General features: G+C 43.7%; 1 protein-coding gene and 2 long non-coding RNA genes across 9 annotated transcripts; 2 read left to right on the forward strand and 1 right to left on the reverse strand.

Annotated features, from left to right (window-relative positions):
• Positions 1-30,279: 30,279 nt before the first annotated feature.
• Positions 30,280-849,413, forward strand: NAALADL2 (N-acetylated alpha-linked acidic dipeptidase like 2). 7 transcript variants are annotated; one of them, XM_079977819.1, is made up of 16 exons: positions 30,280-30,340; positions 53,300-53,363; positions 193,096-193,176; positions 418,943-419,435; positions 491,747-492,017; positions 503,133-503,252; positions 557,783-557,933; positions 631,599-631,742; positions 641,219-641,314; positions 644,153-644,358; positions 649,963-650,091; positions 684,016-684,162; positions 731,073-731,168; positions 805,615-805,708; positions 816,390-816,588; positions 849,000-849,413. In XM_079977819.1, the coding sequence occupies exons 4-16, from the start codon at positions 418,951-418,953 to the stop codon at positions 849,196-849,198; spliced, it is 2,337 nt and encodes a 778-aa protein (XP_079833945.1). In that variant the 5' UTR covers positions 30,280-30,340; positions 53,300-53,363; positions 193,096-193,176; positions 418,943-418,950; the 3' UTR covers positions 849,199-849,413. The 7 variants fall into 7 exon arrangements, with proteins under 7 accessions (XP_079833945.1, XP_079833946.1, XP_079833947.1 ...); XM_079977820.1 differs by lacking the exons at positions 30,280-30,340; positions 53,300-53,363 and adding an exon at positions 165,588-165,606; XM_079977821.1 differs by lacking the exons at positions 30,280-30,340; positions 53,300-53,363; positions 193,096-193,176 and adding an exon at positions 193,185-193,352.
• A 163,686-nt stretch (positions 849,414-1,013,099) lies between these two features.
• Positions 1,013,100-1,022,042, reverse strand: LOC307217272. Its single transcript, XR_013839512.1, has 4 exons — positions 1,021,487-1,022,042; positions 1,019,020-1,019,203; positions 1,017,250-1,017,353; positions 1,013,100-1,013,319 (listed from the first exon to the last, which is right to left on the reverse strand). It is a non-coding gene; the product is annotated as an uncharacterized lncRNA (long non-coding RNA).
• Positions 1,022,043-1,031,977: 9,935 nt separating this feature from the next.
• LOC307217221 lies at positions 1,031,978-1,054,626 on the forward strand. The gene is made up of 3 exons (XR_013839450.1): positions 1,031,978-1,033,139; positions 1,042,640-1,042,723; positions 1,054,157-1,054,626. It is a non-coding gene; the product is annotated as an uncharacterized lncRNA (long non-coding RNA).
• The last annotated feature ends 98,807 nt before the right edge of the window (positions 1,054,627-1,153,433 follow it).

Consider the following 1,153,433-nt stretch of genomic DNA (forward strand, 5'->3'; position numbering starts at 1 on the left):
GCTATAACAAAAAACTATCAGAGTGGTTTGAAACGGTGATATATCTATGTATAATAATAAAAAAATGTACAATTTTTGAATCAGGCACCATTAGCTAAGTATTATAGAATATTGTCTTAATCGCCTGCATAAGCTTGGTGGCATAGAAAAGTTTTCAACGTGAATTTAAATGTCAAAACATAAAACGCCTTCTGAATCTCTCCTGGCAGATTATTCCACAACACTGGGACAATGGCACATAAGGCTTGGTTTCTTGTTGTTGTCAGGTGAGCCTCAGCAACTCAAGGGATGACCAGTGACGCTCCTGCAGATGATCTTAGTGATATAAGATTTCAGGTGGTCCTTAAGGCACCCTAGACCTAAGTTGTTGAGGACTTTGTAAATCAATACAAAGATATCAAACAGAAGTGATAGGATCATATTCCCCATCTCTCTCTCTCTCTCTCTCTCTCTCCTCCTCCTCCTCCTCCTCCTCCTCCTCTTCTTCTTCTTCTTCTTCTTCGAATTTATATAGCACCCTATACCCTGAGGTCTCAGGGTGGTTAACAGAATAAAATCAAGATATAAAACCACAAAATATCTAATAACAATAATAATAAACCCAATAGCCCCTCCCCCAAAAAAACACATTTTAAAAGGGCATAGAATGTAAATCGGATCAGCCAAAGGCCTGGTTAAAGGAATGTTTTTGCCTGGCACCTAAAGGTATATAATGAAGGTGCCAGGCAAACTTCCCTGGGGAAAGCATTCTACAGACAGGGAGCCACTGCAGAGAAGGCCCGTTCTGGTGTTGCCACCTTCCGGACTTCTCGAGGAGGAGGCTCATGAAGAAGGGCCTCAGAAGATGAACTCAGGGTCCGGGTAGGTTCATATGGAAAGAGGCGGTCCTTGAGGTATTGCGGTTCTGAGCCGTTTAAGGCTTTATAGGTCAAAACCAACATTCTCAATTGGGCCTAGAAACTTATTGGTAGCCAGTGCAGTTGGACCAGGATTGGTGTAATAGGCTCAGACCATCATGGTAAAGGTCATCTTGTGCACATTCAGCTTTACATGCTTGGGGGGGAGGGAATATTTTAAAAAATTAAAAGGGGGAGGAAAAGAGGTGAACGTCTGGCAAAAAAGACTTTGTCAATCTCACCCACCACTGAACCCAATGTGTTTTGATTTTACACAATTTTAGCTTCAGGCACGATCCCTGGAACAAAACCCCAATGTTAGTATCAAAAAGGCATCAGAAAATTTCCAGCTACTCTCTGTGTATTTATGACTCCGTGTACTTACGACTTTTTTTCCAAAAGCAATTCACTGCTTGATAAATTGTTGTCTTGTACTGCACACTCTCGCCCATTATATAAATGAATCAAACAATTTAATAAGCTCTTCAGCACACAAAGGCTTCCTGTATGAATTAAGCTACAAACATCTCTTGTTAGAACCAAGAAAGAGTCTTAATGTACAATAGCAACACTCTTCTATTACCCATTCACCTTTGCGGTAGTCTTAGACACAGGAAATAAAATAACACCATAACTAAAATGAATTGAGGATGTTGGAAATTGCTAAAAGACCCTCATTACCAACCAGTATCCGACTTGAAGAAGAGATTAACTCCCTATGGGTTTGTCACAGAACCCTCCTGCTTCTCTGTTTATCTCAGCTCATTTTCAAATTTCATTCCAGCCATCTGGAATCACAGTATGTCTCCAGTTACCAGCCCCAGATCTCATTTAAGACCACCATTTTGAAAGGAAAAGGAAGAGGGAGGATGATGAGATGGAAAAAGGATACCTTAGAACAGATATCATTTCCCCTTCCTAGCTCAGCGCCAGCGTTGCAAACATTTTATTTATTTTGATGGTTATGTAAAATATGTTTTCTGCCAAGGCCAGTGCTAAAGAAATCACATGGGATTCAGATGCTGCCATGCTCATCTAAATAGCAATCACCAAAGTGTGTTTGAAATTATAAGGCTTTAATAATAGCTCAATTGCTTTAGACTGCATTAGGATGAATGAGTCAGACTCGGAAGCGTTCGGGGAAAAGAAAACCCCAACAGATTAAATCGGCTAAGCTGGCTTTTAATTTTGGCTGGGAAAGGGAGGAGTAGGGGAGGGAGCAAATTGAGACCTGACACGAACAGATGCAACTCTAATAAAGTTGACAGAATTGGAGTCACTTCTACCAGGTCGCCCTCCTAGGTCTTTCCAGGAAGTTATTATGCATGCCATCTAAGCGGCGCAAGTGCCAATATTTGTTCCCTGATGCATGCAATATCTCTGGCTGGTGTTTAAAAAGAGAGACTTGAACCAATCAATTTGCCCCAAGGAATTTGTAAATGCTTATGATGCAGTTTGTTTCATGTAAATTACTCTGAATGGAGAGACAGAACAAAATACAAAAACCCGGAACCTGGGAAACTACAGGAGAGAGAGAGACTCATAAAAAACAATCTGTTGTCTTACCAGGAAAATCTAGTCTTGTCCCAGGTTATCGAAAATAGTCCAAGGCAATAGGAGTCTGACTGAAATAAGAGCAGAAGTGATCGCCGAAGAATTGATGCTTTTGAATTATGGTGCTGGAGGAGACTCTTGAGAGTCCCATGGACTGCAAGAAGATCAAACCTATCCATTCTGAAGGAAATCAGCCCTGAGTGCTCACTGGAAGGACAGATCGTGAAGCTGAGACTCCAATACTTTGACCACCTCATGAGAAGAGAAGACTCCCTGGAAAAGACCCTGATATTGGGAAAGATGGAGGGCACAAGGAGAAGGGGACGACAGAGGACGAGATGGTTGGACAGTGTTCTCAAAGCTACCAGCATGAGTTTGGCCAAACTGCAGGAGGCAGTGGAAGACAGGAGTGCCTGGCGTGCTCTGGTCCATGGAGTCACAAAGAGTCGGACACGACTAAACGACTAAACAACAATTCTCACAGTGGCCAACCAAATGCCTATAAGAAGCCAAGAATCATGACCTCACCCTACAGAAAGTAGTATTCAGAGGCATGCTGACCCTGATCAAAGCAGGCACCTTTTCTTTTCCTCTAGTCCTTTCCCCGTGAAAACCTGCTCTTTAAAGCTGGATTGGAGTAAACGGTAATCCGTGGAAAAATCGAATTGATGCGTGCTCCGATTAAGTGCTAAAGAGCAGTTTTTGGCAGGCCAAGCTCAGAACAAAAAACAACAATGCTCCGACATGCAGCCTTAAAGCTTCAAAAAAAGGATGGTGTCAGTGTGTATAAGCACTTACTAATGCAGTTCGAAAGCACCCCCGGGTGCAAGTAGATAAATAGGGACCGCTTACTGGTGGGAAGGTAAACGGCGTTTCCGTGTGCGGCTCTGGCTCGCCAGATGCATCTTTGTCACGCTGGCCACGTGACCCGGAAGTGTCTCCGGACAGCACTGGCCCCCGGCCTCTTGAGTGAGATGGGCGCACCAACCCCAGAGTCTGTCAAGACTGGCCCGTACGGGCAGGGGTACCTTTACCTTTAATGACAAATTTGAAGACAAGCACGTTTCCCAATTATAGCTTGTGGTGGGAGGGGGGCTGCAATTCCAAACAGTTCTAAGTCCTATTGAACTTAGTGGGGCTCACTTCCAAGTAGGTAAGATTAGAACTGCAGTCTAAGGGCATATACACCCTTACCTTTTGCCTGTCTGCTCTGTGCTTTTAAGCTCCATGTCTGAGCACCTTTTTTATTTTTGCTATGGAGCTTTCCCTGCAAAAACCCACTCTTTATCGTTGAATTGGAGCAAATGGCAATTTGGTTTTTCCATGCATTGCTGTTCGCTTTGACTGAGCTTTAAAGAGTGGGTTTTCATGGGAAAGCTCTAGAGCAAAGATAAAATAAAATAAAGGTGCTTAGACATGCAGCTTTAAGGTGTGGACCGTGCCTGGAAATTGCAGAGGAAAGGTAAATGTGAATAAGCCGTAAGCCAAGAGAGCTGGCAAGTTGTCGACTGGCTGGATTTCAATGTCCCTTCTGACTCACATACAAAGTATTGAAACAAGCTGTTTTTTGTTAATAGCTTCTTACATCCATTTTGTACAGCATCATATGAATTGCTTTCTCCTCCCCTCTTCTGGTTGACACAAGAGAAGAATGTAAGCAGAATGGATTAAGTCCACTTAGATGTGATACAAAATCAGTGTCTGAGCCCTTTAATCAGCGAAGAGGATTTTGTTTTACCCAAATAAAATCATAACGGCTACTCATAATACAAAAAGAACTGACACTTGAGGAATGAAGGAGTCCATTTGTGCAATCCAGCTGCAAAACAGTAACTAAATTATTAAATCATTGTTGGGATCCCACATCTAAGTGCACCTTGCAAATGTTACATATGGATGAAACCAGGCACTCAAGTTTTCTTTAAGGCTGCTGTTGAAAGCATGCTTTCTTGGAAGTAAATCCCACTAAAACCAATAGGCCTTTTCTTCCAAGGATGCACTTCTGCTTGTTAGAGTAAGGTGAGCAAAGAATCAATTTATCAGGGAATATGAATAATATATTTTGCAAACTTTAAGAAAAGGTAAAGATAAAGGACCCCTGGATGGTTAAGTACAGTCAAAGGCGACCATGGGGTTGCGGCACTTATCTCACTTTTCAGACTGAGGGAGCCAGTGTTTTTCTACGGACAGCTTTCCAGGTCATGTGGTCAGCATAACTAAACTGCTTCTGGCGCAACAGAACACCGTGATGGAATCCAGAGCGAAAGGAAAAGCTGTTCACCTTCCCACTGCAGTGGTACCTATTTATCTACTTGCACTAGTGCGCTTACAAACTGCTAGGTTGGCAGAAGCTGGGACAGAGCAACAGGAGCTCACCACCGCCGCATGAATTCGAACTACTGGCCTTCCGATTGGCAAGATCAAGAGGCTCTGTGGTTTAGACCATAGCGCCACCCACGTTGCTTAAAGGTTTTCAGTATCCATTGTTAAAGTGTGTGTGTGTGTGTGTGTGTGTGTGTGTGTGTGTAAGGGAGAGAGAGACAGAATAGGGGAAAGGTGTTCCATGATTAGTAACATGAGACTGACATGAAGGTCTTACCTCCCAACAGGAGACAAATATATACAAAATGAGACATACTCAGAAGGGCATCTTTCCATTACACCTGGAATGACATGGAAAGTACTAAAGGCTACATTTTCTGAGATTATGGCTGCACAGTCTACATAGCATAAACTCTTGAAGGACTAGAACATATTTAAGTCATTAGACATCTGCTGCTGCGGCTGCTGCTTCTGTTTGCTCCAGTATGTGTCACTATGTAATATCCAATGACTCTCTCTAGTCTGAGAGCTTCAGTCATAGCATTTTCCTCTTATCCTCTCTTTCCAGCATTCACACTTCCATGTTGTTGTTTAAAATATGGAGGGTTCTCTCCGTTAGATTTTCCCACACATCAAAACTGATTTGGGTCCCTGCCGCCTGTGATATTGCACTTTGAACTTCCGTGCTTGAATGTTGGTAAAGAGAATGTAAGTGTGAAATGACAATACTTTCTACTCCTAGCCGAGGCTGCTAGTGGACCCTACCTTTCTCTCACAGAGTCCAAGACCAGGCTGTCACCACGCAGGTTAAAGGACTGCAGCTTCAGGAGGCCCCATTATAACCCCAAAGCAACAAAAACTGTGCTGCAAAGTTCAGGTTCTGCATTGTCAAGAATATGGGGAGGGGAGGGAGGGAGAGAGAGAGAGAGAGATTTAAAAACAACTATCAAAATTAAGTCTCTTTGTTCCTGAACCTTTCTTGCAAAATCCACATTGTTTTTTCATACCAAAATAACACCACAGGTCATACCAGGACCACTCTCCTCAACTTCATTCCCTGGTGCTAAAACAAGACAGCATTTTTCTTTTTTCAGGGGAACTTGAAAAGGGGTGAAAACATTCACAGGTGGTGTTTCTGTTGCTGAAGCAACTGAACTGAGGTATTCTACTTTGCTAGTACAGTTGCCTTGGCAATAGAGACGTACGCCACACACACTGAATTAAAGCAAGTTCACAAGTTTAGCTAAGGCATTCGTTTGGGTTCACCTGTAGTGGCAATACTATTTTGGCAAAAATCTGGTTGGCCACATAGTTCTGTTACATCTTCACATTCACTATATGATCCCCAATTGGTTGGGAGAAGATAGTGAAGAAGCAAGCCATGGGGATCTGGAAACAGCAGTAGCAGAGAGGGAAGCAAGAGCCATCAATAGCTAAGAGCAGTAGCCAAAACAGGAGGAAGGGGAGAAATATTGTCAAGTGTTTTGAAGTTTTGCAAATATTTAATTGACCAAATTGAATTAAATGATTTAATTTCAGCTACAAGCCAACTGCAAGCGACCAAGAATTACCTTGTGAGCTGCAGGTGTGATGAGTATTTTCAACAAGTTTTGATAGATGCAACCAAGTTTGCAAAAGAATTAGAAATGCAACACAACTTTTGAGACAGATCAAGTTAGAAAAGGAGGGGAGAAGGAACAGCAGTTTGCGTATGAGGCCCAAGAAAAGGCACCACAAGGTCTAAAATAGAAATTCAAAGTCGGTTTCTGTTATGATATTTTAGACATGGTCATACCATCTGTTGAAGAGAAATTTAAACAGCTACAATATAGTTCGTTAGCTTCCTGTATGATATATACAGTATCAACAACAACAAAAAACTACTGAAGATGTACTTAAGGCCTGCAAGAATTTGGAGAAATCATTGGTGCACAATGCAGACAAAATACTGATGCTGAAGATCTGTGCTGTGAACTTATAGTAATAGCTTGAAGACTTCCAAAGTCTATGCCAGGGGTCAGCAAACTTCTTCAGCAGGGGGCCAGTCCACTGTCCCTCAGACCTTGTGGGAGGCCAGACTATATTTTTTTGGGGGGGGAGAAATGAACGAATTCCTATGCCCCACAAATAACCCAGAGATGCATTTTAAATAAAAGCACACATTCTACTCATGTAAAAACACCAGGCAGGCCCCACAAATAACCCAGAGATGCATTTTAAATATAGTTGTCAACTTTCAGATTTGAAAATAAGGGATCAGCAGCCTCACCTGTCCCGGGGACAGTCTACAGGATATCTAACAATCCAGGATAGCAGCAGGTAACTGCACTGGAATAAGGGAATTTCCCGCAAAAAAGGGAAGGTATGATTTTAAATAAAAGGACATATTCTTCTCATGTAAAAAACATGCTGATTCCCGGAGTCCGCAGGTCAGATTTAGAAGGCGATTGGGCCGGATCTGGCCCCTGGGTGTTAGTTTGCCTACCCGTGGCCTATGCTGCCACGAGGAGGGGTGTGCGCAAGTAGTTAGTTTTGCCAATGGCACAAATAGCCTGGCACTGGCACTCTCAGTGTTGCTACCTATATTCATGGTACATCTAGAGACTTAGGAGAAAGGTTTTAGACCACTGATACAAAATGCGTTGGATTCAGACTTAGTGGGACTACTTTAAGTGTGACTGACTTCAGCATGTTGACTCTTAAGTATTACTAAGCCTGGCTCCAACCCAATGCTATTTTTATCACAAATAACTTAAACCCCATTTATTTCAGTGGGTCTGCCCTTAACATTACCAAGTCTGGATCCAACTCAGTGAAACAGGATCAATGTGCCTTGACACTGTGCCAGTTAATCTTGCACTCCTGTGATGTAAATGTCCACAATTATATATGCATGTGTAGATCCAACAATTAGAAAAGACCTTCTAAAAACTCTAAAATTCAGCATGCATCAATAGCAATTAATTAAGTCAGCAACAAGATTGCCCAGCCACCCAAGGCTGTATGGATTATGGTATGCCTTTATGCTATGAAATGTTGCATTTTTATTGCTTAGCCACAACTTCCTTAATGTCAGTATGTAAAATTTGATCTTGAATCCAATGAGCCCCATTATAATACAGTCTACTTGTATGAAAAGGGTTTCCTCAAGGCAGATTAATGACTTAGTTCTACTTGAAAGCATTTTGTCATTCACTCTGTCCTGAGTCTGCAATTCATTCTCCATATAAGCTAGAGTTCAGCAAGCCACAGAAAAGAGAAAGAATTCTCAGTTTAGCTTCCCTTGACTCAAGCGATGGTTAGGACTGTTTACCTTATGAGGACTAGGAAGAGATGTCATAAAACCAACCCGAACTGAGTTTGGAAGCTTCTTCTGCATGTCTCCCTTTCTTCAGCAACACCCCTTCCCCAGTGATTAATAAGGAATCTGTCTCTTGTGCACGTTTTAACAAAGGAAGCCTGGAAATCACTTAACTGAGCAACAGCTGCTGCAGAGGCCTTTGCAGAGTATTGTGCATGCCTTTTCCCTGCTGGTCCTCATTCAATGGTAGAAAGCACATAATTTGCATGCGAAATGTCCCAGGTTCAATCCTGGAGAGCAAGCGCCAATCAGTGTTGATAATACTGAAGTAGATGGGCCAATGCTCTGAAATGGTATGAAGCAACTTCCTATGAACCTGTGTAATTGTCCGATCATTGTTAATTTTGATTTTATGCAATGAGCTGAATCGAGAGAATCAACAGAACTGCTCAGCAGAGACTGGATATAGTCTGACCTCCATGAAAACTTTGTGCAAGCAGCCCATGATAAATGCTCAATAAACAGGTCACCAGGAGGAGCCTGGGAGTTTCAAACAGCTCTGCTTTCCTTACTGGATATGATCTTATTTCCTTGTGCAGTAGGCTGTTGAGAGAGCCCAACTGCTACATCAGGCTACGAGAGAGAACTCAGTTTCCTCTACTTCTTCATATTAAAAAAATATTTAAGGTACCAAAAAAGGAGAAGGAACTAGGGAAGAAGCACTAAAAACCCAACTAGACTGCAAGCGACCAATTGACATCTGGCAGGCTTCATGTTAACAGCTAATAGTGCAGGTAGGGTAGCTTCCATATTAGCATTTGTAGGGTTTTTGTGTGTTTTTTCAAATCTATGTCTATCCTCATTATCAACTGGATGGCTAATTGGTTCCAGATGAGAAAAGAAACGCCGTCTTTCTTGTTGGCATTCAAAGATATTGTAGGGGAGACAAATTGCAACACTTTGCAACTCAACTTAGCGATCCACCAGCTGGTGGATTCTCTCCAGCTGTTTTGGGAACAAGGACAGATAAATATTGTAAAAGCACAAAGGGGAGTTACATAATTGACTTATTTCACCAAGAGGTTGCCAAGACTTACGGAGCCATTTAGGATTCAATGGGAAACAAGGCTTGCTCTGCCACTACAGGTGTTCGGTTAGCATCATGCAGCTAGGAAAACTGTGTTCCCACCAATTCAGAACAGGCATTTTGCTGCCTGAGTCAGAAAAGATTTGTCCTTCCCCATTCTACATGCAGAAGCCAACCAGACTGGCATCCATGCTGGTGATGGAATGTCATCCTCCACCACATCTGAAACAGCAGGCTAGTTTAGAGGGGTCAGGACATGTCATGCACCATGCAGAGTTTTCTCCTCCAACAGTGGGGAACAACTAGGGGGCATTATTGCCCCATGGACAGAGAAATGCTGTTTCTTCAATTCTCACAATACTAGAACGCAGGTTATCAAATGAAGCTGAATTGTGTCACATTCAGGACTTGCAAAAGGAAATAACAGTACAAAGTTCAACTTATGGAACTTGCAAGATGTGGTGGCGCCCAACATCTTAGATGGCTTGAATTGGAGGCTAGGGCAAATAAGATAAAATTATCAATGGCCACTAATCAGGAAGGTTGTAGGCTAACTCCAGTAATAGAGGTTGTATGCTAACTCCAGTAATAGAGGCTGTATGCCTCTGAAAACCAGCTGCTGAGGAAGAACAGCAGCAGGCTGTTGCACTCCTGATTGGCTTGTGAATGTACCACGGACATCTGTTTGGCCATGGTCACTGTGGGAAACACTGGCCCATTGACAGCTATGAGTCAGAGAAAAAAAGCCAAGAATCGCAGCCACACCAGAGGAGCTAACCACATCAAACACGTTTGCTGCCTGGTCTGACCCAGAAGACTTTATAATCCTTCATCCAGAGGATCCAATGGGCAGCCAGGATATACAGAACCCAAGAAACATTTATTTCTAGGACAGGTTCCTCCTGTAACCCCTGCATCCTTACCACAAAGGAGCAGCGTTACAATACTCAGTGGGTTCATGATACAAGACAATGTTCCTTCAATGTTCTTAATTTGGCCTGCTTGGGGACTTGCCTACCCCTGAATTTACAACTTACTGTCTTGGACCTAAAATGGTAATTCTTGTCTCAGTTGGCCACTCCCTGTAGGTGATGTACAGTCATACCAGCAAAGCTGAGATTGCTTGGGAAGATGCACACAAAGAGTTGCTCCCGAACTGGGTATTTTATTTTATTTTTACTTTATTTCAGTTCATCCTGGTGAATGTTTTATTTAAAAGCTTACATAGCTTGCTAAGGAAAAGGCTAGAATGTCCCAATGGCTCCATTCTCTGTGTTAAAAAGACAATAACCTGCAAAGTCTGTAGGTTGTAATTTACTTCAGAGGACAGGTAAGATGCAGTGCTTGTAGCCTGTGATTTTAATGATTGTCTAAGAATGGGTCATTTTGTCAAGTAGCAAACAAACCCAGTTCAACTAAACATTATCCTCTGATGCCCAAAGTCAGGCAGCATTTCATCTGATTATTTCAGAGGCTGCATTTGCCATTTAAGAGGCTGGTGCAATGCTTAAGATGAAAAGGGGCTGAATACCTGTTTTAAGACCAAAGGCGTTTTGAGGGGAAACATGCGCATAAAATGTGGACGACAGATTTATCTGTTGATTCACTCAACTGTTTATGCAGCATATTATTCATTTATCCCAAATACATTCCAAAGATCCAGAGCATTAGAACAGTGAGCATGATCCATATGTGCTTAGCAGGGCAGCTGCTGGTTCACTCTACACATGCACAGGCCTCTTCTAAGTAATGGGTGAACAAGTTGCAGTGTGGTTGGAACATTGTATGCCTGGCCATACAAGTGGCACAAGAGGAAGTGAAAGGACTAAATGGGCCTTCTTTTCCATACATACCTAAAGGTAAAGGTACCCCTGACCATTAGGTCCAGTCACGGACGACTCTGGGGTTGCGGTGCCAAGGGAGCCAGCATTTGTCCGCAGACAGCTTCCAGGTCATGTGGCCAGCATGACTAAGCTGCTTCCGGCGAACCAGAGCAGTGCATGGAAATGCCGTTTACCTTCCTGCTGGAGCGGTACCTATTTATCTACTTGCACTTTGACTTGCTTTTGAACTGCTAGGTTGGCAGGAGCTGGGACCAAGCAACGGGAGCTCACCCCGTCGCGGGGATTCAAACTGCCAACATTCTGATCCACAAGCCCTAGGCTCTGTGGTTTAGACCACAGCACCACCTGCGTCCCATACATGCTGTACAGTGGTACCTCAGGTTTAAGTACTTAATTCATTCCGGAGGTCTGTTCTTAACCTGAAACTGTTCTTAACCTGAAGCACCACTTTAGCTAATGGGGCCTCCTGCTGCCGCCGCGCCGCCGGAGCACAATTTCTGTTCTTATCCTGAAGCAAAGTTCTTAACCTGAGGTAATATTTCTGGGTTAGCGGAGTCTGTAACCTTAAGCGTATATAACCCGAGGTACCACTGTATACCTTTTACCTTATCTTTGCCTGGTGCCAGCACTCCTGTTGCAACCCATCTTGGATCAGGCCGTGACCAGCTGAAGACCAACACACACTAAAGCCTCAAGGACTTTGGGTTTCCTAGAGAAAAGCTCAACAACTTTTGTGTCCCGAATTTTCCTTCTAGAAATATGGGAACTCTAGACTTGGTAGAAGACAGCTTTCTCTATCCCTAGGTGGAAGGCCTTCATTAAGCCTTCCTCTTCTCTGCACCACCACCTGAAGGGGGAAGCAAAGGCCCCCAGCTCAGTGGCCAAAGACCTGCCAATTCTCATCTCCAAAAAGGCTTCCCTGCCTGAAACCCTGAGAAGCTACTGCCAGTCAGTGCAGGGAATACTGGTCTGATTCAGTATAAGGCAGTTCCTAAAGCAGAACCTCTTTTTGGCAGGCACCTGGTTAAGGGCGCAGGAGCAACAGCAACAACAAAAAACTCCTCTTTCTCAGAAAGAAAAGGATTAAAAATGTAATTTCTTTCTGAGAACCTGACATACAGAATACTATTCAAATTACTGTTTGTATCCTTCAGTGGCGTAGCGTGGGTTGTCAGCACCCGGGGCAAGGCAAGTAATTTGCGCCCCCTAACCCATGGATTTTGGGACGCAGGTGGCGCTGTGGGTTAAAGCCTCAGCGCCTAGGACTTGCCGATCGAAAGGTCGGCGGTTCGAATCCCTGCGGCGGGGTGCGCTCCCGCTGCTCGGTCCCAGCGCCTGCCAACCTAGCAGTTCGAAAGCACCTCCGGGTGCAAGTAGATAAATAGGGACCGCTTACCAGCGGGAAGGTAAACGGCGTTTCCGTGTGCGGCTCTGGCTCGCCAGAGCAGCGATGTCACGCTGGCCACGTGACCCGGAAGTGTCTCCGGACAGCGCTGGCCCCTGGCCTCTTGAGTGAGATGGGCGCACAACCCCAGAGTCTGTCAAGACTGGCCCGTATGGGCAGGGGTACCTTTACCTTTAACCCGTGGATTTTAGGTAGGAGCAGAGAGCTGCGAGTGCGAGCGGCCCCCCCAGATGTTGCGCCCGGTGCGGCCGGCCCCCCCTGCACCCCCCACGCTACGCCACTGGTATCCTTTGAACAATTTTGTGTAGTTGACTAATTCTTTTTTGTTTTTTATTATTTATCATGTCTTTTCCTTTTTATAATTTTCCTTTTTTGTATTTTTTTGAGTATTTGGAAGTAACGTTTAATTAATGCTTTCTCTGTAATTTTAAAAAATGCAATAAAGATAATAATAAGAATAAGAATAAACAACTCCTCTGGCTTTTCCCCTTCTTCCACAGCTTACGTTTTCCTCATTCCTTCCCTCTTTTTGCAAACCGGTCCCATTCATTCTTCGCCCTCTGCCCGCCCCCTCTTGGCACCGAGATGTCGCCATCTCGAACCGCTCTCGCTCCCTTCCGCGCCCTCCCTCGCCCTTTGCCGGGCCGCTAATGCCAAACTGGGCACTTGATCCCTTGTAATGAGCGTAAATCAGCTCCCGGGAGGATGGAGGGAGCGAGGGAGGGAGACCGAGCGAAAGCCGCCCGCTGCTCTCTCACGCCGCTTTACGGCTGCTGACCCCCCCCCCCCCGAGAGAGCTCAGCGCCGCCGTACAGCGCCCAGGCTCCCTCCTCTCCCAAGGTAAATGGATCCGCCGCAGAGAGTGGGGGGGGGGGGAGAGGGGCGGGGGAAGGAGGAGCGCAGGCGAGAGCCTGGTGGGCAGAAAAGTTGGCCAAGTCGCGGCGAGGCGAGGCGAGGCAGGCGCGCGGGGTAGCGGCTGGCGAGCTGCAAGGCGCCAACCCGGCAGCGGAGAGCGAGTAGGCGCCGCCGCCGCCGCTCTTCCAGCCCAGCTGCCGTTCTCCAGCACTGAAGCGCTCCCCTCCTTCCTTTTATCCCACACCCCCATCTTGGCCTCGCTTTCTCCCGCCCTGCCCGTAGCCGTAATGAGCTTGACCCGACTGTTCCAAGTCAAACGGGGGTGGAGTGGGGGGGGGGAGGTAGGAAGGAAGGAAGGAAGGAAGGAGGTTGTGGTCAGAGCTCGGGGCAGCTGCTTTGCAGTTGGGAACATAGCTGTCAATGTTTCCCTTTTTTAAAGGGAAATTCCCTTATTCCGAATAGGATCCCTCGCAAAAAAAGGGAAAAGTTGACAGCTATGGTTGGGAAATGGAGAGGCTTTATTATTTGCAAAAAAAAAGGGGGGGAGGCTCTGGCCGGCTTCCTGCAGCTAGAGCGAAGGGGGATCACGATGTAGGCGAAGGAAATGTAAAAGGAGGGGTTCCCCCTCCCCCCAAAAAAACCCTCAGGGTCCCCAAGTTGCTTCTCTTGACACTAGAATAGATGCGTGAAGCGCATTGCAAAATGCCATGCCCGTTTTGCAACGCTGTTGGCAAACGCGCGTGCGGTTGTGTAATAACCCGGAGAAGGCTGCGGACGGCACCGATCGGCTCTGGACAGCGGTTGGTTCAGTTCCCTTTGCAAACAAAAGTCGCCCCCGTAGGCCAGAGCTAGGGAATGATGGCAGGAGGAGGGGGGCGCGCGCGCGCGTGGAGCTTTAGGCGCTGTTAAACCGGCCGGAGCAGCATCCCAACGTGGGATATATCCCAGCAGAAACAGTCTTCGCTTGCGACGATGTTGAAACTTTAGCGTGGAGCGCTTGACTCCCAACCTCAAAAAGCTCAGCGAAACTTCACAGCAGGAAGGGCGGAGACTGGAATGGGATCCATGCGCCCTGTCGGAACCAGCGTGAGGTTAGAATAGCCACTTTGTGCGTCACCAGCAGGGGAGGAAAAAAAGAACACAGACTTTAATGCTCTAGTTTTTATGTTTGGATGAAAAATTGGAGAAACCTCTGCAATGTAAATAGAAATACAGGGTACTTCACCATAGTGGGAAAGGCTGTGTGCCTGCTCAGTCTGCTGTCCAAACCCCTTAATCTTAGATTTTATGCTTTCTTTATCTTGCACTAGGCAGCTCTTAAAATTCTAGACTATCCTCTGTCAACTATGACACATAGCAGTCCTCCTAAGCACGAACATACAAAGAAGTGCTCAGAAGTAAGTCCTGTTACATCCAGTTTACGCCCAGGCAAGCCTGAACAGTGGTACCTCTGGATGCGAGCGGGATCCGTTACGGAGCCCCGTTCGCATCCTGAAGCGCACACAACCCGCATCTGTGCGTGCGCAGGTCGCGATTCATGATTCGCCACACATGCGCGTGACGTCATTTTGAGTGCATGTGCGAGTGGCGAAACCCAGAAGTAACACGCTCCGTTACTTCCGGGTTGCCGCAGAGCGTAACCTGAAAACATTCAACCTGATGCACATTTAACCCGAGGTATGACTGTACAGGATTGCAGCCAAAGTACCAATTAAGAACATAATAAGAGTCTGCTGGATCAGGCCAATGACCCATCTAGTCCAGTATCCTGTTCTCACAGTGGCTGACCTGTGGAAAACCTGCAACCAGGACCTGAGCAGAGGAACACAGGTTCCTCCTCTGGTTTCCAGCAACCAGTATTCAGATGCATACTACCTGTGCCCCTGGGGGCAGAGCACAGCCATCGGTGAACTTCGGAGTAAATTTGCATGGGCTCAGGTAGTAGGGGGTCATGCTAAAAATGCTTATAGCTCCATCCTATGCTATGTGCTCAGAAGTAAGGCTCACTTCCCTAGTAAGTGTACAAAGTAGGTAAAGTTAGGTACAACTTTTGAGTGTACATGTAGAGCTGCTGCCCAAAGGAAAATCGGAGTTGGAATGGAACATGAAGGGTCATCTAGTACAACCGCTATATTGCAGGAACTATATTTCAGCTAAAGCATCCATGACAGGTGGCCATCCAGTCTCTGCTTAAAAACCTCCAAGGAAGGAGGGTCCACAACCTTCTGAGGGAGTCCCAGTCCACCAATGAATAGCTCTTATTGCCAGAAAGTTCTTCCTAATGTTTAGTTGGAATCTCCTTTCTTGTCAGCAAGTAAGTCTGTGTATTTGGAGGAACTAGCAAGTAATTATAAAGCCAGTGGCGTAGCATGGGTTGTCAGCACCCGGGGCAAGGCAAGTAATTTGTGCCCCCTAACCCGTGGATTTGCGCCCCCTAACCAATGGATTTGCGCCCCCTAACCCTAACCCCCAGATGTTGCGCCTGGTGCAGCCAGCCCCCCCTGCACCCCCCACACTACCCCACTGTATAAAGCTACAATCTGAAGCACAGCAACTTGGAAGTAAGTGCCATTGAACTTGGCGAGGTTTGTCTCTGAGCAGATGTTCATAGGATCATGCTCTGGGCATGCTTACATTGGAGTAAAAACCATTGAAATAAAATAGATTGAGTTTGCTTCCTAGGACTGGGGTATATAGAAGAATCTGGGTCTTTCTACAGCACAGGTAACCCATAGAACTCCATTTGTGATGGGGATTGCAGTTATTTCTGTTAACCAGGGGTCAGCAACCTTTTTCAGCCCCTGTCCCTCAGACCATGTGGTGGGCTGGACTATATTTTTTTTGGGGGGGGGGGACGGATTCCTATGCCCCACAAATAACCCAGAGATGCATTTTAAATAAAAGGACACATTCTACTCATGTAAAAACACCAGGCAGGCCCCATAAATAACCCAGAGATGCATTTTAAATAAAAGGACACATTCGACTCATGTAAAAACACACTGATTCCCGGACCGTCTGCAGGCCAGATTGAGAAGGTGATTGGGCCACATCTCGCCCATGGGCTTTGGGTTGCCTACCCCTGCTGTAAACAAAATCCCATTACTTGTCGGTCATGTGCTTATGTGGATTAAGTTCCAGCTGGTCATACATGCTGCCTTTTTGATTGGTTTTATGAGGGCCTTCGAGTGGCATTGACCTTAGAGAAGCTGAACATAGATGGTCAAAAATGATGTTGTAGACAAAGTGAGAGGAATAGCAATATTTCCAATCCTATGCAAGATTACTTGGAAAGTCTCATTGAGTTTCATGGAGTTGTTCCTTAAAAGGTATCCATAAGACTACAGCCTTGGGGGTAATCTTGGGCACAATCCCCTGGAGTGAAGTTTAAGATGCAGTGGGTCTCCAGTTTATCTGGTGTTCCGCCCTTAACACTAGTTTAGCCAAAGATACAACAGCTAGCTGAACCGATGCCCTTGTAAGTCCCCAAAAGGTGTGTTCCGGGGAGGTACAGAGTGGGGGCTTAGGCTGGATTCTAAGGCACTTTCAGCCAAGTGACCTGGCAACCCATCACAGAACACGATTTTAAAAGCTTGTTTTCCCTCTGCCAGGCTTAGGCAGAGCAGCAGCATTGCTGGTGAACAGAATTTGACTCTGTTATATTAAGTTTTATACCAGCTTAATTTACACCTGCTATGCTTCTTGTGCATAGGATTGTTCCCTAAAAAGTGCTTAACTCTGGATCATGCTCATAATTGTTTGAAGCCTCCATATCCGAACCCTATTTACTGCTAAAGTTGTTTGCCAATTACACCAACTCAGCAAACTGCTTGTCTGGTTCTCACTGTTGCGTGCTATATTAGATTCAGATAAAACTGGAAATTAATTGTTGTGACATTTTTATCTGCATAATGTAAATAAATGGTGATTCATCCTACACAAAGGCATATTACTCCCTTTTTAAAAAACTCAGCGTGATTTCCTTATTTTTCACTGGATCTTAAATGCTGTCCTGAATTCATTAAAACGTTGCAACATCACTGGTAATCTACAAATAGTCTCTGCGTTAATATGATTGGTGGGGCTGTCAGTGTGGTTTTTGCTTTATTTTTTATCCTCATTGCCTTCAGTTATTCATCCAGAAAGGTATTTAATTATTTGTTTTCAGCATGTTAGGACTGTAGCTTTTAAATGTATGTGCAATTAACGGTGAATAGATAATGAAGGCTTTTTCAATTGAAGATTTTGTCGTGAATGTGGATAAATTGAACTGTCCAATACCTTTTTTCGGAATTAGATGAATAGCCTGCCTTAACCTAGTGGCACGGGGAATGTAATGAGAGTTCATATTGTAATGCATTAAGGCTTGTTTCTTAAACTGTGGTAATGAATAGCTTGCATATTGCAAGAGAGCAGAGTAGTTGGAATGGTCTAAGCCACAGGGGAACAGAAGAGGCTGTTGCCCAGAGAGGGGACCTAAGAAGGCAGCATGCTAAAGAAAGCAAAGGAAAGAATATCAAAATGTGGGATGGATCGTGGAGGGCTCCAAAGGAATTACAGTGAGGGGAGGATATGTGAGAAGAGATCGAATGATTATAGCTGACTGGTTGAGCATCTGCCTTGTTTTAGTACAGGCATCCCCAACCTTCAGCCCTCCAGATGTTTTGGACTACAGTTTCCATCATCCCTGACCACTGGTCCTGTTAGCTAGGGATCATGGGAGTTGTAGGCCATAACATCTGGAGGGCTGCAGGTTGGGGATGCCTGTTTTAGAAAGTTCTGGTTTCAGTCCTGGGCATGTTCAAGTACTGGCTGGGAAAGACTCCCTTTCTGAAACCCCAGAAAGCTGCAACTCATTATTGTACTAAGCTAAATGGGCTAACGTATACCTATACTACATAATATGCAACAGTAGACATACACAGAGTAGATCTATTGAAATCAGTGGATATTTAAATTACTGCAGTCTATTAATTTCAATGGGTCTACTCTGACCAATGTTGAATATCACCCAATCTTTCATGTATTGAATGATACATTCATACCTCATGTTACGTTTGCTTCATGTTACGTTTCTTTAGGTTGCGTCCTGCGGCGACCCAGAAATACCAGAAAGGGTTACTTTCGAGTTTCACCGCTCACGCATGTGCAGAAGCGCTAAATTGCGCTTTGCGCATGTGCACAAGTGCCAAATCGTGCCGCGCACCTGCGCAGATACGGCACTTTAAGTTGCGGGCTTTTCATGTTGCGAATGGGCCTCTGGAATGGATCCCGTTCGCAACCAGAGGTATCACTGTATTTCAAATCTGCTTATCCATCTTCCAACTTCCTGCTACTATATATAGATTGGAAAGTTGCTTGTTCATCTATTTTCTGTGCACTTGGACATCCCTTAAGATATTGTCACCAGATTTCACATGGTGGTTCCTGAGACTGAGACCTGTTTGGATACGATCAGATGCCATTTTCAATAAAAATATCGGACTGGAAAGAGTTACTTTAGGGCTAGACTAGAGATGAATTTTGCAATCTGCACAGGTGCAGACTGTTGACAGGTGTCTTGTTAATAACATTAGCCAGCTTCATTGTATTTAGCCCTTACATTGCAACTTAACTGAAGCCTGGAGTGAGAGTCACAATTGGCAGATATCTAAACATGCCTGGGCTTTATTCACTCACTGATGTGGGTGATACCAAAATGGTTCAACTGCTTTCATAACAAACAGAAAACTGACATTTGGTACGTGTTTGGATTCTCAAGCAACTCTGAAAAGGGGGTGTTTTATATCTTTTACCCAAGACTTAAAACATGGCTTTTACCACTTTAAACAATTCTCTTTGCTGCTTTATACCATTCCCTTTACCACATTTTAGATTCACGAAAACCTTTTTCATCCCAAGAGACACATATCCTCTGCGGGAGCTTTTTAGGGGCTACATTCCACCACCCCGCATCCAAGCAAGCAATATGAAGACAAAGTCTTAAAGTCCAAAGACACAAAGCACAAAAGAACTTGAGGAAGACATTGAACAGGGCTAGGGAGGGGCGTGGCCCAGGAAGAGAAGGTGTGGCCAGAGCGGGGAGCACATGTAGGTAAGAAGGTGGGCAGGTGAGGGTTGACTCAAGGCAGAGTGAGGTTGGTGGGGTATTCACTCTAAGGGACCAGCTTCCACAATTGGTGATCTGGTGAAACCTATGGTTTGTGAAGGCCCATGAACATAGATGGAACTCCATAACTCCATAACCTCAGCCAGAACTGCATCAGAGACCATATAACAGTTCCCCGCTTCCCAACCAACCTCTTGGACTGGTGAAGATGATGTTATCCAGGACTGTCTTTATGCTTTCAAAATGCAAACTATATGTTGCCAGAGGGGTGGGGACGGAGAGAGAGAATATATACTGTAGTGTGTCAATATTGGGACGCGGGTGGCGCTGTGGGTTAAACCACAGAGCCTAGGACTTGCCGATCAGAAGGTCGGCGGTTCGAATCCCCACGACGGGGTGAGCTCCCGTTGTTCGGTCCCTGCTCCTGCCAACCTAGCAGTTCGAAAGCACGTCAAAGTGCAAGTAGATAAATAGGTACCACTCTGGCGGGAAGGTAAATAGCGTTTCTGTGCGCTGCTCTGGTTCGCCAGAAGCGGCTTAGTCATGATGGCCACGTGACCCGGAAGCTGTATGCCGGCTCCCTCAGCCAGTAAAGCAAGATGAGCGCCAGAACCCCAGAGTTGGTCATGACTGGACCTAATGGTCAGGGGTCCCTTTACCTTTACCTGTGTCAATATCAGTCTGTTGTACGCAGCAGCAAGTGCCTTCCTTGTGGCTAAGATACTTACAGCAGGTTTAGATAAACTTTATCCGCAGCATGAATTTCCAAAGCAATGTTAGTGTTTATTTTTATATATATAATTTAATACATGTAGGCAATCCAGAATTTCTAGGAAATGTCCTCATCACCCTCCCTTCGTAGTCTCATCTACTGGAACAGGCATTTGAAAACACAGCATCTTGAGATGCATCTTGCACCAAGAAGACAGATTATATATATTTTGCCCTTGTAAATGCCTCCCACTTACAGGAAGTCTGGGTGTTCAATTGCGATTTTTGGTACTTTCTACATTAAATTGCATGATGCAACCTCAGGTGTAGTTTTTTGGGGGTTTTTTTAAGGATTAGGGATAGCACTAGCTATCCCACATTTTCAGTGGGATTTACTGTCATTGTGTATACAGAACTGCAGCATTATTCTTGCATTGTGAATAAACACGTTTGCCAGTGTTTAATACCTGACAGAAGAATTTATGTGGGCAGTGAAAGATAATGAATAAGAAGAGAATGTCAAGGTGAAGTCAGCTTGTTATTTAGTTGTTTAGTCGTGTCCGACTCTTTGTGACCCCATGGACCAGAGCACGCCAGGCACTCCTGTCTTCCACTGCTTCCCGCAGTTTGGTCAAACTCATGTTCATAGCTTTGAGAACACTGTCCAACCATCTCATCCTCTGTCACTCCCTTCTCCTTGTGCCCTCAATCTTTCCCAACATCAGGGTCTTTTCCAGGGAGTCTTCTCTTCTCGTGAGGTGGCCAAAGTATTGGAGCCTCAGCTTCAGGATTTGTCCTTCCAATGAGCACTCAGGGCTGATTACCTTCAGAATGGATAGGTTTGGTCTTCTTGCAGTCCATGGGACTCTCAAGAGTCTCCTTCAGCACCATAATTCAAAAGCATCAATTCTTCAGCGATCAGCCTTCTTTATGGTCCAGCTCTCACTTCCAGGTTGTAGATATGTGTAAATAAACCATATATCCTAAAGACACCACAGTCTCCACTGTCCCTCATTCTAAGGAGACTGAACCCTGGGTAAGTGCCTGGAACCCCTGGAACCTCTCACCAATCAGAGATTGGGGTGGCAGGCAACAACACACACACATTATTCTGTGTATAGAGTAAAGCAGTTAAGTGTATGCTTAATTTTAAATATGTTGCTCTGTTGAGGATTATTGCTTATTAAAATTTCACCCCACTGAAAATGGCTATCCGTTGACTGACATGAATTGAGGGAACTGTGAAGGGCACTTTGTAAAATACAGTACTTGCAGGTGCTGATAAAAACCAAATGATTACAGTCGATAAAGGAGGGCCCATGTGTTTTTTGTTTTTTTAAGCCAGCAGGGAGTTGTTTTTCTTATGGAAAAGACATATGGGTCTAGAATATGAAGGAATTAAAACCAGCTTATGTAATTTATATGATTCCCATCAGGCTCTTACAGGAAGAAAGAGCACTGGCAAAGTGTCCAGATGGAACCCAGGAAAGAAGGGTAAAAAAATCCTGAAAGACTCTCAGTGGGAGAAGGAGCTAAGACCCTACACTGAGTTTGATGACTTCATCTAGCCATGGGTGTGTTAAGTATTCTGAATGCGCCAACCAACCTTGTGTAAGGTTGGCAATAAATGGTAAGAGGTTCCACAGCCCCAGTTAGGTGGGTAGGTAGAACAGTCTTTAGATGTACCTTGCAGGTGTTTTTTAAGTTGCAGATGTCGGGAATCAAGCCTTTATCAGGAGAAACTGGCAACTCTCCCAGGCACCCGGCATGATTCCCTGTTGACCTCCCTGGCTGCATTCCCCAGCAAGGTCCAGGCGATCCTTCTCAGCGTGAGAAGAACACCCCCCCTCTTTCCTGCCCCCCCCCCCGGGCAGGGGGAAGAGATAGACAGAAACGTATTTACATGCCTTTATTTCTGTCTTTGCAGCATTACAAAAAACATGACTGCTCTCTTCAAGCTCCAACAGTCTAGAGACAAAAACTTCCTGCACTTCCTGGACAGGAATAAACGGAAGAGCTCACATTACACTCTGAGTTAATTCCGGTGCTTCGCACTGTGAATTGACTGTCCCTTTTTTCCCCACGGGCAGTCCCAACATTCCCATCATGTTTACTTTTCAAGCTAGCACTTTGCAGCTGCATTGCATCCATATTGTAACATCAGATTCATGTGATCCTTTTCATAATGCAAAGTTCTCATGCAGTTGCGTTTGGGTAGGTAAAGTAGGTCCTGTGAAATTAGATATACATGTTTTGCTCATGACTCGGTGTATCTTGGAAAGGCATCATATTGTGAGCTGAGCCAAGATATGTGTGGGGATGTGAACATGGGCTGGTCACTCAAAGCATTCACAAAACCATGCTTAAATCCGCTACCTTATATAATACAATTTAACATAGGAGTGGCAATAGAATATTTGTTAGCTTGTTGGATGCACCTTGATCCAAATTACAGCGCTACTCACTCTTTGCGCTTTGGCTACTGGCATCTTAAGCTTAGTTGCCCGTGCAGTATTCTTTCAAAGACTGGTAAAACAAAGGAAGGCAAGAAGTGGGGAACCACAGTCTATTCTGCTTTATTTCAGAAAGCAGTAAGTTACAAGGCAGAAAAGGAAAACACCGTTTCAAACCAGGGCTTACAACCAGGGCAGGGCAGTTGTGTGTTGAGACCCCGCACCCCCCCCCCCCCGATTGGAAATATCTCACACAAGGACACAGATACTAGGTTTATGTTACTGAGCAAATTTTGGCCACAACTTTATTGAATTACAGAATGTGAGTGGTATTGGCTTAGGCATTGCTTGGACCTGACTATATCTGACTCCTGCCAATTGTGCAGGAAGTCCAGTAAGGGTAAGGCACCGGTAGGGGGAGCCCTGTCGATGCGAATCAACTCAAGCTCCCCCTGGTGTTCCCATCAGGGTCGTGTTAAGGCCCTAGACCCCAGCCGGGCTTCGGACAAGATCAACCCCCCCCCCGGATTCCTTTAACGGAATACCCTTAAGCATGGAGGAGCAGGTGATGGCCACACCTCACCTCCCCCTCACAAGGTCAAACAATGCCTAACCACAACCCTAACAAAGTTGTGACGATTGCTACGAGGTAGGCGAAAACCAAGTGGTCAGTGCCAATTTGCTAAGTGGAAAAATTCCTACCAGGCCCCTCGGACAACCAAGGCGACCAACCAAAGTCTATAGCCAGGCCATTGCCTAACCTGCAAAATTGGGAGGGAGGGCGGGTGATTGAGGAAGTCCTCTGGCTCGCTCCTCAGTTTAAACAGCCCTGGTCACACACCCCCGGCCAGTGGATTGGCTGGCCGGGCTCTGATGTGGCTGGGATCCCCCAGGCAACAGGGGACAAAGTCCCCCACCCCCAGTGGGGAGTGGGTGGCCACACAGTCCATCGCAACTCCTCCCCACTGGGAAGTGGAGTGGATTTTTCAGCTCGATGGGCCTGATTCGTGTTTTCTTCTGAGGTCAAACTGAACCCAGCACTTTCATGCACTGCAGCAAATAAGTTCCTGGAATATACTTTTGTTTTTCTATCCATTTTTATGTGTCCTCGGCAGACTATTTGGGAAATGCAAGCAACATTAGGGAGGAATGAGAGAACTATGAATAAGAATCACGAAACTGCTTCTTGACATATACTTTTGACAAGCAGAGCAGAAATCAAGTTGAAAGGTGAACTCCGATAAGCTGTTAGGGGTCTCGTATGAATTCCTCACCTCCTCTCTGGAGAGGGTTTTTAGCAGCCGTGGTAAAACCGAAGGAGAAGGTTATTGAGATAAATGAAATGTGCTGGGGTCATCCCAGATTGCTAAGTGATGCTGACATTTTTGTGTTCTGAGCTCTTAAGATCACGAGGTGGTGATTGGAGAGGGCTGATTGTACAGGGGCGTTATGCAGAAGACGGCCGAAACGAGCAATGGGAATGACTTTTCAAAATGGGCTTGACGAGGGCTAGTTGGCACGCTGCATTCAATTGAAAAGTGAAAAGGATTCTTGCTGAAAGACTAGAGATGGAACATGCTAAATGGGTTGGGGAAGAATCCTTTGTAAACAGATCAGTTCTGACTCTGGGTTAGGATCACTGTACCTTCAAGACCTGGACACCTGAGCTTCTGCTATTGCTGTCTCCGCTGCTTTGTACGACCTGTTATACACCTGGATGTTTTGTTTCTGTTCTGAAAGTTCAAGTCCTGGGTATTGCTGCACATGCACAGCATAACCAGGGAGCCTGGGAACAGGGGTGGACCTTGGTAATATGCTGCCCTGACCACTGAACTATGGCCACTCCCACAAACATCATGAAAATGTTTAGATTATTGTGAAGACAGTATGGGACAGATGTTATGAGTGACACGACCCCGAAATTTGCCTATCTCTAGCTGGGATGCTGGCATCTGTTATGAAGCAAACTTCAAGCCTGGACTATGAGGTACAAGCAATTCCCATTATCAGTTTCTTGTTACCTCCTTCACCCCGTTTTTCTGGAGAAATTGCTAAAATGTCTCTGATTCAGATTTCTCTAGCAATTGGTATGTCTTGGGTTACCTTATGCCAATCTTTGGGGGGGTTCCCCCCACTGATTGAAAGTCCCTGTGCTATCTTGGGGTGCAATACAATCCCCCATTTTAATGGAGGGGTACACTAATATTTCCTTTTCTAATTTTCTATTACATGAGTGGCTTTTTGTTGTATTTTCCCCCATTTCCAGTTCTCTTGTTCAGCAGGACGTGCCGTGCTAATTTCAGTCCCCTTGCGAGTGAATTGGTGAGACTTCAGCATCTTAATATTATAATACAATGCAATGATATCAGAAGGAGGTAAAATCCTAGCTGTTAGGTTGCAGCTTGCGTCCTCCCCCCACTGCAAAAGGAGCTGTGGAAGGCATCCATTAGAAAGACAAAATTTTAAACCCCCTGCTGAATAGTTAGTGGTTAGGAAGGGATTACTCTGACAAACCTCTAACTAGATATCTACATAATATAATTAGTGAGGAATGGGATTCCCACTTGAAGAAAAACCACATGTGTATTAGTAGTCTTCATGTGGAGTCGAGCATATTTTAGCTGTCTCTTCTCTGTGCTTGCTTAAAGGTGTGCTTGCTTTGCTAAGAACAGTGCAAGAGAAAGTTTATTTCACCATATGTTCCTGTCTTTACCGTATTCACCATGCAAACTGAATCATTTTGTTCCCGTAGCAGCATTTTTGTGTGAGGAGGAGGCTAGGGAAGATATAGAGAGGGGGCGGATATCACACACAATACATTTTAAAAAATGGTCAGAGAGCAAAAGACAACAGATGGTTTTGCAGAGAACGCTTCAGCTGTTTGTGTGTGTGGGTTGGTGAAGTTGTATCATTTTCCTTTCATACGTACCTGCTGAGTTTCTGGTATGAATGGTGTGGAGACTTAGGACATACATACAAAACATTCACACTTCTCTGAATTTTGCATTGAATATATGGAAGCAAAATTTATTTATACTCCCGTTTTTTGCCCTGATGGGACTCAAAGCCGCTTGAAGATAAAAACAGGAGCCACTAAAAAAATAGAAAAATCAAACATTAAAATGCAATTAAGCATTGATTGAATTAAAACTATATAATATATAAGACCTGTTTAAAACATACCAATAAGTACAATACAAACAGCACGGCACCAGCCCTTTAATTAAAAACAGTCCTTTCCCAAAAAACCCTGTTCAAGCAAGTATTTCACATCCCAACCTGGAGATTCTAGGGATTGGACCTGGTGCCTTCTGGATGCAACACAGATGGTTTAGCACTACTTAGCTATAGCCCGACTGTCAAAAGAACAGTCAGCAGAAGGGGACACAGGGTGACTCCCAAGCCACACTGAGATTCCTCTCCAGGAGGACTATTGTTGACTATTGATCTCCATTTTAAAAGGATTCAGAGAGTATTTAGATGTGCATGGACTGTGGTGTGTGCAGAGCCAAGCTGCAAGGGGAAGCACAACCTTTGTCATCCATTTAGTCAGGCCAGCCTGGCTTTGAAACACTTAAAATATTAAGCCTGCCTTTTGCTTCTGGAAAACCAGGCTGATGGATTGACACCCGCAAATTGCAAAACATCACACTAACAACGATTTGCATTGAACCGCTGCCTACATTAAGTTTAATTGGCTTTACAGAGTACTCCCTTCTTTCTGTTTTTTGTTTTTTTGTAATAACAATGCACCAAGAAGTTGAGCTGTAGGGGAGACTTGTTCAGCATAGTTTAGCTTCTTCAGTCATTATGAGTGGAACAAGAAATTAGGCTGGCAAAGGAGGATATCTGGAGGCAGCCAATATGATGGGAGAGGTAAGACTCGCATTTTTCTACATATGATAAGCCTCAGTAATAGGGAAGGATTGTGAGAGGCATTCCATGGACAGAAGCAATCCTCTAAGACCCATTATAAGGGAGCCGCAATAATACAGGACTAGGAATCTAGAGAAAACAGATTTATTTCATATCAGGAAACCAAGAAATAAATTGGCCAGGAATTACTTTGTTTGTTGGTGCAAAGTGTCCTTGTGCCTATTCTATTCATATTAATGGCCCTCTTGAAGAACTTCCAGGTGGGTTGTAGGGCTCTTGTGCACAGGGTGGACATTTGGGCAAAAAAGAGGACACAGATTTGCATGCAAGTTGCAAATGCTAGGCAGTGTGGTACAAAGAATTCTGCTTGCACAATGGGACTTCCCCCTTCTTCTCCTCTGCACCCTATAACCCTCCTTAGTGGAAGAAGAGAAGAAGAGTTTGGATTTGATATCCCACTTTATCACTACCTGAAGGAGTCTCAAAGCGGCTAACATTCTCCTTTCCCTTCCTCCCCCACAACAAACACTCTGTGAGGTGAGTGGGGGTGAGAGACTTCAAAGAAGTGTGACTGGCCCAAGGTCACCCAGCAGCTGCAGGTGGAGGAGCGTAGACGTGAACCCGGTTCCCCAGATTACGAGACTACCGCTCTTAACCACTGCACCACACTGGCTCTCAAGTGGGTTGAAGGAACCTTCAAGAACAGTTTTAGGGGATGCACTTGCTGTATTCAAATTGAGCACCATGTCCGTAAGAGCAAAAAGATCCAGAAAATGGTTCAGGTGCATCTCTCTCCCCACCCCACCCCAGTTGATGGAATATACAATGTACATACATCAGCAACTGCGGTGCTTACTCAGAGAGAAGGTCTTTGCACCTCTTCTTTGCACCACTGTTCAGAATGGAAGGGGGATATCCAGTTATAGGAGCCAATTCCTAGGGGCCAAAGTCCCTTCAGCCCCCCCCCCCCCAATAAAATATTTGAGCTCCCACCCCATAATCGTGTGATATATATATATATATATATATATATATATATATATATATATATATATATATATATATTATTTGTACCCTGCCCATCTGGAATGGTTTCCCCAACCACTCTGGGCAGCTTCCAACAAAATATTTGAAACACGATAAAACATCAGACATTAAAAACTTCCCTAAACAGGGCCACCTTCAGATGTCTTCTAAAAGTCGGATAGTTGTTTATTTCCTTGACATCTGATGGGAGGGTGTTCCACAGGGCAGGAGCCACAACTGAGAAGGCCCTCTGCCTGGCTCCCTGTAACTTGGCTTCTCGCAGTGAGGGAATTGCCAGAAGGCCCTCAGCTCTGGACCTCAGTGTCCGGGCTGAACGATGGGGATGGAGATGCTCCTTCAGGTATACTGGACCGAGGACATTTAGGGCTTTAAAGGTCAGCACCAACACTTTGAATTGTGTTCAGAAATGTACTGGGAGCCAATGCAGGTCTTTCAGGACCAGAGTTATATGGTCTTGGCGGCCACTCCCAGTCACCTGTCTAGCTGCCGCATTCTGAATTAGTTGTAGTTTCTGGGCATTGCCATTCAGATTGTATGTACATGTATGCAGGGTGGGGCTTTGCTGCCTCCCCACTATTTTATTTAAGTTGGCCCCCTGCATCCAGTGAAATGTGGGTGTATATGAATTGTGTTTGGTTTTTTTCCGTGTAGAGCCAGTGCAAACAGGAACCAAATGTGGGGAGCAAACCATGTTTTGTGCAATGTGGATTTTTAAGGGTTTTAAAATAGGGATGCTATACCGGTGCCATAGGAGGAATTGACGGACGGGTGCACGGATGGCCATGCGGGTCACATTAGTACTGCATGTGGACATATTTGTTTACTTTTTGCATTTACAGTGGTACCTTGGGTTACAGACGCTTCAGGTTACAGTCTCCGCTAACCCAGAAATAGTACCTGGGGTTATGAACTTTGCTTCAGGATGAGAACAGAAACTGCGCAGTGGCAGCAGCAGCAGGCCCCATTAGCTAAAGAGGTACCTCAAGTTAAGAACAGTTTCAGGTTAAGAACGGACCTATGGAACGAATTAAGTTCTTAACCCAAGGTACCACTGTATATCCCATCTTTTCTCAAAGGAGCTCAAGGGAGCATACATGGTACCCCCCTCCCACTTCTCATTTAGTCTTCACAACAACCCTGTGGAGTATGTTAGGCTGAGAAGCAGTGACAAGCCGAAGGTCACCCAGTGAGCTTTAGGTCTGAGTGGGGATTTGAACTGGTATCCCAGGTCCTAGCCTAACGCTCTAACTGTAGCACCCTGCTTGTGGTTAACGCTTAGCTGGAATGAAATATTCAATGCAGCAATAGAGAAATTAAAATAATAATTTATTTGTCAGACAAATAAATATGAGGCACAGTGGTATATGGTTACCAAGCTCTGGCCTGGCCTCCTGCCATTCTGGCCAGCACTTATATTTCCTTAATCCAGCCCCCTTGCTCCTCCTGTGGCTGCCTCTGTCCAATCAGCCTGGTTGAAATTCCTATTGGCTGTTTGCTAGAACCAATCACAAAAGATACACCCATTTCCTTCTGTCCTTTTATGGGAAACAAAAAGCTATATATTCTTCTATCTATAAATGACAAATAAGTAGTAATATATCTTACATGTGTCTTAACAAGGAACCTTAATTACCAGCTCACCTCCTGCCCTCCTTGCCCTATTGCCCTCCAAAACAAATGGTTTAATCTTGAATTTTTATCTTAAACATATGTCAAGGATTTTGAGTTCACATCAACATTGAGAGATCTCCTTCATTTGAAGGTTTCTAAACAAAAGGCCTGACAACCATATATCAGGAGTGCTCGATGGCGTCTCCTGTCTGGCAGGAGGCTGGGCTGGTGGCTGACTTAATTTCAGGATAGTTACAACTCTTACAACTATATGAAATAAGAATCTAGCATAAGGATTTAACATTTCTTAGCTTCTAATTCCTTTGCATAATTACATTTAAGCCAATATATATTTAATACATAACACAAATAACCTTTTAAAAGGAAAAGAAATCTTAAAAGGATCTCAGTTTAAGAAAGAAACAACTTTAGAAAAAGACTTCCCAAAATACTCTCTTCCTGCCAGCCAGACCAGTTGCTTTTCAATTTGCTCTTGGCCTTTTTAACCTTAGGAAGAAGATATGGCTCATTTTACTATTTATCAACCCTTAATTTGTAGGGTCAGTGTAACCTTGGCTCTTACCCTGTAATTCCCTTTTTACGACTTTGAGAATTGTTTTCTGCTATAAATCAGGGGCCCCCCTTGTCTAGGAGTAAAAGAAGAAGAAGAAGAAGAAGAGTTTGGATTTGATATCCCGCCTTTCACTCCCTTTAAGGAGTCTCAAAGCGGCTAACATTCTCCTTTCCCTTCCTCCCCCACAACAAACACTCTGTGGGGTGAGTGGGGCTGAGAGACTTCAGAGAAGTGTGACTGGCCCAAGGTCACCCAGCAGCTGCATGTGGAGGAGCGGAGACTCGAACCCGGTTCCCCAGATTACGAGACTACCGCTCTTAACCACTACACCACACTGGCTCACAAAAACATTGCCAAGGTTCTTCTAGGCAGCTGGTCTTCTGCCTGGCATAAAACATTTGAAAATCTTTAAGCTCATTTTAAAATACAAGCCCTGATCAAGCCTCAATAAAAATGCAGGCTTATGATTAGATGCCTCATAACCACTACACCACATGGGCTCCTGTAAGCGAACAAAGAAATGGGCCCCCAAATAATTACGATGTTAGTGGTTTGCCTTTGCAATTGCTAGAGATGAACTGCAGCTTTATTTCAGGAACTATTATTTCGTTCCCCCAGCAAACACACCAAGAATGTTTTCTTTGCTGACATCCCTTCAAGAGTTTCCCTTCCCCTAGAAATCGTGAGAAAGTTGGGTGAGCTTTTCTCTTTGTAAATCATTGTCCTCCTTCTCAAACCATACATTTTTATGAGTAAATGTATTTTAAATGAGTTTCCCTCCTTGTAAATAAATATTGAAGTGCATTCACTACTGTGCTGTAATATCTAGATGCTTATATAACTAAAAAAATGGCAAAAAGTAACCACTTCACTTTGGCCTTGCTTTGTAGTCAGGCATGGAGATTTTGAAAATATAAATTTGTATTAAATTGGGCCATTAGCTTTGAAGTTATGAATATTTAAACTTGGCAATTTTGCACATGCATATTACATGGACTGGTTTTTTTAAAAGACACATTTTCTAATACAGCCTCTTTTACTTCTAATGCTCCTAAGATACATTTAAAGAAAACATTAAATAGAAATGAATGTTGGCTGGAAAAGCTGATATTAATGCTGCAATTAGTCACTGCAAACTAAAATGACAAACAATAATTTCAACAGAAACAGAACCTATATTAGGGAGTTACTGAACCATTTTGGAGAAGTGTATTTTCTCATTTGGTTTTCTTTATTGGAAGGAGCAAACAAACTATTGGGCAAGTGGGTGTATTTGAACATCATTATAAATCATGGTTTATTGTGGCAATAATGTACCCAGGTGAGCCTCAGGGTCACAAACTCCTTGCTCTGTTTTTCAGCTTATCTGACACAGCTGTTCAGAGATGTTCAGAAGCTTTCCCCATTGTTATTAGTATTATTATTATTATTATTATCATCATCATCATCATCATCATCATTATCATTAACTGCCACTTGTCATGTCATCTGTGTTAGAAAAACACTGGGGCCTAATTTGAATATTAGAATGTCTGGCATCTGGTGGGTGGGGCTTTTGTGTTCTGCTCCTGAATCGACCCCTTCCCTTTGGGTGTTCAGTTAAATTCAGTTAGACCAACTGTCATTTTTGCCTCATCATGTGGTTTTAATTTCTCTCAAACAGTATGTTACTGTGTTAGAACTTTCTTTATTATTAAAGCTTTGATTGACATATACTTGAGCAGCTTACTTGGCTGAATGAAAAGAAACTCAACTGAAGAAAGGTGGAATATTTGAAACAGGGTAAATGAGGGGATATATACCAGTCTGACAGGAGGATTGATTTTTTTAATCACCCTACCCTCCACAACAATCTGAACCCAAGAAACTGTGGTCAGTACTAACTGTGGCTGCTTCAAATGGGGGCAGAACCTCTGATGCTGCATTCCTGTTTCCCCACAGAATGGCTCTATAGGTTTGATGCTGCATCATGATGTGGTGTCATTCCCCTGGTGTCATTGCTGAGTAAAAACAGGCTGTGAAGAGCGGACTGATTAACCTAGACATTAATATAATAATATATTGCCCGATACCTGCAGGTCTCAGGGTGGTTCACAAGATAAAATCGGGATACAGTGGAACCTCGGGTTGCGAACGTGATCCGTGCAGGAAGCACGTTCGCAACCCGCAGCGCCATGCCTGCACATGCACAGGTCGCGATTCAGTGTTTCTGCGCATGCGCAAGCGCCAAAACCTGGAAGTAACCCGTTCCTGTACTTCCAGGTTCAGTGCGGTGTGCAACCTGAAAACGCATAACCTGAAGCGTCTGTAACCCAAGGTACCACTGTATAAAACCACAAAGTAAATAATCGGCTTAGGAAAACAACAACCCAATAAACCCCCAACACAGGATAGGGCATAGGTTGTCAATCAAATCAACCAAAGGAACATTTACGCCTGGTGCCTAAAAGTGTGTAGGACTTCCGGCGATGCCGCCATGGTGAACAGCGGACCCCACGATAGCGAGTGCCAGCCGTGCAGTTAATTAAGGATAATCCGGGAGTAATTATCCTCGCAAGCCCCCCGCCCCAGGGTCGGGGGCGGGAGAGCTTTCACTCGCAGATCATCCTATAACTGCCTCTCACTCCGATGGAATGTGGGAGCAGGGATGCAGAGTGCATAGCACTGTATGTATCGGAAACTCCCCAATGTGGTCGCCATGAGTGGAGGTACTTCTGTTTCTTTTAAGACGCATCTGCATTTGGACTTAAGAAACAGGCGTGCTCTAGATAAAGGAGAAAGATGACCTGCTAAATGAATCACCCATTGAGTGTCAAGGTTTTGATCTGGAGAGGACTCTCATTGGAATTGGATTGCCATGAGTGGAGGTACTTCTGTTTCTTTTAAGACGCATCTGTTAGTGGCTAACATTCTCCTTTCCTTTCCTCTTCCACCACAAACACTCTGTGAGGTGAGTGGGGCTGAGAGACTTCAAAGAAGTGTGACTAGCCCAAGGTCACCCAGCAGCTGTATGTGGAGGAGCGGAGACGCGAACCCGGTTCTCCAGATTACGAATCTACCGCTCTTAACCACTACACCACACTGGCTCTGTAAGTGAAGGGGAGCTCCAATAAACAAGAGGGGAAGACTCGAGAACAACAGCAGCAGACCTCCAAGCAGCCTTTGGAAGGCAGAGCCCATAGAATGATTCCTGCTACTCCCCAGAGGAGGAGGAGGAGATGAGTGGTGATGATAGCTGACTCCCTACTGAGGGGAACAGAAGGAGGACTATCTAAACAAGAATGTTTTTATAGCAGGTGCTGAAAAGAGTACAGTGAAGAGTACAGCCTGCTGGATCTCAATAGGCAAGGAGTTCCCAAGTGCTGCTGCTGCCATGCTAAGTGACTGAGTTCTTACCTGTTCATTCCACATAGCTCAGTTGTAGAGCATCTTCTTTCCTTGACAACTCTAGACAGGGCTGAGAGGTACACCTGTCTGAAATCCTGGAGAGCCACTGCCCGTCAAAGTAGACTATATTAGCTAGATGTACTTGATCAAAGGCAGCTTTCTATATACCTAGAAATACTTAAACATTTCCCTTCCATCTCTGTTTAATCAGTATATTTATAAATAATCCCAATTACTCCAAAACCTCTGTAATAATGATGATGATAATAATAATAATAATAATAATAATAATAATAATAATAACAACAACAACCACCATCCAGTGATCTCGGGCCTGAAGAAAACTAGTCTCTTTGTAGTAAGCGCCGCCCCTGGAACTTCTCATTGATTGAAAAAGTGGGAAGCACACAACAATTCTTATTTTTCACAGTGCCAAAGGATGTGCTGAATTTGAGAGACGGGAATTCCCTGCAAATTTCACCAGCTGAGCACACTTTCCCCCTCCCTCCAATTTAAGTCAATCTGACAGGGAGAGTTTTAAAAAATGAATTGGATAAAAATGACAAACTGTCAAGATATGTAGATACTCAGAGCTAAGCTTCCCTGTAATGTATGCATGCACTCAGTTGGAAATAAGGGAGTATTATTCTATGTTAGCGAGTTTTATTTTACTTTATCCCACTAGTTATGAAGGGCGCAGAACTGCTAGTCAATGGCTGCAATAATCTTAGAACTGTAACACTGAAAGACTCCTGTTCTGTATAGTGTTCTTATTTCCTCTATTTTTAGGCTCTTTTTAAAAAGTGATTCCTACTTCCGTGCCTAGTTGAAATATTGTTCTATGTTGTGAGAAGCTTGACATGCAACAATGGAGGATAGAGCCTTTGGGTGCCCCATCTTTGGGATGACCTACTCTTACAAACCTGAGTGGTGCTCACCGTCACGAACCCTGTGGAGACATCTGGGCAGGGCTGGTCAGCAGGGGACGATGATTGGGACAGGACTGTGGAATTAGATTTTGAGGAGGGACCCAGTAGCTTGGGAGATGTTGGTCTAGATCAGGGTCTCCAGTTGTTTTTGGACTACAACTCCCATCAACCCTAGCTAGCAGGACCAGTGGTCAGGGATGATGATAGTTGCAGTCCCAAAACAGCTGAAGACCCAAGTTTGGGAAACTCTGATCTAGATGCTGATGAAGGGCCAAGTTGGTTTTCAAGCAAAAGGCCTGTATCATTGAGTGTCCTGATAGCTGTTTCTGTATCACACCCTGATATCTGTATTAAGATTGAAATATATGCATTAGAATGGCCTTTACCTGTTTGATATTGCCATAGTTTGTAGATGAAAGCATATGAATCAGTTTCAATAGGCCTTTTGGTTGGAGAGGACTTATGGCGTCAGATGTCATGATGCCACAGGCCTTTTGACTAGTAGTGGGTGATGTGGTGTGGTTGCAGCGCAACCAATAGCTGAGTCGCCAGTGTTTACTGGGAAGGGGAGGGATGCAGTGGCAAGGAGGTTGGTACAGTGCAGATGCCAATCCAGTGCTCCTAATGGCGTGATTTCACCATGGTGACCATGCTGATAGTTCTTCCTCATCCATTGAATTGGGACCAGTAAATTAGGGTGGGGAACTTTCTTTTCAGCCCAAGGGCCTCGTTTTCTCATGAGCAACCTGGGGCCCAGTTGCTATTGGTGGGTGGGGCCAGATGCAAAAGTGGGTGGAGCAATGAATGCAACTCTTACCTTTGTACAGCTACACTCCAGCTGTGCAAACAATGAGATGTTTCTACAGCCTTGCCTTGCACATCTCTCTATCCAGGCAAGCAAAGGGCACCATTAAAATTCCAGGATGAATTCCAACCACACAAGAGATCTTGAAGAAGGTGCAGAGGGTTTGCCTGGGGGAGAGGTTCCCTACTCCTGCATTAAGAACATTGAGAAGGTAAAAAGTCCTGTAGAAATTCCCCTTCCCTGATAGACCACAGTTTAGGCTAAGTTACAGAGGCTTTGGATTGCAAGCTGTGTATCTAAATTCAATGCCAGCCATCTTCCCAGGGAGGGTGGCTGTCTGAAGTGAATCCCCTAGGAGAATATGTGATAATTCCATGCATAAATAATAATTTGCAATTAGCTTTTTAAAAACAAAACAAAAACAAAAACGAGGATTCATTGATCTGAACATGGATGCCATAGTTGTAAGCAGGCCCTGGAGGATGCTAACGATTTTATAGCACTCTTCTCATGCTGGGAATATAAAAAAAACACACGAGTCCCCTCTGACACGATCATCTTTTGTTTTGTACTATGAAAGTTGTCTCCTGCGTTCTCGCTTTGGGATTTACTGGCACCAAATAAAAGTTTGGAGATTTGGAGAGCTGGATTTAGGGTTCAGCTGCTGGAAAGGGATAAGACGTAGGACTGTTATCTAGCTAGGCAATGAAATAAACCCCTGAGGGGGTGAAACAATAAATGTCTTTTTCTACAGACACCTGCCTGGAAGCACAGAAACAGCAGGGTGGTTTTTAATATGAGGAATGTAAGGCCCAAAGTCAGGTCCGCTTGGGGATGGAGGAGATAATCTGGTTTGGTTCTCGTCTTGAACCTAGCTAATTCACATTCTTGAAACAATATGCAAAGCGAGAGGCAGCTGTCAGTCAACATTTGCACTAGACTGAATTTTGCTGTGCAGTTCTCCAACCAAATGATGTGTACAGATAACGCATATATTCAGGGGAAGTGTGCATTAACGTGCATACATTGGTAAAAAATAGCATACGGAAATGCTTTATATTAGCGGAAACAGCTTGCAAAAAGTGTGTCTATTCTGAGAAGCACATACTAAAATGCTGATGAAATTTTCTGATGGTCACAGACCGATGCAGAAATGTGGTGAACTGATTGGAATGTGTCCTTGAGCTGTGATAAAGCCTCTTGCTTATCTTGATGGAGTTAGGTGGGGTGTGTGCATGCACACACACACACTTTTCTGAGATTTGTATGGCTGGAATGTATCCTACTGTACAAAGGGTGAAAGAAGAGAGGGCTTGGTAGAATAAAAACTATTGGTGATTAATTTATGTTTATCCTAATGTGATGGAATGAATGACAGTTCGAAATAGACAACAGAAAAACGTGACCGTCACCATCTGTATAATCTACAATCTACAACTTTTTCAAAATCCTATTTGGCTCCGATATTTGTGCTAGCTGCTATGGCTTCCTACAGACCCACACTTGATTTTTTGAATTCCTTCATGAAATACTGGTGATTCCACTCTTGTCACAGTCCATGCCATGAATTGGATGACCTCGTAATAAATTGCCAATCAGATTTGACTGTGCAATTGTAAAAAAAGAATAATAAGACAATGCTGTTGCAAGAACCTGGCTGAGGTAGGGGAAGGGCACAGCCAGGAATATTAATTACAGGTAGTTTACAGCCAGATACTGTGGATGGGACATAGCATTTCCATGCGCTCTGGCTTCCATCATGGTGTCGCGTTGCGCCAGAAGCAGTTTAGTCCTGCTGGCCACATGACCTGGAAAGCTGTCTGTGGACAAACGTCAGCTCTCTTGGCCTGAAAGTGAGATGAGCGCCGCAACCCCATAGTCACCTTTGACTGGACTTAACCATCCAGGGGTCCTTTACCTTTACCTTTTTACTGTGGATGGTTACCAAGAATAAAACTACTTGATACTTTAAATGTGTGATTGCACATAATATGACTGTTGTTTTGTTGTTGCTGTTGTTTAAATAGGAGCTACGCGAATCCCCACGATGGGGTGAGCTCCCATTGCTTGGTCCCTGCTCCTGCCAACCTAGCAGCTCGAAAGCACGTCAAAGTACAAGTAGATAAATAGGTACCACTCCGGCGGGAAGGTAAATGGCGTTTCCGTGTGCTGCTCTGGTTCGCCAGAAGCAGCTTAGTCATGCTGGCCACATGACCCGGAAGCTGTATGCTGGCTCCCTCGGCCAATAAAGAGAGATGAGCACCGCAACCCCAGAGTTGGCCACGACTGGACTTAATTGTCAGAGGTCCCTTTACCTTTACCTTATGGGAAGCATAGCCCCATTTACTCACATGCAAAATTTACATAGAACTGAAGTGGACTAATTGTTCATCCTTAGAACACACAGAGCCTTGTTCCTCTGCAAGTGAATGTTGGCTGGTGGAAGTAATCGGCATTCTTGATTTTTGATGATACTTTGATTTTCACAATTCAGACTCAGCAACGCCCAAGGACAGTTTTAACTTTTCCAGTTGATCCTGATATACCCAGCTGATGAACCATACATTAAAGAGAAACTCTTTTGTATTTTTATCCTGATTTGACAGAATGAAAAGGTGGAAAGATCCCTCGGTAAAAAAATTCACCATCACTATCTCCATAATCTCTACTTCAGTGAGCTTCATCCAAGTGCGAAAATGAAAAATTTTAAGCTGCCAAGCATCAGTGGCAGGCTAAAATGAAAAAATTGCAAGTTAATAATGGCAGTGCGTCCTAAAAAATTGCCAGCCAATTTAGCATTGTTTTGTCCAAGGTCACACTTAGGTGTGGTGTTTGTTTTGTTTTAGGCATGGAGAGCTGAGAGCAAAGAAGTGGCAGCAAAGGTTTAACACTGAAGGTTATCTAATGTCTAAGATAAGTGCTGCTTCTAGGTTTATTTGCTTAAAATTGGGCAGAGGGATCCTTTCCCCAGCAATGAAGTGGAGAGTCTGTGCTATTCTTTATGGTAATGATAAAGTCAATGGAACATAAAATCTGAAAGGGAGGGCAAGGAGGAAAAGAGAAGGGAAAGATCTGAATTATGCCTCCTAAAGCGATATTTCACCTTCACAATGGACATCTGATAATATATAACTGATCACATCATGTAGTAAATGCTGCTCCTTGAGCCAGTGGATAAAGTGATGGCCCACTCAAAAGAACAAAACAGATCCTGGCAGGCTTCTGCTAGCTAAGTGCTTGAGTACCTAACTCTGCCTATCAACAGTGCTCCTGGTGCAATTGAAAATGCTTAGTTTACCCTATAAAACCTCAAGTTGCTTTGATGCTGTGTGCTTTCGGAAATCACCGTTCTCACTGTCTCGTCAGAATCACCAAGATCAGCCTTTTGCAGGGGTGCACACACACACACACACACACACACACACACACACACACACCCCACTCCGAACCATAGATTTTCATTTTAAAGGTTCAGGCCCAGAAAATTTCTCCCATCCAGATATTAGTGAAGCCCATAGCTGCTTAGCTCAGAAATACATTCTATCCCCATCAGAAGAGATGATTGTTGGGTGTCTTCCTTGACCATTTTTTCCTGAAGATGTCTTCCATCATCTGGTCACCTCACCTCATAAATGATGTCGTAGAGCTGGAAAAGGTTAAGAAAGGGGCAACCAAAATACTCAAGGAGGTGGAGAAACTCCTCTTTGAAGAAAGGTTATATCATTTGGAGCTTTTTAGTTTACAGAAAAGCTAACTCGGAAGCAACATGACAGCGGTGTATTCACTTATGCAGCGTTTGGACATAGTGGATAGAAAAATGTCCTGTCCCCCCACCCCCACCCCAATCTCTCATAACACTAGAACTCAGGAATGTTGAATGAAGCTGAATGTTGGAAGATTCAGGGCAGGCACACAGTGCATAGTTGAAGTAGGGAAATTTGCTTGCATGAGAAGTAGTGATGGCCATCAATTTGGATTACTGAGAGGATTGAAGAAATCCATCATTATCAACATCATCACTTTTAATTTGTATACCGCCTTTCTATCTTACAATACTCAAGGCAGTTTACAAGCTGAAGAAACAAAGAATGTACACCTTATAACAATCTAATGCAATACAAAAACGTGATAATAAGACAGCTTTAAAATAAGCAATCTACATCAAATAAACATTCAACAATCATTAGACTAGTATAGAATAATAATATCAGCATATAAAAATTAAACAGAAACCCACTCTTAACAATTACAATAAATAATTTCGAAACTACAAGCAATAAAACAACGGCAAGCCACAGTGCATAAAATAATACAATACAAATTGAGAAGCAGAGACTGGAGGGTGGGGTAAGGCAGGTGGAAGAAGGCCTTGCCTGATGGAGTCTCTCCCCTCACAATTCTTTTCCATGAAGGAAAAGGCTAAGTTCTACCTCCACTTTTGGAGCCAGTGTGCCCAATGCCAGATGCTGAGAGATACAAGTGGGGAGAGCACTGTTGTGCTCTGGTCCTGCTTGTAGGCTTCCCATGAATATCTGGTTATCCACTGTACGAACAGGATGCTGAACTAGGTGGACCACTGGCTTGATGCAATAACTTATGTTCTGTGGGACAAAGAGACTTGTCCTATATCTCTTGAGGGCACCATCTGGGGAAGGCTGCTTTCTATTATGGCACCCTATACATGCAATCTCAACAAGTCTTTGTTTTTGACTAGCTAATTTGAAATGGAGAGCTGTCTCTCTTTCTTCTGCATCACCTGAGACTGTAAACAACTTCCCCACTCCGTTACTAACATGGTTTTGGCTTCTAAGATCCGACGAGATCACAGCTTGAGGGCTTTTAATTTTCCTAGCTGTCATATAATATAGCATATCAAGTCAGTTCAGCAGCCCTAATCTAATGTGCACTGCAATGAAACTTTCAACACATCAATCAATATGTATTAAAGTATATTTAAAACTGGTGTGTGTGTGTGTGTGTGTGAAGCAACCTCCCAGGTAGTAATGGTCTCTTGACAACTTCTGTCCTTTCCTTTCCATGTTATTTTATCTTGGACCAAAACTATTTCTTAAAAGTTTTCCACATTTCTTCAGACTTGCGTAACTTGTCTTCAGTCGTTAGATCATCTGGATGCCAGCAGCTTTCTTCCTTGCCAAGAAAAGTCCTTGCTAGTTCGTTAGGTTAATCGGCTGTGCCCTCGTGGAAGAGTAAAATCATGTCTCCACTGACCCAGCAAGGCACATGGGGAAGTCTGAGCAGACAAGAGAATGAGAGTTCAACCTCCATTCACTTCCTGTCCTGTCCTTTCAGTACCTTTTGATTTCCTCCATGTCCCCATCATTGTTACATAGTGTTAACCCAAACCTCTCCTTCGTGGTTCATCTAATACATAGATCTTCCTGCAGTCTTGTTCACACTTGCCTTACTATGTAGATTTTACATGCTGTAGAACTTGCAAGGTCCCCATTGACTATCAGTTGTATTACTGTGAACAGAGACCCCCTCCACATACACACACACACATTCTGAAATGACTTTGTAAATAATGTTGCACAGCTGAATTATAGAAAAATGTCATGCATTGTCACGATCCTTGTCATGTTGTATTAATACAGATCCTTGTCATGTTGTATTAATACAGAGCCATAAGAATGGGTTGCAGGGCAATTACAAAATATGACATTGGCCTAACTGTGCTGGCTACCAATTAGTTTCTGGGCCCAATTCAAAGTGCTGGTTTTGACCTCAGGTTGATGAGCCCCATCTGTCCCAGGGAAACACCTGCATTTGCTGCTCCCCCTGCCTTTGCCTCTGGCCCCACCCACAGTGACATGAGACCCCCAGAAGGCTTCACCAAAAGGAAGTGTGGCCCATCAGCTGGAAAAGGCCCCGTGCCCCAGTACTACACTCTTTGTTTTCTTGCAGTCTCATTTTCCAAATGGTTCTTCGTGAAGCTTGCAGCCAAACAAAGCCCCCTCTCTACATTCTTTTTAAAGAGGTCTATCAAGCACATCATTTGACGAGCCCTTGACTGCCGCACATTTGAGGCAGAGAGACAGAAAACTGTGTCTACAGAGAGCGAAGAAGAGAGAATTAATAGGAGGGAATATATGGTGTCGAGTGAAAAGGTTAAGCAGATTCATGAATGCAAAACCAGAAGGAGAAAAACGAAAGAAAACACCCCCATGTTCTTCTTAAGCTAAAGCCAGCCATGTAAGTTAAATCGCATACAAGCATGACTTTTTCTCTGAGACAACTCGTGGATGGGCATGCCAGAAATTTAGATGTGTCCTTTGTTAAGATAAATGGTTTCCGTCCTATTCAGAAGCAAAACATTTGACTATGTTGAAGAAGCCTGTATTCTTTCTGTGCGGAGGAGGTTTCAGCAGTGTGTTGTCCTAGGGTCAAACGAGACATCAGATCTGGGAGTTGGCCATGACATAATTACTAGCCCAAGGTGAAAACCTTTCTTAATACCTGACAATGTAGACACTTATAACTTAGGACTGATGTAGTGTAATGGAAACATTTAGAGACTTATGAATTTGGGGAAACAGAGATGGTGTCTGCAGGTATTGGTATGATCAGGCAACTGCTGAAGGGCTGGGTGCTCAGAAGGGCCCAGGGCCAACCACTCTGGGTCCACAATTATTGGGAAACCTGCTGTGCCCCTTTCCTCCCTTCACACATAACAGCCATGACATGGCATTGCATCTGGTTACCACCAGTACCAGTGACTCACTTCCAACCTGGAAATGAGCTGCTGAGCATTCCGCAGACATTGGTCACCATGTTGATACTACTAACACTACAATATTTTATTTTAATATGATGCGGATGCTGCTGGACTATTCAGCATAGACCCACTGAAATTAATGGCCCATGATTTTCAGTGGGCCTACTCTGAGAATGGTTTAATGCAAACCATGATGATGAATATTATGTTTTTTTATTTAGATTTCTTATCCACTCTTCACTATAAGGTCCCAAGGTGGGTTACAACAATGTAAAAACACAATATTCAATTAAGTTAAAATCCATTAAAATTTACAATGAGAAGAATAGGATGGGCCCTAAAATATAGGATGTTAGAGTTGGAATGGATCCCAAGGGTCATCTAGTCCAACTCTGCAATGCTAAAGCATCCATGACAGACGACCACCCAAACTGTGCTTTCAAATCTCCAATGTTAAGTTTGTGGTCTATTAAGACACTTAGATCAGGCTTCCTCAGCCTCAGCCCTCCAGATGTTTTTTGGCCTACAACTCCCATGATCCCTAGCTAGCAGGACCAGTGGTCAGGGATGATGGGAATTGTAGTCTCAAAACATCTGGAGGGCCGAGGATGAGGAAGCCTGACTTAGATCCTTTTCATATATACTGCTAGTAAGCCAGGTGTCCCCTGTCTTATATTTGTGCATCTGGTTCTTCCTGCCTATGTGCAGAATCTTACATTTGTCCATGTTGAAATTTATTTTGTTAGTTTGGGCCCAGTTCTCCAATCTGTTATAGTCATTTGAATCCTGATTCTGTCTTCTGCGGCATTAGCTACCCCTCCCAGTTTGGTGTCTTCTGCAGATTTGATGAGCATCCGCTCAGTTCTTTCACCCAAGTCATCTATAGAGATGTTGAAAAACAAAGGGCCCAGGACAGAAGCCTGGGGCACCCCACTTGTCACTTTCCCCCCTGGATGCTGGAGAACCATTAGTGAGCACTCTTTAGGTTCAGTTAGTGCTGTGGCACTGTGGTCTAAACCACTGAGCCTCTTGGGCTTGCCGATCAAAAGGTCAGCGGTTCGAATCCCCATGACGGGGTGAGCTCCCATTCTTGGGTCCCTGCTCCTGCCAACCTAGCAGTTCGAAAGCACGTCAAAGTGCAAGTAGATAAATAGGTACCGCTCCGGCGGGAAGGTAAACGGCGTTTCCATGGGCTGCTCTGGTTTCACCGGAAGCAGCTTAGTCATGCTGACCACATAACCCGGAAGCTGTACGCCGGCTCCCTCGGCCAATAAAGTGAGATGAGCGCTGCAACCCCAGAGTCATCCGTGGGTCAGGGGTCCCTTTACCTTTACCTTTAGAGAACCAGCTACATATCCACCTAACAGTTACCTCATCCAGCCCATATTTTACCAGTTTCTCTGCAGGAATATCATTTACCTCTGGTTTCAAAGACCAGGGGAAAAAGGGGTGCACCTTCAGCTTAACTCAGGGTACAATGAAGATGCCAAACCTCCTTCTGTGGGGAGAAATTTCCACTGATACCATCTAACATCAGCCCTGGGTAACTTGCTCCCTAAAAAGGCAGAAATCATGCCGTCACAAATCTCTCTTAACACCATTGTGTTCTAAGTGAAGTGCAATACTTACTGTAGCAGCTACAGTAAGTGGAATCAGATCATCTGTCAGTAAAAAAAAGAACTACTTTCCCCCTTTTCAGATGTCTGCTGTTTTATGTCTGTTTTTCTGTGTTTAACATATAATGAGATGTTAGAATACACAACAGTTTTTTATATTAGTTGTTTTCTCATTTTAAGCTGTGGTGAGATAGTGAGGGATGTGTATATAGTTTTTCTTGTGTGTGGAAAGATGCAAATAAATGGGTGAAGGAACTAAAAGCTGCAGCAAATTCTCCCAGTTGAACTTGGAATCAGGAAGAGTGAATCATTCATTTATATAAAAATGGAGGACAAAGTATAGGAATGGAAGCAGGGTAAAGGGCTCATGTCTATGCAGAATTTATCTTTATGACAAATGTTTCCATCCCAGTGCTCTGATGCCGATAGCTTGCAGTGGTGTTTAGTAGATATTTTCTGCTCTCAATGGAATTAAAGTTAGCTATTGTGACCGTCCCAGGAAGAAAACAGGACAGTTGTCTTAAAAGGTTGCTTGGTTAGACTGCATCCTTTTCTATATTTCCACTTTCTTTCCTCTCACTATTAGTCTCATGAAGGGTATTTACACATTACTTTCATAGAATCATAGAATCATAGAATCATAGAGTTGGAAGAGACCACAAGGGCCATCGAGTCCAACCCCCTGCCAAGCAGGAAACACCATCAGAGCACTCCTGACATATGGTTGTCAAGCCTCTGCTTAAAGACCTCCAAAGAAGGAGACTCCACCACACTCCTTGGCAGCAAATTCCACTGTCAAACAGCTCTTACTGTCAGGAAGTTCTTCCTAATGTTTAGGTGGAATCTTCTTTCTTGTAGTTTGGAACCATTGCTCCGTGTCCGCTTCTCTGGAGCAGCAGAAAACAACCTTTCTCTCTCCTCTATGTGACATCCTTTTATATATTTGAACATGGCTATCATATCACCCCTTAACCTCCTCTTCTCCAGGCTAAACATGCCCAGCTCCCTTAGCCGTTCCTCATAAGGCATCGTTTCCAGGCCTTTGACCATTTTGGTTGCCCTCCTCTGGACACATTCCAGTTTGTCAGTGTCCTTCTTGAACTGTGGTGCCCAGAACTGGACACAGTACTCCAGGTGAGGTTTGACCAGAGCAGAATACAGTGGCACTATTACGTCCCTTGATCTAGATGCTATACGCCTATTGATGCAGCCCAGAATTGCATTGGCTTTTTTAGCTGCCGCGTCACACTGTTGGCCAATGTCAAGTTTGTGGTCAACCAAGACTCCTAGATCCCTTTCACATGTACTGCTCTCAAGCCAGGTGTCACCCATCTTGTATTTGTGCCTCTCATTTTTTTTGCCCAAGTGCAATACTTTACATTTCTCCCTCTTAAAATTCATCTTGTTTGTTTGGGCCCAGTTCTCTAATCTGTCAAGGTCGTTTTGAAGTGTGATCCTGTCCTCTGGGGTGTTAGCCACCCCTCCCAGTTTGGTGTCATCTGCAAATTTGATCAGGATGCCCTTGAGTCCATCATCCAAGTCGTACAATTGTACAATCTGTATGTTATTCACATGTAATAATAGAATTGTAGAACTGGGTGGGACTACAAGGGTCAAGAGGTCCAACCCCTGCAATGCATGAATCACTGCTAAAGAATCCCTCCCTGTTATCCAACCTTTAACAGTGGTGACTTCCCCCAAAGACTCCTGGGAATTAGAGTTAAGGGTGCTGGGAAATGCAGCCCTGCCTTAAGAAGCTACGATTCCCTAGATTCTTTGAGGGAAGCCACAAGATTTATCCATTCTGAAGGAAATCAGCCCTGAGTGCTCACTGGAAGGACAGATCGTGAAGCTGAGGCTCCAATACTTTGGCCACCTCATGAGAAGAGAAGACTCCCTAGAAAAGACCCTGATGTTGGGAAAGATGGAGGGCACAAGGAGAAGGGGACGACAGAGGATGAGATGGTTGGACAGTGTTCTCACAGCTACTAACATGAGTCTGACCAAACTGCGGGAGGCAGTGGAAGACAGGAGTGCCTGGCGTGCTCTGGTGCATGGGGTCACGAAGAGTCGGACATGACTAAACGACTAAACAACAACAAGAAGAAGATTTAAAGTGCTTTAAATGTATAATGTTCCACAGGGTGGGCGCCACTACCGAGAAGGCCCTCTGCCTGGTTCCCTGTAGCTTTGCTTCTCGCAATGAGGGAACCGCCAGAAGGCCCTTGGCGCTGGACCTCAGCGTCCGGGCAGAATGATGGGGGAGGCGACGCTCATTCAGGTATACTGGACCAAGGCCGTTTAGGGCTTTAAAGGTCAGTACTAACACTTTGAATTGTGCTCGGAAACGTACTGGGAGCCAATGTAGGTCTTTCAAGACCGGTGTTATATGGTCTCGGCGGCCGCTCCCAGTCACCAGTCTAGCTGCCGCATTCTGGATTAGTTGTAGTTTTCGAGTCACCTTCAAAGGTAGCCCCACGTAGAGTGCATTGCAGTAGTCCAAGCGGGAGATAACCAGAGCATGCACCACTCTGGCGAGACAGTCCGCAGGCAGATAGGGTCTCAGCCTACACACCAGATGGAGCTGGTAAACAGCTGCCCTGGACACAGATTTGACCTGTGCTTCCATGGACAGCTGTGAGTCCAAAATAACTCCCAGGCTGCGCACCTGGTCCTTCAGGGGCACAGTTACCCCATTCAGGACCAGGGAATCCTCCACACCTGCCCGCCTCCTGTCCCCCCAAAACAGTACTTCGGTCTTGTCAGGATTCAACTTCAATCTGTTAGCCACCATCCATCCTCCAACTGCCTCCAGACACTCACACAGGACCTTCACTGCCTTTACTGGTTCTGATTTAAAATAGAGGTAGAGCTGGGTATCATCCGCATACTGATGAACACCCAGCCCAAACCTCCTGATGATCTTTCCCAGCGGCTACATGTAAATGTTGAAAAGCATGGGGGAGAGGACAGAACCCTGAGGCACCCCACAAGTGAGAGCCCAGGGGTCTGAACACTCATCCCCCCCACCAGTTTCTGAACACGGCCCAGGAGGAAGGAGCGGAACCACTGTATGACAGTGCCCCCAGCTCCCAGCCCCTCAAGACGGTCCAGAAGGATGTTATGGTCGATGGTATCAAACGCCGCTGAGAGATCCAGCAGAACTAGGAAACAGCTCTCACCTTTGTCCCTAGCCTGCCGGAGATCATCAACCAGTGCGACCAAGGCAGTTTCAGTCCCGTGATGAGGCTTGAATCCTGACTGGAAGGGATCCAAATGGTCCGCTTCTTCCAGGCGTGCCTGGAGTTGTTCGGCAACCGCTCGCTCAATCACCTTGCCCAAGAATGGAAGATTTGAGACTGGGCGATAGTTGGCCATCGTGGCCGCATCTAAAGATGGTTTTTTAAGAAGCGGTTTAATAACCGCCTCTTTCAGTGGGTCTGGGAAGGCTCCCTCACGGAAGGAAGCATTCACCACCCCACAAAGCCCATCGCCCAGTCCTTCCTGGCTAGCTTTTATAAGCCAAGATGGGCAAGGATCCAGGAGACAGGTGGTGGTATGAAACCACTAGAAGAAATAATCATGGGTGTTCATCAGTATGCGGATGATACCCAGCTCTACCTCTAATTTAATTTGGAGCCAGTGAAGGTGGTGAATGCCCTGTGTGAGTGTCTGGAGGACGGCTAATAGATTGAGATTGAATCTCAACAAGACAGAAGTATTGTTTCTGGGAGACAGTAGGGCTGAGGGACTCCTTGGTCCTGAATGAAGAAACTGTGCCCTTAAGGGACCAGGTGCACTGCCTGGGAGTTATTTTGGACTCACAGCTGTCCATGGAGGCTCAGGTTAATTCTGTGTCCAGAGCAGAGCTCCATCTGCTATGCCAGCTGAGATCCTACCTGCCTGCACACTGCCCTGCCACAGTGGTACATGTTCTGGTTATCTCCTGCTTGGACTACTGCAATGCACCCTACATAGGGCTACCTTTCATGGTGACTTGGAAACTCTAATCCAGAATGCGGCAGCTAGACTGGTGACTGGGAGTGGTCATCAGGGCCATATAACCTGTACTAAAAGACCTACATTGGCTCTGAGTGCATTTCCGAGCACAGTTCAAAGTGTTGGTGCTGACCTTAAAAGCCCTAACTGGCCTCGGTCCTGTATACCTGAAGGAGCATCTCCACCTCCATTGTTCAGCCCAGACACTGAGGTCCTTCTCCGAGGGTCTTCTACTGGTTCCCTCACTGAGAGAAGCGAAGTTACAGGGAACCATGCAGAGGGCCTTATCGGTAGTGGCACCCTCCCTTCAGATGTCAAGGAGATAAAGAACTACACAACTTTTAGAAGACATCTGACAGCATCCGTGTATCAGGCATCTTTTATTGCATAATGTTTTATTATGTTTTTATATACGCTGGAAGCCACCCAGAGTGGCTGGGTCAACCTATCAGAGGGGCTGTAGGGTGAGCTGGAAGTCTCACAGATGAGAGAGGCAGTATCTTTCATATTCCATTGCATCCTGCCCGCTTTGCTTTATGCTGTTTACATTGAAAACAGGTTTGGGGGACAGAGATATGGAATCATCAGATTTCGAGGAAAGGATAATAGAGTTCCTGCTTTCTCTCCCGAGACATGTTTTAAGCAAGCCCTTTACGTTCCACCAGAGCTTTGATGATGGAGCTAGGAGATGGTGTTACATTTGGAAACAAGGACCAAATGGCAACAATAGCATCACGTCATCAAGATTGACTACACTGAACGTGCTGGATGGGGAGAAAACAGATAAAATACTAATCCTATCTCATGGGATTTCGCTCCCTGCTGGAACTAATCTCATTAAGTTAAAACCACCTGAGGCTTAAAAGAGAGACATACAGTGCAGTGAGAAATTATATTTATCCCAACCCAGAGGAGAAGAAGGAGAGAGAAGGGTGCAATTTATACCTTCGTTTTGACATTGCCAGTCTTGAATTATCAGGTCGTTTGTATCCCTTGGGAAAGTTATTGTATCATCAAACTGCACAATTATGTATCTTATCTAAACGTTGGTTACCTGCCTGCTCAATTTCATGGTTTTTCTTTTTCTTCAACCCCCTTTGAATTGATTTCTTAAAGAAAATAAATGATTGGGAACCTAACACAAGCAAATGGCAATTGATGTCTTGGAAATAAACAAGGCCCTTTTTTCAGAGTTAGAGGTAACCTTTCCTCAAGTGCAGACACCAGTAGAGAAATGCTTTCTCACTTGATGGCAAGTCCTTGAGAGAAAAGGGAGGGTGGAGGGAAAGGAAGTACCCTGTAATATGCAATTATAATCGGCTTTTAGACATTTTTTAAAGGAAATGGAAGAGTAACCTGTAGTTTGCATTCATTATTTAACATGTGTTATCATACAATCATAGAACTGTAGATTTGGAAGGGACACCAGTCCAACCCCAGCAATGCAGAAATCTCAACTAGATCATCCATGACAGAGGGCCACCCAACCTCTGCCTAATCTTCAATGAAGTGATCTTCACCCAATCTCCAATGAAGGAAGGTGCGCCCCCCCCCTTGCCAGTGTCATTCCACTGCTGAGCAGCTCTTACTGCCAGAAAGTTTTTCCTGGTGTTTGGTCGGAATCGCCTTTCTTGTAACTTGAAACCATTGGTTTGGGTCCTAGCCTCCAAAGCAGGAGAAAATAAGCTCACTCTATCTTCCATGTGGCAGCCCTTAAGATTTTTGAAAATGGCTATTGTATTCCCCCCCCCCCGTCTCCTCTTTCCCAGGTTAAACAATACCCAATTATGTCAACCGTTCCTCATAAGAGTTGGTTTCCAGACCCTTTATCACCTAGGTTGCCCTCTTGTTGGCCATACTTGTGGGGCTAATGAGAGTTGAGTTGCAGCAATGAATTAAGGTCACCATGTTGGCTTCTCCTGTCCTGTTATAACTAACGGGAAGATAGTTCAGCCTTCCACAACTTGGTGCCATTCAACTAGTTTGGACTAAAACTGCCAACATCCCTGGTGGTCATGGTGAATGGGACTGATGTAAGTTGTGGTTCAAAATGTCAGGTTGTGGAAGGATGGCAAATTGCTTCTATGTCTCATCCACTTTCATTTTCTTTTTTGTTTTTCCAGTGTCTAATTTTAGGGTGTCCCCCATAGGTTTTTTTATGAGAAGACCTGTTAAATTAATGAGCATCTCTTAGGGCACATTCTTAATGCTAGAACTGCAGGGATGAGCATGTTTGGATGTGGTGGATCTTTGGCTGCATCAGCCAGGCTTTGCCAGTGTAAGTCCCTGGCTCAGCTGGAGATATGCTGACCTAAGTCCCTCATCCCAGGCTCACTGGCTGAGCTGATCCAAGCCTGGAAGATGTGAGGCAGCTAAAAGCCCTGAAAAGAGGGCATTCTGGGGGAGTGGTGGGGGGTAGGACCATTGAGGAGACTTAAGCTGGATCCTGTCTGTTCAGCTCGGCAATGTGCCTTGGCAACCCTGTGTTAGTTAAGCAAATGAAAAAAGTGCTGCAACTCTTATTTTCAAGGCTCATTTTTTCCGCTGCCAAGCTTAGGCTCCACTCCTGAATGGAGTTTTGTGCAGTCGTACCTTGGTTCTTAAACAGCTCAGTTGCCGAACAAATCGGCTCCCGAATGCCGCAAATCTGGAAGTGAGTGTTCCGGTTTGCAAACGTTTTTCAGAAGCCGAATGTCTGACACAGCTTCCAATTGAGTGCAGGAAGCTCCTGCAGCCAATCGGAAGCTGCGCCTTGGTTTTCGAATGGTTTTGGGAGTTGAACAGACTCCCGGAACAGATTAAGTTTAAGAACCAAGGTACCAGTGTACTGGCATATTTTACACCAGTTTAACTTAAGCTGGTGTTGCTTCCTCTGCCTTTCCATGTTTAGGATTGCTTCTTAAGTTAGGTCTATTAATTTCAGTGGGTCTATACTAAGTAAAACCTAGCTGAATACCACCCTTTTACTGTTAGCTTGTTTTGTGCTTTGTAAGCACTATGAAGAGTTATGGCACTATAATGAACAATTCTGTGGTACAAACCATAGTTTGCCATTACGTATGAACTGACAAACAATGGTTTGTTCTTGTTCTCCAAACAAGGAACTCCAAGCAGGGTTTATTCAAGTAGTGCCAATTAGTTGGCATTACATATGGACTGAACCATAGCCTTGAATGGAGGGGGAAGAGAGAAAGCATGAAAGATTCATAGTAATGGAACCTCGTTACTGCAAAGTAACTTTTTCAAAGCCAATCCCTTTTAAAACACACTGAGTTAATAGTTGGCCTGTAGGGGCAATAATTAGTCAGGAGCAATTGTAGACCAATTAAAGTAATGATAAATGAGAACTTGAAACCCATCCTTCTTGTCTCAGCTTGATGGCTTGTGAATTTATTGCTGAAAGGGGGGGAATGTTAAGTCAACCCACTGAAGCGTTATTACTGAGTTAGTAGAGTAAAAGGCTGAATAAAGCATAATTTGACTGCTTGGAGAACTAATCTTTCCTTTGATGCCAGAAGAATGTCATCTCGGTATGGTTCAAGCAGTTTGGGATGGGGCACCCGGCATATTTAGCAAATGTTCTGTGATTTAAAGGGCGTAAAATTGCAGTCCTTGGAAGAAGCCTGGAGTCTAAAGGCATTGTAATTAAAAGCCGCTTTGGAAGTCGCCATTGTGCCAGAGCATTTGAACTTCCAAGTACAGTGGCTTGAGAACTTCCCATCTTTTGGGGAGTCCTTTCCTCATCAATGCATCTGCGGAGGAACGCTGACATGCTGCAGAAGGCTCTGTAACACACTCTGCATCCCTGGTAGCTGCCTCTCCCTTTAAATCCCACCCCAGTAGCAATTCACTACTTGAACATTTTGGATTCCCTCAGATCCTCATCCCCGCCCCCCCAATCTTAAGTCCAGTTCTCCATGTTTCCACATTGCTATTAGCATGCCACCAAAGCTGCCTATGGCTGTTAAGGGGATTGTATGTTTCTCTCTATATATATAATGGCATAATATATTTATCTGTGCATTTAACTGTGTTTTAAGTTGCTTGCAGACCTTCAAGTAACAAGCAACTAATAATAAAAACAGTAATAATACATTATTATTATTATTCACAATAAATTGAATTATAGCCTGTGGTGCAATGGTCAGTGTGTCTGGCTGTTAACCAGAATACATACTTTTGAATGGATTAGTTTTTGTTACTATTGACTATTGATTTGCGAGTAGGGACCACTCCCACTATTGAAACTTACATTGGCCAGAGTTCTTGGTGTGCTTTTCTCTTGGCTGGCTGTTAACCAGGGCAGGATTCCTGAATTGCAAGGGGTTGAACTGCATGACTCCAGGGTTCCTTCCAACTCTACAGTTCTATGATTCTATTGACCAAATTATTATTGATTTCATTTAAAAACACTTAATAAAATCCACCAGCATTTCATTGCATTTTCCCCAATATGCTTGTTTTTGTATGCAATATCTCACAATACACACATTTTTTCAAATCATTTCCCCCTAGTATAATCAATTTTGTTTTTTTTTGTTTTTTTTTTTACTAGTTTAATGCATTTAATGCTCTACTCTGGTACTATGGTTAAGAGTGTCAGACTAGGACATTGAAGACCAGAGTTCAAATCCACACTCAGCCATAAAGCTCACCTGGGTGATCTTGGGCTACTCATTGCCTCTCAGCCTAACCTACCTCACATGGTTGTCACGAGAATTCAATGAGATGGAGGGGGGGTAACCATGTATGTCAGCTTGAGCTCCTTGGAGAAAAAGTTGGCATACAAATGCAACAAATAAAAACAAAATAAAATACGGGGGGGGGGCTGCTGTCTGGAAGATGTACTTGAAATGTGATCCTGTCTCTCTCTGGCCTGGGTGGAGAGAGGTATGTGCAGAAACCTCTGACTTTTCCATGGCTGGCATGTAGGTGAGCATTCAAAGGTAAACTCAGCCAGATGGGCAGGGTATAATAATTAAAACCATTAAATGTCACTTTTGCTTCCAGCACTGAACACCAATGGCATGCAATGCCTAGAAGTTCCCCAGTGAGGAAAAGGGTCCATTTCCACAGCTAATAATTGGGATTTGTAAATCAAATATACTTTGCCATTGGAAGCATACCAGACTAGTATTTCAAGGACTGCCACCATATCTCTAGATCAGGCACAGGCAAACTCGGCCCTCCAGATGTTTTGGGACTACAACTCCCATCATCCCTAGCTAGCAGGACCAGTGGTCAGGGATGATGGGAATTGTAGTCCCATCTGGAGGGCCAAGTTTGCCTATGCCTGCTCTAGATGGTACAGAATGTCCACCTGACCACACAGCGACCAGTAATTTCTCTCTATGTGTGACGGAGTCTGAACCACTAGAATCGCAGTACATCGAAGGCTGTTCATGTTGCATGGGTTTGCTCTCAGTAATCACTCATAAAAGCAATTCCAGGTGGAAATATAAGCTCCCCAATAATAAGCAAGAACAATGAAAACCCACAGACTCCATCATAGCCAAATGGTTTTGGCAGGCAGTTTAGGAATCATGATAATACCCAAAGTGGCTAGGGAGAAAGAGGCTCAAACACAGATTATTCTTCAAGGTAGGCTGTCCGTTCCTTGCAAATTCTGAGCAGCAGGTCAGAGATCTCATTTTCTGCGGCAGAATTGTTTGCTGAGTAAGATAACTTGCACCCTAGCAAAATTGGTGGAATTGGGCCAGAAGATAATCAATGTCTTGTACTATTTACATTTTCTTGACATATTGCTTTGTGATTTATTTATTTATTAGGGAAGGAGGAGACGGGCTTAGAAGTAGGACACAATGAACTAGAAATGGAAATTGACAAAAGGGCAAGGTGGGGGTTTTTCCTACATCGAAGGCTTCCTCCCCCTCCCATAAATTAGGGGTATGGGAGACTAAGAGTGAACGAACAGAGGGGGGGGGGGGGAGAAAAAGTGTTAGAGTGATCTTAACGCAGAATCTCATTAAAGCGGCTGTCAAGAGTCCTTCTATTTCGCCATCACCTCCTCCATTCCGTAAGAGGCAACTGTCGTCTTGAGTGAGTGTCCTGCCAAGGAGGCATTTACAAATAAATGAAAAATGTCACAATTGATTTGGCTCCTTTTGGAGTACTTTGTGTCAGCTTTGTCACAAACTGTCTTTGTTACTTTCTCTTTTCAGATTTCTCAGGTGGATGTGGGGAAATAGCGTATGATGGTTCCGGACCTTTCGCATCCGGCCCAGGGTAAGTTCTGTGTGCCTGACCTTTTGCTCCTGTCTGTGTAACCGCTTGGGGACACTGTTCAGGCTTTCTACTGCTTTCCCTCGACTCCTCTGTAAACAACCAGAGAAAAGCAATATTGTCTGTAACGACGTTAGTGCGACATTCCCTGTAGCAGAGTGTGACCAAAAAGGAATGGTGATCATGTTTCATAACATTCCCCGCTCCAATTTTGAAGTGTTACAGGTAATATTTAGGGAACGCTACAAACAGCAGCTGTTTTGTTAAAAGAAATAATAGAACAGGCTTTCATATTCCTGTACGTGTAATTTCCAGATACTCAAATCTGATCCTTGGTAATTCTTTTTATAGTGCATTTTCCTATAGAAAAATGTTCTGTATGTTTAATTCCTTGGAAATAATGCAGAATGCGCAAGCTGCAATTTTCTTTTTTTTCTTTTTTTAAAAAGTTCTTTTGATAAGAAAAAGAAAAGATTATTGCATAATTGGTGAGTTGGCTTTTAACTTCTGTAAGATGCCTTGGGAACTAATCTGTTAGGCTATAAACATAAGAAATAAATAATCAAAAATCCATGATATAATAGCATTGCAATGTAAATGAAATGCCCTCAATATCAAGAGAGAAGAGACATGTGACAGTTCCAATAAAACAGGGTTGGTGAACCTTTTTCAGCCCAGGGCCAAATTGCCTTGTTGTCGATCTTTTGAGGGCCACATACCTAAGTGTGTGGAGTAATGGATGTGACTTTGACTTATACAGTAGACTACATTCCAGCCACATATATCAGAGGTTTCAATACACACAATATACACAAACACCTCTTCATCCAGGCAAGTAAGAAAGACATCATTGCAGTTCAGGGATACATTCCAGACAGGCAAAAGCACCAGGAATAGGCTGATTTCTTTTTGATAACATTGAAGTACGTTGCTCAGACAGATCTCCCTAAGAACAGAACTGTCTAGACTTGTCAAATTTCACAGGATGGTGTGACCTATGGAGACCCTCTACTGGTGACCTCATGGTCTCAGGGAGGGCACTTTTTTGGATATGTAGAGACAGATCATTATTTTAGGTCCTTAAATGTCAAGGATAACACAAATTAGAGCTGTGTGCACATTTCGTGGAAAGGGAGAAGATCAGAAATCGTTGGGGTTTTTGTGGGGGGAGAGAATAAAATCCTTGAGAAATTTTGGCTTGTAGTTCTGCTTTGAATTGAGCTTGGAAATTAATTGCCAATCAGTACAGCTCGCCGATGAGAAATGCATGCCAGCAGCCTGAGCTCCACATTGGGAGACCAAAACCAGTTTCTGAAACACTTTTCACAAGCTGCTTCACCTATGCCCTGAGATCTTCTGGCTCAGATTGGATGGAGAAAACAGGAGTGGTGGCTGCTTTCTTCCTCCCTGGGTGCTGACACCGTTTGAATCACTGTGAAACGCTGACCTGGTGTGGTTGTTGTTGTTTTTTTGGTGGGGTCAGGTTTTCTTTACATTGATAAGAATAAGGCTGTCAATGGCTACTAGCCATGATGGTTGTGTCCTGCCTCCATGGTCAAAGGCAACATTCTTCTGAATACCAGTTTGCTAGAAACGGTAAGAGGGAGAGTGCTTGAGGGTTTCCCACAGGCATCTTGTTGGCTACTGTGAGAACAAAATGCTGGACTAGATATGCCATTAATCTGATCCAACACTTTTTCCTTGTGTTCTAAGGTTCTTATGAGTGCATTGCAATAATTCAATCTGGAGTTTATCACTGCACGACTTCATTGTCAGTAATATGGCATCCAGGCCTTCCTCCTCTCTCTCCCAAAAACAAATTGAGCAATGTCAGAATTCTTAACCATATTGGTCTTGGGGCAGGGAATCTTGGGACCAGTGGCGTGTGGTCAGTGGACTAGCGAGATTAGGCTGGTCCCCTGGCATCTCATTCCCAAAGCCCGGGAAGCTTATGCCCAGCTTAGGGAGGGAGGTGATCTGATGGGTCCAGTAACCCTCCTGCCATCTTCCCTAAGCCCACCCAGCTTTGGGAAGGAGGTAGGAGGACTGCAGCATCCTATCACAGGCCCGATACCTCCTTCTCAAAGCCTGGAAAGTGTCTGTTTGGTTTAGAGAGGGCGGTGCAGTGCTCACACATATGATGTCAGGACGCCAAGATGTCATGTGTGTGATGTCACCCTCCCCACATTGCACTTGTAAGCTGGCACCTCTGGCCAAACTGTTCCTCTATGAAAAATTTCATCGCACACCACTGCTTGGAACGTGAATGGGCAATGCAGAAGGTATTTGTATTTTGAGGAGATAGTGATCTAGCACGGCCATGTCTTCCTGCTTTTGTTTCCTTCCCCTCTCTATCTCTTGTTCTGCTCTTTGATGGCTGAGAACAGCCATTTAATGCCCTAATCTGTGGAAGGAAGTAATATATAAGTTCAAATATATAAAAGGATGTCACATAGAGGAGGGAGAAAGGTTGTTTTCTGCTGCTCCAGAGAAGCGGACACGGAGCAATGGATCCAAAGTACAAGAAAGAAGATTCCACCTAAACATTAGGAAGAACTTCCTGACAGTAAGAGCTGTTCGACAGTGGAATTTGCTGCCAAGGAGTGTGGTGGAGTCTCCTTCTTTGGAGGTCTTTAAGCAGAGGCTTGACAACCATATGTCAGGAGTGCTCTGATGGTGTTTCCTGCTTGGCAGGGGGTTGGACTCGATGGCCCTTGTGGTCTCTTCCAACTCTATGATTCTATGATTCTAGTGCTGGATACCTTCCTTCTTTGAATTGAGACATTGGGAGAGGTGGCTAGCTAATGAAAAACCTATACGTAGTTAGTAGCAGGGGTGAACGAAGGCGTCGTGACACCCAGGGTGGGGCGTCGCTACGTATGACGCATGTGCTGTACATAGCGATGCCACACATGCACTGTACATAGCTCCAGCGCCATACAGACGGTGCCAGGATCCCTTCGTCGCCACTACAGCCGCGAACGGAGGATCCTCCACATGCGGCGGTGGCGCAATGGCTGCTCACATTGCCGAGAGCCCCCACGTGGTGCCTTCTTGTCACCCCCCCCAGACATGGTGCCCGGGGCGCATTGCCCCCCCACCCCCCGTTGCAATGCCACTGGCTAGTAGCATGTAGGCAGTCAGGCAAACCACACAGGTTAGCCGTCTATAAATCGGATGGCTTGAGGGCATAGTTCTGTGAAGTTCGTGCTTGGACTGATCGATTGCAGGGCCATGCAAACTGAGGCTACCTGGGGGTCACTTTGCTACTTCCCAGTGGCAGATCGAAATGCTTGCTTGGTAATGTATGTAATGCTTGCTGTTTAGAATAAAATCTTTAATCTTCTCACTCACTTGTGTTTGTATTGCTTCTGAATCTCATTAAAAGAGCCACCTTGCATTTGGCAAGACAGGACACAACACTTTAATCCGATGCATACTTACTTGGAAATGGATTCCACTCTGTTCAGTGCTACTTGCATCCAAGCATGTATAGGGTTGCAGCTTATGGGGCAGTAAATTTGCTGTGCTAGCCTGGTTGCTCACTGGTAGTGAGACCAACTTGGGATCAAATGAATCCTGGGGTATCTGGATCTCTCCCCCATGACCAGAAACGTGCCTTTCAAGGCTTTTGTTGTTGTTTAGTCGTTTAGTCGTGTCCGACTCTTCGTGACCCCATGGACCAGAGAACGCCAGGCACTCCTGTCCTCCACTGCCCCCCGCAGCTTGGTCAGACTCATGCTGGTAACCTCGAAAACACTATCCAACCATCTCGTCCTCTGTCGCCCCCTTCTCCTTGTGCCCTCCATCTTTCCCAACATCAGGGTCTTCTCCAGGGAGTCTTCTCTTCTCATGAGGTGGCCAAAGTACTGGAGCCTCAGCTTCACAATCTGTCCTTCCAGTGAGCACTCAGGGCTGATTTCCTTCAGAATGGAGAGGTTTGATCTTCTTGCAGTCCATGGGACTCTCAAGAGTCTCCTCCAGCACCATAATTCAAAAGCATCAATTCTTCGGTGATCAGCCTTCTTTATGGTCCAGCTCTCACTTCCATACATCACTACTGGGAAAACCATAGCTTTAACTATACGGACCTTTCTTCTCATTATAGGGGATTGGAATGCTAAAGTAGGGAGTCAAGAGATAAAAGGAACAACTGGCAAGTTTGGCCTTGGAGATCAAAACGAAGCAGGGCAAAGGCTAATAGAGTTCTGTCAAGAGAACAAGCTGGTCATCACAAACACGCCTTTCAAGGCTACCAGTGGGCAAATATCCTTGTAGCAATGGGGATTTGGAGTTTACCCAACAACCCACAACTACCATCACAGTTATAATGAGCAAGCAGACTGCATTCATTTTTCTTTGTGCTTTTTGCAGTCAATTGAAGAGATTCCCCCCCAAAAAAAAACCCTAATAATTCCTACAAGCAACATTTGATTAACTCGTACAGAATCTAGAGGTATTCTCCCCTCCGTCGTAGCAGCTGCTGTGCCTGTAAAGATAATGCTGGATTTAAACTTTAAACAGATGACATTCATTTTCCTTGGGTTTCTTCGCCCTGCCTTCTTAATGCATTTTTCTGATGAAGCGCTGAAACCTTTCACTTGATAACAAATGCACATGTGCAAGCACTAACGGCATTTACATCGGCATTTTCTTAGAGCTTACAAGGTGCTCCACTTATGGCAGTCGCACTCCTAGAGTGGGCAGTTGCATAATGTGAGCAGAAATCAGAAAGAAAAGCCAAGCAGGTCGTGGTCCAAAGGTGCAGCAGCAGCATCAATGCTGATGAACTTAGGCAGTTCTGGCTCTGTTCAGTGTCTGGATGGGAGGCTGCATGGGAATCCCCCTATGGGATACTGGGAAGAAATCAAACTCTGGGAGAGTGTGGGCAATGCTGGAGTCTCTTGTCATTCAGAGATTGCAGTAGTGCAGTGGTTCTCAAAGGGTGTGGCCTGCCACACTGGTGTGGCAGGAGAGGTTGGCAAGTGTGGCAGGAAGATTCAAGGGCAGTCAAAGAAACATTTAAACCATGGGTAGGCAAACTAAAGCCCAGGGACTGGATCCGGCTAAATCGCCTTCTAAATCCAGCCTGCGGACGGTCTGGGAATCAGTGTGTTTTTACATGAGTAGAATGTGTCCTTTTATTTAAAATGCATCTCTGGGTGATTTGTGGGGCATAGGAATTCATTCATTTTTTTCTTCAAAATATAGTCCAACCCCCCACAAGGTCTGAGGGACAGTGGACCAGCCAGTGTGGTGTAGTGGCTAAGAGCGGTAGTCTCGTAATCTGGGGAACCGGGTTCGCGTCTCCGCTCCTCCACATGCAGCTGCTGGGTGACCTTGGGCCAGTCACACTTCTCTGAAGTCTCTCAGCCCCACTCACCTCACAGAGTGTTTGTTGTGGGGGAGGAAGGGAAAGGAGAATGTTAGCCGCTTTGAGACTCCTTAAAGGGAGTGAAAGGCGGGATATCAAATCCAAACTCTTCTTCTTCTTCTTCTTGCTGAAAAAGTTTGCTGACCCCTGATTTAAACATTCAAGTACAGGGGTACCTCGGGTTAAGAACTTAATTCGTTCTGGAGGTCCATTCTGAACCTGAAACTGTCCTTAACCTAAAGCACCACTTTAGCTAATGGGGCCTCCTGCTGCCGCCGTGTCACCACATGATTTCTGTTCTCATCCTCAAGCAAATTTATTAACCCGAGGTACTATTTCTGGGTTAGCAGAGTCTGTAACCTGAGGTATCTGTAACCCAAGGTACCACTGTACAGCATAGTACAGTATCAAAATTAGAAGAGCATTGGCTATTCTTCTACAGTTCTCCATGACATACTATTGTGAACGGGGATTTTCAACTCTGACTAATATGAAAGATAAGAGAAGGAGAAAGGCCTCTTTGTGTTGATGAGGAAATGGGAATTTGTCTCAAGTTGGACCTAATATAAATGAGAATACCTGGCAAAAACAAGCTCATGCCTCTCCTTGAGTTTGTGTACATACTTAAGGTAAATACATAAGAGGCTCTTTTTAAATTATATTTTGGGAATGATTCATGTTCTTATGTAGCTGCATTTTTATTTATTTATTACTCTCTGGATGTTCCATGGTCATATTGCATTGTGTTATAAATCAAGCACTGCTAGGAATTGTTTCTGTTTGTTTTCCAATGTATTTCTTATCTTTAAAAAATTCTCTGTGCGGCAAGCAATTTTTTATTCTGAAAGAGTGGCCCAGATAAAAAAAAGTCTGCGAACCACTGGGGTAGTGGTCCAAATATCTGCCTTATAAGATGTTTCTTAAATAACACCACCTCAGTAGTGAGAGAGTTTAATGTATGAGGAGTCACTACTGAAAAGTCTCTTTGCAGGACCTCCACACGATGTACCACATACTGAGGAACCACCAGGATGGCCTTATCTGCTCATCTTGGAGCATGGGCAGGTTGAAAAGAAATAAGATATTCATTCACATATTTGTGTTCCAAGACAATTAAGGCTTTAAACTTAATAGCAAGCACCTTGAACGAGACCTGGAAAACAATTGGCAGCCAGTATAGCTGGTTGAATGGGATGCAGGTGGTGCTGTGGGTTAAACCCCAGAGCCTTGGGCTTGCCGATCAGAAGGTCAGTGGTTTGAATCCCTGCGACGGGGTGAGCTCCCGTTGTTCAGTCCCTGCTCTTGCCAACCTAGCAGTTTGAAAGCACGTCAAAGTGCAAGTAGATAAATAGGTACCACTCTGGCGGGAAGATAAACAGCGTTTCCGTGTGCTGCTCTGGTTCGCCAGAAGCGGCTTAGTCATGCTGGCCACATGACCCAGAAGCTGTACCCCGGCTCCTTTGGCCAATAAAGCAAGATGAGCGCACAACCCCAGAGTCATCCACGACAGGACCTAATGGTCAGGGGTCCCTTTACCTTTACCTATAGTTGATTTAAGGAGTGCTATGCTTGTAGCCTGCTGCCCCACACCAGCATTCTTGTGGCAACATTTGCACTAGCTGTAATTTTTGGACCATCTTCAAAGGCAGCCCCACATAGAGCGCATAACAGTAGTTCAGTTTGAAGTTTGCCAAAGCATGGGTAATTGGTGCATTACCCAAAGCCAAGCAGCAATGCTCTTGGCTGAAGCCTCAAGTGACTACGGTGGTTCCAGGAATGCCCTCAAACTGTGCACACACTTCTCCAACGGGGAGTGCAATCCCATCAATGGCAGGTAATTTTGCTAACTCCCAGATACTTGCAAATATTACATGTGTTGCCTTGAAAGCTGCTTTGAGCAACTCCTTTGTGGAGGGGGAAAGTGTGATATAATGTTTTAAAATGAAACAGGTATCGCTGTTCCACATGAGAGCCTGGATATTCAATTACCTAATCTGTGTTCTCCCTTTTTTGGATGGGAAAATTTGAAAATTACGGCTGCATTACTATATGTTCATTTACCTGAATTCATTCCATATTCAAAAGCACATTCTGTTTCAGTTGTAAAATGGAGATTGAATCAGCGCATGGTCAGTAGGTTTAATTACACGACGCTTTAAGCAATTAAGATACTGCCTTTCCATAGATAAGTTGAAAATATTCTTATGTATCCAGTCTCAGCATGGAGAATATGTGGAGCGGAAAGACATGGATATTGTGAGCCATACTTTTGAGAATGGGATTTCTATAACTTTAATGTAATCATATGCCTTTTGCGTCAAACCAGATTGTTACAGGAGGTGTGATCTTCATTGTGTAGTTTGTTGTTTCTGCATAAAATGCCTTGTGCAGAAGGGTGGCAAACAAATTAAAAATGAAATGAAATGAATTCCATCAATTTAAATTTTCTGAAGAGCCTAAAATACGCTCCCATTGGTGTTATCAGTGTAGTAGCAGCAGTGTGAGATTTATTTCTGCATGTTGGGTGGATTAACTCATCTGGGAAATAGTGCAAGACTTTATTAAAGACATCCACTTCTGTGAAAACTGGAATCTGGATTTTCTTTACTTTTCCTCTTCCCTCTCCATAAGCTTTTCTCTTTATATCTTGTCTGTTGAATTGCAAGCCTGTGAGCAGGGCCCGTGTTGTCAATGAAAGCTCATGTAAATAATTTTTTAGGGGTTCAGCCACACTTCTGCTTGTCTCGTGCTTAGAAAGTACGTGTCCAAGTAGTTTTCCACTTGAACCACATTTTCTAGGTATGGTTTTGCCTGCTCTTTCATGCTAAATTGGAACAAACTGCAATCCGTGAAAAACCTGCTTACCATTTGTTCCAATTCACCATTAAAGATTGGGTTTCCTTGTACGAAGGTGGCAGGACAAATGGAGGTGTGGAGAAGCCTCTTAGGTGCTGCAAGACTTTCTGGCCCTGCTGGCACAATATGTTTATAACCAGGGGCACTGACTTGGGCCCCGGATTATGGGTGCCCAATGGCACCCACAATGTAACATGACGTCATGGCGCTTCCAAGGCTTTGTGGGGCCTTGGAAGTCATGTCTCAGGTCTTGTGAGACCTCCAATGCAAGTTCGCAGAGCCTTGGACGTCACCTCGGAGGTCATGTCAGAGCTCTGCAGTGTGGGTGCTGAGCACCCACAAAAATACAGTTGGCACCAGTGTTTATAACACTATGATACCAATTTAAACCGCCATAGATTCCTTCGAAGAAACCTGGGAACTGTCATTTGTTAAGTGCGCTGAGAGTTATTAGGAGACCTCTGTGCCCCTCACAGAGCTATAGTTGCCAGGGTGCCCTGGGAAAGAGGGTTTGATTGTTAAACTATTCAAGGAATTGTAGCTCAGTGAGGTTTAAGGTGGTAAGATATTGCTTTAAATTTATAGTGCATATGGGGCCTGTGTTGGTTTTGAAGCAATAGACTAGCACGGCTACCCCTTTAGAAATATTGATGATGATGATGATGATAAATAGTTGTTGTTGTTCAATATTATTAATTCATATAAGCTTTTAGAGACGAGGAGAGAAGAACTTCTGTAGCATGAGCAAGATAATGCAATCCTATATTTGTCCTTGCATGGAAGGAAATTTTATTGAGATAAATTGGGTTTTGCTTTCAAGCCCCTCTGCTTGGGGACTTGCGTATTGGGGTGCAAGCCGTGCCGTGATTGCTGCATTTTTAGATTGCTTATTTGATCTTGTCAATTAATGCTCATTTTAAAATGCTTGTTCAAGTATAATTTTTAATTGCTCATAAAATGCATTTTAAATGCTTTTATGGCAACAATTTGGATTTAACAGTCAATTATTGCCTCCAAATAAAGTGTTAATAGGTTAGAGAGAACTACTGAAATGCTTCTCAGTAGCTTGAAAAAGACTGTTTGGAAGAGGATTCCCTTCGTAGTCAGAGCGCATCTCTTGCAGAGAACGATGCCCTAAGCGGCATGTGCTATAAATCTGTTGTGTCTACTTTCTTATTTTATTTTTTTTGGAAAGGCAGCACTCACAAATTTCAGGGATGAGAGCCACGCCTATCAAATGGAACCTCTTCATTCGTGGTGAGGAGAAGATGACCAGAACAAGGCAAAGGGGCTGGAAAATATTTAGGCATTGTGTAAGCAAAACTGCCCAATTGAAAGTTGGCAGAGCCTCCCTAAATCCCAAAACATGCCCAGGTTGCCAAATGTAAGGAAATCTTATTATCTTCTTAATTCAATTCCTTGTCAGTTCTGACTGCATTTCTGCATCATAATCCGCTGGCACCCCTCTTCACTTTACCCTTCTCAATGAGGGTAAATGTAAATATCTCTAAATTATCCATCTATTATGTTAATTAAAAAATATGTATGTTTATTCAAAACCTGTCTAGGAGTCCAGTTCATTTTGTTGTTTCTTTAAGTACTTTGTAAAAGGTTCCCATTCTTCTTTAAAGTCACAGTTGTCCTTGTCACGTAGTTTATGCGTCAATTTTGCCAATTCTGCATAGTCCATCAATTTTTCTTGCCACTGTTCTTTCGTCGTGGTTTCTTCATTCTTCCCGCATACATAAATATATTCTTCATTTTCCTTGGCAGGTCTTTCCCTTAAACAACAAAGATTAAACAACAAAGATTGTTGTGGATACTTGAGTGTGGAACTGACTTGACTTGAGTGTTGGGTGAACTAACATTCCCCATGCATGGGGGAAACTGTGGTTGTCCAGCTGTTGTTGAACTCCAACCTCCATCAGCCCCAGCCAACATAGTCAATTGTGACCAGTTATGGGAGCGGTAGTCTAACAAAGTCTGAAGGGCTGCAGGTTCTGTACCTCCAGTCTTTGCCAATGACCTAGGTGGAAGCTGGGTATCTGGGTGTGCCAGATGATGCAAGAGCCTAGGCAGCGACTATTATCTGATGAGTGCTGAGTGGATGTATGGGCTGGAGCTGTTTCTGTGAGAGTTGGTTGGTGCCAGAATTAGTGTAGATCATACTGCCTGGAGTTGTAAGACTGCTGGTGCTTGGAGTTGGCATGTGTTCACATACCCAGGAAATGATTATGAGCTGGTCATCAGCTAGGTGACTAGGGGCGGGGGACTGGAAAAGGCTCTGGTCAGAAACTCTGAAAAGTCACTGATGTTGCAAACAGTCCTGAGCTAGATGGTCCAGTTGTCCTTCTCAGTATAAAACAACTTCCTATGTTCCATGATAGAAAACATGAAGATGGAAGACACACAAGGTTATAAAACTACTATTATATCCTGCCTGACTACAAAACTGCCTCGACAAGCTACAGTTGATTTTTTTTAACAGTTATGATTTCATTTTTTATTATTTTTTTAAAAAGTGGCTGCCAAATTTCAAGTTATAAAGATAAGATTTGTTTCTGACGTCGAGTCTTAGAACTTAATGTGGAGCTCAGCATTGGCTATGTAGCACATTTGTTTTCTCTAAAACCAATTTATTTTAAATCTCAAGAGATCGGCGTTTTCCTTGTTGCACATTAACAAGGCATGTCCAAAAAGCTTACCTAAAGACCATTAAGATATGCATTAATCCACTTTATTTAAATGTGGTATATTTGTCAATACTGAATGTTGGTTTTAACTAATGAAGATTTTTTAATGCAAAGTTTATTAGGGTTTTCACATTATTACAAAAACACACACACCCTCCACAGTTCCTTATTCCCCCTTGCCCTCATACATTGTTGTTGTTGTTATAGCATTTTCATTTCTGATCTTAAGTTGTTTGGAATATTATACAGTGTTCAGGCTCATCTGCTCAAATAAGGGTTAGTATAAATGAGTGTCAATGCTCTGCCTGGGTCCCAGAGTAGCAACCATTAATGGAGTTTAATTAATACTGCCAAGTTAGAGATTGTCCCCCGCCCCCCAATGGATACACTGGCAGACCTTGGCACTCAAATATCAGTGGCACTCTGTGCAATGCCAAAATCTGGCACCGCCACCTCTCGCCTTCTATTGGACAAATCGGTCGTGTTCCCCTGCCTTTGCTGGATAGACTCCAGAGGACCATGTCTGAAAGGATGGCAAGGGAAAAATTGTTATCTGGCTCTTTCCAACCATCTAACCCAACTCAGGAGGCTTGGTAGTGGCACCCACCCTGTGGAATGCCCTCCCATCAGATGTCAAAGCAATAAACAACTACCTGACATTCAGAAGACATCTGAAGGCAGCCCTGTTCAGGGAAGTTTTTAATATGTGACATTTTAGTGTATTTTTCATCCTTGTTGGAAGCCGCCCAGAGTGGCTGGGGAAACCCAGCCAGATGGGCGGGGTACAAATAATAAATTATTATTATTATTATTATTATTATTATTATTATTATTATTATGATGATGTTAGAAGTCAAACTAACCATTATCCATTTTTATAAAGTATGGTTCCCCATATATCAACTGATGTCAGGGACTGGTCTGAATAGTAGGAATGGTGGAGAAGAGGGAGACAGTATAGATTTAGAACAGTGGTTTGCAGAAGGTCATAGTTCAGAGGCTGCAGAGGGAAGAAGCTGGGAAATATTGGGGGGTGAACAGGAGCAGGAAGAGGAAGCACCAGGAGAAAGACAGCTGACAGACTCAGTGTCTTTAGACAGCATTCCTGACCCCCCTCCCAGGACATGGCATGTATTGAGAACAGTAGAACAGAAAGCTCAGAGGCAGAAAGCGCAGATTAGCTGGCGCAGGGATGAGGTAGAATAGAAGAGGTGGAGGGGGTGGGACTTTACTTGGAGCAATACCATTATCTAAGAGAGACAGCATTTCTACATCTCTCTCTCTGTGAATATTGAATAAAAGACTGTTAAGAACTCTTCTTGTTTTTCTACTTATTGGCTTCCACTGTGGAAGGGATTGGATTCCCGGAAGCCTTGACTACTATGCAAATAGAAGTGAAGTTAATGTAAGACCTCTATCCACTCATGCTTACTTATAGAGAGGCTATGTCATGGATAGTTGAAGCCTTGGTGATGTATTCAATGATTTAGGTACTTGACAGTGTCCTCACTCAATTTTTATTTTTTTTATTTGTGTGTGACATAAGCATGTAACACTCTATAGGTTTCTTTGCTATCGGTCAATGTTATTTCACTGCAAAATTAATAAAATATTCAAAAAGAAAAAACAGAACAACCATTAATCTGGAGAAATCCCCATTCCCGCATCATGCCTCCCACTTGTTATAGGATAATTGGATATTAGTAATTGTAATTGGATATTACTTGGGTATTAGGTAAAGATAAAGGGACCCCTGATCATTAGGTCCAGTTGTGACTGACTCTGGGGTTGCGGCGCTCATCTCGCTTTATTGGCCAAGGGAGCCGGCGTACAGCTTCTGGGTCATGTGGCCAGCATGACTAAGCCACTTCTGGCAAACCAGAGCAGTGCACAGAAGCGCCATTTACCTTCCCGCTGGAGCAGTACCTATTTATCTACTTGCACTTTGACGTGCTTTCGAACTGCTAGGTTGGCAGGAGCAGGGACCGAGCAACGGGAGCTCACCCTGTCGTGGGGATTCGAATCGCCGACCTTCTGATCGGCAAGTCCTAGGCTCTGTGGTTTAACCCACAGCACCACCCACATCCCTTACTTGGGTATTACTTGATTCCAAAAATGCACTCCAAATCTCTTGGAAGCTTGTCTTTTTATGCAGTTAATAGAGCAGAGTTTGAAGGTTTGAACATGCAGAGCCCCAAATCCTCGAGACAGCTTTCTGTACTGCCTCCCATCACTCAAGGCCGTCCATTTTCTTCCCCATGTCCACTCACGATCTCTGATATCAAGCAACTTCTCAACCCATGGACCATTTTATTTCCAGCACTCAAAAGTACCATATAGTAACAAACTCAAGAACCTGAACACCAAAACAGGAAAACAACCAAGAAGAAGAAGAACAAAAGAACAAAGCCAAACAGAATTAAAAGCTTTGTTATTGACTAGAGTGCTCAGTCTCTAGATAACCTATTTTCCAGTTAGGAATTCAGCTCCCATAAATGTTACTCTGCCATGGGCAGCAGAACATCTGTATCTCTTTTAATTCAGCCACTGTTGCAACATGCCTGTAACCATGCTAGATATTTCTAGAGGTGTTACTTGGGAAAGATAAATTGCTATATCACAGGTTTAACTGATCAACACGTCATCTCATTACTGCCTTTAGTCATCATTGCACATTCAATAATGTCCAAAAACATTATCCATAAAGTAGCAGAGTGTGATGCCACTTATAGTTGCAACAGCAGCAGCAACAACAACAAAAAAGGAGTTAATTTAATAAGGCCAAATTTGTAAAACATGGCTTTAAGTAGTATGCACTGGGTTCAAACAAGCCTCAAGCCTGTTGGCATCCATTTGTCTTGGGAGAAAATGGACGAGTGCACTTTTGAGAGTGAAGTCAAACCATTAGAGAGTTACAGCGCCTGCTGTGTCTGTAGAGACCAATATGTTTTGTTGCATCAGGGGCAGATGAAAGTGTCCGATTGTGCTGCTGCAGATGCACCATGTGCTTCTGCCAGTGCTCATTCCTCATCTGGTCACTGTTGTGGATGCATGACATAACTGTTTTGTCTCTTGGCACTGTGGTTGTCTGCAAGAGATTCCCATGGGGCTGGGTTGATGTTGCCAGCCTTCAGGTCTTGTTTAGAGACATCTCTGGACACAGAGTTGGTCTGCCAATGGGCCTGGTGCTTGAAGCCATCTCCCCATAGAGAATGTCCTAGGGCAGGTATGTCCAACAGGTCAATCCCCGGGAGGTTCTGGTCGATTGCGGTCTCCTTTTCCCTTGCGGTGGCATAAGAGCATCTGGCCCTGCCCCCTCGCCCTGTCCTCCATTTGCGCATGATCGCTAGAACAGAAGATGGAGTTTTTGCTGTGAGGCTGATTGTTTCCTAAGCGATCATTTTTTGAGCGACTTTTCCCCTTGCCCCTATTATAAATTTCGACACTTTCCTCTCTCCAAAAAGCTTTTACCTGAACCCCTCCCCCAAAACAGCACTCCCCCCCCTAAAGAAAGCTCAACAACCTGAATCAGAGGCTCACTATGTCAGGTTCCTATTGGAAGACTGGACCAATGCTAGAACATTAGCAGTGGCAAAGTTTTTATCGGTGGTTGCAAGAACAAATGATCCCCATATTCTGAACAAAATGCTTGTTTAACCTGGAGGTAGGCTGTATGAATTGTGTATTGCTTTGTAATGATTTGTTGGGTCTCTGGACCGTAATAAAGATTAATAAAGATTGATGATGACCTGAACTCCCACTCTAGATCACTGCCAGTTTTTTTATTCTCTGAGTAGATCACAGTCTCTTGGGAGTTGGACGTCCCTGTCCTAGGGGATCTTCTGTGAACATGATCAAGCCAGTGTAGACATCGTTTATTTATATACCGCCCTATATCCGGAGGTCTTGTTGAGACAGGGGTGTGAACATGCTGGGAATGTGGGCTTGGGAGAGAACATCTTTGTTTGAGACTCTGTCCTGCCATGGGATGCCCAAAACCTCCCTGATGCACCACATGTGGAAGGTGTTGAGGTGTCGCTCCAGGTGGTTGTAAGTTACCCATGACTGATTTCCATAAAGTAACATGGAAGGACACGATCATCTTGTGAAGCACAGGCAGGCATTGGATCATTTTGAGTGGTGTGAAGAGTCCTTTTCAGCTGATGAGATCAAAGGCCTTCATCAGGTCTATGAAGGTGATGTACAATGGAGGTCTCTGCTGTTGGCATTTTCCCTGCAGCTGGTGCAGTGAGAAAACCATGTTGACCTCTGAACTCTAAAGCTGCATTGTGACTCAGGATAGACCCTGTCAACAAGTGACTGTAATCTGTGGAGAAGTGCAAGGGCAAAGGCTTTCCTCAGGTATTCAGCAGGGAGATTCCATGGTAGTTGTTTCACCTTTGTCCTTGTAGATGATCACACTGCTGTAGTCATGCATGTCTTGCGGCACAGATCCTTGTTCCCAGCACTGCAAAAGGAGGCCATGGAGGTGTGTCTTGAGGGAGGAATTGAAGCCAGCTTTCAGAACTTCTGTTGGGGCTTTACCACATGGCTGAGAGTGGATGGTGTTCTTCAGTTTGTTAAGGGAGGGAGGGAGGGACACCCGGCTCTTCCATGACAAGCTGTTGATTGCTGTGTCAGAGACTATGTTTCCCCACAAGTATTTGATATTGCTCTTCCTGTATAGCTACACCTGCTTGCTGCAGTCTATGGTGATTCTCCCAACAGGGTTTTCAGCGGGGCAGTTTTTCTGACACCAGGTCCAAAAGCTCTCTTCATGCCTTTGTACATTTTGCAAGTGTTGCAAGTGTCAGCAGCAAGCTCTGACACAGCTTTAGCCAGTAGTCATTGGCCCAACATCTGGCAACCACTGGGCTCCTTGCCTTTCTCGGTGCAGCAAGCATCTTTTCATATGTGTGATGGGATGATGAGCTGCTTGTGCGTAAAGCTTAGTCCCTCAGAGTCTGGCCTGGTTATCAAAGCTCTGTCTATAGCGGAGCCCCCTAAAACATGACTGCCTCAATCGCTGGCAGAATCCGACAGTGGGCGTTTGCGGAAACGCTTCCAGCATAGAAGCTCCTTAACGGAAACACGTCTTCGGGATTCTCGGCGCGACAGTTTCCGGCGAGGGGTGGGTGTCCCTATAGGAGGTCCTGAAACTTCCCCACTGTTTTCGCTGGAAGTCTCTCTGAGCCATCCCTCCGATTCACTTTCCCTCGGAGCTCCTTCTCTCCCCCTGCTGGTTCCCTCCTCTGCTGCCGAGTCTCTCCTAACCTCCGTGAGCCCTTCCACCGCCTGCCCTTCCGATGGCAGTTCCCTGACATCCACCTCCCCTCCAGGGCCCCCTTCACCCCCTCCCGCCCCTTCCTCCACGGGCGGTGAGGGTGCAAAACCCCGGAAAGAACCTCCCTCATCTTCCGAAGACTCGAACACTTCCCTCCACCGGTTGCCGTCCCTTGTCCTCCTCCTCCTCCTCCTCCTCAGAGTCTACTCCTTCTTCCAGCTCCGATTCTGGGAACCCTTCGAACTCTTCTTCCTCGTCGGTGGTGCCAAAGTTTTCCCTCCGGAACCTCGTTACAGGCTGAGGTTTCCTTGGGAACCGTTGATGAAACGTTTCTATTAAAACCTTGTCATTGACTTCCTCTGCAGTTACCCAGGTGTTTTCTGACTCTGGTTCCCCTTCCCAAGCTACCAAATACTCCACCTGATTACCCTTCCACTTGGAGTCAATGATTTCCACCATGTGGCTGTTGCGTTCCCTTTCTTCTATGACTGGTCCCTGTGTGACCTCCCCTTCACGTCCCCCCCCTGTACGGTGACAGTAATGACCTGTGGAATACTGGGTGTAGTTTCATGTGGTTCGGTAACCTGAGTTTGAACGCCACTGGATTGACCTGTTGTATGACCTCAAATGGTCCCAATCTTTTGGGTCTCAATTTCTTACAACCCCCTTTGAACGGCAACCCTTGGGTCGATAGCCACACCTGGTCCCCCACCCTTATGGTTTCACCTTCCCTTCTGTTCCTGTCTGCTTGCTTCTTGTATTCCTCTTTGGCCCTTTCTAGGTTGAGTTGGAGCTGACGATGGATCGCTTCCATTTCTTCTACAAAATGTTCTGCTGCCGGGACGCTCCATCTTTCCCCTCCTTCCCCTGGAAATGCCCTGGGATGACACCCATAGTTGGCCAAAAAGGGACTCATCCCTGTGGACACATTCTCCGCATTATTGTAGGCAAATTCTGCCAGAGCCAACTTTTCTATCATTTTCTCTGTCATTAACATAACACCTCAAGTATTGTTGGAGGATACTGTTTGCTCTTTCCGCCTGCCCGTTGGTTTCTGGGTGTCGGGCAGTCGAAAAATTAACCTCTACGTGCAGTAAGCTCATGAGCTTCCTCCAGAACCTGGACGTAAATTGTTTCCCTCGGTCTGAGACCACCCTCAAGGGGGCGCCATGCAACCTAAAAATGTGCTCTACAAACAACTTGGCTGTCTCTTCTGCCGTGACCGCATGTGAGCATGCTATAAAGTGGCACATTTTGGTTAACAGGTCTACTACAACCATGATGGCTGTTTTTCCCTTGGATTTTGGCAGATCCGTCATAAAATCTATGGATACTGCCTCCCATGGTCGTTCTGGTGTGGGTAGTGGTTCCAATAACCCCGCCGGTGCCCGCCTCTCCCCTTTTGCTCGCTGGCATCGGTCACACCCTCTCACATACTCCCGTACATCTTCCCGCACCTTGGGCCACCAAAACTCCCTGGTAACCAACCACATGGTTTTGTGTTGCCCGAAGTGCCCCGCTGTGGGGCTGTCGTGCAACTGTTTGAGTACCCTCCCCCTCAATTTTCCTTCGGGTATATACAGTGCCCCTTTGTAATACAATGCCCCGTTCCTTTCCTCAAAACCTCCTGAGTTCTCTCCCGCCCTCCGGAGTCCTCTGAGCTTATCAGTTCCCTCTACCAGTTCTCTTTGCCCCACCAATGCCGTCCCACACACCCAGTGGTCCTCAGGGATGATATGTCTCTCTTCTGGCGCTCCCTCCCCCTCCAAATATTCTGGTTTTCGAGAGAGAGCGTCCGCCCTGACGTTTTCCGGGCCTGGCACGTAGCAAATTTCAAAGTGGAATTTGGAGAACTCCTGGGCCCATCTCACTTGTCGTTGGTTAAGTACTCGTGCCGTTCTCCAATACTCTAGGTTCTTGTGGTCAGTGCACACTTGGACTTTGTGTTGTGCACCAATTAATAAGTGCCGCCATCTTCGGAACGCTTCATGAATGGCGAGTAGTTCTCGGTCATACACGGTGTAGTTCCTCTCGGATTCAACTTTCGCGGGAAGAAGGCACACGGTCTCCACTCCGACTCACTCTTCCCCGGCTGCAGAAGCACCGCCCCTACCGCTCGGTCTGATGCATCAGTTTCTACTCTCATCGGTTTTTGTAGATCCACATGCAGGAGCTGTTCTTCAGACGCGAATGCTTTCTTTAACTCTTCAAACGCTCGCTGCGCCTCTACTGTCCAAACAAATTTCTTCTTGCTGCTGAGACAATCAGTGATGGGAGCCGTCAAGTGGGCAAAGTTCTTGATGAACTTCCGATAGAAGTTTCCAAACCCTAGGAACCTTTGCACGTCCTTCTTCGTTTTCGGGGTCTTCCATTCCAGTACCGCCTGAACCATGGCCAATCCCTTGTCTGACAAGCGGTACCCCAGGAGTTCCACCTCCTTGGTATGAAACTGACACTTCTCCAGTTTCACCCACAGCTGGTTTGCTTGCAGCTTGCCCAGTACTTCCCGGACGTCCCGTACATGCTGCTCCTCGTTCTCTGAGTATACCAACACGTCATCTAAGAAGGCCACGCAATTCTTGTAAAGCAAAGGTCCCAGGACGTGGTTCATGAATGATTGAAAACAGGCTGAGCCTGCTTGTAGACCGAAGGGCATAACGAGATACTCAAAGGCCCCCAAGGGGGTGAACATGGTGGTCTTCCATTCATCCCCCTTCCTCATCCATATCAGGTTATACGCCCCCCTCAGGTCCAGTTTGGTAAAAATCTTTCCCTTCCTCACTCGGGTCAAAATGTCATCAATTCTGGGCATGGGGAAAGCCACGGGTTCTGACACGGCATTCAGGGCCCTGTAATCCACTACAAGCCTGAGCTTATCCGTGTTTTTTTTGTCCACAAAAAACACTGGGCTGCCCCCCACCGCTCTTGACTCTCTGATGAAACCTTGTTTCAGGTTTTTGTCAATGAACTCCCTTAACTCCTGCATCTCCCTATCGGACATGGCATACAGCTTGCCCACTGGCAGCTGGGCCCCAGGGAGTAGGTTGATTTGACAGTCAAAGGGTCTATGCAGGGGCAGTTTATCTGCCTCTCTTTCGCTGAAGACGTTTCCCAGGTCGGCGTATTGTCGGGGCACCTTCCCTTTATCTGTTACTTTCATCCCTGCTAGAGTGGCCTTGGCTCCTCCCTGAGCCTTCCCTTCCTTGCAGTGTTCCAGGCAATGTGCTGACCCAAAGGAAACTACCCGCTGGTGCCATCCCACTAGCGGATCATGCAGCGCTAGCCAGCTCATCCCCAAAATAATAGGCGCTCCCCCCAGGGTAGCCACATTAAACGCTATCAGTTCCGTGTGTCTTGCTACCTTCATTATCATTGGGGTAGTCTGTTGGTTAACTTCTCCCCCCAACAGCTCCCTCCCATCAATCGTGGTCACCTGCAAAGGGTTACTTAAAGGGATAGTCTGTATCTGGTGTTCGGCTGCAAACTCCTTACTCATAAAATTACAGGAGCTGCCTGAGTCCAGTAGCGCCTTTATCTTTAGTGGGTGTCCGTTTGGCAGCTCTAGCAACACCTCTACTACAAGCGCTGGTCTTGGGGGTTCCGGCGTGGGCACATTCACTGCTCTTTGGCCTGGCTGCTGTGCCCCAATGCTGGCAGCCAGGCATTGGCTTTTACTTGCTCCTTAACCCCCTCCTCCTCACCCCCAACAGCTCCCGCCATCCCTTGCCATTCCTTCCTTTGCGGGCAGACTCTGGCAAAGTGACCTGGCTGTTGGCAGAGGAAACATTTCTTGGCGCTCTTTCCCTCCTTCTTCCGCCCTTCATTGGGGTTTGAAACTCCCCGCGCGCGCGCTGTTCCAATTTCCATCGGCTCTACTGGCGGGGAATGCTGCGCTGGAATCTCTGGAATGCGGAAATCACTCCAACGTTCCCCTTTCCCTTCCCGCTTCTTCAAAGCCCTTGCCTCCTGGCGTGCACCTATGGCCAGCACGGATTTGGTCAGCTGGTCCATAGACTCTGCCCTGGGCGCCCGGGAAAGTTCGTCCTTCACCGCCGAAGATAGCCCTTCTTCGAACAGCATTTGTATCGGTTCCGCCGACAGGTCCCACCCCAATTTATGGATCAACATGGTGAACTCAGTCCAGTACTCACGGACGGATCGGTTCCCCTGTTTACACGCCATTAACTGTCTGCGCACCACTCCCTGCTCAATCTCGCTGGAAAACATCAGATCCATGGCGCGAAAAAACTTTCTCGAGTCCTTTAAAAGGTAAAGGTAAAGGTACCCCTGCCCATACGGGCCAGTCTTGACAGACTCTGGGGTTGTGCGCCCATCTCACTTAAGAGGCCAGGGGCCAGCGCTGTCCGGAGACACTTCCGGGTCACGTGGCCAGCGTGACATTGCTGCTCTGGCGAGCCAGAGCCGCACACGGAAACGCCGTTTACCTTCCCGCTGGTAAGCGGTCCCTATTTATCTACTTGCACCCGGAGGTGCTTTCGAACTGCTAGGTTGGCAGGCGCTGGGACCGAGCAGCGGGAGCGCACCCCGCCGCAGGGATTCGAACCGCCGACCTTTCGATCGGCAAGTCCTAGGCGCTGAGGCTTTAACCCACAGCGCCACCTGCCTCGAGTCCTTTAGGGCGTCATTATTCACTGCCATCAGGGGCCTCACCCAGTCTTTCGCCCCCCCTTCAAGATGCCCAATCACAAATGCTACTCTCGATTCCTCATCGGGGAAAGTCATCAAATTGCAGATTGAGGGCGTATTGCATCTCTGTCCTAAAGGCTTGATAGTTTCTGGGATCACCCCCAAACTTTTGTACCAATCCTGGCACCTTCCTTGCGAGTGGGGTGGTTTTTCCCTTTTCTGCATCCTGAGCCCGCCTCTCCTCGAGCCTCGCCGTTTGCAGTGCTAGCTGGACTTCCAACACCCTGTACCTTTCTTCCAGGCTTGGACCTGCTCCAGCTCCTCCTGCGTCTCCGGCTCCGGTTGGGTTGCTCATGACGCCTCTCCTTGCACAAGCGGCTTTCAGGGACTGTCGGATTGCTGTGATGGGATGATGAGCTGCTTGTGCGTAAAGCTTAGTCCCTCAGAGTCTGGCCTGGTTATCAAAGCTCTGTCTATAGCGGAGCCCCCTAAAACATGACTGCCTCAATCGCTGGCAGAATCCGACAGTGGGCGTTTGCGGAAACGCTTCCAGCATAGAAGCTCCTTAACGGAAACGCGTCTTCGGGATTCTCGGCGCGACAGTTTCCGGCGAGGGGTGGGTGTCCCTATAGGAGGTCCTGAAACTTCCCCACTGTTTTCGCTGGAAGTCTCTCTGAGCCATCCCTCCGATTCACTTTCCCTCGGAGCTCCTTCTCTCCCCCTGCTGGTTCCCTCCTCTGCTGCCGAGTCTCTCCTAACCTCCGTGAGCCCTTCCACCGCCTGCCCTTCCGATGGCAGTTCCCTGACAATATGGCACACACTTGAAGTTCACAAGAGCCTCATGCCTTTCAGCAATAACAGACTCCATGTCCTTTACGCTGGCCTGAAACCAATCAGGGATCTGTTGCTCATTTTTGCCAAAGGAAGACATAGCTGAGTTGTAGGTTGCCTCTTTGATGCAGTTCCACCTTGCTTTGACACTATCCCCAAGGCAGTCCAGTAGAATCTGCTCAACAGAATGAGAGAAGCACTCACAAAGTTCAGGTGTGACTATTCTGGCAGTGTTGATTCAAGGCTGCACTTTCTGCTTTGTGCATAAATGATGTTTTGGGTGTGGACTAGCTGCAACAGCTCTCTGTAATAATGCCTCCACCTCCTAGCAATCTGCTCTTCTGGGTTTATCACTTCAAAGGAGCACAATCCATCACAGGTAGTTCAAAGCTTCTGTGATAATCTGACAGTTCATTCTTCCCCATCACTAGAATCAATGTGTTGTAGGGCATCCTCCCCCCTGGAGCTGAAAAAAGCACCTGCCTGGTGAGATGTGGTGGTAGTTCACATCTTGCCTTTTGCCTGGACAGAATAACATAGTAAGAAAATAAGAAGAACCATGCTGTGTCAAACTGAAGGCACAGCTAGTTCAACAGTCTCTCTTCACAGTGGCTACCTATATGCCTATGGGGAAGCCCACAAGGAAGACATGAGCACAATAGCACTCTTTCAGTCACGTTCCACTCCTTCTCCTTTCCTCTTATTCTTTCTCCCACCTCTTCAGTGTATCACCCACCCTTCACCATCAGGTTTCTGTCGGGTTACAACAACTTACAGTTCAAAGCTAAAAACACTTCAAATAAATTACAGGCACAGGAATATGCATACAGCGGTACCTCAGGTTAAGTACTTAATTCGTTCCGGAGGTCCGTTCCTAACCTGAAACTGTTCTTAACCTGAAGCATCACTTTAGCTAATGGGGCCTCCCACTGCCGCCGTGCTGCTGGAGCACGATTTCTGTTCTCATCCTGAAGCAAAGTTTTTAACCCAAGGTACTTTTTCTGGGTTAGCAGAGTCTGTAACCTGAAGCGTCTGTAACCCGAAACGTATGTAACCCGAGGTACTACTGTACTGCCTCTGAAACTTGATGCAATACGTTTGAAGCTATCACATGGTCCTCAAAAGTCTCATCCGCTTTTAAAGCTTTCCAAGTTGGTGGTCATCATCATATCTTGTGAGTTTAACTTTCATAGTTTAACTATGAGCTGTTTGAAGAAGTATTTTATTTTGTCTGTCTTGAATCATCCAGCACTCAGCTTCATGGAACGTCCCTGACTTCTAGTGTTATGAGAGGGAGAAAAACAATGCTCTGCCCATTTCCCACATACCAGATATATTCTATCATGTCCCCCTTACTCACCTTTCTTTTAAACTAAAAGCACCACAGGTTATAACCTTTCCCCCAGCCAACTGATCATTTTTGATTGCCCTGTTCTGCATCTAGTGCAAAGTTAGAATGTGTCAGGGACTGGCTGGATGAGGAAGAGTGGTGGGCATCATCCATCCAGGAACCCCTCCAGGGATGGCTTGGAGGAAGAAGAGTTAGACCCAGGAGAGGAGTGGTGGGATACTGGAGACCAGTTGGAGAAGGGAACAAGCTGGGAGGTGGTAGAAGCAGGAAGTGTGAGAGTCAGAGAGTCAGAAGAAGAAAGCTGTTCAAGGACAGGGTATGTGTGCTGAGGGTCTCATTGTGAGCACAGACTCTGAAAGAGAGGAGAGGACAGGGAGGAATCAGACAGTTTCAGTTTCACAACAGCAAGCCAGTCACTCCAGAGTGAGCTCTCCTCCTCCTCTTACACTGAGAACACAAAGAGAATTGCACATTGCTGAGCAATGGACCCCCCTTCATGGATCACTGCCTTGCCGTGGCGAAGGGGCTTGAAGAACTCAGAGAAGCTATGAACTATGCCGAGCAGGGCACCCAAGATGAACAGGTCATAGTGGAGAGTTTTGACCAAACGTGATCCACCTGGAGGAGGAACCGGCAAGCCACTCCAGTATCCCTGCCAAGAAAACTCCATGGACAAAGACAACAGGCATAAGGTGCTACACTCAATATGCCAGCAAGTTTGGAAAACTCAGCAGTGGCCAGAAGATTGGAGAAGATCAGTCTACATCCCAATCCCAAAGAAGGGCAGTGCCAAAGAATGCTCCAACTATCGCACAATTGCACTAATTTCTCACGCTAGCAAGGTTATGCTTAAAATTCTACAAGGAAGGCTCAAGCAGTATGTGGACCGAGAACTCCCAGAAGTGCAAGCTGGATTTAGAAGAGGCAGAGGAACCAGAGACCAAATTGCAAACATGCGCTGGATTATGGAGAAAGCTAGAGAGTTCCAGAAAGACATTTACTTCTGCTTCATTGACTATGCAAAAGCCTTTGACTGTGTCGACCATGGCAAACTATGGCAAGTTCTTAAAGAAATGGGAGTGCCTGATCACCTCATCTGTCTCCTGAGAAATCTCTATGTGGGACAAGAAGCTACAGTTAGAACTGGATATGGAACAACTGACTGGTTCAAAATTGGGAAAGGAGTACGACAAGGCTGCATTTTGTCTCCCTGCTTATTTAACTTATATGCAGAATTCATCATGCGAAAGGCTGGGCTGGATGAATCCCTAGCCGGAATTAAGATTGCCGGAAGAAATATCAACAACCTCAGATATGCAGATGACACAACCTTGATGGCAGAAAGTGAGGAGGAATTAAAGAACCTTTTATTGAGGGTGAAAGAGTAGAGCGCAAAAATATGGTCTGAAGCTCAACATCAAAAAAACGAAGATCATGGCTACTGGTCCCATCACCTCCTGGCAAATAGAAGGGGAAGAAATGGAGGCAGTGAGAGATTTGACTTTCTTGGGCTCCATGATCACTGCAGATGGTGACAGCAGCCACGAAATTAAAAGACGCCTGCTTCTTGGGAGAAGGGCAATGACAGGCCTAGACAGCATCTTGAGAAGTAGAGACATCACCTTGCCAACAAAGGTCCGTATAGTTAAAGCTATGGTTTTCCCAGTAGTGATGTATGGAAGTGAGAGCTGGACCATAAAGAAGGCTGATCGCCGAAGAATTGATGCTTTTGAATTATGGTACTGGAGGAGACTCTTGAGAGTCCCATGGACTGCAAGAAGATCAAACCTCTCCATTCTGAAGGACATCAGCCCTGAGTGCTCACTGGAAGGACAGATTGTGAAGCTGAGGCTCCAGTACTTTGGCCACCTCATGAGAAGAGAAGACTCCCTGGAGAAGACCCTGATGTTGGGAAAGATGGAGGGCACAAGGAGAAGGGGGCGACAGAGGACGAGATGGTTGGATAGTGTTTTCGAGGTTACCAGCATGAGTCTGACCAAGCTGCGGGGGGCAGTGGAGGACAGGAGTGCCTGGCATTCTCTGGTCCATGGGGTCACGAAGAGTCGGACACGACTAAACGACTAAACAACAACAACAAAGAGCAATGGACCAGACAGGCCCAGAAGGGGGTTCTTCCTTCTCGCCATAGCTTACATCTGCTTGGGAGAAGAGGGCTAGGGACACCAGTTCCAGCAATGTCTTCACCTAGGGCAGTTTAGTCTAGCTGAACTCTCTTGTGTTATGCCTTTTCTGTATAAAAAAAGCTGGTTGCACTTTGAGTCTCAAATCTTCCCTTTGACCTGTGGATGAACCTGCCTTTCTGATAGCTCTGACAGAATGAATCACTGCAGAGGCTAGAACTGCCTCAGAGATCACCAGTTTACTGGGGACCACTGGTCTAGAGCCTAATTGTTTGCAGATGTATCAATATAGAAATATTCAACAGTTGCTGTAGAATGCTGAGAACAGAGTTGGACTAGATGGGGCCTTTGGCAGCATGTTCTTATATTCTTAGTGAAACTCAAATGCCATGACGTGTTGTTACTTGAATTAACATTTTCAAAAGTGATACATAGACAGGCTTGCTTAAAAATAAAATTGTGGAAGGCTGCAGTTCAAAAGACACCACAATGCATCATCCTAAAAGGGCCCATAAGGCAACACAATATTTTCCTCAAAAGAGGTAGCTATTTTGCTGTAGAGCATCACAAGTAATTAAAAGGAACCCTAACGTAATCCTTTAGCATTGCATATTAATTCCAAAGAGGGGCGAATTAATCTTCTCTGATTGCATGGTAATTCACAGCTCACCATGGTAATACTAGAAGACTATAAATAAATCTTATACAATAATGTAGGGTCTGCTCACATCCAGCTCCTTTAGATAGCAAATAAATAAAACTCTAAAGGGTGGAATACCATGCATGCTTGTCTAGGAGTAAGAACTATTACACTCTGTGGGGTTTACCTCTGTGTAGACATTTGTAGGACTGCACTGTAAATGTTCTGCACAGTCTTGTGGTGGTGATCCTGGCAGAATCATAGGTGAAGTGACAATATTTATCTGTAATGGTTCTCATAAACAAGCATCCTCGGAACTATAACCCCTTGGAGATACATTTTAGGGTAAAGGCTTAGAGCATCTGGCCATCATGACAGATATGTTCTATATTAAAGTCAACGGGACTCACAGCTACTGGTGATTTAGAAGCATGGTGCTTCCATTCCTGGAGGCAGTTTAGAAACCTTTCCTTGTTATAGGAGTTTCCTCAACTCCATGATCATTTTGTTTCTCCTTTCCAACTACACAATATCCTTTACAACATGTGGTGACCAGAACTGTACATAGAACTTCAAGTGTGGTGTCTGTTTGTTTGTTTCTACCATTGATTTGCATAAAGGCAATACAATAGGCATCACCTACCCTTACCCACAAAATCCCTCCCCTAATGATTCCTAATTTGGAGTTCACTTTTTCCACTGAGCTATTTACTGTAATCTCAAGGCCTTTTTCCTGGTTAGTCACCACCAACTCAGACTCCATTAGTAAATTTAGGGTTTCTCCGACCCTGAATATATATATATATAGAGAGAGAGAGAGAGAGAGATTGGAGATTGGATTGGAGAAGATCAGTCTACATCCCAATCCCAAAGAAGGGCAGTGCCAAAGAATGCTCCAACTACCGCACAATTGCACTCATTTCACACGCTAGCAAGGTTATGCTTAAAATTCTACAAGGCAAGCTTAAACAGTATGTGGACCGAGAACTCCCAGAAGTGCAAGCTGGATTTAGAAGAGGCAGAGGAACCAGAGACCAAATTGCAAACATGCGCTGGATTATGGAGAAAACTAGAGAGTTCCAGAAAGACATCGACTTCTGCTTCATTGACTATGCAAAAGCCTTTGATTGTGTCGACCACAGCAAACTATGGCAAGTTCTTAAAGAAATGGGAGTGCCTGATCACCTCATCTGTCTCCTGAGAAATCTCTATGTGGGACAAGAAGCTGCAGTTAGAACAGGATATGGAACAACTGATTGGTTCAAAATTGGGAAAGGAGTACGGCAAGGCTGTATATTGTCCCCCTGCTTATTTAACTTATATGCAGAATTCATCATGCGAAAGGCTGGGCTGGATGAATCCCAAGCAAGAATTAAGATCGCCGGAAGAAATATCAACAACCTCAGATATGCAGATGACACAACCTTGATGGCAGAACGTGAGGAGGAATTAAATAACCTTTTAATGAGGGTGAAAGAGTAGAGCGCAAAAATGGTTTGAAGCTCAACATCAAAAAAACGAAGATCATGGCCACTGGTCCCATCACCTCCTGGCAAATAGAAGGGGAAGAAATGGAGGCAGTGAGAGATTTTACTTTCTTGGGCTCCATGATCACTGCAGATGGTGACAGCGGTCACGAAATTAAAAGATGCCTGCTCCTTGGGAGAAAGGCGATGCCAAACCTAGACGGCATCTTAAAAAGCAGAGACATCGGCTTACCAACAAAGATCTGTATAGTAAAAGCTATGGTTTTGCCAGTAGTGATGTATGGAAGTGAGAGCTGGACCATAAAGAAGGCTGATCACCGAAGAATTGATGCTTTTGAATTATGGTGCTGGAGGAGACTCTTGAGAGTCCCATGGACTGCAAGAAGATCAAATGTATCCATTCTTAAGGAAATCAGCCATGAGTGCTCATTGGAAGGACAGATCGTGAAGCTGAGGCTCTAATACTTTGGCCACCTCATGAGAAGAGAAGACTCCCTGGAAAAGACCCTGATGCTGGGAAAGATGGAGGGCACAAGGAGAAGGGGACGACAGAGGACGAGATGGTTAGACAGTGTTCTCGAAGCTACAAACATGAGTCTGACCAAACTGCGGGAGGCAGTGGAGTGCCTGGCATGCTCTGGTCCATGGGGTCACGAAGAGTCGGACACGACTAAACAACAACAGAGAGAGAGAGAGAGAGAGAGAGAGAGAGAGAGAGAGAGAGAGAGATTCTACTTCAAATAAATGCCTTCATTTTTAAAATTGTACATTTATTATTATTTTCTACTTACTCTTCTTCAGACAATTACTGATCCATAAAAACCAGATGCAAGGTGGTGATTTAGGGTGTGGAACAAAGTGCCCCATGGACTCCATAGATTACTTGCATAGTCAATTATAACTTTACATCCGGGTTACTGCATATCAGGGATTACCTACCTTCTTTCCTTTGCTGTCAAACAATTTGGAGTCAGAAAAATCTAGTAGTATTACCAGCAACCTTTCAGTTTGCCTTTTAAAAAAAATGAAATCCTTTAATATTTTATCTGATTATTATTATTACCTGAAGATGAACTTCCCGATTGTGTTGAGTTACGGTATATCTAGTGATGTTGTCCTATTAGCACAAAGACCTCTGCCTGCACAATGGGACTCCCTCTACCCACTATGTTGCCCAAAGCTTCTCTGGGTCTTCCCCAACCTCCCGGGGCATATTTGGAGAGCACACAGGAAGAGGAGACAGAGAGGAAGTCCTGTTGTACAGGCAGAAATCCTTGACTAATGGGACAACTTTGATGGATACAATTCTCAGACTTTTGTTTTCTGTGAAATCCAGTTACAGCCTGAGGATATGTGGGCACCATATATTGCTTATTGTATCGAAACTCTTTTCATTTCCTTGCATTAGGACACCTTGCCCCTGAACCACAGTTTCCATAGCAGCTTTTGCTCCATAAATAAATTTCTGTCGTTGAGAATAGGCTTGTGAAACATGGTCTCTTCTGCTGATCTTAAAAAGGCCTGTGCATCTATGAGGCAAAACAAGTTACCTAAGCAGGATTTGATATAAGCTTTTTAAGGCTCTGAAGTGTCTACAGCAGGTTGAAGAGTGATGTAGCTCTAAGGACATTCTACGCATTTCTACCGGCAGGGTGATGCACTGGTACCTCTGGTTTCCAGAGTTATTTTGGGTTGCTCTTGTGGACCCTGCTTAGGAGAAGCAGGATCTTCTGTATAGACCATTGACCATCAGTTGTGGGTCAGGACAAGTGGGTCACACTGCATCCTAAGGTAGGTCTCACCAGTAGCATTATCATGTTGCTGCTGGTGGCAGTGATGGTGGCAGTGGCAATGGTGTTGAATCTTTTAAACAAAAGAAAAGGGGATGGGAAAAGATAGTGGAGGAAAGTTAAGGAGAAAGGTGGATCCCATCTTTGAGTTTGGAGGAAAAGGTGGGTGCCATCTTAAATTCTGCTAGTTGAGATTATGTGTATTTCATTTGCATTCTGCCTTTCCTCCAGTGAACTTAAGGCAGTATACAGTACATGAGAGCATAAGTTAAGCCCACAGACAATGATAGGGAACATGCAACCACCACTATCCATGCACATTGGCCATCAAATGGAGCCGATAGAAGCTGAAGTCCAGAAGAACGTGGGAGGAGCTCACACTGTAAGGGCTCCTTCGTTTACCCAGAGCTTGGCAATAAATACAAATAATAATTACTGTCTGATTAGACAAACCTGGCTAAACAATTGGAAGGCTCGATATTTTCAAACCAAAGGCACCCAGTTAAGGAATTGATGGGGGGAAGAGAGAGAGAGGCTAGCTTTGGTGTTGAATTTGACTCATAAGAATTTCTCAAGAGAAGACATTGGGGGAATGAATGAACGAAGAACTTCTCTTTAAAAAAAAAGAGAGATGCCTGATAAAGTTAGTTGTGTGGAGTAGTGTGTATGCATGTGAGGGATGTGGGAACAGATGTTGGAAAGAAGGCAGATGTACTGGTTGTCTCTTTCCTGTCCTTCTGAAAAAAAGAATATCCCCCCATCTTCTGCTTAAAAATAAAAACCAACCATATGCCACAGTAGGAAGCGAGAGGAAACAGCTGTTAATCCCTGCAGATTTGCCTCTCGCAGCATTGCCCAGAGTCAGGGGGGGTTGTATTCTGGTGTAATGGAAGTCTTCTGTGTAGGAGATAGCTGGCACATGTTAAGAAATGAGAACTGTTAAAAGTAGAAGTTCTTGCCATTTAAAAGTCAAATTATGGATGCTCCAAGTTAGGATTTAAGCACATTAACGGATTGACTTGGAAGAAACCCAGTGATTGTACAGTCTTATCACCTTGATGTGTAACTCATCTTATAACATAGGGGTGTAAAGCAAAATGCCCAGGGAACTCATAGTACTTTCTAGGAGTCTCTATTGTGACTCATATCCCTTCTGCAGCACACAAATTGTTGCTGTTGTTAAAATTTATATATTCCCCTTCGTCCAAATATCACAGGATTGTTTGCACCATAAACCACATTTGGGGCTAGGGTCCAGGTGCCTTGATCAGCCTGCTTCTTCTTTATGGGGGTGGTAGGTAAAGGTAAAGGTAAAGGGACCCCTGACCATTAGGTCCAGTCGTGGCCATCTCTGGAGTTGCGGGGCTCATCTTGCTTTATTGGCCGAGGGAGCGCACAGAAACGCCGTTTACCTTCCCACCGGAGCGGTACCTATTTATCTACTTGCACTTTGATGTGCTTTCGAACTGCTAGGTTGGCAGGAGCTTGACCAAGCAATGGGAGCTCACCCCGTCGCGGGGATTCGAACCGCCGACCTTCTGAACAGCAAGTCCTAGGCTCTGTGGTTTAACCCACAGTGCCACCCGCGTCCCAATGTACTCAGGCACATATGAAGTAGCCTTATATTGAGTCAGGCCAATGGTCCATCTAGCTTGGTATCACGACTGGCAGCAGCTCTCCAGAGATTTAGAGAGGACCCTTTCCCCACCCTACCTGAAGATGCCTGAGGTCTTCCACATGAAATGCATGTGCTCTACCACTGAACTGTGGTAGAGAAGAAGGAATTGAGGTGGAATTGATACCTTTCAGCAAGGGGGCAGAAGGAATGAACGCAACCCTTTGACGTCTGCTTGGAGGATCTGGCTGACCAACCCAGTGCGTATAAGCTAAACAAGTTATAGCTTAGGGCCCCACTCTCTTGGGCCCCCCCAAAAAAAAATTAAAGGGGGAAAAACTGTATTAATTGTATTTCAGTTCAACAATTACTTTGATAAAATACATATTTTGTTATGTGCAAATGGCTTTAGATACCTGTTAGGTCCATAAATTACCATATCGCATATAAAAAGGTAAAGGGACCCCTGACCATTAGGTCCAGTCGTGGCTGATTCTGGGGTTGCAGCACTCATATCGCTTTATTGGCCGAGGGAGCCGGCATACAGCTTCCGGGTCATGTGGCCAGCATGACTAAACCGCTTCTGGCGAACCAGAGCAGCACACAGAAACCCGCCGGAGTGGTACCTATTTATCTACTTGCACTTTGACCATATAGTATATATTCAACACAAAAAAAAGTGATAATTTGTTGTTGACAAAGGAGAGCTGGACATATAAAGGGCCCCATTACTTTCAGTAGCTTAGGGCCTCATCAAATCTAAATCTGGCCCTGGACCAACCCCTTTCATCATACATTTGGTTACAGTTGTTAGGATGGTGGAATCTACTAGTTTCTCTAATTTTCTCATGGAAAATTTTCTTCAGCTGAGTTGCCACATTTCCACATCAGTTCTGCTAAGTCATAAAGGACTGGCATTAGCACAACTGTACCGACAACCTATATGTTTCTAGGCCCAATTCAGGGTGCTAGGTTTAATGTGTGCATTTATTTATTTAAATGTTTATAGTCTGCAGCTCATAAAAGTATATCAGCATGCAAGATACAATAGAAGCAGTAAACACATGCATAAAATAATAATAATTGAAAAGGTCAGTAAAACGTCAGTACATACTGGTTGATTGAAAAGAGAAATTCCGATTGTGAAGGCCTGCCTAAACAATACAGTTTTCAGAAACTGTCAAAAAGAAGGCAGGGATGGTTTCTGCCAAAGCTCTGCTGCCAGGGAATCCAACAGGGCAGGACTCCAACTCCCATCATCCAGCATGACTGAGGATCAAGGATGATGGGCCTTGTAGTCCAGCATCATATGGAGGTCCACAGGTTCCCCAGTCCTCCTCTAGATGGATACTGCTTGTGAACTGGTCTGGTGGTCTAAAAGAACCATAGATACCAGACGACTGAACACTAGCATGTGAAAGGAGGTTGCTCTAGCAAAATTGGGATTCGGTTTTACTGTATTGCTTTAAAAAACAAACAAAAACGAACAAACCATGAGCAAGCTCATTTTGTTGTTAAGCAGTGAGAAAGCAATAAAAGTTTTATAACCATTTTCAAATTGCATTTGAACCCAGCTGGAATTAACCCGAGACCCAGCTGGGAAGTTAAGGTGATGGTCCATTTTTTGCAAAAGCCTAATTAAAAGGCCTTTAGGGGTGTGTAAATGTGTGTTCTGTGTGGAGAGTATGCCATTCCCTCTGTGAATCTCATGAAAAGCCAAGGGTGCCTTGAATATTCCCATTAGAAGATCGTGTTGGGCGCTGCTGCAGTGCTGCTGAAGAAGAGACATTTTATATGAATTAACCGTGAGCAATTTATAGGTGGCATCCGTGCATTAGTTCATTGGAGTGATGTCAGTCCTGGTCTGGAAGGAATAGTTTATGGCAAGCTACTCTGCAGAGCCAGCACAGAATATTGAAACTGTAATTTTTGTGGAGACGTTTCTTCTTCTTCTTCTTCTTCTTCTTCTTCTTCTTCTTCTTCTTCTTCTTCTTCTTCTTCTTCTTCTTCTTCCTTGAGCATTGGGAGAGTGCAGTCTTTGCACACCCACCCACTGCTTTTTAAACCAAAGACTTATGGTGCCTTACTGCAAATCTATTCTGTATCCAATTACAGTTTGAATCAGAACTATAGGGAAGGAAGAGCTAGCAAGCTGCATTGGTTCCCAAACAAAACCTGTGCAGATCTCAGAGCAAAGGGTTAGTTCACACATACATGTCTATCCCTTCATTTCCCCCACCTGATAACTTAGCAGTTGAATGTGTACATTGACTCAATCGAATAACATTTCATTGGAGCCGACACTGGGTGATATAAAAGGATTTGTCTGCAGTGTTAGGTGTGTGATAGTCAAGTCACTACTTGATGGTGGATGTGCATGTCTGAACCCGTCCCGGGTGTCCTCATTAAGCTGCTCCTTCGAGTCACTTCATCGTTGTCACAAATCTAACACCGCAGGCAGACCTTTCATATCACCTGTAGCGCCTTAAACATAAGAGACAGTTCACACATTCAAGTTGCCTGCGCTCAAGGAAAAAAGCAAATATGGTGTGAATCAGCTCCTTAAGCTTCACCATCCAACTCAGCCAGTATAGTCAGTTAACCAAAGGTGAGGAATTGTTTTGTTTTTGCCATGTGGATGCCCACAGCTAATTTAGTTCATCGATAAAACTAAGCGTTAGACAGCGCAACGAGTCATTAATAATAGTATAAATTCATTATTGGCCTGGGCCAGAATGAACTGACTCAACAAAAAGCTTTTAAATCCAATTATCAGCCATCCAAATGCTCTATTCCCTTGTGGTACAGTCATTTTTTAGTCAATTCGTGGGAATTCTGGTTAAAAGTGATAGAGCTGAATGGTTAATGAGTCCTTTTAAATGTCACGCCATCAATTTCTTTCCCAAAAGGGTAAACTGAAAATTCCGAACTACCACAGAACCACAGTGTAATTTGGTGTCCGTGAATATCTCACTTCTACTGTGAAATTTACGTAACCCAAAGTACTTTAAAAAATGTGCGGGACGTTTTAGATGTCAGACCAGATTACATCTGAAGGAGCAGGAAAAGGGGAAGAAAGACTGCTTTTAAAAGTAAGTGAAGTAATAACTCTTCAAATTGTCACAAAATGGATAATGACTGCACACCAAGGCTTTTGCATGTCTAATTTATGGGAACGAATCTACCAGAGTCAATTTAAGGAGTCTCATGGCAAATACACAACTAAGTAGAGAATTTATTACTGAGAAGAAGAAAAAAGCCTTCATAAATGTTGCAGGTTGGTTCAGGAAGGGTACAAGGAATCACAGGCCAGAGCCAAATGGTAACACTGAGTTGGCTGAATTTCATCCCACCATTATAATGAGAAATCAGAGAGAGTGGTATCTGTGTTTGATAGTTAGAAAATGCCCTAAATGATGCTTTTGTAAATGGTGCAGCCCTTAACAGGTGATCAACATTTTGGAACTTGGGTGAAAATAATACACATTAAACTGAAAGTTTTTGGTTTATTGAACAGAGTCAAGGTAGCTATAGAGATTTCCATATTGCAAACTAGGATGCTGCTGTTGTGGAAAGGGCTATTGCCTTCAGTGGCATTATGTAGTTTGTGCCTCCTTATTTCCCCCCTGTCCTTACTTCGTTGAAAGAATCTGTAATCAGTTTTCAAGTCATGGAAATGTGTGACAAATGATGCTCCAGCACATCATCCTTCATGATGAACCTGAGACCCCTCTTGATGTTGTTTGACTTTGGCTCCTATCAACATCAGCCAGCATGACCAATGGTCAAGGAATAATAATAATAATAATAATAATAAATTTATTATATATACCCCGCCCATCTGGCTGAGTTTCCCCAGCAACTCTGGGCAGCTCCCAATCACGTGCTAAAAACAATACAGCATTATGGGATGGGCTAATGGTTCTTGCATGTCAGAATAGGGGATAGAAAGGGATGTGCAAGCATGTACAGAAGGTTGCCTACTGAAAAAGTTAAAACGGATATTCAATGTTCTGCCCACTTTTGCTTCTGACCATGCCCACCACTGATTCTGAAGCCCTTGGGTTGTTCCCCAGAAGAGAATGTGGCCCCTTGGTCTGTACAAAAGATTCCCCACCCCTGCCTGAAGACAATGTTGCAGAAATGTAGGAAAAAGTACCTTGCAAGCCCTCCTGCTTCTTGGCAGCAGCGCGAAGTGTAGAAAAAGCCTCTCTAAGTGACACAACAGATGACATACATTCTTCAGATAAAAAAATGCCACTGGTGTCTCGCTGCTTGGGTTTTTATTCTGCTGTTTTTTTATGAGTAGGGTATGAAGAAGAAAGTGTAATGAACGTTTGTGCCTGTGTGGAGGAAAGGGTATCATCTGGCAGCTTAAAAATTCACACTTAAAGGAAAATAAAAATAAATAGATCAACTGGACCTTAGTTTTTGCTTCCTGCTGTTGTTCCCACAGGGAAGAGGTGCTGTTGTCACATAAGACAACCATGAAGGCATTTTGTGTGTGTGTCTGGGGAGGGGGAACCATTCTCCTAAAGTGTTGTGCTATTTGAAAGTTTATTTGGCATGGTTGCTTGAAAAGTGTTCTTTTCATTCTTCTGCACTTTTGCCAAAGTCTGTTTCCCAGCTGGTGATCACAGGTGGATGCATTGCTTTGTGGGCAAAGAAACCCCAGAGGTATTTTGCCATTTGGAAAGTGAAAATATGTGTTTCTTCCACTGCTGTCTTATGATTTATAATCCACACCATCATGTAGGAACATATCAAACTGACTGATACTGAGACGGATCATTGGTCCAGTCTGTTTTCCATACCCGAGCTCAGCAAACTGTCCCGTCGCGCAGAAATCCACCCCTGATTTTTGATGCAAGCTCATGTGAGCAGTCCAGTTTAGGAGAGGGGAGGTAGCCTTCCTGTAAAGTAAAGGGACCCCTGACCATTAGGTCTAGTCATGACTGACTCTGGGGTTGCGGCGCTCATCTCGCTTATTGGCCGAGGGAGCCGGCGTACAGCTGTACAGCGTACAGCATGACTAAGCCACTTCTGGCAGTGGCATAGCGTGGGTTGTCAGCACCCGGGGCAAGGCAAGTAATTTGCGCCCCCTAACCCGTGGATTTGCACCCCCTAACCCTAACCCCCAAATGTTGCGCCCGGTGCGGCCGGCCCCCCCTGCACCCCCCACGCTACGCCACTGACTTCTGGCGAACCAGAGCAGCGCACGGAAATGCCGTTTACCTTCCTACCAGAGCGGTACCTATTTATCTACTTGCACTTTGATGTGCTTTCGAGCTGCTAGGTGGGCAGGAGCAGGGACCAAGCAATGGGAGCTCACCCCATTGCAGGAATTCGAACTGCTGACCTCCTGATCGGCAAGTCCTAGGCTCTGTGGTTTAACCCACAGCGCCACCTGCGTCCCCAGCCTTCCCAGCCTTCCTGAGGATGATGTTAAACATTTTGGAGTCGGAATTCTTGCCGATCTACTACAAGTTACTCAGAGATCGACTAGCAAATCCTGACTTACATTATACACCTCACACCCCTATTTTAAGGTAATTTGTCTCCAGGAAAGAGAGCTGCTGGTTGCAACCAAAGTCTGAAATAAAAACAGACCACTGGCTGGGTTGAACTATGGGCCACTTCATTAAATTCAAACATAAACAGAGCCTGAAGATGGGAAGCTATTGATGCGGGAGCTAAATAACTGAATATCAGGGAAATGTCTGAAGCTGCCAGCGCCTGCCTAGATAGGGGAGGCAATTTCTCTTGCCCTCCCAACCTCAGCCTATTTCTGAAGGTTAGTGGAGATGCCTTGCTGTATCACCAAACCAAGAGCCCTCAAATTCCAAGTGGATGAGGCAAGCTCACGAAGGTGACCATTATGCTGCTCCCAGGCCTTAAAACCCTGAGCTGCAGGCCTTGGAAGCTACCCTTCACGCCTAAAGGTGACTAATGGGGTCAACAAACAGGCCAGTTTTGCTTCTCACACCTACCAGCCAAAGCGAGCAGTTAAAACGTTCCTTCCCATGCAGTCTGGAGTAGGTGAGGAGAGGAAAGGGGAAGTTGGAATGCACAAGCAGAAGTCTATTGCACAGGTGGAACAGCAGCACTGAAGACATCACAATATTTATTTGCACTGGTTGAGAGAAGATGATATTGGTTGGTTTTCCTTTGCGCTCAGAATTCTGTTGGCTTCAAAGTAGATTTTCTGTGTGTATAAAGTAGTTCATGTTCTATATTGTTCACGGCTGGCCTAAATCTGCTTCATTGTCACAATTTACTTTTTTGTTTCTTTTACATTGCCACAAAACACTTCGATTGCCACTCTGGTGGCACCAAAGACTGTGGCATGCAATTTATTTATTTTTTGCAGGAATAGTGATTGCCTTGCAAACATCATACGCTTTGATACATGGTTGTCGGACTTATCTGGAGATTTTGTTAAGGCATAAGCCTTAACATTTTTTTACAAGTTAATGGCAAAACTCCCATGGATTTCATTGGGACTATGATTTGCTCCGCTGAGATTAAAAAAAAAGTAAACACTTATTGGTGCTTAAAGCAAAATTGTCGTTCCATCCTACTATGAGCATTTTAATTGCTTTACTTCTCCATGCATCAAGAAAGGAAAGCTCATCTCCAGTGAAGCAAATATTTTGCACCTGCTTTTATTTTCTCAAAGTTAATTGGACTGGTACCAACTTATTCTTAAGGGGGGGAAATCATAAACAAGAAACATTGACCCAATATATTTCTAATTATTAACTATATATCTATATTAACCGTGCTGTACAGTTAGCAAATAATTGAGATTTAAGAGTACAATTTGCATTAAAGGAGATCTGTTAAAACCTGGAAAGAAATATAATAAAGACTGACTCTATTATTGCTGTAGATGGAACAACATAAAATATAAAAAATAGCCCAATCAGCTGCACATTTACTAATCTTAATACAGAGTAGGTTTTGGTCTATCTGAATGCGCACTTGTAATTCAGCCTTGTATCCCACCCATCCTCCAATAATTTATGGTGAGACATTTCATCTCCATCCACTGTTATCCTCAGAGTAATACTGTGACAAAGGCTATGCTGGATTCAAGTGACTAACTCATTGTCACTTGGTTTCTTCCTCTGCTTAAAGGTAAAGGGACCCCTGACTGTTAGGTCCAGTTGCAGACGACTCTGGGGTTGCGGCGCACATCTCACTTTACTGGCCGAGGGAGCCGGCGTACAGCTTCTGGGTCATGTGGCTAGCATGACTAAGCTGCATCTGGTGAATTGGAGCAGTGCACGAAAACGCCATTTACCTTCCCACCGGAGTGGTACCTATTTATCTACTTGCACTTTGACGTGCTTTCGAACTGCTAGGTGGGCAGGAGCTGGGATCGAACAATGGGAGCTCACCCCATCACAGGGATTCAAACCGCCGACCTTCTGATCTGCAAGCCCTAGGCTCTGTGGTTTAGACCACTGTGCCACCCGTGTCTGCTTACCCCCACCCAAATCTATTCTTTACCTTTGACATGTCCCTCTCTAGAATGTTCACATTACATATATATTGTGCATTCAGTAGAGAAAGCAACAGAAGGAGGATTTTACAAAAAAAAAAGTGGGGGGAGGAAAATGTAATGGTATAATTACATGAAGAAATAAAATGAATGCAAGAAAGGGAAATTGTTCTCTTAATAGCTTGGGTTACACAGTTACATAATGGCTCACTTGCTTTTAAAAGGATGGAAGGAGAAGAGTGCCTTCTTGATAATAAGAGTGCTCATTTTGCAACTTGACAAAATGCCCCCAATGATACTGTTCTGTTCTGGAATGAAATAAATAGAGCCTATTCCAAGCAGCTTGAAATGTAATCAGCAATCCACCAAATAAAATGTGTTGTGCTTGTGTGAAAGTGAAAGAAACAGAGAGGGAGGGAGGCATACTGACAACATTCCAGCTGACTGTTCCTTTCAAGGAACTAATGAGGAAAACTAAATGTGGGTCTACCACCACTGCAGGGATGGAGGAGAAATTAGTTTCCGTTAACATCTGAGTGCACACTTATCTGATTCACATTTCCAGAAAGAATATGCAGATTGCAATGCAAGCTATCCTTCAAAGTTAGCCTGCATCTAAATTTTGTGATGCAGCTCTCCAACAAAAACGCGTGTACAAAAATAAATATATTAGGGGAAAGAATGGATAAAAGTTCATGTAAAAGTGAGTGTAACAAACAAAAAAACGCATGTTTGGGGAAATGGGTTGCAAAAAAAATGTGTATATTAGGCAAAATTGCATACAAAAACGTGCATATTAGAGGCACACTAAAATGCTGTCAAAGTTGCAAGAGGACATATTTTGATATCCTGATTTATTACTACCCCAAGGAGTCTCAAAGCGGCTAACAATCTCCTTTCCCTTCCTCCCCTACAACAAACACTCTGTGAGGTGAGTGGGGCTGAGAGACTTCAAAGAAGTGTGACTGGCCCAAGGTCACCCAGCAGCTGCATGTGGAGGATCAGGGAAGCAACCCCAGTTCACCAGATTACGAGTCACCACACTGGCTCTCATTATGATAGAAGGATCACAGTAATGTGAAATTCAATTTTTCCACTACCTAGGCCCCCCTCCATGACACATGCTCTTGTGCCCTCGGAGATGTTGACTGTGACATTTCTTTCTGTGGAAAAGGAAGCATAATATGCATAATTTTGACCTCAGTAATGAGAGTTGAAAAGATGTATAGAGGTGCTGTTTGAAAAAATAAGATGTAAAGAGGTCTGTTTGAAAAAAGCAGCCAGCTGGAAGAATAGTTTAACAGCAAGTGAAGGGTGTCAACTGGACTCTAAATAAGAAATGATGCAGCTATGCGAGGAAATGATGATGATCATAAAAGCTGATTTTAAGAAATTGTATTAGTTTAATTTGGTTTGATTTGTAATAATTTGGAAAATTAAATTATTATTTTTTTAAAAAAAAACCTATAGGAAAATAGGAAATATACTTAAAATGAGTCACACCACCCAGCTCAGCCATTGAAAACTGACTGGCAGCTGTTCGCCAGGGTTTCAGACAGGAAATGTTTCCCAGTCCTATATGGGCTTGTTGGCGATTGAACCTGAGACCTCCTGCAATACATAGCAGATACCCTAACCACTCAGCTGTGGCCCTTCCAAGAAAGTGACTTTACTTTAGGCATACTCAAATTTTATGTCACTTGAAGCCTGACACTTGTAAGAACCTTAACATTTTATTCCCAGGCCATTGATACTGGGGAAATATAATCTATCCCCTCCTTTTGCAGTAAGAAATATCTTTTCAAACATTTCTATTGCTTCTTTTATGAGAGGCAAATTTTCAGATGCCTGCTGCAGAATAAATAAAGCTGTCCTCCTAAATTAAAGGCACTATTTAAACAAGGAAGAAGAAGAAACTTTGCTGCAGTGGAGATGATGATTGGCTGTCATAGCCAAGGAGATGGCATCCCATTGAAATGAAACAATAATCATTTCTACCTTTCTTGGGACTTGGAAACTATTACTTAAACCTCTCCACAGATGTATTATCACTAACAAGGTCTCCTGAGAGAGATGGCAAAACTGCTAAGCTATCAACTCAAGAGCTGAATGGCTACGGTCCCAAAGGCTTGCTTTCCTTTGAAATTAGATGGGGAAGAGTTGAAGAAATATAACGCAATCTGGAGAAGGAACTGCAACATAATTCCAGTGGTCTTGGGAGCAGTCACATGTAAGTAGAAAAAGACAGGACATTAACCCAGAGCGTTGGTCAAATCATAAAACACTTGCACCCAAGTTCACTGGCTTTATGTTTTCACTACATATATCTTGCTCCAGAGTCTGCCTTGTCCTGACCGGTTTATTGCACTCCTCAACTGCAAAGTAGGCTTCTGAACAATGGCAGTGTTCTCCTTGCAATGTGGCGGCGGCAGCAAGAGATCCAAGCTCCCTGATCTGTATGTTTGGATTACCACAGATAATGTATGAAGCACGGTTGAAATGTGGGGTTATATTTACACAAGCAGTTTTTTATTATGCATTTCTCTCTCTCTCTCTCTCTCTCTCTGTGTGTGTGTGTGTGTGTGTGTGTGTGTGTGGAGAGAGAGAGAGAGAGAGAGAGAGAGAGAGAGAGAGAGAGACTGGTGCCACCATTACGAGTTGAAAACAAAGCCAGGGATAATTACAGAACTGGAGGGTTTTTTAAAACATATAACACCGGTCCTGAAAGACCTGCATTGTCTCCCAGTCCATTTCCGAACACAATTCAAAGTGTTGGTGCTGACCTTTAAAGCCCTAAACGGCCTCGGCCCAATATACCTGAAGGAGCGCCTCTACCCCCATCATCCAGCCCAGACATTGAGGTCCGGCTCTGAGGGCCTTCTGGCAGTTCCCTTGCTGCAAGAAGTGAGGTTACAGGGAACCAGGCAGAGGGCCTTCTCGGTAGTGGTGCCTGCCCTGTGTAACACCCTCCCATCAGATGTCAAGGCAACTATTTTACTTTTAAAATACAACTGAAGGTGGCCCTGTTTAGGGAAGTTTTTAATGTCTGATGCTCTATTGTTTTTAATATTCAGTTGGAAGCCGCCCAGAGTAGCTGGGGAAACCCAGCAGATGGGTGGGGTATAAATAATACATTATATTATTATTATTAATTATTATTATTTCCAAACCATCGCCATGGCTGTAAAGAACATTGAGCTTCCGAGGGCAATGGTCCCATCCATCAAATGTATGAAGTGTACTGAGCCGATTAGGAGGTGCAACAGACTTTGGGCTCTCAAATTGCAGCAGCACACTGTGTGATGCTAAAATTTGGCACTCCCTCCACCTCTCATGCTTCGTTCTACAACATTGTTGTGGCGCCTCCTGCAGGGCAGCATCAGTGTGGTAAAACTGGGTCGTGCTAGTCTAAAACCGCCTCAGCAACAAAAGATAACCCAAGTTAACATGCTGGATTCCAGGAGCCCAGCGCCTGAATGGAAGATGTCCTACACGCTACATCCCTTAGGATCCCTTCTCCTTTGTCAACTACATCACAAGTAGGTTCAAAGTGGAGGTGTGCTACATGGTGACAATAGGTTGCTCCGACCCTAGTGGCTGCACTGGTACAGGGCTGCAGTACCTTTAAGGGCAGCCCCACCTAGAATTCATTACACTACTCCAGTCATGAGGTTGCCTTTGACTGGAACACTGTTTTTCAGTCCAGCTGGGGTTTGTTCCTATCATGTAACATCCACCTTGTTAACTCAGTTTCTCCTCTGTGTTATAGTTCAACTCACACTTAACTAGCCCTGATGAAATGGGTTCTTGCCTCAGAAGCTCATGAGTTAGGTTCTGCGGAATGAAAGCAATTCTTTTTTTTTTACCACCAACCCCTGCCTCAGTAATATCCGACGGGTCCTCTCAAAGATGACAAAGCTTGGCAAATGATTGTACCTTTCAGTACCTATAGAAATTAGCTACTTAATGCCATTAACCTTGGTTTTCATTCCCAGTTCTAACAACTATCTCTCTACACACATGAGGCTGCAATTTAATCTAAGGTTACTAGATTTTTTTCAATGAATCCGGGGACACTTTTCAACTTCAATGGAATTTGTATGGGGGCTGATATGTAAATCCAGGAAACGGGGGTGTCTGGTAACCTCGTTTAATCAATGTGCCTTAAAAAAGGCAATGGACTCCTCTCTTCTTGGCAGCTGTGGCTTTGATGACTGCTGTAGGAATAATGGAGGACGACAGGGGTTTGGATGCAGGTGAGCTGTGAAGAAGCACACTGGCAAGCATGCTCCAGGACAAGCTGCCGGCTAGCTCTGTAGAGGCTCCTTTTATTAGCACAATATGCAAAACCAGACAAAGTTATTTTGGCACCTGTTTCCACTGCGTCATTTTCCCCATGAACAATGTATGATGAAGGAGACAAAGGTCACAGACAGGGCACAACAGACCACTAAGAGAGCAAAGGTTAGATAATGGCATGATGTTCAGACAGCTGTGGCTTTATCTGTGGTGGAAGGTGTGCTCCACACCCAAAGGTCACGCGTTCAGACAGCTGAGGCCGTCTGCAGGTGGAAGTGTGCTCCACACCCGGCGATCATTCCTTCACTTGGCTGTCAGAATCTTTCAAGATGGATTAGACAAATTTACGGAAGATAAGGCTGACACGTTTAGTCGTGTCCGACTCTTCGTGACCCCTTGGACCAGAGCACATCAGGCACTCCTGTCTTCCACTGCCTCCCACAGTTTAGTCAAATTCATGCTTGTAGCTTCGAGAACACTATCCAACAGTCTCGTCCTCTGTTGTCCCCTTCTCCTTGTGCCCTCCATCTTTCCCAACATCAGGGTCTTTTCCAGGGAGTCTTCTCTTCTCATAAGGTGGCCAAAGTATTGGAGCCTCAGCTTCAGGATCTGTCTTTCCAGTGAGCACTCAGGGCTGAGTTCCTTCAGAATGGAGAGGTTTGATCTTCTTGCAGTCCATGGGACTCTCAAGAGTCTCCTCCAGCCACTGGCTACTAATCATGAATACCAGCTGTTGTAAATTGCAGGAGGAGCAGGGGCTCCTGTGCTCAAGTCCTGCTTCTTAGTTTCCCATAGGCATCTGTGAGAAGAGAATGCTGGACTTGATGGGCCATTGGTCTGATCCAGCAGGCACCATTTTCATTTCCTTTACAGGAGCAATGGGCTAAATCATGGTGTTTCTACTGAGGCTGTGGTAGTTTGCCAATGCTGTTGTTTGGGCAAACAACATTTAACAATACTCAAATGACCTGTCAAGTTGCTCAAGTTAGGCCAAAATCAAAAATTAGTTTTCAGTCAAACATCCACAAAGCTTGTTATGGTACACTGGTGAATGAAAGACTCAGTTCCAGTCCTTCCCCCAATGTATGCCTGAGCTGGTTAGTAGACCACTTGGGTGTAATCTGTTATTACTCTAATAGTGTGCCCACAGACAACAGGAGACTTGCTGCTATTAGCAAGCCACTGCATTTTCTTTTTATGTCAAGGCCTGTGTTTATGGACCTGAAGAAACTGAATTTCCCTAGGTATATGGCTGTGTGGGTGATTTATGCAGTCGTTGGGCCTGCTATTGGCATCTCACTGAATTTGGCTTGCAGCAGCCACCCAACCTGATGAGAGCTCCTCGTTCCCTGCCCTCCAACACCCAGCACAGGGAAATAAATAACATGTGTTTTATGCTGGGCATGCAACACTATGCTAAACCAGTTCTATGAAAATGGTGGTGGTCTTCAGGAACACTATCTGAAATTCAGTAAAAAGTTTTCTTTTTTGCTGGGGAGGGGGGCAGAGAAGCAGTTTCTCAGCAAGGTTTCAAAAGCCCATTTTGAGATGTCTTTGATATTAAATTTCAAAGACCACTGCATTTTAAAGAATGCCCATTGCAGTTTCTCAAAGCAACTCTAGCCTGGTTCTAGATTCAGGTAGGTAGCTGTGTTGGTCTGACGCAGTCGATATAAAAATAAAAAAAATAATAAAAAATTGTCCAGTAGCACCTTAGAGACCAACTACGTTTGTTCTGGGTATAAGCTTTTATGTGCATGCACACTTTTTCAGATACACTGAAACAAAAGTCACCAGACCCTTGTACAGTGGTACCTCTGGTTAAGAACAGAATTCGTTCTGGAGGTCCATTCTTAACCTGAAACTGTTCTAACCTGAGGTACCACTCCTGCTGCCGCTATGCAGCCACCGTGCAATTTCTGTTCTCATCCTGAAGCAAAGTTCTTAACCCAAGGTACTATTTCTGGGTTAGTGGAGTCTGTAACCTGAAGCATCTGTAACCCAAGGTACCACTGTATATAGTGGGAGGGTGGGCTGGGGGTTCTCTCAGAAGAGTGGTAGGAGATGGGTGATTGACTCAATGGGTATGGTGAACCTGCTGATGACTGTTAACGACTGCAATTAGTCCTACAGGAAAAAGCAAGGGAATGTATGTGGATGACCAAAAATAGCTTTAGCATATGTAATGAAAGCTATTTTTGGTCATCTGCATACATTCCCTTGCTTTTTCCTGTAGGACTAATTGCAGTCGTTAACAGTTGCCAATAGGTTTACCATACCTGTTGAGTCAATCACCCATCTCCTACCACCCTTCTGAGAAGAACCCCACCCCACCTTCCCACTATATATAAGGGTCTGGTGACTTCTGTTTCAGTGTATCTGAAGAAGTGTGCATGCACACAAAAGCTTATACCCTTTGCATTTTGGCAAAGCGCCCGACATTCTGATAGGTTGTCTTTTCACACAGAACCTTCCAGTAGCAAAAGAGATGCTGATTAAAATACTGAAAAGTGGAAGGTTAAGGCTTGTTGTGAGTTCTTAGAGCACGTCTGTACTCTGTGCATCCTTCCTGGGTGCCTGCGTTGCAATTAAAGTCCAAAGGAAGGTGTCATAATGTATCTCCTCCCACATGGCTTTTTCAAATCAGGAAGCATGCTCAGTGTTGTGGAAATTGCTTCCTGGAAAGAAAAGGGAAGAAACACACCACCCACAACCCTCTTACTACAATAAGGCAAGCTCAAGATAGGAACCCACAAAAATTCTAAAGAAATTCTCACACCCCCTGAGGAATGAGAGAAAAATGAAAGCTTCTTTCACATAGGAAAATAATTTTTAAAAAACAACAACAACAACAACAACAACAACAACAACCTGGAGGGTAGATTTTTGGCACAGAACCAGCTTGCAGCTTTGTAGGGTTCAAGCGCAGTGGTACTCAACATGCTTTTGTACACAAAATGTTCTACTAAACTATTTGCTCTTGAACCACTAATGAAATTATTATGTGCACATGCGCACATCACAATCCTTTGAACTGTATGGATCCCCCTCACCTATTCTCTACTTTTCTTTTCCTCTTTTGTTCCTGGAGTTCTATTGTTCAAGATCTCTTTTATTTCTCACAATCAACACATTCATTTTTATTTTTTTTGCCCGACTCTTTCATGTCCCTTGTGTTTTTAATTAACATTTCAAAATCTCAGCTTCTTTCACTTATTTTGAATAATCCAAACTCATCTGCATTTCAATAGCACACCTCTAAAATTGTGCAGGTTTCATATTAAACACCAATTAACATTTTTCTTTCTGTGCCTGGAAATGGCTTAGTCTCCCTGAAAAAGTTTAATCACAGCTCTTACATTCATATGACACTTAAAATATTTAAACAAAGGGTATTATAGGTGGAAGAAATTAAAGCCAAATAGCTAGTCTGTGCAAGGAGTAATAAATGTATTATGTTAAGCATAGCTGTATTATTTATAATGACACAGTCCAACTATAGTACATTCTTTAGACAGATATACTGTGATTCTCTGTATTTTTTCTAAGCGTATCTAATATCTTAAAAATATAAACTTTGGGATGAATCATCTTAAGCTAATTAAGAGATGAATTTTAATTTGGGAAGAAGGAAAGAAAGAAATATAATGTACACCTTCAAGCCTATTTCATTTGAACTACCTTGTAGGTGGTAGTCTTAACTATTCTATTCTTGGCAAATGAAGAATCATGGGCTAAGAGAATAGCTTTAAAATATTGCCTTTTGTGTCTATTTTCAGTGGTTGGAATGAGCGGATGCTGGACAAACATGTAAGATGAGGGAGGAAGGAGAGAGAGGAAGGTGACATCCCAAACATTGCCTTCTCTATCCTGTAACCCTTAGTTTATGACTTTGATGCAGTTACCTGCAGCATCATTCGGTAGCAGGATGATGGGACTCCACAGGATACTTGGGATACTTGCACAGCACCACGTAAATCTCTTAGTTCCCATTCAAAGCACTGTGGTCAGAATGGGAGGAGGCAATAAAACTAGGCAGTCCTAAACACCAGGTTGCAGCCTCCCCTCTCCATCTTGCACCATCAGTTCCAGAGAACAAGGAACACACAGATCAAGGGACAAGCTTACTGTCAGGAATTGCTGACCGCTGCCCCATGTGGCAAAGCATATAACTACAGTTTTGTGCTGGTTCTGCCTGGCCAGTCACTCCTCCTGGACAGGAAAGAGTATTACATGGCTTCCTGTCTCTGGTGCTTTGCTCAAGCAGCAAGGTCTGTTGATCGGAGTCTTCTGTTTCTAGTCTTGTTCTTTGTCCTAGATTGTTCTCTGGCCCTGCCTTGTGCTTTGTGCTCCGAAGACCGACTGGAGAGATGGTTGGCTGGAGCTCTCTCAACCTGGCTCTGGCTCCGCCCCCAGCCAGCAGTCGATTGGCTAGCTCAGGAAAGGGTGGAGCAATGGCCAGCAAGCAAAAAGGGGTGTCGCCCGGGCTAGAGAAGCCTGCGCCATTTCGCCAACCCTGCCCACCGCTTTAATGAGTGAGTGGTAATTCTGATCCTAAATTGTTATTTGGTACTGACTCCTAGTTCCTGGTTTGCTGTGGGCAGCTAACCACAGCCCAGCCTTGAGACTTTTCAAGAATACAGAATTCTTCTTCAAACTTAGATGTTCTGGGCAAAGCAAATGAATAATAAATGTTGTATAGCTAGTGTGATGTTAAAGAAACAGGGTACTGGTAGGGCAGAAATTGCCAGGCACTATATTGCAAGTTTGTGAATGTATAGTCTTATCACAAAAAAAGAAGAAAAAAGAAAATGCAAAGCTCACCCCAAACTTCAGGATCAGGTGGGCACATGGAGTCTTCAGCAGACAGAAGAGGAACAGGCAGTCTGTTGCATTAGCAGAAGCCCATTTGGCTGTTGGGCTTACATCGTTGGATGCCCCCCGGGGTATGTGGGTGGCACTACATATTGAATTGCTGGCATCTGTCTCTCTCAGGAGACAATGGAGGTTGCATATTTAGGGGTGAAGTCAAACTTCTGTGACGGTAGAGATCGATATGGGAGAGACATGTTTTGTTGCAGCTGGGGCAGATGAAGGTGTCTGGTAGGGCTGGACAGTACCTGGTTTTCAAGATCACGATATATCACCAGCTAAACATCACGATAGCTTGATATCTTGATATATATCTGCAGTGGCAGAGGCTCCCACCGTACCTCCCTGCAGCAGGGGAGGGTGTACTGTGCTCCCCTGCAGTGCAGAGGATCTTGTCACATTCATCACAGCAGAGTGCCTTGCCGCTCCTCCCCATAGTGGCAGAGGGTCCCGCCATATCTTCCCACAGTGATGTAGGGTGAATCATGCTTCCCTGCAGCAGCAGAGTGCTTTGACAAGGCTCCCTACGGTGGTGGAAGGCCTTAAAATGTAAGGAAGTAGTAGATTTAATAAAAAAAATAAACTTCCATTTAATATATTTAATATATTTTCAACTAATTTAAGAGTAGTTTAAGTGATTTACTAGTCAAGTTTCACCTTCTTCCCCACTCTAAGTGGAATTTATGCATGCATAAGTCCCACTGAGTTCAACCAAAGTTACTTCTACTTTCCTGGGGGTAAGCCTCATTGAATTCAGTAGAGCTTGCTTGTGAGTAGACACACATTTGCTTGCACTGACAAACACCCTCCCCATCATTCTCACACAGTACCCAAGCTCCCATTTCAGCATAAGGCAGCCAGATAAATATTCTCCCCTCTCCCTGCCCCCACCACAGAAGGGCCCCCCCAAAGCCAATCTCTCCCTTTTTTATCAAAGGGAGGGAGAGAGGACAAGAGAAACATGAAACTGCTTCCTTTGTTTCTAGATGTACACCCAGAAAATTGTTTCTGTTCGATTCAGTGCACTCCTCATTCTGCACTTCTGACACCATGTTTGGAGGCAAGAACTGTGTCTGAACATTTGAGAATCATGAAATCCAATGGATAATGCACTTCCGATCCCCCTTTGGCTTGAGAGGAGCAGAACTGAAAAGTTGGTGTCACAATTCACAAACAAATCAAATTCCTCCAACATACCTGCTCCCCAGCAAGTGTGTACTGGATTGCAGCCTGAGCAGTCTTACTGGTTTAGGGAATTCATAAAAAAAGAAGAAGCCTGCAGTAAGCAAAGCCTAAAACAGTGCGTATTGCACTATGCATTAAGAGTCTGCTTCCAGTTAATTATAGATAATGCTTAAGGCCCTTGATAAGTGATGGTTTTGTTGTCGTTGTTTTGCTTCTTTTGCATATGTACATCTGTCTTTCCGTATACCATCTATGCAGCAGCAGAGAACAGCAGGCATCACTGTTTCATTAAGAAATAGGGAACAACGAAAGCAAAACTCTTTGCCTTCTGCTGATTTCCATTCCTCAAGGCCTTAGCAAGATGAATCGGAGTTCCAGGTTGCAAATCACAGGGGTGGGCCAGGCTGAAAAAGAAAGCTGTAAATAATCGTCCACTCTTAACAGGCCTGATTAAAATGGTGTCACCTTTCTACCCTGACCTGCTCCTGTCCTAAATCACTGTGATTGTTCTCTGTTTGTGTGTGTTTGCTTCTTTATTTCTTTTTTTTTAAAGACCCAAACTAAAGCAACATCCTCATGCTTGCAGCAAATGCCTAAGCTGGAGGGGAACCACACCAGCTAGTTCCATCTCAGACGTGTGGCATCTTCATCCCTGCAGACATTTGCATTGTAGGTGTGCATATCAGAGCGATTTGACCTAGGCCTTCTCCCTGCTCATTCATTGATTTGACACAGAAACTACTCTTCCTTTTTTGTGAACCTCTCTGGCAGTGCCATAACCATGAATTCCAGCAATGACCAGGGCCAACGGCTGCAGAGCAGGGCCTGTATTTCTGCTTTCAGCCTTGTATTTGTGATCAGGGGCCACTGAACCTGAGGCTGACTGGCAGGAGGCTGTTGAATTGCATCCCAGAACTCTAGGGCCTTCAGAACCAGCAATGGATACCCTCCCCTGGACCCTAGGAACCAAGCATTTTGCAAACTACCAAGCCAGTCCAGTGGTGAAGGGAGCGCACCTGGTAGGAGGTAAGGGAGAAAAAGAGAAGTATCTATCTTTATGACACTGAATTATCCAACAAAGGGAGTATAGTGTGGGAGAAGTGAACTGGAAGTCAAGACTGGAAAGGTTTCAGTTCACCTCCAGCCCCATCACAGCAAGTTACTCACTTGGAGCTCTCCATGGTGCTGGAACAAGCAAGCTGTATTTCCTATGCTATTTCCTCTGCCTAATGGACTCCTTTCTAGCTTCTTCCCACACCAGAACAGAAAATTCAGTGTTGAAAAATGACTCTGTATTCTGGTGGTTTTTTGGTACTCAATAATAATAAGAATAATAAATCCTTTGATTGGATAAGTAGCATTATGAAGTTGCTTCAACAAAGCCTGGGCCAAAAGTCTGAACTTGCAAAGTTCTGGCTGAATGTTTTGTATGTCTTGGGCAAGACAAAGGGAGGAATATTTCACCTGACCTTTGCAACTGCAATGGTAATAGCAAGGCTACTTCAGAAGGTGTTGAATTCTCCTTCATTAGAAGTTTTTAAACAGAGGTTTGATGGTCATCTGTCAAGGATTCTATACTTGTGATTCCTACAGTATAGGAGATTGAACTAGATGACCCTTGGGGACCCGTCCAACTTTACAATTCTATAAAAATTCTAAAAGTTTCTGCTGACCCAAAATGTTTGGTGACACTTCACATAATGGGCAGTATAATATGCAGTTTTAAAATTTGGGGAGTTGGACTTTAGCGAACCCTATAACACTCAAATTGAAATCTGAGCTGCATACAGCTTTAGACAATAATTTGTGCTGCGATTTAATGGTCATTGCTACCGAAGAAAAAACATGTAAATCTCACTCTGAAGCATTTGATGAAAAGATGCTCACAAGGAAACACCAACTACTATTGTTTCCCCTCATTCTTTGAAATATGCATAGTTATTAGAAAAGAAATTCTAATAGATTTCAAGAACTGGGGTAAAGAGAGACTGGTGGAAGTATATAATTATGCCAGATAGTTAAACTGAATGGTTTTGTGATGCTGATGAACAAATTGCTTGCTCTGTAGACATGCTTAAGGACAACTGATTATCCTGGATTCATTAATATTCTTGTCAAACTTGCTGAGATGTATAATATTGATAATCTCATCACATGCCTGCATTTTGTATCAATTCCTTGAAGACAATGCATCATGCATGTGATGAAGTGGACTTTAATTCAAGAAAACTTATGCCATAATAAATGTTAGCCTTTAATGCACCAGAGTACTCTGAGTTGCTTTTCTTCCAAGGCAGAAGTTACACTTTAAACCTGAAGCTCGCCTGGTGCCCTCATTCCATATCTTTAGGCATCAGGCAAAAAACATCCCTCTTCTCCCAAGCCTTTGGCTAATTTAAAAAAATCTATGGCCTTTTAAACTGTGTGGGGAGTATTGTTTCTGTTTGCAATGATATATTTTTGTGTTTTTATGTTGTAAACTGCCCTGTGAACTTCAGATGAAGGACAGTGTAGAAATTTAATAAAGCAAGCAAGCTAATGACCTTTTTTGTGATCTCTGAGTTCAGCGGAGGAGGAAATGAATCAATAAAAAAACACAGGGTGGGATCCAGTGGCGACTGTCTACTGATGAAAAGGAATCCACCAGTGGAATGGGGAAAAGAGGCCACTTCCAGAAAGCCCCAGACTGAGACCTCGCTGTGGGCTTGAGTCCTGCTGAGAGTGAGATTAAAAGCATGCTAAATAAATAATAGCTGTGTCACTTGCAAGCTCAGAAGCCCTGCTAAAGTAGAATGCAACTATGTAGATATTCTGCTTTAAGAAATCCATATATGTTCTGCTTTGTTGAACTCTAAAAGGAAGAGTTTCTTTCTTTTTCTGCTTTTTATTTTTGTACTTTTGATAATGGGCTACCCCCCATGTCACCAAATCAGTATGTGATAAAAGGTCTTTGATTTATTTTACTTTATTGCACATGAACATATGACACTTTTCAAAGCAGCCATGAGCCTCATATGGCCCAGTACCGCTTCTTTTAACTGACAACGTTTCTCAATATCTCAGACAGAATGTAGAGGGTGAACCTGGGACCTCCTGTTTGCAAAGCATGTGTTCTGTGTCTGAGTTATGGCTCCTTCGCTTGGTGAAGCATATATTGTTTTCAGTGCTAAGGTGAATGTTGAGAGGTTTCTCTGCCTGCCCCCCCCCCCCCCGGTTTTAATTTTGGCATGGTTATTAAGGGATTTAATGTTCCTGGTGTGTTGCTGTTTTTTTGTAGTTGCCATGGTAGTGCATTTTATCAGTCTCTTTCTTCATGTGACTGTCTGTTTGTGTACATGCATGCACATGCCTGAAGGACACTTACTAGAGCTCAAGCTTAGGTAACTGGCTGATCTACTGTCCCTTCTGGACTGCTTGTATTCTGCACATGCTCAGAGGTACTGCTTTCTCTGCTGAAAAGCACAGGGTAGAATCTAGATCTGTGACAAAATTCATAGATGTATCTTTACCTCCCTACATCCATAGTACACACACAATACAGGGAAAAGAGAGTATTAAGAAAGAAGAAGAAAAAGAAAATGCACCGCACATATTTTGCATATACTCCAGCTGGCCTGGAATAGCTGCCCTGGTGAGTTATACACCAACAACAATGGGGTCATGCATTCAAGATATGTGTGGCAACAGCCTACTGATATCACCTGTCATGGGCTTATATTCACTAAAGAGCTCTCTGAGGGCCAATGATTGCACACAGTGATCAGTTGCACATAGCTTGTCCCTGATTTTCCTTTCCTTTCCCAGAATAATGCAGCCTAAGGCAGAAGTCTTCTACCCTTATTATGCCTCCATCCCGCCCCGCCCCTCATTCTTATTTCCCACTGCTTCCATTTGACCTCTTTTGCTCCATCTCCTATGCACCCAATTACATGCGCAGAGCATCCCCTGATACAGTCATGAATGGAGATGCAAAGATCTACTGAAGCTGTCTACAGACTTATTTAGGTTTTGCAAAAGTGCTCCGTATACAGTTGTATCAAGGAACCTGTGACCCTGCAGACGTTGCTGCACTCAAACTCACGTCATCCCTGACAAATTGGCCAAGCTGTGCTGAGGCTCATGGGAGTTGAAGTCCAGCATCCTCTGGAGGGGGAACAGGCTCTCCACCCCTGGTATACAGAATGCACCTGCCTAGTTCTTCTGCAGATAATTGAGCTAAGGAGGCTGAACTTTGTGTGGAACTGAAACTGGATTGCTCAGAGTCCACTGTATTATACTGGTCCTTCTGGAAGGCTACTCAGAGAAACAGAACTGAACAACTTGAAGGCTTCACTTAAATTTGCATGATTCCTCAGCAGACTGCTATGTAATCACCGAACTCTGCTATGTAATCTTGGAGAGGTGTCCTAATCTTAATCACTGACTTTCTCTGCCTGTTTTGGAAGAATTAGGCTGTGTGTGATAGGGAGGCGAGGAGAAAGAGAAGAAACGAGCGAAGCACAAGTGAATTGGGTTTAAGCATTGGCGACCTTTTCTGACTGGCATATCAGATTCATTTCTCTCTCCTGGTTTCTGCATTGTGCTACATTTAATTTCACATTGCATATTCTTTCTTCATTATATAGCCCTGGTAATAATGCAAAATTACATTTTTAATTCCCAGTGATACCTTAATCTAACATTGCATTTACCTCTCTCCTTAACTAATCTTCTGCCCTCCTGAGCAGACTTGATTAAAATTGTTGCATTTATTAAAAAAGAAATGGCCCAAAATAGATCAACTTGAATATTGCTATGCATAGGACCAAGCCGCCCTTATTAAGGTTTGCTCAGCATGCAGAAGGGTCTATAAGCACATCATCCTGCATTACCTGCCTGCAGAGAGCACCAATTCGCACATAATTTGTGTGTGCGCGCTTTTATGTACTTAATGGATGATTTACAAGGATCCTGTTACAGCCAGACTGCACAATCACAGGGACTGCCTGAATGCTTAAACTTGCCAATTCAAACATACATTGACTGTGGGGGTCCAGATGAAAACTAGAAGCAGCATGGTTTGAAACTACATGATGAGCCCATGAGCCACAATGCAGGTGGTCCTGTAGAAAAATATCCAGCCATTGTTCATTTTTTTTATGGTTACTGCTTCCTATGTATGGAAACAAGTGCATAATTTTAGGGCAGAACCACACCATATATTTAAAGCACATCCAATGCACATTTAATAATAATAATAATAATAATAATAATAATAATAATAATATGCCACCATCTGACTGGTTTGCTCCTCTGGGCGGCTCCCAACAAAATATTAAAAACACAATAAAACATCAACCATTAAAAACCTCCCTGAACAGGAATGCCTTCAGATGTCTTCTAAATGTCAAATAGTTGTTTATCTGTTTGACATCTGATAGGAGGGCGTCCACTACCGAGAAGACCCTCTGCCTGTTCCCTGTGGCTTCATGTTTCTCAGTGGGGGAAGAAGGCCCTTGGAGCAGGACATGAGTTCCCTCAAAGAATCCTTGGAAATGCAGCTTGCTAAGGGTGCTGAGAATTGGAGCTCTGTGAGGGGTAAATTACAGTTCTCAGGTTACTTTGGGGAAAGTCATATGCTTTAGGTGGGAAATGTATGTGCTTTAAATGTATAGGGTGGATCTGGCCATCACTATGTTCAATATTAGTAGTAAACACTCTAGGTTAGTGCAGCCTTCCTCAACCCAGTTCACTCCAGGACCACAAATCCTGTTATCCCAGATGATGAGAACCAGAGTACAAAACACCTGGAGCACACCAGCATGTGAAAAACTGGACCAGTGTTTCCAAGTCCTTTGATATCTGGAGCCCAATTTTCTTTTGAGGGGGGATTGAAATTTGAGATCCATTTCACTCCGACACTTCATAAACAAACAAAATGTATAGTCTGAGTCAATCCCCACATTATGTGCAGAGTCCTTCTTGCCAAAATGGAATAACCCAGTTGAAAATGTCTCACAATGCCCTCCTTTCACCTTTGCTAAATCAGTCAGGGCTCAGAGATAGGTCTGTATGTTATGGACAGTGCTGATTCTTGTGGAATTCCCCTGCAGCCTATCACATGGACTTTGCTCCATACTTCAATATGGTTTTAATGCCCTCCTGTTAGAAGTAAGGATGTGGGTGGCACTGTGGGTTAAACCACAAAGCCTAGTACTTGCCGATCAGAAGGTCAGCGGTTCAAATCCCTGCGACGGGGTGAGCTCACATTGCTCAGTCGTAGCTCCTGCCAACCTAGCAGTTCGAAAGCACGTCAAAGTGCAAGTAGATAAATAGGTACCACTCCGGTGGGAAGGTAAACAGCATTTCCATGCACTGCTCTGGTTCGCCAGAAGCAGCTTAGTCATGCTGGCCACATGACCCGGAAGCTGTACACCGGCTCCCTGGGCCAATAAAGCGAGATGAGCGCCACAACCCCAGAGTCAGCCACGACTAGACCTAATGGTCAGCGGTCCCTTTACCTTTATTAGCAGAAAGATAAATGCTGTCTAGATCCTCTCTGCTCTGAGGGTCATAGAATACTGGATGCATCCAACATTGTGACTTAGGCTCAATGGCAGGTGGGACTGGATTGAGTGAAAATGTTGATGAGTTCACTTCTACTGGATTAGCAAACCTCCTGCATGCTGCTGAATATATGGGAAGATGGAAGATCCACTGGTGGTATCCCTGCTAGTGGGAACTGTCAGAAAGCCCCAAAACAGGGAATGTGAGGACAGAGCTGAACCAGCCTGGGTTCCTCTGATTTCTGAGTTGGGCTTGTAGAGGGTGCCCTATTGCTGCCCCAGCCTAAAGCTGATGCAGGAATCAGGCCCAATCTGCCTGCCCCCACCTTCCATCATTGTGGCAGCAGCAGAGAATTTAGACTGCTCTGTTAATTAACCAAGGCACACTTGAGCCTCTCTCACATTTGTGAATTACTCCTATAGATAACAGGTTTAGGCCATCATGATAGGGGGGCGGGGGCGGGGAAATGAGCAGTAACAAGCAGCTTTCAAATTGGCAAGATCAAGTAAGTTAAGTAAAATCCTCGTGCAAACTCTCATTTATATTGATGTAGAAAATGGTGCCAAGTTTAATTTGTACTGTTTTGCCCTGCAGTTGGAGTTCTGCTTCCTATCTTTCTTAAAAAATAAAAAGGTCTAAAAATGTGCTTAAACATTTAAGTGGATCATCAAAATAGCAGCAGGAGCAGGTGTTTATGGACTTGCACATTCGGAGCAGTGCAACAGGGTGCCAGTTTCAGAGGTCTAGTATACTGGAGGTGATGGAGTTTGGTTTGGGGTTGCAGCCAATAAATCCTGCAGACCATTGTAACCATGGATATTGCATGTAAAGTGCATTGAGTTTCAAGTTAATTTTTAGCCAGATTTCCAGCCTTCCTGATTCTAAAATAATAGAGAGAATTTGCGTGTGGAATAGCCTCCAGAGATAGGCTCAGCAAAGCCTGCAGTTACCAAGGTTAATGTTGAATATTTGCAATTTCCAGTCCTTGTTTGAAAACCTGCATGGCAAAAGCATAGAAGAAGCTTCCTCAAATGCAGCCCTCCATATGTTTTTGGCCTACAATTCCCATGATCCCTAGCTAGCAGGACCAGTGGTCAGGGATGATGGGAATTGTAGTCTCAAAACATCTGGAGGGCCGAGTTTGAGGAAGCCTGGCATAGAACATTCCGAAAAAGCTTGAGACTCCCAGAATGGCAGGGGTCAATGCAGCCAGCAACTGAGACAAGGGAAATGGCTTCAGGACTTTGGATAGCTCCAAGGCTCGTAGCTGAAGGCAAACCCTGGTTGTGCTCTTATCAGATGGGATAGAATCATAGAATCATAGAATCATAGAATCATAGAGTTGGAAGAGACCACAAGGGCCATCGAGTCCAACCCCCTGCCAAGCAGGAAACACCATCAGAGCACTCCTGACATATGGTTGTCAAGCCTCTGCTTAAAGACCTCTAAAGAAGGAGACTCCACCACACACCTTGGCAGCAAATTCCACTGTCGAACAGCTCTTACTGTGAGGAAGTTCTTCCTAATGTTTAGGTGGAATCTTTTTTCTTGTAGTTTGGAACCATTGTTCCGTGTCCACTTCTCTGGAGCAGCAGAAAACAACCTTTCTCCCTCCTCTATGTGACATCCTTTTATATATTTGAACATGGCTATCATATCACCCCTTAACCTCCTCTTCTCCAGGCTAAACATGCCCAGCTCCCTTAGCCGTTCTTCATAAGGCATCGTTTCCAGGCCTTTGACCATTTTGGTTGCCCTCCTCTGGACACGTTCCAGTTTGTCAGTGTCCTTCTTGAACTGTGGTGCCCAGAACTGGACACAGTACTCCAGGTGAGGTCTGACCAGAGCAGAATACAGTGGCACTATTACTTCCCTTGATCTAGATGCTATACGCCTATTGATGCAGCCCAGAATTGCATTGGCTTTTTTAGCTGCCGCGTCACACTGTTGGCTCATGTCAAGTTTGTGGTCAACCAAGACTCCTAGATCCTTTTCACATATACTGCTCTCAAGCCAGGTGTCACCCATCTTGTATTTGTGCCTCTCATTTTTTTTGCCCAAGTGCAATACTTTACATTTCTCCCTATTAAAATTCATCTTGTTTGTTTTGGCCCAGTTCTCTAATCTGTCAAGGTCGTTTTGAAGTGTGTTCCTGTCCTCTGGGGTGTTAGCCACCCCTCCCAGTTTGGTGTCATCTGCAAATTTGATCAGGATGCCCTTGAGTCCATCATCCAAGTCGTTGATAAAGATGTTGAATAAGACCGGGCCCAAGACAGAACCCTGTGGCACCCCACTAGTCACTCTTCTCCAGGATGAAGAGGAACCATTGATGAGCACCTTTGGATTCGGTCAGTCAGCCAGTTACAAATCCACTGAGTGGTAGCATAGTCAAGATCGCATTTTACCAGCTTCTTTACAAGAATATCATGGGGCACCTTGTCAAATGCCTTGCTGAAATCAAGGTAGGCTACATCCACTGCGTTCCCTTCATCTACCAGGCTTGTAATTCTGTCAAAAAACGAGATCAGGTTAGTCTGACACGACTTATTTTTCAGAAATCCATGCTGACTATTGGTGATCACAGTATTCCTTTCTGGGAGCTCACAAACTGTTTGCTTAATGATCTGCTCCAGAATCTTCCCTGGTATTGATGTCAGACTGACTGGGCGGTAATTATTTGGGTCCTCCCTTTTCCCCTTTTTGAAAATAGGGACAACATTTGCCCTCCTCCAGTCTGCCGGGACTTCGCCTGTTCTCCAGGAATTCTCAAAGATGACTGCCAGTGGTTCTGAGATCACATCTGCCAGTTCTTTTAATACTCTTGGATGCAGTTCATCTGGCCCTGGAGACTTGAATACATCTAAACTAGCCAAGTATTCTTGTACTATCTCCTTAGTTATTCTGGGCTGTGTTTCCTCTGCTGAATCATTTGCTCCAAATTCTTCAGGTCGGGCATTGTTTTCTTTATCGGAGAAGACTGAGGCAAAGAAGGCATTGAGGAGTTCAGCCCTTTCTGTGTCCCCTGTTTGCATTTCACCATCTTCTCCTCTGAGTGACCCCACTGTTTCTTTGTTCTTCCTTTTGCTACGAACATACCCATAAAAGCCTTTTTTGTTGCTTTTAACCTCTCTAGCAAGCCTGAGTTCATTCTGTGCTTTAGCTTTTCTGACTTTGTGTCTACACGTGCTGGCTATTTGTTTGAATTCCTCTTTGGTGGTTTCCCCCCTTTTCCATTTTTTGTACACATCCTTTTTTAATCTTAACTCAGTTAAAAATTCTTTAGATAGCCACCCTGGCTTCTTTAGGCACCTTCCATGTTTCCGTCTCATTGGTATTGCCTGAAGTTGTGCTTTTACTATCTTCCTCTTAACAAATTCCCAGCCATCATGAACTCCCTTTCCTTTTAGTATTACTTTCCATGGGATCTCACCCAGCACTTCCCTAAGTTTTATGAAGTCGGCTTTCTTAAAGTCAAGAAATTGAGTCCTAGTATGCTTGGCTGCTCCTTTCCGCTGTATAGTAAACTTCAGAATAGCATGATCACTCGCGCCTAATGATCCTTCCACTTCTACCCCATGATCCTTGACTTTGGAAATCCCCACAGTGGACCATTGTTAGGAGAGAGGCTGAGTGACCTGTGTGTGGCCCCACTGTGATCACTTGATCCAAACTATATCATTGCGTCAGTTCCAGACTGGTGCAGCAATTTGCCTGCCCTCGCTTCCCACCTTGAGCAACGTGGCTGCTGGTGCGGTGGCAGTTCTGCAGATCCACCATGCTCTGTCAATTCCCAGCTGGGGTTTGAATCGTCCTGACAGAGGTATACAGTCATAACTCATTCTCTCCTAGTGTGTGTGTGTGTGCATGCCAACTGGGCGCTGGTTATTTCCCATTCCCCACATTGTTCAAAGAGGCCTGCTCCCTAGTAATTGTGTTTGGGATTGCTGCCCTGGGCCTCGACCTCCACGGTTGTTGCCTTGGCAGGTAATATTCCAGCTCCATCTTACCTCAGCCCACCGTACAGCTGTACCTTGCACACGATTTCACATTTCTCAGCCTATAGTATTGCTACTGTCACCCTTAATCCTTTTCCTTTTTAAGGAGAAATGATATCAAAAGAGAATGTGTAAATAGAGCTCATGAACACATGGCAGGTTAGGTATTTACTGCCTGCACTGCCTTGTCTGCCCCCATAAGCCCATTTAGAGACACAACAGCCTGCCTTTCCCATAGTCTGCACACACACTGCTCGCCCCAAGTATCCACAATGTAATAACTCAGCCTAATAACAGATTCCGTCTCTAGCATTGGTGGGTCTTCCCCCATCAACATGCAACAGCATACAGGCCTTCCTGTCCTCAGGCACCTTGCACTGCCAGGAAGTTAATGTTTATGAGTCTTCGATTACTTCATAGTAGTTCAGGAAGTGGCCTGGCATGGAGTGGGGGCATCATGGCAACTCAGCCAGTGCCTGGAATGGGTAGTGGATCTCAAGATCCTCTACATTGTTGAATTCTTGTTGGCTTTGAACTGTTTGTTTTTATTACATTTACATCCTGCTTTTCATCTAAGAAGCGTAAGTTGGAAAACACCTGCTCCCCATTTTGTCTTCACAACAAGCTTGTGCTAGGATGAGAGAGAGTGGCAGAAGTATTTGTACCATTACCAAATGAGTATAATGGCCGAGTGGGGATTCGAATCATGGTCTCCCAGGTGCCAGTCCAACACTCTAGCCTAGAGGTCACTGGCATGGCACATGTGGTTCCCACAGAATCGCCACCCTACCCCCTCTGAACTTAGGCTTCAAACAAGTGTTCTATTGTAGCTAATAGGTTGTGTCATGTTATTGGGTGTGTGTGAGAGAGAGAGAGAGAGAGCAAATATGCTTACAAGCCTAGAAAGGTTGGGTCTAGCCACTGCACTGCTCCAGCCACAAGAGCACACTGACTGTTGCTCAGCTCAGCGCTGCAACCTAACAACAACAACAATTTTATTATTTATACCCTGCCCATCTGGCTGGGTTTTCCCAACTACTCTGGGCAGTTTACAGCAGGGGTCAGCAAACTTCTTCAGCAGGGGGCCGGCCCACTGTCCCTCAGACCTTGTGGCGGGCCGGACTATATTTTGAAAAATAAAAATAAAAATGAACAAATTCCTATGCCCCACAAATAATTCAGAGATGCATTTTAAATAAAATGACACATTCTACTCATGTAAAAACACACTGATTCCCTGCGGGCCGGATTTAGAAGGCGATTGGGCTGGATCTGGCCCCCGGGCCTTAGTTTGCCTACCCATGGTTTACAACATATATAAAAACATGATAAAATATCCATTCCCGATACAGGGCTGCCTTCAGATGTCTTCTAAAAGTTGTGTAGTTCTTTGTCTCCTTGACATCTGAAGTGAGGGCATTCCACAAGGAGGGCGCCACTACCGAGAAGGCCCTCTACCTGGTTGCCTGTAACTTTGCGTCTTGCGGTGAAGGAACCAGCAGAAGACGCTCAGAGGAGGACCTCAGTGTCCAGGTCGAGTGATGGGGGTGGATATTCTCCTTCATAAGTATTTTTGACAAATACTTACGGCCCCTCCTTTAATTCATTCCTCCTGTTCATGAAAGCCACACAAGGAACTCAAGGAACTGCTTGACTAAAGGCCAGTGCCTTAAAGGAGTTGCATGGCTTGTCTGCTGTATTTAAATAGTTGTTGTTGTTAACATAAAAAATGTGGATTTTGTTATACAAATTGCTGTGGGTTTATTTTGCTCTGAATGTAAACTCTGGATTATTTTGCTAAGTGAGGGAGAAGGAAAACCCAAACACTTACATCTCTTCACAATTTAATTAGGAAACACACTGCTCATTTCAAACCATTTAGTACATTTAGTACAATTACCAGAATTAATTCTGGGACAAAGCCTAACAAACAGATAAACAACATAAAAAGGAAACAAAAGAAGAAAAGAGTGTGGAATTAATGAGATCAGCACTAAAGATAGTTTGCATTTTGTCTTAGGCTTTTTTCTTCTTTGTCTTCCCTCTGTCTCTCTCAGTTTGGGTGACAGAATGAAAAGGTACTCCTTAGAATCTAATCCACGGAAGTTAATGCATATGAGCAGAATCTAAACTTTAACTATATCCATTAATTTTCCTGCATTTTTAGGGTCTTGGTCAATGGAAATCTATTTTGCTCCATGGATTTTGATGTGGGGTTCTTGTGGAATTTAGTGTAATGGAAACCCACTCTGGCTTTGGGCTTCCTATAGGTAACATCAATAAAGCTTGAATCACCCAACTGACCTATCAGAATATGCAAACTTCTGATGAAAACGGGGCTCCCAAAATCTAGCCCCAAGAGTCCAAGGATATCTGGAGGACCACAGGTCCCCTACCCCTGGAGGAGAGACATGAAGCAGTATACGTAGGTGGTATGGCTCTGTTGCAGCAATTGATGCTGTTACCCCACACTAAATAAACATTTCGTTTTCCTGGTAGCTTAGCAATCACTTGTGCAATGCTTGAACTTCATTTTACAGTCCAGGACCATCTCAAGTCTAAATAATCAGGAGAGAGATATAGGACCCTGGATTCTGGGAATTCATGACATTTTGTTATCTTCCCTTCTAAGCTAAGGTTATCAGATTTTTTTCAAAGAATCTGGGGACCCTTTTTTTTTAAAAGAGGGGGGAGTTATTAAAAAAAATTATTATTATTATTTTTAAAAGAAATCTCTTCTGTGGTCTCCTCTGTCACGTGGCTTTCCTCTAGGCCCTGGCGTGCTCTCTTGGAGCGCTAGCTGCCATGGAGTAGGCTTGGGTCAGGCCTGGGCTTGGCTAAATGTCCTTGCCCTCCCTTGTTCTCCTACCTCTCTTCCTCAGCGGCGGCAGCGGCGTGGCAAGGTTGGGGTTCCCCTCTTTTTTCTCCTTCCTCTTTCTCTCTCTTCCTTCTCCTTCTCCCTGCATCAGATTCAGGGTTTTCCTGGCCCCGGAATGCCACTGGGCAGTCAGCCAGGTAGCTGGGCTCTCTCGCTCCTGGCTCAGTTTGGGTCAGGGGGGCAGCGGTTCCCCCAGTTGATGTGATCGGCGTCCCCAGTTCCCCCTCAGCAGTGGCGGTGGCAGCGGCAGTCTCAGCAGCCCAGAGCCAGCCTGTTAACACAGTTGGCTCTGGCTGGCTTCAGGAGCTGCTCGCTGCTCGTCCGCCATTTTGCCTTGCCGGAAGTCCCCATATGATGTGTCTTGTGCCGTTGAACCAATCACACAACGTTCATTCCCAACTAATAAATCTACAACACTTAAAATATAAATCCGGGGGACATTGAATGAAATCCGGGGACATTCCGGGGACAGATTTTGTTCGGGGACAGATTTGTAAATCTGGGGACTGTCCCCGGGAAACGGGGATGTCTGGTAACCATATTCTAAGCCAGAGGTGGGGAAACGTTTGCGCTCCACAGGCCACTCAAAGGTGGTTGGGGCGGGGTCTGTCAACTCATCAACCACCTAATAGCACAATGACATTCAGTGACTGGGCACTTTGAAGTTCTTGTGTTGAGATTTCAAAGCACCACACAAAGCTAATCTAACTTCCTTAGGGCCCAGGACCTCTAGGGTGTTGCTATTTATGGACCTTATTAATGTGTTTACCAACCGCCTCCCCCTCAGCTGCTCTAAAGCTGAGGGGGAGGTGGCGGGTGGACTCCCTGCACGTTCAGTGCTGCTTGAGCAGAGTGCGGCTTGGGCACTGGGATTCTGGCACTGGGATTTCAGCGCACCCTGCCCTGCAGTGCCTTGTCCCATCCCCACAGGTGCCCAAGTGGCTAGCTATGCCACTGTAAGTCAGCTAGTCACTGTTCTTTTGTGTCTTAAGCATTTGCACTCTTTCCCCACCCCCACCCCCCGCATTCAACCATTTTCTTTTTTCCTGCTTTTTATCAAGCAAACAATAATTTGACACATTACCATGATGGTCAGGTAATCAGAGGCTGCTACGTGAGTCGTTTGTCAGACGGCAATCAGAGCAATGTTTAGTTTAAATATTCAGGAAGTAGCAATCAAACATAAAATAGGCAAGGATAAAAGAGAATATGCATCAAGCAATTTCCAGCTAAACTTTCAGGTAGCAAAATGGGATTTCTCAATAACTGCAGCAATCTGGAAACAAAGTTTTCAATTGTAAGGTAACTCAGTGATGTTATGAAGTAGAAGACGCTCCCTGACATGTCATACATTTATTTCATGTTGTTTAGTTGGGAGTAATAGGGGATCAGCATAAAGGGAACCTTTATGCAGGTTGATTCTTTTCTCCATAATTCCATCACTCTGTCTCATCTGAAGATTTGAGAAGGGGTAGGTAATTGCCTTCTGCATCCCAAAGTGTAGAGGGAAAGCATATCCTTGGGGAAGAGTGGTGTGTATCTTTCAAAAAAAAGGAGGAGTATGGTGAGAAGTAGGGATGTTTGAGAAATATAGTTCTGTGAGTTCAGATATAAAATGGACCTGACTTACACCTCCTGAATTAACATAAGGATTGGAATGTAACTCTGATTTCGATTTTGCACATCTCAGAATTTTGCAGTAAGGTTCTCAGCTCAGGAAAAGTACCATGAAGGCATTTTGATCACAAAGTATACTATTTAAATGTATGTATTTTATCTCAATACATATTTAGATAGTATACTGTGTGATAAAACTACGCATATAAATATGATTTTTAGTGCACATTTGCAATAAAATAAAATAAAATTACATGTTATAGCAGGAAAGAATAGATGTGTGAATAATCACGTGCAAGATTTACCCTGACCAGAAAAAGACCAATCTGTCCATTCCTAGGTGAGAGGAAGCACAAGGTCCTAATGTGTCCAATCTGTGTAACATCTGAAGCCACTCAGAGTGAGTTGTTGTCTTGGGGATGGGTTCTAGCATCATGATGATGACGACGACAACAACAACAACAACAACAACAACAACAATAATAATAATTTTATTATTTATATGCCACCCACCTGTCTGGGTTGTAATGACCTTTCCTGCTACAGTGACACTGGGACACTAAGGGTTGTCCCATCAGTGCAAGGATTTCTCATTCTGCAATGGAACATTATTCCCCTCTCCTCTCTCCGTGTGTCTCCTAAATTTGTTCCGTGGGATTCCCCCAACCTTCTGGAGCAGAAGTTCTGGCAGCATAGGGTGCACCTGGGGGAGTGAAGAGGAGGAACGTTCCATTGTGCTAACAGTAATCCTTACATGAGCAGAATTATTTAGTTGACTTAGTCCCAAGTGGGTCATAAAATGCAAAACCAATGTTTTCCATAAAGGTTGCCGTGCTAATTGCATTAAGGGTTCATCAGGTCTCAGCAGCAAGAATGACTCAGATAACAAAAAAGAAACTCTTAACCCTGTCATTACATTAAACTAAGCTGAGGATTAATTTGCAAAACACACAAAGTGGAGAATCAATTCAAACATATTAGCTAGAAGTGGGAATATTAGGTTTCAGCAAGGTCATCATCGTACATTCCACCTATCATAATTGTTTCAGGGTTGGATGACACCCGCCCTTCTATAAAATCCCCATTTGGATGGAAAACGTAGTGTCTTTAAAAGACTTGTCATGTCACAGTCTTAAACAGCACTGTGTAGGTGTAGGTATCAAGAGTAGGTCTTTAAGTGTGGGTCATGCTGGCAATTATCTAGGCTTAGCAACCGACAGAGTGTTTGTTTGAGGAACAAAGGGGAAAACAAACCAAATTTACTGTAAACTGGAGTCTGGAAGGAATGCAATTAGAAATGGCAGTCTCCTAAGCACACTCTCACCTAGCTCATCCCCTCTACTCTCCATGCTCTTCCTTCTCCTTTCTCCAATTGGCAGAATGACCCCTGTTCCCCACTGCCATTTATTGATTTTATGAATTGCTTCCTAGGAATCATCTCAGTTATTTAACACTAAAAGCACATATAAAGCCATTTCTGTTAGGATATTTCCGTTCCACCTTAAAAGGGAGCAGGCTTTGTGAGTCACAGAGTCTGCGTATTTCCTGTTCACAGGAGGTATATGTTTTGTCTATTGCTTTTGTTCTCTTTGTTGCAGATTAAGCTACATCGTGCAAGAGAGTGTATTCAGAAAGGACTCATTCAGGTGTCCTACATGGCAGGAAATGAAATTCCTGCTGATCTGTTGTCTAAGGTTGTTAACAGAGAACAACTTAAGGTTTATGCACAGAGGTTGCAATTGGGTTGAACCACAGGTACTACAGGTTACACGGAAAGGGGGAGGATGTTAGGATATTTCCGTTCCACCTTAAAAGGGAGCAGGCTTTGTGAGTCACAGAGTCTGCGTATTTCCTGTTCACAGGAAGTATATGTTTTGTCTATTGCTTTTGTTCTCTCTGTGTGTCTGAGACACTGAAGCAGGCAGTCATGTTTTTTTCTTTGTTCTGACCAACGCTGAATAAGCTTGTAAATATGCTCTCCTGAGTGCACCTTTCGCTGTACGTATCTGCTGACAGAGTGTGCACGAGCTCTGGAATGTGGCAAGCTATTTCTGGGGCTCCTGTCGCTAATTGACTGATACTGTGTCTCTACGAGAGATCAATGGATTGTCCGGAGATGGCGTGGGGGCTTCATGGCACATGTCCCCCTGGCAGTATCCCAACAATTTCATGTGTGATAACAATTTCACGTCCAACACAGATACAGGTTAAGATAAAAAAACAAACAAACCTTCACTTAAGAAATAAGAGCCTGGTGGATCAAGTCAATGGTCCAGCCACTTCAGCATCCTGTTATCACAGTGGCTACCCAGATGCCTATAGTAAACCCACAAGTGGGACCTCTCTTCTCCCGTGCTTTCCAGCAACATTTTCAGAAGCATGCTGCCTCTGATAGAACACTGTCATCATGTCTAGTAGCCTCTGTTAGCCCGATCTTGCATAAATTTGCCCAGTTCTATTTTAAAGCCATCTAAGTTAAAGGCCACCAATAAGTTGGTGGCCAACACTGCATCCTGAAGGAGCGAATTCCATTGACTATGCACTGCTTGCAAAAATATTTCCTTTTACCTGTCCCAAGAAGCAGTGTTGGCCACCAATTCGGATGGCTTCAAAAGAGTATTAGAAAAACCTGTGGAGGATAAGACTGTCAGCAGCTACTAGCAATGATGGCTATGTTCTGTTGAAGTAAGTGTAGTGAAATCACAGCTAAGAAGCTTAAATCACACACACACACACACACACACACAGTGGTACCTCAGGTTAAGAATCTACCATATTTTTCGCCCTATAGGATGCACTTTTCCCCTTCCAAAAATGTAGGGGAAATGTGTGTGCGCCCTATGGGGCGAATGCAGGCTTTTGCTGAAGCCTGGAGAGCGAGAGGCGTTGGTGCGCACCGACCCCTCTCGCTCTCCAGGCTTCAGGAAGCTATCCGCAAGCCTTGGGAGCCCGGCGGGAGTGCCCGGCGGGCTCCCAAGGCTTGTGGGCAGCAGCCTGCAGCCCGAAGCACAGGGAGCGCTGCGGAGCACGCCCCGTGCCTCGGGCAGATGTCCGCAAGCCTTGCACGCCCAGCGTGAGGTCCCACCGGGCTCGCAAGGCTTGTGGGCGGCAGCCTGTTCTGGGGGCTGGGGTCGGGGGAAGCTCGGGCTTCCCCCGCCCCAGCCCCACAGCTGGTGGGGAGGAAAATATTTATTTATTTATTTCCCCCCAAAAAAACTAGGTGCGTCCTATGAGCCAGTGAGCCCTATAGGACAGAAAATACGGTAATTCGTTCCAGAGGTCCGTACTTAACCTGAAACTGTTCTTAACCTGAAGCACTATTTCTGGGTTAGCGGAGTCTGTAACCTGAAGCGTAACCTGAAGCATATGTAACCTGAGGTACCACTGTATATATATATATATATATATATATATATATATATATATATGACTGACACTCTTCTTTGGGAATTAAACCAATGTCCAGCCTTCAACATTCAAAAACTTTACTTGTAGAAACTTGTAGTTATAGATGAATTAAAACATAATATTTACAGCCACATCCTCATCCAAGCAGGGGCTTACAGCCTCTTCTCCTAACCTCCAAACAACTGTATTTTCTTCTCTTTCCAGAGCTAAGCACTCAGCCTTCTGTATCTCAATTAGGCCATGTTTTGCAGCTCCAATGAGAGATTTCCACCTTTACCTTCTCCTGCAGCTTTGCTGTCTTTCTTTTGAGCAAAGAAGATGCACTCCAGCACTCTATTCAACTTTCCAGTGTTCACAGTGGATTCTGAAACACAGCCATCTTGTTTCACATAAAATAGAGTCTCTCCTTAGAAACTCCCAGTGTGATCAATGATAACCAATCACATGAGAACTACTAGACAACTCTCTAGAATTCAGTTACCAACCAATCAAATTTAAGCACGTAGTAATGCATACAAGCATTTACAATTTCAGTGAATTAAATTAGTATACTTAACATGTTCCACCTCCACTGTCGAAGACAGTATGCCTCTGGATACCAGTTGCTGGGAATCAAAAATAGGGAGAATGCTGCTGTATTCAGGTCCTGCTTGCAGTCTTCCCATAGACATTGGGCTGATCACAGTGAGAACAGTAGTCTGAACATCTACAATGAATTAAAGAAAATACTTAAATACACCTTTGTTAAAAAGCCCGAAGCCTTCCTTCTGGGAATGATTGGAGAGGAGATCAGGAAAGAGGACCACATAATGTTTCAATATGCAATTGTAGCTGCCAGGATTCTGTTAGCACAAAATTGGAAAACCCCAAATATCCCGACAGTTAAAGACTGGCAAAGTAAATTGTTTGAGTACATGGATTCGGCAAAAATGACGCAGAACATCAGACAGAAAAAAGGCATAAAGTTTATTGATCATTGGTCTAAATTCATAACATATATGGAAACAAACTGTAGAAATATAAAAATCACAGTAGGCTTAGTATAACTCTTGCGATGTGTGGAGGCTATAAAATGAAAAACTGCAGAATGATCTTAATATTCACAGAACCCAAAACCGAGATGGAGGGAAGTCAATCGTTATCTGTTGTTATTTAATGTCTGTTTTTTGGTTGGTGTAGGTGTATTGCTTTGGGTGATGTTTGTCTTTTTTTTTTTTTTGTATGTGTGGGTTATCTTTTATGTTTATTCTTCTTTTTGTTGTTGTTTGATTATAGAAAATGAATAAAAATTAATTTAAAAAGAGAACAGTAGTCTGAACAAGATGGGCTATTGGCCTGATCCAGTAGACTGCTATCATGATTTTATCTCGAAAGATTTAGGGACATGTTATAATTAAAAAGAGAGGTGCATGGCAAAAAGTACTCCTGCAAAACACCTTTCCCTGTCTTGGCAACTGCTTTTGCTGCTGACTATAAAAATTTACCATTGTCCTTTCATGAAGCGAGGCAAAGGAATAGCAAAAGAAATGAAAGCAAATGATGGAAGGTATCAGCAGACTTTTTTTCTTCTTAAGGGAGGGGGTAATGCCATAAAATCTGACACTTGTTAATTACCTAGTTGAAGAGTGTTTAACAAATGGGTAGCCAACATTCTTAATGGGTGCTTGACAAAGGATTCTGAAATGCCATTGCAGGCAGTACAAAATCCCATAAGAATGAGTTTCCAGGAATAGGTCTAATAGCCAAGGAACAGTAACAGACACTTTCAGTTCAATTAATCATCTAAACAACGGGAAGGAGGATGGGATGGGGGAAGAGAAGATAAAGTAGAAGTTAATGTTTCAGCAGAAAACTGCCTGCATAGAGCTACAACCCTGGAAGAAAGCCATTGTGAAATCTGCCAGCCACTGAGGCGAAGGTTTCCCCCCCCCTCAAGAAAAGCAGCCAATTGGTGAATCATGTGACATCATACTTCTCAGCAAATATCATTAACTAAATTGACCCACAACAATAACAGAAGAGAGAGAGGAGTAAGTGGCAGACTCCAAATTACATCCAAACCCAAGCAGGCAATGACAACAAAGATAAAAACTTGGGCAACCCACTCATTTGGGCTGAGCATTTGTAAACCTCGACAATTATGTAAACCTAATGTCAGATGATGGGGCAGCAATTCTTTACAGGGAGCCAGAAATGCATTAAAATAATTCAAAAAATGGATTGCTGAGAAATGCCATTCTTCATGTGAGGTTATCCAACGAAGCTGAACAATGGAAGTTCCAGGACAGACAAAACGAATAACTTCTTTTCTGAAGTGTATAGCTGAACAATGGCATTTGCTTCCTCCCACAAGACGTGATGACTACTGAGTTGGATGCCTTCAAAAGAGGATTAGGAAAAAATCATGGTGGAGAAGGCTGTTGATGATGGCTTCTAGCTACAATGGCTCTATTCTACTTCTACTGTCAGCAGCAATATGCCTCTGGATAGCAATTGCTGGGAATTATGTGGGGAGAAAGCTCTTGCACTCAGATCCCGCTTTGAGGCGTCCTGTAGGCATGTGTTTGACCACTGAGAGAATAGGGTGCTGGATTATCATTCTTAGTATTACAATTGATTACCCGCCTTTCACCCTAAGATCCCAAGGTATGTTGCAACAATTAACTAGGCGGGCCTTTGGTCTGATCCAAACATTATATTGTATGTTCTCCAGATGGTTCTTTTAAAGCCAAATTTTACTTGTGAAGTGTAAAGTGTTGGGGAGAGCTTGCTGAAGTCCCATGAGCTTCCCACCTTAAGCTCATGTCTTTGTTAGAATTCCTGCTCCATGATTGCAGTCATGGGATTGTTGTTTTTCACATGACAGTATATGTTCTGACTCCACAGAGTGGGAAGTGACTGAGACAGGATGTTTTTGTTACTGTGTTCCGTGAAGTAGGACTATTGTCCTTTGTTTTGTTTTTTCTCTTTGCTGTCTGATGCTAGAGAAAGAGGGAGCCATTGCAGTGCTCTATGTGTGTTTATATGTAAATAAAGTAGATTAGCCAAAATGCTGAGCTGCTGAGGTCTGTTACGCAAGCTGTGAGGACTCTGTGGGTCCCTAAGTGTGCCAATGTCTGTTGGCATCAGTCACTGCGATGTTTGGGCTGAAGAAAGGTTTTGAAGCTCCCAAATGATTGACCAGGAGATAGAGAACATGCCAGTCGGGCATGTGTCTCTTCCAGGGTCCTACTCAAGTGTAGGATGAGCTCCTGACAGTCTTATCCACCATCATAACATGTGCCTCAGGTGCATCATGCTAGTGTTTGCAATAAGAATAAATGCAGCCATTGACTTAGATGGGAAGAATGTAAAGGAATGCATTCAGGGACATTATTTGGGCACAGGGATAATTCTCTTCCTTGGCTCTTGTGACCTCAGTTGTTAATAATCCAGCCTGCTCCTGATTCTGCAGAGTCTCATCTTTACATAATCTACTTTAGCTTATTAAATTCACTGACCACAACCAGCAGAAATCCGGGAATGCTTTATAGAACAAGAAGTGAAATAGAATAAAGAAAATACAACTCTTGGTTCAGTTTCTTCAGGGGAAAAAAAGATTAAACTGTTGAGAGCTGACGTCTGCTTCAACCACAGCCCCAGTCACCCCCCACTGCTGTGATTGCTACAGAGCAAACTGCTCACTTCTCCAGGATCATCTCAGCTTCCAGGCCCATCCCAGGTGACAATTATTTCAGGAAAGAAAGTTGGGGCTTTTCAAGGCAGAGAAGGGCTTTATTCCCTATGTCTGATCTAAGTAACACACAGGGTCATTTTACAACATTGTGAATGTTGCTCCCAGAAATTAAACTCAGTCAAAGGATTGGCTATTTAATTTCACACAGTTAATAGCATCATGTGCATTTTGGACATGGAAGGTTTCCTCCCCTGAAAGGAAGGGTGCCTGTACTTGTGTTCTTTAGTATGTGGGTATCTGGAGACCTTGGACTCATTACAGTGAAGACACAATGCTCCATCATTCTTCCGTTGGGTCTACTAGAAAGCATAATATCACAGCCCTTTGCTACCTAGGGAAAAGAAAGGCACTTGAGAATTCTGCCTTTGTTTCTTACAAGACCCGTTTACAACCGAAGGTGCCTCATTTTATATCAGCTGTAACCAGTATACTTTCTTTTTATATATATATATAAAACAACCACCAAACAATGCAGGAATAAAATCTTGAGGCTGAAGTCTGTCTCGTCGAAAAACTGGTGGTGGATGTTGTAGCAGAAGCATCTGATACACCCAGCTGAATCTCATACTTGCTTGAAAGGGAACGTGAAGGACAAAGAAACAAGGAAAACATTACAAAGCTACTTCGCTTCTTTAGTTTCACACTCATGTTATTCTCCAGTCTGCAAAACAAAATCAAAAGGAAGGAAAGTGTCTTGTTTAGAATGCAGCAGTGAAGGGTGAATCATTTATTTTTTACTTAGCGGGAAACCTGTAGATCAGTGGTAGGGCTTCTGTTTGCATGCAGGCTCGATCCCCAATATCTCAAGGTGGATAGAGGTCCCCATCTGAAACCCTGGAGAGTTTCTGTGAGTTAGCATGGACAATTCTGAGCTAGATGGCCCAATGGTCTGACTCAGCTTCCTATGAATGCTATAAGGCAGCTTACCATTGACAGAAAAAGGGAAAAAGATGGGGCAAAGGAGAGCAATTTGGCAGCAAAGGGGAGGTGGGTGGGGAAATGTTAAAATTTATGTTAAAAACCATTGTAAACAGTTGTAGTTTAATGGTGAATTTAGGATACAATGGATATGTAAAAGATTTGGATTATTATAAAAGATGCAGGAGGAAGGGATTAACAATAGGACCCGCAAAGGGGAGGAGGGAAGTCCAGGAGATTCTCTGGAATCTTGTTTTTATGTTGGCTATGTAATTGTAAAATTCAAATTTGGAAAACCAAATAAATAAATTTATTAGGAAAGGAGAGGTGGAGCTCTTGGTGAAAGAATAGCTTGTTTCTCAATGAACACTAGTTCGCAATACTTGTTGGGCTGTGTCCTTCTCTTTCATAAGAACACAGTGACACCTCGCAGCAATACCTCTCACGTAAGGAAGAGAGGATGTTCCCCATCTTGTTCCTTGACCATTCCATGGCTTTGAATTCCATTCTGGTCCAAACTGGAGAAACTTGCAGGCTTCACGTAGGGTCCATGTGAGAAGAGGATGCTGAGCTAGATGAAGCCCTGGGCTTGATCCAGCAGGGCCCTTCTCACTGTCCTGATGTAAGAAATAATTCTAGAATCAGAGCAAGTACAGGTTGCTATGGATTTTGGTCCATCTTCATCTCTCTCACGTCCTTCACCTTAGATGAACATGTAAACATTGACTGATGTGATCATACAGATGATTGCATCAGGATTATTTTCATACAGTGTTTTATTGACAGGCGCATCTGCTCCTTCACATTAGGAAAACAACAGAACAGTGAATCATGATACAGAGCATCTCTCTATCTCTATCTCTATCTCTATCTCTATCTCTATCTCTATCTCTATCTCTATCTCTATCTCTATCTCTATCTCTATCTCTATCTATTATCATCTCTCTACGCAAACACCAGCATGACATTTGATTATTATTTCTTGTATGTTATTTTAGCACTGCATACAACAATACAAGCACTGCTCTAAAACACTACTGAAAAAGAATTTTGGTCCACTTTTGCCTTCAATCAAATCAAGATGGTTTGCTTTTTTCCTCCCTGAGTGGGGGAAAATATACACACCAAAAAATGGTTCTCTTCTTTAGTTTCCCAGTTTTATTCCTCTGTCTGCAAAATGAAATCAAAAGGAGGTAAGCTAGTAATACAGAGGGCAGAAAAGTTATGAAATAAATGAAAGAATGGAAAGCAGCAGCAGACTTCACATGCACAGTTATTTGTAAAAGATGAAGAAGTACAAAGGTGCATTCCTCATGGATCATCAATTCCACTTCAGAAACAAGACCATTTTTTGGGGGGGACTCCAAAACCTGGAGAGATATTCCAATGAATAGAATTTCAGGAGCTAATTTAGACCATCCTTTTGCTTCAGTGCTCTAACTAAATCTGCAGCAAAAAGCCACCAACACCTCTCCATTTGCAGATTTAATAGAGGGCTTATCTACATTTACTTTTCCTCCAGGTTTTTCAGGCACAGTCCATGCTTTAATGTGTGTCTGAGTGCCCCCACTTCTTCTTTTTTTTGCTCTGAAGCTTTTCCCTCAAACACCCACTCTTTAAATTGAATTGAGGCAAACAGCAATCTTCAGGAAAATTAAATTGCCATTTGCTCCGATTCAGCTTTAAAGAGCAGGTTTTCACAGTGATACCCTGGAGCAAAAAACACCAGTGTGCTTGAAGACAGAACTTTAAACCACAGGCCTATGCCTGGAAAAAGTGGGGTAAAAGATAAGTGTGGATGAGCCCAGAAAAACAAATAACAGAGTGGCTATTGCATTTCATGTATTAACAAAGTACCTTGCTATTCATTCCCTCCTACCCAAGGACATTTTCAGTATTTCAATGCAAGAAATAAATAACAGCAAAGACTCAGCTCAGAGAAGGCACAAAAGCCGGTCTCTTTAAAACAACTGAGAGGAACAGATTTATTTATTTTTTACCTTGTTGAGAGATGAATACTGTTTTCTCCTGCCTGCCCCCCTTTTACCTCTTTGAATGTTTTATCAATAAAACCCACCCTGAGGAAACAAAGGTAAAATTGAATTACCTTGGATTAAATGGATTAATTTCTCAAGCAGAGTAAAGGACGCATGGGAGGGTGGTAACAATGAATATTTGTCCTCCAGGGAATTGGATTTAGTACTCTGCATCACTGCAAATACATAGAGAGTGACTCCATAATAAAGTCCCTTAATGGTGAACAGTTATGCTTTTGAAAGTTCAAGTTCCATGTGCATTTCTTTGGTTGAGCAGCAAGGTGGTTGCCTATATCAGCCTCCTCCAACCTGGTGCCTCCTAGTAGTTTTGGACTACAACTCCCATCAACCCCAGCCAGCACGGTCTAGGATGATATGACATAGTCCAGCAACATCTGGGGCACAGAGTTGAAGAATGCGTAGGTAGAGAACCGACAATGAAACATCCTGAGTTAATTTGAAGGTTGCATATTCGGTACGTGTTAAAACAGGATGGGTTTTATTGTGGATGGCTGTTTTTCTTATGTGAAAATGTTGCAGTGTTCTACCATGTTTAACCTTATGGTTGTGAATAAGTCAAAATAGAAGCTGCCCCCCAATATAGGCCATGGCCCACACCCCTCAAATTAGGTCTATTAGAAAGATGGGTGGAATACCATAGATCTGCCATGCATGACTTCTAAACTTATCTCATTTCATTGCAACTAGGGCCACCACTGAGAAGGGCAGATGATCTTTTCACAAAATCTACCCAAGTATAATGAAGTTCCACATGGTTCCAGAGGTCTCCCAAGCTCAGGTTTTGTACAAGCCAGCTCTTTGTAGGGGGTGTTATGTGGCCGATACTGGTATTCAGACCAATATGGTATCATTACATTTCAGTCCATACATGGGTTCTTTATGTGGGGGACACATAGCTACTTACCTTTCTTCAGGTGTGCACTTAAAACATTTTCTTACATAAGGCTCCACACATATAGGCATGTGCATAAAGGGTCAGTTTGGTCCATTTCCATCACCTCATTTTCCAGGGGAAATAGATATGCAAATCAGGGCTTTGTGCACATGGCTAAACATGTAGAACCATTGTAGATGTGCAGCATGGTGGAGGCGGACTTTATTTATGTATTTATTCAATGGAATCTGTATACCACTTAAATGTAAAAAAACCAAACCCACTTGGAGGTTTTCATGTGATATGCTTTAAAACCAGCGATACAAGTCGGAGTTAAAAATAAAGTCACCAGTTTGGAGAAGAGTGGCTAAAATCCTCAAGCTCTTGTGACACTGCCACTCAGAATTCAAAATTCCTGCAAATTGTGGGTGGTCCCAAGCGTTGATCTGTTGCCACCAGACACCAAGTAGTGGCTGAGCCTGTCTTCTCTCCTGGTGAGGGCCTGGTCAGTAACTCATAAAACCCCAATAAGATCCCTGTTGAATCAAACCAAAGGCCAATGCTTTAACAAGGGGTGGGTGGGTAAACTAAACTTAGCATCCATGTTTCAGTGTGTGCTAGTATTCTATTTCCAACATTGTACAATGTACATGCCACCGTCAGTTGGCATTTGGAAACATATGGCTGCAACACCATGCACTATGCTACAAGTTTCTTATCTAGTGTTGTGTGACAAATAATTCTGCACAGCTTGTCAACGATGACAGTTGAAGTTTGGGGGGGGGGTTGTTTTTTTTGCTTAGATGCCTTGACAGTGCTTGTATTAAACAGCCAGAGCCCTACACTCCATTAAGTTTTTGTAAAATGAACTGCCTGTAACTTGTGGTTTCCCTGATAGTGGCAGCAGTGGCGGCGGTTGCAGGCTAATCCTCCGCAGTTGGTTGGTTTGGTTTAGTGAGAGCCTTCAGTCGTACGACAGGTAGCAGATCTTTCTCAACAGCTAGCGCAGGGACTTCAGGGCTAAAAATTAACTGATATAAGCAAGAAGTAATTTTCCTAGAACAGGGTTGTTGGTTTTTCAGAACAGCAGTGAACTCTATACTAGTTTATTAAATAGAAAGGCCACAGTGGGCTTTGTTTATTTTTTGCAAACAGCCTGGGTAATAGATCTTCCCCAGTGGAGTCCATCATATATACCAACAGCAAACTCATCCACTGACTGAGGATCCTCATGTAGCCAAAAGAGCACCATCAATGCTCAAGAAGTAGGAATCAGCAGGCCTGAAGGAACTCCAAGTTTGTCAGAAGCACCTGGAGGGTGCAGTGTGGTGGGGAAAGATACAGAATCACCCTCCTGACACCAGCATCTGAACGGGTCAGGACAGGGTAGCACTGATGTAGTGGCAGCACAGATTTATCAGTGGAGCCAATGCAGTACAGCTGCCCATCTATCTGCACAAGCCTGACCTTGCCATCAGCTCACCCTGACCCATCCCCATCAGTGGAAACATTAGGGGCAGCCAACATTGGCTGATTGCCGAAGAATCTATGCTTTTGGATTATGGTGCTGGAGGAGACTCTTGAGAGTCCCAGGGACTGCAAGAAGATCAAACCAATCCATTCTGAAGGAAATCAGCCCCAAGTGCTCACTGGAAGGACAGATCCTGAAGCTGAGGCTCCAATACTTTGGCCACCTCATGAGAAGAAAAGACTCCCTGGAAAAGACCCTGGTGTTGGGAAAGATGGAGGGCACAAGGAGAAGGGGACGACAGAGGACGAGATGGTTGGACAGTGTTCTTGAACATGAGTTTGACCAAACTGTGGTAGGCAGTGGAAAACAGGAGTGCCTGGCATGCTCTGGTCCATGGGGTCACGAAGAGTCAGACACAACTAAATGACTAAACAACAACAACATTGGCTTCCAAGTTCATTTCTGGGCCAAATTCAGGGTGCTCACATTAAAGCCCTAAATGACTTAAGCACCAAATATCTGAAAGATTGCCTCCTTCACTACAGAGCTTCCCAGGACAACCAGAGTCAGCCTTCTTGGTAGTTCCACCTCACTACGAATTTTGAGATGGTGGCAGCCCAGCAGAGAGCATTCTCTGAGGCAGAACCCAAGTTGTGGAATCCCCTCCCTGCAGAGGTGTGTTTGGCTTCTTAACCCTGCAGCTTTTGGCAAATGCTGAAGACATAGCTCTTTATCCTGGCCTTTGACACCCGAGATGTGATTTTTCAGAGCCCACTCTATTCCTGTGATGGTGATCTGTTTTAATTGTATTTAAATTGGAATTTTAAATTGTTGTAATCTGCCCTAGGGTCTGAGTTCTGGTGGGTTCTGGCTGGAAAAAAAACTCTGGAAATAACTGCAGCAATTTATATAATATGCAGCAGGATAAGGGGAAACAAGGAAACTGTGGAGGGGTGGATGGGAAGTTTACATTGGTTAAAAATATTGGGGGGAACCATATATGTAATTAACTTTTGAAAATCAAAATAAAATTGTAAAAAAAAGGGAAACTGTAGCAATTTACTTGAGTGTAGTTTGTTCTACAAATGGTGCATTATAAATGTAGAATGAGAGTAACCTATCATGGATTGCCCCATGGTTTCCCCCAGGACTACAGCTCCCTTCATCCCTGACTACCCATTCTTCCTGGGGCTGATGGGAGTTGGAGTCCAACAACAGCTGGGGAAAACCAAGTTGACTACAGCTGAACACCTCATAGCCTACTTTGTGTCCACCTTCTACTTTTCTTCTCCGTAGAGAATTCTGACAAGACATTCATAGCCTAGGAAATACGAAATAACAATAACATGGAGAGTATATTTTACTCATTGGTATGTTTATTATACCATATTTTACAAACTTCAAAGAGTTTCTTCCTTCAGGATGTCAGGTCTTCTGTTGCTGCCCAGTTTCCATGGAAACATGAAAGTGGTAGCTGTGCCCACAGCTGAAGCAGAACTTTGTTTTCTAAAAATATTCTAGGCAAATCTGTAGATTCTGTTTAAAATATTAAGTACTGAACATTAAATTCCTAGCATATTTTTTTTAAATGCAAAAAATCTCTGAGCTGAGATGTAAAGACTGTTAGTCTGTTGCAACAACAACAAGAAGAAATCTGCTAGCAGTTCAAAGACCTACAAATTAATTACACTTTCCCTCCCTAAAGATGTATATTTCATTTCTTTTGTCTCCAAAGTAGGTGGCCGAGGCTGTGCTTTCCTACAAGAGGCCAAGATGGTCACCACCTCAGGTGACTTTAAAAGAGGATTAGACAAATTCTTGAAGGAGAGGGCTATTATAGGCTACTAACCAGAATGGCTACATTCTACTTCCACTGTTGGAAGCTTCTCAGTACTAGTTGCTGGGAATCGCAGGTGGGCAGAGTGCTGTTGCACTCAGGTCCTGCTTGCTGTCTTCCCATAGGCACCTGGTTGACCACTGTGAGAACAGGATGCTCTACTAAATGGACCACTGGACTGATCCATCAGGACATCCTTATGTGTTTCACTTGGTGTTACTGTTGTTGGACGAGATGGTTGGACAGTGTTCTCGAAGCTACCAGCATGAGTCTGAACAAACTACGGGAGGCAGTGGAAGACAGGAGTGCCTGGCGTGCTCTGGTCCATGGGGTCACGCAGAGTCGGATACGACTAAATGACTAAACCACAACAACAACAAGCATCACTGCAGTGACTGGGAGAGGCTCTCTTGGTTTTCAGACATAGGGCATTCCTAGTCCTACTTGGAGATGCCAGAGATTGAACCTAGGAATTCTGCATGCAAGACACAGTTTCTGAACCACTGAGCTACAAGCCTTCCTGTGACTTTCTACTATCTATTAGGCTTGTAGAAAGATAGCATTAAAAAATGAAGAAGAGCCCACTACCCTGTGAAGTAGAGAAGGCATGTGCAAGAGTGACCTGAGAATTGGGCTCTTGCGGATCCTAAATTACTTAGGTGCTCTTGATATTTTTACATGAAGTCTCATAAATTAACTCATTAATCAAGCATTAATGGCCTAGTCAAGGCAGATGTTGAATCCAGCTGCTAAACATGGTTTTAATGGGCTTTCTCTCTCTTTTTTACAGAGCCAATTAATTCCAGTATGATGTTATACTCTTAAGGGGGGAGAAATGTATAGTGTTTGTTACCAACTTACTCTGTGGAATTCACACTCATTCCTAAACATTCACTGTAAGCTGTTTAACATATTCTCAAGTAGTCATGAGGCTTACTGCCTTGAGCATGTAGTGTAACAATTCATACTGAAATGCAGTTGTTGACAGCATGGTGGGGCGGTGCTACTCACCTGGTATCCTGACAGCAGAGTCAAAGCTGCTTACTGGAAGATAGAGGGGAGAGGTGTTGGGGAGGTTGGCATGGTGCAAACACACCAGCAGGAACACTGAATTGGCTGTGCTGGTGTGTTTGAGCCACATCAACCTCACCACTGCCTCACCCCTTCTCCCCTCTCTCCTGATTAGCAGAAGCAGCAATTCAGATGTTGGGAGGTTAGGGAAGTTCTGATCCCCCACTGTGTTGTTCGCTGTTGATGAAATGCATTTACTTTCCCTCAGGCTTCTTACATATGCTTTGTCTAGTCTGGAGAACTCTGTTCAGAAATCAATAGGCCTTATAAGGACTAGAGAATATGGTGAAGAACTTATGGTGAGTAAATGACTTTCAGTAACTTTGTATTTCCAAATATGCCACAAAGGCATATAACATTTGGCTCAAATAACACGGTGCAGAGCAAACATTGTTTCATAGCTTAGTTGACCGCTCCATGTTAGGATTCTGTTACTTGATGAACCAGTGTTGCTGTTGTTGCTGCTGCTGTTTTAAAAACTAAACCAATGGTTTTATTTGCAAGTGTTGTTAAAAATAATAAAAGGTAAAGGTAAAGGGACCCCTGACCATTAGATCCAGTCGTGACTGACTGGGGTTGCGGCGCTCATCTCGCTTTATTGGCCGAGGGAGCTGGCGTACAGCTTTCGGGTCATGTGGCCAGCATGACTAAGCTGCTTCTGGTGAACCAGAGCAGCGCACGGAAACGCCGTTTACCTTCCTGCAGGAGTGGTACCTATTTATCTACTTGCACTTTGACGTGCTTTTGAACTGCTAGGTTGGCAGGAGCAGGGTCTGCGCAACAGGAGCTCACCCCATCATGGGGATTCGAACCACCGACCTTCTGATCGGCAAGTCCTAGGCTCTGTGGTTTAACCCACAGCACCACCCGTATCCCTTGTTAAAAATAATAATTAACAGCAAAATGCTTGTTTCCTCCTCCCTTCTGGCATAGCTAAATATGCAATATGGTGCCCACATCCACATTTTGTGTGTGCTGTGAAGTGTTAGGGAAGAATTACAGTTCAGTGGTAAGGGACATGCTTTGAATGTAAAAGTTCTAAGTTGAATGCCTGGCATCTCCAGATAGGGCTAGGAAAAAAACCAAAACATATGCCTGAAACCCTGTAGAACTTGCTGCCAATCCTGACTTGTTTGCAAGGTTTTTATACACCATCCAATTAATCCCACATTTTTTCCAGTGCGTTTCCCTAGCACTTTGCTAACCACAAAAGATATGGTTTGGTTGTTGTGGTTGTTTTTAAAAAGTGGTGTGTTGCGCTAGGGCAGTAGTTCTCAACGGGTGTGGCATACCACACTGATGTGGCAGGAGAAGATGGCAAGTGTGGCAGGAATATTCAAGACCAATCAATATTATATTTTGGGAATCATTCATGTCTTTATATACCTGCATTGTTTAATAGTTTCCGGATGTCCCATGATCATATTATAAAGTAGTTGTGTTCTGTTAGCAGTTTGTTTTTGTTTTCCAATGTATTTCTCATCCATAAAAAAGTTCAGTGTGGCGTGATCAAAATTTTTATTCTGAAAGTGTGACCCAGAGAAATAAGTTTGAGAACCTCCGTTGTAGGGTAACTATGCCCTTTGATTCACATTGTTATTATTTATCTACCCTTCACCCACAAAGTCCTGAGGTGTGTTGTACCAATTTAAAATGCAGCATTAAAACAGCTAAAGCAAATTACAATCACAAGCATATGTTGAGTGTTAAAAATATACATCTCCACTGCCAAAGGCCAGGGTAAAGAGGTACATCTTTAGCGTATGACAAAAATTGCATAGTTACATACTCTCCAACATTTATCCAATTAAAATAGGGGTGTCCTCAATAATAATAATAATACCCCCCCCCTCATTTGATTGGGTTGCCCTAGTCACTTTGGGTGGTTTCCAGCATATATAAAAACATAATAAACATTAAACATTTTTTTTTAAAAAAATGTCTTCAGATGTCTTCAGAAGGTTGTATAGTTACTTATCTCTTTGGCTCAGGGGTTGCACAACTCCATAACCTTTGACGAAAATAGAGACGTCCTTCCATACCCTCCAAAATTTCTCCAATGAAAATAGGGGTGTCCTAAGGAAAAGCAGGATCAAATCAGAAACTGGGGTGACTTCTGTAAATTCTGGACTATCACTGGAAAGGAGGGACACTTGGGAGGTCCGTAGCTATGCTGCCAGATGCTCCTCTGTGGTGTGGAGGGTGTTCCACAGAGACTGCCCTTTCTTGCATACCACTGTCTAACCTTCTGAGGGCGATAGAATTACCAGGAGAGTCCCCTGTACTGATATCAATACCCAAGTTCTGTAGTGAAGAAGGTGGTCTTTCAGATATTGGAGGCCTACCTTGTTTTACTGTGCAAACCACCGGCATGAGCTTTGATCCGTCCTGCAGAATAGTGAGTGCCGAAGGCAACCATAGTAAACAGATGACAGCAACAGATAGCAAGCAGAGAAAGTTGAATGGGATTGAGGCCTTTTACTTATGCAAGCTTGACAATTTTGTGAGGACAGAACTCATTCAGCAGCCTGTGGGACTTGGGACAATTTCCTTTGGGCCCAGGTGGACAGAGCAACTTAATTAGGTATTCATATTAGGGCAACAATGGATGAAAATAAAATGGAAAGAATTACACTTTTCTCCCTATGGAGCAGTCTAGTAAAACCGTTGAATTGTATAGGTCTTTGATTAGCCTTAATGGCCCATTACTGGCTCGGGAAGGGAGGCATAATCGCAAATACGCTGAACTGAACAGGTCTGATCAAAGGGCAAGAACACAGCAAAAGATTGTTAAATGAATCTGCATTTACATTTCTGATGCGGAAGATCAAAGGCAAAGGCAAAGATTACGGGAACCTGTCAGGCTTGCAGGCTTTCGGGCTGAAATAAGCCAAACAGAGCAGGCCAAAAGCTCTGCTACAGCTCCACAGAGCTGAGCTGCAGACATTAATAGTTGCCTAATTATAAGTCCATTTTCACCACATGGGCATATTCAAACGAAATGTGCTTGCTGTATGAAATGGGCTTGGACCAAGTTGCCTGATGGTGGCTCTCTCCTTTGGCTTCTGATGTGAGAATCAGGCCTGTTGTGCATTTCAGAAGGCATGGAGTAGAAGATTCTTGGGGTCCCGTCAAACCTTACACTTCAAAGTGAGAGGAATGGCATGTGAATGGCTTGTGGGTGTCAGTGTGTCACTGTGGCGTTTGCCCTCCTCCGTGTATGACATCACACTGGGTTCATAAGGAAAGGGTTAACTAATTGTAAAATGACTAACCTATAGGAACCCAAGGGGAGGAGTAAGAGTTAGAGTCAGAGTTGTTAAGAAGTCAGTCTGGAGTTAGAGAAGAGAGAGGGAGGATAAGTCTGTGGGTTGGGCTAGTCTGATGTGAGAGAGTGAGAGAATCTGTTAAGAGGAGTCAGTCAAACAGTTGAGATCATCAGTCAGAAGGTATTAGGAAGGTATAGGCCAGTAAAGAAACTAAGGTTAAGAAACTGACAAGAAAATTATCTGAGAAACCATAAACTTGTTAATGCTTATAAAATAAACTTGTTTATTTGGTTTAATTTTAACAACTGTCTGGGCTCAGTGTGTACCCGAGAGCAACAGGTTGGTGGCAGCGGGGAAGAGAGCACAGTGGTGGCACAGGGATCAATAGACCGTCAAACGTCCGGGGACCCTGTCACCTATGGAAGATGTTAGTAAGTACATCTTCAAAAATCCACAACACATGAGGGATTGTTTGATCTTCCTGTTCACTTGCTATTTTCACTAGCCTAACCACTCCTAGAGTGTGTTGGCATGCAGCCAAGGAAACGGGGGCAATTGGCAGGCCCCCAGCTGGCTCCAGCCCACTGGCCGGTGTGCCGGGTGATCTCCAGTCCTTGATGCAGCGTCTGCGACCCAAGCTTCAGAAGCTAGGGCATGCTACTCAGCAGAGTAAACGCTATGCAACAGAAGTGGCAGGAGAAGTTGTGTGAGCATATTTACAAGCAGTTTATTCAGCATACACCAGGACAAAAGGGAAACATGTCTGATCTCCTTCGTGTCCAAAGCAAGACGGCAAAAGCAAAAGCTATCCACAAACGGAAGATCCCAGCAAGCTGTGCTGGAGTGTAAACAGGCATGTGACACACAACAATCATGCCTGTTCCTTAAGGTGGAACAGAATATCCCAACAGAGTGAACATCCCCTCCTCTTCAACATACTCACATCCCCCCCCCTTTGCTCTCAGGATTGGAGAAGGGCAGGGGCGGAGCAAGGGGGTGCAGTAGGGGCGGGCCCCAGGTGACAAAATGCCGGGTGGCACTCACCGCGGGGCCTGCAGCACTCAAGCCACGTGCCTCTCCTGGGAGTGACACAGTGGCTTGGGCGCATGCAGTCTCCGCGCTGCCACAAACGGTCCACCCCCTGCCTCCCCCTCAGCTGTAGGGCGGCTGAGTGGAAGGAGGCAGGCAGACTCCTTAGAGACCCTGTGGAGCGTCCTGCCCCGGCTTGCTCTACCCCGCCCCTGGACTGTGGCTCGATCGGCTTGCTCTGCCACTGGAGAATGGAACTCCAAAAATTGGAGAGGGGTGTCACTACTGAAGAATCCCTGTCTCATGTGCCCACAAGTTTAATAATTGGCCCATAAGCAGGGCCTCTGAAGCTGATTACAAGGTCTGGGCACTTTGTATTGGTGCGAGTCAACTTTCAAGTACGGTGGTACCTCGGGTTACATACGCTTCAGGTTACATATGCTTCAGGTTACAGACTCCGCTAACCCAGAAATAGTGCTTCAGGTTAAGAACTTTGCTTCAGGATGAGAACAGAAATCGTGCAGTAGTGGTGCGGCAGCAGCAGGAGGCCCCATTAGCTAAAGTGGTGCTTCAGGTTAAGAACAGTTTCAGGTTAAGAACGGACCTCCGGAACGAATTAAGTACTTAACCCGAGGTACCACTGTAAGTTGGTCCCAACTCATCAAGGGCTTTAAAAGTCATAACCAATAGTGCATGAGAATGAACTGGCAAGCAGTGCGACTGATACAATATTGGAGCAACGTGCTCCGAGTGCCTCTCTGCAACTTCCGCATGAGCAGCCGCATTTTTCAAGAGCTGGAGTTTCCAAACCATCTTCAAAGGCATTCTCGCCCCAAACACATTGCCATAGTCTCTTTAGGTTGTCACTAGCGCCTGGGTAGCTGATCAAAGATCCAGTGCAGCAAGACTGGGCCGCAGCTGTGTGTCGGCGGAAGCTTTTAAAAGGCACTGCAGCTGCATTTTAGCAGCTGCATCATGCTTAATTGAAATCTACAGCAGCACCGCCCTTTCCCTGGCAGTGTAATGATGACTTTAGGGGTTGCCCACCTAGTTGGTTTCAAACAGTTTTACTTTTCAAGCAGTAGGGGAAAAAAAGGAGAGGTGATCATTCAATGCTAAGAGGATTTTGTTGAGTAGAAAAAAAGACTGTTAATGCACATGTTGCTTTCAAAGAAAAAAGAAAAGAAGGAATCGATGTCAAAGTGAGGCTAGATCATTTACTGCAAGATTAAAGTGGTTACCATAGGACCTGCTCCTATTATATGTCAGGGTTCAGGCATACTCGCCTCTGTCGCTTTTGACTACACTCCTCACAATAAGACGTGGGAGGTCAGAGTGTGTTCGCCATCCTTTGAATCAGAATGTTTCATTACTCTGGCCCATTCTGTGCCAAAGTGTGGAAATGGGTTTACCTTAATGCTAAGCACGCCAGGGGTGCAATTCATCTTTCAGCCGATGTCAGCAGCAAGAACCCTGTCGGTCCGAGAGCTGGCTCTCATGTTCGACTCTTAATGTATAGGTCTCTGGTTCAAGTAGCTACTGTAGAGGTGCACTGCTCAAGCTGCAGGCTTCCTCTTCAGAGTGCTGCTGCCCACTCACCACCATCACGGCAACCTCTTCTTTTCTTCATAGATGGAACAGGAATGTTGCGATTTCCTTGACTGTTTGCTTTCCTTGCTCTTTCTAGCTTCAGACACCCTTGCCTGTAGTTGCAAAATGTGTGAGGGAAAGCAGGAACAAGCAGCTGGTATCTTAGCCATCTTCTCTTAAAAAATAAATAAAAAATTATTAGGAATTTAAACAAAACATATTATCTTAAAACATAGGTAAATGATAAAGGGACCCCTGACCATTAGGTCCAGTCATGGCCAACTCTGGGGTTGCGGCACTCATCTCGCTTTATTGGCCGAGGGAGCCGGTATACAGCTTCCGGGTCATGTGGCCAGCATGACTAAACCACTTCTGGCGAACCAGAGCAGCGCACAGAAATGCCGTTACCTTCCTGCTGGAGCGGTACCTATTTATCTACTTGCACTTTGACGTGCTTTCAAACTGCTAGGTTGGCAGGAGCAGGGACCAAGCAATGGGAGCTAACTCCGTCGCGGGGATTCGAACCACCGACCTTCTGATCAGCAAGTCCTAGGCTCTGTGGTTTAACCCACAGTGCCACCTTAATTCCCCCCTCTCCCCTCCCATAAAACAACCCACCCTCCCCTCCCCCCCCGACTTCCCTCAGTTCCAATTTCTAGTTTCTCTATACAGTAGTACCTCGGGTTACATACGATTCAGGTTACATGCGCTTCAACTTACAGACTCCGCTAACCCAGAAATAGTACCTTAAGTTTAGAACTTTGCTTCAGGATGCGAACAGAAATCATGCTCTGGCGGCGCAGCAGCAGCAGGAGGCCCCGTTAGCTAAAGTGGTGCTTCAGGTTAAGAACAGTTTTAGGTTAAGAACAGACCTCTGGAATGAATTAAGTACTTAACCCGAGGTACCACTGTAAATGCTATTCTCTGCATGTTACAAAATTGTATAAATCCTTAATTTATCTAACTGGTTATTATCAATATAAAGTTTGTGAGTGTTTATTCAAAGCCTGCCAAGGAGTCCAGTTCACTTTGTTCCATCTTTAAATGCTTTGTAAAGGGTTCCCATTCATCTTTAAAATCACAGTTATCCTTGTCCCGTAGTTTATGTGTCGATTTTGCCAATTCTGCATAGTCCATCAGTTTCTCCTGCCATAGTTCTTTAGTCGGTATTTCCTCACTCTTCCACCTTAGCCATCATTCTCAACAGTTGTTGTTGTTGTTGTTGTTGTTGTTCATGGAATCAGAGAATTGTAGAGTGGAAGGGAGCCAAGGGCCATCTAGTCCAACCCATGCAATGCATGACAGATGGCCAGCCAACTTCTGCTTAAAAACCTCCAAGGAAGGAAAGTCCACAAACTCCCGAGGGAGTCCATTCCACTGTCAAGCAGTTCATACTGTCAGAAAGTTTGTCTGTATGTTTAGTCGGAATCTCCTTTCTTGTAAGTTGAAGCCATTGGTTCGAGTCCTACCTTCCAGAGCAGGAGAAAACAAGCTTGTTCTCTCTTCCATATGACCGTCCTTAATATATTTGAAGATGTTGTTGCTGTTGCTATAATTTATATCCCGCATTGTCCCTAGAATGGGACTCGAGGCGGCTTGCGCAAATGGAAGCAAACCAGATAAAATGCAAAAAGCTAAAAGCATGTAAAAAGTAACAGCTAAAAATTGATTATTGGAATTAAAGCCATATGAATAGAACAATATAATAGAATTAAAATGATATAAATATAAATCTATTAAAATACAGACAGTAAAACAGCAGAGTGATATTAAAAACCCTTTTCTTGAAAAACAGTCAGTTCCCAAAGACCTGTCTGAATACAGCAGTCTTCACCTGCCAGCGAAAGGACAACAAAGAAGGAGTCAGTTGAGCTTCTCTAGGGAGGGAGTTCTAAAGTGCAGGAGCAGCCACTGAGAAGGCCCTCTCTGGCATCTCCATCAAGCATTCCTGTGAGGGTGGCAGGACTGAGAGAAGGGCCTCTCCCAAAGCTCGGGGATATTTGTATGGGAGAATGCAGTACTCAGAAATCCCCTAAATTCATCCATATTGGGAAGAGTTGGGTGGTGGGAGTTTGTGGCAAGGAGTTCAGAATGCCAGTTCACTGTAGTCTTATTCAATTCATATTCTATCAAAATGTGAGAAGGGAGCAGGGCTGTGTTGATTTGCCCCATCATGCACTTGCTAGCCCCCACCTCCCCCTAACCTGGGCATAAAAAAGGTAAAGGGACCCCTGACTGTAAGGTCCAGTCACAGACGACTCTGGGGTTGCGGTGCTCATCTCACTTTATTGGCCGAGGGAGCCAGCGTACAGCTTCTGGGTCATGTGGCCAGCATGACTAACCAGAGCAGCATAGGATGTGGTTATTTTCAGGTATGGAGTCTCCAACCCTAGCAATAATGTTGGTCATGTGAATTGGCCCTGAGGTCATTAACATAAGGAGAATATTAGAATCATAGGATTGCAGAGTTGGAAGGGACCACGAGGGTCATCTATTCCAAACCCATGCAGTGCAGGAAACTTTTGCCCGACTTGGGGCTCAAACCCACAACCTTGGGATTAAGAGTGTCATGTTCTTACCAACTGAGCTATCCAAGCAAATATCTGCATAGGTACATTGTAAAGCAGGGGTGGAGAACCTCAGGCCCAGAGTATTTATTTGGCCCTCAGAACTCTCCATAGGCCACACCTACTCTCCACAGGCCACATCCCTCTCTGGCCATGTCTCAAAAATATTTTTTGCCTGGCTGGAATGTGTCATTGAACTCTGATATTCTCTCTTGCTAGTCAAGAAGGAAGGTGGAGAGGTGTGCATGTGCATGTATACAGGGCTGTCTTACCCATAGGTGCTAGGGGTGCGGGGCACCCGGGCGCCGGTCTCTCAGGGGTGCCAGGCCGAGAGTCCGGGACCCAAGAGATGAGTCTGGGGAAGAGCCCATCCATCAGTCGGAGCACCGTGGCAGGCTCTTTTGCTGCGGGTGGCTCTGTGCTGCGAGTTCGGGGGTGACTGAGCCAGTGAGATGCTGAGGTGGCCAGCTGGCTCCACCCTCCTGCGCCCCTAGGACTGGCCAACCTGGGGGTGGGCGGATCTTTGCACCCCGGTGCCATATATGCTTAAGACAGCCCTGCATGTATAGAAACTAGTCTTCTGTACACCCATTGCTCCATCCATGTCTGCCTTTTGCTTTTCCCACTTAACATGTGGCCCTCAGAATGCTGCCCAGATGGAAATGTGGTCCTTAGGCTGAGGGGCGAAACCCCCCAGCCCATTATAGAGTATTTGCATAGTTAAGGTTGTGCCAGAGATGAGTATATTCAGTGGCTGTTTGTGGATTCTCTCCTAAATTGGTGTGGGGAGGCATGATTTCACATATTTGGCAATCATTGCATTATAATGGTACAGATTGTCTCATAGCAAACACCGACCAGCTGTCAGAAGCATAGTTTGAGGAATAACTTTGTTCTGCCGCTGACAAGTTTCAGATGAGGAAAGCGCACTATTACTGTAATGTGCCTCTCCTGATGTGTGTCAGCAGTGAGTCAAAACAGCTTTGCAGATCATGTTGTTAACATGATGAGAGGGGTCTTGAGTCACCATGTGACCAGCGTTTGCTTTGCCAGAAGCAGCACAAGTTGCTTTGATGCGGGTTGCCGGTGGGATATGTAAAACACATATAGGGCACTTCAGATTCTCTGTAAGAAGGTTTCTCTTCTTGGACAGCTGGCTTTTGCTCTGACACAGGGCAGACGCACTTAAACAGCTTTCTTGGGAGGTGGAAATGGAGATACAAAAATGGCTTGTCGCAGAGAGGAGCCGCTGAGAGTGTGAAGCGCAGAAGAGATAAATAGGGTGAGTTGGAGGAAGAAGTATTTTGGATGTAAAAGCAGCAGCAGAAGGAAAGTCTTTTAAGAGGGCAGGATAACTGCATAACCCCTAATGGATTGATTTTTGCAGAGCCAGAGAAGGCTGTATTGCCATCTCTTGGTAGAAGCAGAGAACTGCTGGATTTGGCTGGGATTAGTGATTTGCACATGGCCCCAGGAGTCTGTCTGCATGTTGGGATTGCCATAGGTAAAAAGGTAAAGGACCACTGGACGGTTAAGTCCAGTCAAAGGCGACTATGGGGTTGCGGTGCTCATCTCACTTTCAGGCCGAGGGAGCCGGAGTTTGTCCACAGACAGCTTTATAGGCCATGACTAAACCACTTCTGGAGCAATGGGACACCGTGATGGAAGCCAGAGTGCATGGATACACCATTTACCTTCCCGCCACAGCGGTACCTATTTATCTACCGGTACTTGCACTGGCGTGCTTTTGAACTGCTAGGTTAGCAGGAGCTGGGACAGAGCAACGGGAGTTCACCCCATCACATGGATTTGAACTGCTGACCTTCTGATCAGCAAGCCCAAGAGGCTCAGTGGTTTGGACCACAGCGCCACCCATTCCTGTGATTGCCACAGCAGTCGAAGGACAGCCTACTACAGTCTGCCTGAACTGTCAAGCAACAGAAGGAATCCTTGATATGGGTTCATGTTGGTCTAAGAAAACATGGCTGATCGCCTAACTCATTCAGGCTACAATCCTGAACTGGCGTCTGCCCAGATTTTACTGAACTCCCAACTCATCTTGCAGCCCCACAATGACTTTTGATGCTAAAAGCGGGTCTGCTCAAATATAACGCCTGAAGCCTGTTGATTGCTGTTGGCTGCACCATAAATAGATATAAAAATGCATCCACCTTGAATCAGAACTGGAATTATTTCTTTATATGGTAGAAGATGAACTTTAACCAACATTTTGTACCCTCTAATGGTTTAATAACCCACTGAACTTCAAAAGAAATGCAAGTAAGTAAAATAGTTTTGCTGGTGGACTCATTTCCTGAAACAACTTGCAGCCTACAGCACATTTTGAGTCGCTTAGTTATAAACCTCAAGAGACACTGATCCAGTCTTAACTACTCAGTACAAACTGTGCCACGCTCTAATAAGTGCAAAGGTATGCTGTAGTACACTGTTTCCATTTGCTACTCCTTTTGCAGCTTTCTCAGTTGGTAGCAACTTTTTCTTTCTGTGCCTTCCCAGTCCCGGGAAAACAACTATGGAAAAAGAAGGAACTGCTAGGATGCTAATTATTATCCAGATTTGAAAACTGGCCTTGTAGGGTCACGCAAAAGCATTGTTCATGTTGACTTTCATTAGTTGCACACTAATCTCTTTCGGTGATTGGGGTGGCGGGGGGAAGTAAAACACTGTCTTTGAATTTGTGCATGTGAAATGATATAATTATAGTTTTATAATTATAGTGATTATAGAGCCAAGGGGGGAGAAATGATTTTTGTCTACTGCATTTTTTTCTTAATGATCTCTGAGTACAACAATAATAAAAAGAGAGCGTGATTTCTTGGGGAACATGAGAAGTGATGCATTTTCGCCCATTTCAAATATTTATCAGTCTTTCCTAGACATGTTGTATATAAAAGTAATGAATAAAACACAACGGGAACAGCAAAAGAACCATGTTTTAATGCATTACACATGAACGCTCACAGTTGCAGGAAGAAATAACTGGCCCTTGCATTATTTAAGGAGATCCCCCCCCCCTTTCCCAGGGATGGATCGCGTTGGATTTACTCCATTTATGAGTCAACTTCCTGTGGCCGGGAGCTATTTTGCAACTGCTTTAAGATGAGATTCTCTTTGGCTTTGGAGTAGAAAGCTGTATTTTTAATAGCCAATGAGAAAGCAGGTTTATATTCAAAACAAGATGCAGCCAGGTAAAGCTGAGTGCTAGAATTGAGGTCAGCTAGAATTATACTGTATAGACACTCTGGTGATAAACATGTAGCACAGGGCCTTAGGCTCAGCAATATAGCACACACAAGCCTACAGCCCCAGGTCCCATTCCTCACATATCCAGTTAAAAGGATCAGGTAGATGATGGGAAAGACTGTTGCCCAAGATCCTTATTACCTGCAAGTCAGTCAGCTGCCAAGAAGGCCCATTCTATGCATAGCCCTTACTTACCTTCAGTGTCTTAGTGTTCTAATGGGAGCCCTTCTTTGTAGTTTCAAGAACCCGGGTAAAGGTTTACCATTTCAGTGAGAGCTAGACCTGGGGCCTAATGCTACCATTCTAGACCTGAGACTTTAATGCTCATCCCTCTCTCTACAGTGGATAATGGAATAGGTTTGATGGGAGAACATGCTGGCACTCATATGGAACATAATAGATTCTCAGATTATTATTATTATTAAAGATTTTCTTGTTTTACAGAAGTATGTGTAATGTCTCTCGTATTTTTTCCATGTAACATTTTTACAAATACGTTTCATTTGTTGAGACATTAGGGGGAGAAAAAAGGGGTGGAGATGGGTGGGGGTGGGGTCGGGTGGCAATGTTTCTATTTTGCTTAATGTATGTAGGGTTTGGTGTCAGCGTTGCTTGTGCTGTTCACTTGTGTTCCTTTGGTGGTGAGAGAGGTTGGGGTTGGCCTAGGATGTGGCTGTTCATTTGTGATTGGCTGTGGTGATCTTTGTTTTCGTGTGTGAGTGGGGTGGGTGGGTGTTTTGGATCAGGTTAGCCATATTGATTTATATGCTGTTGGTGGATTATTGTCATTGTCTTGTTGGGCTGTGTACATGATAAAGGGGAGCCATACTGGGGTAAAGGCGTCTTCTTCTGTTTGTCCCCATGTCAGTTTCAGTTTATTGGTTAATTTTTCTAGTAGGGCTGTTTCCCATACTATTTGGTACCATTGGTCCATGCTTACTCCTGACAGGTCTCTCCAGTGTCTGGTTATGGTGTTTCTGGCTGCTGAAAGTAGGTGGGTTATGAGTTCTTTGTGGTGTAAATGGGCATTGTTGTCTTGGAAGATGTTTAGTAGGGCCAATTCTGGAGTGATGTCTAATACTTGCTTAGTTATTTTACATATTTCTCGTGTGGCTGTCAGTTTAGCTGACTACTGGGCATGCAACACCTCTTGATCTGCATTTGGTCCCTTACCTTTCTCGCCCTGATCTGGCCACAGTGATCCATGTGACGGTCACCACCAGGCTTGATTATTGTAACTCGCTCTACACGGGGCTGCCCTTCAAGCTGACCCAGAAACTCCAGCGGGTGCAGAATGCCGCGGCGAGGCTCCTTATGGGGTCCTTGACACGGGATCACATTCATCCAGTTCTTTACCAACTGCACTGGCTCCCGGTGGAGAACAGGGTCAGGTTTAAGGTGCTGGCTTTGACCTTTAAAGCCCTATGTGGCCTAGGACCCACGTACCTACGGGACCACTTCTCCTGGTATGCCCCGCGGAGGACCTTAAGGTCCACAAATGACAACACATTGGAGGTCCCAAGTCACAAGGTGGCTAGATTGGTTTCAACTAGGGCCAGGGCCTTTTCAGTACTGGCCCCGACTTGGTGGAACCCTCTGTCACAAGAGACTAGGGCCCTACGGGACTTGCCATCTTTTGGCAGGGCCTGCAAGACAGAGCTGTTCCACCTGGCCTTTGGTTTGGACTCAGTCTGACCCTTATGTTTCCCTCCCCTTATGGTTTTGATCTATGGGCTACTTTTAAAATGAGGCTACATTTTAAATTATATTTTAACCTGTATTTTAAATTGGTCCCCCCCCCCCATTATGTTTTTATTGTAATTTTACTGGTGTTAGCCGCCCTGAGCCTGCGAAGGGCAGGGTATAAATATATTTTTTTTAATTATTATTATTTTATTGGGTTAAGCTGCCATACTCTGGTGGGGGGCAAAGTGATTGACAAGACATTATGGGCTGTAAGTGTAATACTTTTGCAAAGTGCTTCTCCTTCTTTCTTTTTCTGTCACCACGCCAGTGGATGCAACACAGGTTTCCGCTTCCTGTCCTCCCTACTGCATCTTCCTGAACCACCCCCAATCTGATCCAGAAGGAAGAAAGACAAAGTCCCATGTGTGCAACTGGGAGTCTGTTGTCCAAGGGGGATGTTGATATGCAATATCACCCTTGGCGCTTTGCAGTGATGGTGTTAATACTCTCATTCCTTCATGTAGCTGTTTGCAAATAGTGGTCGAGTTTTGCAGGATGGCTGGAACCTTTTGGTTCCTCTCGGTATTTATGGACAACTTCTCTCTGGGCAGAAATAAAAGATTAGTCACTGTCGGTGCTTATCAGCCATTCTACAAGCTTATCTACAATTCTGCCAGTTAGACTTGGAAGAATTCTCTGTTTCTCTCTCCTTCCTGTAACATTTGAGAAGACCCTATTTTGTGTACTTCTTCCATTTCCATCATGTAAGAATCTAAATTTAGTGAAGATTTACGGTAAAGAAAAGAAAAAGAAGGAATTTCAGCTTCTGAATCCCAGAACAGGCTTCTGCCATTATATCAGCGATTATTTACATTATGTCGCAGTAAAAGAAAGTTGTTATGCACTCTCCCCCAGCTCAATTTTCGCTATTACAGCTTTTCTCTTTCCGTACGCAAATGCAAATATAATGATCCCACACTAGCAATTAAGCTTACCACTTCAACCAAGTACACATCTTCTCCGTAAAGTGGAAACTGGGTTTACATATTCACTGCTACCAAAGAAAAAGGAGAGATACAAAACTTTCACCCTGGTTGGCATGCATATTTATGGTACGACAAGGCAAAGGTGTATAAAGGCTTCAAAAACCATATTGTAAGGAAAGCATTGTATAATGTTTGGATTAGATACAAAGATTTATTGGAAAATAAAACCCCTAGGTGGGTGTCACCAATGGAAGCTAGAGAAGTAAAAAAGCTTAATATGGACTCTAAATGGCCAAATATTATGAAATTTTAGAATATGATGGTGAAAGGGTGAAACTTCAGAGTTATGAGAAACTAAAGCCCAAGGTTCGAGATTGGTTGCATTATCATCAGATAAATGAGACATTTAAACAGGACAGGAAAATAGGATTTCAGAAAGAGAGGTCAAAACTAGAAACAGAATTGTTGGAACCCAATACTAAGAACTTATCAAAAATGTATAACTTGCTGTTGAAATGGAATACACAGGATGAAACGGTGAAATCAGCAATGATTAAATGGGCACAAGATATTGGTCATGATATTATGTTTGCTGACTGGGAACAGTTATGGACCACCGGTATTAAATTTACTGCATGTAATGCTTTAAAAGAAAATATTATGAAAATGATTTATCGGTGGTACATGACCCCAGTCAAGCTTGCGAAAATTTACCACTTGCCTAATAATAAGTGCTGGAAATGTAAGGAGACTGAAGGCACCTTCTACCACCTTTGGTGGACCTGCCCAAGGGTTAAAGCTTTCTGGGAAATGATCTATAATGAAATTAAGAAGGTCCTTAGGTGGACTTTTCCTAAGAAACCAGAGGCTTTTCTCTTGGGCATGGTTGGCCAATTGGTGTTAAAGAAGGATAGGATTTTCTTTATGTATGCCACCACAGCAGCAAGAATTCTACTGGCAAAGTATTGGAAGATGCAAGAACTACCTACTCTGGAAGAATGGCAAACAAAGGTGATGGACTTTATGGGACTGGCTGAGATGACGGGCAGAATCCGTGACCAGGGGAAAGAGACAGTGGAAGAGGACTGGAAGAAATTTAAAATATATCTTAAAAACAATTGTAAAATTGAGGAATGTTAAGATGTCAGGGGGTAAGAGGTAAAGAATTGCAGCAGTAACCAAAAAACTAAAGGAAACTTTATGAAAGGGAATTAAGAAAATGGACTTAAGGGTTGCTAAAGAATCATTAAACAAGGATGCAGGGATGGGGAGGTATGGGGAAGTCAAAAGAAAGAAGAGTATGAAATGATGAATTTGAAGTTATATGGGTTTAATTGTCTTGTGTGCCTTGTTTGTTTTTTGTTTTTCTTTTGTTTGTTTTGTTGTGTTTTTACTATTTGTCTGAAAAACGAATAAAAATTAATTTAAAAAAAAATACAAAACTTTCACCCAACCATCTTAAATAACTTTTTTTTAAAAAAAGTGTGTGAATCTGTATCTACCGCAAGTTCATATATTATGTATAGCAGCTGTGCTTTGATCATGATGAAGGGAGGGCTATAAAAACTCTGAAACAGGAAAATAAATGCTTTGGTGGTATTTGAATCTTCCTCCAATTATTTGGCAGTATTATCTTCTACATGGTATACAAATGGTACCCATGTATGTTTTCCTGATTTTTGTGTCCTTCCACCAATTTTATTTTAGATGTCGGGTGGCGCTGTAGGTTAAACCACAGAGCCTAGGGCTTGCCGATCAGAAGGTCGGCGGTTCGAATCCCCGTGACGGGGTGAGCTCCCATTGCTCGGTCCCTGCTCCTGCCAACCTAGCAGTTCGAAAGCATGTCAAAGTGCAAGTAGATAAATAGGTACCACTCCGGCGGGAAGATAAACGGTGTTTCCGTGCGCTGCTCTGGTTCGCCAGAAGCGGCTTAGTCATGCTGGCCACATGACCCAGAAGCTGCACACCAGCTTCCTCTGCCAATAAAGTGAGATGAGCACTGCAACCCCAGAGTCGTCCACGACTGGACCTAATGGTCAGGGGTCAGTTTACCTTTACCTTACTGCCAGAGACAGCAGGCTTCTGAATGCTGTTTGCTGGGAACTGAGTGGGGAAAAGATTGCTACACTCAGGTCCTGCTTGTGAACTTTTCAGGGGCATCTGGTCAGCTGCTGTATGAACAGGATGCTGAATGCTGAATTAATAATGCTGGATTTGATTAGAGTTTATCCATATTTACCTTTCCTCCTGTCTTTCCAGGCATGGCCTGTGCTTTAAAGCTCTGTGTCTGAACACCTTTTTCTTTTGTTTTGTTCCAGAGCTCTCCCCATGAAAACCTGCTCCTTAAAGCTCAATCGGAGCAAACAGCAATCCGTGTAAAACCTGAATTTACATTTGCCCCGACTGAGTGCTAAAGAGCAGGAATTCCACTCTTATTTCCATACAATAATAATCTGGTGGTCATGCTGCTAAATACTTTGACATCCCGCCACGCACACCGGAGCTAAGTGAGGAAGCATCACAGTTGTGACCTACAGCAGTATGGATTTGGATGTTTTCTGTCTTAATAATGTTGCATTATTATTATTTATTAACAACCGAACTTAGCCAACTGTATCTTTTTAAAAAAGCAACAGTTTAAACATTCTTTATTCTGTAAGCAAAAAAAAAAAAAAGCCACATTTTCTTTGGATAATTTTAAATTGGGCATTTAGTAAACAGCTCAGTCATCTGGTTGAGCCTCTCACAATACCTTGTTTGTTTCTTTCCCTTTCAGAACTGTAGGTCTTTGGTTCTTTCATAAGAGCTGTTTGCCAAGTGGCCTGAAGCCATGGAGAAATTACTTTTCTGTGAAAGCTGCACCTTTGCAAATAGCATGTGAAATTACTAAGATGTATTTAGTTAAAACAAGAGCAGCAACAGCAAAAAGTGACGGGAATAAATGACAAGGGAAAGAGAAAAAAACATAGGCTCTTTAACTCTCCCTTTCATTTCCTATAGGATAAGAGCAGGAAATGCTTCCAAACATTCTTCTTCCTTTCTGCATTTTTCCATTAAAATGATGTTTGAATGTTTGGCCAGGTTTGCCATCCAATTTTTACCCTTTACTCTTGCTTTTAGCCTTCATCTCTTCAACTCTTTGGGAATCAATTGCACAGCATGTAAAATAGGACTTGATGGGGCAGAGAAATAGGTCCATACTCTCCATAATACCAATTAAAGGGGATTTCATCATAACCTGCATTTCATCTTGTTTCTAAATTCCATTTTAAGGCTTTGAGGCCAATGCCGGTCACTGCAGAAATGTTTCATCTGCTTAACAAGACACCCCCTCCCCCCGCCCTTGATATTTTAGCAATTTGACCTTGGAACATTACATGGAAATGTGCTTCCGTCTTTGATTCTGTCAAAGGAAATGCAGAATTGGAGGGGGGAGGGGGCAACTGGATGGAATGGGAAATCATTTTAAAAATAGTTGTGCTTAAAAGAAATGAAGTGGCTCAGGAATCAGATTAGCCCCTTTTTGGTCAAACTCATGCTGGTAGCTTCGAGAACACTATCCAACCATCTCGTCTTCTGTCATCCCCTTCTCCTTGTGCCCTCCATCTTTCCCAACATCAGGGTCTTTTCCAGGGTGTCTTCTCTTCTCATGAGGTGGCCGAAGTATTGGAGCCTCAGCTTCAGGATCTGTCCTTCCAGTGAGCACCCAGGGCTGACTTCCTTCAGAATGGATAGGTTTGATTTTCTTGCAGTCCATGGGACTCTCAAGAGTCTCCTCCAGCACCTTAATTCAAAAGCATCAATTCTTCGGCGATCAGCCTTCTTTATGGTCCAGCTCTCACTTCCATACATTGCTACTGGGAAAACCATAGCTAGTAAATAAAAATATTTTATTATGCTAGTAAGCTAGCACATTGGACGCGGGTGGCGCTGTGGGTAAAACCTCAGCGACTAGGACTTGCCGATCGTATGGTCGGCGGTTCGAATCCCCACGGCGGGGTGAGCTCCCGTCTTTCGGTCCCAGCTCCTGCCCACCTAGCAGTTTGAAAGCATGTCAAAGTGCAAGTAGATAAATAGGTACCGCTTTATAGCGGGAAGGTAAACGGCGTTTCCATGTGCTGCGCTGGTGCCGGCTCACCAGAGCAGCTTCGTCACGCTGGCCACGTGACCCGGAAGTGTCTCTGGACAGCGCTGGCCCCTGGCCTCTTAAGTGAGATGGGCGCACAACCCTAGAGTCGCACACGACTGGCCCGTACGGGCAGGGGTACCTTTACCTTTACCTTTAAGCTAGCACATTAATACTTCTTATTCTATTGAAAGAGACCCTCAAATATGGGAGTGCTAGAGATTTGGCTCTTGAAAATAGTACCGAACATTCACTTTGTTTCCCCTTCAAGATTTCACATCTTCCCTTCAAGATTTCACATTGAAAGATTTTGCGTCCAGTCTCCCAGCTTAATCCTTTCCTTCTGTTGTTTCCTTATGATAATAGATACTGATGTAGCTCTTCAAATGAACATGAGTCTCATATGTTCTATCAATAATATGAGCTCTGGTGCTTGAAATCCAGATATTAATTGATAACTTTTTTTCAGTGGTAGATTCCCTACGTATTTGTCAGATTGTATTAGCTAAGGTATATGGAATGAAAGAACTGTATTCTGAGATACCACCCCAAATTCTGCCCTGCAATCTTTCCCCCCAGGTTAACAGGGTTGCAAATTGATTTATTTTCCCTGGAAACAATTATTACAGAAATGAGTACTAAACCTCCACTGGATTCTGCTAGATTTCCAGAACTGCATTCTCCATCATGTGAAATGTTGCATAAAATGCAAACACACACACACAATCAGGTAAGGAAGCATCAGGAAAATGGCAACCATCTCAGGAAGGAGAAGAGAAATGAGACTTTTCTCCACTTCTCCTTGGTGGGGAGAAAGCTTAAGTTTGAAAATAACTTGGGGTCTAGCACTCTTGTCTCCTTCAAAGAACATCCTGTTAAAAGAGAGCCTTACATCTGTGAGAGCAACTGTATAAAACGTTGAGATGTTTCTTTCTTGTGTGTGGTAAAATCAAGTGAAGAAGCTGGTTACTTTCTTTTCTTTTCTTTTTATCAGTGTAAAAGGATTTTTTGTTTTGCTTTTATTTAAAGGCCCCTCCCCCCTCCCTTTCTTCCCTTGCTGTTTCAAAACATTTCAGACAGGCACTGTTTGTTCTTTGCATCACTTAGAACAATGTGTCTTAGGCATCACTTTGTGTATTTGTGAAGAAGTCTTTATTATACAGTGCTGTGCTAAGTAGACAGTCCATTAAGAAATGTGCGTCCAATTCAAGCATATAGCTGATGAAATAACAGAACGGTGGAACTTGCTCAAGGACACCCATCACAAAGACAAATGCAAGGGTGCAGAGTGAAGTAAACTGTCGTAGTAAAAATACTGCAGGAAATGATGTACTTCATATATCTATTTTCCGCCTCACCACCCACTGAGCAGAGAGAGCTCTGAAAACAGAACTTAATGGAACCAGTGAGTTCCAGTCAGTTCTATGGGAGATGAGATGGGACTTGCCATCAGGAGATGTCTTGAGAAGGCTATGAATGGTTCTGTGTCTATAAGGAGTTGTTTGAATGTGTGTGAGAGATCTGAGTGGAGACTGAAGCAACATGCATATAATTTGTTTTTGGATGTGAATGTGGACAGGCACGAATAGAGAAGGAACCACAAGCAAAAAAATGTCTGTGAAGGAATGAAGCACTTTTCAATGTGTTCTTGTGCAATGTTTGCTTTCTGTTGAGACATTGGGTTATTTAGAGCAGCAATTCCCAACCTTTTGGGGCCCAAGGCCACATGTGGAAATCAGAGGAACTGCCATGGGCACCACCACAAAATGGCTGCCATGGGTGCCCAGCATACTCTTAAAATGGCTGCACTTTAAACTTGCCTAATGATGGGATTTTTAAATGTGCCATGGGTGCCAGCACAAAATGGCTGCAATAAGACCCCCCTCAAAAAAAGAGGTAACGGTATTGTGTACCATTGACTACCATCACACACCAAAATGACTAGGAAGCAACAGCTTTCTATATTCTGTGAAGCTGATGAATACGTATTTGTGATATTATAGATTTGTACAATGTACATGTGAATCTTTAGAAGGAATAACATGGAAAGGGGACAAGGTAAAATGAGAAATCTCTGCCTAGATGTGGAAACGAATGCAATGCCTGGCTCTGTTGTGTTCAGATATTGCACAAACTATTAGAGGAACTGATAGAACTATCATACTGATGAATGGCTGCATTCAGTGGCACTAAAGAAAATTTATGTTAGAGCAACTGTCACTAAAAACATTCATTTATCAAAGGAACTTACTTACTGGTCTCTAATTTCTATTAGTGAGCTATCAATACCACATTAGCTAATCCATGTGCATAATGGCAATCACGATGTTCCCCCAAACCCAGTAAACTTTCAAATATATCATCTTCTTATGACTCGTCTTGGATTTTGATGGCATTCCTACAAAATGGTATTTATCAGCCCTGATCAGTTTATACCTGTAACTGTCTAATGTGATGTTCTATGCTGAGCCCAAGTCTAATTGTGCAGGTCAAAAATCTCTCATCTTCTCAAAGCTCTGATTCTTCAAGTGAGTTTCCCCTCTTGTCTGGATCAGTAAGCTACCCGCAGATTCACCCTTCCTCACAGTTTGAAAATCTGAGTTTAACAAGTCAGTCTGTTTAGAATTTTGATAGGACACTTTGGTGTGATTTGTTCAAGGCTGGAAGGATTGTCACTGACCTTTGAGAAGTTGGTGGGGTGGAGGAAACAGCTGATCATGTTGTATGTGATTGTTTGAGAGACTGGGATGAAAAAGAACCTCTCCTTCACAAACATAAGAACTTGGACATTACAAATTTGTATTTGGGGGCTGTCATTTGTGTGGGAATGTTAAGGATAGTAGGAAAGGATATGTTGAATAAGTATTATCCTTCCTTCACTCACGCTGGTGAGTGATGTAGCAGAGCAAATTCCCCTCAATATAGCTGGAAGCTAGTTTGCAAATTTGTTTGAATCTCTTAGTTAAGATTACTTTCTGTTATCTCCTTTAATCCCTCTTAAAAAAAATAAAGGCAAGAGAGTCTTTCTGAGTAAAGTAAGAAGAAGTTTACTCACATTTCAGTTCATAATTTAATCCCTGAAAGGCAGGCTTTTCTTAGCAGTTACATAAACAAACAGTGTGAGTTGATCTCATATGGAGACTGAACTCATGCTCCTAGCCAGCAGAAAGCAAAATTACATTAGGACAAAATGGCTGCAGAAGAGCCACATGGCAGCAAAAGAGTGACTGAGAAAATGGCTGCACGATTCTCTCTTTTATGCATTCCCACGGGCAAATGCCCCTGCTTTGTTTCCCGAGGCTACCAGACAGATGTCAGGAAAAGGTATTTTCTGCATACCCTCCACCATTTCTCTGATGAAAATAGGGATGTCCTATTCCATCATCATAATACTAAAATATTATTTATACCCTGCCCATCTGACCGAGTTGCCCCAGCCACCCTGGGTGGCTTCCAACATATATGAAAACATAAGCATTAAACATTTAAAAAAACTCTCCCATACAAAGCTGCATTCAGATGTCTTCTAAACGTTGTACAGTGGTTTGTTGTTGTTTAGTCATTTAGTCATGTCCGACTCTTTGTGACCCCATGGACCAGAGCACGCCAGGCACTTCTGTCTTCCACTGCCTCCCGCAGTTTGGTCAAATTCACAGTGGTATGTAACCTGCGTATGTAACCCGAGGTACCACTGTACAGCATGCAAGCAACCACAGGGGTAAATGCTTCAGGTAATGTAAGGAAACCAGAGGCAAATGTTAAATTGAACTCAGTGTGAGAAAGGTGCCATCACATTAATGCTGCACAGTAAGTGTAATAACAGATCACAACACACACCAATTCCTTAAAAAGCGGCGGCGGCGGCAGCAGCAACGTTTCATTATTAAACTAAACAAATATATTGATGTCCATCCCTGTCCCAGGAACAAGCAGTTCATGTAACCATCTGTCGGGTTAAAAAAATGTGTTGTTGACCTGGAGACCCCCTAAAGAAGGGTGATCATTGCAATTGTGTTATCTTAAGGAAGATACACGAAGCCTGACCCCAAGAGTGCCTTGGAGGTTATTAATATGACAGCATTATTTAGGACTGTCTGAAAAATCAATATTGAAATGCTATTACATTGGACAGTGGCATCATCAGTAGAACTGATGGGAGGTAATGAAAGGAAATCAACAGCACGTTTGCTGAGGGAGGAATCTGGTACAGCAGGGAATATGTCAATATAGTTTGCATTTGCAGTTTACCACTAGTATACGGCTGGCACAAGCAATGAAGTGACCCATCACTGCATTGGTCCTTCACCACCAGATGTTCATTGTCAAAGCTTATTTCATTATCCCTATAAGATCCAACCATACAGGACAGGTGCCATTCACCAAGGGAGAGTGAAGCTGATTGATAAATTGCATGTTTATGATGGGTGCAGCTTTAGAGTGAGTTGCCCCCACAGCCTTTTATATTTTAGAAAAAGATGTCCAAGGCAGCTTGCAACACCATAATTAAAAGCACAGCAGAAGACAGCTAGATGCTAAAACACTAACAATAAAAGCAGTTAAAAGCGATAAAAGTCATACTTAGGGGGTAGTGGAATGACATCAGAGCTCAGACATATCATAACAGGCCTGACAAAACAATATTATAGCTTTGTATTGAAATGCTATGGGGATGAAAGAAGCCAAGTGGGTCTCTTGAGGTATGGAGTTCTCTAGCTGGGACTCCACTAAAGAAACAGACCAAGTTTCCCTATTTTCTAGGGACAGTCCCAGATTTACTGAAGTCGTCCTGGTTTCTGAATTGATCCCAGAATGCCCTGCTTTTCCTTAGGATTTTCCTGTTTTCATTGGGCAAATGTTGGAGGGTATGGAGTTATGCGACCCCCAAGCCAAGGACATAAGTAACTATACAGTGGTACCTCAGGTTACATAGGCTTCAGGTTACATAGGCTTCAGGTTACAGACTCCGCTAACCCAGAAATAGTGCTTCAGGTTAAGAACTTTGCTTCAGGATGAGAACAGAAATCGTGCTCCGGCGGCGCGGCGGCAGCAGAAGGCCCCATTACCTAAAGTGGTGCTTCAGGTTAAGAACAGTTTCAGGTTAAGTACGGACCTCTGGAACAAATTAAGTACTTAACCCAAGGTACCACTGTATCTGGTTGTGATTTGGGTAGAGAATGTCAGGAGCTGCTCATGAGGTGGTGTGGCGCTTCAGAACAACCCTCCTGACATGGGCATCTCTGCCGATTGCCTCGATGGGACAGGGCAAGGTGGCAGCAATGGCAGATTGGCTCCACCAGCGCAACTGTGTAGCCACTGTGGGATGCAATTCATTGGAACAGTCAAGTGGAACATTCCTTATTTCCCTAGAGTGGGCACAGGCAGGGGGACATCCAGTCAGTGTAACTTCCTGTTCCACTGGTCTGGAGCTTCCTCCCCCTGCATGTGACCTGGGAGATGGGCATGGCCCTGGCTGACTCCATAAAAGAGCCCAGTCACACAGCCATTTCTCTCTCTCTCTCTCTCTGCTCTCTTGCTTGCTGCTCTCTTGCTGTCATGCTGCTCTCCAGCAGCCATTTTGTTCTCTTAATGTAATTTTGCGCAGGAGCTCAATCTCAATATGTGATTCACTCACAATCTGTTATGTAACTACAGTGGTACCTCTGGTTGCGAATGGGATCCTTTCCGGAGGCCTGTTTGCAACATGAAAAGCCCACAACCTGAAGCACTGTATCTGCGCAAGTGTATGGCACGATTTGGTGCTTGTGCGCAAGCGGCGAAACCTGGAAGTAACCCTTTCCAGTACTTCCGGGTCACCGCAGGACGCAGCCTGAAAAAACGTATCATGAAGCAAATGTAACATGAGGTGTGACTGTACTAAGTAAAGTCTGCCTTTCAGGGATCAAATCGTGAACTGAAATGTGAGTAAATTTCTTGTTACTTTTAAGGAAAGACTCTTGCGTCTTTGTTTTTTAAAGAGGGATAAAAGGGGACACCAGGAATAATCCATCTGGGCAAGCCAGATTGGATTACTTATTCAATATATCCTTTCCTGCTACCTTTAATACTTATTCAATATATCCTTTCCTGCTACCTTTAACATTCCCACAGCCTCAACCTTGCTGCCATTCTCCCTAACCTCAGCCTCATCCAGGTAAGAGGGAACAAGGCCAGAGGGTGCCTCCACAGCTCTGCCCCACCATGTAGGCCACTACTGAATAGGGTGCCTATCAGTCTCTCAGTTTGTGATTTTCAGGTTGTGAGGTTTGTTGCTTATATAGCCAAAAGAGAATCACGCACATATATGAGGGAGGTATCAGCAGGATTGGGTGAACTTTGAGGTTTAGAGAAGTACAATTGAAGCAAAAAAAAACAACAACAAAAAACCACCTAAGGGCAGAACTGCCTACAACATAGGACTCAGTGAGTGGCCCTGTTTTATGTATTATGCCATCTAGATGCCTACTACTGTGCCAAAGATACATAGCCTCATTCTTTTAAAAAACACAATAGAACTCAAGATAAAACAAAACCAACACTGCAAAAACAAAGCAGAACAGCAACAAAAGAAACAGAACTATAAAAGAAAACCAAGGCAATGAAGGAGAAGAATCTTTTCTACATTCAGATAGATCCCAGTCACTCTCTAAAACTAGCACTTGTTGGAAGGCTAACGGTGAAGGGATAGAATGAACCTTGGAGGAGCTCAAAACAAACGTTCTTGGACTTCAACTCCCATCAGCCCCAACTGGCATGACTAACGATCAAAGATGGTGGGAGTTGAGGTCTGGTGAGCATTAGATAGGCCACCTTTGTTTTATAGCATAAGTGCCGCTGGAGAAACAGCTAATTTCACATGGAAAGGAGATACGAAGCAGGGTTTCTGAAGAAGATCTCCCATGTGGGAGAAAGCAATTCTTTTAATGCAGGGTTTGGGAACCTCAGGCTCAGGGGCAAATGGAGTCCTCCAGGCCTCTCTGTCTGGTCCTTGGTACTCTCCTCGCACCCCATCTCCCCAGGCACAACCACTCTCCCAGGCCCCACCTCTCACTGGCCATGGTCTGTATCCTCCTGGAGCAGTGTTTCTCAACCTGTGGGTCCCCAGATGTTGTTGGACTACAACTCCCATCATTCCTAGGCAGCATGACCAGTGGTCAGGGATGATGGGAGTTGTAGTCCAACAACATCTGGGGACCCACAGGTTGAGAACCGCTGTACCTGGAGTGTGGACTTGAGTGCAGACAATGACTCTTGCTTGCCTGGAAGGAGAATAGAGATGAGAAGTGTGTGTACAACTGGTGACATTTGCGGTCATGTTCCACTCACTTTTGGTTCTTCATTGCAACTGTCATGGGCATGTGACCTCCACAGGGTTGCCAAGAAGGAAACGTAGCCCTCAGGCTGAAAAAAAAAAGGTCCCATTTAGATTTAGTATTTCTGACTCTGATTCCTAATATACAGATGAAACTCGGCAAATTAGAATATCGTGGAAAAGTTCATTTATTTCAGTAATTCAACTTAAAAGGTGAAACTAATATTTGAGATAGACTCATGACATGCAAAGCGAGATATGTCTTTATTTGTTATAATTGTGATGATCATGGTGTACAGCTGATGAAAACCCCAAATTAACAATCTCAGAAAATCAACATAGACTGTGGAAACTTCACAATGGACTTCAAGCATTGTGTGCCTCCCAATTCTTCCTCCAGACTTTGGGTCGTTGGCTTCTGAATGAGATGCAAAAGCTGCTCTCATCAGAAAAGAGATTTGGGGAGCCATGTCATCAGTAAGTGTTGGTCCACTGTGCTTCATTAAGTCCAGGGTCAACGCAGCCGTCTACCAGGAGATTTTGGAGCACTTCATGCTTCCTTCCGCAGACGAGCTTTATGGGGATGCTAACTTCATTTTCCAGCAGGACTTTGTTACTTGCCCACACTGCCAAAAGTACCAAAACCTGGTTCAGTGCCCATGTGATTACTGTGCTTGATTGGCCAGCAAACTCGCCTGACCTGAACCCCATAGAGAATCTATGGGTCATTGCCAAGAGAAAGATGAGAGACATGAGACTGAGCAATGCAGAAGAGCTGAAGGCTGCTATTGAAGCATCCTGGTCTTCTATACCACCTCAGCAGTGCCACAGGCTGATAGCATCCATGCCATGCTGCATTGAGGCAGTAATTGATGCAAAAGGCACCCAAACCAAGTACTGAGTACATATGCATGCTTCTACTTGTCAGAGGTCCAATATCGCTCTATTTGCGGTCCTTGTTTTGCTGATTTCATTTAATATTCTAATTTTCTGAGATTGTTAATTTGAGGTTTTCATCAGCTGTACGCCATCATCACAATTATAACAAATAAAGACTTGACATATCTCGCTTTGCATGCCATGAGTCTATCTCATATATTAGTTTCATCTTTTAAGTTGAATTATTGAAATAAATGAAATTTTCCACGATATTCTAATTTTCCGAGTTTCACCTGTACTTACCCCACAATTGCAGATTTGGCCTTTTGCTTTTCTCTTAATAAATGCTTATTTTGCTCAATGTGTCTTGCACCTGCATAACTCCTGATGGTATACAATTCCTTCACTGTCTTTGCAACATCACTGCCATGCTTCTTCCAAGTGGTTCGCTCCGTAGCAGTGTGTGAACTGGCTAATGTGTTCTCCAAGCACATTTTATCATTTGCACGATGCTCCCACAAGTTCCACTAAGCCAGCAAGAATGCCTTACGCCAATGGATCATTGCATTTCCCCCCTACAGCCTTATAAAACACTGCATTTTAAGTGCTCAGAAAATGTGAGGTTGGGAACGGCACCTTCATGGGGAAAAGTTGCAGGCTGCATGCAACCAATGGGGGCAAAGGTGATCTTGATCTGCAAATGGGTATCAACTCTGGAAACATATCCCAAAAATGTAAGAGTTTCCTTTAATCACAAATGCTTGATAATCATCAGAGGTTTAAAAAAAAAAAAAGGTGTTATCTCAGTTGCTTTAATTATTTTCACGCCCACAAAGAAACTTAACGACAGTTTAATTAGAAATATTAGTCGACTGAGCTGCATCTACAGCAGACATTGTGTCTGTTCAGGGAGAAATAAAGAAGGCTGAGGTTAGAGATCTGAGCAAATCACTGCAAATAAGTTATTTGTGCATGCATTATAAACTTGTAGGGCCATTTGCAGGGTGTAATAAAAATGCAACAATCACCCTCCACAAAAAATGTCTATAAAAAAGAGGCAAAGCCTAAAAGAAAAGATAACAGCATTAAAACTGCTTGAAATGACAATGGTTTGTTTGCTGACCATTTCATCTGTCAATTTTGTTTTCTTTGCACTTTTCCCTATGAATTTTGTTTTTTAAAAAATTGGCCTAATCCAGCAGGCTATTATTGTGTTCTTATGTTCTTGATCATTTCTCTCCTAAAATATTCTGCTAGTATGGTGAATCTTCATCGGAATTCTTCTTATGCTGTAAGGACATAAAAATGAGCGCAGGGCATATTTGTGCTTCCCTGAAAAACAACAGCATTTCACCTGGAAGGGTTGCTGATCCCCACACTAAGCAAATAGCTCGGTTTTGGCAGGAACATGACTCACATCGGTAATTGTCCTCATAATAAATATTGAGCTTTGGGGAACATGTTGCTGGGGAAAAAAAATAACTTTGTGCCAGCCAACCACGGCAGCTTGCTTTGTTGTTCCCAGCAAATTGATGGGCTCAACCCTGTCCTCTTGATGTTTATGCATTTCCACCCACTGCTACTGGTGCCAGCCACAGTTCTGCACCAGAATACCTCCCACCTCCCTTGAGATTCTTGGAAATGCAACCTCTTCACAGTTCTTCCTCCCCCTCCACCCACAGCATGAATATTTGTAGATGTGAAATAGAGGTGTTGAAACTGATGGGCATTTTCACTTGCCAGGTTTGTCTGAGGCTAAGTGCCAGGGCCTCCACAAGACATTTTGGCACTTGGGGTGGACCCTACAAATGGTGCTTCCCTCCCTGCCAGGAAAGAGGGGTGAGGGAAGATCAAGGAACAAGGGAGGAAGAAAGATTGACATTGGGATCTGCTGCTTTGGAGGATCCTGCCGCCTGAGGCAGGTGCTTCACCTGGCCTCAGGGGTGGGCCAACTCTGCTAAGAACTCTATGCAGAGCTTAATATGGACATTTGGAGGGCCGGGAGGCCAGCTGATAAGCCCCAGCTGTGCCATCTCCATCCATCAGCCTGTGCTCCGAGGTAACTCAGTGACCCGGACTTCAAAATCTTAATGGGCTGGTTTTATTGCTACATCATGGTGTGTTTTTTAAAGATGGGAAATCTAAAAATGTTCCAAATAAATAAATTAAAGTTTCAGATTAGTTTTACAGCATGTGAGGTGTGCTTAATTCTTTCTTTGCGCTTCTCCAAAATACAGTGTGTTGCCAGTCTCAAAGCTGGAGGTGATGGGATGAATCGGTGTCCAAATGGGGTCACGTAGGCAAACTGTTGCAGAAGTGCTGACATCTATAGCATGCATTGGGCTGAGACTTTTCAAACTCCACATTTATCTGTCAATAAGTACATTGCATAACTTGGCTTGGGAGCTTTTTCATACAGATGAATGTCCCACATGGTTTGGTTTATGTGATAATTCTACTTAGTTCGGTGTCTTGGTTTCATTTATAGACATCTGCTTGGTTGGCTGGAAACTCTGGTTCAATTAGGGTGCATATCCTCTACTTTTTCCCGTTTTTACAGCAGTAAGACTTCTGGGGATAGTTACCAGCATATTCTATTAACAGTACATACTCTAGGCCATGGATAGGAAACTAAGGCCTGGGGGCCGGATCCGGCCCAATTGCCTTCTAAATCTGGCCCGTGGACAGTCTAGGAATCAGCGTGTTTTTACATGAGTAGAATGTATCCTTCTATTTAAAATGCATCTCTGGCTTATTTGTGGGGTCTGCCTGTTGTGTTTACATGAGTAGAATGTGTGCTTTTATTTAAAATGCATCTCTGGGTTATTTGTGGGGCATAAGAATTCGCTCATATATATTTTTTTTAAAAAAACCACAAACCTGTATTTTTCGCTCTATAAGACGCACCAGACCACAAGACGCACCTAGTTTTTGGAGGAGGAAAACAAGAAAAAAAATATTCTGAATCTCAGAAGCCAGAACAGCAAGAGGGATCGCTGCGCAGTGAAAGCAGCAATCGCTCTTGCTGTTCTGGCTTCTGGGATAGCTGCGCAGCCTGCATTCACTCCACAAGATGCGCACACATTTCCCCTTACTTTTTAGGAGGGAAAAAGTGAGTCTTATAAAGCAAAAAATACGGTATATATAGTCTAGACCCCCACAAGGTCTGAGGAACAGTGGACAGGCCCCCAGCTGAAAAAAGTTTGCTGACCCCTGCTTTGGCTCTGAGTTTCCACTCAACAGTAAACAGGAGAGAGAGAGAAATGATTTCAATACAAAGTCCTGACCTCCATGATGCATTCAACCAGTTTAGCATTAGAAAGGTTTGATTAAATTGAGATGGAAATAAATGAGAGGTGGGCCAGCAACACTGAACAATTAATACTGGGAGTGTGGGTGGACTGAAAAGAGGAGGGAAGGAGTGTGGAGACCCAATTCATATAAAATTCCCTCCTCAACCTTTTGAAATTATGGGCAGTCCAGCCATGCACTCTGTTAGTGTGACAAATAAGGGCCTCAAGGGGTTTATTGGAATCACATAGTCACATTGTTTTAATTAATTTCATTTTTAGGGGGGAATCCTATGGAAAGAGCCACTGGGGTTAGTAGTTTAGTCCCCAAACCTAGCTCAGCCAAAGATACACGGGCATAGCTTGATTATTTCGGCTCAGCTGGGACACAGCTGGCTGAGTTGAGTCTGGTTTAAGTCCTCTAAAAGGAGCATTCAGGGGAAGTGCCAAGGGTGAGACCAGGGAGGGGGACTTGAGCTGGATTCTAAGCCCATTCAGCTCAGTCACATGACTCGGGAACCTGGTGCTGAACCCTATTTTAAAGGCTTGTTTTCCTTTTGCCAGGCTTAGGCAGAGCAGTAGCAGCAGCCCCACTATGGAACAGGGTTTGGATCTGGAATACTTTTACACTGGCTTAACTTACAGTGGCTTGCTTTACACCAATGTCTTGTGCGCAGGATTGCTGCCTTAATTATAAAGTTGAGAGGCAGCTTACACATCCCATTGTAGTCGCTTACAGAAGTCATTCTTCCTCTCCAAGCAGGCAATTGTGAAATCTAAGGCAGGACTGAAATTTACGGAGATACACAAATTTGCCTTCACTGAAAGCATGTAACAACTTTGTCCACAATACATTTCCTACTTTTTGTGAATGGTGAATATGTGGAATCCACAAAGCTTCAGCAGTGGCGATATAGTGGTACCTCGGGTTACATACGCTTCAGGTTACAGACTCCGCTAACAGAAATATTACCTCGGGTTAAGAACTTTGCTTCAGGATGAGAACAGAAATTGTGTTGCCGCGGCGCGGCAGCAGCGGGAGGCCCCATTAGCTAAAGTGGTGCTTCAGGTTAAGAACAGTTTCAGGTTAAGAATGGACCTCTGGAATGAATTAAGTACGTAACCCGAGGTACCACTGTAATAGATTCACATGCCACTGTGAAAGTAGCCACGTTCAGGTATAGTCAAATTACTACTGGGGCAGGGGTGCAAGGCTGAGATCACTAAACTGGTGTTGACTTAAATGTATGTTTTTTTCTGCTGAGAGATAGAGAGACTTTTAGGGTCCAACCTTCTTAAGACAGGTTCCAACAACATGTCAAATTTATATAATTGATAATAAACATAAAACACAGTAACAATAGAATTGGAAGAGAGAGAAAACCCAACAGTAACCAGAAATAACCTCAAAGCATCAGTAGTCAGTTGGAATGTTTGGACCCTTGGAATGTTTTGGACTACAACTCCATCGTCCCTGACCATGTCCCATACTGACTAGGGTTGTTGAGAGTAATCCAAAACATTGCAGGACACCATATTGTCTGTCCCTGCCTTAAAGCAATATCCCTTGTCCAGTAAAGCTACAAAGGTGCGTAAGCATCAACTGACAATAATGACAGCAACATTTCAATGAGATCTGGAAAAAAGAGACGATACTATATTTGTTACACTGACAATATCCTCAAGGAAAAACATTGAGCTTCTTAGCATAAGACAATACCCACCTTAATTTAGAATAATTGCTTTGGTTATTATTGAGTCTGTGAAATGGACTAAGCAGGCAAATCCAGTCTGCTTTCTTTATACAGCAAATGTGGATTAATTAAGCATTAGATCTTGGCCTCTTTATGGCATTCCAAAGTGTTGGAAGGAGGGATAGATCAATCACCATGCTAAATACATGATAGAGTAGGGCCTGAGCCAAACTAGACTATAAATACAATAATTATCTGGGAGCATTCCTGTGCAGAGTACAGTTCTGCCCTGGGATCCTTTAAAATTATTCTCAGCTGAAGATATGGGAGCTTTTCCACCATTGCCTGAGAGGAGAATATTTCCTTCTATTTCTAGTGGCAAAGAAGCTTGTGCTAGCTCGCTTGACTATGACAATCAATGTTGCAATCCTCTATAGAAAATGATGAAGATTTGTCCATTATAGTTGTCTTTGGTAAGGTGGCCTTGGGGGCATTCTTCTGTTCTCTTGATTATACTTATATTTTGCTTTTCTCTCACAATCCAGCATGGTATAATGGCTAGTGTATTTATTGCATTGTGACCTGGGAGACCTGGGTTTGAAGCTCACAGCCATGATGCTCACTGAGTTGCTTTGGGTGAATTATTGTCTCTCAGCCTAACCTACCTCACAGGGTTGTCGTGAAGAGCAGAGAACCATGAAGAACACCTTGAGTTCCTCAGAAGAAACAGTGATGTGTAAATGTAATAAATGCAGTGGCCCCTCGGAAGTTGTATGGAATCCATTCCGGAAGTCCATTTGACTTCCAAAACGTTCAGAAACCAAGGTGCAGCTTCCGATTTCTCTAGAGTTTTCTTTCCTTTGAAGGAAGCTTCCGCTTTTCTTCCCCATATGTAGGACATCTTAGAACAGGCTTCCTCAACCTCGGCCCTCCAGATGTTTTTGGCCTACAACTCCCATGATCCCTAGCTAGCAGGACAAGTGGTGGGAATTGTAGTCTCAAAACATTTGGAGGGCCAAGGTTGAGGCAGCCTGCCTTAGAATGTCTCTATGATTTCCATGAATTTAAGGAATGAATATATCTTATTTCTGCAAGGAGTGTGTGTGTGAGAGAGTTATATCCTTAAATGTTTGTCCACTTTTCTGCAGCACGCATTTCCTGATCCAATAAAGCCCTGTGAAAGAAGTTAAAGCATGAAATTTTCCTCTGGGCCTTAACTGAAAGAAGGGGAAGCTTGGGAGGGTGATTCCCCGGTGCCGGAAGAAGCTGCTCTCACTCATTTTGCTTTTAAAGGAAGATCTTCATTTTATTTACTTTTCAAGAAAATCTGTCTGCATTGATTTCTTGAAAAGCAAAGAATACTTCATTTTCAAAATCACTAACTGCACAAATGTCAGGTGCATGGAATGCAACCTCCCTGCATTACCATGCTTGCAAAAAAAGCTCAGCTGGGGCGTGATTGCGTTTTCAGGAAGTACAGGCACCTGGGAAGTCAGCAGAAGGCAGACACCATTGAGAAGAAAGAAAGAAAGAAAGAAAGAGTCATTCACAAAGTTATTAGCCACCTCAGAAGTGAGGTAAGTGCAACCATCGCCACCACGTTCCACATGAGAATTTCACCCAAATTTTCCTTTCCTAATTTTAACGTGCAATTTATTTTCTCATTTACTGACGGTTTGGTGGTAGGCGATGGTGGTGCAGATTTTTTTAGACACAGCAATAAGTCTAGTTGCATGCCTAGACCAGGGCAGGAATATACTTCCAGACAGGACTTCCGGTCGGCGCCAGCGCTTAATGGCGGTCCGAGCCTCGAGCTCCGAGGCAGGACTGCTTCGTTAGTTCGGGTCTTACCCGCTACGGCAAGCGGGGGACCCCTAAAATCACAGGCGCGGAGCCTGTGAACAAAGGAGATTCGGTGGGCACCTTTCGCGCCCCCCGGCACTGTGAAGGAGCCTTTTTAAAGGCTTCTGAGCGGCATCGGGGTAAGCGCGGTGCTGAGAGTCGTCACCCAGCTAACGGAGTGAAGCCGCGTCGCCATGAGCGGAGAGCGCCGATTCCTTCCTGCAATTGGAATTTGACCACAGCACCCGTGAGTAAGATCGAAAAAGTAACGGGACATTAAATAAGAAATTCGGCTGAAAACGGGAAAGGCATAAATTAAGGAAGTCTGCCTCCCCGGAACTGCAGGAGAGACAAAGCAACGAAAATCAAGCTGCATTTGAAGGGAACCTTTCTATTTTTTTAAGCTGTCAAACTGACATCGGACTTAAAATTTCCCCCCAGATTGGCAGGAGAAGGGGGGAAAGGATTGGGACGTTGCCAACCTGCTGGAAAATTATTGGAAAATTAAGATCTTCCATTGCCAAATCCCCCTGGGTCGGGCTGCCCAAATAAGACACCGGGACGTGGACTGTCAAACTTTGCGAAGTGGGGGTTTGTTTGTAACAAAGTTACCGGACCTTAGATTTACCCTGTTGCATTTTGGCCACATAGAAGATAGAGACATTACAGTTTGGATATTGGAAACTTTTGGCTACTGTTATACTTCCCTGCTTCTTTGCTTTTCTTTATCTTTGCCATTTGGATACAATTGAATGCTCCCTCTAGAGGGCTTTAAGTGAAACTGTTGCACTTGGAAAAGTAACAGTGGGATTTTCCACTTGGAAATCAACTCTGTGAAAACGACCTTGAGGATATGAGTGCCCCTACAGAAGAGATAGTAACAAGGCAGAAAGCAAAACAATCTCAGAAGAAAAGGGGCTCTATATCAGGAACTGTTCCAGCTGCACAGGAAAAAACACCAGCTTCTATGGATCCTATGACTCAGGCACTACTTAAAATAAATCAATCCCTGGAAGCATTGACAAAGCTATCGACAGAGAATTCTAAAAAATTAACAGAGTTGACAACAAGATTGGATGTGAATACAGCTAGTGTTAAATCTAACACAGATTCTATAAATAGATTAATCCAGGAAAATTCAGAAACACGAAAGATTGCAGAAAGTGCAAAAACAACGGCTGAAGAGACAAGGGAAAAGTTTGGGCCTATTATTAAAAAAGTGAATGAGCATGATGCAGCCCTCTCCTTACTGGAACTTCAACGTAAAGAGAAGAACTTAAAACTTAGATTGGTGCCTGAAGGGGAAGGGGACAACCTTGTGCAATTTCTCACAGAGAACATTATAGCTTTTTGGCAGGAGGAATGGGAGGAAGAGGATGAATTTGAGATAACATCAGCCTTTCGATTGGGTAGAAAGCAGGATAAAAAACCAAGGGATTGTCTAATTACATTGAGATCAAAAGAAGAAAGAGATAAAATATTGAATCTACATTATCAAAAGGCATTGGTGATACAAAATTGTCAGATACAGATTTTTAAGGACATTCCCAAATACATTTTAGAGGTGAGAACATATTACAAAAGCCTAGCAGATCTGCTGAAGAAAAACACCATACCATTCAGATGGGAGTTTCCACAAGGATTGTCCTTTAACTTTAAAGGAAGGAAGATTAAAATAAAAACAATTCAGGACAAAGAACAATTTCTGGAGAGATACCTGGAGGATTTGCAGAAAGGAACTGTGGAGGAGAGGGAACCACCTGATATAGCAAATTTGTCATTTGGACTTTTACCACCACCATCGGAGGAAGAGCAGAAGCTTGGAGCAGTTGGAGGAACAGCTACTTAAATACAAAATGTCTCTGCAACTCCTTAGTTGGAACTGTAACGGTTTGAACCTTCCTCGGAAAAGACGACAGGTTTTTCACATTTTGAAGAAAGAACAATTAGATATAATATGTTTGCAAGAAACCCATATTGCCAGGATACATAGGAAATTACTGATAAATAAGAGACTTGGTCAAGAATTTATCTCATCAGACAAAGTAAAGAAAAGAGGTGTGGTGATCTATGCAAAGGAAAAATTAGCTCCAAAATTGATATTTAAAGATGAACAAGGAAGATACCTGGCAATTGAAGTACAAATTCAAGGAGAAAAGATACTAATTGTGGGAGTTTATGCCCCAAATGAAGGGAAGGCCGAATTCTTTAGGAAGTTGCATGAGACATTAGTTGACTTTTTAGACTATAAAATCCTAATGATGGGAGACATGAATGGAGTTGTCTCAACAAACATGGATAAAGCACAGAGACAAGTGATTTCAAAAGAAGGGAGACTACCAAAGATCTTTTTCGAAATGACTGAAACAATGGACTTGATTGATATTTGGAGAACAAAGAATCCTCTAGAGAGAGAGGGAACTTTTTTCTCTGAAGCAAAAATGACATGGACAAGAATAGACCAAATTTGGATTTCTAGCAGTCTGGCGTCAAGAACAAAAAAAGTAGAAATATGTCCAAAAACGTGCTCCGACCATAATGCGGTGAAGATGGAGATGAAACTAACAACAACTGGATCCTTTAGATGGAGAATGAATGACACCCTATTCAAGGATGAAGAGATCCACAAGAAGGCCCTTAAAACATTAAAAGATTACTTTGAGATCAACAGGAAAACAGATGTGGAAAAAAGAATAATCTGGGACGCAAGTAAAGCCGTGATGCGAGGTTTCCTAATTCAACAAAATTCTATAAAGAGGAAGCAACAAAATGAGAAGAAGGAAAAATTTTTAGAAAAAATAAAAGAAGGAGAGAAGAAGTTGAGGTCCAAACCAAAGTCCCATGAGATTTTGAGAGAAATAAAGTTTTATCAGATGCAGTACATGGAGCTCATGAACCAACAAATAGAATGGAAGATAAAGCAAATGAGACAAAGAACTTTTGAATCAGCGGATAAATGTGGGAAACTTCTGTCATGGCAATTGAAAAAAAGGCAGAAAATGAATACTGTAACAAGTCTAGAAATGGATGGAAAAATTATCCACAAACCCAATGAGATAAACAATTGTTTTCAAAGTTTTTTTAAGAAATTATACGCACAAGGGCCAATCAACGAACAAGAAATAGAAGAATTCATCAGAAAATACGGTTTACCAAAAATTCCAGAACAAAGTAAAAGGATCTTAAATGAGGAAATAACAGAACAAGAAATAGAGGGTGCCATTCAAAATATGAAATTGGGAAAATCACCAGGACCAGACGGCCTGACGGCCAAATACTACAAAATGTTGAAAGAACGGCTGATACAACCATTGAAGGAAGTTTGCAATGAAATTTTGAAGGGGAAAAAGGCACCTGAATCGTGGAAAGAGGCTTTCATCTCACTTATACCGAAAACAGAGACTGAGAAGAACCAGGTCAAAAACTACCGCCCTATATCTTTACTCAATGTGGATTACAAAATTTTTGCAGACATTTTGGCAAAAAGATTGAAAAGAGTGTTGGCAGAAGAGATTCATAAGGACCAAACAGGCTTTCTCCCAGGTAGACATATGTCAGACAATGTGAGGAACATTATAGACATTCTGGAGCTGCTGGACGTTGACATTAACAGGAAAGCAGTTTTGATTTTTGTGGATGCGGAGAAAGCCTTTGACAACATTTGTTGGACTTTTATGAAAAAGAATCTCCAAGGGATGGGGGTAGGCCAAGGTTTTGAAAACGGTATAGGTGCAATATATTCTCAACAAAAGGCCAAATTAATTGTAAATAACGTGGTAACAGAAGAAATACCTATAGAAAAAGGTACACGACAGGGTTGCCCAATATCCCCTTTGCTTTTTATATCAGTCCTGGAGGTTTTGTTAAATATGATCAGAAAGGACCAGTTGGTTAAAGGAGTTCAGGTCGGAGTTAGACATTATAAATTAAGAGCATTTGCAGATGATCTAGTATTGACCTTGCAACAGCCAGACACTAGTACTAAAAGAGTATTAGAACTAATTGAAATATTTGGTCGAGTAGCAGGTTTTAAATTGAATAGACAAAAAACGAAAGTGTTGGAAAAAAAATTAACAATGGAAGAAAGAGAGAGTTTTCAGAATGAAACAGGCTTGGAAATAACAAAAAGGGTAAAATACCTGGGGGTAAACTTAACATCCAAGAATGTGAACTTATTTAAGGATAATTATGAAAAATGTTGGTCAGAAGTTAAAAAGGATCTGGAAATATGGTCAAGGTTGAAACTTTCCTTGTTAGGCCGAATCGCTACTATTAAGATGAATGTATTGCCTAGAATGTTGTTCTTATTCCAGACGTTGCAGATTGTGGACAAGATGGACTGTTTCAAGAGGTGGCAGAAAGACATATCAAAATTTGTCTGGCAGGGCAAAAAGCCCAGAATTAAATTTAAGATTTTAACTGATGCAAAGGATAGAGGGGGGTTTGCCCTGCCGGACTTAAGACTTTATTATGAATCAGCAGCTTTCTGCTGGTTGAAACACTGGCTACTTCTTGAGAACACTGACATTTTGGATCTGGAAGGGTACGACAATAGTTTTGGTTGGCATGCATACTTATGGTACGACAAGGTAAAGGTGTATAAAAGCTTTAAAAACCATATTGTAAGGAAAGCATTGTATAACGTTTGGATTAGATACAAAGATTTGTTGGAAAGTAAAACCCCTAGGTGGGTGTCACCAATGGAAGCTAGGGAAGTAAAAAAGCTTAATATGGATTCTAAATGGCCAAAATATCATGAGATTTTAGAATACGATGGCGAAAGGGTGAAACTTCAGAGTTATGAGAAATTAAAGCCTAAGGTTCGAGACTGGTTGCATTACCATCAGATAAATGAGACGTTTAAACAGGACAGGAAAATAGGATTTCAGAAAGAGAAGTCAAAACTAGAAACAGAATTGTTGGAACCCAATACTAAGAACTTATCAAAAATGTATAACTTGCTGTTAAAATGGAATACACAGGATGAAATGGTGAAATCAGCTATGATTAAATGGGCACAAGATATCGGTCATGATATTATGTTTGCTGACTGGGAACAGTTATGGACCACCGGTATTAAATTTACTGCATGTAATGCCTTAAAAGAAAACATTATGAAAATGATCTACCGGTGGTACATGACCCCAGTCAAGCTTGCAAAAATATATCATTTGCCTAATAATAAGTGTTGGAAATGTAATGAGACTGAAGGCACTTTCTACCACCTTTGGTGGACCTGCCCAAAGGTTAAAGCTTTCTGGGAAATGATCTATAATGAAATTAAGAAGGTCCTTAAGTGGACTTTTCCTAAGAAACCAGAGGCTTTCCTCTTGGGCATGGTGGGCCAAGTGGTGTCAAGGAAGGACAGGATTTTCTTTATGTATGCCACTACAGCAGCAAGAATTCTACTGGCAAAGTATTGGAAGACGCAAGAACTACCTACTCTGGAAGAATGGCAAACAAAGGTGATTGACTTTATGGGACTGGCCGAGATGACGGGCAGAATCCGGGACCAGGGGAAAGAGACAATGGAAGAGGACTGGAAGAAATTCAAAATATATCTTAAAAATAATTGTAAAATTGAGGAGTGTTAAGATGTCAGGGGGTAAGAAGTAAAGAATTGCAGCAGTAAACAAAAAAATTAAGAATTTCTTTTTATGAAAGGGAATTAGGACAATGGACCTAAGGGTTGCTAAAGAACCATTAAACAAGGATGCAGGGATGGGGAGGTATGGGGAAGTCAAAGAAAGAAGGGTATGAACTGATGAGTTTGAAGTTGTACTGCTTTATATTGTGCTTTATTATTTGTGTGGAAAATTAATAAAAATTATTATAAAAAAAAAAAAAGGAATATACTTCCAGACAGACCTAGAGAAGGTGCGCAGGACATTAGTGTGTCACATCGAAGGGGTACTGCCATACCATAATGGGGGCCTCTAGAGAAGTAGCTCATCTTGCCCAACATGCAAGTTTAAATCTTGCCGAACATGCAAGTTTAAATCTCATGTTCCCTCCTAGATGTGGTGTGCAGTTCTTTCAAAGCCTAGACATGAGGCATCTTCTATGATGCTTCACCCCCACCCAACCCAACCCAACCCAACCCAGTCCCTTTAATTGCCGCCTTCTCCTGAGAGCTCCATGATCCAACACTCTTTTCTTGCCTCTTAGGATAGCATTTGCAGACCTACATATTTGTAGGCTGCAAGGACTTTGGCTCAGGACACTATTACTTACTTATTTGCTTACAACCTTCATATTTGTTGTTGTTTAGTCGTTTAGTCGTGTCCGACTCTTCGTGACCCCATGGACCAGAGAACGCCAGGCACTCCTGTCCTCCACTGCCCCCCGCAGCTTGGTCAGACTCATGCTGGTAACCTCGAAAACACTATCCAACCATCTCGTCCTCTGTCGCCCCCTTCTCCTTGTGCCCTCCATCTTTCCCAACATCAGGGTCTTCTCCAGGGAGTCTTCTCTTCTCATGAGGTGGCCAAAGTACTGGAGCCTCAGCTTCACAATCTGTCCTTCCAGTGAGCACTCAGGGCTGATATCCTTCAGAATGGAGAGGTTTGATCTTCTTGCAGTCCATGGGACTCTCAAGAGTCTCCTCCAGCACCATAATTCAAAAGCATCAATTCTTCGGCGATCAGCCTTCTTTATGGTCCAGCTCTCACTTCCATACATCACTACTGGGAAAACCATAGCTTTAACTATACGGACCTTTGTTGGCAAGGTGATGTCTCTACTTCTCAAGATGCTGTCTAGGCCTGTCATTGCCCTTCTCCCAAGAAGCAGGCGTCTTTTAATTTCGTGGCTGCTGTCACCATCTGCAGTGATCATGGAGCCCAAGAAAGTAAAATCTCTCACTGCCTCCATTTCTTCCCCTTCTATTTGCCAGGAGGTGATGGGACCAGTAGCCATGATCTTCGTTTTTTTGATGTTGAGCTTCAACTAATTCTAAAATTGCCCTTGCCACCAGTCTCAAGATCCGTTAAAAAAGACCACAAAAAACCACAAACACAAACAAAAACGGGGTGGGAGAGAGGAGGGCATGTGTGGTCTCCAAATACCTGCAGTACTTCATGGATGTGAAAGAACCTCTTATCTTTGTAGCCAATGAGTTATCAGTTACAAGCTTTGGGAGCAAACTCTTGGAAGGAAACTCTTCCTCCCAAAAAGAAAAAAGAAAGACAGCTCTAACTGATGAGTGATACTGGTTGTAGCACATCTATTTTGCATATCAGCTCTGCAAATGCTGCAATTTGCATTGAGTACCTGAGGGATGAAGTCTTATTTTTATCCTGCTGTTTCCCAAAGAGGTCAAGGAAACACAGTGGGAAGAGCTGCATTTGCAAACGGAAGATCTAGCTCTGTTGTCGATGAGGCCAGACCCTGGTGGTCTGGGGGCTGTTCTGATTTGGGGAATAGGGAAGATGGAACACTTGTGATCTCATGCCTGAATGTTCCAAGTTGGCAATATGTTATGATCAGTGGCAGAGCATCTTGAACAGCCTTCCCCAATCTGTTGCCCTCCAGATGTTTTGGACTTCCACTCCCATCTTGCATGGTTGACTGTCTGCAGATGATGGGAGTTGTGGTCTCACAAATATCTGGTGGGCAATAGGTTGAAGTGGGCTAGTCTAGAACATGGCTGATATTTTGGAAAGCAGTTAATATGTGACACAAATCACTATCAAATTAATTTGAGAGTGCCAGCACTGAAAGTTTCTAGATATTGATCACTAGCAGCACATTCATGAGAGCAGAGTATATCAGAAGGTCCAGACACTTTTTGGTGTCTCAAAGCAGCAGAGGTGAGGAAGTTCAGAATTCGAGAAGACTCTTGGTTGGAGTTGAAAATCCATTGATGTGATGTTTCCTCCCAGAAAACCCAAATCCCTAAAGTGTATTAAATGCAATCCCCCTTCCAAAAAAACCACACACAATTTTCTGAATGCCAAGGAGATGCCATTAAAGAGACAGCCTGTGCATAACGAGCAGGGCTTAAAACAAAAAGGGGAGCGGAAAGCCGATTGCCAAACATTAATGGGTCAGTAAGAACAGCACGTAGAAGTCTTGCTCCTTAAAACTAGCCAAGAAGTTATAGTCAGTTGGCAATGGGTTTGCAGATACTAAAATAATTGCTGAGTTAATTGTCTAGGACTAGGGCAGCAGGGAGGGCAACCCTTTGAAATTCCATTTTGAAACTCTGGATTATGTGAAAATATGAAAGTGCCTCAAAGTGAGATGAGGTAGAGATTGGGCGAACCACTTGGAGTATCGGCTCTTTCCAAAAGACCTTACTTACGTAAGTTGGAATTAAATTATTATTTGCAGAGGCAAAGTCTCCTGACTTGAAATCTGTCAATGCACAGATGTTCAGAGCTAAGATAATAATATCATAGACATGCCCTCCTCTCCCTTCCTCCCTCCCTCCCCCAAAAGCTATTTCAAATAAGTTGCAATTGCCTTATTAGTTGCAGACCAGAGCTCTTGAACAACATTGTACATGATGTTCTTGAACATATACAAATGACTTCCTGAAGATATACTAGATTTTATATAGTATATAAAATATAGTATTTTTATAAGATATACAGTGATCCATGCGACGATCACCTCCAGGCTTGACTACTGTAATTCGCTCTATGTGGGGCTGCCCTTGAAGCTGTCCCAGAAACCCCAGCGGGTGCAGAATGCTGCAGTGAGGCTCCTCACGGGGTCTTTGCCATGGGAGCATATTCACCCAGTGCTTTTCCAGCTGCACTGGCTCCCAGTGGAGTACAGGGTCAGATTTAAGGTGCTGGTTTTGACTTTTAAAGCCCTTCACGGCCTAGGACCCTCGTACCTATGGGACCGCCTCTCCCGGTATGCCCCACAGAGAGCCTCAAGGTCCATAAATAGCAACACCCCAGTGGTCCCGGGCCCTAAGGAAGTTAGATTAGCTTCAACCAGAGCCAGGGTCTTTTCAACTCTGGCTCCGGCCGGGTGGAACGCTCTGCCTCATGAGACCAGGGCCCTGCGGGATCTGATTTCTTTCTGCAGGGCCTGTAAGACAGAGTTGTTCCGCCTGGCCTTTGGCTTGGAGCCAATTTGATTCCCTCCCCCTCCTTCTTTTTTCTTTTCCTTTCTCCTCCTGCGATGAGGCTACATTTTAATATTTTAATGTTTCAGTATTTTAATGTTGTATTTTAAATTTGTTTTTAAGTTGTAATCATTCAACTTGTTTTTATTATTGCTTGTTAGCTGCCCTGAGCCCGGCCTTGGCTGGGGAGGGTGGGGTATAAATAAAAATTATTATTATTATTAGATTTTGGTCAGGTTGTTGAAAATAAGTGAATTAGCAGGGCTAACTTGAATAAATAGCCCAAATATGATGTTTGCATTTATTTTCACAGCACTTTTAAGCACTGTTCAAACTGCTAAAGTTAGTCATAGAATTAGAGAGCTGGAGGTGACCTCAAGGGTCCCTCTGCAATACAAGAATCTCAGCTAAATAATCCCTCTCAAATGACTATCCAACCTCTGCTTAAAAACCTCCAGCGAAGGAGAGTCCACCACAGTCTGAGGGTGTCCATTCCACTGTCAAGTAGCTCTTACCACCAGAAATTTCTTCCTAATATTTAGTCAGAATCTCCTTCCTTGTGACTTGAATTCATTGGTTCATATCCTACCCTCTGAAGCTACACCGATTCTGTGAGTTTCACTGGGTTTTTTGTTTTTTTCTTCCATACAGTAATAGCCCTTTGGGATAGGTCTGTTTTTCCACAGCAGAGAAGAGGGCATACTGGGAGGAATAATGGCTTACCAGGACTTGGCCTGTTGCATTTCCATGCATGCTTTGTTAAATTTGGCTTTGTGTGTTTGAGGTTCCTCCACCCCCCCTCCAACCGCAGGATGACTTTCCCATAAAGATAGATCACAGCTGACAGTTTTCTGGCAGAATTATCGCTTACGGTATGTGGTAAGATCAAATGGCCACCACTGGGCCCTTAAATTAAGTTGTGCCCCATCCCAGAAAACAATAAAGATGTTTGTTTGTTTAGGGCAAGTTGCCGACTTGTAAAGAATAATTCTGAAAATTCTGGTTTTCAGCCTTGTTTATCCCTTTGTCACATTGATCCACTTCAGTCTAATATGAAAAGACAGCTTTGGTGAGCCCTGCTGTTGAAAAACATGGTGCAGTGCTTGTGAGTAATCAGGAATGCCAAACACCCACCGCCCCACACAAAGAAAAGAAGTCAATAATGGAAAGAGCAATGCTTCTCTTGAATTGCTTTGCACCCAAGGGTGAAACAACAGGCTCCAATCAATAAGAGACCGGTTGCAACATCTCTTGAATGCTCTCTTCCTCTGAACACAAACCATTGCTCAGCGCTATCCGCTTATGCCCGCTGAGGGGATTGAAGAAGTCTGACTTGCGCTTTAATGAGAGAGGTCCTCCTGACTTCCCCTCTGTCTTGCAAGCATTCAAAGTGCAGATCCATCTGTGCACACAACCTCTCTCCAGCTGTGCTTTGCAAGGAGGGTGGCACCAGCTTTGATGTCGCCTTCCATCCAACTGGCATAGGTTAGCACTGCTATGGGGCTGTTAGCCAGGCTCCTCATTTCTCGCATTGGACCCCTCTTTGAAACCTTGCAATTTGCGCGTACAGAATATAAGAAGATCTGAGGGTGCCACAAATGCCGTCCCAACTCAGTACATTCGAATTGCTTGTATATATATATATATATATATATATATATATATATATATATATAATATCCATAGTAGCCATGCTCATATTTCATTTTAGGATAATAAAAATGAACTTGGCGCAGGGCATTTCCTGGGGATTAATGGCTGGCTGAGGTTAATGGGCCTTGGCTATGCTCTGGGCCATCAACTCCTCCCAGCTGGTCATTAATCCGCAGGAAATACCCAGCACCAAGATGATTATATACCTTTATGTGGGTTCTTCTTTCTGAGCAGAATTCAGGAGCCCTTGGCGCCTGCTGCTTTTAGCCACAGTTAGAGCTTACAGCACTTACAGGCTTCAAATGTTTGCTGGCATTTCCGCATAGTGGCAGCCCAAGAGTGCTGTGCTTCAGAGCTTTTTCAAAGAGCACCTACAGAACGGGTAGAGAACGAGCCCTCAGCTGCCGGGCTGCTAGGTGACCTGCTGATTGAGGTAGCTTTACCAGCATGGACAACGTCTGGGTAGGATAGCCTGTGGACCGGATTTCTGCTTCCTCTTCACGGCATGCAGACGAAAGCCACACAAGCAAGCTCAAAAAAGCACAGTGAGATACGTTTTCATTTGCAAGGAGAGAGTGAGCAGTCCAGGTTTTTAGATCTTTGGGAGACTTCTGAATGTTATGATGATCTGACGGGAGCAGGGAGGAAAGGAAAAAATGGAAGAACAAAGTGTATCTAAGATATACAAAGTCCAACTGATGGATTTATAATTTTTTATTCATCACATTTATATCCCACCTTCACTCCAAGGTGGCACACATGGTTTTCTTCCTATTTTACCCTTGCAAGAACCCTGTGAGGTAGGGTAGGCTGAGAGACTGTGACTGGCTCAAGGTTACCCAGTGAGGACTCGCCCACACGTCCCTTGGTCTGGCAATTTCTTCAGTTTGCCCCATGATTTCTAGGCACGGGTCCGGGAGGTGTGTTATTTGACCCACCTCCTTCCCATAGCTGTCAACTTTTCCCTTTTCTTGCGAGGAATCCTATTCAGAATAAGGGAATTTCCCTTTAAAAAAGGGAAACATTGACAGCTATGCTCCTTCCCCGGAAAAGCCCACTGTTTACTGTTGAATCGGAACAAAACATCAATCTGCAGAAACCCCAATTGATATTTGTTCTGATTCAGCCTTAAACTGTGGCTTTTCCTGGGGAAAAGTAGAGGGACAAAGAAAAAACTTTGAACTCTGGTCTCTCAGGCACCAGTCCAACACTCTAAACACTACACAATGTTGACTCTCACGCCATACTGATATAAATCCCATTAATTTCACTGAGTCCTACTCTAACTAAAGTTGGATGCAACTCTGTGTCCAAAGCAAAAAGAGCAATTTCTGAGGGGGGGGGGGACACTCTCCCTGCATCAATACAATATTCAGGACTTATGTCAAGCCACTTCCACACCTTACATTTCAAGGACTGTTATACTTTAATATAATAATACATAATAAATAAATATTCAAATGTCTTAATCATCTGCTCAAGAATTTTCCAGGGCAACTTACAGAAATGTCAAACATACAGAGTTTAAAACTGCACAATAAAACAATTAATCCATAGACATTAAAAACACACCCCAGAAAATTATAATCAATATGGGCAATTAACAAAAAACAAATCAAGAACAAATCAAGAATGTTCAGTAGAAACAACCCATTGCATGTCATGGAATGTCTGAGAGCAGAGTTGAGTTTTAACTTGAGACTGAACATATAGTAAAATTGGTGCCAGATGAGTCTTGCTGGAGAAAGCAAACCATAGATGAAGGGCCACAACCAAAATGGCCCTCCTCCTTATTGCCAGTCCTTGAATCTTGAAACAAATGTTTATGTGCACTGGTGAGACTGGTAATTCTGGACCCCGGTTTCCCATTACCAGAACATGCCGCAGTTAGCCTCAGCCTTGCACCCTTCCCTTCCCTCTCTGAAAGGAGACAATCAATTTCCAGGCATCTTTTGCAAAAAGCAAAAGTTTCCCATGTTGATGGAACACAGAAAAGTGGTCCATGCAAGCCACAGTTGCCTGTTTTCGGGTGGGAAACTTCAGCTCTGTAGACAAATGATGGAGATGGGGTGGATGAGCCAGAGGGGAGTCCTTTGACTTCACCCCTTCAGACACATCGCAGCTACTACATGTTGCAGAGACTACTTGAGAGGCAGGGATCTTGCCATCCTCAGAGCTGCTCCCTGCACAGTCAGGGCTGTGGTACAATGGTTGCTGCAGGACAAGTGAGATCATCCCCACTCTCTCCACCCAAGCAATTTCCATAGCATGCTTTTAAATGCCTGAACAGAGCTTATGGATTTGTTACAAATTGTGGCCGGAAGCCTCAGATTTCCTCCACTTACATGCAAAGTGAGAGAGGAGCATGCAAGCCTGAGGCTTGCCATGACACAGTCATACAATACTAAATCATGGTTTTGGGTTCTGTCTGAATTTAAACCCCACACACATCTTTAAAACCAACAAATCTGAATAAATCCTGAATTCTTGTGTAGAAGCACAGAAATGGAATAATGCTTTTTTTTAATCCAATTTTTTACACCAAGGTTTAGCAACTCTTTTCTATTAATGCTTTTACTGCTGCACACTTTCAGTCAGTAGCATGGTGTGTGTGTGTGTGTGTGTGTGTGTGTGTGTTTGCTTTGGACGGGCAACCTGAAAAGGAAAAAGTTGCTTTTATTTTTACCTCTCTGATGATCAAGCATTACTCTATTAAGAGATAATATTTGTAAACGAGTGGATGAATGCACAGCCTCAGAAACGGTAGGCTTTTGCCTCAGCTACAGACGTTTCTGGTGATGTGATAAAATGATCCAATGTCATCTCTAGGCTAAGCAAGCAGGACAGAAGAAGGGCAATGCCTTACTTCTATAAATGCTTGTGTTCACCAATGTCATGGTCCTCACTATGAAATCAAGGCCTTACAAAAACATCTACCCAAACAAGGTTGATTTAACTTGGGTCCCATCATGCCACTTTTAACAGTCATGGATTCCCTTCAAGAATCCTAGGGAGCATAGTTTGCTATGAGTGTTGAAAGTTGTTAGAAAACCCATATTCCCCTCACAGACCTCCTATTCCCAGAGTTCCCGGAGAGAAGGAATTGATAGCTGCCCATTTTGAGAAACAGATGCTGAACTCGATGGACCTTTAGTTCTTTTAGCAGGACTCTTCTTAAGTTGTTTTGGACCTCCCAGTGTAAAAATTACAGACACAGAAGAATGGAAGCCTTTTTCAGACTATTTAAAGAAACATTATAGTATGATGAATTCGTGAGCAGGGTACGAACTATGAGCAACAGACGGAATTAGAGATTACTGTATCATTGTCATGATATAAAAGATATAAGATAGGGTGCAGCAAAGGGGAGAAATAAAAAAACATCATTGAAAATGGGATGGGAAGTTGAACCCCCAAAGAGAAAACTCTATTATGTATTGGAATGTATATGTGATTTTTAATTTTTTTTTTAATAAAATATAATGGGGAGGGGGATGCAGACACAACAGTGATGCAATCCATTTAATGGCAGGATTTTTTAAAAAAAGCATTGTTATTGTTTTGTTTTAAAGCATAGAAAATTAAAAAATGTTTAATCTTGCCTTAGATCACCTATCTTGACTAGCGTTGAGGAAGAAAAACCCATAAGTGAATTAGCTGGTTCAAGGAAGGAAGATGGGTGAATGACTTGCCATCTCTAAAAGGAGAATTATAAACAGAACCTGAGGCTAGAAAGGTCTTGTTTTCCTCAAGTTATCTATAATTTAGGATCCTCCTCCAATTCCCACCAGGTCCCTCGGAACATATTTATTTAGCTACGCCAAGCTTGGCTGGTAGGTAATAAACACTGCAGTTCAAGTTTGTGAACTGTGGATGTCAGAGGCTCAGATCTCCGAATAAAGAACACTTCCTCTTGTAATTAAATTTCAGATGGGTCAGTTTACCTTCCTGGCCTTGTAAGCAGTGCAACTTGACTTCTGTCACACTCCACATCTTTCTAAAGAATGACCTTTTGTTCTTCCTGGCGTTTAATGAACTGTTAAAATAAGACCTGGCATAAAGGGGGCAGTTGTATAACATTGTGCATCCGGGCAGCATTTAATAACAGCCTCAACGAGAAAAATAAATAAATACAGAAGCCATCACCTGCCTTGTTTTCACACAGGTTCACAACATATAAGAAACAATCACTTTTCACATCTGTTTAGGCCGTTTAGGCATCTATGGCTCACATGGTTGTAGTCACGCTAGAGTGTGCCTCTTTTCTGTAAAAAATATTCCGTTATGAAATGACTAACCCACATCAAAAAATGACAGACTCATATTTACTTGTTTGCCATATTAAAGAAATGATCACTAAATATTTCAGTTGTCAAATATGATTCATAATGAATATGTGTGGGAAAGGGGTGCCAAATTTCTAATATCGAGAAACATTCACACAGTCACTCCAAGAATAAGTTCAATTCAAGGCTCAGCCATCTTGGACCTGGGAAAATGGGCAAGTATATTGAGCCACACTACTGGCCGCTCACAATTGGCCTCAGGGGTGAGGAACATCAGGCCTGGGGCTCAAATGCATCTCTAGATCATTCTTGGGACTCTCCAGGCTGCACACCTTCTAAAGCCACTACCACGACCCCTCGGTGGTCCTGTTTTGCACCACCCTTGAGGTTTCTTTGCCCGGCTAGGATGTATTCTTGAACTCTCACAATACATATTGCTATTCAGGAAGGAAGGCAGATAGGCTTCTGTGTTGCTGTAGAAACTAACCTACTGTACAAACGTAAATTTTACGGTTGTTGATCCACCCAATTTTTGTCTCTGGCTCCGCCTATTGCTGACATGCTGCCCACAAGGAAACGTAGCTGCGCCATAGCCCGGGGCATCTCACTTTACCCTGTAGCATAACACAAGAAGGGAAGCTGGTTTTAGCATTCTGGCACAGCTTTCCACCCCCCCTCTCCTCTCCGTCAAATCCAATCCAAATGTTTTCCCTTTGCTTATACTCTTGAGCTCTTTATATCTGTCATTCATGGCTGTGCCGGTTTCTCTGTTTAGCAGCAACATGCTGTGGGCCTTCCTTGGGTCAATAAGAAAGCCTCTGATCTTTGAAGTGCCACTGAGCGTAAGATCTGAATGCGGGAACCAGCACAGCAGAAGCTGGCAGGTCTGGGGAGACCCTGTTATAGGTGTGTGTGTGTGTGTGTGTGTGTGTGTGTGTGTGAGAGAGAGAGAGAGAGAGAGAGAAGGCATGTATGGTTTTTTCCCACCTCCATGTGCATAAGGAACAATCCATAAACTCAGAGGCATAGCCACAGTCTGGTACTGCTGGCAGGGATTTGAAACACTAACTCAAGCACAGAAAGCAACATCTCATTGCCTTGCTATAGTTTATAGGTATAGGTAAAGGTAAAGGACCCCTGGACTGTTAAGTACGGTCAAAGGCAACTATGGGGTTGCAGCGTTCATCTTACTTTCAGGCTGAGGGAGCCAGCATTTGTCTACAGACAGCCTTCCAGGTCATGTGGCCAGCAGGACTAAACTGCTTCTGGTGCAACGGGACACCGTGACGGAAGCCAGAGCGCAAGGAAACACCCTTTACCTTCCTGCCACAGTGGTACCTATTTATCTACTTTCACTGGCGTGCTTTCGAACTGCTGGGTTGGCAGGAGCTGGGACAGAGCAACGGGAGCTTACCCCGTCATGTGGATTCAAACTTCCAACCTTCTGATCAACAAGCCCAAGAGGCTCAGTGGTTTAAACCATTCCAGAGGGTGTGGGGAGATTAGGAGAGGCTGTTCTGTTTGATGGCCCCACAAGGCTAGAGAAGGCTGGAGACCATAGAGCTGATCAGTCCCCACAATGCAGGGAAGCAGTATTTCCATGTGAGGAGGATGCTTTTTCAACCCAAGGAGTGCATTTCCCCATGGAGAACCTTCCAAAGGCCACACAATGTGCAGAGAGATGCTGCTCACAAAAGTCAGAGGCGTGTGTATATGTTTGTGTGTTTAAGGATATATTCCAGCCACTCAAAAGCATTGACTCCCAGTCAAAACCTGGCAGTAGGTGCACTTACTTGTAAGTAAATAAGCCTGGGAAAGAGGAGATTGAGAGGAGATATGATAGCTGCTGCATGGAAGATGGAGCAAGCTTGTTTTCTCCTGCACTGGAGGGTACGACTTGAACCAATGGCTTCAATTTATGAGAAAGGAGATTCTGACTCAACATATGGAGAAACTTTCTGGCAGTAAGAGTTGTTTGATAGTGGAAGGGTCTCCCTCGGGAGGTTTTGGACTCTCCTTCCTTGGAGGTTTTTAAGCAGAGGTTGGATGGCCATCTGTCCTGGATGCTTTAGCTGAGATTCTCACTGAGATCAAGGGAAGTAATAGTGCCACTGTATTCTGCTCTGGTCAGACCTCACCTGGAGTACTGTGTCCAGTTCTGGGCACCACAGTTCAAGAAGGACACTGACAAACTGGAACGTGTCCAGAGGAGGGCAACCAAAATGGTCAAAGGCCTGGAAACGATGCCTTATGAGGAACGGCTAAGGGAGCTGGGCATGTTTAGCCTGGAGAAGAGGAGGTTAAGGGGTGATAGGATAGCCATGTTCAAATATATAAAAGGATGTCACATAGAGGAGGGAGAAAGGTTGTTTTCTGCTGCTCCAGAGAAGCGGACACGGAGCAATGGCTCCAAACTACAAGAAAGAAGATTCCACCTAAACATTAGGAAGAACTTCCTGGCAGTAAGAGCTGTTTGACAGTGGAATTTGCTGCCAAGGAGTGTGGTGGAGTCTCCTTCTTTGGAGGTCTTTAAGCAGAGGCTTGACAACCATATGTCAGGAGTGCTCTGATGGTGTTTCCTGCTTGGCAGGGGGTTGGACTCGATGGCCCTTGTGGTCTCTTCCAACTCTATGATTCTATGATTCCTACATTGCAGGGGGTTGCACTTGAAAGATGACCCTTGATTCTATGATTCTACATTTATCAAAGCAGGTTAATGGTACAGACTCAACAGCAGGTCAATACAGCCCAGGAGCAATTACAAGGTGGAGAGTTGACGTGGATGAACCCAGCCTAGGAGCAAGGCCAAAGTTCACAAGGCCAACATTGGTAACAAGGAATTCAAGACTGTCCAGGAGCAGTAGAGCTGTCCCAACCAGTTTCCCTGCCCACCTGCCAAGCTTTTAAGCAGATGTGGGGAGCGTCCACCTACTCACAAGAACCTCTATTCCTATGTGTAAATTGACTTTAATTAATATAACTCCCTTCCTGAATTCCACCGTAACTATCTTCCTCCACCCATTCATGCTCAGAGCAAGGCCACTGACCCATCCATTTTATGAGTACACAAGAATGCATCACAACTAGCTCTGAAACAAAGCTAGAACTTCAAAAATACAGGGTTTTTTATTTAAAAAAGTGATTTGGTTTCAAAAAAGAGGATTCCAAGTGAAACTTCCTGGTTCTTGCTAATGTTGTTTGCTTTGCTTTGCTTCATTTCCCCCACCCACCCCTTTTTGTTTTAATGTTTAAGCTGCCAGTTCCCAAAGAGCCTCATTAAAAGGTTGGAGCCTTGGAAGAACAAATTAATTCAGAAAGGTGATATTCTAGTTTTGGTGTCTGTCTTTGAGTGCGCGATGGCATGGCAGCAATAACAGGAGAGCGGGAGAGGGAGGGAAAGAGGAGACAGGGGAAAGACCCTTCATAGAAACCCCAAGAGATGCACAAAGAGAGGGCAGAGGCATGCATTCCTCAGTGAGAAGCCAGAGCCTAATTAGCAGCCATGAAATGAGCAAAGATGAAGTGAATAATCTGCCAGGGAAGTACAGTATAAGTCCATTCTGTAAACATAGGCTGGTGATTCTCAACGTAGGTGGCAACCTACATTAGGGCAGCGAAGCGGGGACTTCTTCCTGGAAATTCCCATTCATTTGTTGATTGGAACAATAAGTAGAAGGAACATTAACTCATCTCCATACAAGTGCAGTAGATGACACTGTGTGTTCCATCCTTCACTTGATTCCCAGTGTATGGAGTCATTGTCTGATTTCCCTAAGGGTTTCCTAAGTATACAACTTGGATCAAAGTGTACTCTTACACCAAACAAAATAATGTACTAAAACTGCAGGAAGCTGTATCAAAAGCTGCATATCTATATCTATATGTACGGTATATCTATATGTATATCTATATGTCTATCTGTATCTGTATCTCTATCTATCATCTATCTATCTATTTATCGTGAAATCAGTCACATGTTTATTAAGCAAATGTTACGATTTGCAAATTCGCTATCAGGGCAATGCTGGTTCTTGTGATACTGAACTGATATTAAAAGCAGGCAGCCAATCTTGTTCAGTCCCGCAATAGTGCTATTTTATGCCAACCACACCGGTTACTCCTCACATCCCGATGCAGAGCAAATGTGTGAACATACACAACAGCACAGTGCTTTTGCATCATTTACAGCACAATCCTATACATATATAATACTATTCTCAGTTTAAGTGTGTAAAACCAAAAGCTGCAGCCCCAGTCTCATCTTCTCAGAAGTCTCATTGAATAATCCCAGGTCAGTGGGGTTGGGATCTCAGCCTAAGACTACCAAACCTATGATGCAGTGCATAGCTAAGCAGAAACATGCACACAATACTTAAATTCAAGATCACAATGGGGGGGGGGGACAGTGAAAATACCCCCCCCCCAAAAAAAATAGGCAATAGACAAATAAAATTGGAAATGGATTTTTCTTTCTAATGCTGGCAGACAAATCTTTGGCCTTACTGGGGTGGTGGGTGGGTGACAAAGTACAACGGCATTGTCTCTGCATACCTGAACACCTGCGAAACCCACACAAATTTTGTGGGTTTCGCTGCCCTAATGTAGGTTGCCACCTACGTTGAGAATCACCAGCCTATGTTTACAGAATGGACTTATACTGTACTTCCCTGGCAGATTATTCACTTCATCTTTGCTCATTTCATGGCTGCTAATTAGGCTCTGGCTTCTCACTGAGGAATGCATGCCTGCTGCTGCTGCTGCTGCTGCTGCTGCTGCTTGCGTGAGTGTTGGGAGGACCGCTCCCTCTCCTGCCAACTCCATCCGGCCTAGGGGGCGGGGCCTGCACTCGCACCCACAGCATAAGAGGCCTGAGAGAGGCCTCCGGGACACGACTGCTGCTGCTGCTGCTGCTGCTGCTGCTTGCGTGAGTGTTGGGAGGACCGCTCCCTCGCCTGCCAACTCCATCCGGCCTAGGGGGCGGGGCCTGCACTCACTGCCACAGCATAAGAGGCCTGAGTAGCTACCGGCAGCAATGGACAAAATGGTTTTAAATGTTTTAATCGCTTTTAATTTGCAGCACTTTAAATGGTGGTTGTTGTTTTTTATAATATTATATTATTTCGTTATTTTATTTTTGCTTGGGGTGGGATAAGCACTGAGTCAGCACAATTGTTCCTTGTTTTGCTTTGTTTTGTTTTGTTTTGTTCTGTTTTGTTTTATTATTATTATTATTCTGTTAAATTATTATTTAGTTTGTATTTTGCCTTTTAAGGGGGAGGGTCATGGCTGCCTGGGAGTGGGCCTCAGCCAATAGATTGGGTGGGGCAGGTTCCACAGGGGGAGATGTATTGGGACACCCGATCTCAGTGATCACGGGCAGGAGGAGGAGTTATGCTAAGACCAGACCATGTCATTACCGAGGAGGCAGGTTTAGTCGTTGTTTGAGGACTATCCCTGCCTCCAGGTCTGGTCCTGACCGGAAGGATACAGTAATCAGCAAGGGAAACCCACATGACCTGAAAGTGTTGCTGTGCAATGCCAGGTCAATGATGAATAAAACCACTGCCATCCACGACCTGATTGTGGATGGAGGATTTGACCTGGCATGTGTGACAGAGACCTGGTTGGATGAGGCAGATGGGCCTGTCCTTGCCGCTGCTTGCCCACCAGGTTTCTCTTACGCACAGCAACCCAGGTCATGTGGGCGGGGAGGGGGGGTTGCAGCGATTTTTAGGAAGTCATTAGTCTGCACCAGGCGTCCTATTGGGAAGACCCAGTTTTCTGAGTGCATGTTCTGGAAGTTGGGCAATAGGGGCAGTACAGGATTCCTACTGGTGTACCGACCTCCCCGCTGCACCAAGGATTCCCTGCCCGAGCTGCTTCAGGTCGTGGCGGATATACTCCTGGAGACACCTAGCTTGGTTGTCCTGGGGGATTTTAACATCCATGCCGACACGACCTTACAAGGGGCAGCTCGGGACTTCGTGGAAAGCATGGCCTCCATGGGGCTGTCCCTGAATAAGTCTGGCCCAACTCATAGCCACGGACATGCCTTAGACTTGGTGTTTACCTCTACGGATGTTGGTGATCTGACATTAACTAAAAGCGAAATAAAAGAAGTGCCATGGTCAGATCACTTCCTGGTGCAACTGGACTTCTCCGCAACCCTTCCCCTCCGCAGGGAGGTGGGACCGATTCGGATGGTCCGCCCCCGCCACTTAATGGATCCAATTGGCTTCCAGAGAGTGGTAGGGGATGCTTTATCCCAAGTTGATGGCCTTTCAGCTGATTCCCTGGTGGCACGCTGGAATGCGGAGTTAACCAGGGCTATTGACTGTCTGGCTCCGAAGCGCCCTCTCCGATTGCATGGAGCCCGGACAGCCCCGTGGTTCTCCCCGGAGCTGAGGGTGATGAAACAATCGTTGAGACGGCTAGAGCGCCGGTGGCGGAAAACTCATTCTGAATCAGACCAGACACGGGTTAGAGCTCAACGTCGAGCCTACCAAGTGGCAATGGCGACGGCGAAGAGGGCCTTCTTCGCCGCCTCCATTGCATCTGCAGAAAACAGCAGCAGGAGACTTTTTCAGGTGGTTCGCAGTTTATCGGAACCACCTGTACCACCGGGGCCTGGTAGGGACCCCAAGATCTCCTGCAATGCTTTTGCAAAGTTTTTTGCAGATAAAATCGCTCAGATTCAGAAGGAAGTAGACTCCACAGTGGGAGCAGGGCCAGGGCGGGAGAGTGCCAGAGTTCTGTCTGGTCCTGTTATATGGGATCAATTCCAATCTGTTACCTCCGAGGATGTGGACAGGCTGCTTGGACGAGTGAAACCGACCACCTGTCTCCTTGATCCTTGCCCATCCTGGCTGATAAAAGCGAGCCGGGAAGGGCTGGGCGATGGGCTTTGCGGGGTGGTGAATGCTTCCCTCTGTGAGGGAGCCTTCCCAGACCCGCTGAAAGAGGCGGTCATTAAACCGCTTCTTAAAAAAACATCTTTAGACCCGGCCAATTTGGCCAACTATCGCCCAGTCTCAAATCTGCCATTCTTGGCCAAGGTGATTGAGCGGGTGGTTGCTGAACAACTCCAAGCACGCCTGGAGGAAACGGACCATTTGGATCCCTTCCAATCGGGATTCAGGCCTCACCATGGGACTGAAACTGCCTTGGTCGCGCTGGTTGATGGTCTCCGGCGGGCTAGGGACAAAGGTGAGAGCTGCTTCCTAGTTCTGCTGGATCTCTCAGCGGCCTTTGACACCATCGACCATAACATCCTTCTGGACCGTCTAGAGGGGCTGGGAGCTGGGGGCACTGTTATACAGTGGTTCCGCTCCTTCCTCCTGGGCCGTGTTCAGAAAGTGGTGGTGGGGGATGAGTGTTCAGACCCTTGGGCCCTCACTTGTGGGGTACCTCAGGGTTCCGTCCTCTCCCCCATGCTTTTTAACATCTATATGAAGCCGCTGGGAGAGATCATCAGGGGGTTTGGACTGGGTGTTCATCAGTATGCAGATGACACCCAGCTCTACCTCTCCTTTAAATCAGAACCAGTGAAGGCGGTGAAGGTCCTGTGTGAGTGCCTGGAGGCGGTTGGAGGTTGGATGGCGGCTAACAGATTGAGGTTGAATCCTGACAAGACAGAAGTACTGTTTTTGGGGGACAGGAGGCGGGCAGGTGTGGAGGATTCCCTGGTCCTGAATGGGGTAACTGTGCCCCTGAAGGACCAGGTGCGCAGCCTGGGAGTCATTTTGGACTCACAGCTGTCCATGGAGGCGCAGGTTAACTCTGTGTCCAGGGCAGCTGTCTACCAGCTCCACCTGGTACGCAGGCTAAGACCCTACCTTCCCGCGGACTGTCTCGCCAGAGTGGTGCATGCTCTGGTTATCTCACGCTTGGACTACTGCAACGCGCTCTACGTGGGGCTACCTTTGAAGGTGACCCGGAAACTGCAATTAATCCAGAATGCGGCAGCTAGACTGGTGACTGGGAGTGGCCGCCGGGACCACATAACACCGGTTCTGAGAGATCTGCACTGGCTCCCAGTACGTTTCCGAGCACGATTCAAAGTGTTGGTGCTGACCTTTAAAGCCCTAAACGGCCTCGGTCCTGTATACCTGAAGGAGCATCTCCACCCCCATCGTTCAGCCCAGACACTGAGATCCAGCGCCGAGGGCCTTCTGGCGGTTCCCTCATTGCGAGAAGTGAGGCTACAGGGAACCAGGCAGAGGGCCTTCTCGGTAGTGGCGCCCGACCTGTGGAACGCCCTCCCATCAGATGTCAAAGAGATAAAGAATTACCTGACATTCAGAAGACATCTTAAGGCAGCCCTGTTCAGGGAAGTTTTTAATATGTAATGCTGTATTGTTTTTAACACTGATTGGGAGCCGCCCAGAGTGGCTGGGGAAACTCAGCCAGATGGGCGGGGTATAAATAATAAATTATTATTATTATTATTATTACAAATACACCAAAGTGCCAAGATTTTTATCTTTTCAGCAGCAGGTGAAATCCTCATTCTTTGCCCACGCTTTTCAGCTTTTCTTAGTTTGCGTTCTCATCCTCCCCGCCTCTTGCATTTTTAGAAGTACGTGTGGTTTTAATGTTTAACGCAGGTATAAATAGTAGGAAGAAAAGGAAAGGCAGACAGGCAGGCACATTTTGAGGCCCGATCTGTGTGCATAACTAGCAATCTCCATGTAATTTGAAGAAAATAAGCTTAAATCATAGACGAGTTTGAGTAAGTTATTGATATTGCCAGAGAAAGAGAAGTGGAGAAGAGGCTGTGATTCGCCGACACTTTCCCACTTGGTGGGCTCCTTTTTTTGTAAGATATTTTCTATGTGTCTGAATCCCACTGTTGGGGAATCACACGTGCTGCATGATTTGTATGCATGGTTCCCCATTAGGGATGCACACACAGAAGTCTCTTTACATGTGCATATGGCCCAAAGGTGCATCCTGGGAGAGATGCTTTTGGTTTCCATTCATTTTGGAAAGCACAGAGTCCAATAAATGAATCTCTTGGTGGTGGTGGTTGATTTTTTGTATGTATGTGTCTGCGCAAGTCCCACAATATGAAGAGATCTTGGTTTGAGAGTTGGGGGTGGGAATCGAGAATGGACGGAGAAAAATGGTCACAAGCAAGATACGTATTAATGAAAAATATTTGTCCTCCTGCAAGCAGGAGCATTGGGATGCAAATGAGACAGCTGCGTTCTTTAATTGCAGCTGGATTAATAAAATGTAATTTTTACAACCCATTTGCAACAGACCGCTGGGGAATACATTTTATTACCACTCTGGGTGTCTTCTAGTTAATAAATTCGTGTCTTCTGAGCATAAGCGTTTGGCTTCAAATCCCAGATACAAGTTTATTAAAATTGTAATAGTTCTTGGAGACTATAAAATGAAATGAAGTGCACAAAATGTACATTTCCAGCACATGGCTCTCAAGCCATTTTTTACATGACTAATTTCCATGTTTCTGGCCTTGGCAGTGTGGTGTGGTTGAATTTAAATAATAAATATTTAACCAGCCACAGATATTGGTCTACGTACATTTCAAATGTAGGCTGTTTTAGCCCCCTTTGCAATCTTATTTAAGGTTTACATTTCATAGAATCAGAGAATTGTAGAGTTGAGGGTGGGAATCGAGAATGGACGGAGAAAAATGGTCACAAGCAAGATACGTATTAATGAAAAATATTTGTCCTCCTGCAAGCAGGAGCATTGGGATGCAAATTTGGAAGAAATTTGAGGGTCATCTAGTCCAAACCCCTGCAATGCAGGAATCTTAGGATGTGGTGGTTCTCTGGTTCAGCCAGCGTAAATCCCCAAGCCCTGACTCAACCAGAGATATGCTGCCCCAAATCCTTCATCCTGGCTTAGCTGAAACTCAGGGAGCTGAGTTGTGCCCTGGAAAAGGAGTGTTCTAGGGGAGTGGTTGAGCCAGGACCAGAGGAGGGAAACTTAAGTTGGTTGGATACTGTGTGCATTCAATTTGGTCATGTTGGTATACGTTAAGCTGGCAATGTTTGGGAAGCTGAAGAAGCTTGATCTTCACTCAGTAGAACAACGTTGGCAAAGTGTTTCCTAAGTTTTATTGACAGAAGTCTGATAGAGAGTCATGTTGAACACATGGAAATGTTCACCGCCTTCTGCCCTGGTAGGTTTCTGCAGTGCACATGCACAGTATCTGTCATAAAGATGAGCATTTCCTTAATAATGGATATGTTCTTGTTCGATATTTGCAGAGCTTTAGACCCTAAAGTACATCTTGGTGTATAAACATAATTAGTGCCTTCCTACTGTCAGAGGAAGGAGATAGCTATACTTTGCTAATTTCTTCAAGATGAGCCAGTCAATAGTTTCTTCATATTGATTGACACACATCTCCTCTAACCTTTACTCAGGAGCTCACTTCAATTAATTATAGCATCTTGGTGCTATTTTGTCCTTTGCAATATTCTTGCCAATGATTCTTTTGCATTCAACCCTTGATCCTGATGTTTACTGGTATGCATTTCCTGGTATTTGAACATAAATGGTTCATAGTCCAGTTCCCGGCATTGCCTGCTGGTCTGGGGAAAACTCCTGCCTAAAACTCTGAAACCTTGCCAATCAGTGTGGGCAGTACTAAGCTAGGTGGGTGGTCTGACTTTATAGAAGATATCTTCTTGTAGTGGTCTTTTGTGTTCCAACCAAACGGATATTGGACAGTGTTGGTATGTGCAGGTGAATTTAATACCCCACTTAGAAGGTACCACTATGCGTTGATGTGAGGAGAAGGTGCGTGGACTTTCCTCCTGTGACTGTGTCTTGCCAAATGCAAGGTGGTTCTTTTGTTAATGAGATTCAGAGGCACTGCAAACACAAGTGAGTGAGACAACTAAAGATTTTATTCTAAACATCAAACATTACATACATTATCAAGCAAGCACTTCAATCTGCCACTTGGAAGCCCTCAATAAGTCGTGAAGTGACCCCCCCCCCAGGTAGCCTTAGTTTGCACATAAATGATCGATCAGTCCGTGCGTGAGCTTCTCAAAAACTATGCCCAACACCATCCGATTTATAGATAGCTAACCTGTGTGGTTTGCCTGGCTGCCTACATGCTACTAGCTACATACAGATTAGCCACCTCTCCCAATGCTTCACTTTCTTCAAACAATGTCCAACATCAAAAGAAGGTACCTAACAATATCCCTTCCAGCAGATTAGAGGCATTAAAGGCTGCTCTTCAGCCATCAAAGTGCTTAACAAGAGATAGAGATGGGGAAGCAAACAGAGGCAGGAAAGCCAGGAAACCATGTTAGATCACCATCTCCTTGAAATACAAATATCTTCTGGCTAAATTGCCCATACAGTCTAGAAGGCACTGCTTGACGCAACGAGGATGACACAGTGAAGGGCTTCATGCACCATACTTGGAGAGGACCTACCAATGCCTCACAGTAGCTTATCATGTCCATTGGCTTGTAAAGGTAAAAGTAAAGGACCCCTGACAGTTAAGTCCAGTCGCAAACAGCTCTGGGGTTGCGGCGCTCGTCTTGCTTTACGGGCCGAGGGAGCCGGCGTTTGCTTTCGCAAACAGTTTTTTCTGGGTCATGTGGCCAGCATGACTAAGCTGCTTCTGGCGAAACCAGAGCAGCACATGGAAACGGCATTTACCTTCCCATCGGAGCAGTACCTATTTATCTACTTGCACTTTTTTGGCGCGCTTTCGGACTGCTAGGTTGGCAGGAGCAGGGACAGAGCAACAGGAGCTCACCTCGTTGTGGGGATTTTTGGATTTCCCAGGAGAGACGCGTGGCTCGGGCGCGCTGCAGGCCCCGCGGTGAGTGTTGCCCAGTACTTTGTCACCCCCTCAATGGTGACACCTGGGGCGACCCGCACCCACCGCACCCCCCTTCCTCCACCCCTAGCAAGAGCATGTCCCTGCTGCTGGCAGGTTGATCCTTCCCAGGTGCACTACATATGCAAAAACAGTTAAAACATTTGCATATATAAAAGCAGTTTTTTAAAAGACTACATGCTTTTAAAAAAATAAATGATTGTATGTATAAAAGAATTGCAAATAAATCCATGTAAGAACGTCCACTTAGGGATTAAAAAAAAAAAATCTCTTTTGAAGGCTTATTGAAAGAGCAAAGGTCAAATTCCTCAAGAAGTCAGCACAACACTCACTTCCCCTCTCATCTCGTTCACAGACAATGCTGCTTATCCTTGAGATACTTGGAAGACATGGATTGGCCTGAACTAGTGCTTTGCAGAAGAGGCCTCTAAGGAAGGTAATGATGGAGCTAAGGCTTATTTTATAAGTGGTATGTTGGGGCTATGTGTTCCTACTTGAATCCTGTGCTATCCAACTTGAAAGCCCCAGATCCTATTACGTGAACCATGAACATGCGCCATGCTTGATGCGGAACACTCTCGCATAATGAGGCACCCCCATTAACCTCTTTAGGTAAGAACTGATCTCTTCTCCCAGGCATTCATGTTTATTTGCTTTGCTGGTATTTGATGCAACTTATGTGCACTTAACTCGTTTGCATTCAGCTTTATGTGCTTGGGGAGGGGGGAGTAAAGGCGGATGGAAAGGGGGCTGGCATTCAGGAAAAAAGACATTGGCTATGCTACCCACCACTGAACTGAATGTGTTTTGACTATATACAATTTTGGCTTCATGCACTATCCCCAGATGTAGCCTTCGTGTAAGCTGAGAGTGGCCTATTTGACTGAGTTTGTTTTATATGTCATTGTATGGCTTTTATTGTACTGTGCTGTTCTTTTTTCTGATTTTATGTCATGCTTTATACTTTTAAAATTTTGTCAGTCACTTGGAGAGTTGTTGCTTGAATTATTATTATTATTATTATTATTGACAATGAATTCTTAGAGACATTTATTACTTCTCATATTGTGGGGTGGAAACTTATAAGGCAGGAAGCTAAGCTCTGGTGATATTTGGTGATCCTTGGTTCAAAAGTTCTGAATCTATGCTCTTCAATACACCCCACACAGATGTTTATGGAGCCTCTTTAGTGAGGTAAATGCACTCCCTGTATGCTCAGAGGCATTGTGTTCTACAACTAGCTTGTGGAGAGACCCCACCACCACCAAAATGACCCCAAGAAACCCCTGATATAAGAATGAGCCCAGGCTGATGGGAAACTGCTTTTGAAGAAGACATTAGTTTATACACTGGTCTCAGATTGGAAGATTTATTTGCAATTGGTACCAAGTGCATGTTAAACCATGTGGCATAACCATATGATTTCAAGATACAACAGATTGTGGAGGGAAACTTTGGGGCAATTGTGGTTGTCTTAGACACATGGGAAACCACAAGTCTCTCTGATAATGCAAGACAACCCTTCTCTGTGTGCAGCATGCTGCAAACTTTCAGACTGGCGGATGTAGCTTGGCTTTTGGTCCATCTCAGCCTGTCATTGGACTTGTCCTTTCCAAGAGAACAGATGCTCCTTGTTGCTTGCATTGCTCTGAAGCACTTTGTACTGCATGTCAGTGGACGACAAATGTCAGTGGTGACAGTAATGGTTTCCATGTATCCTGAACGCAGATTTTCCTTAGAGTCTAAGGCAGTTTGCAAGCTGCTCCTCTACATCCTGCTATAGCAGAGCTTGTACATTGCCCTATCCCATGGGTAGGCAATCAAAAGCCCAGGGGCCAGATCCGGCCAAATCGCCTTCTAAATCCGGCCTGCAGACGGTCTGGGAATCAGCATGTTTTCACATGAGTAGAATGTGCCCTTTAAAAAAAAAAAAAAAAAATGCCTCTCTGGGTTATTTGTGGGGCTTGCCTGGTGTTTTTACTCGAGTAGAATGTGTGCTTTTATTTAAAATGCATCTCTGGGTTATTTGTGGGGCATAGGAATTTGTTCATTCCCCCCCCCCCTCAAAATATAGTCTGGCCTCCCACAAGGTCTGAGGGACAGTGGACCGGCCCCCTGCTGAAAAAGTTTGCTGACCCCTGCCTAACCCATGTTGTGGAACTCCCAGTATATGGAAGTTCACCAGATTACCCCTTCCCTGCCTTTTAGGGTGCTCATTTTTGGGGGATAGGCTAGGTTCTGGGATCAGAGATCTGAACACACTTTCTTCCCAGTTTCTCAGTTGCATGTTTCAACTGGATGGTTTCAAGGTCTTTGGACAGCATGTTTGGATGGAATAGTTTGAACAGGTTTGATGAATTGATTGCATTTAATTATTTTTGTCAATGTGGTTGAAATCCAGTGAGAAGGTAGGTACTTTCCTTTGCAATTTTCAGAGTGATAGCACCATATCAGTGCTGCATCTTTGGGGATGTTTAGAACCAGGTCTATGCAGAGCTTGTCTGATGCCCAGGGTGGGAGTCTTGTTAGAATAAAGTTATAAACTAAAACAACAAAAGTCTGCCAGGCCCATGGCAGCCCCCCCCCCCGACTTAGCCCTTCAAGGCCCGGGGTAAGTATACCCAGCTCCCCCCACCCTCTCTGCACAGGCCTGGTTAGAATACTGTTGTTTCAAGTTAGTTGCCACTCACGACAGCCTTGATCAGCAATACAAACCCAGTGCAGATTTGGGTTTTAGCCAGAACAGCTCCACACCAGCAAATTGCACCATTGAAAGTTCTGGTTGGCTTTCAGTGCATTACTGAGCTGAGTTCAAGGAGCAATCCTGTTCCCCTAGAAGTCAGCATGAAGCAAGCTGGTATGAATTAAGCCAGCATAATGTTACACCAGACCCAAACCCTGTTCAGCAAGGGGACAGCTGCTGCTACTGCATTGCCCAAGCCTGGCAGGGGAAAAACAAGCCTTTAAAATAGTGTTCTGTGCCAGGTTTCCAGGTCACATGACTGAGCTGAATGAGCTTAGGATGCTTCTATCCCCAAAATGCCTTTTCTTGGGTTGGGGGACTTACAGCAGCCTTGGCTCAGCTAACTGAGCCCTGGCTTACCTGGAATGACCAGGTTATGCTGGACCAAGGCTAGGGACTTAACACTGGCTGAGCCTCGCTGAGCTGGGAATCGATTGGCTGAGCCAGAGATCCACAACATCTAAACTGCTCATTCCAGTAGATTGTGCCATAGGAATTCTCCCTTAGTCAATAAAGCCCTAAACAGCTGGAGACCAGGTTACCTATAGGACCAACATGCCCCTTATATACCAGCCAGATCATTCCAACTATCTGGTGAAGCCCACCTGGCTTTCCGACAGTTGTTTCAGATTTGTTTAGCGTCTATGCAGACCAAGGTCTTTAGTGTCGTGGCAACAGTACAGCAATAGGACACTGTTCCTATTGAAATCAGGCACCCATAACTCTGATATTTTGCCACCTGTTGAAAACATTTCTGCCTCGCCAAAGCAGTTTTAAAGCATTGGTGTGGTTTTGCATCTATCATTTGTTTTGTATTTTATGATTTCACAATATAAATCCATTTTAATGTTTGTGTTTCACATCACCATGCTATATATTTTTTTGCATGAGCAAATACTCCTATGAATAAAAATAAAACCAAATCATCTGGGCCAAGGTCATAACGCCAATTCCCGTCACCAGATAAGTAAGTGTCAAAAACAAACTAGGTTCGGCACTGAGCTGTGAAGATGACATAGAGTTAATTCTGGAGTGAGTCTGCAGAAAATTTACTCAAGTCCCATTATCAGCATGCTTAAGGATGCTTAAGGGATTCAATATTTGCTACTTTTGATAGGAAGTGATCTGCACCTTAGCCGCAAAATCTATGTGTGCATCAGATTTTATAATTTTCCATTGGTTCCAACACAACTCTTGCTGGAGGTGGAATCTCAGCATGCATTCAAAAAATACAGATTTTGAGTTAGAACACTTTGGGAGAAAATATACTCAAAAGTTTAATTATGAATCTTGATTGTGTGTGTGTGTGTGTGTAGGTAGGTAGATCAGCAAGAAAACAGGATAGAAATGAGCTATGAGCAGGCATGCAAAAATTACCTAGTCAGAAAATAGAATGCTTAGACCACTCTACCTATCAGTTTTGTTCATCGTATGGCTTGGCTGTAGGAGATTTGCTTCAATAGGGAAGAAAGATTCCTGTATGCAATGTTTTTTTCATGTATTTTGCAGTAGCTGTTAAATTCAATGAAAGGAGATAAAACTCAGGAGACCATTTGGTTATAGCCACATTAAGAGGAAAAACACACACAACTATATTAAATCCAATTTGATTCTTGCTTTAAAACACATGTAAAGAAATGACAATCTTTGTGGAAGCTTAAATTACTGCTAACTAATCAACACCACTTAGTGACTTGCTAACACTGTGTGTGATTTCTAATTACTTCTGTAGTTTGTCATTGTTTAACACAATCAAAGCTAATTGACCAGAAACTTTTTTTTTAGGTGATATTGTTGTAGGCTGCAGTGATGTTTTTAGTGTTATTGTTCCACTTTCTTTTAAGCACCCCAACCTTCTCTGCATCATTAAATCTTAAATTGGACTTTGAAAAGAAGTGTATTTTATTACAATTATCAAATGGAAAGGAATGTTCATTCCATGGTTAAAAAAAATATATACCAGAAGGGTGTTTATTGCCATTCTTTGCAGGTCAACGGTTTTTAAAAAGGGAAATTTGATTCAAAATGACATATTCTCATTTATACTACAGTAGTTATACAAGTCAAAGGCAAGAGCAGGAGCTAGTGTTAAGTGGGCATTGCTGCTTTTCCCTTTCAGTGGAAAATCTTAACGTCTAAGAGTAAAATTAATGATAATGTAGAACTATTAGTGGATTGTGCAAATATGTCTTTGGTGAGTAATCTGTAGTCATTTTATCTTGTCCTACATATTATGAAATATGAAATCTATTTTTTTCCCACATTTACCTATTTTTACAAATTTTCTTTCTCTTCCTTTCCCTTCTTCCTATGTGGAAAGAGAGTTCTTTGGAGCTGGGGTATAGATGGACACAGGGCCAGATTTAGGTTTGATAAGGCCCTAAGCTACTGGAGGTAATGGGGCCCTTTATATGTCTAGCTGTCCTTTGTCAACAACAAATTGTCACTGTTTTTGTGTGTGTGGAATATATGCTATATGGTAATTTATGGACCTAATAGGTATCTAAAGCCATTTGCGCATAACAAATAGGAGCCTACACAACACAAAACACTGTTGCTGTATGTAGGTTTTATTTGATTTGTTTTTTATCTTGTATTTTGGAAATGTACATCCAGGTTTTTTTCCTTTAAATTTTTTTTGGGGGCCCAAGAGAGTGGGGCCGTAAGCTATAGGTTCTTCAGCTTATACGTAAATCCAGCACTGGGTGGAAATGTGATATCTGGAATGGAGGGAACGACCACAGCACAGTGGTAGAGCATATGCACTCCATGCAGAAAATCCCAGCTTCATGCCCATTTGAAAAGACGAGAAAGATCCTGGAGATTCTGTGCCAGCCAGAGTTAACCCTGCTGAGTTAGATGGACAAATAGTCTGACCTGGCAAAAGGCAGTTTCATGCCCTGGATCAATTGTTCTTCAAGCACAGAGCCATTGAGCTTAGTGGCAGGCAGAAGGTGCACTCTATTGACCGGTGAAAAGCAGCAGATGTTGGCAAAGCAGAGTGGTGTGCTGTGGTTCATCTGGTTTCCCGTTGTGGATAGCATTGCCGATAACCAAGATGGAGTGGGGTGTGGGAATATGGTTGGGTTTACCTATAGGGAAAATGGGCGCATGGGTGGAAATGTACTGCAGCCTGACCTTTTGGTAGGGCAGGCTGTGTTAAGCATGATCAGCGCATGGACACCTTATGCTGGCCTGTGATTGGCTTATACAGCATACCCTGATAGTGGAGTGATTTTCCTTTATATGGTATTGTCTTTTACTGTTGAGTTGATACAATGTTCTGTGAAATAATAAAATGCTAGGCCGCAGCAGTTTGAGCATGTGCAGGCCTGATCAGTTCTGTTCAGCTCAGTTCAGCTCAGTTGTTGCTGGCTAGGCCTATTCAATACATTTTTGGTGTGAGACTGATTTATTTCTTATGGCGAGCAGGCCCTTGTCAGTGGCGTGAAAAGCCAGGGAGGTCAGTGTGGCGAGGGTTCAGTGGCAGAGCTAATCCAATATCCCTTCCGCTGCAGCCACACAGCACTGACCTCCCCGCTGTTTTTACTCTTCTAGTCAGTTGCTGGCAGTGACCTCTGCACTGGGATGCCAGGTGAGCAACGCCGTACCACCCTTACCTGCCTGCTGTCCATTACCGGTCAAGAGTTAACGTACCTTATGAACCTTGATGGCTGGGATAGCTCAGTCGGTAGAGCATGAGATGCTGAATCTTAGAGTCATGGGCTTAAGCTCCATGTTGGGCAAAAGATTCCTGCAGGGGGTTGGATTAGATGACCCTCACAGTCCCTTCAAACTCTACAATTCTATGGTTCTATTATTCTATGACTACCTAACTCTGTTTTTTGTTTTTTTTTATAATAATTTTTATTCGTTTTTCAAACAGATAACAAAAGTACCACAAAACAACATAATTTCCAACTGATCGTTTCATACCCTTCTTTCTTTTGACTTCCCCATACCTCCCCATCCCTGCATCCTTGTTTAGTGATTCTTTAGCAACCCTTAGGTCCATTATCTTAATTCCCTTTCATAAAAGTTCCTTTAGTTTTTTTGATTACTGCTGCAATTTCTTTACCTCTTACCCCCTGACATCTTAACATTCGTCAATATGACTACCTAACTCTGTATGCACGATGCTAAGTCACTGATGGGGCACATTTGGGATTTCCCCATGCCCCTGAAGTTTGGTTTGTTTTCACTAGGGACCAATATTTTAGTCTGGAACTCCCCACTGGAAGAAATCTGACAGGAACCACCCTTGCCTCCTTGTAGGCATCTTCTGAAAACTGCATTGTTTATTTTCTTTCTTTTTTAAAAAAAATATTTTTATTAGTAATTTCAACATAACATTTTATCAAAAAGCATATCATCCTTAAATCCCCCCTATTTTCCCCTCCCTCCTCCCCAAAATATAGCCCCCCTCCACTCCCCCCCCCGACTTCCCTCGGCTCCTCTCTCTGGTTTATCAACATATGTTATTTTCTGCATGTTACAAAACTGTACAGATCCTTAATTTATCTATCTAGATGTTATCAATAAGAAGTTTGTGAATGTTTATTCAAAACCTGCCAAGGAGTCCAGTTCGTTTTGTTGTTTCTTTAGATACTTTGTATAGGGTTCCCATTCATCTTTAAAATCACAGTTATCCTTATCATGTACCTTATCATGTACATGTGAAAAGGATCTAGGAGTCTTGGTTGACCACAAACTTGACATGAGCCAAAAGTGTGATGCAGCAGCTAAAAAAGCCAATGCAATTCTGGGCTGCATCAACAGGAGTATAGCATCTAGATCAAGGGAAGTAATGCCTGCGGACTGTCTTGCCAGAGTGGTGCATGCTCTGGTTATCTCCCGCTTGGACTACTGCAATGCACTCTACGTGGGGCTACCTTTGAAGGTGACTCGGAAACTACAACTAATCCAGAATGCGGCAGCTAGACTGGTGACTGGGAGCGGCCGCCAAGACCATATAACACCAGTCTTGAAAGACCTACATTGGCTCCCAGTATGTTTCCGAGCACAATTCAAAGTGTTGGTGCTGACCTTTAAAGCCCTAAACGGCCTTGGTCCAGTATACCTGAAGGAGCATCTCCACCCCCATCATTCTGCCCGGACGCTGAGGTCCAGCGCCGAGGGCCTTCTGGCGGTTCCCTCATTGCGAGAAGCAAAGCTACAGGGAACCAGGCAGAGGGCCTTCTAGGTAGTGGCGCCCGCCCTGTGGAACACCCTTCCAGCAGATGTCAAAGTGATAAACAACTACCTGACATTCAGAAGACATCTGAAGGCAGCCCTGTTCAGGGAAGTTTTTAACGTGTGATATTTTATTGTATTTTTGGTTTTTATGTAAGCCGCCCAGAGTGGCTGGGGAGGCCCAGCCAGATGGGCGGGGTATAAATAATAAATTATTATTATTATTATTATTATTATTATTATTATTATTATTATTATAGTGCCACTGTATTCTGCTCTGGTCAGACCTCACCTGGAGTACTGTGTCCAGCTCTGGGCACCACAGTTCAAGAAGGACACTGACAAACTGGAACGTGTCCAGAGGAGGGCAACCAAAATGGTCAAAGGCCTGGAAACGATGCCTTATGAGGAACGGCTAAGGGAGCTGAGCATGTTTAGCCTGGAGAAGAGGAGGTTAAGGGGTGATATGATAGTCATGTTCAAATATATAAAAGGATGTCACATAGAGGAGGGAGAAAGGTTGTTTTCTGCTGCTCCAGAGAAGCGGACACGGAGCAATGGATCCAAACTACAAGAAAGAAGATTCCACCTAAACATTAGGAAGAACTTCCTGACAGTAAGAGCTGTTCGACAGTGGAATTTGTTGCGAAGGAGTGTGGTGGAGTCTCCTTCTTTGGAGGTCTTTAAGCAGAGGCTTGACAACCATATGTCAGGAGTGCTCTGATGGTGTTTCCTGCTTGGCAGGGGGTTGGATTCAATGGCCCTTGTGGTCTCTTCCAACTCTATGATTCTATGATTCTATGTAGTTTGTGTGTCAGTTTTGCCAATTCTGCATAGTCCATCAATTGCTCTTGCCACAGTTCTTTGCTTCGGATTTTCTCGTTCTTCCATCCTTGTTGGAAGAAGACTCTTGCCGCCGTTGACGCATGCATAAAGATATTTTTGAAAACTGCATTGTTTAAATAGACCTTTGTAATATGAATTTCTCTTTTTTAAAAAACAACAACCAATGTTTATTGATTTTTTAAACGGTCTTTTTATGGATCCTTTTGCTGATTTTATATTAACGCTGTATGTTGCCTTGATATGTTTCTAGGAAAAGTGCAGATTATAAGGACTTCAGAAACCAGGCTCCTAGTATTTGGTCTAAGCCAGGCCAAGCCAAGCCAAAAGTTTCATACTCTCTGCCAAGACAAGAGCTGATGCAACATGCTTTTCCTTTAGTGCCTTAAGATGGCTCTGGGGCCTGAGTGCATGCTGTTTATGATAGGTTGAGGTCCCAACTTCCGACCATGAAGTCAGTGGTGCAATCCCTGGCAGGACTGGACAACAAATACATATTATATTCTGGATTAGGGATAGGTTCAGAATATTTAATGCCAGTATATTTTGCATGTACTTGTCTCTGGAAGTTCTATGGGATAAGGAAACACATAGAGAGGAATTTGATGAACAGCTTTGACAATTGTTGCACCAATGGAAGTATTTTGGCTTGCCAGATGGAACGATCCTCTGTACACTATTCTGGGAGTTATCCATATGCTCTCAGAGCTAGAATTTTTAGGGGGTTCACAAGGGGAGGAGAGGGATGAAAGTGCTGTTGAACTAGCAGAAGATATTGCATGAGTTTCTGCTACCAGGACTCAGATGCTGGCTTATAGGGCCCCTTTACTGAAAGTGACTCCTCTTGAAAGTTGGTGGTCTAATGCATTCCATCCATTCATCTCTCAACAGGCACAATTATCTTACATGTGATTCAATAGGAGCATATTCTCTTTTGGTCAGCTGAATTCTGGCAAATAGCCTGCCTCAGGGTTGTGGTTTTGAGCCCTGTGTTGGGCAACAGATCCCTGAATCGCAGGGAGTTGGACTAGATGACCCTCATGGTCTCTTCCAACTCTACAATTCTATGATCAGCAGAGCATAGTGCTATTATGCCCATAAGGGGAGCCTGCAACAAAATCTGATTTGGTATTGTTTTTATGCAAGTGTTCCTACATGTGCAATGGTTTTAACTGTTTTGCATAGGTGGTTGTTGTTGTTGTTAAGTCGTTTAGTCGTATCTGACTCTTCGTGACCCCATGGACCAGAGCACACCAGGCACTCCTGTCTTCCACTGCCTCCCGCAGTTTGGTCAAACTCATGCTGGTAGCTTCAAGAACACTATCCAACCATCTTGTCCTCTGTCGTCCCCTTCTCCTTGTGCCCTCCAACTTTCCCAGCATCAGGGTCTTTTCCAGGAAGTCTTCTCTTCTCATGAGGTGGCCAAAGTATTGGAGCCTCAGCTTCAGGATCTGTCCTTCCAGTGAGCACTCAGGGCTGATTTCCTTAAGAATGGATACGTTTGATCTTCTTGCAGTCCATGGGACTCTCAAGAGTCTCCTCCAGCACCATAATTCAAAAGCATCAATTGTTCGGCGATCAGCCTTCTTTATGGTCCAGCTCTCACTTCCATACATCACTACTGGGAAAACCATGGCTTTAAATATACAGACCTTTGTTGTCAAGGTGATGTCTCTGCTTTTTAAGTTGCTGTCTAGGTTTGTCATTGCTTTTCTCCCAAGAATCAGGTGTCTTTTAATTTCGTGGCTGCTGTCACCGTCTGCAGTGATCATGGAGCCAAAGAAAGTAAAATCTCTCACTGCCTCCATTTCTTCCCCTTCTATTTGCCAGGAGGTTATGGGACCAGTGGCCATGATCTTCGTTCTTTTGATGTTGAGCTTCAGACCATATTTTGCGCTCTCCTCTTTCACCCTCATTAAAAGGTTCTTTAATTCCTCCTCATTTTCTGCCATCAAGGTTGTGTCAGCTGCATATCTGAGGTTGTTGATATTTCTTCCAGCAATCTTAATTCCGGCTAGGGATTCATCCAGACCAGCCTTTCGCATGCATAGGTTATTATACTGTAAATCTCTTCAAGATGCTTTATGGGAAGCAATTAATAAATAATAAAATAGGGTTCTTTCTCATTAAACTCAACATAGACCCAATAGCGCTTCATATAGATGACTGTCTGCTGACAGCTCTTCAGATAGAACAGTGCCTTATGTAAAGCAAGATACATAGGGACCGTATACTGTAGATGAGAACCTTAAGGCTGGAAGAAAGTAGATTTCTTGATATCCCATTGCGAATTTATAGCAGAGGCAAGATTTGGACTGGGATGTTAGCTACTACACCACCATGCAGAATCTCTTGTTTTGCACCAATTTTATTTAGGAACCCCAGAGAACAGGCAGAAACTGCCCATATTTTTCACAGCCGCAGCACTCTTGAATTATTAGAACATTCAAAAATACAAGGCCAAAGTCTTGACTGGTGTAAATTGTCGCTGCTCGACTGGAATCAATTTTACATCTGCAGAGAATCTGGTGAAAAGCCCTTTAAGGTTACTTGATTAATACTTTAGCAGAGCTGGAAAATTATTAGAACATTCAGGGGCCTCTTCTGTCATTCCATGAAGCCCTTGACATTTATTGTAATTAAAAATCAAAATGCCTACAAAACATTTCTCTTGTTTAAATGGTAAAGAAGTGGTGCTCTTGTCACTTGAAAACACCCATTCATCTTGACCCTGAGTGTGGGAGTTTAATTCATCTAAGAAGGGAGTCGGGGGATTTAGTGATGAACTAGGCATGAAGTGAATGTTACATTCCTCACCTTCTTCCTCTCCAGTATTTTGTTCAGGGTCATACACCCATTTTTGTTGTATTTTGTCATCATCTAATTAAACTGTGGGTACGTACTGAGAATACGCAACTGAGAGATAAACTAGCTTTAGGGTGTAAGCCAAACTCCACCGCTTCTAACTGCCAGGCTGGAAGGTGGGGTGGCAAGGAAATTCTGGGTTTAGCTAGGACTGATTCCACACCTTGCCAGTAGCTGGACATGTTGAAGATCCAAAGAATGCTTGGCTGATCCAGCTCTGCCCCCTACTCATCTTGACCCTACCATCAAAATGCTCAATTTTTTATGGTATGTAAGTGCCAGCAGTTGTGAAGGTACCACTGACAGTAGCTTCACCTGCTCACGATTTAGGTGGGTGCAGTCAAGAGCTCTGCAGTTTCCATTGGTGGAGCCCACCCACCCAGGCAGGTAGGGATGGGCAGTAGAAAACCCCTGCTTCACCCATACTTTTTCCAGCATAGTAGATCAGGGGGTTGGATTGCCCTGGCCAGCAGCAATCTGGGAGTTGTTGCCATCCATTTGTCTTGAGGGACAATGGAAGAATATGCCATCAGGGGTAAAGTCAAACCATTGGAGAGTTGCAGCACCTGCTATGGCTGTAGAGACCGATATGGGAAAGACATGTTTTATTGCAGCTGGGGCAGATGAATGTGTCTGGTTTTGCTGGTGTTTCTTCTCTCAGTGCTCCTTCCAGTGGTCATTCCTCCTCTGCTCACTACTGTGGATACACAACCTGACTGCCTGAGAGCAAGTCTCATTGAAGTCTATGGGGCTTACATCTGAGCATATACACATAGAAACTGTGCCAAGTTTCCAGAACAGGCATAGGCAAACTCAGCCCCCCAGATGTTTTGAGATTACAATTCCCATCATCCTTGACCACTGGTCCTGTTACCTAGGGATGATGGGAGTTGTGGTCCCAAAACATCTGGAGGGCTGTGTTTGCCTATGCCTGTTCCAGAACATTTTCCTAAAGCAAAATGGCATCCAGATTGGAGCCTTCCCCCTCAAACACATCTAAGAAATTGTAAGTTGAGTGCTTTGTAAGACTGATGAAAGTATCTCTTGAACATTTTGAACATCCTTAGCTACTGCTTCATTAGTTTTGTTGTAACCCACCCTGGGACCTGGGCAGGTAATAAATTATAATATTGACATACAAGCTACGGGACAAGGATAACTGTGACTTTAAAGATGAATGGGAACCCTTTACAAAGTATTTGAAGACGCAACAAAGTGACCTGGACTCCTTGGCTGCTTTTGAATAAACATTCACAAACTTTTCATTGATAATAATCAGCTAAATAGTTTGAGGATCTATACAACTGTGTAACATGCAGAAAACAGCATTTTTAGAGAAATCAAAGACTGGAACTGAGGGAAGTCGGGGGTGGGGGTGGGTGAGTTCTGTGGGGGGAGGGAGGAAGAATGGGGTGGAATAAGGATGATATGTTTCTGGATAATATGTTTTGTTTTGATTTTGAATAAAAAAGTTATTAAAAAATAAATTATAATATTAAGAATAAAAAAAATCTGTCTTACTTCATGCCAGTTGCTTGTGCATAGGATTACTCCTTTAGTGTTAGAACTGGGGCTCAGAAGATATTCTCAGTGTTTATAAAAATAACATGTGAATCTGCCCCCTGATAACAAACTATTAGAGCACAGCGCATTTAGAGCCAACCTCTGATGTTCTGACTTCACACATCTGCAGGGGCAAATCCCCTGTGCTGCAGAAAGGATGCAATCTTGTAAGGAAAGTTTGTTACTTTTCTTTTAACAAATCTTCTCTCTCTCTCTCTCTCTCCCCCCCCCCCCCATTGAATCTCTGTCCACTCGATCAGGAAATGCATTCATGCCACACACAGCACTGCTTCTTCGCCTTCGTGATTGTGAGAATACTCTCGGGCAATTAATCTAGAACAATAGACACAGTATTTATGAAGGCAATATAAATGTTAATAGCAACGCGAATTTTGTGAGCTTAAGACAAAAAGGTCAGGTCCCCCCCCCCCATCATCGCTTGGGACAGTTTGATAATGAACGTTTAATAATGTCAAAATCGTATAGCTTATTCAGCAGAGATGAGATATCATATCATGGAAGTCTATCACCGATGATGAAATCATTACCTGAGCTGAATGGGAAGAAAGCCAGTCAGTCATCTGGGAGGATTTATTTAGATAGCTTCTAACACAAGGAGGACCTTGATTTAAATCACTTCGTAATTCCTTTTTGTCTCTGCCTCTTCATCCCCCTTTACTTTCCGAGCTTTACAAACAGAGTAGGTCTGAATGACAATCAAGGAAATTTTCTTGGTTTCCTATTTTACGCTGTTTCACCCCGAGTGCTCAAGAGAGGCACTAATCCTTTGAAAAAGAGGGCAGCCTTCTAACAAATTAACATTAAATGCATTCCCTATGAGCCACCAGAAGGCAAGGCAAATTAGGATTATCTTTTCTTTAAAAAATTAAAGTCTTAAGAAGAACACAGGAAGCTGCCTTATACTGAGTTAATCAATTGGTCTGTTGGATTCAATATTGTCTACACTGACTGGCAGCATCCATCAAGCATTTTGAGCAGGCTTCTTTATCTGCCCTACCTGGAGAGATCAGGAATTGAACCCGCAACCTTCTGTATACAAAGCATGTGGCATGTATTCGGCCCTTTTCCAACGTTCAGCTTCCAAGTAGATTTTCTAGGAGAGGGGTAGCCAACATAGGACCTACCCCCACGTACCTCTACTCCCAATTTCCAGGCACAGCCTGTGCTTTCAAGCTTCATGTTTGATCACCATTGAATCAGAGCAACAGCAAGCCTCAGAAAGCCCAAATTATCATTTGTTGTGCTTCAGCCTTATAGAGCAAGTTTTCACAGAGAAAGCTCTAGGGCGAAAGAAAGAGCACTCAGAGATTGAGCTTTTCATTGCAGACCTGTGACTAGAAACCACACGGCAAAATGTAAGTGGCTAATAATTTAGAGATAATTTTATTATTTATACCTTGCCCCAGCCCCAAGTTCATTATTTTCAGTGGGTCCACGTAGTTCATTGCCACTCAGTGTTTTCAATACTGATGGGGACCGAGTCTCCAGGATTTCAGGCAAGCATCTCTCCACCCTTACCTGAAGATGCTGAAGACTGAACCTGGGACATCATCATCATATTTCCCCAGCCACTCTGGGCGGTTTTCAACAGAACATTAAAAACAGAATAAAACTTCAAACATTAAAAACTTCCCTGAACAGGGCTGCCTTCAGATGTCTTCTGAAAGTTGGATAGTTGTTTATTTCCTTAACATCTGATGGGAGGGCATTCCACAGGGTGGGCGTCACTACTGAGAAGGCCCTCTGCCTGGTTCCCTGTAACCTCACTTCTCGCACTGAGGGAACCACCAGAAGGCCTTTGGACACATGCTACAACCCTTCCCTTTCAGGACAGATCAAACTTTGGGGGGGCTTCCTTTATGAGTACACCCTACGCCCGGGCTGTCTAAAGGACTGTATTCTCCCATACAATCTTCAAGCTCCAAGATCTTCATCTCTCATTTTTGCCACCCTCACAGGTGGTAGGGACTCAGGAGAGAGCCATTTTGGTGGCTGCTTCCAGACGTCCCTTCCTGGTGAGGCTAGACTAGCTCCCTCCTCGCTGTCTCTCCTTTGGCAGGTGAAGGCTGTTTTATTCCAGCAGGCTTTGGTGAACCAAAGGAAAGGGCTTTTAATGGAGTTGTGCTGTGTGATCTGCATTTTAACACACAGTGGTGCCTCGCAAGATGAAAAGAATCCGTTCTGCGAGTCTCTTCGTCTTGCGGTTTTTTTGTCTTGCGAAGCAACCCTATTAGCGGCTTAGCGGATTAGCGCTATTAGCGGCTTAGCGGCTAAGCGACTATTAGCGGCTTAGCGGCTTAGAAAAGGGGGGGAAGCAAGCCTATAGGGAAATTTGAAGCGCCTCAAAACGGAAAACCCTTTCGTCTAGCGGGTTTTTCGTCTTGCAAGGCATTCGTCTTGCGGGGCACCACTGTATTTGTTTTGACATTGTTTTAAATTCCATTATAGCTTAATTCCTTTTTAACTATTATCTTTTATGTCTTTTTAGCTATCTGTGTTTCGCCCCGTCCTTCTTTTAATTTTTATGAGGTGCCTTGAGTCCCAGTTCTAAGGGATAGGCAGGACTTAAATGAATAAAGCCAGTGTGGTGTAGTGGTTAAGAGCGGTGGACTCATAATCTGGTGAACTGTGTTCGCTTCCCTGCTCCTCCACATGCAGCTGCTGGGTGACCTTGGGCTAGTCACACTTCTCTGAAGTCTCTCAGCCCCACTCACCTCACAGAGTGTTTGTTGTGGGGGAGGAAGGGAAAGGAGATTGTGAGCTGCTTTGAGACTCCTTAAGGGGAGTGAAAGGTAGGATATCAATTCCAAACTCCAACTCCTCCTCCTCCTCCTCTTCTCAATGTTCTCAAAATTCCTACCTAGTGATGCTGGGAATTAAACATGGGACCTTCTGCATTATGGACCTGCTTTCTGAAAACTCATCAAGACCCCCAAGGTCTTGCTCAGTGGCAGAGCGTGTGCCAGTCATGCAGAAGGTCCCAAGAGGCGATGGAGGTGGGTCTAATGAACAGTTTTATGGACCTGCTTTGTAGGAATAATGTGGATGACAGGAGGTTGGATGCAATGAGCTGTGCAGGAGCAAACTGGCAAGCAAGCTCCAAAACAAGCTGCCGACTAGCTCTGCAGAGGCTCCTTTTATTAGCAGAAGTCAACAATTGGAAACAGTAGTGAAACCACCCTGAACATGACGTATTTCCATCTAAGCACATTTCCAGCGTTAGCAAATACACGTGTCAGCAGGTGTTTCCCTCAAATGTTTTCCCCGATACTTGATTACGTCTGCGTCCCCTGTCATGCTCCAGCCAAGCTTTATGTCTAGTAACCAAATCTGTGAGAGGACAAACGGTCAGGGGAAAAACCCTGTTTTCTAGCCAAGAAGGCAAAAGATCAGGGAGCATGGGCGCAACACTCCTTGGAACACTGTTGCATGCCTAGTGCAAGGTTTGCCTCAGCGCAAGCGGAGCGTCACCTCCACACTCCCCCCCCCCAAGGCCCTCAAGGTATTGCAAGCGCTCAAAGGGGATGCTAGGGAGAAAGTTTGCCCATCTCTTTGTCAAATATAGCTTAGGTGATGATGTGCTATAGTGAGGAGAAAAGGATGCAAAGCCGATTTTGCTTGGCATTCTTTTACAGGCAGGCAATAATGGTTCATCTAATGGCTGCCATGAGAAGTTGCATATCACCTGCCAAATTTGCATTTGCAAACACAGGGATATTTTTTATTCAATTCTGCATATGAACAATGCCAAGTGGATGTCATTGCTCCCCCTCCGCTCTCCCAGATACATTAATACATTTTCATAACTAATTACATAACTTCCCATAGCATTCCAGATCAGCAGTGCATGATAATTTGCTCTTTTTCAGTGACTGATGTTGAGCAGCAATGATTTCAATGTGTTTTTAATATTTTAAGTAAATTGAAGTGTGTGTGTGTGTGTGTGTGTGTGGTTGGTTAAAACTGTGTTTCCTTCTGTAGTAGATTATTTAATGACTGAAATGATAGATTGTTTTACTTTAATGACGAATTGTTTCCTAACTAGAGTTATCATTTATCTGTAGCTGTCAGAAATCATTCAAAATTCTCGGTGTTTCCCCCTCTTTATAATGGAGAGAGATGCTTTCTTGCCTCGCAACTTTTTTGCTCAGTAAAAAGGGAAATGACCGTCAAATTCCACACAAACCTCTAGGCGCCCTCCTTTTTGTAAGTGACCAACCCACCTACAAATTTAGAATTTAATCAAAGCCCGTCTAAAGTTAAGTGCATCTAAAATCTGTTTGTTCAAGTGGAAAAAAAGTTTAAGGCATGTAGTTAATTCTCCAGTTGAAATCAATCGGAAATTAAGAGTCCTTAACTGGGTAGATTGTGCCTATAGGTTTCCCTCCCCCTTCCAAAATAAATTAGTCTCAAATTAATTGTTCATATATTTTCACTTTGCTTATTCTCCAGCTGACTTAGTTTCTGATATGAAAATTCATCCTTATGTAGTTTGAGACCAATCGTATACCCAAGCAGCTACCATAAAGCAAGCCATTGTAAGGTGAGCTGGCGCAAAGTTATACCACTTCCAAACCACTGGGGCAACTCCTTCTGCTCTGCCTAAACCTGGCAGAGGGGGGAAAACATTGTCTTTAAAATAGTGGGTTGCCAGGTCACATGACTGAACTTAACAGGTTTAGGATCCAACCTAAGTTCCTTCTGCCTGGCTCCACCCCCCCCCCCACCACAGCCCTGGAATGCCCTTGGCCAACTTACTTCAGCTCAGCCAGTTTGGCTCAGCTGGGGTGAACGAATTATGTCGGCATATCTTCACCTAAACCAGGGTTACGTACCTTGGCATCTCAATTTTCAGTGCAACACCCAGGGGCGTCTTGCCCATAGAGGCAAGTGGTGCTGGGCGCAAGGGCGCCAAGTTCTGGAGGGTGCCAGGCAAGAGGCGGAGACTGGGCGTGGCACCTCCTGGCATCAGCTCACTGCCCTCACCTGCCTCGCTGAAGCAGTGTCACGCCCGGAGCCCCTGCCTCTTCCCTGCCGGAGGAGCCGCCCTCCAGCTGCTGCCCACCTCGTCTAGCCCTGCAAAGCTGCCAGCAGCACTGTAAAAAAGTCTGCAACTCTGGGAAACGAGGGTGGGGGTGCTGAAGGGATCATTGCAGCACGGCAAGGGATATGCTTAAGACGGCCCTGGCAACACCAAAATCCAGCATTCTCCCATCTCTCGCCTTCCACTGGATGCCACTGTTGTGACACCTGCTATGGCACTCCAGAAGCGCTGCGCCTAGTGCGACCAAACCGGTTACTCTACACACTAGATTCAACTTGGTTAACACTGGCTGGACTTGGCTGAGTTGGGAATCAGCCAGCTGAACTGGAGATCGGCTGCATCTTAGGCAGATCTTGCCCATAGGTTTGACCCCTTAGTTGTATTTTCATGATTGATCTTACACCGGACTGCAGTTCCACTGTAACATTGATCACACCTTGAATCATCTTTTTAATGGAGCCTTGAGTGCAGAAGGCACCAGGTTCAAAACTTTCTCATCTCCAGGTAAAGGATGGAATGTCCTCTGTCTGGAATCTGAAGAGCCATTGCCACTCAGAGTAGACAACTGTGAGCTAGATGGATCAAGGATCTGAGTCATAAAGTTGCTCAAAAGATTATGAGGTTCAGTCCATAGGGGCTCATGTGGAAAACACATGTGGCACTTCCAGAAAACACAGAAATTGTCTAGCCATTAAACCGCAATTCATCTGAATCAGCGGGTACTTGTCCATTCTATGGATGATGCTGAAATCTCATCAGTAGAAGTTGTATAAACACTGAACATTAGTAATGATCTCTTACTTTCCCCCTACAAATCAAGTGTCAGGGAGGGTATTGGGAGTGCAGGTCAGCAAGAACTCACAAGGTGTCAGTGAAGCTAAGGCAATCTCATAGGTAAACTGGTCCTAAGTTGTTTTGGGGTTTGTAGGCTAATAGTAACACTTTGAACATGGCTCAGTAGCATATCGTCAACCAGTGCAGATCTCTGAGCACAGGTGTTATATGCTGACAAGGCCTCACTCCTGTTGGCATCCATGCTGCAGCATTCTGCACTAACTGCAGGTTCTGAATCAAATGCAAGGGTAGCCAATGTCCCTATTTTCCAGGGACAGTCCCGGATTTACAGAAGCCGTCCCAGTTTCTGATTTAATCCTGGAATGTCCCGCTTTTCCTTGTTGTTGCTGTTTAGTCGTTCAGTCTTGTCCGACTCTTCGTGACCCCATGGACCAGAGCACGCCAGGCACTCCTGTCTTCCACTGCCTCCCACAGTTTGGTCAGACTCGTGCTGGTAGCTGCAAGAACACTATCCAACCATCTCGTCCTCTGTCGTCCCCTTCTCCTTGTGCCCTCCAACTTTCCCAACATCGGGGTCTTTTCAAGGGAGTCTTCTCTTCTTATGAGGTGGCCAAAGTATTGGAGCCTCAGCTTCACGATCTGTCCTTCCAGTGAGCACTCAGGGCTGATTTCCTTCAGAATGGATAGGTTTGATCTTCTTGCAGTCCATGGGACTCTCAAGAGTCTCCTCCAGCACCAGAATTCAAAAGCATCAATTCTTTAGTGATCAGCCTTCTTTATGGTCCAGCTTTCACTTTCATACATCACTACTGGGAAAACCATAGCTTTTACTATATGGACCTTTGTTGGCTAGGATGTCCCTATTTTCACTGAAGAAATGTTGGAGATCATGGCACTGCAGTTATCCCGTCTTGAAGCAACCAGCACATGAACTATTGTGCAATGTTTTCCCAGTCCAGAAATGTCATAGCTGTTGGTAAAACACACAGAGCTGAATCCAGAAGCTGCAAAACAGCTCCTTCAACAGGAGGGCAATCCCATCCAGGAAAGGCAAGTGTCCAATTTCTTGGACATGGGAATTGCTCACCCACAGTGCCTGTATGTTGCCAGAATTCAAGCTCAGCTTCAGTTCTACCCTAACAAACTCACACACCTACCTTCTCATATATGCCAACTTTATATCATTTTTAAAAATAATAATATGTGGCTGCCTTTAATGCTTCGTCACAGTTTTGGTGAAGTAGTGTAAATAGGAGCAAATCCACTTGCATTTACACCACTCCTGACAGTGGCTTGACCCTACAAGTTGGTGCCTGTGTTGCTACATATGCAGGGCTTATTAGCAAGACACCCACAGACTTCTGTATTGATCAGCTGCATAACAAATTGCACACCAGGCAATCACAGTTTGTGAAAGGATCAGGGAAAGAAAGGGGGGGGGAGAGAGAACCACACACACACATTATTATCAGCAGGAGCCCAGAGTCATTATGCAGTTAGCGTCTGGCTTTGATCTGAAATCTCGTTTCTACCAAATTTACGCCAGTGACTTTAAGGAAAATTGTCCTTTAATTAGGCTGGTGTAAATGAAAGGTGGAAGCGGACCCTTTTGCCTATACTTCACTCTGCAAAATGATTATAACTCACTCTTCCGTAGCCTTTTAACAAGTCAAATTACATTCTGTGTCTAGTTAAATACAAGTGTTTCTGCACAGAATTGGGTTGGATGGAAGGCGCCTAAGGATGTTTGTGTATCCAAGTAACGTTGTTAAACATTACACATTGCTCGTTCTTAGTCCTGTATGCCTGTTATGTGGAGTTTATTCTCTCTGCCACCCACCCTGCTTTTTATGTGGTATGCTGTTTTGATGTCATGTCTGCTCCACCTACTGGAATATTGATTCTTAACCCGCCCCCCTCCCCTGGGGCTTACTCTTAAAAAAAAAAAAAAATCAATATGATTTATATTGGCACTTGCTGGTGACATTATAATTTCGAAGTCTGCCAGCAGCTGGTTTCTAGCAAACCTCAAAATAATGCTAATGCATTGATGGAAGCTCATGAATTAGAACTAAAGCTATGGATGGCTAAAATAGTCATGTGAGTCTCTCTCTCTCTGTCTGTCTGTCTGACCTACTTTTTGAGGTTGTTGTAAAGATAAAATGAGTGAGACGGTCAAAGCTCAGGCTCAGCTGGCAGCTAGGATTCAGAGGCAGTGGATGAGGAAAGGCTATTGAATCAGGGTTGCCCCAATCCCTGGCAAACCAGCAAGTCCTGGACCTTGATACTGAGCCCAACTCTGGCAAGCCTGAAGCACCCTGAACCAGGACTATCAGATGCAACTCCTCCTAAGTTGGACTCCCCCAAGGGGCTGATCCCCCTACACCAAACACCTCACTGATACATGAGATGTACCAGTTGGAATTAAGTCACAGAGAGAAAATGGAGGGCTCAGCTCCATAGATCTCTATTCCCCAAGCCATATGGTAAGCTCAGAGGGATAAGTTGGAGTCATTTGCTGATGCCCAATGAGCTGTCCATGGTTCTGCAGGCCTTGCAGTTAACCACCCTTATATTCTCTAGGTCGTTGTTGTTTAGTCGTGTCCGACTCTTCGTGACCCCATGGACCAAAGCACGCCAGGCACTCCTGTCTTCCACTGCCTCCCACAGTTTGGTCAAACTCATGTTGATAGCTTTGAGAACACTGTCCAACCATCTCGTCCTCTGTCATCCCCTTCTCCTTGTGCCCTCAATCTTTCCCAGCATCAGGGTCCTTTCCAGGGAGTCTTCTCATGATGTGGCCAATATATTGGAGCCTCAGCTTCAGGATCTGTCCTTCCAGTGAGCACTCAGGGCTGATTTCCCTCAGAATGGACAGGGTTTCCTAAATGTGGGTGTCCAGCTGTTTTTGGACGACAGTTCCCATCATCCCTGACCATGGATCCTGCTAGTTAGGGATGGTGGGAGTTGTAGTCCAAAAACAGCTGGAGACTCAAGTTTGGGAAACCCTGCTCTAGATCTCTGTCAAGTGTCTACAGTGTGTGTGTGTGTGTGTGTGTGTGTGTGTGTGTTTTGAAGCTATCTGCTACCCTTGTCCTTGTCGTTGTGACTACCACATTGAACTTCCACGTTGGTGATCTCAGATCTCTCTACCACTCCAGTCTACTGACTGGTCATGCCACCCTTTGAACATGGGTTCTGCCTCTGCTGAGATCAAATGGTAGAGCGAACAACATTGCAGCACTCTGAATGCCTTGGATAAAGGGATATGAATGAATGAATGAATGAATGAATGAATGCAGCTTTTAATTGTGCTAATAAAAATTAGGGAGAGCAGATTCCTTTGGGATGTCAACCTTGCCCATTCCAGAAAGCTACAGGCTGGCATTGCTACATTAAAATCCCGTATAAAATAACCAATTGAAATAATTGAAATAGATAAAACATAACAAGCTTAAACCCACCCCCATTTATTCTGGATTTCTTCTAGGCCATCCACCCCCAAGGAAACAATAAAAATGCGAAGAGCACAATAAAATGACCAATTAGCAAAACCCAATAAATGTGTGCAATTACAAATCATGCGAAATAAAACATGCTAAGCAAGTGATGTCCTGCTAAAAACTCTTCTTGCAAAAAGCCAGATCATTGTATCCACCACACAAGAAGAGCTAGCTACACGAGGGGGCACAGGGCACACACAGCTCTGTCTTCTGGGACCCCACCGCCAACCTCAGCATTGGCTCCTTAAGGAGGCTGCTTCACTCTGGCCAATTCTATATCATACATTTAAGGTACTCTTATACCACTTTAAAAATCATGGCTTCCCCCAAAGAATTCTGGGAACTGTTAAGGGTGCTGAGAGCTGTTAGGAGACCCCTGTTCCTCCCATAGAAACTCGCATTCCCAGAGTAATTTAACAACCAATCCCTTTTCCCAGGGAATTGAAAATCTTAGTGCCTGCACCCAACCAAAACCTGAAACGGTCCCCCTGTTGAGAACACCCGCCTTTCATGTGTTCACCTTGCCCGATTGCTCTTGCCACTTTCCGACTTAAAGTAGCTTATTCTCAGGTTGCATTGCTCTAAACCTCCAAATCCTTTCTTTTCTACCTTTGAATCAAAGGCTAGATTGTGACAAGAAACAGCCTGAGATTGTCGCTGGCCTTTTGAAACCAACAAGAAAGAAACCTTATGGGGTTCTATTAGGCACGGAAATGATCAGTAATAAAGTTTCTTTCGTGTCTGTTTTTCTTTTTTTCCTCCTGCGGAACAATATTATTCAACTTCTTGACACTAGGCACCCATTTTTTATTTTATTTTTTCTATCCAAGGAGCTAATAATGTTATTTTTGTCCTTGCGTTATCGAGGCGAGACAGAGATATTTGTCCTTTTGATGCATTAGATATCACATTATCCATTCCCCCACCCCATTACGATTTGGCAGGTGCTATCTCAAAGACCAAAGGGACAGTGTAAACATAGGTTCAAGTTGTCTTCTAGCACAAGGCCCGTTTGTGCATTCAGTAAGATCAAGTAGTGGAACTGTCCCTGGACTCTGCCACTTTGGAAAGATGGGAAGAGTCACAATTTTTAAATGTTCCTCTTGTAGCCTTATTGGAGTTCACCAATTGGGTCTGTAATAATAATAATAATAATAATTTATTATTTGTACCCCGCCCATCTGGCTGGGTACAAATGACACCGAGGGTTGGTTCAGAGAAAGAGTTCTTTATTTCTGCTCTCCGGAGCAGCAGAAAGGCACTTGCGTGGTCAGTCCACAGCAAGTCCAAAGAAAGAGAGATTTCATGTAGTATATATATCCTCCAGGCACCCTCTTCCCCCCTTCCCCAGGAATCCAGGCATGTCAGCTTATACACGCAGGTTGACATCACAGATGTTCCTGCATCATAAAAGGGCTTTCCTTCCTGTATTCCTGACCATAAAAGGGTATTCCTGTTCCTATATTCTTAACTTGGAACAAGAGGTCACCAATTCCAAGAACATACTCTGGTGCTGTTCCCGGACTAGGTCTGTGCGTCAGAGTGTGGTCAGGACATAAGATAAGACGTAGACATGTCATCCCTACTCTACTGGAACAGCCAAGGTCATCCATTGCCGTGACTGATAAAGGAGAGAGCTTTGTTTATACAGCTGTGTTCTTGTTATGCATTTGCTCAACAGCTCAAGTTTATGCATTTTAGAAATGCTAAGAAGAAAAGGGGGGTTGGGTCCTGTTTCAAACTGACTGCACAGAAACCCATTCCTTCACTCTGTGGTGGAAGGGAAAGCCTGTCTGCCCTGGATGGGGGAGACATTTGGTTCAATTCACATTTGAAGACAAACTTATGTAATTCAAACTTCCTGAAACACCACGCAAACCAGAATGCCCCTGTCCTTCAAAATTCACACTTCTCTGGATTCGGTAGTGCAGATTTCCTACCACGTATCTTAGGGGGAAGCATTTATGAAAATGATTACAGTGGTACCTCGGGTTACATACGCTTCAGGTTACATATGCTTCAGGTTACAGACTCCACTAACCCAGAAATAGTGCTTCAGGTTAAGAACTTTGCTTCAGGATGAGAACAGAAATCCTGCTCCGGCGGCACAACAGCAGCGGGAGGCCCCATTAGCTAAAGTGGTGCTTCAGGTTAAGAACAGTTTCAGGTTAAGTACAGACCGCCGGAACGAATTAAGTGCTTAACCCGAGGTACCACTGTATATTAATGAAAATGGCATCCAAAATATATTATATTAGGAGAATTGTAGAGTTGGAAAGTACATCTAGTCCAACCCTGTGCAAGGCAGGAATCACACACACACACACACACACACACACACACACACAAATGCACACACTGTGTATGTTAGGAGAAATGCATATTAAAATGCTTTCATGCTGAATTTCAAAAATAAGAAATTGAGGTGTGAAGTAACAGCATTGTTCATATCAACATATCTGCAGATGGAACACTAGCATGACAAGGGCAAGCCTGACCCCTTCTCCCTGACATGCTATGCTTCTGTGTGCAGGAATTTTCATTTGTAAGAATACAAAAGCTCATATATGCCAGATCAAATTGCTTGTCTGTCTGGCACAATATGCACAAGGAACACATTTCAATACTCAGAAGAGGCATCAGTTAAAAGGATCACCTAACAGATGATGGAAAGTATCTGGAGAGTCCTTTTTGCATGCAGGATTTTTTTGTTTGTAAGAGTACACAAACTCCTATAGACCAGATCAGTTTGCTTGTCCATCCAGCACAGTATGATCCTTTAAACTTATGCCTCTCTGATTTTCAAGAGACTCTGTGAAAAATAGAGGAATATTGTTAAAAAGAGAATAAGATGAGGGAAGGAGATGTTTAAAGGCAATACTAAGTTAAGAAATGTGTTAATAATATAGATGTAAATGAAAGATCGGCAGAGGAACTGAGGGAAGTCAAAAAAGATGAATGTGTGATAAAATGCGAATTGATTGTATAATTTTTTTTTGGGGGGGGAATGAATAAAAATATTATTAAAAAAACAACAACTTATGCCTCTTCTGAGTATTAAAATGAGTTCCTTGTGCTTACACACTATGTGTTCCACCACTGAGCCATGCTCCCTTCCCAACAGGAGACCATTCATTCATACACCCAAGACCCAGAAAGGTCAAATGCAGGTCAAAATGGTGAAATCCAGAATAAGGCTTTGCCTCTTCAGATGGGTTCTTCAAGTGGCTTTCAAACAGTGTTATGGGGAAACCTGGGGTGTCTTGGAAGTTTATCTAGCGTTCTTAAAAGAGAAGATTGGAAATGTCTAACAAGTTTCCCAGAGAGAAAGCTTTTCCATTCATTTTCCTCTATATAGGTGCCTAGGGCACATTTTCAGTTCATGCAGGAGAACAGTGGAGCCTTTTAGACTTAGACAACCCCTGAAGTGGGAAACCTCAAGCCCAGAGGCCAAATGTGGTGCAGTGAATGGCCCTATCCCAGGGCCTGACCCTGCTTCCTTGTCAGCTTTTTAAACAGCATGTCTTTAAAGCTTCCTCTGATGGCATTTCCATTTTCTTCCTGTGCAATTTCCCTCCTCCACACAAACTTTCATTTGCTAAGCCATGACTCTCTGAATGTTATTCTGTCCATGCCTGAGATAATAACGCATCAAAGTCAGAAAACGGAATTCAGCAGACAAAATAAAAAAGGAGGCGTTTTCATGTGAAGGTTCATAGGGCTGAAGCTACAGTATACTTCCCTTTCTAATAACAGTGGAGCTTATTAGGACTCTAGGACTCAAAAACCTATTTACATTTCCCCCCTCTATTTTTAGCTTCTTTCAAGCATTACTTCAGAAAGAAATGCAGACTAATCAGGTTCGCTTCGGTTCAGTCGTTCCTCCATTCTCTCCTCACTGTCTTGCTGTGGGGAAAATTTGTTTTGTTGGTTTTGGATATTTTACGTGGACACAGAAGAGACCATGCTGGAGACCGTTTCTCTGTCCCCAAAGCAATTTTTATGTCCAAATTTAATCTGACCATGTCCCTTTAGAAAGCAAATTTTGTCATGAACTGTTGAAAATCCATTGTCAGATGGTCACAGCCATGGCTGTTATTTTCGTCCACTCTTAAGCCCTGCATTAGGTCATATCAGCAAGAGTGTAAAGCACTTAGATAAGCTGCCAAGCCGTTCAATCTTTTATCCCTCCCCCAAACCAGATCACTTATTTTATTTTTATTCTCTCTCTCTTCTTTGCTAGCTATCTAAGCCTTGCACTTTCACACATGTAGCCTAGTTGAAAGAATTGTTAACTTCAGGGACCTTTTCTCAGAGGTGGCAAAGTACATGCTTAGCATGTCTATATGGTCCCAAGTTATATCCCAAGAAGAAGAAGAAGAAGAAGAAGAAGAAGAAGAAGCAGCAGCCACCCATCTGATTGCCCCAGCAACTCAGGGCAGCTCCCAATAGAATATTTAAAACACAATAAAACACCAAACTTCCCGATACAGGGCTACCTTCAGATGTTTTCTAAAGGTTGTGAGCCAGTGTGGTGTGGTGGTTAAGAGTGGTAGACTCGTAATCTGGTGAACCAGGCTCACATCTCTGCTCCTCCACATGCAGATGTTCGGTGACCTTGGACTAGTCACACTTCTCTGAAGTCTCTCAGCTCCACTCACCTCACAGAGTGTTTCTTGTGGGGGAGGAAGGGAAAGGAGAATGTTAGCTGCTTCGAGACTCCTTCGGGTAGTGATAAAGCGGGATATCAAATCCAAACTCTTCTTCTTACTCATCTCTTTGAAATCTGATGGGAGGGCATTCCACAGGGCAGGTGCCACTACCAAGAAGGCCCTCTGTAGCATCACTTCTCATGGTGGGGGAATCATCAGAAGGCCCTCAGAGCTGGACCAGGCTGGACGATGGGGCTGGAGACGCTCCTTCAGGCATACAGGGCTGAGGTCAGTACCTACACTTTGAATCGTGCTTGGAAATGTACTGTGAGCCAATGTAGATCCTTTAGGACCAATGTCATATGGTCCCAGTGGCCAGTGTGATTCAAGAATCTAGTGGAATTAAAGCAATTTTTGGACACAACCTTAGGAGCTGCAGGAAGGTAAAAGGAACTGAGGGAAAAGGCCAGCCCAAGACATTTTGCTGCCAGAAGCAAATGCCAAGTTGGCCGTGTCTCCTTATTTCACATAATAAGATGACTAGGCTTGGCTGTTGAATCTTACCTCAACACTGGTGATGGGACGTTGTCTTCCACAACATCCGGAGTTAGGATTTTGATATTTATTTTGGGTGGTGGTGAGATACCCTGTGTGACATACACAGCTCTGTCCTTCAACAGAGGCCTTAGGACAAGATGGGGAACCTGTGGCTGAGGCCCTTCAACTCGCAACTAAACTCCAACCGGACTACAAATCCCATCATTCCTGACTATTGCCCATACTGGCTGGGGCTGGTGGGAGTTGGTTCACCCACCAGCATTCAGCATCCGAGGCAGCTGTTTCCTCTTGTCTCATGATAGGGCTGGCCCTGGTGTTGAATTTAAAGGGAAACTGATGCATTTAAAATAAGCTGTGAACTTTCTTGGGCAGGGGGTTCCACACACTCGTCCCTGAGATTTTTATTTCTGTTGTACATCAGCCTCAGTTGCAGACATCCATACAAAAAAGAAACTTTGCTTATACTCCCAGTTACATAATTTGCAGCTGTGTGGGCTTCCACCCAGTCTCCTGTGGTGGAGGAATAAGTGTCACTTGATTACATTTCTATTGCTGTTCTCAAACCTGTAATCTTTAGGCTCTGGCAATGTTTTAATGCATATGAGAAGGTGAGCTTGTGTTTGCGGCTCTGAATAAGCTGAATAGAAAAGGGGCCAATATTTGTCAAGGAGAATTCCTCATGTGACTCAAGAGGAAGAATACAACAGCAAGCCACAAAAGGGTTTAACTTCTCTTGTGAATACATATTGATTCAAATGGAGTGAAAGGGATGTCAATTAGTGTTCGGAGGTGTTTTGTATGGTCTATAATTAAGAAAGAAAACCCTTTGTTATTTATATCGGTTCTGGAGGTGCTCTTGAATATGATCAGAGGGGACCGGTTGGTGGAAGGGATTCAGTTCGGAGCGAAACAATATAAACTTAAAGCTTTTGCAGATGACCTGGTTTTGACCCTGCAGGAGCCAGAATCTAGTACAATAAGAGTATTACAATTGATTCAAGATTTTGGTCGGGTGGCGGGATTTAAACTAAATAAACAGAAAACTAAGGTGCTGGGAAAAAAATTGACAGATACAGAGTCGGAACGGTTTCAGAGAGAAACAGAACTAACTGTGGTTAAAAAAGTAAAATACCTAGGGGTAAATATAACAGCAAAGAATCTGAGTCTATTTAAGGATAACTATGAAAAATGCTGGTCTGAAATTAAGAGAGACTTGGATAGTTGGACAAAATTGAAGCTTTCCTTGTTAGGCCGTATTGCTGCTGTTAAGATGAATGTATTGCCAAGAATGTTGTTTTTGTTCCAAACATTGCAGATTGTGGACAAGACGGAGTGTTTCCGGAAGTGGCAGAGAGATATTTCTAAATTTGTCTGGCAGGGCAAAAAGCCCAGAATTAAGTTTAAGATACTAACTGACGCAAAAGAAAGAGGGGGCTTCGCCCTGCCAGACTTAAAGCTGTCCTATGAAGCCGCAGCTTTCTGCTGGCTAAAAGACTGGCTACTTCTCGAAGACACTGATGTACTGGATCTGGAAGGTTTTAACAACGCTTTTGGTTGGCATGCATACTTATGGTATGACAAGGTTAAGATCAATAAGGTCTTTAAGAACCATATTGTCAGGAAAGCAGTATTTAATGTCTGGACAAAATACAAAGACTTATTGGAAAACAAAACTCCGAGGTGGCTTTCACCTCTGGAAGCCAAGGCCCGAAAAAGACCCAATATGGAGGCCAAATGGCCAAAATATTGGGAAATATTAGAAAAAGATGGAGATAATTGGAAATTGCAGAGTTTGGAGAAAATGAAGGATAAAGTGCGAGACTGGTTACATTACGCTCAGATTAAAGAAGTTTTTAAAAATGATAAAAAGGTAGGATTCCAGGTGGAGAAATCGAAGTTGGAAACAGAATTGTTAGAACCAAAGACTAAGGTATTATCAAGAATGTATAACTTGCTGTTAAAATGGAATACACAAGACGAAATGGTTAAATCGGTTATGATAAAATGGACTCAGGATATTGGGCATAATATTATGTTTGAGGACTGGGAAAGGTTGTGGACCACTGGGCTGAACTTCACTGCATGTAATGCTTTGAAGGAAAATGTAATGAAAATGATATATAGATGGTACATGACCCCAGTTAAACTCGCCAAAATATACCATTTGTCTGATAATAAATGTTGGAAATGTAAAGAACATGAAGGTACATTCTTTCACCTCTGGTGGACTTGCCCTAAAGTGAAGGCCTTCTGGGAAATGATATATAATGAGTTGAAAAAGGTATTTAAGTATACCTTCACTAAGAAACCAGAGGCCTTCCTTCTGGGTATTGTCGGCCAGAAGGTGTTAAAGAAGGACCGAACATTTTTTATGTACGCAACAACGGCAGCAAGGATACTTATCGCTAAGAGCTGGAAAACCCAAGATCTACCCACGCTGGAAGATTGGCAGATGCAGCTGATGGACTATATGCAACTGGCCGAGATGACTGGCAGAATCCAAGACCTGGGAGAGGAGAGGTTTGAGGAGGACTGGAGGAAATTTAAGATTTATTTACAAAAATATTGTAATTTGGTTGAATGTTAAGAAGGATGCTAGATCATAAATAATGGCCCACCACTGAATTAGATTTGATTCTGACGATAAGCGAGATTAAGGAAAATATAAATTTATTGGAGAATTGTTAGATTTTATTTAAATGAGCGGAGATAAGATTGTAAACAAGTGGGTAATTTGCTTAGAAAAATTTTTCTTTTCTGTAACGATGTAAGTGCGAGCGGGAGACGTGGGGGAGTCCAAAGAAGTGATGAAACTATGTTATAATATAAGTAATGTTGTTTATTTATGCATTTTTATTCAAAAACTTTAATAAATATGTATTTAAAAAAAAGAAAGAAAGAAAGAAAAGGGGGGAGGGTGTTTTGCATCACCAAGTACTGAAATAAAACGTCTGCTACATTAAAACCACTTGCCAGAATTCCATCGCACACTGTTTGCAGGGCTTGGAATGAATTAGTTCAGGGATACAGAGTTCACTGAACTGGTTGAAAAGTTTCTGAGCTACATCTGAAAGTAGTTCCCATAATTGCCGGGTAAACTAAAGATGAATTGGGTTAATTTTGGGATAGACGTTTGAATGGCTTCTTGTTCATTTTCACATTTATTCCCTCTCCTTGCCCCAAGCAGACAATAACACACACAAACACACCAACCCCGATAATGCTGGTTGCAATCTCACATCAGCTCCAACAAGTAGGGTCCACAGTCAGAGGTGATGGGTGTTACAGTCTTGAAACAGCTGGAGGTCCACAGCTTTGCCACCGCTGCCACAAAGTGAGGGTATGGTAGAGTGGCCATAGCATGTGCTGCCCTCCAGATGCACAACTCCCTTCATCCCAGACCCATTGGCCTTTATGTGGACAAACACAAACCCCTGTGTTGCAAAATATAACAAGCAACACAAATGCAAATGCAACACGCTGGCTAATAACTGGTAAAGGGGACCCCTGACCATTAGGTACAGTCGTAACCGACTGGTAGTGGATATATAATTAATCACAATGTCATTCAAAATATACTAATACTCCACTTCAAAAGAATGTATATATCATACAGTACATCTCACAAAATATACAAGTGACTGTAAGTTGTTGTATATATAAGAGTCAAATGAGTCAAACAAGTCAATGAATGGTGAGGAACGCCAAACTGTCTCTCAAAGGAAGATGTCCTATAAAAGTCTGGAAGGAAGGTGTCTCTCAGAAATCTTAAAAGGAAATCTCAAGAGGACAGTGTGTCCGGAATAGTTCACTGTTTCGGAATAAAGTCTTCATTGGCTGAAAATGGAATAAAAGGCATTGCTAGCATTGAATGAGCAACCTGCATGTATGTTATACAGTAAACCAAAATATATAAAGAGGTACATGCGTTTGCATTTGTGTCCATTGGCCTTTAATGGCTGGTGCTGATGAGAGTCGGTTCAGCTACATCCGGACAGCACTGTGTTGACTATCCCTGCTCCTTTATATTGTCACTGCAGTCAGAGGCATGACATAGTAGCATTTAACATATTTGTTATAGCAACCATTATTTCTGTTATTTCTTTATATATATAGTTGGTGTTATTTACTTGTTCTCCTGTTACTGCTTTTCTGATTCAATTGTGATTGTTGATTTTGTGTTGTGTTGTGTTCATGGCTACAAGCAAGTTTCTGGGATCATTTCTTATTTGTTATTTTGTCGAGAAGGGTGTAGTAAAGGCTGCATGCAAATCAATTGGCAGTGGGTGTGGGTGTGGGGAACTAAAATACTGTAGCTGCCAGAATTCTCTGCAAAATCTTGCCCTATGGCTTGTTGCCAAGCTGTATGTTCAACCCATTCCTCCAGAGACCTGCTCCTTCACACAATCTGAATGCCTCCCATTACAAATCACTAAACTAATCTGTGTCCTGTCATCCTTGAAATGCGCTACTCCGTAAACTGCATATTCATAACCAGAGACGCTGTTGTGATGGATTGTTAGTGACAGGTGATCCGAGCTGTCATCCATTCCATTCTCTCCCTTCTGCCTTCTTGAGTACCCACCAGTGGATTGACATTTACACACCTGTTGTCTTGATGGTACAGAGGTCACTAAGTTAGAGCACCAAAATCAGTGGAGATATTATTTCTTCGGAGCCCGTAGGCAGAGTAAAGACACACAGAAACCAACCTTTAGTCTACGCTTGCAATAAAGTGTTTCCCTTAGTTCAAGGAAGGTGCTAAGAAAAAGCTGAACAAAGAAACATTGAAGTTATTTTATACTGAATATGCCCATGGGTCCCTCTATTCTGACTGGCAGAAGTTCTCCAGGGTTCCAGGCAGAGTGCTAGATGAGAACCTTTCTAGGAGGAGAAGCTGGGGATTGAACTAGGAACCTTCTGCATGAAGGGTTGTGTTGATGAGAGGCAGATTTCAGACCAGGGTATGGCTCCATCTCCTCTTCAGAGGTGCAGTTGCCAGAGAACCCTTGTCTCCAACGAGCCTGGGACCATGACAGACCTCTGTGTGAAAATGCCATACCTAATCTTGCAAACGGGGCTGCCCATTTCCTTGCTGAGACAGAGCAGCCAAAAGAGCCCTGATAGTTCTTAATAATAATATACCCCGCCCTCCCCAGCCAGAGCCGGGCTCAGGGCAGCTAACAACAGTAAAAATTACAGTAAAAACATAATAGGGGAAGGGAAAAAAACCAATTTAAAATACAGGTTAAAATGCAATTTAAAATGCAGCCTCATTTTAAAAGTAGTCCATAGATCAAAACCATAAGGGGAGGGAAACATAAGGGTCAGACTGAGTCCAAACCAAAGGCCAGGCGGAATAGCTCTGTCTTGCAGGCCCTGCGGAAAGATGTCAAGTCCCACAGGCCCCTAGTCTCTTGTGGCAGAGCGTTCCACCAAGTGGGGCCAGTACTGAAAAGGCCCTGGTCCTAGTTGAGACCAATCTAACCACCTTGCGACATGGGACCTCCAAAATGTTGTCATTTGTGGACCTTAAGGGCCTCCGCGGGGCATACTAGGAGAGGCGGTCCCGTAGGTACGTGGGTCCTAGGCTGCATAGGGCTTCAGTCATTAATCTGAGGGTTGTGTGTTTGAGCCCCACATTGGGCAAAGAGATTCCTGCATTGCAGTTGGACTGGATGATACTCGTGGTCCCTTCCAACTCTGCAATTCTGTGATTCAGTGTCAGGGGTCAGCAAACTTTTTTATGAGGGGGTCGGTTCACCGCCCCTCAGACCTTGTGGCAGGCCGGACTGTGCGGCGGAGGGGTGTTTCTCTCTCTCCCCCTCTCTCCCCCAGTCCCTCCCCTCCCCCTGCTTTCCTACCTCCTCTGCTGCTCTGCCTGTGGTTGGAAGCCAGCGGTGGTGGCAGCGCCTCTCCTTTCTGGGTCAGCTTTCCCAGGTGCCAGGTGCGGGGCCAGCAGGTATGCCAAGCTCTTGCTGAAGCCCCACGCTGCGCCCGTCACAATGTCCATAGCACCGCCATGGATGGAGAGGCCGGCAGGCGGGCGGGTGGTGAGTCTGGGCCAGGCCTCAGCGTGCAGGTGGCAAGGCTTCAGATTGGCTGGCACCAATCAAAGCCTAGCTCCCTTCCTCCACAGGGCAGGGAGAAGCCAGGAGGAGGGAGGAGGCGCCGCCATGGTGTGTGTGAGGGGTGGTGGTGGAAATGGCACCCAAAAAAAGAAATTGCAAAAAAAAAGTCACAGCCCAAATGATCATACTGATCCAAGCGGCAAATCCAGGACCATCTGCAGGCCGGATTCAGAGGGCAACTGGGCCTGATCCAGCCCACGGGCCTTAGTCTGTCACCCCGTGTTCTACGCTGCCCCATTCTAAGGTGCGTACCCAAGGCTAGCTAAATTATTATGGTCCTTAGAATTCCACACATGCCTCTTCCTGGAAAGTAAAAATACAGCAACAATACATTAAATGACTAACAATTTACTGCCCTTTCATGACCCCCCAAATCAACTGTTTGAACCAGCTGCCTCACTCTGCCTAATGGTAGGGCCAGCTCTTTGCACAGCACAAAGGATTCTAGGTTCAGTCCCTATCATCACCACTTAATGACTTTCAGGTAGCCTGTTACGTGTTCATATATCATCTCACTTGGAAACTTTTTCTTCCTTCCTTTTTACAAGCAGTCTAGGAGAATGTGAAGAGCAGAATAATCAGGATGTTTAGACCAAAGCCATATAAAGGAGGAGTATACCCCAGGGGAGCAAACAAGGTTGCTGAAGGAAAGTCGCAGAGGGCTTTTAACTGGAGACTCTTAACTAATTTAATTGATTAAAACATTCCTACTGAAAAGCGACGTTCAGTATTGGCCATCAGTGCATCTCCCCATCACTACCTCTTCTTTTTTTAAAAAAGTGCTGGAGCTCAGTCCCAGCTGTGGCTAATTAGTTTGCACACTGAGCTAGTTCCAGATGAGCAGATTCATCTGATAGGGTGTCCTGCGGCTGTAAGAGATGACCAGCTGCAGAACAGCAGAAAAATAGCCTGAGGTCTGATTGTGATGCAGAAATAGAACACTGTGGAGAGGGATGGTTGGGGGTAGAACCAGGTGCCGCACGAGAAATTTGAGCCAGGGTTCCTACTCCTCTCCCACCCACCCCAAAAGGCCATTTCCCTGACACTGAGATGCTGTAGAGACCTGTGCAAGTCCCCAAACAATTTCACTGTTCCAGTTTGTTCAAAACCCCTTTTGTTTGTTTGTTTCCCTTGCCATTCATTAGACGATTAACCCAAATTTTGTTCAACACAACACTTTTTGGGTGTTTCCCCCACCCCTACCCCCAGCAATTTTGAATCATGAGGATTTTCCCACCTTCACTCAAAACTTGTTTGACATTTTGCAGAGGCTGGTAAAATCACTGTTTTTTCAGGAAGGAATTAAAAACATTTTAAACGATGTATAGAAAATTGCATATATTAGGGGAAAGTATCCATAAAAGTGCATATATTAATGTTTGCACTATATTAGTAGAAAATTACTTACCCAAATGTGCATGTTAGGCAGAATTGCAAAATACAGTGGAACCTTGGGTTACATATGCTTCAGGTTACATACGCTTCAGGTTACAGACTCCACTAACCCACAAATATTCCTCAGGTTAAGAACTTTGCTTCAGGATGAGAACAGAAATCGTGCTCCAGTGGCGCGGCAGCAGCGGGAGGCCCCATTAGCTAAAGTGGTGCTTCAGGTTAAGAACAGTTTCAGGTTAAGAACGGACCTCCGGAACAAATTAAGTACTTAACCTGAGGTACCACTGTACACATTTGAAATGCATTTTGATTCATTTGTTTTGGATCCAACATCCATGCCAGAACATTCAGGGAGTGTGAAAGTGATGGATAACTGATGGGTAACTGAGATCTGATCTGTGCATTCATTCAGGAAAGACCGATTAGGTCGGTTTGCACTGGAATCCACAATGAACAAGTTCCTCAGTAGGCCCTACCTTGAAGCGCATAGAAATTGTGTCCCTACTTTTTTCTGTCTTTTGGAGCCACACACTTACATGGAACTTCAGCGCTTGCATTTTCTTGATAGCATATCTGAATCTGGATTGTGTCGGCCCTGCTGTGGTCCACTATTTCATGCAGCTAGATTGCCAGATTCCTCCCCACCCTCTCCAGCTCAGGAATACACCGATTTCCATCTCTGAAACGTTGAAGGGTCCAGAACGGTAGTTTAGCTCTTAAGATTAATCTTCCTGGGAGTTAAAAAGCACACAACAACAAAAGCATTCTCCACAGCTGTTCCTGCTGAGGATTTGCTTATGCTGCAATGTGGAAACTTCTGTTGGTGTTGGATCAAGGTGTTTTTAGAAGATGCCTTCTTTCAAATTCATATCACTCCAGATGCACTGGAAGAAGAATCAATATGATGCGTTCCTCCTTCCCAAGTGGGGAAGCTGCAGTATACCAGTGACAAAGCGGTTTGCTCTATTCAAGCTGGTAAAAGATCAGACTCAAAAGCAAACTGAAGTGGCAAACAGGCAATACACAGAATAACAAATGGCCCTGACTGGGTACAAGGTTACTCATGCATATATCAAGAGGAGATACTCCTGAATACCTGTTTTCAAAAACTGAAGGACTTTCCAAGAGAGTCTGAGAAATGTCCTCCTCCGCAAAAACACAAAAACACACACTTTGTAAACTGGGACATGTAAACTGTTGGCATTCCATATGGAATATAGAATGCTGGCCTGGGAGGAAATAAAATGTCTTTTACTTGGCTCTCATTTCACAAATCATCACCATCATCTTGCTATTACCTGTAATGGGATAAGGGGTTGCTTGTGCGTAAGCGCAGAACCGCTCCAAGCTGAGTAGTTGGCTAAAAACTTTCCCTAACCGGATGGCCCTTACTTCGTGGCTGTCTTAATCACTGGCAGAATCCGTCAGTGGGCGTTTTCTGAATTTCTTCCAACATAAAAGCTCCTTGACAGTGAGTCTCCGCCTAGATTCCCTGCGCGAAAGCTTTCTGCGCAGAGTGGGCGTCCCAAGGGGAGGTCCTGAGCTCTCTCCACTGGTCTCGCTGGAAGCGTCCCTGAGCCTTCCCTCTGATCCCCCCTCCTCCTCTCCTTCCTCAGCAGAAGCTCTCCCTCTCTCCCTGCTGGTTCCCTCTCCAGGGTCTGGGAGCCTTGCCACCACCCTAGGCTCCGATGGCAGTTCCCTGACATTACCATAATTATTTATTGCAGTTATTGACGGCTTACTACGGAAATGTATACAAAGGTCTTACAATTATAAAAGCATACATGTTCCAAAATTAAAAATGCATCAGAAGGATAAAAGAACATTAATTGGCTAAAAGTGTTCATCCTGCAATTCCATAGAAAGGACATATCCTACCAGACCCTGATGAACACCAATACAGGCTTGCATATCATTGAACTCTATGTCACCTCTTAGGATCCAAAAGGAATACAGCCAGACCTCTTCTTACGTCTGCCTCTGTTTGCATCCATTTCACCCAATGTCTGTGGCAAACCTGGAAGTAACTGGTGGGTTTGCTCCTGTGCATGCGTAGGAGAGGCAATCGCCGTTCACACATGCGCAGAAGCGGCACCTCTCCCAGCAACCCGTTTCAACCTCCGGACGGACCTCTGGAATGGATTATGGTCACAGGTAGAGGTTCCATTGTGTTTTTGCCCAGAATCCCAAAGTTGATAGGGGGAGTGTATGAACCAGCCAGGAGGCGAGGTTTTACAGCTGGAAGTGGAGGAGCCAGAGGGGCTGACCGCCAACCTGTCACCAATAATTTGCTACTATCTCAGTGATTGAAAACAGTTCCAGACCTTTCTAAGATCCTTCTTTCTAAGAAGTGTGTGCCTCCAAGTACACCAGTTCCAAAAGTCTACAGGAGGGGCATAACCATTTTTTGAAACATCTTCACACCATTTGTCTTGTCTCAGACTCTTGATGCCATTTTTAAACTCTTAAACTAGTCATGCCTCTGTACTTGTAGCCTTACCTTGTTAATTATGATTGCTTAATGGACACTGAAATGGGAATGCCTGTATATTGCTTAAAGGTTTAACATAGGGAAATTCCCCTGGAGTATGCTAAGTGGTCTCTGAACTCCTTGATGGGTTGATAAATTCACTATCAGTGTTTTCTGCTAGGTAACACGTGTTTTAACCTTAAATCAGGTGACAAAGGTATTTGGTTGCAAATCTCCATTTTGAAAGGGAGTTGTCTTTAGTCTTTGGTCTCAGGCTCTGTGGGAGGGAGAAGACCTACACAAAATATTGTATGGAATTATTTGGATATATCTTTGATATCTTTGTTCTGCTTTGAAGAAAGCTCTGCAAGTAAAGTTTTGGATAATATCGAATGCATCTGGACAATGCTTCCTTTCAAAAACAGTCGGTTTTTATGCATCCAGTTGCTTTCAATATTAATATATGCAATAGACCTGTCCCATTTTAAGCATCACACAAAGCTTTATTTCTTACTTACACAAAAGAGCCTGTCATAGCATTCGGGATGGGAGCCCCAACAGTACGTTTGCTGTAGATGATACAGCTTTGGTTGTTTATCTGTTCTCTCCCCCCCCCCCTTTGTTTTTCGTTTCCTGGAAGCGGATGAGCTCAAGAGAATCATTTAGAAATCAGTAGCTGTTTTTAATAGTCTCACAGTATCAAATAGTTATACCAAAGATGAGCATTGCAAGTGGAAAGCATGCTTGCTTAACGATTATGTGTCCCTCGGTAGACACGTTGAAACCCTTGTTGTGTTAGTGGCTTCCCAGTCCGCCAGCCTCCAGGCTCCTAATATCCGCCACGAATGTCCAATACCAAGTTCTTGGGGGAGCCATATTCTGAATATTTCACAAGTGCTTAGCAGGAAGGCAGTGTTAATCAGATCCTTCATCTTTTGCAGCTGGGGGGGGAGGGGGAAGCAGAAAAACTGTTCAAAAGTGCAACTTTAATCTTCGTTATAGTGAGCAATGAAAACGACTGACAGCTCAAAGAAAGGACTGTATGTGTTGTAACCCCACCTCCCATTTAGTTGCCAACAACTGGCTTGCAAGAAAGCAAAGAACACTAATGAGATGTGTGTTCCTACAAACATTACCATTTCAAAGTCCTCCTATTTTTAAGGAGAAAAAAATAATAATAAAAGGAAAGCAAAATGTACAGGAGCTTGTTTGTGACTGTCATGGAATTTTCCTTTTGCCAAATGAAACGTACCTCCGCCTTCAGCATTTTAAAGTCCTTTTGCTTTGATTTTTATTGTCACCTTAATTGTCTTCCTGTCGTAAGGGGCCCTGTGCTTTGAAGGGCAAAATAAAATTTAGCTATTGCTTTGCCTTGCGCTTTCACTTTTCGAGAACACTGCCGTATTTTATATTACAGGTTGCCTTGCTTGGCTGATCTCCCCTCTAATGAAAGTACCTGATGACTGAGCAGTGCTTCAGTCTGCTACCATACTGGCTACTTCATTTTCCCATGCTTTAGGGTTGCTTTTGAACTATGTATTGAGGGGAGGAAGGGGGGAAAAAACCTCCCTGTGTCTGATAGAAGGGACTGCAGCTGATGACTAGGTTAAACTCTCCTACAAACATGCCTTATAGTTAGAGCTGGGGAGGATTCAAGTTCATTCCACGAACCCCCATTTTACCTCCCTTGTACCCTTACACATATCCTCAGATTAAGTAGTATAATCAGTGAACCTTGGTAGCGTTGTAGCACCCTGCTTGTGGTTAACGCTTAGCTGGAATGAAATATTCAACGCAGCAATAGAGAAATTAAAATAGTAATTTATTTGTCAGACAAATAAATATGAGGCACAGTGGTATATGGTTACCAAGCTCTGGCCTGGCCTCCTGCCATTCTGGCCAGCACTTATATTTCCTTAATCCAGCCCCCTTGCTCCTCCTGTGGCTGCCTCTGTCCAATCAGCCTGGTTGAAATTCCTATTGGCTGTTTGCTAGAACCAATCACAAAAGATACACCCATTTCCTTCTTGCCCTTTTATGGAAATCAAAAAGCTATATATTCTTCTATCTATAAATGACAAATAAGTAGTAATATATCTTACATGTGTCTCAACAAGGAATCTTAATTACCAGCTCACCTCTTGCCCTCCTTGCCCTATTGCCTTCCAAAACAGATAATTAATCTTGAATTTTTATCTTATGCATATGTCAAGGATTGAGTTCACATCAACATTGAGAGATCTCCTTCATTTGAAGGTTTCTAAACAAAAGGCCTGACAACCATATATCAGGAGCGCTCGATTGGCGTCTTCTGTCTGGCAAGGGGCTTGGCTGGTGCCTGACTTAATTTCAGGATAGTTACAACTCTTACAACTATATGAAATAAGAATCTAGCATTTCTTAAATCCTTTGCATAATTATATTTAAACTAATATATTTAATACATAAACAACCTTTTAAAAGGAAAAGAAATCTTAAAAGGATCTTAGTTTAAGAAAGAAACAGCTTTAGAAAAAGTCTTCCCAGAAAATGTTCTCTTTCTACCAGCTAGATGCTTTTTCACTGCTCTTGACCTTCTTAACCTTAGGAAGAAGATATGGCTCATTTTACTATTTATCCACCCTTAATTTGTAGGGTCAGTGTAACCTTGGCTGTCAGCCTGTAATTCCCTTTTTACGACTTTGAGAATTGTTTTCTGCTATAAATCAGGGGGGGCCCTTGTCTAGGAGAAAAACATTGCCAAGGTTCTTCTAGGCAGCTGCTCTTCTAAGACTGGTCTTTTAAGATACAGGCCCTGATTAAACATATAAGCTTTAATAAAAATGCAGGCTTATGATTAGATGCCTCATTCCCCCCTTTCAAGCTCAAGGACCTTCATCCCAAGTGTCCTTGATAGCTTGACCTTCATCATATTCCTGAGGTAAAGCTCTGTATAGGGCCATGATATGAGGTAGAGTTTCATTTGAAATCATCTTGCTAATTGTACTTCTAAAACATGAAATGATACATGGCACCATACATAAAACCATTATTACTACTGTCAAGAAAAACAAGCAAGACAATAGTATCCCTTTGAGTCCTGCGACATTAGGTAACCAATTGGTGAGCCATCCCATATCCCATCCTTCCCATGTTTGTACTGGGACATGTGCTATATTCTCCATCTTTGTGGCCAACACACGGATTGCCTCACCATTATCAGAAATGTTGAAGCAACAGGCATTCCCTGTCAAGTTCAAGACTCCACATAGGCCTCCCTGCCTGGCAAGTACATAATCCATTCCCATTTTCAGCTGCAAAATGGCGGCTCTACTTTCATCCAACTGTTGTGCAATAAGTCTCAAACTCTGGGCCGTTGCATTGGTTACAAGTTCCACTACTGCTTGCAATCGAATTATTCTGTTTAGATTATAAATAGGATCCCGTGCCCCTTGTATGAGCTCACCAGGATTCCAGGAGGCAGGATCATAATAGGCTATAATGCGCTCTGGTGGCCAATCATCAGTACCGCTCCAACTTTGGGTACTTCCTCCTGCTATATGAGAAATGTCAGCATTTCTTCGTGTACGCTTGGCCGAACTAGTGGGCATAATCCACATTGGTGGTAATACCCATCCCAAGAAACAAGTCCCACTCCATTTGGAAGGGAGTTTCTTGTATGCCCATTCTCCACATATCCACCACAACCATCGGGTCTGAGGTTTTTGGTACGTGGAGTGCAGAAGGCGAAATATCAAAAGGGGTAGAGAGTTCACAGTGCAGTATGTTAGATTGCCTTCTTCTGTCACAGTTATGTTCCATACCATTTTCCATGCATGAATAAAAGGAGGTGCACAGGGCAAGGTATTCCGAGTTCGATACGTAGTACCGTTTGCCCAGGTTTGACTATTCTTAATATAATCCCAAGTATAGTGGCAATGAGAAGAGCCTATCATGGTTGGATCAGCTGCATCTGATGATTTATGCACACAGAATTCCCCTTGCACAGGTATAACTCGTATTGGTTTAGTTGAGTTCCATCCGGGGAAATTCTGTACTTCTGTTTGGTGTGGCATTTCGCTTACCATACCAATGGCATTTAATGGTATCGGTAATAAGGGCATACCTCCCTCTGAATCATCTGGCCCAAGAGAGCAAACAAGGCAATTAGTCCTATTTGCAACATTGGCTACCATCTCAGCTAAGCCTACCCACATATTGTGGTCATGGCGGAATCCATATTTAGCAAATTTGGTCAGATTCAAGGACCCTTCCCCTTCCCAAGGGATCAGGATTAATAATAAAATCATGTTGATGTCTAGCATATGCATTCCTTCCACAAAAGATTACCTTATTGTGATAGCAAATAAATATTAGTCCCAATATAATTCCCCCAGTGACAAAAATGGGGAACCACCAAGACCAAAACATATATCCCGAGGATCCCCAATGAGTAATATCCCTTATAATTGTTCCACAAGGGGGCAGTCAATCAATTGTATAAGAGAATCTTCCCGTCCACAGTCACTGGTTCAGACGCTCCTCAAGCTTCAGGCGTGCGCAGGTCAGCCAGCTTCCAGGTTGTGGCTGCAGCAGGCCGGTCGTCTAATGTTGCCCGTGACCTAGCCCGTTCCCGGTAGGGCTAGATACAGGGGTTTTTGGAGAGAGTCAGTTTTAAAGGATTAGAGGGGTCACCTTTGCACGTCCAACTGCCTTCAGACTTCTTCAAACGAGAGTGATGAATCCAGGGGGTCACCTCAGCTACCTTCACCGCTGTTGGAGTAGAGAGCAAGACGGTGTAAGGTCCACGCCACTTAGGTGCAAGTGGATCGCGTTTCCACTCTTTCACCCATACGCTATCGCCAGCCTGGAACTGATGAATCGGCTCGGCAATGCTTCATGGCATGTGCTTGAGGGCCCACCTGTTAAGATAAACAAAAACAACACAGGAGAGAGATTGCACTTGTCCCTGTGTCACACGGTCTCCTATTTGTTTAAGGTCAGCTGGAATATCCTGAACAAAGGAGGGCGGCCTCCCATACAGGAGCTCAAAAGGTGACAACTTAAGTCTTTTTGTGGGTGCACACCGAACACGAAACAGTGTTATGGGTAACACATCTACCCTTCTGAGACATCTTCCATTAAAAATATGGTTGCCACTATAGGAACATGGGGGCAGCCGTCTATTTCTCCATGCAATTCCCCAGGAAGGGATTGCAGGTTGTGACATACAGGTGTTTCTGGGGAGCATTTTAAGAGAGTTGTTTGTTTGGTAGTTTGTTTTAAACTGTGTAGCTGCAGAATACCTCTAAGCAGCTCCGTAGGTTAAAGGCTTCAGAAAACCACATAAGTATCCTTTTGTTGTTGAAAAAAGTATATGGATTTTGTTTAGGGGAATGGGATTAAACAGAATGAAACAGGGCTGGTTTTAATAGTATCATAGAATTGTAGAGCTGGAAAGCATCCCGAGGGTCATCTAGTGCTCTGCAATGCAGGAATCACTTTTTTATTGTTTCTAAAAAAGAAAATCTAGCATAAGACTCAAATACCATGATCCACCCACCCATACTCCCAAACCAAGGGTACACATAGATTTTCCCCTTTCAAAAGAAATCTGTTAATTGTCATAGGAGAGTCCTAATAAACATGTAGGCTTCCATCCACCACTCCATACCTACTTCGCCTCAGTGTGCCCACATATGGTTCTGTGGTCTAAACTACCGAGCCTCTTGGGCTTGTTGATCATAAGGCTGGCAGTTCGAATCCCCACAACTGGGTGAATTCCCATTGCTCTTTCTCATCTTCTGCCAACCTAGCAGTTCGAAAACATACCAGCGTGAGTAGATAAATAGGTACCACTGGGGCAGGAAGGTAAATGGCGTTTCCATGCGCTCTGGCACTCGTCACGGTGTTCTGTTGCACCAGAAGTGGTTTAGTCCTGCTGGCCACATGACCTGGAAAAGCTGTCTGTGGACAAATGTCGGCTCCCTCAGCCTGAAGCGAGATGAGCTCCACACCCCTTAGTCGAATTCGACTGGACTTAACTGTCCGGGGATCCTTTACCTATACTGAAGTGAAGAAGCATTCAAGCTAGTAAGGTTTGTTTTGAATGGTTGGTAATGTGTTGTAGGATAATCATGTTCCACTCTGAATATCTTTAGCCAAAGTGGGGGCGGGAAAGAGAAAATAGCCTCTTTGCTCTTAAATCTGTGCAGAGCAGGCCACTGCAAACAAAATAAGCTGGTAGAGAGATGCCTTTAACATTATGCAATGAGAAAAGAAATTGCTTTTGAAAATGGTCAAAGAGGAGAGGAAATTTATATGAAATTCTCATAGGTGGGGTATAGGTTTTTGTTTGTTTCAATTACCTTACTTCTAAGGTGCCTGAGGGGTGATTGCGAGTTCATTCGACAAATCAACTCACCAGTGGTCTGCACTCTGCAGCTTTCCTAGGTGCCCATACTTTTGTTAAAGATATTGTGTAGGAACTGCACCGTTTTTTTTCATATCAAGATGCCTAGGCAGCCAGAGACGCTGCAGAGTGCTGGTGGGCTGTTTACGGGGGGGGGGGGGGGGAGAGACACATACACACCACCGCTGACCACCTTGCAATGAGAAAGTCAGCTCAAAACCCTGAGCCCACCAAAGTTCTAAAGTGTCCTGAGAGTGAGATCGAGAAATGGGAGATTTCGTAGCAGGGGAATAAAATGTTTTGGGGATGGAGAATCGGAGGACTGATATAAGCACAGCACAGTACCAGGTACAGCATAAGAGTGCTGTACAGTGCATCTGTGAAATATGAAACATTGACCAAATATTTACCTAAAAAAGACCTTTTGTTTCTCTCTTGCAATGCCATGCTTTGTGTGGAAAACAAGAACGAGTAATGCTCTTCTAATTTACATAAGGTATTAAGAAAGAGTGGGGAGATGTCATCAGGATTGTTGACGTCTACATGAGCATGGAAATCTGCCCTTGTTCCAGCAATTGTGGGGGATGTTTTAGACAGATGGCAGCTGAAAATGCAAATTTAATTAAAATATGATGTGTGGAATATTAGAGGAAGTTATTAGTGTACTTAACTAGCTGTTGATCTCTAATGTCATGTGAGTTGCCAGCATGCTGAAGTGTAGAACAAATTGTTTCTGAAGAAAAAGCCCTGTCCTCACTTTTATTTTTAAGTCATTATAAGAAGGAGTGTTTCATGTCATGAGGCTGGAGAACACAGTACGTTTTAAAATTGCTCCACTCTCACTCTGTCTACACACCCACCCTATCTCTGATTCCACCAGACTTTCAGGCAGGAGTGCAACATATGAAAGGAGCCTACATGATCACAATACAACACCTGCAAGCTCAGACAGCACAATCAAATAGGGCTGGAGTCCAGTTTCATTTAGTGGGTTGCCCAAATCAAAGGGATTTCCTCCATGGACATATTAAATTTGTCATGTAAGGAGACAATTGCTTGTACAAGCAGATAAGCCTTCCAAACACTTGGAAGGAATGGATCTGGAATCCATTTTTAGAATTTGTTGGCAAAACACTTGGCTGCTGAATTCCCTTCTCAGCCAACAAGGGACTTTTCCATTCCTATGAGTTATCCTTTCCCCATTTGTGTGTGTATAAATATATCCCTCCTTGTCACCTACCCTCCCTCCCTCCCTCCCTCCCTCCCTCCCTCCCTCTCTGTCTCATATGTATCCTTTAAAAAAAAGTGTGGGTGATGAAAATGAACACATTGGACATATGGATACTGTTGTGACCTTTTGTAATAGAGAGGAAGGAGTTGCCATATAAAGAATTCTGTCTTTGCTTAATAATAATAATAATAATAATAATAATAATTTATTATTTATATCCCGCCCATCTGGCTGGGCCTTCCCAGCCACTCTGGGCGGCTTCCATAAAAACCAAAAATACAGTAAAATCATACGTTAAAAACTTCCCTGAACAGGGCTGCCTTAAGATGTCTTCTGAATGTCAGGTAGTTGTTTATCGCTTTGACATCTGCTGGAAGGGCGTTCCACAGGGTGGGCGCCACTACCGAGAAGGCCCTCTGCCTGGTTCCCTGTAGCTTTGCTTCTCGCAATGAGGGAACCGCCAGAAGGCCCTCGGCGCTGGACCTCAGCGTCCGGGCAGAATGATGGGGGTGGAGACGCTCCTTCAGGTATACTGGACCGAGGCCGTTTAGGGCTTTAAAGGTCAGCACCAACACTTTGAATTGTGCTCGGAAACATACTGGGAGCCAATGTAGGTCTTTCAAGACCGGTGTTATATGGTCTCGGCGGCCGCTCCCAGTCACCAGTCTAGCTGCCGCATTCTGGATTAGTTGTAGTTTCCGAGTCACCTTCAAAGGTAGCCCCACGTAGAGTGCATTGCAGTAGTCCAAGCGGGAGATAACCAATGTGTATTTCCTATGTAGCAATCATGGGGAGAAAATCACTCCCTATGGTCACTGTTATCAGGCAGCAAGCCATTGGTGGTTTGCTAAATAGCTTGCCACCCAGGTAGGGCAATCTTGAAGACCTGGATGAAATAATCCAAATGCTATTGTGTACTGTCTGACAGTGGTCCAGTTTGGACATCATGCTAAACCATGGCTTGGCATGACAAGAATGAGCAGCAGCAAGTCTCATGATTCCACTCACCCTCATCTCATGCCTGAGAGAAGTTCAGAAGCTTTTGCTTCCAGTTTAGATTAATAACAGTTTATGGCACTGTTCAAGCCCAACAAACTGTGGCTAATGTAAACTATAGTAGTTTTTATTTTTTAAAATCAACTTCACACCGTAGGTTTTGAGATGGCCTTGTTTAGACAAAACATAGGTAACACTAACTGCAGTTTAGGGGTCAGGCAACACTGTATACCTTGATTTACAGGAATCAGAAGCAAACACTTCCAAAATCCTCCTCGCAGTGAGACAAGGAGAGGGGAGCACATGAAATCAGAGCTGACTGTCTCCTTTTCTCATCACACTGAACTCTGGTTTTGTGGGATCATAGAATTGTAGAGTTGGAAGGGACCCCAAGGGTTATCTAGTCAAACCCCCTGCAATGCAGGAAACTCAGCTAAACCATCCATGACAGATGGCCATCCACCATGCTTAAAAACCTCCAAGGAAGGAGAGTCTACCACCTTCCGAGGGAGACCGTTCCACTGTCAAACAGCTCTTACTGTCACAGTCTTTCCTGATGTTTAGTGAGGATCTACTTGGCGCTGTGGGTTAAAGCCTCAGCGCCTAGGGCTTGCCGATCGAAAGGTCGGCGGTTCGAATCCCTGCTCGGTCCCAGCGCCTGCCAACCTAGCAGTTCGAAAACACCTCCGGGTGCAAGTAGATAAATAGGGACCGCTTACCAGCGGGAAGGTAAACGGCGTTTCCGTGTGCGGCTCTGGCTCGCCAGAGCAGCGATGTCACGCTGACCACGTGACCCGGAAGTGTCTCCGGACAGCGCTGGCCCCTGGCCTCTTAAGTGAGATGGGCGCACAACCCCAGAGTCTGTCAAGACTGGCCCGTACGGGCAGGGGTACCTTTACCTTTACCTTTACTTTCTTGTAACTTGAAGCCATTGGTTTGGTCCTGCCCTCCAGAGCAGGAGAAAACAAGCTTGCTCCATCTTCCATGAGGCAGCCCTTGAGATATTTGAAGATGGCTACCATATCTCCTCTCAGTCTCCTCTTTTCTAAGGTAAACATACCCAGATCCTTCAACCATTCCCCATAAGGCTTGGCTTTTAGACTCTTGATCATCTTGGTTGCCCTCCTCTGCACACGTTCCAGCTTGTTAACATCCTTCTTAAATTTTGATGCCCAGAATTGGACACAGTATTCCAGGTATGGTTGGACAAAGGAACAATAGATTGGTACTATTACTTCCCTTCATCTGGACCCTATACTTCTTTTGATGCAGCCTAGAATAGATTTCACTCATTGAATGCACCCATTATCAGTATAGTATGTGACAAGAGCTGCAATGTAGACAATGAGAAGGAATGTCAGAATTGCTCTACCGATCCAGCTAGGGATTTCGGTTACATACAATCAGATATTCCTTTGCAAACAGATTCGTGCAATCTTCCTGCTCAATCCAGCAGCTGGAGCTGCAAATATCTAACCCAATGAATAAAGCTGAAGTCCTGCCAAATTCAGTCTCATTCCCCATCTGTGGAATAGGTAAAATAGGTGTCACAGTGACCCTTGACAGCTGACACGTTGTAAAGATTATGGCAACATCCAGCGCCCTGTGAGCAGATTCCTACCTGAAAGATGTGATTTCCCCTCCCCCGGAAAGCCTCCTAGATCAGCTCCAAAGGCTCCCTGAAACACACAGGGCGATTTTGGGGGCATGCAAGGAGCTTCAAGTTGAAATCCATTCCACCAACAGTGGCTGTTTCACTGTCCAATGGACATGGTTGGCTTTCACCCTCTACCAATAAGCAGGGCTTTTTTCCAAGCCGGAACTCACCAGAACTCAGTTCTGGCACCTCTCAGGTTGGTGCCGCTGCCATTCTAAGAGAATGAGGGAGGCGTTCATGGTGAGTTTCAGCACCTCTCTTTCTAGAAAAAATAGCACTGCCAATAAGCATAAGGTAACGTGGTTTTCCTTAACAATAGTTTCCCAAACATGAAAAAGTTTTGGATATTCCTAGTGCAATTTTCCAAGCAGCTTAATGCAATTCCAATAGTCAAAGTTAATAACAGAGCCTTTCAGAAATATCTCATGGATTTCTGTTAGGAAGACTTTAATTTTTTTCCCACCCCTTTATTTTTGTTGTAGCTTCTCAAAAAGAAATTGCAACTTGTAATCTCGCTGTATCCTCCCCTACACAGCAATTACATGAGTTGTGTGGGCTGCCTGAGAAACTTTGGCCATTAATTTTTTTTTAAGGGAAAGAGAGGGAAAAAACACACCTTGATATTACTTTTGATCAGAATGGAAATCATCTTGTTTCCCACTGTGGCTGCTTATATATAACCCAGGGAAATAAACCTTGATGGCTGTTAATGTCTAACGCGTAGGCCTAACAATGCAGTCACTGTTGCCTGGCAACGAGAGAAGATATACTGAAGTCCCAGAAGAATAAATAGAAGATTCAGCAACCGTGGGGTCATCTTCAGAGCAGATGATAAAGAAATGCTTCTGCATGGTTTTAAGTAACATTTTAATAGCCTAATGGCAGATGCGTTAATTTTATATCTTGCACGTTTTCTAGTTTTGGAGAAAAGCGAGACGTATGGCAGCAAATCCAGTGATATTTTGAGTTGGGGTAGGGAAAGAACTCTTGGCTTGCATCTCCAGACTGAAAGCTTCTGACATAGAGAAAACACACACACTGCTTTTCATAAGAATAGCCCTGCTGAATCAGGCCAGCGGCACATTAGTCCAGCTTCCTGTTCTCTGTAGATGCTTATGGGAAGCCCATAGGCAGGATCTGAGTTTAACAGCGCTCTCAAAGATCATTTGTCCATCCTTCTGCTGATGCAGAAAACAGGACAGCACACCTCTACAGGAAGGGAATTTCACAGCTGAGGGGCTGTCTCAGAGAAAGTCCCACCACTTCCCAAACTCCCAAGGGCAGTGTAACTACTGCTAATCTGTTGAGGTCTTTGAGGAAGTCACTGTTAATAGTCCAGCATGGCTCGGATGCATACCTTATAACCACCATGAGCTGTCCGTACAGTATTGGTGGGCAATTCCCTTGCAGTCAAGGTCAGACAGTCCCACTTCCTGCTGAAATTCCAGCTCTTGCTGAAGACTTCTTCTTCTTCTTCTTCTTCTTCTTCTTCTTCTTCTTCTTCTTCTTCTTCTTCTTCTTCTTCTGCCTTTTAAACTGAATTCTGATTTTATAGTTTTAACTCCTGTTGTATTCAGTCTCTTGTACACTTCTTAGAGGCTACTGCAGTTAAGAGGCATACAAATGGTTGAAATAAATAAAATATAGGGGAAAATAAAGTAAATCTTAACACCTAAGAGGGTCTGCAGGGAACCCATTCATCTGAACCCATTTGTGTGTGTTCTACCTTCTTGGATCAACAAAAAATAACCCCACCCAATTTCTATGTGGTAGGCATTCATGTATAGCAATCTTGATCATCTCTCCTCTAGGCTAAGCATACCAACTCCTTCCTTGGAATATTCTCACCGTGGAATATTCTCATGTGACCTCATTAGTCAGGGTCTTCCTTATGAGGGTCGTGCATCAAATGCTTATGTGAACAAAACTAAAAAGTGAAGGTACATCCATAGTCCTAAAAAGATCTCTATGGAAGATTTAAGTTTGTTCATGGGTCAGACTGAATACAGGTGCAAACTGTCTCTACACATATGCAAAAGAGTGTACAGTTGCTAATTTGTACAGCTCAAGTGACCCATCACTGAATACCACTTGCTGGGAATTGCAAGTGAGTGGAGTTCTGTTGTGCCCATGTCTATCTTGCAGGCATCTGGTTGGCCACTGTGAGAACAGAATGCTGGACTAGATAGGCAATTCACATGATCTATCCAAGTCATTTTATGTTCTTGTGTACACAGATCATACACTCATTGAACGTGATGTGTGAACACCCCTGCTCCTGATATGCATTGACTTGGTACTCTGAAGAGTGTCCCTGCATTTTGAATAGGAAATGCAGATGTTTCCTTCTGCATCATCAGAAAAACCCTTTAAAAAGCAGGATTCCCAATCATAGATGGTGATGATCTCATTAGGTGTTCAAATGAGCATGTGTAGGTCAGGATCAGACTCTGTTTCTGTCATCTAGCTCCCATTTGCATGTTCATTCATACACCTGAAAGGGATTTGCGTGTCCCTCCAGGTGGAAGCAGTCTTGGAGACAGATTAGGTTTTAAAAGGGGGAAAAAGTTAGATCGAATCATATTGCCTAATTGTCTGCAGAAGTAAAACTACAGAAAAACCAAACAAACTTAGATCACTTCTCTTCAGAAACAATTGATTTGCTGTTTATAAAGGAAAACAAAAGGAAGACTTTATAAGACCCATAAACAACACCATGGAAAATTCAAATGCGGCATCATTTATCAATTTCCATGGAGCACTATACAGCCATATACTTCAGATCAATAGGCAGAGCAGCTATTAAAAGAGCTGATCGTGTTTCTGTTTGCCATAATGAAATTTAAGTTTAATGTAAAATATCTACAAAACAGTTCCCCGGTAAGGTATAGAATAGGCAATTACCACAAGCTGGCGCAGAAATATAGAAGAGGGGCTCAGTGTCGGTGCTAAAATACCTTTTTATTGGCATCTTTTATCATATTCATTGCCTAAAGAATGTTAACAAAAATAAGTGTATAAAATAGCCATGAAACACAATGAAGTTCAGTGTAAACAAACTTATACCTTGGTTCAATGAGCAAAACAAGCTTCTAAGTCCCCAATTCTGTTATGGCCAGGAGCATTTGTCCAAGGTTGTTTATTTATTTGACACCAAAAAAGGGGTAGTCTTGTTGGACTCCACTACTCATCAATCTCAGCCAGCGTGTCCAATGGTAAGGGACTAAAAGCGTTGCAGTCCAGAGCATATAGAGTGGACTATATTGACTACCCTGCCCTAGAACATAAGATGAGTGCTTCTGGATCAGACCAGGGGTTCATTTAATCCCAACACTGTTTTTCTACAATGGCTGACCAGATGCCCTATTGAAGTTTACAGGTAGGGTGTTCTCGTTTTCCACTTCTGTGTGCCCCCAAAAACTGGCATCAGAATTTCCAACTCATTGAAATTTTATCAGTTTGATCACTGAAGCACATTCTGCTTCACCAACTATGGAAAGTCATCTCTGTGTTCCCCCATCTTGGTGCTCTAGAGTTAAACTGGTCATCTAGTACCCTGTGACCATAATGTTGTGAGTGGGGGCTTCTTACTGAGAAAGTGTAGGATGGGTAGAACCCAATAATCACGAGGAGAACTCTAACTAGGTTAGTAAAGATATGGGTTGTTATTTCATTCAAAAGAGGCATTCAACTTGGCTGGAGTAACCTGAGTCCACAAGGTAGCAGGGTTAAGAAAAGGAGAGAGCAGAGTGAATGTCACTTTGAGCATTTTGACATTTTTTCAGTGCAATCCTTAACACATTTACTGGGCCAGGGGTGTGAAGCTCAATCTGGAGAACAGGTCAGATCCTGAACTCCTCCAACTCTCCCCCTGCTAGTGAGGCTCACTGACCTCCCAGAAAAGCAAAAATTTGACCTTTTCCTTTTAGGCAAAGATCAGAAGACGACCCAGATGGTTGCCAGATTCTGTGTACAGACCTGTAGGCGCAGACCATCTCCCAACTCAAACTAGTTCGTTAAGAAAATCCCCAAACTCGGTTCTATGGGTGACTCTGGTCAGCTCCTTGCAGTAGTTTATTGCTGTATATTGTTTTTAAATTTATTGTTGTACATTGTTTTAATTGTTTGTTTTCCTTCTGTGACTGTACCCCCAAGTGTGTTTTATAAGCTGGTCTCTGACCGTAATAAATTATCTATCTACCTAACTCTCATGGGCCACTTTGACATGGGGGCTGGACCACCTACTTGTCAATCACCTGACACCACCATCAAGCCAAGTGATAGAACTTCAAAGGAGAGAATCAGAAGAGCACTCAAATATTCCCCCTCCCTTTGGTTTCAAAGGAGCACTTTGACACACCACTCTGTCCTCCTGAAAGGAGGAAAAGGCATTGCCAGAGTGAAGAGAGACAATTGGGTCAGGCAAAAACATTAAAGGAGAGTGTGAAGGAGGGCAGGTGGTGCATGTGGCCTGGGGAGAGGCTGGGTAGGCGGTGTGAAGGAGGTCCTGGGGACCAGATAGAGAGTCTTTCAGGGCTGCATTGGGTTTCTGGGGCTGAGGTTCCCCAGCCCTGATCTGGCCAGTCTGTTACATAGAAACATCCACCTGTGCAAATGGGAGGACCCTTTTGAGCATGGGTAGGCAAACTAAGGCTCGGGGCCCCGATCCGGCCCAATCGCCTTCTCAATTCAGCCTGTGGACGGTCCGGGTATCAGCGTGTTTTTACATGAGTAGAATGTGTCCTTTTATTTACAATGCATCTCTGGGTTATTTGTGGGGCATAGGAATTCGTTCATTTTTTGCCCTTCAAAATATAGTCCGGCCCCCCACAAGGTCTGAGGGACAGTGGACTGGCCCCCTGCTGAAAATGTTTGCTGACCCCTGCTTTTGAGTCTTCACAAATAGCTTCCCAAATAAAGGATGAGCAGGGGTGGGGGGGGGGGACATAGCATGAAGCATATCAAAACACAATATTGCTTAGATTGCCTAGGCTTGGCTGGGACATAATTACCAGGCAGAGCTCAAAATGTGCAGGTTCTGCAATACTTTATTCAAGAGAACTATTCAAAGAGTACAAAGCAGTGCTAACTGCCTGGTTCCCAGGCTAGCCTGACCTGGAACAACTTCAGTCAAGCTGTGTTTCTTAATGTAGGCATCAGATTGCACCCCGAGAGGGGAGAAAGAGCGCTGTCAGTCTTGCCACTTCCTAAAATCTAAAAAACATTGCAATCAGAGAAAGAGCAGCTATCCACCCATTGTGATGGAGTCTGACTAGCACCTGAGTCTGACCAACATGTCAGGTACTGCAGGAGTTGAGAAAAAAGCAACTATCTAGACCACTAGTTCCCAATTAGCTAACTACTGAAGGCCTCCTTTTTTCAAAAGTCAAGCCACGGACCCCCTACTTTTGAAAATTTTGATAACTCTATGGTAGTTACCTGTGCAAAGATATTTTTTTGAATAAAATGTGGGGTGGTCCCTAATAAGCAAAGGATTTTAAGTATACTAAAAAAACACCAGACCATACAATTGGTGATATTATCACAAATTGCCTATACCCAGATAGTAGGAAAAACCTGTCTCCATTGCTCCACTACAACTGGTTTAAAAAACTGATTGCGTCCCTAACTTGCAAGTATTCTATATGCAGAAGGCTATTTATATGAGAGAGTATTCAAACATGCCATTCCTTCCTTCTAATCTGAGATGGTACACCTTAGCAAAACTTTGCAGCATATGGTTCAGCTAGCTGAGGGATCTTCCACCTTCAAGACATAGGTGAAGTCTTGGTCAGGACTTGATAAAGTATTGGTAAAGACTGAGTAGAAAACAGCAGGAAACCTGATTTTAAGAAATTGTATTAAATTAAAGTAATTTGGTTTGCTTTGTAATAATTTGGAAAATTAATAAAAATAATTTTGGGGGGAAAAGAATTGGAAAAACCCCTAGCTCATTCACAATACAGGTGCTTAAAGCTGTATTGGAAACCTTGTTGTTGTTGTTATTGTTAAGAGTAGTCAACAAGGATAAAGAGGGAGAACTGGTCTCTCTCTAAATCAGTGGTTCTTGAAGTCCACACACACGCACCCTTGGACTTATTGAAAATTGCTGATGGACTTGGTAGACTCCTTAATTATTTTCTGCCTGTTGCAGGAATTGTAAAGGGCATTGCTGGATGCCATGTGATTTTTTAAAAAAATCATATTTCTGTGCTTCTTTTATATGGCATTTTACTGTATTAAAATTAGAATTCCCCAGAAGTCACACTACAAGACAATACGGGAAAAAATAAAAGAAGCAATAAATATACAATAAAAAATAAATATGAAAATCTAATGTGGAATGCCACGGACCACCCAAATGAAGCTCATGCACAACTGATGGTCAGTGGAGCACATTGTGGGCCTTCTCTATGCTATACTATTATTAATATTCATTTAATGTGTTAATATACCACTTTTGTCACAAATCACAGAACACAAGATAACAGTAAAATATAAGCAACATCAATAATAAAACCACACTATATAAACTGTAATATACCAGCAATATCAATAATAAGGCCACTGTCGGTACTATAAGACAGGAAAAACTGCTTGCAGGGTACTTAGGGAGGAGGCAACATGTGACCATTTTGATATTGCACAGTTCCTTTTTATAAGTTTTAGTATTAAAATAGTGCAGAATGTAGACTCGCAGCAATGCATGTTTCCCAATGGAGAAGGCAATTGGTCTCTCTGTGATTCCCTTCATTTCCAAGTATATTAGGCACTTGCGCTTTGGACTTCTGCACAGAGATAATCTTTTAGCAATATGCCTAGCCAAATGATATCTCTTTCATTGGCATTGTTTCAATTGAAATAAATGCTCCACATAATTGTTGCGATTTGTTTCCCATGTCAATTAATTTTGTTTAAATGCTGCCTTTTTCGAAAAGCCAATATACATATTCTAAAAAACAACAATTTAACCAAGGCCACCAAAAGCTAGAAAAACCAAGTCAACTTTCAGAAAGTTCTTCCTGATGCTTTATCGGAATCTCCTTTCTTGTAACATGAAGTAATTGATTCGGGTCCTAGCCTCCAGAGCAGGAGAAAACAAGCTAGTTCCATTTTCCATGTGACAGCCCTTGGAATATTTGAAGATGGCTATCAAATATCTCCTCTTTTCCAGGCTGGGGAGGTGGGAGAAGAAGCAATAGAACAGTCTCAGTTGCAGTCAGCTGAGACTTTTCCAGACAGCAGACAAATAGAAGTGGTTTGTTGTTGTTGTTGTTTAGTCGTGTCCAACTCTTCGTGACCCCATGGACCAGAGCACGCCAGGCATTCCTGTCTTCTACTGCCTCCTGCAGTTTGGTCAAACACATGCTGGTAGCTTCGAGAACACTATCCAACCCTCTCGTCCTCTGTCGTCCCCTTCTCCTTGTGCCCTCCATCTTTCCCAACATCGGGGTCTTTTCCAGGGAGTCTTCTCTTCTCATGAGGTGGCCAAAGTATTGGAGCCTCAGCTTCACGATCTGTCCTTCCAGTGAGCACTCAGGTCTGATTTCCTTCAGAATGGAGAGGTTTGATCTTTTTGCTGTCCATGGGAGTCTCCTCCAGCACCATAATTCAAAAGCATTGATTCTTTGGTGATCAGCCTTCTTTATGGTCCAGCTCTCACTTCCATACATCACTACTGGGAATATTAGGACTGGTGAATTGTACCAACTTCCATAGCAGAGTTTGGGCACTTTAAAATGTCAGGATTCTTATCGGATGGGCCAGAATCAATACTAAGATACATGTGAAATGATTTCAGATTTTCAGCTCCGCAATTCTATGAAACACATGACTGCTGGTTTGGACACCCATTTGGATTCACATTCAGCAATCTGTCCATATCCAGTTTCTTATTCTTCTGCAAATTTAGATATGGATCACTGACCTATGTTCAAACTGTCTTTTAAATCAGCCAGAGCTGATTGTGAAAAAGAAAGAAAAGGAATCAAAAGCGAAGCAGCTTACGAGAGAGTATCAGCACGAATGTCCAGAGGATAATAACCTATTTTGCAGACATTCAATTACTAATTATGTTTTTATACCTTTTTAGCAAACTGGATCCCCCCCCCTTTTAAGTACAAGAAAAGTATATAGCAACTATAATGGGGCTCTGTGGTAATTGAACAATCAGCTGTCTGTCATAACAGCATTCCTTAATCTTGAATTTGTGGCATAAAATAAAAGTGTTGCTCTTGCAACAGAAAGACATTTATGTAATATGTCCAGTCCAATAATGTATTATGTGGAGCTTGCATTGTATCCCAGTGGGACTGTGTTCTGCTCTGCTCTAGGTAAAAAGGTAAAGGTAAAGGTACCCCTGCCCGTACGGGCCAGTCTTGACAGACTCTGGGGTTGTGCGCCCATCTCACTTAAGAGGCCAGGGGCCAGCGCTGTCCGGAGACACTTCCGGGTCACGTGGCAAGCGTGACATCGCTGCTCTGGCCAGAGCCAGAGCCAGAGCCAGAGCCGCACACGGAAACGCCGTTTACCTTCCCGCTGGTAAGCGGTCCCTATTTATCTACTTGCACCCGGAGGTGCTTTCGAACTGCTAGGTTGGCAGGCGCTGGGACCGAGCAGCGGGAGCGCACCCCGCCGCAGGGATTCAAACCGCCGACCTTTCGATCGGCAAGCCCTAGGCGCTGAGGCTTTAACCCACAGTGCCACCTGCGTCCCTGCTCTAGGTAATTATATTCAATAAACCCACGAGACGTAACCAGCTGTGTTCTTTGATAAATAAGGTATACTATTCACTGTATCAAATTGTAAATTTCAAAAGAAGTAACTCATAAAGTTCAACAAACGAACAAAGCAGAAGACACAGTGGATCAGATCATTCTCTAGTCAGTTCATGTAATGGTGTCTATTCCACCTGTCTGTTCATAAAGTCCAAACCATCCACATGAAAGGTTGTTACAGTTCCACAAAATCTATGAAATTTACAATTTGATACAATGAATAGTATACCTTACTTATCTAAGAACACAGCCGGTTACATCTCGTGTGTTTATTGAGTATGCTTTACGTGACCATATGTTGGTTTGTTGTTGTTTTGCTCTGTAAATGTACAGCATTGTTTCTCTACTCTCAATACATTTTCCTAGCCCTATCAATATCCCACCCTCAAAATCCTTCAGATAGAGATTTCAAGGACTTTGTGGGTGATCTGAATCCCCTTGCAAATAAGTAAGCAGATCTCTCTTGGCTTTCCTCACATTTTTGCATCAGTAGAGGACCCTGAGGTGTTTTGGTGAGATGGTGGTGGCAACTCTACTCCGCAGTGGGCAAGATCCTTTTCTCTAAGAAAGCTCATAACAAATGAGTCAATTCCAAATCATGCCAAGTGTGATTTTCTCATCACTACTTAGGTTCAGGCATGTGGATTCCAGTGAATCCTATCATTCGTTAGCTCAGGAGTGGGGTCTTGGGTTTTAAAAATAAAATTGTTTGGCTTATAGTTTGTAGCAGTTAAAAACTTGGGAGCTGGGTTTACCCAGTCCCTCCACCTGCAGTTCTGTCTCATTCACACATCACTAGCATTGTTTTCAAAGTGAAACACAAAGAGGCTCCATTGGTGAAGGGCTGGGGTGATGGTTATTTTTTTAATTAAAAAAATTACCCGAAGAATGATGAACTTGCCCTTGGTAACAACAGGACAAGTGGCTAATAAAATGTCCTTTTAGTGGCCAGTTCTTGATGATCTCCCGCTCTCCGTAACAATATCAGAAATATGGAGAATATCCTTGTGCGTTCTTCCCACATTTCCTCACATCCTGTATTCCAGTTTATCAGCTGCTAAGACAGTGTATTGACTAAGGCATAAAAAGCAAGAAAAGAAAAATGTGACAGAGCATATGTATTTTGTGTCTCATTTTCTCTGTGTTAGCTTTACATCTGAAAAACACACACACACCAAATCTATAGGAAGCTATTTAAGCAACAGTGTGCATCTATGCTAGAAATACACATGGCAAACATCTGTGCTGTGCCAAAATATAAAATACTTGAAAATGGGATGAGTGAGACGTTTTCCTGCAGATTGGCCGGGTGTGTGTGTGTCAGATGGAATGGCAGGTCTATGGCTATCTAAAGTTAAGTCCCATCCCCCCCCATCCTGTCTAGTTGCAAGGCAGTAAACTTTAACTCTTTTGAAATTATATATTGATTCGTCCTCAGGGAGATTGCACACTCTTCTGTAATCCTTTAAGAGATACAATGGAGAAAAGAGAATATTAATCCATACCTTTAGTGGTAGTCATATTCGTTTAAGAAGCTTGATTGCCATCTAGGGATTTTTTTTAAGGGGATGTGGGGGGAGGCTCCCTTTTTATCTCAGACCTTTTGAAGAACAAATTTTTTTTGGCAGATACTTCAATTTGGAATTAAATCAGTCTGTGGCCATAAATGAAACACTGGTGATTAGGGCCAGTTTTGCCCAGTCAGTCTATACTTGTGGTTGTAGCCACTGGTAGTTTTGTACTAGTGGGAAGTACTTCTATTTAAGGACTTCTATTTGGGACGCTGGTGGTGCTGTGGTCTAAACCACTGAGCCTCTTGGGCTTGCCGATCGGAAGGTTGGCGGTTTGAATCCCTGTAATGGGGTGAGCTCCTGATGGTCTATTCCAGCTCCTGCCAACCTAGCAGTTCGAAAACATGCCAGTGCAAGTAAATAAATAGGTACTGCTGCGGCGGGAAGGTAAACAGTGTTCCCTTGCACTCTGGTTTCTGTCACAGTGTCCCGTTGTACCAGAAGCAGTTTAGTGATGCTGGCCACATGACCTGGAAAGCTGTCTGCGGACAAACACTGACTCCCTCGGCCTGAAGCGAGATGAGCGCCGTAACCCCATAGTGGCCTTTTACCTTTTCCTTTTTTTACCTACTTCTATTTGACACGGGTGGTGCTTTGGGTTAAACCACTGAGCCTATGACTTGCCGATTGGAAGGTCAGCGGTTCAAATCCCCGCGACGGGGTGAGCTCCCATTGTTCGGTCCCTACTCCTGCTAACCTAGCAGTTCAAAAGCACGTCAAAGTGCAAGTAGATAAATAGGTACCACTCCGGCGGGAAGGTAAACGGTGTTTCCGTGTGCTGCTCTCGTTTGCCAGAAGCTGCTTAGTCATGCTGGCCACATGACCTGGAAGCTGTACACTGGCTCCCTCGGCCAATAAAGCAAGATGAGCGCCGCAACCCCAGAGTCAGTCACGACTGGACCTAATAGTCAGGGTCCCTTTACCTTTACCTATTAGCATGAGACTAATTGTCATGGAACCACCTTATGCGCTGCAGGAACCCCCTAAAAAGCTGGCATTGCCCCACCCCCAAAAGCTGGCATTGCCCACTTTTGGAGGCCAGTGCACTCATTAGTGCTACGGGTGCCAGCCAGAAAATGGGTGCCATGGGAAATGTGGCATAACTCAAAATGGGTGGCATAACTACAAATGGGTATGCGCAGTTGGAAAAGCGCAAGTTGTGCATGGCCCTGTCAGCACCTGATGCTCATTCACCCCTTCTGCTGCTGTGAGACACTTTTCTTGGCACTTTTTTTTTTTGTGGAGAGTGACAGGCCTGCCCGAAGGTGCCACTTCTGTAAGGGATATGTTTCTTAGAGACCTTCCTGGCTTTGCTGTCCACTTCATCTGTACCTCCAGCTCTCTGGACAGGCGGGTAAAGTTAATTTCTGATGTTGCAGGGCAAACGTGGCTAGCCAGCTCTTTAGCTCTGCATTTACTGACTTCTGCTATCGCCAGCTGATGAACAGTGAGCTCCAAAAAGCTTAAGGGCTCTGCTTTGCAGCTCTCATTTCGATCTATCATAAAATGAGCCTCAAACTCCAGGTCCCCCCCCCCGAGATGTTCCAGTTTTAGGACCAAACTACATGTTATAATAAAAGCAAGGCCAAGATCTTAGAAGCTCTTTTTGTGCCAGGTCTACTCGGGTTACCTGATGCCAAAATAGCTTTTAAGCTCCATGCCTTGCTTGGGACTTGACTTATGCAGTTTCAACCAGACTGCCTTTCAACAGTTGAAATTGCTCAAGTTAAATGTACATAAGATTAAGTCAAATTAAAGGTCCAACCAGACTGTGGTCCAACCAGTAGTAACTGCAGGAATGTTTTCTGAGGCTCATAAAACATACTCAGTGAAAGGAGTAGAGATTTTCAGACCACTGTCCTTACTGAAACTCCTTATCGTTTTGTCATGCTTTGCTTCCCTTGAAACTGGTATTTTGTAGAAGCTGGTGTTTCCAAATTTATCTTGGAATTTTGCATGAGGTTTGATGTGTTATTAGCTGGGTACAACAGTGCAAATGCTTTAAAAGTCCTTTAACCTTAACAGCTTTATGGGGGTGGTTGTTTTCCCCCCTTTGCTCTATTCTGCATTTATTTTGGGTGAGAAATCTTCATTCAGTTTGCTTTCCATTACTTTAACAACTTGTGCATAAGTCCAGACTTACTTCTCATGAGCCCATGAACCTCCTTGTAGAAGGATTTGGAAAAATCCAAGAAAGTGGGAGTGACATAGCAATATCTGAGTAAATCTTTCTGACTTAGATGGGACAGCAGTTTGCTTAAAAGAGGGGCGGGGGACATTTTTGAAGACTGCATGCTAGTTGTGGGCAGGGCTACAGCAACAGATGAGAGCTTCACCATTGTACAGTAGGGTACTTTCCATACACCTTCACAATTTCCAGACACGCACGAGTCCTTATCTGAGTTCAAGGACTCATTTCACCCACCCAAGAACCCTCAAGGAGCAACCAAACTGCTTACAGGAGCAGATTGCTGGCAGCAGGCCACTCCTCTGCTGATTTGCGACTGGGCCAGGTTCTTGTGTTAATTCACAAAGCCCTAAACAACTTGGGCCCAAAATATTTTAAGGGCTGCCTGATCCCTTATACACCACCTCAATCACTGAGCTCCTCTGATGAGGCCCATCTGGTACTTCCCTCAAGTCTTTAGTGGGGCAGGCGCTGCCCTGTGGAACACCTGCCCGCAGATGTTCAGCAAGAACTGTGGCCTTTGGAATGGAGTCCAACACACTTCCTCTGCGCCTCACTGGACTCCCACGGAAGCTCTCCGTCAGCTTCCTTCAGCAGAGTTCAACACAGCGGCAGAAGCCTGTTGCAATGCGTGTGTGTGTAATAAATCAGGCGTTCTTGCTTATCTTTAACAGTCTTTAATCGTGTAGAAAACGTCATAAATCAACCCGGCGAGAGAGCGCACATCATGCTGCCTCGCCACACAAGCGAAGAAAAAAAAAACAGACAGAGAAGAACACTCCCCTCTGGAAAATGGTCACGCCTCAGAATGAGAGACGTCACTCAGAACTATTTAACCCTGTAAGTTCTGATTCTCTTCACAAGAACCACCCCTGCTTTCTTTCAGATGTCTTCTGAAAAATATATACTTTAGACAGCCCTCAGCAATGTGAATTTTCTCTTTTTAACCAATCAATTTCTATTGATGCTTCGGTGATGTTTTCCGTAAAGCTTTGATGACTGCTTTTTGCTTATCTTATCTTTATATGCTGTATACTGTCTTGTTGCGTTTTTTTTAAAACGATTATATATACCAGTATACATATATGCACACACGCGCGCACACAGGTATACAGAAGGAGCTTAACAGGTAGGATGGAGCCACTATGCTAGCTTCCTGGCAGGTGAGCTACTGTTGATGCAGGATCATAAATGGGTTTATGAAAGTAAACTCCCTGCTTTTGGATGCTGATTTTGCCACTCTGTTAAATGTCAGAGAGACATGCAAAATTCCCATAATGCTGTTTCTGGATAGCTTGGTGAAAATGTCAGCCAAGGATGCAGCATGTGTGGGAAAACATGGTTCCCATGGTAGGGTGAATAATGCTGATGTGCAGATCTATGGTGTGACTGCAGTTGGAATACTGGGTGGAGTTCTGGTCACATAACTTCCAGGAGGCTATTGGAGAGCTGGACAGGATTCAGAAAAGGGCAGACAAAATGATTGCAGGAATAGGGAAACTCGGCCTTCCAGATGTTTTGGGACTACAACTCCCATGATCCCTAGCTAATAGGACCAGTGGTCAAGGATGGTGGGAACTGTAGTCCCAAAACATCTGGAAGGCTGAGTTTGCATATGCCTGGATTAAGGGAATGGAGCAATTCATGGCAAGAATGTTACTTGCTCCAAAATGAAAAGAAGCAGAAGTTCCAGCAAAGGAAGGCTGGATACAAAAACTTATGGAATATGCAGAAATGGAGAAGCTTACCGGAAGAATAAGAAATCAAGATAACAATTTTATATATATAAATGGAAATGGTTTATTGAATATTTACAGATAAATTGTAAGCAGATAGAAACATTAGCAGGATTACTGTAATGGCCTGCAGTTTCATAAGAGTATATATTTAAAGAAGATGAATAAATGAGCAAATGAGGTTAATTTGGATATGCAGAAGATACTGAAAATAAATTTAAGGAACCATGGAAAGAGGGGGAAGGAAGTCAAGTTTTGAAATGTCAGAATGATTGTAAAATTAGTGAAATGTATACAATTAGTGCAAAGCAGAGACATCACCTTGCCAACATCCAAAACAACAGCAACAACAACATACAATTAGGGAAATGTATAAACTTGAAAAGTGTAAATGTGTGTGTGTGTGTGTTTGTGTGTGTGTGTGTGTGTGTGTATGGATGGAACAACTCTCCTGGGAGAAAAGGCTACAACATTGTAATGTAGCACCCTGCTTGTGGTTAACGCTTAGCTGGAATGAAATATTCAACGCAGCAATAGAGAAATTAAAATAGTAATTTATTTGTCAGACAAATAAATATGAGGCACAGTGGTATATGGTTACCAAGCTCTGGCCTGGCCTCTTGCCATTCTGGCCAGCACTTATATTTCCTTAATCCAGCCCCCTTGCTCCTCCTGTGGCTGCCTCTGTCCAATCAGCCTGGTTGAAATTCCTATTGGCTGTTTGCTAGAACCAATCACAAAAGATACACCCATTTCCTCTTGCCCTTTTTATGGAAATCAAAAAGCTATATATTCTTCTATCTATAAATGACAAATAAGTAGTAATATATCTTACATGTGTCTCAACAAGGAATCTTAATTACCAGCTCACCTCTTGCCCTCCTTGCCCTATTGCCTTCCAAAACAGATGATTAATCTTGAATTTTTATCTTAAGCATATGTCAAGGATTTTGAGTTCACATCAACATTGAGAGATCTCCTTCATTTGAAGGTTTCTAAACAAAAGGCCTGACAACCATATATCAGGAGTGCTCGATGGCGTCTTCTGTCTGACAAGGGGGGCTGGTGGCTGATGGCCCCTGTGATCTCTTCCAACTATATGAAATAAGAATCTAGCATTTCTTAAATCCTTTGCATAATTATATTTAAACTAATATATTTAATACATAAATAACCTTTTAAAAGGAAAAGAAATCTTAAAAGGATCTTAGTTTAAGAAAGAAACAGCTTTAGAAAAGACTTCCCAAAAATGCTCTGTTTCTGCCAGCCAGACCAGTTGTCCTTTTCACTGCTCTTGACCTTCTTAACCTTAGGAAGAAGATATGGCTCATTTTACTATTTATCCACCCTTAATTTGTAGGGTCAGTGTAACCTTGGCTCTCAGCCTGTAATTCCCTTTTTACGACTTTGAGAATTGTTTTCTGCTATAAATCAGGGGGGGCCCTTGTCTAGGAGTAAAAATATCTTGCCAAGGTTTTTAGGCAACTGGTCTTCTGCCTGGCATAAAATATTTGAAAATCATTAAGCTTTTTAAGATACAGGCCCTGATCAAACATATAAGCTTTAATAAAAATGCAGGCTTATGATTAGATGCCTCAGTGGTATTTCTAGTATAAAGAAAAGGCGAGTGAGAGGAGACAAGATGTTGTTGTTGTTGTTTAGTCGTTTAGTCGTGTCTGACTCTTCGTGACCCCATGGACCAGAGCATGCCAGGCACTTCTGTCTTCCACTGTCAGAGGCAATGTTTCTGAATGCCAGTTACTGGACATCTTGTGTGTTATTGCATTCAGGCTTCCCATAGGCACCTGGTACACCACTGTGAGAATGGGATGCTGGAATTGACAGATCACTGGCCATTGTTCTTATCTGTGTGATGCATGTTAGGTTAATAGTCACCAGTGCCCTACGCAGCCCTATGGAGAATTTCTGGATGTAAGTGGAAGTCTTAAAGAAGTGTTCGAGGAGGTAATAAAAGCAGTGCCATGACAGGCCAAAACTTGCTAGAGCCACGGTCTGGATGAATTGCAGGTGTTACGTTCAAATTGTCAAACTCTGTGTGCATGCTGGTCTGCTCTGCAGAAGCTCACAAAGTTCCAGGAACGGATAGTGCGAGTTGCAATGTATCAAAAGCAATTTTGTTCCCACGACAATCTGGTGTTTCTGCTTCTTTCCAGCAGCTTGGCGGGTGAAATATAGCACAGAAATCCCACACGGAACATCGCTTGTGCAATTTGCTAAAGCAATATCCTGCGCCGTCTTATCTGCAATACGTCCTAACATGTTCCACTCGCGATTTATAGGCTCACCCTTTTGATACGCACCATGCCCTCCACCTGCTTGCCTTGGCAGAAATCGGAATTTATGGGTGAACATCTAGATGAAGACTAGACTTTCTCTGAAGTTGACTGAACACTGGCTAGTGCGCATAATTGCGCCTACTATGTCTCAGTGCAGGTGACAATGAAGATGCCAGCCTCAGCCTGTGTTGCATCCTGAAGCAACCAACTGATGGAGCTCTTTTTGGTGGTCGAGAAACGACTGGCTCCCTTGTGTGGGAAGGTCCCCTGGAGCCCCCTGAGACCTATTCTGACCAACTGGCTGCACATTTTGAGGATAAAGTTGCTTGGTTCCATGGGGGCATTGATTATGCAGTACAGTGAACGCTCGGCTTGCAAACGTGATCCGTGCAGTTTGGCTGGCATAACAGCTGTGACCATTCCTAGACTATGATAGATTGACCCCAGTAGCCCAGTAGCCCACTTCATGTGGGGCTTCCCTGGCAGTTGATCAAGAAGTTGCAATTCATGCAGAATGCTGAAAACTGAGGCATATGGTGTTGTTATGTATATTACTCTTTTTACTTGCATTAGAGTAACATTTATTCTATGTGCACTTCTTAACAGTCTGCTGGTGTATCTATGCTTTATTGATACTTTTGAATCAATGATGCCTTATTGGTAATTTTATAATAACCACTGCTTAGACTGCAGGCATGGCCAAACTTGGCCCTCCAGCTGTTTTGGGATTACAACTTCCATCATCTCTAGCTAACAGGACCAGTGGTCAGAGATGATGTGAGTTGTAGTCTCAAAACAGCTGGAGGGCCAAGTTTGGCCATGCCTGGCTTAGGGGATTACTGTTTTTGATTTTTTGATTAAGCGGTCTCTCATATATCTATCTATATCTATCATCTATCATCTATCTATCTATCTATCTATCATCTATCTATCTATCTATCTATCTATCTATCTATCTATCCATCTATCATCTATCATCTATCATCTATCATCTATCATCTATCATCTATCATCTATCTATCTATCTATCATCATCTCTATCTATCTATCATCTATCTATCTGTCTGTCTGAAGGAGCTTCTCCACCCTCATCATCCAGCCCGGACACTGAGATCCAGAGCTGAGGGCCTTCTGGCGGTTGCCTCGCTGTGAGAAGTGAGGTTACAGGGAACCAGGCAGAGGGACCAGTTTACCTATGAGATCGCCTTACCCAACTCTGAGGGCCTTCTGCCGGTTCCCTCACTGTGAGAAGGGAAGCTACAGGGAACCAGGCAAAGGGCCTTCTTGATGGTGGCGCCTGCCCTGTGGAACGCCCTCCCAGCAGATGTCAAGGCAATAAACAACTATTTTACTTTTAAAAGACAACTGAAGGCGGCCCTGTATAGGGAAGTTTTTAATGTCTGATGCTAGATTGTTTTTAGTATTCGATTGGAATTCGTCCAGAGTGGCTGGGGAAACCCAGGCAGATGGGTGGGGTATAAATAATAATTTATTTTTATTATTATTATTATTATTATTATTATTATTATTATTATTACTATTATTACTACTACTACTACTACTATTATTATTATTACTATTATTATTATTAACATTTTCCTACTCATATTGAAATACTGCCCCTCAATGAGGCCAAACTTAGATTCACAAAATGTTTAGGGGTATGCATAGCTCTGCTTCTCCCCCAGGGAAAAAAGCACTGACTATTACTATTATTGCAGGGGGGCTGGACTAGATGACCCTTGGGTCCCTTCCAGCTCTAAGATTCTATTGTTCTTATATTTATTACCCACTCTTCATCCGAAGTTCCCAGATTTGGTAAGGACATTAAAGACAACATTTAAAACCATTCAAAACAACTTTCAATTCTAAACAAACAAACATCTTCCTTGGTAAACTGAACCACATTCACTTCCCTTTTCCTTCCTTTCTTTCTAGTAACTTCTTCACTGCTATTCATTTTTCTTTCTATCGATGGACCTAATTAAAATGTTCCATATGAGAGAGTTTCCTTACAACCTTAAGTCTTGTTAAATATATTTGAGTTATCCCTATCTTCTTCTTTAAAAAAGAAAGAAAGAAAGAAAGAAAGAAATAATTGAATCAGCCCCAGAGTGGCATTTCTCTCCCAGAGGGTGTGAAAAAATGTGTTGCAATTGAGTTGCATATATTAAGAGAACAACATAGTGCTCTTTAATACAGCCACATAGTATGTATATTGTGAGTGAGCTGTCATGGAGCTGGAACCTCACAGGCCGTTTTCAGTGTGTATAGATAATTGCTGGGGGAAATGTATTGCAAATGCCAGTTTATACGTGAGCGCATGAAACTTTAATGCCTTTCAACGCAGCATGTGATACCAAAGCAAAACCTAGACATTTCTTATTGCCCTTGTACCTCTCAGCTCAGGCTGAGGCTCGTACACAAAAGTGTTGTTGTTGTAGGATCTATGGTGGGCCCACTGGATTTCAAAATGAAACGGGGAGGGCAGGGAAAAATAAAAAAATATTGGCAGTCTGCTCTGTGGAAAGGAAAGTTACGCATTAAATAACTTTACCAAAACCACTCTGCAATTGAATTGTGAAAGTCACAGCAGGTGCCAAATTGCCTGTCATTCATCCTTTTTTCTACGCATACCTTCTCTGGAGCATCGAAAACTCAGAACCCATGTACATCTTTACTGAGCAATTGGATAGAGAACTAGGAACTACATACATTTTCCTTACATTTCTATGAATAAGATTCTATGTTGAGGATTCCCCATCCTCCTTCTGAGGAGGGGAGGTGCAGGTATTTGGGGTTCATTCTTGGTTTTTTTGTGTGAGAATATAAATGTGTGTAATTTTTTTCTGCCATTTGTGAACTTGGGCTGGGAGAACCCAGATTGGAAGGGTTTGTAGGTTAATTTGGGGAGGATGATCATTTTGATCATGGCTATTTTGTCTGAGAAAGTGAAGTTGGTGTTGTTCCATCTCTTCAGGTCTTTGTTGATTTTGTCACCACAAGGGGTTGTAGTTGTGAGGGATAATGCTGATTCAGGTGGTGCTGTGGTCTAAACCACTGAGCCTCTTGGGCTTGCCGATCAAAAAGTCGGCAGTTTGAACTCCCGCAACAGGGTGAGCTCCTGTTGCTCAGTCCCAACTCCTGCAAACCTAGCAGTTTGAAAGCACGCCAAAAAAGTGCAAGTAGATAAATAGGTACCACTCTGGCGGGAAGGTAAATGGCGTTTCCGTGCACTGCTCTAGTTTCACCAGAAGCAGCTTAGTCATGCTGGCTCAGAAAAACTGTCTGTGGACAAACGCCGGCTCCCTAGGCCTGTAAAGCGAGATAAGCACCGCAACCGCAGAGCTGTTTGAGCAGGATTCGATGGTTATCAAATCCAGCCACTAAAGCACTTCTGTTCACTTCTCTTCACTGACTTCTGTCAGGTGTCGTGAGGGTAAAGACATACAGTGGTACCTCGGGTTAAGAACTTAATTCATTCTGGAGGTCGGTTCTTAACCTGAAACTGTTCTTAACCTGAGGTGCCACTTTAGCTAATGGGGCCTCCCGCTGCCACTGTGCCACCGTGCGATTTCTGTTCTCATCCTGAAGCAAAGTTCTTAACCCGAGGTACTATTTCTGGGTTAGCAGAGTCTGTAACCTGAAGCATCTGTAACCCGAGGTACCAATCTATTTTGAAATACATTTAAAATACATAAAACATTTTTTAAAAGGCTTCTGATGTGGGGTGAATTTCCGTGGTGAGTGTGCCACAGTCAGAGCACCTCTTTTCGCTCCTTCCCAACTGGCAGCTGCTGCATTTATTTCTCCAGGTGTATTCCAGAATCCCAACATCTGGCAATCTGCTTTGCTGATGGTGACTCAAACAGTGAGAATATATATATATATATATATATATATATATATATATATTCAATGAGCTGTTTAACACCCTTCTTTTTCATTTCTTTTTCTCTTCCCTACCTCTCATTGACTGTGAGATAGTATTTTTTAATCTGTTCAGGTTTTGCATTTTAAAACTCTGATATTAATAGAGTTACATTGCGAGCAGCCCCAAAGATCAGCACCTAAACTGATCAGATTGGTGAGGTTTGCCTGAAGAGACATATTCTCATGGCCTGTTGAAGCAGCACATTTTCAATTACCGGTACTTGATTTTAGTATTATATTACTGCCACCAGGGAGCGCCATTTGGGTTTTGTTTCAGGAGTTCCTTGAGTTGGCTCTGTAAGGTCATTACCCATTGAGACCCACTTTTTAAAAGCAGAAACATAAAAATAAGGCAAACTTTGAAGTTACCACCTCCACATCCCACCCCCTCCAAAAAAAATATTGGTTTATAACACTTCTTTTGCTGAGGGACCAGATGCAGTGTAGAGTCAATGGATTTCTGAGAGCGAGAGGTCTTCTGGAATGTAGAACAGGATCCATAATTAAATATAGTGTTTTTACATGAGTAGAATGTGTCCTTTTATTTAAAATGCATCTCTGGGTTATTTGTGGGGCATAGGAATTCGTTCATCCCCCCCCCCAAAAAAAAAAAAATAGTCTGAGGGACAGTAGACCAGGTCTGAGGGACAGTGGACCAACCCCCTGCTGAAAAAGTTTGCTGACCCCTGCTCTAACCCACTAGTGTCTCCAGACATGGATGTAGCAGCTGCATAACCTCTCCTGATTCAGATGATGTGGAGACAAAAAGCATACTGACATAGCTTTGAGGATTACTGAACAGTTGACTTCAATATTTGAAGGGTTCAAATGTGTGTGTGTGTTTTTTGGGGGGTGAGCACTTTGGTACCCGTCCGACATGAGATATAACTGTTATAAGTCCAGTGCAGGGAAAACAGGAGGTTTAGGAAGAGGAAACACCATATTTAGTGTTTATATTGATGCATTAATTTAAAAAAGGATATGATGGCAGATTATATTTTAAATGCAAAAAATGGAGAACACTTTTTAAGCATAAAAGATTAGTGGTAGTGGGAGATTATCCAACTAAAGATTTCTACTTGCTCCAGGACACTAAACTCCACATTGGAACTTCCCAGCCCTCTCCTCCCTCTGTGTGACTCCCTAAATGTGTTCCAGGCAGTCCCTCAACCACCCAGGACAGATTTACAAGACATGCAGAGAGAGGAGAGGGTGAGGAAGTTTCACTGCAGCGCTAAATGTCATTGTGTGCTAGTGAAACTGTTTAGTTGGACACCAGCCTAAACTGTTTTTTCTTTAAAAAGCACTATATTACTAAGCAAAGAGCATTTGTTGCAGCTGCGTTATTTGTGTCATAATAACCAAAGGCACAGGTGTGCAGATGAAGAATAAGCACATGCAATCTAAAACGCAGGTGAGGCTTGGCTGCTGTTCTCCCCACTGCCAGCCTCCTAAAGTGGTATCCCTGGTTATTGTCAGGTAAGTGTTCCAAAATACTTCTGCTCCACAAAAACCAGGCCTGGGTGGTGAGAGGTTGTTGTTGTTTAGTCTTTTAGTCATGTCTGACTCTTCGTGACCCCATGAACCAGAGCACGCCAGGCACTCCTGTCTTCCACTGCCTCCCGCAGTTTGGTCAAACTCATGCTGGTAGCTTCGAGAACACTGTCCAACCATCTCATCCTCTGCCGTCTCCTTCTCCTTGTGCCCTCCATCTTTCCCAACATCAGGGTTTTTTCCAGGGAGTCTTCTCTTCTCATGAGGTGGCCAAAGTATTGGAGTCTCAGCTTGAGGATCTGTCCTTCCAGTGAGCACTCAGGGCTGATTTCCTTCAGAATGGATAGGTTTGATCTTCTTGCAGTCCATGGGACTCTCAAGATCCTTTCTAAGGGCGGCGGCGGCCTTCCTTTCAAAACCAGAGAATCAGCAAAGTCTCCTGGCCTTGATTCAGTGAGAGACTTCTTGCCCTGATTGTTGGTACAGCCATCATGGGTTTCAAAATGTCTGTGTGCATCATGCTAATATGCACCTCCTCACACAAAGTAACAGGAATTACCTTGGGGACGAGTGGCATATGTAAATGCAGGATGGTGGGGAGAGAGAGCGAAAGTAAAGTGAAGCCGTCTTGTCTCAAAACCAAAGTCCTAAATTACTCCTTTAATGGGGTTTTTATTGCAAGCAATATAACTAGTTGTTAGCACCTCCAGAGTACAGCTCGGAAGCAGTGCATTTTAATTGTTCTACGTGTTACTTGGATGTTTCTACCGATCCTCAACCCAGCTTCCATCTATTACAAGTGCTACAGCAGTGAATTATCCAGGGCCCAAACAGCTCTGATAATGACACACAAGGCGTCTGCATCGCTTGTTCAGATGCAGTCAAGATTAAGAGTGAAACAGATTGCTTATACAGTAAACCTCTTCTCTGAAGTGTCAATAATGAGTGGGGGGAGTGAGGGGTGGGAAGGAATAATTGACAGACAGACCATCACCTATGTGAGAATGGAAAGCACTATAGTGGCACCTCGGGTTAAGAACTTAATTCGTTCTCTAGGTCTGTTCTTAACATGAAACCGTTCTTAACCTGAGGTGCCACTTTAGCTAATGGGGCCTCCCGCTGCTGCCGCATCGCCAGAGCACGATTTCTGTTCTCATCCTGAAGCAAAGTTCTTAACCCGAGGTACTATTTCTGGGTTAGCGGAGTCTGTAACCTGAAGTGTCTGTAACCTGAAGCGTCTGTAACCCGAGGTACCACTGTATTTTGAAATACGTTTAAAATACATAAAACATTTTTTTTAAGGCTTCTGACGTAAACTAATAGTTGTCTCTATGGTACCAATGAGAAGATCACCGTTTTAATATCCGAATCACTTTTCACATGTCTCAGTGTGTCATACAGCAGGTATAAAAGAACAGAAAAAAATCTAATAGATCATTGTTATTTCCTCACTTTTTCATAAAAGTGATTGAAAGTGACTTTCAGCATAAAATGGGCATTAAAACCAAGCAGAAGAAGAAAAAAAGGTGGAAAAAAGGTTTGTAGCAATGAAAATAAACACCAAGGCAGAGACCTAGCACATTTGTTTAATGGCATGTGATCATGGGCATGTAGTCCCTGCCCATTTTTCAGGCTCCATAGCCTTCACAAGCAGCTGTGACTCAGACTGAAGGTTGGCCCTACCATTAGACAACGTGAGGTGGCTGCCTCAGGTAGCAGCTGCTGGTGGATGGGGAACATCCATTAAGTTAGTCTGTGTCCCTTAGGTCTGTTGGGGGACAATGCCCCCCCTACTTATGGAGGAAATAAAACTGTGGACTGGCCAGTGAGAGAAAGACTTCAGCATGTCCGTAGGGGCAAGGCGTTAGATGGTTACATGACAGAGTTGAACCCTTCTCCACATCTTGCTGCTGTCCAAACTTGGTGGAGAAACCAAGACGTTGCTCCTTGGTGGCTGGAGAGCTGAGTTGGGAACAAATGTGTGCAGAGGAATCTTTCATTTCCTCAAATGACGCTGAAACTATCAGGATGCTCAACGATTTGATGAAATAAAGATGGCCACTGTTCAGATGCAATTTTATTTTATTTTTTATTATAAATATGCATATGCCACTTATTGTAAAAAAAGCATTTTTTGTAAAAAAAGAAAAAAGAAATAAAGTAAAAAAATGAAACAATGAGATTACTGGGACATCAGAGAAAAGCAATTATTTGAAACAATCGAAAATAATTAAAATCAACAGTAAGCTAGGTAAAGGTAAAGGGACCCCTGACCATTAGGTCCAGTTGTGGCTGACTCTGGGGTTGCGGCGCTCATCTCACTTTATTGGCCGAGGGAGCCGGCATACAGCTTCTGGGTCATGTGGCCAGCATGACTAAGCCGCTTCTGGCGAACCAGAGCAGCGCACGGAAACGCCGTTTACCTTCCTGCTGGAGCGGTATCTATTTATCTACTTGCGCTTTGACGTGCTTTTGAACTGCTAGGTTGGCAGGAGCAGGGACCAAGCAATGGGAGCTCGCCCCGTCATGGGGATTCGAACCGCCGACCTTCTGATCGGCAAGTCCTAGGCTCTGTGGTGTAATCCACAGCGCCACCCGTGTCCCATCCAACAGTAAGCTAGGAAGCAGATTTAAACTATATATCTGGATAGGCTTGCCTAAACAAGAATGTTTTTTAGAAAGCACTGAAAATAGGATAGGGAAGGCACCTGCCTGATGTCCGTGCTGCCACACTAAAATTTAAGTGGGGATGCTAGCCGAGGGGACCTAGAAGATTCCATCAGGCAGAAATGTTTCACCATCTGAGGTCTGTACAACGATGACTATTCTGTGCTTGATGGGTTTTGGATTGCACCAGCGGAGTCATGCAGAGTATGAAAACAAAGCATTTCTGTCTTGTCAACCCTGCTGGAAGAGATCTTAAGGTGCTGGAAGCGACACTCCTCTTCTGGGTGAGAATATCAGCTCTTCTCAGCCGAGTTGCCATCCTGGCTCGCTGTCAGCGAGGCAGAGCTTGCCAAAGGACAGGATTCAATTCCAAAGTTCTGGGAGGTCAGCCCAAATGTTGAGACCCCTTCACAAATCACACTTCGCAGCTCATGCATATTACAACACAATTTCGTGGGGCGGCTAGCGCGAGCCAGCCTTCCTGTCGCTGGAGAGCAAGTCCCTCAAATCAGACCTTTCCCACCTCCCATCCAAATTAAGGGTCCTCATGCCAGGAATTAGTTGCTTACTTTGCATTCATACTTGTAATATCGTGGTTTTCTTGAGTCTCGCCTGCCAAAGAAAAAAAACCTTGCTGTTTTAAAGAACATAAAGCAGGTATATAAAAACTTGCCAAGCGTGAAAGTTTTTTAAATACATAGACGTCCATCAGGCACAATGCACAGCAAAAATTAGCTCTGGCACTGCAAAATTGGAACCAGCAGGTGGGCACATGTGGGGAATCATATCATCATCATCATCGTCATCATCATCTTCATCATCTTCTTCATCATCATCGTCATCTTTTTTTCTAAAAAAAAGTTTAGAGGTATTTTTATTTTCCTACTTATATTGAAATACTGCCTCTCAATGAGGCCAAACTTAGATTTACAAAATGTTTAGGGGTATGTGTACCCCTGCATCCCCCCAGAAAAAAGCACTGATAATAATAATTTATTTATACCCCACCCAGCCCCTCGGGACGGCTCCCAACAGAATATTAAAAACATGATAAAACATCAAACATTAAAAACTTCCCTAAACAGGGTTTCCTTCAGATGTCTTCTAAAAGCCAGGTAGTTGTTTATTTCCTTGACATCTGCTGGGAGGGCCTTCCACAGGGCAGGTGCCACTACCAAGAAGGCCCTCTGCCTGGTTCCCTGTAGCTTCCTTTCTCATAGTGAGGGAACTGGCAGAAGGCCCTTGAAGCTGGGTACTGCGATCTCCTGGATAAACTGGTCCTAAGGATTGAGCCACTCTTCCCTGATGCTGCTTTCAGCTGACAAGGCACATTTAGGGCCAATATATCCACAATCTTGTTAGGTCAGTTTCCAGGACAATAAGAGAGCCCTCCTGGATCAGCTCATCTAAGTCCAGCATCCTGACCTCACAGTGGCCAACTAGATGGCTGTGGGAAGCTTGCAGGCAGGACCCCAGGCACAACAGCACTCTCCCCACTTGCAATTCACAGGAACTATTATGCCTCAATCGATGTTGCATTCGTAGCCCTGGAAGTGTGCTCCACACCCAATGATGCATGGAACCTGTTGAAACTCCTGTGCGTTTGGGCGAATGCAGCCTTGAGAAATAAAACTGTCCTTTTTTGGCATGAAAGATGTGCTCCACTTATTTTTCCATACTCAGTTTATTAACAGCTTTTTAATTTAGTGGGAGCATAAGTATTATCACATTTAGCTCCCATAAAGACCACTTTTTAATAACTCAGTTCTACAGACTCTGGATGCAAACATCTGTTCAAAATGTCATGTATGTACATGTTAAAAGGTAAAGGGACCCCTGACCATTAGGTCCAGTCGTGGCTGACTCTGGGGTTGCGGTGCTCATCTCGCTTTATTGGCCAAGGGAGCCGGCGTATAGCTTCCAGGTCATGTGGCCGGCATGACTAAGCCGCTTCTGGTGAACCAGAGCAGCGCAAGGAAACGCCGTTTACCTTCCCGCTGGAGTGGTATCTATTTATCTACTTGCACTTTGACGTGCTTTCAAACTGCTAGGTTGGCAGGAGCTGGGACCGAGCAATGGGAGCTCACCCCGTCGCGGGCATTCGAACCGCCAACCTTCTGATCGGCAAGTCCTAGGCTCTGTGGTTTAACCCACAGCGCCACCCGCGTCCTAATATACATGTTACCTGTTAGCATTTTTCAATGTGGCCTAGTTCAGGAATGGGGAACCTTTGGTCTTTCCTCCAGATGCTGTACGACTACAAATCTATTCAGCCTCAGCCAGCTTGGCCAATGGTCAGGGATGACGAGAGTTGACATCCTTGTTCCCTGTAACCGAGATTTACTGTTTCAGACTGTAGATGCCATTCATGGGACTGAATATTCCTCTCTGTGAGAACCTTTCTATTCACATAGGGAAACTAGGCTCATGTCTAACCACTAGACTCTAACCTAGTGGCATAGATTTTGGGGGCAGTTAGTCTGGATGATGGTCATGAATCCCCAAGAAACCTGTGACCTTGCATTTGTGATGTTATAATCTATGAGTGGAAACCTGCTGAAATGGTAAGTCAGGTTTCTTTGTAAGATAATGACCTTAGCTGACCAGTTACGTACTGCCATTTACATGTCTAGAGAAGCTGCCATAGATACAAATGGGTGTTCACAGGCACAAAGTAATCATGCTCAATGTATTGGGCATGGACGCATCTCAAATTCAAAGATAATTACATTATCTGGAAGGAGTTGATGTGCAGGGCCAGCACCACAGGGAAGTCTCCACCAGGGCTGGCTCAAGACATTTTGGCACCTGAGGCAAACCACAAAATGGCGTCTCCCTCTGTGCCCAGGAAGAAGAGGTGAGTGAAGATCTGAATCAGGAACAAGCAGGGAATGTAGATCTTCATTGGGATCTGCTGCCTTTGTGGATCCTGCCACCTGAGGCGGTCACCTCACCTTGCCTCGTGGATGGGCTGACCCTGAGTTCCCCCATCCCCTGACTGTTTTCTTGCTCCTGAAATGGCATTTCTCCCATTTTGGAAAGGCCTTCCCCACTCCACCACAAAATTAGGCAAATCCTGAAATGCAAGGGTAAACATTAGCCATAATTCAATGTGTTTTCCCCACTTAAAAAAGAATAATAGTAAAATATAGAGGTATTTTCCATCATGTGAACCCAAGTGTAGAAGGGAAATACACTACAGATGGAACAGGGTCTGATAACTTCTCACATATCAATTGATTCCCTTACACATATATTTTTTTTCTGTGTCACTTCTGGTGTTCCCCTTTCAGACTTCCACCAAGTGCATGGCCAGCTCACACTTGGTTGAGATGCACTTTGGCATGTGTTGGGTGTGCTTAGTAGGCAAAATCTCCTTCACACCTTCAGTAAACGTGTGTGTGTTTGTGTGTGTGTTGCCTCTGGACATCCCTATTGTGTGGAGACTGCTTCCAGTGGCATCTACCTAGCACCTGCAAAATGTGTCAAACTATTAGAAAAGGAGAGAGGGCAGCTGATGGGGGTGGGAGACTTGTGGGTGTGAAAAAGCTTTCAGTCTCACACTTTCACCATAGGTTTTCCCAAGTAGTAGCAGAAGAAGACTTAAGTTCCAGCACAGCACAGCACATCAGCAGCCCTTTAAAAGCCCTCAAACACAAGTGAATATAAATAAAATAAGTCAACAGAAGGTAATGTGGTGAAGTTTTGGAGAGTTAAAAAGCCACAGAGCACATTAGTAGGTGCTAAAAGCTTCGAGTTCAAGATGCAGTTTAATATGGAAAGTCAGCATTCAACAGCTGCACATTTATGTTCCCCATTGTTGCTGGAGACAATTTTTTTGTACTGCCTGGGGGAAAACAGCAACAACCAAACAACCATCCCCTCTTTTCTTATTTTGCACACACACACACACATATATATCTGTTGCAGGTTGTTAGAAGGAAAGCATGAAACACTCCTCCTCAACTGGCATTCCAAAACCATGTTGGAAAGTAGAATTAAAATCTTTTAGCTTGATAGGGGTTTTTTGTTGTTGTTGTTTTTTTAAAAAAATATTATTATGGGAGGCAGGTGCACGATTCTCTCCTGTCACATGCATGCACAAGTTAATTGCAAAACAGTTCATGCATGCTCTGCAATGGGAAAATTAATTTGGATCCAAGAGTTAATTGTTTTTCAGTGATACTATCTTTAACACCAATCAAGTATTAATTGTGAAGCAAGCCATGTACAATTTTGTTGTCAGATGCAACTCCTTAGCTTATTAAGTCCTTCTCTGTGCAAAGGCAGAATGTGGTTAGATGTTGCGTTATATAGTCCACACCCCAAAAAATGACCTTAAGGTAACTGTCTTGCCTACAGCAAGAAGAAGAGAAGGAGACAGTGGAGGAATAATTGACTACAGTTAGGAATGTATGGAACATGTTTATGGAACGACATGACTTTGATCCTTTTTTCCTTGGAACATGCTGGATTAATTTAGTTGGCAAATCATTTCTCCCCTCCACTAGTGGGCATTTTGGTGCAAAATCTCACCTTGGCATTACTATAAATACACCATGATACTTCTCTTCTGCCTTGACACCGCCTTTGTATATTTATCTTTGTAGAGTTTCTGAAACTGGTGCTTCTGTGGGCATTTGTGGCCTGCAAGGAACCAGCACAAGACCACAAAACCGATTTTTGATCCATGATAATATCTTTGTAAGAGCAGAGACATGCTGCCACTGAATCTGGAAATAATGTATAGCAATTATGCCCAGTAGCCATGAGGTTAAAAAAAGGGGGAAGGACCCCTGGATGGTTAAGTCCAGTCAAAGGCGACTATGGGGTTCTGGCACTCATCTCACTTTCAGGCCAAGAGAGCTCGCGTTTGTCCACAGACAGATTGCCAGGACATGTGGCCAGCATGACTAAAATGCTTCTGGCGCAGCAGAACACCCTGATGGAAACCAGAGCACACGGAAATATCGTTTACCTTCCCACTGCGTTGTTACCTATTTTATCCACTTGCACTGGCGTGCTTTCGAACTGCTAAGTTGGCAGGAAATGGGACTGAGCAACGGGAGCTCACCCTATCGCGGGGATTTGAACCGCTGAGCTTCTGATCGGCAAGCCCAAGAGGCTCAGTGGTTTAAACCACAGCGCCACCCGCATCCCTATAACCATGAATATGAGAACAGGTAAATTTAAACTATGGAAACTAAAGGACATTTCAGTTGTAAAGTGTAGGACCAAAAGAAACAAAGGGTTGTATCCAAGCACAGAGTTCCATATGTGCAGTGCCATCTCCCCCTTCCTCTCCTCAAAATCTCCTCCAGAGGGTCCTCTGATCCTCTGGAACAGACGTTGAGGGTGTGCAGGGGGCTGCAGAGGAAAAGAGGAGAAAGTTCTGTTACATTAGCAGGTATCTGTTGCGCTAGTGGAACAGCAGCGTTGGCTACGACCCAAAGGATTGTTTGCTTATCAGTTACATTTCCAGCACATCCTTCCTCTAAGCTGCAGTGCAAAATGGGATTTTTCTATTTGATCTTCACGCATACACATCCCTGTGTTGTGCATATTAAGCGATGAGACACTGTCAAGCGTGAGGAGCACAGGAGACCGTGAGCTGCTGTTGTGGTGGGGCCTTTGAGTCATACTTGTACCACTGGCATCAGTGTCGTTTACCTCGATGGGATTTTGAGGTGGGGGCAGTAGGATGGCACTGAGGTCAGGGCTGTGAGGGCACACTGGCATGGGTGATGAATTACAGAAGGACAAAAGAGGACCCTCTGGATCACGTCAATGACCCATCTAGACCACCACCCTGGAGAGAACTTTCTGATAGAGCTGCTTGATAGTGGAACAGACTCCCTCGGAAGGTGGTGGACTCTCCTCCCTTGGAGGTTTATACGCAGAGGTTGGCTGGTCCCTTCCAACTCTATAATTCTATTATATTCATGCCCCGCATGGCTGCCAATGCATAGTCTGGCAACACAAGGAAATGGTTCCCACTGTAATAAGGTGTTGTGGGTGGGTGTTTTCTAGAGGTCTGCTGTGTTAGATTTGGGTGTGAGGGGTCTAGAATCAACATCCTACTCATCCCAAAGCTAACTGGGACATTTGGGGCTAGTTAAATCTTTCTCAGCCTCTTCCATATATCACTGGGATAAACGGGATCAGGCCCATAAACCGCTTTGTGCATAGGGCAGTGTGAACAGTAGTTGAGGAACATCGACTTTATGATTCTGTGGTTCTCACAGTGGCCCATCAGATGCTTGTGGGAAGCCTGCAAGCCGGGCACAAGCTCAATAACACTGTGTCCACTGGCAATTCCCAGCAACTGGTATTCTAAGGCCTAGGTTAAAAAAAAAGGGTAAAGGACCCCTGGACAGTTAATTCCAGTCAAAGGCAACTATGGGGTGCAACACTCATTTTGCTTTCAGGCTGAGGAAGCCGGCATTTGCGTGGTCAGACCTAGAAACCCTTAAAGACCCAGACCCTTAAATAAATTCACACTTGACTCAAATTTTAATTTTGGTTTTTGGCAGAATTTAGGCCACAACTTCAGTGCTTACAGAAAGTGACTGGTTGCATAGGCTCTGGTTCGACTAGTTCCCTGCCATGCAGGTAGCACTGACCCAGGGGCACCAGCCTAGGTCAGCTAACAGTGAACACCTGGATATGCGTAAAGCCGGGAACGGGCTATCTCCGCCACCCAAATGTCCCCCTGGACTCAGGCATGGGCACAGCCCCCTCTCAGGGGTTGATCAAACCATTGAGTCCCTGGATTCCTTTAATGGAATACCCTTCACATAGGGATGGCGAGAGAGTTCTGCCATCCCTATCACCTGAACCAGAGCCTATCCGCAACCTTACAAGTTGTGATGATTTGCTACGTGGCAGGCGAAACCCAAATGGCAACAGCCAATCAGCCAAGTGGGGGAAATTCCTGCCGTGCCCCTGTCCCAATGACAGACAACACATGATGGCATAGCAAGGTCAAGCGCAACAAGCCCTAAAAGCAGGGAGAGGTGGGCGGGTGTTCCAAATGCACGCACCGAAAGAGGAAGCTCTGGGTCACATGGGCATAAATAGGTCCCTTGAACCGTTTGGACTGCGTCCCATTGGCCAGATTGCACCCAGCTTCGAGGGAGCTACCAATCGGGTATTGTGGCTGACCAGTCGTACCCACCCACAACACAGGGTGTCAGTTGTCCAGGTCTCACTGCAATACGTGCCCTCTTTAAGGGAGGACCCAATTTGTCCACAGACAGCTTTCTGGGTCATGCATCCAGCATGACTAAACCACTTCTGGCGCAACGGGTCACTGTGACGGAAACCAATGGCACAGGGAAATGCCATTTACCTTCCCGCCACAGCAGTACCTATTTATCTGCTTGCACTGACATGCTTTCAAACTGCTAGGTTGGCAGGAGCTGGGACCGAGCAAAAGGAGCTCACCCCGTCACAGGGACTCAAACCGCCGACCTTCTGATCAGTAAGCCCAAGAGGCTCAGTGGTTTAGACCACAGCACCACCCGCTTTTACTGCCTCTGACAGAAGGTGGAACATAGATTGTCTCTATCAGTGCACTCGCACAACCCTGACATCACCATCACTCTGCCCTGTTCAGGGAAGCAGATGCACTGCTTGTGTCTGGAGGGCTATCCTGTACTTCTACATAGGAAGCTCAGTCCACCTAGCTCAAAATTGTTTGCAGGGACCGGCAGTGGTTCTGCAGAGTTTCAGAGCCCTATGCAGAGATTCATGGTTGAGTGGGGATCCCCGTCCCAAGTTTGGCTCTGTACCATCAGAACTAGTCTGACTCCCAGAGCAGAATAATAACTGAGGCACCTTGCTGTACTGTAGAGCAGCCGTATGAGTCCCGGCTTCTCCCCATTATTCACAGTAAACCAATATGACAGAAAAGAGTTACTATTCTCTCTTGTTCGAACCTGCTCAGGTGTGGTCTGTACTGGCTGTGTCAGATGAAAGATTAAATTCTATCTTGAAATCAGATCCCGACGCAAAGAATTTGTCTCTCGGAACTATGAAGTGGCTGCTATGTAGAAAAGAAGAAGAAGAAGTAAAAAGGCTGCTACCTAGACTGTGGGAAACACGCGAGGGAGATTGAAGGTGCATTTCCCACAGTGGGTTCACCTGTGAAGGGGGCGAAATGGCCATGGAAATATCTGCGGCAAATGGATACCAGGTTTAATCGCCCCGCCCCGCCCCAAATAAGCAGCGTGTGAAATCCAGCCAAAATCCAGCACTTCCAAGTTCTATTGCAGTTAGTTTTCAAGGCAAAGGGATTTCAGCATCCGCTTAACTCTCACGCTGATTTTTTGGGGGGACATTAAAAAAAATTCTTTCCCCCCCCCCAGGTAAGCCACCACCTGACTCTTTGCTTCACTGTGAAATATTTCAATTACTTAACAAAATTAAGAAAAGTTTAGCAAGGGGGGGGGAGTTTATGTGATTGTTGTTGTTGTCTGCCTTGTCTGTAAATCACATTGGGATTTTGAGTTTTGTGGGAAACAATGTATAAATTGAATGGACCTAACCTAAACCTTAGGGACAGGGGTGGCACTGTGGTCTAAACCACAGAGCCTAGGACTTGCCGATCAGAAGGTCGGCGGTTTGAATCCCCGTGATGGGGTGAGCTCCCGTTGCTCGGTCCCTGCTCCTGCCAACCTAGCAGTTCGAAAGCACGTCAAAGTGCAAGTAAATAAATAGGTACCAGTCTGGCAGGAAGGTAAATGGCATTTCTGTGTGCTGCTCTGGTTTGCCAGAAGCGGCTTAGTCATGTTGGCCACATGACCCGGAAGTTGTACGCCAGCTCCCTCAGCCAATAAAGCAAGATGAGTGCCGCAACCCCAGAGTCAGTCACAACCGGACCTAATGGTCAGGGTCCCTTTACCTTTACCCTAAACCTTGTTTATGGTAATTAGCTGCGCTTCTCTAGGGAATGCTTATCTGTTGGATTTACAGCTTTATCTGGTTGTTGGACATGATTGGGTCCGTCTGTCCCCAGAGATGCTTTGATTCGGGTGAGGGACCTGGTGTGGCATAGTTGGTATAATGCCATGGTGAGGGGGACAGGCTGAGGTTCCATGCTCCTCTCAGCTTCAAAGGTTGCTGGGTAACAACATTTATTGCCCGTCAGTCTAATCTACTAGTTACAGAATAGCAGTCAGAGTAAAAGAGAGAGGGGAGGAATGTGAATGTCACCTTGAGAGCCTTCAGTAAAGGTGGGAAATAGTGTACTAAACAAACAAACAAAATTCCCTTTTCTGCAGTGGGCTTAAAATGATATAAATGTGTTTGTGCATGTGCATGCATGAAAAATGGGAATGTCACTGCATCGAGAATGTCTGTGTATGGTCTTCATTGTTAAGCAAAGTGACCTCCTAGACTAATACAGAGATGGGGTCCTAATTACTTTTTAGGTTCTGGGCTTCTCTAAATTCCAGTTATTTGCATATATATATATATATATATATATATATATATATAGTGGTACCTCGGGTTACATACGCTTCAGGTTACATATGCTTCAGGTTACAGACTCTGCTAACCCAGAAATAGTGCTTCAGGTTAAGAACTTTGCTTCAGGATAAGAACGGAAATCGTGCTCCGGCGGCACGGCAGCAGCAGGAGGCCCCATTAGCTAAAGTGGTGCTTCAGGTTAAGAACAGTTTCAGGTTAAGAACGGACCTCCGGAACGAATTAAGTACTTAACCCGAGGTACCACTGTATGTATGTATGTATGTGTGTATATATATATATGTGTGTGTGTGTGTGTGTGTGTGTGTATATATATATAATATAATTAAAATCCATGCTTTGGGATAAAATACATTTAGAAATGCATACATTTCAACAACAAAAACACTTACTGAAATACTTATTTTGGGATTAATTTGAAAATAAATTTTCATATTAATGCAGATTAGTTAATTATTGATTAATGCAGAAGATGGGAACACTTTTAAAAAATTGATTTGTGAATGAGTGCATGCAAAATTGACCCGAATTGTCAATAGGTGGATCCATGTCTCCTGTAGACAACTCAGGAAACCATTCTGCAAATAAAAACAAACAAACCCTAGAATAGTCTTGCTTCTTCCTTCACAGCATATAAGGGCATGATAACGCTCAGCCTTCTTAATTAGATGACATTTTACAGAGTGCTCTAAATGGGAACAAATGACTATTGGCACACAATGCCGTGTTGTATTTTACTATGTGTATTAGTTTAATATGCAGGGTATTTGCACAATAAGGTTGTAACTCTGTTTGCATTGCTCCAGTTGATAGCTCTGTAAACGCCAGAATAAAATAAATCGTAAGGTTTCATTTCTTCCTATTTTTTTGTTGTTGTTGAAAAAAATATATCCAATTGTTCATTACCAATTTACTGCAGAATTACATTTCAACATGCTTGCTATTCCTTCAATGTATGTGGGGAGGGAGAAAGTAAATATTTCCTCAGACAACAAACTCGTGGCTCAGATAAGATTATCTTTGCAATTCTGCCCTTGGGCTGAAAGGAGAAGGGTAGAAGAACATTTCCCCCCATTCTTTGTTCAGTTTTGCAATCCTTGCTTTCCTCTACAGTCATACCTTGGGTTGAATGTGCTTCAGGTTGAGTGCGTTCGAGTTGCGCTCCACAGCAACCCGGAAGTAACGGAGCGCGTTACTTCCGGTTTCGCCCCTCGTGCATGTGCAGACGCTCAAAATGACGTCATACGCATGCGCGGAAGCGGCAAAACGCGACCTGCGCATGCACAAATGCGCTGTCGCATCTTACGTTGGGTTCAGGATGCGAACAGGGCTCCGGATGGATCCCATTTGCATCCCGAAGTACCACTGTGCAGTGGTACCTCAGGTTAAGTACTGGTTAAGTATGTTCTGGAGGTCCGTTCTTAACCTGAAACTGTTCTTAACCTGAAGCACCACTTTAGTTAATTGGGCCTCCTGCTGCTGCCGTGCTGCCAGAGCACGATTTCTGTTCTCATCCTGAAGCAAAGTTCTTAACCCGAGGTACTATTTCTGGGTTAGCGGAGTCTGTAACCTGAAGCTAATGTAACCTGAAGCATATGTAACCCGAGGTACCACTGTAATACTAAGAGTCAAAACAATCTCCTAACCAGTGCTGACCCTACCTTTAAGCAGTTTGTGGTAACCACCTCAGGTGGCAGATGCTGGCAAGCGGGCAGCACTTGAAGGCCACTGCTGTGTGTACCACATGAGCTGCCCTGCATCTCCCCAGTGGGGCAGCAGTAAACTACTAGGACATTTGAAAAAGCTAAGCAGGGTCTGGTATGGTTTCAAATTGGATGGGGGACTGTGTATTGAGATTACTCTCAGGGTCCCTTCCAACTCACAGTTGCCTCATCTTAAAATCTCATCGCAGGAGGCATTATATATATGGCCCTGCTTGCAACAGAAGTACAGAACTTACAGTGCAATCCTTAACAATGTCTTCTCAGAAGTAAAGCTTATTGAATTCACTGGGGCTATGGCTTGTTTAGCTTATATGTAAATCCAACACTGACTGTAGTTATGCTGCACAAACCAAGTTCTGCTTGCGCAACAGGGCTTGTTTGGTATTATTCTCATAAAAGAATGGTTTCAGTTGCAATCCTAAGCCCACTTATCTGGGAGTAAGCTTAGGGCCCCACTCTCTTGGGGGCCCCCCAAAAAATTAAAGGAAAACAACAACAACAACTGGATGTAGATTTCCAAAATATAAGATAAAAAACAAATAAAACATACAGCAACAGTGTTTTGTGTTGTGTAGGCTCCTATGACGTAAGTAATGGGCCCTGCCTGCTAGCCTGCTCCCTAAAATATCACTGGTTTGCTCATTTCTATATATAGGATGCCTACATTCTGCATGTGCAAATGGCTTTAGGTCCATACTTAGGTCCATAAATTAGGTCTATTAGGTCCATAAATTACCATATAGCATATATTCAACACAAAAAACAGTGACAATTTGTTGTTTACAAAGGATAGCAGGACATATAAAGGGCCCCATTACCTTCAGTAGCCTAGGGACTCATCAAACCCAAATCCGGCCCTGGCTACAACCCCTTCATTCTGTTTTATGTCGTTCTGTGTGCTCCGTGTTTCCTTAGCATTCACACATGGGCTTTTACACCCATGTACATCTAGAGACAAGATAAATCTGCCCCGTGAGAGGTTTTGCTTTTAGAGACTAAGAGGAGGGGTCTGAAACCAGAAGCATGACAAGTTGCAAAAAATCAGCTGAAAAAAGCATGCCACAAATTTTTACTGATTTATCAGGGAGAGTTGCCAGAAAAAGTTGGCCTTTTCCTTGCAGACAGAGACAGCTGGAGGTGTGCTTTTAAAGCACGATCATATCATGCAGTTCAGGTTGAAATGTGGTTAAGGTTGGGCCTTTTTAAACTTTCCTAAGAACCTTTCCCTATTTCTATGGAATTTTTTTGGCCCTCCCAGTGAACCCAGATATTAGCTAACTGACATTACTTGCTGCTCTCCCCAAATCCCCACCTGCAATCAGGTGCACAAAAAAGAAACAGACACTAGGAATCCCAAGCCTTCGGTGTTGTGACTGGTCACATTAGCTGCTAACAATGTACATAGCACAAGCAGCGTTCTGTTCTGCCTAGAAGTGAAAGTAACAGAGGAGTGATTAAAAAGAGAGAGTGAATAAGAGAGTCCCAAGTTAGACAGCTGCCGTGTTGTCCGAAGCACATGGTAATTCAGCAGAGGAGATCAAAGGATGTGATGTCACTGTATAGAGAACAGAGAAACAGGTCAGGCGAGCCCAGGTAACTCGGGAAGGCAGGTTGCTAATTATTCCCAGAAGAAAGTAAGGTGTACGGTTACATTGCTACAGTAGGAAGTCAGGAGGTCAAACTTTCCCAGTCACCGACTCAGCTGGGCACTGCCTGGTTTCTCCGCAAAGATCCTGCTGTTTTCTTCCCCACATCCCACAATCCTTAGGACATGGGAGAGAAGGAAAAGAGCTTGGCAAATCCCCCCTTGCAAGGTAAGAGCGTGCAAGCGGTGAGATCACCTTTGTTGTCTGCGAGGAACAGGGATTAGGTTTGAGGCGGTTAATGTTTAGCTCTCGGAAGCTACAGGCAGCAGCTGTCTGTCATCCCTGGTGGAGCTTTGCGCCTGCACGTGGATGTGTTCTCTGGGAAAGAGGGGAAAACCCGGTCCCTTCCTGCGATCCTTTTATGTTCTCTTTTTCTTGGAAATGCCTCCTCGATTCCGAGGAGTTGTGCTGAGTTGGACTGTGTTTTTAAAAGGACTGGGAAACATGCCATTCTTGGATGAAAGTCAGCATTTAGCTTCCGGTTCCTTGTGGTTGTTGCAGGTTATATTTTGCGGTTTGCAGTTTCCTTGAGTTGGAGGACTGTCTTCAGTTTGCAATGAGGAAAAAGTTAACTTGAGGACATGGCGTATCAAAATCCAGGAAAATATACGCACTTGCAAACTTACTGGTGCTCCTATCAGCGGAAGAACTAATTTGACTTGTAACAGTTATTTTGCAGAGCCAGCTAGACCAGTCCTAAACATGTTTACTTAGTTGCAGTCCCTGTTAAAATTCAATAGGACCTGCTTACCGGCAAATAGGCTTTTGCATGTTGCTGTACAACTTATGTTTATCAAACTTGGTGGTGACATATGAAACAATGGCTTATCTTCATGACAGATGATTCTGGATAGGTGTGTACATAGCCAACTGTATGGTAATCCCTGGTGAATACAAATTCTTCCTTGGCAACCAGGCAAACTTTGCACACATTGCTGTACTTCTATCCGCCCCCCCCCCCATTCCTCTTTTTGGCCCCCAAATAACTAAGATCCATACCTGTGGGCAGGTAAGCAAATGTGCCAGTAATGTGTCTGGGGAAGCTGTTTCATAACAAAGCTTTGCTGAATGCCCTCTGAATGGGCCGGGGTGGTAGTGGTGGAAGTGGAAGTGGGGAAATTCCCTAGCCCCGTTTTATTATTGTTGCGTTTTTTAAAAAAATCAAAGAGCACAAATTTCGTTTTAAAAATGCTTCTCACTCAGGTGTGACTACACCTGCAGATCAGAGCAATGAAGCCGGTTAGGTGACATGACTGCCAATATGGTTCCCTCTTTTTAGTGGCTCCTTTAGGAAGACCCAGCCACTTCAGGATGATGAATGGAGGCACAGCTAAGGAAGCTGTGGGGTACATTAAGTAAAAAGAATGCCTCAGAATTCCTTAAACAAGGAAAGTTGAGATAGCATACAAAATTTGTTCAGGGCAAAACAAACAGGCAAGGTTTGTGACTTGGCTAGGCGAAGGGTCAGGTAAGAGCCAATATGGCAGCTCTAGCAGATTGCTCCAGATGATGATGATGATGATAATTTATTTCCACCCTGCCCATCTGGCTGGGTTTCCCCAGCAACTTTGGGTGGCTTTCACCTAACATTAAAAACAGAATAAAACTTCAAACATTAAAAACTGCTCTAAAGAGGGCTGCCTTCAGATGTCTTCTAAAAGTCGGATAGTTGTTTATTTTCTTGGCATCTGATGGGAGGGTGTTCCACAGGGCAGGCACCACTACTGAGAAGAGAGACCTACTAAACCTCTTGGTGTGAAGATTAGCAGAGGGGGCCTGCTTGGTAGTTCTACCATCCATCTTCATAAATTTTTTGGGGGGGCTGGGGGCTGAGAGAAGTTATCATCTGTGGTGCTCCCTAAGCTGTGGAACTATCTCTTACAGAGGTGCACCTGGGACTCTCATTGCATAGTATATGCCTTTGACACCTGATATATATTGTGGGACGCAGGTGGTGCTGTGGTCTAAACTACAGAGCCTAGGGCTTGCCGATTGGAAGGTTGGTGGTTCAAATCCCCGTGATGGGGTGAGCTCCTGTTTTTCAGTCCCTGCTCCTGCCAACCTAGCAGTTCGAACGCACATCAAACTGCACATAGATAAATAGGTACCGCTCTGGTGGAAAGTTAAATGGCATTCCTGTGTGCTGCTCTGGTTTTGCCAGAAGCGGCTTAGTCATGCTGGCCACATGACTCGGAAAAACTGTCTGCGGAAAAACGTCAGCTTCCTCAGCCAGTAAAGTGAGATGAGTGCCGCAACCCCAGAGTCATTCACGGCTGGACTTAACTGTCAGGGGTCCTTTGCCTTTTTAATATATATATATTGGAACTTACCCTATCCTCTTGATTGTAATCTGTATTTTCAAATTGTTGTAACCTGCCCTGGGACCTTATGGTGAAAGGTGGATAAGAAATAAATAATGAAATAATATTTGCATGCAAAATTATTAAAGAAAAAAAGTGGATAGAGGGAGGGAAGGAGAGGAAAAAACAAGAAGAAGAGAACAACCAGCTCACAGCAACACTCTAAACATCAGTTCAGTATTACTGTTTTGCGCATACTGATGGATGCATGCCATCCAAATGCTTGACTAGGTATCCAAGTGATGCTGGTGTTTATAAAAAGTGCATTCAAATGTAGCAAGAGTGTTAAGATCTGCACACCATTTCAAAATAGATGGTAGGTATTTATCCTTCCAGGTTCAAAGTATTTTATCAGCCTTAAGGGCTCACAAAATCTTTTTGTTGTTGTTGTTGCTGTGTTGTTAATTCTCACACCATGGGAATGTGATTTAAAAGCGCGCAACACACAGACATCTGTGAATATCAAAGATTTCACCAGTGCAAAATGGAAATGGACAAGAAGTTGAGAACAACATAAAACATCCCTGGATGCACCTCCAGCATCTATCTGAATTAAATAATGTCTTCCTAAGGAGATGTTGTGTTGAGTCCATTCTACTCAGGTTATCAATATTTGAAACTTCAATCTCTGTTTTAAATCTGATGATGATGATAATAATAATTATAAAAGCATTTTTGCAAAGCACTTTCCCTAATATAATGCATTTTTTACACATTACTTTCACACACACACACACACACACATATTTGTGACACTTTGCCTTAATACACTCATTTTTTAATGCATTTTTGAGTTGGCGTACTGCATCACACATTTCAGAGAGGTGTGAATCTTAAAAGACAGCCGCACATCACTTTGCATATTGGTTTGGGAAATGGGAATTGAACCACCCCCCTCCCCTTGTGTTCACTCGCTGCAGATGTGTTTATCCAGGGAGCTGGTAATGTAACTTTAGAGGGAGACTTTTGCCTTTTTGGTTTTTTGCTCTCCTTATCTCTCTACCACCTTGAGCAAGCATTTCAGATTGTGATGGTGAAATATGCAGATGCTCATTTTCATGTGGATTAACGTGAAGCCTAAAGCAAGCAGGGTGTGGTTTTTGGAACAGGTAGAAAGTAAACACCAAATAATAGGCCTTTTGATGGCTGCTTGTTTCAAATTGGCACATAATTCAAAGACTTTATGTATCTGAGGAAGTTTGAGGTAATTTCTTGTATTTATAGCCTGTCTTTCTCCCATCATGAAGTCTAAAGGCACTGGTAAGGCACATTTAGACATTGTGGAAACTCAGACCTGTTTAGCTTCCAACAGCTTCCTAATCCTTCAGATCACACCCCAGGACTTAATATACATATTAGGGTGTGGAACCAGATTTCCACACATATTCATTGTCTCTATTTTCCTGGGATGTGGTTGTTGTTGTTGTAAATAAATAAATTAATTTTAAAAACCTGGTAGTTAAAAGCCATTCAGAAATACAATAGAATTAAGAATGTGTAGAGCACATATGGCATTCTTCACCTGATTATTTGACAGCACGTTGCGATGCACAGAGGGGCTGTGGGACCCCACCACAATATTGGTCCTAACTCCAGCATCAAACACTTCTTTGATGACTCAGTGGTCAGTGTGACATTCGAAAGGAAAGCCATTGGGTTGTATTTTGCCATTCTGCTTTTGCTTGTGCAACAGAACACCCGTCTCATCTCTCCCATGCAATCCCTGCCCCCCCCCCCCGAAAATCTGCATCTAGGGTTGGTCTTCCCAATGGGCAGAATGAGGTGGCATTCTCAGGTGCCAGATAGATGCCTGAGAAGAAAGCTGTGTGTGCCACACGGGCTGCTGTGCACCCTTAAGCGAGTGTGCTGCCATCAGTGGAGGACACCTTCCCATTGCCACTGTTAATTGAGATTCAAATGCTAGTCTGTTGGCTATCATGCATAGAAAGTGATGCACAGCGGCGTAGCGTGGGTTGTCAGCACCCAGGGCAAGGCAAGTAATTTGCGCCCCCGGGGCAAGGCAAGTAATTTGCGCCCCTAACCCCTAAGCTGCCGCCGCTGCCAGCTTCTTCTTGCTGCTGCCTGGGCTGGGGCGGCGGGTCCGTGTCAGGTGATCTGAGGCGAGTTGCCGCTGGCGCTGCTGCCCAAACGACGACGCTTGGCCGGAGGAGGAGGAGGGCAGAGAGGCGAGGAAAATGCAACATGGCCCAGCAGCTGCAGCAGCAGTGGCGGGGCTGTGAGGAGGGGCTGCCTGGCGCGCCCTCCGTGGCCCTGACGCGCGGGGACCGCGGCGAGTGCTGAGAGCCGCTGCCTGTCAGACGCCTTCAGCCCGGACGTGCGCACAGCTCGTCGGTTCTGCGAGACATGGGGCTCTGCTACAGCCTGCGCCCGAGGCTCTTCGGCGACTCTGGAGGCGGCAAGCGCACCCCCCCAGATGTTGCGCCCGGTGCGGCCGGCCCCCCCTGCACCCCCCACGCTACGCCACTGGTGATGCATGTCTGGGGATGGAAGGCTAGCCTGTCAACTTCAGTTTCTCATTTATCCAGTCTTGAATTCATTTCACCCCATTTCTGCAGCAGTTGAAATTGTGAAAATTCACCAGCCTTTTAGTGCAAACGTCTCCTAATGAAAACGTTTTTGTATGCAGTTTTGTATGCATATCCCCCCCCCTTGCTACTTTAATGTTTTCTTATGCAACTTTGTGAGGATAACCTGAGCTTACAGGGTTAAAACAGCTCAGAGTGTACGCACTGCCCACTGTTGGGAGGGGGGAGATTCTACGTCATGTCCGAGAGTCTCCAGTCTTTGTTCTTTTTCTCTACTTTCGCTTTTGAGGAGAGAGGACGTGTTTTCACGATGCTGTTCGCTGTGATAGATAATGGATAGTCTGCTGTAAATAAACTGCTTCTAGCTGCTAATATCCTGAGTGGACTTTATTTTAGCACACTGAAGAAAGCTCTGAAGAAGTTTTTGCAGCTTTCTCTTGCTGCTGCGTAAACTCTGCGTTTTTTTTGCTCAGAGCCTTTGGAATGTGGCCTTTGAAGTCCAGCAGAGCTGCGCAGCCGAAGTGGGCTGGACAGCAGGGCTTATCTGAGCAATAAATCATCACTGGTATATTGATTTTTATGCATATTCCCCATAATACACACTTTTTAAAAAAAAAAAAGGAAAAAAGGCTTGGAGAACTGCATCACAAAATGAGTAGATTTCAGTTCTCATATTATTTCAGAATGTGTGAATTTGAGAGGTTTGCTTTTATAAATGCAAACAGAATTGAATCCCCCCCCCTACCACAGTGTTGGCAGTGAGGCAATGCCATGTCCATCAACTCGGGCCGCACCAAAGCCGGCTTGAAGACACCCCTGCCCATCTAGTGCCAACCGTATGTTTCATGCCCTTCAGAAATAGATGGCAAGAGTTTTCTCATCCGCTTCAGAGCAGCTGTAAAGCCTCTGCTTAGCATATGCATTTGCATTGTCGAAAACTTTTTAATTGGATGCAACGACAGATGCACAAAGCGCTCAGCGAAGAGGGGTGGCATGTCACCGTGGTGCCGCTACGACTGAAACAAACACAGCCTAATTGACAAATCATACTGCAACCTGCAAATATTGATTTTACGGTGCGTGGGGTGGGGGGAGAGCTAAAGTACAGCAAGGTTAACTGTTTTGCCCAGAGTGGTATACCGTGTCAGCTGTGAAGCACTAGAAATAGAACCGAGAGCTCCAGCTTTCCGTCCCTGTGCTCCTGTGCTCACTTGGTTTTAGGAGCCTTTCCAATATTCACAGGTGTGCCGGCCTGATTGTCTCTTAGCATAGCATGCCTGCTAATGCAGTGTGAGTGGAAGGTAACACCATCCCAGTGCAATGAGAAGCGGAAGGGAAAGAGTGAAATGAATGGTTTTGGGGGTCTAGTTGAAAAACAAACCCAACGAATTTAGGGTGCAAACTTAATCATTGTGGGGAGGTGTATAGCTTAGGGCAGGCATGGCCAAACTTGGCCCTCCAGATGTTTTGGGACTACAGTTCCCATCATCCCTGACCACTGGTCTTGTTAGCTAGGGATGATGGGAGTTGTAGTCACAAAACATCTGGATGGCCAAGTTTGGCTATGCCTGGCTTAGAGGGAGAACATCTGCATTGCAAGCAGAAGGTCCTAGGTTTAATCTTCAGCATCTCCAGGTAGGGATAGGAGAGATTCTTGTCTGAACCCCTGGAGAGCCACTGCCTGTCAGTGTAGACAGTACTGAACTTCTTCTTCTTCTTCTTCTTCTTCTTCTTCTTCTTATTATTATTATTTATACCCCACCCATCTGGTTGGGTTTCCCCAGTTACTCTGGGCGGCTCCCAACAGAACATTAAAAACATGGTAAAAGATCAAACATTAATAATAATAATAATAATAATAATAATAATAATTTTTTATTTATACCCCGCCCGCCCTCCCCAGCCAAGGCCGGGCTCAGAGCGGCTTACAAGCAATAATAAAAACAAGATGAATGATTACAAACTTAAAAACAAAAATAAAATACAACATTAAAATAATGGAACATTAAAATATTAAAATGTAGCCTCATCGCAGGAAGAGAAGGAAAAGAAAAAAGAAAAAAAAAAGAGGGAGGGAGGGAGGGAATCAAATTGGCTCCAAGCCAAAGGCCAGGCGGAACAACTCTTGTCTTACAGGCCCTGCGGAAAGAAATCAGATCCTGCAGGGCCCTGGTCTCATGAGGCAGAGCGTTCCACCAGGCCGGAGCCAGAGTTGAAAAGGCCCTGGCTCTGGTTGAAGCCAATCTAACTTCCTTAGGGCCCGGGACCACTAGGGTGTTGTTATTTATGGACCTTGAGGCTCTCTGTGGGGCATACTGGGAGAGGCGGTCCCATAGGTACGAGGGTCCTAGGCCGTGAAGGGCTTTAAAGGTCAAAAGCAGCACCATAAATCTGACCCTGTACTCCACCGGGAGCCAGTGCAGCTGGAAAAGCACTGGCTGAATATGCTCCCATGGCAGAGACCCCGTGAGGAGCCTCGCTGCAGCATTCTGCACCCGCTGGAGTTTCTGGGACAGCTTCAAGGGCAGCCCCGTGTAGAGCGAATTACAGTAGTCAAGCCTGGAGATGACCGTCACATGAATCACTGTGGCCAAGTCAGGGCGGGAAAGGTAAGGGACCAACTGCTTGATGCGGCGAAGGTGGAAAAATGTCGCCTTGGCTATTGCTGTAACCTGCGCCTCCATGGAAAGGGAGGCGTCAAGGATTACACCCAAACTCTTAACGGAAGGCAATGGCTTAAAAACTTCGCTCAACAGGGCTGCCTTCAGATGTCTTCTGAAAGTTGGGTAGTTGTTTATTTCCTTGACATGATGAGAGGGCATTCCACAAGGCGGGCGACACTACCAAGAAGGCCCTCTGCTTGGTTCCCTGTAACCTCACTTCTCACAGCGAGGTAACCGCCAGAAGGCCCTTGGAGCTGGACCTCAGTGGACTGGACGATGGGGGTGGAGATGCTCCTTCAGGTATACTGGGCCAAGGCCATTTAGGGCTTTAAAGATCAGCACCAACACTTTGAATTGTCCTCGGAAACATACTGGAAACATACTCGGAAACATGTCGGTCTTTCAGGACCAGTGTTATATGGTCTCGGCGGCCGCTCCCAGTCACCAGTCTAGCTGCCATATTCTGGATTAGTTGTAGTTTCCGGGTCACCTTCAATGCTAGCCCCACGTAGAGTGCATTGCACTAGTCCAAGCGGGAGATAACCAGAGCATGCACCACTGTGGTAAGACAGTAGGGTCTTAACCGGCATACCAGATGGAGCTGATAAACAGCTGCCCTGGACACAGAATTGACCTGCACCTCCATGGACGGCATTGAGTCCAAAATGACTCCCAGGCTGCACACCTGGTCCTTCAGGGACACAGTTACCCCATTCAGGATGAGGGAGTCCTCTACACCTGCCCGCCCCCTATTCCCCCAAAACAGTACTTCTGTCTTGTCAAGATTCAACCTCAATCTGTTAGCCGCCATCCATCCTCCAACCGCCTAGATGGACCAATGGTCCAACTGGAAAGAAGGAAGATTCCTATGTTCCTATGTCTACTCAGAAGTAAGAATTGGTGTCCTATGCTGAAACACAGGACCGGGAATTCTGCACCAGTTGAAGTTTCCAAACTGTTTTCAGAGGCAGCCCTAATGCATTGCAGTGATCTAACTCAGATATTACCTGAGTATAGACCACAAAGGTGATGCTATCCCTGTCCAGATAGGGGCACAGCTGGGCCACCAGCAGAAGTTGATAGAAGGCAGTCCATGCCATTGAGGCCACCTGGCAGTGATGGATCGTGAAGTACCCCCAAACTGTGTACCTGTTCCTTCAAGAGCAGGCAACCTCCCATCCCAAGAATCCCAGGTTGTCTAGGAAACCACCCACGAACAGTACTTCAGTATTATCTGGATCTAATAATAATAATAATAATAATAATAATAATAATAATAATAAAAATTTTTATTTATATCCCGCCCTCCCCAGCCGAAGCCGGGCTCAGGGCGGCTAACAATAATCAAATAATCAAACAATCAAATAATCACACATTCTAAAAATATTTCATTATAAAAATTAATTAAAATCACATTAATGGCAACCGATTAAGCAAAATTCTGTGCAGGTTGCCAGAGGAGGGAGTCAGGCTGCACCCTGACCAAAGGCCTGGTGGAACAACTCTGTCTTGCAGGCCCTGCGGAAAGATGTCAGGTCCCGCAGGGCCCTAGTCTCTTGTGACAGAGCGTTCCACCAGATTGGAGCCGCAGCCGAGAAGGCCCTGGCTCTATTTGAGGCCAGCCTAACCTCTAAGTTAGGGAGCAAGCCTTAACGCTGGCACAAAGTACAATAGATTCAAATCCAGGAGGGAGGCTACTGTTGGTGAAACCAACCCAAGCCTGGTACACTTGGAATTGGATTTATTCCAAGTTTAATTATGATAAAAGCATGTATTGGCAATAAGTAATATGAAATTGAAATATGGAATAGACGGGAGGTCGGGTCTTTAGTCTTAAGACCAATATATGTTTTATTGTTTGCTAAGAAAATTATGTGTCTATGGTTATTCTTGTGTTTAATTTAGTACTTGTATTTTTTTTCTTTTTTCTTGTTGTATCAATAAAAATCTTTTTAATTTTTTTTTAAAGGAATTGGATTTATTCCACCCTTTTTCCTGGTGTAAGTTCTGCCAGGTTGCCAGGTCATGTGATGGAGCATCCAGTGTAAGTTTCTCCCTCTGCTCAGTCCCTCCCATGCCACACTCCCAGAATGCCCCTTTTGGGGAACTTATACCAGCTTCAGCTGAACCAGTAAGGGATGATGGGGGTTACTCCTGTATAGTCCCAGATGAGTCAGAGATCCATCATTCGCTCATCTGCGTGGATCTTGTACTTGGATTGTCCCCTTGGTTATGTCCATTAACTTCAATGAGTCTACTCAGAGTAAGACTAGCATTGAGTACCACCCCAGATTTATGGGTGCTGCCTTACACCAGGGATAGCTAAGGAATTTGATCTTTGCTAAGTCTAATACAAACTAACCTGATCTACACCTCCTGTTCAGATCAGAACATAGTTATCCTTTGGAGTTTATAATTCTCCAAATTGTGAGGGCAATTCTCTCCTTAAAAAAAAAAAATGTATCAAATGAGTGTTAAAATATGTTTTGAAATGTGTTGTTTTATGAAAAAATGCATTCAAAATGTGCATTTAAATGCTATTTAGGTGTACATTTCCATGCAGTTTTTTTTAATGCAGGTTGATTCCAACACGGGGGAGGGGGTGTTCTGCATGTAAAGCATATTCTTTGCTAGTGAGCTATCGTCTGTCTACACCTGTGTTATGCTTATTCCCAGCTGTGCTGCCTGAAATCCTTTTTAAACTGGGAGATACCTTTCAGCTATGGACCCTCCAGGAGTTTAAATGGATTAACTCTCTACACTCCCCAGCCTCGGATATAGTGCTACTAATACCTGATTAAACAAGCCATCATCCTCTCCCCTGCATTGCAATGGGGAAAGCTCCCATTGGTGCATAGGTGTTGACGTTTCCCTTTTTTAAAGGGAAATTCCCTTATTCCGAATAGGATTCCTCGCAAGAAAAGGGAAAAGCTGACAGCTATGCATTGGTGTAAATAGTAACTCTCCCCTTCCCCACAAGGTTAAGTACAAACATGAATGAGATGTTCCTCACACCAAATAATAATAATAATAATAATAATAATAATAATAATAATAATAATATAATGATATAATTAATAATTTATTACTTATACCCCGCCCATCTGGCTGGGTTTCCCCATCCTCTCTGGGCAGCTCCCAGATTAAAAACAGAATAAAACATCAAACATTAAAAACTTCCCTTAACAGGGCTGCTTTCAGATGTCTTCTAAAAGTCAGATGTTTGTTTATTTCCTTGACATCTGATGGGAGGGCGTTCCACAGGGCAGGCGCCACTACTGAAAAGGCCATCTGCACACACAGTTGCTAATGAAACTTTTAGCATATGCCTAATTGTTTTTTTTAAAACAAGTGCATTATTTCCTTTTCATAAAAGTGTACTGGCCAATGGCCCACCTAGTCCAGCACCCTGTCCTCACAGACCCCTAGCAAACACGCATGCGCGTGCGCGCGTGCACACACACACACACACACACACACACACACCAGTGAAACCATGATCTTTAATACTGGTCACTGCTGGCTGGATTGTGCTGTGATGGAATGGCTAAACAGACCAGTTTCTTAGCTATAGTTTGTTAGTGACATTCTCAATAAAGTTGGCTAGACACTCCCTCCCCAAATGCAAACAAACATAGCCTAGGGGGAAATGGTGGTTACTGCCCAAGTGGCTCATGTTCTATCAGTTTTCAGGAGTCTGTTGATATCTGCAACTTGCATTTAATACAGACAACCTGCCACATCAGGGTTTGTGCTTTGCCTGGAGCGAATGGCGTGAATTTCCTTTGCATGTTGGGTTCAATTACATGGAACCGATCACTGACCTATGATGGAGACGAAGGACCTGGGGCCCACCAGATGATGTTGGACTACAACTCCCATCATCATTGACCATGCTGGCTGGGGTTTATGAGAGATATAGTCCAGAAGTATCTGGTGGACCATAGATTCCTCTCCCTTGGCCTAGATGGGGTGGTCCACAGAAATCATAAAACATTATTTCCAAGTAATGTGGATTCATGGGAAGATGCCAAGGAGTCAGACCATTGGTCCATTTCTGAGTGGAAGGGTCTCTCCAAGCTGGTGCTGTTGATTGAACCAGGGATTTCTTGCATGCAAACTGCATGCTGTATCACTGAGGCATATTCTAGCTTGAAATTGGTATTTGCTGCATCACTTACTGAACTAGGTAAAGGTAAAGGGGTCCCTGACCATTAGGTCCAGTCGCAGACGACTCTGAGGTTGCAGCGCTCATCTCACTTTATTGGCCGAGGGAGCCGGCGTACAGCTTCCTGGTCATGTGGCCAGCATGACTAAGACGCTTCTGACGAACCAGAGCAGCGCACGGAAATGCCGTTTATCTTCCCACCGGAGCGGTACCTATTTATTTACTTGTACTTTGATGTGCTTTTGAACTGCTAGGTTGGCAGGAGCAGCAACCGAGCAACGGGAGCTCACCCCGTTGTGGGGATTCGAACCGCGACCTTCTGATTGGCAAGCCCTAGGCTCTGTGGTTTAGCTCCACCCGTGTCCCAGTTACTGAACTAGCTGGTGTCTATACCCATATTTGAAGGGGGGGTACTATAGTCCTGCAGTTAGCACACATGTGGCTTAGGCCTGCTCGAATAGTCCCACAGCTAGCTAAACTTCTTCAAATTGCTGTTGCTACCTGACTTGACTAGCGGGTATCTCCAAAGCTTTACTCAATATCCGTGCAGCTAGCTAAAGCTATCCATTAGTTTCAACCTCTCCTTTTGAAGATTGACGCATAACCACTTTTTTTCCCAGTTGGGGAGGTTCCAGTTTCAGTGGGCTGTATACCATTAAAATTTTACAAGAATGCATTTGGTTGTGAGCACGTGGTGTTCCTTGCTTTATTTTATGTAGGGTGTTTTTTTCCCCATTTCACTGCTTCAAAGCATAAGGGTACATTGTAAACTTTTATTCCAGACTTTTTAATAATTCAGCCGGTGGCCCCAAGCCAAAGCATTGCCAGATTTTGCCGCCACCGCTCCCCAACCCTTCTCAATAATACGTGAAGATGTCCTATGGCAAGTTTCTGATCTGCCCACATTTTTTACCACATAAAAGTTGTGTAGGGTTTATGAGCTTGGCACTGCTGCTTTTGCACGCCCCCTGGATGGCTTATGATCCCACTCAATCCCTATGGGCTCCATCCTGTCCACTGTGGATGCAGGGTCCACGTGTTGGAGAGATACCCAGAAGGCCTGCCCCATTCCTTCCTTCATCCAAGTACAACAGAGCCCTGCATTTAGACACCCAGCACCAGGCTTTGGCCAGGAATGGGAGGCAGCATCAAGAGATCTAGATTATTACAGTGATACCTTGGTTCCCAAACACCAAAAACCCTGAAGTAAGTGTTCTGGTTTTCCGGTTTTTGGTAGCCGAACATCTGATGCGAATGTCAGCTATTGTTTCTGGGGTTCCTGCACCAATCGGAAGCTGTGCCTTGATTTTTCAATATTTTGGAAGTCAAACGGACTTCCGGAACGGATTAAGTTTGGTACTTTTGTTTTTGCTATTTATTTTGTGTTTTTGAGGCTTTTCCGGTTGATTTGTTTTTGGGACTGTGTGGATGAGAATTTTTATTATCTACAATACTATCTTGTTTATTTTATTGTACAATACATTTATTATTGCTTTCATTTATTGGATCAGTGGTCTCATTATATAGTACAATCCATGTTAAATTACTGTTTTAGGGGTTGTTTTTAAAAGTCTGGAACAAATTAATCAATTTTACATTACTTTCTATGAGAAAGCGTGCCTTGGTTTTGGAACACTTTGGTTTTGGAAGGAACTTCCAGAACGGAATAAGTTTGAGAACCAGGATACCACTGTGCCTTGTTTGTGGGCATCTCAGAGACATTCAATTGGGCAGTTGTGTGTGTGTGGGGGGGAGATTCTGGATTATATGAACTTTTGTTATGATCCATTAACAGTTAAAAAAACCACAACATATTGTGGTAAGTCTTCTTGGAAGAGCCCGTGCTGTTATACAGAAATGCCAAGGACTGACTCTGCAGCCTTAGGACCCTACACATTATATAGACCTTTTATGAACTTCATAAGCAAACACAGCACAAAAGGAGCTGGGAGGGCAACATTGTAAGGCTACATCATCCTGGGCATTGCTGAGATTCGACCCCAAATTTTGTCACATGGTGGTGGTGGCACGTTCATAAAAACCCAGGGAAACTCCCCAAGTTGAAACAACATGGAAATGAGTGCTAAACTTCCCCTAGATTCCACTAGATTTCCAAAAGTAGTTTTCAGGTTGTGTGAAAGATCGCATAAAATGTGAAACCGAGCAAGAAAACATCAGGGAAATGGAATAAAGTGCCATCTAAATGCAGCAGTTGAGGCACATTAAAATAATTGTTCTGTCCCCTTAAGTACAATTCAGCTTCCACCACCCCCTAATTGCTTTCCGTTGCTTCAAACCAGTAAAGTTCCCATTCTCTCTCTTCTGTAGTCTAGGCTCGATACATAACACGCGAGAGACGGTTTCTGAATAGCTGACTTTTATATATTGAAAGGGCAAGCAGCCATTGTAGCTTTATTCTGGCATTCCTGGGAGTATGCCATTGTGCTCTAATGCACGGGCACAAACAAACCCTGAACAGTTCGCAAAGAGTTTCCTGAATCACTGTCATCAGTCTGCAACATAACGCAGATAGGTCCCCCACCCTACCATTCCCCTATAGCAACTGCTTTCCTCCTGCCTTTCTCCTTTTGTTATTTTTTGTTTAAATCAAACCCGAAGGGGAGCTCTGTGAAGCTTGAAAGCCAGCTCACTAGTACTCTGTGCTTTTATTTGCTCATAATTAGGTGCAAACCTTTCTGCCCATCTCAGATCAATGTCAGTGAGCAGCAACTGCTTCTTGGAAGCAGTACAGAAGACTGAGTAACAGTGTGCATGTTTTGCTTTGTGCAAAACCCAAGGCATGCATTCCTAGATCACCTTCTCGCGTTCCTCTGGGCTAGTTTTGATTTGAAATTTCAAGCTACCAGGCTGAGGTCTTTGAGTGCCTGTCAAATGTCTGAAATCAGAGATGAGATCCAGGTACACCTGGAGAAGATCAGTGAGGAGTTTTTCATGTTCTACCAGCTTTTGGCAGAAGCCAGGGATTAAGCTCCAAGGGCTCTCTCTTGTTGCCGTCGTTTAGTCGTTTAGTCGTGTCTGACTCTTCTGACCCCATGGACCAGAGCACGCCAGGCACTCCTGTCTTCCACTGTCTCCCACAGTTTGGTCAAACGCATGCTGGTAGCTTCAAGAACACTGTCCAACCATCTCGTTCTCTGTTATCCCCTTCTCCTTGTGCCCTCCATCTTTCCCAACATCAGGGTCTTTTCCAGGGAGTCTTCTCTTCTCATGAGGTGGCCAAAGTATTGGAGCCTCAGCTTCACGATCTGTCCTTCCAGTGAGCACTCAGGGCTGATTTCCCTCAGAATGGAGAGGTTTGATCTTCTTGCAGTCCATGGGCCTCTCAAGAGTCTCCTCCAGCACCATAATTCAAAAGCATCAATTCTTCAGCGATCAGCCTTCTTTATGGTCCAGCTTTCACTTCAATACATCACTACTGGCTCTCTCTAAATCCCAGCTATTCCCTTTATGCTAATTGTCTTCTCTGCCATTGGGGCTGACATTTGCCAAAGAATTCACTTGCTGCCATTTCATGGGCGAGTCAGAATTTGGTGCTCTGCTACTTCACACACTATGCACATGGTGTGGCCAGGAAATGGTGTCTATGCGTCCTGGATGCTACTGGGCTTGCCTGACTGTGGATGGGCTGCAGTCGTAAGATAAGGTCTACAGCTCTGCAGCAGAGAATATATGCATTTGCAAAGACCCAGGTGTCATCCTTGGCATCTTTCGTTGAAGAACCTCTAGTCAACCAGCTGAGCTGGGGGAAGCTTCCACCTGAAACCCTGGAGAACTGGTGGGCAAGCAGTGGCTAGAAAAGTCTCAGTGGGCACTATGGTGTGTAAGCACATAACAGCCTCTTCTACCCTCTCATAATCGGGTCCCCTTTTAGTCTCTTGAGGTTGCTTTCATGATGTTCTCACAATATCTTTGTCAATATCTTTATTAAATTGTGGCACCCAGAACTGAACACAGTACTCTAGGTGGGGTCTGACCAAGGCAGAATAGAGCAATGCTGTTACTTCCCTTGATTGGGACGCTATACTTCTTCCGCCTAGAATAGCATTCAGTTCCTCCCCTGCTGCATCACACTGTTGACTCATGTTAAGCTTGTGGTCTACTAAGATTGTTTTAACATGTACTGCTGACAAGCCTAGCCTATATTTGTGCAACTGATTCTTCCTGCCTAAGTGTGGAGCCTTACAGTTGTCCCTATTGAAATTCATTTTGCTAGTTTTGTCCCGTTCTCCAAGCTGTTAAGGTCATCTTGAATCCTCTCTTGAAACCCCTCCCAGTTTTGTGCCATCTGCAAATTGAATGAGAATACCCTCGATTCATTCATCCAAGTCATTTATAAAGATGTTGAACAACAACGAACCCAGAACAGAAACCTGCGGCACCTCACTTGCCACCTTTACGGCTCCCCCCCCCCCCCAGTATGCAGCCAGGAGCAGCGAGGAATGGAGCAGCTTATATTTGGGTCTTTTTTCTTTTTTTTCCTCCCCCCTCAAATTTTTAATATGCAGCTTATATTCGGGTGCGGCTTATATTCGGGCCAATACGGTACTTCACCCAGCCCAGATTTTACCAGCTTCTCTGCAAGATTATCATGGGGGGCTTTTTCAAAAGCCTTACAGAAATCAAGATACACTTCAGCCACAGCAGTCCACTAAAGCTTGTAACTGTCAAAAAAAGAAATGGGTGTGTGTGTTTTTCTGGTGGTATTGTGTGGGTGGTTCACTAGGGAAGAACTGGGCAACCCAAATCTATCCTATTTCAGTTTGACTGGTACTCAGTGATATGTCTGCCCCATTCTATGACAGTTTTTAAAAAGTGTACCTGAAAAAATGTATTCTAGTTTGTACACAAATTTTGTTTAAAATATGAATTTTCAATGCATTCATCATCTGTAAAATACGTGTTTTATATTATTTTAATGTGAAAATGTTCATTTCTGTGCAATGAAAGTGCTTTTCAAAATCTGGCATAGTGCACAATTTGACTAGGGATTGTGTTTCAATCCACAAGGAAGTTCAGAGCATTGAGTCTGACCCAACTAATTTCTCCCACAGCCCTTCTGTTGTACATGAAAAAACTCTTTGAGAAGACTTGGGCCTTTTATTGATGATGCGTGTTGAATGGCATTGCCAGGCAGTGAGAGGGGCCAAGGTGGTGGATCAGATATCCTAAAGCAAATGCACTGATATGCGCCACTCTTGAGCACTGGTAATTATTTATGATTTGACATCAGTAAATGGGGCGGGGGGAATCTGCAGGACTAGAACAGAAAAGCAATCTTTTCGGCTCATGCTCTGGGTAATTTGATCTGAAAGTCACTGAGGTACAAAAACACAAAATAACTCAATTGTGCTTCCACAGTGCACATTGTAGAGCTGAATCAATTTTTCCCCCTGTCTGTTCTCTTCAAGCTACCAATTTCTGCATCTTTTCCTCTATTGCTGAGCTTTCATTTTCCCCGTTTTGTTTTCCTTTTCCATTTTGGACCTCTGCCCACCTCCCCATCTCCTCACCCGTTAAGATGCAATGGTATTTTGCAGTTTTGCACTTAAAACAGAGGTATCATTGGAGCAGCTTGGTTCTGCTGTTTAGACTGTTGAAAAACTTTGTATCTCCCCACCTTAATGACTCTGCAGTAAGCTGTGGAGCTCAAATCAAGCCCTGCTGCTACATGGTTAAATCATAAGCACATCATTCTCCAGCAAGTCTTAAGAAAATAAGGTGACACTTGCTGAATTCAACTGTCCATCATCCAGCAGCCCATTTCTATCAGCAGCCAATAAGGATGTGGGGGGGGGGGGATTTGATTCCATTGGCATTTAAAGGTGAACCTATGTACCTAATTCACACTTTATGTGAGAATCAATGCACAGCCATTCTTGAAAGTCCGCATCTCTATGAATTTTGTGGTGCAGTTCTCAAACCAACCACTGTTTTAAAAAACACTTTTATTGGGGAAATGTGTGCTTAGAAATGAATATATTAATGAAAAGAACATAGAAAAATGCATTATATTAGGGGAACCGCTTGGGGAAAAAGTGTACATTAGTAAAAAAAAAGGGGGGGATTTACTTTGAGCAGGTCACACTAAAATGCTGACAAATTTTCATGAGGATTTGAAATAAGAGCTGTAAAAATGTAAAGAACGTAACTGAATATTGGGGGGGGGGGGGGATGAGAAACTGGGAGAGTCAACAGTGACAGATCTGACCGCTCTTGCTCACCACTGTTGCTTACCTATATTTAGTATTCAGTAGCATGGTGCGTTTTTTGAGTACTGATTTCATTTGTCCATTGCTGCATAGAATCTGGACAACATTGTGCCAGTGGAAAGCATGGCTTTCAGATGGTCACATTGTACTGCTTATGGGGAGTTAAGGAGGAGAGGCAAGGTGCACCAGACCAGGCAAGGTGCCGTCCCCGACTGCCAGGACAGACCATCCCTTAAGGTGGAAAAGAAAAACCCATCTCCGAATGCTCATGCGATGACTATCTGCAAGATGTCACATGACCAAAGGGGCATCTTCTGATGACCATCAGTGGACAGGAAGGAAGTGTTCTTATTAGACACATGCACACTCTGGCACATACACACATCAGAATGCAGAACCTCCCTTCTGCTGATACAGCGGCTTATTCCCCTGGTTGTTCCTCAGCTTACGAAATTACATGTAAAAGCCATAAACTCTTTTTGTATCATTCATAAACATAATAAAAAAACAACATTATATCACATAACTTTGACTTGTCAATAATTCTCTCCTTAGCCTGAAGGGTTGGGGAAGAAAATTATTCCTGTTCCACATTTTAATTATGCCATAAACTTTGGGAAATGACTATTGATCTTCTACATATGGCATAAAAAGATTGCTTTCTTCTTGTCATATAAAGACATTCTGAAACATATTAGAGAGATTGAAGCACATGCACTGAACACTCGGATCATTTTCTTCTGTTAAAAAAATGTGATTTTTTTCAAAAATATGCAAGCAAATACTTTTATCTCGGGGGGATGCATTTTAACTAGTTATCTGCAGCAAACAATTTGGCTGGTCAGTTAATACCAATAAATAGCAATTATTTCTTTGTTTATGTACTGATTTTCTTTTTTTAAAAAAATAATATTTATTAAAGTTTCCAGAATAAAAAAATAGAAAAAAGAATAGAAAAAAGAAAAGAATAAAGTTTACACTTAATTTACACACTCTGGGTGGCTTCCAACCGAATATTAAAAACAATACAGTGTCAGACATTAAAAACTTCCCTTAAGTTGTATTTTAAAAGAGTTGTTTATTGCCTTGACATCTGCTGGGAGGGCATTCCACAGGGCAGGTGCCACTACTGAGAAGGCCCTCTGCCTGGTTCCCTGTAATCTCAACTTCTCACAGTGAGGGAACCACCAGAAGGCTCTCAGAGCTGGACCTCAGTGTCTGGGCTGAATAATGGGGGTGGAGACGCTCTTTCAGGTATATAGGACCGAGGCCATTTAGGCCTTTAAAGGTCAGCACCATCACTTTGAATTGTGCTCGGAAACGTACTGGGAGCCAATGAAGATCTTTCAGGACCGGTGTTATGTGGTCTCGGCAGCCACTCCCAGTCACCAGTCTAGCTGCCGCATTCTGGATTAATTGCAGTTTCTGAATGACCTTCAAAGGTAACCCCGCGTAGAGCACATTGCAGTAGTCCAAGCGGGAGATAACTAGAGCATGTTGCCACCATCTAAACTTCCTGTGGAGGGGGTGCACAGGGAAGGGTTTCCCAACAGTCCCAAATTGACATTATGATCAAACACCTCCCTGGCATTCGTTCTCCACCTTTCCCCTTCCACATAGTCTAAAACTGGGCACAGTCAATGCATGGGGGTGGGTGCAGGATCACACCTTCTGTCCCCAGCCGCCTAACCTTCGTGCGTTCATGTTTATTTTATTTATTAAATTTGTATGCCAACTTTTATCACAAGATTGTGGGGCTGTTTAGAAACATAAAAGCACAAAACACATAGTGTAACACCACCACCTCCGTGTTCACAGAGCTTAGGGGGCATTGAAGACAAAGACACCACAATTCTCCCATTCTCATCGCCACCCACAAGCCTTTTGGAACTGTGGAGTTTCCCTGCAGGTTTTTGAAGCCCAGCAAATCAGGATTCTAAGATGCTGGTGGAGCCTCACAAGCACAGAGGCTACCCATGTCACTCTCCAAATTGTGGATAGTAATGGGAATGGCATGGTGGTTGTTGAGCTATTGCAGTTGTGGCCATTGTCACACTTGTGTATGTTGAAGGAGGCATTTGTGAACCTGGTGTTTTTATCCTATTTTTTATATATTAAAAAATGGATTTGTATATTGCTTTTCACATGCAGTGCCAAAGCGTGTCACAGGATTAAAGCAATATGACACGGGAACAAATCAACATATACAGGGGAAACAAACAGTGGAAAATAAAATGTAAGCATTCCTAGTCTTGTATGAAGATCCTTTCAAATTTTTCAAACTTTGCCCTAGAAGAAGCTATACCTTTTGGTGAAATTTTGGTGGCAAATCTACACTCTGCTACAGGTGGTAATAATAATAATAATAATAATAATAATAATAATAATAATAATAACAATAACAACAACAACAACAACAACAACAACAATTGTTGTTGTTGTTGTTGTTGTTGTTGTTATTTATGTATACCCCACCCATCTGACTGGGTTTCCCCAGCCATTCTGGGCGGCTCCCAACAGAATATTAAAAACACGATAAAACATCAAACGTTTAAAACCTTCCCTAAACAGGTTGGCTACTGTTTAGAGAGCCAGTGTGGTGTAGTGGTTAAGAGCGGTAGTCTCGTAATCTGGTGAACCGGGTTCGCTTCCCCGCTCCTCCACATGCAGCTGCTGGGTGACCTTGGGCTAGTCACACTTCTCTGAAGTCTCTCAGCCCCACTCACCTCACAGAGTGTTTGTTGTGGGGGAGAAAGGGAAAGGAGATTGTAAGCCGCTTTGAGACTCCTTAGGGTAGTGATAAAGTGGGATATCAAATCCAAACTCCACCTCCTCCTCCTCTTCTTCTTCTTCTTTTTCCTACTGGCTCTTGGACCCTGTGTATAGTTAAAAAGGAAGTGAATCTGGCCTTTCTTCAACTAGAACAATTGGAGCATTTGTGAAAAGTCTGTGGTATTGCAGCCGCTTTGGCCATGGTGAGGCAGAACCAGGCTCACAAAGTCACATGATTATACCATGTTTATGAAATGGGTGTGTGTATGTATTGCATTACTTTAAAAATCTTAAGGGGGGGGGAACTACTGAGCTATAGTTGCTGGGAAATAAAGACTAATAATGCAAAAATGTAACTGTGAATAGAAGGACAATTGGACATCTCAGATTTGAGCTTTTTCGTATGTTCTGAAACATGCATTTGCTACACCTGCATTATAGCAAATGGCTGCCTCTGAAGAATGTTTGTATTTTGCTTCTTGCGACATTCTGTATTGGCCACTTGGTAAGACATGTTTTATTGGTGAAAAATATGCAGGTAATTATGGCTACGGTTGCAATTTAATGAAATTAAATGGTCAGATGCCTGCCAAGAATTCCGGGACTCAAAGAAAAGCAAGAAGAAACCAGTTCATGCCTTTCTTCTCGAAACTGGGCTTCTAGACAAAAAATGAATAATGATGCACTGAGCAGAAACATCAAGATCCTTTGATTCAGTCTAATTCTCCCATGCACTCTGCTGCTTTCCACTGTGAAGGCAGCAATGAGGGAGTGTGGTTGAAAGCCACAGAGATCTCACAGATGAATCTCACTTACTGTTGAAGTGCCCACCTGGATCCATCATGGCTGACGATGCTTGACTTCACCTTTAATTCAGTACTCCACTTTCAACTGTGAAGGTGGCATTGGTAGAATGGTGGCTAGTGGCTATGGTGGCTCCACTAGTTGCCTTGCCTTGTGCTAGTGAGGTGCCCACTGAGCCAATTGTGATTGTCCATGCTTGGAAGTGATCGCACAAGGTGCCTAGTCTGATTGTGGACCAACCCAGAAGTGGAAGGTGAGGCCAGTAAGCCTTGGTGCAGTGATGGGGCTGTGAAGGGCAACACCAGAACAGGCCTTGGCCAAGGAACCACTCATAAGCTCATAGGGCTTGTGAGAAGAAGCACACACACACCTCATGGCTTCCTTCCACATGCTGGGGCAAGGTGAGAAGGGAACTGGAAATACTTGGGGGCTGAGACAGAACCTGAAGGGGGACAGAGACCTTGTTGTGTTTTCTTCTTCCAAGTCATAGGCAGCCTACCTGCTAAGAAGAGATAAGTGGTAGGCAGGCAAGCAAGGAGAAAGAATCAAACCAACTGGTAATATTTTCTGGTAATATTCTCAAGAGAATGCAGCCTATGGCATGGATCTTCCACCTTCTCTAACCAATATCAAAAGTTGAATATAGTTTTTTTCAGCCTGAGGGTTGAATTATTTCATGGGCAACCTTCCATGGTCCACAGCCCACTGGTGCACGTGGCCAGAAACAAAATGGATGGGGCAATGGAGGTCACTCATACTTTTGTACCATAAGCTATATTCCAGCTGAGCAAAGGTCAGAGGTTTCTACATGCACACACACACACACACAGTCACAATCTCTATCCTCAGGACAGCAAAAGGCATAGTGCAATGATGTCTCCCCTCCATTGCCGCAGCCAGGCAGCAGAACTTGAGGGGAGGACAGAATAGGCCGAGCAAGAGGCATGGTCTGGAGAGAGTCCTGAGGACCAGACAGAGAGAGCTAGAGGACCATATTTGGTCATAGGCTAGAGGTTCTCTGTGGTTTTCATATATAACTGCCAATATGTGATTTCTTTTGCTCTTCAGATGGTCAGTGGGTGGAACCAGTTGAAAGTTGGAGCTATAATTGTGTGTGTTTTCTGAAGAGCATGTGGTAATGACCAGCAGTGATGGGCATTTTTAAACCCTGAGTTTTGAACTTCCATAGCTTGTGTTGTAATAGGTTCTTTTGTGCTTTGGTGTGATAGGGGGGACTTAATTTGGTGACGCTAATGGTGGGCGAGGTGGAGGCCGAATTCACACAAGTCTGTTAATATTTCTAGCACTGAGCAGCATGTGAAAAAGTCACTCAGCTCTTCTATAGGAAGCCCCCCCCCCACTCACCTGCTTTTCTCCTTTCCACTGTGCCAGGTAAGGCTTGAAGTATAAATCCTGGCAATGAGAATTTCCTTTTCCCTTTGAATGAGGAGAAGGCAGCTGAACTCTCACGAGTGTCTGAGGTTGCCAAGACCTGTAGGCTGCATTCCAGCAGGTACACAATGAACCAATTAGAAACATGCAGGGTGACAAAATGTGCCGTACGGGGGCAGTCAGTCAATTTGGATGAAGTTCCACGTCGAACAATGCCTTTGGAATTCTACCTCATGTAAGCAGCGGAATGCCAAGAACACACACACATTTAGAAAGGAAGAAAGTTAGAAGAAAGTGGAATTAATTCTGATGGCAGCATGAAAAAGAGAACACACTGGGGAGAAATGATTCCAATTTACTTTTTCTTGTAGTTATTGGGAAATACACACACACACACACACATACACACAGCCCTCCTGGATCAAACCAAAGGCCTATCTATTCCAGCATCCTGTTCTCGCAGTAGCCAGCCAGATGCCAACCTAGCAGTCTGAAAGCACGCGAGTGCAAGTAGATAAATAGGTACCACTGCAGTGGGAAGGTAAACTGTGTTTCCATGCGCTTTGGTTTCCGCCATAGTGTTCTGTTGCACCAGAAGCATTTTAGTCATGCTGACCACATGACCCAGAAAGCTGTCTGTGGACAAACGGCAGCTCTCTTTGACCTGAAGTGAGATGAGTGCTGCATCCCATAGTTGCCTTTGACTGGACTTAAACGCCCAGGGATCCTTTGCCTTTTTCTTCTTCTTATGTTTATGGGAAGCTTAGAGGGACAATACTTTCCCCACTTCTTATTCCCAGAAGACAGAGGCATATGGACAGCAGAAGTTGCACTTTTTATGGTTGTCAGTTGCTTTAAATAGTTTTAATATTATGAGAGGGTAAATAATAATAATCATAAAAAGGGTAAAGGGACCCCTGACCATTAGGTCCAGTCGTGGCCGACTCTGGGGTTGTGGCGCTCATCTCGCTTTATTGGCCAAGGGAGCCAGCGTACAGCTTCCGGGTCATGTTGCCAGCATGACTAAGCCGCTTCAGGTGAAACAGAGTAGGGCACGGAAACGCCGTTTACCTTCCCACCGGAGCGGTACCTATTTATCTACTTGCACTTTGATGTGCTTTCGAACTGCTAGGTTGGCAGGCGCTGGGACCAAGCAATGGGAGCTCACCCCGTCGTGGGGATTCGAACCGCAAACCTTCTGATCGGCAAGCCCTAGGCTCTGTGGTTTAACCCACAGCACCACCCACGTCCCAAATAATAATAATGATGATGATGATGATGATGCATGGCGATCATGGCTCATAGCCATCAATTGACATCCTCCTGTCAGATGTCAGGGGATAAACAACTGTTCGATGTTCGATGTTTTACTACGTTTTCCTATTTAGTTGAAAGCAGCCCAGAGGGGCTGGGGTAACCCAGTCACACAGGTGGGGTGCGAATAATAAAATTATCACCATCATCATTGGTCTGACCTTCTCTTAAAGCTACCCAAATTAGTGACCATCTCTGCATTTTGTGGAAGTGAACTCCATAGTTTAGCTAGTGGAGAAGTATTTTTCCATTGTCTGTACTGAATCTTCCATTGCTCACTTTCATTAGAATTCATGACTTCTAGTATTATAAAAGTGAGGGGACTTCTCCCCATCCACTTTCTCCACTCTATGCATAAGTTTATATGCTTCAGTTCAACCTTAACACACACACGTAATATATAGCAGGAAAAATTCAATATATTGAATTACTTGAGTCTGAAGGCAACTTCACTCTGTTTAAGTGTTCACATGAGGATGTGAGCCTTTCAAGTGAGACTAAAAGTGGCCTTTGGACATGCACTTACAATGTAAAATGTCTGTAGTATTTGGGATTCGTAATTCATATTCTGCCCAATGTTCCTACAAGTGCATCCTCAGGCTGCCTCGCAGTGGTACAAAACGTCTTCAGCGCGCTTTAAATATGGTTGCGTGCATGGAGGAATGCACTCGGCATTTTTAAAAAAGTGAAATCAGAAGTGGACTCAATGCACAATGCCTCCAATAAATGCATCAGAGCCGCTTCATTATGATACGTTAGTGCTGCGGTCTCCTAGCAGTTGCTCCAGGAATGCCGGGTTTCTTTTGGAAGTGAGTGAAACTGTTTAGTCTGAAAACAGGAGGCCTTGGGCTATCGGGCTCTTCCCATTCAAGTAATGAGAAAAATCCTTGGCAGCTACATTTCGCTTTATTAACTACTTTTGTGATGGGGTTTCTGAGCTTACTCTGAGTCCATCCAACTCCAGCTTTGATCAGCTTTGGCTTCACATCTATTGGCAATCTGGACTTCCCGCTGGAGGCGATGGGTGCAGATGGAGCAAGGCATGCATTACCTCCTGCTGTTCAGATCAGATCGCTATGTTCTTAGAGGATCAAGAGAGAAGAATCAAGGAGTTCTAATGGCAGCATCTATGGCGTCCCTCGGATGGCGCTGTGGTCTAAAACACTGAGCCTCTTGGGCTTGCAGATTGGAAGGTCGGTGGTTCAAATCCCCGCAACGGGGTGAGCTCCCGTTGCTTGGTCCCAGCTCCTGCTAACCTAGCAGTTCAAAAGCACACCCAAAAGTGCAAGTAGATAAATAGGTACTGCTTTGGTGAGAAGGTAAGCGGCGTTTCCGTGCGCTGCTCTGGTTTCGCCAGAGGCGGCTTAGTCATGCTGGCCACATGACCCAGGAAACTGTCTGCGGACAAATGCCAGCTCCTTCGGGCCTGCAAAGAGAGATGAGCGCTGCAACCCCAGAATCGTCTGCGACTGGACTTAACTGTCAGGGGTCCTTTACCTTTACCTATGGCGTCCCCACCTAAGATTACCACAATCTTCGGCAAAAGTCTTTTTCACCACGTCTGACCTGATCTTTTAACTGAAGATGCCAGAGACTTCACTTGGGATGCAAAAATACATCCCAGTACTGAGCTATATCCCCCGCCCACAATGGAAATCCTTAGAACAGGGGTCAGCAAACTTTTTTAGGAGGGGGCCAGTTTACTGCCCCTCAGGCCTTGTGACGGGCCGGACGGGCCGGATTCCAAACCCCTTTGTTCTCTTCCCGTGGACATCCATGAAATTTGTTCCCAGCTTCATGTGTTCCCCATGCTTTTTGAGCTAGCGTTTGAATTGGGTCACTCCTGGATATCTGACACCACACATGTGACCATATCAATGTTCCTGTAAAACATCCCTGATACATTGTAACGTGGAAGGTTTTGCTGCTGTCTAGATCACATTTCCTGCATAGTAGCTTTTCCATTCACGGGCTGCGGACTTTGTCTAATTTCTTTCTAATTTAAATGTTAATGATCCCTCTTTTGAGATGAAAGAGGGATATTTCTATTTGTTTAACATTCAGTCACTTTGAGAAAATGAAGATTTATTTTATCCCCCCCCCCAAAAAAAATGATCACAGTAGCTATAATGTCTCAAGGATTCTCATTGAATAATTTAGTCCTCGCTGTGTGAGAGAACTATTTGCTTAGAACAGCCAACTTTATAAGTGTGTCTCCTACATTGCCTTGCCCTTCACAAGCAATGCATTCTGCTATATTACTGCTTTGACATTTTTTATTACGGCCTTTTGATTGCCTCTTTTAAAATTAAAATTGTGGTGATTGTATATACTTGTGTGTGTGTCTCTCTCTCTCTCTCTCTCTCTGTGTGTGTGTGTGTCTTTGTGTTATTCAGAAAAACAAATCTAAATGCTCATAGCTTTTCTTGTTTTGCATTTTTTGGGTGGTGGTAGCAATTTTAATTGCAAATTTATAAATGGGGAAATGTTAGCTGTCATGTTTTATCTGAGGACAGGCATCAAGCAATCCTAGTTCAGCATTCAGCATGGACTGTTTGCAAGAAACAGTTTGAGGGTTACAGCTGTGGGGAACAGGGAAGGCACACAGTCATTATGAAACGGATGTAACTCCTTCATACATGCCCTGATTGTGACAATTATGTGATCATTCTGGACTCACACACGTTTAATTTACGTTCACAAAGTGCCTGCAATTTACTAAGACTGAAATCTTATATCCAGTTACTTCAAAGTAAGCCCTATTGAACTTAATAAGTCTTACTTCTGACTAGAAAGAACAGGATTGCACTGTTAGCGCTTAGGGATGCAAAAAGGCACATTTTTCCTGTTCTGTCCTGTAACCGTTGCATGCATCACTGTTTCTGTCCCACTGCATTTCATCTTCCACCAAAAAAGACATGGTTCAACCTGCTGTCCACTACATCAAAACTATGCTACTTACATAATTATGTAATTTACATACATTGCCATTACATCATTCCACTCCATTAATTGCAGTAATGAGGAAACACAATGCAAACAGGGGAAACATAGTTAACTGTGTATCATTTGCAGACAGTAACAGTGAATACTGATTGTATTTATTGGATTGGTTTCCATTCTGGGTTTTGTATGAATAAGCAAACATTGGCAATTTCTATTTCTGTTTCAGTTTTTGATAGAATCCAGCTCCCTGCCCTCAGGCTTCTACTCAGAAGGACTCAGCATAAAATAATATTTGAAAATGGAGGGGGACGAATAAACAAATTTAGATACCATTTATTTAAAGTTAGGTCCCCAGCCCTTACTCAGCCAAAGATACACCAGTGTAACCTGCTCATTGAAATTGAAATACTTTATTGTAACTTGTACAACTTGTATACAGTGAGATTACACGAACATCCCCCCCCACACTCAGCTCTCTTAGTCTTAATTCCCCTCGTTTATTGATGCATACCCACCAAACCCAAAAGTCAGTTGCCCTGTTGTTATTTTTTCATTCAGCAGCCTAACAGCCCACGGATAGTAGCTGTTCTTTACCCTGTTGGTGCGACTAATCATGCTCCTATATCTTCTGCCTGAGGGCAGGAGATCAAGAAAGTGCCGGCCAGGGTGTGAATCATCCCTGAGAATTTTCCTCACTCTCCTGAGGCAAAGTTCTTCTGCTATTTCATCCAGTGGATTCACGGGACAGCCCACGGTATCTTGTGCTGTATTCACCACCCTCTGTAGGCACTTCCTATCAGATGATGTCAAACCAGCATACCACACCATGATGCAGTATGAAAGGACACTTTCTTTTGTTGACTGGTAGAAGGAGATCATCAAATGTTGATTGACATCGTTCTTCCGCAATACTCTGAGGAGATGGAGTCTCTGTCGGGCTTTCTTAACCACCTGGGTTGTTTTTATTTTCCAAGTAAGGTCTTCACTGAGATAAACTCCTAGGAATTCAAAGGAAGAGACTCTGTTCACACAGCCCTCCCCGATGTACAGCGGGGCTAGTTCTTCTCATGCTCATCCCAGTTTAGCTGGAACTTAGCCACCTAAGCCTATGCTGGCTGAGCCAAGTCCCAAAGAAGGATGGGATGGAGCCAGAGACAGTAGACTTAAGCTGGATCTTAAGCCCATTCAGTTCAGCCATGTGACCTAGCAACTGAGGGCAGGACACTGTTGTTGCCCCTCTTGTGGACTTAGGTACCATAGCAGCTGCAACAACCCCACTGCTGAATAACCTTTGGATCTAGCATAACTTTACACTGGCTTAATTTACACTGGCTTGCTTTATGCTGGCTTCTTGTGGATAGGATTGGTCCCTCTGTTAAACTTATTCACCCTGCTGGCCCCTGCTTTAGTATGTTGTTGGACTCCAGTGCCCATCAGACAAAGTGAATGGTCAGGGGGTGATGGGAGTTGGAGTCCAACAACCTCTGAAAGGGCCTTGGGCTCCTTGCCTGACATCAAGAATCCTAGGACACATTTGTTACTGTTTTGGTAATCTCTGCTGAGCTTCTTCTCACGACTAGGCATTTATTTAGTTTATCAACTAAATTTACACCCCATCCCTCATTCAAAACAAAGCACAGAGAAGCTTACCATTTGGATCCCTTCCAGTCGGGATTCTGGCCTCATCATGGGACTAAAACTGCCTTGGTCGCACTGGTTGATGATCTCCGGCGGGCTAGGGACAAAGGTGAGAGCTGTTTCCTAGTTCTGCTGGATCTCTCAGCAGCGTTTGATACCATCGACCATAACATCCTTCTGGACCGTCTTGAGGGGCTGGGAGCTGGGGGCACTGTCATACAGTGGTTCCGCTCCTTCCTCCTGGGCTGTGTTCAGAAAGTGGTGGGGGGGGATGAGTGTTCAGACCCCTGGGCTCTCACTTGGGGGGTGCCTCAGGGTTCTGTCCTCTCCCCCATGCTTTTCAACATTTACATGCAGCCACTGGGGGAGATCATCAGGAGGTTTGGGCTGGGTGTTCATCAGTATGCGGATGATACCCAGCTCTACCTCTCTTTTAAATCAGAACCAGTGAAGGCGGTGAAGATCCTGTGTGAGTGTCTGGAAGCGGTTGGAGGATGGATGGCGAGCTAACAGATTGAGGTTGAATCCTGACAAGACAGAAGTACTGTTTTTGGGGGACAGGAGGCGGGCAGGTGTGGAGGATTCCCTGGTCCTGAATAGGGTAACTGTGCCCCTGAAGGACTAGGTGCGCAGCCTGGGAGTCATTTTGGACTCAGAGCTGTCCATGGAGGCACAGGTCAAATCTGTATCCAGGGCAGCTGTTTACCAGCTCCATCTGGTACGTAGGCTGAGACCCTATCTGCCTGCAGACTGTCTCGCCAGAGTGGTACATGCTCTGGTTATCTCCCGCTTGGACTACTGCAATGCGCTCTACGTGGGGCTACCTTTGAAGGTGACCCAGAAACTACAACTAATCCAGAATGCGGCAGCTAGACTGGTGACTGGGAGCGACCGCCGAGACCATATAACACCGGTCTTGAAAGACCTACATTGGCTCTCAGTACGTTTCCGAGCACAATTCAAAGTGTTGGTGCTGACCTTTAAAGCCCTAAACGGCCTCGGTCCAGTATATCTGAAGGAGCGTCTCCTCCCCCGTCGTTCTGCCCGGACACTGAGGTCCAGCTCCAAGGGCCTTCTGGCGGTTCCCTCACTGCGAGAGGCCAAGTTACAGGGAACCAGTCAGAGGGCCTTCTCGGTAGTGGCGCCCGCCCTGTGGAACGCCCTCCCATCAGATGTCAAAGTGATAAACATCTACCTGACATTCAGACATCTGAAGGCAGCCCTGTTCAGGGAAGTTTTTAATATGTGACATTTTAGTGTATCTTTCATCTTTGTTGGAAGCCGCTTAGAGTGGCTAGGGAAACCCAGCCAGATGGGCGGGGTACAAATAATAAATTATTATTATTATATTATTATTATTATTATTATTATTATTATTATTATTATTACAGCCAGGAAAATATCATATCATAATCATAAGAAAGCAAAACCAACAAAATGCAATACAATGAACGGCAGTGAAAAAACTCTCCGCCAAGACCAGACCACAAATAATGCTACAGAATCTAAATGCCCAGATTAATAAAAATGTCTTCAACTGTTTCTTAAATATTCCACTGGGGAAGACGGACTATCATTTGGGTGATATGGTAGTCAACCATCATATTCTCCCTTTCAAAGGAGAATAATTAAGCACATAACAGGACTGATGGTATTTAAGAGTGTTTAACTTTGGCTGAATCATGCCCATCACTGCAGCATACATACATTTCTTTGGGTGGCGGCAGGCTGGTGCGGGGGGAGGACATGGGAGAGAAGGATCTCCTAATTCTGCATTAAATAAGAACGGGCTAATAATCTTATATATGGTGCCATAAAATGGCATCCCATAAACTACAGTAATGGCTTTTATTCTGAAAATGCTCCTAGCATCCTAAGTGAAGAAGCATAAATGTGACTTCCCTTTCAAATGGAGAAGCTGATGCTTCTGTTTATGGCAACAGCTGGAGCTGCCGTTATATTTTATTTTGTCATCCCCGCCCTCTTTATGGCTCCAGGTAATGAAGCAGTCCATTTATGTGAAATAGTTGCATCACTAGTTTTTGCACCTCTTATCATTCTACTTCGTTTTGTTTTAGAGGGTTTTAATTGCTATTCATCTCCATACTGGGTTATGCTGGGCTAAGCACTTCTTGTCTGTTGTTGCTGCAAGATTCACTATTAGGCAGGGAGAGTCAAAATTATTCAATTCAATCCTTATATTAAAAAGTGTGACTGGAGTGTTGGACTATCTCAAGTCCCTTTGCAGCCATGAAGCTCACTAGGTGACCTTGGACCAACTGCAACCACTCAGGATCATCCTGTTTCTGTCCCATGGCAGTTTCACATGCATTCAACGTTAGGTACACAACTCATCCCATTTTCTGCAGATTTTGCTAAAAACACACTGTATTTGAATTGTATACATTTTTGTATGCTCTTCTCTTCTCTTTGGCGATCGCTCATAGCCGAGTAAGATTGTCTTCCATAAACACGGTTTTAACAGTGAGTCCATAAGTGACTGTGGAGGCCAATTATCGATCCACACGTCCTTCCACAGTGGGAACATGGGTTTTTGGGCGGGAGTTGATCACGGTGTGGACTTGCCAAGCATACCTTCCTCTTAGCACGTTTCTCCTTTGCGTCCTGAGTTCATGCTTCTTCAAAGTCCATGACACCTTCGGTAAAAGCTGTTCTGCAATTGGAGTGCTCGCAGGCCAGTGTTTCCTAGTTGTTGGTGTTTATTCTACATTTTTTCATATTTGCCTTGAGAGAGTCTTTAAACCTCTTTTGTTGACCACCAGCATTACGCTTTCCTTTTTTAAGTTCAGGATAGAGTAGTTGCTTTAGAAGCCGACAATCAGGCATCCGAACAACATGACCAGACCAACGAAGCTGATGTTGAAGAATCATGGCTTCAACACTGGTGATTTTGGTATGCTTCACTCCTCCAAATACGGATTTTGTTTGAATTTCCCTCCTTAAACTGCATTTCTCTACTTTTCTATGCAATTCTGCCTAAAAAAGACAGGCACATTTCCCCATGAAATAAAGAGGTTTTTAAGGAACTTTTTGAGCTGAAACCGCACCACAGAAATTTCGAAGAAATTGCATAACAGGAACATAGGAAACTGCTTTATACTGAGCAAGACCATGTAGCTCAGTATTGTCCACACTGATTGGAAGAGGATCTCCCAGGTTTCAGAGAGGGGGCATTCTCAACCTTACCTATAGATGCCAGGGATTGAACTTGAGATCTTCTATCCAAAACTAATGCTGTACCATTGATCAAACCCCCTTCCCAAATGAACTGTGTTCTATCCTACTATCTACATATTAGGTCAGTTTGCTTTGTAACATAGATTGAATGAAATTGTCCTCCAGCCCTACCTCCTAGCCTGAATTGAGGAGTGGGGAGGAGGGAGAGAGACAAAACAGGTAGGAAACCTTGAGCTCCTTGGAGGAAAGATGAAATATAATTGCTGCTGCATAGCCATCGCGGCAACTGGCACATCCTAGATCAGGCTTCCTCAACCTTGGCCCTCCAGATGTTTTGAGACTACAGTTCCCATCCTCCCTGACCACTGGTCCTGCTAGCTAGGGATCATGGGAGTTGTAGGTGAAAAACATCTGGAGGGCCGAGGTTCAGGAAGCCTGTCCTAGATGCAACAGAGAGAACTTGTGAGTTTCTGAATGTGCTTGAGTACAACCCTCATCATCCCTGGCCTTGGCCACGCTGGCTTAGACTTACTCCACCCCTGTCTTATACATTGACAGCTAGTTCATTCTCCAACCCTGGATCCTTTCCTGTAGCCAAAACAGCATACCTTTGTCACAAGGGGGAGGTATTCGGCAGGTTCAGAAAACTCCCAAGGCTGCAGATCTAACAAAAATATTGAGAGGAGATCCCTCTCCCACAAAAATATATAGCCAATGTGAACTGAGCATGATCAGTAGCCATGATTATTCCAGGGGGACAGAAACTGGGTGTGTATGTGGAATGGAGTATCCTGGAAATGGGTGTGGTTTTGCTGGCTGGAATTGGATCTCTCCATATTGCAGAATTTTGTTAAAGGTCCCTCTTGTAGGTAATGATAAGGCAATTATATCCACTGAACTGGATATAACACCGAATGCAAGCAAAGACAGCATTTATGCTTAACGATGAGAGAAGCAAGGAAGTGTTGGCGATGCATGCCAGGAAGCATTAATCTTGTGCCTTTCCTTTAAAGGCTGTGATCAAAACTGGATTGTTGTGAGGGAGGCAGTAGAAAAATAGGCCCTTCAAGGCAGAAAGGTCAGAGTTCCCTGTCTCTTAAGAATGCCAGAATTCCTTTTTTTTTTAAAAAAAAAAAAAAAAAAAAGGCTGGTTCAGCCATCAGTCAAGAATAAACGATGCCTCAAATAATCGGGAGGCTTGACTAAAAATGGCCTAGTAGCTGAACTGTGGAGGTAATTATCGCTGGCCTTCTTTGGTGGTTTCCTCTGGCAGAATGAAAGAGAGAGAGGTTCAAAGGAATGGATGACTTAGGTGCTCTTTGAGGAAGAGAGGGAAAGGCATCTCGGAGGATAAGAGAGCCTCGAAAGGCAACTAACTGTGCTGTTTTTGTCAGGTTCAATAAATCCTCCCCAAACCTGCATAAGTCAGATTGGCCCTGCACAACTTAGGGCTGGCCAAGATGAAGACCTACGGGCCACCAGCCATGTCTTAGGCCCACCGCTTGCTTCTCAACTTCCCTGTTTTCAGAGTCCCAGACAGTCAGCAAAAACACAAAGCTTATTGAGCTTTGGTGGACAAGTTTGCATGTTGCTGGGCTGTGTTTGGCATTTGTAGGTCACTTGTGAGACTTTCATAGAGACCCTCACCAAAAAGAATAAGATACATGCATTAACTGTTGTAATTTTATTGATTGATTGATGGTAAGGCTCAGAGTATAAGGAAATGTTCATATGTTGATAGTGGCAAGGCCTATCTACTGCAAGGTTTGGGAAAGATTTACTAGGAATAGTATTCTACTAGAATAGCACTTGCTAGAATACTGTTATTATATGGTATGGGATACAAGTTTATTTTAAAAATGGATGTATAAACTGAGGCTTATAAGAGGTCAAAGCAAGTTAGATTGCAGTTTAATTTAATTTTGTAGACTACATCAATAGAAAAGAACATAGGCAAGCCTTGCGACCAGCAGACAAATGAAGTTGGTTGCAGTATTAAACTTATTTCATCCAATATGGTAACTCGGGTTTTGATGAGCCCTGTGTCTTTTCCCGTCCTTGTGAAAAAGCATTGTATTGATTGGAGTATGTTTTGTTGTGTACACCTTTAACATTGCTGATTCTAAATATTGTTGGAATTCTTCAAGATTTTTCCTAGCTAATTTTACTTTATTTTATTTTTCTGATATATCTAATTTTGCTTTAAAATGAACTATTGTTTATTTTATTTCGCTTAGTTTATGTTTAAGACAAAAAGAAATTATTGTGCTATATGTTAAAGCCTAATTTCTTTATTAAAATAATTAAGATAATCCATTAAAATGCTTTAAAGACTAATAATAATAATAATAATAATAATAATAGTTGTTGTAATTACAGCACATATTGGAATGGCCATCTGGAATTCTGGCGGCCATGCTTAATCCTTTGATGGATCTACTAGACCAAGTGTCCCTATTTTCCGGAGACAGCCCGAGATTTACAGAAGCCATCCCGGTTTCTGATTTGATCCCAGAATGTCCCACTTTTCTTTAGGATGTTCCTATTCTCATTGGAGAAATGTTGGAGGGTATGAAGTTATGTTACCTCTGAGCCAAGGAGATAAGTAACTACACAACCTTTATATTGTCATCATTGAATTCACACTTGGATTTTTACATAATGAATAGAAATGTATAATATAGCAAAAGCTAGTAGTGCTCAACCCATCCAATTTATGAACAAAATATCATTAACATGGCTTAACAACCAACATCAATTTTATTTTTTTAAGAAAAATAGTTAGTAGATTTATTCAGTTTGTGCTAGCTTTGGGTCTCTTTCCATGCTTATTCTCTTCAATGCCTCAGAAGTAGTATTTGACACAAATAATACATGTAATATTAACATGTACATGAGGAGAGATTTTTCTTTTAGGAAAGAGGGAGAAAAAAAGCTCTGCAGCTCAGAGATAAAATGCAATATGGCTATTGCTAAGGGAGCTACATTTATTTCTTTGAATAGCAAAACAAATTATGTGAGCAAGACAGCTGTGCATCGTCAATACATAAGTTAGTGTTACCTTTGGGCTGCAGAAGTTAACTTGCTGTTTGCCAGATTTCTGATTGTTGAAGCCCCTTTTTGTTTCCAACAGAAATTGTTGGCACAATTCAGGCTGACAGTGAAACGCGAGCATTTTAGAGTGTAAAAGTGGAACAAACTATCTGGTGTGAAAATTCTTCTGGGCCAGATTTGAAAAGGTTCAGGGTATGGCACAGTATCTCATTGATTTCCAAGTCTCTGTGATGCTCAGCAGGTGATCTGTGAGGTTTTCAGACATTTTGTAGGCTCGGGAGAATATCAGGCAACTCACCAGAATGAAAATGCACCCATCAATGCCAAGATGCCAGCACATCTGTAAGTATGTTGCAGATAGATAGATAAATAAGACAGACAGACAGACAGACAGACAGACAGACAGACAGACAATTTCGGGTTAGCTTCTTCATAGCTGCTGCTAACCACTCTGAAAAAAGCAATATACCATCACAGTAATATATCTTTTTATTGTGAAGGGTTTTTTGTTTGTTTGTTTGTTTGTTTGTTTTACTTTACACTTTTAATATGTGGAGATTAAGGCTACCTCACATTTCAGTTTTTATATTGTTCCAGGAAGTGCGAACTAGGTAAGGTAAAGGTAAAGGGACCCCTGACCATTAAGTCCAGTCATGACCGACTCTCGCTTTATTAGCCGAGGGAGCCGGCGTACAGCTTCCGGGTCATGTGGCCAGCATGACTAAGCCACTTCTGGCGAAACCAGAGCAGTGCATGGAAATGCTGTTTACCTTCCCGGCGGAACGGTACCTATTTATCTACTTGCACTTTGACATGCTTTCAAACTGCTAGGTTGGCAGGAGCTGGGACCGAACAACGGGAGCTCACCCTTTCACGGAGATTCGAACCGCTGACCTTCGGATCGGCAAGTCGTAGGCTCTGTGGTTTAACCCACAGCATCTCCCGCGTCCCTGTGAACTAGGTAGATTTGAACTAGGTAGATTTGAATTAAAAAGTGAAGCCAGCAGAATTTCTCACCCATCCCTAGGTCCCGGTCCCAATGGTCAAAGAGTGTAGCATTCCCTTGGCAATGGAGCAACTCCCAGCGCCATCGTGCCTGCTTTCTTTCCCACGACTCTAATGGTGGGCCCACTTTCTGCTTTCTCATTGTGTAGAGAATTTTGTGCTATCTTGCTGTGGTGGTGGTTGTGACTCTTATTATTACCCTCACATTTGTGCTAGGCCTCAAAAGTGATCACAGTACTTCTGAATCTCAGCATGGTCCCATAAACGTGATTCTGCCATTTACCTTTCGGGGAAGCATAGGGCCACTTTCTAACACAAATTTTGGCTGACTACCAAGGCTGGCCAAAATTTACAAACTGTAATGATGTAATGATGGGGCTCTTGCTTTGGAAGTAAAAGGTTCCCAGCTTATTTTCCAGGTCGAGCTGTGAAAGTCACTTGTTGGAAACCCCGAAGGCCCAGGGCTGGTCAGTGTTGTGTAGGAAATGCTAAGCTAGGTAGACTAATGGCCTGACACAATATTAGAGAGCATGCTATATATTAGTGAGCTGAAGTCTCTCTGTGTGTTCATAGATATATTTTTTAGTTTGACACTTGAAAATAACATCAAAAATGATGCATTTTCTCCACAAGGCCATTGTTTTTTACTGATGCTGTGTAGAAAAAACAAATGACATAATGATCCATTCAGGAAAAATGGAATGATAGTGTCAGTGCATCCGATCTACATTTCAAAGTAGTCCAGAGTATGAAATTCTCATAGACTTTATTTGCTGCAAGCATTGAAATTAAATTTGAGACATTGTGTTGACAGGCACACATTTATCACCACGTGTGTGTGTGTGTTCAGACTACCAAGTTGTATATGATGGCAGCCTTCAAAGCCTTGATTATGTCTGGCTAGACTTCATTTCTCTGGAACTTATCAAGTAACCAAGGAGTTTACACCAAGGCACAATAAGGGGCCATGAATCTGATCACTACCAATATCCTGTTTATCGTCATGGCTTTGTGATTGGTATTGCGCATGCATAGAATGCATAAAAACTAATGTGATGTGTGTGGTGGTGGTGGGGAGAGAATATATAGATATAAATGAAGTCCAACACTGCTATGGTGTTACATTGAGAGGGATCCACACCCATGACATGCATCTGATTTTATATAGTCATATTTCCAGCCGTATGAGGCATACTGAGGTAGTTTCCCAGCACCAAACCCACAAGATGTCATTATCATCATTACTGCCCTACCTTTTTTTCCACCCCTATCCAATGAGACAATATGAAATCATTGCAATTGGTACTGGGAGCCACTAATCTGCAGTAATAGTGTTTCCTCTCTTCCTCCCTTATATGCTGTACTCATTCTGCCACTGAAACACCTTACAATGCTTAGCATCTTATCTTAAGGGATGAAATGGTTTCCCAGCATCTGTGCTCACTTATAAAGAGGTGAGGATGAGAATTGATTGAATTGCATGAAACCCCACATGAAGAAGAAGAAGAAGAGGAAGAAAAGCTACACACACAGACACGGTGGGCATTTGTTAAATGGACTGGAATCTTGGTCTGAAAAGCAATTTTGATCACTGACTGGCTTTTGGTGAAGCCAGAGGGTGGGGGTAGGAAAGGGAAAAGGAAGGTGGTGAATTAGATGAGCTAGGAAAATTGAGGGGCGGGTAGAGCGATTGCTCTATCTGTGTAATTTTTTGCTATTTCCAAAGCCTTTAAGGGTCTAGCTGTAGGCTTCAATTCCAGACACAGCTGGTTGCATCTAAGAATGTCACCAAGGCCTGATTGTAGTAACCACCACGCAAAACTTATGGGGGAACCAGAGGAGAATCCTCAATTGTCACCACTTGCAAAACACAATGAAAGGGGAGTCTTGTGTTGTGTTATAGTCTTGATGTATTGTTTTTCTGACTCTCCTGTACCAGATACTCATAGAAGCAATACAGGTGGGTGGTTGCAGCACCATGGATAGTTCTGAGAGATTACCGTTCTCTGGAAAAGGCCTGAGACATACCCTCCAAGTGTCCTGATTTTCCAGGGACAGTCCCAGAATTCCAGAAGCCATCCCCGTTTCTGGAATATATCTGTTTTCATTTTTCCTCACCTCTGCCTCTCAAAGAATTAAAAGTGGTGGAGATCAGCCCCCAGCCTTCCTGTCATTTTTGGAAACAGGAGGAAACATTTTTGCTCTGTGTGTGTGGGTGTGCATGTGCGTGCGTGTGCACACACATGCACACACACACACACACAAATGGAGTCCTGTTCATGCTGAAAATAAAATACCTGCACCAAATGAAGGAAATTTAAGGAAACATGTGGAGTGTTTATTCCTTTATTGCAAATGGAGCCTTATGTTGCAAGCCTTTACATGTCTACTCAGAGGTAAGGTCCACTGTATTCAGTGGAGCTTGCTCCCACGTAACTGGGCAAAGATTATGGAGCCATACACTGCAATCCTTAGCATTTTTACTCAGAAGTAAGTCCCACTTAGTTCAATAATAATAATAATAATAATAATTTATTATTTATACCCCGCCCATCTGGCTGAGTTTCCCCAGCCACTCTGGGCGGCTCCCAATCAGTGTTAAAAACAGTACAGCATTACATATTAAAAACTTCCCTGAACAGGGCTGCCTTAAGATGTCTTCTGAATGTCAGGTAATTCTTTATCTCTTTGACATCTGATGGGAGGGCGTTCCACAGGGCGGGCGCCACTACTGAGAAGGCCCTCTGTCTGGTTCCCTGTAGCCTCACTTCTCGCAATGAGGGAACCGCCAGAAGGCCCTCGGCGCTGGATCTCAGTGTCCGGGCTGAATGATGGGGGTGGAGATGCTCCTTCAGGTATACAGGACCGAGGCCGTTTAGGGCTTTAAAGGTCAGCACCAACACTTTGAATCGTGCTCGGAAACGTACTGGGAGCCAGTGCAGATCTCTCAGAACCGGTGTTATGTGGTCCCGGCGGCCACTCCCAGTCACCAGTCTAGCTGCCGCATTCTGGATTAATTGCAGTTTCCGGGTCACCTTCAAAGGTAGCCCCACGTAGAGCGCGTTGCAGTAGTCCAAGCGTGAGATAACCAGAGCATGCACCACTCTGGCGAGACAGTCCGCGGGGAGGTAGGGTCTTAGCCTGCGTACCAGGTGGAGCTGGTAGACAGCTGCCCTGGACACAGAGTTAACCTGCGCCTCCATGGACAGCTGTGAGTCCAAAATGACTCCCAGGCTGCGCACCTGGTCCTTCAGGGGCACAGTTACCCCATTCAGGACCAGGGAATCCTCCACACCTGCCCGCCTCCTGTCCCCGAAAAACAGTACTTCTGTCTTGTCAGGATTCAACCTCAATCTGTTAGCCGCCATCCAACCTCCAACCGCCTCCAGGCACTCACACAGGACCTTCACCGCCTTCACTGGTTCTGATTTAAAGGAGAGGTAGAGCTGGGTGTCATCTGCATACTGATGAACACCCAGTCCAAACCCCCAGATTTACTCTCTGGCATGTTCCTGATCATTCTCAGTTTCGTTGTTGTTGTTGTATATCCCACCTTTTCCCTTGACAAGGACTCAAGGCAGCTTACAGCTAAAATTCCATTCCATTCCGTTTATCTGTTGAAGTTGTAGTCCATGATGCCTTCCCTCACACAATGTTTCTCTGCAACAATCATGTGAGGTAGGTTAGGCTGAGAGGTTGTAATTGGCTCAAAGTGACTGACGTAGATGTGCATATGATGTTTATGTGTGCAGGAGACCAAACACGGGAGAAGCTTCCTGATGTAGAATAGAATGTCCCTATTTTCATCTGAGCAGGATGTGGGTGGCGCTGTGGTCTAAACCACTGAACCTTGGGCTTGCCAATCAGAAGGTCGGCGGTTCGAATCCCCACGACAGGGATAGCTCCCATTGCTCTGTCCCAGCTCCTGCCAACCTAGCAGTTTGAAAGCACGTCAAAGTGCAAGTAGATAAATAGGTACCGCTCTGGCAGGAAGGTAAACGGCATTTCCGTGTGCTGCTCAGCTCCCTCAGCCAGTAAAGCGAGATGAGTGCAGCAACCCCAGAGTCGTTCGTGACTGGACTTAACTGTCAGGGGTCCTTTACCTTTACTTTTTATTTTCATCTGAGTAATTTGGAGGATATGCAGAGGTGAATGGAGACCTTGTAAGTCTCTTCCTCCAGCCGAACCTTCCCAGGCTTCACCCCCATCACCTAAAAACTGGGTCCTTTAGAAGGCTAAAACTCTGGCTTGCAGACAAGCATTCCTTTGCATTTCTGTAGCCTCCCACCTTGCATGCTCTGTTGGACAGGTGCTGCAACACAGGAGGCCACTTCAGTGCTCTGAGGAGTCAGGCTCAGTTCTCCTGTTGTTTTGGCATCTTTCCCAAACAATAGGAGAACTGAGAGACAGCCATTGCTCGAAATTTCTCCGAATTATGCAACATGGGGCTCCAGTCAAGTGCTGCGTACAAAAATGCACCTGCTAGGTTAGTGTGTGCGTGAAGAGCACATATTGGTGAAAATAACATGCAAAAAATGCCTCATTTTAGGGGAAATTGCTTTGGGGGGAAATATGTATATGATAGCCAAAATTGCATACACAGAGATGTTTAATAGTAGAAATGCTCACTTAAAAATACTGTTGCATTTTCAGGATAACTTTTTTATAGTCAAAAAAATTGCAAACTGATATGGAAACGTAGATAAGTCAATTTAAGATTGGAGGAATGGGAAGGAGACAAAATTGACAGATTCACACTGTCCTTCCCAAAAAACTGTATAATGCCTTCACTCTCCCACCCCTCTGTCTCTTTGCTATCTGTTCTAGCAAAAATTGCTTTGGAGCACAAGATGGACAGAGGTGAAGGACATTATTATACAAGATTAGAGGACAGAGTCCTGGCATTGCAAAAGGGTTGGGGGCTAAGACCTGTCAAGGTCTAGTTGGCTCGAATGAAGCCCATGTCAGAATCATGACAATTTTCAGTCCCTCGAGCCTTTCTGTGAGTTTCTACTCTATTATGGTGGTTAGCATTAGCTGCTGTCACTTGAGTAAAAAAGAAAGGGGGGGGGAGAAGCTAGCTCAGCAGAATGTGAAACAGATAAAAAGAGAAATTACAGAGGCCAGAAGACGGTGGGAATCAAAACAGTACTGCTTAGAAGGCTTAGGTGTTTCAAAATGACAAGGTCATTGAACTCCTACACGACTTAGAGATGTGCTTTTATGCTGCTAGCAGCTTGCTTCATTCGGAGCAGTCTGGATATTATCCACTCTCTTCCACATGGAGAGATCATGTTGCAAACAGGGTCTGCATACAAATGCACTGTGAGCCTCCAATGCCATTTCCATCCCACTTTGAATGCACCACTACAAGCCACAAGTATGTTCTGCTTCCTTCCATGGTCGGAGGCAGCCTGCCTCTGAGCACCAGTTACCGAAAACTGCAAATGAAGAGAGCTCTTGTTAGTGGCCTTCCCACAGGCAATCCCACAGCTGCCTATTCCTGTATTACAGGAGACTGGAAATAATAATAATAATAATAATAATAATAATAATAATAATTTATACCCCGCCCATTTGGCTGAGTTTCCCCAGCTACTCTGGGTGGCTCCCAATCAAGTGTTAAAAACAATACAGCATTTTATCAATACAGATGACCCTCATGGTTCCTTCCAACTCTACAATTCTTTGATTCTGTTATCCTATCTGGTGGGCCACTGTGAGAACAAGATAAAGGTAAAGGGACCCCTGACCATTAGGCCCAGTTGTGACCAACTCTGGGGTTGCGGCGCTCATCTCGCTTTATTGGCCGAGGGAGCCAGCATACAACTTCCGGGTCATGTGGCCAGCATGACTAAGCTGCTTCTGGCAAACCAGGAAACGCCATTTACCTTCCCGCCGGAGCGGTACCTATTTATCTACTTGCACTTTGACGTGCTTTCAAACTGCTAGGTTGGCAGGAGCAGGGACCGAAAAACAGGAGCTCACCCCGTTGCGGGGATTCGAACTGCCGACCTTCTGATCGGCAAGTCCTGGGCTCTGTGGTTTAATCCACAGCGCCACCCGCGTCCCCGAGAACAAGATACTGGAGTAGTATTGTTAAATGTTCAGAAAAAGTCAGAAGCCCAAGGTAGTAGAAGTTCCTCAACTACATTTATTCAACATTTGTCCGTGACAACAACTCACTCATAGGAAAACAAGAACCGAACTGACTGGACAACACAATAATAATGCCAAGCATGAACTGACCGTTGACAGTTGAAAGTGCATGCGCTTACTTGCCATTAGAACGTTCATCTACCAACGCTTATACAATTGGTTAGAACGCGCCTTGTAACATAAAATGTGTTAAACCCAATACATAACAAGTATCCAGCAGGTTATGTTCTTGTAACAGCCATCTTCAAATATCTGAAGGGCTGCCCCATGGAAGATGGAGCATAGCTTGTTTTCTCCTGCTTCAGAGGGAAGGACCTGACCAATGGTTTCAAGTTACAAGAAAGGAGATTCCGACTAAACATCAGAAAGAACTTTCTGTTGGTAAGAGCTGTCTGACAGTGGAACGGACTTCCTCAGGAGGTGGTGGGCGCTCCTTTATTGGAAGTTTTAAAGCAGAGGTTAGATGACCATCTGTCACTATCAGAGCTGCCTCCAGGTCCCAGCTCACAGAGGACCAACGCTAGGCTGTAGTTATGTACAAAAGTCTTTATTGAGGTTCAGTTTCCATTTTAAAGCCGCAGCGCGCAGCTCTACGTCTCGACCTTAGACCGGCGAAGTCCCGTCTGAGTCTCCGCCCCTTCCACACCAGTTTAAGACTCTCGCCTTGCTCCACCTCTTCCTAAGTTCCTTTCTCCTCTGGGCCCTCCTGCCCGCTAGGGTTTCATCCTTCCTGGACTCCTCTGACGCTGACCCTGATGATTCCTCCCCCTTCCTCCGGCGGGCTTTAGGACCTGGTTCCCTATCCGGGCTACCTTCTGTGCCGCTCGCCTGTACATTTGAACTTGGCGCGCGCGCCCAACCTGCAACTTTCCTCTTGACCGTTCCCTCACTCTCCGATGGAGGCGTGGCCACCCTGACTCCTCTTCTCTCGCTGGTGGTGAATATGTGGGCTCTGATACCTGGGACTCCTCCCCCCCACTACGCTCTGGTGGGGAAGCTGGTCCTGATTTCCAACTGCTGCTCTGGGAGTCCCCGCTGGCCCCTTGTTTCTGGGGTGTCCCCCTTGGGTCCCCCCTTGCCCTGCCCATCGGCGCCCCCTTCTGTGAATCTTCCGATTCGCTGGAGAGGCTCACGGAATCTATTGGGCTGCTGTCATCCTCTCCTACGCTGCCCTCGGATTGCTCCCCCTCGCTCTCCATCTCCTCTCCTCCCTGCGCTCCCGCTGAGTCCCTGACAGTCACGGTCATACTTCAGTTGAGATTCCTGCATTACAGGGGATTGGACTCAATGACTCTCAGGATCCTTTCCAACAATTCTACAATTCTAGGATTTTATTCTATGATTATTTACCACTGAGCTGAGCTGATGCCAATATGCTCAAATCGTTCTGCTCCACCCCAATCATTCTGCCCAGACGCTGAGGTCCAGCACCAAGGGCCTTCTGGCGGTTCCGTCACTGCGAGAAGCCAAGTTACAGGGAACCAGGCACAGGGCCTTCTCGGTAGTGGCACCCACCCTGTGGAACGCCCTCCCACCAGATGTCAAAGAGAAAAACAACTACCAGACTTTTAGAAGACATCTGAAGGCAGCCCTGTTTAGGGAAGCTTTTAATGTTTAATAGACTATTGTATTTTAATATTCTGTTGGAAGCCGCCCAGAGTGGCTGGGGAAACCCATCCAGATGGGCGGGGTATAAATAATAAATTATTATTATATTGATGGTATGCGGAGAGCCATCCTTACCTCCTAGTTGCCCTCAAGGGTTTTAATTGTCCATGAATGGTTGGTTGGTTGGTTGGGGGGGGGGGCAAGTGCCACTGCTGTGCCCTAAGTCCTGAAGCAAGAATGAGTTGCCAGTCTGCACCCTGTTATCAACATATGGATGGGCTGCAGTGTACTCTTGATAATGGGGAAGAATCTAGTATTCCTGGTTGGGGGATACTCTATGAAAAATTTGCATTTCCTTCCCTGTAAGTATCAACAGATGTTAAATGGTCTGAGCTGAGCAATCATAGTTTGCGATTAACTAGAAGCACATATGTGTGGTTTGAAGTGGGTTTTCAACCTACAGTCTGTACTAACAATCATTTGGCCTGATCCTTGGCAGACCTGTGTTGGCAGACCTTCATTAGAGCCATTGTTGTACGGGAAGGGGTCAGTGCACCTGGTATTGTTACGAGGAGATGGGATGGGGAAAACAGTTAAGCAGCTCTAAGCCATCGTCTGCCTAATTGTTTGAAAGTTCAAACTATAGTTAGGTTCCAAACAATGGTTAACACAAGCAGGGGCTTGTAGTGATGTCTAAATTGAGCTTATAATTGTAACAGTAATGTGGAACTACAGACCCTCTTTTATTATACTTTTCTTAGATGTGTTTGTTTATTACGCAGGGTGATCTATCTATCTCCTCCTCCTTGCTCTTCTTTGAGAGAACCAAAGGCAGCATATTCCAGATTCCCTCCTATGTGCTCTCTCCCTGCTGAGGATGAGTCAAAATTGAATCACTGAGGTGGTAGCCATAAAAATGGGTGGTAGAGAATAGGCATGCAAGAAGGCATCATTTTCTGTTCCACCTTGCATTTGTCTCCGCCAAAACCTGCGCTATTCGTCACAGTTTCCGCTGTGGTGAAATTATGCAACTTGTGCAATTTGCATAATTAAGTAGTTAATTAGTTGAGCAAATTGCATCATTTGAATTGCCGTTACATGCTTCCATCCTATTCATATCAGTGTAAAGAAAACACTATGCAAATGTGAGGGGGACACGAGTAATTTTGTATTCATTGCAGACTGAAAGCAACAGCAGCAAATACCAATTGAATTTGCTGGATTGATTTCTGTTACAGACAAGGAACAAATAAGTGAACGTCAGCAATTTCCATTCCTGTTTCTGTTTCCATTGGAGTTCTCTGTCATCCCTAGAGAGGCACCATGGTCTTCCAGTTTGCTTCAGGCTCTTCTGTATCTAGAAGCTGGGACCTAACCTGATGAACTTTATCTCTGAAACTGCATGTGCTCAGTCAAATCCCAGTTAGACCCACCAGGGATCAAGAGACCCTCGTATATATCTGAATGTGCACCACAGGGCTATTGTGGGAATATGAAAGGATAAGGATATATTGCTGCTGAGCCCTTCGCATTTGGTGAAGGACAAATCTAGAGAAATAACAAGTGAAACTGATTTAAGGCACAATCCGAACTCTGGTTGCTGCCTGGTTTAACAGAGACATGGGATCACCACCACATCTGCAGCCCAGCCAAACATACTTGCCAGGTTAGAAGAGGGGGCAGTTAAATCGCTTTGCCAGCCTGGATATATCAGAATCCAATGGATCCTCAGCTGTCTCAGTCCCTCCCAATCATGGAACAATCCATTTCAGAGATTTTCATTGGCTGCCACCAGTGGGGATCCCATCAACAGCACCTCTGCCCACCCACCCATTCATATAATGGGGAGCTCCACACTGGCAGAGTGGCACTAGTTTCACTCTACAGGCAGAGGCTGGCATGAAAGAGCACCTTTCCCCAATCCAACTCGCTCCCCAGCCCAGTGAAAAGACAACGAAAGGGCATAGGCCAATCTAGCCCACCTCCTGGTTCAAGCAGATGTTCCATCCAGTCCTGCTATAAAATAGCCTTTCAAAGATCCCAAGAATTGAACTAGGAACCTTGGAAATCCATTCAAGCCAAGTACATGCCCTCCTTTCATAAGATAAATGAACATAAATCATTTAATGGGGAAAAAATACATTTGCTGATGATCTGTTGTTTTAATTAGGTCTGGGAGGACTTGTAACCCTCCTGATACTGTTGACCTACAACTCCCACCATCCTTGACCATTAACCATGCTGGTAGGCCCTCATGGGGGAGGGGGCAGCACATGTTTCTCAACTCTGATTTTCAGAATGACTTCTCATTCTGCAGTTGGACATTGACATTGGCTCCATAGGTCCTGGCAAGTCTTGTCGCTTCATGAACTTCCCATTTTCTTTCTCCCGAACTTTCTCTCGCCTTCAGTTGTCTTCTAGAAATACCCTTAATTATAATCCTGTGCACCTTTAGTCATTAAACAATACCAACAGAGCTTCAGAGGGAGATAAATCCTGTCAGTTCATGGCAAATGCTGACACCTGCCTAATTTCCATTCCCTTTTAAGAAGGATGACTAATTTTCAAAGAATCATCTTGGAGCCTTCCTGGAAATGTGTTCATGTCATTGGACTCAAATAGGAAGATGTAGCTTACAAATAGCTGTCAATCTAAAATAAGTACCTCTGGAGCTTTTCCAGCTTAGGTGGGTTTTTACCTTATTAAACGGAATATATGATTGCGTTATGAAAGGAATTTCCATCACAGATTGCAAAGTTTTGTCAGGCGAGGCAAAACTCCACAATGACTTTACAAATTCACTTCTAGCTGTTGGCATGTGGATAAATGGTAGGTCTGTGGACGAACCGTACTGCAGATAGTCAGGTCATAATAACTTCTTACTGCTGAGGAATGAATTGTCTCAGTAAAGCTTTGTTATGGAAGTACTTTCCTCTCTCATTTACCTGAAAAGCAGTGTTGGAAACATGGGGAAAGCACTACTGAGAATGAAAAGGGAGAATTGACACCATATATGTCATTCCTGGTATTCCTAGCTTTAAGCTAACTTCTAATTTTAAAAGCAAAAAACCAAAACCCTGTGATTGATAAAATAGTTTTATTCAATATATTGCATCCTCGTGCAGGGGTACCCAATTGTTTTGTTTCTATGTTACAATAATATTCATAATAAAAACAACAACCCAGTGGAATACTTTTCCTCGGAATATTTTTTGCTGTACTAGCAGTCCTACCTAGAAGATGCCATTTCCAGTGTTTCTATATGCAGTAAATAACGCAATAAAAACACAGCTGTGATAGAAGTTGTACAAAATGAATGGTGTTGATTTGCAGTTAAGCAAAATCCACATCTGGCCACAACTCATTTTACAGAGAGAAAATGTTTTGTGTTTTGGAATAAGTTTTGGACTACACTAGATCACCCGAGAAAATCACTTGGTTACATTTAGTGGAACAGTTTCTCATTTATATATAGGTTTCAGAGGTCATAATAAGACCTGTGCTATTAAAAGGCACATCCGTATCAGTTAACATTTTACTTCCCTTGACAGTCACTATTTGGTGCAGACCACAACACAACAGTGTAGAAACTTGTATCAAGAAAAACACTCCTTTTCTTCTTTATGGAGTTCCATTGGATCACACCATCCTCCACACAAAAAACAATTTCCAGAGTGGCAGCCTTGTTAGGAAGAATTCTGTTCCCATTTAAAGACAAATAGTAAGTTGAGATACGTTCTTGCTCTGCATCCAATGTACTCCCACTGCTCGTTTTTTGAAGTCATATTCACATGGTACTATAATGATCCTGTAGCTTCTTGACAAACACTGCTATTCACTTCAAAATGGTCTGTGCACCTGAGACAGCCATCACCCCACAGGGAGAAATAACCTTGCTGTGTTTTAAGCCACTAATGTGACCATACCCTAAGAAACATCACCATCTTTCATGGACCAGAAAGTCAGTCTTGGGTCTGATGAAGTGGGCTCCCTAGTCTGTGAAAGCTTTTACCATTCTATAATATTGGTTAACCCTTGCTTTTTCAACAAGCCTTTTAAGTGGAGATTATACTTCTCCCAGTCTCTGCCTGTATTGGATTTGAGACTGATTTAGATATGTCTGCACTGTTCATTGCTTATGGATGTTTCATCCACACACAAATAATAATAGTAGTAACAGTGGTGGGGAAAATGTGGTTTTCCACATACTGATTAGGAATTCCCATCAGTCCCAGGCAGCATGTTCAGGGATGATGGGAACTGTAGTACATCCACATTTGAAGGACCACAGTTTCTCCACCCCTTGCCTATCAGTGCCACAAAACACTCTCGGTTGTTTTTCAATCCATTCATATAATGGGATTCCCCCATCACTGCCCCCACAATCCGTGTTTGAAAAACGCTTACTAAACAATTCCTGAACAAAATAAAATGTCTTTGTGGGTGGTAAAAGGAAGAACCATTCATGGTAAACGTCTCCCTCTGGACAGGAAGGTTTGCTAATGTGATTAGTAACATCTACAACTCATCAATTTTCCTAATCACGCACTCTTTGCTTTGTTGTCAGCATTATCACTCACCTCAAATCCTCACCTCTGACAGATACCCTGTAATCTTTGGTTGATCTATGGTGCCCCTTAAGGGACATAATTGGTTGATGTAGAGCCTGGTGGGTATTGAAACCCTTACAGCGAAGTGCACATCACAAGGGGGGTCAACAAGCAAATTATCCTTGTGTCAGGGATTATTTTGCTCTTTCTGTTGTCATTTGTCTGGGCCAGACACAGGTTAAAGTCAGCATCCCAAACCATTATTGGCTCTTGTGACAACATGTGGCCTATCTGCTGGCTTCCAAATATCTCCTCCAATGCAAAGCGCAATCAAATGTTGGTCAGATGAAATCAGCCCCAAGAAGGGGCTGTGGTAGGAGGATTTACAAGGTTTAGTAGCAAACCAAGGTCTCAGATTGCTGTTTTATAGTTTTTCTCGTGTAAAATTTATAGGAGTAATCTGAATATGACCTTCCTCTAAGAATAGCAGTTCCTCCTTTAAATGCTTATCAAGGTAAGGGACAAGCAATGTTTGAGTACAGATTCTTTCTCTCTCTTAATTCCCCATTCTGTTTGTACAATTTCAAGGACACTTCAAAGACAGAATCTGGCGCTTCTCATTCAATATCCTTTTTCGCTGTCAAAGTTCTAATGAAAATGAACTACGGTAGTAATTGCCAATGCTTGGTTTCCTTTCATTTTTCACTTGGCTTGGTGGGTTTCCAACAAACATTTCTTTTCAGCACACTGCGGATTTCTGTAGAGCTGCCATTAATCCTAACCTGGCTACGTACGGCCTGTGTCAATGTAAACCCCTGGAAAATCACATCCCTGCTTATCTGTGCCTTAGATTTAAAGTTCAATGTAACTGCAAGAGCCCTGACAAATGTTTTGTGCCAGTGCAACCACACTTTGGTGAGGATTACAAAGAGAGCAATATGGCCTAATAGGCCCATGCACCTTTCGCAATAGGGACTCTGATCCGACCACAAAAGCCAGTGTTCTCCAGTGCTTAGCAGAGCCAGCCCTACAAATAGGGGTGGCCATCGGAGGTGGCAGGTGTTGGGGCAACAATAATAGCCCCCAGTTGTTCTGAAGTTGAGCCCCCATCAGTCATTCTGCTCTGTTGTCACATGACCTGTCCTAGGGCCCCTATTCTGTCTTGTTGCTTCAGGTGCAGTATGCCAGTATGACAGACCACTTGAAAATTGCTGTGGGTTTTGGTGATCACTTAATTACTATTTTTTCTTTCCGGTGTAAATATAATAATGCACTGTGCTAGGGGCTGTATGATTTTGTGCTGGATTTTTATTGCTTCATTTATTTCTTATGTATTGCCTTTTACGGTATTGTTCCACAGAATTTAAATTGTAATACAAATAAGATACAAAATATAAAAGAAACAATAACAATACAACAAAAAATCAGTATGAATAGTTAACGCAATGGGTCTTCAACCACAAATTCACAGACATGCTGCAGACCACCTGAGGGAAGCTTGTGGACTAATGGTGGTCCACAGGTCACAGTTTGAGCAGCCCTACAGTGCAGAATACAGTGGTACCTCGGGTTAAGAACTTAATTCGTTCTGGAGGTCCGTTCTTAACCTGAAACTGTTCTTAACCTGAGGTACCACTTTAGCTAATGGGGCCTCCCACTGCCGCTGCGCGATTTCTGTTCTCATCCTGAAGCAAAGTTCTTAACCCAAGGTACTATTTCTGGGTTAGTGGAGTCTGTAACCTGAAGTGTCTGTGACCTGAAGTGCCTGTAACCCGAGGCACGACTGTACTATCCCATCTCTACAGTTGAAGTAATATTCAACTTCAACTATAAGACTGAAGCTGATTCAGGACTGCCCTAATGGTGAGCATGGTGGACTTAAACTAGGGAGACCCAGGTTTTTGTCTATGCTTAGGGGGTTGCCTTAGTTTGCTATTAGAGGTCTGTGGCCTTTTGTATTGCTACTCCCAGGGGTTGCTAACCATTCCATAAAGCAATTAGAATAATAAAGGAATAAAGGTCTGCACTTGAAACATCAGGGCAGGTTAAAGCATGCAATCAAAACAGCAGAATTAAACATGGGATATTTGCCAAAGTTTAAAAGCACTGGCATTTAAAAAAACAAAAAAACCCATTTGCCTGATGCCAACAAGACATAAGAATATAAGCCAGGGACTTATATCTGATCTTAGTGCTAAGTTAAGGAAAATGTTACCTTCTCCTTGACTAGCTTGGACTTATCTCCAATCTTAGTGCTGTGGTGCTTAGTGTTAATATTAGCAGTTAATATTAGCTGTTCATGCTTTGTATGGAAATTACAGGTCACTGTGCCTAATGTCATATGATGCCAAGTGGGCGTGTTTTGCCCAAAAGGACTTCATGGGCCAAATTCAAAGGCCAGGTGGGCATAATTAAGCCTGAAGGTTGGAGGTTCCACACCTCTGGCATACAGGGAGATTTTTGTGGTGAAAAGCACTCCTTCAGTGGATGTGCTGCAGGCCATTGAGATAAATTCATTGACTCCGCAGTGTGTGCACACGCCTGATTCCCATCAATGACCATTCAGTAAGATCAAGAGGGGTGTTTCCAAAACAATCGATTTCCTGTGTTTGCTGGAAAGTGGACATTGACAGACTCCCATCACTTTTCTCACAGCAGCTGCTGTTATCCTCTCCTCTGAATCTTTTTTCTCTTTCCTCTGAAGAGTCATTTCAGTCTACAGCCACTTTAAATGATGGCTTGTGCTATTAATAATCCTAGTAATTACGGGCCCTTGCTGCAACTCTGCCTTATTGGGAAGAGGCTATTTTTACAAAGTGCCAGCTTGAGAGGCCCATGCCCTTTGATCAAATCCTAAGCTTTCCAGTGCATGCTTCCAGCAGAGATGATAAATTAACAATGAGGGCACACCTACCCTATGGACTTCACACTGGTCTAACATTATTTCCCTCAATTTAGAAAAGCCTGGCCATTGTACTTCTGGGTGGTTTGTTTTCTCAGTCCTTCACCAAGTTCTCAGTTTCTCCCAAAACTTCAATTCCCAGAATCATTTGGCAGGGGGGAGCCAATGGTATACAACTGCTTGGAGTTTGTAATGTATGTGCCAGACTTTCATGAAGAAGAAGAAGAAGAAGAAGAAGAGGAGGAGGAGGAGGAGGAGGAGGAGGAGGGGGAGTAGTTTGGACTCGATATCCCACCTTTCACTCCCCTTAAGGAGTCTCAAAGCGGCTAACAATCTCCCTTCCCTTCCTCCCCCACAACAAACTGTGAGGTGAGGGAGGCTGAGAGACTTCAGAGAAGTGTGACTAGCCCAAGGTCACCCAGCAGCTGCATGTGGAGGAGCGGGGAAGTGAACCCGGTTCACCAGATTACAAGTCTACCGCTCTTTAACCATTACACCGTACTGGCTCTCCATGCTGGATCAATCATATCATTCATTGCCACCCTAGGTGCCTTTGGGAGGAAGGGCAGGCTAGATATTTAAATAAATGTTGCAAACTTATCAACTGTTTCCTTTAATACACACTTCACCTTAAAGCTGTTCTCTGCAGACCAGTGCAAAGGACCGCATTGCTTTCTTTCTCCATCATTAGTCAGAGCTGATGAATATATTTGTCAACCGTTCGACTGAGTGGTTTATATTAAGGCCATCTCCCTGATGAAGTGGATCCTTGAACTTGTGACTTCTCATTCATAGACGCCATCTCCAGCTCCTTTTCACCAGATATCTCTTCTGTAAGCTATATAATTGTCAGTTTCAGTCTGGCTCGCTGGGCTGTTTTCCCCAAACCATGCCCCACCTGCTGTACCCCTGATGTCACAGAGGGGCAGGTGGTGATGCAGCTGTCAATGTACAATTTGGAGCTTTAAAGTGTGCTCCAGATTGTGCACTGGCAAGGGAGGCTTGCTGCCATCACCAGTCAGCAAAGAGAGCAAGCTACTTGGGATTGGCTGTGCTAAAGGATTGCCTATGGAGAAGTTTGTGATGCAGCATATCCCAGTAGAAAGCAGAGCTTAAAGTCACCAGCTAATAGGTGCTAACTTCAAGTCATGTGGAATCAACTGGGTTATGAAGTTCCCCATAGGGGGACCTGATCCATGAAGGGCCCCTTCTTGCAAGGAGACCGACTCACACTTTGAAGTGTCAGCTTCAAAGCACAAGCCATAAGCAAAGAGCCATACACAGTGTTTGGAGGCACCCACAATCTGCTGGTCAAAGCACTGCGCACAGATCTCTGGAAGCCCTGCATGGTGCTTTGAAGTCCTGACAATTGTGAAGACTTGTGCCATCACTGGATGCCACTGTGAAGTCAGGTGATTGACAGGTGTGTGTCTAAGCCTACACCTCAAATTTCATCTGTGAGGGTTAGGGGAGATATGCATCTGGCCTACTGGCTGCATCAAGCTCCACATCCTTCATGTCTAAGGGGGAGTAGCAGTCAGGGGTATTGCTAGGGATGGACTTCCAGAGCCCCACGAGGGGCATAACCATCCCCATTTCTTTTGGAAGAGTGAAATAAAATGGGACCCATTCTGCCAAATCTTTCTTGGAAGTAAGGAGGGTGAAGGGATGGGGGAATGGGCCCATTTTCCTTTTACTAACCAGATTAAAAGGAACTCATCCCACTACCTGGTTGCTACCTAGACGTTAAGGAGCATCACTGATAGCAGACTCCTCCTAGTTCCTAAGATGTGGTTTCCTAACCCCGTAAGTTACGCATCCGTGTACACAGCTTACTGTGGCTCCTTTACTTGCACCATACTTTCCTCCCTTTTCTAAAATCTGAATAACTTGTTCATTGGCACATGGGTATTTAAGAAAGAAGCTGCAGAGAAAAAGCCTTTCATCTAAATATAGATAGATGATAGATAGATAGATAGAGAGGCCAAATGTTTCCAACAAACCAGCTTGCTTGATTAAGAGAGAAACACCTTTGGCCATGCTCATTCATGATTTTCCAAGTTTTCTTTGGGCTATCTTCAGAAAAGTGGTAATCTGAGATTTCCTGCACGCAACTCCCTGGGCTTTTGATGGCTGCTGACGGTCCTTTTCCTTAATAGGAATGGCTTTGTGCCAAACCTGGCTAGATGCTTGGTGTCTTTTACTCCCAACATATCAGTGGCGTAGCGTGGGTTATCAGCACCCAGGGCAAAGGCAAGTAATTTGCGCCCCCTAACCCATGGATTTGCGCCCCCTAACCCGTGGATTTCCCTAACCCCCAGATGTTGCGCCCGGTGCGGCCGGCCCCCCCTGCACCCCCCACGCTACGCCACTGCAACATATATCCCCGGGATATTATTCCACGTGACCTTTCCTGCAGCTTTCCGCTGAACCTAGTCAATTTGAGTGCATTTATAAGCTTCCTGCCGTCTCTATCTTTTGCCTTTGTGATGTGGGTTATCGTTTTTATGCAGATGATAACCAGACTTATGTATCTCTCTTGGCCAGCTTTCCCTAGTACACTCTGTTATCAGTCTGCCTCACTGATGATGGGGAGGAACTTTAAATCCAGCTTACTACTTGGAGCTTGCCTTATCGGTTTCCCAAGTATGTTAGCATGCGTATTACAAATAGTGTGTGCATGTGTGCATGAGCATGCAAGGATATTTAATCATCTTGAAAATATAGTTTAAGTCTTCACAAGCAGAAGTGGGATATTATTATTATTATTATTATTATTATTATTATTATTATTATTCCAGGCTCTTAACCCACTGTCACCATACTGTATTAAGATGGCTGTTCTAATCTGATTTAGGATTCAAACATTGCCTAAGCAGTTTGCTACTGTACAAACACTTGGAGTATTCAGATGAAACAGCGGCAGCTGCAGCATGTCTGATAAACTAAACTTAAATGTCCACAGTGTATTCTAACACTACTCCAACAGTGCCAACAGTTTTTGTACAGGCTTTATTCCAAGGAGCCTGATCCAATAAAAGTTTCTCTGCTTATAGTAGAGAACTCTACTGACTTCTTAACTCAGGTTCCAAGTTTGTCTCCCGTTTTTACCAAAATAGGGATGGTCCAACCATTAGGCAGGTGTCTCTGGCCACTGATTTTGGGTGTCCCAAAAGGGCAGCAGGTAGTTATTTAGTTATTTGTGAATATTTTTTTTATTGCCTGAGAGGGAAGATCAGCTTATGGAGTCTTCTGCCTCAGGTATCAAAAAAAAAAAAAAAAAAAAAAGTTGACCATTCTTTGTGTTTTGCACTTTGGCCAGAAGGAATGGGAGACACTTTCTGCCTGCCTCTGGAAGTAAAATGTATTTGGAGCGGGCACTTTGAGAAAGTTCAAGACTCTTCTTCTCATCACAGCATTGTGTTTGTCTATCGCTTTCTAGTTACTGGGCCCCTCACTATTCTTTCTTGTATCTAAGGAATTAAGTTTACTCTTCTTTTCAAAGAAATATCCCACTTACCTTATAATCGCTTCCCTCCTGAAGTTTAATTTATGGGTCTGATATGCTACAACATCCTCCTACCTTCTGCCTTCAAAGTCCATTGCTCTCCATCATGCTTTCAGCCTGGGTCTCTCCCAGTCGTACCTTCCCTTTATAACTTGGCAAAGCAGCTCCCCGAGGCACTTGCCTCACTCTGCCTAATGTTAGGGACAGCCCAGGCTGCCATTGCTTTGGAATTAACCCCCTAGAGTAATAGGCCTGCAAGAATATTCCATCATCAAGTTTACTAGGAAAGGACAGAAGAATGAGATTTTATGAGACTCTAGGAACATCAAGTCTGTACTCAGGATAGCAGAGTTAGTCTGCAAATGGAAAGCTTCCTTCACATCAGTATGCAGGTCATAAGGAATGGTGAATACTTAATGTGCATTCTTCAGAGCTCTTGGTTTTTCCCCCCTATATCCTGAGCCAATATATCTTGCTTATTCTCCAATAGTTCCTTTACAAGCCCACGTTTCACTCTTCCTATATGACACTACTTCCTGGCCTAATGATCATAGCTTATGCAGTGCCATTTCTGCCTTGGGGAAATTATGAATTGATTATTGTGTCTGGAGGATGGCAGAACACTTAGCTGTTGTTTTATAAACTGTCCTCCTTCAGAGCAACCAGTTTTGCCTACCACTTTTTGTTAGAAATGTGATCAGGTCCTAGGAGCTTGAAACAAGCATCTCAGCTAACTGAACTGAATGAGATGGCCAGGCCTTCAAAGTTCTGAAGAATGTGTGGATTCGACATGATGACAGAAGTGCAGTTTTGCTTGCTGGTGGTTCCTTGCTGCGGGCAAAGCTCATTATGGGACATACCCAGAACCTTGATTATTTACAGGAGCCCAAGGCGAGGGGAGAGGGGCAGACTACAAGATCAAGGAGACCATTGTTGTCAGGAGTGCATGCAGGAGCCGGGCCCTGTGACCAGTAGGACTTTGCAGGACTGGAACCTTCCTAAGTTTGTTCTGAAGAGGCAAGGCGCAGCTGCACAGGTGAGGCCAGTTGGTAACTCACAGCACCTACAGAAGGCTCAGGGGTCGGCTAACTCCATACCCTCCAACATTTCTCCAATTATTTTTTTAAAATAATTTTTATTAACAGGCCAATCACATCACATTATTCAAATCACATTCGTTCTGAATTATACAGCCAAATTTTAAATTTTTGGAGGTACCCATATATCAAGCTCCGCACGAGTCCAAAATTCCGGATAAGTCCAGACATCACTCATTTTACTGCATTATTTAATCAGTTCTATCCAGTTCAATCCGGATAGTCCTTTATTACTTTCTTTCTCATCTTGTTGTAGTCGAATATTCCTTTCTTTGCGATCTCTGAAACATTTCTCCAATTAAAAAGGGATGTCCTAAGGAAAAGCAGGACATTCCAGGATCAGATCAGGAACCAGAATGGCTTCTGTAAATTTGGGACTGTCCCTGAAAAATAGGGGCACTTGGAGGGTCTGCTAACACAGGTTCGGAAGCAGAGAACATTGATCCTGAAATGGCATCTATTTTAAATGCAAGCAGGACTTAAGGCTCGCATGTGTTTCTTTCATATCCTAGTTCTCCACACGTGGTTGTTTCCTTCTGCCTTCAGTGCTGCATAAGCACTGGGACAGAAAAAGGTTCAGATTGGCTCCCACCCCTTCTTGGTGCTCTGTAGAAACCCGCAAGGTTTTCTACATTTTGAGCAAGGTGATTATGCAAGTTTGTCAACAGGCCTTCCAGGATTTTATCACTCAACAGCAGCGAGGGTGCTCTGGCTGCAATCAGTGGAGGAGACCTGCAGAGGGTTTTGAGATCACAGAGTGGAGAAAACTTCCCTATTGATAGGAAGAAATGAAACCCAGCATGAATTGATCTATGTCTTCTGTCAAAAAAACAAGCCCAGTTCTTGTAGCTTTCGAATCTCCAGTAATTGTAGTCAAAGGAGTAAAAAGAGAAATAAAACAGCAGATAAGTGCTTTTATCTCTCCCCTCTCTCTTTTCCTTTCGGTCAGCTGTCCTGAAATGACATTTTTATCTCTGTCTCATGGTTGTGCCATGGCGAATTCAGAAGTGCAGGGTCAGTTAAAAACATAGCTGTCAACTTTTTCCTTTTCTTGCGAGGAATCCTATTCAGAATAAGGGAATTTCCCTTTAAAAAAGGGGAACGTTGACAGCTATGGTTCAAAACAGTCATAGCCAGATGCCTTCACAACCACACACCCTACTAAGATTATACAGTTTTGAATGGATTTACTTCCTCCAATGTATAATTGCTTTTTAATTATGTTTTTAGTGGTTCCCATTTTTATATGTAAGGCACTTTGAGTCCCATCAAGGGAAAAGGTCAGGTAAAAATAAATATATAACAACAACAACAACCTAGCCTTCTAGTTAAGTCCAGTCATGAACGACTCTGGGGTTGCAGCGCTGATCTCGCTTTACAAGCCGAGGGAGCTGGCGTTTGTCCGCAGACAGTTTTTCCGGGTCATGTGGCCAGCATGACTAAGCCGCTTCTGGTGCAATGCATCACCGAAACCAGACCAGAACACAGAAACGCCATTTACCTTCCCACCAGAGCGGTACCTATTTATCTACTTGCACTTTTTGGTGTGCTTTCTAACTTTTAGGTTGGCAGGAGCAGGGACCGAGCAACGGGAGCTCACCCTGTTGCGGGGATTTGAACCGCTGACCTTCAGATTGGCAAGCCCAAGAGGCTCAGTGGTTTAGACCCTTAGCTCCACCCTTAGAATCATCTTATAAAATCATTATAATTAGGGATACATTGCACAATGGCTAAAAAGTTCCCCTTTCATGCTGATTCATGAAAGGAATCCTTCAAGCATCCTGTTGCAGAAATAGTAAGGTATCTTTGACCATGGACCGCTACATCTCTGTTACCTCTTAATACCTGAGATTACCAAATGAAGCCACTGACAAATGGAACTACTTCACCCAATGTGTAACTAATGCTTCCATAATTCACTGCCACCGGATGTGTTTACTACACTATTTTAAGGCACAATCCTCTCTGCTGCTGGGGCTTTAAGAATTTCTGTGGCTTTGCTGCTTATTATGGTCACAGTGGGAGGTGTGTGAGTGGGTGCAGGATGATCAGACCTGATTCAGTTCCACCACCACCACGTGATCACCGGGAGACCATTGGGATCAAATGGATACAGTGAGATGACTTGGCCCTGCCCTCCTACCCACAGAATGCCCCAGGTGGGGTGGGGGTGGGGTTCACTGGCTCCTTCCAGAGAGGCTCTCGTTAGCAGGACATCCATTCATCCAGCAGTCAGTGGGAGCAGTTAGACCAGTGATGGCCAAACTTAGCCCTCCAGCTGTTTTTGGACTACAACTCCCATCATCCCTCGCTAACAGGACCAATGGTCAGGGATGATGGGAATTGTAGTCCTAAAACAGCTGGAGGGCCAAGTTTGGCCATCACTGAGTTAGATGGAACAGCTGGGTGGAGTGACGGCTCCATTCACACACACACTCAGCCCCACATACGGCTGGGGGACATAGGTTGCTCTGCCCAATGACCTCAAAAAGGATTAAACCATTTAAAAAGTACTCTGACTGTGCAATAGAACATGTTTGTCAATTGAACAAATGCCTAAAGGATAGGTCTATTTCAATAATTATTTGCAGAGCTCAGTCAAAGATTTCAGATCAGCTGTTTTTTCTCTGAAAGAAAGGGGTAGGGTGATGGGGAGGAGGGAGGAGGGAGAAAAGACTAATGTGGGGGTGATCATAGGAGAAAATTGCTGCTCCGTTAAAGTCCAGAGTTAATAAATGCTAAATAAGTGTGTATATCTGCATTATGTATGGTGGAAATCCGAGGACTAACTTAGCTTGCACTTATATGATCCATTATGCATGCCAGTTGTTGCATGGAAATTCCCCTGTATGGAAGCTACTGTGAAGACAATATAGAGAAAGCCACTACTGCTTTTATTTTTCTGTAGGCACCTCTTATGGGTTTGCCTAGAAAGCACTGGGGTTGGTCCTCTCTTGTAGACATTGCAAGCTTTATCCAAACTGTTGCCTCTTCCCTTATTCAGCTACTAGCAGACCTAAATCCATTGTGACAGCAGAGAAGGTGCTAAGCAGATTGAAGGAAAATAAATAGTTTATACATAATATATGTTACCCGACACAAATGTGTTTTATAGTCCTGTGACACAGGAAGCCTTGGGAAATCTTACACTCACAGGTGAATCTGCCATTACATTTTTCTTACGTGGAGCCACTCTTCAACCCAGCCACTATTTTTAAACACAAAACCTCCAGGGCATCATATACTAAGATCTTCTTTACCTATTTAATCCATCCTTAAAATATGCACACATCACAACAGCTTGGGGCGTCGCGGTGCCATTTCGAGTGAGAAAAGCTGGGTGGGAAAAAATGTCCCAGCGGGGCTGAATCCCAGCTTGCATCCTTGTAGTTTCACAGCAGAGGTCAAAGAACATTCATTATATATATATATATATATATATATATATATATATATATATATATGTAATAATAGCAATGTGTATTTATAGTGACTTTTCAGGTCTATTCCCTGCAGTGCTACTGGAAAGTCGGTACCCGGTTCAAAAAAAATTTTGTCACCCCCCCCCCCAACATAGCAATTTTTGGGAACGTTGCCCAGAGTTGTTCAACTTTTTTTAGGGAAGGTTGCCCAGAGTTGTTGAGTTTTTTTAAAGGAAGGGGTGGCCGCAGAACAGATATGCCCACAGATTGCACAAATCTGACTGACAATCACATTAAACTATAATAATAATAATAATAATAATAATAATAATAATAATAATAATTTTATTATTTATACCCCACCCATCTGGCTGGGCTTCCCTAGCCACTCTGTATCAGCGCCGCACACTGGAGTTTTTGTCACCCCCCTATGCATGACACCCGGGGCAGTCCGCACCCCCCTTGTGATACCCCTGACTTCAGTAGGGCCATAAGACTGCAGATCTCCCTCTCCACATGCATGGAATGACAGTAGCTCCTAGGATTTTACTGAAAGATTTCCCTAGGGCTGCTCCCCTCATGATCCTTTTAGCTAGCATTCCCAAGGACTGAACCTGGGATCTTGTGGGGGGTATTATCTGCCAGTGATCTATGGGAACTTCCCCTCCAGGATGGGCCAATGAGAGCAGGCAAACTCTAAAGTATGTTGAGCATTAGCTTCTAAATGTTACAGTCATTCCAGTAAACAGAAGGCCAATTTGCATAGATCTAAAAGTGGAGGCGCACCTTGATTCTGAATAGCCAGCCTTCAGATAATAGGATTCTTTTGCACTATTCATTAACCTCAAAGAACTCCGAGACATATTCATAAGCCTCCAAGTCCAGTGCAGAAGATAATGTGATTACCATTGTAATTAATTGGAAATAATACTCAAACTTTAATTCCCTTTGCCATATGCTTCCCTGCATGCTAGAGTGCGAGGTGCTCAGAATCTATTTATGCTCCAGCTAGCGAATGGCGCATGCTGCATTGTTAAGCTAACCGTACTGCTGATGTTTAATGTCATTTAGAATATAATTAACGTCAGATAAGTACCTAGCTGGACAAAGCATAATCTGGTCAAATCTCCATTCATAGATGGCTATGGAAAAACAGGGTGTAATAAGGCAACGTGGGCTGTTCGAGGTTACATTATATGGAAAAAAAAGGGTGTTGCATGCAAAAGTTCTCAGCTTCAATCTCCAGCACTGCCAGATAGGGCTGGGGAGAAACCTCTACCTGAAACCTTGGAGAGCCACTGCCAGTCCATGATAAACACGTATCTTCAATCTTTTCAGACTCAGGATCCACCTCTAACCCAAACCTGCATTTATGGACTCATTTATTAACATTTTAAAGGTAAAGGTAAAGGGACCCCTGACCATTAAGTCCAGTCGTGACCAACTCTGGGGTTGCGGCGCTCATCTTGCTTTATTGGCTGAGGGAGCCGGTGTACATCTTCTGGGTCAGGTCAGCATGACTAAGCCGCTTCTGGAGAACCAGAGCAGTGCACGGAAACACCATTTATCTTCCCGCTGGAGCAGTACTTATTTATTTACTTGCACTTTGACGTGCTTTCGAACTGCTAGGTTGGCAGGAGCAGGGACTGAGCAATGGGAGCTCACCCCATCGCAGGGATTCGAACCACCAACCTTCTGATCAGAAAGTCCTAGGCTCTGTGGTTTAACCCACAGCGCCACCCACGTCCCTTATTAACATTTTACTACATGCAATGCTCCTGTTGAGATCTACCTTGGACCAGCCAGCAACACACTAGTGGGTCTTAACCCACCCGTTGAAGATCAGTGATGTAGACAATATTGAGCTAGATGGACCAGTGATCTGGTTCAATATAAGGCAGCTTCCTAATGTCCCTGGAAGACTAAAGATCTCATTTAGCAACAGAAAGGAAGGAGGAAAATCTCTTTTACTCTGTTTCAGTGACTTAAAGTTGTTAATCTGGTCCAAGATGATCAACTTCTCATTAATCATAATAATTAGAGACAGATTTACTGAGCATTAGTGCAATTTTCAATCATGCTAATAGTTGTGCAATCCACTGTTCATTAATATAAATGAGGTAAATTAGGACCATGACATTATAAAGAAGAGGAAGGAGCTGCTGGAACTTTCACTGATCCTCCCCAAACTCCATCAGTTTAATTGTGATATGTTGTTGCTCAGTAGCTTTTTCTTTCTCCCTCTGTAACTACCATCTGGGTGGTTTTTTTTGTTTTTTAAGCATAGATGGTTCCACAGTAATTGATGGGAGCCATTGAAAGGGTTGGATTTTAACTGTAGTCAAAGATCTGCAGTAATTGATGGGAGCCACTGAAAGGATTGGAGTTAAACTGCAGTGTGTGATCTTAACAGCTGTCTGCACCAAAGGGTGGTCCACTGGTGTGTTCTCCAGAGACTGATCCAAGGGTTAGCGTTGCATTTTATACACAGCAAGGCAGTCTGGCCATCACCTTGCATTGTCCTCAGTTCCCCAGACCTAGCATTGTTCCAGGGCAGTGGGTGGTAGATTAATAGTGGGTGCAAATATTATTATTAATAATAATAATAATGGTGAAGAGGATTCGGAGACAATTCTGCAATGTGGCTTTCTTTTTCTAGGAGGGCAAGAAAAAGAATCTTAGCATTCCGCTGCCCCAGGAAAATGTCTTCTGATTATTTTTGGCTGAACTCTTACACCTCTAACCCCAACCCTAACCTTCTCCTCCCTCCTTTTTCTTAACAAGTGTAAACTTCTTTTTTAAAAAAAATGCACCATGAATAAAGTTTGGTAAAGTCATGCAAGCTAAGTAAGACAGCTGTATCTGAAGAAGTGTGCATGCACACGAAAGCTCATACCAAGAACTAACTTAGTTGGTCTTTAAGGTGCTACTGGAAGGAATTTTTTTATTTTGTTTTGACTACGGCAGACCAACACGGCTACCTATCTGTAACTAAGACAGCTGTGTTTAGGGAGGACTTTCAGACTGACAGATCAACCTTTGCTTATCTCAAAAGTCTACTGATCCAGCTGTCAAGTGAGGCAGGATTCTGAAGGCATATTGTTCTTATCAATGGGCTCCAAAACATTTTACACAACACTGAAAACCACCTGTTTTCTAATTAGTATTTTTAAACAAATTCTATAACTTTTTTAAAAAAAACACACACAGTATTTTAGCAGAATTAATATTCTGGCACATAGACCGAATCTATCAGGCATTAGCTTTTGACAACCACACATTCCACTTTAGGAGTTGTAATTTGATGTAGTAATTTTTGCCTCTCTTTCTTTTTTTGCCCAGATCATGTTTTCGAATAACGTTTTATTTGTGAAATGATTCCCTTGCCTCTCTGCACTAATAATCTATGCTTGCGTTGGTTTCAAAAAGCATTGCTTTGCCCTTGGCTACTGCGGGGAAACAGCTGCGATTTGAGATGTCAACTTTGCCATTAACATCAAGTGCTGTGAATCACTTTTCATGAATGTGTTTTGACTAGCACCACAGTATTGTTGGGTGTGGATAGATGAATATCTGGGAGACTGACTGCCATGTCAACTTGAGCAAAAACATTTGCTTTCTTTCCCCTCCGATCAAGATTTTCCCTTGTTGATTACAAAGACACCACCACCCCTCCATATTTAATTAAACTTTGAATGGATTGCTATCAGAAGTGGCTCACCAGGTGGGGGCAGATCTGCCAAGCTAGCTTCCTGACAGCTGGGTCGCTGTTGCTCATTGGACGGAGAGGGGCAAGGTGGTGTGGTAGCCAATGAGTTGTAAATACACCCGCAGAACCTTGTTAGAACGTATCCTTGAACTCTGATAAGATCTGGATGGAGGGCTGAGAGGTATGTGTGTAGAAAATAGCATGCTGTAGAAAACTACAGTGGTGCCCCGCAAGACGAATGCCTCGCAAGATGAAAAACCTGCTAGACGAAAGGGTTTTCCGTTTTTCGAGGCGCTTCGCAAGACGAATTTCCCTATGGGCTTGCTTCACAAGACGAAAACGTCTTGTGAGTTTTTTCCCTTCCCCCCCTTTTTCTAAGCCGCTAAGCAGCTAATAGCCGCTTAGCCGCTAAGCCGCTAAGCCGCTAATAGCGCTAATCTGCTAAACGAAGGGATGCTTCGCAAGACGAAAAAACCGCTAGACGAAGAGACTCGCGGAACGGATTATTTTCGTCTTGCGAGGCACCACTGTACATCCTACATTCTGTATTAAAAAGCAGAGACATCACCTTGCCAACAAAGGTCCGTATAGTTAAAGCTATGGTTTTCCTAGTAGTGATGTATGGAAGTGAGAGCTGGACCATAAAGAAGGCTGATCGCCGAATAATTGATGCTTTTGAATTATGGTGCTAGAGGAGGACACTCTTGAGAGTCCCATGGACTGCAAGAAGATCAAACCTATCCATTCTGAAGGAAATCAGCCCTGAGTGCTCTCTGAAAGGACAGATCCTGAAGCTGAGGCTCCAATACTTTGACCACCTCATGAGAAGAGAAAACTCCCTGGAAAAGACCCTGATGTTGGGAAAGATGGAGGGCACAAGGAGAAGGGGATGACAGAGGATGAGATGGTTGGATAGTGTTCTCGAAGCTACCAGCATGAGTTTGACCAAACTGCGGGAGGCAGTGGAAGACAGGAGTGCCTGGCGTGCTCTGGTCCATGGGGTCACGAAGAGTCGGACACGACTAAACGACTAAACAACAACAACATTCTGTATTGTACCCACCTTTGCTTTTAGCCCTGCCTACCACTGTCCCCTGTATTATAAGAAAAAACTTCTCCCTTTATCCCTTATGGCAGTGTTTCCCAACCTTGGGCCTCCAGCTGTTTTTGGACTACAACTCCCATCATCCCTAGCTAGCAAGACCAGTGGTCAGGGATGATGGGAATTGTAGTTCAAAAACAGCTGGAGGCCCAAGGTTGGGAAACACTGCCTTATGGGGTATCCAAGAGCCCATATAGAGTCCTTATGTAGCTTTTCTATTGGTAGGAGAAAATAACAGAGGCCAACCAGAGAATATTGAGCAGCAAAGCAGCTAGTAAGCCTGATCTTTATTAACCTGTTGCAACAGGGTCCCCCACTCACCCCACACAGGGAGGAACCCAGAACATTGGTGTGCAAGCTCCCATACATATAGACTTTTGAAATTGTCTACCCTTTAGCTCAAGACCACCCCACAAAACATCATACATACATCACAGAAAGTGGTGGTCCCCAGCAGAAATGTGAGTGTGTTGCTTCTCTCCTGTCCGCCAGGATACCTGATAATGCCTTATCTGATTGCCTTTTCTGGGTAGCCTGGCCATTCCTTTGAGATGGTAAATACTTAGTTCCTGAATCCCTTACACATATTTATAGTGTGCTCAACTTAACAGATATTTGCCAGACTGTATTTACAGGGAGGTGTACGCCCTTACTGCCCAAAGACAAGTGGAAAGCTTTTCCCATTTCCTTCCTCCTTGCAGATAAATATTTGAGGTCAATTTGGGAGAGTCAAAATGGCTTCAGGATTGTTCTCCTGTACTATTTCAGACACATGGTTTATATACTTATGTATGTGTTTACCCTGTACATTTGTGAACATTTGTTTTTTTTATATATAAGACCTTAGAATTCCTATAACACCTGGAAGGTTACCCAGAATGGAATGTGACCCTGTTTAAAAAAGGTTCTCCATCATAGGGGTGGACTGTCAAATTCCAGCAGTGCCCTGTGTGTTGCCAAAATTAGGCACCCCCCTCACCTTCCATTCTGCTCAATTCACTATGCCATAGTTGTGATGCCCTGCAGTATCCCCCAGACTTGGCTCCCCCAGTGCAGCATAACCAGTCATGCTGCCCTAAATCCACCTCTGTCCACTACTGCCTTAAATCTTTGCACAATCAGGTGGTAGCATGCAAAGGGAAAGGGAAGGAGGGTATTTTTCTCCTCCCTTGCCCATCACACTGGCTTCTGGCTTGCTAACAGCAAATGTTGCAGTACTAAGATACAAATAAATTAGAAGGAGAAAGCCACATTCCACGGAGGAAGAGTTGATGTCTCAGTAGATGTGCATCAGACTGTACTGTAGGTCATGGAAATAGTGTTGCTGTTTTAAAAGTATATTACGACTGGTGGCGCTGTGGGTTAAACCACAGAGCCTAGGGCTTGACGATCAGATGGTTGGTGGTTCGAATCCCCACGACGGGGTGAGCTCCCATTGCTCGGTCCCAGCTCCTGCCAACCTAGCAGTTTGAAAGCAAGCCAGCGCAATAGATAAATAGGTACTACTGTGGTGGGAAGGTAAATGGCATTTCCGTGCACTCTGGCACTCGTCATGGTCCTCCGTGCACCAGTAGCAGTTTAGTCATGCGGGCCACATCACCTGGAAAGTGCAAGTAGATAAATAGGTACTGCTCTGGCGGGAAGGTAAATGGCGTTTCCGTGTGCTGCTCTGGTTCGCCAGAAGCAGCTTAGTCATGCTGGTCACATGACCTGAAAGCTGTACACTGGCTCCCTCGGCCAGTAAAGCGAGATGAGCACCACAACCCCAGAGTCATCCACGACTGGACCTAACGGTCAGGGGTCCCTTTACCTTTTACCACTGGCCTTATGGTGAAACACAGCAGTTAAAATAGCTGCTAGATGAGCGGTTAATAAGGATCTGGGGAAGAAAAGGAAACCAAAGAAGATGTTGTATGAGACGTTGCAAAGGGGGCATATTTGCCTAGTCTAATCCTTGCACAAATGCCAGCCAGGAAGCACTTTGATGATACACTATAGAAGCACTTGAAAGCTGGTGAGAACGTTAAGGGGGAAGTACGATAAGCAGCAGTAAGCAAGTCAGCACTTTGATTGGAACCACGATAAGCAACGTTTCAACACAATGCCTGATTGAAAGCCAGCTTTGAACAGGAATGATGACTCCGTAAGAGGGAACTGGCCAACTGGAAAATCCCATGCATGCTAAAATTACACCATGGCTTGTGTGAAAACATTTCTTGAACATGCGATGCCACCTTCATATGAAGTGGCCACATCTGAGGAAATGCAGAGGAGGAAAATAGCAAGGCTGTGCTGCCCTTTCCACACACAAAAACCACACACATCTGATTTATTCCATTATAGTTCTTAAATATTTCTCCTGGAGTCTGCAGCCTTCCCAGCTCCTCAAGCTTCCCAAGGAGTGGAAAGGGCTATCAATGGTCACTAACCGTTATGGCTGTGCATAAATGGTTGGAGGCATAAGTACTTCTGAATAGCAGTTGCAGGAAGCCACAGGGATGGTGAGGAGAGTGCTCTTGTGGTCAGGTCCTGGTTGCAGGATTCCCAGTTGCATCTGGTTGGCCACTGTGAGAACAGGATGCTAGGTTAGATAGGCCACTGGCCTGACCCAGGCACCTCTTACATTCCCTTCCTGTCCTCTCTAGCCAGTCTCAGTCTCTCTTCTTCACCCTCCTTCTCCCTTATTGGCTTCCGCTCATCTGCACTCTCTCTGCTGCTGCCTCTTAAACTCCCACTTCCTTTCCTGTACATCCATCTGCCTGTTGCCATTCCCCATTCCCATTTTCCTCACCTTTTGTGGCACTGCATCCTCAGTGTGCTTTGCAAATTCCAGTCCGACAGGCTCAGCTTACAGCATGACTGCCAATGCCTCAGTGTGCCAGAGAGAAATCCTTGCTCATCCCCCCTCACATCTCTCTTTTGGTAACTTGTGGGTGCCATTTCTTTTTCTCGTTAGCTGATGGGTTGTGGTTAGGAGACAGAGAAAACACCAGAACAATTTTTTGGGCACAGCATTATAAAATGCCGAACATTTTTCACCTCCCTGGTTGAAAGAGATATTCATCAATAGCTCACGTCCAAGTCACATGACGCTATACATAAGCCAACTGAGTGTGTGCAATGATGTGAAAAACAGTCCCGCAAAAGCAGCTCCCCGTCTAGTTTCTTATTGTCTCACGAGCCCCCTCATGTCCATCATTTAATAATGACAGGCTCGGAATTCAGTTGAGACAATCTGTAATTAATGCATAATAGAGTGCCTCATGATTTTCTGAACAAGCTCCTGTTTGGATAGTCAGAAGGGTGTCAGTGCAGTTGCTTAACAGAATATCATGATCTATGAAGTTGAATATATATATATATAGTCTTGTCACTCCATCTTTCAGTATGGCCCTTGATAGATCATTGCCAACATTTAATTATATTGTCATGGTTGAAATACTCAAGCAAAAGAAGTCAGGCCAACATTCACAGCCAACGCTTGCTTTTGGATGTAATTGCACATAACAAACAGATCCCACGGTTGTTGCTGTTTGTGAACAGAGGCTGCTTGGAAGCAAACAGGTGCTGTGTGTTGGTGGTGCCCAAAACATTTTAATAAATGGAGCAAAAGTGTAAATTAGGGAGACCAGAAATGTCCAAAAACTTCATTTCTGGCAGTAAACCTGTCCGCAGTTGTAGATAAACACTCTGGATAAAGTAAAAGGTTCCCAAAAAGTCACTGTGGATCATTGGGAAAAAGGTCATGATTTTGTCCCCCACCAGCTGTCACAAAATATTAATCCTGTTTCCATACCCTCCTACATTTCTCCAATGAAAATAGGGACATCCTATTCTCCATCAGAAAGCTTCTCCCCAATTGGATATCGCTGCACACATAGACGTCATATACATCAACATTGGTCATCTTGGGCCAATCACAATGTCTCTGCCGAACCTACCCTGCAGGGTTTAAAATATCCCAGCCATAAAAAAATATGAGCAACCTGCATAATTTTAAAACTGATACTTTCTGAATGGAACAAATAGATAAGGTGATACTTGGATGATTGCGAACTTCAAGGACAGCCTGCATTTTCAGAAGTCTTCTGTATTGCACATTCAATTCCCTATAAAGATATTTTGACCCCGGTACACAAAGCCTATAAAAAAATTAACTGTCTTCACTACAGTCTTTCAGCAAGGCCACATTATTCCATTATTCTCCTATCAGAAAATGAAGGTGAAGAACTTATGTTTGATTGCAAATTTCCTGAATATAAATGGCAGTTGAGATGCTAATAAACATTTACAGTATATCCCAGAACAAATTGTGAACATCACCATAAATCTCTAGGAAAGATACCTCGGCCTATTAAAATACCTGATAAATCATATTTACAAGGATGTGCTTGAGAAAACACTGTCTTTCGTTAACAAGCTTCCTTTAACAAAATTATGAACTCAGGAGTGTCAGAACCTGCAGAACTCCAAAGAAGACTCCAAAGAATCTGGAATTCTACTTTGAAAGTTACCTTGGCATTCACCTAGCATGGCTGAAATGTATGTATTCCCAAGGTCATCAATTAACTGCATGTTGGTATGGTTGCTCAGACTATCAGACTGTAGTCTGCTCTCATTGCTGTGGACATCTGTGGCTGGTAAAGTCAGACCCACCCATGCCCACATGCCTTTTCCGCCACCCCAGAGCTGGAGTCTCTGATGTTTTTTGCTAGAGTGTTTGAGCCTCCATCTAGAAGGAATGCACCCAGAAGACTCTGCCCTTATAGCCAGGCAAAGACAGGAGATAAAAGCCTTTGTATTCATGTTTTGAATTGATGCTTTTGAATTATGGTGTTGGAGGAGACTCATGAGAGTCCCATGGTCTGCAAGAAGATCAAACCTCTCTATTCTTAAGGAAATCAGCCCTGAGTGCTCACTGGAAGGACAGATCCTGAAGCTGAGGCTCCAATACTTTGGCCATCTCATGAGAAGAGAAGAGTCCCTGGAAAAGACCCTGATGTTGGGAAGGATTGAGGGCACAAGGAGAAGGGGACAATAGAGGATGAGATGGTTGGACAGTGTTCCCGAAGATACTAACATGAGTTTGACCAAACTGCGGGAGGCAGTGGAAGACAGGAGTACCTGGCGTGCTCTGGTCTATGGGGTCACGAAGAGTCGGACACGACTAAATGACTAAACAACAAATTCATGTTTAGTAGGGCAAAGCTTGCAGCTTTATACTGCCTGCCAGTCACAAAGTGCAATGCTGTTTGTTTACAAATGTGCCTGAAGAGAGATCAGATGCTGTATTCCTAGTCAATGACTAGGCTAGATTCTAGCTTCCTCACATGGAATTCAAGTTCATGCCCTGGTAGAAAAGACTTGGTGGGCTAATTCTGGCCTCATTTCTATTGTAAGTGAACAAGTCCTAGTCTTCATCACCAACTTTTCAGCAGTGACAGCTTATAAGTGCAGAACACACACACGGCAAGAAGCTACACTGAAAAAGCAGTGACAAAATTCCCATAGGATAAGCATTGTCCATATATTTGCAAATGATATTTTGGGTTCTTTGGGCAAAAGGGAAGCCTTTGACTGGAAAGATGCCTTAGACTCTGCATTGGTGTAATTGTGCCATTGTATCAGCTCATGCCCATCTAAGTAAATACTAATTAAGTATTATTTTTCAGTGGCGATAAGTCAGTTTCCATTGGAAAGCTCAAAAGCAAGGCATGGAAGATGATAGCCTTCATTGTTTATTTGTCCCCAGAATCTGTTGTAATAGAGATATACTGCCCCTTTATAAAGAGGTGCCATGCACCTTCAGGCCACAGCATTTCATCCCATTCACTTTGATAATTTTCATAGAATCATGGAACTGAAGAGTTAGAAGGGACCCTGAGGATCATCTAGACCAACCCCTTGCAAAGCAGGAATTTGCAGCTGTCCCATACAGGAATTAAACCTGCAGCCATGGCATCATCAGCACCATGCTCTAACCAACTGAGCTATCCAGGCTGTTCCCCAATGAACTGACTGGTTGGCCATCTTAGGGACATAGGAAGGTGTCTTCTACTTAATCAGACCACTGGTCCATCTAGCTGAGTTTTGCCTGCACTGACTGGCAGTGGCTCTCCAGAGTTCTAGATAGGGGGCATTCCCAGCCCGACCTGTAAATGCCATAGATTGAACTTAGGATCTCTGTATATGCTGTACCATAAGTTCTTTCTAAGGGTTCTTCTTTCTCCCCTCCTCCTCCAGTTGATATTTGAGTGATGAAAACATTGTGAGGCTTCTAATTCTCCTGAAAACTTTCATGGCTAAAACAAACTATTTCCACCCTATCTAAGTAAAGCGAGTGTGTCATCTGAGTTAATACCAATTTTGTAGTTCTGGAACAACAATTCCCTTGGTACGCTGGTATTTTTCAGAGCCGTGTAATGAAATGACAAGGAATACATTGTGGGCTAAAAGTAGGCAGAGGTGGAGGCTGTTTCTCGATTTCAGGGTGATTCAGAACAAAGAACACTTGAATGTTTCTCTTCACCTTATAAAACAAGTAATAGCAAGTATGTCCATCTCAGAGGAAGATAAAGGTAAAGGGACCCCTGACCATTAGGTCCAGTTGCAGACGACTCTGGGGTTGCGGTGCTCATCTCGCTTTATTGGCCGAGGGAGCCGGTGTACAGCTTCCAGGTCATGTGGCCAGCATGAGTAAGCCGCTTCTGGCGAACCAGAGCAGGGCACGGAAATGCTGTTTACCTTCTCGCCAGAGTGGTACCTATTTATCTACTTGCACTTTGATGTGCTTTCAAACTGCTAGGTTGGCAGGAGCAGGGACCGAGCAACAGGAGCTCACCCTGTTGTGGGGATTCAAACCGCCAACCTTCTGATCGGCAAGCCCAAGCGGCTCAGTGGTTTAGACCACAGCGCTCAGATCTCAGAGGAAGATAGGACTCTTTAATATATACCAAAATGTACAGACGAGAGATAAGGTTGATTATTTGGAATCTTGTTATTTGGAATTCCATAAGTTGATTCTCAGATAATGGACATTTGCAGTCTAGCTGATGGATAGAGGAGCTGGGATGCACAGATCAGTCCTATTCCTAGCTCTTGACATGTTTGCATCCCCACATGCCGCTTCAGCTCCCTGATATAGAGGATTTGTTGTTGTAGTTGTTTAGTCGTTAAGTCGTGTCCGACTCTTCGTGACCCCATGGACCAGAGCACGCCAGGCACTTCTGTCTTCCACTGCCTCCCACAGTTTGGCCAAACTCATGCTGGTAGCTTCGTGAACACTATCCAACCATCTTGTCCTCTGTCGTCCCCGTCTCCTTGTGCCCTCCATCTTTCCCAACATCAGGGTCTTTTCCAGGGAGTCTTCTCTTCTCATGAGGTGGCCAAAGTATTGGAGCCTCAGCTTCAGGATCTGTCCTTCCAGGGAGCACTCAGGGCTGATTTCCTTAAGAATGGAGAGGTTTGATCTTCTTGCAGTCCATGGGGCTCTCAAGAGTCTCCTCCAGCACCATAATTCAAAAGCATCAATTCTTCAGCGATCAGCCTTCTTTATGGTCCAGGTTTCACTTCCAGACATCACTACTGGGAAAACCATAGCTTTTACTATACAGACCTTTGTTGGCAAGGTGATGTCTCTACTTTTTAAGATGCTATCTAGGTTGATATAGAGGATAGACTACAAATATTATGAATAGTAATAGTAAGTTGGGCGATGAGCCCAACCTCAGCGTTTTCAGATATATGCAATGGAAGTTCTTTTAGGGTTCTTAGAGCTCATCCTGGAGATTCTCCGCCATTCAGGAAAAGGCTAATATGTGTTGAACCTTTTGCACATGGCCTGGGATTTAGCTGCATCTGTTGGAGGCAGGGGGAGAGGGCTGCTTGTTTGGCAATTAAATGTCTCTGTGAACTGAGAACTATGCATTGATTGATTGATTGATTGATTGATTGATTGACTGGCTCATGTTCAACCAAGTAATGGAAAACTTGCCTGCATTTCCCTTTTGCCTTAATGCATTTCATGACCATAGTAGCCCTTTCTCCCATTTTCCTAACTTATATCACTTTTAGCAACACTTGTTGCTTTCAGTTGACACACCAGCAGGTCATATAAGTTTAATGGCCCCATCAGCATTTTCATGTTTGTGTGAGTAAATGCCTCTGGGGAGGACTTGCCAGGTTTTAATGAATGTAGATTTTCTAACGCTGAACCTAAAATTGTGACAACTTCCATAATATTACATGTGAAGGGATGGGTGGATCAGGGTGGGGTGGGGGACAATGTAATTTACCCTGTTATTCCATCCTTCCCCCTTTACAGTGGTACCTCAGGTTAAGAACTTAATTCGTTCCGGAGGTCCGTTCTTAACCTGAAACTGTTCTTAACCTGAGATACCACTTTAGCTAATGGGGCCTCCCGCTGCCGCTGTGCCGCCGCTGCTCAATTTCTGTTCTCATCCTGAAGCAAAGTTCTTAACCCAAGGTACTATTTCTGGGTTAGTGGAGTCTGTAACCTGAAGCATCTGTAACCCAAGGTACCACTGTATATGCTGCCAGTATTTAGGCTTTACACCAGGGTCAGCCAACATGGTTCTTGCCTGTTGTTGGATTCCAAGCACATCAGCCCCAACCAGCAAAGCCAGTCTTCAGGAATGATGAGACTTATAATCTTTAATAACCCCTGAAGCACCACAGTTGAGATATTGCTGTCTTGGGCTATAGGGTTTTCATTTTGCTTAGAATTATCATCATTATTCTTGATTCTGACAAGGTAGATATGGGCCTAAGATCTAAGAAGTCTTTAACAGGTCACCCAAAGTATCAGTCCTATGCTCTGGTGATTTTTAAATAGTTATTCCTTGCATTTAAATCCCATCTTCTTCTTTTCTCAAAGGAGCTCAAGTTAGCACATTTATTCTCATTTATTCCCCACATTTATTCCCCAGAACAACATCATGCTGTGAGCTTCATGGCCAAGTGGTGTTTTTGAACCCTGGTCTCCAAGATCCTGGCCTGGTACTCTAACCACTACACCACACTGGCTCCCTAGTGGGAGATTAATATCAAATATAACAATATAGCACAGTTGCCTTGTTACTTTTATAACTTATCTAATGGCTTCCTTTGTGATTTCCTGCTGGCTAGTTCAACAGTTTTAAAGCTGTGGGCATCTTGTTAAGGTCTGCCTTTGTGAATGTGTTCTGAGCAAAAACAGAATAAGGTTGTATAGATTATTGCATGGTCAGTGACAATGGTTAGTCACCAGGGTGTTCTGAGAACTTAGGAGGTGGCCTGAGCAATCTGGAAGGGTTTAACTGCTCTGTCTATGGAATTATATATCTTTTACCTAATGGAAATAAAATCTGTCTTCTGCTTTTTGCCCTCTAGCTATGGTTCGCCCATTCACATAAGGAGGACAATGCCCTTTATTTCATGTTTCTAAAAGCTTAAGTGCTTTCAGGTCTGGGAAATGAAAGTAAAGGTTATTTGAGAAATAGACACTTGTAAGTTCCACTTCAACCATTTTGGAGGGTTTTTATACACATGCCTCACTTAAAGGGCATGGCTCCATCAATCAGATTTATTTGAAAGGTAGTAGATTTTTGTGTACTTGGTATACTGAGTTACAGCTTATCCCTAGCAATGATTAGTCATAAATCCTGCAATTATTCAAAGAATAGCCTCTTGATTAGTGGCATTGACTGTGTTATCCTCCGATATTACAACGGTATGGTAGCATTTTCATAATAGCAAGGGATTTAATTGCTGTGAAGATTTATTTGCCGAATACTAAACACTGTTGTAAGCAAGGTGTTTGAATTGTACCTTACAAGAGCCCAGAGTATTATCAGCTAATTAGGTACTGAAAGTGCATATGTAATGTTATCCAAGAGTGCTCAACCTTCTGACACAAGCTTTTTTTAAAAAAGGAAAAAAAATAAAATTATTACAGCAACTGTGATACATTTGGCATCATTCTGTTGCCAGACTGAATCATCTCTTGGAAGTGAATTGCATGTGGGATTTCAAATTGTGACTGAAAGTTGTTGTTATTTATTTATTTGGAGCATTTGCACCCCAAAAAGCTCCCAGAGCAGTTTACACACAATCAAGGCAAGACAATCTCTAACTGCAAGCTTACCATTTAAAAAGAAAAAGAAAAAAAGACCCACAAAGGAAAGGGGGAAAGGAGAGAAGAGGAAAATGAAATTACTATTTGTTCAAGGGGCAATTTCTCTAAATACCCTAGGAACAGCAGTAAGGAAAACTCTCTCAATGCACAGTTAGGGACAATTATGACATCAATAGCCAATAAACCAATCCTTCTGCTTGTCTGAAAACTCTAAGCTAGGTCATGCTTAAGGGTGGGAAAACATTGCAATTTAGTTCCCATTGAAAGGCAAAGCAATCTAGTTTGCAGTTCCCAAAACAAGATGTGAACCAAAACACAATCACCCATCAAAATTTGCACTTGTAATGCAGTTTCCTAGCCAAATAAGGTGTACAAAAATGCAAATACTAGAGTCAGGATTAATTAAAAAAATAAAATATTTGGGGAGTTCCTTGTAAAATCATGTATATTATGCAAAATATGTATATTAACAGAAATACACACTAAAATTTCATGAAAACATTTTTAAACTAAAAATCAGAAACTTAAGACCGAAAAAAAAAATGAGAAGCTGAGAGAAAAGGAAATTGGCAGATTTCCCCACCTGTACATATGTTGTGTGTTCTATAACAGTGCAGTTATTTCCTGGACAGAGAAAATGAATGGTGCTGTATATTTGAGAGAGTCAGAATCCCATTCACTAGCCTTGCAGGTAACAGCAATGCCACTATGCTCTATGTACAGACCAAGAGACTGTAAGCTCACTTTTCATGACACTGTTTGGTGGGCATGCTGGTAAGATCTAAATTTTAAAATTGATAAATAATTATGAAAAAAATATTGCCTGTACTATCACAGGTAGCCACATCAATGTCTAGAACTCTCACCTGCTGCCAAATAGTTCATATATAATCCACTTCAAGGCAGCCCAAGAAAAGAATATGGAAGAGGTAACCTCAAATAGATGGAGCTGATAGCTTTTTCTGTATCAAGAGTGGGAGGACCCAATTTGTTATGGCAGCTGGTCTTGAGCCAAGCTCATATGTCACTCTCAACCCCCTAACCATGATCTTCAAAGTGTTGCTTATGATCCTTAAACCTCAACTGTACTTCTCCAGAATAAGTGGTTCTGGGACAGCAGCCGAAGCCTTTCAGAATAACTTGCCAATCATCACTTTTAAAAAAGGAAAGAAAAATACAAAGGTTGAATAAGGCAGCATTCTTCTATGTGTGTCATATCCCCAGAGTCCTCTAGCTTTCACTCCTCTTAAAACCTTTCATCCAGCTTCCCTCCAGCTCATGCCTTTTATTTAATTTCACATGGGAGATGCCAGCATAGAGACAATCAAAACGTCTGTAGATCTGACCATCTGAACAACAAAAGACAGAGGGCCATGATCAGAATGTAGTTTCTTTCTTCCCGCCCACCCTCTGCTGAAAGGTGAAGTTTCTTCTTCTGTTAGGAAGAGTACCATTCTTTTGCATTTGTCACGTGATAGATTATGCCTCCTTTGGTCATCAATGCTGCACAATAATCATCGACAAAATAGAGCCGGCTGACACAGTTTCACGGACCCATCACAAATAGCTATTTTCCAGAAGGGTGCCTCAAGTTGGTGCTCACACACCGCATCCCCATGTGAAGAATGTCACAAGTGACAGCAGCATGTGCATCTATGCACACATAGCGCTTTGTTGCTTGGGATGATGTACCTGTTGGATCATCTGCAACCACTCCAGCCCACCCATCACCTTAAAGGGGCTTCTTTGGGTGCCTTCACTATCTGGTCCTGGTGAGGATGAGCCCATAGAGGAAGCAGGCCAGCGGGAAGTTTGGAGCAGATAGCCATAGCAGGGAACTGACGCAAAAGATGCTTGTATCAGAAGGCAGAAGTGAGAGAGAAAGTTCCTTCAGTACCATGGACAGGTCCTAAGGAAGAGACAAGTTGTTCTGGCAAGAGCCCTAACCAGTAGGGCTCTTGTGATGGAAGTATGTGTGATCCCTTTCAGGTTAAGCAAATCAGGATGTTTAAAAGATGTAAAAGGCTTTCAGAAAGAGTAGCATTTTTTTTTTAAGGAGATCCCCTACAATCACCTACCTTAGCATCTTTAATTGAGACATCAAGACGAGAAGAAATTTGAGCGAGATTGGATTAAATTTATAGATTATGTTAAAGAATACTGTAAATATGTTAAAACATTAGCAGGATTGGTGTAGCATTTATGAAGTAAGTTGATATTTTAGTAAAAAATGAAGAAGTGAAAATTAATTGGAAAACTAATAATATGTAAGGGGATTATTATTATTATTATTATTATTATTATTAAAAAGGAAACCGGGGAGGAAGGGGGGAAGTCAAACAAGATGAATATGGTGTTAGGATGAATGGAAAATTGTTATTTCAAAAGTCTTGGAAAATAAAATATTTTTTAAAAGAGAATATTGTATATAATTTCAGTGAGATATTTTTGGGTTGTTGTTTTTTAAAACAACAAGCCTTTATTTATGCCCAGATCTGATATATCATTTGCTGGGATGGCAAAATGTTATAGAGTGTATCCAGCACTGAAAGTTCACAGGAGATGCGTGTCTGAGACCTCATTTCTTTGCTCACTAAGGCTCTGCTGCTGCCCTCCAAGAAGAAGGTGATGTGCAACACAGATTGGGGATTTATTTGTATTTGGAGGAAATGCTTGGCAAGCCATGAATCTTTAGCTGGCTTTCCTGACATGAGTATCAAGGCTTATTGCAGAGAAGTTCCGAGAGGAGAAAGGAATCTCTGCATGGAGGTTGTTAGGGAGTGTCTGGGAACTTGCTCTATGGTTGCCCTGTTGCTCTCCAGGAGTTGCTGTCAGTAAAGTGTCATGGTTTACACACACTCTGTTTCTCTTTCTCCTACACATACACATCTTACCATTCCATAGGGAGACTATGAATTCCTGTGCATGGCAGCTTAGAATGGGTGATTCTGTCCATTTCAATTTCTCAGTTTCCTTTCCCCCCAGTTTTCCACATTTTGCCCAATATACCCATTTTCCAAAGCAATTTCCACTAATATAGTGCTGTTTTAGGGGTTGTTTTTCAAAGTCTGGAATGGATTAATCCATTTTGCATTACTTTCTATGGGAAAGCGCGCCTTGTTTTTGGAACGGACTTCTGGAATGGATTAAATTTGAGAACCAAGGTACCACTGCATGCACTTTCCATGTAAAATACACCATTTTCATTCACCGTTAATATATGCATTCCACAAGCATCTTTTATGTGAAGCATGTATTTTTGCGCACACATTTTGCACACTGAAAATGTGTCGCAATGTTCAGATAAGTGTGTTGGGATGGAACCTTAAGCAAGTTTGGGAATGTCGGGTTGGCATGGGCTGTGGTGAAACAACTTTCTCCTGCATCCCTACTTATAACGCCTCTTGGGGAAAAAACCAATCACTAGTAGCCAGGACTTGAAAACACAGAGTGATGATGGGCTGTGCAGTTCCTCCCTTAGCTGTATTAAGTCCTCCTGGGAATAATAAATTGTGGTAAGATGTTGGGAGGGGGGGGTGATTTCAAAGGGAGTGCTCAGATGCAATTGTTTTGCACATTACCTACACATGTGTCTCAGGGCTTCCGTTCTCTCCCAGAGATCTATAACCTATTTATCACAATGAGCTAGGTGCTCACGAACTGCCTAGTTCTCTCCCCCCCCCCTTTAGTACCTTCCAGAAGCAAAGCTGAAGATAAATTATTGACAGTGTCTTAACCTTGATAAGTCATAGTGCTTGAAGGCTTCATTAAGGAGAGATCAGTCAAGTTTAACTTCGTCATACTTTTCCGGCAATTGGCGTTCTGAACCTTTTGGAGCTTTGTGATGCAATTTGCATATATAATGAGTATAATGAATACATCCGAGGGTGGCATCCTTTCATGATATGAATTACCAAGAGAAAATTTAGATTACTTTTATATGAAGTATTTATATAGCCAGAATATTCTGGGAGACGGTGTGTCACATAAGGGAGGGGGGAGGCAGAGAAGCAGCATTTAAGAAGGTTGATGGACTTTATAACATCACCTTGTGACTTCTTTCCTCCTATCCCAGCAGCCCTGGGAGCAGTTGGGCCACCAAGCACAAGCCCCAATTGCCAGGGAATGATCAGGAGCACTTTTAAAGCCTCTATATGGGTCCTTATCAGCAGCGTCTTTGTTCCACTCCTCATGCCATACAGAAAACCAGGTGTGTGGCAAGTGGGTGTGGCTTGGGGTAAATGGCCTCATGGTCCAAATTAGGACCCTTGCCAGGGTTTCCCACTGCTGGTATGAGAGGATGGGCATTGTTATCTTTGTCAGTTGTCAAAGAGGCCCCTGTAAGGATGTCAGAGCCCAGGTGGGGGGGAAATTCTGATTGGAAAAGCAAAGATCTCACAAACAAGCCTGCCCTTAGTAAATAATTAATCTACAGTCATTTCCTTTCCTCCTCTTTCTCTCCCTCCCTCTCTCTCTCTCTCTCCCTCCTCCCTCCCCGCCCGCCTACATAAGCACTGCACAATGAAGTAAATAAACTGCTGACTTCTCACAACGGTAATGAACTCTCAGAAGAACTAGAGGACCGCAAAATAGATCTGGGATATTTAGGGAGACAGATCAAAGGGGTTTGCCTTAGAAGTGGAATGCAAACAGGATGCAAAAGGACCTGGAGGCTTCTACCCTTCAGTGGAGGAGGGCTTCGGAAAAGTAGATTTATTTTTCAGCTCAATGACTTTTTAAAAAAACAATACCACCACCACATTGCTTTGTTTAGCAGGTGTTTCATGATGCTGTAACTGAATGATTGCTGCACGCTTTTTCTCTACATTCCTGGGTAGCCATGGATCCTGAAGAGCGTATAACCCAAAATCATGTTGAAGGGGTACAGCCATGCACATTGGTCCTGACCCCCCCCCCAGTGGCCACATGCACACACTTTCCTCCTGCTCAACCTCAAATCAAGTTGGGAAGGTTTAAAAATGTATTGTAAGTGCATTTGGTGGAATGCACTTATAATCCTCCTGGTTAGAGCAAACTGAATAAACTCGCAATCCCTATTCTGCCTGATGTCAGGAACAGAATGCACTTTCAAACACCCACCCCCATCATATTGTTGTAATCTTCAAGCCTAGTCAGAGGAATGTGCCATTCTCCAGGCACCCGGCTCAGATTACTTATTGACCTCCCTGTCTGCGACTCCCGGCAGGAGACAGGCGAGTTCTCTATCGGCGATCCTCCTCAAACGTGAGAAGAACACACCACTCTCCCTTCCTCCCTGTTTTCCCCAGGAGGGGGAAAGAGACAGACAGAAATGTATTTACATGCCTTTATTTCTGTCTATGTAGCAGTACAGAGAAACATGTCTGCACTCTCCAAACAACAACAGCAGAGAGAGAAACTCCACCCCTGTACTTCCAGTACATGTCAGGTGACACTCTGAGCTAACATCCGGTGCTCATTACAGTGAATAGACTGTGCCTTTGCTCCCACGGTACAGTCCCAAACATCAACATCCTGTTTGGCTTTCCAGCCAGCTGCAGCTCGCTGCATTGCTCCTTTTTCGTAACACATATATCTCCATTCAATATAGGAAGACTTCTGAAGGAGATGTGGACATTGCAGGAAGGGCTTATAGATATGGCCTAACACCACCCATTCACAAATTTGGAGCAAATACTTGCAGGGGGTGCATTTCAATCTATGTCGATTGTGTTTGTGGTTGTTTGTAAGTGTCTAAATGTATCCATGTGTGTGGATAGTTTTGCATGTTGGCCCCCACGTGCATGTTCATCATTGGCTACAGTATCTAGAATAGGGTTTCCCAAACTTGGGTCTCCAGCTGTTTTTGGACTACAATTCCCATCATCCATGATCACTGGTCCTGCTAGCTAGGGGTGATGGAAGTTGTAGTCCAAAAACAGCTGGAGACTCAAGTTTGGGAAACCTTGATCTGGAATGACTTGTGTATGTGAATGGGTGGGTCAACAAAGGTGGAAGCACAATGGGTAGAAATTTAGTGCCTCAGCTGCCAGCACTTCATCTGGTAGTCGTGAGCAGATCAGTATCATTTTACCTCAGCTGAAAATAGTTTCTTTGGAATCCAGTTACCTAGCAACTTCTCTTGATCCTGACTCCATCAACATTCCTGCCATTTCCCATGCCTTTACTTTAAAACGACCTATTCCAATATTTCGAGGTGAGCATTTTGTTTAATCTGTGAGTAAATATGTGCGTGTTTTGCTTTTCTGCCTGGGAAACTGGTCCACGCCATCCATGAAATAAATGAGGATGCATCTCCCCATTATTTTGTAGTTGTAATAATAATAATAATAATAATAATAATAATAATAATAATATCCTGTAGAGAAATTTGAACTAGATCAGGGATGTGTAATCTCTGGCATGTAGGCCAACCCTGGTCTGCCAGCATTCCCCACTGTGTTAGAGAATCCGTTCTGTGCAGACAATTCAATCATACAATTGTAGAGTTGGAAAGTACTTAAAGGGTCATCTAGTCTAACCCCAGCACTGCAGGAATCACAGTTAAAGAATCCCTCATAGATGGACAGCCAATCTCTGTTTAAAAGCCTCCTGTGAAGGAGAGTCCACCATCTTCCAAGGTAGTCCATTCCACTGTTAGAATCACAGAACTGTAGAGTTGGAAGGGACCCTGAGGATCATCTAGCCCAACCCGCTTGCAATGCAGGAATCTCAGCTAAAGCATCCATGACAGATGGCTATCCAACCTCTGCTTAAAAACCTCCAAGGAAGGAGAGTCCACAACTTCTCAAGGGAGGACGTTCCACCGTCAATCAGCTCTTACTGTCAGAAAGTCCCTCCTGATGTTTAGTCGGAATCTCCTTTCTCATAACTTGAAGCCATTGGTTCGAGTCCTACCCTTCAGGGCAGGAGAAAACCATCTTGCTCCATCCTCCATATGACAGCCCTTGAGATATTAAGATGGCTATCATATTTCCTTTCACTCTCCTCCTTTCCAGGCCAAACATACGTAGCTCCTTCAACTGTTCCTCATAAGGCTTGGCTTCCAGACCCTTGATCACCTTGGTTGCCCTCCTCTGCACTCGTTCTAGCTTGCAGGAATGCATGAGCATCCACACTGAAAGCGGTCAGTCATTGTTATTGTTCCCAGTTGCTGCCTCTCGTTTTCGATGGCATTCCCAGATACCATGGAGATCTACTGGGTGATATCTTTTCTCATGCAAGGAATCCTCATGTTGTCAAGCCTGCTACATAAAATGTCCATCAACATCACTGGAGAAAGCAATAAAACCGTCTTTGTCAGAATCTGGGACCTGGGAATGTGCCTGAGTGTGTTTTCTATCTGAAAAGACTGCTATAAGAGATTATTTGTCAAACACTGTGCTGGTTTTCGCTGACATAACAAGCAGCTTCCTACAACAGGTTGTAACATCTCACACTTGCTTTCCATGAACTGGAACTGATCAGGAGTCACAAAGCTGCCGTCTGCCATGCTGAGTTCATTTTGCTGAGAATCGCACATGCAATGTTTTTCTACACTTCAATGATTTATAGACCGAGCAAAAAAGCAGAAAACCTTGGGTGGCTACTTGCTGGTTTAATTTGCCGATAGACCCTCAGAAATGTTTGCTGTTGAGAATGCCTGCTAAAACAAATAGCATTTTAAGCATTTCTCCCTCCCTCTCTCTTTATCTCCTCAGCTATTCTCAAGTCACAAGTTCTGCCACAGTGTTGCAAAACAGAATATATATATCATCCTGTCATAATTTACAAAACAGTCATGGGCTATGCATGCTGCTGTATTTTCCAGCATTTTGAGTGTCAGTAAATGGATTGCTTAGCTCTTTATAAGCAAAGGGCAAAAGCAGCAAAGGGTCAGATTCAGAGAAACTGTCTGATACACCTTGAAGGAGTCCCTTGTGTGCAGTGAAAGCCAGCAATTTCCATTCCATCTATATTTGTCACAATCAGTGCTGTTTCCATTTTGCTGCAGTTTGATTTCTGCCAAATGCAACATCATTTGTCTCGCTGTTCACTGTTTAATGCAAGTTGCTTACCGGTAACTTACATAACATATACGTCCTGCCATGTGATGGCATTGTGTGTGCACACCGCCACAGATGTTTGGGGTGGCCCAGCCCTCTAATTTGCAATGGGAGGGTATTGCCCCCCATGACCCCCCCACAGACACATTCTCATCGCCAGTGCTTGAGGGTTTCCATGCTTGCTTTATGGGAATAACTCATAGCATAATTAGAAATCTGTTCTTCAAAATAAATTATGCAATTTCCATAGTTTAAGATATTTTTTTTTTTTTGCTTTTGCAGATATTACATTAAAAAAAAGAAAGGTTTCACAAAGTTGCAATAATCCATTTGTTGTTGTTGTTGTTTAGTCGTTTAGTCGTGTCCGACTCTTCGTGACCCCATGGACCAGAGCACTCCAGGCACTTCCACTGCCTCCCGCAGTTTGGTCAAACTCATACTGGTAGTTTCGAGAACACTGTCCAACCATCTCATCCTCTGTTGTCCCCTTCTCCTTGTACCCTCCATCTTTCCCAACATCAGGGTCTTTTCCAGGGAGTCTTCTCTTCTCATGAGGTGGCCAAAGTATTGGAGCCTCAGCTTCACGATCTGTCCTTCCAGTGAGCACTCAGGGCTGATTTCCTTAAGAATGGATAGGTTTGATCTTGCAGTCCATGGGACTCTCAAGAGTCTCCTCCAGCACCATAATTCAAAAGTATCAATTCTTCGGCAATCAGCCTTTTTATGGTCCAGCTCTCACTTCCATACATTACTACTGGGAAAACCATAGCTTTAACTATACAGACCTTTGTTGGCAAGGTGATGTCTCTGCTTTTTAAGATGCTGTCTAGGTTTGTCATTGCTTTTCTGATAATCCATTAGGAAACTGTTTTTCACTGTTTTGTCATATTGCATGGGCAGAGGTAGGAAGATAGAGCATTGCACGCAGTCAAAATGTCCCAAGGCATTTTGATTTTCATAGTTCATATAAGTTTGTATAATGTGTAAGGTTCACTGAAGAAAGGTTTGGGCAGATACTAATTAGTAATATGCCACAGAACATTGGGCATGCACTTATCCATGTTCCCAGGGAACTAATTGAATCATTAAGAAAGGCCTTAGAAAATTGACCACATCACGTGGAGCTCAATTATGAGTTTGCCGGCAATCTAATTTCGCTTTAGTTGTCATTTTGGGTGTGTATGCATGTATGGCATGTGTTCAACTGTGTCAGGCAACTGTGGGGCATTAAGCAGCTTGCAAAATCGAAAGTTCTCTTGTATTTCATAAGTGGTGGCAGCAAAGCCGCTTCCTAGTACAGGTTGAGATTAACGGATTGAGGCCCCCCCCCCATCATTTAACGAATGAAATGGCTCCCATCCACCTCCAGTTATGCGCAGAGCTACATGTAACAACTAAGTTGTCTACTGAGCCTTGACTAATGAATTCAGGCTCCACTACTTTATTAACAGGGGCTCTGTCTGCAGAGCTTTCTGCTAGGCCAAGGAAGGAGAGGGAGTGTGGTCTGGAGGCTGGTTTCTGCTGAAGGGAAAAGGAACAGTCAGCTCATGGTGCCCCAAAACAACACAGCAGCCAAGTCTCCTTGTTTTATGCAGATGCTCAACTCCAACCACATCAAGAGATATAGCCAGACAATTTGCTCTGAAACAGAGCTTATCCACTCTTACCTTTCGTCCTGCTCTTTCCAGCCAGAGGTCCATACCCTGAGCATTAAAAAAAAAAATAAAACAGCTCTTTAAAGCTGAATCACAGCAAATTGGGGTTTTCCACAGATCAATGTTTGCTCCGACTGAGCTTAAAGGAGCAGGTTTTTGCAAGGAAAGCTCTGGAGGGGGGGAGGGGGGAGTGCTCTGACAAGGAGCTTTAAATTGCCAGCTATCTCTGGAAGGAGCAAATGCAAAATGTCTGGAAGGAGCAAAAGCAAATGTGGATAAGTCCAAAGTCAGGCACTATGATCCAGGTGAGAATGTTGGGACTTTTAATACATGTTTATTTTTGAAGCTGTGTGCACATGAAATTTTATGCTGGAATCAATGGCTACTGAAGACTATTTTTTTCTATGTGGCCCGAACACAACCTAGATTTATTGCAATTTTTTGCCACTGAAAAGCAGTTCCCTTTAAAAACTGACCTTGATATGAAAAATGCTCATTGCCAATGGATTCTGTATTACCCTGTCCACTTGAAGATAGATGAAAATAGTTGCAGGTGGTCACAGCAATGAGAGTGGAGGTTATCTACACCTGCCCATTGAAGTTGTGGGTGGGCATATACCAAGATCGCAGTCACTACTTCCTTCTTTTTCCTGCATTATGTCCAAGGAGCAAAGAGTGTGAATAACTTAACAAAGGGGAGGGGTTTTTAATACATATCAAACAACCACACCTACTCTTGTGGGCAGAGGGATGTGGGTGGCGCTGTGGGTTAAGCCACAGAGCCTAGGGCTTGCTGATCAGAAGGTCAGCGGTTCAAATCCCTGTGATGGGGTGAGCTCCCATTGCTCAGTCCCTGCTCCTGCCAACCTAGCAGTTCGAAAGCACGTCAAAGTACAAGTAGATAAATAGGTACCGCTCCAGCGGGAAGGTAAACTGCATTTCCGTGCGCTGCTCTGGTTTGCCAGAAGCAGCTTAGTCATGCTGGCCACATGACCCGGAAGCTGTACGCCGGCTCCCACGGCCAATAAAGCGAGATGAGCACCGCAACCCCAGAGTTGGCCACGACTGGACCTATTGGTTAGGGGTACCTTTACCTTTACCTTTTTACCTTTGTGGACAGCTGTATCTAGAATCATTCTAGACTGAAAGCAGCATGCTGAGGACAAGCATGTATAATGCCAGGTTGTGGAAAGCTACATTTGTTTCCTTCAAATTTGTTTCCGTCTGTGTGCATGCTCAATCTTCCTCCGTCTCTTTCCCAACCCCCTTTTCTTTTAAAAGAAAACTGCAAGAAGTTGCCTTAGCAATTACATACATTGCAGTAGAAAACTCTGGCTTTTAGTTGTCAGAGCAACCTATGTATTCTGGAACGATATGGATTGAGGAGAGATCCACAGAGATTTCTAAAAAAAATCATAAAAATGTAGCAATAAACGAGATGCATGCCTGGTTTGTTATCACTACCCACACTAGGCATACAAATGGGTCTTTGTGCAAAACAAACCGTTTTGCCACAAAGAAAACTGAAGGAAATGGAGGTGTCTTGCCTAAAAGCTTGATTTGTCAGCGGTGATGATTTTAGTCAGAGGCTTTAAAAGCTGCATTTCAGAAATTGCCTGTGAATTCTATTCTCGAACTTCTCACCACCTAGCTTCTCCCCCTTCCCCACTTCTTTCTGTAGTAATTGTGTATAATTTCCTCCTCCTCACTTTCAAAAGCTGTTTAGAGTTCACATGGGGAACTTTACTGACATATGACAGGCCCACACCATTGGTAAGGAAACAAAACAAAACAAAAATAAAATAAAGAACCCTCACAGGTGCTTTTTTGTTCTTTAAAGATGCCGATGTCAGAAGTCAACATTCAAAAGCCAGTGATGGCTCCAGTTCTAAGCCAACTGGTGTTCTTTTTTTTGCAGGGTGCTCTAGAACAGTGGTTCTCAACAAGTGGGTCCTCAGATGTTGTTGGACTACAACTCCCATCACCCCTAGCTAGCAAGGCCAGAGCTCAGGGATGATGGGAGTTGTAGTCCAACAACATCTGGGGACCCACAGGTTGAGAACCGCTGCTCTAGAAGAAGCACTTGGTATCAGTGCCACTTCCAGGTTTGGGGAGAAGGCTGAGGCAAGATGCACATTTCACTCTTCTCTAAGCAAGCCATCTCCCTCATCACTGTGGTCATTGCCTTGCCATCCAATCATTGCCACAGCCTAGTATAGTTAAAGCTATGGTTTTCCCAGTAGTGATGTATGGAAGTGAGAGCTGGTCCATAAAGAAGGCTGATCGCCGAAGAATTGATGCTTTTGAATTCTGGTGCTGGAGGACACTCTTGAGAGTCCCATGGACTTCAAGAAGATCAAACCTATCCATTCTTAAGGAAATCAGCCCTGAGTGCTCACTGGAGGACAGATCCTGAAGCTGAGGCTCCAATACTTTGGCCACCTGATGAGAAGATAAGAATCCCTGGAATAGACCCTGATGTTGGGAAAGATGGAGGGCACAAGGAGAAGGGGACGGCAGAGAATGAGATGGTTGGATAGTGTTCTTGAAGCTACCAGCATGAGTTTGACCAAGCTGTGGAAGGCAGTGGAAGACAGGAGTGCCTGGCGTGCTCTGGTCCATGGGGTCACGAAGAGTCAGACACTACTAAATGACTAAACAACAACAAGAGGATGGAAGGGCACAGGTGCACAAAGTTGCAGATCCTCCTCCTTAACCAGAGTTGGCCTTCTATTTGCTGGGCTGTCTGGTCCAAGGTCACATCCACACCATGCATTAAAAGCACCCTTTTACCACTGTAACAGTTGTGGAGAATCCTGGGGGTTGTCGGAATGGTCAGTCCGAGAGTCCACAGGATTATCTTGGAGGGAAGGCATAGCTGTTAAAAATGGTATAAAAGAGTACTTTGGTTTACAGAGAAAGGGTCCTAAGAGGGGGAAGAAGGGGCTTGAAATTGTTCCACCACTTCTCAGCATTTGGAGAGCAGGCTGAGCAAACACACAGGTCCGTCACTTCACCTCAGAGGGTGGATCCAGCCCAAATGCTGCTGATTTTTCATTGGCTGGTGAGGTCTCATTGCTTCACTTCTTCCTTTGGGATGGAATGAGAATGATCATGAGTTGCTCCATTTGAAGCTGGTTTTTTTGCCTGCTGCTGCGTTGATCTTGTATGTTTTAAGGATGTTCTGATTGTGGTGCATTTCCAGTTATTGTTGTACTGAACAGTATTTATTTATAGTTATTAAATTTGCATACTGCCCTTCATCCGTAGATCTCAGGGCAACTTACAGCATATAAATACATAATATTTTTTTAAAAAAAACATAATAAGAATGAAAACAAAGAAACCAATAACAAACCCCCTGCCCACCGACTGAACTGTTGTTGTTTAAACACTGAATTGCTGCTAGGGATGGCACCGAGGACAAAATTTGTGTCATGCCCAATTGTGTGGGGGTTTTAAAGGCCATCTCCAGGTATGGCTGGGGAAAAACCCAGTCTAAAATCCTGGAAAGACCCTGCCAGTCAGTGTAGACAATGCTAGATAGATCAGTGGTCTGATTCAGTATAAGACAACTTCTTCTGTGATTCTTCGGATTCTCAAGTGTCCCTATGGAAGTGTCCATTTGGGGGGGGGGAAACCCCCAAAACCTGGCCTTTACATATTGAGATGTCTCCATAATTTGGATTTATGTGGAGGTTTCTTTCAGTTCTGAAATATCTAGGTAAAGCAAGGAGGAGTGGGAGTCTGAGTGCACCCAGCAATGCAACACAGCTCTGTGAGCAAGAACATAGCCAGATGATGATATTTGTATTCAAATATTAAGTTCAAATACAAAAGGCGGGGAGCATATTAGCTGTAAAAATGAGACCTGTCATGTAGCATAATGAAAACGAGCCAATGTGGAAGAAATTATGATCTGTACAGTGGGAAGTCAGATAATAACAACCATATTTAACAAACATGACGGAGGGGAACCTGTCAGAAGCCAGAAAATTAAAATATATCCAATTGTTAAAGCAGAAGACGACCAACTTCCTTAGGCCTGGTCCTGCAGGCGCAGACCTAAAGGAGGAAGCTTTCAAGCGTTCATCTGTGAGAGATGAAATTGTGAAATCTTCAATTTCATATTTCCATCCTATGCTGAATGGTCCAAAGGAAAGCATGAGTGGTACCCCCACCACCTTCACCACAAAACTCTGCCTGATGTTTCTTGGTTACTTGTGGGGTGGGGAATAAAGTGAAGGGCGTTGGCATAGATCAACACAATGGGGGGCATGCAAAAAATAAAATTAAAAGTACCAAATGGAGTGCAGATCTCTAAGCAGGGGTGTAATATGCTGGCATGGAAGCGAGAGCTGGACCATAAAGAAGGCTGATCACTGAAGAATTGATGCTTTTGAATTATGGTGCTGGAGGAGACTCTTGAGAGTCCCATGAACTGCAAGAAGATCAAACCTATCCATTCTTAAGGAAATCAGCCCTGAGTCCTCACTGGAAGGACAGATCCTGAAGCTGAGGCTCCAATACTTTGGACACCTCATGAGAAGAGAAGACTCCCTGGAAAAGACCCTGATGTTGGGAAAGATGGAGGGCACAAGGAGAAGGGGACAACAGAGGATGAGATGGTTGGACAATGTTCTCAAGGCTACCAGCATGAGTTTGACCAAGCTGCGGAAGGCAGTGGAAGACAGGAGTGCCTGGCATGCCCTGGTCCATGGGGTCATGAAGAGTCAGACACGACTAAACGACTAAACAACAACAACAAATATGCTGGCAGGATCCCACTCCTGTCAGCAGTTGTGCTGCAGCATTTTGCAATAAATGCAGCTTCCAAATCAAGTGCAAGGGAAGCCCCACATAACATGCATTGCAGTCATTCTGTCTTGATATATACCAATGCCTGATACGTAAGTGAAACTGATTTCCTTTAGCATCAAGCTTTCTCCATGGAATCACCAAAATCTAAAGCTCTGGGTAGGTAGTGAACACCTCTTGTCTCCAGTGCGCATGTTTGCAAAAGTATGTGCATATAAATACTAAGGAATCATGCAGTGCCCACCTGCCTCTTCACACACTGCAGCTGCTGGGATGTATTTTAAACTGCTGACAATATCCAATTCTAGACCAATTATGTTCCTCTAGTATATATTTAACCAAAAGAATGAACATGATCCTGGTGTTTAAGTCAGTGGAGGCCTGGTGATTGCTGACTTGGTGAATAAAGGCAGAATAGAGTCCTCAGGAATGGGTTGCTGTGATTAGGGTCCTGGATATGAGAACTGGAATGTTACAGCTCTGTCTCTATTTTAATCTATGACATTTTGGAGGAGGAAACTGGGTCCACCCATCTCTTATTCCTCTGATAACTTCATGCAAGGAATGGAGAGCCAGCATGGTGTAATGGTTAGAGTGTTGGACTATGACCTGGGAAAGCAGGGTTTGAATCCTCACTCAGCCATGAAACTCATTGAGAGGCCTTGGGCCAGTCACTTGAGGTGGTAGATGATTTTGTATACCTGAGCTCCACCATAGCCAACCAACTCTTTATTAACACTGAGTTGGGAAGTGTATTGGCAAGGCAGCTATGGTAATGGCTTGCCTCTACAAAAGGGTGAGAGAATGTGATGCTAACAGGGAAAAAGGTAAAGGACCCCTGGGTGGTTAAATCCAGTAAATTGTGACTATGGGGTGTGGCGCTCATTTTGCACTCAGGCCAAGGGAGCCGGCATTTGTCTACAGACAGCTTTCCGGGTCATCTGCCAACATGACTAAACCGCTTTCAGCACACGGAGGACTGTGACGGAAACCAGAGTGCATGTAAACACCATTTATCTTCCCGCCACAGTGGTATCTATTTATCTACTTGCACTGGTGTGCTTTTGAGTTGCTAGGTTGGCAGGAGCTGGGACAGAGCAATGGGAGCTCACTCTGCCGTGGGGATTCGAACTGCCGACCTTCTGATCGGCAAGCCCAAGAGGCTCAGTGGTTTAGACCACAGCACTATTCACATCCCTGTGATGCTAACAACCAATAGCAAGATGAAGGTCTACCAGGCTTGCATGTTGAGCAAGTTGCTTTAAGGTAGTGAGACATGGGCAGCTTACACCACACCTCAGTGCCTTCCACATGTTCTGTGTCAGTAAAATTTTTGGAATCACATGGCAGAAACAAAGATATGTTCTCCCAAGCCCATATTCCCAGCATGCCTACACTGGTTTGGTCATGTCCACAGAATGGAAGATGGCAGGAACCCCAAGGATGTGCTTGATGGGGAGCAGGCTTCAAGCACCAGGCCCATTGGCAGACCGACTCTGCATTACAAAGATGTCTGCAGACGTGACATGAAGGCTGGCAGCATCAACCCCACCATGGGGGAATCCCTTGCAGATGACCACAGTGCCTGGAGACAGTCAGTCAGGTCCTGTATCCATAGCAGTGACCAGAGGAGGAATGACCTCTGGAGGGAGCTCAGAGAGAAGAAATGCCATGGTACACCTGCAGCAGCAGCAGCAGCACAACCTTCACACTGTAACTCTCCAACAGTTTGAGTTCACCATCAGAGGCACACTCTACCCTTGTCTCCCAAGGCAGATGGATGCCAACCAAACACACAAATGGAAAAGGAAGGTCTGGCATGAAAGCCACAGTCTGGTCTGAGTATGGACTTGATGGACCTGTGGAATCTGATGGAGAAGTGCCCATCATCTCAGGAGAGTGCATTTGCTCCTGCCAATCAGTGGCGGAGGAAGCCTCTCGGGCACCTGGGGTGGTGCGAACCATCCATAGGGGCGGGATGTGCTATGGTGCGCGGCACCCATAGGCGCTAGGGATGGGGCACGCGGCACCCATAGAGATGGGCAGAGACAGTGCTGGTGGCAGCGCACATCCCAGGGGGGTGCACCAGCAGCAGGGAGTGTCCTGGGGGTGGGCAGCGCCTGTGGTGATGTCACCACCCCTCAGGGATGACACCCGGGGCAGACCGCACACACCTTGCTCCGCCTCTGCTGCCAGTGTTCATTAGAGTGTTCCTACGTACCTCTCTGTTTCCTCTTCCACCGCCCAACCCCTTCCATTGCCTCTCCCCTAAGGGTTCAAGACTGCATATGTTGGAGAGCAAAAGGCATTCTGTCTTCCGGCTCTTGCCTCCCGGCACACCTGGAGCAGATGATTTTGTTACAATAAGGCAGGCATTCCTTGTGCCTTTTCGCTGAAAGGATGTTCAGGTAAACATCAAGAGCCTCTTTTATTCACGTCTGCTGGCATATAAAGGCAGAAGGAGAGTGTGTGTGGGGGGGAGAGAGAGAGATGTCTACAGGATGGTAAATGTCTGTCAGGGAAGCAAATGTAGAACCCTGTGATTCTACACACACGCACCCCCCTCCCGCTTCTCTTTTTATGCTTCGTTAAGTTAAAGCAATATTTATTTTATCAGCCAAGAGTCTTGCCTCTCTAGGACGTTATTCCCATTGTGAGTGTCAAAAAGCTTTTCCTCAGTCCATGTCTTTAAAGGGCTCGCTTCGATAAAGCACCTTTTTATTTTTGGTCAGGGAACATATAGATATATAATATTCAGAATCCATGTCTCCTTCAGCCCCACACCTTGACACTGAGCATAATTGAGGAGGTTAGCGTTGGCATGCTCTTACCTATTACCTGTCGTTTGAAATATGACAGTGCTGTAACTGCAGGACCTGGGGGACTCCAGCACTTGGGCTGTGCCATCTGATTTGCCTGACAGCCTCTTACTGACTTCGACCCTAAGATAATTAACATGGCCCTGGGGACCTCTGCTGCCTTGCCTTTGCCTGCTTGCTTAATAAGGTGTTTGTTGCTTTCTTCTCTCTCTCTCTCTCGGTGTGCGAAGAACCTTCTGATTGTTGCCGCAATAAGGAGTATCAGCCATGACTGTCTGCTGGTTAACCGTGGCTGGGACTTCTGTTAAATCATTAAAAAAAAAGAAAAGAAGCGGATTAAAATTCCACAACACGTTAGCCAGCTGTTTTGCAGGGTAGGGCGGTGCTACTCATTTAGTTCTGCAGAGAAGGCATCTTAAGAATAGACAACCAGGAGGTAACAAGAAAAGGGATGTAGCGCAGTGGTACAGCATCTATCTTGCATACAGAAGATGCTGAGTTCAATCCCTAGCACCTACAGGCTAGGCTGGGGAAAGATATTGTGTGCAAATGGTCCCAGGTTCAATCCGCAAATCTCCAGATTGGAATCATAATCATCACCATCATCATTTATTACTTATACCCAGCACATCTGGCTGGGTTTCCTCAGCCACTCTGGGCGGCTCCCAACAGACTATTAAAAACACGATAAAACATCAAACATTAAAAACTTCTCCAAACAGGGCTGCCTTCAGATGTCTTATAAAAGTCTGATAGTTGCTTATTTCCTTGACATTTGATGGGAGGGCATTCCACAGGGCGGGTGCCACAACCAAGAAGGCCCTCTGCCTGGTTCCCTGTAACCTCACTTCTCACAGTGAGGGAACCACCAGAAGGCCCTCGGAGGTAGACCTCAGTGTCTGGGCTGAATGATGGGGGTCGATACGCTCCTTCAGGTATACTGGGCCGAGGCTGTTTAGGGCTTTAAAGGTCAGCACCAACACTTGTGCTCGGAAATGTACTGGGAGCCAATGTAGGTCTTTCAGTACCAGTATTATATGGTCTTGGTGGAAAAAGCCTCCCTGTCTGAAACCCTGAAGGGCCACTGCCAATCAGTGTATAGAATACTGAGCTAAATGGACACACTGCTGGTCTATGACCATAATAAACTGGTTGATTGAGCTAAATGCACCAATGGGCTGATTCAGTCTAAGACAGCTTCCTTTTGTTCCTTTGAGCAGTTAGATGGTTAAGATGCAAATGTTACCAAGGACAGGAGTGCAGCAAGTCAAACGGCTGTGTTTTATTGTATTTCCTTTAGTTCTAGAGTTAGAAGCTACTGAACAAACGCGCTGCTTAACCACAAATAGGGAATTATATATAGCACATATCAAGAATGCAAACACAGCTTACCAGACGGGGAGACATTCAACTGGTTAGCTCATAAACACCAATAAATTCAAGCTTCATTATATGGGCACTAAGGAAATTAGAAAGACAAATCAATGGAGCTTGTCACACCCATATGGCAGAAAACCTTTTAAATCTATATTCCTTGCTGTGAACATTATGCAAATTGGGAATTAGGAGCAAAATGGAAAATATACCATTCAATATTATTTGGTCATTTGAGAGGAGATATCTTCAAAGAGCAGATTTCAAGGAAAGAAACATGGGCGGCGGAGGGGGGGGGGACACCCACAACTACAAGAAGACAAAGCTGGAAAATAGGTTTTGTTTTTTTTAATGCAAGCATAGTAGAAATCGAGTTGGAAATAGCTTGGGCTTATTAAGCACTTACTGGGAACAGTTGGTTGTATTTCAGAATAGAACCCCTTTAAATTGCGCCCGACCCATTTTATTTCAGCCGCTTCCTATAGGGTGGAGAGAATGGGGCTGGAGAAGGGCAAGGAGACAGCAACACTAAAGTTGTGCGGGTGCAAGAGATGGGCTCCACCTCTGCACCCATACAGCCCTGACCTTGCTTCCACCCAGCCCCACCCCAGCCCCACCAGGTGAGAAGCAGTGGCCCACCAGATCACTACTGAGTGTAGCATAAGAAAATAAGAAGATCTTGTTGGTTTGGGATATGACCCATCTAGTGTAGCAACCTGTTCTCACGGTGGCCAATGCCAACCAGATGCCCACTGTGGATATTTTCACCCCCTTCCATTGCAAGAATCTCCTGATGTTTTCTGAAAGGAGGGGGCAGAAACTGCTCTTCGCTTCTTCCACTCCTGCCTGACTCTGTGGGGAGTCTGTGTGTTATCCCTGTAGTGATTAGATGGCTGAGTGAGAGCTGTAACACTCATGCAAGCCAGGACCTCTTTAGTTTTAGTTTGCAGTAGCTATTAGAAAATAAAGAAGTTGTGCTTCACAGCTTTCTTCCGTGTTGCTCATACTCTGCTGAGTTTGGTGCTCACAATGGACAGTTGTGGGTCCAGTGCACTTAGACCTGATTTCCAGGAATGGAAGGTCTCTGGAAGTGCTTCAGTTTGCCTAGCCCAGTCGGGGCAGAACTGGTTATTGAGCCCAGTCATTGGCATCAGCTCAAAGGTGTACTGACACCCACTAGTAGGAACCAAGTGCAGGAACGCCATTCCCTGCTGCAGTTTCCAGCAACTGCTATTTAGAGGCAGGCTGCCTCCAAGAGTGTAAGGAGAACATAGCCATCAGGACTAGTAGACTTATTGATAGCCTTATCATCCATGAATTTGTTGACGATGCCACTCAAGTTGGTGGCTCTCACTGCCTGTTGTAGGAGCAAACTCCATAAGTGCAACTTAAGTGCTGTGTGAAGTACCCTCTTTTCTCCATCATGAATCTTCCAGCTTCACCCAACAGTATTAAGCAAGGACATAAGAAGAGCCTTGCTGGATCAGACCAGAGGCACATCTAGTCCGACATCCTGTACTCACATTGGTCAACCAGATTCCTATAGGAAGGAGAACCTGAGAGCAATAGTCTCTGCCAACTTGTGATTCCCAACACCTGGCATTCAGAAGCCTGCTGCCTCAGACATGCTTTCGTATAATATGAAGTGTTAGTAGCTGTTTTACTACTTCACTGAACAACAAAAACAAGATGGCCTCCCTGTGGCTTCACCAGCATCCAAGATGGAATGCGTGCAGAGGAGGGCCACCAAGATGATAAAGGGCCTTGAAAACAAACTGGTTGAGTGTGTTGGGCGTGTTTAGCCTGCAGAATTTTAATTAGTGATTATTGTGGGGGTGAGGGGGAATTGTCCATTCATGCAGGACTGTTGTTTACGGTGGAGGTTTGAAGGAAATTGTTTTGGCCACCTCATCTGAAGTTTCATACCCAAGAATCTAAGGCTATTGATTTCCCATGTTTACTGACACTTTGATTAGTTTTGTCAGTATTAGCTCACTTTTGTATTGAAATATATTTGTTGTGTGTTGAAATATTCCGCGGAAGAAATTTAATTTTGGAGGTTTTGTACATTCGGTAAATATTTTACTGAGGTAAAGAACTCAGTATTCTTAAATAAAGTTAAGGGGGGGGTGATATTGGTTGATAGTGGGGGGGGGGGGTTAGGACCATTCAGTTGTTTGCATATGAAACACTGGATTGCCACTTGAGGTAAGGGAGATTCCTGAGGAGACGGTTGTCACATAAGGTACTGTCAGAGCTGCCTCTAGGTCCCAGCTCACAGAGGACCAACGCTAGGCTGTAGTTATGTACAAAAGTCTTTATTGAGGTTCAGTTTCCATTTTAAAGCCGCAGCGCGCAGCTCTACGTCTAACCCCTAGACCGGCGAAGTCCCGTCTGAGTCTCCGCCCCTTCCACACCAGTTTAAGACTCTCGCTTTGCTCCACCTCTTCCTAAGTTCCTTTCTCCTCTGGGCCCTCCTGCCTGCTAGGGTTTCCTCCTTTGTGGACTCCTCTGACGCTGACCCTGATGATTCTTCCCCCTCCTTCCGGCGGGCTTTAGGACCTGGTTCCCTATCCGGGCTACCTTCTGTGCCGCTCGCCTGTACATTTGAACTTGGCGCCCGCGCCCAGCCTGCAACTTTCCTCTTGACCGTTCCCTCGCTCTCCGATGGAGGCGTGGCCACCCCTGACTCATCTTCTCTCGCTGGTGGTGAATATGTGGGCTCTGATACCTGGGACTCCTCCCCCCCACTACGCTCTGGTGGGGAAGCTGGTCCTGATTTCCAACTGCTGCTCTGGGAGTCCCCGCTGGCCCCTTGTTTCTGGGGTGTCCCCCTTGGGTCCCCCCTTGCCCTGCCCATTGGCGCCCCCTTCTGTGAATCTTCCAATTCGCTGGAGAGGCTCACGGAATCTATCGGTCTGCTGTCATCCTCTCCTACGCTGCCCTCGGATTGCTCCCCCTCGCTCTCCATCTCCTCTCCTCCCTGCGCTCCCGCTGAGTCCCTGACAGGTACCAATCACAGAATCACAGAATTGTAGAGTTGAAAGTGACCATGAGGATCATATTGTCCAACCCTCTGCAGTGCATGAATATATCACCCAGCCTGGGGCTTGAACCCATGACCCTGAGATTAACAGTCTCATGCTTTACCAACTGAGTCCAAATGCTGTCCTGCTTCGAACCCAGTTGCTGAAAATCTTCTAAAGCTCTCATCTGGGAGCCACTGTGTAAGATGGCACTCACACCTGGCAGGCTCTGGAAAAATAGGTGGCACAAGTGGCTCTGATTTCACAAACACACACACACACAGAGAGAGAGAGAGAGAGAGAGAGAGAGGGAGGGAGAGAGAGAGAGAGAGAGAGCTGTTTGGTGCCACCTGGTGGGTTTACCAGCCATAGAAGCAGTTCTACAATCTGCAGTGAACAACCAGACTTCCTCATCCCTCCAAAGGAGTGGGGAACCTGAGTGGGGAACCTGAGGCCCCTACAGATATGATTGGGCTGCATCTCCCATCATTCCTGATCACTGCCCATGCTGTCTGGGGCTGATGGCATGGCAAGTTCAACAACACCAGGAGTGCATGGCCCTCCAGACCATCTTGGACTCCCATCAGCTCCAGCCAGCATGGACAATGGACAGGATTTGCAGGTATTGTTGTCCAGCAACATCTGGGGTGCCCCAGCTTCCCCCTCCCTACTCTGAAAGCTATAAAAGGCTGCTCACTAGTTTCAGCAACAAAGTCTTTCTACTGGGATGTTCCCCATAATGAATTGCCTCCTTAAGATGAGAAGGTGTTTCTGCTAAAGAGTCAGATCTGTAGGTCAGTCTAGGGTTCCATCTGCGCTATACATTGGAAGCAGCAGCATGCTGCTTCAGACAGTCATGGCTTCCCCCCAAAGAATCCTGGGAACTGTAGTTTGTTAAGGATGCTGAGAGGTGTTAAGAAACCTGTTTTCCATTAAGATCGGCAGTTCCCAGAGAGGTTTAACCATTAGCCCAGGAAACCCTGAGGAAGCCCCACTGCTGAACAGGATTAACTTTAAGCCAGATTCATTTACATCATCTTGCTTTACATCAGCTTCATGTGTTCAGGGTTGTTTCCTATGCACATTTAACACTGGAGTCAGCCCCAATGAAAACAATGAGAAGTACTTCTGAGAAGACATGCATAGGATTGCATTGCAGATATACGGTATCAGTCAAGACCTCAATCACAATAACAAGCCAAAGGATTTCAAAGCCCTTATTTTATTTTGTATTTTTTGGCTGTTTGATATGAGCTCAGCTGAAGTCAACACCGCAGCAGCAGAAAACTGTCAGCATACTGAAGACTCAGCATCCAGTCTCCTCCTTTCTTCGCATAATGGCCTTCTCAACTGCACACAAGTGGTTCAAGACCAATTCCCTTCCCATGGCACATTCCATCATTAGATGTTAAAGCTCCTGAAAAATGCTATTCCTCCATATTTTTGGCCATTTTAAATGTGCATCGACTTACAAATCCCAAACACTGCCATCAGCATCTTCTCAAAATAAAAGCTCTCTCTCACACACAAACACACAACACACACACCCTTCATAAAAGTGAGGAAACCATAACTCGCACAGTCTTCTTTAGCTGTAGAAGTGCAAACAATTTGTTGCAACGCAGCTGCAAAATGGCATTCTATACATAGCAAGTGGAAGAAAGACCATCATCATTAAAAGTTTCTGCTGTGCTGGCTTGTATCCAATATTGCATGATATTTATTAAACCTATTAGTCACATGTTATCTAAAGGGTCCCCAAGTGACTTACACCAGTCAGTAGAGCATTGGGCTAAACCACTGAGCCTCTTGGATTTGCTGATCATAAGGTCAGCGGTTCTAATCCCTGTGACAGGGTGAGCTCCCGTTGCTCTGTCCCAGTTCCTGCCAACATAGCAGTTCAAAAGCATGCCAGTGCAAGTAGATAAATAGGTACGGCTGTGGCAAGAAGGTAAACAGCATTTCTGTGCACTCTGGCACTTGTCATGGTCCTCCATGCGCCAGTAGTGGTTTAGTCATGCTGGCCACATGACCCAGAAAACTGTCTGTGGACAAATGCCGGCTCCCTTGGCCTGAAAGCGATATGAGCGCCGCAACCCCATAGTTGCCTTTGAATGGACTTAACTGTCCAGGGGTCCTTTACCTTTGACTTTTACCTGGGCAAAAAGATTCCTGCATTTCAGGGAGTTGGATTAGATGATCCAAACACTGACACACAAACATACTTAGCCAAGAAGTCAGTCTTGTGACTCAACAATTTTTTCATATGCAAGCTGCAACTTGTTAAGGATACTGTGAGTTGTTGTTGTTGTTGTTTAGTCATTTAGTCGTGTCTGACTCTTCGTGACCCCATGGACCAGAGCATGCCAGGCACTCCTGTCTTCCACTGCCTCCCACAGTTTGGTCAAACTCATGCTAGTAGCTTCAAGAACACTGTCCAACCATCTCGTCCTCTGTCGTCCCCTTCTCCTTGTGCCCTCCATCTTTCCCAACATCAGGGTCTTTTCCAGGGAGTCTTCTCTTCTCATGAGTTGGCCAAAGTATTAGAGCCTCAGCTTCAGGATCTGTCCTTCCAGTGAGGACTCAGGGCTGATTTTCTTAAGAATGGATAGGTTTGATTTTCTTGCAGTCCATGGGACTCTCCAGAGTCTCCTCCAGCACCATAATTCAAAAACATCAATTCTTTGGTGATCAGCCTTCTTTATGGTCCAGCTCTCACTTCCATCACTACTGAGAAAACCATAGCTTTAACTATATGGACATTTGTCGACAAGATGATGTCTCTGCTCCTAACAACTCAACTGTGAGTTGTTGTTGTTTAGTCGCTTAGTCGTGTCCGACTCTTCGTGACCCCATGGACCAGAGCACGCCAGGCACTCCTGTCTTCCACTGCCTCCCACAGCTTGGTCAAAAGTGAGTTGTTAGGAGACCCCTATTTCCCCTCACAGAACTACAATTCCCAAAGTTCCCTCTGAAGAGGGATTGGTTGTTAAACCACTCCAAGAAATTGTAGCTCTGTGAGGGGAATAGGGGTCTCCTAAGTGCTCTCAGCACCCTTAACAAACTACAGCTCCCAGAATTCTTTGGGGCAAAGCCTTGTTTTAAAATGGTATGGTAGCGCTTCAGCTCTATGGTGCCAAAGGAGGCGAAGGCACCGCAAGCTGCTGCTCTACAGCCTCAGCTCAAAGAACCACAACGTAAAATCAAGAGTTTGCAAAACGTTTCTTTGCAAAAGTGTTTGATATTTTAAGAAGTAGGTTACAGCCCATGACCAGATCAATATGTTTCTGCTGGGACGAATGAAAAATATCATAGCACAGTTTTCAAAGCACTTTGCAGTGGCTCCCCCTTTTTTTTAAAAAAGGGGTGTTTTTATTGGGGTGCTGCAGTTATTCAACCGCACCAAACAATAAGACATAAAAATTGAGATGGTAAGTTTTTAAATAAAGTTCCCGGTTGAAATTTGGCACTGAGCAATGAAAGAAGCTTCAAATGAATGTAGCATTTCAAATTAACATAACAGAATTATAAAGCAATAAGCAAAAACTTACACATTCTGTCAGTCTTCCATCTAATTGGTGTAATTTGCATTGTAGCACTGGGAAGCATAGCAGGAAATGTGATTCTTCTTCTGCAGCCGACACTAAAGAAGAATTGTAATTAAGGTTGTGTACAGGGCACATAGTTTATTTCTGAGTTCTCCCTATTTGCATTTATTTGTATTGTAATTGTTTTTTTATGGGGATATTTTTATGACTCTGTCATTTTATCAGGATTGTAGGACAAGAAAATCACTGTTGTTAACTTACAACAGCTGCCTATTATCTTTCACTAGTTATTTTCAGTGTACAAAGGTTACCCTTCTCAACTATTCTCTGAGGAACTTTAAGCTGAGAGGTAGTAATTTAGCAAAAGTGACCAGCAAGCTATTTGAATGACTAGGGACGTGAGGAACCTTGTAATAAGCATCAGAAAATCACACTTTAGATAATACAGTTCACCTAAAGCTTACAAAATTTATAGAGGCAGGGCCTTTCCAATAGTGGCCCCATATCTTTCAAACTATATTTTGAGATATATTTTGTTTATATATAGTTGCATCTTTGTTTTTAAACAAAACTTTAACATGTATTGTTTCAAAGTGTGTTCTGTTGATAGCATCGTTACCTGGGTCTTGTATTGTTTAGATGGCTGCTGGTTTTAGGGATAATTTGGTGATTAGATTGTTTTCTTTATTTTTTTTAAAGGTTTTATTTATAGTTTTAACAGATTTTTCAGGGCTTTAATAATATTTTGTAAGCTGTTTTGGCAAGGCCTTGCCCTATAGGCAGCATTTTTGTATTGAAAATAAATAAATAAAGCAAATAAATAAGTAAATACAAAGTAAATACTCATGAATCCAAACCAGAAAACAGTCTTGAAGAATGTGAGATGTTATACTAGTCATAACCAAAATCTTCCTTGCTACTCTCAAAAATCGTTTCTTGCCTTTTTCTGAATTTATGAGTATGAGCTGCAACAAACTTTAGGCTCATTTATTTGTTTATTTATTGTTTCAGGTATTAATATATGGCTTAATATTCAAAGTTTCTAAGCAATGTAGAAATTGTGAATGAAGTGTGCTCCCTTCTCTATCTTCACATGAGGGAAAGATATTGAAAACTTCCACTTTTGGTGTTGATTAAGCCACAGTTTCCTGATATGTGGCATTATTAACAACCCAAAAGTACAGTAGTAGGATATTACATCACAGCATATAAGAAGCAAGTGTCAATAAGAAAAATTGTACAGTGGTACCTCGGGTTAAGTACTGAATTCGTTCTGGAGGTCCATTCTTAACCTGAAACTGTTCTTAACCTGAAGCACCACTTTAGCTAATGGGGCCTCCCACTGCTGCCGTGCCGCCGGAGCACCATTTCTGTCCTTATCCTAAAGCAAAGTTCTTAACCCAAGGTACTATTTCTGGGTTAGCGGAGTCTGTAACCTGAAGCGTCTGTAACCTGAAGCGTATGTAACCCGAGGTACCACTGTATATTAAAAATAAATTATGTAAGTTACCTAACTGAGGCACAGTGGGCAGTAAGACGAATAGCGGAGTTTTTGAGGAAGATGAACTGCAGTGGAATAGAAACAGTGTTGCGTGGAGCAAATGCAGGGTGGGATGGGGAAAAGATGCCTTCTTATACAACTAGCTGTGGCTATTTGTGATTTGCGGCAATAAAGCAAAGATCTGTGGGGGTAGGCCCTGTTTCTTTTGTGTACTTGCCTAAATCTCTTAGAAAACAATATGGTAAGCTAAATCAAAGTTTAAGTGGCCCACAGCCCAGTGAAGTTGATGGGATTATCACACATGTACAGACACGTTTAGTTAAGATCTGACTGAGATTTTGCATTAGTTTTCTTGTTACAGTTTTTTCTCATTTCCATTATGCAATCTGACTAGAATTGTTCTAAATCCGAAGCGAGGCTTGAAGAAAAACCATTCAGGTGCCAAGGGACCTCAGATGTACATGGTGTGTGAAATATAAAATAGAAGTGTCTGGAAAACTCTCGGGCGCTTTCACAGCTGAGAGTGGAAAATTGAAATAAATTTGAATTAAAGGAGAAAAATTAACAGTTATAAAATTAGAAGTGCGTGAAATTAAAATGTGATTGCAATTTTGTTTTAAACAGCTAGCTTGACAAAGAAAGAAAGAAATACCAGAAATAATTTATTTAAACATCATAAATTCTTCCAGGAATAATGTGTACTAATTTTAGGATTGGTAGCACCTTTTGACTGGAGTTGTCAAAGAACTTTAGAAATATTACATCAGTTTTGCGTCATTCCATCCCTGGCTCGGGATGCTCCACCCTCACACGTCCAAAAGAACACAACACCACAAGACATGTGCATGAAATACACCACACCAGGAAGGTTTCAAGAAGCAGATTCCAAATGTATCTAGACACTGACATGTCTACCACAGAGCAAGAGAAGGAGAAGTGTTCGTTATTATGGTATATGTTTTTTGTTTTAATATTGTAAACCACCCTACGATCTTCGGATGAATGGTAGTATAGAATTATTATTATTATTGTTATGTACTGAAGTTTTCACCCTGGGCCAGGAGGGGGATACTGTAGATAGTTTTCACTCAGGTCCACTTATGCAAATAAGGAATTGAAAGTGACATTCAGTGATTGAATAGTTACAAAAAATTGTTACTGTTGCGTTGTAAAGGTAAAGGTACCCCTGCCCGTACGGGCCAGTCTTGCCAGACTCTAGGGTTGTGCGCTCATCTCACTCTAAAGGCCGGGAGCCAGCGCTGTCTGCAGACTCTTCCGGGTCATGTGGCCAGCGTGACAAGCTGCATCTGGCGAGCCAGCGCAGCACACGGAAACGCCGTTTACCTTCCCGCTGGTAAGCGGTCCCTATTTATCTACTCGCACCCGGGGGTTGCTAGGTTGGCAGGCGCTGGGACCGAACGACGGGAGCACACCCCGCCGCGGAGATTCAAACCGCCGACCATGCGATCGGCAAGTCCTAGGTGCTGAGGTTTTGCCCACAGTGCCACCCGCGTCCCACTTAACTGTTGCGTTGTAGTGGAGCTCTATATAAGCAGGCTGGCTGAACCCTTCAGTTCAGTTCTGTTCTGGCCTGTGAATAAACAAGAGCTGTTTGAAGAGTCGTCTGATATGTTCACTCACAAGTTAACAATTATTATTATTGTTGTTGTTATTATTATTATTATTATTATTATTATTATTATTATTATCATTATTATTAGGCAAGGGATTCTCCCTATATTTCTACACAAAATAATAATAATTGCCGATGTTCACTGCAGCTACAAGGCTCTCCATAGCCTGTCTGTGTTTTCCAGTATTTTTTTAAAATACTGTGGGCTTTTTAAACACACCACATTTCCTGGAATGTCCAGGAAAAGTTTTGATAGCCAGGTCACCTTGGAGCAGCTGCCCAAATCAGAAATGAATTGTTACAAATGGAAGTAACCCTAGGTCTGGTGGGTTCAAAAGCATCTAGATATCCTTAGCCTATGATCCTGGCTTGCTGCCATGGCCAGGATCAATCGCTGCGAAAAGGGGGTTAAGGGCTGTGTGACAACAATGTTTATATTTTAAAAGGGAGCAGTGATTTCTTGCCCATTTGGTTTCAGAGGAAAGCTTCAAAACCAAGCCCCGTAGCATGCAAAAAGCTTTGAAGCCATGAAAAGCTTAGAAGTCACTTAAGAAACAAAACAAAAAATAACTTCAGTGTTTCTTTTTTTCTCTCCCCCAGACTAATGTTCTGCCCTGTCTCGGGTTTGAAGGCTTAGTGTGCTTTTTAAACTTTTGGAACTAGCATTCAGAATTGTGTAACCAAAATCATAACAACTCTGTCCCTTCTCCTTCTCTTTTTCTCCCCGTGAAACGACAAAAAAATAATAATCTTCATTAAAATGCAAATAGGCACATCCCATAAACATTTAGATGAAGAGGGTATTGGAGAGTTTGCAATTTTAATAAACTGTTAATATGAAAGCTGTGGCTTTCTGGCTAAATTAGAATTTGCATTCTCTTGAGATTCGGTGTGCTTAGAATGCTCTGCTTTATTTGTTGGGCTGTTAAACAATGCTAGCATATGGGCCCAGTTTCAGAATGAAGGGGAAGAGGAGATAAAAGTTTCCAGCTAATCTCGAAGCTTGAAAGTGGATCCTGAGAGCCTGTATGATTGCAAAGAGACTGACATTTCAAGGCTGGAAGGATGAATGCAGTCCGTAACTTCCGCCACCACACATCCAAGTCCTCTTATCCCAGAACCCTCTGCAAGGGCTTTCCCCCCAAACTCGCAATGCCGTTTGCTGGACTCTTGATGGCCTGGTCAGGTAACGTATCATACTGATCTCAAGCACACTGGCTTTGCTCAAACTGTCTTGGTTTCTGAGATCTAGCTTTGAAATGCTATAATCCACTCCTTTCCAGCTAACATGCCAGGCCACATGGGGATCATATAACCATGAAAGAACAACAGAGAAGGAAGTGTGTTTTCCCTCTGGATTATTACTATATATATATATATATATATATATATATATAGATAGATAGATAGATAGATATATATATATATACACTTTATATACTATTTTTATATATCTTGGTTAAATCAGATCAGTGACGCATTAGGAGAAACCCTGTCAGGTTCTTTTGTCCGGGAACAGTTATCAAGAACTAGCATGAGTAATTTATTATGCAGTGCTGCTGACTTTAGGCCCCTGCCTGTGATGTTCCATTGGGGACCAGGCAAAAGAAAGAGGAGCTGGATTTGCCAGACAGCTACATTTTTCATGCAAGGAACACATAAAACACTTAAGCAACCAGGGCTTTTTCAGTTGCTGATGCTTTACTTGGAAAACAAAGAAGGTACCTCTGTCTCTCTGCCTGTCTCTCTCTCTCTCTTTCTCTCTGGGTGTGTTAGAATCTGAAAAGTGCTACTTCCTATTTACACAGCTGAATATTGTTGGGTTCTTCCCCAACCCGTTTGAAAAGGACAAACCAGAACATCAAACTTTGTTGTTGTTGTTTAGTTATTTAGTCGTGTCCGACTCTTTGTGACCCCATGGACCAGAGCACGCCAGGCACTCCTGTCTTCCACTGCCTCCCGCAAGGGAAGAATGTGCCTTTGGGGGTGAAGTCAAACTGTTGGAGAGTTAAAAGGTAAAGGTAAAGGTACCCCTGACTGTTAGGTCCAGTTGCAGATGACTCTGGGGTTGTGCACTCATCTCACTCTATAGGCTGAGGGAGCCAGCATTTGTCCGCAGACAGCTTCCGGGTCATGTGGCCAGCATGACTAAGCCACTTCTGGTGAACCAGAGCAGTGCATGGAAACGCTGTTTACCTTCCTGCCGGAGTGGTGCCTATTTATCTGCTTGTACTTGACGTGCTTTCAAACTGCTAGGTTGGCAGGAGCAGGGACTTTTGCACCAAGAACACAGTTTGTTCAGTGAAGAGAAAACAAAAATATGGTTGGGGGGGGGGTAAAGATGGAAGTTTTTAAAACCTTGTTTATGTCACTGGAAAATAAAATACCTATGGCTTTTTGAAATAATACCAGCCTTAGCGACTACCCTATTCATAAATTCACCACAGGCAAATGCCTGGTTTTAAATAATACGCTTGTGTCTGACCTTTTAAGGAAATTACTAATATCTTTGTTTAGAGTGCAGAGGGCATGGATGTGGCAGACTTGTTTTTCTGCTAAATCAAATATATTCTCCCAATATTACTGCCAAGTTGTCAAAAAATGGCACTTTATTAAGTTAATGTGACCTTTTAGAATAATACCTTTCAACCCTTTTGGTTGTGTGGATTTGTGGTTGTAGATTTTCTGAGGTGGAGGGGGAAAAGTGTAACAGTAACCAATTTCTTACTTCTCTTGAGGTAGACATTTTTCTGTGCCTCTGTACTGTGACAAAAATGCAATTTGAAAGACTCGGAGGATAATGTGAAGAGAGGCTCTGCTTACTTGGTACTTTTGCCTTGTTTTCATTAAGACTTTCCATATCAAGGAAAAGCCAGCAAAGAAACAGTAAAACCTCAGAGTATCTATACCTATGCATTTGGTTACAACCCTGGTCACAGGCTCCCAGAGTCTGCCAGCGTCTTGTGCCTAAAATAAGACTAGCTTCTCAATGATTCATTCCCTGGTCAAATCCACCTTTGAGGAAAGATTAGCAGCTGCTTTTTTTCTTGCTTTTTCTGTGATTAGAGGTGTTCCAGAGGTTTCCAGAACAGGAATTCATAACAGCCAGGAAAAGCAATGCCAGTGGTTTTCATAAATGGAGCCAGCCCCTTTCTCTTGCTGCCATTGTGATATGTAACCCCCCTTCCCCACTCTCATTACTCCTCTAATGAAACTAGCAAAAGCAAGATGGACTTACTGAATGTCGAAAGCACAAGCACATTGGGGCATTACGTTCCCAGTTGGGTAGGAACGTAATAGCTAAGTACACCTGCTCATCTATATTAATACGTCCTCCTTGTAGGAAGGTAAATTGCCTGTGGCATCATCAGTCGAGTTGAGTTGCTAATCTTTTTGCACGTTGATATATGACAAGCAGCTACATTGCAGACTGTCTGTGCTTCTTAGAGTCTTGGAAATCAAACTGAAGTTGCCTTAGCAGCACAAGAGGATGAGGTGCTGACAGAATGTCTTAGTTCTGCAAACTGCTGCACCAGAAGTCTCCTGTGACAATCCAAAAACAGTCTTAGCTAGTTAACTGGTCCTATGCTGAAGATTTCTCCTTCATTCTCCAAGGTTCAGAAAAAGGCAAGCGAAATGGTCAAGGGGATGGAGCGACTCCACTATGAGAAAAGGTTGCAGCATTTGGGAGGTTTTTTTTTTTTATTTCAGGGAGGGGGGGAGGGACATGCAAGAGCTGATGTGATAGAAATTTGTAAAATTGTGCATGGCATCGAGAGTGTGGATACCATTTTTCTCCCTCTCTCATGACGCTAGAACTCAATGACATCCAAAGAAACTGAATATCCATGGAAGATGGAGCAAGTTTGTTTTCTCCTGCTCCGGAGAGCAGGGCTCAAATCAAATGGCTTCAAGTTACAAGAAAGGAGATTCTGACTAAACATCAGAAAGAACCTTCTGGTGGTAAGAGCTGTTTGATAGTGGAAAAGACTCCCTCAGAAGGTGGTGGACTCTTCTTCCTTGGAGGTTTTAAAGCAGAGGTTGGATGGCCATTGGTCATGGATGCTTTAGCTGAGATTCCTGCACTGGAGGTTTTACTAGAGGACGGACAAGTTGACCCTGCAATTCTATGGAACTCGCTCCTGATGGCCACCGATTTAGATAGCTTTAAATGAGAACTGGACAAATTCCTTGAGGACGAGGCTACCAATGACTACTAGCTACAATGGCTGTGTTCCACCTCCACTTTCAGAGGCATCATGCCTCTGAATACCAGTTTTTGGGAATCACAGATGTGTAGAGTGCCATTGTGCTCATGCCCAGCAAATCAGGGGGGAAAAAAATGTAGTATAAACACCGACAACTGGGAAGCGCTCCAGTTGGAGAACAGTCTTTACCAAAGCTGTCATGGGCTTTGAAGACACTCAAACTCAGGACCCAATGGAGAAATGTGCTAAGAAGAAGGCACGCTTGGCAAACCCTCACTGTGATCAACTCCCACCCGGAAACAAATGTCCCCACTGTGGAAGGATGTGTGGATCCAGAATTGGCCTCCACAGTCACTTACGGACTCATTGTTAAAACCGTATTTATGGAAGACAATCTTACTCGGCTACGAGTGATCACCAAAGAAGATGCCCAGCTTTCTGGTTTCCCACAGGCATCCAGCTGACCACTGTAAGAACAGGATTCTGGACTGTTAGATGGCCCATTGGCCTGACCCAGAACGTCTTATGTTCTGATGGGGGTGAGCTTGACTGAATGTATGGTTTTTTCTTTTTGTTTCTGAACCTGCTGCCCTGAACTTGGTTTCATAGAAGGCAGACTTAAGCACAGGAAGCAGATTTTTCGTCCCAGTTAAATGCCGGCACGACTTTCTGTTGGTTGTTTGACATGGTTTGTCATTTGGACAGGTGCCTCAGGTTTAGCTGCTCTCGTTTAATTAAAGCCAATTCCAGGAACCAGGCTAATGAATGCATCTTTTGTGGCATGAAAAAGCAGTACACATATAGGCTAGCAGCAGGGGGTAAATCAGCTGTGCACAAGTAACTAGCCTCTTTCAAACAACCCTAGAGGGTCCTGGAAGTGGTGGATGGTTTAACCTGCTCTGTTATTTTCTTGGTGGTTTGTTTGTAGTATGCGCTGTTGTTTGTTTTAACTCTTTGATGGGTTGCTGTTATTGCATGTTCTGCAGTCCATCCTGCTGTCTGTATTGATGAAGGACAGGTTACAAATATCTTAAATGCATAAACAGAGTGGCTCAGAAATGAAGATTTGACCCCATATTTCTTCATGTATTATTTGGACTTAGTGTATTGGCCCGGATATAAGCCTCACTCAAATATAAGCTGCACCTTTAAATTTGGGGGGAGAAAGGGGAAAAAAGGGAAAATAATGTATTTTTTGCTCTATAAGATGCACTTTTTCCCTCCTAAAAATTTAAGGGGAAATGTGTGTGCGTCTTATGGAGCAAATGCAGGCTGCACAGCTATCCCAGAAGGCAGAACAGCAAGAGGGATCATGGCGCAGCGATCCCGCTTGCTGTTCTGGCTTCTGGGATTCAGAATATTTTTTTCTTGTTTTCCTTCTCCAAAAACTAGGTGCGTGTTATGGTCTGGTGCATCTTATGGCGTGAAAAATATGGTACCCAAATATAAGCCGCTACATTCCTTGCACCGCCATTGGAACTGATTTCCAGTAAGATCTTGTGGAGCACGTGAGATCTCACTGGAAATCAGCACTGATGCTGGCACCTCTTCTCCCTCAGCAGTGGACCTGGCAGGACAGGAAATTCAGGTGGGAGCAGCAGCAGGACAGGGTGGCGTTTTTTATTTTGCCCAAAGCAACAAACTGGGATGCATTACCCCTGGGAGTGTGAGATCAGAAGCACTTGGTTGGACTCATGAGGGGTGTACTCTGGTGAATCTCCAGTTGAGCCAAGAGGGGCTACATAGGTCAGTGGCAGAGTGTCTTCCTTGCAAGCAGAAGATCCCATGTTTGATTCCTCACATCTCCAAGTAGGGTTGGGAGAGACTCCTGCCTGAAATCCTGGGAAACCACTGTTCATCAGTGTAAAAGGTAAAGGACCCCTCTGGATGGTTAAGTCCAGGTCAAAGTCGACTCTGGGGTTGTGTTGCTCATCTTGCTTTCAGGCCGAGGGAACCGGTGTTTGTCCACAGACAGCTTTCCAGGTCATGTGGTCAGCAGGACTAAACGGCTTCTGGCACAACAGAACACTGTGATGGAAACACAGTTTACCTTCCCGCCATGTTGTTTGTTTTTGTTTAGTCGTTTAGTCGTGCCCGACTCTCCATGACCCCATGGACCAGAGCACGCCAGGCACTCCTGTCTTCCACTGCCTCCCGCAGTTTGGTCAAACTCATGCTGGTAGCTTCGAGAACACTGTCCAACCATCTCGTCCTCTGTCGCCCCCTTCTCCTTGTGCCCTCCATCTTTCCCAAAATCAGGGTCTTTTCCAGGGAGTCTTCTCTTCTCATAAGGTGGCCAAAGTATTGGAGTCTCAGCTTCAGGATCTGTCCTCCCAGTGAGCCTTCCCGCCATAGCAGTACCTATTTATTTACATGCACTGGCGTGCTTTTGAACTGCTAGATTGGTAGGAGCTGGGACAGAGCAATGGGAGCTCACTCTATCATGGGGATTTGAACCGCCGACCTTCTGATCAGCAAGCCCAAGAGGCTCAGTGGTTTAGACCACAGTGCTACCCACGTCCCTCATCAGTGTAGACAATGCTGAGCTAGTTGTAGCAATAGGTAGCCAGGAGGTTCCTGTGAAGGAATTATGCCAGTGTAGCCCAGCTGAACTGGGAACCTCCTGGCTCAGCCAGAGATCTGCTGGATCCTAACATCACTCAGGCTGGTGGATCTAGCCTTAGGATCGTGCCCTTAGCGACTGCCCGTGTGGAATGCAATGCTCAAATTATTACTGTTTTTTCGCACACAAATATTTCATCTCTTTTACCTGACCTGCAAAGGGAACTTTGGGGAGGTCTTGTGAAGGCTTACCTATCATTTTTGACATGGGGAAGGACTTGTTGGTTGTGATCCTGATGCACGTTGCACCATTTCGTACAAAAATAACAAAAATAACCCACCCATTCTGCTCACTTTGATGTGACAGAAAAGATCAACTTCTAGAAGAGATAAGTTGAATCAACTTCAAGAAATAAAGCTTCTTATGCGATTAAGCTATGTCCTGTAAAAAAAAGGGGGGGCAACACTCTAATTCTTGACATTTATCCAGTTAGCAGTGGAATAATTTAGCTTATTTCGAGAGATTACTTGGCGCACAAAAGGGGCTGGGTTATTTATATCGTGTTAACCTGGATGTGATCTTTATTCTTTAGTGGGTGAGAAAATGTGGCGGTGTTTGTTGCTTTCATTCTGTGACCAAAGGGCTTCCTCTGAAAGTAAGCGAAATTCCCTGGAAGATGGATGCTCAGTACAGGAATGGCCTTTTGCTCAGTCTCTGCTGAGGTCAAGTACAGACAGGGTGAGGGATTGTGTACTTCTACTTCACAAAGGTCTTGCATGCTTTGATTTCATCTGGAGAGTAACTGAAAAGGTCTTGTGTATTTTTTGAAAAAGCTGTTTTGTTGAAGACAGGTGTTCTGAGCTACTTATTTTTAAAATTGCCTTGAAAGGGAGTTTAGGCAAATGCATTGAGGCTAGGTTCATGAATGTAGCCATGGCTCTGCTTATTATGGGGTAGCTAACCTGCCAGATATTGCTGGTTTATTGATATATTATATTCCGCCTTCCTGCCAAAAGGAGCCCAGAATGGAAAACACATAAGTAGTAAAGAAATATATTTTAAAATGTAATTAAAACATACTTGAAAACACTTAAAAATGTCAAAGACGTTTAAGAAAAGATGTAACCAAATCATGTGCTTGTGTAGGCTCACCCAAATGGAAAAGTTTTCAGTTGGCGCTTTGTAAGAAAGTACAGTGATAATGTCAATAGGCAGGGAATTCCAAATTACACACAAAAGCAGTGTTTCCCAAACATAGGTCACCAGCTGTTTTTGGACTACAACTCCCATCATCCCTAGCTAGCAGGACCGGTGGTCATGGATGATGGGAATTGTAGTCCCAAAAAATCTGGAGAAACAGTTTGGGGAAACACTGCGCTAAAGGAAAGACTCCTTACAATCACAGAATGCATATTGCATGGCATTTGTACACATGCAAGTTTTCCAGACTGATGTGATCAGGTCAGCTTGTATGGACACATCTCTCATTAGCCTCAGCCAGCAGGAAGACTGCATCTTTCCCAACCCTGGTGTGGAACAACAGATGGGTGCAATCACCCTCTCCCATGTACTGGTTGACATGTATTTGGCCACCGGATGGAAAAGGATGCTGGATCTGACCTGATCCTGCAGGGCTTTCAATATGTTCTTATTAAAGTCAGTGCTAGTATTAGGGAATTGGTGCCTTGAAGAGAACAATATTAAAATGTGGGAAGCTGTTGAACTGAGATACAAACATAGCACCATATCCATTAACTGACCCAATTTGAGCAGGGCATCCCAGAATTACAGAAGCCACCCCAGCTTCTGATTGGATCCCTGGAGTCACTTGGTTCCCATGAGAGTACAGCCCTGAAAGATGTGCATCCCTGTTTTCCTCTGCAGGATGTTGGAGGGTATTTAGCACACGCATAAAGCATGCTAGTAATTCTTAGCTGTTCACACACAGTACTTCTCCAGCTGTGGTTATAATTTGATCTTCAAAAGAATCCCATCTGCAGCTGGTTACCTGACAGAAGAAGCCTTTATTCACCTTTCCCTCCCTGGTGATTACAACATTTTTCTGGTAATGTGGTGACTCTGAGTCTGTGCTCTGTGGTGTGTCATGCCCCACCTCTGTATTCATTCAGATGTCAGGTAACAATCCACCTTTTGAGCCGAGATCTTAGTGACTGATGAGACAAGTCATTTGTACACTATTTTGTGTGTGTGTGTGAATTATTTTAATGCTTTTGCATATGTTGCATTATGCACTTCTCTTTTCAATTTCTTATTTGTAAATTGACCTTTTTTCGATGAAGGGTGATGCACAAATATCTTAATAAATAAAATACTGCAAAATGTAGCTTTCACCCTGGGAATCAGGCTCAGAATGAATCATTTTCCCATTTGTTTGCTTCTGCCAATTCTAAATTGAACCAGGTGTGGGGTTTGGGTGTGTATTGCTTGTCATTAATTAATATGCTAAAAGCAGAGTTGCCATTTTTTGTCTGAAAGAAAATAATGGTGCCATCGTTGGAGGCAGGCGATTATTTTCTAACGTGGGCCAAGAGGCCAGTTCTCACTCACCAGGGTGCAATTTTGGAAGAACTTGCTGGGGAGGTGCTGAGGAAGAATGAAATTTAGCAGGCGAGGGCAATAGACATAAAATAACATAACATAAAAATAGGCTGTATCTGACATTTTACTAGCTTTTCACACCTTACCCTGATCGCTTATCAAAATGTGGTTTTACTGAAGTGATGAGTAAAATGGATAGCAAGCCTAGTTAAAAGAGACACTCTTGTTTCTGCTCTCCGCCTTTTAGCACAGCTTCATAAAATACCCATTGTGGGGGGAAATAAAGGTTGTGGGAGGTATCGGGAATTTGTTGAGATGAATATTTTTAGTGGTAGCGAGTCTGCGTACCACTTAAGGAGTGCCTCCCAGATGCTAAAGGAATCATTAAAACTTCATTTTATAACCACTGGACCCGGCCTTAAAGGCTTTTGAACTGCTGGGGCCTTCTAATCATACAGTATTGCTCTCGTTTGCCGGTGAAGCGGATCCAATGGCTCTTTTCAGCATATGGTCTATTTCTGCTAATGAACGGGCAATTTATTCACTTTAACATATAGACTGTAAAACTAATCCTGCTGCAGAAACATTATGCTTGCCTGCCCGCTTTAACTCTCATGGTTCTTTGGCACTGGGGGGTGGGGGTGGGAACTGGTGGTCTCAGGAGATACCTTTCATAATTAGGACTATGGTCACAATTCATGCCAGCTATGGGGCTGAGTTCATTGCCTCTGTTTCCTTTCCAGTAAAAGCTTGTAAAATTAAATGGAGTCACACCACTGAGGAACTGGATCAACTGTATTCTCAAGGGGGTAGTTCTGACTACCTGTCTAAAATTGTGGATCACTGGCATTTATTTTAAATGGGCTTAATGTGCATGCAGACCTTTTAAATGTAGCGAGCCATCCAAATTCAAATATCTTCTGCATACGTAACAGATTGGCTTCTTCTCATTACTCAGAGAGAGTTCTCAACTATAATCTTTATGTACTGTGCCTGTACAATAAGGACACGTAGAGATGCTGTCTAAGCAACAGCCTGTCCTCTGCCTATGATTTAACTCCCTCCCAGTGCCGGATTTACGTATAAGCTAAACAAGCTATAGCTTAGGGCCCCACTCTCTTGGGGGCCCCCAAAAAAATTAAAGGGGAAAAATACCTGGATGTACATTTCAAAAATGTAAAATAAAAAAAAAAAAATAAAATAAATAAAGTAAAACCTACATGCAGCAACAGTGTTTTGTGTTGTGTAGGCTCCTGTGATGTAAGTAATGGGCCCTGCCTGCTAGCCTGCTCCCCAAAATACCACTGGTTGGCTCATGTCTAAACCACAGAGCCTAGGGCTTGCCGATCAGAAGGTTGGCGGTTCAAATTCCCGCAATGGGGTGAGCTCCCAGTGTTCGGTCCCAGCTCCTGCCCACCTAGCAGTTCGAAAGCAGGTCAAAGTGCAAGTAGATAAATAGGTACCGCTCTGGCGGGAAGGTAAACGGCATTTCCGTGCACTGCTCTGGTTCACCAGAAGAGGCTTAGTCATGCTGGCCACATGACCCAGAAGCTGTCTGCGGACAAACGCTGGCTCCCTCGGCCTATAGAGCGAGATGAGCGCACAACCTCAGAGTCGTCCGCGACTAGACCTAACCGTCAGGGGTACCTTTACCTTTTTATATATAGGGGGCCTACATTCTGCATGGATGGGTTGCATGGCAACATGTGCAAATGGATTTAGATACCTATTAGGTCCATAAATTACCATATAGCTTATAAAGGTAAAGGTAAAGGTACCCCTGCCCGTACGGGCCAGTCGTGTCTGACTCTGGGGTTGCGGGCTCATCTTGCTTAAGAGGCCGGGAGCCAGCGCTGTCCAAAGACACTTCCGGGTCACGTGACCAGCGTGACGAAGCTGCTCTGGAGAGCCAGCACCAGCGCAGCACACGGAAACGCCGTTACCTTCCCGCTATAAAGCGGTACCTATTTATCTACTTGCACTTAGGGGTGCTTTCGAACTGCTAGGTGGGCAGGAGCTGGGACCGAACGACGGGAGCTCACCCCGCCGCAGGGATTCGAACCACCGATCATACGATCAGCAAGTCCTAGACACTGAGGTTTTACCCACAGCGCCACCCGCGTCCCATATATATTCAACAACAAAAACAGCAGCAATTTGTTGTTGACAAAGGACAGCTGGTTATATAAAGGGCCCCATTACTTTCAGTAGCTTAGGGCCTCATCAAACCTAAATCCGGCCCTGGACATCTGCCTATGGTTTAACTCCCTTCCACTGGAGATCTGTCAGAAGATGAACCTCAGGTCTCCCAGAAGCATTTTAGGCCTTTTATGGGATGGCTTTGAGGAACTGGTGTTAAGCTGGGGGTTTTTGGACCACACTGATACTGCACAAAGTCATAGCCTTTAAGATCCCTCACCTCCTAGTGGCTGTCAGGCAATGTACCCCATCCATACTTCCTGCCCTATCAGAATCACCAGTCTTCTTTGGAGCACAGCTCTCATGGGTAGGGAACATGGATTCAGACTTTTCAGGAGGCCTGCTCCACCTTATTCATCCTGATGCTCTTGCATGATGCAAGATGGAAGTGAGGATACGGATGATGGGAAAATATGGGCCCCATCAGATTCCGCGGTACTCTACGCTGCACCTTGTTTCTTAGCAGGAATTAGAGAGTTACACAGTATTTTAACAAATGTCATGTTTAATGCATCCTCACGGGGCATTATCATGAAATGTCAGTCACTCTTTGTTGAAAGAAAAAGGTGCCAAAATGCCGGTAAGTGGATGAAGTGGATTATGCACATAGCCCTATAATCATTTTTGTTCTCGTTTGTGGGCTTTACTATACACAGTGCAAATGCTGCAAGCGAAACCCAGCTGTGCTTAATGCAGCCCACAGAGCTATCCTGTTGCACAATGGTATTACTTTTAATGAGGAGCAGCCGTCACAATTCAGACCATGAAATAGGAAGATTGGAAGTGACCAAAGAAGGTCATCTTAGCATAGCAACAGGTGGTAATCATGAACGCATATTGCTGGGGACGTTGTAGCCGGTATATTTTTACAATTGGTAGAGATGAGAATCTCTAGGGTCACGGATCCTCATCTTCCTGTGCCCCCCCAATTTTACATTCAGATCTTTATTGCATTAATACCCATCTCTTCTTCTATACAAGTCAAGACAGCTAGCACAGTCTTACCAAGGAGTCTCTCATTCCAACTCTGACCAGCCTGTTGAGCTTCAGCAGTGCTGGTGCATTATGGGTCTTCAGATCATAGCCCTCACCATAAGTCACAAGTTCATTCTCCTTCCTACTGAGGCAGCTCATGCAACCACATTACTGTTGAACGTTAGCCTGCAAACACTGTCAAGCCACTATATACATTTAAAAAACTCAGTAGCTGTCTCCTTGCATAATTATGGGCAGGGCTGTAGCATAGATTACAGTCCCTACTAAAGCAACGTCATAAAGAACATTTTAAGGGGGTGCTCTCTCAGTCAAAAAACTGGGGAGATTTCAAGGGAAGCCGAAATAATTTTGATAAGACCAGGAGAAATACAAAGAAGGAATTCCTCACATCTGTCAACTTAGGCTAGATTGATACTTGAATAGCAAGGGTTACAGAGAAGATCTGGACACCTTTTGGGACAGCTACTTTTTTATATACATAGAAGAGAGATTGATTCATCAAAAATATGTTCAGAAATGTGTATTTTAGAATAAAATAAGCACGGAATACATGTTAAGATAAAATACATATTCAGATATGCATGTTATTATAGATTATGTTTTTAAATATGAATCACATGGATTTATTCATTTTTAAAATCACAGATTAATGTGGAAACAGGTGAAATGCACTTATGAATGCATGGAGAATTGACAAGGATTGAAAATAGATTGATCCATTCATAGAATCAAGCACCTCAGATTTTTCAGCCTGTATATTAAGGCTTAGATATTTGGTTGCTGGGCATGGAAAAATCCAGCCCATGATAGATTTGATGCCGTAGCTAATGAGATACGCTGACTTTTGTCTTTCAACAAGACTCAGGGGAGGCTCAATAAAAAGGAAAATTAAAGCTTCATTAACATGATGTTCAGTTTTCAAAATCAGCTTGTCTTGGAGTGGTGAGCACTTCACCAGCCTACAAGCTGTTGTCGAATTGATTAAGATCTTGATTTGTACTGTGTCTGCAAGTGACAAATATTTATCTGGATGTGGGCTCATTATGAGGATTCTCCTAATAAACTTTCACAGTTTATTTAGCATTTCAAGCTACAAACGTGCAAGACATGGCTGTAGAAAAACACATGAGTTTTTTGATGTTTCCACATCAAAGTGACCTTTCGTTATGCTTCTGCTTAATGATCTGCTATTTCAAAAGGAAAGCAAGCTACAATAACAATGAAATTAGTACAAAACAGCTGCAATTTCCGTTCCCTCCCCCTCTTTTCCTTCTTCAGTGCTGCACTCTTTATTTGTACACATCTCCACTGCATCTAATAAACATGATGGTGGGACTTTAATAAACTGTGCTGTTTTGTCTTTCTCACTTTCCCACAAGAAAATCATCTACCCATCTGGACCTTAAGGAACCACCTCATTAGAAAAAATGTGATGCAGGAGGTTTACCTATACAGCTTAACAGCTTAGTGTCAGGGATATATAATGACACGTACATATAATTGACAGATAAATTCTGGGCTCTTTATGACAGATGTAATCAGAGCATGATATACACCAGTGATTTTTGAGCTCGCTAACTTTCCATTGACTTGCACTGCAAGCCCACCACAGAATCCCTGTGCATACCAGAGGACTCTGTTGTTCTTTTGTGGAAGGACCAAAGCTCTGCCTTGTTAAGTATAATTGTTTAATTGTACATTGAAATGGAAAATAACTCTGAATGTGTATTGCTAAAGGGGTCATTGTGACGCAGGTGGCGCTGTGGGTTAAAGCCTCAGCACCTAGGACTTGCCGATCGAAAGGTCGGCGGTTCGAATCCCTGCGGCGGGATGCGCTCCCGCTGCTCGGTCCCAGCGCCTGCCAACCTAGCAGTTCGAAAGCACCTCCAGGTGCAAGTAGATAAATAGGGACCGCTTACCAGCGGGAAGGTAAACGGCGTTTCCGTGTGCGGCTCTGGCTCGCCAGATGCAGCTTTGTCACGCTGGCCACGTGACCCGGAAGTGTCTCCGGACAGCGCTGGCCCCTGGCCTCTTAAGTGAGATGGGCGCACAACCCCAGAGTCTGTCAAGACTGGCCCGTACGGGCAGGGGTACCTTTACCTTTACCTTAAAGGGGTCATGGGAAATTCCATTGAAGCTAAGAAGAGCTCTCTGGATAAGTCTTAGCAGCTTGATAATTGACTGTTGATGTGTCTCTCTGCTATCTCTCATGTGGTGTTTAACCTTAGATCACATGAGTAAAGTGTTCAGTTGCAAATCACTGTTTTAAGGCAGTCTTTTGTTCACTAGCTAGTGAAGACAAAGGTGTGGAAATGAGTCTCTCCTTGGGAGAAAGCAGCCTCCAGGCTAATGGAGTCTGTGGGAGAAAAAGGGCTCTGTTTGTCAGCTCTGATTATAAATAGTATTTTATATTTGTAGGAAGCAGAACCTGTGCATGGACAAGCACATGATTTTGTACAACTATTTGGATGTCTCATTATTTGTTTTTCAATCTGTTTGAAGAAAGTTCTGTTAGTAAATCTTGAAAAATTGGATCTGGGCAATTTTTATTTCAGGAGGTAGCATGTCTTGGTATGAGACAGCTTCCTATATTTGTTCCTGTGTTCTAGGGTGCATGCTAAGTTTATGTGTGGTGCTTCCTGCAGCCCTCCAGGAAGTTGTTGACAGACTCCAACTCCTATCAGCCACAGCTGTCAGAGATGATAGGAGTTGTATACCAACAACATCTAGAGGGCAACAGTATCCCCAACTTTGCCCTATGATGTTTGGGCTCACTTTTCTCACATGAATTGAAGGTGCAGCCTAGCACACACACAACACTCCCCTATGGCTTGGCATTGCAAGGTGATATCTATCCTTGAAACTTTTCTGCCATTGCTCATCTGCATAATGAAGAAGCCCTGATAATTTCCGAGGAATTCCATTGTTCTCCAGAATAATTTTTCCCCCCTACTGATATAGATTCAACCATAGCTTGTAGTCTACAGACGTACCCAAAGGAGAATGATCACAGCTTCTTTAGGTTGACTGGTAATTCCCTGTTAACAATGCCACATAGGAGCAAAGCTCCAACAGGAGACCAAGAGTTTATAAAATTATGAATGGTGGGGAGGTATTTTCTCTCTCTCCTCATATAATATCAGAACTCGAGATTGCCTGTGCAATAAAGTTTTTTTTTTTAAAAAAAAAATCATCATCATCGTTATTGTAATAAAATATATACCCTGCTCTTCAAAAAGATTTTCACCAGGGCGGCTTACAGTTATCAATAAAACAGGATCCATAAAAATACAACATAAATCTACATAATAAAAAGTGACATAAAAGCAATATCAGGGTGAAGTTAATAAGCAAAATGTTCAATTCAGGAATGAGGGAAAGATTATTTCACCACAAAACATGGAATTAGCTTAGGGAATCCACTAGTGACAAGAAGTGGTGGCCACTAGGTTACTGGGGAAACATTAACTGCATGAAAATCTACTTAATTTGTCGAAATCAGACTATTTTAATGTCTTAACTGCAGAATTTGGAGTGATGGCAGCTTGGAGGAGAATGTGCATTCTCTTTAGATATGTGTTGCCTGAGAACAGGTCTAGACGCTGCACACATTGCAGGGCTCAGCAAACCCTTCTTTCTCTGCTGGATGGAGCTTATTGGGTCATCATCTCATCAATTCACCTGCCCAGAGCACCTGAAAGGCAAGGGAGAGCGTTATCACAGTGGTAGACCTTCTGCTTTGCATGCAGATAGTCTTGAATGAGTATAAGGCAGCTTCCTTTGAAAACAATATTGACTGGCTGGTGATCTCATGGCCTCAATTTACACAGCAAATACTTTAAATTATATCAAGGGAGGTTAGGATCCCTTTCCCTAAAAATGCATTTCCAGTTTAAACAGTCATAATCGCTTCCTCCGTAAAATGGGATGCCTCAATCTATATCTTCCAGCTATTTCATCACCCAGGCAAACTCCTATCCCAAATTTTGGTCTGCTTTATAATGCATTGTATTCCTCCTGGATGTAAGTATATAATGCTGCCTTATTTCTGGTGCAATTTCTTCACACTCTGGGAGGTGTGTTTTTGGTGTGTTTTTTTAAAGTAAATGATTACCTGCTGTATTGCCATCTGTTTATGAGCTTTGGAAACGTTATTTGTAACTTCTTTATAGGTGGGTCTTCTGAATGTGAAGGAAGTACAAAAAAGAAAAAGAAACCTTAGCAAAAAAGAGAGCAATTCTTAGCAGATGGGCTGGGTACCCAGGTCCTCTAAGCAGCCAAGCTTGATGGTTTAGAGTATCATTGAGTCTAATTTTTGTACAGATTAAATCATTCTTTCTCTCAAAAGATGGCAGCCAGGTATTTATATCTGTAATCAATCTACTGCTTCTGGGAGAAAAACTTAAAGAAGGATAGACAAACATTATGTGCCTTAGGTCATTTTTAAAAACCAATCAGCGGAAACATTTTCCTTTGTGGGGGAGGAGAGGGAATTTTATATCCCATTATTGCTTCTACTGCATTCAGCAAAAATAGTTTACGGGTTCCTTAGATTGCCGTGACTGCAGCTGATCATTTTATCACTTGGCCCCATTAAATTTAGTAGAATCTACTTTAGAGTAATGTATGGAAGTGAGAGCTGGACCATAAAGAAGGCTGATCGCCGAAGAATTGATGCTTTTGAATTATGGTGCTGGAGGAGACTCTTGAGAGTCCCATGGACTGCAAGAAGATCAAACCTATCCATTCTGAAGGAAATCAGCCCTGGGTGCTCACTGGAAGGACACATCCTGAAGCTGAGGCTCCAATACTTTGGCCACCTCATGAGAAGAGAAGACTCCCTGGAAAAGACCCTGGTGTTGGGAAAGACGGAGGGCACAAGGAGAAGGGGACGACAGAGGCGAGACGGTTGGACAGTGTTCTCAAAGCTACCAGCATGAGTTTGACCAAACTGTGGGAGGCAGTGGAAGACAGAAGTGCCTGGCGTGCTCTTGTCCATGGGGTCACGAAGAGTCGGACACGACTAAACGACTAAACAACAACAACTTTAGAGTAATCCATGCATGAAATCAGGCTGTCATTTGAAACCCAAGCTGTTGTTGTTGTTTCCATTCTCTACTCCAATTGATAATTGCTGCAGTGTATGCCTTTAGGGGTTAAGTCAAACAGTTGGAAGGTTTACAGCACCTGCTATAGCTGTAAAGACCAATACAGGAGAGACATGTTTTGTTGCAGCTGGGGCAGATTAAGGTGTCTGGTTTTGCTGCTGCAGATGCACCACAGCATTTATTTTCTCTGCACTTCTTCCTGTGGTCATTCCTCCTCCAGTCACTGCTATGAATCATCATCATCATTTTATTTGTATACTGCCTTTCCATAGTTGAAACTACGCTCAAGGCGGCTTACAACATTACAAAATTCGCATAATTACAAACAAAACAGAAGTCATAAAGAATAAATAAAACACATCAAAAAGTACACAACCGAATGGAAACAATTTCCACGTAAATCATAAGATGTAAAACTAAAGATACAACAATAATATCAATAACAGCAACAAGCTCTCTCAACCTAAAACATTGTGTGGTTATTCAGATAGCTGAACTACTGGAGATGGGCATCATGTTCAAAAGCGCTTATTATACAGAGACCCCTTTTAACTGAACTCTCACACATCAGGTTAGAACTGTTGAAGATGACAGTCTTCAACCTCTATAGTCACTGAATACGTTTTAGGGCTCAGCAGTGATGCCCTGGAGTAGTGTTGTTGTTGTTAGTGTGATTTATCCCCCATCACACCAACTTCATGGTTTCCTGTAGTACCAAAATACAGTGTTGCAATTGGTTAAAACAAACGAAAAGGTTGAAATAATACGAGGATCCTAAAATATGTATATTCTCAGGTGTGAAAGACCATGGCAAAGAGGTGCATCTTGAGCTATACAGTGAAGTAGCTGGGAGAAGCACCTCTGTGGAGAGCGGGGCTGACTCAGAGAATGCACTCTTTCAGGCTGTCACCAGGGCCGTCTTTAGCATATCCACCACTGGGGTGCAAAGATCTACCCAGCACCCCCATATTTAGTTAATTTTGTGTGCATGGTGCCGTTGAGAATGACAAGTGCTGTCGTTGAGTCTGAGAAGCACCACCCTTGTGAATGACAAGTGCCGTCGCTAATGGGGCACATCTTTGGTAAATAAGCACACAAAGTTGAAAGTCCTTTAGTGAAACAGTAGGTATACATTTCAGTAATATATATGTATTTTGTTTTTCTAGCTTGGTCAAAATTATTTATTATTTCATAACAGGTAGATAGTTAAGAGCTTAGGCGGCTTCAGTGGTGGGTGCCTGGCGCCCCCCCCCCCAGAATTCGGCACCCAGGTGCCCCGTACCCCTTGCACCCCCGTGTAGAGATGCCCCTGGCTGTCACCCCCCCAAACTCTGAAGTTGGTGGAACTACCAAGAGGCCCCTTCATGTTTTCAGTACCAGTGGTTCACAGTTCTTTCACTCAAAAACCTATTCCTTGTTATATCTCATTTTTCATTTGTTTCAGCAGCCAGCTTCTGGATGTGCTAAACAACTAGGAGTCAAAATCCATTGGTGAATTGATGCTGATTACCCAGAGATCTACCAGCACATCCCAATTTAACTCCCAGCCCACTGCTGCTTTATTTGATTATCCAGTTGGGGAAATATTTGACTGTTTGGGAGCCAAAATGGTTGATGTCGAAATGGCTTTAATATTAAGGAGAAGCATCCCTTCTACTCACTGTTGAAAGAGATGGCATTGTGGATTTTGCAAATAAATTACAGCCTGAATAATTGAGGTGTTTATTTCGTGCAGCAGATGGTGGGTTAGAAATAGGTAATTCCATGCCTTGCAATTATTTTGGTTTAAATTTTCATAAAGGAGCAATATTAAGGGAGGGGGGCTGAAGCAGGAGCCTACAGCCATGCACTATATTTATAATATGTAATTATTGTCTATAAGAAGAAAAGTTGAATTTATAAGGGCTGTCAGAACTGCAGGCAGCATATATATATATATATATATATATATATATATATATATACACACATACACAATATATATTCCAATAAGCGATGCAAAAGACACTTTTGACCAGTTGTCTCCCTACTTTTATTTTAATGTGTTTTAATTTGGAAAGTCTTACCTGACTTGTGTGGGCTTGTCTTTCAAGCAGTCTTCATCAACTACAGTTCCTATGAGTCACAGCTGCTATAGTTATACTGATTAGGACTGATGGGAGCTGTCGTCTGAAACATCTGGATGGCACCTGATTGGCAAAGGATGCTGTAAGGGTTGAGATGGCTCCTCATGAAACTGAGTTCTGCAAGTTATGTGGGCTTTATAGCACCATAGACGAGAGGAATTCTTTTATGGTGGAGCTATAACTTTTTAAACATAGTTTAAAAGAAACAAACACAACTGGCGAAGTATATTGGCTGAGAGCAGGGGTGAGCAACCTTTGGCCCAGTGGCCAAAAATGGATCTCCAGACCTCTCTGTCTGGTCCATAGGACTCTCCCCACATAACTTACTGGAAATACTTTGTACCCTCCTTGAGAGTTCTTGCCTGGCCGGAATATATCCTTAAACTCTATCAATGCCTCCTGCTTGCTAAGCTAGAGGGGAGCGTGCGAGTCTGTGTAGAAACTAGCCTACTGCACAGAGGGAAATTTTAGATTGGTTATTCTGACCACTTTTGCCTCTGGTACCACCCACCAGAGATCCCTGAGCCCCCCAAAAATGTGTTTTGGGGCTCCATACCCTCAGACGGGTCATGCGACTTTCCTGGCCCAGAAGACACATGTTCCAGTTCTTGGCTCCAACATGTTGAAGGGTGTACTGACATGCGTCACCCCATCCCAACCCTACTCTCCAGAAGGCTTTGAAGGAGGAAATGAAGCCCTCAGGTAGAAACTGGTTCCACATGCCTGATGTGAGGGCAGTGACCCAGGAGGCCATGGGCTCATATACCCCATCAGTCATAACTCACCTTTAGCTGTTGTTGCGTGGGTTCTCCCCACAATGTTCAAGTAATGTTGGAAGCTCCGGGTCATGTGGGAGAATATTGTGAATCATAAACTGTTGGGTTGGACAGGACCCCGAGGCTCATCAAGTCCAGTCCCCAGGGATCTTCAGATAGTTGTTGTTGTTGTTGTTTAGTCGTTTAGTCGTGTCTGACTCTTCGTGACCCCATGGACCAGAGCACGCCAGGCACTTCTGTCTTCCACTGCCTCCTGCAGTTTGGTCAAACTCATGTTTGTAGCTTTGAGAACACTGTCCAACCATCTTGTCCTCTGTTGTCCCCTTCTCCTTGTGCCCTCCATCTTTCCCAACATCAGGGTCTTTTCCAGGGAGTCTTCTCTTCTCATGAGGTGGCCAAAGTATTGGAGCCTCAGCTTCAGGATCTGTCCTTCCAGTGAGCACTCAGGGCTGATTTCCTTCAGAATGGATAGGTTTGATCTTCTTGCAATCCATGGGACTCTCAAGAGTCTCCTCCAACACCATAATTCAAAAGCATCAATTCTTCGGCAATCAGCCTTCTTTAGACGTTCACAAATGGAATCATCTTCATCACCACCAGGGCTACTTTAATAGGTTGGTATCTGAGGTTGACAGCCCATGAAGTAACTGCTTCCTCTTGCTGTTGTTATTTATTTTGGGAACCCTGCCTGAGCATTTGGGAGAGGTGAGACTGCTAAGCTTTAAAGTCCTATACTGCTGAGGACCCAGGTGCCTGAAGGAACACCTGCTTTCACGCCAACCTTTCTGTGTATTGAGGTAATCTTCTGAGGCTTTTCTCCCTGTGCCGCCACCATCTGAGATAAGGTGGGTAGTGACGGGAGGCAGAGCCTTCTCAGGGGAGGCACCCCTCCTGTTGACTTACCTTCCAAGAGAGGCTCATCTGATGCAACCTTGTTATCTTTTTGGTGAGAAGCCAAATTGTCGTCCCCCCACAATCCAAGCTATGCCTGCCTGCTGATCCAGCAAGGCTCTTCTTATGTTCTTGGGGTTTTGCCTTAACAAGGTGCCAATCTTTCATTAAAAGAATGAAAGAATTACGAATTATATTTGCAATTGGCACAGATGTAATAACCATGCTTGCATTAATATAATAAACACAGTTGTTTAGGGTGGTACCCTCATAATGCAATGCTCCTAAAATAACTACTTCTATTTTATGACTGTCTGAATATTACATTTTCATGCCATTTGCCTGACATTTAAACTCATAACAGCATTACTTTTATGTGCCATCAGAGATCTTTTATTTTTAATAATGTCCCTGTTCATAAATAAAGCATTGAAGCTATGTGGGACACTTAAAACTAGTGCATGGAAGCTTTCTTAATAGTTTTAATTCCTCTGGAAACTATAAATATACCTGAACTTGTAAGTTCAGTGTTTGCTGTTGTTTAAACATGATGTTCGACAAGCTCCATGAATGAAAAATTTAACTCTTGATGCTACAGCAACACACCTTGGTTCCTAAGGCATTTATTTTAACAAAAATAACACAACTCTCTTACTGCAATTGCAGTCACTGAGTTTTAATGTTTTATTAGCCTGGGGTGTATATTGCATTATACACTCCAGACCTCAATCTCTTTCCTCCTCCCCACTTCATAGAAAACTCTGCTGTGTGCTAGTTTCAAATATATTCTAGCATTGGGCTGGTTTGTCTTGTTTTGACTTTTTCATATCAAAATCTGCATTTTGACACGAAATGTCAAAGGGGCTAAGACAGAGGTCTTTCTAAGTGTATGGGCTTAGACAGAGCAACATTATTTGTTAGTTTGTTCATTTTCAGGGTTGCTTTCCATTAAAAACACCCTGAAGCAATTTAACAATAGGCACAATTTTAAGTGCAATACAGATTTGTTGTTGTTGAGTCGTTTAGTTGTGTCTGACTCTTCGTGACCCCATGGACCAGAGCATGCCAGGCACTCCTGTCTTCCGCTGCCTCCCGCAGTTTGGTCAAACTCATGCTCGTAGCTTCGAGAACAATGTCCAACCATCTCGTCTTCTGTCATCCCCTTCTCCTTGTGCCCTCAATCTTTCCCAACATCAGGGTCTTTTCCAGGGAGTCTTCTCTTCTCATGAGGTGGCCAAAGTATTGGAGCCTCAGCTTCAGGATCTGTCCTTCCAATGAGCACTCAGGGCTGATTTCCTTCAGAATGGATAGGTTTGATCTTCTTGCAGTCCATGGGACTCTCAAGAGTCTCCTCCAGCACCCGATCAGCCTTCTTTATAGTCCAGCTCTCACTTCCATACATCACTACAGTGGTGCCTCGCAAGACGAAATTAATCTGTTCCGCGAGTCTCTTCATCTTGCGGTTTTTTCGTCTTGCGAAGCACGGCTATTAGCGCCTTAGCGGCTTAGCGCTATTAGCGGTTTAGCGGCTTAGCGGCTATTAGTGGCTTAGCGGCTAAGAAAAAGGGGGGGGAGGGAAAAAACTCGCAAGAACTCGCAAGACATTTCGTCTTGCGAAGCAAGCCCATAGGGAAATTCGTCTTGCGAAGCACCTCAAAAGACAGAAAACTCTTTCGTCTAGTGAGTTTTTCGTCTTACGAGGCATTCGTCTTGCAGGGCACCACTGTACTGGGAAAACCATGGCTTTAACTATACGGACCTTCCAATACAGATACAGACCATGATAAAAACAACCACAAAGGGACATTGCCAATGGGCATCAAAAACATGGTAAAGATGGTGCCCATCACACATGCATCAGCAGGGGATTCCATCATACTAAAGTCCCAATTCCTGCATCATTACAAAATGAACCTCCTGATGAGGTGGTGTCTGCAGAAAGCATTCTCCTGCAGTGCACACTGATTAGTTTGGTATTTAAGGGATGAGACAATCTTTTAGGCTTCCTGGTTTCAAGCTGTACAGGGTTTTGTTTTTTGTTTTTTGCATCGGTACCAGCACCTTGAACTTAGCCACGTAGCTAATTGGCAGCTAATTAGAATTTAGATCTATTCAGATTTGTTTCCCTTGTGGTTGTGCTTCTTCAATTGATCTCCCAGAATAGCAGTGTAATCATTTAGGAATCCAGGTATATGCTTTGTTCCAGAGTTACGTATTTTCAACGACATTGCCAAACCAATAGCTCTGTTTACCGCAGGAAATGGATCATATTATTTTGACACAAGTTGTAACCAAACAATCATTTGGAAAGAGACAAACCATGAGGTCGGATTGTAATGTAATGTGAAGCCAAACTATGGCTCTCAGTAGAACATCAGTGGGAGAACTGGGAGATGAGTGAAGCAGCCATGATTTTCTCTCTGCGCACCAGCTTGTTTATTCATGTTAAACCATAGTTTGGCTTAGCATTTTGGGCGAACAAGATAATTGAATGGAGGGCCTGGGTGGGTTTCTGTGAAAGGAGATGCTCTTTGAGCTTACATGGTCTATTAAAGGATTAACCACCAGCAGCTATGTGAATGGAGATGCAGAAGTTGTGGGATGGTCTGCTGAATCTGGATTTACATATGGCCTTGTATCAGCGAGATTCCAGGGGTTCCTGGCACTTATCCAGGGTTTGTGTTTCCTTTTGGGAATGAGGCACAGTGGAGACTGTGGTGTCATTATGATGTATGGTTTATTTACACATATATACAGCCTGCGATTGAGGGATTCACAGGGATTGAGGGATTCACAGCATTACCACCCAAAGAGGGTCTTGTTTCTCCTGCATTGCTCTAAAACGTGGCTCTGACCCTCTCTCCAGCTTGCTGTTTTTTTCTTCATCACTCCAAAATTCAACTCTAAATTCTGGCTTTTGTTCTTCCCACTATTACCTGCGAGTTGAGGGAGGGCCAGTGTCCATTTCTCCATCTCCCACAAATCCTGCTTCCTTTGCTCTCCTTAAATCTCACCAGAAGGCCAGCCTGGAATTGGAAGGTTTGATTAGCTTTTAACACTTTCTAGATCCAGGGATTAGGTGAGCCTGGCACCCAGGTTAATACACACACCCAAAACTCATAACAACATCTATTTATCAGTTCATTTACCCTGCCTGGGGTTCAACTGCACAACTACAAATGCACAAAGGAGGGGAACTTTGCTGTTTTGAATCTCTATCAAAAACTCTCTCTCCATCTCTGCCCCTTGCAGAATCTGCCAGCTGCCTTTTTTTGAATAGCAAACAATTAAACGTGTTTCTGTTAGCTGAGCAAAACCTCCTTGCCGAACCACATCCTTATGTTGTACAACGCAGGCTTTGTTAAATTGGCAGGCTGTTTATGGAGGGATGGGGGCGACATGAAAGAGGAACAGCTTTAGTGCTGTGTTAACGACTCGGCATGCCCTTGCATGAGAAGAGGGATGAAAGAGGCTTGTGAATGGATTCAGCCAGTAGTTAATCCCTGTGGGAATATCTGTGTGAACAAATAAAGGTTGTCGAGATGCCCATTTTCACAGGAAAGGGCCACAGGAAGGCCCTTGCATAGGAATTAAGTATAATTGGCATTGTGCTTTAGTTTCCCTTGCTGACACGGAGGGAAAGAAGGCCGGGAGTGAAGAGTCGGGAAATAACATTCTGTACCATGATATTTATGATGTACCTATCATGGTGGCACAACTTGAGTCATAGGCTGTGCCTGCATATTAGCAAAGTAAAGGATGCCTCGTTTCTTTCAATGGTTCATGAAACCCACTGCATTAATGCACTCCAAGGGTTACAAGTCAAGCACAGAGCAGTTGTTAGCAAACTGCCAATCTGCTTGCTCTGCCGTACTCTTACAGTTTGCTGCTGTCTCAAGAGTATACAGTGAATGCTCATACCAGGTGATTAACACGGTTCATGGACCGGGGGCTCTGGCCTGGGGACTACCATCTCCCACTAATGGAAATAAATTTTATATGCCAAAGCCACTAAACATGATTGTTAGTCTGTTTCTTCTCTCTTTCCCACCCCTCTGCTGCCAGGCACTTTAAGCAAGAATTCTTGCTGCTGCCTTTGATGATTAGCTATATTTAAAATGCTCCAAATGTGCAATTTTCCCTTTGTCGTTTTTAATTTCGGGATGCATTTGTCTAACGAGGAGCCATGAGCGCCTCACCTAAATAGAAGCTATTGTGCCTCTCTACATATGTGCAAGCGTGGGTGGGAAGATATATATCTTGAAAAATGAAATGTCATTTTGCATTTTAATTGCCACGTAGAAGAGGGGGCCTTGTTTGAAGACGTAGACTGGTGAGGAGCACAGAAATAAGAATCTGGAGTCATTAGAGCTGGTGTTTTTACAGCCGTGCTGAATAGCCCCTGTTTAAATTTTGGGGTGGAAACCTTTGGGCTTTCTGGCGTGGTGGGCATTTTCTACACACACACACAAAGATCATGCAACCGCGGCCGCGAGAATGTTATTAGCCCAATGCTGGAAAGGAGATAATATACCGACAGAAATGGAATGGCAGACAAAATTATTCAAGTACACTGAGATGGCAAGATTATCAGGGAAAATTAGGAATCATGACAACCAAAAATTTGACAGAGAGTGGGACAAATATAGACAATACCTAAAAGATCACTGTAAACACCTGAAATCTTTGGCAGGCCTTGAATGACTCCTGCAATGTGACATAACTTATGGAAATAATGGATAAATAAAAACTAGGTGTTATTTAATATGCAGTTAATACAGAAATGTAGAGGACCCATGTTGGGGTGGAGGGAAGTCTCAATACTTCATTATACAACTTTACTTTATTTCCAACACTCTCTTTTGTTTATATTTATGTGTATATTTATGATGGAGAAGGATAACTGTGATGTGTTTTAAAAACAAATAAAGATAAAAACGCAAAAAGGGGGTCATAAGGTGATGTTTCAGGTTAGGTATCTTTGTTTTGAACTGTAAGTTGAATTGATCAGTTGACTTCAGGAGCAATTTATGGTGCTTGTATGTGTGTGGATGAAATCCACAAACTACACCTTGACTGCTCCCAAGGGGACATCACAAGAGGGCATTTCTACCCCCCGGCCTGGTAATTTTGAGCACAGTTAAGGAGGCAACAAAGAATGCACAGGCAGAAGCGTGCTTGTATGAGTAACCCTGACCACTTTTCTGAACAAATGTGAAACTTACAAGGAATAGTAATAATAATAATAATTAACAGTTTTGCTTCACCTTTTCCAAACATGCCCTCCTATTTAGATCACAGTGAGTTTGCTTTGTTTATACTCTGGTGAAGAGATTTGTGAGCTGGAGGTCAGGAGAATTTTGAGGAAAGGACATTGCATTGCTGCAAAGGATCTCCTTAGAAATGATGAAGGGAATCAGATTAGTTTTCACACTGTGTGGACTGCTGGCTGATTGATTGTTTTCCTTCCCATCGAGATTAGCTGTTGTTGCTGTTTTAATAAGAAAAGAGTCTTTTCTTTGGGAAAAAAAAAGAGGAAGGAGAGGAAAAGATCAAACTGCTTCCCTTTGCAAAATTCTGAATCTTATTGCAAATGTCAGCGTCGGCCAGTGGTGTTGTAATGAGGCATCTAATCATAAGCCTGCATTTTTATTGAGGCTTGATCAGGGCCTGTATTTTAAAATGAGCTTAAAGATCTTCAAATGTTTCATGCCAGGCAGAAGACCAGCTGCCTAAGAACCTTGGCAAGATGTTTATTCTCCTGGATAAGGGGGCCCCCTGATTTATAGCAGAAAACAATTCTCAAAGTCAAAGGGAATTACAGGCTGACAGCCAAGGTTACACTGACCCTACATATTACAGAAGATAAAAAAGCAGAGAAAAACATAATTAAGAGTGGGTAAATAGTAAAATAAAACCATGTGCCTCCCATTCAACTTGAGCCATATTTTCCTAAGGTTGAAAGGTCAAGAGCAGGGAAAAAGGCAACTGGCTTGGCTGGAGAAGATAGGTTTTCTTTCTTTCTGTTTTTGAGGCTGGAAACTGTTTCTTACTTTGAAAAGGTTTATTCTTCTAAAAAGCTATCTATGTTATGTATTAAATATATTGGCTTAAATGTAATTATGCAAAGGAATTAGAAGCTAAGAAATGTTAAATCCTTATGCTAGATTCTTATTGCATATAGTTGGAAGAGATCACAGGGGCCATCAGCCACCAGCCCAGCCCCCCTGCCAAGCAGGAAACATCATTAGAGCACTGGTTGTCAGGCCTTTGTTTTAAAGACCTTCAAGAGAAGGAGATCTTTCAATGATGATCCTTGACATCTGTTTAAGATAAAAATTTAAGATTAACCATCTGTTTTGGAGGGCAATAGGGCGAGGTGAGCTGGTAATTAAGGTTCCTTGTTGAGACACATGTAAGATATATTACTACTTATTTGTCATTTATAGATAGAAGAATATATAGCTTTTTGTTTCCCATAAAAGGACAAGAGGAAATGGGTGTATCTTTTGTGATTGGTTCTAGCAAACAGCCAATAGGAATTTCAACCAGGCTGATTGGACAGAGGCAGCCACAGGAGGAGCAAGGGGGCTGGATTAAGGAAATATAAGTGCTGGCCAGAATGGCAAGAGGCCAGGCCAGAGCTTGGTAACCATATACCACTGTGCCTCATATTTATTTGTCTGACAAATAAATTATTATTTTAATTTCTCTTTTGCTGCGTTGAATATTTCATTCCAGCTAAGTGTTAACCACAAGCAGGGTGCTACAGTCTGGGTACTAATCTGGGATAGAAGTCCATGGTTCCACTTAACTGAATGAGCAGGAGGACCCCTACAAAACATGAGGACAAATTTATCATATTTTGATACTAAGTAAGAGAGCCTCCTATAGGACCATTAACTCCTGGGCCTAAATTTACTTAAGGACATCACTGGTGGCCTCATTGATGGTTTTCCATTGCTGTGCTAAGATACATATTTGCAGGCATTTAAGACGTGATTTTTTTTAATCTCCTGAATGTATTAGTTTTTAATTGGTTTGTCAGCTAGCTCTTCTTCCTTTACAATTAGCCAGGATTTTATTATTTTAATTATTTGTTACATTGCAAACTGCCTTGATCTATTTTAATTAATAGAAGAGACAGTGTGAGGAGACTGTAATGCAATATCCATTGCCTCTGGTATCTTTAGTATCTCAGGAGCACATACAGGATTTATTTTAAATGAGTTCTCCCCCCATCTAAATTTTGATTGTGCATGAGAAGGACGACCTGGCTTATATTACCAAGACTTGGTTGGGTGAGCAGGGTGAAGTCTTATGCCCACCTGGGTATTTGATGCAGCATCAGAGCAGGCCTGAGGATCGGGGAGTGGGATCAATGTAGCGGGAATTCAATCCTTCAGTCTTCTTGAGTGGGAAGTTAGAGTGTTTGTGCCTTGCATTGGGTGTTCAGGACAGATTAAGGATTCTACTGGTTTACTAGCAGTCCTTGCTACTGTTAACAGAGAAATCTGAGGGCTCCCTTCGACAAAAAACAAGGACACCGGCCAGGAATACCAAAGCAAAACAGCAGCCTGTACGCTTGGTCTTTATTGAAGACTGTCGCGACAGGACTCCCACCTGCCACAAGGTGGAACAAGATGGAAGCCCCGAACAAAAGAGAACCCAAACTTTTATTAGCTGCTAATCTCCATGTTACACCCCCCAAAAAACTACATCACTAATACATCATGGTTACATCATGAAAGGGGAGGTCTGGTGGCAGTAATCTGAGCATCCTAGACCCTGCCCCATGGTTCTCCTTGCCCTCCACCAAACACCCATCAAGTGTAACAAAAGAGATATTTACATTTCCCTGTTTCCCAGCCAAGTTAACCACACCCTTTTGTCTTCATCTGGGTTTGTTATTCCTGGAATGGCTACCTGTCTGGCACTCAGGTGCCAGGAATTATCACTCAGGCAGAGGGGCTGCTGAGTAGCTGAGCTCACATATCTGAAGTTTTCCCAGTGAGCCAGTACATAGATACATTTATCAGTGAATTATTACATTTGGTATCATGCCTCAAAGTCCCCCTTGAATAGATAGGAAGAAACTGTGATGAAGTGTTTTGTGGGAACAAATCACAAACGTGATTGTACTGATTTTGGTAGTGGGCTGCATGTGCATGGTATCTGCTGGAGGGGCAACCCCCCCCCCCAACCTATACATAAATTCCTGCAACACTACTTAGCAGTCTTCCTTGTTTGAGCTGACAGTGGGGGTCTCGGCTGTGGTGTTGAAAATGGCTAAGTTGTTGGCAGCAGTATTTTTCTAGAAAAAGATGTGCCAGAGCTTACCACGAACTTCTCCCTTAAAATGGCAATGGTGCCCACCTGAGAGGTGCCGGAACTGAGTTCTGGAGATTTCTGGCTGGAAAAAAAGAAAAGCCCTGGTTGTTGGTCTTGGGGGATTTCAACGTTCTTGTTGAGGTCACCAAATCTGAGGCAGCTAAATATTTGCTATATATTTTGGAAAGCAGTTTGTTGGTTCGCTATGCGTTATGACACTTCTTATGCGCACATTTTGCATGACGGTTCTTCTTCTTCTTCTTCTTCTTCTTCTTCTTCTTCTTCTTCTTCTTCTTCTTCTCATTTATTAAATTTGTATACTGTCCTTCATCCGAAGATCACAGGGCGGTTCACAACATAAAAATACAAAATACATAATAAAACAAACCAATCAACCCCACCACCACCCGCAAACACAATTAAAAGATCATAGCTTGTTCAATCAACCAAAGGCCTGGTTACAGAGAAACATTTTTGCCAGGCACCTAAAGATATGTAATGAAGACACCAGGCGAGCTTCCCTAGAGATAGCATGAAATAAAAAAGCAGGTTTTGTTGCTGTTGTTGTTGAATGTCATTTTGAATTGAGATGGTGGACTGAACCTTTCAGAGCTTTATTAAGGAGCCTGGATTTTCTTTTTCTTTCTATCTTTGCATACAGTTTGATTCTCTTTAGAATCAAGATGGTGGGCTAAAACCTTCAAGGACTTCACTGATTTTAACCAGCTGTTGCATAACAAGCAGTTTTTGTCTATGTCAGCATACAGTCGAACACCATTTTTAATTAAGATGGCTGACTGGAGCTTTCAAAACTGCACTGAGTTTTTTGGTTTCTTTGAATTCCTCAGCAACGCTGGGTTATGAGGCTACTAGTAAATAATAATAGGAAACTGGAGTCAAATATCTGAAATTCTGTGTCACCCTTGACATTCTGGACCTCAGCCCACAACTTGTCCAGTCTCTCCCCTTCCTATCAAGAGCGCACATCCTCTTTGTGCCCTAGACTCTGTACAAGGTTTGCTTCCCAGGTCAGATTAAAAAAAGAAACCACAAGAATAGACTGAACCTGAGGGGTTTGAACTGAAAACCTGAGAAGGAAGCATGGATAGAAGGAAGAACACACTTCACGGGAAAATCAATACGTCCATGAGAAAGCCACTTCAAACAACCAAGTTTCTATAACTGTCAATACAGATTCACTTAAATACAATTTGTCTACTTCCACGGGTGTAACATCTGCCAAAAGTGAGCATTTCGCAAGATGCCAGACTCTTCATACACATCCTAATGGGGATTATGGATTTAGGATATATGCTTGTGTATGCACATACATTGTGAAAATAAATATACTTGCCTTAGTTTCCACCCACAGCAGTTGTCATAGCAACCTGCTGCACCTACTTCAGCTGTCACACACCAGTATTCACTGAGAAATATATTGTATAATGGGGCGCAAGTGTGGCTTGCGTTAGTCATGTGCGGGTATCATGCATACCTGTGTTTCACGAAAGAAAGAAAATGATTACTACCTGCACACAATGGCTTCAAAATTAAGAAAACATAAATCTTGTTGATTGCAGTTAAAATTTAGATATATTTTTAATGCATTCTTACAGTAGTTTTTTTTTTTTGGGGGGGGGAACACCACAAGTAGTACTTCGCCTCCCTTGCACAACCTCAGCTTTTGCAAATCCCCCAAATTTAAAATAACCTACGTTATATCCATGTGTTTAGATCACATGATTGTAGCATCTCTGTCCTTTTTCCCACTGGTGGGAATCAATCGCTAGTAGCCATTGATACCTTTGCCATCCATGAATTTGTCCAACTTGAAGCCGTCCAAGTTGGTGGCCATCACATCTTCCAGTGGGAGAGAGTTCCACAGGTTAACTACACACTGCACAAAGAAGCACTCTCTTTTATCTGTCATGAATCTTCCAACATTTAGCTGTTACGTGAAAGGGATTGAAACTTTTCTCTCTCCACATTCTCCATGCTATGAATAATTTTATAGACTTCTATCGTGCCACCTCTTAGCTTTTATCTAAATTAAAAAGACCTTTCTTCATGGGGGAGGGGGGAGTCGCTCCATTCCCTTGATAATTTGGGCTGAACCTTTTCCAATTCTAGAATCTTCCTTTTGATGTGAGGTGACCAGGAGTGTACAAAGCATGCCAATGCTAGTTGGTTTTTCACCCTTGTGAGGTGATTTCAGTCTTCGTACCTGTTATACGATATGTTTGCTTACACGGCCAGCTTGATATTTTGTGATGTGGTGGCATGGAAATACTTTTTTATAAATAATACAATTTGTATTACTTTCTCACTCTGGCTTGGATTTTAGGGTTGAGCTGATCATATTTTGGCGTGTCTGTTTAATGCTGCATTTCATCTAGAGAATTCAGTTTTATGAGGTGACTAGTAAAGATGAACAAATAATGACATTTCTCAGAAAGGCTTTGCAAATGCCCACGCAGGACCAACCCAAGTCATTTCACTGCCTGAGGTGGCATGGCAAAGGTCCATAGTCAAAGGTCACATTTGTACTTTACATTTAAAGCATTATTAAATGACCTGAACACTCATGGCTTCCCCCAAAGCACGTTGGGAACTGTAGTTTGTTAACAACCACTACCACCACCACCCATCTGGCTGGGCCACAATGTGTGGCTCCCAACAGAATATTACAAACACACAGGTGTTTCTTTGGTGGGGGGAAATGTTGTAATCATGAATTAACTCACTGGAAAAAACCCACTGCCCTTTCATCCTACCATCTCAGTCTGCCTAATGCAGGTCCTATTCTATACCTCCTCCAGCTACACAATTGTGAAGCTCTCCTGAAAGCGTTTTTGTTAGTGCATGAATTTCCCGTGAGAAAATGAACGCTCCTTAGGAAATCTTGATCTTATTTAGAGAACCCTTTCCAATTAAAGGAGGAAAAAGCCCTCCTTTGAGTACTCCCTTTCAGTGGGAAATAACTGCGATATGCAACATAGAAAAATGGTTATTGCTTATTCAGAGTAGCAGCCATTAAATGCAATTTTATACCATTTTTATGATATGCTTACGTGGACAGATACTTAAGCATTCTTGATTAGCATGCATCCTCCTGACCAAAATATTCATTTAAAACTGTTGTAAATGCAGAGTGCTTGGACGCTGCCGATATATGTTGGCTTCTGTGTTTTTTTTTTTTTTTTTTGTGTGTGTTGTTTTATTTTTTTGGTTTTGTTTTGCTAAGAGTCAGCACTTACAACCATTTGATTTGACATGCTGCCGCTGCATTCTGTTTTATATGCAGACTAGGATGAAGGCAGCTGTGTGGGAATGCTGACTTCTTACTTCCAGTGCCATAAAAATAAGCATTTTAGAGCCTTCCATGTTTGGCTTTGCTTTTGCTGTAGCATGTATGCAAAACATTGTTTCTGAGGGCTGTCTATCGATTCCATGTGGTGTGGTGTCATGTTATGACTTTTTGAAATAGTGGTGCATAACCTGCAGCTCTCATTGGATCTTGCTGGACAACAAGTCCCATCAGATTCAGCCAGCATGGCCAATGGTCAGAGATAATGCGACTTGTCGGTAAACAACAGCTTAAGGGATACCCTTACTGCTGTTTTAAGTGGAGGCAATCCACACAAATATTGGCATCTGGGTGATCAAGGACTTCTGTGCTTTGTAGCTGACACATCATGGGTGGGGTGCTATTTCACGTAACCGTAATACTACTCTCTGGCTCAGAGTTAGACTCCATCTACACTACATATTTAAAATAGCATCATACCACTTTAAACAGTCTTGACTTCCCCCAAAGAATTCTGGGAACTGCCATGTGTGTCAAGAGTGTGTGCAGGAGCCAGGCCCTGTGACCAGTAGGGCTTTGCAGGACTGGGGCCTTCCTAAGTTTCTTCTGAAGAGACAAGGCACGGCCGCACAGGTGAGGCTGCTTGGTAACTCACAGCACCTGGTGGCAAGAGCCAGGAAGGGATATAAGGTCAGCATTTCCCTTCGGCTTTTTGCCACAGCAACACGTTTCCTGCCTTGCTGCGTTTGGCTCCTTGACTCTTTAATCCTCAGACCCTTGACTTCGTGACTCCTTGCTTCCCTTCCCTTTCAAAGAGCTGCATTTCATAGAGTGATTTAACAACAGAATCATAGAATTGCAAAGCGGCAAGTTCCATGGGGGGCGGGTCATCTAGTCCACACACACCCCATGCAGGAATCTTTTGCCCAACATGGGGCTTGAATCCATGACCGTTAGATTAAGAATCTCATACTCTATCGGCTGAGCTATCCCAGATTGTCGCTGAATTATTCCCTGTAAAAGGGAACTCTGGTAATTCTGGTTATACGAGGAAAATAAGTGTCTCATTGCAACTCTAAGCACCCTTAAGCAACTACAGTTCCCAATATTCTTTGGGGGAAACCACGACTGCTTAAATTATTATGATACTGCTTTAAATATATAGCACAAATGGAACCTTGTTGCAAATTGATGTTTCCAGTGCTCTCTTTAATCCACATAAACTCTACATAAATTATTTATAAAGCACCTGAAAACTATTTGTTCCTGTTAACTAGGTAATTCTTGTATGGTTTGGAGATTCTACTATAAGAATATGTTTACTATATGAATATAAACCAGGTCAGTTCATATGGGGAGAGGCGGGCCTTTAGTTGAGCCATTTAAGGTTTTATAGATCAAAACTCAGCCCAGAAACCAATTGGCAGCCAGTGCAGTTGGACCAGGATCAGTGCCTTGCCCCGGTGAGCAACCTAGCTGCTGAATTCTGCACCAGCTGAAGTTTCTGAACCACCATCCGAGGCAGCCCCATTGCAGTAATCTAACCTATGGGTTACCATAGCATAGATGACAGAAGGTAGGTTATCCCTGCCCAGATAGGTCACGGAGCCTCAAGTGACAGCAATGGGTCCAGAAGCACCCCCAAACTGTGTACCTGCTCCTTCAGAGGAAGTGTAACCCCATCAAGAACAGGCAACCTCCCATCCATCCGGTCAAGGGAACCATCCACAGTCTTATCTGGATTGAGCTTCAGTTTGTTGGCTTTCGTTCAGTCCATTTACTAAGACAAGACATCAGTTCAGTATATACACTGTCTCACCTGCAGACATAAAGGAAAACTAAAGCTGTGTGTTATCAGCATGTTGCTGACAACATACTCCGAAACTCTGGATGACCCCACTCTGCAGTTTCATGTAGATGTTAAACAGCATGTGGGATAAAATCAGGCCTTCAAGAACCCCACGTTGAAGGCTCCACAGGGCTGAAGAGCATGCCCCAAACATCATCCTTTAGAAACAACCATCCAAGTAGGTCTGGAACCACTGCAAAGTGGTGCCACCCACGCCCAACTTGGATAGGTGCTCCAGGAGGATACTATGGTTAATGTTTATTGAAAGTCAATGAGAGGTTGAGGGGAATTAACATAGACAAATTTTCCCCATTTCTCTCTCAACCAAAGCAGTTTCTGTGCCAAAACTGGGCCTAAACTCCAATGGAGATGGATCTAGAAAATCAGTTTCCTCCAGGAGTGTCTGGATCTGGTCCACAACCCCGGCTCAAGAACCTTGTATAGGGCCTTAGTACCATCACATTGAATTTGGCCGGGTAGCAGATTAGCAGCCAGTGCAACTTCGACAAGGAAGGTGTTTTATGCTGGCAGAAGTTTGGCCCAACAAGCAACCTAGCTGCCACATTCTGCAACAGCTGCAACCTCCAGACCAACTTCAAGGGTAGCCCAACACAGAGTACATTGTAGTAATCCAACTGTGAGGTTAATGTAGTACCAAGCAGTATAGGCCCTGGCACTGTGGGATCCAGTTCAACTGCTTCCTGCTTGCTAGCCTTGGATTCAGTGAGTCCCTGATCACCACTATCATGCTTTAAGCCAAACCTAGTTCACCACCTCTGCCTATGATTCAGTGGCCTGTTCACTGCTGGACTCTAGAGTGATGGCAATTGGTGATTTTTTTCTGGCATATGTCTCCTAACACTGGTAGAGCCCAGATGTTTGCGATGTTCATAGAACCACTTTATGAGCAACAGCAACTGGACAGGAGAGCAACTGAAGAGTGTGTGCTGGGTTTACAAAACATTTTATCATTGAAGAGTTATTATGTGCTGGTGGCAAGTCTATTAGCAATGTCATTTGGGGCACCGTTGGTGGGCGAGGAACTCCAAATGGCTAATCCTTTGTAAGGAAATAGGATTTGAAAATTAGGAGCAGTGTAGATCTAGATAGGGTGCTCTCTCTCTCTCTCTCTCTCTCTCTCTCTCTCTCTCTCTCTTGTGTTAACATACAGTGGGCTGTATCTGCATTTTGTAATCTCCTTTCTCCCCTTTTCAAATATGATTGCTCAACTCCCTCTCTGTGCTGCCGCATATAAGTAGGTTCATCCAATATGTGACCCAGAAAACGCTATCTGGAAGATGGATCTTAGATAAAGAAAATTTATTAATGTGTAACAAGGAGTGGGAGGAGGCCGCGATGTGGGTGTCAGTCAGATACCCGTCACATTGAGGAGTTAATATCTGTATCTGCATTTCATTCTAATTGATGGGTCTGTCTGCTGTTTGAAAAGCGTTAAATTGCCGCTGCTTATGTGATGGAATGTCTATTGTCAAAGTATGAATGAAAACGATGTCTCGTCCCTGCAGTCAGTTTAGAAAATGATTTGTAGGGAATTGACTTTGAATGTTTAGATTAGAGGTCAGAGTTCTACTTTGAGGGTGCGCGTGTTGAGATAGAAATATGCCTGGAACTGCCACTGTCATACTTTGCCATTAAGGAAACCATTTTGCTAAGAATACCAACCAGGCAGTGACTTTGATTCATTTAAAATGGGAGAGAGACAAAGGAGGGGGGAACCCAACAAGTAACTGGAGGAGATTAAATCAGATCAGCAGGACAAATAATTAACGAGTAAATTAACGAGACATTCAAGAACTGCGCATTTATATACAGGTAACGAATAAAGCATTCTGTCCAGATGGAAGGCTTTTGTTGACCAATTAAAGAGAACAGAATGTCACCCTGGAAGTTTCAACATAAGCCAGCACTTCCTTACTTGGGTAGATGACTGGTAAAATGCTTTTTTATCCTCCCTGAATCATTCTTTTTACTGAGTAGCATTATAAGCAACAACTTGCATCATTGGTCATGCCTGCCATGGCTGATGGGATTCAGAGTCCAAAAACCTTTGGAGGGGACCAGATACAATGGGAAGGACAAGACACTGAGACCTCAGTCAGGGCTCATCCTCACTTCCATTTGCTCTGCTGCTTTCCACCCATGAAAACCCACAGAGAAAACCAATTGGTTTTTCCCTGGATCAACATTTACTCTAATTTAGCACTAAAGAGTGGATTTTTCAGGAGAAACCAGAGGGGGGGAAGGCAAAACCATTTGGACTCATGTCTAGAAAGCAAGGGTCAAGCGGGAAACCACTTGGGCTACTAACGCTTTCTAGGCATGGGGCGAGTAGAGGTGTGGGTGAGCTCTCAGATTCATAATTCCACTTATTCCCCAACAGGCATAAAAAGGGATTCCCTTCTGGACAGTTCACCATTGGTATTTTCAAACTAAGCAGGAATTTTAAATAGCGTTTCAAATGCTTGTAAGACATGCCAGTGGCCTTGACCTGATTGGCAAGCATACCTGGCAGCCGGGAGCTGATTGGCATCTTAGCAACCCCAAGATAAGAGAAGCTCTGACCCTGCACATTTTAAATAGGGTCTTCACTTCCTCTACTCCTTTTGCAGACCTCAGCCAGAGATCCACCTTTTCTGAACTCCACTCAGTCCTGGGTTTGGGTTACTCCCTAAGCAGCATACAAATCCTGATTAATAAATGAACAATACAGACTGGACTCTCCACTTTGCTGAAAAAGGAAAGCCTTCAATAAGCAACAAAAAGGGCAACAGAGATGTAATGGAAAGGGGGATTCCAAATAAAAAAAGTTACACAGTTTAGAGATTTTTTAAAAAATATGAAAGCTACTTATAAAATAGGCTAGTATACCAGATCACTACAAATCTCCCAGCATTTATGAATCTGCATCTATCAATGCATTAAAGAACAACCTAGAACTCTGTTTAAAACAATTCATTGCCTTTGAGTTGACTTTATCCTTTTAACCCACAGGTAAAAAGATGGCATACCACAAAGTCGGCACAGACCAAAGGGCACAATATCTAGAGAGTGATGACCTCCAAGCCACTTCCCTGGAGCTAGAATGGGATATGGAGAAAGAACTGGAGGAGCCTGGCTTTGACCATTTCCAGCTGGATGGGACAGTCCATCAACAAGTGGGAATTACTCAAAACACGGACCTGGGCCTGGAGCCCATCCAGCCATCAGCATCTCCCAAAGGGAGGTTCCAGAGGCTTCAGGAAGATCCAGATTACGTCTCCCATTATACAAGGCCTCCACCAAAGAGCAACCGCTACAGCTTTTGCTGGATATTTAAGCTATTTTGCACTGCTTTGAGTCTATTTATTTTGGGGGTTTTGATCGGCTACTATGGACACGTACGGTGCCCTCCTTCCCCACCACCACCTCCCAAACCAAGTGATCCTCACCTCAGCCAGGAGATTCTGAAAGAAATCCAAGCGAAGGATGTTGCACAGATTTACAGGTACGTGTGTGGTTTAAAACATTAGGAAGAACTTCCTGACAGTAAGAGCTGTTCGACAGTGGAATTTGCTGCCAAGGAGTGTGGTGGAGTCTCCTTCTTTGGAGGTCTTTAAGCAGAGGCTTGACAACCATATGTCAGGAGTGCTCTGATGGTGTTTCCTGCTTGGCAGGGGATTGGACTCGATGGCCCTTGTGGTCTCTTCCAACTCTATGATTCTATGATTCTATGATTCTAAAAGCAATTGTATGATGTTGGCAAATGTATGTCTTGCTCAGTATTTTCATTAGCTAATTATAAGGAGTGGATATACTCTCTTGGTATCTCCACCACCCTCAGAAGCTTGGAGTGCTGGTGGCCTTGGAGAGGGCATTCTCTGTGGCAGACTTTAAGTTGTGGAACTGCATCCCCATAGAGGTGCATCTAGCACCTTCATTATACAACTTCTCAAGAAGGCTGGATGCACCTCGGCCTCGGCTCAGTATACCTGAAGGAGCGCCTCCACCTCTATCATTCAGCCTGGACACTGAGGTCCAGGGCTGAGGGCCTTCTGGCAGTTCCCTCACTGTGAGAAGTGAGGTTACAGGGGACCAGACAAAGGGCCTTCTTGGTAGTAGCACCCACCCTGTGGAATGCCCTCCCATCAGATGTCAAGGAAATATCTGACTTCTAGAAGACATGTGAAGGCAGCCCTGTTTAGGGAAGTTTTTAGTGTTTGATGTTTTATCATGTTTTTAATATTCTGTTGGGTGCCGCCCAGAGTGACTGGGGAAACCCAGCCAGATAGGTGGGGTATCAATAAGTTGTTGTTGTTGTTGTTGTTGTTGTTGTTGTTGTTGTTGTTGTTATTATTATTATATTTTAAAGGGCATTCAGAATGTGTGTTGTCGCCACCCACCAACCCGCACATTAGCCTCAATTGGTATTGCCCCAGGAAAACCGCTACCAACTGATCCTGTTGAACATAGAAACTGTCTAAATTCAATTTTGGGTGCTCCAGGTCTGTGCAGTCATTATCATGCCTGCCGACATTATACATATTCAGATGTTTTCATACTCTTGTATAACATGCCTACTGTGCGGGAGAAGTTTTCTTTCCAGAAGGAAAGTAGAGATGCTGCTTCTCTTTGAGAAATAAATTTAACATAAATGATAACCAGCATCTGTTACATAGGAGAGCTTGCAGGGCAGCAGCTGAAGAAGGAGCAAAAAGGGTTTTCTGGTGTGTGTGTGTTTCTTTGTGGCTGATTAGCTGTTCTCCCTGTGCAAAGGTCAGAGGGGGCAGGGTTTCTGTTGAGGTAGGTGATTAGCTGTGGGAGGAGCTTATCAGAGCTTGCAGGGCAGCGGCACGCGCCTAGTGGCGCATGCAGTTTGATCCATCTTTTAGATTTAGGGGAGCTAGTCTCAAACGTTTGTTGGAGGAGACATAGGTTTTTTTTTGGGGGGGGAGTTATTTGTCCTGTCTTCACGCTTTTTATGATGGAGGACCGCTGTAGCCACCCCCAATGACACGTTCTCAAGATGGAGGGTGAGGGAACAGCTGCAGTCACCTGCGGTTCCTGCGCAATGTTTGCCAACTTGCCAAAGGTTGCAGGCAGCTTTACCTGCAGCAATTGCATGTTGATTGCCCTCTTAGAAGACAAAGTCCAGAAACTGGAGGAACGTGTAGCTACGTTCCAAAGAATTGGAGAGCTGGAGCTCTTCTTGGAAGCAACAGAGCACACCGTCTCCACCAAGGAGGAGACAGGGGACTCCCTTGAGAAGGAGGCTAGTTCACCAACACAGGAGCCAGATATATGGAGAAACGTGACTCAAAGAAGTAGCAGGCCTAGGGTTTGCTCTGATTGTTTAGAAATACACAATCGCTTTGAGGTCCTCTCCCCTAGCACGGAAGACGAAGAGCAGACTCCATTTGAGGATCTCTCCCTCATTACAGTCGATCAGGTATATGAAGACGAGCAGCAAAGTCAGTCCTCAGGGAATGTGCCAGCGACCTTGGAATGGACAGCTCACGGAAGAACCCCGACCAAACCTAAGAGGAGGCGTGTAGTGGTGATAGGGGATTCCCTACTGAGGGGAACAGAAGCAGTGATCTGTGGGCCTGACAAGATGTCTCGGGAAGTGTGCTGTCTCCCCGGGGCTAAGATCCAAGATGTAACTGAACGACTGCAAGGAATCATAAAACCCACTGACAAATACCCCTTCCTCTTGGTTCATGTGGGAACCAATGACACTGCAATAGCCTCCTGAAGATCAAAAGAGACTATGGGGCTCTGGGCAGGAAATTGAAGCAATTAAATGCACAAATTGTCATCTCATCTGTCCTCCCAGTTGAACGACGTGGCCCAGGGAGAGAGGGAAAAATAGTGGAAGTGAACAGCTGGCTTCGCAAATGGTGTAAACAGGGACGGTTTGGATTCTTAGATCACGGACTGCAGTTTCTTGAAGATGGACTTCTGGCAAGCGATGGGCTGTACCTCACAACGGTTGGAAGGAATGTTTTTGCCAAAAATCTCAGAAACCTCATCAGGAGGGCTTTAAACTGACTAATGTGGGGGAGGGAGACAGTGCTCCTGAAGGTAGGAGTCTATCAATTGATGAAGATGATCATCCAAATGTCATAGACCAAATGGAGCAAACAGCACGCAGACCTAGTGGTGGGAGGAAAAAATCCTTAAATAAGAGACACGGGGGAATGATTAATGGACTTCAATGTCTGTACACTAATGCACAAAGCATGGGAAATAAACAAGATGAGCTTGAGCTCTTGGTACAGCAAACTAAATATGACATAATAGGCATCACTGAAACCTGGTGGGATAAGTCCCACGACTGGAATGTAACAATGGAGGGATACAATCTATTTCAGAGAAACAGACCAGGCAAGAAAGGAGGAGGAGTGGCGTTATATGTCAGGGATGTGTATACCTATGAAGAGATCCAAGATTTAGAACCTCAAAGCCAAAGTGAGAGCATTTGGGTCAAAATTAATGGAGAGAAGTATAACTGGGACCTCACTGTGGGAGTTTACTATAAATCCCCAAGCCAAACAGAGGACATAGATGATGCCTTCCTGGAACAGATGGCCAAGCATGCAAAAGGAAGGGAGATAGTAGTAATGGGGGACTTCAATTACCCGGATATTTGCTGGATGTCAAACTCAGCCAAGAGCATAAGGTCAAACAGATTCCTCACTGGCCTTGCAGACAACTTCATTGTCCAGAAAGTGGGAGAAGCAACAAGAGGAACAGCCATTTTAGATCTGGTCCTAACCAATGTTGATGACCTGGTTAGTGGGGTAGAAGTGGAAGGATCATTAGGCGCGAGTGATCATGCTCTTCTGAAGTTTACTATACAGCGGAAAGGAGCAGCCAAGCATACTAGGACTCAATTTCTTGACTTTAAGAAAGCCGACTTCATAAAACTTAGGGAAGTGCTGGGTGAGATCCCATGGACAGTAATACTAAAAGGAAAGGGAGTTCATGATGGCTGGGAGTTTGTTAAGAGGGAGATAGTAAAAGCACAACTTCAGGCAATACCAATGAGACGGAAACATGGAAGGTGCCTAAAGAAGAAAGGGTGGCTATCTATTTTTTTTTTTTTTTTATAAATATTTATTAGCATTTCAATAATACACATAAACACACACACAAAAAAAGAAAAAATAACAAACAATACAAAATTTAGAAAAAAGAAGAAAGAACAATTAAAAACAAATGAGATTTCAATTGCTTATTTTCATATAACTTCTTTCTTAGACCTCCTCTCCCCTCCCCTTCTTGTATTCCAGTTCAAATTATTAATCCTGCAAATCCTTATTACTTAATTCTCAACCTTAAACTTAATGATTTTAACATACTGTAATTTTACCTTTCCTCATTCTTCCATTAAATTATTATTGCATTCCTCATTTTCATTTCATTTTAACCATTTTATACAACCAATTTTAACTTATCTAATCTTAAACATCTTATGCATCATTTCTTATTCTTTAACATATTTCTTAAAGTCAATATTTCCCTTCCGTGGCTTTCCCAACTTCCATACAAATATCAAAACAAATTAAAACAAAGTAATTAGTAGTTCTGTACCCTTTGGATTATCAAACTCCAACCCCCCTTTCCCGGTTTGGTCCCCAATAAATGTTCAATCAATACTGTTTAACCTGGAGATCTCACGTCCGAGGCTCTCAAGTCGTCCTCAGTTCCTCTCTGCCGGCCTCTTGGATAGTCCTTTAGGTTAAGCCCCAAGGCTCGAAGGGGCTCTGACCCAACAAGATCCATGATTTTTCCAGTTGGCCCTCCATATTTAAAATTAATGCTAATGAGGTGCTCCACTCTCGAATTTGCAGTTTCCAACTCAGTCCAAACTTTCCACCTCAAATTTTTGTTCTCCTTTATTGTCTGCATGCCAGGCCCCAAACTGTAATTCTCCCTTGACATCTGCAAAATTACCAGTCCACCTTCCTTTTCCTCAAAAGCAACATGTGTCTCTTCCATAGTCTCATGGCTCTCAGATTCCTCTTGTTGTTGATATGTGTAAACTTCCTCAAAAGCAACGTGTGTCTCTTCCATAGTCTCATGGCTCTCAGATTCCTCTTGTTGTTGATATGTATAAATTTCTTGCCTCCACTCCCTGTCAGCTTCAACAATGTTGTTTACTGCCAGGGCCAGAGTGTTCACATTTGTAGTCAAAACATCTGTCTGATCTTGTAACTTTCCCAGGAGAGCCGAAAGGGTGGCTATCTAAATAACTTTTAACTGAGTTAAGATTCAGAAAGGATGTGTACAAAAAATGGAAAAGGGGGGAAACCACCAAAGAGGAATTCAAACAAATAGCCAGCACGTGTAGACACAAAGTCAGAAAAGCTAAAGCACAGAATGAACTCAGGCTTGCTAGAGAGGTTGAAAGCAACAAAAAAGGCTTTTATGGGTATGTTCGTAGCAAAAGGAAGAAGAAAGAAACAGTGGGGTCACTCAGAGGAGAAGATGGTGAAATGCAAACAGGGGACACAGAAAGGGCTGAACTCCTCAATGCCTTCTTTGCCTCAGTCTTCTCCAATAAAGAAAACAATGCCCGACCTGAAGAATTTGGAGCAAATGATTCAGCAGAGGAAACACAGCCCAGAATAACTAAGGACATAGTACAAGAATACTTGGCTAGTTTAGATATATTCAAGTCTCCAGGGCCAGATGAACTGCATCCAAGAGTATTAAAAGAACTGGCAGATGTGATCTCAGAACCACTGGCAGTCATCTTTGAGAATTCCTGGAGAACAGGCGAAGTCCCGGCAGACTGGAGGAGGGCAAATGTTGTCCTTATTTTCAAAAAGGGGGAAAGAGAGGACGCAAATAATTACCGCCCAGTCAGTCTGACATCAATACCAGGGAAGATTCTGGAGCAGATCATTAAGCAAACAGTCTGTGAGCACCTAGAAAGGAATGCTGTGATCACCAATAGTCAGCATGGATTTCTGAAAAATAAGTCATGTCAGACTAACCTGATCTCGTTTTTTGACAGAATTACAACCTTGGTAGATGAAGGGAACGCAGTGGGTGTAGCCTACCTTGATTTCAGCAAGGCATTGGACAAGGTGCCCCATGATATTCTTGTAAAGAAGCTGGTAAAATGCGGACTTGACTATGCTACCACTCAGTGGATTTGTAACTGGCTGACTGACCGAACCCAAAGGGTGCTCATCAATGGTTCCTCTTCATCCTGGAGAAGAGTAACTAGTGGGGTGCCACAGGGTTCTGTCTTGGGCCCGGTCTTATTCAACATCTTTATCAACGACTTGGATGATGGACTCAAGGGCATCCTGATCAAATTTGCAGATGACACCAAACTGGGAGGGGTGGCTAACACCCCAGAGGACAGGATCACACTTCAAAACGACCTTGACAGATTAGAGAACTGGGCCAAAACAAACAAGATGAATTTTAACAGGGAGAAATGTAAAGTATTGCACTTGGGCAAAAAAAATGAGAGGCACAAATACAAGATGGGTGACACCTGGCTTGAGAGCAGTACATGTGAAAAGGATCTAGGAGTCTTGGTTGACCACAAACTTGACATGAGCCAACAGTGTGACGCGGCAGCTAAAAAAGCCAATGCAATTCTGGGCTGCATCAATAGGAGTATAGCATCTAGATCAAGGGAAGTAATAGTGCCACTGTATTCTGCTCTGGTCAGACCTCACCTGGAGTACTGTGTCCAGTTCTGGGCACCACAGTTCAAGAAGGACACTGACAAACTGGAACGTGTCCAGAGGAGGGCAACCAAAATGGTCCAAGGCCTGGAAACGATGCCTTATGAAGAACGGCTAAGGGAGCTGGGCAAGTTTAGCCTGGAGAAGAGGAGATTAAGGGGTGATATGATAGACATGTTCAAATATATAAAAGGATGTCACATAGAGGAGGGAGAAAGGTTGTTTTCTGCTGCTCCAGAGAAGCGGACACGGAGCAATGGTTCCAAACTACAAGAAAGAAGATTCCACCTAAACATTAGGAAGAACTTCCTGACAGTAAGAGCTGTTCGACAGTGGAATTTGCTGCCAAGGAGTGTGGTGGAGTCTCCTTCTTTGGAGGTCTTTAAGCAGAGGCTTGACAACCATATGTCAGGAGTGCTCTGATGGTGTTTCCTGCTTGGCAGGTGGATGGTGTTTCCTGCTTGGCAGGGGGTTGGACACAATGGCCCTTGTGGTCTCTTCCAACTCTATGATTCTATGATTCTAGGAACATAGAAACATTCACCCACAAGTTATTTGAATCAAATACCCACATTTCTAGAACTTTATCACTCATATTTTTTAATAGTGTATCTTTAAGCACCTATTCCCTTAGCATTAACCATATTCACAAGTTTTTTTTTATTTTATTTTAAGTTGTTTTCTATTCTACTTGTGCAAACTCTCTTGTTCAGTTCTTTCCCTCAGGCTCTGCTTTGGACTGAAATGGTTAACTCCAGATACTCCCGTGGACTTTAAACACTGTGTGGAACTGCCACAAGGCATCAAGGCCTGTTTCAGATCATTTGTGATACTAATTGTTCCTCCTACTCCTTGGTTAACACAGTGAACGGCTATGGTAAAAAAAAAGAATAGGTTTAGGGAGCAATCCTATACACAAGAATCAAGCATATAGCAAGATAGCATCAATTAAGCTGGCATATAGTATACCAAATCCAAACTGCATTCTGGCTGAGCCAGCCTGAGCTTGGCAGAAGGAAAACAAGAGTTTAAAATAGTGTTTTAATTACTACTACTTCTTTGGTGATCACTTGTACCCAGGTAAGGTTTTAAAAGTGAGACCATAAGTGACTGTGGAGGCCAATTTTAGATCCACACGTCCTTCCACAGTGGGGACATAGGTTTCCGGGTGGGAGTTGATCACGGTGAGGGTTTGCCAAACATAACTTCCTCTTAGTACGTTTCTCCCTTTCGTCCTGAGTTCGAGTGTCTTCAAAGCCCATGACACCTTTCGTAAAGGCTGTTCTCCAATTGGAGCGCTTGTGGGCCAGTGTTTCCCAGTTGTCGGTGTTTATACTACATTTTTTAAAGATTTGCCTTGAGAAAGTCTTTGAACCTCTTTTGTTGACCAACAGCATTACGCTTTCCATTTTTAAGTTCGGAAATAAAGTAGGTGCTTTGGAAGACGATCATCAGTCACCCGCACAACATGACCAGTCCAACAAAGTTGATGCTGAAGAATCATTGCTTCAACACTGGGGATCTTTGCTTCTTCCAGTACACTGACATTAATTCGCCTGTTTTCTCAGGTGATGTGTAAAAAATTTCGGAGACACCGTTGATGGAATCTTTCAATGATCCAGCGAGTGAGGTTTGAATTACAGCACTGTTTTTGCAATACTAAGTTATGCTGAGTTGTCAGGTCATGGGACTGATCTGAAGGGGTTTAGGATCAACCCTAAATTTCTCCCCTTTTGGTCCCAAGCCTGTCACACCTTTGGAATGCCCCTTATATGACCTTAGATCTACAGAGCTCGGCTGAGCCAGTTGGGGATGGGAGAGATATCCTGGTCTCTCCAGCTGAGTGGAGGATGGGGACTTATGCCCCCAGCCAGTGATCCAGTGGATCCCGCTCATCTTGGTAGATCTTGATATCAGAACTGCTATGGCTCTTCTTAGTAATATAAAGTCAACACCGCTAACTTTCTTAAAATGCACAACTTTCCCACAGTCCAGTTTGTGAATCAAGACATTTTGCCTCCTCTTGGCATTTGCTCCTGTGAATCACGACATTTTGCCCCCTCTTGGCATTTGCTCCTGGCAAACCGTGTTTCTTCTGAAGCTCTGCCCCTGCAGAAATGCTTAATACTAGTGTTCCAATTATTGGCTTGTGTTGAATTTGCTAATTAGTCTGAAAGCATAGGCAGAGATGATTGCTTTTGTGTATTTAAGACCCCCAAAAGAGGAATTTTGAGAAAGGAGCACCCGAAAAAGGGACAGTAATAGAGCTAGTCAAGCTTCGGAACAACAGGGCTGAATATCACCAGAGCTGTCTGAAATGCATTAAAAATCCAAAAGAAACGAAGAGCTTTTTGTCTCCATAGGCACTGGATTTTTCTGTCTGGTATTGCAGATGCCACACTGAAAATTACTGAGGCAGAAGGTGGGGCAGATGTTCTACTTAACTATGTGTTAACTTGTTTGAATCTCTGCTACCCCTAAACACAGAGCTAATCATAGTCTAGCTACAATCATCAACAAAATGTTCAGGGTTCCAATAAGACATGCCCTTTCCCAGGACACTCCATTGTGTTCAACTCCTATTCCCTTCCTGGTTTTCCACTAGCACCACTCACAGTATTCCATGGCCACTGAGAATGATGAGTTCTCATTGGGCTGCTTTTTTGGGGGGTGGCGATCCCTTAAGCAAGGACATTTCACAAAGAGAGCTTTCATTCTGTAGCCATCAGCAGTGCTTCCAGCAATAACACTGAAAGAAACTTATCTTCCAGTAAATGTAGATTGCCATTTATATGCTGAGAACTCAACAGTGGTGTACAAGGATCTAAATTTGTGAGCGGGTTGTCTGTATTATTCTGTCAACAATGGAGGAGAAATATTGGCAGGCTGGAAGCTGCCATCTACAGGGTCAGATTGTTGGTCTATCCAGCGCAGTATTGTACAGTCATACCTTGGAAGTTGAATGGAATCTGTTCCGGAAGTCCGTTCGACTTCCAAAATGTTTGGAAACCGAAGCGCGGCTTCTGATTCAGGTTCCCAAGAATGTTCGCAAACCAGAACACTCACTTCCAGGTTTGGGAGGTTCAGGAGCGAAAATGTCTGAGTACCAAGGTGTTCGGAATCCAAGGTACGACTGTACTGAGAAGCAGTAGTTCTTCAGGATTTCAGAGAAGGGGCGTTCCCAGCCCGACTTGGAGATGTTGGGGTTTTAACCTAGGACCTTTTGCACAGCCGGGGGCTCTGTAACTGAGCTTCAGCCCTCCTCCAGCAGATATGTGGGGTAAAATGATGTCCGTGTCATCAGTTTCTTTGTATCCGATGCCTAAGCCAGCTCATGGTGTCAAAAGAGTTCACATTATAAAACATGGAAACATATTCAAGATAATCCACTCACAATTACAAAACATACTAATGAAACTTAAATAGTCATATAGATATGAATAGGCTCATCAAAAGATATCACATTAATAAATACACACAATAATTATCCACGAATAAGTCATGCCAATATGGAAGCAGAATCCAAACAATAGGAAAAGTCACTAGGTTCAATACCCGTTATTTCCACGTAAGGGTTTCAGAACCCCCTGTCTAAAACCCTGGATAGCTCCCACCAGTCAATGCAGACAATACTGAGCTACATGGACCATTGATCTAACTAACTCGCCATAAAACTATTCCCCATATGCCAGCCAAGGCGTAGCCAATGTGATGCCCTCCAGAGTACAAATCCTAACATTCCTAGTTAGTATGGCTAGTGGTCAGAGATAGGGATGGATGGATTGGTTCTCTTTGAATTTTTCCATACCTAACTCTTCTGATCTTAAATTCAGTTTTCCACATTTCTGCAGCAATTTGAATTAAAATTAATTCCTCATGAAAATGAGTTTTTAGTGCATGTTTCTTTTATGAAGCACTTTTTGAATATTTAAAAAAAATTATTTTTGGAACTTTACCTAATATGCACATTTTTGCAAAGCAAATGCAATATAATGAATTTGTGTACATTATTTTCACAAATGCATACCTTTTTATGCACATTCCCTCCCCCCCACTATATCCATTTCTGTACACATTACTTAGCTGGTGAACTCCAAATGCAAAATTCAGAGATTTGTGAAAGTTTTGATTCGCATATTATTTTGGAATGTGCAGATTTGGTAGGATCAACTAAATCAAATATTGCCCCCATCCCTAGTCAGAGATGGTGGTAGTGATAGTCCAGCAACATTTGGAGGGAATCCTGTTTGCTACCCGACCAAACAAATGCATCCCTGCAGGTCTCTAGGGGTGTATGATTTTGTGTTCATCAGCAACGTGTTGGATTTACTTTGTCCTTCATTTGGTATTTTCTTGCAGCAGGGAATTAGTGAAAATCCTAAAACGGTATGTGCGTATATACATTTCTCCAGCACTTAAAACAATGCACTGAAACAATTTCTGAAGGCCATAAAACACCTGTTTGTAGGTAAGAAGGAATTAGTAGGCTGTCCCTTGTGTGTGCATCACAACGGTGAGAGGCTTATAATGAACGGTGTCGGCTGAAGCCCAGGTGTTTCCTCCCATAATGTGATAGCATATAGGAATTGCTCTAAAGTTAAAGAGGCATGTCAGCATAAAATGTACAGTGGTACCTTGGGTTACATATGCTTCAGGTTACAGACTCCGCTAACCCAGAAATAGTACCTCGGATTAAGAACTTTGCTTCAGGATGAGAACAAAAATCGTGCTCCGGCGGTGCGGCGGCAACAGGAGGCCCCATTAGCTAAAGTGGTGCTTCAGGTTAAGAACAGTTTCAGGTTAAGAATGGACCTCCGGAATGAATTAAATACTTAACCTGAGGTACCACTGTACAGCACTTGCGACTGTATACCACCAACCCATAAAAAATGACGTCGCCTAACAGCAATGCACAACGTAAGAAAAGGGGTTATTTTAATTATTACTGTGATTATTTGATTAATTTATGAATCGCTCTTCATGTGGGTCTCTAAGGGAGCAATCCTATGCACACAAAAATGGGTATAAAGCAAGCCAGCATAAGGTTACACTGGATCCAAACCCTGTTCAGCCATTGGCTTGGCAAAGGGAAAACAAGCCTTTAAAATAGTGATCTGTGCTGCTTTATCATGAGGCTGAGCTAAACAGGCTTAGCATTCGGCCTATTTCCCCCTTCTCTACTCCCTGGCTCTGAGACTTGGCACTTGCAGCCTTAGTAGCATAGTTTTTGTTCCTATTGGTTGTTTTTGAAACTGTACTCGACCTTGCCCTGTTATGTTATGTTTTTCATTTTTTTCTATTCCTTCCCTCCCACTTTTTTTGGCCATAAATTGTTACTTTTAAATTCCTACTTTGCAGGCAACGTCTAAAAAAACAGTTCTGTGTAAGGTAAAAGTGTGCACTTTTCAGCATTTTGGACCTAGTGGTTATCTTTCCTTGTTCTGTTGCTCCACCTCGCCCTTGGTATTAATCAAAGACATTCTGAGGCCTGATCCTATGACGGTTCTGAGAGAGTCAGCAGTTTTGCTTAGCTATCCCTGGGGCATCCTTTGAGGAAAGGTTTTGAAGCAAACCTTTCAGAGCGAAAAGCCTCAACAGTTTAATTAGCAGTCCCTGGTAATTGCTTCAACAATCATCAGGGTTTTGCTGCTACTGAATTAAACGTATCAGCTTTCATTAACCATCCTGTGGATCTTTGGGGAAGTGGGCAGGATAGCCTCTCAGTTGTGGGAGCTGATGAGGCTGCCAGCATTTTTACATATTGACTTAGAGAGCTGACGCAGCGTAGGGACTTAAGTTTGCAATGCAATGCACACTTAACCTGGTATTGACATGTCCTACTATCTGAAGTGTTGTCCTCCAGATGTTGTGTACAATAACTCCCAGCATCCCTAACCTTTGGTCAGGCTGGGTGAGGATCATAGAATCATAGAATTGTAGAGTTTGAAGGGACCCCAAAGGTTATCTGGCCCAGCTCCCTGGGATGCAGGAATCTCAGCTAAAGCATCCATGACCAATGGCCATCCAACCTCTGCTTAAAAACCTCCAAGGAAGAAGAGTCCACCACCTTCGAGAGCCAGTGTGGTGTAGTGGTTAAGAGCGGTAGTCTCGTAATCTGGGGAACCGGGTTCGTGTCTCCGCTCCTCCACATGCAGCTGCTGGGTGACCTTGGGCCAGTCACACTTCTCAGAAGTCTCTCAGCCCCACTCACCTCACAGAGTGTTTGTTGTGGGGGAGGAAGGGAAAGGAGAATGTTAGCCGCTTTGAGACTCCTGAAGGGGAGTGAAAGGCAGGATATCAAATCCAAACTCCTCCTCCTCCTCCTCCTCCTCCTCCTCCTCCTCCTCCTCCTCCTCTTCTTCTTCTTCTTCTTCTTCTTCTTCTTCTTCTTCTTCTTCTTCTTCTTCTTCTTTGGGAGTCTGTTCCACTATCAAACAGCTCTTACCACCAGAAAGTTCTTTCTGATGTTTAGTCAGAATCTCCTTTCTTGTAACTTGAAGCCATTGATTCAGGCCCTACCCTCTGGAGCAGGAGAAAACAAATTTGCTCCATCTTCCATGGGACAGCCCTTTGGATATTCAATTTCTTTGGATGTCCAAGGAAGGAGAGTCCACAATCTCCCAAGGGAGACTGTTTCACTGTCAAACAGTTCTTACTGCCAGAATTTTTTTTCTGTATGTTTAGTCGGAATCTCCTTTCCTGTAACTTGAAGCCATTGCTTTGAGTCCTACCCTCCAGAGCAGGAGAAAACAAGCTTGTTCCCTCTTCCGTGTGACAGCCCTTGAGATATTTGAAACCCAGCTAGATCGGCGGGGTATAAATAATAATTTATTATTAATTATTATTATTTGAAGATGGCTATTAAGTGGCTATTAAGTCTCCTCTCAGACTCCTCTTTTCCTGGACTAAACGTGCCCAACTCCTTCAACCATTCCCCATAAGGCTTTGTTCATTTGGGATGATGCGAATTGTACCCTACAACATCTGTAAGGCACCACACTGCCTACCCCTGTGCTAGACTATAATAGCAATACCAGAGCAAGATTATTGAGATTATATATGTGAAATGCTTTGCAGTGTGCTTTAAAGTGATGAGGGAAAGGCTGTGGCGAAGAGGTAGAGCACATGCTTTGCAACAGCTCCCAAATTAGATGCAGAGCTACTACTGGGCAGTAGATGCTAAATGGACCAATAGATAGATCTAGGTGGACCAATATAGGCAAGTTCCTACATCCCTATGATATATACGTATAAATGCTAATTATGTATGTATGTATGTATGTACAACCTTTTCCCAGATGGGACTCAAAGCAGCTTACAGACAAAAATAAGAACTGCAAAAAACAATTGTTAAAAAAGAAAAAAATGAATATTGATAGAAGTAAAACTACATACAAATATGTTGTTGTTTAGTCATTTAGTCGTGTCTGACTCTTCGTGACCCCATGGACCAGAGCACGCCAGGCACTCCTGTCTTCCACTACCTCCCGCAGTTTGGTCAAACTCATGTTTGTAGCTTCGAGAACACTGTACAACCATCTTGTCCTCTATCGTCCGCTTCTCCTTGTGCCCTCAATATTTCCCAACATCAGGGTCTTTTCCAGGGAGTCTTCTCTTCTCATGAGGTGGCCAAAGTACTGGAGCCTCAGCTTCAGGATCTGTCCTTCCAATGAGCATTCAGGGCTGATTTCCTTCAGAATGGATGCGTTTGATCTTCTTGCAGTCCATGGGACTCTCAAGAGTCTCCTCCAGCACCATAATTCAAAAGCATCAATTCTTCAGCGATCAACCTTCTTGATGGTCCAGCTCTCACTTCCATACATACAAATATAAAATCTATTAAAACAGCACAGCACGAGCCCTTCCATTAAAAGCTGTCAGTTCCCCAAAGCCTGCTGGAACAGGAAAGTCTTCACTTCTTGTCGGAAGGACAACAAGGACCAAGCCAGTCTAGCTTCTCTGGGAACGGCATTCTGAAGTCTAGCAGCAGCTTCCAGAAAGGCCGTCTCCCACATCCCTTCTGAGTTTGCCGGTAGAGATTACGGCACTGAGAGAAGGGCCTCCCTTGAAGATCTCAGAACCCAGGCAGTTTCATATGAGGAGATATGCTCTTTCAGATAGCTTGGACCTAATCTGTGTAGGGCTTTATAGGCAGTGCTTTTCCCACCAGGTGGAGTACAGTTCTGACAGCAAGGGAGGCAGGGACGCATTTATTTGACCTGCACCAGAACCAGGAGCAATTCCAAAACCAGCTAGGCAGACAGCTTACTGTAGTGTTTAGCACTTCCGCAGGCAGTGAGCACGGCTGTTGTCAAACTGGCATCTATTCAAGGCTGCCCCAGGTCACTCAGCGACTTACTGTAACAACTTCATGGTGAGTTCTGGCACCTATTTTTCTTGGGGGGAAGCACTGTTTATAGGTCATAACCAGCACTTTGGATTGTGCCCGGAAACAGACCAGTAACCAGCGGAGCTGTTGCAGCAAGGGACTCATATTCTCCCTAGAGCCCATATTGTTGTTACAGCAGAAATTCTCAAATGCTTAGATGTTGTTAGAAAAGGAAACTAGGTTTCTCTTGATGTATGGTGCTGTTAAATATGTTACTGCAGCTCTGTGGCATGTGTCCACAACAATTAGCAATTAGCTTCCTGCCTTGTGTACGCAAATCAAATTGCACAAGCCTCCAGGGTGATGTGTCTTCCTCCGGTTGCTTCTCGCGGGACTTCTCCTCCAAGTCGTCAATCCTGCAAGCTGCCATTTACCTAAGGGGTGCTAATAAGACAGGCCAGGCAGCTCCCAATTCTGCAGAGAATCGCCAGTCTGCAGGTCCGTTGTACTGAATTGAACTATTGTTCATTCCATGCTCACAACAGGAGTGACAAGAATGAAGGCCGTTAAGGAGTGAGGGTTATTTTATTTTATTTTTTTATTTTTTTGTTCTCTGGGAATCGATCGGGGATAATGAAATTGACGTTGTCTGAATAGTAATCAGTTTCAATGAGCGGCATGTTGCAGTGGCCTTACTGAAAGGAGACGGCTCGTCACAGTTCATTTCATATGGAAAGCTGATGAGTTTCCTGGGGTACTTCAGCATCAGGCTGAAATAATCACAACCAAAATTGATTTTATTCAAAGGCAAATAACTTCTTTTTTAACAATATGTTCCTTAGCTTTGAAATGGGAGTGCGATGACTTTCAAACAAGGAGAACATGTCTCTCTCTCTCTCTCTCTCTCTCTCTCTCTGTGTGTGTGTGTGTGTGTGTGTGTGTGAGTGTGTGTGTGTGTAGAGAGGGGGGAGGTTGTGGGGAAGAGTGTTCACTCTCAGTGCAAACCATTGTGCTGGTCTCATTGTGCTGTTATGTAATGCTTTCTGATTGACAGTCAGATAGTAGGGATGCTTGAAGAAGCTTGAAGAAGTTGAGTTTCAATATGGGCCGACGTGTTCCATCCCTTCTGGGCAAATATACAAATTGGAGCTTAGTAATTCATCGGCTTTCTGAATTTTCTGAAATATGAAGTGCGTATTTTGAGAGATAGCATGCTTAAGAATTCATTTTTTGTTGGACTATTGAGATTCAAATGGGGATCTTTCTCTGTGTGTTTTTTTAAAAATAATAGTAAGGCAGAAATGGGGTGCAGCAGACTTAGTGGGGAACACATATGAAAGTGTCATGTTCAGGAAATAAATTAACTCCCCCATCCTTATTGGGCGCATGAGCTGTGTCTACTGAAAAGTAGTAGGAAAACTGGTGCATGTGCTGATCCACATCCTGGTTAGTTTTCCCTCATGGTCAGTGGCTACCTCCTTGGCACTACATAGCACACAATTATGTTTCTCTACTCCAGGTGTGTAGGGGCCTTTGACCCTCCAGTTGTTGGGTGAACTACAACTCTAATCAACCCTAGCCATTGACCATGTTCCATATCTGGAGGTCCAAACGTTCATCTCACCTACTGTAGGCCATCAGTGCCATCACCGATACAGAGCTGCAACAAGGAAACTTGTTATGTGAGGATGTCCCATAACATGCTACTCTTTGTACCTATAACATGATGAGCTGGAAGGATGCTGATCGGCACTGAAACTGGTATTGTGTACATCAGTGACACCTGAGGTGATTATTCATCATCATGCTTGAAAGATTATTAGTCTCCCAAAATAAAAATTACAAAAAATAATAATACTGTGGACTTGGAAAGGGATTAGAAGAGGACACACAAGAAGTTCCAGGAGCAAGATCAACTCACCAAGGTGAGGAAAGGTCTCTTAGCTTCTTCCCAAAGTTGGGAAAGTGCTTGCTAGGCCAGGGGTCAGCAATCGTTTTCAGCCATGGGCCGGTCCACCGTCCCTCCGGCCATGTGGTGGGCCAGACTATATTTTGAAGAAAAACAATGAACGAATTCCTATGCCCCACAAATAACCCGGAGATGCATTTTAAATAAAAGGACACATTCTACTCATGTAAAAACACCATGATTCCCAGACCGTTCGCATGCCGGATTGAGAAGGCGACTGGACGCATCTGGCCCCAGGGCCTTAGGTTGCCTAGCCCTGAGCTAGGCTTTCAGAAGGAGGCGGGAGGACTCTAGGACCCTGTCAGAGCCTCACACCTCTTTCCCAAAGCCCAGCACCATGCTTACTGGGCTTTGAGACAGCGCCCCCTCCCATTTGCTCAGCACCCTGTGCTACTTGCACAAACCTAAATCTGCCCCTGCCTCAAGCGTCAAAAACCAGGGTAAATAAATGTGTCTCTAGCATTCTCTGAAAGCTGTACGATGAAGCAGCCAGATGCACCTCTGTGGGGAGCAAATTCCACAAGTTATTGTTATGGGTGGGGGGTTCTGCCCTGTGCTTCACCCTGCTTTCCTTGTTCTTTAACTTGAGAGAGGATCAAAATTATTTCTGGAAATGACAAATATTTGCTGTAGTTTTCATCTTGACTCCCTGACCTTATTATGTCTGCCCCCCGCCCCTGCACAAGATTTATATTCTGCTCTGTTTGATAGTAATAAAACCTCAGAGTGGTTTACATAAGTAAAAGCAGTTAAAAAAACATTGTTTAAAACATTAAAAATATAATTAAAATCAATGATCAACCAAAAAACAAGTTAAAATCTGTGCTAATATTCTACATATCTGGAGAGGCTCGCCTAAACAAAAATGTTTTTGCCAAGAAGAACAAAGTGAAGCTGCTTGCCTGATTTCAATAGGCCGGCAGTTCCAAAGTGTGGATGTGGCCACACTAAAAGATCTATTTCTTACGAATGCAGAATGAGTGTTATGAGATGCCTGTAACAGGATCCAAGGCATATGCCTACAGATGAGATCACGGCACCAAAATGAGTCCCGACATGATTGTGGAATCAGATGACACTTTCTTTTCCCTCTGAAATTTAATCAGTGTACACATATGCCGAACTGGAGCCAACCCGTATGGAGGAACAAAATGCACACCAAAGAAAATGACAAAACTGTGCGTTCTCTGTGGTTGAATAATGTCTGGTTATCAGAATGAAAAATTGACAAAACATTAACACATCTGTGCTGTTCCAGGAAGAAGATCAGGTATCTCCCCCTCAACCCCCCCCCTTAAAATCCAGGGAGAAATTCAGGTAGGGATAATTTTGTAAGCACTCCTAAATGCTACTGCTCATCTTAGTCACCTGCTGTGATAAAGTTAATCTTTTTCTCACACTCCCATGGACACTCTCTCATAAGCATTCAATTAACATTAGGAATGCTCGTTAGAAATCTATTCAGCCTCTCTTTTGTTTCTCCAGATTGCTAAGAATGAAATGTCAAGCAGCTCTTTAAAATTTCCATTCATCTTATTAACGATTTCTTAGTACTGGATAAACAATTATTTTCCCAAAGTCTCAAACATGACCAGCAATTTGTACATTATTATATTTTAAATTAATAAAAAAGAAACACCATATGTGTACACACACACACACATATACATATACAGTCATACCTCAGCTTACAGATGCTTCAGGTTACACGTCCTCGGGTTGTGCACCGCGCCAAACCCGGAAGGACTGGAATCGGTTACTTCCGGGTTTTGGTGCTTGCGCATGTGCAGAAGCGCCGAATCGTGACCCGTGCGTGTGCAGACATGGCGCTGCAGGTTGCGAACGTGCTGCCCGCACGGATCACGTTCACAACCCAAGCATCCACTGTACACACACACACACCTGTGCAGTGACTCCCACACAGTGGTTTAAGGAGCAGGCGCAGCTGCAAAGTGCCTGGGATTATATGGCTGCATCCTTTGCATGTACTGGTATTTTCATCAGGGTAATGTATCTGCAGATGACCAGAGAACCTAAGAAGATCTCTGCTGGGTTGAGACCAAAGGCCCATCTAGTTCTAGCATGTTGTTCTCATGGTGGGAAGCCTGAAAACAGCACCCAAGCGCAACAACACTCGTCCCCCTTCCAGAAATTGGTAGCCAGAGGCATACCAAGTCGAACCCTCGGTCCACCTAGCTCAGTATTATAGAGGCTCTTCAGCATTTCAAAGAAGAGAATTTTGTTTTCTACCCAGACGTGTCTGGGGTTGAACATGGCAACTTTTTTCTGCATTCAAAGCAGTTTCCCTACCGCAGAGCTCCAGCTCTTCCCCACATGCACTTTTAATTCTAACCACTTTGCCCTTTTTCCTGCGCTACCGTTGAAATGCCCATCTTCATCACCCAGAAGTGATTATGTCTAAACCTGCTGGATGCACTCTGATGTGTCCTAGCGCTCCCTGCACCCCACACCGCTCCTGTTCCTCTTAGTTAGATTTGCATTTTGCAATGCACTTCCAGACATTGGATCACGGCGAGCCACCTGCCTTTGCTGACATATTCAAATAATTTGGGATGGAGGCCAGTTCTGTGCAGGGCCTGTGCCCACTGCTTACGTGCTTGACAGTAACATCTGGCAACACAGATGCTGAATTGGAGAGAGCCGTAATTATTTTGAGAGGAGGAGGAAAGTTGTCACGCACAATTATTATCACTCTCCCATTGCAGGTATTAAAAACCGGGGAGATAATTCTGTTCTTAGATGGCAGCATATGTTTTTCATTCTTTCTTGGGGAGGGCGGGGGGAGTTACCAGCATTTTGTTTCCTTCCTTGCATCTTTGAGGTCAAGCTCGCTTGATGCTGGGTGCTATCTACAGGCTTAAAAACGAACACACGCACCCTGAAAAGAGAGGAGTGGAGGTTTCAAAAAAGCAAGGGAACAGAGAATGGTGCGTGTTTTCTTTTCTTGGAACAGTGACACAATAGCCATTGTGAGGGCTGCCAAGCCATGCAGGGGAGTCCATTCGAAGTGGAGGCACATGACAAGGTCCTCTGCTGGTTATGCGCCATGTCCCCGAGCCAGTCGTCAACAAAAGCTGTCGGATTCAGTCCTAGTGAAAGGACTGTGCTTCTGCCTTGCTTTTCTCAGCTGTGGTGACCTTTGGAATTTTTTTTTTCCTTTTTAGTCTTTTTCACCCCCTTCAGCATCTTCTCCGCTTCTTGTCTACTCCCACTTCCTCCCTGTGTCCCTCGCAGGTTATTAATAGAATATGACAGGTGTGATTGAACGTGCATGTGTATTTGCAGAGTTATCGTGAAGCAAATATTTAGACTGTCTGGTAAGGCAAGCAAATCAGGGGCTGTGGTGCGTGTGTTTGTGTGTGTGTGTTTTAATTAGAAGAGGCAGTTGAATACTCAAAGTCTGCACCTGCATTGCAAAGAAGCATTGGAATGACACTGTTTCATTGCAGACAGGTTGAAAACCACTGGACTTGTCTTTTGTTTCAATGATACAATTTTGGAGAACAGGAGTACTAAAAAGAAAAAATGAAAATTCCACCCTACGGAATATGTTTAGTTCAGAATGATGGGAACAACCCACCTGAATGCCAGCATGTTTGGACCTTGTTTGGTTTTCTTGTAAGAGCAATGTCATTGTCAACAACAAAATTGCTGTTGTTGTTTTCCTTTATTTCTGGCATGTTTACCCAGCCTTTCTATATGGAACATTATGGATAGAGCAATCCTAACTATAGGAAGCCCATGTAAAGTACCTCTATTCTGAACTCTGTCTAAGAGTTTCTGGGAGAGGCCACTGCCAGCTGAGTCTGCAGATGAGCATGCTGTCAAGCTTTGAGGATTGGTCCCTAGTTCACATGACAGGAGGGTGAAATAGTTGTAAATATCTCCTTGCCCCATCCTGCTTTCACCACACATCCAGAACATCTTGGTGCCTGGTACAAACTGTCAGCATCTTGCAGGGCCAGCACATCCCATTTTGCTGCCTAAGGTAGAATGGGAATGTGGTGTCATGCTGTCCCCCACTGTGCTGCCACCATGCCCTGCTGAAGCCTCCCTTAGCTGTGGCGGTGGCGATGTCTGGTGAGATCGCACCAAAATCTCATGAGATTTCATGTGTTCCATGAGATCTCACGCAATCTTGCCAGAAACCAGCCCCAGCTTCACTGTTGGTGGTGGGATGAGCAGATGGTGCCTCTTTGACCTCTGTTGCCCAAGGCAGCTGCTTCACCCTGCCTCATGGACAGGCTGGCCCTGACATCTAGCCACACAATGATATGAGTAGTGATCTATAGGTCATATACTAAACCCAGTATCCCCTTGTTGTGTCGTTGGCATAAGGATGCTGGAGGAATTTGATTCAGTTCATGTTTAAAAGTGAATCTAGCCAATTCACACTTTCTGAAACAAATTTTAACGTGGGCGATCTTTGAAATTTGCACATCTCTGAATTTTGTAATGCAGCTCCGAAACCAGGTAATGTGTGCCAAAATGCATACACCCTGGGTAAATTGCATAAAATGAAAATATCAGTGAAAATAGCACTCACCATTCGATATATGGGGGCAAATATGAATATTAGGGAAAACATGCTTTGCAAAATGTACAGAAATGCATTAACAAACTGTATATTACAAAAAAGAATGCACTAAAATGTTGGTAAATTCTCATGAGGACTTTTTAAAAAATAGAAATCACTAACGTGTGGAAATGTGGAAAAATGAGAAACTAAAATTGCGTTACACAGAGTTGAACTAAATGGCCCTTTGGGTCCCTTGCAGCTCTACAATTCTATGATTACATGACAGGTTTGCCCTTCCCTCCTTAAGAGGCAGGAACTGCTAGGCTTAACATCTGGATGGAAACTGCAGCCTGCCTACACCATTAAAAACACACCATATGGTTTTTAAGTGGACTTCACACAGTTAAACAGGTGCCTGTTTCCTCTCACAGTTAATTTTCCTGTACACGTGACGTTCATTATATGTGGCAAAAAAATGTCTTATTGGGACTAATGTATGACACAGCCTTTCATGCAATGCCTCCGGTGATTAATGTTCCTTATTATTTTCAACATTTCTTTTCCCTTTGACTAAGACATTCAAATCATCCTTCTCACTGGTTCAGAAGATTGGAGGATGGGGGAGGAGTGCTGAGAAAAGGATTATCTTTGTCGAAACTGTGCTGCCTTCTCCTGCCTTTTGGTGGCATATTAATTTTTGAGTCAATATTGCTGGTCAACTGAAAGAGAGAGAGAGAGAGAGAGAGAGAGAGAGAGAGAGAGACTATTATGTGGTTTGGCTTAATGAAATATTGCTGAACTGTAACAAAATGGAAACAGTAGAATAACCTTTGCAGCTTTTAAGAACAGCACATCAAATTGCCTCGCTAATTATATTTGATCCATGTGCCTTGCGGTTTCTTTTCTTTCCTACACTCTGTTCTGAAAAGTTTGCAACTGTGCAGCTGCCTATAATGAGATCCTGTTATCAGGGGAAGGGGACATTAAGTGGTGCAGGGGGAGAGGAGCTGGGATATGGGGAAGCAGAGATAGGGGGGAAGATTGTGGCAGAGTTTTATTTTTTTGAAAGCAAAATTTGGAACTGTCCAATGTTATGTGCACCACTGCAACATGGCTGTGCATTTTCCATGCATTCTTTCTTGCTTAAATTCTTTGGGAAATCCCCAGAACTGAGAACTCGACTGCAGTTAATGCCCTAATCATGTCCCTATAAAGAATGTCATTGTGGATTTTTCTGGCATCACAGCTTTTGCCATAACATTGACAACTACACATGACTTCTTAAAACAGGGGTCTCCATATTCTATAAGATTAGAATTACTGGTGAATATTCTGTGAAGAGGGTGGCGCTGAGGGTTAAACTACAGAGCCTAGGACTTGCTGATCAGAAGGTCGGCGGTTCGAATCCCCACGACGGGGTGAGCTCCCGTTGCTCAGTCCCTGCTCCTGCCAACCTAGCAGTTCGAAAGCACGTCAAAGTGCAAGTAGATAAATAGGTACCGCTCTGGCGGGAAGGTAAACGGCGTTTCCGTGCACTACTCTGGTTTGCCAGAAGCGGCTTAGTCATGCTGGCCACATAGCCCGGAAGCTGTACACCGGCTCCCTTGGCCAATAAAGCGAGATGAGCGCCGCAACCCCAGAGTCGGTCACAACTGGACCTAATGGTCAGGGGTCCCTTTACCTTTACCTATTCTGCGAAGAGTAGCAATGGAAGGATCGAGGGCAGGCGGAGGAGAAAGAGGTAAGCTGGAGACCATGTTCTGTGGTTCTAGGAGAGTGTGGGTTACAGTGGTACCTTGGGTTAAGAACTTAATTCATTCTAGAGGTCCGTTCTTAACCTGAAACTGTTCTTAACCTGAAGCACCACTTTAGTTAATGGGGCCTCCCGCTGCGCTGCTGCTGTGCGATTTCTCATCCTGAAGCAAAGTTCTTAACCTGAGGTACTATTTCTGGGTTAGCTGAGTCTGTAACCTGAAGCACCTTTAACCTGAAGCATCTGTAACCCGAGGTACCACTGCATTTTACTTTTTGCACTGCTGTCAGACACTTTTTTTTTACATCACCTGTCATCACACAACATTCTCGTGATTTGGGTTTTTGAATTGCCCCAGTGTTTTTGTTGAATTGCCCATTCCCCCCTCCCCCTGTATCTGCCCATTTTGACTCTGGCTTTCCATTTTTAAAAAGGCCTGAGTTGTGCGTAGCTCTCCTCCCCCAGATCTATGAACTGTAAATCAAGTTGTAGTCTCCTCAATCGACACATCTCTATGTGGAGTCAGAGATAAATTTGGATAACCTTTTGGGCCACCGATTGTAGATGTGGAGTCACGAACGATGTCTGAAATGAACTTCGCAGTCTTTTGCATGTTTTGTCAGAAGTAAGTCATCCAGAGCCAATGACAGGTCCTTTAGTCTTTATCCTCCAGCCCAATAAATTCTGCAAGGGCAAAAGTGAGACTAAAGGGGAGGAAGGCAGGCAGGCAGGGCCACACTCCAGAATAGTTTTAAACAAAAATGTTTCACGTCATCCACTACAATGGCAGGCTTTTCATTAATGTGTAACACTGGTGTTGCAAGTTAGCATTTCTGTTCTATGAGCTGCAAACAATTCTCCCTCTTCAGTACAGGTAGTTCTGAAGTTATTGCCAGCGATATTGATGCATACGGGGGGAATTAGACAGTGGCACTGACATGAAGATGACCTCGGTCCATAAAGGTCTTTATGGTTGACAACTCTCAACAGAAAAGTAAAGTGAGTCCTCACAAAAGATAATGGAACATACAAAGGAATGATGCTGGCAAGCATCACCTCCTGGAATAAAGGAACTACACTAGGTAGCTTGGTAGGTAGATTAGAGACAGCTACATAGATAGATAGATAGATAGATAGATAGATAGATAGATAGATAGATATAGACAGATGATAGAAGAAAGATAAATAGACGATAGATAAATAGACAGATAGATGAGATGATAGATATAGATAGATGATAGATAGATAGATAGATAGATAGATAGATAGATAGATGATAGATAGATAGATAGATAGATAGATGATAGATAGATAGATAGATAGATAGATAGATAGATAGATAGATGATAGATAGATAGAGATAGAGGATAAGTAGGTAGGTAGCTAGGTAGCTATAGATATCGATAGATGATAGATAGATAGATAGATAGATAGATAGATAGATAGATAGATAGATATAGATAGATGATAGATAGCTATAGATAGATAGATAGATAGATAGATAGATAGATAGATAGATAGACAGATAGATATAGATAGATAGATGAAAGTTTGCTGTACCCCAGGAGTCAGGTAACCTGTGGACCCAGCGATGGAACATGTCCCCACTGTGCATGCCCAGGCAGATGGGTGGGGTATAAATAATAATAAATAATAAATATATTACTACTACTACTACTACTACTACTACTGGTACTTCTACTACTGTTCCTGCTACTACTACACCAGTCCTGAGCAGTATGGCCATCTTAGCACCACCCCGGGATCTGAGCGTTGCAAGGCCGCTAGGGAAGGGTGGTGTGGGGACACGGCAGCCACACACCCCTCAATCCCTACCTTGCATGAAAAAGAGCCTTAGAAAGATGCAGTTGGGAGTGAAGAGTACCCTGGGGGAGGGGCAGCCTATTTCCCCTTTCCCCTTCCTTCACATCCCTCCTGTCTTTAGATGCTTTCCTTCCCACAGGATTTTTTTTTTTTTGGGGGGGAGGGAAGGTGCAAATGGCAGGAAGGGGAATGGATGAAGTATCCCCTCCCCTCCCACTCCTCTGCTCCCATACGCAGCCCCCTAGGCTGCTTTCCATTTAGGAAAAACATTTTTTTTGGGGGGGGGGAAGAGGCACATGACCCCAGGTGTCCCCTGCAACTTGACCTGAGAGCTCTGACGGCGTGGAAAGAACAGAGGGAGGAGAAAAGCGAAGGTGACAGGTTTCTGAAGGAGTGGATGTTTAGTGCTGGAAGAGGGACAGCTAGGAGGAGAAATGTGAAGATTTCCTACACAGTTTATTGCTAATGGATTAGTCCTGGTTGTCCTTTTTGAAAAATGACCAGTCCCTTCCCCGGCATTTTTGTGCTTTAGTTTCACTAGCATTCCTCTCCCTTAAGGTCTGTTAAGGTAAGGTTTATGGCAAGGCACACTATATTCTTCCAATGCTTTACAGTGCACAGCATATTGTGTTTTCTTTTCTGTGACAATAAGACAGTAACTTACTCTGGTGTTAAATAAGGGTTCGGCCCCTTGGGTTTGTCAGTGTGGGTTTTTGGATGGTGAAGGCACTGATACATAGTAGAGAGCTTTTCTTTCAGACAGGTCCACGTTCCGTCAGGGGAAAGTGGTCAGGGGCCATGTACTGGTGGTGGAGAAGGGATTGGGGCCAGAAGTTGGTGGGGCCAAAGCTAAAAATTGGATGAGGACACACACACACATTCACACTCATGTGTACACAGGCATTCACATTCCCCATTAACACTCAGCCATCCAGCCACACAATCCCACACAAGGGAGCATGATACTACCTGACCCCTCTGAATTCTGCTCTCTCTGACCCGGGGGGGGGGGCGCGGATCAGCATCTCTGGCTGCCCAGGGGAGATGAATGCAGCTGACAGGATGTGTGATGTATTATTTTGGGAGGGATGGAGCCTGCTTGGATGCTTCCCAACAAGGTTGGCCTACCTTCCTCTTTGAGACATGCCGCTGATGTGTGGGCAGCATGGAACATGCTGCACAGGGGAATATGGGGATGGAGTCAGCACCCATGGCAACATTCCCTCTCCAGGCAGTGTGAATAACATGCAAAAGAGAAAATCCAGGATGTGGTGTCCTGGTGGTCATGCGCATACCAATTGAAAAATACAATAATGAAACCATGTTGTTTAGTCGTTTAGTCGTGTCTGACTCTTCATGACCCCATGGACCAGAGCACGCCAGGCACATCTGTCTTCCACTGCCTCCGGCAGTTTGGACAAACTCATGCTGGTAGCTTCGAGAACACTGTACAACCATCTTGTCCTCTGTCATCCCCTTCTGCTTGTGCCCTCCATCTTTCCCAACATCAGGGTCTTTTCCAGGGAGTCTTCTCTTCTCATGAGGCAGCCAAAGTATTGGAGCCTCAGCTTCACAATCTGTCCTTCCAATGAGCACTCAGGGCTGGTTTCCTTCAGAATGGATAGGTTTGGTCTTCTTGCAGTCCATGGGACACTCAAGAGTCTCCTCCAGCACTAATTCAAAAGCATCAATTCTTCGGCAATCAGCCTTCTTTATGTTCCAGCTCTCACTTCCATACATCACTACATGAAACCATAAGCATTACTACAAACAAATTTAGCAATACAGCAAAATACCATTGCTGCTGCTTAAATACCCAGGCTGCAAAAATGAATTTGGTGCAAAAAAATGATGGCAAGGATGGTGCCAGGTGGGCCTCCCTAGAGAGAGCATTCCATAAATGGAGGGCTACTACAGAAAAAGCATTAGATGGCAGTGGTGTAGCATGGGGAGCACAGGGGCAGCTGCCCTTGGCACAAAATTGTCAGGGGTGCAAATTTTCAACACCCAGTGCTGCCTTAATACAGCTGCACATTTCCATTGCTGGGCTCCATTGAAAATGGCTTCTCCATGTACACCAGGAGCAGTGCCAGATTTACTGTACATATAAGCTAAACAAGCTATAGCTTAGGGCCCCACTTTCTTGGGGGCCCCAAAAAAATTAAAGGGAAAAAAACCTGGATGTACATTTCCAAAATGTAAGATAAAAAACAAATGAAATAAAACCTACATACAGCAGCAGTGTTTTGTGTTGTGTAGGCTCCTATGATGAAGTCATGGGCCCTGCCTGCTAGCCTGCTCCCTAAAATATCACTGGTTTGCTCATTTCTATATATAGGGTGCCTACATTCTGCATGGAGTGGTTGCATGGCAACATGTAGCATGCAGCGGCGGACCTCAGTGCAGCACAGTTGAATGTAGGTCAAGCTGTTGTACCTGCTATCTAATATTAAAGAGTGCTTGTAGACTGATGATCAGGCGCCATAGACTAAGGGTCTTAGGCCTACTGATCTATTTCATGTAATACATTATTTATTTATTTTGATCCCAGTATGGCTTTAGATACCTATTAGGTCCATAAATTACCATATAGCATTTATTCAACACAAAAAAACAGCAACAATTTGTTGTTGACAAAGGACAGCTGGACATATAAAGGGCCCCATTACTTTCAGTAGTTTAGGGCCTCATCAAATCTAAATCTGGCCCTGACCAGGAGGTAACCTCTCCAGACAATGGAATGGCTCTGTGGTTGCGATCTCCTGGGTGACGCAGACACCGTTAGGCAATTGAAAGTGCATGCATACTCTGTCCGTTTCCCTTCCAACCACCCCTCCACGCAGCCCCAGGTGCTGGCAACCCAGGCTACACCACTGTGAGTTGGGGTTGGGTCCCTCTGTTTCAGGTGGTGCAAGGGCATTGTTTCCATCATTGCCAGAGATTGCTGAGAAGTACCTATGTCACCAAGGATGCTGGGATTGTGGCTGGTATTCCATTTATTCATCGTTTCCCATTCCAATATGTCCCCCCCCCTTACCTGAGATGACCATGTGTTAGATATGGCAGCCATTCCACCATCATAGCAGTGGTGTACAAGTATTTCCAGTTCTGATATAATTGCAGCATGTTATTGCTGTGTCAAACATCAGATTTTGCACACAATGTATGGGGGATTCAATGAATCATGACTGCTCACAGTGTAGTAGTGTTGGAAAGAGGGGCAAATATGTTTGTTCTAAGGAGCAATGTGCAAATGCAAATGATGCAGAACATTTACTATTAATGAGGTTCTTCCCTCCTTGATTCCTCACCAAGAAGCTGCAGTCTTCAGTCAAGGTCATAAATATGCTTTGGTTGGTTTTTTTTAAAAAAGCCGTACCGCATGCACATTCAATAAGAATAACTGGGTAAAAGTTAAAGGCAGCACTTTGTCTTTCTATATAAAATGGCATTTTGCACCATTATGTGTCCCTGAATGTGTTGCGTGCCTTTGGATCTGATTTAAATAGGATTGTTCCTTTCTGCATTTGCGTGGCTGTTCTTATAAGGCAGTCTTCTTATAGCTTGCGCCTGGATATGGCAAAATGAGCTTTTCTTTTTATTAACTGAAAAATAAATTGCACTGTCTCCTATCTGGATGCAATAAAATGCACTGTATGTTTTTGTTTAATGCCAAGGCACATAGTTTTTTAAACCGTACATCAGGCTGCATTGAAGACTAGTTTTGCTAAAGCTTTCATTGTGATTTACAACTATGGGAGCTGCTGCATTTCTCCTCATTGGAATTTCTCCCTGTATTTCCTGGGCTTGTTTTTACAGCAAAACCAGTGCATTAGGAATCCTTCATTGTTTTGTTTTTATTTCCAAGTTTTATACAGAGCATTTGGCATGCACTCTTTGCCTAAACCTTCAATTCCTTTGTACCAGCCTCAGTTTATTTGTACGACACTTTTCCATGCTCATTGGCTTCAACTCAAGTCACAAACCATAGTTAAACTATGAATTAAAGTTGAATGTGAGTGGCTGTCCTTCCTCATGCCTGCTGCTGTCATCATACTCTAGCTTTGTGCTGTGACCGCACTGGGGCTTATTGTTCGTTTCCCTCAAGCAAACAAATACAAACCTTGGTTACAGTTTATGGTTTGTTTGGAGAGAAACAACAAGTGAGCCTGGATGCAGTTGACATGATAGCACAGACCATGGCTTGCTTCCTGGTACTGCAGAAGTAAAGAAGAAGAAGAAGAGTTTGGATTTGATATCCTGCTTTATCACTACCCGAAGGAGTCTCAAAGCGGTTAACATTCTCCTTTCCCTTCCTCCCCCACAACAAACACTCTGTGAGGTGAGTGGGGCTGGGAGACTTCAAAGGAGTGTGACTAGCCCAAGGTCACCCAGCAGCTGCATGTGGAGGAGCAGAGACGCGAACCCGGTTCACCGGATTACGAGTTTATCACTCTTAACCACTACAAAACACTGGTAAGAAAGGTAAAGAAACCCTGGATGGTTAAGTCCAGTCAAAGGGGACTATGGGGTTCAGCACTCATTTTGCTTTTCAGGCCAAGGGAGCTGGCATTTGTCCACAGACAGCTTTTCAGGTCATGTGGCCAGCATGACTAAACCGCTTCTGGCACAACGGGACACCGTGATGAGTGCCAGAGTGCACAGAAATGCTGTTTACCATCTCGCCACATTTATTGACTTGTACCTATTTATCTACTTTCACTGTGTGCATTTGAACTGATAGGTTGGCAGAAGCTGGGACAGAGCAACAGGAGCTCTCCCCATTGCGCGGATTTGAACCGTCGACCTCCCAGTTGGCAAGCCCAAGAGGCCCAGTGGTTTAGACCACAGCACCAGCAACGTGCACAAAGTTGCTGTAGTAAGAATAGAAAGACACAGCAAACCGTCTATGCGCCAATTCTGGAATTAATAGAACAGGTTCTTAGTTAGATTTCTGTTCCTGACCGAAAACGAACATGTGGAACGGCATCAATTTCAATTCCCTTTCCCATTTCTGTAAGAATTCTCCCCCCTCACACACACATCTCCTTGTTGTGCAACTTCACGCCTGCCTTCCACAAGAAGAATTTTGCACTTGCCTGCTCTTGGTCGATCTCTGGGTTTTAGCGAAAAACCAAGGAGCTCCCACAGCCCTTAAGCCTGCCCACCTCTGCCATAGAGGTTGGGGAAACCCGGCTTTCTCTGTTTGTTGTACTTTCACTTGCCGTACTTTGCTTTCACTCCTGAAGCATCTTGCACATCATTACATCCTTTATAGTTTCCCCTCCGCCTCCTTCTTGCCCTCCTCCTGCTTCATGTGCCCCTTCCATTCTCACCCTCTCTTCTTTGCGTAATTGTTCCCCTGTTGTTTCACAGTCACCTTCCCACGGTGAATCATTAGGTAGGATCAACTTGACTTTGATGCTTTGCCTTTTATTGTTTCATTGCGCGCTGCATAGGAATGGATACCAGGAGACACATATCTTTGTAACTTCCTGTTAGGCTTCCTTGATGCAACGAGCTTAAGTGGTTTTTGGAAGACAGGCTCTCTCTCTTCAGTTATTGCCTGGTGTGTGTTTTTGACAGCTCAGCTGCAGCATCTGTGTAAGTTGCAGGGAGAGGGGGGAACATTCATAAAGCGTGCCTTATATCAAGGGGAATGGAACGGGGAAGAGAAACCGTGCCAATTTGTGAAAAAGGGAGGGAGGGGCCAATGGTTGGAATGGGATGTTGAGTTTGTACATCTGCTTCTCCAGCACAATTCTTTATGATGCCATGTGCCAAAAGGTGTATTTTCTTCTTTTCCCTTGACACCACTTCTTTCCAAACGTAGAAATAAAATGAAATAATAAAAGTTTCTCCTTACTTGCTTTCTGTGAATTTTCAGTATATATAGACCACAATCGATGGATGTATTCATTATAGCAGAGATAGGGAAATTGTGGCTCTCTGGATATTGTTAGACTTCAACTTCCTTCATTCCTGTTGGTCATTCTGATCCCAGCTGATCCAAAGCGCCACAGGCTCCCCAGAACTGCGTTAACAAACTCTCATTGTGTTCACGGCAAAGGGATACCTTTTCGTGTAATTAACTAACCGTTCTCATTGCTTATTTTAATTTTACTGACCTTTCCCTCCTTTTTGCCCCCATCTCAAGTAAGCATTTCTTTAGAAGCGGCTTTTTTATGTTGGCAGATATCTTAAGACATGAGTCTGAAGGCCTATGCCAGAATTGCTCTTTTGATGTATTAAATGCATCCATTTCATGTCACTTCCATTAGAGATGGATGAGTGTGTCCTCTGCTCACCTTGGGTTGACTTGAAAATAAACAGAATTATTTTAAAATCAGAAATAACTTGTTTCATTCTAAAGTCAATTCAAGACTTAGGAAAATGATCTGCCCTCTGCCATTCCACCCTAATCCCCAAACAACCAATCTCCCTGTGCCAATTCTCCCTGAAACACTACCCTCCCCTTCTCCTTGTTGGAAGAACAATAGCAGACATTATTTAGGTGGTAACCTAAGGGACAGTTATGTTGACAATCAGCCAACCAAGATGGTGGCGGCCTTGTTGCTGCCTAGCAACCAGTCAGAATGGCATGATCTTTGCTGAGAGGCCATTACCAAAAATTTGGCATGGCTAGTTGAATTCTTGCTAGATCCTGGAATTAGAAGGGACCCAGGCATACAGCCTAACCTCCCCTCACCTAAAATCACAACACTATTATGAGTTTCTCTTCTTTTCTCTGGACTCCATTTGTTTTATTCCAGTGATTGAGTTACCACCCCTTATAGCAGACTTTCTCAAACTTGGGTCTCCAGATGTTGTTGGACTAAAACTCCCATCATCCCTAGCTACCAGGACCAGGGGTCAGGGATGATGGGAGTTATAGTTTAACAACATTTTTGAACCCAAGTTTGAAAAAGGCCACCTTAAGGCATCACTTGACAGCAAGGGGGAGTTTTTTTCCTTCCCTTCTGAAATCCTGGTGCTGTGGGGTTGCAGGCTGTCCTGACTTTTCTGAGTGACTTATAAGAGATGTAGTTCTCCAGTTATGTCAGGAGTGGTACTGCTCTGAACTGATTGTTTTCATGGGGCTTTGGAAATTAGCTTGAGGACAGGGGTGCCAACTTGAAGAAAATATGGGGGGAGGTAAGCTCCACCCCACATAATCAATCACATGATGCAGTGCATGCACACCATATGAATGACAATGCTAATCAACATTTTTTTGGGGGGCTTGGTCCCTTCAAATATTTTATTGGGGGTGTGTGTGAAGACCCCTCAGGCCCTAGGAGTTGACTCCTATGGCTGAGGACTTTCACTTTTATACAGCACATACATTTCCTGTTTTAATTATTTTTTTAATGCAAACCCCTCAGTGATTCTTTTGTAGCAATGCTATGAGTGCAAGCTATTTTACATACATACATACATACATACATACATACAGCAAAACATTTCTGGCTCTTTTTAAAAAAAAAAAATCAGATGCTAAAATTTTATCTTTAGCTATGCCATCCTTTGCTACACTAAACTTTATAACACTGCATTGGAGTTTCTGCTTCTAGGCTCCAACTACCTATTACAAATTACAACAGCTTCTTTATTCTGTTTTGTTATGCCCTGGTCTTGATTTGCTTAATGCATTTTGAAATGTTTTATTTGGCACAATGGAAGACCAAAGGGGGAGGGAGGGGAGGGGTAGGTGGGAAAGCGAGAGCAGATGAAACAATACAAATGATACCTTGCTAGTAAATGGAGGAGAAACACGTCATTGGCTATACATCAGTCCATTTTAATTTGGCTGCAGAACTGTGCTTCTTATTTCCCTGCTGTCTCGCGCCGAAATGTAGCAGCATTACAGAATCACCCTGGGCAGCAAGTCTTCCGATTGCTTAGAATGGAGAAGCCTTTATTGTGGTGTTTTGATCGCTGCTCATTTGCCACAGCCAACAAATTAAAGGCTTGGAACACTCTCGAGCCTAAATTTATGGATTTGGTGCCTCGTGTGGCTGTTTTTTGCCATTATCGGTGATCCTTCCTTCCTTGCCAGGCCTCTGCAAATCCAATTTACTAGCATCTGGGCAACTAAATGATATTTTTAAGCACACACACACACATTCAAAGAGAATTTGTTTTAGGATGCCTCTTAATGTCTTGCTGACATTTGTCAAACAAATACGATTTGCCTCCCCTCCGTACTTTGCATGCCAAACGCTAAATGAGAGAGGTTTTTTTTTGTGTGTGTGTTTTTTAAGATCCGTTTTTGCCAGACCTTCTGCAGTGGAGACACTGTTTTCTCAGTTGGCCTGTCTCAGGGGTGTGATTGCCAGATGCTCTCCAGCACTCATTAAACTAGAATCAACACCCTTTCAAAACCCAGGAAGATACTGGAAGACGGACCTCTCTGACACCATTTCATTGAATTATCTATAATCAGCTCAAAGAACTTTTAGAGTGTATAATATACCGCCAGAAGACATCTTGAGTGCATCTGTCCCCTCTGATATATATGCTAAGGAGACTAATAAAGAAATTGGAGAGCAGTTTTTCAAATGCTGAAAACATTTAGCCATGTAAATCACTTATGCCGAGACTAAGAGATGACAGCATTGCTGAATCTTCAGCAGAAATCATGCTTAGCAGCACTTAGTAATGTGGCAGCTTTTCATATGTAATCCATGTTTTTATATCTAGCAGAAATGTCAAAAACACTAGCTCTTCAACATTTTTCTCTGGTTTTTAATTGGGTCAGTTCACATATGGTTTGGCCATCCCGACCTCATGTTTGTATGGGCCCAACTTGTGTATATATGCAAAGCTGAGCTGATGCTATTTATGTTTTTACCTTGCTTTGTAATTTGCTTCATGCTTAAGGTTGTGGCACATTGCATGGTTTTAGTTTTGGCCTTATTTCGAGTCTGTTGAGCATAGTAAATGGTTAGTGATTTGAATGAAATGGCAAGGTTAGGTTTCTCTGAACCATGTACTCAGGGAGAGAAATGGAGAGAGTGAGAGCATACAGTCTTCAGGATTGGTAAACCAAGAGTAGACATTTGCATGTGTACCAAATCATTGCGTTGTCTCTTGGCCACAGTTTTAAGATTCACTGGCTTAAGTATGTCTAAAAAAACCCTCATGACTGACCAAGTCACACAGAGTACACCAGCCATGTATTTTGGCTTATCGGGATCTTGAAAAATTGCCTATTTTTTCCTGAATTTTAAAATTAAGGGTGGGCTTTTATGCATAAGACAGGGCCTAATATACAACCATTCAGCTGTTTCTACCTAGTGAGTCAAACATTATGCAGACCTGGTTTAGGTCAACTCTATAGATATATTAGGTTTTCCAGTGCAAGCAACATGAATTTTCACATGCATGTCCTATAGATAGAAGGGGGTTTAGCTCACTATGCTGAAAGATTACATATGTGTTATGGTGGGACCACCAAGTCAACACACTCAATGTCCACGCCCATCTCATGCATTTGGAGGCCATGTGACCACAATTTACACCAGTGGTTCTCAAACTTTTTTCCTCTGGGCTACACTTTCAGAATAAAAATTTGTTTGCACCACATCAAATTCTTTATTGATAAGAAATACATTGGAAGAAAAAAGAACAACTTCTAGTAGTGCTTGATTTATAACATAGAACACAGAGACAATTGGAGGTTGCAGAGTATGGAGAAAATAAAGGATAAAGTGCGAGATTGGTTACATTATGCTCAGATCAAAGAAGTTTTTAAGTTGGACAAAAAGATAGGATTCCAGGTGGAAAAATCAAAGTTAGAAACAGAACTGTTAGAACCCAGCTCTAAGATACTTTCAAGAATGTATAACTTGCTGTTAAAATGGAATACACAGGATGAAACGGTCAAATCAGCTATGATAAAATGGGCACAGGACATAGGGTATAACATTATGTTTGCTGACTGGGAAAAGTTATGGACCACAGGTTTGAGATTTACGGCATGTAATGCCTTGAAAGAAAATATTATGAAAATGATATATAGGTGGTACATGACCCCAGTCAAGCTTGCAAAGATATATCATTTGTTGGACAATAAATGTTGGAAGTGTAGAGAAGCTGAAGGAACATTCTTTCACCTCTGGTGGACTTGCCCTAGGGTGAAGGTTTTCTGGGAAATGATATATAATGAGTTGAAAAAGGTATTTAAGTATACCTTCCCCAAGAAACCAGAGGCCTTTCTCTTGGGCATTGTCGGCCAGAGTGTGCAAAAGAAGGATCGAACTTTTTTTATGTATGCTACGACAGCAGCAAGCATACTTAGCGCTAAATGCTGGAAAACCCAAGATTTGCCCACACTGGAAGAATGGCAGATGCAACTGATGGACTATATGGAACTGGCAGAGATGACTGGCAGAATCCGAGACCTGGGAGAAGAACGGGTGGAGGAGGACTGGAAGAAATTTAAGGATTATCTACAAAAATATTGTAAATTGTATGAATGTTAAGAAAGATGTAAGATTAGTAATAATATGGCTTCAACAAATTAGCTACAAAGAATACAAATTTAAGTGTAATTGGAAGAAAAGACAAATTTTGGTTAAATACTATTTTATAATTAAATCTCTAAAAGAGTGATTTTAAATTCCAAAATTTGAGATTTAATCTTGGGAAACTACATTATATGAACGGAATCAACTTAATAATTTGCTAGTAAAATTTTGAGTTTAGAATGCAGGAACAAGAGGTGTGAGGAAGTCCTAGGATGAGAATGAAATGTGGATATTGGAAAATATTATGTTATTATGTATGTTTTTTATTGTTTTAAAATTTTTAATAAATATTATAAAAAAAAAAAAGATTTATAACATAGAACACAACTACTTTATAATATGATTATGGGACACAAATGAGAGGTGTGAGCTCGCTTTTGCCAGTGTCAAAAAATTAAGAGAAACTCGCATCTTCTCATCTCTTTTCTGATCTTTAATATTTGTCAGAGTTGACAATCCCTATTTTGCAACAATACTGTATGTTGTGGAGAACTGCCGAAGAATAACCAATGCTCTTGAAAGAGGCATGGATACTGTTTCTGGTTGTATATCCAATATAGCTATAGCTACAATACAATACGCTACTACCCTGAAATATTTTTTAAAAAATAATATTTCATTATCCTTGAATCTTCCCGCCACAGCAGCCATCCTCTCATGCCTCGTCAGTGTGGCGCACCACACCCTTTGTTTTAAACATTTGAAGCTTTCCTATGCACGTGGTGGGGCGTGGGGACTCTGGTCCAAAGAGGATCTCATTCCTCAGGAAGAAGTTCCACCGGTACATTGTCAGGGCTGTCTTAAGCATATCCAGCACCGTGGTGCAAAGATCCCTCCCCCCCCCCCAAGTTGCCTACCTTTTTTAGGAAGGACGGCGTTGATGGCGACGCGCCCAGCTTTGCAGGGCTGGAGGAGGCAGGCAACGGCTGGAGGGCAGCTCCTCCGGCAGGGAAAAGATGGAGGCTGGACGCAGTGGCTCCCGACTCATCTGGCCACTTCGTGCCATGGTGGCCATGGCAGGTGGAGGCTCCAAGCATGGCACTGCTTCGGCGCAGCATGGCAGAGGTGGGTGAGGGCAGCAAGCTGGTGCCGGGAGGCACCACATCCAGCCTCCGGCTCTTCCCTGGCGCCCTCCAGAACTTGGAGCCCTGGCGCCCTGCGCCACTAGCCTCTATGGGTAAGGTGTCCCTGTACATTGTCATGTATGTGAATATGCTCCAACTTCATTTGCTAGGTCTGTTGCTTTCAGGCATCATGCCAGTAGAGGCAGGATCTATCTACTTCACGATTGTCTTCAGTGACTGGCATTAGCTGTCCAAGTTTTGGACAGGGTGGGGGGCATTCCCAGCACCACCTGATGCTGGGGATTGAACCTGGGACTTTCTGCATGCAGAGAGGATGCTCTGCCACTGAGCTACAGTCCACCCCACCCCCACCCCAATGAAACCACCTATAAACCCATCTCAATGGTCACGAGGAAGCCCTGGTAAGTCTACACTTAACAAGGAGTTACTGCCAGAGGCTAGCCCAGAGTTGCCTCTGCATAATGTATGAACTGTGAGGACAGAGAATAATGTATGAGGGCAAGGAACATGAACTGTCTTAATCCTGCTAGGAAAATGAACTGATAATCATCCCGGCTTGAGCTCCTTTCCCAAAGAACGATGGAGAGGCTCTATCCTGAAAGGTTGCTGCAAAGGAGTATGCAAGGGTATTTTTATGTGTCTGGTTGTCTACAGGGAGACTGTGTTGTTGTTTCCTGACCAGCAAGAGCAAAGTGATAAGAGGAAAGTTCTTCTTGGAATCGCTCAACTTTAAATAACTTAATGTTACTGACAGATTTCTTGAAGGTCTGTTCCAGGCAGTCCTCCAATGCATTTTCCCTCTGGAGCTCAGTTATTTACAGCTTTTCTGGCTTAATTAAAACTGTGCCAGCATTTCCCTTACCTACAGCATGTACTTTTTTTTTAACAAAATAAAACAGATCTTTGCAAATTACCCATTATATGCTTAGATTGTGTGTGTTTGTGTGTGGATAGATAGATGATAGATAGATGATGACAGACAGATAGATAGATAGATAGATAGATAGATAGATAGATGATAGATAGATGATGACAGACAGATAGATAGATAGATAGATAGATAGATAGATAGATAGATAGATGATAGATGATGGATAGATAGATAGATAGATAGATAGATAGATAGATAGATAGATAGATGATAGAGTCCCTGCACCTGAGGATGAGTGTCTTGGGAGAAATCACCGGAGTATCCTCTTGCTAGACCTTGGGTGCTAAAAGGGTGTTGGAAAGGATAAAGCTGGAGGAAGGAAACCAAGAGACGCAGTCTCCATTCATTAGATCGCATCTTCAGTTTAATGGACCTCAAGAATGAGATGCTTATGTTACCACTAGGCCACAAAGAATGTTAGGATCCTCATGTCCGGGAAGGACCATAGTTCAGTGGCAGAGTATCTGCTTTACAAGCAGGAGGTATCACTTTCGATGCTCAATCTCCAGGGTAGGCGGGGAATTAACAGAGTCTAAAACTGATGCCAGTCACTGTGGACCAGGAGTTGGGAACCTCCAGCCCACAGGCCTAATTAGACCTCATGAATCTTCATTGTGATGTGAGTCTCCTCTCCCCCCAAAAATTCATGCCATGGTTTCAAAGAAAACCCCGAAAATTTATTGTGGTGTGCCATAAAAGATCCAGTTTCAGGGTTGGTGTGGGGTGTTAGCAACATAACAGAATTAAGAAAATCATTATTTTCAGCACGCCATTTTTCAAAACTTTTTTTAAAAAAAACTATAGTCAAGACTTCTGAAAGTCTGCCCTGATAGATACCTTAAACTGTGCCCTGATAGACACTTTAAGTAAACAGGGGGGGAAAACTTTTATGCTGACAAACCTTTTTATGTTGAGATTTTTTTTTCTTTTTAAAAAGTTTTTTTTATCTTTCTAGCTGAGGCTCTAACTGGATTTAAATGCAGGCTGTATTGATTTTGAGCATCTTTTTTATTGTGTGCCAATTCTGGTGTTCATGCTTTTTGCTGTTGTTGTTTAGGGTGAAAAACATTGCAAAAAGCTGTATTAAATTGAGGCTGCAATCCTACATACACTTGCCTAGGTGTAAGTGCCATGGAACTCAATGGGCTTACATCTGAGTAGAGTAGATGGTGCTCTAAGTTTGAAAATGAACCGCATGCTGAATTCTCACCCTTAAGGGGCAGCCTTGCTACAGTGGAAGCGCTTTCTCCAACTTTCTCCTTGCCATGTATAATTCTATCATGTTGCCTCTTACTCACCTCTTCTATAAACTAAAAAAATGGTGTCCCAAATGGTGTAACTTATAGGTGAGGTTCTTCAACCCCTTTATAATTTGGGTTGCTCTTTTCCCAAACCTTTCCCAACTCTACAACACCCTTGATGAGGCGCGTTTACTGCCATGTTTCTCAAGCATTCAATCTACACTCATTGTTTGGTTTGTCAGAATGGGAATATATGCATGGAATACAACATCATCCATGTGCATCCCGCCTGAGCATTTAAACGCTGCCCTCAACATCTTAGACTTAACACTTTCCTCATGCACTTTCACCAAACACATTGAAAAGATTTGCTTGGTATCCATAAAGTATATAAAAACACGCACTGGTAAATTATGCACTTCGGCATACTGGTTTGACACCTCTAGCTGTCTAGTAATTTGGGGCGTGAGATGGGTTCAAAGACCTGGGAGTGTTCCACGTTCAATCAGAAGCGCATGTTAATTCAGGAAACAGTTTGATCTCAGCTTTTAATTCACAGATTTACATGTAGCAAGAGAGTAATCCAAACCACCAAGACTGTTTATCTTTATGATTATAGTTTGTTCAAATGTCTCAGGTATCTTGGTGTTGTTTAGTCATGTCCAACTCTTCGTGACCCCATGGACCAGAGCACACCAGGCTCTCCTGTCTTCCACTGCCTCCCACAGTTTGGTCAAACTCATGTTCGTAGCTTCGAGAACACTGTCCAACCATCTCGTCCTCTGTCGTCCCCTTCTCCTTGTGCCCTCCATCTTTCCCAACATCGGGGTCTATTCCAGGGAGTCTTCTCTTCTCATGAGGTGGCCAAAGTATTGGAGCCTCAGCTTCACGATCTGTCCTTCCAGTCTCAGGTATGGTCCGTTTAATGAGGAAGTGTCTGCCCACCTACATTTCCAGGTCACATGTGAGAGTGAGTCAGCACAATCTAAAATATAAATGCACTTGTGTCTGAAGCAAGCTGCCCTTGGCCACAGCCTGTTCTGCATTGGAACACTGCAAGGAGACCTTGGAAAGACTGTATATTACAACTGTACGTAACCTATAAGCTGTGGAACTGCTTTATACTGTCAGTGAAGGAACTAATCCTATGCAAACTGTCTGGTGTTTTTCTGTTCCATTGGCGCACTCTGTTGGCGTGTTCAGTGGGCACTCTGCAACATGCCCCAACACTGACTGCTCAGTTCTGCACTCTGGTGTTTTTCCTGACTGGCAGGGAGAGGGAATCCATAAGGCCACATCTTTTTGTGCCCATTTTTTCCTGAAAATTTCTATCATAGAGAGAGCAAGGTTAACAGACCATAAGACGGGAACTAGGTGGCGTGAGATTATAAGGTTTTTCATCTGTAGTGGTTTGCTTTTGAAACCAGTTCAACATAATGATTAAGAGCTTGGGTTGTGCTGTGAGTGGCACTTCAGAAACATGTCTTTGAGTACTGATGCATCAATTGTCAATAGCATCTGACCTTCCAGAACCAACGGCACTACCAAATAACAACTGGTGATGATGTCAGAAAAAGCAGAATACTGGCTGACAGAGTCGTCCTTACCTGTGGAAAGCAGAATCTTGCTGTTTTTAGATTCATTTTCTAAATTAGTAACTGATAGAGCTAATTTTGATCCAGAACATACTGGAGGTTACAAGACATTCAAAAAAACCTTCCTGAAAAGCTAATGTGTATGTTTTAGAAGACTGTTGCATTCTTAGCAGTCTGCACATTTTCAAGTCCAGTTAGATGTGCCATGATTCACACACCAAATGTACTTAGTACTAAAGTTGTGGGGAAGTAATCAGACAAGTTGATTTTTTAAGAAGTGAAACTGTCTAGAGAAGAATGGTAAGTTTTGCATTAATCTGGAGTGAAGGAAAAACACATGGTTGGATCTGATGAGATAGAAGAAAGGCAAAGTGAAAACATTGGTTCATTAGAGGGGAATTTCAATTTAAAATATTAGTAAAAAGCATTTTTTATAGCAGGCTAGCTTAGTATAGACCTATCCTTCTATGCTATAGAGGAACTGCACTGGTTGTTAATTAGATTGGGCATGGGGAATGTATGGTCCTCTAAATGCTGTTGGACTCCAACTCCCATGAGCCACAGATAGCATGCCCAATGGTTGGGGACAGAACTGGCCTCAGGCAGTAGAAGTGCAAGAGGTGGCACTCTACCATATACCCTTGTCTTCTAACCAGTGCTATTTTTCTAGAAAAAAAGAGGTGCCTGAACTCATCCTAAGTGCCTCCTTTGTTCTTATAATGGCAATGGCTCCCACCTGAGAGGTGCCGGAACTGAGTTCCAGCTGAAAAAAGTCCTTGCTTCTGAGCATATTCAACACTTTTAAAATGGTTCTTGGGATAGGCTTACTCTCTTGCATCTGTGTCCGTATTTGATGGTATCTGACAATGCCCTGCCTAGCCTTCAGGTATTGTACTAGGTCAGGCATAGGCAAACTCGGCCCTCCAGATGTTTTGGGACTACAACTCCCATCATCCCTAGCTAACAGGACCAGTGGTCAGGGATGATGGGAGTTGTAGTCCCAAAACATCTGAAGGGCCGAGTTTGCCTATGCTTGTACTAGGTGCTGTTTTTTTGCAAGTTTATCTCATGGAGGGGATGTGTGTAATAGAACACAGGCCTGTAACAACCCAACCCAACCCACCCCACCCCCATTTACAAATACTTGATAATCACCTGTTCCATGCCTAAATCCAGCAGCAACTTCTCACTTTTCTCTTTTGGTCCTTTGTACCGTTTCTAAGGAGCCGCCTGCCTTTCCTTCCGCAGACAACCTCTTCACCCAAGTCTTGAACATTGTTTATGGGAGTGATGCACCTGCAACATCCACCTCAGTGCTCTGCATTGCATTTGCTAATTGTGCACATTGTGATCTCTTCCACCTTCCCACTTCATACTTTGCTCAATTCAAAGACAGAGTGGCAAAGCGTTAGAATTATGAGAAAGGAAAGAAAGAAAACAACAACCCGGCTACACACACACCAGCAATTAGGAAAGATTTTCCCTAGTGCCAACAAAATAATACTGAATAAGCAATTCATAAAGAGATCCCAGTTCGAGTTTGCATCAATGCTGTATTCAAAAGGCCAACTGGAGCTTTGCCTGCAACAGAGCGGCAGGTCAGGGCTTTTGAACAAGTGGGCCTTTGTTGTGGATAATTAAGCAATACTCTCAACACAGGAGAGCTCATTTGAATTCTCTTCCCTTCCTACAATAAATTCATTCACATAATTCTTATCATTTTTACATGACCCTTGCAGTTTTCTCTTTGTCTTTCCCCTCTCTGATCCCTACCCATCCTAACCTCCATTAAATATTTTTGTCCATTGAAAACTCCTGAATCCATGATAGGTTGGGCTGGTTTACCCATTACACTGTGTGTCCTGAGTACTGTTTCTGAAGAAGGTAGGGTGATAAGCTACAAAAGAGGACTGTCAAGGACTGTGCTGAGGAGGAAAGGTGGGAGCCACTCCCTCCCCCTGCTCCTGTTCCTGAATCTTCCCAGGGGCAGGAGGACAGTATAGATTTGGAACAGTGGTTTGCAGAGGGACATAGTTAAGAAGGAAGAAGCAGGGAAATACTGGATGGGGAACAGCTAGGAAAAGAAACACTGGAAGAGAGGGGGTTAACAGATTCACATTCCCTGGACAGCCTTCAACCCCCCCCCCCTCTCTAAAGTCACAGAGAGCTCAGAAAGTGTTAGAACAGAAAGTGCAGAGGGTACAAACTCAGATTACAAGACGTAGGAGTGATGTAGATTAATAGGACGGAGGGGGGTGTGACCCTTAATTGGGAGCACCACCATTTCTCAGAGAAGTGTTTTTTGTTCTCTCGCTGTGATTATTAAAGAATTAACAAGGTAATATGTCTAACTGGTAAGACATTCCTTTTGTTTGATCTTTTGTTTACTGCCACGGGAAAGGAAGTTGATTTCTTAAAGCCTGACAAGGACTGAAAATCCCATCACATATCAATGATGTTGTTAGGAATGCAACAGAAGCTGAAGGCTTACTGTTCCTCCTTGATCCCCAACTCTTCCTGTGAAGCCCCAAGTCACAGGTCATCAACGTGGTGCCCCCAAATAGTACTAGACAACACGGCCCATCATCCATGGCGATTGGACGTGCTGACTGGGGCTAATGGAAGTTGGAGACCCAGCAACTTTTGGAGAGTATCGTTTTGGCTACTTCTGTTCTGGGCCTTTTTACTTTGTTCCCTTTCCCCTAACTTGCTTGGGACACTGGTGGCGCTGTGGGTTAAATCACAGAGCCTAGGGCTTGCTAATCAGAAAGTCGGTGGTTCGAATCCCCACGACGGGGTGAGCTCCCATTGCTCAGTCCCTGCTCCTGCCAACCTAGCAGTTCGAAAGCACGTCAAAGTGCAAGTAGATAAATAGGTACCACTCTGGCGGGAAGGTAAACAGCATTTCCATGCGCTGCTCTGGTTTGCCAGAAGCGGCTTAGTCATGCTGGCCACATGATCAGAAGCTGTATGCCGGCTCCCTTGGCCAATAAAGCGAGATGAGCACCACAACCTCAGAATCGGTCACAAATGGACCTAATGGTCAGGGGTCCCTTTACCTTTAACTTGCTTGGGAGTGGAGATGGAGTAAGAGCAGCAGAAACAAAGGTTCCTTAGAAGCTTCCCAACGATGCTCCATGCTTTTCATCTCTGGAACTTGGAACGACGCAACAACAGCATCCAAGGAAACATTCTAGAAAACCTGGAAAACTTTGTTCTCCGGGGTGCCTCAGCTTATACTATGGAGCCTGGCGTCTTGGGAAACTATTATTCTCAGGAGTTTTTGAGTTGACGATGCTGCCATTTCAACTTTTTAGGTGCCAAGATGGAGAGAGGTCCTCAGAGACAACTTGCCACTGTTTCCCCACTGCTGCAAGTGGATAGGTTTGTGGAAAGGCAATGGGGCAACAGGGAGGAGGGAGAATGGGCTGGCAGAGGTGGCCGGGGCATAGCCTTCAAGTGAATTTGACAGTGTTACAGTCCAATACTGTATATAAATTATGCACATCAGATCTTGGTCAGCTGGCTGCATTTTATATGTATTTTGACAGCTCTTTCCTGTTTCTGAATTCTGCACAGCTGGGAGTCCAGTACTATGATTATTGCTGGTATGTTAACAGAAATCATAGCAAGAGATGAACTCCATCTGGTGGCAACATTTTAGTTACAAAGGAGGGGGGGGGACCAAAGGATTAATAATATCTAGCGGCAGATATAAAAGCCTGCCACTGACTGTAGAATTAACAAGGTAATATGTCTATTCAGAAATTAAATTGCTAGCCTTAAGGTGTTTTTTTGTTACTACTTTCTTTTTCTTTTTTTCTTCTTGAGAGAGAGAGAGAGCAGGTCCTTTGCTGGTAGGAATATGATTCTTTACAGCTAAAAATAAATGATGCTTTAAAATCTGCTTAAGCCCTTTCCCTCTTATTCGTGGAAATCAAAGGATTTTTCCCTTCAAAAGTTTCATTATTCCCAGCCTTCGGGTTATTTGCAACAAAGCATAAGCAGCAGTCAACAGTTATCTAGCTACAAGATGAAAGGGAACAACCTGAATAGGCATATCAGTTGTCAATCTGGGCACATATGAACATAAGAAGACCCCCTGCTGGATCAGGCCAGTGACCAGTTCAGGATCTTGTTCTCACAGTGGCCAACCAGATGCCCATGGGAGGCCCAAGGGCAGGACTTGAACACAGCAGCACCCTTCCCACTTGTGATTCCCAGCAGCTGGCATACTCAGTTGGCTGCCAAAGCAAAGATTTAAGTGAAGTTGCGTCTGAGCCAGGGTTGACTGTACAGTCAGACAAAGTGATGCAGCCGGATAACCTTGGACCAGCCTCAGGCAGCTAATTTTTGGTGTTGACATCAGACATCCTAAGAATTTAAGAAGAAACCTGTTGAATCAGACCAAAGTTGCCACCTAATCCAGCATTTTATTCTCTCAGTGGCCAACCAGATGCCTATTGGAAGCCCAAAGACAAGACCTCCTTGTGAAAACAACAACAACAACAACAACAACAACAACAACAACAACAACAACAACAACAACAAATGATGTATGCCTCTGAAATAGCGCTCTCTCACTCTCTCTCTCTGTGTGTGTGTGTGTTAAGGGTGTGTATTGGGCTGGGGCTGCCCACTACTTGAGTATGACTCTTGACAGCTTTCCAGCAGTAATATGGCTGGTTGGATCAAAAAGTTCCCTATCTCCTGGTCTAGATTGAGCTCTTTAGCTCAGGTTGGCCATTTGTCTGGGGGAAGGCAACTTTGCCCACAAATCATTCAGTTTAATCTCATCTGAGAAGCCACAAAATCTAAGCAACCGTTTGCACTGATAATGACCATAGACATCATGTCAACAGGAAAGCAAGAGGGGTCATCGCCCCCATTTCATGGAGCAGCAGCAGAACAAGTGATTTTTTTTTAAAATGGTCTTCATTGCTGTAATGGTTCTAGGGGTTCGTGCGTAAACCGGCGCCACGCCTGGCTGGGTTGCCTGAGTGAACCTTTTCTGTCTGGACAGCCACTCGCCCGTGGCTGTCTCAGTCGCTGGCAGAATCCGTCAGTGGGTGTTTCTTGAACTTCTTCCAGCAAAGAAGCTCTTTGACGCCTAGTCTCTTTAAAAAAAAAATAAAAAATATTAGCAGTATAAAGATTACAAAAGAAAAGAAAAAGAATTAAACAAGACAATGCAAAACAAAACAAAAACAAAAACACCCCAAACCCCAAACCCTAAAACATTTAATCAACCAGACAAAACAAAAACAATTAAAAACACATCCATTAATTTCAATATCATAACTTTCGTTCACTTATTTCAGCGACCTCCTCACCCCTCCCTTTTTGTATTCCACTTCAATTAACTGTTTCAGCAATTCCTGTCCATCTTCCTCTAGTTTTCTGTCCTGTAATTTATCTTGACATATTTTAACCTTGTTTTTTTCCCTTTAATACATTTACAATCTGTCTGTACCTAATTCCTTATAACATTTCTGCTAAAGCCATATAACTTCATTCCATCATTTTTCTAACATTCATTAATTTTACAATATTTCTGTAAATAATCTTTAAACTTTTTCCAATCTTCTTCCACCGACTCTTCTCCCTGGTCTCGGATTCTGCCAGTCATTTCCGCCAGTTCCATATAGTCCATCAGCTTCATCTGCCATTCTTCCCGGGTGGGTAAATCTTGTGTCTTCCAATACTTCGCAATGAGTATTCTTGCTGCTGTTGTTGCATACATAAAGAAAGTTCTGTCCTTTTTTGGCACCAATTGGCCGACCATGCCCAGGAGAAAGGCCTCTGGTTTCTTCAGAAAGGTATATTTAAATACCTTTTTCATTTCATTATAAATCGTCTCCCAGAATGTCTTAATACTTGGGCATGTCCACCAAAGGTGAAAGAATGTACCTTCAGTCTCATTACATTTCCAACATTTATTTTTGGGCAAATGGTAAATTTTTGCAAGCTTGACTGGTGTCATGTACCACCTATAAATCATTTTCATTAAATTCGCTCTTAGGGCATTACATGCCGTAAATTTCATACCAGTGGTCCATAACTGTTCCCAGTCAGCCATCATAATGTTATGTCCAACATCTTGTGCCCATTTAATCATAGCAGATTTCACCGTTTCATCCTGAGTGTTCCATTTCAACAGCAAGTTATACATTCTTGACAAATTCTTAATTTTGGGATCTAGCAATTCTGTTTCCAACTTTGATTTTTCCACCTGGAAGCCAACTTTTTTGTCCAAATTATATGCCTCCGTTATTTGGTAATAATGGAGCCAATCTCGCACTTTGTTTTTTAATTTTTCAAAACTCTGCAGTTTTACTCTGTCTCCATCTTGTTCCAAAATTTCCCAATATTTCGGCCATTTGGCCTCCATATTGAGTTTTTTCTGTGCCTTCGCTTCCATTGGTGACAACCATCTTGGGGTTTTATTTTCTAACAAATCCTTATATTTTATCCAAACATTAAACAGTGCTTTTCTAACAATATGGTTTTTAAACGCTTTATGTGCTTTTACCTTATCATACCACAAATATGCATGCCAACCAAATACATTATTAAAACCTTCTAAATCCAGCACATCAGTGTTTTCAAGAAGCAGCCATTCTTTCAACCAGCAAAAAGCAGCTGATTCATAGTAAAGTTTAAGGTCTGGCAGGGCAAATCCACCTCTTTCTTTAGCATCACTTAATATCTTAAATTTTATTCAAGGCTTCTTGCCCTGCCAGACAAATCTGGAAATATCTCTCTGCCACTTCTTGAAACAGTCCATCTTGTCTATAATTTGCAATGTTTGAAACAAGAACAACATCCTTGGCAAGACATTTATTTTTATCGCAGCAATTCGACCTAGCAATGATAGCTTCAAATTTGACCATATTTCTAAGTCTTTTTTCACTTCAATCCAACATTTTTCATAATTATCCTTAAACAGATTCACATTCTTGGCAGTCATGTTAACCCCTAAATATTTCACTTTCTTGACCAATGTTAATCCTGTCTCCTCCTGGAACTTCTCTCTCTCATTCACAGTTAATTTTTTCTCTAAGACCTTAGTTTTCATTTTGTTCAACTTAAAGCCTGCTACCTGTCCAAATTCTCGAATCAGTTCCAGTACCCTTTTGGTACTAGATTCTGGCTCCTGTAAAGTCAAAACTAAGTCATCAGCAAATGCTTTCAGTTTGTACTGTTTAGCTCCCACTTGTATACCTTTAACCAATTGGTCCTTTCTAATCAATTGGTCTCTCCTCCAGCCGCGCCGTCAGGGTAGCTACATGCGCCTCCAGGTCTCGGTTCCTCACAACCAGACCTCGCAACACGGCTTGTTGCTCCGTCTCTCCGGCTGTCCCTTTTTGGCTCATTGTGCTGCCTCTCCGGGGGTGCGCACAAGCAACGTCAGTGACTGACGGATTGCTGTAATGGTTCTAGGAGTTGCTCGTGCGTAAACCGGCGCCACGCCTGGCTGGGTTGCCTGAGTGAACCTTTTCTGTCCGGACAGCCACTTGCCCATGGCTGTCTCAGTCGCTGGCAGAATCCGTCAGTGGGCGTTTCTTGAACTTCTTCCAGCAAAGAAGCTCTTTGACGCCTAGTCTCCGCCTACTCTCCCTGCGCGGAAGCCTTCTGTGCAAGGAGGGTGTGGGCAGTGGAGGACCCTTACTCTCCCCGCTGGTCCCCGGCGAGGAGTCATGGGACCTCCTCGACGATTCCCCCATCTGCCCCCCTTCTCCACTGGTGCTACACTGATTCCCTTCCCCAGAAGATGGGCTGCCTCTCCCCATCCCAGGACACTCTCTGGAATCCCTCTGGAGCCTGCTCTCTCCCTCTGGCCCTGATGGCAGTTCCCTGACAATTGCCTAGGCCAAACTTGGCCCTCCAGCTGTTTTGGGACTATAATTCCCATCATCCCTGACCACTGGTCCTGTTAGCCAGGGATGATGGGAGTTGTAGTCCCAAAACAGCTGGAGGGCCAAGTTTGGCCATGCCTGGCCTAGGCAAACCAAGGCTGCCCTTAAAAAAAACCCCAATTATAGATATATAGTGGCATAATTCTGATACTGAACTCAGAAGCAGAAATTCTGGAAGAGCTTTAAGCAAACATAGGAGGTTATGGATCATGCCATTCCCCAGCTGAAGAAAACTTTATTCCTATCCTCCACAAGAAAGCACAATTCATCTGAATAACCACTGCTGCTGCTATCACAAATTTCTGTATAAACACATTTCATTTCAGGCAGTAGACTTGTGAGCAAACCTTCTGCTTTGAACTATTCTTCTTCTTTGAATACAAGCTAGGCCACATTTGCTTTACAAGTAGCCCATTTGACTTTATGTCAAACCAATAACTAGAACAACAACAAAAATTCACCTCACTGAACATTCGTTCTCTTTTCATGCCCTATAGTTCCCCAAGCTGTAGCTTCTTCTTAGCACCACATTCCTCCTTGGTTTCTTTCCCCTCTTTTGCCATTTTGACATTTCATCAAATCAACTTTTGGTAATCCACTTGGTTTTGTGGATGAGTACCTTCAGCTATGTGTGGTGCTGGGATGCCATTAATATGGCATGATCGTAAGGGCCACCACTGGGTCACAAAAACAATAAAGGGGGGCAGAACAAGAGATGTCTGCTTATTCCTAATTAGGGATTATTATTATTTTGTTTCATTGTAACTGCTATGTGTGATGTTGACATCGTCAGTTGCCTTGAGTATAATAATGGAGAGGTGGGATATATAAGTCAATAGGCAGATAATTTGAGTTTCTTTCCTCCATGTGAGCTACTATGGAAATCATTGAGTCCATTATGGGGTAAGAAGCCTGAGAACTACAGGCCTCTATCACTGTAATTGCATTTCACTTTCTGAGACATCAATTTAGAAATATTTGCTATGGGCTTAAGGAAAGGGGGGGGGGGAGAGAAAAATCAAATCACAGTTCATTTGTCCATCTGTGCCTCAGAGGGATTGTAGAAGTTGACTTCCAATTTGTTCCTGAAGTGCCTTTTGTTGTTTCGCAAATTAACACTTCCATTCATTTCAACTGCTCGGGGAATGTATGCTTTGCACAATAAAGTGTTAGGATGAGAGATGATGGAATAGCAATATCTGTAGAAACAGCCATGTATATATGGTGACAGAGATAGATATAGATAGATGATGGTAGATAGATAGATAGATGATAGATGATAGATAGATAGATAGATAGATAGATAGATAGATAGATGGTAGATAGAACACGATTCAGGTGGTCTTGGTCATAACAAATATGCATGAGTTTGTTCTTGAAAAAACAGGCATAACTTAAAGCTAATCCATTAACAATTTGATGTTGCTTTCATTCATTAATCTGGCACATAGCAATGCTGCCCCTTGCAAGAAATCCTCACTTCCTTCCATGATAGCCCATTTACTGCACCGCTAACACCCCCCTCTTTGCTTGGATGAAGGTTTTAAAAGGCAACTTGGCTCAATATTCCTTTCTCTCTCTTCTCCAACTTTACCAAAGCCAGTGAAGAGGGAATGGTTTTTATTTTTATTTAACAAATAAGTTTTTTATTAGTTTTCCAATATTCCAGAGGGATTCCTTGCTAAGCCACTCTAGGAATTGTAGTTCTGGAAGAGGAACAGAGGTCTCCTGGCAGCTCGCTGCTCCCATAACAAGCTACAGCCCCTAGAATTATTTGGGGGGAAGCCATGACTGTTTAGAATGGCATCATACTGCCACTCTAAAGTATGGTGTGATTGCAGCCACAACATCACCATCTTTCCATTTCTGGTGACAGATACAGCTGATGTTTATTTTGGTCACTTTGGGGTCAAGGATATTTATTTATTTGTCCATATGTGCATTGGCCCTGTGGAAAGAATTTTTTTTTGGGGGGGGTCTAATCTACACTGTTGTTCTGATGACTCCGGAACAGTTGGTGTCTTTCATTATTAATTGGGCACAGTAGCAGGATGAGTTTAGGTGAGGACACTGTAGTCATCTTTCAGGATGGTAGGCATTACCCGAAGCTCGCGCCTGTGGGCTGTAAGATCTATGGGGTGGATAGAGAGCACCTCTGAGACTATCCCAAGTATCCCAACCTGGGAAAGCTTTCCTGCTCAACTTGAAGGGCGAGGCAGAGGGAGAGAAGCAAGCTTAACTGCTAACCCTCTCCTTAAGCAGGGTCAATTCACCTGATACAGACTGTGCAGCACCAGAACAGTTTCCCACACTGTCATTACCCTCTGCAATTTATACTTGGGAAATTAATGTGACATTGGTACTACACATATAGATGTATCTTGACTCTTTTCTTCCTCCTCTGGTCACAACAAGTTATATATCTTTAAAGTTCTGGTTCCCAGTAATACACCTAGCATGGGATGAGTTTTACCAGAAAGAGGTTCTTCATACATGTCCTGGGGTATAGTTGTATTACAGAGACCCTCACTGCAGTAAAGAATTAGAGATTAATATTTCACACTGCTACTGCAGTTAAGTCTCACCCATTGTTTGCACACCATCTCATTCTAGCAGTCTTCATATATAGTAAGCATAAGGTCTTGCCCTGACTTATTCATTGCCTTCCCCTTCTAGAGACCTGGCGTACCGTATGATAGATTCCATAGCAGTAGCAGGAATGACATCTTAGAGCAGCTGGGCTCAGTGCACTCGGGCGCTGTCACTTATCAGAGTGCTGATTTTTCCAAGAGGAGTAGAGGCCAGTTTAAGAAATGTTAAGCCTACATGTCAGTAAGAAACGCAGAGCTCCAAGATCTGGGAAATTGCAATCCTATGTTGAGCTCCTGTCCTTGACCGCTGTCATGCACGACAAACTTTGCTCAATGCTCTGATATCCACTAGTTCCATTCCTTGCTCCTCTCCCCCCCCACCAGCATGTGGCCCTCAAAAGTTTGCCCAGAAGGGAATGTGGCCCTTGGGAAACTTTTCCCAAGACAGAAAGAAAATTATCCTTGTTATGTATAAGAAATCAAGTGCGGAAACACTCCTTCCATTGAGAGACAGCAACAGCCTTGCCTTGGTTTGCTTCCATTTGCCAGTTTGCTGTAAACATGTTCAATTTGTTCCCCGCCTTCCATTCAGCATTCCTGTAGTTCTGACAGCTTCAGCACTGCAGCCTTAAAAACAGGGTTTTATAAAGAATCCCGATGGAGCAGATGGATGTGTAGGCCTAGCAAGACAGCCTAATTTTCTCCCTACACCTCCTTTAACGTCAAAAAGGAAGGAAAAGAGAGAAGAGAAGCAATCTGGGTCTAACAGCAGATGAAAACCATTACAGACCCCTTTTCGGCTGGTTCAGTTGAATGACACTGAGTGCAGAATGATTCCCAGTTCAGGGAAGAGCACCATGGCAGCTGCGTCTCATGGGGTTCATGCTTCATCTAGCAAGAGACAAGCTGAACTCTAGCTAGACATGCCCAAGCATAGGGAAAGCAGGTTGTGTTCCAAACATCTTGTTTGTTATGCTGTCATCAAGAGCTGCTTACAGTTCTTGCAAGATTTCCTGCACTCAGTCTCTCAGATGCTAGAACAGCAAATGCAGATTAAACAGTTGTCCGGTTATTTATGGTCACCGACAGTTCACGATGGCAAGCGTTAAGCACTTTTTCTTTTCTTTTTTAAAGGAGAAGATTGAACTGTGTGCAATTTATTTCAGGTGTGATTGCTACTCTTGAACAGCAGGAAATTTTAGGGTGGGTAGCACCAGTACATCCCTGAAACAGAGGGCATGTGATTTGCATATGGTAATCTATATGCAAATTTAGAAATAATTACTATTAATTTAAATGGAAGTACATTGCCTTTCATCACAGTGGAGAATGCTATGAACAGGCGTCCGCTGTCTGTGTGCTAACTGATGATGGGCTCAAGGCCCCAACTCTTCCCTCTTATGGCTATTTATATTTCTCTATTTGGATCTGTTTTAATGAAGCTTATGATGAAGAGTTTCGATTTGATATCCCGCTTTATCACTACCTGAAGGAGTCTCAAAGCGGCTAACATTCTCCTTTCCCTTCCTCCCACACAGCAAACACTCTGTGAGGTGAGTGAGGCTGAGAGACTTCAGAGAAGCGTGACTAGCCCAAGGTCACTCAGCAGCTGCATGTGGAGGAGCGGGGAATCGAACCCGGTTCACCAGATTATGAGTCCACCGCTCTTAACCACTACACCACACTGCCATTTTCAGGATGCTGCAGGTCACTTTGGTATACCATATGAAAATCAGCACATAGATCCTTTAAAATATAAACAAATGATAACTACCACTTCCTCACAATTACGTAGATCCATTTGTGTGTGTGTGTTTGCGTGTTTGAGAAGATAGTAGGAATGCTCATGGTCCGGAAGGGAAGCATTTGAAGTAGGCCAGAAACATTCAGAAACAACTACAGAAATGTTGGTTTTCAAACCAGCTAGATGGTGGGAGGCGGCAGAGGGAACCACACAGAGATATAAAGGAGGCTGTCGCAGATCTGAGTGTGACTGAAGAGAATGTGGAATGTGAGGAATCTGTGATTGGCACTCACCTGTCACAGGTGTGGAGGATTTTGAAAGCTGCAGTGATTGATATTTGGGACAATGCCAGATGGAAAGGTCAGCTTTTCATGAAGCTTGGACTTTCTGATTCAGATTGATACCCGACATTTGTTTTGTGTTCTGTGTGCATATTTTGGGATCTCTATGGCAACATTAATCATTGTCAGATGGAAAGAATGTGATGAGGAGATACAAGCAGGAAGGAAAGGCATAAATATATAGGTTGAGGCTTCCTCTTAAATTGGAGTGGAGCAAAATATTATATACGTATATTAATTTTCATGAAGTTTTCTTTCTTTTTTTAAAAAAATGCAAATTGTAATGGAATTAGATTCGTGTGAAATTGTTACATTTCAGGAAGACTAATCTATCTATTCCTACCTACTTCTGGTCCAGAGCTATATAGCCAGTCCAGGAGTTTCATCACCATCACATTTCACCTTACAATTCTATGATTCTGTGACACACTGATCTTTTTCATTTCTGCAGCTAGAAATATATTAACATAGTGCTTATCCACACTTCTTCTTCTCTCACTTCTTTTGCCTGGGGAAAACCACTTTTTAGCACTCAATTGGAGCAAATGGCATTTTGGGTTTTCTCTGGATTGATGTTTTCTCTGATTTAGCTTTAAAGAGTGGGTTTTCCCTAAGAAAGGAGCAGGGAAAGGGGGAAACTGCTCGTGCCGGGGGGGCCACTAGGGGGCGCATCGGAAGATGGCTGACAATAACATCTCTCCGACCCACACGAGGTAATTTGGAGGCTATGATGGGAGTAATTAGCCTCCCTACCCCCCCCCAGGATGGTGGGGGGGGGACTGCCCTTGCCTGCTGTGCCCTATACCACCCCCGAATTTGTGGGGATGGGGGCACTAGGCACAAAGCCCTGTGGGATTCCGGTGCTCCTGGATGCCGTCCCTGATCCGCGCCACTAGCTGCAAGAACTTCAAAAGAAACAGTTTGGATGAAGGAATGCACATATCTCAAGGAAGAAGGGGGAGTAACAGAAGAGATCTCTGATAAAATAAGACGAGTTGGAGGAACAAGAGAAATCATGAGAAGATACGCCAAGACTCGGTATGGCAAAGGGACTGATGGGGGAGGGGGAAAAACTTTCCTTTCTTTCCTTATGTGATTAAACAAGAATCCCCTCCCCTCATGAGTCAGAAATGTCGTTTTAAGGACTTAAGCTGTGGATTTAAGGCTGTGTGGAGATAAACTTTCGAACCAAAGCATGTTTTAAGAAGAGCGTGGAATGTATAAGAGCTTTGGAATGATGCAGTTAAAAATGCCATCGCCATATTGGGAAGTTCTGTCGGAGTACTTAAGTCTGAGAGGAGAAATAGAGAAATAGAGTTGTTTTTATATTGTGGGTGAAACTCCTCAGTGGGAATTAAGAGCGACAGTTTTGCGAGATTAATGATGGAAAGAGCGATGTTATCTATGAAGGCGATGATATATGGAAACCATCTCGATTTGAGGATTGGAAGAACGGAAAAATTCACACAGGATTATTATTGGTGTTTATCGGTTTAAGGAGACTATCAGAAGAGATCATAAAGAAAAAAGAGAAAATATATGAACAAGATGTGATGTGGAAACAGCAAGATAAGACTGGATAGAATTATGAACTTTGTTTGGACTGATTTGGACATTAACGCAGTGGCAAGAAGATGATCAGAATCCCCCTTCGGATCTTGAAATATGGGTCCCCCCAACAAAATTTAATTGTAATTCGGAATTTATGTGATGTGATTTAATTTGATTTGATTGGCCGGTTAATAAAAAATATTAAAAAAAGAAAGAAAGAAACTGCTCGTGCCTGTGCTTTCTAGGCATGGGGCAAGTGGAAGCGTGGCTCAACCCTAACTTAACTCTAGAGGCATGGTAGGATAGATTATGGAACAGAGCTCTTATGGAAAAACTAATGAAGCATCTTAGAGAGCTCAGAAACACAAAGACCAGTGATGGTTCTGAAAATCTATGGTACATGTTTTTTCTATATGGTACATGTTTATTCTATAGAAATAATTCAGTGAAGAGGACAATGTTGTCCCCTGGCTACCAGCTATCCATGGCTCGCTTTGGGACATCTGTATACAGTGGTACCTCGCAAGACGAATGCCTCGTAAGACGAAAAACTCGCAAGACGAAAGAGTTTTTCGTTTTTTGAGTTGCTTCGCAAGACGGATGTCTCTATGGGCTTGCTTTGCAAGACGGAAACATCTTGCAAGTTTGTTTCCTTTGTCTTGCAAGTTTGTTTCCTTTTTCTTGAAACCATGCATTCAGGGGGTGCAGTTGCGACTTGACAACTCATAGCACGCGGTGTGGTAGCCTTTTTTGAGGTTTTTGAAGACTTTGGTTATTTTTGAAGCTTTTCCAAAATCCGTGCTTTGCAAGACGAAAAAACTCGCAGAACGAATTAATTTCGTCTTGCGAGGTACCACTGTATATGGAGAGTAGAAGACACTTAGCTAATATAATCAACCCTAAGCTATTATACAAACCTGCTTAATGCTTGACTATTTCATTTCTTGGTGGGTAGTGGTACATGGCAATTATTTTTCAGTTTTGAAAATACTTATAATAAACTATGTTCAAAAAGGTTCAAAGAATCTAAGTAGTTCTGAAACTATTATTTTTAATCACATTTGAAATACAGCTGCAGGTGGCTATTTGTGAAAACCATTTTAAAATCATAATTACACATTAATTAGCTGCCAATTTTAAGAGTGATTAGACGTGCTATTAGCAGTTCATTATGCTATACTTGCATGTTAGCAAGTTGCTACTTAATGGAACATGCCATTTGGCAAATATTAGACTTTACTGAAACAAAATGAAAGTATATTAGCAATTTGGGTTACCATTGACCTTTGCACAATATGCCAGTTCATTTTGCCTGTAGGGTACTTATTTGCAAGATCATCAAACTGATGAAATAAGTGGACTGCTTTGATATTAGCTTCATGGCAACATCTAGACTCAACATGGATGGCGATATTCATTCCTCCAATGGTAGATATAATCTCCATCTGTAATCATTATGGAACAGCATTTATAAGAATTGTACTTTAAAGTCAGATGATGGATAGTGACAGCCTAGTTTCCTTGTTGTGTTACTAATCATACAGGTTGGATGTATTTATTGCAGATATTAATTTGTGCAGCTTGAAGGGACTAGAAGCCTAAAAACTGGCTCCTTTTGAAAATAAAACATTGTCAAGGCCCATAGTAAAGGTAAAGGGACCCCTGACCATTAGGTCCAGTCGTGACCGACTCTGGGGTTGCGGTGCTCATCTCTCTTTACTGGCCAAGGGAGCCGGCGTACAGCTTCCAGGTCATGTGGCCAGCATGACTAAGCCACTTCTGGCGAACCAGAGCAGTGCATGGAAACGCTGTTTACCTTTCCGCCGGAGTGGTACCTATTTATCTACTTGCACTTTGACATGCTTTCGAACTGGTAGGTGGGCAGGAGCAGGGACCGAGCAACAGGAGCTCACCCTGTCACGGGGATTCGAACCGCCGACCTTCTGATCAACAAGTCCTAGGCTCTGTGGTTTAACCCACAGTGCCACCTGCGTCCCATGTCAAGGCCCATAAGTTTAATTAAAGATTTACTTACAGAACTTTCATCAAAAAACATAACAAAAACATCAAAGGTGCATCCACATAATTGCATACAATATCTTATGCAAATCCAGCACAGGTTCATCTTCTTAGGAATATAATATAATTCCAAACAGACCTAGAATCAAATATCTCTTATCTCACAGCCTCCATTTTGCCTGAGGCTGTGTGTTTCTGGAGAGCTTCATTTACATCCTACTTCTGCAGAGGCTGGGAACAAATATTCAGCCACCACCCTTCCAAGATGTCAAATTCACAACAAAATACCTTTGTCACCTGATTTAAGGTTCTACACTCACATGTTAGCTAGCAGAAAACAACAAAAGTTAATTATCAACTCATCAAGGAATTCAGAGACCATCTAGTATAGTCCAGTGGAATTTTCCCACATTAAAACCTTCAGTTCTACACATTTAGGCATTCTTCATTTCAGTGTCAATTAAACAATGATACTTAACAGTTCTGTTTTGGGGAGGCCTTTTTGTGTTGAAAAGCTGCCTCCAGAATGGAATATAGCTAAATCTCCTTCGGCTGCCCTTTCCCTATTGGCTTCACTTTCCCAGCAGCCACTGCCAAAAGAAATAGGAAAGTTTGTTCTGTTTTTGCCTATCTAGATTAGGAAATCTTCTTCCCTTGTCACCTCAGTAACCCTCTTCCTGAGCCTGCTACCCACTCTGCCAGCCCATTCCTATCCAAGTATACTCAGATCTCTTTACTTTCTCCAAGGCATGTTTGCAGAGGCTTGCATCCTGAAACTTTGTTCCCAACTGGTTTGTTTCCCTGCTTGTCCACCTTGGTATTCTCACCTTTGGATTGCACCAGATCCAATTTGCTCAATTCCTATTGTTCACACCTAGCCCTGCCAAGACTTAAGCTCGTGAGAACATAAGAAGCCAGTCTAGTCCAGCATCCTGTTCTCACATTGATCCATCTGCAAGAAGGCACTGAGCAGAAGAGCACTCTCCCCTCCTTCAGTTTGCAGCAGCTGCTATACAGAATCATACTGCTTCTACCATAGAGCCAGACTATAGCCTCCCTTAGGGCTAGTAGCCTTGTTGGCAGCCCATACCCTCCAAAATATCAAAGGCAAAAACCGGGATACCATCTTCTATGACACCCATTTTTTCTTGTGGGAGGACAGCAGCCATTTTGGGTGCCATGATCCCACACGATTTTGTGCCACGATTCTCTCTTCATAAAAAAACACAACTTTTTCCCCAGGCATAGAACCTAAAAACACGTGTTTTGGGGCACCACACGATACCACACACTTTCTTTGATGGGAAATCACAGAGCAAAATGGCGAGAGATCATGCTGCCCATAATGGCTCATGGGGGGGGGGTGGCATGTCCCGGTTTTTCCAGGACACTTGCAGGGTATGGTAGCCTTATCCTCCATGAATTTGTCTAATCGTCTTTTAAAGCTATCTGAGTTGATGGCAGTCACTGCTTCCTGCGGGAACAAATGCTTTTAACAATACGTTGTGTGAAGAAGTACTTTCTTTTGCCTGTCTTCAGTTGTCAAATTGGTCCTGACTTTCTGGGTGGTTTTGGGAGGAAGTAAGCACCAGGATGAGGAAGTCTGGAACTTGTTAGATAAACCTACCTTGGAGTGTGTGAACCCTGCCCCTGCAGGCCCACACCTCAATTTTTTCCTCTTCGCTTCCCATCTCTCTCTGTGTGTGTGTCTCTGAAATACAGTACCATTTATTTGTTTTACAGCCTTGCTCTTTATCCTCTGACCTTGGAGGGACAGGAAATGTTTCTGAGGCTTCTAGAAATGTGGAGCTAAAATATAACAATGCCAGTATCCTTGTCCTTCACTGTTTGGTATTCAGAATTAGAATGGTCATTAATGCTAATAACTAATGACATACTGCTTCCCAGACCCCATCTGCTTCCCAGCTAGCTGGTAGATGACTTCTCCGCCTCAGGGAATGTGCAGAAGCAATAAAAAGTGGACCAGGCCAATGTTTCGTGCTTTCTGCAATGAGGAAATACAGCTCCCTTGTAAATCTGTACTCCCCAGTGCAGTTCTGAGTACCACTTTTATGGATGTCCCTGGTTTCCCTCTCCTTTCCTCTCTCCCGATTTGTTTTCAAAGTGTCACTGCAAGCACAAACTAACACTCATGATTTCTTTGTTCAGACAGAATGAGCCATAGGAGTAAAGCGAAGTTTAACTCTGGCAAGTAATGGCTTTGCTTTAGTTTTGCGCAGCTTAATTGATGCTGCCGTTTCTCGGTAGCTCAGCTTCCTCTTTAATGCCTAGCAACAGCCACCGCCATCTGGCCTTTAAGATTAAACATTCACATTCTACTCTGGCCCATTTCTTCTTTAGATAAAGCAATTCAGGTGATTGCACATTAAAGCACACTTAATACTACAGGGGCATCTTGAAAATCTTAATTCGGAGTTCCAAACATCTGCATGCTGCTGTTCACTTATCTCTGCTCTTCCTCTTACTGCAGTGTTATCTAATCAAACTTTGCCTTAACATTCTAATTTTGTGTACGCAGCTGGCGCTTTGGAGGAACCTTTCCAATGTTGTCCTAAACTTTTGCTTTGCAACTAAATGTATGAATTCAGCCTGGGTGTGAAGAAGAGGGAAATGAAAGGCTATGTCCAATTGATCCTTCTATTGGAGAGTCTACTTATAGCTTTGAACAGATGCAATCCAATCCAATCTCTTAGCTACAGTTAGGAGTCCAGGATTGGGGTTGTGGCGGGTAGCTCAGTTAAAATATCAAGAGATTCTATGGCTGCTCAGAAAAAGGCAATATCTACGTATCACAAACAGGAGACTAGGAAGCCCAGTCAGATGGGCAGGGTACAAATTTTATATCTATATCTATATCTATATCTATATCTATATCTATATCTATATCTATATCTATATCTATATCATCTATATCTATATCTATATCTATATATCTACGCATGTACACACACACACATCATACATACATACATACATACATACATACATACATACATACACCGACTGGATGGTTTATATATTTATAAAAACCAACAGCAACTATGGGGTGCAGTGCTCATTTCGCTTCAGGCTAAGAGAGCCAGTGTTTGTCCACAGACAGCTTTCCAGGTCATGTGGCAGCATGGCTAAACCTCTTTTGGTGCAACGGCACACTGTGACAGAAGCCAGAGCACATGGAAATGTCGTTTACCTTCCTGTCGCAGCAGTACCTATTTATCTACTTGCACTGGTGTGCTTTAGGACTGCTAGGTTGGCAGAAGCTGGGACAGAGCAATGGGAGCTCATCCCGTCACAGGGATTCGAACTGCTGAGCTTCTGATCAGCAAGCCCAAGAGGCTCAGTGCTTTAGACCACAGTGCCGCATGCACACACACCCTTTTATCACCTTTTAATTTACATCTAAAAATATAAAGTAAGAATGCAGCAAACTTTGCAAATACCCATATTGCACAAACATACGAAACTTATCAGGCAGCAAATTACATGCAGTCATTACAGGAAATACTCATTTTGTACAGGGATTACATTCTAGACCCCAGCACACATCAGATGGACCTGTTCCACCTTTTGACATTTTTGTGGCATTTTCAGGTCACTTCCAAGTGTCATGTTTGCACATATCAAACAGTCATTGCCTTTGTTTGCCAAGGTTCATTCCTCCTTTAGGAATATTCTCAGTTTCTGGCGTGCTGAACCACAGGCCTGTGGGCCAAATGTGGCTTTCAAACTCTTATATCTGGCCCTCAGGAATTTCCCAGGCTGCCGTCCTCTCCTGGGCTATGCCCCAACTCTGTGCCCTTCTTGAATGCTTTTGCCAGGCAGAAATAAGTCACTGAACTGGGATAATACCTCCTGCTTTCCTGGATAAAGATCTGAGACATGTGTGCAGAAACTTCTGACTTTTGTGTGGCTAGAATGTAGCCTACTGCACAATGGGAAAAGACATACCTGTTGTTCTACTTCCTTTTGCCTCTGGCTCTCTGGCTTTGCCCACCAGAGGCATGAGGGTCGCCCTGAAAGAAGGTCCCCCATGTAAATCACATGGGCATGGAGACGAAAGGACTATGTTGTGCTCACACAGCTTTTCATTTGATACACACCCTGCAGCTGCTGAGGTATATTTCCAAACTGTTGATAATATGGTGCAAGACAATGATACTGTTTCTAGTACATCTTTACCAAAAGAACAATCACCCTCTTGGGTTTTAAATTACTGGAAGACAAGCTATTGTAGTGTAGATGAATTCAGCTTGCAGCTGGCAGTGAATAGCCAACAGCAACATGCAATAGTGAAGGGGAGGGGAGAGACTCAAAGAGAAATCAGTGGTTTGAGACTGGGGACTTGACAAGCATGATTCTGCTTTTGCCTGTGGAGTGATGGAGGATATGCCCCAGATAAGGCTCATCTTCTTACGCAATATGCTTAAGAGTGTGTTGCCCCATTGGCTGGAAATGAAATTGTTTTGAAATGCAGGCACACAAATCTAAAGTATTTATCTGAGCAGCTATTCACTCTTCTAAAAAACAAAAGACAACCCCGAGATCATCGTGATTTCCGAAGATTTGCATAGAGTCAGCTGCTAACAGTGCATATATTTAATTATCAACCTCTTCTTTTCTCTCTCAAGGACTTCAGTTACTGAGCTGCACTTCTGAATTCCATCGCTGTTTGCCAGAAACCAAGGCCATTTTTTAAAAGGAGTTAAATCATACAATTTAAACCAAAAAATAAAAAAATAAAAAATTGCCATTAGCTGTGAGCATAACCCCACAAGCATTCTGACTTAGCAATGTGATCTAATCAGTTCCTCAATTCAAGGAGATGAGGAATGATTAGGAATTGAAAGGGACAAAAGCAAAAGGATACCACCAGCTGGGCTAACAGGGTTCAGGGCTTTTGTGATCAGTGGCCACCCCCACCCCCACCCCCACCCCCAAATAAAAGGCTGCAGGAAAAACCTTCGACTGCTATTCAGAAATATGCAGAGACCTTTCCTGTATCTGAACTAATGAAACTGACTCAGGAAGCCAAAGATGCCACCTGGACTTGATTACTTTGCTAGTAACTTTCATTGAGGATTTATAGGATTGTAGAGTTAGCATGTTACCTATGGTCTTCCAGGAAAGCAAAAGTGGTTGAATTGGGGAGAGGGAGAGAAAAACCAATGTTTTTGAAGACTGTGTGGGTCAGTGCTTTAACTAAGAAAAGGAGGAGGAGGAGGAGACTTTGTTGTTGTTTAGTCATTTAGTCATGTCCGACTCTTCGTGACCCCATGGACCAGAGCACACCAGGCACTCCTGTCTTCCACTGCCTCCTGCACTTTGGTCGAACTCATGTTGGTAGCTTTGAGAACACTGTCCAACCATCTCGTCCTCTGTCGTCCCCTTCTCCTTGTGCCCTCCATCTTTCCCAACATCAGGGTCTTTTCCAGGGAGTCTTCTCTTCTCATGAGGTGGCCAAAGTATTGGAGTCTCAGCTTCAGGATCTTCTAGTGAGCACTCAGGGCTGATTTCCTTCAGAATGGAGAGGTTTGATCTTCTTGCAGTCCATGGGACTCTCAAGAGTCTCCTCCAGCACCATAATTCAAAAGCATCCATTCTTTGGCGATCAGCCTTCTTTATGGTCCAGCTCCAGACTACTCCCTCTTTCTTTCCACTATTACCCTGCAACATTTCATTGGGTGATATCCAACAGACTCATTCCATCAGTGCAAGGATTTCTCCTTACATAATACAACTCCTTGCCCCTAGCTCCTCTCTCTGTGCCCTCACCAAATCTGCTTTGAAGGGTTTGGGGAAACAAGAACAAGATATGGGGAGTGCAGCAGGAAGACAGAAGGAAAAAATCCATTGCGCAAGCAGAAATTCTTGCACTGATGGAATTAGTTGGATACTGCTTGTTGCCTCTGGTTCACTGCCTGTGTGTGGTGGGGAGGGAGGGCTGTGTTTCAGTGGTAGAGCATGCAAAAGGTCTCAGGTTCAACCCATAGGATCTCAAGGGACAACTAGGAGATTTCCCTGGAGACCCACTGCCAGACAGAGTGGAAAATACTGCGCTAGATGGACAAAAGACAGCTATATAGCCATCATTTTAGCCCACCATCATTGCTCAGACCTTTGCCATGGTTGTTGAAAGGGGTATCAGAATGCTTTAAATGTATGGTGTGAATGTGGCCAGTCTCTTTGGAGTGTATTTTTTTTAAAAAAAGAAGAAGTAGGAGGGGTTCCCTTCTTCCAACAAAAAGCAACCCATTTACCTAAACTCCTAAGATATATGAAAAATGACCGAGAGTGCCCCCTAACTCTCAATAAACTGTCCTTACTCTGGTGTGAATAATTCAAAGGCTCTCTCATTTTGCTGCTTTTTGATAGCCAAAGTTGAACAATTTCACAGTCTGTGAAATAATGGAAGCAACAAATGTGGGAACTGTTCTTGTTATCTACTGTAGTATGATCTTGCAGTTGCTGTTCTGAAGGCAGGGGAAAAAGTCACTTTTTTTAAAAAAAAAAAAGAGTACTGTCTTTGGTGAACCGTGGGAGAGAAATACCATCTGACAAGGATTGTCAACTTCTACTGCACTAGTTAATTAAGCAAGCAGCGAGACAGTCAGTTAGCTTTTGCACTTTGGATCATCATTGAGAGAGAATTCTTTTTCTTTTTCTTTTTTGAAAGGATCACAGGTTAAGGATGCTTTTAATAAAATGCTTTAAATAAAAGGAGAAGAGGGAGTCTGATGACTAAAGCCATCAGGTTTTGAAGCAGATACCAAAGTGAATTTAGGTGAGAGGTTGCCTGTAATCCTAAACCAGGGTCATGGATGTAGAACCTCTTGTGTGTGGTTTTTTCAAAAAAAGATTTTTTTTTTTTTTGTAAAAGTTCCTGGGTTTGGCAGTGAGCCAGAATTGAACACACAATCTGTCCCAACAAAGCGTTCATTTCAAAGGTACAAGGGTAATCCTAGTGCAAATCTCAGCAGACCTTTGAGATTGTGCCTTTTACTAGAAATGAGCAACTGGCTAGTATTGGCTCAATGGGGAACGATGGTAGAGGCAGAAATAAAATGGTGGTTCAGGACACAAGGCCAGTTTAAGACATCTTGGAATATGCCTTATGCTGTCTCATGTAATTGGTCTAGCTCAGCATTGTCTACAATGGCTGTCAATGGCTTCCCAGGCAGGAGATATTTACAGCCATACCTGGAGATGGTGGGGATTGAACCTGGAGCCATTTAAGTGCAAAGCAGATGCTTTGTCACTATGCTATGGACCTTGTCCATCTTTAATTCCAAAGTCTCAAATTACCTAGCTGCACCACTGCAGGTCTTACCATGCTGCCCAGGATTATTATCATTTTCAGAGGCCAGTAGGGCAAACTGGATAGTTCTGCCTCCCTTTCTGGGGGCAGGAAAGCTGCTGGCATTCAGGACCTAGACCCCACATATCTGAAAGGCTTCCCTACAGACCATCCCAAATGTTACGACCAGCAGAGGGACCCTCTCTGTAGTTCTGCTGTGCCTCCTTCAGAAGGGTAACCCAGAAAAGGACATTCTCTGTGGCAGCCCCTAAATCGCAGAATTCCCTCTCCACAATGGTGTGTCTGGCTTCTCCACTTTACAGCTTTTGGCAAATACTGATGACCCACCTCCTTAGTCTGGGATGTGTGTTTTCCAGGTTCACTCTTTTTCTGTAATCCATTTTATCTGTTTTTAATTTTATATTGTAACCTGGTCTGGAACCTGCTGGCGAAGAGCAGGAATTATTATTATTATTATACTTGTTGTGGCACAATCCTGTGTATTTTTGCAATTATTTACACACAAAGCAGCCTGTGGTAGGATAGGTTTGCCTGTGTATTTAGTATCACAGCCTTTTAAAGCACAGAAAATGATTGAGATCAGGGGTTGAGCACTGAGGAATCAAAGTAGCTATATTTAGATTAAGCGTCTCTATGGACTCATGCCATCATTGCATCCCAGATTATGCTACTTTCCTGAAAAGGGGTAGAGTAGGGGGCGGGGGCTGACAGCGGGGGGTGGGGTGGGGGGTGGGCAGGGGGAGAGTAGCATATTTTCACAGAACCACTCATTGATAGAGATTTATCTTTCTAAATGGTGATGCCGTGGATTAATTGAGGTGCTTTGTGCAAATGTCAGTTACTGGCTTTTTGATGGATCAAGCTGTGTACTTTTTTTGTGTTGGAGGAGAGTTAAGATATTGCTTATCATCTGTCTTGTGTATCTTTCCCCTGGAAAGGGGGGGGGGACTGTACGAGGCAGATATTGAGGTAGTGTGGGGAGGGAGTGTGTAAGAGAGCTGTGCTTTCTGGCTCCAGAAGGGCTTGACAAGATGGGAATGAATACACAGTATATTTACGGTCTCTCTTCCCATTCCAACATGCTGTCATTTCCCTCCTAAATAAAGATCAGTTCATTTGCAACACACATGCACACAAACTCCCTACTGATATTTCTTGAACAATTAGACTCGAGGAAAAGCTAAACTGAAATGTCACTTCAAACATGGATCACGTCAAGTGAAAGGAGAAAATAATTTAAAACACACATACACCCCCCCCCCCAAGAAAACAAGTAGTATTTGAAAAGCAGGCGCAGAATTGCACAAGCATATTTCACTCCTGGGTGACAGTTTTTGATGGAATTTCTGCCCATAAGGCACCTTTATAGAAAAACAATAGCTCTGTGGAAGTGTTTTCAGCAAGGTCTCTTCCTGCTCCAGTCAGACAGAAATCCATATGAATAAATGCCCTTTAATAGCAGTGTTGTGGCTCTGGGAACCTTACAGGGTTCACACAGTCTTTAGGCATGGTTAAAAGCAACAACAACAACCCTGATTTTCATCACTTGGTGGCTTCCATGTGCAAATGGATTTTCACAGCTCAGAATGCCTTAGGTCAGGAGTACAGAATTGGTGGCACAGCAGGTGCTATTGGGCTACAACTACCATCATTCCTAACCATCAGGAGCCAGTGTGGTGTAGTGGTTAAGAGCGGTAAACTCGTAATCTGGTGAACCGGGTTCGCATCTCCGCTCCTCCACATGCAGCTGCTGGGTGACCTTGGGCTAGTCACACTTCTCTGTAGTCTCTCAGCCCCACTCACCTCACAGAGTGTTCGCTGTGGGGGAGGAAGGGAAAGGAGATTGTTAGCCGCTTTGAGACTCCTTCGGGTAGTGATCAAGCGGGATATCAAATCCAAACTCCTCTTTTTCTAAAGAATTGGTGGCACAGCAGGTGCTATTGGGCTACAACTACCATCATTCCTAACCATCAGGAGCCAGTGTGGTGTAGTGGTTAAGAGCGGTAAACTCGTAATCTGGTGAACCGGGTTCGCATCTCCGCTCCTCCACATGCAGCTGCTGGGTGACCTTGGGCTAGTCACACTTCTCTGTAGTCTCTCAGCCCCACTCACCTCACAGAGTGTTCGCTGTGGGGGAGGAAGGGAAAGGAGATTGTTAGCCGCTTTGAGACTCCTTCGGGTAGTGATCAAGCGGGATATCAAATCCAAACTCCTCTTTTTCTAAAGAATTGGTGGCACAGCAGGTGCTATTGGGCTACAACTACCATCATTCCTGACCATCAGCCACGTTGGCTCTGATTGATGTGAGTTGGTGCCCATAAGCCTCTACAGGTTTTCCTCCCTACCAACACACCAACACCCTTACACCTTAGCTGGAATTTTCAGCTTACATTCCAGCACCCCAAGAGAATTTTGTCCTTCACCCACTTCAGAAATGTTTGGAAGCTGTTGCTCCAGAAATTATTCAGTTCAAGCTTAGAGTTTCTACAGGAGCTGGAGGCTCCATCCCCTTCTTGGTTCTGTGCCTGGCCCTGATCCAGGAATAAGTTCACGTGGGCTTCTCCTTTCTATTCACATGTGGTGAGCTGGACACTTTGCCAGCAGTCCTGAAACTCCTGGCTAGCATACCACATCTTCTGTTCCTGTGGACCTGGAAGCCAAGGGGAAGTATGAGAGCTCCTTCATGAATTTGTCTAATCCTCTTTTAAAGCTGTCTGAGTTGGTGGCCACCACTGCCTTCCGTGGGAGTGGGCTCTATAGTCTGATAGTTTTTGGATGCCAAAGGAGGTACTCTCTGACGCACTGGTGCCCTGGGACATCTCCTTAGAAACTCTTGTAGTGAGTTGCTGGTGTTGGGATAGGATTCTCAGCTCTCTAAATGGCTATTCTGAGAGCCACTTGGGGGACAAATTGAAGCATCTTCCTAGATACTCCTTAGGAAGTGTTCCCATAGTTTAGACTCTGCCCATGCAAGCTGGCCGTTGTTTCCCCATGATGGGAATGGCTATGAAGCCCTCTGTTTAAATGCTTGGCCAGTGGAATTCTTTTTGTCTCTGGCTCCAGCCTCATGGGCTGCCTCTCACTTAGTTCTGATGCATCCTGGCTCCACATCTGGTCTGCTTTATTCTATCTTTTAGTCACCAGGTTCTGCCATTGCTTCAGCTTGTTGGGATATTCCATTCCACCTTAAGGAACAGGCATGATTGTTGTGTGTCACATGTCTGTTTACACCTTTTGCACAGCTTGCTGGGAATTTCTGTTTGTGTATAGATTTTGCTTTAGTTGTCTTGCTTTGGACACGGAGGAGATCAGACATGTTTCCTTTTGTTCTGATGTACGCTGAATAACCACAGAGCCTAGGGCTTGCCGATCAGAAGGTCGGCGGTTTGAATCCCCGCAACAGGGTCAGCTTCCGTTGCTCGGTCCCAGCTCCTGCCCACCTAGCAGTTTGAAAGCACGTCAAAGTACAAGTAGATAAATAGATACTACCCCGGCGGGAAGGTAAACAGCGTTTCCGTGCGCTGCTCTGGTTCACCAGAAGCAGCTTAGTCATGCTGGCCACATGACCCGGAAGCTGTACACCCGCTCCCTTGGGCAATAAAGCGAGATGAGCGCCACAACCCCAGAGTCTGGACTGGACCTAATGGTCAGGGGTCCCTTTACCTTTACCTTACGCTGAATAAACCTGCTTGTAAATATGCTCACACAGCCTCTCACGCCACTTCTGTTTGTGCGGTGTTTGCTCTTCTGATAGCGTGCTCAGTCTTCTGAAGCCTGGGCCGCAGATTTATGCTGCACCTGGCACACCGGCCGGTGGGCTGGAGCCAGCTGGGGGCCTGCCAATTGTCCCCGTTTCCTTGGTTGCATGCCAACCCAGCTTACCCCAACCTAGGAATAAGGTTGCATTTCTCCCAGTGGAAAAAGTGGGAGCCCTACCCCCAGTTTTAAAATGTGGACTGCAACCCCCATCTGACCACTTTCCTTTGGTCAGTTTCATTTGTATGTTTTATGAAGCAAGAGTAAGAAAAGATCCAGCGACAGCAAATTATTCCTCGCTGCATGCCAGGCATGCTGGTTCAGCCAATTCACTCCCTCCATCAATGCCTATTTTATATCAAAATGCCTGGGTACTGTAAGTGTTCATTTTTCTTCAGAGGCAAGCCATATCCCTCCACCTTTTGGGGCTTTCACGCTGCTGTGCTGGCAGGGAATCCTAGCCTTATAACTGTTGAGCACTGATGAGCTGTACAGACAAATTGTTTTATCCCCCTTCAGGAGGCTTCCAGGCTCTTTACTGCTTTACACAATAGCATTCAGATTGCTGAAGCTTTATGGTGTAGATTGTGAACTATAATCCTTTGTGATTCATCTCTGGGTAGCTGAAACCAATGGTTTTCAAACTTTCTACCTCCAGGAAACGTGTTCCGTGTAAACCTACTGGCCAAGGAACCTCTCTGGGTGGCAACAGATTATCAGGTACACATTGTCACGAAGACCAGTAAGCCTTTGACACAGCCACAAGTGAATTTAGAATATGTTTTACTCATCCTAATCAAGAACCCCAGAATTCCCTAGAACACAATTTTGACAGCCATTGGGTTAAACAACACAATATTGTGCAGAAGAGAATGCAAAGTGTCTTATTTCCATGCAAAAATAATGCTTGAATTTAATATTTACTTGACATTATAGTGATACCATATAGTGGCGTTGTGGGTTAATCCAAAGAACCTAGGACTTGCCAATCAGAAGGTTGGCGGTTCGAATCCCCGCGACGGGGTGAGCTCCCGTTGCCCAGTCCCTGCTCCTGCCAGCCTAGCAGCTTGAAACACGTCAAAGTGCAAGTAGATAAATAGTTACCGCTGCGGCGGGAAGGTAAACGGTATTTCCGTGCGCTGCTCTGCTTCACCAGAAGCGGCTTAGTCATGCTGGCCACATGACCCGGAAGCTGTACGCCGGCTCCCTCGGCCAATAAAGCGAGATGAGCGCCGCAACCCAAGAATCAGTCACGACTGGACCTAATAGTCAGGGGTCCCTTTACCTTTACCTTTATAGTGATACAAAGGAAAAAGAATTCCATTCTTCCTTCCTTCCCTCCTAACAACATGGTGGCCTACAGTTGTTGCTGGACTAGAATTCCCAACAAACTTGACTTTTGGCAATGCAAACTGGGGCTGATGGAACTTTTAGTTCACCATCTTCTGGAAGCCACCATGCTAGGTACCCCTGCTTTATCATGTAGATGGGAAATTCATCTGAATTCCCAACCTCCTTCCATCTTTTAGTTAAATGTTGCTGGGGTGTTTTTTTACGTTGTGAATTTACATCTTCTGCTTTGACAAAGGGTTGCCATCTGTCCTCTTTTCCCAGGACACATCCTTCTTTTTATGGATAGAGTTGTCATAGCGATCCTTGGTTAAAAGTAGAAGTCGGTAAATGTGTCTTCTTTTTTGCTCTTCAAAATTTGGCAACGCTAGTCATGCAGTGGTTCATTGTATCAAACCTGTATAACAAAGATTGAATCACACTGGGATGTTATTTGCTTGATCACTGCAGAATCAAGGGATGACTTGCATATGTGAGAATGAGTCGTCATTGTTCTACCACTACATTGAAACATGCTCACATATTCGAATCCTATCACCAAGTGCTGAGTATTCAGGCAATGAGAAATCAAGATGTATGTGTCAATCAGCCTATAAAGATCAAATGAACACCATGGGCACCAATGCAGCTAAATGCAGCTATTCTTACATCCTGTTGAAAAGAATGGGTTAAATTGAAATTGAAATTAACTGACTTTCTATAGCTTACAATAGAACTGAGTGAGGGCTCACTTTTAAAAAAAAATATTATTATTATTATTATTAATTAAATTTCTTAGTCGCTTTACCTTGCCAAGGCAACCCAAACCCAACTTTAGCTAAACTGCGTCCTCATTCAGTATAAGGATCATTTTGTGCTCTGGTCAGATGCTGGATCCACAGGGCAAGGCAGCAGGCCTTTGAAACCCCTGCCTCCAAACTACCTCTTCTAGGCTCCATCCCCTTGTGGAGAACTTAAGGTTCTGAAAGGTCCAACCTTCTGACCTGAAGATGGACACCCTTTCTCCATTCCATTGCCTCCCACCTGGTGTGTGTCCTGTGCTGCTGGACTAATTTACTGTGAAAGGCATTGGTTCCTCAGACAAAAGGGAAGGCACCGTGAGGGTCTTGGCCATGGTCTTACAGGTCCTTGTGATGTGGGAGGTTCTTCTGAGGGCTCCTATCTGATGGCCCCAGGCACAGCAGCTGGCTCAGAGCCCTTTGTTGGTGCCTCTGTAGCCCCTGACTCTGATCCTGGATTGCTGCATGATTCAAAGGCCATGACAGATCACTTTTAAACTTCAAGAATAGTGAAGTTGAAGTACGTGGGTCATTTACAACTCAGTGCTCCTGAACATATTTGCTTGGAAGTATGTTCAACTTGGTCTAAAGAGATATCTTTCTCAGTAAGAAGGCTTAGGATCACAGCCTTAGCCTTGCTAGTGGAACTTCAGAAGAGTTTGTTTGCTAGATTAAAATATTCCCAAGAGTCATTAAAACACTTAATACCTGCTGATTTGTTTTAATAAAGCTTAGAGCATGATTTGCATCAGGATTTTTAAATATTCTGTAAAAGGAATTATGAAGTAAATAAGGAATGCACTTGTGTTGCTTTAATTCAATCAAGGATATTGTCACTAAAGTTTCAATAGTGTATTGATTTAATTACAGAGTGGAAAGCATCGTTCATTTCATAGTGAAAGGAACAATTTCATAATTGTGCTCTTCATTTAAAACTACCTCCCTCACTGAAGCAAAGTGCAGGCTGATGGGAACTGCGTCAATCTTATTTGTATGGGATGAGTTCACTTCCATTATTTATTCTATTAATGCTTCCAATACCTGTGGGAAATGTGGGTCTTCAAGTAGCAATTGTGTTAATCAAACGACTTTGTGCGTTTTGGGACTGTCCAAGTTTGTGTCATTGCCTTAAAGGGCATAGCTGATGAAATCACTAGCTTGTAATGTACTAGTGATTGGATTAACTTGTCTATTTTGTGCAGTCTGTTTGAAGACTTATTGGAGATAAAGTGGAAAAGATTAAATCCAAAGAGTTGACCTTTGACTATTATTCCTCTTGAAAAGAGCTCACAAGTCTTTAACATAAGCCCACTTCATTTCAAACACGTGTGTGTGTCTCTGTGTGTGTTTTATTTGGTATTAAAATAGGCCACAGATGGTGAATGTCATTCTCATTTGTTTAAAATGGGTTTCTGGCTATTGGGCCGGAACAAGGTAGGATCTGTTGTGTTCTCTCATACAGTATATGCTGTGTGTACACGGTGGATAATATCCGAAGAGTCCCATGTGCCCTCATGCTCCCATATGTGTATAGGTTCTCTGCATTTTTCTTTAAATCAGTCCCTCTTCATGCTGTCTTAAAGACCGTTCTGAAGGTTCTCCCAACTCTCAGAGCTCATATGACCTGAAGCATGGGCAAAAGTTCATTGTGTGATTCCTCCAAGAGACAGTGGTCTCCAGGAAGGGATGTAGAAGGAACTAGAACTTCTCCTGTTTTAAATGCAAGTTTGTTGGTGCAATAGGCCCCTTAAAGGGGGAATCATTGCTAAGTCCTAATGTTAGGAGCTTCAGATAATGTTTCTTCAGATCTTTGTATAAAGGACACTTTCCTAAGAAGTGTACCAACCACGTTCTCCTCCTTAAGGCAGCTGACTGGGCGGTGTCTACCCACCCCATTCTGACCCTTCACTTCCATCAGCTGCAGAGAATTTCAGCTACATTTAGTCAAAAGGCATCTCCACTCATAACAAGGGACAATTTTGGGGAAAACCTTTAACAAAAAAGAGAGAGGCTACTTTGTTATCTTAATTCTAGGAACAAAACACAGCTTTCCCCAACCCAGTGCCTCCCATTGGTTATGCTGGTTGGGATTGATGGCAGTTGTTGTCCCAAACATCAGAAGATTACCAGGAGCAGTGGCATAGCGTGGGTTGCTGGCGCCCTGGGCGGGTAAGCTGCTGACACTACTGGAACACCCCCCCCCACCAGAGCCACAGCCTTTGGTGGGCAAATCCCCCTGATGCCCGTGGGGAAGAACACCACACTATCACTGGTGGAGGAAGAGGGGGCATGGGGAGACACCGCCCCTGGCACCATGATCCCAGTGGGGTTCCATCACGGCTGCCCCCCCAGGGCATGTGCCAGCCACGCCCCCGCCTGTTCTCTGCTCCCGGTGCCAAAGCATGAAGCTCCGCCACTGCTGCCTGCCTTGCTCCATTCATGTCCGCTCTCTGTGGGCCTGAGCTGCTCTGCTGCCTTTGCTAGGGTGTGGATTTCTATGGAAGCCGATGCCTGTATGGGGGCACTTGGTTGCAGCCCCTCAGAATTTTGCACCCATGCTACACCACTGACCAGGAGGGCAACTTCCTAAAAGCATCCATATCTGAACCAGTCCCTTGTCTTCCTCGCAGATGATGTTAGGTTTTGTTTGTCCATATGGGTGATCCTATATTCTTGGAAGACTAGCGTCAAGTTTTACAAAACAACCAGAAGACTGGACTAATACTGGGCCTCCTGAAATTCTTAATGCGATATATCCACCTTCTTGTGATAAGATGGTTGGAGAATTAGGCACAATAAATTTTCTAGATTCTAGGCATCATACAAATAAAACCAGAGGCTTCTTATCAGAAAAATGAAGAGGCATTGGGGAAATCCAGCGTGTTAATCGAGTACTTCTGTTGTTGTTTCTTTGTTGTCAGAGATTTGATACAGCTGCATGGGAAAGAAGATAGAGATATTGCAATGAAGCTGCTGGCTCAGTGGACATCCTATGGCCTTGAAGATGTCCAGCTCGTAAATTACTCTGTCCTCCTTGATCTGCCGGGCGCTTCTCCAAATACAGTGACTCTGAATAGCACTGGTGAATGCTTTTATCCTAATGGACAGCTGTGTAGCAAAGAGACCAAAAAGCTTCACAGTCAAGACCTTCTCTACTCCTATGCTGCTTACTCTGCCAAAGGAACTCTCACGGTAATGTAACCATTTGTCTCTGTCATTTTGGTGGGGGGAGGAAATAGAAAGAAACAGCTTCCATCTAGATTTAAACCAATGGGATGATGTATTGTTTGCAAGGCTCGAAAGAAGCCAAGTAGGTGTGGGTTTAAGATATAGTATGCTTTATGACTCAATTTTTGGCATGATCCATCTCTGTTTATGTTTTATACCTTTTTAAGTGGAAGCTGGAATTCTTCATATTTTTGGTGAGTCAACTGCCTTCTTTTAGAGTCATGTCAATAGCATTTGATGGATTTTTTAAATTCTTTGATTATAGTTGATGAGGCAGCTCTGCTAAGCACCACCATACCTTTCAAAAGATTCCTTTAAAATGAAGTTTTTGAGGACCACAGGATTGTTGCTGGGTTGCAACCTGGAGGTTTGGCCTTTACCTGAATAATAATAATAATAATAATAATTTATTATTTATACCCCGCCCATCTGGCTGAGTTTCCCCAGCCACTCTGGGCGGCTCCCAATCAGTGTTAAAAACAATACAGCATTACATATTAAAAACTTCCCTGAACAGGGCTGCCTTAAGATGTCTTCTGAATGACAGGTAATTCTTTATCTCTTTGACATCTGATGGGAGGGCGTTCCACAGGTCGGGCGCCACTACCGAGAAGGCCCTCTGCCTGGTTCCCTGTAGCCTCACTTCTCGCAATGAGGGAACCGCCAGAAGGCCTTCTCGGTAGTGGCGCCCGACCTGTGGAGGAAAGTGGAGGAACCATAGATCGACGACACAACCCCTTTGTGCAAAGCTCTCAGTCCTCAGTTTTCCTTCTACCATTTTGTCCAGCAGGACAGGTAACAAACCTGCCTCTCATTAGGTAGAAATGATGTTCTTGATTTCAGTTATTATTATTAATGAAATTTATTACCTGCCCTTCACCACTGAACTATGGCCATTGTTCACTTATGCTTTCCCTTTTGCTCTTAAAATGGAACTCTTGAGATCCACCTCCTTCCTACATGATTGAGCCAGTCCATATTTAACAACATGAAACTTCTGCAATCTCATCTAGCCAGGAGTGCAGAACCAAGATGCTTACTAGGCTGTGATGCATGATAATGTTCAGCCACAGGACTGGAATAGGCAGAAACCCAAACCTGAAACATCAGAAACATTTGGTTTACATGATGTTATCATTTGCTCTAGGGTTTTCAGCTGGGCACATCTGCAGGTACTGCACAACTGCACATACATGGCAATCTCTGCTTCTGCTATTTAACATTTATTTAGTGCTAGGTGCAGAGCAGAGCATCGGAATGAACAGTCCAAGCCCAGAGGGTTTGTAATCGTCATCTGGTACATAGAAGAGGAGCTTGGGGGGAAAGATAAATTTATAAGCACCCACACCTGCTCTTGGGAAATGTGTGTTCCAAATCTCTGTAGGCCTCCAGAACTGAAGATCCATCTGGTAGGCATGCTGCATAATAGCCTCCTGGAAGTGTACAGAGAATTATGGCTTTCAGCAGAGAAAAGTCCTACCACTTCAGTTTACTTAATTACACCTCCGTACCATCTGAATCACAGGACGCCATCTGAATCATCTGGACGCAGGTGGCGCTGTGGGTTAAAGCCTCAGCGCCTAGGACTTGCCGATCGAAAGGTCGGCGGTTCGAATCCCTGCGGCGGGGTGCGCTCCCGCTGCTCGGTCCCAGCGCCTGCCAACCTAGCAGTTCGAAAGCACCTCGGGTGCAAGTAGATAAATAGGGACCGCTTACCAGCGGGAAGGTAAACGGCGTTTCCGTGTGCGGCTCTGGCTCGCCAGAGCAGCGATGTCACGCTGGCCACGTGACCCGGAAGTGTCTCCGGACAGCGCTGGCCCCTGGCCTCTTAAGTGAGATGGGCGCACAACCCCAGAGTCTGTCAAGACTGGCCCGTACGGGCAGGGGTACCTTTACCTTTACCTTTTACCATCTGAATCAAGGCAGTTAATGTTGTGTTGGTGCAAGCTACTCTACAAGCTGCCAAAGCTGCTTATATCTTTGAGATCAGGGCATTAATCAGATCAAAGAGTTATTTTGAAGTCTATGGAGAAGTCTGCATATAATTTGCAACCCTTGTATCATATATCATGGCAGCATCAACGGCTGGTGGACTCTCCTTCACTGGAGATTTTTAAACAGAGATTGGATGGCTATCTGCCATCGATTCTTTAGCTGTGATTCCTGCATTGCAGGAGCTTAGATTAGGGAGCTTTTGGGGTCCCTTCCATTGCTACAATTTTCTGGTTCTATGATTGTATGCAAGGTAGGTTAGGCTGAGAGACCATGACTAGCCCAAGGTCATCCAGTGAGTTTCACTCAATGAGTAGAGGTTTGAACTCTGGTCTCTCAGGCCCTAGTCTAACACTCTAACCAGAACCACACTGACTCTAACCTAGACACAGACATACACAAATGCACACACATACACATCCAGTTGCATGTAATTGATTTATCCCCGTAGCTGTTGTCTTTTTCTTCACTTGAACTACCAGCAGAAAGAGCTATTAATGGCTGTACAAAATGTGGCTCACTGCCAGACACTCACGGCAGGACTGCTTTGGTTTCTGACAATGTTATTTGTAGAACAGCCGCACTCTGCTTCTTTGAAAGCCTATCATGTCCATTCATCTTGTGGCCATATTGTACCTGAATCTCCCAATTTGTGCTTTCTAGTAGCAGTCTGAACGGCAGGCATGGTATATGAAATCTTCTTTTTGAAAACAAACTTAGTGCCAGTGATGGATGACCCACTTTTGCTACCTCTGTGTAATTTGCTGTAGGCTGGGAAAGTGACAGTGTTTACCCCATTATAATAACAGGTGGGGTCAGTGTATGATTTCGCAGATCGTGGCCCTGTTGCTTGTGAAATGCACATTAAAATAGATGATTCATCATATTTCAGGTCTGTGGGAGGGAAAAGAATTACTTCTTGATGCGTTGTGTTTGTGACTAGAAAGCCTCATGAATTATAACTCAATAGGAAGGGAGTTTAGAAAATCTTTCTTTTCTCCAGACTCCCAGTATAGAAAGCATTTCCCTCTAAAAATGAGTACTGAATTTTCTGCAACACAACTTTTCAACGATATCTTTCATCACATTGCCAGAAGTGCATACTTTGTGTGGTATTTTGCATCATGTTTAACAAAAAGCAAACAGAGCCAAGCTCTTAAAAAAATAAACTTCTGGCAGCCTCAAAAATGAGTCCAATACGAAAGGCATTCATTGGGTAGCCATTTCCAGAGAGGGGTTTCCAATTGAACATTGCAGAAATTAATTTGGAACGGAAACAGAATAGCCCTAGTTTTCTTTATGGTAAAAACAAACAGCTGCATTTTTTCCTGCAACTACAAAAGCAGTAACCATGGAGACCACATCACCATACCTCTCACCATACCACGGATTCCTGCTCAGCACTGGCCTTAAGACCTTTTCATACCAAAATGAGACATCTTAGCTGTTAGCACTAACACCAAATGGGCTCATGGAACTCTGGTTCATAAATTGAATGGTCTCTCCATCCAACCCTTGTGACACTCCATGGTGCTTTTCCCTGAATGGAATGTTTCCTGAATGGAATGTTTCCTTTTGCTTGCCCAGTTGGAGGGGTGTGTGTTGTGTTGTGTACATTCACATGGAAGTGAAACACAGTGGAAGCAGAGAGAGAATCTGGAGATGGATGATCACATTAAGAGGAGGCCAAAGTCCTCACTCTATAGGAACATGCCGATTTAAATATTACATAGAGGTGGTTAATCTCAATTGTTGCTTATCTGTAAAAAAGTAAAATGTTAAAGTCCATTAATGAGATGTATATATCCAACATGGTAAGTTTAGGCGCCTTCTTGTTTTAGGGGAGAGGATAAAGTGAAAGATAATAGAGAACCAATTCTTCCTTTTCTAGCAACTTCTAGTCCAATGAAAAATGGCCAGGTTTGTTATCTAGAAGATATAAGGCCCAATAAGACTTTGCCTGTGTGTGGGGGGGGGATTGTTTCCTTTACATTTTTGGCACCATTTACATTTTACTTCAGATATATTTATTTGCTAACGACTCTTTTTATGGGGTTTTTTTCTCTTCTGTAGTTTTTTCCTCTAAGGATAAAGCTTTGAATTGTGTCAAATATTAAAGAAAATGTAAATATATTTCCCCGAACTTTCAATGAGTTCTGTCAGATCCTGTGAAACAAAGAGCACGGCAATCTCAGACATATTACGCTTAACCTCTGAAAGGATATGAGCCTCTGAAATGTACATTAATAGCTGAGGGAGAGCAGTGGAGGATGGGGGGGGTGGGGGAAGACTCAGGAAAATGCTCCAGTTTAAATAGAAACACAAATTTTTGTGCCAGAACTTTGCCAGCCCCCCCTGCCCCCGATGAAATCATAAGCGCATTGATTTTCAAGATCAGGTAAAATAGGAGACAAAATCAGCCAGTAAATAAACTTAGTGGATTCAAAATAGCAAGTGCCTTCAAATGACTGTCATAATAGCACACTTCATCAAGTCCCAGACATATTTCAGTGCAAAGAGCATTGCAGATTTTCTTCACCCCCAGCAAATTTCACCACTTTGTACTGTATGGTGCCTTGAAGACTGAGGCTGAATATATGAGCTCCTGGTTTAAATCTTGCAACTCGCCTGTGAAGAAAGGTTGCCACATTTTGGACTTTTTAGTCTAGAGGAAAGGCATGATAGAATTTTATCAAAATGATTCAGGATATGGGGGGGGGGGAGTACTTCATGCAGCAAATAGTTAAGAGAAGTCACTCACTCCCAGAAGAAACAGTGATGGCCACCAACTTGGAATGACTTTAAAAGAGGACTGGACAAATTCTTGGAGGAGAAAGCAATCAATGGATCAAAATTGGGGATGGCATGGAGTGCACATAGAGGAAAACCCATTTCACAAGTGCTAATGCTTGCACTAGCATATCAATTAAGTTGTATTGCAGACCTTCAATCAACTTGGTCACCCTCTTTTGCATACATTCCAGTTCGTCAATAGCCTTCTAAAACTGTGGTGGGACTCCAGGTGTGGTCTGACTGAGGAAGAATAGTGGTACTATGACTTGATTGGGGCACTATACTTCCGTTGATGCAGCCTAGAATAGCATTAACTCTTTTTTCTTTCTTTCTTTCTTTTTTTTTTTTTTTTGCTGTGTCACACTGTTGGCTCATGTTTAATTTGTGATCTACTAAGACCCCTAGGAGGGACGCAGGTGGCGCTGTGGGTTAAAGCCTCAGCGCCTAGGACTTGCCGATCGAAAGGTCGGCAGTTCGAATCCCTGCGGCGGGGTGCGCTCCCGCTGCTCGGTCCCAGCGCCTGCCAACCTAGCAGTTCGAAAGCACCTCCGGGTGTAAGTAGATAAATAGGGACCGCTTACCAGCGGGAAGGTAAACGGCGTTTCCATGTGCAGCTCTGGCTCGCCAGAGCAGCGATGTCACGCTGGCCACGTGACCCGGAAGTGTCTCCGGACAACGCTGGCCCCTGGCCTCTAGAGTGAGATGGGCGCACAACCCCAGAGTCTGTCAAGACTGGCCCGTACGGGCAGGGGTACCTTTACCTTTACCTTTAAGACCCCTAGGGGACGTGGGTGGCACTGTGGTCTAAACAACAGAGCCTGGGACTTGCCGATCAGAAGGTCGGCAGTTCGAATCCCTGCAACGGGGCGAGCTCCCGTTGCTCGGTCCCTGCTCCTGCCCACCTAGCAGTTTGAAAGCATGTCAAAGTGCAAGTAGATAAATAGGTACCGCTCCAGTGGGAAGGTAAACGGCATTTCCATGTGCTGCTCTGGTTCACCAGAAGCGGGTTAGTCATGCTGGCCACATGACCTGTACGCCGGTTCCCTCGACCAATAAAGTGAGATGAGCGCTGCAACCCCAGAATCATTCTTGACTCGACTTAATGGTCAGGGGTCCCTTTACCTTTACTAAGACCCCTAGATCATTTTCACATGCATTACTGGCAAGCCTGGTGTGCCCCATCTTATATTTGTGCATCTGGTTCTTCCTGCCTAAATGCGGAACCTTACATTTGTTCATATTGAAATTCATTTTGTTCAGTCAGACCCAGTTCTCCTATCTCTTAAGATAATAGTGAATCCCGATTCTGTCTTCTGCAACATTAGCTATGCCTCCCACTTTGCTGTCATCTGCAAATTTGATGCACATTCCTTCAATTCCTTCCTCCAAGTCATTTAGAAAGATGTTGAACAACAATGGGCCCAGGAAAGAACCCTGTGTCATCCCACTTGTCACTTTTTTCAAGGATGATGACGAACCATTAATGAGCGCTCTTTAGGTTTGGTCACTCAATCAGCTACAAATCCAATGAACAGTTATCTCATCCATTCCACCTTTTACCAGCTTCTCCAGATGAATATCATGGGGGACTTTGAAAAAGCCTTACTGAAATTAAGATACACTACATTCACAGCATTCCCCTGATCCACTAAGCTTGTAACTCTATCAAAAAAGAAAAAGAAATGAGATTTGTCTGATATGACTTGTTTTTTGAGAAACCCATGCTGGGTCTTAGTAATTGCAGCATCCTTTTTTCTAAGTACTCACATACCAACTATTTATTTATTTATTTTCAAAAAAAAAATATTAGTTTTCCAAATTTCTAACAAACAAATCCACAAACATAAAAAGAAAACATTAAAAAAACCACAAACAGACATTTATCCTAACTGTAATAATTCCACTTTTGTTAACATTGTTGGGTGACTTCCTCGAGTCTCCCTGGCTGAGTTTCCATATAAATCATTGTGGCAGTTTTCCAAAACTATTTTCACATAAAATTTACTTGGTTGATCAACTTCTTTCTTTCTTTTCATTTTAACTTTTAACGTAGTATTCTACAACATCACATATTTAAATCCTAGGCCTATCTGATACTCGCAAGTAATTCTATTTAAGGTATCTTAACATATTTAGCTAAGTAGTCTTTGAATTTCTTCCATTCCTCTTGGTACTCCTCCTCCTTCTGGTCGCGGACTCTTCCGGTCAGGTCAGCTAGCTCCCAAAAGTCCATCATCTTCATCTGCCATTCCTCTACTGTTGCATACCAACTATTTAATTATCTGTTCTAGGATCTTTCCTGGTATCAACGTCAAGCTCATCGTTCAGTAGATACCTGGGTCTAATTTCCCCCAGTTTTTTTTTAAGATGGAGTCAACACCTGCCCATCTCCAGTCTGCAGGAACCTTACTTGTTCTCCAAGAATTTTCAAAGATTATAGACAGAAGCTGTGGGATGGCACCCACAAGCTCCTTTAATATCCTTGGGTGCAGCTCATCAGGCCCTGCAGATTTGAATTCATTTAAATAGCTAGGTACTCCCTTACCACCTCTTTTCCTATCTTGGGCTATAGCTTTCTCCTTAAATCATTTATTCTGTTATCACCAGGTTGAGCACTATTTTCCTTTTGAGTGAAGACAGAGGCAAAGTTGGTGTTCAGCAGTTCTGCCTCCTCTTTGGTACCCAATAGCATGTCTCCATCTTCTTCATGCATACTACATGGAGGAGGGAGATTATGAGACAATATTGTTAACAATTAGCAATTTTGTTTTCCTGGAGAGGAACTTTGAACTTTGAACCTGAGTTAAGATGTAGGGAGCAATAGCACTCCTAGCAGAAATCAGACCAATCCCAAGGGTTCTGAAATTACATGGAAGGATGCAACAAAATAATTTTACAAATATAAAGGTGCCCTAGCTATATCTTCAGAAAAGTATGGGAGCACCCCTATTAATGCATTTTCTGATCAAAGCTTTTGTTGTTCTGATTCTAAGAATGCCATTTATTCATTCCATCTAGTGCAAAGCTGGATTTCGCTGGAGATACATATGCTTTTCAGTCCACAGATTGCATTTTAGAGAGTAAGCACCCCATTTGAATGGATGAATCAAAGTGTTTAGCAGTGCCACAGTTTTAGGTATAAGAGGATTTACCTTGGCATATCTAAAGCAAACACACAAGTGTTCTTTTTTCTGCAGCTGATAAAAGGCTGTGTTCCTCTTTGTTTTTCAAATAGCATTATTTTCCCCCTCAAGGAAAGCAGTTTATCTGTACTTTACCACCAGCGATTCTGCTTTCATATTCAGAATGTATAAAGATCAGGATTATACCATTTTAACATCAGGAGAAGTGAAAGCTAAAAGCATTACAGAATCCACTCCATTCATTATGGTTGGATTATTTTATTTTATTGTACAAAAGTACACACACTACAAAAGTGCATTAGCACCATGTGTACTGTAAGTGTGGAATACATTATTAACAGGAATAACATCCTGTCTCCAGGAAACACTTGCATCATACATATGCATTTTTAGGTTTTTCCACCACAACCCACCTGAGAATCGTTTAAGGACCAGGAATATCAGTCCTTGTTTTCTCACACCTACCAATGTACTGAAAGGGGCACTAGATGAATGCAACAAAAATCTTGTACTGTACCTTAAAGACTAAAACATTCACTGCAGCATAAGCATTCAATTACTAGAGTCTGCTTCTTTGGAAATCATGGCAGCAGCCCGTTTTGTAGGAAATGCAGTTTCGTACAGCTAGCATGTTTAACTCTAGTTAAATGCATAAAGGGGTTAAGACCACAGAGTATGCTGTTGTTTCTAGACCTGACCAGGTCACGCTCCCTCATGTCTGGTGATGGACAGTTGAGAAAGTTCTTTCATTCGCCTTCTTTTCACTATTTCTTCTCTTCCACTAAGTGAACTTGATCACAGAGGCTGTCTGAGTTTGACCGCTCCAAGCTGCACAGTGTGTTTAGAAACTTTTACCATAACTTGTAAACTCAGCTGCCATTCATGCTGCTGTGGTTGCGTAAAGAAATAGATTTATCTGTTTTGCGTTTTCAGACCCAGAGACCTTCCCCTAAATAAAGACACATTTGACTCCAATTTTAGTTTTGGTTTTTGGCAGAATTTAGGCCACAACTTGATTGATTACAGAAAAGTGAGTGGTTGCATAGGCTCTGGTTCGACTAGCTCTCTACACCCTTGCAGGTAGCACTGACCCAGAGCTCTATCACAGGTCAGCCAAGGGTGAACACCTGAGGCAGGTAAAACTCTATTCACTCCCCAGATGCTCCCCTGGACTCAGGCACGGGCACAATCCCCTTTCGGTGGTTGACCAAACAAGTTGAGTCCCTGGATTCCTTTAATGGAATACCTTTCACATAGGGATGGCGAGACCGTTCTCCCATCCCTATCATATGAACCAGAGCCTATCCGCAACCTTACAAGTTGTGACGAAACCCAAATGGCAACAGCCAATCAGCCAAATGGGGAAAATTCCTGCCGTGCCCCTGTCCCAATGACAGACAACGCACAACAGCATAGCAAGGTCAATCGCAAAATGCCCTAAAATTAGGGAGAGGTGGGCGGGTGTTCCGATGCACGACCTGGAAGATGAAGCTCTGGGACACGTGCATAGGTATATATAGGTCCCTCGCTCGATTTAGACTGCACCCCATTGGCCAGATTAAACCCAGCAATGAGGGACCTACCAACTGGGTTTTGTGGCTGTCCAATATACCCACCCACAACCAGGAGGTCAGTCTCCAGGTCTCACTGCAACACGTGCCCTCTTTTAGGGAGGACACAATTTTCTGCTCTAGTTATCCCTAGTAAAAAAATCTTCCAGTCTTTTTGGGAAAGTTACCTTAAATATCTATTTCAACTCATTATAAATCATCTCCCCAAAGTCCTTAGCTACTTACATGTCCACCACATGTGATAAAATGAGCCTTCTGCTTCTTTAAATTTTCAGCAAATATTTGACGTTGATTTATACATTTTGGCTAATTTTCTTAGGTCCCATCTACACATCATTTTCATAAAGTTCTACCTCAGGGTAGAACATGCTGTGAATTTCAACCTGGATTTCCCTAACTTTCCCCATGATTCTAATTCTATGTTATGCTCCACATCCCTAACCCAATGGGTCACAGCAGATTTAACCTTTTCATCTTTGGTTTCCCATTCTAACAATATCCTACTCCTCCTTGAAATCAGTTTTCCACATCAGCATTTTTCAGCATCTTGGTAGGCCAAGTAGGAATGTTTTTAGAAGGCACCGAAAATAGTACAGTGAAGGAACCGACTTGATCTCAATAGACAGGGAATTCCAAAGTGTATGTTCTGCCACATTAAATGATTGTGTTCTGATATATGTGGAACAGGTATTATGTGGCACATGTGGCAATTTCGCCAATCGAAGTGGTCAAATGGGCACATGTGGTGCAAGGTGATCTCATAGGTAAACTGGTCCAAGTTGTTAAGTTGCTATGACAAAACACAGCTGGCAGGCTAGGTAAAGAACTACTGCTGGCTTTAGACTTCTTTAGACTGTCATGGAGGCAAATACTGAGGTCAGATGAGTACTACAGTGGATGCTCGGTTTGTGAACGTGATCCGTGCGGGATGCATGTTCGCAACCCACAGTGTTGCCAACCTGCAGTGGCGCGCCTGCACATGTGCAGGTTGCGATTCAGCACTTCTGCACATGCGCAAAGCTCAATTTAGTGTTTCTGTGCATGCGTGACCACCAAAACCCGGAAGTAACCCATTCCGGTACTTCCAGGTTTCGGCGGGTCTGTAACCCGAAAAAACACAAGCTGATGCATCTGTAACCCGAGGTATGACTGTATAATCCAAGGCAGCAGTCAGGCACTAGTGAGCACGAATGTCTTTACTGCTAAGGGCAGGGTGGCACCCAAGATTTTGCTCCCCCCAAGTCTGTGGTTAATGACACCACTACTTCTCTCTGAAGGCTGCTACACACATTACTTTTTGGCTGTTTATCTATATTTAGGCTCTTTGTCTATACTTATATAAATGTAGCACATACAAATGAAATATTTGTGTTTGCAAACACCTACGGACTGGTGCAGATACCATGTAGGCGTGTTTAGCCACATGTAAATCAAACAGCAAATATGATTGTCACTGTGTAATAACATGATTGCCACCCTATACTGCTTGTGAATTGCCTCTTGGAAGCTACCATCTGTCTGATCCTCAACGTGTTGAGAAAGAATACACTAATAAATAGCATCTATTTCTGTTTATACAGGCTGAAGTCTTTGATGTGCAGTACGGGACTGCAGAAGATTTGCTCAGGATCCAAAATACTGCAAATGTCTCCAGGAAAATTGCGCTTCTGAAGCTAGGACATTTGCCTTTGCTGTATAAGGTAAGCTGTGGCATGAATGCAATTTTACCCTAATGAATTGTTCCTTTTTCTGGTTTTCAAATTGCAACCATTATGATGACACCTTGTTGTGACTTGCTCACCTAAAGTTGTATTTAACTGGTTCTTTGCAGCAATCGCCTCCTGCGGTTTTTGGCTTTATTTTCATTACCTGTGTTCCGTTCCCAGTTTTTCTCACAGGATTATGACGCAGTGTGACTGGCTAGCTCCTTTTCTCTTTCTCTTTTTGCAAAGGCAAAATAAATGTTTAACACATTTCAGTTTGATGACAAGGTGGATACTGAAAAAAGTTTGATGCATACTGTGCTTCCGGGAGAAATTTGTTTTAAGAAAACAGCACTAAGAGTGAAGAAGATAAGATAAACCCATTTACAGCTGGTTTAAAACACAAGCTTGGGGGGATGGGTTGTAATACCTGTGCACACTGACCTGGGTGTAAACAAGTGGCGCTGTGGTCTAAACCACTTAGCCTCTTGGGCTTGCTGATCCAAAGGTCAGCAGTTTGAATCCCCATGATGGGGTGAGCTCCCGTTGCTCTGTCCCAGCTCCTGCCAACCTAGCAGTTTGAAAGCACGCCAGTGCAAGTAGATGAATAGGTACTGCTGAGGCAAGAAAGTAAACAGTGTTTCTGTGCATTCTGGTTTCTGTCACGGTGTCCTGTTGAGCTAGAAGTGGTTTAGTCATGCTGGCCACATGACCTGAAAAGCTGTCTGCAGACAAACGCCGACTTGCTCCGCCTGAAAGCGAGATGAGTGCCACAACGCCATAGTTGCCTTTGACTGGACTTAACTATCCAGGGATCTTTTACCTTTTAACCCATTTGAACACAATGTGACTTGCTTCTGAGTACAGTGGAACCTCAGGTTACAGCAGGGATCCATTCCAGAGGCCCAGCCGCAACCTGAAAATGCCGCAACCCAAAGCGTCACATCTGCGCATGCACATGGTGCTATTTAGCACTTCTGTGCATGTGTGAACGGCACAAACCCGGAAGTAACCCATTCCGGTACTTCTGGGTTTGCGCCGGTCACAAGCCGAGGGTGACGTAAGCCGGAGGCAATGTAACCCGAGGCTTCACTGTATACAGTGGTACCTCTGGTTACAAACTTAATTCGTTCCGGAGGTCCATTCTTAACCTGAAACCGTTCTTAACCTGAGGTACCATTTTTTTTATTTTTTTTTATAAATATTTATTAAGATTTTTTTAAAATACAAAATGCAAAAATAATAAACAATATAACATGAATCATAACACATTTTCCAGAACTTCTTTGGACTCCCTCACGTCTCCCACTCCCACTTACATCGTTATAAATTTTTCCCAGCAATTTATCATCTTGTTTATATTCTTAAATTTTGTTCAATTAGTTTGATCTATTCTCCACAAATTTTATATTTCCCTCAATCTGACTTATCGTCAATTTCAAATCTAATTCAGTGGTAGGCAATTATTTATGATCTAGCATCCTTCTTAGCCTTCAACCAAATTACAATGCTTTTGTAGATAAATCTTGAATTTCTTCCAGTCTTCTTCAACCCTCTCTTCTCCCAGGTCTCGGATTCTGCCAGTCATCTCGGCCAGTTGCATATAGTCCATCAGCTGCATCTGCCACTCTTCCAGTGTGGGTAGATCTTGAGTTTTCCAGCTCTTGGCGATGAGTATCCTTGCTGCCGTCGTTGCATACATAAAAAATGTTCGGTCCTTCTTTAACACCTTCTGGCCGACAATGCCCAGAAGGAAGGCCTCTGGTTTCTTAGTGAAGGTATACTTAAATACCTTTTTCAACTCATTATATATCATTTCCCAAAAGGCCTTCACTCTAGGGCAAGTCCACCAGAGGTGAAAGAACGTTCCTTCATGTTCTTTACATTTCCAACATTTATTATCAGACATATGGTATATTTTGGCAAGTTTAACTGGGGTCATGTACCATCTATATATCATTTTCATTACATTTTCCTTCAGAGCATTACATGCAGTGAAGTTCAGCCCAGTGGTCCACAACCTTTCCCAGTCCTCAAACATAATATTATGCCCAATATCCTGAGCCCACTTTATCATAACCGATTTAACCATTTCGTCTTGTGTATTCCATTTCAGCAGCAAGTTATACATTCTTGATAATACCTTAGTCTTAGGCTCTAACAGTTCTGTTTCCAACTTCGATTTCTCCACCTGGAACCCTAGCTTTTTGTCATTTTTAAAAACTTCTTTAATCTGAGCGTAGTGTAACCAGTCTCGCACTTTATCCTTCATTTTCTCCAAACTCTGCAATTTCCAATTGTCTCCATCTTTTTCTAATATTTCCCAATATTTTGGCCATTTGGCCTCCATATTGGGTCTTTTTCGGGCCTTAGCTTCCAGAGGTGAAAGCCACCTCGGAGTTTTGTTTTCCAGTAAGTCTTTGTATTTTGTCCAGACATTAAAAACTGCTTTCCTGACAATATGGTTCTTGAAGACCTTATTGATCTTAACCTTATCGTACCATAGATATGCATGCCAACCAAAAGCATTGTTAAACCCTTCCAAATCCAATACGTCAGTGTCTTCGAGAAGTAGCCAGTCTTTTAGCCAGCAAAAGGCTGCGGCTTCATAATACAACTTTCTTTCTTTCTTTCTTTCTTTCTTTCTTTCGCATCAGTTAGTATCTTAAACTTAATTCTGGGCTTTTTGCCCTGCCAGACAAATCTAGATATATCTCTCTGCCACTTCCGGAAACACTCTGTCTTGTCCACAATCTGCAATGTTTGAAACAAAAACAACATCTTTGGCAATACATTCATCTTAACAGCAGCAATTCGGCCTAACAGAGAAAGCTTCAATCTTGTCCAACTATCCAAATCTCTCTTAATTTCAGACCAACATTTTTCGTAATTATCCTTAAATAGACTCAGATTTTTTGCTGTTATGTTTACCCCTAGGTACTTTACTTTTTTAACCACAGTTAGTTCCGTTTCTCTCTGAAACTGTTCCGACTCTACATCTGTCAGATTTTTCCCCAACGCCTTAGTTTTCTGTTTATTTAGTTTAAATCCTGCCACCCGACCAAAATCTTGGATCAGTTGTAATACTCTTTTTGTACTAGATTCTGGCTCCTGCAGGGTCAAAACTAGGTCATCTGCAAAAGCTTTAAGTTTATATTGTTTCGCTCCGACCTGAATCCCTTCCACCAACCGGTCCCCTCTAATCATATTCAAGAGCACCTCCAGAACTGATATAAATAACAAAGGGGAAATCGGGCAGCCTTGTCGTGTTCCTTTTTCAATTTTAAACCCTTCAGTAACCACATTGTTTACTATCAATTTAGCCTTTTGTTCTGAATATATTGCATCAATCCCATTCTCAAAACCCCGACCCACTCCCATTTCTTTTAAATTTCCCTTCATAAATTTCCAAGAGATATTATCAAAGGCCTTCTCCGCATCTATAAAGATTAACACTGCTTTTGTATTTATATCAGTTTGCAAAAGTTCCAAAATGTCAATAATGTTCCTTGTATTAGCAAACATGTGTCTACCTGGGAGAAAGCCTGCCTGGTCTTTATGAATTACTTCATTTAAAACTTTTTTAAATCTACTTGCCAAAACATCTGCAAAAATTTTGTAATCCACATTTAAAAGGGAGATGGGACGGTAGTTCTTAAGTTGCGTCTTTTCAGCTTCCGATTTTGGTATCAATGTGATGAAAGCTTCGTTCCACGATTCCGGCGCCCTCCTCCCCTCCATAATTTCATTGCTAACCTCCATCAGAGGTTGAATCAAATGGTCTTTTAATATCTTATAATACTTGGAGGTTAGCCCGTCTGGCCCTGGAGATTTGCCCGGTTTCATGTTTTGAATGGCTTGTTCAATTTCTTGACATGTTATTTTACTGTTCAGGAGAGATCTATTTTCTTGTGACAGCCTTTTAAGTCCATTTTTCTCCAAAAATTGTTTTATCTCGTCCTCATTCTGCGGCCCTTGAGTATATAATTTTTTGAAATATTTCTGGAAGCACTTTCTAATCTCCGTGGGGTTCTGAATGTTTCTTCCTTCAATTTCCAAATTTGTAACTGTATTCAATTTTTGTCTCTTCTTCAACTGCCAAGCTAGCAGTTTCCCACATTTGTTTGCCGATTCAAAAGTTTTTTGTTTCATTAATTTAATCTTCCACTCTATTTCCTGATTTATCAATTTAGAATACTGTGCTTGATAGAGTTTGATTTCTCTCAAGATTGGCAGGGACTTCGGGTTTGATCTTAACTTCTTCTCCAATTCTTTTATTTTCTCCAAAATCTTATCTTTTCTGTCATTTTGTTTCCTCTTCCTTGCCGCATTCTGTTGTATCAAGAACCCCCTCATCACAGCTTTACTTGCATCCCAAATAATTCTTTTTTCCACCGCAGTGTTCATATTTATCTCAAAGTAATCCTTCAATGCTTTCTGGGCCTTCTTAGTAATCTCCTGATCTCTGAACAGATTGTCATTCATCTTCCATCTGAAGGAACCAGTTGGTAATAGTATCATATCCATTTTCAGTGCGTTATGGTCGGAGCAGGTTTTTGGGCAGATTTCCACCTTTCTGACCTTCGGTGCCAGACCTCTAGTTATCCATATTTGGTCGATTCTTGTCCAAGTCAGCTGAGCTTCAGAGAAGAATGTTCCTTCTTTTCCCAAGGGATTCTTCGTTCTCCAAATGTCAATCCAGTCCATATTGTCAGTCAGTTCAAAAAAGGTCTTTGGTAGTCTGCCATCTTTAGTGACATTCTGGCTTTGTGACTTATCCATGTTTGTTGATACGACCCCGTTCATGTCTCCCATCATGATGATGTTATCATAATCCAGATGTTCCAGCATAGTCTCATGCAACTTCTTGAAAAATTCCGACTTCCCTTCATTTGGTGCATAAATTCCTAATATCAGAATCTTTTCTCCTTGATGTTGTATTTCGATTGCCAAAATTCTTCCATATTCATCTTTAAATAAGAATTTAGGTGACAGGCTCTCTTTTGCATATATCACCACGCCTCTCTTCTTTACTTTGTCTGAAGATATAAATTCCTGACCAAGTCTTTTATTTATTAGTACTTTCCGGTGGAGCCTAGTCACATGTGTTTCTTGTAAGCAAATAATGTCCAATTGTTCCTTTTTCAATATATGAAAAATTTTCCTTCTTTTTTCCGGAATGTTACAGCCATTTATATTCCAGCTCAAAAGTTGCAGAGACATCCTGGATAAGTCTGGTTATTTTTCTAGGGGTAGTACCTTATTCGCTAGGTCTTCAGAATCCGAGGGTGCAGGCACCTCTGGTACTACAGGCCCTGAGGGTAGTTCCAATCCTTTTTGAAGGTCCTCTCCGTACGCAGTCAGAAATTTGTCTCTATCTTCCAGTGATCTGATTTTAATCTTCTTCCCTCTAAAAGTAAAAGATAATCCTTGAGGAAAGTCCCACCTGAAGATAATTGTGTTGCTCCTTAACAATCTTGTTAGTTCCAAATAATCAGATCTAAGGTCCAAAAGTTGTTTAGGAATATCCTTAAAAATTTCGATTCTTTTGTCCAGAATGTCCAGTGACTTTCCGTAATGTAAACCCAAAATCTTGTCCCTTTCCTCCTTTGATCTCAGTATTATTAAACAATCTCTGGGCTTCTCTCTCTTTATAAGTCTTCCAAGTCTGAAGGCTGATGTAATTTTAAAGTCTTTTTCCTCTAGGTTCCAAGACTTGGAAAATTCTTTAGTCAAGAACTCAGCTAAGTTGCCTTCTTCCACCTCTGGTATCGACCTTATCCTTAAATTAGTCTGTCTATTCTGTAGTTCTATCATAGAAAGATAGGTCTGATGTTCACCTACTTGTTTGCTGAGTGGTCTTACCTCTTTCTCTAAATTTCCCAATCTTTGGCTGGTATCTTCAGCCAATTTCCGATTTTCACCTGCAGTCTCCTTCAGTTCTCCAATTGCTTGCACATTTTGTGCAACTTGTCCAGTTAGTCTATTTAAACATTCAGTATTTTGTTCAATTTTAGCTGTTTGCTGGTCAGCTTTTTTATCCAAAGATTCCACTTTTTTATCCAAAGATTCCAGTTTTTCAAGAATTTTCTCTAAAGTAGAACTGATTTCTCCTGAGGCCATCTCTTCCAATTGAAATTCCTCAGTTTCTGCCCGTGGCAGAGAAGCAGCTTCTTTCTCAGAAGTCAGAGTAGGCAAAGTAAGCACAGTAGGCACAGATGATCTGCGTGCCTGGGAGACTGCGGTTAGAGTTGTTTGTCTGGTTCTCGGTCCCTTTTTTCTTGCGCCACTCATTCCAGAGTTATCTAAAATTCAAGGTCAAGCTGAGTTGTTCCCATGAGAAAAACAACGGCCCAGATGGTAATAGTCAAACAGGAGGCCGGGAAAGGGAAAGTAAAACAATGTCACTGCTATTAATCCCAAATCCTCTAGGGGGAACTTAAAATGTCTTTAGGGAAGAAGACAATTTCAATAAAAATATTGTAATCCCATTTAATGACCGAGAGCCTTCAATAAGGTAATTTTTAGCAGAGTTAGTGTTTAAAAGTCACAGTGTTTCAGACAGTGCTTGCTGGTATTCCAAAAGATGCTTCAAAGTAACCAGTTCAGACTCCCTCAGATTGTTTCAAAGTTTAAGTTCAAAAGTATCCAGCCCTGCAAGCTGGCTACTCAATTACTCAGGCAGTTCCAGCACCTGGGATTCTTGCTTTAATTATAATCCAAATAGAAGAAAGGTATCAAAGTCCACATAAAAGTCATATAATCAATTACTTAAAGTCCTTATTCAGCTTAAAAATAATTTCCACGGATGTCCAGATCAGTTAGATTAAAAGTTCACTCTTTGCCTCCACTCCTCCGGCTCTTTGCTTAATGATTCAATGACAGCGGAAGACGGACTTCCTATTTTTTGTCACTCCGCTTTCAGCCAAATTAAGTACTTAAAGTCCCGAAACTTTTAGAGTCCGTTTACTCACGGGTTGTTGTTTTCCGAATCTGTAGTTTAGGAAGAAAGGACAGCGCTCACCGGCAGCAGCAACGCGGCTTCACTCCGCCGATTGCGGAACGATCCTCAGCGCCGCAACCCCCTCCGCGATCCGGAGCCCCTTACGGGGTTCCTTCAACGTTTTGGGGGCTGCTCCTGGCGCCCGCCGGACCCCAAGACCACAGGCTTCTGCTGCCTGTGGTTTTCCAAAGTGGGTCCCCGCTTCGCCGCAGCGGGAGACCCTTTTTCGGCGGAGCTTCCCTTCCCCGACTAGGAAAGGGCAGCCATTGCCGTTCGCGCCGCCTCCGGAAGTGTTAACCTGAGGTACCAATTTAGCTAATGGGGCCTCCCGCTGCCGCTGCACCGCCACCGTGCGATTTCTGTTCTCATTCTGAAGCAAAGTTCCTAACCCAAGGTAGCGGAGTCTGTAACCTGAAGCGTCTGCAGCCTGAAGCGTCTGTAACCGAGGTACCACTGTACATGTTATATTAGATATCATCTGAACTCTGTTCATACATTCTCCTGAAAATGCAATGTTTAAAAGCAAGTGGGGGGGGGGCATCCAAGCTCTGTCCCAATGAAAGCCCTTTGACAAATGTTGGCCTCACCTGTTCATCCCACCTTCAGCTGCTCTCAGTCCCTGATGTGCCTGCATTGATTAGGGAAGGTCTGCATGGAGATTTTACTCAGGTTTGCTCGAACACACCTAGAACTGCCTGTGTAACTGGAACTGTGATAAAATTAAGACCCTGATTGCATAGAGGGCTGTACTCATGTTCAAGCAAATATGAACAAAAGTCTCCCTCCAGACCTTTTCCTGCTCATTTATAGGAAAGCTGGCTCCAGTGTGCACAGGGATGTTGGAGGTGGGCCTTGTTTGAGCATCCTTGCTCACACCTGCTGTGGGGTGCTTTCAGTTAAATGATTGAACCTGTCTATATTGTGGCCTGTAGCATTAGGTCCAGTTAGCCTGAGAGTCAGATAACTGGAGCTACTTTACGTTGAGTCAGACCAGCTCATCCAGTTTACAAGCCCTGACAATCATCTGATTGTTAGTGTCTCTGGCATCATTCCTGGTTCACTCCAGGCTGGGAAAATCTATGCAACGGGGTGCTTTTCTGGAAACTTAGGCAGGTAGCTGTGTCCTTTAGGACCCTGATTTTTCCAAAGAGAACTGCAGCCTCTGAGAGATGCTGCTTTACAGCACGGTGCACGGTGTTAAGCAAAATCTGTGTGCTTCACACTTCAGTCTCCTGTGGCATCATTTTACAAAGTTTGCAGCAGAAGATATTACAAGGAGGGAAAGGGCAAAGAGCCAGAGCCAGAGAAAAAAAAATGAAATGAAATGAACTGAGAGCAGTAGTAGCTGGAGATGGCTGTCTCCTATTGTCATGTGATCTGAGATCAGAAATCTCAGTCTCAATCTCAGACATCATTACTTGTCCTGTTGGAGATTCAGACATGCCCTGAGGTGAAGCTCAGCATAACACATTGCCTGTCTAACCTCGAGCTTTTGGGATCTTACCAGCTCTGTTGGACTCTCTCCAAAATCTGAGGCTTCCAGCTGCATTGATACACTGTGGGTGTCTCAGCCACTGAAACTCAGTACTGTAATGGAAAGGAATATAGCACAAAAAGGAATAGCCAGTTAAGAACTCTGGGGAAATCCAGAAAGTATCACCAGTGCTGGCATTCAGCCTGACGATTTCCATTGATTCCAGGAGAGGGGAAGCAAGGGGGAGATTTCTGCAGTCCTTCTTGGTTGGTCAGCTTTGGAACAAAAAGCAAAGATGCTCCTGGGGAAATTACAGTATCATAACATGGTGTCATTGGCCCTTTCTTTTCTAAATCCTTTCTGCCCCCCCCACCCCCCGCAACACTCCAGAGCAGATTTGGTGAGGGCTCAGGGGGCACACAGGGAAAGGAGAGGAGGAAGATCTCTTGCACAAATGGAAATCCTTGCGCTGACTAAATGAGCTACTTGGATACTACCCAATATATCTAAAACAGTGTGACGCGGCAGCTAAAAAAGCCAAAGCAATTCTGGGCTGCATCAATAGGCGTATAGCATCTAGATCAAGGGAAGTAATAGTGCCACTGTATTCTGCTCTGGTCAGACCTCACCTGGAGTACTGTGTCCAGTTCTGGGCACCACAGTTCAAGAAGGACACTGACAAACTAGAACGTGTCCAGAGGAGGGCAACCAAAATGGTCAAAGGCCTGGAAATGATGCCTTATGAGGAATGACTAAGGGAGCTGGGCATGTTTAGCCTGGAGAAGAGGAGGTTAAGGGGTGATATGATAGCCATGTTCAAATATATAAAAGGATGTCACATAGAGGAGGGAGAAAGATTGTTTTCTGCTGCTCCAGAGAAGCGGACACGGAGCAATGGTTCCAAACTACAAGAAAGAAGATTCCACCTAAACATTAGGAAGAACTTCCTGACAGTAAGAGCTGTTCGACAGTGGAATTTGCTGCCAAGGAGTGTGGTGGAGTTTCCTTCTTTGGAGGTCTTTAAGCAGAGGCTTGACAACCATATGTCAGGAGTGCTCTGATGGTTTTTCCTGCATGGCAGGGGGTTGGACTCGATGGCCCTTGTGGTCTCTTCCAGCTCTATGATTCTATGATTCTATGAAAACATCATTGCAGACAATGAGTATTCTTGCAAAAGAATAATGTTAAACAACAATTGATGAACTCCTTTTACTGGTCCACAGTAGAAAGTGTCCTTTCATATTGTATCACAGTGCGGTATGCTGGCTTGACAGTCACGGACAGAAAGTATCTACAGAGGGTGGTGAACACAGCATATGATATCATGGGCTGTCCTTTGAGTCCGCTAGATGACATCGCAAGGGATCATTGCTTTAGGAGAGCGAGAAAAATTCTCAGGGATGACTCACACCCTGGCCATCACCTCTTTAATCTTCTACCCTCGGGCAGGCGATATAGAAGTATAATCAGTCGTACCAACAGGCTAAAAAATAGCTTCTATCCGTGGGCTGTTAGGCTGTTGAACGGAAAATAACATAGCGAAATTGACTTGCGAGGTGGTGTGTTGTTCGATAAGCACACAGAGTGCAATGAGACTGATTGTTTTTTTTGGGGGGGAGGCTCGTTTAATTTATTGTAAATTAATGAAATTGTACAACACAGCTTGTACAATGACAATAAAGGTGGTATTATTATTATTATTATTATTATTATTATTATTAATTCATTATAACCCTAGGGCCTTGGATAGTTTGGGTAGTATCAGTGCCAGATTAAGCCCTGTGGAGGCTCCTAGGGAGTCAATTGTATTTTGTAGAGATGGGGAGAAATTGGGTTTGTTTTCCATTTTCATACAAACCTCCCTAACTTGCATTTCCCAAAACAACAGCCAAGCTGAAATGTAGCTATCCTTCAAAATTCAAACTTCTCTGAATTTTGTGATATAGTTCTCCAATTCCCCCCTCCTCCCAAATGCATATATTAGGGAAATTGTACCTAAAAATGTGTCTATTAGCAAAATATAACATTAAAAAAATATACAAATTTTGGCAAGCATTTCCCCAATATAATGTCTCAAATTCAGATTTATTATTAAGGCGAAATAATGCCAAACAGAAACATATGGACATAAATAATACATAAAAATCATACGTAATGATAAAAAATTGACCTGTACAATAAATATACATAAAAAAGCAGAGTCTGAAGATCTCAATGGAGGTCACATGGCTTTGTCTAAGTTAAGTTGCCTTCACTGCAAATTTGGCTGAATTAAATGTACAGGTGTGTTTATTAGGCAAAATCGCACACAAAAATGCTAATGAATATTAGCGGGCACTTCACACAAACAAACAACACACATACACGTATTGCAACTTCAAGTGGAAATGTAGCAAACCGAAGACTAGGAATATGAGAAACTGGAGCCAAAACTGACAGATAGTATTTTAGAGTTTTCCCTTCATCGTATGGAATCAAATATTTGCTCTCTGTGGACTGTTAATAAACCTGAATTGAACTGAGCAATAGAGTGAACAGGAGATAAAATAACAATTTAAAACAAAAGTACTGTTGTCCAGGAGAGCCAACCAAAACTATTTAAGCAGGAGACCAGAACAAATTCAGCCAGGAAAAGCAGACATAGAAGAAAAACTAGAACTGGAAAATTATATCTCTAACAATCAAAGCTGGAATAAACAAGGCAGACTTCACCAAAAAAACCAACTATCATTACTTTTGTTTAAGTGCGAAGCAGTCATAACTATGACTTGCTGCTCAAAACACTCACTTTGGTAGTTAAGTTTCAGAGCTGGTTTATCATAGATGAACATGTGAATTCGAGAGGGAATTGAACTTTCCATTCCTAAAAGGGACCCTGATAGTTGTGTAAAACCATCTTTCAAAATCCAATACTTTTTTAAAAGTAACCAAGGCGTTAGTAACGTTGCAATGATAGCAGCAGGTAAATCAATCCAAATCCCTAGAGTTCTCTGATGAAATGCCAGAAAGTGAGAAAATTAACCAGGCATCGCAGAGTAATCTTAGAAAATGAATTCCTCAACTTGGCGTCACCACCACGTAGGCCCCGTACTCACATCCAACCCAATCCAATGCAGGGCTTCTACTGGAGACTTGGCATAATAATAATAATAATAATAATAATAATAATAATAATAATAATAATTTTTTATTTATACCCCGCCCTCCCCAGCCAAGGCCAGGCTCAGAGCGGCTTACAAGCAATAATAAAAACAAGATGAATGATTACAACTTAAAAACAAAAATAAAATAGACCAAGACATTCATTTAGATTAGGGAAGATTAATCTGTGCTCTTTCAGATGTTGTTGGACTATAACTCCCATCATGCCTGAACATAGGCTATGCCATCTCGGGCTGATGGGAACTGGAATGCAACAATATTCAGGTCCTACATCCCTACATTAGATATCCAGTCCCAATACATTTAGGGCTTTGAAGGAAATAACACTCACTTTGAATTGACCAGGAAATGAAACTGGAAGTTGGGAACTTTTCTGATACAGGAGAGCAGCAGACAGCAACTGTATGTGCGTGTGCATTTAAATATATATAGGCCTTAGTCCTGAAGGGGAAAAATATGAATTGATATAAAGCATTAGATTAAGTATTAGTCACCATTGCATTGTGAGTCAAGTAGTTTAGGCCTCCAGAATGCATTATCCAACTAACTTTAGCAAATGCTGATAAATATGCATGAACTTCTTATTAGGATAGATTGCATTGTTATATTCCCAGTAATTTTTCAAAAATGCTTGAATTCTTGCAGACAATTTTCCATTGTGATCAACTTATATGCAAGTACTGTTTGGGAACTGGATAGATTGTGCTGCTGCTGTTATTGTTAGCTTGTTTTATTTATTACTTGTTGCCCCAGCCACTCTGGGCAACTTCCAACAGAATATAAAAACACAATAGAAACATCAGGCATTAACAACTTTCCAATAAAGGGCTGCCTTCAGCTGTCTATGGAAAATCATATAATTGCTTATCTCTTTGGCATGTGATGAGAGGGCATTCCATAGGGCAGGCACCACTACCAAGAAGGCCCCCTGTCTGGTTCATCCATCTTTAAGCACCTTGAAGTCATTTTGATTTCAGTGGGAGAAATTTACAGGGCAAGACATGTATACTCATTTATTTCCATGGATCTTACTCTTGGGTAAGCAGGTATAGGGTTGCAACAAGTGCTGAACCCTCCCATCAACATCAGTAGGACGTGAAGGAACAGGCAGAGGGGGGATTCCATTCCCGGCCCCCACACACATTGGTGGAGCACCCATAAGTGCGCCCTGCCTCATTTTACCCTGACCCACTCCATTCTGCCCCATCCCACCCCCTTTCCCACTCCCGTTCTGCCCTCTTCCAGATCCAAAAGGACCCGGTTGTCATGATTGAGAATCAATTGGACACTCCTAAAATGGTCACTGCCTAAATAGTATGGCTGGATTGTGCCCATTGTGTTCAGTCCACAGAAGCAATTATAAAATAGCAGAAACGTTGGATTTTGCAGTTAATTTTACTCAGAGTTGCTCCACTAGCCAAAGAAAATACTCTCATTTTCAGGTTCAAAGGTGGTGGGTGAGCGAAAGACTTTGTTTTGAATAGAAACCATCTAGGTCTCAAATATTGTTTTCGGCTCTGAAAACTGTGCTATGTATCTAAATGATTTGGATCCAAACTCATTATGTACATGAAAGGTCAGTAATCATTGCTAGAATTTGACGTGTCTTCAGCAGCCTGTTGTGTTCCTCTTATGCTGCAGTCCTCCGTTAAATGCCAGACATAATGAAATAGCAATCAGTGTGTATTGGTGTGTATTATCTAGGTCCTGAATAGGATGCAAAGGTAACAATGCACTGATTACTGCACTGTGCAATGCGCTGTTCAAGGAGAAAGTTACAGAGATTAAGCCCTCCAGACATTTCATATGAATGCTTGGTTTTCAAAGTGTTTCATCAATAAGAAGATGGGAGCTTGGACTAAACTAGGAATGATTTACATTTGCATCCAGCGGCTGCTTCCCAGGAACCTCACATTATATTCTAACAAAAAATCCTTGAGAGATGGTGATTGGGGCTGAGGCAAGGTTACACAGTAAAGAGCATGGCTGAGGTCTACACCAGACAGGCTCCCTTAGTCTTTCATTGCAGCAGAGGTCCATGTGTGCTAACATTCAGGTACGGAATTCATGCATTTGTTGGGGACTTGCATTAGAAACGGGTAGCTCTTCAAATCAGGAATATGCATGCAAATGTATGTCTCCTTTGGAATGACAGGGGGTGGGCGGACACATGCACACATCAGATTTATGTTCCAAAGCAGCACTGAGTCAGGATGTTGGTTTCCCCCCCAGCCAAGATCTGAAATAAGACACAGAAATGGAGCGGGGGGGGGGGGGGAGTCAGCAAAACAGCCGTTTTTGCGATGATAGATATCTGAACTTAAGTGAAGTTGATAAATCCTTTTTGCCAAGTATCATTGTTTTCTTTTATAAACCAAGGTTTCTTTTTTTTTGGGGGGGGGGGTACTGAGTTTCCATCCCACTGGGGGGTCCTCATTGAACCAGCTTGTCTGTGTAGGTAGCATATGTGGCACTATTCTCCAGGAGTCACAGAAGAAGGCAAATGTAGGGATGCTTCAAAACCATGCCTTACTAGTAGACTCCTTTTTTTTTTGCTTCTGCCAACATCAGAGCTCTATCATCATTAAGTAGAGAGCTGTGTTGAGGCAGGTATGGCCTCCATCTCTGAGGGTATGAACCTCTTCCACCACCTTCAGATACAGCAATCCAAAAAGTCCAGTGTCATAGAACTGCAGTATTAAGAAATCATAAATGTCACTATGACTATTTCTAACAGGTTCCTTATGAGAATATCTGCTGTCCTGCTTCTGTTCCAGAAAACAAAGATGGAAATGTACTTACAAATCTTGACTTTTTAAATTCCTGTATCTAAGTTAATCATTGCAGTCTGGGCCATTTTATAGGTTGATGTGGGATTCCAAGAACAGTCCATATATTCAGGAAGGGAAACTGTGGATCATTTAGTCCAACCCAAATATGCAGCTGTCCCTTACAGGGATCAAACCTGCAACCTTGGCATTATCAACACCATGCTCTAACCAACTGAGCTACGTTGGGGACATGTAAAGTACTAGCATAATTTCCAAGTATAAAGGATAAAGGGTAAAGGGACCCCTGACCATTAGGTCCAGTCGTGGCCGACTCTGGGGTTGCGGCGCTCATCTCGCTTTATTGGCCGAGGGAGACGGCATACAGCTTCCGGGTCATGTGGCCAGCATGACTAAGCCACTTCTGGCGAACAAGAGCAGCGCATGAAAACACCGTTTACCTTCCCACCAGAGTGGTACCTATTTATCTACTTCCACTTTGATGTGCTTTCGAACTGCTAGGTTGGCAGGATCAGGGGCCGAGCAATGGGAGCTCACCCCGTTGTGGGGATTCAAACTGCGACCTTCTGATTGGCAAGTCCTAGGCTCTGTGGTTTAACCCACAGCGCCACCTGCGTCCCTTAATTTCCAAGTATAGCTTCACATAATCTTTTAGATTAGGTTAGAATAACATCTTTACTAGTAATACGTCGCTTATGGCATTCCTTCTCAGGTTACTGTGCTTGTGTTATGAGAAACCTTGCCCATAAAGCTAGCAACCTTTGTCTATCCTGGAAAAGCACTGCTATACACACACACACACACACACACACCCTAATTTCTTAAGCATGTCTTTTATTTCTAAGGCAGTCAAGATTTCTCTGTTCAGAAGATGTTTGTGTCGCTTATTTTCGGCAGCATTCAGTTATAGGTTGGTTTCTCTCCCCCACCCCCTTCCAATATATAGTATCTGTAAGGGAAGTGAATCAAAAAAACTGCTTGGGAGTTTGTTGAGTCATTTCTCTGCCAGATAGTTTATATCATAGTCTCCAAGGAGAAAAGATAACATTTAATTCACTTTACTACTTGACCTTGTCTTCTGTCATATAGCACTGGCTGTGAAATGCTCAGCAAGTTCAAAATGTGCTGATTCATGAGATACTCAGATCCTTCTTTTTTTTTTAAGGAGTCTTTATGACAAATCGGAGATTAATTAGCACTGGGGAACTGACGGCTGAAGGAATTGCTCTTCTTCTCTAATAACCATGTTTATCGTCTTAATGCCAAATTTACTTCCAGCTATTTAGTTGATGGACGCAGGTGGCGCTGTGGGTTAAAGCCTCAGCGCCTAGGGCTTGCCGATCGAAAGGTCGGCAGTTCGAATCCCTGCGGCGGGGTGCGCTCCCGCTGCTCGGTCCCAGCGCCTGCCAACCTAGCAGTTCGAAAGCACCTCCGGGTGCAAGTAGATAAATAGGGACCGCTTACCAGCGGGAAGGTAAACGGCGTTTCCGTGTGCGGCTCTGGCTCGCCAGAGCAGCAATGTCACGCTGGCCACGTGACCCGGAAGTGTCTCCGGACAGCGCTGGCCCCTGGCCTCTTAAGTGAGATGGGCGCACAACCCCAGAGTCTGTCAAGACTGGCCCGTACGGGCAGGGGTACCTTTACCTTACTTTATTTAGTTGATGGCATAAATGTGTGATGAACTGGACCTGCTGCTTTTGGCATCAGATAAATTGCAAGGTTTGCAGAGATCTTCATTGGCCTTTCAGTCAGGATCCCTTCTTCAAAGGAAGAGGCTACAAGTAAGATGTATTGGAGGAGGAGGAGAAATCATAAAGCTGCTCATGATATAGTTTCCTTAACCATAAGCAAGCATTATGGAAGAATACCAAAACCAGGATAAATTTAAAAATGTTACCAACCATGAATCATCAAACCATAGCTATGTATTACATCTGCACCAGGCAAACCATGACTACAGCATGGTTGCATACATACTTACTCAGAAGTAATTCCCACTGTGCTTTGTGCGACTTAACTAGTAAGGGAGTTTAGAATCACAGCTTCAACATAGTTTTCCTGCCTCTTCACTCTTGCTTCATTTCTCTGATGAAAATAGGGATGTCCTAACATATCCTCAAGGGACGTGGGTGGTGCTGTGGGTTAAACCACAGAGCCTAGGACTTGCCGATCAGAAGGTTGGCGGTTCGAATCCCCACGACGGGGTGAACTCCCGTTACTCGGTCCCAGCTCCTGTCAACCTAGCAGTTCGAAAGCACATCAAAGTGCAAGTAGATAAAAAGGTACCTCTCCAGCAGGAAGGTAAACCGCGTTTCCGTGCACTGCTCTCGTTCGCCAGAAGCAGCTTAGTCATGCTGGCCACATGACCCGGAAGCTGTGCGCCGGCTCTCTCGGCCAATAAAGCGAGATGAGCGCTGCAACCCCAGAGTCGGTCATGACTGGACCTAATGGTCAGGGGTCCCTTTACCTTTACCTTTAACATATCCTCACACATTTCTCTGATAAAATAGGGGTGTCCTAAGGAAAAGTGGGACATCCGGGATCAAATCAGAAACCAGGACAGCTTCTGTAAATCTGGGACTGTCTCTGGGAAATGGGGACACTTGGAGGGTCTAGCATAATTGAGGGAGGAAAGGGCCTTCCATATATACAAAAATACAGTTCATGTGAGGGTCCTGGGCCTCTGTGGGTGGAGAAGCATGTCTCAGTTTGTATGTAGGTCCCCTTACATATGTAGGAGTGTTCTGCACTGGCAGTGTTGGCATCAGGAGGCTGAGCTGCTTAAGTGGAGGAATGCCTCTGCTCAATCCTGCCTCCACTCTCAAAAGCCCAACATAAAATAGTGATGATATTTGGATTCCAGCCTCTGTTACTTTGGCCGACAGCTGGTTGTTTAGATTTTTCAGTTTGGTTTACACTTGCTCCTTTTACCTGTGCTTGCCTTGACAACATATTCTGTTTTTTTTAATAATTATTATTTTTGTCACACCCTGATATCATGTGTTGGTGAAGGAAGGGTTCAAAATGTTTTGAATGAATGAATGAAAGCCTGGATGGCTCAGTTGGTTAGAGCATGGTGCTGATAATGGCAAGGTTGCAGGTTTGATCCCTGCATGGGACAATTTCATGTCCCTGTTTTGCAGAGGGTTGGACTAGATGATCCTCAGGGTCCTCTCCAACTCTATTATTCTATGAAGTGGAAGTGACACAGACAAGAAAATGACAGATTTTTTTTTTTTTTTTTTAGAATCCGCCAACTGATTAATTCAGGACATATTTTTAGTCTTATCATTTTTAATCAATCAGCCTTGTTGATTTAATCAATTCAGTGCTGTGGTTCTAGTAGATATACTTTTGAATTGCACGTTAAGTGGCATTGCTGGGTTTGCTTTTTTGTTTGTTTGTGGGACTGAAAGATTGACGTTTTTCTCATTAGGCTTCCAAATGTACATATTCTCATGTTATCCTGTGTAATTGCTTCACCGCCTCTCTCTTAAAGAAAATTATGTATTGATTTTCTTTCTTTGCAAATAGCTGTGGCTCAGATGCCCACACGAAGGGCAGTTTATGTGCATATGTGAGCGACAGATTGATTGAACACTGCAGTGAGTGAATTTAGTGCCACTTGCTCAGTGATCTAAGCTTTATTTTCTCTGAAGATGAAGTTCTTCCAAGGGACTTTTCTAGACATAAATTTCCTCCTTTCCTTCCATCGGGCCTCATAAGCCCTAAACGTGAGGCTCGGATAAAGAAGGGGAAGAGATGTTTCAAAAGACATAAAACAAATATTCTGGCTTCTGTGGGTTTTTCTTACTGATTTTCTTAACATCCCGAAATTCTGCTGCAATATATATATTTTTCCAGTCTAGATTGTAACTGCAGCCATTTACTCTGCACAGGAGCCATTAATTCTGTTCTAGCGATTGCAGAGAAATTTGGTTTGGTTTGCATTCTTATGTGAACCTAATTGATCCACATTTACATTTCCTGCAACTATATAGAATCATTGGATCGCAGAGTTGGAAGAGACCATGAGGGTCATTTACTCCAACCTGCAGCAATGCAGGAATGAGGTGTGAAGGGAAAGAGAAATAAAAAATACCAGCCGCCAGGAAAACCAGTTATGCTATGAGCAAGGGTACGAGGGTAACTAACCCATTAACCAGAGGCCTTGGAAAAGGTGAGAAAGTGGTGATGGAGAGTAGGATGGTCCTGACCTAACAACCAGAGGCCTTGGAAAAGGTGAGAAAGTGGTGCAACCTCAAGTTATGGACATGAGGCTAGGGAGGGGAGGCCTTGTACGCAGGGGTTGATGATTCTCACGTGAGAAGCCAGATCAATAGATAACCATGAAGTGTATAAAATACACTTCCGTATTGAAGAGAAATATTGCAGGTAATGTCTGAATGTAAGATTATAGAGGGTAGTGATTAGTGGATATCCATGAGGTTGTACAGTAATGCATGGTATACATATACGTTCTTAAGTCATATATATATATATATGATATAATACTTAAATAATACTCGTATGGTATATAAAGTTATGTATGCATGGTTAATACATATTATGTAAAATTTATAGTAGGTAGTATATATAAGGATATTCATGGGGTAAATATGTAATGCATAATTATACATCCTCAAGGCCTTAAAGAATTGTAGACTTGGGAGGGACCCTGCGGGTCATCTAGTCCAACCCCTTGCAATGCAGCAAGATTTCGCCCAACTTGGGACTCAAACCCACAACCTTGAGTTTAAGAGTCTCACGTCCTACAGACTGAGCTATCCTCAAGGCCTTAATATTAATATGTATAACATGGGGCTTGAGCCCATGACTCTGAAAGTGTCATACCCACCAGGATATGTGTGTGTGTGTGTGTGTGTGTCATTTGAAATTCACACTTTTCCAGATTTTGTGGCACACTTACCCAAACCTGAATATATTAGGGCACAGGTGGACAAGTGGATCTTGTTGGCAGGCCAGATTGCTATCTCCTGCACATACACATCATGGGCCAACTTTGATGTTGATGTTGTGCAGTGCAAGAAGTGCAAGGTCTTGAAAGACCTACATTGGCTCCCAGTACATTTCTGAGTACAATTCAGTTCAAATTGTTGGTGCTGACCTTTAAAACCCTAAATGGCCTCTTCCCAGTATACCTGAAGGAGCGTCTCCACCCCCATTGTTCTGCCCGGACACTGAGGTCCAGCGCCGAGGGCCTTCTGGCGGTTCCCTCGCTGTGAGAAGCCAAGTTACAGGGAACCAGGCAGAGGGCCTTCTTGGTAGTGGCACCTGCCCTGTGGAACGCCCTTCCAGCAGATGTCAAAGAGAACAACAACTACCAGACTTTTAGAAGACATCTGAAGGCAGCCCTGTTTAGGGAAACTTTTAATGTTTGACGGACTATTGTATTTTAATATTTTGTTGGAAGCCTCCCAGAGTGGCTGGGGAAACCCAGCCAGATGGGCAGGGCATAAATAATAAATTATTATTATTATTATTATTATTATTATTATTATTATTATTATCATCATTATTATTATTATTATCATCATTATTATTATTATTACTAGTACTACTACTCATATTCTGTTTCTGTAGACTAGGGGTAGTCAACCTTTTTATAGCTATCGCCCACTAATGCATCTTTCTTGATGGTAAAATTTCCTTACCGCCCATCAATGCTTGATGGAAGGAGGATTCAGCTTGTGTCCTAGAACCCCCTACCACCCACCTAGAATCTTGAAACACCCACTAGTGGGTGGTAGGACCCAGGTTGGCAACCCCTGCTGTAGACTATCCTCTGCTTGGCTTCCTAATAGCAGTTTGACTAGTGAAGCTTCCCATTGTCTAAGAATATTCTCATATCTACCAAAAATACCAAAAAGACTTTGTGGATCCAGGCTGCCTTCTATGGACTGCCAATAGAGCCCATTCAATTGGGATATAACCCAAAGTTTCCCAAAGTAAAGTAAAAGAGCACAACTTGTTTAAGGAATGGATTGACAATGGTGGAAAATGATAGCCCTGGAAAAAAATGACCGCCTAATTAAATTCATGGGCATGCAAGCGAAAGAAAGTACTCTTTAACACAGTGCGTAATTATCGTATGGAATTTGCTGTCAACAGATGTGATTATGGCTGCAGCTTAGATTGCTTTAAAGGGGAATTAGACAAATTCTGTATTCAATAGCTGTTATCCAGGACAGTTAAGCTGAACTACCGTATCCAGAGGCTGTGTGCCTCTTCATCAATCCAACATTCAAGACCGAGTCCAGAGAGCAGCATTGGGAAAGGGCCTTTCAGCCAACTGGCAGCTGTGTCATGGGGTGCAGCAGGAGTCTGCTTAATTTCCAGTGCTGTTTAATAGTCTCCATAAAACCACTAGGAGTAGTCATTAGGTGTTTCGGAGTACAGTGGTACCTCGCAAGACGAATGCCTCGTAAGACGAAAACTCGCAAGACGAAAGGGTTTTTCGTTTTTTGAGTTGCTTCGCAAGACGGATTTCCCTATGGGCTTGCTTCGCAAGACGAAAACGTCTTGCAAGTTTGTTTCCTTTGTCTTGCAAGTTTGTTTCCTTTTTCTTGAAACCGTGCATTCAGGGGGTGCAGTTGCGACTTGACTTCGAGGAGCAACTCATAGCACGCGGTGTGGTAGCCTTTTTTGAGGTTTTTGAAGACTTTGGTGATTTTTGAAGCTTTTCCAAAATCCGTGCTTCGCTAGACGAAAAAAATCGCAAGACGAAAAAACTCGCAGAACGAATTAATTTCGTCTTGCGAGGTACCACTGTAGTCATCAGTGTGCTGATGACATTTGGCTCTGTTTCTCTACAAGAGATGTCGCCAACTCCCAAGAGACTGCGATCTACTTACAGAATAAAAAACTGGCAAGTCAAAGTTGCTGAGTTGTTTTTTTAGGGTCCTCCCTAAGCCCTGTTTTTAAGGGTTTGGGGATAGAAAGAAGAACAACTCACCAACTCACTCACCAACAAATGCTGGGGAGACAAAGAGTCTCACTGACTAAACTCCGTCTTCCATTCTGCAGATCGTGCAACCATGGAGGGCAGGGCGAGGGGGCAGGGACAGATACGATTTTACCAACACTAAGAAAAGGGGGGGGCAGCGATCGACCGCGATCTACCAGAACCTCCCAGGGATCTACCAGTAGATCATGATCGACCTGTTGTACATCCCTGGTCTATAACATCTGAATCAGGAGAGGCCATGCAGTCGCGCCATGGCCTTGATGCAGGAGAGATGGATGAGGAGAAACAAGCTGAACTTGAATCCTAGCAAGATGGAGGCACTGTGCATGAGTAGTAGTAGTAGTAGTAGTAATAGTAGTAGTAGTAGTAGTAGTAATAATAATAATAATAATAATAATAATAATAATAATTTATTTATTTATACCCTGCCCATCTGGCTGGGTTTCCCCAGCCACTCTGGGAGGCTTCCAACAAAATATTAAAAGCATGATAAACATCAAACCTTAAACAGGGCTGCCTTCAGATGTCTTCTGGTAGTTGTTTTTTCCTTTGACATCTGGTGGGAGGGTCTTTCACAGTGCAGGTACCACTATCTAGAAGGCCCTCTGCCTGGTTCCCTGTAACTTAGCTTCTCACAGCGAGGGAACCACCAGAAGGCCCTCGGCGCTGGACCTCAGTGTCCGGGCAGAACAATGGAGGTGGAGACGCTCCTTCAGGTATACTGGACCGAGGCCGTTTAGGGCTTTAAAGGTCAGCAGCAACACTTTGAATTGTGCTCGGAAACATACTGGGAGCCAGTGTAGGTCTTTCAGGACCAGTGTTATATGGTCTCGGCGGCTACGCCCAGTCACCAGTCTAGCTGCGTTAATTGTACTTTTTGGGTCACCTTCAAAGGTAGCTCCTGTGTCTGAGAAATTGATCCTAGCCTGGATGGGGTTGCTCTCCTGCTGAAGGAGCAGAATCACAGCTTTTGGGTCCAGCTCTGTCACTAGAGGCTCAGATACCCATAGTGGCTAGAAGTTGTTGTTTAGTCGTTTAGTCGTGTCCCACTCTTCGTGACCCCATGGACCAGAGCACGCCAGGCACTCCTGTCTTCCACTGCCTCCTGGCTAGAAGTACCTTTTATTACCAACTCCTTATTTAAATACCAGGGAATTAACCATGAGAGAAGACTAATAGCATTCATATCCTCTTTGGAGGCTTCCCCCTTCTTTCCCCCACGGAATTTGTGTCTATCATTAAGCTGCTGACTCCAGCTTTGCATTTTGTTAATGAAAAATATACATAAACACTTAAAACAAAAGATAGGGAGAATTATATGTTGGAATTGTAAAACAGGATGCAAGGAGACGTAAATCGGTTGATTTCCCATCCATGTCCGTTTCGGGTGAGCTCACCCATAAGCCGATTACACTTTGTTCGACATTATTATTATTATTATTATTTAAATAGGAATGAGCGAAACATACACGAAAATTCACATTTTAAAAATGCATTGTTTTGAAAAGCATTTTCTCTCGCTTCTGAATATATTTACTCTCAAAATATGTATTTTAAAATGTATTTTGATACTTCTTTTCATTTTTTTGAGCTGAGAATTGTGTTGGAAATGTAAAAGGTAAAGGACCCCTGACGGTTAATTCCAGTCACAGACGCCTCTACGGTTTCCATGCTCAGCTCGCTTTACAGGCCGAGGGAGCCTGCGTTTGTTCGCAGACAGTTTTTCCGGGTCATGTGGCCAACATGACTAAGCCACTGCTGGTGAAACCAGAGCAGCACACGGAAACGCCCTTTACCTTCCCATCGGAGCAGTACCTATTTATCTACTTGCACTTTTTGGCGTGCTTTCGAACTGCTAGGTTGATAGGAGCTGGGACCGAGCAATGGGAGCGCACCCTGTTGCAGGGATTCAAACCACCAACCTTCTGTGGTTTAGATCACAGCACCACCCGCATCCTTTGTTGGAACATTAAAGGTAAAGGTAAAGGTACCCCTGCCCATACGGGCCAGTCTTGACAGACTCTGGGGTTGTGCGCCCATCTCACTTAAGAGGCCAGGGGCCAGCGCTGTCCGGAGACACTTCCGGGTCACGTGGCCAGCGTGACATCGCTGCTCTGGCGAGCCAGAGTCGCACACGGAAACGCCGTTTACCTTCCCGCTGGTATGCGGTCCCTATTTATCTACTTGCACCCGGAGGTGCTTTCGAACTGCTAGGTTGGCAGGCGCTGGAACCAAGCAGCGGGAGCGCACCCCGCCGCAGGGATTCGAACCGCCGACCTTTCGATCGGCAAGTCCTAGGCGCTGAGGCTTTAACCCACAGCGCCACCTGCGTCCCTTTGTTGGAACATTAGGGAGGTGCTAAAGCCAGTGAATTACTTAAGTCCACATGTTGTTCTGGGAGTTATGCAATCAGGTTTTGACTTCCACAGACTTTCTACCGGAATGTTCTGTTGACATTTTCTCTGTTATGCTAGTCAGGGACGCTGGTGGCGCTGCAGTCTAAACCACAGAGCCTAGGGCTTGCCGATCAGAAGGTTGGTGGTTTGAATCCCCGCAACGGGGTGAGCTCCCATTGCTCAGTCCCTGCTCCTGCCAACCTAGCAGTCCGAAAGCATGTCAAAGTGCAAGTAGATAAATAGGTACCGCTCTGGCAGGAAGGTAAAGGCGTTTCTGTGCGCTGCTCTGGTTTCACCAGAAGTGGCTTAGTCATGTTGGCCACATGACCCATAAGCTGTCTGCGGACAAACACCGGCTCCCTCGGCCTATAGAGAGAGATGAGTGCCACAACTCCAGAGTCGTGTGCGACTGGACCTAACGGTCAGGGGTACCTTTACCTTTATGGCATAGAAACCCTTGGGAAAGGTCTAGTCCTGTCAACTCAATGTAAGGTAGGGTGTCTTTCTCTCTCCCCCCCCCTTATTAACATTGCAAGCGTATTATTTTATCAGAATCACTGCATATATTTTAGAAAACAGTTCCCTAGCTCTCCCTTCTCCTCATCTCTCTGGGGTTTTCTTTCTCTTTCTTCTCTCTCTCTTGCTCTCTCTCTTGTGCGAGTGTGAAAAGTTATATATTATGTCTCTTGTAATCTCTGTGCTTTAATCTCCTAGCTCAAACCATCTGGGCTTTTTATACTGATGGATATTACACAGGGTATTTTATTACTCTGTGAATTTTAGAGAGGGAAGGATGATCTGGAGTGATAATGTCAGCAGGGACCAGCATGATAAAATACGGCTCTGAATTTTACTACAATCTCTGAATATATTTCCAATGCATATTAGTAGATTTATGTGTCATAAATAAAGTTGAACAACACAAGCTGCATATGGACATTGGAAACATATGGATATGGAAATGAATTGCAGAATAAAGAAGCAACATTTGAGTGGCTTTTGCAGCAGAAAAGAAGAGCAAGTTTAGAGGGGTGAATGTGAGACTTTCCACTCCCCTCTACCACAGAGCTTCGCAAATAAACTTGTTTTTGTCCTCTAGTGTCTGTTTCAGTTGTAGCTTAGGGCCATCTTGTCTGTGAGTCCTGGCAGACCTGCTCTAAGACTTGCATGCCTTTTCCACCTGGCTTGGGAGGGCAGGGCCTGGACTGACTCCAGCTACAAAAGCTTAGGCTGCTGAACAGGAACTTGGGCTGGAGCATTAGTTATGGGGCTTTGTTGTGTGGTGGGGACAGTTATTACTGTTAATTTTGTTGTATCTTTCTTTTTGATCTTATGATTTATGTGGAAGTTGCTGGATTTGGTTGTGTACTTTTTGATGTTTTGTTTAGAGTTTATGACTAGGTTCTTATTTTTTTTTTAATGTTGTAAGCCTCTTCAACCACGGTTTTGGCTTTGGAAAGGCAGCATGTGAAATAAAATGATAGCTAGATTGATAGATTGAGCTTCACACATTACGTATTTAGTTGTGCACTTAAAAAAGGTGTGCACACGACAAACATCAGCATTGTACAAGTATACCCATCAGGAATTTGTGGTTAGCTCCAGCTTCCTGTGAAATGTACTTTCAGCAGCAGGTTTTCATTGCATAAAGTGTTAAATACTCATCCATTTTCCTGGTACAGAACTTAGGGTACAGTTATTGCAGGTATTAATATTGTGCAGCTTGAAGCAATAGGATGAATAAAAATGGACTCCTCTTGGAATAAAAATTGTCCAGGCCAAAAAAATGAGAGTCATTCTGTAATACTGATAATAATATTTACATCCTATTCCCTTTTAAAATGGGGTGGTTTTTTGTTTTTTTTTGGAGGGGGGCTATTGGGTTGTTTTTGTTGTTGTTGTTGTTTTGTCAATACTTTTTATTCAAACTTTGCAAATACACAAACCCGTATAAATATACACTATACAATTTATCATATCAATAAACATAACAATATACATATAAATAAATTATAATTGATATAAGTAAATTATAATTGATTTACATAATATATTTATCTCTTCCCCTATTTGTAGGGGGGGGGGAAACAAAAAACAAAAACAAAAAACCACCTCTTGATATTTGAGCTCTTGTTAAGTCTTGGACTCCCCTCCACCCTATTGGTAGGTATCGAATAAATCCTGCCGTCACATATTTTGTCTTAAATATTAAACATTGTCTGTTAGAGTTATTCCAACACCACCAGTGCCCTCTACAATTTATTATCAATGTACTTCCAATATTTACTCCAATTTTTATGAAATTTTTGTTCATCTTGGTCTCGTATTCTATCCGTTAATCTAGCAAGTTTGGCATATTCCACCATTTTAATCTGCCAGTCACTTATACTGGGTATAGTTTCTGTTTTCCAGTTTTGTGCCAGCAAAATTCTTGCGGCTGTGGTGGCATAAAGGAATATTATCTTATCTTCTTTTTTGATCTCTTTTCCCAGCATTCCCAGCAGAAAGGCTTCAGGTTTTTTAGGAAAAGTATATTTAAGAATCTTTTTAAGTTCATTATAAATTAATTCCCAAAATCCTTTCACTTTATTACATAGCCACCACATGTGATAGAAATCGCCTTCTGCCTCGCCACATTGCCAGCATTTTCTGTTCTTTAACCTGTAAATTTTAGCTAGTTTCACCGGTGTAAGATACCACCTGTATATCATCTTCCACATATTTTCCTTCAATGCCGTACACGCCGTGAACTTTATATTATTATTCCATAATTCTAGCCACCTTTCAAAATCAATATTGTAACCCACATCCATCGCCCACTTTGTCATTGCCTCCTTCACCTCCTCATCTTTGGTGTACCACTCTAGTAATATATCGTATATCTTAGATAATGTTTTACTCTTTCCCTCTACCACCTCCACGTTGAACCTAGATTTTTTATCTTCAAATCCTAATTTCTTTTTATCTTCAATTAACAAACCATTCACCTGGTGGTATTGCAACCAGCTAGTAAATAAATTCTTTGTTTCCTCATATGGTCTGAGTTTAAAGCCTTGTTCTGATTTGATTATGAGTTCTTCATAAGTAGGGTTCTTTTCTTCCATATTAGTCCTCTTAATAGTTAACACCTCTATTGGTGAAACCCACCAACGGGTCTTTCTTTCCAAAAGATTTTTATTCCTCTCCCCTACCTGGAAGATTGGACCCCTAAAAATATGATTCAGGAAGTCCCTATGTGCCTTCACCTTTTCGTACCACAGGTACGAGTGCCACCCAAACCTGTTGTCGAAGCCCTCCAAATCTAATAATTCTCTGTTTTCCAATCTTATCCAATCTTTTAACCACAGTAGACATGCCGCTTCATAATACAGACTCAGGTCCGGTAGGGAAAAACCCCCTCTTTCCTTTCTATCTACCAGTATTTTCATTTTAATTCGCGGTCTTTTCCCCTGCCAGATATATTTCGCCAGGGTTCTCTGCCACTCTTTGCATTGCTTTAAACCTTTGATTACGGGGATGGTTTGAAATAAAAACAACATTCTTGGTAAAACATTCATTTTTACAGCTGCTATCCTTCCTAAGAAGGATAATTTCATTCTATCCTAGATTTCCAGATCTTTCTTAATGTTTTTCCAAGTGACCTCATAATTGTCTTTAAACAAGTTAATGTTTTTAGCCGTAATCCATACCCCCAGATATTTTACATTCTTAACCGTCTCAATTCCTACCCTTTGCTCTAAATCTACCGTTTCTTCTTTGGATAAATTTTTAACCAGCATTTTAGTTTTATTCTTATTGACCTTGAGTCCTGATACGGCACCAAATTCTTCAAGTTTTTTTAGGGCTTCTTTTACACTATGTTTTGGATCTTGTAGGGTTAGTACAATATCGTCAGCGAAGGCTTTAATTTTGTATTCGTTCAATCCTACTTTAATTTCTTTAACTTCATTTGTTTCCCTCAATCTCTTATTCAATATTTCCAATACTGTTATAAATAATAAAGGGGATAAAGGGCAACCTTGTCTAGTTCCTTTGTGTATATTAAAAAATTCTGATGTTGTGTTGTTTATCACAAGCTTTGCCTTTTGCTCCTGGTAAATAGCTTCTATACCTTTTCTAAATTTTTCTCCCATCCCAATCATTGTCAGGCTTCTCTTCAGGAAGTCCCATGAGACATTATCAAATGCCTTTTCGGCATCTATAAATACCAGGGCTGCCTGTACGTCAATTCTAATATCCAGATATTCAATGATGTCTATTACATTTCTTACGTTATCCCTCAGTTGTCTCCCTGGAAGGAAGCCCGTTTGGTCTTTATGAATCCTGTTGTTCATGACCTTTTTTAATCTTTCTGCCATCACATCTGCAAACAGCTTGTAAAAAAAGGTAAAGGTACCCCTGCCCGTACGGGCCAGTCTTAACAGACTCTGGGGTTGTGCGCCCATCTCACTCAAGAGGCCAGGGGCCAGCGCTGTCCGGAGACACTTCCGGGTCACGTGGCCAGCGTGACATCGCTGCTCTGGCGAGCCAGAGCCGCACACGGAAACGCTGTTTACCTTCCCGCTGGTAAGCGGTCCCTATTTATCTACTTGCACCCGGAGGTGCTTTCGAACTGCTAGGTTGGCAGGCGCTGGGACCGAGCAGCGGGAGCGCACCCCGCCGCAGGGATTCGAACCGCCGACCTTTTGATCGGCAAGCCCTAGGCGCTGAGGCTTTAACCCACAGCGCCACCTGCATTTAATAACGAAATTGGTCTGAAATTCTTCACCTCTAATGGATCTACATCTTTCTTAGGGATTAATGTGATATATGCTTCCTTCCAGGTGTTCGGGATTCTCCCCTCTTTTAAAATGTTGTTCATCACTTCACACAAAATTGGGGATATTTGTTCACTTAACGTTTTATAATATTTGGCCGGTACGCCATCCGGCCCTGGTGCTTTCCCAATTTTCATCTTTTTAATGGCCTTTTTAATCTCTTCTTGTGTAATCGTCTGATCTAAAGACTCTTTTTCTTCCTTTGTAATTTGTTGTAGATTTTGTTCTTGCAAAAAGCTATCTATTTCAGAATCCGTTTCCTTTCCTCTTTTATATAAGTCCTTGTAGTATTTCTGGAATATCTTTTTTATTTCTTTTGGTTGTTCTACAATTCTATCTCCATCCTTTATCTTGCAAATCATGATTTGTTTCCTCCTCTCTTTTATTTGCCACGCCAAGTATTTTCCTATCTTATTAGCTGATTCAAAGTTTCTCTGTTTCATCATTTTTATTTTCCATTCAATCTCTTGGTTAATTAACATGGAGAATTTAGTTTGTAGTATCTTTATGTTATGTTTTGCATTCTCCTTACCAGGATTGATAGTTAATTTTCTTTCGTTTTCCATAATCTGTGTTAGGATCTGCTCTTTATTTTTCTCTGTTTCTTTTCTTAGATGACAATTTTTCTGAATCAGGAAGCCCCTCATGACTGCCTTTCCTGCGTCCCACACCGTTTCTATAGCTGTTTCCCCATTCCAATTCCATTTAAGATATTCTTCAGTTGTTTCCTTGGCCTTAGTTACTACCCTCTGATCATTAAATAAAGATTCATTCATTCTCCATCTACCTGTTCTAGTGTCTTTGCGTTTTATTTCAATTAAAAACGGATTATGGTCAGATATAGTTTGAGCAAGAATTTCCGCCTTATTTAAGTTCTGAATCAATTCTTTTGATATCCAAATAGTATCTATTCTCCCCCAACTCTGTTTTGAATTTGAAAAAAAGGTGTACTGTTTTGTAGTGGGGTTTTTAAGTCTCCATGCGTGTATCAGGCCCAAGTTGTTAATCAAATCGAAAAAGGATCTGGGTAGTTTACCTTCCTTCGAGTCTTGCTTTTTTGTTGACTTATCCAGATTTGGTGATACATGGGTTGTTTTTGTTTTTATTATGTGTTTTGCGGTTTTGTATCTTGATTTTATTCTGTGAACTGCCCTGAGACCCCCAGGTATAAGTTGGTAAATAAATTCTAATAATGATGATGATGATGATGATGATGATGATGATGTAAACCGCCTTGGAACCCTTTGGTGAAGGAATGGTAAGACATATTTCAAATAAATAAACACACACACTTTCTGCTACTACAGCAGCAATTGTATGCAGTTACTTGTGAGTCAACTCAAACTGAATGGGACTTCTAAGTAAACATGCAAGGAATTGTGCTGCGGTTACTTTAAATGCACTTGACCCACATATTTAAATACTCCGTCCTTTTCTCATTGGGTGCAGAAACATCCATTTATTATGGTTCAATTTTCCCCCCCTACTGAAGCATGGAAGAAGGTTTTGCCTGCAGGATATTTTGCCTGAATTATGTATAGGGATGAGTAACATAAAGTTGATCATCGGGGGGGGGGGGGTGGACACACACACACTAGCTGATATCCATAGCATAAGGAAAATCTGTGTTATATTATTATCCGAAGGACAACTTTAAGAACATCTTTTCATTTTCTTGTTTTGTGTAGAGCCATAGATGTGAGCGGTGACTATAGATTTTAAAGCTGCAGTGCTAAACACACTTTGTGAGGAATAAGCCCAACTGAAATCAGGAATACTTCTGAATAAACATGTTTGGTGTTGCAGTGTAAGCTTCTTTTATGACGCTTGCAGTGTCCATGCAGCAGTTTTGTGTGGTTTGCTGTGGAGCAAGAGAATTCACAGCACACAGAATCTGTTGTCCTGAGCCACTGAAGATTACAGTGAGTCTTGGGGCACCTTAAAAACTAACAATTTTATTACCTCATAAGCTTTCATAGACATGCCATCACGGTCATGAAGTGTTATTCCGAATTACAACAAAATAGACGAATGGTGTGTGTGTGTAAAAAGTGAGATGAGAGGAAGATGAAATGAAGAGAAGTACAGGCAGGAATAATTACATACTTAAGAATGGTAATCAGAAAACAGTTTTGATGGCACTGACATCCTGGCATTGGTGAGCCAATTAACACGTATAATGTGCTAAAACTCCTTTGGGTGGCTTCAACATGGCAAGTGATAGCACCGAAACTTGACATATTGTAAATTGCTGATTTCGTGTTGCAGTTCTTCTTTGAAGTTCCATTGCTCCAGGATGGCCACTTTAAGGTGATTTAACATTTACAGAGTCTCTTGAAGAGTTAGATGTCCCTAGCTTCTGAATATTTCATTTTTGGATGCCAGGTTTTTGCTAATTTATTTTGTGTGTGGAGAGGCTGACCTGCTAATAGAATGAAGAAGGGCTTTGTTGGCAGATGATGGCATATCTCATATTGGTAAATGAGCAAGTTGATGAACCCCTGATCCTGTGTCTGACATGGTTAGGTTCTGTAATAGAATTGCCAGAGCAGATGTGTAGACAGAATTAGCATCTAGGTCTGTTGCTGTGTAGTAGCTGTTTGAAGTTGGGACCAGGTAGTCTGTAAACAGTGATGGTATTCCAGCTGAACTATTTAAAATTTTAAAAGATGATGCTGTTAAGGTGCTACACTCAATATGCCAGCAAGTTTGGAAAACTCAGCAGTGGCCAGAAGATTGGAGAAGATCAGTCTACATCCCAATCCCAAAGAAGGGCAGTGCCAAAGAATGCTCCAACTATCGCACAATTGCACTAATTTCTCACGCTAGCAAGGTTATGCTTAAAATTCTACAAGGAAGGCTCAAGCAGTATGTGGACCGAGAACTCCCAGAAGTGCAAGCTGGATTTAGAAGAGGCAGAGGAACCAGAGACCAAATTGCAAACATGCGCTGGATTATGGAGAAAGCTAGAGAGTTCCAGAAAGACATTTACTTCTGCTTCATTGACTATGCAAAAGCCTTTGACTGTGTCGACCATGGCAAACTATGGCAAGTTCTTAAAGAAATGGGAGTGCCTGATCACCTCATCTGTCTCCTGAGAAATCTCTATGTGGGACAAGAAGCTACAGTTAGAACTGGATATGGAACAACTGACTGGTTCAAAATTGGGAAAGGAGTACGACAAGGCTGCATTTTGTCTCCCTGCTTATTTAACTTATATGCAGAATTCATCATGCGAAAGGCTGGGCTGGATGAATCCCTAGCTGGAATTAAGATTGCCGGAAGAAATATCAACAACCTCAGATATGCAGATGACACAACCTTGATGGCAGAAAGTGAGGAGGAATTAAAGAACCTTTTATTGAGGGTGAAAGAGGAGAGTGCAAAATATGGTCTGAAGCTCAACATCAAAAAAACGAAGATCATGGCTACTGGTCCCATCACCTCCTGGCAAATAGAAGGGGAAGAAATGGAGGCAGTGAGAGATTTTACTTTCTTGGGCTCCATGATCACTGCAGATGGTGACAGCAGCCACGAAATTAAAAGACGCCTGCTTCTTGGGAGAAGGGCAATGACAGGCCTAGACAGCATCTTGAGAAGTAGAGACATCACCTTGCCAACAAAGGTCCGTATAGTTAAAGCTATGGTTTTCCCAGTAGTGATGTATGGAAGTGAGAGCTGGACCATAAAGAAGGCTGATCGCCGAAGAATTGATGCTTTTGAATTATGGTGCTGGAGGAGACTCTTGAGAGTCCCATGGACTGCAAGAAGATCAAACCTCTCCATTCTGAAGGAAATCAGCCCTGAGTGCTCACTGGAAGGACAGATTGTGAAGCTGAGGCTCCAGTACTTTGGCCACCTCATGAGAAGAGAAGACTCCCTGGAGAAGACCCTGATGTTGGGAAAGATGGAGGGCACAAGGAGAAGGGGGCGACAGAGGACAAGATGGTTGGATAGTGTTTTCGAGGTTACCAGCATGAGTCTGACCAAGCTGCGGGGGGCAGTGGAGGACAGGAGTGCCTGGCGTTCTCTGGTCCATGGGGTCACGAAGAGTCGGACACGACTAAACGACTAAACAACAACAACAAGTCTGTAAACAAGTACAGGACTAAAACCCAAGGCCTGTGATAGAAAAGTGTCATTATCCTGACTGAGTTGATGATAGATTTAAGTGTACCTCTGTGGTCTAAACCACAGAGCCTAGGGCTTGCCGATCAGAAGGTCGGCGGTTCGAATCCCCGCGACAGGGTGAGCTCCCATTGCTCAGTCCCAGCTCCTGCCAACCTAGCAGTTCGAAAGCACCTCAAAGTGCAATTAGATAAATAGGTACCACTCTGGCGGGAAGGTAAACGGCATTTCCGTGTGCTGCTCTGGTTCGCCAGAAGCGGCTTAGTCATGCTGGCCACATGACCTGGAAGCTGTACGCCGGCTCCCTCGGCCAATAAAGCGAGATGAGCGCCACAATCCCAGAGTCGGTCACGACTGGACCTAACGGTCAGGGGTCCCTTTACCTTTACCTCGGGGTGAAGTCAACTCACTGGAGAATCACAGCACCTGCTGTGTCTGTAGAGACTTGTAACTCATAACTGCTGCCTTCTGCATTGTTTTTGCTGTATTAGCAGCACTGAAGTGATCACTCCGGGGTACAAACCTGGGCAATGTGCATGTCATATTACGTTAGTCTTCCTGATTATAATGCAAGTACCGGTACTTCTTTCCCATTTCCTAGGACTCAGCTGTACAGCTGCAAACATAACATTATACAAATGTGACACTAGGTGGCAATGGTGAGCTAATGGCAAATTCAGTACATATATATGTGTGTGTGTGTGTGTGTGTGTGTGTATACTTTTTTAAAAAGAAAGCATTTTCACTGCATTTTTTTTAATATACATGTAGATTCCACCCTAATGTTTCTTTCACACTGCAATACTTGTTGTGTTATGAAACTGTGGCCTTTTAACCAATATACTGGCATGTCACACTACCGTATTTTTCGCTCTATAAGACGCACCCGACCATAAGACGCACCTAATTTTTAGAGGAGGAAAACAAGAAAAAAAATATTCTGAATCAAATGTTGTTGAAGAGGCTTTGCACGGCTATCCCTGAAGCTGTGCAGCAATCCCTCTTGCTGTTCTGGCTTCTGGCATAGCTGTGCAGCCTGCATTCACTCCATAACACACACACACATTTCCCCTTTTTAGGAGGGAAAAAGTGTGTCTTATAGAGCGAAAAATATGGTAATTTCTTTTACACTAGTGGTTGGCACAGTGACAAATCTCATTGGACAACAGCACTACTTTCTCATCCATTCCACATATGTGTGCTTTTGTTTCCCCACAATTCCCCCCACAAAAACAACAGGAAAGAACTGTATGCTGGTATACGAGCCCAAATTTCATCGTTTTACTTTTGCGGTTTTCCAGGTTAAAGTAGTAGTTCTGCAAACACATTTAATTCTGGAATCAAATAATATGGAGATGAGCACTAAACATGCAGTATCTTTCCATTAGCGTTTCAGAAGTGGCTTTTATGTTGTGTGAAAGCTCAGATATAATGTGGAAATTAACAGTTAGGGGAACGTTGGGGAAAATTGAATAAACTGTGGTTTGAGTGCAGACATATTCAAAACTGTGTTGAAATGTATCATATCTGCATCCTTCTCTTTCTCCAAAGCTGCCCATAACAAGAGTCTCATTTTATGTTCACGACGATATGAGGAAAAGAGAGGTTCTTGTTCAAGGTCACCCTCAGAGCTTTGTGATTCAGAGTGGATTTGATCCTTGGTCTCCCTGGCAAAAATCCACTGATATCTAAATTCACTATACCACACACACTCTCTCTCTGTTCATGAGCCTAGAAGGAATTTGGAATAGATGGCACACACTTTGTCGCTAACACTTTTCTTTGGAACAATTTAGAAGTTGCTTCTGCAACTTTCTTTGTTTCCTGCGGTAAACAAGCCTTTTACACTCCCCACCCACTGCCACACCATTTTCCTGAGACGCCCCACTGAAACTTGCACCCATTTTATCAATTTACACTGTATGTAATTGGAAAAATAAGGAACATTCAGCAGACGTCTACAGGGAGGAAAGCAGGCAGGAGTGTAGTCACTGATGTGTGAATGCAAGTAACACTTTTTCAATACGCTTTTTGCCATTATAGAGAACGTGATCTGTGTGTGCGTGTGTGTGCACAATAGAATCCTGAATCATATTATTAGAAACATTAGTTAAAATATAACAGCCATTACCATTTCAAACCTTTAGAGAGTTGTAGCACATGAATCGGTGCTAAGTGCACAGCCTGAATAATACACGCTCTCTTGTAAATCTAGGGTAAAATAAAGCTGTTACTAGAATTACCAACTTCTGGTTTTCAAAAGTTTCCGTGTTCGGGAAAACTTTTTTTCAATTCAACTTCTAATCAACTCAAACCTTCCAGGCAACTCCAGTGCATTGTAAAATATTTGGACGCAGACTCATCAAGGGGTTTAGTGTTGCATTGCATGAATGGAGAAAGGCGCCGAAAACATCCACGGTGGCTGAGCATAAAGCTTATCGCTTGAATTAAATTGCTTCTTGGTCTGGAAGTTTCCTTTTTGGGGAGGAACTGCTTCTCAGTAGTAAATAATATGCTTTTCACCTGGAAGGTCCCACATTCAGCCTCCGGTTAAAGGGATCTCCTGTTCTACCAGGTAACGTGAAAGGCCTCCGCCTCTGACCCTGGAAAACAGTAAGCAGTATTGTGCTGGATTGACAAAAATCTGACCTGGAAAATAGGCAGCTGTAATGGTTATAAGGGGTTACTTGTGCGTAAGTTGCCGTTACTTTCGGCTAGATTGCCTGGCTAACCATGCCTCGGCTGACAGCCCTTCACTCCGTGGCCGTTCAGTCGCTTGCAGAATCCGTCAGTGGGCGTTTCTTGAACCTCTTCCAGCAAAGAAGTTGTTTGACGCCAAGTCTCCGCCTACTCTCCCTGCGCGGAACTCTTCTGCACAAGGAAGGAGTGGGCAGAGGCGTGCCTGTGCTCTCTCCACTAGTCTCGGGTGAAGAGTCTTGGAGACCCCTCTCCGAATCCTCCATCTCCCTCCCTTCTCTACTGGTGTTGCGCTGAATTCCTTCCCCTCTGCTGGTCCCCTCTCCTGCATCGCTCGGGAGCCTTGCCTCCACCTCTCGCTCCGATGTCAGTTCCCTGACAGCAGCCTTCTGTGTTCCTTAACTGCCTGACTGATATCTCCAGTTTTCATTAAGAAAATAGACCCTCCAAGTGTCCCTATTTTCTGGGGCAGTCCCGGATTTACAGAAACTATCCCAGTTGTTTCTGATTTGATCCCGGAACGTCCCACTTTCCCCTAGGACGTCTTATTTTCAATTGAGAAATGTTGGAGGGTATGGATTTATGTGACCCCTGAGCCAGTGAGATCAGTAACTATACAACCTGGAAGACATCTGAAGGCAGCCCTATATAGGGAAGATTTTTTTTTTAAAAAAAAGTTTAATGTTTTATTATAGGGAACCCAGTCAGATGGGCAGGGTGTCTGTGTGTCTATGTGTGTGCAGGGCCATCTTTACCTGGGGGTGCAAGGGGTGTGGGGCACCCAGGCACCAAATTCTGTGGGTCACCAAATTTATACCTACTGTATACCGGTCCCTCTTGATTGGCAGCCGTGAAAATCAAAGGAGCGATTTCCCCTCCCCAAAATATTTTTTGGGGCGGCTAAACTAAATTTGGGGGTGCTGGGCAGATCTTTGCACCCCGGTGGCGCGTATGCTAAAGATGGCCGTGTGTGTGTAATTAAATGGGACATCCCTATTTTCATTGGAGAAATGTTGGAGGGTATGAGAGAAGATTGTAAGCAGTGAGGAGCAGATGAAACAAGATGAAGCCAGTCAGTCTTTTCAAGATACTGCTCTTTGTAGGGATTTCTTCAAGCTTGGAAGGACTGGCAGTGACATTTCTGAAGTGTGTGGGATGGGGCCATGCATCTCCGAGACAAGGGGATGAAAGGGAACTTCTCCTTTGCAAATCAAATGATTTAGACATTACATTTTTGTCCTTTTCCTCTAAGTTTTCATTATCCTAGGCAGCTGCCGAAAGTGGGCCCTGAATAGCAAGGGAGGCACATGTGTCCCCTCAGCTGCACTCAGGGTAGATCCTTTGAAGGTAGGGAGCCAGGAGTCCTTTCCCTTTAGTTCTCTTTTTTTAAAGAAAATGAAATTAAAAATATGCATGCATATATAAAGGGGTACCAAGTGTTGTGAGCCCTGCCAGTTTGATTAACTGGTGGTGTTTGAAGCGGCAAGGAGGCTCATAAAACCACTTCATGTGGGACCTTCCTACTAACTTCGCTTAATGAAACAGACGACTTCCGGTCGGCGCCAGCGCTTAATGGCGGTCCTCCCTTCGATCTCCGGAGGAGGACTGCTTCACGAGTTCGGGTCTGACCGCTACGGCGAAGCGGGGACCCCTAAAATCACAGGCGCGGAAGCCTGTGAACAAGGAGACTCGGTGGGCACCATTTGCGCCCCCCTTTACTGTTAAGGAGCCTTATCTTAAGAAGCTTATCTTAAGAACTGTTATAATATTGATGAGTGCTAAAATGTCAAGGGGAAGGAAGATGCAGAATTGCAGCTGAAAATGTTATTTAAGGTGAAATTGAGAAAGATAACAAATTTAAATTTAATTGGCTAAAAGGGTTGCTGAAAAACTGTAAAATAAGGATGCAAAAAAGGTGAGGTATGGGGAAGTCCGAGAAAGGAGGCTTATGAAAATGAGGTTAAGAATTTATATTTGTGTGTTTGTTTGTATTGGTGGATGTTTTTATGTCGTTGTTATTGTTTTGTTTTAAAATTGGATAACTAATAAAAATTATTATAAAAAAAAAAAAAAAGAAGTGGCAGAAAGATATATCTAAATTTGTCTGGCAGGGCAAAAAGCCCAGAATAAAATTTAAGATACTCACTGATGCAAAAGAAAGAGGGGAGTTTGCCCTGCCGGACTTAAGACTGTACTATGAATCGGCAGCTTTCTGCTGGCTGAAGGATTGGCTACTTCAAAGCATTATATAATGTTTGGATTCGATATAAGGATTTGTTGGAAAATAAAACTCCTAGGTGGTTATCACCAATGGAGGCTAAGGAGGTGAAGAAACTTAATATGGAATCTAAATGGCCAAAATATTTTGAAATCTTAGAACAAGAAAGTGGCAAATTCAAATTACACAGTTATGAGAAAATAAAGTCCAAGGTACGAGACTGGCTCCATTATTACCAAATAATGGAGACTTTTAAACAAGATAGGAAAATTGGCTTCCAGGTGGAGAAATCGAAATTAGAAACAGAATTGTTAGAACCCAATACTAAGAATTTATCAAGAATGTATAATCTGTTGCTGAGGTGGAATACAATAGATGAGACAGTCAAGTCAACTATGATTAAATGGGCACAGGACATAGGTCATGACATTATGTTTGCTGACTGGGAACAGTTATGGACCACCGGTATTAAATTTACGGCATGTAATGCTCTAAGAGAAAATATTATGAAAATGATTTACAGGTGGTACATGACCCCAGTCAAGCTTGCGAAGATTTATCATCTGCCCAATAATAAATGTTGGAAATGTAATGAGACTGAAGGCACCTTCTTTCACCTTTGGTGGACCTGCCCAAAGATTAAAGCCTTTTGGGAAATGATTTATAATGAAATTAAGAAGGTACTTAAATGTACTTTCCATAAGAAACCAGAGGCATTTCTCTTGGGCATGGTCGGCCAATTGGTGTCAAGGAAGGACAAGACTTTTTTTATGTACGCCACTACAGCAGCAAGGATTCTTCTAGCAAAGTATTGGAAGACACAAGAACTGCCCACACTGGAAGAATGGCAGACGAAAGTGATCGACTTTATGGGACTGGCAGAAATGACTGGCAGGGGAAGGAAGACGCAGGGGAAGGAAGACGCAGAATTACAGCTGAAATTGTTTGATGATTTAAGGTGAAATTGAGAAAAATAATAAGTTTAAATTTAATTGGCAAAAAGGGTTGCTGAAAAACTGTAAAATAAGGATGCAAAAAGGGTGAGGTATGGGGAAGTCCGAGAAAGGAGGTTTATGAAAATGAGGTTAAGAAATTACATTTCTATGTTTGTTTGTATTTGTTGATGTTTGCGTGTTGTTGTTGACTTGTTTTAAAATTGGAAAACTAATAAAAATTAAAAAAAATAACTTCGCTTAATGAAACAAACAGGAAGCGAGCCAACTCCTTACGATAACCAACTAAAGGATGGAAATATATATGTTTACATGTTACAGGTTGTCTGTTATGTGTGTTGTCTGTTAAGTGTATGCGAGTCTGTTCCTTGTGTCTCTGTCATTTTAGAAATGTTTAAGGGGGTTGTGTTTAAAATTGGCCACAACATCCACAGACTGCCTTTCTTAAATGTGCATAGTTTAAAACTGCAAGCTTGCTTCAAATTTTAGTTTAAAGAAACCATGTTGGACCTGATCAACTTAAACATGGTGTGTTTTTAACACTGGGAGCCGCCCAGAGTGGTTGGGGAAACTCAGCCAGATGGGTGGGATATAAATAATAAATTATCATTGTTATTATTATTATTGTCCGTCTTTCAGGACTGAAATCTTTGGAGTCCAGTGTTTGCTGTTTTGTGGAAGTTCTTGAAACACACTGGATGTTATTAACAGTTGCAATGGAGAAGTAATAATGTGAAGAGGGAGAAAAGATTAAATTGTAAAGGTTTGACAAAGGATGGCATCATATTTTTTAAGATCACTGTATTGTATCCATTGCACCTCTCGCACAAGGATGATAGTTCAAGGGGAATTGTCTTTCCCTTTCTCCTCACTGTAGACCCCACAAAACCTATTTTGAGAACAGAAGCACTTCTGAAGAAAGGTCTTGGATATGGAGCAGGAATTTACAATGGGAGGGAGGACTGGGGAGGCAGCTTGCACGATCCGGTCAGTCAGGAGAAACTGGAATTTCTTGCTTCTAAATGTTAATAATGGGCTTGAACAATGGTGTCGGTTGCTGTGAAATGTCATCAACATTTCTCGATGACCATGTAATTGACTGTAAATTGGATGTATGTCTTATTTGATGTTGGTTTACGTGCGCCGCGAATTGTTTTCTACCCAATTTTTTCATTTATGCTATTTTAGAGTAATTATTTCATTGTTGTGGCCCATGGGTGAAACCAATTATGGACAAAATTATATACTGAACTTGAGTTTGGAAAACACGGTTAACCATAGTTCGTTTTCCAGAGAACTCTTTGTGCTCGTTTAGCCCAGTGCTGAGGAAGATATATCTCATTTATGAGGTAAAATATACCTCAGTTATGAGGTAGAACAACACACAGCAATGCACAATGTACCATATGTTAAAAATGGAAATGAAATGAAGAACGCAGTCAAGTCTGTTTCCTGCTTTCATACATTTTTCTGTATATGTGTCCTTTGCGTAGAACAACACATGTGCATGAAAGTGAAAAAGATTTTCCCACTGTTTGACTCTAGAAGTTCTGTGTATATGGCTGTGAAAACAGTTGCATGGCAAACGACAGTTAAGAGAATGAAGAAAAAAATAACTGGGAAAAATGTACCTCTTAATTTCATTTTAAAATGATTTCAATCATGTTTCTATGCCCAGTTGTTGACCAACAATAATAAGCAGCTTACAAGTATATATATATATATAAAATCAGTAACAACACAATCCCCCTTGCTGACCTCCAGTCTCCCTGTCTTCCCTGACAGGGAAGTGCCAAAATATCTTGGGCTGGCCCTGCATTTATTGATAACTCCATTGATAACTCATTGGCCTCAGACAGGTGTCCTCACAGTACTTTTTTTGATGTCTGCTAAGCACATATTTCTTTAGGCAAGCTTACCAAGATGTGTAAGGGGGACGCAGGTGGCGCTGTGGGTTAAAGCCTCAGCGCCTAGGGCTTGCCGATTGAAAGGTCGGCGGTTCGAATCCCTGCGGCGGGGTGCGCTCCCGCTGCTCGGTCCCAGCGCCTGCCAACCTAGCAGTTCGAAAGCACCTCCGGGTGCAAGTAGATAAATAGGGACCGCTTACCAGCGGGAAGGTAAACGCCGTTTTCGTGTGCGGCTCTGGCTCGCCAGAGCAGCGATGTCACGCTGGCCACGTGACCCGGAAGTGTCTCCGGACAGCGCTGGCCCCTGGCCTCTTAAGTGAGATGGGCGCACAACCCCAGAGTCTGTCAAGACTGGCCCGTACGGGCAGGGGTACCTTTACCTTTACCTTTACCAAGATGTGTAGAACGTGGATACACCAGTGTGGTGTAGTGGTTAAGAGCGGTAGTCTCGTAATCTGGGGAACCGGGTTCGCGTCTCTGCTCCTCCACATGCAGCTGCTGGGTGCCAGTCACACTTCTTTGAAGTCTCTCAGCCTCACTCACCTCACAGAGTGTTTGTTGTGGGGGAGGAAGGGAAAGGAGAATGTTAGCCGCTTTGAGACTCCTGAAGGGGAGTGAAAGGCCGGACATCAAATCCAAACTCCTCTTCTTCTTCTTCTTCTTCTTCTTCTTTTAACTTATCGTGGATTTTAATTATTATTATTATTATTTTGATTATTATTTAACTGTTTTTACTGATAAATTCATTGCTTTAGAACTTTCGCAAACCGCTTTGAGATGGTTGTTGCTGTTTTTACAGGCAAGTGCTTTACGATTTTATGAAAGAAATAATGGGTAAATAAACAACAAGAAGTATCTCTGTGTCTTATCTGTGCCTGAACTGGCAAAGCCTCAAAGCCTGCATATTTGGAGAGACGGCTGGGAACTTGGGGACTCTGATCCTTCCCGAGCCCCTCGATTTTCAGTGACCATTAATAAAAATCTCGTAACACTTTAAGTGGATCTTAGAACAGACAGCCCTTCAAACAGAGGGTTCCTGCAAATAGTGGAATATCCATCCCATTGGATCTAGCCATAGGAGTCCCCCTAAATTTTGCTGCCATACTTTATACCATGGGTAGGCAAACTAAAGCTCGGGGGACGGATCCAGCCCAATCGCCTTCTAAATCCGGCCCACGGATGGTCCAGGAATCAGCATGTTTTTACATGAGTAGAATGTGTCCTTTTATTTGAAAGGCATCTCTGGGTTATTTGTGGTGCCTGCCTGGTGTTTTCACATGAGTAGAATGTGTCCTTTTATTTAAAATGCATCTCTGGGTTATTTGTGGGGCATAGGAATTTGTTCATGTATTTTTTTGTCAAAATACAGTCCGGCCCCCCACAAGGTCTGAGGGACAGTGGAAGAAAAAGTGCTGAAAAAGTTTGCTGAGCCCCTGCTTTATACTCTTTATGAACTGGCAATAATAAAAAAAAAAGACATGCTAGTCATCATTCTCATAATAGATAGCAAACTGAAAATGACAGTGTGAGTTAATCCAAAATCACCCGCTCTCTGTGTTGATACACCATAAAGCCACCCAGTGTGGCTAGGGAAACCCAGCAAGATGGGCGGGGTATAAATAATAAGTTATTACAGTGGTACCTCGGGTTAAGAACTTAATTTGTTCTGAAGGTCCGTTCTTAACCTGAAACTGTTCTTAACCTGAGGTACCACTTTAGCTAATGGGGACTCCCGGTGTCGCCTCCGCCGTGCCGCCGCCGCACGATTTCTGTTCTCATCCTGAAGCAAAGTTCTTAACCTGAGGTACTATTTCTGGGTTAGCGGAGTCTGTAACCTGAAGCATCTGTAACCTAAGGTACCACTGTATTATAAAGGTCCAAAGCCGAGATCCCCCCGCCCCTCCATTTTGAGAGTGATGAGTAAGGCACAGCGCACTATCCTCCAGCCTAAAAGAAACACAAATTCTCACTTCAGACAAATATGATGTATGTGAATACAAGCAGTGCAAGAAGCTCACATTTGCTATATTTATGGATATCATTAATGTCCAAAGTGGCATGTTACTAGGTTTGTTTCAGCGTTAAATGGTAATTACACGCAGAATGCTCCATTGCCTGGTTATTTTAAAATATATAGTATTTCATGAAGCAATAGCTATGTAAAAGATATGGTGTTATGTACTGATAAAATAATGCAAAGTTTTTTGGTTTTTTTCCCTGGACTGTAAGCAATTCAATTATTTTGTTGCTGAAATAAATTAAGTAAAGCTTACTGAGTCCAATCTACTTCTCTTTCCAGGGAGTTGTAGTTCAATTTCATTTTTAATTGGAATTGAACGTTGTGGACTTCTTAGCACTGGTAAGCAAGATCTGGCAATAAAATAAGCTCTCCAATTTATAATAAAAGTTCATGAAATCTAGTAGAGGGAGCTAGCAGTATATCTGCTTTAAATAAAAATATCCATGAAATCTGTAGGAAAAACAATAACAAAACATTTTTAGAAAGCTGCAGTTGTGTTACAAATTGCTTTTTCTCTTTGAGACTTAGGTTACTTTGAGAATGGACAATAAATTGGTGGGGGCGGAAACGGGCAATGTGAAGATGAAAAATGTGACCCCCAACAATTTGTGGCTGAAGGGGCTTTTCATCTGCCTTGCTGGCAACCTGTAACTTGAATTGTCTCCCGGAGTGGCAAAACGCTGGTCACCTACTCAAAGAGCTTTCTCCTGAAAAAGCTTTAGCAATGTGAGCCAGACAGCAATTCTAACCTGCCGCTGGAGCACAAGGCAGAAGTGCAATCCATTACTTTGATACAAGTTGCCAGCAAGAAAGGTGCAAAACGTGCCTTCATCCTTTCCAAGGAAAGAGTTTCAAAACTCAAAAGCAGACTTGGGAAGCTGCCTTATAATGGGTGAGACTGTAGGACTGGCTTGCTCAGTGTTTTCCAAAGGGGGTGATAATGCCCCCCCTGTAGGGGGGCACTGGTATGATCCAGGGGGGGGGGCGATAGTAGCCTCAGGTGCAATGGGGGGCATTGAAAATATAAAGAGTAAAGAGAAGAGAAGAGAAGAGAAGAGAAGAGAATTTTGAAAAACCTTTCATACATCTGTTACATCTGTTGTGTAATGACACCACCAGGTCGGGCACCGTTGCGGAATGGCTACAGTGCCTCCCCTGGATCTGCTGTTCATGCAGTGGCATAGGAAGGGGGTGTGGGCCGTCCCGGGTGTCATCACTGAGGGGGGGTGACAAAATGGCAAAAATATGTGTGTCTGTTTTTAAAAAATAAAAATTGGGCTCACGACACTTTTTGAAATGGGTGATACCCAGCTCTACCTCTCTTTCAAATCAGAACCAATGAAGGCAGTTAAGGTCCTGTGTGAGTGTCTGGAGGCGGTTGGAGGATGGATGACGGCTAAATTGAGGCTGAATCCTGACAAGACAGAAGTACTGTTTTTGGGGGACAGGAGGCGGGCAGGTGTGGAGGACTCCCTGGTCCTGAATGGGGTAACTGTGCCCCTGAAGGACCAGGTGCGCAGCCTGGGAGTCATTTTGGACTCACAGCTGTCCATGGAGGCACAGGTCAATTCTGTGTCCAGGGCAGCTGTTTACCAGCTCAATCTGGTACGCAGGCTGAGAACCTACCTGCCCACATACTGTCTTGCCAGCGTGGTGCATGCTCTAGTTATCTCCCGCTTGGACTACTGCAATGTGCTCTACGTGGAGCTACCGATGAAAGTGACCCGGAAACTACAACTAATCCAGAATGTGGCAGCTAGACTGGTGACTGGGAGTGGCCACCGAGACCACATAACACCAGTCTTGAAAGACCTACATTGTCTCCCAGTACATTTCTGAGCACAATTCAAAGTGTTGGTGTTGACCTTTAAAGCCCTAAACAGCCTTGGCCCAGTATACCTGAAGGAGTGTCTCCACCCCCATCGTTCTACCTGAAGTCCAGCTCTGAGGGCCTTCTGAAGGTACCCTCCCTGCGAGAAGCCAAGTTACAGGGAGCCAGGCAGAGGGGCTTCTCGGTAGTGGCACCCGCCCTGTGGAACGCCCTCCCACCAGATGTCAAAGAGAAAAATAACTACCAGACTTTTAGAAGACATCTGAAGGCAGCCCTCTTTAGGGAAGCTTTTAATGTTTAACAGACTACTGTATTTTAATGCTTTGTTGGAAGCCGCCCAGAGTGGCTGGGGAAACCCAGCCAGATGGGCGGGGTATAAATAATAAAGTATTATTATTATTACTGGAGGGAAAACACCTGCACCCACTGCACCCCCATTCCTATGCCACTGGTAGCTAGGTGAGGCGGGAGGGGCACACTGCGGGGCCTGCAGCATGCCTGAGCCACAAGTCTCTCCTGAGGGGGAGGCAGCGGGCGGACTGCCTGCAAGCTCCACACTGCTTTTTTGAGCAACGCAGGGCTTGTGTCTGCCCACCGCCTCAACCGCCCTACAGCTGGGGGGTGGGGAGGCTGCGGAGAGGCTCTGTGCAGCACACCCTACTTTGGCTCACCCCGCCCCCATAGGCAGCTCACCCTGCCCCCGGCTGCAGAATGCACCGGCTGCCCCGGGCACCCGAGCATCTAGCTACGCCACTGAGTTCATGCTGGAGGTGAGGGGTTTCCTCAGGTTTGAGTGAATCCTTTTTGGCTTCGCCCAAGCTCAGGAAGTAGATTGGAGCTTGCCTGCCTATTTGGTCAATGGCAAGTGGGTTGTGGCACCTTTCTGTTTGTTCATTAAAAGAAGGTATATTTCGAGGGAGGGGCTGAGTATTTTTTGCTCCTGAAAAGGGAGCAGTGGGCCAAATAAGTTTGGGAACCTCTGGTTTCAGCCCGCAGTAGCCCCACATCTGAATGGATTTTGAATCTGCTGTACTTAATTATGGCTTAACATATATGCCATAGGATTGCTCACGGTCTCTCCTAGGCTTTCTCTTTTTTTAGGGGGGGTGCACTGCGTAACCTGCCAAATAAATGCTGACATATTAGCTTTGAAACTTCCAACCACAGAAATCGTAGGGGAAAAAATATATGCTGTAAAAAGCATGATATGCAAGCATTTTCAGAATCTTAAAATGCAAGCAAGCTTTTTGATATCCGGTTTCTAATTAAGGAAAAAATTAGGCCATTGTGACCCACACAGTTAGATAAAAAAAGCCCCAGAGCGTGTTAGATGGAAAGTTGATATTTATGATTTGCAAGCCAATTTATCTATAGGCTGAGTGAAGCAGGAAACTCTCATGGCTTAGAATGAAAGCTGTAGAAAAGTCCTAGTTCAGATCACATATTAGCCTATAGCAAGCTTCACCGTCTCCTCATTTGCAATTTGGTGTGATTTGTTTGTTTGTTTGTTTATAACAAATATTTTCACCGCCTCTACAGAACTCAGGGCAAATTACACCAATTTAAAGTCAAAGTATCATATAAAACAATAACAATGCATTGACAAAGTAGCATTAAAGAATACTACTACTATAAACTATATAGTAAAAATTTAAGGAAGACAGACCCCACACATAAAACATAGCTTTAAAACGAGACAGGGTATACTTAGCAGGAAACAGCCTGCCACGTTGTTATTGTTGTTATTATTATTACAAACCAGTGAGATACAGCCAGTGCTTTTTTTCTGGGGGGATGCAGGGGGACATATACCCCTAAACATTTTGTGAATCTAAGTTTGGCCTAATTGAGGGGCAGCATTTCAATATGAGTAGGAAAATGAGAGTACCCCCTAAACATTTATTTATTTATTTTAGGGGGGAAAGCACTGGATACAGCCAGAGTGGGGGGCCACACACATTTCATAAGCAAGTCAGTGAAAAGACCCTGACATTAGTTTATTATGAGTATTAGGAAGATAACATGAAGTACACTTAAAGAAAATTAAGGTGGTTCCCCACTCCCCGCCCCCAAGAGGGAGAGCAAAGAAAGCACCCTTTTTATTGTGGCAATGGCCCATTTTTCTCATTTGGAGAAAAAAGCATGGCAACGAACTTTCAAGGAAAGATTTTATTTAATCTTAGTGATTAAATTAAATATCATCTGATGAGAGTGTATCTATACAGAGCTGAAAACTTTGTTATGCTTCTTTATTTACATAAGCAGCAGCAGTAGCAGGTTTTTGGTAGAGCTTGCCATCCTGAAAAGAAAGCTAGAGAACTATTTCAATTAATGCAGAAGATAATTTCTGTTCCATTCAGACTAAGTGCATCTTCTACCTTGTTAAGTCTTTATAGAAACAGCCTATCATTTCACAAGATTGCCTTCTGTGCTTGATTCCATCTAGGTTTCTGGGTTGTTGTTTTTACACATGGCTCCTGATTTCTTTCAAGTTTCTGTTGCTTAATATCATGATGCTACAGCATCCTTTTTTAGTTGCAAGATGAGAGTAGGATGGCAAATGGGAATCCATTCACATCACAGGTGTCAGACCACACCTGGAGTCCTGTGTCCAATTCTGGGTGCCACAATTTAAGAAGGATATTGACAAGCTGGAACATGGTCTAACGAGGGCGTCCAAGATGACCAAGGGTCTGGAAAGCAAGCCTTATGAGGAATGGTTGACAGAGCTGGGTATGTTTAGCCTGGGAAAGAGAGAGGAGATATGATAGCCAAAAAACCCAGAGTGGCTTGCCAAATTATTGGAGTATTACAATATATCCAAAACAATGGGAGAAATTGGAAGGATCTCAAAAGAGAAGATAGACAGGGACTGGAAGGTGTTTAAAGGATACTTGCAAAACCATATTGAAAAATCAGAACTCCTATTGGAATAAACAAGTTCCGTTTTAAATACTGAAATACTAAATAAGATGGATAACAAAGTGTAATAGAAAAAGAAGCATGAAAATAGGTTAAAGGTGTGTGAAAGAAAGTAATAGAAGTGGAAAGAAATTGTGATTGAGTAGATTGGAAGTCTAACACAAAGGTGGGGTGAGGGGTGGTGGATGGTGATGGGAAAAGGAATTATTTGTGGGATTGAGTGTAGGTATGTTTGAACATTTTTAAGGATTGTATGAAATGTATGTTTGTATGTTTGTATATTCACAATATGTGTGTATTAATGCTGAATTATTTTAATAATAAAAACTATAAAAGAGAGAGAGAGAGAGGAGATATGATAGCCATCTTCAAATATCTAAAGGGCTGTCATATGGAGGATGGAGCAACATGGTTTTTGTTAAGTTGTGGGTGAACATAGCAGATGACACAGCGATTTCTCCAGAGCAGCTCTTTATTTGTAAGCTGGACAGAACTGAACAGCAAACAGCTCAGCCGGCCTGCTTTTATAGGCAGCCGGCTGTCAACATTGTAGCAACAACAACCCAGGGTTTCCCACCTAAAATAACTGACGTGGACCTGAGTGAAAACTATCTACAGTATCCCCCTGCTGGCCCAGGGTGAGAACTTCAGTACATAACACTTTGCTCCTGCCCTGAAGGGTAAGACCCAAACCAATGGCTTCAAGTTACAAGAAGGGAGATTCTGACTAAACTTTCTGAGGGTATGAGCTGTTCAACAGTGGAGCAGACTCCCACAAGAGTTGATGGATTCTTCCTTGGAGGTTTTAAAGCAGAGCTTAGATGGCCATCTGCCATATATGATCTAGTTCAGATTCCTGTATCGCAGGGGGTTGGACCGGGTGACCCTCAAGGTCTCTTCCAACTCTACAATTCTATGATTTTGTGATTCTATTATCCTGCAGCACTTAAACATTTTAATGCATGCACCCTGTTACCTTTGGGTTAGAGAGAGAGATCATTAAATGCCTCAGTCTTATTTTCTGCAACAAAAGAAGCTCCTATTGAACTATGTCCTTTTGACATCCATAATGGCGAAAGTAGCAGCATGATTAAGTATTTAATGTAGTGCCTTTGCTGCCTTGTTTGCATATATATATATATATATATATATATATATATATACACAGAGAGAGAGAAGTGTACACTGCTTTGCTCTCATTCTAGCTCTGTTGATATAAAAGCTCTCACACACGCTGTCTTGTAGCAAAGGAACAAGAGGAGGGTGACATCTAATTAAATTCTTGCAATGCAAAGTAGTTATTCCTCTTCTTTTTTTTTTGCCGATAGTTTAAATGGCACTTTGCTTCCCGTCAGTGATTTTATGCATTGCCAATTAGTACACTGAAAAAAAGGGATTGCTCACAGATCCTTATGACTCTAATTGGGACTTCAGCATGAAAGGCCCATCAGAATAAATATCCAGTAACTCATCCTTTGTCCGGCTAAGAACAGATAGGTCTCTGGTTCATTAGTATGGGCCATGCAACTGCCATACCTTGCACTGTGAACTTAGAAGAGCTTTCAGTCCATACTCTGTAGGATTACCTAGTGTGGGGGTTAATTGGCATTGTTCCTAATCCTGCAATAATTTCCATGCATGCAGTTCATTTTAATGCATGCTGAATTAATATAACATTCAGAAATGTCAACACTGGAAAATGAGAATACCTTTGAAGAGGAGGGCCAGCTTACACTGTTACGCTCACATCTCATATTTTCTTCCAGGACATCAGGCTTGCATCTCTGAAGGTTAGCTCATTTATCCCATGTCAAGTATGAATTTTATTTTGGTTCCATTTATTCCCACAAAATTGCAAGTTGCACCACAGTGAGCCTTATAGTAGGGACTGATACTCAGTTCTACCCTTCTGCTAAGGTGTTAGAATACCTGCCTCTTGACCAACCAAACCCTCCCTCATGCTAACTCCCTAGCACAGCAACGTGTGCCCTCAAAGCCATTGCTTTTGGAAACAGAGCAGGAACTTAGGCTGCATTCACACAGCAATTTATTCCGTTCCCCCGACATGTCACTAATTGCTCATTTCTCCCTTATATTTGAGCATTTGTACTGTGTACTAGCCATTTCCAGAAATCTACCGGAATCTAGCAAAAGCTTCAGCACTCATTTCCATGCTCATTGCTTCTAGGAAAAAAAATAATCATTTGCAACCCCATTAATCCAGAAAATTGAGGGGGTATAGTGATGAACTGTGGCATGGTATACCAGCATATAGTTATTTACTGCCATTTCCGGGGGGTGGGGGTGGGGGTGGAATCATGGGGGAACAGAAACATGCATGTGCTGAACGAATCAGGGAGTAGTGATTGGACGAAGCCTTGTGTTTTGTTGCACAATGCCTACTTGTGTGAATGAAATTTAACACAATATGCCAGTATATCAGTTAAAAGAAAAAGAAAAAGCCACAGGTCCATAGCTCAATAGGTACTATAGCTTGAAATGAACATTATAAAATAGGCCAGAAGTAGTAACATTACAATCAATAAAACTAATGCAAGATTCCCCACTTCCCTTACCGCTCGGCCTTGCAAGGTGTGATTGGAAGGGAAAGGAGGGAGAGCATTGAAACTGACGGCTAAGATGACTAGGAGCAGCTTGCACTGATGTGAGCTAATTATGAGCGAAGGCAAACTTTCAAGGGGAGTTTCAACTCAGCTCATAATTGGTGGGGCTTTCTTGAACTGCGGAAGTTTATTTTCAAATCCCCCCAAGTTCTAGAAGTTTGGCACCACTCCTAATGGCCAGATGCTAACATGAGCTGAGTGAGAGAGAGAGCTTCACAGTACAAGAAATGTTTCTGCACCACACATTCAGATTAGAAGTATGTTGTCCTTTCGCACTGCATTTTTAATACAATAATGTGCCCAGCTGTGAATATACCAATTAGAGGACACTGGGCTCTGAATCACACTGTCTCTTAGACTCGGAGTGTAAACAGGCCTGCAGGTCAGTGTAGATGTGCATATTGTATGTATTTTTATTTCAAGACCCCAAGGAGCAGCTAGAGAGATAAGAACTGACCACCATACAAATCAGCATTGCAGCCATTAGTTTCTACATGCTGTGGCTTTGTCATTGAAGTCAGCACTCTGAGAATTATATACCCAGCCCTTTCAGGCTTTACATGAAATTCGGGAAAACTAAATCAAACTGCCTGTGATTAAATTGGAACAAGGAGTCTTTAGAGATTTAGGGAAAGACCGTTGCTCTGGAATGATGGAAGTGGAACCAAATCTTGCATTTGAAACTAATCCAAGATTGTAATCATGAAACAACTCTGTGGGTTGATTGACGGGATAAAATGGTAATCAGTATCTTCCGGGGGAGGGGGGGAGGAGAGCAGGAAAGAGAGATGCCTTCTTCATGCATTCATGCAAATCTGTGGGAGTTGCTTCTCCATGTTTCTGTCCCACATCGTTGTGGTTTTGTATTAAATTATAGCCTGCCTTTTGATTGGCACATTCAAGGTGGCTAACAAAATTCAAAATGGAAGAAAGGATTTACACTAAATCAATAAAAAATCTGTACACTGTGTGGCATCATCACAACCTTGCGGGCCTTTCCATGTGGCTGCTGTATTTGCATATGGACAAAAACCACAATAGCACCACAGGGAAGTAGCATCCCATGTGTGTGTAATGGGACAGACAGTTGAGAGCACACTGATTCCCACTGATTGGTGGATCACAAGACAGATGTCTTGGGCAATCCTGGAAGAAGGAAATATTAATCTGAAGACAGGTTTCAGAATGACGTGGTCTCCAGCTAGATGGTCTCTGCAGTACACATCTAGGGATGGATAGGAATTTTTCATTTGGTCCACATTTTTTAAGCAAACCATCATAATTCACACTTCCTGGGCTAACACACAGCCTGGGATGCAATTATCTTTAGGATTTACCAATTCTCCAAATTTTGTGATACAGCATCAGCTCAATGTACTGAAATGCTACAGACATAGCCGGAATTGCATCTGCAGTGATGGAGTAGGTAATAACAGTTTAAATAAATACATACATACTGTTTTGTGATCCAAGCGCTATTTAAATGTGTAATGAAGTGTGAATTGCTGTACAGATTCTTAAATAAATTGATACATCACAGATTAATGTAGAACTAGGATGGAATGGAGTTGTGTGAATGAATGCATGGAAAATTGATACTGACTAGAAATAGTCTGATCAGCCTCTGACCATCAAAGGTGTAATAGTTAATGAAAGGAGTAGGAAGAGAGATTGGGGTGGGGGAAAGTATCAACAACCAGAGAGTCAAGGTACAGTTTGTCCTTCCAATTTAAGTGGGTTTACCTGTCTCAGAGAGTTTGAATTAAGTAAGTTCGCTGTGAATCAAATACGATGTAAATTAAATTTCACCTCCATCTCTATATCTCAGTAGTGGATTTTGCCTTATCCATCATATGCAATGTCCTCTGTCATTAGCAGAGTGCATGCATATTACGTTGGAGTATGTAAGTTTATGCTTGCAGAACAAAAGCCAAGTCATGGCTAACTAAGGTCATGAGCTCAAGGTCATGAGCTCAAGCATCCCATGAGGTATAAGTCAGTCACAGCCAGATGTGCTGCTGGCTTGAACTTAGCCTTCCTGTGTTGCATCTCTGCTGGAAAAGTGCTTTACTGGAAAGACTGTCTATTCTGTAAGCTGTCTGCCTCGAATGTTTGCCATCACTTTATACTCGTACATAGTTGTTCTTCTACCTGTCAGTAAATTATACAGTTGCTGACCTTACTGAACCGCCTGGCATATTTCTCCTACAAACAATGTCCTAGATTCAATTGCACACTCCGCTGGCGAGCTGCCTGCACTCTGCAGACAATGTCTATGATGCCTTTATGGCACATGTGACCGTACTTTTGCAAGGAATATTACTTACAAATTTCAGGACGCGTTTAAATTCTGAACAAGGCAGTTCCCGAGTCACCCTGCCCCCTCCTGCCTTACGCATTTTGGATAAAGACCGGGACAGCTTTCATTCAGTGACAAACCTAGTAAGGAGCACATCTCAGGGAAGGAAAAACACTGTGCAGGTAGATGGCTTGCACTGTTAATTCTCTGAACAATGACATGAGCACTTCTTGTGGGATTGCACACCCTACGTTAATAATGCTCTGTGTGGAGAAGTCACTCCTTTCGTCAGTCCTGAGCCTAGAAATAATGAGCTTGGAGAGAAAACATGGCGTGTCTTCTAGCAAGCAACGACTGTTCCACCTGGGGAGCGTAGCTTTACCCTTCCTGGAAATTTGGCTCCCAGTTCCTGCTCGTAATGAGTTTCCACTGATTGGCCTGGAGTCTTTTCTAGCGGTTGGGAAACCACATTTATAAATGCAAAGTCCGGGACAAGTTATTTGACTGGGGTGTTTGCTGGGAGGAATGCTGACATATTGGTTCCCAAGAAACAGGGATTGTGTTTTAGGCCATGCTACATGTTTTAGCAATTGTACACCTCCCCTGAATGGCTTGCGTAACCATGGCAGCAGGACCAGGCGCTTGCTGTATTCTGTATCTAAGTTCCCTGAAGCCTATCAAAATAAAACAACAGAGGAAAATATATATTTTTTCTTTTTTTGGTGGGGGAAAAACAAAATGCATTGCGTTTGTTCTTTCCGATTTCTAATGTGCATTACCACATTATTAGAACAAAGCAGCTTTGGGGCAGAGAAGTGATGGGGAAACAGAGAGTTGAGGGAGGGAATTGATACCCAAGATAACTGAACAAGTAATCAGCAACAGTAAGATGTATTGGTTTGTGTTGATTAAGGCCACATCTGCTCTATATATTTAAAGCAGTATCATATAATTTTCAATGGGCATGGGTTCCTCCTGAGAACTCTAGTTTGACAAGAGTACTGAGTATGGAGAACTTATGAAACAGCAATGGGATACTAGCTCCACCCAAGGTATGATGGAGAACAGCAACAACTGACAAAAGATAGACATAATACAGTACAAGGACAGGAAGAAACATAATGGACAGAATAATAGCCACACACAAGAAGCTCAAAGGGAGAGTTTGAAGGCTTCGCTTGTAGGAGTGTAAATTATTTGTGTTATTTCGAAGTTGTTAAAACTGCAGCTGCGGTATAAGGGTTTGTTATTCTGGCTGGTGTGTAATTGGAATTTATAAGTTTTGGGAATGCAGAGTTAAAGTAAATTAATCAAATCATTAATTCTAGCATACGGGGGCCCAGCAAAATAATATAATTTGGCATCTGAACAATTGGCATTATTAATTGTATTATAATTTGGTATTGACAATGAGGCTTTTATTGGGTTGTTGTAATTGAAAACTAATAAAAAATATTACACTAAGAAGAGTTCTGAGGAGACCCGTATTCCTCTCACAGAGCTACAATTCCCAGAATTGTTTAACAATCAGTTGCTTCTCTCGGAGGGTTCTAAAGATTGTAACTGGCTGGTGGCAGGGAGTATCCTAACAACTCTAAGCACCCTTCACAAACTAGAGTTGCTAGTTTATTGGCGGTTTTTTGGTTTTTTTAATGTTTAGTGCTTTAAATATTTAAATGGTGTACATGTGCCCAAAGTCAAACCACAAACAATTTATGTTGTTATTTAGCTCTTCAGTAGGCTGCATAAGAACACCCCCAGTGATAATTTAGAAAGGAGTGCACTGATTTTGCGTTCAACGCTAGGATCTTAATCAATTAATTCTCTTTTGAAAATTCACTCCACATTTGTTCCAACCATCTTCCTAGCTTTAGTTGTTGTGGTTCTGTTTTTGAAATTACATTTCGCTGTCTCCACAAGATTTTTGAAAATCATCTTAAGACTAATTTACAAGGCAGTTCAAGCCTTAATAACAACAAGAACAATACTTCATTGATTAGCAATGAATTTCTTTAATCCTGCAAACCATCTCTCTGGCAGTCTGCATTCTGCCCACAAGGGAATGGGAGCCCTGAGGTGAAAAATATTCCTTACACTTGTCCCAGGGTATGGTCTGAAAGCTCATGAAGTCACCAACCTTGCTGAAGCTAAGCAGGTTTGGTTCTGGAGGGGTGACCACATGTATATCCTGCCTTGGATTCCAAGATGGAAGGAAGGTGGACTATAAATGTGAGAAGATGGTGAAGCAATGTTAACGACCTAATGCTGATGTTCTCTTTTTACTTGTGTGTCTTCCCAGCTTTCTCTACTGGAAGAGGCAGGTTTTGGAGGTGCCCTTCTTTATGTCGATCCTTGCGATTTACCAAAGACTCAGAACCTGAGCGAGAAAGCATTTATGGTGTCCTTGAACGGTGGAGGTGATCCTTCTACACCAGGATACCCAAGTATTGGTGAGTATTACACAGAGTATTTTCCCACTGCATACTGCTGTTTTGTTAAGCTGTTGTTTGAAAACTGGTGCATTAGAAACATGGGGTAATGGTGGCTCGTACACCCTGCTGCTTGCTTACCAGGAGTACCTAAATAGCTCCTCTTTGTTATGTGCACCCCAGGCTGACAGGGGCAGCCCAGCCCATTTTACCACCTGAGGCTCTTGTGCTTCTGCCACCTGAGGCAGCTGCTTTACCTTGCCTCATCTGTGGGCCGGCTCTGCAGACTCCTGAGATGTTGCTGGAAGCTGCTGCCACCACTTCTCCACCAGCAACAGAGGCAGTGGGGTGGGAAGAGGGTGCCACCCAAGGCAGCTGCCTCAGGGGCAGACCAGCCCTGTTTGGCTATTACCAAGACTGCATGATTGTGCATGCACACCTGGGAGAGAATTCTGGATGCTAATTTTAGCTGAATGGGTCTTACCTCTGGGAAGATACGCATAGGGTTTTTACTGCATGGGATGAATTTATGTAACAAAGTGAATCTTCTCCGGGGAATGAGAAAGTCCTGAAGTCCTGAATATGTACGGCTGCTCAGTGTTACCAGCTGAAACAAGTGGCTTAGAAATTCTCTCTCTGTGTCTCTCTCTGCCTCAATCTGTCTCACTTTCTAGGTGTAATAAAAATTAAAGTTTTGTTCTCCTGCAATTCAAATTAAGTGAGTCCATCTCCCACCCATGTTGTCAGAATCCTACAAAGCTTTCCTTTTGTGCAATGCCCTTTTTATCACATGTGCCTGGGAGTTTCTTGGTGGTTTGGTGAAAGAGATCACTTTGAACCTTGCGAAAACAGCAGCACCTGGAATCCAGAGTTGCCATTGCATTTAACAACATGGAAAATGCCCAGCACTGATTATCCCTGGACTCAGACTGGAGAGGCAGGTGGCCGCCTTAAAAAAAAAAAAAAAAAAAGCAGCAATCTGTGGCTAATTGGGAGGGGACAGGGAGCAAGTGACACGTCAGCTTTTTTGCAGAGAGAAAAGCGAAGTGTAGTTGATAGTGAATTATGCCAGCACCTACCACTGAGTATTGGCAGCTGGTGAATGCTCCTGTTCTGATAGAATATTGGCAAAAGCCCTGGTTGGAGAAAAGCTTCAAACTGCTGCTTCCCTTGTTCCTATTATGAGTCAAGCACCTGGATCCTCAAAATAGGGAATTATTTCACAGTAGCTTAAATTCATGCTGGGCTACATGGGCAACCAAGTTCAGAAAACTTGACCTTAGTGTGAGATCGTCTGCTGGTCTTAAGAGAGCCAGTGTGGTGTAGTGGTTAAGAGCAGTGGACTCGTAATCTGGTGAACCGGGTTCGCTTCTCCGCTCCTCCACATGCAGCTGCTGTGTGACTTTGGGCTAGTCACACTTCTCTGAAGTCTCTCAGCCTCACTCACCTCACAGAGTGTTTGTTGTGGGGAAGGAAAGGAAAAGAGATTGTGAGCTGCTTTGAGACTCCTTAAGGGGAGTGAAAGGTGGGATATCAAATCCAAACTCTTCTTGTTGTTCTTCTTCAACTGGTAGGTCAAGACCCACTTGATCCAAGGTGAGTCACAACTACCGCTGTGCAAATATATGGCAGTAGATCAAGGAATGGGTCCCCAGGTGCACGTTTGGGTTAAAGTGGGACCCAAAAAGGTTGAAGATACCTGGTCTACTTGGGTATATTGTCTTCCTGTTCCAACTTCTATTCATAGGCACTCTTGTCTGCTCAAATTTCAAGATCTATGGATTAGGGGAGCTTGATCATTCCAGTCTTCACATTTTCCTATACAAAATTCAACTTCTCTGCACCTCTTGGACTAATGTTTGGAACACAACTATATTTTAAATGTTGCAGTCCAGCTCTCAGCAGTTGAATCATATCAAACCATGTATTTATATGTGTCTCTGAATATGGATGTTTGTGCCTGGCAGTTCCAGACTGCCCTCAGATTTTGCATTTAGTGTGGGGGCATCAGGATTGTGGCACTCTTTACATTGTGAAATCAAATTGGGATTATCTGTCCTGAGTTTCAGTATGTTTAATGGCAATGGCACCCACCTGAGAGGTGCCAAAACTGAGTTCCGGTGTGTTCCAGCTAGGTATAGGCATGTAAGTGTGTGTGACATGTTCCTCTGTATCACACCTCTCCTCTCTTGAGCTCAAGGCAGGATTACATGGCTAGGCTGAGAGCTGGTGGTTGGCCAAAGGTCACCCTGTCAGTGTTTGAAAAGGAAAAGGTTCTGACCTCCTTTGACTTCTTCACCTGGTCCTCGGACCTTAGCTGGCACAGAAGAGTCCTTGAGAAAGAGTATCTTTGCAGAATGCTGCTTTTATTCTTAAAAAAGTATTTTCCAACCACGACCAATAGCTTTTATACACCACAAACTCAGCCAGTTTTCAACCAACCCACACTAACATTGACCACTCTATATATACAGGTACAATTAGGTGAAAGGTTGCATGAGTCATTGTAGGCCGCTGACTCATGCTGACTTAGTGCTTTTAGCATTAAAGAAACAGCGGCCAATTTTTAGCCGTGACACACCCCAGGGAATTTCGTGGATTAACAGGGAATTGAATTTGGGTCTGTCCATCTGTTCCCAGCCAGCCACCCCACCCTGCTGGTCCTAGTCCAGCACTCAAACCAATACACCATGCCCAGATTAATGAAAAAATTATAATACAACAGGAGAGGGATACGGGTGGTGCTGTGGGTTAAACCACAGAGCCTAGGACTTGCCAATCAGAAGGTCGGTGGTTCACATCCCCACGACGGGGTGAGCTCCCGTTGCTCGATCCCAGCTCCTGCCAACCTAGCAGTTCGAAAGCATGTCAAATTGCAAGTAGATAAATAGGTACTGCTCCGACGGGAAGGTAAACAGCATTTCCATGCACTGTTCTGGTTCACCAGAAGTGGCTTAGTCATGCTGGCCACATGACCCGGAAGCTGTACACCGGCTCCCTCGGCCAATAAAGCGAGATGAATGCCGCAACCCCAGAGTCAGCCACGACTAGACCTAATGGTCAGGGGTCCTTTACCTATAATGCAACAGAATCACAGGCCAAAAAAAAAGTGTTGAAGTTAATGCAGACCAGAGGTAGGTTCATCCATCTGTATTTCTAACCCTTGAGACTTTGTCCCCATCCCTGCTATGTGAGCTGGTTTGAGACTCAAGGTACCTGTTACACAGTGGGATGTGTTTCACCGTCTTGCTCTTTTCTCAATGTTTTCCTCTAACTGTTTGTTGGCAGCGGCAGGGGGAGGGAGGGACCATTACGAACCCCACTGTGAAATTGTCACAAGCTTCCATCAAGCATATTTGGTGTGGTTACTTGTCCAGACACCGGAGATCTGACTTGAATTGGCACTAAATCAGCCAAAGCAACAATGCTGTAACACTGCATGACTGGAATGGCAAAGAAAGATGTGTGTGTGTTGAGGGGGAAGGGGGAAGGACCGTCAAGAGAAATATTTGCCTCCTCGTCATCGAAGGGTGTTAGCTATTCACAGCATGAAATGCTATGACATCTCAGTGGGAAGGCATTGAGCAATTTCTCGGCATCTCAGCCTACCTGACCTGGTGTTCTTAAGCACTGCCCTGGGGAGTGACAGAAGTAAATGTAGCAGCCTCCAGCTTTTACTCTTGTTCATTTCACGAGGAACGTTTGAAGAATGGCTTGCTGTTTATCTGTTCACTTGACCTCACAACGTTTTATGTAGCCACCATGAAAAGTAAAGTTAATTGAAATGGCTACACCACCTCTAGGGCTAAGGAGCTAAGGGTCTAGACGGTATGCACTGATTTTTTTGATGGATGCAGTAAATGCTCTTTGGGGTGGGTGGGTGCATTGTATACAACCAGAGATTTTGCAGGAGGGAAAACTGCATAGGCATGTGTGTTTGTTGGTGTGTGCATGTGTGTGTGTGTGCGCGCGTGCGTGTGTGTGTGCGTAGTGTGTGTGTGTATTAATGAAATGGATGGTTTATGTTAAGCCTTTAACATTGTTTGCACATCTTTACACGTCTGTAATCCTGCCAACCTAGCAGTTCGAAAGCATGTCAAAGTGCAAGTAGATAAATAGGTACCGCTCCAGCGGGAATGTAAACGGCGTTTCCGTGCGCTGCTCTGGTTCGCCAGAAGCGGCTTAGTCATGCTGGCCACATGACCCGGAAGCTGTACGCCGGCTCCCTCGGCCAATAAAGCGAGATGAGCGCCGCAACCCCAGAGTCGGTCATGACTGGACCTAATGGTCAGGGGTCCCTTTACCTTTACCTACAAGTCTGTAAATATGAGCTCTTGCCTCTTAAAGTCAGTCTTTTTTTCACCCCATCTAGAAACACAGCAGGGAATTCTTTTTTGCCTTCCTGGCTGCTTGTTAAAAGTTTGTCACAAGAACAGTGCAGATCACTGCTCATCGGATGCATTTATCCTTTATTTCTTGTATTTATATTCCACCTACCTATGCAGTATGTTGCCAATGGAGGTTTAGTGGCGTTCGTCCCTCAGTGAAGGCTGCCGGAATAAAAACAGAAGGGAAAAAATGCCAAATCTGTTTGTATTCTTAATAAAAGGGTGGACTGATCAGGATTCAGCTACAGTGGTACTTCAGGATGCGAACGGGATGTGTTCCGGAGCCCTGTTCGCATCCCGAATGGAACGTAAGACACGACGGCGTGTCTGCGCGTGTGTGGGTCGTGTTTTGCTGCTTCTGCACAGGCGCGTGATGTCATTTTGAGTGTCTGCACATGCGCGAATGGTGAAGCCCGGAAGTAATGCACTTCTGGGAGCGCAACCTGAAAGCATTCAACCTGAAGCACATTCAACCCGAGGTATGACTGTACAGGGAAATGCAGAACAAATAAACACTCATATGCTTATTGTGGGTTGCCCATGGCCATTGGGAGAAAGGGATGGTGGGTTAGATGGGCCTCTGGTCTGATCCAATTGAGTTCTTCTTATGTACATCCCTGGCCCTGTACGAATTACTTATGGTAGGGTTGCCATATCCTGGACACACCCAGAATACTGTAGTTGGAAGCAGTGTCTGGTTGGAAATCAATAAAATGTCTGTGGAAATCTGGACATATGGGAAGCCATGTCGGCAGTGTCGGTTCTGCCAATTTTCAAAAAAAAAAAGAAAAAAACTCAGCAATTTTGCTTTTGTGTCCGGATTTTCACGTTTTGAAATATGGCAACCCTACCACACGGAAGCTCAGTTTTTGCTGAAATCCCACAGTTCTTTCTAATGAGCAAACTTGCCTTTAAATGTGTCAGGGACAGGGCAGAGGAGGAATGGTGGAGACCGCCTCCCCAGCCTGACCCTCTCAGGGAGGAGGAAGAGGACGACAGTATAGATTTACACCAGGGGTTTGAGGGAGGTCGCAACTCAGAGGCACATGAGGGGGAAAGTTGGGAAATCATGGGAAAGCCAGAGCAACACCTGTTAGAAAGCATTCCAGACTCCCCCTCCACCTCCCAGAACCTGGGGTGCCTTGAAAGTAGGAGAGCAAAGAGCTCAAAGACAGAGGGCAGGTAGCAGCACCCGTAGAAGTGATGAATGAGGAAGTGGAAGAGACCAGGGTGGGTGGGTGTGGAGATTCACTCAGGACAATGCCATTATCCAAGAGGCTGGGTTCTATAGCCTCTCTCTGAAATTACTGAATAAAAAAGGACATTAAGAATCCTTCCCTTTATAGTCTGCCAGCCTCCTGATAAAATGCTTGGTTTAGGGAAACACTACGACTAAGATTTGATACAGGGATCAGCCCACTGCCTCCTGTTTGAGAAATGTTGCTAGACTGAAAGGAACATAGGAAACTTCCTTTTACTGTGTCAGACCATTGGTTCATCTATAGCTCAGTATCATCTTTACCACACCCACCAGTGTGACATGCAGCCCCCAGAAGGTGGCCTTTGGGGGAATGCATACTTTGGACTGAAAAGGGTTCCCGAACCCTAGTGTATGGGATGAGGAGGGAGAAAAGATGAGGCCCAGAAGGGAAAATGGCTGGCTATGAGGCCTTCTTCAGACTCAGCAATGCAGTAGAGACCCTCCAAGTGTCCCTATTTTCTAGATTTATAAAAACCATCCCGGTTTCTGATTTGATCCCAGAATGTCCCGCTTGTTGTTAGGATGTCTCTATTTTCATCAGAGAAAGGTTGGAGGGTTTGGAGTTATCTGACTCCAGAGCCATCTGTACAGGGAAGATTTTTAATGTTTAATGTTTTTATATATGTTGGAAGCTGCCCAGAGTGGGAATAATAATAATAATAATAATAATAATAATAATAATAATAATAATAGGATGTCCCTATTTTCACTGGAGAAATGTTGGAGGGTGCTGTAATGGTTATAAGGGGTTACTTGTGCGTAAGTTGCCGTTACTTTCGGCTAGATTGCCTGGCTAACCATGCCTCGGCTGACAGCCCTTCACTCTGTGGCTGTTCAGTCGCTTGCAGAATCCGTCAGTGGGCGTTTCTTGAACCTCTTCCAGCATAGAAGTTGTTTGACGCCAAGTCTCTGCCTACTCTCCCTGCGCGGAACTCTTCTGCGCAAGGAAGGAGTGGGCAGAGGCGTGCCTGTGCTCTCTCCACTAGTTTCGGGTGAAGAGTCTTGGAGACCCCTCTCCGAATCCTCCATCTCCCTCCCTTCTCTACTGGTGTTGCGCTGAATTCCTTCCCCTCTGCTGGTCCCCTCTCCTGCATCGCTCGGGAGCCTTGCCTCCACCTCTCGCTCCGATGTCAGTTCCCTGACAGGTGTGGAATAATAAGGAAGGGGGGCCCCATTCAAGGTCCAAGAGTGGCCCATCTGAATAATGATAGGAAGATCAGTAGGGTGAGTCTTTTCTATGCGGGTTTTTCTTGCCTGCACTGCTTTCAGTCACTTGGGCTGTTGTTGGCAAGGAACTGTTCAGTTTTATCCGAGTGCTGTAATTCAGAGGATTCTCCTAAGCTGAAATCTCTCATCTCATATATAAAAAAATAACTTAGTAAATGAAGATATGGAGAAAAGCTATTTACCAGGCTTCCTGTGTAAATAGCAAGACATCACTACTACAAGGAGTAAGAACCCCATTCCTGAGATAAGCCACTCGGTAATGGGATTTCTATCTCTGCCATTGGGTGGAGGGAGCGAAACAAACAAACAAAATATCATAAGGAAGTGCTGAGAAAGCATCAACGCTGAGATGGCTGCTATCTGTTTCTGAAATGCTGAAATACAACAGCTTAGTTCAGTAAATACCTTACGCTCTTGACAGAAGTTTCTAGAGAAATGCCCTTCTAAAAAATTAATCGGGCAAGTTATAGCAGTAGCAAACCCATGCTTTATATACGTGTTACTCTATGACAGCATGCATTGCACTGAGCTGTCACATCATTTATTTGAGAACCACAGCTTGTTGGCTTACATTATGATGTCCCAAACATTGTGTGTGTGTGTGTGTGTGTGTGTGTGTGTGTGTGTGTGTTTTACACACAACTTTTGTAGTACGGTGGTTAGAGTGTAAGACTAGGAGCTAGGAAACCAGGATTGAAATCTCCAAGCTCATTTGGTGACCTTGGGCCAGCCACTGTCTCTGAACCTAAGCTTTCTCACAGGGTTTCTTGTGGGGATTAAAGGAGGAGTTGAAGAACCATCTATGCCACCTTGAGCTCCTTTGAAAAGAAGGTGGGATATAGAATCTCAACTAAAGCATCCATGGCAGTTGGTCATCCAACCTCTGCATAAAAACCACCAAGGAAGGAGAGTCCATCACCTCTCATGGGAGACCGTTCTACTGCTGAACAGCTCTTACCTTCAGAAAGCTCTTCCTGGTGCTCCTTTCTTGTTACTTGAAGCCATTGGTCCAGGTCCTACCATCTGGAGCAGGAGAAAACAAGCTTGCTCCATCTTCCAGGTGACAGTCCTTCAGGTATTTGAAGGTGGCTATCATATGTTCTCTCAGTCTTCTTGTCCCCAGGGTAAACATACCCAACTCCTCATAAGGCTTGGTTTCCACACCCTTGATCATCTGGTCACCCTCCTCTGCATATATGGATGGATGGATGAATATATATTTTCATCAAGTCACACACTGTTCTCTCTCTCTCTCTCTCTCTCTCTCTCTCTTTCTCTCTCTCTCTCTCCTGTTTGTTTCCTTTTTTCAAAAAACAAGAATTTGGGGCAAAAACAGCCAGCTTGGTGAAACTGTAGCAAAAGCCAGCAGAACGCTCAAGAAGGATTCATGAAAAGCCCTTGACACTTACTGCTTTAGTAGTGTGGCATTGTTTAATTGAGCATAGTCAATTATTCTGCAGTATTTACAGAGGATCATTTAGAATATGCATAAGCACACAGACTGTGATTGAAATTTATGCCAATTTATTTGTAGTGAGAACAAGAATCCCATACTCTTAGTTGGCTGTTGTTTTTTAATCTGAGGTTTCTTCTTGCCTTCCTCTGCTTCTCTGATATTTCATTCCCTTGGAGACATGGAGCTGAACAGGCAAAAATATCTGGAAAAATCTGCATTGTCTAGTAGTTTCAATCACGCATATGCATCGTGGCATAAGGTGTTTCCTTGTAAATCATCTCAACTTTCACAAGATTTCTATAGCCCTTACTTGTATGGTCCTTCAAAGAGATATATAGCATAGAACTTGGAATTTAAATAGCCACATAATTTCCACCCACCCTCCTTGCATATTTGTCTTTGCAGCTGTGAGAGCAATCTGGTAAAAAACCCTCTGGTTTTGGTTTGTTTTTGTTCCTTATTTATATTGAATCCTTTCATAACAAACTCTCAAAACCATTTCATATACATAGCTGCAGAGATGACTCTCCCAGTATATGTGATCAAAATGGAAGTAATAGTATTTGCATGTTGTTAAAATGATGAGATTCCACTTCCTGCACTGCTTAGCCATAGAGCAGGCGCATAATCGAAACACAGCAGTGAGGAATTTCTGCAAGTAGGACAGGATAGAAACAGAAGGAGGAAAAGGCAAGCTTTGCACCTTAGAAAAATGTGTGGTGCTTTCAAGTGCTGCTTGTCAATGATTATGTGCAAGTGAAACAAAAGCAGGGTGGGATTAGTGTATTTAGACCACATCTACTCAAAATATATGCAAGTGTTATGCCCACCAAAAAAGTTTTCTGCGTAACATTTGACCCAGCTAGAACCTTAAACCTTGTCATGCTGAAATTTCCCCTGGTCTTCAGGCAGAAAGGTTCTGGTGTTATTGCTGAGGAAACTCAGTGCCAGTATTCTGTTTGGTCTTTGGAGAAGAAGAGGAGCTATGTCTTATGTAGATCAGAAGACCAGGTTAAGGACAGGAGCTTCAGCAGTCAAATAGCAGCAGCTCCTCTTTAATTTTGGCAACAGGTGCCTGCAGATTGACAGCTTGCAACATTTCTGTTTTATGGCCAATGTGATCATTACGGCTGCAGCACAAAGCTGCTTTTAATCGTATCACAAGTGGCCTTTGTTTACCACATAGGGAGATGTGCATCCATAATGGTTTGCCTCCCAGGGCAGCAGAACAAATTCCACAGTGATTTGCACACATAGTGTGGGCTGGGTTGGGGGCTCTGTGTTGGAAACCAATTCCCCAGCTGTACTTTTGTTGGGCTTCTGTCAATCAGCTTCCTCCACCTTTCCATGCCCTCCCTCGCCTACCCTCCAGACACCCATACTATATTTTCTCATTTTACCTGTCTAAAACCCAATTAAACTGATATCCCCCCTGAGCTTCCACCGGCCTGCATGAAGCAATGAGATATCAGTGCCATTCATGCATGAGGGAAAATAACACTCCAAAAAGTAAAAAAAAAAAAAAAATGATGGAAGGGGAGGGGCATGGAACACAGCAGGGGGAGGGGAAAGCAAAGCACATCTGCTTGTTCTTTTCTGATTCTTTCTTTCCTATAGCATTCTGTTTGGTTTCTTTAGTTCATGCAAAGTTGACGCCTGAAAGTCAAATAGATTTTGTTCATGCTTCTCTATGTGTGCTTTTGAGGGGGATTATAAGAATTGCCTGGAACCAGGCTGTTGTTCACCCCCCTTCCCTTCCTCCCATCTCAAGTCTAGAAATTACAAGCTGATCATCTTTGTTATTAGAGCGCTTGCTTATTAATGCTGTGTAATGAGCTAATCAGGGGAGACTTTTTTTTCCTTTTGTGATGAAGATCAGGACTGAGGGTGGTTGGGAGGGAGCTGGTGATTTGGCTTAGAAGATCAGGCTCATGCTGGGAAATCCTGCTGGGAGTCATGGAAGAAGACGCCCAACATTTTTAGGGGGAAATGTGGGGCACCATCCTGGCGAACCCATCACTCACCCCCCTCACTGCTGCTGACCTCTTCCTCGCTCACCACAGCAACCCACTCACTCACTTGCCTCCTCTCTCCCCCTCTTACCTTTGTCTGCTGCCTTCGCCTCCTGCTCCACAGCCTTGGGAATTGCTACATGGTCCAGAGTGACCTGGGGAAGGTCGTCCCAGCCTGTGCAGCCTCAGTAGATGCCATGTGGCCCAAAGTGGCCTGCTGGAACCTAAAATCTCTTGTCTTTTGGTCCTGTGCCAGAGCACAGGAGCGAAAGTGGGGCATCCAAGATCGAGATCAGAAGCAGGGGTGGCTCAATCCTAGATTGTTGTTGTTGTTTAGTCGTTTAGTCATGTCCGACTCTTTGTGACCCCATGGACCAGAGCACGCCAGGCACTCGTGTCTTCCACTGCCTCCCGTAGTTTGGTCAAACTCATGTTCATATCTTCAAGAACACTATCCAACCATCTAGTCCTCTGTCGTCCCCTTCTCCTTGTGCCCTCCATCTTTCCCAACATCAGGGTCTTTTCCAGGGAGTCTTCTCTTCTCATGAGGTGGCCAAAGTATTGGAGTCTCAGCTTCAGGATCTGTCCTTCCAGTGAGCACTCAGGGCTGATTTCCTTCAGAATGGAGAGGTTTGATCCTCCAGCACCATAATTCAAAAGTATCAATTCTTCGGCGATCAGCCTTCTTAATGGTCCAGCTCTCACTTCCTTACATCACTACTGGGAAAACCATAGCTTTAACTATAAGGACCTTTGTCCTAGATATCTTGGTGGAATCAGGACACTTGAGGGGTATGCTAGTTCACTAAATAACAGGAAGCAATGGGTAGGAATAAATGGCATGAAAAGGAGATGAGATAGATTCATGGAGGCAGTGTGCAACATACATAAGAATGTCAGGACATCAGAAGAGCCTACTGCATCAGGCCAATGGTCCATCTACTCCAGCATCCTCACAGTGGATTCTTGTAGGAACCCACAAGCAGGATTCAAGCCCAAGAGCACTCTTCCCCTCCTGTGGTTGCCAGCAACTGCTATTCAGAAGCATTGCTGACTCCAGCTGTGGAGGCAGAGCATAGCCGTCATGACTAGTAGCCATTGATAGCCCTCTCCTCCATGGATTTGTCTAACCCTCTTTTAAAGCCATCTAGGTAGGAGGCTGGATGCGGGTGGCGCTGTGGGTTAAACCACAGAGCCTAGGGCTTGCCAATTAGAAGGTCGGCAGTTCAAATCCCCGTGACAGGGTGAGCTCCCGTTGCTCGGTCCCTGCTCCTGCCAACCTAGCAGTTCGGAAGCACGTCAAATTGCAAGTAGATAAATAGGTACCGCTCTGGCGGGAAGGTAAATGGCATTTCTGTGCGCTCCTTTGGTTCGCCAGAAGCGGCTTAGTCATGCTGGCCACATGACATGGAAGCTGTACGCCGGCTCCCTCGGCCAATAAAGCGAGATGAGCGCCGCAACCCCAGAGTCGGTCAAGACTGGACCTAATGTTCAGGGGTCCCTTTACCTTTACCTTAGGTAGGAGGCTAACACTGCCTCCTGGGGGAGTGAGATGAACTATGCACTGCATGAAGGAGTACTTATCTGTCAATCTCCCAACATTCAGTTGCAATGGATGTCAGTAAGGTGTGGCATCAGGAGAGAGGTAGAAAAACTTTGTTCTATCCACTTTCTCCATGCCATGCTTAATTTTATAAACTTGTACAATGTCATCTCTTACTCAGCTTTTCTCTAAACTGAAAAGCTCCAAATGCTGTAACCTTTTTTGCAGGGGTATACAGAGGGGGGTAGTATCCAGAGGTGCCCAGCCCCACTGTTCCAAGACCCATCACTGCTATTTGTCACCTTGCCATTGATGCAGCCAACTGGCTGATTGCCCACCCATGGTGATGGTGAGGGTGGTAGTGGCTGTCACCTGCAAACTCTCTGCTGACTTTATTATTCAGGTCCAGTCCCTAATGAGGCAATGGGGAGTTGGGGAATGTGTGAGCAGCCCAGAGGCCCCTGATCAGCATTGCTGCTGGTCTGCTCCATCCAGTGCTTGTCACAAGACTAGAATATAAACAGCACTGGTCAGGGGCAGCATGGCTTAACTTGCTTGAAGAATCAGCGAGGTGGAAAGACGGACACAGAATATGAAAAAAGGAAGTCAGAATGCATGCGTTGCCTTGCATAGAGTGAACAGGAGAACAGATTCTTCTTTGGGCATGCAGAATGATGATCTCACGTGCAAGGCTGCCAGAGTGGTCTGTTAATGGGAGATTAGGGAACTGTAGACCCTTGCAGATTCCGGAAGCTATTGTGATTATTATTATTATTATTATTATTATTATTATTATTATTAAGCCAAGGCTGGTGTGAGTCCTCAAAAAGGGCCATTTCTGGAGCATGACAGTGGTAGAAGAAGGAACAACTTAGGCTGAATCCTAAACATATTCAGCTCAATCCAGCATAGAATACTATTTTAAGGTCTTCTTTTCCCTCTGTTGCTGGACAGTGCTTGGACCTGGGTTAACTTTATGATGACTTAATAGATACTGGCTTTCTTTATGCCACCTTGCTGTGCTCAGGATTGCTGCCTAAGTGGATCAAATCAGGATGTGCTGGGGATTCCTTTATTTGGTAGAAAGATAAAGGTAGAAAGATAAAGGCATGTCCTGGAGGTCTCATGTGGGCATGCATATAAATACAGTCGTACCTTGGTTGATGAATGCCTTGCGACTTGAACGTTTCGGCTCCCGAACGCCGCAAACCCGGAAGTGAGTGTTCCAGTTTGCGAATGTTCTTTTGAACTCAAAGTCCAACATGGCTTATGCAGCTTCCGATTGGCTGCTGGACCTTCCTGCGGTCAATTGGAAGCCACTCCTTGGTCTCCGAATGTTTTGGAAGAACGGCCTTCCAGAAAGGATTCCAATCAACTTCCAAGGTATCACTGTGGTGAGGATTTCTCTCATTGATCAATGTAAACCAAGATTGGCAGATACAAACTGTAACCTTGCAGTGCTTAGGCTTAAGTTTCTGCTTTGCACACTGTCCCAGGCATTTTTGGAGACGAGATGCTTGGGGTATATTTTAAATGACAACAAGGCTGTGCTCCGTAGCAAATTCATCAGAGCTGGTGTTTATGAGAGGCAAATGCTGGGAGCTTGCAAAGCCTGCCCACCTGCAAGCTTCCCAAAATTTATTCTCCTGGCTCCGCAGGTGAATCTGAGAGCAGCTTTAGGAAGCTCACCCACCTCTAGCAAACATCCAACACTCTCGCTGTAACTGCAGATAAAGTTTTGAAACAGCTGATGTGTGGATTCTCCCTGTAAATTATATAGTATCTTTATGTCCTTCCGTTTTTAATCTTTCGTTCTGTGTTTTTTTTCTTTTTTCTTTTTTTCAAAAAAACTGACTTGTGATAAAGTTCAGTATCTGGTTTAACCTGATATGGAATTGTGTACATCCCGAGGCATGTAGTGCTAGGAGGCTGGGACTGCACACCGCGGCTCTGAAAAGCTGCCACGCGAACACCTGCGTATGCACCTGCATCCAAATCAGCAGGCAGCGTTTGGAAGCAAGCGCCGCAAAGTCAGATGGCTGATTGTTTAAGCAATTAAAGGTGTAATTAGGTTTATAATTGAACTTTTGCCTGGCGTGTATTCTGAATCTGGCAAACAAGGATAAACCCACCAGTATTTAGCCCAGCTTGATATCTGTTCAAGCTCATTGCTAGCCAGGCTTAGCGGGTATATGCATTTGGTTAGTGGGGGTAGGGGGATAAGCCTCAGGTTTTATTTATATGCAGGCACACATTTTGTGGTCCCACCATCTTAGGCTTTTCATAGCAATGAAGACTTCTTGGCAGCTATTTTTACCTTGCTACTTATATTGCTATTTTGCCTGCTACAATCGCAACTGTTTCCCTCTCCCTTCTCCTCCTTATTTGGATAAGTTATTATTAAAATGGATTCCTTTTGCAAGTCTCTCTGTAAGTGTTATTCCAAAACCGCCAGTGCTTTCTACAGTTCGTTTCCAATGTATTTCCAATATTTACTCCAGTTTTTTTGAAATTTCTGTTCATCTTGATCTCGTATTCTATCTGTTAATCTAGCAAGTTCGGCATAATTTACCATTTTAACCTGCCAGTCACTTATACTAGGTATAATTTCCGTTTTCCAGTTTTGCGCCAACATAATTCTTGTGGCTGTGGTGGCATAGAGGAATAGCATTTTGTCCTCTTTTTTGATTTCTTTACCTGGCATTGCCAGCAGAAAGGCTTCCACAATATTCTAATTTTCTGAGTTTCACCTGTATTTGCTTTTCCTGTGTAGCATCCAGGCTAACCACCCATTAAGGTGGCTCTCTCCAGGTCCTCAATTTCTGCTTGCTTTGGGGTTCTATTTCTGCTCTAAAGGTGTCCATGTTAACTTGTATACGAGTAAGGCACCTGACATCATTATATAGGAAGGTGCCTTATCTTGAGTAAGATCTTTTGTCTGTCTAGTCAAGTCATATCTACACTGCCTGGCCATGATCCCTTGGGGGTTTAGACAGATGTTTCTCCCAACTCTGCCTGGAGATGCCAGGCATCAAACCTGGGACATTCTGCATGCAAAGCAGATAGTCTGTGACTGAGTCGCTGCCTTGCCCACCATCCCTTGGTACCAGAGTTTTATTGACCCTTGAAGTATGAGCACCAGAACCTTCCCATATTCAGAAATGGGCACCTGACCAAAACGACTGATGGATGGTCTAATAATATTATGATTTTAGAATACCTAACTGTGAAGATACATAGAATGAAAGGGTTTAAAGTCAGTGAGAAAGAGGAGGATTGGTTTGAGAAGATATTGAGTTATTTGAGTAGGTTTGAACAATTTGGGGCAATTGAAATGTTAAAAGTTAAATAAACCTTGTGGAAGAAGGAGTGTTAAGGTATATAGAAGTGTACATGTGGTTAATTTGAATATGTTATTATTGAATATTGTATACCCAATGTATCAGCCGCCTGGGGGGTTTCACTGTGTTTTGGTGGTTGGTAAAAAAAATAAAATTTAAAAAACAAACAAAAAACAACAACAAATGACTGATGGTCAAGAGGGTGGGAGGGAGAGAGAGGCGTCATTCAAAATCTTTACTCTCTGAATTTTGCAATGTAGTTCTCCTGCTAAGCAATGTGTACAGAAATGCATATACTTAAGAAAAAATGCATTTTTGTTGTTTAGTCGTCTTAGTCATGTTCGACTCTCCATGACCCCATGAACCAGAGCATGCCTTGGAAACTCTCACTTTCTTTTCAAAGCTTCTCCTTTTTTATGTCCATGGAGTTTTCTTGGCAAGATACTGGAGTGGTTTGCCAGTTCCTTCTCCAGGTGGATCACATTTAGTCTAAACTCTCGGCTATGACCTGTCTGTCTTGGGTGGCCCTGCACAGCATAGCTCATAGCTTCTCTGAGTTATTCAAGCCCCTTCACCACGACAAGGCAGTGGGAAATTGCATATATGTGTGTGTGTGTGTGTGTGTGTATTAGACAAACTTGCATGTAAAATGGTGTATATTAGCTGCAGAAATACATACATTAGGAGAAATTCACACTAAAGAGTTTTCATGAGGACTTTCCCCCTCTTAAATCACAAACTGATGCAGAAATCTGGAGAACCGAACATATGGTTGGGGGGGGGGAGGAAATTGAAATTGACCAATTCATCCAACCCTCCTAAAGGGCCTTCCAAGATCTGGATCTGGCATTATTGAATGGTGCAGTAAGCACCAGTACCTTTAGCATGGAAGTCGTGTCAATTGTTGCTCCCCTTCTGGCAATGAAAACCCTGGGCTGTTCTTCTGCACCTATTCTGTGGGAGAGATGTTGGCATGTCACCCACTGCTTCACAGTGGAATGGGCACGATCACCATTCAGTTTATTTTGTTTACTGCAAAAGTATCGCCTCTATCCTAAAGCTGGATGAGAAGGGCAGTGTGGAGAAATGGAAGCTTGTTTGGTCTTGGCACAGAGCAACATCTCAGGGTTGATTGAGTGAATCATACAGATCGCTTTCCCTGTGGCAGTCCCATTCGAGTAAGTGACCTGTTTCTCACCAGCTGGCACCGCCGCTTCTGTGACTGCAGCTACTTTTTATATATCTTCACAAAGTGCTGACAGCTACAATTGCCACTGAATGGTGTCCTAAGTAGAATTTGAAGTGAATCTGGAAGGTCTGCTCAGGAAGAGCTTCCAGGGACGGAACCTGAAAAAGATTACTGAAATTTCCTGCCAGAGGGAGGGAAGGAGTATCTGCAGTGTCTGAACACAGAGCATATGAATGAAGAGATCCCCACACCCCAGTTATCATTTTTTTTACTGCACATTCATAATGATTTGTGTTCCCAGTGGTATCAGGGCAGTTATACATGATCCTGCTTTCGATACCGTTGGCTTCTCCAAATGTCCTGTAGCTTCCTGCTGATGTCCTGTCACTTTTAAAGGCACAAATGTTTTGGTTTCTGTTAAGGATTAGATTTATTGCTCAGATAAATCCTGGCGTCCAGCCCGCTTCGGCTGCGCTTCGGACTTCAAAGGCCACATTCCAAAGGCTCTGAGCAAACAGCAGAGTTTCAGCAGCGGCAAGAGAAAACTGCAAAAGCTTCTTTGCTTTCTTCAGTGTGCTAAAATAAAGTCCAGACAGGATCTTAGCAGCTAAAAGCAGTTTTATTTACAGCAGACTATCCATTATCTATCACAGCAAACAGCATCGTGAAAACACGTCCTCTCTCCTCAAAAGCGAAAGTAGAGAAAAAAGAACAAAGGCTGGAGACTCTCGGATATGACGAAAACTCCCCCCTCCCAACAGTAGGCGGTGCGTACACTCTGAGCTGTTTAACCCTGTAAGCTCAGGTTCTCCTCACAGTTTCTTTTTTCCTACTGCTTTGGCTGTGCCATAGTTGCAAGAGCATTCCCTCCCCATGGTAAGAAGCCAATGATGTTTGGAAAGTGTCACAGAACAACTGATAAAGTGAAAAGGCATATGGATGGTCCAGTATAAATGTACCACTAATGCACTACAGATGGTGACAGCAGTCATGAAATTAAAAGACACCTGCATCTTGGGAGAAAAGCGATGACAAACCTAGATAGCATCTTAAAAAGCAGAGACATCACCTTGCGGACAAAGGTCCATATAATTAAAGCTATGGTTTTCCCAGTAGTGATGTATGGAAGTGAAAGCTGGACCATAAAGAAGGCTGATCGCCGAAGAATTGATGCTTTTGAATTATGGTCCTGGAGGAAACTCTTGAGAGTCCCATGGACTGCAAGAAGATCAAACCTATCCATTCTGAAGGAAATCAGCCCTAAGTGCTCACTGGAAGGACAGATCTTGAAGCTGAGGCTCCAGTACCTTGGGCACCTCGTGAGAAGAGAAGACTCCCTGGAAAAGACCCTGATGTTGGGAAAGATGGAGGGCACAAGGAGAAGAGGACGACAGAGAATGAGTTGGTAGGACAGTGTTCTTGAAGATATGAACATGAGTTTGACCAAACTGCGGGAGGCAGTGGAAGACAGGAGTGCCTGGCGTGCTCTGGTCCATGGCGTCATAAAGAGTCGGACACGACTAAATGACTAAACAACAATAAATGCAATATTATTGCATCAACAACATTTTACAGAATGAAAAAATAACAACATCCCCTCACTAGTCTCCACCACTGCTGGAAAAGTGGCTCTGGGAACAGTGCCTGCTTCCGCTGAGATCTCACCAAAATATTTTGAGGTCTTGTGGAGTGCATGAGATCTCGTGAGATTTTGGTGACATCTTGAGGGATCTTACTGGAACCCACCATTGTCAGTGCCTCAGGGGACAAAATGGAACACACCACCCCTGTTCTCAACCTTACCTGGAAATGCCAGGGATTAATTCTGGGACTTTTTGCTTACAAGGTAGACTCTCTACCGCTGAGCAATGACCCTTCCCCAAATCTTGCCAAATGTCTGTTTCCTAGCCTATTGGGTTGTGTGTGTGTGTGAATCTAGACCACCATGTTTGTTTGAATATAGTGATTCTGTACCTCTGGAGTGAGCTAAGGTTGCTGTTTTATTCTCTATTAGGGAAACAAGTTTTGCCTCAAATGCTTCTTCCATGTTGATGGTGGCATTGACAGGTGCATCTGTTCAGTGTATTTAGAAAAAAAATACCCTCCCAAAGCCCCTTGGGTTCTCTAAAAAAACCCAAAAAACTTCATTGAAGTCACTAGTGTTTCAGGCAAGGATTTGCATATTTATTGAAAGCTGTGTGCTGCAGAGACCACACAGCTCAAAACGTGGAATGAACAAATGTTTGTGCTCTCAGTTGAGATTTCCCCCTCCTAATGGGTGTCGGCAAAAGGGCCCATTTTTCTGATGCCCATTCTCTCCTGATGTAATACTGGTAGGAAGGAGATCAATTTTTAAGAAATTCAAAGTGCCTCCTGTTGGTATTGAACGTACAGAGGCCATGCCAGTTTAAAATTTGCTTTGGAAGTGATTTCCCAATTCTCCTTTTTTTCCAGCAAGAGATTTTAATAATATTCTGTCCACTTAACTATAACGGAAGCAATATTGAAAGGCTATTAATGGTTAGGAGAGAGGCAGCTGTAATTTTTGCATGCTGTTAAGGTATTATGTAAAAGCTATTTTTACCTTTGTTATAACAATGACACATTTGGGAAACGGGGTAGGGGAACAAAATGGATAATGACTCAAAACTCCTTGTACCACTAAGACTCCAGCCCCTCTGGAGAACATTAACAGAAGCAAGAAGTGTAAGTGGTATTTGAGCTCTACTTTCAGATAACTAGGAAACAACAACAAGAAGTTGTCTTGTAGAGCAATTTGTAGACCTGCCTTTGGGCAAGATGGATAATGTGTTTATGGAAATCTGGGAGGAGATCTGCCTCTGTGCCAGGGCCTGCAAACCTTTTGGGGACAGTTTCAGTTTTGAAGTGGTGCTGTGGGTGCTAGTCATAAAATGGCAGATGCTATGGTGTGGCCTAACACAAAATGGCTGCCACATCTAAAGGACTAGAAAAAGAGACATGCATACCCACCAATATTTCTCCAATGAAAATGGGGATGTCTTATTCCATATCCTCCAACATTTCTCCAATAAAAATAGGGGCTTCCTACCATACCCTCCAACATTTCTCTGATGAAAATAGGGACATCCTAAGGAAGAGTGGGACATTCCAGGATCAAATCAGAAAGTGATACAGCTTCTCTAAAACTGGGAAGGTCCCTGGAAAACAGATACTTGGAGGGTCTGACATGACCACAAAATAGTGTAAGCACCCCCACATGAACCATCAATGGAGGAAAGTGTGCTTGCATCAGTTTGCTGACAGAGAAAAGAATTTTGCACTTCTCAGTTCAATGTGGAAGGGAGGGTGGATGTCCAATCAGTGTCAGACTGCAACTGCAGAAAGAGCAAACAGTCTCTTATCCATTGTAGCTTCTACTGAGAAGCCATAAAGTGCCATTCATAAACAGTAGGGTCTGGGGTCAGTAGTGCTACCAAAGACACATATCCAACAGACTAATGGCAAACTGATTCTTCTGGTGTGGATCTTTATGTAGCCGAAGCTTCACCATGCACACTCAAGAGGGAGGTGTTAGGCTCAGGGGAACTCCAAGGCATGCAGAAAATAATAATGAAAACATTGAGGATTGAGAATCCCAGCAATTGCTCAGTAGAGATTGATCATACTCACCAGGCCTAGAATGCTAACTGACCATTGCTGGGTGGAGATTTTGGGAGGAGAAATGGAATGGAAACTCTCCCCGCATGGGAGAGTTGTGCCACCAAATCATTTTGGTGCTTAGATGTCATGGTATCATATTTGAATATGATTCAAATATTGCATGTGTGGGTTTAGAAGGACCTTAAATCATTGACTAGGCAGGCAAGAGAAGTATTCAACAGGTAGTCCCATGGACTGCAAGATCAAACCTATCCATTCTGAAGGAAATCAGCCCTGAGTGCTCACTGGAAGGACAGATCGTGAAGCTGAGGCTCCAATACTTTGGCCACCTCATGAGAAGAGAAGACTCCCTGGAAAAGACCCTGATGTTGGGAAAGATGGAGGGCACAAGGAGAAGGGGACGACAGAGGACAAGATGGTTGTACAGTGTTCTCGAAGCTACCAGCATGAGTCTGACCAAACTGCGGGAGGCAGTGGAAGACAGGAGTGACTGGTGTGCTCTGGTCCATCGGGTCACGGAGAGTCGGACATGAATAAACAGCAACAATAGGAATATACAAATATGCCCTATACTGAGCCAGACCACTGGGTTCAATGCTGTCTATGCCAACTGGCAGTGTTTCTCCAGGTTTCAGACAAGGGACACTCCCAGCCCTATCTGAAGATAGCTGGGATTTAACCAGAGGGACCTTCTGCATGCAAATATGCTCTACCACTAAGCTAAATCCATTCCATTAAGCATAACTGCACAAATTTTGGGAAGAGACCTAGTTTAACAGCTGGATCTGAAGGCCTTCTCTGGCCTACTGGTCTGGTACATTCAAAAAAATGGATAAAAAGTCATTTTGGGACAGTGCAATAGAGAAGGAGAGGTGTGTGATTTGACTTGCATGTCTGGAACACAGCTGATGTCTGAGGATGACACTATGGATCAATGTTTTCATTAATGGGGCTGAAAGAGTAATTAAGGCAAGAAGAGGAATTAGTGCCCCGGTATTAGACCAACATTCATTAAGAATTGATAATATGCATTTAACTGCTAATGACTTTAAACATGCTAATGTTACAATTGCTTCCACCATTGATTTTCTGGGACACAATAATGTGTCCTTAGCTATTGTGTATGCTTTGTGTGATGATTGTATTGTTGATTCCGGGATGCTGAGCTTCATCCAAATGAGGTGCTTCCAGAAGCTGCACTTGTTAAATAGGACAGACCTGCTAGCATGACTACAGAAGGAAACAAAAGAATGGATGGGCCTGGGGACGTTGAAGTTCACTGCATGAAATGAAACTGCAGCTTCACAATGTGGCTGTTGTGCTGAAGGTGATCTTCCAGTGATCCATTCTTCCACTGATATTTGCTATGAAAATGCTAAGAGAATCTTTGCTAATGCGACTTGCACACACCCAAATAAATGCCTTTCTTGTAACTAGAGTAGGCTGCAAATTTAATCCAAAGATAGTCAAGGATAAGACGCGGCAATTTCGAAATGTATTTATTAACTAGTAAATTTATATATTGCTTGTATGCCAAAATGGCTTGTAAATGGTTTACAACTATAAAATCAATACAAATGTAAAATGCACAGTAACAGCTCCATCGGGGCACTAAAACACCCTTAATTAAAATATAAATCCATCAATTTAAAAGCATGACAATTAAAACACTTTTTAAAAATCCACCCAGTTAAAACAATAAAATCAGAAATTCAGTTCAGAGGAATGTTCACCTAAACAAGCATGTCTTCAGCAGCCGGCGGAATGCCAATACTGATGGGGCCTCTCATATTTCAGTAGGGAGGGTATTCCGCAATATTAGTGCCACTGGTAAAGAAACAACAACCCACTTCCTTGTTATCACATTCACTGAATAGGAGAAGAGGATGAAAGAGTTGTGGGAAGCAGTGAACTAGGGGCAAATATTGGTTGCCATGCCTCTTATTCTTGGTATTGAGGAGGACCAAAGAGTAGGGAGCCACTGCCACACAAGACAGTGTTCTCGTCATGTATATGCAGGTCACTTGCCTACAGTTTGTTCATTCTATAAGGTGTTTCACAAGTTATCATGAATGAAAAAAGAAGAGGGAAGAGCCCATGTACACAATCCCACTCAGCCTCTTGACATCTTTAATGTGTTTGTAGACCTACAGACCTGACAAAAAGCAGGTGAATTTTGAGGGTTCCCCTCACCCCGATATACAAATTTATCAAGCTTTCTTGGTTCCACACGAATAATTCTGAACAAGTGATGCTTGGGCTAATGAGAGAGCCTAATCTTTTGCCACTCCACTAGTCATAGGCCCTGATCCAGCATCAATATCTTGCTCACCAGATGTGTATGATAGGAGTAGAAGGGAAGGGGAAGTCTCTCTGGGTGGAAAGCTGTATTTTGCTGTATTTTGCTCCAAGCTCCCTCCTGGTCTCATGGAAATCATCTGGGGAAATGGACTAACCATATTACAAGCAGATTCTGATTTTGTTTTAGTCCATTTCACTCCAGTGGAAGCCAGTGAGGTTGTGGGGGCAGAGTTATGATAGAGGCTTACTACACTCTGCATGGCATTGAGAAAGTGCAAATGTAGCTGCTGATCTAGTTGGATTTCTGAACACAGCTAATATTTCATTTGCTTGAAATTTGACTTAAGTCAATGAGCTAAAAGAAATCAGGTTTCTTCTGAGCTCACACCTCTCCAAATTAATCTCAGATTTTTTTTCAAAAAATGTATTTTAAATAAATATTTTCTTGATTTACAAAAGTATGTGCAATGTCTCTCTCTCGTATTTTTTCCATGCAACATTTTTACAAATCAGTTTCATTTGTTGAGATGTTAGGAAGAAAATGGGGAAAGGGGTGGAGGGGGGGGAAGATGGGCGGGGTTGGGTGACGATGTTTCTATTTGCATTAATATATGTAGGGTTTGGTGTCAGCGTTGCTTGTGCAGGTTCTCGGCTGTTCACTTGTGTTCCTTTGGTGGTGAGAGAGGTTGGGGTTGGCCTAGGGTGTGGCTGTTCATTTGTGGTTGGCTGTGGTGGTCTTAGTTTTCATGTGTGAGTGGGGGTGGGTGGGTGTTTTGGTTCAGGTTAGCCATATTGACTTGTATGCTGTTGGTGGATTTTTGTCATTGTCTTGTTGGGCTGTGTGTGTGATAAAATGGAGCCATACAGGGGTGAAGGCATCTTCTTCTATTTGTCCCCATGTCAGTTTCAGTTTATTGATTAATTTTTCTAGTAAGGCTGTTTCCCATACTATTTGGTACCATTGGTCCATGCTTACTCCTGACAGGTCTCTCCAATGTCTGGTTATGATGTTTCTGGCTGCTGAAAGTAGGTGGGTTATGAGTTCTTTGTGGTGTAAGTGGGCATTATTGTCTGGGGAGATTTTTTAAAAAATAAATCCAGCGTCAGCTGTAGAGGGGATAATGGAAGGGAGAGAGCTCTTGTGGAAAAGTTTTAAGTTGATGAAGTATCCCTTAGTTGTTGTTTTTTAAAAAAGATATTTTGATTTGCATTTTCAATACAGAAACAAAAAACACACATCCCATCCCATTCCCTCCACTCACCAGTTATGCAACTTTCATACTAATCATGACATACAACTAAATACCTAGTGACTCCCCTTCCACCCTTTTCCTGGTTTCTTTGCTTTTCTACTAAATCACGTATTCCAGATTTTTAATCTTCAAATTTCTTCCTCTGTTAAATTCTGTTAGCTCCTAGAAGTGTCCCTTAGTTCTACCTTAAATGTTAAAGCTCTTTCTTTTTTTCTTTTTGAATGAGACACAAGTGGTTTTCAACATGGTATTTAATAGATGTTCTTCAAAGTATAGTAAATATCATCCATTTTAGATGTGCTGCAAAAAAGCACTCCCAGAGGAATGCCATATATTTAATGTTAGGTACTCTGATAGGAGTGCCGTGTTCTTGAAATATTTCCAGTTCTTAGGTCTACATTAGTCAATCATTCTTTCGCTTGCTATTGTTGAGTGATGGATCCACTTTGTTCCCAGTGGAGATTCAGCCTATAAACATTTTTATATCCTCCCCATGCTATTCCCCCACCCCCACCAAATCCACCTGATTTATTTTAATAGCTGTATTTCATTCACAGGTAATCTATTTTCTCTCTGGTAGAATGAAGCAAGCAGTCTGTAGCAAAGTGTAGGGGTCTTTTCAAGAACAACCAAGAGGCTCCACGTAGCATTTCGGTAGCAAATCCAGTTTTCTTGCTTTTAAATATGATTTGCCTAGGTAATATTCCATGGTAATACTTACTTTTGGGGAATCTACAAAACACACAGCTGGAGCTAATGCTGTTCCAGATTTTCATGATTTTCAGATAAAATAAAATTACCCAGTGTATTGTTGAGAAATCCTCTGCAGCATCAAAAAGTGCCTCCCCTTCTCTTATATTTGTGTGTGTCTATGTGTATGCAAACTTCAGATAAAATGACAATGTATGCTGGAGTTTGGCTACTACTTTGATGAAACCTTAAGTCTTGTCACTGCCAACCATACTTCCAACATAGCCAGGACACAGAGACGGGTCTCTCCATCTGTACCTATGCCATTTAAGGGCTTAAATTCAACACTTTTAATTGTGCCTGGAATCAAATTGGCAATTGATGTATCTGGTGCAGAATGGGTGCCATTAGCAGCCTTGCAGCCACATTCTGGACCAACTGCAGTTTCCCAAAGTCTCTTCATATATAACTCATTGTCATAATCCAAACCAGATGTAACCAAGGCATACGTTCTGGTTGCCCTATAGTGAAGCTTCCTTAATCTGCTTCCAAGCAGCTATTATCTCTTATGAACAGGCACATTGAGATATCACCATTCCTGCGTGCTGCCCAGTGCATTCCTTATGGTTCTATGTCTGTGATTTATGGCTGTTTTCATTCACTATTCTAGCAGCGCTGGGAGAGATGACCCCTGTCACAGTCTGAGGATCAAGAAACAGAGATTATGACAGTAGAAGGAGGGGGGGTATTGTTGTACGACCCCATAGTATTGATTCCTTTCTTCATACTATTTTCTCTCTTTTTTGGAAGATTGTTAAATTATTTACAGGGACGTGATTGCATGGCATTGCGGATTGCATGGCATTGCGGAAAAATACCTTTTGTATTTTTGCAGGTTAGACCAGAATCTCAGATTCCATTAAAGGAAGCTCTTTGGTTTTACGGAGGTTACAGTTCTTAGACTTTCCTCAGCAGCAAGCCCTTGTATTACAACTGAATGTAGAATGCATAGGAAATGTCAAATTTCAGGGACTCTTGACTCAGCCTCTCAAAGTTTGCGCCAACTGCTGTTACCTGTTCAGTGAGAAACTCACCAGCAATGTTTCACTGCATATTTTATCCCAGTTCTTTGCGACTGATGTAAGAGCAGTAGGACGGTTGTGTTCTATTTTGCTGGAGAGGAAGAGGATAGCTTTGTCCTTGTTCGCTGCTGTGTTCAAAGATCCTGCCAGGCAGTCACTTGTGTACGTGATGGCAATGGAAGTCTGTGACATGACTGAACAGGGAAGATCCCAGAACTGAACTGCTAATCCCATTCCATCACTCTGGCTCAAAGCTGTGTTCATGAGTTCTCCACAACTACCTGCTATGTAGTAATATAAGGATGAGTGCATTCCCTGGAGGAAATAGCATGCTGCCTAAGGAAAACAGACTTGCTTGCTTGGAAAATGTGGCCTCTTCAATGTAGTTTAGCTCTCAGTGGCAGTATGGTGTAGTGGTTAAGAGCGGTAGTCTCGTAATCTGGTGAACCGGGTTTGCTTCCCTGCTCCTCTACATGCAGCTGCTGGGTGACCTTGGGCTAGTCACACTTTTCTGAAGTCTCTCAGCCCCACTCACCTCACAGAGTGTTTGTTGTGGGGGAGGAAGGGAAAGGAGAATGTTAGCCGCTTTGAGACTCCTTCGGGTAGTGATAAAGCGGGATATCAAATCCAAACTCAGTGAAGACATAAGCCCTGTGTGGATGTGTGGGAGGAGGGTTATGTGTGATAGCTCTGCCCCTAAATCTCCACTGGCTGCTGCCCCAGACCTCTGAAAGATGATTTGAAGATCTGAAGGAAGAAACTTTTGAGCATTTGGGTGACATGTGACCTGGAACACTGGATGATCAGGGTTCGCAACAGCATGGAGAATTCTATGAATTCTTTTTATTTTCTGTGAATTGCCTGAGACTACCGAGTATAGGGCGGTATGTAAATTCTAATAATAATAATAATAATAATAATAATAATAATAATAATAATAATAATTTCTGACACACATCCCACTACCATCCTCTAGTGCCTTCTTAACATAATTTAGCATGCAGCCTGGCTGGAATTTTCCAGTGTGGAACCCACATTATACTGTTCTGGTGATAAGGCAAAATTGTGACAACTGTATTTGTTTTTTCTACATAGGATTTTTCACAAGTGACAACTCAGAAAGAGCATACGAGACCTTTTTATTTTTTGGAAAAAAAGTTGCCCTTTAATTTCAAAGAAAAATAATATAATTCTTTGAGAATATAAGTTACAAGACTGAAGCCAAATGCCAAAGCAATATTAGCTCTTCTGCTTGCGTAGGAGCTGATCAGTTAATGTATCTCAGCCGCCCTTTAAAATTCATCAGATAACTACTTGGACTGAAAAATCCCTCATCCTCCCCATATTCTGCAATACCTGGAAGAGCCCTGTGACCTTTAAAATACTGAGTGTGCACAAAAAAATTGCTCAACGGCATTTCACAGTTTGTTTCAAGGGAGGAATGGCTATGCATATCTGATAGATCCAGGCAGGGAGGCCTGGTAGAGCCTATCAAATTAGCAATGCAATTCACTTTGTTAGTATTACCCTTAAGGATGACTGAACAGGGTCTAGATAAAACAGCCTGAAACTGGGGCTCTTTCGCTGAATTTAATATGAAATGACTCTTTCAGATTATTTATTTAGTTATTTGCTTGCTCAAAACATTAGGAGGCGCAGGTCAATTCTGTGTCCAGGGCAGCTGTTTACCAGCTCCACCTGGTATGCAGGCTGAGACCCTACCTGCCCGTGTACTGCCTTGCCAGAGTGGTGCATGCTCTGGTTATCTCCTGCTTGGACTACAGCAATGCGCTCTATGTGGGGCTACCTTTGAAGGTGACCCAGAAACTACAACTAATCCTGAATGCGGCAGCTAGACTGGTGACTGGGAGCGGCCGCCGAGACCACATAACACCGGTCCTGAAAGACCTACATTGGCTCCCAGTACATTTCCAAGCACAATTCAAAGTGTTGTTGCTGACCTTTAAGGCCCTAAATGGTCTTGGTCAAGTATATCTGAAGGAATGTCTCCACCCCCATCCAGGACCCTGAGGTCCAGCACCGAGGGCTTTCTGGCGATTCCCTCACTGCGAGAAGCCAAGTTACAGGGAACCAGGCAGAGGGCCTTCTCAGTAATGGCAAGTGAGAAATAGCTGGATGTTTAGATGGACTTACAGCCGGATCAGACCAAGGCCAATCTCGTCTAGCATTCTGTTCTCAGAGTGGCCAGCCAGATGGTTGCAAATAGGAACTGAGCACTGGATCCAGGCATCATTTGAGTCATGTTGAGACAGCCCCAAATCACCGTGGCTTGTGTTGGGTGGCACGGAATGATCTGGGGCTGTCGGGGACTGGGACATCAAGCAGGAAGGAGAGGCAGGTGTCATATGGGAAACTAAGAGGCACCTACCTGACTGGCTGCATATTTGCGGGAGAAGGCAGAAGCTTCTTCCTGGCATCTCCTTCCTAGAATCATAAATTGTAGAGTTAGAAGGGACCCCAGGGGTCATCTACTCCAACCCCCTGCAGTGCAGGAATATGAGCTAAAGCATCCATGACCAATGGCCATCCAACCTCTGCTTAAAAACCTCCAAGGAAGGAGAGTCCACAACCTCCTGAGGGAGGTTCCACTGTCAAACATCTCTTACTGTCAGGAACTTCTTCCTGCTGTTTAGCCAGAATCTCCTTTCTTGTAACTTAAATTCCCACCCTCCGGAGCAGGAGAAAACAAGCTTGCTCCATCTTCCATGTGACAGCCCTTAAGATAGTTAAAGATGGCCATCATATATTTTTTCTCAGTCTCCTCCTTTCCAGGCTAAACACACCCAACTCTCTCAACTGTTCCTCATAAGGCTTGGTTTCCAGACCCTTCATCATTTTGGACACCCTCCTCTGCACACATTCCAGCTTGCCAACATTCTTCTGAAATTGTGGTACCCAGAATTCGACATCATATTTCAGGTGTTGTCTGACCAAGGCAGAATAGAGCAGTATTATTAGGCACCTTGAACAGAACACTATACTTCTGTTGATGCAGCCTAGAATATTATTAGAATTTTTTGCTGCTGTGTCACACTGTTGACACATGTTCAGTTTGTAGCCTACTAAGACCCCCTAGATCTTTTTCACATGTACTACTGTTGAGCCAGTTGTCCCAGCTCCTTCAACCATACCTCTTAAGGCTTGGCTTCCAGACCCTTGATCATCTTTCAGTACCTTTCAGTAATATCACACAATACTATGTCTTAGGTTCTAATCAGAGTTATTTTTTTCACACTTTTTTTTTTGGAGTAGTGGGGCAATCTTTGGCATGCTGACATTTGCATAGGAACTCTGGGACGCTATCCACAGTGTAGAAGGATTTCTTTCTTTTTATTGCACTGACGGTGGAATCAGATCAGTAGGGACAAAACCTGCAAGCTGCTGAACAGTTCAGCCCATTTTAAAAGAAAGCAAAAAGCTTTTTTGGCCTGTGGCTGCACTGCTAATATTAGTCATAGCACCTGCCTCCTCTTTGTTCCAATACATTTTGATGGAGGCATTTATGAAAGATTGTGTCATGATCTCCATGAATCTTATTTTATGCACAGGTATTTCCATCTTTAGCAATTTGTCATGCGTTGGAAGATGACAGCTATCAGGAATTTGCCCTTTTCATGAGGAGGAGTATCCCAGATACTTCTTCTTTTAAAAAACACTCCCTTTTAAGCTCTTTGTTCCTTTATTTGTTCTAAAAGTGGTTGTCTGTCACTTTCGAGAACTGAAGCTCCCTGAAAGGCCTTCATCCCATTAAGCCACAAAAGCCACCCTCCTCAAATAATACAAGAAAGTCCTGAAATCTGCAAAAGCATCATTCCTCGTGTCTTCATTCTGGGGAAGATGAAAACATACCAGAGTTTACAAATCTGAAGCTTCCATTTTTCTGTCTCATCCATAGTCTCTTTATACTGTCTTCGTAATTTGGGGGTGTGAGGGGTTGAACTCAGCTCATTGTTGCAACATGTTCAAGGGTGGTGTGTGTTTGTGTGCTTTCTGTCTATTAAACATTTATTCAGTGCTAGGGATGTTGAAATATTCTGAGGAAATTGGAAATGGGAGTGAAAATTGCTGAGGTTCTTTGTTGCATCCTCCGGAACAGAAACCAACCCAGCAAACTGTCCTGTGATGCAGGACAGTATAGATGGAGGTGATGATGATGATGATGATTTGTGTTCACTGTTCTTGCTGCTTTCATTCCTCAGACAATATCTAATTGATGACACCCCCCACCCACAATTGTATTGATTACTTTGCCTTCTAATGAATGTGGTTGAATAGCATAACCATAATGTAACTATGTAAGTTAAATAATTTCATCACAGTGGACAGTGGGATGAATAACATAGTTTTTGGCAGAAGACAAACAGCAGTGGAACAGAAACGGTGCTGCATGGGACAAGTTCAGGGTGGAATGGAAAATTGCATCCCACATGCAGCTTCGTTGGCTGCCCATGCTTTCCTGATCTTGGAGGAGTTACCTCTTGATAACTTCACCATAGCTTTAATTGAAGCATAGCAAGGTGAGAAGGCTGGCTATCAGAGACATGAGATTGGAGGCTCACTGGCTTCAGTTTTAGAGGGGGCCTTTCTTGTTAAAAAAGAGCTCTCTACATGGATTTCACCTTTTTGGAGGAGGAGGAGGAGGAGGAGGAGGAAGAAGAAGAAGAAGAAGAAGAAGAAGAAGAAGAAGAAGAAGAAGAAGAAGAAGAAGAAGAAGTAGTAGTGGTGGTGGTGGAGGAGGAGCATGGTGGACACCCACCCTTTATTCCCATGCTTCCAGAAAGCTCAGTCAAGGATGGGGTTTTCAGGTTTTCAGGAAGGCCAAGCAGCTAGGGAGGCTGCAGAATGCAGACCACTGGGGAGAGAAATTGCAAATAGAAACTTACTCAGCAGCATTATACCGACTCAGACCACCTTCCTCAGTATCTTCCACACTGATTGCCAGCAGCTTTCTGACATGGCTCTTTCCCAGTCCTATTTGGAGATGCCCACAACTGAGCCCAGGACCTTCTGCATACAAATTATGTGTTCCACCACAAAGCTATGGTCTTCCCTAAATGAAAGGACAGGACTCACAAAACTCATTGGCTAACTCAAAAGCAAGGCAAGAAGAACAAAAAAAATCCTTTACCTTACCCACCAGAATTTCCTCTCGCTTTCTATAATTTTCAGATGCAATCAATTTTTCTAACTACTTTGCAAAGGGTGTTTTATTAAGAAAAAAGGTGGAAAAATGTTTGGCGCAGCTGGCTCTGCGTTTACCACCTTGCCCTGACTGAATGTAGCTTTTGTTGTTATTTAGTCGTGTCCGACTCTTTGTGACCCCATGGACCAGAGCATGCCAGGCACTCCTGTCTTCCACTGCCTCCCGCAGTTTGTTCAGACTCATGTTTGTAGCTTTGAGAACACTGTACAACCATCTCGTCCTCTGCCGTCCCCTTCTCCTTGTGCCCTCCATCTTTCCCAACATCAGGGTCTTTTCCAGGGAGTCTTCTCTTCTCATGAGGTGGCCAAAGTACTGGAGCCTCAGCTTCAGGATCTGTCCTTCCAGTGAGCACTCAGGGCTGATTTCCTTCAGAATGGATAGGTTTGATCTTCTTGCAGTCCATGGGACTCTCAAGAGTCTCCTCCAGCACCATAATTCAAAAGCATCAATTCTTTGGCAATCAGCCTTCATTATGGTCCAGCTCTCACTTCCATACATCACTACTGGGAATGTAGTTTTTAGCCACTCTAAAGGTAGGTTTGACAAATCCAAATCCGAGCAGAACTCAGCCCAGATTGAAACATATGAAGCTGCCTTGGCATAGTGAGTCAGACCATCTATTGATGTTTTAATCTTCATCAGAGGAATTGATATGGGCACAGATCCTTGAAGAATTGAATAGCACATGAATGTGGCACTCTCTGCAAGGAAATAAAAAATAAAATAACAATAAATGCTATAACAACACCATTGGTATTTCCTCTGTATATAGCTTTTAATACCAATGGCAGAACATCATCTAATGCATTGCTGTGGTTATATCTACCCGTTGCACAGACACTTCTGGCAGAAGGGAAGGTTGTGTGCTGCATAATGCCATTGTTTGGCCATAGTTCTGAGAACAGCCATGAGTGTGGGGCCTGCAAGAATAGCAGCTGTCAGTGCCCTAAATCCCCTTGCCACCTGTCTATTATTTGATCAGATTACTCTGCTTTGATGTGCTCCCTGCAGCTCCCCTCATTTTCCGATTAACCCACTTTCTACCATATTGCTCCCAAGCCCTCCTCTTGATCCGACTGCTGTGCTTTGCCCTGCATCTGATGTGGCATCTCAAAACGCTTTCAGAAGAGCCTTTTTAATTTAGGATGTCAGCGCCGCAGGAGGAGGGCAATTTAGAGGATTGAAAAGCTGCTATATTTTCCACCCTCCAGGATAAAAACATGTTGTTTTGGTAAAAGCTGAAAATGGTTCAAGGGAAGACTCTGGGATAAAAATAATCCCATCCCTGGGGAGTCCTTCAGAAATGTTTTATGAAGCCTTGTGGGATGAAGCTATTTCTTTCCCCCCCTCCCGCTGACTGAAATGGTTGAAGGGCAAAATGTATGCCAGTTGGTTGATGTGGAGCACCCCAATATATTTTCTGCAAAGTACCCATTTGTACTCATAATGGATTCTTTTTTTCTGATCTTGCTTGTTGGAGTGACTCAGTACAAGAGTTGTTGCAGTGAATGCTTTGAAGTGCTCCTTCTCAGCACTTTGGCAGCCAAGCTTTTCTTTTGTTGACCACTCACAGGAAGCCAAGGAAGACATGTTTCTTGCAAATTGGCCGTGGTGGCTGGCTGATGGGGTGGAAGGCATGGAGACTAATGTTAGGTGGAGCCAGAACAAATGATAGGCAGAACCAAACAATTCAATTTTATCCCTGTCTTCCTCCTTGCTGATGTTGTGCAAGTTCGACACAAACTGTTCAGGGTTGTAGGCCAGTATTTATTTCCTTCAAAGCATTACAGTGTTTATCTTCTAATGTTTTGCTTAATGTTTCAGTGGATTTTTATTGCACTTTGATATTGTGTACTGATTTTTATTTTTATTTTTGCCTGTGGTTTTATTACTCTAATCTGTGTGAACCACTTAGAGATTTCATTTTATTAGGTGGTGTGCAAGTTGTCATTGAAATGAAATGAAATGAAATGATGGAGACTGAGGAGGAAGCTGCCACACAGTGCCACCCCCTGGACTGGTTATAAACAAGAAAGCAGGCAGGTGGGGTCTGACTGAGGGCAGGTTGAGGTTGTTGGGATTGTACCCTATTTGCTCTTATAAGTCAGTATTCACTGCATTCCCTCTTCTCCCACCACCATATGTATGCATACAAAGAAGGGAATCACAGCTTGAATTTCTACTTCGATTTTTTCCAGTGATGGGCTGGCACATATTGCAGTATTCTAGACATGCAGCAACTGACAAGCTTGTAGACTCAAGGGCCTTTTTAAGGCCAAGTACTGTCTTTTCCATTCCCAAAAAAGTAAATTGATTGTGACTCTGGACAGAGGCAGGGAATTGAATGAAGTAGGGAGCAGGGGCAAGAAACACATTTGATCAGACTCAGATTTTTTTCGCTGCAAATCATTCTGCAGAATCAGTAAAATCTCCCAGTTGTAGGGTCACACACAGAAGGGGGAGGGAACCCAACCTAGAATACCAGTCAAAACATTTGCCATGGAATCAAACGTTGCAATTACCATCCTAGGCAAATTTGAAACCCAGTCGGAATGCTTAAATAACCTGGCTAGTGGCAATGTCTGGCCTGGTTGCTCAGAGAGGGCTTCTGGAGCACATTTTCAATAGAGCTGCCATTGAAATTTCAACTAAAGCAGAATTTGAGTGTGCTTCCCTAGAGAGCACATTTAAGGAGCTTCAAGGAAAAGTCAAAGTAGCTTTGATAGGACTAGTGAAAGGCACCACATGGGCTTTCATATAAATGCATATATAGCAGGTCGCTCCTTGTGGCAACTGCTTCATTGGGGCAAGGGAAGGGTTGCTGTGACCACTAGGATTGACTGTTTTGTTTCTCTGACTAAAAAGTTAACTTCAGTGAGTCTGGGTATTGTTTTGTTGCTGACCTCCACCTAACTCCAGCTCCTGACACAACTTAGGTTGTTCTTGTTTTTCTTTTGATTAAGTATTATGATTGTTTTGATTGTTGTTGTTGTTTAGTCATTTAGTCGTGTCCGACTCTTCGTGACCCCATGGACCAGAGCACGCCAGGCACTTCTGTCTTCATTGTTTTGATTATATATATTGAAATAATAATATACTACTGCATTGCACTGCTCATAGCCCTTTGGCGGGCTCTCTGCCAATCCTCAGCTTAAACCAGAAATCCAGCTCTTTTAGGGAGAGTCTCTACTTCCAGACATATGAAGCCTCTCCAATAACCTCTTGCCCATTAGCTACCAGACTCAGCTCAAGACTAAAGACTTTTCTCTCTCTTCCTCTTCTTCATCGATCTCCACCGATATCACTATCCTTTACCAGTGGTACAAATGACTATTTATGTTCCAGCCAGCCTGCCCTTCGACCAATCAGATTTGAGTGGCATGGAATTCCCAGCCCCCATGAGTAGCCAATAGAATCATAGAATCATAGAGTTGGAAGAGACCACAAGGGCCATCGAGTCCAACCCCCTGCCAAGCAGGAAACACCATCAGAGCACTCCTGACATATGGTTGTCAAGCCTCTGCTTAAAGACCTCCAAAGAAGGAGACTCCACCACACTCCTTGGCAGCAAATTCCACTGTCAAACAGCTCTTACTGTCAGGAAGTTCTTCCTAATGTTTAGGTGGAATCTTCTTTCTTGTAGTTTGGAACCAGTGCTCCGTGTCCGCTTCTCTGGAGCAGCAGCAAACAACCTTTCTCCCTCCTCTATGTGACATCCTTTTATATATTTGAACATGGCTATCATATCACCCCTTAACCTCCTCTTCTCCAGGCTAAACATGCCCAGCTCCCTTAGCCGTTCCTCATAAGGCATCGTTTCCAGGCCTTTGACCATTTTGGTTGCCCTCCTCTGGACACGTTCCAGTTTGTCAGTGTCCTTCTTGAACTGTGGTGCCCAGAACTGGACACAGTACTCCAGGTGAGGTCTGACCAGAGCAGAATACAGTGGCACTATTACTTCCCTTGATCTAGATGCTATACTCCTATTGATGCAGCCCAGAATTGCATTGGCCAAATAATTGCTACCAAACCAGCCAATCAGAAGGGAAAATTCACAAGCCTCTGATGCAGTATGAAAGGAACGTATTTCACTAAGTAACTGACAATTTCCAGTCACCAACAGATGCTGGGGATATCAAATTTAACCCTTCACATAATACCATGTACATAGTAAACTCTTATACAATACTTTATACATAAAACGAACAGTCTCAGTAAACACATTTTAAATGTTGATTTCTCCACAGTAACTAAGGAGAGTATTCTGGGCTTTAATGCGTCAGTGAGGGGAAAATCTACACACACAGACGCACGCACACAAGTGTCATTTCTTTGGGTGCTACATCAGGGAATCTGTCACACCTCCACTGTGTTCCTGCATTTCACTGCATTATGAATAATCTCTGTCTTCCCTGTTAGACATTTTTAGAATTACTTTCAATAAATCTGTGCTTGGCCACCCTTGTAGATGTTTTGTTGTTCTTAAGAATAATGCAGGTTTAATTATGTGGATAATCTGGGTGGACTTCAGTTTTAGCCCTTTGGTGTTAATAGCTTGCCAGCCCCCCCCCCCCCCTTCTCTTATCAGACTTTGAAAATAGGATTTGCTGAACTGGTAATGATGTTTTTGTATTGTCTGGCCATGCAGCTCAACACCGTTTTCCTTTCTTCTTCCTTTCCTTTTTGGTCACTCTCTCTCTGCCAAGTTATTATTGAATCAGATAAACTGTGATTAGTATAAACCCATAATGAAGAAATAATCGTATTTAGGCTTAGCACACTCGTCTTACAGCTCCTGCTTGTTTGGTTTGCTTACACAATGTGGCTATTTTGGGAGCCTGTGTTATTAGATATTATTTTGCCTCTCTTTCAAGTTGTACAACAAATTAAAGTCCACACTGATGGCATAAATCTGGGCCAGAGCTTCTTTTTCTGCTGCTGCAAACATTTCCATCACTGGAGCAAAAGTCTTGGATCTCACACACCTGTCTACACTATCCATGTTGCATCCAGCTGTTGGGTTTCTTAAGAACATAAGAACTCTGGGCTGCTATTTAAATAGCAATAAATATACATTATGTTTTTTTAAAAAAATATTTCCTTGTCATGAGTTCATGTGACTCTGTCTTTTTGTTACCACTAGTAGCCACTGACAGCCTTTTCCTTCATAAATTTACCCGATCTTCTTTTAAAGCCACTCAAAGTGGCAACCATCAACGTCTTGTGGCAGTGATGTTCATAGTTTAACTATGTACAGCATAAAAAAGAACATTCTTTTGACTACACATGGACTGGGAGAATAAGCAGAATGTCTGGGAGGCTGTTAGACTTCAAGTACTTCATCAGTTTCGAGGTGTGGGGCACCCTGGCCAACACTGCCATTATGATGAACAACATGGAGGTCCTCATGAAACACAGCAACTGCACTCATATCCCGAATGTTGCTTCTTCAGCCACAATGTACCCTGAAAATGCTGTGTAACTGGGAGACCCCAACATTCTCATCTGCTTCGTGGACAGGTTATTTCACCCAGATTGTCAATATCTTCTTAATTTCAGGTGCCCAGAACTCTGTGGGTTCTGACCAAGGCAGAATAGAGTGGTATTGTTACTTCCCTTGAACACTGTACTTGGGCACTATAGTTCTGTTGATGCAGCCTAGAATAGCATGAGCTTTTTTCTTTCTTTCTTTCTTTTGCTACTGCATCACACTGTAGACTCATGTTAAACTTGTGGTCTACAAAGAACCTTAGATCCTTTTCATATTTACTACTGCCAAGCCAGGTGATACTCCCTCCCCCAATATTTGTGCAGCTGTTTCTTCCTGCCTAAGTGCAGAACCTTAAATTTATCCCTTTTGAAATGCATTTTGTTAGTTTGGGCCCAGTTCTCTATACTGTTATGGTCATCTTGAATACAGATTCTATCTTCTGTGGCATTAGCTATGGCTCCCAGTTTGATTAGCATTCTCTCAGTTCCTTCATCTAAGTGATTTATAAAGATGTTGAACAACAATGGGCCCAGGACAGAACCCTGCAGCTCTACACTTGTAATTTTTTCCCCTCAGGATGATGAGGAACTGTTGGTGAGCACTCTTTTGGTTTGGTCAGCCAGCTAGCTTCTATTTCACCTAACAGTAACATCATCTAGTCCACATTTTACCAGCTTCTCCCAAGGATGCCCTGTTATCATCATCAGCTGACAAGCTTTGAAGTCAACTGGACTGGCAAAGACCAGTCCCAGATACCCTTGAGCTGAGAATCCACACATAAGTAGGTTTAGATAAGCCTCCTTTTATACCTCAGTTGGATACCCACATCTCTGCTTGCTTCCTAGTTGCATTTTGTAATTTCATTGTGTGTCAGAATCCCCAAACCTAAATAGGCCACATTAATTGGCCCATTTTACTCCAATGGAGCAAAATGGGGAGAAAAAAGTTTCCATTCTACCCATTTATCCATTTATTTAAAGAATCTTTCTTTCATCCTACATGTCCACAAAACAAAACAAAACAAAACAAAACAAAACAAAACAAAACAAAACAAAACAAAACAAAACAAAACAAAACAAAAGACTCCCAGGGCTGGGAGAAGAGAAACTAACAAGATCTTGGACAAAATGTCTGGCCTATGGAAAAACTAATTGGCAGGCTTCCTTTAGTGGTATGTTTTCTTTACTCTCTGACATAACTATCAGTCTCTCTGCTGCCTTTCATCTTCATCCCATGGAAGAAAGCCATTTCCTTTGAGGTGGAAACATAAGATCACGTGCCAGCTTCACACATTTTCCTTAGCTTGAGCCATTGCCCCAGTCTCCTGAGGTCTAGATGGGTGAGCAATCTGGTACTCCCGCGTCTTCAGTTTATTTTTGTGTCTTCCATCATTTCTCTCAACTTGTGCATCAAAGACTTCTCTGCTGGAGCCACGAAAGAGTGTAAATGTCTAGGTGAAAGGTGAATTGATCAGTCTTTACTCCTACAACAAACTGGTTTGACATTGAAGTAAATGCATAGAACAAAACGTCCATAAAGGTCAGTGTGCCTTTTTCCTTCCTTTTCTTGTTCTGATTCAATCAGTGGAGGGGGTTTTTTTGGGGGGAGGTGGGACTTTTATAGATTTTCATGCAACAGAAAACATTTTCAGTTTGGCACGTCTAACTGAATCACCTGGTCAACAAGATCTTCAGATTAAGTACTCCTAATCTGTCCCCTCTGGAGATTAATTTTATAATTTTATAGCTTCATAATCACTGCCTTAATGTGCTCATTATGAATGCTGATGTTATGCAGAAATAAAATAGAGGAAAATATGGTCCATTAAATACCGATATAAGTACATACAGATCTAGTTCATTAGGGCAGTAGTTTTCTGAATGGGTTCTAGGGAACCCGGTGGTTCTTCAAAAACTTGCCAGGGTTTTCTCAATGAATGAGAAGTGCAAGAGCTTCTTTCTGTGAGAAAGTGGGGTGGTGGCTGTTATAGGTGCTTTGTCCTCCATTGTTGGAACATCTTATATGTGTGCGGGGATGTCCTTAATGTTTTGTGCTCCTCTCCCCTTTTCTGCTGTTTTTCTTTTTGCCCCCCACGGCATCCATTTTGTGACTGGCACCTATCCTGCTTTAATATACATCATGGAAATCCCCCTGCCCACAACTTCTCCATATGATCAAAGCTTGCTAGTGAGTTTGGGCTGGGCTGAACTGCTCGACACACATGTGTTCAGCTGAAGCTGATGAAAAATGTTGTTGTAGTACTGCAAATCACAATTTACACTGCTTGAAATTATTGTTTGTTTTCTAAGCTGCAACAACATGGGTTTAGCTGGCTGTGAAAGAAGCACATCTGACAAGTTAGGAAATAATCCCTTTCAATATTTCATTAGGATGCAGTTTAACGAAAAATATATCCTGTTTCAGCACTTTTTCCAGGTGCAAAATGCGTAAGTTCCATCTTGCTCTGCCCTCAATTAGTCGGTTAAATTCCAATTGCTGCCGAACTGTTATCCCACCGCTGATAACCGTTTTTGGCATTGCTGATGATTATATTCTTGCTCACTTTTCTGAGCACCATCAGGTGAGCTGCATAGGCATATCACATTGGTTTCATTAGGTTACAACTCATAACAGTAACACATTGGGTGATATGGCTGAGTATAGCATAGCTGTCAACTTACAGATTTGAAAATAAGGGACCAGCAGCCTCAAAAATAAGGGATCAGCAGCCAAAATAAGAGATTTTCCGGGCACAGGTATGTTCAACTTCTGAGCCCCTCCGAGCCAAAGGCAGAAAGCCCAGCCAGCAGCCAAACGAAGCCTCAAGCCTCAAGGAAAACCACTGTCACCTCTCCACTGGGAAGCACTGAGCAAAGGCGAGTCCCCAGGCAACACAGCCGATTTGATCAGCACAAGGCATGCAAGCTCCACCCCGCAGTTTTTCTTAGACTTCTTATTGGGTGAGCAACGCAGCCAAGCAACACAGTTGGATCCTCCCTCCTCCCTGGCCGGCAGGGAGGGAGGGAGAGGAGCTGCTTCCTTTGAAACCCGGGAAATTTAAGGGACATCATCAATAAGGGACAGCAGCGGGACATGGCGCTGGGATAAGGGGCTGTCCCGCCAAATAATGGACGCTTGACAGCTATGGTGTATAGTAGTTTGTCTTGTCATATGAAATGAAAGGGTTTTTAAAAAAAATCTCTCCCAAATATTTTAAAAGATGGGGCAAAAGAACTGCTTTGGAGTGGGGGAAAAGCCCTTAATGCCATTGTGCACATACAGAACCTGGAATAGTTTAGCAGGCCAACATTCAGAAACTGTGTGGTCTTGAGGCCAGGTCCTTTGCTGCCGCTGGGGCCACTGAGCAAATCAAAATCTGGATGGGAAGAAACAGGCTCTTCAATTTCATGTGCTGAGCTCAGTAAAACCAATCTCGGCGAGAAGACAAATCAAGCATTGGTATAATAGGTTGTTGAACAGAGAATTGCTCTAGTGCACCAGAGTCCTGCAGGACTGTTCTAAATTAAAAGGAAAAGTGGAGGACTGAGAGTCACCTGTATATCATTACTTCTTGCAACTCCAAAATGGGAAAAGAAGAAGAGAGAATGCCATCAAAGATGAAATGGAGTCCCTTTAAAGCAGAGCACTGCATTTCCCCATCTAAATGTGAAGTAATAGATATGCACTCCATGTCTGGACTTTGTGTGTGTGTGGGGGGGAAGTCAGCCAAATTCACACAATAGCTTGTCGAAAAATAAATGCTGGTGTGAAAGAGCAACACAATGAGGTGGGACTGAGGTAGTAGAAATACGGGTAGACTGAGCTGGATCACTTCAGATTAAGGTAGTAGATTGGACTATACTATTTCAGACTGGAGGTGGGGGGTCAGTTCTTTTGGATGGTCTCCTAAGTTGTTGTTTTTCAGTGGGAGTGTTCAGAAACGGCATTCTGAATTGGTAGAGTCCACTCTGCCACCTCACCCTTATGCCTCTTTATTCTGCGGCAGGATATTTGGGGGGTATTTTTTTTGGGTGGGGTATCAACAACCAAAACACAAACAGTGAAACCCCCCCAGGTGGCTGATACATTGGGTATACATAATCAGTAATAACATATTCAACCATATGTACAATTCTATATACATTAACACCCCTCCCTTCACAAGGTTTCTTTAACTTTTAACATTTTAATTGCCCCAAATTGTTCAAACCTACCCAAATATTTCAATATCTTCTCAAACCAATCCTCCTCCTTCTCACTGACCTTAAACTCTTTCATTTTATGTATCTTCACAGTTAGATATTCTAAAATTATTATATTTTTCATTTTTTTCCTCCATTTGTTCACCCCTAGCTCTTCTGCATTTTTCCAGTTACTCACTATAACCTGTCTGGCTGCAATTACCATAAATTTTACCCATTTACATTCCTTTTTTGTTTCTAACTCGGTGCTACTCAGGCTAATAAGAACCATTAATTTATATATTTGCACCTTCCTACCCACAATTCCCGATATTTCTATACCAATCTGCTTCCAGAATTCATTAACTAACGGACAATCCCACCACATATGACTGTACGTTCCCATCACTCCACATTTCTGTGGCAGGATATTTGTGATTGGCTATCCCATGGTTTTGTGGTGGGGTTCTTGGATCAATTCCATGAGATTGGGGTTTAAACCCTTTTCTGCTGCAGTTTGTTTGTTTTTTGACTTTATTTTATTTATTTGTACATATACATTACATATTCAAATACTGTAGGTTTTATAAATAAAACACATCATGTATTCTTCAACTTTAACATTACAAATTATATACTCACATTTGTCAAATATTTATACACCTTTCCCTTTCCCCATATTCCCTTGGGACTCCCCCCTGCACATGGCATCTTTAATTCTACTTTCTAATATTACTATTGTGTTTATATTTATTATCTAGTGTATTCACAATTCCTTCTTTCACTTCATAAATCTTATCTTTGTGAGATCAATCTATGCTTATCAATAAATTACTGTTGGAACATCTTTGTACCATGTAGTCATCAACACATTTCCATTCCTTTCTAAGATTCAGGTTGGATTGGGTCCTGATTATTGCTGTCATTTTTGCTAATTCAATAAATTAAAAAAAAAAATGAGTTGCCAATCTGTCACTGAACGTATTTCTGCACACTCCCGATTTTTAGCAACCAATAATCTAGCGGTGGCTGTTGTGTACAAAAAGATTCTAATTTTATCTTTCGGAATGTCATTTGAGACTATCCCTAAGAGAAATGCCTCTGGTTTCTTACCAAAATTTTAAACATCCCCCCCCCCCAATTCCTCATATATGTTATTCCAGAATATTTTTATTCTGCAGTCAGGTTTGGTGACCCACCAGTGTTTTAATAACCTCCTGATGTTGACCCCTACTTGGAATGACAAAAAATGGGGACCAGGTAGGTCCTCAAGAAAAAAAGTAAGGTAACCAAATAGCTGGCACTCTGTGAACAAGTTGTATGTGTAGGAACCTGTGTTGGCCTTATACAGCATCATTGCATGGGTCATCCTTCCTTTGTTTACATTGCCCCTACTAGACTTTTGAGGTTACTTCCATGTGTCCTTCCTATTTTCATTGTCATTCCCTATCACTTCTGTACACCTGGTCATTTGTGATACTGAGAAGGCCTAGTGCTATTTTTCTAGGAAAAGAGTTGCCAGAACTCACCATGAACGCCTCCCTTGTTCTCTTATAATGGCAATGCCACCCACCTGAGAGGTGCCGGAACTGAGTTCTGGTGAGTTCCGGCTGAAAAAAAAGCCCTGGGAACACCCACAAATTGTAGCTGCTAAACCACATGGCTAATAGAAATCATTCTAGGATCAGGATAGCCTGTGTAATTTGCACATTTGGGTTTTTTCTTCTTCAGTGGGAGCTGGAGTGCCTGAAGGAAAATAAATCTATCATTTCGTGCAGAAGGGGCACCAGAAACCATCGCATGGGATGGCTTACATCCAAGTAGAACCAATTGAATATAATTGTTAATGCTTAACCATTCAGTTAACCATTTCAATAGGTGTTGGGGTTTGCTGGTTGTTAGCCCATTGTTTCTGTAGCTTTTATTTATTTTATTTATTTACATATGTGTAATCTGCTGTTTCATTTAAATATATATCCGGGTGGTATACAACATACAGCAATAAAACCATGAGAAGGTTTATAAGAACATAATAAATAAGTATGTATTAGAACAGGTTTCCTCAACCTCGGCCCTCCAGATGTTTTGAGACTACAATTCCCATCATCCCTGACCACTGGTCCTGCTAGCTAGGGATCATGGGAGTTGTAGGCCAAAAAACATCTGGAGGGCTGAGGTTGAGAAAGCCTGTATTAGAAGAAGAAAAATTTCACTCATATACATTTGTATTGGGCAAGTATGTACAGAATTATATTGTTTTGATTTTTTTATATTTTAATGCACTTTTTGTTTCCATATTTTTTATTTTGTTTAATTGAAATATTTTTCAATAAAATATGAATAAAAAACTCTCACTGTACACATCGATAAAATTCACATAGCAAAAGGCCTGTACAGGATAGTTTCCAAAAGACTTCCCAAAGAATGGAGGGATGGTTCCTGCTGTACCTCAAGTGGAAGTGAGTTCCGCAGGGCAGCACCTGCTGCACTAAACGCTCAATCCCTAGTGAACCACCACCAAACCTCCAAGGTGCAGGGAATCACCAGAAGTGTCCCACGAGCTGTTGCTTTGATGTTACTCACCTGTTCAATTTATCTCTAAATTCAGGCATCTTTCTGCTGCGAAGCTAATAACATTTTTAAAAAGAGCCTTCGAAGTTCCTTTATAGTAGAAATCTGGCAGGTTGATAGAACATTATTGCCTTTTGAAACTAGTTATGAACATCTCATGGAACATGTTCCTATATTGTAATTAGGTTTGTACACAGGCAACCTACAGTCCCCGATTCATATAGCTTTTTATGGTTTACGTATATGTGGCCCAATGTCAGACCTCTGATGCCCAAACCTCTATCCAAAAGTCCAATAAAGTTTCCTTATCAATTTTAGGGGAGAAAAAGTTGGAGTTCCTTCATTATTGCAGGGCTAATACATCACTAACCTCATATTATTTTCCATTCTATGGGATATTATTTTTTCTGTATGAAATTCCACTGGGAGCAATGGTTATTAGAACAGGTAGATTGAACTACGCATCACCAAAATAATTTTCTCTCTATCCACACACCCCCTCCGCCTTTCTCGCCTAAGTCCCAGAGCAAATGTTGTCATGCTTCAGGGAAGCTCTAAATCCAGGTCTGTGATTACATTTCTTTGTTCTCTGCTGCCTTTTTGACACAAGCATTTTATACCTGCAAGCAACAATGGTGTTTTAACATATTAATGGGAGGATTGTGAGATTAAAGCATTTGTTATGTCATTGCTTTGAAGAGAAATAAGGGCAAACACTCACCAAGGACTTGAAACTGAAGGGGGAGATTTCATACCAAATTTGACATCTTTTCTATATTTATGAGATCTACTTTCCTGCTCCTGCAGGAGTTGATTAGGTTCTATAATTTGGCTAATCAGGCTTTAATACTCTTTGTCACTGCCTCTCAAATGCTCAATTCATCCAACAGATTTCCTGAACCACCCCCACCCCCACCCTGATGCCACAGGCCCATTCTGGAAATGAAGTTGGCATATTGATTATTTTATAGGCTGGACAGACTAAGGGACGAGATAGCAGTGATTGAATACATATGCATTGCTCCACTTGAATTTGTGACTTTCTGTTGAACGGCTTTGCCTGCATTGATTGTTTTTTTTTTTTTGTAGCTTTCGTTCGTAGGCAACAAATTTTCTATCAAGCTGAGCCAAATTATGCACCATTGAAATCTGAACTTCTGAAGCAACCCTGCTCCATATTTTAATGAAAGTGTACTTTGCAATTATAGAAATAGACCCCAGAACATCCATATACAGTGGTGCCCCGCAAGACGAATGCCTCGCAAGACGAAAAACCCGCTAGACGAAAGGGTATTCCATTTTTCGAGGCGCTTCGCAAGACGAATTTCCCTATGGGCTTGCTTTGCAAGACGAAAACGTCTTGCGAGTCTTGCAAGTTTTTTCCCTTCCCCCCCTTTTCTAAGCCGCTAAGCCGCTAATAGCCGCTAAGCCGCTAATAATGCTAATCCGCTAAGCCGCTAATAGGGATACTTCGCAAGAAGAAAAAACCGCAAGACGAAGAGACTCGCGGAATGAATTATTTTCATCTTGCGAGGCACCACTGTAGGTGCATATGTGCATGTGTGAAATTACTTACATTGGCAGTTTGTATGAGCATACTAAATTGCTTCATTTATTGTGCTATCGAAGCCTATATAAATATTTTAGCAGGGTCAGGTACCCATTCTGTATTTCACCTTGGGCAACAGAATAAAGAGGAGGCATTGTTTTATAATACTGCATCCTCTTCAAACACCCATTTGACGAAATGTTAATACTTTCTTTCTTTGATCATCTCATTTCCTTGTTGGAGACAATGTTCTGCATGGGACAATGGGACAATGTTCTGCATGGGACAATGACAATAAAGATATCTATCCTGTGCTTTCCCACCTCTCTTAAGGTCCTAGGACCCTTGTACCTACGGGACCGCCTCTCCTGGTATGTCCCACAGAGTAACTTATGGTCTTCAAACAAAAACATCTTGAAGGTCCCAGGCCACAGAGAGGTTAGGCTGGCCTCAACTAGAGCCAGGGCTTTTTCAGCTGTGGCTCCGATCTGGTGGAACACTGTCACAAGAGACTAGGGCCCTGCAGGACTTGACATCTTTCTGCAGGGCCTGCAAAACAGAGCTGTTCCACCAGGCCTTTGGTCAGGGCACAGCCTGACTCCCTCCTTTGGCAATCTTCACAGAATTAATAATATTACTCAACCTGAATAGGTAGTAATTTCATTTTACAGATCTTCAGATAACCCTGCTAATGATCTAAATTGCTTACAGTTGTTTTTCAAATATAATATAAATTTGTTTCAGTCCTTTCGGAATGATTGGTCTCACTGGTTCCAAATTCTTTCTGTCAGTTTCGCCAGTTCTGCAAAGTTCATCCTTTTCATCTGCCACTATTTTGTTGGTAACTCCTGTTGTTTCCATTTTTGGACTAACAAAATTCTTGCTGCAGTTGTTGCTTATAAGAACATTTTTTTTTATCTTGTCTCGGTATCTCTCTAACCCACTACACCCAACAAAAAAGTCTTCTGGTTGTGTGTTTTTTTAATACATGGTTACAAGCAGACCAATCACTGTTCTTGTGTAATAATCCCTTCAATATATAGCACATATATGTTTTATACACATATTATAGGTGTGATGACTAATTTGATTTGATGACAATGTTACTACCACTACCATTTTTTTAAAAAATAAAAACTACTGTGCAATGTTATAAACACTTCACCACTTCTAAACTACTTTACCATATAAAGAAGTGATAAAATGATAAACCAACATGCAGCATTTTCTTTGAGGGCAATTAATCTGTGAATGGCAAAAACCAATGCTATTTTCCTCATCCATGACTGAACACCCTCAGCACAGTTGCAAAAATATTGAAACACAATAAAACAGTTTCAATGTGAACATTCTATGACATATTTGCTATCAGCACCATGGCCAGTTCCTCCACCACATATTCAGTACACTGAACTCAGAAATGTATTTAATGGATGCATTTGTATTCTGCCTTTTTCAGTTTGAGCTGAATTGCATTCGCCTTCGTAACATTCCGTGATGCAGGCCCAAACTGGTTTGTACCCGGAAGCTGTACGCCGGCTCCCTCGGCCAATAAAGCAAGATGAGCGCCGCAACCCCAGAGTCGGTCACGACTGGACCTAATGGTCAGGGGTCCCTTTACCTTTACCTCTTTTCCTGCTTTCTTCCTTTTCGCTCCCCATGACTGCCATTTTGTGACTGGCACTCATGAAACTTTCTCAAAATTCCAGATGTGCCCATTGGCTCATAAAGGTCGGTGACTCCTGCATTTTTTGAACCCCAGATACAGAACAGCTGAGTCAAACAACCATGAAATGTAATAATACCAACTAAACTGAAACAGTCATCTCACACTTCTCATTTCTGAACCTAGTAGTACCGGTAATCATTGGTGGGATGTTATCATTATGCCAGCCTATGACTATCATTTCCAAAGGTCATATGAGTCATACCTAGATGAGGCAAAGGATAGAACCCTCAAAGGCTTTTCTTTGTCACAGTAAAAATAGTTCCATTGTACTGTGCTCTCTTCTTGAGCTGATTATTAAATGGATAATAGCTGCCTAACTGTCAAGTTCAGCAAACTATCCGTAGCTTGAAGTCATTATTTTGTAACATATTTTCAGGCATCTTGTGTTGAGAATGAGCTGTATAAAATTAAATGTGGTTTTATTTTATTTTATTTTTAGGCTATGGTTTTTTCCCCCTTCTTCTTCAGTCACTCTGCTTCTGGAAGAAGTGAAATAATGCAATGAAGTACCTATAATAATATATCTACATAATGAGGTCAATAAATGTGGGGGAAATAATGTATTGTTATAATTTTAGATTAATGTTAGATTGTTAAGGATTCTGCTGGAAGAAAGTTAATTATATTTAATGCAGATTGTATCAGGATGCCTCTATGCGGAGCATTGTAAAAATTTAACACATCTAATTTATTCAGTAAACCTGTCACCGTAGATTACATAAAAATGATTATTTTTGGAAGATATTGAAATGCAGTCATTATACAGCAGTTGTTTTAAATTAGTCTCAACAGAGCAATTGTACAGTTTCTTATTGTGTTCCAGATACTGTGGTGCTTAGCTGCTGATGCACACACAGATCTCCACATCACTAGGGACTGCCTTTTTCTCTCTGGTGTTGAGAATACGCCATGCATAGAAAATGGGGATCTCCCACATGTCCAAAGGTTCACAGGTACAAGAAAGTTCAGTAAGGATTCCATTTGTTGAATGTGAACATGATTAAGAGCAAGTTTGCCAAAACCACTGTTTTGATACTGTGTCTCGTTTACGCTGGGCTCCAAGTTATAACCTTGCTTTTCTCAATAAGCAGCAATGGCAAGCTTCATTAATGATGAGGGTTACATGCTTATTCTTGCTAGGGTGTCCGTATCATCACTGGATTGGCTCTGCTAGTAGAATTGGCTATAGGTAAAGGTAAAGGTACCCCTGCCCGTACGGGCCAGTCTTCACAGACTCTAGGGTTGTGCGCTCATCGCACTCTAGAGGCCGGGAGCCAGCGCTGTCCGCAGACACTTCTGGGTCACGTCGCCAGCGTGACAAAGCTGCTCTGGCGAGCCAGAGCAGCACACGGAAATGCCGTTTACCTTCCCGCTAGTAAGCGGTCCCTATTTATCTACTTGCACCCGGGGGTGCTTTCAAACTGCTAGGTTGGCAGGCGCTGGGACCGAGCAATGGGAGCGCACCCTGCCGCGGGGATTCGAACTGCCAACCATGTGATCGGCAAGACCTAGGCGCTGAGGTTTTACCCACAGCGCCACCCGCGTCTCTTGGCTATAGGATTATGCTATACTCCTTATGAAACTCTTTGGCCACTTTTTTTCAGACTTAGCATCTCAAATTTTTGTTAATATAAGCCACATGATCCTGCCATAGTCAAGCACTTTTAAAGTCTCTTTTATTACACGCTATTACAGAGCAGGCAATTAAATTTCTCCGAGACTGGTGGACTTTGTCTGATCCACGGCTTGGAATAAAGTAGCTCAGTTGAATGAAGTTCGCTGAACTACTTCAAAAATCTCTGAGCTACATGTGAATGTGGTCCTGATCATTGCTGGGTGAACTAAAGGTGAACTAAGTTCATTTAGGGGGTAGAATCTTGAATGTTTTCTGGTTCATCTTCACGTTCATTCTCCAATCCCCATACAAGAGACATGGACTCTTAGCTTTCATTAAGAAAAAAGTCAGTCAGCTGGACACCTGTAAAGAAAATTAGAAAACAAAATATGACCGCAACGTATTAGGCAGGTATGGAAGTGCTGGTAAGGTCATTTTCTGAAAGAAGGAATGTGAGGCATTTCTTGTATATTCTAAGCTAAAGAGCAGAGTAGAGCAGCTTTCAGTGAGAAGTACACATAGAACGCAAATGACAGCTGTGTGGCTAGCAGAAATTAAAGATGGTAAACTCTTCTAGCATGGAAATACAATTCTGAGGAAAGCTTCACCAGTGGACATTTTGCCTGTCAGATATCTTACTACTTTTGTGTGGCCTCCGATTTCCTTTTTCATCCTCTACTTCAGCACAGAAGCTCATAGCATCCGGAATATTGGGGGGCGGGGGAGTTGCCAAGGATTCATTTGGATTAATCTGAAAGAACTACACTGTAATTTAAAAGGACAAAAGTGAACTGGAACTGGTTCCTTTTTAGAGAGGATGAACTTGAACTAAAACAGTTAAAAACAAACTTTCCAAGCGCCGGAATGATCTATCAAGTCAATACTATGAAAGATATGAAGAAAGTAAGTCAGAATAGAGATGCAAATATTCACAGCATGGCTTCACCACTTGCTAACCTCTGCATGCTCTTTGTGCTAATTCGACCACTTGACTTGGCCATCAGCATGTTAATTTTTCCAAGAAACCCAGAGCTGTGCACTCATTTTATGCATCCCAAATAATTCTAGCTGCACTTAAAAAAAAAAACAAAACTTAGCCAAGAATTTTAACGCTTTTAATGTAGAGTATTTAATTTTAAACCTACAGTCCTCGTGAATGTGTGGGCAAAAGGTGTAGAGGTATCAATTTGCAAGGGGAGGTGATAGATAGCCCACATACATTAGGGCTTCTCTTTTCCTTCCAGTTCTGCCAGTTTTCAATGCTATAACCAGCAGAACTGGGATGGAACAGACAGAAGGTGAGAAGGACTAAGGGCCACATTTTGGTTTAGAGAAAGTACTTCGGAGTAAAAATGGATCCGTAAATACTCAAAAAAACCAACAATCCAAACATGCTTTTGAGGGTACTGCTTACTAACGGCAATGATTTTGATGTCTGAAATTCATTGCAAGTCATTGTTCAGTGAAGTACGGTAATTTCTTAATAAAGTGACGCAAAAGTCCTTTTCACTTGATTATAAAATTAGGTTAAAGATGTTATGGGTTAATTTACTAAGTTCTTCCCAACTTTCAAGAGACATTGTTGAATAGATACAGAAGTGTGTGTGTGTGTGTGTGTGTGTGTGTGTGTGTGAACCCAGTGATATGGGTGGGGTACAAGTAATAAAAAAAAAATAGTTAGTTAGTTAGTTAGTTAGTTAGTTAGTTAGTTATAATGCACGATCTGAAAAAGCACTTTATTTTGTCTGTCCTGAATCTGGCAGCAGTTTCACCGGATGTCCCTGAGTTCTAGCATTATGAAAAAAGCAGGAGGGGAACTCCATCTCCTTGTTCACTCTCTATACACCATGCACCATTTTATACATTTCTGTCATGTCTCATCTTGTTTGTTTTTGTTTAGTCATTTAGTTGTGTCCGACTCTTCGTGGCCCCCCTGGACCAGAGCACGCCAGGCACTCCTGTCTTCCACTGCCTCCCGCAGTTTGGTCAAACTCATGCTGGTAGCTTCGAGAACACTGTCCAACCATCTCGTCCTCAGTCGTCCCCTTCTCCTTGTGCCTTCAATCTTTCCCAGCATCAGGGTTTTTTCCAGGGAGTCTTCTCTTCTCATGAGGTGGCCAAAGTATTGGAGCCTCAGCTTCAGGATCTGTCCTTCCAGTGAGCACTCAGGGCTGATTTCCTTCAGAATGGATAGGTTTGATCTACTTGCAGTTCATGGGACTCTCAAGAGTCTCCTCCAGCACCAATGTCTCATCTTACTTGCCTTTTTTTTTAAAAAAAAACAAAAAAAAACCTAAAAAGTCATGTATATGGTGACATTTCCTCATAGTGGAGTTGCTCCAAGCCCTTGAACATTTTGGTTGCCCTTATCTGAACCTTTTTCTACAATATCCTCTTTCTGAAGGGTGGGGGGAAATGACCAGAGAGAGAGAGAGCATATGGAATATGAAGAGATAGGAAAGGTTCGTCAAATGCCTACAGGGTTCAGAGTCAGGGTGGATCTACACAAAGAGGAAAAAACCCACACGCTATAAATAAGTATTTTATGACTTTTGAGTAGTTCGAAATTCTACACTTCTCCCATGGGGAAGGCAATGGTTATTTGCCCTTCTGAAAGAAGAAACTGAATGAGTTAGTGCCAGTGGCTGGCTTGAGAATTGCAATCCAGGCTCCTGTGTCAGTTGTTAATGGCATTTCATTGCACCTAAGTGTGTATAGAGGAGTAGACTAAGCAGTGTATAGACTAAGGAGTAGACTAAGCAGTGTATAGAGGAGTAGACTAAGCCCGAAGGGACGCAGGTGGCGCTGTGGGTTAAAGCCTCAGCGCCTAGGACTTGCCGATCGAAAGGTCGGCGGTTCGAATCCCTGCGGCGGGGTGCGCTCCCGCTGCTCGGTCCCAGCGCCTGCCAACCTAGCAGTTCGAAAGCACCTCCGGGTGCAAGTAGATAAATAGGGACCGCTTACCAGCGGGAAGGTAAACGGCGTTTCCGTGTGCGGCTCTGGCTTGCCAGAGCAGCGATGTCACGCTGGCCACGTGACCCGGAAGTGTCTCCGGACAGCGCTGGCCCCTGGCCTCTTAAGTGAGATGGGCGCACAACCCCAGAGTCTGTCAAGACTGGCCCGTACGGGCAGGGGTACCTTTACCTTTACCTTTAAGTGTGTATAGAGGAGTAGACTAAGCAATGAGGAAAGAGTGTAGCTCAGTGGTAGAGCATCTCCTTTGCATGCACAAGGTCCCTGATTCAATCTCGAGTATCTACAAGTAGGACTTGGAGAGAACCCTGTCTTGGCATCTTGGCACCCCGGAGGCCTGCTGCCTCTCAGTTCACACAACGCTGAGCTAGATGACTCAATAAGCAAGGAAAGCTTGCCTGTACAGTCGTACCTTGGAAGCCGAACGGAATTCATTCCGAAAGTCCATTCGACTTCCAAAACATTCGATCCCCAAGGCATGGCTTCCAATTGGCTGCAGGAAGCTTCCTGCACACAATCGGAAGCCGCAGAAGCCGCTTTGGACGTTCGGCTTCCAAAGAACGTTCGCAAACCAGAACACTCACTTCCAGGTTTACAGTGTTCGGGAGCCAAAACATTTGACTTGCAAGGCATTCAGCTTCCAAGGTACGACCGTATAGGGTTTTTTTTTTTTTAAGGTTTAATGTTTTATTATATATATATATATATATATATATATATATATATATATGTAGGAAGCCATCCAGGGTGATGGGGGCAACCCAGTCAGATGGGCGGGGTACAAATAAATTATTATTATTATTATTAGTCATAAATTAAATTGTTATAATGCAAGAAAAAACCCTATGTAAAATTACATAGAAAAGTTTTGTGCTTTACAGCACCATCCAGTGTTGCATGTTTATAACGCTTTTAAAACACTGATTTTTGACTAATTCAGCTGCATCCATAATGTTGAATCAAACAGTGGGATGAAGTGGGTGGTTGCTACCAAAGCATCCCAAGAAAATAGCCACCCATACTCAGATTATGCAGAATTTAAACTTCATGTTGCAGGATCTTTTGGTTAATACAACTGTGACTCATTTAGAATCCAGGACTTGTGCCTTGCGTCTTCATTCCTAGACTCAGCCATAATTCCATTTTATGCTAGTGTACCTTGCTACACCTCCATTGCTACTAGTACACATTCATCCTTGTGGGTAATAATTATCAAGCATTAAAGCAACTTAATTGCTATAAAGATTTCAGCTCCAGTATATGATTAGAGGAGTGATTAATCAATTATTAACCAATCTCCTGTTGGGATAATTGGCATATTTTGAAGGAACGTTTTTCAGGACCATCTCAAGCTATATATTTCCCTCAGAGGGATTTTGGTGCCATAGCATGTTTCCATGGTTAGCATAACTGTCTGATGGAGAATTTTTCCAACGAATTGAGAGAAATGGTATAAGGAAGATCTGTTCAAGGAAATGAATCGAGCTGTTTCCCCCCCCCCTTTTTTTTTTTGCACCCTGCAATTTTGTTTAGGGATTCCCTCCCCTCTTTATGTTATTGCTGCATCACAGGGATTCATGACAGTGAATAGCAGGCATAAAAGGCATTGATATCAGGTACCGCAAAGCTTATGATCTGGCTGCCCATTCTTATGAGATAAGATTCCATTGATGGCATGCAAAGTAACAGATAATAAGGACATCACTTCTACAGCTTCTTTCTTATGATTCAAATGTTCTTTGTATTCACCCTCTCCTCCTGAGAAAATTAGCAATATGAGAACATAATATGAAAACCTGCTGGATCAGAATAATGCCCTACCTAGTCCAGCGTCCTGTTCTTACTGTGGCCAGTTGGATGCCTGTGGGAAACTCTCAAGAGCACTCTCTTCCCACCAGGCTTCCCAGAAACTGCAGTAGTATTCAGAAACATTCCTACCTATTGCCATGGAGGCAAAGCATAGCCATCATGGATAACAGCTAAGGATAGCCTTAGCTCTCACTAGCAGCTTCAAAATAGTGCAATGCCAAATGTTTCCTCTGCATTTTTTTTCAAGTATTCTCCATCATTTACGGACAAATGGAATCGAATTCCAAGGGGAGGGAATATTGCTGGCGAGCCTTAGTTTTGAGCCGTCCTTATCAGGCAGCTATAAATCAAGCCTTCTTCTGCTGGCCTTTCTTTACTTTCACTTTTAGGCACAGGCTTTACTCACTGTCTCCTTGCAGCTTTTTCCTTTCCGTCTCTGAAGAGGCTTGCCTCACTCTGCTGGTTCCAGGAGACTCCAACAGGGACAAGAACAGCCCCTGGTTCTTCCTCTGCTGGCACTGGGTCTGTGGCCCTGAACCCTGGGCCCATAACCATTGTCAGGAGCATATCCTACTCTCGAGTAGGACCCTGCAGAGACACATGCCCGACTGGCATGTTCCCTCCCTCCTGGTTGATTGTTTGGGAGCTTCAAAAGCTTTCTTCTGCCCAAACATCACAGCGAACGATGCCAACAGACATCAGAACACTTAGAATCCGCAGAGTCTTCGCAGTTTGCATAACAGAACTCCAGCAACTCAGCATTTTGGCTAATCTACTTTATTTACATATAAACACACACGGAGCACTGCAACATGGCTCCCTCTCTCTCTAGCATCAAGGGACAAAAAAGAACAAAGGACAATAGTCCCACTTCACGGAACACAGTAAAACAAACATCCTGTCTCCGTCACTTCCCACTCTGTGGAGTCAAAACATATACCATCGTGTGATAGATAAGAATCCCATGACTGCAATCATGGAGCAGGAATTCTAACAGTGAGTGCCCCTTCTTTCAATCTACAAGTCATTTCTATGATAGTCCATATTCTTCAGCCAACTTAGTGCTGCCAGTATTTCCTGAAAACTTTAGGGCAATCACAACTGGACTTCCCTGTAAATGTGACGAGATGCCCATTGCTATCTTCAAACATGTAAAGTCTTCTTTACCGTTAAAGGAATTGTGGAAAGATCTAATTTTTTTAGGTAAAAGGAATAACGTTCCTTAAAAACAAAATGAGGGAGGCACACTGCATGCAGGGCAGCTGTTCAGCCACTGAGCTACAGCCCTTCTGGAGACTGTAGAGCACAGAAGACATATGAAATGAAAACGAGAACACAAATCACTCTCAGCCTTCTCTCAATGATACACTGAGCTCATCCCTGCACCCACTGACTTTTTTAAAGGAATTCTACAGCACCCTGTGAATCAGGCAGAAAACAGAAGCCTTTCACAGAGGAATAAAACTTTTTGAGAAACTGGACAAGTTTCAGTCCATCACAACCTCAGGAAAAAACCAGAAGGAACATGAATAATATTGAGAAGAAAGCCTCACTCCTATTACAACTTTGCCATACTGTCAAGTGTGCTAAGAAGAGGTTAAGAAACTAATTATATCAAGAAAGTTACTTAGAAGTGAGAGACAGCATATTATTGAACAAACTTTGAAGTGGCCGTAATGAGTCCAATTAATCTCACACAATACCTTATTCTGTTCGATAGTAGGCTGCAGAGAAAAATAATTACATTAACAATCAGGTCTGCATTCCCTAACTCAATCTTATTGTGGCAAAGGACTATAGGTTCATAACTTTATTTGTTCCAGTGAAATGTAGGCTAGATCCTCTATTTATTTAGAAAGGAAGAAAGATTTGAGCCTAGGGGCTGATCTATAGCTAGTTAAAATGCAATTCCTGCATCCTTTTACTCGTCTAGGAGGTGGGTGAATCAAGTGGTGCAATTTGACTTCCCTCTGTAATTCTGATAAAAAGGTTCTGCCCCGAAGACAGCGTCAGTGTCTAAAGATCATGGTGAGTAAGCCAGTGTTAAACCAAGTTTTGTATTCCATACATAATGGGGGTCGGAAATGTAAGCTAACCACTGTCAGCATGCCAAAATCAACACACAGAGGAGAGGAGGCAAGTGGGGGAGTGAGCAGGACATAAATGTGAAATGTTATGTCCAAACTGGACCACTGTAAAACATCTGTCAGCTATATTGTTCATCCCATCTCGTGGGTTACATGAGATAAAAAAGTTTGGGATGTAAAAAGAGAATGAAAAGGTCAGGGAAGAGGTGTGTCTTCAGCAAACTTGAATAAATAAATAAATAATAAATAAATATTTTATTTATTTATACCCAGCCCTTCCTGGTTCAGAAAACCAGACTCAGGGCAGCTAACAACAAATTTAAAACACTTAATTGTGATACAACAAAAAACAGCATAAAATACAGTATAAAAGCATGAATAACAATAAATTCAAAAATCAATTTAGGGGGAAATCCATCCAATAAAAGGGACGCAGGTGGCGCTGTGGGTTAAAGCCTCAGCGCCTAGGACTTGCCGATCGAAAGGTCGGCGGTTCGAATCCCTGCGGCGGGGTGCGCTCCCGCTGCTCGGTCGCAGCGCCTGCCAACCTAGCAGTTCGAAAGCACCTCCGGGTGCAAGTAGATAAATAGGGACCGCTTACCAGCGGGAAGGTAAACGGCGTTTCCGTGTGCGACTCTGGCTCGCCAGAGCAGCGATGTCACGCTGGCCACGTGACCCGGAAGTGTCTCCGGACAGCGCTGGCCCCTGGCCTCTTAAGTGAGATGGGCGCACAACCCCAGAGTCTGTCAAGACTGGCCCGTATGGGCAGGGGTACCTTTACCTTTACCTTTTACCATCCAATAAAGTATTGTGGGAGCCCAGGTAAGCCCCACCCTGCATAATTGATCACATGACAGTGCACACACACCTTTTGAATGGGAATGCCCATCAACGTTGTGGGGGCCTGGCCCTCTCAAATATTTTATTGTGGGGGCTAAAGCCCCCACTGTCCCTAGGAGTTGGCTTCTATGTTTCAGCATATGGTGAAAGCTGTGCACTAAATGTGCCTCTTTGGGAGAGAGTTCCACAATTTATGAGATGCCAAAGAGAAAGCCAGGGTCTGGGAAACTTAGACGAGGGGGCCAAATGCAGCCCTCAGGCCTCTTGACTGTCCAGACCACACACCCTTCCTAACCATACCTCTCACCAGTCCCGCTTTGCATTCTTCCTGGGTGTTTTTGCCTGGCTGGAATTTGTCCCTGACCTCTGATCATGCTTCTTGCTTGCCTGGATAGAGGATAGAGAGGGCAGTATGGGTGCGAAGAAGCTAACCTACTCCATAAAAAGTGGCATTCATTATTATTTTGCTCTGCCCACTTTTGCCTCTTGCAATATGGCATGTGGTCCCTGAAAGGTTACCTAGAAAGAAATGTGGCCCTTGGCTGGAAAAGGTCCTGCACCACTGCTTTAGGCTTTCCTCATGGGAAAAATGTTCCAGTGCCTTGATCATTTTGCTTGCTCATTTCAGTGGCATTTTTATCCAATCTCCCTCCTGAAATTTACCATTTAAATTTTACCATTTGCATAGAATGAACAAGAAGAGGACGTATAGGGAGAAAGAATTAAGGCTGACCCAGTACAGTGGTACCTCAGGTTAAGTACTTAATTCGTTCTGGAGGTCTGTACTTAACCTGAAACTGTTCTTAACCTGAAGCACCACTTTAGCTAATGGGGCCTCCTGCTGCCGCCGCCGGAGCCCGATTTCTGTTCTCATCCTGAAGCAAAGTTCTTAACCTGAAGCACTATTTCTGGGTTAGAGGTGTCTGTAACCTGAAGCGTATATAACCTGAAGCGTATGTATCCTGATGTACCACTGTACTTTGGTTCATTGAGTAATGCCGCCAGATGAATGGGAGAGAGGCACATCAGTGAAGAGGTGGTTCCGCTTTTACTGCAAAGATCACCGCTTCTGAAATGGAGTTTGGAAGCCAGAAAGCCTTGTGATAAGTAGCAAATGCTGGAACCAAGCTGTGCTCCTTCAGAGGAACGTTGACTTGCCCCAAACTATCGAGTTAATCTAAAATAAACCCCCCTCTGCCCCCCCAGAAAAAGGCAAAGCTTCCTCAATTCATGAAGACTCATTCTTAAAATGAAACAGAATATTTATTAACACATCCAATGGATAGTGCCTGCACTCCCTAGGAAGTATCAACAAACGAGTCAATGAGATGCTTCCTGGTAGCTCAAATCACTGTGGAAAATATTTTGTTGCTTACTGCTGGGCAAATCCAGCCCTGTAAAATAAATGTTGGCCAATGATATGAAGGAGGTGAGAACGTTGTTTTTCAATTTCTAGCTGTAGAAACAACTTGCAGCAAATATTATAGACCTTGCCTGAAGCCAAGGGCAAGGATGCTATTAGATATGTATCAGAAGACTTTATGTATATGTGTGTGAATCCTGTTAGAAATATTTCCCCCAACATTTCCTTTCTTCTTGCCTCTCTCTGTCCTCAAATTATTGATGTTCTGTGTATTTTGAAGGTCACGTTTTTTCTCTCTCTCCAGTATATTAGGCACTGAGAAACTGGGTGTGGGCTATAGAAAAATTACTAGATAGGGTAAAGCAAAAGGGCAAGGGAGTGACATCAGTGGAAGAGCACACAGCAAGGTTTCAGAAGGGCCACTGCAGGATATTGTTGAGTCTTCTGTTCACCATTTAGCAAATTATATGGTTTGATTAGGGCCGGCCCTCCCATGAGGCGGGTGAGGCATTAGTGACTGTAATGAACTCTCACTCCCAGGGACACTCCAAACAAGCGACTTCAGCATTTTGAAGGAGGGAAAATGTCTGTAAGTTTAGTGAGCGTTCCGGGGGAAGAGGGGGTTATTCCTACATCTATAGCGCTTTCTCTCGATTCTTTCCTTGCATTCTTGTAACCCCTCTGTTCTTGATTACAAAAAAAAACAACCAAAACAAAAGAGAATGTATCTTGAGCTGCTGATAAAATGCAGATTTTATTTTCCAAATAGCCCAGTTTTGTTTAATATGTAATGCTGTACTGTTTTTAACACTGATTGGGAGCCGCCCAGAGTGGCTGGGGAAACTCAGCCAGATGGGCGGGGTATAAATAATAAATTATTATTATTATTATTATTATTATTATTATTATTATTATTATTATTATAAAAGTTTTATTCAGGGTTTAAATTTTAAAAAGCAGCCTGCAGGCTGCTTTTCAATTTAATTTTTGCTTTCTCTTTTGTTTTGGGGTTCATTTTGAATCCAGTTTTTGCATTTCTATTCTTGAATAGAAATCATTCTCTTTTGCCATCAGCTGGTGCAGCTCACGTCTTCTTCACCATCAATTTCTGCTGTAAAAAATATGAATAAAAAGAACACACATTTCCAATATTTCTAAAGATAATAGTGTGGTTTCTCTGTTATAATGTAGAGATATGGAACAGTATGGAGAACAGTTGCTTGCTTTCCTTGTCCCAATGTACCTCCCCTGCCTACTAGCTGTATAACTGCAGTTTCTTTGACTCAGACTTGCAATGCCCTGTACTCCCTTACATTTTGAATTCCCCCACCTCCTTTTTTTTGCTTCAGCGCTACCTTTCTCATCCTGTCATTCTTGGCTGCTTCAATTTTGTTGTCGTGCATGGTCTTTCCCATTTATTACAAGCACAGTTCATTTTTTACGGGTTTGGGATCACAAAGCTCCACTAAGCAGGTTCTGCCAGTGGACACATTAGCTTTTATGTGAATAAATTACCTGCTCAAAAAAAGTAGGCTAAGGCATGAAAGCAGAGGGGTGGAGGAGCTAAGAGCCAGAATGCTAACCATATATAATGTGAGATCATAGCTTTAGAGGAGGTTTTTTTTCTTCCCCTGCCCTCCTTATTTAAAAAAAGGAAAAATAGACACTTTTTAAAAAGGAGTGGGACAATATGTCATTGTTGTTTCCTGTCTCTCAGTCTCTAATTTTTGCAAATTTAAATTTGGTTCTCCACATTTCTCCTTCATGCAGACTTGAAGCCTCCTCTCCCCTGGCAATAAAACATGATGATAAGCTGGGCTTTCTTTCAGCTGGCGCTCACTAGAGTTCAGCTCTGGCACCTCTCAGGTGGGCGCCATTGCCATTCTAAGATAACAAGTTGATAGTGTGCTCCAGCATCTCTTTTTCTAGAAAAATGGGACTGATGATAAAAGTCTAGTTTTGGTAGCTAACTAGTGAGATAAGGAGGTTCATACCAATGAAGCTGAGTGAGGGAACAGGTACGGGGAAATTATGGAACGCGCTTCCACTGGGGACAGTGAGGGCCACCAACCTAGGTGGCTTTAAAAGAGCATTAGACAAAATTCATGCAAGAGAGGGCTTTTGATGCCTACCAGTAGTGATGTATGGAAGTGAGAGCTGGACCATAAAGAAGGCTGATCACTGAAGAATTGATGCTCTTGAATTATGGTGCTGGAGGAGACTCTTGAGAGTCCCATGGACTGCAAGAAGATCAAACCTATGCATTCTGAAGGAAATCAGCCCTGAGTGCTCACTGGAAGGACAGATCCTGAAGCTGAGGCTCCAAGACTTTGGTCACCTCATGAGAAGAGAAGACTCTCTGGAAAAGACCCTGATGTTGGGAAAGATGGAGGGCACAAGGAGAAGGGGACAACAGAGGACGAGATGATTGGACAATGTTCTCGAAGCTACCAACATGAGTTTGACCAAGCTGCGGGAGGCAGTGGAAGACAGGAGTGCCTGGCGTGCTCTAGTCCATGGCGTCACGAAAAGCCAGACACGACTAAACGACTAAACAACAACAAACCGTGATGGTCATGCTCTGTCTTCACAGTTGGAGGCAGCGATGCTTTCAAATACCAGTTGCTGGAAACCACAGAAGGGGGAGAGTACTCTAGGGCTTGAATCCTGCTTCCAGGTTTCCCACAGACATCTGGCAGCCACTGTGAAAACAGGATGCTGGACTAGATGGGAAGTTGTCCCGATCGAATTAATAATTCTTATTAATTATATCCTTTTGAACTTAAGGGCAGAACTACTATAAACAAACTTGGCATTAGTCAAAGATGAGGAAAGATAAGTATTGGCAGGGGATACTTTAAATTTTAACTGCTCTCTCAGTGAATCGCTTATTATTCGCGTTGGTAACTAATTTCACAGGTGGTTGTCACATGTGCTTTTATTGGTACTCCACAAGCCATTTAAAATTAGTCTGGGAACTGTTTCAGTAAAGCAACGCCAATAGACCTACGTTGTAACTAGAGTCACCCTGATCTCTTGTAAAAATTACTTTGACTTTAATATTGCATGGTTCTGAAATGAAGGTTATGCTTTTCCTGTAATTTATTTTTATGTTGCTGGAAATTCTGTTCACAGTGAGGCATATATTTTCATACTGGGTTTTTGTGTGTGCGTGGTTTAAAATTATTTGAAACTGTGTGTCACCCGAGAACTTCCATTAATAAACTAATAAATGTTTACAATTACATACACATGCACACGCAAGTGTGCGCACACACATGAACGCATATAAGGAGAGGTGGTGATGACTGAATTTAGATAACATTTTCTTGATATGTTTGTTCTTGTTCATGGAAGGATATAAAACAAGGTCAGGAAACCTGTGGCCCTCCAGATGTTACTGGACTACAACACAAGTTATCTGCATCTGTTGTCTGTACTGGATGGAACTGAAGGGTGTTGGAATTTAACAAGCATCTGGGTAGCCAACCCTGATATAGAAGCAGCATGGATGTGCTTTGTGTGTGGCTGGTCACTCTATAAAACCAAACAAAACCTACAGTTCTGCCACTTAGCATACCACAATGAGGAGAAGAATATATCTATCCCTGAACTGTTTGCTCCAGTGGTAACCAACATGGTTCGCTCTAGATCAGGGTTTCCCAAACTTGGGTTTTTGGACTACAGTCCCCATCATCCCTGAACCCTAGGGGATGATGGAAGTTGTAGTCCAAAAACAGCTGGAGACCTAAATTGGCAAACCTTGCTCTAGATGCAGATGGGTCCCAACTGCCACAAGCCCTAGCTGGCATGGCCAATGGTCAGGGATAATTGGAGTTGTAGTCCAACAACAACTGGGTGGGTACCATGTTAGCTGCACCCAGTTTACTCTAACTGGAAGCAACTGTGAAAAGTCTTGGGGACCTTGATCCTTATAATGGCCACCTAATCCTTATTATTGCAGGAGACCAAGATGGAATGTGGGACCTTCTGTTTGCAAATAATTGTGACCCACCACTGAGATATGGTCATTCCCATTTAAAAAAAACACAGTCCTTTTGATTTGGAATGACAGTTCCTTCATGTCAATGTTCTTTAAATTGTATTTTGGGGAAATCCTGGAGTTCCATGGAGGTTTATTTGCAGATCTTCAATGAGATGAGCATTCAAAGTACCTGAAAGACAGCACAAATATTTCATTTTGTTCTGCAGTTGCAGAAAGGTGTTTGGTGTGTCCTAGTCTGCAGTCTCAGGTCATGCAGGTCAATAGGAAGACCCAGCAACGAGTTGCACCTCAGTCTTGTGTAACCTACTGGGGCATGCTTCATGGCATGCTTAATGGATAACTGTGGAATGGGTTCTCTGAATGCAGAAAGTCTGAACGCCACCACTGTACAGCTTGTGCTATGTTATTGTGGCCATTCCTATTTTCTCTTCTTCTATAACAACCTGGGGTCATTCAGTGAAGCTGTATGGTGGGAGTCAGGACTGAAAAAAGGAAGATAAACTATGGCATTTACTACCCCCCAAATATGGTGACAGCCACCAAAATACCAAATCATGGAGGAGAAAGCTACCTCTGGTTGCCAGTTGCTAGAGAACAACCATGGGAATAGGCTATTGCACTCACAACCAGACAGCTTGTGTGCTTCTTAGAGATATCTAGTTGATCACTGTAGGAACAGAATACCGTGGTACCTTGGGTTAAGAACTTAATTCGTTCTGGAGGTCCGTTCTTAACCTGAAACTGTTCTTAACCTGAGACACCACTTTAGCTAATGGGGTCTCCCGCTGCTGCCACGCCGCCACCGCACGATTTCTGTTCTCATCCTGAAGCAAAGTTCTTAACCCAGGGCACTATTTCTGGGTTAGCAGAGTCTGTAACCTGAAGCGTCTGTAACCTGAAGTGTCTGTAACCCGAGGTACCACTGTACTGAACTGTATGATCTGAATGTCTGATCTGTAAGGGATTTTTCTCATAGCAGGCAGCTGGACTAGATGATCCTTGAGATCTCTCCCAAGTCTATCACTGTAACCGGATCAATGGTTTAACCCAGGACAGTTTCCATAATGTTCTCCTGACACAGTCAAGGCTGAGGGACAAAATAAATCTCATGTTCTGGTGCCACCGGGAAATCGATTACAAGTGTAATGTCAGTTTATGGCCATAAGAACATCATAAGCCAAAATTTATATGCTTCCGCAGAAACAAATTATGCATGGCATGTGATTATTTTCCACTTTCTTTTCAGGATACAGACAGAGTAGCATTGGTAGTCGCTGCAACTCCCTTTTGTGCTGGCTGCAAGCCGTGCCCTCTTTGGATGTTCTGAATCCCTGCAGTGTTTACTGCATGCTATAAACAAAATAATTGCTATCCTAAAGCTGTCACAATCAGTGTTTTCTTAGAGATTTTCTATTTCCATTTCATCTCCTTGCAGTATATTCTAAGGTTTTTATTATTTTTAATAATAATAAATCTCATTATTATGGGCACGTAAGATTGCCTGCTTGTACATAACCTAGTGCTGGCTTTAGAGGTGTCATGATACACACGTCATAGGTTTCAGCTGCTACCTGAACTTTTAGGGTGCTTCGTGTTTCTGTAGCTGTATACATCAGGAATGTGTAGCAGCTTCCAATGGCTTATCAATGCACCACATCAACCAATTTATTATTTGCCCTTGGGTAAATGTCACCATGCATCCCTACCCAGTGGCCCCAGTTTGCAAGCTATTACAAATTTCCTAGAAACTTCCTTATGTAAGAGGGTGAGAGAACGTTGCTAAGGTTGCTGACTTGAAGGGATGACTGCCACTTTGACCTCAGATTTGTGAGATCATCACTCGGGACATTTTGCTACTATTTATGGAAACTCAGCTTTTCTTTGGAATTGCTGGTTTATTTTGCCTGAGCCGGAGCCTCCAGACCTGAATTTTGTGAAGTGAAATCCTGCAGCAATATGGGAAGGTTTGCAATTCCAAAATTTCCATTAATAGCATCTTTTTCACCAAAAGTAAATTTATAACATCAAGTAATGACAGAAGGGGGGTGGGGAGAAATTGCAGTTTCTGATGACATTTCCCTGTAAAGAAATGTCTGTATAACCTCCCCTCAACATAATTTAAGCATGCCGATTTACAGGCAATACATACACAAACATTTCTGAACCCAGTGCTTTTTTCCTGGGGGACTCAGGGGGTACGCATACCCCTAAACATTTTGTGAATCTTTGTACTTTTGTCCATTTACTGTATTTATTTTTTTCTGATTTGAACTATAAAATGCTGGTTTTCTTGAGTCAAAATGAGAGTACCCCTAAACATTTTTAAAGAAAAAAAAGCACTGTCTGAATCTATACAGTCTTAAAAACCTGTATATACAAATTTATAATAGTCTAGTGTAATGAGTGCAACTGCAGCTGAACAATCTAGAAAAAGCACAAAAATGTGCCGCTAAGTCCTTTCAAGCACTGTCTGAAGACAATGCTGTGTGTACAATTAGCACAAACCATTAAAAGATCATGAAAGTGCAGCCTGTAAATAAAGGAGCCTTAATCGGTGGGGCCTCTGCTTTCTCCTTTTCCAACACCACCTTCCCACTAGGGGCAGAGGAGAATTTTGCTTTGCCTACAATTTCAAGTGAACCAACTTAATTTGCACCTCTACTTGGAACGTAATTATCCATTGGATTTCACGCTTTGCTGAATTTTACAGTACAATCCTCAACTCAAACAACTTACCAAATTGTGTGTATGCATATTGAAGCAAAGCACATTTAAAAGTGGGTACATTAAAATAAAATGCAAATTTAAGGGTTGCACCCAACTAACTTTTTCTCCGAGTAGCTCCGTTGAAATTAATGGCCATGACTAACTGAGGCCCATTAATTTCCATGTGTCTACTCTGAGTAAACATTAGCTGAATACAACCATTTGGATATGTGTGAATTTCAAAGGATGGCTGTTTCGATTTGTGTATGCTTTCAGAAAGTACAAAGTAGGTAGATTTAAATTTAAACGCAACCTGAATCAAATTCATCCCAACTCTTAGTAGGCGAAGTTTGTTATGCCGAATTCTGCTGCTGAAATCACCTGTTCTGCAGTTCTTCTAAAGATGTCTCCCTCTTCCACATGGTCCCCCTTCCTGAGCATCACCCTAGATGTTGTTCTTCTGCTCTAATATGCCTGCAGGAAAAGAAACTTCACAGTCTTCCCTAAACTGACAATTCCAGCAGATGAGAGAGAGAGAGAGAGAGAGAGAGAGAGAGAGAGAAGCAACTTTTGGATCTAGCCTTTTCAGCGATTCTTATAAACCAAACTAGACATATAGAAAGCAAAAACAAGGTTCAACAGAAACTGCAGTATCTAAGCAACCCACTTTTCATATGCCATCTGCATATGTGTCTGTGGGCAAACTCAGAGCCACATTTCATACTGTTTCAAAAGCTATATATTGGACCAGCTGAGCTGTTTGTTTTTGCAGGGTAAGGGAGTTTTCCTTCACCCTGAACAGTCTCATGGGAATAAAATGGAACAGTATAATATGTTGTCACAGGCATCAGTTTAGGTGTCAGGGCTGGGCCATAGTCTGAGGTGAACTAGGAACCATTGGCAGGACCAAAGGACAGCCCAGGAGGCAGCCCAGAATTCAGGACTCCAGAAGAATGAAGGACAAAGCATTCCTTGTTCTTCAAATCTAGTTCAACAGCAAAAGGAAACTGAACCGCTCAGGGGAGTCTTTAGCCCCCAAGTCTGACAAGCACCACTGTTGTGAATGAAACATCTTTGGTAAATGAGCACACAAAGTCAAAAGTCCTTTAGTGAAACAGTAGGTATACATTTTGGTAATACGTAGGTATATATGTATTTTGTTTTTCTAGCTTGATCAAAATTATTTATTATTTCATAACAGGTAGGTAGTTAAGAGCTTCAGTGGCGAGGGCCTAGCGCCCTCCAGAATTCGTTGCCCGGGTGCACCGCACCCCTTTCACCCCTGGGTAAAGACGGCCCTGGAACCACTTCCTGTTCAGGAGGTTCCAGTGTCCAAACTGAGTGGGCTTTTGCAGTAGAGAAACAGTTTAAGATTGTGCTTAATCCTTCATACTGCAATCTGCTTTCCTCTGAAATCCCCCACCCCCAGTGATTTACTGTAGCCAAGCACAGGCCAGAACAATCTGCTGCAAGCTGCAGTGGCATACCCTCCAGAGTGCAAGGCTGGCCTAATACATGTTGGCATGAGACCCCAAAATGGTGCCCCACTTCCCTGCCAGGGAAGATCTATGTCAGGAATGGTGTGTGTGTGTGTGTGTGTGTGTGTGTGTGTGTGTGTAGAAAGATCAACATCTGGATCTGCTGCCTCAGTGAATCATGCTGCTTGGGGTGCTTGCCTCACCTTGTCTCATGGGTGGGTTGGCACTGTTTGGGTGGAGTGGCAGAGCCAGCACCAGGGGGGATTAGGCTGGCTCTTGATTCCATTCACATGTTCTGTTAATCTGGGGTAAATGAAGCTGGCAAAAGGGTGTTGCAACTCAAAATCTATTTTCAAGCCTTGTTTTCTTCCAGGCTTAGGCTGGCTTAGCCAGCAGTACCCTTAGTAGACTTTTGGTCTGAGGTGCTTTAAAAAGGTAAAGGTAAAGGTACCCCTGCCCGTACGGGCCAGTCTTGACAGACTCTGGGGTTGTGCGCCCATCTCACTTAAGAGGCCAGGGGCCAGCGCTGTCCGGAGACACTTCTGGGTCAAGTGGCCAGCGTGACATCGCTGCTCTGGCCAGAGCCAGAGCCAGAGCCAGAGCCGCACACGGAAACGCCGTTTACCTTCCTGCTGGTAAGCGGTCCCTATTTATCTACTTGCACCCGGAGGTGCTTTCGAACTGCTAGGTTGGCAGGCGCTGGGACCGAGCAGCGGGAGTGCACCCCGCCGCAGGGATTCGAACCGCCGACCTTTCGATCGGCAAGCCCTAGGCGCTGAGGCTTTAACCCACTGCCTTAATTTAAGACAGTGTAATTTATGCTGGTTTCCTATGCTTAGGATTGCTACCTAAGCACTCACAGGATGCCAATTCCCTCCTTTCTTCTCCTACGCTTGCTTTAACTGCATGATGCATATGTAGAAATCATAGGTTATAACGCTTATCTCCTGTATGTGTAGTGAGATGCATCATTGTCTGAATTGTTTGCTTGCATCAATCTTCTTGTTTCACTTTCTATACAATTGTCATGCGGGGTCCTTTTTAAAAAATCATAAAAAGAAACCTGCGTCTCTTTGCTTCTAAGTCCTTGATATTTAGTTAGCATTTAGCTTGCAAATGATTACTAAAACCATCCCCTTACTTCCACTTCTTACTGCCATCTGCTGAGCATCTCCTTAGAGAAATTAACTGCATTCCATACTGGAACTGTGAATGACAAATTTGTCACCGTATGCAAGGCATAAAGGGAAGTGGGGGGGGGAGCCCTTTTAAGCAGTGGTCTAATTGCAAATAAAACAAGCTATACCAAAGGCAACGGAAAGGAAGGGTGAGATCTGCTAGAAAAAGCAAAGACTACTGGGCCAAGGAGATGGTCCTGCTTTTGGTTTCTCCCTACAAATCTCACGGGCCACTTTTGAGAATCGGCTGCTGGACTATATGGGCCTTTGGCTCAATCCATCAAGGGTTCCCCCTTTTTTTTTTAATGAATATTTATTAGCATTTTCAATAACAACACAAAAACAAAAATAAACAAAAAATGACAAAAATACAAAAGTACAAAACTTAAAAACAATTAAAAACACATAAAATTTCAATTGCTTATTTTCTTTTAACTTGCTTCTCAGACCTCCTCGCACCTCCCCTTCTTGTATTCCAATTCAAATTATTAGCTCAGCAAATCCTTTTTACTTATTTCTCAACTTTAACTTGATAATTTATTTTAACATGTTATTATTTTATTTTTTCTCTTTCATCCATTTCCTCAATTTATTTTTACAAACCTTATTTTCATTTAATTTAGATCGTTTTAAAGACCAGTTTTAGCTTATCCAAACTTAAACATCAATACTTATACATCAATAAAAAGGTAAAGGTACCCCTGCCCGTACGGGCCAGTCTTGACAGACTCTGGGGTTGTGCGCCCATCTCACTCAAGAGGCCGGGGGCCAGCGCTGTCCGGAGACACTTCCGGGTCACGTGGCCAGCGTGACAAAGCTGCATCTGGCGAGCCAGCGCAGCACACAGAAACGCCGTTTACCTTCCCGCCAGTAAGCGGTCCCTATTTATCTACTTGCACCCGGGGGTGCTTTCGAACTGCTAGGTTGGCAGGCGCTGGGACCGAGCAGCGGGAGCGCACCCCGCTGCGGGGATTCGAACCACCAACCTTTCGATCGGCAAGCCCTAGGCACTGAGGCTTTTACCCACAGCGCCACCCGCGTCCACATCAATACTCATTCTTAAACATTTTTCCTAAAGTCGACCAAAATTCCCTTCCACGACTTTCCCAATTTTTGTACGAATAACAAAACAAAATAAAAACAAAACAAATTATAATTATATACCCTTTGGATTCCCAAACTCCACCCACCCCCTTCCCGGTTTCAGTCCCCAGCAAGTGTCCATCAGTCTCAATATACTATTAGCCTGGAGATCTCACGTCCGAGGCTCTTAAATCTCTCTCAGTTCCTCTCTGCCGGCCTTTTTGATAGTCCTTAATGTTGAACCCCAAATCTCGGAGATGCTCCGGCCCAACAGGATCCATGTTTCTTCCAGCCAGACCTCCATACTTAAAACCATCAAGGGTTTCCTTATGTCCTTGTGGGTCTCTTCTATTAGATTGTCTGCCATTGATGCTGCCTTACAACACAATCCAAACCCAAGGTCCGCAAGGATGAGCAAGTTTGGAATAAGGCAGATCTGGCCCAGCTAGGGCTCAGCCAGCAGTGAGGGAACATCCTGTTGCCTCTTCTCTTGGGCAGCCTCCTCCATTGGGCAGGTTGCAGCAGCTGCTGGAGAGTGGGCAAGAAGGAGAAGAGGTTACGGCCACTGAGGCCCAGCCCTGTGTGATCGCACTGGCTTTCAGGCACAGGCAGAGGGCAGGACTGTCCTGGGTGGGAAGAAAGGGATTGGTGGAGCAGAGCACCAGAAGTCTTGTTTTGTTTTTGTTTTCAAACACACTGTGTGTCTATGTCTAATCTTGCCCCTTTCTAAAATTTACCGGTGTGTGCTTTTCTTTTTGTAACTATACCAAAGAAGAAAATAAAATTGAGGTTACGGGTTTTCTCAGGACAGTGAGGTGTGTGTGGTGTTCCGTTGTTGTCGTGGTGGTTGGACTTGCCCTTATTTTGATAAGAAATGTTCTGTAGTGCGGAGGCCGGGGGACAAAAAAATGGGGGGGGGGGGAGCATTGAAGAAGGTCAGTTGGGAAGAGTGAGAAATGTCCCTGTTTTAATCTGATGAATGTTGGAGGGTATGTAGTAGATCAAACCTTGGAAGAATAGAATTGTAGAGTTGGAAAGAATCTGGAGAACATCTAGTGCAAACTCATGCAATTCAGGAATCCTGCCCACAGTCATGGGCTCAAATCACCTTATCATGGCCGTTTTACCGATGTGGGGAGCGGTTTTGCCTGAGGGCACCTCAGGAGAGACCTGATTGCTGCCTCTTAGTATCTGCCATGTGGTTACTTCTTGCTGTGTGTTCAATGGATTGCATGTTTTCAATGGGTTTTTATGTATTCCTATTTAACTCATTTTGTTCCAAACCGCTTGTGGATTGCGCAGATAAGTAAATAATCAATTCTTGGTAGAGGCTCAAATAGTGAACTTTTTGCATTCATGGCTCACATGCTTAGCTAGTATGCTGCCATAACTCTTCATTTTATTTACTTGACAGAATCTATACACCACTTTTTAAAAACACACACGTTTTAAGCTGTTTACATGAAAGGATATAAAGTATTCACAAGCAAATACTGATAAAATCCATAGGCTTTAAAAGCAGAAGACATAACAGGATTATCAAAACACAGGTAAAATCAGCAGCATTTTTGAAAAAGAAGAAAAAAGAACAAATATACATAATAAAATTTCCTGTCTGGGTAGCCTTGCCAGAACTAAAACGTTTTTAGCAGGCATCAAAAACAGCACACAGAAGGGGCCTGCCTGTTGTTAATAGACATTTGTCTCACTAAAGTGAAGGAAATGTCAAAGGAAAATAGGGATGAATGAATTGAATGCTTTTTAAACAAAGTGGGTTTATTTTTATTTTTATTTTTTTAAAAAAAACATCTTTTGGGCTACTTTGTCTTCCAACTGTGTACTAAACTCTCTGCCTGCCATAAAAGCAGGTAACGCCCCAGGAAAGATGCCCATTTCACTCTCTGCCATGCCTCAAATCAATATGTGGTTTTTAAATGCGCCCTTTTTAAAACCACATGTCGTACCAGCTCCCATCTCAGTGCTATCACAGCGGGCAGAGCAGCCTCGTTTCAGCTTCCAGGAAAAACAAAAAAGAGAAGCATCTTTGAAAGTATATTTAGAAAGGCAGCTGCAAAACGGAGGTCCCTTCTTTCAGCCCATGGGGGGATTGGTTTTAGATTAAGATTTACATAATGTCTCATTTGCATTTTTCATCTCCCCCCCCTTTTTTTTACACTGAAACCTAGGGATGTTCTCACATTTGCTTATTAACGACACCCGTTACCTAAAGATGCATGCAGCAAGCTGGCAGATGGCCATGCCTCTGCTTACGGGTGCCTTGGCAACAGAGCAGAATGTTTGAGTTTAACTTTATCCATGTTGTCGTTTCCTAACTTGCATGTTTCTCCATTTTGCTCTTTACTCAAACTCAAACTCAAATGTTTCCATTTACACACGCCTACACGCCTTCTTTCTGCTTTGCTGAAAGTGCCACCCACTCGCTATCCGTCAACTTTTCCTTGAAACCCTCACACTCTCTCTCAGCTGAAACCTTTGACAATCTTTTGAGGACCACAGCTGCCTTGCCCGTGCTGGATCCAGTTAATCTTCCCCATCCCATCTCTGCAAAACCACAGGCCATTTCTTTGCCCCTTTGACAAAAGAATGAGGAATTAATAGCTCACTATTTCGCCAATGGTGTCATGTGGAGTGTTTTACAGTGGCATGTTAAAGTGGCTCTAGATCAGTATATGTGCCTATGGGGGTGAAGTAGAACTGTACGGCTGCTGTGTTTGTAGAGACAGGGGCCTTTTGTGAGAGGCTACCGGCTGGTTGCCCAGGAAGGTATAAAGAAGAAGATTTTGGATTTGATATCCCACTTTATTACGACCTGAAGGAGTCTCAAAGCAGCTAACGTTCTCCTTTCCCTTCCTCCTCCACAACAAACACTCTGTGAGGTGAGTGGGGCTGAGAGATTTCAAAGAAGTGTGACTAGCCCAAGATCACCCAGCAGCTGCATGTGGAGGAGCAGAGACGCGAACCCGGTTCACCGGATTATGAGTCTACTGCTCTTAACCACTACACCACACTGGCACAAAAAGAGAAGGAAAGGTTTCTTACGGTCCTTTTTTATTTCAAACCTGACAGAGAGAGGCTATAGCACCCAGCCTCTTGGATAATGGTGTTGTCCCCAGTTCATCGCCGCCGCCCCCGTCTCTCCCACATCCTCATTCATCGTCACCTCCTCTACGGGTGCTGCTAAGTGCCCTCTGTCTTCGAGCTCTTTGCTCTCCTACTTTTAAGGCTTGCCGGGTTCTGGGAGATGGTGGGACTGGAATGCTTTCTAGGGACAACATGTCAGCCAGCTGCTGCTCCGGCTCTGATTGCTCCTCCTCTCCCATTATTTCCCAACTTTCCCCCTCATCTGCCTCTCAGCTGTGACCTCCCTCAAACCCCTGTTGTAAATCTATACTGTCTTCATCTTCCTCCTCCCTGGGAGGGTCAGGATGGGGAGGTGGCCTCCGCCATTCCTTCTCCTCTGCCCAGCCTCCGACACCTTCAGCTGATTAGCATTTTACATCCTTTTAAATGTATTTGTGGGGGAGTGATTATTGCTTTGTTTTATTCTTGTTCTTGCTTTTTTTTAATGTATTTTGAGTTTTTATTCTGTATTTTTACGCTGTGACATGCCCTGAGATCTTCGGATGAAGGGCGGTGTAGAAATTTAATAAATAATAAATTTAGTAAAGAAATAAATTCAAGAAATATAAATACCCTATGCCTATGGTAGTGCGCCAGTGAGGTAGAGTACCTGCAGTGTACAAATCCAACGAAGATTATTTAGTCGTGTGCACATGAAGGGGGTCTAAAGCAAGCCAGTGTAATTTAAGGTGGCATAAAATTATAACTGATCCAAATCCTGTTCGGCAGCTGGACTGCTGGTGGTGCTCTGCTTAAGCCTGGCAGAGGGAAAGGAAGCATTTGAAATGGTGTTCTATGCCAGGTTGCTAGGTTCCGTGACTGAGCTGAAAGGGCTTAGAATCCAACCTAAGTCATCCCGTCCCCCCCGGTCTGGCTGCACCCCTGCCATGCCCCCGAAACACCCCTTTTGGGGTACTTAGAATGCTATTGGCTCAACCGCCTTTGGCTTCGCCAACTGAGTGGGAATCAACTGACTGAGCCAGAGATCTGCTGCATCCTATGCTGCTCTTCCCAGTGGATCTTGCCACAGGATCCCTGACTCTGTTAGATTGTATACGGAGCTCGTTTTGCACCCAGGGTGACTAAGCCAAAATCTTGATTGAGCACAACCATGCTTTTTTTTTTCTTTTCCGTTGGTAATTTATAATTTTCTGGAAGACAACACGCCCCTCCTTGCAGTGTCTGTTCACAGCATAAAACTGTCAAATTCCCATTAAGCTTAAGGTGAAAAATTAATGAACCATTCAGTTCAGTTATTTCAAAACTAATACAATTCTATTAGCATTGTAGCTGGAAAGTCAAAGAAGTGGTATGCACAATTACAGTTCAGTGTCAAGTCAAACTTTCCGTTTTCTAAAGAAAGAAAACAAAAAAAAAAGGAAGATCATTAAAATGCTATTTTAGGGTACAATAGGAACACACCACACACACACACACACACACTTTTCCTCAGACGTCTAGATACATGTTTGGCTTTATTCATCACTGACAAACATGACTTTCCTGTGCAATAATTTGGCTGGGTGTAGGTTGCCAGTAGGAATGCAGAAAGTTGTCTTATACTTAATCAGACCAGTGAGCCATCTAGTTCAGTATGTCTTACACTGACTGGCAGCAGTATTCGTGGGTTTCAGTGGGGACATTTCTGGCTCTACATGGAAATGCCAGGGATGGGACTTCTGCATGTAAACAGATGCTCTGTTACTGAGCTCCGACCCCTCCTTAAAGCAAACTGTAAAAGGTCTTGGTTAAATGTTGATGAGGAGGGACCATATAAAGGTCAACACTCATTCAAGGACCACCATGCAAAACAGAGACCCACTTAGAACCCCTTACCGAAACATCAACCATGACATTTGTTTAGTACCCAGCCCCCCTGTAGAATTTGATAATGGTGTGAATTTGGTTCCAGAAGGAGGAGGAGTTTCGTTTCTGCTCCATGGTCACATGGGAGCTAGACTTTTTCCAGGACACATCCTCTTTCTCAGGGGTACAAATTGCATTTACAGTGGTACCTCGGGTTAAGTATTTAATTTGTTCTGGAGGTCTGTACTTAACCTGAAACTGTTCTTAACCTGAAGCACCACTTTAGCTAATGGGGCCTCCTGCTGCCGCCACACCGCCGCAGCATGATTTCTGTTCTCATCCTGAAGCAAAGTTTTTAACCTGAAGCACTATATCTGAATTAGCAGAGTCTGTAACCTGAAGCTTATGTAACCTGAAGCATATGTAACCCGAGGTAACACTGTATTTGCTTTGGATGGCTGTCATGGCGTCCTCTTTTTTTAATAATAATAATAATAATAATAATAATAATAATAATAATAATAATTTATTTATATCCTGCCCTCCCCAGCCAAAGCTGGGCTCAGAGCGGCTAACAACAGCAAAAGTAACACAGTTTACATAAAATCACAATCAATTAATTGAAATACATTCTAAATTCAATTCATTCTAAAATCAATTCAGAATCAAATTAATGGCAACCATTGGGCTAGCGTTCTATGAGGATTACCAAAGGAGGGGGTCAGGCTGTGCCTTGGCCAAAGGCCTGGAGGAACAGCTCTGTCTTGCAGGCCCTGCGGAAAGATGTCAAGTCCTGCAGAACCCTAGTCTCTTGTGACAGAGCGTTCCACCAGATCGGGGCCACAGCCGAAAAAACCCTGGTTCTGGTTGAGGCCAGCCTAACCTCCCTGTGGCCCTGGACCTCCAAGATGTTTTTGTTTGAAGACTGTGTGCCTTCACACAGTACATTGTTAAAATGCAGTATTCACTTCCAAAGGAGGCAGTGATGGCCACCAACTTGGGTAAGAAATTCATGGAGGTAAAGGCTATGAATAGCTATGATGGCTGTGCTTTGCCTCCATGGTAGGGGGCTGTATGCTTCTGATTACCAGTTGCTGGGCATATATCCTGCTTAAGGCTTCCTACAGGCATTCAATTAGAATCATAGAATTGTAAACTTGGAAGGGACCTCAAGTGTCATCCAGTTCAGCCCCCTGCAATGCAGTTCAATCTCAGCACCCATGAAAGATATCCACCCAGCCTCTGCTTAAAAACCTCCAAGGAACGAGAGTCCACCACCTCCTGAGGGAGACCGTTCCATGGTCAAACAGCTCTTACTGCCAGAAAACATTTCTCGGAAATCCAAAAGTGCCTGTCATGGAATGAGAGTGGCATGTTCTGTTCGTGAACTCTTCAAATGCACTGATCTAGAGAAAGGTTTTATTGTCGTATACTTATGTTGTTCTCTTTACCCCCTCAACTCTCCTTGAAGATGGAAGCTATAAACAGAACCGATCGAACCTCACTTCTCTATTAGTCCAGCCTATTTGTGCAGCATTGGTGAGGAAGTTGTTCCCTTCCCCTGAGAAGGCTGGTGGAAATGAGGATTGCGAACCCCTGGAATTGCTGACTACAGGTAACAGTTTTTTCCTCTCTCTCTCTCTCTCTCTCTCTCTCTCTCTCTCTCTCTCTCTCAGAATGACGATCCTCTTTAAATTCAGAACTTCTGTAAGCCCTTGAAATTGCATTACGCATAATTGTGTATAATTGGGGGCTTTGACCAATTGCAGGTACATTCCTTTAGCAGCACTTTAAGAAGAGGCGAGGAGAGAGAGAAAATATATATCAATTACACTCTGAAGGGGACGCAGGTGGCGCTGTGGGTTAAAGCCTCAGCGCCTAGGACTTGCCGATCGAAAGGTCGGCGGTTCGAATCCCTGCGGCGGGGTGCGCTCCCGCTGCTCGGTCCCAGCGCCTGCCAACCTAGCAGTTCGAAAGCACCTCCGGGTGCAAGTAGATAAATAGGGACCGCTTACCAGCGGGAAGGTAAACGGCGTTTCCGTGTGCGGCTCTGGCTCGCCAGAGCAGCGATGTCACGCTGGCCACGTGACCCGGAAGTGTCTCCGGACAGCGCTGGCCCCTGGCCTCTTAAGTGAGATGGGCGCACAACCCCAGAGTCTGTCAAGACTGGCCCGTACGAGCAGGGGTACCTTTACCTTTTACATTCTGAAGAGCTTGCTGAGATCGACCTCAGAACGTTCTGAAGAGCCGCTGATCAGAAGAATTATGTTAATGGGGTGGGGGTGGGGAGAGAAAGGATTTCACAAACTCGTTTAAAAACACACACAAATTCACAAAGCTTACACATACCTGACTCATTGTTTGTTGCATCTGCCAAGATCTAACTGATGCAAGTCAGATATCTGGAGTACCACGTCTCTCAGCACATGGCATTAAAGTCTAATTCATGCTATTGACTGAGAAGATCCCTCCGATTCACCCAAGAGAGGCTTCTGTAGATGCAGTGCCGTTTGTTAGGCCTTGTTGGACAACATACGATATCAGGGAAGCGTTTAAGGCACCAGGAGAGCATTAAAGAGTTGGCTTTCCTCATGATTCTCTCCCCCCCCCCCCAGTGTGTGCCTCCAGCATATCTACTAAGCTCTCTACAAATAGCTCTGTTTGTTTACACTTTCATTTGTATCACATTGCAGGAAATAGAGTGCTATGTTTGCACCTCTGTGTGTGCGTGTTTGTATAAGGGGGCATGCTTCACTTAGGGTGAAAATAAATAAATCTGACAACAAAGAGGCAGAAATGCATTGAGCAGAATTTGGCGAAAGGTGTTCTCATCTGAATGTTTTGGGAAGCATCATACACTCAAGGAAAGGCAGCAGATCACAGCATTTTAAAGTTGGAAGGGATCCTGTGGAGCATCTAGTCCAATCCCTTGCAATGCAGCAACCTCAACTAGATCATACATGGCAGATGGCCATCCAGCCTCTGCTTAAAAATCTCCAAGGAAGGAGGGCCCACAGGTTCTTAGGGAGACCGTTCCACAGTCAAACATCTCTTACGGCCACAGCTGTCCATGGAGGCGCAGGTCAATTCTGTGTCCAGGACAGCTGTTTATCAGCTCCATCTGGTACGCAGGCTGAGACCTTACCTGCCTGCAGACTGTCTCGCCATAGTGGTGCATTCTTTGGTTAACTCTCCCGCTTGGACTACTGCAATGTGCTCTACGTGGGGCTACCTTTGAAGGTGACCCAGAAACTACAACTAATCCAGAATGCAGCAGCTAGACTGGTGACTGTGACTGGCCGCTGAGACCATATAACACCGGTCTTGAAAGACCTACACTGGCTCCCAGTACATTGCCGAGCACAATTCAAAGCATTGGTGTTGACCTTTAAAGCCCTAAACAGCCTCGTCCCAGTATACCTGAAGGAGCGTCTTCACCCCCATCGTTCTGTCAGGACACTGAGGTCCAGCACCGAGGGCCTTCTGGCGGTTCCCTCGCTGCAAGAAGCCAAGTTACAGGGAACCAGGCAGAGGGCCTTCTCAGTAGTGGTGCCCTCCCACCAGATGTCAAAGAGAATAACAACTTCCAGACTTTTAGAAGACATCTGAAGGCAGCCCTGTTTAGGGAAGCCTTTAATGTTTAATAAACTATTGTATTTTAATATTCTGTTGGAAGCTGCCCAGAGTGGCTTGGGAAACCCAGCCAAATGGGAGAGGTATAAATAAATACATTTGTAGTAGTAGTAGTAGTAGTAGTAGTAGTAGTAGTAATTTTATTATTATGTTAGTCCTGATGTTTAGTCAGAATTTCTTTTCTTATTACGTGAAACCATTGGTTTGGGTCATGCCCTCCAGAGCAGCAGAAAACAAGCTTTCTCCATTCTCCATGTGGCAGAGCTTTGGATATTTGAAGACAGCTCTCATACCTCCTCTCAGTCTCCACTTATCCAGGCTATTGGCCTGGCAGAAAGTTTTTCAGCGAGGATATATGGTGATGTTACATTCCATCTGGTACATCTATCCATACCCTGAGATGGCACCAATGTGCTTCAGATATATCCGGAGTGATAGGCAAGAAACTGAAAGATACAGGTTTGGCCATTGGGACAGGTGGCCATTGGGACTGGTGGGGTAGAAATCAGTGAGGCCAATGACTGGTGGAGCTTCAGCCAATGACAGCCAGAGCCAACCAATTTGAGTTTTGTCTCTACCATCCCCGCTGCTGGGGACTGAGGAAGTGCAGTTCTGTTTTGCAGAGCTGTGCAGAGCCTCATGTCTTTCAGTAGTCACATAGTTTCTTGTGTCTTTCAGTAATCACATAGTTTCTTTTGGGGGGGCGGGGGGAGGATGTGGTATCAATTTCTGTCCAGCTCGAAAGGAGTGTGTATTATATTTATGAGGAAAACCACACCAGCTTATGCTGTTGAACAGCGAAAGGTCTCAAAAATCAATCCAGATTTATTTAGAGGAGGGTGGAGAACAGTTAAATCAGATTAAACAAACAGTTTCCAAGGGATCAATCACTTCCATGCAAAAAGTGACAGAAGAGCAAGTTTGTACTGCAGCAACTTCCAGTCGTTCATCAGCTGTGCTAAATAAGGCATTGCATGAGAAAGTTTACAGTATATTCAGCATTCTGTCTGCAGCCATTGATTCACAATTAACTTTCTTCATAGACTATTTGATACACTGCTAAGCAAGAATTAATTTTGCAGAGATAAATGCACTGTATTAATGATGCAGTGTGGAATATTCCCCTATCAGGCTGGCCTGCTACATAGATAGCATCCATTTCTCTTTTACAAAACCTTGGGTTACAAATTCTTTCCAGATTAGAGTCAAAATGTGGATGGGATCAATTTCCGAGATGAAAAAGGTACCAGGATAAAGCAATGAAAACTAATTAAGTAAAGTTGTTTGTGTATTTTCAACAGTATAAGAGACTGTTTATTGTTAGCATTACAGTGGAACCTCGGGTTGCAAACATGATTCGTGCGGGAGGCACGTTCGCAACCCGCAGCACTGCATCTGCGCACGTACGGGTCGCAATTCGCCGCTTCTGCGCATGTGCAAAGTGCGATTTAGTGCTTCTGCGTATGCGTGAGTGCTGAAACCCGAAAGTAACCCATTCCGGTTCTTCTGGGTTCGGCGCGGTGTGCAACCTGAAATTGCATAACCTGAAGCGTCTGTAACCCGAGGTACCACTGTAGTTATTCCCAAAAGAAATCCCCACTGTTAAAAAGCATATGAAATTGATACACTTTAAACTTATTAAATTGGAAAATTTAATACATAAATAAAAAAAATATCTATGCATCTATCTATCTTCATGAGAGAAGGAGGCTCCCAGTGATGTACTGGGAAGAATTCCGGATTTGCAAGGATGTTAATTCATATCCTTGCTCAGTCATAAAGTTCCCTAAACTACACACTGGGAGAGATGCAACGATAAGAAGAAGAAGAAGAAGAAGAGTTTGGATTTGATATCCCGCCTTTCACTCCCTTTAAGGAGTCTCAAAGCGGCTAACATTCTCCTTTCCCTTCCTCCCCCACAACAAACACTCTGTGAGGTGAGTGGGGCTGAGAGACTTCAGAGAAGTGTGACTGGCTCAAGGTCACCCAGCAGCTGCATGTGGAGGAACAGAGACGTGAACCCGGTTCCCCAGATTACGAGACTGCCACTCTTAACCACTACAACACACTGGCTTATGCAACGGAAATCCACTCACACAATGAGACTTCCGGTTTATCAGCTACCTGCATGCCTCTCCATCTGCTCCAGATGGTCCCCCAATCTTCCTGAGCATATTTTGGGGGCATATGGTAGCTTCTGGGGAGAGTAGAACCCCCACTGTGTGAGAAGACACCCAGTCAAGCTATAGTGAATCTCACCAAATCATGAAGTCTTGCACTGTGGATGCTTGTCTGTTTATCACCTGTAAACGGCTCCTCGGTTTGAGGTAGTCCTGTGCATCATTTGGTCTTGTGGGACTCCTCCCCTGTCAGTGGGCCCCAGCTGTGGGTTCTCTGGCTGTGGTGGCACTGGGCAGGCAGATCTTATGACACATTTAATTTCCCACCATGTTCCACAGCACTAGAAAAATAGCTATTATTATTATTATTATTATTATTATTATTATTATTATTAATGCAGGCTACAGCCTGCACTGCCCCACTGCACTGCCCCACCCCACCCCACACAAACCCACAGTAAGAGACCACATTTATAGGAGCAACTACATGATAAGATGTGTGCATGAAACAGCCCCATGGTTTGGAACAATTTGAACCATACAATACAATACGATACGATAATCTTTATTGTCATTGTCCCATAAAGAACAACAAAATTGAAAATCTACATCAGACATTCAGAAACCAACAAGCCTGCTATCCCAGCCTGGTTAGCCCCCTAAAAACTCTGATATCCCATAATTAAATACAATATACTCCCATAGAGACTACCTTACACTGTGTTTAAAACCAGAATCACATTTGAATAGAAACTGTTTGTCAGGCGGCTAGTCCTAGTCTTTATAACCCTGTACCTTCTTCCAGAAGGCAGAAGCTGAAAGAGATCATTTCCGGGGTGTGCACTATCCTGCACTATCTCTGCAGCTTTCTTATGGCACCTGGAAGCATAGATTTGATCCAAGGTGGGAAGAGTGCACCCAGTTATTCTCTCTGCAAGTCTTTACTACCCTGGACAACATATATACTCACATAAAGGACATGCCGCATCAGCAGGCAATCTAATGGTTCTGAGTGTCCGTTCCCATTAGCTGAGCAAATGTCAATAATCAGGGATGATGGGAGTTGTAGTCCAACATTTGGAGACCCACCTCTGACATATCACATGATACATTTCCTACACCATTTGGGCCCTCAGTGCTATCCATGTGCAGCCACAGATATGCACTGTGTACAACAGTGACAAAGGAACATGAGGCCACATGCGTTCGTTATGCATCGGCTAATGGTTTTCGAAGTAAAAAGGGCTCAGGAAGATGAGGACAAACTGGAACTGTTAATGATAAGAGTAATCCCTTTCTGTTCTTTTAGTCGTGAAGTAGCTTTATGGTTTAGATAAAGTTTAGAGAATATTTCAAGCCGCATTAAGCTAAAGTCTCCCTGTCACTTTCCAGAGCATAAAGTAGAAAGAGATAAAGTTGTCAAGACCTTTAAAGTCTTTCATCGGACGTCTAACAGTGGAAAGTGAGATTTGTTGTCAGAACTGTTTAAGGGAAATTAAATTTTACTCCTTTTCCATACTCCATTGAGAGCTCTTTGAGCCTTTTTTTAGGCACACTAAGCCTTTAAACCAAGCAATGTTACTGTACAATGTGCCCATTCATTTTATTATCTGATTCCAGAACATGCCGCTTGCCGGTGGAGAACATTCTCTTTCATTACTACCCATTTAAGGATGAAATGACCATTGAAGAAGGCATGGTGTGGCCACCAAAAATGGGTTCTATTTCCCCTCTTCTTCTGTAACTGTTGCAGCAATAGGGACGGGGGAGAAATTTGAGGAATTCAGTTTCAAAAGTGGATTCATCTCATCTACACATCCCACCCAATCTGTGGATTGGAGATGGATGCAAAAAAAAATTGTTCTTCTTACAGAAAGCTACTACCTAGTGCAGCTAGTCAATCAACGGATTTTCAGTGCTTGCAAAGCTCTGTGTGCAGCTCTCTGCAAGCCATGGCATTGTCTGATTGCAAAGAGTTGTGCACCCAGCTATGATATAGGGTAAGGCTGCAACCTCGCTTTTGGCCCAGCCACATTTTTACCTGCTCCAGGTGCAGAGCAGATAGGTCTGGCCTGACCACAAGGGCTTTCAAGGCCACATGAGTAATCCTGGTGGGTCTACTTAGCTAAATCATCATGCTGTCCCTGTTTAAAATGCAGCTGATATTCCCATACCATGATTGTATGGGGGGGATTACTGCCCCTTAGATCTATGGGGAGCAGCCATTCTCCTCCCCCCTCCCTGCAAAAACATCGGGACAGTGATAGTGCAACATCAGTTCCCATCACTCTCAGGGGGAACTGCACGCACTAGGGAAATTGTTTGCAAAGTTTGTGAACCAGGCAAAATTCCATTGAAAATATATATATTAGGGTAAATGTTGCTGATGAATTTTGATATTTTTTCCTTTAAAAAATTGAATATTGATATGGAAATGTTCAGAGCTTCACTTAAACAAGACCCTTGTTCCCCTGACAGAACTACTCTTAATGGTTTAACCATTACTGTACTCCATATCCTCTAACTGTTAGAGTCTAACATTTATCTGATGAAAATAGGGACGTCCTATTCAACAATAACAATTTTATTATTTATACTCCACCCATCTGACTGGGTTGCCCCAGCTACTTTGGCGGCTTCCAACATATATAAAAACATAATTAAAAAATTCCCTATAGAGGGCTGCCTTTAGATGTCTTCTAAAGTTTGCATAGTTACTTCTCTCTTTGGCTCGGGGGTTGCTTAACTCCATACCCTCCAACATTTCTTTGATGAAAATAGGGACATCCTTAGGAATCGAATCAGAAACCGGGACAGCTTCTGTAAATCCAGGAAAATAGAGAGACTTGGAGGCTCTGTCAATCTGAAGTGTAGCTCTGTGAGGGAAATAGGGCCCTGCTAACAACTCTCAGCATCCTTAGCAAAACTACATTTTTCAGGATTGTTTGGGTCAAGCCATGACTGCTCAAAGTTGTACAATACTGCTTTGAATGTATAGTGAAGATGGGACCATATACTGTGCTTGTACCATTTTTAATGGTTTTATATAGCTGCACACTACCCTGGTGTTTTGTAAGAGGGCGGTATATTTTATAAATAAAAATAAATAAATACACAGCCGGGCACACAGACAAATCTGAACCACAAGATTGATGATCTTTGTCTGACCCCATCCAAACCTCAGGCTTGGTGGGGTGAATCTGTGTGCATTGTGAATCTATGCACAGGTGAAATCCCCACTCATGTTATTGGCATTATTGCTCAGAACTTCAGTATTGTAGCTTGCACTGTGTTGTATTATTATTAACATTTTGCTGAAGGTGGGGGGAGGAAAAGTCTATTTGCTATTGCTCCCCTTTCAGCCCGTAATGAGGTCATTTGTTTTCTCAGCCCGAGAGGTAAAAGAAGAAAAAAAAGATATTAGTTTTAATTAATTTTTAAAACAAACTCATTAGTCAAATGCTGGGAACATGAACTTGAAAGCCCTTTTGACAAAGACAGAGGGACGGGTTATTTTCCTTGTTGCAATATTCTCTTGGTGGAAACATTTCTGTGCGCTTCTGGAACGAGACCAGAAAATGAGCTGACTGTGGTTGGCTGAGGAGGAACAGCCAGCGAAATAATTGCCTCTGATTCTTCCCACATCTTCCCATTGGTTTCATGACTTTTGATACATACACCATCCTACATTCCAAATCCCATTTTCTTCTCTCGACTGCTCTTCTCTCGACTGCCAAACTGGCAACAGCGATGTTCAAAAAGTGAGGTATTACCAGACTGGGGTAGCCCTGAGGTTTGCAGAGAAACATTAAATTTGGGAGTTTTAAAGTAGCAGGGGGCTTGTTGCAGAATAGGTTCTGTGTCTCACCTCAAGGAAGACAGAGATGACCATAAAGTGTAATATGGAACTTAACACCATCAGTTAATACTGGTTAAAGCAGGAGGGGAAAGAGAAACTACATTTATAATTCAAGAAGTTACCCCCCTCCCAGAAACCCCACTGTGGCTCTGATCTTCCTCTTAGTAAAGTATTAATTAAACATTGCTGCTTGTTTGAACAGAACGAAGGAGGAGGAACCCAGAAGAGTCCAGCGCAGACTGAGCATGCTCAGTATCCATGGGGCATTGACTAACTCAGGCTTCCTCAAACTCGGCCCTCCAGATATTTTGAGACTACAATTCCATCGCCCCTGACCACTGGTCCTGCTAGCTAGGGATCATGGGAGTTGTAGGCCAAAAGCATCTGGAGGGCCGAGGTTGAGGAAGCCTGGACTAACTGTTGAGGCAGCAGGGAGGGAAAACTGGGTTGGCTGGAAAGAAGAGACATATAGATATAAAAGGTCTTGAGATAACCTCATTCTATGAGTAGGCCGCTTCCTGGATCATACTGGGTGTGGCGGAGCCACTATGCTATCTTCCTAGCTGGTGGGTCGCTGCTAGTTACTGGGAGGAAGTGCCATGGAAGTCAGCATGGCATGGCGCAAATACATTGGCAGGAGCCCCAGATTGGCTGTGCTGGCATGTTTGCCTTGCCCTTATCCCCCTATTTCAACACTATTTACCCTCTCCCTCCAAGTAAACAACATCAAGCCAGCCACAAGGAAGTGAGTGTAGCAGCTCTACCGCATGTGACAAGATGGTTTTGGAGAACAGGTCATAGAAAACAGCGTGGAAATCCGAGATTTTAATATACAGTGGTACCTCTGGTTACATACTTAATTCGTTCCGGAGGGCCGTTCTTAACCTGAAACTGTTCTTAACCTGAAGCACCACTTTAGCTAATGGGGCCTCCTGCTGCTGCTGCCGCGCCGCTGCCATGTGATTTCTGTTCTCATCCTAAAGCAAAGTTCTTAACCCGAGGTACTATTTCTGGGTTAGCGGAGTCTGTAACCTAAAGCATATGTAGCCTGAAGCGTATGTAACCCGAGGTACCACTGTACCTGGATTGGGCAGCAGGGTGTTCAACACAATGATAACAACAAAAAACCAAAACCAAAAACTGCAGAGCCTAATGAACATACATAGTGGACCCAGAATGCTGATTGACTGGGGAACAGATGGGAGCGGCTGGGACCCTGAAAAGAAGCACTTCATGCCGCAACGTTTTGTTGCAGGCGTTCCTTTTCTCCTTCTCATATTTCTCATAATCAGACTGTGGGTGCTGTTGCTTATGTAGCCAAAACGGAACCACTTAAGCAAAGGTTTTTCTAAGTGTTTTGTGGCTGGATGCCACCCAGAGTGGCACTGGGGAAGCCCAGCCAGATGGGCGGGGTATTATTATTATTATTATTATTATTATTATTATTATTATCTCAAACATATGTTCTTTCTCTCTTAGCAGAAAGAAGAACCGTGACACTGGAAGTTCAAACACAACCAACATACAAAACAATGTCCAACGTTGTTGCATACTTAAAAGGAGCCACAATTCCTGGTACGTATATCTTTAGTCTGCCACCTGGAGTGGTTGAAAATAAGAAGGCAGTTGGGTGGGGAATGACTGGGGGCAGATTGAGCTTGACAGGGCCTCATTGGTCTAGAAATCACTGAGTGCTGCATGTTATCTAAATTTCATTACTTTAATTTTCATTTTCTAAAAAATAAAACAATCTAAATAAAAACAAAAACAAAGAGAAAAGAAAACACCACAGAAAAATGAAAAAAAAGAAAAGAAAAGAAAAAAATGGGAAGAAAAGTAAAAAGGACTTCCCATTTTCCCTCCGTCAGTTACATAAAAGAAATTATTCAAAATAATCGCTATAGAATGACTCCCAGTGGATCTACTGTATGTAAGGCAATATTTTCCCAACCTCCTGACCCAAATAGGTTAATTCATTTTCCTTCTTATACTAGAAGTCCAAAATGGGATCTCTAATTATTATTATTATTAATAAATGCCAGTGATATTTTTTTCCTATATTCAAACACATCAACTTTGTCCCCAACCATTCCTTCATATTGAACAATAATAAGTCTTTCCATTTTGGTTCCATCTTTTATTTCAGATTGGTGTATTTCAGGCAGCTCTCAGCTAAGTTTTATACTCAGAGCAGAGCCACTGAAATTAATAGACCTAACTTAGTCACGTTCATTGATTTTGACAGGTCCATTCTGACTAAAACTTAGCTGAATGCCACCCAAATTCTTGTTCTGTACTGTTCTCTTGCGGCCTAGACATTATGGGGGGGGGGAATACGGATACAGTGGTGCCTCGCAAGACGAAAAGAATCCGTTCCGCGAGTCTCTTCCTCTAGCGGTTTTTTCGTCTTGCAAAGCAAGCCCATTGACGGCTTAGCGGATTAGCGCTATTAGCGGTTTAGCAGCTTTTAGCGGCTTTTAGTGGCTTATCGGCTTAGCGGATAAGTGGATAAGCGGCTTAGCGGCTTAGAAAAAGGGGGGGGGAACCCGCAGGAACTCGCAATACATTTTCGTCTTGCAAAGCAAGCCCATAGGAAATTTGTTTTGCGAAGCACCTCCAAAACGGAAAACTCTTTCGTCTAGCGAGTTTTCCGTCTTGCGAGGCATTCGTCTTGCGGGGCACCACTGTACCTACACTCTGTTAGTTTCATATATTATATAAAGCAACAACAACAAAATCCTCTGAACCTCAGTCTATTGATTCTTGCACCAGTTAAAGCTCATTGCAAATTGTGTCTAAAATTCTTCCACAGTGTTATTGCAGTGAGGAGAATTACCAGGGAAATTTGTCAATCAGACTGTGTGGGCCCAATTAAAAAATGTTCATAAGTAGTAATCGCAGGGGGGTAAAAACCCTGAGGAATATGTAATTTCATAGACAATTTAATGTACAGACAATTTGCTATACAGACTTCCCCAGCACACGCCAACATGTTGCCAGCAGGGATGTGTGAGTAACTTCAGATAAGAATAAAAATAAGAATACCCTTTAACTTTTCTTTATTTAAGAAAGGGGCTTTTTATGCTAAACTGTTGTTAGACTAGAATCATCATGACAGACATAAATATTATGTTTCCGAGCAAATGTACCAGAACAATTTGAGGCTGGGCAGGGGCTTTTAAAGTCGTTCCTTTTTGATGTGCTTTAAAGCTACGGTTGCCACCTACAGTCTCTTGAAGTGAAATCTGGAGGCAGCTTGACATTACCTGCTGAGGTGACAAGTCTGAGGGATTTTTAAAGGGTTTTGACAAGACTAATGAATTTTACCAGGCTGTAGCTCTATAGGCAGTGGCAGGCGGTAGGCTCTGAATTTTCAGCGGTGCCCTGTGTGATGCTAACATACAGCGCCCCCGCTGCTCATGCTCTGCTCTGACGACATCTGGGGGCCAAAGATTCTCCACATAAGGGCTCTTCTTATGTCACCTCAGTGCCTTTAGAGCAGGCATCCCCAACCCTCAACCCTCCAGATGTTTTGGACTACAGTTCCCATCTTCCCTGACCACTGGTCCTGCTAGCTAGGGATCATGGGAGATGTAGGCCAAAATATCTGGAGGGCCACAGGTTGGGGATGCCTGCTTTAGAGCAAAGAAGGCAACAGCCCACGGTGTCACATAGAGTTCAGATATGCCCATTTTTGTTTACTCCCTGAGGCACAGCCATGAATTTAAGTGTAATCGCTTACTCCAGTTTTACCAGTTTCAGTTGTTTCTGAAACCTGCTCAGTCTTCAGTGACGACAGATAAGTTTTGAAGATGGGGCACTCATAAGAGTTCTGTGCCGTGAGCTACAACTTTACAGGGAACCAGGCAGAGGGCCTTCTCAGTAGTGGCACCCGCCCTGTGGAACACCCTCCCACCAGATGTCAAAGAGAAGAACTACTACCAGACTTTTAGAAGGCATCTGAAGGCAGCCCTGTTTAGGGAAGCTTTTAATGTTTGGTGCATTATTGTATTTTAATGTTTTGTTGAAAGAGTGGCTGGGGAAGCCCAGCCAGATGGGTGGGGTATAAATAAATTATTATTATTATTATTATTATTATTATTATTATTATTATTATTAGGCTGGCGCAGCAGGCAAATATGTTTGCATCTCTGGTTGGGATCAGGGTACCAAGCAGCCAAAATCTAACTAAGGCTTAACAGGTATAAAGCTTTTGCTTTCTCATGAACAGACATCTTGAAGCCGGCTGATTTCAGTGGTGCACAGCAGATGCGATGCAGCTGGGCAAAAATGGGAAAGTTAATGCTTTCAATGCTGATTTCTCATGCTGCTTAATTAACAACAACAACAACAAAAATTGCTTGGTTTATTGTCTGTCCTCCTCCTCCTCCTCCTTCTTCTCCCCATCCCCAGATAGATATGTAATAGTTGGCAGCCACCACAGCACGTTAGGTGCCTACAGTAGGCAGCAGTGGGCTCATGGAACTGCCGTGATGACTGCATTCATCCAGGTCTTGATGAGGAAAGTGAAGAAAGGATGGAGACCTGACCGGACCATCATTTTCTGTTCATGGGGAGAAACTGTGTTTGGCAAGATCGGCTCCTATGAGTGGGCAGAGGTAAGAAAATGCTGCCTTTTACCAATGTCCTTAACCCAAGGGAAGCTGGGGTTGCCAGAAGGATCAGCACCAGCAGCCAGCACCTTTGGACACTAGCACTGTAAGGAGCTACAGTGGTACCTCTGATTACGAACTTAATTCGTTCCGGGGGTCTGTTCTTAACTTGAAACTGTTCTTAACCTGAGGTACCACTTCAGCTAATGGTGCCTCCCACTGCTGCTGCGCCGCCAGCGTGCGATTTCTGTTCTCATCCTGAGGTAAAGTTTTTAACCTGAGGTACTACTTCCGGGTTAGCGGAATCTGTAACCTGAAGTGTTTTCAACCCGAGGTGTTTGTAACCCGAGGTACCACTACACCATAGCTGTCAACTTACAGATTTGAAAATAAGGGACCAGCAGCCTCGAAAATAAGGGATCAGCAGCCAAAATAAGGGATTTTCCCAGCACAGGTATGTTCGACTTCTGAGCCCCTCCAAGCCAAAGGCAGAAAGCCCAGCCAGCAGCCAAACAAAGCCTCAAGTGGTGTTTCCCACAGCACAGCAACCTGGCAAAGGGGATGCAGCAAGGAAAACCACCGTCACCTCTCTGCTGGGAAGCGCTGAGCACTGGCGAGTCCCCAGGCAACGCGGCCGATTTGATCGGCACAAGGCATGCAAGCTCCACCCCCCCCAGTCGTTCTTAGACTTGTTATTGGGTGAGCAACGCAGCCAAGCAACACAGTTGGAGCCTCCCTCCTCCCTGGCCGGCAGGGAGGGAGGGAGAAGAGCTGCTTCCTTTGAAACCCGGGAAATTTAAGGGACATCATCAATAAGGGACAGCAGCAGGACACAGTGCTGGGATAAGGGACTTTCCCACCAAATAAGGGACGGTTGACAGCTATGCACTATACTGGTACCCTCATTAGGAAGCATAGAGTTGAAAGGAACTATGAGGGTGCAATGCAGGAATCCTTTGTCCAACATGGGGTGCATTGCTGTGAGGGCTTTAATTGGAAATTAATGGGGAGAACAACTTAAAACTGGAAAAAATAGAATCTGAAAGAAACTCAAAGGTTTATAGATGGGTCATGGGTTCGAAACCCACGTTGGGCAAAAGATTTCTGCATTGCAGGGGGTTAGCCTAGATGACCCTTTTCTTCCAACTCTTGCATTCTATTATTCAAAGCAGCTCAGCCCCTTGGGAGTGTCTGTTGACTGAAATGTTTGCAAGGTTTCAAGCATGCCTACCAAAGAGCTTTATTGACTAAAATGAAGATGATCTCATTTTTTTTAAAAAAAATGCATTAGAGACTCATATTTTTTCGGTGGTGACTGATGAGTCAGCAGCAAGGTAAACAAGGTGAATGAGACGCCTAAAAATAGTAGAAGGGAACTGAGCACTGCCTGCTATTAGTTCACACCAATGCAAGCAATTAATCACAAGTGCTTTTCAGAGTTCCCCCCGCAATTTGTAGACAATTAAAGTGTTCCTCCGTGGCAAACAAAAGCTAAGCAGAGTCAACTGAATGGTGAGCCTACCAGATGAAAATAATTTTCTAGAGGTATGTCAGAATCCATTGAGGGCACAAGAAGTGTTAATGAGACAATCTGTCAATCTGGTAGAAATCCCTACCTTTCTCAGTCAATCAGCGATGTGGAGAAAACTGGGTAAATAAGCAGTAAGGACAATCTAGGTGGGTGATTAATTGGTACATGCCTGTCTGTCAGATCAGACAACAAAGCAAGGCAGAAGGAAAAGATGGATGGGGAAATGTTAAAACTTAGGATAAACACATACTAGCACATTTAATCAGAGCACTTGAATAAGATGGATCAGAACAGGTACATGTTTTACCTGGCCTGTTGTGATCCCCTGTATCCAAAACAATGAAGAATATGAAACTGTAATAGCTATTATCATATTATTATTTCTTTGAATTGTTGCATTATCAGTTTGATTCAACTGCGGTGAATTATGGTGCTTCAGTTTATGATTCCCAATTTACCATTCCCAGCTATTTAAAATCAAACAGCACACCAAGGTAAACAGTTGCTGTCAGACTTCTGCTTTCTATTTGCAGCATGCGTAAGTGTATTTAATAATGTTGCGACGTGCCTCCTTGAGCTACAGCATGCTGATTGACTTAAATAAAAGGATGTGTGTCTCTTTCTCTAACACACACACAATTCAAATGTGAAGGGGGCTTCAGCAGCACTGCCCCCCCCCCCCCCCCCGCTGCTGAGCGAAGTGTCAACAATGCTGTTATCTCTATGGATTACTATTGGGCATTCACATGAATAGGTCCAAGGGACGTGGGAAGTGAAGTCCTAGGAAGCTCATTTGGGAGGAAGAGATCTGCACATGGGTACAGCAGTGCACACACAAGGCCCTTTCACACGAACACCAGATTTGCAGCCAGTGAGAGGAATGTCTAACACCCATGCCATCAAGGGGCGGCGGCAGCAGCACTTCATGCCCAACCTTACCTCAGTGAGCTTTATCAATGTGCCCAAAGCCTGTGGCCATATCATCAAATGGACTTCAAGGGTTATAGCATCTGACAGTCATAGTTGTGTCTAGCAACACATGTAGCTCATCTTTGAATTTGTGGAAGTGGGAGCCCTAGTCGGGTGTTCATAAAAAAGGAATGAGCACACAGTGAGGGGAGAACATGCTGGAGTGTAAAAGCTCTGCCCCCTCTCATTTGAAAAGGGGAGGACAGGAAGGAATGTGCTGGTTACACCTTCCGTCCCTAGCCACATTGCTCTCTGTGGTTTCTAGGGTGACTGTGTGTTGAAGAGAATCCTCCTATACAGGGCAGGTGCCACTACCAAGAAGGCCCTCTACCTGGTTCCCTGTAACCTCACTTCTCGCAGGGAGGGAACTGCCAGAAGGCCCTTGGCGCTGGACCTCAGTGTCCGGCCTGAATGATGGGGGTGGAAACGCTCCTTCAGGTATACTGGCACGAGGCTGTTTAGGACATTAAAGGTCAGCACCAACACTCTGAATTGTTCTTGGAAACGTACTGGGAGCCTATGTAGATCTTTCAGGACCAGTGCTATATGGTCTTGGTGGCTACGCCCAGTCACCAGTCTAGCTGCCACATTCTGAATTAGTTGTAGTTTCTGAGTCACTTCAAAGTATCTCCGTGTAGAGCGCATTGCAGTAGTCCAAGCGGGCGAGAACCAGAGCATGCACCACTCTGGCGAGACAGTCTGCAGGCAGGTAGGGTCTCAGCCTGCATACCAGATGGAGCTGGTAGACAGCTGCCCTGGACACAGAATTGACCTGCACCTCCATGGACAGCTGTGAGTCCAAAATGACTCCCAGGCTGTGCACCTGGTCCTTCAGGGGCACAGTTACCCCATTCAGGACCAGGGAGTCCTCCACGCCTGCCTGCCCCGTGTCCCTCCAAAACCGTACTTCTGTCTTGTCAGGATTCAACCTCAATCTGTTAGCTGCCATCCATCCTCCAACCGCCTCCCGATGCTCACACAGGACATTCACTGCCTTCACTGTTCTGATTTAAAAGAGAGGTAGACTGGGGTGGGAGTAACATGCTTATGTATACTCTCTCCCTCCACCCAATATTGTGGCTGCAGCATAGGTGGAAATGGGTCACTGATGCCCCTTACATCAGCTGGGCGAAGCTAGATACCTCCCCTTCTCCTTGGGCTGCTTTCATCCCAGAGGTCAACGAGGCTTCCTTTCAAATTGTCCTTTGTTCCCAAATTAGCATTAAAGAATGGGTATTCCTGGGGAAAGCAGTGAGGCAAAAAAAGGGGGGAAAGCACAGAGATACAGAGGTTTGAAGTGTGAATCTGTGCCTAGAAAGTGTGGTGCAAAAAGTGTGGATACCACCCCTCACGCTGATGATCATTAGAAGAAAAATGCCTGTCTTGCTTTGACTCGGATGCCTTTACAAGAGATTTAGCCCAATTCATGGAGTATAAGGCTATCAATGTCTATTAGCCACAAAGTATTAAGATGGAGGGCACAAGGAGAAGGGGACGACAGAGGGCGAGATGGTTGGACGGTGTTCTCGAAGCTACCAGCATGAGTTTGACCAAACTGCGGGAGGCAGTAGAAGACAGGTGTGCTCTGGTGTGCTCTGGCCCATGGGGTCACGAAGAGTCAGACATGACTAAATAACTAAACAACAACAAATTACTTCCACTATTGGAGGCAGAACATCGCTGGGTACTAGCCTCTGGGAATCACAGGTAGGGAGAAGGCTGTTGTACTCAGGTCCTCTGTAAAAATAATTTCTCAAAGGACCTGTTGATGGCATTTTACCATTGTACTGTTGAGAGTGTATTAATTTATGGTCTGTGTGTGTGGTTTGGGAGCTGCACAGTCAGGGGGAAAACAATGCTGTCCAGGGTTGTAAAGACTGCAGAGAGAATAATTGGGTGCACTCTTCCCATCTTGGAACAAAGCTATGCTTCCAGGTGCCATAAGAAAGCTGCAGAGATAGTGCAGGATAGTGCGCACCCCGGAAATGATCTCTTTCAGCTTCTGCCTTCTGGAAGAAGGTACAGGGTTATAAAGACTAGGACTAGCTGCCTGAGAAACAGTTTCTATCCAAATGAGATTTTGGTTTTAAACACAGTGTAAGGTAGTCTCTGGGACGTGGGTGGCGCTGTGGGTTAGAGGGAAGAGGGTGGAAAAGCAAATTTAGGCCTGCCTCTTCTCAGGTGCTTTATGAAGTCAGCAGCTGCTGTAAAACTCTAATGGAGAGATTTGACAGGGGATGCCGCCGTAACAAAGTTGAAGTGTGCTGAAATTATTGCTAAATGGAAAGGGGTGTGATTTGCTTGGGATCATGTATAAGCAATGCGCAGAATTTTTTTTTTTTAAAAAAAGCCTATTCCTTGCAACGGAGTGATATTTTTTAGAATGAGCTGTGGGAGGTGGGGGCGAAGTACCAAAAGGGCCCCTTGTAATTGACTGGAAGCAAAATTTGTTTAGTTCCACTTCAAATCATCTTTACATCAGACATAATTGTGTTACACCCCTTCTGCTCGGCGTAAAGAGCCTCTTCATAGAACAAGCGGCTCATTACTGGGAAGGCAAATGGGAAATAATTGAAATGTGGCTCATGCAGATCCCTTTGCCTTAAAAAACATAATAAAGTGACAACACTGGAGAAAGGATGCAATTCAAATCTAAAATAATGGTTGCCTGGTCTGAAACATCAAGTGCATTGAGAGTGTGTCATTGATTGCATTTGAAGTTTGGTGTCTTGTCAGAGGCAAGTTTAAGATTTTTTCGCCTTCTTAAATAAAACAACTTCCTGTTATTTTGCAGTATGTAATGTTTTCATTCTCAGCTTTAGAACTGTAGAGATTCTTAATTCCTTCAGGCCCTGTTTTTCATTTTGTTTCAGACGATGTGAGAAAAGGAATTATAACCTTGCTAGAGAGAAATTAAAAAAAGGCGTTCTTTGAAGTTCCTAAAATGATATTATAGAGGGTGGGGGAAATGAGTTAATTATTACTTAGGGAATTGGAGTGGGTAGTAAAACACAACACACACACACCCTTTTCTTCCCTTTGCAAGGGACTAAATGAATATTGTACATCTTAAATGTGATCCTCTTATTCAGTATGATTGCTTGTTTCAGGATCTCAAGGAAGTTCTCCAGAGGAATGCTGTGGCGTATGTGAGTCTCCACGATCCAGTAAGGGGCAAGGCAGTTTTGCATACCATCGCATCTCCTTCTCTTCAGCAACTGGCAACTGAGGTTAGAAAGGTGAGAACCTTATTCAATTCCTTGTGATGTTTAAATCATGGGTAAACCGAAAATTCATATTTGACATTTGCAAATATCATGACGGTGTGCAATAAAAACCACTGCAATATCATATAATCATAAAATACAGAATGCCCAACATTGAATCAAATCCATCCTCTTAAAAACACATGGCAATAGGCGATGAAATGTCAGAATTGTGGGCACCTGTCTCCTTTCAACGACAGCAGTGTCCCAAACTCTATGGAAAAACAACATTAGTTCATGTAGAAATTAAATATATGGGAGATAAATGTAGGAGTCTTCCCCCAGATCATCACAGTGATCAGGCAGTTTATATTTCAGCATTATATATATATTTTTTTCTTCTGGATGTTTTGCTCTTTGAGAGCTTGAATGATCAAAAGCGCCCAAAGCTACAGAATTCCTGTACATATAAGCATAGATTTGTAGAGAAAGTACCCTAAGGGTAATTGAGTATAACCCCCTGCACTGCAGGAATCTCAGCTAAAGCATCCATGACAGATGGCCAACCCCAACCTCTGCTTTAAAACCTCCAAAGAAGGAGAGTCCACTGCCTTCTGAGGGAATCTGTGTAAAGTCTTATGTCCATGTTGGGTTGCCAGATCTCCGGGTCTGACCTGAAGTCTCCAGGTTTGGCTGGCCTCCTCTAGCTGGCTAGGCAGAGGGCTTGGCTCTCCGGGTGGGTAAGAGAGCTTTTAATAATACAGTGGGTACCCAAGGGATGTGGGTGGCGCTGTGGGTAAAACCTCAATGCCTAGGACTTGCCGATCGTATTGTCGGCAGTTCGAATCCCCGTGGAGGGGTGAGCTCCCGTCTTTTGGTCCCAGCTCCTGCCCACCTAGCAGTTCAAAAGCACCCTTAAGTGCAAGTAGATAAATAGGTACTGCTTTATAGCAGGAAGGTAAACGGCGTTTCTGTGTGCTGCGCTGGTGCTGGCTCGCCAGAGCAGCTTCGTCACGGTGGCCACGTGACCCGGAAGTGTCTGCGGACAGCGCTGGCTCCCGGCCTCTTAAGTGAGATGGGCGCACAACCCTAGAGTTGGACACGACTGGCCCGCACGGGCAGGGGTACCTTTACCTTTACCTTTACCTTTACCTTTACCTTTACCTTTACCTTTACCTTTACCTTTACCTTTACCTTTACCTTGGGTTAAGAACTTAATTCGTTCTGGAGTTCCGTTCTTAACTTGAAACAGTTCTTAACCTGAGGTACCACTTTAGGTAATGGGGCCTCCCGCTGCCGCCATGCCGCCGGAGCACGATTACTGTTCTCATCCTGAAGCAAAGTTCTTAACCCGAGGTATTATTTCTGGGTTAGCGGAGTCTGTAACCTGAAGCATCTGTAACCTGAAGCATCTGTAACCCAAGGTACCACTGTAAAAATTATTTTAAAATATATATTAAGAAGACCGTGCATGCAGCTTGCAAACCTCAGCCCAGCACAGGAGTACCAGCTTGGCTTCGTGACCGTGGGTGCCCAGGGTCATGGATGCCATGCAGCGTGGCATGGCCCTGGCACTGGAATTTGTGGGTTCCTGACCATTCATGGGGAATTTTGTGGGTGCACCCAGGGCCCCAGGGAGTTGGCACCTATGGCCCAGCAGGAGCTGGCTGCAAATTATAGCACAGATACTCTGGGGAGGTCTATCTTCTTCTGCTCTGCTCTGCTCCGCTCTCCTAATTAATTTCCATCTCCAGGGCCTGCCCCTGTGACATCACCAGGGGCCATTCCTAGGTCTCAGATCTGGCTCATGAAATCTCAGGGACTGGGATGCTCTTGACCTACCAAGTCTACGTGAACGTCATTTTGGAAGGTCAGGGCCTAACTAAAAATTTCGGACCACGTGCCATTGTTCTCACAGAGCGGCTTTATTGTTTGGGCAGGTTGCCGTTTCTACCCATTAAATGATTGTCGTTACAAAGAGTTAAGTGGGCTGATGCTATATAAATAAATGAGGGAAATGGGAAATCTCCACTCAGCTTGGAATAATGTGCAGAAGCAAATTTCTTGCTCAGACGTGTTACTTTGGGGGTGTGTGTGTGTGCTGATCTTCAATTCTTTAATTGGTTGCAAGGGATGTTGTTGCTTGGCACATAAACAACATGCAAGGACTCATTTTATTTGCCTGTCATGGGGATTCTGGCTGATATACTGAATTAAAAAGAAGAAGGCTGATTTAAATATTTGGATTATTAAGCCAAAGAGGAATTCAAACAATTTGAGACCTTTGGAAAGTGAGAATGAACTCTGTTCAGCCATGCTAATTATTGTCCACATTGATGGCAGGAGGCTTCTGCCAAGTTACATTTGTGCCTCTGACTGTTTTGTGAGGGAAGTTGCCATTTGTTGGCTGGCTGTGCTAATGAATCACCATTTATTTGGCAGACTGTCACTGGAAACTCAGAGTGGGTTGGTACGGAAATTAAATCTCCCAAATAAGACCATTAATTCATTAGTCTTGAATTTACATTCTGCATGCACAGAAGTTATCCTTGACGGATCAATTAGTTGACATTCCTCAGGGATTGCCTTGTTAGTCTGTTGCAGCGAAAACAAAAAAGAACTTTGTGGCACCTCGAAGGCCAAACAAAAAGATTGTGGCGGAAGATTTTGTGAGCAACTGAAAGAGTGCTGGTCAGCTCCTTCTCTCACATGCAATGAATGAATGTCTCCTCGTGCAGTCTCTCCCACTTATAAAGCCTCACACTTTGTATTGTACAGTGGTACCTCTGGTTACCTACTTAATTCGTTCCGGAGGTCTGTTCTTAAACTGAAACTGTTCTTAACCTGAAGCACCACTTTAGCTAATCGGGCCTCCTGCTGCTGCCGCGCCATTTCTGTACTCATCCTGAAGCAAAGTTCTTAACTTGAGGTACTATTTCTGGATTAGCGGAGTCTGTAACCTGAAGCATATGTAACCTAAAGCATATGTAACCTGAAGCGTATGTAACCCGAGCTACCACTGTATTCTATCCGGAATCTGTGCAATTTTATGTTTTTGAGATCCGTTCTTTAGATTATGGATGTATTTTTTATTTATTTTTTACTATATCTGAGAAGAAGAAATATTTCTCATTTACACCACTTCATAAACATTTGTTGGGGAGCAGTTTATAAATGAGGATTTAGGAATGTAAGAAGGCATTGATTTCTGCTCCAAACTATATTTGCCACCTGCTCTGCTGTTTCTTTTCCGCCGCACTTCAGCTTCCAAAAAAGCTATGATATTTGACTCACTGTCTGCAATGGAAGAGTATTATGTAATCAGTCACACCACTGTTGCATTGTTATGTTATTCTGCATCATTCATTTCAGTGCAAAGGAAATACAATGCAAATGTGTGTGGGGGTGTCATCAATCATGGATCGTTTGTGGACTGAAAACCACCACAAGCATGAACAGAAATTATGAATGAACCACAACAATGAATAATGATCACTTCAGAGACTCCTAGTTCAGGGCATTTGAGAGAGATCCCACTTTGCTTTACGCAAGTTGCGAATCTTTCTAAAGCAGCCTGCTTCATTTTGGGATGCAAGGTTCATTCAGATCCACTGCACATTCATAGTAAAGGGGAATTAGAAGGGGGAGCTAATGTTGTAAAATCATTGTTGGATTATAACCATTGGTCATGCAGGCTGGGGCTGAAGGAATCATAGAATTGTAGACTTGGAAGGGACCTACAGGGTCATCTAGTCCAACCCCCTGCAATGCAATGGAAGCTGCAGTCCAACGATATTTTGACAGTATCATGTTGGCTACCCCTGATGAATAAGCTCTCCTAATCAGCTGGGTGCACATTTCGATAACTCTTAACAGGCCAGCCATGTGCCACACATATCCATGGCATCTATTACTAGCACAAAGAGGGGGGAAAGGAAACATTAATACTAGAATGAAGTTTAGGACATGGTTGCCTTGCCAGTGTAACCTATGCATTGCTGAACTTTATCTTCTCAACCTTTATAACATCTTAAGAATTGTTAGGATGACTGGGAGAGGGGCTAAGACTCCAATGATAGGAGGGGAAAGAGTCTGCATGAGGAGAGATACTGTCGGCATGCAGAGGACAGGGAGGCCAGCTGACTAGACCCGGCTGGGCTGTTCCCTTCCAGCCATCCCACTGCAAAGACCATCACCTCTGCTCCGACGTAAATCAGTGACCCGGGCTTCTGAGCCAGGGCACATTAACAGCAGATCGAACTGCGCACACAGAATAGGTGTGAGGCTTGTGGAAGCATACTATGACTACAGATTTATTAATCATAAATCAGGACAAAGAAACATGTCATCTCTCTTGCATGTCGTCTCAGAGAGAACAGCTAAAAACAAAAGCTATACACAATGGAAGTTCCCAGCATACTGTGCTGGAATGTAAACAGACATGTGACACACAACAATCATGCCTTTTCCTTAAGGTGGAATGGAAATGTCAACAGATACTACCTGCTCTTCATTATTTTGCTGTGATTCCGTCATTGCAGGGGGTTGGACTAGATGGCCCTTGGAGGACTCTTCCAAATCTGTGATTCTATGATTTGGAAGCCTCTGGGATTGGGATTCCCAAGCATGAGGCGAGGATTTGTGTTTGCGTCAGCTGCATCTGCTGGGCCCTTGAGTATGTTGCATTCTGAGGGCAGGCAGTCTTTTAAATATCCTTGTCGTCAGGTTTTGAATATCAAAACAATTGCCTTGAATTGAACTCAGAAAGGAAATAAAGGTAAAGGTAAAGGTACCCCTGCCCGTACGGGCCAGTCTTGACAGACTCTGGGGTTGTGCGCCCATCTCACTTAAGAGGCCAGGGGCCAGCGCTGTCCGGAGACACTTCCGGGTCACGTGGCCAGCGTGACATCGCTGCTCTGGTGAGCCAGAGCCGCACACGGAAACGCCGTTTACCTTCCCGCTGGTAAGCGGTCCCTATTTATCTACTTGCACCTGGAGGTGCTTTCGAACTGCTAGGTTGGCAGGCGCTGGGACCGAGCAGCGGGAGCGCACCCCGCCGCAGGGATTCGAACCGCCGACCTTTCGATCGGCTAGTCCTAGGCGCTGAGGCTTTAACCCACAGCGCCACCTGCGTCCCTCAGAAAGGAAATGCAAACCAGTAAATTACCAGTGTAATATGCAATCTTAAAAAAAGAAAGAAAGAAAAAGGTTGCACTTAAGATTCTGGCTGTCAGGTCTTGCACCAGTTTGTAGTTTCCAAATTATTTCCAAGGACAGCCTCTTGAATCCAATCTGAATTGTTACCAAAGCATGTATGGCGTTTGCCGGACCAGTTGTGTTATTGTACATGTAATAAGAACAAGAGAGCACAAAGACTCAAAGCAGTGGCAGCTCCATGTCTCTTATAAAGCCTCGTTACACTCTGGAAGAGAGGGAAGAGTACCCTACGGGACTTTCTAGTCAAATCCATTATGCGCAATACAAAAGATTAGCAGTAATAAAAAAAAAATGTGTTATGACAATATATGTGGCATAATAAAAAAAAAACCAATCTATTGTAGCTTCATATTAAAGGTTCCCTTACGTGAATTTGGACTATAAAGTCACTGGGTAAATTTATTCTGTAGTCTTCTGCTTAAATCTATAATTGTATAAAGTGTGCATGAAGTGAAATCATTATCTCTACTGTTGATAAACAGTAATTGTGTCCTTGTTGTTGCTGTTGTTTGTCCTTATCTTGAATGCAGCCTTTGAGTCATTTAGCATTCTGCAAAGCAGAATTCTTGGGCTTCCTCATAAAAGAAGGCATTTGCATCTGTCAATCAAACTTTTTAATTAACCAGAAGAGCAAACCCAAAATCATAGATCATATTTACAAGATATCTGCCAGTAATCATGTACCATTGTATCTCTGCAACTGAAATATCATTGCGTCCATACAGAAACAAGTCACCAAAGATGAACATTGAATAAATATGTTAGTCGTAGCCTCTCCAGCTGCTAGGTCAGGCTTCCACTCTTGTTATCTCTCTTGGTCTGTTTTTGTGCCCAGCCTGCCAGCATATGGGATGCTCACTTTACTAACAGGGAGGTGATAGTCCTATATTCCATGAATTTGGGGAAGGGCCCTAGCTTAGTGTTATAGAACATTTGCTGCATGCAAAAGATCTCAGGTTCAACCTCTGGGATCTCCTCATGTCTGAAACCCCATAAAACCACTCCTGACTGGAATCCAGTGCTCACCAACTTTTTGGGGATGGTGAGAACATTTGGAATGTTCTGCAGTGGGTACATGACATAACATATGTCTGGCAAGCAATCAAGCCCCAATGTGAAGTAATGACTCTCCAGCAGTTTTATGTACGTGGCTCTGTGGTCCAAACCACTGAGCCTCTTGGGCTTGCCGATCAGAAGGTCGGTGGTTCAAATCCCCGCAACAGGGTGAGCTCCCATTACTCAGTCCCAGCTCCTGCCAACCTAGCAGTTCAAAAGCATGCCAAAAAGTGTAAGTAGATAAATAGGTACCACTCCGGCGGGAAGGTAAACAGCGTTTTCGTGTCCTGCTCTGGTTTTGGTGTTCTGTTGCACCAGAAGCTGCTTAGTCATGCTGGCCACATGACCTGGAAAAACTGTCTGTGGACAAACGTCGGCTCCCTCGGCCTGTAAAGTGAGATGAGCGCCACAACCCCAGAGTCGTCTGTGACTGGACTTAACTGTCAGGTGTCCTTTACCTTTTACCTATTTTTTATTTTACAAAAAGACACATCCCATCCAGAGCCCGGCATCTTGCCTGCTTGCATTTACATTTGTTGGTCAGTCTGAAGTTTCGCCCTTCCCACAGCAGGAAGGACGCCAGACTCCTCCTTTCCCCCCTTGCCCTTCCATTGCCTTCTGATTTTATCCAGACGCCTGGATCAGGGACTGAGAGCCTGACCTCCCTCCTCCTCCTTACTCCCACTCGACCCAGACTCAGACCACTGCTTATCTGCTGATTGCCTTGCAACTCTCTGGCTACCTTGTAACTCTTCCTCTCCTTGAGAGCTAATACTTCTCCAGGAAGGAGGGTCAAACTGCCCTTTCTCGATTCTGACAGCCATCTGCAGAGTCGGACCCTCATTCATTTAGTTCAGTCTCTAAGTCTAACTCATCCCCTGCACTCGGGGGGGGGGGGGGGCACGTTCCCGACAACACAAAATGGTTGCCACATTGAAAAGAGCAGGAAAAGAGTAGGGGTATTATTGGGTTGTTCTTTTTCATTTATAGTTTGTGTTTTATAGTTTTATATTATGATTTTAACTTGCAAAACCTCCCTGAGACCTGCAGGTATGGGGCAGTATACAATTTTAATAAATGATAATAATAATAAATAATAAGAGATAGGACCATAGAATGGTGCAGGCATGCCCCCCCCCCCCACTTCAATTCCCCTCTTCATCAGTGGAAAAGGGCACCTACATCGGTCACCACCACGTTTACACATAGAGAGAAGCTCTTTGCACCTCTCTTCCGACCAGAATGGAATGGAAAGTGTCCAATCTAGGTGTGCAATGAAACACAACATGTTTAAGTGAGTGTTCAATACAGGTATGGATTTTAAGGAGTAGGAGCTGGTAGGGAGGACGATAATGTAAAACCCCTGTGGATTTTGTGTTTTGAGCTTTTTTTAAAAAAAAAAGCATGGAAACGGCATAATATCCAATTTTTCTGGTAAGATTTCTTTGAGATTCTTCTACCTTTTGATTCTGCATGCATGACTTAAACTGCCCCCTGCTCCACCCACAGATCTTGAACATAAGACTTCAGCCAGCTTCGGTAGAATTAACCCAACAAGCCGCTTCTGGTCATCAGAGGTTGGGAACTGTTGACAGGCATTGCAGGCTTCAGATTAAAAGCAAAGAAGTGACACCTTTTCTTATAAACCAAATGTCAGTTTCTTAGAGAATCAATGCCACTGCATAGATGTAAGCGTGAAGTTTAATGTTTCAAATGGATTAATTCAGCTCAAGTAAGTAAGAGATCATGCCTCATTAACGGCAGCTTTTTGGAGTATTATTACTTCAGGCACATCAGTCTCCAAGTAACTTTCCCCCCACCAAACTTAGAGTGGCATGAAAATGTAGAAAGGAGGAGAGGAGATGCTGTGTGAGGGACCACATTAGAAATGTGACAGGTACTTCCTGCAGTGTTAGAGATGAAAAAGGAAAGCCACTGGGGGATGGCAGGCAGAGATAAAGCCCTTTCTATTGTGGCTTCCTGCATATGGAATTCCCTTAAAAACAGAGGGTGCTGCCTTGTACTGAATGAGGCAATTGTTCCATTGCATTGAGTTTTGTCTACTGGCAGTAGCTCACTGGGATCCCAGAAAGGGGACATGCCCAGCCTCATCTGAAGATGCCAGGGATTGCAAAGCAAGATGTTCTACCACTGAGCTATGGTCCTACCCTGGGTCCTCAATGGGTTTCTGCCAAGAAGTAAAGCCATTTATGTTCTCCCTGGTTGTTGTTTAGTCGTTTAGTCGTGTCTGACTATTCGTGACCCCATGGACCAGAGCACGCCAAGCACTCCTGTTTTCCACTGCCTCCCGCAGTTTGGTCAAACTCATGCTGGTAGCTTCGAGAACACTGTCCAACCATCTCGTCCTCTGTCGTCTCCTTCTCCATGTGCCCTCCATCTTTACCGGCATCAGGGTCTTTTCCAGGGAGTCTTCTCTTCTCATGAGGTGGCCAAAGTCTTGGAGCCTCAGCTTCAGGATCTATACTTCCAGTGAGCACTCAGGGCTGATTTCCTTAAGAATGGATAGGTTTGATCTTCTTGCAGTCCATGGGATTCTCAAGAGTCTCCTCCAACACCATAATTCAAAAGCATTGATTCTTTGGCAATCAGCCTTCTTTATGGTCCAGCTCTCACTTCCATACATCACTACTGGGAAAGTTCTCCCTGGTACTAGGGGTTAATTTATGATATCTCCCATTGTTCTTGGTCACTGGACTGTTATGATGATGGTTTGACTCTTATTGGTTGCTTTTTTTGTTGGTTGGTTTTGTAAATATTGTAAGGTTAAAATAGGTAGGGAATGAGCTCCTTGGGGGGTTGTGTGAGATGATTCGTCATGTGTGGATGCCTGATTATCATCTTCCAAAGCAACTAATCTACTCCAAACTTTAAAATGGAAAGCATAATTAACAAAAGAGGTTAAAAGACTGTCTCAAGGCAAATCTTAAAAAAATGTAGTATAAACACTGACAACTGGGAAACACTGGCCTGCGAGCACTCCAATTGGAGAACAGCCTTTACCAAAGGTGTCATGGGCTTTGAAGATGCTCGAACTCAGGATGAGAGGGAGAAACGTGCTAAGAGGAAGGCATACTTGGCAAACCCTCACCATGATCAAATCCCACCCAGAAACCTCTGTCCCCACTGTGGAAGGACGTGTGGATCCAGAAATGGCCTCCACAGTCACTTATGGACTCATTGTTAAAACCGTGTTTATGGAAGACTTGGCTATGAGTGATCGAAGAAGAAGAAGAAGAAGAAGAAGAAGAAGAAGAAGAAGAAGAAGAAATGCAATGGAATTCAATGCTATCAATCAATCAATCAATCAATTAGTCTAGGGTCTTCCAAACTTGAGTCTCCAGCTGTTGTAGAACTACAACTCCTATCATCCCCAGCTACCAGGAACAGTGGTCAGGGATGATGGGAGTTGTAGTGCAACAACAGCTGGAGACCCAAGTTTGGAAAACTCTGAATTAGTCAATCAAGATGAATAAAGATGGCTGGCTCAAGGTCACTGTGTGCTTCAGCCTCCTTGGAGCCTTACTGTTGAGATCAAATTATTATTATTATTATTATTATTATTATTATTATTATTATTATTATTATTATTGCTTATACCCTGCCCATCTGGCTGGGCCTCCTAAGCCACTCTGGGTGGCTTCTAACAGTACCTTAAAAACACAATAAAAGATCAAACATAAAACTTCTCTAAATAGGGCTGCCTTCAGATGTCTTCTAAAAGTCAGATAGTTATGTATTTCCTTGACATCTGATGGGAGGGTGTTCCACAGGGTGGGTGCCACTACCGAGAAGGCCCCCTGCCTGGTTCCCTGTAACCTCACTTCTCACAGTGAGGGAACCTCCAGAAGGCCCTAAAGCTGGACCTCAGTGTCTGGGCTGATTGATGGGGGTGGAGACACTTCTTCAGGTACACTGGGCCGAGGCCATTTAGGGCTTTAAACGGCCCAATTCAACACTTTGAATTGTGCTTGGAAATGTATTAGGAGCCAGTGTAGATATTTCAAGACAGTAGGATCCTTAGATCAAGGGTTGCCAATCTTTTTGGGGGCCATCTGGAATTTTGTGAAAGTGGCATGGGTGCCAGTCACAAAATGGCTGCTGTGAGGGTGGGGTTGAACACAAGATGGCTGCCACAGGGGTGTATAGGAGAGGTCGAACTAGTGCAAAACGAAATGAAACAGTAAGAGCAGACCATCTCATGCACACTGTGGATTTTCACTGCCATCACCGTAGGAGGTAGTGGTAGACATTAGATGACCCTTGAAGCTCTTTACAACTCTGTTATTCTCTTTGGACAGAATACAACAGGTGGGATGGATAAAGGGGAGAAATGCATGTCCAATATTGTACTTTTTTGTGCCAGCAGACATAATTCCAGCTTCCCAGGAGGCTTTTATGAACTGTAAAAGAAAAGACAAACAAACTTGTACAAAAGGTATTGTTAAAACAGGACTTATCCCCCCACCCCCTTTTAAGCATGTGGTATGTGTTCAAAAGAATGCCTGGCTTTAAAAAAAAATCCTTTAATGTTCTTAAATGGAATTTTTCTTTCCCCTTAATGAAAGATGACGCTGTTTGTCTCTTTATGGTAATCTCTGCCTCAGAAGCTTCCTCCCTGCACCCCCCAGACTCCCCACCAGCACACTCACACACTCCTTTTAGTTCAGCGTGGCTGGCTCAATTGCAGGGTGTTCCTCAGCGATTTGAAAAGTCAATCAGACTTCACTGAAACGTGTTGAAAACAGGGACCTTGATGTAGAAGTTTCGGCTCACAGAGGTGGACTGCAGTCTGCGCACCTTCCCATTCCTGATCGGCATGTTTGAAGACAAAGCTGAAAGGGGGCCAGCTTTAGAAGTGGCAGGCTTTGAAAAACAGAGGATTAATAATTCAAAATACAATTTGTCACCCGGCGTCGTTTGACAAGCAGGCAAACGCTACTGTAATGTGCAGTAATTATCTATTCCCCCACCCGCCCGGCGTGTTGGATCAACAGTACAGGTGCCTGGAACAGCACAGTTCAAAGCATACCGTTGTGGTTGCGATTCTTTACAGCCTGTGTAAAAACCGTGAGCAGATTTTGCCCTTCCGCGTGGTGCCTTCCCTGAATGTGCACACTGGCACGCACCTTTGCATTCCCATCACCTCTGATGTCTGCAAACCCACCCAAATAAAGAGAAGGGAGGGTCATTACATGGAGGTTAGGGGGTAGAGTTACAGATAGGTAGCCGTGTTGGTCTGCCATAGTCAAAACAAAATAAAAAAATTCCTTCCAGTAGCACCTTAAAGGTATCTGAAGAAGTGTGCATGCACACGAAAGCTCATACCAATAACTAACTTAGTTGGTCTTTAAGGTGCTACTGGAAGGAATTTTTTTTATTTTGTTTTGACTGAGGGGGTAGAGTGTATTTGAATCTACCCACAAAGCGCATTGGGGGAAGGAAAGAGAGTGAACTGGTATAATTTCTACAGCTGACACTTGAGAAACATATTCTCCTCCCCAAAGAATTATGGGTACTGAAGTTTGTTGAGAGTTGCTGGGAACTATAACTCTGCACAAAGCAAACTATAGTGCCCAGAATTCTTTGAGGGGAATTTTGAGTGTACTGTGGTGCCTCGGAAGTCGAACGGAATCCATTTCAGAAGTCCGTTCATCTTCCAAAACTTTTGGAAATCAAGGTGCGGCTTCTGATTAGCTGTGTGGAACCCAAAAAAATTTCGCAGCATTTTCACAAATCCTTCAGCTATGCTGATTTCTTCTACGGAAGAGGTCTTCATCTACGGAACTCCATTGCTCCCTGAAAGGGATAAGGAGAAAAGGTCTTTGCCTACCACTGTTCTATTGATTTTATTTTCTGCAGCATCTTCCAAACATTTTTGTCTTGAAGATGCAGTGTGTACATCATTTTTGCTGCCAAAGTTCAGCTTTCACTCTGTAAGTTTTGAAGGTCACCTTGCAATGGAAAGAAGGAGAGAGAGAGAGAGAGAGAGAGAGAGGGAGGAGAAAAAGCACACCTCTGAAATATATTGTAATTTGTATTCATCCCAGATTATACTGTGCAACGTTTTTGAAACTATCAGCTTTCAGTCTTTAAAGATCTGATCTCATAAATTCTGAGATAAGTCCTAGGAAAAGTGTTTTATCAAGTTGTTGTTATTGTTGGGAGTAGAGAAGGAAATCCTAGACAAGTAGCTTTAGAAATCTGTATACTGTAAAGCCTGCTGTTTCTCCGCAACAGGTTTTGTGTTTAATTTCATTTATGCTGCACTTGCTGTAATAATATTTATATTTATATATATTTATATTTGTATGTAGCCAACTCCTGCCTTTTTATATATATCTCAAGGCTTTTATATGTTATTTTCCTTTTATGGTTTTACCAACATAATGCCTAATAAAGGTTTGATAAGTAAGTAAGTAATAGAAAGAAAGAAAGAATGTCGCACAACACACATATGCTTTAGAAGGACAAATCTAGCAGTTTAATCTCCTGAGGCACATGTGGAACTGCACAGATGGTAGTTCAACTTCAGGTGAAATCACAGTATACATTCTTGGGCAGGGGTCAGCAAAGTTTTTATGGCTTGGGCGGGTTCACGGCCCCGCAGATGTCATGGTGGGCCAGAGTGTGTGTGCGCACACATGCATGCGCAGACACTATTTCCAGCACTCCTTCTGGCATGGAGGAGGCATGCACAGCTTCCCATTGGCTGCAGGAGCTTCCTGCAGCCAATGGGAAGCAGGCCAGCGTTGTGGAAGGTGGTCCCCACTCTGTTCCATGCTGGTTTAGCACAGTGCACAGGAGCTGACCGAGTGGGCAGCGGGGCTCCCCGAGCGGGCAATGGGGATCCATGGGCTGGTTAAACGACCCCCATGGGCCGGTTGTGGCCCATGGGCCTTTGATTGCCGACCCCTGTTCTTGGGTATACCTGCGTAAGCAACCTTGCAGGCCTCCAGCCAGTAGAAGGCAGGGCCGATAGGGAAAATACACTTTGCTATTTCCCACTGACACCTATACTCTGTCCCTTCCTCCTACTTGCTTGCTCTCTTCTCACTCGTTTCTTGCATGAGGATCCCATGAAGGCAGCTCAAGTCATGTAGTGTAGAACCAGTGGGGACATGTGTGTGTTTGTGTGTCTATGCGTGTGCGTGCATGTGTGCTTGTGCACACACTTTTCCCTTTTAGCAATGCTAGCGATGTATGAATGAGACAGAATGACAGGAACTCCATGCAGCACGTAATTCCCTATTTTCCAGGGACAGTCCCAGATTTACAGAAGCCGTTCTGGCCGTTCTGATTTGACCCTGAAATGTCCTGCTTTTCCTTAGGACCTCCCTATTTTCATCTGAGAAATGTTGATGGCATGCATGCAACTCCAGCTTCCAAGCTTTTAAGATGACTCCTTTTCTCTCTCTCAACCTACAATCATATGCTTGTTCATTTTAGCTTAATTAATTAGGCCCACATTTATTGCTGCTGCTGTAATTTACTTGCCCTTCACCCTAAGGTCACAGGGTGAGTTGCAGCAATTAAAACACAATGTTAAAAACAGTTTTAAACAACTTGCAATCACAGAAATAAGGTAGGTACTAAAATATGCATCCCATGTGTCAAAAGCCCGAGTAAGGATGTCATCTTCAGCATTCCTCAAAAGTTGTGTAATGAAGATGCCAGACACACCTCTGTGGGGAGGGAATTCCAAAACTTTGGGGTTGCCAGAGAATGTGAGGGTGTTTGGGAGTGAATCACATAGCAGAGGAGCCTCCACTTCAGGGCTGGCATAGTTCCCCCCCACTTTACCGTAGCATGTCATGGTAATCTGGTACTTTGGGTCCTGTGGTTCCAAAGGCCTCCCAGGACCCATCAACATCCCATTCCCATCCTATTCAGCCCTGCTGCTTCCAGAATAGCACTAACAATGCATCTATGCCAGCAGAACATTCTGCAATCACACCAGGTGCTTTTCCCAGAGGCAAAAGTACTTTCCCAGGATGGAGCAGCACTTAAACCATATCCTGAGGCTCCTTCATCCTGTCCTTGGTTTGCTTTAGGATGGCAGCTTCAGTTGCCCTTCAGTGTGTCCTTTCCGTAGTCAGCTTTCAAAAGAACTACCTGGCCCGTTCATATTTGATGCTTATGAGTTAGTATTTTGAAGTGTTTCTATTAGTTTTGTATTTTTCCAATTACAATAGACTAGTTGAATTCAGTTCATAGCAATGCTATCAAAGTGTGTTTTATGCTGTTGCATTAATGGATAATGGCAATTAGCTTCCTTCAGTGGTACAGTAGAGCCATTGTCTGCTTTGTGGTTGGCTATTAGTCACCCCCAGATCTCTGCTTCAAAAAAATATGTACCTTGTGTGGTGACTTCACCACGTGATCAACCTCCTTACAAATGATTGTCTAAATTAAGCCACAGTGTCTACAGCTTCTACTTATCTCAAATGGAGGCATGTATGTTCAATAATCCGGCAAAGCAAGCAAGCGAAAATGCGAGACAACCAGAAATATCTCTAAATATCCCATAAAGCTTTGGCCTTCATACTGTGCGTTCCCATATTAAATGGTACTGCCTCACACCTACCTCACAAGGGCATTATGAATCTCAATTAAGGCTTGCTAAGTGCTTTGGCTGAAAGGCAGGTTTCATAAATATTACAGCACTGTAATTATCCTGTGCAGCGGGCTGTTGAAAGAGATAAGAAGTTCCTCATCGGATGTGGTGTTTTGGAGAAAACACTGGAGGGTTGAAATTTATGATTTCTGCTCTTAGGATGGTGAAACTGTGTAATAATTCAGATGGTGAAAAGTATAACTTGGTGACATCTTCTGGGTCACTTGATTCATCCACCTGCACCTCCAGCTGCAGGACAATGTTCATCCTTTGCGTGGCTGTGTTTTGTTTTGTTTTGTTTTGTTTTGTTTTGTTTTGTTTTGTTTTGTTTTGTTTTGTTTTGTTTTGTTTTGTTTTGTTTTGTAGTAGGACTTCTTCCATCTCCTTTTTTGTAGAAGGCAATTGCTTACAAATATCATTCACAGGCATGCGAATTGGAAAAGTCAAGTATCACTGCACTGTCACTGACATTACTTCCAGTTCAGCACAGGAGCTTTAGATATGATTCACAGGGGGAGCAAAACCCTTGTGCCTGTGAACATCAAGGTGAGAGAGAAGGCAACATTCGCTTTACCAAAGATTAAACCAGCAAAAGGCAGGAAAAAAATGACTCATTCAAAGGCTCACAGTAAGAGAAGTTGGATGGCATTTGTATGAGAAGGTATCTTTTCAAGTTTTGTTTTTGTGGATGTGATTAAATATCTGGGCAAATAGTTACACACACGCACACACGCACACACACACACACACACAAACACACTACCCTTGCACTATAGTGGTTGGTTTGTATTGACAGCCACATATGAGTATCGAGAACTGCCATACAGAGAACTACAGATGCATAATAGTGGGTGGTGACAATAACTTCAACGTTAGTATTTGGTTATCTATATCCACTACTTTTTTTTAGAATTTACAAAATTCATCTGCAGAGCAATTTTGCAGTCCTTGCCAAGGAAAGCAGATGAGGAGCCATAGGATGCTGCTGACTATAAGCCAAGTCTTCTCATATGTCATTCTTTCATCATGATGTAATTTATTTCATTCTCACATTGAGCCTCATTTTTTAATTTATCTTCCCATCTCCAGTATCCTGTGATATGAATTAATTCCTTGTTGTTGTGTTATTTTGTTTTGTATGAGCCACCTTGCTGCAGTTAATGCTGAGGGGAAATAAATTTTCACTGTCCCTCATTTCTCCCCACCACTGGCATTTTCATTAATATTCTTTTTTTACATGTTGAAAACACATTCATTGATAGTGTCACACTGATCTTTGGTTTTTATGTCAGCCTCCTTGTTGTTATGCCAAAAGTGTGTAAAACGTGGATTCTTTGCCTGCATATTTTATCTACTTATGTAAAAAGTGGTGGGGAAATGTTATGGCCATTTCTGTATTCCCCATTATACCCAAAGGGTGTGGGGAGCAGACTTTCAGATTTAGCAGGTCTTGTTCAGGCCTGAATAACCAACTGAATCAAAACAGATTGAGTTGTTTCTCAGTGCTACAGATACAAAGCCAATGTTGTGGCTGGCACACCCCTTAATACGACCTTTTTCATATATTTTCTCCAGAGGAGAATATATTATTATTATTACTATTGTTATATTATTTATTTATGCACACCAGCTGTCAAATACTGTTTAGTGAATATTCGGCATTCTGATCCATGGGGGATAATTTTTACGGAAATATTCTGGGGCAATATTCTTCGGCACCAGTTTCTAAATTACACAAAAATATTGCCATTTACATATAAAATCATTCAAACACAGAAAAGCCAAAACACTGATCTTGTGATATGACCCACGTATTCTGAAAAGGCCAAAAGTGCTTTCCATTGGCCTAAGTCCAGCACAAATTCATTCACCTTGCATTGAAGAACAGGTTTTCCCAGAAGCTTACAAGGCAGAGGAGGAATTTTGAACATCCATTGTTCTTTCTGTTATCACCTAGGTTGTGATGAATGCACTAAGTGGCCAGTTTCTAGCTGTCTCAGCATGGCTTTTCCAGCCTACTGAGAGGATGAAAGAGCAATAGATTGACATTTGCTTGCCTTCTGACACTTTAGCCATTCCAGGTCAAGCTTATGAAAAATCTCAGCTTGATGTCTTGGGTCTGCTGATTTGCACTTCCTCTGTTCGGTGTTCTCCTGGGTAAGAGTGCCAATTCTGCAGGTAGCAGTACAGGAGACCAATCTGTCTTTTTTCAGTGTGGGCCTATTGGGGGAGGGGTTGCACAGTGCTACTGATAAATTTGAGAAAGAGAGGTGAGGATAGTGCTTGGATAAGAGGAGGTGCCAGCAAGAAAATGCAATGCAGGGATGGGCAGACTTCAGGTTTATCAGACCTATATTCTTTTTCTTTTTACTGGATTGCTGAGATCTACCAGTCAGAGCCAGGTGCAAAAGAAATGCAGATAGCATTCAAGGACAAGATGTCTCTGAGCACATTCTAAGCAAAGGAATTTGTTTTCAATAACAGAACTTCTCTCACCTCACAGTCCATTCACATAAAAGTCTATCCCAGTTAGCTTTGTTAATTTCAACTCCTTAATTTTAGTGGAGAAAATTTTGTTCTTGCTACTGGTAAACAATTGGGAGTCAGAAACCCATGCTGATCTACTGCCGATGAATTACAGTATATATTTGCCATTAGATCTCAGTTTGCCCATTCCTGTCCTAATGCACCCATTTTTTTATATATTGCCTCCTCCACCCAGCTAGTGTCTTTAAAAAGCTTGGAGTGGTATGATTTAGCTGAAATCAAGGTGGTGGTGGTCAGTCGATGGGACTTACAATTCTTATTGCACCCCCACCTACCTTTTCCCCTTGTGGTCAAGAGCATTCATTCACCAAACAATGATGAGTTTGCAAATTTGAAAAACCCTAAGAGGCTTTGCAAGAATTGTGTCAGGGCACAGTAGCATTCCACATTTTTTAAAAAGTTAGTGAACCAGTATTTTCAGAAACAGGAAACATCCTGTTCAGACATCAGATGAATGTTTGTGGGAATGAGTTGTTGGAGAGGTTTTGTGGCTATGTGTGGCCATGATTGTAGGAAAAGTTATTTGTTGTAGCCGTGATGAGAGGAATAGACTTTTGCGTGAACAGTTATTTCCTAGACGGAACCAGAGCAAATATTATCTGAACCCTCTCTAGGGCTCTGCTTTAAATTGAAGACACACAGGGAACCCTAACCCCAACCATATTTAAGCACTATTTTTAAAGTAGAAGTTGATATTAGCACAGCATCTTTGTTGCTTACCTTGCCCTGCAGCAGGCTTAAATTTTAGCAAGAAGCTTTGCAACTGTTCTGTGTGCATCTGATAGCTAGCTTGGCTCCTTACTGTAGTGTGAAGTGTGTTGAGGAAATCACACAGCAACATTCAGTCAAAAGGATCAATGGGATTCAGTGCACAGGGAGGTCTTGTTGTCTGGGCAGCCTAGGCTTGCACCTTGGATAGATGGCTTTGGTGTTGCTAATCAGCAAAACAAACACAGGAGGCAGCAGTTGTTAGTTACCGGCCTCTGCAACCACAGCAGGCACTGCGATTGTCTTCACCCCTGAAGGCACACTCCATTGTCTCTCTAGACAGATGCATGCCAACAATGATTACAATGGAACTCTAACTCTGCTCCTAAAATTCACAGAAATGGCTCCCACAACCACCCACTAATTTAATTCTGACTATGTAGGACTTCAGCAAATATATATCCAATGTCAGATATATGGGGTTTTTTAAATGAAAATCCTTATTTACTTTTATTATGAAGTATTTGAAAACCCTAGAGTCAGGGGATATAGAAGGTGTTAACATTAATCTCTTCTGTTATTGATGCTTTGCCTTTGCTGAAGTTATTTTCTCCTTACACCACTGCAGAGTGGTTTTTATCAAGAATGGCTTCAAGCTGCCCTCAAAACTAACCCAATCAGTATTAATATTCTAGTTATTTTTAGTAAGCTGAGCATATCATATATGTAGATTCAAATTATGATGTGCATAAGTTGAAATGAGAATACAATTGCTTAAGAATCTAAGGCTTTGTGGGGGGCAAACCTGTTTACTAACAAATTCTTTCAGCATAGAGATAAACTTGGTTGTTTAAATCAGTGTTTGGTTATTCTGCTATTATATTGTATTCTGCTATTATATTGTAATTTAACATGGCTGTTTCTTTGAATGTAAGGTGGACTTAAGATATGTTTATGATGGATGTCATTAAAGCTGCTCTGTCACAGTGTAAGCACTTGATGCTCAAATCTGAGACGTATGTTCTTTTGTCTTTCTTGAATCTTGCAACATTCAGCTTCACTGGAAGTTCTGTGCTGATTTTGACAGCACAGCTTCCTTGAGTGCCTGATCAGCTGAATGCACATGGTCAAACTCTCATTTTACATTCTCAGCTAGAGATGTGAATTGGAGTGGAAGTGCACTTGGCTAATCCATGTGTTTGATTACGAAGGTCGGCAACATCTCTAATCATTGGTCTTACTAAATGCTTAACGTCGTTGGCATTCTAGGACCTTTCTACTGTTGGCTTACATTCTGCAGTGTGTTGAAGCCAAGAGGGCAGTAATGTGCAATGCAGACCTTTGTAGCTCAACTGAAATTCTTAGGGATCCAGAAGATAGCCCATACCCCTGCTTAGAAAAACACAGTCTGCTGTAGGTGGGGCAGTCTCAAACATGTTGCTTTCTAGATGGCTTGGCAGCTGGCTAGCTTGTCTCACCAGCTTTTCCCATCTGCACGAGAAACAGATGCTAAGGCAGCCTGGTGTTGTGGTAGATTAACCCAATTTCCACTCCAGAGTTGGGGAGTATTCTGTTCCTCTATACCCACTGAGAAGCACAGATTCCATCTGTTCATGAGTTGGCACTAACACTCTAGGGAATCTCAAGGAGCTCCTTGGATACTGCTTGCAAAAGAACATCAGAAGGTACAGTGCAGGCACATCCAAAGATGTCTGCCATTCCAGAATCTCTGCATGGGCGAGAGCGAATGTGAAAAGAGATTGTCAGTGTATAGTAAGTTGGAGCTGGAGGGAGGGAGATACCTTTCCACTTTAATAGCATCAAGTCAGGAATAGGTTCAGCAAAATCGGCTTCTCAGGCCACGCCATAGCAAAGGGTCGTATCTCAGTGGTAGAGCATTTGCACTGCATAGAGAAGGTTCTAGGTTCAAGCTCTGGCATCTTCAGATAGGGCGGGGACCCTTGTCTGAAATCCAGGATAGCTTCTTCAAGTTGGACCATACTGAACAAGATGGATCAATGGTCTGGCTCAATATAAGGTAGCTTCTTGTGGTTCAAGGGCAGATGTGCTGTCAGAATCTGGAGCCAAACGGACTACACTCAGGCAAGGTGGTGCCACTAAATATTGCCAGATGCTTCAAGATGAAGGCTTCATCACAGTCTGCCAACACTGGGAGGCAAGAAAACCTGTTGAGCAAAGCTGCTGATGTTTGTAGTCACTGGACTTCAGGTGTACATTTGCTAGAGCAGGAAGAGTTCTCACTGCATGCAGTTCTAAAGTAGCCATCAGGGTACAAACAGTAAACTTCTTCCAGAGCAAGAAAGAGTCAGTTTTACCCTTGATTAGGCAAGCCAAGAGAGGTCGCAAGAAGGCTCCTGCCTTAACCAGTTCCTGCACACTTGACAGTATTCATCAGATATTCACTGTTAATGATAAAGAAGTTGTAGCCTCTAAACACTTCTTTTTTTATGGGATGTGACCACAAACCCATTTATTTCAGCAGAAGCATCTCTAGCCCCCATTTGGATGTGGTGTTTCTCACAAATGGTGCCATTTAATGCAAGGCTGGAGAATAGCAATGCCTAGCATCCTTGAACATTGGCCATGTTGGCTAGAGCTGGTGGGAGCTAACAACAGCGGGAAGGCCCCAAGTTGCTCGGTCCTGAATTAACAAATATTGTCGGGCAATGATCCACATATATATCCATGAGGTTCTCCTTTGCAGGGAGATGACCTGGTAGCACTCCTTTTTTGTGTGCATACTATTTTCCCCAGCCGGTGTTCTCAGTGGCGGACATACACTGTTGGGCCCTGAAGCTTGAATTGTTATGGGGGCCCCTTCACAACCAGCAGTAAGGTCTGGGTAACCACTGTTATCTTATTTAATGGGATTGTTCCACAACAGAGCACCACACCTTTACAATGTCTGTGCTACTGACTCTCAAACTTTGGGATTGTTGAACTGTATACAACAAAAGATTAATGTCAGGGACACTCCAAGCAGAAGAGGAATTGGCTGCACCTGAGTCTCCACCTCCAGAGGAGCAGGAATTGGCTGCACCTGAGACGCCAAGAAGTAGGCGGAGCAAGCGATTAGAGTAGAGGCAGGCCAGCAGGAGGCGGGGAAGGACGTGGCGTATATCAGGCCTTGGGAGGGCTCATAAGCCAGTTGAGTCAACTGACTCCGACAGCGAAGGGTGAGTTGTGGAAGCTTGGACTGCTGTAAGCCTGTTATTGAGAAATAAACCTCAGCTACTTAAACTGCCAGCGTTCCATGTCTTGCGTGGGAGAAGCGCTAAACTTGACAATTAATCAATTTGCCTCAAATCAATGTAACTCAAACTAGGTCTACTAGACACACACACATACTCTTTTTTTAAGCAATGTGGACTAAAGTCGATTCCAGGGTCTCTCCGGGATGAAGCTTAAGCTTCATTAGTTTCATAGTAGATCTGCCCTGGGGTGTCCTGCTGATGTTTTGGAGCACGCAACTCCCATCTGCCTCAACAAGGATGGCTGTGTTGGGAACTGAAACCCAGGGCCGGCCCACCCATGAGACTAGGGGAGGCAATCACCTCGGGTTGCAGGATTAACATGGGCAGCAGATCCAGCCTGCAAGGAATGCATCACCTGCTGCTGCTGCTGTAGCAACAGCTGTGGTGCACTCCTTTGAGGCTGGATCTGCCCCCTCCTCAGCAGTTCCCCCACCCCATGCAGCCTCTACATCAGCCTCTTGGTGAATAGCAGTCGTTGCTGGTCTCCTTCCACCCCTGAGGAGGAAAAGGTAGAGGGCTGCTTTCTGAGGTTTCCTGGGCTCTGGATCCTTCCAGCATGATTCAGAGTGGGCCCCTCCCCAACATTAATAATAATAATAATAATAAATTTTATTTATATCCCGCCCTCCCCAGCCGAAGCCGGGCTCAGGGCGGCTAACAACACTAAAACAGTATGACATTATAAAACATTATAAAAATGAATTAAAATCAAAATTGATGGCAACCTAAAGCTTTGTAAAGATTGCCAGAGGAGGGGGTCAGGCTGCGCCCTGACCAAATGCCAGGTGGAACAGCTCTGTCTTGCAGGCCCTGCGGAAAGATGTCAAGTCCTGCAGGGCCCTTGTCTCTTGTGACAGAGCGTTCCACCAGGTTGGAGCCGCAGCCGAAAAAGCCCTGGCTCTAGTTGAGGCCAGCCTAACCTCTCTGAGGCCTGGGACCCTCAAGGTGTTTTTATTTGAAGATCGTAAGTTCCTCTGTGGGGCATACCAGGAGAGGCGGTCCCATAGGTACGAGGGCCCTAGGCCGTATAGGGCTTTGAAGGTTAAAACCAGCACCTTAAACCTGATCCTGTACTCCACCGGGAGCCAGTGCAGCTGGTATAGCACCGGATGAATGTGATCTCTAAGCGAAGACCCCGTAAGGAGTCTCGCTGCGGCATTCTGCACCCACTGGAGTTTCTGGGTCAGTCTCAAGGGCAGCCCCACGTAGAGCGAGTTACAATAATCCAGTCTGGAGGTGACCGTCGCGTGGATCACAGTGGCTAGGTCAGGGCGAGAGAGGTAAGGAGCCAACTGCTTAGCTTGGCGGAGATGAAAAAATGCCGCCTTTGTTATAGCTGCAATCTGCGCCTCCATGGAGAGGGAGGTATCGAAGATTACACCCAAACTCTTAACGGACGGTGCTGGCACTAATTGCACCCCCGCAAGAGATGGGAGTTGCCCCCTCAGTCCCATGTCGTCCCGTCCCAGCCAGAGGACCTCTGTCTTCGAAGGATTTAACTTCAACCGGCTCCCACGTAACCATCCAGCCACAGCCTCCAAGCATCTGATCAGTGTGTCTGGGGCCGAGTCCGGGTGGCCGTCCATCAACAAATAGAGTTGGGTGTCATCAGCATACTGATGGCAGCCCAGCCCAAAACTCCGGACAAGCTGGGCGAGGGGGCGCATAAAGATGTTAAAAAGCATCGGGGAGAGTATTGCACCCTGAGGCACACCACACACCAAGGAGTGGTGGGATGACAATTCCCCCCCAAGCGCCACCCTCTGTCCCCGACCATAGAGAAACGAGCGCAGCCATTGAAGGACTGTGCCCTGGATCCCCACGTCGGCAAGGCGGTGGTCCAGGAGTTCGTGATCGACCATGTCGAAGGCTGCTGACAGGTCTAGAAGAATCAGCAGCCCCGACCCGCCTCGATCCAGCTGCCTGCGGAGATCATCTGTTAGGGCGACCAGAGCCGTCTCGGTCCCATGACCAGCGCGGAAGCCGGACTGGAATGGATCCAGAGCTGATGTTTCATCCAGAAACCTACCAAGCTGTTCAGCAACCGCTCTCTCAATCGCCTTACCCAGGAATGGAAGATTCGAAACCGGGCGGTAATTGGATAGATCTAAGGGATCTAATGATGTTTTCTTTAAGAGCGGGCGCACCACTGCCTCCTTCAGTTCCCCTGGGAATGTCCCGGTACCAAGGGACAGATTGATGATATCCCCCAGGGGGGCCCGCACCTCTTCTGGACACGCTCTAATCAGCCAGGACGGGCACGGGTCGAGAGGACAGGTGGTGGGCTTTCCAGCTCGGAGGAGTCTGTCTACATCAGCTGGGGATATCCAGTCAAAGTGGTCCAATACTGAACCCGAGGACAGTCGAGGGGCCTCCAGTTCCTTTATTGTATCCAAATTGGCAGGGAGGTCATGGCGGAGCAACAAGACCTTCTCCGCAAAAAAGCTCGCAAATGCCTCACAGCTGTGTGTCAAATTGTTATTTAAATTTGGCTGTCCTTCGAGGGACGTTAAAGACCGAATTATACTAAATAATTGCGCCGGGCGAGAGCTAGCGGATGCAATGGAGGCCGAGAAGTAGGACTTTTTAGCGGCCTTCACTGCCATCTCGTAGGTTTTCATAAAAACCCTATAAGATGTTCTTGAAGCTCCGTCACGGGCACCCCGCCATACTCGCTCTAGCCGTCTGAGGTCCCGCTTCATTTTCCGGAGCTCCTCGGTAAACCAGGGAGCCCGGTTTCTGCGGGGTCGCAGAGGGCGCTTAGGTGCGATCTCATTGATGGCTGCCAGGAGCTGGGTATTCCAGGCCTCAACAAGCTCAGTCAATGAGTCGCCAGGGGGAGAAAGGTCCCGCAAGGCTTGACGGAATCTATCAGGGTCCATCAGCCTCTGCGGGCGAGCCCAAATTGGCTCGCCACCCAAGCAGGGTGGGGGTGGAACGTCAATCCTGGCTTTCAGAGCATAGTGATCAGACCATGGCACCTTCATCGAAGGAAACATGATCACATCTATACCGACGCCAAAGATCAAATCCAGCGTGTGGCCTGCTTGATGTGTGGGGCCCGAAACAAACTGGGAGAGCCCTAGTGTCGCCATGGAAGACACCAGGTCCAGAGCCTGTGAGGAGGGAGTGGCATCAGCATGGATGTTGAAGTCCCCCAATACCAATAGGTTAGGGAACTCCAAGGCCCAGCCGGCCACCGCCTCCAGCAGGCCTGACAGGGTGGCTGCTTTTGATTCTTACTTCATCATGAAAGGCTGATTTGATTCCCCCATCTTGCTTCCAATGTAGATCTTCATTCGCTGCTTCTTCCCTGGTGGGGGGCTACAATTTTGTTGTTTGCCTCAGGTGCCAAAATGTCTTGGGCAGGCCCTCCTGGAGTCCAGAGAATCTGGTAGACACCAAGTTGGTGGTGTATATGAGCAGTATATTTCACAGTACTGTCTCTCCTCCAACATTTGAGCCTTCTAATTGACTTTTTCCTCTGACCCCTGAATTTATTCTTTGCTTCTATGTAAATGTCCTCAGAACTAAGGAGTCAAGACTTCTTTAACCAAAGTTAAACAGTATTTCTCAGGTTTATGTTTTTACGGGGCCATTTATATTCCGATACTTAGTGCAATAAAAGTTGAACTAAGCAGTTAGGCATTGAGATACAAGTACTATTGATCTTGTACACCAATGTCACAAATTCATCAATATTGTGTACATGAGGGATGATGCTATTTAATAAAAATACTGCTCAGCACTACATAATTACATTATAAAATTTTAAACACCCCTTGTTGGTATTGGAAATTCATTTTCCATATTATAAAATACTCTATCTCGTTACTCATAAGCAGTATTTTTTTCATCAACCAGAAATGAGAAAAACCCCTTAACTTTTTTTGAGCAAGATGCATGCCCGTAAGTATCGCCTTGAAAATTATGTCTCATTTGTACCTCACCTTCTTCTACGTTCGAGACAACTTGTACATAGTGCTTAAAAATGTGAGCATGTATTTAGAGATGGGAGAACCCTCCAAGCTTCTCCTCCATTTGGTTGGGGGGTTCCAATCTTTCCACCCCAAATCTGAAATGAGGGGGAGCTTTCCAATTGTATTGTCTTGCCCCTTCTTGTTTCTGTCACCCTCTTGTCTCCCCAAGGAGACAGTATCTAAAGGTGCTTTCCCTTCCTTCTTATCCTCTTGGCAGAAGCAGGAGCAGCAATGAGAAGCAAAATGGAGGTTTGTTTACCTTACTTCTTCTGCCAACGTCTCTCTCTCCCTCTCCTCTCCATCCATCAGCCCAGAAGAAGTGATCCTGGGCACAATGCATTCTGGGAACAGTAGTTCTTTCAGCACTCCCTGCAGTTAAAACTAGAATTTTGAGAAACTATCTCAAAAGATAAAACCCAGGACACCCAGAAAGTTGTTGAGCTTTTCTTAGGAAGACCTCAAAATTGTAGAGCTTTTTTTAGAACCCATGACAAAGCGCCACCTTTCAGAATCTCTCCCCACCCCCCGGATGTCAATTCTGCCTTTCAAATCCTGGTAATGTCTGGGGAAATCCTAATTAAGAGTCTTCCTCTGGGTGGAGGATCCTTTGGCCTTCCAGATGTTGTTGGACTCCACTTCCCATCAGCCTCACCAAGCATTGCCAATGCTCAAGGCTGATGAGAGTCGTGGTCAGAAGGTGCCAAAGCTTGTTCTCTTGCTACTGAACAATCATTTGAGGGCCAGAGCATGCAGCTGAAGCTGACCAGATTGCTGACAAAGAGGGAATTGCAAGTGGCAACATCTAATTGAAATGAATTCCTCCCGCATTACCATTCCCTCTGAACGTATCCTTTAAAAGATGCTGTGTTCAGTGTAGCAAACAGGAATGCCATACGGTGCGCCTGATAAAATCTGGCAGCATTACAATAATCAGAATGTCGAGCAGCAAAAGCTAGAGAAACCGGCTTGAAAAAGTGAGCTAAATGCACTGGCAAATTAATTAATGTTAACAATCCATCTTCTCTCTTCTTGCCCCTGGAATTTCCCGGTGTGCTTAGAATTTTTCAGAGAACAGAATGTGCTTGAACAGCTGATGCCAAGATGTTAAACTGATCCCCAAGCAAATACCTTCTCTTCTTTGGATTGCTGTGTTTGTCACTGTCTCCTGCATTAAGGAAACATGTAAAGTTCTTTATATAGGCCTGCTTCCCACTTTATCAACCACCCCCTGGGGGGGGGGTTTGAGTTGGTTTGAGTCCCATCTGGAACGAGAGGGTTTTTCACTCTGTGTGAGGCGGTTGGAGGATGGATGGCAGCTAACAGATTGAGGTTGAATCCTGACAAGACAGAAGTACTGTTTTTGGGGGACAGGAGTCGGATGGGTGTGGGGGATTCCGTGGTCCTGAATGGGGTAACTGTGCCCCTGAAGGGCCAGGTGAGCAGCCTGGGCGTCATTTTAGACTCACAGCTGTCCATGGAGGCACAGGTTAATTCTGTGTCCAGGGCGGCTGTCTACCAGCTCCAACTGGTACGCAAGCTAAGACCCTACCTGCCCGCAGACTGTCTCGCCAGTGTGGTGCATGCTCTAGTTATCTCCCACTTGGACTACTGCAATGCGCTCTACGTGGGGCTACATTTGAAGGTGACCTGGAAAATGCAGTTAATCCAGAATGCGGCAGCTAGACTGGTGACTGGGAGTGGCCGCTGGGACCACATAACACTGGTCCTGAGAGATCTGCATTGGCTCCCAGTACGTTTCCAAGCACAATACAAAGTGTTGGTGCTGACCTTTAAAGCCCTAAATGGCCTCGGTCCTGTATACCTGAAGGAGCCTCTCCACCCCCATCGTTCAGCCCAGACACTGAGATCCAGCGCCGAGGGCCTTCTGGCGGTTCCCTCATTGTGAGAAGTGAGGTTACAGGGAACCAGACAGAGGGCCTTCTCGGTAGGGGCGCCCACCCTGTGGAACACACTCCCGTCAGATGTGAAGGAAATAAGCAGCTATCCTATCTTTAAAAGACATCTGAAGGCAGCCCTGTTTAGGGAAGTTTTTAATATGTAATGCTGTACTGTTTTTAACACTTGATTGGGAGCCGCCCAGACTGGCTGGGGAAACTCAGCCAGATGGACGGGGTATAAATAATAAATTATTATTATTATATTATTATTTCAAGCAAAAGAATGTAGCTCAGTGGTAGAGTATCTGTTTTGCATGAACGAAAGATTCAGGTTCAGTTCCTGGTATCATCTAGTGAGGTTGGAAATGTCCTCTCTCTAACATCCTGGAAATCCTTAGTGAATCAGGATGGATAACACTGAGCTAGACAGACCAGCTATCCGCCTTGGAATAAGGACCAGAATGCAGCATCATGAGAACAGGCCTTTTCTGTGGTTGCTCCCCATTTGTAGAATGCTCTCCCCAGAGAGGCCCGCCCAGTGCCTTAGTTACATATTGTTAGGTGCCAGGCAAAAACATTCCTCTTCTTCCAGGCCTTCGGCTGATTAAACAATCTATGACCTTTTAAACTGTTGCAGGGGTGGGAGCTGGTAAGTATTTTTGTGGTTTTTTAATTGTTAACTGCCCTTTGATCTTCAGGGTGGTATAGAAGTTAAATAAATAAGTAAATAAAAAAATAAATATCCAGAGTTACGGAAACTTTAGAGTGTCCCTGTGTGTGATGTAATAAGTAAAGTACTGAAGGAGTGTGGTGGGGACATATTCTTGATGCCATATCAAACTTGCCGTAAGTTTGAGGGCAAGTCAGACTTAAGGTAAGTACTTAGAAATTGTGTGGCTATTCTAAGGTCTATCTAGTGAAGGACTGCAACATTTCTTTAAAATAAAGTAGTTTAATTCTTGTCTTTCAGTTACTGCTTAAGTGATTTAGCATGCCACGATCCCCATTAATCAACATATCAGTTTTCTCTGCGTCGCAATACAAGACATGCATGTTTGTGTATCGGGATTGGGGGAGTGTAGGGTTTTGTGTTGTTGTTTTTTAAAGAAAAGTAAGAAATCTGCATTTCTAAACTGGCACACAGTGTGAGGTTGTTAAATATGTTTCTGAAGTGTTTGTAAACTCTGATTCAAGAAAGCTCAAGAGGGTAGAGATAAATTAAGAACCAAGGAGTGAGGGGTTTGGTTGAACAGGAATCAGCTGCTATCTGAAGCAATTTGCTGAGTTTGATTGTGTGCTTTAACGACAACTCTGTGTAACTGGTGACCCACCAAGCCAAACACCTCTTGGAGGTCCTTTCCCAATTCTACGTATCTGGTATACCAAGGGCACTGTAAATCAGCCTTACTTGAACTGCAAAAACAGGGACACTGTCAAGTGTCTGGCAAGCCATGTCACTTATTTTTCAGGCTATTTTTAGGCTTGGTGGGCCACAACTTCTGTAGACTGGCCTGAGGTCACTTGCTGCCTTCTGGGCTTTGCTGTCTGTTCAGCACAACAGCAGTACATATGATTTTTAATTTTGTGAAGGTTTTAAAAAGCTGACTCTACCTGCTTTTTTTGCCCATAATTTTATTGCTTTCTTCTTTCTGAAAACCTCTTTGCTTTGTTTTCACAATCAGGCAAGATAGAATTTAATGAAATAAGTGAACAATAAATAACTGCAGGGTGCTCACATACACATCCCTCCTTTGCTCAAACAGCTGGACAGGAGGGCACTATGTCAACTGTGAAAAGTGGCCGTGCAGATGTTACAGCTGTGCATGGATGGTATGCTGGAGCCCCTCCTGAAATCTCCAGCTTATATTAATCTTTTACACCTTGACCTCAAGGTATGATAAGAGATGTCTATGCATTTGCACCGGTATAGGCAAACTCCGGCCTTCCAGATGTTTGGGACTACAATTCCCATCATCCCTAGCTAACCGGACTAGTGGTCAGGGATGATGGGAATTGTAGTCCCAAACATCTGGAGGGCTAGAGTTTGCCTATGCCTGCATTTGCAGATGTATGTACATAGGTGCAATGTGGAATTGGAAAATTTGCACATACAGGGTTCCCAATCATATGAGACACCTACCATGTACATCTGTAGATACATAATACCATAATACATGGGTGACACTGTGGTCTAAACCACTGAGCCTCTTGGGCTTGCTGATCAGAAAGTTGGCAGTTCGAATCCCTGTGAAGGGGTGAGCTCCCAGCTCTGTTCCAGCTCTTGCCAACCTAGCAATTCAAAAGCATGCCAGTGCAAGGAGATAAATAGGTACTACTGTGGCGGGAAGGTAAATGGTGTTTCTGTGCACTCTGTGTTCCGTTACACCAGAAGCGGTTTAGTGATGTTGGCCACATGACCCAGAAAGCTGTCTGTGGACGCCCTCCTGTGGGATTTCGGCGCTCCTGGACGCTGTCTCTAATCCGCGCCACTAGCTGCAAGAACTTCAAAAGAAACAATTTGGATGAAGCAAATGCACATATTTCAAGGAAGAAGGGGGAGTAAAGACTGCTAACAGAAGAGATCTCTGATAAAACAAGATGAGTCGGAGGAACAAGTATAAATCATGAGAAGATACGCCAAGACTCGGTATGGCAAAGGGACTGATGGGGGAGGGGAAAAAAACTTCCATTTCTTTCCCTCCCCCCCCCCACAAGTCAGAAATGTTGTTTTAAGGACTTAAGCTGTGGATTTAAGGCTGTGTGGAGATAAACTTTCGAACCAAAGCATGTTTAAGAGTGTGTAATGTATAAGGGCTTTGGAATGACTCAGTTAAAAATTCCATCGCCATATTGGGAAGTTCTGTCAGAGGACTTAAGTCTGAGAGGAGAAATAGAGAAATAGAGCTGTTTTTATATTGTGGGTGAAACTCCTCAGTGGGACTTAAGAACGACAGTTCTGTAATTAATGATGGAAAGAGCGCTGTTATCTATGAAGGCGATGATATATGGAAACCATCTCGATTTGAGGATTGGAAGAACGGAAAAATTCACACAGGATTATTATTGGTGTTTATCGGCTTAAGGAGACTATCAGAAGAGATCATAAAGAAAAAAGAGAAAATATATGAACAAGATGTGATGTGGAAACAGCAAGATAAGACTGGGTAGAATTATGAACTTTGTTTCGACTGATTTGGACATTAACGCAGTAGCAAGAAGATGATCAGAATCCCCCTTCGGATCTTGAAATATGGGTTCCCTTAACAAAATTTAAAATTCGGCTTTGTAATTCAGAATTTATGTGATGTGATTTGATTTGATTTGATTTGATTTGATTTGATTGGCCGGTTAATAAAAATTATTATTATTATTTTTTTAAAAAAAGCTGTCTGTGGACAAACGCCGGCTCCCTTGGCCTGAAAGCGAGATGAGCACCACAACCCCATAGTTGCCTTTGACCGTCCAGAGATCCTTTAACTTTTTCCTTTTTACATAATACCATAGTGACCGAAACATCTACAGACCTTCTGTTTTGTCTTAAGCTACAGGTGGGATCACTGGGTATGGTTCCACTACCTCTTCCACACATTTCAGGTGGAGGGAACTTGTGTTTTGCATTGACCTGTGGGGCACCCTATTCTCTAGCTGTTCAACAGTCTCCCTCAGGAGGCTGTGGAGTAACCTTCCTTGGGGGTTTTGAAGCAGAGGTTAGATGGCCATCTGCCATGTATGATCTAGCTGAGGTTGCTGCATTGTAGGGGGTTGAAATAGATGGCTTCTAGGTCCCTTCCAACTCTGCAATTCTATGATTCTATGAGATCCTGACTACAACATTTCTGTCCATAGGGCTCTGCAGACTATAGGCATCTGTGTAAAAAATCTAGGCTCACTAAGTGTACGGAACTCCAAAAGTAGGATGATTTTACACAGCCTGATCAGGACCAGATCCATGTTTCCAGGGGCCCTTGGATGCCCACCCCTCCCCCAATTATCACTATCATTACTATTCATTTCTATACCGGTTTTTATTTTTTTAAGAAACCAACTCAAAGTGGTTTCTCAAACACATTAAAACATTAAATAAAACAGTGCAGAATGAAACATTACTAAAGAAAGGCAAGTACATTCAAAGCAACATAATTAACAGGAAACTAAAATATTATCTTCTTTTTCCCCAAAAAACAAAACATTCCAGAGGTCAGCTACAAAGTGCACAACTATTGCAGCAAAGTTAAAAACAACAACCTTAAACTTTACTAAATAAAGTCGAATATAAAATGCACATTTTAAATATCATAATTAACAATAGGATAACAAATGTTCGTAAGCCTAGCACATTGCCGCTGCTTTTGCTACCAATCCTGCCCATGGTGGTTTATGGTGGGTAGCGGCTTTGGAAGCTCATGCTCAGTGACCTGGGTCTGCCCAAAGGGACAGCCAAGATGGTCTCTGGCCTCTTCAGCAGCCGCAGCCCTTGTAGCTGGAGTTAGAGTCCCATCCGCTCGGACTAGGTGAGAAAAGGCTAGCATGGCAGGGAGCAGGTCTTCCAGAACTCACAGCCAAGTCCTTCCCTGCCCATTGTGGTGGGTGGCCTTTCTTTTTTTCCAAATGAAGATTTGTGCAAAAACCGTCTGGGACGAATTTATGAACGAGGATATGCAAAGCTGACATTGGCTGTTCTGTTGATTTGCACTGGTAAATGGTTCATATGATGTGCATCCGCTGGAAAGGCCTTGCTTCCTTTTCTAAACTTAATTTCCCATGAAGTTTATTTTTTAATTCACTCCCCCCCCCACTTCACCCCAGCTCAAGCCAATCATTGCTGTCAACGATTTAGATGTTCTAAGCAGCTCATTTTCTTTGGTAGATTTAGGAAGCCTTGAAGCTACATTACTTCTCTGTTTCTGGTTTCCTTTGAAAGCTTCCTTCCTTCCTTCCTTCCTTCCTTCCTTCCTTCCTTTCTTTCTTCCTTCCTTTTGGGCATCCATACGCACTGGGTCACCAATGGCAAGAAGGTCTTCTCTTCTGGTGATTGCCCACCCCTGAGTTCTCCATGCTTTGTGGAGGACTCTGCAAAGGGCCACTCTCTCACTTTCAAAATCAATGCAGTGAAGTAAAACAAAAAGAGACCAATCTCCCATGTGAGATGTTTCTGGTTCACACAGAAAGTAGAATGAGCAGGAGCATGTTTGTACCAGGCACTGAAGAAGGAGACACCAGAAGTCTTCTTCTTCTTTGGTGATCACTCGTAACCAAGTAAGAGTGTCTCCCAAAACACGATTTTAGCAGTCAGTCCATAAGTGACTGTGGAGGCCAATTCTGGATCCACACATCCTTCCACAGTGGGGACATAGGTTTCTGGGTGGGAGTTGATCATGGTGAGGGTTTGCCAAACATGCCTTCCTCTTAGCACGTTTCTCCCTTTCGTCCTGAGTTCAGGTGTCTTCAAAACCCATGACACCTTAGGTAAAGGCTGTTCTCCAATTGGAGCACTCACAGGCCAGTGTTTCCCAGTTGTCAGTGTTTATACTACATTTTTAAAGATTTGCCTTGAGAGAGTCTTTGAACCTTTTTTGTTGACCACCAACATTACGCTTTCCATTTTTATGTTCAGAATAGAGTAGTTGCTTTGGAAGATGATAATCAGGCATCCACACAACATGACCAGTCCAACAAAGCTGATATTGAAGAACCATTGCTTTGACAATGGTGGTCTTTGCTTCTTCCAGTACACTGGCATTAGTTTGCCTGTCTTCCCACCAGACGTAAGGCAGCAGGCAACCTCAACTAAGGTTCACGCTAATGGTTTTATCTTCCACTGTTCCTAAGGGTCTTGAGCTTTCCAGTCACCACATCCTACACCACGTCTTAGGCTTGCGAGGCTAAAGAAGTATGATGTATCAATGTGAACCCTGTTGAAATGATCCATAATATAGCAGTATTATTGTGCATGCTGCTGTTCGGACTCCCAAGTCAAATGCATTGCATTTGTCTTTGTCTTTACATCAACAATAGCATGCACATTTTAAAAATACATTCATTTAAATTGAAGCATTGCTGACTGGTGCTTAATGTGCTTAGGAAAACATCACCTACATTTGCTGTAGTTTTGATAAACTTAATATAGTGTCAGGGAACTGTCATCAGTACTGGAGGGAGAGCGCAAAAGCCAGAGGGATTCCAGAGAGCGTCCAGGGATTGGGAGAAGCAGTCCATCTTCTGGGGAAGAGAATCAGCATAGCACCAGTGGAGAAGGGGGGCAGGTGGGGGAAGTGGCGAGGCGGTCCCATGACTCCTTGCCTGGGACCAGCAGGGAGAGTAGGGGTCCTCCGTTGCCCACGCCCTCCCTGCGCAGAAGGCATTCGCGCAGAGAGGGTAGGCGGAGACTAGGCATCAAAGAGCTTCTTTGCTGGAAGAAGTTTAAGAAACGCCCACTGACGGATTCTGCCAGTGATTGAGACAGCCACGGGTGAGTGGCGGTCCGGACAGATGAGGTTCACTTTGGCAGCCCAGCCAGGTGTTTGCACCCAGCCAGGGAGATAGGTACCTGCTTACGCACGAGCAACCCCTTAGAACCCCTTACATATAGCTGTACGTGCGATTCCCAAAACTAACCTTGAATCTAATTTTATGTTTTTCAGAGGCACAACTTCACCTGTCTTGGGCAAGACAAATGTGCAGAATCTAATGTCAGTTCCGTGCAAATGCAAGGCGATTCTGATTATTTCATCAACCACCTGGGGGTCCCGGCTCTGCAGTTTTCATACCAAGATTCGACAGCATTAGAGGTAATTACTAGTGAAATCACCAGATAGGACAGGCTAATCAGAAAGCCAAATCTGGCTTCCCTCAGCAAATTCTGCCCCTATCAAGTAGATGGCTTGTCAGAAGCTGCTGGCTCATTTGTTTGCTTCTCTTGAAAGGTATGGATGTTCCTGCAGAGTATTTGGTCTCATCAGCTCTCTCGAAGTGTGTGTCATGTTCCATTGGAAAGGGAAATGTGCGCTGTCTCTTGCATTTTCACGCAGGCAATCATAACAAGGAAATTGCTGCAGCAGGATTAAAATCGGAACATAATTGTAATATTCACAGCGACATGGGATGTGCAAAGTGGGGGTTTTTGTATGTGTTTTTTGCTGTTTTACGCTGAAGGATGGGCTTGTGTGCTGTCCCTGATATTAAGTGCAAGGGGATTATATGTATACAAAGCATTCCTTGCCTATAAAATAAGGGGACAGGGGAGGAATATGTGAGTGGAGAGAAAAAAAATGATACCAGTATTTCTAGGGAACTTTTTTCTGCCTGCGTTAAATATGTTAAAGGATTATTATCACCACCCCCATCATCATAATTTATTGCCACAATGATTTCTTTTACCTCCCTTCCAAGTTTTATGGGCAAACCGTTGCAGCACCAGGAGTTCTGAGATACCATCCTATGCACTTTAAAGAAAATGTTAATAGCAACCTTGGTGTGTGTGTGTGTGTGTGTGTGTGTGTGTGTGTGTGTGTGTCTGTGTGATTTTGGATCGGGACCACAGCACTGGGAGAGAGTTAATCCCTTCCACAACTCCAGAAACACACTCTTTTTTTACAGTCTGAAGTGTCTCCTTCTGCAACCATTTGCCCTGCAGGGGAAACCACATAAGTACAATTCAGGTTAGCCCTCCCTGTTCCAGTCCCAATCTGAATAATCCGATTTCAGCAGTCTGCTTTCCGTGCACCCAACTCCCATCTGCCCTTAGATGCTATTAGCATTTTCTTTTAAAGGCAAGTAAGCGCTGATCACGGGGCACCCAAACTAGTCTGGCCCAAACTGGAACCAAACTGAGTTTGGAGGATTTTTGTTTCTTGTCTTAAAAAAAAAGAAAGAAAGTAAGGAAGAAAAGAAATCAGAGCAAATGGCACAACATAATTTATTGTTATAAATGATGGATACTGTTGGATGTAAAGCATTTGGAGGGAAATGAAGTTGGAAATCCCTATTTAGGGTTTTTTAATGTTTGCAAGATAGTACAATTTCAAAGTGAAATCTGAAGATGTTTCACATTTACAAATGACAACAAGGGTAACTTTGTCTTGGTTCTGAGTTTACAACAATGCTCTCAGCACAACGGGCATCTGGCAGAGGAGGCACTCCTGTGTATGTTCTAGAGAGCCAGTGTGGTGTAGTGGTTAAGAGCGGTGGACTCGTAATCTGGTGAACCGGGTTCGCTTCCCCGTTCCTCCACATGCAGCTGCTTGGGCTAGTCACGCTTCTCTGAAGTCTCTCGGCCTCACTCACCTCACAATGTTTGTGGTGGGGGAGGAAGGGAAAGGAGATTGTTAGCTGCTTTGAGACTTCTTAAGGAGAGTGAAAGGCAGGATATCAAGTCCAAACTACTACTACTCCTCTTCTTCTTGTTGTTGCACTGGAACTTGCAGACATTCGTCGAAGCTGAATGTTGGAAGATTCAGTGGCTTAGGGCCCTCATATTTATGGGACCGCATCTCCTGGTATGCCCTGCAGAGGACCTTAAGGTCCATGAATAACCATAGTTTAGAGAAAACAAAAAAAATTCCTTCCAGTAGCACCTTAAAGACCAACTAAGTTAGTTCTTGGTATGAGCTTTCGTGTGCATGCACACTTCTTCAGATACCATAGTTTAGAGGTCCCTGACCCTAAGGAAGTCAGACTATCCTACACCAGGGCCTTTTCAGTGATGGCTCTGACCTGGTGGATTGCTCTGTCCCATGAGACTAGGGCCCTTCAGGATTTAACCTCTTTCCATCGGGCCTGTAAGACAGAGAGCTATTCTGCCTGGCCTTTAATTCGAATTCAGCCTGATCTTTTATTTCCCTTCTCTTCCCTCCCCCTCCCCTTTTATGAAGATCACCCGCTCTGAGACCCCACAGCTAATTCTCCCCTGGCCTCCTCACTGGCCCAAGGAGGACCAATTCAGCCAGCTAGCCCTGAGGATTATCTAATTGATTTTTGATTTTTGAATTTTATTGTTATTCATGTTTTTATACTGTATTTTATGCTGCTTTTATAATTAAGTGTTTTAAAGTGTTTTAAATTTGTTGTTAGCCACCCTGAGCCCAGTTTTGGAACCGGGAAGGGCAGGGTATAAAAAAATAATAATTATTTATTATAAAAGAAAGCACCTATTTACACAGTACAAAGTTGAACGATGGAATTCCCTCCCACATGAGGCAGTGATGGTCACCAACTTGCTTGACTGTAAAAGAAAATCAGAGAAATTCATGGAGGAGAGGGCTATCAAGGGTGAAGGGAAGGACATGAGGCAGGAGTTGGTAATGCAGGTGAGCTGTGTGCTGGCGAGCTGCAAGAAAGCTGCCGGCTAGCTCTGTGGAGGCTCCTTTTATTGGCATAATATGCAAAACCAGTCAGATACACTTTGGACTGTGACCTTTACACATCTTCCAGTCCCGACATTGAGGGGTGGTACAAAGTTATTTTGGCCCCTGTTTCCACCGTGTCATTTTCCCCTTGCACAATGTATGACAAAGGTGACAAAGGTCTCTGAGACAAAGTTCACAGACAGGACACGGCAGACTACTGAGACTGCAAAAGGTTAGAGAGAGGACGAGATGTTCAGACAGCTGTGACTTTATCTGTGAGGGGGAGTGTGCTCCGCACCCCAAGGTCACGCATGCAGACAGCTGAGGCTGCCCGCAGGTGGGAGTGTGCCCCACAACCCAGCGATCATTCCTACAGAGGGCTACTAACCAGAAGGGCTATGCTCAGACTCCATAGCCAGAAACAGTAATGCATCTGAATGCCAGTTGCTGGAACTCACAGGAAGCGGAAAATCCCTCTTGTGCTCAAATCTTGCTTGTGGGTTTCCCACAGGCATCTAGTTGGCCACTGTGAGAACACAGCCATTCACCTGATCCATCAAGCTCATCTCATGTCCTTATGCACATATGAAAGCAGCATACTTGGGAAAAGATGCTTCTGCAGCTGTGGTATAACATACCCAATATTTTAAATGTGTTTTCTGTCAATTGTCCTTTTGGAGAAGTTGCATTATTTTATTTCTTCCATGCACATTCCATTACCCGCTTAAATGGAAAGCTCAAATCGAGTAGCGGGAGCTTGGAACCCGTTGTGCGTTGGCATCTGCACCACTAATTTGCCCATAATTAAATTTCCACAAACGCAGAGCAATCTCTGGGTTTGCCAAATGGTGGAGTCATTTCTTCCACCCTGCCCAACGCCCGCCCCCTTCCACTCCGCACAGACACATTTTATAAGAAATGGTTGCGTTAATTGAAACGTCTGTAGTTGGTATCCTTTCTTTTTAGCAAGGAGGCTTTTCAATTTGTAAAACACTGTTGCACCTTATTAGGAAAATCATTCTGTTTCAGATTAAGTATAAGGCAGAGGTTGCCGTAAAAGAAATGGAAAAGCAGATGTTCTCTGATTAAGAGTGCAATGTTTATGACAGGCTTGTGGTCCAATGCTCATTTCTTTTGTCACTTAACAGCTGTTCTATGCAACTTCCGTTCCAGAGCTGTGTGTTCACTAATCTATATAAGAATCTATGGGCTCCAATGACATCAAAGCATGCGCAGAAGCCATTTTTCTTTCAGTCATCTATGAGAGAGAGAGAGAGAGAGAGAGAGAGAGAGAGAGAGAGAGAGAGACTTAACCTTTCTGAAGTACAAGAACTCAGGGCAGTAAACAAACTTAAAAACAAAAACAACACAACGTTATTTCATACAATTGCAATTGATTAAAAGAGAAACTCTGCCATTTTGAATTAACTTTTTTTTGGGGGGGGGGGGGAACAGGGCCAGATTTAGGTTTGATGAGGCCCTAAGCTACTGAAGGTAATGGGGCCCTTTATACATCCAGCTGTGCTTTGTCAACAACAATTTGTCACTGTTTTTTGTGTTGAATATATGTTATACGGCAATTTATGGACCTAACAGGTATCTAAAGCCATTTGCACATTACAAAATATGTATTTTATGAAAGTAATCGTTGAACTGAAATACAATTAAGAAGAAATATATTAATCGTGAAATAATTATTAAGCTCTAACTTAAAGTGATTGGGGGCTCATTACTTGCATCATAGGAGCCTACACAACACAAAACACTGTTGCTGTATGTAGATTTTATTTTATTTGTTTTTGTATCTTATATTTTGGATCCAGGTTTTTTTAATATAGATCCAGTTTTTTTCTTTAGTTTTTCTTTAGTTTTTTGGGGGGGCCCCAAGAGAGTGGGGCCCCAAGCTACAGCTTGTTTAGCTTGTATGTAAATCCGGCACTGGGGGGAAACCTCTGCTAAAATAAAGTCCCTTCTCACACTCCTATCTCCACTTGGGAGATTTCTGGAGTGGGCATAGTTACCACCAGAGATGAGATATGTGGCATTGAGAGGCAGGACCTTCTGGTGGTGTCACCAAGGAATGGAGAAGGCATTTGGTTCTGTTTGCACTTCAGTGCAAACCTACCTAATTCATGCTTCCTTTAACAATTTATGGACAGTAATGCAGCTATCCCTTGAAATGTGTGCTTCTCCAAACGTTGCAGCACAGTTCTCCATCCAAAGAATGTGTACAAAAATGGATGTATTAGGGAAAGCATTCAAAAAATGCAGATATGAGTGACAACAACATACAATAGCACATTGCAAACACAAGAATGAGGGGAAATTGATTGCAAAAACGTGCTTACTGATAAATGTGTGCTGAAATCCTGTTTTGTTACTGCTTGAGTGTAACAAAAAGGGGGGGGGGAGACCCTTGAAGCATATTGCAAGAAGAATAAAACAATTAAAAACAATTAATTTTTAATAAAAAATACTTAAAACATACAGAATTAATTAAGATTAATGATAAACTAAAAACCAGATTAAAACACATAATATCAGCATTTTATACGTATGGCCAGGTATGCCTAAACAAAAAATGCTTTAAGCAGGTACTGTAGGTAGTAAAACAAAGGTGCCTGCCTGATATCAATGAGCAGGGAGTTCCAAAGTTCAGGTAAGGTAAAGGTAAAGGACCCCTGGATGGTTAAGTTCAGTCAAAGGCGACTATGGGGTTGTGGTGCTCATCTCGCTTTCAGGCCGAGGGAGCCGGTGTTGGTCCACAGACAGCTTTCTGGGTCATGAGCCAGCATGACTAAACCGCTTCTGAACACCGTGACAGAAGCCAGAGCACATGGAAACACCGTTTACCTTCCCACCGCAGCTGTACCTATTTATCTACTTGCACTAGTGTGCTTTCAAACTGCTCTGTTGGCAGAAGCTGGAACAGAACAACGGAAGCGCACCCCCTCGTGGGGATTCGAACTGCCAACCTTCTGATCAGCAAGCCCAAGAGGCTCAGTGGTTTAGACCACAGTGCTGCCCCACTAAACAAGAGATTTTTTAAAAAACAAATGCAGAATGAATATTGTGTGGTAAATGCAACAGGGCCAGTTCTGCAGATCAGAGTGGTTGAGTGTACCTAAACGGTATGCATAGTAAAAGGGACCCCTGACCATTAGGTCCAGTCGTGACCGACTCTGGGGTTGCGGTGCTCATCTCACTTTATTGGCCAAGTGAGCCGGCGTATAGCCTCCGGGTCATGTGGCCAGTATGACTAAGCCGCTTCTAGCGAACCAGAGCAGCGCACGGAAACGCCGTTTACCTTCCTGCCAGAGCGGTACCTATTTATCTACTTGCACTTTGACGTGCTTTCGAACTGCTAGGTTGGCAGGAGCAGGGACGGAGCAACGGGAGCTCACCCCATTGCAGGAATTCAAACCGCCGACCTTCTGATCAGCAAGCCCAAGGGGCTCTGTGGTTTAACCCACAGCGCCACCCGCGTCCCTTTTAACAGTACACATACGGTACATAAAATCAAAGACATATATGCCCATTCCAAATGATTTCTCAGATAAAATGTCTCCATCAGCAATATGTTCTGAACCTGTGCATATAAGACTATGTGGACAGGCCTTCTTGAAGTATTACACTCTGTCATGAATAGCCAGAGGCAGGTGTGATAGCTGGGTAGGGAAGCATGGCCCAATCTTCCTTCTCACCATAATGGAGGATTCAGAAAGGTTATTGTTCAGTCTGAATGGGAGACCTGCCGGGGATCATAAATTGTAAGGCAGGAGGGCCAAACCTCATCTCCCTTTAAGTAGTTAAACCATTGTTGCAACCGGTGACAAAACGGGAACATTTTCTCTGGTCCCCAATTAAGTCTTTAAAAAGGCTAATCTTAAAGAGAGTATTATTGGCATAATTGTCCCCAAAGACCCGGTATAGATCTTTTTGGAAAAGACTGATGATTATCCATTGCTTTTATTGCATAAAAAATTGACCTTGACTCATCACTGCAAAAATGAATTAAGGCAAGGCGTCAAATTTAAGTTGCCAAGGAGGATATAGTGCTTCTGTTGATTTTCTTAGGGAGGGGAGGTGCTCTGAGCTTCATTTAATGGCCTTTTCCTCATGACCTCCTACATAAAACCTCCCTCAAAGCTGCCATTTATATCTATTGATTATATGCCCCCCAATTAATTATGAATGAGAACACCTCTACTAATCTTTGGTTTGTAATTATAATTTTAATTCCTTTGTAGTTAATCTTTTATATATGTTTGACTATTCTTACTTTATGCATAACAATTAAAATTAAGAGCCAGATCATTGGCTCTTGTGCAGTTACATCTCCCCTGTGCCAAGTTTATAAGCGGCTTCCACACTACAAGAAGTCATCCCAGGCTGTCTGAGTAGGGTGTCAAGCACCACGTAAGGTAAAAGGTAAAGGACCCCTGGACAGTTAAGTCAAATCAAAGGTGACTATGGGGTTGTGGTGCTCATCTCGCTTTCAGGCCAAGGGAGCAGGCGTTTATGCACAGACAGCTTTCTTGGTCATGTGGCCAACATGACTAAACCTCTTCTAGTGCAACAGAACACCGTGACAGAAACCAGAGCACACAGAAATGCTGTTTTACCTTCCCACCAAAGCAGTACCTATTTATCTACTAGCACTGGTGTGCTTTTGAACTGCTAGGTTGGCAGGAGCTGGGACAGAGCAACAGGAGCTTACTCCGTCGCGGGGGATTTGAACCACCAACCTTCTGATCAGCAAGCCCAAGAGGTTTAGACCACAGCGCCACCTGTGTCCAAGCACCATGTGGCTCTATCCTGTATCCATACAGGTCATCAAACACAGGTGCCCTTCTTCTCAAAGGAAAGAAACATGAAGCATAATAATTTTGGGGCAGCTGGGCTTATAGCATGCAGAGCCTGTACTGCACAATTGTAAATCTCTGTGCTATCAGAACGAATTCATGGGATGCCACCCATTTTTCCTCCCTCTTTACTTTCCTTAACATTACTGGTCCCTGAACCTGAAAAATAATTAAAGGAGAGAGAGAAAGTGTCACATTAAGCAGAACATGTAGTTTGGCACTGTGTCCTGTGTTTTTGCTGTGTGGCTGCGCCTTATCAGCATTTGACACCTGACAAGATGGAGCCTTGGAGTGCTAGGCCTGGTGCTCAGACACTGCTACCCCAGTCTCCCACCTCTGTTCGGCTGCTGCATTTAACCTGAACTGTGCAGAATCTGGAAGTGGAAGAAAGCTAAATGCTTAACAAAATGGGTTGGATGGGTTTTTCCTTAAGAGCAAACTTGCTAGTGGCCATTAGATTCTGATTAGCTTTATTATTGAGTATATTATAGGTCATGTGGACAGTTAATCTTGGATAATCTCTGCACAGTTTTCAATTATTAATTAACATTTCTCCCTGAAAATGGTCTGGTGGCTCAGAGCTTATGCTATATCCTGTCACACACTGTCACAAATTATCCCCAGTAATGATTTGAGGAGGCTAAATGGCTTTTCTTGAGACTAGGAGGCCTATCCTTAACGTCTTTCTAATACTCATGCACCGGTGTCGTTTCATACCTTGGGGAGTTGGGGTAGTATAGAACTTAAGCAGTCCGAAAAACAAACTCTTCATTCCTCCCCATGCATTTTTTTCCTGTTTGACTCAGTGCAAAAATATAATACCGATAATACAATGTGTGTGTGTGCGCGCGCATGCACATTTGTAGCATTCATATGTATTATAAATGCATGGATTGTAAGTTTGGCAGTGTGTATGGATATCCTAGGCTGCTCAGATGACAAGACTCCTCTCTCAGCCTTGTGGTCCAAAGTAAAGCAGAACGATATGTTTGGTTCCTGCTTGGCTGCCTGAGTTGCCGGAAGGAGATGTAAAACCACCTTAGGGACTCCACTCAGAATATGTGTAGGGTTTACACAAACCTTAGCCTTTTCTTCTACTGCAAGGAAGCAGAGTTTTAGGGTAACTTTTCATCTACAGAAGCCACCTTCCCAAGTTGACATTCCCCATCCTTTGCTATAACCATTGTCATTCCTCTCCCTCTCTCTTTCTCTTCAGAGTATCCTTTCTCTTTCTTTCTTTCTTTCTTTCTTTCTTTCTTTCTTTCTTTCTTTCCTTCCTTCCTTCCTTCCTTCCTTCCTTCCTTCCTTCCTGTCATGCTAAGCTTTTACACCATCCTCATTGCCATGGTGACTGAGTTTACAGAGCCACCAGTAAACAGATTTGTGCATATGAGCTTATTACAAAAATAAAAAAGCTGTATATATGTGTTCTCTTAACACTTGGCTCCTCTGACTTGCAGAAGAAGAGGGGAGGGAGAGAGCAAGAGAGAGAGAAACAAAGTACTGCATAAGTTGTATTTTTTAAGCTGAGACATTTATTCCAGAGCTTGAGTCTTTCTCTTTTGCTTGTGCATTGATTCAAGCTATTCCTGTAAGAGATTAACAAAATGTTGAGAATGTAGTTCAAGACGAAGAATGGAATTAAACACGGTAACTATTACAGATGTTCCATCTTTTATAAGCCTCTATCATTTATATCTCCTTTGCCTCTGAGTTATCTTAACAACAGCAACCCAACTACTTTAGCCTTTATTCATATAGAAAATGACCCAAACTCACTCCTAAACCTGAGTGTTTTATAATAATAATATAATAATAATTTATTATTTATACCCCGCCCATCTGGTTGTGTTTCTACATCCACTCTGGGCCACTCCCAACAGAATATTTAAAATACAATAAAAGATCAAACATTAAAAACTTCCCTGAACAGGGCTGCCTTTAGATGTCTTGTAAAAGTCAGATAGTTGTTTATTTCATTGACATCTGATGGGAGGGCATCCCACAGGGCGGGTGCCACTACCGAGAAGGCCCTCTGCCTGGTTCCCTGTAACTTGGCTTCTGGCAATGAGGGAACTGCCACAAGGCACTCGGACTTGGACCTCAGTGTCTGGGCAGAACAATGGGGGTGGAGACGCTCCTTTAGGTATACTGAGCCAAGGCCATTTAGTGCTTTAAAGATCAGCAGCAAGACTTTGAATTGTGCTCAGATATGTTTTTTTGTTTTATTAATGAGCCATGGTCCCATGTGGAAGTCCTGGCTCTAACCTTTACTGTTAAGTTGTGGGTTGACATAGCAGACGACACAGCGATTTCTCCAAGTAGCTCTTTATTTTGTAAGCTGGAATAGAACTGACTGCAAACAGCTCAGCCGACCTGCTTTTATAGGCAGCCGGCTGTCAACATTGTAGCAACAAGAACCCAGAGTTCCCGCCTAAAATAACTGACGTGGACCTGAGTGAAAACTATCTACAGACCTGAGTGAAAACTAAATACAGTATCCCCCTGCTGGCCCAGGGTGAAACTTCACTACATAACACCCCTCCCCACCGAGATAAGGCGTTAGTTACAATCGTAATGGTTTCCTTATATACAGCACTATGCGTAATGGTTCAATTAGGCACAAAAGCATATCGGTTACATTTCCCATACTTAGACCAACAGTGATACATGTCCAACAACATAGTCCTTTAAATAAGTTGGGCGCTTGGGAACTCTGCCAGACCGCCGGGGACTGGTAACCAAGTCCGGAGGGCCACACAGTTCTTGCTGAGGCTGTGGTGCGACCCTAGGTGGTGTTGGAACCAACTCCCCTGGATCCGCTGCTGTGGGTGGAGCCTCCGCAAGTGGAGTGGTCTGAGTCTGTGGTAAGTCTGGCAGACCCTCTGAAGTGGCTTGGTTCGGCTCCACGCTGGCAGTTTGCGAGGGAGGTGTAGGTGGGGCCTCGCCATCTGTACGTGTCTCTTCTGGAGCCGCAAGCGCAGTTGGGGGCACCTCGGTAGTGTCCAAGTCCCCAACCCTGCGCCGAAGCTGGTCTATGTGCCGTCGCCACAAGCGTCCGTCTTCGAGTGCCACCTGGTACGAGCGAGGTCCAGTGACTCCCACTACTGTGGCTGGCACCCAAGGAATGTCCCCCACATAGTTCCGGGCAAAGACCTGGTTTCCTGGGACAAATGACCGTGGCGCGTTGGCACAGCCTGGGGGTTCAGCCACGGCAAAGTCCGGGTGTAGCCGGTCGAGCAGTGACCTGAGGCGGTGGCCCATAAGCAGTTCAGCAGGACTCCTCCCTGTGGCCGCATGAGGGGTGATGTGTTGCACGAACAAGTATTCGGCGACTCGCTCATGCCAGTCTCCCCGGTCCAGGCGCGCCAGTGCCTCTTTTGCCGAGCGCACCATTCTTTCCGCTTGCCCGTTGCTGGATGGATGAAAGGGTGCCGTTAGGGCATGGCGGATGCCCAGTCCCAAAAGATACCGCTCAGACGTGCCTGACGTGAACTGCGGTCCGTTGTCAGAGACAAGGACATCAGGACACCCATGCGTTGCAAACAGGCCTCGCAGCACCCGGATGACGGCTTTGGTAGTGGTGGAGGGCATCAGGGCGACCTCCAGCCATTTGGAATAGGCGTCCACCACTACCATAAAGGTCCGGCCGTGAAAGGGGCCAGCCAGATCAATGTGTACCCTCGACCAGGGTGTCTTTGGCGTCTCCCAGGTGTGTCCCTTAGCTGCCGGTGGTGCAGGCCTCGACTCTTGGCACGCTTGACAGGCGGACACCCAGGCAGTGATGGCATCGTCCATATTAGGCCACCAGACGTAACACCGAGCCAACGCCTTCATTTTGACAATTCCCGGGTGGCCAACGTGCAGAGCCTCCAGGACGCGCTGACGGAGTCCCTGGGGAATCACGACGCGGTCTCCCCACAGCAGACAGCCGCGATGAGCTGAGAGTTCATGTTGTCTGGTTGCGAAGGGCTGGAACTCCGATGCAAAAGGCCCTTGTGGCCACCCCCTCCACACCCAGTTGAGCACCCGGCTGATGGTGTGATCCTGGGCAGACGCGGAGGCCACAGTGGCAGCCGATACAGGCGCTGCCGGAAGATCCTCAATCAGAAGGAGCGATGAAGCTGGAGCCGGGTCTTCCACAAATGCTGGAAGAGGGCAACGGCTGAGGGCGTCGGCATGGCCCATCGATTTCCCGGGGCGATGGATGAGCCGGTAGTGGTAGGCAGCCAGGAAAACAGTCCATCGCAGCATGCGTGGCGAGAGGACCGGTGGAGTTGGACGATCACCGGCGAGGAGGCCCAGGAGTGGCTTGTGGTCAGTGATGAGGTCAAAATCCTGCCATAGAGGTATTCATGGAACCTCTTCACTCCAGCCACAAGTGCCAGTGCCTCCTTGTCGAGCTGGCTGTAATTCCGTTCCATCGGAGATAGCGTCCTGGAAAAGTAGGCGAGCGGTGCTTCTCTTCCGTCTGGAAAACGGTGACTAAGGACAGCACCGATGCCAAAAGGTGAGGCGTCGCAGGCAAGGACCAGCGGCCTGGATTCACTGTACTGTACCAGCACACTGTCTGATGAAAGGAGAGCCTTGACCGCGTTGAAGGCCGCCGTCTCCCGATGACCCCAGGCCCAAGGCGTCTTAGTGCTAAGGAGTCGGTGAAGAGGCTCAGCCACTGTGGCTTTGTGGGGCAGGAACATGTTATAAAAGTTCAGCAGCCCCAGGAACGCCTGCAACTCCGTCTTGTTCTTTGGGGTGGGGGCCTGCTGGATAGCGTGGATCTTGGATGTGGTCGGGTGAAGGCCGGAGGCATCGATAAGATAGCCCAGGAACTCTACCTGTGGAACGGCGATCTGGCACTTCTCCCTCTTTACCTTGAGCCCGGCCTCTTGGAACCTGGTCAGCACGGCACGGAGGTGCTCGAACAGCTGCTGGTGTGAGTCTGCAGACACCAAGACGTCATCAAAATATGGTACCACGCCCGGAAGCCCTTGCAGGAGACGCTCCATAAGGCTTTGGAAGATGCCAGGAGCCACACTCACCCCGAACTGCAACCGGCGGCAACGGAATGCCCCCCGGTGGGTGACGATCGTCTGGGCTTCAGCAGTGGCATCATCGACTGGCAGTTGTTGATAGGCTTGGGCAAGGTCCAGCTTAGCGAAGACCTTACCCTCACCCAGGGAATGCAGCAGGTGTTGGACAACAGGAACCGGATAAGCGTGCTGCTGAAGTGCCTTGTTGATCGTGCACTTGTAGTCAGCGCAGATTCTCACCGACCCATCTGGCTTGACAGGCGTGACGATGGGGGTTTCCCACTTGGCGTGGTCAACCGGCTCCAAAACTCCTTGGGCGATCAGTTTGTCCAGTTGTTCGTCCACCTTAGCCTTGAGAGCAAAGGGAACCCGGCGTGGCTTTAGCTTGATGGGGGCGACTTGTGGATCAAGGCTAAAGGAGATGGGCGTACCTGTATATTGCCCCAAGGTGCCGTCAAAAACCTCGGCAAAGTCTTTGACCAGACCCTCAGTCTCTGCGTTAGAGATGCAGTTGATGCCGGTGACTTCCAGGCCGAGGGCATCAAACCAGTGTAGCCCTAGGAGGCTTGGCCGCTGACCTTCGACCACCACCAACCGGAGCAGGCCCGAAAAATCCTTGAAGGCGATCCGGAACCGGCCAACGCCTACCACGGGAATGCCGTTTCCCTGGTAGTCTCTCAGGTGTACGCGGTGAGAGTCGAGTTGCCTTTTGGACACTCTGGGTACCAGTCTTTTGATGGTGCTCCATGACACGATGGACAGGGCAGACCCGGTGTCGATCTCCATGTCACATGGAGCTCCTTCAATGAGTACCGTGACGTTCAGCTTGCGTCGCGTAGGCGAGTCGGTTTGGCCAATCGTGGTTCCAGACGGGCAGCGGCAGTTGGTGAGAGCGAAACAACTTTCCTTGGCAGACTGGAGTGAAGACTTGGACTTGCGAGTCGATGAAGGGGGGGTGTCAGACGGAGCCGATCGGCAGACCTTAGCGATGTGGCCTCTTCTGGAACACTTCCTACAGATGGCGTCTCTGAATCGACACTTGGCACGGGAATGGTTGCCTCCGCAGCCGGCACATTCCGGTTGGCCCTTGGACTTCTGTTGGAACTTCCTGCGCTCCCGCTTTGTCTGGTGCACGTCATCGTCTTCACTGGAGGATGCCTCATCACTGCTGGCCTCTTCATGATGCACTGGAACTGGCTCCCTAGCAAGACGCAGGCTGCTGGACTTGCGGATCTCCTGGGCGGAGCATTCAGCAGCTTCTGAGGCCACAGCCTCCTCAATGGCTTTCTGCAGCGTGAGGTCTGGCTTGGCGAGGAGATGCCGTTGCAGATGGATGTCCCGGACCCCGCAGACGATTCGATCCATCAGGGCATCGTCTAAGTCTCGGAACTCACAGTGCATTGCAGCCTGTCGCAGGGCGGTGGTGTAGTTGTTGATTGACTCCCCCTCTGCCTGGTTCCGGTGGTAGAACACATGGCGGGCAGCAATCTTGGACGGCTTTGGTGCGTAGTGGTTGCGGAGCTTCTCTTGGATCGTGTCCCATGGTGTTGCCTGGACTGCTTCAGGCGCAACCAATGCTCGGGCCGTCTCAAACACCTCAGGCCCACAGAGGCTGAGGAATAGGCCCCGCTTCCGATCCTTTGATACTGCTGTCAGCTCGTTGGCTTGGAGGTAGCAGTCGAACCGAGCGAGGTAGGAGTCCCATGATTCAGAGGCTGGCGCAAACGGCGGTAGAGGCACAAGTGAAGGCATGATTCCGATGCCGGCGTGAAGGGCGATGGATGGAACACAGTGCTCTTAGCCAGAACAGTCAGCTCTGAATTGGTTCTGTCCAGTGATTTCGCTCAGTGATTTCGCTCTGTGATTCAGCTCAGTGATTCAGCTCAGTTCAGAGGCTGGCCGCATCTGGCTGTGCTCTGATGTCCATCGATCCCATCCTCGTCGCCAGTGTTAAGTTGTGGGTTGACATAGCAGACGACACAGCAATTTCTCCAAGTAGCTCTTTATTTTGTAAGCTGGAATAGAACTGACTGCAAACAGCTCAGCCGACCTGCTTTTATAGGCAGCCGGCTGTCAACATTGTAGCAACAAGAGCCCAGAGTTCCCGCCTAAAATAACTGACGTGGACCTGAGTGAAAACTATCTACAGACCTGAGTGAAAACTATATACAGTATCCCCCTGCTGGCCCAGGGTGAAACTTCACTACATAACATTTACAGCCCTAAACAGTCTGGATTCAGGAAAGACACTCGTACCCTCGAGAAGTTCTTCCTTGTCATTTGAACTCATTTGGGTTGGGTCCCGCTCTCTGGAGAAGCAGCAAACAAATTCGCTCCATCATCCATCAATAGGAGTATAGCATCTAGATCAAGGGAAGTAATAGTGCCACTGTATTCTGCTCTGGTCAGACCTCACCTGGAGTACTGTGTCCAGTTCTGGGCACCACAGTTCAAGAAGGACACTGACAAACTAGAACGTGTCCAGAGGAGGGCAACCAAAATGGTCAAAGGCCTGGAAACGATGCCTTATGAGGAACGGCTAAGGGAGCTGGGCATGTTTAGCCTGGAGAAGAGGAGGTTAAGGGGTGATATGATAGCCATGTTCAAATATATAAAAGGATGTCACATAGAGGAGGGAGAAAGGTTGTTTTCTGCTGCTCCAGAGATGCGGACACGGAGCAATGGTTCCAAACTACAAGAAAAAAGATTCCACCTAAACATTAGGAAGAACTTCCTGACAGTAAGAGCTGTTTGACAGTGGAATTTGCTGCCAAGGAATGTGGTGGAGTCTCCTTCTTTGGAAGTCTTTAAGCAGAGGCTTGACAACCATATGTCAGGAATGCTCTGATGGTGTTTCCTGCTTGGCAGGGGGTTGGACTCGATGGCCCTTGTGGTCTCTTCCAACTCTATGATTCTATGATCCACGTTTCCAGTAACGCTTGAAATTGTGCAAGCAATGCATGGTTAAATCTCAGAGGCAGAATGGTGTTGTTTAGTCGTTTAGTCATGTCTGACTCTTCGTGACCCCATGGACCAAAGCACGCCAGGCAGAATAGGCATTACAGTTAGTGAGCTGGAGGAGACGAGTCCTCCTGTTGGTGCCTTCATGGCTCTTTCAGTACCAAAATTACTATTACATATGCAAAATGTGTGAGGGTTTTTTGAATGCAAATTGTTATGACTTGTACATGCCACAGAATTTAACTTATCGTGATGTAGATTTCTTTGTCCCCCTTTCTCTTCCACATTGCCCTGGGCGAAGTTTGATTGAGCCACAGAAAAAAGCCTTCTGCAATGAGAGTGATTCCCCGATAGTTTCCGCATTTACGACAACAGCCTAGGATGGAGAGGATGATTGGCATTTATTAAAAGTGGAAAATAGAGCACAGCCATCATCATCCTTTTCGCTTTTATGCTCTTCCATAATCTAGAGGCATATCCAGCTCTCAAAATAACCAATAGCCATTCTAAAACATTATCTGTTTGTTGTTCAACCCTTTCATTCTGACCGTTTCTGATAGCGTTTAGCTCGTAATGTGATGTGCTTTCTTCTGCTGCGATAATAAGGCAGGTAGATCAAGATTATGGCTGGTATTATTAGTTTGTTTCAGAAAATAATGTGATGTACATTATTAAAAAACCAACCTGGATATTTCTCTCTCTCTCTCTCTCCTTATTTATTGATGGATGTAAATTTAGCATGAAGTATTTTATGCTAGCTGTCCAAATTCTGGCTATGTAAGGCTTCCAGGACATTTATTTTTACCACCTAAGTCATAAAAGTTGTTTTCCATATCTTCAGTCAAACGCAAGTACAGGCCAAAAAAAGAAGAAGAAGATGGGGGGAAGCATAAAAATTTCCTTGTTGCGTTACTCCTAGCCTATGCAGAGATACAGTAATATCATGGTCCACAAAGCAAATTGGGTGGGTAAGAGGGGGTGGAGATACAAAGAGGAGGTGTTCGGTTAAAATACACTGAAGAGTCTTGACAGTTGGAAATTGTATCGTCTTTGGAGGGAATGCATAATGATTTTTATTTCGTTTGAAATATGCAGAACTTTCTGAAGGTAACTTTCACCCTCTGTTATTACTTTCAAAGCATCCCCTCTCTTGATAGATACAGGTAGATGGTGACAGATGATAGATAGATAGATAGATAGATAGATAGATAGATAGATAGATAGATAGATAGATAGATGATAGATAGATGATAGAAGATAGATGATAGATGATAGATAGATAGATAGATAGATAGATAGATAGATAGATAGATAGATGATAGAGGTATACACTCACAGTTATAATTGCTAAGTGAGCAATTGCTGACATTCTCACTGTTTCCCCACTGTTTACATTTGTAAAATTTATTTTGCATTATCTTATTTTAATATTTAGATTCCTTGCTATCTGTACCATGTGATAAATGAGCTGACACAAAGACATAACCGTACATCTCTGTAAACACTGAAGACATTCCTCAGGGAAGGGGCATCCTGTTCACCCAGTGCCAGATTTATGTATAAGCTAAACAAGCTATAGCTTAGGGCCCCACTCTCTTGGGGGCCCCAAAAAAATGTAAAGGAAAAAATCCCTGGATGTACATTTCCAAAATATAAGATAAAAAACAAATACCGTATTTTTGCTCTATAAGACTCACTTTTCCCCTCCTAAAAAGTAAGGGGAAATGTATGGAGCAAATGAAGACTGTGCAGCTATCCCAGAAGCCAGAACAGCAAGAGGGATTGCTGCTTTCACTACGCAGTGATCCCTCTTGCTGTTCTGGCTTCTGAGATTCAGAATATTTTTTTTCTTGTTTTCCTCCTCCAAAAACTAGGTGCATCTTGTGGTCTGCTGCGTCTTATAGAGCGAAAAATAAAGTAAAATAAAACCTACATGCAGCAACAGTGTTTTGTGTTGCATAGGCTCCTATGACGCAAGTAATGGGCCCCACCTGCTAGCCTGCTCCCTAAAATATCACTGGTTTGTTCATTTCTATATACAGTTGTACCTTGGTTCTCAAACTTAATCCGTTCCGGAAGTCTGTTCCAAAACCAAAGCATTCCAAAACCAAGGTGTGCTTTGCCATAGAAAGTAATGCAAAACGGATTAATCCGTTCCAGACTTTTAAAAAACAACCGCTAAAACATTGTATTTCACTATTAATATACTTCTTCTTAATTGTATTTCAGTTCAACAATTAATTTGATTAAATACATATTTTGTTATGTGGAAGTGGCTTTAGATACCTATTAGGTCCATAAATTACCATAGAGCATATATTCAACACAAAAAACAGCGACAATTTGTTGTTGACCAAGGAGAGCTGGACATATAAAGGGCCCCATTACCTTCAGTAGCTTAGTGCCTCATCAAACCTAGATCCGGCCCTGTGTTCACCCCATACTCCCCCCCTCCCCCTGTAATTGGTGTTTTGCACACTTGGGCTATGTTGCATCATTTATTTATTTATACCCCCCCCCCCTTTTTCAGTTTTATTCCATTTTGGAGGTGGTTCCTTGTTGTCTGAAAGGAGAAGCCAGCGTGGTGTAGTGGTTAGAGCATTGGACCAGGTGCTGGGAGGCCAGGATTCAAATCCCCACTCAACCACAAAGCTCACAGGGTGACCTTGGACCAGTCAGCCTAGCCTACCTGGCAGGGTTACTGTAAGCATAAAATGGGGAGGAAGAGAACTGTGTTCACCATCTTGAGGTGCTGGGAGGAAAGGTGGCATATAAACACATTAAAAGAATGAATGATTGAATGAATGAATGAATGAATGAATGAATGAATAGGATGTTTTACAGCGCTGATATTTTAAAATAAAAAGGCTGCAGGTCAGATGTGACCACTAAATAAAGAAATAAATACGTTTATTCAAAGCATTTCAAAAGGCTGCCACAACAGCTTACTACTATCAGTGATTAGACCACCCCTGGACTCAAGCTTTTAGCTTGAAAATACACGTCACAAAAGGAAGGAGGACTGGGGAGGAGGAAGAAAAAATAAACCCCAAGACCCGTTCTTAATTACAAAGCTCTTGTAACAAGCAGCTGAGTTCAAGGAAAGTAGAAGAGAAATGTTGCTGGTAGAGTCATACCTCTGGTTGCGTTAGGTTCATGTTGTGTCTTTTCGGGCTTGTGAACGCGGCAAACTTGGAAGCGTAGACTTCCGGGTTTCACCACGCGCGTGTGCATAGAAGCGTTCTGCGCACTTCCTGCATGCACAGAAGCATTCTGCGCACTTCGCACATGCACAGAAGTGCTCTATCGTGCCGTGTGCGTGCGCAGAATCAGCACTCTACTTATGGACTTTCTGGGGTACGAACAGCACCCCAGAGTGGCTTGAGTCCGTAACTAGAGGTGCCACTGTATTTCATCCAAGCTCTTGAAGTCCTGCACTCCGATCTCTCTCCCTCTCTTATAGCCTGACAAAATGTCTGCTGTAGTTTGCAGCTGAAGGAGGAGCCAAAAGATGCTAGTCTTTCAACAGAGGAGACAGAGAGGCTGCACAGTCCCATCTCTCTCCATCTCCGAATGTGAAAGTAATATAAAAACAGCCTCCAAATATCAATAAAACTTAATTAAGAAATACAGTACAACAGTTACACCTAGAGACCGACAAAACACGGCAAAGCAGAGAATGACTAATAACCAGCTGAATTAAAGTAGCAATCGGCTTTGCCCTCTGAACACCGACTGGATTAAAAATGTCTCTCAACAAAATTGGCGGGAGTTGAGGAGAGAGCGGTGACCTGTTGGGGGTCTCCCGGGGAAGAATTCCAGAGAGACGGAACAATTACTGAGATGGCTTTTTGCCCCATCACTCTTATCATGAAGGGACTTGAAGTAACATCTCCTGAGGACCTTTTTAAAGAAATAATGTTTATTTGCAAATAAAGAGAGAGAGAGAAAACACTGCCAGCTGTCATTAGCCATACAGCCTAAGCTGTAAAATGTCGTGATTTGCATTACAGAACCTGAGGTTTTTTAACAGTGGGTCTCAAACCTTTTGGAGCCACTGCTCCCTTGGTTCTATGAACTCATCCTCAGTGCCTCCAATAATAATAATAATAATAATAATAATAATAATAATAATAATAATAATATATTATTTATACCTCTCCCATCTGGCTGGATTTCCCCAGCCACTCTTGGCGGCTTCCAACAAAATATTAAAATACAGTAGTCCGTCAAACATTAAAAGCTTCCCTAAAGAGGGCTGCCTTCAGATGTCTTCTAAAAGTCTGGTAGTTGTTTTTCTCTTTGACATCTGATGGGAGGGCTCTTAAAAAGCATTATTCAAATAGCAGTTTGCATGATGAGGTCTGTTGGCATCTGTCTGTCTTGGGAGAGAATGGAGAGGTGCACCTTTGTGGGTGAAGTCAAGCTGTTGCAAGGTTGTAGCACTTGCTGTGGCTGTATATACCGATACAGGAGACACATGTTTTGTTGCAGCTGGGTCAGATGAGGGTGTCCATTTGTCCTCTTGCAGATTCAGCATGGTGTTTCCCATACAAGGAACTTTTATGCACTTCCAGCTCTAGTTTGCCTAAAGATTTAATGCTTCAGTTTTGCGTAGGTGTCATAGCTGCTTTTCCTGTTACCCTTATCAAAAATGACAAGTTCTCCATCCAAGGCAGGAAAAACATGCTTAGAGGTCCAAGCAGCTTCTACAGAAGAAACATCATGTTATCCATATTGATCCATCATTGCAGTTCTACTATGTGCCTAAAACATACAAGGACTGCTGAGTGTGATGAATATTATATTAGGCCTAAAAAGGTAAAGGGCCCCTGACCATTAGGTCCAGTCATGGCTGACTCTGGGGTTGCGGCGCTCATCTCGCTTTACTGGCCAAGGGAGCCAGTGTACAGCTTCCAGGTCATGTGGCCAGCATGACTAAGCCGCTTCTGGTGAACCAGAGTAGCGCACGGAAACACCGTTTACCTTCCCACTGGAGCGGTACCTATTTATCTACTTGCACTTTGACGTGCTTTCGAACTACTAGGTTGGCAGGAGCAGGGACCGAACAACGGGAGCTCACCTCGTCACTGGGATTCAAACCGCCGACCTTCTGATCGGCAAGTTCTAGGCTCTGTTTAGACCACAGCACCACCTGCGTCCCTTATATTAGGCCTAGCGAGGCTCAAATTAACAGCAACAAATCACCAGTGTGACTTTGTGGTAGGGTTGGTTTTTATTTCCTTGTCAAGAGCAGGCCCGTGCCCACCAAGTGACAACCCAAGCTCATTGTAGGTTACCCTCCAACATTTCTCTGATGAAAATAGGGATGTCATAATGAAAAGCAGGACATTCTGGGATCAGAAACTGGGCCAGCTATTGTAAATCTAGGACTGTCCCTGGAAAATAGGGACACTTGGAGGGTCTGAGGTCCAACTTGGATGCACACAAAGTTTTGCAAGTCTCAGCCAGGCAGGTATGGATTGTATGGAGACATTCTTTAATTTTGATCCTCAAAAGTGCTTCGGCTTTTGAACTGGCCTATACAGACCATGAAAGATACTAATAGTAGAAGGATGTCTGCTACCCCAAAGAGCAAAGGCAAAGAAATAAACAAAAGCTCTACTTGCATCCATCACCTGGGGCTTTTTCAGAGAAGATTCAGAGCAGGGAGCTAAATGGGTAAAGCACTTGCCTGGAAAGTACCTCTGCATGACTGATGGCTCACGCCAGCTGACTATCTGCAAGCAAGCTAAATAAATAGAACTTTTCTTTTCTTTACCTCTGTGGATTATGGGATTTGTAAATGACACCTAAGCTAGCTCACTTAGATGTCTGTGTTATAATGGCCCTCCAGAATGACAGAGGGAAAACGAACTTTGCTGTTAGGACCACAGCCAGTCATTAAAAAATGCCTCATTCACATTATTGCTTCCTAGTGGGCATTTTCGCTCCAGAGCTCTATTTAAAGGATATGTATAAAACCCCTATCATTTCCTGGATTTCGGATACAAAGACATGGAACCATAATGGGATGAAGGGAAAACCGAGAGCCAACTAGCAGCTAGTTGCTCCAATCTCTTTGGCAGTTTCTACTGCCCCGCTGTTAATATTTCTTTTGAGAGGTGAGCTTTTTCTTTCTCTGATCTAAGACAGGCTGAATTCAACCTGGTTACAGCCAGGAGCTGCATGGGAGAGTCAACACTCTTCCAAAGCAAAGTTGCACTCCTGCTAATACTTATCTGGTGGTTTACTTGACTGCACAATGTTTGTAGTTGTTTCTTGATATATCAGGTGTACTGAGAGGGTAAAGGGTAAAGGTAAAGGGTACCCGTGACCATTAGGTCCAGTTGTGGCCGACTCTGGGGTTGCAGTGCTCATCTTGCTTTATTGGCCAAGGGAGCCGGCATACAGCTTCCAGGTCAGGTGGCCAGCATGACTAAGCCGCTTCTGGCGAACCAGAGCAGCACACGGAAACGCCGTTTACCTTCCCGCCGGAGCGGTACCTATTTATCTACTTGCACTTTGACGTGCTTTTGAACTGCTAGGTTGGCAGGAGCAGGGACCGAGCAACGGGAGCTCACCCCATCGCAGGGATTCGAACCACCGACCTTCTGATCGGCAAGTCCTAGGCTATGTGGTTTAACCCACAGCACCACCCACATAAAAAAAAAGCACATGGGCTTTATTCTGTACCCAAAGCACAGCTTCTTTGTTTTCAACAAAGAAAGAAAGATTTGGAGGAATGCAGAATGCTCCTGTTACTAGATCAGAATGCTTGTCTCAATGAGCTTTTCTTATCCAACCAGCCCAAAATAGTCTTCTCTGACTTCCTGGAATGATGTTGCAATGTTGTTTCAGCCAGAGAGGTGATACGATAGCCATCTTCAAATAACTCAAGGGCTGTCACATGGAAGATGGAGCAAGCTTGTTTTCTCCTGATCTGGAGGGTAGAACTTGAACCAATGGAGTCAAGTTACAAGAAGTTAGAGCCCAACTAAACTTCAGGAAGAACTTTCTGACATTAAGAGATGTTTGACAGAGGAATGGACTCCCTTGGGAGGTTGTGGACTCTCCTTCATTGGAGGTTTTTAAGCAGAGGTTGGGTGACCATCTGCCATGGATACTTTAGTTGAGATTACTACATTGCAGCAGGATCGGTTGAAGGAACTGGATATGTCTAGCCTGGAAAAGAGGAGATATGCCCGTCATCTTAAAATTTCTCAAGGGCTGTCACATGGAAGATGGGGCAAGATTGTTTTCTCTTGCTCCAGAAGGTAGGACCCAAACAAGGGGTTGGGCAAGATGACCCTCAGAGTCCCTTCAAACTCTGTAATTCTATAATTTTATGTCAACGTGACTTACATAATTGATTAGGTAAATTACATAATTTCACCACAGCATACAGTGAGAAAAAATAAGACAGCCTTTGGTTGGAAGAGAGATGGAGTGGAAGAGAGATGGAGCTGCGTGTGAGAAACACAATGTGGATTGGAAAATGTTGCCTTCAAGAATCCACAACGGAAGGTTGTAAGCAGGCCGAAGATGACATGTGAGGTCTTGGAGCTTAACAATTATTTTCATCATGTGCATTAACCAAGTAGCTGAGACCAAGCTTCCATGCAAGATACAGCTCTTTCTTGTTTCTCCCCAAAGACTAGCAGGAGGATGATAAATTATGCAAACGACTAAGCACAGAAAATAATAGCTTTTTCAAAATAAAGAAACATGCATACTGGCAATTTTCGTAATCTATACAGGTAAACATTTTTTTCACATGCCATTTAAATGGATACCAAAAGTATAATGAACCGCAGACGAGCATTCATTATCAGCAGCTCTCATCTCATACTTGTAATGGGATAAGAGATTTGTTTTTCCTCGTGGCGTTACGTAACAATGAACTCAAAGTTGCTCACGTAAAACAATCCATACAATCAGCTTAACCTCCACATGTGTTTTGCCTTGTAAAACACCGAGCCATTAGCCTTAACAATGTCAGTGTGTTCTTGCTACAAAATCCAGCTAAATTAGCATCCAAGGGAATATTTAAGAGCACCTTTCACAATGAGTAATGTATTAATGCATTATGGGCTTCTATTAAACTGAGCAACCCTTCAATGCTATGTGAAGGATTTAGAAAGTGCTAATGTGTATGCTCAGGAGGAAAGGAAGAAATGGGTTCACTTCAGATCTGCAAAGACAGGTGCAGACTGTAAAGCAAATGTATGGCATCAGAAAAGCAGCCTTAGGTAAGATATTTAGGATTTGGAGGATACAAACCCAAAACGATATAAGCACCAGGGATGGCTTGTCTAAATTGGCTTCCAGTTTCAACTGAAGCGTGATGGGTGATTAATTTCATCCCTAACTATTTCTACCTTGCAAGTAAGAAACTCCTTAAGAAAATGAAAGGATCTCTGCTGGATTATCCAGCTCAGCATTTTGCCTGTCCAACCGACCCAGTCATGTAGAAGTTACATGTGTTTTATATATTTTTAGCTACTGCAGATTTTAATCAGTTTAATAAGTTCATACAAACACATTTTTTTACCCTATTATTGTAATGTCTCTCCCCCCTCCATATTTTTCTAAACCTCTTAGATATTGGTGTGTTGTTGTTTTTTTAAAAAAGCTACAGTATATAAATTTTGTCCAATAAACAAGCAAGCAAGCAAGCAAAGTTAAACTTCTCTTCCCTCAACGGCCAATCAGATACCCATAGAAGCAGAAGCAGAACTGAAGAGCAACAGAATTTTCCCCACGTACTTCCACTGCCCTCAGAATGAAGAAGAAGAAGAAGAAGAAGAAGAAGAAGAAGAAGAAGAAGAAGACGAGGAGGAGGAGGAGGAAGATGGGGAGGAGGAGTTTGGATTTGATATCCCGCTTTATCACTACCTGAAGGAGTCTCAAAGCGGCTAACAATCTCCTTTCCAGTTACAGATAGGTAGCCGTGTTGGTCTGCCATAGTCAAAACAAAATAAAAAAAAAATTCTTTCCAGTAGCACCTTAAAGACCAACTAAATTAGTTCTTGGTATGAGCTTTCGTGTGCATGCACACTTCTTCAGATACACTGAAACAGAAGTCACCAGACCCTTCTATATAGTGAGAAGGTGGGGAGGGGTATTACTCAGAAGGGTGGTGGGATTGGGTGATTGGCAGATAGCTGTGATGAGCCTGTTGACGACTCTTAACGACTGCAATAGGTCTTACAGGAAAAAGCAAGGGGTGAGAAGGTGAAAAATGGCTTTGTCATGTATAATGAGATAAGAATCCAGTGTCTTTGTTCAGACCAGGTCTCCCCATGGTTTTAAGTTTGGTAATAAGTTGCAATTCAGCAGCTTCTCTTTCCAGTCTATTTCTGAAATTCCTTTGTAATAGAACAGCTACTTTGAGATCTTGTATAGAATGTCCTGGGAGATTGAAGTGTTCTCCTACTGGTTTCTCTGTCTTGTGGTTCCTGATGTCGGATTTATGTCCGTTTATTCTTTGGCGTAAGGTTTGGCCTGTTTGTCCAATATAGAGAGCTGAAGGACACTGTTGGCATTTGATGGCATACACAATGTTAGACGATGAGCAATTAAATAGTCCCGAGATGGTATGTGTGATGTTGTTGGGGCCAGTAATGGTGTTGTCCGGGTGTATGTGGCAGCAAAGTTGGCATTTGGGTTTATTCTCCTTTCCCTTCCTCCCCCACAACAAACACTCTGTGAGGTGAGTGAGGCTGAGAGAATTCAAAGAAGTATGACTAGCCCCAGGTCACCCAGCAGCTGCATGTGGAGGAGTGGAGGCGCGAACCCGGTTCACCAGATTATGAGTCCACTGCTCTTAACCACTACACCAGATTTATCTACATTCATAGAACGCCTTGACAGCTTATCAGGACCATGAGGTGGCAGGCTGGGGAGACGTGGGGGCAGTTCAGGCACCGAGGTGATCCTGTCAATGTACCCAAACTGCTCTGAACTTGCCATTGCCCTGCTTCTTCAACAACTGGCAGTAATTGTGGTGCTGTTGCCATAGACTCTATGGCTGGATTTACGTACAGTGGTGCCTCGGGTTACAGACGCTTCAGGTTACAGACTCCGCTAACCCAGAAATAGTACCTCAGGTTAAGAACTTTGCTTCAGGATGAGAACAGAAATTGCGTGGCGGCAGCGGGAGGACCCAATAGCTAAAGTGGCACCTCAGGTTAAGAACAGTTTCAGGTTAAGAAAGGACCTCCAGAACGAATTAAGTTCTTAACCTGAGGTACCACTGTATAAGATAAACAAGCTATAGCTTAGGGCCCCACTCTCTTGGAGGGGGGGGGAATTAAAGGGAAAAAATCTGGATGTACATTTCAAAATATAAGATAAGAAACAAATAAAATAAAACCTACATATAGCAACAGTGTTTTGTGTTGTGTAGGCTCCTATGAGGTAAGTAATGGGCCCCGCCTGCTAGCCTGCTCCCTAAAATATCACTGGTTTGCTCATTTCTATATATAGGGTGCCTACATTCTGCATCAGGGACGTGGGTGGCGCTGTGGATTAAACCACAGAGTCTAGGGCTTGCTGATCAAAAGGGCGGCAGTTCGAATCCCCATGACGGGGTGAGCTTCCGTTGCTCGGTCCCTGCTCCTGCCAACCTAGCAGTTCAAAAGCACATCAGAGTGCAAGTAGATAAATAGGTACCACTCCAGCGAGAAGGTAAACGGCATTTCCATGTGCTGCTCTGGTTCACCAGAATTGGCTTAGTCATGCTGGCCACATGACCCGGAAGCTGTACGCCGGCTCCCTCGGTCAATAAAGCGAGATGAGTGCCATAACCCCAGAGTCGGCCACGACTGGAACTAATGGTCAGGGGCCCCTTTACCTTTTACATTCTGCATGGACAGGTTGCATGGCAACATGTGCAAATGGCTTTAGATACCTGTTAGGTCCATAAATTACCATATTGCACATATTCAACAAAAAAAAACAGGGACAATTTGTTGTTGACCAAGGAGAGCTGGACATATAAAAGGCCCCATTACCTTCGGTAGCTTAGGACCTCATCTGGCCCTGCCATAGAGGCTTCGTTGTCATTTCAGTCATCTATGGTCTTTCCCCGCTTCCAAACCGAAGGGGGTGCATGTCTTTTCTTCATCCATCTTTAGTTTCATTAAAACTCACAAACATCGTAGTAACAAACAGATAAATTGAGTTATAGATTTCCTTTCCTTTCTTTCTTTCCTTCCTTCCTTTCTTTTCTTTTTTTCTTTTTTGCATTTTTAGAAAATGCAAAGATAGGATTCACCATGAAGCATCTTCAAAGCTGTAAATGCATATTCCCTCCCCCAAAACAACCATCACTTTAGATATATGGCGGTTCTGCAACCCATTCCATTTCAAGCTTGTTAATTAGTTTGTCCCTGTCTGCATACGATTTTGCACACTGTGTGTAACTTTATTCTGCCTCGCGAATACTGCTGTAGTCTTCTCACATTTTGTGTTGTCACTGTTTTATTGGTTTTCATACTTAACTTCATCTTTAATGACCTCAAGTTACAGGAATGTCTGTTTTATTCTGATTATTTTTAGCCATGAGGATATTTGAAAAATGCACTTATGGTAAATGAGTCGTTACGCTTCCCATCCCTAGATTTTTGCTTGGTAAGCAAAGCAGCATGACTGAGCATGGCTCTGGGGGAATTACGTGAAACATTAAAACATGGGAATTGCCTTGCTGGGCTCAAGTAGAGCTGGTCTGCCTCCAGTTGTAGCCAACCAGATGTATCTGGAAACTTACAAGCAGCTGAGCTTATGATCACATCCCAAGGTTTATCCCCAGCATCTGGTCATCAGTGATGTACCCAGTTCATCCTGGTTCCCACTCAGACCCTTGGCTCAGTTATTGCCTATTCCAATATTCGCCACAATCTAAACACAGATGAGTTTTCAAGGTGCACTCAGTGGGTAAATACAGACCTCCAAAGAACACGGCTAGGCACATGCTATGATGCTGTACCAACACTTGACATGTCCCCTGAGTTCTCCTTTCAAAGAGTGGAGTGGGCAGAGTCCTGTCTGAAGACGCGGGATCAGGCAAGCAAGGGAGCATTCCCAAGAATAGGCTTGGTCTGTTCATACACCTCCACAACCAGCATCTTGGCCATGGAGATGTTGGTAGAGTCAATGACACAAGATTACTGTCCAACCTAGGCTCCCTCCCTGAAGGTAGGGAGCACATCACTAGCAGGAGGTGGGACTGGGGTCCATTTGGGCCTTTTTCCTGGAAATATTCACGGGGTACTTCAAGGCATACAGAGATCACATGCTGAATGTGAGAACATCAAGATGTTCCCTGTTTTGGGAAACTTTTAAGGTTTAATAGACTACTGTATTTTAATATTCTGTTGGAAGCCACCCAGAGTGGTTGGGGTTAATAATGATAATAATGATAATGATAATGATAAAATCATATATAGTTATGTGATGATATAAGAGAGCCAGTGAAATCTCCTTCCCCAAATTGCCCAAAGCAGGGGGTAATTTTTTATATTAAAAAAACTACTGATAGTTTGTATGGAAAGCATTCCCTCCTTCCAGCAATTTAAGAGGAGAGAGGGTTTGTTGTTGAAATGATTCTGTAACAATATTATTATTATTATTATTATTATTATTATTATTAGCAGGGAGGACTGGCACATTTCTTGGCTACTTCTATTCTGATGTGAGAGATGGGACAGAATTGAGACTCTATTGACATTTTAGTGAAAAATTGTCAAATCCTTTCGCAGGTGGATAAATGGGTCTTTACCATGAGTGTTCACTTATTAAGGTTATAGTCATGTTGTAAATGTGTTTGTTGTGTTTGCATTTTTAACTATTTTTAATTGTAAATCGCCTTGATATGGTGGTTTAGAAGGTGATCAGTAAATTAACTGTAACAACAACAATTCTCACTTTTCTTTTTTTTTTTATTAATTTTTTAGAAAAAATTTCTCACTTTTCAAACCAATATGCAAATTGAAATGCAGGTATCTTTTGAAGTCTTCTTTGACTTTTGTGATGCACTTCTCAAACCAAAACAACGTGTGCAGAAATGCATATATTCAGGGAAGATACGCGGATATTCATGGAAAAAATGTGCAAGAATTCATTATATTAGGGAGAACTGCTTGCAAAATGTCTATATTAGAAAAAAATATGTATTGCAACGTGTATTAGGGGAAATGTACACAAAAATTCTGGTAGTCTTTGTAAGGATTTTTTTAAAATAATAAAACAAAAAAACCCCTAAATTTCTTCAGAAATGTGGAGAACTGAATTTAGGATTGGGAGGGTGAGGGTGAGAAACTAAGCGAAACCGAAATGGGCAGATTAATCCATCCCTCTGTCAAACTGGCCATTCTTGTGCAATTCAGCCATGTCTACATAGGAAAGGCAGAGAGTTCGTTGCCAGACCATCTGTTCTGGAAGGTAGGTTTTTATAGTGTGCATTTAAGTAAGCCCGCCTGTAATTAGCTAACCTCACATATTATACTTCTACATAGGTAAAATGGGGACGAGCGAGTTCTAATTAATGTAGTGAATGGATGGCTAAATCTACGGAGCAGGTGGAGTACATATACATGAGAGGGAGAGAGATGCGACGTTATTGTCTTTGCTGCCAATTTTACGGCTGCTTTGGGAAAACCAGGCTCTATATTGTCTTTCTGGGACCCATCACAATAAATACTTTATGGCTATTAATCATGAGACCAATCATTTGGCATCATTAAAAAGTTATCAGACTTCCTCTGTTAGACCCTTTTTTTGTTTTGTTTTGTTGATGAAGTACAAAGGACTTATCATGACAAATGTTGCTGTTAACCCAAGGGGCTGTGGATTCAGAGGCAGAGGTGTAGGAAGGGGGGGCAGGGAGGGGAGGACCACCTGGGTGTCATCGCCAAGGGGGGTGACATTCGGTGCGCCACCTGCCTGCGACTCCCAAGCCTACCCTGAGCCATCGATGGGGGGGGGGGTAACAAAATATTCTGCCCCGGGTACCACCTGACCTTGCTATGCCACTGTTCAGAGGTCTAAGGGGAGAGGCCTAGGGGTTCAAAGGTGGAACCTAGCTGAGCTGAGCAAGGGTAGAGCTTGACATCCCTGGTAGACAAGTTTGAAACTTCTTTCAGCTGATCTCCAGTGCAATTTTGTTTCTCTCTTCCCATTGTGTTTTCAGTACACTACTACTACTATCAACAACAACAACTTTCTTATTTTATTATTTATACCCCAGCCACTCTGGGAGGCTTCCAACACATAAAAATGCAATGAAACATCAATCATTTAAAACTTCCCAATACAGGGCTGCCTTCAGATGTCTTCTAAAAGTTGTGTAGTTATTTATTTCCTTGACATCTGATGGGAGGGCTTTCCACAGGGTGGGTGCAACTGCCAAGAAGGCCCTCTGTCTGGTTCCCTGTAACTTCATGTCTCTCAGTGAGGGAACGGCCAAAAGACCCTCGGAGCTGGAGTAGAAATTGTCACCATTCACAGATTCATCTCATGTCTGGACTGGAAATCAAACCAGCGAATAGATTTGGTATTTGCTGTTCAGTTCTTAAATGATATAAAACTGATTATGCTTTTCCTCCCTTTGCACAACATTTCCTTTGCACTGAAATGAACAGGATGGGACAACGTCGAGACAGCATGATCTGTGTAATATACACTATTAATTCAGCCAATCACATGAGATACATAATTTTGCAGTGAGATGAATGCCATGGTTTGGGGAGGATGCCAAGTTGCAGTCGAACAGAAACAGCGCTGCGGGTGACAAACTCAAGGTGGAACAGAAAGCAATGCCTTCTTACATTCCTGTTTGGCAGGGCCTTTTCACTGGCTGTGCCAAGGCTTTGCAATTCCTCTGCTAATCTCCCTTCTTAGAGCCTTCCAATGGCAGATGAAGACATTTATGTATAAACGGGTCTTTTTGTTTTTGTTTTTCTGTTGCTGGTTTGTTTTCCTTGGATGCTTTTTTAAAAAACTGCTTTTGGTTTTATTTTCTCCTATGTTGATTGTGCTGTTGTTTTTAATATCGGCTTTGATATTGTGTTAGTATGTGACCACTGTGAGTCTTCTTGGTTGTAGCAGGTAGTGGCCGTTGTGGAAAGGCAGGATACGCATTCGAAATCAGGAATGGGAAACCTTCACCCCATCGAATGTTGCTGGACTTCAACTCTCATGAGCCTTGGCCAACGATGCTGGGATGATGAAAGCTGTAGTCTAACAATGTCTGGATGGTCAGAGGCTTTCTGCCAGCACTGTATATAATAAACAGACCCTGTCATTGTGAGACAAACCATGAGACCAAGGAACCCTAGTTAATGAATAAGGTGGGGTTGGATCAATACAGTAGGATTAGGGTTGGGGGATGAATCCAATTCACTTTGCATTTATAGATGGACTTCCCTATTTTACACATTCTGCAGCAATATGTGAACCAAAACAAAGCCATCCTTTAAAATCCACATGTCTCCAAATTCTGAAATGCAGCTCTCCAGTGAAGTAATGTGTACAAAAATGCATATACTAAGGTTTGGCGTGCATATAAAATGCATATACCAGTGAAAATGGCAGGCAAAATTGCTTTGCAAAAATGTGGGTATTAAAGAAGTTGCATTAAAAAATGAATATTGCACTAAAATTCTACTGAATTTTCATGAGGGTTTTTGTGGGGGTTTTTTTGAAAAATCACAAACTGATGTGGAAAAGTAGAGAATGGAACTTACAACAACAAAATGAGAGGTGCGGGGGGGGGGGGATGGGACGACGACCTGAAATTAAAATATTCACCTAAACCTAATTAAGAGACAGGACTTGGATCATTCTTGAATGCTGCTGAACTGAAGATCATGGGAACAAACCATATCATTAGTGTAGCAGTGCTGCAAATCCGTTAGGTAGAGGTCTCAGAGTGCTCTGACATGTGCATCGTTCTCCTGCATGAGCAATTCCACCTCTTCATTCTATTGGAGAAGGCCCGTATAGGCTTCCATTTAACTGTCAAGATGATATAATAATAATAATAATAATAATATTTTATTATTTATACCCCGCCCATCTGGCTGGGTTTCTCCAGCCACTCTGGGTGGCTTCCAACAAAACACAAAAATACAATAACCTATTAAACATTAAAAGCTTCCCTAAACAGGGCTGCCTTCAGATGTCTTCTAAAAGTTTGGTAGTTATTTTTCTCTTTGACATCTGGTGGGAGGGCGTTCCATAGGGTGGGTGCCACTACCGAGAAGGCCCTCTGCCTAGTTCCCTGTAACTTGGCTTCTGACAGCGAGGGAACCGCCAGAAGGCCCTCGGCGCTGGACCTCAGTGTCCGGGCAGAACGATGGGGGAGGAGACGCTCCTTCAGATATACTGGATACTGGACCGAGGCCATTTAGGGCTTTAAAGGTCAGCACCAACACTTTGAATTGTGCTCAGAAATGTACTGGGAGAACGGCTCCCTCCCCGGTCCAACGAAGGGAAGCATAACTGAGCACCCAAATAATTTGGCAGGTTTGAAATCAGGACCCATCATTTTAATTACGTAACACCCCCCCCCCAAAAAAAAAATCTAATGAGGTAGCCATTGGCCTACAAAAAAATCAAAATCAAGCTTCCACTGGCTCCTCATTTAAGCTGTGCAAGGCTTTCGTGCTGATGCAGGCATTATTCCCACATCTGCATACACAGGAAAATGTGAGAATTGCTAATACATGAGGCTGACAGATTGGTGAAGCCTGTAGCTCCAGAAATTGCAGTATGATGCTACACTGGCGTGCTTCATTTCAAGCTACTTTAGAATAACTGCTGCATTTCAAAAAGGTTGCATCTCATTTTGCCCCTCTGCTTGCTGAAGTTCAAAAACTATGTTTAGTATTCCCTTTTCTTTTATACATTTATACTTGTTTACACATGTTCCCCATCAAAATCTCGAACGGGAAACATCAGGAGCATAGTAAGCAGGTCAGTTATTATTAGCTTTCACTTTATTGGCCTAATCTTATCTCCTAAACATTTATACAACTGGTGAGGTAAGTTAAATTCTACACAGAGAAGAGGGCTTCTGTTGTCTCATCAGTTTCATTTAGATGCATTTGTAGGCGGCAATGGGGAAGAGAGGGTTTGTCTACAATTATATAGACCTGAGGAGTTATTTTTATGGACCTAACCCCTGTAAATATAAATGTCACCAACTATAAAGCATGTTGCTTGTTAAAGTCGAAATATAAAGCAAGGTTAAAAAACACAAGTAAACACGGCAACAAAAGTGCTCTCTGTCTATCTGAACAATGCTTCTGGTACATTCCAGTTGAGTTATAAACTCACATTAATATTTCCTGAGAGAATTGGCAGAGTTTGTCATTTTGAACTACTACTCCCCCCCACACACACCTTTAAAAAGTCATAGAGCGATTGAGCACAAGGAATGAATCATCCTCTCACCCACACCAATTATTTACTCTTCTGGCAGATAAAAAATAACAACAGACATGAAGTCAGTTGGCATTGCAGAGGGAAAGCATTCGCCTACACACTGTCTGGTCTTGGGATAAACATAAGGGCTTTGTTTGTCCCCTTGTAGAGACGAAGTCATTCAGCTTTGTCTCAGGACCTTCCTCCAAGAACTGGAGAGGGCAGAGCTTAAGTCTGATGAGGTAGGAACTTTGGTCTCTGTCTCACCCAAAAGTACTGTTTGGGCATTATCCACATGCAGAACTTATGTAAGGGGGAGTTGGTAGGTTGCCCTGGCCCTGACATCTTGCATGCATGTCAGCAAAGGCAAAGCCTACGCAGGAGTAGCTTCTTACACATCTGCTTTGCCTCTGCAGACATGCACATGGATGCATGGACTTCCAGGAGGAGTGGCCGGTGCCACTCAAGGTGTCAGGGGTGGGACCTGGAGCAAATTACTGCCGCCATCTTCTTCATGCATAGGTTCTGCACGTGGAGAATGCCCAAACAGATTAAGGGGTTTCCTCCGCCACAGAGAATGAAGTGTGAGGATTCAACAAGGTTCACCTTCTTGTTTTCACACCCACAAGGGAGGTTCTAGTTAAAACAGCAGTCTGTGGGCTCCATGGAGAAGGGATACTCTTGCCCACAGTGGGGGAAGCCACTCTCTTTTCTGATATAACTATGGACCTTATTACAGTATTAACAGCTGGTTGCCTTGCAGGTGATGCAGTGTTTTGCCATCATTTTAGATACTTTATCCGTGGTGGCTCTTGGGGTCTCAAATTTCAGCAGCGCTCTGTGTGGTGCCAAAATTTGGAGCTCTTCCACCCCTCATGCTCCATTCTAAATCATAGTTGTGATGTCCCTGGCAACACAGCTGAGACTACATGCCCAATGATACTGAACTGGTCATGCTCCCCTAAATCCATCTCTGACTTTACCCTCTATCCTTTGCAGACATTCTGAAGGTGTACAAAAGATACCCTACATTCATTAATCTTAAAACAAACTGACCCCAGGGAATACACCCTTTAAAAGCCCCCCCCCCCCCCGCACTCTGGTGTTACAGGAGAAACGAAGGCTAAAAATCCTCAGGCTGCTTCCCCAGTTCCTTACAGAATAAATCTCACCTCGTTCTATGGGTCACTGTTCAACCTCTCCAATAATCTCCCATCAAGGTGGTGGTATTCAGAGTTTGAATGCTTAGAGTTTGCTCCTTAGAGGATGTTACCATGGACCTGAAGTTTCATAATGTACATGCCTCAGTAGCTAGCCTCCATTTTAATTGATTCTGCAGAGGTCCATTCTGTTCAAAACAGAAGCAGCATTTGGTGTGAGACTGAGACCTACCTTGGCTTTCTGAGCTTCTTCCGTTTCTGTCTTTTCCTAAGCAATTTCGTTGTGGGCCAAAGATCTTGCCACTTCAACCAGCTCTCTGAAAAGTTGACCAAGGATTGTCACAGAAAGCTATCCCTAACTGCCATCTTTAGATGCTACATGTGCAGAGGTGTCTACTTTTGCAGTTGCGGCAGAGATTTTTGTGGAAATTCTACCCATTCAGAAAATGACATACCCCTTGCAGTTACAGATAGGTAGCCGTGTTGGTCTGCCATAGTCAAAACAAAATAAAAAAATTCCTTCCAGGAGCACCTTAAAGACCAACTAAGTTAGTTCTTGGTATGAGCTTTCGTGTGCATGCACACTTCTTCAGATACACTGAAAGAGAAGTCACCAGACCCTTCTATATAGTGAGAAGGTGGGGAAGGTTCTGGCTCCAGGAGGTGGGATGTAGCCAAATAATGAATGACCTCCTGCCTAAAAGGAGTGCAGAAATTCACCAGAGGAGATTCCATGACCACCCTTCCTGTCAAACAGTGAGTGTTATTTATAAAGACTGAAAAAATAAATGCTAATGCTCCAGAGCATTTGGGGATTTCAACTGCATAGGCACTGGTACCATTGCAGACACAGACAGGCTTCCTAACATGCTAGTCTCAACTGTTGAAAGAAAATGTAAAATCAATAGTGTAATGAAGCAATATAATGCAATAGATGTAAAATAAATTCTAAATAGCCATTAGAAGAAAAAGAAAGGCCAGCCTATAATCTGCATTTCCTAAAGCAGCAGCAGAAGTAGCAGTAGTAATAATTGATAGTGGAGCATATAGTAGGCACAGAGTCCAAGGATGTGTGATCACATATTGCTAGTCCCAATTCAGCATCCAATAAGCAAAATCAGCCCTGAATGCTCACTGGAAGGACAGATCCTGAAGCTGAGGCTCCAATAGTTTGGCCACCTCATGAGAAGAGAAGACTCCCTGGAAAAGACCCTGATGTTGGGAAAGATGGAGGGCACAAGGAGAAAGGGATGACAGAGGACGAGATGGTTGGACAGTGTTCTCGAAGCTACCAGCATGAGTTTGACTAAACTGCGGGAGGCAGTGGAAGACAGGAGTGCCTGGCATGCTCTGGTCCATGGGGTCACAAAGAGTCGGACACGACTAAACGACTAAACAACAACAACAACAACATTTTCATCAGAGAAATGTTGAAGGGTATGCACACCCTCTCCCCCCAGGGCCACACCCCTCACCGGTCTTGTTTCACATCCACATTGAGTGTTTTTGTGTGGCTGGAGAGCTTCCTGGAACTCTGAGAATGCCCCTTGCTTGCCTCTTTGTGAAGAAACTAGCCTACTGTGCCAAACTTTACAGGGCAGTGTTTTGCCCTGACTTGCCTCTGGCCCTACCCACTACTGGCATGTGGCCCCTGGAAGATTTCATAGAAGGGAATGTGGCCCTTTGTCTGAAAGTGGCATCCCACCTCTGTACAGGCCTCTGTGCTGGAGTCCTGGCTCTTGTTATGCTCAGTAATATATATATAATGGATGATGATAGGTAATGATCTCTCTGATAGGTTCCTCAACGCTGCAGCCCATTGGCTTTTTATATTTTGAAAAAGGCCAAGTTCACATTCGTATCTCTTTTCCTCCTTTTCACAATCATTTGTTGATTTAAAAAGAAAAGAAAGAAAAGGATGACTTCTTACTTGCTTTTAAAAAAAGAAAGAAACCCATTTCTGATTTCTGCATGGTTTACTACGTTCTCAAGGGATGCTTGCAATTTTTTAGGATTATGCAGTTTTATTGCTGCTTTTTATGATATTGTAAAGCCAACGCAAACAGTGGGAGAGGTTAGATGAAAATATGAAAATAAATAAAATGCTGTCAACACCTGTAGCAGTGTTGCTGTGAAGCTCTTAGTCAATCTTTTATATGGGCATTATGTTGTTAAAACTGTTGGGTCATCTTTCCAGCTTCTTGAGACGGTTCAATTTGTCTAGGTCATTCAGATCATACATGAAGTTTAGAGTGGATTTCAGAATAAATTCAGCGCTCATGATTTCAGTGGTCTTCAAACTCTACAGCTTAAACTCACTTGTAACATTGTGTGAAACTCATCTTTCTTAAACTATCCTGGATTATTTAAAAATAAGAGAAGTTTAAAATGTACTGTAAGTATGGTAGCAACAGTGTAATAATAATAATAGTAATAATAGTAATAGTAATAATAATAATAATAATAATAATAATAATAATAATAATAATTTTTATTTATACCCCGCCCTCCCCAGCCAAGGCCAGGCTCAGTCTAATGATCCACAGCTCTTAATTGTTGGAGTTTTGACCATAAGAGTATAAAGGAAAGCCACTCAAGAGCAGCATGGTTGGGGAATTTGTGGCCTGCCATTGGACTCCAACTTCCACCAGTCCCAGTAAGCAAAGTAAATGGCAAGGAATGATGGGAGTTGGAGTCCAATGGCATCTGAAAGTCCACAGGTCCCCCTGCCCTGATACAAGACAAGTGTATGCATGAAGATCACTTCTGTTACCTGGTTTTCTACTTCATTTGTTTTGTGGCAACAGGTTGGCGTGGGAGGAATCGAAAAATATTACATTTCTTTCACGGAACGAGGAATTTTAGCCTCCATTTCGACAGCTGCATTTGTGATTCCTCAAATTGTATGGAAGTGATTATAGTGCAGCGTCTCCTATCTCCATGTGCTCTTGAGTAGGTCAGTTCTTATGCATTTCTTTCATCTTATGCAGTTTCTTTTATGTGTTTTGGGGTGGTTCCACAAGGACACTCCGTGCATATCACTGGCAACAAGTAAACAGAAAAGAAGGCTTTTTGTGTGAGCTGTGAAAGTTTGTTTATCACGCATTCCATTATATATGCAATCATATCTAACGTGCCTGGTCTTGCATTTAAGTAGGAACCACATAAGCTTCAGTTCATATGGCATATCAGGGATTTTTTCGCGGGGGCAGGGAGAGAATGATAAACTTTTCTTCTGTGCTGCAGTCTTGATGAAAATCATCCTCCTTCAAATCTGCGTGGTGTCTTTTGCTGAGTGTGAAAAGGGTTGCACATTTCATATCCCTCTAAAATGAAGTTAATTACATGGAAAAGGGTTAGAAAATCTAAAGAATGGATGGAAGAAAGCAGATGTACATTCTGACACATGCCATAAATAAATCAAAGGGAATGAATTTTTTTTTTTGTTCCCATTTAGAAGCCAAATGTAATTGATTCATAAATCAATTAATCACTGTGTCAAGAGACCAGAGGGCAGCAGAAAATGGTGCCCAAATTAAAATGAAAAGGAGGCAATTCTCTTTAAGATTGGAAGTTGGATGCTCAATCAAAGTCTAATCAGAAGTGACCCACTATTGTGAAAGGGGAAGCATCAATATCTTTCTAATTTCACAAAACACTTCCTTAAACGAAAGCTCAAATGATCAGGAGAGCTGATCATTCTTAAGGGAAGATGAGTGAGTGATCTTGTCTGAGGACATTTTGGTTGACTGCAAGTGTGATGGACACAGGAGTGACACCAGAGAAGCCTGTTCAAAGGAGTGGAGGAATGACAAGGACCATTATCAAGATCGCTGTTGGGATACATCCAACCTGGAATACCAGAATATTGTTCCAAAAATCAGATAAACTTTACAAAGTCCGCAATACCTGAAGGAGCGTCTCCACCCACATCGTACACTGAGGTCCAGTTCTGAGGGCCTTCTAGTGGTTCCCTCACTGCAAGAAGTGAGGTTGCAGGGAACCAGGCAGAGGGCCTTCTTGGTAGTGGTGCCCACTCTGTGGAACGCCCTCCCATCAGATGTCAAGGGAATAAGCAACTATCTGACTTTTAGAAGACATCTGAAGGCAGCCCTGTTTAGGGAAGTTTTTAATGTTTGATCTTTTGTTTTGTTTTTAATATTCTGCTGGGAGCCGGCCAGAGTGGCTGGTGAAACCCAGCCAGATGGATGTATTATTATTAGTATTATTATGCTGTTACTGCAACTGCTGCAGCATATGGTTTGCCACTGTGAGAACAGGATACTGGACTAGACTGGCCTGATCTCAGTCTCTCCATACATTTTTAAGTACTTATGGTGGGTGGTGGTGGAATTAATTAGCTGGAACTTTCTGTTTCTGCCTGACTGTTGAAATAATCTCTTTGTTTTCCTATTATCAACTCTCTTTACCCTCTCAGAGGGCAAGGCAACAGCAGAAGACAACGTCTGTTGGGAATGCTTTGTAGCTGTTATAGTCCTTGAATAGTGAAAGAAGCAGATCAGCAACACAGCTTTGTCTATCAAGACCTGAGTAGACGTAAAGGCAGAGCAAAAGTTAGCATCTCACATGTGGCCATATGGTGTTCCTTTATTGTCTGTTGCATATGGTTAGCTCCTTCAGTCCTCAAGGTGTTAACCATTGCATTAGTGTCGGCTAAGTAGCACATTTTCAGTTATTATGCTTATGAGGGAGAGATAGTGTTGCTATTGTTGACTCTGTTGAATAAATCAATGGGAAGACTCACTCATTTGTATGTGTGTATGAGCACACTGCTGGATAAAGCTACCCTGGAGTACTGTGTCCAGTTCTGGGCACCACAGTTCAAGAAGGACACTGACAAACTAGAACGTGTCCAGAGGAGGGCAACCAAAATGGTCAAAGGCCTGGAAGCGATGCCTTATGAAGAACAGCTAAGGAAGCTGGGCATGTTTAGCCTGGAGAAGAGGAGGTTAAGGGGTGATATGATAGCCATGTTCAAATATATAAAAGGATGTCACATAGAGGAGGGAGAAAGGTTGTTTTCTGTTGCTCCAGAGAAGCGGACACAGAGCAATGGTTCCAAACTACAAGAAAGAAGATTCCACCTAAACATTAGGAAGAACTTCCTGACAGTAAGAGCTGTTCGACAGTGGAATTTGCTGCCAAGGAGTGTGGTGGAGTCTCCTTCTTTGGAGGTCTTTAAGCAGAGGCTTGACAACCATATGTCAGGAGTGCTCTGATGGTGTTTCCTGCTTGGCAGGGGTTTGGACTCGATGGCCCTTGTGGTCTCTTCCAACTCTATGATTCTATGATTCTATACCCTTACTAAGTACTGAGATGTGCTTATAAAAGTATCTGGGCTGCACACTATTCATTGGGATAAAGAAAGGGTGACTTGCTGACCTCCCGGAAAAACACAAATTCGATCTTCTCCTTTTAGGTAAAGATCATAAGTCGACCCAGATGGTCACCAGATTCTGTCTACAGATCTGTAGGCGCAGACCATCCCCCAATACAAATCAGTCTGTCAAGAAAATCCCCATACTCAGACCCACAGGTGACTGGGCCAATTTTCTATGGTAGTTTTTCCTAAAGATTTTATGTGTTTATGCGTTTAGCACATTTTTTAACATGTAAGCCATTGTTCTCACAGTGGCCAACCACATGCCTTTGGGAATCCCCAAAGCAAGGTCCAAGCACGAGAACATTCTGTCTTCCTGTGGTTTCTAGACCCTGGTTGGTTAGTTAGTTAGTTAGTTAGTTAATATACTGCCCTATACCTGGAGGTCTCAGGGCGGTTCACAAAAAAGATTGCGATATATAAAATCAAAATAAAAACAATAACCCAATAATTCATCCCCCCAAAAGAGCCACATTTTGAAAGGGTATAGGATGTCAATCAGATCAACCAAAGGCCTGGTTAAAAAGGAACATTTTTGTCTGGTGCCTAAAAGGTATATAATGAAGGCGCCAGGTGAACTTCCCTGGGGAAAGCATTCTACAGACGGGGAGCCACTGCAGAGAAGGCCCATTCTCATGTTGCCACCCTCTGGACCTCTTGAGGAGGAGGCACACAAAGAAGGGTCTCAGAAGATGATCTCATGGTCTGGGTAGGTTCATATGGAAAGAGGCGGTCCTTGAAGTATTGAGGTCCTGATCCAGTTAAGACTTCATAGCTCAAAACCAGCGCTTTGAATTGGGCCCAGAAACTAATTGGTAGCCCGTGCAGTTGGACCAGGATTGGTGTAATACGCTCAAACCGTCTTGCTCCAGTGAGCAACCTGGCTGCTAAATTCTGCACCAGCTGAAGTTTCTGAACCGTCTTCAGAGGCAGCCCTATGACTAACACATTGCAGTAATCTAACTTTGAGGTTACCAGAGTAGTTACAACAGTAGGTAGGCTATCACTCCAGTGGTGGCTCATGAACCTTTACGATAATGGTAATGGGTGGATAGTTTGGACCCAACCCAAATGATACTGCAAGGCCTTTTTTAGCATGCAAAGTCAGTCCAGATGAACAATTCATTCAGAGTTTCAGAAAACACTCAGAGACAGGAGGGTTATTGGGGAATTAATTCAGAACAGGCAGCGTGGGTCAAGTGAATTGGTTCAGGGCCATGAAGCAGGTTTGCTCAAGCAAGGTATTTTGCAGCGTGATTTAAAACAGGGTTGAGACAAAGCCTGGTGGTAGCTAAGTAGAAAGGCAACTGCTTGGCATGTCGGATGCCTTAGGTTCAATCTCCGACATGTCCTTTCTCTGAAACCTTGGAGAGCAGCTGTCACTCAGTGTAGACTATACTGTACTGGGCATTTGAAACAAGCCACAGATTGTGTGCAGAGTAGACCACATAGATGGAATCACTGAAGAGATGCAAAGAGACCTTTGCAAGGTTTAATAACAAAAACTCCTCAAACATACATCTTACATAGTGGTTATAATTATCACCCATCCATCCACCGGGGGGAGGGGGTAAGGTCATAGCTGTCAACGTTTCCCTTTTTTTAAGGGAAATTCCCTTATTCCAAATAGGATTCCTCGCAAGAAATGGGAAAAGTTGACAGCTATGGGTAAGGTACAGAGTAAAGCTCATATAGCAAACACAATTGCTGACACAGCTAATCACAGTGACCTATCAGCACCTGTTACACCGCCACACAGCTGCAAAAACTAGGTCAGGATATGCACCCTGGCCCTTAAAGTGGTACACACCCTGTGGAACAATAATGAACCCTACCTTTAAACAAACTATCCAACAGACTGAGCTAGATGGACCAATGTATTAAGTCAGTATAAGGCAGCTTCTTGTGTTCTCTAAGTTCCTGTTTCAGAATACTAGGCTATGCTCCGTATCTGATTATCAGTCTTTGCCCAGCTTGTCATCTCTGCCTTAATCCTGCTTGTGTTAAAGTTGTGCCTTATCAACAAGGCGAAGTGGGTGGCTCAGCTTCTGGGACTCTTGTCATATGTCAATGAATTGCTCAGAGCCTCTTCCATCAATCATGCAGTCCTACAGTGTTCCAGTTCAGCTGTGATGTGACAGAAGGTTATTTTCAGGAATTCGGTTGAAGAGAAGAAAGTTGATCGATGGCTGCTGATCAAAAGATGCCACCCCATTAACCGAGAGCATGGAAGGGAAGGACTTTTTGGCTTGTCATGTAGATCTGATGGTCTTTGGGTGGTGGTCGGCTCTTCATCCCATAATGAAAAACCTTGGAGTATTTCCAAAACTGCATTTAAAAAGTTGGGAAATAACCGCATTGGGTCTGAGTGTGTGCGTATGCATGCATGTGCAAGCGCTATTTCTGGCACTCCTTCCTGCAGCCAATGGGAAGTCAGCCAGTGTTGCGGAAGTTGGTCCCCGCTCTGCTCTGCACTGGTTTAGCGCGGCGCACGGGAGCCGACTGAGTGGGTGGCGGGGGTCTCTGAGTGGGCAGCAGGGTCCATGGGCCGGTTAAACGACCCCCATGGGCTGCTTGTGGCCCATGGGCCTTAGGTTGCTGACCCCTGGGCAAGATGGTAGGGTCACACTACAGAGACAGTCTGTGTGAATGAGAAGGTTTTAAGCCCATGTCTAAAGCATAGCACCATAGACACTTGTTTGGAATGGTGTTTTGTTAAAATAAGTGCAACAATGATCAAACGCTTGCTTTGAGTGGTCACGGAACAGACCTTAGAGGCAAGTAGCACAGTGAAAAGGTTCTCTCCTGAAGACATCATCATCATCATCATCATTTTATTTGTACTTTAAATGAGCTTTAATATATGGTGTGTACACAGCCTTAGTAGTTTCAAGTGCACTTAGTTCTTTTAAGCGGGAGGGTGCTGGTTCAAGTGCTTTATTGATTTGTTACCTATCCATTGTTGGCAATTTGTGTGTGTTATTCGCGCAGCAGTACATTGGGCTCTGCTCCTTTCCACTTAAATGTACTGATCTGTTCAGTTTCCCTGCATAAACATCTAAAATAAAGATGAATCGTTACTGTCAATCATGCCTCTCTTATGCACTGTCATCCTAATAATGAATGACTGGAGTGGTTCTCTTCCTGGAGATATTTGGTGTGTGTGTGTGTGTGTGGCAGGGTGGGAGTGGAAGACGAGCAAGTGCTGAGCTCTCATAGATGAAAATACAGTGGTAAGGAATCTATTACCTCATTAATTCTTCTGAGAATGATTGATTATGCAACATTCAGATCTTGCGGGTTTCTTTAATGTTTCATCCAGTGAAAAGCAAGGAGGTCACCACAGTTATTTCCTACTTTGAAACTGAAACAACCACTTCGTCTTTTCTGATTATTTTTTAAAATGTAAAGTATATAATGCATTGGAAAGATTGCATATGGGTACATTTTTTTTAATTATTTCTTTCCACATTGCTATATAGATTTGTAAGGTATGGTGTTCGTGGGTTTGATTTTCTCAGTATTGGAACCATAGAGAAACAGTGGTACCTCGGGTTACATACGCTTCAGGTTACACACTCCGCTAAGCCAGAAATATTGCTTCAGGTTAAGAACTTTGCTTCAGGATGAGAACAGAAATCGTGCTCCAGCGGTGCGGCAGCAGCAGGAGGCCCCATTAGCTAAAGTGGTGCTTCGGGTTAAGAACAGTTTCAGGTTAAGAACGGACCTCCGGAACGAATTAAGTACTTAACCTGAGGTACCACTGTATAAGCTGTACACAAGACCCTTTCCAGTCATGCCCATCACACTGCTGTTGATATAAAGGTTTTTATATTTGCAGTACTAGTTAAAGCCCTACTTATTTATCCAGGCCTTTGGTTGTGTCTTATTGGTCGAGCATCTGCTTTTCATGAAGAAAATCTCAGGTTCAATCCCTGACAGTTCTGGGTAGGCAGGAGAATGTTCCTTATCTGAAACCTTGGAGACCTGCTGCCAGTCAGTGTAGGTCGTACTGCGCAAGATGGACCAAGGGTCTAACTCAGTAGAAGGCATCTCCTTATGGTCCATCTATTCAACCAGTGATCTCTTTAGCCACTGAGAACCAGGATATTTGCATGGCCACTCCCTTCATCTGCATATTTCCATGTGAGGTTCTGTTTCTTGCTCACTAGATGTCACATTCTCTTCTCTGTTCATTTTGTACATAGAGGGATTCTACCACTGTCTCCACTTGCAGAGCCAAAGCTGCATGGGCGTTCCATATACTCAAGAGCATCGTACGATTGAGGTTCATGTTCTAGCGGGATTCCAGCAGATAACTTATGGAAGAGGAGGTTGGAAGGGAGCTTAGACTGGGGCTGGGAGTCTATCTTGGGAGAATAGAAAGGAGCATTGGGCACTGCCTTTTATATGTGCAGATTGCTTGCAGGAGAGGGAAGTCAGTTTGCACCTTGTGTGAGAATTGTGATTAACATATCTTGTGGACTTGTGGCAATGCAACAGATTTCTGGGAAATGATTTACAATGAACTGAAAAAGATGCTTAAATTGACCAACACCCCCCTCCAACCCAAAGCATTTTTGCTGGGGATAATAGGGACGGAAATTCCCCAAAAGCTGCCTAACCTTTTTATGTATGCAACAACTGCAGCAAGAACTTTATATGAAAAGACGAAGAGACTCCAACTAAGGAAGATTGGCTTATAAAACTGGTGAACTATGGGGAAATGGTGAAACTGACTGCTAAAATAAGAGGACAAAATGATTGTATTGTCATAGAAGAATGGAGGCCATTGGAGGACTACCTATTGAATTATCATTCTTATATGAAATCATGTGCAGGATTTGAGATATGAGCAATGGAAGAATGTGGAGAATGGATTTTGGGGGCTTAGAAAATAAATGTAGATGTGTTTTAATGCAACTATTAAGGGGGAATATAAAAAAACAGGGAAGGATAGACGGGAAGTCAAGAAGAAAATGTGTAACAAAAAAAGATACATATGATTGGAGTTATGTAATAATTTTGGAAGATTTAATAACAATAATTACAAAATGAGAGAGAATTGTGATAAAAATTGCTAGAAGCGTTTGCCAAATTTATTTTGCATGAAATGCCACTGACGTCTAAACTTGTTTAAGTGAAACAGCCAAGCTCGGGTTCTTTGTAGAAAAGGAGCACACTGAAGTTTAAAACAACCAGAGACCCTCAGAGCAGTGCCCTAGCTGTCAGAAGCAAGCTGGGAAAGTTGCAAAATGCATGGCACAGCAAATCAATCCTGTTAAATCTTCCAGCGGCATTAATATCACTTCCAAAGCAAAGGTTTCAATTTCAACACTTCACAGTAATATATGGTCTCTAAAAGGAAAACTTTCTGGCAAGTCAGGAATGGATTAATCACGCTTTTGATACTATCCATTCCAAAATTCAGGACTCTACTAAAAGTGGATATAAGGACTTGAGCATCAGGCAGCCGACTTTTGAATATCAGCAGATGTCAGACATGGAGAGAAGCTTCAAAAACATTTCCAAACATACAGGTGCTTATCACCTATGGCCAAACACAGCTAGAGGAACATTTAAAAACAAAATCTCCAGCAGAACTGCATTCAGAGTTCATCAAACGTGCCATTATCTTCCCTGGCTCACACTGAGATGCTAAATCAGAAATGAGGGACCTTCTTTCAGCCAGAGGACTATATTCTGTCCTGGTCCATAACCCCAAGGACCACTTGCTAGTGCAGAAGCAAAACTGGGTGCCCGCTCAGGCTTATATTATGAACACTGAGAACTGTGATGTGATGAAGCAGCAGCACAACCTCTGCAGTGCAAATTGGCTGCTCTCAGATCATTGAATTATTTCCATATGTACCGAACTCACAGTTGTGCTTCCGCATTTGGGCAAGATACACATGGAGGTCCTTTGCTTAAGCTGAAAATTAGTAGAAGCTACCAATGGGCTTTGAGCAGTAAGGTTCAACAAATGGCAGGAGTTGAAGTAAAATGGCAGGAGTTGAAGTAAAAGAAGGATACGTCCCCGCTTTTGGTGAATTGGCACTGGGGAAGAAAAGCTGGTGCCACATGTTTTTTAATTTATTTAATCATTTTTTTTTATACAAAGAACAACTGCAAAAGACACTACAACAAAAACCATAATAACAATAATAACACAATTTGACAATTCAGATTTAAATACACTGATATACCTATGACTACACCTTTTTAACAATATTTTCCCACCTCTCTCTCCTCCTTCCACTTCCCCCCACTATCCACCTTATCGCTTAAATATTCATTCCAGATTTCTTCATATTAATCCATTCTTAATTTGTGTCAATATGCAATTCGTTCATATGTAGCTAATCTGTCCATATTATTCATCCATGTGCTCAATGGAATCTTTTTGCAGCTCTTCCAATTCATCAAAACAAGTTATTTGGCTTCTAATATAACATGTTGCTTAAAAGTGTTTTCATCCATTAAATTCTTTGCTGGTCTCGCTTTGTGCTTATCTGATGGCTGTTTTAGAATTGTTGCATTTGTTTTAGCTTTATGTTCCTATTATTTTTGCTATTATTAGTTCTTAATTTGTATGCTGCTGTTTTGAGTGTGTGATTTGGTTTAAGTTGGAGATTGTATTATTTATTTATTTTATTATTCTGTTATTGATTTGTTAGCTGCCTTAGTGTGCTTGGAAATATTGATGGGGTAGATTAAAACCAAAAAAGCCCGAACCAAATGCATAAGCGTGAGACAGTGAGCCCCTGATAACAAGTAGTGTTAATTTATTACTGTTAATCTCGGGAACTCAGTAATAAACAATGGTCCATCTCTGAAAACTATCTACCACCAGTTCTTCAAATAAACTAGCTCTTTTTTTAATGAAGTTCACTGTTTTGCACTTTAGCACAACATCTTGAATGCCAAAAGAAAAAAGGTAAATAGGATAAATGGATGAAACTGAATTGAACTGTAAACTGAACTAGTTCAATTTCTAAATGGATGTACATGAACAGGAATTAGTTCATTTTTATAATTAACATTTTAACCTATGCCTACTACTGAAGGGGAGGGATGCAGTTCCTCTTGAATAAATAGTTTTGTGTTTTATGGCTCTAATTGTCATGCATATATAATTTCTGACAAGCCAATTAGTCATTTCAAGTTTTGGAATTACTAGCAATGCACAAATGAAATCAGTATGGATTTTTCTCCCCTTAGGCGTAATAATGCATTGAACGGGGAAGTACATTTACTAAGATAAACGTCATTTCAGGAGAACACTTTTTTTTTACAGTAAAGATAACTGTATCCCTTTTTTCTGTTCCAGAGTTTGGAACGAGTAAATTAGATCACTAAAATGAAATCTAATGATCAGCACAAACTTTGAAACAATTTGAGGTCCTTTGAACCTTCAGATAGAATCCAGTAAGGCATTTGAAGAAGGAAATCAATAAGAAGTCTAAAAGGTTCTCTCCATCTCCTTTTCTCTTTTTTTGTCACACAGACGGCAAGTTTTCTCTCTGAAGCCCTTTTCCCTCTACATTCAACAATATCCAACGAACTAGTGTCTTCCTTCAGCCTGCATGAATCCATCGCAAAGGTAGAGGAAATTTAAGATGTCTCGCTCAGTAATACAAGCATTCCTTTCATGTTAACCAATTATGAATGAATCAATTTCTGTTTCAAAGGTGTTTCAAAAATATTTCTATGTGCCAGACTGGCTGGTTATTTAAATGCATTAGAGTGCATTTCACATTCTCAGTATTCAGAATACAAAAGCTTCAGAATCTGTTTATATTTAAAATATTTGGGCCTCACTGACATACTGATTGTCCCATGGTTTGCTTTGGTGTTGTTGTTGTTTAAAAATATTCCGGTACTTCCACAATAGATCACAACCTGAAATTTGGTATACACAGAGATATTCAATGGTGTTCATCATGCTGACTAAAGATGATGTTAGGTTCTGTTTGTCTTGGTAGACAATCCTGTATTCTTGGTAGAGTATTCTCAAGTTTTTCTATCTCCTTTTTAACCTCCTCTTCCTTCACCAAAAACCTCTTATCTCCTACAAAAGTATAGAAATGTACTACACATATTTGATTCAGAAACTTCTTATGAACTTACTCAATTTCTTACAGTTTAATATCCCCTTACTTCCATCATGGAACCCAAGTTGCTATAACTGTGGTTCCCATTCACAGACCAGAACCAAACCTGCTTATCTTCAGGCAAAGTAGTGACCTCATGTTACTTCAGGTCATAGGCTGGGATGGTATACCAAGGATGGGGACCTTGTGGAACACCAAATGTTGCTGAAACATAGCTCCCATCATCCCTGGCCTTGAACCATGTTGAATGGAGCTGCCACTATATAGGAAAGAGTAGAGAGAAGACTTCTTGTCATGGCCTGTTGGAGTTTTTATGAAGCCTTAAACTGGGAATGCTGCAGATTAAAGAACGTTTGTTGTGCAGGATTCCCCTTTCGCCTTTCTTGGCAAGCAAGACAGCTGCTTTGACACGCGTCCTTGACACTAAAAGGATTTCAAAGGGGATCCCTGTCACTCCATCCTTGGACCCTGAGGTCTGGAGAACGCACAATTCATCAATCCTGTTTACAGGAAGAATTACAGTCACCGTTAAATCATCTGCATTTGAACAGTCCCTGTGGTATGTGCTGGAACGATTAGCAGTGACAGAAGTGCTTTTGGATAGGGAGATTGCAGTTTCTTTGAGATAATTATCACGTGAAATTTTAATGTGGTGGCAGTGGTAAGGAAACTAATTTGTAACCTCTTTCTCAAGCACTTCCATTGGCCTCCACCCACCTCAGTTGAGCAGGATGACAACTCTCACATTTAGCTATATAAACTCCAGCACTGATGTACTAGGTAATTAGAGATGCTGGACTTAATGATCTTATGGGTAATAGTCTTAGCTGGTACAGTGGTACCTCGGGTTACAGACGCTTCAGGTTACAGATGCTTCAGGTTACGGACTCCGCTAACCCAGGGTTAAGAACTTTGCTTCAGGATGAGAACAGAAATTGTGCAGCAGCGGTGTGGCAGCAGCAGGAGGCCCCATTAGCTAATGCGGTGCTTCAGGTTAAGAACAGTTTCAGGTTAAGAACAGACTTCCGGAACGAATTAAGTTCTTAACCCGAGGTACCACTGTAATGCATTTCATTTCGCCAACTTGAAATGGTCCCCTATTGAGATGGCAATCGTATTACTTCGTTTGCTCCAAAATGTGGTAAGCTGACCCTCCAATGTTTGAGGTTCCTCCTACTCATTCTGTTAAGTGGGACCCTAGACTTCTGCCCCCAAATTCTACTGGACTCCAGGATCCATCCTCCTCAGGTAAGATTTGAGCTAGAGCCAAGATGAACCTCCAGAGAAGGAAGGGCTAAAAATGTCATCTGCCTCTGCCTGAATATGGCTTAGCTTGAGTAGAATTGGAGCTCAGCCTGGAAGCCTTGGTTAAATGTTTGGGGTCTCTTGCCCCCACCTCCACAATTCCCTGACAGCTCCAACCTTCCTTGTGGGAAAATGCCTTACCTTTAGACAGAAGGAGCAGGTCACAGGGAGCTCCCTTTGAAGGTATCATCAGCTGCAAATAATGATCATGTTTAGATTGTCATTTCCATCTGGGGGTTATGGGGTCCGTAACCTATGATTGCTCACAGGAAATGTCATTCAGCAGCCTGTTGTTCCATACTACTCTCCCAAAGTAAGGCCATTCTCCCCCCCCCCCTCGTTTAGGAAAGCAGAGCAAAGAAGGGAGTAAACAGCAACAAAGGATTAATTTGGGGGTTTTTCAAGTGTTCAGATCAGATACTTGGGGGGGGGGAGATGAGGTGGGGGTTTTTTCTAGTACTTGACTGGAAGCCCTCAAAACAATTTGTAAACAGGGTCGGTTTCTGTGCACGTCCAGTTCAATCCAGTTTCAATCCAAACGAATCCAGGACAAATCCTGAAATGGACTGCTTGGCCCTGAGAATTATTTTATGGTTTTTAATAGGTAGGCACACTCTGAGAAATACTTTTCCTCTTTCCAGATTTCAGTTAATATCATCCACAGTGCTTGAAGGGAGATACCCCAACACTCTTTGGAGTCTGTAGCATCTGCAATGATGGGGAAATTGGGGATTTGCCACACAGCTCATTTATGTGTCAGAGAGTACAGGACTCGAATTCTTTTACTGAGTTGTTGGAGAAAGATAGAACAAATTTAGAAAGAAGATATAATATGTGAATGATTATGATGATGGGAAAGAAGTGGCCACATTAGTATGAACCCTTGGCAAAGCAAGACAAATATCCATGTGTGCTTGACACTTTAGTACAATAAATTAGTTTTCTGGGGTATGAATTCATAATTTTGAACTTGTAATTGCATACAGTTTATCTTGTTGCATGGACGTTTTAATTTATTAAACACATTTATGTAGACCTGTTGTGGCTTTTGGCAGGACCAAATGCATTTGAAGTGAACTATCTGTAAAGTAAAATGAGTTTGGTGTTATCTCAGAAGGCCTTAAGGGCCTTGACTTGCTCTGGGAAAGTGCCAGATCCACTGAGGTGGCCAGCGCCTTTTGAAACCCTGCATAATTGGGGTTCTAAAAAAGTTTATGGGTGCAGAAGTTCCTCCACTTCAGAAGTTGACCTTCCATGAGTCAGAATGTGGCAGAAAGGGTGATGTAGCAGGTCAGAGCTAGAAAACTCACCCCTGGTGGGTGGGTCTTGTGTGTTTACTTTAATTTCTGGAGAGGGTCTGATTACTGGTAGAACTGAGCCAAATTTCTACAAGTTTCATTTTTCATGTCAGAATTTACGCGTTCAAGGGGAGAAAACATTTCATCAAAGATTAGGTTAGGTTCATCCCTTAGATTAGGGTTGTTGAATATCTACATCCCTTCCCAAACTAAAAAGGAAAAGTAACCAACCAAAGTGAAAAATGAAGCAAATAAGAAGGGGAAAGGTTTTATCTACTTTTTAAATTAATGGCACAATCACAAACCTAGATCTGCTGGGGTGAGCAAGTTAAAATGTGGAAGGTCTCTAGTTATGTTGGCGTAAGTCCCCAACTTTGGCTCAGACAGAGATACACCATCCCTCATCCCAGCTCAGCTGGTGCTCATTAGCTCTATCATGTGACCTGACAACATGGTATAAGCCCAAAAGGGCTATGTAATTTAAAGGCTCCCCCTCCCCTTCGGCTGGGCTTAGCCTGGCTCAGGTAGCAGTAGACTGACTCCTGAATGGAGTTTGGATCTGGCTTAAACTTAATTTAATTCACTCTGACTTTTGTGTTTGCTCCCAAGTTTTTGAGAGAACCAGAGCTTAGAGGCAGAGCTGTTCCAAAGTCCCCCAAGACTGATTTACAGCTCTAGCAAATTCTGCAGACCCTGAAGCACCCCGTACAACCAGTGCTTTCCCCCAAAAAAAGTGTTTAGGGGTACTCTCCTTTTACTGTCCCTCAATGAGGCCAAACTTAGATTCACAAAATGTTTAGAGGTATGCATACCCCTGCGCCCACCCACCCCCGAAAAAAGCACTGCATACGACTAAACTCCTGAGCTTTGGGAGAACAGGAAATCCGCAATCCCCGAGCTTGTGTGGTCTAAGGTGAAGCTTAGTTAGTAAGTTCATATATACCCGTATTTTTCCCTCTATAAAACGCACCAGACCACAAGTATTTTTCACTCTATAAAACGCACCAGACCACCAGACCAAAACGCACCTAGTTTTTGGAGGAGGAAAACAAGAAAAAAAAATCTTCTGAATCTCAGAAGCCAGAACAGCAAGAAGGATCACTGCTCAGTGAAAGCAGCAATCCCTCTTGCTGTTCTGGCTTCTAGGATAGCTGTGCAGCCTGCATTCGCTCCATAAGACACACACACATTTCCCCTTACTTTTTAGGAGGGAAAAAGTGAGTCTTATAGAGCAAAAAATACAGTATTTCCTGTCACTTCTTTTCCCTGCTCATGTGAATGTAAGCAGGGCTACTGCCAGTTGTGTGGGCTGGTGGCCTAATTTAGGGACTGAGCTTTTTGTGGAGTCTTAAAAGCCAGCTGTTTAAGCAAGGGCCAGGACTCACGGGAAGAGCATCCGCTTTGCAGGCAGAAGGTCTCAGGTTCAACACCCAGCATCTCCTGGTCAGGGTGGGAGACACATCTGTCTGAAACCCTGGGCAGCCACTGCCAGTCAGTGTAAACAATGCTGGGTGGACCAATGACGTGGCTCACTATCAGGTAGCTTCCTATGTTCTGATGCCCCTATGTTCCTTTGGTGATTATTTTTAATTTTTTTAATCATTCTTGTGTCCAGGACTTACACGGATCTTCAAGGGGATAATTGAAAGCAGCCAAATAAATAGAGAGAGATGCTTGTGTTTTCCCACTCTAGCAAAACTGAAATGGAAACTGTAGCTTTCATTTCCGTGAAATGGTTCCATATGCTTATATCCTTACATCAAGGACCAAGCAACGTGTTACATCAAATATGTCTTTTAAGGTTACCAGACGTCCCCATTTCCCAGGGACAGTCCCTGGATTTACAAATCAGTCCCCATACAAAATCCATTGAAAAAAATCTGGTAACCTTATATTTAGATGCTTGACTTGAATGTTTTTAAAATCAAACTATCAGATGTAGGGGTGCCCAGATCTTGATAGGGAACATGGCGGGGTGGAGGTGTTTAACTTTTTGCCTCTCTATCACAGCCTTAATGACCCACGCCAACCCCACAGAAAAAATTCTTGCTACTTGTATGAGTACAGGGTTTCCCAAACTTGGCTTTCCAGCTGCTTTTGGACTACAGTTCCCATAATGGCCACTGGTCCTGCTAGCTTGGGATGATGGGAGTTGTACTCCAAAATCAACTGGAAACCCAAGCTTGGGAAATGCTGTAATAGGAGGAAGCTCAGAAAGGTGTGTGTGGTTTTTTCTGGTTCTACAGAAGGGAGAGAAAGGGTTAAACTCCACTCTATCCCTGCGGTCCTGCATCTTTCTGCCCCCAATAGCTGCTACTTTGGTCTTTAAAAACAGTCACACGCAATCCAAAAATGTGTTTAACATAATATCATGTTTGGCCCCACACGACAGCACAAGACCAGACCTGCTGGGACAGGTCAATGGCCCACCTAGACTAGCATGCTGTTCTCACAGTGGTCAACAAGACGTTTATAGGAAACATGAAAGCAGAAATTGAGTACAATAGCATTCTGCCTTCCTGAGGTTTCCAGTGTCCAAGCAGATGCCTATGGGAAGCCCATAGTTAGGACCAGAATGCAACAACACATGCTTCAAACCCCCAGTTGCACTAGTAAGTTTTATTTAAAGTGTTGAGGACCAGGTTGTGCTTAACATGTACTCGCAATTTTCTTTTTACATTACCAGCCACTTGAAGAATCCAAACTGCTTATTATACATATCCTTCCTCTTTATTTCAGACAGATGAGAGTTGCTCGGTTTAGTGGATGGTTTCTTTTGCTTCATCTTTCTTCACGTTCTTAAATTACCGAGGCAGCTAAGAAGTTGGGAACTGTTGGAAGAGGAAGGAAATATTGATGCAATCTAATATTTTTTAGCATGTGCTGTTAAGGTTCTTCCATCTTTCCAATTGTCTATTAGATTGCAGCAGAACAAAATCCTTCTGTAGGACTTCACCTATATGATTCAGAGTCTAAAAATACCATCTGTATACCATCTGCACATTGATCTTCGGTATAGTCCCCTAGAGGAAGAGAGAGCTCAATAAAGTTTTATTTACTTTAAATGGAGTGTAGGGGAGGAGGCGGGGTAATTTAATTTCACCTGTAATGGAAATGTCTGAGATGGTACATGAAAGGGAACTGCAGCTATAGAGGGTAGAACATAATTTATCTGATGAGTTCTGTAGTTAAGCATAAATATTAACACATCAGTTATCCATAGTCAATGTATGAATGGTGGTAGAATTATTATGTTGCACACACCGAAACATTGTGTGTGTGAGCAGGCATTTCTCTCATCATTGATTGATTCTGTATGTGGGTCCCAAACCAAAGCTCAGGGAAGTGTCTGTCGCTCATTGTTAGAATATGTGATTTGCACACAAGAGGGTTGTATGCAGAATTATACTCAGAGTAGACCCAATGAAAGCAGCACACTTAAGGTAGTCAAACCCATCAATTTCATTACGTCTCATCAGCTTCAGCCCACGCTGTTCAAGTTTCAATCCCTGACGTGCAGCTAAAGGATATAAGGGTTATTGGTCCGGTCCAGTCTGGGCTTTGTAAGATTCCTGTTTAGGAAAAAATAAATCTGTCAATTTCAGTTCTCTAAGTTTCTCATTTTCCCAGTCTTAAATTAAGTTTCCCACATTTGCTTTCCTTTGATTATCATGAAAATTCACCAGCATTTTAGCAGAAATTTCAAATACGAAACACATTTTTTTTTGCAGGCAGTCATGACTAACGTACACATTTTTGCAAGTAATTTTCCCAAATGCAAAGTATTTTGAATGTTATATCCACCATTACAGGCATTTAATGCAGATTTTCGCATGTGTTCATTGTTATACATAATACTTGTTTTGAGAACTGCATCATAAAATCCAAAGAAATGCAAATTTCAAAGGGTAGCTGTGTTTCGGTTTGCATGTTGGTTCAAGAAGTTTGAATTAGGCAGGTTCTCATTAAAATGCAAGTGAAACCAAATTTTCACTCAGTTATTCTGCCTGACACCTTGGAGAGCCAGAAATCACATTGCAACACTGATGATTTTTTGAACCTTAAACAACTGTTCATTCTAAAAAGCCTATGCTCTAATACATGTCATGGTTGGAAGTGAGTAATATGAATATCTAAAAATAAAGAATGTCATGCCTAAGAAGGTGTACAGTACAATCCTATTGGTATAAATACTCAGATGTAAGTCCCATTCACTTCACATGGCTCATTTGTAACTAAGGGAATATAGAAACACTCTGTTAAGTTACTTAACATTGTTGTAAGCTGGGCATTAAACCTTTTAATCATAACAGTTATTAGTTTGTGTTTTCTCTTGCATTTTTCTGCAGGGTGGGGACAAAGTAGAGGTAAAAATATTTACATTTTTGTTCTTTTGTAAAGGCGGATTCAGCTGCTCTGCTAATATTGTCAGCTGGTCTGAGTTTGGATGTTTGTGGAGGAAAGGAAGAGAGAGAAATTCATCTAAAGATGAGGGAAGGGGGCAGACTTTCCCTCAAGTATTTTGGTGTGTTTGTGGGATGGCTTGCCTTAGATTTTTGTTTTGTTGTGTTCTAAAAAACTGATTGCATGATGATGGTGATGGTGATAAGTTTTTGGAAAATAAGGAACTTCCCCTTTTGGGCACCTTATTTCTAGGTAGCCCAACCCCATTCTTGCATGGTTGGTGATAATGCCAGTAGCTCAAGAGGCAGTGCAGTTCTCCCTATTCCTAAAAACCACTCAAAGCAGAAAACTTTGGTGAATTGTTGCTGTCTCATCTCAGTCATGAAAAGGGGCTCCCACAAAATAATAATAATAATAATAATAATAATAATAATAATAATAATAATATATTTTATTTATATCCCGCCCTCCCCAGCCGAAGGCGGGCTCAAGGCGGCTAACAACAATCAAACAATCAAACAATCAGATAATCGCACATTCTAAAAATATTTCATTATAAAAATCAATTAAAATCAAATTAATGGCAACTGATTAAGCAAGATTCTGTGCAGGTTGCCAGAGGAGGGAGTCAGGCTGCGCCCTGACCAAAGGCCTGGTGGAACAACTCTGTCTTGCAGGCCCTGCGGAAGGATGTCAGGTCCTGCAGGGCCCTAGTGTCTTGTGACAGAGCGTTCCACCAGATTGGAGCCGCAGCCGAGAAGGCCCTGGCTCTAGTTGAGGCCAGCCTAACCTCTCTGAGGCCTGGGACCTTGAGGATGTTATTATCTGCAGACCGTAGGTTTCTCTGTGGGGCATACCAGGAGAGGCGGTCCCGTAGGTACGAGGGTCCTAGGCCGTATAGGGCTTTAAAGGTTAAAACCAGCACCTTAAACCTGATTCTGTACTCCACCGGGAGTCAGTGCAGCTGGTATAGTACCGGATGAATGTGATCTTGCAGCGAAGACCCCATAAGGAGTCTCGCCGCGGCATTCTGCACCCGTTGGAGTTTCTGGGTCAGTCTCAAGGGCAGCCCCACGTAGAGCGAGTTACAATAATCCAGTCTGGAGGTGACCGTCGCATGGATCACAGTGGCTAGGTCAGGGTGAGAGAGATAAGGGGCCAACTGCTTAGCTTGGCGGAGATGAAAAAATGCCGCCTTTGTTATAGCTGTAATCTGCGCCTCCATAGAGAGGGAGGTATCGAAGATTACACCCAAACTCTTAACGGACGGTGCTGGCACTAATTGCACCCCCGCAAGAGATGGGAGTTGCCCCCTCAATCCCATATCGTCCCGCCCCAGCCAGAGGACCTCTGTCTTCGAGGGATTTAACTTCAACCGGCTCCCACGTAACCATCCAGCCACAGCTTCCAGACATCTCGCCAGTGTGTCTGGGGCCGAGTCAGGATGGCCATTCATCAACACATAGAGTTGGGTGTCATCAGCATACTGATGGCAACCCAGCCCAAAACTCCGGACAAGCTGGGCGAGGGGGCGCATAAAGATGTTAAAAAGCATCGGGGAGAGAATCGCACCCTGAGGCACTCCACACACCAAGGAGTGGCGCGATGACAATTCCCCCCCAAGCGCCACCCTCTGTCCCCGACCAGAGAGAAACGAGCGCAGCCATTGAAGGACTGTGCCCTGGATCCCCATGTCGGCAAGGCGGTGGTCCAGGAGTTCGTGATCGACCATGTCGAAGGCTGCTGACAGGTCTAGAAGAATCAGCAGCCCCGACCCGCCTCGATCCAGCTGCCTGCGGAGATCATCTGTTAGGGCGACCAGAGCCGTCTCGGTCCCATGACCAGCGCGGAAGCCGGACTGGAATGGATCCAGAGCAGATGTTTCATCCAGAAACCTACCAAGCTGTTCAGCAACCGCTCTCTCAATCACCTTACCCAGGAATGGAAGATTCGAGACCGGGCGGTAATTGGATAGATCTAAGGGATCTAATGATGTTTTCTTTAAGAGCGGACGCACCACTGCCTCCTTCAGTTCCCCTGGGAATATCCCGGTGCCAAGGGACAAATTGATGATATCCCCCAGGGGGGCCCGCACCTCGTCTGGACATGCTCTAATCAGCCATGACGGGCACGGGTCAAGAGGACAGGTGGTGGGCTTTCCAGCTCGGAGGAGTCTGTCCACATCGGCTGGAGATATCCGGTCAAAATGGTCCAATACTGGACCTGAGGACAGTCGAGGGGCCTCCAGTTCCTTTATTGTATCCAAATTGGCAGGGAGGTCAAGGCGGAGCAACAGGACCTTCTCCGCAAAAAAGCTCGCAAATGCCTCACAGCTATGTGTCAGATTGTTATTTAAATTTGGCTGTCCTTCAAGGGACATTAAAGACCGAATTATACTAAATAATTGTGAGAGCTAGCGGATGCAATGGCGGCCGAGAAGTAAGACTTCTTAGCGGCCTTCACTGCCATCTCATAGGTTTTCATAAAAACCCTATAAGATGTTCTTGAGGCTCCGTCACGGGCACCCCGCCATACTCGCTCTAGCCGTCTGAGGTCCCGCTTCATTTTCCGAAGCTCCTCGGTAAACCAGGGAGCCCGGTTTCTGCGGGGTTGCAGAGGGCGCTTAGGTGCGATCTCATTGATGGCTGCCAGGAGCTGGGTGTTCCAGCCCTCAACAAGCTCAGTCAATGAGTCGCCAGGGGGAGCAAGGTCCCTCAAGGCTTGACGGAATCTATCAGGGTCCATCAGCCTCTGCGGGCGAGCCCAAATCGGCTCGCCACCTAAGCAGGGTGGGGGTGGAAAGTCAATCCTGGCTTTCAGAGCGTAGTGATCAGACCATGGCACCTTCATTGAAGGAGACATGATCACATCTATACCGGCACCAAAGATCAAATCCAGCATGTGGCCTGCTTGATGTGTGGGGCCCGAAACAAACTGGGAGAGCCCTAGTGTCGCCATGGAAGACACCAGGTCCAGAGCCTGTGAGGAGGGAGCGGCATCAGCATGGAAGTTGAAGTCTCCCAATACCAATAGGTTAGGGAACTCCAAGGCCCAGCCGGCCACCGCCTCCAGCAGACCTGACAGGGTGGCTGCTGGTGCGCTAGGTGGCCGGTACACCAGCCAGACAGCCAAGCTCTCCTCGGAGCCCCACACTAGGCCAACACATTCAATGCCGGGGATCGATGGTGATGGTAGAGCCCTGAAAGAACAATCTTCCCGGATTAATAATGCCACCCCTCCCCCCCGGCCCACAGTCCGTGACTGGTGGAGGACGGAGAAACCCGGGGGCGCCATCTCTTGTAAGGTAACAGTTACCCCTTCGCGCACCCAGGTCTCCGTCACACAAGCCAGGTCGACCCCCTGCGAGGTAAAGAAATCTCGCAGGGTGGCGGTTTTGTTGCCTATCGACCTGGCATTGCACAACACCAGTGAAGGAGGTGAGTAATCCTTGCTCACCCTACCCTCGTCTCTCAGGATGGGGCGCAGATTGGAAGGGGTACGAGCATATCCGTATCTCGATCCCCTTCGCCTATAACATCTGCCCCCACCGCCATACCTCCCTCGCCCCTCCACGGTAGCAATTCCAAGCCTCATAATAACCTCCATTTACAAAATAGAAAAACAAAACAACCGAAAAACAATTATGCCCAAACAAAAACCAATCCCCACCCCACTCAATAAAGGTAAAGGTAAAGGTACCCCTGCCCGTACGGGCCAGTCTTGACAGACTCTGGGGTTGTGCGCCCATCTCACTTAAGAGGCCAGGGGCCAGCGCTGTCCGGAGACACTTCCGGGTCACGTGGCCAGCGTGACATCGCTGCTCTGGCGAGCCAGAGCCGCACACGGAAACGCCGTTTACCTTCCCGCTGGTAAGCGATCCCTATTTATCTACTTGCACCCGGAGGTGCTTTCGAACTGCTAGGTTGGCAGGCGCTGGGACCGAGCAGCGGGAGCGCACCCTGCCGCAGGGATTCGAACCGCCGACCTTTCGATCGGCAAGTCCTAGGCACTGAGGCTTTAACCCACAGCGCCACCTGCGTCCCATACCCCACTCAATATCCCACCCCAAAACAAAACAAGATGGAAGAAAACAAAAATACATCGATAAAAACCACCATTCACGGTGGTACAACAAAATAAGCAATAAAAACACGTTTAAAACACCTTAAAATATATAGAACATCTTTAGCATTTGCTGCAGCAGCACCAGTGTCTTTAAAACTATCACGGAGGTGAGCCTGGGCCCCGCCCCCTAGGCCAGATGGAATTAGCCTGAGGAGGGAGAGGCCTTACACTCCAAACACTCACGATGCAGCAGCATAATAGGGTTATACTTTTTTTTCAGGACAGCATTGCTTCATGTTGTGTTACTTTTATTGTTGTTAGCCGCTCTGAGCCCGGCTTCAGCTGGGGAGGGTGGGATATAAATAAAATTTTGTTATTATTATTATTATTATTCATGGAGCCATATCAGTTATAAACTTGTTCCGGGGTTGAAAGCCCGAAAGTGATGAGCAGCGCTTTGTTGGATCAGACAAGAAGGTTCAGTCTTGTTCACAATATTTTGCTCTCGGTGGGAGGAGGGGATTTGATTCAGTTCGCATTTTTAAAGCTGAACTCACAAAACCTGCATTTTCCCAAACGACACGTGAATTGAAGCACACCTGGCCTTCGAAATTTGTGCATTATCTGCGCACTCGGGAGGGAAAGACTAGGACCTTTTCATCTTCTTATTCCAGAATTCTATCTCTCTGAACACAGCTTGTGAATTTCCTTAAGAACAACCCTTGCTCATATCAAATTGTTGCCGGCAACCCTCCCTGTGCACACCCCTCCTTTCTTGTGGCATATTAAAGTTCGGGGGGGGCAGTGCCTGTATACCTTTGTAACAGAGAGAAAAGATTCCAGCGTCTCATACAATGCAGGCTTTCAAACTGCCGCCAACGGGGGTCTGTCCTTGAGTTGATGGGGCTTCAAAGTGTAGCATTTCTTCCAGCGTTTCTTCTTCACAGATGTACACTTCCTTTTTGCCATTCATAGATGCATAATTAAAGTCAACAAAGGGAAAAAAATATTTACTGAAAGTGTGATGTTTTATATTTACCTTATATTTTGTGGGCATACTTTACAATTTCTCAGTATATTGCTCTCTCGCCCCCGCCTTTCTCTGTGTGTGTAGATAGATAAGCTAGGCCTTCCAGAGTTAGTGACCTTTACTACTTATAAGCTCATTATCACACTAAATTGAGCTGCCATTGGTGGAATCCTTTCTGAAGCCAGTATTTCTAATCAGACACGACCTTCCTTCATCTGTTGCAGCATGTTAAAAATGGAGAGAGAGAGAGAGGAGGAGGAGGAGAAGGAGGAGGAGGAAAGTATTTGGTGGTGTGCCAGAGGGGGGGAAAGATCCTGCCACATTTGTCTAAGTGAATGTTTGTTACTTCTACTTAAGAATGTTGGATAATTATGACCAAAAAAGGGGAAACTGAAGCAGATTTTATTTTATTGTCCTATGTTCAGAAAGGAGATCAATCCATTGGTGTTTTCTGTTGCTATTGTGCTCCCAACCCCTTCTGGGATCTTTACTTCCCCCTCAGGGAAATTACTGAGGTCACCATGCATAGCCAAGCCCTTTCCAGGCTCCTAATCCCTGCCTGGTCTCTGTCTGAGAGAGTGAAGCCCTGTCTCAGCCCTTTCTAGGCTCCAAGCTGATCACTCTCCGATTCCTATGTGTCATACAAGACCAAGCACTTTCTAAGCCTATCTGACTAGGATCCAAATAATGACGAAGGCTGCTGCCTCCACCTTGGAGACCCTCAAGCCAAGTTTGGTGACACTAGCTCAAGAGGTGGCCAAACATGTAAACAAAACGGGCAAAGTCACAGTGAATTCGCATTTTGGTCCACCATCTTGATTCAAAATGGTGCCTGGCATACCAATGGTGACTGTCTGCTGCCCCCATCTCGGTAACCCTTTTGGCAATGACCTTAGCCTCTCAAGCAGAGATTAGAACAGGCTTCCTCAACCTCGGGCCTCCAGATGTTTTTGGCCTACAACTCCCATGATCCCTAACTAGCAGGACCAGTGGTCAGGGATGATGGGAATTGTAGTCTCAAAACATCTGGAGGACCGAGGTTGAGGAAGCCTGGATTCAAATAACACATGGATTAAGTTGTAGTGAATGACATCTGTTCAACAGAGTTAAAGGAGTTAAATATTTCAGTATCTACCCTTACCTAATTTAGAAGCAGGCTTGTATGTAATAATGACATTTTAGCTTTCACTACTTCTTCTCTCTCTTTTTTGGTATATCTTTTCAATTGTCTGGCATCTTCACAGCTGGGCCTGAATAAATAAATCCTGATTTAGCAAAGTAAATATTGCTTTTATGATAATCAGTACCCAGCACAAATGTGCCGTTATTGCTGTAAATTCAACATTTTCTCTCCATTTTGAGATGATAAAGCTTACACTGGCTTTAAGGAATGTGTCCTATAATACCAATTACTGTTAATCTTTCGAGGGACATAAGACCGTTCAAATCGAGCCCAAGCTGGTTGCTTGAAGGGTCATGGTTGTAATTTAAACTATGTTTTCTCACACACGAGCAGTGGAAGAATCTACAAATTCAGGGCCAATTCTGCTATGGCCAAGGGAGGGCTCACCCTTCAGAGATTTTATGCTTTCCCAGCTAAAGCTTCGTAAGATTTGCCTTGAGGGTTGGGGAAGGCAAAGATTATGCGGTGGTGCAAAAGAGAAACAGTTAAATAATTTGCCTCAGCAGCTGATGGGCACCATGTTTAAATGACTGGCTATTGGGATTAGGTTCATTACAGCTAAGTATGTAATCATAGTTAATCATTCCCTGGTTTTAGGCTGGCAGAGGACCAGGCAAAATAGCCTGGCTTGGCCTTGAACAATCCAGGTCCACCCATATTTGAATTCTGCAGCCCATCTGCCAAATATATGCAGGCAGGATTGGACACCGTTCCAGTAAACGCGGTCTTTGGCATTATGGCTGAGGGTGTCCCAACCAAAATCGTGGTCAGCATTTTCAAACTAGAGAATGTTGTGATAAACATAAGATCCCTGCTGAAACAGTCTATTCCATGTTGTCCCTGTTCTTACAGAGCTCCTGTTCAGAATGCAACATAAGCCATGGCCTTTTCTAGCATCTCTCTCTCTCTCTCTCTCTCTCTCTCTCTCTCTCTCTCCTTTTTCTTGTCCCATCCATCCCCACCCTAAGAGGCATTCAGCATACCATGTTGATAGAATTTACTCAGTTCTCATTGAGCTATCTGGGGAAAGCATTTTTATTTCTAAATAATGATAAATGTTTCTTCTTGGTGCCTGCTGAAGACATTCTTATTTAGACAAGCCGGGTGGTGCTGTGGTCTAAACCACAGAGCCTAGGACTTGCCGATCAGAAGATTGGCGGTTCGAATCCCCGCGATGGGGTGAGCTCCCGTTGCTCGGTCCCAGCTCCTGCCAACCTAGCAGTTCGAAAGCACATCAAAGTGCAAGTAGATAAATAGGTACCGCTCTGGCGGGAAGGTAAATGGCATTTCTGTGCGCTGCTTTGGTTTGCCAGAAGCGGCTTAGTCATGCAGGCCACATGACCTGGAAGCTGTACACCGGCTCCCTCGGCCAATAAAGCGAGATGAGCACCACAATCCCAGAGTCGGTCACGACTGGACCTAATGGTCAGGGGTCCCTTTACCTTTACCTGTACCTTACCCAGATGTTTAAAAAGTTCATATGAGGTGTGTGTTGTTGTTTTTGTCTGTTCTATTCTGTATGTTTGAGATTATGGTTGAAAATTGGCAATAATTTTATTTTATCTTTCTTGGTAAACTGTTTTGAGGATTTTTCTTAAAATAAATTTTAGGAAATAAATGAATAACTACTTTTTGCATCTTTGCGAACGTCACCACGCCTTCTGATACCACGAGTGGCTGGTGAAGGTTTGGCTATATAAAGGCATCCATACTGCGAGGATGTCTTTACTATTTAGTATACCTCTGAAATCTGGAGGTATCGTAGAATTGTAGAGTTGGAAGGGACCATGAGAGTCATCTAGTCCAACTCCCTGCACTGAAACAATCTTTTGCCCCACAACCCTGAGATTAAAAGTAGCATGCTCTACTGACTAAACTATGTCATACAGACATCTAATAAGCCCAGACAGAGCCATATTCCATGAACTTTTCTAATTCCCCTTAAAAGCCTTCTAAGCTGGTGGCCATGGCCACATCGTTTGTTAGTGAATGTCATGGTCCAGGTTACAGGCAGTCAGAGTCCCTGCTTGGTACGTCGGAACCGGGGTAGAGGTCGGGAAGCAGGAATCAGCAGTCCAGGGTCAGCAGTCCAGGGGTCAGGAAGCCAAGAGTCCACAAATCAGGAAACCAGGAGTCAGGAAGCCAAGAGTCCGAGGGTCAGGAAACCAGGAGTCAGGAAGCCAAGGGTCCAAGAGTCAGGAAGCCGAAGCACAGCTAGGTGGGTAGTGTGTTGCTGTGGCAAAGAGCCAGAGGAAAACGCTGGTCTTATATACCCCTCCTGGCCCTTGCCACCAGGTGCTATGAGTCTTCTGTCAAGCCTCACCTGTGTGGCCATGCCTTGTCCTTCCAGGCCAAACTCAGGAGGGCCCCAGTCCTGTGAGGCTGTACCAGTCACAGGGCCTGGCTCCTGCATGCACTCCTGACAGTGAATTACATAAATGAATGTTGTCTGCCCTGGACCTACTGTCAACCTTGATGTGAAGTTAGAGCTCATTGGTAGAGCACATCCTTTACATGCAGGAGGACCCAAGTTCAGTCCTTAGCATCTCCAGGAGAAGACCACTTTCTGAAACCCTGGAGAGTTGCTATCAGCCTCTGTAAGCAATACTGAGCTGGATGTGCCAGTGGTTTGCTTTGGTAAAACACAGCTTCCTGTGATCCTACGTTCTAGTCTTATAGAAAAGGGAAGAACATTCGCTCTATCCACTTCCACCATAGCATGCATAATTCTATGAATCTATAACATTTTCCCTAGGAAAGGGGCTGTGATCCTATGCTCATCTTGGTTGCTCCTGAAGAAACATCAGGGTCATGTTTGTTCTGTATACTCTTTATACAGCATTCAATGAGAACCAACCAAACCAGTAACTGCCTCTATCTTATCATCACCTTGTCTCATCACCTTCTTGTCATAGATGCAAGTGACCTTGACCCATCATGTGACGCAAATTATTATTATTATTATTATTATTATTATTATTATTATTATTATTATTATTATTATCCCAGCCACTCTAGGCAGCTTTCAACACATATAAAAACATAATAAAACATCAAATATTAATATTAACAATCAGGTCCAATATTTTAAAAGTCCAAAAGAAATCTTTGAAATAAACAACTTATATCAAATAAAGCAATATTCAATAATCCATTCAAATCTAATGCAAACAGTAACATTAAACATCAGCAAATAAAAATTAAACAGTTTACACTTATCAATTACAATAAAGAATTACTAATCAATAAAAATAACAGCAAATCACAAAGCATAATATAGCACAAAACATACAAATAAAAGGATCCAACGGAGAAACAAGGACACACAACTTAGGAACTTATTTTTGAAAAAATATCTCTGAACTCTTCTCTTCCTAGCTGTTTCTGCTGTTCTCAAAGTCAGGGAATCACAGACCCAGATTTTCTGTCCTGGATTCCTGGGTACATGGAGGACCTGAACCAAAGGGTTTAAAAGCCTGTAATTTTGCATTTGTTTTGGCTTTATTGGAATGAGGTTTTCATCTCTGATGCTAGTCAGTTGCTCCAAATACAGCGAGTCCTGTGGCACCTTGAAGGTTGGTCTGTTTCTAAGATTTATACCTGCCCTTTCCTCCAGGGAGCTCAAGGTAGCGTTCATAGGAGTTCCTAGGAAGTCTCCCCTCCAGGCATTGACCAGATCCAAGCCTGCTTAGCTTCAGCAAGGTTATTGTGGCATGAACTTCCGCAGGCCTGGGAGATCAAAGCAAAGAGCTTTTTGCAGCCCAAGAGAAGGTGTGCAAAATTCAAAGTAACAAGCTGGAGCAAAAAGCTGCAGGGTGGGGGGGTGGGGAGGCGAGCAGGGAGCAAAAGAAAGAGCATTCAGTAGGGTGGGGAGAAACAGCTGCAAACTTCTGTATAGGATAAAGGCAGTATCTTTTATTCCCGCTGCATTTCAGCAAATCGTTTCTTTCAAGTTAACCCGGAGCAGGTCTGCTGTTATGTTTGAAAAAAAACATAAATTTTTGGGACTGCAAATATCAGGTGGAATTGTGAGGACAAGTTCTGTGGCAAAGAGTAAATCTCAAATTGCATTGTGAGTCAAGAATGCTGAGTTTAAAAATCACCACCACCTTATCATTGTGCCGGATTCCATGGGAGCCACCACAATGATTCCCAGTAGTGCAAGTGGTGCTTTCTCTCTCTCTCCTCCCCCGCCACATGCTCCTGCACCCCCCATCACCATATTGGTTCTGGAGCATTGAGACAACCCCTAGAACAGCGCATGGGGAAGAAGGAGAGGGGAACAGAAATTCTTTGCACTGACAGGACAGTCATAATAGTGCAACACTGAAATTCCTCCCTCTGTTTCCCCCCCCTGCTAAAATCCCAATTTTCTTTGAATCAAGGTCCACTACTTATGTGGCAGGAATTTAGCCAAAGATGCCCTCCTCAGGACTAATTTAGCTCTGCATATTAAATGAAGACCCTTTCCATGACCCATTCTCAGCTGGAGAGTCCTGTTACACAATAAGAAATCAGTCTTCTGGTGTACTTAAGAGTTGGTGTGCTTGGACACATGACCATACTGCTTTAGAGTCAAAGGTGGTGGGGTATCATCTTGAATGCCTCTCACATTTTTTTAATTCAGTGCCCTATACACACACAAATAAATAAATGCCCAAACGAAAACAAGAACCAAGCATATCAGGGACAAGGTTTAACGATCCCTGGCAGGCAACAACTCTCCGTCAGTTTTGTGTAAGTTTATTTACAAGAAAAAAACACATCCAGAGCATGTCCTTCCCACCTGTTCTCATTAACAGTACTTGCTCAGTCTCACTCATCATCCCTCCCCCAACAGGAAGAACGCCAAAATTCTGTCTTCTCCTTCCTTCCCATTGTTCTGTGAGCTTCTGCAGTCTCCTAGTACGGGGACTGAGAGGCTAGCCTGCCTCCTCCCCACTCCCAGAAGACACAGCCTCAGCCTCTGGCTTATCTGCTGGTTGCCTGGCAATGCTCTGACCAACTTCCAACTCTTCCTCTCCTTGGGAGCTAACAGCTTCTTCCCTGGGAAGGAGGGAGGCTGGGCTGTCCTCTCTAAACTATGACAAACAGCTCTCATCTGCAGAGTCAGCCCCTTGCTCGTTTAGTTCAATTTCTGAGGCTGACTCTTCTGCTGCACCCTGGGGTGGGGGGAATGTTCCTGACACCAGGTTTTAGCCCAGATTATCTTCTGCTGGCCTGGGAGAGCGTTCAAAAATATGATTTCAAACTGCAAACCAAAATGGTACAATTCATTATATCTCATGTCTCATTCTGCTACGTGTGTACAGCAGTCTTGAATGTATCTCATATTTGTGTACCATTACAGAGGGTAGTGATCAAACTAGCCTAGATGATACCAGCAGAATACTGGTAGCAGTGAATGGATGTCAGTTTATGTAACATCAGTTGATGAGAATTACTAATGGGGAGAGCACTACTGCATGCAGGAAGCCCACGGGAATGTATTAAAAATTCAGAGTTGATGACACATGTCTAATGTCAGCAGGGAGGTCATGCCACATATCGGGTGTCACTACCCTAAAGGTCCTGTTCTTTGCCCCTACAAATTAGATGGCAGGAACAGCTTTAGAGCTTTGTCTATACCAGTAATCTGTAGTAATCACAAATTCCAGATTACAACACTGAAGAATCAACCGGCATTGTTATTCCCATACATTACTGGCATGTGTATGGTGCTGGTGAGGTTGTAAGAATACTAGCTTTCTTACATGTTTATGTTTTGACTGAGGCAAGATTAGAACTGAGAACGTCAAAGTTCTTGCACACTCTGATTCTCTCCTTTCTCAAACATACAGCAAACAGCTCCATTTGACCACATCTCAGACCGAATGGCTTCTTCTACCATTCTCCCAAGGGAGAGACTTGGTGAGAAGAGTCAACTGTGCTGCCCCTTCACCTCTCGTGAAATCCCCAAATGTGGGTCCTGTTAAAAAAATTAGCCACAGACCTGGAGGAAATGAATTACGCCTCGTTAAGAAGCTGCAGACACATGCATAAAGCTTAAAAGATCATGAATATAAGCACTTGAGTCTCTTGTCATAATCTGTGGCCATGTGAATTATCACACCGGTTAATGATTCAAAGTGCTACGGAGAATGGTTAGCTTTTCATAAGGGTAGTTCAAAAGATCACAGTGAAATGCAGCCATATGTAAAACTACACGCTCATTAGCGCTGAGATATAGGCAAGGAGCCAAATTAACATTCTTGCACTGTCGTTCCTGATTCGAAGGCAGCCAGTTTCTGGCTGTAAACAAATGGAGCCAGCTATCAGATTTACATCCCCTCCTTCCTGTGAACCTCCAGGTTTATTTATTATGTCTGAATTTCTTCATTTCCCCGGGAGGAAGAATAATCAATTATTCCAGCATCTGTATATTTCACTTACCACTGTACAGAACAGGGGGACATCAAGTCTGTTAATGCTCGTCTCCTCCTACTCTGAGAAATTGCACAACCCTCTTTGGGAAATTTCCAAAATATTCACACACACACAAAACCACCAGCCACCACTCCTCGGCATGCCATAACTTTTTAGACCTAGCAACAACAATAAGTTGAAGATCAGCTTCTCCACACCCCTTCTCTCCAATAAATCGTGCATCTCTGAAATTGCATTGTAAGAGCCAAACTAGATGAGATATTGGCAATCTATTATCAGTGCTGTGAAGGGGGGATGCCAGCCTCTCACCCCACCACAGTATCATTTCTTCAAATCAAATACCTTTCCCCAAATTAGAATTAGAAAAAACCATACATCAGGGATGTAGGAACACAATGGTCTATCTATGCCAGTGTGCTGTACACTGGCTGGCAGCAGGATTTCAGGAATGAAAGTGCAACAGTTCCTCTTTTAGTGCTAATATGGTAGGCTCACATTTAAAGGCAAATAAAACAAATTTATCCCACATCCTAAACCCCAGGGGCATAGGAGTGCAGTCTGTAAGTGTTGGAAACATTTGCAATCCTTACAGCAACCTGTCAGGAATGGGCCAGCTCCAAGTGAAGATTTACAGCCAACTGCAGAAAGCAGCCAGGAACAGAGAGGCTTAGATTTCGCTCAGGCGGGGGAGAGCCGACAGCTCCAGACTTCGGCTCTTCCTGACCTTGAATGGCCGGATGATAAGGCAGTAGCTGAGAGCAGGCTGGAACACAGCCAAAGCTCACTGGAAGCACAAACAGGAGTGAACAGACACAGGGGGAGCCTCTCAGAACAGGAAGAGGTTGGAGCTGATCCACTAAGTCTGAAGTCGGTGAATGGGAGGGCTGCTGGATAGGATGCAAAACAAGAGATGTAAGGGTCATAAGTTCAATATCTTCTGTCAACACCAGAAGGAATCTTCAGAAGGGTCATCTTGAGTGATGATGCCAGAGGCTTTGTTAGAGCCGTCCAGAGCTATCTGTTTGTTTTTGCAATAAATTCTCCTTTTTAATTACCTACACTTACTGTGTTATCAAGCTGGGAACCTGGACTCCTGACACAATCTTCTAAGGTAGAACAGTATTATCAGCCCTATACTGCAAACTGGGGGCAATCCTTGCTGAATGATAACAAGTTGACTCATTCCAGCTATTGACTTCACAGCTTAGGTGAGATTTTGAACCAGTGGCCTTCCAGTTCCCACCCAGATTTTTGTATTTATTGTTGCATTTTTCTCGGAATTTCCCATCAAGCATGGTGGCATACGTGGTTTTCTCCCTCACCAATTTATCCTCACAACGACCCTGCCAGGTAGATAAGATTGAGAAACATTGACTGTCCCATGGTTACCCTGGGAGCATCATGGCTGAGTGAGGTTTTAAACTCTGGTCTCTCAGTTCCTAGTCCAGCGATTCTCATTGCACCAGGAAAGGATGGCAAGTGTGGCAAGAAGATTTAAGGACAAATAAACATTTAAACATTTCAGTATGCTATGCTGTGGTATGGTATCAAATTATTTTTTAATTTGCGGAATATGGATAAATATCTTTTCAAAATGAGAGCAAGAACATTGGCTATTCTTCTGCAGTTCTCTATGACATATTGTTGTGTTTCAACTCTGACAATTATGAAAGATCAGAAAAGAGGCTTTTTTGTGTTGATGAGGAGATGAGTGTTTTGTTTGTATTAGACCTCATAGAAAAGAGATTACCCAGCAAAAGCAAGATCACACTTCTCATTGAGTTTGTGTAAATGCTCAAGGTACATATGTAAGGGGCTCATTCACAACTATATTTTGAGAAAAAGTTTCATGTTCTTATGTAGCTGCATTGTTATGGAATTTCTGGATATTCCATTATCATATTATAAAGTACCTGTGTTCTATGTTATAAATCAATCACTGCTAGGAGTTGGTTTCCCCACCCACCCCATTGTATTTCTTATCAGTATAAAAGTTGGTGTGGCTTGAGCAAACTTTTGTTCTGACTCAGAGAAAAATGTTTGAGAACTACTATCTTACTCCATTGCTACAACCACTAGGCCATGTTGGTTTCTGCTCTCTTCACTGTGCAGCGAAAGGCTTGTCACAAGACAATGTTTACATTCCAGTCAGAGTACTGTTGGAGTTTCCCACGGGAAAGGGAGACTGGATGTGACGTACACTGGTTTCCTGTTTTTCACTGTTCTCACAGTGATTCTCTCTGTGCTTCAGAGGAGAGAGGATGCTTTTTCTGCTCCGGCAGAGGCAAGATGTTTTTCTGTAATCTACCAGCTTTGAAATGTAAATAAAGCAATATAGAGTATGTGCACGTATTCCTCATCATTCCGCTGTGCACGGGACGCTGCAAAATCAACATTTTTGGTTATCGGCCCAGAAAGACGCAGTCATCTGAATGCCGGCAAAAGGATCGGAATGCAGAGGGACGGATCGGACGCTATCTCTGCGCGTCAAGATGATTGATGAGGCATACCTACTGCTACTGCTCCGGGCAGCCTGCCAGCATCTAATTAATGGCTTTATGGCTGGACTTTGAAACTTTTATGGCCATTTTGCCGGGCACAGGCAAAGGATAAAAGGATCAAGTTCCTATGCTGGGGAAATCGAAAGTAACTTTTAAAAGTGCTTTTGGAATAAAGCAGCTGCAGAAAACAGTGACGCAGCTTGATTTAAGGCAGCAGAGAGAAAGCACTTTTGAACTTGCCTTTGGAATGAGGTTTGAGGCAGCTGCAGTTAAGCAGAGTGGCACAGGCTCACAGGCAGAGGCTGTTTTGAACTTGCCTTTGGAATGAGGCTTGAAGCAGCACAGACACAGCTTGTATAAAGCAGCTTGTTTAAAGCAGCAGAGATGATGCAGAAGGCTAATGCCAGAGTCAGGATGGCTAGCTGCAGAAGGCTGGCTGATGCAAATGGGGAATCTGATGCCAATCAGCCACATGCTCAGCTCAGAGTAGCCTGTGATACTGCCATGATTCAGAATGAAGCAGATCGCCAGGGTGATAGCTGCATGGGAAAGGGGGAGTCTTCACAGACGTCATCCCTGAGTGCAGTGGAACCACCAGATGGCGCCAAAGCTTTGAAGGCAGTGAAATGCTACTCGTGTGGACGTCTAGGCCATATGAAGAGGGAATGCAAATATCCCAGGGCCAAGACAGAGCAGCGCAACGAAAGCTCATCGCGTGGAAAAGGCCAAAGCAAAGGCAGAGGTCCAGTGTCCAGGACAACGCAGCCCAAAGCAATGGTCTCACGCTTCACTCCAAAAGTTGCAGAGGTCCACAAGACGTCTAGATCTTTCTTCGTTGTTGATTCGGCTGCAACCCATCACATGTGCAACGATAAGCGACTGTTCGTGTCTTTTACACCGCAGGAAGGTGCGATTCACCAGGCGGATGACCACACAATTCCCAGTAAAGGTTAAGGAACTGTTGTTCTTCACAGTTTGGACTTATCGATACAGAATGTACTTTATGTGCCAGATGCCAAACATAATCTGCTCAGCGTTGGACAGCTGAATGAGCGGAAAATTTACGTTTCCTTTAAGAACAAAAGGTGCATCATCACAAAGAAAATGATTATGTATTGTATGCTGAATATGTTGATCGTTTATATGTTTTGTATTATGATGATGTTATGCAGGATGACACTTGTTGCATTGCAGGTTCTAACAAAAGTTTGCATGCAGAATGTATTCATGATTTTTATCGAAAATTTGGTCATTTGCATTTTGAGGCAGTATCTAAAATGCCTGCCTTGGTTGAAGGTATGACTATTAAACCCTGCAGGTACCACATGAAGTGCAAGGCATGCGCAGCAAACAAGGTGAAAATGGCTGCGAAAGGTAAGGTGTCTAGTAGGCAAGCTACAGAACCATACCAAATTATTCATGCTGATTTGGTTGGACCACTAGCGCCCTCTTTGGGTGGAAATAGGTACTTCATGGTTCTCATTGATGCATTTTCCAGGTATATTTATGTGTACAATCTCAAGCAGAAATCAGAGGCTTTTCCTAGGTTCAAGGAATTCTGTGCTTGGTTGGAAAATGTGCAAGGTAAAAAGGTACAGACTCTTTTCAGTGATCGCGGAGGGGAATTCACTTCTCAGCAGTTTGAAGCTTTTCTGTCTGAGAAAGGAATTCAACACGATTTGTCTAGTCCTCGCTCGCCATGGCAGAATGGACTTGCAGAACGAGCAAATCAAACATTGCTTCAAGGGTTAAAAACCTTGCTACATGATGCAAATCTTCCAGAGAGTTATTGGGCCGAAGCTCTCTCATGTTTCACTTACAGTTATAATCGCAGGTTATCTTCAGCAATTGGTTGTACCCCCTATGAGAAGATGTTTGGCAAAAAGCCATACATCAAACACATGAAAATTTTTGGTTCTGACATGTGGGTTCACTCACCACAAAACTCCAAATTAGACAAGCGTGGTTTGCATGGTATCTTTCTAGGTTATGAGAAAGGTTCTTACAGAATAAGGATGACTGACTCTAAGACCATTAAGCTCACAAGAAGTGTTGAGTACAATGCCAAGTGGGGGGAGAATGTGGGAATTTTCCAATGTTACCCTGATGACAGTGATGAGACTGAGGATAGTCAAAAGCAACCACAGCAACCCACACCCACTGATGAAGGTTCTGATTCTGAGTCTGAAACTGAATCAGGTGATTCAGAGGATTTCAAGAGTGCGAAAGCCTCTATGCGACCCTCTGAAAGCTCTGATCAAGAATTGGAAGAACCATTGTTCACAATAGGTCATTTTTCTCCTAAGAAGGAAGAGGAGAGTGTTGAAGATTTAAGGCTAATTCGCAGGTCACAAAGAGCCACAAAAGGCAGACCTCCAAAGAGATTTGCTGATGAATTTGCCAAGATAGCAGTAACAGCTGTTAAAAGCTCCAAGAAGGTATTTGAACCTTCAAGTTTCCAAGAAATCCAGGATTTGGATTCAAAGGAAGCTGAGCCATGGTTAAATGCCATGAAGGCTGAGCTTGATTCCTTGGAAAGGAACAAAACATGGGAACTGGTTCCAGTAGTTCAAGGAATGAAACTGCTTGGAAGCAAATGGGTCTTCAAAGCGAAGACTGATCAAAATGGCAAGGTAGTCAGACACAAAGCCAGATTGGTAGCCAGAGGTTTTGCACAGGTACCAGGTGAAGACTATCACGAGACCTACTCACCCACAGTGAGGTATGAGAGCATTAGGCTTATGCTCAAGCTAGCTTCAGAGGAGAATCTACACATTAGTCACCACGATGTAAATACAGCTTTTCTGTACGGATCTCTAGGTGAATCACTTTATATGCTTCCACCTGATGGCGTACAGGTAAAACAGAGATTTGTTTGTGCTCTGAAAAAGTCCCTTTATGGTCTCAAACAAAGTGCACGGTGTTGGCACACAAAACTCACTGAAGTATTGTTTTCTCTAGGTTTTCAGCAAGGGACAGCTGATCCATGTGTATTTGTCAAAGAGGAGGGGCAAAAGAAACTGTATTGATTGTTTTATGTTGATGATTTATTATTCTTTTGGAAAGATGTCACAATGTACAATAACGCCCTAGCTCAACTGAAAGAACACTTTGACATGAAAGATCTTGGTGAGGTAAACAACTACCTATCTCTTGAAACAGAGAGAGATCAAGATGATAACATTCTAGTACACCAGTCACGGAAAATTGCTGATGTGTTAGGCAAACTAAACCTGATGGATGCTAACCCTGTAGACACACCGATGACAACAGGTTATCAGGTAGATGACACTGAAGAAGCATTTTCTGACACTACACTGTACAGAAGTGTGCTAGGCAAGCTAAACTTCATTGCCAGATGTTCAAGACCAGACATTGCTGTTAGCTGTAATTTGCTAAGCAGACAAGTCAACAATCCTACTGTTAAGGATTGGAAAGCTCTGAAACGCGTAGCGTGCTATTTTAAAGGCACTATGCATTACAGACTGAGATTTAACAATCAGAAGTCTGGTGGTCTTGAGATATTTGCAGATAAAAGGTTTTGGAGGTGACACAACAGACAGGAAAAGTACGTCTGGAGTTTGCTACATGTACAATCAGGGTCTATTTGATTGGTCATGCAAGAAGCAAACAACAGTTAGCTTAAGTACTTGTGAAGCTGAACTGAATGCACTGTCTTATTCACTCAAAGATTGTGAATGGTTGTTACAATTGTGCAAAGACATGAAAATTCCTGTCAAATACAGCAGCAGCAAGAATACTCATCGCAAAGTATTGGAAGACACAAGATCTACCCACTCTGGAAGAATGGCAGATGCAAGTAATAGACTATATGGAACTGGCTGAAATGACCGGCAGAATTCGAGATCAAGGAGAAGAGCAGGTGGAAGAGGACTGGAAGAAGTTTAAAGTCTATTTACAAAAACACTGTAAAATCTTTGAATGTTGAGGACATTGAAAAGGAAAAGAAGGGGTTCTAGTGACTGAGTTAATTAAGAGCACAAAGGGAGGGACCAAGAATCAAAATGAACAAAATTGAGCTTGCTGAACTAATTATTACATAGAATACAAGATCGGGAGGCGGGTGGAAGTAAGGAAAATAAGGTTTTGAAGGGTATAATTGGAAAGTGAGTTTATTTTTATGTCAAAATTTCTTTTTTCTTTTTTTTCTTATTTTTTGTCTATGTTTTGCTTTTTTTTTGCTTTTTTGTGTAATGTTTGTGAAAATTTTTCTTTTTGTAATGTTTGTGAAAATATGCTTTTTTGTTCTTTTTTGTGGAAAATGTAATAAAATTATTATAAAATAAAAAAAAAAAAATGAAAATTCCTGTCAAATGTCCAATCCAGATTTACCAGGACAACAAAGCATGTTTGGCTTTGCTGAATTCTGAAGGTTGTAAGCAAAGCACGAAGCACTTGCAATTGAAGGTGCAACATGCTAGGGAACGTATTCAGAAGGGACTCGTAACGGTGTCCTATATGCCAGGTAATGAAATTCCTGCTGATGTATTGTCCAAGATTGTATCAAGGGATCAACACTGTACCTATGTGCAGAAGTTGGGTTTGTACTGATATTGTACGAACACGCTGCCCAGTGATGTTCATAGAAAGGGGGAGGATGTTGGTTTCTGCTCTCTTCACTGTGCAGCGAAAGGCTTGTCACAAGACAATGTTTACATTCCAGTCAGAGTACTGTTGGAGTTTCCCACGGGAAAGGGAGACTGGATGTGACGTACACTGGTTTCCTGTTTTTCACTGTTCTCACAGTGATTCTCTCTGTGCTTCAGAGGAGAGAGGATGCTTTTTCTGCTCCGGCAGAGGCAAGATGTTTTTCTGTAATCTACCAGCTTTGAAATGTAAATAAAGCAATTAAGAGTATGTGCACGTATTCCTCATCATTCCGCTGTGCACGGGACGCTGCAAAATCAACAGGCCATGCTCTTCCTTTTGGGTCCTGCTTGCGTTTTCCCCACAGGTATCTCTTAAAGGTAAAGGGATCCCTGACCATTAGGTCCAGTCGTGACCGACTCTGGGCTTGCGGCGCTCATCTCGCTTTATTGGCCGAGGGAGCTGGTGTACAGCTTCCAGGTCATGTGGCCAGCATGACTAAGCCGCTTCTGGTGAACCAGAGTAGCGCATGGAAACACCGTTTACCTTCCCACCGGAGCGGTACCTATTTATCTACTTGCACTTTGACGTGCTTTCGAACTGCTAGGTTGGCAGGAGCAGGGACCGAGCAACGGGAGCTCACTCCGTTGCGGGGATTCGAACTGCCAACCTTCTGATTGGCAAGCCCTAGGCTCTATGGTTTAGACCACAGCGCCACCCGCATCCCTTACAGGTATCTCTTCTGCCCCTGTTAAAAACTGGCTGCTAGCCTGCTCCAGCAGGATCTTCTTGTGTTCTTATGATACATGTTCATATGTCTCAGATTTATTTTCTTTACCTCCACTCTATTTGCTGCAAACATGGAATTTATACCCATGTTTGGTGTTCTTTCCACATAACACGTATGGTGTTTAAAATTGTCCACTGGAGCATGATGGTTTGCTTAGAAGAAGAAAACTGATATTTGAATTTAAAATTCCATGCTGGGGGGTAGGGCACACAACTTACGGGCTTTGGTTTTCTAATGGGAATATGTTGCATCGTTAAAGGCAGGATTAAAGCTGCAATTAATGAATAACCCTCTAATTCCCCAACAAGGCAAACAAACTGACCCCAAGGTGCTGCTTTTAATGTGGAAGTTTCATTGCAATATACTTGGCTTTGTAATAAACAAAAAAACACCACGATTAAGAAGTGCAATCTGGAGTCACGTTTCTTTGTAACTGCTGCTGAAACCTCATCTGGCTAATTAGCTCTTCCAGTCCAGTTTCTGCTAATGTAGTTCTTACAGTGTGTCATGCAAATGTATATTAATGCCATTTAGAATCTAAACAGCTTGAAATTTCCCTCGCCGTTCAGCAGAGGTCAGAAATGTTTGCAAGAGAATAAGTTTTAAAAGAGAGAGAGAGAATGAGAGAGAGAGAGAGAGAGAGAGAGAGAGAGAGCTGATTCGCAGGACAAAAGAAGAGGAAAAAATTCAAGCCAGCCCAAGTCCCCCTGATTTCAATGGGAACGCATTAATCATGTGCATAATGCTGTGCCATTGAAATCAGTGAGACTGTAATGTGCTTAAATTTTCCTGTATCATATTCTCACACCCAATCTCCAGTATATATTTAAAGCAATGCTATGCCTCTTTAAGCAGTCACAACTTCCCCAAAAGAATCCTAGAAACTGTAGTTGCAAGGTATTGAGAGTTGTTAGGAGACCGCCATTCCCTTCGCAGAACTACAATTCCCAGAGCGGTTCAGCAATCAATCCCACTTCCCAGGGAACTCTTGGGATGTGGGGAAGGGCTGTGGCTCACTGGTAGAGCATCTGCTTCACATGCAGAAGGTTTCAGGTTCAATCCAGGTAGGTCTGGGATGGACTCCTGTCCGAAACCTTGGAGAGCCATTTCCAATCAGTGCAGGCAATTCTGACTTACATGGACTAATGATTCGACTTGGCATAAGGCAGCTTGCTATGGTCCTAGTTGTCCACCTGAGTTGTTAGGAGGGTTCTTTGCCATGTTTGATCTGTAGCCGCTCACTCGGTAACACTGACAGGTAACCGTGTGCCATGCATACCCTAACAAAGCTTAAGATTCTAGATTCAGGTAGGTAGCCATGTTGGTCTGACACAGTCAAAATAAATTAAAAAAATGGTCCAGTAGCACCTTAGAGACCAATTCAGTTTGTTCTGGCTATAAGCTTTTGTGTGCGTGCACACTTCTTCAGATGGTATCTGACAATTTTTAAAAATTTAAGATTGTGCAACTTATTTTAAGTCCTTTTGGTTCTGAAGCCATGGAAGACAAATCGAGTGCTTCCACCAGCTCATGTCATTTATTGAAACTCTCAAGGTCTGCTCACACTTAGAAGAAGAGTTTGGATTTGATATCCCGCTTTATCACTACCGAAAGGAGTCTCAAAGCGGCTAACATTCTCCTTTGCCTTCCTCCCCCACAACAAATACTCTGTGAGGTGAGTGAGGCTGAGAGACTTCAGAGAAGTGTGACTGGCCCAAGGTCACCCAGCAGCTGCATGTGGAGGAGCGAGGAATCGAACCCGGTTCATCAGATTATGAGTCTACCGCTCTTAACCACTACACCACACTGGCTCTCTAACTAACCATGTGGGCCATGTGACAGACAAGGAGAAAAGTTGGTAGTGCTGGCTCCCAGCCTTCAGGAAGGTGATTCCATGCATCTGACATGTGCAGGTCTCAGCAATTTTTGTAAGAACAACATCTGCCTGCTGGATCAGGCCAATGGCCCATCTATTGCAGCATCCTGTTCCCACAGCGGCCAACCAGAATGTACATCACCATTAGCAGCAGCTTGGCTAAAGAACAATATCTTCTGAAGGGAAATGTCCAATGATAGCCATGGCCAGAATGCCTGACTGCAAATGCTCCTCTTGTGAGCAACGCATGCCAGATGTCAGGTGATTATATCAGAGCAAGGTCTAGGCTACATTTCAGCAAGTAATAGCATTCCAGTAATTATTTAGTCTAGTAATTAGGGATGTGTACACATTGTCGCTTACTCCAAAGGGACGCGGGTGGCGCTGTGGTCTAAACCACTGAGCCTCTTGGGCTTGCCAATCGGAAGTTTGGCACTTCGAATCCGCGTGATGGGGTGAGCTCCTGTTGCTCTGACCCAGCTCCTGCAGCCCTCGCAGTTTGAAAGCACACCAGTGTGAGTAGATAAATAGGTACCGCTGTGGCAGGAAGGTAAACTGCATTTCTATGTGCTCTGGCACTCATCACAGTGTTTCATGCACCAGAAGCGGTTTAATCATGCTGGCCACATGACCCGGAAAGCTATCTGCAGACAAACGCCGGCTCAGCCTAAAAGAGGAGATGAGTGCCAAACCCCATAGTTGAATTTGACTGGACTTAACTGTCCTTTAGCTTTTACCTTTTACTGATTACTCCAGCTCCAATGTGCTCCCCCTGCTTTGAATCTGAGTGCACATGATGTTAGTCCATGGTTACCCTATAGCTTCTTGAGAAATACTCCAGTTTGATGCTCTTTCCTTCAAACCAGATTCCATCCAATTAGGAATCAAAAGCCACAGTTAAGCTGAGGTGTGTACATTTTGGGCAGTCACTGCACATGTGCAAATGGCAGCACATGCACAGGTGGAAGCTTCAGAAAATTCAGAGTTTGGCTTGGGGAAAGAAATCAGGTAATGGGCATCAGTTAAAGACACCCCTGCCTCCTCTCTGGTGTTAATAGCAACATTAAAAGGGGTCTTGAAATACGGCAGAGGTGGGGGAGACAGCCTCTTTATATTTCATGCTGATGATGTGTACATAGCCTTGCTCCGAACCTAATGACTAAGTTACTGAGAATGTATTTTTTTTATATATTTTTTGAGAATGTAATTTTTTGTGAGCCTTTCGTATTAATGTTTTACTGGAAAGTTTTCAAATATAAAGAAATAAAGTAATGTGAAGAAGAAATAAAAAGGAATAATAATAATAATAATAATAATAATAATAATAATAATAATTTATTATTTGTACCCCGCCCATCTGGCTGGGTTTCCCCAGCCACTCTGGGCGGCTTCCAACAAAGATTAAAAATACATTAAAATGTCACACATTAAAGACTTCCCTGAACAGGGCTGCCTTCAGATGTCTTCTAAATGTCAGGTAGTTGTTTATCTCTTTAACATCTGATGGGAAGGCATTCCACAGGGTGGGCGCCACTACTAAGAAGGCCCTCTGCCTTATTCCCTGTAACTTCACTTCTGGCAGTGAAGGAACTCCAGAAGGCCCTCGGAGCTGGACCTCAGCGTCCGGGCAGAACAATGGGGGTGGAGACGCTCCTTCAGGTATACTGGGCCAAGGCCGTTTAGGGTGAAAAGAAGCAATATATGAATACAGTGGTACCTTGAGTTACCAATGCCTCAGGTTACAAATGCTTCAGGTTACAAACTCCGCTAACCTGGAAGAGTACCTCAAGTTGAGAACTTTGCCCCAGGATGAGAATGGAATTCGTGTGCCAGCAGCACAGCGGCAGCAAGAGGCCCCATTAGCGAAAGCACGCCTCTAGTTAAGAACAGTTTCAGGTTAAGAACGCACCTCCGGAATGAATTAAGTTCGTAACTAGAGGTACCACTGTATATGCAATGTGTAAAAAATACCCTAACCCAAACATTCTTATGTAAATTTGATATTATTATCCTAATACATATGTAAATAGTAATAGCCTACTACATTATGTATGAACCCATTCCAAATTGTGTCGTATTTATCCAATGTTACTGCGAAAGTAATAGGACTGGCGGGGATAAATGTAAGACATGATCTAAGAATGTTCAGGCCAGGATGTATTGAGATCCTCCATCTATGGCACAGGAATCTCCTGCCACACATTAAGAATCTCAGAGCCCATCATATATGTAATGAATATCCACATGGAGGGTTTTTTGTTTGTTTGTTTTGCTTTGCTTCATTTCATTTTTTTGCTTTTCAGTGGACAGCACCAGTATAGGACTTCTTAAAACACATGGAAGGAACTGATGAGCTGATATGGCTATAATTGACAATGTCAGATTAAAAGGGATTGAGTGGTAAATGGCAAGCTCCAATTGTCAAAGGGGACAGCTAGTTCTTTGCATCTTGGAGACATGAATTGCATTTTCTCCCGCAGCGCCAGACTCCTTGATTCCCCATAAGCTTTCCCTCATCCGAATTAATGCAAGCTCTTTTTTTCCTGAGCTCCCCTTCACTAATTTCTTTTGACACCGCGGGATTCTCCTCCTCTGCTTCAATGACCCCCTTTTAGCTTGTGCTTTCGTCACCAGGGTAATGCAACTGACAAGCGCCTATATGAAAGCTGACACAACTCATTGATATATATTGTGCTTGCAGAGAGCAATTTGCCCAAAGATCATAGCCTGCTTAGCTATTTGTCTCACACCTACCTGGACAGACAGGGCTGTAAAGCTCATCCATCAACATTCACAATGAAAGCTCCGTGGGATTTTGGAAAACGTACAATGAGAAAATGAGAGCTTGTGTAATCAAGATAAGATAAAAGGTGACAAGCAGGAGGGCTGATACAAGTCAATGTTTCTTGGGAATGAAGGCTCATCTCACAACTTTAGATTAAGCACAGGTTTATTCTTGTACAGTTGGATCCCAAAAGACATCCAAAAAATGATTTTGGATGCACCAGGAGCTTTAAACTTTTCAGCAGTGGAGGGTGCATATGATGACAATGCAGTCACCCATCAAACAGTAAGATGAGCAGATCCTGCAATTGCTTTTGAGTACAATGAGCAAAACTGGTTTGGATATACTTCTGGAAAGTGCAGATATTTAACCTAAATCTCACTTTGTGTTATATTTGCAGAAAACTGGAGATATATGCTCTGAATATCACAACATGTTTCTGAACAGTTATTCTGGTACCCTGTTGCAGCTTAAGACCAGTTCACGCAATGGGGATGTATGTGCCATAGCTTGGCCTCCTGATCATGATCAAGGATGCAGTCCTAACTCTGGCCACTGCCTGGCAGGGCTTAACAGGACGACTGAACCACTGACACACCTGTAGCCCTGCTGAGCATCCTGAACAGGGTAGAAGGTTGTAGGGCTTGAGTTCAATTGGTTAGAGCGTGGTGCTGCCAACGGCAAGGTTGCAGGTTTGATCCCCATAAGGGACAGCTGCATATTCCTGCATTGCAGGGGGTTGGACTAGATGATCCTCAGGGTCCCTTCCAACTCTATGATTCTATGAGATTCTATGAGCTTGCAAAGCAACAGGTCCTGATGCCATCATGTGACAGCAGTGGCTCTGGATTTAAATTAGAAGGGGCATTCAAATCTCCAAATGTTCCTTCTTAGCAGTTAATGGTGATTCAGATCCCCAACTTCTTAGAATAGAATCATAGAATCATAGAGTTGGAAGAGACCACAAGGGCCATCGAGTCCAACCCCCTGCCAAGCAGGAAACACCATCAGAGCACTCCTGACATATGGCTGTCAAGCCTCTGCTTAAAGACCTCCAAAGAAGGAGACTCCACCACACTCCTTGGCAGCAAATTCCACTGTCGGACAGCTCTTACTGTCAGGAAGTTCTTCCTAATGTTTAGGTGGAATCTTCTTTCTTGTAGTTTGGAGCCATTGCTCTGTGTCTGCTTCTCTGGAGCAGCAGAAAACAACCTTTCTCCCTCCTCTATGTGACATCCTTTTATATATTTGAACATGGCTATCATATCACCCCTTAATCTCCTCTTCTCCAGGCTAAACATGCCCAGCTCCCTTAGCCGTTCCTCATAAGGCATCGTTTCCAGGCCTTTGACCATTTTGGTTGCCCTCCTCTGGACACGTTACAGTTTCTCAGTGTCCTTCTTGAACTGTGGTCATCTGGATCTGACTGAAGCAGGATGCACTATCTTAAACTAAACCTGTTTTGTTTAAAGATGTGAAACAGATTGGAACCCCGTAAGAAATGCGGAGGTGTCTAACATGGGATTTGACGAGGGAAGTAGCAGTTTTTATTTCAAATGAAAATTCCTATGGGGTCATCACATTTGAGTCATCTTATATGTTTTTCCCTTACCCGTTTTTGTGAACAGATGTGCATTTAAAAACATGCATTACCCATCACCAACTTCACTATAATATAGTATCTGAAGTCTTACTCCCTCTCTTCTGCTGTAGAAAGGAAGTGCGTGGTATTTATAAGATGCAAAATCATTTGTATTGCAAAGTGTAACCATATCAGTGGGCCCATTGAGAGAACCATACTGCCCTGGGATGAGCTTTCTTTCCCTGAAGTAGCTTGGACACACCTTCTGTCAGTACTGGGCTGTTGGCTGCAGCCTGTGGTGAGATTGGGACCATGGACAAGCCAGCAGGAGCTATGGACCAGCTCCAGGAAAGGGCTCTGTGGTACAGCACTTGCGTTGCATGCAGAAGGTCTCAGCTTCCATCTCTAGTATCTTCAGGTCAGGCTGAAGAGCTGCCACCAATCAGAGTGGACATTGCTGAGCTGGATGAAGCAATGGTCTACCCCGGTAGATGGCATTTTTTTCATATTTTGCTATAGTCAGCATCACAGAGCATGTCAGGGCTGAAAGGCAAAAGAGTAGGATATCCAGGAACAAGGCAGAAGGCAGCACTGAAGGGCAAGCCAAAGGAACACAGCTGAGATCAGGAAGACCTTGTTGAGCAAGGAAGGCTCAACTGGAAGTATTGGTGCTCTCAAAGCAAGACTTTGTGGTGGAATCTCACTGAGCAGAATGAAGAGGATGACTCCTAAATGCAGCAGGGCTAGCTTACCTCATTTTGAAATAATTCACATTATCATATAAAGACTGGGGCAGATAAAACCATTATGTCCAGATTCTAAAGTCATGTAACTGTGGCCAGAAACAGGAAGCTCTATTATAGTTCTTCCTAATAGGTTCCAACAGCCAGCCTGGGTGGGTTGAATGAGGGCAAGGATGGAGGCCATAAATTGCCTGGGCAGGATGCTACAATGTTCAGTTCAGCAGTTCACCACATGAGACAGCCACACAAAAACCCCAAGGTCTCCTGACTTCTTGCCATGATGAAAGGAAGAAAGCAGCACACACCTCAGGTATTTCTCTGCATGATCCCATTGTTCTGTCATTTCTTGCCATGCTAATGTTAAGAAGATGCCGTCTGCTGCATGATCATGAAACAAATGCCCTTTCTTCCTTTGCTGATATTGTTTCACTTTGTGCAGGTATATCATTGTATGGCACAGGGCTTCCCATTTTAAACAGCATGCTACATTAAGGGCTGGGGTTGGGAGATGAGCTCTTGAACAAAGCCTTCTGGTAGCACAGCACACGTTTAAGGTTTTATGAAACTGTCTGGAACCAAGGCGGGGGAGAGCGGGAGAGCTCACTGTAGCTATTTTTAATAAGCAATGGAGCACAGCTATAAATCTGGGGAGGCTTTATGAGGTTTTATTTGCTACATTATTTGTGCAATGATAGCCTGATGAACACTGTTATAATTTCCCTTTTATGTCTTTGGCCCTATGTCATTTAAGGCTGTTTGAATAACCCAGTATGTAGGGAAGATTCAGATATGGTGTGAAAATGCATGGGGCAATAACGTTTAGGGATGTTTGTGTGTTCAGAGGTGACACTCTTGGTTCACAATTTACCCCACAACTTACATTGCTTCTCACTTTTCTTCCATGTAACTCAAGGAAGCCTCCAAAGAGTTTCTTCTTAGTCTCCTATCCAGATACTGCTTATCTTGGGAACATTGGAACCTGCCTTACATCAAGTCAGACCAGTGGTCCATTAGTGTCATCTATACTGACTGGTAGTGGGTGTACAAGATTTCAGGCAGGGTTCTGTCCCAGTCCTCCATGGAGATCCCAACCCTGGGAACTCCAGGTCCATTTCCCCTTTGTTAACACCTCCCAACAAAGAGAGTGGTATTCAATACTAAGGATAGCAAAGGTAGGGCAGTTGTGTTGTATCTAGGGCTGAGTGAAAAGGACCTCTCAACATTCTTCACACACTGTGTGTGTGTGTGTGTGTGTGTGTGTGTGTGTGTGATTTTGCTGAATATTCTCCAGGGGAAAACTGAAATTCTGTTCTTAGGTCATATTGGCGAATGAAGAAAGGGACAGGCTAAGAAAGGAAGACTGGAAGGTAAACTCATTGCTTCCTTCAACAATAATAAAATATTATTAAACAATTGTAAGAGTGTATCATCAGTGAATAGTAAAATTGGGGGAGAGCTAGTTTGATAAACTTTCAGGGTGGGGGAATGAAAATTCAAAACAGTTCAGGAGCAGTTCGAAAAGGAAAAGAAATTCTCATAAATTTTCTGTGGGGTTTTAGTTCAGTGCCTAGACATATCAGTGGTGTTGTTAATAGTGGCAGACAACCAAAATGATCAAAGGGATGAAGTAATTCCTCTATGAGGAAAGGTTGCCGTGTTTGGGACTTTTTTTTAGCTTAGAGAAAAGTTGAGTAAGAGGAGACATGCTACCACTGTGTACAAATAGGCATGGCATGGCGAAACTGGCTAGAGAAAAGTTTTTCTCCCTCTCTCATAACAGATGAATGCTGGAAGACTGGGGAGGGTATAGCCAAACTATGGAAGTCGTTCCCAAGGGAGGCAATGATGGCCACCAAGCTAGGTGGCTTTAATAGAGGATTAGACAAGTTTCATGGAGGAGAGGGCTATCGATGGCTGCTAACCAGGATGGCTATTCTCTGCTTCCACAATTGGAGGCTGTAAATGCTTCTGAATACCAGTCGCTGGAAGCCACAAGAGGAGAGAGCCAGTGTGGTGTAGTGGTTAAGAGCAGTAGATTCATAATCTGGGAAACCGGGTTCATGTCTTCGCTCCTCCACATGCAGCTGCTGGGTGACCTTGGGCCAGTCACACTCGTTTGAAGTCTCCCAGCCCCACTCACCTCACAGAGTGTTTGTTGTGGGGGAGGAAGGGAAAGGAGAATGTGAGCCGCTTTGAGACTCCTTTGGGTAGTGATAAAGCGGGATATCAAATCCAAACTCTTCTTCTTCTTCCTGCGCTTGGATCCTGCTTGCGGATTCCCCACAGGGATCTGTTTGGCCATTGTGAGAACAGGACTCTGGACTAGATGGGCTGTTGGTCTGATCCAGCAGGGTTTTCTTATGCTCTTAAAGTTATCTTGTGCTCATACATGAGAGAATGGACACATCGATTTAGCCCCACTGTACTCTGTGTCCGTCTCTCTCTGTGTGTGCATGTGAACATACATTTGTGCCACATCCAAGTGATACTTTATGCCACACGTGGAGTGCTAGTCACTAATCTTATATCACAACAAATCTATTAGTCTTATATGGCAGGGGTAGGTAGTATGAGAGCCTAGAGATGTTGTTGGGATACATTCCATCACCCCTAACAGTTGACTATGCTGACTGGGACTGATGGAACCACCATGTTGACTACTTTTGCTTTTGGTATAACAAGACTGTCCTTCTCTGCACTTATTTTTTTTTTTATGTGCTTTTTTATTTTTTATTTCCCCCGCCATGAAATTTCACAGCTACCATGCTAGTCGTCATGTGATAATTAGGAAATCACATTTTGTCCCCCATTTCAAATCAATATTCTTGTAAACCAAATAGTAATTTCCAGCTCATAAGGAATGTCTTGTATAATTGCAACACGGCTCAAGCAGTCCCTGATGCATCTTTGATTTGCCATTAATTGTGGCTTGTTAAAAATTGTTTTTGAGAGCTGTACGTGACAGCCTCTTGTTTGGGAGGGGAGAATGTTGGAAAGGAAAGGCGGCTTGTTTTGAGCTCCTGAAACTTTACGTTCTGAATCTGAGGCAGTAATGTGAAAAATTCGTCTGATGATTGCATAGAACTTGGCAGTTTTGTTATTTCTTAGATCTCCGTTACTAAAGATAGCAGCAACTGGATATCAGTGTGTGTATATATATGCAATGGAATTGGTACCTAGTCACACCCTCACCATACTTTGAAAGGACATGGCTTCCCCCAGAGAATCCTAGGAACTGTAGTTTGTTGAGGGTGCTGGAACTGTAGCTCTGTGAGGTGAAGTACAGTTTCCAAGACTCCTTGGGGGAAAGCCATGTGCTTTAAATCCACTTTAAATGTACAGTGTTGATGTGACCCATGTATGTGTGTGCACAGACACACAGTGTTTTCCTTGCTTAGTCCCTTCTCCTCACTAACCTAAGGATACATCCTCGCCAACATTATTTTTTCATGTGATTTGTTCCATTGCACATGGGTTGTTTGAGGCAGCCTCCAGGCTTTGTCCTCTCCACTGATAAGCTGCGGCCTCATGAAGAAAAGACGCTGATATAGAGAAGAAGCAGTTGTAAGAATTACAAATGTTGCGGAGCTTTGGTGTTTGTTCTACAGATACAGGTTATTTTGTGATGAAGGATGTGCTAAAAATGAATCAGATAAACAAATATAAACAAATAATAAATAAAAAACAACTGGGCTAGGAAAAAGGCCTGCAACTGGAGCCCATAAAGCACTTTCCCCCCAAGGCTAATCATAGCAGAGAAGGGTCACTTTTGAGGAATAATTGCAGGTGGAGAGGGGGAAATTAACTACCCTCCCCAGCAGCAAGCCCCTCAATCACCGTAGTTAGCCTTGGGGGGAAAAGTTATAGTAGTAGCCTTGGTTACGGTACTAGAATTATTTTAGAGCCTAATTGAGGTGTGCATGCAGTGCTATTTTTCAAGAAAAAAGAGGTGCCGGAACTCACCACAAACACCTCTCTTTTTCTCTTAGAATGGCAAGTGCTGTCAAGTACGGGAGTTCCCCTCTCCCTCCTGGTGTATCATCGATAAGAATTAACGAGCATTTGGCAGATTTATAGTCCTTTAATTTCAGCATTATGTTACAAGCACAGATAGGCATCCCCCCACAAGGATATCAATTGCCTACTCTGACCCATCCCCACTTCTGCAGCAAGAAGCATGCCAACAGGAAGTCCCCCCTGCGTCTCCTTTATTCTCTGACACACTTGGTCCTCCGAGTTTGGGGGGAGGGAAGAGGTTCCCCCCCACTCTCGATCAATGTATCACCCAGCTGCTCCCTCCCTTCTGGTTGCTTAGCTACTATCTCATAGCTTGGAAGTTCTTCTCACAACTGTGCAGCTTCTGTGTCTGCCTGTCTCTCTGCTTCTGGAAACACTGGACTCTTCTGTTAGGAGCTGATCTCCCTGCAATTGTATTCCCCAATCTTCCGATCCAGACCAGCCCCTGACAGGTGCCCATCTGAGAGGTGCCGGAACTGAGTTTCAGTGTGTTCCGGCTGGGGGGGGGGGAAGCCCTGTGTGCATGTACTGATCATCCTCCCCAGCTGCACTCTGGAGGAAGATCCCATTCGGCCTGGTGGGGGGAGTGACAACATGCTTTTCAAGTTTAATTGCAGGCGGGGAGGAAAGTGTGATGGCCTGGGATTCCGATTCAGAGGCTGAACCAGAGGAATCCCAGCCTGCACAGGAGTCCCCACCTCCAGGGCCGGCTGAACTGGGGCAGGGCCTTGATTCTGAAGCGCCTGCACCTGTGCCGGATCCTCAGGAGCAGGCACCAGGTGATTCCACTCTGGCTCCAGAGGTGGTTGAGGACTCAGTGCCTGCAGGTGAGTCTCCCCCTGGGCCCAGTAACCCTTCAGCCTCTCCTGAACTGCAGAGGCTCAGGGCAGAGAGGCGAAGGGAACTGGTTTCTCCCATGAGGAGTGCTCACCTTAAGGCCAGGAGAGAAAGTGAGTGTGTGTTTGCACACATATACAACTGGTGTGGTGTGTGTGTGGTACCCTTTGCAGTTTTTTCTGGTTTGCCAATATGATCATGGCTGGGGGTGCCATATGTCCAGAATTACCTGGACATATCTGGAATACTGCTGTCTTTAGCAAAAAAAATAATAATAATGTTTTTTAATCAACAACTTTTCTGTCCGGATTTTCACTGTTTGAAATAGGGCAACCCTATCATGGGCACCAAAAAGATTGGTGACCTCTGGCCAGATGCAGTGACATGGAAGAAGGGTGCAAATTATCTATCCATATTTTTTTCCCAATGGTGCTCTTTCTCTGGGGGTATTATCACAAGAAGAAGTGATGCCAGTGGCGTAGCGTGGGTTGTCAGCACCCGGGGCAAGGCAAGTAATTTGCACCCCCTAACCCATGGATTTGCGCCCCCTAACCCTAACCCCCAGATGCTGCGCCCGGTGCGGCCGGCCCCCCCTGCACCCCCCACGCTATGCCACTGAGTGATGCTATGAAGTTTGGGGGAGGCTCCCCCTGAAACCTGCTCATCTCAAGCAGGAAAAAAAGTAGTCTTCTATTTTGACATCTTACACTGCATTCCCTTGCATTTCTACTCAGAAATAGGTGGCAGGTAAGTTAGGGTGGTGAATCCGTCAAATTCAGTTTCTCATTTTTTCCCCTGTCTGAAGTGCGACTCCCCACATTTCTACTCAAGTTTTCAGAACAAAAATTCAGACCTTTGTGAAAATTCATCAGCGTTTAAGTGCGAACTTCTCATATATACATTTTGGTAAAGCAATTTCCCTCCAATACAGTATACCTTTGCATGTTATTTTCACTAATGTATGCATTTCAGTGCAAACATTAACCAGGTTCATACATTTATACACATTAACTTGGCTGGAAGACTGCATTACGATTTTACGTAACAGTGAATTTCAAAGGGTGTTTTGTGTTTCAGTTGGTGGCTTGTGCAAATTAGATAGGTTCAACTTCACATGTAAAGCTGAAAGGAATTTCTCCCCCTTTTAAGGTATAGGACTGCAACTTTTCGCTGTTAAAAAAAAAACAGGCCAAGGACCACCGTCTTTCTCTAGAAAGTGCTTACACGCACACTTTCTCTCACTTACATATTCTGTACTAAGCACAATGTAAATATGATTTGGATCCTGGCCTTCTGATTAAATCTGACAAAATACAGAGTAGCGTTACTAGCTGATGCAGTTGAGATGCAATCCGAGAAAAGGCATGCTTGAGAGAGCAATAGGTAAAACAAATTGCATAACCTTTCAAAGAGCTCATTACTAAGTCTGAACTTTAAAGGGATAGTATGAACTAAACCTGACGAGGATTCTAAAAGACAGACTTTAGCGTGAGTGGGAAAATGGGTTTGCATTCTTGAAAATTAATGACCTAGGACCAGATTTTTTTGAACAAACAAACAAAGCTTGTCCTTTGTCCTCACTGCAAGAATTTTGTAAACAACAACAACAAAAAAATTATTGCCATGACTTGTAAATCTGTTGCAAAGCTTATAAATCTCCTACATGGTTTGTAAATATGTTCCGGATTGCTGAAATCCATTTTTTAGTGGGGCAGGATATTTGCTGTAAATCTATTCCGTAAGTCCCGAAGAAGTTTAAGGGTATTTAAAAAGAAAGGAAGCAGCAGCTAAGCCCTATATCATTTTTAAAACAGGATTTTAAAATCAGACCGCCGACTTGCAACCCCAGCTTTTCCTCTGTATCGATTTTGGCTCTTTCTTATCATTCTAGGAAAATATAACATACTTTACTGTCATCCAATTTGAAAGTTCACTTCGGGGCGGCGTGCTTAGAACAGCTGTTTTCCGTTGCTCCCTGTGGCAGCTGCCTCTGTGCTGCAAGCTGTTTCTGAGCCACAGCTCACCATGCAGATTGTGTGCTTTTTCCTCTGTGCCGCTACAGGCCTAAAAGATGGTCCAGCAGAGGGTCCTCTTCCCGGTCTTTAATTGGGGTTGACAACATTTGGTTTTAATATTAGCCGTTTTCACGTGGTCTGAACATGGGTTGACTGAGGATCTGGAGAAGGGGAAGTGGGGATGCAGTTGTGATCCTTTCCCCAGTGTCTACATGTTCATTTGCATTTTTTAAAATATAATTTTATTAGGTTTTTTTTAATATATCATTTTCAACAGTAATTAAACATACTTTTACATCTTATTCAAATTTTTGACTTCCATAAACCCTGTCTGAAAATTTTCCAATCTAATCTCTCAGTATGCATTTCTTATCTTCGCTATTACATTTCAAACTCATAACCAATATCTCTATCTTTTTATACTTTGTAACACTTCGTATATTTCTCCTTACAAAACTTCTTGTAGTCCTACTAGTGTAATTTGTTGATTACATTTGCACTTCAAAAAATTCATATACTTCTTCCAATCTTCTGTAAATCTCTGGTCCCGCAGGCTTTGAATCCTTCCTGTCATTTTGTCCAATTCTGCATAGTCCATTAATTTCATCTGCCATTCTTCTTTTTTTGTCAGAATTTCTTCTTGTTTCCATTTCTGGGCTAACAATACACTTGCCACAGTTGTTGCATATAAAAACAATTTAACATCTTGCCTATTAATGTCCTAACCTATAATACCAAGTAAAAATGCTTCTGGTTTTTTTAAGAATGTATATTTCAACATCTTTTTCATCTCATTATATATTATTTCCCAGAAGTTCTTTACTTTTTTACATTCCCACCACATATGATAAAATGTTCCTTCTTTTTCTTTACATTTCCAACATTTGTTATTTGTCTTACACATTTTAGCTAATTTCACTGGTGTAATATACCTATGCATCATTTTCATCATATTCTCTTTCAAAGCATTACCGGCTGTAAATTTTATCCTTTCATTCCATGTTCATTTGCATTAGGGAGGAGGTCACACAAATGCTTTGAAAGAACATGCAATCACAAGGCTTGCCCACCACTCCTGTGTATGGGTTATCCATGTCCAGCACCACTGGTGAACACTCCCCCCACCCCAATGTCTACATGTTCACCAGGCATTGGAAGGAGTTCTTTACCAGGGATGGGGGAGAATTTAGATTCAGTTTGCATTTAAAGGCAAACATATCTAAATCTCATTTTTGGAAACTATGCAAGAGTCGGAACACAGCCATCCTTTAAATCTCTGAATTTTGCAGTGCAGCGCTGCAGCTAAATAATGTGTAGAAAAAGGCCACCCTGGGGTAAAATGTCCCTCTAAATGTGGACATCACAAACTGACGTGGAAACATGAAGAGCCAAACTTAAAATTGGAAGATGAGAAACTGAGAGAAGCTGTAAATGACAGGTTGTTCCATTCATGCACACAGAGAGATTTACGTGGGTAGACCTCTTCCATGCAAGGAGAAACCCCATACAATCTTTTTTAAAATAATAATAATAATATTTATTCCAATTTTGAAGATTACAAAAAAGACAAATAATCCAAGAGAAAAAGAAAAAAAAAGAAAAAGAAAAAAGAAAAAGAAAAAACACACAAATCCAACCTTTACATAACTTTCTTTCCTTTGCTTATTTCCTTGACCTCCTCACACCTCCCTTTTTTGTATTCTAGTTCGGTTAGAAATTTCAGCAAATCCTTTCCATCCTAAAAAAAAGTTAACCTTGATATACTATATTTTTGCATTCTCCTCTTTCACTAATTACCAATCCATTTTTACTTAATCCTTTATATCATTTCTGCTAAAACCACAGAACTTCATTCCAACATCCTTCTAACATTCCTTAATTTTACAATATTTCTGTAAATAAACTTTAAATTTCTTCCAATCTTCTTCCACCAACTCTTCTCCTTGGTCTCGGATTCTGCCAGTCATTTCCGCCAGTTCCATATAGTCCATCACCTTCATCTGCCATTCTTCCCGGGTGAGAAACCCCATACAATCAGGCAGCTAGGAATAAAAACAAGGCTCTGGACTTCAGTGATCCTCAACATTCATTTTGCTGATGCAGCTAAATCTAGACCAAAGACTGGGTCACCAACTGCTTAAGCAATGACATAAGCAGATCCCGTGTCTTGAAGCAAATAACTACTTTACCAAGTGGATCCCAAAAAGAGGGGTTCCAATGCAGATTTTGTGAGGTTGGAGAAAAAGCAAGAGTTCATCTTCACCCCATGTGTTCAGCTTTGAGAGGAAACAATAATGGCAATCCTGAAGTTGTACATACAAGATTAAAGGTGGTAATTCATAGTGCACTGGGCAACATTAGTTTCATCAGGTCCTAATGAGAAATATATCAACATAACAAGCAGAACAATATTTTACTGCAGCTTGAATTCCTTTGGGGGAAAGAAAACAAGCCTTAACGAGTGAAGCAGGCATGGGTTGTGTGTCCACCCGCATGGCAATTTACCTGACAAGGATGTGCATTCAAGTGTTTAATATGAGTCATTCATTGAGTCAATTAGAGCATAGTGTGTTGCGAGGTTTCTGAGTGTCCTTTTGCTGTGTGGTACTTTGCTAAATGAGACGCGGGTGGCACTGTGGGTTAAACCACAGAGCCTAGGACTTGCCAATCAAAAGGTCAGCGGTTTGAATCCCCACGACAGGGTGAACTCCCGTTGCTCGGTCCCTGCTCCTGGCAACCTAGCAGTTCGAAAGCACATCAAAGTGCAAGTAGATAAATAGGTACCACTCCGGCAGGAAGGTAAACGGTGTTTCCGTGCGCTGCTCTGGTTCGCCAGAAGCGGCTTAGTCATGCTGGCCACATGACCTGGAAGCTGTACACCGGCTCCCTCGGCCAATAAAACGAGATGAGCGCCGCAACCCCAGAGTCAGTCACGAGTGGACCTAATGTTCAGGGGTCCCTTTACCTTTACTTTGCTAAACAGGGGGAAAGGTTTAACCGAGAATGGCGGGGGTGGGGATAGAATTGGCCCAAGGGTTGCATTCACTCTTGACCAGCCTTCCAGGGGCCATGTGCCATCAGTGCCCAAAATGAGTGTGGCTACCCTAGACCTTTTGCATGCATGTGGACACACACGGGCAGAATCACAGGTACATGCATATTCCCACTCAGTGGGGTCTCAGCGTCAGTATTTTCCACTGCCACTATTGCAGAGGGTCATGTGATCGGATGGTTTCATTTCTTATCTCTGTGCATGTGAGCGGAAGTCAAGCCGACAGACGTCCGCTCTTTGCTCTCTGTCCAGCTAGAAACATAGAGAGGATGTGTGAGAAGGAGCCCACACAAAATGCCTTGTTTCTTTTGCTGCAAATACAGTGTTGCCTCGCAAGACGAAGTTAAACCGTTCCGTGAGGCTCTTCCTATAGCGGTTTTTTCGTCTTGCGAAGCAAGCCCATTGACAGCTTAGCGGATTAGCGCTATTAGCGGTTTAGCGGCTTTTAGCGGATCAGCTGATAAGCGGTTTAGCGGCTTAGGAAAAGGGGGGGAGGGGAAAAACCCCGCAGGAACTCGCAAGACATTTCGTCTTGCGAAGCAAGCCCATAGGGAAATTCGTTTTGCGAAGTGCCTCCAAAATGGAAAACCCTTTCATCTAGCGGGTTTTCCGTCTTGCGAGGTGTTCGTCTTGCGGGGCACCACTGTAATAAAATACTTGATGCCACAATTCCTACACAATTTTGCTTTCACTGACTCTCCTAATACGCTTTATATTGTGTACATTTCTCTTGGATGCATGCCGATGCTTTCTACGGGACTCCCGCAAGAGGCACCTCCCGTCACTCAGAGGGCAAGAAAAACCATTGGGAGGATGGAGATCAGTCCCCAAATTGCGGATTGGCCACCTAAAGCAATAAGCAACAAATTCTTTCTCTCTCTTTTAGAGAGATTTTTCTCCCCTACTATCTCACAAGATAGTTTCTTGTAATGCACTCTATATGAGACTTACCTTGTGCTCAGAGATCTGCACTGGTCATTGATTTATTACCACATCAAGTTCCAAGTGCTACTATTGGTATCTAAAGCCCTTAACGTCACGAGATCAGTTTACTTGAAGAATCGCCTTACCCCATATATGCCCACTGAACTGTTTTGTTCTGAGGATCTGGCACTGTTGCAGATGCCTAATAATAATAATAATAATAATAATAATAATAGGGCCACTAGGGGGCGCATCGGAAGATGGCTGACAATAACATCTCTCCGACCCACAAGAGGTAATTTGGAGGCTATGATGGGAGTAATTAGCCTCCCTACCCCCCCAGGATGGTGGGGGGGACTGCCCTTGCCTGCTGTGCCCTATACCACCCCCGAATTTGTGAGGATGGGGGCACTAGGCACAAAGCCCTCCTGTGGGATTCCGGCACTCCTGGACGCCATCCCTGATCCGCGCCACTAGCTGCAAGAACTTCAAAAGAAACAATTTGGATGAAAGAATGCACATATCTCAAGGAAGGAGGGGGAGTAAAGACTGCTAACAGAAGAGATCTCTGATAAAAAAAGACAAGAATAAAACATGAGAAGATACGCCAAGATACGGTATGGCAAATGACTGATGGGGGAGGGGGGGAAACTTTCCTTTCTTTCCTTATGTGATTAAACAAGAATCCCCTCCCCTCACAAGTCAGAATTGTCGTTTTAAGGACTTAAGCTGTGGTTTTAAGGCTGTATGGAGATAAACTTTCGAACCAAAGCATGTTTTAAGAAGAGCGTGGAATGTATAAGAGCTTTGGAATGACGCAGTTAAAAATGCCATTGCCATATTGGGAAGTTCTGTCGGAGGACTTAAGTCTTAAAGGAGAAATAGAGAAATAGAGCTGTTTTTATATTGTGGGTGAAACTCCTCAGTGGGACTTAAGAATGACAGTCCTGTAATTAATGATGGAAAGAGCGCTGTTATCTATGAAGGTGATGATATATGGAAACCATCTCGATTTGAGGATTGGAAGAACGGAAAATTCACACAGGATTATTATTGGTGTTTATCGGCTTAAGGAGACTATCAGAAGAGATCATAAAGAAAAAAGGGAAAATATATGAACAAGATGTGATGTGGAAACAGCAAGATAAGACTGGATAGAATTATGAACTCTGTTTGGACTGATTTGGATTGATTTGGACATTAACGCAGTAGCAAGAAGATGATCAGAATCCCCCTTCGGATCTTGAAATATGGGTCCCCCCAACAAAATTTAAAATTCAGCTTTGTAATTCGGAATTTATGTGATGTGATTTAATTTGATTTGATTGGCCGGTTATTATTAAATAATAATAATAATAATAATAATAATAATAATAATAATTTATACCCCGCCCTCCCCGGCCAGAGCCAGGCTCAGGGCAGCTAACACCAATAAAATCACAGTAAAAACATAATGGGGGGAAAGAGAGGGGGAGGGGAAAACCAATTTAAAATACAGGTTAAAATGCAATTTAAAATGCAGCCTCATTTTAAAGTAGCTGATAAATAATACTTATTCTACTGTTGCAGCACCTACACTTCGGAACTTCTTGCCTCTTGACATCTGGCAAGTGCCTTCACTGTATTCTTTTCGATGCCCAATTAAAACATTTTTGTGTAGGCAAGCCTATCCAGATGGTGACATATTTTCACCTCTTCTTAATTTACTCGTTTTTGGTTATGAAAAAACAGGGTCCCTCAGCTGATTTAAAAGAGGATGACTATATAGGGGGAGATGGAGGAATTCATAATTATAATACCTCTGCTGTCAGAGGCAATATGCCTCTGAATACTAGGTTCTGGGGGTCACAACTGGGAAGAGTGCTGTTGTAAAAGGTAAAGGACCCCTGGATGGTTAAGTCCAGTCAAAGGCGACTATGGGGTTGTGGCGCTCATCTCGCTTTCAGGCCGAGGGAGCTGGCATTTGTCCACAGAGAGCTTTCCAGGTCATGTGGCCAGCATGACTAAACCACTTCTGGTGCAGCAGAACACCATGACAGAAATCAGAGCGCACGGAAATGCTGTTTACCTTCCCGCCATAGTGGTACCTATTTATCTGCTTGCACTGGTGTGCTTTCAAACGGCTAGGTTGGCAGGAGCTGGGACAGAGCAACGGAAGCTCACCCTGTCTCGGGGATTTGAACCACCGACCTTCTGATCAGCAAGCCCAAGAAGCTCAGTGGTTTAGACCACAGCGCCACCCGCATCCCTTTGGTGCTGTTGTGCTCAGGTCCTATTTGTGGGCATTCTATAGATTAAATTTGTTTGGAAATATTTATTTTAAATACACCATTAGAAGACCAGTGAATGCATTTGGCTTCATGAAATACCCATTGCTTGGAATCACCTCTAAAGCTGCAGGAGAGGAAAGTCCTGTTCTGCTCAGTTCTAGCTTTTGGACTTACCTTGGGCATCTGGTTGGTCACCGTGATGCTGGTCTTGATGGACTCTTGTCTTAATCCAGAAGAATGTGAGGTACCATTTGTGTGTGTGTGTGATGGCCTGGGAATCCGATTCAGAGGCTGAACCAGAGGAATCCCAGCCTGCACAGGAGTCCCCGCCTCCAGGGCCGGCTGAACTGGGGCAGGGCCTGGATTCTGAAGCGCCTGCACCTGTGCCGGATCCTCAGGAGCAGGCACCAGGTGATTCCACTCTGGCTCCAGAGGTGGTTGAGGACTCAGTGCCTGCAGGTGAGTCTCCCCCTGGGCCCAGTAACCCTTCAGCCTCTCCTGAACTGCAGAGGCTCAGGGCAGAGAGGCGAAGGGAACTGGTTTCTCCCAGGAGGAGTGCTCGCTTTAAGGCCAAGAGAGGCGGGTCTCTTGGGGGCCGGGACCGCCCCTGGCCTCAGAACAGATAAAGGCCAGTCGGCCCGGTCCCAGGTTGTGGGAGCAACGCCGTTGTTGAGTACCTGTTCCTGCCCAGACCCAGACCCGACTCTCCAGTGCTCCTGTCCCCCGCCCGGCTTCCCGCTTTGGACCTCGCCCCGCTCCTTCGAGGCTATTGGACTTTGACTAACGGTAACCTTCCCCCCGGGACCAGCACAGTGTGTGTACATCACTAGTTTTATTGTCCTTTAGAACTGCAAGAAAATGTAAGGTAAAGGTAAAGGTACCCCTGCCCGTACGGGCCAGTCTTGACAGACTCTGGGGTTGTGCGCCCATCTCACTTAAGAGGCCAGGGGCCAGCGCTGTCCGGAGACACTTCCGGGTCACGTGGCCAGCGTGACATCGCTGCTCTGGCGAGCCAGAGCCGCACACGGAAACACCGTTTACCTTCCCGCTGGTAAGCGGTCCCTATTTATCTACTTGCACCCGGAGGTGCTTTCGAACTGCTAGGTTGGCAGGCGCTGGGACCGAGCAGCGGGAGCGCACCCCGCCGCAGGGATTCGAACCGCCGACCTTTCGATCGGCAAGTCCTAGGCGCTGAGGCTTTAACCCACAGCGCCACCTGCGTCCCTCCCGGAGGAAAATGTAGTGTGATATAAACTGACAGGCTAATAAGCATCACACGGCAGAAGGTGAAGTGCCATTTCTTTCCTTGGAAGCACAGGGCTTGATGTTTTAAACCCAAATGAAATCGTGGTGCTTTGGTTTGGCTGGTTGGAGCCAGATGCTTCTTTGCTCCTGGCGACCGTTGCACTGAAACTGAATCCTGACCTTAAGTGGCTGGTGCTCATTTCTGGCTGTGATTAACAGGATGGTTAAAATCATTTTTCAGGCATTGCCATTACCAGTTGCCCTACCTTGATTGCAAAAATGTGTCATCTGTATATATGTAAACTGTACAGCACAGGAGAGGGGGAATGTTATGAAGACTTGGAGACAGAGGGAGAGATTAAAATTACATGAATGCATGAAAGACAATGATCTCGGTCCAAAATTTAATGGAATACTCTTTGTAATGAAAGCAGCACGACATCTGCATTATATGTGGAAATCCTTTAAGAGCAAAGGGATCGAAATCAAGGTTTTCCTGTGGCATCTTTCCCTCTGATTCAACTGATTCAAATAAATAAGTTTGGCCCAATAGAAGTTTTCTTTCTTAAGTTGAATGAGAAGAATTAAAAAAAACACAGTTTTTCCTTATCATGGAATCATAAAATTGTAAAGTTGAAAGGGTCCCAAATGCTCATCTATTCCAACCTCCTGCAATACAGGAATCATAGCTAAATAATCCCTGACAGATGTCCATGCAATCCTCTTTAAAAAAAACCTCCAACAAAGGAGAGTCCACCACCTTCTGACGGAGTCCGTTCTATGGTCAAATTTTTAACATGAAGCATTGGGAGCCAAAATATGCATCTGAATTTTTGGAGACTAAAGCATAAATAGAAGTCCAAATAGCCAGCTGAAATCTGAATTTTGAAACACAAAAAGGGAAACAAAGAACAGCAGAAGTTGTGCTAAGTCTTTTCTGCATGCACTTTTTATTTAATTGCCTGGCGAGATCCCGCCTCCCCCCAGTAGAAATAAAGACACAATACTTATTTAGGTTAATGGGCTAAAATTGGCCACAACTTCATTGGTTACAGGTGATGAGCGGTATTGGCTTAGGCATTGGACTATCCGGCTTCAGTCTGTCTGCCTGAAGGCCGGGAAGGGTTAACGCCAGAAGAGGGAGCCCTGCTGATGCACATCAACTAGGGACTCCCCCGGGGTCACTGCTCGGGGGCGTGCCTTGGGCCCTGGCCTCCATAGGCTTCGGACGGGGCCACGCCCCCCAGAATCCTTTACCAGACTACCCTTCAGTAACTGGGGGAGGTGATGGCATTCCCCACCCCCATTCATCTACATAACAATACCCTAACCAATGCCTAACCGCCAAACTGAGGAAGTTGTGACGATTTGCTACGAGGTAGGCGAAAAAACCCAATGGCTGGTGCCAATTTGCCAAGTGGAAAAATTCCTACCAGGCCCCTTAAAGGCGACTAACCGAAGTCCATAGCAAGGTCAAAGGAGAAACCTTGAAGGCTGGGTGGGTGGGAAATTCCCCAGCTGATCGGCAGCAAAGAAGACGCTCCTCTGCCGCGCTTGCCTTAAATGCGGCAACCCACACCCCCTGAGCTAGCCGATTGGCTCGCCAGGGGGATGAACACGGCAGAGGATTCCCTTGATCGCGCAGGGCTGGGAGCCAGCCTCTGCATGAGTGCTGGGGGCGTGAAGCCCGCAACACCATCTCCTCCCGAGTTCGGAAGTGGCTTTAGAAATTCCCCACTGTATAGCATCTCAATGGGGATGCCAAGTTCCAGAGTTGAAATCAACTTCAGGAATATTCATGGGAAATAATTTGTATATCAAAAATTTCTGTGCAGGTTTTAAAATATATTTAGATAGTTCCTTTCCCTCTTAAAAACCTGCATGGGAAGAGGATGGGATGAATTTTAGTCCCATCCTCAGATGAACCAGCCCAGCAATGATTTTGGTTTAGGGCCCATCCTGAAGCACAACCTCTTTTTAACTCACCTTCTGAAACCACCTTAATCTCATGCGCCTTTCTTTTTTTTGCACCCTCTTTTCCCACCTCTTGCCTGGCCCTTACCCAATTTTTGGAGTGCCCACTCCTGAAATAAACGGCAAACTCCCTGAGCTCCTGAGGCACTGCTATTTCCTTCCAAGAAATAGGCAAGAATATTTTCTGAATGTCAATGCAGAAATCCCTTTTTGATTGACCTGGTGTCTTATGTGTTTGTGTGTGTTTTTAATAAACTCCCCTTCTCCATCTTCTGTTCTTTGCAGTTCTGGAAATAGATTAAATCTATGACATTACGGATGAAAACTAATAAAATAATTCGAGAGAAAATAATTTATTGTACTATTCCTCTCTAACCCAACTAGCTGTCGCTACTGGATGCCTGCAGAGGTAGAACTCTCATTACACAGACAGGACACATGGTGTGCATTTTAGCTAGAGATGTTTGAGGAATTCGATTCAATTTGATCTGCATCAGTTGGACTAATGTTTGCAGGGAAACTTATGATGTAGTTCCCAGCAGCCTAAGCATATGAAAATGTGTCTAGAAATGTGTGTTTTGAGAGAAGCCAGGATGACTATGCTCTGCTTCCACAGTTCAAGGAAACTATACTTCTGAGTACCAGCTGCTAGAAACCACAGGAGAGGGAAAAGTGGTCTTCTCCTTGAATTATCCTTGTGGGTTACAAGAAAGGAGATTCCAACTAAACATAATTTCTGACTGTAAGAGCTGTTCAACAGTGGAACAGACTCCCATGAAAAGTGGTGGAGTCGCTTTCCTTGGAGGTTTTAAAGCAGACATTAGGTGGCCATCATGTATGATCTAGCTGAGATTCCTTCACTGCAGGTGGTTGGACTAGATGTCCCCACATTTCTATGATTTCTAGAGCAATCAACCATGCATATTAACCAGACCATCCTTAGGACTGTTCTGTATAATAATAATAATAATAATAATTTATTATTTGTACCCCGCCCATCTAGCTGGGTTTCCCCAGCCACTCTGGGCGGCTTCCAACAGAGATGAAAAATACACTAAAATGTCACATATTAAAAACTTCCCTGAACAGGGCTGCCTTCAGATGTTTTCTGAATGTCAGGTAGTTGTCCATCGCCTTGACATCCGATGGGAGGGCATTCCACAGGGCGGGCGCCACCACCGAGAAGGCCCTCTGCCTGGTTCCCTGCAACTTGGCCTCTCGCAGTGAGGGAACCGCCAGAAGGCCCTCAGAGCTGGACCTCAGTGTCCGGGCAGACTGATGGGGGAGGAGACGCTCCTTCAGATATACTGGACCGAGGCCATTTAGGGCTTTAAAGGTCAGCACCAACACTTTGAATTGTGCTCGGAAACGTACTGGGAGCCAATGTAGGTCTTTCAAGACCGGTGTTATATGGTCTCGGCGGCCGCTCCCAGTCACCAGTCTAGCTGCCGCATTCTGGATTAGTTGTAGTTTCCGGGTCACCTTCAAAGGTAGCCCCACGTAGAGCGCATTGCAGTAGTCCAAGCGGGAGATAACCAGAGCATGTACCACTCTGGCGAGACAGTCTGCAGGCAGATAGGGTCTCAGCCTACGTACCAGATGGAGCTGGTAAACAGCTGCCCTGGATACAGATTTGACCTGTGCCTCCATGGACAGCTGTGAGTCCAAAATGACTCCCAGGCTGTGCACCTGGTCCTTCAGGGGCACAGTTACCCCATTCAGGACCAGGGAATCCTCCACACCTGCCCACCTCCTGTCCCCCCAAAACAGTACTTCTGTATGAAACCTTTCTGCACATTAAAAAACAAACACTCGTAACTTTCGCTTTTAAACATTATTTTGTCCATTATTTATGTGTTTGAAATACTTATAGACCTCTAAAATTAATCAAATATCAATGCAGTGTGCAACAGCAATTAAAACATTTTTACCCCAAAGAAAATTTGGGTACTGCTGCCTGTGAGTCAACCTTTAAAATGAACTTTTATGCCTGGCAGGCTGCTTTCCATTGGCACAGACCTTTTTGAAGTGGTTAGTATTCAAATATGCAATCTCTTATCAGCTCTCTGAAATGATACAGACCTGGGAGGAATGCCCTGCATCATTTTCCTGAATGTGTAGATAGATCTTCATTCTGTCTCTCACCAATTGCTTCAAAAGCTGTGTTGAGCCAGATTATATGACACAAAACTTTGGTTTTTTTGGAACGTTTGGTTCTTAAGTTTTATTCCAGCTCCTAGTCAAAACATTGGCTTCAAAGGATGTGATGCAAACTGCTCCCTCACATATGAGGCTTACTCGAGAGAGATATCTCCACTGTTGGGGAGGACAATGAGAGAATCTCTTTGGCAAGCATGAAGCTGAATCATGCTCAGAATATTTATCTTATATGCGGTACGGTGACTCCCAACACCCCACAGAGGCATCTAGTTGGCTACTGTAAGATCAGGATACTGGACAAGATGGGCCATTACCCTGATCCAACAGGCTCTTCTTGTTACTATAAAGAAGCAATGCAGAAGAAAGAAGCAGCAGCTAAGCCAGCTGCTGGTGGCTGGAAAGCCAGACAGGATGTTTGTGACTGTTACCATGGCAAGAAAGGGGCAGTCCATTCTCCGTATTGAGCACCGGATGTGAGCTCAGTGTGTGATATATGACCTGTACAGGATGTACATGGGTGGAGTTATACTCTCTGCTGTTGTTTGTGAAGAGTGCAGACATCTTTATCTGTATGGCTGCTAAAGACAGAAATAAAGACATGTAAATACGTTTCTGTCTGAGTCTGATTCCCCTCCCTGGGGAGCAGGGAGGAGGAGAGAAGCAGTGGTGTGTTTTTCTCACAGTCTGGGAAGAATCGCCGATACAGACCTCGCCTGTTTATCTGCCGGGAGTTGCAGGGGGAGGTCAAAAGGAATTCAGCCGGTGCCTGGAGAGGTAGGCACATTCCTCTGACCGAGGCAGAATTCCAACACTTCTCACTTTTCATATTTGCACATGTGGCTGGTGTCTAAAGGAGCCTGTGCATAGACATGCTCATGCCCAGAGCTCTCCAATGCAAAGAGGAATTCTGCTTAATCATGCCCCCCGCCCTACACAAATATAGGAGATCTGTGTGCCTGCATCACAAATTGAGTCCCTTCAGATGCTGGCTGACTGTGCAGATGGTGGGCCCTATGGAGATGTGGGGTGGGAGTGTTGATGTCCCTGCAACCCCATCACACATCCGTGCAATGCATGGTGTTCAACTGCACCACCATATTGAAGCTTCTCATATAATAAAAGACCACACTCAATAGAAGTGTACTGTCCATATCAGGGGAAGTAATAGTCCTACTCTAGTCCAGTGTGTTGATACTTGTAGCAGTTTCCAAGTGCACAGCGGAATGATGAGGAATATGTGTACATACTCTAAATTGCTTTATTTACATTTCAAAGCTGGTAGATTACAGAAATGCATCTTTCCTCTGCCGAAGCAGAAAACGCATCCTCTCTCCTCTGAAGCACGGAGAGAATCACACTGAGAGAACAGTGAAAAACAGGAAACCAGTGTACGTCACATCCAGTCCCTTTCCCGTGGGAAACACAACAGCAATGCTGTCTGTGGAATGTAAACATTGTCTTGTGACAAGCCTTTTGCTGCACAGTGAAGAGAGCAGAAACCAACATCCTCCCCCTTTCTGTGAACATCACTGGGCAGCGTGTTCGTACAATATCAGTACAAACCCAACTTCTGCACATAGGTACAGTGTTGATCCCTTGATACAATCTTGGACAATACATCAGCAGGAATTTCATTACCTGGCATATAGGACACCGTTACGAGTCCCTTCTGAATACGTTCCCTAGCATGTTGTACCTTCAATTGCAAGTGCTTCGTGCTTTGCTTACAACCTTCAGAATTCAGCAAAGCCAAACATGCTTTGTTGTCCTGGTAAACCTGGATTGGACATTTGACAGGAATTCTCATGTCTTTGCACAATTGTAACAACCATTCACAATCTTTGAGTGAATAAGACAGTGCATTCAGTTCAGCTTCACAAGTACTTAAGCTAACTGTTGTTTGCTTCTTGCATGACCAATCAAATAGACCCTGATTGTACATATAGCAAACTCCAGATGTACTTTTCCTGTCTGTGGTGTCACTTCCAAAACTTGCATCTGCAAATATCTCAAGACCACCAGACTTCTGATTGTTAAATCTCAGTCTGTAATGCATAGTGCCTTTCAAATAGCGCGCTATGCGTTTCAGAGCTTTCCAATCCTTAACAGTAGGATTGTTGACTTGTCTGCTTAGCAAATTACAGCTAACAGCAATGTCTGGTCTTGAACATCTGGCAATGAAGTTTAGCTTGCCTAGCACACTTCTGTACAGTGTAGTGTCAGAAAATGCTTCTTCAGTGTCATCTACCTGATAACCTGTTGTCATCGGTGTGTCTACAGGGTTAGCATCCATCAGGTTTAGTTTGCTTAACACATCAGCAATTTTCCGTGACTGGTGTACTAGAATGTTACCATCTTGATCTCTCTCTATTTCCAGAGATAGGTAGTTGTTTACCTCACCAAGATCTTTCATGTCAAAGTGCTCTTTCAGTTGAGATAGGGCGTTATTGTACATTGTGACATCATCCCAAAAGAATAAGAGATCATCAACATAAAACAAACAATACAGTTTCTTTTGCCCCTCCTCTTTGACAAATACACAAGGATCAGCTTTCCCTTGCTTAAAACCTAGAGAAAACAATACTTCAGTGAGTTTTGTGTGCCAACACCGTGCACTTTGTTTGAGACCATAAAGGGACTTTTTCAGAGCACAAACAAATCCCTGTTTTACCTGTACGCCATCAGGTGGAAGCATATAAAGTGATTCATTTAGAGATCCGTACAGAAAAGCTGTATTCACATCATGGTGACTAATGTGTAGATTCTCCTCTGCAGCTAGCTTGAGCATAAGCCTAATGCTCTCATACCTCACTGTGGGTGAGTAGGTCTCGTGATAGTCTTCACCTGGTACCTGTGCAAAACCTCTGGCTACCAATCTGGCTTTGTGTCTGACTATCTTGCCATTTTGATCAGTCTTCGCTTTGAAGACCCATTTGCTTCCTAGCAGTTTCATTCCTGGAACTACTGGAACTAGTTCCCATGTTTTGTTCCTTTCCAAGGAATCAAGCTCAGCCTTCATGGCATTTAACCATGGCTCAGCTTCCTTTGAATCCAAATCCTGGATTTCTTGGAAACTTGAAGGTTCAAATACCTTCTTGGAGCTTTTAACAGCTGTTACTGCTATCTTAGCAAACTCATCAGCAAATCTCTTTGGAGGTCTCTGTGGCTCTCTGTGACCTGCGAATTAGCCTTAGGTCTTCAACACTCTCCTCTTCCTTCTTAGGAGAAAAGCGACCTATTGTGAACAATGGTTCCTCCAATTCTTGATCAGAGCTTTCAGAGGGTCGCATAGAGGCTTTCGCACTCTTGAAATCCTCTGAATCACCTGATTCAGTTTCAGACTCAGAATCAGAACTTTCATCAGTGGGTGTGGGTTGCTGTGGTTGCTTTTGACTATCCTCAGTCTCATCACTGTCATCAGGATAACATTGGAAAATTCCCACATTCTCCCCCCACTTGGCATTGTACTCAACACTTCTTGTGAGCTTAATTGTCTTAGAGTCAGTCATCCTTATTCTGTAAGAACCTTTCTCATAACCTAGAAAGATACCATGCAAACCACGCTTGTCTAACTTGGAGTTTTGTGGTGAGTGAACCCACATGTCAGAACCAAAAATTCTCATGTGTTTGATGTATGGTTTCTTGCCAAACATCTTCTCATACGGAGTACAACCAATCGCTGAAGATAACCTGCGATTATAACTGTAAGTGAAACATGAGAGAGCTTCGGCCCAATAACTCTCTGGAAGATTTGCATCATGTAGCAAGGTTTTTAACCCCTGAAGCAATGTCTGATTTGCTCGTTCTGCAAGTCCATTCTGCCATGGCGAGCGAGGACTAGACAAATCGTGTTGAATTCCTTTCTCAGTCAGAAAAGCTTCAAACTGCTGAGAAGTGAATTCCCCCCCGCGATCTGTGAAAAGAATTTTTACCTTCTTACCATGCACATTTTCCAACCAAGCACAGAATTCCTTGAACCTTGGAAAAGCCTCTGATTTCTGCTTGAGATTGTACACATAAATATACCTGGAAAATGCATCAATGAGAACCATGAAGTACCTATTTCCTCCCAAAGAGGGCGCTAGTGGTCCAACCAAATCAGCATGAATAATTTGGTATGGTTCTGTAGCTTGCCTACTAGACACCTTACCTTTCGCAGCCATTTTCACCTTGTTTGCTGCGCATGCCTTGCACTTCATGTGGTACCTGCAGGGTTTAATAGTCATACCTTCAACCAAGGCAGGCATTTTAGATACTGCCTCAAAACCCAAATGACCAAATTTTCGATGAAAATCATGAATACATTCTGCATGCAAACTTTTGTTAGAACCTGCAATGCAACAAGTGTCATCCTGCACAACATCATCATAATACAAAACATATAAACAATCAACATATTCAGCATACAATACATAATCATTTTTCTTTGTGATGATGCACCTTTTGTTCTTAAAGGAAACGTCAATGTTCCGCTCATTCAGCTGTCCAACGCTGAGCAAATTATGTTTGGCATCCGGTACATAAAGTACATTCTGTATCGATAAGTTCAAACTGTGAAGAACAACAGTTCCGTAGCCTTTACTGGGAATTGTGTGGTCATCCGCCTGGTGAATCGCACCTTCCTGCGGTGTAAAAGACACGAACAGTCGCTTATCGTTGCACATGTGATGGGTTGCTGCCGAATCAACAACGAAGAAAGATCTAGACGTCTTGTGGACCTCTGCAACTTTTGGAGTGAAGCGTGAGACCATTGCCTTGTGCTGCGTTGTCCTGGACACTGGACCTTTGCCTTTGCCTCGGCCTTTTCCACGCGATGAGCTTTCGCTGCACTGCTCTGTCTTGGCCCTGGGATATTTGCACTCCCTCTTCATATGGCCTAGACGTCCACACGAGTAGCATTTCACTGCCTTCAAAGCTTTGGCGCCATCTGGTGGTTCCACTGCATTCTGGGATGACGTCTGTGAAGACTCCCCCTTTCCCATGCAGCTAGCACCCCGGCGATCTGCTTCATTCTGAATCACGGCAGTAACATAATCCACTGTCAGCTGAGCGGTAGGCTGTACAGCAATCTGAGTCGCAACAGACTCCCAACCTGAACCCAAAGATTGTAGTATCATGAAGGAATACACAGCCTCTGGAAAGTTGAGTCCTCTCTGTTGCAGCTCATGTCTCAGATTCTGCATCTCCATCAGATGTGTACGCACATCTCCACCTTCAGCAAGAGCCATATTGTGCAGCTTGTTAAAATAAAACATAGTAGATCCAGCTTCTGTCCTCAAGTGTCCCTCTCTCAAAGCGTCCCAAATTTCTCTGGCTGAGGTCTTATCACGCAATAGGCAGAGCTCTTCTGGGGATACTATCAATGTAAGAGTTCCCCTTGCTTTGGAATCCTTAGCTTTTCATGCATCTGTAACTGGAGCTGGGGGGGTGTCTATAATAACTTCAAACAGACCCTCTTTCCGCAGAATAGCCTCTGCATAGATAACCCAGTCCACATAGTTCTTCTTATTGAGCTTGGGAATCCCACAAGCATCCTGAAGGGCCATCATGACTCTGGCATTAGCCTTCTGCATCATCTCTGCTGCTTTAAACAAGCTGCTTTATACAAGCTGCGTCTCTGCTGCTTCAAGCCTCATTCCAAAGGCAAGTTCAAAAGTGCTTTCTCTCTGCTGCCCTAAATCATGCTGCGTCACTTCTGCAGCTGCTTCAGCCCTTTTAAAAGTTACTTTCGATTTCCCCAGCATAGCCATAGCCGCTGCCTGTTCCCGGCAAACGGACATAAAAGTTCAAAGTCCAGCCATAAAGCCATTAATTAGAAGCTGGCAGGCTGCCCGGAGCAGTAGCACATACCTCATCAATCATCTTGACGCGCAGATATACCGTCCGATCCGTCCCTTTGCATTCCGATCCTTTTGCCGGCATCAGATGACTGCGTCCTTCTGGGCCCATAACCAAAATGTTGATACTTGTAGCAGTTTCCAAGTGCACAGCGGAATGATGAGGAATATGTGTACATACTCTAAATTGCTTTATTTACATTTCAAAGCTGGTAGATTACAGAAATGCATCTTTCCTCTGCCAAAGCAGAAAACGCATCCTCTCTCCTCTGAAGCACGGAGAGAATCACACTGAGAGAACAGTGAAAAACAGGAAACCAGTGTACGTCACATCCAGTCCCTTTCCCGTGGGAAACACAACAGCAATGCTGTCTGTGGAATGTAAACATTGTCTTGTGACAAGCCTTTCGCTGCACAGTGAAGAGAGCAGAAACCAACACAGTGTTTCCCAACCTTGGGCCTCCAGATGTTTTTGGCCTACAACTCCCATCATCCCTAGCTAGCAAGACCAGTGGTCAGGGATGATGGGAATTGTAGTTCAAAAACAGCTGGAGGCCCAAGGTTGGGAAACACTGCTCTAGTCTGTCTGGTCTAGTCTGGGATGCGGGTCTGTCTAGTCTAGTCTGGGATGCGGGTGGCGCTGTGAGTTAAACCACAGAACCTAGGACTTGCCGATCAGAAGGTCAGCGGTTCGAATCCCCGTGACGGGGTGAACTCCCGTTGCTCAGTCCCTGCTCCTCCCAACCTAGCAGTTCAAAAGCACGTCAAAGTGCAAGTAGATAAATAAGTACGGGTCCGGCGGGAAGGTAAATGGTGTTTCTGTGCGCTGCTCTGGTTCGCCAGAAATGGCTTAGTCATGCTGGCCACATGACCTGGAAGCTGTATGCTGGCTCGCTCAGCCAATAAAGCGAGATGAGTGCCACAACCCCAGAGTCGGCCACGACTGGACCTAATGGTCAGGGGTCCCTTTACCTTTACCTTTAGTCTGTCTTGGTCAAACCACATCTGGAAGACTGTGCCCAATTCTGGACACCCCACAATTTAAGAAGGATGTTGGTGAGCTGGAACTTGTGCAGAGGAGGGCAACCAAGATGATCAAGGGTCTGGAAACCAAGCCTTATGAGGAATGGTTGAAGGTGCTCGGTATGTTTAGAGGAGACTGAGAGGAGATATGATAGCCATCTTCAAATATCTCAAGGGCTGGCACATGGAAGATGGAGCAAGCTTGTTTTCTCCTGCCCTGGAGGGTAGGACTTGAACAAATGGCTTCAGGTTATGAGAAAGGAGATTCCAACTAAGAACTTTCAGACAGTAAGAGCTCTTTGACAGTCTCCCTTGGGAGGTTGGGGACTTTCCTTCCTTGGGGATTTTTAAGCAGCTGTTGGATGGCTATCTGTTGTGGATGCTTTAGCTGATATTCCTGCATTGCATATGACCCCTGGGGTCCCTTCCAAGTCTACAACTCTATGATTCTATGACATCAAATGGTGTCATATAGGACATCTCTGTGTTTTTAAGCAGGTGGATGGGAGCAGATTAGAGGGGGGGGGGCTGTTTAACCATTTCTGCCCGTGCCATTATCCCAGAGCTGCAAGAGGGAAGCTGCTATTTGGTGCCAATATGTAGCTTGGCTTTAAGTGAACCATATTTTCACAGTGTGGGATAGTTCCGTTTCAAAATAGCTGGGCATATGCTCATTTCACTGTTGACATGCACATGCAAGAAAACCCCAGAAGCCATTTGGCCAGATATGTGTGATGCCAGTAAAAGAGACAGAAGAAGAGGAATATGTGTCCAAAAGCCAATTGCAAACAGAAACCTACTGACTGTGTGCATTTAAATTTTTTTTGCAGATTTTGCATGTCCAGGGTGGGTGCTACATGCGCAGGTGGTACTGTGAATTGCTTCAGACCCTTTAATCGATTATCTTTTGTTCTTATCTCTAGCCCTTTCTTACCTCCCTGGTTTCTTAACTCTTTACTTAACCCTTTAATTCCTGTACTGCTTCCAGAGACTGCTGTGAGCAGCAGCAGTACAGCAGCACCTGCAAAGAGATTACACTACAGGCAGAAGTCTGCCTGCATGGTGACCTTGTACATAACATGTTTCCTGATGTATGAAGGCTCTCTGGGTCCCCTGGGTCCTCTAGGAAGAATAATTGTTTGGGGGTAAACAATTCCCAATTTTTGGACTACAATTCCCATCATCCCTGACCACCAGTCTCCTGCTAGCTAGGGATGATGGGAGTTGTAGTCCAAAAACAACTGGAGACCCAAGTTTGGGAAACACTGTTCTAGCCCCACAGCCTGTGTTCCAGGAGCATGTTGGGAGAACAGGATCCATTCCCAGAATGCCTCCTTTCTGCCCTGCCTGCCATCAGAGCTCCAACAGCAAGGAAACACCAGTGTTAGTTCATCCAGACTGCCTGGGAAGGGGTTTCCAAGGACAGATCTCCCTTTCTAGGCATTGGCACTGAGAGCATAAAATCATATAAGCAATGACCTCTCTCCTCTGAATTACAGCCCTAGTTCTTCCTCATTTCAGTTTTAAAGGTAAAGGTAAAGGTACCCCTGCCCGTACGGGCCAGTCTTGACAGACTCTGGGGTTGTGCGCCCATCTCACTTAAGAGGCCAGGGGCCAGCGCTGTCCGGAGACACTTCCGGGTCACGTGGCCAGCGTGACATCGCTGCTCTGGCGAGCCAGAGCCGCACACGGAAACGCCGTTTACCTTCCCGCTGGTAAGCGGTCCCTATTTATCTACTTGCACCCGGAGGTGCTTTCGAACTGCTAGGTTGGCAGGCGCTGGGACCGAGCAGCGGGAGCGCACCCCGCCGCAGGGATTCGAACCGCCGACCTTTCGATCGGCAAGCCCTAGGCGCTGAGGCTTTAACCCACAGCGCCACCTGCGTCCCCATTTCAGTTTTACTTCTTCTTAATTCTAACAATGGAACTTAATATTTCCACATTTCCATAATTTCACCTGAAATGAAACTTTTATTTCAAGATCAAATAGTTCTTCTTTACATTAGCACTTTCATTTTGGTGGGAAGCACTGGGAGGTGTTTTTTTTTGTTTTTTTGTTTTAAAAAAAGCTCTTTCCATGAACGTGTTTAATGATGGTAAGATTGACAATTAAAAGGAGCTTAAGTTTTCATTGCTTGGAGCGTATCCTACAATATAGCCATCCTTTCAAGGGGATATAATATATTATTGATAGGTGGCCTGCCTCAGAATATATTAATTCAGGCTAAGTAAAACACAGTTTTTGCATAGCAATCTGGTCACAAAGGCTGCAATCCTGCACGCCGTTAGGCTGCTTAACAAGGCGATCATCAGGAAGATGCAAGAGAACAGGATGCTGCCTTCTTCCAAGTCAGACTACTTGGTCCATCTTGCTCAGTATTGTCTACACTGTCTGACAGCAGTGTTTCAGCCAAGAGTCTCTCTGCACCCCTACCTTGAGATGCTGGCAACTGAGCCTGGGACCGTCTGTATGCAAAGCTCAGGTTCTTCCACAGAACTATGACCCCTCCTGCTGAGTTCAGTGGTGTCTTTATCTGCAAAGCACCATTGGTGTGCACACAGGGCCGTCTTTACCCGGGGGTGCAAGGGGTGCAGGTGCAGGGCACCTGGGCGTCGAATTCTGGGGGGCGCCGGGTGCCCGACGCTGAAGCCGCCTAAGCTCTTAACTATCTTGTTGTTGTTGTTTAGTTGTTTAGTTGTTTAGTCGTGTCCGACTCTTTGTGACCCCATGGACCAGAGCACGCCAGCCACTGCCTCCCGCAGTTTGGTCAAACTCATGCTTGTAGCTTCGAGAACACTATCCAACCATCTTGTCCTCTGTCGTCCCCTTCTCCTTCTGCCCTCCATCTTTCCCAATATCAGGTTCTTTTCCAGGGAGTCTTCTCTTCTCATGAGGTGGCCAAAGTATTGGAGTCTCAGCTTCAGGATCTGTCCTTCCAGTGAGCACTCAGGGCTGATTTCCTTAAGAATGGAGAGGTTTGATGTTCTTGCAGTCCATGGGACTCTCAAGAGTCTCCTCCAGCGTCATAATTCAAAAACTATCTACCTGTTATGAAATAAATAATTTTGATCAAGCTGATATTCAAAGCCGGTCGCCTCTGCTACCTCCACCCTGGCCACTTTCTCCTCCACAGAGTCCTGCTCTGCATGGAGAGGCGTTGCTCTCTTGCCTGCCGTCGGCACGGCTGCTGCGTCCCTTTTCTTCTCATTCCTCCTCCTGGGGAGCTTTTAAAAATGTCTGGATGTGAAGCTGTGCACCTTTGTGGAGCTTGGGCGCCCAGTTCTTGAGGGGTGATGGCAGTGAGACTTGGAAGAGCAGGACACTGCTGCCACTGCTGCCCCCACCATGGCCTCGCCTACAACCGTGGAGAAGTATATCTTGGGTGTAGAGATGGGCAACACTAAATTTGGGGGGGGGGGCTGGGCAGATCTTTGCACCCCGGTGGCGCATATTCTAAAGATGGACCTGTGTGCACAGCACTTTTACGTAGTATAGGAGGGCAGGTCCCTGCCAGAGGAGCTTACATTCCTACGTTAGGTGCAGTAAAGGTAAAGGTAAAGAAAGGGACCCCTGACCATTAGGTCCAGTTGTGGCCGACTCTGGGGTTGCGGCGCTCATCTCGCTTTATTGGCCGAGGGAGCCAGCGTGCAGCTTCTGGGTCATGTGGCCAGCATGACTAAGCCACTTCTGGCGAACCAGAGCAGTGCACGGAAACGCCATTTACCTTCCTGCTGGAGCGGTACCTATTTATCTACTTGCACTTTGACGTGCTTTCAAACTGCTAGGTTGGCAGGGAGCAGGGACCGAGCAACGGGAGCTCACTCCATCATGGGGATTCGAACCACCGACCTTCTGATCAGCAAGTCCTAGGCTCTCTGGTTTAACCCACAGCACCACCCATCTCTGTTAGGTGCAGAGGAAGTGTCAAATGGAGAGGAGGGAATGTCTTCCTCTTTTAGACATGATGTGTTGTTTTAGAAAGTAGCTGAAAAGAAGTTATTAACATGCACTGGTTGGTTGTTTTTTGTTTTTTGCAGTCTAATGGTGACTGACATATTCAGCACTTAAAAACACATAGCATCCATTAAAAAAGCAAGAGGTTAGAATGTATTTTGACCCGAGAAACCAGTATCTCCATTGTCTTTGCCAAGGTCAGGAACTGTAATTCCCAAGTCCATCTTTTAAAGGACAAGGATCAAGAGGTCAGAGAAGAAGCAGTCATGTTGAGAGAAATGCTTGCCCCCCTGGTGACAAGTTTTTCTTGTCCACAAAAAATTTTCCCCATCCAATTATGTCTCAGATCTTCAAGAATGCTTGGTTTCACCTATGTAGTTACCATTGGAAACAGCATGTAGTTACCACTGAAAACCAGCACTGGGGATTTTATATTTCTGCTGACTACTGCTGTCATGGACTGGGTAGAAAGGGTAGTGCTTGTATTCCAATTTAGATATTTCACCCCATGATTTCCTTTGCCTGGCTTACAGGGAGCCTTAGGCCTCGGGATCATTCATACACTGCACCAGATAGATGAATCACAAACATCGGACAAATTGTGCATCTGTTTGCATTTGCAAATGTCTGGCTCATTCGTGACATTACTCATATGATACCAGATTTGTGTGTTCTCAGAACCTAGATTTATTCCTTACTGCATGAGTAATACAAGAACTAATAATTGCTTTAAACCAATAAGAGGGCTCCCTTAGGTGATCCAATAAGTTGTGGTTGGAGAATTTGATTCTCCCCCTTGCTATTTGCAACCAAGATAACAGACACCTCATTTTTGTCTCTTGAGGATACACAAACCCCAACTGTGAACATACCATAATGAAATCCATTATCAAATATACAGACACTTCTATTAAGTATTGTGATGAATTAGATTTTTTTAAATGAAAGCTACAGCACACATACAAAAATGTACTATGCATATACACAACATGTCATTTTATTCTATTTATTTTTGTTCAGCATGTTTCAAGTACAGTGGTACCTCACGTTAACAACTTAATTTGTTCTGGAGGTCCGTTCTTAACCTGAAACTGTTCTTAACCTGAGGTACCACTTTAGCTAATGGGGCCTCCCGCTGCCCCCACACGATTTCTGTTCTCATCCTGAAGCAAAGTTCTTAACCCAAGGTACTATTTCTAGGTTAGCGGAGTCTGTAACCTGATGTGTCTATAACCTGAAGCATCTGTTAACCGAGGTACCACTGTATTCAATTTGCACTGCTGAGCATATCTCATGTACCTGCTCAGCTAATCCATCATTCCTCAATTATGATTTTTTTCTAACAATGCATATATGAATATATATATATAAAGAAAGGCTTGATCCTGTCGTCCCCCCCATTTCCCCTCCTTAAGTCTGCTATGGATCATGCATAAGCAGGAATTCAAAAATGCCATTTGCCTTACAACCATGACACCCTGATTTATGGGAAGAACATTATGCATAATTGCTAGGGTTTTAAAAAATATTATTCTATAGCTGTCACTGTGAGGGCTGCACATAGTAACCAAGACAACATAGCTCTAGAGTTGGGTGGACAAAATGATATAGAGATCCTTTTGGCACAAACATTTAGCATAACCGAGTGAAGCTTTTCAGGAGAAGTAGGGTGCTTGGAGGAGCTCATGGTTTTAGACCACATTTCAAAACCACCTCCATGCACTAGCTCCTTTCAGAAGTGCCGTCACACATTTATGGAAGAGCTGGAGTGGCCACAGGTCTGTGTTGTGGTTCAAGGGGCTCAAGTCTTAGTCCAAGGAGGTAAAAGCCTTTGACCAAAACATTCGTGCAAGAGAACAGGGTTCAAGGTGCAGTATTGTCTCAAAAAGCCAAGGTCAAGCACAGAGAGTCAGTCTAGGTCCCAGGCGTGATCCAGAAACAATGTCAGGGAACAGGGGGTGCCAACTTGAATAAAATATGGGGGGGGGGCGGTCAGGTAAGCCCCACCCCACATAATCAAGCACATGACAGGGCACACCCATCCCATTTGAATGGTAATGCCCATCAGCCTTTGGTGGGCCTGGCCCCCTCAGATATTTTATTGGGGGGCTGAAGGGACCTCAGCCCCTAGGAGTTGGCTCCTATGTCAGGAAACAATCCAAAGTCAATAACACTGAGAGTAGAGCAGGGAGGAGAAACTATACACAGGAGCAAAGAACAAGGATATGGAGACTATAATAACTGGAAGGTTTGGAGACCTCTATACTGTGGTCTCCTAGACCATATCCTAGCCCCAGCTGCTGGTAGTAAAGGATTTCAAGGGGTTGCTTGCTGATGAGTTGTGTGTTGATACTTGGTCCATAGATACATGCCGTGTCAACGCTCTTTGGCCTAGACCTAGGTCTTTGGACTGAGAAGTGGTTTCACGCCATCCTCTGACAGCTCCATGGGTTCTTTAGCTGATCTTCCACTAGAAGGCCTCTCAAGTAGTTCCTCAGAGTTGGTTCCAGAAGACCCTGCCTGCTCTCCATGTTCCTCAACCTACAGAGTTTCTCATTCATCATCCAAGGACTTTATGCCTGGCACCAGGTTAGGGTGAGGCATGACAAGCTGCTGTGCTGGTCCTGTTCCCAAGTGTCAAAGACCACTAGCTTCATTCTGTGATCAGTGGATGGTCTGAATGAGGAGCCCATATGTGTGTGGCATTGTTCTCAGCTGTAGTATTCAGTGAACTCATGACTGTCCTAGTCAGGCCTTTATAATGTGAAGGAAATCCAAACTGTTTTTGATATGTTCCAGTTCACCAGAGTCTGGAATAATTCCAGTCCCAAACCAGTAGAGGCTAGACAGAGGTAGTTGAAGAGAGAGATTTTTGGTGGGCTTTTCTCCTGCCTAATGTGTTTTGAATTTCTGCTAAATAAAGGGGGTTGGTCACCATCCTTCAGGTAAAAAATATATCTTGCAGTCACGATCCCACCAGTGATCCCATGTTGCTGAAGGCCAATCTGATAGTCAAGGAAGTTTCTGAATTTGGTGCATGACTTTCTATACATGCCAATATCTAGCCTTTTTGTTGAGTTTCAGTCCCACTTAAAAATACAGGACATTCCTTGTTCATTAATGCATTTTTTTCCTGATCAATATTTCCCAAAGCATGAATAAAATATATGAAGTGCTTTCCTTTTAGAGAAATACACATCATATTTGTAGCATTTATTGAAATGATTAATCCTATCTTGTTTAGAAACAGCTATCTTTTGTGAATTATTATGCTCTAGTTCATCTGTAGCAGCTTTTGAATTACTCTAGTCTTCTCTCAGAGAGCCCTCTGCTGACCCAAAATGTATCCTGTCAGATTAGATGTTTGTTGAGCTGTCTGTTTAAACACAGAAATACACCCTACTACTTAACCTTTGAGTGTCAATAGTGCCAAAGAAGAAATGTGAAACTGGAAGGTTATATAGCATTATGAACAAGCTTGAAGAAATGTGTACAATGTGTACAGAGCACCATTTTTCACAGACATTTTGGGCAGTTCCAAAAATTCCTCTATATTTTGGCAGTTTCCCCAAACTTTTCATGAAACTGTTAATTTGCATTGCCCTCACTTGCCCTCATCATGACGTACCTGAATCTTAATGGCCAAGTAACCCTCTTTACTGTGTGATTGGGTGGGGTTGCCCATGGGACTAATTCAGAAAGCAGCAAGTCAGGGGGAATTATGGGATAACCAGGGGAAACAAGGCAATCAGATAAAATAATGGCAGAACTGAAGTGCATATTCACACTATTTATGTATTCTGGGAGCATAAATTTCTACCCTAGCAAAATTGTTAGTTTTCCTTTGTTTTCTCTTGAAAATCCAACATGGGAAACATTCACTCCTTTCATCCCACAACCCCAAGAAAACAGGGAGTTTCTGCAGCTTTCATTGTGTCATGAGTAATTTCCCCAAACATTTGTGGCTTAGTCCATTGTCCCAAGTTAAGGTGGGATAATGTTTATTTTTAGAGAGGTAATTTCAGTTCAGTTAAAATTTTAATGTAAGCTTAACCAGATCTTCCTTCCTTCCCTCCTTCCTTTTTCTCTTTAATGTGAGTTTCACCACTCACTTTAATTTCTCAGCCCTATTTCTGCCACATGTTCCCATGGATTTCCTAGGAAATGTGACATTTCCTGGAGTATCTGAAGAAGTTTGCATGCACATGAAAGCTCATACCAATAACAAACTTAGTTGGTCTCTAATATGCTACTGGAAGGAATTTTTTTATTTTGTTTCGATTACGGCAGACCAGCACGACTACCTACCTGTAACATTTCCTGGAGTGTCTATGGAAATATGCTGCTGTTTTCCAGAGACACTCCAGGAAATGTGATGGGACTGAGAAATTATTTTAAAGTGTAAAAGGGGAAACACAGCAGTGGAAGAAACAAACAGCCTGGAACAGTGATTCTTAAACCCTTTTTGGCTCACTGACCTGTTTGAGAATCTGATGAAAGCTATGGACCACTCACCTCCCTAGGGGGAAAAACACACCTAAATACAACATTGTGCATGCAACTTATTTTACTGCACTGGAAAAATCATTTTTGGGCCCATATTCATGGACCTCCAAAAAACCTTCCACTGACCTCTTTGGAAATCTTGAAGATGTCCAGAAATAGTTGGTCCTATGGCATGGTGGTTGTCTGTTTTTCAAAGTGGAAGACTTGATAATTTCAATGTGTGTGCTGAAGTTCTTGGACGTACCTAAAGTATCTCTTTGGATTCCAGCCATTATGTTCAATAATTAGGACATTAAGTTCAGGCCATGTAATTTGGAATATGCAGAAAATATAAAAATAAATTTAAGGAACCTCAGAAAGGGGAGGAAGTAAGTCGAGTTTCGAAATGTTAAAATGATTGTAAAATTATTGAGATATGTAAAATTGAAAATCATACATTTATTTATTTTTTAAGTTCAGGCCGTGTTTCAAAGGGTCGTCTTTGGAGCGCTGGGTCTCTTTTGCATGTATGTTCAGTGCTGTGCTCCTGGGATGGCATGGCCAAAAATAAGACCATAAATAAGAAATCAGTGGCCTTTTCTGTCTTGCTGCATTATGCGGGCTTGCTGCACATTTCTGCAAAGTTATTACTCACCCTGCTCAAAATCAATGCTCCAAGCTTTCCTCCCCATGATTGATTTCTCCAGGTTAACGTTCCACATACGTGATTTAATAAACGCTATGATTACCCCATTAACACACATATAAACTGCCTGTGACATAATGCAAAAGGAAAGACAGAGAGGGAGGGAGATCACAAGATTTGTAAATTGCTTTACTGATAAGGTTCTCTCCCCACCCCCCAAACTACCTTTTTATTTCGACACTTCTAAATTTAACTGTTGGCAGCCAACTCTTCCTCCCTTCAAGTTACTTTTATTTATTTATTTATTTCATTCCATTTATGAATCATAGAATTGTAGAGTTGGAAAATACCCTGAGGGACATCTAGTCCAAACCCCACAGTGCAGGAATCTCAACTAAGCCATCCATGATAGATGGCCACCCAATAGCTGCTTAAAAATCTCCAAGGAAGGGGAGTCCACAACCTCCTGAGGGAGACCGTTCCACTGTCAAAGAGCTCTTACTGTCAGAAAGTTCTTCCTGATGTTTAGTCAGATTGTCCTTTCTTGCAACTTGAAGCCATTGGTTCAGCTCCTAGCCTGCAGAGCAGGAGAAAGCAAGCTCGCTCCCTCTTCCATGTGACAAACGTTGAGATATTTGAAGTTGGCTATCATATCTCCTCTCAGTCCATCTCAAAGCAGTTGACCTAATAAAAATGTAGGCAATGATAACGTATATAGAACAATTTCAAATATTAAAAACAAAGCAAATTTAAATCCTGTACAGATTCAGACTGTGATAAAAGACTTGTTGAAAAAGGAAGGTCTTCAATAAGCACCAGAAAGGCAATAGAGATGGCAACAGTCTGATTATATCTATATATATCTGGGGGGGGGGGGGTATAAAAAAAATTGTGTGGGTGGCTCAGGTTCAAGTTTGGGCTTGGGAGTGGTGGCCCAGGCTCTGTAGGGGCTCTGGTATAGGTGTGGACAGCTCCTTGTCTTGTTTTGTTTTGGGCTCGGGAGCAAATGGCAGGGCTCTGGCTTTGTATCGGGGTCTGGCGCAGGCGGGCCATCGCACGAAAGAAGCTCCACAAGTTTAGGGGCTCAACATCTGTCCAGATTTTTACGTCTTGTAATATGGCAACCCTAAAGGCCCAATTTCTGCATTGTACAGAAGAGGCTGCTTGATGCATACTACCTTGAGATCTTGAGAGGGAAATATAATGTAAATACATTTATCTAGCTAGTTATCAGTTGGTAAGTTTAATTTTTTCCACTTAGTTTGATAAAAGGGGATTATTCTGAGGAATGGTCAGTATTTTGATCCAGTTGCTGGAAAAATGTATTGTTAAGTCTTCACTAGGTGTGCTAAGCATTGGGATGTGGGATTTGGCACCCAAGCATCTTGGGGAATTCCTACAAAAGCAGATCTATTTCCTGTAATGGAAATAGATCCTATAAGTATGATCAGTATTTGCTGCTGCTGTCCTTTTCAGCCTGCAAATGATAAACTGTGTCCGCCCCCCCCCAACCAATTTGCATTGTGTTTCCTTTTGCATCGAAATGCATGAGGTGCAATAACACAATGGCAATGTACAGTAACTCGTGTGATTTAAATAATAAAATATGCAAATCATTCAAGGGACATAATTTTGCCACACTGGACAGACAGATGAATGACGTGGTTTTGGACAGAAGGTGAACTGCAGTGGAACGGGAAAGGTGCTGCATGCAGTGGATACAATCTGGAACAGAAAAATATCTTCTTCCATCCCTAGCTACCCCCCACCCATCTTTTTTTTAAAAAATGCTGATCTAACTTTCCAGTTTCTTTCTTGGTCCCTTGGGATATCATTAACTTTGTTCTTCTGCAGAGCTTCCTTTCACCTTCTTGCTCTTCCTTCACAGAAGATGACAGCTCTTTTTCTCAGCAGCCACCCTGGCATTTTCTCCCCTTTAGGTAGAAATCTTTACAGCTTCAGATCTTGCCCCTGCTTGGAAGTGGGTTTCCAACTGATCTATAGTGTGCTCTCTGTCTCCATGTACTGTGGATGTGTCTTGCCCCAAATTTCTTTGCAGGCTTTTAAGATATCTTGCTGGGATATCTTTTTCCCCCCCTTTCCCCTGTCTCCAGAAATCCTGGATGTTTGATAATATTCCAACAACATCTTTTCTGGGTGTCAACAATTATTCTTTCTCAAATATCAGATAGTACAGAGTAATTTGCGTGCCAAGGCCCCGTGACCCAGTTGCTCGCTACGTAATGAAATAACCAGACCAGACAACAGCGTATAGAGTTTTGGGGTTCAAATAGGCCACAGCTTTAATGGTTACAGATATGAGGTTTAGGCATAGGCATTGGGTGAAGCCATTTATTCAACTCCATCCTGTCTGCTGGGAGTGTATCTAAGGGTAAACCACATGATGGGGGGCCCTATGACCTACATCAAATAGGGGTACCCCCTGAAGGGTCCCCGCTGGAGGAGTTCTATGGCCCCAGCCCCCCTCCGGGGCATGGGACAGATGCAACACCTCACAGATTCCTTTAACACTATACCCTTAACCAGGCATAGGCAAACTCAGCTCTCCAGATGTTTTGAGACATTTCCCATCATCCCTGACCACTGGTCCTGTTTGCTAGGGATGATGGGAGTTGTAGTTCCAAACATCTGGAGGAGCAGGCAAAGGCTACAACCTCCCCTCTAGCCGAAGCCTAACTGCTAGTTTAGCCAGGCAAGGGGTGGAACCAAGTCATGCTCATCAGCTGGCAAGTCCCGCCCCCTGAGGAATGCCCAGGCTCAGGCCTGCCTACTATTGGCCAATCCACAGGCAGGCCTCCTGTCCTCCTCAGGTGGCCTTCAAATCACTGACATGAGGCTATGGCCAAGCAAAGGTCTGCACTTTAAAGTTCCAAATTTGCCCCAGATCTTTTCCCATGAATGAGTTCCTGCTCTTTAAAGCTGAAGTGCAACAAACAACAGTTTGGGTTTTCTGTGGGTTGCTGTTTGCTCTGTAAAAAGTGCGTGGGTTGTACTTTTAAGCTTTATTTTATTTTATCCCCCCCCCACTGGAGTTTTCCTCACACAAACCTGCTCTTTACCACTAAATCAGAGCAAACAGCAATGAGTAAGCCTCATTGAACTCAACAGGGTTTTCTTCTGAGTAGACTGGTAGAAGACTGTGCCATAAGAGACTTTTCAAGGCAGCTTATCTTCATGAAGCAATGTTGGTTTGTATATAATGTCAAAAGTAGCACACCTGAGAATTAAAACCGAACCCTAAAGCACATAACCCTAAACACAGTATGTTATAAAATACAAAAAAAACCCAAATCAGGAGTTAATAAAGTAATGAGTCAAGTTTAAAAGGCCTGGGCAACCTTCCCTGATTTTTAAATCTGGTGCCTGAACCTCATATGTGGAGCTTCCTCTAGAAGCTGTAGCCTGTAAAGGATGTAGCAACTATATTGTTGAAAGAAAGAATGAGAGGAGGAAGGTGAGAGAAAAAGAAAGGCAGATGTTTGTGTGAAATCAGTTTGTTGATAGATTAGTCAACTGCATGAGGCTGATGGATTGGCAGAAGCCCATTGTAATCAGTGAGAGCAACTATTAATGCAATATTATTTATTTTGTAGTTCCAATGTATTAATGTAATGTAGAATAATAATAAAAAGCACATTCATATGTTAATGCTGCCCATTTTTCCATTCTTGGGTAGTGGAGCTTTTGTTTATTAAGTGGTGAAATATCTTACCTTGCAGTGCCTTTGGGTAATATGCAAAATGCATTTAAAGTTAATTGATTAGTCGGTGAAAAGACAGAACATTAATCAAGGGCAAACCCTTCATACGGTTGACAGCCCTAATGGCAGTAAGTAAAGGCAAGTAGTTTAGGTTGAAAAAAAATGATAAGTGAGAACACTGAAAGTGATACTATATATCAGGCTGGAATTAATGGTGGATCCTGGAACTGGTCAAGTTGAAGGCCACTGTTCTAAATCAGACATTCCCCCTGATCCAATTATTCTCTGTGAACATGAGTAATCTGCTGTGCTCTGGGATGTCAAGATCTGCATAGGGGCCTCAGAAGTGCAAAAAAGAATGGCAGCCCATAAATTGTGGAACTTCCTCCACATACCACTGTGTGTGTACATCTTTTGCCATATTCTGAAGATGCAGGTAAGGTACAGTGGACACTTGGGTTGCGATCATGATCCATGTGATGTGTCTGTGCATGCGTGGGCTGCGATTCGGCTCTTCTGCGCATGCGCAAAATGCGATTTGGTGGTTCTGCGCATGCGCGAGCGCCAAAACCCGGAAGTAACTTGTTCCGGTACTTCCGGGTTCAGTGTGGTGCGCAACCTGAAAATGTCTGTAACCTGAGGTATGACTGTATTTTGTTTTGTGGGATCCGTCTCTCCTGTCAAATATATACTGCTCTGTTTTGGTTGGAACAGTTTTGTCTGTGTTTATGATGACATAATATATTGTTTTAGCCAGATCCTGAACTTTATGGTGAAGGGCAGGTAAGAGATCTTATAAATCAAGGTGCTCATTTTGATAGAGAAGGGGTTATGCAAAACACACATGATTTTACTCATACTGTGCCACTTCTGCCATTGAAATGAATGGAGAAGACTGCTTGTGCAAGAGGCCTGATTGTGTGCATTGAAACATATGGTGAACTATGGATCAGAATACTGTGCTTAGGTATAATACTGTTGGCATTTGTCTGTTTGGAAAGACAATGGAAGAATGCAACTTTGGATGTGAAGTCAAACCGTCGGCGAGTTACGGTGCCTGCTGTGGCTGTAGAGACCGATACAGAATAGACATTTTTTATTAGGCATAAAATGTGTTAAAATTTATTTGATCTCCATCTATTTGTTTTTTCCCCCTCTCTTTTCTTTTTTTCTTCCAGCTGACAGGTGAAGTAATTTTGCAGATTGCCAACAACCCAGTACTGCCCTTTAATGCCCTGGATATTGCATTAGAAGTTCAGAAGAGCTTTAGAGGTAATTTGTTCCATGGTCCAAGGATTCTTGGTGAATGTCTTTTTTTTTTTTATCCCTTTGCTTTTTGATGGTGAGCATTTGCTTTTCATCACTGTAAACAAACAGTATGTGCCTATTTCATTGGACCAGATTTTTGTGTGTGTTGTATGCATACCCAGCATATGGCCTGAAGGAACTTGATTGCTGCTCAGCAGGTCTGGGTGTGATCAGTGTCTAGGTGGGTGACTGCTTGAGGAATCCCATGTAGGGTCCTTTGGCTCCATGTTGCAAGTGGGGTTTAACATGTAAGCCAATAAAGAAAAAGGTGTGTAGGCATTTGTGTGTTAAAAATTACAGCAGCTGTCCCAGGGCCAGATTTAGGTTTGATGAGGCCCTAAGCTACTGAAGGTAATGGGGCCCTTTATTATGTCCACCTGTCCTTTGTCAACATTTGTTGAATATATATGTATATATATTTGTGTTGAATATATGCTATATGCTAATTTATGGACCTAATAGGTATCTAAAGTCATTTGCATATGTTGCCATGCAACCAGTCCATGCAGAATGTAGGCACCCTTTATATAGAAATGGTCAAACCAGTGATATTTTAGGGAGCAGGCTAGCGGGTGGGGCCTATTACTTACATCATAGGAGCCTACACAACGCAAAACTCTGTTGCTGTATGTAGCTTTTATTGCATTTGTTTTTTATCTTATATTTTGGAAATGTACATCCAGGTTCCCCCCCTTTAATTTCTTTGCCCCCCCAAGAGGGTGGGGCCCTAATCTATAGCTTATTTAGCTTATACAGTGGTGCCCCGCAAGACGAACGCCTCGCAAGACGGAAAACCCGCTAGACGAAAGGGGTTTCCGTTTTGGAGGCGCTTCGCTAAACGAATTTCTCTATGGGGTTGCTTCGCAAGACGAAAAAATCTTGCGAGTTCCCGCGGGGTTTTTTCGCTTTCCCCCCCTTTCCTAAGCCGCTAAGCCGCTTATCAGCTGTTCCGCTGATAAGCAGCCTCTCAGCTGATCGCTAAAAGCCGCTAGACTGCTAATAGCGCTAATCTGCTAAGCCGTCAATGGGCTTGCTTCGCAAGACGAAAAAACCGCTAGACGAAGAGAATCGCGGAACGGATTAATTTCGTCTTGCGAGGCACCACTGTACATAAATCTGGCACTGAGCAGTCCTATGCATCAGGAATGGCTATATTTTTCGGCCCGGGGACCACATTGAGGGTTGGCTACTTCTTCAGGATCTATATGTCAGCAGAAGGTGAGGAGCAGACTCAGCAGCAGGCACTCTCTCTGTCGCGCTCTCTCTCACACACACACACACACAAACACACACACAGTGGAATTTTAGCTTTCTGGGGCAATGCTGGTGTAGAAGAAGAGGAATATTTCTTCTTAGCCCAGCCTGGGGATCAGAAAAAAACAGAGGACTGTGAAGCCCTCTTCTTATCCTTATAAAAGGGAAACTTCTCCTTTTTAAAGGTAGAAAGAGGTTCCCAACATGTGAAGACCAAGCAATGACTGCATGAAAAAAGAACAAGCAGAAAATAGACATAATAAGATAAGTGAATTGTATTAAACACTGGCATATAGCATATAAATTCGTGATTCTATGAATTTGGAGCAGGAATCTTAGGAGCGCACATGGAAACAACAAACTTGCAATAATAATAATAATAATAATAATAATAATAATAATGAAGAATTATTTGTATCCCACCCTCCCCAGCTTTAAAATAAGCAACCTACATCAAAAAAGTAACATTCAACAATCATTAGGATAGTATAAAATAATAATATCACCATATAAAAATTAAACAGAAATCCACTCAACAGTTACAATAAATAATTTCTGAACTATTTTGTTGTTGTTGTTGTTTAGTCATTTAGTTGTGTCTGACTCTTCGTGACCCCATGGACCAGAGCACGCCAGGCACTCCTGTCTTCCACTGCCTCCCGCAGTTTGGTCAAACTCATGCTGGGAGCTTCGAGAACACCATCCAACCATCTCGTCCTCTGTCGTCCCCTTCTCCTTGTGCCCTCCATCTTTCCCAACATCAGGGTCTTTTCCAGGGAGTCTTCTCGTCTCATGAGGTGGCCAAAGTACTGGAGCCTCAGCTTCAGGATCTGTCCTTCCAGTGAGCACTCAGGGCTGATTTCCTTCAGAATGGATAGGTTTGATCTGCTTGCAGTCCATGGGAATCTCAAGAGTCTCCTCCAGCACCGTAATTCAAAGGCATCAATTCTTCGGCGATCAGCCTTCTTTATAGTCTAGCTCTCACTTCCATACATCACTACTGGGAAAACCATAGCTTTTACTATACGGACCTTTGTTGGCAAGGTGATGTCTCTACTTTTTAAGATGCTGTCTAGGTTTGTCATTGCTTTTCTCCCAAGAAGCAGGTGTCTTTTAATGTCGTGACTGCTGTCACCATCTGCAGTGATTATGGAGCCCAAGAAAGTAAAATGTCTTACTGCCTCCATTTCTTCCCCTTCTATTTGCCAGGAGGTGATGGGACCAGTGGCCATGATCTTAGTTTTTTTGATGTTGAGCTTCAGACCATATTTTGCGCTCTCCTCTTTCACCCTTAATAAAAGGTTTTTTAATTCCTCCTCACTTTCTGCTATCAAGGTTGTGTCATCTGCATATCTGAGGTTGTTTATATTTCTTCCGGCAATCTTAATTCCGGCTAGGGATTCATCCAGTCCAGCCTTTCGCATGATGAATTCTGCATATAAGTTAAATAAGCAGGGAGACAATATACAGCCTTGTCGTACTCCTTTCCCAATTTTGAACCAATCAGTTGTTCCATATCCAATTCTAACTGTAGCTTCTTGTCCCACATAGAGATTTATCAGGAGACAGATGAGGTGATCAGGCACTCCCATTTCTTTAAGAACTTGCCATAGTTTGCTGTGGTCGACACAGTCAAAGACTTTTGCATAGTCAATGAAGCAGAAGTAGATGTCTTTCTGGAACTCTCTAGCTTTCTCCATAATCTAGCGCATGTTTGCAATTTGGTCTCTGGTTCCTCTGCCTCTTCTAAATCCAGCTTGCACTTCTGGGAGTTCTCGGTCCACATACTGCTTGAGCCTTCCTTGTAGAATTTTAAGCATAACCTTGCTAGCGTGTGAAATGAGTGCAATTGTGCGGTAGTTGGAGCATTCTTTGGCACTGCCCTTCTTTGGGATTGGGATGTAGACTGATCTTCTTCAATCCTCTGGCCACTGCTGAGTTTTCCAAACTTGCTGGCATATTGAGTGTAGCACCTTAACAGCATCATATTTTAAAATTTTAAATAGTTCAGCTGGAATACCATCACTTCCACTGGCCTTGTTATTTGCAGTGCTTTCTAAGACCCATTTGACTTCACTCTCCAAGATGTCTGGCTCAAGGTCAGCAACCACACTACCTGGGGTATATGAGACATCCGTTTCTTTCTGGCATAATTCCTCTGTGTATTCTTGCCACCTCTTCTTGATGTCTTCTGCTTCTGTTAGGTCCTTACCACTTTTGTCCTTTATTATGGTAATCTTTGTACGAAATGTTCCTTTCATATCTCCGATTTTCTTGAACAGATCTCTGGTTCTTCCCATTCTGTTGTTTTCTTCTATTTCTTTGCATTGCTCGTTTAAGAAGGCCTTCTTGTCTCTCCTTGCTATTTTTTGGAAATCTGCATTCAATTTCCTGTATCTTTCACTATCTCCCTCACATTTTGCTTGCCTTCTCTCCCCCACTATTTGTAAGGCCTCGTTGGACAGCCACTTTGCTTTCTTGCATTTCTTTTTCATTGGGATGATTTTCGTTGCTGCCTCCTGTATAATGTTGCGAGCCTCCACCCATAGTTCTTCAGGCACTCTGTCCAGCAAATCTAAATCCTTAAACCTGTTCCTCACTTCCACTGTGTATTCATAAGGGATTTGACTTAGATTGTATCTTACCAGCCCAGTGGTTTTTCCTACTTTCTTCAATTTAAGCTTGAATTTTGCTATAAGAAGCTGATTATCTGAGCCACAGTCAGCTCAAGGTGTTGTTTTTGCTGACTGTATAGAGCTTCTCCATCTTTGGCTGCAGAGAATATAATCAATCTGATTTCGATGTTGCCCAACTGGTGATGTCCATGTGTAGAGTCGTCTCTTGTGTTGTTGGAAAAGCGTGTTTGTGATGACCAGCTTGTTCTCTTAACAGAACTCTATTAGCCTTTGCCCTGCTTCGTTTTGATCTCCAAGGCCAAACTTGCCAGTTGTTCCTTTTATCTCTTGATTCCCTACTTTAGCATTCCAATCCCCTATAATGAGAAGAACATCCTTCTTTGGTGTCATTTCTATAAGGTCTTGTAAGACTTCGTAGAATTGGTCAATTTCAGTTTCTTCAGCACCAGTAGTTGGTGCATAAACTTGGATTACTGTGATGTTAAAAGGTCTGCCTTGGATTCGTATCGAGATCTTTCTATCATTTTTGAGATTGCATCCCAGTACAGCTTTCGCCACTCTTTTGTTGACTATGAGGGCCACTCCATTTCTTTTATGGGTTTCTTGCCCACAGTAGTAGATATGATAGTCATCCGAACTGAATTCGCCCATTCCCGTCCATTTTAGTTCACTGATGCCCAGGATGTCAATATTTATTCTTGCCATCTCATTTTTGACCACATCCAACTTACCCAGGTTCATGGTTCTTACATTCCAGGTTCCTATGCAATATTTTTCTTTACAGCATTGGACTTTCCTTTCGCTTCCAGGCATATCCGCAACTGAGCGTCCTTTCGGCTTTGGCCCAGCCGCTTCATCAGCTCTGGATCTACTTGTACTTGTCCTCCGCTCTTCCCCAGTAGCATGTTGGACACCTTCCGACCTGAGGGGCTCATCTTCCAGCATCATAACTTTTATATGCCTATTGTCTTTGTCCATGGAGTTTTCTTGGCAGGGATACTGGAGTGGCTTGCCGGTTCCTCCTCCAGGTGGATCACGTTTGGTCAAAACTCTCCACTATGACCTGTTCATCTTGGGTGCCCTGCTCGGCATAATTCATAGCTTCTCTGAGTTATTCAAGCCCCTTCGCCACGACAAGGCAGTGATCCATGAAGGGGTTCTAAACTATAAACTATATAATAATAAATGCTGCACTTTTACTTAGGAGTAAGTTCCAGTGAAGTCAGTGAATCTTACACTGTGTTGAGACAACACAATAGAATTGTGTATAATTTTTAATAGAAGTCACACCAGTGACCAGTATTTAAAGCACAATCAAGGATAAATACCATTTTAGGGCCAAACTGCGAGGATGTTTCTCCCCAGCTCCTTGTAGGGCAACCACAAATGGAGAAAGAGGAAAGGGGAAAGAGCACTGAACCCCCATGGCTCTTTGGTTTGAAGACTGGCCATCTTGCTTATTTATTGCCGCAGCTCACGTTGGCAGCAGATCACTCCGGCTCGCCCCTCTCCTTGCAGCCACTAGGAAGCGGGATAATTTAATGCCGAATAAGTTGCTCGAGTTGATTTATCAGGCAGTTCTTGAAAGCTCTGTGTTAGAAATGAATGACCTTGATCTGTGTGTTTGGATGAGAGGGAGGGGAAAAAAGAAGACAGTTCTGCCTCCGGAAAGGCAAATAGAGAGACCTAGGCTCTAGGAAATAACACAGCTGGCGGTTGGCACCTACAATATGTGCAGCAGCTTTGCTCCTTCAGTTTGGGAGGGTCAACCTTGCCCCTAGAGCAGGAATCCCAAGCATGGTGGCCAAATGCAACCACCCCCAGGCCTCTCTATCTGTTCCCTGGGACTCTCTCTGAGCCACACCTTCTCCCCAATACTACCAAATAATACTAACAGGCCACACCCTCTCTCCAGGCCTCCTTCACAACTTCCTGAATTTCTTTTGCCTAGCTGGAATCATAGAACTGTAGGGTTGGAAGGGACCATTAGCATCATCTAGTCCACCCCCTGTAATGCAGGAATCTTTTGCCCAACATGGGGCTTGAACCCACAACCCTCAAATTAAGGGTCTTACACTCTACCAACTGAGCTATCCTTGAACTGGGACAATGCCTCTAACTTGCCTGGATCGACAGTGGAAAGATGTCTGTGTACAGCAGTGAGAGTAAAGAGCTCTGACTTGTGCATGGCTAGAATGCAGCCTGCTGTACAAAGGTAAGAGTCACGAGGTTGCAGGTTTGATCCCTGTGTGGGACAGCTGCATATTCCTGTGTTGCAGGGGGTTGGACTAGATGATCCTCAGGGTGCCTTCCAACTCTATGATTCTATTATCTATTGCCCCCTTGGCTCCACCAGCTATGGGCGTGGGGCCCCCAGGAGATTCCCCAGGAAGGAAGGTGGCCATTGGGCTCAGAAACATTCCCCACCCCTGCCCTACGGGGTGAAACCTGACTAATCCAGTAGCTGCAAGAAATGTATGCCATGGGCTGCATAAATGCAAGAGCAGTGAACCCTCGTGACAACTTTACAAACCTTAGCTTTATGAGATCAGACAAAGAAGTGGACAGTGTAATGAAACTGATCTTAGAGACAGAGGAGCTGCTGGCAATTTCATTAAACAAAATTGCAAAGTTAACAGAAATGAGAAAGCTTATCTTACTAGTATTAGTGCCATGAAAATAACCCTCCTTTCCTTGAAGTGAAGTGACTGAAACTAATGAATTAACCAAAGCTAAGGAAAATGCCAGATTAAATCAACAAGCCCTGTTGTATGCTTTAAAAAAATTACAGCTGCTTGGCAGGTACTTTTTAATGACAGTGATTTCCTGCATGGGATGTTGTGTCTCTATCCCAAACCCAAGACTGAATCATGCATCTCCCTCCTCCAGAGAGCCAGTGTGGTGTAGTGGTTAAGAGCGGTAGTCTCGTAATCTGGTGTACCGGGTTCACGTCTCCGCTCCTCCACATGCAGCTGCTGGGTGACCTTGGGCTATTCACACTTCTCTGAAGTCTCTCAGCCTCACTCACCTCACAGAGTGTTTTTTGTGCGGGAGGAAGGGAAAGGAGAATGTTAGCCGCTTTGAGACTCCTTCGGGTAGTGATAAAGGGGGATATCAAATACAAACTCTTCTTCTTCTTCCTCCGGTGGAATTTATGAACATGAGTTCCATGGGATATATGAAATTGCCTGATATGGAGTCAGTGAATTGCCTACACTGACTGGAAGCAGCTTTCCAGAGGTCTCAGACAGAAATTTTTTCCTATCCTTTCCTAGAGATGTAAGGAATTGAATGTGGGATCTTTTGCATTCAAATCATGCACTCTACTGCTGAGCTACAACCAAAGGAATAGCCCCCTGTCTTCCAGCAACAGATAGGGATTCAGTTCACCTCTAAAGGCAGGTCTATCTAATCTAAACTTTCTGAAACAACATGTTAACCAATTACAGCCATCCTTCCTAATTAGCTCTATTCTGAATTTTACGGTGCGGTTCTCCAGACAAGTAACATGTACAAAAATGTATATACTAGGTCAAAGTGGGCCTAAAATGCATTTATTGGTGGAAATTGCATCACAGTCAGAAAAATTGCTTTGAAAAAAATGTTCATGTTAGGAAGAAGTCACATACAAAAATGTGGTTATCGGGAGATATTTGTAGCAAAATGCTGGTGGACTGTCCAAGGACTTTTTGAAATGAATTTGCAGACAGAATTGGAAATGAAGAGGACAGAATTTAATATTTGAAAAATGTGAAACTGAGAAAGACCAAAAATAGACTGATTTGCTCATCCCTACAAGCAAGTCTAGAATCAGCCACCCATCCACCTAATTTCTCAGGATGTTGGGTATTAATGTTTAAACAGTTCCTGCACCTAAATTCAACACCCAAGACAATATTTTGTTAATTGGCTTTCATGGATGCCTTTATTTATTTATTTATTTATTTATTTATTTTGCTCTGAACTTCTGAAGCATTTCAGTATTGAGGCGATTTTGTGTTGTTGTTTTTAAAACAATGAATTCTGTGTTGAATTTGCAATGCGTATCGTATAGTATCAAACAGCAATGACAAATGGTGTGTGGGGGACCATTAGGATGTGTGAGACAGCTTCCTCAGGTGATAGACATTTGGGGCTGCAGTACCCCACCTGCTGCAAACAGTCTCCTAAAATAGCCCTGCTCTGTGCCCCCCACAAACCCCCTTACTGCCTTCCAGAATGGTGGAGGATGTTGTCCTGTCACCTCTGTGGAAGGAAGAGTCAGCTGCCACTGTTCAGATTCTTTAAATGGAATAAGGTAATAGGTACAAGATTAAGTCCAGTCAAAGGCGACTGTGGGGTTGCGGCACTCATCTTGCTTTCAGGCTGAGGGAGCTGGTGTTTGTCCACAGACAGCTTTCCGGGTCATGTAGCCAGCATGGCTAAACTGCTTCTGGCATAGTGGGACACCGTGACGAGTGCCAGAGCTCATAGAAACACTGTTTACCTTCCCACCACAGCAGTACCTATTTATCTACTTGCACTGGTGTGCTTTTGAACTGCTAGGTTGGCAGAAGCTGGGACAGAGCAATGGGAGTTCACCCTGTTGCAGGGATTTGAACCGCCATCCTTCCGATCAGCAAGCCCAAAAGGTTCAGTGGTTTAGACCACAGCACTACCTGCTCCTCTTTGTAAATGGAATGGGGAGGAGAAGGCGCCATCTTGCCCTTCACCTCAGGGAACAAAATGTCTTGGGCAGGCCCTAGACATGGGGCAGGACACTGAAAATACTAACCCTCTGTTAATCAATCAATTGTTAATTAACAACAATAAAAAAATCATGTATAACATCAACCCCAAGCCCATTGCAAATACAGACTAGGATAATGACCACCAGTTGAAAGACTCTTTGGGAAAAGATGGTGCTTAATTGCTCCTGAAAAGACAACAAAGATGGCACCTGTCTGATATGTATCAAAAGGTGCATGCTGCCATGCTTAGGGTTGCCATATTTCAAAAAGTGAAAATCCGGACACAACAGTTTTTTTGGCCAAAGTTTTTGAGCTATTTTTAAGGAAATTCACCAAAATCTACACTTCTATATGGGTTGCCACATCAAAGTGGTTTTCTGCCCTGGTGCTGTTTCCAACGGCTGAAACGTGGCTGAATATCCAGGAAATTCTGGGCATATGTCAGCCCTAGCCATGCTAAATGCTTGATTCCTACATAGTGCAGAATGGGCTTCCCAATGGGGTGGTACCAGTAGGAGTTCCTTTCCTGTACCACACAGTGGTCAGTGGAGCATCTCAGTGGGTGAAATGATTATTCAGGTGTCCTCGTCTCAAGCAGTCTATGGCTTTGTGCACCAGGACCAGGTCCTTGAACTTAGTCTGGCATCAAATTGGCAGCTGACCAGAATATAGAATTTTTTTTAATTTCCCCTTTCCAGGATTGTCATTCTTAAATTAATGGTTTGCATACCAGAATATCGGTCAAGTCGCTTAGCAGTCTAGCTATATGAATTGTTCTTGAGCGTTGGCTTTCAAAGATGTTAGCAAGCCTACGGCTATGTTCACCTCTGGATATAAATAGTATTATTTTAAGTGCAGTTGCATTCCTATTATCATATCATACTGGACCTGGCTGCCTTGAAGTGACAGCGACACGTGTGATTTATCCCTTGGATAAACACAGTGGTTGCAACTGGTAGGCTGTGCTATTCGGAAGTGCTTGCTAGTTTTATCTTAAACATCTTTCGACACCACTCCTAAGGAGGGAAAATTACAAATGTTATCTCACTCAAGGGGAAACAGCAACACTTTTATTATCCCGCATTTCCAATTCGTTATGCAACCCTCCCCAGCTTGAATCAGGATGAATGATCTCATCTGGTTATTTTAAGTTGTTAAATAAATACAATTGGAGGCACCAGCAAAAGGGAACTTGGGAGATGCATACCGCTGATTGCTGAATTATACGGCAGGTTTTTCATTGCACAGGCTGCATGTAACTGGATTTTATTCAAAGTCATGTTATGCCGGATGGATATTTATTCTCCAGACTTGGATTGAATGCAGTAACATTTCTCTGCGTAACCAATTGCTTTCCATAATGGGCACCAGTGGATTTTTAACGCTTGTAAATTATGCTTCTGCCCTGAAGCATTCATGTACTCAAGCTGCCTCGCTTGCTAGAGTGAAACAGGGGTAGCTATGGTATGAGTAAAATGTTTCACACCTAGTTTATCACTGGGAAGGGAAGGGGTAACTGCCCTTTAACCCAACAGTAGGCAGACGTCTGATTCATGTTAATTTACAAGGCGCTTAACAACCTGAGTCTAGGATACCTTAAAGACTGCCTGATTCCTTATAACACTGCCCTAGCCTATCACTGAGGAGTCATTTCTGGTGGCATCCCAGGGCTTAGATGCATGGCTTATAGCCACCAGAAGACAGTCCCCTCTGTGTTGAGTTTCTGCTGATTGGCCAAGACCTTTTCATTTCAGCAGTAAGTAAGGTTTTTTTTTTTTTTTTACTTCATGGTCAATTTTAAGCAATTATCTGAATTTGGAATCTTATTGCACACTGCTTAAAGACTAGGCATTAAGCAGCATGTAAATATTTGGAATAAATAAACTGCAACCCCAAAGGCCCACCAGTCAGAGCCAAGTGGTTAAGGGTGACTCAGAAGTGTGTTCTACCACAAGTGAGCATGTGGATCTGCCAGTCAGCCTCAACACATTTTTACCCATAGTGTGTTTCTCTTGCTGCTCTCAGATGAACATTTGAATCTTGACCGCTTGCTGACAATGGCCAATGCCCTGAGGGAGAGTGCCCAGTTGTTCCAGTCGGATGAGATGCGTCCAGCAAACGACCCGAAGGAGAGAGCTCCCACCCGAGTAAGAATGCTGAATGACGTCTTACAAAGCCTCGAGAGGAACTTCTTAGTTCCTCAGGTCCCTCCAGGATTTTACAGGTAAAAGATTCTTTCTGCTCATTTGCGCCAACCGCTATGGTAATCTTGTTTGTTTTGGCTTTCAGAGCTGCCTTGCCATGCTTGTGTATCTCAGCGAGAAGGCAAGATAAAGGCTCATTTTTCACATTTTCCTAAACAAGAATAATCCTTTCAGGGGGGAAAAATGGCGGGGGAATGAAATTGAAATTAAAGTCGTGTCATGGGAAGAGGTGTGATTAGAATGCAATTTGTAACATTTCTGTTGTGGCATCAGTGCTGAGCAGATATACTCCACTAAAGAAACCCAAGGCTTCATGACAGTCTTTTGGAGCAACATAAGGCTTCTCTTGATGGGTTTAACCAAATAGTCGATAGATACTACTTGTCATCACAGCTGTGTTTTCCCTCTGTTCTCGGATACAATATTCTTCTGGGAACTGCAGGTGCTACTACACTCATCTCCAGCTTGCAGAATTGTCTTATGTTCACTTTATTCTCCCCACCAGCTTTGCCTCAGCAGATACACATAGGCAACTCATATGTAGGACATGATTTTGTATTTTACCTTTGTTAAACACTTTGAGCAGCACTGGGTGGAAAGGCAGGATACAAATACAAATTAACAAAGCACAAATGTGTGTGTGTATTATGGGCATTTGGCCATTGTATGGTTAAAAACCATAAGGGACACAGGTGGCGCTGGGGTCTAAACCACTGAGCTTCTTGGGCTTGCTGATCAGAGGGTCGGTGGTTCAAATCCCCATGATGGGGTGAGCTCCCGTTGCTCGGTCCCAGCTCCTGTCAACCTAGCAGTTCGAAAGCACACCAAAAATTGCAAGTAGATAAATAGGTACCACTCTGGCAGGAAGGTAAATGGCGTTTCCGTCCACTGCTCTAGTTTCAGTGTTCCATTGCACTAGAAGCAGCTTAGTCATGCTGGCCACATGACTCGGAAAACTGTCTGCAAACAAACACCAGCTCCCTTGGCCTGTAAAGCGAGATGAGCGCCACAACCCCAGAGTCATCTGTGACTGGACTTAACGGTCAGGGGTCCTTTACCTTTACCTATGGTTAACAAAGCACACATATCTTCATTTACCTTTACCTATGGTTAAAAAAGCACACATATCTTCATTTTGTGTGTGTATGCTCCTATTTCTTAGCAGATCCATTTTGCTATTGTGGTGAATCACCATTACTTAGGAATAAATAGTTCTATAAATATGTCGTGCCAGATTAAATACCGACTTGCTTCTTTTTTGCCTTTCAAGAAGTGGGGGGATTGTATAGGTGGGGAGTTGCACTCCCAGGCAGTGCCTTCACCTGGCTGTCATTTTTATTTTTCCAACAACGAGCCTAGGACCAGGGGTGGAGAAATGGGTCCAGATAATTATCTCGTCCACCCACTGTAGCACTGGCCATCTGTCAATCACCTGATATCTCTATGGCAGACATAGCAGGAACATGTAAAACATACCAAAGAGTTCATAAATTGAAAATGCTATATAATGGGTCACTCTTAATAGCAGCCGCCTGGGCATGATGTAATGGAGAGGTGTCTTGTTTTCCCCAATTGGGATAAAAACAGCACCAGGGAAGTCAATGCTGTGTGGATTAAACTACTTTTCCACCAGAGTCACTGCCCCAGTCTAATTTAAAACCTTTGCAGCAACTACTTTTAAGATGTTTTAAATGTATATACAATGTGGAACAATTCAACTATAGATCTTCTGAGTCATCTGTATTCTGGCCTTAACAGCATGTGCATAACAACAAGATTCAGCCAAAAACTATGTATGTCTTAGAGAAGCCATGGGGGAGGGTTTCTGAACACCAATATGTACACAATACTGATCATGGGAATAATAATACGGATATACCTTTCCCTGTTGTAAGAACTATGGAGATGATGTGGTATGAACAATCATGAAAAACGCTGTATATATATATATATATATATATATAATCATTTCATTAATAATTTCAGAGGCCATAAAGTATTTATGGGAGAAAACACCCTTCGTTTTATTTCTCTTGTAATTCTGAAAACTTACCAAATAGCCCTGCATTTCTATTTGCACAAAACGTGTGATCTGTTGAGTCTAATAAGAGTTGGCAGTGCATTTTGTATATTTCAGATTGGGGTTTACCTTTTTTAAAAAACAAACAAAACAATTTTGGTAAAGCAAACAAGGAAGAATAGGTGGGGGGGGGGAGAGAAAAATCTCTCTCCCACAGTAGAGACCTTGTTTTGCACTGTGTTTCAGCCCGAAGTAGAGATTTACGAGTGAGTTATAAACCTCTGAAATAGTGGTTTATAATGGAAACGCTGGCAGACCTTTAACTATAGCAGCACAAACAGTGCTGCAATAAATACTCAACTTCATCTGTAAACAGAAATTTAGGATGCAGTTTGCAGCCTTGACCTTCAGGCTCCAACTGTGTTTAGATAATTAAGATTCCATAAATACTGTAATTTACTGCCTTCTGAAGGAAGAATATGTGCCCATAATAAAGCACATATTCTCCAGGGTGGGGGATGAGGATTGCTTCCTGTATATGCATTGGGACTTATGTTCTCCAGTTCAGTCACGGTGCTTGACAGAAGTGTAGGCATTGTTTCTCAATCACCATCAGCAAGCCTAGTCGCCATCATCTGTTTCCAGCATCATGGAACTGCCACTTTTAGTTCAGACAGCAAATCCATTTGAGAAAGAAGGAAGATTTGGTTTGGTGCAATGCTGGATTTGCTGCATCAGTGATGACCAAAAGACATTATTTCATCTTCCTTTGGCTAATTCACTGGAATTATTTATTTAGCTAAATGGTTTATACGCTGCTTAACTACAGTAGTCTCTAAATGGTTTACAAAGATAAAATACCAAAAATTTAAAAATCAGTTAAAACTATAAAATTGAAATACAATTAAAATGCCTGCTGGTGACGGAGGTTCAGTAGGAAGGTCAGGGCAAGTTTGACCTTGACCAGAAGGGAGGTTCATAAAATTGGACCCACAATTGGTCACCCCAGTTTGTGGTGGATAGGAGCTGTGCATCTGAGCCACATGGAACCACTAACAGTGATACCCCTGAATACTTCAGTGATTGGGCAGGGATATAAGGAGTTAGGTGGTCTTGATGGTATCTTGGACCCAAATTTTTAAGGGCCTTGTAAATTAATACAAGAAACCTGGTTTGGTAGTGTATAAGCAGCCCATGCACTAGAAGAAGAAGAGGAAGAGTTTGGATTTGATATCCCGCTTTATCACTACCCGAAGGAGTCTCAAAGCGGCTCACAATCTCCTTTCCCTTCCTCCCTCACAACAAACACTCTGTGAGGTGAGTGGAGCTGAGAGACTTCAAAGAAGTGTGACTAGCCCAAGGTCATCACCCAGCAGCTGCATGTGGAGGAGCGGAGACGCGAACCCGGTTCCCCAGATTACGAGTCTACCGCTCTTAACCACTACTCCACACTGTCTCTCGACACACTAGAATTATATGCTGGCCATAGTCTGCCCCCATCAGTGGTCTAGCTGCAGTGTTTTGCACAAGCTGGAGCCTCTGGGCCAGGCCCAAGAAATGTTCACAATTTAGGGTTATCACTTTTGTTCTGGATTTTTTTTTTCATCTGGTGACTTCAGAACCATCCATTACAATCTAATCCAGGCTAACAGAATGGCCCCTCTGGAATTTGGCACTAATGCTCACGTGCACACACATACACATTAATTTGTAAATATGTGCTTGGCTACCCAGAGCTTATGGGACGCGGGTGGTGCTGTGGGTTAAACCACAGAGCCTAGGACTTGCCAATCAGAAGGTCGGCGGTTCAAATCCCCGCGATGGAAACATTCATATCCACCCTATTCCTATTTTATTTATTTCTTGCATTATTCAACCACTCTTTCTTAAACAAGTGATCCCAGGGCACAATGCATCACATTTAAAATCGAAGTGACAACAAAAGCATTGTTCCAATAAAAGCTTTAGAGCAATACAAAATCAATTAACAGAACATCTACTCTTCCAAAAGTCAGTTGCAATGGTGTCCGCACAGGCCTGACTTACAGGCTGAATATCTCTGATGGAACTTGTTTTGTTTGCTTGGTTCAGGTAGGCGTGAGTTTCATCCAGCCTTTTGTGCATGTTGTTGTTGTTGTTGTTGTTGTTGTTGTTGTTGTTGTTGTTATGTTCTCATGAATTTCCAACTTTTTCCCCATGGATGTTCTTCTGAAGTCTACTTTCCCCTTAAATGAATCCAAGTCTTATTACCCGTTTTCACTGGCATATTGGCAGACTGGAGCTTCCAAGAATTCTTGGCCACGTTTCTTACCTGATCCTGTTTATTCCACAAAGTGTGTGTTTTCTGTGGGTTGACACTGTTTCTTTGCCTGGAGACAAGGTGACCTGGCATACTCTGAAAAGAATGCTTGGTCTGTGAATTAAGGAGAAGAGAAGTACATCAGCAAAATAAGGAAAAACATGTCACCTCAATCCCAACCATTTGACCTTACATACTTTCCTCTGGTGCCATCACTACTCCTAAACCATCCTGTTTGATGTTGCATTGTAATCCTTGATCCTGGTAATTATGATGTGGCTGTTGATCAGTCCCATTCTAGGCTGGCTGCAAGTGGCAAGTCAAGCATTTGATGGACTCCCAAGTCTGAGGAAAGGCCATATCCCCAATACTTCCAACTCCATTCATACTCAGCACTACTCAGGTGTGCTGTGTGGCAGGTGGGATATGGAGGCAGCCAAATGGACTGAAGGAAATGGGTAGAAGGGTGAACATCTTCTTCCCTCTGGAAGATTTAAAGATATGTTAACAGTGTTCTGTTGTTGTTGTTGTTGTTGTTTAGTCGTTTAGTCGTGTCCGACTCTTCGTGACCCCATGGACCAGAGCACGCCAGGCACTTCTGTCTTCTACTGCCTCCCGCAGTTTGGTCAAACTCATGCTGGTAGCTTCGAGAACACTGTCCAACCATCTCTGTCGTCCCCTTCTCCTTGTGACCTCCATCTTTCCCAGCATCAGGGTCTTTTCCAGGGAGTCTTCTCTTCTCATGAGGTGGCCAAAGTATTGGAGCCTCAGCTTCACGATCTGTCCTTCTAGTGAGCAATCAGGGCTGATTTCCTTAAGAATGGAGAGGTTTGATCTTCTTGCAGTCCATGGGACTCTCAAGAGAGTTGATGATTACGATTCATTTGTTACTAGTCACATATTATTCTCCTTTCACAAGCTTCTTAAAGTGATGCACAATTTAAAAAGAAGAAAAACAATTCAAAACAAAACAAAACAGGCACCTATGGCAGAGACAAAATCAGCTGATGGAGGTAGCCTTTCGGAACAAGTTTCTAGAAAGTGCTAATAGCAGACACGTGTCGTATCTCAACAAGAATAGTATTATATAGAGTAGGGGGAGCGTGGAATCCTGAAACATTTGGAACTTGAAGGAGAAGTTCTCCTGCAGACGATAGTGACAGTCTGGGTTTATAAGGGATAATGGAGTCTCTCAAGTAACCTGGTCCTGAGTTGTCCAGGGTATGTTAGTACCATCACCTTGAGTTTGGCCAGGTAGCAGATTGGCAGCCAGTGCAAATTCTGAAAGGAAGGTGTTTTATGTTGGCAGAAGTTTGCTCCCACAGTCAACCTAGCTGTCACATTCTGCACCAGCTGCAGCCTCTAGACCAACTTCAAGGGTAGCCCCAAAGTGCACATTGCAGTAATCCAACTGTGAGGTTAATGTGGTGCCCTCCAGATGTTGTTGGATTATAAATCCCATAGTCCTTGATCATTTACTGTGCTGGTTAAAATGATGAAAATTGTAGTCCGGCAACACCTGGCACACACCATGTTGGCTACTCCTGGTATGTAGAGACTAAGACATTTGGGTAAGTGGGTGGGCATGATAATTTCATACTAACACCATGAATTATGCCTGAAACTCGTGACATTTGACTTAACAAGGAACTAAGAAGCAATAGGTACAGTTGCACACATTATTGCTTTGCTTTAAACCATCATTGTGGCTTCAGTGTCCATTTTCAACAGCTCCAGGCTGCAAAAATGTAGCGTTAATGCTCCTGTTTTTCATGGAATTTGGCACATTGTGCTCTGTGACTAAAATATTACCTGTAAACCCCATGTGTGAAAAATGAAAAACAAAAGTGTTGTTAATGTTTTAATGTGCACTGGATGTTCTTTCTGTGTTGTGACATGAAAGTGCAACAATTTCACAAAGTGCAAACTGACCTCCTAGGTTTAAGGGCAGTTGCCATCACATCTCCTAAAGCTAAGCTGACATTTTTCAGAAAAAAATCCCCCTATCCGACTGTTTCAGATATTTCTCTTTTCCTTATCATCCTACAATTAGGACACTTAGCAGAATCTTCTTTAAATGTTCTCCACCAGTTTCTCTGTGGCAGTCGCCATTTTACACACACTACTTCTTCTTCTTTGGCGATCACTCGTAGCCGAGTAAGATAGTCTTCCATAAACACGGTTTTAACACTGAGTCCGTAAGTGATTGTGGAAGCCAATTTTGGATCCACACATCCTTCTACAGTGGGGACATTGGTTTCCGGGCGGGAGTTGATCACCGTGTGGATTGGCCAAGCGTGCCTTCCTCCTCGCACGTTTCTCCCTTGCATCCTGAGTTTGAGTGTCTTCAAAGCCCATGACACCTTTGGTAAATGTTGTTCTCCAACTGGAGTGCTCACAGGCCAGTGTTTCCCAGTTGTCAGTGTTTATACCACATTTTTTTTAAGATTTGCCTTGAGACAGTCTTTAAACCTCTTTTGTTGACCATCAGCATTACGCTTTCCATTTTTAAGTTCGGAATAGAGCTTTGGAAGACGATCATCAGACATCCGCACAACATGACCAGTCCAACGAAGTTGATGTTGAGGAATCTCGACACTGGTGATCTTTGCTTCTTCCAGTACACTGATATTGGTTCGCCTGTCTTCCCAAGTGATGTGTAAAATTTTTCGGAGACACCGTTGATGGAATCTTTCGAGGAGTTGGAGATGGCGTTTATAAGTGGTCCATGTTACACGCACACACACACACACACACACACACTGCCTGGGAACAACTGTAAGGAAACAATCCCATGCACAAGAAGCTGGCACAAAGCAAACCCTTGTAAATTAAGCAGACATAAAGTTAACATAAGTCTTGCTGCACCACTTTTGCCTTCCTGTGTCCCAACTAAAACAACTGCATGACAGGGGATGTCCTTGCCTGTCCTGTTTCCCTGCCCCTTCCTTAAAGGTACAAAGAAAGACAGAGACTTGAGCCCCTGTGCCTTTAAATTTCCATGGTAGGATTTAATAGAACAGGGAATGTAAAACAGCTGCCTCTTGTCATGCTGATGTGTACCTGCCAGAACACTCTATCCTTCTGCAACTCTTAAGGTAATGGGACCTGCCTTGGATCCATTAAGATGCAGAGGAGGACAGGGTATAAATCAAGCATGCAACCAAAAAAAAAAAAAAATAAAATACAGAAGGCCTTTCCTCCTGTAACTCAGCGTTTGCCTTAATACATTCTCTGTTGCTTTCCAGCCATGCCAACAAGAGAATGAATCTTAGTGATCTTCAGCATTCAAACCTCACACATTGAGGGGAAGGCTTTTCAGGCCCTTAGCCATAATAAGAATTAAATTGACAACACATGAAAACAAGACATTAAAAAACAGAGTGAGACTTATTTTTAATTTAACCAATGCTTTCCTTGGGTCTCCTATCTTAGCGGGTAAGTCACATTTTGGTCTGGCTTGCATAAAAGAAGGGGTGAAACTTAAAAAAGGTAAAGGTAAAGGACCCCTGACAGTTAAATCCAGTTGCGAACGACTCTGGGGTTGTGGCGCTCATCTCGCTTTACTGGCCGAGGGAGCCAGTATTTGTCCACAGACAGTTTTTCCGGGTCATGTGGCCAGCATGACTAAGCCGCTTCTGGCGAAACCAGAGCAGCGCACGGAAACACCATTTACCTTTCTGCCAGAGCGGTACCTATTTATCTACTTGCACTTTTGGGCATGCTTTTGTACTGCTAGGTTGGCAGGAGCTGGGACCGAGCAACGGGAGCTCACCCCGTCGCGGGGATTCGAACCACTGACCTTCTGATCAGCACGCCCAAGGGGCTCAGTGGTTTAGACCACAGCGCCACCTGTGTTCCTCTGGCAAAACTTAGCAGATCGCAAAATAAATTAACAATTGTTGTAATCTGAGGCCCCCTTTCAGCTGGAGACTGCAGAAATAATGGCCTTTCCCCACCTAATAATAATAATAATAATAATAATAATAATAATAATACCCTGCATATGAGTACAACAGGGTCAGTAGAGGCTTTTGTATGGCTAGAGAATTAATTGAGTTGAGTGGATCTTACTCCCAGGCAAGTGGGAATTGCATGATACCTTAAATATCTGTAAGAAAGGAGGGCTGGGGTCTATCCATATTTCACAACTCCTTGCTCAAATAATGTTCAGCTTTAGAAACTTACTTAAGCATTTGTCTGTACTCACGGCTGAGTGATAGCTAGTTTATGGTTACCAGACTTCTCCATTTCCTGGTTACAGTCCCCGGATTTACAAATCTGTTCCCGGACAAAATCCGCCCCAGGATTGTCCCCGGATTTCATTTAATTTCCCCGGATTTACGGTATATTTTATGTGTTGTAGATTTAGTAGTTGGGAATGAATGTTGCTTGGTTGGTTCAACGGCAAAACACACATCATATGGGGAGTTCTAGCGAGGCAAAATGGTGGGTGCCACGGCAGCGAGCAGCTCCTGAAGCCAGCCAGAGCCAACTGCGCTACCAGGCTGGCTCCGGGCTGCTGAGACTGCCGCCACTGCTGAGGGGGAACCAGGGATGCCCAGCGTGTCAACTGGGGGAACTGCTGACCCCCCATGACCCAAATTGAGCCAGGAGGGATAGCACCCAGCCAACTGCCCAGTGGTGCTCTGGGGCCAGGAAAACCCCAGAGCCAACACAGGGAGAAGGAGGAGAGGAGAAGGAGAAGGAAGAGAGAGAAAGAGAAAGGAGAAAAAAGAGGGGAGCCCCAAACTTGGTGTGCCGCTGCCACCGCTGAGGAAAAAAGGTAGGAAAGAGCACCCGAGCCTACTCCACGGTGGCTAGCGCTCCAAGAGAGAAGGCCTGGGCCCAGAGAAAGGCCACGTGACAGAGGAGACCACAGCAGAGAAGATATTACTTCTTAATTTTTAAAAAAATATATTGCTTTTAATAACTTTTTTTCTCTTTTCAAAAAAAAAGTGTCCCCGGATTCTTTGTAAAAAATTTGGTAACCTTAAGCTATTTGCATGCATCTTGTCTTTCCCCTGTATAGGGGTGGCTACCCTTTGGGGGCCTCTAGGCACACATGTAAAGCAAAGAAGCTCTCAGTAGGACCCTGCGAACCCAACAACCAAGCACACACTGCAAGCTGGTCTATTGGCTACAACAGAATAGTCCCCCCCCCCAAGCCTAGTTTCAGTGAATGGAGGGGTGAAGAGGAAACCCTGTGGCTACCAAAAAGTGGCATTTGTGGGCATCTGTGTGCCCCCAGGCACCACGTTGGTGACCCCTGATTATAGGATGCAGCTCTCAATTCTCTGTTTGGGAACAACCACCTGTTGCTAGAGGCTGGGCATAAACACAGCCATTTCGATGTGCTGGTATTTAAAACTCTGTTCGGTTCTACACTTTAATATTCATCGCTCTTCAAAGAAACAAATTCAGTGCAGAGTCCCCGAGTAATATCGGCTAATATGATAATGCTCTTACAAATTCCTGCTGTGGTTTTGATCTTTCCTCATTATCACTAATCATGCTGAATCATGCCCTTGCCTAATAAATCCTAGGAAGGAAGAAATTGAGCATAACCTAGCTGAAATGACCCAGAGGTTTTGTACCCAGAAAAGATGCTGAGGGCGAATGAGAGGGAAAGGTCCATAATGAAGCTCAACAGTTTCTTCATGGCAAACGTTATGCTTATGTGAAGACAGCTTCTTTCTTTGTGAACCACAAATTTTTAATGAAACGACATGTGAAAGAGAATTAAACCAGTTTTGTCTCTCCATGAGTTTTCCTCGCCTTGCTACTTATTCACAATGCCAATTTTCTGCAAATCTGAACATTAGATCGATTGAATATTAGGGTATAATTAGAATAGAGGGATTTATATGTGTGTGTATGTTATTATTTCTGTTGTTTTTCTCTTCTCTTTTATTTCTTCCCTTCCCTTTCTTTTGTCCCCCCCCCCCTTTTGTTCTTTCTTTCTTGTTGGATATTTCTGACTTCATTGGCTCTAGATACAATTTTATTGTATTGCGAAAACTTTAATAAAAATCTCAGGGGCGGGGGGAGAACACCAGAAAGCAGCAGTGACCCAGTGAAGGTTGATTTTGAAGCTTTTCTATATGTGAACACATATATAGAAAAATCCATACATAAAAGACAATTCCATATACAAAACAACTAAAAGAATGGAGCAATACCACTGCTTCTCATGATTTGAACAGAATTCAGCTCAGGAATTATGTTAGTGCAATGACTTTTAGATGTGCAGTGCAAATTCCCCACCTCCTCCTCAACCAGCATGCCCCCCTGTGTCCCCCATCTTCTCCAGAGGGTTGGGGGAACCCACAGAGCAGATTTATGTAGGAGTGGGGTGGGAAGGAGCTGGGAATTCACATTGCAAAGCTAAGCCGTTGCACTAGCGTAACTCTTTAGTTGAATACCACCGTTCACTTATTTTATTTATTTTAAAACATTTTTATGCTGCTTGATTGTAATAAAACCTCAGAGAGGCTTACAAAAAAAGTGGTTTACAGTCCATTGATGTAGCCTAGAATTTCACATTACGTTGTTGACCTGTAAGACTCAAGAGTGGCTTTGCCTACCTAGGGTGGTTAGGTTCTTCTCCCTTCTGGACAGGCAGTTGTTCAACCGACAGAGCTTCCTTCCCCGATTCTCTCTCCGAACTGAAGAACTGTACTTGGATTATTGCCTTCCATGCAGCTACTTCCCTGTCACTGAGATTTGGGAGGTGTTTTGAGACTTTGAACTGGAGAAGGGTGGGGGAGATATTTTAATATTGCAGGTGCATTGCTTTAAATGTTCTCCCACTGGAATTTTGAGGGCATTAAGTGCATTTTTACCCACTGTGAATCGTACCTCACAAGGCTTGGAACTGCAACCTCCTGGCTTGTGGTATTAATACTTGGGACTCGGTGTTTTATGTAGAGATAGGTATGGAATATACTGCTAAGAAACAGCAAGCCTATATCACAGCAGTGGCTAGAGATAATTCACCAAAAGTAAGGAGAAATCTACTTGAGGAAAACTGTAGTTTTACACTAACAAGTATGGGTAGTATTTCAAAAATTGAAGTTCTCCCTCCCTCCCTCCCTCCCTCCCTCCCTCCCTTTCTCTCTCTCTCTCTCTCCCTCTCCCTCTCCCTCTCTCTTTCTCCAAAGGCACCATCTGTCTCTGTGTTTGATGTTCAGGCATCTCCCTGGTTTGGGTTCCAGCACCTCTCTGGTGGGTACCATTGCCTCAGAAAGGTGACTTCTTTGCCTAGCACTTCATTTTGTGTGTGTGTGTCCCCCACCTGTATTCCTGAAGAATTACGGCATGTCTATTCAAGAATATCAGAATGCTACCCACCTAAGATAAGATATGTTGGAAATGTAAGGAAATGGATGGGAATTTCTTTCATATGTGGTGGACTTGTACTAAGATAAAAACCTTCTGGGACATGATATATAATGAACTGGAAAAGGTCTTTAAAAATACTTTGATTAAAAAAACCAGAGATGTTTTTACTGGGTATAGTAGGAGAAGAAATTCCTAAAAAGGACATTTATGTATGCTACTATGGCTGCGAGGACACTTTTAGCACAGAAATGGAAGCAGCAGGAACTTCCAACTTTGGAAGAAGGGCAGACTAAAGTGATTGAATATGCAAAACTGGCAAAGCTGACAGGGAAAATCCAAAACCAGCATGATGAGCTGTTTGAAAAGGACTGGAGTAAATTTATGCAATATATGAAAGAACATTGTAAACATTTGAAAACGTTGGCTGGTCTTAAAATATTTTGTAATGTTGATATGTGGAACTGGTTTACAAATATGGAAGTAAATTTATTTAAGGATAAAAAGAAGGTAAATCGGGTGAGATAGGAATGCTAAGACGAAAGGGTATACCTATGACAGCCAGGGAGGGGGAGGGGGAGAAGTCGAGACTCAGGATGAGCAAAGATGTAAGTGATGTTATGATTTCGTTGGCATGTGACAAAGTATAAAATGAAAATTTAATAAAAAAATATGTTTTTTTTTAAAAAAAGAATGCTATCCAGTTTGATGGGTACCTGGACTGTCCCCTTATACCACCCTCCTGACTACTATTCTCCTCTGCTGGTTTCTCCAACCACTTTCATGCTCTATTTCACCATTCTCCTGCTCCCACTTGCTCCATCTGCCCCCCCCCATCTCATTAGGCTGCAACAGGAAGGAGTTCCTTTCTCTTTTCATTCTTAAAAAGATTTATAGCCAGCTTCAGAGGCACCCTGGTGAACCGAAGATGGCAGGTGTGCCTGGAGCCTGCCTTCAGCTATGAATGTTAACAAAAAGGGGGGAAAGGAAGATGTTTCAGTGATTAGCATCCACCCTAGTATTTCCCTGGCGGGTGCCTTGCTTCCTGCTTCCTGCGGGAACTTTAATCTGCTGCCTTCTCCGGCAGTGACACGGAGTCCTTCAAGGTCCCAGATTTAGAACCTGAAGTCCACCCCTAATGGTGTCACCGTCTTATAAGTAATGCCAACAAAATATCCCATAACTGAAAGGTGATTAAGTAGGACAAAGAGTGGGGGGATATCAGTCGGTATTAGTGCTTTTCATGGAGCCCAGGGCACAGAGGATGGTCAAAATCAGGGGTCAGGAAGGTATACCGGCCATGGGCAGGATCACTCCCACGGAGATCATCCGTGGGCCGGACTGGTGCAGTGTGATGCCGGAAATCGCGTCTGCGCATGTCTGTGGCACCAGAAATCGCTTCTGCGCATGCCAAGATGCTGAAGATCACGCCTGTGCAGAAGCAATTTTCGGCGTCTGGACATGCACAGATGCAATTTCTGATATTGATGAGTCCATGCACCGCACTGAGCTGATTTAGTGCAGCGTGCGGGGGACTCGCTGAGCAGGCAGCTCGGTTTGGGGGGGCTCGTGGGCTGGTGAAACGGTCTCCGTGGGCCGCATCTAGCCCATGGGCCACACGTTGCTGACCCCTGGTCAAAATGGTGTTTTCTAGTTATATTTTGGTGCTACCTGAGATCCAGACATAACCAGAGAGGTGGGGAGGGCGAGAGAGAAACTGGTGCTATTCTTTCTCCCGTCTAGTGTTTATTGATTTATTTTTTTTTGAGAAATATATTGCTTCTTGTTTGTATTTTGACATTGGTGAGGTTGGAGATTCAACTGCAAATATATTTTCTATTAAAGAAACTGTGCTGTTGCTGCTACCATCTGTATCAACAGATAATGCAAGAAGCATTGCTTGAGTAACAGTATTAATGGTATTCAAATAGCTTGATGAATGTTCGCAGGAATGTGATATGGATAAAAAGGAAACTTTATACATAGCAGTATCGAGAAGCTGTTTCAGCAGCCAGCCTAACCTAGGCAATATTTAAAGGAAGAAAATATAAATAGCTTGTTAATCTGCATGCACAGTTTACGGTGGGTGCTAAATAACTGTTCAGTAGTAGCAGAAGTAACATATTTGGCTAGATTTAGAAAGCTATGTAAAATACAATGCAATCTTATTAAAAATCCAGCTGCCACGGGTGAGGGGGATGGAACTGAAGCTTCCAGATATATCAGAATCAATAGGATCTTCCATGAGGCAGCCCTTTAGATCAGGCATAGGCAAACTCCGGCCCTCCAGATGTTTGGGACTACAATTCCCATCATCCCTAGCTAACAGGACCAGTGGTCAGGGGTGATGGGAATTGTAGTCCCAAACATCTGGAGGGCCGGAGTTTGCCTATGCCTGCTTTAGATAGTTAAAGATGAGGATCATATTTCCTCTGTCTCCTCTTTTCCAGGTTAAACATGTCCAGCTCCTTCAACCACTCCTCATAAGGCTCAGTTTCCAGACTCTTTGTCCTTTTGGTTGTCCTCCTCTACCCAGATTGCATCTTGTCAATATCTTTCTTAAATTGTGCTGCCCAGAACTGGACACAGTACTCCAGGTGTAGCCTGACCAAGGCAGAATAGAGAGGGACTATGACTATGACGATGGGGGACTTGGGTGGTGCTGTGGGTTAAACCACAGAGCCTAGGACTTGCCGATCAGAAGGTCGGTGGTTCTAATCCCCATGACGGGGTGAGCTCCCATTGCTTGGTCCCTGCTCCTGCCAACCTAACAGTTTGAAAGCATGTCAAAGTGCCAGTAGATAAATAGGTACCACTCCGGCGGGAAGGTAAACGGCATTTCCGTGTGATGCTCTGGTTCGCCAGAAGCGGCTTAGTCATGCTGGCCACATGACCCGGAAGCTGTATGCCAGCTCCCTTGGCCAATAAAGTGAGATGAGTGCCGCAACCCCAGAGTCAGTCAAAACTGGACCTAATGGTCCTTTACCTTTATGACTTCCCTTGACTGGGGACTCAGCTACATTGCTAAAGAAAAATCACTTTATATGTGTTGTGATACTGTGATACCAGATGGCCCTGTGGAGTCTTGTCTTTTGCCAACATGATTTCCCGCTATGAAGTTTAGAACACTGTCAGGGGTTCAGGAGCAGAAGCACAGGGAAGAGGGGAGATGGAGAGCGAAGGGGAAGAATCTGAGGGCAGCGTAGGAGAAGATGACAGTGGCCCGAGAGATTCCATGAGCCTCTCCAGCGAATCGGAAGATTCACAGAAGGGGGCGCCGGTGGCCAGGGCAAGGGGGGTCCCAAGGGGGACACCCCAGAAGCAAGGGGCCAGCGGGGACTCCCAGAGCAGCAGTTGGAAATCAGGACCAGCTTCCCCACCGGAGCATAGTGGGGGGGAAGAGTCACAGGTATCGGGAGTAGCGTCTCCCCCAGCAGGGAGAGGAGAGGAGTCAGGGCTGACCACGCCTCCATCGGAGAGTCAGGCAACGGAGGGGAGGTCAGATCCGGCCAGTATCCCGGAGGAGGGAAGCAGTGACAGAAGTAGTGTAACGGTCAGGAGGAAGGTCACTGGGTTGGCGCGAGAGGCAAGTTCAAATGTACAGGAGCGTGGGACAGCAGAGAATGAGGATTGGGAACCGGGTCCTAAAGCCCGCCGGAGGCAGGGGGAGGAGCTAAGCGACTCAGCGTCTGAGGAGTCCAGAAAGGGGAATGCCCCAGCGGGCAGGAGGACCCAGAGGAGAAGAGAGCAGCGGAAAAGGTGGAGCAGGGCTAGGATCTTAAACTGGTGTCATAGGGGAGGAGACTCAGACAGGACTTCGCCGGTCTAAGGTTTAAGACGTAGAGCTGCGCGCTGCGGCTTTGAAATGGAAACTGAACCTCAATAAAGACTTTTGTACGTAACGACAGCCTCGCGTTGGTCCTCTGTGAGCTGGGACCTAGGGGCAGCTCTGACAAACACGTTTTCCTGAAACGCTTTTTTGGTGTGTCTAGATCCAGCCCATGACACTATACTTCTGTTGATGCCGCCTAGAGTAATATTGGCTCTTTTTTGCTGCTGCATCTCACTGTTGACTCATGTTAAGCTTGTGGTCTACTAAAACACCTAGATCCTTTTCACATGTACAATCCAAGTGTCCCCATCTTACATATAGTGGTACCTCGGGTTAAGTACTTAATTTGTTCCAGAGGTCCGTTCTTAACCTGAAACTGTTCTTAACCTGAAGCACCACTTTAGCTAATGGGGCCTCCTGCTGCCGCCACGCCGCCAGAGCATGATTTCTGTTCTCATCCTGAAGCAAAGTTCTTAACCTGAAGCACTATTTCTGGGTTAGCGGAGTCTGTAACCTGAAGCGTATGCAACCTGAATTGTATGTAACCTGAGGTACCACTGTATGTGTAGGGCTAATACTCTTATTTCTTCTTTGGCGATCACTCGTAGCCAAGTAAGATTGTCTTCCAAAACTGGGTTTTAGCAGTGAGTCCGTAAGTGACTGTGGAGGCCAGTTCTGGATCCACACGTTCTTCCATAGTGGGGACATAAGTTTCCGGGTGGGAGTTGAGAATGGTGAGGGTTTGCCAAGCGTGCCTTCCTCTTAGCATGTTTCTCCCTTTCATCCTGAGTTGAAGTGTCTTCAAAGCCCATGACACCTTTGGTAAAGGCTGCTCTCTACTTCTGTCAAGTGCTGTGCTGTAGCTGGGCTGAATCTAAGCATGGTGCAGACTGGGTCAGAAACCTGGATGGGAGAATAATCGAAATGCCTTTTAAGATAGGAAATAAATATATTTTATTTGTGTGTGTAAATTTTGTTTATACTTTATTCTAACTCTTTGTAAGCCACCTCTCTGAGAGATTGAGGTGATAAATACCAGTAATAGAAACTATCAGATAAAATGCCCGCAGTAAAGCATATAAACCAGAATACAATAAAAACAACCAACAGTAGCATGACTGACTGCCCAAAGTCAACCCCAAAGTATGTGCTTTGCATTCTTTTCTCGAGGAGTGAGATACATATTTGAACCTCTTCTGGTAAACTATTTCAGAGCCTTGGAAGAACCACAAGGAAGGCCTGAGATTCTCTGTGCACAACATACGGGTTACAAATATGTTAGCGTCATCAAATGTGAATCTGCATTACCATTGGCATAGCATGGACCAAGGAAGGAGAGAAGATGCTCATAACTTCAGTTGAAAGAAAAGAGCTACATGGCGGGAGAGTAGGTTGCCAGGTTACGATGGAGGAAAAATTGGATTTTGTTTGTATTTTAATGAGGAATTACCTAATTCAAAATTCTTGAACCAAAATTCAAACTGAAACATAACCACCCACTGAAATTTGCACTTCTCCTATTTTTTCATTGTGTACCCCCCCCAAAAAAAAAAATTATGTGTGCAAGAATACAAATATTAGGCGGAAGCAAGCACAAAAGTGCATCTATTACAGAAAGTTAGATAGCAAAAAATGTCTATGTTACAAGTTATTCTAAGATTCTCATGCTTTCTGCAGCATTGTCAAACTGAACTGAATTTAAAATGGGGGGCGGGGGGGATGAGAAACCATAATTCACAGATTTGTCTATCCCTAGTTATAATCTGAAGACAGGCACTGTCCACTTAAAACAGAGGTGGCTAACATTTTTGTTTTCTTTACTTATTTATTTATTGCTCAAAGCCCCCCCCCCTTTACCCTTGGTGTCTCCTTTGCAGACATGCAGTCAAACAGGCACACAGTCTCCACTCCTTTGCTACATGGACAGATTAGGGGAACCTGACTGATTCTGCCACACCGGGCTCTGAGCCTAGGGGGCGCCACAGGGCACCACAACTATGACAGAATGGAAGGCGAGGGGCAGACTCAGAATTTTGGCCTTGCACAGGGTGCCTCTGAAATGTGAAAGAACAAAATCAAGGAAGTCATAAAACACGGTAGGGATACATTTGAATTTGCAATTAGGTATAACAGGGACAATACAGATATAGCAACAGTTAAAAATTATATAAATTAAAACTTAGTCACTAACATATAACCTGAAATTCTCATTTAAAACCTTAATCATTGTGATAGCACAGCTTGTTGCCTAAGTTTTATGGAAATCGCACAGAATTTGGCTACTCTTAACGTGATCTCGGGATCCTTGTCCTCTACCAGGGATTTTAGACACTGAAGTTTGGATTCATTTGGAGATTTTTGCATAGCAGGGGTAATAAATACCGAGTGCATATCCCCGTAGAAATGGCAGCATAACAAGGCACAAGTGACAGTTTCTACCTCCATCAAGCTGCAGGGGTAGACTCGTGGAGTACATATGGACATTCAACTGCCTAACAGTGTTCATGTCACTCAGGTGATGGCAGACACAAAGATAAGAAGAGTCATTCTGTTGTCTGGAGAGGTCACTTCCTGGTTCTCATGGAGAAGCCATTTTCTAGGGTTGCCATATTTCAAAAAGTGACAATCCGGACCTTGATGGGAACAGTAGTTCAACTGCACCTGGAGGGCCACAGGTTACCTAAAACCTGCTCTCCAACTGCAGATCATAGCTGACAACTTTTCCCTTTTCTCGCGAGGAATCAAAAGGGAAACATTGACAGCTGTGCCGCAGATGCAGCAAGGGGCAAGTCATCAGTGGCTTACCTTCTCCATTCCTTTCCCTGTCCTTTCATCTGTGTCTCTGTCTCACACCTGCTCTGCAGCACACCTGAAGTCCTGCTCACTACAGTCAGCAGGACAGAGAAGCAGGTAAAGAAGCTGGGGAACACGCAGGCTGGAGGAGCCAGCTCTACTTCATTTCCCAAAATGAAATGCACTGTTTTCAAGGGACAGAAGAAAGCTGCAGATTTCTCCCTGGCAACTGCAAAGGAGACTCTGCTGTAAGCTCAGCCGGCTGCATATTCTAATGTCACTTTGTGAGCTGCTTCAATAGACTTACAGAGTATTTTCGCCCTGCTGATGGCTATGACAAGGCTCTCATTGATTTCAATGAGGCGAGGTGAGGTTCAAGTGCTTTGCTAGTGCATAATCCCATTCAAATCAATACTATCTGCTCCAGTTTTCTCAGATTGCTTCTTGATAACTCCTGTTCCCAAATGGAGTTGTTCTCATAAGGTACAAGGCATAAAATATGTGGCTGGGACCAGCTCCTTTATTAAGGCTTTCTTTTTTCTTTCTCTACCATTTGAAAGCCGGGGCTTAAGAAACAGTGAAAAGATGGAATGTATAATTACAAGAAAGTGCTTTTCTGCTAGGCATAGAATTTGGCATTCTGCAGATCATGGCTTCTTGGGTGTGTTTGGGTTTTTTTACATGATTTTACAGGAGTGAACAGTTAAGCTTTTAAACAATTTATTATAATTTTTTTATTTCTTAAAAAAATATTTTTATTGTAATAATAGTGCTCAGCCACTCTGCTAAACAGATGGAAGGAAGGGAGATTTTAGCAAAGGCAGCTGTGCAAATACCCTCCACTAACCAATGGCCCTGGTAGCAATCATCTCCCTTATGCTCTAGAGTGCCATTTTATATAGGCAACCTCCAATTTGTGTGGGGGTTGCATTTTGGATCATCGTGCACAACAGTGAAGTGTGTATAAGCCCCACCCCACCCAGAGTTACACCCCTATCACACTCTCTTCTTGGTCCAAAAGTGTCCTGCAAATGCACAGTCTTGCGTTCTTTGAATGTGCACAAAATGGGAGTTGCCTGTGCTTCAGTTTTACTGACGAGCTGCAAGAGTGAGGGCAGGAAGCGTTGCCCTCACTCTGATTTGGCTTCAGGGGTTATCATGTATGGATATTGTGCTGTTGTTGTTGTTGTTGTTTTAAAAAAGCTCATTGATTTATTCTTGTCCTGAAAGGCACTTGAGACTAATCTGGTGTAAAGCAACTCATAATGTAAACTAATTTCCTAGGTTGAGTGTTTTATGAAGCCTAAACAGAGGGAGATCAAAAAAGCAATGGTGACTTCTGGATAAAAATAAATGCCCCCATTAGTGCTTCCACTGCTGGAACATGATGATGATGATGATGATGATGATGATGATGACGCCGCCAACAACAACAACAACAACTTTTTTATTTATACCCCATCCATCTGGCTGGGTTTCCCCAGCCACTCTGGATGGCTTACAGAATATATAAAACATAATAAAGCACCAAACACTGAAAACTTCCCAATACAGGGCTGCCTTCAGATGTCTTCTAAAAGTTGTATAGTTCTTTATCTCCTTGGCATCTGAAGGAGGCTGTTCCACAGGGAGGGGGCCACTACTGAGAAGGCCCTCTGCCTGGTTCTTTGCAGTGAGGGAACCAGCAGAAGACCCTTGGAGGAGACTTCAGTGGTTGGGCTGAGCAAGGGGGGTGGAGACACTCCTTCAGGTATACTGGACCAAGGCTGTTTAGGGCTTTAAAGGTCAGCACCAGCACTTTGAATTGTGCTTGGAAACGCACTGGGAGCCAATGAAGATCCTTTAGGACCGGTGTTATATGGTCCTGGCAGCAACTCCCAGTCACCAGTCTAGCCGCCGCATTCTGGATTAGTTGTAGTTTCCTTGTAGTTACCTTCAAAGGTAGCCCCACATAGAGCGCATTGCAGTAGTCCAAGCGGGAGATAACCAGAGCAGGCACCACTCTGGCGAGACAGTAGGGTCTCTGCCGGCGTACCAGATGGAGCTGGTAGACAGCTGCCCTGGATACAGAATTGACCTGCGCCTCTATCGATAGCTGTGAGTCCAAAATGACTCCCAGGCTGCGCACTTGGTCCTTCAGGGGTACAGTTACCCCATTCAGGGCCAGGGAGTCCTCCACACCTGCCCGCCCCCTGTCCCCCTGAAACAGTACTTCTGTCTTGTCAGGATTCAACCTCAATCTGTTAGCCGCCGCCTTTCAACCTATGTACTGCTTAATGCCAAGATAGGCAGAAATGGAAAAGGTGAAAGGACACTGAGATGTAGGAAACATCCCTTCTGCCAATCAAGGCTTTCAAATGAAAACCATTATTTCTGTCCCATGCAATCCTGTGCAGGCTGCCTCAGACATAATATTTGCATGAAAGCTACTCCCAAGTAAGTATGCATAGGATTGCGCCCGTAAGAATTTTAATCTCAGCGCTATTTTACTGATAGCATTTTAATGTTTCTCTGTGTGGAATAATACTTGTTCATTCAACACCACAAGCTAGTTTTGGTATGTGCAAAGTTTATTATATATGCTGGGAAGCATCTGCTTCTCCCACTTGCAGAGTGAAATGGTTCGCTCTAGAAACAGACATAATGGCCTTGTGCTATAGCTCTGGATCTTGGTCACACAGAAGCAGAAAGGAGGAACCATTTCATAGGGGGAGAGCTCTACCAACATCTCTTTTAGTCTTCATGCATAATAATAACCTAATAACCATCCTGCATTTGCCTGCATTTCCTGAGGAAACACCATCCTATTTGTGCCTTGTGTATATTTCAAGTGTATATTTAGCAAAAGGCTATTTAGCATACAGTCTTAATAACCTCTCATTTTGGTGGCTGATTTGTTTCATTAAGTAGGGTAAGCCAATGAGCTAAAGAAAGAGGGAGAATTAATTTAAATATTTGACTTTTGGACAAATATAGCTATAGTCATGGGAAGCAGAACTGCATGTGCCATAATTGTACCTGGTTTTGACAAGCATTTCGGTGGTTTTCACATTTCAATGTCAAGCGGTTGTCAATAGCATCTCACCATAACTTGTAATTCACTGATTATTTTTATAAAAAAGCATTAGTTCACAAATGTTTTAGGGTTTCAGGGGAAGAGCAGAGTAGCTTTTGTATTCTGTAAGTAGCTTTTATATTAGAATATAAAATAATTGCTTTCAAATCTTTATGGCGATTTTTTTTTTAAGATCTACATAATTACACTAAGCTATTTACACATGCAAGAGACTTAAGGTTTAGTTGTTCATGGTTTGGTTTTGTGGCCTGATGGAAAACGTTCTCTTTGAATCATCTGGGCTGCTTCAGTATGGCCAAGTCCTATGCGTCTCCAGATATTTTTAAGAGGCAAGGGCTGGAGCTCAGTTTGTAGAATATCTGTTTTGCATGCACATGGTACCAGGTCCCATCCCTGCCATCTCAAGAAGGAGTGATGCATGCCCCTGTATGGGAACCCTGTAGAGCCACGTCCAATCAGTGAAGGCACTATTGAGCTAGATGGTCCAATGGTCTGATTCGTTATAAGGCAGCTTCCTGTGTGCCATAACAAAGGACAACAGTCCTCTTTTCATCACACTCCACCCATAAATCCACGTAATGCATGCAGCAGTAGCAAGAATGCAAGCTACTCAAGACTGGTACCCTTTGTCACTTGCCCCATTCTCAACCTCTGTGCATTCAGCAGAGGGTGAGGAAAATATATGGACCTTGCGCATGCACATGTGTATATATTAGGGGTGCACGCCAATAATAAGATTTGTTGATTACTACTGCAAAAGACGCCTGCTTCTTGGGAGAAAAGCAATGACAAACCTAGACTGCATCTTAAAAAGCAGAGACATCACCTTGCCAACAAAGGTCCATATAGTTAAAGCTATGGTTTTCCCACTAGTGATGTATAGAAGTGAGAGCTGGACCATAAAGAAGGCTGATTGCCAAAGAATTGATGCTTTTGAATTCTGGTGCTGGAGGAGACTCTTGAGAGTCTCATGGACTGCAAGAAGATCAAACCTCTCCATTCTTAAGGAAATCAGCCCTGAGTGCTCACTGGAAGGACAGATCCTGAAGCTGAGGCTCCAATACTTTGGCCACCTCATGAGAAGAGAAGACTCCCTGGAAAAGACCCTGATGTTGGGAAAGATTGAAGGCACAAGGAGAAGGGGATGACAGAGGACAAGATGGTTGGACAGTGTTCTCGAAGCTACCAGCATGAATTTGACCAAAATGTGGGAGGCAGTGGAAGACAGGAGTGCCTGGCATGCTCTGGTCCATGGGGTCACGAAGAGTCGGACACGACTAAACGACTAAACAACAAAACTGCAATACATACATTAAAAGAGTAGGATTCTATTTTAACCTTTCCCCAAAATTATTGATATTTTTATTTAATAAATTTGCATAGTGGCCTTTGTTCAGGGTGGTTCACAACATAAATATACAAGAATACATAATAAAAACAAGAAGAAGAACTAAACAAACCAGTAACTCCCATCCCTCTGACCCACTCCCACAAACACATTTAAAAGGGTAAAGGATGTTAATCAGCCCAAGGCCTGGTTGAAGAGGAGTGTTTTCCATGACAAGGGAATGCTTATGTTGCCATAACATGGACCTCTCAAGAAGGAGGCACACAAAGAAAGGCCTCGGATGATCATTGCAGGTTCCGGGTTGGTTCATATAGGGAGATGCAGTCCTTGAGATATTGTGGTCCTGAGCCATTTAAGGCTTTATAGGTCAAAACCATCACTTTTTGACTTTAAGGATGAATGGGAACCCTTTACAAAGTATCTGAAGATGCAACAAAGTGAACTGGACTCCTTGGCAGGTTTTGAATAAACATTCACAAACTTTTTATTGATAATAATCAGCTAAATAGTTTGAGGATCTATACAACTTTGTAACATGCAAAAACAGTATTCTTAGAGAAACCAAAGGCTGGAACTGAGGGAAGTTGGGGGGTGGGTGGGTTTTGTGTGGGAGGGGGGAGGGAGGAAAAATGGGGGGGGGACAAGGATGATATGATTTTGGATAATATGTCTTGTTATAATTTTGAATAAAAAGTTTTTTAAAAAAAAAATTAAAAAACAAAAAAACAGCACTTTGAATTGGGCCCGGAAACTAACTGGCAGCCAGTGCAGTCAGTTCAGGATTGGTATAATATGTTGGAACCATCTTGCCCCGGTGAGCATACTGTAAAACATACCAATGAGATTTCTAAAATGCAGTCTTCAAACTCATACGCAGTACAGTCATACCTCAGGTTGAATGTGCTTCAGGTTGAGCATTTTCAAGTTACGCTCCGCAACGGAGCGCGTTACTTCCGGGTTTCGCCACTCGCACATGCGCAGATGCTCAAAATGATGACATGCGCTCGCGCAGATGTGCAGTCGCGTCTTACATTCTATTCAGGATGCGAACGGGGCTCTGGAATGGATCTCGTTCGCATCCCGAGGTACCACTGTACCAGCAATCATGCTGAGAACCAACAGTCATGTGATCTGCAGTAATACTGAGAAGCAGAGGTGCTTCGACCCAAAACAGGTCTTTGTCGGTGGTCAATGTACAAATCTTAATGCTGTCACTAGAGGTGGACCATTTAACTGTATCAATATTCTGAACTGGCCAGTCATAGATGCAATTCATAATGCTTCATAATAAATAAATGTTTGGGGGGAAATTAAAGACCGTAGTCTGATGAAAATATTGTCTACAGGAAACTCACTTTTTTGTGTGCATATGATAAGTCTGGAAAAAAAGTGTTTTTCTCATGCTCAATCCACAATTATAAACGTAAAGGTAAAGGGACCCCTGACCATTAGGTCCAGTCGTGACCAACTCTGGGGTTGCGGCGCTCATCTCGCTTTATTAGCTGAGTGAGCTGGCGTACAGCTTCCGGGTCATGTGGCCAGCATGACCAAGCCGCAGCACACGGAAATGCTATTTACCTTCCTGCCGGGCTTTCGAACTGCTAGGTTGGCAGAAGCAGGGACTGAGCAATGGGAGCTCACCCCATCGCTGGGATTCAAACTGCTGACCCTCTGATCGGCAAGCCCTAGGCTCTGTGGTTTAACCCACAGCACCACCCACGTCCCTATCCACAATTATAGGTAAAGGTAAAGGTACCCCTGCCCGTACGGGCCAGTCTTGACAGACTCTGGGGTTGTGCGCCCATCTCACTCAAGAGGCCAGGGGCCAGCGCTGTCCGGAGACACTTCCGGGTCACGTGGCCAGCGTGACATCGCTGCTCTGGCGAGCCAGAGCCGCACACGGAAACGCCGTTTACCTTCCCGCTGGTAAGCGGTCCCTATTTATCTACTTGCACCCGGAGGTGCTTTCGAACTGCTAGGTTGGCAGGCGCTGGGACCGAGCAGCGGGAGCGCACCCCACCGCAGGGATTCGAACCGCCAACCTTTCGATCGGCAAGCCCTAGGCGCTGAGGCTTTAACCCACAGCGCCACCTGCGTCCCACATCCACAATTATAGATGGTGCCAAATTCAAAAATATTGGATTTTAATAAAGTGATGCCACGTAATGATTTCCCAATAATTAATTCAACACCTGTGGGCAGAAACTGTGGGCAGGGCACCAAGCTTGTCTGACCCATCCCTCAATACCAGCAGACTCAAGAGTGTAGGAAGGCTTCACTCTTTCGAATGCTGTTCAGCAGGGGAATGTGAAGCAATTGGGCACTCCATTTGCTTGCCTTTTGGTGAGTTCCAGCAGAAGCAGATGAGAATTAGCTGTCTGGCCCATTCCCTACATTGTGAACACAACACCCACTTCCTTTTGCACCCATTGTTGAATCCAGCACCTGTTTCCCTTCTGGTCCTTTTCCATTCCAGAGGAGCATGTAAACTCCAGAATACCCCCACTGCTGCCTCAGCTTAACCCCTGAAATAGTTCAACCTCATTATCAAAAAAATAAAATTAGTTCTTGCATTATGGAATATTACAGTTTAAGCCATTTGCAAAGGCTTGGCATTATCTCGTTTGATTTATTTAAGACGTGGCATAATACAAGTTACTTTCTGGCTGGTATGGGTCTTATTCCATGCCCATTTCAGCTAATGAGAAACAATGTTTGAATAGAGGGCCATTATTTCTATCACCAAACGAGCACATTTTTCAGTCACAGAAATGGCTCATAAAGACAGTGGAAGGTCTCCCCCCCCCCCCCATCTTTTAATAAAATTCCTTTTGTATGTACCTTTGCCTTAGTTTATTAAGGCTGATTTGTCAGTTCCATGAAGAGGTTTTATCTCCTTCAGAATTGCTGTCTGGCGTTATTAATTACTTTTCCCAGTTTGGTGCTGTACTTTTCGGGTTGCTATGATGTGTCATTGAAATGGACCCATTAAGGATGAGTGATGTGTGTAGTAATTTCATTAGTGTCATCAATAATGCATTGCACTTTCCTTTTAAGAATCTCTTTGTGTGGGTTGCAGTGACTCTGTGTATTATACTGATGCGATCAAAATGGTTAAGTTTGGAGGGAGGTATTTTGAAGTGATTAGGCATAGGGATTGGACTGATGTCATTTTAATCACATAAATATCAAAGAATTATGGCCATCAAACTACTGTGGTCAACAGAAAGAGGACTGTGGCTTTCTGGTGCCTCAAATTCTTCTATTATTTTCTGCTAAGACACAATAAAACAGCAAGTGCTTTGTTGTTGTTTGTTGTTGTTGTTGTTGTTGTTGTTATATTTCATAGAATTGTATATTTGGAAGAGACCCCAAGGGTCATCTACTCCAACCCCCTACAAATACTGGGATCCTGCCCATGACCATCCGTGGGTGGGCTCGAACCACCAACCTTCTGGTCACTGCCAGACACACTAACCCATCGCACCACTATTTATACCCTGCCTTTTCCCTTGGGGATTGCTAGGAGTATTTCCCCCCATACTTTTCTACTACTCCCATCTAGTGGCCAACTCAGCATTGCCAGTTTCTGGGAACTGCTGGTGGGCAGAGTGCTGTTGTGCTCAACGCCCATCTTGCAGGCTTCTCACAGGCATCTGGTCTTCCACTGTAAAAGCAGGATGCTGAACTAGAAGGGCCATTATGTGGAGCTCCAGTGAATGGCTCCAATTAGCCCCTCAGAAGAACAGAAAGGGCCTGCAGATCACTGGCAGAGCAGATTATTTGCATGCAGAGAGAGCCATGTTCGGTTCCTGGCATCTGCAGTTAAAAGGAACTTAAGAATGCAGGTCAGTGAATGACCTCTGTCCGAGACCTTGAAGAGCCATGGCTATTTGGAGCAGATGCTGCTGGACTAGGTGGACTAATGATCTGATTCATTAGAAGGCAGCTTGATATATTCCCATGCTCTAAATTCATGTCCTATGCCCCTTGGTTTCTTAAATCTTTCTTCTGCCTTTTAGCTTTGCCCTTGTTGGAATTCTTGGTACTGTGGTCTTTCTTCTGCAATAATGCAGGCAGGATTGTAGCTGTAAACTAAAGCAGAGGGCAATTTTTGGCAGCGCTGAGAAACACTCCCTGCTTTTCGTCGATTTGTTCGCATTCCTTGTCAAAAGTTTTGTCCATTTATTTCCATTGCCCTTGCTTTCCACCGCCTTTGTTTGCCGTAAGTCACGATGATGTCATCCTGTCATCTTTTCTGATTGCTACCAGATGCACAACATTGTGACGTCACATTACATTGTGAATCAGATAAAAAGTGTATGTTTGCAGAAAGCATCTGCACAAACCTCTGTCCCACCAAACAGGGGCTTTCCATGAAAACCCCAAATTTACACAACTCTAAACAAAGGGGTGGGGAAACTCAAGCCTGAGGGCCAAATGTGGCCCTCCGAGAATCTTTACTTGGCCAGGCCTAACACACTATCAAGCCAGACTCCCTACTGGCTCTAGTGATCACTGCAACTCTTTCCAGTAGGTCTTGCCCCAATGAGGTGGTTGTGTGGATGGAAGGTCCTCACCTTCCACCTCTCTCTAAGACTCCTTCTCCCCGGGTCCTTCCCAAGCCATCTAAGGCTCCCTCGTCTAGTGTCCCATTGCTCTCCCCTCCTCATTTTTCTCTGTGTTCTGGGAGATGGGAGGTGAAGATTCCCTGGACTCCAGCAACCAACCTCATCTCTGTCTCCTGATCCCATCCTCTCCTGCCTCTGATTCTGGTCTGCTCTCTGCTCCAGCCTCTTTGTACTCATTAATCAGCTTCCAACTTCTCTTCCTCCTCCTCCTCCTCCCAGTCTGTTCCCTCTGCTCCTTCTTGACCACTCGTCGTTGTCCCTCCACCAATGCCCCTGGCTCTGAGCCTTCTTCCCCTGGTGGTTCCCCTTTTTTGGTGCCTCCCATCAGTCTTCTGCATCCAGCCAGCCCGTGACAGAGGACAGAGGGATGTATGTAGAAACTACCCCTGCTGTCCCAACATAGCACTGTGATGTTGGAAACATCACGATGGCAACATTACTGCTGAGCTGCCGCCATGCTGTTTCCGTCACAACAGTAATTGATTATTGCAAAGACTTCAAAGGGTTGCGGGAGGCAGACAACCCCCTGCTGGACGTTTTGGAGCTTTTAGTTGCTTGAATAATAGAATCATAGAGTTGGAAGGGACCCCAAGGGTCATCTAGTCCAACTCCTTGCAATGCAGGAAACTAAACTAAAGGATCCATGACAGATGGCCATCAAATCTCTGCTTAAAAGCCTCCAAGGAATTAGAGTCCACAACCCCACAGAGGAGACCATTCCACTGTTGAACAGCTCTTACTGTGTCGGTATTCGTTGACACATTGTATTTCAGCTGCTCATAAAGCAAAAGATTGACCCTGGTACCTGGTTGGCCAATCTTGCTGAAAGAATTCTGAGGAAGGGAGAGCATTGGTCAGATTTTCCATCGCTGTCCGATATGTTTTCCAGCGCCCAGCTACAATGATGTATTTACACCCAACCATGGTTTAGAGGCAGCGAAGAATTTAAAATGTTTCCGTTATGCTGGTTTTAGTGTCTTTGTGGGGTAAGTTATGGCCTTTATGCAAAGGAGACTCTAAAGGAAGCATTTCCAAGTGCACTTTCTAAGTTGCCATTTAACCTGTCACTTTTTTTTTAGCCAATCCCTCTCTTCGAATAGTAATTAGACGTCTCCGATAGTGATCTGCAGAAAATACTCTCCGGTAGTCTTCTGGGTGACTATCGCTGGCAGTTTTATTACTAATTTGGAGTTGCCACTGGGCCTGTCATGTAATTAAGTTACTAATGGAGTGTCTTGGCTGAGCTGCTTTCTTTTGTTATTTTTTTCCCCTCCTCTGTCCGTTCATTTTATGAATTCCTTTGTATGTGTTTGATGATAAACTCCTGCCTGCAATCGCTCACCAACCTTCTCTCCCCCCCCCCGCCATTATTTTCCAACATCACACAATATAGTTTACAATCAAAGGTGCCCCTGGGTAGAGATTTATGATATTTACATACTGCTCTAATTAGGATAATGATTACACCTGCTTTAAGATAACATTTATTACCTGCTCTAACAGACCCACCAAAGCCTAGTGGAAACCAACTGAGTAGGGTTTTTTGGGTTGTTGTTTTTTGTGTGCTTTTTTCCAAAAAATGCTTTTAATCCTGCTGTGCTTACAGCAAGAGACATATAATAGCTTTGCTTCGAAGAATAACAGTGGAACTATTTGAGTGGGAGCCCTTTCCTGTTTTCCATCTCCTTGCTGCTTTCTCACCCTCTCAAGCAGTGTTCTTCAGCTTACCTTGCTTTTCTATCTCTATAATCCAGGCTGCCTTCAGTTAGGGCACCTGGGACTTCCTCCAGAATGCCTTGAAGTGGTTTGCATCACTGCACAGGGACTGGCAGGTCTGCACAGCTGACATCTAGCTATAAGTTCTCTTGCTTTCCAGGAAAAAAGGTCTTGTGGCTTTTCCTGCTCCCCTTCTGTGATTCAAGTTGCTGTTGGACTGCAGTTCCCATCATCTCTAACCGCTGGCTGAGCTGCCTGGGAACGATTGGAGTTGTATTCCAACAGTATCTGGGGACACATGACTGATGGATGCTGCTCTATGCGCACCCGTCAGCCATGCACACTAAGAATCTGAGCCACAAGGCAGCTGCTTCTCCATACATTTGTTTGTTTGTATCCTGCCTTTCTCCCAGAACTGGAACTCAAGAAGCCTCACAAAAATTAAAACAAACACAAATAAAACACCATGTATACATCCTCTAACACTATTTATCTAACAGTTTTCCATATTCCCCCTCTCCTTCCCTGGACGTCCCTCGTATTCCCATTTTGTTTTATCTCCATATTACTCACCCTGTGTGTTGTTTCCCACAAATTTTCCCCATACATATAATCTTACTTTTTGTTATATACAATTGTGTTTGTTTATTCCAACCCTGCCAGTGAATCCAATTCTTTATGTTGCTTCTTCATGTATGTTGTAAATGGTTCCCATTCTCTTTTAAAGTCTTTGTTATCCTTTTCATGTAATTTATCTGTTAATTTTGCCAGTTCTGCATATTCCGTAAGTTTCCCTTGACATTGTTCTTTCGTTGGCATTTCTTCTGTCTTCCAAGCTTGTGCTAATATAATTCTTGCTGCTGTTGTTGCTTACATAAATAATTTCCAATTTTCTTTTTTAAAAATCTTTTTAAAAAGGGGTATCTATTCCTAACCCCAGCAATGCAGGAATCTCAACAAGATATCCATGACAGATGACCATCCAACCTCTGCTTAAAAACCTCCCAGGAAGGAGAGTCCACCACCTCTTGAGGGAGTCTGTTCCACCATTGAACAACTCTTACTGTCAGAAAGATCTTCCAGATCTTTCCTTTCTTGCCACATGAATCCATGGTTTGGGTCCTCTCTCATAATACTAGAACTCAGGGACACCAAATGAAGTTGAATGTTGTGGATTCAGGACAGACCAAAAAAACTATTTCTTCACATGGTCATGTGGCCAGCATGACTAAACCACTTCTGGCGCAACGGACGGTTTCCATGACGAAAACCAGAGTGCCCTGAAATGTTGTTTACCTTCCCACCGGAGCGGTACCTATTTATCTACTTGCACTAGCGTGCTTTCGAACTTCTAGGTTGGCAGAAGCTGGGACAGAGCAACAGGAGATCACCCCGTTGCGTGGATTTGAACCGCGATCTTCTGATCAGCTAGTCCAAGATACTCAGTGGTTTAGACCACAGCGCCACCCCGCTCACCTGTTTCTTCACACACCGTGCATAGCTAAATTGTGGAAGTCACTCTCACAAGATGTAGCGATGGCCACCAACTTGGATGGCTTTAAAAGATGGTTAAAAAAAATAATAGTGGAAAAGGCTATCCTTGGCTACGAGTGAGGATGCCTATGTTCTATCTCTATTCTCCAGTTGCTAGAGAGCTCAAGTGCAGAGAACCCTGTTGCTCTCCGTTCCAACTTGTGAGCTTCCCATAGGCATGTGGTTGGCCAAAGTGAGAAAAGAATGCCAAACTAGATGAGCCTCTGTCTCCGCAGACCCAGCAGGGTTTTTCTTACATTCTTCTGAGAGCAGAAATACATTGAATGCTTTATCAAGCACTGTGGCTAAAGCGTGTCCTCCCTCAAAGAAGGCACGTGTTGCGGTGAGACCTGGAGACTGACCTCATAGTTGTGGGTGGGTATATCGGACAGCCACAACACCTGATTGGTAGGTCCCTCATTGATGGGTTTAATCTGGCCAATGGGGGGCTGACTAAATGGACCGAGGGACCTATTTATACCTATGCACGTGACCCAGAGCTTCCTCTTTCGGCTCATGCATCGGAACACCCGCCCACCTCTTGCTATATTTAGGGCATTTTGTGCTTGACCTTGCTATGCCGTCGTGTGTCATCTGTCATTGGGGCAGGGGCACGGCAGGAATTTCCCCCACTTGGAGGATTGGCTGTTGCCATTTGGGTTTTGCCTGCTGCATAGCAAATAGTCACAACTTGTAAGATTGTGGATAGGCACTGGTTCAGGTGATAGGGATGGGAGAACAGTTTCACCGTCCCTATGTGAAGTGTATTCCGTTAAAGGAATCCAGGGACTCAACTTGGTTTGGTCTACCTCCGAGAGGGGATTGTGCCCGTGCCTGAGTCCAGGGGAGCATCTGGGTAGTGAACAGAGTCTGCTCCCGGGCTTTCCGCCTACCTCAGGTGTTCACCCTTGGCTGACCTATGATAGAGCTCTGGGTCAGCGCTACCTGCAAGGGTGCAGGGAGCTAGTCGAACCAGAACCTGTGCAACCACTCACTTTCTGTAATCAATAAAGTTGTGGCCTAAATCCTGCCAAAAACCAAAACTAAAATTTGAATCAAGTGTGAGTTTATTTAGGGGGGAGGTCTCTGGGTCTGAGCAAAGTGGTTAAAGCACTATTTCTGGTCTTGCAGTTATTCTGAGTTTTCTCTATCAAAACACTTTATCACAAGTCAGTTGTCCATTCGATTTGGAATGGGGAACTCCATTCAGAAACAACCCCGCTCTGTATGTTACATCTAACCAATCAGCCCACTGTGCATTATCCACGAACCAAACTATCACATAAACTAACATTTCAGAAAATCCTCCCCTTGTGAAAATTATGTATCCAATTTTGTGGTTCACTGTCCCAAACACACAATATTACTTTTTGATGTGGCAATAATATTTGGGAAAATCTTTGGGGAGGTGTTGCATGGCTGTACTTACAACCGTGTAAGATTTACATTAGTTCCTTGGCGATGGGGAACACCCCGGTGAGATGAAAGAACTATTGAGTATGGGGATCAGGCTGTTATTCTTCTCAATGAGAAAATGTTACTGGGATGTCGTGGGGCTGGGGCTGTGATATATATTTCATCCTGATTGACGATGTTTCCTTTGATAAGATTTGTAGATGTACGCTCCTGGAGCGATGAAGGGGCACACTTCTGGGAAGGCAGATAAAATATACACAGTCGACTTCTGAGCTTGCCGCGGGTTAATGTTACAGTAGGTAATGTGTATCATTTGTAAAACGTGGCTGCCACCTGGGGGCATCATCGATGATTTCAGATGATTTCAGATACCTGTTTTCATCTGTTTGAGTCAAGCATTTACTGTTTCTTATTGTTCTTTTTCAGAAACATCCTTTACAGGCTGGATGAAAGGACACACCAATTTTCAGTACTGCTAGAGGCGGTGGAACACTGCAAGCTGCATCAGTCAAATGAGACTCTTCAAGCAGCCTTGTCGAAAGTGCTCAGCAGCCTCAATTCAGCTCAGGTTTCTTTCAAAGCAGGACTCAATGTCTTTGAGGCTGCCTTACTAGGAAGCAAATGAGGAATCTGTCTCTTTCACGTGTACACACACACATACACACAGGGAAGAGCTTTGTTTACATTTTGCAAAGGAAAACTCTAAGCTGGACCAGAAATTGTATGTGGTTGAAACCTTTCCTTTCTTTTGTTTTTTTGACTCTTTAAAAGAGTCCCTGTTTCATGGCACCATTTTGTACAGTTAGATAAATCTGAAGCAGCCTTTTGCACTGTTGACAATTTATCATGTACTTCTATTTCCGAATGATATATGGAGGAAAGCTAACTCTTTGGAATGTGTTGGTACACACAAAATCAGCCTTGTAAATGAGCCCACGAAAGCTAGTAGACTGCAAAGCAAAGGACTAGCTTGCTGTGACTGTCAGGAGAGGACAAAGGTCTTGCAGAAGACCTCTCGTTCATCTTCATGGAAGTCCATGTACTCACTAGGCAGGTGCTTAAATATAAGGTGGAATATCTGAAAATTTCATCTGCTTTATTGAAAAGGGGGGTGGAGATTAAGACTCAACATCATCATAAATGTGGGGGGAAATAGATCTTCGGATTTAGAAGATCAGATTTGGACTCAAATAACAAATTGGATCGGGGTGAAACAGAACGGATCTGGAACATATTGGGCAGCTTCCAAATATTAAAGATACAAGGCAAATCTTTTTCTACAAGAAATCCCATATATATATATGTCTTTGGATATATATATGGATATATATCAGCCTTGTATTTAAGCCCTTGCCTATACCCCCAGGTATAGGGCAGTATAATAATAATAATAATAATAATAATAATAATAATAATAATAATAAAGTGCATTGAGTTCCGTGAAGGCAAATGAGTGGGCTGCTGCAGGAGAGATGAAGCTGACAACCAGTGCACGTCTTTAGTGGGCTGAATTTACATGCATCCATAGTCTTTTACTTTCTCAGTTGAACTGCAGCCCACCCACCATTCTGTATCACGAACATCTGGTGAAACTATCTGTTTCAACAATGGTTTGTCAGGTAGCATTAGGGACTGCTGTTCAATGAAAAGTCAAAAGCAGAGCAAGTTGATGCAGAACTAGTGGGTCTTGGTCATGAAACCTTACAGAGTGATGAGGGCACTTTGCAAGTGCCACTGTGCTGATTACAGGCACCTGTATGGATATTGTAAAACTTCCATCATAATTATCTTCAGGTTTCACTGATTAACCCCTTATTTATAAGCATACTTTACCCTTAACTAGCAGCAAGCCAGGCCTGGCTGTCAAATTACACCAGCAATACTGAACAATCCCTTCTTTGTATTCTCAGACCACTTTCAAGCTGCTTATGTTTTATAGACATTTAGCATTAAGAATTAAGCTTTCCTCACCTTGAGGTGGCTAGCGAGTCAATCGTGTCTCCTGTGGATGACAAGGTTAGTCAGAGTCATAAAACAGTGTTGCTAGTATTGTTCTCCGATAAGAGAGAGATGTTTATGGACTATAGCTGTCACTGTCTGCCCAGGAGACATAACACTGGCAATGTTGGATGTGGTTACATTTCTCATTCTTAATTTCTGGCTACAACCAAGATGGCAACATACATACGACATTGTGAGGCATATCCTGGTGTTCCATACTCATGCTCAGGCAAACCCCTGGACACACCTATGGCTACTGTCATGTCACATACAGCTGGGGATGCAAAGTAGTGCTGTTGTATATAGCAGAAATTAATCCTGTTTCACCCCCTGAATTGTTGGCCGACCTCCCAATATGAGTCAAGTGTTAGGCAAGTTATTCCCAGTGGAATCAAAACTGGCACCAGTGGAGTTGAGCTGTCAGGGGGAATGCAACTGAAAATGGCAAATCCACAGTGAGCGCCATGGGTATCCTGAAATCAGTTTCCTAACAGGGAGAGATTTCTGTTTTCCTGTCAAGAACCAGTACATATTCAGAAACCAATGGCTTTGAGTTTCATTGTGTTACAAGCATGGTCATGGTGCACTAAGAGTTCACCTTTCAGCAGCTTGAAGGTGGGCTGCAATATTTGGGGACATTCTTTGTTCCTATAGATGTAGATCAATTTGCTCAGGGACCTGAGATGTTCACTGTGAGCTCACCTTGCCTCATGGATGAGCCGGCCCAGAATAAAGAGTGACATCAGGATTTGCTGCCCCTTTGGATCCTGCCATCTGAGGCAGTCACCTCACATAGCCTCATGAGTGGGCTGGCCCTGATGTGAGGTCTTGTCTAATGCGTGATTCTCAGTGAGAACTTAAATATGTTCTTCTTGTATCCCTATTAGATTTGTTGACACATGCACCCTTTTCAAATGCTGTCCATGGCTCTAGCATTTATTAATTGGAAATTTCATAAGTTCATGATTATTCTAGAACTACATTCCTTAAGTATTTGATCAATTCTTAAACAACATTTTCTAGTTTGATCCATCAGAATCCATATTAGATCAATATATTTATTAAAGGTAAAGGTACCCCTGCCCGTACGGGCCAGTCGTGTCCGACTCTAGGGTTGTGCGCCCATCTCACTTAAGAGGCTGGGGGCCAGCGCTGTCCGGAGACACTTCCGGGTCACGTGGCCAGCGTGACGAAGCTGCTCTGGTGAGCCAGCACCAGCGCAGCACACGGAAACGCCGTTTACCTTCCCGCTATAAAGCGGTACCTATTTATCTACTTGCACTTAAGAGTGCTTTCGAACTGCTAGGTGGGCAGGAGCTGGGACCGAAAGACGGGAGCTCACCCCACCGCGGGGATTCGAACTGCCGACCATACGATTGGCAAGCCCTAGGCGCTGAGGTTTTACCCACAGCGCCACCCGCGTCCATATATTTATTAGGTCAACCAAAAATGCCAGAAAATAGTGTGCAAACTTCTGAGTTCTGCAGAACTCTTCATCAGGCTAGATGCTAAATAAGTGGGGAGAAGAGGAGAGAGAGAGAGAGAGAGAGAGAGAGAGAGAGAGAGAGAGAGAGAATTGGCTGGTGGAAAAGCCATCTGTGTTTGTGTTGGGAGGAGACTTAAGATGGAGGGTGGAAGAAGGAAGCAGACATTCAACTTAGTGCCTGTGAGGCACTATGCAGGTTTCAGGTTGTACCACAGTCTACTGTGGCTGAATGTTTATGTGCCGAGAATGAGCCTAGTCTTCCCAGAGCTCTTATTCTCCTTTCCTGCCCCTTCCTCTGGTTGTGAGGAGATTTGAAGCATTAACTTCCAGTTTCAATTAACCACAGTTTAGTGCTCTGTCCAAAATTGTGGTTAATTTCAACCGTGGTTTGTTTCACCATGCCAGCTTTGTAAAACTCAGTTTCGGATTGACTTGTTTCAAGTGAATCATAATTAAAATTAGCCACAGCTTGTGTGGATCGGACAACACAGCAAACTGCAGTTCAACAAAAATGGGAGTGAAAGCTTCCCAACTCCTCTTGAAGGCCATCAAGGGGCAAAGAGAAGATGGATTGTGGAAGCAATAATGCCTGAAGCCAGCAAGCTGCAAGGCTCCAGGGCAATATGAAAAGCTCCATCTATGATGCCTGATGACCTGTGAATTCTACTTACCCACCAGAGTGGGAGGCAGCCAAACTTGAAGGTGGCCTTCAAAGAGAATATCACAAGCACCCACAAACCTGTGGTACTCTTTTCTTAAGCATGGATGGGTGAAGTGAGCTCTCAAAGATCATTTTTAAGCCCTTGCAAAAGGTCATTGTGAGCTACATTCCAACACTGATTGCTACCTTCAAGTGCCCGTAAGCTCAATATGAGGCCTTGGCTAGATTGATAACAGGACATTGCTCCAAATAAGTTGTGACCTATATTTAATAGAGAAGAGTGGCTGATAACTGGATTAGCTGCCGGGGCAAATGTAAAAGCTGTTATTGAGGTTTGGGGCTGGTCTCTCCTCCTCTTCCAATCTGTGAAGCTCTTTCTCACGCAAGACATTTATTACAGAAGGTCATATCTCTCTATCTCTCTCAGCCTCCCATTACAAACTAGAGAAGGTGACCAGCTTCCTCTTTCCTGCTCTTTTGCCAGACTCCTGTGCTCAATCTATTCATGTAATGTCAGAGCCTGCAAGGGAATTGGGAGCATCAGTTAGTGTCAGCAAGCCAGCTGGCATCTATACACATCCTCCCATCTCCAGCAGCTCACCACAATGCAAACCCATTTGTTCAGAAGAAAGTTCCATTGATTTCAATGAGTTCTTTCACCTAAGTAAGTATGCTAAAGACTGCATCCATTGATATGACATGTCCTCTGGGGCCTTTGAGTAGCATCGATAAAGTAAGGTGCCAGTAAATCATAACAGGCAATGTCATCTGGATTAATTTTGGTATTGACCAGCAATAAATTAAATTTTCTCTTAAAAGTAATAATTCAACAGGCATCACCAGACTGCTGAGACATTCTTTGCTAGTCATTTGCCAGTATCCAGTCTATAATAAACATTGTTGAATGATCCCGCAGCCAGAAAACTTTATGGCTTATATATTTGTGTGTTTAAGGTGGATGAAAATGAAATGATAATGAATAAGCTAACATGATTTTATTCGTGCATATTTTAGTGCCCCCATAAAGAAGATAAAATACAATCAAGTCAGGCAAGTAATAAGAATACGGGGGAAGTGGGATTTGGGTACTAAGTTCATGATGGGCTGTAAATTTTTTTTAACGTCTTAGGGGATAAAACCGTAAAATCTATAGTGTGTGTGTGTTAAGCAGATGTATATACAATCACAAAGCACACACAAAACTGCCTAGTGCCTTAAGCCCTCTTCAAGCATTCTGTATTCACATTAAGTAAACTCGTGAGGGTGCTCTGCGCCCTCGGCTATCCTGATTACCCACCTAGAGAATAATCTCCTGAAGTGGGGAATTGCCTAAACTTGTAGAGGTTTGCTGGAACCCTGGAAAAATCAAAGTAGCAATACAACAAGCCCAAGGAAACTTTTGCCTTCTGGACATTACTGAACTACAGTTCCCATCATCCCTAGCCATTGGCCATGCTTGTTGGGGCTAACAGGAGTTGAAGTTCAGCAACGTTTGGAGGACCAAAGCTTTCCCACTCATAGAAAATGGATTTCCCAACCTCCTCTCCTCTGCAGCCCCATGTGCCCTTCCAAAGTCACTCCTCAGGGTTGGGTGGGGGCTCTGATTCTGAAGTAGTATGAAATGTGGCACAGGTTTGAGCAGGAAGCTATGAAACCAGAGGAGGCGCCTTGCAGAAGTGTGAGTGCCTTTGACTACCGCAAGCAACCTATTGGATATAAGCCATAATGTTGAAGGTAAAGAAAACCAAGCGTTGCGAGTCAACCCACAACATCACATCAGTTGGTCTGGAAACTGTGCTGTATTGATGCTTACTGCATTCATTCACAATGGCTGACTATGTGAAAGGGAACAAATACACAAGGTGGTTTGAAAGCAGCCTGGATCCTGCATCCATGTTGTGTAAAAGGCTGTGAGTCCCCTTTTCTGTCTTCGCTGGGGTAGAGCAGGAAATGTTGCAGCTCCATGTTGAAGTCAGGGGGTTGCGCGAGAACTTAGCCGTGAAGCACATTTGACGAAGGCAGCGTTCACACTTTCAGATTGTTTAGAGGCCCTGACTTCAAATCTCCCTTTGCTCTTCTTCATTTTTAAGACTGCATGCTGCCTATTATCTGATGCCTTCAATGTCTGTAACAGGCAGAAGTGAAACGACGGCAGTATTGTACTGAGTATTGTACAAGTCTCTCTCTGGAAGGAGATTCTTTACTGACTCCGTCTAAAGTGCATTTGATATAATGCACCGGGGTGACTGTCTTTACTATGTCTTTATTATAGAGTCGCTCTAGGTATGCAAGGCACTAAATGGAGGGAGTAGAATGGGGTTTTTGTAATAGCATTCCAAAGACACAATAAATCTGCCTGTTTGGAATGTACTGTGGGGAGAACTCTTCGGCTTAGAGAAGTTCATTCTGGGTCTTGCCTTTTTCTTTTTTAAAAAACAGCAGCTTTTCATTGCACCCTGGAAGTTTTAGCCATTTAGACTCGTGTAGAATTAGGACTGCTTTTAATATATATATAAAAATGCCGCTTTGAAAATGTGGTGCGTAGTAGGTTGAGCATCCTTCCTTCCACAAGTAAAAAAGCTCTGAATTTAGTCATTTAGTTTAGTCATTTTATTCACAATCTGAGATGTAGTAAAAAATAATATATATATTTTAAAACATGATCTGTCATGGAAAAATCCCATTGAAGAAGATTACAGTGGTTACCCAAACCTCACTGCTGGTTGTGAAGGGGCCTAAAAATGTAGGTCTGCTGTTGCAGTTAAGTGCACATTTTTAGAAACTTGCTGAGAACTGTCCCTGTCTTCTTCTTTTCTCCAGAAAAAGCAGCTGTGCAGGACTTAGATTCAGATCAGGGCTGAGGTGGAGAGGAGAGGGCATTAATATCTACCTCTGATTATTAGAAGGCATAAGTAGCATTGCAGTGTGGAGTGTTCATCTTCAGTATGCCAGCCAGCCAGCCAGCCATGCCATCTTCATAATGCTCCATTCTGACCCCCACCCCAGCCACCCACTCCCAAAACAATCAACCAGCGTTCCATGGCCACGTTCAGCCCTTGCTGCAGATGTTTTGCAGGACATTGCCTCCTTAGCGGTTTTCATAGAATTGTAGAATTGTACAGTTGGTAGATGACCGCAAGGGTCATGTAGTCCAAGCCCTGCAATGCAGGAATCTCAGCTAAAGCATCCATGACAGATGGCCATCCAACCTCTGTTTAAAAACCTCCAAGGAAGGAGAGTCCACCACCTCTTGTGGGAGTCAGTTCCACTGCTGAACAGCTCTATACTTCTGGAACGCCCTGAGTTTTTCCCCAGACATGCTGATACCCACGTCTTGTTTCAGCATAGCCACATTTTGGGTACATAGCCATCATCATAATTCATCACCCGAGTTTTCTATTTGCATATATGATGGTAAGATAGCAGGCCCAGCAAATGCTGTTAAGAGACATGCTCTGCTTAACCTTAGTTTTCTAGAGGAGGCCTTTGAATCTGCTGTGCAATGTTGCTTCCATAATGGACGTAGAAATCATTTCTTCTCCAGCCACCTAAAACCTAGAAATTGTGCCCCTGGCATCATCCAACATAGTATGCACTGCCAGCGCAGTATGCGCTTACGGAGCTCTGAATCTAGCACAATGCATGCTGCGCTGGTTTGCTTTCTGAGCGATACTGCAATGTATCAAGAAGTCCCACTTACAAAGGCATTCTTGGGGTGCTTTGCCATTGATAATCTCATGTCCATTTCATTTCCTGCCAACAAGTCAGTGTTGGTGACCAGCTTAGAGGCAACAACCACACAAAGCTGTGAATGTTGGGAGATACGGGACAGAGAATAGAACGCACTAATTCGCACAGTGCATAGCCAAACTATAGAATTCGGTGCTACAAAATGTAGCAATGGCCACCAACTCAGATGGTGTTAAAAGATCTTTAGATAAATTCAGGGAGGATGAAGCTGCCAATGGCTACCGGTCATGAAGGCTGTGTTGTACCTCCACTATTGGGGGCGCTATGCCTCTGAATCAGTTGTTGGGAATTGGAAGCAGGGAGAGAGTTGTTGTCCTCAGGGCCTGCTTGCAGGCTTCCCATAGACATCTGGTTGGCCACTGTTAGAACAGGAAGCTGAACTAGGTGGGCCATCGTTGGCTTGATCCAGCAGGGTTCTTCTTCTGTTTTATGGCTTGATCCTCATTGGCCTGTTACGGAAGTCCCAAAGGGACTTCAGTGGGTCTTGCCATCGAATCTTGCAGGCTCCAGTTAGATAGCTCACTCGGTAGAGCATGAGACTCTTAATCCTAGGGTCGTAGGTTTGAGCCCTACATTGGGTGAAATGTTCCTGCATTACAGGGGCTTGGGCTAGGTGGCCCCTTCCAGCTCTACAATTCTATTATTCTGTGTCCCCAAAATATAATATAGGATAACAAACCTATCAGAAAGAAAAAAACACCAGGATTGTATCCAAGAGGCAATATAGGAGGGGGAGGGCTGTTTTTGACTAGAGAGGATTAAATAATTTTTCATAGCTGCCTGTCTGTGCAATAATGCCATGTAGTAATTGCCTTAAAGGTAAAGGACCCCTGACAGTTAAGTCCAGTTGCGAACGACTCTGGGGTTGCTGCGCTCATCTTGCTTTACTGGCCGAGGGAGCCGACATTTGTCCGCAGTCAGTTTTTCTGGGTCATGTGGCCAGCATGACTGAGCCACTTCTGGCGAAACCAGAGCAGCACATGGAAACACCATTTACCTTCCCACTGGAGTGGTACCTATTTATCTACTTGCACTTTGACATGCTTTTAAACTGCTAGGTTGGCAGGAGCTGGGGCCGAGCAACGGGAGCTCACCCCTCGCGGGGATTCGAATAGCCAACCTTCCAATCTGCAAGCCCAAGGCTCAGTGGTTTACATCACAGCGCCACCAAATGAATTCAAACGTTCATCCCGTGGTGTGCTTCAGAAGAACGTGTCCACCATTTTGCACGGTGGGTCTTGTTACAAATCTCGGCTTGGTACAAAATGGTGTGAACCAAAGTGAGGCTGCACCAGTTCACAGGGTAACATCTGTCTGCTGAGTTATGTGAATTAAAGCCACACATTTCCCTGAAGAATCATTCCAAAAACAATGCTGATATATCCTGTATCCCCTACTACACCCTCAAGTTAATAAACAACCCATGCTAGAGCTGAAAAAGGTGGCTCATGTCACAGAAGCCATAGTTTTGATATAGTGAAACTAGGAAAGCAATAAATTTCACATGATGTGGAAAGTGTGCAATGAAAGATTGATTTTTATAACCTCCTAAAATATGGGTTTAGAGTCTGGGTATCACACCTTCTCTCATATATATATATATATATATATATATATATATATTCCTTTCTCAGAATTTGTATTTTTTAAAAATTAAATATATATACTATTGACTCAATGTAAGTAGATTCTACATTCAGTATTTTTATTAAGAAAGCATATATTTCCTCTTATAGCTACCAGATTTTTATATTACAACAGTGTTAATTCAGAAAGACACTGAGAACTGAAATGTACACAATAAATGACAGCAGTTTTGATTGTAAAATTAATATTTTTCTTTCCCTGAATTATGTATTTCTTTTCTAGAGATTAAACTGGATTATGAAGATCTGAATATAATGTACATTGCACTGATGAATGCTGTGGAAATCTTTTTAATTTGCTGTATTTTAATATACTGTTTAATTTTATCAATAAATTAGTCTGTAAACACCTCAAAATGCTGGCTCAGCCTAATGACAAATACGGAAGAAAATACTCCAATTAACTGCGCTTGGTAAAATATGAATGGCGGCTTGAGAATATCAGCTCAATTTATAAATCGCTGAAACCAAAGCATTGGTAATGGTATGTTGGTTGACTGATAAATCCTAGCAGCAGTTTGTGAAGTGAGTGAAGTCTGGGGTATGGTGACAGTTTGAATCCAGAGTCACAAAGCTCAACATCATATGAAGTGTTATTGGATAGCACCACCAAAGCCTAGAAATGGAAGAGGCGATGGCTGAATGCTCAAATACTCCCATACAAAAGTCTCCCTGTTCATACAATGCTAGCTGGGAGAAAGGCTCTAGCATAGACTGCTCTCTGACATACTAGCTTTGATTATGCAAGGAATTTGCTAGCATTTGTTCTAGCTTTGCTGGGGTGCCAATGCTCCAGTTGGTCGTGTCATCGGTGCTTACCAGAAGGTAAAAGGAGTGATATGGCAGAGAGGCTGGCAGAGTGCAAATGCACTAGCAGGAAAGCCAGAATGACTGTGCTGGTGCACTCACACTGCACTGACCTCCCTGTCATTTCACTGATCCTCTATTGCCTTCTAGTAAGCAGCAACAACGCAACTGACTGGAGGTCAGCTGTGCCCTATGATGCTACTGATCCAAAGGCCCCCAGTCCTCCATGGAGGTCTGATCCATAGACCCCTCACCTATATTTGCTTGGAGCTGGCATAGCAAAAGACAGACAGAGAGGGAGGGAGGGAGGGAGAGTTGACAGAACTGGCCCCCATCTCACATTTTGGCTAGAGTGAGCCAGCAAAGCCACATAAAGCCAAAATGGAGAAGAATATAAGGAATATTTGCATTCTTTAAACACATTAAACTATATGCACTTTCAACTGACCTGATCCAGTTTTAGTCATCTCCATGAGTATAATTTTTTAAATAATATTTCAATTCCACATTATCACATTATCTCACATTATAACTCAAGGTGTTGTTGTTGTCATCATCAATTAATTAAATGTACGAATCACCTAACCTCTAGGTGACTTACCATAAAAAATGATTTTAAAAATCCAGTATAGACAAACTATGGAATAAATGTGTGGAATATGTTCTAGCAAATGAACAGGTAAAAAGAACAGAAATCCTTCCTTTGTCACGAGTGCAGTTACTATCAAACTAATCCAATACTTTGAGAAAACAAAGGTCTTAAACTGACACCCAAAGGATGTTAAGAGGGTACTAGCTGGGCCTCTTTAGGTGAACTGCATTCCACGACCCCCTCTCTTGTTGCCTTTGGAGGGGTCATGCAGAGATGGGTCTCCGTGGATTATGTTTGGAATCTTAGTGGAATCATCTAGAAAGAGATGCTCCTTCAGCTACTGGGATCCCACGACAGAAGTGGCACACATGGCCATGGCTGTCTTAAGCATATGTGGTGCCAGGGTGCAAAGATCCGCCCAGCACCCCCCAAGGTTTCCCAGTCCCAGGCGTGCAGGAGGGCAGAGCTGGCCAGCCACCTCAGTGTCTCGCTGGATTGGTTGCCTCCGAACCTGCGGCGCAGAGCCGTCCACAGCAGAAGAGCTCCAACTGACGGGCGGACTGTTCTCCAGACTCAACTCTTGGGCCCTGGACTCTCTGTGTGGTGCCCCTGAGAGCCCGGCACCCCTAGCACCTATGGGTAAGATGGCCCTGCATCTGGCAGTGCAGAGTCACACTGCTGTCTTCCCTGCAGGCAGATTGCTAAGTAGGTTGGTATGGTGCAAACACATCAGCGGGAGCACAGAATTGGCTTTATACATCAGGCTTTATGGGTTTGCAGCTTAAATTGGGCCCAGCCGTATACTGGCAGCCTTGGCAACCTCCTATTCTTAGGTTTGACATATAATCCCTTGCCAGCTTAGGTTGAGGAAGCTTGCTGTGTCATGTGATTTTGGATTATACGCTGGTACCCCACTCCCAGTATGACTGCAGGTGAAGTTCTGCAGTGCCCTCTACGTCAAAAGATGTGTCCAGTCAGTTCAATGGTACTGGGATTTATATTATAGTGTGGATGGAAATAGTTTTCACATTTGCATCCATGTCAGTGGGCCACTTGTGAGACTTTTGATGTGTGGATGTTTCCTTTTCTGGATTGGGGTCTCTGTGTTGTTGCTTTAATTATTCCTCCTGGAGTTGCAGAAAGGAGGGACGGTGGTTGGACTGAATTCTTACTAAGATGCTCCATCATCATCATCGTTCGTTTATTTGTTTATTTAAAAGTTCCCATTGGCTTTCTTGAAAACAAATGGCTAGACTAGAGATAAACCTACACTTTGAGTTGTCTTTACACTCCCACCGAGATAGATGACCAAGAAAAGGGTCATTAGCACTTATCAAGAATGCAAGCTTTCGTAGAAACCTTCACATCCAAAATTGCTCTTTTTTTCTGCTTCAGTGCTTAAACTGCACCACTGGCAAGAATAATCAAGGACAAGATAACCCCTTTTAATTAGTGTAATTAACTAGAATCTCTACAATGCTCATTTGGCTTATAATAACCAAGTAATTTAAAATTAGTCTTCTCCTAGATAGAAGTTATAATTGCCCCCTACAGTTTTTCAGTAAAGTCAATCCATTAAGAAAAGAGTAGGGAGTGATCCCCATGTGGTACAAAAAGGCAAGGGGGAAAAGGAAAGGAGAAGAAAGTAAAGCTATGGAGTGTTGTGCCAGTGTACCACTCATCAACCAAAAATATTAAGAAATAATCCCATGTCATAGCTCTTAAAATTGATGATTTTAAGAGCTATGACATGGACACGGACACTAGCACCAGAGCCTGCAATAAACCCAGATGCCAACTTTGCTGCCACATACACCCGGACAACACCATTACTGGCCCCAACAACATCACACATACCATCTCGGGACTATTTAATTGCTCATCGTCTAACATTGTGTATGCCATCAAATGCCAACAGTGTCCTTCAGCTCTCTATATTGGACAAACAGGCCAAACCTTACACCAAAGAATAAACAGACATAAATCTGACATCAGGAATCACAAAACAGAGAAACCAGTAGGAGAACACTTCAATCTCCCAGGACATTCTATACAAGATCTCAAAGTAGCTGTTCTATTACAAAGGAATTTCAGAAATAGACTGGAAAGAGAAGCTGCTGAATTGCAACTTATTACCAAACTTAAAACCATGGAGAGACCTGGTCTGAACAAAGACATTGGATTCTTATCTCATTATACATGACAAAGCCATTTTTCACCTTCTCACCCCTTGCTTTTTCCTGTAAGACCTATTGCAGTCGTTAAGAGTCGTCAACAGGCTCATCACAGCTATCTGCCAATCACCCAACCCCACCACCCTTCTGAGTAATACCCCTCCCCACCTTCTCACTATATAGAAGGGTCTGGTGACTTCTGTTTCAGTGTATCTGAAGAAGTGTGCATGCACACGAAAGCTCATACCAAGAACTAACTTAGTTGGTCTTTAAGGTGCTACTGGAAGGAATTTTTTTATTTTGTTTTGACTATGGCAGACCAACTCGGCTACCTATCTGAAAATTGATGATGTAATTCAAGAACTGCATTTCAACCACACAAATTTGGATTAAGTTGTATTTAAGGCTGCAATACAGCTTTCATATATAAAAACAGAAGAGCCCTGCTAGATCAGCCCACAGACTGATCTAGTCCAGCATTCTGTTGTCACAGTGGCCAACCAGATGCCTAAGGGAAGCCCGCAAGCACAAGGGCCCTCTCCCCTCCTGCAGTTTCCAGCAGCTGGTTTTCAGAAGTATCGTCGTCGTTTAGTCGTTTAGTCGTGTCCAACTCTTCGTGACCCCATGGACCAGAGCACGCCAGGCACTCCTGTCTTCCACTGCCTCCCGCAGTTTGGTCAAACTCATGTTGGTAGCTTCGAGAACACTGTCCAACCATCTTGTCCTCTGTTGTCCCCTTCTCCTTGTGCCCTCCATCTTTCCCAACATCAGGGTCTTTTCCAGGGAGTCTTCTCTTCTCATGAGGTAGCCAAAGTATTGGAGCCTCAGCTTCAGGATCTGTCCTTCCAGTGAGCACTCAGGGCTGATTTCCTTCAGAATGGATGCTTTTGATCTTCTTGCAGTCCATGGGACTCTCAAGAGTCTCCTCCAGCACCATAATTCAAAAGCATCCATTCTCCTCCAGCACCATAATTCAAAAGCATCCATTCTTCAGCGATCAGCCTTCTTTATGGTCCAGCTCTCACTTCCATACATCACTATTGGGAAAACCATGGCTTTAACTATACGGACCTTTGTTGGCAAGGTGATGTCTCTGCTTTTTAACATGCTGTCTAGGTTTGCCATCACTTTTCTCCCAAGGAGCAGGCGTCTTTTAATTCTGTGGCTGCTGTCACCATCTGTAGTGATCATGGAGCCCAAGAAAGTAAAATCTCTCACTGTTCCATTTCTTCCCCTTCTATTTGACAGGAGGTGATGGGCCCAGTGGCCATGATCTTCATTTTTTTGATGTTGAGCTTCCTCATTAAAAGGTTCTTTAATTCTTCCTCACTTTCTGCCATCAAAGTTGTGTCATCTTGATGTCAGAAAGTGAGGAGCATGGCTGCCTCCAATTGTGAAAGCAGATCATAGCCCTCATGGCTAGCAGTCATTGGTAGTCCTCTTCTCCATAAATTTGTCCAATCCTCTCTATAAGTCATCTGTGTTGGTGGCCATCACTGCCTCCTCTGGGGGTGAGTTCCATAGTTTCTTCTTTTTCTCCTTTGGCAGTCACTCGTAGCCGAGTAAGATTGTCTTTCATAAACACAGTTTTAACAATGAGTCTGTAAATGACTGTGGAAGCCAATTCTGGATCCAGACATCCTTCCACAGTGGGAACATTGGTTTCCGGGTGATGTGGATTTGTCAAGTGTGCCTTCCTCTTAGTTTGTTTCTCCCTTTCGTCCTGAGTTTGAGTGTCTTCAATGCCCATGATACCTTTGGTAAAGGCTGTTCTCCAACTGGAGCGCTCGCAGGCAAGTGTTTCCCAGTTGTCGGTGTTTATACTACACTTTTTCAGATTTGCCTTGAGAGAGTATTTAAACCTCTTTTGTTGATCACCAGCATTACGCTTTCCATTTTTAAGTTCAGAATAGAGTAGTTGCTTTGGAAGATGATAATCAGGCATCTGCATAACATGAACAGTACAACGAAGTTGATGTTGAAAAATCATTGGGGAACACTGAAGTTTAACAAGGTGCTGTGTGAACAAGCACATCTTTTTATCTGTCCTGTAACCTTCCAATATTTAGCGTTGTTGGCTGTCTATGAGTTCTGAGGCTATAAGAGCGGGAGACAAACTTTTCACCATGCCAGGCACAATTTTATAAAAAAAAATTATTTTTCATGTCACCACTTACTCTCCTTTTCTCTAAACTAAAGAGTCCCAAATGCTGTAATCTTTCCTCATACAGGAGTTAACTCCACCCCATTGATCATATGAGTTGTCCATTTCAGAACCTTTTCAAACTCTGCAATATCCTTTTTGAGGTCAGGCAACCAGAACCGTACACAGCCCAGGAACTGTTCCCCATTTGCACTGGGGTTGCATTCCCAGACACTGTGCATGTTGGCAGAACACGCATAAGCCCACCCTGCCCCTCCCAGTTCCACCTTGCCCCCATTCTTCCCCCTTTCTGCCCCCTTCCAGGGCCAAAAAATTGTGTGTGTGAATGGGGAGTTGCCTTCATTCCAAATGTGGCCACACTATAGTGTCGTACAACAACAGTATTATGATGCCGGCATTATTTGTTGGGAGAAACATGCATAGGGTTGTGCCTCAGCGTGGTCCCGTTAGCAATTATGTCCTCTAAATTAGCTTTCCCCAACCTGGTGCCCAGACACACCCATCATCCCCAGTACATACATGATGGCTGTGGATGATTAGAAGCATTGACCAAAACATCTAGCAGCGGTTCTCAACCTGTGGGCCCCCAGATGTTGTTGGACTACAACTCCCATCATCCTTGAGCTCTGGCCTTGCTAGCTAGGGGTGATGGGAGTTGTAGTTCAACAACATCTGGGGACCTACAGGTTGAGAAAGGCTGATCTAGAGTGTATCGGGTTAGGGAAAGTTGATCTACAACTTGTTATCCTTGATGAACAAGAAAAAACAATTTACCCTTCACTTCAAGGTGTAGCATTGATGGACCGACTATGTCCATCCCATACATTTTTAATCTTTGGATAATACCAGTGCAGAGTGGACTCCAACCAATGGAAGTAGCAATGGGGAAGGATCGAGGTTCAGTGATAGAGAATCCATTGCAAATGCAGTATCCTAGTTTCAATCCCTAGAAATTTCAGCTGAGCTGGGAAGCACCCTTGCCTGAAGTCCTAGAGAACGACTCTCAGTCAACATAGACAATACTGAGCCAGACAGACCAATTGGTACAAGGCTTGGTCTTAATGAGTCAAAAAGGATGTTGTCAACCATCTGCAGAGCTATCAGATACCAGCATGTACCAGCAGTGGGCAAGCCCACTGATTCCCTGAGATCTCTGAATTTGAGCCAATGAAAGGATAGTTTCATTAAAACAGGGGTGTGCAGAAGGTAGATCCATATCTAGCAGCAAATCCCTCTGCTGTAAGGTGGCCATGCCCAATTGTTTTAAAACAGTAACAACTAAGACGCTTTATTTTCTCAATTAGGCTGATAAAATTAATTAGGGTTTGGGGGAAGAAGCAGGAATGGACTGACAGTGGTTCTCCAGGATTTTAGATAAGGGTCTCCCCCAGCCCCATTTGGAGAGGCTGCGGATTCAGCCTGGTTTAACTTTCTAGCTTGAGAACTGCCTGGATGTTACAGTGTTCCTTAATTCTCAGTGTACATTAAATTCACATTTCTCTGAATTTTACACTACGGTTCTCCAGCTGAGTAACATGTACAAAAATACATATACTAAGAGTATTTCCATCAGCAAATATGTTTCAACATAGACAGGAGTTCAGTGAGAATAATTTTAGCAGAAATGTTGTGCCGTGGGTGGGTAATGTAAAATGCTTTTAAAAAAGGAAAGTACTCATAATAGACTTCCAAAAAGCAAGGAATTATTTATTTCAGCCAAGTCTCCACTGACTATCTGTTGGGTGAATCTTTAGATGCAACAGTAAGGGGGAGGGGGACCCTAAGAAATACATCATATTTGAACTGGGCCAGCATAAATCACTTTTTCATGATATACCATTCATAACTTGATTCATTGATTCATCTTTCAATGAGACAAGGTCAGTAGAAATAAAATGATTCAGTTTCTTGCCTGCTGGAGGAAGGAACTTAAACAACAAATTCATCTTCACATCTAACCTCATGGAATTTCACATACACATACAAGCTGAGTCTAGAAATAGACTTTGGAATAGATCTGGGCACTCTGTAATATTAGCAGGCACTGCAAAATAATGGCATGGGCTTGGAAATAAAGTGAGGAAATGACCTAAGCCAGCAGAACTTTGCTACCATATCATATCACATCATGCTAGAGCTCTGCAGCTAAAGTTTTGGGTGATAATTTGACGCACACAAGTCTTTCACTATCGTCACTTAGCTACTAACCCAGTGGTGCTCTCAGGGCTAGGCTTTGTGCTGACCAACCTTTGTAGTATACAAAACAGTATGTATTGCCATCTAAATAAACGCCTGTCTTCCTTGACCATTAAATCTGGAGGCTGAAAGACCAGAAGTTGGGGATGTCCAAAGAACCTGAATTTTGAAAAACTCAGAACAGAAAAAGGAAGAACTTTTTTTACAGTATATTGTTAAACTGTGGAATTCAATCCCATATGTTGTAGTGATGGCGACCAACTTGGATGGCTTGAACAGAGGTTTAGATCAATTTATGAAGGATAAGACCATCAATTTCTACTATGCAGAATGTTGTTGTTGTTTAGTCGTGTCCGACGTGTCCAGCACCATAATTCAAAAGCATCAATTCTTTGGCGATCAGCCTTCTTTATGGTTCAGCTCTCACTTCCATACATCACTACTGGGAAAACCATAGCTTTTACTATGCGGACCTTTGTTGGCAAGGTGATGTCTCTACTATGCAGAATAGCTCTATATTATTACTGCCACTGTTAGAAGTAGTATCTCTCTGAATATCACTTGTTGGGAATCCCAGATGGGAAGAGTCAGCTTGTGGGCTTCCCATAGACATCTGGTTGGTCACTTTGAGGAGAGGATGTTAGACTAGTTGGGTCTTTGGCCAGATCCGATTAGTTTCTTCTCATGCTCTTACCCAGTTGCACAATTGCCACAATCTGTGGATCGTTTGAGATCTCCTCTCTTGCTTTCCCTACCATTTCCGGCCAGAGGGGGCTTTGTGATGGGCCATTAGTCACTTCATTAACTTTGTCTTTCGGGTACCACGAGACTTGGGGGGGGGGGGGGCGTTGCTGCAAAAGATGACCTCTCTGGAAACACATTGACTTTAACGGGAACACACAGGGAAGGTAATTGATTTGTAACTATCTATTGATGGCCGTGATATGTGTTGCTTGAAAAAGAAACGTACGGGCGGGGAATGAATAAAGATTTGTGCAAAATAAAACAAATGGGAGTGGAACAGAAAATACCAGTTAAAAATGCAAATGCATGTCAGAATGGATTGATGTACATTCCTAGTCTCAGGGCAGAGCAGTCAGACACATATGTCTTGTGCATATCTCAACTTAATAAGCTGAGATATGTACATTCAAAGCAGGCCAGTATATCATGGTAGCACCTTTGCTAAATAATTTGGTACTGATGAAATGTGAACACTTCCAGCACTCAGTAACCTTTAAAACCTTTCATTTCTTTGTGTCTGTAACTGTGCTCTAGGCAAAGACATAAAGAACTGGTTCAAAGGTTTCTAATGGTTATATAGAAAGAGCACACATCAGAGTCTTTTTTTTTTTGGCCAAACAGACATACGGTATTTTACAGGGAGAAGATATTTTCCTGTAACAACTTAATGGTCACCCCAAAACCAAAGTAATCCCCCAAAAGAGGTCGTTTCCTTTGATGTTGGGAAAGATTGAGGGCACAAGGAGAAGGGGACGACAGAGGACGAGATGGTTGGACAGTGTTCTCGAAGCTACTAACATGAGTTTAACCAAAATGCGGGAGGCAGTGGAAGACAGGAGTGCCTGGCGTGCTCTGGTCCATGGGGTCACAAAGAGTCAGACACGACTAAACGACTAAACAACAACAACATTACATTTCATTACATTACATCGGTTCTCTTTTCCCCAGTACAACTTATTCTGTGTAAAAAACATTTTCTAACAAATACAGTACCAGGACAAATATTAACATATGGGAGTTACAGTATGCAGAGCCACAGGTCAAGCAACCCTTGTATATACAATACAGAGCTAGGTGAAGAATTGGCTGGCTCAGTACAGAACTATTTCTTACATTCCTGTGATGGTCCCCCCCCCCAACTCAGCCATGTTTTCTGCATCTAATTTAGAGCTTGTGTTTAATAATTGTTGTTTGTATCTGGTATGGCACGCTCAATAAAACTAACGCAGCAACCATCTGGCTGTTATTTCATTCTTTCTTCTTTCTCTGTATGAAAGAGCTGTTCTGTTCTTCATTATCCAGCATGGAAAATTCCCCTGTACAAACAGCAGAAAGGATAACAATTGCTAGTAAATATTTGGTGCTAAATCCACATGAGCTTTCCTCCCCCCTCCTTCTCCCACAGGAAGAAGAAGTGGAGTCATCGAAATCACACCTAAATCACAATTTGGAGCATGTGTGGATATTCTTCCTCAGGTGCTATATATGAGGGTAAAGGTAAAGGACCCCTGACAGTTAAGTCCAATCACGAATGTCTCTGGGGTTGCAGCGCTCATCTCGCTTCCTGGTCATGTGGCCAGCATGACTAAGCCGCTTCTGGCGAACCAGAGCAGCGCACGGAAATGCTGTTTATGTTCCCATCGCAGTGGTACCTATTTATCTACTTGCACTGCATGCTTTACTGCTAGGTTGGCAGGAGTTGGTACCGAGCAACGGGAGCTCACCCCATGGCGGGGATTCGAACCGCCAACCTTCCAATTGGCAAGCCCTAGGCTCAGTGGTTTTTGAATTATGGTGCTCTGGTGTGCTCTGGTCCAAGGGGTCACGAAGAGTCGGACATGACTAAACGACTAAACAACAACAACAGGCTCAGTGGTTTAGATCACAGCGGCACCCGCGTCCCTACAGCACCACCCACTGTATATATCTATAAGAGGATTTTTCGACTAAATCAGGGGAATTTCAGCAATAAAATGCTATATTCCTTAGGGGAAATGCAAAGCAATGTTCTGTACCTAGATTTTCATTGGCTTGTGTCTGATGCAAAATTCACAGCAAATCTGGAGGGAGATTTTTTGGGGGGTGGAGTGTAAGGAAGTGATCCTGTAGCAAAATCCGCCATGATGAGCAGAGTTAGGATCCAGTGGATCTCTGGCTGATATGGGAAGTTAAGCTGAGGCAGATGTTGCAGAAGGTTTACAGAAAGAAGTAACGGCAATTGCGTATATTTGCATTTTTCCCTGTACAAAACTAAAGCATTTATTGTTGAACATTCCACAAATATACCAAATATTGGGGGGCCGCTAGGGGCGCATTGGAAGATGGCCGACAATACCATCTCTCCGGCTCACACGAGGTAATTAAGAGGCTGATATGGGAGTATGCAGCCTCCCTTGTTACCCCAAGGGAATGGGGAACACTGCCTCGCCTGCGGTTGCCATAAATCACCCCCGAGTTCGAAGGAAGGGGGTGAGGACACAAGGCGCACAGCACTCGTGTGGGATGGCTCTCTCGGACGCTGTCTCTGATCGCGCGACCTGGTTGCAGCAGCTCAAAATAAACAATTAGAGAGAAGCAAATGCACATATTTCGAGTGAAGAACGGGAGTCAAGACTGCTAATTGAAGTGACCTCTGTGAAGTGGAGCGATGGGCTGGATTCAACAGCAAAATAAATCAAGAAGAAGACACATCAAAGGGTCGGTATGTTGGGACGGGACGGAATGGGGGGGGACTTTTCTTTTTTAATCTTATGTGATTACCTAACAATCCCCCCCCCAGGAAGAATCGTTGCAATTACTGATTATAAGCGGGATGATTAAGAACTGTGTGGAAATGAATTACTAATCAAAGACATGGCTTGTGGAAAATTTGGAAAGGAATGAAAGACCTTTGGAATGACGCAGTTATAAAAAGAGACTCGTTAGGAAGCAGGCCTGGTGGCAAGATTTACGATCGAGGGGGAGGAGACCATGGTTTTGTGATTATATCGGACTGTGAGTTTCACCTGGCAGAACCCCCTAAGAAGTTCGAGGAGAGAATGACAGGCCTGTGAGGATTAATGGGCAGACTTTAAGAATGTTTTGTACGGAAGTGTTGAAATGGCGTCTGTCTGTTTGAATATGGCTCTTGGAGAAATGGAAAATCCACACAGGATATAACAACGTCTGTTTTCAACCCGCTTGTGGAGACTATCAGAGGTCACAAAGAAAGGAATATATGATAACAACAAGAAGATGAAGAAAACAATAAAGAGAAGATTGGACAGAACTGTGAATACTATTTGGACAGAACTGTGAATATGAAAGCAGCAGCAAGAGAGATGTTTGGATCCCTTTCTGAGCTCGAAGTATGGGTACCCCCAACAAAAATTTAAAAATTCGGCTTTGTAATTTGGAATTAATGTGATTTGATTGGTTTGTTAATAAAAATTATATTAAAAAAACAAATATAACAAATATTAATGTATTATTTTCTAGCCGGTAAATTATAAATGATACTCCAATGAACTCCAATGTCAGCAAGGCTAGGGCAGTGGAGGTTTCTATAGTGGCAGGGTGAGTCCCTATGGACTTTCTACAAGGGTGGACATCACTTTCTAGATTTGGAAAGAGGAAGCCAAAATGTCATATGGCCCCTGGGACACCCTCTCAGTGACCATAGGATTGCAGGGCCAAAGCTGTTAAATCAGGAAGAATGTAAGTAGCTTGGTACGGCGAGAGTAAAGAGGCTAGAGTAAAGAGATATTGTCAGGCTTATTCCCTCGTGACAGTAGATAAACAGAACAAAGGAAAAGGACTATTCTTACCAGTTAGAAACTTTAATAATCACAGAGAGAGAACAAAGAACACATCTCCTAGAAATGGTGGTCCTCCCAATTAAGGCTTACACTCTCTCTGTCCCTATTAGTCTACATCACTCCTACGTCTTGTGATCTGAGCTTGTACTCTCTGCACTTTCTGTTCTGAGACTTTCTGAGCTCTTCTCGACCGTGGGCTGGGTGGAGGAATGCTGTCCAGAGACTGTGAATCTGTTAACCCTCTCTCCCCCAATGTTTCTTCTCCTAGCTGTTCCCCATCCAGTATTCCCCAGCTTCTGCCTTCTGAACTATGCCCCTCTGCAAACCACTGTTCCAAATCTATACTGTCCTCCTGCTCCTCAGCAGATTCAGGATCTGGAGCAGGGGGAGAGGGAGAGGGAGAGGGAGACAGAGGGGAGGCTCCCACCATTCCTCCTCAGTGCAGCCTTCCTCTATTACAGATATTATTCCTGGCAACCTTGAAATTATTCGCTGTGGAGGTATGGATTTTCTTTTTTAAAAAATAATATGTTTTCATTTTATTTTCATTGCATCATTTTGCTGCTGTTTTCTTTGTTGTCCTGGGATCCTTTGGGATTAAAGGCAGGATAGAAATAATAATAATAATAATAATAATAATAATAATAATAATAATGTTAGTAAAATAATCCCCCCAATGCCGGAAAACAGTTCCCTTCCCATCTCTCTCTCCCCCCAAAGCATCCTCTTTGTATATGTTTACAATTCATAGAAGATAAATTCTGCCACAGTGGGCCTATTTCATTACCACTATTCCTTGATGTACCATCATCTTGAAGGAGGGTGGGTGGGTGGAAATCCTCCAGGCTACGCTCAGAAATATGTGTGCTAACATTGTCGTCCAATTATAACACATAGTGGGGTAGTAAGATTAAACAAAAAAGGAAATTAACTGTTCAATTAATTCACAAATCATCTGCACAGTCTTTTATTTAAAATGAATTTTATTACCGCCTCCTTCTGTGTTTAATTTCGTTGTAATAAATAGCCACCTCTCAAACACTGCGAAAGGAGAAACGTTTCAAGAAATGCAGCACCAGTTGCTGAATCCATCAGAAGAGAGACGAGAAAGGAAGGGCAGGGATTTAGAAGGGATAAAACCACAAACTATTGGTTGTGTCCAACAAAGTCATCCCATTTGCACAGTCCCTGTTGAACAGATTTATTGCGGAGTGCAGTGGGGTGGGTCACAGAGAAGGGAGAGGGAGGGGAAGTTCCATTCTGGATGCCCCTGCATCAACAGCTTGGATGCCACAAGAAAAAATGGTTTTGTCTTCAGTGACATGGTAGGATGCGGCTGTTAATGCCTACTAACCATGATGGCTATGTTCTGCCCTGCACCCTTCTCAAATCAGCTCAGCGTGATAGGGAGAACCTCTAGAGCGGAGTGCAGGGGCAGAAGAGAGGAGATTGTTCCATCTAGTAAGCATAAATGCTTGTAGTGATGGAATAATAATAATCATTAATAATAATAATAATAATAATAATAATAATAATACCCTGCCCATCTGTCCGGGGTTCCGCAGCCACTCTGGGTGGCTTCCAACACAATATTAAAAACAATACAGCATCAAACATTAAAAGCTTCCCTAAACAGGGCTGCCTTCAGTTGTCTTTTAAAAGTAAAATAGTTGCTTATTTCCTTGATATCTGATGAGAGGGCGTTCCACAGGGCAGGCACCACTTCCGAGAAGGCCTGGTTCCCTGTAACCTCACTTCTTGCAGAGAGGGAACCGCCAGAAGGCCCTTGGAGGTGGACCTCAGTGTCCAGGCTAAACAATGGGGGTGGAGACGCTCCTTCAGGTAAACAGGTATATCACCTTAGTACAATGCTGAACTCTGCCAGGAGTCATTATTTCTAAATTTGCAAGTAGCAAATTTGGGCTGCTTGTTTGGCTTAGGAACCACATCAACAAATAAAAGACATAATTTGCAATTACCATGCAAACCTTAGTTATCTTTTCTCCTCTTTTTTTGGAGATGCAAAAGTGGTCACCCAAAGCCGAATGAATAGCCCTAATGCATCCAGCCAGATGTTTTGTCCAGATTTAGTTCTTATTTCAATCTTCAATCGCAGGCGTAGTCAGTTCATTCCTTGGCTTCAATGAAACACAAGCCAGCCTTTTTTAATTTACGATTATCTAGCGCCTTTTTTTTTTTTTTTAATAAAAAGCAAATCCCTTTGGCTAAAGAATTAAAAACAGCCAGCGTACCCCGTGCTTTATAAGAAACAAGTGACTAATAATAAAAAAGCAGTGCAGTGCAATGAGCAGAATGGCAATTTCCTTGTGGGGGGGGGGCGGCGGGCGGGCGCTTCCGTTTTCGGCAAGCAAGGCTCAGCGATGCCAACAGAGAATATAAATAGGGAAAATCAAATCCCTCCCAATGCACGAGAGGAAAGTTGGCCTTATCAGATAATGAACTGGCTTTTAGTGATGAGAATGGTAATAGTGCCATTAGCAATGCTGATAACACTGACAATAGCAGTTTGCTGGAGACTGAGGCTCGCTTGCTTCGCAGCCGGTAGGAAAAAAGGCAAATACATGGCAAATGTTGCCATGAACTGTTAAACTTTTATTAAGGACCTGATTTTGAAGTAGCAGCACTGTAGCAAAGGAGGGATGGGAGGAGGGACAGCTCAGTTCCAGCATAAGCGATGAGCACAAGGATTAATAATAATAATAATAATAATAATAATAATAATAATAATACTCGGCCCATCCCTTGCTCTGGCAAATGGATGAACTGATATAAATAAAAAATTGTCCAGTAGCACCTTAAAGGTAAAGGGACCCCTGACCATTAGGTCCAGTCGTTTTTTAGCCTGTTGGTACGACTAATTATACTTCTATATCTCCTACCCGAAGGTCGAAAATTGAAGAGGTGCTGGCCGGGGTGTGAATCATCACTGAGAATTTTTCTCACTCTCCTAAGGCATCGATCCCTTGCGATGTCATCTAGCAGGCTCAAGGGACAGCCTGTGATATCATGTGCTGTGTTCACCACCCTCTCTAAAGACTTTCTGTCCATGGCTGTCAAGCCAATGTACCACACTGTGATACAATATGAGAGGACACTTTCTATTGTGGACTGGTAGAAGGAGGTCATCAGTTGTTGTTTAACATTGTTCTTTCGCAAGACCCTGAGGAAATGGAGTCTCTGCTGGGCCTTCCTAACCACCTGAGTTATATTGTTTTTCCAGAGCAATCTATTTCTCATATGTATCACTTTCACATGTGTTCATTCATACTTCTGTTCCATACTGGTTCTGCAATAATCTGCAAAATAACAACAACAGCAAGAATGTTTTCATAAACATCTAAATCCGTACTTAAATCCATATTTCTAAATGCATTTTATCTATTAAAAATATGCATGTTTATACATTTCTTTAGGGCTGAGAATTCTGTTACAAAATTCAGAGAAATGCAGAAACTGAAGCACCTGCCCTTTAGTCTATGAGGTGTAGATCAGGTCATTTTGTATGGAATTCATGGAGAACACATCCCTGGAATATCCCTAGTGTTAAGAGGAGCAGCATGAATCCAAGGAACAACAAAGCCATTGAACTGGAGATAGTCATTCATCTCTATTCCTTTTCTACCATTTCACTGAATTGCACTTAAGCAAATTGTACCAGGATCCTGTTAGGTCTTAATAGCATTGTCTTCTCTACCAAGATTAGTTATTTATTAACTATGCTATGGTACCATCTTTGTAAATCATAATCTGTCATAATCTTGCCTCTAGCCTCAGTTATCAACAGATTTAACAGAGGCAGCTCTGTTGGTGTAAGGAACACTATTATCTGCTGACATTTACCTACCATCCTGCCACACAAAGATACAGCCCCATTAATTTATAATCTATGATACATAAAATATACATGCAAAGAATAAATGATGGGCTTTAAAGACTGGCGTTATAATTTACAGGTGCTGCTAGGTTAATCAAAGCCAGAGTTTTTTTTATTATTATTTTCCATGACTTAAAAGTTCTTTGGGAAAGGCACTTGGTCATTCATAAACCAAAGAGTTAAGAGAAATGCCATAGCCCAGTCAGAGAACATTTCCAGTTAGGGCTGGGATGGAATCCTGTCTGAAATCCTGGAAAGCCAAGCAGTATGGATATTACTGAGGAACCATCAGTCTTGCTCTGAATATGTCATGTAATTCTACTCAGTATTGATCCAGAGTAGATTCCAATGTATAGTTAGCAGAGTAAAAACTTAAAACACGTTGTAGGATTCCCAAATAATAGACCAGAGGAAATTGTGTTTCATCCTTCAGAGCTTTACTGCTACTGAAGGCAAATGAGCATAATGGTCACAAATCCAATACACTCAGGATTGGCACTGTCCATAAGAAATCCATTTGCAGCAGACTTAACTTAAACTTACAATAACTTATAAGAAGTCTAAACCTTAAAATTTATACAGTGGTACCTTGGTTTAAGAGCAGCTTAGTTTATGAACAACTTGGAATAAGAATGCTGCCAACCCGGAAGTAGGTGTTTTGGTTTGTGAACTTTGCCTTGGAAAGATAACATGTTCCGCTTCCTGTTGAGTGTGTTCCGTTTGTAAATTGAGTCCCCTGCTGCTAATCAGAGGCTTCCCATTAAGTCTGTCGGCTGTTGAGTCCCAAGCACCCACACAACACAAAGGTGATATTTGGAGCTTTTGTTTTTGCTATTTTTTTGCGGTTTTGTTTGTGCGGCTTTTTCGGGGGTTTTAGTGTGACTTGTTCCTCATTTTATGGGACTGACTTGCTACTGTGACTTGTGACTTCATTTTTGTGACTGTGTGGAACCCAGTTCAGCTGCTGGTTGATTGTGGGACTGCAGAAATAGATAAAAGCCCCCCATCCAAACAATGACTATCATCAGTGCATGTAAGAAAAAAATATAATTATAATTTTGATCATCTACAATACTGTCTTATTTATTTTATAGTACAGTACATTGATTATTGCCTTCATTTTATGGATCAATGGTCTCATTAGACGGTAAAAGTCATGTTAAATTGCTGTTTTAGGGGTTGTTTGTCATTGTCTGGAATGGATTAATCCATTTTCCATTACTTTCTATGGGAAAGCACGCCTTGGTTTAAGAACGCTTTGGTTTAAGAACGGACTTCCGGAATGGATTAAGTTAATAAACCGAGGTACCATGTATATAGAACACCACACCAGAAGGAGAAAGAGAAACCCAGGCTCCTTCTGGCCTTACTTTTATAGTCAGCGTGACCTTGACAGAAAGAGATAACAGAACTAGTTTAAGCCAGCTGTATTCAGCTTCTCCGAAGGAATATTCTAAACATCATGAACCTTCTGCTCACTTCTTTCACACAGAGAAGCTTCCAGAACCCTCTTGTATTAATTAGAACAGGAAATATCTCTACACATCGGATCAATACTTTCTGCACTAAGAAATGCAAACCAACAGAATGAACTAGGTTCCTACATTCTTAATTCAAGGCCTCAAGCCTGCCTAATGAAATGATAAGAGTGGTGCAGAACAATGGTTCCCAAACATTCTCTCCCCTCATGCACTACTTAAAAGTTGTTCAGGGTATTTGCAGACTGCTTAATTATTTAATTATTGTCCCCTGCTGTGGATTCTGCAGCCTGAGGCGGTTGCCTCACCTTGCCTCATGAGTGGGCCAGTCCTGGGCACACTGCACTGATGTGGGCTTTTAGAGCATTATTGGGGGACCATCTAGTGGAAGGAAGGCAGATACTTAGGATGATCCTACAGGATTAGCACCATGCATGAATATTTATTACTCATAAAATACAGAATCCATTGATTTCTTGAATGTGTGAATGGGTGGCACCATCCCCAATAGAACGTCTGTCATGTCATCCAAACTTCAACTTGATTTCCAGTTGAGACAACCCATTCAGTCATCTGCAAACTGTCGTAGGTCAAGGAAACTGAAATCAATAGTTGAAAATCTCACAAGATTTTGGTGAGATCTCACAAGATCTTGCCTGAACCTGCTGCCACTAATGCTTTGGGGGCACCGCCATGGAATCCAGGTGAAGGAGGTTTTGGTAACAGCTTGATGGAACATATTACATTCCTGTTTTGCCTCAGGCAGCAAAACAGGATGCGCTGCCCTTGGTTGCAGAAACTGTCCTGTTTAAAGTGTCTCTTTAAAAAAGCAAACCAGAAGTAGTTTACAGTATGTCCACACAAAGACTTGGGAAGTTGCTAGTGCTTCAAAAAGGAGAAGCATTAATTATGCAATAAAACAATCAGGAGGAAGTCTAGTACAGATGGAAATCATAGCTTGCATGCAAAGATGTAAAAGACCTACCGAGTGGTAAATTTGAAGAATATTTTTATTACCTTGCCTCTCTTGGGCACAAACAGCTTGCCTCCTCAGGACATCAAAGAATGAAAACATTAGAGAAGACCTTCTGGGGTCATCAAGTGTTAAACCCTTTTCAGCAGCAGGTGGCCTACCTGAACCACCTTTGTTGTAGAAAAGAAAAACAGCCCTTGTCTCTAGTGATCAAGATATTTGGAAACAGAACTGGAAGTGACCTTCAAAGACTTTCCCACTACTTTGCCTGCATCTTGCAAGACACATTTGAAGGGAGCGGAGATAAAGAATGCAAGATTTAATCCATTTTAGGGACGCAGGTGGCGCTGTGGGTTAAAGCCTCAGCACCTAGGACTTGCCGATCGAAAGGTCGGCGGTTCGAATCCCTGCGGCGGGGTGCGCTCCCGCTGCTCGGTCCCAGCGCCTGCCAACCTAGCAGTTCGAAAGCACCTCCGGGTGTAAGTAGATAAATAGGGACCGATTACCAGCGGGAAGGTAAACGGCGTTTCCGTGTGCGGCTCTGGCTCGCCAGAGCAGCGATGTCACGCTGGCCACGTGACCCGGAAGTGTCTCCGGACAGCACTGGCCCCTGGCCTCTTGAGTGAGATGGGCGCACAACCCCAGAGTCTGTCAAGACTGGCCCGTATGGGCAGGGGTACCTTTACCTTTACCTTTAATCTTGTTAAGGTAGCAGGGGGCACCACTTCAACAGGGGCTAGCGGGTCCTGCCACATGGGCAGGCCGCCCTGTCTGGAACTGCAGGTACACCTTTCCCAACTGCCACTGCACAAAATGTTCTTAATTTTATTAGCCTCCAGGCTCGATTCAAAATCCTGAACCTGTGGAGATCCATGACAGAAGCTTCCTGTAAAAGAGATGTGCGGGTTGATTGTGAATACCCCAAAGAACCATTTGAACTTGACTGGCGTTACAATGTGGAAGCCATTGATTGGGTCCTCCCTTAAAGAGGGCACATACTGCGGTGAGATCTGGAAACCAACACCCTGTGTTGTGGGTGGGTACGATTGGCCACAACACCCGATTGGTAGGTCCCTTGTAGCTGGTTGCAATCTGGCCAATGGGACGCAGTCCAAATGGTTCGAGGGACCTATTTATATCCATGCATGTGACCCGGAGCTTCCTCTTTCAGCAAGTGCATTCAGAACACCCGTCCACCTCTCCCTGCTTTTAGGGCTTTGCGCTTGACCTTGCTATGCCGTCATGTGTCGTCTGTCGTTGGGACAGGGGCACAACAGGAATTTTCCCATTTGGTTGATTGGCTGTTGCCATTTGGGTTTCGCCTGCCACATAGCAATTCGTCACAACTTGTAAGGTTGCGGATAGGCTCTGGTTCAGGTGATAGGGATGGGAGAACGTGCTCACCATCCCTATGTGAAGTGTATTCCATTAAAGGAATTCAGGAACTCAATTGTTTGGTCAACCCCTGAGAGGGGGTTGTGCCCGTGCCTGAGTCCAGAGGGACATTTGGGTGGCGGAGATAGCCTGTTCCTGGCTTTCCGCTTATCCAGGTGTTCACCCTTGGCTGACCTATGCTGGAACCCTTGGTCAGCGCTACCTGCGTGGCAGAGAGCTAGTCAAACCAGAGCCTATGCAACCATTCACTTTCTGTAATCAATAAAGTTGTGGCCTAAATTCTGCCAAAAACCGAAACCAAAATTTGAGTTAAGTGTGAATTTATTTAGAGGGGAGGTTTCTGGGTCTGAACACGCAATTTAAGAGAGTCATTACAACAGGCACCTGGAGAAATTCAAGGGGGAGCTTCATTCCTCTTATCTTGTTCTTGTTCCTTTGAACATCTCCCCTTAGATTTCTATTTTTCATCTAATTTGCACATGGAACAAGCCAAGCTCCTGTACATGGAATGATGGGTCCAGCAACTCATCCCTTGCCTCAGTCGGACTGCTAACACCAACCCTGTGGAGTTTCACACCTGCTAATCTGGAAGTGCATTTCCTACTAGGGTAGCTGTGCCCAAATAGCAACAGAGAAACGAGGAACAGTCCTTCGTTTCCATTCAGAACAGTGATTTACATTACATTTCTAGCCATTTGGAACTTTTACTATCTAGTAAGAACACTCCATTTCCATCCCAAATTGTGATTTAAGATAATACTTATAAAACACTAGCAGGTTAAGACCGTTTAATTAGCACTAAAAATTGGAGACATTAAGCACTAAAAACGTCAAACTGCCTTTCCAGGTAGATGAGGGTAACTTGACTATTAAAATTATATATTATGCACCCTGCACCTTAACAAGATTAAAATGGATTAAATCTTACATTCTTTATCTCTGCTCCCTTTATTGTGCATTTACATATATAAACAATTATGATGGCTGCCACAGCTGTAATAAAAATACTGTTTGTGAATGAAAGCCCAGCACTTCTTTGCAGAAAAAGGCAGCTACTAGAGATCCGAGGGCTAGGTTGGAGAAATATCTTCTATATTAATGAAGCTAATTTACATGGCAAACAGTTTTATTTTCTGTTTTCCTTTTGGAATTTCTTATCTCCGTCTTTCATTTGCAGAATAAACAGTCAGCCGTGAATTCCCCTTCCCCGGTTTCCTGTGGAAGAGCAGCTTTATTTAAGGGCATTAAAGATCAAAGTGCTAACTTTTTTGTGGATTTCCTCTCTCTCTCCCCACCCCAAATGCTGATGTTCATATTTATATATAGAACAGAGATAAAAGGAACCCAGCACAGGTATATTATAAGGTTTCGAAAGGTGGGAGAAGAAGAACTAGTTTATGATCTCATGCCCAATTTCTTGGAAGGATGCCCAGTGTTTGAAACTCTTTCCTTTGAAGGAAATAATTTAACCAAGGATGTTGTTAGGCCTCCACTGCTAAGGATGGATTATGTAAAAGCATGCAATAGTGGGCGGGTGGTTTCATGTTTCATTTTCATTTTTAAAGCCACATTCATTTCATTTTATCTTCATTGATTTCAATTTTCTTTTCACCTTTATTTTTGTCCATTGATTTCAACAGAAAACGCCCCCTGTTTTTTGCTCTCTCTGTTGGCATTTTCCACCCAAGCACCAGGAAGTTTTACAGAGATTCAAACACTTCTCCAGTTCACGAGAACTGCCAAATTTCAGACTGTTTAGGCAAAGGGTCCCCATCTGAAACATGAAAGGGCTGCCCAACACCTCTTTAAAAGGAGAGAGTCCAGAGCCCTCAGATTCCTGTTCTGGCAAATTTGCAAGGCACTTTAAGGAATACTGGTTCTTAAAGACCTGCAGACCTTGAGAAGCTCTTCTGGTGTTACCAGTGTTGACTGAGATCAGAAGATCTTCAACCTGGTGTTACGGAAGGGGGGGGGCATGTCTTCTTCACCTTCTTCGCTACAATATATTTGCTCAATTTCTCTAGGACTCCATCACCCCTCCCCTGTCCTCCATAATCCCTCAAGGTGTCAAGACCCTAATCCTGTCAAATGCTCTGATCAGCCTTTCCTCCAGGCAATGTCAGGTGGCAGACTATGCATATTTGGGACCACTGTTTTCTCATCCCCAGGAAGTGTTTATCTGTGCATATCTCCAGCTCTGCATATTCCTTCCTCCCTCCTCCATATGTTAATCTGTGTAACCCAACCTCCCTTTAATATATTCATGATGTAATCTGTGTAACCAAACCTCTCTTTAATGTATTCATGACGTGTTTTGCACTGTATTCTGGGACATGGAGGGAGTTTCAAAAACTCATGTCACCCCTTTCTCACTGTTCAATCTCGCCTTGAACCTGTTGCACAATAAACTTGGATTTTCTGCTGTTTGCTCCTGTCTCCGGCTGAGCTCATTTTCCTCCACAGGGACCCACGGACTTAGTCCGATGAGCTGGGTGGCAGAGCAGCCTCGCACCCAGATTTTGCCGTAACACTGGTGTTGTTGTTTAGTCGTTTAGTCGTGTCCGACTCTTCGTGACCCCATGGACCAGAGAACGCCAGGCACTCCTGTCCTCCACTGCCCCCCGCAGCTTGGTCAGACTCATGCTGGTAACCTTGAAAACACTATCCAACCATCTCGTCCTCTGTCGCCCCCTTCTCCTTGTGCCCTCCATCTTTCCCAAGTAACACTGGTAATACACCCTATTTGTGAACCGCTTTCAAGCTAAGGCTGGCACCGATTTTGCCTATCTTTTGACACCAACTGAAGACATTTCTCTTCTGAATAGGTTGTGTATGTTTCTGCACAATTGACACAGAATTTAGTTTAAGGTTATTGGCATAATTTTGGCCACAACTTTATTGATTACAGATCGTGAGTGGTTTGCTTAGGCATTGGTTCCCGACTAGCTGCCCTTGACCTTAACAGGGCAGCACTGAGGCCTGGACTCCAGCAGACGTCAGTAAGAAAAAACTGTCAGGAGCTCGTCCTACACTTGAGTAGGACCCTGGCAGAGACACATGCCCGACTGGCATGTTCTCTTCCTCCTGGTTGATCGTTCAGGAGCTTCAAAAGCTTTCTTCAATGCTAACCGACACTGGCACACTTAGGGATCCACAGAGTCTTCGCACCTTGAGTGACAGACCTCAGCAACTCAGCATTTTGGCTAATCTAGTTTTTTTGCATATAAACACACACGGAGCACTGCAACATGGCTCCACCTCTCTCTAACATCAGACAGCAAAGAGAGTGAACAAAGGACAATAATCCCACTTCACAGAACACAGTAACACAAATATCCTGTCTCCGTCATTTCCCACTCTGTGGCATCAAAACACATACCGTCATGTGATAGACAACAATCCCATGACTGCAATCACAGAGCAGGAATTCTAACAAAAAACATCCTGGGGGAGTATTGGACCAGGTTCAGACTCAAGCTCACCCCAAACGCTCCCAGGGGCTCTGGTGTGGCCCTAACACCTGGAAGGGGATCGGACAAATGCAAGGTGAGCCCCTAGATTCCTTTAATGGAATACCATTTTGTGCATTGAAGGGGTAGGTGTGACAACCTTCCCTCCCCTCCACATTGAACCAATGCCTAACCACCAAACCTTGCAAAGTTGTGATGATTTGCTACACGGCAGGCGAAACCTAAGTGGCACCAGCCAGTCAGCCAAATGGGAAAATTCCTACCCGGCCTCTGTCCCAAAAACAGACGACCCACAATGGCATAGCAAGGTCATAATGAACTCTAAATATAGGGAGGGTGGGTTGGTGATCCGATGCACGAGGCGAAAAGAGGAAGCTCAATGCAACGTGCAGCGGTACATAGAGGTCCCTCGGTTAAGGCATGAAACGATCCCATTGGCCAGAATTACCCCAGCAACCGAGCGACCACCAATCGGGTTGTTCTGGCTATCCAATCACTCCCACCCACAACAGCAGTGAGGTCAGTCTCGATGATCTCACAACAATGCATGCTCTCTGGGAGGAGGACACGATTTGTCATGTACATGGCAATATGGGATACTGAATGTAATACTTAACTATCTTTTCATTTCTGTGTTTATTGACTGCTGCATTTTAAATTGCCACGACATGTCCCAAGACTTGAGGACTCTTGATTTTATATCATATTTTCGCATGGTAATAGTGCTGCTGTTGCAACCCACCTCATATAAGGCCACAACATGCTAGTGGATCCTAGCTCAACAATTGAAGAGCAATGCACACCTGTCTAGCCTCTCTGCTTGAAGATCTCCAGTGAGGGAGAGCCCTCTAGGTATTCGCTTCCAGTGTCATACTTCTCTTCCTATCAAAAGATTGCTCCTAATGTTCAGCTGAAATCTATCCTCCTGTAACTTAAGCCGGTTCTCTCTCATCCAGCAGAGAACAGGTCTTGGACCTCTTCTAGGTGACAGGCCTTCTGGTACTTGAAGATTCATGTCCCAAAGCTCAGTTTCCAATTCTTGAGCCCAAACATGGCTGAGTTGAGTTCTTCCACCTTTTCCTCAGAGATTCCTTTGAAGGATTTCAACATTTCATTGCATACCTCTGAAACTGTTCCATACATATGATCCCATCAAGATTGTTTTTGTTTCTTTTTCATTCAGTTTGCAGATGTGCACCCGTTATGTGGTGGAGATAGAGAGAGAGAGAGAAATAAATGGAAGGGAACTGAAGCAAGAGGCAGTGCCATGCACACAAACTACCTCACTATGGCTTCGGCCTAGGGCTGCAATTGAGCCTTGAAATGAAAACCATCAAAAACCGACGACTCCCCACCTCCTCCACTCAAAGTTTTTTCTACTTCTTCAGACTCAAGGACCTTCAGCAGAAAGTGCGTGGCTCATTTATCTTCTAATGTACATTGCATTTGCTAGTTTCTTTCCGACGCTGGCAATGCAAATGGGCTCATGTGACCTCCCCCCCCCCTCCTCCTCCCCTCATTCTAGGATGTGAGCCCTTCTGGGGTGCATATTAGAAAGATGACCTCCTGCATATAAAAGATAAGTGAGTTAATAAAAATCTAAACTACATGAGAGGCAAGAGTAAATGGGGCATATAATTTTTTCATGAACTGGTCCCTTAAGTTTTGTCTTGCTCAAGCATCCTGGATTTTTCTACATATTTATGAAAACAGAAAGTCGCTGCCCTGATATACTTATGCGCAACCTGCTTAAGAGTTTCCTGTATGATCCCCTCTCTCAAAATGCCCAGTGTTGATTATCAGCGTTAACACAAAAGGCAGAACAATAATCTGCTTTTGACTCTCTCCTTTCTCTGGCAAGCTTTTCTTAAGAAACTACTCAGCTTTGAAATGGCGTTTTGCTGCTTGCCCACATTTACTCGGAGCTGGTTTTGAGGCACCCATCAAGGATAGCAAGCAACAACAACAGCTACAGTACTTAAAGGGGGTGTGCGCATATTCTAATTGGCCTTCAGTGGAAGAGAGACTTAAAATACATTTGCTTGTGATCAGTCTGTACTCTTTGGATTATGCAAATGCCTTGAAGAATGTGGCTTTGGATTATAGGATAGTCGTTGTAAAAAATGCATGCGCACACACAACCCCACAGCCTGAACCCTTGTTTATTGGTGGAAAGGTAGCTGTAATATTTTGAAATCTTGCCCATCTGTATTTTTGTATTAACTTCAGCATAGGATCTGTTCCAAGCCAAGCTCTATTTGCAGCACTTTATGAGTGAAGGTGAACATGGATGATAACATAATAACACTCTGCTGGATCAATCAAAGACCAATATAGTCAAGCATTTTGTTCTGTAGCATACTGATCCATAGGTGCTGGCTCCTAGGGGCCAAGGTAGTTCAGCCCCCCTCCCAATATATATATATTGAGGGGGCCTGGGCCCCTTGATGTTCAGAGGACATCCTGAGATGTTACATTAAAGGTAAAGGTAAAGGTAAAGGTAAAGGTAAAGGTAAAGGTAAAGGGACCCCTGACCGTTAGGTCCAGTCATGGCCGACTCTGGGTTTGCGGCACTCATCTCCCTTTATTGGCTGAGGGAGCCGGCGTACAGCTTCCAGGTTATGTGGCCAGCATGACTAAGCCGCTTCTGGCGAACCAGAGCAGTGCACGGAAACGCCATTTACCTTCCCACCGGAGCGGTACCTATTTATCTACTTGCACTTTGACGTGCTTTCGAACTGCAAGGTTGGCAGGAGCAGGGACCGAGCAATGGGAGCTCACCCTGTCGTGGGGATTCAAACCACTGACCTTCTGATCAGCAAGTCCTAGGCTCTGTGGTTTAACCCACAGCGCCACCCGCATCACACTGTAGCCCCCAATTGTCTGGAGAAGCTGGCGTCTCTGTACGCATCAACCATCCAGATTTGTCCAGAACATCCTGGAATTACAGAAGCCATCCTGGATTCTGATTGGATCCTGGAATGAATGTCCTGTTTTCAGTGCTGTGTTCTTGCATGAGTCAGCTGGGTCCTGCAGGAGCTTGCCACTGAAAGATGCACATTTTTCATATGAAAGAACACAGCCTAACCAGAGCCCATGGAGGGGGCTGGCTTGCATGGGAACCCAGCAAGGAAAGATGTATGTCCCAATTTTAACTGGCAGAATGTTTAATTGGCAGAAGGTATGCCATAGGAGCCAATGAGATGTCTCTAGAAAGTCCACAAGGATAAGTACAATAGGACTCTCCCAACCCTTGATTCCCAGCAATTAGCATTCAGAAGCATACTGCCTCCTCTGAGGAAGGGAGAACATACCCATCATATCTAGTAGCCACTGGGCACAGTGGCGTAGAGTGGGGGTGCAGGGGGGGCCGGCCGCACCGGGTGCAACATCTGGGGGGGGCGCTCACACTCGCAGCTCTCTGCCCCTACCTGGCTCACTCACTCTCTCTCACTGCTGTGTGAATCCGATCCGAGCCACCGGGTCGCCACCCACTGTGGAGGGGGGGGGGGTGCCAGGCGTGCGGGTTAGGGGGCGCAAAGTACTTGCCTTGCCCCGGGTGCTGACACCCCACGCTACGCCACTGACTGGGCAAGCTAGTTCTGTCCTTTCCATTGCTGTCCCCATTGCCCTCCATATCTGGGAAGGCTGAATGCCTCTTTATGTTCTTTAGAATCCTGAAAGAGGCAGGTTTCAAAATTATGCAGGAAGCCTCCCCAAGTCTCCAGTTCCCCACTATAGACATTCACCCTCCAATTCATGAAGCGTAAATTAGAGGATTTCCCAGCTCTACCTGGCAATGCTACAGACTGAACTTGGGCTCATCTGCATGCAAAGAAATGATCTACCACTGAGTGATTTTGGGCACTTGGGGTCCCTTCTGGGGCTGCCATCTGTTGTCCCATATTTCTGTGTAAAATGCTAAATCCTGTATTGATTCAATACAGGGCGCAGTTTTTCCTGTATGTACAGTGATACCTCTGGTTGCGAACGGGATCCATTCTGGAGGCCCGTTGACAACATGAGCAGATGTCTGCACGTCCGCAGGTCGCAATTCGCTGCTTCTGCGCATGTGTATGGCGTCATTTTGCGCATCTGCTCATGCGTGAGCGGTGAAACCCAGAAGTAACCCTTTCCAGTACTTCCAGGTCGCCGCGGGACGCAACTTGAAAACACTCAACCTGAAGCAAACGTAACATGAGGTATGACAGTCTTTCTGCACTGCTCTTTCTCATTCTCTCTCTCTCACTCTCTGTGCAAAATTAGGGATCCTCTCCAAAGGCATGTGTGTGAAAGGTCATGTATTTAAGCTCTGGGTAGCCAAGCACAGACAGGTTTACAAATTCATGCACATATCCATGTATGTGTGTGTTTGACAAATTCCAGTGGGGCCATCATGTTAGGCTACAATAGATGGTAATGGATTGCTTTGAAATCATTTCAGCACCAGATGAAGAAAGAAAATTCACCTGACTCACCCTGCCCTGTATTTTGCCAGAACAAAGGTGGCAACCCTAATCCCTTCCAACGCTACAGTTTTATGATTCTATGACATAATGCAGGGGTGAAGAATCTGTGGCTCTCCAAATGTTGTTGGATTCCATCTCCCATCAGCTCAATCCAGCATGGCCAATGGTCAGGGGTGATGGGAATTGTAGTCCAGCGACACCTGGAGACCCAGAGCTTCTGGAATAATTTGTCTATATGAGCAGATCATTCTTGTTGTTTAAATTTATATCCCAGCTCCACCCCCCCCCCAAAATGAGTCCAGAGTGGCAAACACAAACAAGTTAAAACAATGCAATTAAGAACAAAATAAATAAGTATTTTAAAACATTTAGAAACAACACATAATAATACCAAGACTGCCAGGAAGAGAATCTGCTTTGTTGTTGTTGTTGTTGTTTAGTCGTTTAGTCGTGTCCGACTCTTCGTGACCCCATGGACCAGAGAACGCCAGGCACTCCTGTCCTCCACTGCCCCCCGCAGCTTGGTCAGACTCATGCTGGTAACCTCGAAAACACTATCCAACCATCTCGTCCTCTGTCGCCCCCTTCTCCTTGTGCCCTCCATCTTTCCCAACATCAGGGTCTTCTCCAGGGAGTCTTCTCTTCTCATGAGGTGGCCAAAGTACTGGAGCCTCAGCTTCACAATCTGTCCTTCCAGTGAGCACTCAGGGCTGATTTCCTTCAGAATGGAGAGGTTTGATCTTCTTGCAGTCCATGGGACTCTCAAGAGTCTCCTCCAGCACCATAATTCAAAAGCATCAATTCTTCGGCGATCAGCCTTCTTTATGGTCCAGCTCTCACTTCCATACATCACTACTGGGAAAACCATAGCTTTAACTATACGGACCTTTGTTGGCAAGGTGATGTCTCTACTTCTCAAGATGCTGTCTAGGCCTGTCATTGCCCTTCTCCCAAGAAGCAGGCGTCTTTTAATTTCGTGGCTGCTGTCACCATCTGCAGTGATCATGGATCCCAAGAAAGTAAAATCTCTCACTGCCTCCATTTCTTCCCCTTCTATTTGCCAGGAGGTGATGGGACCAGTAGCCATGATCTTCGTTTTTTTGATGTTGAGCTTCAGACCATATTTTGCACTCTCCTCTTTCACCCTCAATAAAAGGTTCTTTAATTCCTCCTCACTTTCTGCCATCAAGGTTGTGTCATCTGCATATCTGAGGTTGTTGATATTTCTTCCGGCAATCTTAATTCCGGCTAGGGATTCATCCAGCCCAGCCTTTCGCATGATGAATTCTGCATATAAGTTAAATAAGCAGGGAGACAAAATGCAGCCTTGTCGTACTCCTTTCCCAATTTTGAACCAGTCAGTTGTTCCATATCCAGTTCTAACTGTAGCTTCTTGTCCCACATAGAGATTTCTCAGGAGATAGATGAGGTGATCAGGCACTCCCATTTCTTTAAGAACTTGCCATAGTTTGCCATGGTCGACACAGTCAAAGGCTTTTGCATAGTCAATGAAGCAGAAGTAAATGTCTTTCTGGAACTCTCTAGCTTTCTCCATAATCCAGCGCATGTTTGCAATTTGGTCTCTGGTTCCTCTGCCTCTTCTAAATCCAGCTTGCACTTCTGGGAGTTCTCGGTCCACATACTGCTTGAGCCTTCCTTGTAGAATTTTAAGCATAACCTTGCTAGCGTGAGAAATTAGTGCAATTGTGCGATAGTTGGAGCATTCTTTGGCACTGCCCTTCTTTGGGATTGGGATGTAGACTGATCTTCTCCAATCTTCTGGCCACTGCTGAGTTTTCCAAACTTGCTGGCATATTGAGTGTAGCACCTTAACAGCATCATCTTTTAAAATTTTAAATAGTTCAGCTGGAATACCATCACTTCCACTGGCCTTGTTATTTGCAGTGCTTTCTAAGGCCCATTTGACTTCACTCTCCAGGATGTCTGGCTCAAGGTCAGCAACCACACTACCTGGGGTATATGAGACATCCGTTTCTTTCTGGTATAATTCCTCTGTGTATTCTTGCCACCTCTTCTTGATGTCTTCTGCTTCTGTTAGGTCCTTTCCACTTTTGTCCTTTATTATGGAAATCTTTGTACGAAATGTTCCTTTCATATCTCCAATTTTCTTGAACAGATCTCTGGTTCTTCCCATTCTATTGCTTTCCTCTATTTCTTTGCATTGCTTGTTTAAGAAGGTCTTCTTGTCTCTCCTTGCTATTCTTTGGAAATCTGCATTCAATTTCCTGTATGTTTCACGATCTCCCTTGCATTTTGCTTGCCTTCTCTCCCCCGCTATTTGTAAGGCCTCATTGGACAGCCACTTTGCTTTCTTGCATTTCCTTTTCATTGGGATGGTTTTCGTTGCTGCCTCCTGTATAATGTTACGAGCCTCCATCCATAGTTCTTCAGGCACTCTGTCCACCAAATCTAAATCCTTAAACCTGTTCCTCACTTCCACTGTGTATTCATAAGGGATTTGACTTAGATTGTATCTTACCGGCCCAGTGGTTTTTCCTACTTTCTTCAGTTTAAGCTTGAATTTTGCTATAAGAAGCTGATGATCTGAGCCACAGTCAGCTCCAGGTCTTGTTTTTGCTGACTGTATCGAGCTTCTCCATCTTTGGCTGCAGAGAATATAATCAATCTGATTTCGATGCTGCCCATCTGGTGATGTCCATGTGTAGAGTCGTCTCTTGTGTTGTTGGAAAAGCGTGTTTGTGATGACCAGCTTGTTCTCTTGACAGAACTCTATTAGCCTTTGCCCTGCTTCGTTTTGATCTCCAAGGCCAAACTTGCCAGTTGTTCCTTTTATCTCTTGACTCCCTACTTTAGCATTCCAATCCCCTATAATGAGAAGAACATCCTTCTTTGGTGTCACTTCTATAAGGTGTTGTAAGTCTTCATAGAATTGGTCAATTTCAGTTTCTTCAGCACCAGTAGTTGGTGCATAAACTTGGATTACTGTGATGTTAAAAGGTCTGCCTTGGATTCGTATCGAGATCATTCTATCATTTTTGAGATTGCATCCCAGTACAGCTTTTGCCACTCTTTTGTTGACTATGAGGGCCACTCCATTTCTTTTACGGGTTTCTTGCCCACAGTAGTAGATATGATGGTCATCCGAACTGAATTCACCCATTCCCGTCCATTTTAGTTCACTGATGCCCAGGATGTCAATATTTATTCTTGCCATCTCATTTTTGACCACCTCCAACTTACCCATGTTCATGGTTCTTACATTCCAGGCTCCTATGCAATATTTTTCTTTACAGCATTGGACTTTCCTTTCGCTTCCAGGCATATCCGCAACTGAGCGTCCTTTCGGCTTTGGCCCAGCCGCTTCATCAGCTCTGGATCTACTTGTACTTGCCCTCCGCTCTTCCCCAGTAGCATGTTGGACGCCTTCCGACCTGAGGGGCTCATCTTCCAGCGTCATAACTTTTATATGCCTGTTGTCTTTGTCCATGGAGTTTTCTTGGCAGGGATACTGGAGTGGCTTGCCGGTTCCTCCTCCAGGTGGATCACGTTTGGTCAAAACTCTCCACTATGACCTGTTCATCTTGGGTGCCCTGCTCGGCATAGTTCATAGCTTCTCTGAGTTCTTCAAGCCCCTTCGCCACGGCAAGGCAGTGATCCATGAAGGGGAGAATCTGCTTACATTCCTCCTAAAAAATTATAATGATGAAGGCAGACACACCTCACCAGGGAGGGCAATCCACAGACCGGGAACTACCACTGAGAAGGCCCTGCCATGGGTCATTGCCAACCAGGCAGCAGCCATAACGTACTTCTTGCCCTGGGGTTCCGTGTTATATTCAGCCCCACCACCCAAATATCAGGTATGTTGCTGAGGTACAATGCACAATGACGAAACAATGTGCATGGTCTGGTTATTGGAACACGGGCATAGTATCAAAAAACAAGTGTTTTCGAAACTTAATAGCAACACTGATAACACTGTTTGCGCACTGTAAGGTTGCGGCAACAAGATCCTCTTGATGTTTGCCTTTCTTCACACTGGTAAACTGCTAGCATATACATTGCTCCAGCACAACATCGCTCCTTTGCCATTCACCTTTCCAGGCCTCCATCTGAAAAGGATTTAATCTGTGTGGAGTACTAACAAACTGAAGCATGGTGAATTTATTCATTTAAGAGAATTATTCATTTAATTTTTTTGCCACTTAGCATTTAGGCTTATTTACTATTCATTTATTCTCCCCATTGATATTCATTTATTCATTTATCAAATATTCATTTAGATGGGTTTCGTCCTAACCACAGTAACTATAGGGACAAATTTGCAGTATTTTTTGTTCCTTAAGTAGGCTAATTCTTGGAAAGACTATAGAGGAAGGAGAGGACAGTTGGCTGTCAAGTCCATTTACCAACAAAATATCTTCAGTCCGTTCTCCCTCCCTGATATGTGCCAATACTTGAAAATGAGGGACTCCTCAGTTAACTCTGCACACACAGTTAATGTGCACGACACCTTTAAATGATCTTGGACTGAGCCCAAACTCCTGAAGATTTTGGACCCAGAGCATAGTTTCTGGTGACGACATGTGTACCTGCCACCAGAACAAGGAAGAAGAACTCCAGTTTCACCACATTTCTGTAGCATTCCTGCAGACCTCTGTGTAGTTTTCTGCACATGAAGGCCACTGCCATCTTCTGAGCCACGATTCCACCAATTTTACAGAATACAGGCTCCAGGGACCATCTAAATCTTGCTTGCCTTGACCACAACAATAAATTTATCTGCTCACATCAAAGCCATGGATGTTCCCTGACATTTGTTTAACTGTTGGATGCGATAAGATGAAGGTCTCTCAGGTGATGCAATGGGTCAGTGCATCTGGCTGTTAACTAGAAGGTTGCTGGTTTGATTTCTATTATCTCTTCATTGACATTGCAAAACATGTACAGTGGTACCTCGGGTTAAGTACTTAATTCGTTCCGGAGGTCTGTTCTTAACCTGAAACTGTTCTTAACCTGAAGCACCACTTTAGCTAATGGGGCCTCCTGCTGCTGCCGCACCGCTGGAGCCCGATTTCTGTTCTTATCCTGGAGCATAGTTCTTAACCTGAAGCACTATTTCTGGGTTAGCGGAGTGTGTAACCTGAAGTGTATGTAACCTGAAGCGTATGTAACCCGAGGTACCACTGTACCAGGAAAAAGAAAACATTAACCATGCCTTGCTAGCCTCCAGTTCCTGTATACAAATGTTACACCAGCCTGAAATGTTGGGGATCATTCCGGAAACCCCATCTGAAGGACTGGAGGAAGTAAAATTTGCTGGTCTCCCAGCAGAGCAGATGTACAAACCACGGGGTCCCATCTGTGCTGCTGCTAGATGACAACTAAGGGAGGAGTTGTTTTTCTTAGCAGAGAGGATATTCAGATCCAGCAAGGCAGTTCTTAATATCCAAATATTTTCTGGTGCCAAGGGAGCCTTCAAAACTGATTATTTCAACAAGGTCTCTCCATCAACTTTTCTCCATATTACCTTAAAGTCCACAATGCTTCACTTTACCCAATGGAAGGTGTCCATTAGCTACCAAGCCAAGTTTAAGACTTTGGCTTACATTGGCTTACAAGATCCTAAACACCTTGGGACCGGTGCCCCAAGAAAGAAAGAACCACTTCTGTATAGTTCAGCCCAATCACCACAATCTTCAGATGCTGTTAATAACTCCAACACTCTTGCTCTAGTCATGGTTTCAATAAATAAAGAATAAACATCTACCTATCTGTATGTCTGTCTGTCTATCATCTATCATCTATCATCTATATCTATCTATCTATCATCTATCATCTATCTATCATCTATCATCTATCTATCATCTATCTATGTATCTATCATCTATCTATGTATCTATCATCTATCTATGTATCTATCATCTATCTATCTATCATCTATCTATCTATCATCTATCTATCTATCTATATCATCATCTATCTATCTCTCATTGTCTTGGCAGACAGCCACTTTCTTTTCTTCCCTTTCTACCACCCCCTCCAGTTTTCATTCAGACTATAAGCAGTTTAGACTAGGGTCCTTTTCTTTGATTATTGTTGTTGTTTAGTCATTTATTCGTTTAGTCGTGTCCGACTCTTCGTGACCCCATGGACCAGAGCACGCCAGGCACTCCTGTCTTCCACTGCCTCCCGCAGTTTGGTCAAACTCATGCTGGTAGCTTCAAGAACACTGTCCAACCATCTCATCCTCTGCTGTCTCCTTCTCCTTGTGCCCTCCATCTTTCCTAACATCAGGGTCTTTTCCAGGGAGTCTTCTCTTCTCGTGAGGTGGCCAAAGTATTGGAGCCTCAGCTTCAGAATCTGTCCTTCCGGTGAGCTCTTTGATCATAGAATCATAGAATTGTAAAGTTGGAAGGGACTCTGAGGGCCATCTAGTCCAACAACCCCCTGCAATGCATGAATCTCAATGAAAGCATCCATGACAGATGGCCACCCAATCGCTGCTTTAAAATCTCCAGTGCAGGGGAGTCCACAAACCTCCGAGGGAATCTGTTCCACTGTTGAACAGCTCTTATGTTCAAAAAGTTCTTCCTGATGTTTAGCCGGAATCTCCTTTCTTGTAACTTGAAGTCACTGGTTTGAGTCCTATCCTCAGGAGCAGGAAACAAACAAGCTTGCTCCATCTTCCACGTGAAAGCCCTTTAGATATTTCAAAAAATATGGCTACTATATCTTCTCTCTGTCTTTGTACAAGAATACAAAGTAATCATACAAATGTCTTGGAGATCTGGCACTCTATTCTCTCTCTCTCTCTCTCTCTCTCTCTCTCTCTCTCTCTCTCTCTCTCTTTAAGCCACAGCACATATTTAAGGATTCTCAATTTGAGGTTTATTGCTGCTTCTCAACAGGGTTACCATCTTCCACATGCCATCAAAAGCCACCTATGATCCCTGATGGAGTTTCATTTAATTTGGCAGCAATATTATTCAGCTTTGTTATTGGGTTTTCTTTTAAACCCTGCTGGGATCCAGTGTCTTCCGCTACTCTATTTCCCCTTAAATATCTGAAGTGGAGATTTTTTATTATTGTTGTTGTTTAGTGATGACCTGCTGTGCAATATTTTTGATTGCCTCTTTTTGACTTCCAGGTAATTGTTGTAGCCTCTCTCAATCTCAGAACAGCCTCTCTCCTTTAGATCATTAAACTGCTGTGCTCTGTTTGTTGTTTCTATTCAGCAGTCCGGTTTTACCCTAGAAAACCTCCTGAAAAGGTGGGGGGATGTCCATTGTGGGTCAGGGTGTGTGAAGATGGGTTCATTGTGGGGTGGGGTTCATTTTGGGGCAGGTTGGCTGCGTAGTGGGCTGTGAATTTCACAGTTTCACATACCAACTACCACGTTCGAATGATTCAAATATATAATGTGCACAAATTTGCATCATTTAATGCACATTGATTTAGGGAGCATTTCTGTGACAAGATCTGTTGGGCTACGTTGTTTAGGTTCCCGTGGATGTCTGTCTCAAACCGTGTCTATCTGTCATCCAGTCCTAATTGTAATTATTTCTCTCTGTCATTGTAATTTTGTGTTACACACTGTTATTGTGTCTGGTTTTCCCAAATGTCTTTCTTGTCGTGTCTGTTCTTCTTATGAACTACTTTGGATGTTTATTTCTGACAGAAAAGTAGAGCAGAAAGCAATGATTTAGAATTATTAGTACTGATGGGCAACTTGCAGTCCTTTGCATCTAGGTGTTTTGCTTAAGCAGTTATTATGAATACGGACTCAGCAAATTGATCAGTGGAGCCCCAGTTGCTTCATCCTGTTTGCTTTCTCCCTAAATAGAGCTTTATCCTGGCAGCATTTTTATTATTATTGCTGTTTCATACTCATTTCACAAATATTCTTAAAAAAACAACAACCAAGAAGGACAAAGAAGGAGCCATTTATATTTTATTCAATTGCCTGTGACTGGATTTCTTTTAAAGGCATTGACAGTGCCTTAAATAGTCAACCCAAGAGTCAGCAGTCCTCTCACCTTTATCACTTGTAAATGTCATGGGATTTAGTGAGTACACTCATCTGACTGAGGTTACACCCATTCTCTCTTGTCCCATGGTGCATAGAAGATGTTGCAGGAGCTGGACACTGTGCATGGGCCAGTAAAGGTAAGGTAAAGGTACCCCTGCCTGTACGGGCCAGTCTTGACAGACTCTGGGGTTGTGCGCCCATCTCATTTAAGAGGCCAGGGGCCAGCGCTGTCCGGAGACACTTCCGGGTCACGTGGCCAGCGTGACATCGCTGCTCTGGCGAGCCAGAGCCGCACACAGAAACGCCGTTTACCTTCCCGCTGGTAAGCGGTCCCTATTTATCTACTTGCACCCGGAGGTGCTTTCGAACTGCTAGGTTGGCAGGTGCTGGGACCGAGCAGCGGGAGCGCACCCCGCCGCAGGGATTCGAACCGCCGACCTTTCGATCGGCAAGTCCTAGGCGCTGAGGCTTTAACCCACAGCGCCACCTGCGTCCGCATGGGCCAGTAATTGAGGCCTAATTACATGGTATCTCTCCAGCTCCAACAAACGGAGATCACTTGCATGAATTAAACCTATGGTCTCCCAGGCCTCTGTGTAAATCATCTTATTTCAGTGCCTTGTACACAGCACAAGAAGATGGTTCTCAGTGCCTTGCCCCTCCCCACTCCCCTCTTCTTTGAAATAAGTGCTGGCGATCAGTGTTGGGAAGCTAGGAGAGCAACTTTGCCTCACCTGCACCACCTCAACAGCCACTACTGATATATCCCCACATTCATATTCCTCTAAGCCCTAACCCTAACCGTAACCCTACCATAATGCAACCCTAACCATAACTGTAGCCGTAATCCTACTATATCACAACCCTAACCCTATCCCAACTCTTACCCTAACCCCTACCCCAACCCACTAGCACACTAACCCAAACCTAGGTTTAGGGCCAGGTTAGAGTAGGGTAGGATTAGGGTTTAGGGTTATGGTAGGGTAGGTTTAGGAAGCATGCTCTTGGACTCTGATAATGCCTCTTGCTTGTCAGGTGGAGAAATTTGGCAGCGCTTCGCTTCCTCCTCTTTCAGTAGGCCTCTTATTCATTAAAGTACAATTTCCCCACGTATGTTAAGTTTTTATTTATGTAAATGATCCTATTGAAATCCCTGGGCTTATTTACATAAATAAGGATGCAGGGACCAAGCCTCTGGAGAGCAATATGCCCAACAGGGTTATTTAGAAGCGAGTACAATGTGTTTCTCTGTAACCCAACTTGCATTTCAATGGGCCACAGGAACCCTTGGGAAGCCTTTTAAAATGTGTTTTCTATTAAAACTCCTTCCTCGAACTTTGCCAGATTATTTAATTTCGGATCTTGAGGCTAAGAGGTTATTATTACCTGTGATGAACACTGTGTACAAGTTGAAACAGCTTGGCTCCCCCAGTTATTTCACACATTAAGACTCTGTAATTGATTTGATGTTAGTCGTGCACACTTGATTTGGTTTAATAAGCTGTGCTGACTTGTAGGGCATTATTACGAATTAGACCTGTATAGATATACACATGCCTCTTCCTATTTAACACTCGGTTCCCTTGAGAGGCAGCCTTATTGCCTTCCTCACTTGTCCTCTCTGAACTCTGTGCACACTTCTTATCTGGGTTCACATTGGAGGTGAACCTGCATCCCCATTAGATCTACATGCAGTGGGGTGGGGGGAAGACTGTACAGAAATAACTCCCTTTCCAGACTGGACTTCTTGCCTTGTACTACTTTACCATTGTAATGTGGTTTGTTTTCCTATTCTGCCACAGAGATTGGCTCAGCTCAAACAAAGCAGGAAAGCATGGTTTCCTGATGTGTAAATGAACCCCATGTGTCCCCCCCTTCCTTCTCTTTTGTAACAATGAAGAAGAGTTCAGAACCAATCATTTTCACTTTTAAACGAACCATAGTTCTCCATAATGTACAGAAACCAGGGAACTGTGTTTTCTTTAAAATAGAAATCCAGGAGGGACTCCAAGTGTCCCTGTTTTCCAGGGACAGTCTTCGATTTACAGAAGCCACCCCAGTTTCTGATTTGATCCCGGAATGTCCTGCTTTTTCTTTACAGAATGTCCCTATTTTCATTGGAGAAATGTTGGAAGGTATGGAGTTATCCAACCCCCAAGCTGAAGAGAAAAGTAACTATACAGTCTCTAGAAGTCATCTGAAGGCAGCCTTGTATAGGGAAGTTTTTTAAAGTTTAATGTTGTATTATGTTTTTATATTTGTTGGAAGCTGCCCAGAGTGGTTGGGGCAGCCCAGTCAGATGGGTGGGGTATAAATAATAACATTATTATTATTATTAGTAGTAGTAGTAGTAGTAGTAGTAGTATTTAGGATGTCCCTGTTTTCATCAGAGAAATGCTGGAGGATAGATGTTATTTCGCTCCAGATTTTGAAGCAGCTCCAGTTGGCTATTGTACAGAGCGTTAACATTTTGCTTCGGGTAGCAAAATGTCTTGTGCCAGCCCTTTCTCAAGTCAAGAAACCACCATTTTAAATCTGCCACAGCACCACTGTGGCATATCTGATGCGCTGATGAACACTGAGGAAAGTTTCCAGCTGTGGCTCCCCCTGGATGCCCAGCATCCAGGTCCCAATACTGGCATTGGTACTAGTGGATTATACTGGGACACTGGCTCCCAGTCAGTAGTCCTAGGGTGCTGGAGCCTCAGGCAACAGACTGTTCAGCTTCCTGGATCACTGGTTTTTCAGACTCCGACTAGATGGAACTTGCTCTGACCCAGCAAAGCAATTCTCATGCTTTTACTATCTTAATCACACTTATTTATGGACCAAGAAAAAGACATCAGCATAGGACAGTCTGTCAAGAGCAAAAAAAAAAAAAGGGGGGGGGAGATTATATGTTTGAGTGAGAAAATATGCTCCTAAAGGGTGTTCTGATTCTGAATATAAATTAAATTGCGAGACATGCGAAGACATGCAGAAATTCTGCTGATGCAAATTCTATATGGATCGTATTGCCTTGAAGACTCAGAGTGTGCTAATAACTTCCTGAAAGCTGTGAATCCCAAATTATGCAGGATTGTGTCATGGCATTCCTAGTGTCACTGAGGTTTGTTCTCTTTTGATAGGCAATGCAGAGACAAAACAAAACAGAGCTTCTGTTGAGGCAGAAATGAGCTTGCCCTCTAAAATACGCTTTTGTGTATATTAACAGGAGATTTCTTGGAATATTCTCCTGAACTGCAAATATTTGATCCTGAACATAATAGGCATTCAGTACATTTTCAATAGCAGCCAGCATGCCTGAAAAAAATTGTCTCACTCCTTATATACCCAACTGATCACTGCATTCTAAAGGAGAGGGCCTCCTGCAGATACCAGTTTATCAGGAAGCCCATTGCACACAATGTTGGAGAATAATAGCAATAGTAGTAGTAATAATACCAATAGCAATAGTAAAAAGAATAATTTGACCAGTATCTTGCATGCAGCAAACAACATCTGAGAGGAGCTGGTAGCTGATGTGCTAAACATCAAGATTTCCTGGTTTATTTTAAACTATTTCTGCTCTCAAAAAGAGCAATGTTCTGACTAAACAAGCCAGTAGCTCTTAGCCTTAGTTCTGTGCCAAATATATGGGGATATTGAAACTGGCTTACTGCACATATGTGTGACTTTAATGTCCTGGGGCAGGTTGCAACAATCTTTGCACCAACAAAGTATATAATACAGTAACTGTGTATAGGGCTGTATGTTGTTATAATTTTTTGTGTGGGCAAAAAACCGTAGAGATTAGCAAATGCTAGGATTTTGATTATTTAGGATATGAATAAAAATACATGTTACAGAACTGGGCCAGACAAGGAATCTCTAGGTTGGCTTGTTCAAACCAGCCTGGCCAAGCAGATGTGTTAACATGGCAAAATGAGTTGATGGCCCATCTAAGAGGAATCCTTGGGCCTGGGCAGACAGAGGTTGCCAAGATGATTGTGAGGTTGCAGGAAAAGTTGTGCTGGGAAGAAGGAAGAGAACAATGGGAAAGATCCATCTCTTGGCATCTAGTTGGGAGAGATGCCTTTGACTCCAGTGCTATACTGCTATGGGGCACAAGCCCCTCTTGAAATGACCTTGCTGTAAGATCTCGGCTCCCTCCATGCAGACAGAAGGTGTAAATATATGAATAAATCATATTTCTTAAAGCTATGGCAGTCTCCATTGTGTCTTCAATTCTCCAAAGGAGCACCCCCTATAATCTTGCTACCACTCAGATATACATTATTAAACATATATCCCCCTTCTTCCCAAAGGATCCCATATATATTGTTTAGGAAACAATGAATGAGAATTGCTTTGAATGTTCTAAAGCACTATATTTAAGATGTTTCCTGATCCTGCTAATGTATCCTCTGAAGCTATTCCATACTAGAGAAGCAACGTGCTTTTCAGCTATATTAAGAAGACATTTGTAATTATTTATTGCTATTGATACTCATAAGCATCACTTTGTTGTAGACTTTTGTTTTAGGTGTTTATAATCACTGGGCACCACTGTCTTTTCTCAATCAATTCTGCGCAGTGCATACCCAGAATGGAACTCCTGCCCATCTTCTTAATGTCATGTACTACATAAATAGTGCGGGATTTGTAGTCTCCCAAATCCTTTATCAGCTGGTAGCACAATTCTTTGGAAATCCTTTCCCTGGCTTACGGTAACACACTACTTTTATGATGAAGCCATTCAGGGCTTTACTAACAGCTTTGAGGTTAGAGAGAAGCCCTGAATACAGTACAAGAATTGGAAATGTAACGGCTATGGATTAAATCTGTCCTCTAGGAAAAAAAGAGAGATCACTGTGTGGGGATGAGGCAGGCAAGAATGAAAGGAGAAATGATTTTGTGTCAAAATAATTGTGTCCCCAAGTGATGGGGTTTACCCTTGCCAAGCCGTAGCAGCCTGGGCAGCAGACGATGATGAACTGGTATAAATTCACAAGAGTCGCCGATGCTCTTCCACATCACCTCAATGAAAAAGAGACTAGTTGCCAATAGAAATGGAAACAAATATGTCTGAAATGACAGGAACTGTAATTAAAGCCACATTCACGGTGTACATTTAAAGCACTTTTAAAAGCCATGGCCTCCCCAAAATAACTCATTGTGCTGTTGTTTCGTTAAGAGTGGCGAGAGCACGTGTTCAAATTCAACAGGGCTTTGTTTGTTTGTTTTGTTGCTATTTTGTTAATGTTGTTAATGTTGTTTTATAGATAGGAATGCTGTCGTACTTTGTGAATCCTATGATTTCAGGTGTAACTGTGATGCTTATCTTATCTTTTAGTTGTTTTGTTAATAGTGTTACATAGATGGTAATTGTTTTATTTGAGATTTGGGATTGTTTTACTAATGATTTGTTAAGTGTTCTATACGATTTATGCTGTATTTGTTATGTTCCATTATGTTATTTTTATCTTTTGTTTGTAAACCGCTTTGAGATTTATTTGAATAAAAAGTGGCATAGAAATAGAACAATAATAAAAAAGAGTGCTGGGACCCCACTATTCCCCTCGCATAACTACAATTCCCAGAATAGTTTAACAGTCAACCCCTCTTCACAGGAAAATAATACTTTGTGGTAGGAATAGGAACCCCCTAACCATCACAGCAAACTACAGCTCCCAGAAGCCTTTGAGGGAAGCTATGGCTGTAGCACCATAGGGCTTTAAATGTATTGTGGGAATGTGACCTATAAATTAGCACCTGAGCCTACATTTTTCCTCCTCACTCCCAGTCCAGCCTATGGGCAGGGACTGTCACCTCACTGATACTTGCAGGCTGCTGGGGGAACCTTTGCCAGCTGATAAAAATGCCAGTACTGATGATAATTGGCAGTATCCAATGTTGTGTTGTTTTTTAGTTGTTTAGTCATGTCTGACTCTTTGTGACCCCATGGACCAGAGCACGCCAGGCACTCCTGTCTTCCACTGCCTCCTGCAGTTTGGTCAGACTCATGTTTGTAGCTTCGAGAACACTGTCCAACCATCTCGTCCTCTGTCGTCCCCTTCTCCTTGTGCCCTCCATCTTTCCCAACATCAGGGTCTTTTCCAGGGAGTCTTCTCTTCTCATCAGGTGGCCAAAGTATTGGAGCCTCAGCTTCAGGATCTGTCCTTCCAGTGAGCACTCAGGGCTGATTTCCTTAAGAATGGATAGGTGTGATCTTCTTGCAGTCCATGGGACTCTCAAGAGTCTCCTCCAGCACCATAATTGAAAAGCATCAATTCTTTGTCGATCAGCCTTCTTTATGGTCCAGCTCTCACTTCCATACATCACTACTGGGAAAACCATAGCTTTAACTATATGGACCTTTGTTGGCAAGGTGATATCTTTGCTTTTTAAGATGCTGTCTAGGTTTGCCATCGCCTTTCTCCCAAGAAGCAGGCGTCTTTTAATTTCGTGACTGCTGTCACAATCTGCAGTGATCATGGAGCCCAAGAAAGTAAAATCTCTCACTGCCTCCATTTCTTCCCCTTCTGTTTGCCAGGAGGTGATGGGCCCAGTGGCCATGATCTTTGTATTTTTGATGATCCAATGTTAATTATGCTTAAAGTAGACTCAGGGTAGACACTGCCCCCTATCCACTGGGAGGAGTGTGAAGAATCTGCGAGCTGTCCATAAATCTGGGTCTTGAGGAATCATGCTATGTGATCTGAAACCAACCTCGCCCATCCTAAATGATACCCCAGGTCATATGGCTGGAACACAACAGCAGGCACTTAAAATCATATTCAAGCAATAAATTGCCATCTTTCTCAACAGTGACTATGCACCAGTAAACTGTTATAGAATAACTAGATTCTATCATGTTGAATATACATTTAATGACCTCAGAAATGCATTTTAGTGAATGGGCCAATAGACCAAAGAAGGCTCAGAACTCATTCCATCTATTATGTCAATGCATATTTAGGGAGCTTGAAAAATGCAGATTATCGACTCTATTATTGATGCAAAGAAGCCATTAAAGCCTATCAGGTAATTAAATATCCTCCCATAAAGAGCCTACCTACTATATGCAATCTAAATTTATAGACATGATCAAAATTAATGACATCTCTAGAGCCATTATATCAGCTTTCAGGCACCATTTTATTGTTGTATTTTTATTTATTTCCTTCCATTTTCATACTGGAGTAATAAGAAAGTCAGGGATCTTGCAGTACAAAACAAATCATCTACATTCTGATTGCAAGGTTTTTAATGGTCACCATAAAATGGCCAGGTTCACTCCCACTCCCAATCTTTTTGTATCTAAAAAGAAATGAAATATGATTGGCTTTCTCAGCACAATGTAGCAATTTTTGCAATTATAGTAATAATTCTACCCTGGTCGCAGGGGGGTGGGGGAGAAATCTAGCCAAATAGGGTGGTCCTGCATCATACTTTGCAGAGGACAGTCCTCTGAACGACCTGAAAGCACCAAACATCTGAAAGAACGTCTCCTTCCCTACTGACCCTCTCAGGTGTTAAGATCTACAGAAGGGTCCCTCTTGGTCAGACATCCCCAAACTCAGCCCTCCAGCTGTTTTTGGACTACAGTTCCCATCATCCCTGACCACTGGTCCTGTTAGCTAGGGATGATGGGAGTTGTAGTCTCAAAACATCTGGAGGGCCGAGTTTGGGGACGCCTGCTCTTGGTAGTTCCTTCACCTCCAGGAGCTTGGTGGGTGGGTGGGATGGGTCAGGAAAAGACATTCTCTGTGATGGCCCCCCAACCTGTGGAACATGCTCCCTACAAATTTGCATCTAGAACCCTCATTATACTGTTTCCAGAGGATGCAGAAGACAAACATCTTCACCTGGATTTTGACACTTGAGGTGTATATTTTTAAGGGCCAACACTGATGTCAAAATCCAGCATTGACTGTGCTCTGAGAGTGCAGCTTTCTCCTGATTGAAGTGCAGAGTATTTGAGGACTGGGACATTCACAAGGAAACAAAAATGCTTGTTTACAAAGCTATTGTACTACCAACCTTACTATGTGCTTGTAAATCATGGACCACTTATAAACACCATCTCCAACTCCTCAAAAGATTCCATCAACGGCGCCTCCGAAAATTTTTACACATCACTTGGGAAGATAGGCGAACTAATACCAGTGTACTGGAAGAAGCAAAGATCACCAGTGTTAAAGCAATGATTCTTCAACATCAACTTCGTTGGACTGGTCATGTTGTGTGGATGCCTGATGATTGTCTTCCAAAGCAACTACTCTATTCCGAACTTAAAAATGAAAAGCGTAATGCTGGTGGTCAACAAAAGAGGTTTAAAGACTGTCTCAATGCAATTTTTTTAAAAATTAGTATAAACACCAACAATTGGGAAACACTTGCCTGTGAGCGCTCCAATTGGAGACCAGCCTTTACCAAAGGTGTCATGGGCTTTGAAGACACTCAAACTCAGGACACAAGGGAGAAACTTGCTAAGAGGAAGGCATGCTTGGCAGATCCACACCGTGATCAACTCCCTCCAGGAAACCAATGTCCCCACTGTGGAAGGACATGTGGATTCAGAATTGGCCTCCACGGTCACTTACGGACTCATTGTTAAAACTGTTTTTATGGAAGACAATCGGCTATGAGTGATTGCCAAAGAAGATATTTTAAGACTCACCTTATCTTTTATTATTATAGATGGTTTTAAACTGTTTTTTAATGTTGTGTTTAATGTTGTGTAACCCGCCCTGGGACCTTAGTTTGAAGGGCAGGTAGATGTTTGATGCTCAGAACCCATGAGCAGATTCACCAGCTGTTTTGCATCCAGTGTGTGTGGTTCTGACAAAAACCATATTCCTCTGGGATTTTATGAACCCTGGCCTCAATCCAGCACAGCATTAAATGAGCTTAAGTGCTATTGAGATCAATGGGACTTTGGCATGCTTAACTACATGCTGCAATGGAGCCAATGTTGTGAATTCTTTCTGTTGATTGTCCTTTTACGACTTGCATTCATATGCAAAAAGGCAGCTATATAATTTTGGCTTAGGTGGCTGATTTTTACAGTGTGCTAAGTCAGTGGCAAAAAAGAAAAGAAAAAGAAAAGCGAAATTATTTGCAAACCCTAGCATGGTTGAAAAGAAAAGCTTGAAAATATTGGACCACATAGCAACAGGGTGTTTTGTACATACTCTGCAATATCTTCTGCCTTGACTTACCCCGTCACAAAACAGCTGTTTGCGAAGAAACTCAAGAAAAGTGAATTAATGCAGATAAGATAGATCTATAAATCAAAATGAGCTTCAAATTCCCCCACATTCATTTATATCTTTTGTTTCTCTGCAAAAGGGTGATAGATTTCAGTGCCAACTTTCTTTAATGCATTTCTAACTTGATTGAATTCTGCAAAGGCAATCGGTTTCCTATTAAAAACAAGTGGGACCTGCGACAAAATGTTGCAGTGTGGAGTCCTCTTGTTTATGGTTCCAAGCCACCAGCCACACCCATTTCTAGGGCACCCCATTCCATTTCCTTCCCCTCCATCTTCTGTCTCTTAATTCCATCTCAATGGTTAGTCAACATTCCATGGCAACTGAGCAAATAGGTCTAACTCACTGGATTGTTTGAGGGTGTCATTCCCCCTGCTATTGTTTAGGGCCCCACCCAATTTCTGTGTACAGTGGTACCCCTGGATGCGAACGGGATCCATTCTGGAGCCCCGTTCGCATCCAAAGCAGAACACAACCCGGTCTGTGCGTGCGCTGGTAGCGATTTGTCGCTTCTGCGCATGCACGTGATGTCATTTTGAGCATCCGCACATGCACGAGCGGCAAAACCCGGAAGTAACGTGTTCCGTTACTTCCGGGTCACCGTGGAGCGCAACCCGAAAACGCTCAACCTGAAGCACCTTCAACCCCAGGTATGACTTTTTTTGGTACATGTTATTTATTTCTTTTGTTTATTGAAACTGTTTCCCACCCTACTGGTTCCTACACTTCATTCAGGGGTCAGGTAGCAACAATCAAAACTGAAATACAATAAAATCCCACAAAAAATTAGGAAGCGGTCTTCTACTGAGTCAGACATTTTAATCCATATTGTCTACAATGCCTGTCAGCACTGTCCGAAGGGGACTGCTGGACTGGTGACTGGGAGCAGCCGCTGAAACCACATAGCACCGGTCCTGAAAGACCTACATTGGATCCCAGTATGTTTCCGAGCACAATTCAAAGTGTTGGTGCTGACCTTTAAAGCTCTAAATGGCCTTGGCCCAATATCCCTGAAGGAGCATCTCCACCCCCAGGTCCAGCTCTGAGGTCCTTCTGGCGGTTCCCCCACTGCGAGAAGTGAGGTTACAGGGAACAAGGCAGAGGGCCTTCTCAGCTGTGGCACCTGCCCTGTGGAACGCCCTCCCATCAGATGTTAAGGAAATAAACAACTATCTGACTTTTAGAAGACATCTGAAGGCAGCCCTGTTTAGGGATGTTTTTAATGTTTGATGTTCTATTGTATTTTTAATATTTTGTTGGAAGCTGCTCAGAGTGGCTTGGGAAACCCAGCCAGATGGGCAGGCTATAAATATATTATTATTATTATTATTATTATTATTATTATTATTATTATTATTAGTTCTACCTGGAGATGCTGGCTCTAGATCCTGGGACATGCAAAAGAGGTGATCAACCACTGAACCATGGCTTCTCTCCAACTTTGCACTTCTTTAATTCAAAGGCAAATGCCTGAACACATTGTTTGGCATTTGGTTGATGTCTATGCTTTGCCTCCATGGTCAGGGTAGCAATGCTTCTGAACACCAGTTGCAGGAACCTGCAAGGGAAGAAAATGCTATTGTGCTCAGGTTCTGCTTGTGTTTCCCATTGGGGCATCTGGTTGGCCAGTGTGAGAACAGGATGCTGGACTAGATGGGCCATTGGCCTGACCCAGCAAGCTAGTCCTACGTTCTTATCCCACAGTCTTGAAGTCTGCCCTTCTCCGCTTTAGCCAATAAGTGGGTGGCTTGATGGGGAAGATGAAAAGCTCAGATTGGGAACCTCTCCCATCAAAAAGTTTCTTTGCAGGATGCCGATGTGGTAAACGCAACAATGGAAGTGGGTTTGCCCTCTGCAGAATTCATGGCATGAGGAGGATAATAAGGCCCTCCAAGGCAATAATTGCTTCACTGTAGGGTGCTTCTGCATCTCAAATTGCTTGGCATCTGGGCATTAAATCATCCGTGCTCCTGGTGGTTAATGCTGCTAGCTAAGCAGGCAGACAGTCAAGGAGCATTGTTAATCTTACCCAGCACGATTCTGGTGTGTTTGCAGTGAGGGTTCAGCTTATTATCATCAGGATTCATTATCCAAACCAAATATCAAAATAGATTGTATGTGATGATGCTTTCATAGAGTCCATCTGCCTTTGTTCAGCAGCAAAGTCGTTCAGTGTGCCTTTTTATCAACAGGGTTTGCTCTGTATTCTCCCCTCGATGCGATGGAAGCCTACAAGCGAGGGTTATTCAGCAGCCCAGAAGTTGCCTTATTAATTTCACAGTCTGGGCATGCTAGGATCGGCTGGTGTTGTTCCTAACTACATTTTACGCTAAATGGAATGAATGTTGTAAATAAAGGAGAGTTGAGTGGCTTAAAAGGCGAATGTCATGCTGACAAGTGACAAGCAGGAAGATTCCACAAAATTATGGCAGTTTATACACCTAGATGCGATTCCAATTCTAAAGCATCAAAGATTATATAGGGTGCTCCTATATTGTTATTTCTGATGGCGTACCTGTCCACTGCCCTAGAAAAAAAGGGAGATCTGGTTTTTTCTCACAAGAGGACAGTGGCCAAAATGGCCGCTGCAATCTCACATGATTTTGGGTTGCACTTATTCAGGCCTGGCACCCTAAAATGCATGGCTTTAGGTGCTGTGCCTGAAAAAGCACTCTTTGGGGCCCCCAGGATCTTATGTGGGTCACATGAGGAATGGCAGACCTGGAAAATGGCATCCCAGATTTGGCCCATGTCATGTTGGAAGGTATGTGATGAGCATATGTAGAAAATATAGAAAAATGCATTTAATAAAGAGATGGATCTGGGCTGAATGGATCCCTGCTGTTGCTCCAGTTGTGTTTCAGCCTTCTTCACCTTCACAGTGGTCACTTTTGACAGTCAACTGGGTGAATGGCTTTCTTTCTCCCCATCACAATCTTTTGACAACGCTGAATCGCTCTGTGTGTACCCAGTTTGATGTGGAGTGATCTGGGGCCGCCACAATCCACAATCCACACAATCCAATTCCCAGATTGACTGCAATCAACTTAATTCAGTTCAGGATCCAGGATTCAACCAGAACTGGCACACAGCCCTAACGTTTATCTATTCACAAAACGAACTTGTGGTTATCAACGTTTGGGTTCCTGGAGTTCAAATTATCATTTATCTGCATCTAAATATGCATACATTACGAGAAATTTACTTGTTGATTATCAACATTCAGGGCACCAAAATTCAGGTAATTATTTATATGTGTATCAATATAGAGATATACTGTATTCATATGTTGTTCTATGGAGGCAGTAATGCTCCTGAACGCCAGTTGCTGGAAACCAGAGGAGGACTCTTGAGCTTGGGTTCCACTTTCAGGTTTCTCACAGGCATTTGGTTGGCCAATGTGAAGACAAGATGCTGAGCTGGATGGTCTATTGGCCTGATCCAGCAGGCTCTTCTTATGTTCTTTGGTTACATGCAGGACCGTCTTTACCTGGGGGTGCAAGGGGTGCAGGGCACCTGGGCGCTGAATTCTGGGGAGCGCCAGGTGCCCACCGCTGAAGCCGCCTAAGCTCTTAACTATCTACCTGTTATGAAATAATAAATAATTTTGATCAAGCTAGAAAAACAAAATACATATATACCTAGGTGTGGCGATCACACAGGGTCCTCGGACGTTTGACGGTCTATTGATCCCTGTGCCACCAAACCGTTTCTCTCGGGTACGCACAGAGTCCAGACAGTTGTTAACATTAAATCAAATAAGCAAGTTTATTTTATAAGCCTTAACAAGTTTATGGTTTCAGATAATTTTTCTTGTCAGTTTCTTAATCTTAGTTTCTTTACTGGCCTATAGCTTCCTAATAACTTCTAACTGATTATCCCAACTGTCTATCTGACTCCTCCTAACAGTTTCTCTCACTCTCTCACATCAAAACTAGACCAACCCACAGACTTATCCTCCCTCTTCTTTCTCCAACTCCCAACTGACTTCCAAAAAACTCCAACTCTAACTCCTCCCCTTGGGTTCCCACTGGCCAATCACTTCACTCTCATTTAACCCTTTCCTTATGACCCACCTAGGAGGGCAAATGCCACACTAGGTATTACCGAAATGGATACCTACTGTTTCACTAAAGGACTTTTGACTTTGTGCGCTCATTTACCAAAGATGTGCTGAGCCAGCAGCGGCGCTTGTCATTCACAACAGCGCCGTGTATGTGGAATTAACTCTTGCATCAAAATATTATGCTACGTATTGTATTGAGCGGGGTCAGCGGCACCTTTGGCATGACTGATGTTTCTCCTAGGTAGCTGTCTAAACAATACTTATAAGTTTAAGTGTGCGCCTCCGGCAATGGCGGAATTCCTCTGATCGGGAGGAATTAGCCCCATGGAAATCAGGCTCTGGCCGCCACGGCAAAGGCGGAGACCCACTAAAAATCACAGGCGGGAGAAGCCTGTGAACGTGGGATTCGGCTGGCACCTTTTGCGCCTCCCCTACTCGCGAAGAGACCCAGTTTCGGGGATCCAGAGCAATGTGGCACGGTGCTTCGAATTGACTGCTTCTTTCACGGAGTGAAGCCGCATTGCTGTTGTCGGAGAGCGCTGACTTTTTCCTGTGGACAATTTGATCTTAAACAACTACCTGTGAGTAGAACGGAAAATTTGATTTTTAAACGTCTTAATTTGGCACCGAAATGCGGAGGTTTCAAACAGGAAGTCCACCTTCCCCTTTTGTAAATAGATTGAAGCAAAGAGCTTGTAAGCTAAAGTCTTGGAAAGTCCTCTGTAAAGGATTAAACTTCCATCGGCTAAAATCATTAAACCCCCCTTGGAAGCAGGAGAAGAGGGGGGAAATTTTGGATCGCGTAAGCCTGCAGGAGAGAGTGAAGAAAGTTAAATTACCACTGCTCTGAACCTGGAAACGGGCTGCTAGTAAGACTGACGTTTTGGGAAAGTTCGTTGACTGTGAATAAAACGTTTGTTGACAGCTAGTTAAATAAGAGAAATACATTGCTTCCATTGTCTCCTTCTGCGTTTAAAAAGGAGTAAAAGTAACTGAAAATTGAAACTAATTTTATTGCTTGAACTGTGCTTAAAAGGATTGATACAAATAGAAATTGTCTCCCTCTAGAGGGAGCCTTCGAAATTGTTACAAGAGTTGAGCTGGGGGATTCTCCAGCTGCAAGATAAAAAACGTGAGAACCAGGGATTGACCTTGGATCGGTTAAGAATGTCAACAGAAGAAGCCTTAGTGATTGCACTACGTAAGATAAGTGATTCATTGGAACAGCTCCACAAGAAGACGGATGTGATGACTATTAAAATTGATAACTTGGGACAAAAAGTGACTAATTTGGGACAAAAAGTGAACATCTATACAGAAATTATTCAGGAATCAATACAGGAACCTACTTTGACATGGCAAACTGTGGAGAAGGCGAGGGAGAAAGTTGTTGTCGTTGAACCTAAAGTAATACAAGTGGAGAGGGAGAGAGCCCCAGCCTTGCAGAGGCAATTTGATGACTATAAGTTGTTGCCTTCTACGATTGAATTTAGAGAAAGTCAGATTTTGAGGATGGGACCCCTGCTTCGACTGGAGAAGGAAAGTTGGACAGATCACCTCATTCAGGGACTTACTGACCTTTGGGACCTGGACCTGGGTCAGGAGGAGATTGGAGTTGTGGGGACCTTCAGATTTGGAGGGATTTTGAAACACGTCCTGAAATATCTTTTGGATTTTAGTTTTAACTACGGAGATTTGGCTGACCTGTCGAGAAGGAATAAAAACATTGCTAGGTCAGAGCTTCCCCGAGATCTACTCTTCAGTATCAAAGGAAGGAAATTAAGAACAAGATCAGCAGAAGACAAAGTAAACTGCATGTATAAATATGAAGAAGACCTGCAGAAGGGACTTGGAAAAGAGTTAAGAGCTTCGGACAGAAGATCACCAGGTTGATGGACTACATGGAATTGACGGAAATGACTGGCAGAATCCGAGACCAGGGAAAAGAGACGGTGGAAGAAGATTGGAAAAAGTTTAAAGTCTATTTATAAAAATACTGTAAAATTAATGAGTGTCAGAAAAATGTTGGAATGAAATTATATGGCTTTAGTAGAAATGTTATAAGGAGTTAAGCATAAATAAGTATAGTATTAATGGAAAATAAGGTTAAAATAAGTTAAGATAATTATATGACAGAAAATAGAGAAAGATGGAAAGGAATTGCTGAAACAATTAATAGAAGTGGAACACAAAAAGGGAGGTGAGAGGAGGTCGATGAAACAAGGGAATGAAAGATAAGGCATTGAAATGGTATGATGTATGTTTTTAAATTGTTTTTGCTTTGTTTTGTTTAGTCCAATGTGTTAATGTTGCATTGTATATTGTTTATATATGGTACTGTATTGTTTTTTCTTTCTTTTGCTTCTTCTTTTTTTTCTTCTTCTTTTTCTTTTTTGTAAGGTTTAAAAGTAATAAATATTATTTTTAAAAAATATATAAGTTTAAGTGTGGTGGTGTTGTATACTTAAGTATTGTATTGTAAAGTAGTGTATTGTAAATAAATGAGCAAATAAAAAAGTTTGTTTCTTTTTCCTCCCTTCTTTCGTAAGCAAGAGATAAGGCGTAAGCGTGGTGTCTGACATAAGCACAATAAAAGTTAATTTGGGGGCTAAACTAAATTTGGGGGTGCTGGGCGCATCTTGGTGCATGGCCTCTGAATACCAGTCACAACAGAGGACAATCCTGTGTTTGAGGATTTCCCAGAGGCACCTGACTGGTTTCCCTTGGAAGCAGAATATGCCAGTGTCATCCATCCAGACTCATATTAAGCTCTTTTGACCTACCAGTGCCATTCCAGTTCCACAAATGACTTGCCGCACACACAAACCTGAGGCTGTTGTCCATCTGCCCAAACTTGTGAGTTTCTTGCCTTGCCCACAAAGATGTGATTCATTTCTTCACAGGAGGGCAGTACAAGGGCCAGCTGAGGTCGGGGACTTACCTTTGAAATAACTTCCAATTTTTTATATATATGAAACAACAACAACCCATATTGGTCTAAAGCCATTAATCAATAAGCAAGGATACCAGGTGAAAACATATGGTCTTTGATATTTAATAAATGGATTAACAGAGCCGGCCACTTAATATTCAGCTTCTGCCTTAGGAGTATAAATTAATAAGCATTAGGTCCTATCTAATGAGGAATTTCCCTTTTAAAACCTGCATGAATTATCAAAAAGAGCCTTGGCAGGATTTCAAAGACATTTTCTGACCTTCTCGTATTCTGGCCTGCATGAATTTTTAACAAGATGCTATATATCTTGAAAGTCTATTACAATTCATCTGCGTCTATTTCCCCATGCCCCTCCCCCAAGCCCCCTCCTGATCTTTAATCAGACCACTGAAGCAGGGAAAGGAAACATATCTAAAACAGCAAGGGAATATTTAATTTATGCAAATGAAGTTTAAAAAAGAGTCCTTCCGCAAGTTAATAAAACCTCACACACCGCTTTTAAATATTAATAGCAGCTGGCGAGAGCCTTTATTTATTGTGACATATTCATTTAGATTCATTTGGGTTTTTTTTTTTATAGTATCAACAACGTAAAGCGTTCCAAAGATCAGTTCAGAAATTCATATTTTGCAGCATATGACATGCAGCGGGGACAATTAAAGGCACATGGCCAGGACTCTATTACAGTACTGGAATGTTATATTCTGAAGTTGTATAAAGGAGAGAGCTGGGCTGATTCTGGGTAGTTTTTAATGGCAGGAGACGGTTCTGGGATGCAACGATCTTCTTGAGAGGCAAGCAGCTACCTGAGGAACTTGTGGGATTTTCTTCGGAAAAAGATTGGACAGATTGACGGATTGTTTTAAAAACAGGTCATTCTGCCTTTCTATTGAGTCCATTGTGTCAATGTGTTCTTTCTAGAATTAACTTAGCTGCATTCACACAACAGTTCATTCCATTCCCATAACTCCCCCCCAACTGTTAAGTTGTTGTTGTTGTTGTTGTTGTTGTTGTTGTTGTTGTTGTATAGGGAAGCTTTTAATGTTTAATAGGTTATTGTATTTTAATATTCTGTTGGAAGCCGCCCAGAGTGGCTGGGGAAACCCCGCCCATCTGGCGGGGTATAAATAATAAATTATTATTAATTGTTGTTGTTGTTGTTGCTGCTGCTGTTGTTTATTGAATTTATATACTTCTCTATACCTGGAGGTCTCAGGGCGGTTCCCAGAAAAGTTCCACATTATATCTGAGCTTCCGCATGGTGTAAGAGTCAATTCTGGGACTAATGTGGAACAGAGAACACATTTAGCTCTCATTTTCATATTATTTACAGACAGATTAATTCTGGAAGCAAATAACATGGAAATGAGCACTAAACCTGCCCTGTATTCCACTATAGTTCCAGAAATGGCCTATAATATCACATGAAAATTCAAATAGAATGTGGAATTTAACAGCTGAGGAAAAGAATGGGATGAACTGCAATGTGAACACAGCCTTGGTGTTCAACACAGGGTGGAAATTAATCCTAAAGCAGTATCATAGAATTGTAGAATTGGGAGGGATCCCAAGGGTCATCTAGTTTAACCCCCTGCAATGAAGGAATTTTGCCCACAGCTGTTACTGGGCGGTCTTGAACCACCAACCTTTGGGTTAACAGCCAGAAGCACTGACCCATTGCACCACAGGCTCCCAAGTTGTTCACTCATATGTATGTCAACTTATTTAACGAAAGCTCTACACAACTTTACATATTATTACCATGTTGCTTCTTTTCCCTTAGGGCACTCGTTTACCTCCAAAAGAGGCGTACGTTCCATTTTAGTAAACCGATTATTAGAAAAGGATTGTCTGGAGGCAGCTGATCAATAAAGGCTGCAGACACTAATAGCATTTCTATGCTACTGAGTGTTTCACAAGCGCTTTCCCCTTGGAATTAATCTCAGCATCCCAACAATATTCATGGACCCTGATGAAAATCCACAGCAATCTATCGATCGCCCTGTGAAATGGATCCAGTAATTATTAAATGGAGAAATGTGGTGAGCTCTTGGCACATTCAGCGTCCTACTGGGCTCTTTCAAAGTGCAGCTTTCTATTTTAATCCCCTGGAATTAAAATAGCTAATTTAAAACCATTGTAATAGAAGTGCAGATAATACGTAGGCCACAGATTAGAAAAGGTATGGCAGTCCCAAGGGGATGGTTAACAAGCAGTGTTAAAGAAGCTGTAAAAGGCAAGGAGGCATCCTTAAAGAAAAAGCAGACGTCTTGCCCAGAGAAAGAAAATAAACAGGAGTATAACCTATGGCAAAATAAATGTAAATTGACAAGGAGGCAAGCAAAAGAAGAAGAACTTGAGTAGCATTTTTTGAAACCCATTAACAACATTTTGAAAAGTCTTCCAATACTCAAAAGCAGGAAGTCGGCTAAGCTTGTGGTTGGACCTCTGGAGAACAAAACTGTGGAAATATAACTGAGGGGAAGATTGCAAAAGAAGCTTATTTATTCTTACTTATTTTATACTGCTTTATAACTGACGTTCTCTAAGTGGTTCACAATAAAATAAAACAAAAAACAGCAGCAACGCACTCAATAAAAAACAACAAAGCACACTTTTAACTCTCCAAAAGTAAACATGACAGGAGTTGAAATTGTAGTCCTTTTGGTTTAAAACCGACTCAGTAAAAAAGCTTTTTGAGATAGAGAATTTATTACTTTCTTCCTAATGTTTAATAGCACGATCAAGTGAGTCTCTCTGGACAGTGAGTTTCAGTAGAAGTCTGGCATTACTAGGAAGGCTCTAAATCAGTCTTCCCCCCACCTGGCTCCCTTCAGATATTTTGGACTACAACTCCCATCTACCCCATGCAGCTGGCAGACTGGCATGTTCTCTCCCTCCTGGTTGGTTGTTTGGGAGCTTCAAAAGCTTTCTCCAGCCCGAACATCACAGCGACTGATACCAAAAGGCACTAGCACGCTTAGGGATCCTGCAGAGTATTTGAAGTTTGTGTAACAAACACAGTAGCACAGCATTTTGGCTAATCTACGTTTATTTACATATAATACACTTGGAGCATTCTGACTTAGCTCCTTCCTCTTTCTCATCAGACAGCAAAGAGAAAGAAACAAAGGACAATAGCCCTACGTTCCAGAACACAGTAATACAAAACATCCTGTCTCCGTCACTTCCCACACTGTGGAATGAAAACATACACCGTCATGTGATAGACAACAATCCCATAACTGCAAGCACGGAGCAAGAATCCTAACAGCAGCATGGGGTGGATGGCTGTAGTCCAAGATTTCTGGCGGGCATCAGTTGGGAAAGCTGCTCCTGGCTAATTAGCTATCCCTTGCATTTCAGATGGAAGGGCACTCATGAAAGATCGTGCTTGGACCTTCTCAATTCACAAGAGGGACTATGTGAGAGGAGGAATCACTTTGCATAAAATTGGACCCAAGCTGTGTAGGTCTTAACTAAAAATCAAAGCCAGAACCTTGAAATGAACTTGAGTGGAAATCCACCAGTAGCCAAAGTAGAGTTGATTTAGTACAGGTATTATGCACCGTTTTGGCTGCCGCATTTAGGTCTAATTAAAGCTTCCAGACCATCTTCGGTGCATATGCAATGTCCTACATGGAAGTGATATCTAAGCAAGAAAATAATCATATCTGAATGTGACAATGTTCCCAACGAACACTGTAATCAATCTCTCCCATCCTTGTTTTCCCTGCTCCATCATGTCCCTCATTGATTGTATAATTGAACAGTTTCTCAGCAAACAAAGGCCAAACATACTCATAAGCTTGTCATTGGGGGGGGGGTAATGGGAGAGGGGGAGGGAGAAATAGTTGGGGCTTGCAACAGGCCCCAACAGAGGCCCTGCGGCAGAGGTGCAGGCCCTAGCCCAGTCGCTGCTGGGGTGCTGAAGCAAGGCAGTGGCTGGCGGAGGCAGCAGGGGGGAAGAGGCCGGGTACCCACAGATTTCTTTTTTGTGGGTGCTCAGGCGCCCAGGGCATCCTGGAATTAGCGCCCCAGACCCTAACACTCCAGCAGCAGCACCCATTCCATTAGGATGTGTGTCACTAGCACAATATATTCACACAAGACCCACCCTAACCACAGGAGAAGACATTATGGAGAGCGGTTTGTGGGCCTCACGATGAACATAAGAATAATCACAGAATGTTGAGCTTTGGAGTGAGAGAGTTAAGCCCAAATCCATCCTTAATCACATGGACCCTCTAGGGAGGTCACGATATCTCACTCTAATTATCAGGAGAACTGTAAAGTATTTCACATACTGATTGTTCATCACTGCACAGTATGTGGAGCTACATTTAGATATGCATATCTTCAGAAGGAAGGTGTCGGGTTATCTTAAACCAGTCTGTTCAGTTCTGGTTTCAAAATACGCCATTTCATATTTTCTCAGCAATACCGAGAGTCAAAGGAGCTCCCCTCCCCACAGCTCCAACTGCCATCCTGGATTGCCATTTCCTATAGCATTAAATAAAGGTGCTTTGGCAGAGTCCCCCTGAGTGATGCATGAGCTCATCAAAGCAGTTCATCCTTGTAGCCCAAGGCTCTGCGTTGAGCATAATTAGGGTTGGGTGAATCTGTCAATTTTGGTTTCTCTGAGTTGCTCATTTCTCCAATCTTAGGTTCAGTACGCTACATTCCCACATCAGTTTCTGATGTGTGTATATGTGTGTATAGGTGTCTCTCTCTGTGTGTAGTCCTTATGAAAATGCAACAGCGTTCTACTGTGAATTTCTCCCAATATACACATATTTGTATGCAATTCTGTTTAATACACACACTTTCCTCAAGCAGTTTCCCCTAAAGCAATGTATTTTGTACGTTGTTTTTTTACTAACATTTAGATGCACAATGCGTATTATTTATTTATATGCACAATTTACTCTAGCATATGCAATATTTTTGCACATTACTTGGTTGGCAAGCTGCATTTCAAAATTCAGAGAAGTGTAAATTCCTTAACAAACAAACAATTAATTCAAAATTGAAATGCTGTAAGCTGATTTGACTCCCAACTTGGGGGGGAATGTGATATATAAATACATTAAGTAAATACAACAACAGAAACAACAACAACAACAGTACTGAGGAGGAGGAAGGGAGGGACAATGTAGTTGCAGCTGCTAGTGCAGGTCTTAACCTCAACAGCTTGGCCTAAATATGGTTCAGAGGGGAGAGGTCTTCTCCCCAGACTAGATGCCCTTCAGATGACCTAGATGACCTTCATCTTTTCTCCAGAGAAGGCTAAGAGCAGCAAAAGAAAAATTGATGGGGAAGGCAATGGTGGTAAGAATTCTTTTCTAGCTTCTTGAAGTTTCAAATGCTGGTGCTGTTCTCACTGGATGGCTTTGTTACCATTCACGTTTTGGAAAATATGAATGAGGTAGGCTCACCTTTGAATGCAAACTGAATCAAATTTCCCACCTATCCCTAGCCGTGCAAACTCAAAGAAGCGGTTACCCCTTATACTGTCGAGATTCTGCCCAAACCTGAATGGAGCAACAGTTGCTAACTCAGACCACCCATCCTGAGCCACAGTTGCCACAGCAAACAGCAAATTCCAGCAAGATTTCACATGCAGCTTTGTGATTTAAAGTACCTATGGAGGTATTTTGATAAAAGCCACAGGGATATGAAAGGAAACAAATACGAGAAGACCACAGAATGGCGTCTCTCTTTCTCTCTCCTCATTCCATTGCTCGATAGTCCAACAACGGTTGCTGATCAATCAATGTGTAATGCTTTACAGAACCTTTGTTTGGCACACACACAAGTTTGGGCATTCTTTGAAGGCATCTTCCATTTTGATTGATTTTATATTTTTGCAATTTCCAGAAATGATGGTCATTGTGCATCTTTGCCTGATTCGCATTGATTTACATGGGTGGAATTGCAGGAAATCAGGGCAATTACTGCTTTAGTGACTGTGGGGGTGCTATTCCCCCCCCCAAAAAAAAGAGAAAGCATTGTTATCATAAACTGTTGAAATACAGGTTGACAATGGCCCATGGCTAAGCAGGCAGGACAAATACATAAAATCATTCCTGCTATTACAGTCTGGTACTTTAGTAGAGTCAGAAATGGTTGATCATACAAAGTTCATTACTTCAGTCATTTCTCACTTTAAGTACTGGGCACATCAGGAGCTGCTTCTATCTCAAGCATTCTAGAATGAATCAGTTTTGAATAACAGGACCTTAATCCTGGAAAGCACTAGCAGAGGAAGATTGGAGCCTTCACGCCAGGATTGTGGAACTTCCAGGCTTCTCTGTCTTGGCCTTGAAACTCTTCCCAGTGGTAGGGTTGCCATATGTGCATTTCACCCCAGACATGTCTGGGATTCCAATAGCAAAATTACCACCCAGGGGGATTTTTTTAAATCGTCAAAATGTCCAGGTTTTTGCAAACAGAACCAGGAAGTGGGCGATTTCCAGGGGAACAAGCTCAACATTTATGCGTGTGTCCGGATTTTTGCTTCTTGAAATATGGTGGGCATGCGAGAAAGCCAAGTTCCTGGGAAATAGTAATAGTAATAATAATTATTCTTATTATTTATTATTTATAACCCGCCCATCTGGCTGGGTTTCCCCAGCCACTCTGGGCAGCTTCCAACAAAAGATTAAAATACAATAATTAATCGAATATTAAAAGCTTCCCTAAACAAAATGAAATGGGAAAATAAGATGTTCAAACTGGTAATTCTCCCCCTCTAAAAAAAAAAAACACCCCCAAAACCTTTGGCTTTTCATTTAGGGATAATGGGAGTTGTTGTCCCACACAGCCTTTGATTTATTGTGTGGCTGGCTTCTTTGGCATCCTGCATCCTGCCCTGTTCTCTTATGAGTGAAGAGTGAGCCATAAATTTGTTTTAATAATTAGAAACTGAATGAACACTGTAGCGGAAAGAATGCTGGGCTAAAATGGCAGGGCTGAAATGTTACTTGCTGATGGATGGATATTTACCTATTTTGTGTAGAACTCTAAACCACTGTGGGATAATGGTTAGAGTGTTGGACTAGGACCTGGGAGAGCAGGGTTTGAATCTCCGCTCAGCCATGAAGCTCACTGGGTGACCTTGGGCCAGTCACCATCGTTTAGCCTAACCTACCTCACAGGGTTGTTGTGAGGATGAAATGGGGAGGAAGAGAACCACACGCAGCACCTTGAGCTCATTGGAAGATAAAGGGTGTATTTAAATGTAATAAATAAATAATTTCACAATCAAAGACTGCTGAAGTGGTGTACAATAAGATAAAATAACAAAAGTTTACAGATTCCGGGAAGAAAAAGCAACAAAACTATTTAGGCAATTGTGCAACTAATATTCCATGAAACGACTGAGCCACATTTCAGGGAAAGCCTTCTTAAACACACACCAAAAAGTCTTCAATAGCTGCCTAGTGAAAATAATAACACTCAAAGCAACAACACCTGGAAACACTCATTTGCAACAGGCCCTGTGACAAGTGACAGGCCTTGCAAGAGAACTTCTGTTGCTGCAGGGAAAGTTGGTAGTGATCCCCTGGAAAAAAGAAGCTTGTGAAAGAATTACTGCAATAAGTTGACAACAACTTGCCCCCACAAGATAAACACCCAAAGTTACATCTCGGCAGGAAAATTTTGAGGCAAAAGAGGGAAAGAAAGGGAGAGAAAGATGTGATGGAAAGCAGCTGGAAGAGAAGGGAGAAGGAGAAAAAAGAGAGAGTGCTATCTAATCATCTGGCTTTATGACTTCCCCAGTGGAAAGCCAGCTCTCTCCCTCAAAGAAATAGATTTGAAGGAAATTCTGTACTCTAACTTTGCTTTGTTGTACCCTGCAGCCTATGGGAGTACTCCTTAGTTTGGCTAAGTTCCTGGAAGCTTGAAAAAAAAAATCACTTGCACCATCAATCTCTCTCAAGGACATCCTTAATCAGATGTACTCAGGAAGTATAAGCTGCTTTCTCTGGAGCTTTGTAGTGAATTCTCAGGTGAGACAAGCAGCTCGTTCCCCTCACTGGTTAACAGCACCTCTTCTGTTTGAAAGCATATCGTCAAATTCCAGGTGATATTCAAAGGTGCTTTGATAAATACATTTCTTGAATTTCCTCTGCTACTAGCACTATTTTGTTACTTGTGTGTTTGTGTGTAAGAAGCTTTGGGGGACCACTTCTTCCAAATTGGAGAAAGGCTCCATGCCATTTGCCTTTTTAGGTTTATTCATGATGAATTTCCATTATAAACAATTAGGCTCCAAATGAGGCTCCTTTTCCTGCTGCCTCCTGTTAGCAAGCATCACTACAGGGAGTGTGAGTGATTTTGTGTATTCCTTTCTTGTGATATGTTCTATATCAGACTGTTTTTTAAGACATACTGGTTGACACTGTGACAGGATGGTGCAGGACGCTTTGTTGCCCTACATACAAGACCCCACTGCCTTTGCCAGTTCCAAGAACAAAAGCTTACCAGGTCCCATCTGCACTACACAATTAAAACAATATTATACCATTATAAACAGTCATGGCTTCGCCTAAAGACTTCTGGGAACTGTAGTTGTTTAAGGGTGCTGAGAGTGGGTAAGAGACCCCTAGTCCATGTTGACATTTCTATTCCACCTTAAGGAACAGGCATGTGGACTTGTTGTGTGTCACATGTCTGTTTACATTCCAGCACAGTATGCTGGGAACTTCTGTTTGTGCATAGCTTTTGCTTTTAGCTGTTCTCTCTGAGACGACATGAGAGAGAGACGCCATGTTTCTTTGTCCTGATTTATGTTTAATAAATCTGTAGCTATACTATGACTTCACAAGCCTCACGCCTATTCTGTGTGCGCAGTGCACTCTGCTAATAGCATGCCCTACCCAGTGGCGTAGCGTGGGGGGTGCAGGGGGGCCGGCCGCACCGGGCGCAACATCTGGGGGTTAGGGTTAGGGGGCACAAATCCACGGGTTAGGGGGTGCAAATTACTTGCCTTGGTATCTGAAGAAGTGTGCATGCACACGAAAGCTCATACCTAGAACTAACTTAGTTGGTCTTTAAGGTGCTACTGGAAGGAATTTTTTTTCTTTTATTTTGTTTTGCTTTGCCCCGGGTGCTGACAACCCACGCTACGCCTCTGGCCCTACCTTCTCAAGTCCGGGTTGCTGATTTACATCAGAGCACGGGCGATGGAAGGAGACAGCACAGCTGGGGCTTATCAGCTGGCCTCCTGGCCCTCTGCATATCGACAGTCCCTTCACAGAGCTATAGTTTCCAGAGTTCCCTAGGAAGAGGGATTGGTTGCTAAACCACTCTGGGAATTGTAGGTTTGTGAGCAGAATAGGCATCTTCTAACCACTCTCAGCACCCATAACAATCAATGCCTCCTCCCAGCTTCTGAAATTGCACCAGGCATGTGCACAGCACACCGAACAATATGGCTTATAAGGACATTTTGGAAATCATAAGGGTTAGGAACTCAGCCAATACCACCTTTGGTTAGGTTTTCCTCGCACTCTGGAGGAATTGCAGCTGAAGTAGAAGCTCCTGTGCTTTATGTTCCAAACGGAGCCATCACTAGTGGATCTGAGTGAATGAGAGCCAATCAGTTCATGGTCTTTTCACAGTATTTAAATTACTTTATATTGATCGGGATACAGTTTATCGGTTTAGGATACGGGGGTACAGGCAGAATCAGTCACGGCTCTCACTGGTATCCATAATTCAGCAATTTCACTGGGATTGCCTTCAGAAACCTCAAGTACCACTCCCCTTCTGGTTTGGACTTCCTCTTCATTTATGTATTTCCTCTGGGTGCTGTATTTTGCAGGAATGATCTTTGCTATTATCTGTATGCTGGCACTAGCTAGGCATTATTTATCAGTAGCTCTGACTTTTCCTATATTAAACTGTTTCTAGTCAGGCCCAGCTCTTACCAGTTATTGAACTTTGGATGCTGGCTAATGCTTGACACGTTCCTCAAATAAAACAGAATTAATTTTGGTTAGTCTGTAGACTCCCCCCCCCCCAATAAGTAGAGGGAAGGGAGAGAAAGTTGTCTTTTCCCATCAGCCCATTAACTCCTTTTCATAGTTGACCCTGGGCTTCCCATTGATAGTCGTGTCATCTCTGCCGAGAGGTTTACTCTGTCTTTTAATATTAGAAGCTTACCAGAGCCACCCATTAGGGAATAATATTCACGATTTATGCTTTTTATAAACCCCTGACTGGGTTGTTGTAAAGCAAACAGCAGATACTCCACACCAATTTCAAGCTGTAGATCAGTCAGCCGCTAAAGTGCTCAACTAGCATTTGCTACAGTAAGCACCACAGGTCTGACATTATGGCTGATATCAACGGTTTTAAAGACATGGTTGGTTAGGTTCCGTGAGGTAAAACGTGGCCTAGAGGATAAGATGCTAGATTTGAGTAAAAGAAAAAAGAAAAAGAGATTCCCTGATCAATTGTCAATTTAGCAGGTGTTTTTAGATAAACCCATTTCATTCACGACCAAGGCATGGTGAGAAACATTACATGTTTCTTGAGTACTAATATGTCTGTACTGAATCATCTGGTAGGTGGATTTTGGTTAAACTCAAACTCTGGCTGATCAAATGACTGGATTGGGATGTAAGTTCCCTTTCCCATCATATTGGCTTTAGTGATTTTGGGGGCATAATTTTGAAGTTAGGCAAATCAAACTATTCTCGGTCCATTGTCATATGTATTCACTCAAAGGCCATTTATTTAAGTGCAAAAGAAAATAACTGCAAATGGAAGAAAAATTCATCAGTTGCATATCATATGTCAACTGAAAGCAACAACGGCAAATACCCACCCACTGCACTGGTTTCCATCCCAGATCTGGGAAAATTAAGCAAAAAGTGGCAATTTCAGCTCCCATTTCTGTTGAAATTCCATAACCTCCCTTCTGATTAGATCTTTACTAATGTCAGAAATGTCTAAAATAATCAGAGACCATGTTTGCTTCCATTTTGAATGGGTAGGGTGGAATTTGCACTAGAATCTCAAAAAATTGGATATGAGGACAGAGGAAACTGCAAATATATAATAAGCAGCCACTCTGGGTGGTAACTCTGGTCCATCTTGTTCAGTGATGTCTACACTGACAGGCAGAAGCCCTCCAGGATTTCGGACAGGGATCTCTCTCCTGGTCCTACCTGGAATGGCCAGAGATTGAACCAGGGACCTTCTGCTGTTAGCCAATCAGGTTACTGATAACCAATTATTGATTATATTGCTTTTGTGAATTCTCATAATTTTTCGGCTGGAGTGCCTGTTGCTTTTAAAAAGAGATGTTATACAGTAGCTGGATTCCATTAATATTCCTTTAGTATCCACCCAAGAGAACTCTGACAGAAAATTTCTTCTTAATGCTATATTCACCCTTATATTGATTAATTCAACTCTTATGAGCAATACATCACTTTAAAGCACATCGCTTGTTCTAATAATCTAGTAAGGTAAAGGTAAAGGTAAAGGTACCCCTGCCCATATGGGCCAGTCTTGACAGACTCTGGGGTTGTGCGCCCATCTCACTTGAGGCCAGGGGCCAGCGCTGTCCGGAGACACTTCCGGGTCACGTGGCCAGCGTGACATTGCTGCTCTGGCGAGCCAGAGCCGCACACGGAAACGCCGTTTACCTTCCCGCTGGTAAGCGGTCCCTATTTATCTACTTGCACCCGGGGGTGCTTTCGAACTGCTAGGTTGGCAGGCGCTGGGACCGAGCAGCGGGAGCGCACCCCACCGCGGGGATTCGAACCGCCGACCTTTCGATCGGCAAGCCCTAGGCGCTGAGGCTTTTACCCACAGCGCCACCCGCGTCCCTTTTAATAATCTAGTACCCTAAGCAAAAGCAATGACAAACCTAGATAGCATCTTAAAATGCAGAGACATCACCTTGCCAACAAAGGTCTGTATATTTAAAGCTATGGTTTTCCCAGTAGCGATGTATGGAAGTGAGAGCTGGACCATAAAGAAGCTGGACCATAAAGAAGAATTGATGCTTTTGAATTAAGGTGCTGGAGGAGAGTCCCATGGACTGCAAGAAGATCAAACCTATCCATTCTTAAGGAAATCAGCCTTGAGTGCTCACTGGAAGGACAGATCCTGAAGCTGAGGCTCCAATACTTTGGCCACCTCATGAGAAGAGGAGACTCCCTGGAAAAGACCCTGATGTTGGGAAAGATGGAGGGCACAAGAAGAAGGGGACGACAGAGGACGAGATGGTTGGACAGTGTTCTCGAAGCTACCAGCATGAGTTTGACCAAACTGCGGGAGGCAGTGGAAGACAGGAGTGCCTGGCATGCTCTGGTCCATGGGGTCACGAAGAGTCGGACACCACTAAACGACTAAACAACAACAACAACACCCTAAGCATGTAGTTGGTATACTACCCCAACAACAACATGAAGCTTGCTTACTGGCCAGGACCAATTAGTAGGTAATAATCTTAGCAAGCCAGAAGATACTGTGTTCAGATGAGATGGGGGCCCTTTTTCAAAAGTATGTGGTGGTTTCCCAAACACTGACTTTTGTTGGGAAACTGAGGTCAGATACACACACGGCAGAAGTTTCCCCCAGTTCTGGTCACCACACAGAGGCATTTTTAGGTCCAAAAGAGTTTACTGCTGGAGAAGATCAGGCTTCAGTAATACAGTTCTGGACAGTGATATATAGATACAGCTTGTAGGCTTAGCAGATACAGATACAGATATATACAAGTAGGAAGTATTTCTGCTGCCCCAGCAATTCACGACATAACAGTCTCCAACTCACTTCACAAGTATCATTGATTGACTGACGAGCTGATATGCCTTAATCACTTATATAGAGAGCACTGGGCTGTCACCATAGCAACTGGCTTGGCTGACTGTGCACTTGTTGGCTTATCACATGAGTGAGGTGATTTGTGCCCGTGAAAGAAATTAACCCCTTCCTCCATGTCCAGTTCCTCCAACAGCCTTTTAGGTGTCTTAAAATTCTCCCGTCTGGGCGGATCCCACCTTATTTGAACCTTATGCTATGTTAAAGGTTTGTGCTCAACTTGTGTCACCCTTTTATGCCCTACATTTGGTGCTAGGCTGCTTGTTCGCCATCACCTGTCTCCATATCCCTTCAATATGAATCCTTAACATGTTTCCTGTTTCTACTGTCTGGGCTCAGCACTCAATGCTGCACTCAGCCTGCTAATTCCACTATTAGCTCTTCAATATGTTCTGCTTCACTTAACCTAACCTAACCTATCTTAGCTATTGCACCATCTAAATTCCCCTCTTCTGCATTAATATAATTCTGTATTCCTTAGCTTAACCTATTTTCTTAGCTCAGCTTAGCAGCATTTCTCTCATGTTATGAAAGTTCTTCCCTATAGCTGGTGTTATACCCATCTTATTTACTTAAGAGTTCCTATCAAAGGATTTCTGGGGTTCTTTCTTTCAAAGTTCCTCATAATGTATCACTGCATGCAGAGCAGATGCTCTCCTATTGTGCCATGGACCTTCGCCCCCAGCTGATAAAGTTCCTAAACTTCATGACTCTACAGCTTTGAACTTGTTTGACAGGGTGAGCAAAGCAGTTCCTTGAGAGCCTGAGCTGCCCCATTCATCTCAGTGGCAGGCTATCTCTGCAGCCTGCCTGTGACAGTTTTAAATTATATAAATGGCTCCACTGCTAATCGTTTTTTGTAGGCACTTCTAGCTGATGTACTCTGGGCATGGAAGTTGGACTCCTTTGAAGAAAATTGATTTTAAACACATTTTAAGAGGAATCGGGTATTTAAAGGGAGAGGACAATCTCTTAGACCCAGCTGAGACGTTACAGGGATGAGTTTCTGATGGTTCAAATGCAGCATGGCAAGCCTTTGGAATCCACACTCCATCCTTTTTCATCACATGAGAAGGAAAGGTGCTTAAATCTCCCTATCGCAGTGTGGAACAAACCACAGATTCTGATAATGTCTGAATATAGAAACAGTTGCTTCTTCAAACAACAATTCTTTATTTCAAACCAGGGTCTGAAACAAGAGTTATATCTTATTTTATGCAAACCTCCTAGAGAGGCTTCAATGGTTAAATGGTAATTAAATTCTGTTAAATAAATAATAAATCCTAATTTCTTATAACTGACTATCACAATGGTTTCTTCCCAGTATGTCTGGCTTGGAAATTGCTGTGAGTAGAGATAGTGGAGGAATTGATTCCCTTCATGTTTCAGTACAAACCCACTTAATTGGTCATTCTCAAACCATTAAAGAAAGCAAAACACAGCTGCTTGCCCTTCAAAGCTTGCACTACTTTGAATTGTGAGATGCTGTTTCTCTGAACAAAAAGTGTGCCCAGAAATGCATATACTAGTGAAAACAATTTGCAAAACTAGATTTTATGAAGAAAAATTCCTTGCCAAAAAAATGTGTGTGTTAGGGGAAATTTGCATGGAAATGCATGTGCAGAAATGATACAGAAATGGGGCAAACAGAACTTCAGGTCGGAAGAATGAGAAATGGAGAAAAATCAAAACTGTTAGATATGTCTATCCTTCACTGAACCCGGAAGTGATGGAAAATATCGCAAAAAGTGTGCTGACAAGCACAGGACAGAACAGGACAGAACTTATACCAGCAGTGTCGAAGTGCACAGGAGCTGGTAACAGAACCCCCGTTTGAAATGGTTGTCTACTATATTTCACATACCCTCCAACATTCCACTGACCCAAACTGGGATGCTTGTTTTTTGGTCCCCAGCTCTCATGGAAGGTAGCTGATTTGGGTGAGAGCGTGAGACCCAAAAATGAGTGTCTTTTGGTCCAGCATGAACCAGCTGACTCGCACCAGAGCGCCGGACCAAAAAAAGAGGGGGGGTTACTTTCCAGGATCCAATCAGAAGCTGATGCAGCTTCTGTAATTATGGGTTGTCCCACTCAAATCGGGATAGTTGAAGAGTATGACTTCATTGAAATGTATGCCATTGCCTCCACACATAGTGCAACCTTCATATTCCTTCAGAAATAAACCCCACTCTGTTCACCAGACATTTGCCTGGGCATTAGCACCATTTTGCTGAAGAAATAGATGGTGTGGTTTTTTTATTTTTTAAAAAAAATGACAAAATGTAGATAGAAGAACTGCAATATGTACATTTTCCCCCATGGAGACTTGCAAACCCCAGTTGAGGTACCACAACATTATTTCTGTGAGGCTGAATTGCATTAAAGGAAGGCAGAAGAAAATATACTTTGCACATGTTCAGGGGCACTCATCTTATTCCTTGACAAGTCCCACTGAAGTCAGAAAAACTTACTTCTGAATGAAAAATGCATCAGATCTAGCTGTAGCAGAAGGAAAAGGAGTGTGTGTGGAAGGAATGAAAAACACAAAATTAAAAGAGGGAGAGAATGATGACAAAGGTTTGAGCAGTAAGAGAGGAAGGAGAAGAGGGGGAAGCAAGAAGAAAAAAAGGCATTAACAAAAACGAAACAAACACAAAGTAAAGGTTGCAGTGCAGTGTGCAATCCTCTGCACGCTTTAAGGAGGGAGATTCGCATTATGATGTACAATATGACTTCCCTTAGATCACAAACAATGCTGGGAGTCTTGAGAAACCACATTTCCCTTATTTCTCAGCAGTTCTGGGCAACTATTGGACATGTTGAGAGATGCCAGGTACCTGGGCAAAATGAGAGCCACAGGTTGTATTTGGATCACCAAATGAATGAATGAACAAGTAATTTGCTTAATCATTTCCATCCACATCACATGGGTTTTCTGGTTACAGAACACTGGCTTTAATAGGCTGCTGTACTATTTGCGACATTCCAAGAGTCCCAAATGGAAGGAAAACACACTGAGCTATTTTGTTCTCCATTCTATTTTAAATTAATTTAATTTCCTGAATGAGTAGGGGACCATCACAGGTACGGGCATCTGCAAATTCCTTTGCCCATCACCTTTTAATATGTGTGATACCTTTCCACTTTTCTTCATATGGGGATTTCAAGCTTGATTTGATTTATAGTATTTCACTGCAAGATCCATGCTTAACCAGGGATTTTATGCTGCTAGAAATCAATGGAAATGAAAGTTTAATTTTATAAGAAGATTACACCTTCTGTTCTTGGAAATATTTATGTATGTATATTAAAATATGCTTTGGGTGATATTCATCTGTCGTATGGGGAGATCAAACTCATGCTCTAGAGTAAATTAACCTTGTTGAGCTTGGTTTTTCCTTAGCCACTGGACAGAAGAGAATGTTTGCTTAACTCAGCTGAAACACTGAGCTTAATACTACTCTTTTTTTTTAATAATATTTATTAAAGATTTTCAAATATAACAAAAAAAAGGAAAAACATCCAAATTTAAGGCCTTATTTTCAATATCATCTTTCCAGGACTTCCCCCTCCCCACCCCCTCTTGTATTCCAATTCTTTCAAATAGATTCAACAAATTCTTACCCCAAATTTTAAAATTATTATCATTAGCCCAATTTAAAAAATATTTTCCCATCCCCTAAAATCGACCTGTTCCCTTCCACGAGTTCCCCTCTTTAATATAAGATACAGATTAACATAAAAGAATTAAAAAAAGAATAAAATATAATTTAACACCCTTTGGATTCCAAATTTCCCTCCCCCCTTTCCCGGTTGCGTTCCCAATGTCCATCAAATCCACTGTCTCCTGGAGCTCCCACATCTGAACCATAATCTAAGCCATAATCCTTCACCAGTCCGCTTTGCCGTTTTTTTAGTAATCTTTACCGTCTTTTAATCATCTTTAATTTCAAATGTCCAATCTTAGAAAGGGTCTATCTTCCAACCTTGTCCAGTTCTTGTTTTTCTTGTTGTTCTTGATGTTCTCTCTTCTCCTCTTTTTTTTCTTCTTTTTTCCCCCTGCTCTCCTGCACAAATGTTCTAATTCCAAAAAGCTTGTAATTCCTCTACAGAGGCTTTGTTATTCAGGAACAAAACATTACGTCAAGTCCCTTCCATTCTTCAATAGATAAATCTATTGTCTCCTTTAGTGTGTAGACCTCTGTAGACAAAATAGTGTTCCATTTCTGCAGTTTCCCAGGAGATAAAATGTCCGATTCAAATTCCATGCCAGCGATACTTGTAATAACCCACAGCTCCTCTAGAGGGATTATAGTAACTCAGTTTCATTCCCGATCTCACCCACCAGTCAAAGTAACTTATTATTCCTTGTTTTAAACAGTTTATATCCAATTTATAACAAATGTAACCAGCAAAGTCCTCGTAACAAAGTTCTCTTTTTGTTATTCAGTTTTGGCAGCTCCTTTGACAGCTGTCAAAACCTCTATTTCTCCTCTCCAGGCGCTCTCACGGATCGCTCCTGGGGCTTCGGGGGGGGGGTTGTATTTTAATTCACATTCCACTCTTCTCCTCCAGCCCAGCTTATAATTTTCCATCGCGAAATTAATGTCTTTATCAAAAGAAAAGGTTGCGCTCGATCTTAGTTGTCAGGTCCTTTGCTTTAGCTCCTCTACAACAGGGGGGAGGTTGACTTCCTTTTTATACCTCCCCCGCTCGCTCCGAATTTAAGAAAAAATTTATTCCCCTTTTTAATCCAAGTTCCAATTACTCACGGGTTGTTCTTTTAAGTCCAGATTTTCAATGGAAGAAGTCAGCGCTCTCCACCAAATGGCATGCGGCTTCGCTCGGCAGGGGAAGTGGAGGACTCACAGCACCACCCCCCCCCCGTCACCCGCTCCGCAGCCTTTAAAAAGGCTCCTTCGCGTGGTTGGGGGGGGCGCAAACGGTGCCAGCCGAGTCACCATGCCCATGGGTTTCAGCGCCCATGGTTTTTAAGGGTCCCCGCGTTGCCGGCGCGGTAGAACCCAGCCCCTGCCGAGCAGACTCCCTCCGGAGCTCGGAGGGAGTCCGCCATTCGGCGATGGCGCCAACCCGGAAGTCCGAGCTTAATACTACTCTTAAAGTTGATTATTTGGTTCAGTTCTGATCATTAGAGTCTAAGCATCTGGGTTCCCCACTTTGCAAAATGAAACAAACTCTGCCGCCAAAGAGGCTTAGGATGTGCTAGCAGGCTGTTTATCTTTTCAAAAAGAGCTTGTGTGTGTGTGTAGCAGAGGGACAGAGGATCCTGCCTTGTACTGGATCAGGACATTGGTCCATCTAGATATTCATTCTCTATATTAACAGCAGAAGATTTCCAGGGCTTCAGATAGGAGATGTCCCCAGCCATACCCGGAGATGACATGGATTGAACATTTCACCTTCTGCATGCATATCACAGAAGCAAAAAATTGTAGAGTTGGAAGGGACCACTAGGGTCCAACACACTGCAATGCTGGAATTTTTTGCCCAACATGGGGCTTGAACACACAAACTTTAGGTTAAGAGTCCCATGCTCTACTTTCCAGATGCTCTACAACTGAGCTACAACTCTTCCCTTTGAAAACAAAAGGAAAAGTAGAGTGAAACACCAATTGAGCTGGTTTCTATTAACCAGGGATCAGCAAGGTTTACCTCCCCTGGGCCAGTTCACTCCAGTGGAGATCCCTCTGTGGGTTGGATCACACGCGTGTGAGTGCCCGCACCTTTGATTCCTGGCACCTGCATCTGCACAGACAAAATTTCTGGCACTGCGGAAGTGAGTCCCTGCACCACGCTGCACCAGTTTAGCACAGCGCATGGGGACTTGCCGAGCAGGCGGCTTGGTTTGGGGGCGGCTTGTGGGCCAGTTGAATGAGCTGCTTGTGGCCCATGGGCCTTAGGTTGCTGACCCCTGCTATTAACTTTGTGTGCTAACAAAAGCCAGAGAAGGGGTTCCCTCTAACACAGTGGCCAGCATCCTGTTCTCACATTGAACCAATTCTAGGTTTTCTGTAGACTCTGGGCAATGAGAATCCCTAAGCTGAGAGCCCCCCATCCACAGAAAGAAACACTTGGTTGGTAAAATACCTGTTGCCAGCTCCTTCATAGCACCTTTCTACTCAGGGCATGATGAAGAGGAGAACCTCAAAGCTGGCACTGCAAATGTGCACTGTGCGCCATCTTCCCACAATATTTGCACTAGTACAGTGGCAACCTATCCAAAATGGCAAGTACTGTGCTAAGCTTGCAGGCAATGTCTATGAGAATCTTCAATGTAAATGCACTTCTGAATGTATGCTGCTACTTGGTCACAAATTCATGGATCTATTCTAAGCATGACTATGTTCGGAGTCAGCCCAGCAGGAAGAAAGAAGGAGTAACTAGAAGAAGGGTCTGTGTTTTCAAAAGCAGTTCCAAAATAGGTGTCATGTTTAGTTCCTCCTACAGACAGACAGACGGGTGGTGCTGTGGGTTAAACAACAGAGCCTAGGACTTGCCAATCAGAAGGTCGGCGGTTCGAATCCCAGTGACGGGGTGAGCTCCCATTGCTCAGTCCCTGCTCCTGCCAACCTAGCAGTTCGAAAGCACATCAAAGTGCAAGTAGATAAATAGGTACTGCTGCTCTGGCAGGAAGGTAAACGGCGTTTCCATGTGCTGCTCTGGTTCGCCAGAAGCGGCTTAGTCATGCTGGCCACATGACCCGGAAGCTGTACGCCTGCTCCCTCAGCCAATAAAGCGAGATGAGCGCTGCAACCACAGAGTCGGCCACGACTGGACCTAATGGTCAGGGGTCCCTTTACCTTTTTACAGACAGGAAGAAATTGTAGTTTTGGGTGTTTTCCAAGTAGTCATCCTTAGGACCCCTCCAAACTGGTGGCTGTAGCTTAGCAGCAGAGCATCTCTTTTGCATGCAGAAGATCCCACATTCAATCCCTTGTATCTAAACGTCATGCTGAGACAGACTCCTGTCTCTGGAAAGTCACTGCCAAACAGTGTACACAGTAGTGATAGAGATAGACCCAAATGGTCTGATTCAGTATAAGGCAGCTTCCTAAGTTTCTGTTCTACTGATGGATTTGGACTGGACCATCCACACATCATTTGCCTTTAGTAGTTGCTCTGTGATGCTTCCCCAATGCGAACACATTATTAACATCTGGAAGGACACTCTTGCACTCCAAGTCAACAAAAACAGGACACACGGACACAAACACACACAACAAACACCCCTCCAGAATATTTGTGGTATAAAAAGATTTACTGAATGGAAACAAAGCAGTGGAACCACCACTTTTGTAAGCACAAACAGAATCCCATATAAAGGCCCAATAAAAGGTAAAGGGACCCCTGACCATTAGGTCCAGTCGTGACCCACTCTGGGGTTGTGGCGCTCATCTCGCTTCATTGGCCGAGGGAGCCGGCGTTTGTCCGCAGACAGCTTCTGGGTCATGTGGCCAGCATGACTAAGCCGCTTCTGGCGAACCAGAGCAGCGCACGGAAACGCCGTTTACCTTCCCGCCGGAGCGGTACCTATTTATCTACTTGCATTTTGACATGCTTTCGAACTGCTAGGTTGGCAGGAGAAGGGACCGAGCAACGGGAGCTCACCCCGTCGCGGGGATTTGAACCACTGACCTTCTGATTGGCAAGTCCTAGGCTCTGTGGTTTAACCCACAGTGCCACCCGCGTCCCTGAAAAAGGCCCAATACACAAGCACAAATAACCATGAATGCACAATAAAAAGGATGTTGGCAGGGGCCCTTAGCTGATCTAAAAGTGCAGTATCGTTTTCCCTGCAAGGTGTCTTGCTTGGCTGCATCGACTGTTATCTGAAAAGGGTGTCTATCAAAAGCCAGAATAAAGCGGCTGGGATCATCTCTCTTCGAAAGTGCAGCCTGTGACTAAAGCATCCCCGTTTATGAGTCCATGAATCTATACCCATCCCCCCAAGCCCATCTCTTTTGTGTTATTTACGAGGTGGCATTGGCATTTGAAACAAGATAAGGTTAAATGGGCAAACCACTTCTCCATGCTGGGGGAAGCAAAGGGGGGGAAAGGAACGCTCCCAGGTTCTAGACTACCCGCTTGCACATGATAATTAAATTGGGTTCACTTCATCGAGAGGTGACTATTAATTCTGCACCAGCAAAGGTCTTAAAGTCTACGCTCTCAATGATTTTTTGCCGGCGAGTCTCAGGCGAATGGCAGCACTTCAGCGATAAGTGAGCCTGTTGTCAGTGTGAAAACAGAACCTCCCTAACACCACTGTGGCATGTAATTTTCTTTGTGGGGAGGGGAGCCCCACTGCAATATGTCATTTACTGCTCTTCCAGCATCTGCATATGTGGCTAAGACGTACAGTGGGGCAGAACAGATTGACAGACCTCTCTGTCCTTTCGGCTGAGAAGCAAGCGCTCACTGCAGCTCCCCTCAAGGAAATAAGCCGCAGACTAGAAAACAACAGACGGCACTAAGTTTTACTGCCTGCCCCCAAATTACAATATTAAATTATGTGTTAAAAAGGTATTAGCAGCACAGTCTTCTGGAAGAACCAGCCTTGCATCCAGCTTGAATTAGCATATAGATGAACAGAAGTTTCAGATGAAGTGAGGCTCAGATGAGTTTCCTACCTTTAATATTTCTTGCCTTGAAAGAAGCTGCCATCAAAATAACCAGCTTATGTGGAGTGTTTTGTGCCCTTCCATTCCCGTGGCAGCATCAGGGAGAGTTTTAGCAACTAATGCAGAGGGGGGATTTGTAGTCTCACGAGAGAAGCGAAAGGATCTCGCCACAGTTTGGTGACTTGTCTGTGCGAGGAAAAAGAAAAGAAAGAAATTAAGATGATCTTGTAGCTGACTGCTTCTGAAGCTGGAAGACGTGAAAATATATGATGGGTTAGCCAAAGTGGTGCCCTCCATATGTTGTGGACTATAACTCCCAATATTCTTGACAATTGGAGATGTTGTCCATAACAACAGAATTTTGTTCTGTAGTAGGGCTGGGGACCTATATCACTCCAAAGGTTGTTAGAATCCAACAACTCCCATCAATTCCAGCAATCATAGCCAGTAGTCAGGGATGATGTGAGTTACAATCTGTTGTTGTTTTTTGATCAAATAAACAATAAAGATTTTATGAAACAAAGTTTATGACACAAAGTGGGCAAAACATAGGATACTTCAGATTACAATACTATTTCACTTTAGTTCTTTCTCAGTTGTTGCACAGGTGTTGCCGCTTAATACTTTGGTTTTTAAACAAGGTGGTACCTCCTGCCAGTTACACACCCCTTAGACAACCCTACTCCTGAGGTACTCCAAGTAACAGACCCAAGGGATCTCAACACCCCTCTTAACTGGTTTGGGAGTCTCCTCTTTTTGTAGAAGAATCTCTCCCCTCCTGACTGGAATGAGTCCTAAGTAGACTATATTCTACTTCTCCTGACTCAGCCTCAGCCTCCCAGTTAATTACTGGCCTAATTACACTTACAGGACACCACACACTGTCCTTCACACTAAGCTCAGAGACTCCTTTCTCTAGCTTGTGATATATTCCTCAGAGTGGATGTTTCTACTCAGAACCAACTCTTTCTCCTCTCACTCCTGATCTCCTGTTACAGGGAGTTACATACTGAGAACATCTGAAAGGATACAGGTTCACCATCCCTGTGCAGTGTTGGACTTCGGACTCTCAAATTTCAATGCTAAAATTTGGTGCCCCCAGCCTCTCACACCCCGTTCTACAGCATGGTTGTGGTGTCTCCTGTAGTGTGGTGCCCAGCACAACAGCACCAGTTGCACTACCCTAAAACCACCTCCGCTTTGTGCTATAGGCTCACTGAACATAAGAAGAGTCGGGATGATGGAGGAGCTATCACATGCAGGGACTGGGACATCAGATCCCAAATTCTCTGGTAGGAAACTGACAAACAGAAGTAGAAATGTCCCACATACCACAGAGGTGGAGTTAGCTGCTAGCCTCCCATGGGGACAGGGTGAGTGTCCCAGGGGGCCAGACGGTGATGTCACCCCCCCTCAGGGATGACACCCCGGGTGAGCCGCCCCTACCACACCCCCTTCCTCCGCCATTGACAAACCATCAGTTTTCTACCAGGGATACTGGGCTCTGTCGTTCAGGCTCTAGTTGGAAAAGATGCTCAACCAAGGCAGTGGTTCAAATGATGCACATTTATGTAATTTGCTGAATGCACACTGAATGCAAACATATTTGGCACATAAATTGCAGAGCTGATCTAATGGCTGAAGGATAAGCTATGTACTAGTCTAGGCCCTGTGACTAGATTGGATTGAAAATCTAAATAAATGAATGAAGTGGAAGACTAATTGAAAATTAGGTCTTATCCGAACTCCCCAAAGTCGATAAGAAGCTAACCCGTTCTGAATGCTTCCTTCCTTTGAGACAGTTGTGGCTTATTAAGGTTGCCTGAAAGTTATAATACTTTTCCACTGCAGTTATAATTCTATGCATCCAAATCCTATTATGGAAGTGCAAGACTAAATCAATCTTTTGATCAATTAAATTCCCCCAAGATCACTGGAAAAGACACTCGCTCACTCACCTACTCCCGGACATGCAACACACACAAAAAGATGTTTCAAAGCTGGTGCTAATTCAATGGAAATTAAAACCAAAGGCCTTGGCTCACTGGCTTCAGGCAGCGCCCCGGACAAATGCTGGCGTGCTTTATCTTCCAAGCTGCTGAAACGTGGAATGCAATTTCACACACAAAACCACATTGGCTAGAAGTCACGAGAAGCCACGACAGCAGAAACTATGGCAAGAAGCAGCGGAAAGGAAACCGTGCCAAGGCGTAGCATCCAGCCAAATGATCCTTGAAGCACCAGTCATTTTTGATAGCCACCATTGCTGAATAAATACCTGAAATGGTAGGTTTGGCAATAGGTAGCAGAAAGTGTTACCATTTGTTTCTTCTTTTGGTGTTTATAAGGCGACATTTTTCCACCTTCACCGCATCAAGCAGTTGGTCCCTTACCTTTCCCGCCCCGAATTGGCCACAGTGATCCATGCGACGGTCATCTCCAGGCTTGACTACTGTAATTCGCTCTACGCGGGGCTGCCCTTGAAGCTGTCCCAGAAACTCCAGTGGGTGCAGAATGCTGCAGCGAGGCTCCTCATGGGGTCTCTGCCATGGGAGCATATTCACCCAGTGCTTTTCAAGCTGCACTGGCTCCCGGTGGAGTACAGGGTCAGATTTAAGGTGCTGCTTTTGACCTTTAAAGCCCTTCACGGCCTAGGACCCTCGTACCTACGGGACCGCCTCTCCTGGTATGCCCCACGGAGAGCCTCAAGGTCCATAAATAACAACACCCTAGTGGTCTCTGGCCCTAAGGAAGTTAGATTGGTTTCAACCAGAGCCAGGGCCTTTTCAACTCTGGCTCCGGCCTGGTGGAACGCTCTGCCTCATGAGACCAGGGCCCTGCAGGATCAAGGCCTGTAAGACAGAGTTGTTCCGCCTGGCCTTTGGCTTGGAGACAATTTGATTCCCTCCCTCGCTCTCTCTCTCTCTCTCTTTTTTTCCTCTTCTTTTCCTTCTCCTCCTGCGATGAGGCTACATTTTAATATTTTAATTGTTCCATTATTTTAATGTTGTATTTTATTTTTGTTTTTAAGTTGTAATCATTCTTCTTGTTTTTATTATTGTTTGTAAGCCGCTCTGAGCCCGGCCTTGGCTGGGGAGGGCTCCCCACACCAGCTGCCGGTTCTCCTTCCTTCGGCCCTGGGCAGCTCTGCCTTAAAGCCTCAATGTGAGGGTGGGAGAGCTGCTGGAACGATGTCTTGCTGCCACGCTGTCTCTTGAGCCTGATCTTCTGCTTACCCTGGATTGCCCCTTGACTTTCCTCTAGGCTCTTGCCTGAGCCCTTGTTAGTACTAAGGTAAAGGTAAAGGGACCCCGACCATTAGGTCCAGTCGTGACCAACTCTGGGGTTGCGGCACTCATCTTCCTTTATTGGCCGAGGGAGCCGGCGTACAGCTTCCGGGTCATGTGGCCAGCATGACTAAGCCACTTCTGGTGAGCCAGAGCAGTGCACAGAAATGCCGTTCACCTTCCCACCGGAGGGCTACGTATTTATTTACTTGCACTTTGACGTGCTTTTGAACTACTAGGTTGGCAGGAGCAGGGACCGAGCAACCGAAGTCACCCCGTCACGGGGATTCGAACCGCCAACCTTCTGATCGGTAACTCCTAGGCTCTGTGGTTTAACCCACAGCGCCGCCCACGTCCCAGTTGTTAGCACTACTGCATGCTCAAAACTGGGCTTCGATGGGCCTTGGATGAGGCTGCTGTCTGTACCCAGAATAGTTTTGGTCCCCTGAAACATGTGACCTTTGAATCTCCCAGTGACCCAATCAAGTGGAGAGATGACTACTTTTGGTAGCAGATGCAGAGGTGAGAGGCACTAACATATGAAAAGGGATGGGAGACGGGTCTGCTTAGACTTTCTTGCGCTGCTATAATACTTCTTAAAAATTCCTTGAAGGCTTTGTCAAGAGGGTTCTGAACCTCCTTAATGCCTGCTTACATGAAGGTATTTTTTGCAACTAGCTCACAAGTCAAAGATTTGACATACTGAAGTGTTCTGAGGCTTTGAGATCTAATGGTGGGCTTGAATTATAACAGCTTGCTACATCCGTGTATCTTCATGCCAAGAAGAGGTGGACCTGTTGAATTTTTGCCTACTGTGAGGTTGTCAAAGACACAGGAGACCTGCCAGAATCCAAGGTGACTGTGCCAAGGCACAGTTATACACAGCTAAATGAGCTCTTTTTATTCAAACAAAATTTCAGTTTGATGGCCAGGTTTGGAGGGTTAAATGCCTCTTTGTTTGCCTGCACACAGGAGAAACATCTAGTAATTAAATACACATTGCCCAGACAAAAGTGTTAATTGCAAACAGCTTCTTTGACTGAGAATCTGGAAAGAAAGCCTTTTTGGCTATCTCCTGAAGAGATGCTTGGGTAATTATCATCAATCAGACCTTGGCTATTACGGAAGGTCCTTTGTGAATCACAAAAGAAATATTGAGGCAGGCACAATGATAAAAGACCCCTGCTTTGCTAATTGCTAGTACACAGTCTAAGCAGGTTTGATCTACTTGGAATAAAGGCTTTTGATTTCACGTAGCTTCACCCAGCCAATCGAATGCTACAGACCTTGGCAGGAATAGATATGCATCCTCTCTGCTCTGCACCCTAGGCAGGGCTACCAAACCTTAAAAAAAAACACCATTGCAAATATTAGTACTTTGGCTAAAATAAAGGATTGTCTACAGAGCATGAAGATAGAAAATAATGCATTATATTCCATTCTACGGCCCTGTTTGTTGCTTGCTGAAAATGCAATGCTTGACTTCTGAAACTTGGAAAGTGTCTCAATGCTTTTTTTTTCTTCATATATGGAGTGCTTCCTATGGAACCTCTTGAAGGGATTTCACAATATTGTAAAACATATGCAGAACCACACAATATGTAAAAACAATTTCAAATCCAATGCAGATAATGAGTTGTGTATTTCCCCCAAAAAAACTCCATTTACAAAGTTCATCAAAAAAGGAACGTATTCAATAGGAGCTGAAAAGATAGCAGAGATGGTGCGTATCAGGTATGGAATGAGAAGGAGTTCCAAAGGGTAGATGCCACCGTGCCCCAGTTCCAACGTTGTGTGGAATGAACTTGATGAGATGGTACCTGCAGGTAACCCTCTGCTGCAGAGTGCAGGAGTCAGCTGGTTATATAAGGGAGCTGATCCTTTGGGTGTCTTGATCCCTGATCCCAAGCTGTATAGGGCTTTGCATACCAGTACAAACACCTAGAGAACTGAGGCCAGTAGCTAATTTGGCCCACTCCAAAACTCCCTAATATTTCATGATTTTTAATATTTTGTGGTTCTTTTCTTTACTTCAAAAGTTATTCATTGTGTTTTTGTAACCTGTCCTGGGGTCTTATGGTAGGGGTACCAGACGTCCCCGGATTTGCAAATGTGTCCCTGGAATGTACCCGGAATGTTCCCAGATTTGCAAATCTGTCCCCAGGAAATGTGGCAGCAGCAGCCTCAGCAGCCCGGAGCCAGCCTGGTAGTGCAGTTCACTCTGGCTGGCTTCAGGAGCTGCTCACTGCTCGCTGCTGCCGCCACTGCCAAAGGGGAACTGGGGACATCCAGCAGTACAGATCTCCTGCCCCCTTCCCCCTTGGGAAGGCTTGGGAGTCACAGGCAGGTGGCCATTGCCCAGGAGGGGTGCAAGGCGTGTGGTTTCTCTGCCAGGCAAGGTGCAAAGCCCTTCTTTCGCACCCTGTGAAACATAAATGTGCAGAGTTTTAAAAAAACTGGGCAATGGCCATCCGTCTGTGACTCCTGAGACTCCCCCGAACAGTCAAAACAAAAGGGGAAGGAGATTGGGGAAGGCTCAGGAATCACGGGCAGGTGGCTATTGTCCAGTTTTTTAAAAAAACCAACTGCGCATTTATGTTTCACAGGGTGCAAAAGAAGGGCTTTGCACCTCTATACAATATGCATGTGTGCTTGGGCCCAGGGTCTTTTGCCTCATTATCCCCACTACTGACTCCCTGTTGCTACTCTTTCCCCGGATTCATTGAAAAAAATCTGGTAACCATATCTTATGGTGGAAGGGTGGGGAATAGTTCAGTGCGCCAACATTTGGGTGTGGGGAATGCATTTAAAGTGGGGAAAGCTAGAGGAGCATGAAATCACACACGGTATGTAGAAAGTGGATATGGCTCTCTCATAATATGAAGTGGTCTTCCAACAAACGATGAACGATGGGGGATTCCAGGTGAGACTTTAAAAAGTACTTTTCACATAGCAGCGTGTAGTTAAACTATGGGATTAGCTCCTGCAAGGTGTTGTGGAGGCCACCAACTAAATTCATAGAGGATAGGGCTATCACTATTGGCCAAGATGGCTATATGCTATCTTCCGGATTAGAGGATCATTGCACAGTGGAGTTGCATGACAACAAGGCAGAATATTAAGTGTATGGCCCAGGAATGGAAACAAAACGAGATGCCAACGAAAGAAAAATGGCAAACAAAATGAATGGACTATGCAGAACTGGACAAAATGACAGGAAGGATTTGAAACCTGCGGGACCAGAGATTCACAGAAGATTGGAAGAAATATATGAATTATTTGAAGAGCAAATGTAACCAACAAATTACACTAGTAGGACTACAAGAAGCTGTGTAAGGAAAAATGTATGAAACATTGTAAATTAGAGAAAGAATGGGGATATTAGCTATGAATTAAATGTAATTGAAGAAGTGGGAAATGTGTATTTAGAGATTAGATTAGAAAATTCTCAGATGAGATTGATGGAAGTAACAAAAAATGTCTAAGATGTTAAAATATGTTTAATTATTGTTGAAAATGATATGCTGAAAATTATATATATATATATATATATATATATATATATATATATATATATATATCCCCTTCATGGATCACTGCCTTGCCGTGGCGAAGGGGCTTGAAGAACTCAGAGAAGCTATGAACTATGCCGAGCAGGGCACCCAAGATGAACAGGTCATAGTGGAGAGTTTTGACCAAACGTGATCCACCTGGAGGAGGAACCGGCAAGCCACTCCAGTATCCCTGCCAAGAAAACTCCATGGACAAAGACAACAGGCATATAAAAGTTATGACGCTGGAAGATGAGCCCCCTCAGGTCGGAAGGCGTCCAACATGCTACTGGGGAAGAGCGGAGGGCAAGTACAAGTAGATCCAGAGCTGATGAAGCGGCTGGGCCAAAGCCGAAAGGACGCTCAGTTGCGGATATGCCTGGAAGCGAAAGGAAAGTCCAATGCTGTAAAGAAAAATATTGCATAGGAACCTGGAATGTAAGAACCATGAACATGGGTAAGTTGGAGGTGGTCAAAAATGAGATGGCAAGAATAAATATTGACATCCTGGGCATCAGTGAACTAAAATGGACGGGAATGGGTGAATTCAGTTCGGATGACCATCATATCTACTACTGTGGGCAAGAAACCCGTAAAAGAAATGGAGTGGCCCTCATAGTCAACAAAAGAGTGGCAAAAGCTGTACTGGGATGCAATCTCAAAAATGATAGAATGATCTTGATACGAATCCAAGGCAGACCTTTTAACATCACAGTAATCCAAGTTTATGCACCAACTACTGGTGCTGAAGAAACTGAAATTGACCAATTCTATGAAGACTTACAACACCTTATAGAAGTGACACCAAAGAAGGATGTTCTTCTCATTATAGGGGATTGGAATGCTAAAGTAGGGAGTCAAGAGATAAAAGGAACAACTGGAAAGTTTGGCCTTGGAGATCAAAACGAAGCAGGGCAAAGGCTAATAGAGTTCTGTCAAGAGAACAAGCTGGTCATCACAAACACGCTTTCCCAACAACACAAGAGACGACTCTACACATGGACATCACCAGATGGGCAGCATCGAAATCAGATTGATTATATTCTCTGCAGCCAAAGATGGAGAAGCTCGATACAGTCAGCAAAAACAAGACCTGGAGCTGACTGTGGCTCAGATCATCAGCTTCTTATAGCAAAATTCAAGCTTAAACTGAAGAAAGTAGGAAAAACCACTGGGCCGGTAAGATACAATCTAAGTCAAATCCCTTATGAATACACAGTGGAAGTGAGGAACAGGTTTAAGGATTTAGATTTGGTGGACAGAGTGCCTGAAGAACTATGGATGGAGGCTCGTAACATTATACAGGAGGCAGCAACGAAAACCATCCCAATGAAAAGGAAATGCAAGAAAGCAAATTGGCTGTCCAATGAGGCCTTACAAATAGCGGGGGAGAGAAGGCAAGCAAAATGCAAGGGAGATCGTGAAACATACAGGAAACTGAATGCAGATTTCCAAAGAATAGCAAGGAGAGACAAGAAGACCTTCTTAAACAAGCAAAGAAATAGAGGAAAGCAATAGAATGGGAAGAACCAGAGATCTGTTCAAGAAAATTGGAGATATGAAAGGAACATTTCATACAAAGATTTCCATAATAAAGGACAAAAGTGGAAAGGACCTAACAGAAGCAGAAGACATCAAGAAGAGGTGGCAAGAATACACAGAGGAATTATACCAGAAAGAAACGGATGTCTCATATACCCCAGGTAGTGTGGTTGCTGACCTTGAGCCAGACATCCTGGAGAGTGAAGTCAAATGGGCCTTAGAAAGCACTGCAAATAACAAGGCCAGTGGAAGTGATGGTATTCCAGCTGAACTATTTAAAATTTTAAAAGATGATGCTGTTAAGGTGCTACACTCAATATGCCAGCAAGTTCGGAAAACTCAGCAGTGGCCAGAAGATTGGAGAAGATCAGTCTACATCCCAATCCCAAAGAAAGGCAGTGCCAAAGAATGCTCCAACTACCGCACAATTGCACTCATTTCACACGCTAGCAAGGTTATGCTTAAAATTCTACAAGGAAGGCTCAAGCAGTATGTGGACCGAGAACTCCCAGAAGTGCAAGCTGGATTTAGAAGAGGCAGAGGAACCAGAGACCAAATTGCAAACATGCGCTGGATTATGGAGAAAGCTAGAGAGTTCCAGAAAGACATTTACTTCTGCTTCATTGACTATGCAAAAGCCTTTCACTGTGTCGACCATGGCAAACTATGGCAAGTTCTTAAAGAAATGGGAGTGCCTGATCACCTCATCTGTCTCCTGAGAAATCTCTATGTGGGACAAGAAGCTACAGTTAGAACTGGATATGGAACAACTGACTGGTTCAAAATTGGGAAAGGAGTACGACAAGGCTGCATTTTGTCTCCCTGCTTATTTAACTTATATGCAGAATTCATCATGCGAAAGGCTGGGCTGGATGAATCCCTAGCCGGAATTAAGATTGCCGGAAGAAATATCAACAACCTCAGATATGCAGATGACACAACCTTGATGGCAGAAAGTGAGGAGGAATTAAAGAACCTTTTATTGAGGGTGAAAGAGGAGAGTGCAAAATATGGTCTGAAGCTCAACATCAAAAAAACGAAGATCATGGCTACTGGTCCCATCACCTCCTGGCAAATAGAAGGGGAAGAAATGGAGGCAGTGAGAGATTTTACTTTCTTGGGCTCCATGATCACTGCAGATGGTGACAGCAGCCACGAAATTAAAAGACGCCTGCTTCTTGGGAGAAGGGCAATGACAGGCCTAGACAGCATCTTGAGAAGTAGAGACATCACCTTGCCAACAAAGGTCCGTATAGTTAAAGCTATGGTTTTCCCAGTAGTGATGTATGGAAGTGAGAGCTGGACCATAAAGAAGGCTGATCGCCGAAGAATTGATGCTTTTGAATTATGGTGCTGGAGGAGACTCTTGAGAGTCCCATGGACTGCAAGAAGATCAAACCTCTCCATTCTGAAGGAAATCAGCCCTGAGTGCTCACTGGAAGGACAGATTGTGAAGCTGAGGCTCCAGTACTTTGGCCACCTCATGAGAAGAGAAGACTCCCTGGAGAAGACCCTGATGTTGGGAAAGATGGAGGGCACAAGGAGAAGGGGGCGACAGAGGACGAGATGGTTGGATAGTGTTTTCGAGGTTACCAGCATGAGTCTGACCAAGCTGCGGGGGGCAGTGGAGGACAGGAGTGCCTGGCGTTCTCTGGTCCATGGGGTCACGAAGAGTCGGACACGACTAAACGACTAAACAACAACAACAACAACAATATATATATATATATTACTAAGTGTATGAGAAAGAGTTCAGGAAAAGGGAGAGCCAAATAGTGGTAGGTACCAACCAGATTTCCAGAGGGATTCTTGTTGTATCACCTCTCCCTCTGATGCAAGCAGAAGCAATGGACAAATGGAATTGGGACCACCTGAGCTATTGCTCTCTTGCCTGCAGATCATCTGCAGATAACTTCCATCTTCTTCTTCCTCCTCCTCCTCTTCTTCATTGGAGCTGTTTCAATCATAAAACCAAAAACAATCCCAACGCAGAAGGGAAAGAAACTTTTTTTAAAAAAAAGAAAAGAAAAGACTTGCAAGCCCAGGGCTTTTGAAATTCTTCAGACCCCCTACTTTCCAATGCATCCTTTAAAGTCCCTGTGGATTCTGGATGCTGCACTGCTGAAACGTCAAAGGCTTCTGATTTTTTAAGACAAATGAACTGTGCAGCCAACCATAAAAAGCCAGGTCACTGTCACCCCTGATAACTGTTGACATTTTTAAAAAATTCAGTTGGACAACAACGATTTGAATGGAAGCTGGTACAATTGTGCAAGGGAAACTTCATGTTTTGATTCGACAACGGGTGAATTATTTAATGGCTCCCTTCAAAGCCGTGCCCTGAGGGTTATGCAGATATAATTGTACTTGGTGCATTACCAGGAATGAAAAATGCTGAAAGGTGAGTGCTAGGCTTCTTCCCCTCCCCGTCCCATTAACTTTGTTTCGCAATTCCAGTCCTATAGGTGATACCGTTTACCAGTGAGCATCTAGGTAAAGGTAAAGGGACCCCTGACCATTAGGTCCAGTCGGGTCCATTAGGCTTCTTCCCCTCCCCGTCCCATTAACTTTGTTTCACAATTCCAGTCCTATAGGTGATACCGTTTACCAGTGAGCATCTAGGTAAAGGTAAAGGGACCCCTGACCATTAGGTCCAGTCGTGGCCGACTCTGGGGTTGCGACGCTCATCTTACTTTATTGGCCGAGGGAGCCGGCGTAAAGCTTCCAGGTCATGTGGCCAGCATGACTAAGCCGCTTCTGGTGAACCAGAGCAGCGCACGGAAACGCCGTTTACTTTCCCGCTGGAGCGGTACCTATTTATCTACTTGCATTTTGACGTGCTTTCGAACTGCTAGGTTGGCAGGAGCAGGGACCAAGCAACGGGAGCTCACCCCATCGTGGGGATTCGAACCGCGATCTTCTGATCAGCAAGTCCTAGGCTCTGTGGTTTAACCCACAGTGCCACCTGCGTCCCTTAGTGAGCATCTAGGCACACTTAAATGCATTCCACTAAAACCCTTTATTTGGAGTGGGAGAGACATAGAGAGGAACCTGTGGGGAAATGTTTCAAGTAAGGCAAGACACATGACTTTTGACGCAGCAGTATACAAAATAGGTTGATTTGGCGGAGGATATCTACCACATGCACAGTACAAAAGGAATGGCAGTGGATCTCCAGGGACCATAAGAAGGTCTTGGTCTTCTCAGGCCGCTGATGACACTGTGAGTCCTGGAGCAGGCCAAGGGTGCATCCAATCCAATTTCAACAAACCTCTAAGGACAATGTCTCCAAAATGAAGAACTGAGACATGCCGCTTTTGGTTACATTGAAGTGAGGACATTTATGATAAGCAGAGGCATCTTCATGATGGTGCATAGGTCTCTTGAGGAAATTCTCTAACCTAGCAACTAACACCATCCCTCACTCATTTCTCAGCAATTTCCACAGAGACTGCAGTATTCCAATAGTTCAGCCAGCTGTTTGAGGATACTGTTCTAACTCATTGGGAATCCACGTTTTTGAGAAGAATCTCACCATATGTGGAGTTGAAGAACCTGAGATGGGATTGCAGAGCCTTGCCATTGTCCCTGCTGAGAGATAACCATCCATTCCTCAAGCACCATCTATCTGCAGCCATTCCATCAATGGATTCAAGTTACAAGAAAGGAGATTCTGACTAAACATCAAGAAGAACTTTCTGATGGGAAGAGCTATTCAACAGTGGAATAGACTCCCTTGGGAGGTTGTGATCTCTCCTTCCTTGGAGGTTTTAAAGCAGTGGTTGGATGGTCATCTATCATGGATGCTTTAGTTCAGATCCCTGCAATGCAGAGGATTGGACTAGATGACCCTCAGGATCCCTTCCAACACTACAATCCTATTATTCTCTGATCATGTAAGGTGGGATTGTAGAGCCTCTCTCTTGGCTCCGCTGAGAGACCAACACATTTTTACTCCTCCTCTCCCAATTATCCAGTTCCTCCGAGTCATTATAGCTATGAATAAGTACCTGCACTTTCTTTTTTCCTCCACCCTCCGGACACTTGTAAGCCTAAAAGCAGGGACAGTCTTAGCACTGGCATTCGTAAGCCACATTGAAACTCTTTTTCAGCTGAGTAGGATTTTTTTAATGATTTAAATACATAATTGTTAAATACATGGAATTTGGTAACCCTACCAAAACACATCAACCCAAACACTGTTGAGAACTGAAGGGGGCGGTTCTGAATAATTATTATTATTAGTATTAATAATATACATAGGTAAAGGGACCCCTGACCATTAGGTCCAGTACATACAATTAAACATAATCCCTCTGCACGAATTACATATTGGGCTCAGACCATGCAGTCATGGGTTCTAATTCTACCTCAGTCATAGAAGTCAGCATACCCATTGAGCCAATCACCCATCTCCTACTACCCTCCTGAGAAAAACCCCACCTCACCCTCCCACTATATATAAGGGTCTGGTGACTTCTGCTTCAGTGATCTGAAATGTGCATGTACATGAAAGCTTATACCTAGAACAAACTTAGTTGGTCTCTAAGGTGCTAATAGACTATTTATTTATTTATTTATTTTCCTTTTTATAGAAGTCAACAGTTGTAGTCAATCATTCTGAGCAGGAAAATCTTCTGGTCTGGACACACCCCTAATATTTATTCACTTTTTAGGTATTTCAGTTTTATAACTTTGCATTTTTGCGTTAACTCATTCTGGGACCCCAGAGTGAAGGGTAGTCAGTTTAATAAACAAATAACTAATATTAATTTTCTGTAATTCCCAGTGTTGCTTTGGGCAACTTTCATCATGTACTGTTATCTTCTCTGCCATGCCATGCAGGTTCTCTTCAGCTAGCAAAGAGGGAGCGTTTGAGAAACACGAGTATCAGGTCGTAATTGATCCATTTCTGTGTTCAGTATGATTGCTTGAATCAGTGTCTTCCTTTTTTTTTTTTTTTTTTTTTTTTTGCAAAGCACAATTTATCTCCCACTGTAATTCATAACTGTTGCTTTTATTTCCTTAGCATCAGCAGATTGCTTAACCTTGAGGTTAGCTTCTGTGAGATTGCCGGTATCTAATGTGTAAATGCAGGATTTTGGAATGCAGAGTCTGTGCTTGCAGTGGGCTACCTTCCAGATTACATTATATTTCTGAAGAGATCAAGCAGAGTGTTCGAAGCCATTTGAGAGACACACCATGCTCCAGAAAAGACTAGGAATTTCAGGATCTGAGGCGTCAAAAGAAATAGTGGCATTATGAGTGTGGGCTTCTGTTAGGCAGAATACAGGCTAATGGCTTAGGATGATTAGGGAAATGTCTCTTAATGGGAGCCAATGACTAGAAAATAGCTGGAGATTTCTTCAGAATATTCTGATGAGAGGGAGCCAACCATTTTACACCGCCTCCAGTTAAAAGGAAGGGATGGGGTGAATTAGGCATGAAAAGATCTGTCAACTTTGGTTTCACTTAGTTTTTTGGTTTTCAGATCTTAAAATCAGTTCTCCAGATTTCCACAGAATTTTGCATTTAAAGAAATCCTCATGAAAATTTGCCATCATTTTAGGGCTAATTTATCCTAATGCACACGTTTTGTATCCCACTTTGGCTAATACACACATTCTTTCAGTTTCCCCTGATACATTTTTATATTATTTTCACCCTCTCTTATACTTATTGTTTGCCTGAAGAGCTGCATTGCAAAATTCAGAGAAGCCCAACTTTTAGAAGGATAATTGTCCTTTGGTTTGCCTACTGGTTCAAGAAGAGGAAAATAGGTAGTTTCTCATTAAAATACACACAAAACAGAATTTCTGCCCCATCCCAAGTGTTTGCGTGGGGGGGGCAGGGGTAAAGTTACAGTAGAAGTAGCTTTGGAACAGAGGGAAAGACATACCCTGTTCACACAGACACACACACACACACCTGTCTGGCTCATACCATTGTGTGAGCAGGGGGAGTGAGGATCATCTTCATAACTGTCAATGTTTCCCTTTTTTAAAGGGAAATTCCCTTATTCTGAATAGGATTCCTCGCAAGAAAAGGGGAAAGTTGACATCTGTGATCATCTTGGCCTCTCCCATACATCTGCATTCCTATTCCTGCTCTCTGCTACAATTCAGAATCCTAAGAGATCAAACTTCAAATTTGTGTGAGATAACTGCTCACATAAATCAGATTCCCCACTGCAGAGAATAACCCCTGCCTGACACATATGGAATGAGGGTGCCTGAGGCTCATTTTGCACTCTACATTTAAAGCGGTACTGTCCCACTTTACACAGTCATGGCTTCCCCCAAATAAGCCTGGGAACTGTCATTTGTTAAGGGAGCTGAGAGCTGCTAGCCAAACCCTCTTCCCCTCAAAGAACTAAAATTGTCAGTACGGTTTAACAATCAACCCCTCTTCACTCTGTGAACTGTAGCTCTGCGAGAGGAATGGGGGTCTCCTGATAGCTTCCATGACCCTTGAGAAACTACAGTTCCCCTTCATTATTCCTGCTTGGCAAGGGGTTGGACTAGATGACCCTTGGGTCCCATCTCTACAATTCCATGGTTCTATTATTCACCTCAACTTGACAGTGCTGCATGTGCAGGCATTCCGAAGGCCTGTGGAGCTTGTCCACACTTCCCTTTGCCCCACAATTTCTTTTATATATATATATAATTTTTATTATTTTTCCAATTTTAAGACAAAACAACATACACACATCAACAAACAAAAACAAACACACAGATATAATTTCATAACCTCATTTTCATAAGCCTTCTTTCTCGGACTTCCCCATACCTCACCCTTTTTGCATCCATATTTTACAATTTTTCAGCAACCCTTTACTCCAATTAATTAAAACTTATTATCTTTCTCAATTTTAGCACTCATCAATATTGTAACAGTTCTTAAGATAAGCTTTGAACTTCTTCCAGTCTTCCTCCACCGTCTCTTTCTCTTGGTCACGGATTCTGCCAGTCATTTCTGCCAATCCCATAAAGTCAATCACTTTCGTCTGCCATTCTTCCAGTGTGGGGAGTTCTTGTGTCTTCCAATACTTTGCTAGAAGGATCCTTGCTGCTGTAGTGGCGTACATAAAAAAAGTCCTATCCTTCCTTGACACCAATTGGCCGACCATGCCCAAGAGAAATGCCTCTGGTTTCTTGTGAAAGGTACATTTAAGTACCTTCTTAATTTCATTATAGATCATTTCCCAAAAGGCTTTAATCTTTGGGCAGGTCCACCAAAGGTGAAAGAAGGTACCTTCAGTCTCATTACATTTCCAGCATTTATTATTGGGCAGATGATAAATCTTCGCAAGCTTGACTGGGGTCATGTACCACCTGTAAATCATTTTCATAATATTTTCTCTTAAGGCATTGCATGCCGTGAATTTAATACCGGTGGTCCATAACTGTTCCCAGTCAGCAAACATAATGTCATGACCAATGTCCTGTGCCCATTTAATCATGGCTGATTTAACTGTCTCATCTATTGTATTCCACTTCAGCAACAGATTATACATTCTTGATACATTCTTAGTATTGGGTTCTAACAATTCTGTTTCCAATTTCGATTTCTCCACCTGGAAGCCAATTTTCCTGTCTTGTTTAAAGGTTTCCATTATTTGGTAGTAATGGAGCCAATCTCGTACCTTGGGCTTTAATTTCTCAAAACTCTGTAGCTTAAACTCACCGCTTTCTTGTTCTAAAATTTCAGAATATTTTGGCCATTTGGATTCCATGTTAAGTTTCTTCACCTCCTTAGCCTCCATAGGTGATAACCACCTAGGAGTTTTATTTTCCAACAAATCCTTGTATCGAATCCAAACATTATATAATGCTTTCCTAACAATATGGTTTTTAAAACCCTTGTGAACTTTAACCTTGTCATAGTCCAGCATTTATCATAATTGTCTTTAAATAAATTCACATTTTTAGATGTCATGTTAATCCCCAAATATTTTACTTTCTTTGCCACCATTAACCCAGTTTCGTTTTGGAATCTCTCTCTTTCAACATTTGTTAAGTTTTTTTCCAGAACTTTAGTTTTTTGTTTGTTCAACTTGAATCCTGCCACCTGACCAAAGAATTGAATTAACTCTAAAACTCTTTTTGTACTAGTATCTGGCTCTTGTAAAGTCAATACTAGGTCATCTGCAAATGCCTTCAATTTATAGTGTTTAGTTCCGACCTGAACTCCTTTTAACAGCTGGTCCCCCCTAATCATGTTCAACAAAACCTCCAGGACTGATATAAAAAGTAATGGGGATATCGGGCACCCCTGCCGTGTCCCTTTTTCTATGGAAAGTTCATCAGTAACCACGTTATTTACAATTAGCTTAGCCTTTTGTTCAGAATATATTGCACTTATACCATTTTCAAACCTTTGACCTACCCCCATCCCATGGAGATTCTTCTTCATGAACTTCCAAGAGATATTATCAAAGGCTTTCTCCGTGTCCACAAAGATTAGGACTGCCTTCATATTAATATTTACAGTTAGCAGTTCCATAATGTCAATTATGTTCCTTACATTATCTGATAAGTGTCTTCCTGGGAGAAAGCCTGCCTGGTCCTTATGAATCTCCTCCATTAACACCCTCTTCAGTTTTTTGCTAAAATGTCAGCAAATATTTTGTGATCCACATTAAGTAATGATATAGGGCGGTAGTTCTTGATCTGGTTTTTTTCAGTTTCAGTCTTTGGTATAAGTGTGATGAAAGCTTCTTTCCACGATTCAGGTGCCTTTTTCCCCTCTAATATTTCATTACAAACCTCCTTAAGCGGCTGTATTAACCATTCTTTCAATGCTTTATAATATCTGGAGGTTAGTCCATCTGGTCCTGGAGATTTCCCTAGTTGCATGTTTTGAATGGCACCCTCCACTTCTTGATCTGTTATTTTCTCATTTAAAATCAACATGCTTTGTTGCGAAATTTTTTGTAATCCATATTTCTTAAGAAAATCTTCTATGCCTCCTTCGTTTTCCGGCCCTTGTGCATATAATCTCCTGAAATAACTCTGAAAGCAGTTGCTAATCTCATTTGGTTTAAAGATGTTCTTTCCATCCACCTCCAAACTTGTGACTGTATTTAATTTCTGTCTCTTCTTCAATTGCCATGCTAGAAGTTTCCCACATTTGTCCACTGATTCAAATGTCCTCTGTCTCATTTCCTTGATTTTCCATTCTATCTCCTGGTTCATCAATTCCATATATTGCATTTGATAGAGCTTAATTTCTCTCAGAATTTCATGAGACTTTGGTTTAGACCTCAGTTTCTTTTCTCCTTCTTTTATTTTTTCCAGAATCTTATCCTTCCTTTCATTTTGTTTCTTTCTCTTTAAAGAGTTCTGTTGTATCAGAAAACCTCGCATCATGGCCTTGCTTGCGTCCCAAATCACTCTTTTCTCAACCTCTGTCCTCAGATTTATCTCAAAGTAGTCCTTCAAGGTTTTTTGGGCCTTTTTGTAAATCTCCACCTCTCTGAATAGGGTGTCATTCATTCTCCATCTGAAGGATCCAGCTGTTGTTAGTTTCATTTCCATCTTCACTGCGTTATGGTCGGAGCATGTCTTTGGGCAGATTTCCACCTTTTTTATCCTTGGAGCCATTCCACTAGTAATCCATATTTGATCTATTCTTGTCCATGTCATTTGTGCCTCTGAAAAGAATGTTCCCTCTCTCTCAAGAGGGTTTCTTGTTCTCCAGATATCAATCAGGTCTATGTTTTCAGTCATTTCAAAAAAGGTCTTAGGTAGTCTCCCGTCCTTAGAGACCACCTGTCTTTGTGCTTTATCCATATTTGTAGAGACCACGCCATTCATATCTCCTAATAAGATCACCTTATAATCCAAATAATCCGTTAATGTCTCATGCAATTTCTTGTAAAATTCTGCCTTCCCTTCATTTGGTGCATAGATGCCCACTATCAGGAGTTTTTCTCATTGGATTTGTATCTCAATTGCCAAAATTCTTCCATATTCATCTTTAAAGATCAATTTTGGGGCCAATTTTTCCTTTGCATAAATCACCACTCCTCTTTTCTTAACTTTGTCTGATGAATTAAATTCCTGTCCTAATCTTTTATTTATAAGTAGTCTTCTGTGTGCCCTTGTTACGTGGGTTTCTTGTAGACATATCAAATCCAATTGTTCTCTTTTCAAGATATGAAAGACCTCACGCCTTTTTCTGGGAAGGTTGAGTCCATTACAGTTCCAAGTTAAAAATTGCAGAGACATTATTAGTTAGTTACCTCCAGCTGCTCCCTGCAGCTGTTCTTCTTCCATTGGTGACTTCAGTCCAAATGTCAAGTTTCCAAGGTCTGTGTCAGAGGTCGAGTCTAGCACTCCTTTCACAAGGTCCTCCTCGTTTCTGTCTAGGAATTGTTCTTTATCTTGCACTGTTCTTATTTTGACTTTCTTTCCTTTGAAGTTAAAAGACAAACCTTGTGGAAATTCCCACCTAAAAGGTATGTTATTCTTCTTCAGCAGGTCAACCAGATTCTTAAAATAAGTTCTTACCTTCAGAATGTATTTTGGGATGTCCTTATAAATTTGAACAGAAGCATTTCCAATCTGAAGGGTTCTCTGGTAATGTAAATTTAAAATTTTATCTCTTTCCTCTTTAGATCTCAGAGTTATCAGACAATCCCTTGGGATCTTCCTGCCTTGCCTTCTGCCCAATCTGAAGGCGGTTGTTATCTTAAAATCTTCTTCCTCTGAATTTACCTGCCAAAATTCTGATAATTCTTTTGTGAGAAAGTCCACTAGGTTGTCCCCTTCACTTTCAGGGACCAACCTAAGTCTCAAATTCTTCTCTTTCCTCTGCATCTCCCACAAAGACCAGGCCGCCTCATGCTGGTCCAACTTCTTACAGACTGGTATTAGACTTTCCTGTGTGGTTTCTGAAGTAATTTTAGCTTCTTCTGCAATTTTTCGAATTGTGGCGTTTTCTTGAACCAATTTGTTTATGGTTTCTGTATTAGATGTAATGCTTTTGGTATTTAAGTCCAATTTTGTTGTAAGTTCTGTCAGTTATTTGGTATTCTCCGTGCTCTGCTTAGTCAAATTTTCTAAAGATTCATTTATTTTGAGTAATGCTTGAGTCACTGAATCCATGAATACGTTTATTCCTTTCTCCTGTCCAGCTGTGCCTGTTGGCAGTAAGCCTGATATTGAGCCTCTTTTCTTTTGTGCAGCTTTAGCCTTAGATCTTGTTGTTATGTCTTCTGCGGAACCACTCATGTCCCAAGGTCGTTCCCACAGGAACAGCTCTTAAGTAGCAAAATCCAGTGACTTGTTTTTATTTGACAGTCTATGTTACAACTGTAACCTTTCAGCCCTCTAGAGGGAGCAATACATTATGTCCAATAAGCAGAAGAAACAAAGAAACCCAAAACCCTCTTGGAGAGAGGTTTTTTTTTTTTTTTTTTTTTAGAAACTTTCAGTCTTCCAATTGCAACAGTAATATTTCTGTAAAGTCCCAAAAATTGTATCTATTTGAGCTCTCCGCTTTGCAGCAGGTTTTGTCAGACAGTTCCTGTCAAAGCGCTTCACCCAGGCAGTCTGTTCCCAGAGTCAGAGACAGCAGGAATTAATCACTTAAATTTCCTCTCACGCAGTTTAAGCCAAGTTTCCTTTTCTTCCCCCCCCCCTGCTCCTGCTTGCTGGAGGGGTAGTTAGAGTTCAATGCCAAAGTTAAATAATTCAAAAATTCAAAGTTACTTTTCCTTCAATTGCAGCTTTCCAGTTCCGTTGCTTTAAAAGCCATGCAAACCGGGGGAGGCAGACTTCCTTTATTTACCATCCCCGTTTTCAGCCAAATTTCAAACGTTTTTTATAATCCCAGTAGGTTTCCCAATCCTACTTACGGGTATTTCAATTTCAGTCCAGATTTCAGGAAGGAATCGGCGCTCTCCGCTTATGGCGACGCGGCTTCACTTCACGGGCTGGGTAGCGACTCTCAGCACCGCACGATCCCCCGATGCTCCTCCGGAGCCTTTAAAAAGGCTCTTTTGCAGTAAGGGGGGGCGAAAAGGTGCCCACAGAGTCTCCTTGTTCACAGGCTTCCGCGCCTGTGATTTTAGGGGTCCCCGCTTCGCCGTAGCGGTTAGACCCGAACTCGTGAAGCAGCCCTCTCTCCGGAGATCGGGGAGAGAGCCGCCATTAAGCGCTGGCGCCGACCGGAAGTCCCCTTTGCCCCACAATTTCTTCCATTTGTCCTGGGATTTCTGGACATGGGCCTGAAAGGGTCTTCTTTTGTTCTGCCACTTTCCCTGGGGAAGTCCACAGTTTACTGCTGAATTGACAAACAACAATCCACAGTAAAAGCCACTGCCACCCTTTGGAGGAGATAGAGTTGTGGCCTTCATGTCCCCACCACGCGCCCGGCGGCTGGAACCCAGCCCCCGTGCAATTGGGAGGATTCCCAGCCACGTCACCTCCTGGCCAGCCAATCGGCTGGCTCTGGGGGTGTGGCCTGCCTCATTTAAAGCAGGACTTGGCCGGGGATCTCCCTCTTTGCTGCCTGCCAGCTGTTCCTGCTTTTCCCACCCTCTCGCCCTATAAGGTTTTTGTTCCTTGACCTTGCTATGGACCTTGGTTGGTCGCCGTTGAGGGCCCTGGTAGGAATTTTTCCACTTGGCAAATTGGCACCAGCCACTTGGTTTTCGCCTACCTCGTTGCAAATCATCACAACTTTCTTGGTATTGGTGGTTAGGCATTGGTATTGTTCTGTAGTTGGAAGAGGGGAGGTAGTGCCATCACCTGGCCTGCATATTGAAGGGTAGTCCGATAAAGGATTCCGGGGGTTGTGGCCCTGTCTGAAGCCTGGGGAGGTGAGGGTCTAAGGCATGTACCCTATCGGTGACCCCAGGGGAGTTCCTAGTTGATGTGCATCAGCAGGACTCCCCCTACTGTTGGTTAACCCTTCCCGGACTTCAAGCAGATGGGCTGAAGTCGGATATAGTCGGTTAGGACCAATGCCTAAGCCAATACCGCTCATCACCTGTAACCAATAAAGTTGGGGCCTTTTTTAGCCCATTAACCTTAATAATTGTGTCATGTGTCATTATTTCCACTGGGGCGGGGGACTCGCCACGCAAGCCTATTGACATTTGTTCCATTTCAGCTCTAAGACAGCTTGCTCCTTTATTCATTTCAATTATGAATCGCTTCCCACAAAAAAACATCAACAATACATACACACACCCTAGTTTCAAGTCCAATACAGAAGCAGACAGGGATAAAAAAAAAAGATCTCTACTTTAAAGGCTTGCGGAAAAAGGAATGTATTCAATAGGTACTGAAAAGATAATCGAGACGGGGCCTGTCTGATATGTAAAGAAGAATGTAGAGGCAGAGGAAATGAGAAGAGGGAGAAGGAAGCAGAGCAGAATCTTGCATGTCTTCAACACATGCCCATTGCCAGACTCAATTCTGTACACCCAGCGACATTTCAAACATGAAAACAGGACCATCTGAAGGCTGCTAAATCCCTCCAGCCCTCCCTCCCCCTTCTTGCACAGAGCTGGTGTTCTTCGCCCGCTATGTGCTGAACTCATTCGCTCAGCAACCGCCTGCCTTGCTCCGGTGTCTAGAGCAGGATGTGTTAGTAAACCGATGAGAACAGTTTACCCGTAAAGGATCTGGTTATGCAAAATATCTGCAGCTCAGAGACGTTCTTAAAATGCAAAAGATTTAACAGGGAGACAGACTGCAGCTGTTGTGGAGAGAAGGGGCTGTTCCAGCCTAATCTCTCAGACCAAGGGAGCTCCTTTCCCTCTCAAGTGTTGTTCCCACTATTTATTTGATAATGCGCCCCTTATATTTGTGCAGTAATTCACTCATTTGAATTTCCAACCTGCAAATGCCCATACACAGCGGTGGTAGTGGTATGTGTTGCTCAGGGAATATTAATTGCTTGGTGACTATATAAATATTAAGTCCAGTCAAAGCCGACTATGCATTTGCGGCACTCATCTCGCTTTCAGGCCGAGGGAGCAGGTATTTGTCCACAGACAGCTTTCCGGGTCATGTGGCCAGCAGGACTAAACAGCTACTGGTGTACGGAGGACCGTGATGGAAACCAGAATGCACAGGGACACCATTTACCTTCCCGCTGCAGCGGTACCTATTTATCTACTTGTACTGGCGTGCTTTCAAACTGCTAGGATGGCAGGAGCTGGGACAGAGCAACAGGAGCACATTCTGTCGTGGGGAATCGAACCACTGACCTTCCGACTGGCAAGCCCAAGAGGCTCAGTGGTTTAGACCACAGTGCCACCTAGGAGAGAGGCAACCAACTTGGTTCCCTCCAGATTAGGACTGTGTGTGCACAAACATCCACAAACGTCCACACACACACACACACACACATACACAATCATAGAATCATAGAATCATAGAATCATAGAATCATAGAGTTGGAAGAGACCACAAGGGCCATCGAGTCCAACCCCCTGCCAAGCAGGAAACACCATCAGAGCACTCCCGAGAGAGAGCTTTACAGAGAGCTGTGCTGACCGAGGGACCACAGTGGACCTTTCCCCCAAAGCAATCTGTGGGTGGGGCTAATATTTGATTATGGTTTTTAACCCCTAATTAAGCATATGGTTTTCTCACTCTGTTTCCAAGAAATGTTCCGTGCATTATCAAGTATAAGCATGAGGAGGCAATTCGTGTAGAGACTGAAGCATTTCAGAACATATTTGCTTTCCTAAGCAGTTGCCTTCAATAGCATGCAGCGTGTTGTGTGTGTGTGATTTTATTTTATTTTTAAGTCCAAGACACTTTTCTTTTCAATTGCTCATGATGGTTAATCAGCAGATCAAGAGACAGTCTTCATCTCTAATTGGAGCACAACAGAAAACATAATGTAAAAAGGATAATCGGTGCAGGGACAGGCAATCATCTTATGTTTATTCCCCCCAAAGCTGCATTATATGGCAATGTTTACCGCACATTTCCATTCAGTGTCACATATACTCATTTCTAGCGTGTCTCTTATCCTGAGCTCTAATAATTAGCTTGCATGTAATTAAAAGCTGAATAAGGAAAAGGCAGTCTTGTTCAGATTATGCCAGGTTGTCACTGTCCCTTCTTCATTCTCTGCAGGAAACAGATATTCCTTTTTTCTGTCCAAATTAATCCACAGGAGCTTATTTACATTCCAAAGCAGAGTCAGATTTATTGCCCTAAATGCTAATTCTTCATTTCCTGTTTATTCAGGAGTCATGCAGGGGGAAAAACAACAACCTCCTGTTGGAAATTGAAGTCTCTATTCCTGAACATATTTCTATATACATACTAGCCAGTGTCATCTGCAGACTGTATGCTCATCATTTGGTATAGAATCCTATTCTCCACTTTGATATAAATCTGATTTTGACTGGAAAGAGTTGATTGGGCAACCCTTGAGCAACTGCCAGGACGTCTTCTTTCCCCCACTGTTTCATTCATTTATTTGCTTTTAGAAAAGCGTGTTTTGGGGGTGGAAATTCCAACCCAAGCAAAATAACCAAAACACCAATACTAGAGGATACAAGTGGAACCTGCAACATAGAATCATAGAATTGTAGAGTAGGAATGGATACTGAGGATCATCTAGTCCAGGGTTTCCCAACCTTGGGTCTCCAGCTGTTTTTAGACTATAACTCCCATCATCCCTAGCTGGCAGGACCAATGGTCAGGGATAATGGGAGTTGTAGTCCAAAAACAACTGGAGACCCTAGGTTGGGAAACACTGATCTAGTCCAATCCCAATCCCAGGCATATACAGCTGTTCCACAGGGGGATCTAACCTGCAACCTTGGTGTTATCAGACCACATTTTAGCCAACTGAGCTATACAGACTGACAACATGTTGCAGCTTTGTCTAGCCTCTAGCCAGGATATGAAATTCCTTTCTCCCTCCCTCCCATTTTTCTCTCATTCCCACTCCCAGCAAACAGCATGCTCAGTAGTCAATGGGCTGATTTGGAGGGTCTCCCTCTCCCTTTTCCTTTTGCAAACATTGATGTTTCCCCAAGTCTTCTGACATATTGGTGGCATACGCAACGGCACTCAAAACTTGGAAACAGATCTGTGCGCAGCGAGCTTTCCCAATCTATTCAGTGAAATGCTATCAATTTGCATCAAGAACGGTAATAATTTTGGGGAGAAAACAGTTCCCTACAATTTATCACACTTGTTAATTGCTTGCGGGCTATTTTTCAAGCAAATATTCTTAAAGCAAATATGAAATCCCCCAGTTCTCAAACCCACACATTTTCAGGAAACACAGTTGTGAAGTTGGAAGAGATGCAAGAACTTGATGTAGTTTGCTCAATAATGCAATATTCTTACAGAAGTTGGATCAAATTGTTTGGCAGGATATCTGCGCTGCAAAATTAAGAGTTGCCATATGTCAAATTTTGAATACAGTATTGTGTTTCAGATCTCGTTATAAACTTCCTGATCTATTACTTTCCCCCAGAATTCAATTATAACCTTAGGGGTGGGGGGGATTCATCAAGGTGGCTCCTGGTTTCTCAATGAGAGCCATAGCTCCTGTTATGGGTGTGTATGCATGTCATTGAGCAGGATGCATCAGATTACAGAATATTTAAAAACCTATCTGAAAACTCACTGGAGAGCAGTATGACTACCACCACTTGAATTGTCTATAAACCAAAATATTTTGGACGGGAATTACTGATTGTTCATAAATCAATGGGCAACTGGATGCCCCAATGGGCAAACCTAGTACAGTGGTACCTCGGGTTACATACGGTTCAGGTTACATACACTTCAGGTTGCAGACTCCGCTAACCCAGAAATAGTGCTTCAGGTTAAGAACTTTGTTTCAGGTTGAGAACAGAAATCGTGATCTGGCAGCGCGGCAGCAGCAGGAGGCCCCATTTGCTAAAGTGGTGCTTCAGGTTAAGAACAGTTTCAGGTTAAGTACGGACCTCCAGAATGAATTAAGTACTTAACCTGAGTTACCACTGTATCAGAAACAACTTTATATGGCTCTGAACTGACATGTTAGATGGGGCCTCCTCAGAAGGGCCCCACTGATCCCACCCTAACCCTAACTGAAAATGGCTTCCTCAGTCACAGACAATAATGCTTAGGTCTGTGAAGCTATTCATCATTTTAATTTTATTGAAATGATCCAGAGTTTTGCTATATTAGATGGAAGAATCAAGGAGGGAAGTGGCTCCCCCAGATCTTGCCACCATAAGTCCATGGCCCAGGGGTCAGGTGGATAGAAGGAAAAAACACCTCTCTTCATATGAACTTACCTGGACCCTGTGACCATCATCTGAGGCCCTTCTTGGTGTGCCTCCTCCACAAGAGGAACAGAGGGTGGCAATATGAGAACGGGGCCTTCTCTGCAGTGGCTCCCCGCTGGTGGAATGCTCTCCCCAGGGATGTTCAGCTGCTATCTTTATTGGACACCTTTAGACGCCAAGCAAAAATATTCCTCTTCAATCAAGCCTTGGGCTGATCAACATCTTGTGCCCTTTTAAGTGTGTTGTGGGAAGGGGGATTTTTGGTTTGTTTCATTCTTATTTGTTTTGGGTATTTTGTTTTTTTTTATTTTGTGATTTTATGTTGTGAACCATCCTGAGATCTAATAGCAGCAGCAGCAACAACAACAACAGAAACAACAAACCCCTAGAAGCATATTTGGGCACCAGTCTGTAGATGCTGAGCTCTGGAATGTAATATTTCTCTTTTGGGGTTTGTATGTAGCATTCCCAACTGCACACATCCTTCACAATTGTGACGTTCCCACAGCTAGGTGTTTCCATCTTTATTTTGGAACCAAACCACCTATGACTATAAGGGTGTCCATTTGTATGAGAAAATACACTTCCAGTCCCTAGGCAACTCCTAGGAAAATATAAGGCCGTCCTCCAAGAATTGGTTGGTTATTTGTATTAGAACCCCTCCAAACAGTGTTTTCTTTTTCTTGAAAAAGAGGTGCAAGAACTCCCAAAGTTGTTGAGGTGAGTTCTGGTGAGTTCTGGCTGAGCAAAAGCCTTGCCTCCAAAGATAAGATAGTTCAAACCACTGTTTTACTGGCACATTTTATAACATCGGAATGAGAAAATATGGCTTATGAAATATCTATAATAAGGGACAGGAAATTATATTATAGCAATTGACTGGGATACAATCAAATCTTCTTCATTTTTAACAATCCCATGTGGCTTTATGTATTTTTCTAGTCTATTTTAGCCCATGTACCTGCTGTTAGGAGCAAGGCTTCTAATCAAAATGGGGCTCTGTTTTATTCAGACCTTGAAGACCAAATAGGTAGCGTTAATTGGCTTTATGTCTGACCTGCTTGAACAATTCACAATCAGCCATTCCTTTGAAACATTAGCATTATTTGACCAGGTGGGGAGCATGTCAGATTCCCAAAGGCATATAGTTTAAACAATTCCCATTGTATATTTTCTAAAAAGCAAAAGTGGAGCATGCTCATACCATTAAATTATCGGAGTATAAAGAATGCCTTTCTGGAATTTACAATATTTGTGGCCTTTTCCTGATACTGAATATGCCTAATGTCCAATTGGGAGGTGACAAAAAAAAAATGACTCAAAGTGACTTTTGTGTATAGTTCTACCTGCAAAGCTAAGCTGGTCAAAAGCACTGTCCTAAAGCAAATGTATTCTTCTTTGGGCTCCTTGCTAAGGGTGTGAAACAAATTAACAAATGTGAGGGATTGGGCAGGAGTCCTGATGTTGTTCCACCAGGACATAATGTTGGCAGCGCAGAAATGGGCAAGAAACTAGGCATCCGAGTTGTACCAACCACTCTATAAATCAGATATGGTGAAGCTGGATAGTATATTGGTTAGAATGTTGCATTGGGACCTAGGAGACCAGAATTCAAATCCCCACTCAGCCTTGAAGCTCTTTGGGGGGACCTTGGACCTTGGACCAGGCACTGACTCTTGTGAGGGTAAAACAGGAAGGTGGGAAATCATGAGTGCCACTTTGAGCTGCTTGGAGGAAAGATGGGGTAGCAGTCAATCAGACAAATCAGTGAAGAAGAAACATTTGGCTTTCTGGCTATCGCTGAACTACAACTCCCATCAGTCCCAACAAGCATGGTGCCAGTGGCCAAGGATGATGGGAGTTGTAGTCCAACAGCATCTGCAGGGCTCAAAGTTCCTCATTCCTGCTATACATGATATGGGAAAGATAGGTGAAAGGGAACAATGAAGAGAAAAGGCTGGAAGTCGTTATGGCAAGAACCAACAAGAGCTGAGGCAAGGTAGGTTTTCTGGGGACTGGGTGGTAGAGGGATTACAGAACTAGAAGACAGATTTATTGGGTGGGGAAATGGCCATCTTGGATGCTTCAATCTCTGTGATGAGTTAGCCCTCCCAAAGCCAAAGAGATGATGATGATGGTGATACCCCGCCCATCTGGCTGGGTTTCCCCAGCCACTCTGGGCGGCTACCAACAGAATATTAAAATCACACTAAAACATCAAACATTAAGAACTTCCCCAAACAGGGCTGCCATCAGATGTCTTCTAAAAGTCCGATAGTTGTTTATTTCCTTGACATCTGATGAGAGGGTGTTCCACAGGGAAGGCGCCACTACCGAGAAGACCCTCTGCCTTCTCTTGAGGATTGCAGAGACACTCGATAGGCTCTGAGCATCTTGTAAGAAAGGTAAACATTTATTCCCTACGATTTCTCCAAAGAACTCAGAGCAGATTATATATGGCTCCCAGGAGTTTTCCCCTCAAGGCAGCATACAGGATCAAACTTGCTTAAGTTTAGCAGCAGAACGGAGAGTGTCAAATCAAGAAGTGAAACATAGACCCCCTAGAATGCTGTTTTTATTCCAGACGTTGCAGATTTTGGACAAGATGGATTGTTTCAAGAAGTGGCAGAAAGACATATCAAAATTTGTCTGGCAGGGCAAAAAGCCCAGAATTAAATTTAAGATTTTAACTGATGCAAAGGATAGAGGGGGGTTTGCCCTGCCGGACTTAAGACTTTATTATGAATCAGCAGCTTTCTGCTGGTTGAAACACTGGCTACTTCTTGAGAACACTGACATTTTGGACCTGGAAGGGTACGACAACAGTTTTGGTTGGCATGCATACTTATGGTACGACAAGGTTTAGGTGTATAAAAGTTTTAAAAATCATATTGTAAGGAAAGCATTGTATAATGTTTGGATTAGATATAAAGATCTGCTGGAAAGTAAAACCCCTAGGTGGGTGTCACCAATGGAAGCTAGGGAAGTAAAAAAGCTTAATATGGACTCTAAATGGCCAAAATACCATGAGATTTTAGAATATGATGGTGAAAGGGTGAAACTTCAGAGTTATGAGAAACTAAAGCCTAAGGTCCGAGATTGGTTGCATTATCATCAGATAAATGAGACATTAAACAGGACAGGAAAATAGGATTTCAGAAAGAGAGGTCAAAACTAGAGACAGAATTGTTGGAACCCAATACTAAGAACTTATCAAAAATGTATAACTTGCTGTTGAAATGGAATACTCAGGATGAAACGGTGAAATCAGCAATGATTAAATGGGCACAAGATATTGGTTATGATATTATGTTTGCTGACTGGGAACAGTTATGGACCACCGGTATCAAATTTACTGCATGTAATGCCTTAAAAGAAAATATTATGAAAATGATCTATCGGTGGTACATGACCCCAGTCAAGCTTGCAAAAATTTACCATTTGCCTAATAATAAGTGCTGGAAATGTAATGAGACTGAAGACACCTTCTATCACCTTTGGTGGACCTGCCCAAAGGTTAAAGCTTTCTGGGAAATGATCTATAATGAAATTAAGAAGGTCCTTAAGTGGACTTTTCCTAAGAAACCAGAGGCTTTTCTCTTGGGCATGGTTGGCCAATTGGTGCCAAAGAAGGATAGGATTTTCTTTATGTACGCCACTACAGCAGCAAGAATTCTACTGGCAAAGTATTGGAAGATGCAAGAACTACCTACTCTGGAAGAATGGCAAACAAAGGTGATCAACTTTATGGGACTGGCCGAGATGACGGGCAGAATCCGTGACCAGGGGAAAGAGTCAGCGGAAGAGGACTGGAAGAAATTTAAAATATATCTTAAAAACAATTGTAAAATTGAGGAATGTTAAGATGTCAGGGGGTAAGAGGTAAAGAATTGCAGCAGTAATCAAAAAATATTAAAGGAAACTTTATGAAAGGGAATCAAGACAATGGACCTAAGGGTTGCTAAAGAACCATAAAACAAGGATGCAGAGATGGGGAGGTATGGGGAAGTCAAAAGAAAGAAGGGTATGAAATTATGATTTTGAAGCTATATTGTTTTATACTGTCTTTATTATCTGTCTGAAAAATGAATAAAAATTATTATAAAAAAAAAGAAACATAGACCCCCTTCTGTTCAGACTAGCCTTCCCAATTATGAGCCCAGCCGAAACACTCCTACAAAGTTCTTAAAATATGATAGTCAATGTGGAACTCTTGAGAGGTGATTTTTATGTTGTCCCCCACCCCCCAGTCTGCATATGTGGTTGGGGTTCTTTCTTTAAAAAAATAATTTTAATGGTGTCTGAGATATCTGCATGTTTTATATGAACCCTTGTAAAAAAAAGAGTCTTTATCTGATTTATTTATCCATTCATTTCTACAAACACACACACATCCAATAGACCACAGGACAGTTTACAGTTTCAATTGCAAATTACAACACTCCATAAAATATAACTTTTCCATAATTATTTTTTAAACAACAACCTGGGCTAGTTCTTCACACATTCACACACACAACTCTCTATCGAGAGAGGCAACAGGCATGATCAGAGATCAAGGATGCATTTAACCCAGGAAAATAAGCTCAAGGAGGATGTGAAACAGGGTAAGTAGTGGGCGCAGCTGGGGTGTGTGTATGGCATGAAGAGGGTCCCAAGAGCTAGAGATGCATTTAGACACCTGGACCTAAGGTTCCCCACCTCTGTTCCAGAGGCAGCCCTTCAGTCAAGTCATTGCTGAAAATCCGAGGCAGCAGTGATTGATGGACCAAGGGTAAGACGTCAGCAGAAGCCTGGAGTAAGAGATTATAGACCTGACTGAAAATTGCAGTCACAGTATTCAGTGCCTAGTTAATGGTGAGTGTTAATTGGGGACTATGTGGAAATTGGCTCATGTTTGGATATGGGGCAGATCTGAACCTCTCAAAGTGACAGAAACCCTGTGTTGTGCTTTATATACTACTTAAAGCGCCAGGGACTTAACAGTACACACATCCTTATTTAAAGCAACTTTAACACTCTGAAATTAACCACTTAAAGTTAGTTAAGTAACTAGGCGTAAAAACATCACCATCTGTTTCTATGAATATCAATTGAGAACAAAATGGATCATACTCTGTTTTTTAATTTATTTTTGGATATCTGTACTGTTTAGCCCTGTGCATAATCATAGCTACTGGTGGGTACGGTGGAGGAAAGAAAATCAGGGGAACTGAGATGGGGTAGCCAAGGAAATGAGAAATAGGTCGCAGCAGGGGAAACTGAGGCATGAGATACCCTTCAACAATACAGGAATATGGCATTCTTCACAGTGAACATGGTGGGATTGGCTGTAAGAAAGTTTCAAAGGTTTTTGTGTTGTTTTGTGTTTGTTTTTGCTGTGGAGCTTGGTTCAATTGGAAACATGGTTTTGTTGAATCAAAGCAACCATAGTTGTCACTATTGCCCCCCTCCACAACCCCCACTAGTCCCAGTATTGCCTATCGCCGAGGTGATGAGAGTTGTGGTTCAGCAACATCAAGAAGGCACCATGTTTAGCTGTGATTCCTGCACTTCAGGGGGTCAGACTAGATGACACTATGGGTCCCTTCCAGCTCCACAATTAATTCTATGATTCTGTGGCTATCCCTGACTTGGATTTTCCTGTATTCTTACTGAACAGGCACCTCTGGGACATTTCCCCCCTTGTTTTTATTTTGCGTTTAATAATTTATACAGTATATCTCGATTGTATTTGTACAATAACGCAGCATTTGTTGTTGCCTCTGTGTCTGTTTGCTTAAATATTTATAATTTGGTCATGAATATTGGTCACGAAGAGCCTTTCATCTTGGTACAATTGCATGTAAAATGACATCTCTGCTGTGCTTTGTTAGCTAGACCAATTAAATCCTTTGGGATAATGGGCCTTTCAACACCAATCTTTTTTTAGTACCGCAGTGTGTGCGAGAAAATCAAGTGTGAGGGGGGTGATCTTGGCATATTAATTAACAGGTACACCTCCTTTTGCATCTGGGATCTGTTCCAGAGCCCCAGACGCTCAACGAAAGGGAGGCTCGACGAAAGGGACTCTCAACAAAGCGCTGTTCTGCGTATGCGCGAAGCATGATTTAGCACTTCTGTGGCAAACCTGGAAGTAACCATTCCAGTACACAATAATGTGATAGACAACAATCCTATGACTGGAGCTGGAATTCTAACGTGAATGGTGATTTCTAAGATGGTGTCTCTGGGCAAAGTCCGCCATGCTAACCACTACACCATGCTGGCTCTCCTAATGCAAAACAAGATGGCACAGATATAAGATTGAATCGACTCGCAGCACATCCATTCTGATATGTTTGCATAGTGCATGTTGGCTCTTGAGGAAAAGGGATAGGGACACCAAGTGCTTTAACTGGAGTGATTGCACTTTTCCCAGCACTCAAAAAAGAAGAAGCGAAAAGCCATTTTAAAAGGTAAGCCATCAGAGGATAGGGCAAAGGAGAAGATAACAACATTTCATCATTAGTCTAATCAAGGTAGCAATCTAGTTCCATGGGGTGAGCCTGATTACTAAGGTGATGAAAGAACGGTGGTGGTGTCCATGAAGCAATTGTCCCTGGACTGGGAATTATTTAATTATGTCCTATAGCTAATCAGTGTATGTGAGAGGGCTAAGCCATAAAGTGTTTTGTGTTGGGAGGGGCATTTTTCACTGAAGATATCTTGGGGTGAATTGCATTGCTTCTTGGATGTGCTTTTAGGGTGTGTGTTGTTGTTTTTAAAAAAGAAATACTGTGAAGAGGGCTAAAAATATTCACTCATACGGAGCAAAGGCAAGAAGAGCGCCCTCACTCTGAGATAGCTTTATGACATCATGATTTAGCTAAATGTGCCCCCTCTCCCTACTACTGGCTAATGTACCTTTTTTAAAAAAGAAAACTCTGGTACTTCGAGACTTAGGAAAGTTAAACAGGAAAAAGATTCTATTTTACAGCAAAACTGGTAAAACAAAAGATGTGTTGGGAGATTCTTGAAAAGAAACAGTAAACATAAATATATCATAAATTCAGTGTATGTCGGCCAAGATGACTGACAGAATCCAAGACCAAGGAGAAGAGTTGGTGGAAGAAGAGTGGAAGAAATTTAAAGTTTATCTTCAGAAATATTGTAAAATTAAGGAATGTTAGAAAGATGTTGGAATAGAATTATGTGGTTTTAGCAGAAAAGATATAAAGGATTAAGTAAAAATGAATTGGTGAAAGGGAGAAGGTAAAATTATAACATGTTAAGATAAATTATCAGGATAAAAACAAAGTTGGAAGGATTTGCTGGAATATTTAACTGAATTAGAATACAAAAATGGGAGGCGTGAGGAAGTCAAGGAAATAAGTGAATGTAAGTAAGCAAGTTAAAGGTTTGACTTGTTTTTTATCTCTTTTTTATGTTTTCTGTTTTTTGAAATGTACTGTTTTCTTTTCTTTTTTTTTCTCTGTAACCTTTAAAATCTTAATAAAAATTTATTTAAAATAAATAAATAAATTCAGTGTATGTCATAGACTTCTAAACAAGATGGTCAATGTACAGTTTATATTCACTTCATTTCCTTAAGCTAATTGCAGAGGTGTTACAGCTTAGGTCTTCATACTTGGGTTTTGAAACAAGTTGGTACTTCCTGTCAGTTTCCCAACCGCCTATAAATCTCACACTTGAGGCTCCTCTTTTAATATACCAGACCAGGGGATCACCACACCCTTCTTAACTGGTTTGGGATTATTCTTCTCTCTCCAGAAGATCTTTCCCCTTCTTACTGAATTGAGATCAAAGTAGAACATTCCCTCACAACTCTACTTCTCCTTTCTCAAATTCAGCTTCCAAGGTCTTACTTGGCTGTTATAGTATTGCAAAAGACACCATCCACTGTCTTTAAACCTAATCCACCAGGTCAGAGACTTCCTTCTCTGGCTGTAGGGTGAATTACATATAGCTAAGAAGTTATACTCTTATCCAGCTGAATGCCAGGAACCCCACTCTCCATTGCTTCACCCCACCCATCCCATACTCCTGTTAGAATTCCTGCTCCATGATTGCAGTCATGGGATTGTTGTCTTTCACATGACGTGGTATGTTTTGACTCCACAAAGTGGGAAGTGACGGAGACAGGATGTTTGTGTTACTGTGTTCTGTGAAGTGGGACTATTGTCCTTTGTTCTTTTCCTCTTTGCTGTCTGATGCTAGAGAGAGGGAGCTATGTTGCAGTGCTCCATGTGTGTTTATATTTAAATAAAGTAGATTAGCCAAAATGCTGAGTTGCTGAGGTCTGTCACACAAGCTGCGAAGACTCTGCGGATCCCTAAGTGTGCCGGTGTCTGTTGGCATTGGTTGCTGTGATGTTCAGGCAGAAGAAAGATTTTGAAGCTCGCAAACGATCGACCAGGAGGGAGAGAACATGCCAGTTGCGCATGTGTCTCTACCAGGGTCCTACTCGAGTGTAGGATGAGCTCCTGACCACTCCACTCCACTCTGACTAGCTGTATCCACAGCCAATCAGAGTGAGTCTCCAGCCCCACACTCCGAGAGCTACACCAATCTGGTGGAATTCTGTGGCACTGCATCGTTCTGGGCTGCCTAGATAGGTTGTGTGATGGTGTCATCCCTGATTGGCTGGGACCATGTCATAATGGAGCAATGTGTTTCCATATCTTAAACAGCATCAAGAGCAAAACAGTGCCCTGTGGCACCCCTTAGCACAACTACCAGGAGGTGGACACATAAACCCAGCCTCATAAGTAGAGGTATAACCACTGTAACACATAAGCTACCTGTTCCAACTCCTGGAGACATAGTCCATATTGAAAACCAGTGATAGAACAAGCATTTGGAAATTCCTGTGCATGCCTCAGAGCATGCTAGGCCCACACCAAAGGCTTTTGTGGACCCCGGGATTAGCACTTAGTTGCAAACACTCTCCACTCGAGTCAATTTCTTCCTGTCACCCAGTGAACATCAATAATATAATTTTCAGCATGATTACTAATTGATCTGCAAGCTGTGAAATTAATTCATTTGAACCAGGGATTCAAAATTTCAGATGATTAAAACAAAACAAAAAAAGACCAAAGCCAAAAGCGCTTTATGGAATGATTGATTATAAGCAGTAGCAGCTCTAACAACAGAGACGTTGGAATTACTTGTCCTAATTCAGAGAGGGGGCTTTATTTGTGTTTGTTTATAAAAGCTGTGCTATTGCGTTTGAAGCTATTAAAGGACATTTACACTCTGTTATTTATTTTTTAAAACAGCTTTTTGAGGCGCTTTGACCCACTAAGCAAGTATGTTACCCAGCAGGTGTTAAGGAAGAGTGAGACTAATCATTACCATTTTGACTGTTCAAGGAGCCATTTCAGAAAATGACTCCTTAAATGGTAGAGAAACTTGAATAGGTAAGGGCTTTGTTCCATTAATGATTCCACCCCCCTTATTGCTTTTTTTGGTGGTGGGAGATTCTTACTAGAGATGGGCTTTGGCTTTTTAGCATGGTTACAGTATTTTTCGCTCCATAAGACACACTTTTTTCCTCCTAAAAAGTAAGGGGAAATATCTGTGTGTCTTATGGAGCGAATGTGTGGTCCCTGGAGCCAAATTCACCATCAGATCGCATAGCATGTCCATGTTTATAGCCTGCACCAAAAAAAGCACACATCCACTGTTTCGTGGGGCCGCAATGGCGCAAAAACATGGTTACAAAGCACAGATCCACATGGATTCTCAGGATTTTTGCATTGGGCTACCCCAAACTCACTGTCAAATCACATATCATGTCTGTGGCCACAAAAATCATACATCTACTGTTTCATTCAGAATATTTATTTTCTTGTTTTCCTCCTCTAAATACTAGGTGCGTCTTATGGTCAGGTGCGAGGAGGCTGGTCTGTTAAGGCAAATTCACAGAAACACAGATTTGTAGAGTTGGGGGGAACCATGGGGGTCATCTAGTCCAACCCCCTGCGATGCAGGAATCTTTCACCCAACATGGGACTTAAACCCACAACCTTGAGATTAAGAGTCTCATGCTCTACCGACTGAGCTATCCCTCAGGATGGATCAGTGCTCCACCCTCTGCTTGCCCTCAGCCAACCACCACTTGCTTGCCTTCTTCTAACCAGTCAGGGGTTGCATTTGCCCATCATTCGTTCTGGCTGCGCCCTGTTATTGGTCTCCTTGCCTTCCGCCCTACCAATGGGCAGCAGGTGCCACTGGTCAATTTCTAAAAGGAGTGGTGATGGACAAGTCCCCTGCTCGCCTGTCTCATTTTGGAAACCTCCTTCCCTCTTCCGTGACTTCGTCAGAGAACTTTCAGATCTTTCTGAACCTTTTCTGAGAAAGCTCAGTAAACACCAAGCTCAGGGCATATTGCCAACCCTGCGAGTCCCCTGCTCTTCCTAGGAAATGCATTGAATTGGAGGTGGCGGCGGCAGCATAAGAATGCCAAATTCTAAATCCATAGAACCCAGGCAGGAATGACCACTCCCCACATTAAATGGGGATTCACCCTTTGCGTGGTTGCGCACAGCCCCCGGAACCCTATGCGGCACCATTAGCACAGGCTTGGCTTCGCCTTCCCCAGGTGGGATACCTGAAGGTCTCCGCCTACCTCAGCCAGTTGCCCTGGGGAGGCGCTGTCAAGGTGATCAGGCCAGGTAGGGGAAGGGACCACCCTGCCCACACAATAGGGGGAAGATCTTACCTGGGAACCATCAGTTGGCTCCATAGCTTCTCCTGCTCTACCCACTCTCAGTTAAGACTTCTTTTGCAGGTTAACCTTTTCTCCACAGGTATGCAGGCGCTGCTACGTCAGGATCGCTGTTGAAGGGCCAGAAATGAATTCCTGCTTTAGCAGGTTTGCCTTTCCCTTAGCAAAATGTCACAACTTTGGCGGTATCAGGCCTTGGGCAGAATCCTTTATTTTATTTTTTAAAATTATTTTTATTCAATTTCCAAAACAAGATTTAAACATACATTTTCAATATTGTCACAGATACATAATTTTGACTTCCTTCAGCTCATCTGCAAATCTTCCATTTTCTAATCTTCTATCTGCAATTCTGAATTTAACATTGCCTTTTTTAAATAAAACTATTCCCTTGTTCCCTTTTTTACAGTGTTTCTAATATTATTTCTTCACAAAGCTTCCTGTAAACCCACAAACGATATTTGTGTATCACATATGCTTTTCATATAGTCCACAAATTTACTCCAGTCTTTGGTAAACTTGTGATCTCGTCGGTTTTGGACCCTTCCTGTTAATTTGTCTGATTCTGCGTAGTCCATTAATTTCATTCTCCATTCTTCTATCAATGGTAATTCTTCCTGCTTCCATTTTTGGGCCAGTAGTATTCTTGCTGCTGTTACTGCATATAAAAATAATTTATGGTCCTTTCTATTTATTTCATTTCCAACCATTCCTAACAAAAAAGTTTCTGGTTTTTTAACAAATGTATATTTCAAAAAAAAATTTAATTCATTATATATCAATTCCCAGAAGACTCTCACCTTTTTACACTCCCACCACATATGATAAAATGTTCCCTCTTTTTCTTTACATTTCCAACACTTATTACATACTTTATACATTTTTGCTAATTTTACTGGAGTAATATACCATCTATAGACCATCTTCATCATATTTTCTTTTAATGCAGTACAGGCTGTGAATTTTATCCTTTCGTTCCACAATTTAATCCACTCATCTAATTGTATATTATACCCCAAATCTCTCGCCCAATGAATCATAACCAATTTTACCTCTTTGTCTTTCGTATACCATTCTAGCAGCAGTTTATACATTTTAGACAAATTTTTAAATTCATTACTCAATATCTCACTTTGAAACTTTGATTCTTTTCCCGAAAAACCTCCCTCCTTTATCTCCATTTTAAACATTTATTGGGCAGAATCCTTTAGTCTATCTTCCCTAAATGGGGATGGGCATGTAGCGGTGACCCACGCCCCCCTTCTCTTTGCGGCAGCGATACCAGGGTTCCCCTTTAAAGGGGTTGTTTTGAGGGGAGGGTTTGGCCGTGCGCCTATAGGTTGTCATTGCTCTCCCCTGTGACAGCGGCGTAATGGGGGCAGGCTCTCTCTGCTTGAACATATGTTATCCAGAGCCAACCCCCCCCCCCACACACACTCTGGATAACCCTGATATTCCCCAGATCCCCGGAGGGGGACTGGGAAGGATAAATGCCCAGTGCCTGAGCCAAGGTCTACCCACATCTGAAGCATAATAAAGTTGTGGCCAATTTTAATCCCACAGCACGTTGTCATGAGTCGTTATTCCACACGGGGCTGCCCAGGGTTTGGGGGACTCCAGCTGTCCATGCAAACGACACCCCTGGTCATCGAGACTGTTGTAAGAGAGAGCCAGTATGGTGTAGTGGTTAAGAGCGGTAGTCTCATAATCTGGGGAACCGGGTTCGTGTCTCCACTCCTCCACATGCAGCTGCTGGGTGACCTTGGGCCAGTCACACTTCTTTGAAGTCTCTCAGCCCCACTCACCCCACAGAGTGTTTGTTGTGGGGGAGGAAGGGAAAGGAGAATGTTAGCCGCTTTGAGACTCCTTAAAGGGAGTGAAAGGCGGGATATCAAATCCAAACTCTTCTTCTTCTACTACTACTTCTGCAAGAGAATCTCTACTGCCAATCCGTCCATTATTGCAAAGGTTCAGTAGAGGGACAAAACTGGCAGAGAGGGAGAGGTGGCCATTGAAAGGTAGAAAACAGGAGCTGGGCCAAAGGGGCTGAAGGTTAAGGATGAAGGAAAGAAGGAAGGGGTCACAATTTTCATCATCTCATCACCAAAGTGGCAGCAAGTATGGGGAAACTCAAAGGCTTAGTGTGCACCAGAGTTCCTGGGGCAACATGTTGGTGATTCCTGCCCTATAGTCCTGCCCTATGGGGATGCTGAGGCACAATCGAGAGCTGGAAGGCCGTCCGGCTGCCATAGCAGCTCACAGATTGAGGCACCTGGATCCCACTACAAGAGCCGAACGGAATGCTACTTTCTTCAACCTTGAGTCCCCATATGTTTGTTCGACTACAATTCCTATCATGCTGAACACTGGCTAAGTTGGCTGTGGATAATGGGAGTTGTAGTCCAACAACCCCTGGGGGGCCAAGGCTGAAGAGCATGCTGTGATTCCCTATTGAGATACAATGGCTCAGAGGTATTCTTCTCAATGTGTGTTCAACATCCGCTAGATATTTTCACAACATGGATATTTATTTTTGAGGTAAGCATCTTTTTCTTTACCTGGAAGTTCTGCCTTCGAAACCGTGCCACGTGCCTGAACAGTTTTCTTCACTTTTCAGTCCACACTGGGGTTTATGCAGATGCAATCTTTATTTTACTGCCACTAAACACTAGAGAGAAGGATTTAGAGAGATATCTGCCTTTACCTCCTTGCCCTGCTGCTGTGTGTTTTGCTGCATATTACGATAATAAAGGATATAGTCCATTTTCGGGTGTTTTGTTCCAGCCTCATTACCTTACATATTCCTGATATTGAATTTCATAAAGCATCCACCAGCAGACTCCTAGTTGATCAAATCATGAATTTTATCGCCCTCTCCTTTCGTAATGATTCAAGTTTCCACTCTCATCTTCCCTTAATGAAAAAAAATGCTGCCACCAGCTGGGGATGCATTCCAATCTTCTTCAACCCTTTTTCCTCTGGTGCTAATGTGGTCTCTATTTTCATGGCTGTTGAACATTATAAGAATTTTTTAACTTAACTCTCACAGCGTCAGGAGGGGAAGGATTGCTGCCTCCACTTTACAGATGGGGGCGGGGGGCAAATTTCCTGACGATTCGCTAGAAAAAGCTCTCTGTCAAATGTTTCAAAAGTGGGGGGGGGGGTGGAATTGGGCCCCAGGTTTGTAGAATACCTAAAGCAGTGTTACATTTAAAAGACACAGTACATGTTCCTTTTACAAAATATTTATCCTAGAAAAGGGAAGATCACAACTAGGAAAACAAAACAACAATTCACACAATTATGTTGTTGTTGTTTAGTCGTTTAGTCGTGTCCGACTCTTCGTGACCCGATGGACCAGAGCACGCCAGGCACTCCTGTCTTCCACTGCCTCCCGCAGTTTGGCCAAACTCATGCTGGTAGCTTCGAGAACACTGTCCAACCATCTCGTCCTCTGTTGTCCCCTTCTCCTTGTGCCCTCCATCTTTCCCAGCATCAGGGTCTTTTCTAGGGATTCTTCTCTTCTCACCAGGTGGCCAAAGTATTGGAGCCTCAGCTTCACAATCTGTCCTTCCAGTGAGCACTCAGGGCTGATTTCCTTAAGAATGGATACATTTGATCATCTTGCAGTCCATGGGACTCTCAAGAGTCTCCTCCTGCACCATAATTCAAAAGCATCAATTCTTCGGCAATCAGCCTTCTTTATGGTCCAGCTCTCACTTCCATACATCACTACTGTGAAAACCATAGCTTTAACTATATGGACCTTTGTTGGGAAGGTGATGTCTCTGCTTTTTAAGATGCTGTCTAGGTTTGTCATTGCTTTTCTCCCAAGAAGCAGGGGTCTTTTAATTTCGTGCCTGCTGTCACCATCTGCAGTGATCATGGAGCCCAAGAAAGTAAAATCTCTCACTGCCTCCATTTCTTCCCCTTCTATTTGCCAGGAGGTGATGGGCCCAGTGGCCATGATCTTCATTTTTTTCATGTTGAGCTTCAAACCATATTTGAAGCTCAACCTCAAAAAAAGAAGATCATGGCCACTGGTCCCATAAAACAAATGCAAACTGTCTTAAAGCAATCAGATAATGCAGGGATCCAGAAATTATTCCCACCTATCGATATCATGTGTTGTAAAGAGCTTGAAAGCACCAAAGCAGAAACAGGCAACTTAAACAAAAAATTACTAAAAACATCAACAACACATACATATAAAAATGTCACATGAATGCATAGTTACTAATATGTATTCATATGATACAGCTTTAAACAATCATGGCTTCCCCCAAAAGAATTGTGCAGTTTTTAAGGGTGCTGAGAGTTGTTAATAGAATGTCTGACAAGTTTGAATTACTACATTTTATTATGTGACAGATTTCTGGGGTAGAAGGCAGAGAAGCCAACAATTAGGTGGAGCCAAAGACAATGAGAGGCAGAGCCAACTACAGTGGCACCTCTGGTTGCGAATGGGATCCGTTCTGGAGGCCCATTTGCAACATGAAAAGCCCGCAACCTGAAGCGCTGTATTTGTGCAGGTGCGTGGCACGATTTGGCGCTTGTGCGCATGCTCGAAGCGCGATTTAGCGCTTCTGCACATGTGTGAGTGGCGAAACCTGGAAGTAACCCTTTCCGGTACTTCTGGGTCACCGTGGGACGCAACCTGAGAAAACATAACATGAAGCGAACGTAACATGAGGTATGACTGTAATTCTATTTTTGTCCCCATACTCCACCCTGCTGAGATCTACAAGGGCAACACTGAGACTTAAGGTGCAAGAAGCAAATGGACAAAGCCCCCCTCTAGACTGGTTGGAATTTAGAAGGGAGGTGGGCTTTGGAAGAATCAAATCTGAGGTTGGTGGGTCTATGGACAAAACTTTGCTGGGTATAGCCCCCCACGAGTTTATCCTGTCAATGTAGAATAAGCCAAAGAAACATTTTTTCTTCCGGTGGAATCTGCATGCAGAGGTTAGGGCTGACAAATTCACTGGGACATCCTTCCGAGTAAATATGCATAGGATCCGGCCTCATATCAATTGCCTACGTATTTCAGACATGCCACTGTGATATAGCGGTTGCCATGGTAGGTACAGATTTTTCTATTAACCAGGAGGGTGAATAGACTCGTAAAACTCATGCAACTGTTTAGCAAATGAATTTCAAATGAGAAATGTCTCGATTTGACCCTGATAAATAGAAATCTAATATTTTCATAAAAGTGCCATAAAATCTCCTCCTGGAATATAGATCAACAATCCTTTTTATTAAAAAAAAAGTGTTGATGCCTGTCCAAATCTAAGAAAATGTATGATTTCTGGTATTCCCTTCATCTGAGGACACAATCTGGGGGAATGTATCACACTGCTAAAAATATGGATAAGGAGGCGGAAGACTACAGCAATACCATTGGTAATTACGCAGGCGAGGCTGTTCAGGTTATAACATCCTCATTAGATTTAGACCTCTGACATCAGGCAGAATGTCTGAAAAGTTTAAATTACTACATTTTATTATGTGACAGATTCACATGCCGAGTTTTTAATAGCTGGCTTTCGCTGCTGCCCTGCACCATTTGCTCTAGAGTCATTTGGGCTCTCCAAGGAGTGCCTACTTTATATGCATCCCAACATTCTCATGAGCCCATCCCATTGGTTGCTGTGAGATGGAAATGTTTGTCTCTCTGCATGGCTAGAGGGGTTACTGGGAACTCGAGGTTCTTAGGCAGAGCACAATGAGAACTCACACTTTACATGGTGGGTGCCCTTTGCGGGATCATGTGTGGGGCTACAGTTCCCAGGGAACTTACTGGAAAACAGGGACTGGCCTGCCTCTCAGTGTCAGAGGTTCACGCCGAGCCTCAATAATCAAGTTTCATTGCTGGGAGGTGGGGGCCAGTCCCATTAATATATAGGGAGTGGAGCTGACAGTAGCCAGGTGGTTGCCTCTGGAGATTCACCCACCCTCCCCTCCCTTAATGTTTTCTTGTTTACAGGTTAACTTTTTCTTCCTGTTTAGCGGGTGCTGCTACGGTCTTTGACTGGTTGCTGTTGAAGGACCGGGAAGAAATTTTTATATGTATGTGTTATTGTTGTTTTTTGTAATACAGTGATACCTTAGGATGCGAACAGGATCTGTTCCGGAGCCTCGTTCGCATTCTGAACAGAACGTAAGACATGACAGCGCATCTGCGCGTGCGCGGGTCGCGGGTCGCGTTTCGCCATTTCCGCGCATACGTGTGATGTCATTTCGACCATCTGCGCATGCATGAGCGGCGTAACCCGGAAGTAACACGCTCTGTTACTTCCGGGTCACCACAGAGCGCAACCCGAAAGCGCTCAACCTGAAGCGTATTCATCCCGAGGTATGACTGTATTTTGTTTAAGTTGCCTGTTTCTGCTTCAGTGCTTTCAAGCTCTTTACAGCACATGATATTGATAGGTGGGAATAATTTCTGGATCCCTGCATTATCTGGCTGCTTTAAGACAGTTTGCATTTGTTTTATATTGAGTATAATTGTGTGAATTGTTGTTTTGTTTTCCTAGTTGTGATCTTCCCTTTTCCAGGATACATATTTTGTAAAAGGAACATGTACTGTAAGTGTCTTTTAATTGTAACACTGCTTTAGGTATTCTACGAACTTGGGGCCCAATTCTCCCCCCCCAACTTTTGAAACATTTGACAGAGAGCTTTTTCTAGGGAATCGTCAGTCAGGAGTCAGCTTCGCCTGTTGTACAGCAGCCTGAAGGGGAAGAGGGCGGAATGACTCCACCTGCAGCTGATCAGTCTTCGCAGAGGAGAAGGCCCTGATGAGAACTCACTGGCACAAAAGAGAACCAGTTGCCTCTGCATACCCTCCAATATCTCTCTGATGAAAATGGGGACATCTCATTCCATATTGATAATTTTACTATTAATACCCCACACATCTTACTGGGTTGCCCAGCCATTCTGGGCAGCTTCCAACATATATAAAAACATTCAAACCCCCTTCCCTATACAGGATTGCCTTCAGACAGCTGGCGGGTTGGATAACTCCATACCCTCCAACATTTCTCCCATGAAAATAAGGATGTCCTAAGGAAAAGCAGGACATTCTGGGATTAAATGAGAAACTGGGATGGCTTCTCCATATCAGAGATGTCCCTGGAAAATAGAGACACTTGGAGGGACTGCCTCTGGCCTTCTTAAACAGAGATCTCATTAGGGTGAATAGCAGCAGCAGATCCTGGTTTGGATCTTTGCTCATTTCTTCTTCCCTGCTAGGGAGAAAGAGGCCATTTTGTGGTTTGCCTCATTTGTACCAAAATGTCTTGGGCTGGCTTTACCAAGATGCTAAAACATTCAACCACAGTGACTGTTGTAACTAGTTTATATTATCATCAACAATATTATTTTTATAAAAGTAATAATCAGGAAACTTTCTGATTGGACATTCAAAATGCTTATTGTTTAGCATGTTTCTTGAATGTTAGATTTTTTGTCTGTGTTGAATGCATTCAGGTATCCTGCGTTTTATGGATTGCAAGATAATTGTACACAGTGCTAATAAACCTTGCATTGAATTGAAGCTTCTCTATTTCATTTCCCCCAACAGGCCTTAATTGTAATGGGTGTGCCTTTCTTCAGGGTGAAATAGTAATCTTATAAATGAAGGTTACGTTGGCAAATTGGTTACAACAGGTGCTAGAAATCTCCATCTTTCCATCTTAATCAGTTAGCCATCTCCTGTGCTATAGACAGTTGCTTTGGGGAAATTAACAATATTGCTTTCTACAAGCCAAGCCATATTCCTCTGTCATTCATTCACTTATTTCTGGGTTAGCACAAAATTAAAAGTGTATTTTACAGGGGAAACTCAATTACCAAAGCCCCGGCAGGAACAAGTAGTAGTAAATAAACTAAATATGAAGCAAGTGTAAAGTGATGCTTTAAAAAAATAAAATAAAATAACTGCAGAGCAAATATACTGTGATTTTTAAACCCCCCACCCCCAGATTACGTGGGGGAAAGCTCTTCGTTGTTCTCCATCCCCAGATGAGGACCAGATAGCATAACATCACATTTTGGTTAAAATCTGCACATTGTGATGTGTATGGATGGGAATGTGCCTGAGGCCTCATCAAAGGCTCAGGTCGTTAATCACGTCGGAGGGCGATTCCGGAAGATGAGCTTTATCAGCTCGGTCGTAACGGAGATGCGGACACAATGATCCCTCCGGCGCCCCACCCCCTATTTCCCAGACTTGTCAACCTTTTCCCAAGCCTGTGCGGGGGTCACTCTCCTCCTGCGGGGGCTTGGGAAGTAAGCTGCACGCCCACCAGCCATATAGTTGGTGGGGTGCAGCTTCCATCCTAAGCTTCTGCAGGGATCGCTCTCCTCCAGCGCAGGCTTGGGAGGCAAGCTGCACACCCACCAACCATATGGTTGACGGGGTGCAGCTGGCGGGCATGCAAGAGGGAAAGGGGAGGGCGCCGGCAAAGCCACGCAGCTCCCCCACTTGCCCAGAGAGGCCAGCGCCCTGGTGCAAAGCACCAGTAAACCCAATGGGAAAGATGGCTCTGCAGACCAGTGTAAACAGTCTACACTGATTCTCAGACCGATCAGGGAATGCCAGAGGTAGAACCTGGGCTTTGCAGCATGAGAGCTCCCTTCTCTTCCTAAAGTTGTGACCTGCCACCTCGCTCCAGAGACCTTTACATTCCTGGTTTTAACAAGAGGCTCAGCAGCTGTAGGTTCTCCCATCCACAACCCCTTCTAGCATCCTCCTTGCTCCCTGTTGGGTGAATGACACGGCTGTAGTCCTGCTAACCGAAGCAGGTAAGAGAGAGAAACAGAAGAAAGGGCTGGAGGAGAACATGTGGCAGGTAAGCCTCGCTGGTTGCCAAATCTCCTCTTTCATCAGACAGCTTAAACGTTGGGACTTGATAGTGATGCTGGAAAAACTTATCGCCTTTCCAAATTTGAATGTAAATTGGTCTACGCTTTCCAGATGTATGCACAGATCAGAACTTCCGCTGTTCACCACCTTTAACACTTCATGAAGGTTGCAGTGCAGTTCTCAGCTGAAAAAGAAAAAAAGAGAAAAGATAATAGTACGTGGTGCATATTTTGAGGGAAATTAGGTCTAAAGGTCTTCTTTAAAATGCATATTTATATTCACAGAATCATGTGAAAATAGGACAGTGGCATGAGCCAAAAATGGACAGGTTTCTCTATCCCTACAAACTATCTAGCCCCGAACGTCTTTAGCTTTTGTACGGCTTAAGAGCTTGGCCCCGATATTTTAAAGACCAGCCTTGCACCTGTGTAGGCCTTGTGTCCCACACAATGGCAACAGTGCCCTAAACAGTCATCTGTTACTGTCGCCCAACTCCTGTGCTTCCCTCCCCCACCCCAAAGAGCTGGGGTCTGAGAAATCTTGAGAGCCATCTGTACACAGCAGTAAACATAAATCAATCTGGATCTCAGCTAGCTACTTAACTTGTTTGAGTACGCCATCCACGCACCACCTTTCCTGGAACTGTCAGCGGAACAGATGGATGAAGCCGCCCCGTCTGCCAGCTTGGAGACTGTCCCGTGCAGGAACAAGGCAGGTAACGCACTTTGATTTGCCTCGCCGATACAGAGCACTTTAGAAAGGATTTACAAATGTTAAGACAAAGTTTATCTGACTTAACACCTCGAACCTCGGGTGCTGGTGATCACAAGACAGTCTGCAAGAGGAATGAATGCCACTTGCTTTAATGGGAGAACGTTCTCCTCTGTTACGCAGCTTCTTGGGGATAAACAGATGTCCTTTAAAACTACCACAGCTGGTCACCTAACTTTTTTATGTCATAGGCACCATACATCTAAGCTGCCCTCCACCATTTATTCATTCATTCATTTGTTTACTTATTTATTTATTTGGGAATTCTGGCCACAAGAATTCTGCAGGATTGCTATTTTCCTCACGTACTCTGACAACTCCTGCAGAGAGGCCATACATAATGGCTTTTCCCAGGCTATAGCAGATTATAAAATTAAGGAGTCACAAAGGAAAATGTGGAAATGCCATTAAAAATGAGCTAGATGTTATTGACTGGGATAGTGATTCCAGCAAACCACAGATCATGCAGCATAGAGGAGAGGAACCTTTTTTTTTTTTTTTTTTTTTGGCCAAGGAATGCCTTGCCCCAATAGAAGATTTTTGGGGACTGCACTCTACTAGTCATGGGTAAGATCACCCTTAACACGCAAGCATATTCACATGACCACACAGAGAGAGTCACCTGCAACCACACACACACCAGTTTCCTTTTATTTACACCTGTATAAATTTGTGTAATATGCCCATTCATCATCCTATCATTATCTTGCACAGACTTCCAGACTTATCTTTCATTGGCATCCTATTTCATATTATTTGGTTTGCTACATCTCTTTATGCTTCTTCATATATATATTAATCCTTTCATATATATATTAATCCATTAATCCTTTCTGACCCAACACCATTTCCCCTAGGAAGCAGGCATTTTTTTAACAAAGTAACTGTGCAATTATCACTCTCAATTTCTCTCTCACTCACTCCCCCCCCCCCACATGTGTGTGTGTTTTAAAGTTCTTCTGGTTGTGGAAAAGCAGAAAATCCCTCAACAGCTGAACAGCCCTGCTGAAATTCCTAAATGCAAACTGCATCCCTAAAATTGTACCTATGCAGCTGCAAAATTCATGGACACGCTTTGCATATTTGCAAGAAACACAAGTCCACCTCTCCGTGGTGACATGCCCCTTTCTTGTTTTCATAATAATTCATTTTGGTAGAGTTGCTTTTTTAATGGATCTTCTCTGTAGGTACCCGTATAAATATTTTGTACCTCCTTGGCATGCTGCCTTATATGGCAAAACTGCTCTCACCACTCTAAATCCAGGGCTGGTGGATAGGGACTCTGAGGGCAAGATAAAATCCAGCTATTGGCTATATCTGACCTGCAGGTTGAGAATTGCCCACCCTTAACATAGTGAATTATGGTGCTGAAGGAGACTCTTGAGAGTCCCATGGACTGCAAGAAGATCAAACCTATCCATTCCTAAGGAAATCAGCCCTGAGTGCTCACTGGAAGGACAGATCCTGAAGCTGAGGCTCCAATACTTTGGCCACCTCATGAGAAGAGAAGACTCCCTGGAAAAGACCCTGATGTTGGGAAAGATGGAGGGCACAAGGAGAAGGGGACGACAGAGGACGAGATGGTTGGATAGTGTTCTCGAAGCTACCAGCATGAGTTTGACCAAACTGCAGGAGGCAGTGGAAGACAGGAGTGCCTGGCGTGCTCTGGTCCATGGGGTCACAAAGAGTTGGACACGACTAAACGATTAAACAACAACAACAACATAGTGAGTGTGATCATATCAGGGTGCTACAGAGTCAATCAGATTCGGCTGAATTATGATGCCATTGAAGGTAAATGAACCCAACTGAGAGTGAGGCTGATGTTTCCTGAACTGTATTTCATTTCTTCTGAATGGGTAGGGCCATTGGTTTACTTTGGACATTATGTGCACGCACACACCCACCCACCCCGAAAAATAATAATCACAGCGTCGTGTACATAAAATAAACAGTTCTCAACTTTCCAAGGAAACATTTAATTAATGCTGGAGGCAAATGGCTTTTGCTAATTGAAAAAGAACCAAGCATAACATGTGTCTGCTTAAATAATTATATTTATGAGAAAGGAGAGGGAAGCAGAGGTGCTGTTGGGCAGTCAGTAATAAAAAGGACAATGTCACGGTGGACCCCAATTCGTTCTGTCACAGGGAATAATTTGTTTTGCAATAAAGATCTATGTGGGCTTTGCGATATGTCACATTATGTTGAATGCGTGTCTCAGTCCTTGAGGTCTGACACAGAGGGCTGCAACTCTTTTTAAATGCAATCTCCCAAGTTTACTACTTATTTTTCTATTAGAATGACATAACCATCAGCCTCTTTATAACCACAGCAGGTAAGAATGGCAAGCTCTATGTTTTTGTTTTTTTTGCATTGTTTTAGATCTGTTATTTCCTCTGCCCAGCCCCTATCTACTGCAAATGCACTTTATCTGCTCTTCTTTCTCCCTTATTCAGTTTCATTTTAAGAGATTCTCCCTCTCGACACAAAGACAAAATACAATTTTTGTTCAGGAATCCATCAAGTCAGTTCATTCGTCAAAGGCAGGCATGGCCAAACTTGGCCCGCCAGCTGTTTTGGGACTACAATTCCCACCATCCCTGACCACTAGCCCTGTTAGCTAGGGATGATGGGAGTTGTAGTCTCAAAGCACCTGGAGGGCCAAGTGTGACCATGCCTAAGGCATCAATTGGCTATATGTTCCCAATGGATCTGCTGGGACCAATTCAGGGAAGCAAAGAGGATCTGAAGACTTTGACTAGCAGTCAGTTTTGAAGAGAAGAGGGAACAGGAGCTGAAGTATGGAGAAAGAGGGGTATTTGGAATTAATTTTGAGTATGCTGGGGGGCATGGAGATGCCTCTTAGGTGAAGTAAGGAAAAGGTTTTTAAATGGTGACCTGCAGCTTCCTTTGCACAGCCTGAGGAAAATCAATGACAGTACCATCAGGCAAAATTGCTCCTGCCAATTACCAGTTTATCTTTACAGCTTTCTGAGGTCAAATGAAATCATCAAGTCAAATTGAGCAGCTAAAATCAATTCCTAGAGCTGGGGTTGGGGACCCGTGGTTCTCCATATGCTTTTTGGACTGCAGCTTCCATCATTCCAGGCAGCTGGCCATGCTGGCTGAGGCTAATGGGAGTTGGAGTCCAGGAACAGCTGGAGGGCCACAGGTTTCCCCACCTCAGCTTAACACTCAATACCTCTTTCCAGGAACCTCTTGGAATTGCCGCTCTGTGAGAAAAACAGTGGGTCTCCTAATAACTCCCAGTGCTCTTAAGAAACAACAATTCCTAGGATTCTTTGGGGAAAGCTATGGTTGTTTAAAGTGGCATGATACTGCTTAAAATGTCTAGTGCAGATGGTATAAAGCTAAAGGTAAAGTCGTGACCGACTCTGAGGTTGCGTCGCTCATCTCGCTTTATTGACCAAGGGAGCCGGCATACAGCTTCTGGGTCATGTGGCCAGCATGACTAAGCCGCTTCTGGTGAACCAGAGCAGTGCATGGAAACGCCATTTACCTTCCCGCTGGAGCGGTACCTATTTATCTACTTGCACTTTGACGTGCTTTTGAACTGCTAGGTGGGCAGGAGCAGGGAGCGAGCAGTGGGAGCTCACCCCGTCGTGGGGATTCGAACCGCCAACCTTCTGATCGGCAAGTCCTAGGCTCTGTGGTAACACCAACAACTGGGAAACATTTGCCTGCAAGCACTCCAATTGGAGAACAGGCTTTACCAAAAGTGTCATGGGCTTTGAAGACGCTCAAACTCAGGACGCAAGGGAGAAATGTGCCAAGATTAAGGCACGCTTGGCAAATCCACACCGTGATCAATTCCTGCCTGGAAACCAGTGTCCCCACTTTGGAAGGATGTGTGGATCCAGAATTGGCCTCCACAGTCACTTACGGACTCACTGTTAAAACTGTGTTTATGGAAGACAATCTTACTTGGCTATGAGTGATCACAAAGAAGGAGAAGCAGATGGAGCAAAAATGTTTATGGAGCTGATGGAACATACGTACATACATACATACATAATTTTATTTGCACGCCACATTTCCGTAGTTAAAACAATGCCCAAGGCAGCTTACAACTTTAAAAAGCATGACTACAACATGACCAAAGCAGTCATAAGAAATAAGTCAATTGTCAAAAAACACACAGCCAAATTGCACAATTTCCACAAAAATCATAACAGGACCTGAAATTAAGATACAAAAAAATGGATAACAGTAACAGCAGCCCCCCCCCCCAAAAAAAAAACCCTAAGCCAGGCATAGGCAAACTTGGCCCTCCAGATGTTTTGGGACTACAATTCTCACCATCCCTGACCACTGGTCCTGTTAGCCAGGGATCATGGGAGTTGTGGTCCCAAACATCTGGAGGGCTCAGTTTGCCTATGCCTGCCCTAAGCAATACCCCTGCCCAAAAGTCTGTTCAGCAGCATCATCTTTTGTAGCTGGAGACAGTCAGAGCCCAGCGCTCCCACCCAGGCCAGTTGGGAAAAGGCCTGCAAGCTGGGGAGCAGGTTGCCTGGGACTCACATATACAGTGGTGCCCCGCAAGACGAACGCCTCGCAAGACGGAAAACCCGCTAGACGAAAGGGTTTTCCGTTTTGGAGGCGCTTCGCTAAACAAATTTCTCTATGGGGTTGCTTCGCAAGACGAAAAAATCTTGCGAGTTCCCGCGGTTTTTTTCCGCTTTTTCCGCCCTTTTCCTAAGCCGTTAAGCCGCTTATCAGCTGTTCCGCTGATAAGCCGCTTCTCAGCTGATCGCTAAAAGCCGCTAGACCGCTAATAGCGCTAATCCGCTAAGCTGTCAATGGGCTTGCTTCGCAAGACGAAAAAACCGCTATACGAAGAGAATCGCGGAACGGATTAATTTCGTCTTGCGAGGCACCACTGTATAACAATATGCCTTGCTTCAAGTTAGACCATTAATCCATGCCTCTTCGTACCGTCGACCCTGGCTAGCAATGGTTCTACAAGTTTAGATCATGGATCTCTCCTAACGCTACCTAGAGACTGATTAGTCCATGAGTAGGCAAACTAAGGCCCAGGGCCCAATCACTTTCTAAATCTGGCCCGCGGATGCTCCGGGAATCAGCATGTTTTTACATGAGTAGAATGTGTCCTTTTATTTAAAATGCACCTCTGGGTTATTTGTGGGGCATAATAATTCGTTCATATTTTTTTCTCTCCAAAATATAGTCCAGCCCCCCACAAGGTCTGAGGGACCGTCTCCCTGCTGAAAAAGTTTCCTCACCCCTGATGACGTTCAGCTTGCAGATATAACATACAGAATAAGTGAACAAGAAGAACACACATTTAAAAAAGACTGGAAAATGTTTATTGAATGTATGGGTGAAAATTCTGTACATTTGAAAACACTGATAACTTTAAGATAAATTCAACAATGCAAATAAGTTTTGAAGAATGTAATACTGGAAAACCAAATGGCTTGGGTTATGTAAAATATGGAGGGATGTTTGATATACAAACTGAACCATGGAAGGAGAAGGGAAGTGGTCGAATTAAGATTGTTTAAAAGAATGTTTAAAAATGTAAATTAGAAAATTAATACAAATTATTATAAAAAAAGAAAACGTTGGATGGCATGTGCCATGGGAGAGCCCTCTTGTGCTCCCTGGTTTCCCACAACCATCTCATTGGCCACTATGAGAACAGGATTCTGGAACTAGATAGGACATTGGCCTGATCCTGCACGCTACTCTTCTGTAAGGATTGAACCTGAGACCTTCTGCAAGCAAAGAAGCTTCCTATTAGCGAAGAAAGTTCTGTTGCTCACGCTCCAGCCCTTTCTTTATTATTTTGCTCAGCGCCTTTTCTAAAGGACAAAAGGAAGTGGCCATCTCTCCCCCCCCCCCACTGTGGATGACAAAACCAGAGACAGTGGTATGTTTAACGCTGAGCGCAGTCCTTTGCCAATCTCTGAAATGTCAGTGCCTGGGCAGCCTGCTGGGCTCTGCGCGGAGTCATGGTGCCAAGTCTGCTAATAAAAAAGAATAAAGGTTAATGAAGGCATTGGGTTATTTATTAGCTGGAATAAAATCGCCTGCTTTTTATCTGTATTGTTTGTTCAAGGCAGAAGGTCTCGCCTTTGATTTTTAACACTATTTTATCCTTCTGTTCCTTCTGTAGCATTTGGGGCTCTGTTACTAGCTAAGACTTAGTGTTCTTTCAGATATATATATATATATATATATATATATATATATATTTCCCCCTTCCCCACAAGATGCATGGATTGATTATGGTGGGTCACCTTGAGAGATGATACTTCACAAGCCAACATGACTCCAGCAGAGAGAAGAAGGAGGTGGTTTGGGGGTTTTTTTGGCTCAGGCTACCCACCAGTATATTGGGAAAGGCAGCCAGGCTGGCTGGCCCAGGACTGGTTCTCACATTCCGCTTTCTTCAAAACATGAGCATCTTGGCAGTCAGAGCACAGCAGCACAGACTGGTTCTGGGCACACGGTATGGAAGTTGCAAAGTACAAATAGAGGTTGTGATGGCACATTTGTGCTACAGAGCCTCACCCATGCTCTCTTTCATACACTTTGAAGTGTGTGTGTGTCTGTGTGTGTGGTGTGTGTGGCTTTTTCAGTCTGCGGACAACCTTCTGCAAGCCATGTGTCAAGGAGGCAAAAATAGGCATGGTGGCTGCAGCAATGGGCATTACTTTTACCATTGTCCAGTAGGCTATATTCCATGCCAAAGTGAGAAGTTTCTGTGTGCACACTCCTACCTCCTTATTCCCACCCAGGTAAGCAAGAGGCAATATCATGTTTCCAGGACAAATTCCAGCCAGGTAAAAGCTCTTGAGCAGAATGTGCAGCAGGGTCAGTGAGGGGTGTGGCTTGAAGAGGCATGTGGGATGGGGTGTCCTGAGGTCCAGAGAGGAAGGCAAACTAAGGCCCAGGGGAGAGATCTGGCCCAATCGCCTTCTAAATCCGACCCATGGACGGTGGGAGAATCAGCATGTTTTTACATGAGTAGAATGTGTCCTTTTATTTAAAACACATCTCAGGGCTATTTGTGGGGCAGAGTAATTCGTTCATCCTCCCCCAAAAGCTGTTGCCGCTTAATTCTTTGGTCTTTAAACCATGTTTGCTGACTGGGAAAAGTTATGGACCACCGGTATGAAGTTTACGGCATGTAATGCCTTGAAAGAAAATATTATGAAAATGATATATAGGTGGTACATGACCCCAGTCAAGCTAGCAAAAATATATCACTTGTCAGATAATAAGTGTTGGAAATGTAAGGAAACTGAAGGAACGTTCTTTCACCTCTGGTGGACTTGCCCTAAGGTTAAGGCCTTCTGGGAAATGATATATAATGAGCTGAAAAAGGTATTTAAGTACACCTTTCCCAAGAAACCAGAGGCCTTCCTTTTGGGCATTGTCGGCCAGAAGGTGTTAAAGAATGATCGAACATTATTTATGTATGCAACAACAGCAGCAAGGATACTCGTTGCTAAGTATTGGAAAACTCAAGATTTGCCCACGCTGGAAGAATGGCAGATGCAACTGATGGACTACATGGAGCTTGCAGAAATGACCGGCAGAATCCGAGACCTGGGAGAGGAAGCCGTGGAAGAGGACTGGAAGAAATTCAAGGACTATCTACAAAAACGTTGTAAACTGTATGAGTGCTAAGAAGGATGAGAGATTTGAAAATAACAGGGCCCATAAAGTTAGTAGATAAGATTATGAGAATGAGTGAATTTTATGAGAAAAACAAATTTTGAATGAACATTGTGTTAAAGTTAGGTATGTAAGACCTAGATAAAAGTATTCAACGTTAGGGACAAAACATTGGAAATGTGCACAATAAGAATTGAAACAAGGTGATAAGTTGCTTGTTGGAACGCAAGAGTGGGAGATGTGAGGAAGTCTAAAAGATGAAGAAAAGATGGGTATTACAAGATGTTAAATCTTATGTTTGTTCTTTTTTCTGTCTATTATCTGTTTATTCTGTCTTTTCTCTACTGTATTAACAAAACTTTTAATAAAAAATTTTATATAAAAAAAAAATTCTTTGGTTTTTAAACAAGGTGGTACTTCCTGCCAGTTACACACCCCTTAGACAACCCTACTCCTGAGGTACTCCAAGTAACAGATCCAAAGGATCTCCATATCCCTCTTAACTGGTTTGGGAGTCTCCTCTTTTTGTAGAAGAATCTCTCCCCTCCTGACTGGAATGAGTCCCAAGTAGACTGTGTTCTCACAGCTTCTACTTCTCCTGGCTCAGCCTCAGCCTCCCAGTTAATTCCTGGCCTAATTACTCTTACAGGACACCACACACTGTCCTTCACACTAAGCTCAGAGACTCCTTTCTGTAGCTTTTGATATATTCCTCAGAGTGGATGTTTCTACCCAGAACCAATTCTCTCTCCTCTCACTCCCTATCCCCCAACCTATTCTCCCAACCTCTATCCCAACCTAAAAAACTGTCTCTCCAAATCTTCTCTTTTTCAACCCCCTCTCCTGGAACCCTGGCCAATTGGAGGCTGCCATTCGTTGACCATTTGCTGGCAGGGAAAAAGAAAAAGAAAACACTTGGGGACCCAACCTGCCCAGCACAACAAACTTTTCTGTCACAGCTTGCTCCTTTCCCAAAGAAAACCTGCTTTCTCTAAATCGGAACAAACAGCAATCCACGGAAAACCTGATCACTGTTTGCTCTGAATAAGTGCGAAAGAACAGCTTTCCCTGGAAGGAGTGTGGATAAGCCCAAAGAGTAACAGGAAAAGTCGAATTAATGCTCAGAGCAGAGGGTACTATATTGGTCCTGAGCGATGAGTTTGTAGTCACTAAGGTACTTTAAAGCCAAATGCAGTGTGTACATATTGTAACATAAAAGAATAAAGAATAATAAAAAGAATTTTGGATTTCTAATCACCAAACTGGGAATTTATCAAAGTCTAGTTCCACTCCCACTTTCTTTCCATTGAACTTTAAACACTAAAACCTGGATGTACTCCAGCTGCCTCTAAGAACGTTTTTCTACATCAAAATCCATCTCAAGGAGAATAGGGACAATGAAAGATGTGATCTAGAGGCTGATACAAATATAATATAGTGTGTGCAAGATAATGTTGCGGAGACTCAGGGGATACAGTAAAGGTTTTGAGAGATGTATCAGTGAGATATTTCTGCAAAGACTCAGAAGAGATAACAGAAAATGAAAGGATAATCTGATATCAAACTGTAGAAAAGTGCAGTAAGAAACTGCATTGTAAGGAACTGGATTGAGGAGATTGAGGAGCAAAAGTTAGAAAGACTGCCTGGACATGCCCTCCTGCCACATTTGTTTCACGTAAGTTTTGTTTCATTTATTAGATTTCTTATATGCCTGTTGCTTAAAAAACAAAAAAAATAAGACAACTTACATCAGCTTAAAATATACGAGGCAATAATACGAAACAATATGAATGTCATAGCAGCATCACCAAACCATCCTGGTAGACAACACATCAGAGGTAATCAAATATAAATGGTATAAAAACAACCACCACATCCCATCAAATGAGCATATTAACCCAGCACTGAAGAAGAAGAGGAAGAAGAGTTTGGATTTTATATCCTGCTTTATGACTACCCTAAGGAGTCTCAAAGCAGCTAACATTCTCCTGTCCCCTCCTCCCCTACAACAAACACTCTGTGAGGTGAGTGAGGCTGAGAAACTTCAGAGAAGTGTGACTAGTCCAAGGTCACCCAGCAGCTGCATGTGGAGGAGCGGGGAAGCTCCTAACCACTACACCACACTGGTGGCATAGTGGGTCCCAAGCAGTCCTTGCTGGGGAGAGCCTTCCACATATGAAAGGCCGTTACTGAAAAGGTCCTCTTCTCTGCCACCGCCCTCTGAAAATTCCTTGGAAGGTGAAGCTGTGGTTGAATATTCGTTGACTATTCTGGTGCAACGTTCAGGGAAGGACTGCAGCTCAGTGGCAAAGCATCTGCTTTGCATGCAGAAGGTCAGATTTCAATCTCAGGTTTGTAGAGTGGCAATTATTCCCTCTGGAACCCTGCCGATCCCATGCCAGTTAGCTAATACTGAGCTAGGTAGACTAATGGTCTCAGTATAAGGCAGCTTCCTACATAGGAAAAACACACTTATTTATTAAAGTTGTATACTGCCTTTCATTTGAAATACCAAGGTGGTTTACAGAGCAAGAAAACAACAGCAACAGCAACAACAATATATAGCAATAAAAGCCACTGAGTCTTATACCAAAGCAGACCCACTGAAATTAATGAACCTAACTTCTGTATGTTAATTTCAATAGGTCTTTGTTGTTGTTTTTAAGTAAGACTAATCATGGGATGCGGGTGGCGCTGTGGGTAAAACCTCAGCGCCTAGGACTTGCTGATCGCATGGTCGGCGGTTCGAATCCCCGCGGCGGGGTGCGCTCCCGTCGTTCGGTCCCAGTGCCTGCAAACCTAGCAGTTTGAAAGCACCCCCGGGTGCAAGTAGATAAATAGGGACTGCTTGCCAACGGGAAGGTAAATGGCGTTCCGTGTGCTGCGCTGGCTCGCCAGATGCAGCTTGTCATGCTGGCCACATGACCCGGAAGTGTCTGCAGACAGCGCTGGCTCCCGCCCTATAGAGTGAGATGAGCGCACAACCCTAGAGTCTGGCAAGACTGGCCCGTACGGGCAGGGGTACCTTTACCTTTACTTTAATATGCTAATCAGCAATGCTACAACATCAGTTTCAATTACAGTAGCTAGAGATGTCAGGAGCCAGTGTTGACAATCTTGAAAAATGTGAGTTAAGAATTATGTTTTTAATTGCTGGCTGAATCACCCAGCAAGAGGTGCCTAGATGATGTCCTGAGGGAGATCATTTTGTGCTTGATTGTTCAAATACAAAATATACTTTTAGATTTCTTCTCCCCTACCCACCACCCAATGCAAATTAATGTGGGAACAAGATGGAATGCAGTAATGAGTGTGAATTCCATGTGTCTTCTTTCTTGTGATCACTCGTAGCCAAGTAAGATTGTCTTCCATGAATATGGTCTTAATGGTGTGTCCATACATGACTGTGGAGGCCAATTCTGGATCCACACATCCTTCCACAGCAGGGACATAGCTTTCCAGGTGGGAGTTGATCATGGTGAGGGTTTGCCAAACATGCCTTCCTCTTAGCTGGCTTCTCCCTTTCTCCCTGAGTTCGTGTTTCTTCAAAGTCCATGATGCCTTTGGTAGAAGCTATTCTCCAACTGGGGCACTTGCAGACCAGTGTTTCACAATTATCTGTGCCTATACTGCATTTTTAAAATACAGTGGTACCTCAGGTTACATATGCTTCAGGTTACATATGCTTCAGGTTACACACTCCACTAACCCAGAAATAGTGCTTCAGGATAAGAACAGAAATCGGGGTCCGGCGGTGCGGCAGCAGCAGAAGGTCCCATTAGCTAAAGTGGTGCTTCAGGTTAAGAATAGTTTCAGGTTAAGAACAGACCTCCGGAACGAATTAAGTACTTAACCTGAGGTACCACTGTATATATTTGCCTTGAGAGCATCTTTTAACCATGTGAAAGTGGCTTGAACAAGAAAGATCTGATTTGCCGCTACACTGTTTTCCAGTGGTATCAGAGACAGGGCAGGTGTGTCATATGGGTTAGGAAGAGAGGCATACTTACTCCTGCCTTTGCTCCTCCCCATGCGTAAAGGAGCAAACAGTGGATCTCAAAGTTTTCTAAATTCTGTGCACTCCCTCAGCTAAACTTTACTCTCTCCTTCTACACCACATATTTTTATTTTTGCTTTGTGTCAACATTCATGCACACAGAGTCAATACACCACAGAAACAGAATGTTCTGCCACTGGTGTATATATAAAAATGACTGATGTAATTCTTCGTCGCAGCAGATAAGTTACTAACTTCAAGTTCGTGTTAGCTCAAACATTCATTGATCACCAAATCAAGATGACAATACAGCACCACTAGCAGCCCGGAATGGATTGTGCTTTTATAACCACAGACTCAATAATCATTTCCTGCTTTTACAGGCATGGCAGATAATTATTTGCACAGGAGTTAGCAGATACCGTGGGTGGCTAACTTCAAGGGGAAACATTAACTCTTGCCAGGGTATAAGACTTTTGGTTGCCATATCTTGGAAATCCAAAATACCAGGAGCTGGGAGGGTTCTGGAAGTGGGTCTCTCTCAGTCAGGGGAAAGACCCACAGCTGATCCAAAGGCACCAAGGGGACATAGCCCAGAGTCTTTGGGCTGGTCTAGGATTGGAGCTGTCAGGGACTGGACTGATGAGGAATGGTGGAGACCACCGCCCCCTCCTCCTGCACTTCCCAGAGTAGAGGAAGACAGTATAGATTTACAATAGTGGTTTGGAGAAGGTCACAGTTCAGAGGCTGGAGAGGGGAGAAGCTGGGAAATATTGGGAGAGGAGCAGGAAGAAGAAGAAGCACCAAGGGTGAGACAGCTGACACAGTGTCTTTAGAAAGCATTGCAGACTCCCCTTCTCCCAGAACCCGGTGGGCATGGAAAGTAGAAGAACAGAAAGCTCAGAGGCAGAAAGCACAGATCAGCCAGAGTAGGGGTGATGTATAATAGGAGAGACAGAGGGGATGGGGCTTTACTTGGAGTAACGCCATTACTGCAAGAGGGGCACTTTTCAAAGTCCTAATGGGCACCAACTGCCAATGTCTGAGGAGAAAGCAAGATGGCTTGAAGAAGGAACTCATTTCTGAAAGGTGTAATTTATTTATGTTATTAAAAAAATATTCCACAAAATAAAAATTGGAAGCAACACAAGGCCTTGGGGGAGCCAAGGGAGACTATCAAACTGCCCATATTTGTGACCACTACCCTGTCAAGCCTCTTAAACTTTATTGGAGACCACTTTCAGAAGTCAGTATAAGATAGACCCTACACACCTGTCCCAAATATCAAATGGAACTATATTTTGGTAAGCATCATTTTTTGTAGAGAGAACATCACAGCTCCCTCAAGTCTGTCTCCAGAAACTCAGAACCTTTTCTGCTTTAGATTCAACATGGATTTCCCCCTTCTTGTTTAGTTGTCAAAATTAGATCTCATTAGATTTTGGAGAGAGTTTGGAAGGCAATCCCTTCCCCATCCACCCATCAGGTCTCCTATTTCCAAATGGCTGGTAACTCCAAATAGCAGCGTTGTGTTGCTTTATTGTACAGCTTTCACATTGCTGATGACAATATGAAGGTTACAGTTGTTATTGCTTCAGTTTCCAGCAGCGAAAGGAAGATCAGTCACTATTATACTCAAACAGGAAATTGTATATAATGATAATTATTAGATATAGTTTTCTGAACACAGTAACTAAACTACAGCAAGCACCCAATAATAGCTATTAAAAGAGCTTCCCCAACACTCTCATTTTCCTTTTTTTTTTTATTTTGGATGGTCAGACCTAATAAAGCTTTGTGCTTGAATTCAGATAAATGCCCTTGATCCAAATCCCTAGAGAAGTCAATGCCTCAGGTTGACCCACAAGACCTCGCAATGGTTTTGCCACTCAAACCCATTTCTTGTGCTAGGGCTTAGCCTTGAGAAATACAAAAAAATATCAATACGATGCAAAATAAGCAATGCAAAATACAAAATAATTCTAAGCATGGAAAGACCCCTTCAACATTAACTATATCTAGACACCACATGTAAGGTCCCACCAGACTAGGGTGGGAATTTGGTGGGCATTCTCCAACAAGTCATTGATGCAACAATAACTTTTTAGTGGTGGATTTATACTGGACTGGTCACATATCATTCTGCTTTGTTACTTGTTATGTATCCTTCCCCATAAATATCATTGCATTATTGATATCCAAAGGACTCTCTTGCACTGTGGGGCAACAAAAGAGGAACAAAGAACCTTGGAAGGTATGAGGTATATAAAGTTGCAGGATTTCAGATGCAAGTTGCAGGGAATGCCTGATTAGAAATGAACCAGTATGTCTATCCCAGAACCTTTGCAGTACAATCACCCTGATACCATTTGCTTTTGTTTTATTGTGTATTTTTATTTATTTATTTGGATTTTTCCTGTTGTGAACTGCCCTGTACTCTTTGGCTAAAGGGCAGTATTCAAATTTTAACAACAACAACCAGTCCCAATGGGCACCAGCCAGCCATACATAGCACGACACAACAACTGATTTCATCTTGTCCCTCTCTTGTCCTCTATCTCTCTTAATACTACACTCCTTATTGGCTTACTAATGTAGGCGGCCATTAAAAAAAAAAAAAAAAAAAAAAGAACGATTTGGCTTTCCCTCAAAATGATGGATAATCTCACTGGAAAAGTTTGACAATGACAGACAGATACATCGCATGTGAAGAGGTAATAGGAAAAGCAGAGGCGTTGATCGACAATGTGATGGATAAGCCCTTAAAAGCTTATCCAGATTAACGCAAGAATCTCACACTCTCTTAAGCGGTATACCATCTCCCCTACATGTGTTATGTTGTCCTACATCCAGCTGAAAATTTTCTCAAGACTCTGACCTTGGGGGAAAAACCTCTCCGGCATTATAAGAAATCAGATGACAGATAGAGGGTTGTTTTCACGAAGGTAAGTATTTATTCCAGGGTTTCAGAGTTCCTTAGGTCAAAATTGGGATGGGCAAAATCTCTTGATACCAGCTTTTCTCCATTCCTCTTTTTCCTAGACTTAAATTCAGTTCTCCGCATTCTCACATTGGGATTTTTTAAAAGTCCTCACAAAAAATCACCAGCGTTTTAGTGTGCACATATTCTAATGTGTGCATTTTTGCATGCACTCTCCCCCTATATAATGTATGTATGTACACTGGTTTTCACCAATGCACGCATTCTTATGGACACTTTCTCCTAGCATACGTAAACATTTTGGGTTGGAGAATTATACCACAAAATTCAGAGAAGTGTAAATTTCAAAGGATGGCTGTGGTCTGGCTCTTGCATTGTTTTGGGAACAGCACATTAGGTAGGTTCACATTAGAATGAAAGTTAATACCGAGCATAGCAGAAGGATGGCAAATTAGTTCAGACTTCTCCCTTCAATCGTGGTTGGAAAAAAGCTCTGCATGCCACCACCTCTGAAAAGCTAACCTACTCATTAAGAGTATTAAGAGGCAAAACTAGACCAACAGATTATGCAGACACATAGAGGCTATTTTTGGCATATATCAAGGAACAGATTCATGACTGGCAGATTCCCAGTAAGTTTGAATTTATTTGGTATTGATCATGTATGGCTATCCATTTCTACCCACCTCCCACTCTTTTGTCAAGCATATTCATACTTTGAGCTGACATTATTACATAGTGTTTATTCGCCAGTCATATGTCCCAGTTAATGTATGTTGTCTGCTGAAATGATTAATGCAATGTTGTCTTGGGGTTCCACTGAGATTTGATTTGAACATTCAATAAAACTTAAAAATAAGATAAAAATGTGAATTTTTTTCAGCTGATCAATCCTCATGAGAATTTTTTAAATTAAAAAAACACCCACAAAATGCTGCAGAAATGTGCAGAACTGAATTTGAGACTGCAAAAAAAGAAAGAAACAGGGAGAAGCAAAACCGACAAATACGTTCGCTCCTAGTTCAGACAAAATCTGTATTTATGCTCTTCCACACAGGCTGTGGTTCAATATTCTGCATGAGGAACCTTCAGATATTTGAAGACTGCTATCTTCACACATTCTGTGTGACTCTCTTAGTTCCTGATTAGTTCGGCCAATTGGTGTCAAGGAAGGATAGGACGTTTTTTATGTACGCTACTACAGCAGCAAGAATTCTCCTCGCAAAGTATTGGAAGACACAAGAACTACCTACTCTGGAAGAATGGCAGACGAAGGTGATTGAATATATGGGACTGGCAGAGATGACCGGCAGAATTCGTGACCAAGGGAAAGAGACAGTGGAAGAAGATTGGAAGAAATTCAAGATATATCTTAAAAATTATTGTAAAATTGAGGAGTGTTAGATGTCAGGGAATAAGAAATAGAGAATTGCAGCTGTAACTAATAAGTAAAAAAAAAAAAGGAATGTAATGAAAGTGAATTAAATAATTAATTATTGGAGAATTGCTAAAAAAAATGTTAAAAATAAGGATGCAGCAAAAGGGAGGTATGGGGCAGTCGCAGAAACAAGGGGTATGAAAACAGGATTATGAAATTATACATGTTTATATGTCTTTGTTTGTGCATGTGAGTGTGTTGTTTGTTTTTATTTGTGTTGGAAAACTAATAAAAATCATTATAAAAAAAAATAGTTTCTGATTAGTTCATTGAAAATGGTGTGTGTGTGTGTCAAAGTAGCAGCCACACAAAATATATCAATACAACAACCCCCTGTAGCTGCTGAAATCACTGAAATGAACCTACTTTTTATCTTCCGTTTTCCGCCAAACCATAGCAGGATGTCAAAAGAATAGTGGTTTATTTGAGAAGCTTGTAAGTGAGCTTTTGATTAATGTGAGCAAACTGTTTCATAAAGGCTGGTCAGGAAGAGGAAATAAATAAAAAATCTTTCATGGGATGGCCCACTATTCAAACAAAGAGAAATAGTGAGATGTTTTTCAATTATCTACTGCACGGTATTTTACGTTTTTTTTAAAATAGAGAAGGGCCCAGTTCTCACAATTTGTAATAATCCTTTCAGGTTTTGGATTCCCCCCCCCCCCAACCTTCGCACCAGAATCCTATAATTTTATAAACTTTGTAAAATGTGGACATTTTAAAGGAGAGGCCCATTAGAGGTTAAGGACAACAGACCTGCCTGTTACTCTTTATTTTGATAAAAGACAACAACCAAACATCATCTGGGCACTGACGCCCATAAAAAGACACATTTCACAACAGGGGACTGCTAATAATGCTACAACTGCTTTCAGTACAAGCATTACTTATCTTGCCAACTGCCAATTTGCGGTATGTATTTTCTTATGACTACCACCCACAAAACTTTACCTATAATTTCTCTCTGCGTTTGCTTCCAAAATAGGACACAGGATGGCAGTTGCCAGCATCATTTATTTTAATTGAAAGAATGGGAGGGGAAAAACTTTTTATATATCGTTGCCAAATAACACCAGGATAGACATGTGTGTTCTCTCTCTCTCTCTCTCTCTCTCTCTCTCTCTCTCTCTCTGTGTGTGTGTGTGAGAGAGAGAGAGAGAGAGAGAGAGAGAGAGAGATGAAGCTGAATCACCACCACCTCCATTCATTTGAATATCAAATAAACATCAGCCTTCCAATTTTGCTTCCTCTTTCCCACAACCTTTAAAGCACTGTTTCCCAAACTTGGGTCTCCAGCTGGCCTCCACTGGTCCTGCCAAATAACACCAGGATGATGGGAGTTGTAGTACAAAAACAGCTTGAGACCCAAGTTTGTGAAACACTGCAAAGGATCTTTGTTGCTGGTTATCTGGCAAGAACAGGAATGTTTTATACAGTGCTTTTTTCTGGGGGTATGCAGGGGTACGCATACCCCTCAACATTTTGTGAATCTAAGTCTGGCCTCACTGAGGGGCAGTATTTCAATAAGAGTAGGAAAATGAGAGTAGCTCTAAACATTTTTTAAGAAAAAAGCACTGGTTTTATAGATATTGGAGAAGGCTCTAGTCTTTAATAGGAGCCTTCTGCTAGAATCGGCGAGACCCCAATGTTAATTCCCTTAACGGACTCACAAATAGAAAAGGCTCCTTAAACCTTCACCCTAATGTCAAGAACGAAGAAGTCTCTGTCTGGTTGATTCCATGACACCGGGCAATGGGAGTGAGTTGCTGAGGGGCATAAATGGAGAAATCTGGCAATAGGTTATACAGGAAATCTAAGGTGATGGCAACTTTTCCAGAGATTTTTTTCCAGGGCAAAACAGGGGACTGATAAAGTCTTGCCCTTGAGGAATCCAGTCTCAGCAGTTCTGCAGTATCCACCCACTTCTCAGGGGCACAGACAGCACATTAGATGTTTGCTTTCCGACAAATGGTTGGCTGGGGATTAAATTAACTGTGTTATGGGCATGGCTGGTGGCAATTTCTGAGAGTAAGATTATTAAGGAGGAGTTTGGAAGATGTCAATTGTGCGTGGGGATGGTAGCAGTTATTTTGTTCCATCACTAATGATGGCTGGATATGTGGAATTTTTATTCAGCTTTTGTATTTGCATTTTATTTGTAATGCCTTTTTAATGTTTAAGATGACATTTTTGGATGTTATTTTGCCCATAATGCTGGTTTTAGTGTGGATCTTAATTTGATTTTTCATTTGCAATGTTTTATTTTGATGCCTTATAATGTTCTATTTAATGTTTTAATAAAGGTCATAAAGAGATTTATTTTTTGAAAATGCAAAACGGTACAGAAATCTACTGTCTTCACCGCACCTAATCCTACATGTTTAATTGCGTCACTGTGGCACAGTACCAAATTTTATTGTATTTCTTTATGATCGTGTTGGTTTTTTATCTATAAGAATAAATATATAACAGAGTACCCCTCCAACCTCATAAAAGGTATCTGGTTGTACATTAACATAAGTAGTTCTTATTGAGCCATACAAATTATCCATATGTCCAGCATATAATGTCCTAGGAACAAAACAAAAGTTTATCCATCACAGAAAGTCATTTCAAAGGAAAAACAAGCCATACTGAACAGGACAGCCATATCTGCTAATATGGTTTGGAACATTTGTTTTCATTTGTGTATTAAACAAATGTCCAGCATATTGTATATATTTTGTCTGATTTTTCTGTTCCATTTCCTCTGCTACCTTATTTTATCTCAGTCTGTGTCTGTGTTGAATTTGAAATTGTTGCCGTTTATAGAATTCCTTTTTATTGTCTTTATAAGTAAAATTGTTTCCTACGTATGGAATTGTTTTTAATTGTTTTTATTGTGAACTTAATTCAATATATTTTATGGGAAGCTATTCATAAGTGGTCTCAAATAAACAAACTAACTTAATTCTCATTCTTTTGGGATTTTCGCAGTACAACATTTAGCTGCTTATTAATGTTTTAGCAGCAGTTAACAAAACCCCAACTTGATTCTGATGTTCTGATCTTACATCTTTTTTTAGATATCCCTAAAGAATTTGTATACAATATCAAACTATTTCTTGTATGTAACTTGCTCAATACCTTTATCCCCAAAGCTCTTAATTTTCTCACCCGCCCATCAGACACAATTTTCTTCCTAGCTTTCCAGTATGCTCCACTAACCTCCACATATAGCTTTGCTAAATATTTTGGAGTTGGTTACCCATTATATAAAATCTTATAAAAGTTGTCTTTTCTATGTATGCAAGATGACAGAGCTACATTGGTAGTAAACATTATTTTTATCCACATTTCACCTGAAACATTAATTTCTAACCTTTCACCTCTCCCCTGAATTCTTTTAAAAATCATTTCCTTTGTTGTCTGCATTAGATTTCAGAATTTCGGATATGTGAGATAACAAACATTCCCCCCCTCCACCTTGTGTAATTATTTCTTCAAATTATTTCTTCAGTTGAGGTCTTATTATACTTTATTACTTTTTTTAAATGAGAACACACCTTAGCTGAAATACTGTTATGGTCTTTTTGTAGGCTTTCTGGACACTTCTGGCAGGTCACTTCTGCGAACTGAAGCCCTGGCTTCTACCAAACACATACCCTGTAAGTGTCCTGGGGAAAAATGGGACATCCAGCTTTTTCTCACGAGAGGACGGCAGCCATTTTGGGCAATGTGATACCACAATTCCCCCCCCCCCAAAAAAGCATTTTTTCAGCACCACAATCTTACTCGGTGCCACAAAATGCCTGTTTTAGGGAGCTGTTCCAGAAAAAACAATTTTTAAAGGGGAAAATCACCATGCGAAATATCATGACACCACGGCGCCCAAAATGGCTGCCATCGTCTCATGAGAAAAAACAGGAAGATGGCATCCCAGATGATGGCATCCTTTTTCCCTTCGATATGTTGGAGGGTATGCAAACAGTAGGATTAGGCTCCATTGGCTAGTCTTTTATCACACACTGTAGGCCAACAATGGGGAACCTGTGACTTGTCAAATGTTGGACTACAACTCCCATCATCCCCAACCACTGGCCATTTTGGCTGGGCTAATAGTAGTTGGAGTGAAACATCATCTGGAAGACTGCAGAATATTATGGATTCTTAAGTCAAAACTCGTAACAGAAGGAAATAAAACCTAAAATAGTTTTTTAAAAAATAAGAAAAGCAATGAACAGACTCTCCAACACTTTCCCTAAATAACTAGGAAGTCTATTTTATCCTTTTAAAATATGCTCACTAGGAACATTATTATGATGGCTTTATTGTTCTTTCACACACACACATTCCACATTAATCCTGCATGCTTTAAAGAAGAATCCGAGGTGTGACTGGAATTCTAAATGAAATATCTATTTATATACTTTTTAACTGCTAGGTAGATTTCTCAAACACAGACAGAGGGTATTTTGTCATTTGCGTATGAAAATTAATTCATAAATCTTTTTAATATTTACAGCTGCCCTGGCAGAGCTTATAAAAAAAAAATTGACTTTCCTTATGGAACTATCTGATCTCATATTCATGACACAGGAGAGACAAATGTAAATGGCAAGACAACTTCATCTTTTTTAGTGCAAAAGAAATGCTGCTTTTTTTCCTTCATAACTTTTCCTTGTAGATTTTGTTTTCTCATTTCATAACTGCTTTAACAAAAGGACTGTGCCATCAATTTTACAACACTGCATTATTCATGCCAACCATAGTCAAAGCAAAACGGCAGAGAGAAAGAAACAAAAATAGGGGACTGTCAAGATGAAAGCTAGAAGTCTCGTGGCCTTGTTTTAACCTGGTAAATACATGGTCCAGGAATTTGTCTAAGTTTTACAAAATCCAGAGTGCCTCAACAGGTTATCTGCCAGAAGTCCCCAAAGTTCAGGTCCTCATCCTCTTAAGGACAGAAGACTTTGCCCTGGGCTTTTGCAAAGAAGGATTTGGCCAAGTGCACACTAAGGCTGTAGCTTGGTAGCTTGCTTTGCATGCAGAAGAGCCCAGGTTTAATCCCTAACATCTTCAATATGGAAGCCTTGGGATCCCTTCAAACGCTACAATTCTCTGAGACTGTAATTCTATGAAGCAGAACGTATGGACCTGCAATAGGCTTGAGCCTGATCCAATCTTAAGGCCACATATCTAAGGTAAAGGTAAAGGGACCCCTGACTGTTAGGTCCAGTCGTGGCTGACTCTGGGGTTGCGGCGCTTTATTGGCCGAGGGAGCCGGCGTACAGCTTCCGGGTCATGTGGCCAGCATGACTAAGCCACTTCTGGCGAACCAGAGCAGTGCCCGGAAACGCCGTTTACCTTCCCGCCAGAGCAGTACCTATTTATCTATTTGCACTTTAACGTGCTTTCAAACTGCTAGGTGGGCAGGAGCTGGGACCGAACAATGGGAGCTCACCCCGTCGCGGGGATTCGAACTGCCGACCTTCTGATCAGCAAGTCCTAGGCTCTGTGGTTTAACCCACAGCGCCACCTGCGTCCCTGCCACATCTCTATTCGAGTGTAAAAAAATGAAGTTAGTATTAAGGTAGGAGAGGAGGTGAAAGAATGAAGAATTGACTCCAGCAACGCTGTTTTTCCTGTATAGCTACTTTCTTGTGGTTTCTTATTACCGAGGTTGCAACAACTTTACCATCCCTGTAAGAAGCAGAGCTCATGGACCTATCAGGGTGCCTTGCCTGCTTCAGGGTCGAGGGTAGCAGAGGTATGCATGCAAATCCCATCTAACAAATAGCTAAGCTTTGCTAGCAAGATTTAGGTTACAAAAAGCTTTTTCAACAAAAGGAGCACGGCACTGAATTCATGTCTGCTTTGCATTGATCACTGCTATTGCCAAGCCTGATCTGGTACCTGATTTCGATACAGACACACCTGATCAACTGAGAGATAGAAGCAGTGGAGACTAATTAGACAGATAGCTGCATGCTGATTGTTTTCTTTTTACGTGTAAATGGAATGGTGGAAGCTTCTTAAACTGTGCCAGACCACTGGCACCCTTAGCTCACCACTGTCTTCACTAACTGGCAGTGTTCTGTCCATCAAAAGAAGGACCCCATCAGTATCTCTGGAACTCCAGCAGGGGCTCATTAGACCTGCACTTTTTTATTTTATGCTTTTGCTATTTTCTTGGGAGTGCAACTAATGGAGAATGAATAGTCAGGCATCCAGAAGGTTGCATTTGGCTTGATGAGATGTTTCTTTTGTTTACCCACCTTTTGATCCAGAAGGATGCCTATGGATTTGTTTGCTTGTTGTTAAAGCCTGCTCAGTCCTCACTGGACAGTTTCAGGGTTTCCCCCACTTTTCCCTGCCTAGAGATGTTTTGCGCTTCTACAAAGTTCACGCAAGCGTTCGATCGGGGTATCTTGGTGGGCAGAGCTCCTCTGATAGATTCCCAGGCTTACCAGAAAGGAGGAAGTGAAGGATCAGGTAGCAGGGAGATCTGTGCAGTGCAAACACCTAGCATTTCTTTTACACTTCCCTGCGTCCTCTTCCTCCCAGTAAGGAACAGTGACCCATCTGCCAGGAAGCTGGCATAGTGGTTCTCCCTCACCTGGTGATCCACTTCTGCTTCTGATACCATCCTCTTGTGCATGATTCATTGGCTACTTAAGCAACATCACCCCCAGCCTGAATACTGGAAATGGAGGGGATGGTTCTTCAAAGCCTCAGGTCTTTCAGAACTGTATAGGATCTCATCTACTGCAGTAGAGCAGTAGTAGACTGGCAGTATAAGGGATTGAATGGGAACCTTCCACATGCAAAACAGTCTGCAGTCATTCCTATAATCTTTAAGGTGTTCCCTGTTGCTTTTTAATGTGAGAAATACCATACATTAAAATCCTCATCCTTTTAAAGGTGAGCCATCTCTATTCCTGCATCCCACTATTTTTTTTTCTTCTCCAGTACTGGTGTTTCCTAGTTTTTCATGGTTTGCAGAAAGCTTTCAATTCTCATCCCCCCCCCCACAAAACAATGCTCTTTGCTGCATTTGAATAAGTCAAGTCACATGTTGTAAGGGCTCATCCACACTTCTGCTTGTCCCACCTCTTGGCTCCAGGGGAAACCTACCCTTTACAGCTGATTCGAAACAAATATAAACCAGATTTCCCACAGATGATTGCTCCAATTTAGTGGTAGAGATCAGGTTTTCCCAGGGAAAGCAGCAGATGCAATGGAAAACTGATAGGTACGTGGGAAGCGGAAAACCTTTTAGACCTGTGTTTTCTAACCCTAAGACCACCCAGTGCAACTAGATGTGCTGATCCTCCAGATGCAATTAGAGAAGAATGCAAACAGTGGTGGATTAGAGTCAGGATGTGCTGTTCCATAGCAGCTACCCCACCCCAAGTGCCCATATCTATAAGTGTTTCAATCACCATACAGTACCCTAATATCTGCACGCCATCATAAGGCTGTTGTTGTTGTTTAGTCATTTAGTCGTGTCCGACTCTTCGTGACCCCATGGACCAGAGCACGCCAGGCACGCCTGTCTTCCACTGCCTTCCGTAGTTTGGTCAGACTCATGTTTGTAGCTTCAAGAACACTGTCCAACCATCTCGCCCTCTGTCGTCCCCTTCTCCTTGTGCCCTCAATCAGGGTCTTTTCCAGGGAGTCTTCTCTTCTCATGAGGTGGCCAAAGTATTGGAGTCTCAGCTTCACGATCTGTCCTTCCAGTGAGCATTCAGGGCTAATTTCCTTAAGAATGGATGCGTTTGATCTTCTTGCAGTCCACGGGACTCTCAAGAGTCTCCTCCAGCACCATAATTCAAAAGCATCAATTCTTCGGCGATCACAAGGCAGCACAATTTATAACCAAGGATGAATGAATTTCCCCTAACAATTAATGGGAGGGGAAGAGGGAGAGAATCAGAGGGGAAGAATCGGACGGATGCTGCTTTTCTATATACACCACATGCAGAGCAGTCAGGTTTGTAACAAAAATATGCACCAACAATCCTTTATTATCTGTAGCATCTCCCTGTAGGAGATAATTCAATACAGTTTCACAATAGATACTTAACAAAACATAACAGCATATACATCAATATGAAAGCACAGGGACAGACTTGCTCTGCACTCAGAAGGCCTCTGGTTCTATCCCTGGCATCTCCAGGTAAGACTGGGAGGCTCAGAGAAACCATGGTCTGAAACCTTGGATGGCTGCTGTTGTAATTCAATGTAGACCATACTAAGCTACACTGACCCAATGGCAGCTTGCTATGTTCCTAGGCCATGTGAGTGGACTGATTAGAAGGAGCCGTCACCTCAGCAGTGCAGCAGCTCCGCCCACTCCTACAGTTTCATACCCTCCAACATTCCACTGATGAAAATTGGGGCACATGTCTTCTGGTGCCGTGGGAGCCAGCTGACTCATGCAAGAGCGCAGCACCACGACAAGTGCCAGCAGCAACTGCAAGTGCCGACTCATCCTCTTCCTCAAGCTCAGCTGCAGCAGCGCTGGAGGTGGGAAACAGGACATTCCAGGATTGAATCAGAAGCCCAGATGGCCTCTGTAATTCCAGGATGTCCCAACAAAATCGGGACACTTGAAGAGTATGCAGTTCAGAACTAGTCAGATGGTGCTGAGTAGCTATTATTTCGATGCTTTCCATCACTAGAACAAAAAGTGTATGTGCAATGCATCTCCCTCCCTAGGAATTCTGCTTTGTGACTTTTCTTTTTAAAGCATCCGTATTGTAAATCGTATTTCATGGTCCATGTGAACCATTCAGAGTACTTGGTTGGATTAGCAGCATATAAACACAATAAATAAATAAATTATGGGTTTAAAAGGAACATTTGTCTTTGGCCACCCAAGGCCTTTTGAAAGATACAATATGTTTTAGGCAGCTACCTGAAAACCAAGTAAGTTGCTTGCTGGGCCTCTTTGGGCAGAGCATTTTCCCACCATGATGGTGTAAAAGGTAAAAAGGTGTAAAACTGAGCTCACCACCCACCCCATCAAGCCATCATCTAAACCCTGTGCCTCTCCATGGAGCCTTTGAAAGGAGAAAACATCTCCGAGCATCTCTAGAACTAAACCCAAAGCAATTGTCACTAATTCAACCCTGGCTGATTTATTTTATTTTATTTTGGAGTGGGAGGAGAGTTCGGTCACAACGGATCACTTCTGAAAATGCCACGCTATGAATGTCAGCGAACATTTTCCAGCCCAGTTACGACTGGAGAACTGACATAACACATTTCCATTAGTTCCAAGAATTTCCCCTCTCTTCCCCTGTACTTACGAATCACCAAATTAATCTTCATCAGTGCTTATTCCTCCTATTGTTTGTTTTAGTCCCGTTCTTTATTTTGCAGAAAATATTTGTTCTTTCCCCCATGTTATTTATTTGGCTTTGCAGGCTGTCTCATTTGCTATTTATCTTATTTCCATTTCTTATTACTGGCAATACAGGCACTCTTTTTCCACCCTAGAGTGCTGTCTTGGAACCGTATTCATTTTATTCGCCCTGTTCTTAAATTCCTCCGTGTTAATCATTTATCAGCCCCTTGCAGACAGGGAGAGGGGAGACTGGGCAGATTCCCTTCGAAAAATAAATTACTACATGGCTTCACTTTGATCACTACAGTAAGTTAGGGAAGCATCATTGCACCCATTATGCTGCCTTCGCATCACATCCCATTCCGTTAGTGAACCAAACAAGTAAACCAGCTCAAAATAGGCCATCCCTCATACATCTGTTAGAGCTAAGAAGATTTAGCTCTGTGCACACAAATGCGGTTGCTTGGCAATTCCCATATGCACCAACCTCATCTTGTCCAGGGTCAATGTTCATTTCAGGATGTAATTTGAAGTTTGTTCTGCTTGGGCTTCTTGCCATCTTTTCAGAAAACAGTCGTGGAAGGAAGCCCTCCTGGTGGGATTCACTGCTGAAGTGAAGCACACCAAAAACCGTTGCTTAATAGCTGAGCCTAGACTCCAGTTTTTTGTGGTCAAAATGTCCTGGGGTGCCAGCACCCAGCAATGTCTTACGGGGGCAGGAATGCTGATTCACATGGATCTCACCTCCCTACAGGAGCTTCCCCACTCACTGCAGTAGAAGGAGTAAGACAGCCAATGTGTTGCCTTCCAGCTGCTATCAGGGCTGGCCCACTCATGAGGCAAGGTGAGACAACTGCCTTGGGCAGCAGGATCCATGGGGGCAGCAGAACAGGCCTTCCAGGAATGCACCACCTGCTGCTGCTACTGCCATGCAGCTCAATATCAATAAAATTCAGGGGTCATTGGGGGGGGACCCAGTCAGTAGACATCAAATGATCACTAGGGCTAACTGGCCAAGTTGGTCCTACTAGGGCCAGCAAGGAGACCAGGGAAGAATTTAAATGTGGGGTCCCAGATAGGGTTTCTTCATAGAAGAGGAGAGGGGGAAAGGGAAAGGGAACAGTGGATCAGGGTAATTCAGACTGACGCCAGGCGGAATAGCTCTGTCTTACCAGCCCTGTGGAAGGAGATCAAGTCCTGCAGGGCCCTAATCTCGTGGGACAGAGCATTTCACCAGGTCAGAGCCGTCACTGAAAAAGCCCTGGTCCTGATGGAGGATAGTCTGACTTCCTTAGGGCCTGGGACCTTTAAGCTACTATTATTCATGGACCTTGTATAAAGTGCTTTATCTTTGCCAATGTAGCTGAGTCCCCTGTCACCTCTCCAGCTTCTGATACCTCCTCCCAATCTAATCCTTCTTATCCCTCTGACTGCTCATTGTTGTCCCACCACCAATCCCTGGACTCCAAGCCTTCCTCCCTTGGGGGTTCCCCAGCTGGTGCCTCCCACCATTCTTCTGTGTCCAGCCAGTTCATGACACCTGGGACATTCCACATTCCACATCCCTTCCTGAATGCACAGTCTGACTGGGTATAAGGAAGCTACCTGCATACCTAACTATAACTTACTGTATTTTTCGCTCCATAAGACACACATGACCATAAGACACACCTAGTTTTTAGAGGATGAAAGGGGGGAAAGCCCTGTTTTTTTTGGGGGGGGGGATCAGCTCACAGTTGTGTGGCTTCTTTTGCAAAGGGGAAAAGCCCCTTTTTTGAGGATCAGCTCAAAGTTGTTCAGCTTATTTTGCAAAGGGAAAAAAATCCTGTTTTTATGGGGTTCAACTCACAGTTCTGCAGCTTCTTTAGGAAAGGAAAGGGAGCCGTTTCTACAGTTTCCAGACAGATAATCTAATCAGCCAGTCACTGGGGAAACAAACAGCCTCTGTCTGCAGAACATTCAACCACAGAGGCCTGGGCAAGGGGCCGGGGCCGGAAAGGGACCCAACGATCAACCACACATTCGCTCCATAAGACGCACAGACATTTCCCCTTACTTTTTAGGAGAAAAAAAGTGTGTCTTATGGAGCAAAAAATACGGTAATTGCACCACGAAATCTTTCTTCAAGCGCCTACTCACACTCCCTCCTTCTGTATGGACCTGGCATTTGGCAGATGGGGAGGGTTTTACAGATAGGAGACACTCTTCAACTCTCATGAAAACAAAGGCAAAATGAGGCAAATCGTATCAGCTCATCTCTTTTCCTCCAACCGCCTCTTACGCTGCAATCGCTCCATTTCCCAGTTGCATGCCGGGAGATAACTAACAAGACAAATGGGATGATGTTAGCTGTCTTATTCCTGATACTGGCTGATGCTAGCCTGCATTGTTCAAATTAATTAATGCCACATCATTATCTTTAGATGGCAGGCAGATGTTGGGGTTATGCTTGTTGTGAACCTTGAACACTTCTGCTTCACAGATCAAGAGCAGTTGCTTTATGACAGAGAAATCAAGGTCTAGGCCTACTGGCAGCGATTTGGTTTTGTAATTATCTTAGTAATAGGCCTCCGTTATTATGCAGTGAAGGCCCTCTTTCCTCTGCTGATGGGTCATGGCAAACCCGCGGGATCCATATATGGTCCAGTTCTAATTTCTCCCCTGTAAATGACTCGCCATCTGTCAGCCGTTCAAGTTCACCTATTGCCATTCCAGAAACACCAATAAATTAATTGCAGACTTGCAGGTTCAACTAAGATCATAAAATTGATTTAGGCTGTGATTTTTTTGTCGTCCCCTCACCATCACCAAAAAAAGAGAGGCGAAGCTGAGCTGCTAAAAATAATCAAGCATATTTGGCCAGGAAATGAAGTTCAGAACATTTTATATTGGTTTGCAATCGAGGTGGGTTCTATTTTGATAAGAAGTCTGATTTAATGGGCAAATCTGATGCCCATCCAATTTGCAGAATCTCAATCCTTCTGCTATCTTTCTTTTGCTGAGTGAAGTTGGAGACGCCTGGAGAATGTGTGTGGAAGTCGTTTACAGCGGTATCTTGTTGTTTTCTGTATTTGGGTTGCTGTCAGTGGGTAACACAGTCCTGGTGTTCTTGCTAGTTTTTGCAGGACCCGTGAGATAAAGGGTCAGAGTGTTATGTACTGAAGTTCTCACCCTGGGCCAGCAGGGGGATACTGTAGATAGTTTTCACTCAGGTCCACATATGCAAATAAGGAATTGAAAGTGACGTTCAGTGATTGGATAGTTACAGAAAGTTGTTACTGTTGCTTTGTAGTCGAGCTCTATATAAGCAGGTTGGCTGAACCCTTCAGCTCAGTTCTGTTCTGGGCCTGTGAATAAACAAGAGCTGTTTGAAGAATCGCTGTGTCCTCTGATATGTTCACCCACAACTTAATGCAGGGGTTCTTGCATATGTGAATACTGATATGCTACTGGGGGGACATTTCCAGACCACAATGGAAGTGGCACAATAAACAGCATTGCCTCCGACAGCCATAGCAGCAGTAATATCCATTGTGCTCAAACTGAAAGGCTCTCAATCGATTTGGTGAGCTCTTATATGTAGGAATTGAAGTGAAAGGGAGCCTCTTCGATAATCAATACAAGAGATAAAGCTTTTCATAAAAGAGATCAAAGCTTTGCAGCCCACCGTGCTGAGTGGAAGGTTGAGGAACTGCCTCTCCAGGAAATCTACTCTTATGCACAATAACCGTGCAGAGTATGTCTTATCCAAAGGCAGAATAGGGACAAATAGATACAGGGAGAAATCCTATGCACAAGAAGCAGGCCAGTACATTTCCAAGCACAATTCAAAGTGTTGGTGCTGACCTTTAAAGCCCTAAATGGCCTCGGCCCAGTATATCTGAAGGAGCATCTCCAACCCCTTCGTTCAGCCGAGACACCGAGCTCCAGCTCTGAGGGCCTTTTGGCAGTTCCCTCACTGTGAGAAGCGAGGTTACAGGGAACCATGCAGAGGGCTTTCTCAGTGGTGGCGCCTGCCATGTGTAACGCCCTCCCATCAGATGTCAAGGAAATAAACAACTGTCTGACTTTTAGAAGACATCTGAAGGCAGCCCTGTTTAGGGAAGTTTTTAATGTTTGAGGTTTTATCGTGTTTTTAATATTCTGTTGGGAGCTGCACAGAGTGGCTAGGGAAATCCAGCCAGATAGGTGGGATATTATTATTATTATTATTATTATTATTGTTATTATTATTATTATTATACCTTGGATTAAGAACTTTATTTGTTCTGGAGGTCCATTCTTAACCTGAAACTGTTCTTAACCTGAGGTACCAATTTAGCTAATGGGGCCTCCCGCTGTGCCACCGTGTGATTTCTGTTCTTATCCTGAAGCAAAATTCTTAACACACAGGTGTGTGTGTGTGTGTGTTTGCAATGAATTTACAACATTTACCACAAAGCCAGCACTTTCCTTCTTTTGTCCCATCCCTCAGCGATGTTTACTTAGCAGGCTACTCTGCTAATATAGAATTGAAAAGTTAACAAAAACTGATAATATCATCACTTGCTCTTTCTGTGCTAAAATGGCCTCACTGTAATTGGCGCTCTTTTGCATAAAATTACCATATAAATTATGCCACTGAATTCTGCAACTGAAATAACAGTCGTTTGCCACAAACGGCAAATCTCAGTTAATTATTGATAGTCTAATAAACAAGGCATTCCAATCCATCGTATTATTCATTATTAATACATTAACAAGAAGGCTTAGTTTGCATTTGTTACAGTGGGATCAGTTATGATTAACTTTTATGAAAAGAGTGGACTGTGCAAGTATTCCTGGGGCATTTTCTTCTAATGGCTAGAAATGCTAGGAATCCACATTACATTCCAATATTATATTAATCACATCTTTCATTTTCATTTAGGCAGGTCCCCCTCCCCTTGAATACTGTTGTCTTTGTTAGTTTGAAATTTGCATATGTGACTTGGTGGTCCAATTAGTGACAGAAGACACTTCATCAGGATGTAGATACCTGTCAGAACTGCACTAGAGCTTTAGAGGGAAGTTAGAATACATCAGGCCATCTCTTTAGCGGAGGCAAAGCTTCTCATGGTATCTGCTGCTTCGTATGCAGATATTGGCAAGCATGGCTTCTCATGCATGGCTGAGGGAGATGTTTGAACCTTCCACAAGATTGATGCCACCACTTGGCATGGATCCAGAAGCTACAGAGCCACCTCAATAAAACATCACAATCCATATATCATCACAGGCCTCTAAATGAACGTTTAGATTTCTCTCAATGGCATCTTATCATGACTGCTCGTACTACTGAACACTTAGTTAGCACCTTCTGCTTGCTAATATGAACAGGGATCAATCTTACTGTTGATTCACGGAAATGCGCTCATCACAGCAACTTGTGACAACAAGCTTTGGGCAGCCATCTTGCATCCAACGGGGACATGTGGAGGGCATGTTGAGAAACTCTGTGCGCTTGGCAGCTCACCAGCAGACCACAAAGTGTTCATTTCCCCCTGCTAATCAAAACGGGCAAACACTCAGCACACTTCCAATCCATTCTAGTTATCAACCACTTGTTTTGCACCAGGGTGAGGAAATTAAAGCATCATTTTGCAATTTGGAGGCTACACAAGCGAGGTGGAGTATTATTTGGCCATTAAATAACCCATTAGTATTGCATACTTTTTGATATGCACACACACACACACATCTGACAATTAACCCACCAGTTAATTCTATCTCAGTATCTTAGCAAAGGAAAGAGCTTTTCCTTTCCTTTCTAAGAATTTCATTTGAGTAGATTTCAATAACTCATTGAAGCAGAACTGTATAAAATGAGAATGTCTTGTCAAAATAACTGCAGTCAGGGCCGTATTTGCGAGATACTTATTGCCCTGACAAGTTCAAGGAACCAAGTCAGATTCCTGACAAGGCAAGATACTTGATTTGACTCCAATGAATGACAAATCAATAGGCTTTTTAATCAGGATTTTAGGGCACACATTAAAGATGGATCACTTAGCAATGAAATAAAAATATCCAGGGCATCAAGATCCTGAGAACTGTACCACGTTGAAAGTATTATTCAAACACAGACTTGGTTTAAGGGTTTTGGAGCACAAATATAAGGGGAGCTGGCAATCCTGATTGCCAGTGAAGAACCAAAAGAAAGAAGATGATGATCCAAAATTTGTCTGTCCCAATTGCAATGATTAACAGAATTAATCAACAATGTAACTCATCTACAAAATTTGGATCGAGATCAGGACATTTGTTTGTCACACATGATAGCCTAGCTTCATTATTAATAGTTTGCATTATAATTGTTTCACCATTTACAACGTTGTATTGTACTAATTACATACTTTTGCAATAGATTGGGCATATCCAATAGGCAAGCAAGTACTGTTAAGCCTCAGTGCTTTCAATGAGATGGATTTAAGAATAGAGGATGGCACTTTCATTGAAGTCAATGGGTCTTAAACATGCTTACCTCAGCTGGCTCATAGTCATTTTAAAAAATGCCGTGGGGGTCTTGGTGCTATATTGAGAGCTTATTGCCACATCAGACAATTAGGACAGTTGCATATAAAATGGGATTTTGGGGGAGGGGAGGGGGCAGAAAAGCTGTTCTTTAAAAAGAAATCACATATCTTGGATGAAGAAAATGTTCCATCATATAACTCTGAAAGAAAGGCAGAACGACACACAGCAAATATTTGCATTCATCCTGAGGCTCCTGAACACTTACCAGAAATATTAATTGTATTCCTTGTCAGGATCGCAAGAGGATGAGCAATCTGCAATCTATCACTTCTTGGGACATTTCATGTTGTCATTTGCTTTACCTGTTCATGGGGAATGTCTGAGCATTCTTATGCCTTGTCAGGGAGGAGAGGCTTACAGCCTAGGCTTTGAACACACTGAGGGGATCATTTGTTTTCCGATAAATCTATTTTCCCCTTTATTTTTATTTTATCTTAGGAAGGATTAGTTGATTGCTAGACTCCGGAAAGCTACCTAGTGCATTCTGGTTGCTGAATCCATAAAATAAGAATCACAGGAGAGCAAACACCTTGCAAACACTGAGAGCAATGGGTAAGGGCATTCTAACAAACTGGAATATAAATAAATATGAACTAAATAATTCAGGCAGTCGTGTAGCTATTTACTTTCTACTGCCAGATGAGAGCTTTTTTTAATCTCTTGAGTGACAAAACCAAAAGAACAGCACTGGTTTAAAAAGAGGATTGCCAGGGAGGGGGGGGGGAACCACACCAAATGTATATTTAAACATAGACCTTTTTTGTTTTAAGGAGTAACATATTCAGATGATAGATGAATATGGGCAATATACTCTGTTTGATCAAAACTACCCTTTTTAAAATGAGAACATTGACTCAGGAGACACTGGATCTCAACATGTAATGCTTTTGCTCCCGAGGAGTTGAAAAGCCAAGGTGTTCTGAGTCGCAGGTTACCAAGTGCTGTTTCCAGGTTGTTGTTGTGGTTGTTGTTGTTTTGAGGGCGTGGGGGGCAAGGCACAGTAGGGTGAGTTCTTCTTGTCCACTTGGAATGGGAGATGAACAGGCAGTAATGGCAAAAGGAGAAGAAGAGAAGTGTAGGGCAAAGAGCCTCCTGGAATTGACAGTGGACATCCTACTGGGGCACTGGTGTTGAACAGTGCCCAGTGAGGCTGACCCCTACCTAACACACCCTCTGATGTTAACCCAACAAATGTTTGTCCAGAATCGGCCCTTTTCAGTATGCATTGGAATTCAGACTTCCTGATGACCCAGGGCTCCTGGCATCACTCATTATCAAAAGTATCCCGAACATCAGGGTTTTTTTTGTTTTTGTTTTTAAAAAGCCTCTCTGTGTTATTTACTGGTATTTATTTGGTTTAAGAACAGTATATCCCACCTCACAGAGCTGTTTACCGCACATAAGAAAATATATACCCAACAATGAATAACTAGACACTGAAGCTGAAAACTGGAAAACAGCTAAAATATCAAGCTGGTAATACCTTTGCTGAAAAACAGAGTGGGGTGGGGATGCTTTTGAGATCCACTTGAAGGAAACCAAGGAGGGAGTCACAGGCACCTCCCTTGGACAGCAGATTCCACAGCTGAGGGGCCATGGTCAAAAAGACCCTGTCCCTGGTACTCACCAGTCTAACTTCTCTTAACAGTAAGCTGGAACAGGGATTTAGAGACCTATCTTATAGCCCAGGCAGGTTTATAGTATCATAGAATGGTAGAATGGTAGAGTTGGGTGGTCCATAGGGTTATCTAGTCCAACCCTTTGCTATGCAAGAATGATACAGGTACCTTGTATCTCAGGGGTAGTTCATATGGTGCCCTCCAGATCTTGTTGGATGACAACTCTCATCACCTCTGACCACTGTTCGGGCTGTGTGGGGCTGATGGGATTTGGAGTCCAACAGGTCAGAATAGCTAGTCCTGCACCCTGATGAATGTGGTGGTGTGGCTGATGTACTTGTGTGATGTGGTGGTGTGGATGACTAAGAGTGCTTTGGAGGAGATTGTTATGGATTTTTATTATTATTATTTAATAGGCTGGGGATACTTTTTCAGCCTGTATTCCTTCATAGGGGCCACCTGCTATGGATGGCTGGGGCCAGAGGCAAAAGTGACTGCAGAGTAGCCTACATTCAACCTATGCAATGTAGAAGGAGCAAAGCAAAACTGGTCTCAGAAGTTTTTTTTGGCCTAGGCAGAGTCCAAAAGGCCAGATAAAGAGGCCCAGAGAACGGCATTTGGCTCTCAGACCTGAGTTTCTTTTAAAAGGTGTTATATTGCCATGTGATCCTTTTATATTTCCTTCCCAGTCTTATCTGTTTGTTCGATAACCTGTCTGGCTGCGTTCCACTCTCTCCCAATCTTCCCCTACCTCAGGAAGATTGACTACAGAGGTTGAGGCCTAGAGGGTCTACTTCCTGAAGAAAGGCCAACCAATCTCCCTGGACCAAGCCATTATTAGTGGGTTACCAGGGAAAAATGGGAGGGGGACAGGCACAAAAGAGGCAAAATACATTTCTACATTGGCAAGTTGTGTCCTACATGTTAAGATTTTGGAAAGGAAGATAGCAGTCTATGGAGGGCACAATGTTGAATGTCACTGCTCTAAATCATGCAGGAAGTTAGACAAGTCCAGGAGTCTCACCCCTGCAGAACTTTGCCCTTCAGCTCATGATGGGCTGCAACCAAGGGAGACGTGATGAGAAGGTGAAGAGGAGTCCAGTAATGAGGTGCGGCCTCCTGGTTTGGCAGGCTTCTTGCCTCTCAGCTCTCCTCTGGTACCAGCCATGACCATTATGCATAGTATATGGCTTTCCAAAGAATTCTGGATGCTTTATTTATGTAATTTCATGTCAGGGGACGCCTTTTATTTTTAGTGGTTTGGAACTGGCATTTCAAACTCTCTTCTTTTTCCTTTTCGAGCTCGAGGTGGAAGATGAGTCAGAGGTCGAGAGGTGGGATTGACAAAACACAAGGCTCAGCAGCTGTCTTGCGAAGTAATGCTAAGCGGCATTGACTTCAACACCATGAAACATTTATTATTAGCTAAATAGTTAATGAGCACGACAGGTTTGTATGGAACATAGCAGTCTATTTGCCCAAAAGCTCAAGCTTAAAGATGCTTAAGATGCACAAACAAACAATAGACAACAAACTTGTGAGTCCTGTATGCAAACATGAGTTTGAACACTAAAGAAATCCCTTCAGTGTTGAGGGCATGGCTCCTTCTCCCTTGTTTACGTGCCCAGGCAGAAAGAAGGTCAGCTTGAACTACGAGTTATGACTGCAGCAGACAACTAGAAAATCAAAGAAATATAGAAGCCATTGGGAGGAATCTACCAAAACAGGAAAGGCTGTTATTCTAGGACAGAGGTAGCTAATCCTTGCCTCAATGGACTTCAGTAGACTGAGAGGAGATAGAACACCCAGCTTCAAATATTTACAGGGCTGTTATACAGGAAAGGGAGCAAGATTGTTTTCTCCTGCTCTGGAGGGTAGGACCTGAACCGATGGCTTCAAGTTACAAGAAAGGAGATTCTGACTCAACATCATAAAGAACTTTATGATGGTAAGAGCTATTTAACAGTGGAATGGTCTCCCTCAAAGGGTGATGGACTCTCTTTCATTGGAGAGGAAAGAGGTTGGATGCTTATCTTCCATGAACACTCAAGTTGACCATTGGCCATGTTGGGTAGGGCAGGTTGACAGCTGGATTCCAATAACATCTGAAGTACTGATAGACGAAACCATCTTTCTCCAACCCATGTCCCTTGCCCATGAGTAGACCACCAAGCTTGTTCCTTCCCAAGTCTATGCAGATTTGCATTCAAGAAATTCATTCTAAAAACATTTAAAACTGCCACACTTTCAACAGATTGAAAGTTTTGGAAGCACTTACCAAGGTAGTCTAAGAGCTTATTCCCAGGTTCTTTTTTCTTTCTTCTAAACTATTTCTAGCAGCTTACAGCAGCAACTTGAAAATGCAGCATTTGCTGAAAACTATTGAAAACCAAGTCCTACGAAGTGTAAGGCCCCTCCCCCTACCCTTGAACTGGGTGTCATATACCTGTAAGGCCACCAGGGATATTGTATAGTAAAAAAAAAAAAAAAAAATGGCTGTCCCAATAGGTACATAGGGCCACCATCTTTTCCTCTATACAGTTACCCAGGAAGGGATGGCATATCACTTCCAGATGCTTCCTCCCCTCCCTTGTTCACATTAAACCATAGTTTATTTTAAACTATGGTTTAATGTGATGTGGAAATTAGGTCATTAGAACCAAGCAAAAGCACTCTAGGAGAGCGTCCTGGGAGCAGAGAGAGAGGTTTGGCTTAGTGAGAGGTGAGGAGTGGGGAGAGAAGAATGGGGAGCTGCATTTGGCTCCCTGAGCTTAGGGGGTTTGCCCCCTGTCCTCTGTCCCATGCCCCCGAACTGGACTGTGAACTAGTGAGCTCTATCTGAGTGGTATTCCTTTGGTTTGCTCAGCCAAAATTTATGCTTCAGAAAAGTTCCAAGCTTAGTCAGGTGCTCCTGGAGATATCAAGTTTTTAGATCATGGTGTTGTTTTTCCCCTGGTATGGCTGTATGTATCATATCTCTCCTCAGGCACCAGATCCTATTGGCCATCCACGGCAGAAGCAAATAATAATGAAAGAGTTATCAAACACATCCACCATCTTGTGGCATTCAAGACGGATTCTCTAGAGCTGAAAACATGAGCTGAATAAAACTTGTGTCAAAGCTGTCTTTGTAACCATGCAGGAGAAGGATATTCTTTCAGCTTCGGTGCAATGAGACCATTGTTCTTATGTACACTTAATTGTCAACATAATTGTTTAAACAGAAGCCCCTGTGAGTCATTTGTGTGTCTAAACTATCACCTTGATTCTGACATTTGGAAAAGGTAAACAACCGTTTATGACAATCATGTCGAACAATTTCGTATACCTTATAAGAGGGAGTTTGGGGTTTGGGGACTTCGTTAGCACATCATACCAGGCTGTTAAATCTGCCGTGATCCTGTCAAAGTCACCAGCTCGATTAGCAAAATGAGCTGGTTAATGCAGTCATCCCATATGCTGCACGTAGCTTTGGTCTGTCGTGTTGAAAGACAGTTCCCCTTGCCAGTAAACACACACACCCCTCATCATAAAATAAATCATCCCAAATGCCATTGCTTGTGTGCTCAGGTATGTGTTTGATGGTGCTGAATACAAATGACCCCAAGCCAACCCATAGTCAGGCACCCCAGAATCATCTTACAAGAAATGCATAGACAACCAAACTAAGGTTGTCCTCAGTCCTATTTTTCTAGAAAAAGGGGTGTCAAAACTTACAATGAATTGCTTCCTCATTCTCTTAGAATGGCAATGGCTGCCACCTGAGAGGAGCCGGAACTGAGTTGCAGCAAGTTCCGGCTGAAGAAAAGCTCTGCTTGTCCCTATCCGAGCCAACAAGGGCATCTTCTGAGGCAAATATTTCTTCTGGAAGCATAATCTTGTTCACTAGAGATGCTGGAGACTGAAATATGGCTTTCTGAATGCAAATCATGTGCTCTGCCACTCTCAGCATAGCCCCTCCTCCCCACATGCCAATATCACACTACATACCTGAACAGGTAACAAGCCTATGATGCGCAGCGGGGCCACTAGGGGGCACATTGGAAGATGGCCGACAATACCATCTCTCTGACCCACACGGGGTAATTAAGAGGCTGTTATGGGAGTAGGCAGCCTCCCTTGCTGCCCCAAGGAAATGGGGAACACTGACCTTGCCTGCTGTGCCCATAAATCAACCCCTATGCACATATTTCAAGTGAAGAAGGGGAGTGAAGTCTGCTAATTTAAGTGACCTCTGCGAAAGAAGACGACGGGCTGGAGAAACAGGAATATTTTACGATGAAGATACACCAAAGGCGGGGTATGTTGACAACGGGGCTGAATGGGGGGGGGGCTTTTTTACTTTCCTTCTATGTGATTTACAAGAACCCCTCCTCATTAGAACCGTCGGTTGAACTGACCCAAGCAGGATGATTAAGGTCTGTGTGGAGATAAACTTTAATCAAAAGTATGCTTTATGGAGACCGAGAAGCAATAAGAGCTTTTGGGAATGGCGCAGCAATTAATTCGGAGTCGCCATCTTGCCAAAGGAATTATAGCCGGGAGGAAGAATGGACTTGGTTTTCAGACTGCATTCCTAGTGAATCTCCTCAGAGGTTTTGAGAAAGGAGGCAGATTGGTGAAGATTAATGACGCTAAGACTGTTTTGATGTATGGAAGTGATGTTATATGGAAAACGTCTGCATATGGCTACTGGATAAAAAAAAACAACAACCACGCAGGATTACAAACTGTTCTAACCAGCTTGCGGAGACTATCAGAGGTCACAAAGAGAAAGGAAAAATATATGAAAATAACAACAAGAGATGTGGAAAAATAATAAGAAAGGACTGGATAGTACTGTGAACATCATAAGGTTAGATTTGTGAACATTAAAACAGCAGTAAGAAGCAAGAAGTTGATTGGATCCCTTTGGAACTTGAAATATGGGTACCCCCAACAAAAATTTAAAATTTGGCTGTGTAATTTGGAATTTATGTAATTTGATTTGATGTGATTGGTCAGTTAATAAAAAATTATTCTTAAAAAAAAAAGCCTATGATGCGCAACAGAGCAGTGTGCTAGTCAAAATAACTATTTCAGTGAAGTGGAAAATGTATTCCTCTTGCTTTTAAGATTCAGTAAATCTTTCCTCAAAGATTATTATGGGTCGCAAATTTCCTGCGAGGTTCTGGAAATGGGGTTTAATGTATCCCCCTAGGGCTTTTGTTTGATGCCCTAAGCTTTTGATACCAGGATAATAATGAGAAGCATGGCCTTTGTGGGTGGGTGTTATAGAGAGCGTGAGATAGGGGAAGCTTAATAAATTTCACTGAATTGGTTCTTTGGCAACCATGTACCATTTCCCCTAAGATGACCTATAAGCTCTGAAAGTGGCAATGCAGATCAGCTTGGAAGTGGGTTTGGCATGTCTCCATTGGCGTTAAAAGGATTAAAAAGGTGATGAATTGCTCCATGGGAGGTTTCCTTACTTGGGCATGTCAGAAAGCCTGACAACCTCTGTGCGATATTTGCAGGCTTGTTTTCATCTAGTGATGCTGCAACTGGGGGGTGGGGAGTGAGTGGGATGGGATGGGAAGGCAACAAAAAAAATGTATCAGACCCACCATATTTTTGATTGATGATGCCCCATTCGTTCACTTCCAGGCCTGATTGCGATGTGATAAAAAAAAGAGAAAATGCTGGCATGGAAACCATCTGATAATCATATCTGAAAAAGCAAAGAAATATCCCAGTGCTTCCTGTATGATTTTGCTTACCAGGCGTTTCACAGATTTAGAGATGAAGCTTCGACGCACAGAAATTAGATGGGCACTTTGTCATTCCACAGTAGTCTTTATTCAAGGATCTCAAACAGCTTGAGCAGCAGTAAATCAAGCTTTAGACAGAGCAGCATCATCCTGGTCTCCTTCTGTAGCTTCTCTCCAGAGACCAAGGAATTCAGAAAGGCTGAAATCTCTGTAACTAGAGTTGATCCCACACTGGGTCTTTTAGTGCTGCTGAGGCACTAAATCAGGCATTCCTCATCTGATAAAGCCATGGAGAGATTGGGAGGGGAAAGGTGGTTCCGGCAAGCCCCACCCTCTGCTAGCATCACCTTCCCTTTGAGCTGAAGGGCAGAGTTTTGCAGGTATGAGTCTCCTGGACTTGCCCAACTCCCTGTGTGATTGAGAGCAGCAACAGCCAACACGGTGCCTCCAGCTGTAACTCCCATTATCCCTGACCATTGGGCCAAGCTGGATGAGGTTAATGGGAGTTGGAGTCCATCAACATCTGAATGACAACATGTTGGCTACTCCTGGTTATGCAGGGTCCTAAACTCAGAAAAGCTTCCCTGAGTGCAGGAGGTTTGGCCTTCAAATCACAGACTGCTGTAAGCAAGGGGAAGATGATGCCAGAGCTATCACCATGCTATCCCTCATGTAATTTTAACTGAGTGAGGAAAAGGAACATCTGGATAGACTGATTGTTTCCCCTCAGATAGCCAACCACTGCATTAAAACAGGGGCTCCACACAGCATTTAATATAGTGTCATGTAAACAAGTACAGTGGTACCTCGGGTTACATACGCTTCAGGTTACATACGCTTCAGGTTACAGACTCCGCTTACCCAGAAATAGTACTTCAGGTTAAGAACTTTGCTTCAGGATAAGAACAGAAATCGGGCTCTGGCGGTGCGGCGGCAGCAGGAGGCCCCATTAGCGAAAGTGGTGCTTCAGGTTAAGAACAGTTTCAGGTTAAGTACGGACCTCCGGAACGAATTAAGTACGTAACCCGAGGTTCCACTGTACTGTCCTTCCCCATGGCGGAGACCTTTTTAGAATGCCTACTCACAAGTTAAACCTCATTCAGCAAAGATCCCTGGCCAACGTCAAATAAAAGTTAAATGCTTGCCAGTTCAGCCATTTTGTCTCTTCCTGATCATCCCAAGTGAGGGATTGGCACATTAACTTCCTTTTGAACATCCTCCCTGTGAATAATTGCCCCATGTGGCTTTGTTTTCCCATGAGGGGGCTATTAATTCAAGAATCTCTCTTGTTTTTTAATTTTTAAATGAATAATATAGCTATTGAAAAATATTGCTGGCAGAAGTACCTTCAGAGCAACACTGCGTTGTTGTTGTTGTTATTGTTGTTGTTGTTGTTGTTGTTAAAATCAGTCAGCCACCACAGCATCTGAATGCCCCCTCCTTGCCCCACTTCACCACCTGTGAATGGACTAGCAAAATCCAGCTTTTAAATCTTAAAATAATAATAATCTCATTAATCAGGGCACCTCAATGCTTGTTGTTTTTGTAAAATCAAGTAAACATTTGAGCCCAAAAATCTTGCCCATCCAGGAAACAACAGAAGGAGGGGAAAGAGGGGTTAGTTACCTGTGCCCAGAATCTGTTTCAATACTCCTTTTTCTCACTCTCTCTCTGTCCCTTTGAAAGAATCTGCCAACTGTCAGGCTATAAACCATCCCAAGAATACACGTTGTCTTTTCAAGAATGAAACTTCCTTAGCAAAATCCACCAGGTAGAAATCTTCAAATGACCTCTAAGGCTGACAAATCATCTGAGAGGAAGAGAGAGGCAATACAATGAGAGCTGCCTGCTGTTTCTTGTGCCGAAGTCAGAAGAAAATGCCAAGTGAGGAAGAATACTAACTCTCCGAGACTATTTAAAATTCCAGCAGGACGACTCTGCCTGCATTCCAATTTCCTCCCATAAATGCACACACAAAAAAGCATCTGAATGTCAGAAAATCACCACATGCAACCAGATTCTTTGACAAGCGGCAATTTATTTAGACTGCCCTCCAGAAGTTGAAAAGCTATTCTTCTTTCCAAATGTTGCTACGGCTCTAATTGAAAGATTACATAAGGATCACAGATTTTCCTTTCAATGAAATATGGTTCCAAGCATCATGAGAAGTGCAACTGAAAAGAACTTACTCGATTCTATTATGTGTCGTGCCAGGAAGGCACCCAGAAAATATTAGAGATCAAGGCTTCGCTGAATAACATGAGGAGGAGAGATTTGGGTGGGAATGTTGCTGAGGAATTTTCAAGACCATTGTAATTAATGGACCTAAATTAGGGTATAATCCTGAACACAAGAAGTTGTTTTCAGGCAAGCAGGGACAAAGTATTCCAGACTGAAACTCCATTCAGGAGCTAGGCTGCGTAAGCCTGTTGGAGGGAAAACAAGCCTTTCAATAGAGATTGAGTTACACCACCCTTTTTGCTAGTTTAATTTATGCTAGGCTGCATCAACAGAAGTATAATGTCCAGATCTATGGAAGCTGCCTTGTTCAGACCACACCTGGAATACTGTGTCCAGTTCTGGTTGCCATAATTTAAGAAGGATGTTGACAAACTGGAATGTGTGCAGAGGAGGGCAACCAAGACGATCAAGGGTCTGGAAACCAAACCTTATGAGAGCTGGTTTGAAGGAGATGGGTATTTTTAGCCTGGGGAAAAAGAAGACTGAGAGGAGATAGGATAAAGGTAAAGGTAAAGGTACCCCTGCCCGTACGGGCCAGTCTTGACAGACCCTGGGGTTGTGCGCCCATCTCACTCAAGAGGCCAGGGGCCAGCGCTGTCCGGAGACACTTCCGGGTCACGTGGCCAGCGTGACATCGCTGCTCTGGCGAGCCAGAGCCGCACACGGAAACGCCGTTTACCTTCCCACCAGTAAGTGGTCCCTATTTATCTACTTGCACCCGGAGGTGCTTTCGAACTGCTAGGTTGGCAGGCGCTGGGACCGAGCAGCGGGAGCGCACCCCGCCGCAGGGATTCGAACCGCCGACCTTTCGATCGGCAAGCCCTAGGCGCTGAGGCTTTAACCCACAGCGCCACCTGCGTCCCAGGAGATAGGATAGCCATCTTCAAATATCTCATGGGCTGTCACATGGAAGATGGAGCAAGCTTGTTTTCTTCTGCCCCAGAGGGTAGGATCCGAACCAATGCCTTCAAGTTACAAGAAAGGAGATTCTGACTAAACACCAGAAAGAACTTTCTGACAGTAAGAAAGTTTGGTTGAGATTCCTGCATTGAAGGGGGTTGGACTAAAAGACCCTTGGGGTCATTCCAACTACAATTTTATGATTCTATGTTGTGTTCCCAAGTCACGTGGGCTTAAGCCCATATGCCATGCTTAGTCCAGTTCAGCTGGCAGTAGCCCTGCTTCTAATTGGATGTGGTATACTTTATGCCAGGGACGCGGGTGGCACTGTGGGTTAAACCACAGAGCCTAGGACTCGCCGATCAGAAGGTCAGCAGTTCGAATCCCCATGACGGGGTGAGCTCCCGTTGCTCAGTCCCAGCTCCTGCCAACCTAGCAGTTCAAAAGCACGTCAAAGTGCAAGTAGATAAATAGGTACCACTCCGGTGGGAAGGTAAACGGCATTCCCATGCGCTGCTCTGGTCCACCAGAAGCAGCTTAGTCATGCTGGCCACATGACCCGGAAGCTGTACACCGGCTCCCTCGGTCAATAAAGTGAGATGAGCGCCGCAACCCCAGAGTCGGCCACGACTGGACATAATGGTCAGGGGGACCTAATGGTCAGGGGTCCCTTTACCTTTATACTCTATGCCGGCTTAATTTAAGCCACTTTCCCATATTTAGAATTGCTCCTTAAGTTAGGTGTACTCTGAGTAAAACTCAGTTGAATAGAGACACCCACCCACCCCATGTTTATGATGCAACACAGGGATATTATCATTTGACTGTGTTGGGTCTCCACTGCTCTGCTAGGGTTCCTGTCCGTCAGGATCTCATTCTTAAAGGTCACTGAGGAAAATCAGATAAGAAGGATGTAGCCATGGTGCTGATTTGTCTGGACTGAGCAATATACCTGGAGGGAAGCACGTGGGTGAGTTATCTTGCCCTGCACTTTCTCATCCACCAAGACATTTCCACTGCCCTTTCTGTCTTGTCACAGCTCCGGACGATGCTGTTCTGCTGCATCTGGAAATAGTGGGCTTTAGTAGAATGTCCTTCAGCATACGTGTAGCAATGCTGGCACAACACCGAAGAGTGTGACAGCACACTTTTGCGACACAACTGAACCCTAAGAGGTGTTTGCGCACATGAGCATTTCTTTTCAGCTTTGAAAGGTATGCTGCCTAGATGTCTAAATTCTACCCTACAGTGACACCAAGAGGGGGAAAAAACATATACTGTAACATTTTGCTGAATTCAGCCTAGAGATGCCCATGTTAAACATGCTTGCTTGAATTTGACTTTGCACAGTTATAAGATGCTTCCTGCCTTCTGCTTTGATGGTTTTTTCTGGTCTCACTCCCCCTTCTTCTTTCCACACTTTGCATGCAGAAATTCCCAGGCTTGGTATCCCTGACATTTCCAGTTGAAAAGAAGAAGAATGAGATAGCCAGGGGTGGGAGAGATATGTACCAAAAATCCTGGAGCAGAGACGTAGCATCAGTGGCATAGCGTGGGGGGTGCAGGGGGGCCCGGCCGCACCGGGCACAACATTTGGGGGTTAGGGTTAGGGGGCACAAATCCACGGGTTAGGGGGCGCAAATCCACGGGTTAGGGGGCGCAAATTACTTGCCTTGCCCCGGGTGCTGACAACCCACGCTATGCCACTGCGTAGCATGGGAGGGGGCTGGGGGGGGGCATTGCCACAGGCACAGGTCTTTTTTGGGTGGGGCCACATTCCTGCCCAGATTGGCTGGAGACACCCAGGCAGATGGGTGGGGTATAAACAATAACATTATTATTACTATTAACAGCTGGAGGGTGCCGTGAGAAGGACGCAACAGCTCACGGTGCCCTGCGAACCCAGTGCCATTTTACCCCTGCCCTCTAGTGTCCTTTCTACTACCCATCCAGCTGGAGGGAGGCTTGAGAAGGACACAACAGGCACGTGCCCTGCCAGCCCTGCAGTGTTTTTGTGAGTCTCAAAAAGCGGCACTGGGCTCTCAGTGGGTGCACCCTTCAAAGCAGGGTGGCGTCAGCCAGATGGGCTCCCCACTGTGCTGCCGGGCAGACGGCGCAGTGTGGAGCTGCTTAGCTCCAGTGAGCGGGGGTCACCCCGGCAGCGCACCCCACCCCCACGGCACAGAGCACCCCCTCGACGCAGCACATACACCCTGTTACATGCGGGGAATGCTCCGCCACTGCCCTGGAGAGCTTCAGCTAGTCAGAGTGGACTACATTAGATGGGCAGAGCTTGATCTAGGAAATAGCCTCTTTAGTACATTACTGGACCACTGTTGATCAGAGCGCCAGAGTAGATGAGCCTTTGGAATTTGGGCAATTCTTGTGTTTCTTATATCCATGCAAGTTTGCCTTTTCATCCTCTGCAGGCTCCTTGTCCCTGTTCCTTGGCACTGCATGGAAACAGAAGAAGATGTCCATTGGGCCATCTAGCCCAGTATTGTTGGCAATGGCAGGCAGTGGGTCACCATGGTTTCAGACAGAAGCCTTTTCTGATCTGGAGATGCTGGGAATCCAAGACGGGACCTTCTACATGCAAAGTAGATGCTCTATCACTGAGCCACAACCCTTCCTCTTTTTCTGGGGGGGGGGGGGATGCAGCTTGCGCCCCCTGCATGCCAGACATCATGTGCCGAGTCCTCAAGGGGGCAGGCAGAAGCAGCTGCTTTCTCAAGGTGCCAACTCTTTTGCCCCTCTTCTCCTTCCGCCCAGGTTAGCTCACCAGCTGCCTCCTGAATATGGCTGAGGAGGAAGCCCTTCGAACTGGAATGCGGAGCACCGAACGCACAGTGAATCGTTTAGCACTTCTCCTTCAGAAACATGAGTACGGGCCTTTAAAACATCTGAGCAAAACGAAAAAACAAAACAAAAATCTGTCACTCCAACAGCTATCACCCTGTCAAAATGCCCCAGAGCAGAATTCCTTCCCCTGGTTTCTAAACAGCAGTGGGAGCGTCAGCAGTGAGTGTTATAGTTGTTAGACAGCAAGTATTTTTGGAAAGATGACAGCTGGCTTGTCAGATGTTAATGCTGAAGTACTCGGTGTTTGTGTGTTACAACAATAATGTGGCAAGCATTTATTCCTGCATTAGCGTATGCAGGGCCATGAAACTGCCGCCTGAAGACTGTAGGGGAAATGAGGCCAGGCTGTGCCACTTCCATTCATGTTACCAGATTCCCACTGAATATAAATTACCGTTCCGCTTATTTTTGAGCTTCCTCACACAAGGTAGTATCAGTGCGAACATCTGCCACTGGAAGAAAAAAATTATCACCCTCTTAACATCTCGGGGGCAAAATTATCCCCCTTAAAGAAGGTGTTTACTGGCTGGTTACAGTAAGAGCTTTGATGAGATTTCTGAAGATTTACCAGCAGAAGAAGAAAAAAAAACAAAAAAAAACCAGTGTTAATTAATCTCCAGTCATTATTCTATACCTTACACCAGAGCTTTCCAAACTGTGTGTTGTGACACATTAGTGTGTCGGCTGCAGTGTGCAGGTGTGTCGTACAAACCCTCCCCGTGCTCATCCTGGGGCTGGAAAGGGGTTAGCTTAACCTCCGGTTTGCTAGTACAGTGGTACCTTGGGTTAAGAACTTAATTCGTTCTGGAGGTCCGTTCTTAACCTGAAACTGTTCTTAACCTGAGGTACCACTTTAGCTAATGGGGCCTCCCGCTGCCACCACACGATTTCTGTTCTCATCGTGAAGCAAAGTTCTTAACCCGAGGTACTATTTCTGGGTTAGCGGCGTCTGTAACCTGAAGCGTCTGTAACCTGAAGCGTCTGTAACCTGAAGTGTCTGTAACCCGAGGTACCACTGTAGAAGTGAATTACTGTGTCACAAAATGATGCATGTCTAAAAAAGCGTGTCACCAACATGAAAAGTTGGGAAAGCTCTGCCTTACACACTGCTTGATAAGAACTCTTGCCTGGTGACACTTAAGCTATTTAGATATGTTAGACCTAAAGCTAGTTTACAAGTTTTTTGTGTTTGTTTTTTGCCTTCTGAGACTACATCGTCTGCCAAGGAATCACCATGTTTCCTGCAGACCCCACTATGCATTGTAGAGAAAGCATTTTGAGGATGGGGGAGAATTTTATGATCCATACTCTGGCCTAGTTCCAGGGCCGTCTTAAGCATATCCGGTGCCGTGGTGCAAAGATCCCTCTGGCACCACCACCCCCAGCAACTCTAAAACAAGGGAGGGGGGAGTGGAAAATGTCCTCTTCCCCAACGCCCCCACCCCCAGTGTGGTGGCGGAGATCAAGCAGGAAAACGTGCCAAGGGACATGCTCTCCAGCGTTGGGGTGCCAGGAGAAGGCAGGTGCCAGGAGGAGGACAACGACCAGGAGCAGGGCCATCTTTAGAAGATGCAAAGGCTTGGGAGGGAAGCTTCCATCCTAAACCTCTGCGGGGATGGCTCTCCTCCTGCGGAGGCTTGGGAAAGAAGCTGCACTCATGTCAGCCAGATAGTTGGTGGGGCGCAACTGGTGGGCGTGCAGGGAAAGGGGAGGCTGCTGGCAAAGCCATGAAGCTCCCCCACTCACTAGGGCGCCCCTGAGAGGCCGACGCCCTGGCGCAATGAACCACTAAGACCAATGGGAAAGATGGCTCTGCCTAGTTCATAGGCCTGCTCTATACATCAACAGAATGGAGAGAGCATTAGCTGGTAGAGTCCTGAGACAGCAGAAGCTGGTGGTCCCTAAGGGCAAATGGAGTACTGACCAATCAACATCATTCTGCCTCCTGTCAGCCCCCACATCTCCTCCTCCCTGCTTACAAACAGTCCAGGAGGTAGCATTGCCTGTCAGCTTTCTCCTCCGTAATCTTGATGTCTCCATCAGGGAAGAGGATGGGGACAAAACTAGAATGAGAGTTGGCTATGCCTGTTGTTCTCTCTGGCTCCACCTAGTGTTGGTCTCCTTGCCTTCTGTCCTACCAGGCCCAGCAGGCTCCAGTTACTTCTGTCCTGAAGTGCAGGGGTTGGGGAGGGAATAATATATTTGAATTATATATACAGTACATATTTTAAAAACAACCATGCTAGTAAAACAAGAAAGAAACCCAACACAACAGAATTTGAACTTTCTCCTTGATGAATTAGGTGTGTTTCTTTTCTTTTTCTTGCCAAGAAATGGTTACCCGAAGAATTTAAATGATCACTTCAGAATTCTACAGTCTTATTCGGGAGACTTCTACATGTGTAGAACACTTTTTGCAAAACAGCAGGCATGGTGGCAAACCTGTTTCATATAGAGTGCATTTTTTCCAGATGACCAACGGAAGCTCACATAAGGATGAAGACGTGGAAGCAAAACAACTCCAGCTCCGATGGTGATGCCATGTTGCTTTGTTCTGCAACTCAACATGGCTCAGTTACTCACATGTTATTAACCATGTGTGTTCAGTGCCAAAATGTTGCTGCTGGCTTTGCTGGGTCAGGGTGGGGTGAGGGGGCGGAGGAGGGTGTGACAGCTTTTTCTCACCTACAAAATAAGCAATAGAATAAAAATAAAAACCAGACAACTAGGCCAAATTTCTGAGCTTTAAGGGGGGGGGGTTGGTTTTGACATGTAGCCAAAGAAATTAGGTCAACAAATAGCTGGGCCTTGTTGGTTGCCAACTCATTTAACTCCAGAAAGCCACAACAATTGACTGTTCATTACAATGTGGTGAAATGCTGGCCTGTTCCTTGGCAAGTGAGCTGATTGGCAGAGACAACAAGCCCAAGTAGAACTGGCTGCACTGTGGCACGCCCACTTTGCTGTGTTCACAAATGGAAAATATTTCTTTGGGGTAACTGGCATTGCTCTGATGTCAAGTGATTGACAGGTGGGTGGTCCAGCACACCCATCGAAACAGCCTGGGTTTGTGTGCCAGGAGAAAGTCCACTGGCTAGTTTCTGTTCCCCACCCCTGATCAAGAGCACAACGCTCTTCCAGCTGTAAAGCCATTATTTACATTGCAACAGATCAAATAATTGACAATGAAATCTATTTCAGGAGGGTAGCTCAGAACAGCATCCATGATGCAGGCGATCAAATATTTACCAGCCTGATTATTCAGATAATTAAGCCTTTTCTTCACTTTTCGGGGGCGGGGAGAATCTGATGCCAAAGCACTGGAAGGGTCCATTCAATATTTAGCACTTTGTCATCCAAAGAGTCATTAGACATTAAGATCTATGTGACAGGGTGACAAGGCAGTCTGTGGTAGTGAAACAAAACTGAGAGGCTTTCAGGCTGATAGATATCTATTTCCCTTTCTAAGATTTCAGGCAGACATAGCCACTTGTGGAGAGTATGGGAAAAGCCAGTTGGGCCAGTAATGGTAGTTCAATATAAAAATCGCAAAACGTTTTCCCTTCTTTGAATAATTTCCTTGGCTATGGGATGAAGCATCTTCATGCAATCTATCCAGCCCCCGTCTGCTTCACCTGTGCACTCAAAAAGAGGAGCCCCATAAGTCTTTTCAGTGCTTTTTATCTGGGGGAATGCAGGGGTACACATACGCCCTAAGCATCTTGTGAATCTAAGTTTGGCCTCATTGCAGGGCAGTATTTCAATATGAGTAGGAAAATGAGATTACCCCTAAATATTTTTTTAAAGAAAAAAAGCACTGAGTATTTTACTCACTCACCTTTATGCGCCATGGATTAACATGCTGCCTGGGCATTGCTAATGATACATAGCGTCCGTTGTTTCCTTATAACAGAGGCAGCCCAGTGCTTCGCCTCAATCAGTATTTACCACATCAAAGATGGGGAAGGCATGCCCCCCCCCCGTCGTTGCTAAACTACAGTTCCCATCATCCTCAGCAAGCATGGCCAGTGATCATAGATAATGGGAAATGTAATGCAGTAATATCAGGAAGGCCATCGTTTCCATATCCCTGGTCTGAAGTGGCTGGCACTCAGCTTCTGTTTTCTGCTGAGTGACAGCCCTTCCTCTTTCACATGCAGATATTCAGCCACTCTGGGTGGCTTCCAGCAGAATATTAAAATACAATGATTTCTATGATTCCATGACCTCTAGATGACTGCTAAGTATAATGGTTTAATTGTACATTGAAATGGAAAATGACTCTGTATGTGTAAAAGGAACATGTAAATTTCCATTGCGCCAAGTAAGAGCTCTCCGAGTTCCTATCAGGTTAATGATTAACTGTCAATGTATCTCTGCTGCTCTCTCGTGTGGGGTGTTTAACTTTAGATCACATGGAAGAGGCATGCAATTTCCAAATCTCCATTTTGAGGGAGTTGTCTTGGTTCTCAAGCCACTGTAGAAGAAAGGTGTGCTAATAATGATGCCTCTCTCCTGGAGAAAACAGCCTCAGGCTGGAATGCAGGCTAATGGAGTCTGTGTGTGGAAAGAAAGATCTTTGATCCCTGTTTGGTGTAATTTTATATTTCTAAAGCTGTAGCTATGCTTGGACAAGCATACAATATTGTGCAACTATTTGGCTGTATCTTTATTGTTGTAAGGCTTGGGTCTCTCCCACACATATGAGACGACTCTGGCAGTTAATTAATTAAGTTTTATTGGTTCAACAAAAAGCCCCAGTTGGAGCTCCGCTAATTTCAGTCTTCCTCCCATTCCTCAGTTGCCGGGACTGAACTCCGCCCCCTTCTCCCCCAACAGGAAAAATGCCACCTTCTCTTCCTTTTAGTTTCACGCTTCTCATTTAATCTTGTAAGCCTGCGAGATCGGGGAGATTGCACTCCCACTATTTCGGTGTCTGCGTCACTATCTGAATCTTGCAGCTGCATTTCTGCTCTTGGTGTACAAAGGTCGAATTCCTGTGGCTAGCTGCTTTTCTCCCCTCTCTTAGGAATTCTGCCCCTCCTTCCACTATTTGTCTTGTCTCTGCCTGTTGGAGAGTCCAGTTCTCTGACAATTGTTTTGTGTCTGCTTTGAAGAAAGTTCTGTTAGTAAAGTTTTGAAAACAGATTTTTTGGTCTGGACAATTTCTATTCCAAGAGGAGTCAGTTTTTATTCATCCTATTGCTTCCAAATGCACAATATTAATAACCACAATCATGACTATGTGAAGCATCAGAGAACTCTGCATTATCTACCATGGCTAGGTGCATTGTATTGCTGTTGTTGTTTAGTCGTTTAGTCATGTCCGACTCTTCATGACCCCCTGGACCAGAGCACGCCAGGCACTTCTGTCTTCCACTGTCTCATGCAGTTTGGTCTAACTCTTGCTGGTAGCTTCGAGAACACTGTCCAACCACCTCGTCCTCTGTCATCCCCTTCTCCTTGTGCTCTCCATCTTTCCCAACATCAGGGTCTTTTCCAGGGAGTCTTCTCTTCTCATGAGGTGGCCAAAGTATTGGAGCCTCAGCTTCACAATCTGTCCTTCCAGTGAGCACTCAGGGCTGATTTCCTTCAGAATGGATAGGTTTGATCTTCTTGCAGTCTATGGGACTCTCAAGAGTCTCCTCCAGCACCATAATTCAAAAGCATCAATTCTTTGTCGATCAGCCTTCTTTATGGTCCAGCTCTCACTTCCATACATCACTACTGGGGAAAACCATAGTTGTATTGATAGGGGTGTGCATGTAGCTTATTGCAGCAATGCCTTATGGATATCCCCTTTGTTTATGACACTGCACATTTCAGGAAAGAGATTTGACTTTGTCCTTAGGAAATAAACATTATGGTATAACCTATTTATGGCATATTTATGGTATAACGAAATAAATGAGCATTCTGCAGCATACATCTTCAAACCTGGAGCTGTCTTATAATCAGGTGTGCACACGACATGGCATCTTTTAAAATTAGAACAGGATTATATACTGATTTTAAGGCTCCCATTATTTGAAATCTGGTTTTGCCATTGGCCCGCTTGGTTTCACTGTCACTCAGTTTGCCCAAGCACTGCTATCTGCTGTGAAGATCAACTTTCCAAGCAGGCTGTGTTGCATATCAGAACAAAGCACTTTGTGTGACAGCTCAATCGCTCTGCGAAAGAAGAGATCAGATTTCAACGTGGGAGGTAGAAAAGGGAGATGCTTGAAGCTGGCATATCTGCCTTAGTCATAGACTAAGAACACACATTGTAACCTCTAAAGGATGCTCAATTAAGAATTGTCAACCAACAAGTATTTTACATGCCTGACCAGGTAAGCAGCCCATGGACCCCCACATCGTGGGCAGAGTCTGTCCATGATCCGTCAAATACTACTAGGGATGGAAGAGGACTGCTGGCATGGCTTGCCTTACAACCAGATTTGCCCAGATATTTTGATGATTCCTGCCCAGACACTGCTGCCGACTGCAGTATTCCAGATATGTCTGGGAAATTCTGGATGTATGGCAACCCTATCATAGGAACATGTAAACTTGGGAGAACACATCTTTTTCTGAGACTGTCCTGTCATGTGATGCTCCAAATCTTCCTGGTGCAGTGCTTATGGAAGACATTGAGGTGTCAACAAAGGCAGTCTGGGATAGAAACATTTCTTCAGTGTGTAAACTCTGAATGTGCTCGGAGCCCCAAGTATGAAGACATCTGGGGTGCCTAGTCATAAGAATAGTTGCACAATGAAAATAAAAAGATAAGTATCTGATTTAGGCTCCTTATTACACTGAATGTATTCATGCTTTTGGAGTAATGAGCTGAACTGCAGATGTTGAAAAGCATTATAATACAATAAATTTCTAGCTGATGTCTAATATAGTGAAAAGCAGGATGGTTGGGGGGAAGGGGGTGCCACAAGCATCGATCTACCCCTAGGAGAATAATCATAATCAGAAACAAACATGAGGTTTTATGCTGTCTTTATGTGGCAAGACTCCAACTCCTGTTTTCATGCTGTATTATATATACACAATCACCTCCAAAAAGTTACAATATAAGCTAAGACCATAACAAGAGCACCATTAGACAAATGAAGCTTTGCAGGGTTAAAGAAAGAGAAAAATGGTGCAAAAAGTATAAAGATAAAGGTAATCTATATTAGACACAACAATTTAGAAAGAGTAAAAATTTCAAGGTCTTAGAACAAAGGAAGGAAGTCAATATGTGCTTATGTACATAATGATTAGAATAATGATATGGTTTTATTTATAGATGTGTGTTTTTGTTTTTTTGTTCATGTTTGTTTTCTCTTGTGTTTTGCTTTTTCCTTGTTTGCATTGTTTTATTTTGGATTCAATGTTTGTAATTTTTTTGTAATTTTGCATTGAAAATAATAAAAAATTAAAATAAAACAAAAACAAAAACAAGAGCACCATTAGATCAGACCAATGGTCCACGTACTCCAGCCTCCAGCCTCCAACCAGATATTTCTGGGAAGCAATTTCCTTCTCCCAATGTCACCCCTCCCCCCCAACAACTGGTATTAAAAATAGAGCTCAACCTATGAACACTGAGGTTTTCTGTAGAGCCATTCAGACAAATGTTATCCATCAACTTCTAAAGGCATCTAGAGAAGCAAAGAAAAGGAACGATGCCCAGTTCACCTTCTCCCTCTAGGCAGCAGTGTGAAATGGGGAGGGGCAAAGGAACAGAATCAGTGAATGGGTGACATTAGTGATAGCAGTGAAAGCGAGTGAGGTAGAACTTCTGCAGAACCCTTATCAGTAAGGCCAGTGTCATGTACGCAAGAGTGTGGCCTGACGTCGAAATGGGTAAGAACCAGGTTAGGAGGGTCCTAACGCTGCCCGCTAGAGTGAAAAACTGAAGGAATGGGTTTCTGTGCAGGCAGTTTGAAACGGGACCCAACCCCCCCCTTTTCTTCTTTCTCCAAAGGAGCATTTCTAAAATGCATTAACTTGAGCTGTTGAGCAAATGCATAACAAGAACACAGCTGTATAAACAAAGCTCTCTCCTTTATCAGTCACGGCAATGGATGACCTTGGCTGTTCCAGTGGAGTAGGGATGACATGTCTGGGTCTTATCTTACCACACTCTGACACACAGACCTAGTCCGGGAACAGCGCCAGAGTGTGTTCTTGGAGTTGGTGACCTCTTGCTCCAAGATAAGAGTATAGGAACAGGAATACCCTTTTATGGTCAGAAGTACAGGAAGGAAAACCCTTTTATGGTTAAGAGTACCAGAGCAGGAACATCTGTGATGTCAACCTGCGTGTACACGCTGATGTGGCTGGATTCCTGGGGAAGGGGGGAGAGGGTGCCTGGAGGATATATATACTGCATGAAATCTCTCATTTCTTTGGACTTGCTGTGGACTGACCACGCAAGTGCCTTTCTGCTGCTCCAGAGAGCAGAAATAAAGAACTCTTTCTCTGAACCAACCCTCGGTGTCATTTGACTTCCTTCCTCCCGTCCGGGAGCAACGCAGAGCCCACCAATCGGTAAAGTCTAAGAAAGCTACAAAACAACTCCAAATAAGATGCATGTACAGCAATAACAACAACAACCCCTTTAAGTTTTCAAGAATTGTGGTAGGATGAAGAGATGGAGAAATGACAGCAGGTGGCTGGCTAGAGCAGGGGTTAGCAACCTAAGGCCCATGGGCCACAAGCGGGGGTCGTTTAACCGGTCCATGGACCCCCATCGCCTGCTCGGTCGGCTCCCGTGCGCCACGCTAAACCGGCACAGAGCAGAGTGGGGACTGCCTTCTGCGATGCTGGCCGGCTTCCCATTGGCTGCAGGAAGCTCCTGCGACCAATGGGAAGCTGTGCACGCCTCCTCCGTGCTAGAAGGAGAGCCAGAAATAGCGTTTGTGCATGTGTGCGCACTCCAGCCCACCACGGCATCTGCGGGACCATGAACCGGCTCAAGCCACAAAAACTTTGCCGACCCCTGGGCTAGAGGATAAACAGCCAAGATGATGTATTTTTCCTATAGACAGTGTGCGTTAATATAACACTCTCGCAGACTCTTTTAGTCTCTGTTCTGTGATGCATTGAGTGGCATAGCTAGCCGCTCGGGTTCCTGGTGCAGGGGCGTGTCCTGCAGCCAGGGGCAGGGTGATCCGCGTCCATGGGGGCAGGGCAAGCTGCCCATGGGGTCGGGGCAATCCACCCATGGGGTCGGGGTGAGCCTCTCCAACACTTGTTGCCTCTCCTCCGCCTCCCCCTCAGTTGTAGGGCAGCTGAGGGAGAGGCAGTAGGCAGACGTAAGTCCCACACTGCCGTTTCAGGGAGCACGGAACCTGCAGGCACTTAAGCCACCACATCACTCCTAAAAAGTTTTGTGAGCCTGTGGCGTTCGTACAGAGCCCCTGGTCGTCTCACAGACTATTGACCCGTACACCAATAATCCACTGCCACCAACCAGGTCCTCCCTGGTAAGTCACTTAGTCTCAGTCAGGTTCTTAAGTTAACAAAGAAGAGTGTAGTTTATTGCAGACACAAATAAACTTAAACTGCATTCAAAACGTTGTTACTCTTTACCGTCTTAGTCTTATTTTTATCCTGTCTCTAACTCTTCTACCTCCCCTCACACAAGAACCAACTGCACTGTCTCTTTAATTCCAACTGTCTGCCAACTGCTTTCCCAACTGCCTTTTCCCAACCAACCAACTAATCAAAACCAACCTCGGGCTAAGCCCTTTTATAAACAGGTAGGCTCCGCCTCTGGCTTTTCTATTGGTCTACCTATTAACTCTTTATCTTCCCCTGTACAGACATTTTCAAATGAATGGGCAAACACCACAGAGCCCATTTTTGAAAAACTTATTTTGTCACACACACCCAGTGATGACATCTGGGGCGCACCACACACCCCACACCCCCTTCCTCTGCCACTGAATGCATTACTAAATAGACATCTGACTAATTGGGAATATGGTTTGAGCGTCCACAATGAATCCCCAAAGAGAATTTGCTCCAACAGGAGGGAAGCGCTGGAGTTCTAATGGAAATGGAGAAAAAAACTGACACAGCAATTCTTCAAACAGCTCTTGTTTATTCAGAAGCCAGAACAGAACTGAACTGAAGAGCTCAGTCAGCCTGCTTATATAGAGCTCCAGAACAACGTAGGTAACTGTAGCAACTTTCTAAAACTATCCAATCACTGAATGTCACTTTTGATCCTTCATTTGCATACAAACTATCCAATCACTGAACGTCACTTTTGATCCTTCATTTGCATAACTATCTACAGTATCCCCCTGCTGGCCCAGGGTGAGAACTTCAGTACATAACAGTTACCTATCCTTACCTTATTTTCTTTTCTTTTTTACCCTAGGGTAAAAATCCCCAAGGAGTTCGGCTCAACCTTCCTCAAATTGGTTGTCCTCCAGGTGTCATTGGAGTATAATTCCCATGAGCCCCAGCCAGCAAGGCCAGTGGCCAGAGTTAATGGGGAGCTAGAGCCCAGGAGGCTGCCTAGGAGGTAACATTTAAGAGTGGTGGATGGTGGCTTAATTTTTCATGACTCATCTCAGTTCTTCTAGAGAGGCAAGCTTCTGTGCTCCACCCCACAGTTTGGGAATCACTGTTGTAGAACGACTGTGAATGCGTAAAGACTGTAAGAGCAGGAGAGTACATGTGAACGATACATCAATATTCAAGCTTTGCCTTTCCAGGAGTTCCCCACCCCTCTCTTTCTGATACGTCAATCTCAAATGAAAAGATTGCACAGATACAAAGAAATCAAGGAAAAATGGGACAATTGGGAGACATTAAAGCGAGTCATTTCCCCCTTCATTTTCACTGCATTTTTTTTGCAACCCTTCAAAAGAAGTGAAAGACGTGACCTCACTGTGTTCATTTCCTTAGACAATGATTTTCCATTCAGATGGAGAGAATCTAGTATTTCTATTAAGCCTAAACAAAGTGCTAATATAATTCTTCAAGCAGTATATAAAAAATTCATTATCCCTTTGAAGGCCAAACAAGTTGGAGCGCCAGCAGAATAATGCACTGGATCTTACGTATGATCAGCATCTCTCCTGAATTGTGTGTGCTTCGTGCACAGATGGTATTTATTGACAACAAAACTTAAGAAAATGCCTGGCTGGTATTCAGTGTTTATTAAAGTGGACCCTGGAGGCATAAAAGCAGAGATCGCTGTCCTTTATAGGAGAGAAAATGCCTTATTGCATACATTGCCTAACATTAATTTTGTAAATCTGTTTCCTCAGATGCTGGGCCCCCAGAACGATTAGGATATATATTTTCATAATACAAGGAATACCACGTCAGGTTTCACTGCAATGTGATGGAACCCCTACTGTGCATGAAATGAAGGATCCCAAAGTCTATAGTAGTTTTCAGCAGTCGTATTCAGATGGCAAAATGAAATTAATCATCTCTGAAGGGGGGTGGCCTACGGCAGTTTCTCCGCTGTTGAAAACCGTAGCGTTTGCTACGTGGTCTAAAATGCATGTGCGACCCCTACATATTTTATGAGGGGTACTGGCATTCATTCATTCATTCATTTAAAAAATCACATCCTCCTCTTCATCACAGGTGATCTCAAGGCAGGTGGCGTTAAAATAAAAATAATATGAACGCATAAAATATAAATAAATCACTTAATATACAAAACAGTCTCACACCTAAATCATATCATTCCTAATCATATCATTCACAGATACTTCAGTCGTGCATTTATATAGGTATTCTGAGGTAAAATTCATGTAATGGGGGGCACAATGGCTGAGCTGTATAAATCAATTAACTCTACTACATTTATAAAGGCAATTTATACACATCTACATCACTCATTGATGTAGATGTGTATAAGTTGCCTTTATAAATGTAGTAGAGTTAATCACTCATTAAGGGACGCGGGTGGTGCTGTAACCACAGAGCCTAGGACTTCCTGATCAGAAGGTCGGTGGTTCGAATCCCCGCGATGGGGTGAGCTCCCATTGCTCAGTCCCTGCTCCTGCCAACCTAGCAGTTCGAAAGCACGTCAAAGTGCAAGTAGATAAATAGGTATTGCTCCAGTGGGAAGGTAAATGGCGTTTCCGTGCGCTGCTCTGGTTCGCCAGAAGTGGCTTAGTCATGCTGGCCACATGACCTGGAAGCTGTCTGCGGACAAACGCCGGCTCCCTCAGCCAATAAAGCAAGATGAGTGCCGCAACCCCAGAGTCGGTCACGACTGGACCTAATGGTCAGGGTCCCTTTACCTTTTACATCACTCATTTGGAGAAAGGTATTGGTTTTCAACTGGCACCAAAAGCTGAACAAGGTTGGCACCAGGCACACCTTATGCAGGATAGTGCTCCATGATTGAGGTGCCACCACAGAGAAGGCCCTTTCTGAAGCCAAAGCACATCAGGCTTTGCTTAGTACCGAAACAACAAGGGCCTCTCAGGTACATCTTAAATTCAAAGCATGGAAATGTTCAAAATGTATTTTAAAAGCAGGTGGGAGACCCATGGCCATAGGTGCCAAAAGCACCCAAAAAATTCCCCATGAAGGGGCCAGGCACACACAAATTTCAGTGCCAGGGCCATGCACGCTGCATAGCACCCATAGCCCCAGGCACCCATGGTTGTGGAGCCATGCTGACACTCCTACTTGTGGCCCAGGACTATCAGTGTGGCCCTCAGTCCTATAGAGGAAGAGAGAGAATGAATGGAAGAGAGTTAATTGATGGTGGATGGATGAAGGGGAGAGGGGAAGAAAAGCAGGAAGGAAGAAGTTCTACAGATTCCCACATCATCTTGCGATTTTTGTAAAATACAGATTTTTTTTTCAAAGTAATTGCATTTGTTAGAATGCACTTTTGCATGCTGTTTTCACTAACGTGCATTTTTATATACAATACTTGGATGGAGAACTGCATTGCAAAATTCGGGTCAGGGGTATTTTGCATTGCAAAATCCAGGCACTGAAGTCAGGGGTAGGGCCCCACTCATTAGTCAACATAAAGTTGCCCTGCACACAACTAATGTTGAAACAGGGCTCACATTTCAGGGCATAGTGCTCTTCCTCTTTGATAGACCAGGGCTAGGCATGGCAATTACCATGTAATTTTTGACTAGGCCTTCAAAAGAGGCATAAAACAGAAGAGCCGGTTAGTTGAGTCTCCTATTCAGAAAACACATAGCATTTTGTTGGTGTTATTTCATTTAACAAAAAGTAACCTTTATTGTTCATAAATGCATGTTTAAAAGCTAAGCACAGAGCTCTAGAACAGAGGTTGACCTAGAGAAACCACTGAGCATTGCTGTTTTATAGAGTTGTATCAGTGCAATTTATTTACTGTGAAATGCCCATCTTATTGAATATTTTTTCTGAGCTATTCATACAATGAAATGCAAGGCATCTTAATGAAAAAGCAGGATGCAATTGTCTCTATAAGGCAAAATGTTTCTTATAGGGACGATGTCAGTATGAAGGCAATAGTTATTTCATGGATAAATGGAATTTATGGGTTCATATAATGGTCAAGAGAATTGTCCAATAACCTATCCTTACATTGTCCTACCCCTTCAATTTACTACCATTGCTATCGTTCTTCTTTCTGCAAGGCATGCCGGAGATGTTGTTGACTTAGAGATTTCTTAACCTCCCTCTTCCAAAGTTCAACATTTATATATTTAAGGGGAAAGATCAGCAATGTCTTGCAATGGAGAGTTACTTCACCATTACTGTTCCAAGTATGTGTTAACAACCACCACTGAAATACTATCTAATATGGTATCCCTGGCACAATTCTGCCACATACTCTATCATACTTAGCAGCTCTCACCACATGATGATCAACCACCATGTGCATCTAACGGGTTGTTTTATCAGTAGCATCCATGAGGGATAGGGGTTGCCACTCTGGCACCTGCGGAAATCATGCTGCCTTTCAGGACTTCCTATGGCACCCACAAAAGTAAATATCCCCTCAAAAATCCACAGCATATAAGAGACTGTTTGTTCTTTCTGATTGGTTCCACCCACTCCCTTATTTCACTGGATTCCAAGACTGAACAAATAAAAAGTTCAAAGAGTGAAGAAGAAGAAGAAGAAGAAGAAGAAGAAGAAGAAGAAGAAGTTGTTATCATTTATACGCTGTCCATCTGGCTGGCTTTGTCCACTCTGGGCGGCTTTCAACAGAACATTAAAACTTCAAACATTTTGCCTTCAGATGTCTTCTAAAAGTCAGGTGGTTGTTTATTTCCTTGACATCTGATGGGAGGGCGTTCCACAGGGTGGGCGCCACTACCAAGAAGGCCCTCTGCCTCGTTCCCTGCAACCTCACTTCTCGCAGTGAGGGAACAGCCAGAAGGCCCTCGGAGCTGGACCTCAGTGTTTGGGCTGAACAATGGGGGTGGAGACGCTCCTTCAGGTTTTACTGTGATGTAAGTGCCTTTTTCTGTTCTTTCAGATTTGGCAAACATTTTGTATTATGCCCCCTCCCAGTCATTTATGTCACATTTTCATGGCAGCCATTTTATGTTATGCCACATCCTCCATGGCAGCCATTTTGTGACAGGTGGCCATGGCACTTCCTCAAAATTCCAAATGTGCTCCCTGGCCAATACATGTTGGTAACCCCTGCAGTAGCAAATAATACATCTGCTGGTATTCCAAAGATAAGGTAAAAGAAGAGAGAATGGGCTAACACAGGGATTTTGTGAATATCCACTCAACAAATGTACATCAATTTTATGCCTACATATAATGGTCATTGATCTAGCATTATAGTTTGCTGAGGGTGTTCAGGATTTCCTTTAAGAGAACCCTGTATGTCAGTACAATGCCTCAGCTCCCAGAGTTCCCCAGAGGGAAAGAATAACCATTAAATCATTTTAAGCCTCCAGTGTTAAAGCTTCCCCTTTGTAAAATAAATGGGTTTGAGGAGGGATTTAACGTAGGTCAGAGAGATGGTTTGATGGATAGACCTATAGGCATTGAGCTGGCTAGCCAGAAAGCCACCTTAAGTCTAATCTCCTGCTGCAAGAGTGAACCATTTACACATCTGGATATGTACCACAAATCAGCCTACAGACTCCTGACCGCAATATGTGGCCAAAACATGCCTTGCTAAATTGAGTCCAAATCCTCAGGTGAACTTCTTACTGCCGTCTCAGCCATGCAATGAAGCCCTAGTGAGTGCTTTTTGAAAGAGATGCAACTTCCAAAGGGCATATATTGAGCATCACAAATACACATTTGGAACTCTGCAGCAGGAAAATTCGGAGCTAAAAAGGACTAGTACACACACACACACCATGTCACTCAAAATCTCCCCTCTGGAAGTCACTTCCTTTACAAAAAGCAACCATCAGAACGTTGCAACACATATTTGCATTTATTAATGTGCCACATGGCCCTCATCTATCTGAAGTGCCGATCAGAAAGAGAAAATGAGTGTGGGATCCAGATATAGGGATTTTCACGGTTCCATCACACACAGCCTTACCAGCACAGACACTCAGCAAGAAGCTATCAACAGCTACCCAGTGCTACACATTCCTTTTATTCCTTGATGTAAGAATTTTCTCAATGGCAGCACAATTTAATCTCCTCGGATCCATGTCACCAGTTGCAGTCTTGTTACAACTCCACAGTCTCAGCTGTCAATAAAATGAAAATCCAGAGCTATAAGACTCAGTAGTAATCACAAGTGGAATCAAAAAAGCAAATGACCACATTCACCATTCAGAGCTCTCCTATTTTGTGGGGTGTGTGTATCTTCCTATATAAATTAAAATGTAAGGCTGTTGTCATGCTGTAGTTCATGCACCTGCTGATTGGCAAAGGGGTGGAGGGAGTTGACATCCCTAGTATATGTATATGAAATATGTGTGTATATTCCTTCTGATCCTTTTTTTAAAAAAATTCCTTTATTGTCAATGTACAACCTGTGTACAATGAAATTAACAGAGTCCCCCTCCCCACAAACACTCAGTCTCATTGCACTCTGTGTGCTTGTCGCACAACACATCAACCCCAAAAGTCAGTTGCACTATATTATTTTCCATTCAGCAGCCTAACAACCCACAGATAGAAACTGTTTTTTAGCCTGGTGGTACGACTGATTATACTTCTATATCTCCTGCCCAAGGGTAGAAGATTAAAGAGGTGCTGGCCGGGGTGTGAACCGTCCCTGAGAAGTTTTCTCACTCTCCTAAGGCATTGATCGCTTGCGATGTCATCTAGCAGACTCAAGGGACAGCCCATGATATCATGTGCTGTGTTCACCACCCTCTGTAAAGCCTTTCTGTCCATGGTTGCCAAGCCAACGTATCACACTGTGATACAATATGAGAGGATACTTTCTATTGTAGAAGGAGGTCATCAAATGTTGTTTAACATTGTTCTTTCGCAAGACCCTGAGAAAATGGATTCTCTGTTGGGCCTTCCTAACCACCCGAGTTATATTGTTTTTCCAAGTGAGGTCTTCACTAAGGTAAACTCCCAGGAATATAAAGAAAGAGACTCTCTCCACACAACCCCCCCTCCCCGATATACAACGGGGCTAGTTCCCCTCTCTTCCTCTGAAAGTCCAACACCATCTCCTTTGTCTTGCTGATATTTAGGTGCAAGTTATTCTCTAAGCACCATGTAGATACTTTATGAACCTCCCCCCTGTACACTGATTCATCTCCACCTGTAATTAGACCCATTATGGTAGTATCATCTGCAAACTTAATAATTACAGTGGATGGATCAGATGAAATACAGTCATACAATGAGTACAAGTAGGGACTCAGCACGCATCCCTGTGGGGTGCCAGTGCTGAGCTTCAGGGAGGTAGATGTAATAGACCCAATTTAGATATATTCTATCCATTGGTTTCCAATCATTGCAGGCTATACTGGTCAAAATACATTATTGTCAGGCCCTCCTGACAACCTTTCTACTGTGTAAAGTTCATTGATGATGATTTGTGATCATGGTAGTATCAGGAAAGTTATATATGATTCCACTTCCAATACTGTTTACATCTGCAAATGTTTCAGGGTGGACATACAGTACTGCTTTGTTTCTAGTCAGTGTATGTATCATAACTTCCAGGTGAGACTTCCTGTAAAGTGTGTTCTCCCTCATGGAGAGCACGGGTTGCGGGCGGGGCTGACAAGACACCTCACTGTTACTAGGCAAATGGTTTGGCCATCCTTTAAGCAGGGGCGGGCTGTTACTGGGGAAATCTAGATGTTGCCATTTGTTGATTGACAGCCCTATTTGTTAAATACAATGCTTGCAGCGAGGAACTTCCTCTTTTGCTGCTTACTTCGGATCACCCACCCTCCCTTCCCTAATGTTAGGCTGTTTGCTTGACCTTGCTATGCCTGTCATGGGGTCGTCTGCTTTGGGGCAGGGGCCTGGTAGGAATTTTGTCCATTTGGCTGATTAGTGTGTGCCACTTGGTTTTTGCCTAAAGGTAAAGGTAAAGGTACCCCTGCCCGTACGGGCCAGTCTTGACAGACTCTGGGGTTGTGCGCCCATCTCACTTAAGAGGCCAGGGGCCAGCGCTGCCTGGAGACAGTTCCGGGTCACGTGGTCACGTGGCCAGCGTGACATCACTGCTCTGGCGAGCCAGAGCCGCACACGGAAACGCCGTTTACCTTCCCGCTGGTAAGCGGTCCCTATTTATCTACTTGCACCCGGAGGTGCTTTCGAACTGCTAGGTTGGCAGGCGCTGGGACCGAGCAGCGGGAGCGCACCCCGCCGCAGGGATTCGAACCGCCGACCTTTCGATCGGCAAGTCCTAGGCGCTGAGGCTTTAACCCACAGCGCCACCTGCGTCCCTGGTTTTTGCCTACTGCGTAGCAAATCGTCACAACTTGTAAGGTTGCGGTTAGGCATTGGTCTTGGAATTGGTTGGTGGAGGGGTATGGATTCGGCTGTGCCTGCCCCTCCAAAATGCTGCTGAAGCTGCTGCTTCAAGGGTTTTCCGTTGAAGGAACCCAGGGGCTCCCCATGCTTTTGTCCGAAACCCCCTGGCAAGGGGCTAGGGCCACGCAAGCTCCTGGGAGCATTCTGGGGAGAGGTGAGGCATGGTTCCCAGTCCCATCTCTCTCCCAGGTGACTTACCCTTCCTGACTTCGCGGGGGGTGCGAATGTCAGAGCTGTCCCCGTGCGGGGTCAGTTAGTGCTACCAATGCCTAAGCAACCACTCACCTTGCTGTAATTTGAATAAAGTTGTGGCCAAAATTATGCCAAAAACCTTAAACAAAATTAAGTGTCAATTGTGTTTTTCTTTGGGGGGGTGTCTTGGAGACCTCAGTGTGCAACTTTTTATGTCACAAGTGTTCAAGGGGTTGTTTTTTTGTCCCACATTTGTTGTGTTATAGTAGAAGATAGCCCCTTCAGATGACATTATTGGATATTGATGTGTAGACAGTATAAATCTATCACTAATGCACTGCTGTTGTGTCAATACACACAATATTGTGTCGATATTACACAATACACAGACAAACCACCACTCTTGCAGGCTCCCAGCACTGATTCTGGTGCAATTCTTTTCTCCCACATCCCACACAGAATGGTCAGAGGCAAATATGCAGCATAGACAGGCTATCTCTGAGAGATTTCACCACTTCTGTAGGGTTACCATGAACATGCGATCTCTGTGATATCCCCCCCCCCCAATAAACCACTTGTTCCTCTTGGTGAACAGAAATAAACTTCTCTAAAGTGACTGAGGAAAGTTATTCCATGACTAAAAAGGAAGTAGAAAGGATTAGTGGACTGGTTTCCTGTTGGTAGTAGACTGAGGTCCTATGTCTTCCAGAACACCCAACAGGTTTGATCTTCATAGGCTCTGAGTCAGAAGGGACAGCATCTGAGTTCTGAATGTACTGAATCTTCTTCATGTGCTACTCGTGTAGTGGGAGATCATGGTCAAAAGGACTGTGGAATCTGATATGTTCATCCAGCTTATCCCTTTGTATGGGCCTCTTGAAGATCTACTGAGTGAATTGTTTTTATATATATAGCACTTTGTCCAATCTACCGCTGTTTTAAATGTCTCCAGTGAGAGGGGGGAAACATTTTCTCACTACTTGCTGGGAAGGGAAAGTGTGTCAGCTTTAAACTAATAAATGTCTGGGTTTGAGCTGTGACATTTACAAGTCGCCTGTTCCTCTGTGCAGAGCACTCGGGCTGACGGCGTACATTTGAAATCCGTGTCTTAATTGTCATGCCATTCTCCCCGCAGATTTGTCGGGAAGCTTTCTGATGAGATGCCAGGCAGACAAGACCACCAGGACATAAAAGCAGCATGTCGATTTTGACAACGGGGGTAGGTGGGTGCGAGGGAAGGGGCGCAATACTAAGTCTCCTGAGCAGGGATGGTGACTCAGCATATAATGTCATTTCAAAAGGTCTATCTGACATTTGCTTCCTTGAGGGACAACTGGCTTTCTTATCAAGCATGTGTGAAAAAGGAAAACAACGGTGGAGAGTCCTTCCATTCAATAGGTTTGTGTATCACACCAGACAGTTTTGGGTGGCGTACACAAAAAGCAAAGAAATGACTCCAAATAGAAAAAGGGTAAGGCGAAGTGTAAGAATACAGTGGTACCTCGGGTTAAGTACTTAATTTGTTCCGGAGGTCCATACTTAACCTGAAACTGTTCTTAACCTGAAGCACCACTTTAGCTAATGGGGCCTCCTGCTGCACCCACGCTGCCAGAGCCTGATTTCTGTTATTATCCTGAAGCAAAGTTCTTAACGTGAAGCACTATTTCTAGATTAGCGGAGTGTGTAACCTGAAGCGTATGTAACCTGAAGTGTATGTAACCCGAGGTACCACTGTAATAGTTTTTTTCACATTATGAAGGAGAAAAACATCCACAAATAAGATAATATCTTGATGATAATAGTTTAAGAGCCAGGAACCTCTTTGCTCAGCTGGAGATCCAGTGGATCATAACTCCACTCATCCTAGCTGATTTAGCCTTAGGATAGTACCCACAGTCATGGCTGCTCATTTTAGTTGGTCTGCTATGAGCAGGACTAATATCAGAGGCAGCTCATAGTAGCTATGATTTCCCTTTCTTTCCCTTTTATTTATTTCCTACATTTCCCTTTCAATCCAATTTGCAGATCTTATCTTTAAAACACTGAAAGGTGGGATAGGCCTGGATTTGCACCACTAAGACTGAATAAGCAAAATGTTTATCATTAGAAACTTCTGTCTAATTCATCCTTTGCATAATTTAAATGTCACTTTTGATGCCAGATTTGTTGAGGGCATGTTGGGGCATACCAATTTTATTTAATCTCAAAACAGCTGTGGAAAGCAATCTGGCTTGATTATATTTTTATTTTTTATTATTATGAACCAATATCAGGTGCCTTAAAATGCAACTCTTTTGTTTGGGATAAGTTTTTAATTTACTTAGCATAAGAGAGACTTCTGCACGAAAATAATCTGCAGTTTGAGCCATTGTACTTATCAGCTACATTTACATACAGAGATGGATTTCTGTTTTGGTCCTGTAATATATTTGTGGGCAGATACAAGACATTGCGGTGTCTGAGCCAGAAAACCCAGATGGCACTCTCTACCCACCATGGTGGCAAAAAAACATCTTGATAAGCCAAAGGACGGATCATTTGTTTTTCCTTAATAGCACCAAAACATTTACCCATGAGTAGGCTGATTAAATAAGAACATAAGAAGAGGCTGTTGAAACAAGTCAATGGCCTTTCTAGTCCAGCATCCTGTTCTCACAGTGCCCAACCAGATACCAGCGAGCGGCAATCAGGACATGAGCAAAACTGCACTCTGCCCACCTCTAATTCCCAGTGACTGGTATTAAGAGAGGTATGAAGACAGTATAGGTAGAACATAGCCATTGTCAAGGAGCTGACAAGCAAGCCAGGTCAACCACAGGGCAGGCACGTACACGGGATGCAAGAAACACAATTAACTTCTTATTAACAGAAAATAACAACAAAGTAGAGTCCTCTGGTCTGTCTTAAGCCAGTTGAGATGTTGCTGAAGACTACTAGCCCTGTCCTTCCCCCACTAGCTGTTAAGTTAGAATCATAAAATCATAGAATCATAGAGTTGGAAGAGACCACAAGGGCCATCGAGTCCAACCCCCTGCCAAGCAAGAAACACCATCAGAGCACTCCTGACATATGGCTGTCAAGCCTCTGCCTAAAGACCTCCAAAGAAGGAGACTCCACCACACTCCTTGGCAGCAAATTCCACTGTCAAACAGCTCTTACTGTCAGGAAGTTCTTCCTAATGTTTAGGTGGAATCTTCTTTCTTGTAGTTTGGAACCATTGCTCCGTGTCCGCTTCTCTGGAGCAGCAGAAAACAACCTTTCTCCCTCCTCTATGTGACATCCTTTTATATATTTGAACATGGCTATCATATCACCCCTTAACCTCCTCTTCTCCAGACTAAACATGCCCAGCTCCCTTAGCCGTTCTTCATAAGGCATCGTTTCCAGGCCTTTGACCATTTTGGTTGCCCTCCTCTGGACACGTTCCAGTTTGTCAGTGTCCTTCTTGAACTGTGGTGCCCAGAACTGGACACAGTACTCCAGGTGAGGTCTGACCAGAGCAGAATACAGTGGCACTATTACTTCCCTTGATCTAGATGCAATACTCCTATTGATGCAGCCCAGAATTGCATTGGCTTTTTTAGCTGCCGCGTCACACTGTTGGCTCATGTCAAGTTTGTGGTCAACCAAGACTCCTAGATCCTTTTCACATGTACTGCTCTCAAGCCAGGTGTCACCCATCTTGTATTTGTGCCTCTCATTTTTTTTTTGCCCAAGTGCAATACTTTACATTTCTCCCTATTAAAATTCATCTTGTTTGTTTTGGCCCAGTTCTCTAATCTGTCAAGGTCGTTTTGAAATGTGATCCTGTCCTCTGGGGTGTTAGCCACCCCTCCCAGTTTGGTGTCATCTGCAAATTTGATCAGGATGCCCTTGAGTCCATCATCCAAGTCGTTGATAAAGATGTTGAATAAGACCGGGCCCAAGACAGATCCCTGTGGCACCCCACTAGTCACTCTTCTCCAGGATGAAGAAGAACCACTGATGAGCACCCTTTGGGTTCGGTCAGACAGCCAGTTACAAATCCACTGAGTGGTAGCATAGTCAAGTCCTCATTTTGCCAGCTTCTTTACAAGAATATCATGGGGCACCTTGTCAAATGCCTTGCTGAAATCAAGGTAGGCTACATCCACTGCGTTCCCTTCATCTACCAGGCTTGTAATTCTGTCAAAAAACGAGATCAGGTTAGTCTGACATGACTTCTTTTTCAGAAATCCATGCTGACTATTGGTGATCACAGTATTCCTTTCTAGGTGCTCACAGACTGTTTGCTTAATGATCTGCTCCAGAATCTTCCCTGGTATTGATGTCAGACTGACTGGGCGGTAATTATTTGGGTCCTCTCTTTTTCCCTTTTTGAAAATAGGGACAACATTTGCCCTCCTCCAGTCTGCCGGGACTTCGCCTGTTCTCCAGGAATTCTCAAAGATGACTGCCAGTGGTTCTGAGATCGTATCTGCCAGTTCTTTTAATACTCTCGGATGTAGTTCATCTGGCCCTGGAGACTTGAATACATCTAAACTAGCCAAGTATTCTTGTACTATCTCCTTAGTTATTCTGGGCTGTGTTTCCTCTGCTGAATCATTTGCTCCAAATTCTTCTGGTCGGGCATTGTTTTCTTTATCGGAGAAGACTGAGGCAAAGAAGGCATTGAGGAGTTCAGCCCTTTCTGTGTCCCCTGTTTGCATTTCACCATCTTCTCCTCTGAGTGACCCCACTGTTTCTTTGTTCTTCCTTTTGCTATGAACATACCCATAAAAGCCATTTTTGTTGCTTTTAACCTCTCTAGCAAGCCTGAGTTCATTCTGTGCTTTAGCTTTTCTGACTTTGTGTCTACACGTGCTGGCTATTTGTTTGAATTCCTCTTTGGTGGTTTTCCCCCTTTTCCATTTTTTGTACACATCCTTTTTTAATCTTAACTCAGTTAAAAGTTCTTTAGATAGCCACCCTGGCTTCTTTAGGCACCTTCCATGTTTCCGTCTCATTGGTATTGCCTGAAGTTGTGCTTTTACTATCTCCCTCTTAACAAACTCCCAGCCATCATGAACTCCCTTTCCTTTTAATATTACTGTCCATGGGATCTCACCCAGCACTTCCCTAAGTTTTATGAAGTCGGCTTTCTTAAAGTCAAGAAATTGAGTCCTAGTATGCTTGGCTGCTCCTTTCCGCTGTATAGTAAACTTCAGAAGAGCATGATCACTCGCGCCTAATGATCCTTCCACTTCTACCCCACTAACCAGGTCATCAACATTGGTTAGGACCAGATCTAAAATGGCTATTCCTCTTGTTGCTTCTCCCACTTTCTGGACAACGAAGTTGTCTGCAAGGCCAGTGAGGAATCTGTTTGACCTTATGCTCTTGGCTGAGTTTGACATCCAGCAAATATCCGGGTAATTGAAGTCCCCCATTACTACTATCTCCCTTCCTTTTGCATGCTTGGCCATCTGTTCCAGGAAGGCATCATCTATGTCCTCCGTTTGGCTTGGGGATCTATAGTAAACTCCCACAATGAGGTCCCTGTTATTCTTCTCTCCCTTAATTTTGACCCAAATGCTCTCACTTTGGCTTTGAGGTTCTAAATCTTGGATCTCTTCACAGGTATACACATCCCTGACATATAACGCCACTCCTCCTCCTTTCTTGTCTGGTCTGTTTCTCTGAAATAGATTGTATCCCTCCATTATTACATTCCAGTCATGAGACTTATCCCACCAGGTTTCAGTGATGCCTATTATGTCATATTTAGTTTGCTGTACCAAGAGCTCAAGCTCATCTTGTTTATTACCCATGCTTTGCGCATTAGTGTACAGACATTGAAGTCCATTAATCATTTCCCCGTGTCTCTTATTTAAGGATTTTTTCCTCCCACCACTAGGTCTGTGTGCTGTTTGCTCCATTTGGTCTATGACATTTGGATGATCATCTTCATCAATTGATACCTTCAGGAGCACTGTCTCCCTCCCCCACGTTAGTCAGTTTAAAGCCCTCCTGATGAGGTTTCTGAGATTTTTGGCAAAAACATTCCTCCCAACATAGCAACATTGTGGGTGAACATAGCAGACGACACAGCGATTTCTCCAGAGCAGCTCTTTACTTGCAAGCTGGACAGAACTGAACAGCAAACAGCTCAGCCGGCCTGCTTTTATAGGCAGCCGGCTGTCAACATTGTAGCAACAACAACCCAGAGTTTCCCGCCTAAAATAACTGACGTGGACCTGAGTGAAAACTATCTACAGACCTGAGTGAAAACTATCTACAGTATCCCCCTGCTGGCCCAGGGTGAAACTTCACTACATAACACCAGCCTTCCACTTTAGATCCCTCCCAAGCGGATGAAGGACGCATCAAGTGGGTGAGCTCCTCATCTGGCCAGCGTAGGATTCTCCTCAGACAGGATGCCAAAGGGGGGAGGAGAGCCAGCAGGCCTTGGGACTGTGCTGCTGCTGTGTAGAAGGAGCAATATCTGACTCCTCCTTGTCTGAGTCTGCACTCACTCTGTGACTCTCAGCTTCTAATCGTGTCCTAGAAGGCCCTCTTTCTCCTGATCTCCCTTGGTCACTCAAGCCCCCTGCTTCTAGCACCTCCCAGCTCCTCCCTTCTGCAGACTGATCTTCAGTGTTCCACCACCAGGATCCAGGATCTAAGTCGTCATCTTCTGTGCCCTCCCTGGGGGGCTCCTGGGCAGGCACCTCATCCAGCCAGTCCCTGACAGCCATCAAGGCTAGTAGCCACTAGTGGTCTTATCCTCAGTGATGCCTTATCCTTAAACAACTCAGGACCACAATACCCCAAAGACCGCTTTTCCCCACGTAAACCAACCCAGACCCTGCGATCATCACCTGAGGCCCTTCTTCATGTGCCTCTTCTACAAGAGATCTGGAAGGAAGCAACATGAGAATGGGTTTGCCTGGTGCCTTGGTTACATCTGGCAAATGGCAATGCTAGTGATGGTGGGATGTTCAACCATAGTGTGATGTTGAATTCCACCTCTTCTGTTTATTTCCAGCTGTGGGGGGTCTTTCTGGGCACTTCAGCAAATACAGAGGCAGGGCTAGTGTTGTAGCACTATCCATTCAGGCCCCATACAATCCCAGCTGGCTATGAACTTTCCAAGTACATTTGAGGCAACTTGAGCGGGAAAGAGAGACCTCAGATTGAATGACCTTATAGAGGTATCAATAATTGGAGGGCAGTGACTCGGTCAGAGCTAGTCCATCTGGCATGGAACTAGAGGCCTAGCCTGGAACAACATGTCAGCGCTATTACAGATCGGTAAGTAATGGCAGGTTTATTGGCCTTGTAAGCAAGCAAACCCCATTGCCATGGCAACCAGAAAGAATAGGTATGAAACAGGCCAGCAGCAAGAAAGAGGGGAGTGGAGCTAAGGCAGAATTTAACGTATTTATGAAAACACATTGCAGCTTGCTTTTCCATCCCATCAACAGAACCTTCAAATCAACCAGCAATCACAAGCATAAGATTAAATCTGAGCTGAAAAAAGTCAACAAAAATTAATTGAGGCTGGACAAGTGTGAAATGGACCCCCACGCTGTGATGGGGTGATGAGCTGCTTGTGCGTAAAAGCTTAGTCCCTCAGAGTTTGCTCAGCTTAGCAAGACTCTGTCTTTAGCGGAGCCCTTAAGCGTGGCTCCCTCAATCGCTGGCAGGATCCGACAGTGGGCGTTTACGGAATCTACTCCAGCATAAAAGCTCCTTGACGGAAACGCGTCGTCTGGATTCTCGGCGCGACAGTTTCCGGCGAGGAGTGGGTGTACCTATGGGAGGACCTGAGACTTCTCCGCTGTTATCGCTGGAAGACTCCCTGAGCCATTCCTTCGTTTCTCTCTCTCCCCCCCTGCTGGTGCCTTCCTCCGCTGCTGAGTCTCTCCTGACTTCTGAGAGACCCTCCACCTCCTGCCTTTCCGATGGCAGTTCCCTGACACACGCCCACCCCAAAACAGGGGAAATTAATTTTCTTAAATTTTCAGGGTGGGATTGCTTCTTGTCTAACCTTATATTATGAGACAGACAAAGGGTTTACTTTTTTCCATTGCTTTCTTAAGATTCTCATGCCTCAACTTAAGGCTGACCATACCTCCTGGAATGCATTTGGAGCAAATGGCAATATCATGCCACATTGCATTGTGTCGCTCCCAAGGCCTGCGGAAAGTGGTGAGAGGTTCTTTCCAATCAGAAATAGTAGGGAGGGAAAGGTGAAGTTTCATCAATGGCAAACAAAATGACCACCTCAAACGCCGAACCTTCTCCAACGCAACAATTTCCTTTTTGAGGTGAAGCAACCAGAACTGTGGCGTCTCCGTGTGCTGCGCTGGCTCGCCAGATGCAGCTTGTCACGCTGGCCACGTGACCTGGAAGTGTCTGTGACCCGGACAGCGCTGGCCCCCGGCCTCTTAAGCGAGATGGGTGCGCAACCCCAGAGTCGGACACGACTGGCCTGTACGGGCAGGGGTACCTTTACCTTTACCTTTTTAACCAGAACTGTACGCAGATTCCAGATGTGCTCGCTCACTAGTTTTGTATAAAGGCACTATGATATGGACATTTTTATCATCAGTTCCTTTCTTAATGACCCCAAGCTTGGTATTAGCCTGTTTCACTATGCTGACATCTTCACTGATCAATCCACTATGATCCCTAAGTCTTGTTCCTGCTCAGTCACAGCCTGTTGAGACCCCATGAGCATGTATGTAAAATTAAGATTTATTTTTTTGCCTTTGTTACAAATATGTGTATTGGATATACAGTGGACGCTTGGGTTGTGAAGTTGATCCGTGGGGGATGCATGTTCGCAACCCACAGCATTCGCAACCTGAAGTGTCTGTAACCCGAGGTATGACTGTATAGGACATGTATATAATGATATGGATATTATAGAAGTATTTAAAATCAAAGTTGCTGTCAATGCTTTGAGTCAGAAATGCTTGTCCAAAGCAGTGCAGGTGAGCAGCCGGAACCTTGCCCTCAGCAACAGGAGATTAATAACTGACCAGATAAGAGGAAAACAGATTGAATTGTAATAATAAGGGTTAACACAAACAAGGAGAATTGCCAAAGACAAGTCTGGGAGGGAAGGGTAATGGAATGTGCAAGTCGAAAACCTGCTGGAAAGGAATGATTGAGGATGACACCTTGATAAGATAAATGGAGTTTCTAAGTTGGAAACGACTCCAACTATGGGATGTCCAATTGGAAGGCCAGGTAGGGTGTCCACGAGCTGTTCACACATTGCTGTAGGCAATAATGTTGCATAAATGATACAGGCACAAGGATTTCATGTATTTACCTGACAGAAAAAGAGCATATAAGAAGAGCTGGAGGGCATGTACCGTTGTCAGGCCATGCTTGTGACAATAGCTTCAATGGCTGACAAGGACGTGGGTGGCACTGTGGTCTAAACCACTGAGCCTCTTGGGCTTGCCAGTCAGAAGGTTGGTGGTTTGAATCCCTGCGGCGGGGTGAGCTATCGTTGCTCAGTCCCAGCTCCTGCCAACCTAGCAGTTCGAAAGCACACCAGTGAAAGTAGATAAATAGGTACCACTGCGGTGGGAAGGTAAACGGCATTTCCATGCACTCTGCTTTCCATGATGGTGTTTTGTGCTCCAGAAGCGGTTTAGTCATGCTGGCCACATGGCCTGGAAAGCTGTCTGAGGACAAACACAGGCTCCCTCACCCTGAAAGCAAGATGAGCATTGCACCACATAGACCTTTGACTGGACTTAACCGTCCAGGGGTCCTTTACCTTCTTCTTCTTCTTCTTCTTCTTCTTCTTCTTCTTCTTCTTCCTATTATTATTATTATTATTATTATTATTATTATTATATTTCTTTTTTTTTTACCATGGCTGACCATTCAGCGCTGTCTTAATGATTAATAAATCTCTGTTGAGCCTACCTTGTGTACCTGACTCCTCTTTCCTTAGAGGCCTTCAGCAGTCTACTCCAAGGAAGGAATCCTAGGAATTTTCCTAACAGCCTTGAAATCATAGAATCATAGAATCATAGAGTTGGAAGAGACCACAAGGGCCATCGAGTCCAACCCCCTGCCAAGCAGGAAACACCATCAGAGCACTCCTGACATATGGTTGTCAAGCCTCTGCTTAAAGACCTCCAAAGAAGGAGACTCCACCACACTCCTTGGCAGCAAATTCCACTGTCGAACAGCTCTTACTGTCAGGAAGTTCTTCCTAATGTTTAGGTGGAATTTTCTTTCGTGTAGTTTGGAACCATTGCTCCGTGTCCGCTTCTCTGGAGCAGCAGAAAACAACCTTTCTCCCTCCTCTATGTGACATCCTTTTCATATCATATCACCCCTTAACCTCCTCTTCTCCAGGCTAAACATGCCCAGCTCCCTTAGCCGTTCCTCATAAGGCATCGTTTCCAGGCCTTTGACCGTTTTGGTTGCCCTCCTCTGGACACGTTCCAGTTTGTCAGTGTCCTTCTTGAACTGTGGTGCCCAGAACTGGACACAGTACTCCAGGTGAGGTCTGACCAGAGCAGAATACTTTGCACTTGTTTACATTGCATTTGACACTTTAGCATCCTGTCTCAATGCAGCTTTGTCCCTCTCTTCACTACTAGTATAGACACCACTTTTGTTTCCTACTTGAGCAGAGGTTGTAGGAAAGGGGCAGCCCGCAGTGCAATGTAGAGGCAGGGGCGAAGGAAGGCATCATGACACCTGGGGCGAGTGTCACTACGTAGGGCACATGTGCGGCATCGCTACATATGACGCATGCCCCGTACGTAGCGATGCTGCACATGTGCTGTACATAGCGGTTTGCCGGTGGTGCCTCTCCAGTGCTGTACGGACGGTGCTGGGATCCTCTGTTCGCAGCTGTAGTGGCGATGGAGGGATCCCGGCACCATCCGTACAGTGCTGGAGCGGCGGCGCCAGCAAACCGCTATACAGCGCATGTGCGGCGTCACTACGTACAGTGCATGCGTGTGATGCCACACATGTGCTGCATTTAACGGTTTGCCGCTGGCGCTGGGATCCTCTGCTCGCAGCTGCAGCCGCGAATGGAGGATCCTTCACGTGCGGCGGCGCGATGGCAGCTCGTGCCACCGCGAGTCCCCGCAGGGTGACTTCTTGTCACCCTTGCAGACATGGCACCCGGGGCGCACGGCCCCCCCCCGCCCCCCATTGTGACCCCACTGTGTAGAGGCCTTCTAGTTACCGGCCTTAGCACAGCAGCTTTTGTCCACAACAGGGAAAAATTCATGAACAAATGCCAGCTGTAATCATTGTTGTTGCTCCCTGCAATAAAGCAATACAAGAACTAAGGGAAAAGCCATTGAATGCCAAGAGATAACGCCAATACAATGTACATTTTCAGTTGCCTTCTGAAATATGCCTACCATTTTAATGCTCAGGAATAGGTTGTAGTTCTCTCCGAGGCAAAGCTATCGTCATTTATACCCTGCCTAAATCAAGGGCGGTCCAGCAACTATTTATGTTATATTCTCCGGTGGTTTATGCTGTATGTGCTACATCAGGGTTGCAATTTAAAATTCTGGGCTCATGCCAAAGGGGGAAGCAAGTTAAAAGCTTTGCTCAGAGCCCATGGGGTGTTCTCTAGAATGATCTCAAGAAAGACCAACAAATCAGAGAGTGACCCCTTCCTCCATTGCCTTGCCCTTAATAAACAGGGAGATCAATTCAGCCCATTGAACAAAATTTCGGGTGGATACACACCATCTCTTTAAGTGGTGGAGGAATCATGATCCTGCCTTTTCAGATGTTGAGTAGTTGCGTTTGACACTCCATCAATATTATAGCTTGCTCAATTTTTTATTTTTTTAAGGGCTCAGGATAGTGTCATATATGCATCTCTGCTTGTTGGTGCAATGACTCATGGAGTTGTATTACAGTTGCATGATAATGATAATAATAATAATAATAATAATAATAATAATAATAACTATTCTTGCATGCTGCACCTGATCACTTCTGCCTCCCCCCATCCCAGACCTCCAGCTAGTCCTGGGAGCTGAGAGGGAGCCCACCTCTTGGACACAGTACTCATGACTCTCAACTCGAGGAAACCTGAAGGTTTTGTTTAAGAAATCAGAGCATGGTTATATAGTATAGGGCACATGATTTATAAGACTGCCGAAGCTCTAAGAAGTAGCTAAGCCATTGGCCCAACATCTGACCTACCCCTACTGCTCCACTTGTGTGGAGTGTGGCAGGAGCAGTCAGTTGCATAGTTCTCACACCTAGTGAGATCATATAATCATAGAGTTGGAAGAGACCGCAAGGGTCATCTAGTCCAACCCCCTGCAATTCAATAATCTCAACTAAAGCATCCATGACAGACGGCTGTGCTTGCAAGTGTGCAGTCCTATGGGTGTGTGAGTGGCCAAGTCTGTTTGCACCAGTGCAGACAAAGACGTGTCCTTGAGACCTGAGTCCAGCACTCTAACTCTCATTCCACTTCCAGTTTGGCTGGCCCTACTGGTTTGCCACTGGCCTTATATTGGGTACCATGGAAACCTCACTCTCAGAGGGCAGAATGGAGACTAACTCAGACAGCTCCACCTCCATTCCTGTGCAGTGCAGTGGTACCCTCTCCTAAGTCACTGGTCAAGCTCTCCTCACACCCAACTTCTTGTTCCTCTTCCTCTGACAGATCTTGCCATCTCCTTCCCATCATGGTTAGTGCCACAGGACCTGCAACAGCCAGAACCCTCCATCATCATTTAGGAGGAGAACATTTGATCTCCCCAGGACTGCTGCATCACCATTAGACTACAGCAGGCAGGAGATGGCTAGCAGTGACCTACTCATGGGCATCAGGTGTGTGGACCTTATGGTGACAAGAGGAGGCAGAAGGAGGAAGCAAACTGATGGAGCTAATTGGGCATTCTCTACTGGGCTGCTCAAGTCTGCCTCTCTGGTGGTGTCTTACCTTTGGACCATCAATGTAAAAATCTCTCCTCTATGGTGATCCTGGAGGCAAAGACATTTTGTCACCAGGTGGACCAGCTGTCATTTTCTGTATTTCTGTTCCCTGAGGTCTGCGATATATCAGATTTTCCAGTATTTTGTGTCTCGAAGCCTTGATTGACTAACACATGTATAAAATCCTCCCCAAATTAACTCTGGCTCACCAGATCTTGTTGGACTCCATCGCCCCCATGCAGCAGGAGAGTGATGATGGGAGTGTTCGTCTTGCAATATCTTGAGGGTCACAGGTTTACCAGGGCATAATGGGAAATGTTAAATGGAGGTTTGTAGTTAGTTCCTTACCATCTGGAGACCAGAGTCAGGTCAAAGCATCAACTCCGTAGCTGCCTGAGCTGATGAAAGCTACTATATGTGTCTGATGAACTGGGGTCAGCTTGATGGGTCTTCACCTAGTACAAAGCAGCCCTGAAAAAACTAGCTGCCTGTAACAATGTCTTCTCATGCTCCAAGCACATGATGGAAGACGAAGAAGGTCAGGTGTAAATAAATAAACAAACACTCCCCTAAATACTAAACAATACTTTTGTGGAAGGAACATCACACTCATTCCAGCACTCCTGGCCCCAAGACGAAAAGCTGCTAATTAAAATGCTTAGCAAGTTTAAACAGCTTTTATTCTCTTATTGATCATTCATATTCATTGTTACCTCCCTGCTCACAAGCAGGGGTAGAAATATCAATATCCTCCACACATGCACCTCTTTTTGTGTGTACGAGGTGGTAATAAATTCACTTGCTAAGTAATGCGTTCAAATTAATACAAAATAAATCAGCGCCTTCACTGTAAACACAGCCTTTCTCCCTTTGCAAGCTCGAGGAATGGGAAAAGAGAAGGCACAATATATTATGCAGGGCTTTATTAGCGAGGTAATTCATTTCTATAGCACTCTTCAATGGACAGGGATTTGGTTTTTACTTCTTTTCCTTTACTATAACAATAATCTCGTGAGGCAAGGTGAGAGGAAGAGACAGCAGGCCGGTTCCCATAACAATCTAAGTCAACGACAGGCTTAGTGTGACAACACAAGGGTGCAGGGTTAAACTATGGCATTCATCCACGCAAGAGGTGGGATTAGCCACCAACTTGGGTGGCTTTGAAAGAGGACTGGGCAAATTCACAGAGGATGAGGCTAAAAATGGCTACCAGTCATTGTACAGAGGTGGTTTTAGGGTAGTGTGACCGGTTCGGTTGCACTGCGCTGCAGGGGTTGCCACAACAATGCTGTAGAACGGAGCATGAAAGGCAGGGGGCACCAAATTTTAGCCTTGCACCGCTTCAATTTGAGAGCCCAAAGTCTGCTTCTGTGTTGTGAATATACGCTGCCGCCATTTTTGGGAGCAGTGTGTCCCTGAACACCAGCTGCTGGGAACTGCAAACAGGGAGAGTTCTGTTACATGGGTACAGTGGTACCTCAGGTTAAGTACTTAATTCGTTCCGGAGGTCCATTCTTAACCTGAAACTGTTCTTAACCTGAAGCACCACTCTAGCTAATGGGGCCTCCTGCTGCTGCTGCGCTGCTGGAGCACAATTTCTGTTTTCATCCTAAAGCAAAGTTCTTAACCCAAGGTACTATTTCTGGGTTAGCGGAGTCTGTAACCTGAAGCGTTTGTAACCTGAAGCGTATGTAACCTGAGATATCTTTGTATCTGGTTGGGCACTGTGAGAACTAGTCTTGGCAGAGCAGAAATCACCAGTCATTCACACACACACACACACACACACACACACACCAGTCAGATATTAGCACTGTTTGCGTGGGAGCCATATGGCCGCCATGTTGTATTTCTCAAAATACAACCCAGCATAGACATGGGGGGCTAGCAAGTGATCTCGTTGCCTCAAGTAGTTGTTTCAAACCACTCACAGGTCAGCCTGACATAAGCTGAGGAGCCGACCCTTTAAAAAATACCCTTTATTGAACAGTAATATCTCACGGAAATCAGAACTGAAGCCACCAAGGCTTTTGCCTACAGGGGGAAAGGGGAGTGTAAACTGCAAATAGAAACTGCAAATAGAAAGTGAGATGCTTATTAAGAAATCAACTCAATCTATTTGCCTTTTATAACAAGCAAAGCAGCCTTCCAGGTTCAGAGATTATTCTTTGAAATACATTTTAGAGTGTGGGAAGGGTATATATTTGCAAATAACCTCATATAAATCCACATACTTGCAGCTCGTTCTCAGCATAATTTAATCTTTTTACCAAAACAAGCAAATAAATATTTTTAAAAAGGAACAGCCAGCTATTAACAACCAAGTCGATACTAACCTAATTTTCCAAAACTCATTTTGAAGAGCAGTTTTCAGGAAACTTACTGGTAGCTCTAACTCTCAGCAAACTCCAGTATAAATGCAATTTTCTTTATTTAAGGGCTGCAATTGAGGGGGTTCCCCCCCCTTCATGGTCTTGGTTTTTCATTTCCATTTGAATGGAGTAAAATATTACAGTTTGTGGCTCATGCTTTGTTCTTTTTTAGGCTAAAATCTCCCCCTTTTAAGAAAGTGGATCAATATATTTTGCAGAGTTGTTAGCCACCTTGCAATAACTAGAAAAATAAACAAGACTTGCCCCTTTTTGTTACGAAGAGGAAAATAAGCATGCAGCATAAATCTAATCTGATTGCCTGCCTAGCAGATGGAGGAGGAAGCATGGCCAGTTTCCTGCAAAGGCAACTGTTTAATCACAGCAGCTTGCACTTGGCTAACATTTATATTTGAACACTCTTTTGCTTTAATTATTTGGAATGCTTAAAAAGCTCCTTCTGTATTCCTCAAAGACAAGCAATTAAAAACAGAATATTTCTAATAGCTTGGCCTATGGTCTATTGCTCTAGGAGTAAAAGATCTGGAATCAGACTTAAGGCAAGTCTGAGCCAAAAACAGGGGGAGCAACATGGGAAGATTTTCATCAACATTTCATCAGCATCAATCCTTTTCTTCAAGTGATTCTTTTTTTTCAGGGACTGCTGCTGAGGCTACAGGGTTTCCAACTTGATTGCCTTCGCTCTGAGGAAGGTTTCTTTGCCCTCCGAAATGTCATCACCTTTTAAAACCCTTTGCTCCTTTCCAATTTCTGGCTATGGATACTCTTGCTGCCATTAAGAAGTAGCCAATTAAATGTATAATGTAAAATGGTATAATAGCACTTTATGGGGGGGGGGGGGGGACAATGAACTTTCAAGACTTTCAGGGTGGTTGTTTGTCCAGCACACAAAGAGCCCATCCCCAAATATAGGGCTGTGTTAATGCCTTCTTTATAATTGACATTAGCAATTTTGGGGATCTCTCCACTCCAGTGTTGTTGTTGTTGTTTAGATCTGAACCTTCAGGTTGGGTACTAGATGGATAGGGGGGGGGGTGCATTTTTTTTTTTTTTGTCAACATGCAATTCAAAGTACTTTTTTGTAGCTGTAAAAGTATCTCTCTCTCCCTCTGAAATGCCACGTTCTCCATGTGATCCCTAATTGGCTGGGGTCACACGAAGACATAAGGAAAGAAGTGATAACCAGGGAAATGGTGCAAATGAAGCGGAAGATAGGAAGGGGGGGGAGGGAATGGCAGCTTCTAATATTGAGCCGTAGCCGTAGCCGTAGCAGTAGTACTGGCAGCGCTGCATTGCTTACCTGGCTTCCCAATGCTGAGAGTCCCTGCTGGTTACCAAGAAGGAGAGGGGAGAAGTGGTGGGGAGCTCAGCACAGTGTGGTTGTGGTGCATGGACAGTTGGACCCGCTCCTCTGCCATGCCCCAGCACCTCCCTCCTTCCCCTCTCAGCAACTCTCAAGTGTTGGGGAGTCAAGCTAGCAACACCACCCACTGTTAAAACTCAAAAGCCTGTGAGCACTTTCTGAAGTCCTTTCTCATGCTCCTAGGACCAGTCTCTTCGCCTTTGAACTTCTTCAATGCTGCCCAACTTAGCAGAGTAGTGCAGCTTTTCCTAGGCAATGATTGAGGCTGCTCAGTCAGGACGACGATCAGGAACAAAGCTGACAACTAGAAACTTGATTTTGTAGTTTATTATATATGGCAGTGGGACGCGGGTGGCGCTGTGGGTTAAACCACAGAGCCTAGAATTTGCCGACCAGAAGGTTGCTGGTTCGAATCCCCGCGACGGGGTGAGCTCCCGTTGCTCTGTCCCAGCTCCTGCCCACCTAGCAGTTCAAAAGCACTTCAAAGTACAAGTAGATAAATAGGTACCGCTCCGACGGGAAGGTAAACAGTGTTTCCGTGCGCTGCTCTGGTTCGCCAGAAGCGGCTTAGTCATGCTGGCCACATGACCCAGAAGCTGTACGCTGGCTCCCTCGGCCAATAAAGCGAGATGAGTGCCGCAACCCCAGAGTTGGTCACGACTGGACCTAATGGTCGGGGTCCCTTTACCTTTACTATATATGGCAGTAAACGCACAAGCTATATACAAGTTACTATACACAGACATGAACTTCATCACTCTCCAAGCACTCCAGATTACTCATTACTAGCCAAACAATGTCATAGGTCATGCTGCCCATATGAGCGACCTCAGCCAATCACCGAGCTGTTACTAGGTTCTCTTATCTCCAGGCAAATTTCTCCCGTGCTCTGTCTCCCTAGCCCAGGCATCCCCAACCTTGGCCCTCCAGATGTTTTGGGACTACAATTCCCATCATCCCTGACCACTGGTCCTGTGGGAGTTGTAGTCCCAAAACCTCTGGAGGGCAGAGTTTGGGAATGCCTGCCCTAGCCTGTAGTTAAAACACTAATTGCTCACTTGCCAAGCTGCACGTAGGCTATGAACTCCAACAGTCAGCTGCTACTGAGATTGGCATTCCCATATATAGGGTGGACTTCACCAATGGAGCCCCATCAGCAGAAGCCGTGTGCAAGGACTTCCGCTTGCACAATGGGGTTTTCTCCCCAATTCCTCCAGCCATGCCCCCAGGGTCCCCTGAAATTAGCTCTGTGGGGAGGTTGGAAGAAACCACCGTCACCCCTGAACACTGCATGTGGGGTAGAGGAGAGAGGATATCTTCCATCTGGCAGAGTCCTCTACCCAGTAACACTGCTTTTGACTCAAATTTGAAATGGCTGACCCTTCACTGGAGCTCTGACTTATGGGTCTGAATGTCAACATGGCACTATGGGTGCTTTTACACCCATGATGACATTTCACCCTGGCCTTAGTTTATACCTCAAGGATCAGAGGAAATCTGGCAATCTGTCTGAAGCGTTGTTCGTGCAAGCATATTCTCCAGTGAGGAAGCTGGATGATGCCCAATTTGCCTCTGCCATATTTCGTCGGCAACCAGCTTTCCTTGTGATGCCATAAGTCACAAGATGGTTCTGGTGTGGCTAATGCCGATTAGTGTTAGGAACAACATTATCAGCCCAGTTCAGGACATTGGGTGAGCTTGGCGAGATCCGGGCATTTTATCTGGGCTGTGGATTGGTCAGTTTCAGTCTAGCTATGCTGCGAGAAATGTATTTCCACAATGCTGCATGCCTAACGGTCATTGCAGGAGCAACCTATCTGGGTGCTTCAATTGTCTATAGCATTGCACTATGTGTCAGCTTTAGTTATCCCTACTCAGAACAGGCAGGATGCCCTGGGTTCGCTCAAGGGTTACTACATGAAGAGCTCAAATCTAACAAATACATTGTGGGACTGTAGGAAAACAACACAATGCATTTACCAGTGGTTTGGCAGGCTTTATCCACTCAAAACCCTGAGCCAAAAGCAGACACTATGATAACATGATAAACAGCCATGGCTCTCCCCAAAGAATTATGTAATTTGTTAAGAGTGCTGAGAATTGTTTGGAAACCCCTATTCCCCCTCTTAGAGTTTCAGTTCTCAGTATGGTTTAACAGTTAATCTCTGGGAATTGTAGCACGGTCTGGGAATAGGGGTCTCTGAGCAACTCTCAGCATCTTTAATGCACCACAGCTCCCAGAATACTTTGGGGGAAGCCATGACTGTTTAACGTAGTATCATAGTGCTTTAAATGTATGGTATGAACTTGGCCAGAGACTTGATTTTTTTTTTTATTATTCACTGTGGAAGCCAGAAATTCATATTTCAGTTGGACGAGCCGGATTGTGGTATACCTGAAGGATACAGAGATACAAGGAACTCCATATCTAATATTTAAAAATCAGGATTCTTTCCCCCCAACACTGGGGAAATCGTCTTCTTTTCCTTAAGTTACAGCCCTCACCGCATCATGTAGGCTGTAGCATTGTTAAGTGTACAAAGCTAGGGAGAGGCTAATCAGCTTGTTAGCTGGAGTGGCTTGCTAATGGCAAAGAGTCCCGGTTCTTTTGTTGTTATCATTAGGAAGGAGCTTTTCATGTTCGAAATACTCCACAAACCCAAGCTGCTTAATTAATCTATGCAACAACATTTGATCCCTCGCTCCTCTTACTGGAGAGTGAGTATTTACCAAGCACACTCAAAAAGAACACAGCGCACCAATGTTGACAGCAGGCTTGAAAGATTGATCCACGGCTGCATGCTGTACTCAGCTGCTAATTTGTTTCACTAAGCAAAACAAATACTTCCCGTAGGGTCTACTGTTGCTCTTCAGGTGGCGGCGGTAGCAGCTTCCGCAGTACACAGGTATGGCAGCAAACATATTATCATCCTAGTGTGAGTGAGACAACATGCAACTGGAAGGTACAGAGTCTACTGGGAATGTCTATCAAGCCGCCATCCTAAATTATTGATGTAATTACGAACCAGCTCACATAGAGTCAGGGCATTTCGTTCCATTCGAGCAAATGATTGAGGACTGGAATGCCTACAGGACATTTTTATTTTGCAGAGCATGGGGATGACAAATGGCCAGTAAGCAGTGTTGCATTTAGCCCAAGCCTGCGCAATTTGCGATCCATCAAGGCGGATGCAGCCCATTGGCCCTGTATTGACGCCTTCCACACAAATAAAACACACACACTTTTGACTTTGCAAACAGGTTGCAAAAACAAGGAGGCCATGTGCAGCTGGTGAAACAAACTTCAGCTTGGTAGATCAGGTTGTGCAGGCCAGCTTCACACTTTCCTCTCAGGAATTGTTGTTGTTGTATAGTCGTTTAGTAGTGTCCAACTCTTCGTGACCCCATGGACCAGAGCACGCCAGGCACTCCTGTCTTCCACTGCCTCCCGCAGTTTGGTCAGACTCATGCTGGTAGCTTCGAGAACACTATCCAACCATCTCGTCCTCTGTCGTTCCCTTCTCCTTGTGCCCTCCATCTTTCCTAGCATCAGGGTCTTCCCAACATTAGAGTCTTTTCTTCTCATGAGGTGGCCAAAGTATTGGAGCCTCATCTTCAGGATCTGTCCTTCCAGTGAGCACTCAGGGCTGTTTTCCTTAAGAATGGATAGGTTTGATTCTCTTGCAGTCCATGGAACTCTCAAGAGTCTCATCCAGCACCATAATTCAAAAGCATCAATTCTTCTGCGATCTGCCTTCTTTATGGTCCAGCTCTCACTTCCATACATATTCTCAGGAATACAAGTCCCAATTTGGTTCCATTGATTGCCATTGATGGTATTGCCTTTGGTGTCCTTGGCCCAATCCTGTGGAATACTCTGCCAAGTGAAATTCAGCAGGCTTCCTATTGTTTCAACTTATTAAATGGCTGCTGAAAACTTTTCTAATTCCACCCAGCTTATGCAGGCAATTAAAACCGCATCCCTCCACAATAGCCATCTGAATTTTGATTTTAACTTTTTTATATGGTTTTTATTATATGGCTTTTTGCTCAGTTGTTGTGAACCGCTTCAATCTTTTCTTTATGAAACAGCGGTGTATGAATATTTTCATAAATAAGTTAATAAACAAATGCACAGTACCTGAGAACAAAAAGCATGCACAAGATTGGGATCAGTAACTGAAAACCATTGCTTTCACTCATATAAGTGATGCTATCCTCCTCGGTCTGATTGCCGTAAGTTGCCAAGCTCATGTTGAGGCAGTCCAGTGCTGAAATAAATACAGGCATTACCTGCAATGGAATTAGTCCAGTTTCCCCTCTGGTACCTGCCTGATGTAGTTTGGTGCAACTGGGTGTGGTTCTAATTTGATCTACATCTGCATGTTTATCTCTGTTTATTGACTGTGTATCGAAGTTTGCATAAGGCATTATGAGATGCTGTGGCTTGTTCTGAGCAACAGTTGTACCTTGGAAGTCAAACGACTTGCCAGTCAAACATTTTGGCTCCTGAACGTCACTCCTGAAGTGGTTGTTCCAGTTTGCGAACGTTCTTTGGAACCCTAATGTCCGTCGCAGCTTTCGCAGCTTCCGATTGGCTGCAGGAGCTTCCTGCAGCCAATCAGAAGCCGCGCCTTGGTTCCTGAATGTTTTGGAAGTAGAATGGACTTCTGGAATGGATTCCGTTCAACTTCCGGGGTGCCACTGTAGTTGCATTCCTTTGTCTTATTTCTTACAAATGGAATGCTATTTTACCATCTGACTTAAAAGCCAAACCTGCTTAGGGCATTGAGCTGTAGGACAAGTGGATACCAGGCCAGTGTGCCAAGATACTGGACCACATTGAGTTGACTCAGGTCGACCAGGGATTGGGCTGAGAAAGCCCTGGATTGCTGCAGATTAGACAGGCTCTACCTTGGATGATTTAGGGCTGTCAAAATTTGGGGCAGTCTCACAGAAAGGAGAGGCAGGAAGGAAATGTGCAAGCAGCCTGCATTCATCTCCTTCCCTCCTCCCACTAACTTTGTGTTTAATTAGGGTTTGAAACCCTAAATAAATGCTGTGCTGGGCCCCATATCCGTTTGAGGCCTGGATCAGGTCTGATTGACCCAGGATGGGACAAAGCCATTCGAAAGCACCAGATTTTCGTTGTTGTGTATACTGTGTATATACGGACAATGACAATAAATTTATCTATCTATCTATTTGGCCCCTAATTGGATCGGGTGGCATGTACACTCCTGCATCCCTGTGAGCCACAGGCAAAGAGAAGTAATAAAGATTGATTAATGATCATTATTTACTTAATTAGCATAATCCATAATTAATACTATAGAGCAAATATTATTCAGTTTACACACAGAGTGAGACACACAAAAAGCCAAAATTAGCATATTGCTGGATTCTCTTGTTTAAATAAGCTTGCGTCATAATTTTGTAACTCTTGATATTTGAATATTTTGATGGCAATTTCATCTATGTGAAATGCAAGACCTCACAGAAAGCTCTATTGTTGGAAGCCAGACAGTATTTGATAGTTGGCAGGCTATGACATATGAGATTTGGCACTTGGTATTTGATATAGGACAGTATTTGAAAGGCAGTAGGTTTTTTATTTTAGCTACTTGACTTGTGTTTGATTTCAAACATTGGGTTTTATATTTTATAGTGAATATGCATTTGCTATCTTCTATATAAAATTTGATTTGCTGCTTGATCCATTAATATTATTAAAAATGGAGAGGTCCCCTAGGTGACTCATCCATAGATAGAAAAATAACAGATAGGCTTAGGTTTAAAATCAAAACTTTCTTTGATGGTGGAACACAAGGAAGCACTGGTGTCTTCCTAGTGAAGTGACAAGACACTGATAATACACTCTTTGGCTTCCACAAGGTTGCTATACAGTGGTACCTTGGTTCTCAAATGCCTTGGTACTTGGAACCCAAACACTGCAAACCTGGAAGTAAGTGTTCTGGTTTGTGAACTTTTATCGGAAGTCAAACGTGCTCTGTTTTGAGTGCTACGCTGATGATCTGAGTGCCACACTTCCATTTTGACTGTTACACTAAGGTCTGTCTCTTTTTGCTATTTATTTTGCTTTTTTGCTTCTGCGGCTCTTTTTGTTTTGTCTTTGTGACTGTGTGGAATCCAGTTCAGCTACTGCAGCACATTGTTTATTGCTTTCATTTTATGGATCATTGGTCTCGTTAGATAGTAAAATTCGTGTTAAATTGCTGTTTTAGGGGTTGTTTTTAAAAGTCTGGAACGCATTGATCCATTTTGCATTACTTTCTATGGGAAAGCGCACCTTGGTTTTGGAATGCTTTGGTTTTGGAGCTGACTTCCGGAACAGATTAAGTTTGAGAACCAAGGTTTCACTGTACAGAGTGCCTTCAGAATATGACCTGGAACTTCAAATATATATACCAAATATATATACCAAAAAAAATTGCATGTGCATGTAGCCTAAGGTATCAAAAAAGAAAGCTGCCACAAAAAGACATGTGTGTCTTCCAGTGTCAAGGGAGTTAATGTTGCTTTCTGTGGATCTGTTTTCATATACCTTTTCCCAGAGGTGAAAAGGCTTCCAACTTGGGAAGCAAAGCCAGAGCCATACAGTAATAGGTGCTTTCTGATACCCTCTAGTATCCAAGTAAGCTTTTAAAGGCTACTTCTTGCAATAGCATCCACGAGAAAAGCTGTGATTCACAGAATATAACAAAAGGCTCAGGGAGGAAGGAAAAGAGGCAGTTGTCTACCTTTCTCTGCCGGTGGCGGTACTGATTTTGCTTTTCCTACCAGTAGAGGTCAAACGTATCCATTCTTAAGGAAATCAGCCCTGAGTGCTCACTGGAAGGACAGATCGTGAAGCTGAGGCTCCAATACTTTGGCCACCTCATGAGAAGAGAAGACTCCCTGGAAAAGACCCTGATGTTGGGAAAGATGGAGGGCACAAGGAGAAGGGGACGACAGAGGACGAGATGGTTGGACAGCATTCTCGAAGCTACAAACATGAGTCTGACCAAACTGCAGGAGGCAGTAGAAGACAGGAGTGCCTAGCGTGCTCTTATCCATGGGGTCATGAAGATTCGGACACAACTAAACGACTAAACAACAACCAGTAGAGATCCAGAGCAGAGATACTGAAGTGAAATAGACTTAAACAAGGATCTTGACAATGTGCAAAGTCTTGATGAGACCCGTTCTTAAATGTTCATGTCAGTGGCAGTGCCACAGCTATCTTTGGTTTCTTGTTCCTAATATAAAAGTTGGGCATTGACCATTACTGATTAAGTCAGGGCCCTTTGTTTGAGACTATTTCGCAGTTAAACAAGCAGCAGCTGGGAGTGCAAGATGACAGGTTATTAAGGCAATCGCAGGCAGCCTGTGCATTTCAGTTTAGTTAGTTATTTTATTGAACTGATAAATTGTCTCCCTCAACTGAATGTCCTGAAGTGATTTGCAAGAATAATTTCCAAGAAACAAATGCAGCAATGCAGTAAACACATACACATCTTTTTTAAAAAATGGAGTCAGAGCTATGAGGCAAAACAAAACCATCTTAGTTTGAGCCTAGCATCAGAATGATGGCAAAATTGGTGCCTGGCAGGCGTCTCAGGGGACAGTATTCCATAGATGGGTAAAAAGGTAAAGGGACCCCTGACCATTAGGTCTAGTCGTGACGGACTCTGGGGTTGCGGCGCTCATGTTGCTTTATTGGCCGATGGAGCCGGCGTACAGCTTCCGGGTCATGTGGCCAGCATGACTAAGCCACTTCTGGTGAACCAGAGCAGCGCACGGAAACGTCGTTTACCTTCCCGCTGGAGCGGTACCTATTTATCTACTTGCAATTTGACGTGCTTTTGAACTGGTAGGTTGGCAGGAGCAGGGACCGAGCAACGGGAGCTCACCCCGTCGCAGGGATTCAAACCGCCAACCTTCTGATCAGCAAGCCCTAGGCTCTATGGTTTAACCCACAGCGCCACCCGCGTCCCATAGATGGGTAGCTACTACAAAAAACAACAACAACCCAACAACAACAGTTGTATTTTTGCCACCCTCTGGACCTCCCTTAGAGGTAGCATGCGGTGAAGGGTCTCAGTTAACTGTGTGCATGATCTGCATTGAACTATTATGAGCAGCATCTGTGTTTCTGGATACAGATCCTGATGTCTGGTCAGTGCTTGAAATGCTTTGATTTAACAAAGTTCACTGAATTAGTTCGAAGTTCAAAAATCTCTAAACTACACCTGAAAGTAGTTCCCATAATTGCAGGGTAAACTGGATATGATGAATTTTGATGTAGAACTCTGAATGATTTCTTGTTCATCTTCCAGTTGAATTTTTTGCATGCAGTTTTTACTCTTCAGATTCTTGGGAGTCTTTGAACTTGGAGATCATAATTGTTGGGGGAAATAAATTAAAGAATTCACATTTCACTGCGAGTGCATTTTGATGTTTTATTCGACGCTTGTAACATACTGAATGCTGAACTGTTTTTTGTTTGTTTTTGCCAAGGGTGATTTGAATGAACTTGAATTGAACTGCGAAATGAACTACCGTATTTTTTGCTCTATAAGACTCACTTTTTCCTTCCTAAAGAGTAAGGGGAAATGTGTGTGCATCTTATGGAGCGAATGCAGGCTGCGCAGCTATCCCAGAAGCCAGTACAGCAAGACTGCGCAGCGATCCCTCTTGCTGTTCTGGCTTCCGAGATTCAGAATTATTTTTTTTCTTGTTTTCCTCCTCCAAAAACTAGGTGTGTCTTGTGGTCTGGTGCATCTTATAGAGCGAAAAATACGGTAGTTTGTTTTGAAAAGGGATAAACATGAAGTGAAATTAGTTTCCTTTTATACATGCTGAACTTGAACTAGTTCGTTTTAAGAATCAAATTTCAAAACTCTGTGCACAGTTAATATGCTGTGGATGGTACTATGCATGGAAAAAGAAACAACTTCCATTGGGCTCAGTACACATCTACTTTTGTATAAGTGTCCCAAACATGCAGGGCCAGTGTGCAGTAAGGCAGCAACCATCTAAAGATGGGCAACATTCATACATCCACAGGCAGCAGAATCAAACAAATCAGCAGTGCAAAGGCAGTGTGTATTTTAAATACAACTTGGTTTGACAGTCTCCAGAACTTAACAGAAGCCGATAATATCCTTGGGCCCTGGTTGCCCCCCACTTCTAATATGGAGATAACAATATTAAGTGGTGACTGATGTGGTGAGTTGGTTTGATGCCATCCTTCCCAAGGAAACATTGACCTCATTATACTTGCTCTGCTATCTCTCATGGCGGGGCTTAGGGAATTCATGCTTGCATCACCCATTGCAATCAAAGCACAAAAGGTTCCATCTCATCGGTTTCTGCATATTTCAGAAGTTTCCTACAGATACTTTAGGCAGACAAAGAAAAGCCTTCCTCCTGAGGTGGTATTATCACCCTTCTCCATCTATATTTGGTTAAAAGAGGAATACGCAAAAGCAATAACAAATTCCTCTGTCACCTCCTCTACAGCGAGCGGCTTAAGACTTCCTCGGAGATAATGGAACATTATGTGATAATACACATAAAAAGGTTTTTGACACTTCATTCATTGCAGCTCAGCTACAATAGAGCTCTTCTCCAAAGAGAAAGAACAACACAATGCCTCTGTCTTTAAAGAACGAAGAGCATCTTTTGCAACGCCAGAATCACAAGTGATACTAATGAAGATTGGATTCCTGCGCCACCCACTTTAACTGCCTAATTCCCATAGAAATGAATGGAATTGATAGTAACTTCAGTCACACAGAGAATTATTTCCGCCAGTTTTAGACTTGATATTGAAACCTGCAATGAAGATTGTCGAGAGCTAAACATTCTTTAATTGAGCATCATTCTACCTGGATTCACCAGGATGAAATGTGGAATTTCGAAGCCCAGGCAGTTCCATTGTCCTACTCAGGGCCTGCACAGAGACGCATTAACTGGGAAGCCAAAATAAATTTACGTTGGATGGATTCCACAGATGATGCCATGAAAATATTAATGCGGTGAAACAATTTCTGCACAACCCATGTTAATGTCTCTTAATGACTGGCTATCAATTAGTTTGTTTTTGAGTCAAAGTTAAGGGGGGAAAGAAAGTTGTGAGATATGATTTTTGCCAGTTTGCACTCAGGAATGGAAACATCACAAAGAATACATGGTGCTGAAACTGCCTTCACATCACCACATGGAGGAGACAAATTTCTCATTCAGGCCAGCCAACAGCAAGGACCACTACACAGAAAGGACAAGACTTATTTAATATGATTGTTCTTAATTTGGTGGCAGGCTCAAGCTGAAAATGAATGCAATTAAGTTCCACAAGTTCAGCCAGAGGAGCCACAAAGTGGTCACAGTGACCACAACTCACACAATATCTGCTTACTGGCCATGATGCAAAGTCACAGAAAAATATATCACCGAGGACAAGGACTATAGACAAGCAGACAAATATGGACGTAGTCTTTTTCTTTATAATCACTTGTGTATTTGATAGAAGTAACATCAACTCACAAGTCAACACCCAGACACTTTTCCGGTAAACTAAGCGTTTCTTCCTACAAAGGGGCTTAATCATCAAGCTGATAAGATAAAACAAGTTATATAGCCAACATCTATTTCCGGGTGGAATGGTTACATTTCAGTGAGAATACATACATTACATATTACCTGAGCAATGAAGTCTAAGTAGTAAACAAGCAATAGCTTAGAAAACAGGACAAATCTATAAAGGTAGAACAAAATGACAAAATTATTGTGATTGCAAAAGGCTTATGGAACTGATACCAACCACCATCACTTCTATGGAAAATCTGTAAAACATACTTTTCCCTATATTAATATTTCCCAAGGGAAGAACAGAAAGAGGCTCTCCAGCCTTCTATTTGTTAGCCTTATAATAATAATAATAATAATTTATTATTTGTACCCCGCCCATCTGGCTGGGTTTCCCCAGCCACTCTGGGCGGCTTCCAACAAAGATGAAAGATACACTAAAATGTCACATATTAAAAACTTCCCTGAACAGGGCTGCCTTCAGATGTCTTCTGAATGTCAGGTAGACGTTTATCGCTTTGACATCTGATGGGAGGGCGTTCCACAGGGCAGGCGCCACTACTGAGAAGGCCCTCTGCCTGGTTCCCTGTAACTTGGCCTCTCGCAGTGAGGGAACCACCAGAAGGCCCTCGGAGCTGGATCTCAGTGTCCAGGCAGAACGATGGGGGAGGAGACGCTCCTTCAGATATACTGGACCGAGGCCGTTTAGGGCTTTAAAGGTCAGCACCAACACTTTGAATTGTGCTTGGAAACATTCCTTCCCTGGGGAATGTTGTCAGGGCTTGCATATTTAAAAGTAAAGAAGGGAACTGCCCACAGGCTGAAATAAATCCTGCAAACTCTAAGAATGAATTTAAACCCTGTGGAGCTAATGTTTTCAGTTTGTAAATATACTTAGATTACATGTGGGAAAGTCATCTGGTGATATCCGCGCCACCCCCCCCCCAGTCAACTGTGTCTGGCGAATATGTTTTATTACAAAAACAAAACAAAAATCATTGCACGTATGATTCTTAATCAAGACTGTCAATGACATCTGAGAAACACACAAGTAAAAGCACCGGGTGGTGCTCAATCAAGTATCACTCAGAGTAGACCTCTTGAAATTAATGGGCTTCACTTAGGCATCTTCATTAATTTCAGTGGGTCTGCTCTGAGTAAAAGTTAACTGAATACCACCCAGTGTCACTGACTTGAGCCAGATGCATTCCTCTGTGGAGTCAGAGTTTCATAAGGATACACTTCAATTGGTGTCCTACAAAACCCTAGCTCAGTTGGTAGAGCATGAGACTCTTAATCCCAAGGCCATGGGTTCGAGCCCCACATTGGGTAAAGGATCCCTGCATTGCAGTGGGTTGGACTAGTTGATCCTTGGGATCCCTTCCCACTCTACAATTCTATGATTCTATGAAAACTTTAGATGCAAAAATGGAAAATACCATCTGAAGTAGCCAACAGTAAATGGACACTTGTTGAAGTCAATCTGAGTTATCAGTGGCCATATATATACCATATTTTTTGCTCTGTAAGACTCACTTTTTCTCTCCTAAAAAGTAAGGGGAAATGTGTGTGCGTCTTATGGAGCGAATGCAGGCTGTGCAGCTATCCCAGAAGCTAGAACAGCAAGAGGGATCGCTGCTTTCGCTGCACAGCGATCCCTCTTGTTGTTCTGGCTTCCGAGATTCAGAATATTTTTTTTTCTTGTTTTCCTCCTCCAAAAACTAGGTGCGTCTTATGATCTGGTGCGTCTTATAGAGCGAAAAATACGAGGTGTGTGTGTGTGTGTATTCTTTCATTATACAAGGATCCTGTCATCATTGACAAGGTATTAGTCATCATGCCATCACGGATGGTATAGAAAAAGTGGATGCAGAGAAGCTTTTCTTCCTTCCTCATAATACTAAAACCCAGAGCCATCCATTGAATCTGAAAATTGGGATACTCAGGGCAGAAAAAAGGAAGTCCGTCACCCAGTGCCACATAAACTGCAGCATTTGCTACCACAAAATGTTGTGGTGGCCACTGATTTGGATGGCTTTGAAAGGGGCACGTGCAAAATGGATTTTTACATGTTTAGGAAATTACAAGGGTGCTGTCTGTATGGAAATGATCAAGGCTAGCTATGACAACGGATTAAAACTAGCAGAAGGATGAGAAGGTGAGGAGAAGAAGAAGGAATGCAGCAATCAACAGGAGGAACTGGACATATGTTTGCAACAGGAGTGGGAAACCTAATTATTTTTTAAAAATGTATAAAATCTAAATAATTTGAGTCAATTTGTTAAAATTTGGAAAATTAATAAAAATTCAATTCAAAACAAAACAAAACAAAGGGGGTTAGGGAAATTTGTGGAGAAAAAGGCCATCAAAGGCTACAGACTGTGATGACTTTGCAACTACCTTCAGAGTCCAAGGTTGCATGACTCTGAAGACCAGATGTTATATACTGAAGTTCTCACCCTGGGACAGCAGGGGGATACTGTAGATAGTTTTCACTCAGGTCCGCGTATGCAAATAAGGAATTGAAAGTGACGTTCAGTGATTGGATAGTTACAGAAAGTTGTTACTGTTGCTTTGTAGTTGAGCTCTATATAAGCAGGTTGGCTGAACCCTTCAGTCCAGTTCTGTTCTGGCCTGTGAATAAACAAGAGCTGTTTGAAGAATCGCTGTGTCGTCTGATATGTTCACCCACAACTTAACACCAGATGCTACAGAGCATAAGAGACGAGAGGACTACTGTACTCAGGTCTTGCACGCAGGTGTTCCATAGGCATCTGGTTGGCCATCAAGAGAACAGGATGGTGATCTAGGTGGGCCTTTGGTCTGATCCCACAGCTTATATTCTTATCATACATCTGGTTTCTGACAGATCCAATACTGAACTGGTTAGTGATGAGGACGCATTCTAGTCAGTCCCACAGAACTCAAGATTAAGTAATGGCTTTACCAAGCATGGTTTTGTGCCTTAGTTTATTTTTCTGATACATGGAGCCTTCCCTCTCCAATGCCAAGCAATGTGTGGTTCTGTTTCTGCATTTGAAGGAAGCCACTGTAGGGGCTGAGGAACAATTAGCACTTGGACTCATTGAAATGCATAAGAGGATGGACCAAGGAAAGCATCAAAATAGGAAACATGCCTTTTCTTGCATCTCACAATGAGGGGCCCCAATGCTTTTTAGGTCACAGCTGGTTGAAGCTGATTGGTGCCAACTCCCAGCAGGCTCTTTCTTTATAATATGTGCTTTCCCTATTCCAAATTCCACTGGGTTGAACATTTATGAATATTTCTAGACATAAAGAGCCACAAAACAGAGTAGATACTTGATGCTTTGAAGTGATCTGTGCTGGCTTTCAAGCTAAGCTGACAGAGGATCAGAGGGTTTAGCACTTGTTATGTTTTAGCTACTTTTTATTGGATATTTTATCTTCTTAATTTTTTTAACCCACCCTGAACATTTAGGATTGAACAGGACAAATGGGTGTAAAGAGCAGGCAAGACACAATGAGAGTTGCATGGACCGAAAAATAGGCCCCTACCTGCCTGTGCACTGCCTTGTCAGCATGGTACCTGTGCTGGTTATCTCCTGCTTAGACTATAGCAATGCACTCTACGCGGGGCTATCTTTGAAGGTGACTCAGAAACTACAACTAATCCAGAATGCGGCAGCTAGACTGGTGACTGGGAGTGGTCGCTGGGACCATATAATACCAGTCCTAACATATAACGCCCAGTATGTTTCCAAGCATGATTTAAATGTGCTGAGCTTGGCCCTGTATACCTGAAGGAACATCTCCACCCCCATCGTTCAGCCTGGACACCTAGCGCCTTCTAGCAGTTCCCTCACTACAAGAAGTGAAGTTACAGGGAACCACCAGGCAGAGGGGGTTCTTGGTAGTGGCACCCTCCCTGTGGAATGCCCTCCCGTCAGATGTCAAGGAGATAAGTAACTACAGTGGTACCTTGGTTTTCAAACTTAATCCATTCCAGGAGTGCGTTCGACTCCCAAAACCGTTCAGAAACCAAGGGATGGCTTCCGTTTGGCTGCAGGAGCTTCCTGTACTCAGGCAGAAGCCACATCAGACATTCAGCTTTCGAAAAACATTCACAAACTGGAACACTTACTTTCGGATTTGCAGCATTCGAGAACTGATTTGTTTGGGAACCAAGCCATTTGAATACCAAATGTTGAATACCACTGTATATGATTTTTCGAAGACATCTGAAGGCAGTCCTGCATAGTTGTTGAAGATTTATTATGTTTTTATATTTGTTGGAAGCCACCCAGAGTGACTGGGGCACAAAAATAAAATTAATAATAATAATAATAATAATAATAATAATAATAATAATAGACATCATAGCTAGTGGAGGGAGGCCCTGGCTGTCTTCATGAAAGAAGTGCTGTCCTACAGATATACACTTCCATGGATTACAGCGACAACACAGAGAGAGCTCGATCATTAAACAAAAACCAAAAGTACATTGCATCAGGATTAAGGAACCTGTGCTCCTCCAGATGTTGCTAGACTACAACTCCCATCATCCCTGGCCTTTGGTCATGCTGTCTAGGGCTGATGGGAGTTGGAGTTCAGCCACATCTGGAGGGCCACAGGTTCCCCATCTCTGCATTACCTGGAGGATGCAATCAGATTGAGCTGAAGCCTTCTGCAGATATTCATCCTGTCGAGCTGTGAACGTAGGCCATAAAGAAAGCAACAAGAGTTAAAATGTAGAATGGTGTCTTTTCGTACCAGAAAATGTGTGCGTGGGGGAATGCAATTTAAGGCACTGGATACATAAAACAGGAGTGAGTAAACACATTCAAATTGGCTACCGGTAGCATCTTTCAAAAGATATACAATGGCAAGACACAGGCTCCTCAGTAGCTCAAGGGACTTACAGTCAATAAATTTAATAGGCTGCAACCAAAAAGTCAACGCTAAAGTAGTGTATGTAAATGGAAGCTCAGAGAGCACTCGTCTTCCAAACCTTAGGACAGAGTTAATAGAGGGGAAATGACAAAATACATAAAAAGGAATATATAGGATTTGACAGTGTGTGTTTTTTTCCTTTTAACTTCAAGGCAAACCACCAGTCTATTTTGGCCTGGGGAGATAAATCAAATGAAGAACTTTTATCAGTTTGTATATATATATAGAAAACAACCCAACCACCTTATTTCCACTGTGGAGAAGAATAAGCAGTGGCGTTGTTATAGTGTGCAGGCCCACGCTTGGGTGGGATGTCGGAGTCGAGTGCTGTAAATAATGACCCTGTCAAACTGAGATTAACTTCAATGAACATATGGTAAAACCTAGTTATGCTTTTCACCTTCCCGGTTTAAAATATTCATTGCAGGTTGCTGCTTCTGCTGGAAAAGTTTGTCTCTCTTCTTGAAGGGGTTGGGCCAGCCTTTCTGACTCAGAGGCAACCTCCTGTCCACAAAGATTAGCAAAGTCAGTGCCCAGATCTAGAATACGGATCCGAGGGAAGTAGATTGTTGGGAAAGGGGTAAGGATGGCACATTCAACATAAAAGCACAGGGACAGCACATTGGAACAAACCAATGACCTGTCTAATCCTGTACCAGATGCCTGTGGGAAACCTTCAAGTGGGACCTGACCTGAGCACAAGATCATTTTTTTAAAATGAAGACTCCTTGCACTTCGCTTAGCTCCCCCTTTCTTCCCGCCCAGGGAGGGCCTGCCCTCTGCCTGTCCCTCAGAGCTGGCATGTCACATGCTCTCCAAGCAACCGCTATGGGCTGCCCAAAGGAGAAGGCTGGCAACGACAGCCATGGAGAGGCAATGAGATGCTCCTTCATAGCTGCTGCATGTGGGATGTGATACATAAGTAGCAGTCAAGTACAACATTCCTTGTTTTCCTAGAGTGGTCATGTGGGGGAATGTTTGGTCCAGCCAGTCAGAACTTCCTGTTTCCTCCTGGGCTAGGACATACTTCCTTTGCATGTGACTAGATGCTAGATGTGGGTGTGACCTTACCTGTCCAGGTAACAAAAGGACAGATCACACAGCTCTCTCTCTGGCTCTCTCTCTGACTTCCTCCATCGTTGGAGCAGCTTTTTAGCTAGAGATGCCCTGTTGGCTTCCAGCCAACAGAGGACACTGGGATTATCCCCATAGTTCCACATATATATACTTTGTAACTAAGTCTGCCTTCAGGGATCCAACTGTGAACTGATGTGAGTAAACAACTTTTATTGACTTTAAATAAGATTGAATTGTATGATAGTGAGAGGCTTAAACAAGCCTGCAACCAGCTGTGCATTAAAAGGGGAATGTAAACTCTGCTAAGTAGAGGAACTTGCTAGTGCAAGTTAGGAAGGATATTAATAAACAATATATCCTCTCCTGCCTCCCTGAACATTCCCACACTGCAGCCACACCCACCATCACTCGGGACAAGCGCCCGCTCATCCTCCTCCCAGAGCTTGGCAACAGCGGCACTTGGAGGGGGGAATAGGAACATCCCAGAATCAAATCGGAAGCTGGGATGGTTTTCATGATGGAAAATATGGACACTTGGAGGGTATGCTCGCTTGTCTTCATTGATGATAAAGAGGGTCTAGGTAGGCGAGTGAGCATGTCAAAACTAGCCTAAATGTATAAATGTGGCCCTTGGGCTTGAAGATTCTCCCCTTTCATTTTAGCAAACAAGCATTACAGGAGAGCAGAAGAAGCAGCCAAGCCAAGGATTACTCCAGTTCTCAGAAATGGCTGCTTTCGTTTGATACAAACGGAGCCAAAACTACAGGCTCTTTTTGCGCCAGCTCTTCGCATACAGAGAGCTTTTCTGCTCATTAAACATGGGGAAATTGCTGATTCAAGTGGAAGTTGCCGTGGCCAAGCCTTCCAAAAAGATCAGGGTGGCGAGGCAAAGTTGACTTTGAGAGACTACTATGGTGCTAGTGAGAGCCATGCCAAGAAGACAGATGGACCCAATAATTGGTAAAAAGAAGAAATAATAGAGTTGGCGAACTAGCCGTCCCCATAATGCTCTTTTTTATTCACCTCAGGACGCTTTCTCTCTCTCTACATGTGTTGTCCTTTCAGATTTGGCTTTTGATGTTCCTGTTAAAGCTAAGAAGAGTCACACAGGTGAGATGAAGCAAGTGGCGGAAATTAGGGAAGGCATCTAGCAACAAAGAAATTATCCCCCCGCCCAACCCCGGTCTGTTCTCTGCATTTCAGAAGGTTCTCCAAGAGTAATTTGGAAGCGATAGGCCTGATGTGACCATTTCATCTATTCTGGAAAGGGGAAAAAATCCAATCTACCCTTCCAGCCTAACAAAACGCTTGAGGCAGTTTGTAAAGATTAATAGAATGTGAAATCAGAGTTCAAGCCATTCCGCTAAAAGCCACAGGGTAAAAATACAAGGACAGAGCAAGTGTGCTTCCCTCATTGGTTTAAGAGACAGAAACCTTTGGCCAGAACAGCAGCTTCATTTGGGTTCTAAAGAGATCTAGCCTGGTGAGCATCTCTGGAAAGGGATCTTGTGGTCACTGCTGAGAACACGAGGTTCTTCCTCGGTCTCAAGTAGGGTTAGGCAGCTTTCTCAATCTCAGTTTCTCTCCATATCCCTTTCCCCCCAGTCTTAAATTCAGCCCCCCACATTTCTGTAGTTGGTGATTAAAACCATTCTGAGAACTGTAGCCCTGTGAAGGACCTTCCTAAACAAACTGCAGTGCCCAGAATTCTTTGTGAGAAGTCGTGACTGTTTAAAATGTAACACAGTGTTTTAAATGTATTTAAATGTATTTATTTAATGGGACATGGGTGGTGCTGTGGGTTAAACCACAGAGCCTAGGACTTGCCAGTCAGAAGGTTGGTGCTTCGAATCCCCACGACAGGGTGAGCTCCCGTTGCTCGGTCCCTGCTCCTGCCAACCTTGCAGTTTGAAAGCACATCAAAGTGCAAGTAGATAAATAGGTACCGCTCTGGTGGGAAGGTAAACAGCATTTCCGTGCACTGCTCTGGTTCGCCAGAAGAGGCTTAGTCATGCTGGCCACATGACCCGGAAGCTGTACACCAGCTCCTCGGCCAATAAAACGAGATGAGCGCCACAACCCCAGAGTCGGTCACGACTGGACCTAATGACCAGGGGTCCCTTTACCTTTATCTTTATACTTCTTCTTCTTCTATGCCCCACCCTTTTCGCTGATTCTAGGCACCTTATAGATAAGAATAGCTAAAAATATACAGAAAAATCCTTTAAAAAATTAAACATTAATAGAATTTAAACCATTTTTTTATTTATTCACTTTCATAAAATTTATACACTGCTTGATTGTAAACAACAACAGCAACAACCTCAAAGTGGTTTACAAAAGGTCAAAAGATAAAATCAAGAAGGAAAAAATACTACCCTAGATTATAACATGCAAAAGTGAAAATATTCAAACAGATTAAAATTAGCTCACCTTTCTAAGCATCTGGGTAGGCCTGTCTAAACAGGAATGTTTTTAGCATACACTGAGAGCAATATAGTGAAGGTGCCTGATTGATCTCAACATTAAACTATATACAGTATTGTCAAGGGACTGCCAAGGAATGGCTTGGAGGAGACAGAGAGGAAGTGATGGAAGGGGAAGAGGGAGAGCGCCAGGAGGCGGGAAGGCTCTCCGGTGCTGAAGCAGAGCCCCAGCACCGCACAGGAAGCTCGGGTACAGATAGGGAGCCTATGTCTGTGCTGTTGGCACAGGAAAGGAGAGGGTTAAAGCTCAGGGATCAGAGACGTCCCATGAAGCTTCCCCGCCTTTTCTGTTGGAAGAGAAGCCAGAGAAGACCACTCCCCAAATCTCAACCGGACGATTCGGATGCATGATTGTACAGTGCTGCTTGTACATATGTAAAATAAAGAATTGTAAATAACTCTCTGAGTGAGCAGAGGGTCTCATTGCGAAGAGCATACACAAACCATCACAAGTATCTATCTCTATAAGATCTATTAAAAATATACAGATTATTATAAGAGAAACAGCACAGCACCAGTACTTTCATTAAAAGTAGTCAGCTCCTCAAAGCCTGTTGGAATAAGGTGGTGTTCTCTCTCAGCTAAATGATAACAAGGAAGGAGGCAGTCTGATGTCTCTAGAGAGGGAGTTCCAAAGTCTGGGAGTAGCCACCCAGAAGGCCCTCCAAGTGTGCCTGAGGGTGGGGCCTCCACTGAAGAGCTCAAAACCCAGGAGGATTTCTGTGATGGACTATAGAAAGCTTGGACCTAAACGGTATAGGACTTCCTAGCAGGGTTGCCATACATCCAGAAGTTCCCAGGCATACCTAGAATACTGTATCCAAAAGCAGTGTCCGGGCTAAATGTCCGGGAAAGTCCAGGCGTATGGCAACTGATGTCAGCAGTGTCCAGTTTCTTTGCAATTTTGCAAAAAGAGAGACAAACTCAACAACTTTTCTGTCCGTATTTTCGCTTTTTGAAATATGGCGACCCTACTTCATAGGTCCATTACTTTGAATTGGGCCAGTGAAGCTGTTGTGTCAGGGGATGGGCAGAGGAGCAGCAGTGGTGGAGGCCACCTCCCCATCCTGACCCTTCCAGGGAAGAGGAGGAGGAAGACAGTATAGATTTACAACAGGGGTTTGCGGGAGGTCGTAGCTCAGAGGCAGATGAAGGGAAAAGTTGGGAAATAATGGGAGAGGAGGAGCAGGCAAAGCCGGAGCAGCAGGCTGGCTGACATGTTGTCCCTAGAAAGCATTCCAGACCCACCATCTCCCAGAACCCGGCGAGCCTTAAAAGTAGGAGAGCAAAGACCTTGAAGACAGAGGGCACTTAGCAGCACCCGTAGAGGAGGTGGTGGTGATGACGAATGAGGAAGTGGGAGAGCCATTATCCAAGAGGCTGGGTTCTATAGCCTCTCTGTGTAAGGTTTGAAATAAAAAAGGACTGTTAGAAACCTTTCCTTGTCTTTATACTTTCCTAGACTACCAGCCGGGAACCACTGACAACACCCTGACATATTGTAACAAATGAGTTTTATGCTCCCTATAACCTATAATGAGGTTCCATACAGCTTCCTGGCAGGATCTTAACTTGGGCCTTCATCGGGTTTTCTCCTAGTCCAACAGAAGGCACGGTGTCTAGAAACTGAAAGGAAACGGTGCGCCATAGATTCACTCTCCCTGAATACAGCACAGGTGTGATGCAGGCTCGTACATCTTGCCCTTGCGAGGCGGCATCAAAACAAAGCAAAACAAAACAAAAAATATCCGAAGCTCTCCGTTGTTTTCATATACAGGAAGTTAGGATAATAAGAAAATATAATTATACATCCAATCCTCTCGTCTCAAATATATATTTAGCTCGGCTGCCAGAGAATCAGCTAGGAATCTGCTGATTTCATAATTGCCAGGAGAACTGTGAAAGAAACGAATGTTTTGGGGCGAGGAAATTTCACATGGTTATAATCAAAGCCATTGTTCACAGGGGCTGATTTGGGATGATTTCCCTCTTCGCTGATTTCCTTCTCCCCTCCACCTTCTAGTTTTTTGCTGCTGCTGTTGCCTCTGCCACTTTCTCCTCAGTTATCTTCACATTACCATTGCAAAGTACTTGCATCGGCAGAGCTTGTGTTAGGGCAGGAAGGATCTAATGAATTTTTCAGACTTGTATCTGCTTTTTATTATGCCCCTATACAAATTTTATGATACTTCTATAAAATTCTTTTTTTATGGTTCTATCAGACTATGGGCCAAGGATGCCTTTTGTTTCCTTTGAATATCCTTCCTTCCTTCCTTCCTTCCTTCCTTCCTTCCTTTTTTTTTTTTTAAACAACTTCATAATTCAGTGGTTTAACTTCATAGCTGCCCAGTAGGAATTGTCAATAAGCCATGAGCATCCTAACACCCTGGATGAACTTCAGTTTCTGCTGTTCTTGTTTGGATCAAGGTAGAACCTAATTCTCTGGAGCTTCTGGTTGCTAGATACCAGAATAAACATCCCCAAAAGCCAGACAGAGAAGACTGGTAGGGCAGGGGGAGCATTTATACAAGGATGTGTGTGCCGTATATGAAATCCCACCTGCTGAACAAACCATATCTATAGAGGCTGGCTCCTGAGTTCTTCCTTTTTGTCACATTCAAGTTACATTGTTATCATTCCAGTAGCACCTTAAAGACCAACTAAGTTAGTTCTTGGTATGAGCTTTCGTGTGCATGCACACTTCTTCAGATACACCTGTGTATCTGAAGAAGTGTGCATGCACACGAAAGCTCATACCAAGAACTAACTTAGTTGGTCTTTAAGGTGCTACTGGAAGGAATTTTTTTATTTTGTTTTGACTATGGCAGACCAACACGGCTACCTATCTGTAATTGTTATCATTGCAATTTATATTTTGCTCCATATTTCAAAGTGGGGGACACTCTAAGCAGTTTAAAGCACCCTAAAAATACCAGGGGCGGGAGGCATAAAAATAACAAAGAAAAACTCATGGTAAGAATTCCACATTTCGGAACGGCACAGATTTTACTATATTTACTTAAATTTGTAGCCCATGCTTCCACTGAAAGGAGCGCAGGGCAGCCAATCCATCTGTCATCAAACAGTACCATTAAAAACAAAACAAAACAAAACCTATTTAATGCATTAAGGAAAACAGTTAAAAGCACCTGAGAACATTTAGATAAGATAATAATTTAGATAAGATATCCTCCTAAACATAAACTGTACCAAGTAATATAAAGGTAAAGGGGTAAAGGGACCCCTGACCATTAGGTCCAGTCGCGGACGACTCTGGGGTTGCGGCACTCATCTCGCTTTATTGGCCAGGAAGCCGACATACAGCTTCTGGGTCATGTGGCCAACATGACTAAGCCACTTCTGGCAAACCAAAAATGCACACAGAAACGGTGTTTACCTTCCCGCTGGTGCAGTACCTATTTATCTACTTGCACTTTTGTGCTTTCAAACTGCTAGGTTGGCAGGAGCAGGGACCAAGCAACAGGAGCTCACCCCGTCATGGGGATTCGAACCGCTGACCTTCTGATCGGCAAGCCCTAGGCTCTGTGGTTTAAACCACAGCACCACCCGCGTCCCTACTATAGGGAGACCCTAATGATGACTAGCAGATCCAAAATACAGAACTCGGCAGAGACAACCAGTCCCACCCACCCAATCAACAAGCGTATATTTATTGGAAGCAACAGCAGATGTAGCTGTGCTGCCCAGCACATCTCTATGTCCTTCTGGACTGAAGGAATACTGGGGAGGGGACAGAGTTGTGTTGCTTTTATGGCCAGTGCCCATAACTTCCACTGTGTACTTACAAAAACCATCCTTAAACACACAAATGTGCACTGCTACCCAGGCACTGCTGGCTGCAGTGTTTGTTTGTTTGTTTGTTTGTTTGTTTTGAGGGGGGGCAGATAGAGTAACATGTCTTCAATGGGCCCCTAACCTGTACACAACTCCCTCCCAGTTTTTTCTTACAATCAGTTGCTACATAAACTTTATGAAATAAATACTTATTAATAGTTTTTATTATTATCAAATTTATATTCTGTGCTTCATCAAAAGACCACAGGGTGGTTTACAACATAAAACACAAGTGGCAGCATGTAACATAATATCTGGCCAATATAAAGATCCAAAAAGTGACAAAAAAGCAATTACAGTCATACCTTGGATCCCGAATGCCTTGCGACTCAAACGGTTTGGCTCCCGAATGCGTCAAACTTGGGAGTGTTCTAGTTTGCAAATGTTCTTTGGAACCTGAAAGTCCATCGTGGCTTCCGCGGCTTCCGATTGGCTGCAGGAGCTTACTGCAGATAATCGGAAGCCACGCCTTGGTTTCTGAATGTTTTGGAAGTCGGACGGACGTCCGGTACGGATTCCGTTCGACTTTCAAGGTACCACTGTATATTAAGAAATGTATATTTGGGGCTAGGCAAGTGGAATTTTCCACTTGGGAAATTGGCACTGGACACTTTGTTTTCGCCTACCTCAGCAATTGTCATGCAAATGTCTGCTTCTAGGCCAGGAATGGCTTCAGAGTTAGGTTTCGTGATTTTCTGAACTCTCTCCAACCCTGTTCAAAACCCTAATAGGGAGGTTGAGGAAACTCTGATGGTGCAATATTGCCACTCTCCCACAGCCTTCAAACTCTTCAAACTCTTGCTATCAATCTTGTCTTGTCCTTTTGCTCTTTGACTGGGTTCGTTGTTGCTACTCCACTGCCTTTGTAAAAGCACCTAGAATAGAACCTGCTCTTTCCCAGCTTGTTGAGTCCATGTTGTTAAACTACTGCCATATAAGTTTGCTTCTTTACTTGTGTGTAAATGCTGCTGCTGTTTGGTTTTAGATCTGAGCAAGGACAGTTTGGTGTATGGAACTGAACCGGGTGGAACTCCACTTCTAATCCTATGTTCCTACCAGTGGCCCAAATGACCCCAGTCCCCCAACCTAGCATCGTCCAGGTAATCAGCACCAACTCCCCTACTTCTGCCTCCTCTTTGCTAGTTTTCCTAGGAATTTGTTTGCCTTCTCTCTTAGCAGCGATTACTGGGGATTCATTTGCCTTCTCCTCGTGGCAAGAAAGGGCCAGGAAAGGGCATGAAACCAGGCAGCAACATGAAGGAGAAACAGCAGAGAGGGCTCTGTGGATCAAAAGTGGACCTCCTGCCAGAGTGTAGGCCTTGGCATGTGCCCGATGTTGCCAACCCTTGATGCTAGCCATGTGTCCTTTGAGTCATTCCAAGGTGTGTCTATATATGTGTCTATATCAAATACTTGACTCATGAAACTAAAGCATCACTTCCCACAGTTTCCCTGTCAGTTTGCTCCTTGTTTGTTTTTTGGGCTTTCATACAAACTAACAAAATGCGTGTTTTCCTCCCCTAGACTCTGACTTCCAGTGATGATTTTTTCATCGACATGACATGTTGAATTCAACAGTAGCACTTCTCCAATTTTAAATAATATCACAGCTTCTGCAATCCTGCCCACTCCCCAAAAGCTATTTGCAGTGGTAATATTTTTTATATTAAAAAAGCAAAAAAAGGGGGGGGTTATACACAATGATTAGCAATAACTTGCAGAATTCAAGGATAAGGAGCAGTTACGGAGCAGTATGAAAATGGAGTGTTCAGGCATCACTCATAGAAGATGGTGCTTGTTTTGCTTCCCAGCAGAAGACTTATATGGGTGTTGCGTAGCTAGATTAACACTACTGAAGATCACCATTGCCATCTTCTGGTACATAAAACCCTTCACTACTTTCCCTTCATGGTCTTTTATTCCCATGAAAAGCCATCTAGCACTGGGGAACTATACGGGGGGGGGGGGGGGAATTGCGATGGAATTGGTAAGGTATTTGGAAACAATCTTTATGCCTCTACACAAAGAGAGAGACACATGTTGGAGATATCCCATATATATCTCCAAATCACTACTTCTTTAAATCTGATTCCTTTTTTTTTAATTCAGATGAATGGGGAGGATATATTACCAAAGTGGAAAATACTGCCAAGTTTATCCTGCTCCCAATCAGATAAAGCAAAGGAAAACCGAATATTACTTCTTTGCATATTCTGGGGTGAGATGAATACAGACAAGCATTTGACTTACGATGGTGTGCATGTAGTTCAAGTATTCACTGGCTCGATATAAATTGCAAAGTAAATATGGATGATTCAAGCTCCCTGTGCCTGCAAATTTCATCCGCTTGTGAAAATAGAAAAACAAAACACCTTTATAGTCATTTTTAGATTTCCCATTATAGTAAATGGGCAAGGAAAGGGCTTTGTTTTTTAACAGATCTAGTAAGATCAAACTGGGAAGACACAAAGTGACTCTGAAGCATTAGGCACTTCCCAAAGCTACAGACACAGATAAGTATTTTTCAGACTGAGAGGACTGTGCCCAAACATAAACTCAATGCTCTCCTCATCCACCAAGGATTCCATCATTGCAAGGAAGCAACAACTTAAGTAGGTATCTGTGCAGGACAAGTTCAGGGACTCTACAGGTATTAGCCCAGAGATTCCCCTCCTTCCCCAATTATTTCTGAACCATTGCTGTAGTTAGGGAATGGTGGACATCTTAGTCCAACAACATATGGAGGACACCATGTTGCCATCCCTCACCTAAAGCTGGAGAAAAGTTACTTTAGCTTGCATCCAACTGAGCCCACAAGGCACTTTGATATTACTTTAAGCAGTCATGGCTTCCCCTAAAGAATCCTGGGAACTCTATCTTGTTATGAGTGATAAGCATTCTTAGGATACCCCTAGTACCCTTTCCACCAGGCAAATTGTGGTTGCTTACCCTGAGAGCAGAAGGATACTATCAAAGGAAAGCAAATGGTCAATTGCTTGGTTTATAAATATATTTTACCTTCATGGTGTGAGGGGGATGCCTTCTGAAATTCTGCAAAAGGCCTCAAAACAGGTCGTGGCTGGATCCTCTTTATTCATCCAGAAAGACATGCAAAAATTTTAAGCATGTTAGCCCATTAAATAACTCTTATTATTTTGGTGTGGTGGTACATAAACTGTGGTGAAATTACTAATGGCACTTTCCTGTTTGGAAGAGTTGCACATAGATTTCCCACACACAAAAAATCACCTCATAGAAACACGTCCTGTTTATCTGCATCTTCTATTTCCCTGCTTCGCTTCATACCTATTTCTCTTCTCCTTTTCAGCCGGTGTCTGATATCTCTTGATGAATATTTCCTCTCCATTTAGAAAGGGCAGCCGGTTACAACCGTCCTCCATTTTGAATTGCTAGTGGAACTAGTGATGGCTTCAGAGCTAATATCTTCTTTCCCCCGAACCTCCCTCCTCCCTCTGCCACCTTCCCACCCTGCAACTATAATTTCTTAGTCACATGAGAGAGGTGAATGAGATCTGGCTACAATTCATCTCCCCGCTTCTGGACTGGGAGTGCAGCATTCAATGCAATGCGGAGTCTTGATAAATCACCCTTTCAATCAAATTGGTATACAGAAAGGAATGCTATCTAACATGCAATAAATCCCATAGATGTTCAGCCGGGAGTGACAGATTAAACTAATGGACTATAACAGACGGTCCAGCACTTGTGCATTATTTCGCATTGCTTTTCTCTCTTTCTCTCTCTCCACCTTGACAAAGCATTGTACATTTCATATATAATTCCAAGCAAGATCCGCCATGGATCATCTACTCCAACCACCTTTCAGGGGTGGGTGTGAGGGAGGGACTCAAGACATTATAATCATAACTAGCTCATTTAATGTTGTTGTGACTTTTTTAGTGTGGAGAAGGGTTGGCTTTTCTCCCACAAGGACCTCGGTGGAAGGATGTACAATGCATCTTACTGCACCAGGAAGATAGGTTGCACTCACTTTGGAATGCCTGTCCATCAGGGCCAAGTTACCCAGTGTTTTCAGTTTAGTGCTTTGCATCTGGAAGTTGCTCTATCCCCACATGAATGAATGGGGGAAGATATTCCATTCAGCTCACATTTAAAGATGAAACGTTAAAGGTAAAGGTAAAGGTAAAGAGACCCCTGACCATTAGGTCCAGTCATGACGGACTCTGGGGTTGCGGCGCTCATCTCGCTCTATAGGCCGAGGGTGCCAGCATACAGCTTCAGGGTCATGTGGCCAGCATGACTAAGCCACTTCTGGCGAACCAGAGCAGTGCACGGAGACACCGTTTACCTTCCCGCCGGAGCGGTACCTATTTATCTACTTGAACTTTGACGTGCTTTCGAACTGCTAGGTTGGCAGGAGCAAGAACCAAGCAACGGGAGCTCACCCCATTGTGGGAATTCAAACCGCCAACCTTCTGATCAGCAAGTCCGAGTCTCTGTGGTTTAACCCACAGCGCCACCCGCGTCCCCTCTGAAACAGTACATGGACAGAAATGCGGCCATTCCTTTGCAATTTGCACTCCTCTGAATTTTGCAATGCATTTCTTCAGTCAAGCAATGTGTAGGGACGTGAACATATTTCGGGAAAGTGTGCCTAAAAATGCACATATTAGTGAAAATGATGCACTACATTTGGGGGATTCGCTATTTAAAAAATGGGTATATTAGGGAAAATGGCATAAAAATGTATATGTTGGGAGAAATTCTGAATAAAATGCCAATGAATATTCATTTGCAAACTGAAGTGGAAATGAGGAGAACTGTCCTTAAGATTGGAAAAATGAGTGGCCACAATTGACAGATTCATTCACCTTTGGCAACCATTTTACTTATTTTTGACAAAGGAAACTGAAGTGCATTCAGGAACACCATTAAAATGGTTAGTGCTCCCTGCCATTAGTAACCCCAGAAATTGAGGATTAAGCCTGCTCCTATGTGCATAGAACCATCTGGAGTTCTGTTTCTTCATCATACATCTTAAATTCTTCCCATTTCCGCATCAAGTTTGCGAATTTATTTTTAAATTCACTAGCCTGGTCCCTCACACTAAACTTACGTTTACGTACAGGCACCAAGCTCAATGGAGCTATGCCCCATTCAGGACTCAGTCAGCTGCACTGCAGCACATTTGGAGTAGTGAATTTCCCAGGGGGTCCAAAGAATAGCAAATAGGATACCCATCCTCTCAGAATTCATTCTCTGGCCTCTGCACGCCTCCGCTCTTCCACCTGCCCTGCCACCCCAGCAACAAGGGATGCTTAAAAGAAGCACCCTAAAAGTTGGAGGGATTTATAGCAGAATCAACAGTATATTCAGGGAATAAAGGCGGGAGGGGCAAGTCCACCTAGCACCGACTGTACTCTCTAACAAGACTATATAGTGAGATTGCATTTGATGGCTTACAAGAGTATTGATCTGTGTGTAGTTCTCAGTGGTGCAACATTCGTTTTAACATTGATCTCGGTTTCATTACACCACTGCATCATACACCCTTGGTGTCATCTCGGTGCCCCCTCTATAAAACCAAAGTGCTTTTTTGTTGCTGGCCAGATATACAGACATTTTGTGTATCTTGTAATTCAAAACAAATCAATTCCAAGCCTATTTAGCCACAGTTGCGCATGCGGGGAGAAAGACCGCATTCTGAAAATATTGACCTTTAATGACTTAAATCCAGAAAAGCAAGGGAACTTTGAGAATAAAAGGACCTTGACATATATGTGTGGTTTTTTTTTAAAAAAAAAAAAGACATAGGGTATGGTTTTCTTTGGGTCACTTGGTTTTTGTTGCGGTGGTTATTCTTCTGCGTTATTTGTGCTGTCTTTTGCAGACAATTGAAAGACCATTTCTTCCCCTAATGGGCTTCCACATTCCTCCTCGCCTTCATTTGGAAAACATTGATTTTCCCCCTCCCCCAAATGCCTTCCCCCTGTGATTCTGTTTAATATATGAATACGTCTGTGTAATGCCACCAAGAAATATATAACTACAGCTCTGGGAGAGAAAGTTGGTTTTCCTAGTGGAGGTGAAGGCAGCTTCAGCAAGGTGGGCTCTATATCTCAAAGCGGCAGTTGCTACGGTCTCGTATTCCACTTCCTAGATTTGCTGTGTTTGTCTATACGTGTCAGGGACTCAGCGGGAGCGCAGGGAGGAGAGGAGATGGAAAGCGAGGGGGAGCAATCCGAGGGCAGCGTAGGAGAATATGACAGCAGCCCGATAGATTCCATGAGCCTCTCCAGCGAATCGGAAGATTCACAGAAGGGGGCGCCGATGGGCAGGGCAAGGGGCGACCCAAGGGGGACACCCCAGAAGCAAGGGGCCAGCGGGGACTCCCAGAGCACCAGTTGCAAATCAGGACCAGCTTCCCCACCAGAGCGTAGTGGGGGGGAGGAGTCCCAGGTGTCAGAGCCCACATATGCACCACCAGCGAGAGAAGATGAGTCAGGGTGGACCACGCCTCCATCGGAGAGCGAGTTAACGGTTAAGAGGAAAGTTGCAGGCTGGGCGCGCGCGCCAAGTTCAAAGGTACAGGCGAGCGGCACAGAAGGTAGCCCGGATAGGGAACCAGGTCCTAAAGCCCGCCGGAAGGAGGGGCAAGAATCGTCAGGGTCAGCGTTAGAGGAGTCGAGGAAGGATGAGACCCTAGCGGGCAGGAGGGCCCAGAGGAGAAAGGAATTTAGGAAGAGGTGGAGCAAAGCGAGAGTCTTAAACTGGTGTGGAGGGGGAGGAGACTCAGACAGGACTTCGCCGGTCTAAGCTCGGGACGTAGAGCTGCACGCTGCGGCTTTGAAATGGAGACTGAATCTCAATAAAGACTTTTGTACATAACTACAGCCTAGCGTTGGTCCTCTGTGAGCTGGGACCTGGAGGCAGCTCTGACAGTAAGTCCTGTCACAAATTTCAAAGAACCTCGCAACGTGAGAGGACGCAGCGAGGGGCGAAGATTGGTGCTTCGCGAGCTCACAAAAGCAGCACAAGATGACTACAGAAGAACGACTGGCAGCTTTGCAAGAAGCCGTGGTACAACTTAACGCAGAAATACGAGCGGCAAGGAGGAGAGAAGAGGAATCAGATGCTGTCTGCAAGGATCTGCAAAACAGGTTGGAAATGTTGACTAAACAGGGGCCACCGGCAGCCAAATCAGAAGGGATCGGGCTCGGGAAGAGAGGGGGGAGCCTGGTGTCGCATTTCGATGGGAGTCTGCAGCAATATCCTAACTTCAGAGCAGACGTAGTTTTTGCGCTAAAGTTGCTGGAGAAGGACTTTAGAGATGAGCAGGAGAAAGTAGGCTTTATACTAACGCATCTCCATGGAGAAGCTAAAGCGTGGTTGCGCAATCTGTGGAGAGATAATGATCCAGCCCTCCAAAACGCAAAAGCCTTCATTAAGGCGATGGACGATTGTTTTTTATCGGAGATAGATGTCGATGTCGCTAGAAAAGAGATTCACGGTCTGAAACAAGGCAGAGCCACTGTAAGGCAATATCATTCCCGCTTTTTTGCATTGGTCAACGCGCTGGGATGGGAAAAAGATTCAGCGGCCGTCAGGGACCTGTTCTGGGAGGGGCTGAACGGGGCTGTGAAAGACGAAATCGCAAGGGGGGAGAGGCCACGGAGCACTCAAGAAGTGGTGCAGAAGGCGTTGACGATTGGTGTGCGGCTGGAAGAACGTCCCTGGAGCAAAGATGAAGGGCGTTGGGGACGCACGCCAGCAAGGGCACCTCCTTTCTTCCCCAGAGACTCAGCGCGCGCTCAATCCACGCCTCCACTGGGAGGGGGAGAGGAGCCGATGGAGATAGGTGGTGCCAAGGCTCAGTCAGCGACCAGAGCCCTCACACCAGGAGCAGCCAAGGTGAAGCCTCCTAGAGGGAACAGGAAGTGTTACATCTGCGAAAGTGCTCAGCATATGGCAAAAGAGTGCCCCCAGAGGCTCCACAAGCACAATGCAGCCTCAGCAAAAGTAACAGAAGCAGCTCAGCAGAGGGAACCGCAGCAGGGAAACGACGAAGTCTGGCTGGAAGCAGAGCCGCTGGGGCCCAGCCAGACGAATCAGTGAAGCAGTCCCCAGGAATCTTACAGCCCACAGACCCCCTCCCGCCCAAACCAGTGGTGCAGCTCACCGCAACACTCCAGCTTCCCAATGGGCTCACCATGGAAGTGCCTATTACCATTGACTCTGGTAGCAATGCAGACTTTATGGGGGTGGATTTCATCAAGCAACATAGCATAGCGCTCCTGCCTGCCACGATGCCCCTGAAAGTAGTGACAGTCGATGGAAGAGAATTGCTGGGGGGACAGGTGGTACAGCAAACGCCGCCAATGGTGATGCGCATTGGAAATCACCGCGAAGTCATCAGCTTCAACGTCACCCAACTGTCAGACACGCCCATAGTGTTGGGCATGAGCTGGTTGGACAGGCACAGCCCGGCATTGGCATGGTACCAGCGTAAATTGACCTTCTGCTCCTCCTACTGCGCAGAACATTGCATCATGACTAACCAGGAGGACGAGGGGCAAGAGGATGACCCACAGCTACAACTGGGCATGCTGCAAGCTGTACCCGACAAGTACAAGGCGTTTTTGGAGGTCTTCTGCGAGAAGGAAGCGGACAAGCTGCCTCCCCACAGACCCTACGACTGCAAGATTGACCTCCTGCCGGGGGCAACGCTGCCGACCGGAAAACTGTACTCCATGTCTGAAGACGAACTGCAAGAGCTCAGGGAGTTCATAGATCACAATTTGAAGCGGGGATTCATCCGAGAATCCAAAGCAGTGGGGGGCAGTCCTGTTTTCTTTGTGAAGAAAAAAGACACGCCCCAGAAGAGGCTTGTAGTTGATTTCAGAATTTTAAATTCGAAAACCAAGCCCGCGGCTTTCCCGATGCCCAAGATCGACGACTTGCTCGCGACGGTGAGAAAGGGACGCATCTTCACCAAGCTGGATCTACGAGGGGCGTACAATCTTATACGCATGCGGGAGGGCGACGAGTGGAAGACGGCCATGTTCACGCCCTTGGGCACCTATGAGTATAGGGTTATGCCTTTCGGTTTACAAAATGGCTCCCACTGCTTCCAAGCCTTCATGCATCACGTGTTAGCGGGGCTCCTATACAAGAAGTGCGTCTGCTTCCTGGACGACATTCTGATCTTCTCGGAATCGCAGGAGGCTCACGAGAGAGATGTCAAGGAAGTCCTGCAAAGACTACGGGAGCACAGGCTTTACGCCAAACTGGAGAAATGCCAGTTCGACATGACGGAGGTGGATTTCCTGGGCTACAAGCTGTCCGACAAGGGAATCGCCATGGACAGCGCCAAGGTACGATCAGTACTGGACTGGAAGAGCCCGCGCAATCGGAAGGAGGTCCAGAGGTTTGTCGGCTTTGCTAACTTTTATCGCAAGTTCATCAAGGGTTTCGCTATGCAGACGGCGGCCATCACGGACACCCTCAGCTCCAAGAAGAAGAAGTTCATCTGGACGGACCAGGCGGAGCAGTCCTTTCAGAAACTCAAGCGTCTTTTCGCTTCCGAGGAACAACTGCTGCATGTGAACCCCAGCAAGCCCATGAGGGTGGAGACGGATGCCTCCGACAGAGCCGTGGGGGCAGTCCTGTTGCAGCGAGACCCGCAAGGGGATTGGAGGCCGTGTGCTTTCTACTCCAGGAAGCTCAGCAAGTCGGAGCAGAACTACACCATCTGGGACAGAGAGTTGCTGGCCATTCATGCAGCATTCAAGGCGTGGCGGCACTTCCTCATCGGAGCCAAACACACGGTGCAAGTTCGCACGGACCATAAGAACCTGGAGTACTGGCGCACGGCGCGGTTCCTGAACCAGAGACACATCCGCTGGGCGGAGTTCTTTGCGGATTTCGACTTCAGGATAGAATATATCCCCGGAGACAACAACGTCATGGCTGATGCGCTATCCAGGAAGCCGCAGTATCTGGAGGAAGCAGCACCGGTAGCGGCCAAACACATTTTCGCACCCAAGGCGTGGGCATGCGCTTCTGCCACAATAGACCTGGAAGCGATACGGCGCGAGCTGCGAACAGATTCCTTCGCGCGCTCCAAGATGGAGGAGGTGCGCAGCGGCACGGCAAAGGACGACGAGTTCCAGATACGCGACGGACTGCTCCTCCGCAAGGGGGCCATCTACGTACCGGGAGATGAACTCCGCGCAACAGTACTGCAACAGCTACACGACGCACCCAGCGCCGGACATTTCGGCAGGGAAAAGACGGTGGAATTAGTAGCCAGAGACTTTTGGTGGCCCAAGATGCGGGGAGAAGTCGCGGAATACGTCACGAGGTGCGACACCTGCCAAAGGGCCAAGCCAGTACACAGACCGCCGGCGGGACTGTTAGAACCGCTACAGACCCCGTCCGAACCGTGGGAGAGGGTAGCCTTGGACTTTGTCACTGACCTGCCCAGCTCGAGGGGCAAAACAGCAGTACTTGTGGTAGTCGACATGTTCACCAAGATGGCGCACTTCATTCCTTGCGCGAAGGTGGCCACAGCGGAACAGACAGCCAAGCTGTTCATAGACCACGTGTTCAAGGTACACGGCCTGCCACGGTCTATCCTGTCTGACAGGGGGCGCCAGTTCATCTCGAGTTTCTGGCGGAAGCTGATGGGGATCCTGAACGTCAAGGTCAACCTAGCGTCGGCAAGACACCCGCAGACCAACGGACAAGCGGAGAGGGTCAACGCCGTCATGCAGCAGTACCTGAGATGTTACGCCAACCAGCAGCCCTCGACCTGGGTGGACTATCTGCCCCTGGCCGAGTTTGCATACAACAACACACAACACGTGTCCACGGGGGTGACACCGTTTTTTGCCAACCACGGGCGACATCCCAGGACCTTCCCGGGCTTAGAGAAAGAGGGGGAGGGGGAGCCACAGGGAGCAGAGGCATTGGCAGAGGAGTTACAGGAGGTCCATGAACAGCTCCGCAGACAGTTAGACCTAGCAAAACACGTATACAAGATGCAAGCAGACAAACACAGAAGAGTGGGGGAGGACATACGGGTAGGGGACTGGGTCTGGTTAGCGGCCCAGGCAGTGCCGGCCAGGTCCTTAGCTAAGAAGAAGCTAGGACACAAGCAGTTGGGCCCTTACCTAGTCGAGGCACAGATCAACCCAGTGGCTTTCCGTTTGACACTACCGGAGGGTTCCAGAATGCACCCGGTCTTTCATAGATCGGTGCTAACGCCCTACAAGGCACCTCACAGGTTTCAGGAGCCAGGAACAGCTCCCAGTCCGCTTAGAGATGCACCCATGACAGGGGGGTCGCCGAGGGCGGGACCACTCAACGAGGTGACGGAGATTTTGGACTCGAGATGGGGGGAAGAGGGAGTCGAATATCTCATCGCAAGGGAAGGTGCCCCGGCCAGCGCCAACAGCTGGGTGCCGTACTATGCGGTGGAGGAGCACTACCTCAAAGACGAGTTCCACGCACTCTTCCCACACAGGCCCATGCCGGAGGATTATTTTGACGAATATCTTTTCACCCCCACACTCTCAGCCAGTACGTTTCAGGGGTTCTCCTCGGTTGAGGAGACGGTTCCAGAGACTACCTCGCCGGAGGGGTCGGTCTCAGACTTGGGTGCGGAGCGCTCTTATTGGTGGGACACTCAACCCGAGGAGGAGTGGCGCAGGAGACTGCTCAGAGGGCCCTGGCACGCAGACTACCCAGAGGAAATGGGGGAACAAGGGGCCATGGACGGGTTGGGGGAGGATCCTGGTTTCGAGCACGCCGGCAACGAGATGGAAGCGGAGGAGAGCGATGTCGATGTACCCGTCACGGACTGGCAGCATGCCAGGGGGGAAGACCGGTATCCGGCATGCACCCCCACAGCATTGGAGCACCCGGAACCCACGCCAGAAGAGGGGGAGGGGGGAAGGGGGGGCTTCGAGGGGGGGATGGATGTCAGGGACTCAGCGGGAGCGCAGGGAGGAGAGGAGATGGAAAGCGAGGGGGAGCAATCCGAGGGCAGCGTAGGAGAATATGACAGCAGCCCGATAGATTCCATGAGCCTCTCCAGCGAATCGGAAGATTCACAGAAGGGGGCGCCGATGGGCAGGGCAAGGGGCGACCCAAGGGGGACACCCCAGAAGCAAGGGGCCAGCGGGGACTCCCAGAGCACCAGTTGCAAATCAGGACCAGCTTCCCCACCAGAGCGTAGTGGGGGGGAGGAGTCCCAGGTGTCAGAGCCCACATATGCACCACCAGCGAGAGAAGATGAGTCAGGGTGGACCACGCCTCCATCGGAGAGCGAGTTAACGGTTAAGAGGAAAGTTGCAGGCTGGGCGCGCGCGCCAAGTTCAAAGGTACAGGCGAGCGGCACAGAAGGTAGCCCGGATAGGGAACCAGGTCCTAAAGCCCGCCGGAAGGAGGGGCAAGAATCGTCAGGGTCAGCGTCAGAGGAGTCGAGGAAGGATGAGACCCTAGCGGGCAGGAGGGCCCAGAGGAGAAAGGAATTTAGGAAGAGGTGGAGCAAAGCGAGAGTCTTAAACTGGTGTGGAGGGGGAGGAGACTCAGACAGGACTTCGCCGGTCTAAGCTCGGGACGTAGAGCTGCACGCTGCGGCTTTGAAATGGAGACTGAATCTCAATAAAGACTTTTGTACATAACTACAGCCTAGCGTTGGTCCTCTGTGAGCTGGGACCTGGAGGCAGCTCTGACAATACGAGTTAAGCCAAAAGGCGACCAGATATTGTTTTTGCCTTGTGCTTAGCAAATTATTCATATCTTGGGCATACAGTATCAATAAATTCCTTTAACACAAATTTGCTGCAGCATTTTTCTTCTTGTTTGTCTTGAAATATTGGGCACAGGTGAGACATCACATCAGCACAGTGTGTCATGGCATACGAGGGTGCCTTACACTATTGAGTCAGGATGTTAGTCCACCAAGACTGCTCCATCTTCCCTGGATGCATCTTCTCCATGGGACGTTCTCTCCCTCCACCCTCTCACTAGTAACTGCCTCTTTGCTATCATCCAATATGTCTGTTGGTGACGTCCCAGGCAATCCATAGGCAATGACAACAGCTCAGGAAGCATCTGCATAGCCTCCCATTATACATTGAGAAAGGGGGAAGGTGTAATGAACACAAATTTAATGGTAGGTGTTTTTAGAAAGACATTTATATAGAAATAGAAGGAGGCATGCTTAAGCCCTGCTGTTCTCATCATTCCTTTCATGGGCGGCCTTGGGAAAACCTTTGCCAGACATCCCTGAAAGGCAAATTGTCAGGAGTCCAGGTTCCCAGCTTGATAACACAGAAAGCGTAGCTAATGAAAAAGGAGGATTTATTGCAAAAACAAACAGATAGCTCCGGACGGCTCTAACAAAGCCTCCAGCATCATTACTCAAGGTGACCCTTCTGAAGACTCCTTCCAGCGTCTCCAGCAGATATTGAACTTACAACCCTTATGTCTCTTGTTTTACTTCCTGTCTGACAACCCTCCCATTCGCCAACTCCTCGGACTTACTGGATCAGCTCCAACCTCTTCCGGTTCTGAGAGGCTGTCTCTGAATTTATTCGCACCTGATTGTGCTTCCAGCAAGCTTCGGCTGTGTTCTAGCCTCTCAGCTACTGCCTTATCAGCCTCTCCATCAAGGTCAGGAAGAGCCAAAGTCTGCAGCTGCCAGCTCTCCCCTGTCTGACTAACATCAAAGCCTCTCTGTTCCTGGCTGCTTTCTGCAGTTGACTGCAAACCTTTGCTTGGAGCTGGCTCATTCCTGACACAAATTCAGGCACAGTGAGTGGGATGCCTACCATCCAACAGCACCCACTGGTTTCTGTCTGGCAATTTCCTCCCTAACTTGCCAACTTCCACTGCTTCTACGCATGAATATCCACTCCTCCTGCATTTGCAAGGAAACCACTACCACCCTTGAGTATATTATTCCCAGGCATGGTGTATGGAAGCCGCCCAGAGTGGCTGGGGAAACCCAGCCAGATGGGCGGGGTACAAATAATAAATTATTATTATTATTATAGTATCTGGAGGGCAACCTCACCCGGGTGAATGCATCCAGACACACACCATTCACCTCAATCTCGTTTGAAATATCCCATCCACAGAAAAAGGCACACACCAGCTGACATCCATGAAAAATGCCATTGGGCACACTCACTCATCTGCCACTCTCCATTCATTCACATACACGCCTCAGCTTCACTCCACAAATATTCACAGAGCTTCTGTCCACTAGCTTCCAAAGATGAACCTCAGCCAGTTTACATCAACAAGCACCAGCCTACTTCAGCCTTACAGAACCCCCCCAGCTTCCAAATGTAAACTCATCCAACTTTCACTCCCCAGGACCTGCCAGCTTGCACCAGGTCCATTGTCAGACATCAGCGACAATGGACACCAGCCACCTTTAACCCCACAGTGCCCCTCAGCAAGTGAACTTAGCTTCTCATTGCTCCACAGCACCCTCCTGCTAGATGATCACTTCTTTCCATCTGCCTGTTTGTCTCTTTGTGGAGACCAGCCAGTGCTTGATGCAATGACTGTTGCCCAATGTCTTTAGTTAGGGGAGAGAAGAGGGCTTTCCCTTTGGCTTTCTCCTTGCCCCACTCAACTACCATGTGCTTTGGTGACCTCACAGGCAGTCCACAACCAACAGCAACAGCCGGGGAGGCATTGTTGTGGCCTCCTACCTCACAATGGTGGTTGTATATCATCAGTGATGTGTTTGTTTGCTCGGTTATTGCTAAAATAACTTATAGCCCACTCCTGATTTGTGCTGAAACCAGAGAAGGGCATATCATAAACCTGGGATGGGGAGTGTTTTTCAGTCAAAGGACCACATTCCTTTCTTGGCTACCTTCTGAAGGCTACATGCCAGTGCTGGGTTCAGTCAGTGGGGAAAAAGCAGTGAAGCAATGGATACAATTTATCTTTGTACAGTAGTCTCCATTCTCGAGGTTTCAACACCGATGCATCTTCTCTCTATCCAGTTAAGCAAAAAACACAATCACAGTTTATAGAAGTATTCCACCCAGGTGAAAGCACACAAGGAAGGTGCAGAACATGGCTGGTGGAGGGTTCAGTCTAGGAAGAAACCTGAGGGCTAGACAGAGTGGTCTGGAGGTCATTTTTGTTCCATTTAGCCATCATGGCTAGTAGTCATCAATAGCCTTATTTTCTACAATTTTTTAATTATTATTATTATTATTATTATTATTATTATTATTCCCCACCCATCTGACTGGGTTGCCCCAGCCACTCTGGGCGGCTTCCAACATATACAAAAACATTACACATTGAAAGCTTCCCTATACAGGGCTGCTTTCAGATGTCTTCTAAAGGTTATATAGTTACTCATCTCCTTGACATCGGATGCCAGGGCGTTCAACAGGGTTGGTGCCACTGCCGGGTAGGCCCTCTGCTTGGTTCCCAGTAGCTTCACTTCTCGCAATGAAGGAACCACCAGTGAGATTTTCACTGGATCTCAGTGTCCGGGCTGAACAATGGGGATGGAGGTGCTCCTTCGGGTATATAGGGCTGAGGCCATTTAGGGCTTTAAAGCTCACCACCAACACTTTGGATTGTGCTTGTAAACATACCCCTAAAAGCTACCTAAGCTTTAATTTGGTCATTACCAAAGCTTCAGGTAGCATATTCCAGCATTCCAATATATGCAATGCCATAGTTTAAAGATATTTTACGTGTGCCATTTTTTAACTCTGAGAACCTGGGAAATGAGCAATCACCAGAAGGTCAAGGGCAGCTCCCAAATAGCGACTTGACCACCAGTTTGTGGATTCCTAATTATCAATTTCACCTGTTCCACCATCTATGACATAAACCAGTGGTAGCCAATGTTGTACCCTCCAGATGTTGTTGGACTACAACATCCATCATCCCTGACCACAGATGGGAGTTGTAGCCCAGCAATATCTGGAGGGGCACCACGTTGGCTACTGCTGCCATAGAATCCATGGTTGGAAAAAACAAATTGTGATTTGCTTGTCAGAAGGGGAAGACTGCAATGGCTAGTGAAAATGGATAAAGCTGAAAAACAATTACACCAGTGCCTATCATTGATGCTATATAAAATATCATGTCAGTGTTTTCATTGCAAACCCATAATTTTGGGGATTTATATCACTTATTGCACTTAAGATGACTATTCTGCTGAAGCAACAAATACAAACGATAATAAGAACAAAAAGTATCATTTAAGTACCGTGCTGAGCAATAACTATGCATCACCCCTCAAGCACTGAACAACAACTATACATCACTTTATTCGAGGAAAGGGAAATTGTAGTGAGGTCAAGGCATTAGGTACAAATCTGTCTCTGCAGAATATAATAGTTGGGAAGAACATCAATTTCCATGTGGGGTGTCTTCCCTAGGAAGTAAAATAGATAATTCCAGCCTAGAATGTGATGACTCCTTAGACATTTCCTTGCCAAGCACCCAATTTTAATGAAGTTTGTTTCTGCCTTTCTTCTGGCTCTCCAACAAGGCAGCCGTTCAAAAAGCTGGCCCCTTCAAATATGGGGCTGGCCATTACTGGTGGCTGGGTCCCATTGAGCCTAGTAGGGCAGAAGGCAGGGAACCCAATATTAGATGAGGCCAGAGCCAATGATGAATTCTTGTTTTGTCCACAACCATCTCACTGCTGAGTTCTGCAAGGGCAACACTGAAACTCAGGAGGAGAAAGCTGGCAGCCAAGGCCACACCTGGGTTGGTTGTAAGGAAGGAAGCAGGCAGGTGGGGGTTGGCTAAGGGCAAAATGAGTTTAGTGGGGCAATGCCCCAATTATCTTAAGAGAGCAGTCTCCACTGCTTGCCTCTGACAGCCTTCCAACTAGAGGACTCTACTTGGTAAAGCAGGACACATCCCACTCCTCAAGAGAGACCACTTCAGTCATAAGTGGTCTCCTTTTAGGTTTTTCCAAAGAGACATAGAAATAGAAAGCTTGTACTTCTTTTTGATGCTTATTGTAACATGAAATAACACCCTAAATCTCTGTCTCTCCCCCCCCCAAAAAAAATCAGCAAGTCAGGAATATGTCAAAGTGTTTAGAAGCCATCATATGCACATATATGATTGACTATTGGTACCTTCTAGGAATAGAAGCCCATTTCATTGAGGAACCTCTCGAATGAATGATTAGATAATCACTTCGATGTGCCTGAATTATGAAATTTGTATTGATGGTACTGAAACGCCACGTTCAGAAAACGAATTTGTCTGGGTTGACTTTATTTTGACTATACTTGTCTACTCAAACGTAATTTTGTCCCCATGAGATCTTCTCTGGCTTGCAATATTGAGTAAGATTTTGCACATGCATGATCAGCATTCAGCAGACTCATACCCAAAGCCAGCTGCTTTGGGTGGTGGTGGTGGGGCTTATCATATTGAAATAAATTCTTTACACTTAACCCGTTGCTTCCTAATGAAACCATCACTTTTTTGTGAAACTGGAGTACTTTGCATTCATTACTTGTATGAAAGAGCAACACAACTACGAAAGGGTTGTGGGACCATGACCTCAGCCCCACATCTATTTTCATGCAGCTCCTTCTGGCTTCCCACATATTAGGGAAACCATTTGAAAACAGGGATCCTGCTGTACTACTTGTATAGGCTTCTCACTTGATCAAGAACCCTGCTGCTGACATCTGCCCAGGACACAAGTAGTCCTTAGATGACCAAATCCACTTGGCTGGCAATCTTTCATTTGGCAAGTCTTCTCCATTTGGGTCAGTTCTTTTGATTGCAAAACATTTCCTTGCAAATGTTTTATGGGATTGTTGTCCCTCATCCAGCTGCATAACCCACCATATCTTTGCCTGGGGTCAAAATCTTTTGCATCCCCAATTGTTGCTCCACCTAGACTTTTGATATGGAATAAGTGCAGGGCAAATGAAGCCAACTTCAGTTTCCAGTGAGGAAATATGATAATATCCATGCATGTTATGCATGTATGCAATGTGTAAGTGCATCAACATTATGAGCTCTGGTGGGAAAGGATGAGGTTGTTGTCTCCCCTCCTCCGAGGTTCATTAATCATCCATATAAATACTGAGTCTATTGCAAATCAAGGTGATGGAAACCCATTCACTCTATCACTGGACTTCATGAGGATTCTACATGGCAGTCCCCGGTATCATTGAATCACAAGTCCCATCACCCCCAGCCAGCATGCCCAAGGGTGAGGTATGCTGGGCACTGTAGTCCAGCAACATTTGGAGAACATCACATTGACTACACCCATTTAGATACATTTTGCTGGTAAAAGCTGCTGGGGGGGGGGAGAGATTTTCAATAGAGTAACCATGTACCAAGAAAGAGTTAAGCACTTACTCTCCTCCTATGCTAGCCTTCTACATCAAACATCAACTTCAGTTTGGCACATTGTTTTTTTTTAAAAAAAAGGAAGAAGAAACAAAAACAAGTAACCACGTAATTACACATACCCTGCAGTCCTGCCCTCTGTCCTACTGAGTAATAAACTGGAACTAAATTTTACAGCTCTGACTGCTGCTCAGCAAAAGGGAGACAAGGATTTACAGCTGGAAGTGAGTGATGAAGGATGACCAAAGGAACATAAAAAGCTGCCACACACCAAGGCAAACCAATGGCCTAGGCAGCTCTGTATTGTCTACACTGACAGCGTTTGCACTTTGTGGCAAACCTCCGTGAATATTGTACTATGAATACTCCAATCGTGCCCTCTCTGCTAGTGTGGGGAGATCAGACCACAACCCCCAGCACAGCATTGCATCCAATCCTTAGTACCCATTTCACAGGTAGGAAACACAGAAGATCTGATATGTTCACATTTCCATAAATTGCGTAACCGTGCAGAGCTTTAGCCATTGTTGTTCCCGTTTTTGTTCAACTATTAGGAGTTAGGCACCTCTTGTCATGGACTGGCTGGATGCAGAGGACTGGTGGGAGGCACTAGTTGGGGAACCCCCAGGAGAAGATGGCTCAGAGCCAGGGGTTTGGTGGTGGGATGACGATGAGCGGTCAGAGGGAAAAGAAGGACTAGACTGGGGGAAGGAGGAGGTGTCTAAAGCTGAAGAGGCAACAGTGTTTAGTGAGCAGGAAGAAGCTGGGTCTCCTAGAATAAGTCCTGATTCGGACACTGGAGAGGAGGGCAGGCAGGAGATAGAGATGAAGCCATCTGCTGAAGAAACCCCCTCCTGCTGTGACCAGCTCCCCATTCCTCTAGTCTCCCAGAACACACAGAGAAATGAAAAGAGCAGAAGAGAGATTGGTTGCACAGAGATTCAGTCTCTGATTGCTTGGGGTAAAAAGCCTGGAGAGGAGCAGAATTAAGCAGCTATGGGAATTCAAACCTGGGTCTCTAGGTATTGTTCGACTACGACTCCCATAATCTCTAACCTGTTTAGCCAATGGTCAGGAATGATGGGAGTTGAAGTCCAGCGACATATGGAGACCCAACGCTGAAGAACACCCTCCTAGAACACAACAGAAATCAGTGCCACTGTGTCTTCTAAATCTGAGTCTTTCATGACACTGACCGATCTTGAACTTGTTTATTTCAAGCCATGTCAGTGTCTAACATAATATTGAAGATTCCTTGTCCCCAAATGTGACAAAGAAGGAAATGTGACAGACGGCCTTCCCTTCTAGCAATGAGCTGGAACTTTTGCTTATTGAAATTTGTTATCTTATGAAACAGTCTCTTTTCATCAGAATCATCACAAAAGGAGCATTTGTTGAGATTTTGCAATCTGTACGTTTATTTAAATTTAATTGAGTAATTAATCAATTAAAAGCCGGTTAATTCATCAACATAATAAAACTGTTGACAGCCCTTCTCAGATTAATAAGTCTGTGATTCTCTCCCCTTTAAAGCATGTAAGCATTGAAGCAAGCTGTTAGCTTCCGGCCTTTGCAGAGTCTATTCTCTCGCTAATATTAATAACCTCTGAGTGAAGGAAAGGGAGAGCAAACACAACCCAGTGCTTCATCCCATCCCATCACCTCACCTCCTTCCCTGCACTACAGTCTTTTGCCTCACGCTTCATGAGGCTAGTATTAATTCAGAACCTAGTATGGCCTTCACTGCGCTTGAGCCATTCAGATTTATGAGTAGGACAAAATTAAACTGGGTTGAAAGAGGACATTCATCTCCTCCTTCACTTATTTATTACATTTGTATTCCACCCTTCCTCCAAGGAAATTAGGTGTGTGCACCAAGCCGACTCCAGAGGTTGGTGAGGTCAGGTATTTGCTGGGTCCACTAGACAGGCAAAGAGTTTCCAGCACCACCAGCAGGTCAGCAATAACATAATGGAGAGGGTCAGAAGCAGGGCAAGAAAACTCTTGGTTTATATTGTTCCATCTCTTAATGGGCGGCTCACGAAGGCCTGGTCTACATATGGAAGCGAACCAAGTGGTAGGATGGTGTAGATGTAAATACATGGGCTGTTCCACTTCAGACGGCTGGTGCAGAATTCCAGTTCTGAATGCAGAAATCAAAATAAAAAAGCAATCATGGAATCAAAGTGTTAGGAGGTCTCTAGCCTAGCCCCTTGCCAATCCAAGAAACCTCTTTGTATATTTTTATACCCTGACATAGCAAGGAGGAAGGTTCTATTCAAACTCATTACCTTCTGTGCTGAGTCTTCTACAATGGTACCTCAGGTTACAGAGGCTTCAGGTTACAGAGGCTTCAGGTTACAGACACTTCATATTACAGACTCCGCTAACCCAGAAATACTACCTTGGGTTAAGAACTTTGCTTCAGGATGAGAACAGAAATTGTGTGGCAGTAGCGGAAAGCCCCATTAGCTAAAGTGGTACCTCAGGTTAAGAACAGTTTCAGGTTAAGAACGGACCTCCAAAACGAATTAAGTTCTTAACCCGAGGTACTACTGTATTGCCAATGAGATTTTGACATAGGGGGACATTAAAAATGTGGTCATTCACCTGAAGTCTGAAATGGCACGGTGCTGAAGGAGACTCTTGAGAGTCCCATGGACTGCAAGAAGATCAAACCTCTCCATTCTGAAGGAAATCAGCCCTGAGTGCTCACTGGAAGGACAGATTGTGAAGCTGAGGCTCCAATACTTTGGCCACCTCATGAGAAGAGAAGACTCCCTGGAGAAGACCCTGATGTTGGGAAAGATGGAGGGCACAAGGAGAAGGGGGCGACAGAGGACGAGATGGTTGGATAGTGTTTTCGAGGTTACCAGCATGAGTCTGACCAAGCTGCGGGGGGCAGTGGAGGACAGGAGTGCCTGGCGTGCTCTGGTCCAGGGGGTCACGAAGAGTCGGACACGACTAAACGACTAAACAACAACAACAACAACATTCTGCCATGTCTGCATGACACTCCTAGACTAAGTGTTTCAGCACCTAAATCATTTGGATTGCCCTGATCTGCCGTTTAAGAATGATCCTCACATTCCCACCCCTGTGTGTGTGTGCGTGTGTGTGTGTGTGTGTGTTTGGCCATTTACTACTACTACTACTACTAATAATAATAATAATAATAATACAGTAATAATAATACGCCATCCATCTAGCTGGATTTCCCCAGTCACTCTGGGATGCTCCCAACAGATTCAAAGCCCAATAAAACATCAAACATTAAAAACTTCCCTAAACAGAGCTGCCTTCAGATCACGGTCATGACATTTTAAAATATTTGAACCCTATCTCTTCCAACTCTTTCAGCAGATTTACACTACAAGCCTATGTGGGTTTTGTGCCAGTATGAGTAATGTGGCTTCCCCTCAAAACTCCTGTGAATTGTCATTTGCTTAGTCTGCTAGGAATTTTCTGCTAGAGAACCATAGTTTTTATCAAAGAACTATAATTCCCCGGATAGAGTGTGTCTTTTAAATCTGATTAAGGCTGCAATCTGTCCCATTAAATGTGCCTTCTCCTGTCCCTCTATGATCATTCGCTTATTCCCTCCACTACTTAATGGTGCTGTCATTTCTCCCCAAGCCTGCCAAACTCTTGAGGAAGTTCTGTTTAGAGCCCCATCATCAATAGTGGTTTTATTACACAGCCAGCTGCTACATGCATCCAATATGTTGCTTATTGAATTATACATGCTTTTGTTGTTGTTGTTAAGTTCCTCTATATTTTTGTTAAAAGAAAAATCTATAGGGATAAGAGGACAGCTTCCTTTGTTATTACTGAGCCCCCTCTCTACAAACTGAGGGGTTTGTGGCTGGTTGTGGTTGTTGTTCTGTTTGTTTTTGCATTAAAGATGGAGCCATCTGTTCCTGTGAAAATGTGCCAGATAAGTGAGAAACAATTAATTCGGGTAGTTAGTGAACTGTGAAACCTGTCTTCTTGACAATGTTCAGTGTTTTCGGCTCTGGACAACAAAGTCAGTGCATAGTCAGGAAGAGATCATGGCCATAGAACAATTGATTGAAAGTAGGACCCATAATAGTGCATCAATCTTTTTATTTTTTATTTTTTAAAAAACTCTCATTGTTTGATTGACATGATGAGTTGGGGCTAGATGGAGGAAACGATTCAACTGATAAACATTTGCTCCAATCCTGCTAAAGAAAGATGGGACTAGGGACTCAGCTATACAGCTGGAAATATAATGTTTTAAGTAGTTTTTAAGTGTTTTTATACAAATGTGACACTAGATGGCAAAGCTTAATGGCAAATTCAATATATTTTAAAAACCTATTTTAAAAAAGCATGTTCACAGTGCTCTTTATATGTGTTTAGATTTCACCTAGGGCTGCAAGGTTTAGATTTCACCCGGGGGAGCGAAACTCAGACCCTGTGGGCAAAATGTGGCCCTCCAGGTCTCACTATGTGGCCCACAGGTATCTTCCATAGGCCACACCTCCTTACTAGCCACGCCTCTCTCCCTAGGCCACAACTCTCATTGGTCTTGCTGTTGCAGATATTAATATTGTACAGCTTGAAGCAACAGGATGAATAAAAACTGACTCCTCTTGGAATAAAAATTGTCTGGACCCAAAAAATGACTTCAAACCTTTACTAACAGAACTTTCTTCAAAACAGAACATACAACAATCAATTCTACATCCAGATACTTGTATAATATCATGTGCATTTCAATACAGATTCGTTTTCTTATAATTTGAAATAACTCCAAACAGACCTAATAACAAAGGTCTGTCTCTCCCCAGAGTCTCCATTAACCTGGAGCTATTTTCTCTTCAGGAGAGACCTCATTATCACATCCTTTGTTCTCTGTGGCTTCCAGAGAAAAACTCAAAGGCAACTCCCATCAAAATGGTGATTTGCAACTGCATACCTCTCACATGATCAAAATTTATTATTATTATTATTATTATTATTATTATTATTATTATTATTAATGTACCACCCGATTCCCATAGGTCACAGGGTGGTTCACAGAATAAAAGCAGAATATAAAACCATAAAATACATTATCAAGATAAAAACAAAAATAACCCAATAACCTGCCCCTCAGCACATTTTAAAAGGGCATTGTTAAACACCACATGAGAGCTAGCAGAGAAAATCCAAAGTTAATTATCAACACATTTAGATGCTCAGAGAGCTCTTCTTAGCTTCAATATAGCTCAGTGGAATTTTCCATGTTAAACCTTCAGCAACACACATACAAATACAAAGAGGTGGTTTTTTTTCCCATTTCAGTGTACAATTAAACAATTATACATAATACTTGATTCACACCCTCCTTGAGTATTTTTTCCTGGCTGGAATGTGTCATTGAACTCTAATAATGACTCTTGCTTGCCTGGCTAGAGGCATGTGTGAGAAACAGTGTGTGTACAGATGCTAGACTACTGTACAAAAATTGCATTTATATTCCCTTCTGCCTCTGTTTCCACCCACTACTGACATGTGGCCCCTGGAAGGTTGCCCAGAATGGACTGTGGCCGTCAGGCTGAAAAAAGCTTCCCCACCCCCTCCTACGGCTACTTACTTTGGCACATGCCCTGCTGAACTCAAGGCTTACTTCTGAATAGACATGCATAGGATTGAGTGCACATCAATAAGAAGTAGATTCTAGTGAGCTTAGTGGGGCTTACTCCCAGGTAGATCCTTGTAGCCTGCATCTCACTGAAGTCAATGGTATCAAAATGCAACTTGAATAAGATATTCCACTGGTGTCGGAAAAGGAGGGGACATTTTACCATATGTGGTGGGATTCTAATGAAATTTTTAAAAATTGGGAAATGATATACAATGAATTGAAGAAAATGTTCCATCTAACATTTGCTAAAAAACCTGAAGCATTTTTGTTAGGGATTGTAGGAAAAGACCTGCCAAAGAAGTTGAAAAATATATTCATGTATGCAACAACGGCGGTGAGAGTTTTAATAGCACAAGGATGGAAGGCTGAGGAAATCCCGACTAAAGAATTATGGCAAGAGAAACTGATGGACTATGCCGAATTGGCAAAATTGACACATAAACCTACGGGACAAGGATAACTGTGACTTTAAAGATGAATGGGAACCTTTTACAAAGTATCTAAAGATCCAACAAAGTAAATTGGACTCCTTGGCAGGCTTTGAATAAACACTCACAAACTTTTTATTGATAATAACTAGTTAGACAAATCAAGGATTTATACAATTTTGTAACACGTAGAGAATAGCATTTATAGAGAAACCAGAGATTGGAACTGAGGGAAATCAGAGGGGCAGGGAGGGGGGTTGTTTTATGGGGGGAGGGGGAAATGGGGGGAATTACGCAGGTGGCGCTGTGGGTTAAAGCCTCAGCGCCTAGGGCTTGCCGATCGAAAGGTCGGCGGTTCGAATCCCTGCGGCGGGGTGCGCTCCCGCTGCTCGGTCCCAGCGCCTGCCAACCTAGCAGTTTGAAAGCACTTCCGGGTGCAAGTAGATAAATAGGGACCGCTTACCAGCGGGAAGGTAAACGGCGTTTCCGTGTGCGGCTCTGGCTCTGGCTCTGGCCAGAGCAGCGATGTCACGCTGGCCACGTGACCCGGAAGTGTCTCCGGACAGCGCTGGCCCCTGGCCTCTTAAGTGAGATGGGCGCACAACCCCAGAGTCTGTCAAGACTGGCCCGTACGGGCAGGGGTACCTTTACCTTTACCTTTAAGGATGATATGTTTTAAGATAATAAGTTTTGTTCAAATGGGACATGACCAGGCCTAACTTTAACTGCACAAGTGTGCAATTTTGCTACGTTACAAACATAAAACTCTGTTATGAGGCAGCTCACAACCACGCAAAATGCAAATGCAAACATACCAATGGAAAAAAACAATACAAATCAAACTGAATCTTAACATATTAAAAATATTAAAATACATTTCCCTGCTACAAAGGCAACAGATTATTCCCCACAAAAGCATGAAGAGAGAGCAAGAATAAGCAGCCCCTGTTTTTATGGGTCCCAGGAGGACAGGCAGCACAAGGCAGGTGAAGTAGTTGACCCCAATGGTTGCAGCAGTCTTCATCATTTCTGGTTAGATTAGGTATGGCCAGGTGCACTAACTCCTAGGGGCCAAGACAGTTTTGGCCCCCCAGTATGTTTTAGGGGGCCAACCCCACCCTCAATATTCAGGGGGCATTCATCTCCACCCTGTGGCTCTTCACAGGATCATGAACACACTGTCAGGGTGTCGTACAACATGGCACGAATGATGTCATAACATTGCGTGGCATCACACATGTGATGTCATGACGTTGTGTGCCATTGCACACGGGCCCCCCCACCCTCAATACTCCTAGGAAGATGGTGCCATGGTATGGCAGAAAGGGAATAGCTCTGTTCCCCCTTTTAAAAGGGTGGGGGAAAGAAGCAGTTTAACGGCTTCTTAATTTTCATTTATGTGTATCTTTTTTTAAAAAGAAAAAGAACGAAGGCCATTTTGCATAGAGAACAAATGCCTTTTTGTGTCCCCTCCCCTTTTACCATTTTAGATTCATTTTAGCCTATAACGTTGGCCTGCATGAAACACAGCTCATGCACAATGATCCAAGGGGTGTGTGTGTGTGTGTGTGTGAAATAATAATAATGTGGCATTAAACTGTGCAAAGCCACAACAAGCGGCTGTTCATTACAATGTGGCTAAATGGCTATTCTGTGACTCTCTCCATTGTTACAGTGCAGTGGCTTAATTAAATGAAGAAAGTGGAGAGACGTGCTTTATTTATTAGTTTTTCACGCCAGAGTAATGCAAATAATAATAATAATAATGAGTTGCAGTTTTAATAAAGTGCTCCAAATGTGATATTCCTTTCATATATTATTAATACCTTCGCAGCTCTAATAAATACAGGCTTGCCTTTTCTCTACCTTCTTTATGATGGGCTGCGGCTCGGGTAAAGCAGAAAAATTCAACATGAAGCTGTCGGAATCGTGCCGAGCTGCACAAAAGGCTGTAGGAAAGCAACACCAAAAGCCAGTTGTGAAATGGTAGCATAATTTGAGTTGGGGTGAAAGGGGAAGTGGCCCCAGAGATGACTGAGGAGTAAAAGGGCACATAATGAGCATCAAAGCTTATGTGATATTTTGACACTTCTGGTTGCTGTTGTTTTAAAAAAGACACATGGTTTTGATGTCAGTATGTAGCCTTTTCAGACCTTTCCCATTGGTGGGGTCTGCGTTGCTCCCGGGAGGGAGAAAGGAAGTCAAATGACACTGAGGTTTGGTTCAGAGAAAGAGTTTATTCTGCTCTCTGGAGAACAGAAGGCACTGCGTGATAGGTTCACAGCAAGCACACAGAAAGAGAAATTTCATGCAGTATATATCCCCTTCAGTCACCCTCTCCCCCTTCCCCAGCAATCCTAGCCACGTCAGCTTGTACACTTAGGTTGACATCCTTGAGCATCCTTGAGCATAAACAGATATCCCTGTTCCTGTGTGCTTATCTTGGGTCAAGAAGGTCACCCACTATAGGGGTACTCCTGGCGCCATCTCCAGGAGCGTGGGCTGACAGGCCTAACAGGCAAGTGGGCTGACAGGCCTGACAGGCAAGGTTTGTGGTCAGGATATTTACATCCTACAAGATAAGACCCAGATCTTCCATCCTGTCTCCACTCGGAACTGACAAGGCCATCCGTCATTACCAGCCTTCATGGACTGATAAGGGAGACAGTCATGTTTGTACAGCTGGGTTCCTGTTATACATGAGCTCAAGTTAATGGATTTTAGGTAATAAATCATTGAAGAAGGAATTTGGGAGTTATTGGGGCCTGATTTGGGTAGCTCAGCACAAGCAGGTTTCAGGCTTGGTTAACCTGTTCCTTCAAGTATGGAATGAGATTTTCAGGCAGAGAAATAGACTCCCAAACACATAGGGAGAGAACAAATAACACATCTCCTTAAAAATGGCGGTGCTCCCAATTAAGGGATACTCCTCCCTCAGTCCCTATTTATCTACGTCACTCCTACGTCTTGAAATCTGAGTTTGTAGCCTCTGTGCCTTCTGTTCTGAGACTTTCTGAGCTCTCTGTGAATTTGGAGAAGGGGGGTGGATACTATCCAGAAACTATGAATCTGTTAACCCTCTCTCTTTCAGTGTTTCTTCTCCTAGCTGTTCCCCATCCATTATTTGTTCCAAATCTATACTTTCCCCCTGCTCCTGGGAAGATTCAGGAGTAGGAGCAGGGGGAGGGGGAGGCTCCTACCATTCTTCCTCAGTACAACCCTCCTCAGCAAGGTCTCTGACATCTACACCATTTTGGTTACCCCTGCCTTAGATGATGCGTCACCACGCCTGGTCTTCAAGTTCAGAAGGAAATTAAACTTTGCAAGCTTTTTATTAGTAAGAGTAGTTTCAACTTCTTTTGAAAGCGTTCAAAGGTTTGGAATGTATGAAACACTACAGACAGAGACAGACTGCCAGGTAGAAGGCAGGTGATGTGATCAAAGGGGGAAGGTAAATAGAATTTATCACATTGTTCAGTAATTTATTTTGTGGATGACACCACTGCAATGACTGGTACATTGTATATAATATAGATGTTTTAAGAAATGCGCTCTCATTGCTTTTCCGTAGCTGACATAGTGGCATCACTTTTGTTGAATTAATTTATAGTTTCTGCTGTTAATGAGTCGGGAGTGTTCTGTTCCACTGAACATCTAGTGCTGGGATTTTATACGGAATCTTCAAATTCATGATAATATAATAATAAATTTAATAATAATTTGCTCTTAGATTTTGGACAGGGAGGACTAGAAATTCCATTTCACTTCTAAACTAAACTAAATTTCTCATTCTTGCATGTGCAAGGATGGAACTTTCTAAAAATAAAAATCTCAATTTCAAATTTATCTGCACAGATTTTTTCTAAATACCATCTCTCTGCTTGATCTCAATCATCAGTGAGGGATTTATTTCTTTTACCAGTTCTGCCTTATTATCCACTCTAGGTTTCCATAAGCCACCAGAAGATAAACAGATTCATGCAACAATGCATATAACTGTACAATAAAGTCCCACATATAATTCTGCAGAAATATAGTGCTACATGGGGCTTGATGCTTTCATATGTGTTATGCATGTACCTTTTCATATAATTTAGTGTTATTTATAGATATAGATATAGATATAGATATAGATATAGATATAGATATAGATATACCGTATTTTTCGCTCTATAGGACGCACTTTTCCCCCTCCAAAAATGAAGGGGAAATGTGTGTGCGTCCTATGGAGCAAATGCAGGCTTTCGCTGAAGCCTGGAGAGCGAGAGGGGTCGGTGCGCACCGACCCCTCTCGCTCTCCAGGCTTCAGGAGAGCTGCAGCGCCAGCCCCACAAGGTTGGGGGACAGCGGGGAGGCGGAACGCCGCCATCCCGCTGTCTCCCGATGTGGTCTGCAGGCGGGCGGTGTGCAGAAGAGCGCTTCTCCCCGCTGCCTGCCCCGCAAGCTCCGGGGACAGCTGGGAGGCGCAGCGCATATTCCCGCTGTCCCCGGACCTGGTCTGCAGGCGGGCGGCGGGAAGAAGAGCGCTTCTCCCCGCTGCCTGCCCCACAAGCGCCTGGGGGGGAAATAAAATTTTTTTTCTTTATTTCCCCCCAAAAAAACTTGGTGCGTCCTATGGGCCGGTGCGTCCTATGGTGCGAAAAATACGGTAGATATAGATGATATAGATATAGATATAGATATAGATATAGATATAGATATAGATATAGATATAGATATAGATATAGATATAGATATGGATAGATAGCCTGGCAATGCATAAGCAGGTTGGACAAAAACATTCCTGTTTAGCCCTGTGAAGATAGGCCTCGCCTTAGACCTCCCAGCAACCTTAACAAACTACATTTCCCAGGCTCCTTTGGGGCAAAGCCATGATTACTTAAAGTAGAATAGTACTGCTTTAAATGTATAGTGCAGATAGAGCCTTTGTTTTACTCACAGCAGACCTAGTGAACATGACGAAGGTGGTCCATCAATTTCAAGAGCTCTACTCTAAGCAAAACTTAGTTAAATACCACATACCGTTTGGGCCTGGTTCTTCAAAACAAACAATGATTTGCTTCCCTGGGGAACACATTCCACAAAAAGGGGGCTACCTCTGAATAGACCTGTTCTTGTATCAGCACCCTCTGCACCTCCCTCAGGTGAGGAGGGCCTCTGAAGATGAATACAATGTCTGGGTTGGCTCAAGTGGGGAGAGATGATCATAGGTGGAGTGAGGCAATTCACAGATGGTCTGGGAAGAATGGATCAGGTCAGTTCTTACCAGAATTCATAAAGAGCTGTTCAACAGTGGAACAGACTACCTCAGAAGGTGGTGGAGTCTCCATCACTGGAGGTTTTTAAACACGCTGGATGACTGTCAGGGATTTTCAAGCTGTGATGCCTGCATGGCAGAGGGTTGGTCTAGATCAGTGTTTCCCAACCTTGTGCCTCCAGCTGTTTTTGGACTACAGTTCCCATCATCCCTTGCCACTGGTCTTGCTAGTCAGGGATGATGGGAGATGTAGTTCAAAAACAGCTGGAGGCACAAAGTTGGGAAACAGTGGTCTAGATGACCCTTGGAATCTTTTCCAACTCTACAATTCTATGATAAAATCAAATTTCTCAAGCATCCCTGCTTATGACCTCCTCATGCTCATCTTTGCAATACAACTCATATGAGTTCAACCCTCCAACATTTCTCCGATGAAAATAGGGACATCCCATTCCATAATGATAATTTTACTGTTTATAGTGCACACATCTTACTGGATTGCCCCAGCCACTCTGGGCAGCTACCAACATATATAAAAGCATAGGTAAAGGTAAAGGACCCCTGGATGGTTAAATCCAGTCAAAGGCGACTATGGGGTGCGGTGCTCATCTTGCTTCAGGCTGAGGGAGCCGGTGTTTGTCCTCAGACAGCTTTCCAGGTCATGTGGCCAGAATGACTAAACTGCTTCTGGTGCAATGGAACACCATGATCGAAACCAGAGTGCACAGAAATGCTGTTCACCTTCCCACCGCAGCGGTACCTATTTATCTACTTGCAATGGTATGCTTTCAAACTGCTAGGTTGGCAGAAGCTGAGACAGAGCAATGGGAGCTCACCCTGTTGCGTGGATTCAAACTGCCGACATAATAAAACATTAAACATTTTTTAAAAAATTCCCTATATAGGATTACCTTCAGATGGCCAGGGGGTCAGATAACTCCACACCATCCAACGTTTCTCCAATGAAAATAGGGGCATCCTAAGGAAAAGTGGGACATTCCAGGATCAAATGAGAAAGCTGGATGGCTTCTCTAAATCAGGGACGTCCCTGGAAAATAGGGACACTTGGAGGGTCTGTGAGTTAGGGTGATTGATGCCAAACGGCTATCTGCTTTCTCTGATAGCAGAAACATCACCACAAGTATTATAAAACATATTCCTGGCCTTAAGATATTGGACTGTTTGAACATGAAAGAAAAATATTTACAATTAAGCATGAAAATAAGTCCCCCACAGACATGCAGATTAAACATCCTGGCAGTCAGTTCTGCAAAGAGTTTGCTTCCTTACGAGAAAGTGGCCAATATTTTGAGGCTTAATAATTTATAAAAGCTTAAAAGAGCAAAAAATGAATCAGTATTTAAAAATGAAAACAACAACAATGCATACACACAATTGCTTTTTCTTCCATTTCATCTATAACTTTAAAAATTCAGGATGAATCTCTTTGAGTCCATGGCTGGCAATGCTACTTACATCTCTACTTCTAAAACCTCTAAAGAGATACAGTTACACCCCCCCCCAAAAAAAAAAACCTCTTGAGTCTTAGCATTTGGGTTTTGTACAGTTTCTGTAGTCAGCTGAATCTCTATAAAATGCTACGCTTTGCCCCCTTTCTTTTGCTTTGGAAACAAAATGTTGGCTTCAGAACATTAACCTTTACTACGTTTCTCTCATTAAAAAAAAAAGAAGCTGCATAAAATTTCCGGGAGTGACTACATGCTAGGAATTAATGCCCGTGGATCATAATCACAATTTTAAAAAATATGACCCAATTAATTTGGTTTGCATAGCGTACATAGCCACTCCCAGCTGTATGCTCACAATTCACTCAGCCTGGAGTCTATTGCTGGCTTATAACAACACTTAGCAGCTGTTAGACAGGGTGATCACCTGTTGTTAGCCACAGGTAGCCTTAATTCTGATGCTAATTGCTCATAGTGTTCTGCTCATTAAGCTGCCCCCAGTGTCAGGATGTGACTGCTCAATGGCAGATGGATGGCAGAGTGAAATGCCTGAGCTATCTCCTCATGTGAAAAACAAGATTGCATTTTAATACATGGAAAAGACTCATTCGTCCAGCATCACACTACACATTTATTTATTTTAAATATCTAAACTCTTAAGGTATAGCCCCCGGAAGACAGCCTGCAAGTAACAAAGCTCCATGGGAGATATGTTTGGATGGTTTTTTTTTGTTTTTTATTTAAACAACAACAACCCTGTAATAATCCAGAACTACAAGAACTCGCCAAGTCCCAGGGATCAGTGACATAGAGAAACATTGTTAAGTAGAGACAGACTAGAACTAACAAGTCTTCAAGGCATGTTTGAAAGCTCCTTCTGAATGGGCCTTTCCTAGTTCTGTACAATGGGGGTTCCACAACTGCGGGGCCACCACTGTGAAGGCCCCATCTCTTGTGCTTGGCAACCTAACTTGGGGACATTCAAGGAAGGCCTTTGCAGTTTGTATTAATAAATGAGCAGGAACATATGATCACAGTCAGAATTGCATCCTAATGGATAAATAATGGTAGTTTAGTTAGCAGGAAGAAGCTATGGTAGAGAGCAGTCCAGAATCAGAGGCAGAAATGGAGGCTGGAGAGGAGGGGGGAGCCAGGAGGCAGAGATGAGTCAGGTTGATGAAGGAGCCAGGGTGTCTCCCTATCCTGCTGTGATCACCTTCCCTTCTTCCTAATCTCCCAGAACCAGAAGAGGTATGAAGAGAGAGGAGCAGAGACAGACACAGTTACAGAGTCTCAGATTGCTTGAGAAGAACCCGGAGTAGGAGGAGATAGTTTCAGTCCTGGCAACTGCCTCATAGGGGCAAGATCTACGGGGACAAGTTGCTGTGCTCACTGGGCCTGGCCTTCTGAGCTGACCTTGTTTCCTTGAAAAGAAAGTTAACTGCACTGATGCCGTGTGATTTATTGCTGTCCTGTTCCTGGCACCTGCTCCTAACATCCAGGCTTCCAGAAAGCTACAAAATAATCTGAAATACATAATCTTCAGATTTCCTGAACTTCTGTGGAGGGTAGAAAAACCCAGGTATTCATTAACCTCTTGGATCCAAGCCATTATAAACTTGGCTTCTTGAACTGGACTCTGTATGGAGGAGGATGTCATTAACATATACTGTTGTCCTCCTGCGGCTGGTTTTATTTCTGCTAAATCAATTATTTCAGCAACGCAGAGCAAATAATGCTTTGTTTCTTCTGATAGTAATTTGAGTCAAATTAGGATAGACCCCTATGGAGTATTTGGATTCATTTTCATGACTACTCCCCACTATATTCTGCGTAAATGGAGAAAAGCAATTAAAAGTTTCCTACTGATAGGAACAAACGCGAATGAGATTTCTTCCCCTTTCCTTGTAGAGTTTAGTTGCAAATGTGGTCTGCCCAACAACTTGTATACAAAAGAAGGTTGGGGGGGAGAGAAGGAACGAAAGAAAGACTAATTCCTACGCACAACAAGATAAACCTAATGAGATAAAATGGCTAGCTGGGAAAGGCTTAAAAAAAATTAGCAACAACTTTCAGCAAGCTTAGCTCTGATCTTGGTCAATGTGTCTCTGCGTGAGCCATCTTTTATTTTGCTGTCTTAAGCTGTGAAAAACAGAGTAGGTTGAAATTGTTCTATCAGGCGCACAGCCTGACATGAAACACGCTCAATGTGGGTCAGGGACAAAGGACAAAGCAAAATGAAAAGGAGAGCAGCTTCTTTGATATAATCTGGGAGCAGAAAAATTAGAGTCAACCGGGAGGCGGAAAATCAGTGCCTGGCTGGTATGTTTTTTTAATTGAGGCCGTTGCCATTAGGCATGTGGGAGAATTTCAGTCCAATTCACATTGGCACACGAACCTACCTAATTCGCACTTACTGAACTAAAAATTCACGGACTGAAATGCAACTGTCCTGAATTTGCACCTTTATGAATCGTGCAATGCGGTTCTCTAACCCTTCAATAATGTATACTGCAATGCATAATTGGGGTCATTGTAATATATAAATGTATACAGTATATTACTGGAAATGACATGCAAATGGCATGCAAAACAGCTTTGTATTAGGCAAGATGGCTTGTATATATTAGGGGGAAAGGCGTTCAATATTTGTGTGCCAGAATTTGTAGACTCACAGAATCATACAGTTGGAAGGGACCCTGGGGGTCTTCCTGTCCAGCACCCTAGGATGCAGGAATATGCAGCTGTCCTATAGGGAGATCAAACCTACAACCTTGACATTATCAGCACAACACTCTAATCAATAATGATTTTCAAAAGCCACGCCCCCAAATCAAGGGGATGCATTTATGAAAGGTGAAAATCCAGTGGGAATGGAGAGACAAGTACTTTCAGGTTGATTTCACTGATAAAGTTAAATATTCAAACAGCACAATCCTATACATGTCAACTCAAAAGGAAGATTTGTTGATTTCAATGAAACTTAATCACAGGCAAGCAAGCACAGAATTACAGTCTAAATCTTGGAAAGGATCAAAAACTTCCTTAACTAAGAAACTGTTTGCATGATATTTTCAGGGCTGTGGGAAATGTCTAACCCATGGGTAGGCAAACTAAGGCTCGGGGGCTGAATCCGGCCCAATCGCCTTCTAAATTTGGCCCATGGACAGTCCGGGAATCAGCATGTTTTTACATGAGTAGAATGTGTGCTTTTATTTTAAATGCATCTCTGGGTTACTTGTGGGGCATAGGAATTTGTTCACTTTTTTTTTCAAAATATAGTCCGGCCCTCCACAAGGTCTGAGGGACAGTTGACTGGCCCCCTGCTGAAAAAGTTTTCTGACCCCTGGGTAGGCTAGGGTTGCCAAACAAAAGTTGTTGAGCTCCCCGCCCCCATTAAGGTTTTTGGGTTTTTTTTCAAAATTAAGTAGAACACTGTTTCCAACTTCTGTATTCTGGCTATGACCAGGAAATTCCAGATGTATGGCAACCCAAATAAGACAGTCTCTCACGTGAGTTGCTTTGCACTGAATTCTGCTTCTCGTCCCCCATTAAAAGATACAAATAAAATGCCAGCAAAAAGCAAGCCCATGACTGCTTCTTGGCTGCCTTGAAATGAATGCATATGTAGCAAAAGAGCTATGGGCCTCCTGCTTTTGCACCCATAGCAATATGCAATGTGGGAGAGCCATGGCCAAAAATAAAATACAATGGAAGGATAAAGAGCCCTTTCCCCATGTAGTTCTTTATTTGGACAATTCATGTTGAGAATGTGAGAAGTTCCTGGGTGAAGACACCAAATATTTACCGTATTTTTCGCCCTATAGGGCGCACCGGCCCATAGGGTGCACATAGAGGGTTTTTTTTTGGGGGGGGGGAATAAAGGAAAAAAATTATTTCCCCCCCCCCAGGTGCGGGGCTGGGGCGGGGGAAGCCCAAGCTTCCCCTGACCCCAGCCCCCAGAACAGGCTGCTATCCGCAAGCCTTCGGAGCCCGGTGAGAACTCCCACCGCACTCAGAAGGCTTGAGGATAGCTGCCCCAAACCCGGGGTGCGCTCCCCGGGTTTCGGGCTGCAGGCTGCTGTCCGCAAGCCTTAGGAGCCTGGCGGGAACTCCCGCCGAGCTCCGAAGGCTTGAGGATAGCTTCCTGAAGCCTGGAGAGCGAGAGGGGTCAGTGCGCACCAACCCCTCTCGCTCTCCAGGCTTCAGCAAAAGCCTGCATTCGCTCCATAGGACGCACACACACATTTCCCCTTCATTTTTGGAGGGGAAAAAGTGTGTCCTATAGAGTGAAAAATACGGTATCTAGTCCAGTATACCATCTTCCACAGTAGCCTATGGGAAGCCTCCCAAAAGGACTCAAGCACAACAAAAGCCTTCCCAGGAGAAATTCACAAGAAATTCATGGAGGACAAGGGTCATAGAATCATAGAATCATAGAGTTGGAAGAGACCACAAGGGCCATCGAGTCCAACCCCCTGCCAAGCAGGAAACACCATCAGAGCACTCCTGACATATGGTTGTCAAGCCTCTGCTTAAAGACCTCCAAAGAAGGAGACTCCACCACACTCCCTGGCAGCAAATTCCACTGTCGAACAGCTCTTACTGTCAGGAAGTTCTTCCTAATGTTTAGGTGGAATCTTCTTTCTTGTAGTTTGGAACCATTGCTCCGTGTCCGCTTCTCTGGAGCAGCAGAGAACAACCTTTCTCCCTCCTCTATGTGACATCCTTTTATATATTTGAACATGGCTATCATATCACCCCTTAACCTCCTCTTCTCCAGGCTAAACATGCCCAGCTCCCTTAGCCGTTCTTCATAAGGCATCGTTTCCAGGCCTTTGACCATTTTGGTTGCCCTCCTCTGGACACGTTCCAGTTTGTCAGTGTCCTACCAAGGGTCCACCAAGACTCTTTTCTACCTGACTGCCAGAGGCATGATGGCACTGAATACCAGTTGCTGAGAATCGCAGAAGGGTACTGATGTCCCACTTACATGCTTCCCGAAAGGTATCTGGTTGGTCACTGTGGGAAGAGGAAGTTGGACTCGCTGAGCCATTGGCCTGATCCAGCACGTTCCCCTTACATTCTTAACTGATATTCACTGGCAAATTGGCTAGTGGCAGTTGTTGAAGCCGTTTGCCATAAGAAATTGCCAGGGACATTAAAGGTAAAAGGTAAGGGACCCCTGGACAGTTAAGTCCAGTCAAAGGCGACTATGGGGTTGCGGTGCTCATCTCGCTTTCAGGCCAAGAGAGCCGGTGTTTGTCCGCAGACAGCGTTCCAGGTCATGTGGCCAACATGACTAAACCGCTTCTGGTGCAATGGGGCACCGTGATGGAAATCAGAGTGCACAGAAACACTGTTTACCTTCCCACCACAGCGGTACCTATTTATCTACTTGCACTGGCGTGCTTTCAAACAGCTAATGTTGGCAGGAGCTGGGACAGAGCAACAGGAGCTCACTCTGTTGCGGGGATTTGAACCACCAACCTTTTGATTGGCAAGCCCAAGAGGCTGAGTGGTTTAGACCACAGTGCCACCTGCGTCCCTAGTAGCAACAAGGATGGAGGAATCCCAGCGTGGAAGTGATGGTGGTGTTACAGCCAACACTGCCTAAGTGCATGGTTGCTCAATGTTTTGAGCAAGGTGCACAATACTTGCTGCAGCAGCCCCACCTCAGCCAAAAAGTATGGACAGGATCCTCCCTTTTCTGTCGCACTGTTATGGCTACTGTCAGTTTTGCTGGTAAATCACTTCATTGGCCACTGCTGTCTCTGAACTTTGATGTTCTGGATAGCCTTCCTTGGCTAATAGCAATTGATTGATCTGTCCTCCTTGGAATCAAAGAATACAAGAACAAACATTTGAAGCAAACTACGGCCATGATTATGACTAAACACAGACACAGTGGAAAGCTGTGGAAGATGCAAGCTTTATGCTCATATAATCAGCAAGCTTTATGCTCATATAATCAGCAAGTACATATATCCTGGAGAATTGCCAAGGCCACAGGTGATGTCTTAATACTTGTAGCTTTTTTTAAAAGACCTGCAGTTTTATAACAAGATGAATGCTAGATGCACAAACAGATATGAAAAGGAAAGGCTCACACATTACAGGAAAAACCTTAACTGATTCAGAAAGCTAAACTGGTTTATCCAGCTAAACGGTATGATTAAATGCACATGTCTAATTATACACCAGAAGATTTTTATTATGATGATGATTGGGGGGGGGGCTTTATCTGCTATCATTTAACTTCTGTATAATTAGTTTTTAAAGGGTTCTGCATTTTGTCTCTGGGCAACTAGTCATTGTAGCTTTTGATGCCATGTCAGTTGGCTGACAAGTAGGAGATAATTTTGTTTACCAGTTTACCTATAAATCCAGCTCAAGAAAGACTGGAAAGCACAAAATGAAATGAAATCTAGGAAGAAAAGAATTCTAGGCAAACTGTTCTGAAACTCTCCCCTTTTTAAACTTCTTGCTTCCCCCAAACACCCCCCATTGGATTTCTTCTCTTTCTGCAGAACACCTGAAAATTGCTGTGAGTCTTGATGGACCACTTAATAACTTTTTTGTTCAACATAGAAAAATACATGCATAACTCATGTTTTAATGACTTTCTTCTTATTCAGTGTCAGGAATGTTGTAAAAAAACTTGTACTATTAAAATCACAAGCCCTAGGCCAGGCTGCTGAAATAGGACACTTTTCACTGTTACTTTTTTAAAAAAAGGATAAATTAGTAGATTGCACCAGGATCAGATTATTGAAATCACAGAGCCTGTTTGACAATCAACAGCCTTGTCGGCTGAAATAAAAAAATAAATAAAGCCGTGGGTAAACACTAGAATAAGGGACGCAGGTGGCACTGTGGGTTAAACCACAGAGCCTAGGACTTGCCGATCAGAAGGTCAGCGGTTTGAATCCCCGCGACAGGGTGAGCTCCTGTTGCTCAGTCCCTGCTCCTGCCAACCTAGCAGTTTGAAAGCACGTCAAAGTGCAAGTAGATAAATAGGTACTACTCCAACGGGAAGGTAAACAGCGTTTCTGTGCACTGCTCTGGTTCTCCAGAAGTGGCTTAGTCATGCTGGACACATGACCCGGAAGCTGTACGCCGGCTCCCTCAGCCAATAGAGCGAGATGAGCGCCGCAACCCCAGAGTCGGTTACGACTGGACCTAATGGTCAGGGGTCCCTTTACCTTTAAACACTAGAATGCAACAATATGACAGCTTTCTACATGCAAGGAGGTTATATATCTTATTATATATGTCAAATATCTTATTCTTAGATCCACAAGTCTAGGAAAGAGTCCAGGCTGTAACACCATTGCCAGTCCCACTTAGCATAAAGTTAGAAGTACGCGTTTGAATCAAGTTAGGATAGACACTTATGAAGTATTTGGATTCATTTTTCATGACTGTTCCCTTCTATAGGAAACCTCACCATATGGGACCTCTCCATGAAAACAGGGGTTGATATAGCAAAAGAAATGGGGGGGGGGACAGAACTGAGGTGGGGTCCTGCTCACAGCAGGCTGTGCATCCCTTGGTTCTGTTCGCAATTGGTTCCGCTCACTTATTTATTAAGTTTATATCCCATCTTTATTTGTTTGCAGCTAAAAGCCAATGAAGGTTATCACTCTGTCTTCATTTTCTCATTGAATGACTCCAGGTAAGCTTAAGAGAGACCCAAGAGTGTCCCATGGCACACTTTGAAAAACCATCACCAGCTGCTTATTAATGTTCAGGATTCCCACATGGCCATGTTTCATAATTTGTCTACCTAATAAGTTCAGTGTGTAGGATTTCAAAGAAGCACTTCCTGCTTACACTGGAGGCATTATAAGAACAATTCAGAGTGTGTTTTGCAGGGGAACGAGTATATGTTTATCTGTATCATTCATTTGGCAGACTGAAGCCTGAAACTGGCAAGTAGCTCTTTAAAAAAGAAAAAGAAAAAGAAAAAGACACGGATAGAATGAAGTTGTCAAATTTCATTTTTTGCCTTTCACAAGTCATAATAGAATCACCATATCTGCTAGATGTGTCTAAATGTAATGGAGATGATATCCGGCACCAGGTGGGTGACGTCCATTGAGGTGTTAATTAAAGAAAGAGGCTGGGGTCTGCAATTTTCACTTTGCCTCCATGGCTATGACTACCTAAAGAAAAATAGTTTTCATCCTTGCAAATGCTAATGCATTTCATCCGCACTTGCCTTGTAAGGCTCCACTGATCCAACTTTCTGAACTTCTAATATCCAAATCTGTGGTATGCATGTACGTAATAATGTTATTTACATTAGAGGATCAAAATCATTTGTGGTATTTCACTGATTCCGTTTGTGGAATTCCACTGAGTTTTGTTTGCAACAACTTGCTCATTTGCAATTCACATACCTCTTTCTCTCACACACAAATACACAAACACACACACCACTCACATGACTCAAGCCTATGGCAGTTGAAGCATATGACTACTCTGATGTAACGACCACAGTGGTGGGTTCATGCAGGCATAACTTAACCTGTGGCCCACAAGTTATTAGCAACACAGACAACTGTTTCATACTGAGTCAGACCATTGACTCATCTAGTTCACATTTTGACAGCTCTTGGACTAGACCCAATCCAGGGCGATCTGGAGCTGCCTTGACCTATTCCAGGCATATCCTGGATCAATCTGATTCAGTTTCAGCTACAGGTTTTGTCCATACCATACTCAGCCCTAGTTTGAGCAACTTCTCTGTCATGCTGTTCCCCACTCCTCATACTTTTTTGACAGGAAGTTATCTATAAACAGACCAAAGTGTGAAGTTCCTGATGTCTAATCTCCTTCTCTCCCGTCAAGAGCAGAATTCCCAAATGTCATCTGCAGAAAGAACTTGGAAAAGAGCCAGGAGCTTTGGACAAAAGTTCACCAAAAAGAGGGAAACCAACACCACTGACAGAACTAGAACAAGCACTGGGTGCTGAAGGAGGAGTAATATAGTAATTACATCATGGCACTGCAAGTATTAAGCTGGAATATTAATGGACTCAACTCCCCGGAAGAGAGACGGAGAGTCTTTCATTTATTAAAAAAAGAACAATTGGACCTGATTTGTTTACAAGAAACGCATGTGATAAGGCTACACAGGAAGATTTTAAGTAATAAAAGATTAAAGGTAAAGGTAAAGGTACCCCTGCCCGTACGGGCCAGTCTTGACAGACTCTGGGGTTGTGCGCCCATCTCACTTAAGAGGCCAGGGGCCAGCGCTGTCCGGAGACACTTCCGGGTCACGTGGCCAGCGTGACATCGCTGCTCTGGCAAGCCAGAGCCGCACACGGAAACGCCGTTTACCTTCCCGCTGGTAAGCGGTCCCTATTTATCTGCTTGCACCCGGAGGTGCTTTCGAACTGCTAGGTTGGCAGGCGCTGGGACCGAGCAGCGGGAGCGCACCCCGCCGCAGGGATTCGAACCGCCGACCTTTCGATCGGCAAGTCCTAGGCGCTGAGGCTTTAACCCACAGCGCCACCTGCGTCCCAATAAAAGATTAGGACATGAATTTATTTCATCAGATAAAGTAAAGAAAAGAGGAGTAGTACTTTATGCAAAGGAGAGCCTATCACCGAAATTTTTATTTAAAGATGATCAAGGAAGATTTGTTGCAATTGAAATTCAATCACAAGGAGAGAAATTTTTGATACTAGGTATTTATGCACCAAATGAAGGGAAATCGGAATTTTTCAAGAAGCTACACGAGATTTTGATGGACTATTTGGACTATTTGGACTATGATTTTGATGGGAGACATGAATGGAGTAGTGTCTACTAATATGGACAAGGCACAGAGACAGGTAGTTACAAAAGACGGTAGACTACCAAAGACGTTCTTTGACATGACTGACAATATGGACTTAGTTGACATTTGGTGAACTAAGAACCCCATGGGAAGAGAAGGAACTTTCTTCTCTGAGGCCAAAATGACATGGACAAGAATTGACCAAATCTGGGTAACTAGGGGGCTGGCCCCGAAGATTAGAAAAGTGGAAATTTGTCCTAAAACCTGTTCCGACCACAATGCGGTGAAGATGGAAATGAAACTAACACCAATTGGTTCCTTTAGATGGAGGATGAATGACACTTTGTTTAGGAATGAAGAAGTGACTAAGGAATGAAGAAGTGACTAAGGAATGAAGAAGTGACTAAGGAATGAAGAAGTGACTTTAGGAATGAAGAAGTGAAGGCCTTCTGGGAAATGATATATAATGAGTTGAAAAAGGTATTTAAGTATACCTTCACTAAGAAACCAGAGGCCTTCCTTCTGGGCATTGTCGGCCAGAAGGTGTTAAAGAAGGACCGAACATTTTTTATGTATGCAACAACGGCAGCAAGGATACTCATCGCTAAGAGCTGGAAAACTCAAGATCTACCCACACTGGAAGAGTGGCAGATGCAGCTGATGGACTATATGCAACTGGCCGAGATGACTGGCAGAATTCGAGACCTGGGAGAAGAGAGGGTTGAAGAAGACTGGAAGAAATTCAAGATTTATCTACAAAAGTATTGTAATTTGGATGAATGCTAAGAAGGATGCTAGATCATAAATAATTGCCTACCATTGAATTAGATTTGAATTTGACGATAAGTGATATTGAGGGAAACATAAAATTCTTGGAGATTAGATTAAATTAACTGAGCAAGACTTAAGAATATAAATAAGAGGATAAATTGCTGGGAAAAATTTATAATGATGTAAGTGGGAGTGGGAGACGTGAGGGAGTCCAAAGAAGTTCTGAAAAATGTGTTATGATCCATGCTATATTGTTTATTATTTTTGCATTTTGTATTTTAAAAAAAAATTCAATAAATATTTATATATAAAAAAAAAGAAGAAGTGACTAAAAAGGCCCAAAAAAACTTGAGAGACTATTTTGAGATAAATTTGAATACTACTGTTGAAAAAAGAGTAATCTGGGACGCAAGTAAAGCAGTTATGAGAGGGTTTTTGATACAACAGAATGCAATTAAGAAGAGAACTCAAAATGAAAAAAAGGATAAAATTTTAGAGAAAATAAAGGAAGGAGAAAAGAGACTGAGAGTAAAACCAAAATCACAGGAGATCCTGAAAGAGATAAAGTTATATCAAGTACAATATATGAAATTGATGAATCAGGAATTAGAATGGAAGATCAAACAGATGAGACAAAAGACATTTGAATCGGCAAATGTGGGAAATTGCTGGCTTGGCAAATGAAAAAAAGACAAAAGCTTAATACTATTACCAATTTGGAAGTGGAGGGAAAGAATATACAGAACCCAGTGGAGATTAGGAAGTGCTTTCAGAGGTATTTTAAACATCTATATACACAGGAGACCCAGAAAGAAATGGACATTGACCGATTTTTGAAAACAAATGGATTACAAAAAATCTCTCAAGAAAATAAGCTAATGTTGAATTATAAAATAACAGACCAGGAGGCTGAAGGAGCCATTCAGAACATGCAATTGGGCAAATCCCCAGGGCCGGACGGATTGACTTCAAGATATTATAGATCTTTGAAAGAATGGTTAGTACAGCCTTTAAAGGATGTTTGCAATGAAATACTGGAAGGGAAAAAGGCACCAGAGTCATGGAAGGAAGCATATATTACACTTATACCGAAAACAGAGTCTGAGAAGACACAGCTTAAGAACTATCGCCCTATATCATTGCTCAATGTGGATTACAAAATTTTTGCTGATATTATGGCTAAAAGGCTAAAAAGGGTACTGGTAGAAGAAGTCCATAAAGATCAAGCGGGCTTTCTCCCGGGGAAACACTTGTCTGACAATACGAGGAATATAATTAACATTTTAGAAAAATTACAAGTGAAGATCAACACCAAAGCAGTTTTGATATTTGTGGACACGGAGAAAGCCTTTGACAATATTTCTTGGAGTTTCATGAAGAAAAATTTACAGGGAATGGGGTCAGGCCAAGGTTTTGAAAACGGTATAGGTGCAATTTATTCAGAACAAAAAGCTAAATTAATTGTGAACAATGTAGTTACAGAAGAGTTTAAGATTGAGAAAGGAACACGACAGGGGTGCCCAATCTCTCCATTGCTTTTTATATCGGTCCTGGAGGTTTTGCTAAATATGATTAGAAAGGACCAATTGGTTAAAGGCATACAAGTCGGAGCTAAACAGTACAAATTGAAAGCATTTGCTGGTGATTTGGTATTGACATTACAGGAGCCAGAATCTAGTACTAAAAGAGTATTGGAATTGATTCCAGAATTTGGTCAGGTTGCAGGTTTTAAGTTGAATAAGTTGAAAACTAAGGTTTTAGAGAAAAATCTAACAGCGATTGAGAGAGAGAGGTTTCAAAAGGAGACAGGATTAACATTGGTTAAGAAAGTGAAATACCTAGGGGTTAATATGACTGCTAAGAATGTGAACTTATTTAAAGATAATTATGAAAAATGTTGGACGGAAGTGAAAAAGGATTTAGAAATATGGACAAATTTGAAGTTATCATTGCTAGGCCGAATTGCTGTGATAAAAATGAATGTATTGCCAAGGATGTTGTTTTTGTTTCAAACATTGCAAATTTTGGACAAAATGGAATGTTTCAAGAAGTGGCAGAAAGATATTTCTAGATTTGTCTGGCAGGGCAAGAAGCCCCGAATAAAATTTAAAATACTAACTGATGCTAAAGAAAGAGGTGGATTTGCCCTGCCAGACCTTAAGCTTTATTATGAGTCAGCCACATTTTGTTGGCTGAAGGAATGGCTACTTCTTGAAAACACTGATCTATTGGATTTGGAAGGGTTTAATAATGTATTTGGTTGGCATGCATATTTGTGGTATGAAAAGGCCAAAGCACACAAAGCGTTTAAAAACCATATTGTCAGAAAAGCACTGTTTAATGTCTGGATAAGATATAAGGATTTGCTTGAAAACAAAACTCCAAGGTGGTTGTCACCAATGGAAGCAAAGGCTCTGAAAAAGCTCAATATGGAGGCCAATTGGCCGAAATATTGGGAAATATTGGAACAAGAAGGAGACAGATTAAAGCTGCAGAGTTTTGAAAAACTAAAAAACAAAGTACGAGATTGGCTTCATTATTATCAAATAATGGAGGCTTATAATTTGGATAAGAAAATTGGTTTTCAGGTGGAGAAATCAAAATTGTATATATATATATATATATATATATATATATATATATATATATTATATATATAAAATTTTAAACATAATTGCAGAAATAAAAAACAATGAAACATATATCATAACATATTTTCTTAGCTTCATTGGACTCCCTCACGTCTCCCGCTCCCACTTGCATCATTGTCAATTCTTACCCGCAATTTATCATCTTGTTTACATTCTTGTATCCCATTCATTTAAAATATAATCTAATAATTCTCCCAAAGGTTTATATTTTTTCCTCAATCTCACTTGTCATCCTAATTCCATCTAGTTTAGTGGTGCTCAATTATTTATGATCTAGCATCCTTCTTAACATTCAACCAAATTACAATGCTTTTTTAAATAAATCTTAAATTTCTTCCAGTCTTCTTCAACTTTCTCTTCTCCCAGGTCTCGGATTCTGCCGGTCATCTCGGCTAGTTCCATATAGTCTATCAGCTGCATCTGCCGCTCTTCCAGTGTGGGTAGATCTTGGGTTTTCCAGTGCTTAGCGCTAAGTATCCTTGCTGCTGTTGTTGCATACATAAAAAATGTTCGGTCCTTCCTTAACACCTTCTGGCCGACAATACCCAAAAGGAAGGCCTCTGGTTTCTTAGTGAAGGTATACTTAAATACCTTTTTCAGCTCATTATATATCATTTCCCAGAAAGCCTTCACTCTAGGGCAAGTCCACCAGAGGTGAAAGAATGTTCCTTCATTTTCTTTACATTTCCAACATTTATTATCAGACAAATGGTATATTTTGGCAAGTTTAACTGGGGTCATGTACCATCTATATATCATTTTCATTACATTTTCCTTCAAAGCATTACATGCAGTGAAGTTCAACCCAATGGTCCACAACCTTTCCCAGTCCTCAAACATAATGTTGTGCCCAATGTCCTGTGCCCACTTTATCATAGCCGATTTAACCATTTCATCTTGTGTATTCCATTTTAACAGCAAGTTATACATTCTTGAAAGTACCTTAGTCTTAGGCTCTAACAGTTCTGTTTCCAACTTCGATTTCTCCACCTGGAACCCTAACTTTTTGTCATTTTTAAAGACTTCTTTAATCTGAGCGTAGTGTAACCAGTCTCGCACTTTATCCTTCATTTTCTCCAAACTCTGCAATTTCCAATTGTCTCCATCTTTTTCTAGTATTTCCCAATATTTTGGCCATTTGGCCTCCATATTGGGTCTTTTTCGGGCCTTAGCTTCCAGCGGTGAAAGCCACCTTGGAGTTTTATTTTCCAATAAGTCTTTATATTTTGTCCAGACATTAAACACTGCTTTTCTGACAATATGATTCTTAAAGGCCTTATTGATCTTAACCTTGTCATACCATAAGTATGCATGCCAACCAAAAGCATTGTTAAAACCTTCCAGATCCAGAACGTCAGTGTCCTCGAGAAGTAGCCAGTCTTTTAGCCAGCAGAAAGCTGCAGCCTCATAGTACAACTTTAGGTCTGGCAGGGCAAAGCCCCCTCTTTCTTTCACATCAGTTAATATCTTAAACTTAATTCTGGGCTTTTTGCCCTGCCAGACAAACTTAGAGATGTCTCTCTGCCACTTCTGGAAGCACTCCGTCTTGTCCACAATCTGTAGTGTTTGAAACAAAAACAACATTTTTGGCAATACATTCATCTTAATAGCAGCAATTCGGCCTAACAAAGAAAGTTTCAATTTTGTCCAACTGTCTAAGTCTGTTTTAATTTCAGACCAACATTTTTCATAGTTATCCTTAAAAAGACTCAGATTTTTTGCTGTTATGTTTACCCCTAGGTACTTTACTTTTTTAACCACAGTTAGTTCTGTCTCTCTCTGAAACCGTTCTGACTCTGTATCTGTCAATTTTTTTCCCAGCACCTTAGTTTTCTGTTTGTTTAATTTAAATCCCGCCACCCGACCAAAGTCTTGAATCAATTGTAACACTCTTTTCGTACTAGATTCTGGCTCCTGCAGGGTCAAAACTAGGTCATCTGCAAAAGCTTTAAGTTTGTATTGTTTCGCTCCGACCTATGTTCCAACTCAAGAGTTGCAGAGACATCCTGAATTAGTCTGATTATTTTCCTGGGGGTGGTGTCTTGTTCACTGGATCTTCAGGTTCCGAGGGTGCAGGTACCGCTGGTGCTCCAGGCCCAGAGGATAATTCAATTCCCTTTTGAAGGTCCTCTCCGTATGCAGTCAAAAATTTATCTCTGTCTTCCAATGTTCTGATTTTAACCTTCTTCCCTCTAAAAGTGAAAGATACTCCTTGGGGAAATTCCCACCTGAAGATAATTGAGTTGCTCCTCAACAATTTGACCAGTTCAAGATAGTCAGATCTAAGATCCAACAGTTGTTTAGGGATGTCCTTGTAAATTTCAATTCTTCTGTCCGAAATGTCCAGTGACTTTCCGTAGTGTAGGCCCAAAATCTTATCCCTTTCCTCTTTTGATCTCAATGTTATCAAACAGTCTCTGGGCTTCTCTTTCTTTACAAGTCTTCCAAGCCTGAAGGCTGATACGATTTTAAAGTCCTTTTCCTCTAAATTCCAAAACTTGGAAAACTCTTTAGTCAGGAACTCAGCTAAGTTGCCTTCTTCCGCTTCTGGTATCGACCTTATCCTAAGGTTACTCTCCCGGTTCCGCAGTTCTATCATGGAAAGGTAGGTCTGGTGTTCACCTACTTGTTTGCTGAGTGGTCTTACCTCTTGTTCCAAATTTCCCAGTCTTTGGCTAGTATCCTCAGCCAATTTCCGATTTTCTGCCGTGGCCTCCGTCAGTTCTCCAATTGCTTGTACGTTCTGTGATACTTGTCCAGTTAATCTATTTAAACATTCTGTGTTTTGATCAATTTTAGCTGTTTGCTCATCAGCTTTCTTATCCAGAGATTCTACTCTCTTGTCCAAAGATTCCAATTTTTCGTAGATTTTCTCTAAAATAGAAGCAGTTGTTCCTGAGGCCATATCTTCCAGTTGTAATTGCTCAGTTTCTCCCTCCCCTGCTTGTGGCCGAGAAGCAGCTTCTTCTTCTGAAGGCAGAGTAGGTACAGATGATCTGCATGCCTGGGAGGCTGCGGTTAAAGTTGTTAAAGTTGTTTGTCTAGTTTTTGGTCCCTTTTTTCTTGCGCCACTCATTCCAGAGTGATCTAAAAGTCAAGGTCAAGCTGAGTTGTTCCCATGAGAAAACAACAGCCCAGATGGTAACAGTCAAACAGGAGGCCGGGAAAGGAAAGTAAAATAATGTCATTGCTGTAAATCCCGAATCCTCTAGGGGGAGCTTAAAATGTCTTTAGGGAAGAGATCAATTCTGGTAAAATTGCTAAAATCAAGTTTAAAGTCCAGGAACCTTCAATAGCAGGTTTTAAGCAGAGTTAGTATTAACAGCCACATTGTTTCAAACAGTGCAAACTGGTATTTCAAATGATGCTTCAAAGTAGCAAGTCCAAACTCCCTCAGATTGTTGCAATTTTTAATTCAAAGTAACCAAATCTGCAGACTGACAGCTCAGTTACTCAGACAGCTCCAGAACCTGGGTTTCTTACTCAAATTATATTTCCGATAGAAGAAAGGTATCACGATGCAAGTAAAGAGCATAAAATCAAGTGCTTAAAGTCCTTGTTTTGCTTACAAGAAAGTTCAGCGGTTGCTCAGATCGATTAGGTTAAAAAATTCTTTCTTTGCCTCCACTCCTCCAGCTCTTTGCTTTGAAGTTCAGTGACAGCGGAAGACGGACTTCCTGTTTTACGTCGCTCCGCTTTCAGCCAAATTCAATAATTTTTAGTCTCAAATTTTGTAAAGTCCTCTTTACTCACGGATTGTTGCTTTTCCAAATCAGAAGTTTCAGGAAAAGAGGTCAGCGCTCACCGGCAGCAGCAGCGCGGCTTCACTCCGTAGCTTGCGAAACGACCCACAGCACCACTACCCCCTCCCCTCTCCGGAGCCCCTTACGGGGTTCCTTCAACGTTTCAGGGGTTGCTTCTGGCACCCGCCGGGTCCCGAGACCACAGGCTTTTGCTGCCTGTGGGTTTCCGACGTGGGTCTCCGCTTCACCGTAGCGGACGACCCGTTTCCCACGGAGCTTCCTCTTCACAGAAGGAAGAGGACCGCCATTGCCATTCGGGCCGCCTCCGGAAGTCTTGAGAAATCAAAATTGGAAACAGAATTGTTAGATCCTAAAACTAAGAACTTGTCAAGAATGTATAACTTGCTGTTGAAATGGAATACTCAAGATGAAATGGTGAAATCTGCTATGATAAAATGGGCACAAGATGTTGGACATAACATTATGATAGCTGACTGGGGACAGTTATGGACCACAGGTATCAAGTTCATGGCATGTAATGCCTTAAGAGAGAATATAATGAAAATGATATACAGGTGGTACATGACACCAGTCAAGCTTGCAAAAATCTATCATTTGCCCGATAATAAATGTTGGAAATGTAAAGAGACTGAAGGTACATTCTTTCACCTTTGGTGGACGTGGCCAAGGATTAAGACCTTCTGGGAGATGATCTATAATGAAATGAAAAAGGTATTTAAATATACCTTTCTGAAGAAACCAGAGGCCTTTCTCCTGGGCATGGTCGGCCAATTGGTGCCAAAGAAGGATAGAACTTTTTTTATGTATGCAACAACAGCAGCAAGAATACTTATCGCAAAGTATTGGAAGACACAAGATTTACCCACCTGGGAAGAATTGCAGATGAAAGTGATGGACTATATGGAACTGGCAGAAATGACTGGCAGAATCCGAGACCAAGGTGAAGAGTTGGTGGAAGAAGATTGGAAAAAAATTAAGGTTTATTTACAGAAATATTGCAAAATTAAGGAATGTTAGAAGGATGTTGGAATGAAATAATGTGGTTTTAGCAGAAATGATATAAAGGATTAGGTAAAAATTGGGGTTTTTTTAATTGGAGAAAGACGAGAATGTAAAATTACAGTATATTAAGATAAATTATTAGGATAAAAACAAAGCTAGAAAGGATTTGCTGAAATATCTAATTGAACTAGAATACAAAAAAGGGAGGTGTGAGGAGGTCAAGGAAATAAGCAAAGGAAAGAAAGTTATGTAAAAGTTTGAGCTTTTCCCCCCCTCTTTTTTTCATTTATCAAATTGTTTGTATTTTTGTATTGTATTTTTGTATTGTATTTTTGTATTTTTTTATTTTCCTTTTTTGTTTTCTTTAATTTTCTCTTTGTAATCTTTAAAATTTGAATATATATTATTTTTTAAAAAAGAATTCCCAAATGTCAAGTGTTAATTTAAATATACATATTTTTAAGCCACAAAGGGCTACACATATCCTGCATACCTGTTCATAGCTCCAACATTTACTGGTTTGAGGAACAAGGGAGTGGACGAGCCACACAACTTTGCTTAGTCCAAACACATCCCATCATTGTTATGAATGGGAAAAAGTACAGTCGTCAGCCTAGATAGCTCAGCTGGTTACATCATGGTGGTAATAAGACCAATACAAGGTTGCAGGTTCGATTCCCATATGGAACAGCTGCGTATTTCCGCATTACAAGACTATGATTCTATGTTCTATGTTCTTTGATCTATGGCCACCAAAAACATTGGAGCAAACTGTAGTTCTAGCACCATATACAGTGTAAACAAGGCCCAGATATAGGATCATGCAGCTAATATTATTCTTGGGAAACTGGGATAGCTTCCATAAAAGCTGTTTATTTATCATTCATCCTGATACGTTCATGGGGAGATGATGACATTGCCAGAGAATGGTTGTTCTCCCACACTTTCCACTGCAATTTTCTGCCACTTTTCTTATTGGATGTTATTCCCCCCCCCCCCCCCCCAGTTTGCAAAGTGACCGGATAATTGCACTGTGAGGTATTGGGATTAACAAATAGCCCATGCCCTGGGTTTTCTACCAAGGGCAGGATCACAAGAAAATGTGTTGTGTCAGCAAGGGCCCAGCTAAACCACAGATCAGAGGGCTTGCTTTGCTTATGAACAGGCACCATGCAACGGATGTCGACCTCTCCTTGGGAACTAAAACAAAGCCTATTTTGATGGCTCTTCTTCTGTGTAAACATTCCAAAGTAATCATCTTCCAACAGATTCCAATACTGACATTTCCTAAAGCAGCCGAAAACTTGTTAGCTGTCAGAGCGTTTAACAGATGTACTTAAAACATTTCATAGGCAGCAATTACTGATAAGTGCTCTTGGAATAAAGTACTCCTGAAGAACTGATGTGAATCAGGGAATGTCTTTCATGCCTCGCAGCATGTGATTCCCCCACCCTCCTTCCAATAAGAAGGAGATCAGATTTCTTATCAGGGTTCGTAGTCTACATTAAAAAAATAAAATCATTCCACTTACCACGCTTTCCATCATTTCTGTTAAAAGCTCGTTTACTATGGGTCTGCGCCAAACTATTTGGGACCTCACAACAGCAATGGCAAGCTTGGGGCCAAGTTAGACATGATGCGCAGAGATCACTGATTAAGATCTCCTGCAGTTTTTATTTTACTAATGAGCAGCCCCATGAGGCTGCTTTGAATATCAAGGAAGTGGCAGTCTGAGAGAAGACAGTTAACCCTTTCCTCTGTGCACTGATGTATTTGATTACATGGCCACCCAAGACCTCATCTTCCCCAGGTAGTTCACAAAGCATAAATAAATTACAACATTAAAATACAAGATAACAATTAAAAGCAAAAGGCAAAAGCAATAGCTATAAAATGCAGCATTCCTTCCTCTCTTTTTTGGCAGAGAGTAACACTTTAAGTTAGCAGCAACTCATTTGGAACAAAATGCAACTTGCACAAGGAAAGCCCCAATTTTGTATTTATTAGAACAGAGGATGAGGCACATTTTTCAACCAAAAGGCCACATTCCCTTGCGTGAAAGGAGATTCCAGCTAAACTTCAGGAATACCATCCTGATGGTAACTGCTTTTCTTGGAGGTATTTAAGCAGAGGTTGGAGGTCTGTCATAGATGCTTTAGTTGAGATTCCTGCATTGTGGGGAGCTGGACTAGATGACTCTTGGGGTCCCTTCCAACTCTACAATTCTATGATTCTGTGATTACAGGGTTTCCCCACCCCTTCTTTAGATGGTCTACAACAGAGTTCATCCAGGAGGCACCAGGCAAACCTAGAATTGATATATTATGATTGTCACAGAAATACACTAGACTATGTCTGAACTCATTATAGCCTTCATCACAAATGTTATTGAAGCTATATAACTGCTTTTCTTCTGTGTAGCTGATGGGTCCCCCCCTTTTTTTCCCAGAGGTGGGGTTCCCTTTGCTGGCTAAGGTAATGGCAAAACCAACCCATCCTTGCAACAGATGACAGATGGAGTACCAAACTGACGTCCATCTGCCTTGTTCAGACCAAGGGCCACATTCCCTTCTGGGTACCCTTCTGGGGGGCATATCAACTAGGCAAAATCATTGAAGGCTGGTAAAGGCTTTGTCTTGGGACATGTGCACTGCTTTACCCCCATGACTGAAGGGGCTGGGGCCATGCGGCATCAGCACACTGTGGGGTGTGTGCGCACTATGTGAACAAGGCACAGGGTGTGCTGATGTCATGTGTGCATGCCACGGGGCATGCTGAGATGTCGTGCCAACGTCCCATAGCATTCGAGGCATGGCCACTGCGGAATTCTGAGTGGCCTGGTGTCAAGGACCATACTGAGGAGGACTGCACTGAGGAGGAATGGTGGGGGCCACCCCCTCCCCCTTATCCTGAATCTTCCCAGGAACAGGAAGACAGTATAGATTCGGAACAGTGGTTTGCAGAGGGGCATAGTTCAGAAGGCAGAAGCTGGGAAATACTGGATGGGGAACAGCTAGGAGAAGAAACACTGGGAGAGAGAGGGTTAACAGATTCACGGTCTCTGAACAGCATTCCTCCACCCAGCCCACGGTCGAGAAGAGCTCAGAAAGTCTCAGAACAGAAAGTGCAGAGGGTACAAGCTCAGATTACAAGGCGTAGGAGTGACGTAGATTAATAGGGATGGAGGGGGTGTTAACCTTAATTGGGAGCACCGCCATTTATAGTAGACGTGTTCTTTGTTCTCCCGCTGTGATTATAAGATTCTAACTGGTAAGACGTTCCTTTTGTTTGATCTTATCTACTGCCATGGGGGAGGAAGCCAATTCCTCAAACTCTGACACCCAAATCCTTCATTTAATATTTTTTTGGGGGTCCTCTAGGCTCTAGTCCCCCCCCACACACACACACTTGGTGCCGCTATCTTGGGAAGAGCAGTAGTAACTAAGAAGAACTAACCTGTGGAAAGTCCTGAGGACCAGGTAGAGATGGAGGGCCGCATTTGGCCCGCAGGCCTGGGATTCACCAGCCTATTCAAAAGATAGGATCTTCCTCAAATAAGACATGGCTGAGGTAGGCCCTGGTTTAAACAAACCACCACTGCCTTCTCCACTTTGGCTCTGCATAACACCATGCTGTTATGGGAAGGGATGTTTTACATGATAACCAATAATCTACAAGGTGTTCTTTCTGGGGTTTTTTATCACTTCCCATACTAAGCAAGCTGTTGCTCCCACTGGGTATTCTGGCATATTGCAGTCATACCTCACCCCTTCCATGTAAGATAATATTACAGCGACAAGCAGATTACAAAAATGCACTTGATTAAAGATTCAGCCATTTTGCACCACTGAGATAAAATATTCAGCGGCATGATTTCCAGACGATATAATTTCCACACTGTGACTTATGCCTCATCAAGCACAAAAAGCTGAATAATTGCCAAATATCACCTCCACAATTTTAACGGAACATTGATCTCCTTTGATGCCTCCATTGCAAGACAGTGTGTGGCAGTGGTTGTTTTAAGAAATAAATAATAATAAAGAGTAAATGATACCTGTGTTTAGCAAGAACAAAATAGCATGTTTTATTTCCTTATGCCATTGTAATCATCCATTTTTAAAAAAGGGAGCTTCAATTTATTATTCATTTTCCTAAGAACAATAAATGTACTAAGATGGCAATCTTATGTCAATTTGCCTGAGGGTGATCTCAGGATGTAAGAAGTCATCAATTTCCATTCCATATGTTACTCGCATGCTGTGCTGTTTCCATTTTGCTGCAGTTTGGCTTCCGACAGAAATGACATTATTCATCTCACTGTAACAATTACACAGTCAATTGCATACTTAATTACAGGATTATGTTGTTCCACAGCATTCTCTTCAATGCAAAGTAAACAGAATGCAAGTAGTGAGCTATCAACTGCATATCATTCGTGGACAGAAAACAGCAGTAGCAGCAACATCAAATACCAATTGCATTAACTGGATTGATTTCCATTCCAGACATGTGACGGATAAGCGAACATTGACAACTTCTGCTCCCATTTCCATCAGAGTTCTCTGGTATTGCTAGAGTAAGCACCTTTGGACTGAATGGATCTGTATGAATAACGGATCAAGTGCACTCGCAAATTCAAACGTAATTATTGATCCACTATGAGGACGGGCATAGCCCTGATCACACCCTAATTTGACCCATCAAATCTGTGCTGTGTTCTCCACCACTGCCTCCTTCCAACTTTCTCTGTCCAATGGAAAACATATATTAGGCAGGGAGAGGGGGAGGTGAGCAAATAATCCGCCAGGGATCCCATAGCAGAGAAGAGACAGAAGTGGGACTTAGGATGGAGCTACACACGGGGGGGGATGGTATAAATGTCAGAAATTAAGTTGTTATAACAAAAAGGGGGGAACGCTCTGATTTATTTATTTATTGCTCTGCAAAGCTATCTTGTGTTGCATGTTTTTATAATGCATTCAAAACACTGGGTGTTTTTGTTTGATTTTAACTAATGTAGCTGAGTCCTTAAATTCAGCCTCTGTGCTTGAAAAAATGGTTCAATTAATGCTCTTTCAGGAACGCAGGAGGAAGCTGCCTCATACTTGATCATACTCTCTAGCCCAGACAATCTACTGGCATTGTCTCTCTAGGGTCTCAGGCACTAGGAACTGAACCTGGGACTCTCTGCAGGCAAAATTGGTGCAGACCTGCTGAACTATGATCTCTTTCAATTTTTTTACTATTCAGTTGCCTAACTTTATAGTAAGGGAAATTGCTTTGCAAAATTACATACAAGTATATGTATATTGGGAGAAAATATACCTTGAAATGCTGATTAACTATTGTGAGGATTTTTTAAAATATATATTTTTTGGATTTTACAATTTTATCATCATCACAGTCATTATTTCCAGAAAAACAAAACAAAATAAAGTGTAGATCCCCCACCCCCAGTGACTTCCTTCAACTTCCTTTTCTGTTTTTTTGTTTGTTTTTGGTAAATTATCTCTCTCTGCTTATTGGCTATTTCTTGTTCATTAAGATTTCCCCCCCCCAATAATCATTATTCTCTTACCATTCTAACATCGTATCTCCATTTCTACATTTGTTTTGTTGATTGCAAATGTTTAATCAAACCCTGCAAGTGAGTCCATTTTTTTACATTGATTCTGTAGATATAACATAAATGGTTCCCAGTCTTTCTTAAAATCTCTATTGTCTTTGTCTATTAAAAAAGTCCTCTCAAAAAAGTCATCACTTGAAAAGTGTCTCCGGATTCACTGAAAAAAATCTGGTAACCTTACTCTACAGCGCCATCTGGTGTCACATTTATATAACGCACTTATAACGTTATAATAGCAGCTGTGTAGCTGAGTCCCCAGACTGAAGGATTTCTCCATCCCTATCATCCCTATCAGTGAGTTCTAACATTGAAGCAACCAACACTGGAGCAAATCTAATTCACAGAATGGAAGACACTTAGGGATGTTAGAAACTATCATGTTTTAAATCAGACCATTGGTACTTTCAGGACAGAATAGCTCCTTGTTCCTGGTGGAAGGCAATCTAAATGTCAGTGCTTTCGTGTGTGTGTGTGTGTGTGTGTGTGTGTGTGTGTGTGTGTGTGTGTTTAGTACCAGGATGAAATAGGTAAAGGTAAAGGGACCCCTGACCATTAGGTCCAGTCGTGACCGACTCTGGGGTTGAGTCGCTCATCTTGCTTTATTGGCCGAGGGAGCAGGCGTACAGTTTCTGGGTCATGTGGCCAGCATGACTAAGCTGCTTCTGGCGAACCAGAGCAGCGCATGGAAACGCCATTTACCTTCCCGTTGGAGTGGTACCTATTTATCTACTTGCACTTTGACGTGCTTTCAAACTGCTAGGTTGGCAGGAGCAGGGACTGAGCAACGGGAGCTCACCCCGTCACGGGGATTCAAACCACCAACCTTCTGATCGGCAAGTCCTAGGCTTTGTGGTTTAACCCACAGCACCACCCACGTCCCTTATCCAGGATGAAATAAGTGACCACAAAAAGCAACAGAGATAATACCTGCTAACGAGCCCAACCTCGATTTCAGCATAAATAAAAAGAGACTCCTTTACATTTAACGCAGAGCAATTGTTTCTAGTGCTAGACTGAAGAGTTATAAAATGGTGAGCGCAAAATGAAAAAGGAGGGATGCCGAGAAGACAAATGATTTGTTCTTCTTTATCCAGGTGTGTCCGTAAGCCACACAGCAAGATGAATTGCCAGCTGGTGTGCCTTGTATGCGCGGCCCAAGAATACCAACCAGCAGAAAACAAAATGGGAGGCTTGTGCTTCTTATTTTAAAAGTCAGAACGAATTAACGAAACAAGGAATGACCACCACTGTGAAGTAAAATGAGCACTGAAGCTAAAATTAGTAGCGAGTTTGGAGCATCTTCTTTGCCCGAGGACAAGCGAAAGATGATAAATGGTGACAGTGAGAGGAATCATCACTGCAGTGCCAGGCTACTAAATAAATAATCTCATTAATCTTCTCAACACCACTCACCTACTTTTTCTGCTACATTTCCACCAGCTTTATGGATTCCGCTCCCCCTCCCCACCCTGCAGAACCAATGATGGCTTCATTTATGATGCCAGCATGATTTGCTAACAGCTGGAACTAACAGTATTCAACCTTTAGCAGCCAATGAATAAATCGCAAAACATTTGCCAGCTTCTAGTTGAGTTCCTTGGGTTCATCTTCCTCAGTTCTCTAATGTGAATTCACGTGGTACTTTGGTTGGTCGGACCATCCATAGCAATTAGGATTTTAGAGGCTATATGCTTCCAAATACAGTGGTACCTCTGGTTATGTACTTAATTTGCTCAGGAGGTCCGTTCTTAACCTGAAACTGTTCTTAACCTGAAGCACCACGTTCGCTAATGGGGCCTCCTATTGCCGCCGTGCCGCCGGAGCACAATTTCTGTTCTCATTCTGAAGCAAACTTCTTAACCCGGGGTACTATTTCTGGGTTAGCGGAGTCTGTAACCTGAAGCGTATGTAACCTGAAATGTATGTAACCCGAGGTACCACTGTACCAGTTGCTAGGAATCACAAGTGGGAGAGTGTGCTGTTGCATTCAGGTTCTGCTGGCAGGGTTCCCAGAAGCATCTGAGAACATGATGTTGGGGTAGATGGGTCTTTGGCCTAATCCAGTGGGCTCTTCTTGTGTTACTTAAGACCTTTGGAGGATTATCTGTCAAGTTTGCCATTGTGGTCTGAGAGTGACAAGACCCAAAACCTCCTTGGTAGTGGTGTTATATTTCATGCAGTGCAGTTAAACTCACTCCCATAACTCGCAGTGGTGGCCTCCAACATGGAAGGCTTTAAAAGAGGATTGGACATGGGAAATGATATTAAATGAATTGGAAACAATGTTTAAAATAACTTTTGTTTTTTAAAAAGAAGCAGCTTTTTAATCAGGAATTCTAGGTACTGACACACCAAAGAAACAGAAAAGACTCTTTATGTATGTGACAACAGTCGCATAGATGTTATTAGCCCAAAGATGGAAAGAAGACAAAGTCCCTACCAGAGAGGAATGGCAAATTAAACTGTTGGAGTATGCCAAAATGACAAAACTGACCGGAAAGCTCAGGAACTAAGAAGACAAGAACTTCAAGAAAGAATGGGGGAAATATTGCAATTTATTTAGGACACGACTGTATTTTTTTTAATATAATAATTTTTATTAAATTTTCAATTTTATCATAATCACAATTCCATTACATAATTCCATAACCCCAAGCATTGCTCTGAGCATCGACCTCCCCCCGTCCCTCTTTCTGACTTCCAGACATAATTACTTTATTCTTAGCATTTCTATAACCACTTTTTTAACTTCTCACTTCTTTTTGTTTCCCCCCTGATTAAATGTAAATCGGTTCCTTATATTCACATTACAAAACATTTCAACTCAAACCTACAAACGTTTTCAGATGTTTACAATGTTCTTTCATATATAATATAAATTTGCTCCAGTCCTTTTGAAACAGTTCGCCGGGCTGATTCCGGATCTTCCCCGTCAGCTTTGGTAACTCTATGTATTCCACCATCTTACTCCGCCATTCTTCCAATGTTAGATTTAGGAGACCACTTTAAGCAAATAAAAACAGCAGGATTTTGATAACAATTGTAATGTAACCAACACTGTTGACAAATATGGAGAGGTATAATATATGGATTGTGAAACATTATGTAGCTGAAGATGTTTGACAGTTGGAGCCACAAAGGGGGGAAATTGGGAGATTCAGAGAAATCTCAATATATGGTTATCTATTTGGCATTGTTATAACTTTGTATTTGTAAAATCAAATAAAAATTATTTTAAAAAATAAAAATAAAAGAGGATTAGACAAATTAATGGAGGAGAGAGCTATCAATGGTTGGAGGCAGCAATACTTCTGACTCTTACTTGTCAGTTTCCCAATAAAATTATTATTATTATTATTATTATTATTATTATTATTATTAAGCTCCCAGTACGTTTCCAAGCACAGTTCAAAGTGTTGGTGCTGACCTTTAAAGCCCTAAATGGACTCGGTCCAGTATACCTGAAGGAGCATCTCCACCCCATCATTCAGCTGGACTGAGGTCCAGCTCCAAGGGCCTTCTGCTGGTTCCCTCACTGCGAGAAGTGAAGTTACAGGGAACCAGGCAGAGGGCCTTCTTGGTAGTGGCACCCTCACTTCAAATGTCAAGGAGTATACAACTTTTAGAAGACATCTGAAGGCAGCCCTGTATTGTCAAGGTTTAAATGTTTGATGTTTTACTATGTTTTTATATATTCTGTAAGCCATCCAGAGTGGCTGGGGAAACCCAGTCAGATGGGTGGGGTATAAATAATAAAATTATTATTATTTATTATTATTATCTGGTCAGTCACAGAGAAAAAAGGATGCTGGGTAATATGGTCCATTGGCCTGATCCAGTAGGCTCTTCTTACGTCTGGAGCTCTTTGTCCATAGAAAATTGCATCAGCTGTTGTTGTTTTTACTGTTATTTAAAGAGGATTTTTGAACCAATCTGGGCAACTGACCTAGAGCCTCATTTAAAGTGCTTCTGATTTTGTCATTCTCTGTTTCCTGTTCTTTCATAATTGCATGCTTTTTAATGATGGGATGTATCAGAAACTTCTTTTTAACATGTATTTTTCTATAAAGTTTTGCTTGTAAGCTGCATCTGAAGCTGGGAATATACATCTCCCCAAATGACTGAATGGATGGGTATTTTGGATATCTAAATTGGCAGGTGATTGATATGCAAAAGGAGTAGCGTGAACAGCTAGGGAGACGGATCATCAAAGTATAAAGAAATATTTTGAATTGGTAGGTTTTTACCATATTGGCTTTGTTCACATTGCTTTTGATGTGATGCGTTCCGAAGTCATATTAGGCATAAACATTTCCCCTCTGCATAATAATGATTCATATGGGTCTGGACTACATCAGTTGATTTATCATCTTCATTGAGGATGCAATCGTATGGTCTGTGGAAGAGCATCCCAGAGGGCCATAGGATACAGCAGATCTCCCTCTCTGCCTGCAGAAGAATGGCCATGGCTCATTTGCAGAACATCTGCTTTGCATGCAGAAGACCCCAGATTCAATCCCTGTTGTCTCCAGGTAGGGCAGAGAAAGATTCTCTGCCTGTAACACTGAAAAGCCACTGCTAGGCTATGCTAAGTTGGATGGGCCAGGGATCTGACCTGGTATCAGGCAGTTGTCTGTGTCCCTAGGAGTTCTGTGTCCCACAGTTAGAACTGGATATGGAACAACTGATTGGTTCAAAATTGGGAAAGGAGTATGACAAGGCTGTATATTGTCTCCCTGCTTATTTAACTTATATGCAGAATTCATCATGCGAAAGGCTGGGCTTTCCCAAGCCGGAATTAAGATTGCCAGAAGAAATATCAACAACCTCAGATATGCAGATGACACAACCTTGATGGCAGAAAGTGAGGAGAAATTAAAGAACTTTTTAATGAGGGTGAAAGAGGAGAGCGCAAAATATGGTATGAAGTTCAACATCAAAAAAACGAAGATCATGGCCACTGGACCCATCACCTCCTGGCAAATAGAAGGGGAAGAAATGGAGGCAGTGAGAGATTTTACTTTCTTGGGCTCCATGATCACTGCAGATGGTGACAGCAGCCACGAAATTAAAAGACGCCTGCTTCTTGGGAGAAAAGCAATGACAAACCTAGACAGCATCTTAAAAAGTAGAGACATCACCTTGCCAACAAAGGTCCGTATAGTTAAAGCTATGGTTTTCCCAGTAGTGATGTACGGAAGTGAGAGATGGACCATAAAGAAGGCTGATCGCCAAAGAATTGATGCTTTTGAATTATGGTGCTGGAGGAGGCTCTTGAGAGGCCCATGGATTGCAAGAAGATCAAACGTATCCATTCTGAAGGAGATCAGCCCTGAGTGCTCACTGGAAGGACAGATCCTGAAGCTGAGGCTCCAATACTTTGGCCACCTCATGAGAAGAGAAGACTCCCTGGAAAAGACCCTGATGTTGGGAAAGATGGAGGGCACAAGGAGAAGAGGACGACAGAGGACAAGATGGTTGGACAGTGTTCTCGAAGCTACCAGCATGAGTCTGACCAAACTGAGGGAAGCAGTGGAATACAGGAGTGCCTGGTGTGCTCTGGTCCATGGGGTCATGAAGAGTCTGACATGACTAAATGACTAAACAACAACAAGGAGCTTAGGGCCCTCATATTTACGGGCCCGTCTCTCCTGGTATGCCCCGCAGAGGACCTTAAGGTCCATGAATAACCATAGTTTAGAGGTCCCGGTCCCTAAGGAAGTCACCAGGGACCGGCCCTATCCTACACCAGGGCCTTTTCAGTGATGGCTCCGACCTGGTGGAATGCTCTGTCCCATGAGACTAGGGCCCTTCAGGATTTAACCTCCTTCCGTTGGGCCTGTAAGACAGAACTATTCCACCTGGCTTTTAATTTGAATTCAAGTAGGACTAATTCAGCCAGCTAGCCCTGGTGATTATCTAATGTTTATTAGATGGATTTCCCCTAAATTGATTTCTGAACTTTGAATTTTATTGTTATTCACATTTTTATACTGTATTTTATGCTGCTTTTACAATTAAGTGTTTTTAATTGGTTGTTAGCCGCCCTGAACCCGGTTTTTGAACTGGGAAGGGCGGGGTATAAATAAAAAGTTGTTGTTGTTGTTGTTGTTGTTGTTGTTGTTGTTGTTGTTGTTATTCTGTGTTCTGTGCAGGCAGAGAAGGAGTTTCAGCCTTATAAGCCTTCCCACTATGGGCACAGAAACCTCTTGCCCCCTTGCTGCCAGGCCTCAATGCTTCAATGGTGGTAATGGCAAAAGCGGCAAGCTTTTGCCCCCAACTCCTGCCCCCAACATTCCCCCAGAATGGAAGAAAAATTATACCCACCTTGGAGCTGACTTACTTATTTCCCTTCCTTCTGCCCTGGCATGCATAAGATTGTCAGGGCTTTGGACTGGCAAGTTTCTCAGTCATGGTTTCTCCCTGCTTCCTTCCTGTTGGAGATCTCCCTGAGGAAACCCTGGTGTTGGTATTGCCCTGCCACAATTTGAGGGCTCAGTCCTATCACCATGGAAATGGACACTTTTACTCACCACTAGGAGAAGCCAGTCCCTGTCTACCCAAATCCTGGGGTATATTTATTCAGACGCTGTGGGGCAGACCTTAGATACTTCCACCTGGGAGGCTTCAGGCCGAGGTGCTGACAGGGAACATCTCTGTATGGTGAAGGCAGAGTTAAAGGTAAAGGTAAAGGTACCCCTGCCCGTAAGAGGCCAGGGGCCAGCGCTGTCCGGAGACACTTCCGGGTCACGTGGCCAGCGTGACATCGCTGCTCTGGCGAGCCAGAGCCGCACACGGAAACGCCGTTTACCTTCCCGCTGGTAAGCGGTCCCTATTTATCTACTTGCACCCGGAGGTGCTTTCGAACTGCTAGGTTGGCAGGCGCTGGGACCGAGCAGCGGGAGCGCACCCCGCCGCAGGGATTCGAACCGCCGACCTTTCGATCGGCAAGCCCTAGGCGCTGAGGCTTTAACCCACAGCGCCACCTGCGTCCCTTAAGGCAGAGTTACAACTAACCAAAAGAGGAACCACAACCACTCTAAATAACTTAATTACTATGGACTCTTCCCCCACAAGTATCCAATACTACCTTGAGCACCTACAGTTTCTGATGTGGAGAGGTGGAGTATAAGTACCTAGATAAATAGGTATTGCTGTGATAGTACCTGGATCAATAGGTATTCCTACAATACCTGTATGTTAAGGTGGTTTTCAGCTAGGTTTTGCTCAGAATAGATCCACTGAAATTAATTAGCATGACTAAGCTAGATCCATTAACTTCAATGGGTTTACTTTGAGAAAAAACATAGTTGAATACCAACCACCCTCATAGCTTCCCATTGGTCACTGAAGATAAGCATAACTTGAGCTAGATAGACCATTGTATTGATCTGATCCAGTACAAGTCTTCTGGTGTTCTTATTGCTTTCCGTTTCTTCCTCTAATTAACTAATAATAATCCATTTCAGAGAAGTTTCCTTCCTTTGGAATGGAATATGACCACGTTGTTGGACCTTCTGGGTCATTTTCCACTCCCAGATATGTAGAGTTTGGTACAATGTCTTTGTGTCTCTCTTCAGTTCTCAGTAACAATGATGTGCACGTCAAAGTCAAGGATGCTGAAACTTCCACCACCCTCTTCAACCTTGAAAAGAAGTATGATTGTAGATTACAAATAAGTCACCATCAGGTTGCTCTTTATCACTGGAGTGAAATGCTGGTTCTAACTCCACATGAACCAATTTTCAGCTGCTAAGCCCTGCATCCACAAGGCACAATCTCCTTATCTCCTTGGTCTGATGTTCTCAAATGTGCCAAGGCACCGAAACAGTGCTATTTTTATGGTTTGTTTGTGTTAACGAGATAAATATGCACTTACGTACAACTTTGAAATGACTTCTTAGGGGTTTTTCTCTCTCTCTTCCCTTTGCTTAAGCTGCCTGAGAGATACACTGTACAAAGCCAGTTATTCCCCTCACATTCCCCTTTTAAATGTGTTTCCTTGGCAACAGAAGCCCCCAGAACAGTATCCAAGCACTTTTCCTTAGTTTTCCTTCAGCTGAACTTTCTTTGGTTCACAAGGCTGAATGGAATGTTAGATTCCTACATTCTTCCCACCAATGATTGGATTTACATATCTGTGAGTTAGCTCTGTTAGGTGATGCATTGGCCTTCTGAAATGTCATCATATTGAAGGGAGAGCAGCTTTAAACCCTCAATGTTCCATTGTTTGTCTCCTCCATTTCTTTAGTATTGAAACACAAACATTTCCTTTTTTAAGATTTTGGTTTTAAAGGATGTGAAGGGGTTCTTGCTTTTCCTTCGTCATTTTACCCAGATATCTTTCTGAGTTGTTAACCAACCCATAAAAAAAATAATCTGCCCCACACCACAAAACTTGCCCTAAGCAGATCTGATTGTGTTTCTCAGTTGTCTCATTTGCCAGGTTTCAGACATCTTGGTACAAAAATCCAATTTTTGGGTAAGTTAAGATGATGATGATGATGATATTTTGTTTATACCCTGACCACCTGGCTGGGTTTCCCCAGCCACTGTGGGTGGCTTACAGCATATATATAAAAACAATCAAACATCAATCATTAAAAACTTCCCAATACAGGCTGCCTTCAGATGTCTTCTAAAAGTTGTGTCATTCTTTATCTCCTTGACATCTGAAGGGAGGGGATATCATCTCATGAACTTTGTTTCTTGTTCTCCTTCCACCTTGGGAGATGGTGATGCAGAAATACTACATCCATGAACCCAACACCCTTGATTCCATGAGTAGAGGTGATGGATATGTTGTGACATTGTTTCAGGTTTCTTCAGTGCCTTCTGAACTCTGCTGTGCAGTCATGTTGCTAGGTGAATGAAGTGGGCAGGATTTTGAGAGGAAAGGCTGGCCATGGTGAAATGCCACTGGTGGGTTGCTACTGTCATCACACACAAAGGGGAAGTTATGCTCCCAGCAGCACAGCAAATGGATGACAGGAAGACCAGGAGGAAGCCTTGCAGTGGGTCTTCTCTAGTGCCAGGAAGCAGCAGGAGGCAGGAGTACGCAAATAGTTGTTGTTGTTTTGTTAAGAGCTGTTGTTGTTGTTGTTGTTGTTCAGCAGAGCTGGAATCTTGAATCTCACATCCACAGCAGCATCCTCACTTGGTTCCATAGCTCAGTGGTAGAGCATTTGCACTGCATGCAGAAGGTCCCAGGTTCAGTCCCTGGCATCTCCTGATAGGGCTGGGAATGTCACCAACCTGGAACCCTGGAGAGCCACTGTCAGCCGTGGTAGACAATGCTGAGCTGCGTGGATCAAAGATCTAGCTTGGGATAAGACAACTTCCTACACTCCTCCTTTTTCCAGTTGTATGACAGAACTGCACAAAACATGTGTCCATTAAGGAGCCATGCTCACCCTTTCGCCGGTTGCTATATGACAGACAGCTCATTGCATGTGGCTCCTTCCTTGGTGCCCAGCACTCGCTTCCTCTGCTGAGATGATACTGGCAGGATAGGTGATGGCACCTTAGTAATGGCATTTGGGGTCTGCTGCTCTGTCCCTCTGTCTTTTGCACAGGTCCTTTGCTCTGCAACAGAACTAGGAACAAACCCAAGGGATACAGAGCTTTAAAGCATGAACCCAGGCCTAGAAAAAGTGAGGCAAAAGGTAAGTGTGGATAAGCCCTTAGGCTCTGGAGTGGCCCCACCCAACCAGGCTGGCCTTTGACCCATCCCAACAGGAAGAGCTGCAAAAGGCTTCCTTTTTGAGGTGGGTCTTTGCCTGAGCAACAGTAATCCTCCAGCTATTGCTTTGTTCCTTGACCTAACCTCCCAGCACTGACCCCTTGGACAACCTCCTACAGCTCAGCCTTGACAATAAATTACAGGGAAGGAGCAGCATCTGTTTTGCATGCAGAAGGTAGCAGGTTTAATCCCTCACATCTCTAAGTTGGGCTGCAAATGTCCCCTGTGCAAAACCTAGGAGAACTGCTGCCAGTCAGTGCTGCCAATACCAAGTTAGATGCACCAATGGTCTGACTCAGTATGAAGCAGCATTCTGCATTCATATTTTGCCCCTTATGTCCACCTTGCTCCATTCACTAGTAACTGCACACATCAAGAGTAAGGCTGATTCGCAGCTCTACGCAACCGTCTTTGGCTTGTGCTAATTCTGAACTACTGTAACTTTAGTGACTGAAACAGAATGAGGTCCCTGTTCTGAAAAAGCAATTGATTGGGTCTCCTTTCATGCATAAAGAACACTGCTAAACCAAGCCATTAATCTTAATTTGCAGAAGGAGAGGCAAGCGAGATCTTCAAAGTTCTATGAGAATGTTAAAAGGCACTGGTAAGACTAGAGACACAGCCTTTTCAAAACCCCAGCCTTTTAAAATCTTACAAATGTTTAAACGACGGTTCATTCAGCTGATGCCTGGTGGACCTCCTCCTCTCTCTCATACTACTAGAACTTGGGCTCATGCAACGGAGCTGAATATTGGAAGATCAAGGGCAGACGAAAGAAAACGCTTCTTCAAACAATGCCTGGTTAATTGTGGAATTATGGAATCACTCACGCAAAATGTAATTATGGTCACCGACTTGGATGACTTTAAATGAAGATTAGACAAATCAGTGCAGGATAAGGCTATCCATGGATACTAGCCACAACAGCTATGGTGTACCTCCATTGTTGGAGGCAATGTGTCTCTGGATGCTAGATGCAGGGAATTGTAAGTGGGAACAGAACTATTGCCTTAAGGTCCTGCTTAGGGGCCTGTTTGGCACCTGGCTGGCCCCTGTGAAAGCCAAATGTAGGACTAGGTGGACCATTGGCCTGACTCCACAGGTGTTAGGATTTTTATCTATCCGAGCTGCTCCAGCGAGTGGTACTATGTATACATCATGTGAGTGTCTGAGAGAGCGTGAGAAAGGAAGTCTGTATTATCTCTTCCTTTGAGTACTATTGGAAGTTAGTTTCACTTCTGTGTGTGTTGCAGGGTTTCTGTACTGGTGTTCAAAGAACACAGACGTACTGATGGAGTCTCTGTATATAGGACTGTAAATAAAGTAGTTTTAGAACTACGATTGAGTCTTTCTTCTGCTATGATATGCCAGAACACTGGCGTGCTCTTTTCAGGAGAGGAGGGTCACCTATTACCGGTCTCTCTGGACTGAGGGAGATCTATAGCCAGAGAGGACCACTGGAGAGACGCCCCGAAGACTTGGGGAGTTGGCAGCCATTCCCAGGGCGTATTTCCAACATGCCCCTCTGATTTTCTTCCACCATCTCCTTAGCTTAAGAATGGGGTGGGTTTGGGATGATAAGGTTTTTGCAGGCATTCTTCTTGACATTTGTGTGAAAAAGGTATTTGTGGCAAGGGGATGTTTAACAACCTACTCCTCCTAAGTTGTTCTCCAGGCAAACAGGAGGACATTCACCACCTCACTTTTCTTCCACTCCATGCCTCTCCATCATTCATGTTTTCATTTTCAATGTGCTGCTCAGTCTTTCCTGTTTCACCATTCACACTCTGGTGGAGACCAGAAACAACCGACAGCATTGCGAGTTCTCCTTGAGGAAGGGCCACAGCTTAATAGCAGAGCATCTTCCTTGCACTCAGAAGGTCCCAAGTTCAATCCATGGCATCTCCAGGGATGGCTGGAAGAGACCCCTTGTCTGAAACCCTGGAGAGCCACTCCAGGTCAGTGTAGACAGTACTGAGCAAGGTGGACCAATGGTCTGACTCTGTGTAAAACAGCTTCCCATGTTCAAATCACCTTCTCTTATTAGTTCCTTCTTGTCTCCATTTAATTTTATTTTTCTCAAGTGTTCTTCTTCATCACACAACCTTCCCCCAAGTCCCCATTTTTCAGTCCTAACCTGCACTCTTCCTTCACAGTGCAAGCCTGTACATGTCTACTGAGAAGTAAGCTCTACAAAAACTGGTACAGTGGTACCTCGGATTACATACGCTTCAGGTTACATACACTTCATGTTACAGACTCCGCTAACCCAGAAATGGTGCTTCAGGTTAAGAACTTTGCTTCAGGATAAGAACAGAAATCGTGCTCCGGCAGCGCAGCGGCAGTGGGAGGCCCCATTAGCTAAAGTGGTGCTTCAGGTTAAGAACAGTTTCAGATTAAGAACGGCCCTCCGGAACGAATTAAGTACTTAACCTGAGGTACCACTGTATAGGATTGCAGTCTCAGTCATCTTGTTTCTGGGCTCTCTGCTCTTCAAGTATCCTTTGGGTATCTCTGAGGTTTTAGGCCCAGCAAGACTGACAATTTCCCCTTGCCTCAGACTGTCAACATTCCGCAAGTCTTTTTGTTGGGAAGCTGGGACATTCCATGTGAACATTCCATACCATCACCAATTGGAATTAGAGACTTCCCACCAGAAAAGGAATAAAATATAGAAATATCATTGATCATCCTCTTCCAGAACTTACTGCTGGGTTGGCTAGATTTTATCATCTTCAAAGTAGGCTGTCAAAGAATCATCTTTTTAAAAGGGGAGGGGATGATGCTTCTGAGCCATTTTGTGGACAACAGTGCCAATCTTTGATATGTTTTGAGAAAAGATTCCTGCTACCCACTCAAACTGTTTTGCCAATACCAATACTTTTCTTTGAAACGCAAAACTAAAGTGAGTGTTGCCGGAAAGCATATTTTCCATTTATTAAAAGGCTGAAACAGGAGAACTTACCCACAGGGCTGAAACTGTCAAAGCGTCTCCTACAATCTGTTTTTTGGGAGCGCCGAGTTTACTTTTTAGCATATTCCATGTGTTCTTCCTTTCAGAAGTTATCATTTTCAGAAAGCTGGAAGATGCACATGTATCAATAATCACACTCAGTTGCGTCTTGCTGGCTGTCAGTATTGCATTTCTTCCCCCAAGGTCTGAAGGCAGAAAGCATAATGCCAGCCTTAAAAATTCATGCGTCATAGTAATGTTGTAGTCCTTGAATTCGTTATGCAATCATTATTGCACATTAACATCTCATTCTGTTGACAGGCATTACAATTTGCACAGAGAATGAAGATGCTGTTCTCTCCTCCGCCCCAAGGTGCTTCCAATAAAACTTGCATGCGCATTCCATGTAGATACTTTATGGTATCTATATCGTGAGAATATATATCATTGTCTTGGGGCACCTGCTACTACTATTTGTTATTATGAATTGCATTTATTAGTTGCTTTTTTATTAAAAAAAAAGCACCACATATTTAAAGCACATGATTTCCCCTGAAAGAATCCCGGGAACTACAGTTTCCCACTCACAGAGCTACAATTCCCAGCACCCTTAGCAAACTACAGTTCCTGGAATTTGTGGTGTGTGTGCTTTGAATGAATGGTGTGGATCTGCCCAAAGCATAAACGTGACTTAATACAGCAAAAACAAGAGAAAACAGAAAACTGAAAACAATGTACATATCTAAACTGCCGATCCGATAAGATGCTGTAATAAAAGTATGGGGGTTGCTCGTGTGTAAGTTGGCACCATGCCTGGCTAGGTAGCCTGGTTAAACCTTTCCTGACTGGACAGCCCTTCACTTCGTGGCTGTTCAGTCGCTAGCAGAATCCGTCAGTGGGTGTTTCTTAAACTTCTTCCAGCACAAAAGCTCTTTGACGCCAAGTCTACGGCTACTTTCCCTGCGCGGAAGTCTTCTGCGCAGGGTGGGTGTGGGCAGAGGAGGACCTGTGCTTTCCCCGCTGGTCTCCAGCGAAGAGTCCTGGAGACCCCTCTCCGATTCCCCCAACCGCCCCCCTTTATCCCTGGTGTTACGCTGATTTCCTTCCCCAGCCAATGAGTTCCCTCTCTCCCTGCTTGGCCCTTCTCCGGCATCGCTTGGGAGCCCTGCCTCCACTTCTGGCTCCGATGTCAGTTCCCTGACAGATAATAAGGACAAGTCCTACCCACCTCACTAAAAATACCTCATGTATTTCTACTAGAAGCAAAACAGTCCTGAAATATTTGAGTTGTGAATAAGGACAGGGATCAAAAGCAAAAATTCAGATACTTGCTCTGTTCAGAGATATTGGGCATAAGTTTGCAGTTCCACTGGAAATGATGGTCACTGTTGACTGTCTACAAACTGGGATCTGGATGTCCAAATAAAATAATGCAAACTGGTGTCATGAAATTACTTTATGTAGAAACAAATGCAAACAAACATTTGTTGCAGTTCAGCACAGAGCAATAGGTGGCATGGTCAATGCAACTTGCAGAGCTCAGTGATTACGGTCTTCTGGACTAGATGGTGCGATGTGGCAGAGGTATTCTTATTTCTACATGGAAGAGGGTTAAGCACAGACATGGGCACAAACAGGTAAGCACGTTCTCTCATGGCTGGAGCAATCAAGTCATGGAGTATGTCTCTCATCTCAGGGTTCAGCAAAAAATCAAATTCATGAAAACACACAGCAATTTACTGAAGCGGCAACACCCCAGCAACATGAGAATTAGCACGCAAAGGCGTTAGCAGCATGGGAATTGCAGTCTAATTAGAACCGCTCCAAGTCAAGTGTCAGCAAGTTAATCAGCCTGAAATCCCTGAAATGGCACCAACTAAATGTACGTTATGGGGTTTTTCTGTTTGTTTTTAAAGTAAAATTGCAGCAAACACAATTCAATTCAAGAAGAAGAAGAAGAAGAAGAAGAAGAAGAAGAAGAAGAAGAAGAAGAAGAATAGTTTGGATTTGATATCCCGCTTTATCACTGCCCTAAGGAGTCTCAAAGTGGCTAACAATCTCCTTTCCCTTCCTCCCCCACAACAAACACTCTGTGAGGTGAGTGGGGCTGAAAAACTTCAGAGAAGTGTGACTAGCCCAAGGTCACCCAGCAGCTGCATGTGGAGGAGCGGAGACGCGAACCCAGTTCCCCAGATTACGAGTCCACCGCTCTTAACCACTACACCACACTGGCTCTATGTTGTAGAACCCTATTGGATTCTTTCTGCTGGATCAGGCCAATGGCCCATCTAATCCAGCATCCTGTTATCACAGAAGCTGACCAGTTGTCTGTGGGACAGCAGCAAGCTGGACCTGAGCATACAAGCAATCTCTCTTCCTATGGTTTCCAGGAACTGGTATTCAGAAGCCTTGCTGTCTTCAATTGTGGAGGAAGAGCAGAGACATCATGGCTAACAGCCATCCATAGCACTCCCCTCCACAAATAACCACACACACACCCAGGGCTATGCGAAAGGGTTTCAAAGGGTGCACAGCAAAATTTGCTCTAAACTAGTTTTTAAAAATATTATTAAAACTAGTTCCAAATTATCTTCACCCAAGAAGGGGCACAACATAAGGCTAAACTCTCAAAAGGACTATGTGATTATTGTAAGTTCAAGGAGCCCAATGGACAGGAGCCAATCCTAGAATCCTAGAATCATAGAGTTGGAAGAGACCACAAGGGCCATCGAGTCCAACCCCCTGCCAAGCAGGAAACACCATCAGAGCACTCCTGACATATGGTTGTCAAGCCTCTGCTTAAAGACCTCCAAAGAAGGAGACTCCACCACACTCCTTGGCAGCAAATTCCACTGTCGAACAGCTCTTACTGTCAGGAAGTTCTTCCTAAAGTTTAGGTGGAATCTTCTTTCTTGTAGTTTGGATCCATTGCTCCGTGCCCGCTTCTCTGGAGCAGCAGAAAACAACCTTTCTCCCTCCTCTATGTGACATCCTCTTATATATTTGAACATGGCTATCATATCACCCCTTAACCTCCTCTTCTTCAGGCTAAACATGCCCAGCTTCCTTAGCCGTTCCTCATAAGGCATTGTTTCCAGGCCTTTGACCATTTTGGTTGCCCTCCTCTGGGCACGTTCCAGTTTGTCAGTGTCCTTCTTGAACACTGAATCCTAATAGTACCAAGGTACCTGGGCAGTTATCCTTCCACAAGGGATGCCAAAATCCAACATCACTTGAGCTCTGCAAGTGCAGCTTTCTCCTTATTGAAGCGCAGAGTGTTTGAGGTTCGGGACATTCGCAGGGAAACCAAAATGCTCATTTACAAAGCTTTTGTACAACCAACTTTACTGTATGCTTCTGAAACATGGACCACTTATAAACACCATCTCTAACTCCATCAAAGAGTCCATTAACGGTGTCTCCAAAAAAAATTACACATCACTTGGGAAGACAGACAAAGTAATGTCAGTTTATTTGAAGAAGCAAAGATCACCAGATTCTTCAACATCAACTTTGTTGGACTGGTCATGTTGTTTGGATGCCTGATTATTGCCTTCCAAAGCAACTACTCTATTCCCAACTCAAGAATGGAAAGCGAAATACCAGTGGACAACAAAAGAGGTTTAAAGACTCTCTCAAGGCAAATCTTTAAAGAATGTAGCATAAGCACTGATACCTGGGAAACACTGACTTGTGAGAGCTGCAATCGGAGAATAGCCTTTACCAAAGGTGTCATGGACTTTGAAGAAGCACAAACTCAGGGTGCAAAGGAGAAACGAGCTAAGAGGAAGGCATGTTTGGCAAACCATCACCATTATCAACTCCCTCCCAGAAACCTTTGTCCCCACTGTGGAAGGATGTGTGGATTCAGAATTGGCATCCACAGTCATTTATGGACCTACCATTAGGACCATGTTTCTGGAAGGCAATCTTACTTGGCTATGAGTGATTGCCATTAAAAGGAGAGAGAAGTACCAAGGATATAATTTTGAACTTCTGAGAAGCAAGATGTTCCTTATTGTCTTCCCCACCCACACCCCGTCAAACATGTTGGGACTCTCCACTTTGTGAAGAAACACTCCTAAAATAATTCTGCTACTGGAATAACAGCTAGGTTTTTATCTATCCATTCATTTGAACATTTGTAAACTCCCCTTCTTCACAACAAATCCCAGGGCAGGGTACAGAATGTAGATGGCATGAAATCACATTAAGATGCCCATTAAACCAGTTTAAATAACAAGAGCAGCAGAAACTACCGAGAATGCCACTATTCAGCCTTCATCAATCAACACACCAAGGCTACAGTTCGAAGGTATGGGGGAATCCAAAGGTGGTTCAACTCCCATATTCAAGGCCCTGCCTTGCTCAAACCAGCAGGCAGAGCTGGCCCAACCATGAGGTGGGCTGAAGCACCTGCCTCAGGCAGCAAGAGACAGCATTCCATTCATCCCACCTCTTCCACCGCAGAGAGGAAGGTGTTCTGGTGTGCAATGTTGGCGCTCGTCTTCCATGAACCTGGGCAGAGAATCCAAGCAACAACGCTTTGAGGAACACCCAGGCTCCCACCAAGTTCAGGATATAAATAAATAAAACAAAAATAAGTGGGAGGCTTGGGAGAGGATCCAAGGAACATGCTAAAGAAAACTATCACTGAAAACCAAGTTCTATCATTTGAAGAAAAGGGCCTCCATGAGAGAGAAAACTAAACACTTTTCTTGCAAAATGCCCATATTAGATTTCACTTTGGGACCTGAAGCAGAGGGCAGTTGAAACCTGTTGTGTGTGTGTGTTTTAACATTAATTTTAGAAATGCTGGTTGAA

The sequence above is a fragment of the Podarcis cretensis genome (assembly GCF_951804945.1).
Source record: "Podarcis cretensis genome assembly, chromosome: 5".
NCBI lineage: Eukaryota > Metazoa > Chordata > Lepidosauria > Squamata > Lacertidae > Podarcis > Podarcis cretensis.

What these genes read in the sequence shown, in the direction of transcription:
- NAALADL2 (XM_079977817.1), top strand. Translation starts at nt 278,442, where the DNA reads ATGGGAGAGAAGGAAAAGAGCTTGGCAAATCCCCCCTTGCAAG. An exon ending in AAAAGGAGCCACAATTCCTG is followed by an intron (nt 641,315 to 644,152) that starts GTACGTATATCT and finishes CCCCATCCCCAG; the next exon opens with ATAGATATGTAATAGTTGGC. An exon ending in GTCCCTCCAGGATTTTACAG is followed by an intron (nt 816,589 to 848,999) that starts GTAAAAGATTCT and finishes GTTCTTTTTCAG; the next exon opens with AAACATCCTTTACAGGCTGG.